This window comes from Stenella coeruleoalba (genome assembly GCF_951394435.1).
Source record: "Stenella coeruleoalba genome assembly, chromosome: 16".
Taxonomy (NCBI): Eukaryota; Metazoa; Chordata; class Mammalia; order Artiodactyla; family Delphinidae; genus Stenella; species Stenella coeruleoalba.
Genome location: NC_137162.1, coordinates 16949263 through 18102695, shown reverse-complemented (window position 1 = coordinate 18102695; position 1153433 = coordinate 16949263). Strand labels below are relative to the sequence as shown.

The 1153433-nt window shown below is 43.5% G+C and overlaps 8 protein-coding genes and 2 long non-coding RNA genes across 47 annotated transcripts; 6 read left to right on the top strand and 4 right to left on the bottom strand.

The window, feature by feature from the left end:
- Positions 1 to 28713: 28713 nt before the first annotated feature.
- On the bottom strand, positions 28714 to 32243 carry LOC307175174. Its single transcript, XR_013824261.1, has 3 exons — positions 31886 to 32243; positions 30922 to 31010; positions 28714 to 28804 (listed from the first exon to the last, which is right to left on the bottom strand). It is a non-coding gene; the product is annotated as an uncharacterized lncRNA (long non-coding RNA).
- Positions 32244 to 159627: 127384 nt separating this feature from the next.
- GPAM (glycerol-3-phosphate acyltransferase, mitochondrial) lies at positions 159628 to 232949 on the bottom strand. Of its 5 annotated transcripts, none has more exons than XM_079899890.1 (22): positions 229713 to 229920; positions 202317 to 202369; positions 200864 to 200994; positions 199581 to 199703; positions 197293 to 197366; positions 194664 to 194777; positions 192788 to 192934; positions 182376 to 182472; positions 181598 to 181734; positions 178643 to 178742; positions 177877 to 178089; positions 175968 to 176081; positions 174517 to 174602; positions 173663 to 173778; positions 171622 to 171692; positions 170556 to 170820; positions 169865 to 170001; positions 168623 to 168700; positions 167859 to 167999; positions 166114 to 166303; positions 164747 to 164805; positions 159629 to 163922 (listed from the first exon to the last, which is right to left on the bottom strand). In XM_079899890.1, the coding sequence occupies exons 2-22, from the start codon at positions 202351 to 202353 to the stop codon at positions 163806 to 163808; spliced, it is 2547 nt and encodes an 848-aa protein (XP_079756016.1). In that variant the 5' UTR covers positions 202354 to 202369; positions 229713 to 229920; the 3' UTR covers positions 159629 to 163805. The 5 variants fall into 5 exon arrangements, with proteins under 5 accessions (XP_079756019.1, XP_079756016.1, XP_079756015.1 ...); XM_079899889.1 differs by lacking the exon at positions 229713 to 229920 and adding an exon at positions 202803 to 203309; XM_079899892.1 differs by lacking the exons at positions 202317 to 202369; positions 229713 to 229920 and adding an exon at positions 232860 to 232949.
- A 14616-nt stretch (positions 232950 to 247565) lies between these two features.
- Positions 247566 to 249187, top strand: LOC307175504 (lathosterol oxidase-like). The gene is made up of 2 exons (XM_079900610.1): positions 247566 to 247838; positions 248191 to 249187. The coding sequence occupies exons 1-2, from the start codon at positions 247691 to 247693 to the stop codon at positions 248907 to 248909; spliced, it is 867 nt and encodes a 288-aa protein (XP_079756736.1). The 5' UTR covers positions 247566 to 247690; the 3' UTR covers positions 248910 to 249187.
- Positions 249188 to 281748: 32561 nt separating this feature from the next.
- On the top strand, positions 281749 to 296603 carry TECTB (tectorin beta; the record flags this gene model as incomplete). The annotated part of the gene is made up of 10 exons (XM_079900767.1): positions 281749 to 281824; positions 282546 to 282736; positions 284447 to 284589; positions 284695 to 284767; positions 288335 to 288438; positions 288589 to 288672; positions 292551 to 292713; positions 294216 to 294288; positions 295420 to 295452; positions 296554 to 296603. The coding sequence occupies 10 exons, from the start codon at positions 281749 to 281751 to the stop codon at positions 296601 to 296603; spliced, it is 990 nt and encodes a 329-aa protein (XP_079756893.1).
- A 4396-nt stretch (positions 296604 to 300999) lies between these two features.
- Positions 301000 to 339545, bottom strand: LOC307175168 (guanylate cyclase 2G-like; the record flags this gene model as incomplete). Its single annotated transcript, XM_079900033.1, is given in 24 exon segments — positions 301000 to 301063; positions 301065 to 301102; positions 302371 to 302400; positions 302403 to 302470; positions 303755 to 303853; positions 304989 to 305163; positions 306923 to 307115; positions 308248 to 308300; positions 308304 to 308388; positions 308653 to 308666; positions 309194 to 309354; positions 314026 to 314220; positions 315807 to 315975; positions 320354 to 320383; positions 320387 to 320419; positions 321179 to 321283; positions 321920 to 322004; positions 327078 to 327157; positions 327161 to 327213; positions 331027 to 331171; positions 332838 to 332858; positions 335246 to 335355; positions 335675 to 335732; positions 339276 to 339545. Coding segments are annotated over 24 exon segments (2334 nt in total).
- An 11886-nt stretch (positions 339546 to 351431) lies between these two features.
- ACSL5 (acyl-CoA synthetase long chain family member 5) lies at positions 351432 to 395168 on the top strand. Its single transcript, XM_079900317.1, has 22 exons — positions 351432 to 351656; positions 367914 to 368098; positions 371712 to 371817; positions 377317 to 377381; positions 377502 to 377603; positions 379218 to 379317; positions 380706 to 380884; positions 381649 to 381681; positions 381770 to 381821; positions 382623 to 382696; positions 383018 to 383095; positions 384191 to 384325; positions 385427 to 385561; positions 386089 to 386184; positions 388907 to 388979; positions 389257 to 389345; positions 389629 to 389745; positions 391242 to 391385; positions 392008 to 392109; positions 392581 to 392652; positions 393037 to 393183; positions 393923 to 395168. Exons 2-21 carry the CDS (start codon positions 367943 to 367945, stop codon positions 393175 to 393177), a joined length of 2049 nt encoding a protein of 682 aa, XP_079756443.1. The 5' UTR covers positions 351432 to 351656; positions 367914 to 367942; the 3' UTR covers positions 393178 to 393183; positions 393923 to 395168.
- Positions 385651 to 411739, bottom strand: ZDHHC6 (zDHHC palmitoyltransferase 6). 3 transcript variants are annotated; one of them, XR_013824308.1, is made up of 12 exons: positions 411528 to 411739; positions 410035 to 410508; positions 409299 to 409390; positions 407959 to 408118; positions 406590 to 406751; positions 404902 to 404955; positions 400801 to 400968; positions 399714 to 399755; positions 398872 to 399017; positions 398733 to 398779; positions 397372 to 397719; positions 385651 to 385842 (listed from the first exon to the last, which is right to left on the bottom strand). XR_013824308.1 is itself a non-coding variant. In XM_079900318.1 (11 exons), exons 2-11 carry the CDS (start codon positions 410299 to 410301, stop codon positions 397616 to 397618), a joined length of 1242 nt encoding a protein of 413 aa, XP_079756444.1. In that variant the 5' UTR covers positions 410302 to 410508; positions 411528 to 411739; the 3' UTR covers positions 397118 to 397615. The 3 variants fall into 3 exon arrangements, 2 of the variants coding, with proteins under 2 accessions (XP_079756444.1, XP_079756445.1); XM_079900318.1 differs by lacking the exon at positions 385651 to 385842 and having other exon boundaries at positions 397118 to 397719; XM_079900319.1 differs by lacking the exons at positions 385651 to 385842; positions 411528 to 411739 and having other exon boundaries at positions 397118 to 397719; positions 407959 to 408026; positions 410035 to 410228.
- A 105-nt stretch (positions 411740 to 411844) lies between these two features.
- On the top strand, positions 411845 to 777603 carry VTI1A (vesicle transport through interaction with t-SNAREs 1A). 8 transcript variants are annotated; one of them, XR_013824306.1, is made up of 10 exons: positions 411845 to 412278; positions 421028 to 421086; positions 424992 to 425102; positions 481059 to 481136; positions 487519 to 487539; positions 492368 to 492452; positions 612980 to 613050; positions 613745 to 613806; positions 766273 to 766914; positions 776278 to 777603. XR_013824306.1 is itself a non-coding variant. In XM_079900311.1 (9 exons), exons 1-9 carry the CDS (start codon positions 412185 to 412187, stop codon positions 766364 to 766366), a joined length of 675 nt encoding a protein of 224 aa, XP_079756437.1. In that variant the 5' UTR covers positions 411845 to 412184; the 3' UTR covers positions 766367 to 770564. The 8 variants fall into 8 exon arrangements, 6 of the variants coding, with proteins under 6 accessions (XP_079756437.1, XP_079756439.1, XP_079756441.1 ...); XR_013824307.1 differs by lacking the exon at positions 776278 to 777603 and having other exon boundaries at positions 766273 to 766512; positions 766778 to 770564; XM_079900311.1 differs by lacking the exon at positions 776278 to 777603 and having other exon boundaries at positions 766273 to 770564.
- Positions 777604 to 825065: 47462 nt separating this feature from the next.
- LOC307174856 lies at positions 825066 to 830717 on the top strand. The gene is made up of 3 exons (XR_013824187.1): positions 825066 to 825218; positions 825958 to 826041; positions 830572 to 830717. It is a non-coding gene; the product is annotated as an uncharacterized lncRNA (long non-coding RNA).
- A 48003-nt stretch (positions 830718 to 878720) lies between these two features.
- TCF7L2 (transcription factor 7 like 2) lies at positions 878721 to 1075587 on the top strand (the record flags this gene model as incomplete). Of its 25 annotated transcripts, XM_079899454.1 has the most annotated exons (16): positions 878721 to 879399; positions 879677 to 879743; positions 879953 to 880077; positions 892068 to 892136; positions 955157 to 955258; positions 1002674 to 1002817; positions 1049917 to 1050049; positions 1052566 to 1052668; positions 1054663 to 1054749; positions 1059678 to 1059818; positions 1060379 to 1060538; positions 1060935 to 1061042; positions 1065824 to 1065872; positions 1066470 to 1066520; positions 1067841 to 1067913; positions 1073467 to 1075587. In XM_079899454.1, exons 1-16 carry the CDS (start codon positions 879211 to 879213, stop codon positions 1073870 to 1073872), a joined length of 2007 nt encoding a protein of 668 aa, XP_079755580.1. In that variant the 5' UTR covers positions 878721 to 879210. The 25 variants fall into 25 exon arrangements, with proteins under 25 accessions (XP_079755580.1, XP_079755598.1, XP_079755591.1 ...); XM_079899472.1 differs by lacking the exon at positions 1002674 to 1002817 and having other exon boundaries at positions 1059693 to 1059818; XM_079899465.1 differs by lacking the exon at positions 1002674 to 1002817.
- Positions 1075588 to 1153433: the final 77846 nt, after the last annotated feature.

Genomic DNA, 1153433 nt, shown 5'->3' with positions numbered 1-1153433 from the left:
ATGCTTAGTAAATGTTCCTGAAAATAGCGAATATCCAAACCAGAATTTGAATTTCAGTTAGAGCACAGCGTTACTGCAAAGACCCTCAGAAACCTCTAAGTCAACCCATCCATTTAATATCTAGAAGGAGGAGGAGAAAGAATAGAAACACACACACAAACACATCCATGACCTTGGCAGGGCAGATGAGGACCTTTCCTCAGTAATTTGATCTAGGATGAATAAAAGAACGAACTATAATTTTGAAGGCTACACGTTCTTTGCTAAGAATAGAGGCTCAACGGATGGCTTTTGTGTTTAGTCAAAATAAACACTTCAGTGAAGTTTCTTTAGACCTACAAAGGCAGGAGCCAAATATGAGATCAAGGTTAGACATTAAATTGCTCTACGTAATGATGTATGAAGAATTTGTTGAGTCTTCTCTTGGTGCTTGAGGGACGAAGGAGTCTAGGGACCCAAGAATGATAAAAAAAAAAAAAGAGGGATGAAGGGAAGATAACTCTACAACAGTGATTCTCAACAGGGTATGCTTTGACTCTCAGGGGACATTCGGCAGTAGCTGGAGCCAGTTTTAGTTGTCACAACTGGAGGGAGAGATACAACTGGCATCTAGCCGGTAGAAGCCAGGGACACTGCCAAACATCCTACAGCGCACAGGCTGGCTCCACAGCAAGGACTTATCCCACCCAAAATGTCAATAGGGCCAATTTTAAGAAACCTGCCGTAAAGGAAAATAAAAGGAATCTGTTAACAACTTGAAAGGTCAGGGATCAAACAGAAAGACAAGAGGGGAGATATTCCCTGGGACCAAGGATGGACCAGGAAGTTGTAATGACATCTATTAAATTTTAAGTTATTTTGTGCGCTTATAAGCACCGAGATCTCTCTTTCCGTTTCCCTATGTTAAATTTTATTACACAACAGCCTTGTGGTAGGGATGCTTTGGAGAATAAGGAAGAAGAGCTACAATCATCAGCGAGCAGGGAGATAGGAGAATAAGATGCAGTGACAGAGACCAACGGTGACGCTTGAACCAGGCGAGAACAGAGAGGGCGGCAGCAGGGCAGGCTGCAATGTCCTCACCTTGGCAATCTCCCAAATTATTGGGGAAGGGGTGGAAGCTCTGCCAGAATGCGGCAAGGAGGCTTGGGGAGATGGTGACACAGGTAAGGACACCTCAGAGTAACAAACTTGCTTGCTGCAAGGTGTTTAGATCAGAGAGTTCCACTTAGAGCCAAGGCTGACCAGAGCCTGCAGAGCTGGTGTGTACAGCCTTAAATTGACCAAAGACATGAGAAAATCTAAATACAGGATCAGTCTGCCTCGCTCAAGCCTCACAATCCCCATGCCAAAGTTTTCAAGCACCCACATATGCCCGGCGTGGTGCACGGCACTCGTCATCGTCAGGACAAGATTGTGACATACATATAACTATTCCCATTTTAGTGATAAGAAAACAGACTTGGAAAGACAAAGTTACCTCCCAGGGTTACACAGATGGAAAATGTTTGAGCCAGTCTCGGAACCTGGTCACCTTGACTTTAAGGACTGAGGAACAAATTATAGTGGAAACATAACAAGTGGAATAGAAATGAATACCTAGCACATTAACAGATGATCAATATTATCAGTTCAAATAAATGTGAATTAAAACAAAATAACATTTTCAAATCTATTAGCAGATGTGAAAAATCATAAGGGTTAAGGAAATATTTCAATATAAATTGAAATATATTTTCAGGAAGGCAATTAGGCAATAAGTATAAAGAGTGCTAGCAAGATTCCTACTATTTGACCAAGTAATTCTATTTCTAGGGTCTTATTCTGAAGAAATAACACAAATGAAGGCAGAGATTTATGTATAAATATTAATTATGGGGTGATTTATTATAGCAAAAAAGGAGAAATCTGATGAATATCATAATTAATAAATTTTAGCATATCCATAAAATAGAATTGCATACATTTACTAAAAATTATTTTACCATAATATTTAATATGGAACAGTACTTAAAATATCAAAATAGAAAGTACTATACAATCACATCTTCACTGGGATACCAATTTTTTTAATATCTAAGAAAAAGGATGGCAATAAGATATGCCAAAATATTAGTACATTTTTCTCTTTTAAATACCTTCCTGTATTTTAAATTTTTTCTATAAAATCTATACCTTGCATTTATAATTGTAAACAAGATGAAAACCAAGACTACCTAGATGTTTCAGTAAGTTGCAGAAAGAATTTCATAAATGATGACTGGGTTAGGCGACAGTAAAGTAGACCAAGAAAGACCTTCAACAAAGAAGTCTTATTCTGCAAAATAACTCCATGATAATGCCCCCCAAAACCAGCACCACCTGTGGGGTGCCAGAGATACACAGAAGACTCACAGTTCTTCCACTGATAGGGAGCTCAGGAGAAAGAAGGAGAGGGGTCCAAAATCCTAAGAAAAGATCAGGGCTCACCAAGAAACGTGAAATTAGGTAGAAGCTAAGCAGGCAGAAGCCAGGCTGACACTGCAAGGCGTAAACAATTCTTAAAGCATCCTCTACCTCAGGAGGAGGAGATGATTATAATCTCTGGTGATGTTAATCAAAATAAGGAGGAGCCCCTTGACATTGCTATAATAAATTGCTTCCTACTACTATACAATGCCTGCAAGCAACAGCCAACTCTTAAAACACGAGTCAGCTGACTTATTTCTGTAACCAGCCAGACAGTAAATATTTTAGGCTTTGCAGGCGGTAGAGCTGCTCAACGCTGCCACTGTAGGGTGAAAACAGCTGGGAGACAAGGCGTAAATAAATGGGTGTGACTGCATTCCAAGAAAACGGAATTTACAAAAACACTCCTTGCCATAGTTTGGTGCACTGGCCATATATAGTTTACTGATCTCTTAAGACTTCAAGCATGGCAAGGAAAGCTTTCTATTGTGGCTTTTCCCATCGGTCATGCTTCCTCGTACTAATGCACCAGAGCTGGAATTTGGTGGATTATGTGATTATTTGGGGAAAGAGTCTGGGTGGATTCTAAGGTAAATCAGAATACACGTTCATTTTACAGCATTTTGGTAACTGAACGGACAGCAGGCAAAGTGTTAGGTCCTCTGCAAGGTGCTCCAAATCTCGCGGTGACACAGGTTGATCAACGTACAGCGTGACTCTGGTGGTGTGAAGTTTACTGGTTGCCCTAGTGGAGCGAGCGTCACAGACTGGCGGGAAGAGGAGCCAGAGACTGGGGACCCAGGAGTGACAGGAGGGCACTATTTGAGTGGAGTCTTTTAGGCTGAAACTCCAAAACCACAGGGCATGCTTTGATTAGTCACATGGCCTTCCCTTCATCTCTCACTCAGAAAAAAAGTCTAACGGCCTGACAATGTTGAATTTTCCCTGCGCCCTGTGATCCTACAAAACGGTGAAAATTAAGAAACGGCCCTTTGTGTTCCAGAAATCAGCTTACTTCAGAGAACAGCCCTTCCCCTGCGACTCAGAAAAGGCTCATGGGTGCCCCCCGTCCCTGTTTACCTATGGCAAAGACAGGCACAAACCCTCCAAATTTCTATTCTTTGCCTCATAAATAACTAAATGAACTGCTTATCTCCATTGATCAGAGCAAAAATGCTATGAACCAAGGTTTGGTTCTGCTTCCCTCACTCCTCCAGGCCCCTGAACTCCTGTCCACCCTCAACAGGAAATAGGACAGAGCCCACCCATCGCCCCGCCCCCAGAGAACAGGCTGGCCTCAGGGTCACATTCTCTGATCACAACATCCTTTGCTCCCACTCGTCCACACCTGGCTCCCCGTAGCCTTGGGTACTCCTCTAGAACAGGAAACCCCTTTTTACCTAATTTGAGACACTTGTACGTTTTATGGTCACAACCATTTCCCTACTGCAATTGTCCCTTTCTGCTTTGTAATATTCCTTTTGAATAAGTCTCTCCTTACTGAGTCTGGATTGGTTTTTCTTCGACAGGCTCTAGATGAGATGGTTGATAATGGTCCCCTACCAGCTCTCCATCTCCCTCCCCTTGTCCCCTTTCCCCCCTCTTCCCACCTCTACGTCTGCTCTCTCCCACTCCACCCTGGCCCCACTACCTTCCTCAAACTCCAAGCATATTTCTATTCCAGGGTCTTGGCACTTAACCTTGAAACCGATATAATCTACAAGGACCTGGGTTACTCCTTCAGCTCATTCCAGCATTTGTTCAAATGCTAGCCTGTCTGAGAGGCCTTCCCTGAGAGCTCTCTATAAAATACCAACTCCATCTCTTTCCTTTCTCCATAATTCCATACTGCCTTCTTTCTTTCTTCCTCCACCTGACATAGATTTGCTTATTGTCTGTCTCCCAGCACTTAGGATATAAACTCTATATGACCAGGGACTGTGCCTTCTTTGTTCATTGCTGTACCTTTTGTGTCTAAAACATGGCCTGCGGTGGGACAAAGTCAGCTGTCTGTAAATATCTGGCTAAACAGAATGACCTGACTAAATAAAGTGAAATCTACTAGTGACAATTACTGAATGCTTACTGGTTATCAGCTCTGTGCTATGATTTCTAAGTATTACAATTATCTGTCAAGGTAGGGATAATCATCTCCTGTTACAGATGAGGACACTGAATTATAAAGATTCACTAAAATGCCCAAATTTTTACAGTTGAGATGTGCTCAGGCTAGGATTCAAACTGACCCCCAAACCTTTATATTTTTTACTGTAATATAGCAAGTTCCCTTCTAAACCTTTATTACTGGTGCCATGCAATTGCCTGCAAAGAAAAGCAGAAAGAAGTCCTAGAGAACCACTTCCTTTTGGCACCAGGAGCAAGGTTCTGGAGGAGAACCTGCAGGGGCAATTGACGAAAGGCAACCCCAGCAGTCTGGGGGAGTGAGGGTGAGAATGCCAGCAACTGCGTGTGTACGAGAGCCGGAAGCTGGCCACTCCAGCTCATCACCATTGCCTCAATAGCCAGCAGTGCCTGACACACAGTAGGGGCTAGATATGTGTTGAATGAAAATGCCACACAGACACGGAGGAAATGTAACCACCAGAGGAGGAAGGGCACACTGGGGAGAAGCTGCGAGGGCTTATGCTAGAGGTGGCATTTAAAAGTCCCCTAGAAGGACAAGTAGAATTTGCATTTAGAAAAGCAACTGGAGGAAAGGCCTTCATGTCCTAGCTGGGACTTCCTCAGCCCCAAGTCCCCTTGCCCACTCCATCTCACTGTGTCTGACCCAGGGCACAGCTCTCCAATGGGAGGTGTTCCAACCTGACCTGCTATTTCATAGAATCACAAAAGTTAATTACCGAGCTGGAGGTGGAACGTGTGTCTCACTTATTCTTCTCAAAACCAACTCTAAATCTTGAGGGCAAACATAGCAGGCATTGAATACTCTTACCATTTCCCCATGGATGCAATGAATACTTAAATAGATCTATATATCTTATTTTTGACTGAAAAATATTTGTCAAACATAGTAATGACCTAGCTTTTATTGAGCTTCTAATATGTGTCAGGAACTGTGTTAGGCATGTTACCTGTGACAATGCATCTACTTCTCACAAGAACCTATAAGATAACGATTATGTCCATTTTACTGAAAAGAGACTGAGTCTCAAAGAGGTCCATCATCACTCGGTTATAAAATCAGGGTGAAGATTTAGGTCCATCTGACCGTAACACCCTTGCTCTGTCGGCTGTGTTATTTTGCCTTCCAAGACATGAACTTTTTACTAACTTCTTCATATTTTGCTAAATTAAGCACCAACACAAATGGGGCTCCTCCCCCAGGAAACCAGTTCCCTTTGACAGCAGCATTATACAACATAGTAATCGGTGTGTAAAATTGCAGGTGTATTCCTCCTTCGTGAATGCTGAAAATGAGAAAATGAACTGAGCAATCGGATAAATCAAGGGCAACTATTTACCTCTTTTAAAAAAAGACTGAAATCAATGTCCTAATTTATTTCATTGTTGTGAATAAAGAACGTGTTAGTGGATTGGGAAAATGGTAATCAATTTACCTGTCACGCAATGTCTAGTTTTAGTATAATCTGCCCATTTCTCAGCCTGGGCAAAGGAAACCCTCAGTGCTATGTGACCTGACCCCTGGGCACAGCTAATTGTCACAATAGACAATCTGACTCAAGCTGGGCTGATTAGATTTTTCTCCAGAGAATGTTTCAGGCATGGAGTATGAACACAAGGAGTCAGGGTAGCTATAGCCCACAGTAACCCCACACCACACACAAACAAGAACAGAGAGAAATCAATATACAGAATGAGAGACAGGAAACTGAATGCAGCAGACACATGAGGCCAGACTGCACCAAAAAGCCAGAGAGACTGGCTGACTGACATTGCGGAGTGACAACTTTCTACTTCTGGGGAGGCCCACCTATTTCCTGATATTCAGTTCTGAGAGTCCCCTGATATATTAAATTTCCCTTTATTTAAGCAATTTTCGGGGGCTGTACAGGAATACCTTGGAGATACTACAGATTCAGTTCCAGACCACAGCAATAAATATCTCAGAGAGTCAGACAAATTTTTTGGTTTCCCAGTACATATAAAAGTTACATTTACACCACACTGTAGCCTTTCAACTACAATAGCATTACGTGCAATAGCACATAATGTGCAATGGCATTATGTCTAAAAACAACAACGTACATACTGTAATTAAAAAAAATAATTTATTGCTAAAAAATGCTAACCATCACCTGAGCCTTCAATGAGCCTTCATTATATTTCTGTAATAGTAACATCAAAGATCATTGATCATAAATCACCATACAAATATAATAACGAAAAAGTGTGGAACATTGAGAGAATTACCAAAATGTGACACAGAGATGCAAAGTGAGCAAATGTTGTTGGAAAACTGGAGTGAGCCGATAGGCTCACTCGACGATGCGGGGCTGCCACAAACTTTTAATATGTAAAAGAGGCAATGTCTTCGAAGCACAACAAAATGAGGTATGCCTGAATTAGTTACCTATTGCTGTGCAAAAAATTATCCCCCAAATGTAACAGGTTGAAACAATCAGATTTCTAATCTCACATGGTTTCAGAGGGTCAGAAGTACAGCAGCGATTTAGTGGGGTGGTCTAACTCAGGGTGTCTCCCAGTCTGCAGGCCAGCTAGGCTGCTGGCTGGGTCTCCAGTCCCTTCCAGGCTTGACTGGAGCTGGGGAATCCACTTGTAGACTCACTCACCTGGCTTTTGGCAGGCCTCAGCTCCTTCCTGGCTGCTTCCGCCAGAGGGAGAGAGAAAGAGAAAGAGATCCCGCTGGGTTCCCATCCTGGTTTCTCCCTTATGGCTGTGGGACTGTGGACAAGTCACTGAATGGCTGGACCTTGGTTCCCTCATTTGTAGAAGGGGCTGATTACCATAGCAACTATCTCTTAGAACTGATGAAAGGATGCAACTGGACATGTACAGTGTTTACAATAGGACCTGGCATAGAATCAGTGCTCGACAAATGTCAGCTGTGACTCTTAGTTCCTGAGTCTGCCATTCACTATACAACTTACCTCCTAGGCCAGAAACCCCTGAATCACAGAGCCAGACACAGCATGTCCTCCCTCTCCCCCAAATACAAATGAAGAACAAAGGGATACAGATTCAGTGAAAAAGGTTTCTCAACCACCAAGGGCCCCACAAGGAGAGGCAAGGGGACCAGGAGAGGCTACTGCCGATTCTTCATCTGTACAGAGAAAGTTCAAAACTTCTTCATATTCTCTAGTCTGTCCACTGCTTCACTCCCATCACAAAAACCTTCACAATGCTTTTCTATATAAATTATTTTTATTTTTTTTAACAGCTTTATTGGAGTATAATTGCTTTTCAATGTTTTGTTAGTTTCTGCTGTATAACAAAGTGAATCAGTCTGTCATACAGAGTGAAGTAAGTCAGAAAGAGAAAAACAAATACCGTATGCTAATGCAGCTCTTTATGTGACGTAACATTCTCAGACTAGTGTTTAAGGGCTTGTACAGCCTGGGCCCAAGCTACCTTTTCCAACTTCCAGGCGATTATTTCTTACACATATTAACTGCTTCAGAAGAGACTGGACTCCTTGCCTTATTCTGAGATCTTGGTGGCTTTGTCTGCACCTTTCCCCTTGCCACTGCTCTTCCCTCCTTCCCGTTTGAATCTTTCCCAATTCCATTCACGTCTCAACTCTGTCTACTCCACGTAGCCTTCTCTGGCCATGAGCTCATGAGTGGTTGCTCTTGCTTCTGAACTCCTGTAATTCTCTGGTCTGTTTAGTAATTCATTTGTTTACTCGGACTATTATTGACAATGCTTGTTCCCCTTGAGGAAAAAAAAGTCACAACTCTACACCACCCATAAAAATAGATTCCAGATGGATGAAAAGCTAACTGGAGTGAACAGGCAATTCTAGAGAGACAGAAAATAGACCAGTGGTTGCCAGGGCCTCAGGGGTTGGTGGGAAATGGGGAATGACTGTTAAGGGATCAGGGCTTTCTCCTTGGGATGATAAAATTGTTCTAAAACTGATTGTAGCGATGGTTTCACAACCCTATAAATGCATTAAAACCATTGAATGGTATACTTCAATGAGTAATTATGTGTATTATAACTTTGTTACATTTTTAAAAAGTATTATTTTAAAAACTTGTGAAAAAAGTTAACCAGAGACAATTCAAGCTTACACTTACGATTTGTGTATTACATCTCAATAACAAGTTTATTTAAAAAGCTAACTGGAAAAAGGGAGATCTAGTAAAGTCTTAGGAGACACTACAGAAAAATAGTTTTTATAATACTTGGATGGGCAGAACCTTCCTCAGCATGACAAAGCACCAAAAGTCATCAAAGAAAAAAACTGACATGTCGTATTTTACTATCCGTACACAACAAATTAAATGTCCTGTCAGTAGATGACATTGTAAAAACTTAGAAGACCAGAGAATATTTACTATACATATAGAAACATATATATATGTATAATTTACAACTATCAAGGATTCAATATTCCTAATACAAAAAGAGCTCTTACAAGTTAATAAAAATTATAAACAACCGAGTGTAAAATAATATAGGCAAAGATATGAACAAGGGATGCAAATGGCTGTGACCAAGACAAAGTGCAACTGATGGGGAGGGGACCCTATCCCATGATGTGGCCTCATTGCTCCTGGTAACTAACACAGCACCTTATCCACACTGTGGTCAATGCATGTTTATCTAGGGCAACACTCTTATGCCCCCTCCCTTGAGTTTCAATTTTCCCTGTATCTTTTTCACTCTAACCAATTTTACATTCTTCATCGCTACTTCTGCGATAGCAGATGTTCCTTTTACTTTTATTTGAAAGCAAAAACATGTGTGTATGTGATTTTAGTAAAACCCTTCTGTCTCGTAGTTATCTTTTTGTTCCTTAAAGATGATTTTTCTTTTGATATGATTTTGCAACCCTAACTAATCTGTTTCCCTTTCACACTGAGTTATGTGATCTGTTGAGAACAAGTGAGGAACATTTCTATGGAGGCAGGATGGGAACTCAGCCCTTTCATCAGGAATTCCATCCTCCATGTAACAGGCAGAATTATTATGTGTTTGGGAAATTAAAATAATTGCCTCTGGCCAAAAGCAGAATTTCCCATTTGCTAATGAAAATACCGAGGAATTCTAAGGGACGAAATTGGCTTTAGTGCCACGTTTCCCTCTAAAAAAGCATTTGAAAGAATGCACACAGGTGGATAGAAGGAAAGAAAATCTTAATCTTGGATTAGCCACAAGAGCATGAAGAGAGTTTACAAAGAACTGTGGGGTAGATTTTTTTTTCTTTTCTTTTCTGTCTTTTGCTGAGGAATTTAATGGGCAAAAAATCCTTTCAGGAAACAAATTTCTTAGCAGTAGCCGAGTTTGAGGGAGCCGTGGAAGTCACAGGATTGAACCTCCAATTACCATCCCTTCCCCACATGCAGCTTACATTTGAAGGTCGACTTAGAAACGAACTGAAAATCCCGCAGGCACCTCAGATGCCACAGGTCGAAAGCCCTCTAGCAGCTGTTCCTCTTATTGTGCTCCCCATAGCACAACAAACCCTGTCATCCAAGGTAAACACTGGTCCTCCTGGACCCCTCTCTTCCCTCTCCCTCACCACCCAGCCAGCCATACACCGAGCCCTGAAGAGTTTGTCTCCAAGACTTTTCTCAAACTCCTCTCTTGCTCTGATTGATGGAATGATGCTTTACACTCTCGGGTCTCTGCAGTCATGCTAGACAAGGAATGGACATTTCTTGCACAAATGGGACCACTTCTTTCAGTCCACCAATGGTTCCTCACCTATCCTTCCCATGATGGGACACAGTCAAAGTTGAAAGAGATCACATTCTAGGAATGCAGTGATGATATTCTAGAGAGTTCAAGACAAGACAAAATTGCAAGTTGTGTTGTTCTGCTTATAATAATTCTGAAAAGTGAACTTAACATGACTAGAAAATGAATTACCATTCTCATTTTCCTGTATACTCTAGGTAGGACTTTAATTTGTGGTCATCAACAAAGCACAGTAAAAATCTGAGAAAATCACTGGAAGCCAACTGTCACAGGTGACATTATGGACTATGCAGTCTCACGAATAATGATATAACATTAAATAAGTAGCATTAGGGAGCTGCAGAGGTCAGACGGTCCATACTGGCTTAATTCAAACAGCTGCTAAAGAACTATAGCATTTTGAGTAATAACATTGCCACCTTTCTCTCAGTGGGAGTTATGAAATTTGCCAGAAATGGTTCATTCAACAGGAAAGAACATGAAGAAATAGTTTATGGACCTGAACATGAAGAGGTGATGTCTGGACACTATGATGAATCTTTGTACATTGATTGGTCAATGAACTAATACATAAGTACCACTTCTACCCCGCTCTAAATCTTTATCAATAAATCACTATAGTGTACAGGTAGGCATCATCCTATCCACTGAGGGCCTGAATAGAACAAAAATGCAGAGGAAAGGCAAATTTGCTTTCTCTGCCTAAGCTGGGATATCCATCATCCCCTGCCCTTAGGGTCCGCAATTCTGGTTCTCAGGCCTTCAGATTCAGACTGATTTACACCACTGGCTTTTCTGTTTCTCCAGCTTGCAGACAAGAGATTGTGAAACTTCTTGGTCTCTGTAATCAGATGAGCCAGTTTCTATAATAAGTTTCCATATATATAAGGGCATCATCAAATTGATGGTGGAAGAGACAATATAAGTGCAGCCAAGGATATGTTGAATTAGACATGCCTGTAATACATCCAAGTTCAAAAAGCCAAGATATGAAGCTTAGGAGAGAAGTTAGGGCTGGAAATATGAATGGATGGTCATCTGCTAGAGGAAGTTTCTCAAAGGCCATGGGAGAGGATCATTATTCTTGAGTATCGATTATTGCAGCACACCATATGTAAAAAGTAGAAAAAGAGAACTAAGAGGAAGGACCGAGTGGCCAGGCAAGGAGAAGAAACAAGAGCTCACCGTCTTGGCCGTCAAGTGATGAGGGATTAGATCTATTTTATCTTCTCAACCACCCTCTCATGAGAGCAAAAAGCAAAGCAAGTACTTTATCTCTATTTCACAAACGTGAAGAGGTACACTCAGAAGAGCTTAGAGACCTGGCTAAGGCTCTGTGGGGAGCAGAGGCAAGACCCAAACCCAGGTCTTCTCACTGCAAGTTCAAAACTTAAAACAATCATTGCTCCTAAGCATACGGGAAGAGTTGTGTTAAGTGTGGTGGGTGTCTCCGATGGCTCAAATCAGACACATTCAATCACTAACTTACCCCACTCTGTGAAATTTTCATCACCAACATCACTCTTTGGGATAAAGGAATTTTCAGAAGTCCTTTAAAATTGTACGTTTGCAGGGAGGATTTTAACACATGAACGTTTTAGCAGCTAAGTCTTAAGGTGATTTTTCCCTCAGAACAGGCCTGCTCACAGCCCGTTTTCATCAAATTTCCAAAGAACAAATAACAGGTCGTGAAGGATGCCAGAACATGAGAGGGAAAGGGGGAAATGCCTTTTGCAGGCTGAAAAGCCTCAGCAGCTACCAGTTAAGTGCACTCCAACCAAATTAAGTGGGGTAATGGAAGGAACTGACCACTGGAATTGGGCAACCAGGTAGATCTAGGTTAGGCTTAGGTTCTGCGGGGCTGGAATTGGAGCTGAGTGGCCCTAGGTGAGGCAACACAGGCACTGAGGATCAGAGGGAAGGCAAGTATCAAATTTCCAAGACCAGAGCAGATGTCCCAAAATCAGAGGCCAGAGGCAAGATTGGGGCAGGGAGATCACAGAACCAGATAGAGATGGAAACAGAAGCGAGAAGGTCAGGAATTGGTAAAGGAGGCTGAGGGAATGGCAAAGAGGGTATGAGGGGGGATATGACCACGAACAACCATGAATATTTATACAACCATGAATATTTATGACTAATGTTCATGAGCCGATGGGTTCATGGGCTGGAAACGAGTGAACCCAGCACCACGACCATCGAGCCGTGTGACCTTGGAAAAGACACTTTGCCTTTCTGAGTCTCATACTGCTCATCTATAAAAATGAAAATTTGATTAAACTATTTCTAAAACCTTCTCCAAATCCAAAAGCAAAACCATACTCAAAATCTCTTTTTAAAACAATACATTTCTTATCAACATTAAGGAAACTGTCAGACGCTTAAGAAAAGAAATTACCCATTGGTTTATTTCTTACCTTCTAAACAGCTATTCCTTTCAGCAAGAATAGAAGTGAAACAAACCAAGGGGTGGAAACATGAGGGCATTTTAAATCTCTGAATTGAAACAGAAAAAGTTTTAAAGGTAGCATAACAACAGCTTTTCTGTTTTCTCACCAAGAGCTTTTTATCTACAAGGTTCACCCAGAATGCTAACAAGTGAAAGCTTCAGAAACGCATCAATTGAAACCATTTCCATTTCCAATGGCATTAATCCTCTCTGTGGTTCAGGCAGAATTAAAGGTAACCCCTAAGGAGTTGGCATCCCTCAGGTGTTTTCCAAGTACACCTGTTTAGGTGTCCCTAGACAAGGGCATTGGCCTGATTCACTCCTACATTCCTGCCGTCACTCATGGACTTCTCCAGCATGTCATCCCCTGAAATCACCCACTTGCTACAAAGGGCACTAGTTAGAAAACAACTGGATGAGTGTTCTCCTTCTACTGGATGCAGTTCACCACTGGGAATTTCATTTTCAGGACAAGCCTAGTGATAGGTCATATTTATGCTGATAACATTATCTTTTTCAAAGACAAAAGATGAGATCTCCCATATAAATTAAAATGTGAGATTAAGATTCTACCTTCATTGTGATGTTTTTCGTTAGTTCATTTATTCTGTAGATTCCAAGTGAACTAGCTGGCAGCATTAGGAGCTAAAAACGCTGTCTACTTTAAAACTGATCAGTTACATCTTTGACAACTATACCAAAGCTCTCCCATGCTTTTAAAATATGAAAAATGCAAATAAAGAAAAACGTTGTGAGAAATGCCTTAAATTCTCCAGGAGCCTCGTCTCTGGACCAATGCAGCACCAGGAATATCAAGTTCTACTGCCGCTAGATAAAGATTTCGGTCAGCACAAGCTGCTTTACTCTCTCTGACTTCTGTTTCCACTTCATCTTGGAAATTTCGTCGAGCTTATACAAGAAGAGGCCAATCACGTAGGATAAGTAACATTGGAATCTCATCAAAATCATCTTTAAAGTTGTACTCCAAAAGAGCATCTGGAGTTTTCAGCTTCAAAATACTTAGTAATTAGAGATGCTACACATCAGGAAGAAAATGACAAAAGCTGACATTTCTACTGAAAAGTCACTAGAACCAAGGGATTTGTCTCCAAATGTATTAATTACAGGAAGCCGCTTCTGCATGGTGGTTGGTGGTAATTGCTAATGCTAAAAGTAATGTTTTCTCTCCATCAGTTGTGCCAGCTTCATTCAGGCTCCCAGAAGTCTCCTATTCTCTATAAAGTCTTCTCGGATAATGGGTTTTATTTTCATAGAATAAAAAGCATGCTCGTTACGTGTTCAGATGACCCCCAAGCTAATGGGGTTTACTATACCAGGGAGGTAGTGGAGTTCAAATTGGCACGGACAAACTCGATTAGCTGTCAGAATCCAAGCCAGTGCGTGCAAGGAGCACACACACAGCAGAGTCTCTGAGAAAAGGGGAGCCTCCTAGGGTATCTTGGTTCCTATGTCCTGAGATGGTCAAAAGGCTTATACGCTCAGTTCACCGCCTCAGAAAGCGCCAGGCTTACACATAACCAACGAAGAACAAAGTCAGAGCACAGAGGGTGAAACAAACATTCCTTTTCCTGCTCTTTCTGGGTATCCTTTCAGTCAAGGCTGGGGAATCTGCCCACATGAATGTCCTGAAGACCCTTCTCCTATTTCTTCCTTCATCTTCCTTCCCTTACTAACCCCCCAAGGGTCATAGCGAGCTCTCCCCTGTGTCGAAGGCTCACAGCTCCCCTCTTTCATACAGTTTCTTCTTGTCTCCTAACACACTGTAGGTCTGTTTCACACCGACACCCCCAGAACCAGCCCTGGCAAGCACGGTTTGGTCTCATTGGGATAGTCTCATCTATCAGTGCAGTATCGCTAATATAGATCACCTCTCATTGCATAACTTATGCTAAGTGACCTCCTGCCCACGCTGACTGAAGACGGGATAGGGTAAAGGGAGGGCCCTGCCACGTACACAAACCTACATTAGGGTCCAGAACCACCGCTACAAGTTTTGTGAGTTTAGGCAACACACTTCTCTCTGGGTCTCGGTTTCCTCATCTGCAAAATAAATAGTGAAGACCCTCAGATCGTCAGATTCGCTTCCAGCACTAACGTCCTTTGAGTCTTGTCTCTACATTGGTGTTGCTCTTTTGTCCTCAGCTCACTCCATACTTTTCAGCTCTTGAGAGCGAGTGTATTCTCAGGCTGTCTACTCCATCAATACCACCTTGCTAATTTTATGGTAAACTCATGGCCTCTTTGCATCTTAGGGCAGGAAGGGATCCCAGCCGATTTACCATCAGCTTCATCAGCTTCAGAGGAGGAACAGCCAGCCCAAACTCACAGTCGTTGTGACCTATACCCTCATTGTTCCAAAGAAGATCGATGGCAGCTTAGCGGGATATGTGATAAAATGCAGGATAAATTAGAAGAAAAGCTAGAAAGAAAAGCAAGGGTAAGGACATATGGAGCCTGAAAGCTCCCCCTGCCCCGACCAAGAATAAGAAAAGCTCCCTTCGAAAATTCTGTGGGTAGTGCCAATTCCAAGCCACGTATTCGGCTCTGAGCTCTCTAACAGCCAAAAGGAAAAGGGGAACCCAGTGAGTCAGTAAAGGAGAAGCCTCCCTCTTCTCCCCAGCATTCTTTCCTCAGTTCTGCATTGCCTTTCGGCTGCACCTAAGACAGTGCTCAAAGCTAACAGTCACTGCCTGAAAGGGGTATCGACTGATGGCGGTTGGAGTTCTTCAGTCTTTGGCTAACTCACAGCTCGAGAAGGAAATAGAAACCATAACCTCAGAGACTGATCCTGTTTCTTATCAGACGTGGGTAGGGAAAACCACAAAGAAATGTTGGTCCACTGTAATGGTTCCAGGTTTTCTTGTAACATCTTACTCACTGGCAGAAGAATTGAAAGACGATTCCTGAAAACGTGCATTTCTTACTCTTTCCCTTTATAATACAAAAGGCTTCACGTGCTTCAGAAAGAGCCTTTGACGCATCATTAAATAAACACCTGGCTTTCTGAAGAGAGGCACCTTTTCTTAGCAGGGCAAAGACGATTTCCAAACATTTCCATTCTAAACCATCAGCGTGAACAAGCTCTACCTTCTCCTCAAAGAGCAACCACAGTCCAGAATGGCACTGGGACGAGAAACCTAGGAGAGGGAGTATTTTCAGAAGTCTGGGAGGCAGGGAGGCACCGTAGAGATCAATCCTCTAAGTAGCCTTCTATCTAAATAATGTGTGTGTCTCCTACGTGTCCCCAAGTCCCTGTGAGGTGGGTAAAAGAGCCCCACTTCTGGATGAAGAGCTGAAAGTGACTAAAGGACTTTTTAGAAACGGGTTGCACAGTGACAAAGATTCTCTTCCTGACCAAACTTCAGTTATGCTCCTTTGAGCCCTCTGCTTGACAAGGCCCCCAGATGGGCTCCCGTCTCCATCCTTGTAGAGTCCAGTTTTAGTAAGAATCCTATCAGGTTGGTTCGGCCAGAATTCCCCACCCTCGATGCCTGATCAAATTCCCCATCCTCCGCCACCCGCTAGGTGATGTCTGATGCCCCTGGCCTTCCTTCAGCAAGAATCAGCTTAGGCCATTTTAGCCAGAATCCCCCCTTATCCCTGATGTTTCCTCTTAGTAATTTTCCATCCGCTGACCCCCACCTCTGCTCCTTGGCTATAAACCCACACCTGCCCATGCTGCACTCGGAGCTGAGCCCAGCTCTATACTGAGGTCTCTTTTCCCCCATTGCAATAGTTCCTGAATAAAATCTGGTTTTATCACTTTAACAACTGTCCGGCTCTGGTTATTCTTTGGCAATAGCCATGGGCCATGTCTTCTGATTCCAAGTGTGGTAGAAGCCCTGGGAGTCGGAAGGTGAGTGGTGAGGCCCCGGATCTGCCCTCCCACGAACTAGTTGCTTGATCTCAGACAAGCCACCTTCTCTAGGGTTAGGGTTGGGGTTGGGTTGGGAGCATGAAACATGACTCAAACCATCACTACTGGGCAAGCGTAAAGCAAGCCCATCTCTCCAGCCCGCCTCTCTCCATCTGTCCCTGCTCTCCTCAAGTCCATCTCTTCACTGAGACATTGGCTTCTGTATCCCCTTCCCACATTTGCTCTGCACAGCGTTTATAGGAGGGGAGAAACAAAGTCATTGATCTAGAACACGTGAGCACACGTGAGCACATTCGGTCCTGGCTTGCCTCTGTAATCTACAGAAGACTTTATAACGTTGTAGGTGCAGGATGGTAGGAGCATTTTGCCTTTACTAAAGTCAACTTTTCATTTACTTGGCTTCATTCTTTGCACATAAACAAGATAACGATGTCTCTGCTGCTCCAAAAGGTTTCCCATCATTGAATACAGTCAACCCAGGTTCTTTTCCGTAACTATTTGTGAATGAAAAGGAACAGCCTTTATTAGCTCATTCAAGCTTCTTTTTAATTTAGAAAGATCAGAACAGCTTCCCCTTCCCCAAAGTCATTACAGATGAGAGCAGCTTTACCGGCAGACAATCCCCAACCTGCTCCCCAGCCCCAAACCAGCAGAGATCGGTCTTCACTCCCTAATCCGCCCACAATGCTCTACTGCAGGCTAACCTGATGCTGAATGCTGTTTTTAAACCCTGCTTCATCTGCTAGAGAAGGTCTCTGGATGTTCCCACTGACACAGTAAGAAAGAGAGGCTGTGTATCCCATAGCCCCTAAGTCCTGCATGGGCCAGTTTGGAATTCCCATAGCCCCTAAGTCCTGCATGGGCCAGTTTAGAATTCTTTGTCAGAAAGAGTTTCATTTCTATTTCCTGGCTATGTTTTCATTATGGCCCAGTTTAATCTCTCCCTATAAATGAATATGATTTCATCAGGTCTCCTTAGGACCTGCCCTTCTGCACAATGATGCACTCCAGTTAATTAACCAGAGCTGCTCTTAGATGAGAACTGTGAACCGCCCTTCTTCCCTGCATTGTCTACTCAGAAATGACAATGACAAACTATAGGGCAAGACCTAAGGGTGGATTATAACCTCTATTGTTTCCAATAGTCACACTGACCTTAAAACTCAGAAAAAAAATAAATTTCAACCAAATGGTCCTTTAAAAGACAGAGCTAGGGTTTCCCTGGTGGTGCAGTGGATGAGAGTCCGCCTGCCGATGCAGGGGATATGAGTTCATGCCCCAGTCCGGGAGGATCCCACATGCCGCGGAGTGGCTGGGCCCGTGAGCCATGGCCGCTGAGCCTGCGCGTCCGGAGCCTGTGCTCCGCAATGGGAGAGGCCACAGCAGTCAGAGGCCCGTGTACCGCAAAAAAAAAAAAGAGCTAGTATGAAAATCTTTGGGATGTCTTACTAGCCTTCCAAAGGGAAAGCACTTTTGTTGCATGATGACAATGATTCCATTGTTCCTGGTAAGATAATAATTTATATACAATACTGCCAATCATGTGCCATAGTGAGACAGGCAGGCCTACAATCTCCTTCAGTGGGAGTATAGCCACAAATGTGTATGTGTGTTCAAAATCTGTCCACTGTCAATGTGACTCTGTCACTAACTGAGCGGTCTACCAGCCTGACCTCAGCTTCGACACATTCACAATTTCCCACTGTGACAGCAGAAGCCATTGGAGCCTCATCCAGACGCTCTTTACAGACTGGTACACTCGCCCTTCTTCCAGACCACAAATGAGAGTGTTGGCTGCCAATGACAGCTGCCACGCTTCCCTTAAGAAGGACCCTCGTCATAAACAAGGTCCTACTGTATAGCACAGGGAACTATATTCAATATCCTGAGATAAGCCACAATGGAAAAGAATATAAAAAAGAATGTTATATATATGTATAACTGAATCACCGTGCTGCACAGCAGAAATTAACACAACGTGGTAAATCAACTATACTTCAATTAAAAAAAAAAAGATAGCAACACATTTAAACAAAAAGAGAGAGAGAATGATCCTCGTCAACAGGAACCACTTTCCCTAGCAATGCCATGGAGGATACTCAAGGCACCGTCCCCCAGGGAAGAGACAGCAAAGCCTACATCCAATGACTGAATAATATGGGGTGTTAAAGGCTGGCCCCCTTACCTCCCCCCTGGGACAACTCTGGGGTGCTGTTTATGCTCAGAGCCCCCTATACCATCATACTGAAGCTAGACACCCCCATCCCTGTCCAAGTTTTCTGCAGTCTTCTCCAGCTACATTTGCTCCTTTGAAGGCTGTCCCTGAGAGCACCAGCTCAAGGAATCTGTTACCCAGGAATCCATTCTGGGCTCTGCTTCTAGGAATCCCAGCCTAAAGGCCCAGTCAGGAGCAAAGCTAAGCACAGGAAATCACACCTGGATGTCAATGGTGGTGGTCCCTTATGAGGAGGAGGTGTTATGCCTCTTATTTTCATTCCATGGTGCTATTTCAGCATCAAAGAATAGGAGCATCCCTGGATTTCAAAGGCTCCGTGTGTCTGGATATACACATGGCCTGAATCTTACTCACATCACCATCAGGGATCATGCTCTAAGGAATGGTTGCATGGAAAATATGCCTTAGGACTGTATATATTCGCATAAGGTTTCTGGGAAACCACTACTGAGTTCTAATTAAGACCAACTTCAATAGTTTAATTGGGGATAGGATGGAGTTAAGATTAGGGCAGATATATTTTAACTGTTGGTGAAGTTGTATTTAAGCTTGATCAAACATTTATTGAGGAGTCCCTGATACAAAGTTTTATACTAAGTGTCTTGCATTTGAACACTGTGTGAAAGTAGATTCCCATATCTGAATTCTACCCAGGAATATGGATGAAATACAAGTAGGTTAATTTTGTAATAAAATCTGTAAATAGTTTAAGTACTGCAACAGACTGTAAGCTCCTGGAAGGCTGAGATTGTTTCAGATAAATATGTCAATACTCTTGAATGGGCAGGTACTACTTTTTGCCCGTCTTGAATCTATTCTGCCTTTTAGTAGCAGCACTTGGATTGCCTTGTGAACTTCCTCCCTGGACTTGCAGCCCAGCTGTCTCTGGTGGCGTTAGCCCTGTCCTTCAGATCCAGTAGTAACTTACATATCCCCTGGTGGCAGTGATTGGTTCAGGGATGGGAGACTATGAATGAGACTATGAGAGACTATGGATTCAAGTCAGTCTGAGATTCTTGTTGCAACAAGTGGAAGAAATGTTTCTTCTCCCAAATTAGTGAAACTTATAGAATGCAGGCCTGGAGCTGCTGGTGCTATCTTTTCATAAAAAGGAGACATCCTGCAGAAAAATAAAGTCAACCCAGAGGCAAGCAGAGCTGAGACATGAAAAGCAAAAAATTCTTTTTTCCAAAAATATTCTTGGTTTCTCTATTACAAAGAGCAATGAATTCAAAAACTATTTAGGTCATTTTGAGTTGGATTTCTGTCAGTTTCAGTCAAATGCCACAACTAAGCCCTAAACCCTATCATAGGCATTCCATTCATATTTTAGGTATGAATGTGTTCATCAGAATGTATTGGTACCTTTACAAGCAGACCAATACTTTTAACCTACAGCAATTACATCTAATTTTAAAAATATGTATTGATCACTTACACTGAGCCAGATATTGGGCTGGGATTTTTGAAAGATTCTAAGAGGATTAAGACATGATTCCCTTCCCTTAAAACATTTATAATACGTCTAGCATCTGAGAGAAACCCATTAGATTTCAACTCATCTCCATTGGAAATAACACATGGACATCCATCTGAAGAAGTTATACTGAGAAATGTTTTATTAAAAACCCAATGGAGAAATAGGTGAGTCAAGCTGTTTCCTGGATCTAAACCATAAGTTGGTGTACCAAGCCATAGATGATGACTCCACTGGGACACAGGAAAGAACAGTATTTTTAAACTTTTGAGATCGGAGAGTAGCTTGAACAGCCAAAAGGAACAGCCTGTCCTGTTGAGTGACTCACTTGAGAAATTTCCATTTTTATGCCATTTCAAAGCAGAATTTTTGAGACAAAATTTGGATTGCCTTTTAAGTAGATATGCTATTTGGATAACTTTCTTAGGATGAAATATGTCATCACATCATAGATATCATGGCTTCTGTTTTTAATCTACTTTTTTTTTTTACTTTCTCGGGCTGCTCTTAAGATTTTCTACTGATCACTTGTTTTGGTGCGCCTGGACCATGTAGCTTTCTTCATGTTTCTGTTTTTGTTTTTTAATTTATTTTTGGCTGTGTTGGGTCTTCGTTGCTGTGCGCAGGCTTTCTCTAGTTGCGGTCAGTGGGGGCTACTCTTTGTTGTGGTGCGCGGGCTTCTCATTGCAGTGGCTTCTCTTGTTGTGGAGCACGGGCTCTAAGCGCACGGGCTTCGGTAGTTACAGCACATGGGCTCAGTAGTTGCAGCATGCGGGCCCTAGAGCGCACGGGCTTCAGAACTTGCAGCACATGGGCCCTAGGGCATGCAGGCTTTAGTAGTTGTGGCTCTCAGGCTCTAGAGCGCAGACTCAGTAGTTGTGGCACATGGGCTTAGCTGCTCCATGGCATGTAGGACCTTCCCGGGCCAGGGATTGAACCCATGTCCCCTGTGTTGGCAGGCAGATTCTTAACCACTGCACCACCAGGGAAGTCCTAATCTACCTTTTTTGATAATCATTAAATTTAATAATTTTTCCAAGACTTGGATAAACTAATGAGCAATGAGCTACTAATAGCAATATCCTACTTCTACATAGTACTTCCTAGTTTATGAAAGCACTTTCCCACGCATTATCTCCTAGGAAGTTGGGAGAGTCAACAACTAAGTCTAAAGAGTTGCTTATCCTTCTATAGGGTATTATTTAGTTTATTCATTTTTATTCCCTTTTCTCCATCTGTAGTACCCTTTTTCATCTCTCACTTGGATTTTTGCAATAGCCTCATAACTAGTCTCTATTTCTTAGCTTTTTTCCTCAATATTCCTCCTGCATAGCTCTGACCATATCCCAACTCCTTAGTGCCCCATGATTAGCAGAAAAAATCCAGACATCTCAGCTAGTCATCCAATGATCCATCTTACATTTCTAATACCAGATCCTACCCACCCATCACTGACAAATTTTCACAGAGAAGAGGAATTGGTGTTGTACTGAAGGATGGCAAGGGTCTGAATAGGAACATAGTCATAGAAGCTGAGCCTTGAAGGAAAGAAGGAAGGACATTGGCAAAAACCACATGACTAGGAAGGTTCAAGGTGCAACCAGGAATGTTAAGGCACCAGATTTGCCCGAAACAAGGTCCTAGGGACAAGTTGATACCCACAGAGCCTTGCCAGCTCTAAAATGCCTCAATTCTACTCAATAGCCCAGGGATATTGATTCTAAATACTGACTGCCTCTGACAGGAACGAAAAGTAAAAGGAACAGAAAGAAGAAAGAAATCTTTCTCTAAATACAGAACGTGCTAGGGGCTTTAGCCCTCAAAGCCAGAAAAGGTAACTCAAAAAGGAGAGGACCTCCACAGGGCATATAAGTCCATGGGAGCTGAGGCTTAGGGTGGAGCCCAGAGCTCCATTCTGAGCACAGCTTTGTCTCCCAAGACTGTGGTGACCTCTTCTGGAAAGGGCTGAGGTCAGACCAAAGTGATACTGGGAGTGAACCAGGAGAAGCAATGGCTGGGTAGGTCCCAGAGTTCCGGAGTCATTTCAGTCTAATCCACTGTGGCCAGCCACTAAATAGCTATCATAGGAGAGGAACAGCAGTACATCAGAATTTTTATAAGACATATACTTTGTAGCTTGGAATAAGTGACCCCTGTGAAAGGCCCCTGAGAGATGACTGTTCAGCTCACGTGGGCCAACACCTGGGCTGGGCGGGCCATTCCCAAGTGCCTGAGGAGCTTATTAGAAATACACATTTCCGGGACCCCACTTCAGAGATTCAAATTCAGTAAATCTGGGATGACGCTCTGAATTTCAGTTTTGTAACAAGCTCCCAGGTGATTCGGACGGATGCCCAGCTAGCTTTGGAATCACAGGATGAGCTTACTCTGCAAGTCACTCCCTCAGAAGATGCTACACTCTCCCTCCACCTGGCTCCCACGCTAGGTGGGCTGTTGACGAATCTACTGGGTTCCTCTAGAGCAGTGAGTTCCAACTTATGGGCACCTTAGAATCATCTGGAGTCTTAAGTTTCAATGTCTAGGCCACGCCCCAGCCCAATTATCACAATCATGGGGGGTGGGACACATGTCAATTGTTGGTTAAGCTCCCCAGGTGATTCCAATGTACACATGAGCTTGGAAATCAACACTTTATAGTCTTGCTACTCAAATAGTGGTCCACAGACCAGCAGCAGCATCACCTGGGACCTTCTTAGAAATTCAGAACTTGGGGAATCAGAATTCCCTTCCCAGAACTGAATGAAAGTCTGCATCTTAATAAGTCTTCATATAATGTACATGCACACTCCAATTTGAAAAGCCCAGTTCGACTGATTTTTAATCTCTTCATTTGTTTGTGGATATCGAGGTCAGTTCTGCAGAACTGGATAGGAAGAAGAACCATAACTCTCCCCAGTAGATAATCAAGTTCACATGAGCCAACCATAAAGAAATCGTTTTTCAGTACCTAGCGACTGCAGGAAGGTCCAGCCTGTCACCCCGGTTCTTCAGCACTTATAGACACCGCATGCTCATTTCAACATTCCTATCTGGTAACTATCAATAAAGCTAAAACAGCCGTGCATAAATTGACTAATGTGTAGGACGTATGCTCAACCCAGGTCACTCAGTCTGAGCGGAACCGGGCTCACCCCAGATTCCGCTGCCACGGGTCGTGTGGAAGATATACCTGGGTGATGACAGCTCCCACTGCTGAGTGGGCTAAGGATGAGTGTAACACAGTTGGAAAACTGCCTGCTCTTTTCCTGAGAGGGGAGGAGAGGTTCAAGGAGATGTCATGTGTAACACCTACCTCTGGGAAATCTCCGGCAAGCATGAGCTCAGGAACAAAAGTCTAGAGCAGAATTATTTCTGCTGTAATTGCCAATTTGTCCATATCAGCAGGACAGCCACATCTAACTTACTGTGCATAAGCTGCCGGGCCCGTAGCGGGAGGTGAAAACCCGGAGGATTGCACCAGCGAATGAGCAGGACCCTGGCAGGCATCGCCCAAGGGTCAGGCTCTCTGAAGGGTGGATTTATCCTGCAGCAGAATTTTTCTCTCTCTGCCCACCCAGGCAAGCACGAGTGAGATCGTCTTTTCAAGGTACTTTAGACAGGACAATTTTATTATCGTGTTTATCAGGTCATTTTTTAAGGGGACAAGGAATGATCCCAACCTTCTTGTTCCCTCTCTCTGCAACTTAAAGAGGAAATACGTTTAATAAACATGTGCTCCCTGTCTCTCCCCTCTCTCTTTAACCCACTCTAGCATCCTTTGTAGATTTTATCTGGATCTGCAGTAGCTGGAAACCTCTGAAGACTGGCCAAAGAAATCAACAAGAACTGGGCCTAATGATTTATGTGCCAGTCATAGGTTGGGGAGCAGTGAGAGCCCAGATTGAGTACCCCTCTTTAGCTGCTCTTGTCAAGCTTCTAGAGGCTCTGCTGAGTTAGGCTGGTGGTTCTCAGGCTTGAACAGGCAACAGGATCCCCTGGGGTTTGCGCTAAAAACCTGAAATTGCTGGGCTCCACCCCCCAGAGGTTCTGAATTAGCAGCACAGGAATTTCCATTTCTATTGTCCCCAGCTGATGTTGTTGCTGCTGACTCAGAGGACCAGACTCTGAGAACCAGTGAGCTAGGGGAACCCTGAGCAGCTGTGGGATTCAGGATGCGGAGACAAGCATCGCTAGGTAAGTCACCCCATCTTCACTTTGTGAACAGAGCATCTTTGTTCCATACTTCGAATCGTTTCTTAAAGACTGATTCCCAGAAGTGGGATTTATAGACCCAAAGCCTATAATCATCTTTATGGCCCTTGATATTTATTTCTAAATTGCTTTCCAAAAGGTTTGGGCCAATTTATGAACATGTATGAATACTGAATATCAGTACTTTCCTTACCAGAACTGAATATAATTCTTTTGACTTATTTCATATGCAAAATAATAGTTAGGGTAATGATGATTGCATTTAAAAACATATCCACTTCTTTGATTACTCTGTACCGTGGAATATTGTTCCGAGTTTATATCACCATCGTAATTTGAGCATAAAAATTAGTACCACTTCCCACCTCTGTCAAAGCTCCATGACACCAGATTCTGTCTTGTTCTGCACTGCATGCTAAGCACCTAGTTCAATGCCTGCCACACAGCAGGTGCTCTACAAAGGAACACATTATAACTTCCCTTGCTTTTCTAGAGAAAAGTTATATAACATACAGTTGCTGCTTAAAAATAATATCCTTTTCACTTCCCATCGCTTCTGTGCCATTTGTTCAAAGGAATGAAAGTTTGATAGGGTTTTTGAATTTCCAATGCTACGTATGCATGAATATGTCCCTGCGCTTTTCCAATCCGCTAACAAGCATCCCTGAACAGCCACAGTAAGCAGGGAGATGGGAGAGAGGCAAGCACCACGTCACCTGAGGTCACCCCGCACAGGCTCCCTCGCTCCCTCTCCCAGCCCGATTCTCTCTTACGTTTGTTTCCAACCGTCGCGCTTTTCCCAACCCAATTCCACTAGATTAAAAGAGGATCAGAGCCTCCTCTGTGCGTGTCCCTGGCCAACTTGCAGCCAGGCAACAGTGAGTGGACGAGGAGACCGACTTTGTCCCCTTCCCTCGTGGGCTACAAGAAGCACAAGACTTGCCGGGGCACTGGACCCCTGGAACACAGCAGCTCCCCAAGCAGCCCGGCTCATTACGGAAGCTTCAGTGACTCTGATTCACACTCAGAGAGAGGCAGGCCAAGGCTCTGCCGCTGGGCTTATCCTGGAGACTGATGACTTTAATTTGATCTGAGTCCTTCATACGGTGGCCCAAGTGTCCTCACCGGCACTATCACTTGGTAATGAATCACGAAATCAAAGGCAGGCCTCCGTGATTCCCGTGTGGGGCTGTTCTCAGCTCCGGCTGCCAATTCGTTGTGGAGGCTCTGAACTGTCTTCCCGATCTTACTTGCAAACAAAGATGTGCTGTGATTCCCTCTGCCTCCAGCTAAGATGCCAGCTGCCCTCTAGAACATGACCCCGATATACTTTTCAAGTTCAGTTGTTATTCCTCCCTGGGGTTGCAGAGGAGACCACACACACCATTCCTGTCTCCACACCTTGGACCACACCCTATTCTCCAGTCCTCAGACTGAAGAACGCCCCCGGCCTCTCATCTTCTGAATCCTAGTCACCCACCAAGTTCATTTCGGGCCCTATTTCCTCGAGGAAAATGTACCTGACAGCCTCATCCCAAGGAGAACACGCTCCTCTCAATGAAAGCAAACTGTGTCTGCAACACCCAGCCTCTTACACACAAATCCAGTTAACAACACAAAACGGTACATTTCACATCTTGTCTCCCCAACTAGCATGCAGGATTCAAGCCTCAAATGTCTTTGTCCCTCCCAGAGACTTGAATGCGCTAGGGAGTCAACAGCTGTGGAGAACATTTCTTTAATGAGAAGGAATCTCGCAGGCGTCCTGTTCTAATATAACCTTTATGTCCCTAACCACTCTGCAAACCAAACCATAATTAGGTACAAACCTAATCTGACCCCACGGTCCCCAGCATGACATGTGTGTGCACTCGTGCGTGGACACACTCACCTGAACATCAGTGGCGTCTTCAAAATCTGAGCACAAAGGCTCGGGCCTCTCTGGCAAAGCCATCTTAGCATTTCCCTTGAAACAACTATACCGGACTTTGGAAAATCACCTCGTGTTACTTTGATTTTTCCCATATAAAACCCCTTCCCAAAGATTCCTGGAAAATCCATTTCTCGTCTGGCTCCTGTTCACGCATCCATGTCAGTAACGAAGCTTTGACAAGGTCTTGATCCAGGTGCTGCTTTTATCTGTAACACCACACGCTGACTGCTTTCATCCTGTCGCTCTGAAACACCCCCTGCCCATCAAATCTCTCTCACCCTACAATACCGTGTACTGCTACTGCACTAGCAGAGTTTTCAAGCAACCTGTTTTACACGTTATCGACTTTTATTATTAACTCGAGGAGAGGGGTTGATAGATGTATTTAACACGTACGCAGTTGAAATGTATCTGCATCACAGCTGCACACTACAAACCAATTAAGGCTATCAAGAATTACCTCATTAATACATGCTACCAGTAATAGGTGGAATGCCCAATTTATTTACCCAATGGCTAGTTTCATCCTCATAGTTTCCTAGAAAAAACCATATATGTGGAGTCAGACAAAATGTAAACTATGCTTGTTTTCTCTCTTGTTCACAGGCTTTTATCTTATGTACCTCTACATTTTTTTTTTCAAACATGGAAGCATTCTACATAAATACACATGAATCTAGGACTTTAAGAAATTAAGAAAGGGCAAAAAATAAGATAGTGAAATGGAACCAGGTGCGGCAAATTGCATTTTACAAAAATGGATGCAACAGTATCTCCCATTCCACAAGCTCCTCTACAATGTGACCTTGACATTCCACCCATCAAGAGGTAGCGTATGTGCCCCCTTTTCCTTGTTGGGTGGGGGCGTGGGGGACGGGGGACAAGGAAAGGCAATTCAGCTTCTTCCTTGAAATACTTGCACTTGGAGTCCTGAGCTGCTGTTTAAGAAAATGATCCTGAGGCAGCCATGCTGTGTGAAAGCCCAAGCCATATATAAGATCAGCAGCCCTGGTCTTCTTCCCAGTCCAAGCACCAGACATGTGAGTGAAAGAGCCCTCGGGTCATCCCAGGCTCCAGCAGTAGAGTCCTCTCCAGCCTTTAGGTCTCCCCAGTTAAGGCCCCAGACATCATGGAGCAGATTCACACTGTCTCCACTGGGTGCCCTTTGGGGATTTCTAACCCATGGAATCTATAACCTTAATAAAACGTTTTACTCCACTAAATTGGGAGTCGTCTGCTCTGCAGCAGCAGTGACCAAAACATATAGTAATGGTAATTCACAGACTCACTTAACATTCACCTGATTCCTTTGCTATTCTAAGAGGCCTCAATAAAACAACCGTCCTACAGAAGCAGAATCACTGTGCTGCTCCAGGAGTCAAAAAGCATGCCTTTAGGGCTTCCCTGGTAACGCACTGGCTGAGAGTCCGCCTGCCGATGCAGGGGACGTGGGTTCGTGCCCCGGTCCGGGAAGATCCCACATGCCGCGGAGCGGCTGGGCCCGTGAGCCATGGCCACTGGGGCTGCGCGTCCGGAGCCTGTGCTCCGCAGCGGGAGAGACCACAACAGTGAGAGGCCCGCATACCGCAAACAAAACAAAACAAAACAAAAAAAAACCCACGCCTTTGGATGCCAGCTCTGCCACTAAGGAGATGTGTGACTTTGGGAACAATAATATCTGCATAATGCTTTACCTTCTACAAATATCTTCTCACATTCATAATTTCATTTATTCTTCCCAAAAACCCTGTGAAGTAGAACAAGCATTCAACTCTCTGAACCTCAGCTTCCACACTGTAAAATGAGGACAAGCTCTGTTCTAATGACCTCAAAAAGGCTTTTGTAAGATTCAAATGAGGTATTATAAGCGAACGCACATTTGAAGGGCAAAAAAATAAGTATTTGTCAGCTCAGGAGACAGAAATGTCAACAGAGGCACAACATATCAATCTTCGTCAGAACTACAGACTCAACAACTACACAAACACATGCTCTAACGTAGACTTCATATTCTTGCCACCCCAGAATAAATAAATTTGATTAAAAGAAATTCTAACCTGGGAGGAGAGGCTTCCTTTTCCTGCCGAGGAACTCACAGAGACTGCTGGACTCGACCATCCCTCCTACTGGAGGGCCACGGGAGTCTTACAAACTGATCGCAGGTGGAGCCCCACGTCTTATAATACATCACAGGCATCTTGACCATGTTCACCTGGGCCAGGTCACGGAACACGGAGTGCAGAGACCACTGCACCTGGCAACGGCCTCGTGCACAGGGAGTACTGTGAGGGGGAGACAGCAAAAGGGAACGATTAGGAGAAAGCAAATCCCAGTGATAAACCCCATGTGCACCTTTTGCTTCCTCTTCCAGAGAGCCTCTTTTTGGAACAAAGCTAAAGAACGAAACGTTTCATGCCAACAGGACTGATCTCTGAAGCTGAGAAGGGAGTGTCAAAAAGAGGAATGTAAATTGCCGGAGAGTGTTTAAGGCTCGCCTGTGGGTCCATAACTCGGCTCGGAGAGAGCAAAGGACACTGTACCAAGAGTCTGAAGACCTGGGTTTTCAGTCCAGTTCTGCCACCAACTAATTGTGAATATGTCACTACTGGACCACGAGCTCCTTGAGAGTAGATCTGCATCTTGACCGTCACTATACCCCTCGCACTAGCATGGCTAGCCTATAGATGTCCAAGAAATGTTCATTCAATGAATGAATGAAATTCATTAATGTAACTAATGTACGCCATAGGGAATATAGTCAATAATATTGTAAGAACTTTGTATGGTTAACAGATGGTAACTAGACTTACCTGGTGATCATCTCATAATGTATGAAACTATCAAATCACTATGTGGTACACCTGAAACTAATAAATATTGTAAATCAACTACACGTCAATTTAAAACATTCAGTGGCTGAGAGTGTGGGTTCTGCAATCGAATGGACTAAATTCAAATTCAAACTCCATCGTTTGTTATCGGTTACTCGACTTCTGTCTCAGTTTCGTCATCTGGAAAATAGGGATAATAACACCACCTTCCTGCAGCAGGTGCTGCCGATGTTCAGCCTGTTCCCAGCCCACCACATGCCCTGGCACAGCTGAGTTTCTAGCTAAAACTGACAGCCTCCCACCTTAAACACCTCTTTCATCTCTGCTGGAAGGCTTTCTCTTGCACCAAAAAAGCCTGCTCAGCAGAGGCAGAGGCAATCCCAAAGTGCTAGAGAGTGATGTCCAATGCGGAGGCTCGGGGCAAATGTTCCAGCCTCCCGGGGCTCTGCTCGGGCAGCTCTGACCTATGTTCCCCAGCAGGACTGAGACCCAGTAACCTACTCATTAATATACACTTTACTGGCTTTTCTACCTCTCACTTCCTCCCTCCCCCTGCAAAAGAACTCAATTGTGCTTCTTAAGTCAATTATCTGCACTCAGGGCCTTGTCTCAGAGTTTTCATTGGGGGTGTTACGGATGGAACTGTGTCCTCCCCAAATTCATGTGTGCAAGCCCTGACCCCTAGTATCTCAGAACATGGCTGTGTTTGGACGTAGGGGCTACTAAAGAGGTGACTGAGTTAAACTGAGGCTGTTAGGGTGGACCCTACTCCCATCTGACCGCTGTCAGAAGAGGTCAGATTGGAGTAGACGAGGAAATTTTTTGTTTGTTTTGTTTCGTTTTGTTTTGTTTGGTACGCGGGCCTCTCACTGTTGTGGCCTCTCCCGTTGCGGAGCACAGGCTCCGGACGCGCAGGCTCAGCGGCCATGGCTCACGGGCCCAGCCGCTCCACGGCATGTGGGATCTTCCCAGACCAGGGCACGAACCCGTGTCCCCTGCATCAGCAGGCGGACTCTCAACCACTGCGTCACCAGGGAAGCCCTAGACAAGGAAATTTAAACAAAGAGGCACCAGGGATGCACACGCAGAGAGAAAGGATATGTAAGAACACAGCAAGAAAGCAGTCACGTGCAAGCCAAGGAGAGCGGCTTCAGGAGAAACCAAACCTGCTCACACCCTGACCTTGGACTTCCAGCCTCCAAAACTGTGAGAAATACATTTCTGTTGTTTAAGCCACCCAGTCTGTGGTATTTTGTTATGGTGGCCCAAGCAAATGAATATGGGAGAAACCCCAAATAAGATACCACCTCATGAAGTTATCATGAAGAACAAATAAGACAATATGTCTACGGTACCCAGCTCACGCCTGGAGTAACTCAATACTTGGCCGTTGTCACGATTGTTAGTATCATTAGTCAGGAGTGATGGGAGGGGTAGGAATAGCCGTATCGTCATCATCACCATCTATAAAATAATCATTGCTCTGCTACAATATCTCAAAGGGTAGTTGTGAAGCACAAAGAAGAGAGCAGATGTGGAAAGATGTTACGTGTTTAACATTTACTTACCCTGGACTTCCCTGGCGGTCCAGTGGTTAAGACTCTGTGCTTCCACTACAGGAGGCAGAGGTCCAATCCGTGGCCAGGGAAGTAAGATCCTGCATGCCATGGCAGAGCCAAAAAAAAAAAACAACATTCACTCACTCCTTCATTCAACAAACTTCTATTAGGATCAACCCCAGGCACTGGGCTAGGTGCTGGAACTACAGAGCACCATGCTGTCCAGTACTATGGACATTAGTCACATGCAGCTCTTTTTAAATTTAAATTATTTAAAATAAAATCCAATTTAAAATTCAGTTTCCCAGTCATGTGTCGCATTTCAAGTGCTCAAGAGCACCTACTGGCGACTGTATTGAACAGTAGAGAAAATATTTCCAACACTGAAGAAAGTTCTATTGGACAGAACTGGTAGAGGAAAAAAAATAAATTTCTACTCTCGATGATTCTTAATCAACCACAAATTCAATCTGATGACGATATTTCTGGAAATGGACTCCAAGGTCCACTCTGTGGGAGGTCAGTCTTTGCTTCTGAAGGACAGTACAGTGATTCTAGACATTCAAGTTCTGAGAATAGGCGGGGGCTATTCAGATCACTGCCGATAATAGCAAGAACATTCTTTCATTCATAGAATGCGACTGAACGCCTACTCTGTGAGAGTGACGATGCTGGGGGCAGCAGGGCACACAAAGATATAAAGCCACAGGTTCCAGTCTTAAGAAGCTTATAGTTTCATATTAGGAATGATAGATATACACAGATAGCTGCAGCGTATAGAAGATGGAAAATAGCCTCATGTGAAAAGTGACTCTCCTAACAGCTAGTATGCGTGAGCACTTAGCATGTGCCAGCCTGCAGCCAAGGGCTTTATAGACATGTTCTCGTTGAATTGTAATCATCACCCTAGTAGGTACGCTGTTATCATCTGCATTTTACAGAAAAGGAAACGAAGCGCAAAAAGATTAAGGACCTGGGCTTCCCTGGTGGCGCAGTGGTTGAGGGTCCGCCTGCCGATGCAGGGGACACGGGTTCGTGCCCCGGTCCGGGAAGATCCCACATGCTGTGGAGCGGCTGGGCCCGTGAGCCATGGCCGCTGAGCCTGCGCTCCGCAACGGGAGAGGCCACAACAGTGAGAGGCCCGCGTACTGAAAAAAAAAAAAAAAAAAAGATTAAGGACCACGCCCAGAGCCACGCAGTTTATAAGTGGTGAACCCAGGCGGCCAGATCCAGGCTCAGTGCTCTACATTGCTACTAGTTAGGACGGCAACAGCATGGCTCATGGTGGAACGTCAACAAACCTGAAATCATGGGAGGACCCACTTGGAAACACAAAAACTTATGCCCCCACTCCTACACACCTGTCTTAGCTTGGGTTCCCTCCAAAGCAGAGTGAGTGCCAAGGACTCGGGCACAAGAGTTTTATTTGGCAGGTGATCTGAGGACGCAGGCATGAGGGAGGAGGGAGAATGGGATACGGAAGGAAGAGAAACCAATGTCAGGGTACATTACCGAGATCGCTGCTGTGAGCAACAGGGAATCACTGCCACACATACAGCATGCCTCCCATGGCTGTCCACCTAAAAGACAGAAAACTTTAGCCAGCAACATTTAGCCAACAGCTCCCATCCCTCACTGGCTGAGAATTCCCCCCGAGTGTCAACATCACCCTGCTTCTAGTCTGCCCTGCACAGCCATGCAACTCCTGTGACCTCAAAGAGAACCTGAGGCAGAATGCAGGAAGATTCATATCACAGCCTTGCATACCATGCAGCACAAGGTGAATCTAGAACTGCCCATGCAGCCGCAGCTGATTCAGAGGGAGATGACAGGATATAACATGGGCATCAGGGCATCTACTGTACCACTCAGATTTCTCCTCTTTGGTTTCCTTCAATTGATTTTTCCAAGCACAGATTTGTAGCCTAGGAATTTGTAGCCTAGGAATTTCCAAGCACAGATTTGATGCCTTGGCTAAAAGAGGACACCAGCCGTACCCTCATGGAGCTTACAGCCCAATGGGAATTCGCTTCTGACCAGTTTTCAAGCAGGACTCTTCCCATTGTCCATCCACCAAAGTGCTGGGACCTATACTTGAGGACCACCCACTGCTGTACAAGCCACTGAGTTCCTTTTCTGGTTACACAACTGCTTTCATAGAAACTGGCTGTGTCCCAGCAGCTACTGAGCATTTTCCTCCTGAACTTTAGTTGACAGAATTTCATTACTTTAAACTCATTTCAACTACCAGAAAACATCGTGCACTTTTCCACTGGGTCCAAAACATTACTCAGAAAGAAATGAATGGGAGGGAGAGACGGGAAAACCCACAGACAAAATATCATTAGGATTGTTGGTTCCAGAGCCAGGCTGTCTACGTTGTCATTTCATCTTCGTGCGTATTGACCCAAGGCCCTTCAGTTCCACTCTGAGTTTCAAAGTTTGAAGTTTTCTTGAGGAAAGAAGGAAGATGAGAAAATCCACTTCATTAAAGTCTAAGGTTTTCACTCAAAGTTTGGCAACTTCTTCATGTCAATGAACTCCAGGGGTGAAACTCCTCATGGGAAATAATAAATGTTTTTAAACAGGAGATGGGGAGAGTCTAAACAAGACATAAAAATTAAAGCACTAAATCAGAATCAACTTCTGTTGAGACAGTAACTTTAAAATCTCTTTCCAAAGGGAGTTGTGATTTGAAGCATCTTGAAGAAGGTAATTAGTGACCACTGAAATACAAGGAGGTACGATGCGCAGTGTCCCTCAAAGGTCTTAGGAAAAAAGACATTCAATGCGGTCATGTCCACACTCAAGAATTTCCAACCCTCATTATATTGATTTCTTTAGTACATTTCTGACAATACCCCACTGGTCAGCTTCCACTCCTAGCATCACACCATTAGCCTAGTTAAATCCATCATTCAGAGATTTGTGCTAAAGAGACCAAAGTTTATAAATTAGTTCTATATTCAACCAGTTTATTTTGTTCCATTGTTAAGACTGTTAACCTGCAACATCAGCTTACAATATAGGCAACTGATCGCAATGAAGGTGAAGAGGAAGAGGGATCAGTGGTATCAGTTCTCAACACTGCAAAGACATATGTCTTACCATGTCAGCGCAGGACATGACAGCTCTGTCACCTTCTTTTCAATCCTTGATCTTCTCCCTTTTGTCTTATTATTTTAGTTAAGTCCTACAAAACAGTGTGAAACAGGAGCCATAAAAATGGATATCCTTTTATATTTCCTAACAAATGTTTTTAAAATTCCATCATTAAGTGCTTCCCTGGTGGCGCAGTGGTTGAGAGTCCGCCTGCCGATTCAGGGGACACGGGTTCATGCCCCGGTCCGGGAAGATCCCACATGCCGCAGAGCGGCTGGGCCCGTGAGTCATGGCCGCTGAGCCTGTGCGTCCGGAGCCTGTGCTCCGCAACGGGAGAGGCCACAACAGCGAGAGGCCCGCGTACCGCAAAAAAAAAAAAAGAAATGTAAAAGGCCTTGAGCACCAAATATCAGTTAGAGTTTTCTGGATTTGATGCTGTAGTTCTATAACCTATGCAGAATTATAGATGAATACATGGGAAAAATCATATGAAACTTTCACAAAATTCAACACTAACATATATTTAGAGAAGAACCCCAGCAAAATTGGAATAGGAATTTTCTTAGATGTGACAGAGCTAATCCCCCAAAGTCCTATATCAAATATCATACTTAATGATGGAATTTTTTTTTTTTTTTTTTTTTTTTTTTTTTTTTGCGGTACACAGGCCTCTCACTGTTGTGGCCTCTCCCGTTGCGGAGCACAGGCTCCGGACGCGCAGGCTCAGCGGCCATGGCTCACGGGCCCAGCCGCTCCACGGCATGTGGGATCTTCCCGGACCGGGGCACGAACCCGTGTCCCCCGAATCGGCAGGCGGACTCTCAACCACTGCACCACCAGGGAAGCCCCAGGGCCTTTTACGTTTCTAATCAGAGATTGGCAATTGGGGTTTGGGGCTTATTAAGAAGTAAAATATTTATTCAACTCAAATACACACTTCCCGTTACCATATTAGGATTCTGTAAAGGAGAAAAAGACTAAAGACTTTGGTGGAATTTCATCCTGTACTCCATACGATTTTAAGTAACATTTCACCTTAGCAAGATCTTGTTTATTTTTATGTGTCCAGTTGGTAAAAACAAAAGCAGAAAAATAAACCTTCCCGCCCCCCTTAATTGGGCAGGGTCAGTGTTATAGCCATCAAGATAAAGTTAGACTATGCTTGGTTTCATCTCCTGACACACTCCTAGCCTCTTGAAAACCCCCTTCAGACTGGAAGCCATCAGCCTCAGAAGACAAGAGCAGATTAGATAGACTGGAGTCCACCTCTCTTCCCCTGGTGCCTCCAATTCAGGAAATATGGGGCCAACACATCTCTGAAAAAATTGGGCTTTTTAGAAATGTTAAGGACACAGGCTTAACTCTCCTGGTGGCTCCAAACCACAGATACTTTCCTATGTGAGTTGCTCATGTCTGACACTTGGGCTCATAGGAAAATAATTTCCACTCCACGTGGCTCTGGGTGGCAGCTGCCCCAGTCCTAGCTCTCGCTTTTCATTTCTCTTGACCTTACACTCCTCTTCTGTAATAGAAAACGATGGAACCCTACAACGCACTGATATCCAGGCGATATTTCTAGGAATCATGGCCTATTGACAGCTTTCACCCCTCTTCTAGTCTCTCCCGTTGGCCCACCCCTCCTAGGACGATGTGTCTCTCCATCCAGGCTGAACCATACGAAGAACGCAAGGACAATGGAGAAGTTATGACTATTTCATTTGCAAGTGAAGGAATGCGCGCTAAGTGTCTTATGCGGAAACAGGCTGGTGTCACTGAAAGTCCAAGGAGCAGACAATCTTCACGCACAACTGCATCCAAGTGCTCCAAGGATGGTGTCAGGCACGGGCCCCTCTCCTCTTCTCCCTGCCTCTTGGCTCAGCTGTCTTCCAGGCTGGCTGCATTCTCCGGCAGCTTTCCCCATACCGGCTTCAGCTTGCATTAGACTCTCAGTAGAAAGAGATCGTCTCTTTCCCAAGAGTTCCACCCAGAGTCCTGGGGAGGCTCTCATTTCTGCTTGTGTCACGTATTCTGTATCAGTCAGGGTCTTAACAGGAAATAGTTCACTTACACTGCATGAATTGAAGAGAGTTTAATTAAGGGGCTATTCTCAAATACGGAGGCAGTGTGTAGCGAAACCACAGGGACAGGAGGCGCTCTCGTGCCATACACTGGGGATTTATTATCTGTGCGTCTGGAAACAGAAGGAGCTGTCTGCCAGGAGCTGCAGCCTTTGGTGGAGGTCTACAGCGAGCCCAGGATGAATGTGTGGCAGAAGCCAGACGATAATGGAGCTCGCCAATGAGGTCTCTACTGGCCAACGTCTTAGGGCATAGCAGGGGAGAGAAGGGTGGAGAATGGATTCAGAGATCAAATGGAAGATATCCACGTCCATCTCACCATGCTCATTCCTGAACCAGTCCCGATGGCCAGGGGAAAGTCCTTAGACCTGAGTCTATGCCCGTCCCTGGAGCTGAGGGTGAGGTCAGGCTTACCTCAAAGAAATGAACTGGGAGCATTTGCCTGCATGTATGTGTGTGTGCGTGCATACATGCGTTCATATGCTTCCTCAGCAGATATCAAAGTGCATTACCAGAAAAAGGAAAGGATTCTGGAACGGCAAAAATAGCTGGAGACCACCACAGGGCAAATGCATTTCTCTTGGACTTGTTCCAACTGATCTTAGAGATCTACCAGTATTTTTCTTTGGCCTTTTCCTTGCAGGTCTAGAGGGAGGCTTGATTAGCAGAGGTAGCCCTGGCAGCTGAGGGTCAGCCTCCTCACCTTACATGAATTTGGTCATGATCTCCAGCCAAAGGTCCATCCCCCATGCAAAGTTCCCTGGAAAACATACCGCACACACTAACTGACAGCCTGGCCAAAGTGATGCCTTCAGTTTGAGTTGACCTTCGGTTCTCCGTTGCTGCCTTCAAGGCTTGTTCATCCCCGGCCTGTTTGTGCTGGCCTTCTCCCCATCACTTGATACCCAATGCCAGTTCTTTCTCTCCATCCCCAATCCTAGACCCAGATAACAATTTTCAACTCTGTTTTCCATTCCATGTACTACTTTCCATTACAGGTGCTCTGATCCAGAATCCCAGTGGGATTAATAAAGCCAATTTTTTTAGCCAATTGCCCTAGGATACTATGCTGCTGATGCTGAAAGATGGAATTCTAGGGACTCCAGCTCTAAACAGCTTCCCCATCCTGACACACGCATACAACAAGGATTATGCCCTTTTCCAGGGTTCAGTAGACAACATCATCATAGCCTACACAGCAGTCACTTGGCAAGGAAACATGCTTAACATCGTGGTCACAGAGGAGTGACAGGAGAGGAAGAACAAAGAGGGAGGGAGAGAAGACCCTGGGGAGAAACTACTCAGTGTAATTCTGGGCTCTGCTGAAGTAGGACCTTCAAACGCTAGACCAAAAATGTCCCCTGAATCTTACTAACTTCAACCCCATCATCCTGCCCATCCCTTCTCCTCTGTTCCCCAAGAGAGAGGAATAAGTGGGACCTATGCTCTTAAAGTGACAAGCAAAATGGAGATACCCTTTCTCAGGAAGACAGCAAGACACCTGTCATTGTTTACATGTCACACTGAGGGTGTATCTTTAATAGAGTCATAAATATTCTCCTGTCTCGGGAGGGGGATTCGGCACTCACCACTCTTGTTGTTATGGCAGATGAGTGGTTCTCATAACTGGAAATAGCAAGTCATTGGCTTGTCGGGTCTTCTTTTTTCAGGGCCAGAAGCAATATATATTCTTTCCCAAGGATTTTTTTCTTGGCCATTGTAGGCCTCCCTTAGGCTGCTCCTCTCTTGGTTTCCCTGAGACCACAATAGTCTCTCTTTACTCTCAGTTGTGTAAGGAGCAGTTGATCCTTACTAAGCTCATGGGGCTGCATGACCTTGGGCAGGTAACCTAACCATGTTTGCCTCAGCTGCCTTATTTATGACATAGGGAAAATAATCAGGCCCACGTCACAGGGCAATTGTGAAGATTAAGTGAGATAGTGCAAGTAAGTTCAGAACACTGTGCTTGGCATTAGAAAATGTTGGTTCTTACTATTGAAAAGGAAAATAAGAGTTAAGCGTATTTCATAACAGGGATCAGAAGTTCAGATGGGGTAAGCTGAGAAGGCTCTGTGAGCTAGACCGGAGAACTCAGGTGAGAGTAATTCCTCTGCCCCACCACTTCTCTTTCCTGATCTTGTGTCTCGGTTAATACTTGCTTTGTTGCACTTTCCCTGCATCTGCTCTCTCCAAGAGGACTGCAATGATAGTAGAGGATGCCATGAGGACAGGACTGTGGCTCTAATGCCCCAAGGCCCCACGTCTTTTGCACATATTAAGTGCTCAGGAAGTGTCTGGTGGTTGATACCTATAGGAGGAAGAGGGCACCCCAAGCAGAAAAAACTGCTGATAAACACCTGCAGGTGGGAATTTATTGGGTCGGCCAAAAAGTGCCTTTGGTATTTAAGTAAAAATAAAAGACACATTTTTCATTTTCATCAAAAACTTTATTGAACAACATAATCACCCTTTTGTTCCACTACCTTCTGCCATTTTTCAGGCAACTTCATAATTCCATCTTCCCAAAACCTTTATCTCTTTGAGCAAAGAACTGGTCCAGGTGCCTTTTACAGTCTTCCAGGGAACTGAAATTTTTTCCATCAAGGGAATTTGGTAAAGACTGAAATAAATGGAAATCCAAAGGCTCAATGTCTGGTGAATACGGCAGATGAATCAGAACTTCCCAGTCAAGCTGTAACAGTTTTTGCCTGGCTATCAAAGAAACACACGGTCTTGTGTTATCCTGATGGAAGATCATGCGTTTTCTGTTGACTAATTCTGGACACTTGTCGTTGAGTGCTGCTTTCAGTTGGTCTAATTGGGAGCAGTACTTGTTGGAATTAATCGTTTAGTTTTCCGGAAGGAGCTCATAATAGAGGACTCCCTTCCAGTCCCACCATATACACAACATCACCACCTTTGGATGAAGACCGGCCTTTTTGGAGTGGCTGGTAGTGGTTCATTTCTCTTGCCCCATGATCTCTTCTGTTCCACATTATTGTACAGTATCCACTTTTTATCACCCGTCACTATTTGTTTTAAAAGCAGAACATTTTCATTACGTTTAAGTAGAGAATCACATGCAGAAACACGGTCAAGAAAGTTTTCTTCGCTTAACTTATTTGGAACCCAAACATCAAAGTGATGAGCATAACCAAGCTGATGCAAATGATCTTCAACACTTGATTTGGATATTCTGAGTATGTTGGCTATCTCCCGTGTGGTATAATGTTGACTGTTCTTAATTAATGTCTCGATTTGATCGCTATCAACTTCAACTGGTCTACCCAACCGTGGAACATCGTCTAGCGAGAAATGTCCAGCACAAAACTTCACAACCACTTTTGACACATTCGATCAATCACAGCACCTTCTCCATACACTACACAACTCTTTTTTTTGCATTTCAGTTGCATTTTTACCTTTCTTGAAATAATAAAGCATAATATGCCAAAAATGTTGCTTTTTTTCCATCTTCAATATTAAAATGGCTACACAAAAATTCACCAATTTTGATAAGTCTTTTTTTTAAATGCTGATATGATGATATGATATCACATACAATCTAACAAAATTGTTTCGAACGAATTTAAAGACAACTAAATGCTCCTAGAGCCATTTTACAGAAAAAACCAAATGAACCTTTCAATACATGAAGATTCTGGCCTCTCAGGGAAAATTTCTCCCAGTCTCCTCGGCTCCCATTTTCCCATTGGTCAAGATTCAGCTCACCAGGAGCAACCCCTCTCACTCTTGTAGATTTTGTCAACTGGTCCCCCAGCAGCCATTCAGAAACCAGATCCCGTGCTCCAGGGTGTTGCATTTCATTTTCTCCAGGACTCAGCCCAGGTGGGGCACTGACCAGGAGAAAAAAGGAAGTGGAGGAAAGAACTGAAAGGGCACCAAAGAGTCCAAGGCTATACTTTGTCTTTCCTTGTCTTCTTCATTTTCCTTTTCTGAATGAATACATTATTTTTAGTTAAGTAATGCATGGATATGGTCTTAATTGTGAAAACATTCAAGCAAACAGATAAAAGTACCACTTCTCTCTCTGAACATCACTGCTGTTATGAGCTTAGTGTGAATCTATTCAAATGTACATATATATATATATATATATATATATATATATATATATAAAATTCTGATCCCCAGTTGCTTCATCTGTAAAACAATTTTTTTCTTAATTTTACTGAAGTATAGTTGGTTTACAATGTTGTGTTCATTTCTGCTGTACGGCATACTGATTCAGTTATACATATACAAATTCTTTTTCATATTCTTTTCTACTATGGTTTATCACGGGATATTGAATATAGTTCTGTGTTATACAGTAGGAGGACCTTGTTGTTCATCCATGCTACACAATAATTTGCATCAGCTAATCTCAGACTCCCAGTCCTTCCCTCTTCCCTGCCATTGGCAGCCACAAGTCTGTTCTCTATACCTGTGAGTCTGTGTAAAACAATTTTTAAAATACTGAGCTCACCTATCTGTATGCTCACATATGTATGGTACATGGCATGAAGTCTGGAATGCAGTAAGTACTCAACCAATACTAGATGCCTTCTGCTTGAGGACCATTAGCCATATGGTTCTTCATGATATATAAGAAAGCTAAATACACATATGTATTTAACCATTGAATAAAACATTCTGTTCAACTATCAGGGAAACTACTCACCTCATGCCCGCTTGAAACCACAACACAATGTAAGTTATTTGGAGCTTTGTTCAATGGCTAAAGTGGTAAAAGTGTAAAGCCTAGGGACTTCCCTGGCGGTCCAGTGCGTAAGACTCTGTGTTCCCAATGCAGGGGGCCAGGGTTTGATCCCTTGTCAGGGAACTAGACCCCACATGCATGCCACAACTAGGAAGCCTGCATGCCAGCAACTAAGAAGCTCTCATGCCGCAATGAAGAAGCCCAAATGCTGCAACTAAGACCCGGCACAGCCTAAATAAATAAATAAATAAATAAATAAATAAATAAAAAGAGTATGGGAAGAAGACAGGGCTGAAAAAAGCAGGTTAGGTTGACAAATTAAAAAAAAAAAAAAGCGTCAAGCCCCTTGCCCCCAAACTCTCTATTTCATGTTATTTTGATGGCAGTGAAACTTCTCTCCAGAAGGCCTTGCCTACTGAGCAAGAAGACACATGTTTTGCTCTCTATATTCGGTCTGTGGTGTTTGAAGTTCTGCACAGGGTCTAATAACTAGGGATTTTTCAGCAACCTGTGAAATGTTTGAAAACTGGGAAGAAAATTTGACTTTAATATACACAAGAAAACTGAAAAACTGAACTTAATAAGTGTTTAATTCAATGTCTACAAAATCTAACATTGTCAGCATTTTTAATAGGCAGATTTACGTTCATAAAAATGTTTCATTTTATTTAAAAACAATATTTTGGTTAGATTTTTCTGACTATAGAAGTATGAATACATGCTCAGAAAATCTTACAATGATTGCTGATAAATTATAAACAATAGTAAACTGGATTATAAGTAGCCAAATCATTTTAAAAGCAAAAATAAGAAAAAGTCCTTTAAAAAATTTTCAACAGAGAGTAATATTGAATGTTAAGAGGTGATGCTTTTTAATCACTCTGATAAGGTATATGGATAACTGCAAAAGGAAGAGTTGGTCTAGGGTTTGTCAAAGTGCTAAAACAACTCCAGGTAGACAGTATTCCTTAAACTGAAAGATGTGTTGGAAAGATCAAAAGTATTCTAAGACACGATCAGCAGAAGGTCCAATACATACATCAAAAAAAAGTTACAGCCGCACACTTAATCCTCTACACCTTAATTCAGGAACCAGTTCCATTGTAAACAACACCAATTCTGTGGCTTGCCCTATTTTAGTTCCTTCCCTTATGCCTGTCCTACCTGCCAAATAAGACAATAAAACCTCTAAGGTCAGGATTCACAACCACTGTCTCTTTTTATCTCATCTTGGGACATGTAGCAATCACTCCGAATTTACTTTTAAAACGAAGATTAAAACAAGCATGCACTTTTAAACAGCTCTTTAAAAAAAAAATTCTTCCAAGTTTGTTACTAACAACATAGGAAAAGAATCTGAAACTTTGAATTGTAAAACACTGCTGTGAAATTACATTTTTGGGGAACATCTATTGTTTCCTTGTGCCTTGCTTGAAAATGTTTCTCCCTAGGATATTAGCATGTAACAAACAAGCCCTAGAGTACCTTACTTTCCTGCCCAAATGTAGTACTTAACTCTGGTTGATTTCTTAGCTAAAATTACTTACAGGAAGAAAAACTGCCTAAGTGTCTTTGATTATTTCGGAATATTTGAGCCCTCCTCAAGCAGTGCCAACCGTGTTACACAAAAAACAAAACACGCCTTGAGCGGCACTGTATTTAAACGTGATGATGCTTTGCAGTTTAGTTTTGATGGAGAAAATGAGAATTATTATTCCCCAGGTGGATTTCCAACTAAGGATTAACCTTGTTCTATGGATTTCATAACTGTGGCATTACCGCTGTGCTTTTCATAATGAAGGGAAAAGCCAGCATCAAATAAGCAATTTGCAACGGTTTACATTCTCCCCCACCTGGGTGAGAGGAGGAGAATCAACTATTCCAGCTATGATTTTCTGAGCTTTTTGTTTCCTAAAGAGGAATTTACCTGAGCTCCTTTGGGGAAGAGATGTGTTTTCACAAAACCAAGTTATAATGCCCCAGACCATGACTGCAATTGTAACAACATTTCTTTTCTCTTTTTCTTTTTTGCTATTTCTTTGCTATAAAAAAGAGTCAAGAATAGTCTGAGACTTTTGCTGGAGCACAAGAAAGAACCCACTGTACCAGGTGTAACTCCACTCATCCTCTCCCCAACCTCAAACCCCAGCACACAACACTCCCCCCAATCAGAATGGGAATTTTCACAAAAGATGGAGAACTGAGGTGCTGTTCATTTAGGTCACTGGAGTCTTTTTTAAAAACCTGGACAAAAGAAAGAGAGGCTTGTTCTCTCAGCTAAGTTATTCATCCTGAGCTCATTCTTCCTAAGAATAGTCTCTCTTCATCAGCTGCAAATGAATTCAAAGATCTCCCAGCCCAGCCAGACACTTGGGAAGCTCGGGACTCCTCTGAGCTCGGTGGGATCCACCCTATTCCCCACCAAGGGGATTTCTCATTCTCTTCTCCCTTGCACACCCACCAAGATTTCAAAGACTGTGTTTATTTAAAAAGCAGCACTGATTACATCCAATTAATTAATTTCCCACTTCTAATTAAGCAGACACAGATACCTACCAAGCAGCATGTTTAAGCAGCGCGAGATAACCAGGGTTACCACATTACTAGATGGAATTGGTTTGACTACAGCCTCAAATACAACAATCCTGAGGTTCCTAACACATGCTGATTCAGGGTGGCTAGGCGTAGGATTCGCACTAGGTTTCCTGAAATACGGAGAATGACTTAAGAACCCTGAGCTTGGGAGCACTGCCTCGGAGTCTTCACATAAGACTGTCCTTGGGGACTCTGTCCTGTAGAATTTATGCGAGCATTACCCCCCTCTCCCTTACAGTGGATATTCCAGTGTCTAAACCTGTATGGATGGATATATTTCAAGATTTTACTGCCTAGCATTGTACTGGACGCTTTACAAACACAGTTTGAAATAACCATCCTAGTAAGGCAATGAAGTTGATATTCATTCATTCATCCACTAATGTAACTTATAAAGGGTTTACGATGTACAGATAACTTATGAAGGGCTTACAGTGTATGGAGAACTGTGTGGGCTGCTAGGAATACAGCACTGGAAAAATCCTTTCCTGTAGGAGTTTGCATTCTAGTCTGGAGACACAGACAACAAATATCTAAAGAAACAATTGTGCAAGAGAAGAAACAGGATGATAGAGTAGACAGCGAAGGGAAGCACTACTTAGGTGATGAGATCAAGGCCGTTATCACTGAGGGGCCGTGACTTTTGATCTGAGACCTTAAGGTATTAAACCTGCTTTGACAATTGGGAAATTGAGGCTCAGAGAGGTTCAACAAAACTCAATATCATGTATCTACTGAGATCGTGTTAAATTCTAAGCTATACTTGTCAATCTCCAAATCTGTCTGCTTTCCACTATACCCTGTTGCCTCCCAAGGGGACCTGATAAATACCCAAATTCTGCCCTACATCAAGGCTGTTGTAGTAGAGGTTTCAGCCTTAGGCAGGCTGCAGAGAGAAGAGGATGTTGCCAAAAAGAGAGATGAAAACAAGGAATTAAAACTATTAAGCATCCTTATTTATATGTAGGATAAACCCTAGCCAGTAGTAAGGGATTCATATTTAATTTTTCTTTCTTCACTTCCTTAATTCGTCCTTAATTTTTCACCAATACCAAACCGTTCAATTTTTTTTTCTTGTGGATAGTAATGAATGGGTCCCGATTTAATCTCTAGAGACCACAGATTTTCAGAGCCTATTTTTTAAGATATGAAAAGTTACATAAATACTTACGTCCTCATCAAAATCCAGATTTCCAACCCACCCATCTCCATAAAGTAAAGAGTCATTAAAAAAAAACTCAAGGGAAAAAAATGTCTTTGTAAGCTGACTGAGCAACACAGAGAATTGCCTTGATTACAAGTGACATTCAAAGAGGTTCTCTCTTCCACACGGCCATTTCCTCTCCAAGCGACACTGAACAGGAGATAAGGTGTTTTTCTAGGACGCTTCCAAGAACAGTTTTATTGAACACAGGTTTTACTGAAGCTGAAGAACCCAGCTATCTTTGATCCCTAGAGAAAAAGTCTTCCTCCAGTAAATGAAGGGCTAATAGCTGAGGAAGGGGAACAATCAAGGCACTGCCTTCCTGGGAAAGAACAAAGCTTTGAGCACAAAGGAAGGGACTAGGGTTCAATTTAAACAGGGCAGCTCTGACAGAGAAAGTTATTAAAGACGAGAAAGAAAACCATCAGGAAAGCTTGATTGTGGCCACTCCTACTTCTCTTTAAAAATGGGACAGCTGGGCTTCCCTGGTGGCGCAGTGGTTGAGAGTCCGCCTGCCGATGCAGGGGACACGGGTTCGTGCCCCGGTCCGGGAAGATCACACATGCCGCGGAGCGGCTGGGCCCGTGAGTCATGGCCGCTGAGCCTGCGCGTCCGGAGCCCGTGCTCCACAACGGGAGAGGCCACAACAATCATTATAGTTTGCGGAAGGAAAAAAATATAAATTATGATCACACAATTTTATTCCCTTCTTTTCAATTATGAACCTGACTTGGGGAAAAATTGTTATGTGAAAGCTCCAAGACTATACCAGTCGTTCCCCTTTGTTTAAAAGACTGCTTGGATGTATACTCCAGATGATCAAGAGTTACATTCAAATTAAAATAGCCTGGAATAATCTGTCAGGGTATAAATGACCTGGCCCAGTGGCTAGTGCAACTCCCAACAAGCATAAGAGCCAATTTGTCACAAGAGACCTGAGGAGAATTCTCCCCTAAGTAAATCATACTTGATTCTACCGGCAACACTAATGAGTCTGGAAAAAAATGTGGAAAGCTAGTATGTTCAATTACAATGATATCTGGATAAAGCCTAGTAGTAAAAGTATTTCTTACATTGTTATAAGATAAAGACAAATATGAGATATTTCTCTGAAGAAGACCTTCCCTCAGGCAGGCTTCACGTTCAGAAATCCAAGTACATATTTTTACAAATGTAGAAAAACAAGGACATACATGAAAACATCCACGTGTTCATCTTTGAGTAATGGGATGATCGGGAAATGAATTTATTGTTCATGATTCTGTATTTTCCAAATTTTCTTTAATAAACACGTAGTATTTTAATGAAAAAACCTTCTAAAATATGTAAATACACAACAAATTTAATAAAAAACAAAAGTTAAGATTCTGGATTCTGCTTCCATGATGATATTTGAATGTCCTAGTTTCAAAAAACTAAAGTGATCTCTCTCAAGAGCAGTGCAGTATTCATTTTAATAAGTGAACTTGAATCATGGACTTCAAAACGCAGCAGATCTTAATTTCATTTCATTCCATTAACAAAGATAAAACAACATTCCTTTGGGGGGAAACTTTTACTTAAACATGTTTCAGCTATCAGTGATAATAGAAAAGGAAATATTTATGAGTCTGAGTAAAAGAAAGAGAATTCTTTCAAGTTCTTAAGGAAAGGCACTTTTGGAGGAGAATTAGCTGAAGGGAAAAAAATGGCATAAGGAGTTGAAGGAAAAATAAATTATTTATCGGCTCTCCTGCAGCGCCTTCTAAACTTCAGCTATGCATGAAAAGATGCCTGATGTGAATTACATTGTAGCAGGTTTCCATTTAGAATTACATTGTAGGTTTCAAAACGCCCTTGTTCTGTGTGCATGTTGCAAGTGCGTAAAGCCAGTCAGGCACGATGCTAACCTCATCATGTAAAGAGAGCTCTCTTTACAGGGTAGATGTATTCCTGGAAAGATATATGCAAATAAAATTATATTTGAAAAGTACCTGGGAATTCGTGCTGCAAGTGAAACCTTTAGGAAACCAAGAATCCTTGGATAATATGGAAACAAAACAAAACAAAACACTAAATCATCCATTTGGCAAGCTTAAATGTTTTTCATATTTGCTTTCTTCCAAAGGGACATGTTTGGACAATATGCAGGGAAACCCCTGACAAAATCTATTGCTTATACTAAAGGTTAGAATTTCAATTTAAGAACAAAGAACAGTTGACTAGTTAGAACAATCTGAGTAGAACTAAAGCAAAACATACACCCTACCCCAATAGAGGTAAACAATACTGAAATCTGTTTCCCATCCTAAGAATTTTCAGCATACTTGACTAATTTAACAATGAATTTTCCCCTTTATTTTAATTGATGGCATCCATAAGCCAGTTGGCACTATTAGGAGGTATATGAATTCCAGATAGCTTTAAAAGAGTAATTATTTTCAGACCATTCATGTATTTTTAAATATTTAATCTAGAATTCAGAATATAGTTTGCCTTGTGTGTTTGACATTTTGTCAGGGAAGATACAAATGCTTCAAAACAATGATAATATCAACTGTGATTACAGCAAATTAGAATCACATCCTCAGTCTCCTCCCCTGGGGTGGTTCTGGGACCAAGACATACACAGCTCAAGAAATTAAAGTGCAGTAACTAATTTGCCTTGACATTGGCAAGAAAAACTGGAGGTTACCTGAATCGGGAGTGCGGTTCCCTCAGTTCTGGTGGAGGACTGTCACCCCAGGAGAAGCTGGGGGAATGCAAGAGCCCTGAAGATGCAGCTCTTAGATTGGATAGACCACCCCCCAGTTCTGCAAATCTACACCTGGAACACCCATTGGGTCCTAAGCATGACCACTGCCTTGGGGCAGATAACATGACATAAGTGGGGAAAGAATGCTGATTTTGTTATTAATAACAACAGCTACCATTATTATATCCCTTCCCCTGGGGCTCCTCATAGGCTAGACCTTCTGTAGATCTTACCTCAACTGTTGTCAATGACACTGTTCCAGAGAAGGTAATACGATCTCCATTTTACTCATAGGAAAACTGGAACTAAGTTAAAGTGATTTGCCCAAAGTCACACAGGTAGTGAATGGCAGAAGGGAGCTTTTCTCAATCCATATCTGAGTCTTAAACCCAGGGTCTTTCCAGTGTGCCAAGCTCCAGATGAAGAATCAAGAATTTATGCCAGTTGTGGTAGCCAGCCTCCAAGATGGCCCCAGGGATCCCAGCTATTCCTCCCTTGCATAATCTCCTCCCACACTGCACCAGGTTGACCTCTGTGACCAAGGGCATATCACAGAAGTGATGGTATATCACTTTGTTTTCAATTCCAATATCTTTAATCTTCATATTAGGTATATCACTTTTGAGATTAGGTTATAAAATGCTATGGTTTGCCTCTTGAATTCTCTTTCCGTCTCTTTCTCTGTCTCTGTCTCTCCCTCCACCCCCTCTCTGTCCCACCTTTCGCTCTTGGAGAAGCAAACTGTCATGCTGTAAGCAATCCTACGAAGAGGCCCACTGGTGAGGAACTGATGCCTCTGGCCAACAGCCAGTGAGGAACCAAGGTGTGCCAACAACCATGTGAGTGAGTTGGGAAGCAGACGCTGCAGCCCCAATAAATCTTTGAGGTGGCTGCCAACCTGGCCAACAGACTGACTGCAACCTCATGAGAGACAGAATCAACCAGCTAAGCTGCTCCCAATTTCCTTGACTTCAGCAGCTGTGTGACATAATGTTTGTTGTCAAGCTGCTAAGCTTGGGGGCAACTTGTTACACACATAACTAAAGCACCAGTATTTGTGAATTTCATAAAGATTATAAAATATGTAGCTGGTTCCCTAGCGCACTACATATGCCAAGCCTTGCGCTAAATACCATGAGAGAAATTTAAAAGCATAGGAATAACATGACCCCAGCCCTCAAGTAACTTTGAGCTGGAAGGAAAGAAAAAAACATATATGTAGGTAGATCACGAATATTTTTAAAAATATTTCAGTGGTTTTTCTCTTGGCTTTTCTGTATACCATTATCTTCTCCCTAGTTAGCCCAAATCATCTAACCAGATGCTTTGGGGATAGTAGGATTATTACAGAAGCGCTACAAAGAAAAAGAAAGGGTTATAGTTAAGCTTCTTAAATTCAAAATAGCATTTTTCTCGCAAGATAATTGGTTACAATCCAGACATTGTTGAGAAGGAAACAATTTTCTAAGTCCTTTTAGCTCCCATGTAACATATCAAGAGCTAGTCCTGGCATATTAAATCACAGACTTTCTTCCATGATGTACAGAATATAACTTCCTACCTAGGATGGCTACGCAGGAGCAGAAGGAAATATGACATAGGAGGAGTAAAGAAAAAGTCAACCTGTGGTGGACACTGTGGTCCCCTGGACTCCCCCTCAGAACTGAAAGACCCACCCTTCCAGATGCTGGGAGTGCTGCTGGCAGACAGCCCTCAGCTAAAGGGTCACTTCGCCCAGGCTATACCCCTTTGCAGGGCAGTTCTCATCCTTCACCTGGTAGATGCAGGGCAGTAGAAAGGCTCAGCCCTCTTGCCGCAACTCAGGACAACTGTAACGAGCCATCGCTGGTTTCCCACGTGCTGGCTGGGGCCACTGAGACGGCATCACAGCACAACTTCTCCCTCTGCCCAGTCAGGCTTCCTTCCTTTGCCTCCCGTGTAGTGATCCCGAGAGGACTCTCTGATAAACCTTCTGGAAACTGATCTGTCTCTCAGCGTCAGCTTTCCAGAGAACCCAAGCTGCGACATGGTCCCTTTGGGTCCAGTGGCATGTGGGTAGAAGGAGAGGGGGAGATCTGCAGGATCAGACACGTGTCCTGAACCACAAAGTCCGGGAGAGGAAGGAGCTGCTGACACACTATTGGCAGTTGGCTTCTTACGCAGCTCGCTATCTGGGACCTAAGAGATCACCCTGTGGGCTGGCACTGCACCAACGCATGGGGCCCTGACACAGTGAGGAGGATGGAGTAGGAGAGTCGGGCAAAGAGAAGATCAAGTTCATTCTCCTGACTCTTCCTGGTTTCCAATGCTGAGGAGATGCTAAGCTGAGGGCCAACAGACCAGCCATGGGCCCCTCCAAGCTAGGTATGTGGGAAGAGGTTGCTCAGTCTAGGGGCCAGTTAATGGATATGCAGAGTTTCAGAGGGTCTTCAGTCCTTAGACAGCAAGGGAAGGCTAAGGCAGCAGGGAAAGGAGACAAGATCGAGGTGGAACTGGAAAAGATCAGATGCAGATTCAGTAGCTGCCATCAGCAGTGGATTGGAGCAGAATGGCCAGGGGTGGGACCAGACCAGCCAAACCCAAAGGGCTAGGTCAAGGCTGGAGAGCCCGCTTTCACCCCAGTCCTCTAAGGTCACATAAACCACTCCTCCTTCCCCCCTATTCTTTGCTACAATATTAGAAAGGAGGAGAGAAGGGAGCATGGAGCTCTAAAGACTGACGTATTTAGCGGAGTCATCCAAGCAGAGAGACTCCTGTCAGCCTCAGTAAAGGTAATATGACTTCAGTGGTGGTTGGAACGATCTCATGAGATGCTGTAAATAGAAATGAAAATGTACATTTGTAAAATGTATTAGGCTATCAAGATACCTAACCTCTTCTCTTTGACATTTCTGTTTTTGTAAAGTCTTTGTTTTCAAGAGGATGAAATAAATATTTAGGATTGGAAACATATTAAATTAGATGAAAACTGCATGTGTAAGCATTTCCAGTGCATTGTACAAGCTGAGAGCCAGCAGACCTGCCATGATGCCCCCACCAAGTGGGTGCTTGCTGTAGGGTAGACTGGTCAGATGAGAAGCAAGACTTGAGAGAAATGAAGCAGGGTCTGTAGACATCAAGAGTGAGGGGAAGGCCAAGTCAGCTGTCCCTGGTGATTAAGAGTCTCTGAAAGAGAATATGTGAGAACTAGAGTAACCACACGTCCCAGTTTTCTTAGAAGAGTTCTGGTTTATACAGAAGATCCTCATGTTCCATCCAGTTAGCCCCTTTCATTCTCAAAAATATCCTAGTTTACAGGGCTTCCCTGGTGGCGCAGTGGTTGAGAGTCCGCCTGCCGATGCAGGGGACACGGGTTCTTGCCCCGGTCCGGGAAGATCCCACATGCCACGGAGCGGCTGGGCCCGTGAGCCATGGCTGCTGAGCTTGCGCGTGTGGAGCCTGTGCTCCGCAGCAGGAGAGGCCACAACAGTGAGAGGCCCACGTAGTGCAAAAAAAAAAAAAAAAAAAAAATCCTAGTTTACATAAGAAATTACATGGTCACCTTAATTAAAATTGATTTATTCAGAAGGAAATAATTATATATTTAACAGTAATTTTTCCGCTTAAATAATCTTATACTGAATCCTTTGATAAAACTAAAAAACATTAAACATGACCCCTCCCATTAAAAGTGAAAGAGAAAGACATGGATTGATTCTTGGCTTGGACAGTGATTACTAGATGTTTCGCTTTGTTTTGCTTTGTGGGGGGCTCAGAAGGAGACCAGATCATCTACAGACAACACAAAGCGACCTGATTTCCTTTGCACATCTTGATTCATGGGGAGGCAATTTACAACCCCAAACACATGCATGAAAAAATTAACCATCTTAGGCAGCCAATTAAGGGCTAAACAAGTGGCACAGGCAAGATGGTTACTGACATTCTAAGGAGAAAGAAACCACTAGCAGTTCCAGTTGTTCTCGGGAGTGTCATATAAGAGGTGTGTTTAGATCTCGATCTCAAAAGAGACGTAGGAGAACAGATGAATGGATAAAGAAGATGTGGTACACATATACAATGGAATACTACTCAGCCATAAAAAAGAATGAAATAATGCCATTTGCAGCAACAGGGATGGACCTAGAGATTATCATACTGAGTGAAGTAAGTCAGACAGAGAAAGACAAATATTATATGATATCACTTATATGTGGAATCTAAAATATGACACAAGTGAATTTATTTACAAAACAGAAACAGACTCGAAGACATAGAAAACAAACATATGGTTACCAAAGGGGAAGAGGGAGCAGGAATACATTAGGAGTTTGGGATTAACAAATACAAACTACTATACATAAAAGAAATAAACAACAAGGTCCTACTGTATAGAACAGGGAACTATATTCACTATCTTGTAATAACCTATAATGGAAAAGAATCTGAAAAAGAATATATATATATAACGGAATCACTTTGCTATACACCAGAAACTAACACAACATTGTAAATCAACTATAATTCAATTAAAAAAGAGAGAGCGAGGAGAGAAGCATCCATACAGGCAAAAACCAAACTCCCCGGGTAGTCTGCAGGCAGAGGTGGGAGGAATCAGAGGACCAGCAGAGACAGGTTCGCCGGAAGTTCAGGGTTGCTGCAAGGATCAAAGACATAACCTTAGAAGGATGGTGAGAACTGGATTAGGAAGGCGTCCAGGATGGGGAAATCTTGCCAGATTTCTGGAGAAACATAAATCCTCTGCGATTGTTGGTAGGAGAGAATTTGAAATACTGGAGTTAGTTACAAAGATGTAGACCGAGATGAGAGTAGTTGTCAAGATGGCTGGCTTTGCTGTTGTTACAATCTAATTTTTTGAATAGGTAACAGTCTTGCGGTTAAAATGTCAAAATGTACAAAATTATATATGATTTAAAAACTTCCCTACTCTCCTCCGCAACCTGTTTCCTCTCCCTCTTCTTGTCTATCCTTCCAGAGATATTCTATACCATAGAAGCCAAGAATAGTCTCATTCACTCCCTCCATTTTGGTTTACATCAATGACAGCATATTATATAAATAATTCTGACCTTCGTTTATTTTTTTCATCAAATCTAGAAGACTGTTCTATGTCAGAATATTAAAAGTTCTGAGATTTTCTATGGCCTCATAGTATTCCATTATATGGACATATCATGGCTTATTTAACAGTCTCCTTCTAATGGAAATCCTAATCTTTTCCTATTAATAACAATGTTGGTAGTTTTGCCCTTCTACATTCACCATTGCACACCTCTAAGTACACCTGTAGGATGTTTCTAGAAGGGGAATTTCTAAAGCAAAAGATATGTGCATTTGTAATTTTGAAATATTTTGTGACATTGCCCTTCATAAAAGTTGCACCTATTGCATTCCTACCAGAGGATCTGGTTTCCCAAAGACCAGTGAACTCAGTGGGCTGTTAAACTTTTTAATTTGGGGCCTGTACTGAGAGGTGGAGACAGAGGTGAAAAATACGGCTTCCTCTATTCCTGCTATTTCCTGAGAAGTAAAGGGGGCGCCTATGGCTCTCTCTACCTTTGTATTCATTGCCCCACCCCCCAGGAAGGTAAGGTCACTTATCAGATTAATAAATTTAGGAAGCATAGACTAATCATTCTCTTCTAAGCGTCTCTTCCCTGGCACAAGTTGCCCCAGAAAACTGTTCTTCTTTCCTCCATGCAGCATAGAGAGGCTGCCATATTCTGGGGGTCAGTCCACGACCGATTTGAGTCTCACACTAAACTTCATCTTACAAATTAGCCCTTATCAGTAATGAGGAGATTTTAGCCCCCATCTGCTATTCCCTTGTTTTATTTCTCAACTTGTTCACAGCTCAGACAGGGAAGAAGGTCAGAGACCCAAGCAGGTGGTTCCAATTTAGAGAGATGTTAACTATTTCCTAGAAGTTTACTTCTCAACTAGAAAAAACTATCAAAGACTTCAGTTGTCTACCCAGGAAGTATTTTTCCAAGTGAGGTCATCTGCCTCTGAATCACTGGGAATGTGATAATGGGGGAACTATGTAAAATGCAGATTCTGGGCCCAAGCCGGAATTGCTGAACTGGAATCACTGGGTTGGGGGGGAGAGAGTGGGAGGAAGAGGTGAGGTCCAGGGGTTCGTTTTACAACAAACTTCCTTCAGTGAGTTTAAAGCACGGTTTAGAGAGAGAGCATTGCACTCAAGAGTTATTACTAGTCCTAAGAAAATCCTATGTAACCTACATGATTATGGTGACCAAAGCCAAGGAAAGAAGAGGCGAAAGAAAGTATGACTCAGGAGAGAAAACCTGAAATGTTAAGAACTGGCAAGTACTAACAAGGAATAGCAGGGAAGAAATATTCATGAGGCTCTTAAAGAAACAGATAAATAGCTTTCTCCTATTAGGGATGGTACGGCAAAGCTGAGTGGCATCAAAGAAGAGGGATGAATAGGACAAATGAAAGCCGTGGGCTTCAATTATTTATCGGCATGGTGAAAAATGAAATTGGGGGGATTCAGAGCCTTCCACATATTCTAAATAAACTGCTCTTGCCAGCCTAGATTAAGGAGTACATTGTGAGACTGGATGTTAATTAGTTGCCTTTACATTGCTCTACCTAGCCACAATACAACTGAGAAGTTATTATCTCCTACTTGTTAGTTGCCTATTAACAGGGGAAAGTAATTGCTTCAGAAATTATTCCCTGGAAGGTGCTTAAGGTCTAATGTTGAGAAATGTATCTGCACACATGTTTGCATATAAGCCATGAAATAGCCTGACATGCTGATGCTTCTTCACGCTGCCTGGGCTACAAAGCAGGCTTCAGTCTCTCTCATCTAACTGTTCACATCCATCCTTCCAAAACCAGGTATGAACCAGCTTCATGGCCAGAGAAGTCTTCATAAGTGGAGCCAAAACTTGCTGGATTGGTTAAATCACTTTAACCCAATTTAATTCATTAGTTAATTTATGAATGTCTATTTTTTACATTTACACTAAAAGGTTGTCAAGTTTTGGTGTAGTATGAAAGCATAGCCACAATTATCTGAAAAGATCAAATATCCTTCTCCTTTCCATCTACATGTCTATGTATGGCCAAATTTTCTTTATGTAATACTTCAATCAAAACAACACATTATAAAATAATGAATAAAGAAGCAGATATGAGCACATAGCTGTATGCTACCAGGCCAGATACTGTCTAGTTTATTCATTCACTGGTACATACACTCCATGTCATGTTTCCTTGGCCAGGCAGATCCTCTCTCTGATCAGACATTAGTGGCATCACCAAATACTATAGAAAAGAAGCATTATGAGTACAGGCGATTGGATCAAAGGAGACAAATCATGAGAATGCACTGATACAATTTTCAAAATACTTGATTGAATGAAATGCAAAATTAAAACTTTAAATACTTTTTAATCACTTTTCAAATTGCCAAAGGTTTTCCTTATTACTAATGATATTATATCTAACGTGGGCAGAAATACATTCTGGCATTCTGCTCATGTGAACATTAATTCTCACATACTTTATGAAAGAATGACAGTTACAGATTTTTAAATCTAAAAACAATGCTGCAGGGCCTCAGGATTTGCACGATCCCGGGGGTTGCTATTTACATGAAGCTGACATCAAAGTGGAGTTAGCACAACTGTAGGCAGTGATCCTACATGCACACACTTTGACTCAGATAGTCCAGTTGTAAGAACTTGTCCTTAGCAAGTGATTAAGGATGTGAGCAAAAACCGAAGTCCTCATCACCAGGTAGTCTATGATAGTGCAAAATGAGGAAAAACATAAGAATCAATAACACACGAAATAAATGGGTATATCTATAGTCTGCAACCACTAAGAATCAAGGAATAGGTATATATTCAGTGACTTTTAATGACATAGCACTAAAGCATCATGGAGCTGAAACAGTATGTATGGGATGAGACATTTTTCATTGGTAACTGTAATCAAACATAGTTGAGCATCAGCATACTATAGTGGTAAAGCGCATAGCTCTGCAGTCAGATTGCCTAGTTCAAAATCAGGCTTTGACACTTATTAACCAAGGAGTCTTGGGCAAAGTTCTTTGCCTAGTGGGGATCTGGAATGCGGTTACTGCTTATAGTCATGAGCATCCAGAGAGTAGAGGGAAGTCAGGAAAGGCTCCATCTTTCTACCTGCACAAGAGGCTAATGGGAGCAGTATTTCTTCCAAATCTTTCCATGCCATCTGAGAGCAGTCCCAGCCAGGCCTGCTCTCAACAGCTTCCGCAGCTCCTACCCACCTGCCAGCTGCATCAACATTAAAATGCCCAGTGTGGGGCTTCCCTGGTGGCGCAGTGGTTGGGGGTCCGCCTGCCGATGCAGGGGACGCGGGTTCGTGTCCCGGTCCGGAAAGATCCCACATGCTGCGGAGCGGCTGGGCCCGTGAGCCATGGCCGCTGAGCCTGCGCATCCGGAGCCTGTGCTCCGCAGCAGGAGAGGCCACAACAGTGCGAGGCCCGCGTACCGCAAAAAAAAAAAAAAACGAAAAAAATAAAATGCCCAGTGCATGTTTTGTAAGTTTATTTACTACTGGTAATTTGGCTTCTTTGAAGCTTAGAGTTTCTTACTTATTGATTTACTGATTTAACTATTTATTTATTTGCATTTGGAGCAAAATACCTAATCATAGATGCAAAAGTATTCCAGCAAACTATTATCATCAGCTGCTTTCCTTAGCACAGAAGTAGCTCCCTGCGATGTGCTAATGACAATTTGATAACATCATATATCCTGAGATCAGCAAGTGGTCCATAAAATGGCTACATGGCAAAATATGCTAACTTTCTCACTCTTCAGAGCTTCTCCCTCAGGCTGGGGTACCCTGAGTACAAGCCCTCAGCTTTGAGTTCTGTAAAGAAAGTAGTTCTGGAGATCAAAACCCTCCTTCGGCATTCCTGAAGGCCTCCCTGGTCCTGGCCTTCCTCCTCCTTGGCAGTGACTGTGATCCCCATCAGTGCTGTTCACGCACCTTCCAAGCACCTGCGGGCCATGGCACTCCTCTGGCCACTGGAGGTCAGGTGCAGCCTTGTCGCTTGCTTTGGCCAGTGAAATGAAATAGCGAGTTCCACTTTCTGCGTGGAAGGTTTAATGCCCAGTGTGAGGCTCCTCAGTGCTCCCTTCACTGTATCTCAATAACTTTCAATGCAAAGTCCCAGATGGTGGGGCCATCATTAATCAAGGTCTTTGCATGAGGATGACACGTAACAGTCTCCCGGAACGGGAAAAGATGAACCACTGCTGTTTAAAGTCAGCAAACTTTTTTGGAAAAGGGCTGAATAGTAAATATTTTCAACTTTGCAGGCCATATGGTTTCTAGCACAGCTGCTCAGCTGTACCCTATGTAGCATGAAAGCAGCCCTAAATGATATGTAAATGCTGGTTCCAATCAAACTTTATTTGTAAACTCAGGCAGTGGACCAGATTTAACCTTGAGCCATAGCTTGGCTACCTCTGTTTTTGTTTTTATAACAAAACTTTTTTTTAAGTAGAAAAATTATTTCATTTTTTCCTGCTTTATTGTGGTACAATTGGCAAGCAAAAACTGTATATACCTAAGATGTACAACAAGATGATTTGATACATATATAATGTGAAATAATGACCACAATAAAGCTAATTAACACATCTATCACCTCACATAGTTATCATGTGTGTGTGTGTGTGTGTGTGTGTGTGTGTGGTGAGAACATGCCTGCCTCTGTTCTAAGCCATGAGAATGTTAGGGTTGTCTGTTACCCAGGATAACCTAACCTTTACTGGCGAATAAAGCAACAACAGGTCTCCTAGGGCAGCACACCTGAGAGACAAGTCACAGGCGGTGACACAACTTTTCACAGTGACTTAGATCATGGTAAAAAGCCTTTGAAGTAACAGTCATTTGAAGCCTAGGTGCCTAGCCAAAGCAAAAAGATACTGATGAGCTATGGGGAGGAAACAGAGAGGTATTTCTAAAGGAGAAATCAAACTTGTTCTAATAGTTGAAGAAAAATAATTATATCTCCTGAGGAGCTGCTGGTGTTTTTCAGAGCCACGAAGAACACCTTCCCCAGCTCCTTACATCCACGCCAGACCTAACACCGGCCACAGACAAAGTCTTCCCAAGAGAAAACCTCTACAGCGTTGGTTCTCAAAATTTAGCCTGAGTCAAGATCACCTGAGGATTGGTCAAAAACCCAGATTGGTGGAGGACTCCGCCCCCAGAGTTTCTATTTCAGGAGGTCTGGGGTGGAGCCCAAGTACGGGACCTTCCCGGGACAGACCCCTCCCCATATCCTCTGCTTTAGCTCCTTTCCGAAGTACTCAGATAATAGTATCTGATGCACGTTTCCTGAGTTGGTTTACAGATGCTAAAACTACCACCAAATGTAAGAAATTCACTATTTGATGACCATGAGCACGGAGCCCCCAGACCTACTGGCACCTAAGGATGGATAAGGTTAACTCCCATGATACCGCCGTGTTACCTCACCATCAACCAATCAGAGAATTGTGCACAAGCTGATCACAAACACTGGGACGCCCCTCCCTCACCCTGCCTTTAAAAAGGCTTTCCTGGGGGCTTCCCTGGTGGCGCAGTGGTTGAGAGTCCGCCTGCCGATGCAGGCGACATGGGTTCGTGCCCCGGTCCGGGAAGATCCCACATGCCGCGGAGCCGCTAGGCCTGTGAGCCATGGCCGCTGGGCCTGCGTGTCCGGAGCCTGTGCTCCGCAACAGGAGAGGCCACAGCAGTGAGAGGCCCGCGTACCGCCAAAAAAAAAAAAAAAAGGCTTTCCTGAAACCCATCAGGGAGTTCGGGCTTTTTGAGCACTAGCTGTCCTGAACTCTTTGTACAGCGCCCCACAATAAACACTCCTTTCCTTCACCACAACCCTGTGTCCAGAGATTGGCTTTACTGCACGTGGGCAAGCAGACCCAAGTTCGGTTTGGTAACAGAACCACTACTCTACAGGTACCAGTTCCACCTCGAGGAAGAACAGAGAGGAACCTTCAGATTCAACAGGTCCTGCATTCTGAGTGGTGTTTTACTCATGGTTATGACCCACGGCTTCAAGGTTAAAGTGGCATAGAATTCAATCCTATCACTGCCATTCACTAGTGGGTGACCTTGGACAATTTACTTCTCCGAGCCTGTGATCCTTCTTCAGGGAAGATATGGTAAGAATACTTACCTCCACAGAGTCGAGAGTGAACATGTAACACGAGTCAGGCTTCTAGAATGATGTGGTCTAGAAATCTCAGACAGCATCTGCCCTGTCTGGTGCCCCTCCGTATGGCCCCCTCTCCACTGGCACCTCATGGGTCAGTAATCCAGCCTGGGCTTCCTTAGGTGGTAACTGGCCCCCCAGAGAGAACGTGGACGCTGCCAGGCTTCTTAAAGGACAGTTGTGGAAACGGCACGGTGCTGTATCTGCCGCATTCTATTGGCCCAAACATGTCACAAGGCTTTCCCAGGTTCAAGAGCAGGACAAAGAGGCTTGAGGGGAAGGAGCTGCCTGTGTATAAGAGAAGGAGAGGAATTGCCGGCTGCCATCTTTCTAGAATGCTCATGTGGTTGAGAGGTTAAAAGGAATTAATAGAGACAAAATGTTTGGCACACGGAATGGGCCAGTTCTACTCCACTAACCCTGGAGAGTCTGGTGGCGAACAAGCTCCAGAGTCACCCTTATTCTTGCCAAGATGGCAGCAGTAACCCCCTGCTGGTTTCCCTGCTTCCCCTTTTGTTTCTGCTCTAACCACTGTGTCTGTTAGAAAAAGCAAGTCAGATGATATCGCACCCCTGCTTCAGACCGTCCAGTGGCCTCCCATGATACTTAGAAAAAAGTGCACTGTTTACCCTCTCCCCGATTTGGCCTCTGCCCAGCGCTACAGCCTCGTTTCCTCTACTCTCCCCATCACTCACCCTGCTCTGGCTGCACTGGTCTCTGCAGTTCCCTGAAATGACAAGCACTTGCTTTTTCCCTTTTGCGGAGTAGCCTTTCTTCACAATCCAGGCTTAATCTCTTAATTCTCAGGTGTCTGCTCAACTATTTCATCAGAGAGGCCTTCCTGGCCCACGCTACCCAAAGGACATGTATCATCATTATCTAGCCACTTACTTCCTCTTACTTTTCTATCACAGTAATCATCACTACTTACAGAAGTATCGATTTATTTGTAATTATCTCTCCCACTGGCAATAGACCTTGTAAAAAAGAAATAACAATCCAAAAATGGAGTCATTTGCCCCCATGACAGTAAACAAAGACATATTTGCAGTCTCAACCTCTCCCAGGAATGTGACCTTTGAAGCACATGATCTGAAATTTCCTCACCAGCCCTACTGAGGTCATCTGCATAATAAAACCCTGCTGTTCCCTTTAATCCAGGGAAAGAAAACAATTCAGCCTGGAAGCCTGGAAGATAACCTCCAGGCTGAAGACAATTCCTTCTTTTCTTTTGCTCATAACTTCCTTGCCCCACCCTCCTGCCTATAAAAACCTTCCATTTTGTGCACCTCCTTGACTTCCCCTTCTGTTTACTAAATAGGGTGCTACCTGATTCAAGAATCCTTGAATAAAGCCAATTAGATCTTCCAAGTTATTCGACTGAATTTTTAACAGCCTCATGTGGGCTTATTGATTCTGTCCTGTTCACCTCTGAATCCTCACCACCTAGTGACTGGCATTAGTAAGAGCTCAATAAAGGTCTGAGTCTGGGGAGGGAGGGATCCTTTGAATGCGATACGACCACCTTAGATTCAATGTTATCTAAGAGTTTAGTCAAGTCTACGGAAGAAACTTGCCTACAAAAATGTGGCAATATTCATCTGGCAGTTTCCCCCACCTCTTTGCATGGCGTGATTCTTTTACAGGCATCTTTATTGTGTTGCAAATTCTGTTTCACTTAGACCCCAGGCAGGCTTGTGAGAACGGAATGTATCCTTAAAACCTACTCTGCCCGTTTCCCCAAATGCAGTGTTTCAAAGAGTACTTCTGGCCATTTGTCTTGTTTTCCCTTTTCTGTGATTAGTGATGGTCAAGATGAAAGCAATCTGCTAATAAATCTTTTCAAGAGCACGTTAACTGCAATGCTCATGTTCAGATTTTTTAGCCTCAAAACAAAATGCTCAAGGGAAGTCGTGTTAGATGAGCTGAAATAAGACCCAGGGCTTTGTTTTGAACAAACAACACCGTGAACAGCCAGGCAGTGGGGAAGTGAAGACTTTTTGAACAAAAGAGACAGTGTAGTGAGGTTAAGAGCATGGATCTGGTATCTGGCAGAACTTGAATTCTGGCCCCAATACTTACAAGGTCTGTGGCCTTGGGAATGTTGCTTAAGCTCGGTTTTCTCACCTATAAAACAGGGATCATAATTACCTATGTCATAGGATTGTTTTAAGGCATACATGAGTTCATGAATAAGAAATGTTTGGTATAGTGCCTGTCAGTATTAAGGGTCTAGGTAATGTAGGCACTGCATCACTATGTTAAAACAGGACCATCTGAAACCCTAAAGCGACCTTCTCTAATATATTACATGCCTGGTGTTTGGGACAAGAGAGCTGGTTTCCAACCAGTGGATGAATGAGAAGGCAGTACAAGGAAAAGCTGCTAGGATCATCAGAAATGGGAAGAACATTTGAGTATGAATGAAACCGCTAGGAAAAATCCAGCTCTTCAGCCAGCAGAGCCCTGAATTGCTACCGTAAAAGGAAGTGGCAGAACTCAGTACAATTGAGGTTTGGGGGAGGCTCTTTTGACAGAGGAGATAACAGAGGTCCCCAGAATCTAAGATCTGCCAAAGATACACCATCCCCAACCTCTCCAGGAAGCATGACCACCCCCCTCCCCCCACACACACACCATCCAAAGCATTTGGAAAAGAAGAAAACTCATCAGGCAAAACTGAAGTCAGAAACTCACAGCCCCTGCAAACACAGGCCAAGCTTTAACGTTCAAAGGGAATCCAATATCTAAGCTACTTGGAAATGTTAGGTCAATGACTTAACGCTATAGAACCTAGCCCCAGATGAGAGGAAACAAAACGTTCTCTCATTCTTGAAACCAAAGCAAGCCTCCTTATATTTCAAAAGAAAACCTTATCTAAGTGGATGGTCAAAGAAGCTGGCAATGGTACAGGAGGCCTTCTCTTTTCTACCAGTAGCTCTGCGCTCTCCAATGAGGCTATTTCTACCCAAAGTGCAAAGAGGAAAATCTCCATTTTGTTCACGTTTGAGTATAAAGCAAAGCTGAAGCCCCGGATCCTGCCTTCCCTTCTAAGCTCCTGCTTCACTGTAATGGTCACAGCTCAGACACCCTGCAGCAAACAGGAAATGAATAAATACTGTCAGGGTTTTAAATTGCTATCTATACATGGCTGTAGGGGGAACATCACAAAGGACTCCAGTGAAAGCAAGAACACAGCAAAGTACTTTAAACTTAGAGTCAGAAAACACCCTTTACTCTCTAGCAACACACTCAGAATTGAGCCTTAGGAAGTACACAACTCCGAATCTTCTAGGACAATCTAATTCATGTTTTATACTTTGCAATAAAGACTCTTTAGTAAGTGATTGCTGTATGTGGATGAAAAATTAGTCGAACGAGATAATGGGTACCTTCTTGATGTGTCTGTAGGCTGGATAGAGGAGAACCAGGTGTCTGCTTCACTCAGGAGGCGAGGCGGGACTAATGAGGGAGCAGACGTTACTCCCTTGAAAAGGTAGTACAAGAGAAAGTCCCTGATGGCCAACAGTCCAGTTATACAAAAATCCAAGCCCAGGGGCTTCCCTGGTGGCGCAGTGGTTGGGAGTCTGCCTGCCGATGCAGGGGACGCGGGTTCGCGCCCCGGTCCGGGAGGATCCCACATGCCGCGGAGCGTCTGGGCCCGTGGGCCATGGCCGCTAAGCCTGTGCGTCCGGAGCCTGTGCTCCACAATGGGAGAGGCCACAACAGTGAGAGGCCCGTGTACCGCAAAAAAATAAAAATAAAATACGGCATTGTTTCTCATCATCAAAAAATAATAATAATAATTAAAAAATAATAATAATCCAAGCCCAGGATCTCCCTCGGCTTGCATCCCTGGCAACACCGCAATCCTACACAACTTTCATCTCTGCAGCGTGTACATCTGCAGATGGTTTGCTTGGTCAGGGGTATGAGAGGTGCCTCTCATACCCCTCTATTTGTGAGTTGGCTTTATTAACGACAGAGCTTTTTTTGCCAAAGAAGATGAAAGTGGGGGCTTAATGGAGAAGAAAAGGTGGCCTGGATTAAGACATAGATGGATCAGTCATGGTTGTATTTGAGAGAACTACTTCAAATGTGGGTAATACATCATCTATTCCATTTATTCATCAAAGTTGTATCAAGCACCTATTCTCTGCAGGAACTAGGGTAACAGATAAGGTTGAAAAGATGGAATCAAAAATAGGAGATTATAGTCTGGAAAAGGGAATAAGACATTTACATAAATAATTAGAAGATACAGAGTTCATAATACATGGCAGAGGAGATGTAGATGCAGATAAAGTGATTACACTAGGACCTATAATATGGACATACAAAAGGAAGAAGCATATGTAAATTTTGTGGCTGGGAAAGCATTGTCTGCATACAGCAGATGATAGAAATGGGATTTAAAGTTAGAAAAGTAGGTTGGGGCCAGATCACATAGGTTGGGCCCTGGACGAGTCGGTTAAGGAGGGTGTACTGTATTTCTGAAACCAAGCAGGACCCTGTGGGGCTCCTGGGTACAAAAGCCTTTCTGTTTCCCCAGTTCTTGTTTGTAGGAAATAGGCTTCATTGACCCTCTATGACCTTCCTTGAGTTCCAAAGGGTGGGTTCAAAGGGTTGCTAATCAGGGAAGGGAGGGCACACAGAGACAAAGAAGGAACAGTCAAGAAACAATAGTGCAGCCTTGGGGCAGGTCCTGGTCCCCCCTCAAGGGATATGCATAACAATCTCTTTGAGCTGTTTTGCAGATACTGAAACCCTCCTCCCCCAGGTAGAAGAAGTTAACTGTATGCTGCTCACAAGCATGGAGACCCCAGACCGGCTGGAACCAGAACATTGATGATGTTGACTCCCAATCCTCACCACCAACCAATCAGAAGAATGTCCATGAGCTGATCACGCCCTCCTTTCGAACCATTACTATAAAACTCCTCACTACCCCCTCAAGGTCGGGACACACAGTTTTGAGGGCATTAGGCTGTGTGGCCCCCTTTGCCAGGCAAAGCAATAAAGCTATCCTTTTCTACTTCACCCAAAACTCTGTCTCCACAAATCGATTCGGTACCAGTGCACAGAGGCTGGATTTGGGCTATGTTTCTTACACATCAGAGCACCAATTAACTGTTTTGATCAAGGAGTGGTATGTTCACAGCTATGTTTCTCAGCCAGTAGCATCATGTAGAGAGAAATCTTTGGGCTCTAAACTTATCTGATCAAGCATCCTATTTTTTTAAAAAGCATGCAATAGATGCATATTCATTTATGTTATATACATGAGCCACTGTCCTGATACACTATGTACATAGTAAAGCATACATTTAAAAATAGGAATTAAGAAAAAATATACAAGATAAATAAGTATGAGTGTTATCATTTTCACCCACACCTTAGTGAATTCTTTGGGTCTATGGATTCTATCTTGGAGACTACTGGGAAAAAAGGTAACTTTCCAAGCAGGTAATGGGAGCCCTTCCATTATGCACCTATGTCTTAGAGTAGAAGAGCAGATGTCCATCTTTGGGGTGAGGGAAGCTGCGGGAAAAGGCTGAAAGGGGAAGAGGCAGGAAATAGGCCCAATGTCAGGCAGAATGAAGTGAAGGCTCAAACTATGCTACACGAAGGGGATGCTGTTCAGCTCCTGCGTCCCACCATTTCTTGAATTCATTCTAGACTTTGCCCATGACACTAAGGACATAAAAATAACTATCTTCAAAGAGCTTATCTTTAAGCAGAGTAAATAGAGGTAGTATTGGGGCCCAGGGCAGGCCACTGTAAATTATGCCTAAATGGCATATGGATTATTTGGAATTAAAGTTACTTAAGAAACAGCTGATGCAAGAGGGACACTCTGACCCTCCTCTCTGTCTTCCTGAAAGCAGGAAACAAGTCTCTCCTGTGGGAGGCGCACTCCCTGCATCTGGCAGAAGGACACATTTATCACTAGAGATAGGGAATTTGGGCAGAGAAGCCTGAATAAATTACTTCTTTAATTTACTACCCCAAACCCAAACTCTCTTTAGATTCTTCACTAAATGAGCACCCAAAACCTAAGTTTCTTTGTCCTATCAATTCCTCACAAATTTATTGTTTCTTTGCCTAAAAAATACAAAAGCTGCCTCCTTTGGCCTCTTCTTAGAACCCATTTTTATGAAACCTCCATGTACACAAATTAACATTTGTTTCTTTTTCTCTTGTTACTCTGTCTTGTGTCAATTTTATTATTAGTCCAGCCACAAGAACTCAAGAAGGGTAGAGGCAGAAATTTCTCCCTCCCCAACAGTAGCAAGAGATGTGTATTATTAAAATGCACAAAGAGCTGAAATAATAGAGGCTAGGGTTAGCTCACTTCCCATGGCAGGGGGCAGTGGGTCAGAAAAGGGTTTTCAGAGGAAATGATTGAGCTAGACCTGGAAACATGGCTAGACTCTCTCTCGGTAGACAGAGGTTGGCTATTCCAGGTTAAACACCAGGGGCTGCACTAAGGGGATGGTGTATGGTCCACCATTTTTGCAGCATAACATATGAGTCAAGAAAGGTAGACTCAAGCTAGATTATAGACAGTGGAGGACTTGAATGTCAGGCCAAGGAGTCTGGGCTAGCAAGTCATGGGTGCCCATGAAGGACTTGAGGAGAGGGGTAGCAAGATATCTATGTCAATAACCACACCAATTGCTACCATTTACAGGTTCTTCCTATTTACCAGTCCCTGTGGTGGTCTCTTTTCTTTAGCTATATTTTATCATTGAACCCTTACAGTGACCCTCTGAGTTGGGTGTTCTCATTGTCCCCATTTTAAAGAAGAAAGAAAGAAAGAGAGGAGAGAGAGAGAGAAAGAGAGAGAAGGAAGGAAGGAAGGAAGGAAGGAAGGAAGGAAGGAAGGAAGGAAGGAAGTCATTTAAGTTACCTGAAATCACACAACTGATTAGAGGCCAGGCTGTAGTTTGGACCTGCATCTCTCTGACTCCTAGCTCAGGCTCTTAACTGCACGCCCATCAAAGCATGCTGGGGCAAGTCTATGGGCCATAAGTATAGGTGGATGGAGGGAGACACTGAGGCTGAGGAGGTGTGGACTACTCCAGGAATGCTCTGGACAGGACTTAGGACCTGAATTAGAGCAGGAAAAAGAATCAGGAGCCAGGCTGGGGTTGGAATTGACAGAACCCAGAACCAAGTACCATTGGAGGACAAGAGGAGGGGAGGGGGAAAGGGAGAACCAGAGCTGCCCCTGCAGTAAGTGCAAAGCCCAGCCTGAGGGATAAGAGTAGACCATCAAAGAAGGAAAGTGTCTACAGATGACGTTTCCATGATCATCTTGTCTTCAAAGGCAAGATGATGATGGAAAGAGCACAGGTTCTATTAGCTTCAGGTGTACAGTAAAGTGAATCAGTTATATATATACATATATTCACTCTTTTTTGGATTCTTTTCCCATATGGGTCATTACAGAGTATTGAGTAGAGTTCCCTGCTATACAGTAGGTCCTTGTTGATTATCTACTTTAGATATAGTAGCATGTATATGTCAGTCCCTGTCTCCCAATTAATCCCTCCTTTCCCCTTTCCCCTCTGGTAACCATAAGTTTGTTTTCTACATCTGTGACTCTATTTCTGTTTTATAAATAGGTTCATTTGTACCATTTTTTGTAAATTCCACATATAAGTGATATCGTATGATATTTGTCTTTCTCTGACTTACTTCATTCAGTATGACAATCTCTAGGTCCATCCATGTTGCTGCAAATGGCATTATTTCGTTCTTTTTTATGGCTGAGTAATATTCCATTGTATATATATGTACCACACTACTTTATCCATTCCTCCGTCAATGGACATTTAGGTTGCATCCAGGCCTTGGCTATTGTGAATAGCGCTCCAATGAACACTGGGGTACATGTATCTTTTTGAACTATGCTTTTCTCCAGATATATGCCCAGAAGCGGATTGCTGGATCATATGGTAGTTCTATATTTAGTTTCTTAACACAACTTTGTAAATCAATTATACTCCAATAAAATTTTTTTTAAAAAATCTCTGCCAGGGTAACTAAATAAAAATTAATTAACTAATTTAGAAAAGAAAGAAAGAAAGGAAGAGCAAGCGTTCTGGAGTCCAAAGACTCTGGCTTGAACTCAAGGTCTGCCATTCACCAGCCTATGTGAGCTGAAGCATCCTTACATTCCTGACTTTCACTGTCCTCATCTGTAAACTGAGGTGATGACCCCACTCCCACAGGCTTTTGTGAGCATGAAATAAAATGATGCACAAAAAGCATTAGTCTGAGGTCTGATTTTAATGAGTCCTCAATAAATATTCATCCTTTCCTTTCTTCCTCCTTAAATTAAGAAATCAGAATGCTTTAATGAAGTGGGGACATGTTATTTTGTTTTATTCTTTTTTATTGAAGTATAGTTGATTTACAATATATTAGTTTCAGGTGTACAGCATAGTGATTCAATTTTTTTATAGATTACACTCCACTTAAAGTTATTACAAGATAATGCCTATATTTCCCTGTGATGTACATTATATCCTCACTGTTTGTATCCCTTACATGTTATTTTAAAAGTTGGTGGCAAAATGCTATTTAGAAAAACATCTTGAAAAGCTATTCTGGTTGTGAAAAGATGGGTTCTAGCCATGATAGGGAAGATGGAGGAGATAAAAAGTAGGTAGGTCAGTGGACTAAAGTAAAATTCATTTTACATTCCAGAAGAAAGGAGATAGCGTCCAGCTAGAAATTAACAGACGTGAATTAGTCCTCAAAAAAAGGAAGAAGGGCCAGTAAAATGGAGGGAGACTAGAGCCTAAGAAAAAGGGACAGGCACTGAGGCATCCCTGGTTGTGGGAAAGGCCAGGGGAGATTTATAGACCAGAAAAGTCTAATAAATGATTCAAGTTGTGTTTCTGGGCTGTGTTGTGATTCCTCCTTGGTAAAAGTCTATTACATCAGCTGTCTTGAGCTGGGGATGCTTTAGGGAAAATTTTTAAAAGAGTTTGGGGCACATTCAGGGGATATGGGGTAAAATTGAAAGAAAAGTCAGAGGAGGTGAACCTAGGTCAAGGTCAAGAATTATTTGGTGGTAACCATAAATTGGAGAGAGAGGTAATAAAGAAAATGTATTCGTGAGAATATTAAGATTGGAATGGGGCTTCCACTGAATATTAAGATTGGAATGGAGCTTCCAAAGAGCGAGAGTACAAGCCTATTTTCAATTTGTTTTTAAATATTAAAAGACAGATGACCCCATAAGTCCTCAGGACTTGGATTCCTAGACAGCTAATACTTGAATAAACCAGATATCAGCTGCAGCTTCTTGTCCCTCAACGAGCGAGCTGAACTTGTCTTGAACTCTACTTCCTCATCGTGGGAGTCCAAAAGGCACCGCCATCTTCTTTCTGTGAACTCCCAGCCTCGCTTCCTCATGGTCCCTCCATCCCTGCTCCTTGGCCAGAACTTAGCTTCTCCATTCCACTCTCTCTACCAATTCCCACAAAATGACCACTTGAGCCAAGCATCTGTGAGTCGAATCCCTTTACCACATCATCGTCTGCCAGATGTTCCCACCATACACAGCCTGACACCCACAAAGGCTCCTCCTCGCTCCTTTCCTTTATAAGTTTATTAAATATTTTCTGTTTCCACTCTTGAATCCTTTTCATCTCATCTTTCCCATCTTCCAAACTTTCCACAGGAAGGAAGAGTGTCTTCATTGTTTTCTTAGAATAAATAAATCCCCCTAAGTGACTCATTTTCATCACTGTTAGAAGCATTTCTAAGTGCCTAGTATCTGCCCCAGGCACATAGGATACTAAGAGAATTCTAGAACTGAGATGGCTATCTCCTGCAACCTTCTGGTATTTACAGGTAGAATTAAGGGGTGTGTGTGTGTGTGTGTGTGTATTCCTATCAATTTGTTACGATGACACAATCATGCTAATCCCAGACAGAAAGTAGAAGTTACCTCCTCTGGGAGGCTTTTTGCAAAATCCCCTCCCATTTTCCCAAGAAAATTTACTCCTTCTCTCTTGTACATATACCCCCATTCTTTTATGGCAAATGTTCATTGGCATGTCTGTCTCCCCTCTAGCTAGAGTTCCCAGTAGCAGGAACTATTAATAAGATATATCTTCGAAATCCCAGGCCCTAGCATAGTTCTTCCTACCTGGAAGGTACTCAATAAATGCCTTTTGAATGAATAAATGAACAAATGAATATCTATTTTTTTACATAATCCTGGAAAGACACAACATCTCAACAGAAGTGTCTGAACAGATTCCACTGTTTCAGCTAACAGTGGAATGTCCCGTTCCCTGTCTCCCGAATTTAGGGAGCTTTATTTTTGTTCTTAGTTTGATTTTTCTGTGCAATGTCTTCATTTCCACCATGACAGTCAATGATTTCTTCAGCAGAGTGCTCTCCTGCTGCTAATGCAGCCATCAGCTGCCTGCCTAGTGCACTTTTAGAGATGGTTCAAGAATGTGCTTTCCCCAAAGTATCCCCTTTCCCACCCAAACCTTCCCAAATACAAAAATACCTTACCAACTGAGTTGGAAGTGACATCGTAAGAATTTCCACTGTAAGAGTTCCAGAGGGCCACTCTTATATTTGGATGGTAAGGCCAGAGGTCACTTGCATGAGAGAGTCACCTCTGCTTAGCATGGATTAAATGCTCAGATTGGTTTGTAGACCCTTGGCAAACAGGGAACAACTCCAGACAAATGGTGACCCCAAAGAGGCTTATCTGGGGAAGAACAGCATCAGGGACAAGGCCCCTATCCTGGAAGTGACCCTGACCCAGCAGCATTCTATCAGGTCATGAATCTCAAACTATGCCTTACAAGATAGTTCTCTGTACCTAAGACGCCATGCCTGCAGAAACAGAGCTTTGGCATTCTTTGTTCCTCGTTCAAAAACCCCACCTGGAATAATTTCTGCTGAATTCATTTAAAAAACATCCAATCTCTGTTGTTCCTTCTGCTCTTTGTAATGAACAAGATTTCCTTATTCTATGTGTTATCAAGGAAAGCTTCTGGCTTTGTGTCCCAAAGGTGAAGCAGATCTCACCAAAACAATACCCCGTGAGGGTCCCATCTGAGCTTGTTAGTAGAAAGTCAGGATGCAAAATTCAGCCCGCTTGTATACCCTGTGTTCCATCTTTTGCCATCCGCCTTTTTTCATTTCTGTGTTGGCTCAGATTTTTCATATGTTTCCCACTGTTTCTTTATTTGCCTCCAGAGTTTAAAATCAAATTGGCCTGAGACACCTTCAAGATGGCAGAGGAGTAAGACGCGGAGATCACCTTCCTCCTCACAAATACATCAGAAATATATCTACGTGTGGAACAACTCCTACAGAACACCTACTGAATGCTGGCAGAAGACCTCAGACTTCCCAAAAGACGCCCTCAGGTGACCTACATGCAGAGGCAGGGCCAAATCCAAAGATGAACCCCAAGAGCTAAGCAAACAAAGAAGAGAAAGGGAAACCTCTCCCAGCAGCCTCAGGAGCAGCGGATTAAATCTCCACAATCAACTTGATGTAGCCTGCATATCTGGAATACCTGAATAGACAACAAATCATCCCAAAATTGAGGCAGTGGACTTTGGGAGCAACTGTAGACTTGGGGTTTGCTTTGCATCTAATCTGTTTCTGGTTTTATGTTTATCTTAGTTCAGTATTTAGAGTTCATTATCTCTGGTAGATTTATTTATTGATTTGGTTGCTCTCTTCCTTTTTTAAATATATATATATATTTTTTTCCCGTTTTCTCTTTTTGTGAGTGTGTATGTGTATGCTTCTTTGTGTGATTTTGTCTGTATAGCTTTGCTTTTACTATTCGTCCTAGGGTTCTGTCTGTCCTTTTTTTTTTAGTATAGTTTTTAGTGTTTGTTATCATTGGTGGATTTGTTTTTTGGTTTGGTTGCTCTCTTCTTTCTTTCTTTCTTTTCATTACTTTTTAATTTTTTATTGTTAATAATTATTTACATTTTTTATCTTAATAATTTCATTTTCTTTCTTCCTTCCTCCCTCCCTCCCTCCCTCCCTCTTTCCCTTCCGTCCTTCCTTCCTTCCTTCCTTTCTTTTTCTTTCTTTCTCACTTTTCTTCTGAGCCCTGTGGCTGACAGGGTCTTGGTGCTCTGGCCAGAAGTCAGGCCTATGCCTCTGAGGTTGGGGAGCCAAGTTCAAGACATTGGTCCACCAGAGACCTCCCGGCTCCACGTAATATCAAATGGCAAAAGCTCTCCCAGAGATCTCCATCTCAACGCTAAGACCCAGCTCTACTCAACGACCAGCAAGCTACAGTGCTGGACACCCTATGCCAAACAACTAGAAAGACAGGAACACAGCCCCATGAATTAGCAGAGAGGCTGCCTAAAATCATAATAAGGTCACAGACACCCCAAAACACACTACCGGACGTGATCCTGCCCACCAGGAAGACAAGATCCAGCCTCACCCACCAGAACACAGGCACCAGTCCCCTCCACCAGGAAGCCTACATAACCCACTGAGCCAACCTTAGCCACTGGGGGCAGACACCAAAAACAATGGGAACTACGAAACTGCAGCCTGAGAAAAGGAGACCCCAAACACAGTAAGTTAAGCAAAATGAGAAGACAGAAACACTCAGCAGATGAAGGAGCAAGGAAAAAGCCCACCAGACCAAACAAATGAAGAGGAAATAGGCAGTCTATCTGAAAAAGAATTCAGAGTAATGATAGTCAAGATGATCCAAAATCCTGGAAATAGAACGGAGAAAATACAAGAAACGTTTAACAAGGACCTAGAAGAACTAAAGAGCAAACAAACAATGATGAACAACACAATAAAAGAAATTTAAAATTCTCTAAAAGGAATCAATAGAAGAAAAACTGAGGCAGAGGAACGGATAAGAACCTGAAAGATAAAATAGTGGAAATAACTACCGCAGAGCAGAATAAAGAAAAAAGAATGAAAAGAATTGAGGACAATCTCAGAGACCTCTGGGACAACAATAAACGCACCAACATTCGAATTATAGGGGTTCCAGAAGAAGAAGAGAAAAAGAAAGGGACTGAGAAAATATTTGAAGAGATTATAGTTGAAAACTTCCCTAATATGGGAAAGGAAATAGTCAATCAAGTCCAGGAAGTTCAGAGAGTCCCATACAGGATAAATCCAAGGAAAACCATGCCAAGACACATATTAATCAAACTACCAAAAACTAAATACAAATAAAAAATATTAAAAGCAGCAAGGGAAAAACAACAAATAACATACAAGAGAATCCCCATAAGGTTAACAGCTGATCTTTCAGCAGAAACTCTGCAATCCAGAAGGGAGTGGCAGGACATAATTAAAGTGATGAAAGGGGAAAACCTACAACAAGATTACTCTACCCAGCAAGGATCTCATTCAGATTCGACAAAGAAATTAAAATCTTTACAGACAAGCAAAAGCTAAGAGAATTCAGCAACACCAAACCAGCTTTACAACAAATGCTAAAGGAACTTCTCTAGGCAGGAGACACAAAAGAAGGAAAAGACCTACAATAGCAAACCCAAACCAATTAAGAAAATGGTAATAGGAACATACACATCAATAACTACCTTAAATATAAATGGATTAAATGCTCCAACCAAAAGATATAGACTGGATGAATGGATACAAAAACAAGATCCGTATATATGCTTTCTACAAGAGACCCACTTCAGACCTAGGGACACATACAGACTGAAAGTGAGGGGATGGAAAAAGATATTCCATGTAAATGGAAATCAAAAGAAAGCTGGAGTAGCAATTCGCATATCAAGCAAAAAAGACGTTAAAATAAAGACTATTACAAATAGAGACAAAGAAAGACACTACATAATGATCAAGGTATCAACCCAAGAAGAAGATACAATTCTAAACATTTATGCACCCAACATAGGAGCACCTCAATACATCAGGCAAATGCTAACATCCATAAAAGGGGAAATCGACACTAACACAATCATAGTAGGGGACTTTAACACCCCACTTTCACCAGTAGACAGATCATCCAAAATGAAAATAAATAAGGAAGCACAAGCTTTAAATGATACATTAAACAAGATGGGCTTAATTGATATTTATAAATATTCCATCCAAAAACAACAGAATACACATTCTTCCCAAGTGCTCATGGAACATTCTCCAGGATAGATCATATATTGGGTCACAAATCAAACATTGGTAAATTTAAGAAAATTGATATCATATCAAGTATTTTTCTGACCACAACGCTATGAAACTAGATATCAATTACAGGAAAAAATATGTAAAAACTACAAACACATGGAGGCTAAACAATACATTACTAAGTAGCCAAGAGATCACTGAAGAAATCAAAGAGGAAATCAAAAAATACCTATAAACAAATGACAATGAAAACAAGACGACCCAAAAGCTATGGGATGCAGCAAAAGCAGTTCTAAGAGGGAAGTTTATAGCAATACAATCCTACCTCAAGAAAAAACAAACATCTCAAATTAAAAAACTAACCTTACACCTAAAAGAACTAGAGAAAGAAGAACAAGCGAAACCCAAAGTTAGTAGAAGGAAAGAAATCATAAAGATCAGAGAAGAAATAAAAGAAACAGAAACAAAGAAAACAATAGCAAAGATCAATAAAACTAAAACCTGGTTCTTTCAGAAGATAAACAAAATTGATAAACCATTATCCAGACTCATCAAGAAAAAAGGAAGAAGGCTCAAATCAACACAATTACAAATGAAAAAGGAGAAGTAACAACTGACACTGCAGAAATACAAAGGATCATGAGAGATTACTACAAGCAACTATACGCCAATAAAATGGACAACCTAGAAGAAATGGACAAATTCTTAGAAAAGCACAACCTTCTGAGACTGAAACAGGAAGAAATAGAAAATATAAACAAACAAGTCACAAGCACCGAAACTGAGACTGTGATTAAAAATCTCCCAAAAAAACCCCGCCAGGACCAGATGGCTTCACAGGCGAATTCTATCAAACATTCAGAGAAGAGCTAACAGCTATCCTTCTCAAACTCTTCCAAAATATAGCAGAGGGAGGAACACACCCAAACTCATTCTACGAGGTCACCATCACCCTGATACCAAAACCAGACAAAGATGTCACAAAGAAAGAAAACTACAGGCCAATATCACTGATGAACACAGATGCAAAAATCCCCAACAAAATACTAGCAAACATAATCCAACAGCACATTAAAAGGATCATACACCATGATCAAATGGGGTTTATCCCAGGAATGCAAGGATTCTTCAATATATGCAAATCAATCCATGTGATACACCATATTAACAATTGAAGGAGAAAAACCATACAATAGACGCAGAAAAACCTTTTGACAAAATTCAACACCCATTTATGGTAAAAACCCTCCAGAAAGTAGGCATAGAGGGAACTTACCTCAACATAATAAAGGCCATATATGATAAACCCACAGCCAACATCGTCCTCAATGGTGAAAAACTGAATCTATTTCCACTAAGATCAGGAACAAGACAAGGTTGCCCACACTCACCACTGTTATTCAACATAGTTTTGGAAGTTTTAGCCACAGCAGTCAGAGAAGAAAAAGAAATAAATGGAATCCAAATAGGAAAAGAAGAAGAAAATTGTCACTGTTTGCAGATGACATGATACTTTACATAGAGAATACTAAAGATGCCACCAGAAAACCACTACAGCTAATCAATGAATCTGGCAAAGTTGCAGGATACAAAATTAGTGCACAGAAATCTCTGGCATTCCTATACACTAATGATGAAAAATCTGAAAGAGAAATTAAGGAAACACTCCCATTTACCATTGCAACAAAAAAGAATAAAATACCTAGGAATAAATCTACCTAAGGAGACAAAGACCTGTATGCAGAAAATTATAAGACACTGATGAAAGAAATTAAAGATGATGCAAACAAATGGAGAGATATACCATGTTCTTGGATTGGAAGAATCAATATTGTGAAAATGACTATACTACCCAAAGCAATCTACAGATTCAATGCAATCCCTATCAAACTACCACTCGCATTTTTCACAGAACTACAACAAAAAATTTCACAATTTGTATGGAAACAAAAAAGATCCCGAATAGCCAAAGCAATCTTGAGAAAGAAAAACGGAGCTGGAGCAATCAGGCTCCCTGACTTCAGACTATACTACAAAGCTACAGTAATCAAGATGGTATGGTCCTGGCACTAAAACAGAGAATATAGATCAATAGAACAGGATACAAACCCAGAGATAAACCCACGTACATATGGTCACCTTATCTTTGATAAAGGAGGCAAGAATATACAGTGGAGAAAAGACAGCCTCTTCAATAAGTGGTGCTGGAAAAACTGGACAGCTACATGTAAAAGAATGAAATTAGAGCACTCCCTAACACCATACACAAAAATAAACTCAAAATGGATTAAAGACCTAAATGTAAGGCCAGACACCATAAAACTCTTAGAGGAAAACATAGGACGAACACTCTGACATAAATCACAGCAAGATCCTTTTTCACCCACCTCCTAGAGAAATGGAAATAAAAACAAAAATAAACAAATGGGACCTAATGAAACTTCAAAGCTTTTGCACAGCAAAGGAAACCATAAACAAGATGAAAAGAAAACCCTCAGAATAGGAGAAAATATTTGCAAATGAAGCAACTGACAAAGGATTAATCTCCAAAATTTATAAGCAGCTAATGCAGCTCAATATCAAAAAAACAAACAACCCAATCCAAAAATGGGCAGAAGACCTAAATAGACATTTCTCCAAAGAAGATATACAGATTGCCAAGAAACATATGAAAGGATGCTCAACATTACTAATCATTAGAGAAATGCAAATCAAAACTACAATGAGGTATCACCTCACACCAGTCACAATGGCCATCATCAAAGAATCTACAAACAATAAATGCTGGAGAGGGTGCGGAGAAAAGGGAACCCTCTTGCACTGTTGGTGGGAATGTAAATTGATACAGCCACTATGGAGTACAGTAAGGAGGTTCCTTAAAAAACTAAAAATAGAACTACTATACAACCCAGAAATCCCACTACTGGGCATATACCCTGAGAAAACCATAATTCAAAAAGTGTCATGTACCACAATGTTCACTGCAGCTCAATTTACAGTAGCCAGGACACGGAAGCAACCTAAGTACCCATCAACAGATGAATGGATAAAGAAGATGTGGCACATTTATACAGAGGAATATTACTCATCCATAAAAAGAAACAAAATTGAGTTATTTGTAGTGAGGGGGATGGACCTAGAGTCTGTCATACAGAGTTGAAGTAAGTCAGAAAGAGAAAAACAAATACCGGATGCTAACACATATATATGGAATCTAAAAATAATAATAATAAATTGGTTCTGAAGAACCTAGGGGCAGGACAGGAATAAAGATGCAGACGTAGAGAATGGACTTGAGGACACGGGTAGGGGGAAGGTTAAGCTGGGACGAATTGAGAGAGTCGCATGGACATGTATACACCACCAAATGTAAAATAGATAGCTAGTGGGAAGCAGCCACATAGCACAGGGAGATCAGCTTGGTGCTTTGTGACCACCTTGAGGGGTGGGATGGGGAAGGTGGAAGGGAGATGCAAGAGGGAGGAGATATGGGGATATATGTGTATGTATAACTGATTCACTTTGTTATAAAGCAGAAACTAACACACCATTGTAAAGCAATTATACTCCAATAAAGATGTTAAAAAAAAAATCAAATCTCCTGCCTGGCACAAGAAGGACACAGCTACCTCATCCTTTGATATATACAATAAATCACATTTACAATCACTTCAGAAAGGGCCTGCCAGGCTTCTCAGAAAAGTGTACAAATCTTCCTGTGTTGGACAAAAACATTTCAATTGGAAGCAAATGCTGGACCTAAAAATCAAAATGAGTTCACATCACAAAACGCAGTCTTCCTCTTATTGGAAACAAGTTACAGATTATGACATGTCCCAGTGTAAGATGCCCAGCTCAAGATCTTTCTCTGCTTTCAAGGGAGAAAACATATGGGCCAAGTTACTGTATGTTGTGGATCATACTTCCCCCCCATGCCAGGCACATAAGATACACACTATATTTTTAATGTACTGACACATGTATTTCTCAAAATGCCCAATAAGGTAAATATTATTCCCATTTTACAGATGAAGAAACTAAGGCTTTGATACTACTCCCCTGCCCCCCAGAAAGTCCTACAGGTAATTAGAGACAGAACCAAGCCTTGAATGAGGGCTTTGCACCCCAGCATCAGTATTCTTTCCACTGCTCCATACCCAGAGGTTTGGCATCTAGGACTTTCCCTGAAGGTCATGACTTGTTCCTTTTGTTGGCAAATTATCTCCTTAGTACCAGAGGACACTATAAGAAACTAAGATGTCAGGTCAGTTTTGACACGTGTAGGTAACACCGGTTCTTCAGAATCCAGTTATCCATTAAGTTCCGACAAAGGGCCAAATATTTTTTTCCAGGCCCTGGGCATCCAGCAGAGGCAGATCAGTTCCCTCCCTTAATGGAGTTTCCATTCTAGGAAGCAAGTAAGGAATAAGCCTCCTTTTTGGTGGACCTAGTAAAGGGGAAAGTTCATAATATTCAGACTAAACAGCATATCTGCAGTAGTTTCACTTATTTCATATACACTAACTTATATAGCGATTTCTATGTGCTCCACGCTGTTATAAGCACTTCACAAATAATAATCCATTTAATTATAACAAACCCTATGAAGCAGATGCTGTTGTCATCTTCATTTTAGAGATGAGGCCACTGAGGTATAGAGCAGTGAAGTAACCTGCCCAAAACGGCACATCTCTAAGGGGCAGGGCCAGCCTTTTAACCCAGGCAGTCTAGCTCTGGAAGCCATGCTCTCACCACTTTGCAGAGCTGCCTGTGGCAACTTAGGGTTGACCAGAAAGCATTCTGTACAGCACGGCTCCGGAGTAGCATCCCTGCCAATCACCACTGTTGCTGTCATCATAATTTGAACATGTATAGCACTTTATTTGATGTGATGGGAAATTGCTGTCATGGGTGATGCTGCCCAAGCTTGTGGCCAACAGCCCATCTTACATTGCTGTAAGTCAGGTGCTATACCCAAAACTCCCCGGGGAAACTCCAGTTTAATACTCACAAACACCACCTTGTTAGTAGGCTAGCATTACTCCTATTTGAAAGATGGGAAAACTAGGAAGGTGACAGAGTAGGAAGACCCTGAGTTCACCTCCTCCAAACAAACACACCAAAACCACAACTACATATACAACAACTCTCTCTGAGAATGACCTGGAAAGACTAACAGAGTTAGTAGAGTAGAGTTCTTCTACAGTTAAGGATATAAAGAAGAAACTACATCAAGACAGGTAGGAGGGGAAGAAAAGTGATCTAGCCCAGACCTACACCTCCAGTAGGTGACCAAAAGAGGAAGGGCACATCACAAACTCAGAGCTCCTCCCTAAAGAGCAAGGGGTTTGAGCCACACATTGGGCACCCCAGCCATGGGGACTGGTACCAGGAAGATGGATCCCCTTAAGGGATTTTGAAAACCAGCAGGACTATGACCAGGAGAGCCAGGGGGCTGTAGGAAACCAAGACTCCACTCTTAAAAGGTGCACACACACACTTACCCACTCTGGGTTCCAGGGCAGAGGCAGCAGATTGAAAAGTGCCTGGCACTCTAGCCAGCCTGGGAAGGCTGCTGCAGCATGCGCCCCAGCCCATACCACACCCCAGCTCCAACCACCCTGCCAAGCTGGCAGGCCCAAGCACGCCCCAAGAGAAGCCCCAGACCATGCTCACATTGGCTCCAGCACCCCCGCCAAAGCCATCAGGCTCATGAAGTCTGCATAGGGACACTCCTACACAGGGACACAACTTCAAGACCAAGAGAGGTAACTCTATCCCCTAACTCATAGAGATAAACACAGAAAGCCAAACAAAATGAGAGTATAGAGGAATATTTTCCAAATGAAACAACAAGATAAAACACTAGGGGGGAAAAACCTTAATGAAATGAAGATAATTAATTTACCTGATAAAGAGTTTAATGAAATGGTTGTAAAAATACTGATGAAACTGAGAAGAGAGAAACACAGTGAGAATTTCAACAAAGAATTAGAAAATATAAAAAAGAACCAATCACAACTGAAGAAATAATAACTGAAATGAAAAATACACTAGAAAAAATTAACAGCAGATTAGGTGATATAGAAGAATGCATAAGCGACCTGGAAGACAAAATAGTGCAAATCACCCAATCAGAACAACAAAAAGAAAAAGGAATTTTTAAAAAATGAGGATAGTTTAAGGAATCTCTGGGACAATATCAGGCATACTAACATTTGCATTACAGGAGCCCTAGAAGGAGAAGAGAGAGAAAAGGGCAGAAAATGTATTTGGTGAAATAATAGCTGAAAAATTCCTTAACCTGGGAAAGGAAACATAACCAGTTCCAGTAAGTACAGAGAGTACCAGACAAGATGAACCCAAAGAGATCCACAGCAAGACATATCATAATTAAAATGTTGAAAGTTAAAGATAAAGAGAGAATTTTAAAAGCAGCAAGAGAAAAACAGAGTCAACACAAGGGAAGGCTATCAGCTGATTTTTCAGCAGAAACTTTGGCGGTATAGCATGTCATATTATATTTAAAGTTCCGAAAGGAAGAAACCTACAACCAAGGATACTCTACCTGGGATGGTTATCATTCAGAATTGAAGTGTCCATCAAGAGACGAATGGATAAAGGAGATGCGGAGTATATATGTGTGTGTGCATACGTGTGTGTATATATATAGACACACACACACACACACACACACACACACACACACAATGGAATATAAATCAGCCATAAAAAAAGAATGAAATCTTGCCACTTGCAACAACATGGATGAATCTGGAGGATATCATGCTAAGTGACATAAGTCAGACAAAAAAGACAAATACTGCCTGTTTTCACCTACATGTGATATCTAAAAAACTAACATATGGACAAATATAATAAAACAGACTCACAGATACAGAGGGAAAACTAGTAGTTGCCAGAGAGGAGGGTGGTGGGGAGATGAGCAAAATAGGTAAAGGGGATCGAGGTACACACTACCAGCCATAAAATAAATGAGTCACAGGGATGTAATGTACAGCACAGGGAATATAGCCAAAAATACTATAATAACTTTGCATGGTGCATTATCTATAAAAATATTGAAACACTATGTTGTACACCTAAAACTAATATAATATTGTAAGTCAACTATACGCCAATGAAAAAAGATGGGGAACTGGGATTTAGGGAGCTAAGGCAGAGACTGTTAGTTGCCCTCCCATCCCCCACCCAACACACACAGCCAAATACCTTTTGTTTCTTCTTCTCTGGGAATATTTGTTTGGCTGGATACATGGCCTCCACTGCAGTACTCACAACCATGTGAGTAGATTCTAGATGGTGATGTGTGAGCAGAAGTGATGGGTGTGACTTCTAGGTAATAAAATAAAGGACATATGCCCTTTTCCTCCTCTCTGCCTGTGGCTGAAATGTGGACATAGCGGCTGTCATCTGTGACCATGCACATGAAGGCAGGGTTGACAAAGGAACAAAATGGAAGGAGCTTGTTCTCCAGTGTTGTCAGGCCACTGCAGCAGTCCTGGACCCCTCACCCAGACTGTTAGGTGAAAAACAATTTCAATGTCTACCTTGTTTAAGTCACTGAATTTGGGACCTCTGGTCCCAGCAGTCTAGCCTGTATTTTCAAAACTGAGTCCAAGGTCAGTCAGCTGTGAACTGTGGAAGTAGGACTTAAACCCAGGCTGTCTCAGATTTACCTTGACCTAGAAACCTTTCTGTCCCTTATAGCTACATCACACTGGACAGTTAGTTATAGTAATGGCATGACCTACCCCTCGGAGGGGAAGGGCACTCAGATTGCATGATGAGACATCCTTCCTTTCTAGCCCACTACACTCCGTCCTTTCCAACCTTGGCTCTCTCATGCTCAGCCCCTGCCATCTGCCGTGCTAGGAAAAGGGCAGTTCTCTAAGCCAATCCATATCTAGCCAAGGTCACTGGCAACTGTGAAGGGTTAAGAGCCTCTAGTAGGCTTGACTTCAAACACAACTGCGTCTTTCTTCAAGAACCTGAAATATCCCAAATGGATGAGATGTTTCTCATAGATCCTCATGGAAATTTGTAGGTTTTAATTTAGAGTTTGAACATCACTTATTAATATACAAGCAACACAAAATACAAGAAATAGTATGAAACACAGAAAACAAACTTAATGGTTACCGAAGTGGGGGGGAGAGATAAATTAGGAGGATGGGATTAAAACATACGCACTCTATATATAAAACAGACAACCAATAGGACCTACTGTATAGCACAGGGAACTATACTCAATATTTTGTAATACCTATAAAGGAAAAGAATCTGAAAAAGAATATATATATACATATATGACCCTGAATCACTGTGCTATATACCTGAAACCAACACAACATTGTAAATCAACTATACTTAAATTAAGAAAAAGAAATAGTATGCATGTAGCCATCACAAAATACTATTCAAATGTTAAAAATTGAAAAAAAAAAAAGACTGACAAATGGATAATAAAATGCTTGTGACACAATGTGAAGAGTTCAAAGGAACACTGTAGCAATGGCAGGGAGAACGCAAACGCACCAAATTCATGTGAGAGTGATGATTTAGTTTCCGCTAAACAACATGGCTCGACATATTAAATACAAATAAAACTGTAAACTCAATAAAATTCAAATAAAATAAAATGCAATCGTTTAATGTGATGGGGTTTTAAAGCTACCTTGGAGCCATAAAAGGGTTTATACAGAGTTTTATGTTTACATATAATTAAGTAACTTTGTAATAAAAATAAGCAGGGAGGTCATCAAGTCTGAGAAACCTAATATTTCGGGTAAACCATATAATACAGCAGCTGTGAACAATTACTAGAAAAGGTTTACAACCATTCTCATTGTTGCCTTGGAAATGTCTCTATCATATGGCCTACCCTTGGCCTTGGAACATCAATATCCTACTCTCTGAGACATTAGGCAGATATACATCTGCCTTAGTGTTAAATGGAAGTATTCAAGTCACTGCTGTCAAACCACACATGGGCAGTGCCCATCTGTGGCTTTCACAGATTTTCTCGTTCCAAGTAATTTGACATGAGAATCAACATCTTGTTTCATCCTTTTCAGTTAGGTATGAAATTGTTTCCTCTGGTAATTAACATGTGGGACATAAAAGGAAATTAACTGATGACTCTAAAACATCGATTCCCCTCATTAAATCAATCCTCCTATCAGAAAGCATGCCATGGCCATTAGCTTGGGATTCATTTTTGCTGGTGCTCAATTACTCTGCTGGAATGGATTAGGCCAATTAAATGGATTCAAGGGCACCATCCTACCAAGCCTACAAATCTATGGTAATCAAATTTAAGTCATAGATTGGCTTTCTTGGCCTGGAACGAGTAAGAAATAAGGTGGAACAAGCACTACAAATGATACAGAAGTAGCTAGAATATTAGCTGAATCCAAAAGAGATATACTAACTTTCTTCTTAAGAGGATTTCTCTCTCATGTGTACACAATCCTTTAAAACTACAAACACTTAACTTTCTAAATCATCTCCATTTAAAAGACACTGCCACCCGTACCCTCCTCTGCCTACCCCTCCTCATATCCCCACTTCCTTTCAAGGGACCTCCACGGGGTCGGTATTGCCTGAGGGGCTGATCCCAGCAAAGCTCCCCAACCCTGGCATCTTCTGTTTGCTGCCAGACCCCCCAGCGCACCTCACCAGTCCCAACAGGACTCTAGACAGTTCACTTATATGTCCTCCCACTAAACAGTAAATCCATGCAGGACTGGAAACATGTCTGGTTCACCAGTATGATAAGTCTTCAACAAATGTTAACTCAGTTATTTATTATATGATTCCCCCATCTTGGACCACCCTTCCACCCCTCCACCCCCCGCCCAAATCTCCACCTTCCCTGTCTGTCTGCGGGGCCTGGGAAGGTGGCGTTCCTCCTGCCATTGTACACTTTGGGCTTTCTTACGGGAAGCCCATGTTAAGTGGGATAGTGCTACATTACATGTTAAGTACTTCTGTGAGCTAGACCTGGGATCTAACCTCCCTTTATAAGATTCATTCTGTGCAGAAATCTGTGCCAAAATGTGGTCAGGTATATGTATTAGTTTCCTAGGGCTGCTATAACAAAATACCACAAACTAGGTGAAAAAAAATTCTTTTTATTGTCTCACTTCTTACTGTTCTGGAGACCGGAATCCTGAAACTGACATGTCAGCATGGCCATGCTCCCTCCAAAGCCTCTAGGTGAGAACCTTCTTTGCCTCTTCCACTTTCTGATGGCTCCCAGCATGCCTTGGCTTGTGACAACCTAACTGCTGCTGTCTTCGCATGAGCTTCTTCCTTCTGTCTCTGAGCTCAATCTCCTTCTTGGTTCTCTTGTAAAGACACCAGTGGATCTAGGGCCCACCTTAATGCAGTATGACCTCATTTTATCTTGACTGCATCAGTACAGACCGTTTTCCAAATAAGATCACGTTCACAGGTAACAGAATTTAGGACTTCAGCATATTTGGAGGTAAGGAGAGACACAGGTATAATAGCACCAAAAATCTAGTTTAGATACATTGCTTGTTAAATTAACTGTTCTAGGCTAGCCTGGGAACATGACCACTGTTCATAATATCGAAACTTCCAACACATTTTGCCATTAGTGTAAACTTGTTACCTGACTTTTAAAATGCAACACTGCAAATAATTAAGGATGTATACAAAGATATTCAACAGAGTATCATTTGTAACACTACAAAAAAACTGGGAAAATTCCAAATATTCAACAATATAGGCTTGGTTAAGTTGTGTTATAGTTGTACTATTGCATAACTATGTATACATATTTCCATATGTATTGCTATTATATATTGTATAGCTATGTTATAGCTATACTATTGATTGCTATGCAACCAATAAAATGAGATGAAAATATGTTCATGATCTATTGCCATAAAAATCATGCACATACATATTTTATAACTAGGGATTTTTAAGCATACGTTTATACAGCTGCATATATAGCTATATAATCTCCATGTAGCTACATATATGTGTGTACGTATATGCATGTGTATATATATGTGTGTATGTATACATATATACACACACACACATATACACACATACATACATATATCTGCCCTTACTAGATTTCTAGTGTAGACAGTACCCAATTGCAAGCTGGCTTTAATATATTTTCTGAAAGCTGTATATAAAAGCAAACTGCTTGTTTTAAAAGTAATATATGTTCATTACCTAAAATATAAGCAAAAATAGAGAAGCAAAATATTAAAAACTTTAAGTACCCGTGATTTTAACATCTAGAGCAGACAGCTGCCAGCACTGTAGTGTATATAAGCACAGAAAATGAAAAAATGACCTGGAAAAAAATACCCCAAACTAGGGCATGCTTAGGTGTATCTACTGGTAGAAGAGGTCACCGAGTCATCCCAAACGGTCAGTTATACTCAAGGACCTGGGAGAGGGGGACATTAAATAATTTAATTTAAAGCACGATGCTTCAAAAAAACAAATGCAAGTTTATAACAAGAAGTGGAACTCATTCCCAAGGGAACAAATGCATTCAGTAAAAATGAACAGTTTGAGAAGCACCGCACCGTCTTAACGTGGGTTGACAATTCATGAGTGTTTTATAGTTTCTTCTTTTGGCTTCTTTGTGTTTGCTGTATTGTGTTGTTTTTTCTTTTTCCCCCTGAGATGAGTCAGAATTACAGTTGTAGAAAAAATAATAGAATAATAACTCTATTTTAAAAAGTAACACAAAACGCCCTTCTCTTCCCCCTTCCACCGTTTTGCAGATTGGCGCTAGTGATGCTGAGGACAGTCATCAGTCAAGAATTCATCATGAACCTGAACCTCACTCCCTGCAGCCCACCTGCTGTCTCCAGGCAGGAGTTCTGGTGCCTGTGGGTCTCCCCACACCAGCACCAGGAATCTGGTAGGGCTGGGCAGCCTCTTGTCCACCCAAATGCCATCAGGCTTAACCCATAGAATCCCATCAGACTGTCAGGAAATACAAAGAAAATCAGCTGTTCCCCAGAAATCATATAATCATAACTGGATTTTAGCTCAGAGATTAGTCAAGCTCCTGAGAAAGCAAAAACATGTATTGACTGCGTACAATGTGGTCTATCACTTCTTCTTTTCATTCTCACTACCCTGGTTTACATGTCCCATCGTTCAGATGGGGTAACTGAAGCTCAGAGAGGTTAGGAAACCTGCCAACAGTCACACAGTAGCAGGGAGAAGGTTCCCATCCAGGTATGTCTGACTCCTGACCTGGAGTCTCTCTGCTACCCCCATTGCTTTGTTCTGGAGATGACTATTTCCCTACCTGTCTTCTTTGCTCTCACCTGTCCTCTCTCCGTCCCTCTTCCTACTCATTCTAAAAACCGGCTTGTCCTTGCTTTCTTCCTAAGATGTTCTTTGCCAACATCTTTTAGGCAAGTGTAGCTATTAGCAAAGATTTCCTCCTTCAGTGAAGTGAGGAGGCAGCTTCTAACCCCTTCACTGCTCTGATTTCCGATAAATGTTTCCTGTCTGTTCAAGACAAGACAAAAAGAAGAGACACCGATCTCCAGCGCGTGGCCTTCAAACCTCTGAAGTTCAGCCCAGGTAATCACCTCACCACTGGGGGCTTTTCTACCCAACAATGACAAATTAACTTGCTTTTTAATTTTCCAATCCCATTCTATGTCAGTTCATTATTTTTTTCTTTGCCTTATTCTATCTTCAGAATATGTCTCCCGCCAATTTAATTGCTTTTAAAAAATGTTCATTTTTTAAATCTGCCCTGTAACTGTCCTCTGAAGACAGCAACCAATAATTGCACTCTTTAGTCACAGGAAATTTACTATTTAAAATCAGCTTCTGATCAGACAGGGTCCTCAGAACATTATGACTAATCTACAGACGATGTAATAGCAAAGATGGCAATGCTCTCATTTCTAAATGCTCTTTCATTAATAGGATTCATACCTCGGGTCCTTAATATTCTCAGCTCTACGTTACAGGCTGAACAAATACAGTTCTAAATCACGTTGAGGAAAGGAGCAGCCCTGGAAATTAGAGTCTGTTGGAAATAGGAGACCCTCATCAGGCAGCCCCATGATCCCAGGGCCCTACATTTCACTTCTGAATGCATTTCAGAAGGCATGGGCTTGCGCTCTTAGGAAAAGCCCATAGGTTGTTCACTTTTCCTTGCAGGAAAAATAAAGCCAGCCTCTTCTTTCTAACTTAATGTATTGTGGGCATAACAGAAAGAAAAAGTCAATAACAAGGCTGAAAAAAATAACTCCTGCTTAAACAGAAAGCAAGATATTTGTTCTAGCTCTTTTGAAAATATATTTATTTTTAAATCAGAGGTAAAAGAGAAAAAAAAAAAAAAACCTGCAAAGGGGAACATAGGAAAAGTGGAAATGGCCATAAACTGGCCTATATGCCAAAGGTAGAGAAATTAGAGGCAAGGTAACAGGGGAGCATCTATGCTAATACTGAGTCCATCACCTGGATCTCCCCTGTAGCTCTCATACTCTCCCCTCCACGTATCTTTGGGAGCTGACAACTTCATGGGTGGCCACGATGTCTCTTTCCAGGGCTGCGCTAGAGCCACGGTACGCTGCAGCCATCCGTGGCTCCCAACAGCCCACCGTTACGTTTTTAGAAATTTGGGGAATTGATTGACATTAAATTGGTAGCTTGAAATCACCCATGGTGGAAGTATTTACAAAGAAAGTAGCAACTGTAACAAATCAAAACTTTTTCGCCCCAGAGAGCCAGTCCAGTTGTTAAATGTTCACCAGCACATCACTGCTTCTTTCTCAGTCTTCCTATAGGCTCACCCTGGAGATGTCCAGCTTGCTGAGCAACACCAAAGCACATTCACAATGAAAGAAGAAAAGCGGTCGCACCTTCCACATGGATTCTACCAACTGAGATGCGAGACTATATTAACACCAGGGCCACGTCTAAAGGCTTTCTGGAGGCGTCAGGATAAAGCAGACCCACTCAGAAGACTACTCCTGGAAGCCAGAGTTTTTAGACCCCTCAGTCCTTGCCCTTCCCCTCTCTGCCTTGAAACACAGGGTTGACTCTCAACAGAGGAAGCATGTTCTGAGGTCCCAAGACATCAGCCTTACCTGCTGGTGAGTTTTTCACAGGTCCCATGCCCCAGAGACCCGGTTTTCCTGCCAAGTCTTCTCTGCACCCCCTGCCTCCTCGGGCCACTCACCAAGCGTCTCAGCCCCACCTATGACACATGCAGAGGTGCAGCCCCAACTAAGGAAGTGAGCAGCAAAGACCAACCTCTTTTGTCCACCACTGTACACCGCATACCTAGCACAGCGCTGGGTATTTAGCAGATGTGCAATACTTATTAAATGAATTACTGAACTCAGTAGGCAAAACTCTTCTAATCTACTCATTGTTGGCATCAGGGAATCTTGGTGAGGGGCAGTAACTTAAGAAATTCAAGACAAGACATCAAGAAACCTAGAATCTAGACTAACCAGTCTTGGCAATTGACTTGCTTATATAAGTAACATCTTTGGGCTTCCATCTCTTCATCTAGGAAATAGCACCTGGCTTCTAGCATTTTGATACTGGCTCTATCACTTAACAGTGGACAGATCTTGGCAAATTGTTCAACCTTTCTGATCCTCAATTTCCCCATCTTTAAATGATGATAACACAACCTATGTTCTTTTAAACTCTCATTGTGGGGATTGAAATATATGTGAAGTGTATAGAATATAGAATGACTTATAGCATATAGAATGAGCGCTACACAAATTATTTTTTTAGCTTTCCTCCTTCTCTAGACTGAACAGGTCACGGTTCCACTAGACCCAGTCGTATGTCTCTCTGTGTAGGAAAAGGACAGGTGCTGGCTTCAAAATATTTCCCCAAATAGTGGCTTAGGACAGGTTGACATGGAAACTTATTTCTTTATTCCACTTCAAATATCACCAGTGAGAAGAATATAAGGATCTTCCTCTACACTTAAAAAGAAATTAAACTGAAGTTCAAAGTCTAGATCCCCACCTGACAGTCACTTGTATCAGTTAGGATGCCTTCAGCTACAAATAACAGAAAACCCAAATGAGCCTTGCTAAACAATAAAGGGATGTATTAACTCCATAATAAATGTCTGGTGGTAAGCCAGCACAGAGTTGGCTAACTTAGCACACAACACCATCATGCAACACCCAGATTTCTTGTCTCTTTCTATAGCAGGTTCTGCTGGAGACAGACTTGGGGCTAATTTCACTCTTGGTCCAAGATGGTGGCTGCAGTTCCACAAATCTTGAGTAGATATGATAATATTCAGTAGAAGAAAAAAGACCGGTTCTTCTGTACACATCTCTTTTGAAGAGCAAATACATTTCCCCAGGAGTCTCCCAGAGAAATTCCCCTTATGTCTCATTGACCAGAATTGGGTCCCAATGCCCAACCTTAAACCAATAATTGTCAAGAGAATGGAACCATTATTATTGGCTTAGACCAATCCAAATTTGTCCACATCCCTTAGGGGAGGATGGAACAAAACTGGAGCTCTGCCAACGTAAAACATGGGAATAACAGGTGCTGGATAGGCAATGTATATCATTTGATGAACCCTCCCCACTCCTACTACTCCCCCCCAACAGACACACACACACAAACACACACACAGACACACACACACACTGCAGCAAGGAAGATCCAAATCATGTGATAGCCTGACCTGGTATCATTATTACTAAAAAAAGCAGAGATGAAAGTAGTACTTGTTGAGCACCTACTACGTGCTGACCAGTATATGCTAAAGCAATTTGCCAGTCGAATTCCCATGGTAATCCTGTGAGACTGGTGGCCACTCCCATTTTATGGATGACAAAACTGAGTCATATACAGAGGCCAAAGCAGGCAGCCACTGAACGGTAGAATTGGATTTAAACTCAGATTTGACTGACTCCAAATAACATGATCTTTCCAGTTTACCAGGCTATCTCCTGAATGAGCAACTAGAAGTTATGAATACATTTTCTTTGGACTAACTGCTCTAGAAAGGGCAAGTGCTCAGCCCTAGCTCACTTGCCCGAGGCTCACTCTGAATTTTGCCAATAAATGGAGCTATTTTTACAGTAAAGGATAAGAAGCTTTGAAAGCCATATCCTGCTTCTGCTCCTTCTTCTCTGGTTATTTTATTATTCTTCTCTTGTTATTTCGGAGTTTTTTTCTATCCATGCTGTTTTTAATATATTCTTCTGTCTTGCTAATGATAGGAAACTTGCTGCTGCATGGTTCCATAAAACATTATCTCATTATCTTGTTTTGTCTCTTACTGTATTTTGTAGCATTGAAAGTGGTGTACGACCAGTCAGAATGGCCATCATCAAAAAATCTACAAACAGTAAATGCTGGAGAGGGTATGGAGAAAAGGGAACCCTCTTGCACTGTTGGTGGGAATGTAAATTGATACAGCCACTATGGAGAACAGTATGGAGGTTCCTTAAAAAACTAAAAATAGAATTACCATATGACCCAGCAATCCCACTACTGGGCATATACCCTGAGAAAACCATAATTCAAAAAGAGGCATGTACAACAATGTTCATTGCAGCTCTATTTACAATAGCCAGGACATGGAAGCAACCTAAGTGTCCAACAACAGATGAATGGATAAAGAAGATGTGGCACATAGATTCAATGGAATATTACTCGCCATAAAAAGAAACAAAATTGAGTTATTTGTAGTGAGGTGGATGGATCTAGAGTCTGTCATACAGAGTGAAGTAAGTCAGAAAGAGAAAACCAAATACTGTATGCTAACACATATATATGGAATCTAAAAAAAAAAAAAAAGGTTCTGAAGAACCTAGGGGCAGGACAGGAATAAAGATTCAGACATAGAGAATGGACTTGAGGACAAGGAAAGGGGGACGGGTAAGCCGGGACGAAGTGAGAGAGTGGCATGGACATATACACACTACCAAATGTAAAATAGATAGCTAGTGGGAAGCAGCCGCATAGCACAGGGAGATCAGCTCGGTGTTTTGTGACCACACAGAGGGGTGGGATAGGGAGGGTGGAAGGGAGACGCAAAAGGGAGGAGATATGGGGATATATGTTTATGTATAGCTGATTCACTTCGTTATAAAGCAGAAATACACCATTGTAAAGCAATTATACTCCAATAAAGATGTTAAAAAAGTGGTGTATGAAAAAAATTAATTTCATTAAATTAATGGAGAGTGTCATGACTGCTGGGTTATGACTCGGATGCATTTATAGAGGGGGTTGTATGCATCACAGCTTGTCATTTATTTTGCCATTTTCCGCCCACTTGCACGCACCATCCTTCCCCAGGAGGGATGAAGTTATTCTAAATATCATGCTTTGGAGAAATATATTGCCACCAGCAACCTAAAAAATCCAAAATGCAAAACATGACTTTCTATGGCCAATCAACAAATTGCAGAGCCAATCCATTTATCTCCACCATCCTCCTAAGAGACACAAATACTATAGCTGAATACATCATGTTGTAATTCCTAACAGTGCATAAGATTACCCATGTGAATGAGCAGCTCTCTCCTAGCCCTTCAGTTTACAGTAAAAATATTTTCTAAAGTTGTTAACCACTTCAAAGTGTCCACTTCCCCTTTCCCTACAAAGTCTCCTCATTCTTCCAGGCCTTTCTCAAGTGCTACCTTTTATAAGAAATCTTCTCCATAGATTCAAGTTCACAGAACTCTCTTATCTCTAAGTTCATTTATTCACCGGTTCACCAAATACTTGTTGAGCAATGAGATATGCACAGCTCTGTTCTAGGCACTGGAGATCCCATGGAGAGAAAAACAGGCTGGTCCCTCCCCTCCTGGAGCACATTGTATCTGTACCACATGGCTCACGACCCAAGTAATGGCTCCCCCTAACCTCCACACACACACAAAAAAAATCCCTGAGAAAGAACCTGCTGCTCTATGAGTTTAATATAGTCTAAAACTTGTAATACTCATCTTATTTTAGCATCTATAAATGAAATCAGTATTCCTACATTAGGGAATGCTGGTACCCCTGTAAGGCTGCTCTAGATATCTGCTGTCCATTTTGGAATTTTTCCAGATGACCTCCCATTGGCTTCTTCAGTTAGTTCTTGGTCTCAGCTTTCCTGGATCCCCCAGCTCTCTGCTTTGGCTTCGTAACACAACTCCAACTCAGGTCAAATATTCACTGAGTACCTGCTATGCATCAGGCATTGTGCTTAGTGTTCCACATACACATTGTCTACTTTTCACAACCTGCAAAGGTGATGATGCTCCTTCTGTTTTCCAGAGGAGGAAACTGCGGTTCATTCCATTTAGGAACTTATTCCCAGGTCAGCCCACTCACGGGTAACAGCACCAAGACTGAACCCATATCTGTGATGCTGGGATTCTATTATTCCATATAACCTCAATCTCTGCCTACTTATTCACAGGCAAAATGAGAAAAAGAATCCCCACTACACCCTTCTCATAAGGTTGTCATAATTATCAAGTGAGATCATTGCATTTAAGTGGTACTAGTAACGCATCTCTCCTGCCTTCTGAGTTCTAACGGGTAGGGATAGATATCCAAAGGCACACGGAGATCAGCGGATCGGCACTGTCAACCATCCTCTGATAACGAGGGTCCCGTAGTAAAGAAGCATTGGAAAATATTGCTTGGACCCAAGGCCAAGATGGGAAGTTCTGACTAATATCCCTCCCCAAATCTAGGCTAAGTATCTGCCTGTGGTAAAGTCAACTCTGCAAATAAACTCTGAGTACATGTCAAAGGCCAGATCAGCCCACGTCTAAAACCCAGACCCCAGCAAAATCAGAACCCGAGAGAATTCGAGATAGACCTTTATTCCCTTTTCATTGCAGAGACTATACACTCTGAAGGAAAGTGTGATCCAACGGAAATCATGCTCTCTACAGTCAACCTGACACTCACTCTCCCTTCAGGAAAGTGAGTGGGGAGTGGAGAAAATGTCCCCTTTGGCATCTTCCTGGCATTTGGAGGGAAGCAGAAATCTCCTCCAGCAGAATCATGAGAAGAGAAAATCCGAGTTCCTCACAATAAAGATATTATAAGATGGAAAGCGCCATACAGATGTTGAGGTTGTCATTTCCATATCGCTTTTTCATTACTTTTCCTACTACACTCTACACGCTTTTATATTACATTGCTAGATAACTTGTTACTTTTTATCTGACTCTCCTATCAGACTAAATTCCTTCATAGAAGTTCATTTTTCAATTTAATCTGAAATACCCATGTCTAGTACCATGCCTAGTGTGTAGTAGGCATGAAATAAATATCTGTTCAATCAACAAATGAATGGATTTCATTGCTATATAAACACTGAAACGCCATGGAATGGAGGGTCTTCCAATTACAAAGCATATTCCTATCGATGCATCGTTTTGCATTTTTTCATCTTCTCTATTTAACCTGTCTGCTAACAGTTTAAACTAGATCTGTAACTGTATCTTTCAATCATTTTGTAATTCCCTATCGATGTGATGGGTTCATGTTTCACAAAACTGGCTTCATACATTTACTATTAGTTTTATGATGCCCTATTCAACAAAGAAAAAGAATTTAAGAGAGCACACAATATAGGAAAATAAAAATAAATTTAAAAATAAGTAAGAAAAATGAGGCAAAGCCACCAACAAATTTTTCCCTTTCTTATAACGTTCTCGTCTCAAGTGCTCATCTGTCCACCTTAGTGTCAAGATGGCACGGCGAACAACTTTTCAAGAAGAATGTTTCACAGTTTATTCACACACTACCCAATAACTCCCCCCAAATCAACTCAGACTATGTTGACAGAGGATGGTAGTAAGTAAGAGAACACGATTCAGCCTTGGTGGCTATTAGCAAGTCTAGCAGACTTCGCAGGGATTCTCTGAAGACACCAGACAGAGATCTACTTAAAAATAAATCGACTTCTAGTCTGAAAGCATTAAAAAAAAATGAGGAGGAGACAAAGGTCAAGGCTGAAGTGGGTCAATAAAGCAGTGTTCCCTCTTCCTTTAAGAAGCACTCCCCGCTCCATGTTTTGACTGAAGAACAGTTCTCTTGGCAGTTATTAATCGGCTAAGAAAGCCTGTGTTCTTTTGCTTACAGGCCCAGAACTGGAACTCAGGATGAGACTACTTAGATCACACTCCAGTGGGCAATCCTAGTGGAGAAATCCGGAAACATTAGAGGAGCCAGATGAGGCATTTGACTCAAAGAGAGGCCTGAGTACATACGTGGCTGGTGACTGCTTCAGACTGCTGTCATAGTAAATGAAGGAGAGGGCAAAAAGAATCAAATCAAATGGAATCTTTTCAACTTTTTAAAAAACTTCCTAACAGTTGACTGAGGACAAGGCATCCCTGGGGCATAGAAAAAGCCATAGAAAATTTGGGAATCTGCTTGCTTTTGCCCGTACTTTGTGGAAAATAAGAAAAGGCAATCCAGCTTCAGCCAGGACAATGACGTCAGCACACTTAGGAAGCCCTGCCCTGTGAATTACCTTCCAAAACACTGAGTAAACACACGTCTGTTCAAAGGAGCGAGGGCAGGGGCGGGGTGGGGCGGGGTGGCAGGGGGGGGGGGGAGGATTACATTTATCGTCTTCTGTTCACAGAACACTCTACTTTATCCAGCTGCAGTACTTCTTTACAACAATCCGACAGCATCTAAAGCAGAGGTCCATTCAACTAATTAGATCAGTGGCCTTAACCAAAACAAGGAACTCAATCACTGTAATGGAAAATACACTGATCCAGGGCCAAAAGTCCTGGGTTCCAAGTCCACTTACTAATGTGTAACTCCTGGCAGATCAGTGAATGTCTTCCAATCTAGTTTCTTCATCTTTTAAATCAATTAAACATTTCTACCTACCTCCAAAACCATGGCAAAGATCAAATAAGATGATGTATAGCAATGGTTCTCAACTGGGGCTATTTTGCCCTCTGGGGGGCATCTGACAATGTCTGGCGACATTTTTGGTTGTCACAACTGGTGGTTAGAGAGGCCAGGGATGCTGTTAAACATCCTACAACGCACCAAACAGCCGCAACCACAAAGAATTATTCAGCCCCGAAATGTCAGTAAGTATCAAAAAACCCTGACATATGTCAAAAACTATAAAGGCATGATTTTATTGGTTAGGAATGCATTAAGCCACAAGTAATAGAAGTGGATTAAATTGTGAAAGATTTGTTTTTATCACATAATAAATAGTTAGGCTATATGCAGGCCACTGTTCAAGAGAGTCATCAAAGACTCCAGTCATGTCTATATTCCTGGTTTTTGCCCACATGGTTGTGAGATGGCTGTTACACCTCAAGTCATTGCATCCACATTCAAGACAGGAACAGGAGAAAGGCAGTTGCTGGAGGGATCTGAGCCTATACTGAGAAATCAGCAAGAAGCTTCAGCTCCTTGGCCAGAATTTTATCACCCTTAGGTGATAATTTTATCTCCCTTAGGTAGACCCAAGGGAGTCTGCCCAATTAATTACTGGGCAGCAACTAAAACTGTCTGCCACAGAAATTATAATCTCCATCATCATCATCATCGTGGAGATCCATGATGAAGAGGTGGTTGAAAGACCAGACTCTGCTCAGGCAGCTGTAGGTTCATATTCCTACTCTCACCATTTCCTATCTGTGCACTAGTGAGTTGTTAATTTCCAAGCCCTGGCTGCTTCGTCTAGAAACTAGAGGTAACAAAAATACATACATGAATGGAGTGTTTTGAAGATTTAATGAATAATATAAAATGTTTTCATTCACTGAATGCTGGGCATTTGATAAACGCTATATATCATCATCATGATTTCAGCACAGTGACTCTGAGGTACCACATCACTGTCTAATTTCCAGCCCCTCACTGTACTCTGACCGGAGGCACCTGGCCTTGTCTTCCCTCTGAATTGTGGAGACCCAACATGCAAGTCATAAAATAAATTCGTAGAAGGAGGCAATACTTCAGTTCTTGATTCACAGAAATCAATATACAAATGACATCATTGTTACAGAGGTCAGTCTTGATACTTGCCTGACTTAGCAGTCTGATCCATCAAACGTACTTTCTGGGTTTGCAAAAACGTCACTGCAGGGATATTGTTAGAAGTACATCACATTATGTAATAGCTTAGCTAAGAGAGGCTCTTCGTGTTTCATTGTTAGCACTTCAGTGTCTGTTCACCAAATCATTTTTCATCAGAGCATTTGGACTGATTAACATTTACAGTTTATTTAGAACTGAAACGAACTAGAAGTTGCTATTAAGAATTTTACAAAACCAAACCCAAGTTGGGTCAGCGCTGGGAGCCCGCAGCATCGGAAGACTAAGTTTGGAATGTGTGCAAAAGCTGGGCGGCATCACTTTGATCTTTCAAAAACATGCTGGAAGAGCAATCTTTCCAAGATATGACTCCCTCTCGCAAAAGCCTATAATGACTCCCGATTGTCCAGAAGACCAAGCAACTCTGGACCAAGCTCGTCTGTCTGGCTTCATACGCCCTGGTCCTACCCCATCCACCACGAATACTCACAGGAGCTGGGGCCAAGTAACTAGAGCTCTGATTTCCTTTGTTCTTTTGAGTTCCTGTCACTGTGTCCTGCATTAAGGGGTGTATCTTTTGTACTAATTTCCCAGCTGATCCCCCAATGTCATTTCCCATTACCCTACTCCCAGCATGTTCTCCAATCAGTCAAATCCCTTCCCTCGTTCTCTGCACAGCCCTGTAGATTCCTGCCTTCATGCCTTTACTTCCATAGCTACCCCTGCCTTGAACGCCCTTTCCTTTCTCTCTAACTCCTATTTCCTACCAATTTATCAAGACCCAGCAAGAGGCCCACTTGGCTCCAGAGTTAACTTCCATTACTCCATTTCCCTCTCATTAATCCCTTTCTTCCCTGACCTCTCACAGCCCCAGAAGCTGCAATACATGATCTACCACTTGATGTCGTGCCAACTCATCAGGTTGTCTAATTGTTTCAGCACAGATGTTCTGTCTGCCATTGGACTGTGAAGGCTTCAAGGCCACGGCCCAGGTAGCCCACACCTTTGCTAGCCCCAGAGGGAGAAGCACGGTCTGCATTGTGGGCATTCAAATATTTCCTCCTCCAGGGCTAACCTAGGAAATCAAATCGACAAATACTGTGCACCTGCTGGAAGCAAACCCTCCTCCCTCACCATTTCCAGCTCCTTGTTTCCATAAAACATCACAGGTGAAAATCCAAATGAGACCCAGGTTAGAAAATCTTGGCTAATATTAACGCTCATGAATATTTAGTAAGAGTCGCTTATTAACTAGGGCTAGAGGGGTCTCCCTTACAATCACAGGGCTCTGATAACTGCTGGTACTTAATTGTGCTCGTCCAATAGTAACTAAGCTGCAGGGCTTTGTGAGCTGAGAAGCGCAATATGGTTTAGAGTAATGGTTTTAAAACCAAGCCTCACGCAAGGCTTAGGTCCTTCCAAGGCAATTTAGAGACAGCCGGGGGGAGCAAGGGGAGACTAGCAGGTGGTCACCTGATCCACCACACCCAGTTCAACCAGGGCAGCTCTCTTCTGACAGCTTCATAGACTGGCCTTTGCTTGAGAAAAAGGTTTTGTTATTAAAATGTTTTTAAATAAAACCACTATAGACATAAGACTGCTTGGAATCAAGGGACAAGGTATTTCCCAGACTCAGCCAATTATTGCGGGAAACTAGACATCCTCTAATTTTTCTGAACCTTCAGGTGTAAGTATGGCTCACACCAAACACACTGGGTTGTTGGGACGACTAAATGAGGCAACACGTGTGAAAGCCCAAGGCACAGAGTAGCCACTTAAAACACGTTACATAAGTGGGGAGCAGCTTCATCAAGGGTGTGGACATTAGCCGAAACTCTGGTCTTCAGTGTCTCTAGACCCGGCAGGTAACAAGAGCTCAGAGCAGGGCACACTGTGGTCAGGCTCACCTGGCAGCACTTCCAACCTCCAGACACCCTGGGCCAGAAATACCCTGCCATTGTCAGGTCTCCATATTATGTTTTCATGGCAACTCTGTCCTTTCCCTTACTGTGTATCAATAGAAAGTAATTGTTGGTGCAATTGTTTGTTTAATGCCTATCTCTCTCGAGATTGTAAGCCCACATCTGTCTTATTCAGGGCCAGATCTCAGCATCCCACACATACCTCGCATTCAATATCCCTGAATATGACTTGCTGAATAAATTACTGAATCATTCAAGTCAGGACATCTCCACCTGGGCACTGGGAATCTAAAACAAATATATAAAATAGGATTCCCCGACATTAAGGGACTCTCCAGGTCCTGAGGATGACACAGATGGATACAGATGTTACTGTTATAATCTATCTCATCCAGAGAAATAAAATTAGATTACTATCTATATATGTTATTGCATTAACTGAAAAACAGCTGGACTGATAACCCACAAGTCTGGAGGACATGTTGAGAACAGTTTGCTTTAGAACACAGGCTACACCTATACATGGAATTCACTCTAAATTTCACAGCTGTAACTGAGATTCAGTTAAAGGACTATTCATCAAGAAATATAAGCTATAAGTATTAAGTTGCTGTGGAAAGGAAATATACCAAATAAAGTTCACATGAATACATCCCCCAAATTGCAGATGGTGATTTATAACTGAGCTGCTTCTCACAAGGGCAACTCTGTAAGCTAAACCATGTTGATTCCTATCAGGAATTGGCTATTTCACGATGGTGAGTCCTTCTCAAGCAAGGTTAGATATCAGAACTAATGATGATTCTTACTCAAAGTCACAAATGAGCACCACCTATCTCTAATTCTCAGAACACCCTTCCAGGCTGGGTATTATTGTGCCTATTATACAAATGAGTTAAATCAGGATCTCAGAGGTTAATTGTCCAAAATGACAACCACATCAGCACAGCTGGGATTTGAGCCCCAAAGTCTGTGACTCAAAGCTCATGGTCTTGGTATACGGTCATCCTTGTTCCTGGAAAAGGAGGAAACTGGGACCTGAGACTTCACAGCCTTGCCCCAGACACATCCCAGGCACTGGAGCATCACCAATGAGAATTTCCTACAATAAGTAGGAAACAGATTCTCCAGGAGTAAAGGTTTGCCAGGGAGGGAGCTCAGGCATCTCTACTCCTGGTCCAAAGCACATTCCTCTCTCTCCCTCCCTCCTTTCTCCCCTCCCTCCCCAGAAGCAACCACTATCCTGAATTGTGTGCAAAGCATTCCCGTGCTTTCCTTTTTAAGTTTTCCCACTTATATTTGCCAAGAAATCTACACTTTAACTGATGGAAGCCTTGACAAAGTTTATGCAAAAGGAAAAGTATGGCCCAGAAACTGGTTTAAACAGAGTGGCCACGACTGTCACAGTTAAAACATATGTAAAATAATCATTCGGCCACATTCTGGTCACAGTAAGGAGGAGGGTGGGGGAGGGAGGGAGGGCAGGGAATTGGTGATGCCTCGCATCTTGGTCCTCTTCTAGTAAGTTCCTTCTGATGGTTTATCGCCTTACCTATTTCTCCTTCCAGGGAAATGCAAAGATAGGACAGCTAACGCCTAGTGTTATTTGTTTACATTTTATATTGAAAAGATATTCCCATGTTTACATACTCATAATTTTTTCCCTAACAAACCAGAAACATTTCTAAAAATTCAAAATTCTTCATTGTTCCATGACCTGCAGACAAAACTCAGAAGTGTTTCTTTACCCCTCCTCTGTCCCTCCCATCCCTTCCTATGATGCCTTTGACCCCACTCTTGGTGCCCAGAAAGTCTTTAATCCCCCAAGATCCTGACTGATCCTCTATGACCTTTTTCTTTATTTACATCCCTGGTTGGCCTCCTCCCGCATGATCTTACTCCAGAACCCCCTTTTGTTCACTATGGTGGACTCAGATCAGATCAGATCGCTCCTTTTCTTCCACTGAACAGATACGCCCTCTCTCCCTCTGCCCTAAAACTGTTTATATTTTACCTAGAAGTCTGACTAATGGAAAACACTGCACACAACATCTCCATGCAACCCCTCCATTTTCCTCTTTCTGCAGTCTCAATATTTTTTTCTAATAACAACATTGCTCTAACCCATAAAATTTCATTTTGTGGGTCTATTTCTCTTTGACATTCTGTCATTTCTTGTGATCATCAGAGGTAGTGGCTCAACTTCCAAATGCAAATAGAAATAAACATGTTCCATGATAAGTCACAATTTACACAACCAATAAATCAAACGGCAATTGTTCTTTGTGGGAAGATTTTATGTCAAAGTTTCTTTTACACATTTGACTAAGTGCCTTCAGCAACTAGTAGAGTCCTACACATAGTAGGTGATTCCCAGACTAGAACAGTCTTACCACAAGTGTGCACACACACACATGCCCACACATGTGCACACACATGCACCCTTTATAATCTCTCTTAGTGCTATTCACTTTTCTTTCGTAGCTATGAATAATGAAAATAATATAGCTAAACTTAATCAAGAACTTACAGTGGCTCAGTCCTTGTGTTAAGCCCTTTCCATGAATCATCTCATTTAATCCTCACATCTTAGTAAAACCATTTCACAGACGATGAACTTGAGCTTAGATAGGTTTAGTAACATGACTGTGGTCACAGAGCCAGCACGTGAAATTCCACTGACTGTGATTATTTGATAGGCATCTTTCTTCCTTACTAGACAGTAACCTTTACAAGGGAAAACACAATCTCTTTTGTGTTCACTGTTGTTTGAGTCCATATATTAGACAATGTGTCATTTTATTGGTCCATCAGAGGTGCCTGATAAAAGCTTTTTAAATAAATGAAATCAAGAAATGTTTTGTTGGTGACACTGCTGGTGATACTCCCATTAATACCTTTAAAACAGGACTCACATAGTTTCAGTATGACTTAAGAAAAATTTCTCAGGGACATAGGAGATAAATTTAAATAGACTTGGATTAAGTTGAAAGATTTGCAATGAGAACTCTTCCTCTAAATGTGTAAATGACCTTAGGCAAATGCTTTACTCTCTCAGGGGCTGCTTTCTCAGTTATAAAATGAAGAGGGGAGGCTTCTGTTAAACATGACAGATCAAACACCATATTTTCCTTTGCTTTCTTAAAGAAAAATTCTCTATCATTTCAGTAGATGAATTTTTTCAATAACCCAATAAGACAAAGAGAAGGTAGAGAAGATGACAGCAACAAAACTAATAAAAGGAAAAAGGAATTATCCTAATAAACTTATGGGCAACAAAAAACAAACAAAGAAAAACCCTAAGAGCTAAGCTAGAAGTGGGAGAGACCAAAAATTAAGCCTGTTTATTCTGTAGACTATCAGGAAGCTTCAGCTATTGGAGGCACAAAGTGCCTCTGAACTCAAAGACATGGATGGAGCTGGATAGGCTGAAGGTCTAAGGAATAATTAGATTCACAAATCTCCATCCCACTCTAGTCCACGCTGGCAAGCACATGCCCCTCTTCTACTCCAGCAGAAAACTGCAGAGTTCAATGGTTAGAACCAAAGGGACTCTGAACTCAGAGCCTCCAGGCACCTCTGTGGTTCAGAGTACAATGCTGAAAGCAGGGGTCCTGTGCAAAAGTCCACAAAAAACATAGTGACAGAATCCACCAGAGAGCAGACAACAGAGGCAAGAAGAACAATATTCCTGCAGCCTGTGGAACAAAAACCACATTCACAGAAAGATAGACAAGATGAAAAGGTAGAGGGCTATGTACCAGATGAAGGAACAAGATAAAACCCCAGGAAAAACAATTAAATGAAGTGGAGATAGGCAACCTTCCAGAAAAGGAATTCAGAATAAAGATAGTGAAGATGATCCAGTACCTCAGAAAAAGAATGGAGGCAAAGATCGAGAAGATGCAAGAAATGTTTAACAAAGACCTAGAAGAATTAAAGAACAAACAAACAGAGATGAACAATACAATAACTGAAATGAAAAATACACTATGAGGAATCAATAGCAGAATAACTGAGGCAGAAGAATGGATAACTGACCTGGAAGACAGAATGCTGGAATTCACTGCTGCAGAGGAGAATAAAGAAAAAAGAATAAAAAGAAATGACAGACTAAGACACCTCTGGGACAACAATAAATGCAACAACATTCACATTATAGGGGTCCCAGAAGGAGAACAGAGAGAGAAAGGATGTGAGAAAATATTTGAAGGGATTATAGTTGAAAACTTGCCTAACATGGGAAAGGAAATAGCCACCCAAGTCCAGGAAGCACAGAGAGTCCCATACAGGATAAACCCAAGGAGAGACACCCGAAACACATAGTAATCAAATTGGCAAAAATTAAAGAAAAATTATTGAAAGCAGCAAGGGAAAATTGACAAATAACATACAAGGGAATTCCCATAAGGTTAACAGCTGATTTCTCAGCAGAAACTCTGCAAGCCAGAAGGGAGTGGCATGACATATTTAAAGTGATGAAAGGGAAGAACCTACAACCAAGATTACTCTACCCAGCAAGGATCTCACTCAGATTCAATGGAGAAATCAAAAGCTTTACAGACAAGCAAAAGCTAAGAGAATTCAGCACCACCAAATCAGCTTTACAACAAATGCTAAAGGAACTTCTCTAGGCAGGAGACATAAGAGAAGAAAAGGATCTACAAAAACACACTCAAAACAATTAAGAAAATGGTAATAGGAACATACATATCCATAATTACCTTAAACGTGAATGGATTAAATGCTCCAACCAAAAGACAAACGCTTGCTGAATGGATACAAAAACAAGACCCACATATATGCTGTCTACAAGAGACCCATTTCAGACCCAGGGACACATACAGACTGAAAGTGAGGGGACGGAAAAAGATATTCCATGCAAATGGAAATCAAAAGAAAGCTGGAGTAGCAATACTAATATCAGATAAAATAGACTTTAAAATAAAGAATGTTACAAGAGACAAGGAAGGACACTACATAATGATCAAGGGATCAATCCAAGAAGAAGATATAACAATTATAAATATATATGCACCCAACATAAGAGCACCTGCTAACAGCTGTAAAAGAGGAAATCGACAGTAACACAATAATAGTGGGGGACTGTAACATCTCACTTACACCAATGGACAGATCATCCAAACAGAAAATTAAGAAGGAAACACAAGCTTTAAATGACACAATAGACCAGATAGATTTAATTGATATTTATAGGACAATCCATCCAAAAACAGCAGGTTACACTTTCTTCTCAAGTGTGCACACAACATTCTCCAGGATAGATCACATCTTGGGTCACAAATCAAGCCTCAGTAAATTTAAGAAAATTGAAATCATATCAAGCATCTTTTCTGACCACAACACTATGAAATTAGAAATCAATTATAGGGAAAAAAACATAAAAAACAGAAACACATGGAGGCTAAACAATACATTACTAAATAACCAAGAGATCACTGAAGAAATCAAAGAGGAAATCAAAAAATACCTAGAGACAAATGACAATGCAAACACAACGATCCAAAACCTATGGGATGCAGCAAAAGCAGTTCTAAGAAGGAAGTTTATAGCAATATAATCCTACCTCAAGAAACAACAAACATCTCAAATAAACAACCTAACCTTACACCTAAAAGAACTAGAGAAAGAAGAACAAACAAAACCCAAAGTTAGTAGAAGGAAAGAAATCATAAAGATAAGAGCAGAAATAAATGAAATAGAAACAAAGAAAATAGCAAAAATCAATAAAACTAAAAGCTGGTTCTTTGAGAAGATAAACAAAATTGATAACCATTAGCCAGACTCATCAAGAAAAAGAGGGAGAGGACTCAAATCAATAAAATTAGAAATAAAAAAGGAGAAGTTACAACAGACACTGCAGAAATACAAAGCATGCTAAAAGACTACTACAAGAAACACTATGCCAACAAAATGGACAATGTGGAAGAAATGGACAAATTCTTAGAAGGTATCACCTTCCAAGACTGAACCAGGAAGAAATAGAAAATATGAAAAGACCAATCACAAGTAATGAAATTGAAACTGTGATTAAAATCTTCCAACAAACAAAAGTCCAGGACCAGATGGCTTCACGGGTGAATTCTATCAAACATTTAGAGAAGAGCCAACACCCATCCTTCTCAAACTCTTCCAAAAAGTTGCAGAGGAAGGAACACTCCCAAACTCATTCTACGAGGCCACCATCACCCTGATACCAAAACCAGACAAAGATACTACAAAAAAAGAAAATTACAGACCAATATCACTGATGAATATAGATGCAAAAATCCTCAGCAAAATGCTAACAAAAAGAATCCAAAAACACATTGAAAGGATCATACAACATGATCAAGTGGGATTTATCCCAGGGATGCAAGGATTCTTCAGTATATGCAAATCAATCAATGTGATACACCATATTAACAAATTGAAGAAGAAAAACCATATGATCATCTCAATAGATGCAGAAAAAGCTTTTGACAAAATTCAACACCCATTTATGATAAAAACGCTCCAGAAAGTGGGCATAGAGGGAACCTACCTCAACATAATAAAGGCCATAAACAACAAACCCACAGCAAACATCATTCTCAATGGTGAAAAACTGAAGGCATTTCCTCTAAGATCAGGAACAAGACAAGGATGTCCATTCTCACCACTACTATTCAACACAGTTTTGGAAGTCCTAGCCATGGCAGTCAAAGAAGAAAAAGAAATAAAATGAATCCACATAGGAAAAGAAGAAGTAAAGCTCTCACTCTTTGCAGATGACATGATACTATACACAGAGAATCCTAAGGATGCCACCAGAAAACTACTAGAGCTAATCAATGAATTTGGTAAAGTTGCAGGATACAAAATTAATGCACAGAAATCTCTTGCATTCCTATATACTAATGATGAAAAATCTGAAAGAGAAATTAAGGAAACACTCCCATTTACTATTGCAACAAAAAGAATAAAATACCTAGGAATAAACCTACTTAGGGAGACAAAAGACCTGTATGCAGAAAACTGTAAGACACTGCTGAAAGAAACTAAAGATGATACCAACAGATAGAGAGATATACCATGTTCTTGGATTGGAAGAATCAATATTGTAAAAATGACTATACTACCCAAAGCAATCTACAGATTCAATTCAATCCCTATCAAATTACCAAAGGCATTTTTTACAGAACTAGAACAAAAAATCTTAAAATCTGTATGGAGACACAAAAGACCCCAAATAGCCAAAGCAGTCTTGAGGGAAAAAAAAAGAGCTGGAGGAATCAGGCTCCCTGACTTCAGACTATACTACAAAGCTACAGTAATCAAGACAGTATGGTACTGGCACAAAAACAGAAATATAGATCAATGGAACAGGATAGAAAGCTCAGAGGTAAACCCACACACCTATGGTCAACTAATCTATGACAAAGGAGGCAAGGATATACAATGGAGAAAAGACAGTCTTTTCAATAAGTGGTGCTGGAGGAACTGGACAGCTACATGTAAAAGAATGAAAGGAGAACATTCCCTAACACCATACACAAAAATAACCTCAAAATGGATTAGAGACCTAAATGTAAGACCGGACACTATAAAACTCTTAGAGGAAAACATAGGAAGAACACTCTTTGACATAAATCACAGCAAGATCTTTTTTGATCCACCTCCTAGAGTAATGGAAATAAAAACAAAAATAAACAAATGAGACCTAATGAAACTGCAAAGTTTTTGCACAGCAAAGGAAACTACAAACAAGACGAAAAGACAACCCTCAGAATGGGAGAAAACATTTGCAAGCGAATCAATGGACAAAGGATTAATCTCCAAAATTTATAAACATCTCATGCAGCTCAATATTAAAAAAACAAACAACCCAATCCAAAAATGGGTAGAAGACCTACATAGACATTTCTCCAAAGAAGACATACAGATGGCCAAGAAGCACATGAAAAACTGCTCAACATCACTAACTATTAGAGAAATGCAAATCAAAACTACAATGAGGTATCACCTCACACCAGTCAGAATGGCCATCAACAGAAAATCTACAAACAACAAATGCTGGAGAGGTGTGGAGAAAAGGGAACCCTCTTGCACTGTTGGTGGGAATGTAAATTGATACAGCCACTATGGAGAACAGTAAGGAGGTTCCTTAAAAAACTAAAAATAGGGCTTCCCTGGTGGCACAGTGGTTGAGAGTCCGCCTGCCGATGCAGGTGACATGGGTTTGTGCCCCAGTCTGGGAAGATCCCACATGCCGCAGAGAGGCTAGGCCCATGAGCCATGGCTGCTGAGCCTGCACGTCCAGAGCCTGTGCTCCACAACGGGAGAGGCCATGACAGTGAGAGGCCTGCGTACGGCAAAAAAAAAAAAAAAAAAAACTAAAAATAGAACTACCATATGACCCAGCAATCCCAGTACTGGGCATACACCCAGAGAAAACCATAATTCAAAAAGACACATGCGCCCCAAAGTTCACTGCAGCACTATTTACAATAGCCCAAACATGGAAGCAATCTGAAGGCCCATCGACAGATGAATGGATAAAGAAGATGTGGTACATATATACGATGGAATATTACTCAGCCATAGAAAGGAACGAAATTGGGTCATTTGTAGAGACGTGGATGGATCTTGAGACTGTCATACAGAGTGAAGTAAGTCAGAAAGAGAAAAATGAATATCGTATATTAATGCACATATGTGGAACCTAGAAAAATGGTACAGATGAACCGGTTTTCAGGGCAGAAATTGAGACACAGATGCAGAGAATAATCATATGGACACCAAGGGGGGGAAGTGGCGGGGGTGGTGGTGGTGGGATGAATTGGGAGAGTGGGATTGACATATATACACTAATATGTATAAAATGGATAACTAATAAGAACCTGCTGTATAAAAGAATAAATAAAATAAAATCCAAAAAAAAAGCCAGGAAGAGAGCTCCAACAAAAAAGAACATAGTGACAATCTCGGGTTCCTGTTTCCCAATTTACTCTACACAGGCTCAGGCAGGTTTACAGTCTGCAGACAGAAAATTGGAAAATTTTTCTCTGGGAAAAGTCAAAAGCCCAAGAGCAATGACCTATGGATACTGAAACAGTTAGAAGTTTCCCATTGAAACAGAGCTCCCTGGTCACCCAAGGTGGAGCCCACCACTGTACCTAGCTTCCAAACATTCTTATCTGCTCCAAGTAAAAACCAAAAAAACTGAGCAGAGAGCCAAGGATCCTCAAACATTTGAGAAAAGTGTCTACTAGGAAAGGTAGAAATCAAAATAATAAACAGAAAAAGAAACTCAGAGGAAGTAGAGTATGTAGGGAGCAGAGGAAAAAGAAACCCAACAGAAGCTGTAGTTAATATTCTCAGAGGGATAGGAAAAGATATTGCAACCATGAAAGAAGAACAGGATGTTATCTTTTATTTATTTATTTATTTTTTTGTGGTACGCGGGCCTCTCACTGTTGTGGCCTCTCCCGTTGCGGAGCACAGGCTCTGGACGCGCAGGCCCAGCGGCCATGGCTCACGGGCCCAGCCGCTCTGCGGCATGTGGGATCTTCCCGGACCGGGGCATGAACCGGTGTCCCCTGCATTGGCAGGCGGACTCTCAACCACTGCTCCACCAGGGAAGCCTGCTGTTATCTTTTAAAAAGGAACATGCAGATATGAAAAATTTATTGAACATTTAAAAATATGATAGCAGAAGTGAAAAACTCAATGAAGGTCTGGAAAATGAGGTTAAGGAAATCTCCCACAGAGTAAGTCCAAAAAAAGTGGGAAATAAGAGGGGAGGAGAAAAGATAAGACAATTAGCATAGATCCAGGAAAACCAACTAACAGGAATTCCAGAAAGAGAAAGCAGGAAGACAGGAACAGAGGAAATTACCAAAAAATTAATTAAAGAAACGTTTCCGAACCAGAGGTTTGAGTTCCAGATTTAAAAGACCCACCAAGTACAGTTCAAAGAAAGAAAAAGTGACTCACACCAAGACCAGCATCATGATGGTTCACAACGTTGTGGACAGAGTGTGGATACTACACACTTCCAAAGGCGAAAAGCAGGCAGGTCACAGGACTGAGAATCAGAATGGAATCACATTCCTCAAGGGTGACAATGAAGGGGATAACAAGGTAAAAGGAAAAGTCTTTAAAATCCTGAAGGAAATGATTTACTACCCAGAATTCTATACCAAGTCACACCACTGATCAAATGTGAATACAGCATATAACATCTTCAGTCACACGTTTTCAAAGGTATATTGACCATGCACCCTTTCCCAGGAGGCTACGGGAGAACAATCCTCACCCAGACAACAAAATAAAAATAAATAACAAATGGGAAACAGAGGAGCTGGGAAAGGGGGTTCCGGTATGGAAAACAGGCAAAGGGAACCACTGAAATGGTGAAGGAGGGAGATTCCAGAATGACGGAGTCTGTACACGTGGGCGTGTGTACGTCTTCTCAGTTGGGACTACATATATTCACAATAACATAAACACTGGATGTCGAATTAACAAAAAATTTTAACCACTGAGAGGCAGAGTAGAGAGAAAATGTCATGATAAGAAAGTAAATCATTATCTTCAATACAAGGAAATCAATGGATAATACCTGACATTGAAAAATTAAAAATAACAGTATATATGCCTGGTACTTAGAAATATGAAAGTTTTTGTGGGAGGCATGTAACCGGTAAAGTACCAATTGTCATTGCCTCTGGAATGAGGGTCAGAGGTGGAGACAAGTGTGACACAAGACTGCCTCTTTTTGGTATAAATCTTATGGAAAAGATTGGATTAGCTAATCTGCAGTTCCTTGAGTTTCTAATTGGATTTTTAGGACACGTATTTTATAAAATGAGATGATTTATAAGTTTGACTTCCAAATGTCTTACGTGAATCCCCCTTGCTCTAACTAAACCCTTTCCCTTCATCCTTTATGGAAAGAAACCACTCCTGCTGCCCCATTCATGCCCAATGCCAAGATTACACACACCCCATATTTTTGGAGGCTGATTGGGCTCCCACATAATTATTTACCACTTTCAGTTTTCTGGGTTCCTGTTTGAGCAGAGACTTGGAGTAGGTTTGTGTCATAAAAGGAGATAAAGCAGGTGAGGAGGTACCTTAGCGAAGCAGACCTAGAATAATTAAGAAAGTCAAACTACTTGTTTGGAAAAAAGAAATAAAAAACTTCTTTTTCCATCTCATCCAACCTTCCAACCTCAAAGGGACCTTGTGGAATTTCTTTGACCATCACTAAGCAGGGAGCATTGGCAGGACCAAAATAGGTTTATGCCCTGGCTAATTTTATTTTAAATGGAAATTTCTCTGCGGTATGTTGTTTAATGATGGAAAACAGGAACAATCACATCTTAAAGCCTGGCCGTTGGCTTTACAAAGTGAGAAATAACCTGCCCAGGCTTCTGAGCTGATAGCCTCTGGCCTCTGGCCTGGCTGCCGCCTGCTTCTCCATTCCTCTCCCCACCGCAGGGTGCTGACCTCCAGACGAAGTAATTCATCTCAGTTCACCTCGCTGCTTGTCTCTCTCGGCCGTCTCCACTTCACTTTCCAACACAACAACGCTTGGGAGCCCCAACATGGAAACCAAAGCAGAGACTGTCCCCTATACCCTGCAAACCGATTCCCCGGGGAGCAGGTAGCTGGATTAGGATGTAGGGTAGGCTTTGTGGCAGGAGGCAAGGGTGATGGATGGGAGGGGCGTGAACGTGTGCTCTCACACCGGGGCACCCAGCTTTCATCGTAGTAATGAAGATGCATGCAGTAGACGGGAAAATGTCTGTCTCACTCATGCTCCCTTTTGCAGTGACAGGACATGCTCAAAAGGCCAGCCTCGAAGTGCAGAAGTCTAGACATACTGGGAGTGTAGGTGGTCTGTCACGGAGCCCTCAGCATAGCCCTGGTGGCCAAGGCATGTTCCTGCTGCGCCCACCAGCCCACCTCCCCCCTGCAAGCCCCAAACACAAAGAGTGCAGCCCCACCACATTTCAGGGAAATCGAGCCTCTGGTTTCCGCAATCTCTTATCTTATGGCCTAATTTCAAGGTAAACATAACTGCTTAGAGCACAGTCCTAGTTCAGGTGGAGGAAAAGACACAGTGAAAATATGTGCAGTGTTGTCCCTGTTCTCTGTTCTGAAATGTATGATATGACCTTATAAGCATCTAAGGCTTCTGGCACGAATCATCCCTCACCCCACTCCATACCCTCTCCCAGCCGCCTCCCCAAAAGATAAAACTATGTGTCACCAGAATGTATTTCATTAGCCTGTAAAGGCTAATTAAATCACCTCATTTCAACACACTGTACTTTCCAAGGTTTGATGGGTTTCAAACATGTTATTGCCCCGGACAAGACTAAATGAGCCAAAATTATTAGCATCCTTACAAGAGTTCATTCCAACCACCCTGTGCTCCAGAGAGGCCTCCTGTGGGAGATGCATTCGGTATCAGGATCTGGGCACTTTGACAGGGACCCTCTCATGACTACCATCACCAAATCTTACGGATTCTACCCAGCAATTCTTTCTTGAGTGGGTGCACTGTGCTGGACACACAGAACGTTTCAGACATGGCGGACACAAGACCTCTTTTCTCAAGCAAGTTCCCTGTGTTAAAGAAAAAGAAACAAACCTAAAACCCAAAGAAAAAAGAAGTAAAGATTCCTGGAGTGGCACAGAGCACTAGGAGAGGACCAAGGAGAGGGCAGTTCATCCTGGCTGAAGGAGCCTGGGACACAGAAGGTGGTTCTGAAGATGAGCCTTGGGAAGCCACAGTATTTCCAAGAGCTTGAATGTGAAAAGAGGGTGTGCTGGGCAAGGGGATGGTGGGAGGAAAGGCCCAGAGATGAGTGGACTTGACCCACTAGGGGAAGGTGAGCTCTCCGAAGCTGGCAGCTTGGGGCATATGCCAAGGATGGGGTGATGGTGGAGCCGGTCCTGCGCTTGTGGAAGTCACAACCTGAGTCTCAGTTTTCCATCAGAGTAAAGGAGTTAGACTAACTGATTTCTAGAGTCTCTGCAGCTTTGTAATTCCATGAGACTGGAAAGAGGGCTGCTGAGCCTAGAACTGGAGAGCCTTCGACGTCAAGATAGGACACAGGAGCTACTCTCTGAAGCTGATGGGGCATCACTGCAGGGTTTCACCGTGACAAGAGCTGGGCTCTTTCAATGCAGTGGCAGCAGCAGAGTAAAGAGGAACTGGAGAAGGCAGATGTTAGAGGCAGAGGCAGGGAAAGGAAGGGCTGGAGCCCAGATTTCAGCTCATAATGTAAAGGGGAGCAAGCACCGCTCCCAATACCTCAAAGAAAAGGAGGGTAAGCAGCTCTACTGGCTAGACCTGGAAAGGACCTTGATCAAATCTAGTTCCTCAACTCACTCATTTTAAAGATAAAGAAATTGAAGTTCATATAACCAGCCAGGGATAGAGCAGGGCCAGGATTCTGTTCTCTAGGTTTCCAATTCAGCATCCTCCAGGGGGTGGCTTCTCACTGGTCCACCCTTCCAGGAGAGCTCACTGGCAGCTTTTACTAATCTTCACGTTTAGTCCTCTGGGCTCCTTCTCTACCCTCTGAGATTCCCCATCCACACACTGTATTAATTAGGGATCTGTTATTAATCAAACTCAATCAAATATAAGGGTGAATTTATTAGCCTTCACCATCGGGAAAACCGCTCAAAAAATTGAAGAACAAGATGCACGAACCAGAGCCAGATGTTCATCACTACTCGGTACGTACTGGGCGTGTGTAGCTTTTTTTTTTTTTTTTTTTTGCGGAACGCGGGCCTCTCACTGTTGTGGCCTCTCCTGTTGCGGAGCACAGGCTCCGGACGCTCAGGCCCAGCAGCCATGGCTCACGGGTCCAGCCGCTCCGCGGCATGTGGGATCTTCCCGGACCGGGGCACGAACCCGTGTGCCCTGCATCGGCAGGCGGACTCTCAACCACTGCGCCACCAGGGAAGCCCTGTATCTTTTTCTTACCCATGTTCATTTCTGCATTGCCTTACGTGTCGCCATTTCTATACGTTGGGAACATGGCTGCCAGCAAATTCAACCTAGCAAACCCAGCAGAAGGGGAGAGAAACGTCTTCTCTGTGTTCATATCTCAATCACAGAGAAGGACTCTGGTTGATCTTGCAATGATTACCTGCCCACCCCTTAGAGGTATCATTGTTGATTACAATTAGCCATGCCTCGCTCGCGGGCTCATCCTCTAGCCAGAAGGGCAAAGTCTGTTTCTACAGGAAGAAACTTGGGAAAATCTTTTATGTAAACGAAACGGAGTAGCTACTCTAACCTACTAAGCCCATCTCTATGTGAAGATCCCTAGGAAGCTACTATAATCCACTGCCTCTGCTCAGGGCACGTCTCCCTCATGGCAGGACACGAGATCGGAAGTACATACTGGCCACCTGGGCGAGCAGGTTCTAGCATGAACCACTGAAGAATATTCAGGCAGCGGCATGATGTTTCACGCAACCATTTTAATGCAGCTCGACTGATGTTTAGGTAAGAGAAATGCATATAAGGTTCACACTGTGGGCAGGTTTACCCCGATGTATCAGACCTTGCTGAGATCAAACCTGTATAAAATACCTCTCTCCAGAGCAGAGGCCAGCTAGCCTCTGTCTTAAGGCTCCACCTTGCCTGTTCTCTTGACACAGCCTGTTTTCAGGCAGGAGGCACTTGGGCGACTCCGGCATCACAGTTACCCACTTCCTGGGTGTTCTGGCCCTAACTTTGAACCCAATTTGAGTAACTGGTCTCTGTCTTGCTCCTAAAACTCAGTGCCTCATTCATAGAAGCTTGCCTCTTTCTCCATGCTTCAATTCCAGACTTGGACCTCCATCCCCAGAGCACTGAAGCTCAACTATATTCTCATCTGTCCTCTCTCAGACCCTGATAGACGTCTCAGCCCAATCACAGAGAACTCATACCCTTACTGGTACCATCCGCCTAGGTCTCCAAGCATCACCTGCCCCTGAATTCCCCATTGCCCTGCTCCACTCCAACACTGCAGCATGGCCCGCTTGGTGCTAACCATCAGAGACGCCACCTCTTTTTATTTCTTTTTAATATTTATTTCTTTTTATTTTGTATTTTTTTTACATCTTTATTGGAGTATAATTGCTTTACAATGGTGTGCCAGCTTCTGCTTTATAACAAAGTGAATCAGTTATACATATACATATGTTCCCATATCTCCCCCCTCTGATGTCTCCTCCCTCCCACCCTCCCTATCCCACCCCTCCAGGCGGTCACAAAGCACCGAGCTGATCTCCCTGTGCTATGCGGCTGCTTCCCACTAGCTATCTACCTTACGTTTGGTAGTGTATATATGTCCATGCCTCTCTCTTGCTTTGTCACAGCTTACCCTTCCCCCTCCCCATATCCTCAAGTCCATTCTCTAGTAGGTCTGTCTTTATTCTTGTCTTACCCCTAGGTTCTTCATGACATTTTTTTTTCTTAAATTCCATATATATGTGTAAGCTTACGGTATTTGTCTTTCTCTTTCTGACTTACTTCACTGTGTATGATTTATTTGGCTGCATCGGGTCTTAGTTGCGGCACACGGGATCTTCTGTTGCAGCGCTCGGGCTCTTCGTTGGGATGCGTGGGCTTCTCTCTAGTTGGGGTTCATGGCTCTAGGGAGCGCGGGCTCAGTTGCCCCGCGGCATGTAGGATCTTAGTTCCCTGACCGGATATCGAACCCACGTCCCCTGCATTGGAAGGTGGATTCTTAACCACTGGACCACCGGGGTAATCCCAGCCACCCCTTATTTACTGACATTTCTTCTAGATACTGCCTCGAGTGCCTGTCCCCACTCAGGGGTGTGGTCTTGCCTGGTCCCAGCCTGACTCATCCAGCTATATTAAGCAATATGCACCATGGCAGCTCTGACACTAAGTCAACAGTCCCATAACCCCATCCCTTAAACCCAGCCGGCACACAGGTGAGGGCTGAAAGTTTAGAAACGCCCACAGTCAAGTGACCACCCGCCCAGTGTTGTAGCTACGTTTGTACTTGCCCACACAAGCACTGTAAGATAAACTTATGCAGCGGAGCTCACATAGGAAAAGAATTATGACAATCTTGTCATGGCCCCTCACTAAGCAATGAAGGACTGTAGACCAAACCATTTGTGACTTTCTAAAACTGTTTCTGGAGCTAAGGCTGTCCAAGGAAAACATACTACTAATCTGATTTGTCTTCAAAGTTCTTCCAGGCACGGTGGAAGGAAAGACTTGAGGCCCTCACAGAACAAGGTTAGAGGCACACATGCATCTGGCACCAGTATCCTAAGAGCTTAGAGCAATGGATCTCAACGTGTGGTCTCTGGAAGAGCAGCAGCAACAGCTCCACCCAAGAACTTTCTAGAAATGCATATTCTCAGGCGCCACCCAGACCTACTGAATCAGATACTCTGGGCCCCTCCTCCGGTGTTTGAACAAGCCCTCTGGGGACACTCATGCCCATTAAGGCGACTACACTAGGAGTTCAGAGGCTCACTCCCCACTCCAAAGATTCTGATTGGGTCCAGCCTAGCTGGGACCTGGACACCTGTATTTTAAAATGCGGAGTCCTGCGGTTTTGCTCCGAGACAGGGCTGTATCCGCTTCCTCCTCCCCACCTGTCTTGCTTCCCTGCACATGGACACCTGCCCTTACTCTGCTTGTTCAGCCCCTGCAGAATGGACTGGCCAGGCTTGGCAAGGCTCATTTTCAAAGGCTCCATAAATGTCAAGCTTCTTGTTATTCACCGTGTTTTTATGTTAGTTATGGTTGTTAATATCACCATCAAATCAAATCAGGAGATTTCACGGGCACGCTGTGAAACTGCATCCGGTGTCTGCAGCCCAAGCTGAAGTCCTGTTTGGATGAGGTCACACATGCGATCTGTAAGGACTGCAGTTTGCAAGGAGAAGGGATGCCAGTGCTAAATCAGAAACGGAGAAGCAGGAGGAATCAAAGGAAGAAGACATGAGGACTTCAGTTAAATCCACCCCCGTGTCGCGGTTCTTCATGGAAGTCCACTTAAAAGCACCTGTTTGGGTTGTATTCAGACCTGTACCCAGTAATCAATCAGGGCCCGGTGATAGGTGGGGTCTGAGGCTACGTTTCATGCTTCCCTCCAAAAGGTTGAGTGGTTCTCAACCTTTAAATAGGAGGACATTTTTAATGACAAAATACTTCTCAGAGCCCCACCTAATAGTAATTTGCCTTGTAACTTTGTTAGATGGCGAAAATCCACAAAGAAAACTACTCTGAATTCATCCCACTTAGAAATGAATTCATATTGTGTTTATCACGTGAATTTGAAGATTCACATCTGCATAGTAAACGTTTGTTTACTCAGCCTAGAGGCAATGCTTGAGGCATAAATGGATTCCAGAGGACACTGCAGTCACTCCACAGCCCCAGAGGAACCACTGCCTTATAGGAGCAGGGGTAATGGGAACTCAGCAGCTGTTTTGTACCAGTTTTTTGTACATAAATGTCACAATTCTCTTGCATCCACCACCAGCCGCAGCCCTAGAGCTGCTCAACCACCACCAGGTAACCTGTGGTATCTAAAAGAAGCACCTTGAGGAACCCTCGTACACTTCTGGCAGAAATGTAAACTGATGCAGCCACTATGGAAAACAGTATGGGTTCCTTAAAAAATTAAAAAGAGAACTACCATATGATCCAGCAATTCCACTCCTGGGTATTTATCTGAAGAAAACAAAAACACTAATTCGAAGAGATATACGCATTCCAATGTTCATAGCAACATTATTTACAATAGCCAAGATATGGAAACAAGCTAAGTGTCCATGAGCAGATGAATGGATAAAAAGATGGGGTATATATATATACAATGGAATATTACTCAGCCATGAAAAAGAATGAAATTTTGCCATTTGCCACAACATGGATGGACCTGCAGGGTATTATGCTTAGTGAAATCATTCAGACAAAGAAAAACAATTACTGTATGATTTCACTTGTACGTGGAATCTAAAAAATAAAACAAATATAACAAACAAAAATTTAAAAAGTCCTGTCTACATTTTTCTGAACCACTCACTCTTAAATCTGGTCTGTTTAACTGCAATTCCTTAAGAGAAAGGAGCAAATAAATTAAGGTTGACTCTTTCTTTTCTTAGAAGGACTTGAGCCTGCATCTCCAAGGCTGGGTCACCACCTCACTCTCCCGATCTGTTACCAGCCTCCCTGTCTCCTCCAGTTTTCTTGTCCTCCTGCAATAAGAATGGACGTTCTAAAGTGCAAGTCTGATTGTGACTTTCCCAGTCCCCCACTGGCCTTGGGAAAAATCTCAATTCATGACCATAGTATAAAGGGTGCTTCGGGAGCTGGCCCCTGTGTATCTCACTCATCTTCTGCTTCGCACACCCTGTCTTGTAGAACATGCTAGATCCTGCCTAATCACCACCAGCCTTTCTGGATCCCCCTTTCCCTGACTAACTCTTCCTTATTTTCATGCCTCATCCTAACCATCTGCCCCCCAAGCACCTTCCATGACCACCACTGGTCTGGACTTGGTGTCCCTCTTGGATATTCTCGTCGCCCCTTATTATTCCCCAATTTTAGCATTCAATCACACCATATTGTATTTGCTCATTTTCAGTGAATCCTAGAATATATCACAGAGCAAGAAGGCAGGAAAAATTGATTCAAGTGAGTTGTGCTCACATATGACATGTAGAGACAATAGTCCCCAGATAACACTCTCCTTCTTGCCTGGTTCTTTGGGATGAGTCTACAGATGCCTCGTGAGGCTACAGGACACACAAAGGCACTTTCCATCCAATTCTTCAGTTCATCCCACTGCCCACCCTTGTCATTATTTGGGAAGGATATGAGCAGCCTGCTTTACTGATTGAGGGACTGGAGTTGTCCCCACTGTTAGGAAGAAATTAAAAGAATATTTAGCAACATTTCTTCCTTAAGGGTTTGGGATCCAGAGGCCTCCCATGAATTTCTAAAACCCATCTGCTTCCACCAAGGGGATAAAAAAAGTTCCTTGAAGAACAATTCAGAGCTTGTATTTTCATGAAAGGGAAAAGGCAGAGTGAATCTATGCAATCGGTCCTTTGCAGGGTCCTTCTTGAGAGTAAAATGGAGCATTCCTGTGGCCAGTCCAAATTAACACACAATACAGAGTATCATCTTCCCTTGGCAATCTAAATAAAGCCTTGGATAATTGCACAATTTCCTTATTATGCTCAATTCATGGAACTTTGGTAAGATTTACATGCCATTTTCAGAACCAAAGCTCTAAGCCACCTAAGTAAATATTCTAGACAGCAAACATTGTCTTTTTTTTTAAGCAAAAATAAATTTATAGAACTTTTCCCATTGGACAATAAAATATGTTCATTATATGTATATTCAAAAATAGATATTCCTAAAGAAGAAAGTAAATAAAACTCGAAATTTCAACACCCAAAAGTACCAGTGCTATTTTTTTAAAATTGCAAGCCAAGCTGAGTTTTATTCAGTTCCTCCAATCAAGGCCTCTCTCAAGCCTTCCTACATGGAGACCCCTTTGTCCAAAAGAGTTTTCTCATCCCTCCAAACCCCTGCCTTCAACCTCCTTCCCTGGTGCTAGATTAGACATTATTACTGACAATAATTAATTATTAATGATGTCATTGATTATGTGATACCATGCAATAAAATACAGCAAAGCACACTGCAACACAATATAATATAATAATTATTGGATATAATTTCCTCCAGGAAGCCCTCCCTGACTCCCCAGGGCTGGGGTGGTTGGTCTGCCTTGTACTCTCAAAGCACCAATCACAGGACTGTTGACCCTGTCATAATGCAGTTACTACTGATTCTTCCCTTTCTCCCACCAGACTGTAAGCTCCATGAGGGCAAGAGCCAGTTCTATCCAATCCACTGCTGTCATACGTGCCCAGCACACACCCGCTGTCTCTTTAAGCAAGGGACAACTCTACATAAACTGTAAACGGCCTTGTTTCTCAATGACAGTGAGCATACTTCTGTGTCAATCAAGATAGAGCTATATTATCATTCTAAATGACTTCATTGCATTGCATGGAAAGCATAATTTCTTTAACTGTACTGACTGTTGCTATAACATTCAGTGAGACCAGAGGATCATTTCTTTCAGAACTCTGGGTTCAACAGGGGTCGTTGAACTGTAAGTAAAATCTAGGAATTCTGATATGAGGAAATTTAACACAAGAGTTTTCTTATGCCTTCCATCTGCTCCGAAGGTCTTTTGTTGCTTACTTCCTGTGTCTTAGCTGCATTTTGACGTTGATTTTCACCAGATTCATGACCTTCAGCTAAATGATGCAACCTTGTTTTAAAGTACTTAGTGTTTTCTAGGCATCTGTAAACTGCTATTTCGTAGGGTCAGCCTAGGGGAAAGATTCCATTCTGAGATAAATACTTTGCCTAGAAGAGACCATGAAATAGATAACCCACACTGACAAAGTAAAATTGACCTTTTTTGTACATCACCCAAAAATCTTCTAAGAATTGAGCACATTCCAGCCCTAGAGATAAAACAGGCCATCCATTCCCTATCAAATTGGATTTACAGAGCTCCCGTTGTAAACCCAGGACATGCTAGGTACTATGGAAAGGATAAGTCAGAACTTTTTTGCTCTGGGAAAGCTTATAGTCTCTCTGAAGGATAAGATGTTTATATCAAAAGGTTTGGAACTCCAACATTCAATTCAGAGCCCCACAATTGTACAAACACACTTGCATTTGTGAACAAACATGACCCACCTTCTCTTGGAAAAGCAGATGAGTCAGTATAACAGCTCTCTGAAAGTAATTCAAGCACTTAGTGGAAAATGACTCATTGCGTTAAGAAAGGAGTCTTTAGGGCTACTGAACCAAGGCAAGAGGAAGCTGAGCGAGGCTGTAGGGCATCATTTTTCTCTCTAAATGTAAATATTATCACTTTTTGCCACGTCAGGATGCAGACACACAGCTGAGTAATGACTGGAGCTTCTGGTACCAACAAACAGCGTGGTAATGACACCAAACATTTACATGTTTCCTGCCCCCGAGGTGCTCAGAGGCTCTTTACAAATGTTTTTTAAAGATAAAACAATCTTATGGCTACCAGAGAAGAATTCTCTTTCTACTGGATTTGAAGCAAGTCACACTTGAAGACCATGTGCAGGAAAATCTGCCTAAGGGAGTGGCCAAGAGAAGTGGGGGACAGATAAACTGGGAGATTGGGATTGACGTATACACACTACTATATACAAAATAGATAACTAATAAGGACCTGCTGTAGAGCACAGGAAACTCTACTCAATGCCCTGCGGTGACTTATATGGGAAAAGAATCTAAAAAAGAGTGGATACATGTATATGTATAACTGATTCACTTTGCTGTACAGCAGAAACTAACACAACTTTGTAAATCAACTATACTCCAATAAACATTTTTTTTAAAAAGATATAAACAAAAATCTCCATAACGCACCAGTGCAAGTGGCAACTGGTATTCCATCCCAGAAGCAGAGAAGATGGGAGTCCAAAGAGATTGGAAGCAAAAGCTGGTCACACAACCAACAAGCATGTTTGGACCCAGCACCCTCTTCTTCCTCTGAATTATGCCTCTATTTCTGATTTAGTTGCCTGCTATGGAAAAGACTGCTAGTTCCCATGAAATTCTCCACGTGTTCCCCCACACTTCCCAGACACCCTTAGAGTTAGGTCAGGACCCACTGACTAGATCCATTCAACGGAAAATGAGCAGAAGTGAAGTGTGCCACTTCCGGGTTGGAAGTTCAAAGCGATGCCTCTGCTATCACTCTCTCCCCTGTTGCAGAAATCTCGGAGGCCACGTGGTGAGACGGGGGCCTCACAAGATGGAGGAATACGGGAGCCTTGCACCAATTCACCAGATGGAGAACTCTGTCTAACCTGAGTCAGACTTTGTGCTTGTGAAGGAAACTTTTTTTTTTTTTTTTTTTTTTTCCGGTACGCGGGCCTCTCACTGTTGGGGCCTCTCCCGTTGCGGAGCACAGGCTCCGGACGCGCAGGCTCAGCGGCCATGGCTCACGGGCCCAGCCGCTCCGCGGCATGTGGGATCTTCCCGGACCGGGGCACGAACCCGTGTCCCCAGCATCGGCAGGCGGACTCTCAACCACTGCACCACCAGGGAAGCCCAAAGGAAACTCTGGTTGTGCTAAACCACAGGGATGCTGGGTTTTACATGTCACCACAGCACAGCCTACCCTCTCTTGCCAGATATTATCCACCAGCCATTCCTACCCCCTCATTCCCTCCTGACAAAGTCCCAATATTGTTCGTGGTTCACTCTCTGCTTGGCCACAGGCTCAGAATAAGTGACTGCCTCTCCAGCCCAAGGAGAGTGAACCACGAATTGATCCAGCAGATAACAATGGTTTTACTTGCCTTGCCAGAGGTTGGTTAAGGCTTGGACATGTGATCCTATTCTGGGCAAGGGGTTAAAAGGGAAATCTCCTGGGGGAATTCTGGGAAAGGCTTTATTCACTCTGAGAAAGAAATCTATGTGGAGAAGTCATCCCTGTTATGTTTCAAGATGCAACTCATCAGGAAGTGATGCTTGGCACCACTGCAGCCATCTTGCAACCATGAAGCTGAGGCAAAAGCCAACAGGGTAAAAACGGCAGAGAAGGGTTTCCCTGGTGGCGTGGTGGTTGAGAGTCCGCCTGCCGATGCAGGGGACACGGGTTCGTGCCCCGGTCCGGGAAGATCCCACATGCCGTGGAGCGGCTGGGCCCGTGAGCCATGGCTGCTGAGTCTGCGCGTCCAGAGCCTGTGCTCCGCAATGGGAGAGGCCACAACAGTGAGAAGCCCGCGTACCGCAAAAAAAACAAAACAAAACAAAACAAAAAAAAACGGCAGAGAAGAAATGTGAACATAACGTGAGTTGTTGAAATAATTGAGCCATAAATTAACCAACCCTGCAAGCACTCTGCTCTTTTTACTATTTGAGATGTGAAAAGTGCCTGCCATTCAAGTCAGCAAGTCTCAATCCCTGCTGCACATTAGGAAAAGCTGGGGAACACTTGAAACATACCAGTGCCCCAGCTCCCTGCCCCGCCCCAGAGATTCTGGTTTATCCGACTGTGGTGGAACCCAGACATCGCTCTCTTAAGCTCTCAAGTGATTCTGACATAGAGTGACAGAGCACGTCAGGAATTTAAGCTTCCAGAGGATAGAAACTACATCCTTCCGATATCTGTCGTCCCTGTAAGCACCAAACACAGAGCCTAGTGTGCAAACAGGCTCCTCCATAACTGGAAAATAATAACCTATAAAGCAGGTGACCTGGGCTCATCTCTGGAGGTATATTTTCTCGCACAGGAAAAACCGAGCTCCGTGTTAGAAGGAGATTAGTCGTGACTGGTAGCAGGGGCCTGGGAAGAGGGGTCAGAGGCAGCTGGCCACTAGATGTCTGTGTCCTTGGGTCCCCAGGTGCCCTTCACTGCCTGACACCCACCTTGCTTCTCTGTGCCTTCACCATTCAACCCCTTGCACTTCCAGGGCCTGGGGAATTTTCTGGTCGTGTCTGGGCAGATCTTTTTCTATGTCTGTGTCTGCTGAAACCTGACAGAGTGAGATTCACCAATATTGCCGCTAACTAACATAGGAATAAACACCAATCTGGTGTTCCTTTATTCTGAAGCATCCAATTCCATAAAATAAATGATTGCTTTACTTGATGCTCAAAGCTCAAATTCTGTGGATTCAGTGATAGCAGAGCCTGGGCTGCAGAGAGCAAACAGCCCAGACTCGGAACACGTGCATCCCTACCCCGCGGGCCCCAGGAACTGGCACAGATTTCCCTCCAAAGATAAGAACTGCCTCTCTCCCTCCTCCCATTTTCCTAGAACCAGTAGAAAAAGCCCTGAAAAACCTCCACCTACCTATTCATGTTTCCCCTCCCTCCCAGAGGGACACAGCGGCTGAAGCTCTCTACAGCTGTTCCAAAACTAGCTCGGGCTGAGCCTGACCGTAAATCCTCCGTGTGAATAACGACTGACACCTGTTACCACTTATTCTGCACAAGGCACTGGGCTGAGAGCTTCAAGCATTGCTCTGAGGTAACAGTTCTATACCCATTCTTCAGTCAAGGGAACAGGAACCAAAACAACGAAGCAACATGTCCCATGGTGACTTCACTAATGTGTCAGTTAGCTATTGCAGAATTACAAAAATTCCCAAAACTTCCTGAAAATTCAAGCTTGGCTCAATTATGCATTTTTTTCTTCTTGGCTATGATGCTTCTGCTTTTGCCGTCACCTGCAAGTTGATGTTTCTGCCTGTTTCTAGGCATCTCTTTTCTGGCTGTTGGCTGGCTGTTGGCTGAGGTGCCTCTGTTATCCTCCACATGGTCTCTCGTGCTCTAGCAGGCTAGCTCTGGCAAGTGCACAGGGCAGAAACAGTGTTCTGAGTGAAAGTACAAGTACGTAAGGACCCTTAAACTAAGGTGTAGCCTTGGAATTGACACAGTATCATTTTCCCTGCATTCTGTCCACTGGAGCAGGTCACAGGGCTAGCCCAGATTTACAGAATAGGGAAATAGACTCCATCCCTTAATGGGAGGAGCAAAGACACATTGCGAAGGGCATGGATTTGGGGAAGCTATTAATCTTCCATGGCTAAAAGTAATGGAACTAGATTGGAATCTGGGCAGTGTGGATTCAGGCCCTGAACTCTACCCACTGCATAACCCAGTAAGTGTTCACACTCCCAGATACCCAGATTCTACAGCTCTGCTTTAAGTTCCCCACGTATGCTCCTTCCAAGTTAAACTTCCTAGATATTATGCAAACATATGTTCAACGCCACCTCTATAAGCAGTAATTTGCACCTTAGTCGACCATTCCAAAAACTGGAATTAACAGAAGGGGGAAGTATAGAAATCTTTTTAAAGCCAATCTCAATTCTACCCAACTAAGCATTGCCACTGCTAAAAACCTCAAGAACCAACCATATCATAAGCAACATCCACAGGATTCTGTGCTGTGGTCGAACTAAGTGCTAGGAAATCAAGGGTCCATTTAAATAGAACTGCAAGAGAAATCAGTGAACGGTGGAGGAGTTTCAGAATAGCTGCTTTCCTCTTGGTGAGAGCAGAGAGCTCACCCCAAATGAAGAACCCAGTCCCTAGACTGACAGCTCAGGACGCAGACTGTAATTTCCAAGACAGCTTTTACCCCAAACTCCATCATGTAAAGACTGTTTGATGTCCTTGAACTCCAGTACAAGCACACTTCATGTTTCTTCAAATTACCTCCAAACAATTACATTTGTATTGCACTCATGTCCTGTAATCCAAACTCCATCCCTCCAAATGGTCTGCAATAGGAAACATGACTAACTCTTTCCCTGCAAGAATTTTTTTTTTTTTTTTGGACGTGTGTGTTGACACCTTTTAAACAGATTCTTACAAACGGAACTTGTTACACAGTCTACAAGTGCTGCTTGGAATATGTGAGGAAATCTTACTGCCTGAAGCTGGTAGCTCACTGAGAACATGAGCTCTCGTCCCTACTCTGCCCCCCGTTGTCTTTGACCCCATTGAAGTTCCTGGGCAAAGCTGGACACGCCCAGAGCACTGCACACACCCCTGCACTCACCCTCATGGCCCCAAGAGGCCCAGGTGGAAATGTTATTTGGTGAGTGGTTCCTAGACTTTTTCTCATTTTCAAGGTAGATGGAAATTTTGCCTGGAGCAAAATGTCAAGATCATCTTTCTCACATCTTCCTTCTCTTTCTCCCAAATAAAAATATTAAGAAAATACCGGGAGATTTATTTCATTGAGAAAGAGAGAATCAAAATGAGAACCCCACTTGGTAGCCAAAAGAATTCAAATGGATTTCGGCAATAAACAATTTGAACTTTCTGGTGCTACAGGCATTGTCCCTGATCTAAACGTTCTCTTCATTCCTTCTCTACTTGAGGCCAGCATGTGCTTCCGCTTGCACAGACCACCTCACCTTCTTACAGCCTGCTGGCCCGTCCCACAGCCTTTAGATAGCCACACACACCTACACCCTGACCCTTCAACCCCTGATTACTTCCCAAGGTTAACGGGCTTAGGTGCCCAAGGACTGGCTGAGGGCTCTGCACTCACCTATGGCTCAGGTGAGTGTCCCCAAATGCAGAGGGTCATCACCATCACTGACTGAGAGAGCCCCTCACAAGCTCAGATTCCTGTCCTGACTCATCAGAGTTCCCAGAGGAGAGGGCTGGGCGTGTCTACTTTTAGAAGGCTCTCCTTAGCATTTTGATGATTGGCCAGGCTTAGAAACAAGTGAAGTAGAAAACCTTTGGGGAACCAGACATTGCCAAAAAGACACAAAATAGAGACTCTGATGTGGAAGGGCTCTGGGAGGCAGCCCATGCACCTACCACTGCCCCCAGACTTTATTATGAGGACCCTGGTGGTGCACAAAACCACACCATTTTCAGTTGCCACCACCCTTAATTTTTTTTATCTTAAATCCTGAATTTCCAGGGGCACGTAGAAGAAAGTCCTCCTCACAGAACTCAACATTCTCAAGTCTTTTCTTCCCCAGGAATTAGTCCATGATGAGTTAGGCAACGACCAAGTTCCTCCTTTCCAGTGGTTCAAAGAGTGATAGATCATTGTGACGGAGTCTCATCTCTATAGGTCGTCATTATAACTTCTGATCCTGGTCTCTCTCCCTAGGTCACCTAGAAAAGCCGAAGTTGATTTTTGACCCCAGGGGACGTTTGGCAGTGTCTGGAGACATTCTGGTTTCGTTTAGTTTGGTATAACTTGGGGCAGGGGTTCTACTGCTCTCCAGTGGGTAGAGGTCAGGGATACTCCTCAAACTCCTCTGATGCACATCACAGCACCCCCTCCCCCCAAAAAATTATCCAACCCGAAATGTCAGTTATGCCCAGGGTGAGAACCTCTGGCTTAGAACGATGTTCTGCACTGTATTTAATCAGCAATTAGTAAACTTCTTTTAGTTCTAACTGAAGGAAAATCCTTCTTTATTCTGATGATGGAGTAGTCAATGTGACAGTTATAGTCGCCACAAACCTTTTGTTCATTCACTCAATGTCTGTCTGAAATTCCAACTCTAAGCAAGCATCATGCTGGGAAGAGAGGTTCAGAGCAAAGAAGACGTGGTTCCTGTCCTCATGGAGCTGACAGCGTTGTTGGAGAGATGGGTACTAGGCAAAAAATCACCGAAAGGAGCGTGAAATTGCAACTGTAAGTGCTATAAGGAAGTGTGAGAGTGAGTGATGGTGGGATTTCACCTAGGGGTGTGTGTGTGTGTGTGTGTGTGTGTGTGTGTGTGTGTGTGTGTGTGTGTGTGTGTGTGTGTGTGTGTGTGTGTGTGTGTGTGTGTCGGGGGACGGGGGATGTCAGGAGAAGCCTCCCTGAGAAAATGGTGGTCGGGCTAAGATGTGTGGGATGCCTAGGAGTTCACTGGAGCAAGAGAAATGAAAAGCGCACTTGAGGCAAAGGAAAGAGTGCATCCGAAGGTCATTGGGGGAAGGAGTGTGGTACATACAAGGGGCTGAAAGGAGGACAGAGAAAATGAGGGTGGTATCAGAAGAGGCTGGGGAGGGGATGCAGAGTCGAGATCATGAGAAGCTTTGGCTTAGGGAAGGTTCAAAGTGTGGGTCTTTCTCTTAACAGCGATGGGCAATCATTCAAGCCTTTGAAACTGGAGCTGGGGGTTATGAAGGATTGAGGTATCTCCTTGTCCATCAGTTCCTAACCCTGTTTACACATGAGAAAAACCCTGGGGAGCCCTTTAAAAATACACATCTTCAGGCCCCACCCCAGACCAAATGAATCAGAATTTCTAGGGGTGTTTCCCAGGCATCAGTCATTTTTTAAAAGGTTGAGAAACAGTGTTCTGAACTATCACAAACCCCACATTCATATATGTCTCTGTAATCCATCATTTAGTCCTTTAATATATGCCTGAGGATGAACAAAGATGAAGTTACCTAGAGGCAGCTAGTACCTTCCATGGATGGAGAAGCAATTCTATGCAAAGTTTTGGGGTCGGGAAGGTGGCCTTATTATCAGAGGGCCTCGCTCTAGCTTACCAGCCTATGGTGGATACAATTCTAATTCTTGTCTTTACAAAACTACAAACAACATCAGGGCCTCTAGAATATAGTTAATCCCATGAGTTGGGAAATCTGCAAATGTCAAGGATCTGCTGTATTCAGAAGATGCAAATGCTGAGGCAGAAAGCAGGTTTACATGATGCAGGCAAGCAACCGTAAAAGAGGGAGAAAGAAAAGTTGAACCGAACAGCAGACTCTCCAGTCATGCAGAGAGATGTTAGGTTTTTAAGTAATTTCAAGGGGAGTAGGGATGGAATTTGTTTCTAAAGTTTGAAGTTTCAACATTGCCTGGAATTACAAATAATTTATGAAGTTACACGAGATACTTTCATGTGCTTTGCTCAAGCAAAGGGCGTGGTCTTCCACTGACTTACCCCATTACAGTACAAAGTAGGGACTAAAGCACAGTGGACCTGACAGAGATCATTGCAAATCACAGTAACACCTATTCTAAGCACCAACAGTAAAATAGACCCAAGTTTTAAACTAATAAAGGCAGGCAGAGACATGGGAAGTTTTTCACACAACTTATTAGACCAAACAGTACAACTAACTCAATTAAACAAAACTAGTTCCATGATGCCAGCTTTATACCAGCAGATAATTCATTTGCTTCGGTTGATCACACACACAGAGCACTGATTATTAGAGATACCTGGGAACTATCGCGTGTCTCAGTGGAGTTCGTGACCGTGACTCCTGGTCTCAGCAACTGGTAAAATGAGTGAAAGGTGACCAATAATTCCTTTGGTGCGGCTTATATAAGGACGGTGGGGAAAGGGGCAAAGGAAAAGAAGAAAAGAAGGCATTTGGCTTCTTGGGCCAAAGTCAGGCCCAAGTACCTTCAGCTTTGAACACAGAAGACCAAAATGGACTGAGAATCTTTCCAGAAGCTTCCAACTGGGGATGCCTTCGAAGTACTATACTGAGCTAACATTCTATGATTCTACAACAACAGATATCTAAGATTAAGGGAAATAGAGCAAAGGAGAGTACCCAGGCAACCGAGATACTAAGAAATTTGGAATATTTTGACCAAAAGAGAGGCTGTTTCTTACTTTTTATTCCAATTATTTGTAAAATAAAACAGTAGGGACCCTTTAAACCCTTTAGTAATCCAGTGATCTGTACCCATTTATAAGCCAAACTTCTCTAGTGATATAAATTTCACTACCTATTCCAACAACACACACTTGAGAAATAGAAAGGGTCAAATCGCTATCAGGATCACAGATTATGATATCACAAACTAAATAGAATTTTCTCCAGGAAAGAAAAAAATGTAAGTATTTCATAAGAATTGCTTATTTTGTTTTTTTTTCCCAGTCAATCAATTGATTAATGGTGAGTGATACAGAAGGAGTTTTGGATTTATAAGACAAATTGTGACTTAAAGCATTAACCGGGAAAACTCCATTTAATTATGGATTTTTTCTGTAAGATGTGCATTTGCACTGTTTGCTTTACCTTGTAATACATATTCCTCTCAACTTAAAGCTGCAGATGACATTTACAGAAGGCACACACTATAATTTCCAGACAAGTATTTTGTCTTTTTTGATTAAATGTATCCCTCTATCAGAAAATGACTAGATGGTGGAGTCGTTTTGTTTACATTTTATTTACAGCCAAATGAAGCAGATAACTGGTAATGTTCCTGGAAGGAGCCCCATTTCCCACCAAAGAGGCCAATGTCCCTCACATTTAGGAAAGTTTTTGCTATGGACAAGAACAATTACTCGGACAAACAGCAAATCAAGTGATAAACTTTCAATAAAAGAACAAGCCCATATACTCTCTATGTATTTCTTGACCAAGCAACTTAATTTTTTAAAGGTTTGGTTCTTCGTAAGTATACAGTTTCATTATTTGAGAGATGCCCCTGTATGTCAGAAAAAAACAAGGTTACAGCTGACATGTCAGGCTGAGGAATGGAGAATTAGGGAGCACACAGGACTTGCTGTGTTTTCATCTTCCTCTTTGTCCTGAGGCCCAGATCTCCACGAGCAAGGTCCACTGTCAGACATACCATCGATGAACTGTAGCTAACTGATTTCCTAAGACACACTGAGACACAACAGGAAGCTATGAAATTATTCCCACCTTCCTTTACAACTGTATTTCCACTTACTCCTTAAACAGTGACTAAAAGTCTACTGTTCAAAGTCTCTTCTTTCCAGCACCATTCTAGGAACTAAGGAAACGACATCAACCTGTCTTCATCAGATCTGGTCTAGCTATGGGTTCACAGATATAAATAAGGACATGGGAAGGCATTACCTTCCTAGGGTGGGAACTTGCTCAGAATATCTGGGGGCTTCAAATCATAGGAAACATTTACTGAGGGCTTCCCATGTGCCAGGAACTTTACATGGATTATTTCATTTAACCCAGAACTGAGCAGGGTACTATGATCTCCACATTTTAAAGAGGAAGAAACTGAGGCCTAGAGAGGTTCAGTAAGGCTGCTCTGGGTCACACAGAGAATAAATGATGGTACCAAAGTGTGGACTGGGATTTTCTGCCCCCAAACCCTCTGCTCTTGATTTCTCTGCAAGATAATCCTGCAAATTGGAAGTGGTGAGTCTCATCTTGGATGGGGGTCTGAAAGAAGAAATCATGAAAGGCTTCATAGAGGAGGTGACTCTTGAGCCGAGTCTAAAAGATGAGGGTATAACACAGGTAGGCAGCTCACGCAGTGGGCTGCGTGAGCAAGACAGAGGTGCAAACATCTTAGCCCTCAGGGGAGTTTCAGGGCAAGGTTTGGAGAGGTGGCAAGCAATACACTGGAGACATCCACGGGGCCAGGCAGTGCAGAACCTTAAATCCACGCTAAGGAGTGTGGACTTGATCCACAAGCACTGGGGGCCACCAAAGGCTTTTAAGCAGGAACATTAATGTGGTCATACGAGCATTTTAGAATGATCTGGGGACACAGTGGAAGATGGGTTAGGGGGAGACCAGATGGAAGGCAAAAAGAGCTGGTAAGAAGCCATTTCATTAGTTGTGGGGTAAAATCACTCACATAGCAGCACTGGGGATAGAAAAGAGGATAAATTCAATGAAATATATAGAGTGTGGTGAATAGGAATGGGATTGATCAGCCCTGGGAAGATAGGGAGAGGGAGGTAGTGTGGAAGCCACTCAGATTTCCAGCCCAGGGCACTGAGTGATGCCATTTACCAGGTCAGAGACTATAGAAAAGGACACAGCTGGGGAGATAGAGGAGCACAAGGTAATGAGCTCACCTGTGGATATTTCAAATACCAGGTTTCTATGGAGCTGCTAAGCAGAGACGTATCCAGTAGGCTGATGGACATGGAGTCAGAACGCATTACAACAAGCACACCTCAAAACAATAAAGGTAATAAGCAATGGAAAAGGACACCATGGGCTCCCTAATGGGCCAGTAGAGACCACGGTCCATGGCATATACATAAAGAACACCGAAACCTCGGAGGCAGCGGCGGGGGTGGAGGAAAGCATGCTCCACTTTCACCACATGAGGGCAGAACAGAGTCTCCTCTTCACTGGAGGCCAGTTGCTCTCCTGCGTCTTGGCTGCATTCGGGCCCTACTTGGTGATACAGGACACCGATGTCCCACATAATAAAGATGGTTCCCAAGGAGGCCCTATCCATTTGCCCTTCCCACCTTCAACAGGGAGGCAGGCTGGGACCAGCAGTCTTCCTTTCACTACATTAGTCCTGACCATCTGAGCCCTGGTGACAGGTGAGGTGAACTAATTTCTCCTGTGTCTAAACACATCCCCTCACAGGGACCAAAAGTGTTCCAGAGGTGAAGTTTATGGGGATTTCATGTGGCCATTCAGTCATCAATAATTCCACATGCCCCCGCATATTTCTCCCTTAAAGCACTTTACAGTTTATAATTGCATCTGTATGTGATTATTTGATTAACGTCTTCCTTACTATTTCTGCCAGGGTCTGTGACTGTTTGTGTCACCCATTGTGTCCTTCTAGTTAACATTTATCGTTCAAGAAACTAATATTAAATGCCTACCATGTGCCAGAGGCAATGCTGGGTCCTAAGGATACCCAGTTGGCTGAGACCCCGGTCCCTGACATCAAGTTGCTTACAGCCAACTGTGGCACTAATATTGTCCTCTTGGTCAGCTAAGGACATTGACTCTGACTCTGTTGAAAAGAAGCTTCCTCTGGTGCCCCTGCACCAGCCTCCAAAGTGCCGCCCCTAGGTCTGACCCTGACACTAAAAACAAGACAGCAGAGCCTGGGGAGAAAGGAGTCCCCATAAGTCATCACACTAGGCAAGGCCTGAGAATAATAAAACACTTGGAATTTCTCTTATAAATGATAACATTGTTGATTCTTGAGAGAGAAATGATACTTCCTTTAAGAGTTTTATTTATCCTCTTTCATTCTGAGCTGTGAGGTGCTTCCCTAATACTTCATAATCAAAAGGCACTGTCCCTTTCCCACAACAAACATAGCCTCATGGACTGACACCATCAAAGTTAAGATTTACATTTTTTTTTAATTTAAAAAATTTTTATTGGAGTATAGTTGCTTTACAATGTTGTTAGTTTCTGCTGTACAGCAAAGTGAATCAGTTATACATTACATATATCCACTCTTTTTTAGGTTCTTTTCCCTATAGGCCATTACAGAGTACTGAGTTCCCTGTGCTATACAGTAGGCCCTTATTAGTTATCTAATTTTTTAATAGGTCTTTATTGGAGTATAATTGCTTCACAATACTGTGTCAGTTTCTGTTGTACAACAAAGCAAATCAGCCATATGCATACACGTCCCCATATCCCCTCCTTCTTGAGCCTCCCTCCCACCCTCCCTATCCCACCCCTCTAGGTCATCGCAGAGCACCGAGCCGATCTCCCTGTGCTATGCAGCTGCTTCCCACCAGCCAACTATTTCACATTCGGTAGTGTATATGTGTCGATGTTACTCTCACTTTGCCCCAGCTTCACGCTCCCACCCCATGTCCTCAAGTCCATTTTCTACGTCTACCTCTTTATTCCTGCCCTGCAACTAGATTACGTACTTGTTCTTAAAACTGAGGATTTTAAATCTTTCTGTTCAATAACAAGAACTGTTATAAATTAGTATAAAGAATTACAGACCTAACACATGATCAGAAGTGATTAGCTTGGGGCGAGAACAAAAGGACATTGTACCATTATTATTTATGAAGTAACTTCAACCCTGAATTTTTTCTTCAGCTAATGTCTACCGTCATCTCTCTCTATACAGATAGATACATGTATATATATATAGATAGAGATCCATTTTATTGAGATCCAATTTGCACGCCATACAATTCACCCATTTAAAGTGTGCAAGTCCATGGTCTTTGGTATATTCACTGAGTTGCACAACCATAACCACTATCTAATTTCAGAACCTTTTCGTCACCCCCAAAGGAAACACCATACATAAAGCAGTCGTTCCGCATTCCTCCAGCTGCTGGAAACCACTAATCTACTTTTTTCCAGTGGATTTGCCTATTCTGGACATTTTATAGAAATGAAATTATGTGATATGTGGTCTTTTGTGACAAGCTTCTTTCACTTAGCATGATTTTTTTTTTTTTTTTTTTTTGGCTGTGTCGGGTCTTTGTTGCTGTGCGCGGGCTTTCTCTAGTTGCAGCAAGCGGGGGCTACTCTTTGTTGTGGTGCACGGGCTTCTCATTGTGGCGGCTTCTCTTGTTGCGGAGCACGGGCTCTAGGCACGTGGGCTTCAGTAGGTGGCTCGCAGGCTCAGTAGTTGTGGCACGCGGGCTTAGTTGCTCTGCGGCATGTGGGATCTTCCCGGACCAGGGCTTGAACCCGTGTCCCCTGCATTGGCAGGAGGATTCTTAACCACTGCGCCACCAGGGTAGCCCTAGCATGATGTTTTTATGGTTCATCCCTGTTGTAGCATATATCAGTACTTCATTCCTTTTTATTGCTAAATAATATTCCATTGCATGGATAAACCACATTTTGTTTATCCATTCATAGTTGATGGACATTTGGATTGTTTCCACTTTTTGGTTACTATAAATAAAGTTGCCATGAACATTCATGTACAAGTATTTGCATGGATATGTCTTCATTTCTCTTTAATGTACAGCTAGGAGTGGAATTCCTTGGCCACACGGTGATTCTATGTTTAACATTTTGAGGAACAGCAAGACTATTTTCCAGATCACTGCACCATTTTAAATTCCCACCAGAAGTATTTGAAGGATCTACTTTCCCCACCTCCTTGCCAACACTTATTAACGTCCACCTTTTTTATTATGGTCATCCTAGTAAGGATGAAGTGGGATTTTGTGGTTTTGATTTGCATTTTCTTAATGACTAATGATGTCCATGGCTTTTTGAAGCCTAAAGTTCTGGAATAGGATTTAGACCTCCTGCCCCCCAACATTAAAATGAAAAGCTGTCTTCTGAGAATGTAAGGACCATATAAAGCCATGGGATCTATAAGACCCTGATAATATCATTAGAACCTAAGAGTGCCATCAGTGATTTCAGGGGAGACGAGGGAATATGCAGTGAAGATAAATTGTGGGTAAAAAGTGTTCATGTTCTTATCATTAATCATTAGAGAAATGCAAATCAAAACTACAGTGAGATATCATCTCACACCAGTCAGAATGGCCATCATCAAAAAATCTAGAAACAATAAATGCTGGAGAGGGTGTGGAGAAAATGGAACACTCTTGCACTGCTGGTGGGAATGTGAATTGATACAGCCACTATGGAGAACAGTATGGAGGTTCCTTAAAAAACTACAAATAGAACTACCATATGACCCAGCAATCCCACTACTGGGCACATACCCTGAGAAAACCATAATTCAAAAAGAGTCATGTACCAAAATGTTCATTGCAGCTCTATTTACAATAGCCCGGAGATGGAAACAACCTAAGTGTCCATCATCAGATGAATGGATAAGGAAGATGTGGCACATATATACAATGGAATATTACTCAGCCATAAAAAGAAACGAAATTGAGCTATTTGTAATGAGGTGGATGGACCTAGAGTCTGTCATACAGAGTGAAGTCAGTCAGAAAGAGAAAGACAAATACCGTATGCTAACATATATATATGGAATTTAAGAAAAAAAAATGTCATGAAGAACCTAGGGGTAAGACAGGAATAAAGACACAGACCTACTAGAGAATGGACTTGAGGATATGGGGAGGGGGAAGGGTAAGCTGTGACAAAGCAAGAGAGGCATGGACATATATACACTACCAAACGTAAGGTAGATAGCTAGTGGGAAGCAGCTGCATAGCACAGGGAGATCAACTCGGTGCTTTGTGACCACCTAGAGGGGCAGGAGGGAGGGAGATGCAAGAGGGAAGAGATATGGGGACATATGTATATGTATAACTGATTCACTTTGTTATAAAGCAGAAACTAACACACCATTGTAAAGCAATTATACTCCAATAACGATGTAAAAAAAAAAAAAAGAAAGTGTTTATGTTCTTGGGCCTCCAAAGAGAAGGGAACCAAGGGTCCCATCAGCCTCCACTAAGCAGGGAGGCCCCAGCTGAGGCTACACTGAGCATCACCACACCCTTTGCTCTAGTCATGTCCTCAGTGAATGAGGCAAAGGTCAGAACCCAACAAAAGAAGTGAGAACTTGGGGTGCAGCTGCACGTGGTCTTGCTGACTGGCCTTGGGGAAAGATCTGGCTTGGAGTCTGGGAGGTGGGGCTGGCACAGATCCTCCTTAAGACCTTGTTTTGATCCTAAAGGGGATTTGGACCAAAGAGAGGATCATAAGAAGAGAGTCCTGGGTTGTAAAACCCAAAGTGCAGAGGCTGTACTGAGCCTTTCAATCAGAAACTTCTTGGACTGGAAACCAGTTGTCACCACAGCTGTGGTCAAGGCCACCATTAAATAAACTAGCTGTTCATGCGCCCACCTCCCCTCCCCTCTGCTGTCTGGTGGTCTCACCGCAGGACGGCAAGGTTTTTCTGTTCCTGATGATTGTGTGAATCAGCTTGCGTTACAAGAAATTGTCGGAGCCACTGGGTTGGGCATCGGAAGACTTAGGAGAGACACAAAGACCTGGCCTGCCTTTAAGAAGCTCACACGTTAAAAATTAGAGGAAAGACCGAGACAGAGAGAAGGAGGAAGGAAGGGAAGGAGGGAGGAGGAAAAGAAAGATGTTTTATGTTCATCCCTATGATTTCATGTGGTGTTTATCAGTAAACCCAACTCTGGATTTTACTTTTTTTTTTTTAAATCAATATTCACCAGTTAGCATCCTAATGCAATTTGATTTAGTTAATCCTAAATCAAATTGCTAGCCCGAGCTCAAAACAGAAAGGGAAATTTAGGGACAGGAATTGTTTGTGTGAAGCCCATATGATCAGCAAGCTTGTGGCTGTAGGTCACTGTTCAACGTGGAGCAGAAAAGATCAAGTTGCCCATCTGAATCCATCAGAAAGAAGCCCATGAGGTTTCTCCCCCTCTGGCCACGTGGTTTGGGTGGGCCTGACCTAAACCCCCAGTTCGGGGAAAGCACAGAGCCCAGTACTGGCCAATGAGACTACAATCAGGGCCCGTAGCTGGAACCAGTGACAAAGAGAAGACTTCTCTTTCTACTGGACTTGAAGTGAGGTACGCTCGGGGACCATCGTGCAGGAAAATCTGCTTATGGGCGTGGCCGACAGAAGAGAGCGATGCCAAAAGACAAACAGACACAAAGCACTACTGACATCATTTGAGCTTCTCGATACACTTGTGCCTGAAGTGAATTACCTCTGGAATTTTCCATTAAGTGAATTAATGACCCTCCCCCTCTGCACATAGACAGTTTTGTTTGTTTTCTGCTTTTTTTTTTTCACTTATATCAGTTTAAATTGGGTTTCAGTCACTTGCAAACAAAGATCTCAATGGACACAGGACTCAGAATTTGTTTGTTTTCAGCAATCACTATCCTATCCATGCGGACCCCCTTCAGCACCAGGATTGCAGAGAATTAACCCTGAAGCTGCTTCAGGCACCGACACATCTCTCTACCGGGGTCCAGAATGTGCTGGGGGTGGTGAGTCAGGGCAGGGGATGTAACTGACTTGAAAGTCGGAAGGGACCAGTGAGATCACCAGTCCAGCCTCTTCTTTTTCAAAGAAGAAAACTGACATCATTAAGGGAAAAAAAAAATCCATACTTGGTCAAATTCCAGAGTGGGTCACTGTTTGGTTTTTTTCCTATTTTTTTCTCCATCTTAATCAAAATCATATAAAATGGAAGTGGAGGAGGAAAAGCTGCATGGCTGGACGTGGAAAGTGACGGGACTGGTAGTTGGAAAGGTGAGAATAATGTGAGTTTTTCAGTAATGGAAGCGGAGGCAGCAAGAGAAGAGATTTCAGGCTCCGAGCTCCCAGCCAGTGTAAACGGTAAGCGCTTGACCCCTCCCTCTGCCATCGCAAAGGAGCTGTGGCTCCTGCACAGTGGGGGGCCTGAGGGTGCCTCCAGCTGACGAGGCCATCAGCTGTGAACCACCAGGAAAATATCACCGGCCATGTTTTTCTCTCCTTCCTTTTAGCAAAGGAAAAGCAAGAGTATTGTCAGCCTTGGATCATCACATAAAAAGGCAAACGTCTTTCACATGCTTTTTATTCAGCAAGACCACCATCCAGGGAAAAACTTTATGTTCTGCAGATACACACACACACACACACACACACACACACGAACACACACAGATGCACACAACAAAGACATATATATACACACAGAGACACACACATGCACACACATATACGTGCACACAGAGAGACACATATGTATACACACACACAGAGACACACATACAGAGACACACACTGAGAGTCACAAATACATATACACAGACACACAAGCACACATATACACAATAGACATATATACACACAGACACACATACACACACTCATATACACATGTATACCTAAGATACACATACACACACACACACACACACACACGCAGTCTTAGTAAAGACAGCACATGGACAGCAAACCTACTTTTTCCCTCCTTCAAGCCTATCTGCTCAAAGAACTTTCAGAAATGGCATCTCTACTAAGCGATCCATATGGCCTACTGGAAATAGACATCACAGTCCCTGCCCTCAAGGGACTGTGATCTGGGAAGAGGGCAGATGCAGCCCCCATGAACACGGACAAAGCCACATGAAGCAAAGTCGGCTACGACATTAGTGGGGTCAGTGTGTGGTCAGTGTGTGTGTTAAAGGGACCACCTTCATTTGTGTCTGCCCCTCCGGGCCTAGAGCAGCCTTCCTGCCCCCGGTCTGGACCCTGGGCGAGCCCCAGAGCCTCCTACCCCTGGCACAGTAAGGAGGTACTGACCTGCTATAAACCTCAGGGCCTCAAGGATTCCCGCGTCCTTGACCTCTGCTCCCCACATTCTCTGCCACAAATTCCTTCAAAGAGGGGCACCATCCTGGAATGCCATGGCTGGAGCCAGGATTACACTGTGGTCCTCCTCATGGATGGGAATATTTGGCTCCCCTTCGGAGGAAGAAGGCCTGTCTCACTCCACAGGAGCACCCTGCCAACGTGGAATGGGCTGTTGGGAGAGGAATTTCCCTGTCTCTGAAGGAACGCTGGCCTCACCAGGTTGACTGGGTGCCAGGAGGGTACATGGCAGAAGTGTTCACCCAGTGCTCAGAGCACAACTGGGAGAACATGGGCTCTGGGGTCAAGAAGAATCTAGTTCAAAACCTCTCACTGTCACTTAAGAGCTGTAAAATGTATGCACATTATTGAAATGTCCTGAAGCACATGCTTACTTTCTTCATTTCTTGGTTTGCCCATGCATTGTCTCTTTCTTCTTCTCCAGGTAATAGAACCATCATTTTCCTTCAGGTGGAAGGTATCAAACTACGCCATCCCTAGCTCTAGAGGTGGGCATGTAGCCCGAGAGGTCAGTCAGCATATTCCAGCCTCTCAGCCACATGGATCGAATCAGCAGGACCTATGACCCGAGTTAGCCCAAGGTGATTCCATCCTGGGGTTTGGAGTTGGGACCTCTGAGAAGGAAATCTCTCTTTTTACTATATTTGAAACTGAGAAGTCATAAACCTGAAGTTTCTGAGGCGGTCACACCAAGTAAGCCCACCAACACAGCACAAAGTGGAACCAAGACCGTGAAATGGAGTCCTGATGACATCACGAAGACCCTAGATCCAGCTATGCCTGAAGCCTTAGAATTTCTACTTACGTGAATACATTCCTCTCTATTTGCCTTACACCAATTAAAACTGGTTTCTTAACATCTGCAACCACGGGTCCTCAGTAATACACCCTCCAAGCCTGTGTTTCTTCATATTATAATGGAGACAATATCAGTTTTAATCTTATATGGTTTGGGGGTTTAATCAAGATGTAGCAACAAACAGAAAGTGCTGCCCTTTAATGCTGGTTTCTCTTAGGTAAGAAACTCAACTAGATTAGATTAGAGGCTGTGGCAGAAATAATCATGTTCCTTAAACATTCCATGCACTCGCCTATGTTTCCCAGCCCACCTGCATTTAAGTGAGGCTATATAACCAGTCCTGGGCAATGAGCAGTGACCAACATTGCAGATCTGGTGTTCGACCCTCCATCTCTCTCATCTCTTGCCCCAGTGACCCAGAAGCTTCACGAAGAGGTGAAGCACCTCTGCACCGCAAGATCAAAGCAGTCAGAATCACTGAGTTACTGCACGAAGGACAGCTGCCCTGGAGAGCTGCTAGACCCACGTCTGCTGTGTTAAGTCACTGAGATTTGGACAGCATTGGTTACCACGGCACAGCCCATCCCCTACCGACTAACAGAGTGGTCCTCCCAAGAAAGACTTCCACAGCCAGGGGGATGAATGCAGTGAACGTTCAAGCCTGCACGAAGGGCAACCCATCCAAGGAGGTGGACGCTCCACCTCCAAGACCAACTTCACACATGGCCTAAGTTTGCAGAGGGGCTGCCCATCCCCTCTCCTGAGGCTCCACGTCAAACATGGCAAGTGCCAGGGCAGGCCAGGTTTGGATATCAACCAGAGGGAATCCACGGCTGGAAGGAGGGACAGAGGTTGGCAACGCTTTGGCAATGCTCTGAGGATTAAACGTTCAATACTAATTCCTTACTATGACTCAGAAAACCCACGACTCCATGCTGCAACTCATGCGTGGCCCTTCAGTCACCACACCCCCACCTCACTGACCTTGCAACGATTTCTGGAATACCTGAGTCTCATTACCTCCTCAGGGCTGTGCACAGGCTGTGGCCTCCTTCCAATGCTCTCCACATGGTTGGCTCCCTTTCATTTTTCAGGTCTGAACTTTTATGGCATGTCCTGAGCCAGGTCTTCTTGATCTCTCTCGGAAGCAAGTCCCTTCAGTGTTGACCCTCTCAGCATCCTTCTTGTTCTCTCCTCCTCCCCCCGCCCCCCCCCCCACGCCTTCCTCTTCTTCATCAACATAACTAACGTTGGTTGGTTGTCTCCTGTGCGTTGGGTGGAACTCCAAGCTCTCTACATGGATTATCCCATTTCATCTAGCAACAGCCCTATGTACCAACTGGGCATCTTGATTTCACCAATAGAAATGAAGCCTATTCAGGCCAAAAATACATTTATTGGAGGGGTACTGAGTAGCTCACAGAATCAGAGGGGTGCCTGGAACCAAGGAAGACTGGATGGTCAGAATCCCAGCCTTGGTCAAACCATAGGCAGGAACTGGCTAAGAACAACCGCCACCAGTGCTCGGCATGGGTCACCATGGTCGTCACCACCACCCCCGGATCCGGATATACTCACTGCTGCCTCAATCAACTCTACCTGTTCCTGCGCCTCTGACGCACTTCCTTGCTCGAGTCAAAAACTTAAGCAGAAGCATCCAATTTTCCAAGCTAAGACCAAGGCCCTTCCCAGGCTGCCCTGGGGCGGGATATCATCTGGCTGAGTCAGCCCACGTGAATGGCAGCAGGGCTGCCTACTGAGATGCACGGTGGGAGAGTCACGAAGCAGAAGAAGGAGCTCTGGATGCCGTCCAGCTCTAAACGTTGTGAATGTCACTCTCCTTGAGGCAGACAGAACATTCAAGACACAGTTTTGGGGTTTTTTTTTTTTTGCGGTACGCGGGCTTCTCACTGTCGTGGCCTCTCCCATTGCAGAGCACAGGCTCCGGACGCGCAGGCTCAGCGGCCATGGCTCACGGGCCCAGCCGCTCCGCGGCATGTAGGATCTTCCCGGACCGGGGCACGAACCCGTGTCTCCTGCATCGGCAGGCGGACTCCCAACCACTGCGCCACCAGGGAAGCCCCAAGACACAGTTTTTAAAAATCCTTGCCAACACCAATGACAACCCTACTAAAAAAGAAATATGATGAACAAATATTTAGACTATCCATTTGAAGAAGGGTCTAGTTTTCAGCCTGACGAGGGCACCCACACTTTCCAGTCTCATTCTACTGATGAGGGCAGGCAGAGAGGTTTCCCGGATGGATGTCTGCAGCCTGAGTTTCTCATGGATGTGTAGCTTCTGACGGCAGAGCCAGATGGCTAAGACTTCCAGGTCTTGCTACACATGTGTGGTCCCAGAACCAGCAGCACCACCTGGGAGCTTGCGAGACATGTAGCTTCTCAGGTCCCACTGCAGCCTACTGAATCCGAATCTGCATTTCAGCAAAATCACCAGTGATTCATGAAAGTTTGGAATGTACTGTCATGGCCCAGTGATTCCCAACCTCACCCACATGTTGGAATCACACGGGCCATTTGTACAAAGTTATCGATGCCGAAACTCACTCCCAGAGATTCCACTGGGATTGTTCCCAGGTGTGACCTGGGTGTAGAAATTTTGAAAACTCCCCAGACAACTCCAATGAAAATCAAAAGTCAAGAACTACTTAGAAAGGCATGATTCCATCCAATCCAGAATAGCCCTGGATTAAAAAACAACAACAAAAAACCCCACAAAAAACATTCTTACAAAAGTCATGTCAACACAGGGAGTCACTTTTCAACCTCTCCCTCCTAAAGCTTCCCTGAGCGTCACCCCTCACTAGAGGTTCATTCCCAGAGAAGTAATTCTAAAAATCAGAGGGCTCTGATCGGTCTCTACCACTTTGAGCTAATGATTCTAGACCTGGGTGCTTTAATTTTTTTTTCCTGCAAGTGTTCAAGTTTAATAACTCAGTAAAAGAAAGCCCAGAGGTCACAGGGTCTAACCCTCTATTTTATAAATGAGTAAACTGAGGCACAGAGAGAGGAATTGAGTTTTGAAGCATAACGAAGGATCTGGACTCCACTCTTCCGATCTCCTAGGCAGCCCCCTTCCGCCACACACACTGCCTCTCCAGTGAAACGTACTTATGAGGAAGGATGTTTGATGAGTGCATGGTCAAAAGTTCATCACCAAAACATTTATTATTAATAATGAGGTTAAAAGCTTCGAAGCCAATCCAGCGCCAGTGGCTCCCATGAAAGCCATTTTTCAGTTTGTTCTCATCTAATTACTGGTAGGTACAGTAATTGGAAACAGGCTGCATCCGATGGGCAGGGTTTCAGGAAATGGAAATCTCTAATACAATTCTGCCTGGGAAGAGTCAGCTTCCACCATCACGTGCAGCTGAGACTCTCACAAGGCCTGCCCTGCAGAGAAGGAAAAGAGAGCACATTCCGGAAGCAGGAAAAACAGGCATAAAGACAAGATCGTTGAGGTCTGGAAGAGTTATGGTCCCACCAGGAAAGCCAAGTGTGGGGCTCCTGTGCTGTGGGGACTTCGTGTTGTGCCGATGCTCCAGGGACCGTTGCTATGTCCGGGGTTGTGCGTGGGTGTGGTTGGTTGTGTCTATAAGTTACACTTCCTGAGTAGGGGCTAGGGACTAGGTGCCAGGTACTGAACTAAGCACTCTGTTTATACTACCCCATTTAATACTCGCATCCACTCCATGAGGTAGGTAACCCCTTTTGACAGAGGAGGAAACCGAGGCTTAAAGTGGTTTAGTCACTTGCTCATGGACCCGCAGGTAGGGGTGAGCCGGGACTGGGATCCAGAGCTCTGGCACTCACTATGCTCCACTGTCCATCTCTCCTCATTGCAACACTCTCAGTTCCTAATCAGGACCAGCCTGGTCCTCGCAGGTGGAGGCAAGCAGAAGCACCGCGCTCCATCAGAGCCAAAGGGCAGAGGTTGGTCAGAGGAAAAGAAGAGGAAGGAAGAAAATGGACCCACAGAGCGAACAGATGCACCTCTCAAATGCTCCGGGAGCTCCGGCAACGTGAGATCGGCTGACCCGGGAGCTGTCAACCCCAGCATCTGCCGCAGCGTGCGCTCACGGCATTGGGACCCTGGGACCACCACCGCCTCTTGCGCCATCTGGCCTTCCAGCGACAGAGATTCTGCCACCGTCTGCAGCTGAGCGTGAGCTGAGCAGGTCTCCAGCGGCTACCGTTCAACAAGTTCATGGCTCAGTGGTTCCCGAGATGGATTACTCGAAGCCGCATGCTCGGGTGCCAGATTTTCCACCAAGCCAGCTGCAGGTGGTTTCTTATGGCTGCCATCAGTCTCGTTAACGGGACCTGATCTGTAGATCATCGTTTTCCCATCTGGTGCCCACCATCTGGGCTGCTGTCAGCTTGGGGATTGATTTTTCAATCTCTCTCTCCCTCCCCCTCCCTCTCTGCATTTTTCTTCCAAACCAACTTTCTCAGCACTTTAAAACACCATACCTCACTTCATCCCATTTGGTGCTTGTCTTCAAGCCCAGATTTGCACAAGCTAGGTGAAAATACTCCTTTTGGTTTGAGCAAGCTGGTGGAATACCTTCAGCTAATTCAGGCCCACCCTCCTTATTCCCTGAGATTGCACAGAAGGTTCAGGAAGGCCTACGCAACGCTGAGGTTTGGTGGGGGAGGGAGAAGAAAGGCCACCTGGATGTTGCCGTCATCTGCCCATGCAGGACACTGCAGAGTCATCTCCACCCCTACCCCTGAAGCTGCTCTTGGCCTCGTGACCCCCTAGAATCATCCACTGCTCCCTTTTCATTTTAGGTTGAGGATACTCTGAAGCTATCAGGACATTGCTTATCAAAACTCCTCAGGAAACCGTTTCTTCTCTGAGGTCCTGCAGGCTCGGGCAGGAGTCTCCTCTGCCCTCGGCTCCCACAAACACATCTGTATGGTTGCTTCTCCAGGGCTCACCCCAAGCCCCATGGGGTCTCTCCATGTCTACACCATCCCTGCCTCCCCTCCAAGTCGCCTCTCTGCCTGCAGCCCTGAGAGGAGTCTTCTGGTCAGAGATAGAAATGGAGAGGGTCTTCCTTCCATATGCCTTATTTCCTCCAAAATATTTTTCCTGTGAAATGAGTCCTTTCTGGTCCTCAAAGGGTCTAGGCTATTGAAACTTGAAAGCCAGGAAGAGGGTTCCTTTTCCTTCCTCTTACTGCTGTCACAGGGAGGGATATGGGGAAAGAGAAGACGCACCAGTGAATGGAAGGGCCAAGACGGAAAAGGAAATAACAGTTAATATTTTCAAAATGTGAGCCTGTCATAGGGTGATGTAGTCTCAGAGACATCAGGCCTCTTGCCCAAAGACACAGAACACATGCGTGTGGAGGAACGTGAACCAGAAATTAGCATCGAAAAGATGAGATATGAGAATTCAGACACCTTTAATCCAGTGGGTCCAGCTGTGAGTCAGAATCACCTGGTCTCACACAGAGAATCTGACTTTAACAAGAGCCCCAGGAAAGTGTTCAGCAGTAATTCTGTACTCTTTGGAAATCATTTTCCAGATGAAGACACTAAGGCCCAGAGAGAACAGGCTCTCACAGTTAGTTAGTTGTCATTTACAATCTACCTCTGTCCAAAAAAATGGAGGCCATTCGTAACAAGCTCGCGGCGTCAAGGCTAGAACATGATGCTCAGGGCTCCTTCTTCCAGAAGCTAGCCTGTCTCTCCTCCATCCTGTCTACTCCTGGCAAGGGAAAAGTTTTATCCATTTTTAATAAGTTGTAGCCAATTTATTCCCCCAGATTATCCAGGAGGCCAACAGGTTTGGAAGAGAAATGGAAGAGCTTGTGTCCAGGTGCAACTACCGTGAGCAAGAAGTGATATAAACACACAGTCGGGGCTCCTCTGTCCTCCAGGGCTTATGTCCGTGTGTTTGGGGTAAGTAAGCTAAAGATAATCCAAGAACACTGATCTGACCAGTAACTAATTACTCGATTAGTCCTAGGAAACTACTGGGCCATGTCATCATGTTTTTTTTTTTTTTTTTTGGTGAACAAATAATTAAATTCTTCCTATATGCCCAACCCCATGCTCAGACATACAGGTGTGAATATGTCCTATAAGGCCTCTATGCTCTGGGAATTCACATTTTTATGGGAAGACAGATCAAAAATAAAAGTAAACATGAAAATATATACATTGATTCTTTTTTTAAATGGTTTTTTTAAAATTTTTTAAAAAAAAATTTTAGATTTTATTTTGTTTATTTATTTTTGGCTGCATTGGGTCTTTGTTGCTGTGCGCGGGTTTTCTCTAGTTGCAGAGAGCGGGGGCTACTCTTCGTTGCGGTGCACAGGCTCTAGGCTCATGGGCTTCAGTGGTTGTGGCTCACGGGCTTAGTTGCTCTGTGGCATGTGGGATCTTCCCAGACCAGGGATCGAACCTGTGTCCCCTGCATTGGCAGGCAGATTCTTATCCACTGCGCCACCAGGGAAGCCCATACATTGATTCTTATATGTGAAAAATGATATCAAGAAAGCAAATAAAAGGCTGAGCTACAACAGGAGTCGGCAAACTTTTCCTAGAAGGGACCAGATGGTAAATATTTTATGTTTTGTGGTCCATATGGTCTGTGTCGCAACAACTTGGCTCTGCATTGTAACCCCAATGCAGCCAAAGTCAACAGGTGAAGGAACGGCCGGGGCCGTGATCCAATAAGCATTATTTACAAAAGCAGGCTGCCGTCAGATTTGACCCACGGAGTTTGGTGACCCCTGAGTACTGTGCGTGGGGGGTAGAGGGTAGACCTGCAGGGTCTTGAGGAAAAGCAGCCACAGGAATTGAGGGGAGCGCCTCGGGCAGGGGAGCCCATGGCAGGGGCGGGGTGAGAGTAGGGGAGGCCTGGCAGCGAGACAGCGGGTCGAGGCTGGTCAGGAGCTGCAAGGCTGTTGGCATCACCAGGGACCCTATCTGTGGGCTGTGAAAGGAGTGGGAATTTTATTCCAAATGCAAAAAACGCCATGGACAGTTTTAAGCAAAGAAATGACATAATTTAGTGACTTTCCTCCTAAAAGCATCGCCCCTTTTAAAGCTGCTCTGTGAAACATGGAAGGTATGGAAGCACCGGTGAAAAGGCTTCTCCCGGAGCAAGATGAATGGTGGGGCCTTGGTGATGGAGAGCAGAGGGGCATTGGAGATGCAGTGCAGAGATAAAGCCACAGCGCCAGTGGGTGGGTTGCACGTGGAAGGGAGGAAAGGAAAGACTCAACGATGACTGCTAGGTCTCTGACCTGGACAGATGTGGCGGAGGTGGGGATGCACTGCATGGTCCTCTTAGCTCTGAGATGCTGCATTTCTATAAATGAGGGAGACCATGATGATGCAGCGGAGGGGTAGTCACCAAAACAATCATCTCAGCTACCAGTACTCAGGGCTGTTCATGGCCTCAGTCAATCTTAATTAAGCACCAACTGTGTGCCCAGCACAAAGCTGGGTTTTTAGGCTCCACTTGGATGAGGTGGGCTGCTGCCAGGACAAGGAAACGAGACCACAGGCCTCCTCTGGCCTGTGCCTCTCTGCTCCCTCCACCCCCGTCCATCTCAGGTTCCCAGACATCAAAGAATCAAAAGGGCAGCGAAGGCAGAAGCAGAGGCTGCAGAAGGACAGGAGTGACCTGTCAGCACTGGCTACGTTGGTGGAAAAGCTAAGAAGTTTTAAAAAGTTTAACTTTTAAATAAAACAGAACTGTTACCTTTACTATCTTTTTTTTTTTTTTTTGCGGTACGCGGGCCTCTCACAGTTGTGGCCTCTCCCGTTGCGGAGCACAGGCTCTGGACGCGCAGGCTCGGCGGCCATGGCTCACGGGCCCAGACGCTCCGCGGCATGTGGGATCTTCCCCGACCGGGGCACGAACCTGTGTCCCCTGCATCGGCAGGCGGACTCTCAACCACTGCGCCACCAGGGAAGCCCTACCTTTATTATCTTTAAGTAAAAGCTGGGCCAGTTCAAGTGATTTAAATGCCAGCCCTCCAGAGAGCCTAAGGAGGGATTCTCTGCTTGGTTTTTGCTGGTTTTTTTAAAAAGGAAAGGCCATGGGGAGGAAGGACCAGCCTAGGGAGCCCTGGGTTCCAGTCCTGCGCTGCCCCAGAGAGGACACCTGCGTTTGATGCCGGGCTAGTCATGCGCCCTCTCGGGGCCTCGGTGGATCCATCTATAAACTTGGAGATGGAGCAGAGGCTCCCCGAGGCCCCGGTGTCTTGCCTGTGCCGTAAAGCTCCTCTGTCGGATGATGTAATTGCCCAGTCTCTTGGCCCAAATGGTCTGAGGCTCGTGTAAATCATGATCACCTGCCCTCTGTCTGGGGCCCATAAATCACAGCCCAGAGAGCTGAAAGGCCGTTGCTCCTCAGACTGGGCCATGCCTCACCAGCAAGCAACGCCAACTTCTGTCCATTTGGCAGAGGGCCTGGCACGTAGGGATGAGCCTCCCCGAGTTTACGATGAGACAGAAAGCTGACACGGGCCCTCTTTCATCAGTGTCTTCCCTGGGGACTGTGGATTGGATCATTTGGAAATCATTTCTGATCTCCCTCAAACTCACAGGCCTCTCCTCCTCTCCATGTCCCACTGACCCTGATCTGACCCTCCGTACAGTCTCATCCCACGAAATATTTTCACTTGTACGTGTTGGGCTCATTTATTCAGCAAATATTTATGAAGCACCTACGATGTGCCAGACACACAGTATAAAGAGCTGGGAATCCAGGACCAACAAGACGGACACACGTGCCCACCAGGAGCCCACAGTCTGGTAAGGAAACAGCATCGCAGTCTATTCAAAATTACAACTTGTAAAAAGTGCTATGATGGAAGTTAAAAACAGAATATCAGGGAGACAGGGAAACATGAGGTGTGAGAAGAGCACAGGCCCTGGGTGGCAGGACAGAGGGGCCCAGGCCTTGCCGGGCCTGGTGGGACGTGGTTTTGGATTTTATTCTAGGTATAATTTTGAACACCATTTATTAAGGGTTTGGTTTCCTAGGGCAGCCATAACAAACTGCATGGCTTAAAACTATAAAAATTTATTCTCTCACAGCTCCAGAAGGTAAAATCTGAAATCAAGGTGTTGGCAGGTGCCGTGCACACCCTGAAGGCTCCAGGGAAGAGTCCTTCCATGCGTCCTCCCAGCCTCTCCTGCCTGCTGGCGATCCTTGGCCTTCCTTGGCTTCCATGCATCACTGCGGCCCGCCTCTGCCTTCACGTGGCTTTCTTCTCTCTGTGTCTTCTCATAAGGACACCAGTCACTGGGTTTAAGGCCCACCTTAATCTAGTGTAACCTCATTTTAATTACATCTGCAAATAACTTATTTCTAAGTAAGGTCACATTTTGAGGTTCCAGATAGACATGAATTTGGGGGGCACTATTCAACCCTCTACAGCATTTTAGCTGGAGGAGGATTATTATGGGATTTATGTTGCAAAAACATGACGCTGGCTGCAGTGTAAGAATGGATTAAAGTGAGTAAGAGAGAAGGCAGGAGTTGATGGGCAGCAGTGGGGAGATGATGGAGAGAAGGGGACCAATTTAAAGTCTGTTCAAGGGACTTCCCTGGTCCAGTGGTTAGGACTCCACACTTTCACTGCCGAGGGCCTGGGTTCAATCCCTGGTTGGGAAACTAAGATATCACAAGCTGTGCGGCACGGACAAAAAATAAAAAATAAAATAAAATCTGTTTTAAAGGTTGAGCTGACACAGCCATGGATTGGATGTGAGGGACAAACAAGAGGGGTCAAAAATGCCTCCCTGGGGCTTCCCTGGTGGTGCAGTGGTTGAGAGTCCGCCTGCCAATGCAGGGGATGCGGGTTCGTGCCCCGGTCCGGGAAGATCCCACATGCCGCGGAGCATCTGGGCCCGTGAGCCATGGCCACTGAGCCTGCGCGTCTGGAGCTTGTGCTCCGCAACGGGAGAGGCCCCAACAGTGAGAGGCCCGCGCACCGCAAAAAAAAAAAAAAAAAAAAAAGAATGCCTCCCTGTTCTTTGTACTCTTGGTCATCAGCTGGCCATCGGACCACAGGCATGTTGAGATGACCCTTTTCTCCCCCAGCACAGAAGAGGTGCTTTGGAAATACTCTTGCGTTGATGGATGGCTCCCAGAGCAAGCATTTCAGATGCCAGGACAGGCATCTTAGAAGCTGAGCACAAGGCCTCTTTCTCCACTCTGCAGCTGACAGCTCCAGGCTCAGTCTTCCGCCTGGATGGTGGCTTTCACCCCGTAGGAGAGCAGACCTGTGCTTCCTGACCCTCCCCAGCTCTCCTCCTCGGTTTCCAGGGCAACCCCAGGGACCTCTGGCTGGGCGTTTGGGTGATGGCTGTCGCTGCAGTTTCCATGTCAGTCTGCCCCATCAGCCCACAGGACCTCCGGGGTAGAAGCAGAGGTTCGCGTCTAACTTCTCAGCTTTGGCAGAGAGCTGGGGCTGAACAAGGGGAGGGGGTGGGAAGAGGATGCTGGGTTCTCAGATCTTCTAGGGCCCCTGACAAGAAAGACCCTTAGTCAAAATATGGGCAACAGAAGGAGGCGGCAGGAGGAAACCGGTACCCAGCCATCAAAATAAATTCTGTCTCCAGTGAAGACGACTTCTCTGAGGCAGCATCCCAGGGGACCGGCTTTGAGAAAGGGAACACTTTGTATTTGTTCCTCGACAAGTAGCCTTGAAGCAGTTTTGTAGCCTTGAGAGGAGGCTGTGGCCATGGGAGAGCAGTGGCTTCTAGGAGGTGGCCGAAGGGAGGAGATAACAGCTCATGGGTACCGGCACGTGCACACATGCGTGCGCACGCGCACACACACACACACACTGCTCAGCAGCCTGCCTTTCGATCTTATGCTTTGAGAATGATGGTGCTGCGAAAATTGAACCTAAATCAGATCAAGCCTCCAGATCTAAGTTCCAGATTGCAGGAAATATGGGGGACAGAGGACAGAGGAACAGGTTGTACAGGACCTCAAAGATGCCAACAGCAGAGCCAGGTGTGGGGAGCCACAGAATAACTGGCCAGATTGCTTAAACAAGTACGCTGCAGGGGAAAAAAGAGAGGGAGAGAAAAACTGCAGCTCAGAAGAAACTGAAAAGACTTTGCTTGCCATGCGTGGCTCTTACTTGGATCCTGACCACCAGTTAGAAAAAACTGAGGCAACTGAACGCTGACTAGAGTGATTATGACACACCTGATATCAGGTGTGATCATGACATCGTGATTACGGTTTTAAAAGGGAAGCGTTAGCCTTTAGAGCTGCCTGCCGAAATACTTACGGATGAAACGATACGATGTCAGGGATCTGCTTTGAAATAATCCACAGGTGGGAGAGCAGAAAGGATACAGATGAAATGGAACTGGCCCTGGGGTTGGCGGTTGTTGAACGTAAGTGATGGGAGCGCGGGGCTTGTTCGCTACTCTCTCCACTCGTGTGCGTGTGTGAACATTTCAGGATGCAGAAATCTGCCTTCCGAGCCTTGCTCTTTCTCTGCTTTGCTGTATGGCCCTGGGCAAGAATCTCAACCTCTCTGAGCCTCTCCTCATCTATAAAGTCATACTTACAGTCACACTGCCTTACAGAATGGATGTAAATCTGGCCACTGCCCACTGCCTCTTGTTTCCTCCCGGAACCTGCATTCATAACGCGACCCCCTATCATCCTCGCCTTCAGAAGCACACCATCTCCAACCCGCCGGTCCTCCCTTTCATCGGATCCCCTCGTGTTCCACAAGGGCTCTGCAGGAGTCCTCGGCCTCCGGACAATTGCTTTCACTAAGACTCTCATTATGATGGAAATCATCTGCCAACCATTTTTAAAATTAGCATCACAAGCCCATTACGCTACTGGCCCCAAGAGGGATTACTTTCAGACCGGAGAAAGGGCTGCTGGAGACCAGCAAATAAGCAGGGTCCTCCGGCTGCAGAGCAGAAGCTGTACCCACTGGGAGAAGAAACTGCAGCCTGGCCAGCGCGCCTATAACCCACGCTATTAAAGCAGGAAACCCACGCAAGAACTCGGTGCAGCCCCACGGCCTGCGATGCTCAGAGATGCCGGCGACGAGAACCGCACCAACCGACACCTCTGCAGACGTGACGCCCGCACCTGCAGCCCTCGGGGCCTCTGTGGAACCCGTGGGGCACACAGGCCCCAGTGGCCCAGGACAGTCCGTCTCCTTGGCTCCTCCAGAGAGCTCGGCCCCATGGTTGAAGGCCAGAGCAAAATAAGGATAACATCCCTGCTTGGTTCCCTGGCCCAGAGCAGCCTGGAGGTTAGAAGGCTCTGGAAGCCAGCTTCATGAGTTGGTTTCCAGATTCTTAAACAGAAGCAGCTGGCGTGGCCACTGCGCCAAACCTCCTCTGGATGGAGACCCCCCTAGAGGTCGGAACGCTCGCCCGGCTTCCGAGAGCAGCTCACTGCCCTCTTCCGCCCCCTCCCCCTCCCCCCTCCTCGTCTTCCTGCTGTTTTCCCTACCCCTCCCCCCTCACTGGGTACCCCAGCCTTTCAGCTGCTTCTGAGCCCCATCCTGCAGGACCACCACCTTCCCACCCACTCACTGTCTCCCAGGCAGCTGCTCGCCGGAAGCCAACACCCAGTAGGCACCCAGGGCCAGTGGATGTGATGAGTTCCTACGGAGGGCAGGACCCAGCTAGGCCCTGAAGGGCAGAGGAACACTCCAAAGACAGAGTCTCTTTCCCAGGAGAGTCACCCCACAGGGAGGAGGCCGCAGGCACCCCCAGGCTCTTGGGCAGGCAGACCCAACTGCGCACATGGGGGCCAGCTCCGGGAGCCCCTCTGAGGTTCGCCACAGCAGCCCAAAGCCCCCAGGCACCGGCCAGGGGTCCCCACTCCCCGGGGCTCATGTTGGCAATGGTGTGGCCAGAGCTGATCTGTGAGATGCCCAAGCAAACAGCAGCCACATCTGAGCAGCAGATAGGAACAGAGGGCACAGGGGATACAAGGTCGCAGTTCCAGGCACGATGGCATCTCTGAGGGCCCTGAGACACCCGAAACCTCTCCCACAATCAGTGGCCTTTGAAGCTGCACCAGCAGCTGCAGGGTGCTGGCGCCCTCTAGTGGATGGAGGGGCCGGGCTCCACCTGGACCTTCTTCCCTGACCCCGGGAACAAAGTGAAGATTCCCAGAGAGGTGCTGGCCCAGGGCAAAACTGTGATGTACAGGACACCAGCTTTCCAGCCTCAGCATTACTCCCCTTGCCCCTCCTCAGCGTCTCCCTGTCTTCCCACTGGTCCCAGACACAGTGTGCCTTCTCCCTACGGCCCTTCCCAGCTTGCTATGTGGATCTCAATTTTACGACGGTGCAAACTTTACACTGTAGGACTGACTGTGAAGTCAGTTTAGAGCCGGCAAAGTCTTTGTTAGGAGTGAAGTTCCGATATGATTCAGGCATCCAGGAGGCATTTCTGGGAAGCATGGGAGGCACCCACTCTCCCCTTCGGCAAGGCAAGCCAGACTCCCTCCTGAAACCATCAGCACCCCACTTTTCAGAGAAGTATGCAGGTGGACCCTGAAGGGGGAGGAAGAGGGATTGGAGCTCACTGCTTAAGCAATAGCAGCGAGGGCCGAGAGGGCTTGGAGTCCCAGGCACAGAGCCAAGGAGAAAAGCCCACCCTGGCCCCGTCACTCTGTAGTCACACCAGGCATCCTCAGTGCTCCCAAGACAGTGGGTGGCAGGCAGCAAACGGGGCCCTGCTTCAGTCCCCTTGACACCAGCGTCTCCAACAGTATCAAATCTTTTTGCTTGTTCTACCAAAGGGAGGCCACCCAGGAAATGCTTCTCATGGTCGCAACAATTAATCAAGCGCACTTCCTGCCCTCAGGGAGTTTTGAGTCCATTCATCAAATGTCAGATCCACTGTCCCTGCCGCGTCGTGGCCCCCTGCACCTCCCTAGAGCTGGCTGCTCAGTCACGTCACTCTGCTGCCTAGACTGCACGTGCTCGGAGCCCCTCCCTCACAGTGCTTGGGAGGCAGTGACCACCCCCGCCCCGCCCCGCCCCCGGCCCCAGCCCCGGCCACCAGAGCTGGTACGCCACTTGACCCTAGGTCCCATGCCTTTGTGACAGGGCACACCTGCCCATCAATCTCCAGAGCGTCCCCAAATCCACCAGTCCCAGACGCCATCCTCTCTCCCTGCACCTGTGGTTTCATTTCCTCCCCTTTCCCCAGGTCATGTACACAGACCAACAACAATACTCTTTAAAGGGCTTGAACCTTGAAGTTCCCCTCCAGTGGCTTCCCTGCTCTGGCAGCCTCGTGGCTCAGGGGCTGCCCAGCCTCTCCCAGCTTCTCTGTGGTCCAGTAGGGCTCTGCTTACGCTGTTCCCTCTGCAGGAACGACCCACCCCTAAGCCCCCTTTGCAAAACCGGCTCTTTCTCAGCCTTAAGGCTCTCAGCTTAAATGTCAACTTGCTCAGAGGAGACTCCCCGAGCCCACACCCCACAATTACACTCTCCCACAGCACCCCAATGGTTTCATTCACTGCGCTCATTACAATCTGCATTTTATTTACACCTCTGTTTACTCCTTTTAGACCTATCTCTCCAAGGAGAATGTGAGCTCCATGAGGGCGGAGGTGTCAGTATTGTTCACCACTGCATCCCCAGTACCTTACTGCATACAGTACGTGCTCCATGAGGACTGGAATGAATGAATGAAAGGGCCCAGTGCCATAGGAGAGATGCATCGAGGGTTCAGAAGAAGGAACAATCACTTCCAGGTGACCCAAGGGGGGAAAATAAGATTTGAACACGCAGAGGTGGTGACAAAGAAACTCAGAAGCAAAGGCGTGGAGGAGGGGAAGGACGGGTTGGGTTTGACTGTAGTGAAGAGCGAGGGTAAAGAAAGGAGAGGTGGTCTTGGAGAGCTCCGGGGGTATTAAAAGAGGAGCAGAAAGGCGCATGGAAGATGAACTGCAAGGCAGAGGTGGGCAGGGGACCGGAGAGAGTGACAAAGCGTCCAGAGCCTGGACTAGCACAGAGCAACTGGCAGAGACAAGGCCATAGACGGAGAGCTGGGGCTGCAGGAACCACGCCCGCTGCTGCCCCTTATACCCCATCCGTCCCCGTTCCTGTCTCTTCCTGTCCCTTTCCTCCACTTGGAGGATCCATCCCGGAGTCTCATTTGCGGCAATCGGTGAGAAGCCCCATTTCTAAGGAGCACCTAAAGCCCACCCCCCCAGGAAGCACACAGTCCAGTCCCAGGGTCTGGACGGCGGCGTCCTTCTTTCAGCCCCGGGTTAGGAGCCCAAGATGAAGTTCCAGCGCCACCTCGTGGACGGAACTGGAATGCGTGGCGCGGCCACACCCTGCATTCCTGCGTCCCAGGTTCAAGTAAAGTCGCCTCTGAAACTTCCCGACCTCAGGAAGGCTGGAGTCTGGGGAAGCACAGAGCACTAGGGTCAGGACCACGGGTGGCTTGCACAGCGTCTACCCGAATATTCTGCGAACGCTGGCTGAGGGAGCGAGAGGGCAGGTGGAGGTAGAGAAAGCAGGGGCTCCCAGGGAAAATTTTCTGAGTCATCAGAAAAGGGGAGACCGTTAACAGGGTTAACATTTATAAAGCATTTACTATGTGTGTGCCAGGCTTGGTATTAAATGCTTCGTGAATATTCATTACTTCCTCGTAAACCCAGTTAAGTGGAGACGGTTAATCAAGAAACAGGCGCCAGGTCGCGGGGCTGGTGAGCGCGGAACTGGGATCCGAACCCAGGGAGCCTTCGCCAGATTCTGGGCACAGAATCCCAAAGTTATAAACGCTTCGACCGCAGGCACATCACAGAGATAACCCGGAAGCCCCCAGACTACTGCGCGGGGATCCTACCTGTTCAGAACTCCAGTTGGTCGGCGGGTCGGAGCTCTGTACCCCCAAGAAAGCCGTGAAAACGGACTCGCCCGTGACTTCGCGGTCATGGCCGCCTTTTCACCCCCGAGAAGCCCCGCACCTGCGATTGGCCCGTGCATCACGTTCAACGCCAGCCCTCTATTCCCCTCCTCAAACAGCTGTGGCCTCTTTGTCCTGGATTGGGCACGTTTAACTCCCAAGGCAAACGTGTGGGTCCTGGGAGGCGGGCTTTAAATTATGGGGAAATCATAAAGCCCCACATCTTAGTGCCTCACCCTCCTTTTCCCTCTCACCACCCTCATCCCTAACCTACCCCCAAATGTGGTCACAGTGGGGACTTATCACACTCAGATCATGAAATCCAAACAGGAACAAGCTCAAGGTCAAGGAAACTCCCGGGTACCATAGAAAGAACACGGGTTTGAGCGGCAGGTTGGCCATGATTCCCTTAAGATGCCTGAAGCGCTTCCCAAGACTTCCGCGCCTCCACGTCCGGGCGTGTAAAATGGGGAGAAGCTAGTCGTGCCTGTAAAACTATTAGCGCAGCGACTGGCAATTCGCTTATGCTCAATACGCATTACTTTATTCTCCTCACACTCAAAGGGCTTTCTTTTTTTCATTTTAAATAAAGACGCGCATTTAGAGACTCTGCTCTTTGCTTTGGAAAAATAAAATAAACTGCACAAGCCCAGTGATTCAATGACCCCTGACCTCCGTTCAGCAGCCAATCCAGGAGGCGGAAATATAACAAGCATACCCCATGTAAATGACCGCTATTCCTTATTAACCCATTGTTCCATGTGGAGTACAGACCCGGTGCTGCCAGATCTTCTAAGAGTTTTAACACAAGCTAGAATTTTGCTACAATTTTAGAGAAATCTGATATCTTGAACTTTGACTCCATTTGTTTGACATTTCGAAATTACCAAACTAGGCAAGTCTGCAGGATGAATTAAGGCTATGTACACAGGTCTTGCACATGAACTTTAATATTAAGTTTACTCAAATTTAATTATCAGGTGAGGTTTTGAAAGGACTCGTGTTCCCACTGTCTGGTTCTTGCCCTTCTTTCCAGGCCCAATTAAAGACTGACTCTGCTATGTGCCCCCTGTCACCACCCAGATCTCACACAGCAAGTTCTGTCTTTGCCTCGACCAACTACAATATTATTAGCTAACCTTTCTTGGGTAAGGTCCTGGGTCCCCTAGGAGACAGTGCGCTGCTCCCAGGTGAGCACTTGCTTTACACATGGCCTCCTCTCCCCTGCCTACCTTTAGACTCTGTCAATGTTGGTTACACTTCCCGAATCTTTACCACCCTGAATTCTAATCTCTCTAACCACCATGTTGATCCTTCTCACTGGCAACCAGCAAAGGAGGCAGGACAGCGTTTACAGACCCACTCATCACCATCTTCAAACATGGACGTCAAACCGGGAATTAGAGATGCCACGTTCTCTCTGGCTCTACGTATCCTGTGTCCACAGCGCATGGGTGAGTCCAACTTAACAGACTTTGGAAACACTAGCTCTTGACATCACTGTGCTCAACATCTAGTCAATGAAAAGTCGTGAGGACTCTGCCTCCGTTTGGGTTCCCCTGAAAACAGCTCCTGAGACAGGATTCGGCTGCCAGTCCTTGACGTGTGAGCTGATGTCCGGAAGCACCAGTAACGGACAGGCAAAGGGAGACATGGAAGGGGGAGAAGGAATGATCACACTCCAAGAAAAGGGAATAATGAGTGGGTCACTGCTATGGCCAACTGGAGCTTAACCCCACTGAGGACCCTCTGAATTGTTCCAATAGGGGCTGTTTATCTTCTAGTTCCACAAACCCAAACCCCACTGGATGACCATGACTGCTGGGGTATTGACTCACCAGCAACTTCCAGCAGGCTCTGGTGGCTCCACAGACTCCCAAGTCAGGGACGGCCCTCAGCAGGGAGATCCAGGCAGACAAAGGTGCAGGAATGTCCACAGGTGACCCGGTGGTGGCCACGGGCACATAGGTAGGGTCCTACAGGATCCACTGCAAGAACTCTGCCTCAGGAAAACCCAGCACCAGAGCAGAAGCCAGTCTTTACGTTTAGAGAATAAATTACACTTTCAAGGCATCACCCACTGGCTCAGGTGTTTTCCCAACACTCCCGTGATAGACGTGCTAGATGTGGGGACATTATTTTTTGCCCTAACTTACGAATGGGAGAAATCAAGTGTTTGCCCAAAGTCATATAATCAGTTACTAACTCTCATTTGCAGACTTGACGAACTTCTTATAACTAAAGACCTTGCCAGCGGGGTTACTTTAAATAGCAAAGCATGTAATCCTTTAAAATTATTTTGCAATTTTTAAAATTGATTTCCTAACGGCTTTTTGGGAATTCATCTGATTCTTGGTGCTGTCTGTCTTTGTGTGCTTGTGTGGTGGGCTTTGCTGCAGTGACTCCCATATTCAGTGTCTGCAACTTTCTGGCCCCTCGCAGCGTCCTGAGACTCAAACGCCCTTTCAGACAATTACTCTTTCAACCTCTGCATTTTACCTTTATTTATGTAAAGTTATTTTCTGGGCACTGACAAGACTCTACTGTTAATTAAATTGACTTAAAGCAGGAACCATGGATACACCATGCAAACCTACCTCTTGGGTCAGCAGCTTAGGGAAGCACAATGAATTTTCATCAAGAATGACCTAAATGCACGTTGTTGCCAACGAACTTAAGTTTCATCCTGATCAAAGACAATGGCTGTGTTCTATCACCCAACTTAGACATACTTTCCAAATTAATCTGCCTGCTTTATGCCTGCATTGTGCCAACGAAAAGAATGTCATTCGCCATCTGGCTCTACAAGGATTAAGTCATTAGCCACCGCTGTTGCTGACCTTTAACATACCGATACCCTGAAAGGATACTGGGGCGAAGATCAGGAATGAGGCACTCTGTGCTCTGGGAAAACTGGCAGAACAGGCCTTCAGAGAGTTAGATATTTTCAGGAGAAAATTTTATGAACCCAATTTCTTGCATCTTCTCATACAAGCACTAAAGTCATTAACTGAGATACCTGTTTCTCGTGACTAGCAACAACCTTCTGCGGAGATGTGTGCCTGATTACACCTACCCCTTCTCCAAAATCACCCTCAGGCTGACCTCTCTCCCCACCGCTTTGGAGCAGTTCCTCAGAGCTATCTGAGAGGCTGTCTCCTGGGCTATAATCCTCAGTAAGTCCCCACATAAAACTGAAACTCACAGCTCTCATGTTGTGGGCTGTTATTTCAGTCGACTATCGGGAGGGAACGTCTATGGGGAAAAGTGAATGAGGCTGCAAGACTTCAACAAAAGAGATTTTGTAAAAATTCCCAATCCAGAGATGGAAGCAAACTTTATGTAAAGAAAAAAAAAAAAAATGAGGCAGGAATGTACAGTGGAGAAAGGACAGCCTCTTCAATAAGTGGTGCTGGGAAAACTGGACAGGTACATGTAAAAGTATGAGATTAGATCATTTCCTAACACCATACACAAAAATAAGCTCAAAATGGATTAAAGACCTAAATGTAAGGCCAGAAACTATCAAACTCTTAGAGGAAAACATAGGCAGAACACTCTGATATAAATCACAGCAAGATCCTTTTTCACCCACCTCCTAGAGGAATGGAAATAAAAACAAAAATAAACAAATGGGACCTAATGAAACTTCAAAGCTTTTGCACAGCAAAGGAAACCATAAACAAGACCAAAAGACAACCCTCAGAATGGGAGAAAATATTTGCAAATGAAGCAACTGACAAAGGATTAATCTCCAAAATTTATAAGCTGCTCATGCAGTTCAATAACAAAAAAACAAACGACCCAATCCAAAAATGGGCAGAAGACCTAAATAGACATTTCTCCAAAGAAGATATACAGACTGCCAACAAACACATGAAAGAATGCTCAACATCATTAATCATTAGAGAAATGCAAATCAAAACTACAATGAGATACCATCTCACACCAGTCAGAATGGCCATCATCAAAAAATCTAGAAACAATAAATGCTGGAGAGGGTGTGGAGAAAAGGGGACCCTCTTGCACTGTTGGTGGGAATGTAAATTGATACAGCCACTGTGGAGAACAGTATGTAGGTTCCTTAAAAAACTACAAATAGACTACCATATGACCCAGCAATCCCACTACTGGGCATATACCCTGAGAAAACCATAATTCAAAAAGAGTCATGTACCAAAATGTTCATTGCAGCTCTATTTACAATAGCCCGGAGATGGAAACAACCTAAGTGCCCATCATCGGATGAATGGATAAAGAAGATGTGGCACATACACACAATGGAATATTACTCAGCCATAAAAAGAAACGAAATTGAGCTATCTGTAATGAGGTGGATAGACCTAGAGTCTGTCATACAGAGTGAAGTAAGTCAGAAAGAGGAAGACAAATACCGTATGCTAACACATATATATGGAATTTAAGAAAAAAAATGTCATGAAGAACCTAGGGGTAAGACAGGAATAAAGACACAGACCTACTAGAGAATGGACTTGAGGACACAGGGAGGGGGAAGGGTAAGCTGTGACAAAGCGAGAGAGAGGCATGGACATATATACACTACCAAATGTAAGGTAGATAGCTAGTGGGAAGCAGCCGCATAGCACAGGGAGATCAGCTCAGTGCTTTGTGACCGCCTGGAGGGGTGGGATAGGGAGGGTGGGAGGGAGGGAGACGCAAGAGGGAAGAGATATGGAAACATACATATATGTATAACTGATTCACTTTGTTATAAAGCAGAAACTAACACACCATTGTAAAGCAATTATACCCCAATAAAGATGTAAAAAAAAAAAAAAAGACTTGCAGTTTAGAGCCTTTAAAGCGTTATAAAACTGTGGCCCTGTTGATACCATTACTGTCTCAGGATTGCAGATTTAGAAGTGATTTATGCAGTGCCTTGGAGGGAAGGGCTATCTCCTGACCCCAAGTGGAGGGGCCAGGACTGCAGCCTGCAGTGTGGGAAGCCAGGGTGGAACTGCCCCCTTTTCTTTCTGCACAAGAGGCAGAGACTTTTCCAACTCAGTGAACACAGTGGAAGACTTCAGAGCAAGCCCAGCCGAAGCCTGCCTTGTGCTCAAAACCCCTCCCAAGTAAACGCCACCTCCAGACTCTGTTCCAGTGTTATTTGTTCTCTCTTCCAGACATGACCCACTGGGGAGGCTGAGTGCCTCCAATGAACCCTTGTAAAATGCAGTGTTGAAGATCAAGTTTGGAAACCAGCCCCACTGCCTGCCAGCAGGATGACCGTGAGAAATAGCTTACACTCAGTTTCCTCTTAGGGTCTTTAGGACCCCTACCTCATGATCAGCGTGGTGCCCGGCACACATGTTCATAAAAATACTATTACATTGTTGGTTTGCAAACTGGCCCCTGTCCACAGAGGGCAAGGAGAACCAGAGGAAGAGGCAGACTGTTCCAGATTGGTCGGTGGCAGGTTTAATAAGCAAGGGAACTTACCTACGAGGATTGTCTTGGGCGGTGCAAGACGGTAGATCTCTGCCCCCATCAGCTAGAATCTCAAAAGTCTATACAGAGGCCTTAACTGGGTTCAATCACGTATGCAGTCGAGTTGGTCTCGGCAACACCTTACTCGCTCAAGGCTGCATCCTTGAAATGGCTGTCAGCATGGGAATAGTAAGCAGCACGTACATTCCAAGGGCAGAGGAGGGGGTGAGGAGTCTCCTGCTGCCCGGGTCCAACTCTCCAGTCAACCAATGGTCACTTCCTCTCCGTGATCCCCTCCAACACATATGCTAATCGTTGCTGAATTTGGGCTCTGCATCATGACAAATCCACAGTAAGTGGCGACGAATTCTAGCCATCTTCAACCTCAAAAGCTCTCCTTCTGCTTAACTCTGTGCAAAGGGCACAGTGTAGGAGGGCTTCTGAGAAATCCTGCGAGCTGGATACATCACCTTAGTGACATGGTTGCCCTCTGAATCGTACAAGGACACCCTTAACAGTGGACTTTTCAAGAGGAGATTAGGTGAAGGGAAAGAATCCTTACGTCCTTTTCCGCCTGTCCTGATGAGACATACTGCTTTCTGCTTTATTCCTCTGTGCCTGTCAGTTGTTCCAGGACAAGGGCAGAACTTGCAAACCCAGAGAAAAGTGTGTCACCATGATGGAGAGCAAATTTGCACTCTGCCTTGGCAGAAGCCTTCAGCAAACTGCTTCAGCCCTGTTTCATCAGTGGTAAGATGGGGCTAATAGTATTGTACCTACCCCCGGAGGACTGAGGCGATGCATAGAAAGTCCTTAGCGCAGTGCCCAACTCTGTACCCACAAAGAAGTCCCAGGTACCAGCATGTCAAGCGCATTGTTTTGCTGGAGCCAATAAACTTCCTTCCAGTTTCACAACCTTATGTACCTATAATTTGCCAAGTTCGACACCAAACACAAGGATGGTCCCTACTTCACTGGATGGGACTTGATCATTTTACTTTCTTGTTCACCTTCCATTTGGCTGGTGGTCATTGAAGTGGGGTTGAAGTGGGGTGGGATTGAGGGTCCAACGATGCTGCTTCTGTTCTATATTCTATCATCACTTACTGTGCGAGCACCGGTGATGTCCTCTTCTGTAAAACTTGGGCGCCAAATACCAGGTGACTCCTAATTTCCCTTTCAGAGCTACATTTTCTTTCCTAAGTAGGAAATCGAGAAAACCAAATACCACACAGTTGTAACACTCTTAAGCTTACAAAACACTTCTGCATTCATCCCACCTTATTTCATCTTCAAAAATCCACTGTTGTCCCCATACAACACAGAGGACACCCATGTATGTTCACTGGGGTGAGGTGACCAGCTCAATGTCTTCCAGCATGTGCACAAGAGAGCCAGACTCAATCTTAAGTTTTTTGCTCCTCAAACCCCATGCTCTCTCTGCTATATTCCTTTTCTTAAAAATAATAACAACAGATTTGAAATGCTATATAAAATCCACACACAGAACACAACTTGGATGAGGCTTCCTTTTCCTAGATTGAGGGCTGAGAAGCATCCTGATGCCAAGCTTTGTGGTACAAGTCACACAATGCAGGAGCTATGCTGGCATCTAGAGACGGCTAAGCAGTGGCCGTTGCGCGGACATCACAGATGCTGTGGACAATTCAGAAAATGCCTATTTGTACATTAGAATTTTGCTAGTTAGGTGTGTACCAGACAGACTGTAAGGTGTTTAAAAGGGGTATAACTGGGATTACAATTAGTGAATACAGGACTAAACATTAAAAGCGTAGATTTCAAAATTAATATCCACTTAAAAACGAGTGGTTGTAAAAGTTAGAATTTTGCCTTGATGAACGGAAGGCAAGGTTAAGTCCACAGTGCAGGAGCAAGAAAGTTGCTAATGCAAAGGAAAGAACGAATACACCAAAGGGTGAGGGCACAGTCGTGGCAACAGCATCCCAGAGGAAATCAAAGGCGCTAAAGTACAAAGTTCAGATCGAGAAGCTGGAGCAGAACACATGGGATGATCCTGGGTGTTGATCAGGTTCACAGCCCTGTCACGCACTGTCATGCACCCAAAGGGCATGGATGGCATCACCAGGCTCCTGTTTAACACCCTTTCCAGGGGGCACACTTTGGAGAGAAGGCTGCATTTGGGCGGTTTCAAATCATCCACAGAAAACTGTGCTCTAGTAAAATACTTGTCTTACTTGTCAAAAAAAGGAAACTATTTTGAGCAACTATCATGAACTAGTGGGAAAAACCTAAGACTTCAGTTCATGCTTTTACAAACTTAAACATATTAAAATATATCAGAAGCACCACGTTTAAAGGAATATTTACAGAAACCCAAAGAATCTCTCTGTGATGTGAATATTTACTGAGAAGGGCAGTAGCCAAGCTGTAGATATCTACATCCCCAAATGCCTGATCAAATTTGAAGAGCTCTGGGTCAATAATAAAATCACGCACTGCAGGTTCACAAATTTATGTAAGATTATTTCTTATAAGCATTTTAATAAAGGCCTATGTGAAGTCAAACAAGAACCGTTTGTACAATGAATTATGTAGGGAACTTTTAACTACAAATGCAAGACATCAAGAATATATTCACTTTTTGGTTTATTAAAACAAAACTACACTTCTGTGCTTCTTACAATATATTGACAAGCATAAAAATCAATCAATGTTTCCAAATGTTTCACCCACAGCGTCACATGGTACTTTATAATAAATCTTTTTATAACAATCTGACACTTCTCTGTACAATGGGCAAATAGTTTAACACCTTCCATCAAGGCTTTTCAGAACGTTAGACGTTTAGAAATAAAGTCAAAAGTCTCTTTCAAATTCAATCATTAGTTTGTATTAAACTGAAATGCCAGATGCTAAGTCTCAAGTTCCTAAAATGTGTTTTAAAAAACAGATTTACATCCAAATTAAATCTTATAAACCTCAGTGGTAAGTCCTATCGTTTCTAAACACTAGAACTATTTGTGGATAAAAAGCTGCATTCGATTGTGCAATATTTTCTTCTAGGTTTGAATGAGAATCTTAATTTTTTATCCCAATTAATCCTAGTGTTAACTTTGCTACTTTCAGTGAAAAACCCAGATACATTAAGGGCTGGTCTTTCATCCAAGAAAAGAGCTCTGACCACCTATACTATAGTTTCCTGTGCTCATTGTCTCCAGGGGAGGAAATATACATCCATTAAATGCAACATTTGATTATACAAAATGCATGCAAATTCTGCCTCTGTGCCACATGGCAGTTCTTGTTTTGACCCCTTACAGAACTACCTAACATAGTGTTTCCCAAAATGTCTTCTATGACCCTAAGGAGAGGTCCATAGGTGTCCCAAAGGGGGAAAAGGCCCTGGGATCACACAGATTGGGAAATGCTGGGTTAAACAGGCTTGGTACTGGCAGGCCCTGAGCCCTTACTGCACTAAAGTGCACTGTGAGTTTCTAGGAAAGAGGGTCCGTGTGCAAATTTATTTTACCAGCAACACTTTTTCTATATACAAAACACCTATGAACATCTCACAGAGCACTCATATACATGGAGAACTTTGGGAAATGCTTTTCCCCTTCAGACTGGAAATTCCACAATCTTATATTCATTGCAATCCCTGATGTTTCCTCCACTCACTCTTGTGGCTTTGTGAGACTTAATAGATCTGAATAGATCTGAGAAGACTCACAGTACTGTTACTAGTTCTACACACTTCATGCTAGTTCTTTCCCTTTGTTTTTCTTTAAATTTTGAGAGTGAAAATTCCTTCTCCTCTTTTGAATTTCTTAGGATTTTCTCATTTTCAAAGAGTGCAATTTCACATTGCTTATTATTGGGTCTTTTTGTTTGCTTTTTAACTTGAGTCACAGCTTGTCTTCCCCTGGAGGACATGCATTTCAGTTTTATAGAAATGCAATAGAGTAAACTGTAGTAAATTATTTACAAGCACCTAGTTTGTTTAATCTTACATGAAAGCCATTCGCTTTTGGAAAACAAGAATAAATCTTCGAGCAAGACAGTGCTATCTGGAAGCCTTATTGGGATGATGGATGTTCGTTCAGTAACGAGGCACTCAAGAATGAGCTGTGCTAAAATTAACTCGAGGGTGAGCTTGTCTGGATGAGCAGAACTTTGGTTGAGATTTGTCTTCCTTAAAAAAGGTTTTCAAAGCACCAGTTAATTACAGAAAGCATGCATATTTATTCTCACAGTGAGTTAAGTGGCGAGAGAGCTAGCAAATCATATATTGCATTCCCCAAAGCATCTGCATAGATTTCTAGAAAACAAACCAACTGAAAGGGAAAAATAAAGCCAGAGAAGCCATTGTTCCCTGCTTAGGCTGGTGCAGCAGTAGCTCTTAGCAGAAGTCACAGGCGGGGCAGCAGAATCCACTGGGAGGTCAGTCCCAACCTTGACTTAAAGGGTCTGAGTAATCCTTGGTCTATAATTTAGTGGATGAGTAAAAGAGACTAGTGAAATATTTGCTCGCCTAGACAAGGAACACACAAGGGGATAAATAAGCCTCCCTGGCTGTTCCCCCAAACACAGAGCTCCATCCTACTTAGGAAAAAGGAATGCTACACGGGGAAGACCCCACTTCACACCAGAGACGCTGCAACACTGACAACTGCTTAATAGTACGTGAACGCCTATAAGGAAAACATGTATTTTAAATGCGGAATTTGAGAAGAGTGGAAGAAAATCACAAAAGCATGGCATTATTGCTCTGAGTTTCAAAAGCTTCATACAATGTGAAATACCAATTAGTACCTTTCCTTCTCGCAACGCACAAAGAATATTCATGAGATATTATTAGTGTTTAAAATCCAAGCTGATGAAAGCACAAACTTATTCTCAGTACTTTTCGATGAAATTCAAAGATTACCTGCAATACTCATCATGGAAAATTCCTATTCCATAATACCATGGAGAGAAGAGAAGGAACAGTAAGTTGTTAGAAAACGTTTAATATCACATGATTTTTAAATCACTATAATTACCACAATTAGCTAACGATTATGATCCCTGCTCACAAAAAGGCACCTACATGTTATGAACAATTTTTCTTAATTATTTGCCACTATGTGGCATCGGGGTTTAGGAAAATAACCCACACACGCTTTTAAAGAACCATGGTTTTTTTCTTCCTCAAAGCTAAAAAACCTATAAATGCCTCCGACCATTTGCCAGTCCGCAGGGCTATCACATATACTGTCCAGGTTGTACTCTGCCCAACGTGAGTGGGTACCAGCCACCCAGAAGACGTGCAGTGCACGACCTGTCTGAATGGCATGAGAGGACTGGGTCAGTAGCCTGAAGCCAGGGCACTTTAACACAGGCTATCAGGCCAAGCTAATAAGTTAGTACAGTTGCTCTCTCTAAGAAACAGCTGTACCTGTGATAGGCAGGTACTACCTGAGGGGTGGGAAGGTATATAGACGTAAAACAGGAGTTGTTCCTAAATACTTGCTGGTCATTTAAAACTCAATGGCACTTTTTCACATGAACAAACGTTTTCAAAGTCAGTTTTCTGGCCAGGTTTATCTTGAGTTTCGCCAGCCAAATTTATTTCCTGGTGTTAGCTGTTTGGTCACATTATCTCTATTCCTGACCTAAACTAATACTGTGTCTTCACTTAGCTCTTAAAACACTTTCTGCATCTGACTGCAACAGACAGCACAGTGATACCTGGGTGTGATGTACATTAGCCCATTCATTTGTAAAGCACTTTAAGATGAAAAGTGTTCCCACTTAAAATTTAGCTACGATTGACAAGGATAAAACCCAAAAAACAAAAACCAACAAAAAAAATCCAGGGAATGGATGACGCAATTATTTTTAAAGGAAGCATTAACCATTAATCAGAAAATATGCCAACAAATTACCTGACAGCGTTAAGTATACTATCTATACAAGATTCAGTTCTAGAATCAACTACATTTTTGTGTCCATCACAGTAATTAGTCCTTAACAGTTATACTTAAAATGTAAATCTTTAATAAACTCCAAAATAATCGTTTGCGATTTCATTTTGTAATCTACTGATTATGAACTGTGAACGGAGGCTGAGGGCCCCCGAAGTGTGATCTGTAGGCGGCTGTGTCACCTCAGAGTCCGATGATCACAGATCATGGAGGGGAGAAGGCACTTGTCTTCCAGGAGGTCACATCAGGACAGGTCAGGCCCGACCACACGATGGCACCTTCCACTCTCGAGCCACAGGCAGGAGCCTACGAGGGACTCGTCCCACACTCGTCACTGGCCAGATGTGCCAGGAGTTACCTACAGCACCACAAAACTCAGAATATATTCTAGGAGTTTTTGCCGGTTGCACTGAGGTAGAAAAGTGCTGCTGAGTTCTAAAACAGACACTCTCTTTTGTTTGGTCTCTTTGAAAACCTAGAGAGAAAGTTTAGATTAAATTAAAGACAAACCAAAAAGGGTCGGGGCGGGGCGGGGGGGGAATTTCTATCACCAACCCTGCTCTGTGTCCTAGACCAGAAAATGCAGTAAGGCACGCAGAGCCGTATGCGGGCTTTAAGTAAACGTCCATGTAAGCGTGTGCGAGTGTGGGGTGGGGAGGTTATGGGGGCAGGTGTGGGGTTCTGGGGGTGGAGTTCAACCAGTGTACTGTATTTTTAAATTTATGTTGGAATAAAGTCACAAATATTCCCTTACAATGATCACTAGTACCTTCATGGAACTCATGTTCCAAATGATATGTGAAGATAAGGGATACATGAGGATACTTCTAGAAATATTGGTAAAAGCACAAGAAAATAACTGAAGGGACTTCCCTGGCGGTCCAGTGGTTAAGACTCCACACTCCCAATGCAGGGGGCATGGGTTCGAATCCCTGGTTGGGGAGCTAAGGTCCCGCATGCCGCACAGCGCAGCCAGGAAAAGAACTGAAAACCACACGGCATAACTAACACCCCACCAAAACCGCAGGAGGATTTTGAAACACACTGACACCTTCGTTTGGAATGAAGATGAAAACCAGGAACATTCTGAAACATTCAAATAAATCTGTGCTGATGGACCTCACCTTCAACGTGCCCCTTCTTCTCCCAACCCCCAGAAATGCCTGCATGATTAATCCAGCAGAAATTGCTTCTCCCAGGCTTCAGCCCAACACAAAGGTGCCTCACATAGACTAGATCTAAATGGAAAGCAGACAGACGTGAACATGCTCTTTTATACCATAAGCAGGGGACACTCACCCCAATATCCTTAAACATTTTCACAGCATTCTTCACAAGACAATAGGTGGCACTCTCCGCTGTGAAGAAAGAAAAAGCCCCTGTCAAACGTTTAGGCCCAGCAACAAAGTAAACCCCTATACCCACAGTCAGAGCGCGGGAGGCTAGGGAGAGGGTCAGAGCAAGTCCCAGGACTGGGTCAAGCTCCCTTTCGCTACTGGTAACCTGTGAGGCCTCAAAGGATTTGCCGTTTCTTTAAAGCTACTTCGTCATCTTTTAAGGAAAAAAGAGGAGAGAGGGATAAGGAGAGAAACAGGGAGGGAAGAAGAGAGGGAGGCAGGGAAGGAGAGAGAAGAAGAAGGGAAAGAGAAACACCCAAAACATCCATCTTGAAGGACTTTTGTAAGACTCAAGACAGCGTGTAGAAATTCTTTTAAACTGCACAGTGATGCATACATGACTACTACACCAGTGGGACCAGAAAGAGCACAAGTCTAGAGGTTGGGAAAAAAGAATTGTAAACCCAGGCTGCCCTTTAACTAGCTGTGTGATCTGGAATAGTGTCCTCATCTATAAAGTGAGGTGATTTTAGCTCTAGATAGCGATCTAGAGATATATCTAGGGATATATCTACACATCTATCTATCTATAGAAAGAGAGATCTAGATATCTCTAATAACTATAACTAGATATCTCTAGATAGATTATCTCTAAATCCCTCATGGCTCTAAAAATTATTGATTCAAAGTAGTTTCAGTCCTGAACCGTAACTGTATAAAATGCTGCTCCCACGCCAATCACGCCTCTTCTGTAGCAGACAGTGTCAAGTGCCGGCCAGTACGGGGGGCAAATGGAACACCCACTGCTACTAGGTGTGCAAACTGGTTCAGCACTTAAGAACTGCTCGGCAGTACCCACTAAAGCTGAACCCACCACACCCTGTGACTAGGCAATTCTCCTACACAGCCCAGCATAAATGAGTCCCTGTGTTCACCCAAAGGCACATTCAAACATGTTCACAGCAGCACTATTCAGAGTAGCTCTGAACTGCAACACCCAAATATCCATCAATGATGGATGTGAACAAATAAAATGTGGTAAATACTTATACAGTGGAATACTACAAAGCAACAAGAATAGACAAACAACTACATGCAACGACATGTATGAATCTCACTAACAAAGTTAAATGAAAAAAGCCAGACATAAGAATATCTATCTGCATCATTCAATTTATATAACACACCCAAACAGGTAGTAGTAGTAATCTATGGAGTTAGAGGTCAGGATAATTTTGCATTCTTTTTCCCAATTATCTACAAGGAGCAGATTCCTATAATCGAAAAATGTGTAGCTTTTAAGAGAAGCCAAAACAGGGTCCCACATACCATACACTGCAACACTCCTTTCTGTCCTGGTTATCAGGTATTTGTGCAGCTTCTGCAGATACTCAGGCTCTGGAACAGGACCACTGAAGTTGTGAATGAAGATGGCAGCAGAGCTGTAGGCCTCCAGCAAAGGCCCAAGAAGCCTCTGCAGGAAGGTGATGAACTGCTGGTGCTCCTTGGACTGGCTCACCTGGGAGGGGAGGGGCGGGAGACCCAGTCACTGGGGGACAAAGGAACCTCCTCAGAGCACCAGCGGCTCAAGAAGACGGCCTCTCACTGCCTCCACACAGAAGCGGCCTACTGCTCCGTGTGCGCAGAATCGCCCCTGGAAATGACTACTGGTTTTGACATGCGTTCTTTATTGTAACCACTGACATTCAAAGTACTTGAGGTTTGCGCTCATTGAACAGCTGCCTAGGAGAAATCGTCATACTTGAGAAATTATGCCACACTGTCATCACTGAAAACAGCTGCTCCCGAGGCCGGACCCTCCAGACTTTGAAGCCTGGCTCGACGGTCACTCAAGTGCACAAAAAGGCCACATGTCGAGACCCCTGAGACCATCTCAGTCCCTCCCATCCCTCACTGCCTGCCATCCCCACGTGGCTTCGGGCCCACAGTCTGGCACAGCAGGGAATGGTGCTGGTGATGACGGGGTGCTTTGGGCAGTAGGCGCTCTCACTGCACCCCTCTCCCAAAACATGCACGTTCAGACGAGCCTCTCTGGAGTGTGGAAGCAAGATCACTGCCCCATCTCGAAACTAATAATACCCAACATGGAAAACCTCCAAAAGTCATTTGGAAAGTCATTTGGACTCTCGTGTGTGTGTGTGTGTGTGTGTGTGTGTGTGTGTAAACTAGGGGTATTATCCCACTGCAAAGAGAGTAATCCACTTAGGGTATTCAGAAGAGAAGGGTCATTATTACTAATTTCTAAAATTACAAATTAGACAAAATTGCTTTTTCTAAAGCAGGGACAATCTTTTAAAAATCAAATTTTCTCCTGTGATAGGATTTGTCTTAATTGAAGGCAAAGAGCTTGATGTAGGAAATTCTGGGAGAGATGGCAAGACTGAGCATGGCTCAAAAAGAGCACCCAGGCCAGTGGCAGCTGAATATTAATTCTCTCCCATACCTGGTACGGTCCTGCCTTGCTTCAGTGATGACTGAACAAAACCACTCTGCCTCTTTAGGAGTGAGTGCAGGTGTGGGTAAACAGGTGTGCACCTGTGCATTCTGATGAGAATGCACAGGTCATGAAAGGTATCACCTATGACGTTCATCTTGCCGAATTTTCAGACTCTTGTCTCTTTTTCCATTTATCTATACCCAAACTGAACAATTTAAGGTATTAATTCAATTCAAACAGTTTCAGTATCCTAACTAGGCAGAAAGCACCCCAGATAGTTTGTGGGTGCTCTGAACGTGAATTAGTCACCAGAGTCCCAGTTTATAAGAACCTCATAGGGCTTCCCTGGTGGCGCAGTAGTTCAGAGTCCGCCTGCCAATGCAGGGGACATGGGTTCGTGCCCCAGTCCAGGAAGATCCCACATGCCACAGAGTGGCTGGGCCTGTGAGCCATGGCCACTGAGCCTGCGCGTCCGGAGCCTGTGCTCCGCAACGGGAGAGACCACAGCAGTGACAGGCCCACGTACCGCAAAAAAAAAAAAAAGAACCTTACAACTTGTGGAACATAAGCCTCAACTCATCACTGTCACGTCCACCAGAACTCCTCACCCAAGTACCTTCAGGTAGCAATCTCGCTGCTCCTCACCAAAATCGCTGTCTTCATCTTCTTCATCACTTCTCCAAGACAAAGGTTCAGGAAGCTTCTTGTCCCACTGCTGCTCAGCAACACCAGGACTAATATCCTCCTGATCATCTGGCTATGCCAGGGAGATGACCAAGAGTAAATAAACGTGCACAGGCACGCAAACACCTGCCCGCTGGACCCCAGACAAAGCAGTCCTCTCTCATTCCCTCCCCTACTCTGCTCTGTTTAGCCATTCACAACATCAATCCACTGCCCTCTCCAAACTCAAAATCACTCGGAAGACAGCAGGGGAGGGAAAAAAGAAAGAGTGAGGGCGAAAGCTACCAGACAGATCAAATAAAATACCCTTCCCTCTCCTAAATTGGTACCTATTTTCTCAGGCCATACCCTCTATACTAAAGGTGCCAAAATTAAAACAAAATCTCAAAGAAGAAAAATGCACATGTGCAAGCTACAAGCACACAGATATGCAGAAGAGCTGATCTTGGAAGGCAGACTTCTGGATGTCAGGGAATCTAGTCAAGATACGTCTTGCACAACACCCATTACACAAAAGGAGCCAAAATATTAAGCAGTCCCAAAGGACATTTATTCTCCCCATTCTTATTTTTCTCTTCATCTCATCTGGACTTGACAATATATCGAGTGGAATTATTGGTTCAGGTGGCTGGTAGGAAAGATACTGAAGAGCAAGAAACTAAATAAAGGCAAACAAAGGCAAGCATGTGCTCTTACCTCCGCCACTGTAAGAATGCCATACTGGATAAACCTGCCTACTGTTTCATGGCAAATTTGGTAAAACGTCTGGCAGGGCTAAAAAGAAAAGGCATTTCAATGTAAATGTCACTGTCCTCCACTTATTTTTTTAAAGACAGAAAATAGCATACAAGGTAGCTGCTGGATACTTCCACAGTATCACCTGCCTCCCTCCACTGGGCAAGCCCTAAGAGTTCCGGTGCCCACCCTCTTGATGAGTGCATGTCGTGGACAAAAGAAGAGATCTTGTAACCTGACTGGCAGAGCACCCAATGCAGCACCACCTGCAGAGGGGGCTCCTGAGCTGTGTCTTCCCGAGTGGAGCAAGGCCTTAGAAGGGCTGCTTGTCAGGACCCTACACCTGTTTCTTCCTTTGTAAGACAATTTCTCTGCAAAACCTATCTTACAGTAAATGTTGTACACAAAGGTGGTGGATGAGGAAACACAATATGTATTCAAATAACTCAAAAAAGACCCAAGTGAAAGGCAAGGTCAAACTGGAGAGCCTTATCTACCCTGTCCCCTCCCGCCCTGCCCCCAAGATTCATGCAAAACAGATTCCCCAACAGGACCACAAACATAACATATATAAAGAACGCTGTGGAGGAGAGCTGTACTCACAATACCTGTGCTCATAAATGTCCCAGGGCACATTCATATAAGTGGAAAAGAACAGACTTTAAAATATAAATTCTATTTGTTGATGATTTTGAGGAAAAAATCTCTCTACTGCTTAATATGTATGCCTCATTATAAATATCTAGAGTATTTAAATATAATATAAATGCTCATTAGTTCCGCTGGGCCTTGCTTTCCCCATTTGTAAAGGAGAAGGGGTTGAGCAGATGAGTTTTAAGACTGTTTCTGACTCTTATCTTCTACGGTTCTATCATCCACGAGTGGGCATGTTAATTATTTACAAAGCCCTGACCCAGTGGTTTAAGCACAGTAAGAGCTCAATAACTCTGGATCGCAGTGATAGAGAACGCTGAGCCATCTGTCCTATCACACCTCACAGCACGCGAGGGGTTTGCTGGAGCACTGACCCCAATAGCAAACCAAGATAGTAACGACATAATGGTTTGGTGGTCATTGAGACCCAGGAGCAGGATATAAAGCTTCAATAATGGGCCAAAAGCTCTCTAAAAGGAAAGCATTTTATGATTTCACAAAGACGCTCAAGAAAAAGAGAAGAGGCAACACTAAAGAGTCTTCACTTACGAGCGAGATGGTGCCTTCGTTGGAGAGCAGGTAGCACAGGCTGGCGGCCTTGCGCACCAGCTGTTCCTGGCTGATCAAGCTGGGAGACACAGGCGCTCCCGGGCCCCTCTTCTTCAGAACTGCGTAAAGGCTGCAGGCTGAGAAGTAAAAGCTCAATGAAGCCGGCAGCCTTGGGTCTCCAAGAACAACTTCAACTGGCTCAGATTAGCTGGATCACCTCAACAGATTCTTAATACATCAAAGATAATTATCTGCATTCACTGGAGAAATTTAAGTAAATCCCTTCAGAATTTACTTCTTGTGATTCCATGTGATCCCAACCCTATCAAACCTTCCTCAGAAGCTTCCATCCCGTCCGCTCTCCGTCTCCTCTGTTGCCTCCACTCACTTCACTGTCGTGTATGTCTCATCTCACTTAGATTTTCAGCTCATGAACAGCAAGACACCTTACCTCTCCTCCCTAGTAAAACGTGTAATACTATGCATACAGTAATCCAGTTACTACTTGTTGAACAATAAATGTAAGAATAAGCGATAAACAGTGACACAGCAGATGACACTTTTGTTTGAAAACTAAAACTATAGCAACACATTCCCTCAAACAAGGGGCTATCATCCAAACTGAAAGAGACACCACCATGTGCTTTTGGCCATTTTAGTTGCCACGAAAATATTTCAGGGTCCGACATACCTATGATGGCCTCCATGATAAAGACGTGGAGCAGCCCATTGCTGTAGAAGTTGAGTTCAAAGACTGATGGGACAGTTGTGCTGGGAGTAATAAAAAATTCATCGTTCCTGCTGGTGTGTGTGATTGTAATGCAATTTCCCAGCAGCTGTATGGCATGCATGACTACATCTTCTGAATTTCCTGAGAAACCCAGGTCAAAATCGCGAGCCAGGACTTCCTCCTTCATCACAAAGAAGTCCTCCACCAGTGTGGAGAGATCAATTCCCTAGAGAAACAGACAGAAGTGGTCTCTTGAGAACAGAAAAACTCCTTCCCAAAAGATGAAGAGACCGTTCCAAGGATTTTTTTTCTTGCCTTGGCTTTCCTGCAGCTCGCTGTTGGCACATACAGAAAAAGAGCCAAAACACCGTGTAAAGAAAGTCAGAAGACTGGTTAAAAAGCAGTCCCCCAGGAATGTCAAGGTACTCCACATCAGAGACTACTCTAGCCACAACATGTGATAGGAGCACGTAAGATCACAAAAGGGAGAAGCCACCATCTGAAAGTGAGAAGTACTTATTTTTTAGCAAGAATTTCCCTCATTCTAAATATTTATCTGACAAATATTTATTTGGTGTCTATATACCGGCACTATGTTTGGTGTTGAGAACATGACTGTGAGAGAGACAGACAGACAGACAGACAGACACAGTCTTTCCCATCACAGGGCTTAGACAAGCGTGTTGTGGGAAGGCAGAGCGCAGGTCCAAAATACAAATCAAACAGCTTGGAAACCATTAGCTATCAGAATACTTTCCGCATGCCGATGAGCTACGCCTTATTTCCATTAACTGTATTACTCAAAGAATGTCTTGCTGTCACATAAAACAGTCTCTGAGGTTTTTTTATGTAGATTTCTTCCTCCGTCAGGTGTAAGCACCTGTCGGCAGAGTCCTTAGCTTATTTTACGGTTTATCTCACAGGACTAGCTGGAAGGGGGCCAAATCTACCAGTGGACAAGTATTTGAAGAGCGGACGAAGCATTTTCATGCTTTCTACTGCACTCCAGGTGACACTGCAGACATACCTGCCTGTGTCTGTAGAGGAGCAGGCAGGCCACGATGTGTGTTGACATAATGGCACAGGACTTGCTAGCGGCTGGAAGGCAAACACAGATCTTTAGTTGCACTTTTTTTTAATACAGCTAAAACTTTTTAAAAGTACCTAAATCTTAATCAGGAGTATTTAAAATTATAAAAGTCCTCTGCCACATTTCCTATAACCCGTTTACCAAAGGGAAGTTACAACATTATACCATGTTCTGGGCCAATGGAACCTCACTAGAGATCGTTATTCATCACATAATAGATTTCAGTCTAAGACAGGTCCACTCTCAGTCCAAACCAATGGAAGTTTGTTACTCGGTGACCAAGAGACATCTTTATGGAAATACCAAGACCCAAAGCATGAGCCTGTTCTAAGAGCTCTACAGGATATCCTGCTTCAGTGTTTCTTGACTTGTTCCTGGCCTCAGTCTACTACACCTGCAACTCTACTTCACTCCTCCTGCAGGTATTCACCACCACATTACAACAAAGTCGGGGGGCGGGGGTGGAAGGGGCTGGGGACAGGTAGTTAAAGTCAGGAATCTGGGGTCAAATCCTAACTTCTACACTAATTTCATGACTTGGGGGAAACGTCTTAAATTCCCAAGCCTCAGCTTCCCTTTGGTACAATGAGCATCCACCTGGTTCACTGGGCTGTGTAAGCACGAGGTGACTGACCTGGCACAGGACGCATAGTAATGGGTGCTCAGTACATTTTAATTTCCTCTTTTCAACCTGGCCCAGAGGCAGGTCAGAGGTAGGAAGGAAGGGGACAGAAATACATTTGAGAATGACTATAGTCCATAACTCAATATTCTAAATTTGTAGAAAATTATTAATCATACGAATCAAATATGAGAACATCTATGGAATAATCTAAAATAAGATACCATCTGTGGGTTTTCTAAGATGATAATGAATTCATGAATAAATACTTCATTCACAATTGATGTTGTCTCCAGTGTTTAAGAAACAAAAAAGTACCGAGTACCATATATATTTGGCCTTTAAAAAGGATATTTAAAAGGTATTTTTAAATTATTTGTGTTATAAATGGAAAATAGCACAATACAAAACGGTAAAAAAATATTTTTATAGACTAGACAGCAACACGTCTGGTTATTTGGGTAGTGAGTTTTACCTTTATTTTACAACTTTACAACATTTAAGGATGAATTATTTTTAGCATCCAGAATTTAAGCAAGAGAGAGACACAATCAAATGTGCTCCAGAAAGACTACCCTGGCCCGGCGTAAAGCAGGAGTAGAGGCAGCTAGAGTGAAAGGAGCGGGAGAGGTGAGGAAGCCTCCACACTGGTGTCGGCAGGAAATGCTGAGAGTCTGACCTGACGGGGAGGAGGCACAGGGATGGCGAGGAAAGCACGCCTGGGTGGCACCCCGAGGGCCCCGCGCTGCTGCTGCTCTGCAGTCTTAGAGCAGCCTCTACAACGTGACACCGTGCTGCCATTCGGAACTTCAGGACAGCTGATTCTGCAGGTAACTCACTCCACTCTGAGCCGCGCCCATTTGCATTGTTTGTGTACAACTATCCCACTGAGAGCATACGTCTTTAAGTACAGAACCATTACTCAATGTGTATTCCCCACAGCTAAAACAAAATTGTACACATAATAGCCGCAAAATATTTGCCAAATAAAAATGATCACGGGGTCACAGGGGACAGGGACATGCAACTGTAAGCCTAGATGCTGTACCACAAGTTAGTTCAAAGAGACTAATTCATAAGCAAAAGAAGCAACAAATCATTTTGGCAATTTTTTAAATGCCTAAGAACTACCACATGAGTACCTGCTAATTATCAGGCACGGTGTGAGATGTTTCACTGGGTTATCTCAAATCCTCTCAGCACCACTTTCTTTCTAATAACTTTCCTATCACCCCCTGTGTATTAGTACTAGAACCAGAAGTGGAAGCTAACTTTGGCAGATTCTAAAACCTGTATGGTTCGTACTGCATCACACCGTATCTGAATTATGGAATTAAAGACTGGAATTCTACTTACTGAAGAGAATGTGCTCAGCCAGATTTGCAATCAGTCTTCTTCGGAAGGATTCATCTGTTGCATTTCTGGACTCGTTAATGGACGTGTCTGTACCTTCAGCAGCAGCATCACTGGGTCTAAAAAGGTTTTGTTTTTGTTTTTTTAATTAGACTTCTATAACCCCACTCTTTCACAAAGCATACTACATGGGCTTAAGATACAATGTATTAGACACTTTAAATTTCTACATATTCTAAATTTAAGCCACAGATAGATTATTTCTATGCGTTGTTTTACTCCATAATATACCTTATTAAGTTTAATACACTCTCCTGACCAAAATGTGTTACTTAATTATGACTAAATAGTCTGTTGGTACATCACTTCCAGAACTCACCGGCAGAAAGAATGCATAAAGCAAGATGCCTCATTTAAAACATTTTCAAAAATTCAATACTTGAACATATTTTAAAGGAAGGGCTTAATATTCTATTTCTCTAAGTGACAATTCGATTTGAATTCTAGAAAATTCAATAGAAAAACTCTTTCATATGTTGCATGAACATGCAATATGCATAGCCTAAGTTACTACCAAAAAGAACATTTCAAACATTCAAAAATATAAATCAAATAAGAACTCTTACATGATTCACAAAATCAAAAAGATTTTATGATGCAAGTAATCAAAAACCTTCAAACTAATGTGGAAACACATAGTTTCAAGATCCTTTATCAGACCAAGAGAAAAGTTACTCAAATGAGGAAGTAAAAACAAGAACATGAATGCCCTTAATAAAGTTAACAAATTCTTCCATGCAATAGAAGAAATAACAGATATTTGACGGGTCAGTATAAAAAATTTCCATGAACCTTACCTTGAAGGAAGTATAGCTGGTAACAACGCTTGCTCCAGAGAAAGTGGAGAAGAAACAGGTTTCTGACTTTGGCTTTCTAAATATTCCTGGAAAAATAAAATAAAATATTATCATTTACTCCCACTGTCTCACTTTCATAAACATATATAAAATATAATTTCACCTTCAAAAAGTAAAAAGGGAGATGTTAATAAAATGAGCCGTATAACATAACATGAGAAATACTTTCTATATCCTAAACTGTCTTCAGAACTGCAGAATAACTCATAGAATGTTGTTAAGCATGAAATCTAAGAACAGAAACTCCAAAAAACAGGATGATGCTTAAGTAAAATCATTTAAAAATTAAGGGGAAAATTTAACTTTTCTCATATCTTCATGAAACTATTTGGCATTCCCAGTATTACTAATAGTGATAAGTCACCAACCATACCTTCTAAAGGAAATCTGACAACCTGAAGGTCACGTTATACTCAAAAGAACCTCAATTCAAAAGCAAATCATAAACGAGAGAAGCTGTGCAATATTAACAACAACAACAACAAAAAGTGATAAGAAATGATGAGGTCCCTAAAAGTCAAACGCACTTAAGGCCAGAAAGCATGCATCTAGCATAGCAGTTTGACTCTTTCAAAGTAAAACCGAAACGTGGAACAGAAGGAGAAGCAGGACATCTCTGCACCTTATCTTTAGGTTCCCAAGTCCCTATCCTTCTTTTCTCCTTTACCAGTCTGAAAATCTTAAGAATTTAAAACTGCAGGACCTCAGGGACACACCAGCCCCAGGCTTCTCCATGAGGATGGCACTATTTCTCTGACTATGTAGGTATTAGACTCCACTCAGTAGAATACGGCATCATCCTAGAGTATCAATGTTACCCAGCTGTGAGATACGTTTTGAAAAATTTCTCTTAAGGGCAATTTTAAAACATCATATAGGGCTTCCCTGGTGGCACAGTGGTTGAGAGTCCGCCTGCCGACGCAGGGGACGCGGGTTCGTGCCCCGGTCCGGGAAAATCCCACATGCCGCGGAGCGGCTGGGCGCATGAGTCATGGCCGCTGAGCCTGCGCGTCCGGAGCCTGTGCTCCACAACGGGAGAGGCCACAACAGTGAGAGGCCCGCGTACCACAAAAAAAAAAAGAAAAAAAGATCGTATAAAATACTGATATAGATAAAGCGACATGCAAAATTCTCATGAATTAAAAAAAATAGCAATACATTTTGAGACTGATATCTCCCAAACATAGACATTTAGGCTCCTTTGTCAACAGGCACATTTCGGTGGAATAATTTAGGAAACACTATCCTTGTCAGAGTCCCCATTCTATGAGAGAAGAAAGTGAGGCCCAAACTCACATGGAGAGGAGGCATCAGAGGCCGGACTAGAGCCCAGATCTTGTGACACTGAGCTACACCAAGGCTGACACAGCTTCACTTCAACAGACACTCACCTTTAAGGAAAATGGTTGTGCAAAATCCACTCTGACACATCCATAGTTTTTTCGTAACATTCTGATAACGCCTCTTGCTATGCTCCAGAGGCTCTCATTCTTCTTAGGTTTTCCCTAATTTGCAATTTTGAAAGAATAGCATGGTAAGAAATAAAGCTAACAAATACACAAACATCATTATCCAAAGAATAAAGTTTATTAATTTTTTTATGGAAACCGATGATCTGTCTGGAAAAAGATAATAACGACTGAAGGAAAATAAGTATTCATTGACTGAGACCTGTCAGAAAATGTTTAGCACTCCAAGATGCTAAAAGATGTAATCACGTCACTGGGGAGGTAATTTGGCCATTGAAAAAGGAAACATTTAACACAACTTCATTTAGTGCATTGTTTACATCATTCACAAAAATAGAACTGCAAACTACTGAAGGACAAAAAATGATGTAACAGCCTGAAAAACTGTTCTGCAGTTCTCAGATAAAAGTAAGATGTCGAAGAGGCCACCTTATTGTGGTCTGATGATCACGATGGTCCAAGTATGTAACATTAGGCAACCAAATGCCAAATTCAGCCCCAGAGTGGCCTTTGAGCCAATTATTCATTCAGTAAGTGTTTCCTGAATATTTAACCCACATAAGGCACAATGTCAGCTGTATAAGGGACACAGGACTCAGATATGATGTCATGAGACGCAGTCAGGGTGAGTGAAGCATATGTTCAGAATTGACACAGGCAACACAAGGAGGGGTCTCACAAGAGATAATAATAATAATCCAGGTCTATCACTATTTCTAAAGCCTCCAATTATTAGGAGTCCTTGAGCTTCTGATATGTTTGGGGCAATAAGCTTGAAACAAGTATCATGACCAAGACTTCCACACTAAATAAGAACAAAACTAAACTCCTCTGGAACTGGCACACTGCTGGGAGGAATAGCAAGTTGGTAAAACCATTTTGGAGAACTGTTTGGCAGCATCTACAAAGCTGAACGTACACATACTTTATGATCCACTGATTCCACTCCCAGGCACATACCCAACAAAATGCATACATATGGTCATCAAGAGAAATGTACAAGAATGATCACAGCTGAAACCAGGAAACCAAACTTTTTTTCAGCAGTAGAATAGACAAATTGTATATTCATACACTGCAATACTGTACAACTATGACAATGAACAAATTGTAACTACCTGTAACAACAAACAGGTGTTGCTTGTGCAAAGGAAACCAGAGATAAAAAGTCCACACACTACATTATTCCATTTTATATCATGTTCAAAAATGGGCAAACTAATCTATTCAGTAAGAAGTCAAGATAGGTGGTTACCCTTGAGGGGAAAACAATGAGAGAGGGATAAGGGAGGTTTCTAGGGTCCTTGACCTGGGTCCTGGTTATGTAGGTGTATTCATTTTGTGCTAATTCAAGCTACATGCGTATGATGGGTGCATTCTTCTGGAACTATTTACTTCAGTAAAAAAGTTCACTAAAAAAATTACTGCAGTCTCAAAATTAATTTGCAGTTGCTCTGCCAACATGATCCCACCAGTTCTTCAGGTGTAACTTAAACTCTACACATAAGCAATAAGCCCTGGGGAGACCGAGCCATGTATACCCTCCCCAAGGCAGAGGTGGCAACTCAGTACCAAGTATTCTTCCACTTCCCGACCCCATGACCAAGGCATGATTAATCTAATCATGCCACTTCCTCCAAATGCAGGAAATTACCACATCATCACTACCAATCAGGCTGCCATACGGGATGAAAGCCCACCCTACCAAGTTTCCTACAGTGTTATAAAATTAGAGAGTAACAAAAATATTCTCAACTAATTCTAAAAGCACTTATCTAAAAGCAAAAGACTGGAAAAGCAAAGATGACTTTTGTGCAGGTGGTCCTCTTACCAGTTGTTCACCATTGTAATGACCCTCAATAATACGATCGTAGGAGATCCCAACAGGTATTATCAAGATGTCTGGGATGGTATTGGTAGACAGAGTATCTACTACAACTGACAAAAGTCCTGCCCGAGCACAGGAGATTTTTCCACTCCTAGAGCGTGTGCCTTCCAGAAAAATCTCCAAGAACTGCTGCTGTCGAAGTAGTTCAACTATATGCTGGAATATAAGGAGAAAGTAAAATATGAACTCATGAACTCAAGATCACCCAACTTAGAATAAGCTCAGCAAAGTTAAACCTAAAAAAACAAAACAAACAAACAAACAAAACCTATAACTTCTGACAAAATATTTTGCTCACATAGATAGTACCAAAAGAGCTTCTCCAATGTTATATTTTGGTGATAACAAAAAGTAACCATCAAACCCATATCCAAGCAATAATCACGAAAATAATTACTCAGACAACTGTTTTTTAACAATCTCAATCAAGGGGCTTCCCTGGCGGCGCAGTGGTTGAGAGTCCGCCTGCCGATGCAGGGGACACGGGTTTGTGCCCCGGTCCAGGAAGATCCCACATGCCGCGGAGCGGCTGGGCCCTTGAGCCATGGCCGTTGAGCCTGCGCATCCGGAGCCTGTGCTCCGCAACGGGAGAGGCCACAACAGTGAGAGGCCTGCGTACCGAAAAATAAAAAGTCTGAATCAAGTCTCATTTTCTTCTACTGTGATAGCTACCATAACGACTTTAAGAGTAATTAGAGATCACACGTACCCCGTGGAGCAAAGCTCTATAGAGAATATCTTTCCGTCCATCTGGCGTCTCATCTAGCCTCCGTCGTATGAAAAAGCCCCCAAGCTTATGGATCAGGGTACTATAAATTTAAGAACGCATTAATTTTTTAAAAAGAAAAATTTAAAAAGAGTACTCAAATTCCAAGTTATTCGAAACGTGTCATTTGGATATAAACCTCATGTATTGTTTGAGTTGCTGATTGTGAAAATGTGGACATTTTTCCATTTTCCATATATTGACGTGTTTCAGTCATTTACATTATTCATTAGCCTTCAGAATATCACTGTGTATAATGAAGCTCTGTTACATCTGTTCTAAGCCAAAAGGAGTTTACATGATATATTATCCCGCAAAGGTGCTGGTACAGACTTTAAGAGGATTATAGAATACTGCTAAATTTAAAAACCCTGCCCAGGGTCTTAAGACACTGACCTTTAGACATACCAAAATTTTCCTAAGGCACATTTACTACAAGATGAATGTGATGTTACAAAAGCTCCTTTGGGGAAACCTTCTCAAGTAAGTATTTCTTAGAGAGCATCCCAGTAAGACAAGAGTAACTTTATCAAACTGGAACCAAGCACAACCATCCTCCCAAAACATGAAACCAAAATTTGCTTCATTTACACATACATAGAATAAAACAATTCGCACAACCCCACTTCTCTGTCTACAGCACTGATGAATTACTTTGATATGAGGTTGAAACTTTCCAAAACTTAAGTCAACTTTTCCAAACTCAGAGCCTCCTCCTATTCTGTTCAAACAGAGTGATATTAATATAAATATTAATATATAGTTTTGGAATCTTCTACAGTCAGCATAAGGAGGCCACAGTAAGATATATCCAGAACTTAATGTCACTCTTTGAAAGTAAAACTCTGCAGAATAAATTCTTAATAAATGAGATGAACCATCCACAAAAATAAGCCCCCTTGAAAAGTGGTTTGTGAATGTACAGACTGGCATGTAACAAAAGAACACTGCAAATAAACAGGCCAGGTTATCGAGAGTCTGTCATGTCTGAAGGAATGATAAGCTGAGCAATGACTGGCATAGAGGTGGTGAAAAGGGAAGTTGGCTTATGAGAAATGATCAATGTTTATTAAGTACTTCCCCAGAGATCCACCTGGAGAACCAATCCAACCTGGAGGGAATGAGTACATGAGTTGTTCTGATTACAGAAGAGGCAAACTATTATGGGGCAAGGCTTCTCTAAGAGCCCAGCTGGAACAGTCTTCTTCACGCCTAAGTACGTTTCTGATGACTTTCTAATTCAACTTTCCAGGTTCCTTGACACTGGGAAGAGGTACCCATGAGAGAAAACATAGATATTCTGATACTTGGAAAAGCATGTCTGCCCTGTAGGGTCATATCACGCTGGATTAGAGCTAGCTGTTTGCCTACATTCCCCATTATTTTATGAGCTATTTGAAAGTAAGGACTATGTATTTTGTTCTCCCTTGTCTAGAGCACATTTGGGTAAGTACTGGCTTACTGCATGAACGAATGGCTTCTCGTCAGTCATCCACATGCATCAGATTAGCTACAGAACTCTGAGCCAAGGGATTAGGAAGGAGCTCCTTGTCCTGCGAGGCTGAGGATCAGGTTTCATGGCAGGCAAAGCAGTGACTGCCCCCTTGTGAAGTGCCACCTGCACAGCCTGCTTCCCTTCCAGTCGCTCCACATTCATCCTCCTCGTGCTCTCTACTACTCACAGAGCTGACCTGAGAGATGCTTTGTACTTTGAAGTATGAAACTAAATACTTTTCAAATCTGTGACCTCTTCTCCAAGAGCACTGTTATACTTTTATTTAAGCCTTCATTACCTTTTATCTGAACTACTGCAATAGAGTCAGAATTGATCTAACTCCCTCTAATCCAGAATGACTTTTCAAAATGCGAATCTGAACGTATCATTTCTCAAGTATGGGATACACTCTAAACTCTTGGCTTAGAAATTGTTTTGACCTAACTCTCACCACCTATGCAGTCACCACCTCCAGCCTCTGAACCCTGCTAACGCACCCTACATTCTAACCCTAGAGGCTAAGAACTGCCTGCTGGTTCATGACCATATCATGCTTTTAAATCACTCTGTCTTTTCACATACTATTCCCTCTGAATGGAATGCACTGCATTCCCCTGAAAACCTCTAAAACATACCTTTTATGTTATACTGTAATTATTATGTTTCTAGCTCTACTAAATTACGAGGTCAAAGTAACAGGTAAGGTTCTTTCTTACCTTTATACCATTACCACCTGCCTACCACCACCCTGACCCCACCTGCGCACTGCCAAGTCAGATACAGTAATTTGCTATCTTATCTTTCTAATTGCCTTTTATATGTTTGATAAATACTGCTGATAAGTTTAGCTATTCACAGTTCACCAAATATCCCATATAAAACACAGAAATGATGATGACAGTCTTTTGTTGTTGTTGTTTTATTGGAGTATGGTTGCTTTACAATCTTGTTGTTAGTTTCTGCTGTACAGCAGGGTGAATCAGCCACATGTATAAATATATCCCCTTTGTACTTCCTTCCCATTTAGGTCACGACAGAGCACTGGGTGGAGTTCCCTGTGCTATACAGTCAGTTCTCATTAGTTATCTATTTTATACATAGTAGTGTATATATGTCAATCCCAATTCATCCCAATTCATCCCAATTCATCCCACCCACCCCTTCCCCCGTCTGTTCTCTACCTCTGTGTCTCTATTTCTGCTTTGCAAATAAGTTCAAATGATGATGGTCTTAATGCTTTTTTGTACTTTCCAAATTTTCTGCAATAAGCATGCATTACTTTTATAATAAAAATAAAAAAGTTAATGTCCTCATTACAATAAATGTATCAAAAGGTATAATAAAAAAAGAAAAATTCAAAATATAATCTTCATACCTTAACTTTCCAAATAAGCTGATCTTACCTGAAGATGGGGATGTTGAGATTATTGCCTGAAGCAATGTATGGCGCTTTGATGTTATGGCAGAAGAGAATGAAAGTGAGCAGGAGATAGTCAATATGTGATCTATGAACTGGTAGAAATATAAGTGGCAAATTCATCTAGCAAAAGGAAAAACACCAAATTTAAAATTCAGATGGAAAGTTCAATTACAGTTTGCAACTTCACATTTGGTTAAAATCATTCAAACACTAGCTACTTAGTGACTCATTCTTTAAAAACATTTTTCCGTAATAAGAACTTCTTTCAATTTAATATCATCTAGCTAAAAACAACTACACCAACAGAAAAGAATCAGGGAAGGAGGAGAACAATCAAGAGTTCAAGTTGACTATATATCTTCTGAAAGGAAGCCCTAATCATATAAAAAGAACATAGTTTTTGGCCACAAGCTTGGTTTGGTTTGAAATCCTGGGCAAGTGACTTACTGGCTGTGACTTGGGACAATTTCTTAATCTACATGTGCCTTTATTTCCTCATGTATAAAATAAGGCTTGTTCTACCTGATTTTCAGAGTTATTGCAAGATAACTTACAGAAGGAATCCTGCATATTGCTGGAAGGTGCTCCTTTACCCCACTTATCTCCCACAAACACATAACTACTGTAGTTATCTCACACGGGGGAAATCTTGCAAATGTGTAGGAATGCACAACAGTATACAAGAGAACATTTGAAAAAGAATTCCGAAATCGCTCTGCAAATGTGGAGAATACAGAACGACAGATTCACATAGCTCTTGCCTCAGTTGCAGCTTTAACCATCTCAAGTTGACCCTTGTGAATCTGAATATTCCAAAAGAAGCTGTTGAACAGTTTTAGCAGCACCCATCCGGTCAGTCTGAAAGGAAGTTAAAAAAATTTTTTAATGTATATACATATATTTATATATATAAACATATATATTTGACATTTGTCTACCTAAAGTTTTGAACCTACAACGTGAGTGATTGTAATTGACTTTTTATGAGCACGTGTGCATGTATGTGTATGTGTACATCTGAATTGTGAACTTAAATAACTGACCTTACACATGCTACTTACAGAAGCATCCATTTATTATGTACTAAAGTCTTACATTTCATTTTCATTGCACACTTTATACTTCAGAAGCTAATGATCGAGCAAATATTTAGGTGAGTAGTGATCCCTCTCCTGCATACAAATCACTCCACGACACGGGCATGTGCAGATTCATCAAGAAAAAGAGAGAGAGAGGGCCCGAATAGATAAAATCAGAAATGAAAAGGAGAAGTTACAGCCAATACTACAGAAATACAAAGGTTCACACAAGATTACTACAAACAATTATATGCAAATAAAACGGATAACCTAGAAGAAATGGACAAATTCCTAGAAATGTACAATCTCCCAAGACTGAACCAGAAAGAAATAGAAAATATGAACAGACCAATTACCAGTAATGAAACTGAGTCAGTAATAAAAAAAAATAAACTCCTAGCAAACAAAGTCCAGAACCAGATGGCTTCACAGGTGAACTCTACCAAATATTTGGCGAAGAGTTAACCCATATCTTCTCAAACCATTCCAAAAAATTGCAGAGGAGGGAACACTTCTGCATTCTGCTCATCTTACGAGGCCAGCATCACCCTGATAGCAAAACCAAAGACATCACAAAAAAAGAAAATCACAGGCCAGTATCATTGTTGAACATAGATGCAAAAATCCTTAACAAAATATTAGCAAACCAAATTCAACAATACAGTACATTAAAAGTATCACGCACCATGATCAAGTGGAATTTATCCCAGGATGCAAAGATAGTTCAATATCCACAAATCAATCGATGTGATACATCATATTAACAAATTGAAGAATAAAAATCATATGATCCTCTCAAAAGATGCAGGAAAAGCTCTTGACAAAATCCAACATCCATTTATGATAAAAACTCTCAACAAAGTGAATACAGAGGGAACATACCTAAACATAAGAAAGGCCATAAATGACAAACCCACAGCTAACACCAGACTCAATGGTGAAAAGCTAAAAGCATATCCTCTAAGATCAGGAACATGTCAAGGATGCCCTTTCTTGCCACTTTTATTAAACACAGAATTGAAAGTCCTCACCACAGCAAACAGACAAGAAAAAGAAATAAAAAGAATCCAAAGTGGAAATGAAAAAGTGAAACTGTCACTGTATATACATGACATGATACTATACTTAGAAAATCCTAAAAAGGTCATCAAAAACTACTAGAACTTATCAATGAATCTGGTAAAGTTGCAAGATACAAAATTAATATACAGAAATCAGATGCATTTCTATACACTAACAATGAACTATCTGAAGGGAAATTAAGAAAAGAATTTCATTTATAAATGCATCAAAAAGAATAAAATACCTAGGAATAAATCTACATAAGCAAGTAAAATACCTGTACTTGGAAAAATGTAAGACACTCATGAAAGAAACTGAAGATGACACAAGCAGATGGAAGGATATACTGTGTTCATGAACTGGAAGAATTAATATTGTTAAAATGACCATATACCCAAGGTAATCTACAGATTCAATGTAATCCCTATAAAATACCAATGGCATTTTTCACAGAACTAGAATAAATAATTCTAAAATTTGTATGGAAACACAAGACCCCAAATAGCCAAAACAATCTTAAGAAGAACAAAGGTGGAGGTATCACGCTCCCCGATTTCAAATTATCTTACAAAGCTACAGTAATCAAGACAGCACGTACTGGCACAAAAACAGACACATAGATCAGTGGAACGGAATAGAGAACCCAGAAAGGAACCCACATTATAAGGGCAATTAATCTATGACAATGGAGGCAAGTATACACAATGGGGAAAAGAGTCTCTATAATAAATGGTGCTGAGAAAACTGGGCAGCTACATGCAAAAAACTCAAACTGGACTACTCTCTCACACCATGCATGAAAATAAATTCAAAATGGATTAAAGACTTAAATCTAAGACCTGAAACCATAAAACTTCTAGAAGAAAACATGGGCAATATACACTTTGACATCAGTCTTAGTAATATTTTTTTTGGATATGTCTCCTCAGGTAAGGGAAACAAAAGCAAAAATAAACAAATGGGACTAAATCAAATTAAAAAGCTTTTTCAGACTGAAGAAACTATCAACAAAACAAAAAGGCCACCTACTGAATGGGAGAAGATGTTTGAAAAGGATATATCTGATAAGGGGCTTATACCCTAAGTATACAAAAAACTCAAACAACTCAACATGAAAAAACAAACAATCCAATTAAAAAATGCGCAGAGGGGGCTTCCCTGGTGGCGCAGTGGTTGAGAGTCCGCCTGCTGATGCAGGGGACACGGGTTCATGCCCCGGTCTGGGAAGATCCCACATGCCGTGGAGCGGCTAGGCCCGTGAGCCATGGCCGCTGAGCCTGCGCGTCCAGAGCCTGTGCTCCGCAATGGGAGAGGCCACAACAGTGAGAGGCCCCTGTACAGCAAAAAAAAAAAAAAAAAAAATGCGCAGAGGATCTGAATAGACATTTTTTCCAAAGAAGACATACAGATGGCCAACAGGCACATGAAAAGATGCTCCACAGCACAAATCATTGGGGGAACACAAATCAAAACCACAATGATTGCACTGGTTCAAGATGACAGAGTAGAAGGACATGCTCTCACTCCCTCTTGCGAGAGCCCAGGAATCACAACTAACTGCTGAACGATCATCGACAGGAAGACACTGGAGCTCACCAAAAAAGATACCCCACATCCAAAGACAAAGGAAAAGCCACAATGAGACGGTAGGAGGGGCACAATCACAATAAAATCAAACCCCATGACTGCTGGGTGGGTGACCACAAACTGGAGAACACTTACACCACAGAAGTCCACCGACTGTAGTGAAGGTTCTGAGCCCCACGTCAGGTTTCCCTACCTGGGAGTCCGGCAATGGGAGGAGGAATTCCTAGAGAATCAGACATGGAGGCTAGCGGGATTTGATTGCAGGACTTTGACAGGACTGGGGGAAACACAGACTCCACTCTTGGAGGGCACACACAGAGTAGTGTGCACATCAGGATGCAGGGGAAGGAACAGTGACCCCATGGGAGACTGAACCAGACCTACCTGCTAGTGTTGGAGGGTCTACTGCAGAGGCGGGGGGTGGCTGTGTCTCACCAATGAGGACAAGGACACTGGCAGCAGAAGTTCTGGGAAGAGTCCGCCATTACCCCCACCAAAGAGCCCAGGTAGGTTCCAGTGTTGGGTCGCCTCAGGCCAAACAACCAACAGGGAGGGAACCCAGCCCCGCCCATCAGCAGACAAGTGGATTAAAGTTTTACTGAGCTCTGCCCACCAGAGCAACAGCCCGCTCTACCCACCACCAGGCCCTCCCATCAGGAAACTTGCACAAGCCTCTTAGATAGCCTCATCCACCAGACGGCAGACAGCAGAAGCAAGAAGAACTATAATCCTGCAGCCTGTGGAACAAAAACCACATTCACAGAAAGATAGACAAGATGAAAAGGCAGAGGGCTATGTACCAGATGAAGACACAAGATAAAACCCTAGGAAAAGCAACTAAATGAAGTGGAAATAGGCGACATTCCAGAAAAAGAATTCAGAATAATGATAGTGAAGATGATCCAAGACCTCGGAAAAAGAATGGAGGCAAAGATCGAGAAGATGCAAGAAATGTTTAACAAAGACCTTGAAGAATTAAAGTACAAACAAACAGAGCTGAACAATACAATCACTGAAATGAAAACTACACTAGAAGGAATCAATAGCAGAATAACTGAGGCAGAGGAACGGATAAGTGACCTGGAAGACAGAATGGTGGAATTCACTGCTGCAGAACAGAATAAAGAAAGAAGAATGAAAAGAAATATAGACAGCCTAAGAGACCTCTGGGACAACATTAAACGCAACAGTATTCGCATTATAGGGGTCCCAGAAAGAGAAGAGAGAAAGGACCCGAGAAAATATGTGAAGAGATTATAGTCGAAAACCTCCCTAACATGAGAAAGGAAATAGCCACCCAAGTCCAGGAAGCACAGAGAGTCCCATACAGGATAAAACGAAGGAGAAACACACCGAGACACATAGTAATCAAATTGGCAAAAATTAAAGACAAAGAAAAATTATTGAAATCAGCAAGGGAAAAACGACAGATAATGTACAAGGCAACTCCCATAAGGTTAACAGCTGAGTTCTCAGCAGAAACTCTACAAGCCGGAAGGGAGTGGCATGACATATTTAAAGTGATGCCAGGGGAAAATCTACAGCCAAGATCTACCTGGCAAGGATCTCATTCAGATTTGATGGAGAAATCAAAAGCTTTACAGACAAGTGAAAGCTAAGAGAATTCAGCACCACCAAACCGGCTCTACAACAAATGTTAAAGGAACTTCTCTAACTGGGAAACATAAGAGAAGAAAAGGACCTACAAAAACAAACCCAAAACAATTAAGAAAATGATAATAGGAACATACATATAAATGATTACCTTAAACATAAATGGATTAAATGCTCCAACCAAAAGACACAGACTCACTGAATGGATACAAAAACAAGACCCATATATATGCTGTCTACAAGAGACCCACTTCAGACCTAGGGACACATACAAACTGAAAGTGAGGGGATGGAAAAAGATATTCCATGCAAATGGAAATCAAAAGAAAGCTGGAGTAGCAATACTCATATCAGATAAAATAGACTTTAAAATAAAGAATGTTACAAGAGACAAAGAAGGACCCTACATAATGATCAAGGGATCAATCCAAGAAGAAGATATAACAATTATAAATATATATGCACCCAACATAGGAGCACCTCAATACATAAGGCAACTGCTAAAAGCTATAAAAGATGAAATCCACAGTAACACAATAATAGTGGGGGACTTTAACACCTCACTTACACCAATGGACAGATCATCCAAACAGAAAATTAAGAAAGACAAGCTTTAAATGACACAATAGACCAAGTAGATTCAATTGATATTTATAGGACATTCCATTCAAAACCAGCAGATTACACTTTCTGCTCAAGTGCGCACAGGATAGATCACATCTTGGGTCACAAATCAAGCCTCAGTAAACTTAAGAAAACTGAAATCATATCAAGGATCTTTTCTGACCACAACACTATGAGATTAGAAATCTATTACCGGGAAAAAAACGTAAAAAACACAAACACATGGAGGCTAAACAATACGTTACTAAATAACCAAGAGATCACTAAGGAAATCAAAAAATACCTAGAGACAAATGACAATGAAAACACAACGATCCAAAACCTATGGGATGCAGCAAAAGCAGCTCTAAGAGGGAAGTTTATAGCAATACAATCCTATCTCAAGAAACAACAAACATCTCAAATAAACAACCTAACCTTACACCTAAAGGAACTACAGAAAGAAGAACAAAACCCAAAGTTAGTAGAAGGAAAGAAATCATAAAGATAAGAGCAGAAATAAATGAAATAGAAGCAAAGAAGACAATAGCAAAGATCATTAAAACTAAAAGCTCGTTCTTTGAGAAGATAAACAAAATTGATAAACCATTAGCCAGACTCATCAAGAAAAAGAGGGAGAAGACTCAAATCAATAAAATTAGAAATGAAAAAGGAGAAGTTACAACAGACATCACAGAAGTACAAAGTATCCTAAGAGATTACTACAAGCAACTCTATGCCAATAAAATGGACAACCTGGAAGAAATGGACAAACTCTTAGAAAGGTGTAAACTTCCAAGACTGAACCAGGAAGAAATAGAAAATATGAACAGACCAATCACAAGTAATGAAATTGAAACTGTGATTAAAAAATCTTCCAACAAACAAAAGTCCAGGACCAGATGGCTTCACAGGTGAATTCTAACAAATTCTATCAAACGTTTAGGGAAGAGCGAACACCCATCCTTCTCAAACTCTTCCAAAAAATTGCAGAGGAAGGAACACTCCCAAACTCATTCACCATAACCCTGATACCAAAACCAGAAAAAGATACTACAAAAAAAAAAAATTACAGACCAATATCACTGATGAATATAGATGCAAAAATCCTCAACAAAATACTAGTAAACGGAATCCAACAACACATTAAAAGGCTCATACACCATGATCAAGTGGGATTTATCCCAGGGATGCAAGGATTCTTCAATATATGCAAATCAATCAATGTGATACACCATATTCACAAATTAAAGAATAAAAACCATATGATCATCTCAATAGATGCAGAAAAAGCTTTTGACAAAATTCAACACCCATTTATGATAAAAACTCTCCAGAAAATGGGCATAGAGGGAACCTACATCAACATAGTAAAGGCCATATATGAGAAACCCACTGCCAACATCATTCTCGATGGGGAAAAACTGAAAGCATTTCCTCTAAGATCAGGAACAAGACAAGGATGTCCACTCTTGCCACTATTATTTAACATAGTTTTGGAAGTTCTAGCCACGGCAATCAGAGAAGAAAAAGAAATACAAATTGGAAAAGAAGAAGTAAAACTGTCACTGTGTGCAGGTGACATGATACTATACATAGAGAATCCTAAAGATGCCACCAGAAAACTACCAGAGCTAATCAATGAATTTGGTAAAGTTGCAAGATACAAAATTAATGCACAGAAATCTCTTGCATTCCCATACACTAATGATAAAAAATCTGAAAGAGAAATTAAGGAAACACACCCATTTACCATTGCAACAAAAAGAATAAAATACCTAGGAATAAACCTACCTAGGGAGACAAAAGACCTGTATGCAGAAAACTATAAGACACTGATGAAAGGAATTAAAGATGATACCAACAGATGGAGAGATATACCATGTTCTTGGATTGGAAGAATCAGTATTGCGAAAATGACTATACTACCCAAAGCAATCTACAGATTCAATGCAATCCCTATCAAATTACCAATGGCATTTTTTCACAGAACTAGAACAAAAAATCTTAAAATTTGTATGGAGACACAAAAGACCCCGAATAGCCAAAGCAATCTTGAGGGAAAAAAGTGGAGCTGGAGGAGTCAGACTCCCTGACTTCAGACTACACTACAAAGCTACAGTAATCAAGACAATATGGTACTGGCACAAAAACAGAAATATAGATCAACAGAACAGGACAGAAAGCCCAGAGATAAACCCACACACCTATGGTCAACTAATCTATAACAAAGGAGGCAAGGATATACAATGGAGAAAAGACAGTCTCTTCAATAAGTGGTGCTGGGAAAACTGGACAGCTACATGTAAAAGAATGAAAGTAGAACACTCCCTCACACCATACACAAAAATAACCTCAAAATGGATTAGAGACCTAAATGTAAGACCAGACACTATAAAACTCTTAGAGGAAAACACAGGCAGAACACTCTATGACATAAACCACAGGAAGATCTTTTTTGATCCACCTCCTAGAGAAATGGAAATAAAAACAAAAATGAACAAATGGGACCTAATGAAACTTAAAAGCTTTTGCAAAGCAAAGTAAACTACAAACAAGATGAAAAGACTACCCTCAGAATGGGATAAAATATTTGCAAAGGAATCAACGGACAAAGGACTAATATTCAAAATATATAAACAGCTCATGCAGCTCAATATTAAAAAAAAAGAAAAACCCAATCCAAAAATGGGCAGAAGAGCTAAACAGACAGTTCTCCAAAGAGAACATACAGATGGCCAAGCAGCACATGAAAAGCTGGTCAACATCACTAACTATTAGAGAAATGCAAATCAAAACTACAATGAGGTATCACCTCACAACAGTTCGAATGGCCATCATCAGAAAATCTACAAACAACAAATGCTGGAGAGGGTGTTGAGAAAAGCGAACCCTCCTGCACTGTTGGTGGGAATGTAAATTGATACAGCCACTATGGAGAACAGTATGGAGGTTCTTTAAAGAACTAAAAATAGAATTACCGTATGATCCAGCAATCCCATTACAGGGCATACACCTAGAGAAAACCATAATTCAAAAAGTCACATGCACCCCAATGTTAACTGCAGCACTATTTACAATAGCCAGGAAATGGAAGCAACCTAAATGCCCATGGACAGATGAATGGATAAAGAAGATATGATACATATATACAATGGAATGTTACTCAGCCATAAAAAGGAATGAAATTGGGTAATTTGTAGAGATGTGGATGGATCTAGAGACTGTCATACAGAGTGAAGTCAGTCAGAAAGAGAAAAACAAATATCGTATATTAACGCATATATGTGGAACCTAGAAAAATGGTAGAGATGAACCGGTCTGCAGGGCAGAAATTGAGACACAGATGTAGAGAACAAACGTATGGACACCAAGGGGGGAAAGTGGCGGGGGGGGGTGGTGGTGTGATGAATTGGGAGATTGGGATTGACATGTATACACTAGTATGTATAAAATGGATAACTACAAAAACCTGCTGTATAAAAAAAAAAAACATAATGAGATATGATCTCACCCCTGAGATATGATCTCAGAATAGCTATTATCAAAAAGACAACAAATAACAAGTGTTGGGGAGAATGTAGAGGAAAGGGAACCCTTGTACATTGTTGGTGGGAATGTACATTAGGGTAACCACTATGGAAAAGAATATGGAGATTCCTCAAAAAATTAAAAATACAACTACCATATAATGCAACAATTCCACTCCTGGGTATTTATCTGAAGAAAATGAAAACACTAATTAGAAGCCATATATGCACCCCTATGTTCACTGCAGCATTATTTATAATAGCTAAGATATGGAAGCAACCTAAGTGACCATCAACAGATGAATGGATAAAGAAGATGTGGTATGTACACACATATACCCAAAAACACACAATGGAATATTACTCAGCCATAAAAAAAGAATGAAATTTTGCCATATGTGACAACATGGATGGACCTAGAGGACATTATGCTAAGTGAAAAAAGTCAGACAGAGAAAGACAAATACTGTATGATTTCACTTATACAGTATGGAATCTAAAAATCAAAACAACATAATAAAACAGTTATAGATATAGAAAAAAACAGGTGGTCGCTAGAGGAGAGGCAGTTGGGAATGTAAGAAATAGGTGAGGGAGATTAAGAGGTACAAACTTCAGTTGTAAAATAAATGAGTCACAAGTATGAAATGTAACATGGGGAACACAGTTCATAACTATGTAATATCTTCGTATGTTGACAGATCATAACTAAACTTATAGTGGTGATCATTTTGAAATGTACAGAAATATTGAATCACTATGTCATATAACAGGAACTAACATAGTGTTGTAGATCAATTATACTTCCAAAACAAACAAACTCAAAAAAAGAGATCAGATTTGTGGTTACCAGAGGTGGTGGGGGAAGGGGGAATTGGATGAAGGTAGTCAAAAGATACAGACTTCCAGTTATAAGATAAATAAGTGCTAGGGATGTAACATACAACACAATAAATATAATTAACACTGCTGTATGTTATGTATGAAAACTGTTAAGAGTAAATCCTAAGAGTTCTCACCACAAGAAAAAAAAAATTTCATTCTATATCTTTGATTTTGTATCTACATGAGATGATGAATGTCCAGTAAACTCATTGTGGTAATCATTTCATGACATATGTAAGTCAAGTCATTATGCTGTACACCTTCAATTTATACAGTGCTGTATGTCAGTTATATCTCAATAAAACTGAGAGAAAACAAAAAGACATGGGCACGTGAAACCCAGCTCACAACTAGTCTAGAAGATGTCAGCAGTACTACAATGGCTGGTAACAGCTGACAGAGATTAATGCACCTTGAAACCTCCCAAGTGCTACTTCTCATGACAGTTAAAGAATAAAAAGGGCTTCCCTGGTGGCTCAGTGGTTGAGAGTCCGCCTGCCGATGCAGGGGACACGGGTTCATGCCCCGGTCCGGGAGGATCCCACATGCCGCGGAGCGGCTGGGCCCGTGAGCCATGGCCGCTGAACCTGCGCGTCTGGAGCCTGTGCTCCGCAATGGGAAAGGCCACAACAGTGAGAGGCCCGCGCACCGCAAAAAAAAAAAGAATAAAAAGAGGAGTTGGTTTTTAACATCAGAATATGATAAAACCTCTTTTGGACCAAGAGCATTGTGCTAGGAAAGTGCAACGGTTCAGTCCTGTCTGCTCAAAACAGGATGACTCTTGCTGAAAGTTTTCTGCTTTGCTTTTTATACCTGATCAGGGCCGGTGAGACAGTGGCAACCATTTCTTGAAGGATCTTTCTGGCTTTCTTTTTCACTTTATTGACAGCTTTTGATTGCTGCTGAGCAGAACCATCAGGGTTTAGTTCAGCAACCACTTCGGCAATTGCCTCTTGTACTCTGATTTCAAAGTGGAAAGACAGACAATGTAACTGGCTCTATGCTACATTCTGTATTATTTTCTAAACTACAGATAACAAATCACAAAACAAAATATACTTTCTCTTTTATGTGATAACACAAGAGAATAAGCTCAAGTTAGAAGTGCTTTCCTTGGCTGTCTATTAAATATTAAGGATATTATATTCCTAAATCAATGAATTCCTGAGGAAGCTGGAAGGCAGATTTGAAAATTTAATTCAAATTCACTGGGTAGCAACTATGTGAATTCGAATGTTCCAGTTATGCTGTGAGGGGCACAGTTACACTGTGGCAGAAAGGAAGAAAAGGAAGATTATCCCTTTAGGCATATAATTCAGAGGTATCCCAAGCCCATTTGCCCAAGTAATGTGTGATTTTTCTTTTGAATACCAAACTTATTATTCATTTACATTGTGGCTTATTAGTGGAACTATTTGTAAAACTCTCTAGGAGGGATCAAAGGTGGACATAAATATTTACAAGTATTTTCCAAATCAAACCAGTAATTTTAAAAAGGCACAGCTCTAGATTTAAATAGCACAGACCAGTAAGCAGTAAGGTAAAAGGGAAGATTTAACCCAGTCTTGTAAATCTTCCACATGACTTAGGGAAGAACGAATGAGGTTTAAACCTCCTTAAATCACTTCTAAAATCCTAGTTATTACTCAAAATATCTGGATGGAATGAAACATACTTGAGGGGCTTTATCTAGAAAACAGAATATATAATAATCCAAGGGAGTTTCAAATAATTGTTTTTTTCTCCCAGTGTTGCTGATTTTAGGCTAGTGTACAGCAAAACTCCACAGAGCCCCATCATTCGTTACTACAGAAAGATCAATTCCACATGACACTTATGCACCATCCCTAATTCTATTCCATGAATAGCATTTATTTCAATACAGCCAGGAATGTTTTCGCAAGTAATTCATGTAATTATCATATCTCCATTATCAACTATTCACTCATTTATTCAATAAATATAAAAGTACCTACTACGTGCCACTACTGTTCAGCCCTGAACAACCATACCACTGGGCTTGCATTTCTAAGCATCTTTCAATCCACTCTGGTCTCCAGCTTCCCAAATCCAGGTAGGTGTCTAACACAGGCCACAACAATGAGGTGGAATAGAAACCAACCTTCACCCAAACTCCCATAGGCTAATGGCTGAGCTTCATAACGATTTCCCCAATCCTTTTGAGTTCAAGTCAGTCTCTTCCATTTTTAAGCAAGATCCTCTGAGGGCAAGGACACTTATCTCATTCTCTTAAAATTTCTAATAATGACTTTCTAATACAAGAATTTGTGCCCAGGTACTTAACAATTATTTGACAGAAATATCAAACTCGCTTCTCTTCTGGCTATAAAATAGGAAATGCATTGTCCCAAACATTCATATTACAGAACACTTAACAGAGAACTCTGGAAATATGTGCATATCTGAACTCCAACTCGCCTTTCATTTATTAGAAGCCCATTCAATTATTAATGCATGAAACAAGACTGCTATTCCCACATGGCACCAAAACCATCTGTTCTCTTGCCTTTCCTTGCTTTCTTCTGGAGCTTGAACATTGAACGTTTGGAAACACAAACACCTCTTGAGACAGAGTCCCAGAGAAACTAAAGGTTGATAAAGGAAATTACTTCCCTACACCCACCACCCATACCTACATTTCCCCTTTACAGCAGCGTCCCACCCTTACCTACTGCTGTTCAGTACGTTTTCAGTCACGTTGGTGGCAAACATGCCTTTATGGACATCTCGCTCTTGAACGAAAAGCACGTAAGAAAGACGTCTTGCAAGCCATCCTCGATGCCTGCAACGTGAAAATGATTTAGCAGAGAAGTACTCTAGGAATAGCTAAAACAAGTTGCTTAAACTACACAGGTTCCCCTCCTGTAAAAACAAATCCTCATTTCATCTATTCCTGTAGCAAATTCTCCTTAGTAAGTAGTTCAGGATGCTATGCAGACAGTTTTATTTCTAATTTCCTTCATGTACTCTCAGCTAAAACTTAAACTTGGAATTTATGTATTAATGCTTGAATAGTGTTACTCCGCAAACTAATAATCCAAATATAAAAACAAAAGAAATAAAAGCATCTTACTTTAATACCATTTGAAAAACCAAATATGTTGAATGCTTTATATATAAGCTATATAGCTTATATCTATAGCTATGGGCCATAAAAAATAATTTGGGAGTCTCTTCCTACGATGAAGGGCTACTTTTTTTGTTGTTATTACAGTAATTCTTCTAAGGTGATCACTGACTGTCAAATTGAATTGACAAAGTTGATCAGTTGAGAGAAGTCAAGGAAACTAGACAGTGGTCTGAATATTTGTGCTCTGCGCTTACGAAGCCGGAAGTTCTTACTGTTTGGGTAGCTTTTTTGAAAGCACATTCAGCATACCTAGGGAACAGGACATACTCCCATCAGGGACAGTGACTATGTGTTATCTGGACGGGGGTTAAGGACAGGGATCTAGAATAAGAATGCTACAAGCTTCCATTATGTGGTGATTTGAAACCATTTGTAATGATTATATAATGCCTCATTATCATGTCCTCCATAATGATAAGCATATAAACAGTAGAAGATTTCAATTATAAAGTAATTCTGGAAAGATCCAAAAAGCCTTCAATTGAGGAAAAGTAATTTGAGGGGGCTTCCCTTGTGGCGCAGTGGTTGAGAGTCCTCCTGCTGATGCAGGGGACACGGGTTTGTGCCCTGGTCCCGGAAGATCCCACATGCCACGGAGCGGCTGGACCCATGAGCCATGGCCGCTGAGCCTGCGTGTCCGGAGCCTGTGCTCCGCAACGGCAGAGGCCACGGTGGTGAGAGGCCCGTGTACCACCAAAAAAAAAAAAAAAAAAAGTTCCTTCATCTCTCCTTCCTGACATTCTTTTTCTTCCTCCTTTCCTGTGTCTCATTTCTCTGAAAACTTAGCCCAATATGTTAAGTGTTTAATTCTAAACTCTTCTATCAGTGAATATTTTCAAAACTATTACTGGAATGTACAAAGTCCAAACTCTTGATGAAATCCCTTCACAATGGACTGAAAGCAGTGTGTGTGTGTGTGTGTGTGTGTGTGTGTGTGTGTGTGTGTGTGTGTGTGTGTGTAAAAATGTTTAGGCTATGCTTCATGCAACACACAGAAGAGCTAAATAGCCAACTCACTTGCACAGGTAGCTTATTACACTGAATAGTTCCACACTGCCTGGTCAATACAACATACGCTAAAAAGTGTGTGTGTGTGTGTATGTGTATCTCATATGCTTTTTTTTCTTAACTGCCTCCAACTGAGGACCACAAATGAACTCCTCGGTTTTGTATGTAAAATATCTACTTACATAAAGAAAAGACTCAATGGGATTCTTTTGCTTAGGATCTTAATCATGTCAACCAAAGGAAAAAAAAATTTCTCCTCTTTCCTTTAAACTTGAGAGCAAGAGAGAGAGAGAAGAAAGGGTAGCATGGAAATTAGAAAAAACACATCCCTTGACTTTAGTTCTATTTAAAAAAAAACTTTATACCCAAATATTATCATGCTCACTTATAATATCATCATCAAAATATGAGTAATAAAATCAGAAAGACTTAAAATTTAAGTATTTGACTTCTTGGATCAGTTTTTTAATGGAATTTTGTGTATTTCTCATCACCTGAGCCTACTACTGACCTACTCCAGGCATTTAATCTTAGAATTATAAGGACTGGTAGCATTTTTGGCTGCCGTTTCTCTCTTGTCTCGCAGACATTCCCCCTCTTTCCTCATCCCCTAGACTAAATTCACTTAGAACAAAGCCTCTTTTCTCCCACTCTGATGCCTAACAGCCTATCCCCATATGCCTGGAATTTGGAAGTAAGAATTCTAAGAAAAGTCTTAAGCTAATAATAAATCAAAGAACATCTGTTCAATAGAGAAAAATATCTTCCAAATCTCTGTAGATAGGTAGATTTCAAAAAGTTACACTTTCTTTGAGGTATAAAATAATAATAGATCATAAGACATTCAAACCTACACCTCTCCTCACACATATCTCTGTCACATTTTGGCACATTTCAGCTGCAGCATCAATATCTGAATAAGGTAAAGAAAGCCAGAAGTGATATATACATGCTCATGAAAATATTATATAATTACAGCAGGAAATAGCAATAGGTCTTCTCAGGTTCCAATTTTTAGATAAAGCCTTTTGTGTCAGAAGTTAGTATCTTATTAACTCTAAAAAAAATAAATAAAGAGATTCATCTTAAAGTGTGTTAACTGGTTATTATGGAATTTTTCTCTTGACATGCATTAGAAGTATAAGAAATGTCTTTTTACCTTGTGTGAGTTTCATTGATATAAATAACATTCCGCAAACCCAAAGATGGGATACTGGGGTTGAAAAATTTATCCTACATAAAACAAAATAAAATTAGACATAAATATATGACTGGATTGCTGGTGAAGGACTCACATTATTAGTTCTTGAGGACTTTTATAATTCAAGCATAAAGTAAGGCATTGCTTCAAAAATCTGAGATGAAGAAAAATGGTGTTTTATTGAAAACTACTTTTTAGCCTTCTAAGAAGGTCACAAACTCAAAACTAATCATCAGCAGCTTTCAAAGGAACTACTGTCTCTCACTTTCCTGCCCTACTCCCCATCCCCAACCAAAAAGAGTTAAAGCCAGAGACAGCTTAAGTCATTGACAGGAAAACTGGAGATTTCAGTGTTTTCAAAATACAAAAATACTATGCTAAGTATCATTGGGAGATTACTAAATCTCCCAATAATCCTGACACATAAGAATTATTATCCCCATTTTATAGATAGGAAAACTGAGGCTTGCAGAAGTTTAGGATTCAATCCCAGATCTTGCTTCAAAGAATGCGGTCTTTCTATTCCCCTAAGATGACTGTCTACTTAATGAGAAAACATATGGCTAAAGGTCACCCTCTTTACAGGTAATCTTAAAAGATAATCCAGAAATAGCTCTGCTAAAAAGAGAAAGGCCATAACTTTAACAATGGGGGCAAAAAGGTAAACTTTCCACAAATAAATGCTGAGAAAGCACAATGTACCCTCAATAAAAGATGTCAAAATACTTAAGTGATATCTCCTTAGAGAAAAGGAAAATAGGATTTCATAGAAAGGGTAGCAAATGTCAAAAAATTACTACAAAAATACTGTCAAACAAAAATTATTTTAGAAAAACATGCCATGGAAGAATATAAGATCAAGTTTAGCTCTATCAGGTACTATACGTAGGCAAAAATCAATTATCTGTTATACTACTCACCTATCCCCACCCCAGACCATCACCACCACCAAATAATTTCTTACACTCTCTTCTGACTGAAGAACACATTAGAGTTAAGGTATTGTTTTGATCTTTTAAGCATTCAAAATTAGAATTAGATGAGATGCCAGATCTAAAAAGAAAAGCCACATGATCTATTTAAATCTTTATTTCTACTGGCCTATTAATCTGAACTGGCCTTACTCCTAGACTAGAAAATGTCCATGATCCTTCACTTCCACCATAATCTTGCAACAAGGCACTTGTGATTTAAGAGGAACAATATTTCTATCAAGATATTCTTGAGCAGACCTGAATATTTAACATAAACTGCTTGGGTATCACACAAATCTCTCTCAGATTAGTAAATTCCTTATACAAGACTTTCTGCCAAGCCAAACCTGAGTGGAGAATTCTCACAGCGCTGTTAGCTGTTCACACAGGTTATAAGCAACTTCTATAAATTGCAGGGTTAATAAATGGCACTTACATGTCCTGGTAACTGGCCCATCCCAGAGAGAGCTTACCATCCAGTTACCCGTTTTAAAAGGTAAGTCTACTGCCTTAGAACACAGCCACATTAGAGTCTACATTCCTGTGCTAACTCATCCCTCTGGCAAAATGCCCTCAGAAGCATACTTCTCATCCAATCGACTCTTCCCAAACACTACACTCTCATGTGGAAGATTTTGTATGGCTTGTTTTTTCCATCAAATACGAACAACAAGCGCATGCACACTCCTTCCTAAATCTTCATCATAACATTCTAGTAACCATCCTTCCCTATCACAGAGTCAACCGAAACCCCTCACTCCCTCCACCGCAGGAACAGACACTTAGCAAAAGGGCAAAGCCACTGCTTTAATTTCTTATTCTGTCCTGCTCCACGCTCATGTGTGAGCTCTCTCTCGCGGGCGCGCGCACTCTCTCTCTCTCTCTCATCCATCTTGCTAGGACTTTAACTTTCAGTGCTAAATTGCAACATCTTGAAGTTACATGAAGGTTCCCACCAACTCTTTGGAAGGGTTATCTTAAAGTAAGATCTACTCTCCCTCTAAAGTCACATTAAAATGAAAAAACAAAACAAAATATAGCCTGGCATCAACTATTAGACCAACATTCACTGAATAAATGAATGGAAAGAAAAACTGAGTCAACATCTTTACTTGGAATATTTGGTTTATAAAGATGGGCCTAAGTTCTAAAAATGCATTAAGTCCATTAAGACTACACAATAATAAAATTCACACAAAGTTGGAAACCTGTGTCACATATTTCACTCTGTTTATTAAAGGTCAACAAAGGTATTAAAGGCAGCACTCTTACCCAGCTCTGGGGAGTACAGGAATAACAACATCTTCCTACAAAGGGCCTTTTCCGGCTCATTAGGCTTTCTTTCCACTTCAAGGTTGCAGATCTGAAGACAGTCGGTCTGAAACGACACTCACCCTAATAAATATTAAGAAAAAATAGTGTGTCAGTAACAAGAAAATTATACTTGTCCACTTGATCTCTAAGCTAGTTCAGATAGAAGAGAAACTTCTGACATATTTTCTTTTTGGTGGCATGTGTTTCTCAGAGTGATTTTTCATTCAAGGTGCTCCCTCTACGACCAACACTGCGAACATAAGCAAAAATTGAGCACCTAAGAATAGCAATAGCTGGCAACACTCAAAGCAGCATTCAAAGGTTTAAAAACTAAGTTATAAAAGGTCAGATAGCCTTCTGACAGTAGCAGAAGGAATAAAGTCAGACTCCGGGAGCCCTATGCTAACAATTCACCTCACTCCCTCTTAAATCACACACTCCCACAAAAGAACGACAAAAGCCTTACCCAGAGTAAACAAGTTGTTATAATACGGTTTAAAATATTTTACTTTAAATGAAAAACAAGGTAAACTTATATAATATTCCTTTATCCTAACAAGAGAGTTTAAAGTCTGGAATTTAAATTATAGCCATACTATCCAATTAGGGTCAAACTCTGCTCTTCTGTTTTAAATAATTTTCTCTTAACTTTGAGTTCATCAGTTGCTCAAATCCCACTGATATCACATTCTCAAAAATAAACCAAAAAACCACCCGAAACTCCAACATCATTTTTTATCTAAAGCAGATAGTGCTCAGGAAACATTTAAAACATGCCATGTTATATTGACATAGGGAAAACAATACAAAAAAAAAAAAAAAGCATGCCCTTTGGATTGAGAGACATACTAAAATCTCCTATTTTCAATTTTTGAAATAAAGTTTACTTCCATTACAAAATTCACACTTGTGAAATGCAATCATGGAAAACAGATACGAAAAGAAAAAAAAATCTCTTTATAATTACACCACCCAAAACAACTAATAGGTTTTTTTTCCTATTGCTTTTTAACATAATCACTGTATTTAAATTTCCTACTCAATTTTCTCTTCCCAATAACATAATATCATAAGAATTTTTAAATATTAGACTTCATAAACAAATCTTCTAACAGCTGGAGGTAGTTTCTGTAGCTATTAACCTCTATTTGAATTTCTGTTGCTTCCAGTGTTTCCACCTTCATACACACTGAAATGAACATCTTTAGGCTGAATGCTTTTAACCTGTATCTTAAACTTACCCATTCCTCGCTTGCATGCTTACATCGACCAATACTGTATTCAGATGAATTTGGCAAATAAGAAACATCTATCATGCCAAGGGTCAGTGCAGATTCATCCATGTCACAAAGCGTAACTCCCAAATCATGCGCTATAAAAAAATGTATACCATATAAGTTAATGAGGGATCCAGAGAGCAAATACTAGAACTCAAAATTCTGATTTCTATATTATTTTGCCCCATGATAGGATGTCAAATGAACTATGGAGGACTTCCCCATGTTTAGTCAATGTGTAAAAAAGGACTTTGATGTGTATATATGAATCCAGGCCATCCTGATTTTAAAAAAAAACAAAAAACAACATTCGTTATCTTTGGACTTCATGAACAAAACAGCTATGAATTCACGAGGGTCAATAACAGATGATTTCAGGTATGTGACAAACAATTATTTCACCTGTGTAATTGAATAGTTCCTGGAAGTATGAAGATACGCATTTATTAAATTAAAGTTACATGTATGCACACAAGTACATACTTTTGAAAAATTATGTGCTGGGAATTCTTCGTCATACACACTGTGCAATGTAAAATGGGTAACGGTAATGAGAGCACCTCTCAAGTTTCCCACTTCAACTGAATTAAGCTCTGAATTTTCTGTGCTGCCTTAAATGAAATGATGTTTGCAATTTTAATACATCTACACAGCTCTAAGACAAAAGTACACTGTTCTAAAATATCTGACTTATAAGTTTTCATATCTTTTCAATAAGCCTTTTCCTACCCTAGGAAAAAATGTTCACTAACAGTGAACTGCTAAAGAAAATAGATATTAACTTAAAATATAAGAATTTTCTAACATAATTCTCAAATTATTTTAGCATTTGACTATTTCTCACCTGGCCTTAAATTAGTCCTTTAAAACCCTGAAAGGTCATGTCCAAGTTAACAGTGTTCCTTGGAGGGCAGATGCCGATTTCTTTACAATCCCCATGTGGATTTACAGTGGTAAATGTTATCCTCAGCATGACTATACACATTCTTAACAATTTTATGTGAGTAGCAATCTACCATAATAGGCGAGGGGAGGGAATAGTAAAGCAATGCACCTGGCAGGAAAGCTCTTCTGTATTATAATATAAAACTCAGCTATCAGTTTCAGGTGCAGAATGTAACTACAACCGGCAGAGCCAGCTGCTGCCTGGGAAAATGAAGACTCGTCTGGCCCCTGTGATGAGGGCAGGACGAGAGGTGCAAACAGTCTTGTGCCAATAGGAAGTCCACGCTTCACCCCTCCCTCCCCACGTTTGTCCAAGGTTGAAAAGTACACCCCCCCGTAAAAAAAAAAAAGAGAATCCTGGAGGCGCCAGGCTGTGGGCTGAGGGGAGCCAACTGTGGGTTTTAAAAGCGACAGAGGCAGGAGGGCCAGCTCTGAAGCCAAACAGATCAGAGTTCGAATCCCCCCTGCTTACCATCTGTGTGACTTTGGACGAGTTGGTTAACTTCCATGCCTTGGTTTCCCCATCTGGAAAATGGGCATGATATGATAAATCTTACCTCCTGGGTTGCTGGGAGGACTGGATAATACCCCTAAGACGCCTGGCACAGTGTCTGACGCACAGTGAGTGCTCAGTTCAATCAGTGGTCATCTGTCAACGGACTGTCCCCAACACCAGCTGCTCCCAGAGCACGCTTGCTGCCTCAACGCCAAAGCCAATGACTCCACGTGCCCTTCGGGTGCTCGGGGGACTGAGCCCACAGGGACTTCCCTCTCGCCCAGGGGAAACCTGCCGCAGCCCGGTCTCCCGGGGAGAGAAAAAGCCCGACCCCCACGCCGGCACGAGCCGGGCCCATCTCTCAGGGGGAACCCGGGAGCTCGAGGGAGAGGGCCGGGGGGAGCGGACCGCCCGGCAGCTTGCTGGAGTAGCGCCGGGCCCGGTGAGAGGGCGACCACGCACCTGTCCCGGCGCTCCCGGCGCGAGCAGCCTCCCTCAGCCCGCTCCCGCCCTGGCCGCTCGCACCCTCGGCTCCGCCGGCTTCTCCTCTGCAGCTGCCCACACTTCAAGCCTCCGCCGGCGCTGCTGCAATGTCGCGCCATGATGACGCAATCGGCGCCTGGGGTGACGAGCGCAGCCGAGGGCCAGCCACTTCCGGGAGGGCCAGGGCTGGGGCTAGGCGCCAGGGCCCAGCGGCCGGGGCTTTGCGCGGCTCGTGGCCTCGTGCACTGGGGATAGGTCCGAGAGTAGAAGGTGTGCCCGCAAGTGTGTTTGTGTGGCCAGGTACGGCGTGTGCTGCCTAAACGCGCGGTGATTCTGCCTGGGCGCTGAGTCACGTGAGTGTGGGTGCATCTGCGTTGTGTGAGCTCTGTTCCTCTAGAAGTTTGTATCTCCGCCCGGCTGTCCTGGGAGCCTGCACGTGGGCTGTCTTTTTATGAGATTTGTAAGACTGCAGAATTTATCGGGCATGAGAGAGGTAGGGATTGGGAATGACCCTGTTGTGTAGTTTTCCAAACAGTGGCTGAGTGCCTTTTCCTAAAGGAAGAATATAAGGAATTAAAAGAGAAATAAATAAGGCTTGGACGAGCCCGAGTCCAAATTTCTCTGCCTTTGGTCCTTGAAACAAATTAACAAGGGGCACAAAGAGTTTCTTTCACAATATTTGTCGTACCATTGACAAGGCCAGTGGTTATCAAGAGATTAGCAATTTAGAAGGGAAAAGATAACCTTTTACATGCACTTAAGCAACAAGCATTAACTATGAACTAGCAGACGGTACAAAGATCGTTAAGGCATAATCCCCGCCGTCACGCCTCTGCTACCAGTCCTCATCTCCTCTGCACACATGAACCCTAACCCTCTCTTCCAAACAGTCTCTGCCCATGTCCATCCATCAAAAACCATCCACAGCTCCCACAGTCCAAATGCCTGAGCCTGGCATCTAAGGCTTACACAGAGAGGCCTCTACTTTTCCCACTGTTCTCCATCAAGAGCCCCTGCTTCAGCCTCTCCCATCGTCCCTTGTCAAGCCCTGGGCCCGCATACTCCTAACTGTGCTCACACCTCTCTCAGCTAAATTTGACAAGTTCTGTGTTGAACTAGGACTCCAAGCCTTCCCTGATGTCTCCAGCCCTCCATAAACACACTGTCATTTAAGTCTTTACTAAATTTGTTACAATATCACTTCTGTTTTACATTTTGGGTTTGGGGCCACAAGGCACATGGGATCTTAGCTCCCCCACCAGGGATCCAACCCACACCCCCTGCATTGGAAGGCAAAGCCTTAACCACTGGATGGCCAGGGAAGTCCCAGTGCCTGTTTCTTAGGTAACACTATGATACTTTGTTATAGTAAATACATAACAGTAAACACAGTAACTACTTGTTGAAGCTAAGGAACAAGAAGTAAAACAAGAGTTCTTTCTCTGGCACTTCCTACTTCTGTTTGTAAATCCATCCCAAGACAATTCAAAGCAGCAGGAATTGTTATTCATTTAAAAAAAGATTTTGAGCTTCTTGAAGTCAAGGACCCTGTCTTTATTCAACGCCCCCTCACACACCTTAGCTCTAAGCACACACCTAAGTATTTAAGGCCTATGATGATTAGAATAAGATGAATTCTCATCCCAAAATATCATGAAATTTGTGTACAGATTACTGACCACTGACATTAAAAAAAAAAGAAAGAAAGAAAGAAAAAGAAAAGGAGGGGAGAAAATACAGGAAAGTCACCGGATGTGAAGTCACTGTTAAAGAGAAAGTAATGAGAAATGATGTAGAGCACCACGGGAATTAAAGTGTAAGCCAGAGGGGAAAATTAGGTTCTTATATAAACTTCATTTGTAGGCAACTCTTCTGCAACACCCACTGCACAAGAGTTTACGGTACTTGGCGGAGATGTGGACTGCAGTGCACAGATTACTAAATGAGAACTGTTTTGGAAGCAAGTGACACCCTAGGCAGTCTTTTATCAACAGAACCACAATAACTTATAGTAATCCAGATCCAATCTAGTCAGCCAAGGTGGAGCAACAAGGACTGAAGGATTGAATTTACTCTCCTGCTAAGATGACAACAACAATAAAAAAATTTTTTTAAAAAGCAAGATATATAAAACAGCAAGCAGTGCAGGACTGTGGTCCATAAGGGAAAGGAAGTGAATGAGGTTAAGCACTATGATTGCCTCAGCCTACTGCCTAGAAAGAGTTGCCAGGCTATAGTGCCGACAGGGGTAATCCAGGAAGAGCTAGGTAGACTTTCTGAGTTGAGAAGCTAGAACTGGGAGACCAGGAAGGCCAAAACAGCTGGAATTGGGAGTAGAGTACCAGAGAGGTGTGCCTCTTCCCACAAGGCAGAGTGAAAAGATAACCAGTGAACATATGGGACCAGGAATAAGGCCTGGAAAATCCCATAATTCGCAACTCAAAAAGTCTTGCCTCAGTAGTGGGGTAAAATTAACCGTAGAGTAAAACTTCTCTGGACCTACCTAACAAGTCTTAAAAGGCAGCCCCCAAAGGATCAAACTTCACAAGAACAAAATATCCCAAAACAAAGTACAAGAATACTTAAAGGATATCGAAAATATCTAGCACCCAACAATGTAAAATTCACAATGTTACTCTTCCAATCAAAAATCATCAGGATGGGCTTCCCTGGTGGCGCAGTGGTTGAGAGTCCGCCTGCCGCTGCAGGGGACACGGGTTCGTGCCCCGGTCCGGGAAGATCCCACATGCTGCGGAGCGGCTGGGCCCGTGAGCCATGGCCGCTGAGCCTGCACGTCCGGAGCCTGTGCTCCACAACAGGAGAGGCCACAACAGTGAGAGGTGTGCATACCACAAAAAAAAAAAAAAAAAAAAAAAATCATCAGGGATGCAAAAGGAAGCAGGAAAGAATGAACCACAATGAAGAGAAAAATTAATTAACTGAAAGAGTCCCAGAAATGACAGATGATAGAATTGGTAAATAAGGACACTAAAACATACTTACAACTATATTCTGTAAGTCCAAGAAAGTAGAGGAAAGATTGAGTTAAGTAGAGATGTGGAAAACTTAAAAAAGACCCAAATCAAACATTAGATATTATAAAACCATTGTCTGAGATTTTTAACACACACACGTGCACACATCACTTGTACAGGATGAACAGCAAGTTAGACGTTACTGGAAAAAAAAAAAAAGAACCAGAAAATATTGCAATAGAAACTATCCAAAATGAAACACAAATAGAAAAAAGTAAAGACTGAAACTAGAAATGAACAGAGTATCAGTGAGCTTAATATATATGCAACTGGCATCCCTGAAGAAAAGGAGAAATATCAGAAATACATATTTGAAAAAATAATGGCTGAAAACTTCCCATATTTGATTAAAACTATAAATTCACAAATCCAAGAAGCTCAACAAACTCTAAGTAGAAACAAGAAGAAAACTATACCAAAGAACGTCTCAATTAAATTGCTTACAACCAGTGATAAAGTGAAAAATCTTAAAAACAGAGGAAAAAAGACACATTACAGTGCAGAGGAACAAAGATCAGAATGTCAGGAGACTTCTCATCAGGAATATGCAAATGAGAAGATAGTGAAGCAGCATCTTTAAAGTACTCAGAAAGAAAACTGTCAGTTTAGGATTCTTTCCCCAAACATGTATCTCAGACACAAGACAAAATAAAGACATATCTGACACACAAAAGCTGAAAGAATTCACCACCAGCAGACACTACAAGCAATGTTAAAAGAAACTCCTTCAGGTAGAAAATACAGCCAGATGGAAATTTGAATCTACATAAAGGAATTAAGAGCTCAAGAAATCATAAATCTGTAGGTAAATAATTTTTTTCCCTTTTAAAACTCTTTTAAAAGATAATAGCTTAATGCAAAAATAACAACAGTATTTGGGGGGGGGTTATAATATATGTAGAAATAAAATGTATGATGACAGCACAACATCCAGAAAGGGGGAAGCATCTGTTGTTGGAATATTCTTATACTAAGCATAACGTGGTGTAATATACTTGAAGGTAAAGATGTATACTCCAACTCTTAAAACAACTGCCGTAAAAGTAAAACAAAGAGTTGTAGCTAATACATCAACGAAGAAAATAAAGCAGAATCATTAAAAAAAAAAAAGTCACTCGAATCCAAAAGAAGGCAGTAAATGAGGAGAAAGGAAAGAAAAATGGATTGAGAAAGAAAAAATACATAGCAAGATGGTAGATTTAAATTCATGCATATAAGTAATCACCCCAGTTAAAAGGCAAAGATTGTCAGACTGGAGAAAAAAGCAAGAACCAACTGTATGCCATCTATAAAAAGAAAAAAAAATCACTTTAAATATAAAGACAAATAAGTTAAACGATTGAAAAACAATGTACCATGCTAATGATAATCAGAAGAAATATGGGTGGTTATATTAATATCATACAAAGTAGATTTCAATACAAAGAATATTACCGGAAATAAAGAGGATCATTTCATAATGATAAAGGAGTCAATCCATCAAGGGGAAGAAACAATTCTAAATATTCATGCATCTAGTACAAAGCTTCCAAATATATGCATCAAAAACGGACAGACTTTCAAGGAGACATAGAAAAATCCATGATTATAAACAGTAATTTCAGCACCTCTGTTTCCATAACTGAGCAATTAGGCAGAAAATCAGTAAAGATATACAAGGCTTGTACAATACTGTCAACCAACTTGGCCTAATTGACATTTATAGAACACTACACGCATAGATAGAATATCATTTTTTCAAGTGAATACGGAACGTGTCTTGGTAAAACCTGCCATAAAACAAGTCTCAATAGGTTTATAAGGATTCAAATCACATAAAACGTACTCTGACCACAATGGAAATTAGAAATCATTAACTTAGAGGTATCTGGAAAATCCCCAAATATTTGGAAACTAACATGCTTCTAAAAAACAAAAACAAACAGAATAAACACCCCACCGTTTAAAGAATAAATAAATCAGAATGAAAATTAGAAAGTACTCTGAACTGAATGATGGTGAAAACACACCTTATAAAGGCTAGGACTCAACACCTTGAAATACCACCCTGAGATCAGTGATTTGAGTTGAGACCTGTCTTCTTTTCTAATACAAATATATTAGTGCTATAAACTTCTCACTAAGTTTTGCTTCAGCTACATCCGTCAAATTGTGACGTGTGCTTTTTTTTCTCTGCAAGAATGTTATGAGGAACAGTGTCAACTGACTTGCCGAAATCCAATGACAAAATATCTATGACACGCCCTGATCTCAAATACAACAATTACTCCATCAAAAACTTTTAAAGGATATAAAGTTTGGCCTGACTTACTCTTACTGAATCTATGCTGTTCTCATCATCCACTTTCCTCTAGATTTGTTTTCTTCATTCATTTATTTAATAAATATGTATAGAACACCTACCGCCCACCAGGCAGCATAGGATAAGATAGCCTAGGAGACTTACACACAACTGTTTGATAATTGTGTCCCAAAAGATTCAAAAATCAGCCTCAAGTTCAGTAGTCTGTGGCTTCTACAACTCAGTTGATTTGGGGCAGGCAATGAGACCTGTCTGTCCAGTACCCATTCCTTGTGGGGTCCTGGCTATTAGAAGCCTGATTTTATTGAGTGATCTCTTGCCCAGCCCCGAGAAAAGAGTGAATCAAAGTATCTGAGTTAATTATGATAATCTTGTTCTCTAATAGTCTAACTGTCCCCTGCAGCCAAGATGGTCTTATGACCCAGTTCTGGGCAGTGACACCTAAGAGAAAATCAAACTTGAGGATTTCTGGAGAAGTGTTTCTTTCCTAGTAAAAGGGAACAGATACAGCTGGCCCTGCTTCTTTTTCACTTTTTTCCCCCATTTGCTCTGTAATTTAATGTCCAAACCCCACATTACCAATCACACACCTCTGGATTTTAAGCCACTGAAATCTTTTTTTCTGTTACTCACAGACAAATTGCATTCCTGACTCATATTTAATTTTTAAGCACAGTGATTCCGGCTGCTAGAATAACTCAAACATATGGGAGGAAAAGAGCATTGAGAAATAGTCCCTGCCAGCATATCACGCTGGGGGATGGCAATGGACGTGACCTGGGAGCCTGCCATTTAGAACGTACCTTAGGCCAGAAGAGAATGGAATCCCCTCTGACTCACTTTTACCACATGTGTGACGGAACAGGTACTTCAATTTGACTGAAAACTGCTTCATAGTAGATTAAGCCAAAAACTTGAAATAAGCCAAGCAGGAGGCAGTCATGCTTCTGGGAGAGCTGGCTTGGCATCTTCTACTGTGTGGGCTGCACGGCAAAGCTGATGCACCCACCCCAGGAAGCAAGGCCAGTGGGAACTAGGTAGGGTTCCAGGCTTTCAGCCACAAGCAGGGCCTCAGGGCAGGGCACCAGCTCTAGAGTTGGAAGCAGGGCCCTGAACCAGTAACTGCTAGAGCAGTAATTAAGAAATTAGCTTCCAAGTCAATTTCTTTTGTTTACAACTGTTAATTTATTCTTAAAAAGGAAAGTTATCTTTCCTTCTCCCAGGAGTGTAGCCAGGCTCTGTGGTTTAAGTCCTGAGGTTCTGTTGAAAGAGGCTAAGTCATGGCCATTAGCAGCCTTTTTGTTACTGAAAGACAAAAAATGAGAAACTATTGACTGTCTTTGGTCACCAGAGGAGACAAAACCTGAACGGGCCTTCGCTTCCTCTGTGGAATCAAGCTGGATTGTGTGACAGGGAGAGGTTATCTGAGGCAGTAGAGGCCAGGAAGGCCCAGGTGCTGAGAAGGGGCTCAGGATGGAGGACTCTGCTCATGGATCTGATTGGAGATGGCTCCAATGTAGGCCCTAGAGGTGGCAGATCTTCAGAAGGAGGGTGAAAGTGGAAGCACTATGGAGAGAATAGAGAGTCTTGGGAGCCTCGGTGAAGGTCCCGGTGGCTGAGCGCGTTGGGAAAACAGAGCTCCACGCACCGTGCAGGGTGTAGGCAGGGAACAGTGGTGAAGAGGGCCAGCCTGAACAGAGCCAGGGCCTCTGGCTCACAACACATGTGCCAGGGAAAGGGAGAGGAGGGGAGTCCCCACACTGATCACCGTTGGACTTCTAGGGACCCTTGACACGAGCAGTTTGGAGACAGATTAATTCAACATGAATTCATGCATAACGCACTGACTGAGAGCCCGCTGTGTGCCGAGCATCTTTTTCAGGCACCGAGGATACACAGACGAGGCTGTCACACATAGATCCTGCCCTCATGGAATTAATAGTCTAACAGCCTATGGAACGTTGGGAGGGAGACAGTAGGGAGAGTAATAAACAAGCAAACAAATAAAATCATGACAAGTTTTGGAAACTGCAATGAAGATCCAACAGCATCTGTCACAGAGAATAACAGAGGTGACCAACATTAGATAAGGTGATGGGAAGGGCCTCTCTAAGGGAGGAGCAGCTACCTTGAGGCTGGGGTGTGAGAAGGATATGAAAGGAGACCAGGAAAGATCTTTCCAAAAAGAGGGAACTATACCTGCCAAAGCCCTGAAGGAGGACAGAGCTTGGCAGACAGAAGTGAACAAAGGCCAGTGCAGGCTGGAGGGAGTGAAGGGGATGTGGCAGAGGGAGGGGTTGGGAAGACAGAAGGGGCCAGATAGAGCAGGGCTTTTTAAGCCGTAGTAAGAAGTTTGAAAAATGAGAAATAAAATGGTGACATGTGATACATGTCGTGGCGGAATCCACATGCCCTTTACCTTATAAAGATTAGAAAAGAATGCATCAAAACAAACCCAGGTCTGTGGACCTGGACAGCCCAGAAGGAGGAGAAATGGGCACTGATTCAGGAGCTATGATGTGGGCAGGGGCCTACCTGCTGCAAACTGGCCTCAGAGAACCTAGGCAAGAGGTAAGTACATTTTGTAAGCTACCACTTATTGGGCACTTACTATGTGCCAGGCACTGTTCTAGCACTCCATAGGCATATCTCAAGCAATCCTCTGTATCAGGCATGGTGCTGTGTGAAAAACAGCCTGTGCCAGACAGCCGCTAGTGGACTTTAATACAGAATTCTACTTAGAAAGGTCTTAGAAGAACTGAAAGGACAAAAGGGGATAGTGAGGCAGCCTAGAGATTAGCAACAATGGAAGATCACCACCCTCCTAGGGCTGGAGTGACAAAGCCAGGTGCTAACACAGCCCCTAGGCAACAGCTGGGACCAAGGAGAGAGGGGCTGCCTAGGGGGAGCCGAAATCACAGAGCTGCCACCGCTGGAGATGCCCCCTGAGAAAGAGGGGGATACCCTCCCTGGCTTTTACCTCTTTCTGGCCTCGTCTGCCAGCCCTCCTACTGGCTGAAGCAAACTGCAGGGGAATCTAAGGAATGAATTTGCAGGGGGCTACCTCACCCACCCTCCCAGCCCCTCCCCAGGCAGAGAAGGGTGGGGATTGGATCTGAGAGCAAATAGGCAAATAAGGTGCCCATCGTCCCAGCAGCCCCATGAGCTAGGAACTGTTATTACCCTGATTTCCCATATGGGAAAACTGAGGCCCAGGGAGAGGTTAGGTGAATTTGGTATGTGGAAGAATCCTGATTTGAATTCAGATCCATCTGATTCTAGAGCCCAAACATGTAACTGATAGCGTTATTCAGCCAGCATAGGTGAGAGCCTGGGAGTTAGGACTGGGCCACCAGATCCCAGGTCTGAAAAGCTTATCTTTATGTTAAACCCCACTCCATGAAGGAGCTGAGGGTAGTGATACTAAGAGGTGGTTGGCTTAAAAACTGAGCTGCTGCTAGTTGGGACATAAGTGGACTAACCCTGAGTCCTTCCAGCAGAATGTCCGAGAGTTTGTGACAGGGCTTTGGAGCCTGACAACCTGGGTTCCAATCATGGTCTGCCATCTACCAGCTGTGTGACCCTGAGAAAGTTATTTAACCTCTCTGAGCCCCAAAACTCTCTCATTTTAAAAGTGGATTTGCTAATGTTCACTTACTGGGTTATTTTAAGGTAAAATGGAATAATGTATACAGATAATTAGCAGATTGCCTGCCAGATGGTGAGATTTACTAGATAGTAGCTATTATTATGATTGTTGTTAGTCTCCTCTTGCATAGACTCTGAAGACAAAAGAGAGGTCCTATTCCTTTGAGCTTGAATCCTAGTGAAGAATTTATCCTAAAATCTTTGGAACTCATATCAACCATTAAGTTTACTTTGTTCTGGGAAGAATGTCTCTGTATCAGTCAGGATGGGCTAGGTTATGATTCAGTAACAAATGTCTCAGAGTCTTGAGACAACAAAGTTTATTTGCCTGTGCTACATGGAGACTGCAGGTTATTACAGGGGCTCTGCTTATAAGGTCACTAAGGGAGGCTCCACCTTGACACTTGCTTCCTTGATTGCTGGGGCTGGGACCAGAGAGCATAGGGAACCATGCACTGGCTCTTAATCCACACATCACTTCTGTTCCCATTTCATTAGCTAAAACATCATATAAAGCAAGAGAGTGAAGCAAGAGGTGGTGTAATCCCACCATGTGCCCAAAACAAGGTAACTAAACATTTATGAGCAACCCTAATGACTATCAGAACAACCTCAGTGAAACTTCTGGTTGGGCTGGATAAAGCAAAGGCCCCAATGTGGAATGAAGGGATTCAGGAGCCTCTAACAGGCCAGACTACCCTAGATGACATCAAAAGTTTGTCCTTGTTGTGCCTAGAATTGCATCTCCGAAGACGTTGTCTTTTAGGAAAAACTTTTCTTCCTAAATATTGCTTAAGACCACTTCTCTGAAAACCGCTGTTGGTTCTTGGAACGTATGATCCAACATGGTTTGTGGAGCTGAGATGCTGACTGTAAACAAAACATCTTGTCTTCTGGGAGAGGGATCCTGATGTAGGCTAGATTCTTCATGCCCAGACTTACCCGGGACCTTTCTTCCACTGTTGTATAACCTGATGTCAGATTATTGCGTACTGATGGCTCGTGGAGCAAGTTCAAGCTCTGGGTGTAAGCCTTTCCTCAGCTTTCACAACCCCATGTCCTGCTGGATTTCTTTCTACCTACCTGAATGTTCTTTCTCGGCATCTTTTGCTGGTTCAAAGCCCTCCTTCACTCTCATTCCACACTCTGTCCTTAGCAGACCAGGAACCTAGGAGTCATTCTTAACTGCTTCCCACATCCAATCGAATACTAACTTCTGGCAACTTTACCTTCTAGACAGCTTTAAACCATCATCTTTTTATCTTCCTCTCTACTTGAACTGTCTTATTCCAGGCCACCACCATCTTCCCTGGGCAGCACAGCAGCTTACTACCTGGACTCCTCATGTCTGCTTTCTATACACCACCCTCCCACACACCCCACATATCAGCCAGGATGAACATTTGAAAGTACAACACTGACGATGTCAAACACCCCCATTTCTCTGCCTGATCCCCACTCCGACTGATTAAAATCTTTTCAATTATTCCTTATAGTTTTTAGAACTGCCAATGCTTGGCACATTCCACCCTGGTTAATCTCACCACCCTCATCTCCTCCCACTTGCCCTCTTTTTCTCCAACTTCAGTCACCCTTTCTTTCTTTCAGTCCCCAGGAAAAACGGGCTTTACTCTTCCATCGCACAAACTGCTTTCTCTGCCAGCAGAGAGAGCACAACCCTTTTTTCTCTCCAACTCATGCTTCATAACATAGCTCAGTTCTCACCTCCTCATGAAAAACTTTTTGACCCTCAGACTAAGGCAGGCCCCATATCATATGCTTCTTCCCCAAGGGACTTATCACAATTATAATTGAATATTAATTAATTGTAGAATTAGCCATTTAAGATCTGCCTCTCCCTCTTGAATGTCCGTCTTGATTTCTACCATTCCTTTCCTTTGTATCCCTAGCACCTAACAGTACCTTGTACAATACAGATTCTTAAGATCTATTTGTCAAATATCTAAATACAACATGGTTAATTACCTACTAACAAAGGAAGGTGTGAATGGCTATGACAACTGTCAAGAGTCCTGGACAAGGGTAGCTCTAGGAACAGGAGTATTCAAGGAGAGATTTATGAACCTAGAGTTTTGGGGGCTCAGGACTCACGGGTCTTGGGGAAGGCATGTATCCAAGCTTGACAGGGAGATAGGAAGCAGATTTCCCATTCCTCTCCCACCCCAACTTCCTGAACCAGAGTAGGCGGAAGAACATAATACAAGGGAGAACAGGGGCCCAACTCTCCAGTGGTAACCAGCAACACAGTGGGAGGTGGTCCACAATGGATAAGAACACCACAATTAAGTACAAGGCAGGGCTTCCCTGATGGCGCAGTCGTTGGGAGTCCGCCTGCCGATGCGGGGGACACGGGTTCGTGCCCCGGTCCGCGAGGATCCCATATACCGCGGAGCGGCTGGGCCAGTGAGCCATGGCCGCTGAGCCTGCACGTCCGGAGCGCTCTGCAATGGGAGAGGCCACAACAGTTAGAGGCCCGCGTACCGCAAAAAAAAAAAGAAAGAAAGAAAGAACAAGGCAAAGCACACTAGTGCCCAATACACTTGAAGGAAGGAATTTGAAAATACTTGAGAGGAAAGCTAGACATGGCTGGAGACAGACTAATTTTTATTTTTCTTCCCTCAGAATCAGTCTTTGTCAAAAAAGAAAAAAATTTTCATGAAGGGAACAAGGAGAAACAGGACTACTCTGCATTTATTCTTTTTCTAATGAGTTCAAAGTAAGCTAGAAACTTACTTATTAAGTCTAATTGAAAGGAAGATCAATTGAAGTTCAGCTGAGGCTCATTTTTCGAATACTTTTAAATAAATTTACTTTCATTACTTTTGGGGACATAGAAGCTCTAAGATTTTCTTCTGGAAAATTATTCTCCTGGGTATTCTAAACATACTCCTTAAAACTGTGTCTGGCTTTTAACTTACAGATTTCCCAAAAGAACATTTTTCCAAAGTAAAGAGTGTTATCAACCCAGTTTCCAATGATCTAAATTGCCTGATATAAAGTGAAACCTGAGTAAGCACGATGCAGCTGACTGCGGTTTTAACCAGATATTCTCTGACGGTCACCATCATATTATTCCTTAAAATATTTGAAATTTATTCCAAGGATGACCTCCAACATGAAGGTAAGATATTAGAAAACAGGCTTTCCATAATTGAGGGTCACAGGGTGCAATCCTCTCTCCCAGCCCCGCTTTGTTATTCCGCTGTCTTGGGAGGCGATTAAGTCTGACCCTTCACTCAGTTAGGATGACTTACACCTCGCCTGTTCCTGTTGCATATCCAATCTGCTTAGGAGATGGCAAAACATTTTCCCCTTCATCAAATTATTTTACGGTTACTTTTTCCAGAGGCTTTCTGTTCCGGTCCAGGGTTCCTACTTCACCTCTATCTATAAATTTAGCCCACATACATGAATTGTAGGATTCCTAGTAACCACTATAGGCTACGGGTGGAATCACACAAACCTTAATACCCACAATGTTGGATTTTCTATAGATTATTTATAAGTGATTTTCTTCGAGAATAGTCTGTCTAAATTTCTAGGCCGCCTGCTCACTAACTGCTGATGATATTGGGCTGTCCAAAACGTGCCTTCGGTTTTTAAGTAAAAATAAAAGACACATTTTTCCTTTTCACCAAGAACTTTATTGAACAACATATTCACCCTTTTGTTCCACCACCTTCTGCCACTTTTCAGGCAACTTCATAATTCCACGTTCCCAAAATTTTTTATCTTTTTTGAGGAAAGAACTGGTCCAGGTACCTTTTACAGTCTTCCAGGGAATGGAATTTTATTCCATTAAGAGAACCTGGTAAAGACTGAAATAAATGGAAATCCAAAGGTACAATGTCTGGTGAATACGGCGGATGAATCAGAACTTCCCAGGCAAGCTGTAACAGCTTTTGCCTGGTCATCAAAGAAAAATGCGGTCTTGCATTATCTTGATGGAAGATCGTGCGTTTTCTGTTGACTAATTCTGGATGCTTTTCGTCGAGTGCCACTTTCAGTTGGTCTTATTGGGAGTGGTACGTGTTGGAATTAATCGTTTCGTTTTCCGGAAGGAGCTCATAATAGAGGACTCCCTTCCAATCCCACCATATACACAACATCACCATCTGTGGATGAAGACCAGCCTTTGGTATGGTTGGTGGTGGTTCATTTTGCTTGCCCCACAGTCTCTTCCGTTCCACATTATTGTACAGTATCCACTTTTCATTGCCTGTCACAATTTGATTTTTTGTTTGTTTGTTTGGTTTAACATCTTTATTGGAGTATAATTGCTTTACAATGGTGTGTTAGTTTCTGCTTTATAACAAAGTGAATCAGCTATAACACACGGAAAGGTCAGGGAATGGACAACAATGTATTTGGAGATACTTGAGCTGAGACCTCAGCCATCTCATCCTTGGATTTTTTTTTTTTTAATGCTTTACAGAGAAGCACATATTTTTTATTAACAGTGCAGCAATATCTATAATGACTGAGAGGATCTGCCAAAAGAATAAAGCCTCCTACCCAGCCAGCCCCCCCCCAAAATACTCTTAAAACAAATTGTGTGGATGGACCTAGAGTCTGTCATACAGAGTGAAGTAAGTCAGAAAGAGAAAAACAACGTATGCCAACACATATATATGGAATCTAAAAAACAACAAACAAACAAATGGTTCTGAAGAACCTAGGGGCAGGACAGAAATAAAGATGCAGATGTAGAGAATGGACTTGAGGACATGGGGAGGGGGAAGGGTAAGCTGGGATGAAGTGAGAGAGTGGCATGAACATATATACACTACCAAACGTAAAATAGATAGCTAGTGGGAAGCAGCCGCATCACACAGGGAGATCAGCTTGGTGCTTTGTGTCCACCTACAGGGGTGGGATAGGGAGGGTGGGAGGGAGATGCAAGAGGGAGGAGATATGGGGATATATGTATATGTATAGCTGATTCGCTTTGTTATAAAGCAGAAAGTAACACACCATTGTAAAGCAATTATACTCCAATAAAGATGTTAAAAAAACAATAGTTATAATAATAAAATTATCTACTTGGTCAATAACCTCACTTTATAAACCACAGTGACTCTTAGCCAAATTCAAATTAAGCATAGTAGTCAGCTGGCTCTCCTCTGCATGTGACATGCAATCTGTTCTTATTCACAAAACCAAAGGTGGCACAAATAGGAATCCTGTTATTAATCAGGCATGTGCTTCACGGTTTTACAACATGGCTGCCATTCAGACACATCCACAATAATAATTATTCTGAGCCATTAATTACAGCTGGGCAAAATGTATTATGCAGACCTGTGAAGGGTCTTGGAATGTTGAGTATAGAGCTCATTCTATGGTTTCAATCTGTGTGTGCCCTATTTTCCTCATCTGCAAAACAAGTCTAATAATAGTACATACTTTATAGGGTTAATGTGAGGATTAAGAGTTAAAATATATAAGGCTCTAGGACAGTGCCTGGTGCATAGTGGGAACTATATAATGTTTGCAGTCGTGATAAGAACCCCCAGGAGAATGTGTAGTCCTCCAAAAGGAAGGCTGCATGTGACCCAACAACCATCAATCCCCCTTGCTTTCACAGGTCATAAGTGATAAATGTGGTCTTTGAGAATCACAGGCTTGCCCAGCTCCAACTCAACAAATGTTCCTTTTTCAGATAGAAAATTTCTAGAATTTTCCTTTGATAACCATGTTATAGATTGAGTCAGTAAAGTCTTTAAAGCAGTATTTCCTAACTTTTTAGAATCAGGGAACACTTTGAGAGTGTAATGAAACTCTAGACTTCCTCCTGATTAAAAAAAAAAGGACATGTAAAAGTGTGCATTCCATTTCAGGGGGCTCATAACCGCCCCCCGCCATGATCATTCATGGACCCCAGATTAAGAATCAGTGTTCGAAAGCATGGCTTGGAAGAGAGCCACCTTTGGATCTTGTTCTTTTAAGGATGTCTGAAACAAAATGAGACAGAAACACATACTTGCGCATTGTAAAGGAAGTATTAACTACTGTTAGCCAAGGGGGTTGATAAATAAGGGGTTCTGGTGAGGATAAAGGTGATGAAAGAGGAGAATGAAGAGGAGAACACGAGGGGGAGGGGGAGTCACCCCAAATGGATCAAAGTTGATAAACTAAATGTACACTTTTACCTTTAAGCGAGCCAAGTATGCACACTGCTTGGAACTGGAACGTACTGTATGGCTATAATTATTGGCAACTCTGGAGGCAGTTTATTTGATTGTATCAAAGCTTTCTTTTAAACCTCAAACAGGTAAAATATTATCACTGGGGCTCTTCACCCCCTGTTCAATGACTGAGATACAAAAGAAATGCTAATTATGGGAATTGAGCTGTGAATTTTGAGTGACCCTAGGGACAAAATGATTATCTGGTTGTCTTAAGTTGCGGGAAATTTATTAGGGGGTTTTAAGATTACATTAACTGATTTTTACCTTAAGTGCTCCACCTGGAGAAGCATTAAAGTCTCCTGATAAGGAATGATTTCAAAGAGGTAATGGCATTGGCCAGAAGACTTTTTTTTTTGGTGAGTCAGGGGTACTGTAAGGAGAAGGCCCAAGTGAGGTGGATGTGTCCTGCTGGGGCCACGTGATAGGCTTGGCACTTTGACTAGGGCTCACTAGAGCCCCTATTCATCTCCTATTTCTGACAGTGATGAATGCCAGAGACCAAAGAGGAAGAATAATATATTTACAACAAAGGTCATAGAATGAGGCCAAGGACCCAGTTACATTTCTGCCCCATTATGACCTTAGATTGCATCCCTGCCTCTGAAAGCATCTTCTCGGGACCTGTGAGTGATGACATGCTCTTACCTGTGCTGACCTCTGTTGCCTTGTCTTCTACCGTCTCCCCTACCCCAAAACCTCCACTTTGCCCCAGTCCCCAAGGCCATCTCTTTGTTCTTGGACCATCCCAAGCTCACCCCTGGCTCGGGGCTTCTGTATTTATTGTCCTCTCTGCCAGGAACATTCCTTCTCTAGATATTTGCATGGCTGACTCATTCTCATGTTTCAGTCTGAGCTCAGTTAGCAACTTTCTGTCCCCTGCTCTGGCACTTTCCTTCATACTGTCCTATTTTATCTATAGCACTTATCACTGTCTGAAAGTAATCTCTCGATTTATTTTCTTCATATCGTCAGTCTTCCCCATTAGACTGTGAGCTCCATGAGAGCGGGGATCGTCTATGTCTTGATCACTGCTGCAGCCCCCCAGGCTTAGCAGAGAGAAAGCACTAGAAATACATTTGGTGGTTAAAGGAATCAATGATCATCGTAATAGCTACATTTATTGAGCTTTTCCTCTGTACCAGGCACAGGGCCGCAAACACTCTCTCACTGAATTCTCACAGCAACCCTCCAAGGTACGTATTTCTTATCCCACGGTACAGATTAGGTTTCAGAGAGTTTATGTGGCTTTTCCAATGTCAAAGCAAGCAAGTAACTAAGACCTGATTTGAACCGAGGTATGTTTAACTCCCGCGTTACACTCTAAATCAGGAGTCAGCGCGCTTTTTTCCATAAAGGGCCAGAGAGTAAATATTTAAGGCTTTCTGAGCCATATGGTCTCCGTTGCAACTCCTCACCTCCGTTGCAGAAAGCAACCACGACTATACATACACCAAGGGGCGTGGCAGTGTGCCAGCACAATTCTATTTACAAGCCGTGGGCAGGATTTGGCCCAGGGACCATGATTTGCAGATCCCGCCTTTAAATCATCATTCTATCTGTGCTTTGCTAGAAGGGGGTTAAACAAAAGAGGAGGAGGGAAGTAAAAGAAAAGCATTAAAATGCGTGCCCTTCAAATAAGAAAGACAGCAGGTGGATAAACCAAGCTTAAAAAGGCAAAATAGGCGATGGAGTTCTGGTAAGAGTTAAGACTCTACTTCTTCAACTTCTCAACTAACTTATAACCATCACTGAGACCACAGGACAGTTTGACGCAAATACGGTATTCTGTCTGAACCAAGTTTCCATTCACATTGCAATTATCCGTGATTTCACCTGCCAACACCCTAATAGACCACACATACCCTCCATCCCAAGCAGGCCCAAGATAGGCAAGATTGAAGGATAAAGTATCCCGAGGCACTGTGACGATTAAAACTCTTCCTCTCTCAACCACTGAGCCTGAAAACTTCAGTCTTTTCTTCTCAAGCAAAGGTATGAGTTCGTTGGCAAAAGGTGAAAGACAAGATATGAATCACAGGTCAGAGCCAGCCCAGAGAAATCTCCCGCAGCCTCATTGAGAAGGTGAACATATTGGTGCCCAGGGGTTTAATCAGAGTGGCTCTCAAGACTGAATATCAGCATTAACGCGAAAGACCAACTCCCCAGTCCCTTGAGCCTGGGCTGCAGGGTAAGGGCTGAACTTTGGGAAGATGGGAGGTAGGGACAAAGGTGGTTTCTATAGTGCTTGGCTATGCCGGAGGCTTGGGGGCAAGGCCTCCTCTCTGCCCTGTTTTTCTCTCAGGCAGCCCTAGGGCATTAGAAACACTGTAGACAAAATACTCATTTCTCTCTTACCCTGAAGAAAGTGTCCCTCTAGAAACAGCACGTGGCTCTTAAACCAAGAGGTGCATTTTCCTCAATCTGTATGCAATTTTCTAAACATGGGCTTTAAATAGTGACAAACATTCAAACCTTAGTCAGGCTCCTGAAGCTTTTCCGAGGCCCGTGTGTGTGCTTTCTTGTAAAATCCAGTTTTTCTAAGAACGCTGCTAAGTCAGTTTCACCAGCGCCCCCATCTTTGATATCTGATTGGGTTCCTTATCCTCTGCCATCCCCCAGGTGATATCTGACACCCGAGACTACAGCAAAGAATCCTGTTGGGTCAGTTTACCGAGAATCCCCCTCACCCATGATGTTTCTTCTTGGTAATTTTCCACCCACTGACCCCCAACCTGCCCCTTAGCTGTAAATCCTCACTTGCCCAGGCTGTACTTGGAGTTGAGCCCAATCTCTCACCCCCACTGTAAAATCCCATTGCAGTGGTCCCTATATTTATCACAGTGGTCCCAAGGAAAGCCTGCCTTGCCACCTTTAACAAGTGTTATTTTTTTCCCCTCTAACACAGGAAGGCAGCCCCAGCATGGTAGAACCAGCATCTAGAGATGCAACATCTGACCCAGCTCTGCCTTAACCAGCAATGATGTCCTGGGTACCCCTTGCCACTCGCTTCCTTTTTCTGAGCCTATTTTCCTATCAGTAACACAATGAGTCAATTTCATACCTTTTCATCCACCCAGAAGTCCATCTTTTTGTTGTCTGTTTAACATCTACTATACTTATTGTTTTTAATAGCCACTATTTCAGATCATTTATATTATTAATAAAAATTGATTTCTATGGAACATTTAGTATTTACCAGAATTGTGCCATGTGCTTTCCATGTGTTCTAATATTTAATTCCTCATGAGGAGGAACCCTTGTGATTGCAGACTCACAGATATGACAGCTGAAGTTCAGGGAGGTGACATAAATTTCCCAAGGTCAATCAGAGAGTAAGTGGCAAAGCTGGGATTTGAGCCTGAACCTTTTTCTCTCTTTTTTTTTTTTTCTGAGAACTACACTGCCTTCATGAGCCCTGTAGCCCCTGGTCAGAGTCTGACCAGAGAGGAAAATGCAGATTCAAACTCCCTTGCCCGGGGCTTCCCTGGTGGCGCAGTGGTTGAGAGTCTGCCTGCCTATGCAGGGGACACGGGTTTGTTCCCCAGTCCGAGAAGATCCCACATGCCACGGAGTGGCTGGGCCCGTGAGCCATGGCCGCTGAGCCTGCGCGTCTGGAGCCTGTGCTCCGCAACGGGAGAGGCCACAACAGTGAGAGGCCTGCATACCGCAAAAAACAAACAAACTCCCTTGCCCTAACATTTTTTTTTTTATATTTATTTATTTTTGGCTGTGTTGGGTCTTCATTGCTGCATGCAGGATTTCTCTAGTTGCGGTCAGCAGGGGCTACTCTTCGTTGCAGTGTGCAGGCTTCTCATTGTGGTGGCTTCTCTTATTGCAGACCACAGGCTCTAGGCACACAGGCTTCAGTAGTTGTGGCACGCAGGCTTCAGTAGTTGTGGCTCGCAGGCTTAGTTGCTCCACGGCATGTGGGATCTCCGTGGACCAGGGCTCGAACCCGGGTTCCCTGCATTGGCAGGAGTATTCTTTTTTTTTTTTTTTTGTGATACGCGGGCCTCTCACTGTTGTGGCCTCTCCCGTTGCGGAGCACAGGCTCCGGACGCGCAGGCTCAGCGGCCATGGCTCACGGGCCCAGCCGCTCTGCGACATGTGGGATCTTCCCAGACCAGGGCACGAACCCGTGTCCCCTGCATAGGCAGGCGGACGCTCAACCACTGCGCCACCAGGGAAGCCCTGGCAGGCGGATTCTTAACCACTGTGCCACCAGGGAAGTCCCTGCCCTATCTTTTTATTACTATACCATTATAGTTTTCACTGGGTCAGGCTACAAAATACCAAGATGTTTTGCCTGGAGGAGATAGTGTAGGACCTGCCATGGATGTTCAATGCATGGTCTTTGCCCTTGAGACACTTAGAACCCAGGAGAGATGATAAAACCCACAGCCCAATCCATGCCCCAGGAGGAGCAGTGCTGACAGCCCACAAAGTGGGGTTCCCTCAGCCTCAATTCCTTATTGTCATTTTTGTGCTCAAGCCAACATGAAACGGTGGCATCTACAAATCTCTGCTTATTGGAGAATCTTTTTCTTTGCTAGGGAGAGGCAGTCCCTTTAAGGATGGACCAATTCAACAATCTGGTGGTACAAGAGATCTGGGGCTCTCCTCGAAACAAACAGTTGAAGATTTGTTTTTGAGATGACATATCAGTGTTGGCATGACAGGGAGGAGGTTGTGGGCACATGGTGGGATAAGGTTAGATTCCCAGACACAGCAGAGCAAGGCTGGCCAAGTAACTGGTTTGTGCAGATCTGATTCTCTCAGGGTTGGGGGAGAGAAAAGGGGAATGAGTTTAATTACTGAGTGTCTACTATGATCTATGCGCTTTTATATACACTGAGCATTAGGTCCTCACAACAATGTATAACGTTGCTGTTTTACAGATGACGCCAGCGAGAAGCCAAACAGGAATTCTAGCTCTTCTTTCCACGCTTTGCCTCAATGCCTGTGTAGACACCGTCCTGCTCTAATTCAGCTTTTCATGAAGTAGATGGGACTTTCTCAATAGAATATCTGTAAAAAGTATTTAGGCTGTAAAACCTAATACACTGCACCACGCATAGTGGGAGCGCAATAAAATAGGATAAACGAACAGCTCCTAATGTGGTTTCTCAAACACAGATATCATCGGATCCAACAGCTCTCAACTGGGGGTGATTTTGCTCCCCGGGGGACATTTGGAAATGTCTGGAGAAATGCTTTGTTGTCACAAAAGGGGAGGAGTGCCACTGGTATCCAGTGGGTAGAGGCCAGGATGCTGTTAATCATTGTACGATGCACAGGACAGCACCACAACAAAGAATTATGACCCACAATGTGCTGAGGTCGAGAAATTCTGACCTAATCCAGCATGTTTCACAAGGAAGCCATGACCCAGAGAGATAAGGAGACTTGCCCAGGTTCACACATCAACAACTGGTTGATGACATCCCCTGGAGCCTTCTACAACGGTTCTTGCCAGACCTCAAGGCTAGCCAGCCAGAAGGCTGCCTGCCATAAGAGGGATGGGTTCAGTGGGAAGGACAGACCATGTTGGCATAATGGCTCAGGCAAACCAAACACAATTCCACAGGTTCTAAAGGACCAAGACTGTCGCTCTTCAGTCTGGATCATCCCCTGAATAAGCAGCCAAGGGAGGTTCTGGAACTAGGAGACCAAGACTCAGAACACAGAGTGCTCACCTAGAGGCCTCTGCTGCCACCAGCGTCACGCTCCCACTCCCTCCTTTCCTTAGGGTTGCAAACCAAACACAAGGATCAAGTCCAAGAAAGAATTTTCTTTTAATAATTAAATAGGCAAGATAAAAATATTAATGATTGGGTGGTCATATGAGGTCAAGTAGATATTGCCAGAAACTGATTCTCTCTAAAACATATGAGTCCTTTGCATTGTCATTGTCGCCACCAACAATTTTTTGGCCTCTTATGTGCCAAGAGATGTGTTGGGTCCCAGGGGAGAGATGGGCAGAAGGAGAAGAGGTGTCCACTAACAGCACACGTAAGTTATATCCTTGACCCCAAGAAGTACTCAGTGCAAACGTGAGGGTCTCCTTTGCAACCGCCTTCACAGAGCAAAGCCAACATTGCAAAATGGGTAAAACAAAACCCTCCTTACAGCTAAATAGCGAAGCCCAGTATGATTTACTCATTTTAAACAACTTTTAACGCAAACACTCAACTTCAGCCCAAGAATTTGGACTTTACCACTTGTGTCATCGGGATTTGGTTTGCCTGGGGGACATTTTCTTCTATCCATCAAGCTTCATGGGGGACTTCCAATGCCCTAGATCACACCTAGAATGACAGGGTGACCAGATGCAATATGGACTTCACTTAACCAGAGGAGATGCTTTGACCCCGAGGTCCCTTAACCTAAGAAGGTAGACAGAGGGCCCCCAAAAGGCTACCCTGAGCCAGGGCACTGGCATCTTCTCCAGCAGTCTCTAAGCTGCCTCTCAGTGGAAGCTGGAGATCTCAGTTAACACAACTCTGAAGATGGACTTTTATCTTGAAATTTCAATGAAAAATTAAACATCCTGGTTACACTGAGTACTAATGGCTTTTATTTCCATTGCAACTGCTTCCTGAGACAGATAATTCCCCTTTAGATTTTCATGAGTTTGGCCCAGAAATCGGATATTCAAGGCATTAAACATACAGGAGCCTGGGATGCCAAGAAAACAGTAGTGTCTGTTTAACGATTTGGCTGCCACAGGCAGCTAAGTGTCTTGGGGAAGTGAGTGGAATTTGAATATATCAGCTCTGCCACTCTACTGCAGACTGGAAAATCAGATACTAAGAAAGACACCCCAGGGGCTCCTGCTTGGGTCTGGACATGGGTGCTAATTTCAGGGATGAGCAGTTTGAAGGGCAATGATTCCCAGACCTTGAGCCTTCACTTTTTTATGCTGCCCAGTCATAATATTAAAATTAAACGGAACAGAAGTTGACAATCTACAAACAACATCATTTAATAAAGAAAGAATATTTTAACAACCCAACAAGCAGGATGGACAGACTCTCAGAGCAAGGGGAAGTTTCTCAAGTTGAACACCCACAGCCATCTTAAAGACGTGCTACTTTGTCCTTAGTTCATGTGTCACCAGAGACTGGAAAAACCTCATAGACCGGCACCTCTCTGCGGTGTGGAATCTGGGTACTGTGAGTAGCCACTGGAGTTGTGTGGAGAAGAATTAGACTTGAGACCCAGCTTGAATGGAGAAGATATCCCAGGCCAAGGATAGGGACGGGGGAGGGGTAGAAATGGGGGCACAGGAGTTGCCCTGAGAATAAACTACCGCTCTGTGGAGGCACCCTCCACGCTGTAATGCTACAGGACGTTGCTTGTTTAATCACCTGTCTCTTCCACTGTGCTTTAAGTTCCTTGAGAGTAGTGTCTGTACCTCGTTGCCCTGAGTCACAGAGCTAATTAGATGTGGTGGTATAGCAAGCGGGCCTTTGAAGGAGCAACGGCAAAGCACAAGGGACACACGGTGCTGCTTCCAGGACCCACATGATCTGAGGGTTAGAAGGCACATTTTCTATTATCTAATCACGCATGCAGTTTCTGCCTAGTGTAGTGGAAGGGGGCTCCACCTCCATCCTACCTGGCAGGCTCACCCTGAGCATCAGCCCACAAGATAATTAAAATGCGCCCCAAGGGGAGCTTGATGGGAGCTCGGACTGTTGCTGCCCCAGGAAGGTGCCAGGGGACCGCTGAGCGAAGGCTCAGCTCTGCTGCCTGCGTCTGAGCAGCTGTCTGAACAGAAGCAGGGCCGAGGGTGTGGGGCAGCCAGCCTCCTGCCTGCCTGCTGCCTGATCTTCCCGCTTCCCCATTGCCAAGTCTGAGGAGAGTTCTCAGTCCCGAGGTTTTCACTTTCCCCAGGCCCTCGTTCCTCATAATCACTTTCTGGAATTGACTCAAAGAAAACATCACCGACACAGTTACCAGGAGACACCAGGCTTCAGTTCCACAACAAGTACCCCTTCCCTGCAGAGAAAGTCCAGCCCACGGGGAACTGGATGTTGCTTTCTTTCAAGACTCATTTTGGGTGTCTTTTTTTTTTTTCTTGAGCCAATCTGATTTTTGGCAGGATGTGGAAGCACAATAGACAGAGCAAACCTCAGCTAGACATCCTGCCATCCCCACCGGGCACTGGGTGGAGGCCAAAATCCAAAGCTTACCAAGCAGGTGCGCTGAGGCAAGGGGAGGATGGGGTGGGGAGAGGACTCAGGAGCCCAGGGGTGATGATAGAGCGTTTCCATTAGCCAGCTCAGTGTGACAGCCGGAGCCCCACTAAATATCTGAAATGCAGCTCGGCAGGTGGAGAACTGAGCTCCACCTTGGTGGGATGAGCAAGGCTGTGGGTTCTGGGAACTGAACGGTGAGAGTGAGTTTCCTATTGCAAATATCCTGCCATTTTCCTCTTACGACCTATTGGGGAGAATTTGCTTTGGGGTACTACTCGCTATTCAAAGTCGTGTTGGAGGGCTTCCCTGGTGGCGCAGCGGTTGAGAGTCTGCCTGCCGATGCAGGGGACACGGGTTCGTGCCCCAGTCGGGGAAGATCCCACATGCCGCGGAGCGGCTGGGCCCGTGAGCCATGGCCGCTGAGCCTGCGCGTCCGGAGCCTGTGCTCCGCAACGGGAGAGGCCACAACAGTGAGAGGCCCGCGTACCGCAAAAAAAAAAGTCTTGTTGGAAATGGTCTTGTGTAGCGTATTATTTATGGCATGGCATCTCTGTTCCTTTCTCACCATCCAATCCTCTGTGACTCTCCCACCAAACAGAGGATTTTAAATCCTGAATTCAGCTGAAGACAGTTACGTGCCTTGAGGTATCAATCCTACTGCCTGTCTTCCCACCATGACTGCTCCCTTCAGCCATCACTGGCTAAAACACTGATGACCCTGGGAGGTCCTACTAAGCCTTACTGTGGCGAGCAAGCAACAGGTGGGGGCTGGCTAGCAGACAGCTGAAGGCAAAAGAGTGAGGCCCCAGCTAAGGAAGAGGAGACGAAGGGAGAATTGATATGCCTCTGAGGGTCACGGGGACAGGGTTCCCCACGGGGAAGGTGGGAGAGAATTGAAGATGCTGACGCTGTTCTTTCAGGAGCCTGAGACTGACCATTTCCTTTCATCACTCTCTGCAGGTTTAGCCTCCCCAGCACCTCCCAGAACTGGCTTTGTCTGGAAAAAATGCTAACCAGCTCCTTACAAGAGCCGTCACTGAAGCCCCTGCCAGAAGGCTCACAATAGACACCGTGTACAGTGCGAAAGGAACACGGTGCTCCTCGGAGGCTGAGGGGGTGAGGAAGGGGGCAGCCTTGGGCACACTCATGGCAGCCAGAGAAGATGATGGGCCCACCCCCAAATCCTCAGCTCCCTGCTCTCCTCCCAGCCTGCTTGTGCATGGAATTTCACCACCAGAGATGACCGCCCCAGGTGGGTTAGTCATCCAGGATCGACGTGTAGGAACCTGGGGGAGAAAGACACAGAGAGCCTCTTATCTGGCCCCTCCCACCCCAGCATCCCTGGGAAGGGGTTAGGGATTTTCATCTGATAGAAAAGATCCCAGGGGAGTGAGGATACTGGGCTCCAGCTGGGGAGTAGGAAGGAGGTGCTGGAGAAAAGGGATTCTAGGAGACAGAATCGGCCAATTCTTCCTCCTACCCTCCCTGAGCTTGGGCCCAGCCTCTCTCCAGCAGTGGAGGCCGCTGGGTAGAAGAGCACTGGACAGGGAGTCAGGAGGCTCCCATTTGATCTGGCTCTATCCTGCTGTGGGTCAAGGAATCATAAAACACCAGCGAGCAGCAACTCAGTCTTAGGAATCATTCAGTTCTTCAAAGAGGGCTTTCTTGACTAGCTTTCCACCCCCATCCAGATCAGGTCCTTTGTTCTTTTTCTCATCACAGATGGGGATGACCTATTTATTTGTGTGATATTTTTACTGCCTATCACCTCCCACCCCGTTTACCTGTAACCTCCAGGAGAGCAGGGAGCTTTCTCTGCCTCATTCTCCACTATAGCCCAACGCCTCGCACACAGTAGGCACACACCGCTATTAATGAAAGCAGAATCTCTATTCGCAAAGTAACCCCATGAGAGAAGTATTATACCTATTTTACAGATGAGGAACTTGGGGCTTAGACAATTTAAATAACAAGGTGAAAAAGCAAACTCCAGCAATGGATCTGAATGACCCTTCCCCCATGCTGCACTACTCTTCTAACCAAGATTAGCAGACTGGGGAGATCCCCTTAACCTGCGGGCTTTGGCTTAGGTTTTGGGGGCTGTGATGTTCTAGAACCAGATGCCCAAGACATCTGGGAGAGAGGAGGAACAGGAGAGGGATGGCTCTAGAACAGAGGACAGCTCAGAGCTGTGTCCCCGGGCAGGTGCCCGGTCTTACCAAGCCTGGTGCTAGATCAGGGTCCAGGAAGCATAACCCTGTGTCCTGGGCTTCTCCTCTACCTCTTGATATTTCTCTTGAAATTATGAGGGGGAAGCAGGATTCACTTTGATGAACTTCTCAGACCAATTACTCTGAAGAGTCTCAAGAAACACAATAGGGCCTCAGTAGAGAAAACTCCCTGGGAACCACGAAGCAGTCAGCAAGAAGAACGATCTTCCATCCTGTGGAGCAGTTTTGAGACCAAGCCTTGACAGCATCCTGCCGCAGCTAACAAAGCAGGGACAATCCGTATACAAACACTCAAGAGTTAAGACAACACAGATGGAAACATTTGGAGATTAAGACAGCCACCAAGACTAGAGAAAGGAAACGCAGTTGGCATGGCTATCTCTTAACCTAAAATACATAGGGAAAAATCAGTTTTAAGCATAGCCATTCAGCATAAAAGTATTCTTTTCCAGTTAATGCCAAAATAAAATCGTTTTTCTTATTTTTGTATCATATCCTCCCCTCCTCAACCACCTCCAGCTAAACCTAACAATTAGAGAGGACGGAATCCATACTGTCATCTCCCTTTCACCTTCATTCCAAGTGACTAAGTCCCTGCTGGCACTGCAAGGAGCCCAGCTTCCATCCGTAGCAAGGACGTCCTTTGACGTCAAGCTCTGTCTGCCCACCTCAAGCTCAAGAAACACCACCGAGGTGGGACTATAATGAGGATGAGAATGGACAAGTCACATCAGGTGCAGATCCCAGACAACGTGGGAGACAAATTCTCCTAAACAAGGAGCTTGGTCCCACTCTTCCTTCTCTGATGCCAACGTCACGAGGATTGGTACCACCAAGTAGGACTTTGAGGATCAGATGTGACAACGTTTCAAGCTGAAGTAACTGGATTTCTCATAAAGTGTGCAGACCCTCTCAGGACTTCGGGGTTCTGAGCCAGCGGGAAGGATGACAAGGAGGCCAAGGGGGCAGCTAGACCTGGGGAAGGATTTCATGGGGGCAAAACACGCAGACCCGAACGATACCTCACGATCGCGCTTACAGCTCTGTCCAGCTGCAGACAGCTCATTCCTTGGCTCTGCCGTTCTGTAGAATTCCAAGATTCTGAGTTCTCTTTCCTTCCACTTCCTTCCTCCACTTTCTCTGCCTTTCCTGCTTTCCATTTTACTGCCCCAGCCCTTTCCCCACCCCCATTTCTAATGTCTTGACATCCTAAGAAATTAGACCAACAGCCCCAGAAAAAAAAAATTTTTTTAATACCTGTATCCTTGACTTTGTGCTGTTTGAGGACTTATTTCCAACCAGTTGATTAGCAAAGCTGATGGAGACTCTGGAGAAAACAGCCCCAGCCTGAGTGTGGGGCTGAATGAAAATCTCTTCAGGGTGCTTGTTTGTACGGCCAAAGACTGAAGGACTTTGGGTGCTCGGTAGTAACCTCAGAAAAAGTCCCCGGGCAGCAGCAACTCTCCCAGCACAGTTTCGAAACACCACAGGAGGAGGAAGCCCTCTTTAATCAAATAATAACCAGTCAGAGATAAGGCCTTCTAGGCCGAGCTCAGCCAGCCAATCACACGCTTCCTCCCGACCCGCAAAGGCAAACAGACCCAGGGCTGAGTCTGAGTTTCAGGGCTTTTTATAATTTAATGATGCTGCCGCTGGTGTCTTCTTGGCTTTGCCTGGCGGGACTTTCTGACTGGGAAGTGAAGCCCCAAGCTCAGGAACCTCGTTGTCAGTGGAAGCACCTGGCCCAGGGGCTGCAGCTGAGGACCCTGAGCGATCACGTGGCACCCAGCTCCCTGCACAGATGCTTCCACATCACCAAGAGGACCCTTGAAGCAGGCTTGGGTCAGCAGGGGGTGAGCATATTTGACACCAGCTGTGCAACTCATTGACTGTGACCCTGAAGAGGTGGTGGAGACCCCAGTGACTCGCCCTCACATGTTGGAGATGCTTCTCGTGCATTTCCTAGGGGTCCTTGATTAGCGGTGACTTCGAGCTTTTCTTTACTCTTCAGCCTTCCCAATCACCCTCCCCTTCCAATGCTATCAGTGCTCTATTAGGCCACAGAGGTATCATAAAGAGGGTGGGTTCTGGAAGCTTAGCAGGCCTGGGAGTGAATAATGGCCCTCCATCTCTCCAGCCCTGAACATGCCTCTTAGCCCCTCCCTCGTTGCTGCAAGGATTAAATGAGAGAACTCTGCCACTTCCCGTGAGGTTGTTACGGGCCCTGAGGAGGTGTAATCAAACCCTTAAGAGGTATTGATATATTAGAGGTCAATATCTAAAGGAACTTAAGAAGAACCCCTTTGTTAGGTGAATAACACTAAGCATCGGCAGAATCCATTTTAGGGCATTTCATCACCCCCGCCTGTTAGCAGTCATTCCCCCTCCCCATACCCCAACCTCCCCATCAGCCATTCAACAATATTTATTTGGCGTCTCTCACTGGGCGAGCACCAAGGTGAGTTCCCCACCCTCACGAAACAATGTTACAGCACAGGAGGCAGCCGTTTTATTAGAGTCCTCAGTGCATGGAGGCAGGACAGTGAAGGGGGCTCTGTCACGGGGGATTTGGCCCCGTCCAAAGGGGACAAGGGAGAAACCAGCAACAGCGCGCGGGAAATGGACTCAAGTCGGGGGGCCAAGTGTAGCCAAACTTTCCCCAAGGGAACTCCCTACGGGTATCAGACCAGGGGATAAAAGAGGAAAAGCAGAGTTGTATCGCCACTCCTTTTAAAAAAATATGTAACAGCCTCATGAAGATTAATTCCCATACCATACAATTCTCCCATTGAAAGTACACCACTCAGTGATTGCTAGTGTATTCACACAGCTGTACAGAATGAATTCCAGAACATTTCATCACCCCACAAAGAAACTCCTTCTCATTAGCAGTCATTCCGCATCCCCTGCCCTCCATTCCCACCTCTGCCAGCTCTTGGCAACCACCAATCTACTTTGTCTCCCACGACTTGCCTATTCTGAACATTTCACATCAATGGAATCATACACTATTTGACTTTTGTGACTGGCTTCTTTCACTTGCCACAATGTTTTCAAGGTTCACTTCATTGCTTTTTATTGCTGAATAATATTCCAGTGTAAGAATATACAACAATTTGTTTTTCCATTCATCCACTGATGGACATTTGGATGGCTTCCACTTTTTTGCTGTTACAAATAATGCTGTATGGACATTCTCCACTCCCTTTTATCCACAAATTCACAATCTCATAGCAGGGAAATAAGAAGGAAGCAAAGCAGGTGAGAGAAGTAGCTTTTGAAGGACATCTCTCTAGCCAGAAGAGAGAATATCACAACAGTAGCTGCGCGTGATATTTCCACAAATTTTCACAACACATAAAGCACTGTCATACATTCCCTCTCGTGTAATCCTCCCCTCAAGCCTAGGGATGAGGGAGGTATTATTTTTATTGCCATTTTAAAGATAAGATCATAAAGAATAAGAAAGTTTGGGTAACTGGCCAGAAGTCACCCAGCCAAGAACTGAGGCAGAATTAGGTTCTGCGTTCTTTGTACTGCAGCTCTTCACACACAAAACGGCTTTATTCTTCTCTTACATACTCAGACTTGGCTTCCAGGAAGCGTAGTCCAAGGGAAAAAAAAAGAAGAAGAAGAAAGAAAGAAAAAGAGATTTGACATTATTTATGGAGAAAGTGGTAATTAGGCCAACAAATAGTTGTTACTGTCTGCATTTTAAAAATTTGTACTTAAGGCTCAAAAAGATTAAATATCTTATAAGGCACAGAGCTAGTGAGCCAGTCATTGCTGATTTAAAGGCAGCTAGGTGGTCCCCAAACACAGGCTAGATCATCTTGCTTTCTTCCTAACATCTAACCAAGAGCAGTAACATGGCTGTTCAGATGGAAGGAAGGGTAGCTTTGGAGGGGGCACTGCAGATGAGGGTGGGCCTGGGTGAAGAAGATGCCGTCCACAGCATGGGGTGTGGAAGGGGATAAGGGAACATGCGAGTCTGAAGATGCAGAGACGGCTATGAAGACAAGAGCAGGAGGAAAGAAACAGAGAACGTGGGGAGAGTCCAGCTGAAAGGCTGGCCAAGTCCCCAGGTTGTCCCGTGGCCAGGAATGTTTCATCGAAACCCTTACGGGCACTTGACAAACAATATGAACAGATGTTCTGAGTGGAATGGTGTGGGAAAGATATCAACCAGAGACAGAGCTAGAGAATCCATCCAGCTTCTTATCACCTGTCCAGACCTAACCAAAGAGCACAGTCCTGTACCACGGGAGAGGGATCCTCCCAGAAGCAGGAGGACAAAGATCTCCATGGGGGGAGATGAGGCCAAGCAGGCCAGGTGAGCACAGGAGATGGGAACAGACACAGCTCACCTCCCAGGTGGAGATTCCAGGGCAAAGTACTTCTTACCTGGGAGTAGGGATCACAGCGTGAACAGCAGGAGTGTGGGCATGCCGGAGGTCTGGAACCAGCCAGGCGTCTCATGGCTCTTGATTCATTGCACCAAGACCATGCCAACTTTATTGGGTTTCCTTGGGCCTGTTACTTGTAGAATTCAGTACACAGCAGGCAAAACACTGTCAGAAAAATTCAGTTAGAAAATCTCTCTAAGGTTAGACCATCTATAAGATCTGAGCCATCTATAAGATCCACTTCTGGAAAATGAAAGGCTCTCTTTAGATCTCCTCCTGCATCAGAGCACCAGGGATTGGGCACCAGGATACAGAACGAGGCAAGCACTTATCAGTACGTTCATCTTAGTGGCAAAAAATACAATATTTTTTGGCACCTACCAGATAGGTGACCAGGTCCCGGACAGTTGCCTTCCCTGTCACATTTTCTCTTCACAAAAACCTGTAGGGTAGGAATACTTGTACCCATTTCACGGGATGAAAGAGTAGAACTCAGAGAGGTTAACCAGCTCGCTTGAGGTCACACCGTTAATACGTGGCAGAGAAGGAACTTGAGGCTAAGGTCATCTGACTCCAAAGCCCATGACCTTTCTGTTATTTCACGTTACCACTTTCTTCTTAGATTCATTTTTTTCTGTTTCTGACAAGCTGCCACTTATTCCCATTCTTCCTTCAGTGATTTTTCTAGCGCTCCCAAAATCATTTGTGTGCATGTGTGCATATATAACATGTATGCATCTAGGTTCGTGCTCCTACATATCTGTGAGAATACATATCTGTTTACATATATTCACATGTAAGCCTCCTTGCTTTTATGTACGTGTGTTCTGTTGCCTTCAGAGAAGGGTACAAGTGCCGTTGCTTTTAACTTCCTTGAGGCTGTCTGTCCTGAGACGGTTGATGGCATCGATTGTGTGTCAGCTACTGAGCAGAGAATTTGGCTCCTGTGACCAAGGTTATTTCCCTACTGCAGGCATCTTCTGAGGACCTGGTCCTGGAAGGGGGCTTTCCTAAGTGTCCCTGAACGGGACGCTCAGGCTTAAGATTCTCAAAAATAGAATTTTCAACAAGAGAAGATCAGAGAATTATGGCCCAAACCTAGAACCAGCAAAAGGCAAATGCTGGTCCACTTTGGAATGGTTCTACCTGCTTTCCAAAGTCCTCTCATATTTATTTTCATCGTGACAAACCTTTCAGAGCCAGCAATCGTCAACTCCATTTCACATAAAGGGATTAAAACTCCAGCAATCTTGCTTGGATATGACGCTCCTGATTTCTGTACCACCATCAGCTGTGTGGTCCTGGGCCGGTCCCTTAAGCACTCCACCCTTCTACTCATCTTTATTTGTTTATTTATTTTTGGTCTGCATGGCGCGGCTTGCGAAATCTTAGTTTCCCAACCAGGGATCGAACCTGGGCCCACAGCAGTGAAAGTGCAGAGTCCTTACCACTGGACCACCAGAGAATTCCCCTATCTCCTCGTCATTAAAACAGAAGTGCTCCGTAGTGTTGCTGTAAGCGTTGGCTGTGTTAAGATATGTAAACTCTTAGAACAGAGCGCGGCACATGCCAAGCTCACAATAAATGTTGGCAATGTACCCTCTCAGTCCTGGTGTCCCCTGGAGGTGCCCGACAACTCTGCAGCCCACAGAGCTTCAAGCCCTGGCTTCCCGCTTCTCAAGACGATCCATCTAGTAGTGGTCGGTCCAGGTTTTTGTTCACACAAGCGAGTGTGCTCTATGATCTTAGCCTCTTCTCATTTCAACAGTTGATCGTTGAATATTCAAGGCAATCCTCCCTTGAATGGGAACTTTCAATGCCTCCTCAGTTTGTCTGTGTACTGGGATTAGGCCCCTGAAACCACAGACTCTGGAGCCAGATGGCCTGTCTTCAAATCGCAGCTCTGCCACTTATAGGCTATGTGACCATGGTCACATCACTCTACTGTTTTGTGCCTTAGCTTTCTCATCTGTAAAATGGGGATAATAATGGTGCTCATAGGGTCATTGTGAGGATCAAATGAGTTAACTTACGTAAAGTTCTAAGAACAGCTCCTGGATGGGACTTCCCTGGTGGTCCAGTGAGTAAGACTCCATGCTCCCAATGCAGGAGGCCTGGGTTCCATCCCTGGTCTGGGAACTAGATCCTGCATGCATGCCGCGACTAAGGAGCCTGCATGTCACAAGTAAGATCCCGAGTGCTGCAACTAAGACCCAATAAAACCAAAAAAAAAAAAAAAAAAAACCCAAAAGTAAAAACCAGCTCCTGGTATATTAAAGTCTATATTAGTATTATCATCATGACTCATTTTTACTACAGATTTTTTTTAATTTTAATTATGGTAAAATACATATAGCATAATATTTACCATTATTACTATTTAAAAAAATTTTATTGAAATATAGTTGATGCACAATATTACATAAGTTAGAGGTATACCATATATAATTCACAATTTATAGTTATTATAAAATATTGGCTATATTCCCTGAATTGTACAATATATCCTTATAGCTTATTTTAAACATAATAGTTTGTACCTCTTAATCTCCTACCCTTATATTGCCCCTCCCCCTTTCCCTTCATCATCATCATTTTTTTGTTTATTTGTTTTTTGGAAGGGTTTTTTGTTTGTTTTTTTACATCTTTGTTGAAGTATAATTGCTTTACAATATTGTGTTAGTTTCTGCTGTATAACAAAGTGAATCAGCTATATGTATACATACATCCCCATATCCCCTCCCTCTTGCATCTCCCTCCCAACCCCCCATCCCACCCCTCTAGGTGGTCACAAAGCACAGAGCTGATCTTCCTGTGCTATGAGGCTGCTTCCCACTAGCTATCTATTTTACATTTGGTAGTGTATATATGTCAATGCTACTCTCTCTCTTTGTCCCAGCCTCCCCTTCCCCCCACTGTGTCCTCAAGTCCATTCTCTACATCTGCGTCTTTATTCCTACCCTGCCACTTGGTTCATCAGTACTATTTTTCTAGATTCCATATGTATGTGTTAGCATCCGGTATTTGTTTTTCTCTTTCTGACTTACTTCACTCTGTGTGACAGACATCTACCTCACTACAAATAACTCAATTTCATTCCTTTTTATGGCTGAGTAATATTCCATTGTATATATGTGCCACATCTTCTTTATCCATTCATCTGTCAATGGACATTTAGGTTGCTTCCATGTCCTGGCTATTGTAAATAGTGCTGCAATGAACATGTCTCTTTTTGAATTATGGTTTTCTCAGGGTGTATGCCCAGTAGTGGGCTTGCTGGGTCATATGGTAGTTCTATTTTTAGTTTTTTAAGGAACCTCCATACTGTTCTCCATAGTGGCTGTATCAATTTACATTCCCACCAACAGTGCAGGAGGGTTCCCTTTTCTCCACAGCCTCTCCAGCATTTATCATCATCATCATTTTTAAGTGTACAGTTCAGTGGCATCACGTACATTCACATTATTGTGCAAACATCACCACCATCCCTCCACAGAACATTTTCCATCTTGCAAAATTCAAACTCTGTACCCATTAAACAACAACTCCTCATTTCCCCGCCTCCCAGGCCCTAGAAACCATTGTGCTACTTTCTGTCTGTGTGAGTTTGACTACTCTAGGTACCTCATGTAAGTGGAATTGTACAGTATTTGTTCTTTTGTAACTGGCTTATTTCCCTTAGCTTTAATGTCTTCAAGGTACATTCAAGTTGTAGCCTGTGTCAGAATTTCCTTCCTTTTTAAGGCTGTACAATATTGTATGTATAAACCACATTGTGTTTATACATTCATCCATCCATGGACACTTGCATTGCTTCCATCTTTTGGCTGTTGTGAATAATGCTGTTATGAACATGGGCGTACAACATCTTACTGAGTCCCTGATTTCAGTTCTTTTGGGAATATACCCAGAAGTGGAATTGCTGGATCATGTCATAATTCTGTGTTTAATTTTTCGAGGAACTACCAAACTGTTTTCTGTACCATTTTACATCCCCACTAACAGCGTTCAAGGGTTCCCATTTCTCTACATTCTCCCAAACACTTGTTATTTTCTGGGATTTTTTTGTTTGTCTGTTTTGTTTTGGTTTTTTTCATAGTAGCCATCCTGATGGGTAAGAGACGGTATCTCATGGTGGTTTTGATTTGCATTGTCCTAACGATTAGCAATGCTGGGCATCCATTTATGTGCCTATTGGCCATTTGTACATCTTCTTGGGAGAAATGTCTATTCAAGCCCTTTGCCCATTTTAAAATCAGGTTGTTTGTTTTTTTGTTGTTGAGTTTTCATCACGATTCCTAAGCACTGACCCCTGTAATTTATATTATTTGGAGCTTGGTATCATTCAGAAAATAAAAATTGCTCATTTTCCAAATGGCTTACAAGGAAAAAACCAACTGAAAATTGCTGACAGAAAATAAAAGGAAAGGCCAAGCTATTGAATTCAGTGCCTTTTCTTCTTTGCACTTGTACAAACCCTGAGACACAAGGGGATTAGCATGAAATAGTGTTTGCAACCAGAATAAAAACACTTCCTGCTGCTGAATGATCGTCCAGGGAATTTTATATGAATGGCCAGTACTCTGAGGGAATTAATACAGATCTTGAGACATAAAGACCATTAGTGATAATATGAACTGATAAGACTGACGAAATTCAACTCAAAAGGTCAGTAATTGGAAATTATAAAAGCTACCACACCACCAAGTCAAAAGTGTATAAAAAAAGATGCAAGACCTGTGTGTGTGCAAGACAGATTTTATATGTTTGTGTGATGTTATGTGTAGATTGTGTAAGAAAGAAAGAATATATGTGTTAAAAAATTCAGGTAATGTAATTTAATTCTATTCAAAAGAAGAATAATTGGGCAATTCAAGAATTGGGATTCTGTTTGGTCCTTTGTTACCGAGACTAATTATGTAAGGAAGCATTTCTCCCTTGATATAGATCCTGAACATATGAAAATGTCCCTGCATTTCATGGCAGAAAACCAAATTCACTAAATATCATTTTCCGTGCAAAGTGTCCTATGAAAGCAGAACTAACACACACAACTAATATGTTTCTTAGTTTTTCTAATTAGACTGGAAAGTCTGGGGTCAGAAATCATGCTTTGGGGTTCTTTTATTTTCCTCCACATTGCCTAGCAAAGATCATACACATTATAATATGAACAAGACTGTGGTTAGCTACTAGACTAAGCACTCTATATAAAACTCTAACAGCCCTGCAGGATAGATATCATTATGCCCATTTGACAGATAAGAAAATTGAGGTTCAGGAAATTTAAATGCATGATACTAGTATTGTGGATATGTTTTAAAAGAAGAACAGCATCCTTGTTCTTCAGAGACATATACTAAAATACTCACCAGTGAAATTATATGATGTTGGGGATTTGCTCCAAAATAATACAAGATGGTGGAGCTAGATGAGGCTAAAGGTGAAACAATATTTGCCGTGAGCCGATAATTGTTGAAGCTGGTTGATGTGTGTGTTCATGGTCTATTATATGATTTGTTATTCTATTTTTTCATGTTTTTTCTTTTTTTTTTTTTATGATGAATGGAAAGAAAAGACTTCCTACTACCACATCGTGCTTTACAGAGCTTAACAGATATATGGTAATGAAGTGAATGGCTTTGCCATTGTTGTGCCTCACCATGGATATAAGCAGGACTTCCGTTGTTAGGAGCCCCACACAAAGTCACACATACTTCTACAGGTTTGTTTTTTGAAATGACTCATCAGACTACAAGGCCCTTCAATATTGTAAGCTTGTTGATGACCCACATGATTACTGTTCCTGACATGGAGCCTCATGGTCGGTAGGCACTTGGTGAATGTCGAATGGATGGAGGCATCACATGGGCATGGGGAAGGCTGAAATGATGCAGAACACCTGGCACACACGCCTATCATATTGCCTAATGGGAACATCCCAAGCTTTCCTCCAGGGATCCCTCTTTGAACCACCAGCACACATCGCTCCCCACAATTTCAAACTGCTCCATCACTCACCTGTTATTATTACCTTTGCCATTATTTAACACACATTCCCTCACTCAGGTGTGCATGTTTGGTCTTCCCAGCTAGATCATGAGCTCCCTGAGGGATGGGAACAATGTTCCTCAGATCTCTGTAGCCTCCAGGCCGAGCGTGGAACCTGACACAGGGTGTGCAGGCAAACATTGCACGTTGTGGCAGCCACAGAGGTGCACAGCTCAGCTTCACCTTCAAGAGAACCTGCTGCAGGAGCATGGTTGACTGACAGCCTCTAGGTGCGCCCCTTTGGACCACTGCACATTCCCACCAAGGCCACACTTCCCCCAGGCTGCTGCTGGCTAGTGGCTGGGCACAACGGGGGCCCTAGAGCCAGTCCTTTCCTGCCCCCCGGGGCATTCCTCCATTAGTCCAGCAGAGACGTTCCAGAGCTGCACTGTGGTCTGAGGCTCTTCCTACCCAATGCTCCCTTCCCTCTCTCCTTTCACAGGATTCAGACCTGCATCCTGGTCCAAGGCCTGCCTACACTTCTACTCACTCTCCCTTTATCCTTCGGAAGCATCACCCCCGATAAATCTCGTCCACATCTACTCCTTTAGCACCTGTTTCTCCGAGGACCCCAACAATTAAAGTGCCTGAGCTCCACCAACGCCCAGGGGCTTCCATACTTCCTTACACGTGAAAAAGATGCTACTGATCTCCCAGTTTACATTGGAAGCAGTGTAAATAAATTAAATAAATTCTGCACCGCACTAAGCTGTTCTCTTCTATGCTGAAGCCACAAGCTACAGTAGAGTCAATCAGGGCCCCCTATTCAGTTACATATGACCATTGTGACCTTGAGCAAAGCGTTTTCCTTCATGGTGCCTTATTTTCTTTATTCTTTAAATGAGGCTAATAAGATCTTCCTTATGTTGAAATAAATTTCTAGGCCCAAGATGGAGACACTCCTGTCTGGGGTGTCATGGTCAGCAAACTGAATCTTAGATGATGTTCATTTCCCTGTAAATGCTCTGCTTGTATAACCACTCACCAATCCCCAGGCACCAAGCCACCTCTGGGCTCTATACTTATTTCCTTTTCCCTTATTAATGAAGGTCATCAATGGGCAGAGGATGGGAGGGGAAGGAAAAGGGATTTGCAGAGCACAGGAATTAGAACCCAGAGGCTGAAGGGGAGTGGGGAGCCGTTTCCCACTGGAAATATAAAAGAAGGCTTGGAAGATATGTGGTAAAGGATTACCAGGCCTGGCATAAAAAAGCCAGGTTGCACCCTGAACCCATATGACCTTGGGCACGCCACTCTCCCTCCCTTGAGCGTTTCCATAAAAGGCAGTTGGAAGCCTAAATGACCTCCAAATCCCTTTATGTGCAGACATCCATGATCCTTTCTAACCCAGCCAGCATCTTCCTCCTTTACTTCTTGTGGACCCTCTCCTGATGCCTCTATAAGAAAATGACTTAGGGTGTTTCCGTAAATGTGGTCTCTGCATAAAGAAGAGTCCGTTAAACATGAACTTTTACTCCTTAAGGACAATTAGTTCGGGGGATGAAGGAGCATAACAGAATTTGTTTCTCTGTTCTGTGCTTTCCAACTAAGCCCTGAGGCCTCTCTCCTGCTTCACCCTCCCCTGGCACCTCGCCTTCCTGGATCCCAGCCATTGGCTGTCCTTGTTCTTCTCTTGCTCAATTGATTCACCTAATGGGCTGTGAGGCCAGAGCCCCTTCGGCTCCTACAGTCACCAAGTGGCCTTGGCTTTTAGCTCTCTGGCCTCCCACCAGGGAGAAGCCAACAAGACTAACCTCTCAAGTGATTTCTTCCTTGTTGTGCTGGTCCCCATGGCTGAAGAAGATGGATTGAGCCAGGCAAACAAGACATGAACTAAAGATACTCATTGAACAGTTGGCTCTCATCCTGCCGCTGCAAGCGGACAGGCAGAGGTCAAGGTTCCCACCCCCACCCCCAACCATCGCCCAATGACACACCAAGGACAGCTACATGGTGACTTTTGGAACCACAAACAGTTCGGATCAATTTGTCCTGAAGACTTATTGGGCAACCACACTACCCTCTTCCCCCTTTGTCTGCCTTGCCGTGAGGCTCCCTGCTGACCCCACCGCCTGCTCAGACAGGCAAGAACACCAGACCCTCAATTACAAGAGACCATATGACCGAGCATAGCTCAACTAATTGACCACCTCCCATTGTTATCAGGAGAAGACATGAGCAGTGCCATAGCTGCCTCACTAATCAGTTCCAGATCTTTTCAAACAGAACCTTTCATTCAAAAGGTTAATCTTACCACTGGACTGAGATATATTGCTGGTAACAGTAATCAAATGATAGATGATGGGCAGCTGGAAATATTCCTTAAACAAAAGAGTACAGTAGGGTCATTTTGACCACTCTGCTTAGCATTTTAAAAAACAAGCATCGTTTTGTGTTCCTGCATTCTGTAAAGATGTCTAAATCAATAGTCTTAGCAATCCTTACACATTCTATAACCAAGAAATCAGAGAATTAAAATCAGACAATCAAACCACTCATTTATTGAGTACCTCCCTTTCACAAAGCACTGTGCTATGGGTTGGTACACAGAAATATACAGCTCAGCTCTTGACTTGGGATGGTAAGTTGGTCACTGAAGGGGGTTTGAAGACAGAAAAATTACAAAGCTACATAAAAATAATTGAGCGAAGATAGCCAGATGTTATGAACTCCCACTGAAATGAACAGTTGAAATAGGTACCTTCCTGGATTAAGCATATTATTGTGAACATGGCCCCACCAAGTTCGAATATGAGAGTTGGTCATTTTGCATGGAGCATGGAGAGATAAAGGGCAGACTTGTATAATGCTGGATTTTATACACATCTCAAATCAGTTAGGAGAGCAATCACAGATAGTTAACAGTAAAACTCACAAATAGTGGTTTAAACAAGTATGGAGCATATTTTTCTCACTCCAGTTCAGAGCTAGAGAAGTTATCATGAAGATCATCAACAGCTTCTACTATTTTCCTGCTATACTGTCCTTTGCTTGTGGATTTTGTCCTCGTATTTTCAAAATGGCTGCTGCATTCTAGGCATCACGTCCACATTCCAAGAAGGAAAAAGAAATGGTAGTGTAAAAAGAAAAAAAGAAATGGTAGTGTAAATGGCAAAAAGTCTTCTCTTCTTAAGTTATTGTCTTTTTATTGGGGAAGAGAAGTCTTTCTCAGGTAACTGCCTTTGTCCTATTGATCAGAATAAATAACATGATCACCCTCAGCAACAAGGGAAACTGAGTATTTTTCACTTTTTAGGCTCCATAGTAGAGAAAAGCAAGGGAGAAAGTGACTTAAATAAGTTTCACTGGAGCTACTGCCATATTCCATCACATAATAATCATGTTGTATATGAAATGTACTTGATTTTAAATGGTCATATTATGAGAGACTATTTCCCTGACCTCACTGCACGTACAACATGGCTCAATTTTTATCCTTTTAAGAATAGCTTTTAGATATAATTATATTTTATATATATTAGGAATATGCTTTTAAAGAATAGTTAGGTACATATTGTATAGTGATTACCTCTGAATTGTGAAATTACAGATTTTTACAATGTCTCTGTGCTATCTGGGTTTTTTTGTTCATTTCATTTTATTTTTTTAGTTCTCTATAGCAAAAGTGTATTATTTTGTAATAAGAAAGCAAAAACAATTTCTCTTCAGTAAGAATGTTCATGATGGTTTATGACATATTGTCAAATGAGAAAGCAGTATATATGACATGTTCCCAAATTTCATAAGCATATATGAGAGAAGCAAAAGCCTGGAGGTTTGCCTCTGACTGCTGGGAATATAGGTTGTTTTAATTTCCTTAAAATTCTGCTTTTTGGTATTTTCCAAACTTATCACAGTAAAAAATATTAGAAACAAACAGCTATCTCAGGTTAATAAGTTCTCTGCCTGGTCCTGGAGGAAAGACAGCCTTTGAGCATCACTGAACAGGTTTTGAGAATAAACTGCAGAAAAAAAAGCAAAGCATTCTCCGGAGGAACAGTCCTGGTTTGTTAAGACCAAAAAGGATACAGGAAAATGCTTCCCTCCCTCCCTGTTTCCTTTCTCCAAAAGCACTTTCGGCTGGGAAATATTTAACTCCCTTAACATCTTCAGGGGATTCTCAAGTCCTAGGCTCAGAGCCCGTCAGAGGGGTATTTGTTCCTTTCTGGTGCATCAGCTGTGAAACGTGGCTTATTGTTTCTCAGCAAATATGGCCACCGGAAGGGACACTTTCCCAGCCTCCTTTCTTTCCAGGAGTGGGAGAAGCTGGGGAGCAGAACAGTGGCTGAAGCCTCCTTTGCCTTTCAGGTGGTCCAGTGCGCATTCAAATCCAGCAACCATTTCCTTCTCTCTCTCTCTCCTTCTGTCTCTTTCTCTTTTCTTTCTTTCCACTGCTTTCTCCCAGAAAGCAAGAGGCCATCTACAATTCTCCTGAATGTGCAGAGCCAGATGCTGTAATTCCAAAGGCCTGGGAACTTAGCAGTCTGGTAAGAGATGCCCCCCTACTGGATCAGTCTCAATGACAGACAGCCCATTCCTCAGGCGTTTGCTCATTCGCTCATTCATTCATTCACTCACTCATCCATCCATTCAGCCACAGTGCCTGGCCTGGGGATACAGTGAGAACAAGACAGACAAAATGTGGGAGTTTATATTTGGGGGGCATGGGGGTGGGGGAGCCAGACAATAAGAAAAAAGGAAACACAGCAAAAGAAGACACATGGTCCAAAAAACGTAAAGCAGGGTAACTTTCTAGAGAGTCATAAAGGAGCAGGACAGTCAGGAAAGGGTCTTCCAGGAGGTGACATTTGAAATGAACTTGAACAGTGGGAAGTGGGGGACCATGAGAAGGTCAAGCATGACACAGACAGGCTACAGCAGGAGATGAGATCAGAGCACTGGGAGCTCGGGGTCTTAGGGCCTGTGGGGAAGAGGACACGTGACCATCGACAGGGTACTGGGGAGCCAGAGGCAAGGGCTGCAAGCAGCCATCCAGCTGTCAGCAGCTATTTTCCAGCCCTGCTGGATGGGGAACAGAGAAGACTCCATTAGAAGTTTCTTATTTCCTAGGAGCACCCAGCCTCAGGAGACAGAAATGATGCCTAACGCAATTACGGAAGAATTCAGGGCTAGCTCTGCGGCTTTGATGCTACACAAAGGCATTGGGAGAAGGTGAGATCAGTGTCAGCAGAAGCAGTCAGAGGATTTCATGGCGGTGGGGGTGGGGGAGGGAGCTAGACATCGGCAAGGGGAAGGGTCGTATCAGGTGGTGAAGACTTAACTGCACACACACACACCCCTCCTTCCATTGCAAATGCCTTCAACCGTTCACAGCTCTCTTTCTCACTCACTTTGGTCTCCAAAACCTTCTCAGACTAGCATTCCAGGCAGATGTCTCCAGTTAATCAGTTAGCACAGGAGGAGGAATCTCAGCCTAAGACAGAGACAGTAGATCAGGGAAACTGCGGGGAGAAAGTGCCTCCCAAATCGAGAGGCCTAAGGGTCAAATGGGAGTTCCCCAGATGAAGATGGGAAGGATGCTGGTTCCAAACAGAAGCACAGCACACGTGAGGGACAGATGTGGGAAAGGGGGCAAGTGATTCCACGTGGCCAGGGTTATAAAGTGCAGTGGGCAGAAGGTCTGCAGAGATGAACACAGAAGGCGGTGAGAGTTTTAGGAAGAACTGGGACTTTATAGGAGAGCGGTGGAGAGGCTTTGAAGAGCTTAAGCAGCTGGAGCGGTAGAGGGGGGCGGTGACCCTAGTCTAGCACCAACCATCACTCTAGCTGCTCTGCAAACCAGGGAGGACACAGGATAGGGGGCTATTGCAGGAGGGCGTCGGGTGGGGTGGAGAGTTGGGTCAGGGTGGTGTCCAGGGGAATGGAGACAAGTGGGTGACTTGGAGGTAATTTAGGACAGGGAATTGCTCCGAACTGGTGATTAGACGTGTGTAGAGAAGAAGGTCAAGGATGGAGTCTGGCTTCCTCACATGAGTCCTCCGATCCTGCCACCAACAAGGGAGAAATGGAAACTGACAAATCCACCTGAGCTGGGCATTCAGATGTAAAACACTGACAGGAAGCCATCGGTGCCTGAAGCTTTGCAGAAGATGTTCACATCTCTACTGAGAACTGGACACACCAGGTATTCAGCCGTTTGTCACTTCCGCTTTAGGTCTCAGGCAAATTGTACACAAAGGCTTTTACATCTCAGGCATCTCCTTGTAAAGGCACTGAGCAGTAGCCTCGCCTTTGAAAACCACTTGATATTGTAATTTGCCAGTGGATGATCTTTGCAGAGGATCAGCCTAAGGCTCAGAGAGGCTGGGAATGTCATTCAAGGTCACACAGCAAGTTGGAGGTGAGTAGAGAGTTAGAATAAACCAGTCCCAATTTATTAGACCACATGCTGCTCAGGCCCCAAACAAACCCAACATCTTCAGTTATGCTGTTGCCTGCCTTAGCACATTGAAGCAGCCGTGTCAAGTGTAGAAGAAAATGACAAAGCCCTCGTCCTCTATGCGTTGTGTCAACACCTCTACTGGACCCCCTTGCACGTTATAAACAACCCTCAGGGTTTGCCCTGTAGAGACAGATGGGTGGGCAGGGATCTACAACATCTATGCAGATACCAATTCCTCCAGATTCTTCTCCCTTCCTTGATGAGCTTTTAAAACCTAAAAGAAGGTGGAGTGGAGTGTGTTCAGATTCCAAAACATAACCTTTGAACGGTACCTCACTCCCAGGATGGAGCTGTGAGCGGAGGTAACACCTCTGAATCTCAGCTTTCGTCATGGCTCCTCTCAGCAGGCATCTGGGCGCCTGCCGCGGACGGGACTGCCACGTGCTGCACGCTTGTTCCCATCGCACTGATGTTCGGGCAGGCCTCTGCACTTTATGCAGACAGGAAGAAAAAAAAAGTTTTTTTAAAGTTTGCCTTTTCCGGAACTCTAGGCGGTTTGTGGCTGACCTCCTCGTGTGGGGCATGCAAATTCAAAGGAGCTGATGAGACATCTGAAGAGCTGGGGGCGGGAAGATGCAGGGGAGGAGGAAACTGGCTTCTCAGAGGCCGGGAAATCCCCACCGGGGTTGAGCCCAGAAAGCAGACAGTGAATATGACAAGCCAGACAATATAGACTTTCCCCATTCCCCACATCGTTCATTCATTGATTCAACAAATATTTTCACAACATCTTTTTTTTTGTGTGTGGTAGGCAGGCCTCTCACTGTTGTGGCCTCTCCCATTGTGGAGCACAGGCTCCAGACATGCAGGCTCAGCGGCCATGGCTCACGGGCCCAGCCGCTCCGCGGCATGTGGGATCTTCCCAGACCGGGGCACGAACCCGTGACCCCTGCATCGGCAGGCGGACTCTCAACCACTGTGCCACCAGGGAAGCCCCACAACATCTTGCAAACGATTCTGGGTGCTGGGGCTGCACTAGCAAACTGAACTGATCAAAATCTGTTCTCCTGTAGCTGACATTATGGTGGGGAAGACACATGATGAAGAAGGATGGCAGATGTCAGGTAGTGGTACAAGCTGGGGGCAAACCTAGGTCAAGGAAGGAGACAGACTGGGCGGGTGGTATGTGAGGGGGAAGAGGAGTGGTGTTGAGGCAGGCCAGGGAGTCTTCCTGTAAGAAGTGAGTTTTCATCAAAAACTAAGGGAAATGAGGGAGCTAGCCCTGCCGGTGTCTAGGAGAAGAGCATTCCAGGCAGAGAAACAGAAAACACAAAGATCCTGGAATGGGAACATGCTTGGAGCATTAGAGAAATGCCAAGTCGACCATGAAGGCTGGAGTAGAGCGAGTGGGGGTGAGGATAGGAGTAGGCAGGGTGGTGATCATCCAAAGTACAAAACTGCTTCGTTTTTATGTTGACATCAGAACAGCCTCAACACATAGGGACAAAAGGGCCAGTAGACTTCGGGGGGACATAGGCATTATACTGTTCACCCCCATAACACTACCAGTAAGGAAAGTGAGGCTCAGGAGAGGGAAAGGAATTGTCCAAGATCATACAGCTAGGTTGATAAGAACCTGAATTTGAACTTGTGGCTATTGGATCAAGCCTCTGCTCTTCCCACTATAGCTAGCTAAAAAAGCGGGCAGTCAGGGGATGAGAACAAGAGTCAAGTACTGGGGACAATCCAATTGTCCTCTGTCAGTCTGCAACACCTGGGTAGGTTGCAGGACTCCAGAGAAGGAGCCACCAGCTGTGTGTCCAGGCAGAGAGGACCTCAGACAGCCTCACAGCTATCCCTCAGGCTTGCCTGGCAGCAACACCTGCACGCTGGAAGGCAGGGAAGTTTCAAGGAGAATCCCTGCTGGAAAAGGAGGTAAGCTAGCTGCATCCTGCCTGATGGACTCCTATACCTGCAATCTTGGGGAATGAGGCTGTCTCAGAAGATGCCAGTGTGGGTAGGGGATGATCCTGGAGACAGATGTATTCTCAGGCTAGGAGACCCTGAATTGCACAGGATGGTTCTCAAAATAGGAATTTAACTTAGTTATAGAAAAATAAAGAAACGTATACCTCTTTCACAGCTTAGTTTTTGGACTAAGTTTCATTCCTACTGTGAGATCTCTCACCAATTACTCATTCATGTATCTCATCTATATTTATCCAACAGTTTTTGTGGCAGGCACTGTTCTAGGTGTTAGGAGTACTACAGTGAAGAAAAGAGACAATCAAAAAGTAATAGAGAGTAGCTGGAGCAGCCGGGGCCCCGCAGGAACCGAATCAGCAGCGGGTGGCGGACCCTTTCTAGGGGCTAAGATGGAGCTTGTACTCAAGGCGGCAGATTATTATTGTTTTACACCGTACATATATCCAGCCACATGGCCAGAGGACAGCATCTTCCGACAAGCTGTCAGTCTCCTGATTATAACAAATCTCGGTGCTTATATCCTTTGTTTCTTTTTTTTTTAAAGGAACTCTTCTTTCTTCCTTCCTTCCTTCCTCCCTTCCTCCCTTCCTTCCTTCCTTCCTTCCTTCCTTTCTTTCTTTCTTTCTTTCTTTCTTTATTTTTGGCTGTGTTGGATCTTCGTTTCTGTGCGAGGGCTTTCTCTAGTTGCAGCGAGTGGGGGCCACTCTTCATCGCGGTGCACGGGCCTCTCACTATCGCGGCCTCTCTTGGTGCGGAGCACAGGCTCCAGACGCGCAGGCTCAGTAGTTGTGACTCACGGGCCTAGTCGCTCCGCGGCATGTGGGATCTTCCCAGACCAGGGTTCGAACCCGTGTCCCCTGAATTGACAGGCAGATTCTCAACCACTGAGCCACCAGGGAAGCCCAACACCCACAATTTTTAAAGAACCAAGTCTATGGAGAGATTATGCATTCTGTCCAGTCAGTGCCACGGATAAGCATCTCCACGGTCTCAGTGCTCCTGCTAGAGGCGAGAGGTTATAGCAAACTACGTGACGGCATAGAGGAGTTTCCATACGGCTGGCTTCGATTCACTGTACTGTCCTTTCTCTTTTTCACTGACATGCTGATGTACTGGATTCACAGAGGTCTTCATCATAGACTTGTATCTAAGCGCTTACACAAACCTCATCAGATCTGGAAGGTCCCAACTCCATTTGCAAGTCATGCTTTTCATCCTCTGGATGGCTTCCTTCAGGGTCTACCTTACTGCATATACCCATTTATCTTCCCATTACACAAGGCAGTTCATTTAGGTTTGTACGTCTTGGTCAATATCTGGACAATTTCTATTCATGATGGTGATTTTCGTGTTCCCCATATCTTCAGGCCATTTATTAATGGCTCAGCTCATCACACAGACCACCACATGCTCTTTGACTATAACTATGGACAGTATTTCACATTGTGGGATAGAATTGGAGGCTCATTCAAAAATCCCTCCTCCTTTGAAGGGAACAGACCACTTAATCATGTGAAGAAGATGACAGAAAAAAAGTGCAACAGCCATGCAGTAAGTGGTTGTAAAAATGAAAAAATATTCAATGGAGAGTTTACAAAGACTGAGTAGATTATTGCCCAATTATTAAATATTTTTAAACAAGGAAAATAATCTACAGCCAGGACGCATAGCAAGTGAACAGTATCATTTGAAAATCAGTATTGTGGGTACAGGCGAGGAACGACCATAATGGTAGAACAAGGGAACATGCCGTGAACACCATGACTTTAACCTCGTGCTCAAAATACTGAATGTTGGTCTAAGGGAGAAGTTGTGTCTTTCCAGCCAGTAGATCTGTAATTTGTATAGCCTCAACAACAGTTTTTTAAAAGGTAGAGGATAAATTATTGAGGGGACCAGGTTATGTCCTTTTGCCTTAATTCATCCATATTCATTAAGTAAAATTCATTGTGCTTAATGATATCAAGACTAAACACCATAACAAAGAAGTACTAATATGAAGATGGTTCCTTGTTTCAGGAATGATTAAGTACTCAGAATTGGTATGATAACAACTACTTGTACTTTGTTGAAGTGGAAAAATCAGTGTGAAAATAAATCGTGATATAATGTGTTAGTAGCTCAGTGACCTGATTAATAGCAGGTGTTATAAGATTATTGTCTTCCTACACATAGAAAACTTATTCTCTGGAGACATTGTCAACTGTTACATTTTACTGATGAACAAATAAATTGGAATTTTAGAAAATATTAATACTACCATGATTTAATCCAGATCTGGGATTATTTAAAGATTTTGATGGTTATTGTTTTCAATCATTATTTAATAAGTGTAAAATTATATGACCCTGATTATATTTAGAAAGGGAAATTTGATGCCCAAAGAATATATTAGACACCACTGGTTTTTTAATTAAATCGATGCACTGCACTTTTGGTATGTTTCAAAGTTACAGTCCGGTGATTTTCTATAAAAGAAAATAATTGCCAAATATTTAGGCCTATCACTGAAGATTAGTTTTGAAATCTTATTTCCCCTCCTCTTTCTTCATTTTTCCCCACTCCCTCTGCAAAAGGATTTAACAAATACTTTCATAAAGAAATGTCGTGTGTTGTAACATAAATATGTTGGGAAAACATGGTTTCCAAAGGCGTTCTCTAAGCTGTTTATGTAAAATCAATAAAAGTTGATTATGACTGTTAAAAAAAAAAGTAATAGATACATGGTACATCCATACAATAAAATGTTATTTGGTAATAAAAAGAAATCAAATACTGATACGTGCTACAACTTCGATGAACCTTGATAATATTATACAGAGTAAAAGAAGCCAAACACAAATGACCACAAATGATTCGTTTCTATGAATTGTCCAGAATAGGCAATTCCATGGAGATAGAAAATAGATTAGTGGTTGCCAGGGGTTGGGGGGCGCGGGGATGTTTGGGAGAAGGAAGGAAGGACTGCTAATGGATAAGGGATTATTTTGTGTGATGATGAAAATCTTCTAAAACTGACTGTGGTGATAGCTGAACAGCTCTGTAAATTTACTAAAAACCATTGAATTGTACACTTCAAATGGGTGAATTGTATGGTATGTGAACTACATCTTAAGAACGCTGTTAAAAAAGAAATTAGAATTTAAATATTACATTTAAATTTCTAATAATATTAATAGAAGTTGAAATAGAACATTTAAGATTCATGGAACAAGTTGCTCACTAAATGACAACTGTCATTATTTTCATGTATTTGTTATGATGCAATTAATTAGTACTTCTCGCTGTGAGTCCTTCAGAACGCAAAAGAATGTCAGGCATGAACCAACCTGGCCCGAACTCAAACTCAAACTGAGAAGGCTGCCAAAAATCAACATATAGTGTGGATTCTCTGGGTTTTCCTTGTCCCCGCCTTTTGAGTTTTCATTAGTCCAGGGAAGTGAGAGCCAGCAAGCAGGTTGGATGGAATTTCCTTAACTGGGAGCTGTTGAGAAAAGTTACCTGAGCCTATTTAGGTGCTGGCCTGACTTCAAATGGTTCCCTGGAAGTAAAGTCTGAAAGAAGCACTTGGGAGCAGGTAATTTCTTGGGAAAAGATCCCAGGAAGCAGGATGAGGGACATAGGAAAGCGAGACCAGCAGGGAGAAAGTCAGTTAAGGGTACATTATGGAGCTGGTTACCGCCTTGGGAAACGGAGCCCAGTCCCCCCAGGGACGGTATAGGGTGTGAGTCTGAAGGACTGGAGACTGAGGCATTTACCTGTCAGCCACTCTCCTCATGGTTGAGGGTTTCTCCAGCGACACTAAGGGCCCCCAGCTCCAGGTTATACCTACACGTGGGCTGAGCAGGCTTCCTCAGCTACAGAGAAAGCCCTGACACTGGCAGTGGGCAAAGAACACTCCACCACCACCGCCCAAAGCTGGGGGGCCGGGCAAGGAGTTGTGACGTGGGGCACAAAAAGAGGTTGCTTCGTGGTGCAAGGGGCCCTGGGTGCTCACTGTCTAGAAGGGATACGGGTGTGAGGAAGTGGGGGGCGGGGGGCTGCCGTAGCTAGGTGAGCATCCTCTGAACATGACCAAGCCACTGTGGAAAGGGAGAGGACCTTGTTCTAGACACTCGCCAGGCATTGACTCATTCTTTGCCTGCAACTGATTGGAGAGATGCTCTTCCATTTCAGGAGAGGAGACAGCTTTGAGAAATTAAATAAGCTGCCCAAAGTGACCCCGGGAAGGTAAAGCAAGGCTGGGATTCAAACTGAGGACCCCACCTGATCACAAAAGCTCATCTAATGTTTCTCTAACTTCTTTGATGATAACACATTATGAAATACATTTTACATAAGGACTCAGGTCACACTCAACAGACACATACACTGTATAACTGAAAGTTTCACAACCTCTCTTCCTGTGGACAAGGCCTCTGATGTTTGATGCTATTCCATTTTATTTTTAAAATGCCCGTTGCAGCCACCAGATTCATTTCACAATTCACTGCTGTGCCACAGCCCATGGTATGGAAAGAATACTGGGTTACTTATTTATCTGATCACTTATCAGACACTTACACTGAATCCCACCCAAGTCACTCCCTCATTCCTAATAATTATCATATTATTTTGAGATATCCCTCTCCCTCAATCTTGGCCAGTTCCCGGTTCAATGTTCTTAAAACTGGGTCAGTTTTCTTCAGAGCACCAACCTCAGTTTGTACTTAACCACATCCATTTGTGTGGTTATTGGATTCGTGTCTGTCTTCCATGGACTGCGAGGTCCACTCTGACTGAGTCTACTTGGGCTCACATGTCTTCTAGCACAACAGAGTGTGTTGGTATTTGTTTAACACAGCAGGTATTTAATACAGCAGGTATTTAATACAGCAGGTATTTAATACAGCAGGTATAATACACCATACAGCAGGTGCTTGGTATTTGTTTAATGACTTTATTGTCATAAGAACCATCGGTCTGAGGCCACTACTCCCCGGTGTATTCTATAACTCCTTTTCTCTTCACAGTAACCCCATGGGTGGACAGGCCTGGGAGTCAGCTGCTTGGGTTCAAACCCTGCCTCCAAGTCCTTCAAGTTGTGTGATCTTCAGCAAGTTTCCTATCTGCAAAAGAGAGATGATAATGGCCCACCTCAAGGAATTAGTGTGAGGACTAATTGATAAAACCTTAATGAACGACAGCAAAAAAAAGCTAGTTTACTGTAAAAAGCCCTGATGGGAAATATAATCAAATGAGGCTGGTGTTATGGGTAGAAGTGTGTTGTGTCCCCACCACCACCACTGGCAAAGATATGTTGAAGTCCTAACAATTTCTGGTACATTAAAATGAGACCTTATTAGGAAATAGGGGTGTTGCAGATGTAATTAGTTAAGATGAGGTCCTACTCGAGTAGGGTGGGCTATTAATCCAATATGACAGGTGTCCTATTGCAAGACAGCCACGTGAAGACAGAGACACAGGGAGAACACCATGTGACAACAAAGGCAGAGATCTGAGTGGGGCAACTGCAAGCCAAGGAATGCCAAGGACCTCTGGCAAACCACCAAAAGCCAGAAAGAAGCAAACTCGTATCCCCCTACAGGTGTCACAGGGAGCGTGGCTCTGCTGACATCTTGATTATAGAATTCTAGCCTCCAGAACTGGGAGACAATAAAGTTCTGTTGTTTAAAGCTAAAAAAGAAAAAGAAAAAGGAAAGGAAAAGAGAAAAAAAGAAAATTCAAAGAACAATAGTCATTATTATCATCTTTCTGCAGATGAGGGCAAAGCAGCATCCTTCAGGCCCAAGTGAATTAACTAATATTTATCCTAAGAACAGGGCTGCCTCCTGGGCTAGGCCTTTCACATATTTCAGTAAAGCCTATGTCCCTGACCCTGACCCGGAACAAGAACGATTTCCCCTAGTGATTTGTTCCCCTTGGGGCTTCGCCTTACACAATCTCGTATTGCAGCTATTTCTTTACTTTTCTTATCGCTTCATCTTCATGGTGAGTGCTTCAGAGTTGTGCTGTATTTACCTTGAATGTTAAAAGCACACATCACATATTTGTTAACTAAAACCGCATTGGATGATATGTTTAAAATACATTCAGTATCACACCATCTCTCCTCCCCGAGCTGCTGTCACTCTGGTCCAGCCCTCAGTCCCTGCCATGCTCTGGCCCCTGGTACCAACCACGCTGACCTCGTGTCCTACGACTTCTTCCTAACGCACTGATCCAGCCACACTGGCCTCTGTGTTAGTTCTCCATCTCCCAGGAAGGCTCCTGTCTCTAGAACTTTGTGCTTCTTCTTCCCTCTGGCCAAAACAACTCCTCCCCAGTCACTGCTGTGGCTCATTCTCCGGCCTCCTGCAAGTCTTTGTTCAAATGTCCCTTTCTCACTGAGGCCTACTCTGAACTCCCCATCTCCAGAAATTCCTGTCACCTTCTCTTTATCACTATTATGTATTTTACTTAGTCATTTATGATCCTTTCCCTCCATTAGGAAGGTCCACAGAAGAGCTTAGCAAGCCTAAGTATAGGTGCTCCATAAACACGTGCTGAATGAATAATCAGTGTGTCTCGTCCACAGCTCACTGTATCTATACTGCATTTTACTGCTCTATCAGTTCCAAGTTTAACTCAAGGTCTGAGACCAGACAGCATTTTTCAAAACTAATAATGTTCAAGTAGCAAAGTGTAGCTGTAGTAAAGCATTCTTAGCTCATGTGAATGCCAAAGGTCCCAGAGCCAACCTGCCCTGCTTACACAAGACCCAGAAAGACAAGTTATGGACATAAAAGCAACCTGTCAAGTGTTACCGACAATCATCTCAGCAATGCCGAAATGTCTAATGTGTTTTCAGCGAATCCCTGAGCCTCTCACTTGAGTGATGCTCTCAAAAGAGATTTTTCTCTCCAGGTTTTTCCTTTCCTAGTCAGACACACAGGCACACACAGAAGTATGGAATAATGGGGCAATGGAGCAAGGCTGGATTCAGGGCCCAGAGGGTTAAATTATAGTCTAGTCCCCTCTGCTCTGCAGCCATGAGTTTGGGCAAGTCCCCTACAGGTTCTGAACCTCACCTTACAAAAGAGAATCTAACCTAGATCATCTCCATATGCTCCTTTCTAGCTCTGAAACGTTAGTATTCTGTGAAATGCTAAGTCTTTGCAAAGAGGATGCCAGAAAGATTCAGGATTGCATCTCCTCTCCTCTTCCACTTGACCTGTCTTTGATCTCCATTTTTTCCCTCTGAACAAACCATCTTCTGTTACACTCAAGGGCAATCCTGATTACAAGTTTCTTGAAAGGGTCTCCTGAGCTTCAGTTGTATCATCTCTGAAATGCAATAAGCATGCTGACCTCGGGATGAAATAAGCTCATTTATACAAAGCACCTCCCTCGGTGCCTGGCATAGAGCAGGCTCTGGGCAAACATGCATTCTCTCCCTTTCAAGGCCCCTTGTGGTTCTGTTTTGACGAGCCCAAGGAAAGAGAATACACCAAATCATTAGCCCCAGGCTCCATCTGATCTCTTTTTCCATCTTCTCTTCAGAGAGGACAAGCCAGGCGACCTTGCCTTGGTCCCTACTCTTCCTCCCGGACTCAGTGAGATCATCATGGTGCCAACAGGCATTTTTGTGGATCACTCACAATGGCTTAATTTTTTGCAACATGTAGTCTCTCACTTAATCTTCACCACAGCTCTGTGAGACACATATCATATCCCCATTTTACAGATGAGGAAACTGAGGAACAGGTGTTAAGTAGCTACTCACAAACTGGTGAGTGAGGGGACTGGGACTGAACTTCCAGTTTCCAGATGCCCTGCTCCTTCCCAAAGCTGTCTGGTGAAATGGGTTGGAAGGAATGAGTGGCTGCCTGGGAAGTTGGGCAGACATGACCACTTGGAGGAGTTGATAAGGGGCCACGTCAGAGGAGCTAACATCACCCTGGCTCCTGACTTACTAGGGGGTGAAAACTAACACACCTTAACCTGTTAGGCAGCCAATATATACTGTATTATGTCTTATTTCTAATTTTTTTCAGTAATATTAGGAGGAAATGGGGGCTCAGAGACATTAAGGAACTGGCCTGAGGACACCCAGGCAGTGATTGGTAGAGTCAGGATTCCTACCCAGGTCCCCCGGCTCCATGATACCCACCCCCACTCTGCAATTATTTCCAGTAATATTGGATGTTGGGCTCTAGGGGTGAGATTTAACAGCCGCAGTATCTGAGTTCTTACCCTGCCTGGAACCCTGCTCTGTGTCTCCATCACAGGAACTGCAGAGATTTGGCCTCAGCTTCCCCTCCTCTCACCTGAGCCCACCAGGCACCCTCCCTGCTCATCAGCTGTCCCACTCACCAGACCTTGAAATTGCTATGTTTCGGTATCACTGTCCATACTTCCTAGGAGATAAAGGACTCCTCGGGGGCAGAGACTGTGTGGGGTATGTCTTTGTGCCCCCATGGTACTTGGCATGAAGCCTTTCTCTTAAAGCTTGAACATGAATGGCTTTCCTCTCAGTGCCGTGAGAATTGTAATGAGAAACATATTTTACTTCATTACCAGATCGTGCTTGTCAATCCTGAAATGAAATGGGCTGAGAAATTCATGGTTAAGCGGTAACTACCTAGGTTACGAGTGGCTCGAGAACAGAAACTGTCTGATTCAAGGTTGAGCCCTTAGGTCAGGGGCTCTTCACCTGGGGTCTATGACCTCAATGCGCAGACGTCAGCAGGTCCAATAACCCTCTAAAAATGTCTGTAAATATTTTTGAGGATGTTCATTTGTCTGCCACAAGGACAGCTTTCATCAGATCCCTAAAGTGGGTGAAGACCCCCTCCCTAAGTACACAGTAGATGTTCAGTCATACATCTGAAAAGTATTTAACGAGGGCTTCCCTGGTTGCACAGTGGTTAAGAATCCGCCTACCAATGCAGGGCACATGGGTTCGAGCCCTGGTCCGGGAAGATCCCACATGCCGTGGAGCAACTAAGCCTGTGCGCCACAACTACTGAGCCGTGCGCCACAACTACTGAAGCCCGCGTGCCTAGAGCCCGTGCTCTGCAACAAGAGAAGCCACCGCAATGAGAAGCCCGCATACTGCAACAAAGAGTAGCCCCTGCTTGCCGCAACTAGAGAAAGCCCGTGCACGGCAACGAAGACCCAATGTAGCCAAAAATAAATAAATAAATAATTTAAAAAAAAATAGTATTTAACAAGCATTTCCTCAATAACCATTTGCTACGTGGATTAATGGCTTAAGGAAGAAACCTGTGCAAAGTGCAGACCTTTAAGGTTGGGTCTGTTTATTTCACTGGTCTTAGGTAAAGCCTTTGGGGTTCTCTGAGGGGGCCAAATTCTTCTTCTCAGTTAAAGTATCATGTAGGTCAACACTCGCAGGCCAAATCTTAAAAGTGGCAATGTTACACAAGTTTTGGACTGGAAAATGGGAAACCTGAATTCTGATTAAAGCTGTTACTAATCAGTCAGAGTAGTCTCAGGTAAGTCCCCCAAAGCACGGTTGTTTGTGACAGTTCTTAACCTGTATTCTGCCACAACCAAATGACAGATGACTTTCCCACTGGAAAACAGGTGTGTGTCTTTTCTAATGCATAGGAAAGCAAAATATGACAATAATTCCTAAACACTCTGCATGTATTAACAGCATGTTCCAGAACATTCTTCATGACACCACACACCTGTAACCCTCCATGCCCCTATATACCTCACCCACTCCTGTCCTTCCTTTCATTTCTACCCAAGAAAGCATATGAGCAGGTGAGTGACAGAACTTCCTCCAATTTAATTTAAAAGTTAACTGTTTCCAGACATGAGCACTTTGATAAACGTACGTTACAAACTCCTATGACATACCTCCAGGAAGATGGTGAGCATGGAGACCTAAAGAACCACAACATGGGTGGAGACATCCCTGGCTTTCCAGTCAAGTCAGTTGGAGAGAAGGGCTCAGCTCTGCTTATGGTCTACGTGACTTTAGGAAGTTAAATGACCTCTCTGAGCCTCCATTTTTTCATCTGAAAAGTGGAGACGATACCCTTTCCTCACAGGGTTGTGAAGATTAACGAGGCATGGTGTGGAAAGGACTATGTAGTCCTGTGCTCAGCCCCTGGTAATGAATTTTAGTGCCTGTCTCCTCCTAACTTCCCTCTCTGGACCTCAGCTTCATGGTCATCAGGGTGAGAAGTTTAAATTACATCTATGTCAGAAGGGCCTATTTTGGCCTCCCTCACTTCCTGCCTCTAGCATGGCTCCCGACTACTTTGGGAGGGAATCTTTACTAAAATGGAGAAAAGAGACAGAAATCCTATCAGCAAAATAATGCATCAAAGATTTGCTATATAAAAATTGGCCAATATTGTTAAGTGAAACTTCTTTGCAGATAATTCTTTCTGAAGGATAGGAAAGGTCTGTCTTCATCTCTCTAACAACCGCAAAGGGAACACTGAAGGGAGTGGCCTGTCCAGGCCTTCTACACCCTACAGGTAGAATTTAGTAGCTCCAAACCCTTGTTTCTCATATTGAGGGACCAGTATCCTTGCAGGAATATGGCAGGAGCTAGGGACACCCAAAGGCACAGGGCAAGCAACCCATCCTTCCCGAGACACCAGTTTTATTCTCATTTATTTTTTTAACTTTAATTTTTATTTTCCCTGCTAAGTTTTTAAAGCGGCAATATAAAACCTTATTTTAGCTTTTATTAACACACACACAGAAATATTACAGCATCACAAAGTTTTTATGGATGTTTAAGACCAGGAAGGAGGCATAATCCATTTCCATACGCTACTGTAAGGGAGAAAATTTGAGAAACACAGGACAGAATGATCTCCCTAAAATCTCAGGTGGTCGTGTATCTGTGTCAGCTCCAAGCCTGCCTCAGACTGTCAGAGCTTACCCAAAACAAATAAATTCGTTAAAATATAAAGCTGGTGGCAGGGGTGGAGAGTGGGAGTGAGGATGGGGGCCGATTCAAGTTTACCTTGAAAAGAATTAGCTCCAAAAGCAAGCAAGGCAGGGACAGCTGACAAACTAAGGGCTCCCGGGCACCGGGTTGCAGGGCTGCAGGATCCTGGGGGAACATTTGCATTTTGTGTCCAGGATGAAAGGCTTTCATGGACATCCCACGGACTGAGGCGGGTACCCTTATACTGTTGAAGGCAGATAGGGAATAGGTCCATCACTCTTACGGTGTGTGAAGGGAAACTCAAAACCTATAAATGCTCCCATGGAAAGAAAGCTCACAAAGCCTCAAGGACGACAAAATTCTTAACATTTCTGGGCACTGCTTACGTTGTGAGAGCGATTCATTTCATTGTATAAGATTGGGGAATTACAGGAAAACACAAACCGGAAGTAAACATCACCCATAATCCCTGTTTTAGTCAGTTTGGGCTGCTGTAACAGAATACCAGAGACTGGGTGGGTTATAAATGACAGAAGCTTATTTCTAACAGTTTGGGAGCCTGGGAAGTCGAAGGTCAAGGCACTAGCAGATTCGGTATCAGGTGATGGGCGACTTCCTGGTTCATAGAAGGCCATCTTGCTGTGTCCTCCCATGGTGGAAGGGGGAGAGGTCTCTGGGCACTAATCCCATTCATGAGGGCTAACCCCCCATGACCCAATCACCTCCCAAAGGGCCCACCTCCTAATTCCATCACATTGGTGGGGTTAGGATTTCAACATATGAATTTTAGGAGGACACAAACATTCAGTCCATAACAGTTTCTTCCCCCAGAGATAATAACTGTTAGCATACAGTTATTATCAGTTAGCATACGCATACACACACATGCACACACACGTACACCTATATGTTTATGTATTAATATAATCTAAATTTGGGATCATACTATACCTAATGTTTTGTAACCTATTTTTTCACTAAACATTAAATTATGAGCATTTTTCCATGTAATTATTCTGCCTTCTCAAGGGTCTCCAGAAATATCCAGCCATAGTCTGCTTTCAGAAAAAAAAAGGTTTGGTTTTATTTCTAACTAGTAAGAGAAAGAGACTCTTCTCTCATATTTTCAAACCCCTGAAATTTACCATCCCAGGGAGGGCACCACCTTCCTTGAGGCCCCAGGGCTCTACCCAGATGGTGCCTCAGGGAAGTGACATTCATAAGAGATGAGAAGGCGGCACGGCTCAGCACCCAGTGGGGCTTTCCCGGAGGACAGCACCCCAGTTGCCGAACCAACTCACAATTTCCCTGCGTCTTTCAATCACTCGCAACCTCCCTGAAAATGTGGAAGCAGCCCGTGTAGAGGAGGCTCTGAAACCAGCCAAGAGGAAATGCTCACCCTGTTCCATCAGCCCTGCATCCACGCCACCTCCACCCTCTACTGCTTTCACAAATCTGATAAAAATCGCATTTTCCTTCCTTCCAGTTGCTCATGTTTTCTTCTGACACAGGAGGCTGTTTCAGAAGTTGGAAAACGGCCACTCTTACCCTGAAGCTACCCTGCCCTCCCACCCGTCCCTGAAAAGAGCTTTTCTGTTTGAAGCCAATGCAGACCTTTCTCTCTTTTGGCCTTGAGACAGAGGGGAGGGGGGTGGTCAAAGTGGGACAAGGGAACAGGCCAAGCCTGTGAGCTTCTCCCTCAGGACCCTCCCTTTAACCCACCACTTTTGGAGGTTAAAAGGGGGCTTTTTGAAAGGCAGAAGAAAGCGACACAAAGCCCCTTGGAACAATGCTTTAACTGTTACCAGATCCCTCTAATAGTAGCGGGACAGGAGCCAGGTGACACCAGAATGGAATGTTCCCTATGTTCTCACACATTCCCCCAGCCCAAAGTGGATCCATTTGCAAGGAAAAAAGAAAAACACCCAAAAGTATTATTGTTCACCATACTTCCTGGTCCTCAGCCCCCCAACCCTAGGCAGATAGGATAGGCTTGCAGAAAACCAGATTGCTTCCCACGCAAAACACTGCAGGGGGAATAAAGACACAGACGTAGAGAATGGACTTGAGGACACGGGGAGACGGAAGGGTAAGCTGGGACGAAGTGAGAGAGTGGCGTGGACATATATACACTACCAAACGTAAAACAGATAGCTAGTGGGAAGCAGCCGCATGGCACAGGGAGATCAGCTCGGTGCTTTGTGACCACCTAGAGGGGTGGGATAGGGAGGGTGGGAGGGAGGGAGACGCAAGAGGGAAGAGATATGGGAACATATGTATATGTATAACTGATTCATTTTGTTATACAGCAGAAACTAACACATCATTGTAAAGCAATTATACTCCAATAAAGATGTTAAAAAAAAAACACTGCAGGGCTTTGTTGTTGTTTATGTTTGCTTTAGCGCAGACTCCTCAATAGGTAGACGTTTAAAAACAAAACAAAGCACCAGATTTATCTGTGAAGTGATCAGATGTTGACTCTATGAAGTGTTTTTAGAGAAACTTTATTCCAAACTCTTCGTTTTGCAAACGGAGACACCAGGGAGATGTGACTTGTTTCAGGGTCAGATGTGGATGCGGTGACCAAGAAAGGGAGGTGACTCCTCACCAGGTGTGGAGGCGGCCAGGACTGTGATAATGACCTTGGCAAAGCACAAGCATCCTCCATCACCGCACCACCCTGGGAGAGTTTTGAAAGAATTTGCTATTTTATATTTCCAAAAGAGCATTAAAAATTCAAAACTACGTTAGATTCTTGATACCTATTTTGCTGTTTAGTATTTCTATTTGAATTACAAATAGGACAGGGGGTGACATGAGCTTTTGAGGGCTTAGGGCCCTGCAGTGCTTAACACAGCCTGCTCTTCACCCCTTCTCCAGCCCCGACAGCCCCGGCTTTTATTTCAAACATCTGCCTCCTGCCCCAAACACTCACATTCATGACCCTCTCGGGGCGGGGCGGGGTGGGGGGGACATGCCAACTTTCTGTGACATTTTCCTCTTTCAAGAGGCTGCCTGTGATATTCCCATTGACTTTCAGCTGTGGAAAGTACTGGAAGCTGACGGCTGCGGGAGAAGAGGAGGGTGCATAGGGATTTCCCCTGTCGCCCTGAGTGGGAGGGTTTAGAATTAATTCTACACAGAGAGAAAGGTAGGTGGCGTCAGGATGCCTGAACTCCATTCTCCCACCGCACAGGTGAGGGAACTGAAACCCAAGGGAGGACTCAGATGACCTGGGGGCAGAGTCAAGACTCAGTCTAGGACTCTCCAGTCCTGGACTAGTGTTGTATTCACCTCATATCCCAGGCATTTTAAAAGAACATCTGCCCCATGGACCTGTCTTTTAAAAGAGTGAGTACTGGAGTTAAATAAAATTAAAAAAAAAAAAAAGTTATTTATTTTTGGCTGTGTTGGGTCTTCGTTTCTGTGTGAGGGCTTTCTCTAGTTGGAGCGAGCGGGGGCCACTCTTCATCGCGGTGCGTGGGCTTCTCACTGTCACGGAGCATAGGCTCCAGACGCGCAGGCTCAGTAGTTGTGGCTCATGGGCCTAGTTGCTCCGTGGCATGTGGGATCCTCCCAGACCAGGGCTCGAACCCATGTCCCCTGCATTAGCAGGCAGATTCTCAACCACTGCGCCACCAGGGAAGCCCTGGAGTTACTTTTAAGGAATGGCTCTTGGGGAGAAATTCTAGACTCCAACAGACGGAAAGAGAGAAATTAAGAAGGCGTCCATGAGAATTATCTGGGGCTCTTCCAAAGGAAGCCTGCGTTACCATCTATTCCACCACATCCCCTCCGAACCTCCCTAAGTGGGGAGAGAAAGTTGCCGCCACGGTTCTGATACATAAAACCGCTTCCGGGCTTCCCTGGTGGTGCAGTGGTTGAGAGTCCGCCTGCCAATGCAGGGAACACGGGTTCGTGCCCCGGTCCGGGAGGATCCCACATGCCGCGGAGCGGCTGGGCCCGTGAGCCATGGCCTCTGAGCCTGTGCATCCGGAGCCTGTGCTCCGCAACGGGAGAGGCCACAACAGTGAGAGGCCCACGTACCGCAAAACAAAAAACAAAAAAACGCTTCCTCCAGGCGTGCTGGTGAGAATCCACAGTAAGCAGCCCCTTAGTCCCTTCCTGCTTCTCCCCCACACCCCATGATGCTCTCTGAAGGCATCTTGTGAACAAAACCACCAGAAAAGGCCATCCAGGAGAATGCCTGAAAAGATGTGTCCTGAGGCCTCTTGAAGGTTGTCACACCCACGAGCCAAGTCACAGGCTAATGTACCAGCCTTCGAGTGAGGCCCGCTGTTCACGACTCTGGGCCATGGCTGCCTCTGAGACGTCTGGAGCCTCTGGGTTTGAACATTTATGAAGATGAGGGCAGGAAGCAGAGGGAGGTGAAGGGGTGAGACCCCCAAAATGGGGACAGCTATTGGCTAACAGTGGTTGGATACAAGGTATAGCAACGAAATGACTTCCCTTAAATAAAAACCAGAAACCTCCTGGCTTGAGCAGGAGCAAAAGGAAGGAGGGTCTCAGAACACAAGCAGCCTCGCCCACAGCTCTGGGCTCCCAACGCCTGTGTCAGCCCTGCCCCCAGCCCCAGCAGGGGCCTCCCCCTTAACTCTCAGGCCAAGAGTTGTCAAAAAAGGGTTAGTTCTCTTTAGTTCCTTTCAGCACAGCCAAAACACATGGCATTTTCACTTAAAAAGAAAACAAATATGGGCTTCCCTGGTGGCGCAGTGGTTGAGAGTCTGCCTGCCGATGCAGGGGACGTGGGTTCGTGCCCCGGTCCAGGAAGATCCCACGTGCCGCGGAGCGGCTGGGCCCGTGAGCCGTGGCCGCTGAGCCTGCGTGTCCAGAGCCTGTGCTCCGCAACGGGAGAGGCCACAACAGTGCAAGGCCCACGTACCGCAAAAAAAAAAAAAAAAGAAAAGAAAAGAAAACAAAACAAAACAAATAAAAACCTTTGGGGGACTTCCCTGGTGGTCCCTTGGGTAAGACTCCACGCTCCCATGCAGGGGGCCCGGGTTCAAGCCCCAGTCGGGGAACTAGATACCACATGCATGCTGCAACTAAGAGTCCGTGTGCCGCAACTAAAGATCCCACATGCCACAATGAAGATCCCGCGTGCCGCAACTAAGACCCAGCACAGCCAAAATAAATAAATAAATATTTTTAAAATGTTTTTAAAAAAAAAAACTTTGGAATCCTAAGGAAAAACAAAAAAAGAAAGAAGTACAAAAAATGCAGAGTAACTGTCATCACATTCTATAGCAAAATGTTCTGTCTCCATAGAGGTCATGAAGTGCTTTGCTGACAACAAAATACTCATTCACCCAAGGATACAAATGTGTGAAATGCATTTTGCTACTTCCAATTCAATGCTCTTAGTAGACATCGCTAATCGATCACAGCATTTTATCCAAATGTTGAGCCCACTAATCTGAGAATCTTTCTCAACACAGCTTCCTAGACAGCCAGTACCAATCAGTCCGCACAGGCATAAAGATAAAGCTTATCTGCCATCTCTGCTTTTGCCAAGAGGGCTGAAAAGAACAAGGGAACACCTTGTCCAGTTTCTTCCCTTTTAGTTCCATTTGTCTTTTGACCAAGAAAAGCCTCCAGTCATCATCTTGATTTCTTGTTGCCCAGGACATGGTATAACAGTCACTTTGAATGAAAGTCCAGTGCCTCCCTCACTGAAGTACAACCTTTTCCATTGTTACAACAGACCATGGAACCTAGGGCCCTTCATTAGGTCTCCTTCTAGGCTGCACAAATCTTGTCCACACTGGGCACCACCCTGGAGTCCTCTCTGTTTCCACATTCCCCGTCTCACCCTCACGGTCTGCCCGCATATGTGCTCATGGGCCTCAACCAGAATGGGGAGATTTAGGCTTTCACCAGAGCACAACCTAGACATCCCCTCCAACTCTGCAATGTCATGTTCTAGGCAGCACGTTCCTGTGTCGAGTAGTGCTTTAGAAGACTTCCTGAGTGTGTCTTAATTATTTTTAAATTATTATTGTTTCATTTAAAGCAGGAATTGCAAATACGAATGCCTGCAGAGTCCAGACAGGGAATATGAATGCGAGAAGCAGAAGCAAGTGGAAGCACAGGTACAGATTGTCAGTGAGTGGCAGGGACTGTGACAGCTGGAGAGTCTGTGACCTGTCAACAGGGGCCAGGATCTTCTCTGCAACCACAGCTACCACCGTGCACAAACGTGAGCACGGTATTGCAAGCGTATCATTCTTCAAGTTAAGTTAAAAGGTAGGTTGTTATGTAAAATCTCCTCGTTTTAAAATGTTGGCTCAAATTCATAAAGCCCTATGAGAGCCAAACAAGTCATGTCACCTGCCGGTTGAATCAGCCAACGGCCTGCGTGTTCATAACCTCTGATCTAAGGGAATGCTCTTTTGTTAACAGTTACAGATTAGGTAAACAGTGGGAAGTGACCCTGAAAAGAAAATAGGGAAGCCACTACCAGCAGAGTGGAAGCACTTGAGCAAGAGTTGGGAGGTGTTAGTCAGTAGCACACAGTGGCGGGACTGTGTAATCTACTAAGAGGGATGGAGAAAAAGGAAATAAAATCGGAAGCATAAATTAAGGGCGGTCATGGAGGGATCAAAATATTGATATCTGGAGATTTGATGTGATCCTGGAAATTAACAAGGAGCCACGTTTGAGCAAGAGAGTGACTGACACTTTCCTGCGGTAAGATTTTAGAAAATCTGGCCATCCCTAGAATCTCTTTTTCTGAAGGATGAGACGGCCTCCCTCCCTTCAATTAAACCAGTAGACTGTAATCAGAGGAAAGCAGTGGAGGCCACAGTCCTTTCTGTGATACAGGGACTCCTGAAACCCAAGCTCAAACTTGCTGATTTGACTTTGCTCTTTTTTCCCTAAAGCCACTTTCATGTCATTCTCTCACTTGCAATGTGTAAGCCGCCTCTACAGGGCCACCTAGGAGTTACTTAATATGGACTCCAAAAGGCCTGAGACAATGGGGGATGACGCTATCGGCTCCCTCGAAATCACAAATGTAGAAAAACAGGGATCACCCAGGAGGATAATGGTTTCAATGTGTTCAGAAAAGGAGGCCCTGGCGTGAAGTCATGCGCTCGAGTGATGGGAGGAGAGAATTCTGATTCCACTCAGGATAAGCTCAAGGGCACAGGGGAGAGGTCACCATTTGCATTTTTCCAGTGACCATTTGATAAGGAACCTCTACTGGGCCCTGATGAGAGATTCAGGTGTGTAGTTTACAGTCACGGTGCTGTTAACCCCACCTCAACCCCTTTCACCAGCTGGAAAATAATGACTTGTGCTGTGGGTTCCCCCTCCCTGGATGGCAATGAGGCTAAGTGAGGTGATTCTCCAAGGCTCCAATTCTCCCAACTCCACCTGGGAGAAGATGAGAAACAGAATCTTGAACTGCCCCTCCTACGCAACGGCGTGGGGATCAGGGCACCCTTGACAGTCACAGTGGAATATCTGAGGTTAAAACTGTTCACAAGTGATCCTGAAAGTCCAAGACATAGAGTCATTTGTTCTTTCTGGTCATGTGAATTGGAGTTTCAAGTAGTGGGGGGACTAGGTCATGGGATCTGATTCCATAGTTAGTGGTGGAGCCCCATGAACAGGCCGCAGTACAATGCAGTTGCTGTCACGTGTGTACTAGTTCATGCAAAGTAGTAGAAAGTAACCCTGAACAGATAGTCAACGGCTGCTGAAACAGAGAGAGAAGTTTTATTGGGGAAATCATACTCTATACAAGTATCACCAAAATAGGGATTCAAGAAGGTCCTGAGACGCACCCCTAAAGATCATCAAGGTTCTACTACGGTAGAGTCAGAAATAAGGATGAGCGGGATACCAAAATTTCATAAACAGTAGGCTCTCAATGATGTTTTCAAAATGCATAGTTTAAAAACAGTAACAACGGGGCTTCCCTGGTGGCGCAGCAGTTGAGAGTCCACCTGCCGATGCAGGGGACGCGGGTTCGTACCCCGGTCCGGGAAGATCCCACATGCCATGGAGCGGCTGGGCCCGTGAGCCATGGCCGCTGAGCCTGCGTATCCGGAGCCTATGCTCCGCAACGGGAGAAGCCACAACAGTGAGAGGCCCGCGTACCGCAAAAAAACAAACAAACAAAAAACCAGTAACAACAACAACAAAAGGAAGAAAATAGCAAATAGTCTAGGGGTTGCCTCAAGGGGATGGAATTATGCATTTTTCTCTGTTTCTTTAATATTTTATGAACTTTCTAGATATTCTGCAAAGAGTAAGTGTTACTTCTATAGAAAGAACAAATAAAAAAAAAAGAAACCAAAGGGGAGGGAGAATGAGGATAAGAAACATGAAAGAAGAGGATGGTAGAGGATGGTAAGAGCCATGTCTTAACCTAAACTAACCTAACCTTAACCTTAACCTAACCCAGGCGTGCAAGTTCCAGCTCAGAGTCACCACTCAAGCCTTATCTCCACTAGCATATTCAGTAAATCGTAGTGGGCACAACAGTCTAGGCTTTCCTCAAGATAAAATCACCACCAGCCACAAGGCCAGCTTCACTGTTAGAAGTGGTGATCTCCGCAGTGTCTTGCACTTGTGTGTGACCTTATAGTTTTGAAAATGCTTTCACAACCTCCACTTACCTGTCTGTCTCTCTGCTTAGTAGCAAGAGATGTTTTTTATATATATATGTTTTTTTGCATAATCTTTATATGTAATTATATAATTTGATACACAAATTCTAACTTTTCTAAATATTTTTGAATGCTTCTCCTCTGTCCCTCATCACAACCTTGTAAGGAGCTTGGTGGAAATGAACGACCAGAGAAATGGAGCCATTTGCCCAAGGTTGCACAGTGAGTTCAGGGCAGAACCAAACTGACAGCGGGGAGGGGGTTGGAGAAATCTAAGTCTTCCCAAGCCCAAGGGCAGACCACGTTGTGCGGTGGTTATCTCGGAGTGTGCACAGAGCCGCAAATGGATTTCCTATCAGTTTTAACCATCTTTTAAGTCCACTGGGGAGGATAGATTTCCACAGCTTCTTAATCCAACTGTAAGAGGACAGAGTTGGTTTCAAACCCAAAACTAACGCTATGCAAATAGTCTGAGGTAACTAGTGAAGGTCACAGTGTGCAAAGGTCAGGGCCGGAAACCACAGAACTATTCAGCATTTGCAATACTTGAAAAAAAATTGCAGGCCTGACCGTGCAACTGTCCAGATTGCTCAAATTCAACTTACTGGGCTACTCCTTTGTTTTCAAATATATATATATATATATATATATATATATATATATATATATATATATATATATATCATTGCACTACATTCTCCCATAAAATATCTCACAGCTGGGGAAATATTCAGTGACCACAAAGATCACTAAATCAGTTGGCTCTGTAAAGACAGCTGATGACAATAAAAGCAAATGGGAAGGAAACCAGAAAGACAGCTCACGGGTGTCCCAGTCCTGCAGATGAAAGTTTGTAGGGGGTTGGCCTAAATTTCTCCTGTAAGTTCTAAGCCTCCCTCTTCTTCTGCTTTGACCCGATTTCCCAGCCAATAAGGAGATGTGGGGCTGACAAGACAGAAGTGGTGGACAAATGGTCCCCTAGGATGAGACTTAAAAGCAAACTTAGTGTCAGAAAGACTGGGCTGGGGGCCAGAAGTACCTGGAGACTTGAAGCCCCCAGACTGTTGAAGGCAACGGTGTGGGCAGTGTGAAAAAAGGGGCCCTCAGCTCCACGTATGTGGGAAGTCTCTGAGTCTCTCCAGCAGAAGCCCCGAGGGCTCAGAAGAAAGATGTCCTTTAAATGAAGGGAACAGAACCCCATAAAAGAATGCGCCGGAGAAACTGCCCTCCTACAGGGACTTGGAGAAATGGTGATAAGATGATAGCAATACTGCCATTTATTGAGCGCTTACTGGGTGCCCAGTGCTTTATCTGCCTTCTCTCATTTCTTCCTTACAACGCTCCTTGGAGGCAGGTGTTGGGATTACCGCCTTTTTCCAAACGAGGGAAGTGGGGGGAAAGAGAGGTTAAGAAACTGATCTGCAGACACATAGCTGGTCTCTCTCATTTTTGTGCCCTGGCTCTAACCACCACACACACCTTCCTACCACCATGCCCCCTCCCCGTGACATCACGCTGAAACAGTGACATCACGCTCAGGTACCCAGGCTGGGATGCTTTCTCCCAGTCCAGATGACACTCAGACAGCAGTCATTGCATTTTATGTCATCATCTAACAAAAATTCAGTTCGTTGAATTCTGGACACCAGACGGTGGAAATTCAGCAGCAGATAATCCAGAGACGGGTCCCTGCCCTCCCAGCACTTCCAGTGGGAGACACAAGCATTCAACAAGAAATAATGATGTGATTGTGAAAGCAGATAGCTGATAGCTTCAAAGTGCTTAGGAAATGATGATGCAAGGGATTTTTTTTTTTTTTTTCAAGCCCTTTCGAACTCCCAAGACCCTTTCTGGGAGTCAGTGAGGTGAAAACCATTTTCGTAACAATACTAAGGCATTAATTGCGTTTTTCACTGAGCTGGCATTTGCACTAATAGTGCAAAAGCAATAGTGGGTAAAACTGCTGGTGTCTCAGCAAGAATCAAGGCGGTAGCACTGAAAGTCTTTGTAATCGTCAATGCAGGTCACTCCCAGCTTTGAAAAAAGCCATTTTCACTAAAGAATATCCTTGATGAAGCAGTAAAAATGATTAATTTACGTAAATCCCAACCCTTGAGTACATAACTTTTCAATATTAAATTAATATTGCACATAACAGAATGGGAAGCATGCATAAAGCCCTTCTGCTACATACCAAAGTGTAATGATTGTCTTGAGGGAAAGCACTCAGAAGGTTGTTTAAACTAAGGGATAAACTAGCCGCTTTGTCAGGGAAGAGCACTTTTACTTGAATGAACAATTAGCAGACGAACTGTGGTTATTCAGACTTGGATCTTAGCAGATATTTTCTCTAAAACAAACTAAGCGAGCTTGACACTACAAGAAAATAACTGATGGTATTTGTTGCCAATGATAAAAGCTGAACTTCTGCTAGAAAAGTAGAATTTCCAAAATCTACTCTCCACCACCATGATCTTAACAGCTTCTCAATACTCACTGAATTTTCTGAAGAGATGTTGGTGATCTTAATAAATGTGATATTTGAAATACTTATCATGAACATGTCAACCTTTAGAAAATCTGCAAAACTCAATGAACTAATATTTTCTAAAAGACCAACGCAAAATGTTATAAATCACGCAAAGGTAAAAGACCTATTAAAGTGTAAGATAGACCAATGAATTTAGTGTTGCAGAGTACAAAAATTTCATTGATAGGTTTCAGATTCCATGTTGCTACTAACTTGTAAGAAATTACTATTTGTTGAGTTTTGGTGTTATATCAGAAACGAACATCCATAATTATCTAAAGAGTCTATTAAAACACTCTTCTCTTTTCTAACTATAAATCTGTATGAAGTCAGATTTTCTTCTTATACATGAAGCAAAACAACGTATCACAAAAGACTGGATGCAAAAGCAGATATGAGAATGCAGTTTTCTTCTATGAAGCTAGATGTTAAAGAGATTTGTGACAATCTGAAACAGCACTGTTAGGAAATTGTTTTCTTTTGGAAAATATAGTTATTTTTCATTTAAAACTACACTATTTATGCTAACATTTAATGTTCATATTGTTACGTTTCAATAAATTTTAAAATATTTTTTAAATTTCTCAGCTTTAATTTCTAATATATTTAAATACTAATGGACAAAACCCACAAAACCAAAGCCCTTCCGCAGTTTTTAAGAGCATAAAGGAATCCTGACCGAAAGTTTTGAGAACTGATGACTTCGATCTCTGTGCTCAATAATAAGATTATTAAAGAGATGAATAACCACTTGAATACTTAGGTATTGCCATTCCAAGGCTTCTATGTGTTTTGTTCATTTTTCCTATTTTATTCATATAATAAATATTTTTTAGCTGCCAGATATGATCATTATTAGTAGTACATCTGTTAATAAGACCTATAGAACTTTTTTTGAGTTTCTTTTTATTTTATTTATACAGCACGTTATTAGTTATCTATTTTATACAAATTAGTGTATGTGTGTCAATCCCAATATCCCAGTTCATCCCACCCTGCCCCCCCAGCTTTCCCCCCTTGGTGTCCGTCCATACATTTGTTCTCTACATCTGTAAGACCTACAGAACTGTTTACTTTCCTTTTCATTTTATAAATTGAATTGAATTAATAAGCACTTGAGTTAATGCAGACCCCAGAGCCCCACACATGGGGTCCTAGGTAGGCTTTCATTATTAGCTGTGAGATGTAGGCATGATTCTTAACCTCTCTGTGTCTCAATAGCCTCCCTGTACGTTGGAGATAACCGTACATACCCACCTCATAGGGCTGTTGCAAAGAATAAATGTGTGAACACATGAAAAGTGTTTATAATAGTGCTAAACATCGTAAATGTGGCATAACTATCAGCTGGAATCCTATTACATGTAGCTTACTATCATTGTCATTCAACTTTGAAAAATCCCTTTCAACAGCATGTTTACTTTGAAGATAAGGAAGCTAGTCATTAAAGGGCCTGTTTGAACGTCCTGGACATAACGATCGGAGTGCCTCCCATTTATAAAGCTCTTCCGAAGGAAAGGGAAGCCAAAATTCTCTTATGCCTGATCACCATACTTTAACCAATTTGAACCTGACTGTCTAACCTCAGCTGATTGGATCAGGGATCCGTCGCTCTCTAGGTTGGTTTGCAACCACTGAGATAGCTGGCTTGGCAAAAGAGCTCCACCAATAAGGTACTAGCTGACCAATCATATCTCCTCCTGGGATTGACCAGGAATCTACAGAGGGGCTCAGCAAGCGGCGGAGTGGGTGGGCAGATTGTGTGGCCTGGGTACTGGAAGGAGATGCAACAGCATTGTGTGAAGATTGACCGTGCTGGCCAGTTAGTCACCGGAACCCTTTCCAGGTCTGATAGCCACTGAAACATCCAGCCCAGGTCCGCAAGTTCTTCTGTCCCCACAAGGCCAGAGCTCACCACCCTGCACTCTGAGGCCTGAGGCTTGCCTGCTTTGGGTCAGAAGGCCTGGCCACTCTGAAACGTGTAAAGTCTTTCTACTGAATCCTGTTCCCGTTATCTCTGCAGCGTCTGCTCTTTAGATTTCAGCAGTGGAGGATCAAAAAGGGAGAATAAACCCTTTTCTGTTTGTTTGTTTGATGTTTTTTCCCACACGGTCGGCTGCCATCAAAGAAACCATCACACTGTCTGCAGTTCTTCTGCTGGGCCAGAGCCCAGGAGGTGGCAGCCAGTGGGCACTTCTAATGCAACTGGGATTGACAGGCATAACCTTGCAATGTTGCCAAAGGGAGCAGAGGTGGGAGGAGGGGATGAAGGAGGGGCAGAGAATCTCAGCATCGCATCTATTTCCTGGATACTAGCACAAAAAAATAGAGAGGATTGGGGGACCTCAGCGTATTTATAATCCACATCAACCATTTTAATCTTCAATATGAACAACTGAGATTTTTCAGTCTTATGTAAGATATCCTTAATCACTGAAACATCCCATTTACCAACTACGTTGTTGCCTTAAATCCTTTCCTCATAGAAAATCTGCTGCCACCGTTGTGCAACAACTAGTTCTTCCAGATACATCACTGGGTTCATTAAGCAGAGCCCCTACACAGGCTCAGGAACCTTCTGTGACTCTTTGCCTGCACACAACCAGTGTAAAGGCTGGTATTCATGGAGTATGTACAGAGGAGTGGATTCAAGAACGGTGTGTCATTGTCCAAAGGCGATTTCTTCTCTTGCTCTCTCTCTGCCAAAGATAGAGGCCTAAGTGGCTAAACCTGAAGGTTTTCGGGGAGTAAGATACTTAACCCTTCCTAGAATGAGATCAGGAAAGAACTTATTCTCTAACAACCCAGAATCAATGCTTCTGAAAACAGCCTTCTCTAAGGCTTACCCCTAGAGTGTTAGGACAGTCTAAGACCCAGTGCACACTCTCAGATTGCTTCCAGATAATTCTCTAATCGGGGGCCTTGAACCCAGTCCAAGGCCTTTGCTTTGTATTATGGAGTCAGTTAACAAATATTTACTGAGCATTTATTAAAGATTTCAGGTCACGAATTGATAAGGTTGGAGCTGTCTTTTAAGGAGATTGATCTATCAATAATTTGCCTGGTTGACTGACATCAAGCTGAACACAGCTGAGGCTATTCTAGCAGTTAAGTTAGGATGCTGTGAGGCACGAATAAGAATGGTGACAGGGGAAATAGAGAACAATGTAATAGTAGAATAAATCAGGTTAATAAGCAAATATAGTGTGGTAGCTGTAAACCCAGACAATCGTGGGTCACATTCAAGCACCTGCACTTACCCCAGCAAGTGACTTAATCTTCCCAGGTTCCAGTTTTCTTACCTGTAAAATAAAAATAATAATATTTTATTATTATTAATAATAATAATAAATAAGAATAATAATAAATAAGAATAAATAAATTATAAATAATAAATAAGAATAATAAAATCCACTTAGATAGATCGATAGATGATAGAAAAATAGGTAGGTAGATAGATAGGCAGGCAGACAGGTATACACACACACACACACTCTTCCCAAAGGTAGCTCTATATATTTGACTGCTATCTGTTCACCAAAACCCATTTTCTCTTCTCCCTGGGCAGAGAGCTGAAGTTAAATGTTGCCACATGACTGAGTTCTAGCCAATGAACTGTAAGTAGAAATGATGTGTACTCTTTCCAGGCCTGGCCTTTTCAGATTCCCCATTGGAGATCCTCCATACTCTTTCTCCACCTGTTGGCTCAATACAGAGACGTCTGAGGACTCAGAGAACAGAGCTATGAGACACAAGAAGCCCAGTTCTGTGGATAATCATGGGAGGATTACCAACCAACTGGGAATAACTGCTGGATACTTCACATGAGTGAGAAATGAATTTCTATCGTATTAAACCACTAAGATTTGGGGCTTTATATCTATCTTTCTATTCTTGTACAGAACCTGACATCATAATCCTTTAATAAATGAGCATTATGACTTTATTTTGTTGTTTTAATACAAAGACCTACAAGTTCTCATTTTAAGAAGACAAGACAAACACAGCAGCACACACTAGAAGCCATGTACTTGATGCAGAGAACAGAAGTTCAAAAAGTTCGAAGTCCCCAGGAGTTAGGAAATCTGAGACAGCCTCACGTAACAGGTAGCGTTCAGTTTGTCTTTGAAGACTGGGTATGAATTGTCCGGATAATGGAGTCTGCATTCATTCACCAACATTTTTAAAAAATCAACAAAAAATTACCCATAATCCAGTATCTACCCCCGTAGTCTGTAAACACTTCAGCTCTTACCCAGTATTTCTCTATTGCTCATGTCTGCTGTCAATGATGTCCGGTGTGGTCTGGCCCTGGTTACCATGTCAGCCACCTGCAACCTTCTGAAATCACCTAACTTCCACTTTCCATCCCCAAAGCTCTGACCCGAGAAAGGAAGGACATGCAGCTTCAGAATTTTTGATACCCTTCCCCTTGGGTCCATCAGAGCCCTGAGTTTGTGGCTTTCAGAAAACCACTTGTCAATGAAACTATAAGCAAATGTATACCTTGCTCCAGCCTTTTGCTTTGCTCCCTGCAGCTATTGATCAATAAATCCATTTTCATTACCATTTCCCTCTGGCTGTACAAGCAAAAAGCTTCATTTCAGAAATCAAAAGACGGATCAATCTAACGAAAGGCTTTTGTTTTAATGAAAAGATCAATCAATCCAATGAAAGGGTTTTCTTTTTTAATCATTACCATACACAGAAAGTTTGCAACATAAACTTATTGCTCTAATTTCCCTCTACAAATAATGAATTATAGATGATATGATGGGAATTCTACCATGATTTACAAGTTGCTTTCATCAAAACTATTGCCTTTTAGTCTTTTTCTTTTTTTTTTTGGCCACACGGCCCAGCTTGCAAGATTTTCGTCCCCCAGCTGGGAATCGAACCCGTGCCCTCTGCAATGGAAGTGCAGAGTCCTAACCACCAGACCACCAGGGAACTCCCCTGCCCTTTAGTCTTTAAAACTAGTTGGAGTGCCTATTTTATATGAATAGTAGAAACTACCTTTGAAATTTCCCGAGTTACTTCAACTTTCCCCAAATGTTTAACACAGACATTTAAATTCTCTAGGTTCAGAAATGCACAATGTATTCATTGAGATGTGAATTAGACTTAAAAGTGTCATACTTCATTCTGCCAGTTTATTAAACAAATGGGACCCACATGTGCAGTGTCAGAGAAAACAGAAAAAAACGGGACTACTCAGCATTTAGTACATGAGATCATTTAAAACTCACTTCATCACACTGTCAAGCATGCATTTTGCAGGAGGGTGCTAATGGAGCTGCAAGGTTTTGAAACACTTCCTCTCCCATCTCAGGATGCTGTTTGTTCTTAGAGGAAAGGGGAAACATTGGCAGGCACATGCACTACTGTTATACAGAAACCCCTCCGATGCAGTGTAGAAATGGCCTTCTCTTCAGAAACACTTAAACAATGGTGCCTGCAGGTGCTGCTGTAATCCGAACAAGTACTGAGAACTGGTATTGGCCGTAAAGAGCTGGCTGAAGGCAAATGAGAGATGCACATTTTCAAGGCTTCAGGAGTCTGATCAGGTCTCTATATGCTAACTAGCCATGATCTAATTGACTTCGCATAGAAATCCAGAATAACACCCTTCAACAGAGGCTAGCGTTTGAGGGTAGGTGCTTTGCAGTTTGAAAAGTCCTTTGGCTTCTTCCAAAGGACAACTTTGTGTCATTCTTTCATTCAGTAAATGCTTTCTAAATCACCTATGTGCTAGGTACTGTGCTGGGAGCTAGGAATTTAATGCCAAGCGAACACCCAGTTGTAACCCTTGCCTGGATGGAAGTTTCATTCTAGTAAAGGAGGTTTCATTCAAAAAAGTGAAGTCACACTATGATAAATGCTATGTAGGAGAAATGCATCAGCTCTGAGGGTATAATTCTGTCCTAGAAGCAATGCAGTTGCTTATACCACAGATAACAAATGGGTTTCAACTCATACGCTAATTCCAATTGATTAATAGTGTCTCTTTGAGGTATGGTGTTGAGAATGCTTCTGAGGTCTTGTCTGGCATGCATGCAGAAGGGGGAAGTGGTAGTACTTGTGCCATGTATCTGATGTACCTGGTATCCATACAGAGCATGTAGGCATTTGAGAACAAAGTGACATGTGGTTACAGTTGCACAGTCGTCTAGCAATAGCGCACAAGATCATTATATAGGTTCTTTTCTTCTGCTGCTTCTTCCTTCTACCCATCTCTGGCTATCTGAGAACTGGACTGGGCCAGTATCTCTACACTCAACCATGACAGACATAAAGGAAAATGAAACTCACTCCACCTCTGTCATAATTACAAACAAATCAGACTTGGTTAGACTTTGGCTGGGAATGAGGACGAAGCTCACTGGCTAAGAGAATGGCTCCCCTTGAAGTTCCTGGAAAGAAAAATCAGTCCACCGAGACAGACGTGGGTCCTAGAGAGCAAATCTGTGAATTAGTTTTCGTTTCTACAGATCCATGGGACAATGACTCTAATCTGAATTATAAATCTATAACCAAAGTGACACTAATTTGCCAAACAGGGAAAGAAAACCCAGAATGGCATTATCCACCGAGGATGGAAATGCTCATAATGTGAAAGGCCAAGGAAGAGGAAATGCGCTTCGAGTCAAACAGGAAAACCTGCTTGGGTGTCTGGGAAAAGAGCTTTAAAATAAAAAGTACGTGATGATTGGTGAATGTATCATCTCCATCTTATATCAGAGCCTCCTTAAGTGCCATACCCCCTTCCTAGAATATTCTGTCCCTACACACGTGCGCGCGCGCGTGCATATACACGTGCACACATCCCTTCAGCGCCCAGCCCAGCTCCTCACCCTTCAGGTCCCATCTTTTTTTTTTTTTTTTGCGGTATGCAGGCCTCTCACTGTTGTGGCCTCTCCCGTTGCGGAGCACAGGCTCCGGACGCGCAGGCTCAGCAGCCATGGCTCACGGGCCCAGCCGCTCCGCGGCATGCGGGATCTTCCCGGACCGGGGCACGAACCCGTGTCCCCTGCACCGGCAGGCGGACTCTCAACCACGGCGCCACCAGGGAAACCCCCCTTCAGGTCCCATCTTCAGTCTCTTCAAAGAGATTTCCTTGACCAGGCTGTCTCAATTAGATGCCTCTTCTCTGTCCCATTATTCTTTATTTTTAAAGCCTATTTGTGTTCTGCCTCAATATCCTTACATTTACCCCAAGTAGATGATAGATATAGACAGATAGATAGATAGATAGAGATATGTATATTTTCATATATGTGTATTTGATTACTACCTGGTACCTTACAGACACTCATTACATATTTGGTGAATGAATGGATGAGTAAATGGATGAAAGAATAAGTGGACGATACTCTGGGAAGTTTTAAGAACAGAACAAACGATTCACCTTGAATGTTTTAGACCAGCTGTGAGATTCCTAACCTTGATCTGAGTAGGAGCTATTTTTAATTCTTCAGTCCTGTGATTGGAGGAGGAGAGAAGGGTGGGGAGAAGACAGGAAAGGGAGGGGCTGATGGGTCCTACTCTTCAGAGAAAGAGGCCAAGTCTTTATTCCCTGTGCAGAGATTAGCCAGATAAGCCTGGAGAGGCCAGTGTGTATGCCTGGGGCACTCTGGGAACTCGTGGCCTCAGGGTCTGCGGAGGGATGGGGGAGGTGGAGCTTCTCGCTCTGTATTTCAAATGCACTCTCAGGAGAGGGGTCTTTTCTCACTTCTCAGTTCTCCTTTCTGAAGTGCATTTTCCATGAGGGGAACATCACTTTCTCCGGAGAGCTGGGAGGAGTAGGCCATTGAAGCCTGCAAGGGAACACCCACTCATCTGCAAACTGGCAAACAGGGTCTCCCACAAAGTAGAAGGCTTGATTCAGGGCTTAAAGGAAACAAAGGAGTCCATTTAACAAAGCCAATGTGTAATGAACTCGAAACAGTGCGCTTTCAAAAATAAGTTACTAAAGCAGCCTTTTAAATTGTAATGCATGCTTATAGCTTTATTTTCAGACTACCATCTGTTACCTCAGGAAGAGTTTACTGGTTTGTCTATCATCATGATTCATCACCTACATGATTCCTGAGCTATGAATGACAACGTTGATTGGAATTCTGCAAATGGCAACCCTTTTGCATCTGGGCTAGCTTTCACAAACCTTGCAAGACCTTCGAAGAGAACTGGTACCTTCTAACGCCTGGCAATTCACAAAAGAAAGATGCAACGAGAGACAAACTCATTTTTCAGATGAGTTTGCCATAAAACCCTATTTATCGGGCTCTTTCAAGATCCTGATGTTTTAAAAATCTTCCCATCAGTTTTGTTTGTGTTTTACGGAGACGTAGCCATGGGCCTGAGTGGGAGACATCGCTTTTGGGTCGTCTCCCAGCGGCACCCCTCCTACCCCACCATCTCAGGAAGGGAGAGGAGTGGTGAAAAGCAGAAAGGGGATGAGGTGGGGCAGTGAAGTGGTGGGTAATTACCAAGGAAATAATAGAAGCCTCCTACCTTTTATCAGAGCAAGTATCAAATACTGTTTGGCCCAAGTACATTTTGTCCCATTCTGTTTCTTATGCAAATTACACATCTAGAGACTAGCCTGCCACAAAAGTTGACTCGCTTCCCCAACTTTATTCAACTTGCCTTTGAAAGGAGTATCATGTACCTGATTGTTAGCTGGGTAACAATCAGAGAAATTGTAGGCAAGATCTTATCATTATGGGGGGGGGGCTTCTTTAGAAATCAAAAGCACCTGCTCTTTGTGAAGATGGGCTTCTAAAGAGAGAAATATTCCCATTAGAAAATGCCCCGAGTTCAAATGGGAACATGATTAACATGTCCTCCCAGCCTGAGGGTACCAACCTTAGACCAATAAACTAGGGAACCTTTATTGAGCACTTACTGTGTGCCAGGTCCTTGCAACAGCCATAGGAGATGGGAAGCCTGGTTATACAGATTTGGAAACTGAAGGCTTGGCAAGGTCAGGTGACTTGCCAAGATCCCACAATTGGAAATGTGACAGAGCCACAACCTCTAATTCCAGAACGTTTGCTTTTAATTACCTATGACGTAATTCAGCACCGATGACATTAATGTATACTATCTAGTGACAACCCCCGCCTAATAGGCTGCCCTCTTTGGATTTTCCAAGCAGAACTGAGTATAAAACAAAAGACTTCCCTGAAGTCCTGCTCCTATAGAAGAAAATAAGCTACTCTATGCAAACCAATTTACACTTCATTTAATACTCCTAGTAACATTATATCATAGATATGATCATATCCTTTCAGGAAAGGAGGAAATAAAGGCTCACAGAAGCTAAGTAACTTGCCCAAGTGTACACAAGCTAGTAAGGGATAGAGGTGGGCTTTTGATTCCCAGGCCAACTTCAGTATCTATCTGCCTGGCACCTTGTAGGCATCCATCAGACGTTTCCACTGAGAGAGAGGGAAGGCTTTTAGTTCCCCTGCAACCCTTTTCATGAGTGAACTCTGCCCTTCCAGGTCAGAGTCAAGATGATCCTATTGACCCCCCTGGACCAAGGTTGGCTGAAAAGAAGGACGTATTTGAAGATGGGTGAAAAGAATCTTCTTGAAATAGAAACAAGTATCCTAACGTACATGGAAGACCAATGCTGAATTATCAGTGATGCATAACATTTGTGTCAAATCAGAGAGGCCATCCTTATGAAATTAGGGCATGAGGCCTCCGTGACTCGGCTTACCTGTTGCTTCCCCTGTCAAGCATGTCGACTCTCCCTTTTCCCTCCTCCCCCCATCCTGCGTTCCCGGTACAGATTTCTATTTTTCCGTGCATCCCGCACCCACCCACCCAGTTCCTAGTTCTGCTGATTTGCCTGTGTCTTCCCAGGGCCTTGTCCCTGGTATACCGTAGGGACTTAATATATGTTTAAAAAAGTGGACGGAGGAAGAAGCTCAGAGTTAGTGCTAAGCCCTAGGAAAGAGAAACTCAGAAGTTATGCATGCTTGTGAAATTCAAGCGCCATTTTCTGCTCAGGAAGTAATGCCTCTAATGAGTTGTGGAGACCAGTATAAACGTGCTGATACTTCCAGGTCACACTAAACTTGATCCTAGCATTAAAAAAATTAATGTGTTTCCTCTTCTTCCCCTCTCCAGCCCATTTGGTCTTTATCTATAAAATATATTCATTGCATATGTGTTACACAATATAGATATGTCTCATGTAGCATGAATCTACAATGGGCAGTTCGTGGTACTTCCGAGGAAAAGAAAAACAACTCAGGGACACATACATGTTGCCAGAAATTGTTAGTTGTCTCTTCGTGTGATCTGTTTCTTTACCTAGCACTTTACAGTTTACAAGAGCCTTCACATCATTGCTCTCCCACCCCGTGAGGTGAGTTCAGGGCTGTGGCTTCCATTTACAGAGAAGGAAAGTGAGTCACAGAAATCTTTCGTGGCTTGCCATATGGCTATTTCCTTAGTTCTTAAATATCATCGTTGTAAGGCATGCCATTGATTTAACAATAGGTTTTGAGGATATAAGGAAACTACCATACTGTGTATACATATTGCTTATAAGACACATCCCAAAGTTTCTGAGACATTAAATTATATGCACTTGGAGAGAGAGACATGTATCTTAAACCTAAGAAAATGTGGTCAGTAGTGGAACAGTGACTTAACATGGCATTCTAACTCTGAGTCACTGTGTACAATTTACCTTCTCAGCTACATTATAAACTCCCACAAGCAGGGTATTTTTCTACACTTTTTACATGTCTCTCAAAAAGCGTAATGTAGTGGCTTCTGTACCAAATGCTCTCAGTTGGTTGACAAAAGAGTCCATTTCCTCTAAAAAACAAAACTAAAAGGAGCCCTTATTTTTCATTCTTAAATTTCTGGGTACTAAAAATTCCTAGGGAATATATTTGGAAACTTCCCAGGAGCCTCATTTTATCTGCTGTTTTTGGTGGGATCTTGTTTGGTGACTAAGAATTGAATCATAAAATTGCCTCTCTGAGAAAGACAAATACCATATGATACCACTTATATGTGGAATCCGAAATATGATACCAGTTATTTACAAAACAGAAACAGACACACAGACATAGAAAATAAACTTGTGCTTCCTGAAGGGAAAAGGGGGTGTAGGGGGCATAAATTAGGAGTTTGGGACTAACAGATACACACTACTACGTATAAAATAGGTGAACAACAAGATCCTACCATCTGGCACAGGGAACTATATTCAATAATAAACCATAATGGAAAATAATATGAAAAAGAATACATATATATGTACATATATATATATACATATATATATACATAAAACTGAATCATTTTGCTGTACTCCAGAAACTAACACAACATTGTAAATCAACTATACTTCCATAACAAATAAAAATTTTTTTAAAGAAAGATTGCCTTTCTAAGTTCCTTCTCCCAATATCACCGCTCTGGGAGACTAAAAAAACTTTAGAAACCTAGGGGGTCTACAATCAAAAGTTGTATTTCCGAATGAAGTTCTGATGAACTTCAAGATGAAACTCTAGAAGTTTGGAGCTTATTATAAGATATTAGAGAAAAAAATCTTTAACATGTTTGCATGAACACAGCCTATTTTTTTTGTTTAGTATCCAGTGTACCACTGCTGAACTTGTCTTCCTAAATTCAGTTTAGATAGCCTGCATATAAAAATAAGAAAGCAAGAAATAAACCAAAGAAAGCAAGATGTAAAAAAAGAAAACTGTCACCTGTAACCATGCAGAAATTGGTTTGTCTCCAATCAGAGTTATTTTTGTATGAGGAGGAAAAAATTCAACTTTTTATTCCACCCCTGGTTTAAAAAGCAGTTAAAAAAAAAAAAAGGTTCCCCAACTCTGTGAAGTAAAAGAAATTAGCCTCAAGTGGCCGTAACTGAGCTTCCCATCGGATTATCGTGCAAGGTTGCCTTTTATTTCCTCCCCACAGTGGATAATGCATGTTCATTGTGGTTTATCTGGAGCCGGTTTCTTTTACACCCTCTGCTTATATAAAGTCGAGCTAGGACTGGGAACAGAGATTTGGGGAGCATCTGAGAGGCAGCCTCCAGCCGGAGAGAATGAAACAGTCGGGAACTCGAGCAGCCGCGTGTGAAATTGACACTCTCTGTGGTATGAGCCCCATGTTTTGCCTCCCAACGCAGACGAAGAGCCGTTAGAAACGAGACGCGTGATCCATCTCCTCTGTATGTGCTGCTTTGTTCTCACCCTTGATTTTAATTTCTCGCTCGTGTTTCTGACCTAGAATGATCGAGGCTCGGGCCCTGTCAGGACCGTGAACGTTTGGCCAGCTTGACTTGGCCACCTGGCAAAAGCAATGGTGATGAGGGCCTTCGTCCTGTTGGCTGTCTTTGCAGAAGCCTCTGCGAGATCTTGCGCTCCAAATAAAGCAGGTATGCTCTGGTGCTGTGGCCCATTTTCCTGGAAAGGAACTTTTCCTGGCACTTCCCTTCGCAGAGTTCATAGCCCTGTGCTTCTATTGTTAGGAAAATGCAATACTGCAGCCAAGTAGAAGCGCTTAAGCACCCCAATGCCCATCCGGTTTTTCCCACAGAAAGTACAAATCTATTGGGTAAAGTTACACTTTTTAAAAATTAGAGGCTGCTAAATAGATGAACAAATAGATAAAATCTTCACATTTTTTTCCCATTTTCTATTTGACTACTGCTTTTCTGTCCTGTGCCATAAATTACTGTTTCATGGCATTGTGCATAAATGGACATTTAAAATTTTATAGGCTCGTTACATGGGATGTTCATATATATATGAAACCAGATTGAATGGATTGAAAATATATATACATATTGGAAATATAAATATGAAAATACATTGAATCTGGTTTCAAAAATACATTCCTTAAAATAAGTTAAAGCTTAAAAGTGGACCAATTTTGAATACATATTAAGAATAATGCAGATATTACACAGAGGTTTCAAAAACTGTAAAAGTGGAACTTCAGTGACTGAAGTTGGGGGAAAACTTTCGTCACAGCTCATGAAGAAGAGTGGGGAAAGTATTTTTAACTAACTGCTTTGCATGCTCAGCTGTAACAGGAGCCCACCATATGTAGATGTTACCAGATCTGATTTCAGACCAGGTCTCTCCTCTTTCCAGATGTCATTCTTGTGTTTTGTTATCCGAAAACAATCATCGCCAAAATCCCAGAGTGTCCCTATGGATGGGAAGTGCACCAGCTGGCGCTTGGCGGGCTATGTTACAATGGGGTCCACGAAGCAGGTTACTACCTATTTGTCATCCCAGATTTGTCACCTAAAAACAAGTCCTATTGTGGAACCCAGTCCGAGGTAAGACCAGGCCACACGTGGAGGAGTTGCTAAGAGGAGGCAACTGGGCCCAAGAATGAGACATCTCCTGTCCACCCTTAAAAAGATTCAGAATTCACCACTTTCTTTTTAAGAGTCAGTCCCAACTCCCAAATTTCCTGAGATATTAGTGTTCTTTGAATTCTTTTCTTCTGTCTAGTTTAGGCGACTCTTTGGATTTAAATTTTACTCTCCTAATTCACTGCCTGAGCAGCTAAGCCACCGTCCGTGAGTAGAACAAAGTACATTTCCCACCTCCACCTCACTTGGAGCTCCGAGCACATGTTCACGGCTGCCATCCTTCCTGAGTTGGATGGGTGAGCCATCCTCTGCCCGAGACTTGGAAGTGGGGACAAAGGGGTGCATGTGGAAGGCATCTTAGAGACTTCCCTGGTGGTCCAGCAGTTAAGTCTCTGTGCTTCCACTGCAGGGGGCACGGGTTCAATCCCTGGTCGGGGAACTAAGATCCCACATGCCACGCGGCGTGGCCAAAAAATACAAAGATAATGGAAGGCATCTTAAAGGAGTGACCAAAGTATAACACAACCCGTAATTGGGTCTTGTGAAGTACCCAGGACAGGTAATCAGAATTAAAAGGAACCACAGACATCCTCTCGCCAAGTATCCTTATGGGATGGAGGAGAAATCTGAGACCTCCCAGCAAAGCCACTAGTTCGGGGCCACAGAACCAGTAGAGATATAGTCATGAAGGGAGCCTAGGTCTTCTGACGCTCTGGCTGACGTCTAGAACTCATACGGCCTTGACTGAAGGAGATGGTACATCTATCGGGTCTCAGCTCCTGGGGCTTCCTCCTCTTCCTAAAGGTCCCACAAGGATTCAGGGATTTAGGGAGAAGAGTCATGGGCATGATTAACAAAAACATCATGTCTTTGAATATCCTGGTAAAATGAACTAGAAATCATATGTGCAGTCTTAGGCAGATCACTTCTCAAGTGACCGTTCAAGATCCCTTTTAACTCTAATATTTGGTGATTTTAAAGTCCAACAAGTCAGAGGAAAGAAACTCAGAAATAGTGCTCATGATTGGAAGAGGGAAAGAGCAAAGAACCAGGCAGTAACGTTCTAGAGATGGGAGGTAGTGAAGGTGTCACATAAGATTACTTGGACAGGGGAAAGTAAATTAAAAGTTGATGTTAGGAGATAGAGGTTCCTGAGCCAGTCCATTTCGGTCAGAAGCCCAATGGGTATATGGATTTTTTTTAAGTGTACAACATTCAACTTAGATTATTATAAGATTATTATAAACAATCTTGAACAGACTTAAGATCTCTTTACAAAAATTATCAGCTCACCTACAAACAAGAGTGGATGCTATATCAATGGCAGACATTCATGTCTCCCCATTGGGCATTTTTCTCTTTTTTCTTTTTTTTTTCCCCCCAGTACGCGGGCCTCTCACTGTTGTGGCCTCTCCCGTTGCGGAGCACAGGTTCCGGACGCGCAGGCTCAGCGGCCGTGGCTCACGGGCCCAGCCGCTCCGCGGCATGTGGGATCTTCCCGGACCGGGGTATGAACCCGTGTCCTCTGCATCGGCAGGCAGACTCTCAACCACTGTGCCACCAGGGAAGCCCTGGGCTTTTTTCTGAAACATCTTCAGTCATTTATCCAAGAGGCCTCATTCACATCATGGGGGTACAGGGCCACCCTAACCGCCTTCTTTCTTTCTCCAGTACAAGCCCCCCATCTACCACTTCTACAACCACATTGTTTCCAATGACAGCACCGTGATCGTAAAGAACCAGCCTGTGAACTACTCTTTCTCCTGCTCCTACCACTCCACCTACTTGGTGAACCAGGCTGCCTTTGACCAGAGGTAAGCTGCTCAGAGAGCAGAGGGCGGGCTGCCTTGCGTGTGCTCTGCAGTCCCTGTCAACCAGGCATGTTTCAGTCCTTATGCAAAATTCTCTCCCCTTTTCAGAGTGGCCACTGTTCATGTGAAGAACGGGAGCATGGGCACATTTGAAAGCCAATTGTCTCTCAACTTCTACACTGTAAGTGGTCTCCAGGGCTCCACTGCTACCCTGGGGCCTTTCTAGGAGATGATGGGATGCTTCCTCAGCATTTGTTCTCCTCTAAGCCGTATGCAGACCCCCATTCTTGAATTTGAACTGAGACGTAAGCTTTGTTCTAGTTTTAAGCCTCTTTAAAGACTAGATGCAGCAGACATTCAGATTCATAGACTGGATGGAAGAAAGGAAAGGTGCCACAGAGGAAAAAGGGCAATCTTCCCATTTCACAGATGAGAAAATAGAGATAAGAGAAATCAAAGGTCAATAGGCAATAAAGACAGCCAAGGTCTAATTCTTAATCAAGATCAGTTTCCACCACAACCCCCTCCAGAGATTTATATTTAGGATCTAGCTCTTGTTAAAACATCGGCACAGACGAGTGAGCTTCTACCTGGGACAGGGCTAAGGGGAGAGGTTGGGGTTGGCTGCTGCCGCCTAGTTCTTTGGTCTCCAAAGCCCTTTACTTAGTGGGCCTCCTCTTTGTCTAATTTGGACATGCTGCCTACATTGACATCAAAGCTAAAGGCACTAAGAATAAAATTCTCCAGAGAAACTAAATATGCAATGGCCATTAGCCCAGCTGCCCTCCTGTTTAGATGGGGTGCTCTGTTTTTTAGACCTGCAGCTTTCAGTGAGGGGACATGCGTATAGGAAATGGCCCAGCTGGCTAAAGGAAAATGCAGGCAGGAATAGAAACCTTTACTTCCAACATTAGAACTGAAGATAGCCTTAGAGGCCACCATGTACAACCCATTCATTTTGCAAAGGAAACAACTATACTACCTGGAACTCCACTGACCTTGAACTCTTTGAACTTGCTTTACCAGCTCCCTGGAAGCTATTAATCTTGCTGAACTCAGAAGGTGAGAGCTAGAAGGGATCCTAGAATAACCTAGTCCATTTTATAGCTGAGGATCTGAAACCCAGCGAGGAAACGATCTGTCCAAGATCCCACAGGTGGTCCAGAGCAGTACCCAGTCTGGAACAAGGTCCCCTAACATTAGTCTACAAGGCAAACTTACTATGCAGGGAATGGAGTTACTTAAGTTTCATGACCCCTCACTTCCACAGGCCCTTTTCAAGGCCCTGGGTCTAATTTTGTATTCAAAGTTTTGATTCTTTTAATTAAAGAGGGCTCTCTAAATAAGCTTCAAGGTCCCACAAAACCTAGATCGGCCCCAGGCTACACACCACTAGTGGTTAAGTCCTGAGAAAAGGAAATTCCATACAATCCTTGACCTATAATCAGGGGGGTTAAAACAGTGTGGATCACCAGGGTGAAGAAAGGATGGCAAAAGCACTGTAGTAACTGCTGAAGGTTATCCAGAGAGGAAAATAAGCTTCACACATTGACAACAGACTCAGGGGACAGCCTGATGACAGGCTGTCTTTACTACTGAGCCCCTGTCTGGAAATACATGATTGTTGCTTTAGCCAGATAAAATTATAGATATGACCCTATGAAGGTTTTACAACAGTTGGAAATGGAAAGGCACCACGATTGTCAGAAGTCATCATCCACCATCAGTTATGCGGAGCTAAGTTTCAGACAGAAATATCAAATCTTATAACTTTTTTAAGAAAAAACAAAAATTAGGAAGCCTGTCCCCAGCATCACCCAGACCATCCTCTAGATGGCTAGACAGACTGCTTCCTTGAACTGGTAGAAATGAGGCTAAGGCCTTCCCTAGGGCCCACCAAGACCCTTATAGGACAAACAAACCTTGGCAACGAGGGGCCTCTGAGGTTATAACCGAGACTTTGGTACTGATTAACATTCCCACAATGGGCTCGGTTTCCTGTGCCTTACCCATGAGGTTGGTATTTTTCTTCTCCTCCCTTCTTCTGCTTTGAGAGCATTCTTGTGTGTCTCTGAAGTAACAGCTGCTCGCTGCATATATTTCCATCAAATTACCAGAGACCGAGCTGTGCCCTGCGTGGCACAATAGAATGAATGCTCTGCTAGTTGCTTAGGATTCTGAGAGCTTCAAATGCCAGGCTGCAAAGCCACCAGTTCTACCCAGCATGCTTCCTCTTTCTCTCTCTACCCGCTTCCACTCAATTCTGCCAATGGTCCGTGGTTGGTATTCTCGGTAAAGTTATTTTGACTCCCAATCCGAAATAAAGGAAGGTAGTCAACTTGCAGAAGTAGCCTAGCACTGTGGTTAAGAAAATAGGCCTTGACATCAGACCACTGGTTTGAAGCCAGTTTCCACCATTTACTAGTTGTGTGACCTTGGACAAGTTAGTTAACCTCTCTGGGCCTCCACCTATGCATTTGTTAAGTGGGGATAATAATAGCACTTATCTGAGAGGTTTGTTATGAGGGTTAAATGAAATAATCCTTATAAAACCCTTTCCACAGTGCCTGGCAGCAAAGTAAATGCCCGAGGAAATAGTCATTCTCACAATTGTATGCTTTGACCTTGTTTAAAGTGGAAACTGAGAACTCCTAGCACCAGCACTGTTACCTTTATAGGGTTGAACATCAATGTCAGAGTGGGATTAGGTTGCCTTCTATTCAATCAAAATGGTATTGACTATTCCTTTTAGTTAGACAGAGACAAATGCCAAAGCTTGGGATGGAACGAAGGCAAGCAATAGAGACCAAAATCATAGACTTCCAGAGTCAGAACAAACCTCAGAGGTGATTAATCTTGACCTTCCACCCAATGCCCAAAACCCTTCTGCAAGGCTGCTGAGGGATGGGTACCCCACCTCTTCCAAGGGCAATGGCAAGTTGGACCTTCTCATGTTAGGTCAGCATGTGAAATCTGATGTCATGAAATCTGACATTCCGAACTCCGGCCCACTGGTCCTGGTTCTGTCCTCTGAAACGATACTACATGTTACTGATGGTCCTTCAACTGGCTCAAGCTTGTCTTCCCCAAACTAAACATCGTCCCATTCTTGATGGTCCATTATCATCCTAGTGACTCTCTTCTCTGTATGATTTCCTGGGTTAATGCCCCCGTTAAAAGGCAGAGCCCAGAATTTGCCAAAATAAACTGTCCGGGTACTAAAGGGTAAGCTATCTGGACATAGGTCCCTAATTTTCACGTTACAAAGAAAGTAGGGGGAAATCACACGGAGTATTGCCTCACTGTCAGGTGAGAAGTGGAGAAACTGTCCCTTAAAAGCGTTTTGCTTCAGAAATTGAATTAAGTGTGCAGATTCTGTGCTCCACTATGTAACATAATCAGGAAGCTTCCCTGCAAGTGGAGGTATTATCCAATATTCCAATTCTTGGTTCCCGGGAGATGGGGCCAGGAGAAGCACCTCTGGCTACACTGGGGACGGCGGTCTGTGATTTGGGTCTCTATGTAGTGCAGTCTCCTGGACGTACATGTGATGTCCTCATCCCTTCTAAGGTGGCACCAGCATCCTAGGAGGTACAGCCTCTCTGGTCCCGGCGGGTCTCACTGTGGTCTCATGTGCCTGTGCCTTTGGGTTGTTCCTCCCCCCTCCCGTCCCGATTCATCTGCTCCTGTCAGACCCAACTGCTCAGTCTGACAGATCATAACGCCCGGTGTCAATTTCCTTCCAAAGAATGCCAAGTTCACCATTAAGAGGGAAGCGCCTTTTACCCTGGAGACATACGAAATCGGTTCAGATCTGTTTGCAGGAGTAGAAGCCAAAGGGTTAAGCATTAGGTAAGTGTGTGTTCTTAATGTTTGTATTTATAAATACAAAGAAGAGAAAAAAAAAACCAAACAAAAACAGCCCAGAGGCGTTTTAATCTCCCGAAGTTTCTAGGCATACAACTCCCTAGCTCACAGTGATGAGTTTTGTTTCATTTCCAGGTTTAAAGTGGTTTTGAACAGCTGCTGGGCCACACCTTCGGCTGATTTCATGTATCCCTTGCAGTGGCAGCTGATCAGCAAGGGGTAGGTACGGCTCTCGGGACCACAGGGCTGAGAGGTGGGGCTCGGTAGGTCCAGGGCTGCTCTGGCTTGGGACAGCTTGGAAGGAAGAGGCGGAGCCTGTTGGGGTCACATCAGTGACTTCCCCTGTGCTTCCAGACTGAATACAGATACCAGGAATCACTAACATAGTGCTTTCTAGGTTCCAGGTTCTGTTCTGAGAGCTTTATCATATGCTAACTCATTTGCCTTACAACAGGTAGGTATTATTACTATCATCCCCATTTTCCAGATGAGAAAACTGAGGCACAGGAGGGGTTAAGTAATGTCACATAGTTAGTGTGTGTGTGTGTTTATGGGGAAGTGGGCAGGTTGGGGTCAAACCTAATCAATCTGACATCAGAACCCTGATGAGAACTAACTTAGATATCCATGTAAAAAGCTTAGTACATAGTACCTAGCTGGTATTCAATCAATTTTAATAATAGCATTGTTTTTATTTACTAATAATTTCATAGGTAACGGGGAGTTCTTAAAATTTGGAGTAGAGGACTAAAGTAATGGGATTATAGTATAGAAATGTGATTCTGGAAATCACACACAGGGTGGTTAGAAACAGAACATGGGAGTAGAAAGACCAGATTAGAGGCTGTGGCAGCTCTAGTGCCGAAAGTGATAAGACCTGAATCAAGGCTGTAGCTAAGTGAGTGGAAAGAAGGTCATCCAACATCACCCAAGGGAGGGAGAAGCAATAAAAATTTAGCAACCAATTGGATATGGTAGAGGGAAGGACAGGGCACAATGAGGAACATGTGATAAAGAATGCTGCTGCACTGTGAATTGTGAAGATGAGAAGTTGTTTGTCATAGGCTCCTAGGGAAGAGGGGTTCTGGATAAGGGAGTTTGGATTCTCCTTGAGTTCAGGGATGACATATTGACCTTGAGATGACAATTGTCTAGAAGCACTTAGAATTGTAACTTTGGAAAAGGATGAGGATGAGTTAGACTAGAGATTCAGGCGTCATCCACACAAACAGTGAACACAGAAGAGGCCATTCCCCAAACCAAAGCAGACCAGTTACACTGGAACCATCAGGGCTGAGTAAACACTGCCGCCAGGGACAAAGATGATAAGATAGCAAAGGTGAAGCCACTTTGGATCTTTATCTATTTTTATTTAACAAACACTTATACAGCCCTTACAACATACCAGGCATTACTCTAGGTAGGTGCTTTGCAAATACTAATTTATTTCAATTTCATTAAACTTCCTATAGAGTAGGTAGTATAACAATCACTATTTTATACATGAGGAAACTGAGGCACAGATAAGTTCAGAAACTTACCCAGAGTCTAAGCTAGTAAAGGGATGGATGATCTGGGCAGCGTTATCTCTTGATAACACAGGGTAGGACAGGCCAGCAAGGCCCACACCCAAGCAACCCATCTTCCTGCAGAGATGGGAGCTTAGTTTGGGTCCTTATTTCACATCTGTCATTGAATGATTCATTTAGGCTCTGTTGATGATGGTGCAAATCAAATGACCTCAGGGAGATTCTGAAATAAATTACTGACCTATAAGGACCTTGAAATTACCAAGAGGCACTGGGAACCTCTCTCAACCAATAGCCACACAAGGGCAAAGCCTTCTGCCACACCATGGAATCATCTCCTCAGATAGTTCTAGTGCCCCTGCACACCTAGTGGATGTGTCATGTGGCAGAAAAGGGAATGCTTGTGGCTTTGGGGTAGTCACTACAAGTGGTCCTCAAACTCTAGTGTGCACAGGAATTCCTTTGGGTATCTGCTAGGCATGCAGACACGTTGTAAACCTACAACATCAGAAGGTCCCTAGGTGAACCCTGGGACTCTGCATTTAAGCACAGCCAAATTAAAGACACCCTGACCTAGTTGCAAATACTGCCTAACCGAAATGGCCCCTTGAGGTTGGAGATAATTGCACGAAGACCAGTGTCAAAGGGGAGAATTAGAAAGGCCACTCCCATAACCTCCCAGATGGTTTTGGTTCACACCAGGCCCTTTGGAAGGAAAACCCAGTTTTCAAGAAAGCCTGGAGATATTAGAATAGGAATTTTGATCTCAGGTGGAGAAGTGATGATGGTGTGAAAGCTTCCCCGTGGGCATTCCACAATCCCGAGATACCTGTCACGGAGGGACAGGTGCCACAGCCAGCGCCAAGAGGCAGCAGTGCCAAGGCATCTAGGCCTGCCTGTCACTTGCCTCCTTCCTGCCGCCAGCAAAGCTCTGCTTTATATTGTTCCCACTGTCTGACACCGTACCCGGACACTCCAGCAGCCAGGAGCTATTTTAAAGACTTAGTCTTGAGTTCGTACAAGGATCTCGGGTTTAATGACCGAATGATCCTTCAAGAGTCTTGTTTCACAGCTCAGAAAATGCCCCTAGCTCTTGTCACTACTCAGAGGCCACCACAAACAGATCCCAGCTTCTGGCTCTGGTCCAGATATAAGGTGCAGTTTTCATGGCTCGTTTCACTCACTCTCAGAGTTAACAGCCCCTCCGTCCTACCTCTGATTTGGCCCCTAATGTCTGGTTCTGATGGACTGGGATGGGGGAGGGTCCACCATGAAGTTTCCCTGGGGCGACTGCACTGCTCCCTAGTGTGTGTGTTGAGTTGGAAGGACGATAGAGTCAGAGAAACACGCCAGGCGGGGCATGAACTTCGGGTTCCACTGAGGTGCTGTCCACTGGTCTTTAGCTTTTGAACCCATAGACCTCTGTTCCGTAGAGGACAGGTTCTGGAGCTCATTGTCACCTGCATACTGGCCCTCACACTCTGTGGGTCTCGCTGTACATTCCCGAGAACCACTGTGTCTGTTCCCAACCTGGCTGACTGTCTGGCACTTACGTAGGGAATCCTATGAGCTTGGTAAATGAAAAGGTATTGGGCTTAAACCAGGCTTTCCCAGTCTCCACACTGTTGACTTTTGGGGGCTGGATCATTCTCTGTTGTGGGGTCTGTCCTGTTCCCTGCAGGGCATTCTGCAGCATCCCTGGTTTCTACCCTCTAGGTGTCAGGAGTATCTTCCCCCCAGTCATGACAGCCACATGTCAAATTTCCCCTGGGGGGCAAAACGACCCCCAGGTGAGAACAATTGGTTTTGACAAATGCCCATCTATGTCATTATTTTTTCTTTTACTGCAGTTGTACATTTGGGACTTTGAAACTTCCCAAATATTACACTCTCATTATAGAGAATTAAAAAAAAAACCAAAAACATAAAGGTGAAAAAAGAAAACAAAAGCTGTCCATAATAGCCAGTGTTAACATTTAAATGGTATCCTTCCAGCCATTTTTTTCTGTGCTCATATTAAAAATATCTTTACAAAGGTAATTATATAATAGAATAGATATAGCGCTTAAATAGTACAATGTAAATTCAAATTCCCGGTGGCAAAACCTCACAATACACACACAGCAATATGTTGGGTGTGACCTGGGCCTAGGTGGCTGCGAGAGCACTTTGGGAAATGCCGTTCCCAGCACCACCATCTTTATTTTGGACATATGCGGGGAGTCTGTACGTATCCCAGTCCTCCAGAGGAGAGGACATTGTCTGGGGGATTTCATTTCTTGGGGACAGAGATGTGGTAACTTCCAGATGTGTGGCTTCTCGTAAGTTGCTCCACCCTTGCTATACTCTATCTGTAGAATGGGGATGGTCACAGCCGTCTCATAGCTCCTCCAACTGTCCCCAAAGAAATGAGGATAAGTGAGGTGCTGCTACAGTGCTTCAGAAGGATAATGTGCTGTGTAACAGCCCAGGGGAGGCCGTGCGTGACTTTGCCTCAGACGCCCTTGCTAGAGTTCATGAGATGACCTTGTCTCTCCCCCTTGCCTCCCCCGACCGCGTGTGCTCCAGCTGCCCTACGGATGAAACAGTCATCGTGTATGAGAATGGGAAAGGCCACAGGGCAACCTTCCAATTCAATGCTTTCCGGTTCCAGAACATCCCCAAATTGTCCAAGGTGTGGTTACACTGTGAGACTTTCATCTGTGACAGTGAGAAGCTCTCCTGCCCAGTGGTGAGCCACCCTTCCCGGAATGAGAATATTACCTGAGGCTGTGAGGGTGAGGGGATGGTATTTGAGAAGCTGTATTTTTACCTGGGAAATTGTCAACAGACCAGTGTAGATATGTGTGAGGACATACTGGAGGAAAGGCTGCTGAGGGTAGGGGCAGACGTTCCAGGCGTGTCTGCCCTGCCACAAACAAGCTACATGGTCTGGCCCAGGTCACTTAACCCCAGAGCCTGGTTTTCTCATCTTTAAAGATAGAGTGATGATGAGTAATGGCGGTCCTTCTCTTTTCAGAGAGCAATGTTAGGGAAAATGAAAGCAACAACAGACATGGAGATGCTTTGAAAAAGTTAACAGGACAAGGGAGATTCAAAATTCAGCTGGTAGCAATAGGCTCTGAATGGAAGTCGAAGGTAGGTATTTTTAGCTCTTGACTTACCAGCCTGAACGTCCGTCTCGGAGACTTAAGATGGACAAGAGAGATGTTGCAGGAATTCGCGACATGAGGTCACAGCTGTTCCGACCACGTGAGAGGAAGGGCCCGGCTTCCCAGACATGTTTAGTAGCTCATGCAGGAGGGTCAGTTTCCCCTCCGCTTCCTCCACCAAGAAGTTGCTGCAGAATCAGTCAACATGCGTAATGAATTCAGGTGGAAGAAAATTTTCCATCGCGACCAGGTGTGAACCTGGTCCTCAGAGCAGTGGTTCCAAAGTGTGGTCCACACTGCTTCAGCATTACCTGGGAACTTGTTAGGGATGCAAATTCTCAGTGCCCCACCCCACCCCCTGGCCCCAGACCACCTGATTCAGACACTCTGGGCGGACCCAGCAATCTGTGTTTTAACAAGCTCTTCAAGTGGCGTGCATGTTTGAGAACCACTGCTTTGAAGATCTAAAAGTGTTCAATTCCAAACTGTTACCTCCTCCAGTCTATTTGGACCGGAGACCTCAGGGAGGAAGGACACAGTGTTTCTGAAGAGGGTACCTGCTCGCATTGCCTATAGTAACCAACAGAAATAAGATGATAATCTCTATTTCTGTTGATTCATTTAGCCAGACAGTGGTCACTTACGAGCACAAACAGAGAAAGGGAAGGGAGTAGAGAAACATTTAACTGTTCATGAAAGGATTATTATTGGCACTACATTTAAAAAAGGAAAGGAACCAGAACACATTTTGCAGGTATCCACGTCTCAAATCACAGTGATGAGAGTAACTATGGGTAAAAGCCTTACTTCTCATCAAAAGAAACGGAGTCAGTTCCTCCCACATGCAATGCAGATTTGTTCCAGCTTGAAGAGTTAAGGACGGAAAGATTTCTTCCTTTTCTCAAGTTGGAGAAGCAATGGAATACATCGCTCTGGGTTATAAAAACAGTAAGGGAACTAATGTCTGAGGCCTGGGGAATTTTGACTCCATCAACTTTGTGACTTCTTAAAAAAAATCTCTTTTCTCTCCTGTGTTTTTTTCTCATCCCACCTCTCCCCTCGGCTTCTCCTGGGTCTCCAGACTTGTGACAAACGAAAACGCCTCCTCCAGGACCAGACTGGGGGCGTCCTGGTCGTCGAGCTCTCCCTCCGTAGTAAGCTTCTCTGTTTTCCAAATGGTTGCCCTCATGCTGGGCTGCGTCCACAGGCACGGCCGGTTTGAGCATTTTAACTGAATTGCCAAACCAGTTGTGCCTGTAGACACAACCTTTACCTGCAACGCGTCTCCTCACCTTGGGGGTGGGTAACTCACGCCCGACCAAGGAGGTTTGGTAACTACCCTGAAAAGTTCGGTCTGTGGCCTCAATTCCAATGCCCCCCAGGGACTAGGAAGTGCTGAGCTTCCACACACAGTGTGCAGGTGATAATAATAATAGAAAATGAAACGTACTGGGGCGTCCAGGGCACGTCAACAAAACTAGTAAAGGAGCTGGGTGGGCCCTGGGGTTTCAGAAATAAAGGAGATCCACACGGGCCCTGTCCTCAAGAATGTACCACCCAGCAAGGAGGGAGATGCTAAATGCTAAGGGAAAGGGAGATAATTACTGTCAGTGGGGGTGGGGGAGGTAGGGTCTATGGGAATAGATGGGTAGGCAGCTCAGCGTAGTCAGGCTTAGGGAGGACCTCTGCGAGTCGTCTTTAAGTCTGACCTCAAGAGTGCCGTGACATCAAGGGGGGGACAAGGCCTGGGAGCTTTAGGGGATGGTCACCCAACTCTGGTCAGGAGCCCAACCCCATCTGCTGCCTGATTTTGTATGACCTGTAAGCTAAGGGCAGTTTTTCCTTTTTATGTGGTTGAAAAAAATCAAAAGAAACAATATTTCATAACACACAAAAATTATATGAAATTCAAACTTCATTGTATATACAGAAAGTTTTGTTGGGACATAGCCACACTGGTTCATTTGGGGCTTGTCTCCAGCTACTTTCGACAGCGTCAAGTAGCTGCAATAGAGACCGAGTGGCCTGCGAAGCTGAATAAGTTTACCATCACCCGCCCTTTGCAGAAAGTTTACCAACCCCTGCCATAGAGAGCCGAGATGAAAATGGTGTGAGATGAAGCCTCTGTCAACCCTGCAAGAAACTTTGTGCTAAAGACAATGGGAGCGGGTTGGTTTCATCAGGGGAGAATCCAGTCAGGTTTGTGTTTTAGGAACGCAGCTCTGAGACTTCTCCCTCTGTGATCTTTTCTTAAACCTTCTGTATTCTTTCTTTACTCACTACAGGCAGGGGATCCTCCGGTCTCTATAGCTTCTCAGGTAAGGAAAAGAGACAGCTCTGGGTAATGCTTTTAACAGGCAGATGTGCGTTTTAAAAGAGGCTTACCTTTGGCCCCAGCAAAGCCTTTACCTGAATGAGTTGGGGGGGGGATCGGAGGTCGAGAGGTCTCTCTCCAACCAGCCCCTGAGCTCTGAAGGGAGGGAGGAGCTGGGGGCAAGCTGGATGAAGCAGAGCTGGTTCCCCCACCCCCCTACCAAGTCTAAGCAAAGACATCACCAGGTGGTGCCTCTTGGGTTTCTGTGTTCAGAAAACATGATTTTCAATGATCTGTTCATTCAACAAATATTTCTGAGTCCCTTCTGTGACCCTGCCCCTCATGAACTGAGTGACCTTGGGCCATGACCCCACTCCTGCATTCCCCAGTTTCCTCTGTGAAATTGGGTTAATAATTGCCCATATCATACACAGAAGTTGTTGTGTGGATTAACTATTACAGCTAAGAGCACGACAATGCCCAGAAAGCAACAGACAACCAGTAAGGATCAGCTGTGATTACTGACTCTGTACCAGGCACTTTTCTAGGCAGTGTGACTGCTGCAGTGAACAAGGCAGGCAAGGCTCCTGCCCTTCCTAATATGCATGAAGTATGGTGGGTGGGGCCGAATAATGATTTAGACAGCAGTCCGGGAAGCACCTTAGAGGAAGAAGCATTTCAGCTAAGACCCAAGGTCTCACCAAATGATGCGAGAAGATGGGTCAGGCAGGTCTATTTATAAACAAACTCACAGATGTAAGATTTGCTCTCACAATTACAGGAAACCATGCAAGCCAACTGTTTGAGACTCTAAGATGCACCATCTGGAGTCTACAGTGAAACGCACCATCACTGTATTATCGAAGTTCAGGTTCCCATCTGTCAGAGGTCCCTATCCTAGGCTTATCTGTTGGGTTCTTCGTACTGATGAAAGTGAGCTATGGAAATCCCAGAGGACGAACAAAACTATGTACAAAATGTGCAGAGTTTTATGGAAACCTACTGAACGTCTCTGAGTTGACTCACTTATGTTGACTTGACTCTTTTGTTGCGTTCTCCTTACTCCTTGTCGAACTGTTTGTCTCCTTTCCTGTCTGGTCCACAGATGTTCTCTATCACCTCATCGTGATGCTGGGGATTTGTGCTGTGTTATAAGGGAGAGCCAGGCAGGCAGCTGCAGTTCCTCCACCCAAGACCATCTCCTCTGTCAATGACAAACTCACATTTATTGTGCTGCCAAAAAGAACAAACAGAAGACCGTATTGTTGGGAAGCAGAGAACAGCGCTTTGCCAAATATGTGTTCCAGTGATTTTTGTGAATTTCAGCGATTGTTTTTCTTCGGTGCCCCACTTCCTCTTGTGACTTCCTGTGGCTCTTAGATTCTGCCGTCCCTCCCCTGCAGCCGGCAGAGGAGTCTCCTTTTCCCATAGTCAAGTCGAGACTGCAGTGGACTCCTTTGAAAGCTATTCTAATTTTAAAAGACTAGCACACCCAACCAAGTGCAGCTGAGCATTTTGAGGACTTTAAAGTACTGAGGACGGAATGCACAGGAACAACCAACTTTGCCGAAGGAGCCTTTGTCTTTGAGGCTGTGCAATTCCTATCTAAGGACCAGAGCTGAGCCACCAGGCGGGGGTTCTAATATTTCAAATGATGATGTGGGAATCAGAGTAGAAAACATTCGTTTGCTCAAACCTGAATAATATAAAGGAAAGTGATTCTCGAGAGCCCCCAGTGAGTGCTAACCCAACTGGTGTTTTATTATAAGTTTTCTTAAATGGGTATAAACAGTATATACGTATACACTCCTTATTTTTATAGCTGATATAAACGTCTAAGATTGAAAGAAAATTACAAATTGAATAGGACTCAGGCTACAAAAAGACTAAAACTCACATTAGCATTCATTGAACATGATAATGCGGCATTGCCTAAATGAAACTGCTACCTGTAACATGCTTCAGAGGGACTGCCACGACAGAGTCTCTTCAGCTTGGCAACCCCATCCTACTCGTGATGCCCGAGGCTCTCACTATTTCTATCTGCTCTGCTAAGAAATCTTCATTTGTAGAGAATGGTCTGACCTCATTTAGCCTTTACTTCAACATTCAAGCCCATATCTTTTTTTGTCTCAGTAACCTACGACCATTCGAATGGAACCAACAAAAACTCGGAAACACAAATGCAAATAAAATGAAAACAAACGGCCAGTGAAATCACGTGGTTTCTCATGCTGAGAGCACTGCCACCCCAGTGATCCAGAACATGTTGAGAGTAATGATTTACACAGTCAAGCAAATAAAAAGGGAAAGAAGCGGTCCTGGTAGAGAATTGGCGGATCCCTGAAAACGCACTGAGGACCCCGGTTTGAAGCTAGAAGCTGAGATGCGCTAGGAAAAGCCTGAGCTTTAAATTCTGTTCTTTGTCTTGTAGAGACTCAACTAGCGGGCTTATCATTGGAAAACACGTCAGTTTGTATCTCTGTATTTAATGTATTTGAGAAGTTTTGGGATCTGTAGTTTGATGGTTCTCCTACAACCATGTTAATGAACTCGGAAATTAAGCTGGTTCTCAAACCTCTGGAGACACAGAGCGCATGTTTAGCAATAAGCTCGATTAAAATGACTCGTAGCTGAAACTGGTCTCAAAGCTGGTCCTCCAACCAGTTTGGGATCTCTTCTTCCTATATATTCAGAATTTTTGTAGTCAGGAAGGACAGAAGACATATTTCATTGGTTCTAGTCAAAAACTCTTAAATAGCATACTCACAGCCATAATCATAAATCCTTGGCTGTCAGAGTAAAACAAAGTTGTGCTAGTTTTGCTTTGTTTTAGCATAATGTTTAATGATCTTGTATCTCTTGGTGGTGCTACGGAATAAATAAAATGCCTTAAAATAAATAACCTATGACTATAGCTTACAGTGTAAATATATCATGTTGGTAGCCAAATCTTCAACCCTCCCACTGGTTTCTACAACTAGAGCTTCTTAAATTCACATATATATCACAGGCTTTCAATCATTTTATCCTGCAGCTGCATTTCAGAAATTCCACTATTGTGTTTCTAGGCAAGGAGGCAGAGCCATTTTGCATGATTAATGTCTGGGGGAAAAGTTTTTGTGGTCATCCCTGTCTCTAAGGCCCTCACGTCTGTCACCAGCAACGGCATGTGCTTCAACTCAAAGTCAACAGCCCCATGATGTTTGGTTGCATGTTTCATGTTTCACAACTTCTCTACTAAGGAATGAAGAGAAAGTCACTCTCCAAACAATCTCTCTTGCAAACTCCCATTAGTGCTAAACATAAAACAGACATTTAGAGGAGGAGGAAAGGGTACTTTCTCCCTTAGGTATCCTTGGTTGACATAGAAGAAAACCCTGAATATAGATTTTAGGAAAGTGCTCTTATCAAAATTCCTAATTATGAACCCTAAAGACATCTTCTCTCTCTCTCTCTCTCTCTCTCTCAACTTGAGTAATTGAAACAAAATATAGAGAGAGACATGCATATATACACACATATATACTGAGTATACACAGGCACATAAATCTCTACCAATTGATAGAGACAGCTATAGCTATAGCTGTAGAGATAGATATAGAGAGGTTGATGTCTGTATATACTCACTATATGTGTATATGTGCATGTATATATGTATAGGCGTGTACATGTGTATGTATATATGTGCGTGTGTGTGTGAATGTAGGCACATGTGTATATATGTTCTATGTACATGTGTGTGACTGGATGCCAGATGTTTATGTTACAATGTTTGATGAAAAAGGCAGAAGTAACAAAGTTTTTATTATATGAACATAACTGTGTAAGCATGTGGGCTAGGGCTGGAAGGGAACAAACACACACACTGCATACAGATACAAAGATGGGATAATGATAGTTGATTGTCATATCCCACCCTATCCCTACGTCTGTGTGTTATTTTCTAATTCTCTTTCAATGTAACAGTATTGGATTTCTCAGTTACTTCTGCTCTTTTGTACATACCTCTGTTAGTCCTCAATATGTTGCATTACTACTATGTTTCCTCTCTCCAGCTAAACTGAGAACTAAAGATCATAGAAAGTTTCACATTTTCTTGTGTCCCCCAGTGTGGTACCTGGCACAGAGTAAGGACTCAATAAATGCTCTTTGAATTAATGAAATATTCATAAAGATGGATGGATGGATGGATGGATGGATGGATAGATCGGTGGGAACTGGCCAGTCTCTCTAAGAGACCCCATAGCAGAAGTTGCTTTGTTCCCTTTCATAATGGAACAAAGTGCTTAGCACCCAGAAGCCCTGATCCCAAACAAGGGAAGAAGATATGAGGCATGAGAAGATAACTTTTGGCCCACTGTCTCCATGCTAAGGTAACTCCCCTGTCCCCTTCATATAAATGTCTCTACCTTCCCTCCTTCCGAGGATCAGTCAAAAGCTTTCAATCCTTGGGACTTCCCTGGTGGTCCAGTGGTTAAGAATCCGCCTGCCAATGCAGGGGACACGGGTTCGAGCCCTGGTCTGGGAAGATCCCACATGCCGCGGAGAACTAAGCCCATGCGCCACAACTACTGAGCCTGCGCTCTAGAGCCTGTGAGCCACAACTACTGAGCCCATGTGCCACAACTACTGAAGCCCGCACACCATAGAGCCCATGCTCCACAACAAGAGAAGCCACCGCAATGAGAAGCCCGCGCACCTCAATGAAGAGTAGCCCCCGCTCGCTGCAACTAGAGAAAGCCCGCGCACAGCAACGAAGACCCAAGGCAGCCAAAAATAAATAAATAAATAAATAAGATGAAAATGGGATCATGTCATAGAAAATGGAGTCTGTGAAGTTCCTAGAATTCAGCTGCCCACCTCTGGGCAGAAGAAGAGTCCTGCCGATGGATAAGAAAGAAATTAAGCAATACATTGAGAATGGGACATGATCCATTTGGAAGCTGCAGTGCTCACAGGAAGTGAGAGCTCAGGGCCAGGCCTTCCAGCCACTGACTGCAGGGGTTCTGCCTGCCTGGGACGGCCTGAACCTGTTGGATTTCAGCGATTCACCCCTCAGTTAGAGCTTTAGCCCCTGAAAACATTCCTGAGATGCCTTCTGCTGTGGGCCTCTACGTCCTTGCAGGCCGATTAGCTGATAAATATAATAAACACCAAGGGTTAGGGAGGAGGCACTTTGCAGAGAAAGGCAGGTCCCTGGCCCCAGGCTTCGTCCTCCAGCTTTCCCCTTTCCCAGAATGAAATTGGACTCACTGCAAATTCGCAAGCTATTGCGCTGGAAACCTCTGGCGGGGAGGCAGGCTCGCTGGCTGGTCTGGGAGCGGCAGCCCTGGTCTCCCAGGAAATGAGTTCACTGTATCCAGCTCATCTGACTCCACCTTTGCTCTAGGCCACAGGACTCCAGGGTGGACGGAGGAGGCCAGCTAGATGGCTCCCCCTACTGGGAGACTGACTTAATACCCCGAACTACAACCCCTGAAGGGGATATTTAAGACACCCCATGGACTTTCCTGGAACCACACAAACAATTTTGAAGAAAATACTCACCTCAGAAGATCTCTGGGATTTTAGCTTCATCCTCAGTAAAGTCGGGGAGTGGGATCGTGAAGCCTTTTGCCCTTCAACCAGAAGGTTGTTTGCTCTCCTTTGCCCTGTGGGAAGCAAAGGAGAGCTAGTGAATCACAGAGCAGGAGAGGTTGCCTGTCAAGCGTGATCTCTCAGCAGACAACTCAGGTCGCCCTTGAGAACGTTGTTTGTAGCCAGAACTGCAATCAGGCGGGAGCTGCCTTGGTGAGGGAAAAGCTTCATCATAGATGAAATCGTGATCGTATCCTTGGACTTTGCTGATAAGCCTAGATGGACAGTCAGCGATGGTCTATGGGGTGAGGGCCAGGGGAGGCTAAAGTCTGTTGCAAAGAAAATCTTTTTAAAATAATAATAAAATCTCTTGAGCTCTTACTATGAGCAGGGCACCAAGTGAAACACCTCACATACAGGTTCACAACTAATCCTCACAGCCACCTTTTGAGGGCAGTAGTATCACCATTCCCATTTTACAGATGATAAAACTAAGCCCCCAAATGAGACAGCTAGGAACAAGTGGCACAGGATTCAAAGCTAGGTCTACACTGCTGACATCTAGAAAAATCTTCCTCTTACCTGAAGTCCGTTGATGAAATACATCATGCCAGAGCCAGACTTAGCAAACTGTGGAATTGAAGGTACCTCCTCCCTTTCACTTCTTTCCCTGGACCCTGACACCCACTCAAACTTCCAATGTCATAGTAACCGCTCCCCACTCCCACTGTGAGCATCTCCAAGATGCTCCTGAGAACATCTCAAGAGGAGTACCACCACCCCCAGAAAGGGCAATGCTTATCAGAAAGATGAGAAGGTATCATGGTACATTTCAGTGATGGACAGGAAGCCAGGATGGAAAGGAAGGCAGAGAGAAAGGGAAGAGATATTTAAATGTGTACAGATGAGGTCCAAGTGCCCCCAAACCAACGGGCTTCCATCCCCTCCACCTGGGCACTTCAGACTCATGAGAAGGGAAATAGAAGAATGTGGACATTATAATTCCTGGGCTTATATTTGCTGTTGCTTTTGTGGGAGACTAGACTGGGGTGTTCAAGCAGAAGCCAGGAGACCAGTGTAGCAAAGAGAAAGGAGGCATCACACAAGAGGTTGGTCTAGGTTGGAGCCAAAGTCACAGATTCCATGTTTGACCACTTAAGGGAATTGTACAGTCCTCTTTGGAGGAAGATAACCTTACAGTCATGAGAGCCTCCACATGGACCTTAGTGGTCTCCACGAACCACGGCATGGAGATTCACTCATCCCATCAAGTTCCTCAATATCTCCTTCAGGGACCGAAATGGGGTGGGGGGGGGTGGGCACGCATTTCGTCCAGTCTTACCTTGACTGGAATGGTGCCTCTCTTTTTCTCTTCTGCAAATCACACCCTCCCAACGCCAGCAGGGCGCCTGCAGTACTCTGAGAGACCTGAATCCGGAGAGCTGCCAGAAACCAGTTTTAGCCTAGTCATCACCTTGGTTGTGAATTTCATATGGATGTCAGTGGGGCAAGGGCTGCTGTGGGGAGGGAACACTACACACATGGCTCAAGTTCTTGGACTGCTGGCACCTCTCACTAAACAAATCACAGACAACCTCTCTCACGTCTAGGACACGTGGACTGGTATCACCAACCATCCAGACATTGCTCAGATGCTGCTGGGTGTTGCTCAAGCTTTAACACATTCGGTTTAGAAACAGAAGACGGAACGGAGTCCATATGCAAGTTGGTGTTCCTGATGGATGAGGGCAGCTGGGGTCCTCAGGCTCCCTGGGACAGTACCAGAGCTGGGATGTACCACTGAAAATGTCCTTTGTAACCAGAACTGCAGCTAAAGTCAGGTGTGGAGTCTACATCAGCATTTCCAATTTCATATTTTGTCCTTGAACTCTTTACTTACAAGCTAAGAGAGACGTTTAAATCTGGATTTGAGACTCAGTTGATTAACTTAGACAACAAAGTAATAAGAGGGGAAAAGATTTCTTGTGTGTTTTTATATACTGTGGAAGATTTACAAATTCAAAAGAATGTTAACCTAAACTTTTCAAAACTAAATCACTGAGTAATTATTTTTTCCAGCTGATAAATGTCTCAGCTGATAAATGGCATATATGTGTCTAGTAATAATCAATACAATAAAATTATTGTAATGCAAAAGAATTTGATGTCCCCAGGAGTTCCTGGCCATAGATTTCTTTGGCATCGCCAAAACTATACAGCAGAATTGGCACATTACTACCTACAAGCCAAATCCTGCCCACCACCTGTGTTTGCAAAATAAAGTTTTATTGGAACATAAACACACCCAATATTTTTACATGTTGCAAATTGCTGCTTTCACACAACAACAGCAGTTACATAGTTGCAGCAGAGACTATAGCCCCCAAAGCCTAAAATATTTACTGTCTGGCCCTGTTCAGAAAAAGTCTGCCAACTGCTGCTCCTTATTTAAATGATCTTACTATATGCGTACCTGGCTGTTTAGGATGGAAAGTCTTGGAAGGAGATGTCATGTGTGTTTACACGGCTCCATTGAGAACACAGTGCAAAAACCTATCTTCAAAGCTTGTGACCAGTGTTGTCTGAATTGGATAATGATCTTATCCTCCAGATGGAAAAGAGTAGACAAAATGCAAATGGGTCTTCTAAAAATACTCTCTGGTTAAAGATAGGGGACGGGAGGGACAGCGATCGTGTGTTTGCAAAGTGCTGTAAACGATACCCACGCAAACTGCTACTTTCCATTCTGGAGGCCATGTTCACAGAGTCTCCAAACAGACAGTATCTGGGCCTGGTGATTCCTACCACGCCAGCCACCATGGGACCTGCAAAGGGAAGGACAGAGGTGCATGACCAGTCTGCATTTCCCAAGTGTGGGACTCCACAGTGCAAATCAGGTCAACAAAAGCAAGTCAATAAATATTCGTGAAGTAGCCTCTGGGGGCAAAGCCTGGAAATAGACCTCAGGGTTTACAATGAGGCAAACTACAGAACCCACAGACTTTTGGTGGAAAGCAACATAATCAACTGTTCTGGATTGAATGTTTGTGTGTCCCACCCCAACGCACATGCTGAAGCTCTAACCTCAATATGACGAGGAGGTGGGGCCTTTAGGTGGTAATTAGGTTTAGAGGAGGTCGTGAGAGGGAAGGCTCTTATGATGGGACCAGTGCCCTTATAAGAAGAGAAAGAGACACGAGAGCTCTCTCTCTTCCTGCACCGTGAGGACGTAGGAAGAGGGCTTCCCCAGAATCCCCCATGGTAGAATCCTGACCTTAGGCTTTCCAGCCCCCAGAACTGTCATAAATGTGGGCTGTTTAAGCCACCCAGTCTATGGTAGTTTGTTATAACAACCAAACTGACTAAGACAGAAATTAATGACAGTGTTATTCATGCACTGGAGATGGAAACAAAGCATCAGTGGCACAAACACGGGAGTAATTCATCCTGGTTAGGAGTCAGGTTTTATTTTAGTTAAGCTGTGGAGGGTAAGTAAGAGCAGGTCTGGCTACATCGTTTGCAGGGCCCGGTCTCAAATGACAATAAGGGATCTTCCACTCAAAAATTATCAAGCATTTCAAGACAGTAACAGAATGGCATTAAACCAAGTACAGGTCACTTCTGCACAAGTCACAAGCCCATGAGTTTGACAAAAACAGAACATATCAAAGGGCATTTGATGCAGAGGCATGGAGGGAAAGCAGCCCAAATAAATGTCCTGGTTCGGGGGCTCCTCCTAATTTGGGTTCAACGCCTTGGAGTCTTTGCTCGTCCTTGTTACCAAGCAATCTGACTAACTAGAAATACACATGCAAAGAGAATTCAATCTTTTCTTTCCCCTGAAGATGCTACCATTTGCTCTCAGGGTTCCTAAATTAAGCCTCAGACCTAGGATGTGAATTTAGAACTACCTGCTGCTGTGTCTGGACCACAAGGCCACCTGCCCTTAGTGCTGTCTACCGGTGTGGAGGCCAGTCCAGAGCTTAACCTTCTCCTCAGGCACGTGCCCAATCGGGAAGCGGATGGTGGCACTGAGGAAGTGCAAGGACGTCGTGGCAATCTCGTCCACGTGTTGGGTACCATTCCGGATGGGAAGTCCACTAGCCACCATGTATGCATCTCCAATGGTTTCAGCCTGAAAATAAAGCAAGAAAGTGGCCTTGTGTTCATCGTGAGGGAGGCTGGGGGTGATGGTGGGGTCAGAGACAAGGCCCCTCATTACTGATCCTGTTTGAGGCCACAGCCTTTGAAGGGTCATACTCCCTGACCTTCATTCCATCCAAGTCCCAGCATTTCCTCGAGTTCCTACTCTTGTTCTGGCTCCTACAAAGCCTTCCTTCCCTCACCTCTTCCCCACAGTCTCTGCTTTCTTCTCTGAAATCTGAGAGTGCTGGTGATTATATTTCCCCAACCCTAGTTCAAAACCAGTCAGACAGGCAGCAATATACTGATGGGGTAGATCTTGAAGGATCACACGGGTCCATCGAGTGCAATCCATCTTATCCAAGCTGAACTGTCTTCACTCCACACAAGGGCTCTTAGATCCAATTACACATATGCTTATATTATACAAAATACGTATAAATGTATGTACCTGCCTGATCTGTCCTCTTTTTCCCCAATCCTCCTAATAAAATCATCTTTCAGATCCTTCATTCACCACAGAGAATAAATGACAAGTGTAAGCATAAAGTTACAGCCCCTTCCAGATACGTTTGCTTTTCAGCAGAATCCAAAGATGATGTGGAAAATGTGGAATTTCAGGCCTTAGCCAGGCAATAAGACCACGTCTGCTTCCTGGTGACCCTAAAATGACCCAAAGCCAGCAAGTACACAAGTCTAACTGCTTCTAGGCTACCTCTCCCCACCATGGGCACATCCCTTAGCAATAGAAACTGATTTTAGCATTAGTTCATGCAAAACGTAGCTAAGAAGAAAACAGTAAGAGGAAATCCCAGAGGAGGCTCGTCTAAGCAGAGCAGCTTCCATTTTTGTTGGGTGAATGTGATCTGCTCTTTGTGATTACCTGTACCATCTTTCCTTCTGCTCTTGACCAGAGGCAACAGCTTTGGGGAATTTGGGGGGATAACCATTGAGGATGTGTTGCCAGGGGACATGATTGCACTGTCCCAAGTCTTCCTGATTCCAGGACCACAGGCAGAGCCCTGCAATCATGGTCAGAGCTGGTAAACTAGTGGCTGCCCACCAGGTGCGTGTGAACATGGGCACCTTGGAGTCATGATCTGGCCCCATCTGAACAGCCAGAAGGCACACAAAGTGGCCTCATCATCACCACCAGTGAATGAAGCCAAATTATTATGTTGCTCTCCTCCCCTGCAAGATTCATTTTTCACTCTAGGTGATCCTGTTCATACATCCCCAGTGTAGCACTAGGCGGGTGGTTGCTGTCTGACCTTTAGCCGTGAGTCTGATAGTCTAAGCTTGGGGGTCTATCTTCACCTGAATTGCTAAGGGCACAGTAACAGAAGTGAGACTCACGACAGATCCAAAGACAGTCTTTAAAGGAGAGTAAATGTGAGCCTCTCTGAATGTGGAAAAAATATATTCAGGAGGGAACTGGAGGAATTAGCCAGAAGAAGGTCAATGCCTGTTTTAGAAATGTGTTTACTGTGAGATAAAATAATGGAAGGAAACAGAGGGAACAACTGATGATTCTTGACAAGCACCTACATCTGTGATGAATCAAGCCCTTTTCCAACAAAACAAACAGGAATCAAATATTGAGTTTCTGCCATGAATTGAGATAGACTGCCCGCCTGAAATAGAACCTTCCTCCTGGCTGAGGTCTAGGGCTGGATTAATCCTCACTCATGCCCGGAGACAGCCTACAAGGGTCATGTGTGTCTCCACAACCCAGGAACCAGGTGTCTCACCTTATACACATCATAAGTTTTAATGATGTGATCGAATAAACTGTACAGGTCCTTAAGGAGCTGCACAAGTTGCAGCAGGGAGCTGAGAGAACAGAGTTTTGTGAATCCAACAATGTCAGAGAAAAAGATTGTCATGGACTGAAAATGCTCTGGTTCCACGGCTCTTCCAGCTATGAGCTGTTCTCCAATGAAGCTGAAACCAGAGAATAGGATCGTTTTTGAACAGTATCATTCATCTTGTCTCCTATAGACCCCTACAAAGTCTCCCTGGTAGATCTTTTTCTTCGGTGGGTTAGATTTTGGGGTCACAAAAATCCATCATCTAGAGGCATTCTTTTGACACCCATTTCTCTGCCTGCATTTTCTCTAAAGAGATATTTGAATTGGTGGGTATAAATTCAGGGAGGGGTGAGAAGCAGTTCACATAAATGCCTTTTCAAAAAGATTTTCTCCCTGAGGGAATTTCATTTGCCCCAATTGGTCATAGAATTTGATTTTAACGACTCAGTCTGCAGATGTGGAAGCAAATGTAAACATTCATCGATCCACAAATTAACATTTCTGCTTCTATCAATCAATCTCACACTGACACATTCAAATCCCCAGCCCCATTTCTTTGTCAAGACACATAAGAAGGGTGCTGGAATTTTTTTTTTTTTTTTTTTTTTTTTTTGCGTTATGTGGGCCTCTCACTGTCGTGGCCTCTCTCGTTGCAGAGCACAGGCTCCGGACATGCTGGCTCAGCGGCCATGGCTTATGGGCCTAGCCGCTCTGCGGCATGTGGGATCTTCCTGGACCAGGGCACGAACCCGTGTCCCCTGCATCGGCAGGTGGACTCTCAACCACTGCGCCACCAGGGAAGCCCAGGGTGCTGGAATTTTAACAGCAGATGCTCTTCTAAGTGTTTAGAGAGTGCACAGGTGATAACAGAGCCCAAAAAAAGCAAGTTTTGAATCTGAAGTTATTGGTGCCTATTGCACTGTGCAAAGCATTTGGGCAGACATAAAATCTTTATATGCTGAGGGTAGTAATTAATTGGACTCCTGAAACTAGAGCGCCATCTAGTGGTCCCTTCCTCTTGCTGCATCCCCTATATTCCATCCTTTACAGACCTGCGTTCTCTAATTCCTGTGGATTCCAGGGCCTTGCCTCTATCTCCCTTTACAAGGTGTACCAAATTACACACAAAATGCTTGACGCATTTTAGAAGAGACTAACATTCTCTTAGCAAAAGAACACAGGAAAGAGTCTCTCCATGTGAGGTCTCCTTAAATAGCGATGGTGTTGCTTCCTAGTTTGTCAAGGCCCCTGCTACTTTGGAATACCTGGGCAGCATTGTACACAGCAGTTGATCCACTTTCCTCTTCTCGGCCATCAGCTAGTTGGTCCTCTCTTCCACCCCCTCCTCCAGGTGATTGGGGTACACTCTCAGCTTGCTCACCATACTGTTCAGTACATTCACGCCGCTTTAAAAGAACCCAGAGATTTAAGTCTTTTTCCAAGAACTTTAGGGCCACAGTGGAGAACAACTTCCAAGTATACATTCCAAGACAACATGTCTCGCCCTTAAGGTTTCCTACTTAAGGGTTGCCGATGGACAGCAGTGAAATGACAATGGCCAAAAGGCCGCCTGGCAGGACAGAGCCTGTCCTTTACCAGCCCTGTGAGCTTGAGGGGCACCCTCTGAGCCTCAGTTTCTTCATCTGGGAAATGAGGATAGTAATACATACCTCCCAGGGTCATTCTGTAGATTCAGGCAGATAATGAGTACTAAGGCTGTGTCTGGTACCCAGTGGGCACTCAACAAACAGTAACCTTCACTGCCCTCCCCACCACCCCCACTTCCCGACATGCTCCATGTCAATCGTCATGGTCACGCAGAAATGTAGATTTCAGGATGGGTCATTCTTTTCTTTTCAGACGGCAACACCAGATGTTTTCTTTTCAAACGACAGATGTAAGGGGCGTTTCTAGATCCTATAGGCTCTTGTTTTACTTTTTTTTTTTTTTTTTTTACGGTACGCGGGCCTCTCACTGCCGTGGCCTCTCCCGTTGCGGAGCACAGGCTCCGTGATGCGCAGGCTCAGCGGCCATGACTCACGGGCCCAGCCGCTCTGCGGCATGTGGGATCTTCCCGGACCCGGTCACGAACCCGCGTCCCCTGCATCGGCAGGCGGACTCTCAACCACTGCGCCACCAGGGAAGCCCCCATAACGTTTTCCTGATGGAAGGGAAAGTGGGCCTTTTCTCTGGAGATTCACCCCAACATACCTTCACCATGACCACCATCTTTTCATTTCCCTCCTCTTCTGACAGGGAAGGTCGAAGCGGCGCTGACGCCCTGGGGTCCTTGATTTGGCTGGTGATTTCTGAAATCCATCTGGGGTTTAAGTAGCTAAATGTCTGAGCTTTGTGCCATTTAGGACACTTCACTTTAAACAGACATGTTTTTAAATTTGTAAATTGAGTTTTTAAGTAAACTGAACAGATCAGAATTTCAGAGAAATCTGAATATTTTACAAGAAATATTAGGAATCCTCCTGGAAAATGGGGACGCTAATGTAAAACATATAAGCACACCCTAATTAATCTTTTTTTTGATAAAGTTTTTTTCTAATAGAACTTTTCTTGAAATGAAGCATATCTCCACGTGCTTTCAGGAGCGTATAGCATTTGGTATTAGAAATCCTCAAAGTGTGCTTTACGCAATTTGCATTCCATATAAAATGTTACATAAAACTTATTTTAACAAACAATAAATGTTAACTACTATGTCCCACTTCTGTGTCCCACTTTGTAAACCTACTTTCTTTCACTTCCTCATTGGCTTCTACCGACATTTATTAAACATTCTGCTTAACCAGGTTTTGTAGAGGAAATAATATTTTGAGAACAATGTATTTGTGTTTTGGTAAAAAAAAACACTGTGGTGTAACAAAATGAATGAATCTTAAATGTATTACTAAGTATAAGAAGCCAGTCTGAAAAGGCTACAGACTGATTCTGTTTATATGATATTCTAGAAAAGGCAAATTATGGAGGCAGAAAATAGCTCAGAGGCTGCCAGGAGTTTGGGGAGGAGAAGAAGTTGATCAGGGGAAGCACAGGGGATTTTTTAGGGTCATAAAATTATTCTGCACGATATTGCATTGGCGGATCATGACACCACACATTTGCCAAAAGCCATAGGACTTTACAGCACAAAGAGTGAACCTTAAAGGATGCAAATTAAAAAAAATATCAGCTGGGAGATTGGACAACTGCAAGACAGAATGCAGACTGTGACAAAGGAATCTGTTTTACAAATGTGTGACCTAATCTCATTGAAGGGGATGGGGGTAAAGTGCCGACGTAAGTAACTTCTGAAACAACTAGAGACGGTGAGGCTAAAGTCAAAAGGAACTACTCAAAACCACTACACTCCAGTTGGTAGAATCGCCTCTCAGGGAGGTACAGATGAAGAACTCTGAAACGACTGTACTCAAATACTGGGATTGAACAAATAAGTAAGTGGATGGCAGATGGTGGGAGCCAGGATTCTCGCTGTTGGAAAGGGAGGTTATGGATCAGTGATGGGCAGAGACCAAAGTAAATGAAACATGTGATAACGACATTGGAGATGTCACTATGGACCCATGTTTAGCTTAATACAGATACAGATGGGTAGATAGAGCTAGGAATGTGTGTATACATAGGGGTTAGTATATACCCACATATTATCTTGCTCTGTCCATGAGAGGGTGTAGAAGCAACAGCATCCCAGTAGCAACAAGCACATCTAATGTCCAGGTGTTCATTCTCCAATACAGGAGCCAGGGCTTCTTAAGAGAAGTAGCTGAGGGGCTTCCCTGATGGCGCAGTGGTTGAGAGTCCGCCTGCCAATGCAGGGGACTCAGGTTCGTGCCGCGGTCCGGGAAGATCCCACATGCCGCGGAGCGTCTGGGCCCGTGAGCCATGGCCGCTGAGCCTGCGCGTCTGGAGCCTGTGCTCCGCAACGGGAGAGGCCACAACAGTGAGAGGCCTGCGTACCGGGGAAAAAAAAAAAGAGAGAGAGAGAAGCAGCTGATTCTAGTATTGGAGCAGGGAAAATACAAGATGAAGCTAAAGCATCTTATACCACCAGAAACTAAGGAGGCACAAAACAAAACACTGCCATGGGTGTATGTCAAAGTACACAGAAGCCAACTGGAATTAAATGGTCAAAGATGAAACACTTTGAGCCACAAAATAAATAAAGAAGTATTCGATTATAACTCAAAATATAAAGTTACTATATAATAAATTATATATAAATATCATAAATGAAATATAATAGGAAATTGAATGGATAGATAAATGGGAGAGAATAGACAAACCTGTAGAAATAAATTCCTAGCAATTTATGTAGCTATTTCTCCATTCAAGGTGGTGGAGCAAACACCCCCGTCCTTAGGTGAAGATTTCACATCGTGACCTCTTTCTTACCGGGACAGTATAGGAAGAGGGGAAATCAAGTCTCAAACGTTAGTGGGCATCAGAATCACCTGGGGAGCTAATTAGACACAGACCCTGGGCCCACGCCTCACCCCACCTCTACCCCCAGTTTCCAGTTCAGAAGGTCTGCAGTAAGGCCTGAAACGTGATTTTCTAACAGGTTCCCAGATGATCTGCTCCTACTGGTCGAGGGGCCACGCTAGGCCAGTGCTCCGCAGACTGTGGGTCTTCCACATCACCTGGGATCTTGATAGAAAAGCAAATTCTCAGGCCTGACCCCAGACCTACTGAGTCAGGAACCCTGAGGATGGGACCCAGCAATTCTGTTTGAACAAGGCCTCCAGGTGATCCTGATGCCCATTAAAACATTTGAGAACCATTGGTCTAGTGTGCGCAGAGAATCCGTACTGTTTCCAGTACCAGGATTGTTGGCAGGGGTGTATGGGAAGTTAATGGAAGGGTGTGTTTCTCCATAAATTAGGTGCACATAGTACTTTTCCTGGTTGTGGTCCTGTGTATCTATCGTCCCCTGTGACCAGCTCTCATTTACCCTGGTGAGCAGAGGACTACAATGAGGGGGAAATATACAGATTGTTCACAGCATTCCCACACCTTCCCCACCCACCCCCACCCCCCGTTGGCACCATCACATGGCAGCTGAGCTTAGCAAGTGTAGGTGGGCTCCTGCCTGGGTTCAGTGGAGGGAAGATGTGTCTAGCTGCTGGGTTCCAAATTCAGATGCCCCTGGATCTGAGATTAACCTTTTAGGTTGAGTCTCACGTCTGCTTCATTTAGCCACAGATTAGAATCAGAATCTGCTTTCAAAGCAACTAGCACACTCAGAAAGCCTCCAGGGAATGCGTGATGCTCTAAAGATGAGAGTTGGGATAGGCCACTGGGGATGGGCTAGAAATGGTAGGCAAGGCAATAAAAAAGAAATGACGGGAAAAAAATCAAGAGACAAGAGTGGGCTGGGTTTACATAGAAACACACACACACACACACACACACACACACACACACACACACACACACACACACACTTCCCTATCCTCTCTCCAAGATAGTGGTTCCCCACCTGAACTGCATGTTAGAATCACCTGGGGAACTTTAAAAACCCGGACGCCCAGGCCATACCCCAAACGAGTGACATCAGATTCTCTGAGTCTAAGATCCAGGCCTCAGCAGTTTTTAAAGTTTCCCAGGAAATTCCAATGTGCAGCCAAAGCGGAAATTAAAAGTGCCAGGGGGTTCCACCTGCTATACATTTTCTTATCAATTTTGATCAAATTTTGCTTCACCTCCCATTGCTTTTGCCCTTAATTCCCTCATGGAATGTGCTAAGAGACAACCTGGCCAAAAAAACAAACAAAAAAAACCCAAACCTGAATATATCCTTTGTAAGTAGAAAATTGGACACCATTTATCAAAAATTTTAAATATGTTTAAAATACATTTACCTTGGGCTTCCCTGGTGGCGCAGTGGTTGAGAGTCCGCCTGCCAATGCAGGGGACATGGGTTCATGCCCCGGTCCGGGAAGATCCCACATGCCGCGGAGCCGCCGGGCCCGTGAGCCATGGCTGCTGGGCCTGCGCGTCCGGAGCCTGTGCTCCGCAACGGGAGGGGCCACAACAGTGAGAGGCCCGCGTATCGCAAAAAAAAAAAAAAAAAGTGAATAAAATACATTTACCTCTTCAATTTCATGAGCAGAAGTCTATCCTGAAGGAACATTCACACATGCCCACAAAGATACAAGACTGCTCGTCGCAGCAATTTGGAACAGCAAAAAATGGAAAACAGTCAAAATGTCTATCAATAGATAATATATGACATAGCCTTACAATGACAAATTTTGTAGTCCTTAAGAAAGAATGAGGCAAATTTGCATATACCAATATGAGGTAAGAGATGCCCAGAGAGAAGCCACAGCATGAGATCTTCTTGGGTTATCTGGGTGGGTCCTAATCGAAGGACAAGTGTCCTCATGGGAGACATACAGAAGAGATCTATACAGAGAAGGCGGCAATGTGAAGATTGTTCTACATAGACCCACATGGCCACAAACCCAGGAACGCTGGGGCAGCCACCTTGGAAGAGGCAAAGAATGGATCTTCCCTAGAGCTTCTAGAGGGAGCTCAGACCTGCTGAACCTTGATTTTGAACTTCTAGCCTCTAGAACTGTGAGAGAATAAATTTCTGTTGTTTCAAGCCAGCAGGCTTGGGGTTGTTTGTTACGGCTGCCCTAGGACACTAATATAAGTCATAGAGGCCCCATCAGAGGCCTCCAGTGATCTCCCAGGCTATTGTAAGGACTTAGTTTTCACTCCCCAAATGGGAAGTCAAGGGAGGATTTTGAGTTGAGAAGTGACACAATCTGACTCATTTTCTAACAGAACTGTTCGGGCTGCTCTTCTTGAATAAATTATATAGTTCTGAGTTTCTTGATTTTTTTTTTTTTTTGGTAACCAAACTGCAATTTGTCTTCTAATTATTTAAAAAATATGAATGTTAAAAATAAAAGAATGGAATAGATTCTAAATTAATAAACATTTAACAAAACAATAAAAACAAGCACTTAAAAGCTAGCCCGAATGACCAAAGCCGGCCAAGGAGTCTCTCCCAGCTTTACCCTCTGGTGCCAGGTTTAGATCATCAAAATGTTCGTGGTCCTGGTGGTGGATCAGCTCCCTCATCAGGATGGCAAAGCTGTAAACGTCTCCCTTCAGGGTGCCCGACAGGGGCACATCTGGGAGCCATCCAGCAGAGCTCTGCAAAGCCGAGGATGTCAGCTGCCGGGTGGAACTGGAAAAGCCGCTCCTTTTTTCTCAGGGAAGCACAGGAGCAGTGAAAGCATCCAGCCCCTGAGAAGTCAGCCCTGATAGTTCTAGACTTTCTCCATATTCACACACTTGGGGGTCCGTGTGTGTGAATAGGGAGGAAATAATCAGGATGATCCTGCCCTAACATGTTAACAGCAGTTAACTCACAACGGTGCAATCGCAGGTGGCTTTCCTTTTCCTTTTCCCTTTCTATATTGCCTACAGTAAAAAAATGATTTAACAATTCATAGAACATAAAACTAACCACTTGAAAGCGAACAATCCAGTGGCCTTTAGTACACCGGCAATGTTGTACAACCACCACCTCTACCTAGTTCCAAAACATTTCTAACACCCCAAAGTAAAACCTTGAGCCCGTTAAGCAGTTTATCCCCATTTCCCCCACCTCCCATGTCCTGCCAACCACCAATCTGCATTCTGTCTCTACAGATGTATGTATTCTGTATATTTTATAAATCTACATTTCTTTGGCAGTGAGGTTTATAGGTTTATATCATTATAGGTTATAATCATGAAAAGAAAATATATTGGGGGATGGGGAGATAGAAGTGGCTGCTAGCAGGTTTTCAAAATTTCCGCTTTGCCTTTCTCTGCAAGATACCATCCTGCCCCCATATTATAGAAACCTCCCCATGTACACACAGTGAAGCTGCTGGGAGTGTGCTGCTTCAGAGACAGGCAGTCAAGGTGGAGGGCACTGGGCTCATCAGGGCCCAGGACAGTGCAAGGTGAGACTCAGGAGTGTTCAGTAACTTGGAGAAGTAGGAAGAATCGTAGAGTCTCAATTCGCGCACGTGTAAAGGAGGGTTGGACTCCGGGCGGTGGGTCTGATCTTGAGATGCCCATCAGAATCACTTGAGAGGCTTTTAGAAAACAATACGAGGACTTCCCTGGTGGTCCAGTGGCTAAGACTCCATGCTCCCAATGCAGGGGGCCCGGGTTCGATCCCTGGTCAGGGAACTAGATCCCGCATGCACACCGCAACTAGATCCCACATGCATGCCTCAACTGAGAGTCCGCATGCTGCAACTAACACCCAGTATAGCCAAATAAATAAGTAAACAAACAAACAAACAAATAAATAAAATACAGATGCCCAGACCCCTTCTTCATAAATTCTGATTCAGTTGGCATGGGGTGGGACCCAGCCCCTTGCATATTTTTTAAAGCTTCTCAAGTGATACCGGAGCGCGGAGAGGTTGGAGAACTACTGAGCTCATCATCTGTAAGGTGCCTGGCAGGTCGCGCCTTCTCCCTGAGAGCACAGGATGAAGACGCGAGGAGACACAGAGGACTGACGAGAAGGGCAGTGACTCACTTCAGGTCACCCAGCTAAGCCAGGGTGGGAACTAGTCTCCTAACTCAGACACCCCACCATGGACTCGTGCCACTCGTGGGCGTTATTTTTTCCTCATCTCCTTGGGTGGCTGGAATAACCACATACCATCAGCCCCAGAGGGAGGCCCACCTGCAGGTACCCGTGCACGTGAGCCTCAGAAAGCAGAGGTGGGATAGGAGCCCTTTACCCCTCTCCTGACAGCTAGTGGGTGCAAGACCTGCCAACAGTTACCCGAGCGGTCCGTCGTTCTCTCGTTGTATCTTCTGTACGTCCAGCCATATTTGAGTTCCCTCAGCCCAAATCCTGACAGCTTCACCTGCATCCGTCTGTCCACCAGGCAGCTGGAAGGCTTCAGGTTGCCAAGGGATCCCAGTGGGCTCCTGTGGAGGAACAGCAAGCCCTGAAGAGCGGAAATGAGCAGATGAATCAGAGCAGGTGCCAGCGGACGCTGCTGGAAGAAACAGAGACACAGCGGCAGATGGACAGAAACAGACAGACCCATGGCGGGAGACATGCCCATCTTCACGTTCATTTGTTCAAGAGCCACTAACACAGCCCCTCGCCTAGGGGGTCACCCCGGGCAGGAACCCCCAAAAAGGAGAAAACTATTTCTGGCCCCTCCATGTGGAGCCACAAACGCAAGACCAGCTTAAAATAAATGTAGCCTCGTGGTCAGACTCCTGGGTTCAAATCCCAGCTCTACCACACAGTAGAGGGCAAGTTACTTTTCCCTGTAAGCCTCACCCTTCTTGTCAAAATGGAGATGACGATAATCCCCCTCGGGGTGGCTGTGGAGATTAAATGTAATGATACCTGCGAACCACCAGACATGGTGCCTGACACAGAGTAAAGACGGCTACAAATTATAATGAAAAATTTGTATGAATATAATAAAGGAGATCAACAATCTAGAAACAACACTATGCAATTAAAATATTATTTTATTACCTACATATTGAGGATTATATTCCATTACTATCTACATAGAATGGTTCTATAATAATAGAATATTATATTTATTACATGCACTTAAGGGTCCTGTTTGAGCACTTCACAGGGAGAGGCAATGAAATGAGGAACGCTGAAAAATTCTCATGTCATTCACTGTGTTCTTAAGAGGTTACGTCAATTATTTGTATGCAGTAATGAAGCACTGTTATTTATAAAGAGGACAGAACAAACTCTAGAGTCAGAAGACGTGTTCAAGTCTAGACTTCACCAGTCAGTCTCTTCAAACAAATCACCTGGGGGCCTCGATTTCACCATCCATGAAATGGGTCTGCCTTAGACGCCTGCTACTTGAAAGATGTCCCAGGGAACAGCAGCAGCAGCAGCACCTGGGAGCTTGGCAGAAATACAGAATCTCAGGCGCTGCCCAGACCTACTGGATCAGTCTGTGCATTTTAACCCGATCCCCAGGAGATGCGTGTGCTTATTAGTCTGAGAACACCTGTCCTTGTCAATTGTTCCCAGCCCTGGCTGCACATTAAAATCACCTGCGGAGCTTAAAAAGACCATATCAACGCTAGGGCCCAGATATAAGAACCTATACTAGCTGCAGATTACCTCCCACACAAACCAAGCCTGCGGGCGGAGGTGAGTGATCAGAATGGAGGAAGAGGGCTTAATCTGAAGGCCGGCTGAGGGAGCTCCATCCTCAAGGCAGTGATGATTCTTACTTAGCAAGGAGATGAGGGCGGGGGATGGGGATCTCTCACAATGAAGGAACTCAGGGTTTTAAACTGCTCCCAGGGAGTGGGGACAGAGCTGGGAGACAAACCCAGGTCCAGTCGCCTTTGAAGCCCAGCCACTTCTAAACCACTAGTTTTACTGTTTCTGGTGCCCTGGGTGACTGTAAGAGGAAGGTGGGGGAGGAAGAGGGTAGGTAGAAGCATACCTATTCTTCTGGCACCACTGCCAGGTTAAATGAACCACAAGTCCAGCTGAGTCACACGGTGTGGTTACGAGAAGTCATCGGCCCTCGGTACCAACAAGAAGGAATGTGAGGAGGGCCCCTGAACGGACTATTGCACCCAGAGGCCTCCTGGGCACCAGCTCTGGGACTCACCTCTTCCTCCAGCAGTGACGACAGGCTGAATCATTGTCAGCTTTAGCAAGAACCCTGAGCTAATGTTGCATTAGAAATACAGGCTAATACAGAAAGCAATAAGGAAACACTCAGGACAGTGGGTACACCATGCCCACCTCGCCCCCTAAAAGATCAGGAGGCCGTGTTCCCTTATCAATCTGTGTATTTGTTTTTTGAGGTGATAAAGTTGAATCACATTTTGGAAACACAACTCAATCAGACAGGAAGGGCCTGGGTGGGGCTCCCTCTGGAATGTTTCCAGCGAGGTTCCAACAGGCTGAGAGGTCTGGTCTTGAAATCTGGGGAGACCTGTGTCCAAGCCAGAGTTCTCTCTGACCTCACGGAGACCTTTCCATTCCACAGGAGTCTCCCTGACACACACGACTGTCCCTGCCCTTGCTAGTGCCAGGCCCACCCCCAGCATGAGACGTTCCACATTCTAGTCGCTGCTGACCACCCCTGACATCCAGGTATATTAGCGGAGCTCCTTCCATTAGGACAAAAATAACATGTTTCAGGATGCTGGAATCCTAGGAATGTAGTCCTCTGCAAGAGATGGCACACATCTCTTTGGTTTTTTGTTTGTTTGTTTTTTGGTGGGTTTTTTTGCGGTACACGGGCCTCTCACTATCGCGGCCTCTCTTGCTGCGGAACACAGGCTCCAGACGCACAGGCTCAGCGGCCACGGCTCACGGGCCTAGCTGCTCCGCGGCATGTGGGATCTTCCCAGACCAGGGCTCGAACCCATGTCCCCTGCATTAGCAGGCAGATTCTCAACCACTGCGCCACCAGGGAAGCCCTCTTCTGTTACTCTTAGTCCCCTTTCAGCGAAGGTTGGCATTGCAGCTTCCTTACAGGATCCCATAACGTGTACATTCCATTTCAGGAGATAGCGAGCCTACCAAAGCAAGGTGTCAAGCTGTCCTCTGTCCTGGCATGGAGTGGAGGATAGACTCAGTGACCTAGAATAGCTGATGACCACCAGGGAGATTTTCCCCTTCAAAGTGTCATTCGCACCCACCCCAGCATTTCTCCAGAGAATCCTTCGAGTCAATTCTTTTTTTTTCTTTATTCGAGTATAATTGCTTTACAATGGTGTGTTAGTTTCTGCTGTATAACAAAGTGAATCAGCTATACATATACATATATCCCCATATCTCCTCCCTCTTGCATCTCCCTCCCACCCTCCCTATCCCACCCCTCTAGGTGGTCACAAAGCACCGAGCTGATCTCCCTGTGCTATGCAGCTGCTTCCCACTAGCTATTTTATATTTGGTAGTGTATTTATGTCCATGCCACTCTCTCACTTCGTCCCAGCTTACCCTTCCCCCTCCCCATGTCCTCAAGTCCATTCTCTACATCTTTATTTCTGCCCCTAGGTTCTTCAGAACCGATTCTTTTTTTTTTTTTTAGATTATATATATATATGTTTTAGCATACGGTATTTGCTAACACATATATATGGAGTCAATTCTTGAAAGCAAAATGCCTCCACTGAAAAGCCTAAATCTACTAGTCATTCACACCATGGTGAGAACTTACTAGCTTTCTCTTTACATCCAATATAAATGATGCCAACTGTTTTGACTGGGTGGGAGACAGATCACCAGAGACTAGAGCACTTCCCTGGGCTTGGTGGGAAGGGAGGGAAAGTGGGTGAGGGGAAAGAGAGAGGAGCCCAGAGGAGGAGAGGATGCCAATCACATCCTCCTATTTTATAACCATTCCACCGCCACTTAAATAATTTCTTATGTACACTTCATGACTTTTTTTTTTTTTCTCTAGCTTAACTTTAAGCCATTCAAAGATGGAAACAAGTCCTTCTCTTCATATGAAAGTACCCAGAGTATGACAAACCCTTAACAGACACTCAATAAAGTTTTACTGAAATAATGAGTGGTGGCCCAGGGCTGTCGTCAGAAACCAGTCACAGAGAGGTTTCTGTTTGTTTATGTCTCCTGGTAACAATACACTGGCTTCCCACTAAAGCCTGGGAAGTCAAAGCTTAACAGGGCCATTAAGACTCAGCTCCTTACACACAAAGAGCAATCAAATTCTTGAGGAAGAAAACTCCTTCGACGTCCATTAAACCTACGTGGAGGCTGAGTAATAATAATAACAACAACAATAATAGCTAAAATATATTTGGTACTTATTTCGGCTCAGATACTTTCTAGCACTTTGTGTATATTAATTTACTTTATTCTCACAACAAAATATAAGGTAGCTCTATTATTATCCCTGTTTCACACGTGGGAAATGAGTCGGGTGGGCCATATCGGTAGGGACTAGCATTCTGAGGGTGCTCTCCTCAGCCTGGGCTAAAATCCAGCTGCTCTTCTAAGCTCACCGCATCTGCGGTTACCATTAGAGGGGAAGTAACTTACCACAGTCATTCAAGGAGTCACTGGCCCTAAAACCTAGGAGGGCAGAGTTTACATTTCACCCATGTATTCCTCACAGCACCCAGGCAGGCTCTTGCCCATAGGAGTCTGTCAGTTGATGGATGGGAATGTTGATTGATGGACGGACTGTTGATTGACAGATGACAACCAGCCTTGTCCTGCTGCCATGTGTCAGAGTGAGTGACTTCCCCACCAGGACCCATTCCCAGGTCATTAGCTTGGTCCCCTCAAAAACACTAATAGCATTTGTTCTTTACACGGGTTTATGTGATACTCGCGTTGACTCTGTCATATGCAAATGAGAGCTTGAATATCTAATCAATTTCATTGCCTGAGTTTCTCAAAACATCCTAGAGAACACAATTACTTGGAACATTACCAGTGACTCAACCAGAAGCACAGTGATCTTCGCGGGTTCAGTGGATTTGATTCTAATGCTTTGGATGGTGTTGAGCAGAAATGATACAACCTGAGGCAGAGGACTCTAAATCTAGTGACCGGAACTCTCCTTGGAAGAAACCATAACCTGCCTCAATATTGAGAAAGTTACGCAGTCTTGAGTTTTACAGATACTTCCTTGTTCCTGACATGAAGCTGGTGGTCACATGCCTCGGGAAAGATGGGCCCAGGAACAAACTTCAGATGTAGATATGACATCTTAGGAGATGAAACCAAGCTCACACAATTTCCCAGAACAAAGAGACCCGACCCGTGGCAACTGCGCTGCTAATTTCATCCCCTGCAGGCAGCCCAGCAAGATAATTCAGGTCTCGAAATTAAACCAGAGAGGAGCTGTTCTTGGATGAAGAGGCAAAAGCACTTATAAGCTTCTTTATTAGCTGCCGCTAATCTAACCTGAGGTAAGATTTACCGGGCTTCCCTGGTGGCGCAGTGGTTGAGAGTCCGCCTGCCGATGCAGGGGACACGGGTTCGTGCCCCGGTCTGGGAAGATCCCACATGCCGCAAAGCGGCTGGGCCCGTGAGCCATGGCTGCTGAGCCTGCGCGTCTGGAGCCTGTGCTCCGCAATGGGAGAGGCCACAACAGTGAGAGGCCCGCGTACCGCAAAAAAAAAAAAAAAAAAAAAAAAAAGATTTACTATTTTACTTACCTTAAGGCTTCCTCTTTTGCAATATTGGGTGACAATGCAGATGTTGGGTGATTCTGTGCAAATACCAAAGAAGGGAACAAAGTTTTCATGCCTTAATTCATACATCTGAAAATGATAATAGTAATACTAGCTTATGATTATAATGTGTCTTCTGCCCTAGGGACAATGTTGTGTGCGTTACACACTTTCAGCAATTTTTCACAAAGACCCTGTGAGATAAGAACTATGACTGCTCCCATTTTACAGATGAGGAAACTGATATCAAAAGATAAATTAATGTGTTAAAGATCATACAACTTAGTAGTGGCAGAGCTGGGAGGTAAATCCGGGCAGTCTGCCTCCAGCAAATAAACGAGAGGCATGATCAAAGTCCCCCAAAGTCACGGGGATTAACTGAAGAAGTGGACCCCCTGAGCCTGACTCCCCTGCAAGGACCAGCTTCGAGAGAGACAGATACAGACACAAAGAATGAAGAGGCAGAATTAAGGCCAGGAAGAATTAAAGGCAAAAACAAGCTAGGAGAGCTCCCAGGATGCAGGTGCCTGGGTCAGCCATAAGCATCTGAGGTCTAAATTCTGGGCTCTTGGCGGGTGGGGGTCATGGGCCAAGTTAAGGGAAGCAGCTTCCCACCATTGTCCTTTGGGGTGAAGGCCACCCGCACCCCAGGTGGGAACAGGGAGCTGGCAGAGGCAAGGCAGAGGGCAGCAAGGCTTTGCCTCCTCCCAGGGCTGGGGGCCTCACCAGCCGGATTTCCTGCAGCACAGACGGCTTCCTGACCCAGGCTCGCGCTTGGGTCACCAGCATCACAGATGGCCACATGGTTTCCCTGGAACCGGAGACAAAGCGGAATTTTTTTTTTTTTTTTACATCTTTATTGGAGTATAATTGCTTTACAATGGTGTGTTAGTTTCTGCTTTACAACAAAGTGAATCAGTTATACATATACATATGTTCCCATATCTCTTCCCTCTTGCGCCTCCCTCCCTCCCACGTTCACTATCCCACCCCTCCAGGTGGTCACAAAGCACTGAGCTGATCTCCCAAAGCGGAATGTTCTTAACCCAGGCTGATTCAGAAAAAGCTACACTCAGAAAGAGCTAGGAAGGGGGGCAGGAAGACTGGCAAGAAACCCACCTACAGAAGGGATCATCGAGCTCCTCCCTGCTCAGCTCAGCCCTCGGGTGGCCCCGTGCTGTGTCCAGGAGCGGAGCAGCTGCTCAACACAGCAGACCTCATTTAACAGGCAGCACAGCCCTGCAAGGCGGGGTGGGGGGGCAGGGGGGTGATTAGCCCATTTCCAGATGGGATCCCTGAGGTTAGGGAACTAGTTCAAGGTCACACATCTGTAGGTAGTACAGCCAGAATTTGAACATCTGCATACAGCCACTCTGCCCTCAGAATTACCCGGTAAAGCCCTACCGGGGCATGAAATAGCTCTCTGCCCTGCTGGTTCTCAACAGAGGAGCTTAAGTCCCCAGAAATCATCACACTAGATGAGTTACTGCTGTTCCCTCTCGACACAGGTGTGCCTCTCTGGGATGGCTGTGAAACAGGACACGATTCAGGTGCTCTCAGTAGGATGACCAAGTACCGATGAGACTACGCCTTTTATAGATGAGGAAAATTAGCGCCAAGGTTAATAGCAGTTAGTAAATGAGAGTCAGGACTCAAACCCTGATTTCTCTAACCCGAAGTGTGAGGGCTGAACTGCTACCCGCACCACTCTCGTGTCTGTGCCAACATCACAATGTCGTGGTTAAGACTCTGGGGTCAGGCTGCCCAAATTCAAGTGCTGGCTTTGGCCCTTAACTAGATGGGTGACCTGATGACACAGTCATTTTCCTCAATGAGCATCTAAGGAGGTGAACTCTCTGTGTAACACTCCCAGTGCCTCCCCAGCACCTAGAGAATATATTTTAAACAGAGGAGCCCTGTTTTTCTAGAAGAGTCTTACTCGGAAGCCTAATGTAGAAAACAGTAGCTCAAAGCAGAGCTGCTGTAGTTGAAGAGAAGAGGCTCAGAATTCCTCCCCACCACCCCTACCGCATTCCATCATTCACCCAAGGCCAGACCAGTGAGCCCCAGAATCCCTGGGACACTTGAAAAATAATTTACAAACGAACCCCAGTCTCCTGGTCATAGCATGTTGAAGCCTCCTTGACTTGGTACCTGCCAAGTCACCTTTTTTTCTTGAAAGTCGTAATTCACTTATTCAGTGAATAGTATATGCAAAGATACCAATAAAAGGAAACATACTATAAACTACAATTTTGAAAATAAAGCCAATATAACGGGAACAAAATACACGTAACGTGAGAAGAATGTTTGATTGTTGACCCATCATGCTTTCCTTACTTTTATAATGAACCTAAATGTCTTTAGAACAAACCTGTATACCTTGGTCTAACTTGAGTGCTTTCTAACAAGCAACAACATTCTAGAACACTTTTCTTTCGCTTTGAGATATTTAAGATTCACACATTTGTTCAAAAACATAAATTCTGATTCAGTGGTTGATCTGCATATCTTGTTATTCTCTGGATATCATGAGTAACGTGGATTCCTGAATAAGCACTATATGAAATTCTAAAATTCTTGATCTTTGACGTAAAATTTATTTCAGTTGTGGGTTTTTTTTTGTTTTTTTTTTTTTGCGTTACGGGGGTCTCTCACTGTTGTGGCCTCTCCCGCTGCGGAGCACAGGCTCTGGATGCGCAGGCTCAGCGGCCATGGCTCACAGGCCCAGCCGCTCCGCGGCATGTGGGATCTTCCCGGACCGGGGCACGAACCCGTGTCCCCTGCATCAGCAGGCGGACTCTCAACCACTGCGCCACCAGGGAAGCCCCAGTTGTGGGTTTTTAATCACTTGAGATGAAAGCAAAATTCACCCCCTCCCTCCACCCCCCCTCCCAGGAACAAAGAGCTCTTATTAAAGTATAGAAACTTGGGTCTGTCTTTCTACTCTAGAGAACAATTCTCACTAACCTTTCTGGGAAGGCAGTGAGTATTCCAGAATAATCAATATATGCTTGCAAAGATTATATCAACAACAAAAGCAAAACAAAAAAGGAAAGAAAGAAAAGAGACTTCAAGCTTAAGATATGCATAAAAATAGTCATGGCTATATTTTCTGGAATTATGTAACTGTTATATACTTATCAAATAATGTCATGCTTATTAAATGTGTGCCCAGCTTCACAGCCCTGAGAAGCCCTCAGCATACCCTGCGTTACTTCTCTCCTGGTCACCACTAGCGAACCCACTCTCCCCAGATGTCACCTCTTCTCTGAAGCCTTCATGATGCTGTGACATTCAATCCCTCTACCCGCGGGGTTTCTGCCTCAGCTTGTAGACGCCTCCCAGAGCACTTACTTCCGTCGGAAGGCATCCATCTGTGGCGTGCCTTGCACTCTGCTTGGCCTGCAGTAGACAGGCAACACGTGTGTGTTGAGCCAATGAATTATATTGTCTTAGTTATCAGTAGTTTAAAGGAGTTAATGCGGTTTTGAAAATAACTAAACGTTCCCCAGGAGACAGCGTTAATATTTGAACAGGCTGTATGGGTTCTTCTACCCACCAGGGACCAGGGCTGAAGGGAACTTCAGAAGCCATCTGATCATTTTTAAGTATTCAGAAACTGAGGCTGGGAAATTATGTTCCCAGCCAAAAAGTGGTAGTTCCAGAACCGGAACTCAGGGCCTAAGACTCTCCATTAAGAGCTCACTTTATAAATGAGTCAGCCTCCGCCCCCAAAAGCTCCTAGATCAGGTCCCTTCCACGCATCACCAGCAGTGAGCAGGAAGGTGGATGTCTGGGCCAGGCGTGGCCTCACCTTGTTCTGGGACAGAATGGTGATGTCATCATAATTGATTTGCCACCAAAGACCTTTATTTTGCCTCTGCAGTTTTTCCCTCTGTGTCCTTAAAATCAGACCTATGATGACAGCTCCCAGGTTGGTAATCAGGAGGGTTACAGTGAAAATCACAGCAGTCACACCTGGAGGGCATATCGTTACTCAGGCCCACCTAAGAGCACAAGTGAGCACATCCCGGCCCTGCCAAACAGATGGCTCAAAAGCCGCCCAGGCACGGGTCCAGGTTAGGGCACACAGCATCCACTCAGGCCTGTCTTTTCCAGGAATCCTATTGGGCCCCAAGTGCGTGGTCTTCCCACACCCCTCTGGTTCCCGCGGCAACTGCACTCACCTCCTGCTTATATAGAAACGTCCCTTGTAGAGAAAAAAAGGATGACTTCTAAGACCATCGCCACCTTTCATTCAACATTTACTGTGTGCTCTCCTTACACTTGTTCTCAGTTGTGATCCACCTCATTCCAGGCCTGGGCTCCTAACCACCAGGCAACACTCCCTTGTCCAGACTCTACCTCCATAGAAATGGAATTCCTGAGACTCAGATCTCAGGAGCCAGGTTTCCCCAGGGCAGAGGTTCTCAACAGGGGAGGCCATGACGTTGCCTCTCCAGGGGATATCTGGCAATGTCTGGAGACATTTGGGGCTGTTAGAGCTAAAGGGTGCTGCTGGCATCTAGTGGGTGGGGTGGAGGCTAGGGAGGCTGCTAGGCCTGCTACAAGGCACAGGACAGCCCCTTACACAAAAAGATGATCTCGTCCTAAACATCGATGCTGTTGTCACTGCTGAGAAGCCCTGTTGTAAAGAGTCCTTTCCTGCTGCCTTCTCCAGGTGGCCACACTGATCTGCAAAAGCAGGCTCAGTTTCACAGAGCTCATTGGCAAATCCACAGCCACGTCTGTCTTCGGGAAGGGAACCGTGGAGAAATTCCCCATGGGTCTTAAAAAAAAAAGAAGACAATGAAAGGTCAGTGCCAACTTGATTTATTCAACTCGTCTCTACCTCAGGCATAGCAGGGGCAAATGAAACACACATGCCATTTGCAAAAAGCAGGCCTTGGTCTCTTCATTCAAACAGCTGCTGACCCATCCGGTTTTCCCACCTCACCAAGATTCTTCAAACCTAGCCTACAGGTAATATAATTCATGAGAGAGCAATATCTTTTTGCTTGGTAGAACAACTGACTCGATCTTTTGTTTTAAACCATGTCACTTCTGATTTAAAAGATGAAGTGTTGCTTCTCCAACGTTACTGTAGTTTTCTCCCATGTTTGATACAGACAAATCTTATTATAGAGCATCTTCACACTTTACAGACCAAAATGTCACCCCTGCCTGGAGAATGCCTGTTCCTACAATACAGAGAACCTAGCTGGCCATGGCTGTTTTGTTTCTTGGGTCAACCCATTCGGGGACATTAAAATTCCATAAGAGTAGGGGAGAGAAAAGTGTCAAGTCAAATCTGAATTGTGGGTGATGGCAGTGGGGGGCAAGTAGAAATTGAATTAAGTTTTATGTTCTCATGTAGTTGCTCATTGGTTTATAGCTGAGAGAACAGAAACAGAGATTTTTTTTTTTTCCCAAGGGATTTCTGGATACTGTGAGCCCAGGACAGCATCCAGGTCCTGGTGTCCCCCTGGCTGTCTGCATGAGTTGGTTTCACTGACTGTGAACCTGATCCTGTAGGAGGCGCTGTGCTCCATCATCGCCCAGGGCCAGGGCCTCTCCCTGAGACACTGGGGCTGTGGGACCTGCCCAGCTGGAGCATATGAGGAGGCCCAGGCCCACATGGAGGTGCAGGTAGGGATGCCTTGTTATAAGTGGAACCTGAAGTGGCTGAGCCACACCCACAGTCAAGGGCAAGACCACGTCGAAGGCCCAAAGTCGATCTTTATGAGTTCAGAGAGCAGCAGACAACTTGATTATAGGAGCTGGATCCCCAGCTGGCCTCCTAGCAGAACGACCGGCCCTTCCTCTCCTCCCAGGCCTCTTCCTGTAGCATGAGCTAAGCTAGGGAAAGGCCCTGCCATACCTGATGACTTCCTGATAGCTGTCATAATGAAGAAAAGGAAGAAAGAGGGACCCATCTGAGGATTTCTGTAGGGCATAGACCTAGTAATCCATGCGTCTTTCTCCCCGGGAGTCCACAAACACGGGGCTAGTAATTCCTGGAAAGAGAGGCACTTGCACACAGTAAAGGGAACATAGAGGAGCTTGGAGCTCAAAATGCCAGCCTGCCGAGTCATATCAGAGGAATGCCCTCCCCAGCAGTTGCTGAAAGCCACCCAGGAGTCTTTTGCCCTTTCGGGGAATCTAAGAGGCAGTCAAGAAGGAGAGTGGGAAAAAAAGAAGATAGTTCAGAGGTGGTACCCTGGTGGGGCTCAAGGGCCACTTGGTTCTGTTAGGCCTACGCTGGGGAGGACCATCCAGCATTAAAAAAAAAAAGTTAAGCAGTTTCCAACTAATTTCACATAAAACCCAAGATTTATGCTTCCCAAACAATCAGATATGACCAATGGAGGCCGAATGACATGGCAGCGGTTGGCTGGGGCTGGGGACACTGCCTCCTCCCAGCCGCTACCATCCTACTCCCCCCACGTTCTCCACGCCGCCAGACCCTGGGACACGAGTTTGCAAGCTTTGTTCTCAGCATGGCCCTTCCTTCCCGGTTTTGGTTCCTGCTCAGGCATTGCGCTCAGACCTGGCCCAGGTGCATTCCTTGTTCTTGCTTAGGATGTGCCCTGCCCCCCACACGAGGGACACATCAGAGATCCCAGAGGAGTAAAGTACAGCAGTCCCACACCCCAAACTAGGACCCAAGGTCTGATCTAGGACTTATGATTTGTTCCCACTGGGGACAGGACAAAACATTAACATTCATGAGCTTCTGCTATGTGCCCAGCACTGAGGGCGGTAGTGATTTCACACATCTAGTTCCGGTTGACCCCACAGAGGAGGCACCATCATCCACTCCTAATAAGCAAGCAGGGCTTGGAGGCACAGACCCCTTGGAGTTTCCAGAGCCAGGAAGACACAGGTCTGTTGGGCCCCAAGTGCGTGGTCTTCCCACAGCCCTCGCTGCCTTGCTGTGCCCACTTGCTGGCATCCTGAATGTGGGGCTTGAGCACAGCTCCCTCCCAAGGTCTGCACAGGGAAAGGGCTGCAGCAAATGCAACAACCAGGGTTGAACCAGGAAATAAATTGATCTGACAGAGGGGATTAAACTGAGAGCAGGAAGACAGACTCCTCCCACTTCATCCCCTTTTTTAAAGCAAATGCTTCAGGGTCAGGAAGAAAAGAAGAAAGGGAAGCAAGTTAATATTTCCACTTGGAAAAGGTGTGGATGGGGTCATTGTAAACTGAATCTAGGAATGCCCCAAAGAGCAGGACTTGGCTGTCCTTTTGAAAATTTAGGATGAAGTTTAAGTCTTCATTTATTAAGGGAATGATGAGCCAAAGAAAAGATAACTAGCTGCCATTTAATGAGCACATACCATGTGCCAAGCACTTCATATATTGGATTAGCCAAATGTTCATTTGCTTTTTTCCGTAAGATGACTCTAGTAGCACTTATTTGTCTTTAACTTCATTCGAAACAATTTTGTTAGATTGTATGTGACAGCTGTCATATCAGTGTTCATTTAGAAAAAGACATCAAAATTGGTGAATTTTTGTGTAGCCATTTGCATATTGAAGATGGGAAAAAAAGCAACATTTTTGGCATATTATGCTTTATTATTTCAAGAAAGATAAAAACGCAACTGAAACATAAAAAAAAAGATTTGTGCAGTGTATGGAGAAGGAGCTGTGACTGATCGAATGTGTCAAGAGTGGTTTGTAAAGTTTTGTGCTGGAGGGACTTCCCTGGTGGTGCAGTGGTTAAGAATCCACCTGCCAATGCAGGGGACATGGATTCCATCCCTGGTCCGGGAAGATCCCACATGCTGTGGAGCAACTAAGCCCACGCGCCACAACTACTGAGCCTGCGCCCTAGAGCCTGTGAGCCAAAACTACTGAGCCCATGAGCCACAACTACTGAAGCCCGCGCGCCTAGAGCCCATGCTCCGCAACAAGAGAAGCCACCGCAATGAGAAGCCCACGCACCGAAACAAAGAGTAGCCCCTGCCTTTCGCAACTAGAGAAAGCCCGCATGCAGCAACAAGACCCAACACCGTCCAAAATAAATAAATAAATACATTCATTTAAAAAAAATAAGTTTCGTGCTGGAGCTTTCTCTTTGGACGATGGTCCACGGTCGGGTACACCAGCTGAAGTTGATAGAGATCAAATCGAGACGTTAAGTCAATGTTATACCACGCGGGAGAGAGCCAACATACTCGGAATATCCCAATCAAGCACTGAAAATCATTTGCACCAGCTTGGTTATGTTAATCACTTTGATGTTTGGGTTCCACATAAGTTAAGCGAAAAAAACTTCTTGACCTTATTTCTGCATGCAATTCTCTACTTAAACGTAAAGAAAATGTTCGGTTTTTAAAACAAATCGTGATGGGCGATGAAAACTGGATACTGTACAGTAATGTGGAACGGAAGAGATCGTGGGGCAAGTGAAATAAACCACCACCAATCACACCAAAGGCCGGTCTTCATCCAAAGAAGGTGATGTTGTGTGTATGGTGGGATTGGAAGGGAGTCCATTATTATGAGCTCCTTCTGGAAAACCAAACGATTAATTCCAACAAGTACCACTCCCAATTAGACCAGCTGAAAGCGGCACTCGACGAAAAGCGTCCAGAATTAGTCAACAGAAAACACATAATCTTCCATCAAGATAACACAAGACCACTTGTTTATTTGATGACCAGGCAAAAACTGTTACAGCTTGCCTGGGAAGTTCTGATTCATCCGCTGTATTCACCAGACGTTGCACCTTCAGATTTCCATTTATTTCGGTCTTTACAAAATTCTCTTAATGGTAAAAATTTCAATTCCCTGGAAGACTGTAAGAGCACCTGGAACAGTTCTTTGCTGAAAAAGATTAAAAGTTTTGGGAAGATGGAACTATGAAGTTGCCTGAAAAATGGTAGAAGGTAGTGGAACAAAAGAGTGAAAACGTTGTTCGGTAAAGTTCTTGGTGAAAATGAAAAATGTGTCATTTATTTTTACTTAAAAACCAAACGCACATTTTGGCCAACCCAATATTTTAATTACTCCTTGGTGTTACACAACAGTAAAGAACATGAGTCCTGGAGATAAAAACAGGCCTTATTTTGAATTCGGGCTCCACCATCTCGTAACTTTATGACCACTGGCAAGTAAGTAAATTTTCTACCCTGGGGTTACTCACCTGTGTAGTATATTATGGATAGTAATAGCACTACCTCATCGGTGGTGTGAGGATTAAATGAAATAGTGCACAGAAGCTCTTGGCACCCAGCTTGATATAAGGTAAGTCCTCAATAGATGCTGGTTATTATTATTAGATATGGCAGTATGTATTATCTCTGTCTCACAAAATAAAAAGCTGGAGTAGACCAAGATGACAGCCGTTGGCCAGCTCCCAGGGTGATTTCAAAACAGTTCACTTCCAAGCCTATCCTCACACCTGCAAGGAAAGTAAAATAGGATTGGCCCCATCCTCAGAGGCTGATGGTCATGATTCAGACAGGCACCGCATCAGAGAGGATGCAGGTTGTGGAGGATCATGGGAGTGATACCAGGAGGAGGGTCCCACCCTCTTGAGTTTTATTCTTGATGGGTTCGGTTTGAAAGGAGCTGTGGGAGAGACTTTTCAGGGGCGGGAAGAGACCCCAGAGGCCCCCCACCTGGTCTGGGCAGCCTTCTGGACAGAGCAGGAAGAGCAGACGGTGGCCGCTGGGAGTTTTAACCTCAACAACACTTCCCAGAGGCTGGAATCTCCGTGAGAAAGCGGAATTCTGTAATCACACACCCAACAACGCCAAGCCCCACGGACTCAGCTGGCCTGAGTTCGGCAAACCTACCACAGTCAAGACACTTACCCGGCAAAGCAGTCTGACTGGAGCCTTTCAGAGTGATGACGAGCTGCCGCCCATCCCAGAAATTCCTTCTGGCCATTATCATCTCCTTCACGGCCTCAGCATACAGCAGGACTGCATCGTGAAAGTAAGCAGGGTAACGGCTCACCTTGGATGAGGGAAGCAAAGGCCAGGTAGAAAAAGGCCCATGGTGGTACTGAACTCTCTTAGCTTTTACTTGTCTGTGAAGCTCTTGATTTCTCTGTCAATAAAAATTAATTAATTTCTAAAAAGATTTAAAAAAAAAAAAAGCCCATGGCCTGCTACATCACAGTCCGGGCTCAGTTAGAAGCAAGCTTTCTCCATCCTCTTAACAGTGTAACATAGCACACGTTCTCCGTTATTCCACAGAGAAAGGAGGACCCTCCACGTATCCTGGCCTGTGCTGGTATACCTAGGTATCACAGCTTCACTTTTCCTCTTTAGGCCTTGTTTTCTCAATTAGATTGCGTGATCTTTTGGGCTGTGAACAGCTTTTTAGGCCATAGGCAGGAGGGAATATGGTTTAATTGAAAGAGGGTGGATCTTGGAGTCAGGCTGGCCCTGGTACTTACTGTGAGACTTGGGGTAAGTTCCAGAACCTCTCTGAATCTCTCTGAATCTCGGTTCATTCATTTATAAAATGCGGATAAAGCCACTATTGTGATGAGTATAAGGATAGTTAAATGAGGCAGAATAGGTATAGTATCTATTGTACTAACTGGCACATAGTAGGTCTTCAATACTTCATTTAGTCAACAAAAATGCATGTGCCTACTAGGCGCTAGGCACTGTTCTCCCCATAGAACCAGGTACAGAGCTGACACTTAGATGACTCCCCAAATATTCATTGATCCACCATCTTTCCTTGTGTGTTGGGATCCACAATCAGCTGCCTCATTCCTAATGGAACCCTTGTCATCAGTAGCTTCTCATCGCCTTCAGGCTCAGCTTGGCCCCGCTCTGGCAGGAGCTCCAGATCTGGCCAGTGGTCTAGTTAATCAGACATTTTGCCCCATCATCCCACACATACTGGAACTACCACTGGCTGATAGGCTCTCTCCCGGCTGCCTTCTCAGAACATCTGCTTGCCTTGACCTGCCCTAGCTCCACATCTCTGACTACTCCATTCTGGTTCCTGGTCGTGGCATCCTGCTGGGAAAGGAGACTGTCATGGTCTGAGCACCCACTGGTATCTGTTCTGCTACTTCCATGTACTATGTCATTAGATACTCAAAACCACAGTCTGGAAGGCAGATGTCATAATCAGTCCCATTTTTGGGTGAAGAGACTGAGGTGTAGGGAGGTTAAACAATTCATCTCAAAGCCCCGTAGGTAGTAAATAGCAGAATTAGGATGGAAGCCCAGGACTCCGACTCCAAAGGCCAACCGATCACTCATCTAGTAACCTCTGTCCTCCGTGTGGACCTGGGGTGCAGATTTCACAAGATCTCATCGGGCCACTGTTTATTTGGGGCTGTGGAAGATGAAGAAGTGCGTGTGTGTGTGTGTGTGTGTGTGTGTGTGCGCGTGTGTGTGTCTGTGTCTGTGTTAGGAGCCTGGGGAGTGGCCAAACACAGATATTCTCAAGGAAGGGAGGAGGGACCTGTGTAGGAAGACGCCCATCAGACCTGCTCCAACATGTGGAGGGGGCTGTGGAAGGGCGGCCCCCGCAGCCTTCGGAGGACCAGCTCTTGGAAGCCTTCATCTCCAGGGCCTTCTCGCGAGGAGCTGAGGGCTATGAGAATCACTGACTTGTAGACTAAGGGAAAGTGCATCACCTTCTGATTTGTCAATACCTCCTTCCAAAAACTGTCCTGAAAAATAATGAAATAAATGTAGCCATTCTGTAGGAAATACCCTAAGCAATAGTCAACATCAACTTTATTTATTTATTTATTTTTGGCTGCGTTGGGTCTTCATTGCCACGTGCCGGCTTTCTCTAGTTGCCATGAGTGGGGGCTACTCTTCGTTGCTGTGCACGGGCTTCTCATTGCGTTGGCTTCCCTCGTTGCGGAGCACGGGCTCTAGGCCCGCGGGCTTCAGTAGTTGTGGCGCCTGGGCTTAGTTGTTCCGCGGCATGTGGGATCTTCCTGGACCAGTGATCGAACCCATGACCCCAGCAATGGCAGGCAGATTCTTAACCACTGTGCCACCAGGGAAGTCCTCAACATCAAATGTGAATTTTTATTCTAATCCTTGGAAACACAATGGCCCTGGAAGACTTGCCATGTAAAGTTTATGTTTTCTAGTTAGCTTCAAAGCAGTGGGAAGGAAGCCAAAAAAATCAATCAATAAATAAGAAAAGATTACTTGGGGCATCGAGCAACTAATATGCAGAAAGCTTACCTTTTAACAATGGGCAGCAAAAACTTGAAAAACTTACAACTGTCGATTCTCAAATTTCTGCTTGTGGCTTAAGTCGTTTGTTATTATCATTATTACCTACATTATTATTATTATTATTATGAAAGTAACACCCACTCATTGTGTGTATATATGTGAAAGACGGTAAGATCTTCCCCAGTTTCCCTACGGCTCCCTCTTGTCTCCTCTGAGAGGCATCCGAATGTTCTAGACGTGTACAGAGGTGTGTGTGAGCATATGTGCATTTTACATAAATAGTATCATGCTATAATGGTATTCTGCAACTTGATTTTTGCCAACTTCAGCCTATATTGGGAACACTTTTAGGGAATGGATTTATGCTATTCTTTTTTTAAAGCAGCATGAATTCACTTTCATGGACGTCATGTGGTCTATTTTTAGTCCTATATTCTGTCTGCATTTCCAGCCAATTGGAATTTGATTATCAAGGTTTGGGGAGAACGTGACGAGGGGGTTGGCAGGGCTTCCCCGCTGATCCTGAGACCTGGTGCATCCTCTCCCCTTCTCGTCTGTCTGCAGGCAGAGGTGAGAGGACAAGTAAAGAGAAAGGGGGTGTATGGCAATGCAAAGGGAAGGTAGGAGGAGGTTCTGGAAAGCTTGGCTTACGATTAGAATTCCAACTGGCTGCCCAACGAAACCTGAGACACTTTTGGCAATCTGAAATACTTAATGATAAAAAGATAAAAGAAACCTGGAGCATTATTTCAGCTTCTTCTGATCATATAAAACAAGCTCATTTTAGAAAGAGAAAACTGCTGGAAAAATTACACGGTGTGTCCATAGCTAAATATCAATACAAGGGGCTTTATTTTAGAAGCCTGTTGGTGTCGTGTGGTGGTTAAACGTACAAACACTGAGGCCAGCCTACCTGGTTTGACTACTAGGTCTCCCTCATACTAGTCGTGTGGCCTTGGTTAAGTTATTTCACCTCTCAGGACCTCGGTTTTCTCATCTGTAAAATGAGGAAAATGAAAGTATCTCCCCTTAGGGTGGTGTGAGCTGAAATGAGTGTTAGTTTATCAAGCGCTCACAGTGGGGCCTGGCACTCAGTACACACTCCACAAGGCAGAGCTGTTGGGGTCAAGGACTCAGTCCCAGAGTCCAAAAGACCAGCTTAAGAGGTCCAAGATCTTGGATAAGTTACCCTATTTCTCTAAGCCTCAATTTTTTCATCTGCGAGTTGGAATGCTAATAATCTGTACCTTTTAAGGCTGTTGGAAATATTGAATGCAATGATGCATGTAAACCACGCATGGACTCTCTACCTGCCTCACGGGGCTGCTGGGAAAATCTAGCGCACCGATGCAGGTATAATGTATAACTCGGTACTCACGGGAGGTACGTGGTACATGTCAGCCATCCCTATCGTTACTAAAGGAACCAAACCACCTACAGATTGCCTCATTAGACCAGAGTGTTGGTTTCTCCAGGCCATTGTTGGGGCTCAAACACAGGTGGCCATGGAAGAAAAGAAAGTGAGAGCCACCGAGTTTGAGAGCCTCTGGGGAGGTCTCAGCCTCCCGGGAGGAATGATGGTTTTTCCTCAGCTGGTGTTTGCTGATGTAGACTACAGAGGACCAGGCTCCAGAACCAGCAGCCTGGTTCAAGGCCCGGGCCCCCGTCCCAGGAACTGTGCAAACGGACTCTGGGTAGGTTCTTTCAATTCAGTCTCAGTCTCTTGATCTTAAGTTGAGGACACAAGAGTAGCTGCCTCCCAGGGTTGAGTGTTCAGTGAGCTAATGCATCTGGTGCATAGCAAGTGCTGCATGCTTGTTACCTCTTCCTGCGGGAGCCGTTGCCTCTTATCAGCACCCACCTCCAGCTGCTGCAGAATGATAAAGATGAATTCTCCTGTGTGGAGTCCCAGGTTCTCTGCAGCCAGCAGGATAAGTTTTGCATCTTCTGAGCTGCAGACTAAGATAAGAACTGTAAGAGAAGACAGTCAGCCAGTTGCACATGTGTACACACACACACACACACACACACACAGAGATACACACGTTTTAAAGTCTAGCCTAAAACCACTAGAAATGAGACATGAACTTTGTCTTTTCTTGAGCATGCTTTAGGAAATAGGAAGGTCTAAACTGTTCCCAGAGCGTGTCCTCCTTTAACCATGCCGGTAGCATACAAACTGGCAGCTTTCGTCTTGCGGAACTAAAGTCTTCGCTGCAGCTCTCTCCCAAAGCACAAATCGAAAAAGTTTGAGACCACTTCTGTGCTCTAGTTTCTTCGTTTAACTGACTCAGAGCAATAGATCTGGCTTGTGACTCATCATCAGGTAGGTTGCGTTGACGGAGGACCTAGAACCAGGAGCACTGAGACTGTCTGAGATGGGATGGGGGGAAAAGGAGTAGGCCATGGTATTTTTCTTCCAGCCAAACACATCAGCATGCTTTTTGAGGGAACAAAAATGAAATACTGATTTATTGTTATGTATTTATTTTTTAATTGGAGCATGCTTTTTTTTTTGCTTCAGAATTTTTCTTTTTAATTGAGGTATGATAGATTTACAGTGTTGTGTTAGTTTCAGGTGTACAGCAAAGTGATTCAGATATAGATATACATATATATATATATATATATATATACACACACACACACATATATATTCTTTTTCAGATTCTTTTCCCTTATAGGTTGTTAAAAATACTGAGTATAGTTCCCTGTGCTATACAATAGGTCCTTGTTGGTTATCTATTTTAGCGATTTATTTATTTATTTTTAATAAATTTATTTATTTAATTTTGGCTGCGCTGGGTCTTCGTTGCTGCTCTGGGGCTTTTCTCTAGTTGCGGTGAGCGGGGGCTACTCTTCGTTGTGGTGCGCGGGCTTCTCATTGCGGTGGCTTCTCTTGTTGTGGAGCAGGGGCTCTAGGCACGCGGGCTTCAGTAGTTGTGGCGCACTTGGGCTCAGCAGTTTTGGCTCACAGACTCTAGAGCGCAGGCTCAGTAGTTGTGGTGCATGGGCTTAGTTGCTCCGTGGCATGTGGCATCTTCCCAGACCAGGGCTTGAACCTGTGTCCCCTGCATTGGCAGGTGGGTTCTTAACTGCTGCGCCACCAGGGAAGTCCTTAGTGACTTATTTTTTGAATGAGATAAATTTTAATCTATTTACCTGAGCTCGAGCTAGGTGCCAGGCCATGTGCTAAGCATAGGATACAACAGTGAGCAAAAGAGAAGGTCCTTGTTCTCAGGGAGCTGACATTAAGACAGACAATATACAAGTGAAGAGATTAGAGAGATCGTTCAAGATTCTGATGAATGAAAGGGGAAAAGAATGCTGTGATACTAATGTGGGGAGGGGGAATCGCTCCATGTCAAGTAGTTGGGAAAGGCCCCTCACAGGAGACGGGATGGGCTCTGGGCTGAGTCTGGAAGGATGAGAGCAAGCTACCTATGGAAAGAACACTGTGTGGGATGAGGTGGGATTGCAGTGGAACTCCAAGCCAAGGGATACCAAGTCCCAAAGTCCCAAAGCCAGAAGGAGCTTGGTTTATTGGAAGAAGAGAAAGGAGTCCGCTACTAATTCCTGCTAGAAAGTAGAGGCTTAGAGGCACCACAACAACAATATTCACTATGGCGTGTTGATCAGTTACTATGTCCAGCACTTTACAGGCATGATCTTATTTAATCCTCACCATTCTATGAGGTAGGTAAGATGATTGTCTTTGTTTTACAGATAAGGTACCTGAGGCACAGAGAGGTTAAGCTACTTGCTCAAGAACACACAGCTAGAAAGTGTCAGAGGCGGGTTTCAAACCTAGGGATGTCTGTCTCCAGAGCCCATTCTCTGAACGAACATCCAAGTCCAAGACCCAGCCCACCTAGCAGGTGCTTCCAGAAATTACTCTGTACATCATGACACTATAGCATCGAAGATTTCACTCTAGACAAAAAAAAAGTTTTTGTTGGTTGGTAATGCTTTTATGTATCCTTAATTTTATACTCTGTTTTCATCTGCTTTTTACCCTCATAGAAAAATGAAAAATTCTTAGGTTTTTTTTCAATCATTGTTTTCTATTTGCCCCTCTAAACATAAGCAACAGAAGATTCTTTCCTACTTAGCCCTGGAAATCAATGACAGGCTTCTAAGATGCTCTTGAAGGAAGGCTGGATTGTTGTTGGTGTATTTCATGCTGGCGGTGATGGGGAAATGGGATTTGAGTTCATTCCCTACAACCCTCCACAACTCATCCACTCCCTCGCAGGAGGAAGTCCCAGAGTGACCTCCAAACATCCCAGTGTGTTTCCAGCCCAGGTACTGGAGGCTCTTCTGGAGCACATCACCAACTCTGTGCATGCGTGGCACAAGTTTCACATAGGTGTCATACAAGAAGTTGTTCTCCAGTTTTGCTGTTTGTCCAACAGAGTCAAACATGGGGGAGCCAGCAAACCAATAACCTTGAAAGTAACCAAAGGGATGTCTTTCCATAATTGAGTTTTGCTACACTCCAGCCCCATTGTAAAATATCTGCATAAACTTTGTATTCAGTGAGTCTATGGGTCATACTTCCCCTCGCTTTTGGAATATTGATGATAACGTCTTGGATGCAACTTAAGGATGTAAAACCTCAGAGCACAAGAGTAACAATAGCCAGCATTTATTTAGTGATTACTATGTGCCAAGCACTCGACTAAGAGCTTACATATATTATCTTAATTCTTACATTTTCTATCAGGTAGGTATTATCATCTCATCTTAGAGATGAAAACATGGGGGCACAGAAATGTATTAATAAGTTCCAAAACTAGCAAATAGTGGAGCAGGCTTGGAATTCAGGTAATGTGGTTGCAGAGCGCACACTCATAGGTACTACTCGCTTTTTCTTAATTTGTTCCTTATTCATTTTCCACTAGGAGCCTGCTATTTACAGGGAACTTCAGAGACCTTCCTCTTAAAAAGATCTCGTGATCAACTATTACAGGAGTAAAGACGTGTAAAAAAAGCTATAGAGTTAAATATGCCCTTCAATATTTATAGACAATAGATTTAGAGGAGCTTAGAGAAGTAAGAAATTACTTCTGATTTGGGAATTAGAGATGTGAACGATGAGGGTAGAGAGATAAAGAAAGGCTCCGTGGCATTTGAGCTTGACTTTGAAGAATGGGTAGGCTTTGTTAATCAAATGGGGAATGTGTCAAATGGGGAATTCTAGGAGACACTAAGATTCAAATTCAAATGTAAACTTAACTCTATAGCACCCACTAATGATAGTTCTGCGGTATTTTTGAACGTGAGAACTGTGCTGCCTCATCTATTCAGGCTTTGCATCTATACCTCTCAGAGCACAAGATACCCAAGGACATCAACAAAGCTAATCTCATTAGCTAAACAAACACAAATCATTCACATCTCTCATTTTCTTGCCTTAGCTTATGGCAATCTGTCATACTTCATCCTTTCCCTCTTTCTTTCCCATCACTGAATAATTTATTATACATGCCAAAGGGAAACCTACACAAACAGATGTTATTTTTCTATTTAAAGCCAAGCATTCAATTTCTTCTTCATTTTTCTGAGCCACGTGGCTGGCAATGTTGGAGTGAATGATGAGTCCATATCTGACAGCACCAAGGCCAAACAATCAACAAGTTTGTTAGTCAACATCAAGTTAGTGAGTGAACTAACAGCAATTGATTTGAGAGGCTTTCTTTAAAGAGAGTATTCATTGTTCTAATTGCATGGTCTAATTACATCTCAAAGAAATGGTACACAAGACTTACACAGTTATTATTTATAATAATGTCATCCAAGTCCAGAGATTATTCAAGTCTATGCCGTCATCTTTAAGACCACCCTTTCCAATGGAAACTCAGAGTTTCTTAGAAGGCTGTATACTCTACCTCTGCTGCTTCTGGGCATGCTGGTCCAAACAGGGCAGAAATTTCTTCTTTCTGGACCTGGTTGATGAAAAGAGCAAGAGACTCCTTGGCGCTGCAGGTTGAGTTGGTGTAAGTAAACTCCCAGCTGAAATTTCCGAAGTCTGCCAGCTCAGAGTTGATCTTGTCCTTGGCAATCTGGAGTCCGGCGCCCAGCCTCTGCACATTGAATGGATGGGAGATGTTCCAGGGGGCCTGGAACCCCGCAGTGAGTTTAGCAGCCTCAAGCCACATCACCAGGACACTGACAAGGAGCATCAGAACTAAGGTTGGGTGGCCAGCTCGGCATTCAACCCCCAAACAGGGCCCAGATCCGAGTGGGGCCTCAGCACCTGTCCTGGGAGCCATGGATGGAGTCTAACACCTGGATCACTGCAGAACCCTGAGAGGCTGAGCCTCCTGACCACTTGTGCCCAGAGCTTAAATGATAGCGTGCAGTTCCCTGAGGACCACAGCTTGCTTTCTCTTCAGTGCTGTTAATTAACCGAAAACTTCCCTTTCCAGAGTCTGTCCTAACACATCTAGAAGCAGAAATCTGTGCAAGGAGGCTGGGACAGGGAGCCAGCAAGACCCTGATAATTGATCCAGTGACACCACTGTCCAACTCCATGGTCCTTGGCAAGCCACATAACCCCCACTCCCTCTCCACCCCCCAGATCCCTCTCCACTAGTAAAATAAGAATCATGGGAACCACTCAAGTGTAGACAGATGGCCTAAGCTGGAATTCTGACTCCATCATGTATTAGTGGTGTAACCTAAGACATGTTACTTTCCCTCTCTATTTTTCCCTCTCTAATTTTTTTCAAAAATTAGGCACAACCCCCATGTTCAATAGTAGGGGCCTAGATGAGTAACATGGAGTGAATCCATGTGACTGAGGAGGGCAGTCAATAAAAATGATATATTAAATGTGCACTTACTGACTTAGAAAAATAGTCACAATTATTGAGAGGAGGCACACTTTCAAACGACATGAATAGTATTCCATTTTTTGTTGTGTTTTTAAAAAGCACATAAAGTTGCATAACAAATATTATACACACCAAACGAATAAAAACTCTGGGCGATAGGAGTTCTGGGTGCTTTTTCTTCTCTGCTTAATTCTCATATTTTTATCTTCATGTCTTTGCAATAAGGAGGAAAAGTGAACGTTTCAATTGAAAATAAACCCTACAGACTTGTATTTGCAGAGTGAAATCACAGGGAGGTAAACTCACGCTGTCGGAATTCCTGGGTCAGGAGCACGTCACGTTGGCCTGGACCCTCACACTTCTATGCACTTGGCTTATTCTCTGCTGAACTAAGCCCCTTCCATGTCTCCACTGCCCTCAGAGGGAGAGGGAGACAGAGATGCAGGTGGTCTAGGTAATGGCGATCATCGTCTGGAAACCATTGCCATGGTAACAGGCCCACCTACTTTGTACGAAGTGCTTGATTGGCTGGAGTGGCAAGGCCTGAGCTTAAAACCAGGGAGATTGGTAGGGACTGTGGCTGCTGGAGGGGGCACACTGTTCTCCACTTTGCTTCTCCAGCCCTGCTCTCTTCTAGGAGATTCTTATGCCTGCAAGTTACCAGTGGTGGTAGATGGGGGAGGCCATGTTGTTTTATCCCACCATGCTTTGGAACAAAAGTAATCTGTGCTTGGCCCCCAGAGATGCAGAGCTTGGTTCCCTATGTTGGCATTTTGATTCCCAGATATGTTATCCCATCTCTGTTTCCTGAAAAGATTATTACAGAGGGAGGATTCTCTTTTCCTAATTTATAGTTTCCTCACTGCTGACCAGCTGGGCCATAAATCAGATATAGGGCCAGCTGTTCAGCATACAAAATCAGATGAGATTAGCTGTATCCAGGGTGATGGGACTAGCTTTTTTCTACCTGTCCTTCCTCCCCTCCCATTTGCCCCTCCCTCCCTTCAATTTGTAAATCTGTGGCCTCATCACGTTTAGAGAAAACGGAAAGGTTTGAAATGATGTGGGTTGGAACTTCTCCGGAAGGTGAAACAGAAACAGGTGTTTGGCTCACTCGGAATACAATAAAGTCAGGCTGGAGTTTCCCACCTGGAGGGAAAGACCGAGGGAGAGGCAGCCATCACTTCTGCCCTCACACTTTCTCCCACCTCACGGCGTGTTCTGGGAAGAGGCAACACCCTCAGGCTTCCAGAGTCTATAAGACTGCATCTGAGCCTCCGTTTTCTGATCTGTGAAGTGGGCTGAGGGAATGGCAGAGGGCTGAGACTTCGGACCTTACCAGCTTCTTGCCCTAAAACCCTAGGACCCTGGCGGATTCATAACTAACCAAATACTCCATGCTCAGTGATGGCCACAGTTTCTTTCCAGGTCTTGCTTACAGGCTCCTAAAGGGAGCCTTCCTGAAGGTCTAGCGTACCTTGTACCAACCATCCTACAAGTAAGCGCAAGTCAAAAGTGGCTATTACCTACCGGGGTACGAACTTCAAACTTCCCTGTCGTGTTCTCAGCACTTGCCAATAGTTGTGATGCAGTCAAGTAAAAAGAATCTCCTGGTAAGTAAATGTCTAAAGAGCCGTAGGAGAGTGGAGTAAAGGTTGAACTTGCGTAAAGGGGAGATTGTGTTTCTTAGATCTGCAACAAAAGGCAATTCCTTGAATCCAAAAGCCACTCCTTTAGGTACCTGTGCGCAGACTACTCCCAGAAAGCCGAGGATGGGGCGCCGGCCTTGGCTTTCTGATGAGGACATGCTGATTGTTTCTGAAAAGGTTGATGTGAGGGAGGAGAATCCTCCCTCCTGGGGACGCTGCCTGTCTCATCTGTACTTCAAACTCTCGCTATTCGTCCTGTGCTACTGAAATAGACTCTTCCTCTGGCCTGTAATGTGTTGCTCTTTCTCGTGCCCATTTTTACCAGGAATGGGTTTTTGATGCCTGAGTAGTTGCTTTTGACAACCTGGAGCTTCTAATCAATACTTTCAAGTTTTCTTCTGGCTACAGATCTAATCGGAAGTTTAGCAGATTGATCCAGCCTAAATGTCAGATTTCCGATCTGAAGATTTATTCTGTGTTTTTTGATTCTGCCTCCCAGATTACTGTCCCCAACCCCTAATTAGCCTTAGCATGAAGAGCAAAACCTTCTAGAAACTAGTAGGGAGGAGGGGCAGCTGTCTGCTCAGTAATCAAGATACTAAATATTTAGCAGTGATGGAATGACTTTCCATAAAATTGTAAGTGTTCCAAGAACACTTTTGTTGTCACAGTGTCCAAACACTGAGCAAATAAAGAATGTGTCCTTGCCTTAACGCATCGTCCTCTGGGGCTTATACACTTTCGACCCATTAAAATGACATGCTTCTCCATCCAAGCCAATAGGGGACCTGGGTAGCACCAGGCTTGTCATCTGGGTGGCGTCTCTCTGGTGCGTAGCTATATAAAGCCAGGCAGGATGTCCCTCTGGCTCCTCCACCCTTTTCAGCTTCTGGTCTACAGAGACCAGTACCCCTCCCACTTCCTGGCGTTTCCGCTCTGCTCGCGTTAAAAGCTCCCAAATTGCTCCCTAGCCAGGCACTCAATGATGTTCCCCCACGTTGCGAGCCCAGGGAACCAAGGCTGCAAAGCAGAGGACGATGTTCTTAAAGGCTTGGCAAGGGGGGAGGTGTGAGCATGGCACCCCCAAAGTACTGATGCTCCTGTCTGAAATTTCTCCCACACTCCCCTGTAAGAGGCAGCGTAGCAGAAGGGTGGGGCGCACGGATTTGGAATGAGACTGAAGCTGTGGCTGGGACAAGTTTTCACACAGCATAGTGCCTGGCCCGGAACAAGTCAGTGAACAGTAGCAGTTCCATAATAAGGAACTATTGCTTCCGTCAAGAAGATCATGACCTCTGTTGAATGGAGGTATGTAAACCCAAAGGAACAAACTGTTACTGATGCAGAACCCGGAGGAACAGGTCAAAGACCTCATTGTTTTCAAGTTCACCCAGAGCAGTTATAACATGCTGACACTGGGTAACACCACCTTTCACGTGTGGCCTATAGGCATTAAGACAGAGGATCTTTGGTCTAAATCAGTGTTGTCCATGAAAAATAGAGTGTGAGCCACTTGGGTAATGTTAAAATTCCCAGCAGACAGATTTGAAGATTAAAAGAAACAAGTAGAAATACTTAGCTAGTTTATCTGAAATATTATCATTTCAACATGTAATCCATATTTTAAAAATTGACAGTTTATGTTATTTTCTTCATACTAAGTCTCCAAAATTTGGCATGTGCTTTTTTTCTGTTTTTTGTTTTGTTTTGTTTTGTTTTGCAGTACGCGGGCCTCTCACTGTTGTGGCCTCTCCCGTTGTGGAGCACAGGCTCCAGACGCGCAGGCTCAGCGGCCATGGCTCACGGGCCCAGCCGCTCCGCGGCATGTGGGATCTTCCCTGACGGGGGCATGAACCCGTGTCCCCTGCATGGGCAGGCGGACTCTCAACCACTGCGCCACCAGGGAAGCCCTGCCATGTGTTTTGTACTTAAACACGTCTTACTGCAGACTTTCTTCATTTCAAGTGCTCAGTTGCTACATGTAGCTACTGGTCACAGTAGTGGACAGCATACGTCTAAATCTTTGCTCTGAGCTACGCTTCTAACCAGCTGGGAAATAGTGATGTTTCCTATGGGGTTGAAAGTTCTGGGAATTTAGAGCTGCCGCCTCTCTGAGGACCTTCACCCTTTCCATCTGATTCTTAAATGTTCTTGGGACGCTCTTGCTGATAAAGGTGCAAGTTGCCTGTGTCGCTGCGTTGCAACCTCGTTGACATCGTGACCCTGAGAATAATAGTATTTATATGACACACTGAATGCCCTAGGTGGGGCTGGCCGTGAGCACACCCAGCACTGTGAGGGCTGAGGCATCAGTATGTCTTGGCCCACCAGTGTCCCATGGCTCGCCAGTTGGGAAGGTCAGATCCAAGCCTGTAAGGCAATCTGCTCTATGAGTGTTATCTGGGGGAGGGGAGGCACAGGGGGAGTATCTGGGGTTGAGGCAAGCTGTTTATTGCAATCTGTGCAAACACCATTCTTGTCAATCAAGTGCTCATGCTTAAGTAACACTTCCTTCCCACAAAGAATGAGCAAGTGGCCTCAAGAGCTCAGGTGCCCAGGCTGTTACTGTCAGCGGCCCGAGTTGAGCAAAACAAGCTGCTGCAGACACTGAGCTGTGGGGCCAGCTTCTGCCGTGTGGCTAACACGGGGGCCTAGAATAGCACGGTGGCTGCTCCCAGCACAGCAGACAACAAAGCAGAAAGAGCTGGGTATCGCACAGCTGAAAGATGCGGTACACTGCCCCCCCCCCCCCACCACAGCCCGCCTTCGACTGCGGGAAGCAAGGCTCTCAGCATCAGGAAGGATGTCCAGGCAGGTGGGAAGCCATTCTGAGGAGGGGAAAGGGAGCTGTTGTCCCACCCTGGGCATCAGGTTCCCGTGGCTGGCACTGGGCTCTCCTTCCTCCAGGGCAATGGCTCTTAATTCTCTTTGAGATACCAATCAGAGTTCCCAAGGGAAATATATAAACACACGGGGTTTATATATCGCATGCGGTTCATGGGATGAGTCATCCTTAATCATAGACATGTACTTGGGCTCTGGACTCAGGATGACCTGAGCTCAAAAAAGACGCTGCCAACTGTTAGCCACGTGGCTTGGGCAAGTAAACTTGACCTCTCTCAGCCTTTCCTCTTCTGCAAAATGACAATAACTTCTTCATAGGGCTGCTCTGAGGTTAAATGGGGTATTGCAGAGAGCTCAGCGCAGTGGGGCCACATGGGAAGTGCTCGACAATATTCACGATCATCTCGAAGGCCTTCAGAGTGGAGCTGACCTGGGAACCTAAGATTGCTCCTCGGTAAGGTGTACTTTGAGCGCCATTAGCCTTTTGAAACATCAGATAACCAAGGAAAGGGTGGGTATGGAATGGTCGGTTAGGGCATCTTGTTAAGAGTTTAGGGAACTTTGCCCCTTTCTTTTCACATCTCAGTGAAAGGCTAAACTTCAAAGTCAGCTCTGCCATGTGGGAAGCTAAAGGTCAGTCCATCACAGCTCCCATTTTGCCCACTTTGCGCCATCACACCCTCTGCCCTGCTGTACAGCTGACTCTGGGGAAGGACATGGCATTCTGATTCATCACTACTGAGTCAACATGAATAGATTCAACCTACAGCTCTAGGACTCTGCTTCTCTTTCTTCTTGGGTCATGTCGCCTGACTTCTAAAGACTTGGATTAGCTGTCAAAACAGCCTCAGATCCTTCCTAAATAAGTGTCCAGCGGACACCACCCGTCCCAGCTACTCCACACACCTTGTGCCGCCCCTTCTCGTCTCCAGCTTCCTTCTCTGCCCTCCCTCGGGATGCCGACAGTGAGCGTTGTTGAGTAGCTAGTCCACAGTCTGAATCCAGTGAAGTCTGCTACAGCAGACGAGCCGGAGGTACAAGATGAATCACCTGGATTCTGAGGGCAGAGGTTTTACTGAAAGGAGAAATTCCACTTTCCTCTAGAGGGACTTCATGAAGGTTCAGTGATGTCTGGAATCTGGAAACACCCCAAAGACCTTTAAATAATATTTGGTTCCCTGACTGATTCACACCTCCCAACCTTCTCTAAAATCTGCCTTGCCACCAATTCTGCTCCCGAATAAAGGTCTCCTTTTCAGGAAGAAGCTGCGAATCACCTGGCTTTGCAAAATAGCCTGAAATTATTTTTTTTTAAATGCTTGGCCTCACCGTCATCATCGTCTTCTTAGGAAGGCAACGTACCTGCTCTGAGCCTCCATCTTTGCACCCATACAAATCATAACTACCTGGAAGATTTACTGTGAGGGCCAAACGAAGTCCTTGTCACGGAGCCTGGCTCCGGCAGCCACTGAAGGTGCTGAAGGTGTTGTCCCCACTTACACCTCGCAGGTTTGTTAAGAGTTAGTTTGGAGGTGTTTTATAAGTTGGGAGGAGCTGTACAAATACACAGTGGTGCTATGTAAAGTTGGCCTACTGAGAAGGTCTGGCTTTCCCTGCTTTCAGAAATAGGGGAAACCTGGTTTCTGCTTCCAAAGAGCTGCCAGCCCTATGGTGAGAGGTATCTTGGCTGTTTCCGGGCTGTGTTACAAAACTCTGGAATGTTGGCTTCTGGTCTTCTCGAACTGTTGTAAATGAGATGTGTGGTTCCCTTGTCCCTACGAAAGGGGAAGGAGTGAAGGAGTGTATACTGCTCCCCCCCAATACCTCCCCCCACCTCCCGACCGGGGCAGAGAGTATGTGTGTCAGCACTGCAGCTATTGGGTCAGACTCCTCACCTCAGGCACCTCACCTGTGAATGACATAAAATAATGAAGGTTTGCACTTTTTAGAGGACATGGGATGCCTGGACCGGAAAGGAATTTTCTTTTTATTGATTTCTCAATGCATATGGCTGTGGGAAGGGAGGGAGAAGCAGAGGGTGTTGCAAAGCCTTATCAAACGTGTTTTTTTTTTTTTTTTTTTTTTTGCGGTATGCGGGCCTCTCACTGTTGTGGCCTTTCCCGTTGGGGAGCACAGGCTCCGGACGCGCAGGCTCAGCGGCCATGGCTCACGGGCCCAGCCGCTCCGCGGCACGTGGGATCCTCCCGGACCGGGGCACGAACCCGCGTCCCCTGCATCGGCAGGCGGACTCCCAACCACTGCGCCACCAGGGAAGCCCAAACGTGTTTTTTTTGAAGGGAGATGTTATAGGAAACCATGGCTGATCAGGAGACAGTGTGGCCTGCTAGGGCAATGGAGGCCTGGGTTCTGGGCTTCCCCCTCCTACTAAGTGGATGCCTCACCCTCGCCGGCTGCTGCACCTTTTGGGGTCTCAGGTGCCCTTGAGAATAAAGTGAAGGTTATTAGATCCGGTGATGCCCCCTCCACACCCGCACTCATACCCACACGGGTCGTCTAGCTGGGATGCTGTCAGCACTGACTTACACTTACCTAAAGCAGAAGAGTGCATGGCGATAAGTCCTGCTGTTGTCGAAGCACCCTCCCTGGGTCTTGGCCACTCGCTGGACTTGAGCAGCACCTCTCTTCTAGAACATATCATGAGTTCTAATCTGTGTTAAGTTGTCCTCCCAACGGCAGGATCACCAGAGCCAAAACGACCCCATGCAGAGTTCCTTTGAACAGTTCAGTAGTTGAGCCCGTGGAAGGCGGGGTGGCTGCTTGGAGCAGTGGGGGTCCAAGAGGGTCCCCAAACCAGCAGCCTCCACATCAACTGGAATTGCGAGAAATGCAGATTCTCAGGCCCTGACCCAGGCCCACTGAATCGGAAACTACAGCATGGGCCCAGCAATCAGTATAACAAGCTCTCCAGGAGACTGTCATGCTCACTGGAGTTTGGGAACGACTGGCTTGGAGTATCTTGCTCTCTGGCTAGTGTGGCGTCAGCAGGTGTTCAGTGGGTTGCTACTTAACACAAGCTGGCATGAATCCGATCGAGTGGGACCTCAGCCCCCAGTTCCCCTTGAACTGTATCTTCTTTAGCCACCTCTTAGAAGCCTTTTCTTTCTGGTCCTACCGTAGGACTAGGGCTCCATGGCAAGAAGTGAGCTTACAGAGTCAATGCGCCTACGACCTGGATAAGAATCTGGCCGAATAGGACCTCTCTGTCGGTGAGGCAGCCACTCCTCCACACAGAGTCGGCAGGAAGTGGTATCGGTTTCTGATTTTGATATTAGCCGCCCGACCAAATACAGTGAGAGAAACCTAATGCAGCATTTCCATGAATTTCTGCAGGCCTGATACTCGGAACACGTTCAAGTATTTGAGGTCTGCTAGCAGTGAAATGAACACTGAGCAGCAAAGCAGCCCCATATGGGGGCAAAGGCACTGCGGCGGTTGTCTGTGGGCCTGGGTCAGGCCTTACCTTGACTACTAACTGACTGCATGATTCTGAGTGATTTCTTTCACCTGAAAAGGCCTCATTGGCCTCGCCTATAAAATAGAGATCACAAGGGATCTCCAGAGCCGCTTGCGTCTCCAGCCAGCGTTTTTGTTTGGTGATGATGCCTTGCAGTCTTAAAGATTTTGGACTCGAGAATGGTGACGAGTGACTTTAAAATGGAAAGACAGAGGAGGATAGGCTGGACCGTGAGGCAACAGCAACCCTGCTTCTTCCAGAGCTCGCTGAGCCGTGGGTGGTGTAGGCTGTAGCCATGATTCTGCATTCTAAATCCCACCCGGCTATGCCTGTCCTTCTGTCTAGATTCTAGAGTGATTTGCCTTATTTGATTGTCTTGGAGACATTGTGATTCTGTAGGGGTCACTGGCCCCTTCTAGAAGAAGGCTCATCTCTAAAATGCAGGCCTCTGCTTATCTGAATCTTAAAGCTAGAGGCAGTTAGAGTGGTGTCTCATTTTTCTCTCCCCGCTAAACTCAAGGAGCACTTTTTTCCTCTTCCTGTCACAATCTCAAGGATTCTGCCCAAAAAGCAGGTGCAAAGCCCTGTCTAACCCCTCCGGTTTCCCTGAGGTATGGGCTTTATACAATGTTTTGCTTGTTAAACGTTAGCTTTCTGAGCTGACGACTCTCTCTCTCTCTCTCTCTCTTTTTTCTTCCTCTAAAGACCATTGCATAACAGTCTCCTGTTTTAAACTTTTGCCAAATCCTACACTTCTCACTGTCGGAGGTTACCACAAGTGTTTGAACAGGTAACTTCTACCTTTGAACTTCTATTGCAACAGGTTCAAAGGTTCCAGGAGGGCTGGTTAGCCACTCTCATTGGCTTCAGGTGTGGTCCCGACTCGGGCGCTGAGGAAAGGCATCATCACTAAAGGAAACGTCCGGACTCAGGAGGCTGAATGTGGTGCTGAACGAGTACAGCCAGCTGTGAGGGCCGCGTCTCCTGGACCCCGGAAGTGAGAGTATTCTTACAAGGTAAGCTGCAATAATGCTACCTGCTCCATAGCTTATATGTTTATGGGAGAGCAGAGGTAGGGTTGGTTGGGGAGAAGACAGTGGGCCGTGTGTCTATTCTCAGCCTAAGGCTCTTTCACAACATGAAATAACATTTGGTTGAATAGTAATCTCAGCTGACTTGAGTGGGAGGCAAAGAAAAAAATCAATTGAAAAGGGGGTGGAGACATGGAAGGGGCTCTGAATGTTGGCAGGAGATGGACTTGGAAGAGAGAGTTGTTAATTTCACTAAATGCAAATAAAACAGACTTAAAAGCTTTAAAGGTTATAACCAAAGCCAGGATGTGGGTCTCCTTCATCTTCCATTTAGAAATGTCTGTATCAATATGATTAGAAAGGCCATCCATCAGCTGCTGCTAACAGCCCTTCCCATTTGGAAGGGAGCAGGGAAGGGAATTCTTAACAGACTTTCTATCCCATGCTGGTGTCTGTACAAGATATGTGATGTGCATGACCTCATTGGTTCGTTACCTCCTGAAAGATAGGTGGTGTAGTTCTCATATAACAGATGAATAATGTGCCTCTGGGATGTTAAACAGAGCAGCCTGGGCTGCATAGCTAAGAGGAGGTGGGGCAGAAATTTGAGTCCTGGTCAGAATGTCACTACAGCCTGCTGCATGACGCAGAATTCTTGGGGGCTGTGAAAACCTTCCATCATTCCCTCAGATCTTGGGGGTGTCCCTCATGCATGTAGGATTGAACAGGAATGCACCCCTAGATGCTAGAGCTTTAGAATGACCCAGACTCTTCTGTACTTGAGCATTTGATCCTGGAGGAAGCCATCTTCTCCTGGTCCTAAGCTCTTCGTCGGGTTGGTAAAAGAAGACAGCACCCAGGGAAGAGCCCAGTAGCATTATAATGGCTGAGACTTGACACCCACCCTGCCATCCTCTGCTCGTCGCTGAAGGGAGCTGCCCCTGTGGGAGGTGAGCTTGGAAACTAAGCAAAGCCAAGTGTTCCTCCAGCCATGAGATGAACCTGAAGATGGAAAGGCAGAGGGGACACCCTCATCTTCCCATACTTCATCGTTCTTCCATGTCTAAAGTGGGCTCCCGTGAGGCCAAGGGACCAGCGCTTATGTTCCCTGAGATTGGGGCACAGCTCGCTTTGGCTTTTATGGTTGGAGGCTTTTAGGCCCTCCTCTGTGTAGAGAAGGAATCCCGATCTAACTCTAGTAAAGAACTGAGCTTGTGCTGGAATTACCTTGACCCTTCTTAAAGGAACCAAGGCTGGGGAAAGTGCTGCTTGATTCTGGGGTGTCTGAGAGGTGGTGGGGAGGGGTGGGGGCAGGAAGGGGCAGGAGAACTTGTTCTTTCTGCCTTCAAATCTGAGAATGGACGCTCCCATGCCCTTCTGTGGCCACAGCCGTAGGTGAATCCAGTGAGACTACTGCAGGTCCTGAGGCCCTGTAGACCAATCCCCAAGACTCTTTCAGGGCGTCTGCACATTCAAAGCAATTTTTATAATAATACCAAGAAGTAATTTGTCTTTGCCACTGTCGTTGTCTCACGAATATACAGTGGAGTTTTCCAGAGGCTCCGAGATGCAGGATCAATCTGACAGCTAACGGCGTGTGTGCTTGTGGATTCCTGATTTTAAAATTTCCCAGTTGTGATCGGGGAGGTGAGGGAGGCAGCAAATTTGGGGTACGAAAAGGATGTGTCAGAGGAAAGGAACAGATCTCCGTGGCTGTCCCTGTCGTTCCTGACGTGCTCGTTTTCTTGGCTTTATCAGCACTGCTTCGGGGACTGAGGCAGGCTCACTGGGGACTGGAGAGTGGGTGACACAGTGCACGGCCGGCCGGCAATGCTGGCCAGGCCAGGCTGGCCTCCAGGTGTCCCCACAGTCTTGGGAAGGCTGCGAGGGCCACGGTGCCCTGTGGCTGGACCTCCCTGTCCTGGGAACCCGGGGAGGGGGTCTCACCTCTCTGACACTGGCGGTCTGCAAGGGGCACCTCAGTCATCTCCGTCTGGTTTTTGGTCTCGGTTTAGCGGTCGTCAGACCAACAGGGAGAGCGTGAGCTGCGTGGATGCAGGCTGTCTTCTGTGTCAGCCCTTAGGGACTGATGGTAAAGGCTTTGAAACCGAGCCAGGAGAGCTTTAGCGGCTTTTCTCCTCCTGGTCAGAACGCTTCCACTTTCAGTTGTGAAAGAAAAACCAGGAAGTGAAGTCCCCGAGCACGTTAGAAGCCGGCCATGGCCTGACTCCTGACACGGGGCAGCTCGGACAGGGCCCTGACAGCTCAGACGGCTCAGAACCGGGCACCCTCAGCCTGCAGAGATGCTCTGAAGCCCCTGTGACCCTGGAGGGACCGGGGGTGAGGGGAGAGGCCAGGGACTCGTGCCACGAGGAAGTCAGAGCCAGGAGGCCCCATTCACTGGAAGCACCAAGAGATGCGGCCCCCTCGCAGGGTAAGGGGGCAGCTGGAGGGGGTACTTAGTGAGGGGTCTCGTGGGCATGGGGCAGAAGCCCCGGTGGCATCCTGACCCCCAGCTCTGGCGAATCTGCCGCTTGCTGTGTCACAGGCACGTGTCAGTGCTCACTTTCTCCCTGGTCTCTAAGGGACTTCTTTAAACCCTCCTCGGGCTTCCCTGGTGGCACAGTGGTTGAGAGTCCGCCTGCCGATGCAGGGGACGCGGGTTCGTGCCCCGGTCCGGGAAGATCCCACATGCCGCGGAGCGGCTGGGCCCGTGAGCCATGGCCGCTGAGCCTGCGCGTCCAGAGCCTGTGTTCCGCAACGGGAGAGGCCACAACAGTGAGAGGCCCGCATACCGCAAAAAAAAAAAAAAAAAAAAAACCCTCCCCATCAGGAGGGTGGAGGAGAAGGCAGATTGTGGAGGAGTCCTTTCTCCTGCCTCTCTTGGGGAAGGGGAACCACAACCCGGACCCCATTTTGTGGGCCTGAGCCTCTGCCTATAGCTCGCCTGTGCTGCACTGGGTGTTGTCCTCAATTTTCCTGATGGATTTTCAGCCCTTCTGAGGGGAAGAGCTGCCCGATGCATGACTAATGGAATGGTTTCTGGATGAAGTTGGATCTGTTTTAAGGAGTAGGGCCACAAGTTGAATCTAAGATGAACTTGACCTTCAAGGAGTGAGTGTTGGAAAGGGACTCCATAGTTGGGGCTTACTACCTTCTCTGGGTATCCATCTTGTTGGTGATTTGAAAAGTAGGATTGGATCTGTAGCTCCAGTTTGTAGGTAATTGGTATTATCTAACAGAGGCAGTCTTAAAAAATAATAGAATTAAATTAAACTAAATTTAATTTAATTTAAAAATAAAAGATTGGTTCAGTTAAAAAAAAAAAAGGAATAATTGGTTTTGGTGATCCCTCCCTCTGTATTCCAGCGTGAGAGTTACTTTATGGTTGTCCCCTCCAATGGACAAGTATTTGAGGTGAACACAGAATAATCTTGGAAGAGACTTGGTATAAAATCTTGTAGGCATCACTTGTATGCTTGGCACAATAAAAGGGACAAAAACTGAAATAAAACAGGAGTCCCAAACACTTATAGAAGAGGCAGGCAATAGAGCGAAGTCAAGTGGGTGATATGGAACAAGATGCAGGTGAGAGGCGAAACGCAAGGCAGGTGCTCCCAGATAAACATACTCCAACTTGACGGGGTCTCTTCAAACATTATCCAGACCAAACAGGATGCTTCAGCCGAGCATTTGTTGAGGCCCTGACCTGAAATAGTCTTTTCTCCCAACTTTTAGTCTAACTCTCTGGGGGCAATGACACCTAAAATAATATCAGTGTATCATTGAGTGCCTAGGCCCTAAACCCACAGATGCTAGAGGGAGGCTGTGGGTCCAGAAAGGAGAAAGGAAGGAAACTATGGGGGAGGGGGAAGAGGAAGCCAGTTACGCACCAGCTCAAAGTGGGTACTCTGCCATTTCATTAAGACGGTATGAGGAGATGGGTGGTTAAGAGAGGTGAAGCCACCTTCCCAAGATCGCAAAGCAGCCAGCTGTCAACTGGAAGAGAAGCTGCAGTTGGTGTGATGTTAAAAACCGTGTTCCATCCACTCCTGTGTAGAATTAACCTCTCTCTGGATTTCCTAGAAATTTTCATTTTTAAAAAGATCCTTATGTATGGTGACCCGGGCAGATATTGACTTCACATATTTATTAGAGACTTTTCAGGTTGACATTTTTCTAGAATGTAAATATTACAGCTACCATTCGTTGAATATTTAGTGTGGGGCAGCGCTGTGCTTACTGTTCGTTTTGTTTTAATTTATTTATTTAATTAATTTATTTTTGGCTGCATTGGGCCCTCGTTGTGTGTGGGCTTTCTCTAGTTGCAGCGAGCAGGGGCTACTCTTTGTCGTGGTGCACGGGCTTCTCATTGCAATGGCTTCTCTTGCGGAGCGTGGGCTTCAGTAGTTGTGGCACGTGGGCTCAGTAGTTGTGGCTCGTGGGCTCTAGAGCCCAGGCTCAGTAGTTGTGGCGCACGGGCTTAGTTGCTCCGTGGCATGTGGGACTTTCCCGGGCCAGGGCCCCAACCTATGTCCCCTGCATTGGCAGGTGGATTCTTAACCACTGCACCTCCAGTGAAGCCCCTGTGCTTACTCATTTATGGGGCTTTTATCTTTTGATCTTCAAAGCAGTCCTGTGAGGTAGGTATGTTTTTTTGTAGACAGGGGAACCAAGACTTAGAAATAAACTGGACACAGTATGAAGAGATTGCAGCTGGCATTTGAACTCTGGCTCATTTAGTTCTGACGGCAAACTCTGCCTCCATTTCTGATGAGTCTAGTTTAGTGCATGGACCAGAGAATTAGAAACTGGGAGAAACTTTTTTCTTGCAAATCCTCCCACTTTCAAATCCATAGAAATGGAAAGCAGATGCATCCTTGGTTGCCACGGATTGGGAGGAAAGAGGAATGGGGAGTAACTGCTTAATGGGTACAGGATTTCCTTTGGGGATGATGAAAGTGTTTTGAAACTAGATAGAGGTGGTGGTTGCACAACATTGTGAATGTACCAAATGCCGTTGAATTGTTCACTTTAAAGTGGTTAATTTTATGTTACGTGAATTGCACCTCAGAAAAAAAAAAAAACCCTCCCACCTCTAGGCAGGTGAATTCCTAAACCAGGACTTGGAGAGATTTTTAGAAATCAGGAAGGAGGTTTCTGTTTCTGTCTGTCTCACATGCCTGGCCAGCAGATGAACTGACCCTCATTTGGAGTGTGACCTCAGGTGACTCGTGTCCGGAGGCACCCTACGGGGGTGACATGTCCCCAGCAGCCCTGAGGTCAGCCGTCGCTGCTCTCGCCGCACTCTGCTCTAAACACATCCCGGTCTCTTTCTCCCCCATGTGACCGTGCACCATGAGATCAGAAATGTACTCTCTCGTTCTTCCCCTAGCACAGAGCCTGGTATTTTCAGGCTCTTAATTCATGTCATTAGAATAAATATGAGTTTTGGAGTTTGGAAGGTCAGGCAGCCCTTGTACTGCTGTGGTGAGGCCATGGTACCAACCCTCTGTGGGGAAGCTTGTTGTAGATCTCTGGGTCTCCATGGGTCCCTCTACTCTAAGAGTTGTGAGGTTGTGAGTGGCTTGTGGGAGGATGCAGGGGTGAGGTAGGGCTGAGGGAGATGGCAGGGTCAGAGCTTAGAGGTGGACCATGTGATCCCCAGCTAGAAATCCTCTGTTTAAATAGAAATGAGGAGTTGTTAAGACCTTTGTATGTAAGTCGAAGGACAGTTATACTGCAAAGATCATGACCATCTCTTCTCTTTGGGGACATCTCGAAACAGAACACCTGATATTGACAAGGAGTTAGAAACTGACTTAAGTGGAAGAGGGAAAAAGAGAGCTCATCCTCACTGAGGGCTTCCTATGTGCTGGACAGCATACTGGAAAGTCTACCCATAGTATCCCTTTTAAGTAGAGATAATTACCTACCCCTTCTGGTGTGCAGTGGAGGGAAGCTGATGCTCAGTGACATTAAGTAACTGTCCCAGGGCCACATATCTGGTAAGTGGTAGTTCTGTTGCTCTGGTACCTGGAAAGGCAATGGCCTTAAACGTTTGCCACTGGAAAGGAGACTATTGGGAATAAAGTTTCTTGTTTACACACTGAATCTGGTGACCCCTGACTTGCCCGACCAGGTAGCGAGCGGGCTGATTCTGCAGAGACCTCTTTCACAGCCTCCTGCGTCAGCCTGTCTCTACCCTGGCCTGGGTGATGGGGCACTAGCACTTTGTCCAGCCTATCTTTATACAGGCTCTTATCAACTCCAGCGGATTGTGCTGGTTCTCCTGACCTCAGCACTCTCATGATTCACTTGGTCAGCAATAGGCTTGGAAGGCCTTTGGGAATGTTTACTGAGACAAGGACTTCCTCAGGGTAGAGCTGCTGGACTCTGACTTGTTGGAAGCACAGGAGTACATCAAGGTTGACTAAGTCGATCTAAGATCCAGTGGGACTTGTCACTGCCTGTCACCAGCCTATGAGTGGCTCAGCAACTATCCTGTGTGATCTTCATGGACTGAGTTAAGAGGATTTTGGCATTTGACTTAATGAAGGCTTTCCTGATCAATCCCACCCCACCAAGGCCTGGCACCCCAAGGCTCTCTGGTGTTTGTGAACCAAACACCAGCTGTGTAGTGTCTATACCAGGCCCCAGACACTGTCTTACTCAGCCCTTTGGAAGCTTTGTCTTTTTTCCCTTTCAACTAAAATTGGTCCTCTGTCTCCATCAGACATGTCCCTTCACCATTTCCCTCCACGCTTGTCCCACTTTGGTGCCTCTAACCGTGCTGCACCTCTCACCCCACAGCCGGGTATTCCTCGTCCTCTCTGTTACTTAGGTTCATCCAACCTAATATGGTGACTGCTCTCTCCATGGAAAAGTAGATGGAGAGACACAGACAACAATGGAGAAAGGTAGTTTGGTGACAGTGACCCTGGCTGGAATCATAGTTGGGGTCTTACCAGCCATTGGCTTGGTGGGGTGGTCATCCTTGATGGACCCTGGACATAAGACTATTGTCGATACAGCCAGGGGATCAAGGACCACATGACCTTGAGGGTCTGGTGCCCCTTAGACCACCTCCACCTCCTCCAGTCTACACTGGCCTCTCCCTTCTTCACATTCATTAGCTCATCTTGCACGCTGAATCCTTGTATAGGTGATTTTAGTGTTCGATGGACCCATAAGTCCCCAGAGGGCAGGAGCTGTGCCTTCTAAGTGTTTGGTCCTTTGCACACAGCACGGTGCTGGGCATACGCTGAGTCTAAGATCTTGGTTTGCCTCATTCAAGGGAAACTATACGTAAATTTAAAGTGCAGAGGGTAAACGTATCCCTTGCCACATACATCCTTTCTCCAGTATGTATGGAGCAGATGCTCCCAAAGCTGGGGTACATTCCACAGAGCATTTGTTTCCTGCCTGGGGAATTGGCTTTATCCCCTACTGGACTATGAACTCTGAGTGTAGTTTCCCCATGCTGGACACACTGCCCGGCACATAGTAGGTGCTCATATATTCGAATGCTTGTAGGATGAGTGAACCTTGACCTCACTCGGGTCGGGTTGCTTAGTGCTGCCCTTGCTATAGCAGGAAGTCCAGCTGTGGCATTTCTGAGGAGGGCTCAGCGGCTCTCCCCACCCCCCCGACCCCCCACTGTGTGTAGGCGCACATCGTGTCATCGCGGGATTGAGTTTTGCAACCTGTTTCCTCAGTAGACTCCCCTCCCTAGGTGCCTTTCTCTGATCTTGTGCTAATGGTGAGCGAAAGGGGAGGGTGACTTGTTGGCACTCGGTGGGTCCCCACCGTATCTCGGGCACAGTGCTGCATTAAGATAGCCTCTGCCTGGGAGTGCTCACAACTCAGGCTGTCAGCTGAGCCCCAGGAACCCCCGAGACCCAAACCCAAGGAAAGAGCTGATCCGACTCCAACAGCTTTTCCTGTGCTATTCGGTAGCAAAGATATCACCAGTGGATAAGCATCGAAACCCTGAGGGTTTATTTACGGTTATGTTTGTTGGTGGGTCAGGGAACTTTCCCAAGCCTCGCCCTCACCTTCTCTCTGCCAGCCGCCTGACAAACTGGAACTGCTGGGTGTGGCCTAGGAATTGGGCTAGGAAAAACAAAATGTGGGAGATTAGTATCTCTTCCCTGTTTTTTTGGCTTTTATTTTTAAAGATTTTTTGATGTGGACCATTTCTAAAGACTTTTTTGAATTTGTTACCACATTGCTTCTGTTTTATGTTTTGCTTTTTGGCCCTGAGGCCTGTGAGATCTTAGCTCCCTGACCAGGAATTGAACCTGCACCCCCTGCATTGGAAGGTGAAGTCTTAACCACTAGACCGCCAGGGAAGTCCCTCTGTTTCCTGTTTTAGTTATTTAAGCACTCACACAATCTTTCCGGGGTGTGGAAATGACTGCTTCGCCACCCTTGGGGTTTTAACAGGGATTCCCTTTGATAATGCTGTCTTCCTGCTTGGCCACACGTGAATGACCCCGTGGAGGTGACAAGGAGGCCCTTTCCCATCTGCCTGGGGACATCCCATGGGGTGTGTGCTTCAGAGCATGCTGGGTGCCAGGCCCCCAGGGGAGGAGAGCCACTCAGGCCTGGGAATCCGGCCCTGCTTGGTGGAGAAGGCTAGTGCCAGGCGGTGGCCTGAGCACCCAGGTGCTGGTGAGTGGCTGAGAAGTTATCTCGTAGGTTGGGATGTTACACCAGCCTCTGTTCTCAGCAACTGCTGAGAATGTTGAAAGATGCACTTTCGGGTCCCCTTTGGCCCCATGACTCAACCTTCACCTTTGGTTTCTTATCCACTAAGGGGAATGAATGAAAAACGTTTCCACCCTCAGAGCTGCCATCCAGACTGGCCGGTAATGTGGGTGCAGGGAAAAGGCTACTGATGGAATGTAGCTTTAGTGGTGGGAGAGCTGCACTTCTAGAAATGAGGATGAGGCTGTATTCTCAGGTGTAGTCACATGAAATGCCACCAACCAAGGTAGAACTTTCTAAGTCAGCTGCCTTAGTCAGAAGTGGGATAATTCAGAGTTGTTCATTTTACCTTTTTTTTAAAAAAGCATACATATTACAGATTAAATGATACATCCTCTCAAGTGTTACTGTCCCAATGATACCTACTGTAACCTCCCTAATTAAAATTCACCCCCTGCTGTACACTCAATCCTCTTTCCCTAATATAGTTTTTATTCCACAGTATTCTATAATCTAGTTCTTGTTCAGGCTTGTCGCCAAACTCCCAATGAAATCCAACCCCACAAGAGCAGGGTTTCACTGCTATATCCCAGCACCTGGAATGATACCGATGGTATACAGTCAAGCCCTTAAATATCTTTGGCTGAATGACTGAATACTCAAAACTTCTGGACAATCCATTCATAATTTCTCCTCTTCAGTCTGTCTTTTCCTATGAGGATTATTCTTTCAGAAACACAAAAGCATACACTACACTGTCCAAGCGGTTTTTTCCTTTCTACTTGGTAGTATTTCACATAGTTCTTTCCTTATCAGACCTGCTTTATTCTCCTTCCTACCTGCCAAGAATTCCATTGTGTGTAAGTGCTATAATGTATCTGGTTACTCTCCTATCAAGGAAGGCTTTCCTGGTTTCTGACATTATCAGCAATCCTATAGATTAATGATGATGAACAGAATAGCTCATACCTGAGCCCATGTGTCAGGCATTGTTCTAAGCACCGTACAGGTACATGAACTCCTTTAATCACGGTGACAGCCTTATGGGGGAGATACTAGTATTGCCATTTTACAGATCAGGAAACACACAGAAGTTATCTACCCTAGGTCACAAAGCTGACCACAGACAAGGATTGAGCGCAGTATGACTCAGAGTCCATATTCCTAGCGGGTGCCTCAAACAGCCATTTAAAGTGATGCACTTTTTATTGAACTGATGTCTTTCTATGGAATAAATTACTAGTAGAGTCATTAGGTCAAAGGGAACACATTTTAAATTGTGGTAGCGGGCAATGGGCACATCCCTACGGAGGCTGCCCCAAGTTTACGTCTTCGTGATTGATAGTGCATTTTGTACTGTTTCATCATCGCTAATCTAAATGATGGGGAAAAGGCATTTCATTTAAATTTGCATTTTAAGAAACTATAAGTGAAGTTGAATGCCTCTCCCTGGTTTTAAGTAACCTGTTTGTTTTGCCATGAACTGTCTGGTCATGCCCTCTGCCCTTGGTTTTACTGGGTTGTATTTTGTTTTTCATTGACTTCTACTCATTTCTACTGAGGAAATGAGCTCTTTGCCTATCTGGAATATTTGATATTTTTCCCAGTTTATCTTTGACTTTGTCTCTGGTATCTGTTCTGCAGGGCAAATATAAAGTTTTGTGTAGTCAAAGTTGCCAACATTTTCCTTTTATAGGTTCTAGGTTTTGTGTCTGTCTTGAGTCTTCCCCATGCGAAGATTATAAAAAACAATTCTCTCATACTTTTTATCCTCAAATACTCTCATGGTTTTCAATGTTTTATATTTAGTCTTTGATCCATCTCCAATGTATTTTTGTTTTAGGGGTAAGACAGTAATCAACTTTCGGTATTCTCTCTGAATGGCTAGTCACTCGTCGCAACACATTGATTGTAAGTGAAAAAAATCTATCTTGATTTGGACTGCAGTTTAGTATATGATAATAGCATCCACTGGGAGTATTTCAGGATTATCTCATCACATAGATTTGTCTATTTATGACCAATAGAAAACTTCTATAGCTCCACAGTAAGCAAATTTGGTAACATTTGGGTAACCTCTCTGCTACCCACCCAATTCCTGTTACTTTTCAAAAACTTTCTATTTTTGTAAGTTTTATTTTCCTGGGTGAACTTTAACTTTTTAATTTCCCAAGAAAATCCTGTTGGTCTTTACTAGGGTTGCATTAAATGTATAAATTTATTTAGGGAGATTGGACCCCTTAACTGTTTCAAGTATGTCTTTCCATTATTCAAGCCTTTTTATGTCCCGCGGATGTGAACTTTTTAAATGTAGGTTTTACACATTTATTCTTTTTTTTTTTTATAAATTTATTTAATTAATTAATTTATTTCTGGCTCTGTTGGGTCTTCGTTGCTGCACGCGGGCTCCCTCTAGTTGTGGCGAGCGGGGGCCACTCTTCTTTGCGGTGCGTGTGCTTCTCATTGCGGTGGCTTCTCTCGTTGCAGAGCACGGGCTCTGGGTGCGTGGGCTCAGCAGCACGTGGGAGCTTCCCAGACCAGGGCTCAAACCCGTGTCCTCTGCATTGGCAGGTGGACTCCCAACCACTGCACCACCATTTATTCTTATACACTATTGGGAATGGCACCTTTTCCATTATTTTCGAATTAGTTATTTGCACAAAATATAGGAAAGCTATCGACTTTCTGGCTACTGATTTGGTAACTGGCCGCCTAACTGAAATATCTCATGGTTTCTAATTGCCTCTTATTTCTTTAGAGAGATTTTAGGATTCCCTTCTCAGCAATTTTTTTTAATTGGGAAATATGACAATAAATTTTATCTTAGATATAACTGAATGTTGGCCCTTTCTGACTCATTTAAGATAACATGGGTAGCTGAGGTTTACCCTCCTTAGGAACCAATGCTTTTCCATTTTTTAAATTTTGTATTGAAATATAGTTGATTTACAATGTTGTGTTAGTTTCAGGTGTACAGCAAAGTGATTCAGTTACACATATATATAAATATATATATTCCTTTTTTACATTCTCTTCCATTATAGGTTATTACAAGATACTGAGTATAGTTCCTTGTGCTATACAGTAGGTCCTCATATCAGCCTTTTCTCTGACCATGTTTTGCGAAAGAGGATTGTTGTCTCAAATCATGTTGTGTTTTATTTCTTATTAGAAGAAAACTCCATGTGCTACAGAAGAGTAAACTGGAGTAAGGAAAGGTGAAAACTCCTTAGCTCCAGAGCTCTGAGAAAGCTGGGTGAAGGATCTTGCAATAGAACTCTTATCTGGTTCACATTCATTGCATATAAAGGAAAAGGTTATCAGATCCTCCCAGGTATGCTCATGAGGCTATTGGTTTGTAATGTCCTATTGACCTGTTGCCATTACTTTGGGCTTTGTCTATATATATTAACTACGCAGTTAAGGAATGATATGGAGGGCTCCTAAATTGGGGGTGGCAGAAATTTAGGGAAATAACAATGGAGGCTGGATTAGAACTTAAAGCCCAACCGGGAAAGCAGAACTTTCATATACAGCCTCCTTAATAACACACAGGCCCCTTTGGAGTCATTATGAGTTGAGAAGATTTGTGACATAGTCTCTAGGAGAGAGTTAAGTAATTCAGTATGGAAGAATATGTTAATTAACTGCGTGTAAGAACTTGGGGACTGTGGTCTCCCTTTTAATGAACTTTCTATCACCACAGAATGAGCCCATACATGCAAGAGAACAGAAAACCAATTAAGTCCCAATGAGTGTGCCACTTTCTAGAAGGCAGATTTTTTTAAAGCTTATAATTGCAATCTATATCTCATTATTGAATAGAAAATAATTCGTTCTTCAAGAGTAAAAGCAAAGATAATTAGTCTTATTGTCCTTTGAATTCCAAAAACCCAGGGCAACAGAATCATGTATTTCTAGGCTGGACCATTTACCCACTTAACACTGTAGATGACTTCATTTGATAAGATCCATCCTGCAGATTCTTCCAAGCCTGGAGGAGCAGACTGATCCTGACTGGTTTTTTAATATATGTTAGAAATACATCCTTTCACCATCCATCATCCCGAACCTAATACCCTGCCAAAATATTGATCAGGAGTACCTATCTCAAGATTGTCCAGAGTGACTTTTGATAATTTAAGATTGGAGAGTTTGGGGGTGGGAGAGTTTATTAAGGGAGAAGTGGGTCAACTGAGAGTATTTAGAACAGATAATTCTGAACTAGAAAACTGGTCATTTATTCAGCAACCACTCATTGAAAGTTTACTCTGTGCCAGGCATGGTGCAGGCATTGGAAGCACAGCAGTGAACATAACAAAAATCCTTGTTCGGATTAAAGCATCAATTCAGTAGGGGCAATGGACCATAAGGGACTAGGACTATTTCAGATAGCAAACAGTGACATGGAGAAGAGAAATCAGGGTCCATGACAGTGACTGAGGTGGAAAGGGCAATATTAAATAGGGTGATCAGAGAGAGCCTCTGAGGAAATGACATTGGAGTTGAGATCTGAGCTACAAGCAATACACAACCATTTCAGATCTGGGGAAGAGTGTTTCAGGCAAAAAGAAGAGCAGATACAGAGACCCTAAGATGGGAGTGGACTTATGCTTGAAGAGCAGAATACACAGCAGAAAAATAAAATCTTTTAAGTGAAAGGGACTATCAGAAGACAAATTATTTATAGATTATAGGGAGATTCTGAAAGATTCGTAGCAATCAACATAGTTGACCAAAAACATGAATATTAGAGTAGAAGGGGGTCATTTAAGGACTTTATCCAAGGAAAACGGGACAATGAAGACATGCTGCCCCAAATCTTCAAAGGAGCAAAACCCAAAGCTGATTATGGGGTGGTCATAACCTAGGTACCAAGGCTGGTCCTGGGAGCTTGCAAGCAGGTATGAAGGCAGGAGGTGTCCTTCAGCAAGCTTGGGAATTCAACACGTCAGGAGCCAGATGAGTAATGTTGGCTGTGGCCATTCAAACCACAGAGGAAGTGAGGGGCCTGGAGAGTGAGTCAAGGGGAAGGGCTGAGGACAGATGGGCATCCTGGGGTATGGGACTAAGGCGTGTCACTATTACCACATCAGAAAGCGGAGGAAGCTTTCCAATTGGGGCAACCCTGTGGCTTGTTCAAACATCTGTAGATAACCTCAAACAAGAACTCCCAGATACAGTGTAACACAGCTCTCCTTCCTCTTTTCTTTACTGCTATTGCACTTGTCCTTACTCCATTCTTTCCCAACTGGGAGTGACGTTAGGGAAGAGGAAAAGCTTGCAGGGGTTCCGTGGAGTGACCGATCAGAATTGTAATTTGAGTGACACAGGACACATGACGAGAGAGATGGTGGCTTCTCCCCTTGTTTACTTGAACATATCCGGAAGTGTTCATAGTTTCTAAAGTTTAGAATGGCAACCAGTCCAGTACTGGTGTAACCCGAAGGTCTTGCCTTCTCTCAGACCCTCGGTTTCTCCCATTTAAACAGTGAGAGAGTTATATGATACAAATTATGTTATATGATGCAAATCCTCTCTAGTGCTAGCATCGTAGGTTCAAAATGTGTGTGTGTGCTGTGCATTAAAAAGGAGACTATCGGGCTTCCCTAGTGGCGCAGTGGTTGAGAGTTCGCCTGCCGATGCAAGGGACACGGGTTCGTGCCCCGGTCCGGGAAGATCCCACATGCCGCAGAGCAGCTGGGCCCGTCAGCCGTGGCCGCTGAGCCTGCGCGTCCGGAGCCTGTGCTCCGCAACGGGAGAGGCCACAACAGTGAAAGGCCCGCATACGGAAAAAAAAAAAGAAAAAAAGGAGACTATCAAGATAGTGAAAAGACAACCTACACATTGGCAGAAAATATTTGCAAATCATATTTCTGAGAAGGTTCTAGTATCAGAATATATAAAGAAGGCTTACAAGTCAACAACAAAAAGACAAACAGCCCAATTTAAAAATAGACAAAGGACTGCAATAGACATTTCTTCACAGAAGAAATACAAATGGCCAAAAAGCACATGAAAAGTTGCTAAACATCATTGGTCATTAGGGAAATGCAAATCAAAATCAAAATGAGATGTCATTTCACACCCATTAGAATGGGTATTATTTTTTTTTTAAAGAAAAAAACAGCAAATGTTGGTAAGGATGTAAAGAAATTGGAATCCTCTACATTGCTGGTTGGAATGTAAAATGATAGAGCTACTGTGGAGAACAGTTTGGTGGTTCTTCAAAAAATTAAACATAAAATTACCATGTGACCCAGCATTTCCACTACTGTTTACCCCAAAGAACTGAAAATAGGTATTCAAACAAAACATGTATACAAATGTTCACAGCACTATTCACCACAGCCAAAATGTGGAAATAACCCAAATATCTACCAACTGATGACTAGATCAGCAAAATGTGGTCTATCCATACAATGCAACATTCTTCAGCCATTAGAAGGAATGAAGTACTGATACATGCTAAACCTTAGACATGGATAAACCTTAAAAATATTATGCTGAGGGCTTCCCTGGTGGCGCAGCGGTTGAGAGTCCGCCTGCCGATGCAGGGGACACGGGTTCATACCCCCGTCCAGGAGGATCCCACATGCCGCAGAGCGGCTGGGCCCGTGAGCCATGGCCGCTGAGCCTGCGCGACCGGAGCCTGTGCTCCGCAACGGGAGAGGCCGCAACAGTGAGAGGCCCGCGTACCGCAAAAAAAAAAAAAAAAAAAAAAAAAATTATGCTGAGTGAAAGAAGTTAGACACAAAGGGTCGCATATTACATAATTCCATTTATACGAAATATTCAGAATGGGTAAATACATGGAAACAGAAAGTAAATTAGTGGTTGCCCAGGGTGAGGGGGAGGAGAGAGTGGGAGTTACAGTTTAATGGGTGCGTGGTTTCCGCTTTTGGGGCCCCGAAATGTTTGGGAAATAACTAGAGATGGCGGTTGCACAAGACTGTGAGTGTAATACTGTGACTGTGTTAAATGATGCTGAGTTGTACATGTTAAAACTGGTTTATTCTACGTTATATGAATTTTACCTCCATTTTTTAAAATGTGGGGAGGCAGGGAGGAAGCATCTGAAATTCTGTGTATATCCTATTTGGATACCTGGTCAGCAGTAACAAACAAAGTGAGTAAGCTATTTCAGTTGACAAATACGTCTTTCAGTGTTTTCTGCAAATAAAGTCCCTTGCCAGTGCAGGCAAGGTAGTGAAGCGGCCAGGCTCATCCCATCTGTGGGCAATAGGACAGGAGTTCACCTAAAAGGAGTGCTCAAGAATTGGCAGACCGTGGTCCGGATTACACCAGATGTGTTTTCGTTTATCCCATACCAGACCCTTACTAATAGAGCCAGAAGTTAAAATTGAGGTTTCATAAAAATCCAGTGTTCCAGGTTTTCTAGGGAGTAAAGAATCTGACCATCTGGTGACCCTGGGCTCACATTACTACATGGTAAGAATCAGCCGGGGTGGACAGCAGGTGCCACCTTTAGACTGGTCATGGGTTCTTTCTCTCTCTCCTCCCTTTGTGTTACCTGCCAGGCAATTCACCCTCCCTCTTCCCCCTTCCCACACTGCCAGATTTCACCTTTAGACCCTCTTTTGAAGACGTTGTTTGCAAAGTCTCCCATTATGTCTCCAACTGAAATATAAAGCTGCCATGTGTAAGAAGAGGGCAAAAGTCCTCAGTGCAACAATCTGTTCTTGTATCCAAGCAGGGAGGTGCAGGTAAGAATATTTCACTTGAGGAGGGACGAAGGCAAAGGGCAGAACCCCAGATTCTAAGGTAGCACCAGACTGGTGGCAGTACCCCAGGCTGAGGACAGGGGTTGGCAGGAGGCAGAGATGGCTGAGCACAAAGCAGGTTCCCTCTTCCTTTGGCATTGCTACCTGTCCTGTGAATTTTGCAGCTTCCCCTGGGGCAGCCGCCCTTCTCAGCCTGAAGTGGGTGGCCGGCCTTGGAATGGTGTCCCGCATGGCTGGCTCTCTAATATGCTTTGCCTCCTGGACTGCCTTACCACACAATTTTGGCTAAGGCTGGATTCCAAAAATCCCAGCTCTCAGAATCCTGGCAGGTGGTCATAATAGCACCTGTTGTTAGGTAAACTAGCACCTTTGGGATCTGGCTTTTTTTAATCTTCTTTTTCTTTACCTAAACACAATGTGGAAGAAACCAAAGAACTGAGACAGTCATCCCAGTCTCTGGAAGTTCAATTTTGCTCCATAAAATGGAAAGGGACTACTCCAAACTCAGGAATAACCAATCAAGGGGTAGAAAAATGATGAAAAGTGACTCAGGGTTTCTTGTGACTGTTATGGTTCCCACACAAAATTTCTAGGCTTTAAAGCCTTTGTTAAAGTGGAAGGAACTGTTTCCCTTAGTGGCAAAAGTTCCAGGTGCCAGCTAATGGCAGCTGTCCCAAAGCTCTGAGGGTGGCTATGACTTTTTATTGGACTTGCTCTGCTCTCTTGATTTTGAGTAGGAACGTTTAGTTTCATCTCTGAGATATAGGGCGTTGCAGTAAACTTTAAAGAATACAAAATCTGAAATGCCTTTGCTGTGACCTGTAAGGGGCCAGATGAACTCAGTCTCCTTGAACCTTGTGGCTAGACTCTATAAGGAAAAAATGGGTTGTGATTTTGCAGATTTTAACAGGGAAGCAGCAGTGGCAAATGATGAGTGACCTTGGACAAGTCACTACTTCTGGGAGTTTCTATTTGCTTTGTCTGTAAAATGCGATTTCCATTAGATAATCCATGCAAACAACCCAGCTCAGTGCCTGGCATAGAGTTGGTGCTCATTTGTTTGATGCTGTTATTGTCCTAGTCAAGTCTGAAAGTTGTGAGGCAAGAGCTGAGAGAGATGGCTTCAGCGAGAATGAGTTCCTAGGACCCACTCAAATGTTAATGCCTCCTGTTAGAGTAGTTTGAAGCTGGAAACTACAAGAAAAGCTGAGTTGTGGGGGAAGACTGTTGCTTTTGGTTCGCTGAGATCACTTCCCGGCCTGAATCTTCAATGCTCACCTGCTACCATGTGTCAGGCCCATTCTCCTGCATCCTTCCTGCAGACCTGGCTAAAGTTGCCTCCAATAAAAATGGTTCCTCCAGGCTCCCTGGAGGAGAGGACTTTGGAGCTGGCAAGTTGCGGTTCTGTTGATTTCTGAGACCCTCCTGATGACTCAGAAAAGAAAGCAATGAGCAAGGCATATCTGGCCAGCAGGAAATGTCTTTCACAGGAGAATGCTTAATTTTTTTTTTTTTTTTTGCGGTATGCGGGCCTCTCACTGTTGTGGCCTCTCCCGTTGCAGAGCACAGGCTCTGGACGCACAGGCTCAGCGGCCATGGCTCACGGGCCCAGCCGCTCCGTGGCATGTGGGATCTTCCCGGACCAGGGCATGAACCCGTGTCCCCTGTATCGGCAGGCGGACTCTCAACCACTGCGCCACCAGGGAAGCCCGAGAATGCTTAATTTCTAAGATGGGTGATGTCACCTCTCCTGAGGTTCCCTCTTCTGTCTGGTTTATACTAGGGAGAGGCAGTTGCAAGAGTCCTTTGTGACCCTCGTTCTGCTTGGGCAGGGGGAGCTCTCTGGAGCCCCCTCCTCTGACTACCAGCTTATTTTGGATCCAGAGGGCTTCTAGGCTTTGTCAGTCAAAAAATTAAAGGGTAGTCCTTTCTCAAAATTGTCTGGAAAATGATTAACCTGTTTCCTTTGATCCTTTCTGCCTTGTGGGAGGACAGTCAAGCAGCAAGGGTAGAGAATGCATTCTACTATTCTTGACAGTGTTAAGGTAAACAGTGGGAGAAATTCAGCTGCTAAAGTGGTCCAACCCTGGCTATTTGGAGGGCTAGAAGCTGTGTGTGTGTGTGTGTGTGTGTGTGTGTGTGTGTGTGTGTGTTCTTTCTGTAAACACAGAGCTATTGAGTAAAAATGTACGACCATTTCCTCTAACTTTTTCCTTCCTTCTTTTTTTTTTTAGGCCTGAATTTCCTGCTGCTATTCACAAAGATGCTTTTTATCTTTAACTTCTTGTTTTCCCCACTTCCGACTCCGGCACTGATCTGCGTCCTGACCTTTGGAGCCGCCATATTCCTGTGGCTGATTAACAGACCCCGGCCCGTGTTGCCTGTTGTTGATCTGAACAAGCAATCGGTGGGACTCGAGGTAACTTACCCAGCACCTTTTCAGCTTGTCAAACTTGATCAAGCACAAACGAATTCAAGACCTGAGGATCACTGGTGAAGGAGACTTGGGTGGGGCGGGGGGTAGTATGGGAAAATAAGCCTTTTTGGTTAGCAAAACTACCCAAAATCTGTAAGTTAAACTTTCTAGTCATGGCATATTTTCCTTCGTAATAAAAATGAAATCACAGCTTTTACTGGTTTTATGATGCCAGTAATCTAGATCTGGGGTTGGCAAACTACAGCCTGCAGGCAAAATCCACCCTTTTCTGTGTGAGTAGCAAGCTAAGAATGTTTTTTATATTTTTCAAGGGATATGTAAAAAAAATTAAAAAGAGTGATAGATCATATGTGTTCCACGAAGCCTAAAGCATTTACAAAGTCCTTTACAGAAAAAGTTTGCTGACCCACGATCTAGATGAGGGAGTCAGTACTTTGGGGACAGGAGAACATTTTCATCAAGACACCCAGTGTCTGAGAATAGTAAAGAAGTTATTGAGTTAAATACCAGCTTTGAGGTAATGTTCCCTCTTAAAACGACAGACATGGAGCTGGGCTTTTCCCCTCAATTCCCTGACTTTTCAGCAAATCACACCGCCTCCTATATCTCTGAGCTAAGGGAAAGCTCCAAGAATTTTCTCTCATGATTTTTCATCTTCAACCCTTTTCAGAGAAAAAAAGCATTCCTGTTCCTTTGTAAAGCTAACCCCTTCTGATCTTTTTACAAACTCTGTTCTTCTACTCGGGAATCTTACTCCAAGTTGCCTCCACTCTCCGCCTGCCTCCCTTTTATTTGGAAGATTTTTAGCAGCATCTTCCTGTCCTGCTGGTCCTGCTGCTTCAGGCCACCATCTCTTTTCAATCCTCCCTTTCCCCCAGAGTCTTTAAGAGCAGTCCATTTGTTGATTCCCTCTTCTGAACTTCAGCTCACTGAGATCTGACCTTTATCACTACCATCTCCCCAGACTTCTCTGCATCGCTCATAATCTAACTTCTTAATTCAGTGATTCTTCAGCCTCTTCCTTTCAATTGACTTGACACTTCTTCTTTCCTGAAACTTCTACTTTTGCCTTTCATCGTATCCTTCAATGAGATTTCTTCCTAAGAAAGAAAGATTTCTTTCTTTGTCACTTAAGTTCCTTCCTCTCCTCATCTTACCGTGTCGGTCTCACCATCTCTTGATTCCTCTAAAGCAGGGGTTGGCAAACATGTTCTGTGAAGGCCAGATAGTGAAGAGTTTAGGCTCTGCAGACCACGTGGGTTGTGTCGCAACTACTCCACTCTGCCGTTATAGCGTGAAAGCACAGAAAATATGTAAATGAATGCGCATGACTGTGCTCCAATAAAATTTTATTTTAACAGTGACAAGCTATGTTTGGCCCCAGATTATAGTCTGCCAGTCCCTGCTTTCAATCCTCACTTCTTTTGAGAAAACCCCTCCTCTTCTATGACATGAATATGTACCTAAAAGTCTATGACACCCAAATCTGACTTTCTACTTCTGACCTCACCTGAGTTCCAGTCCATCTCAGTGACACTCAGGTACCTCAGGCTCCACACATCTTTGTACTGCATGTCTTCTCCCTTACACACACACACACACGCACACGCACACGCACACACACACACACACGCATGCACCCTTTCCCGCTTCCCTTCCTGCTCTATCTCAGTTAAATGCATCTCTTCTTACCCAATTGCCTAAAGTTGAGTTGAATCATCTTTCGTTCTTCCTTCTTCCTCAGTCCATCTATGTAAGTAGACAGCAAGACCCCATCTTTCTTTTCTAGAAAAAGAACTTCATTTCTTTTTTTTTTTTTAATTTATTTTTTTTAATGGTTTCTTTTGGCTGTGTTGGGTCTTCGTTGGTGTGCGCAGGCTTTCTCTAGTTGCAGTGAGCGGGGGCTACTCTTCGTTGTGGTGCGCGGGCTTCTCATTGCAGTGGCATCTCGTTGCGGAACACAGGCTCTAGGTGCGTGGGCTCAGTAGCTGTGGCATGCGGGCTCTAGGGCACAGGGTCAGTGGTTGTGGCGCATGGGCTTAGTTGCTACGTGGCATGTGGGATCTTCTTGGATCAGGGCTCGAACTCGTGGGCCCTGCATTGGCAGGCAGATTCTTAACCACTGCGTCACCAGGGAAGTCCCAAAAGAACTTTATTTCTGATGTCTTGACTTAATGTGACATCTGATGGAAATCTCCTGGTACTCCAGATTAAGTCAGATCTCTTGTTATAGCCTCATGGATTACCTTGTACTTTTATAGCCCTTATCTTGGTAATAATTTACAGTTTTGAATGCTTATTTAATTGATGCCTATGCTTCTCTAAACTAACTTTCATGAAGGTTGAACCATGCCTATAGCTCTTACTGCAGCTCCAGGATCTAAATCAGGGCCTGATCCTGTAGTTCCGCTGACATTTCTGGACAAGTCCCTAGCTACTCCCTCTTTCTCAAATACCCTGTTCTCGAGCTGCCCACCAGAATCTTCAGTGTGCTTTCTTGCCTCTGTACCTTCTTTTTTTAATTTTAGTTGAAGTACAGTTGATTTATAATACTGTGTTAGTTTCAGGTGTACAGCATAGTGTTTTTTGTTTGTTTGTTTGTTTTGCGGTACGCGGGCCTCTCACTGTTGTGGCCTCTCCCGTTGCGGAGCACAGGCTCCGGACGCACAGGCTCAGTGGCCATGGCTCACGGGCCCAGCCGCTCTGCAGCATGTGGGATCTTCCCGGACCGGGGCACGAACCCGTGTCCCCTGCATCGGCAGGCGGACTCTCAACCACTGCGCCACCAGGGAAGCCACGCATAGTGTTTTTTGTTTCTTGGGTTTTTTTGCAGATGATGTTCCATTATAGGTTATTATAAGACACTGTATAACTCCCTGTGCTATACAGTAAATCCTTGTTGCTTCCTCTGTGCCTTTGTTCAGGTTATTCCTTCACTTTGAATTATCCTCCTTTCCCTCTGCTCTACGAAACCTCATCATTTTGGTAAATGCTTACTTATCTTCAAAGTCTCTATTGAAATGTTATTTCTTCTCTGTAGCATTTCTACTTGATACAGAATTGTTCACTTCATTCATCTCCCAAAACCATTATTACAGCATGTACATCACAGTATTATATTTGCATGTTTTTCCCTTCTCACCCTATCCCAGCTCCAAAAACTCTCATTTATGGGGCGCTCATGGGCAGTAATTTTGTCTTAACTCACTTTGCATTTGCAGTAGTTGCCCAGTGACTGGAACACAGTATGCATTTGATAGATGTTTAAACTTCACTTGATTTTTTTAAAACGATATAACTATAATATTATCTCTTGTGTGTGTGTGTGTGTGTGTGTGTGTGTGTGTGTGCACGTGCGTGTATGCCTAGGGAGGTGGGGGGAGATTGCCAAAACATAACTGAGACAACCTCTGGATTTCTCTGATATGAGGACACCACAATTTGGAGATTTAAAAAATTGATTGACTGAGTACTAAAAGGGTCATCGCTGTGACCTCAATAGTCAGTGTTTATGTTCTTTTCAGTTCAATCCATAAGGGTTTGGAAAGGGTGGGGAAAGACTCAGTCTTAACCTAAACTTGGTCTTGTGTCTTAGGGAGGAGCACGGAGAGGTCCTTGCCAGGACAATGACCTAATACGTTACTACTTCTCAGATGCCAAGACGATGTATGAAGTTTTCCAAAGAGGAGTTGCTGTGTCTGGTAAGCCTGGATGTCTCACCTTGCCTGTAAGACCAAGGTGGGGTCCTGTTCCGTACCTCTCCTTCCCAGTCTTACTTCTAAAACTCTAGCTGTTTAAATGTGGTGGTCCAAGAAGAATCACAAATACAGCGTGGAGGGGACGTGAGCACAGAATCAGGATGGGTGCTGTAAACTGTATAGTAGGACAGACTTGGGTTTGAAACCCAGTTCTTCTATTTCCAGCTGTGCGACTTTACATAAACGACTTTGCCTCTCTGAACCTATTTCTCACTTAACACAAGGAGAACTTCCTGGCCAAGTTGTTGTTAAAGAGTTAACAGTAGGAAAGTATTTTGATTAATTCACTAGTACATTATATTTGTTTAGGAACATGCTTTTCATAAATGCAATTCCCTGCATTATAGAATCTGAGCCAGAATTAGTATGCAGACCTCCTGACTTCTTACCTCGCCCTTGCCCCCAGTGCCATACTGCTGGCCCATGCTGCTGCCCATAGTATCACAGAAGGTAATTATCTTTTGGACTTTCTTAGAAACATCACCACGTGACCTTTGGTAGGGTCATTTGGAAAATATCAAGGCTCAGTAATTCTGTCTTGTATCATTGAACAAGCAAATTGTCACAGCTGCTTCACCAAGCAATGTGGGGCCAGGTATTAAAAACCTGAGCCGTGTGACCAACCATCCTCACTCCCAGCCGCTGCCACCCTTCCCAACACAGTTATTTCATTTAAAATACTCTATTCTAAGAAAATTTTCTAACTTTGAAATGATCAGTTGGAAAATATGCATCATACCATTATCATTACCAAGATCGAGGTGTCAATCTTGGAAACAATCTCAATGCCCATAATGAGATGCTAGGTACACTGGTTTCCTTTCAAAATCAACTGGCTTATAACTCTCCCTATAACTTTTTTCTTTTGGGTGATATTCAGTCCAGGCGGAGGTTTACCTCTGTGACTTCTTCTCATCCCTTCCCTTCTGCCTTTTAATTATGACTATGACAATATTTAATAGTCGAGTGCTAACCAGCCTATCGTATTGCACGGATATCATCTACTTTATCTTCCCCTACAGGGGTTAGTTGCTATCACCCCATTTTTATTTATTTTTATTTTTTAAATATTTATTTGTTTGTTTGTTTTGGCTGCGTCTCATCTTAGTTGCGACATCGTTGTTTGTTTGGTTTCTTTTGGCTGCGTTGGGTCTTTGCTGCTGCGCGCAGGCTTTCACTAGTTGCGGCGAGTGGGGGCTACTCTTTGTTGTGGTGCACGGGCTTCTCATTGTAGTGGCTTCTCTTGTTGCGGAGCACAGGCTGTAGGAGCCTGTGCTGTAGGCGTGCAGGCTTCAGTAGTTGTGGCACATGGGCTCAGTAGTTTTGGTGCACGGACTAAGTAGTTGTGGCGCACGGGCGTAGTTGCTCCGTGGCATGTGGGATCTTCCTGGACCAGGGATGGAATCCGTGTCCCCTGCATTGGCAGGTGGATTCTTAACCACTGCGCCACCAGGGAAGTCCCTCACCCCCATTTTTTAAAGCAAGGAAACAGAGACTCTGAGATTCAGGAACATTTCAAAGGAGACAGAGCTAGAAAATGTTGACACTGATACTGAAATTTAAATCTGTCTATCTGGCTAGATTATTCTATTTTACGTCAGCTCTTAAGTGTTTTATAAAAGTTGTTGCACCTCCAGACAAGGAAAGGTTTTTGTAAAGAAAACTTATATCTGAAGTCTCTAAAGGGGACTGTACTTACTATTTCTGGCTCCAAATTAGTACTGATTTAGACTTCCAGGCAAATAACAAACACAAACCAATGCAACCATTAGTTTTATTTATTTGACAACTTAAGATAGTATATAGCTAATACAATAGACTTTCCTTCGGGATTTTCCATTTTTTGAAGTTTTCTTCACTGAGCATGTGTTGTTATTGTAACTAGAAACAAGTCATTGAGCGTGTAATATGTGGCACATAACACTGCTTCATTTAGAAATTTTATTTCAATACTCAATTTAAACTAAACAGATAAAGTTAAAATGGCTTCTCATGTAAGTAGGCTTGAAAAATCCATCCTGGCTATTTCCATAGAAAAATGACATGTCTGTCTACAACTGGGATTGAATACATCAGCCCTAACCTCTATCTTTAACCCCTACCCAGTAGATGATCCATGTTGAGAATCACCTGCAGATAATGTTTAAAATATAGATCCTCTGGCTCCACCTTGTTGTTTTTTTTAATTTAATTTAATTTATTTATTTTTGGCTGTGTTGGGTCTTCGTTGCTGAGCATGGGCTTTCTCTAGTTGGGGCGAGTAGGGGCTACTCTTCATTGCAGTACACAGGCTTCTCTCATTACGGTGGCTTCTCTTGTTGTGGAGCATGGGCTCTAGGCATGCGGGCTTCAGTAGTTGTGGCACGCAGGCTCAGTAGTTGTGGCTCACGGGCTTAGTTGCTCCGCGGCATGTGAGATCTTCCTGGACCAGGGATCGGACCCGTGTCCCCTGCATTGGCAGGCGGATTCACAACCACTGTGCCACCAGAGAAGCCCTCCACTGTGTTTTACTGAAATAGAATTCCAGATAGTTTGACCTAAGAATATAAGTTTTTAACAAAGCTTTCCAGGGATTCTGCATGCCGGAGTTTCAACTCTATCCAGCTTTGGGACCCAGTTTTGCTGAGAAGTTGTTAATGGGTGGATTCTTTTTAGATGGCCACGTCTTAGAACAGAAGATCTAAGTTGCTTAAGTTAATCAAAGGCTAGGCTGTTGCCTGGTCAGGACTCTGGCTAATCAGACTGAAGCTGATTAGGGCACAGAGTTGAATGAAACCCCAATTGGTTCCCCTTTGGGCCAGTTATTTGACTTGTTCCTTGGTCATGGGCCTCTGCTAGTATTTTCATCAACAGGGAAGTGATAAGGAGATGCAGTATAGTTTTTCCCACCTTCATCAGCTCTGCCACTTACTGAGTGAGCTTGAAGCTGTCTAGCCCTTCATGATTCTTGGTACCGTGGGGATAACAGTAGTTATTGGGAAGACCCAATGAGTCTTAAAATGCCTAGCACAGAGTAAGCTAGGTACCATAAATGGTGCTTATCACTGGTGATTAATGTCAGTACAGACAATCCTGTTGGTAGAGCACCAATGGCACACACTCTAGGCTGGAGCAGTGGCTGTGAACTCTAAAGCAGGACTTGCCTGTGGCTTCAGGGAAAGTCTTAGTCTGAGACTTGACTTCTTGAGCGTTCATGCAGCTGTTTCAGCAGAAAGAAAAAGAACTAACGTTTCCTGTGGACAGTCTCCACATTCATTTTTTTTTTAATATCTCTTTAATCAGAGTGGCTATCTCTTTCCTGCTTTCTTTCCTTTTTCCTCTGTCACTTAGTCTGGAAGTTCACTTATTTACCTCTGAATTCCTAGTAACCTTCTCTTTGAATGCTTCCTTTGGGCTAGACCTGAATTCCTCTTGGCAATTTGGCTAAATCCTCTATGTAAAATTTCCTTCTCTTCTGCTTTTCTATTTATAACTCAGTCTCACGCTTCCCTGGTGGCGCAGTGGTTAAGAGTCCGCCTGCCGATGCAGGGGACACGGGTTCGTGCCCCGGTCCAGGAAGATCCCACATGCCGCGGAGCGGCTGGGCCCGTGAGCCATGGCCGCTGAGCCTGCGTGTCCGGAGCCTGTGCTCCGCAACAGAAGAGGCCACAACAGTGAGAGGCCTGCGTACCGCAAAAAAATAATAATAATAAAAAAAATAACTCAGTCTCATTCTGGCTTAGATGTTGGGTCTTCTCGGCCAGTTAGAGTTGTTCCTTAGCCTAACAAATATCATGGACTTTCGTGGCTTCTGTGGCTGCAATTACTATTTACTCTAGTAAGTGGATGTTCCCAGACTTATTGTAATTTTAAATAAGGCTGAGTAGTTTCAATGTTCAGAAGTGTAATTCTTCTATTGTCAAATGTAAGACAATAAATGTAAGTTGTAAAAATCTTGATGGCCAGTGTGTGTGTACATGTGTGTGTGTACATGTGTGCTCCTGTATGTACTCGTATGTGTATGTGTTCTTGCAGTTCTTCATGAGTCTCAGTATCTCAGAAGACACGCTCATACAAACGGGCGAAGTACATTACCAGATAAAACTTAACAAATGAGGGAAAAGGCCCCACATTAATAGCTGTTAAAGAAACCTAGACTAAAGTAATAACTTTCTAAAAAAATTTTTTATTTTATTCATTTATTTATTTATTTTTGGCTGCTTCGGGTCTTAGTTGTGGCCCACGGGCTCTTTTCGTTGTGGCGCGTGGGCGTCTCTCTAGTTGTGAGGGTTTTCTCTTCTCTGGTTGTGGTGCACGGGCTCCAGGGCACGTGGGCTCTCTAGTTGTGGCACATGGGCTTAGTTGCCCCACAGCATGTGGGATCTTAGTTCTCTGACCAGGGATCGAACCCACATCCCCTGCATTGCAGGACAGATTCTTTACCACTGCACCTCCAGGGAAGTCCCTAAAGCAATAAATTTTAAAACCTATTTAACCAGAAGACATATTAAAAAGAGACTATTTAGTGTCTATGACTTGATGTATTGCTGGTTGGAGAAAAGCAAATTGTCACAGCTGCTTCACCAAGCAATGTGGGGCCAGGTATTAAAAACCTGAGCCGTGTGACCAACCATCCTCACTCCCAGCCGCTGCCACCCTTCCCAACACAGTTATTTCATTTAAAATACTCTATTCTAAGAAAATTTTCTAACTTTGAAATGATCAGTTGGAAAATATGCATCATACCATTATCATTACCAAGATCGAGGTGTCAATCTTGGAAACAATCTCAATGCCCAAAATGAGATAAATTCAGCTATACAGTAGAACCCTTCATAACTTGGCCATAATAAGGCCATTGAAATCTCTACAGAGAAGAAATAATAACAGGGGAATATTTATATCAAACAGAGGAAGGAAGCAGGATACCAAAATATACATGTGAAATGAGTATAACCCTGTAGAACTATCAAAGGAGGTATGAAAGAAAATATCATCCTTAACAATGGTGTTTATGTGATGAGATTATTGATGACTTGTATTTTGATTTTTTCTAAATTTTTATGAACATATATTTCTTTCATTGTAGGGAAGCTCAATCCGAGATTATCCGATATAGTCTATTAGTGTTTACTTGTGAGCTTTTGTTTGTTCACCTCATGTGGGCTAGTCCATACTCATGGCTTTCCCCAAATGCCTGTTACCATGGAGGTCACACATTCCAACATGGAACCACCCTTGTTTTGTAGCATTTCCCAAGTGTTTCAAATGTAGTTTACAAGGCTCCCTCTGCCTTTGAGAACTGAGTACTTACTGCGTTTGAATTTCCTTGGCACATAAGAGAAGCTCGCATCTTTACTGGATTTATCCTTTGTGTCTTGTCTCTTCCTAACCTCCTTTAACCTTCTCTGGTCCAAAGAATTTGCAACTGGAGCTGATTTTCATTTAATGTTATGTTTTTAGACAATGGGCCTTGCTTGGGATATAGAAAACGAAACCAGCCCTACAGATGGCTGTCCTACAAACAGGTAAGTCAGGCCCATGATTTTGGATAAATTCTTTTGCTTATGTGGTTATCTTGGGCTAATATGATCTCTTTTGGGTCTTGACTGCTTTTTTTTCTCTCTCTTTACCTCTCTCACTTGTAGGTGTCTGATCGAGCAGAGTACCTGGGCTCCTGTCTCTTGCAGAAAGGATATAAGCAATCACAAGAACACTTTGTTGGCATCTTTGCTCAGAATAGGCCAGAGGTAACCATGCTGAAATTAACTCAAGGAAATGAGTCAGGGCTAAGTCTAAAGACTTTAAACCCTACCCCAAATCCAGCACTCTGTCACTTGCTGATGACTTATCAAAGCTGTTTAAAGACCTCAGATTCTTTAAATATTGTTCCACTTAAAAGTTACAGTGCAGGACTTCTTTAATCCTGGTTGAATGTCTAGTGCTATTTGCTAGGTGACTGGACCTCTCTTACATGTCTCCCATTATGTGTCATTTTAAGTCAGTCTGTTGTATGAAGAAAATAAGGAAGCTATGAAGGACTGGCAAGTAAGAGCTTGAGGATGATGTGGAAAGGGATGAGTTTGTACTAGAATTGGAATTTGCACATTGTACGTGAACTAGCAACCAAGGCATCCATTGCTACTGAGACCAGCTGTAGCCATCTTTCCACAGTGAGTTGAAAATGGACTTTAGACATTAAGATGATTGGAATTAAGCTTATCTTCAAGTTCAAGTTAAGTCATTAGACCCAATATCCTCAGAGAAAGCCTTTGTATGTTTCAGAAGAGTTGGATGACATGTGCTCACCTAAGCCAGTTGCTTAACTAAAAATCCAAGAGGGCCCTGGCTGCACTTTTAGGTGCATCTACGTACTTCATCTTCATTACACCCAGCCTCAGTAAGAAGAGATATCCTTGACTCTAGTTCAGGAACTTAACACCAAACCTAGTATCTTAATCTACTAGGGCTTCCATAACAATATACCACAGACTGGTGACTTAAACAACAGAAATTAATTTTCTCACAGTCCTGGAGCTTGGAAGTTCAAGATCAAGGTGTCAGCAGGTTTGTTTTCTCCTGAGGCCTCTCTTCTTGGCTTATAGATGGCTGCCTTCTTGCTGTGTCCTCCCATGACCATTTCTCTGCCATCCCCTGTGTTTCTTTCTCTTCTTATAAGGACAACAGTTATATTGGATCAGGGCCCCATCCTTATGACCTCATTTAACCTTAGTTACCTCCTTAAAGGAGCTATCTACAAAAACAATTGCAATGGGGTTAGGGCTTCAACATAAATTTTAGGGGGAACACAATTCAGTTCATAATGCCTACACTGACATTCAAGGTTCGCCATTAGCAGATTCCAGCCCACCTTTCCAATTCATTTCCTGTCACTTTTTATGCTTTCTGATGTATACTTAGTGATGTCATGCGGTCCTATCTTTGTTCATTCACTTCCTTCTTCCTTGAATACCTTCTCTGCTTCCATCTCCATGACCAAATCCTACCTGTCCTTCAAAGCCCTGCCCAATTTCCGTCACTTTTCCCAAAGCAGTCCCAGATAGCCTACCCCACCCCTGAGTGTGACTCTACCTCAAGACTCCCTAATGCTTTCCATAACCCTTATGGATAGAACTTATTACACTCTCCCTTTGTTTTATAGTTGTCTCTGTACCTATCTTATCTTCTTTATTTAATTATATTTTATAGCATCAGCAGTGGCAGTCCCTAGGGCATCACAAAAAAGGTGATTTTTTTTTTTAACACAGAGCCACCAAATAAGCATTTGTTGACTAAATGACTGAATTAGCACATTTCCTTTTCAAAGCATAAGCTATTCCTTATTTGAACTTCTCTCCATACAGTGGGTCATCTCTGAGTTTGCTTGTTACACATACTCCATGGTAGCTGTCCCCCTGTATGACACCTTGGGAGAAGACGCCGTCATATACATTGTCAACAAGGGTAAAACTTTGCTATTACATTTTTTTTAACATCTTTATTGGAGTGTAATTGCTTTACAATGGTGTGTTAGTTTCTGCTATATAACAAAGTGAATCAGCTATATGTATACATATATCCCCATATCTCCTCCCTCTTGTGTCTGCCTCCCACCCTCCCTATCCCACCCCTCTAGGTGGTCACAAAGCACCGAGCTGACCTCCCTGTGCGGTGCAGCTGCTTCCCACTAGCTATCTATTTTACATTTGGTAGTGTATATATGTCAGTGCTACTCTCTCACTTCGTCCCAGCTTATCCTTCCCCCTCCCCATGTCCTCAAGTCCATTCTCTACATCTGCGTCTTTATTCCTGTCGCTATTACATTTTAACTTGATTCTTTCTTGATGCTGAGTAATTCCTCATTATCTGTTTTTGTTAGCAGACTTAGAATGCTGTGGCCAGAAAAATGCTCAAGTCTCTCTTGTCCTGTAGTACCTATGATATAATTTAGAGGGAAGTTACAAAAAGCCCATGAGGCAGGTATATAATCAGATAGAAGTTTCAATGAAATGCTTCAAGGTAGTGTAGTATGACAATATAGTTTAGCAAAGTATGTTCAGTATGACATGTTTAGTATGTTTAGCAAAGGTAGTTTAGTATGACAATATAGTTTAGCAAAGACTATTTTTGCTGGCAACCCTGGATGAAAGGCCACAGTTAGTGAATAACTTTTTAATTGACTGTATCACTGTGAAACTACTAGTTTAATTTCCTATTCTTATAAATCAAAGTCAGTATAGCTCACCGGCATGTACCAATGTCCATGCTGAGTCTGTGGACCAAATTACCACTGTTAGAGAAACAAGTTCAAGTTCAATGGGCAAATAAGACATATACTAGATGTTACTTTCTGTCCCAGAACTAGTAGATTAAGTGAGTAGATCCATTTAAACTACAGACATAATCAGAAGGTTTCTATTTGTGTAAACAAGTATCAAAGCAAATGCTAACATTAAAAATCATAAATGCTTGTCTGCTAAAATCCCCCTTGCCTCCTCCTTTACCTTCTAATCCCTCCTCCCCTCTCCCCCAGGTAAAACACATCGGCAGGACCACATCTACATGATTCACACACGTTGTCTGTGTTCTTAAGCAGAAGGAATTTTGGGGCTCCTCTAGAAACTATAAACTGTTAAGTGCATGCAAGGAAATTAAGTGCTTCTGTTTCAATTAAGCTTATTTATTATCAGTGGAATGTTTCAGATTTTATACATTACAAATCTGATTTACAGACATAATCTCCTTTGGGGACCCAGTGGCTTTGAAATTTTCAAGAATCTCTTCCTCTTTGCAAGACAATCGGGTACACAGCAAAGCAGGAGGGTAACCCCCGGCCCTATTTCTGCTTTCAGCTGAGATCGCCACGGTGATCTGTGACACGCCCCAAAAGGCATTGGCCCTGATTAAGAATGTGGAAAAAGGCCTCACCCCGGGCCTGAAATTGATCATCCTCATGGATCCCTTTGAGGACGACCTGAAGAAGAGAGGGGAGAAATGCGGAGTTGAGATCTTATCACTGCTTGATGCTGAGGTATGGGTCTGAAAGTCAGCTCACAGCTGGAAGGCTGGGCTGATGCTGTGGGCAGCTTGCAGGACTTCTACACAAGGGAGCAAGCTGTTGTTCTCCGGGGTGGAAGGAGAAGAGTAAATTACACTCATGCTGTGAAGCGTTGGGAATCATTTCCCCAAGACAACTCAGTGGGTGAGGAAGGTCTGTGGTCAGTGTGCACAGACTTCCAAGTAGAGGATTTATAAATGCAGAGGCTAGGTGGCAGTTAAAGATATGGTCCTGGAGCCAGGCTTGCTAGGTTCACGTTCCAGCTCCACCCCCATTAGTTAGGTGACCTTGGGCCAGTTGCTCCACATCTTCCTTTCCCCCTCTGTAAAATGAGGATGAAATAGTTCTTACCTCACAGAGGAGTTGTAAAGAGTTATATGAGAGAAAATAAAGTGCTCAGGACAGTAATATAAAGTGTAGTAAGCCTTGAAATGTTAACTGTTCATTTTATTCAAAACGATTTAGCAGTGGTCCTAGAAGACTGAACCATAGGAGTCTGATGGGAAGTTTGGACATTTGGGATTGGCCCTCTTGAGTTGATACTCTAGAGGAAACTTATACTCTACCCCAAGGCTTCCATTGTACCTGAATGTTGCCTCTGGGCCTGATCCAGGTTGGAATTTTGGTTGTATTCCCACAGAGGTGTTCTCAAGCAAAAGGGAAAAGGAGGGCTGTATTTGTCCTAAGTCTTCCCAACTCAACTAATGTCTTTCTTTCTTGGTTTCCTGTTCATGCAGAATTTAGGCAAAGAGAACTTCAAAAAACCCATGGTAAGTTTTCTTCTGCCCAAATTTGAGTCTTTCGACATTCAACTTTCAAAACTTACGGTAGACTAAGCCCTGGTGCTTTCCCCTCCAGCCTCCTGCACCAGAAGATCTGAGCATCATTTGCTTCACCAGTGGGACCACAGGTCAGTGCCCAGGAAGTTGCCCCAGAGGCCCCTGGTCAGCCAAACACATGGCTTGAGCCACTGACCACTAGTGGGCTGGTAAAAATACCCTACAATAAGCCCTATCCATAGGGGCTTATAATCTAAGATTTCTGAGTACAGATGCCTGCATAGAAAAACCTATGCATAAGCAAATAAATTTCACTGAACACGGTGGGAGGTGTTTACATGCTATGGAATTCAGGGCTCTTAAAGGTGGCATCAGAAAGTCAACTTTCTCCCCCAGCCCCAACTCTCTCAAGTTGACATCACTGGAGTGGTTTCACTCAATCAAGATAGCCCAGTGGTAGTTCTACACAGATCACTCCACGTCCTCTTTCTCCCCTGTATGTAGTTACCTAGCTATTAGAGCTCAGTAAATTTTAACGTGATCCATGATGATCTAGAAGTTATATCCATTCCACTGTGCCCAGGTTATAAAGTGATGGCTAGGTAATATTGTTAGATCTGAAGTCTTCAACATGAAAACAGCACAGGGAGGGGGGCGGGTTACTTGGGATTTTCTTTTTGACTGTGTTGCTGTCTGTGACTGTGGCTATGCCCTGTGTGGTAGCACAAGGCTAAGGCTGCTGTCAGAAGTAGAATCTGTGGAGGGATCAATCATTCATAAGCAGAGTCATACACTGTTCATAAAAAAAACACAGTGACAGGAGAAGCTCTCGGCTCCCTGGAACAGAACCAATCGAATGTAGCTCCTCATTTCAATGCCAAAGCCTACCTATTAGCCATTTAACAGATCTTTCCACCTCTTGTTTCCTACAGGTGACCCCAAAGGAGCCATGTTAACCCATGAAAATATCGTTTCAAATGCTGCTGCTTTTCTCAAATGTGTGGAGGTCAGTGGTCAATTGAAAAGGAGGCCCTCGTTAAAATGGGAATCTGTCATAAGATTTTAAAGTTAGAGGAGGCAGAGGGGGAAGAAACAGGTTGAAGGCCTGAGTGTGGACAAATACTGGTGCATCTTTGTCTAGAGTTTTGCTCTTTTAGGGTCACTGCAGATCTCTGCACTCAGTGCAGTTAGGGCACCCCTTAGGGCACAGTGCACACCTGTACAACTGTATGCAGCAGTCCTAGAAAGAAGAAGTGTTTAAATCTTCTTTGGAAGAGAAAGTTGGCATTAATCCACTGTTGTCTCCTTTCCATTTCCTGATCTATAGCATACTTTTGAGCCCAGTTCTGAGGACGTGACCATATCCTACCTCCCCTTGGCTCATATGTTTGAGAGGGTTGTACAGGTAAGGATCCTATATTCCTAGCAGGTATGTGAAAAGAGGGTCCTGACTTGCTAGTCCCACGTTTATTCCAAAGGCAGCTCTGCAACATTTACAATCTTTTCTCTAATGTGAAGGACATGGGCAGGGAGTTGGCATGGCTGAGTCCTAATCTTGGCATCACCCCTAACCTGCAGCAGAGCCTTCCTCTGTTGAGTCTGTGTGTCCCACGGAGGAAATGCTTCCTCCTGCCTTTACACAGGGTGCCTGCAAGTCCAGGGAGCTCATAGCCGGGAGCTTACTTACTATCTACCCTCAATTCTGAGCAGGGATACGAGGCATTGCTTTTTCTTTTTTCTTTTATTTGGGTTAGAATTTTTGAAAAGACCTAGGGTTAGAGAAAAGGAGTTCCCCACAGAGGGGTGGAGAAGGAGCCTTTGATCCAGGTAAGGTGTCCAGAGTGGAGCTGTTGAGGACTGTGCAGCAACTGGGGGGAGAGCTGGCCTTCTGTGAGTGGACGCCAAGCTTTTAGGCTACTCTGAGGCTGATTTGAGAACCGAAAGCAAAAACACAGGTGTTATTAGGGGTGGAAAATCCTCTCTCTGATCCCTGCTTAAATACCTCTTCAACCAGCTTATCTGTTGATGCATGAGATGCCAAAATGGAAGATTCAGTTCCTTGGGCTAAAGTGTTGATATCTGATTAATAAAATATCAATTCTAATAAGCATATTTTTTCTCACTTTACCATTTCTGAAACTGAGATGGTCTTACAATTGTAGGCGTGTTCTAGTTTGAGTGGCAGTGTTTTTTCTTAGTGCTACATAACGAATGGTCTCTTACAAAGGATGATGCCTTAGACCCTCACCCAGAGCTGTGGGCAGAGTAGGGCTGGGCCTTCAGTCTCAGAATCTGTCTTACCTGTCCCGCCACCTCAGCAGAAGTGAGTTTCCATCTTGCCTAGGGGGTAGGGTCTCAGAGTTCTGGGTACATGAAACTTCAGGGGTCGGGTGTCCTGTCCAGAGAAAAGTGCCCATGGACCTCCTCAATTCTGTCCCATACAGACCCCACCCAAAGTGGTCCTTTGGCTCTGAGCTCTGCTCTTTGGTTTTGTTTTTAGGCTGTTGTGTACTCTTGTGGAGCCAGAGTTGGATTCTTCCAAGGAGATATTCGGCTGCTGCCTGATGACATGAAGACCCTGAAGCCCACAGTCTTTCCCGCGGTTCCCCGACTCCTTAACAGGGTCTATGATAAGGTGCTAACCTTGTTTCTGTTGGGCTGGCCCTGAGCTGCCGGAGCTGCCTGGGGCTTAGGCCTGACTAAAGCTCTTAGGAACTCTATGTTACTAAGAAACGTGCTCCACTTCTACCCCCAACCCCTACCCCTACCAGCATCCACTTATAGCCACACATACAAGTGCAGCCATGAAAGACCATAACAGATGAAACTCCCTTTCCTCTGGATGAGATTACTTGGATGTGATCTGGAGAAAGAGATTAATTCAGAGAGTTGGGGAGCCCCTCAAAATTCAGCTGACTTACTGGTAAATTGTTACTCTGATTTCATAACACTTACTGGTTTAGTGTGCTTCTTGCTGAGGTGCCGGGCCCCACAGTAAATATTTCATACGTGTTCCATCATTTAATTTCTACAAAGCCCAGGAAATCATGCCAACACTTATAATCCCTACCTTACAGATGAGGAGACTGAACCTTGGAGGTTAAATAACTTGTCCAGGGTCAGATCTACTAAGGAGTCGGGCCAGAATCCCACTGCCACATAACAGTTTTAGCTGTCATTGATCACTGCTCTGTTTTTCATTAAGCTTGGCAAAATGGTGCTTTTTCTAATCCAAGCATTTCTCTTGCCTTCATTAGCTGAGATTCTTTCATAAAGGCATGAAAATTATTTGATTTTTTCTTTTATCAGTCTTCAAAATAATGAACTGGTACCCCAGCGATCTTCAAAAATGGCCAGTGGGATGTGTTCTTTGTAACGTTATGGCATTACATACATACATATGATACTGAATCAAAAGTCCTAACAGTGGCACCCAATCAGCTGTTTCATCAGCACTCCCAGGTAACTTTAGTGTAGATAGATGCTGACTACCTTTTGAGGACATGCTATCTGAGTTGTTTGCTAAGGACAAGGAATTTGGAGGAGCTGGAGCTCTGTGTGTATGTACTAAGTTCACTTCTTTCTTAGTGTGGGCTCATCATTATTCAGCACACCAGTGCATGAATAAGAGCCTCTTCCTTATGAAGCTAGGAGGCACTATCTCTTGCTCACTGATGAATGGCCTTGGTGAGTATCTCCAATAGGTTTCCAACTAAGAGGAGCTGTCACTCTGCAGGTACAAAATGAAGCCAAGACACCCTTGAAGAAGTTCTTGTTGAACTTGGCTGTCGCCTGTAAATTCAGTGAAGTGAAAAAGGGTATCATCAGACGCAACAGTGTCTGGGACAAGCTCGTCTTTGCAAAGATCCAGGTACGTTGGGTAGATTATGGATGGAGCCAGGTAAGTATCTGGGCTGCCCACTGACTCAGCACACTTTGCTTTTCCTTTGATGGTCAAGCATCTCTTTAACTGGAGAGCCTTTTGCACTTTCTGTGTTCACTCACCTTTTGAGATCTCTCTTGGACAACTTTGTCACTAAAGGGATTTGGTCAAAAAGCAGAAAGTGGATTTTTCTTGTTCTAGCACTTCCATTCTCTTAGGTGGTCTGTTGAGGTTGCAGGTAATTTGAAGGGCCCAAGAATACAAATTATCTGAGGAAATCAAAAAAAAAAAATAAATTGCAGGTCTGGTCCCAGCTATGGATGGTGGTGACAGTAATAGCTAACATTTTAAGTTCTTTTCTACGATGCTGGACTCTATTCTAAGTGCTGTGTAAATTAACGAGTTTAATGCTCATTGACAACACCAAGTAGGTAGGCTGTTCTACCCATTTTGCAACACAGGAAACTGAAGCCAAGGGAATAGTCTTCAGCAGGTCTTTTGTGTCTATTAAACAGGAAAGCCTGGGCGGGAAGGTTCGTTTCATGGTCACCGGAGCTGCCCCCATCTCCTCTCCTGTCTTGACGTTCCTCCGGGCAGCAATGGGATGTCCGGTAAGCCAAGCACCTTTTTTTTGATGATAGCTTATTTCACTTTTGCACAAATAAAGCTCACTATTTAAATAAAAATGAAAACATAGATGAAAAGTACCACAGAGAAAGTCAGCCAAAATCTCAAAATCAAGAGAAAATACCCTTCCAGTCACTTCTTAATGCACCTGTGTACAGAAACCTTTACACAAATGGCATCAGTACTAACAAAATTTTGCCATTTGCAGCAACATGAATGGACTTGGAGGGCATTATGCTAAGTGAAATAAATCAGACAGAGAAACACAAATACTGTGTGATATCACCTACACGTGGAATCTGAAAAAATACAACAGACTAGTCAATATAACAAAAAAAGAAGCAGACTCACAGATATAGAGAACAAACTAGTGGTTACCAGTGGGGAGAGGGGGAGGGGCAAGATAGGGGTAGGGGAGTAAGAGGTACAAACTATTAGGTATAAGGTAAGCTACAAGGATATATTGTACAACACGGGGAATATATCCAATATTTTATAACTATAAATGGAGTATAACCTTTAAAAAACAGCATCAGTTTTCTAAAATACTTATTAAACAGTGCCCATTAACATTGCTCCTTGTCAAATAAACATCATTTTAATGGTTCTGTAATAGTTTATTGAACGTACCCAAATCAGTAGTCCCCTATTGATGGACACTAGAGTTGTTTACCACTTTTTTTTTGTTATTATAATCAAGTGATAAGGATACTTGTGTATATTTATGCAGTTATCAATTTAGGAGAAATCCTTACGAGTGGGGATTATTGGGTCAAAGTATATGGGTTTTTTACATGTTAATGCAGATTATCACACTTCCCTCCAGAAAGGTCTTGTCTTTTTTATGCATTAATGCAAATAATGCACAAGTCCTGATATCCCCATATTCTTGCTAGTGCTTTTTCAGTCACTTAAATCTTAGCCGACGAGATACATGAAAAATCTTATTGCAACTTTGTTTCTTTTATTAACACTAAACATCTTTTCTACTGCTTACGGGCACTTGTATTTCTTTCATGAATTACTCGATTACTTACTTATAGAAAAATGAGCAAAGGATAATTTGGTTCTCTTTCACCTTGCTTCCTAGGAGTTCTTCGTATGGTCATAAAATCAATCTTTGCTGTGTTAGAAATATTTTTCCTAGTCTCACCTTTTTGTACTATGTATTGCTATATAAAAGTTTCAAATGTGTTTGTAGTCAGTCACCTTTTCTATGTGGCTCTATAATTGTTTAGACAGGTCTCCTAACCCTCAATATTGCATAAATCTGTTTTCGTCCAGATTTTCTGGTAGCCTTACGGTCTTACTTTTTTCCAAGTAAGTCTCTGCTCCACCTGGAATTTAGTAAATGGGCTTGAGTACAGATACACTCTCATATTTGTTTTTCCACAAACGGCTAAGTAGTTCATTCATTCGGCCAACATGCACAACATGAATGAAACAACGGCCTAAAAGAGAAAAACAAATACTGTATGCTAACACGTGTATATGGAATCTAAAAAAAAAAAGGGTTCTGATGAACCTAGGGGGGAAGGACAGGAATAAAGACGCAGACGTAGAGAAAGGACTTGAGGACACGGGGAGGGGGAAGGGTAAGCTGGGATGAAGTGAGAGAGTGGCATGGACATATATACACTACCAAATGTAAAATAGATAGCTAGTGGGAAGCAGCTGCATCGCACAGGGAGATCAGCTCGGTGCTCTGTGACCACCTAGAGGGGTGGGATAGGAAGGGTGGGAGGGAGATGTAAGAGGGAGGAGATATGGGGATATATGTATACATATAGCTTATTCATTTTGTTATACAGAGAAACTAACACACCATTGGAAAGCAATTATACTCCAATAAAGATGTTAAAAGAAAAAAGGTTCTGAATTGATGCCAAGGTCAGAGTTCCTCTGGTCTTTCAAACTAGCATCCTCCTGGCCGGTCTTAATACCTTCCTTTCCCTAAAACCAATAGGTCAGAAGGTCCTATTGCCACACCCCTTCCTCTCCTTCTCCACCAGCTCTGCCTATGACAGGCCATAGCCCCACTGCAGCCCATGCACTTACGTCCCCACATCCCCTCTCCAGTCAAGATTATCCTTTATACCAGGAGCGGGCAAACTGCAGCACAGGCCAAATCTGGCCCGTTGCCTGTATTTATAAGTAAAATTTCAGTGGAACACATCCATACCCATTTATTTACATATCGTCTACTGCTGCTTTGGTGCTACACTGGCAGAGTTAAGTCGTTGAAATACAGACCAAGTGGCTCACAAAGTCAAAAATATTCACTATCTGGTTCTATATACAAAAAGTTTGCCAACCCCTGTTCCAAACCATAGCTATTTCCCTTAAAAAATGCTACTCACTTTCTTCAGCTCCTTCAGTAGCACTCCATTGCCTTGGTTCAAGTCTGATTGCCATTGGGTTGCCCATCACTCAATGAATAACTTGCTTTTTTCCATCAGCCTGAAATGCCACATTTCCCAAAGTATAGTATGTTTCCATACTTTGGTCTATTTCTGGACCCTTTTGGTTTTTGAGTGAATCCACAGCTGTAAAGATTTAGCAGCTCAGGCATAAATTCAAGGTATTAGGACACTAAGTGTCCTCCAACTCTCAGAGACCTTGCTTTCCTCATGTCTTGCCATAGGGCACGGCCGGCTCCTGCTTTATCTTGAGTTAAGTCTCAAAGCCCTTCTTTGGTTTGCGCAGGTATATGAAGCTTACGGTCAAACAGAATGCACTGCTGGCTGTACAATTACATCACCTGGGGACTGGAAATCAGGTAGGTTCTTTGTCAGCTGGGCAGGAGGTTCAGTGGTTGGGAGGAGTTCTGCATGAACTAGGACGCAGGCGTTTAGATAACCTCAGTGCTGTGGATGAATGTGGCAGACGCCAAACCTAAGCTTTGGTCCGGGGCTTCCCATCTTGGCTCTCCAGCACTGGTGCCAGATGACTTTTCAGTTTTGTTCCTTTAGAGTCAATCCATAAATCTCTCTGAAATATGGCTGGGATTATCACCGTTTGCGGTACCCTGGCTGATTCAGTACGGTGTGTTTTAGGCCACGTTGGAGTCCCCATCGCTTGCAATCATGTGAAGCTGGAAGATGTGGCAGATATGAACTACTTTGCAGTGAACAACGAAGGACAGGTGGGTAGGCTGTGCCGGGCAGTCATTTTCAGACAATCATAGTGGGGACGTTTGCATCAGAAAAAGCACACAATTGTGAACAGGTTTGTGTTTGATTCTATTCAGAATTTTAGCAAGGAATTCAGTGTCTCTGAGCCTAACTTTCCAGTCCCCACAATGGGGATTCAAATCTGGTGCTCTTCATACATTAGTGGAAAGCATCAAATGATTCAAGGTGGTAGGAAAGTAGGTGTTTTGCAGCAGCCTTTGCTATTGTCACCACCTTGTACCATCTTATGTGCAGATCTGCATCAAGGGCACCAATGTGTTCAAGGGATACCTGAAGGACCCTGAGAAGACAGAGGAAGCCTTGGACAAGGATGGTTGGCTTCACACAGGAGACATTGGCCGCTGGCTCCCGGTGGGTGTTGCCTCAAAATTTCTGGGAGTTCCTACACAGGAAAATTAGGTGACTTTTCCAAAGAAGAAGTGTAGTAGTCTATTTTGTTGTAGTTGTTGTGATTTTTACTTTTATTGAGGAAGAAATTGTGGTAACTCCATGGGCCTATAGTGTTTGCCTTTTATGAGTTTCAAAGGGATAAGCTTCTTTCCACTTATATATGGAGACATATCAAAACAAGGACGCAGGATTTCTAAACAAGGTGTATGCAGAGGCTAGTTTTTGCCCCTCAGTGACCTTCACAGCCTCTCTTGGTGGAAGACACTGAGACTTTTTAAAAGCATAGCTTGCGAACAATCGGCAGTAAGTAGTCTCTGTCAACCCCGTTTTCCTAAGAGAGGAAATTAAGGCACGGTAATCATGGAGCCTTAAACCCCTGTGGAGGATATTCCAAGAGCTTTCCTCTCTGGAAGGTTTTTGTCTACTATGTGCTGGGGGAGCAGGAATGTAACCAGATTTAAAACTCCCTTCTTGCTCAATATTCTCAAGATTTAAGTGATATTCAAGGAATATTTGACAACAGATCTCTAAGAACACTGGTCCTAATGATGTATTTCATAGATTTGGGTCTAGTGGTATTTTGCTAACAGATCTGTTTCTGCATAACGAAGAGTTCTCAGTTCTAATAAGCCTACAATGTAGGCAACAGATGTGTCCTCCCACTGGAGTTGTAAAGGGCTGAGCCTTATTAATCACTTTCAGATAATGTCTGTTAGGCTGAATTGATGGCTAATTTCTTGAGTCGGCCTTGTTAATGGTTCCAAGGTTGGTTCAGTCTGCTGCGCTGTTCAGGGTGTGATCACGTGGACTGTATTTGCCACTTGTCCCAATTCTATAATTCAAATCCCTGAAAACCTAAGCGCCTCAGACCAATTAGCCCAGAGAAATGAAGCTGCAAATGACCTCTGGTGGCTGGTCAGAGAGGCCTCCCCAGCCCTGCTTCTGTCCTAACAAGCGCAATTACTGACTTGCTTGATTAGCAGTGGCACAGTAGAGCTGTATAGCCTGCTCCCGGATCTAACAGGAGGGATACAGAAAAGGGAGTCAAGGAGGGGGAGAACTAATTCAAAAGTCTTAATAAAAGATAACACCTTCCCTATTCCTGAGAGTTCTGGAAAAGGAGTAATTGGAAATTAAGTTGTTGGAAATTCAGAGCTGCAAAATTTCTTCATTGGATGAGGCAACCATTTACACAATGCCAGTGGGTCCAAGGGACTTTTTCCAAGACTGCCCACTGACTCTTCAAAGACACACGCAGTATAGACAGGTTTTGAAGAAAGCTGCCTTCCTCCCCTTTCCCCAAAGCCAAGAAAGAGAAAGGAAAGATTGCCCAAAGGTCAATGGAGAGGTCAAGTTTAAAGAAGGCAGATTACCTCTGACTTCACCTCTCTCTTCACTGACATCACTCAGTAGGGCTCAGAAACACTGATGGTGTGTGTTATCTCTGTCTCCTGTAGAATGGAACTCTGAAGGTCATCGACCGAAAAAAGAACATTTTCAAGCTGGCCCAAGGAGAATACATTGCTCCAGAGAAGATAGAAGATATCTACATCAGGAGTAGACTGGTGTTGCAAATTTTTGTACATGGGGAAAGCTTATGGGTAATATATATTGTCTTAACAACAGCCAGTTTCAGGCACAGACCATGCCAACTTCCATAGCTAAAGGAAATCTGTATAGGTAGATTTAGGATGAGAAGATCCGAGCTTATAAAACTAAAGAAATGAAGCCACACTCCAAACCTCAAATAAGGCACTATAAATGAAAAAACAAATTCTTTGAAACTATGATAGACTCTGTAAACAAGTCAGTAGAACTGTTAAAACAGTTATACTAAAGGGTAGCCATTCATTAGAAGAGCCCCATGGTGCACTTCGTTTCCACTACAATAGGAGTTCTTCTGGCACAAACTGTCTTATATATACTGCACTTAAACTTAGCTTCTTGGGAGTGGGGGAGGACTGACATGGACAGGCCAGAGATGCTTTAAGCTTAATGTTGAGCTCCACTTCTATTCATGTTTGAATAGAACATTTTTGTAGAAATGTTGTGTGGGAAAATGGGATCAGAGTTCCATGAGGGTTTGAAATATATGGTGAGAAAACTGTAGGACGCCAGCACTGAATTTCAGGGCTTGGGTACGATCATGCATTCTGAGGTAACGCTTTCTTTCCCCACTGGGGAGCAGTGCTGCGCTAGTTCACATGCCTGTTTCCTTTCCAGTCATTCCTCGTGGGAGTGGTGGTTCCTGACCCAGATGTGCTTCCCTCATTTGCAGCCAAACTTGGGGTGAAGGGCTCGTTTGCAGAACTGTGCCGAAACCAAGTAAGTCTCACTCAGAAAAGCCTATGCCCACCCATCGGCCCGTCGTGGGAAAGGGAGGCCTCCCCAGCTTGGGCACCCACAGCTGCCTAGAGCCTCCTCTCTGGAAGAACAGCCCCTTGCTGGGCGTGGACTGACTGCTTTTACTAGACTGGAAGAGAGGATGGGGAGTTTAAAAACAACCAAAATCCCTATTCTTTTTATAGCAGCATGTGCATTGTGGAAAAAATAACTGGAAAATGAGGAATTAAATAATGCCATCCAGAGAAAACCCCTGCTACCAGTTAGATGTGTTTTTTCTTCCCATGACTTTTTTTCTTTGAGCAACATTTAGGTATCACATGTGCTGGCACATACCCCCATATCCTGCTTTTATCCTGATGAGCTTAGCAGGCATTTTGAATTGGTTCATGCTCAGCCTTTCCTTTAGGCTCTTTTTCAACAGCCATGCTCTGAGCTGTTTCATATTCCTAGGTTATAAAGGAAAGCATTTTACAAGACTTGCAGAAAACTGGGACAGAAGGTGGCCTTAAATCCTTTGAACAGGTATGTACTACTCATGTTATACCTGGTCTCTCATGTCATAAAGTTTTAAAGTTCGCATTTATAATGGGGTTTAAAATTTTAAAGTAGTTTCCAAGGAACTGATTTTAGAGGTACTATTAGTCCATTAATGACAGTAACCTTTGCATTTACCTGTCCAGCCCCTTCATGCTGTTCATTATTCCTCCTCCTTCTCCACTCATGTCTTTCCCAAGTTATTAGTGTGTGAGAATGGGCATGTGTTACCTTTCTCGTTACCCTCCCACTTCATCAGCGCCACTTTTATGAGGGGAAATATTCTTTAAGGTTCTTCCCATAGCATTTACAGGGCTCTGTGGAACCGTCCACATCACTATTAAACACGTATGCGTGCATCTTCCCTCCCAGGTCAAACACATCTATCTTCATCCAGAGCCATTTTCCATTGAAAACGGGCTCTTGACACCAACCTTGAAAGCAAAGAGGGGAGAGCTTGCCAAATACTTTCGGACTCAAATCAACAGTCTGTACGAGAAAACCCAGGAGTAGGTTAAGGTACTTATGGCTGCGAGGGGCTCAGAGGTAGCCTGCCTTGTGGGAATATGGATTAAAAACTAATCTTATGTTCATTTTTTTGTCTTTCCTCCTGTCTGTTGTTGTAGCTACTTACTAAATTATAAAACCATAGTTTCAGGGCTTTTTAAAAATATTAAGTGAGAGAACGTACCATGTGGAAGCTTAGTCTTGAACTAAATAACTCTTGTCCTTCCCATCTTAAATGTTGCTGACATTTAGGGCTACTTCTATCAAGATACCTTTCTTCAAGGTCCATTTGTATCTTTGTTCCTTCCTTGTGATCTCCAACCTTTATAAGTGTAACTAGTTCAAGGGCCAAAGTGACCCTTTGGGAATTCTTCCATGTTTTCTAGTAAACGTAAATTGTTGGCAGTCTCAACATTTAGGCCCTCCAGTGTTCAAATTAAGAGAACTTTAAGTTCTGAAAAGCTGTTTATAATTCATGTTTTCTAACCATTCCACAAAACCACTAAAATTGAGTTTTAAGCTATCACAATATTAATTAATCATATCTGTGAGACAAATTTCTTCTTTGTACTTCTGTGTCCACTGAAGTTTGTGTCCAGAAGGGAAAAGTTTGATCACTCAGCATTTCCTAAACCCTGTAGTTTCTCTGACTTGGGAGAATTTAAAACTGGGCCTATGACATTTTGTCCAAAAAGTATGTTCTGAAAGTGTTTTCTGCAGTATACCTGGTAACTGAACCTCTTCCCGACAGTTTGCTGCTGAGCTGGAAGCTGTGGGGGAAGGAGCTGAAACTCACGTCAAGTGCATTTTTCCAGTAAATGAAGCAAGCACTGAGTAACAACCTCCTGAACTGGGAATGAAGACCTATGGGCAAGCATGAAGCCTGCACAGCAGGCTTACCTTCTGGGAAGGAAGTGACTGATCTTTCCTCCCCTGACTCAGTTCCTGCTGTACCTTACACCCCTTCAACACGTGCTGCTTCCATTTGGAAATGTTCAGCATTCAGAATAAACCACTGCAGATAGCTTAAGCTGTGGTGTGTGTTTCCCCACAGACTGTGACGAGAACCAGCCTCAGACAGGACCCCTTAACAATCATGTAAGCTAGTGGCTCTCACACTTGGCTACACACTAGAATTACCTGGGAGTTTAAAAAGATATTGAGGCCTGCGTGACACTTAAGGGATTCTGATTAACATGGGCAGGGGTACAGCCTGGGCATCAGGATTTTTAAAAGGTCTCCAGGTGATTCTAGAATGCCACCAGGTTTGATAGCTACGTTGAAGACCAGGCCTTCTTATCCCACAGCTGTGAACAATAAAATAAATACCAGTCGAACCCTAACTCCAACTGAGCACAATTCATGTTCTTTCTCCTTTATCATCCAAGTAGTCTTGAACAGTGTTCCTTTCTGGTCTCTCACCGGAATTAAGGAGAATGTTCCTGGATGGTCTTTCTAGACCCTGAGCCCAGAAGAGCTGAGGAAACATCTATTCTTGGATATTTGAAACAGAAGGGCAGGCAGGAATTAACTTCCCTCCATGTCTATCTAACGCCCACTGTCTCCCTGACCTCCTCTCACACGCCCCCTTCACTCATTCCAACTGCACCACACTGGCTGCCTTCCTGTCCTCAAACATGCCAGCCACATTCCAGCCTGTTGTTCTGCCTAAAATGCAGATACTCCCAGAGACATGTGATCTGTCCTCTCATCCACTTTAAATGTCACCTCCATCAGACTGTCCCACCTGCTTTCTTCATAATATATGACTCCATCTGACATATATTTTACTGTCTGTCCACCTCCCTACCCCTCACTGGAATGAGGCAGAGTTGTGCTTCATTCATTGATGAATCCCCAAGTGCCCTTCCCTTATTGTTAACTGTTATAAGCCAGACCCCCAAAGCTCAAGTTCCCTGCCTTGGAAAGAATTACTGCTGGAATAGGTGACTACTATAATTCTACTCATGTGTTTAGAAGAGCCCCAAAAATAGCTTTGTATACTACAAAGCTACAGTAATCAAAACAGCATGGTACTGCCACAAAAACAGACACATAGATCAATGGAACAGGATAGAAAGCCCGGAAATAAACTCAGGTGCTTATGGTCAATTAATCTATGACAAAGGAGGAAAGAATATACAATGGAGAAAAGACAGTCTCTTCAATAACTGGAGCTGGGAAAACTGAACAGCTACATGTAAAAGAATGAAATTAGAACATTCTCAAACACCATATACAAAATTAAACTCAAAATGATTAAAGACCTAAATGTGGGACTGGATACTATAAAACTCCTGGAGGAAAACATAGGCAGAACACTCTGACATAAATCACAGCAATATCTTTTTGGATCCATCTCCTAGAGTAATGGAAAGAAAAGCAAAAATAAACAAGTGGGACGTAATTACACTTAGAAGCTTTTGCATAGCAAAGGAAACCATAAACAAAAAGGCAACCTACAAAATAGGAGAAAATATTTGCAAAGCATACAACCTACAAGGGATTCATTTCCAAAATACAGAAACAGCTTACACAGCTCAATATCAAAAAAATAAACAACCCAATCAAAAAAGGGGCAGAAGACGTAAACAGACATTTCTCCATACAGATGGCCAATAGGCACATGAACAGATGCTCAACATTGCTAATTATTCGAGAAATGAAAATCAAAACTACAATGAGATTTCCTCACACAGGTCAGAATGGCCATCATCAAAAAGTCTACAAATAAATGCAGGAGAGGGTGTGAAGAAAAGAGAACCCTCCTGCACTGTTGGTGGGAATTGGTGCAGCCACTATGGAGAACAGTATGGAAGTTCCTTCAAAAACTAAAACTAAGTTACCATATGATCCAGCAATCCCACTCCTGGGTATATATCCAGAAAAGCTGAAAAAACTAATTCAGAAAGATACATGCACCCCGATGTTCATGGAACCACTATTTACAATAGCCAAGACATGGCAGCAACCTAAGTGTCCATGGACAGATGAATGGATAAAGATGTGGTGTATAAATGCAGTGGAATATCACCCAGCCATAAAAAAGAATGAAATAATGCCATTTGCAGCAACATGGATGGACCTAGAGATTATCATACTAAGTGAAGTCAGACAGAGAAAGATAAGTATCATATGATATCACTAATATGTGGAATCTAAAAAAATGATACAAATGAACTTATTTAAAAAACAGAAATAGACTCACAGACATAGAAAACAAACATGGTTACCAAAGGGGAAAGAAGCAAGGAAGGATAAGTTAGGAATCTGGGATTAATAGATACACACTACTATATATAAAATAGATAAACAAGAACCTACTGTATACCACAGGGAACTATATTCAATATGTTGTAATAACCTATAATGGAAAAGAATCTAAAAAGAATATATGTGTATATATATATATATACATATATTATACAACTGAATATCTATACACACACATATATATAGATATATAGATATAACTGAATCACTGCTGTACACCTGTAACACTGTCAACCAATTATACTTCAATTTAAAAAACATCTCCTAGGGCTTCCCTGGTGGCGCAGTGGTTGAGAGTCCGCCTGCCGATGCAGGGTACGCAGGTTCGTGCCCCGGTCCGGGAAGATCCCACATGCCGTGGAGCGGCTAGGCCTGTGAGCCATGACCGCTGGGCCTGCACGTCCGGAGCCTGTGCTCCGCAACGGGAGAGGCCACAATAGTGAGAGGCCCGCGTACCGCAAAAAAAAAAAAAAAAAACAAACGTCTCCTAGAATCCTGTGATCTCAATATGCCATTAATTGGGTAATTTGAGGCAAATATGTATGTCTAAAGACTCATGATTAAAGATGTCGATTTTTCACAAGGCAGTAAAGCAGTTTTTCCGTAAGGAACTAAGACAATCCTTTTTCGTCAGCAAAAAGATACTTTGAGTAAAAACTATGATGTATACAGAACATCCATTGATCTTTATTTGATTTGACAAAATCTTCATTATTAAAAGACGGGTAATAAAATCTGAGCTTACATTGAATCTGCAAATTAAGTTCTATAGTATCTAGAATATTACATAAGAAATTTCAGCAGAGGGGGAGAGAGGATAAAAGCATCACATGCAGATGCTCCTGGCAAAGGGGGAACTATATCTGCAGGTGAGGTCCATCGTGTGCAGTGCATAAAAAAATCCTAGAGAAAATGCAATCGACTTACTTGGGTGAAGTGTTTTTCCTTTTGGGGAGAGGGAGCGGTGGCATCGAGGTGCAGGAATTCAAAGGTATATGCAGAATGGCTTCTCCATTTCAAAATGATAATAAAAATATTTAGATCATGGCATTAGGGCACCTTTGAGGAAAAGAACACCTTAACCAGAGTAGGCTCATTGCATAATTCTTTAGTAATATGTACAATTTTCAAGTAATGGAGCAGACTTAGAGTAATTTTACTTCAAAGGTGGCTATCTATTTTTCTTCTCGCCCTCTGGGGCTTGATCTGTTTCAGCATCGCAGGGACACTTTTCTACACAGTTTCTAGGGAACCATCCTCTTATTCTTGAAACATCTGAGGGAGAAAATGAAACTGATATGAAAAAGTCAGATATACCGCAATGACATTTGTGAGACCCATTAGTTCTATTACTTCCAATTAATAAGCTTTTAGTTAGACTTTACCACCCCCCACCATCTTTTATAAGCACAATATGTGGTTAAAGTTAAATAAATAAATAAAATTAAAAAAAAAATGTTCCTAACAAGCTAGGAAACAGATATTTCCCAAATTGCATCATCTGGGAAGGAGCTGATGCGGCTCAGGAGAGCCCCAGTGGAGTGGGGGCAACTTGGTGTTCACGTACATGTGTGTGACCATGAAGGAGGATGGCTCTGTCATACTTCATCTGTTCCGGGGGACTATCTCCCTGTAGCCTTTGTGAATTTTCCTTTTAGACTTTCTCTAACTTGTGCACTTCTATATCAAGCTTGCCTAAGCTGTCACATGGGTTAATTTATGATTAACCCAGTGTTTTCAAAAGAGCATCCTGGGTTAATCTTTACTTTAAAAAGGAACAATTCTTAAAAGTAAATAAAAAATCAAGGACACAGTTTCAGTTCATTAGTTTTTATAATAACTTAATAGGACGAGTCATTCAATGGGGGCGCGTATAGCATGGCAGCTTAGTCATAGGCTCTGGAGCCAGACTGCGTGGGCTGGAGTCTTGGCTCCATCTGCATTTAGCGTGGCCTTGGGCACGTTGCTTAGCCTCTCCACGTTTCAGTTCCCTCACCAGTACCTCGGAGGGCTGTTGGGGACCTGAATACCACAAGTGAAGCATTTCCACAAGTGCCTATTGCATAGTTAAGTATGGGGTGTGATGTTTGCTAATCATTGCAAAGACCCGATAAATACAAGTGTATGGAGAAATAATACAAAGAGCTTCTTTTTGTTGTTTAATGATGTGCCTTCCTATTTAGTTCCCCTAATGCACGTGACGTGACTGTTTATAAAAGTTATTCTTGTAAAATTTGCAGCTATTGCTGGCAGTCTTGTTCTTTAAACACCCCCTTCCACTTTCATACCTTCTTTAATGGAATCATCAAGAATTTTATCTCCATACAACCAGTATCTGAAATATTTAAAAGATTAAAATTAATTTTTTTTTTGGCTAGATGCCAATTTCGTCATTCAAGAAGAAATTCACTACTTTCTGTCACTTACCGTAAGCCTCTTGTGGCTAAAATGAACTCCCCTTTCTGTAGCCTTATCCGAGGCTCTTCAGTGCAGGGGCTCGTGAAGAAGGTTTTGATTCCTCTATTCAAAGGACAGCAGGTACCACTATAATCTTCTATTACTTTATACTGAACCTGTCATCAGTGAGCAGAAGAACAATTTAATATTAACTCATACCTGAGGTTTTTGAAGTTTGAATGTAAACTGTTAAAGGTAGATCCAAAATATGAGGCAAGTCTTTCCCTCCTGGTTCCCTACCTACCCTTTATAGAAGGTAATTAATTGATGCTTCTAATTCTCAGGCTTTTCCTTACCCTTCATTTCAAGCACATGGCTAAGAATGAAATTTTAGAAGCAGTGCTGTCCAGTAGAACTTTCTGCAGTGATAGAAATGTTTTATACTTGTGGTATCCAGTGTGATAGCCGCTAGACACATGTAGCTACTGAACACTTTTAATGTGGCTGGGGCAACCAAGGGACTTAAATTTTAATTTTATTTAAATTAATTTAAATTTAAATAGCCACATGTAGCTAGTGGCCGTTGAATTATTCAGCATCACTGTAAGGACGAGTTTCACACTAGGGAACTATATTGAGGATAATTATCTTCTGACAACATAAATTGACTACATTCCCTCCAAACCTCCAGCACAAACTATTTAAATGAAAACAAAACTAATATGCATTAAATTTCAACAAATGTATTAAGAAATATTAGTTAATAAAAGCTAACAGTTGGTTTTTACTCAAAGGCAATTTTAAAACTACACAGAAGTACAGAGCCTGACAAAAGAAAAAGAAATTAGTATCATTGCAAAAGAATTACTTACACTTCTGACTCTTTTATCTGCTTTTTGTTTCAACTGTTCTATCTGTTTGGAAGATATAAAAAAAAAACAATGAAGTCTCTTATCTCAATGTTTAAAAACAGGCTTTCCTCATTTACTATAGCACAGTGACAGGACAAACTCCCAATTTTCCAACATTTCAAATTGCTGACAATTTAAAGGCCGCTTTTTTTTTTTTTTTTTTTTTTAGCATGGAAAGAAGGCCCTGTGACTAAAAACTGGTACTGAAGTGGGGCCTCCTCAGTGTTCCCTCTCCAATGTCTTTATTCACAGAGCACTCCCTGTGGCCCAGGAATCAGGGAGATGTGCTCTCTGCCCTCAGGGGGCTTCCGGGCTCATCCCTGAGGTGAAGAGGATACAGAGACTCACTGATTCTTTAGAGAGAGGGCAAACAGACTGCAAAATTCACCAACAATGAGTCTTGATTAAAAGTCACCATTTCAACTCCTTTTCTCCACTTATTCAGCAAGTTTATTAAATGTTACTACACTAGATATAGCAGGGGAAATAACCTCTGCCTAGAATCTTGCCAAGTTAAGTTAAAGACATAAGATACAAGAATTAAATAAAGATGAGACCCCATGTGCTAATATGCATTAGTATACGATTAAGTGCCAAATCCAGCTGAGTCTAGAGTGGGGAGGTAAGTCTTTATGGAAGAGAGGGCACTGGAACTGGTCTGAATAATTTCCGATAAACAGGAGCTCATATGACATAGAAAAAACAGTGTTGGGGAGGAGTTAGGTGTCAGGAATGTACCAGGAATTCGCTGAGTAGACTAGGCTGATTGGAAAGGATGATTCCTGCTAGGATGTAGGTGAAAGGTAGCTTTTGGCCAGATTTTATAAAACTAAGTTAAGGAATCTCACAGGTATGGAGAGATAAGGAATGATTTAAATAGAAGGAGGGACATGATACAAGGAGCGCTTTAGAATTCATTTAGATTCATTTGACATACTGAAAAAATTCTTATTACTTATTTTACTATAAAATGCCATTGGAGTTAAGGAGAAGTTAAGGGGAAGAAGGTGAGGCAAAAAGGCAAGACTATCTGAACAAAAATACTCACTGTTAAGCTGTACGGGTGACAGCCTTCTCTTATTGGCCAATCCAGTCCATCTCCTTTGGGGACCCCTGACCACGTAAAAACTTGTTTAAAGTTCTTCCATCTACTTCCCAAATCATAAGGAAAAACAAAGACTTCATCTAGTTGATAATATTGAATTCGATCTTTAGCCTGTGGGTAACAAAGATGTAAGATGGCAGATACATCTGTCTTAAGTGGCTTTTAGTAATATACTATCGAGAACATTTATTCCTCAAATTTGTATCATACCTAAAAATGCTTCCTCCTTGTTGTAACGCTAGAGTACACAGGAGAAATAAACACACTTATCACAATATAGAAAGAACTTGACACACAATACCAACCTTGTATGAGACCATCCAGAAAATGTCTGACAGGAGTTACTCAGGAATACGCCTAAATAAGACCAAATTTAAGCATTCAAAAACATTTATTAAAGGAGTCAGTAACTTTATTCCATGTAGAAAAAGTCCTCAATGTTCTTGCTTGTTCAGCAGAACAAAGGAATCCAGGTGTAAAGAAGACATACTGATAAGGAGGTTTAAGAGAAAACAAGGGTTTATTCAGGATGGAAGGAACCGTTAGGTGGGGTGCACTAGAATGCAATGGCTGCATCCTGGGTGGCAGCAACACCTGTGTGAGTGGCCAGGAAAGGTGTGACGGGGGAGTCATCATTCTATGAAAATTATTATTTTTTAAAGCTAGCAAGTATGTGTAAGAGATCTTTCAGTTTTATATACCATTACATATGTCTATATACTTATTTATGGAGGCATTTATATGTACATCTTATGCATATATATATAAATATTCAGGTTTCATAAATTATATTCTAGGCATTTAAATTGTTAGCTTTTACTTAAAGGGATAAACTGGCTTAGAATTTCTGATAGAAATTTCTAAGAAATTTCTTAGAATTTCTGAATTTCCACTGACACCTAGTGGTATAAAGATACACCATTTATTCCTACAATAAGTGTACAAATCCAGTTGATACTTACAGTGTAATAAAATCTGTAATTCTGATACATTTTAATATCAATACAATCATTTATTTGATTTCTACTGAGCAACAGAGCGTCAGTTTTAAAATAACTTCTAGATTTAGCATGGCACTTTATAAAGAGCTTTGGTCATTAGCAAAAAAACACTGTTAATCTAATGTCAACACATTATGCTAACTAGAGATGATACCTTGAAATATTATCAGGGGATAGTATTTTAGGGAAAAGCTTTTGCAGTTACTTATAAAGTGATGTTGATTCAATTAAAATTGTCAAGCTGTAACATGACAACATGTAAGTCCATCCCCACCCAGACAGTAAAGGGTAATTTCTTTTCCCTTTTTAAAAGCAAAAGCTTCAGTCTTCAAAATGAATTAAGAGACTCCGAGAATAGAGATCTAGAATATTAAGAAAGAAAAAGTGCTAAGGATGAGAGTAGCTTACAAAAATAACCAAGGCATGGTCTTTAAGAGAAGCACTCAGTGAAGATGGGGGATTCCAGCAATACTGTGTGTTAAAAGGTGACAGAGATGTGCAGTAAGTGCTACAGGAAAACGGTACAGAAGTACTTAACCTAGTCTAGGGAAAGTCAAGGAAGGTTCCTTGGAGGAAGTGACAGCTAAATTAAGTGTTGAGGGACAAGAAATTAGGCAAAAAATAGGGGGAAAGAATATTCTAGGCAGAGGGAACAACATGTGGAAAGATACAGAAGCATAAGATGTGCAAACTATTTGGTATTAGCTGGTATTGAGTGTGAATGGGGTGGGAGGGGTGGAAATGAAGCTGGAGAAGCAGGTAAGAGCAAGATATAAGAGGTTTTATTGATATTACGCTTAAGCTAAGGAGCTTGGACTTAAACCCGTACATCAGTGGTTCCCAAAGTATGCTCTGCATACCTCCTTGAGTCCCCAAGACCTTTTCTTGGAGTTCAACAAAGTCAGACAACTTTCATAATAATACGAAGATGTTATTTGCCTTCTTCATGGTGTTGACATTTGCAACGGTGGGTAAAACTACTGGCACCTTAAGCAGGAATCAAGACAGTGGCACCAAACTGTATTAATAGGTGCTATATTCTTCACTGCTACACACTCATAATTCAAACAAAACCAAACCAACAAAAAGCCCAGTTTTACATAAAAATTTCTTGATGAAGAAATAAAAATTATTTTTATTAAATCTCAGCCCTCAAGTAGATGTCTTTTTTTTTAAAGTAGATGTCTTTTTAATATTCTGTGTGACAAAATGGGAAGTACACATAAAGCTTGCCAAAGTGCTTATCTCAAGAAAAACACTTGTTTGAGTTGTGAGCTAACAAAAGCTGTGTAGCCAGCTTTTTTCATATAATGCTATTTTTACATGAAAGAATGAGTAATGTAACAGAAAAACCAAGGTTATTCAGACCTTGGTATTTAGTGGATATCTTCTCGAAAATGAACAAAGTCAGGCTGTTACTTCATATAAACAACTGAGTATTTGTTGCCAGTGGAAAAAATAAGGCTTTCAAGTGAAAATTGGAATTTGGAAAATTTATAGCCACAACTATGAGCTTGACAGCTTTCCAATATTTAAAGATTTTCCCCATAAAATTGGTAGTGATATAAATGAATGCGGCTTTTAGATACTGTATAATGAAATGTGTCAACATTTAAAAAATCTGTGTAATGCTGTAAACTACTATTTTCCAAATGACCGATGCCTGATGCCCTGTGTGGGTACCAGGTCCATTCAAAGAGCAAGATAGATTGATGGATTTAAATACGAAAGAATACAAAGAGTTTACTGATGTAGTTTCAGATCTCACATGCAGCTAACCTCTCAAGAACTAGCACTTGTCAAGCTTTAATGTATTATCAAGGAATATCCACTATTATCTAAAAGACATGTTAAAATACTCCACCCTTTTCTACCTACTTATCTGAGGCTGAATTTTCTTCATATACTTCAATCAAAGCAACATATCTCAACAGATTGAATGCAGAAGTAGATGTGAGAATCCAACTGTCTTCTGTTAAGTCAGATATTAGAGATTTATACAAAAAAAATACCACTTCCTATTTTATTTTGGAAAATTTAATTATTTTTCCCAAAAACACGTTATTTTTATTAACATATAATGGATTTATTGTTATTTTAAAGTGAAATAATAAATATTCAAAGATTTTCTCAGTTAGAAAATATGGCAAATGTCAATAGATATAATACACATTAACAAAAGCTCTTTAGTGTCCTTAACAATTTTTGAGAATGTAAAAGGTCCTGAGACCAAAAAGTTTGAGAACTGCTGCTGTAAATGAAAGCTCACCAGCTGGCTGCCGGGAGGCTAAATATGTCCTATAGGTGTTTTATTTGTCCCACAAAGGCTTTTTGTTTGTTTTTAATCTGAATTGCTTGTCAATGCTTAAAAATAGAAAGGAGGTAACACAGAAATCCAGATCTCTGACTTTCTTGGAAAAAAAAAATATATACGATCTCACAATACTGGGTGAGGATTTCCCTGTGGCACCAATCAGCTTCGTCTGCCGGGCAGCTCTGGCCGACAGACTGGCTCCCCGCATCTAGGTTATCTGCCTGGGCCCTAGTGCATTTGGGTTTACAACCCCTGCTACAGTGATAGTGAGGCTCTGAGAAGTTTTAAATAGGGAGTGGGGTAGTCAGATGTACTTTTTATATCAGAATCACAATGGACAGCGTGAAGTATGTACTGGAGGTTGTGAGGTTTGTAACAAGCTAAATGTTATAAGCCCATCTGATGTCTAAAGCCTATGTGATGGCACCTTGGTAGGACAGAAGTTCCTTTCCCAATGGGTTCCCTTCTCCTCTAGTCTGAGAGGAGCCAAAATGGTTTCATGTGTGGCTTAGGCCTCTTCAACAACTCAGTGTGTGAGAGAGCTCTGTGGGAGTCATATTAAACCAGGAATAAATCAAACGGTTCCCATGATCGCCTTTTACATGGCATGCAAATGACGTAAGGAAGCCATTTGGTAGCCAAGTTTTCATTTTGGGGCATTTATTAGTTAATCTGGTCTATTAGTTAATCAGTACTTTATCGATATTGAGGAACAATTATAAAATTTACCTTCTCTTCAATCCATGATTCAATAGAAGTTTTGTTTCTGAGAATTATTTTCATCTGGAAATTAAATGATAAATAGTAAAATTTCATAATGTGACTGGTTCATTTAAGATTATAATCTTTACACTAACCCTACGAGGTAGTTTTTATTGTTCCACTCCATAGATGAAGATATCAGGATAACAGAGATTAAGTAACAGAGTGTGGTCCATCTGACTCTTAACCACTGTACATTTTCACATGAATGACTACATCGATCCACAGTCAAATCTGAATCTACTGTTTAAATAAAAAATCATGTTTTATGTACTATCTTCTGAATAGGTTTTTCAGAGTATTAATAAAATATTGATATAATCCATTCAATCAGTATTACATAGATTATGCTACTGAAATCTTTTACCACTATTTTTAATCTTAAATACATGATTAATCTATTTATTACAAGTAACAGTGACTCATTTCAGTCAACCTAGATATTTTGCTTGCTGTAAAAACTGAATATTTTCAGTCCTGATTCTATTTTTTGATCTTCCTAGCTATGGCAATTCCATTTATGTAGGTTTTTACACCACAGGATTTTAGTTTATTTCTAATATGCTTCTTAATTCTAGGGATCGGGGAAAATTTTTCAAAGAATTTGATCCCAGGCTAGTAGAAAATGTGAACTATAACCAAAACCAGGTTATTTTAAAACCAAGAGTTCAAAAAGGGTTGGGTGATGCATCAGGGCCCTCAAGCCCAGCGTTTCTAATTCTATATGTCCTGCAATTCTTTGAAGTCTCGATGTGCCTTCATGGAGACAGTGTGACACAGTAAGAACAAACCTGGACTGGGAGTCCTTATCATATTCCAAGGGCCTAGCACAATACCTGGTCCACAATGGGCCTTCAATGAATGAATAAACTAATTAAGCAAATGAAATGAGTCATAAGAACTATTTTTTGATCCGTTCAGGGCCACAGCCTCCTTCTCTGTGTTCTCACTGCACTCTGTACATAAATCTATGCTATACACATGACCCTGTATTAGTTAACTCTTCACCACTCATTGTGAGTTCCCTAAAGGCAGGAACCCTTCATTTTCATTCTTGTAGCCTCAGTAATTAGCAAAGTGATTCATCACAGAGTAGACATTAAATAGCACCTATATTACAGGGTTGTTATGGAGATTAAATGAGCTGACACATGTAAAAAGCCTAAAACAGCACTCAAAAAATGTTAGCTATGCTATTATGATTTTGATTTAATATATGCTACTATAAAATAATAACAATTATGTTCATTGAATATATGTTTACTGAATACATGAATGGATGATCTTGGCTATGTCACTTAACCTTCCTGTGACTTAATTACTAATCTGTAAGGAAGGGAAAATAATACTCCTCTTCGACCTCTTTTGGGGTTGATGTGAAGATCAAGAGAGACGGTGAGAAGAGCTTTCTCAAGTATAAAATGCTATATAACTCTAAGTTAGTATTTTTAAAATTAAATCAATAACCTAGAAATTCTGGCAAAGTCACTTCAAAATTATCTGACTAGTAGAAGATTAAATTAATCACCTAGATGGAATACATAACAATCATCTCCATTTCACACTGCATACTTAAATGGAAGCTTTATCTCTTTCTCTTTACAAGTGGCCCCAATAACTTGACAACTTTAGCTAGAGGTAATAGAGGAACTTACCTGGATAAAAAACAACATCCCAACAGCTATGGTTGTTCCTAAAGCTAATCCCAAGGCAAACAAGGTGGCAGCAAATGCAGCTAATCCGAACGGCATAATCGGAAGAGGATCTCTCCGGGCTGCACTCATATCAATCTTTACCGTGTTCCACCCAAAGGAGAGCTATAAACAATAACAACAACACACAGCCATACTCTACCATTTAAAAGAACTTGGTCAAAAAGATCAACAAATGACAACTTGACACTGTGGCCAAAGCAAACAGAGCTGTTTCTAATCAATACTGTGGTTTGAACTCACACTGACATGCACGATATCATTCTTCAGTATTCTAGGACGTTTTTTGTTTGTTTGTTATTGTTCCCTCAGAAAGTGTTACGTAGACCACACAAACATTACTACGCATGAACACCACCAATCTAAGCTGTAACTGCGTCTCCCATCCTCTCCTTGTTTTCCTCTATTTACAGTGATTTCCACAGCAACAAACATAGCCTAGCATTCAGTGGTTTCTTCCCTCATGTTCCACAACGAGAGGTTTAAAAACTAGCAAAATGTAGGCCAAATATGGCCTGCCAATGTGCACTGCCTGGCCTACAAAATGTTTTAAAATATTCAGTTAGGTACCAACATTTAGAAATTTAGTGATTTAGAAATCAGATTTCACATAGAAAGTCCAGATTTTCAGATTTTTCTTGAAAAACCGGATGATCTGACATCACCAGGCTGGATTTCCAAACATCAAGAACTGGCTGAAGTCAAACATGGGCTGTTCCCTGTGTGAAGGACCTGTGTTTTCCAGCTTACCACATCCCACCAGGCCTGTTTCCCTCACTGACCCTCCAGCCCTCTTTAGGGGCCTCAATTTGTGACGACTGAACTTTATCTCATGACTACTTGCCCATAAATCAACTCAATCAGTTGCACCGTATCTTAGAACGTGCACCTGCTCTGTGAGCCACGTTCCAGGACACTGGATTTAGAAATGAACAAAAGAACTACAACTGGCCACAGGATCGAATGGAAACAGAAAGCACTAGTATTGCCTTTTTTCTCCCTCTTCTGCCTTTTCCTCTAACTATTCTTTACCACAGCTACCAAGTTTGAAGTCCAGTAAGTTATACATAGTACTAAAATAATTGTCAACTTCAACTAGAGCATATAAGGTGAGTTTCCAGAACAAAATAATCTTTCCTCATCTTAAAAACTGTTTTACTGCTTTTTTAAAAGGAGTCCTTATTGAGGATTATAAAGTTACAAAGTTCTATTTCCCCACCTAAATTGTAGAAAGCATATTTCCAAAAGGAACTTCTTAAATAATCTTAATAACTACTATTTAAGCTGGCATGATTTTATAACATTTTCTTACCCGATTATAAAGCTGTGTATACATTGTCATAACAAAAATAAAGGCAGCATGAATACAACCCAGTGGTGCTAAAAGGAGAAACAGTGTGAACGAAGCATGATTTTGATAACCACAGCAGTTGTTGATCCAAGGACAGTGATGGTCCATCTTCATCACACACCTAACAAGAAAAATTTACATAAAATGTGAGGCAGAAAATCCTGTCTACTTTAAATAACTTTGGTCTTCAAAAGATCAAGCACATCGGAATCTAGCATGTCCACGCATGGTCACAGAGAAATTATACTTCATGGAACACAAAGAAAAATCTTTATGAGTTTTTAAACAGTGACTTCTTTTAAATTTTAAACAACACAAGAAAGGGCAGGCTTTGTAACAGCGTCTGAGGAAAAGATGTCTGCTACAAGTGACTTTGTTTAAAGAAGTCTGGAGGCCCGCTGAGAAGTTCATTATAAAGAAATGAGCATAGTTCCTGGTTTTCCTCTAGCTCTGAAATGCAGTGACTGAAGTGGAAAACAACAGAGACTGAACAAAATTACTTATAAATCTCCACTGGGGTTGATGGGACCTAGCAGACGCCTGTAACTTCCTTCCTTCCTGCTCGTATTCTTTAGATGTGGAGTCTCTAAGCTAAGCAAGCTAACTCCGGAATATAAGATGTGGTTTAATAAGCAAAGTCTTACTCTGTTTCCCTTCCTTGAGGCTGCTAGAAGAAAATTTTCTTGCCTCAAACTAAACTTTATTTGCCCCTCCAATGGTCCCCATAAACCTCAGCATTCTCATCATAAATTTCTTATTTATCACTGGACATAGGTGTTCATTAAAAAAGGTTCTAGCTTAATTCACATTTTTCATAGTGATTCTGTTTTCTTCCAATTAAGTTTTGCATATAAAACACCTGTGATAATAGGCACCTGGATTCATTTATTAGATCTGTATAAAGTGTAAATGTTAGTCAACTAAATAATGGAAAAAGCAGGTCTCATTTATAATTTAGACTCAGAACAATTCTAAGGCTAGTCAAGATGACAGTCGAGAATTAATCCTGATTTATGAAAACAACCTAACGGTGTAACTTTTTACCCTGCTCTTGGCAAGGCAAGAAGCAAAGTAAACCTGTACTTTTCTAGAAAACTCTTTTCACTTATAACAAAAAAGAGTAATACTTATCAAAATTGACAATTTAAAAGTAAAATGAAAATTATGACACTTAATTATTTTGACATTATTTATAAAGTAGCCACCTTGCAGAAAATAAAACTAGGATTGATGTGGTAGAAAGAATAACAAAAGACCAGTAATCAAGTTGATCAATCCCCAATGAATAGCAAAGACAGTACCTGTTACACTTTCTGCAATGATGTGACCGTGGTGCCTTGTATGCTTGGCAGACTTTACAATATTGGAGGTACATGCTATCCTGAGAATTTTCCTTGGCAGCAAAATAGAAACAAAACATAAACTTCTGGGTAATTGGAAAAGTGATGTTGCTGTTACCAGAAATTCACTATTTAAAAATATTTTAACTCAAATATAATGGCTGAAAATGCAAGTTAAAATTCAAATTCCATCCTTTCCCCATCTCCCATAAAAGAAAATCAAACCATAATATTTATTCATAAGGCGTGACTTGTTATTACCAGGCTGTCTGTTATTTCTGAATACTTTATGGTTTAAAACAGTAGTTTCTAAAGAGTTTTTCTCAGTTATAAGGGATGTTAATATGTTACATGAAAAAAGATCCTAGAGCCAAACCACACTGTAGAATTATGAGGTGAATGATATGCAGTGTTTCCTAGAAACTTATGCACTCATCACCACCCTTCCATTTTTTTTTTTTTTAAAGCAGAAGTATTTAATGAAATTGCTTTGGGAAATACTAATTTAGATCCATACTTTCAAACCAGTATAAAATAAAGTCTTTGAGCTCTAAATAATCGGTGATTAGAATAATACACTTAGTCTCTACCAAAGCAAAGAGCAGGCTGTGTTTGATCTTATTGGTTGGCAGATAAGGCAAAAACTAAACATATGATTATCATGAGGGTTCACCATCTTAAGGAATCTTTTTCTTACCGGTTTCCACCCCAGAGGGACGAAGCCAGGACCAACAAACATGGCATTGAAGTAATTATAAAGAATCATGACAGTCCAATTTATCAACATGATGAAGTTCATGCTTCCTCCAGTGGTATGTAAAGGCCAATACCACAACACAGAGTCAATCATGGCCATGGTAGAACATATTGCTATAACACCAAGGGCTATAATGGGACCCCAGTGACAAAGTCTCTTTACTTCTTGTAGATTTTCAAACTTGATAACTGAGCAGAATGTACCCATTTTGGTGAGGAAGAACTCGTTCCTGTTTTTAAAGAACTATAGATTTCCTTTTCCTGTGCATACATTTCCATGTGCCACAAGTCCACGTGTGTTCCTTAATTGTCATGCCTTCACATTGTGGGATGTTAATGCAGATTATGCCATGTTCACTGTTACACACTCTTTATGTTTTCTAGGAGAATCCAGTACCTTGGTTTGAAATCCAATCTAAAGAAACAAAATGAGAAAGTTCGGTAAGACATTTTACTATGTACTGTATTTGTTAATTCCAATAATCACCTAAACAAAAGCAGCTCACAAGTACTTTACTATGGAATGAGTACCTCATCAAACGTCAAAAAGAACTATTTTCGTCGTATCCAAACTTTCCTCATGTCTGAATAGCACCTAAACTGGACACGTGATTGTAAAATGGTTGTTTTTATTCTTTTGTTCCCAACTTGTCAGAGGACTGTGTCTATGCAAACGTTTAGTAAATGGTTTGAGGAGACGAAGAATTTTAGAGCTGGGAAGGAGGGCCTTAGGGTTGGCCTAATCCAGCTTCCTTCTTCATAGAAAAGAAAATGGCTTGGAGAGGCTGAGTGAGTAAACCACGGCGGTAACTCAACAGAAGCCAAGTCATCAAACTCCCTCTATGGAGTTCTAAACTGCCTCTTACCCAGTCTCGAATTACATAAAGTATGATCCAGACATGGTCTACACCATTTGCCTGCGGTTGCCCCCCAAACACTAACTTAAGGGTCTATTTGTGTCAAAGTAAAGAAGCGGGAGGGTGAAAGCAAAGAGACTGCAAGGAAGGGAGGGGAGAGATAAGTGTGTGTGAACTCAGGATCGGAGGTGTATATGAGAAGGAACATGATGAGAATATTTGAGGCAAAAAAAAAAAAAAAAAGAAGAAGAAGAAGTGTCTCCCGGAGCGAGGGACGGGGAAGTCAGGACGGCGAGCGCCGGGAAGATCTGTAGAAGGGTATTTCGGACTGGACTGGAGTGAGTCAAGGGAAGAAGACCAGAGGAACAGAGTAACAAAGACTTCCATGCAACAGATGCCGCTGCCTTGTGCCTCAATTTCCCGCCCGTGTCATGGAGCAGAGCGCTTAGAAATCCTCACTCAGGGGAAGAACATCTTGATAAGAGTAGTTGGTCTCAACACTCTGGAGACTCTGGCCTCACTCGGGTGGAGCGAAGACCGCCAAAATCATGGTTACGTCCCGTGCTTTGACTCCCACCTCGGTCTGGTCCTCAGTGCCCGCTCTTTGGCCATCGCATTTCCGGGGCGGCTCGGGCTCACCCGGAGCAGGTTTTCTCAGGCTCGGATAACTCCGTCATGGGTACCCCAGCCGAGCGCAGGTAGAAAGTAAATCCTGTGTGCTAGAGGCCGGAGTTCGGCACCAGCCTCCACCCTCGCGTTGTTCCGCCATCGGCCTCGCCGCAGCTCTCCCGCTCAGGCTCAGTGCGCAGACTCCGTGACAGCCACTTCCGGGAGGTTCGCCGCATCAAACTTCCCCCCTGGAAACAAGCCCCTCTGACTTGTAGCTTGGGGAGCCGGAGCCGCTTTCCAAAACGTGGAGGGGCAAAAAATGCTTTCGGTGATTCCCGAGAACCCGCATATTTTTTAAGCTTTTGGGGGCACTAACTGAAGGGCTTTTCCTTAGCGAATTTCTTAATCTTGAAGCCCGAACGGAAAATAAAAAGCGCACCCAGCCCAACTTCCGGAGGACCAAGATCGCGAAGAACAACCAGGAAGCGGCCTGGCTGGGAGCTACCCCGGCTTCTCCGCTCCGCTCTCTAGGGAGCTTCCCGCGTTCCTACACCGTCTTTTCCTGCCCCGCGTAGCCCCAGCCCTGACCTAGGCTCCGGCCCGGGCCGGCCACTCCGGAGCCGCCATGTCGTCCGACTTCGAAGGCTACGAGCAGGACTTCGCGGTGCTCACTGCAGAGATCACCAATAAGATTGCGAGGGTCCCCCGACTCCCGCCTGGTAAGAGCCCTGCCCAGGCTGGGCGGGGGTGGCCCGGAGAGCCAGGAGGCTTGGGCAGTGGGCGATGGAACGACACCTGAATAAATGTGTCTCTGGGGAGCGAGCCTGGAGGCAGGTGGTGTTGGGGCCTCCCAGAGGGATGCTTGAGGTTGGTTGAGGGTAAGGGGAGAATCTAAGCTGGGTTGTGGGGTGCAGTGTAAAGAGCCTTTGGCTTCTGAGCCATCTGGGCTCTAATCTGGACTCCGCTGCCTTGTGACTCGTATAACCTTGGGAACGTTTCTCTGAGTCTTAGTTTTGGCTGGGTTTTGTTTGTGAAATATAGAGATGTGAGAGTATCCAAAGAGAATCAGTGAACGTACCCAGATCATGAGTGTGCATCATACAGTAACGTTGTCTTGTTAGTAATGATGTTATTATTATAGGCAGCAAAGCAGTGTTAAGAGCCATAGTACCCGGATTCAAATCCCTGCTCTGCCACTTAGAAGTTGTTGTATTTAGGCAAGTTTCTTAATCTCTCTCAACTTTCCTTCTTGGTAAAATGGAGAGAATTGTGCGTCTCTCATAGGGTTTTTGTGAAGATTAAATGACAACATATGTAAAGCCCTTTCTTGGTGTTAGCTGCTGTAATCATTAGTATCTTTCATACCCCCATCCCCATTTATTATTTTTCATCCTTCCTGGGGATCCATAACCCAGTGTTGTGTAAAACTTGGTACAGGATAATTTTTCTCACTTTTAAAATTCCACCATTTTCATCCAGAAGAGTTTTGTTTTTGTGTTCTAGCACAACTCATTTTCGATACTGGGCTGTCAGTTATGTGAAGGTGGGAGCTGTGTTTGATTTCCTTGGCATTTACTTAGAACGGGCTCAGGAAAATGTTTTAAGTGAATGAACAGATACATAAATATGATGTCTTGTGACTTTTGTCTGTAGGACATTGTTTTAGGATTTATTTTTCTCTCAATACAGATTTAATTTGAGTATTTACTTGCAGAAAAGATTGTGGCTTTGGTGCTCAGTTTTGTTAGTGAAATTGAACCATCTACCTTCGCTCTATGGTGTAAAGTATAGGAAAAGGAGTGCTCATTGATCTGTGAACTGGTGGGCAACTTCCTTGCCCCACCTTGTTAGTCAATCCTTGATGCCAGCAGCAATTTCTCCTGGACTGAAGTTGTCATTCCTCTTTCCCTTTCCCTACCTTCCCCCAAACTTTTGTGTTTGTAAATAATTTTCTTCCTTTCTTTGTTTTTCTTTTTTTTAATATATAAATTTATTTATTTAGTTAGTTAGTTATGGTTCCGTTGGGTCTTCGTTGCTGCACGCGGGCTTTCTCTAGTTGCGGTGAGCGGGGGCTGCTCTTCATCGCGGTACGCTGGCTTCTCATTGCGGAGCACTGGCTCTAGGCACGTGAGCTTCAGTAGTTGTGGCACGTGGGCTCAGTAGCTGTGGTGCACGGGCTTAGTTGCTCCACAGCATGTGGGATCTTCCCGGACCAGGGATCGAACCCATGTCCCCTGCATTGGCAGGCAGATTCTTAACCACTGCGCCACCAGGGAAGTCCCCTCTTTGTTTTTCTTACCCCCACCTATTTTCTATTAATAGGGACATTTGCTTCAAGCCAGGTTCTCTGAATTTACACCCCACTCATCTCCTGAAGTCCCAGTTAGTTCTGGAGGAGGTGGAGGATGGTGTCTTAAAGAGGTGTACGAGTCCAAGTGAGGGAACAAGGGGAGAGAACCAAGGTAGCATATGCCACCAGGCTTTGCTGCCTTGGAGATTTTTGTGGCGAATTGGCTGATGGCCTCATCACTTCATGATACATCACCTCGCCTCAACTCTTCATTTCTGCTTTCCTCCACTGCCCAATATCATCTTGATTTTTGTTGTCATTGTTGTTGGAGACTACTTCCTTTGACTTCAGTCCCAGAGCCTCAGAATATCAGGATTTGTGGTTTCCGTGGGATTTTTGCTCATTTTTAATTGTGATAGTTTTAGCTGAGGAAACATTTTTTTGTTTGGGCTAATAGGTTTTGTACTGGGAAGCTATTCTATAAAGTAACAAAATCATTCCTGGGTGCAAAGTTGTAACAGCCAATTCCAAGAAAACAGATTTGTTACAATCGATTTTTTTTCTTACCTTTATATTTTAATGTAACCATTCTTACCACATAGAAGGAAACCTTTGAATTAAGTACCTTAAAAATAAAAGTCTTGACTCTCTGTAGGTACAGTATAATGTAATGCCCAAACACAGCAGCTACATGAGAATTGAGAGGAGACTGTATAACTGGCACTGGAAAAATGCTTACTGACTTGAATAATTAAATGCTAGTAATTCTTGAAAATGCTGTGGTTTCCCTCTTAATAATTACTTGTACTTGCTCATTTTATAATGTTTCTAGTTGATAAATAGAGAAAGATGAAAAATATATCTGTGTAGTTACGAATTTCAGATGTATATCTGTGGACTAACAAATTAATATGTACAACCATGGCGAAAACCAGTATGAATAAAAGTAATTATAATCTCTTCCTGGCATCTTTGGTAGTTGACCCAGAATTTACCTGAGTTAAGAAGGTTAGAAATTGGAGCAAAATTTTCAGCCAAAGCAGTTTGTTCCCCCAAATATTAACTTACTGAAATGGAAGTGGAGTAGGTAGGATTAATTGCAACTAAGTGTGTGCAGTATACAATGTGCTACCTCTGCTGTGCATGTACAGTGTATTAAAGTGTTACTTCCAAAGAGAACAGAAAAGATTGAAATTTTAAAACTTTATTTTAGAAAAGAAATTCGATTATTCTGTGATACATTTTAAACAATAAAAAAAACTTTCCTGTTAGACTAAAGTGTTTGAATTTTATGTAGTTTTAGTAATTGGACTAATGAGATAGATCAGTCCCTTCTTAAGTAATATTCTTATGGCACTGTATTCAAACTTTGATTTTAATGATTAGTATTCTGTGGTAAAGTCAGGACAATGGATGAGTGGAAACCATTGCTAATACTAATTGTGACACTCCTTTTCCTCTGATGATGAATCCTAAGTGGGGGGATACTTCGTAGGGGCAGAGGTTCTGTTACTCAGGCAGGCTTCCTGAAGGATCTTAAACAAAATGTTCCTTTGCAATTAGTTGCTTACCTCACCATGAACAGAGAGATAAATGGTCTGTTGTGAAGCCTATCATTTTGTAGATATAGTCAGAAATACCAAGAAAGGCATTATGGCAAATTGATTACAGTTCACACATGGCATCAGATCTGTTTAGAATCCCAGCGCTGCTTTACTAGATGTGCAGTCTTGAGCAAGTTGCCTAGCCTCTCTAAGCCTGTCTCCTCTACCTGGGAAATCGGGGGTAGGGGATAATAGTTTCAACCTTACAGTGTTGTAAAAATCAAATGAAACAAAGCATATAACACCCTATCACACTTTTTTTTCTCCCCAGAGAAAGTACATGATAAATTAGCCACTAGTGATACTGCTGCTGGTGAAGACAACAGCTGTAGGGTTAGTCAGGACCCAGCTTCTCAGACTTTGTGATGTTAGTTGAACTCTTCAAGGAACCTTGGACCTCAATTTTGCTTCCTTTCTGTGCTAGAGTTGGGTGAATCTCTCTTGATGAACACCTTCATTTGCGGGGAGATGAGTGATAAGGGACTTGGGGATGTGCACGTGGAATGGGGCTTTGAATTCAGGATATCAAAGAGAGAGTCAGGGAGAGAACTGGAAGTGGTGGGGCAAGACAGGTGTCCTTTCTGGAAGGAAATGCTTCAGTCTAACTGATTGGTTATGCCAAGCCCTGAAGGCTTTTGGACACCATCTAGACATGGCCATGTATGGAAGAAGCCATAGCATTGTTCCATGATTCTCTCTTGCCTTTGCAGAGTGGTTGTAATCAGAGGATTCAGAAAAATCTGCTTTTATTTATGAACACTGTGGTTTGCTTAAAACGTATGTGGCTCTGGAGCTGTAATGTTGATGTGTAGCTACTGAGTGCTTGAAATGCGGCTGTTGCCACATAGTGAAATGATAGTGTTTTGGATATATTGAGTTAAATATTATTAAAACTAAAAAAATGTATATATTAAAATGAATTTCTCTTGTTCCTTTTTACTTTTTAAAATGTGGCTACTAGAAAATTTTAAATTACGTTATGTGACTCGCATGCATTACATTTCTATTGTTCTATAAAATTAGAGTTGAAGAGATGGTTCCAGACCTAATTCAGGAACTCAGGTACAGAGTGAGCTGAAGTAGAGTGGGTAGGACTTGAGTTAGGCATATACACACACGCACACATACCCACACTCAACCTAAGTAATAACTTCATTGATTAAAAAAAAAAACTTTTAATTTTAGAACAGGTTTAGATTTACAGGAAAATCACAAAGATAATACAGAGACTCCTTATATACTCCATGCCCAGTTTCCTCTATTGTTAACATCTTACATTAATATGATACATTTGTTGCAGCCAGTGAACCCATATTGATACTTATTATTAACTGAAGTCCATACTTTATTCAGATTTCCTTAGTTTTTTACCAAATGTCCTTTTACTATTCTAGGACCCAATTCAGGGTATTACGGAACATTTAGTAGTCATGGCTCCTCAGGTTCCTCTTAGTTGTGACAGTTTCACAGCCCTTTCCTTATTTTTGATGACTTTACAGTTTAGAGGAGTACTGATCAGATATTTTATAGAATGTTCCTCAGTTGGAATTGGCCTGATGTTTTTCTCATCATCAGACTCGGGTTATAGGTTTTTGAGAGGAGGACCACGGAGGTCAAGCACCATTTTCATCACATCACATCACATCAGGAGTACACACTGTAAGGTAACTTAGCACTCCTGATGTTAACTTTGATCACCTGGCTGAGGTATTATTTGTCAGGTTTCTCCACTATAAAGTTACTCTTTTCCTCCTTTCCATACTGTTTGGAAGGAAACCATAGGCACAGCTGACACTTAAGGAGTAGGGAGTCGTGCTCCACCTCCTTGAAGGCTGAGTATTTAGGTAAATTATTTGGAATTCTTCTATACAGGAAAGATTTGTCTATTCTCCTCCACTTATTAATTCAGTCATTTATATCCATGGGCTCGTTTATTAAATACTTCATGTTATATTCTAATACCACTTTATTTTGTTGCTCACATTATGCCAGCTTTGACCATTGGAAGCCCTTCCAGCTGGCTTTTGTGTCCTTTTGCTATACTCCCATCATTGTGGGGCTTTTTTCCCCCTTTTTAACACTTTCATACTTTCTGATATTATGAGGTACTGTAGGATCATCTTGTATTTTTCCTACACCAGTCCTAGAATCACCAGTCATTTCTCCACGGAATCCCCAACTCTAGTCCTTTATCACAAGGATCATTCTAGAATGGCTTTGTTTTAACATTATTTTATTCATAAAGGGAAACTTGCCATTCTAAGTGGGAAGATTTGCCCCAGTCCTCACTGATACAATTTTTCTTTTTCTGTTTCTCTGTGAATAACAAATGTGTTGCTGAATGCTAAGACTGATTCATTCAGTAAACACTTAGTGAGCACCTACTGTGTACAGCTGTCTATGCTAAATACAAAATTATGACAAACATGTGTCAAGAGTGGTCCCTGCCTTCAAGGAGCTGGAAATGAGGCTGAAGGGAAAACTACAGGAACCAATTTCTAATGATCATCAGGGATGCTAGGGCAGAGGACACAGGTCTAGGAATTCAGAGGAGATAAGATCATGTTCCAGGAGGTCACCTGGAAGGATGGCGGGATTTAGCCGACAAAAACAGGGAAAGAGTGTAAGAGTTGCAAGCAATGGGTTTCTGTTGTTTCGGAAGGCCCCGAATCCCCCATTCTATCTTATGAGAGCAGCGCCTCAATTTTCCGTTGAGGAACTCCCTAAACCCAGTCTTGGTGGAACTGACAGGCTGCCATGCCCTGTCCAGGTCAAGAGGTGAACACTTTACCCAAGCGAGGACATTCAGTGAATTTTTGCCAGGAATTGGAATTTTAACTCTCCTTCTGCAGAGACTGTCGGTGACTTCCTGCTCCCTTGGTTTCCTGAGCCACCCTGGGTACTGTCTTCCCTGAGCTTGGGAACTCATCTTTTCCATTGATTCTGTGATCCACCCTGAATTACTCTAATAAATTCCCTTTTTGGCTTAGGTTAGCCAGAATCAGATCTGTTCTATTCAACCAAAGAACCTAAATGGTAGCTTGAACAACGGCTTAGAGTTGTGGGGAGGGGGGTAGATGTGCTTGGGTAGTAAAGGATAGTCTGTCTGGTTAGTATGCAGAGCACATACGAGAGAGCTAGTAGTTGGAAATAAAGTTGGAAAGGTCTCTTGGGTCTGGAATGTGGAGGGCCTTGACTGTTAGGCTCAAGTGATCCAATAAGAGCCACATTTTAGAAAGATTAAGTGGGGGAAGGGGTCAGGCAGGGAAAAAGGGAAACCAGGGTGGTTGGTAGCATAGCTTCTTTTATAAAGTCTTGCACTGACTACACTATTTATTCAGTTTACCATCAGTTTTCGAGAACTGATTATGTGCCAGGCTCAGTGCTAAATTTTAGGACTAAGACATGGTTCCTGTCTTCCCAGGGCCTCCAAGGTAGAAGATAAATCAGACCTGTAAGTGAGAGATAAATCATGAGGATTAGGTAAGGGTTCTAGAGATTTTCTGCAAGAATGAGTAGTTAATTCTTCTGTTGGGTTAGAAAAAGCTTCAAAGAGGTAGTGATTTCTGAAGAGAGTTTTGAATAGCAGTTTGCCAGGTGGTCACAGTGGAGATGGGCAGAAGCATAGGGATTAAAGATCTGGAGTCCTGGAAATATATCAGGGTTAGAGGTAAAGGTTTGGTCCAGGATAGGCTTGTCTTGTTTCATATTCTGCACTATTTCAAAAATACAGTGTGGTTCTACTATAATTTGTGGAGATGTTAGATGGATTGACATGTACCAGAAGCATATAAATTTGGGGTCGTATACTAAATTTTTAATCTGGCCGTATGTAGGCTTAACTTTCTCAAAGAGGGAAAATCAAGCTGAATTTTAATTCTAAATGTGCACTTTTCTTAGGGAGAAATTCTTAGAGTACACACAGAACACTTTCTGTGATAGCTACCCCCTAGTTTGGAGGGGGGTGCTGATCAAAGGGAAGGAGTTGAGGTTATCAGAACCTAGTTATTATTCTAGTAAAATAATAACTTCTATTAAAGATTCCCCACTTGGTATTAACTATCCTTCTGAAAAGTTAGTCAGCTGCTAGGTATTGTACCCATTCAAGGTTCCTGACTTTTCTAGTCTGTTGTATTAGTCATTGGGTTTCAAGTCACAGAAAGCCAACTTAAATAAAGAAAAAGAAATGTGTTGTTTCAAAAAACCAAACCATGATAAAGTCAAGTAAAACCTGTTCCAGAGTTATCTGGAACAAGAAGCTAACTAACAAAATCTATTTCATCTTTATCTGTCTTTCTATGTATCTATCTATCTATCAGCTTTGCTTCTTTGTAAATGTAGGCTTTCATTCTCAACCACTGGAAATTGGCTTGCTCCTTGTAGCTAGAGCAGTGGATGCCAACAGCTTCTAGACTCACACTGTCATAACTCTACCAAGAGAGAGGAAAAGACTTTCCTGTTACTACAGGACTTTGATTAGTCTGATTGGATCCTATACGCATCCCACCCTCACCCCCCAGACCAATGTAGCCAGAGGGATTGAGCTACTAGTATTAGTCCAGCTGGAAAGAGAAGGCCATCCTTTGGCAAGTCACTGTGACCAGAGAGGCAGGGTCATAGAAGGACATAGTATCTCCCATTGACCTACTTGGTGAAGAGGAGAGCCTTGAAAGAGTGAGGCTTATTGCCTGAGAAGAGAAGGGTGTTAGGTAGACAAAAATATAAATGGTCAATAAATTAGGTTAGCACAAAACTCAGGTGCCATTTCTAAATAAATGGGCTGATTGATTTGGAATGGGAGTAGGGAAAATTTTTCTGAAAGTATCTGCTAGAACATGTCTCTCCCAGAATGAGGAATTATAGTTGAGTTATAACTTGATTGTGGTTGAGTTTGAAAAAAATCACATACAGACACTTAGCACTTCACAAATTAAAAGTAAATTCTCTTGCATCAGCTTATTTGAGCTAAAAAGAATCCAGTAGATGCTTTAAATTTCCATTTTAGACAGTTTAGACTGAGTCTCAGTAGAAACTCTTTCTTACCCAGGATCCCATAACCATGAGGTAATGGCTTTGGGGTTAGAATCAGTACTTCTGACTTCAAATATTTCTTCCATTACACTCAACTCTTAATGAAAGCATAATTTTTTTTAAAGGATTGTAAGAACTTGTCCAGTTTGAAGAATTGTTGTTATATGTGACTTTTAAATTGTATTCATAAATCCACTATTCCCAATTTATTAAAGTCATGACTTTGCGGACTCCTCATGCCACCACTAAATCTGCTGTTGTTGACACAGTTTCTTCTAAAGGCCAAAATAATTTTTGGTTTCTCTTAAAAATGTTATGGCGTCTCTTAATTCAGTGCTCCATAGGATTATGTATTTCCAGATAGCCTAGAATCAGTGGCTTATAGTAGTTCCTAACCCACTAAAGAATGATATGGCCGTTTGACTGATAATGGTAATTCTCTACTCTGACCAGAAAGGAAAAAAGGTACATAAAAATAGAAGTTTTTAAATATTAAATTTATCTGTATCCTTAGCAATTCCTTGATGTTATTATTTGTTTCAGATGAGAAGAAGCAGGTGGTTGCAAATGTGGAGAAACAGCTCGAAGAAGCAAAAGAACTGGTATGTGTAGACTTGGTAACATATTTAAAACACACCCAGAGCCGTTTAATCTGATGCCTTCCTCTAAGTCTCTTTTATTCATTGTAGAAATGTGAAACATTACTGATTAGCAGTTCATGATTCAGAATTCATCAGTTTTTAGATGGAAGAGAATTTAATCACTTCTTGGGATTTTATTCTTCTTAGTAAAGGTGATTCATTAAATGTCCATCTCGAAGTTTTATTCCTTCATAATACTTTTCGTAATGGTTATAACTAGCTAACACTTGTTAAAGGCATCCTGGGTACTAGACACTGGGTTAAGCGTATTACTTGCTTTTTAATTTTAATTTTCACCAAAAGACTGTGAGATAGGTACTATTTGTACCTATTTGTAAAAATTGTTAAGGATCGAGATTTTCCCCTGCTTGCTCACCAATAAGTGAGCCTGCCACAATCTCATGGATGCTGACAGAAGACATGAGATTCCTAGGTCAGAGACCAAAGGCTTTTATTAGTCACAGCAAAAGCAGCCACCGAAGTTGCAGCAGGCTTGCGTCAGTTCCCTGAGGCCCAGTTCCCACAGGGCTGATGCATGTTTGCCTAGAAGAGTGCCTGCACATACAGCAGATTATCTTATGGGAGAGGAGCGTGGAGCCTGGGGAACGTACTGCTTTACAACAGCCTGTAAGTAAGCCTGCTCTTTGCCCCGAGGGACACATTGTTTCTTACCCCAACATTGTTCCCTGCCTGGGAATCAGTGGTCAGGACCTTGCATTCTTGGCATGCCCAGGAAGGCATGCAGAAGCGTGAGAGACCCGCAGAGTGTCATTACCCCCATTTTGTAGATGGGGAAACTGAGGCTTAGGAAGATCGGGTAACTTATCTGAAGTCCCACACCCAGTAAGTGGTGAAGTAAGGATTTGTACTTAGGCATGCTAAACCCAGAGCTCTAGCTAGCTTCTCAAATCAAGGAGCAAAAAGTATTAAAATATATTGTGTCCTAATTTTTGGTTTCAAAGCCAGGTATTGCAAGTATGATTCAATTTGTTACTGCATTGTGGTCCTAAATGAGCGTGTTGCTTTTCTAAATACTGAAGGGTACTACTTGGTGTTCTAACTGATAAACTTACAACAGTTTCCCAAAGCGTGTTTCTGTTAACTGGTGTTGCCTGTTCAAACAAGTTCGGGAAACTGTAGCTTAAACAGAATTCTCCAATTCTGGGTCTTTTTTTGGTTATTATTTTTCTATAGAACCTTCTTAGACCCTAAAGTAGGCTACGAGGCACGACAGGTCTCTAGGAAGGGACCCTAAGGGGCAGCACTTCCCAGGCTTATTTGCCTGAGTAACATTTGTTAACGGGACCATACACCCGGGGCTGCTGCTTTGCAGGGTCTGAGGAATAGGCGGCAGTAGCCTCCCATCACACCGCAGACCTTTCCTTCGTGTCTGTGAATGCAAAGGAGGCGAGTTGCAGAGCTGATGCTCCATCTTGCCTGTCTCTGCTTCTTTTCTAGCTGTCGGAACGCCTACGCTCTCCTCACCCTGTAAGATCTACTTCTCATCTCACTATCTCTGTAGGGGCAGCTTTGTTCTAACTCCTCAGCTTCTCATGTTTGCCTCTCTTTTGGAAGTTTTCTTTTTTTTTTTTTTATCCCCAATACTTTTCTGTTTCCTTTCTCTCCTTTTTATAGTCAGCTGTTTCTCTCATGCTTCCTGGCCTTCACGTGAAAAGACTGGCCTTTTATATACCATAGCTGCCAACCAGGACGCTTCTTCCTTCAGGTTGGCAGGCTTTACCATAAGTGATACAACAGATCAATTCTTTGGATGTTGAGTTAACTTCTTATCTTGTTGAGTTCTCAGTAGCGGGTGTTTTTGTTTTTGTTTGTTTTGTTTGCCATGAAAACCTGTGTTTTGGTTCATTGGTTTGCCTTCTTTTGGAGACGTTGATTTACTTGATGATGTTAGAAAGCTGGTTTCCTGATAAGCAAGATGTCACTGTACCAAGAAAAACTGAGTTATACCCCCATGGAGCTTACATGGTCATCTCCGTTTGTTACTAACGTAGAGTTTTGTCTTAGATATGTTTCTGTTTGTTTAAAATGATCAGGCAGCTGATTTACTTAATTCTGAGGACATCCTTATTAAGGATACTGATCATTATATACTGTCCTTTTGATGAGGATGCTGGGAGAAGAACTTCATTATGATTTTACTTATTAGGAGGAGTTGTATTTCTGCTGAACAGTTTGCATTAATCTCTTGGACACTGCATGTCTCATAATTACCCCTTGACATTGGTCACATGAATGTTGTGACAACGTGAAACTAGTGCATATTAGCCTTATTTCTGGTTTCATTTAAAGTGCTTGTTGTGTGTTTCCTTTTTTTCTTTCTTACCTACTTTTGGTTAGTTTTAAGTGTCCTTGTAAAACGCCTGAAACAAAAATGCAGTTAACGCTCGGATTTTCTCTTACATGTACTTTGCAGTCATTTGTCTGGATGATCCTGCTCAACCTTATTAGAACTAAGTACATAATGACGATCTCAGAGAAGTGCTCTAAGTAATTGCCTTGCTGAGTAACTAACTTATTGGTGCTTCACATTTACTTTGAGACATGTCAATAATTTAAATGGTTACTGCGTAAATCAAGGGTAATTAAAACAATCTTTTTTTTTTAATAAAAATTAAGGCCTGTGAATTGAAACATGGTGTTTTGGTTTATCTGAGTTCTACTGTTGTTACTCAGACTCTGACACTGGACAAGTAAGAGTTTTATTAGTGCCAAGTGTATAGTGTTCATGGAAATAATTTATTAGGATTATTTGCTTTAAAAGGCAAAATATCTGACAACATTTTCGGTTGTGAGTTTATTAGACATGGCCTGAGCCAATTTGTAGTTGTTGGTTTTTATTTTTTAATGCCAAGTATAAACTACAGCTGATACCTTGTATCATGCTTGCTGTATTTCTTCTTCATCATCAGTAATCATCACTCCTATTATTCTCATTAATCTAGTGTTTACCAAGTAAGACACTGTCTTAAGCACGTTATAGGAATTACCCTGTTTAATCTTCATAACTGCCCTACAAAAGACGTACTGTTTTTAGAAATGGAAAGAGTAAGACCCAGAGAAGTTAAGAAGCCTGTCCAAGGTTGCATGACTAGTAAGCAGTGTAGCCTATGATGTGAACTGTGAACGCAGGCGTCTGACTTGAAAGCCTGTGTTCTTAACCATCATACTATTTCTGTATTGCCTCCCGTTAAATGCTCATGTGTTGTATGCAAAGTGTTACATCACGACAGGTTGTTATAAAGTGCCCTGCTCTGATTTCAGTGAGCTGTGTAATTTTACGTTACTGTATCCATTTAACTCCATATCAACATGATTAAAAAGTATGAGGCTGGAGTTCAAGATCCCATATTGGTTGCCATGGGCTTTTCCTAATCAGAAAAGACTTTCCAGGAGAATTTTCACCAAATGACTAAGACTGGACTGACATTTCATAGAATAATTGTAGAAATAACGGTTTGGTTTATCTTGGCATAGTTCTGGTGGTTTGGGGTCAGAAGACCAGACCCGGTTGGGTGGAATGATAGGATGCTCCACGGATAGTCAGATCATTATCATTGAGGATGTTTGGCTTAATGCACATAGTTTTAAAAAATGCTTGACAGAGTAAACACTTTGGCACTCTATATGTCCCTTGGCAAGCACTCAGTACCTATTTGTTGACCTTAACAAACATGGAGCACAAAAATAGTCCCAGTGTTCAATTGACCACAGGTAGTTAGCTCCCTGGGTCTAGTTCCTCAAGTTGTAAACTGAGGAATTGGAATTAAATCCTTTCAGCTCGAAATGTCTAGTCACGTGAAGAGTAAGCATATGGTTTAAGTCATGTTTTTCTCTCACCCTTCCAGTTGGAACAGATGGATTTGGAAGTCCGAGAGATACCTCCCCAAAGTCGAGGGATGTACAGCAACAGGATGAGAAGCTACAAGCAAGAAATGGGAAAACTTGAGACAGATTTTGTGAGTCAGATTGCACCCTTTGTTGTACTTACTGGTCTTCACACTGGTTTTCATGTCGTTTTTATTGTTGCCCCCACACGCCTCAGTCAGCATGAAGTGCACCGTCTTTGGGAGCTTGTGCCAAAGACTTGGGGATCTAAAAATGCTTGTAGAGCTGGCTAATGATGGACTTGAAGGTATGTTGGATTCCTGACTCACAAAATAGATCCAAATCATGTGGTTTTTTGAGTTTAGATAGTATTTATTGGTATTTAGCATTTATTAGGATTTTGAAATCCAATTTTGGGCCTTTTCAGAGTTTGCGGTCTTTAAACTGCAGTGTTCATGGATGGACTTCAGGGGCTCGTGAATGTCCTGAAATTATATCAGTATTTTTAGATGTGTGTTTCTATGTGTAATTTTTTCTGGGATAGGCTTCATAGCCTTTATTATTAGAGTCTTAAAAAGATACATTTAGGGCTTCCCTGGTGGCACAGTGGTTGAGAGTCCACCTGCCGATGCAGGGGTCATGGGTTCGTGCCCCGTTCCGGGAAGATCCCACATGCCGCGGAGCAGCTGGGCCCGTGAGCCATGGCCGCTGAGCCTGCGCGTCCGGAGCCTGTGCTCCGCAACGGGAGAGGTCACAACAGTGAGAGGCCCGCGTACCGCCAAAAAAAAAAAAGAATTACATTCCTGAAGAATAGAGTCCTTTAGGTATCATGTGTTTGGATAAGCATTTCTCAGATATATTTTCTATTATAAAGAAAAATGGAAACAGCAGCTAGGAGCTAAACATTAGTCTCCAGGTTTTCATTAAAAAATTCATGTGTTCATCTATTTGCTGCCGCAGCTGTCTTCTGCTGTGTCAGGAAACGTCCTTCACCACCATCACCACCACCTTCTGTTGTACGGGACTCACAGTTTATAAAGTGCTTTAACACGCATTATTCATTTCACTGTAGGAAGGGTAGACAGAGCAGATGCGGATTACTATCCCCATTTTACATGTGAGAGAACCAAGAGGTCCAGCTTCATTATGGATTTCATTCAACTAGTCCTTCTTGAGCCCTGTAATGTATCAGGCAGTGTCCTAGGTGCTGGAAAAGAGCCGTGACTAAGAGAGAGAAAGTTCTTGCTCTCGTGGAATTTATATTCTAATGGGGAAGACAAGAAACAAGTGAATACATCTATCGTAATTTCAGGTAGTGATAAATGCTATAAAGAAGATGAGTAAATGGACAGACAGTGACCAGCAGGGCGGTGTGGCTGTTTGCTAGGGTGTTTGTTCTCTGTGCCCAAGTGGGAGAGAGGGGTGCCTGTGGTTACAGAAGGGGGGGCAGAGGAAAGACCTCTAAGGGCATTGCAGGCATGGTGAAGACCTTGGCCTCTACTCTCGCTTGATGAGAAGCAATTGTAGGGTGTTGAGCAGTGAGTGGTCCTTTGCTTCTTGTTTCACAGCTTTGTCCACTTTACCTTACCTTATCACGTGAGGCATTCGAATAGAATGTGGGAAGTATTTATGTAATTCTCTTTTGATTCTTATTGTCTTTTTATATATAATTCTGTTGTCTTTTAATGGAATGAAGAATATCTTCTTAAAGACATTTGATAATTTCTTATAATCATATACCATACCTCAAAGTATTGAATCCCAGGAAAAAATAGTAGAGATTGGTCCTTCAATCTTCAATTGGTCCTTCAATTGCAATGTTTATTGCAAATGAAGAAGTTCTCTTATTCCCTTTGTAATATTAAGACTTTGGGGGAACATCTATGCCAATGGGGAAAGGTAGAGGACAACTCAGTACTTTTTTCTTCAACCCCATTGTCTGCTTGCTTTCTTTTCTTGGCCCCTCTTCCTCCTCCTCTGCCTGTCCCTCAGATGCCTGGTTTCTTCGGACTTCTTCTCCACTTACCCCACTGTCCTACTCCTCATGTTATCATCCGCTCCTGCGGCTTCAATACCACAGCTATAATTCTCTTGCATTTCTCACTCAGAACTCCCTACAGCTCTAAATTCATATTTCTTACTGCTTACTGGGCACTGCTACCCCAGAGTCCTTTAAACACAAACACTTAAACTTGACAAGTACTAGTCACTTCAGAGTGATGTTTTAATTTTTCCCTCTTCATCCTCTTGTGCATCCAGTTGGTCACTGAGAGTTAACAATCCTGTCACTTAAATAGCTCCTGCTTTCATCTGCACTACTCGAAGCCTTCATGTTTCTCAGTCTGGATGATTGTAGTAGCCTTGCCTCCTTCCATTCTTCTCCCAACCTAAACCACCCTCCACTCCACTCTGGAAATGCCTTTCTAGCACACTGATCTGAATATGTCACACTGTTCCACAAAATCCTAGAGTTCTATTGCCTGCTGAATTGTTAAAAGCCTAGAATTTGTTGGTTTCCTTTGGAGTAGTGCATCTCAATCTTTTTGTCATTGGCACTCCACTAAGGAACTTTTTTAGAGTTTTTTTTTCCTAATTGCTCCTCTCTTCCCCAGGAAATTTTAGTACCATGAATATACTGTGTGTCTGTACATCTGTTCATGTTCTGTGGCCCTTTGGAGGGCCATGCATCTTTGTAATATTTAAGATTCTTCATCCTCCCAAGAACCAGTTCTTGCCTCTGGGCAAGTCACCTCTGTTGACAGTGCCTGTTTTAGAGAATGTTGGCCTTTATTTGGACAAGCAGATAATTTACTAACAGATCCTTTCAAGGCTTATTGTTAACTTTGTTAGGACGTGTCTAGAGTAGCCTGACTTTTGAGGTTTGTCTTTCTTGGATTCCATTTGAATGACTGGAACGTTCAGTGAATATTCCACCCTCTGTTTGGTCAGAATTGTATCTCCCTGCTTTGGGTGACCTCCAGAATCTCCATTCCACCCATGGCTCCCCAATAAATGTCCTCTGTTACACCTCTTACCTCTACATACGCAAGTCCATTTTCAGCCAAAGACTTAACAGGACCCCTTTATAGATTTCTGGAGCTCCTTCTCTCCATTACTCTGCTAAGTTTCATCCATCTCGGCAGTCCCCACCTCCAGTATCTACCTCCTAAGCTTAGAGACATGTTAGCCTCCATTTGGGCTCCACCCCCCGTGCTGGAATCTGATCAGTGCCTACGGCTGAGAGCCATGGTGATTGTAGGGTTCATTTCAAGTGTTCTCTCCTCACAGGATTTCAGTCCTACACTGCCTATTGTCCAGTTTTTTAAAACGATTGCTTCACACATTTTGTCCATTGTTATAGTTGTTTAGAGACAGAGGGTTGGTCTTGTATCAGTTACTTTGTCATTACTGGCGTGAAAGTTCAGTAGAGTTTAATGTTTATTAATCCTTAGTGGATAATTGTGTACATCTGAGAATGAAAAAAGAATAATAGTCTGCTCTTTACAATGACCTATCATAGAATTTAATCTGTAGCTGAATAAATACATACTTATAAGATTTTAAAATATGGGTTATAATTTGCAGTCATAGTTGTGGGAAGGTAAGGGAAATCAGCAGACACTGCTATGTTCCCTTTTACACTGTTGCTACCCCTGATGATTCTGTTCACTTGCCTAATTCCATTTTTCTTGATTTTTGGCCTCTTATAGCCTCATATTGTTCATTTTGGATTCTTACAGTCTCAGAGTAATAGGAATATTAGGTCCAGAGAAGTTCAAATCCAGTCACATTTTTGAGATGAGGAAATGGAGGAACAGGGGGACCAAATGTCTTACCTTAAAGTCACACTGCTGTTTAGAGCAAGGACCAGAATCAAATAACTTAAACACACATTCTGATGTTCTCTCCATGATCCTTTGCAACTCCCTACCCTCAACTTCACATTTTCATAAAAATCAATTTAATAGCTCCTTTGTATGTTTGAAAACAATGTAAAAATTAGAATTCATGTATTTAAGCCATTCTTGTAATTTCTTCCTTCAGTATTGGTATGAGGTTAGCTAGGGCATGGTCACGTCCAGGAAAATGAACCAGCTAAAAGGAGGAAAAATGTAGTTGAGGATTTTTTCAAGTTTAAGATTATTGTTTGCTTCTTAAGAAAATAAAATCAAGCAAACAAAAACCCCTAAACTTGTACAAACAACAACAAAAAACAAACGTTGTATAAAGTATTTGACCAAGTCTCAGTAAGTAGAAAAAGAAAGGGACAAATAAGTGATGTACCAGGATAAGATCCCCTAAGTCATGAGAACGTGGTGTGTTGAATGATGAATGTCTTTTGCATCTGATGTTGTAATACTATGATGCTTGCGCCATCTTGTGGCTGATTTGTATAGTTGCATATTTCTTTTTTTTTTGTAACAAAGCTGAACTTCCTTTAAGATGTATACACAGACTACAGGACTTAGGGTGGAGGATTAGCAGTAGAGCTTTTTAGCCCCAGTCTCAAGTTCACTTCTATCCCAGGTCAGTGGTGCCCGAATGCTGTCCTTTTCCTGTTTGGCAGGCTGTGTGATGTGATTGTTAGACCAGCTCCTAGTGCAGAGCTGTCTACATCAGAGAATGGCACTTCTGTTGACAGTCTCAGCAGTGAGGCTGAATGGTCCTGGAAACCCAACTTCCTGCGGACTATCGGAGTTGGTCCCTTAGGTCAGGGCTCAGAGGATGTTGTGGAACAGCTTGAAGCTTTCACTGCTGCTACCTACACTCGCTCTTTTAACAGGTGAATGGACAACTTGAGTATCCGAGTTTATGACTGAAGCCAGTAGCTGTATTCTATTTTTTTAAGTCTAAGATAGACTAAAGAAGCATAAATGAGAGCGATGAACCCTTTTAAATTATGACTTTTGTTGGAAGGTCAAAAACTTGATGCTTCTGTGTATCTTTCCTGTTCTTGTGACTTCTTGAGATATTTTACTTCTGTTCTGTGGAAGCTATAGAAAACCATGAAAGCATGTTTTAGAAATTTGGATCATGTCAGTGGTAATATGTTGTAATTATGACATCAGCTGTCCCTCTTGCAGGAGCATAAGTACATTCTAGAAAGAAATAAGAAAGCCAGACTGGACGGAATCATTCCAGCAAAATCTTCCTCCACTCTGTGCACTTAATTAATATGATTTCCATTAAAAAATTACATTTGTCGTTGGATTCTCTGTAAAAATAATACCTGCTCACTATAGAATATTCTGGAAATAAATAAGAGTAGAAAGAAGAAAGAAAATCACCTTAGCCCTATTACCTCAAAGGATTCATATTTTACATTTTTATTTATTTCCTTCTAATCTTCCCTTCCCCTCTCTTTTGTATAATTTGTTGTTTTATTTTGCATAATAATGGTGCAACTCGATCCACATTTACAAGGTTCTAACATTGGTACTTTCCATTTCTATAAATTCTTAATCATTTTAATGGGTGCATAATATTTCAATCAGTGATATTAGTTCATCTTTTGTTGAATCCTAATGTATTTCCATTTATCCCCTCCATAATTTATTGTGCTGCAATGAACATATTAGAACAGGATTATTTCATCAGGGTCATTTCTCAGAAGACAGATTATCACATCAAAGGTTATCAACAATATTATAGCTCTAATTAAAATATTCCTTGGAGATATGTTTTTACTGTGATTTATCAGATCATCTTTGTTGTTCTTTCTATGATCTTCTCTGTATCAAAATGTTAAATAAGAGCTAAAAATCATAGGCAGACCAGAGGTAAGTACTTTATGTACATCACTCTTTTAACCCATAATTATATGAAAAAGATACTGTCATGATCTGTCATTATGGGGGATTTCACAATTCTAGAATTAAATACAACTGAGATTTCTTTTTCTAAGATACTTTTCCATGGAAGATATATTCATGTTGGTAAGGCTAGTAGATATACATGGCTGTCATATCTGGTCTAAAACTGATCTCATTTTACATTCTCAAAATTTCGTAATCAGAAACTGAAGAATATGTTAGTTATCTGGATATGACTATGACCCCTTTAAGGGAGAAAGTAATACTGTACATGTACGTACATGATTTTACTTGTTTGCAGTTATTTTCTGAGGATGTTGTTTCCTAAGGCCTCGATAGGTGAAATTGTTAGAAAATCATCATGCAGTTGGCCTTCTTTGTTTGTAGGATTCTCATTCCAGGCTTTGACCCTGGTAAATCTTCTACTCACAGAGCCCAGTAATTTCAAAGGCTGACACAGGAAATGGATTCAAAGTCTGTTATCGGCTGTAGTGATGCCTTCTGGGGCTGATCTGTGCTTTCGTGTCACCCTGGTCTCCTAATTCAGGATGCTGTTAAAGGTTCATGTTCTTGACCCTTCTCCCCACCATGTATTCTTGAATGGAACAGTAGTATGTATTAAATATTTTATCATTGGTCTTATGTACTGAATTTGATGTTGGCCTTAATAGATCTTCTTCCCTTTGGAAACTCTGACACTTTCTTCCAAAGTGACTGCTTTTATGATGACTGCTTTGGGCTTCAGACCATTGTCTTTACCTCCTGTAGAGCTTTGTGACCTGCAAAAATAACTTTCATGTCCACTGTAGTTACTGGCAAAGTTGAAGTGTATACTGGTATGGATATATCTCTGTGTGTGCACTCACACATTCTTGTGTGTGTACATTTTTTTAAATTGGTGTCAAATTCCTGATAAGATATTACAATTTTATTGGAAGATTTTTTTCTGTCTATTGATACTAATTTTTTTAATCATTGGAATTAAAGTTTTAGTGTCATTTTATGGTAGAAGGAGCAAATTTTTGTTATGACTTTATGTTATTTCTATGACTTGAGTTTTCTAAGCAGATGAAGTGTATGTTTTCTGGAAGCGGTGCTAAATTGCTTTAAAACAAACAAACAAAAAAGAATTATAAAGCTTATTGATTTTAATGTAGTTGTGTCTGCTTATAATCCTTCTTAAATGACTTAACAAATTATTATCAACTTTTCTGTTTGTTTGTTTTGCCTAGCCACTTTGATCTTACCTAGGAAATAAAGAGGAAAGATAAAAACAGGTAAGATTTTTGAAAGATTTAACTATAAACTGGTGATAAATTTGGCCTCATTGTTAGTCACTAGATGGCACTGTTTATTTGCAGAGCGCCATTTTTTAAAAAAGAACTGGTAGTGACTGAAATTACTGCTTCATGAATAAAATATTTCTGATGGGATTTGCATTTCTATATTGGCTGAAGACACTGTTGAATGTTTTATTAACCAGCCCAATGCAACTGTCAGCCTATTAAAGAGATCCAGTGGTCCCTGTTTAGATAAATAAACGAAATAAATCCAATTCGTCAAATTGTGTTCTTGGCTGTTTATTTTCCATTCTTTTGATGTACAGTTTATTTTAAGTTAAAGCCACATTGATTTAAAAATTAACGGGAAAATGTTATTTGGTGTTTGGAACATGAAGAAACTAATTGCCATAGTCAAAAAGCCAACTCTGTTTTAATGTAAAATTGTTTGCTCATGAATAGGAAATTTTTTACTGGCTGCTTGTAAACTGTCCCATGCTCAAAAATAGTCTGATATTCTGCAAATACATGGTCAGAGACTGTTACCAAGATTTGCGGCACCCCTGTTGAATTTCCCTGGGAAAAGTACTATGTAGTTTAAAAGATAAGCCTTTTACTTGTTTTATTTTGCCTTCGGGCCATGCTCTTTTTTCACGTAGGGTATACTAGTCCTTGGAAAGAAAAGTAGCTAATTGATTTTTAAATAAAATGTCTTTTATCAAAGCACTTGCCAGGCACTTCCTGGTAAATGCCAAACTTTAAAGTGGGTGACAGTGATGCTGTGATGTTGCTAGGGCAACCGAAGGCCTCAAGACAGTAGCACAGATGCCTGCACGTTCACTGCCCTCTTAAAGCTTATGTTCTAGGAATCTTGAAACTCAAAATTGAACTATTTTAATACCACTGACTTAGCTAGAGATTTCATACTTAGGCCCTAGGGTTAAAACATATTAGAATAAAGCATGTCAGTTTTGTGCTTTGCTTTGCTGAAGTAAGTGAGCAACTGGGAATGACACATCATGGTTCTGACTTTGCCTTCTCATTTCTTTCTTTCATGAATCTTCCATTGCTCTTTATGCCATTCTTATTGTCTTTCATCCAGTTCCACATTTGTGAGGTTCAGAACAAAACTTAAAATGGATTAGGCACTTTTGACTTAACTCATAGCTTTTAGGAGCATTGAGCTGCTTGTGATGAAGAAGGAGCCCGATCAGGTCTCTAGGGTGAAGGTTTTTCAGCTATGTAGTAGTGGTTGAAGAGTTTTGCTGTGTCAACTAGTTTAAGCTTTCCTGTACAAGAAGTTAAAATGGGGCTAGAATAGATTTTGCCAGAGACTTTTCTCTTGATTTCAGGTCCTTGGAAACCTACCAGGACATGGACCATGCACACAGATAGCCTCTTTCTGGCTTGTTTTGGTTAACTTTCTGTCCTTTAGTTCTCCCAAATGGACAATTCATATTTAAGAATAAAACCAGGAACATATGTGGAGTCAAATTCGTCTTCTGGCTTTTCTTTTAAGAAGTTCATCAGATCATGGATTAAAAGCCTTTGCTGGAAATGCCTCTGAAATAAGCACTTAAGTGTGGCCACATTGGGAAACATCGAGAAATGGGACTTCATCCTCATCACACTTTATTTGTTCTTGAGGCGCCTCGTGCCTTTGCAAATTCACAAAAGCTTCTGTAGGTCAAGCGCCATCACAGAAGATTCTGAGGAGACTTACCAATTGTCTCCATTTGGTTCTGTTAAGTATTGTTTAAAACAAGTTATCACTGTCTTGGACTTGGAAATCTACTGTGAAAATGGTGATTTCTGTTATTGATTATAAAGAATTTGACTTGTAATTGCATTCTTAAAATGGAGAAAGACTTAGATTTTATGGTTTGGAAAGTCACACTGCATGGTATTGGTCTTGGTGTGAAATGTTTAATTACAGAAATGAAATGAGTTTCTTAAAGAGTGTATTCTGTACTTTAAAACAAGGGTGCCCTTTGTTAATCTTGTCTGAGTTTTTTTTTACCTGACATCCTTTGACTTTCCTACTGAAACATTGCCACTTTGCATATTAAATGACTGACATTTTTTGTTTCATTGCTTTCTTATTTTGATTTTTTATGTAAACCTAGTCTACAAATAAATTTCAACTGAAGTAAGACTAGGGTTGTCTTATTTATGGTGATATGTAATTTTTTTTTCTTTTTTTTTTGCGGTACGCGGGCCTCCCACTGTTGTGGCCTCTCCCGTTGCGGAGCACAGGCTCCGGACGCACAGGCCCAGCAGCCATGGCTCACGGGCCTAGCCACTCGGCGGCATGTGGGATCTTCCCGGACCGGGGCACAAACCCATGTCCCCTGCATCGGCAGGCAGACTCTCAACCACTGCGCCACCAGGGAAGCCTGCAATATGTAATTTTTATGGTGAAGCTTAGAAAGGAGAAAACAATCTCCATTGTTAGAACCTTGCAGATTTCTTTTTAGCTTCAATGAAGTTTAAATTTTTCTACTTTTTTTTAAAGAACGTGGTTCCGCGCTACCCATTTCAAATGCTGTCTGATCCAGGGTCCTTATTTGATGGCTTTATTTACCCTTAAAAAAATATCATACAGGGCTTCCCTGGTGGCGCAGTGGTTGAGAGTCTGCCTGCCGATGCAGGGGACACGGGTTCGTGCCCCGGTCCGGGAAGATCCCACATGCCGCGGAATGGCTGGGCCCGTGAGCCATGGCCGCTGGGCCTGCACGTCCAGAGCCTGTGCTCCGCAACGGGAGAGACCACAACAGTGAGAGACCCGCGTACCGCAAAAAAAAAAAAAAAAAAAATCATACACGTATTATTAGACATTGGTTAGAAATGGTCTATCTCATATTTTTCTAAAATTGTATGAAGCTAAATTTGGTCATGGACCACTTTGTCAAGAGAGGAAGTGTGAAATAGTGAGAAAAGCCCAAGGAATGTAGACCCGAGACCTCAGACGTGGCATATTCCTTCTGGGCTTCAGTTTCTGGATCTGCAAATTTGGATCGTCTTATCAATTCTGCCTACCTAATGGGGAAATATGAGGGCCAAGTAAGATCATAAATGTATAAATACTTTGAGAACTGCCCTGATTTATAGTCAGTGGCTTTGCTGTGCACAAGTAGTAATCCTAGAATTAAAGAGTTTAGAGGTTAAAGTATCTCCAAGTCAGAATATCCCCTCGGTGTCCTAAACCTCCTTCTCAGTGCTTCAAGGCGAACTGCAGGCGCTTGCACAAAGGATGGAAGCATGAAATCTTCCATCTTATTCTCAGACACGACCTTCTACGTTGGCTTGCTTTCATATTCTAGCACATTTTATTTTGTAAAAGATGTCTTAGAAATTAATCTATGCAAGCAAGTTTCTCCTTGACCTTGTGGTAATAGTCAGAATTAAACATAGAAGAATTATGATACTCTACATTGTTTTATATCATTTTATTATATGTATCATATTACTAATTAGAGTTCTTTGTACTGAGTTTTTCATCTAGAGTTCAAAATACATGTTGAATTATTTACTTTGAATTTGCTTCCCATCCCTTCCCTAATTTCTAGTAACTGACATTTCCCAGAAACTATTAGAAGTCACTGTCTTTGCATTGTTATGGCACTGGCCTAACATACCAGTATTGAGAAGGAGAGGGGGGAAGATTCTGTAGTATCTGTTAAATATTGTCATTAATATCAACAAAGAACTTACTTTAGCAGACCTAAAGACAACAGCCAAATAGCTTTATAATTAAAAAGTTTCAAATATTGTCATACACTGAGAATTTGGTTTATAATATGCCCCAAATATACAAGGCAGTGTAATACACAGCTAAAAATTATATGGTGGAAGCTGAAATGATTTAAATCAAATTCTCACTAATAAAAACGAATACTATTAAAATTAATTTCAAACTAAAGAACAAACAAGGAAGCTGTGGAAGAGAACTTTCAAGCTGCTGTTCTTTCTATTCACTTCATTCTTTTTAATTTTAGTGGTTTTCAATAGTTTGTTGTTGTTTTGGTGTAGATTACTAAAAACAACTTACATATATTTAGTACTTATCATGCATCAGGCATTGTGCAAGGGAGCAAAAGATGAATAAGACATATTCTTCAAGGGGCTCATAGTCAATAATTGTCTTACTCAGGTAAGTGAAATGATGGAGATTCTGATGGGAGAGTATGTGAAAGGGCACACTTTCAGGGAGGAACATCCAACCCAGGTGTTTGTGTAGGAATGAAGTGGGGTTGTGAGGGAAAGCAGCCAGTAGGAAGGAATACCCACACTGAGACTTGAAGGGTGAGGGAATTTGAGAGAAGCAGGGTCTCCTCGCGTTGAAAGAATAACATAAACAAAGTGGGGAGTGGAGGAGGGTAGTATCGTGGAAGGGAGGAAGGGGAGGCCTAGACTGTTTGATATCCTCCAGGTTTAACATGTGGGACTAGAGTCTTAGTTCCCCAACTTTGCTACACGTTAGAATCACCTGGGGGTCTTTAAGGACTCCTCCGCCTAGCGTCCACTCCCAGACGTTGTGATTTAATTGATCTGGGCTGCGAATTGGGCATCAGCCCTTGATGAGCCTGAGAGCTCAGCGAAGCCTTGCCGGTAAAGTTGAGGAGCTTGGCCTTTATCTCCTTTGTGATTAGAAGTGATTGAAAGATTACACATGCTGGGTAATGTGCTTGCTTTATATTTAATGAAGCATTTAAAACAATGAAGCTCTTTCTTTCATTTAAGTTGCAGTGCCATTTAACTTGCTTTCATTCTTTTTCTCCCAAATCTTCAATGCTATTCTTTTAAAAACTTTTTTTTTAACTTGGCAAAAGCCAGTATTTTACAGTGACAGTTACCCGCATGTCTTTTGCATTAAATGACTTTAAAAATTAATTTCTTTTTGGTTTAAAGTTAGGTACCATGATAGCCATTATTTGGGGGAAACAGGTGCCATAGCATGAATAATTTTTCTCCCTAGGTGGCAAAACAAATATTTTAAATTCTCACTTGAGCCTAGGAAAAAAAAAACCCCTCAGCCTTTAATTTCATACTACTAAATAGATTGTGCCTTTGACGTCTGACCTGAGGTCAATGCCAATAGAACATCTTCATGTGAATTTTTTGTTTATAAATATGCACTTTGCTTTGGAAACAGGTATATTAATTCCCTTGTAAGAACAGAAATATGATTATAGAAATTATATATATATATGTTGTTTCCAGAGTTAGTAGGAAAAAACTATGTATATATATTTTTTTCCTTCCCCCTCTGATGTCCTGCAAGACTGATAGTAACTTAATTTTGTAAAAGAATTGTCAAGAAATTGCTAGTAATCTCTAATCAGAGAAAAAGAAGTGTGGATGTGGCAGATAAATAGGATTCTGTTATGGCCAACATCTTCATTGATCTTAGCAGAATTGCTCTTTGCCTCCCCTGTGTCTGTATTTTCTCTTGGCAGTAAGCCGAGTGAATTTGGAATAGAAAGAAAGAGAGAAAATCTACTTGGTGCAAAATGATGATAGCTGTGCATTGGTGTGTGGAAAATAACTTACAACTTGATAGTAGAATTACTAGAGGATTTCTCTTGTTTAGGGAGAAAATTGAAGTTCTTTTTGTGGCCAGGTTGGAGAACTTCTAATTTAATATAACCCATAGTTTATGATATCAATTTAAATCTTATGATCATCATATCAAATGGTATTTTAATTATGAAATAACTTTTAAACTATTTCTGAACTGCAGTCAAAAAGGACTCAGATTAGAAAAAAAAAATACTATCCTGAGCCTTAATTGCTTTTTTTTTTTTTTTTTTGACCACACTGTGCGGCATGTGGGACCTTAGTTCCCTGAGTAGGGGTTGACCCCGTGCCCCCTGCAGTGGAAGCACAGTCTTAACCACTGGACTGCCAGGGAAGTCCCTTTAATTACTACTTTAAAATCTATTCTGTTTCTTAAAATAAAATAGTTATTTTCTCAGGTTTTCTTTAAACATAGTGAATGGATTGAAGAGTCTTGGTTTATGGTTATATTGTTTTGCTATAGACTCTGCAGTCAGAGAAATTATCATCATGAAAGTATATAATTTCAAGATGTTATCATTATAAGATTCACAAACTTACATCTTTATAGCTGACTGTTACCCACTCAGGTAGATTCTAAGGCAATAATGCTTCTATGTGTTTGGAAATATAGATTTGGGGTGAGACTTTTGTCAGTGCATTTTATAGCTGAGAGGGCTTTCTATTTTCCTAGTCTGTTCAGGGACTGTCAAAGTAGCAAAATTATGTTTTCTAATTCAAACGGAATGTGGCCATAGATGGCACTGTGGCTCGCACTGATAGTTAACATATACCATATTGTGGCATTTTCTGAGAGAAATTTCTGAGACCAAAATCATCTACAACAGTCCCTTTGTAATAAAAGTTTACATTTCACTCCGAAGAGAAATGATTTTAAACCCGGCAGAACTAGAAATACTCACTATATTTTTAACGTTAGTAAATAGATCATGAGCAGCTGTATTTCTTGAGCCCTCAGAAATGTTTTTCAATATGGGGTCTCTTAATACTATCTCCGCAAAATGTTTTTACATAGGTATAGCGCCTAGAGAATGCCAGTTAAAGTACGCCCGTGACTCTCATTCTCATCTCCCAGAAAACATTATTGAAACCTTGCCATTAAATCAAGGCATTTTGTCTTTTGAATTCTGTCATGGCTGGGGCTAAACAACTGTCACTGGCAAGTGACAAGAGGCATAGACAGCAGGGAAAAGGAAAAGAGAGAAAGTAGGAGCAGGGGAAAATAAAAGTATAAGAGAGAGGGAGGGAAAATACCAGGTATGTACCAGAAGGGTGAGGTGCTGGCAGGCAGCAACTGCCTCGGGTGCCAGTTCGTTGAGACTCATGCAGTGATCTGCTCACTCCTGCTATATCCTGATACTTTTAATGTCTTTTTGGAATCTAGGTAGTACCAAAAAATATCTCAAAGTACAAACTGATGTCATTAGGTTCACATTTGCCTAAAGAATTTTTCAGTCCTCCAATTAAAAAAAAAATCCATAAATATTTACAAATTTATGGGTTTTTTGTTTTGGTTTGGGTTTTTTTGCTAATTATTCCTCCCTCAGGTAGATTCTAGGGAAATAAACGTTCCATATGTCTGGAAATATAGATTTGCATGCAAATCTATCACATGCAAATAGAAGACTTCACACATGAAGGAATATTAAGTCAATTGTATTTTTGTACTCCATGTCATAAACTTGGGGATCTGATGCATTTCTACCTTGATGTTGATATTTTAGTAAAGTCAGGATGCTTGCTTTTGGGGGCAGAAAAGATATGATCTTTCTTTTCACTGAATGCTAGTGGTAATGGGTAGTTTTCCTCTTTGGTCTAGAGCAGAGTTTCTCAACCTTGGTACTGTTGAAATTTTGATGATTCTTTGTTGGGGGTGGGAGGAAGGTGTCCTGTGCCTTGCAGGGTGTTTAGCAACACCTCTGGCCTTTACCTACTAAATGCCAGTGGCCCACTTCCACTCCACCCGAGTCGTGACAATCAAAAAATGTCTCCAGATATTCCAGATGTCCCCATTGAGGCAAAAGTATCCCTGATTGAGAACCCCTCAATCTAGAATGATCGCTGATAGGGCTTTTAAAGGGAGAGGGAGAGAGAACTAACTGTTGAGGGCCTCTAATAGGTCAGCTACCATGTTGTATATAATTTATTCTTCATAGCCAGTTTATAATTCAGTCATACAAGGTTACGAAAAGCTGACACTTTCCCAAGGTCTCATAATTTGGATCCAGGACTTGAAATCCAACCTATCTGACTCTAAAGCCACTAAATCATACTGCTTTGTAGCATTTCTCTTTAAAGAGTCGCTGAAGTCTCTGTTAGTTCCAGTGTGTTCAGTCTAAAGAAAACTTGGTTCAATAACTAACCTACATTTATTTCAAATAGGCTGTAAACCAAGAGAAGCAGGTGATGTAGTAGAAAGTACGCTGGATTAAGCATCAAAGTTCTGGCTTTGGGTGTCAGCTCTGATACTAACTAGCTGAGTGCCACTGGGCGAGTCACGGTGCCCTGGCTTCTTCAGCTCTGAAACGTGGGTCGACCTCCACATTGTCTGCGTGAGCTATGTTATTTAACAATTTTGAAAGTGGGAGTGCTTGGCATTTTATGACCAACAAAAGTTTTCGCGTTGCTTTAAAACTATTCTATATGCAGTTTAGGACAACAGGTGTGCTTTGGAACTTCGGGCTCACTCTACCTGTTAGTCTCATATTGATATGTCTTCCATTTCTACAATACCTTGCCCATTATTCATCTCCTTTGTGAAGTCTTTTCTAATTATCTTTCTGTCATGATAGATTTTCTTTACTTCCCATTTGCCTTGGCATTTACGTTATTAACCTGTCCCAGTGTGCACACTGTTTCCATGTCAGAGCTGAAATGACTTACTGATTTTCACTTACTTATGTTTTATTGCTCCAGCCAAATTATACGATCTTCAAGAGAAAAAACTGGGTGTTCCACTTTTAAGTTTTCTGAAGTAGTTTATGAATGCTGTACATAGTAGGTATTCAATAAGTGCCCATTGAATTAAATTTAAGAATTTGTAATTTTAAATCAAGTTTTTTTCAGATGAAACATCCATGATACATGGTGGGCACACAAAACATATAAGTATTCCAGCAAAACATCAGGTGTGAATTGTTCTTTAAGCACAATTTCTGTTTAACTTTAGTGGAGCAGCATAATAATGCCATGTGTTGCAATATATTTTTTCTCTGTTTTGACTCCTCCTAAATTTCTCAGACCTGGGAATTAAGATGCTTTAAGAATGAAGTTTCTGAAATGCTCCATTGGGTACATCTTTTCAGGAATAGCCATCTGTAGGAAAATATGACATATTCATTGGCAGAGAAGAGCTGATAAATACAATTTGATGTAGTGTTTCAGCGAGCATTTCAATAACTTTTTGACATTTTCCTGTAGTCCTTATTTGCCTTATCAATAGTTATAGTGACATATGATTGTCAACTTTTTATATTAAGACCAAACTAATAAATTAAACATGTTATGTTTATATCTGATGAAAGCTGATGTTTTCGAAGGGTGTTAAAATACACTGACAGGTCCTGTTCATAAGCTCCTTTGGTATAAATATGCAGATGGCATCTTTAGATATTGTTTGTACACACGCCGATAGAAAGTGTTGACAACGTAACAAATGCAAATGTCAACCTCACAGTTTAACCTTTCTGTGTAGAAAAAGATGTTAGTTTTAAGTTATGTGTATCTTTTAACTTTATTTCAAAGTTTTTATTATTTTTTAGCCTGTTATCACTACTGTTTCATGTACGGCTGAAAGCAGCCATTGCAAGAAGATTTACGCTTGAGAGCTTTTCTCTGTCATGCTCCTACTTCAACAATTGCAACTGTACAGATGTATTTATTTTTCTAATTCTTCAGGTTATTTTCCGTGTTGTTTCCTATCTCCTGAATCTTCTTGTAGCATCCTCCTACTTACCGTTACAAAATATTTGGGGTTAATAAGAAAGCCTAAGGAAAACATTATGAACCTCCCCCTCCCTGCCCCACACATACTTCATGTTAAAGCATTTCTTACAACACGTTGCCACACTTATGTCTGTGCTAAGATCTAACAGAGTGTCGTGCAGCACTTTTTTAAAATTTTGGCTTATAGAGGCTCATATGGGACAGCAGTGGGTAGGCTGGAAAGAGAACTGGGTATTCTAGTTAGGAGAATATTCTAAGAAAGAATATTCTTCTGCTTAAATGCTATCGAAAGCTAGTTGCGGACACCTTTAAATCCAAGATAGTAGGATTTTAGAGTCATTGAATGCAGAAACCATTAGAAATAATATCACAGGTCCACATGTACCCCCCAAAATAAATAACCCTTAAGGTTCCCTGAAATAAACATCAGATTAAAGATACTATCATTTCCGAACCTACACACAAGCCTTTTTTCTCCTTGACTCCGTGGCCAATCCCTAGGCCACATCGTTTCTGAATTTCCACATCCACGTACTTCTGTTTACTGCATATCCTTGATTTTACCACACTTATATCTCCTCTTACTTCAATGCATGTGTGTGGATCTGTTAAAACAGTAATATATCAGAGATAATATCACTTTTTTAGGGGGTAAAGTAGCCTTAGAATAAGGGGAATTGTGTAGGCATATATATCTTATAAATGCTCTGCACCTGGGTTGAGAAACACTATGATAGTTAAGAAACTTTTTAAGAGGGGGTGTTTCTACAGTATTGCTTCTTTAAGGACTATAGTAATGTATCGTTTTTCGAGCTAGTGATTCTTTATTTTTTTAAATATGTATCTTAAAACTATAGTAATTTATTTATTTATTTTTTGGCCATGCCGCAGCTTGTGGGCATCTTCATTCCTCGACCAGGGATTGAACCCAGGCTTTGTTTCCACTTAGTCTTGTTCCTCCAACTACATTATATACTATTTCAGAATAGGAATTGTGATTTCTCGTGCTGTGTGAGAGCCTATAAATTCTAAATAAATATTTGTGAATTAACAGATGAATAGGCATATCATGTCTATTCATGATATTTTAAGAGAAAATAAAAATAGTTGTCCAGTTGGCTAATCTCTGTGGTAAGTGAAGAGAGTCAAGTTGGACTGTGTTATGAAATATACATTACAAGGCAGAGCTTTCCTAAATTGGGGTAAAATGCCTGTCTTCTTCTTGATTAAAATACAGGACTTGGCTATCCCATATCAACCAGAACCAGACCCAAAGACATTAGTTAATAGGAGTGTAATCATGTCCACTGGTTCCTAAAAAAGATTAAGATTGTTTTTTCTTTAAAATAGTACATTTTTTATATTTAATTTATCATACCCCAAGCAAACCATCTTCTATATTTAAAATATAAAGCAAAGTAATCACAACACAAACTTTAGTTTTATAACCTAAGCAGCTCTATTTGTTTAAAATACTTCATGGGGTTTTGTTTTTCCCATCTTTCTTAAGTTGTTAGAAATTTTCTGAGTTCTTCCTTTGTTTCTGAAAATACATAACGTTCTCACTGGTGAGTGCAAAAGGACCTTCCTGTTCACAAATTGGCACCCGTGATTTTAAATTCACAGCGTGCATTATCCAACCCCAACTGCTGTTGCCTTCATCCTGTCCATTCAGGCAGCTGACGGTCACAGTCAGAAGTCAGGATTATGGCTCCTCCTTTCCCAATATTGAAAATATGAACTACAGATTAGCAGTAGTTAAAACCAGGAGTGCTCAATTGAATTCTTTGTGGTATTTGAAAAACACACACACACACACACACACACACACACACAAACACAAATCAAGAACTCCCCTGGGGAGACTGGTCTGCAGACGTGAATTGGGTCTCAGGTGATTCCAGTGTACATCTTTACAAAAGAACCATTAAACTAATGTTTCCCAGTCTTTTCACTACCAGGAAAACCAAATCAAAAACATTTATTAAGGAAGCATTGATTTCCATAATTTTTAAATTAACACAGGTAGGGAGATAGAATTTTTAAATATTTGAGTGAAGTCAAGGTTTGTTAAGTCAGTGTGAGAGAACTGAGTTCATATAATTCTAGCCTAAACAAACAAAAATTCTGATGTTTGATTAGGCTGTGTAGTCTTGTACTGGCTAAGTATATGATCACCACTAAACTTTCTGAAATATTGAAAGCAACTCATGAGCCCTTCAATACCTTTCTGGATATCTGGTAGAGCAGGAAGAGAGAGCAAGGCTGAGAGGTAATGGAAAGTGTGTTGACTAGACAGACAGAACTACACATTTCAAGAGTGAAGCTAGATAGTGCCTCTCGGAAAACAAAGGAAGCTGGGAATGTTGACTTTCCAGCCACATCCTCTCTAAGTTGAAGAGGAAGAAGAAGAAGGGGCTAATGTTTATTGAGTGCTCATTATGTACCAAAACCTGTATTAAGGACAGTTTGTATTTTGTCTCTTCAGAAGCCCTACGAAGTTAGATGTTAAGACTGTTTTAGCAATGAAGAGACACATCCTCAGTCAGATACCAGGTAGTTTGCCCAAGATCATTGAGCTGGTTAGTGGCTGAGCAAGAATGAGAAACCAGGATTCTTTGATTCTGTATCCAGTGTTCTTTCCAATATACCATTCAGTCTACGGCCATACCACCCTGAACGCGCCCGATCTCGTCCAATATACCACTCTGTCTTCTAAATGCACTTCCTGCCATGGTCCAGTTTTTTAGAAGTCATGTAGGACCCTGGCTACATGAAGAACATCTCTCTGGTCTTCATTTATAGTTGGTTCAATATTTGTGGAATATTAAGTTGTAGGAAACCTTATAACCAATACTCTAGGAATGTCTATGAGCTCTCTAGAGCCCAAGAGTTGCATATACTGTGAAAGGAAAGATCTACTGGGGATCCTAAGGCTCAGTAATCCCAGCAATTATGCGATAGGTCACAGTAGCGTATCTTATATATTAACAAAGAATTTTTTTTTAATGAAAGGAAAAAGACCTTAAGTTCCTCAAAGTTATTATTTAATTTGATTCTTGTGTATGGAACTTTTGCCTCTCTCTCAGCTCTCTGTTTCCTCCTTCGGACAATGAAGTGGTTAGACTAGACCAGTAGTTCTTAAAGTAGACCAGTAGATCAGTAAGTGGGAATCACCTGGAGGGTTCATTGTTGGGCCCACCTGAGACTTTCTGATTCAGAAGGCCCAGCAAGGGGCCTGGGGATTTGCATTTCTAAAGAATTCCATGTTGGGACTTCCCCCTTGGCGCAGTTGTTAAGAATCCGCCTGCCAATGCAGGGGACACGGGTTCGAGCCCTGGTCCGGGAAGATCCCACATGCTGCGGAGCAACTAAGCCCATGCACCACAACTGCTGAGCCCGTGTGCCACAATTACTGAAGCCTGCACACCTAGAGCCCTTGCTATGCAACAAGAGAAGCCACCGCAATGAGAAGCCCGCGCACCACAACAAAGAGTAGCCCCTGCTCGCTGCAACTAGAGAAAGCCCGTGTGCAGCAACGAAGACCCAACACAGCCAAAAATAAATAAATAAATTTAAAAAAAAAAGAAAGAATTCCAAGTTGACACTGAAGCATCATCCTGGGACCACACTTTGAGAGCCACTGGAGGAGATGATGCATAAAGTCTCTTCCAGTTTTAAAATTTATCTGATTCAGCTTATCAATTTCCTGGACTTCCTGGAAGATAGCTGTATCTTCCACTTTGAAGATGTATGCCTTGAATCTCTGCTTTATTTAATTGTGTTTGTTGCCCTTTCTAGTCATAGTGCAAGTTCTTTTCCCTTAGAAATTATATCCCCCCCCCTCCGCATTCTTTGTGTACTGCCAAACAGAATGTTTGTTTAACTAATGTTAGTGCAGTGCATTTCCAGAGCTGCCCTTTGGGGAAATTTAAATGAAATTTTAAAGTATCATTAAGAATGCAAATAATAAATTCTTTGATTAGCTGTAGGCATCTTTACATTGGGATGACTAAAAAAGGTTCTGGTTAATTAGAAGTAATTTGTTAGAAACCTGAATGCTGTCTTTTTCTCTCTCAGATTAAAACTCAGTTCCCAGCTGGATGCTTATAAGTGCAGGAAATGTAATTGTCAGATGATTAATTGCAAAAGATAGATAATTACAGTTCATATGATGTGTCAAATATGGGTAACCAAGGTTGACTACAGGTTGAAAGAGAACAGCTGAAATCTAGATTTTGTGTTGTGGCTATCAATGGGTGATTTACCTTTACCACCAGAGCTTGAAGAAAGGGTTAGGTAGAAAAAGCAGATGCCTAAACCTTGCCTTTTATTTTTTTATCCCATTTTGGGCAAATTCTTCATAATGAAAATTACTAGAAAAGAGTTCCCTTTACCTGAAATCAGGCTTAGAACATTAAGCTGTTGCTGAATTACCTTTTCTAATGTCAAGTAAAGGATTTGGGATTTGTAGTTGTATTTCAGTACCATATGTATTTTTAAACTGCATTAAACCTATCTTAAATTATTTCTTTCCCTAGTTGTGATGGCTGGCTTTTATTTCCTAAAAATAATGACCAAATCTTAGCTCCTTTGAAATTAGTATCTCTTGTTCCTGGAAGTTAAATGTTTTCACTGTAAGCATTGGATTCCAAATAGAATAGTTTTGCCTTCAAAAAAGAAAATGTATTTATGATATTTCTTTAAAAATCATCCATCAAAAAAATTAGCGAGTTGGAAAAAAAAATCCTACAGCCTGTCAGTAATTAAATTAGCCATCTCTATCCTGACTCACCTGTTGGTTTATTTAAAATCACAATGAAATTAATAGAACTAGATTTTTCTCCCGCATTTGTAAATGGGACTTTCTCCAGCTTCTAAACTTTGTATTTTTACTGAAGAGTTTCTCAGCTCTCAGAAATACTGCTTTACAAATTCAGCTAATTACCCAAACCCAGCTTGTTTGTTGTGTAGGAGTTGTGTTAAAATAACTCACTGTATGAGTATTGTCATTAATGATATGCTCATTCTGATAATGGGGCTGCAGATTCTTAGTCTGTAGTCCTTGGGGAGATGCTACAATTTTTTTTTTTTTTTTTTTTTAAACCAAGTATTGTTCTGGCTCCTTTCCTTGATTGGCCCAGAAATAGCAATCAGCTGGGGAGCAGGATGACATGCCTCTTAGCGATCCCTTTGATCTTTGAGATGAGTATCAACATTGTATGCTTCCTAATGGAAGTGTAATTTAATGAAATCTATTGGGTAAACATACTTCAGATGTTCAAAGGAGGTGACAAAATTTTTGCTGGCAGCCAGGACCTGGCGGCTTTCCAGCTTGCCTCTAGCTGCTATGCATATAGCATTGAGAAAGGCACTTAAAATAGGAACACAAAGTATTACTTTCATTGTGTTTCAACCCCCCTGCCTGCCCTCCCCTACCAATTTCTTTCCCTTAGGTTTATTTTTGTGGTATTTCTGTGAGTACCCTTTGACATATAACCTTTCCTATATAAAGTGGAATGTGAGATTTGATCTTTTTATATTTTTCTTGTTTTATTTTGTGACACCAAGAGTAGTACATTGGGTGTATGGCACCAAAGTCAGGAGAAGTTGTAGCCATGAGAATTACATAGAACATCCTAGAGGGAAAAAGGCACTCTGTAAAAAGTACATATTTTCAGTATTGGTGGATTAAATTAAACATCTATTTTGGGGAGGAGATGATAGAGCGCTTTTGTTTTTACAATCCTTGAGGAAGTGTGATGGAAATAGACATAGACATCAGGAGTCGGGGACCCGACTAATCTCAGCAATGTCACTTTCTAGCTGTGTCATGCAGGGCCAGTCACTTTCTCTGGGCCTCAGTTTCCTTAGCTGTAAAATGAATAGATTGAATTAGATAATTCCAAAGGTCATTTTCAGCTCCAAGATTTTATGATTCTTTTTAAAACTGAATATCACCATCCAATAAAAATACTATGGCAGCCACACGTGTAATTTTAAATTTCCTAGTAACCACATTAAAAAAAAAAGCAGAAAGAAAGAGTCAAAATTAATTTTAGTAATATATTCTATTTAACCCAATAGATCCAAGCAAAATATTATCATTTCAGTATGTAATAAGTTTTAAAAATTATCGAGATATTAACATTCTATTTTTCTTTCTAAGTCTTCAAAAGCCAGTGCGTATTTTACACAGCGTATTTCAGTTCTGACTGTCCATGTTTCAAGTGCTCAATAATCACATACGGCTGGTGGCTACCGATTTGGACAGCAGCTCTAGATGCTACCATCCAACTATTCCAAACCACATTCCCAGGAGACAGTTGGGCGTGAAAATAAAGGTTCTGAGGCCTCCTCTAAACCAGTGGTTCTCAACTTTGGCTGTACCACCCAGGGAGCTTTAGGAAATACTGCTTCCTGGATACCCTTGTTCTAGGTGGAGCCAGGGCACAGGGATTTTTAAAGCTTCCCAGGTGATTGCAATGTTCAGTCCAGGTTGAGAACTGCTGCACTAGCCATAATGCCCCTAAATGCAGCTGTGTTGTATTCCGTAGACTCCCCACCATCAAGGAAGCCTCTATAACATCCAACCCCACTTGTCTACACCCCACTTTCTAGGTAATAAGGAGTATATAGGATCTGTAGGTCAGATCCAAAATGTCGACACTCAGTATACCATAAATTAAGGGACTGATAGATTTTGTTTGTTCCATTAAAAATAGGGATGTGATACATAAGAGACTGTGGACACTGAAGCGTTTTCAGAACAATAACAGCAACAAAAAAACATGTAAGGTATAAGAGGAGCCTTTGACATATAAAAACTCTTAAGTCTTTTATAATCTCAGAAATTCTGTGCAGTGTATGAGGCAACTTCCAATCAATTGATACTCCTTTTTTAATATAGTTTTAGATTTTTTCTTAGATAAAAGTTTACTTCCTAAAAAAAAAAAAGTTTATTTCCTTATAGTCCTGCTTCCTTTTAAAAGAATAGCTTTATTGGCAATTCCCTGGTGGTCCAGTGGTTAGGACTCCACACTTCCATTGCAGAGGGCCCAGGTTCGATCCCTGGTCGGGTAACTAAGATCCCACAAGCTGAGCTACACAGCCAAAAAGATAATAATAATAGCTTTATTGAGGTATAATTTATATACTATAAAATTTCACTGTGAGTACACAATTCAGGGATTTTTAGGATATTTATACAGTTGTGCAACCACTACCACAATCCAGTTTTATAACACTTCCTAGAAGTTCTCTCATGCCCATTTGTAGTCAGTCTCATTCCCATTCCCAATCCCATGCCACTGCTGATCTGCTTTCTCTCTATATAGTAGTGCTTTTTCTAGAAATTTCGTGTAAATGGAATCATTTAATGTATCGAGCTTCTTTCACTTACCGTAAGATTTTTGAGGTTCCTCTCTATTGTAGTATGTATCAATAATTTGTTTTTATTACTGAGTAATATTCCAGTGAATAAATATGTACCACTTTTTATTTATCCATTTACCAGTTAATGGACATTTGGATTGATTCTAGTTTTTTACTGTGACTGTGCTGTGAAAATTCACACACATGTCTGTGTGGAAACATGTTTTCATGTCTCTTGGGAAATTACCTAGGCGTGGAATTGCTGGGTCATTTGATAAATATATGCTTTTCAAGAAACTACCACATTGTTTCTGAAAAGATTGTACCATTTTATATTCCCACCAGCAATATATATGAGGATTCCAATTTCTCCATATTCTTGTCAGCACTTGGCATTGTCAGTCTTTTGATGGTAGCCATCTAGTGGGTATGTAATGACATCTCATTGTACTTTTGATTTGCATTTCCCTAATGACTATTGATTTCAAGCATCTCTTTATATGCTTACTAGATGTGTATATATCTTTGGGAAATGTCTGTTTAAATCTTTTGCCCATTTTTTCTTAGGTTGTTTGTCTTCTTATGATTGAGTATTCTGGATGCAAGTCCTTTATCAGATATGTGGTTTGCAAATATTTTCTCCCAGTGTGTGGCTTGTCTTTTCATTTCCTTAATGATGTCATTTGAAGTACAAAAGTTTTAAATTTTGATAGTCTTTAATCTATTAATTTTTTAATGGATTGTGCTTTCTGTTTTGTATCTCACAAATTTCTGCCCAACCCAAGGATACAAAGATTTTCTTCTATAAGTTTTAGAATTCTAATTGTTATATTTAGGTCTATGATTATTTCAAATTAATTTTTTTGTATGGCATGAGGTAAAGTATCTCAGTTATTTATTTCTTTTTGTATATGGATATCCAATTGTTCCAGCACTATTCGTTGAAAAACTTATTTTTTCCCCCCATTGAATTCCCTTGGCTCTTTTGTAGAAAATCAGATGAGCATAGTGTAAGGGTTTATTTTTGGACTGTCAGTTCTGTTTCAGTGATCTATATGTCTGTGTTTATGCCAGTACCACAGTGTTCTGCTTACTGTAGCTTTACAGTAAGTTTTGAAATCACATAGTGTAAGTTCTCCAACTTTGTTCTTTAAAAAAAAAAAAAAATTCTAGGTTCTTAGCATTTCCATTTAACTTTAAGAATCAGCTTGTCAATTTCTGTGAAAAAGTCTGCTGAGATTTTGATAGGAATTCACTGAATAGAATCAATGTAGATCTATATGGGGGAAATTGCCATCTTAACAATATTAAGTATTCCAATCCATTTATTTGTTCTTTAATTTCTCTCAGAAATGTTTTAGGTTTTTAGTATATGATTCTTGTACTTCTTTTGAAATTTATTTCTAAATATTTTATTATTTATGATACTGTTGTGAATGAAGTTTTTTCTTAATTTTAATTTTTGTTTGTTCATTGTTAGTACATGGAAATATACTTGATTTTTGTATATTGATCTTGTATCCTGCAACCTTGCTAAACTCGCTTAATGATTCAAGTAGTTTTCTTTGTAGATTCTTCTGAATTTTCTACATAAAAGATCATGTCAACTGTGAATAAAGACAGTTTTGCTTCTTTGCAATATGTGCACCTTTAATTTCATTTATTTATTTATTTGCCTTTTTATGCTGGCTAAAACCTTCACTACTGTGTTGACTAGAAGTAGTAAGAATGGATTTCCTTGTCTTGGTCCAGTTTTTGAGGGAATATATTAATATTTTTACCATTAGATTGATGTTAACTGAGATGTTTTATAAATGTCCTTTATCAGGTGGAGGAATTTCCCTTTTAATCCTAGTTTGTTTTCAGTCTATATTATAAATGAGTGATGGATTTTGTCAAATACTATTTCTGTGTCTATTGAGATGATCATGTGGTTTTTGTCCTTTGTTGTATTAATATGATGTAGTACATTAATTGATTTTTAGATGTTAAACCAGCCTTGTATTCCTAGCATAAATCCCACTTTGTGATATTATATAATCTTTTGTATATGTTGCTGGATTTGGTTTACTAATATTGTGTTAAGGATTTTTACATTTATATTTATGAGGGATGTTGGTCTACTGTTTTCTTATCATATCTCTGTCTGGATTTGGCATCGTGGTAGTACTGGTCTCTACCAGTGTAAGTTGGGAACTGTTTCTTCCTCTGTTTTCTAAATCTCTTTGTGTAGGTTGTTTATTTCTCCTTTAAATATTTGATAGAATTCATCATGCAATGTAGGACTGGGCTTTTCCTTGTAGAGAGATTTTTTACTAATTTAATTTATTTACATGTCATAGGTCTATTCTATTTTTTTTTTTTTTTTTTTTTTTTTGCGGTACACGGGCCTCTCACTGTTGTGGCCTCTCTCATTGCGGAGCACAGGCTCCGGACGCGCAGGCTCAGCTGCCATGGCTCACGGGCCCAGCCACTCCGCGGCATATGGGATCCTCCTGGACCAGGGCACGAACCCGTGTCCCCTGCATCGGCAGGCGGACTCCCAACCACTGTGCCACCAGGGAAGCCCAGTTCCATTTCTTTTTGATTCAGTTTTTTAAATTTATGTCTTTATAACTATTTGTCCACTTCATCTAAATTCTCTAATTTGTTGGTATAAGTTCTTCATAAGATTTCCTTATAATCCTTTCAATTTCTGTCAGGTCTGTGACAGTGTCTCGTCTTTCGTTTTGGAGTTTTGGAATTTTGTCATTTTTTTTTTTAATCAGTCTAGCTAAAAGTTTGTCAATTTTTTGGATCTCTTTTAAAAAACAACCTTTGGCTTCTTTGATTTTCTCTATTATTTTACCTGTTTTCTATTTCATTGATTTCTGCTCTGACCTTAATTATTTCCTTTCTTCTACTTTAGGTATCATTTGCTTTTTTCTTTCCAGCTTCCTTAAGTGGCAGCTTAGATTATTGATTTTAGACCCTTCTTCCTTTTTAAGGTAAATATTTAAAGCTCTAAATTTCCTAACGCCAGCTTCTTGTAAAAATTTAAGCCCATGGCCATTTTCTATATTATATTCCAGATTAATTTTAGTAGGCTAAACTAAAATTTGAAAATAGGCTTGGGAAGCTATTAATCAGAGCTTTTTCCCCCCTAATACTGAGTTAAATGGTCTTAAGGTCCCAGGAGTTTTTCAAGATATATGAAATGCACAAGATGATGGAAATGTTTCTTTCTACGTGCAGTGAAGAGGCCCGAGTGTTCTGCCACCATGCTTTTGCCTTAAAAACGTTAGCCAAATAATAGCCACCTGCTAGTAGTCCATTTCACTGAAGGGAATAATTCAGCAAAGACTTTTTTTTCTCTAACTTAAAAAAATTTCCTCTTCAACTCTTAATTTTGAAACTTTTCAAGCATACAGAAAAGTTGAAAGAAGAGTACAATAATCGCCTATATGCCTCTACTTAAATTCAGTAGTAACTGTTAAAACTTTCCTTCATTTGCTTTCTCTGTCTCTTTCAGAGATACCTTAATTTCTTTAACCCGTGTATATTACTGAAGACGGCATCAAGGATAAACTCCCAAGTTTCTAGCTTAAATAACTAGGTTTTTCAATGGATGATGCTAGTTATTGAGTTGGGGAAGACTAGCGTGGGACATGTCAGTTTTTTATTTCTTTGTTTGTTTAGTGGGAGAATAGTGGTTGTGGAATCAATAATTTACTCTCAGATGTTTTAAATTTGAGTTACTATGGAACATCCCAGTGGGGAACTTAAATAACCAGTTGGATATATCAAATTTGAGTTCAGAGGAGAAACTGAGTTAGATCTATTTTGATATTAGCATATAGATATTTTTAAACCTTTAAAAATAGATGAAAATACTTAGGTAGAGAAGAAAGTGTCAGAAGAGTGTTCTTGACCAAGCTCACAGGAATTATGGCATTTCAAGTTCAAGCAGAGAATGGTTAGAATTGAATTAGAAAAAAAAAAAAGCTACTGGTGAGGTAGAAGCAAAGCCAGATCATTTCTACAGAGGAGACTATTTAAAGAAAGAAGATATTTCAACCAAGTTGATTGAAGTTAAGTTGATAAGAAGTTACATAAAATGAAGACATAAAGAAGTGTCCATAGATTGTCTGCATGACACTGTTGACCTTGACTAGAACATGTAGGTTGAGTGGCAGCAACTAAGATTCAGCAAACCCCTTTATGTTTTTCGGTTTTTTGTTTTGGTTTGGTTTGGTTTTGGTTTTTTGCTGCAACACATGGCTTGCGGGATTTTAGTTCCCTGACCAGGGATCGAACCTGGGCCCCTGGCAGTGGAAGTGCAGACTTCTAACCACTGGACCACCAGGGTATTCTCAGCAAATCCCTTTAAAGCATGGCTTGGTTACTCACAACCATAATCGTTGAATAATTTATATATGAAGATCATTAAAATAAAATTATTGCTGTATTAAACAAATTCAGTGTTAAGTTCATTTCACTTAAGCAGATATTTATTAACTACCAATTTTAAGTCATTTAAATGGTCGCGATGATGCAGATTGTGTTCTGATAAAATGGACAGTACAGGTTTTGGTCAATGTCATCCTGGCTGTGTTGCTGACAGAGAACTATTTCAGCTAAGAACTTAAGTTTATTCTGAATATTTGGGTGGAGCACTTAAGTGTGATCATGACCACTTACTAGTTTTTTTCAGTAGTTATTTACATCTTTTTTATTTCCAGCCATACAGCTGCCAGTTGGACCAAAGTTAAAAACTAATTGCCTTAAAAAAAAAAAAATAAGCCTGTTGGTTATTCTTTCTTCAGCAATGGAAGGAGGGGGGTAGTAAAAGAAAGGAAACATTTGAGTAATGTGATTGGATTGATTATATAAAGTGATTTATTTTAGAAGCTTTGCCAGGTTTTAAGTTCTTACTCTGACATTTATTAGTTGTTTGAACTTGGACAAGTTACGTATTTAATCTCTCTGCCTCAGTTTTCATATCTGTGATATGGGAATAATAATAGTGTATGCCTCAGGGTTATTGTGAAGAGTAAATTAATATATATGTACACACACACAGCTCTTAGAATAATGCCTGATACATAGTAAGCTTAAAAAATATGTTTACTATTATTTTTAACACAAATTAAGTTGATTTTTAAATAATTTCTGCTCAATTTCAGAGTAAATGATTATTTAAATTAGGTCAAAATCCCCAAAAGAGATAATTTCTTTGCCATGAGACTTTCCTCAGTTGTACACCCACAAGCCACATTTGATTACTCAGTCTAATGAGTGACACCATTTAATTATTGATCTACAGGAGTGTAGCAGAATTGTAATTTGCCAGCTCTAGAAAATGGATCTAGACGAATATGTAACTAGCTTAAAGTTTATCTCCAATTTGGAATCTCATACAAACTAGTGCCAGTTTTACATACGGAAAAAAGGGAAAGGTAATTGATTACCCTCTCCTAAAATTTATGATTCTTAAAACAAATCTTACCATCATTTTCAGTCTCTCATTTGTTTATATTAAATGATGTGAAATAATATAATGACACTTCAATAATTTGGAAATTATGATGCAGAATAGTTCCTGTTCTTTCGTATGTCTTTCCCCCGCTGGATTATGCACTGTATATAAATGCTTTCTGTTCAAGGATTCAGAGTAAACTTGGGTTCTTAGCTGAAACTTAGCACAACCAGGTTTATACTGACAAGAGAATTGCTCCTTCTATTTTATTAGACCATAATTTGCCTTTTCCTCAGGAGGCTAAGTTTTTCCTAAAGAGCGTTCTAATTCTGAAGTGCTACTATTGTATGATTTATAAAATGTTAATGATGTTGTTCTTTTATCGTGCAAGACCTTTAATTTTGCTTGAAAATGGATTCTTTCCCTTGTATTTGATTTACCTACAGTTTCCAAGCACACGGTAAACTAACCTCCCCACTACCAACAACAAATGAATGCAATACTTTTGAAAATCTTCTTTTTAGAAAAACATTATGATATATGCTGTGACTATTTAGGGGAACAAAATGATAGTAATTTACAAATATATTTAAACTAGACAGAAAAGAATAAATAAAGCTTGTGAGATATAGTCACCCCGTTGGCTATTTTTGAGTTATTCATATGGTGCTCAAGTTAAATAAAGATTGAGTAGACCTCGGTTTGCAGTTAGAGTTTTAACCACCATTTTTTTTCCTTGTGACTTCCAAGGGTTATCTTATCATATATTCAGATGAATAATTTTCTTAGAATTGCTGTTTCTTCATATGGTAGGTGTTTTATTCAGGTAACCTGTCACTTTAATAAATGTCTTTCTTAAGTGTGTCTACCTGAATTATTCTATTTTCACCACAGGGACTAAAATGTTATCCAGTAGAATTTTGTCCAAAGAGAATGGGGTGAAGGTGGTGGTGCAATCAATCATTTATCTGCTAGATGTCAGCAAAGGTTTCAAGTAAATGAAGAAATAGCCAGGCTTTGGGAAAAGTGGCTTTATCTTGTCTTTATACTGTACAACTATTCCAACATTTAGATAAATGGGGATATTGCATTTAAAAAATATGTTTAAGGAAGAATTCAGGTGTTTAACTTTTTTATGTTGTATTGCTCCCATCTGTGTTAGATATCATACCTCTGAAACTTTTTAATAAAGTCACAGATGACTTTTGTTTCTGAGGGCCCTTCCCAGTGTTTATCTTACTTGTCTCCTATGTAGTAGTTGATTCACTCCCATCTTCTTGAAACTAGCTTCCTTGACACCATACTCCCTTGGTCTCTTCCTGACTCTTTGATCCATCTCCTTCAGTAGATTCTTTTTCTGTCCTCCCCTTAATTTCTGTGTTTTCAGGTTATTGTTGTTTTGACTTGTCATCCCTATATTCTGTCTGGTTAATTTTATGTATGCCCACAGCTTCCACTACTGCCTATATATCAGTGACTTCAAAATCATGTCTCTAGCCCAGACTTTTACATCGCACACTGTACCCTTTCTTCAGGTGGCCATTGCACATGTCCCAGCCCTATGGATATTCAAATACAATATTCCAACCTGAATTCATTAAACTTACTATCTTTTATCCCAACTCACTTCCTCTTCCTGCATTCATTATGCTGGTTGATGCATATGTTGGTTATGCTGGTTAAGGTACCATCTACTCAGTTACCCACATGAGAAACCTGAGAGACATTTCAGACTTGTTTCTTTGCCTTAACTCCCACATCTAATTGTCACTGAGTCCCATGGTTTCTGCCTCCATAATATCTCTCCCCTCCATCCTCACACAGTCTTTGAGGACCACGTGATTTCTCTCTTGATGTTTAAGAACAAGCTCAAGATTTCTACCTTCAGGCTAGTCCTCCTCCCATCTGTTTTCTACCTGGAGTCTAGAGGAAACTTCCTAAAAAAAATGTAAATCTGATTAGATCAAACTTTTATTTTTGAGACTTTCTGGTACCTATAGGAAGTCAGATGTTTGTCTGCCAATCAAATCGAGCTAAAAGATATCTTTTCCTGTTCAAAGTCTTTGATGTATTGAAATTGGTTGCCAACATTAAAGTAGATAAAATAATTATATAATAATATCTACTTTATCATTATTTAGATTTGTTATCTTGTTTGGTCTGAACATGAGATGGTCAGTAAAACTTTGTGACTTTATTAATAGAATTTTTTCCCAAAACTAGTAGCAATACTTATTTTATGTCATCATAACATATTCAGTTTTATAACTAATTCAAATATTTCTGGTCTTTCATGGTAAACTATTTAAATAACTTTAGACTTTTTGTATTCTCTTTTAAGACAAATTCTAGGTTAAGGCACTTACAAAAAAAAACAAAACAAAAACAAAGAAAAAGTGAAAGAAGTAATAAATGAGATTTCACTCCCAATATTCTTTTCTCCCCGATCAATATTTTGACATATTGATATTTTAAGAGTACTATATTAATAGTTGCATTTTTCAAGAACTCTGTGATTTAATTACTAATTGGAAATAAAAACTTTTTTTTTTGGCTAGCTATCATTTATTTCCCCAGAAATCAAAAATTTTGGCATCAGAGTTTACTTTTAAATTGAATAGTAAGATTGTTCTTGTTGGTTGGGAATTATGAGCATCTTATTTTGTAAAATAACGCCTCAAGTAAAATTGTAGGTATTTCTTAAAAGGGATAATGCAGGAGTTTAAAGCAGTGTTGAGGGACTTCCGTGGTGGTCCAGTGGTTAAGACTCCACGATTACAATGCAGGGGGCGAACTAAGATCCCACATGCCATGCGGCCAAAAAAAAAAGGGGAGGGGGGAGTAGTGTTGAGCAGTTTGTATGGGGGAACCTTTAAGGTAGATATTACTTTAGTTTCTGTAATCTTATGTCCTCCAATTTCTACTGTATCTTCAGTCTTACTTTACAAATAAGTATAATGTGATTAGCCAGCCATGAAGTAGCAAAATATATATCAGTCCATGTTTCCTAGAATCCTTACTTTTTAAAAATCTAGTATATTTCTTTTTACTTGTCCTAGATAAATCAGAGATTAGTATTTGCAGTTACATCTGTGACCACCTACTCAACAATCCCTACCAAGAGGAAAGAAAAAGGACATATTAAATCAAATGGAATTGAATGGTTAACCAATGTGATAAATGTGGTATAGTAGAAGGATGCCTGCACATGACTTTTACGTGTGATGAATTTCTTATGAACATGACTGCTGACCCACTGTCATCAGGTTACATGTTTTAATTATTTTTCTAAAAGTGAGACTAAAGGACTAGATTTGCACGCATTTCTCTTCATTTTCTCCCCAGCTCCAGCTTGTGAACAACAGCATGATCTTGTCTTCATTATCATTGGCTGCAGTCCCTGGAATCAAATGTCCACAGCTTGCTCAGGAATGGAGGGATCTTGACCTTTATGAGGAAGTGTAAACTCTATCCGATATAACTATATGCACTTTTTTTCTTAATGGTAGTTTAGAATTAAGCCTACTTCTTTTGTTTCTTTTAACACAACTAACTTGACTTCTTTTTTGGTGTGTATTTTTGGTGTTGGTACCCTGCAAGCAACTGATTTCCATATTTTTGTATGTTGGTTCCTTAGCAACAAACAAAACAAAGAGTTTCTATGGAAGTTTGGAGTATGCCTCAATTTAAATTGCCTTGACTGTCTCTCATTCCTGAAAGAAAGCAAACACATTTTTGTGTTGCTTATTGTTTTTCCTAAGAAGGTAGAGGATTCCCATTTGATAAGGTGCTTATTTTGTAAATAACAAAATCTAAAATTAAAATTTTGATATTGAGCAAATGTTTTCTTTAAATAAATTTCCCAATTTTTCTTCCGCTAACAGATGGTGGCCCTAGGAGAGATTTTAAGAGGACAGCCCTTGTATCAATGTTTAACTCTTACGGGGTGTATGATAGAAATCATCTTTTATCACTTAATTGCTTGATTTTGAAAGTTTTACTGCTTGTTGTTATCCACGTGAAGTAGTGTGTTTATATTGTTATTGGGGTTTTCAGTTACCGTTTCTTATTTCACCTATGCATATAAGTCTGACGTCATAGATATACAGAAATGGTGAATGAAAAAGATTCGTTGGATTAATTATTCCTTCTTAGAGGGGCCAAAGTATGATCACTCCCTGTGGCATGCTGTTCAGCATTCTAAGACACTTGACTCAATGAGTCAAACATGAGGATTCCTTCTTTTTCTCCCTTGGGAAACTGCTCTATGGTCCAGAATATCTCACTCTTTTGGAATTTTTCTTAATCTCATAGGCAAGTGCTGAAAAGTCCTAAAAACATGACTAGAGTTCCTTCTTACATTATTGGAAACCTTTCACCCAGCAGATGCTGGAGATTGTGGTGCTGGTAATGATGAGGATAATGATAGTTATAATGATTACAGAGGTGTGCAGGGAAAATTCTCCCTTCCACCTCTGTTGTCCATCTCACTTCCCCATTCCACCCTCCCCTCCAATCACCAACCTAGGTAACTTCTGTTATTAATTCCTTGTGTATCTTTCCAGCTTTTATATATGTATATACGAGCAAATACAACTGTACATTCTTCTCCCTTCCCCCTTTAAATAACAGCACGAAAATGGTGAGCCATACAAAAGGCAGCAAAAATGACACATACTATACTACACCTTCCTTCTTCACTTTCTGTACTTTCACTTTGCTGCCTTATTAGTGTACTTATTGTTTGCAATTTTAGTTTATTCTCTTGGATTTTTGAGATATACAGTTATATCATCTGTAAGTAGTCGTGGAAAATGTTAAATAATAGTACTGTTAGTGGTCACTGTTTCCTTTTTTTGAGAAACAGTTTTATTGAGGTATGCTTGACATGTATATGACATATATTTGACATATATGTGACTATACATCTGATTATATATGAATATATAACTACATATATATATATACACACACACACACACACACATATATATTCTTTGTTCCTTTGGTCCTTATTTCTTGCCGTCTTTTTTTGAGTAAATCACATAATTTTTAATATTATATTCTATCTCCCATATTCAATTTTTATTTATACCCCTTTGTGTTTATTTTTTAGTGGTTCCTATAGGAGAGTACAGTGTGTATCTTTATTAGTCTGCTTTCAAACAATGTCGTATTCCTTCATAGACAGTTTAAGACTTTACATAGTAGAATTCCATTTACTTGTCTCTCACCCTTTGAACTCTTGTTATCTTATATTTTACTTCTACATATGCTATCCTCATGACAAATACTTAGAAAAAGTCTTTTATATTTACCCAGATATTTATTATATTGGAACTCTTTTTTCCTTCATACAAATCACAATTTCCATTTGGTGTTATTTCTCTTAAGTCTAAAGAACTCATTTTAACATATCTAGTTGGGCGATTCTCTCAGGTTTTATCTGATTTAAAAATGTCTTTATTTCACTACCATTTTTGAATGATATTTTCACTGGCTTTTGACTTTTAGTTTCACAGGTTTCCCATCCCTCTCCCTACCTTTCTGCACTTTAAGGGTGTAATTTCATTGTCTTCTGTAAAGTTTTCAGCCATTATTTATTCAAGTATTTCTTCTGCCCCCATTTCTTTCTTGTCCTTCTTTGACTTCTGTTACAAATATGTTAGGTCACAATATTATTTCACAGTTCTTGGATGCTTTTCTTTTATCTTTTGTCAGTTTTTTGTATCTTTGTGTTTCAGTTTGGATACTTTACATTGATCTCCTTTTAAGTTTACAGATCCTTTCCTTTGCTGTTTCTGGTCTGCTCTTAAGTCTATTTTCATGATATCATATTTTTAATTACATTTTGATACCATATTTTTTTGTTTGTTTTTCGGCCGTGCTGCACGGCTTGTAGGATCTTAGTTCCCCAACCAGGGATTGAACCCACGCCCTCTGCAGTGAAAGAGCAGAGTCCTAACCACTGGACTGCCAGGGAATTCCCTGATGCCGTAATTTTGTGCTGTCATTTCCATTTGGTTCCATTTCCATTTCCATTTTTATAGTCTCTCTTTCTTCATTGAAATTCCCCATCTCTTCATGTGTATTGTCCATTTTTTCCACCATATCCTTTAACATTTTTATGATACTTATTTTAAAGTCCCTGAATGATAATCCCAATATATGGATCATCTTTCAGTATGCTTCACTGACCATGGGTCATATTTTCTTTTTCTATTTTTTTTTTACATCTTTATTGGAGTATAATTGCTTTACAGTGGTGTGTTAGTTTCTGCTTTATAACAAAGTGAATCAGCTATACATATACATATGTTTCCATATCTCTTCCCTCTTGCATCTCCCTCCCTCCCACTCTCCCTATCCCACCCCTCCAGGCGGTCACAAAGCACCGAGCTGATCTCCCTGTGCTATGCGGCTGCTTCCCACTAGCTATCTACCTTACGTTTGGTAGTGTATATATGTCCATGCCTCTCTCTCGCTGTCACAGCTTACCCTTCCCCCTCCCCATATCCTCAAGTCCATTCTCTAGTAGGTCTGCGTCTTTATTCCTGCTTTACCCCTAGGTTCTTCATGACATTTTTTTCCCTTAAATTCCATATATATGTGTTAGCATATGGTATTTATCTTTCTCTTTCTGACTTACTTCACTCTGTATGACAGACTCTAGGTCTATCCACCTCATTACAAAGAGCTCAATTTCGTTTCTTTTTATGGCTGAGTAATATTCCATTGTATATATGTGCCACGTCTTCTTTATCCATTCATCCAATGACGGACACTTAGGTTGTTTCCATCTCTGGGCTATTGTAAATAGAGCTGCAATGAACATTTTGGTACATGACTCTTTTTGAATTATGGTTTTCTCAGGGTATATGCCCAGTAGTGGGATTGCTGGGTCATGTGGTAGTTCTATTTGTAGTTTTTTAAGGAACCTCCATACTGTTCTCCACAGTGGCTGTATCAATTTACATTCCCACCAACAGTGCAAGAGGGTTTCCTTTTCTCCACATCCTCTCCAGCATTTATTGTTTCTAGATTTTTTGATGATGGCCATTCTGACTGGTGTGAGATGATATTTCATTGTAGTTTTGATCTGCATTTCTCTAATGATTAATGATGTTGAGCATTCTTTCATGTGTTTGTTGGCAGTCTGTATATCTTCTTTGGAGAAATGTCTATTTAGGTCTTCTGCCCATATTTGGATTGGGTTGTTTGTTTTTTTGTTATTGAGCTGCATGAGCTGCTTATAAATTTTGGAGATTAATCCTTTGTCAGTTGCTTCATTTGCAAATATTTTCTCCCATTCTGAGGCTTGTCTTTTGGTCTTGTTTGTGGTTTCCTTTCCTGTGCAAAAGCTTTTAAGTTTCATTAGGTCCCATTTGTTTATTTTTGTTTTTCTTTCCATTTCTCTAGGAGGTGGGTCAAAAAGGATCTTGCTGTGATTTATGTCATAGAGTGTTCTGCCTATGTTTTCCTCTAAGAGTTTGATAGTTTCTGACCTTACATTTAGGTCTTTAATCTATTTTGAGCTTATTTTTGTGTATGGTGTTAGGGAGTGATCTAATCTCATACTTTTACATGTACCTGTCCAGTTTTCCCAGCACCACTTATTGAAGAGGCTGTCCTTTCTCCACTGTACATTCCTGCCTCCTTTATCAAAGATAAGGTGACCATATGTGCGTGGGTTTATCTCTGGGCTTTCTATCCTGTTCCATTGATCTATCTTTCTGTTTTTGTGCCAGTACCATACTGTCTTGATTACTGTAGCTTTGTAGTATAGTCTGAAGTCAGGGAGCCTGATTCCTCCAGCTCCGTTTTTCGTTCTCAAGATTGCTTTGGCTAGTCGGGATCTTTTGTGTTTCCATACAAATTGTGAATTTTTTTTGTTCTAGTTCTGTGAAAAATGCCAGTGGTAGTTTGATAGGGATTGCATTGAATCTGTAGATTGCTTTGGGTAGTAGAGTCATTTTCACAACGTTGATTCTTCCAATCCAAGAACATGGTATATCTCTCCATCTATTTGTATCATCTTTAATTTCTTTCATCAGTGTCTTATAATTTTCTGCATACAGGTCTTTTGTCTCCTTAGGTAGGTTTATTCCTAGATATTTTATTCTTTTTGTTGCAGTGATAAATGGGAGTGTTTTCTTGATTTCACTTTCAGATTTTTCATCATTAGTGTATAGGAATGCCAGAGATTTCTGTGCATTAATTTTGTATCCTGCTACTTTACCAAATTCATTGATTAGCTCTAGTAGTATTCTGGTAGCATCTTTAGGATTCTCTATGTATAGTATCATGTCATCTGCAAACAGTGACAGCTTTACTTCTTCTTTTCCGATTTGGATTCCTTTTATTTCCTTTTCTTCTCTGATAGCTGTGGCTAAAACTTCCAAAACTATGTTGAATAAGAGTGGTGAGAGAGGGCAGCCTTGTCTTGTTCCTGATCTTAGTGGCAATGCTTACAGTTTTTCACCATTGAGGACAATGTTGGCTGTGGGTTTGTCATATATGGCCTTTATTATGTTGAGGAAAGTTCCCTCTATGCCTACTTTCTGGAGGGTTTTTATCATAAATGGGTGTTGAATTTTGTCGAAAGCTTTCTCTACATCTATTGAGATGATCATATGGTTTTTCTCCTTCAATTTGTTAATATGGTGTATCACATTGATTGATTTGCGTATATTGAAGAATCCTTGCGTTCCTGGAATAAACCCCACTTGATCATGGTGTATGATCCTTTTAATATGCTGTTGGATTTTGTTTGCTAGTATTTTATTGAGGATTTTTGCATCTATGTTCATCAGTGATATTGGCCTGTAGTTTTCTTTCTTTGTGACATCCTTGTCTGGTTTTGGTATCAGGGTGATGGTGGCCTCGTAGAATGAGTTTGGGAGTGTTCCTCCCTCTGCTATATTTTGGAAGAGTTTGAGAAGGATAGGTGTTAGCTCTTCTCTAGATGTTTGATAGAATTCGCCTGTGAAGCCATCTTGTCCTGGGCTTTTGTTTGTTGGAAGATTTTTAATCACAGTTTCAATTTCACTGCTTGTGATTGGTCTGTTCATATTTTTTATTTCTTCCTGATTCAGTCTTGGCAGGTTGTGCATTTCTAAGAATTTGTCCATTTCTTCCAGATTGTCCATTTTATTGGCATAGAGTTGCTTGTCGTAATCTCTCATGATCTTTTGTATTTCTGCAATATCAGTTGTTACTTCTCCTTTTTCATTTCTAATTGTATTGATTTGAGTCTTCTCCCTTTTTTTCTTGATGAGTCTGGCTAATGGTTTATCAATTTTGTTTATCTTCTCAAAGAACCAGCTTTTAGTTTTATGGATCTTTGCTATCATTTCCTTCATTTCTTTTGCATTTATTTCTGATATGATTTTTATGATTTCTTTCCTTCTGCTAACTTTGGGGTTTTTTTGTTCTTCTTTCTCTAATTGCTTTAGGTGCAAGGTTAGGTTGTTTATTCGATATGTTTCCTGTTTCTTGCAGTAGGATTGTATTGCTATAAACTTCCCTCTTAGAACTGCTTTTGCTGCATCCCATAGATTTTGGGTCGTAGTGTCCATTGTCATTTGTTTCTAGGTATTTTTTTATTTCCTCTTTGATTTCTTCAGTGATCGCTTCGTTATTAAGTAGTGTATTGTTTAGCCTCCATGTGTTTGTATTTTTTACAGGTCTTTTCCTGTAATTGATATCTAGTCTCATAGCGTTGTGGTCGGAAAAGATACTTGATACGATTTCAATTTTCTTAAGTTTACCAAGGCTTGATTTGTGACCCAAGATATGATCTATTCTGGAGAATGTTCCATGAGCACTCGAGAAAAATGTATTCTGTTGTTTTTAGATGGAATGTCCTATAAATATCAATTAAGTCCAATTAAGTCCATCTTGTTTAATGTATCATTTAAAGCTTGTGTTTCCTTATTTATTTTCATTTTGGATGATTTGTCCATTGGTGAAAGTGGGGTGTTAAAGTCCCCTACTATGAATGTGTTACTGTCAATTTCCCCTTTTAGGTCATATTTTCTTGATTCTTCATGTGTCTTGTAATTTTTGATTCTATGCTGGATATTTTGTATAAAAGAGAGTCAAGTAAGTAAAATTTTATCCAAACATTCCCCCCCTTACCCCCACCCCAAAACCCTCCCTTTTATTTCAGGCTTCTATGGCTAAGTCAACTTGACCTTTAGTTGGGCTGTGTGGGGGCTTTATTTATTTATTTATTGTTTAGCTTCAGCTTAATTCACATGTTTTGAGGCTGAAGTTAGGATTTTCCTTGTGAGCAGGGCTTGAGCTCTGAGCACTGGTGAGTTTCCAAAGACTTCTTTCTGCTTTTCAGCTGGGCCACCGTCTTTTTGATTTGTGGGAGATCCCTCTCTCACTTTTACAACCCCACTGCTACCTTTATGAGTCTCTGGGGAATTCTCTTTGCTAGCCAGTCTTGCTCCCTGGCTTTCAGTAGCTTGGCAGATTCCTCTCTGCCCTGCTGCATAAATCAAGCCTTAGAAGGGCAGTTGCCTTATACTGTTTAAAGATCCGGAATGCCTCAGAGGGTTTCTCTCAGTTCTCCTGTTCTTCTCCCCTACTTCAACTTTTGGTGGCTGGAATTTTAGAATGCCTCAGATAGGTTTCCATCAGTTCCTTTGCCCATTCCCTAGCCTACTGTAGCCAGAGTGCTTAGCATGGACTTTTCTTAGCTCTGCTGCCTTGCACCCCACCTTCAGAGGGCCAGCTGTTTTAGGATTGAGGGAGGTCTTGTGCAACCCAGGGGAGCATCTCTGTCAGAAATTCTCCCATGCCCTGAGCACTCAGTAATGACCCATGGGAAAGCATTACTTGGTAGACCCTATACCTCACTCTGTGGCTCAGGTTCCTTGAAATCCTAATCTGTTATGCCAGCCCTGATGGCAACCTTTAATAGTTAGTTAGAAGTGTGACTGGTTTCTTCTTACCCATATCTGTGGAGGCTTCCTCTACTCTGCCAAGAATGAGGACAGCCATGGGTTTCTTCTCTGTTATAAAAGGCTTATGGTTTTTTGGACTGTATTTCAGTTAGATGTCTTTGTATCATCAGCTCTCTGATAGGTTTCTAAAAATTGTGATTTTTGTAGCTTCTGCAGCTTGTTTTGTTTGTTAAGGTGAAAGCAATGGCTTCTTGTGTTTTTCTACATTCTTTGGGAAGCAGGAGTCCTGTGTTATTCTTTATGTAACTCTGCTTCTCTCAACAAACTGTGTCCCAGAGTGCTTCTGCCAGCAGCTTGCTTACACCTTCCCACAGCCATTGTTTCAAATGAAGAATATAGATTTTGTGCTTTAGAATGAGTCCCTCATCTTTAGGAAGTGTATTTTAGTTGGTGCTTTTTTAGCTCGGCTGTGGTTGTGTCCTCTTACCATCCTTCAGGCATTTTGTCATCTGGCTCTGCATGATCTCATCTGCTTTGGGACACCTCTCCACATAATTTGGGATCTATGAATAATATCTGTTTTCTAGTTTTGCCAAGAAAGGAGAATTCCGAGTATATTTGTTCTTGTTATTCCCACCTACCCAAACCCAGAGGGGAAGGAGAGGGAAAAGTGATGACTTAGAGGGAACCTGTTAACTTATGCAGCTGTGTTCTTCTTGCAAGTCCCATTTAATCATTCCAACAAAGTGTTTTTCATTTCTTTTATGCAGATATGCAGACTGAGACTCAGAAAGTTTAGACACCCTTTCTTCAGTCACATAGGTAATAAATAGCAAAAGTAGGATTTGAATCATAGTTTAACTCATACTGTTAAATAAAGTGCTGGTAATGAAGCACATTATCTTTGAAGGTTCTATGTTATACTACTGTCTGAATTCTTTTCGGAGTTTGGGATGACATCTACAAGTATTTTCTCTGGGATCACATATATAAGTATTTGTTCTTCTAGAGAGAGCAAATGGGTGAATGGGAGCCTAAATCCTCAGAAAACGTTGAGAGTCAAAGCAGAGAAAATCAAGGTCAGATATAAATTAAAAGAGTCAAAAGAAAAAAGACCAAAAATGGAAGGCAAAATTGAGTCCCAAGGGCAAGGAGGAACTGGAATGGAATGGCAATCTGGTCTTTATAGTCAGAAGTTTGGGTGACAAATAACTGGGAGCAGAACTGAAGTGGCCATGTTGGGCAAAGTTGTGTGAGGCCATCTTAGAATAAAGAGCTGAGGTGGGCAAACCCAGAGTTTTATATGCTAGAAGAGTAGACTTGCTGGCATTCTCAATAATAATTATTATTATGATTAGAGCAGTTATTATTCTTTAATTCCCAGTATGTGTTAAGCACTGTATTGGTTGTTTTATAAACTTTACCTTGGCTACTACACAGGGGCTCAAAAACTTGCTTATTAATCATAACTAGAAAAGGATGAACCTGAGATTTGAATCCAGGCTCGTTGGTTGCCCAAATTGGAGATCTGTTTAATTTATCATACTGTTTTTTCAAAGGACAAGAAAAAAAATTTAAATTTAGGGCAAGTAATAGTAACTTGCCCTAAAACTCAAATAAAAATTAGTGCGTGTATATAATTTAATGTTAAATATATTCAGAGCAGAAATCAGAAAGAACAGAAAAATGAGTGGCCTCCTCAGCTTTACAGATGGTAAGATGGGGTACACTTTTAGTTCATGGTAGAATCTGGAAGAATCCACTAATGTCCATCTCTGAGTATTGTTGGGGTTACCATGCCTAAAGGTAATTCAGAGATGGGTCCCTCAGATGATTAAAGGATTAGAAAATTAGACAGATGAAGTAAGGTCCTGGGATCATTTTCCCTGCATGGAGAGTTGTGGAGTTGTTAAGTGTCTTCAAGTCTATGAAGAAGTGTTACACCAAGTGTGGTCAGCAGCTGTGGCTGGGCTCTACTGTATGTGTGACTGCAGAACCATAGATTTAAGTTTAATTTAGGGAAACAATTCCTGACAGTAATCGGTGACTGTTGGTAAACCTCCTTTGTGAAGGTTAAGGAATCTCCTTCCCAAGGTCTTTATCAGGTACATTCAGTGTGCCATGACGTCAGGGAGCAAGGCACACTAGAGGACCTCTCAAGGTCCCTTCTAGCCCTAAGGTCCTATCATTATTGCATATTTATAGAGCGCCAGAATTGGCTGTGTTGTTTTTAGAAAATGGAATTACATTCAGTCCCAGTCCAGGGCTATCACAGTCAAAATTAGACAGATCAGCCATACCTTGATTGCCAAATCAAGTCAAAGTTTAGTGGGCACATGTCTAACTATGTGAGAGTGTGTGTTCTCTTCAAGAACATTAGAGCATGACCTAAGAGCACGCTAAAAGATCTTTAGTTAGTGCAGAACACTCCGGTGAAATTTGTACTAGGATCCTCTAGGCATTTTTGTAAAATAATAATAATAAATCATTTATTTGTTAAGCAATCTGATTTAGAATTATTGTCCTCAGCACTTTTATTCAGAATGAAATGAAGGGAAAAAAGAACTGTACATTACCGCAAAACTGTTTTGTTTGTTTTTTTTTTTGCGGTACGCGGGCCTCTCGCTGTTGTGGCCTCTCCCGTTGCGGAGCACAGGCTCCGGACGCGCAGGCTCAGCGGCCATGGCTCACGGGCCCAGCCACTCCGCGGCATGTGGGATCTTCCCAGACCGGGGCACGAACCCACGTCCCCTGCATCGGCAGGCGGACTCTCAACCACTGCGCCACCAGGGAAGCCCCCGCCAAACTATTTTAAATGGTAGATAATATTCTGTCATTATGAACTGATAACTTTGAGCTTCTCTGACCAGGTATAATTTAGAGTCCATTCTACTAGCTGAACTACAAAAGAAAATTACGTTGCTAATTTAAAACTAACAAATGTAATCCTGCATTGTTACTGAAAAAAGCTAGAAGAGAACAAACACCATTGTATATAATAAAAATTACCAGTTTAAATAGTCTGAATTTGAAAGGAGTAATGGTCTTATACTTTAGTTTAACATGAGCTGTTATCTATCTAATCAAAGATTTATTCTGGACATTAGCTAATCTCAGACATTAGCTAGTTGTAGAAAATTAGCTTAGCAAGAGCCTCTATCTCCTTATCCCACTAACCTTTTCATACGTTTTAATCACTTTAAACTTTTTATTTGGAACTAATTTCAAACTTTCAGAAAAGTTTAAAGGATAGCACAAAGAACATACATATACCCTTTACCTAGATTTGCCTATTAACATTTTGTACTGTTTGCTTTATCATTTTTGTATGCTTTCTCTATTGATCTTTTCAACTCTACGTATGTCTATTTTTTTCTGAACTGTTTGAAATTAAGTTGCATACATCATGCATCTGTTCATGTTTTTAAATTAATGTAATTTTATAACTTTCTTCAAAGTAAAAATACTTTTTCTCAGATAGTTCTATCATTTACCAAAATGTAGAGGCCACTTGGAGCATTATATTTTACCTTGCTTTTGTCCTGTTATCTATTTTAACTACCGTTCATGAGGTCCTTTTCATGTCATATCTGCACTCTACTATTTTTTTAGATTGTCCTCTAATAAAATCTAAAGTCTTGACATAAGTACCTGTTGCTACAACATAAAAAGTTATAGCTATGTCATGTGACATATTACAGAATTTTGTAAAGTGCTCAATTCTTGTTACATAATTTTGATTGAAGAGAACTCATTTTCTAATGTAAATGCTTGCATTTAAGTAATTGAACTAATTAGATTTCTATTTAGTAAAATTACATTGGTTCAGTTGAAGTTTTTGATCTGTAAGTTTGTTTATTTTCTGTGTCAGCTCGATGTGGATTCCCAGGGTTGAATTTGCATGTTTGCTTATATCCTTCACAGCAGTGTCTGATCCTACAAGTCTAAGAGTGAGTTTCCCTGAAAGAGTAGCTCCAGAAGTTCCATAATGAAGATGCAACTTATAGAAAAGGGAACGGGATTCAACTCAAACAAAAATAATAGGGGAGGGGATTAAACTATTTTATATACTGATGGGCAAATTGATGTAATTTTTAAGTTGTGAAAATTTTATTACTTTGTCTTTACTGATGTAATTTATTAACATCTTTAATGTCTAAGATTAACACCAACTTATAATAGACCCTCTGACTATTTTTCCAAATAGTCTGAGGTATGGAAGAGATTGGGTGTAACTGTGATGAGGTCAGTTCTCTAAGGTTTTCAATTATTCTTTGTGAGTGTTGAAGACACAGAGCCGGAATCAGTTTAGGCTCAGGGAGAATGATGGGTTTACTTCTCAGATTGACTATGTTGTGGGCAGAGGCATCACCTGCATTCCCCAAAGGACTATAGGTCAGAGAATAAACTCAAAATGCAACACAATATTAACTTTTTCATGTAGCTGATGAATTTTGACTTGGAATTTTCTTAGAAAGCCTCGTTCTCCTCTGATAACATGTAATTCCTGTCTGTTAGCATTTTTTTCTTGTGTGTTTATTAGTATTAAGCATATTTCGTGCTTACTTCATGTTAGACCACTGCCAGAAAAACTAGACAGAATTAGTTCCAAAAATATTTTTCTTTCTTAGCACCCACACACAGGATGTGCGATCTATAGTAATTCTTATTCATTTGAAATAAAGCAATTTGTTCCTATCAGTAGAGGATAGGTTTGTTGTTTTAAATTGCTGGGTTTTGTTTTTGTTGGCATGTTCCCCAATACAAATTGAATGGCTGACAAAAATCTATTTGTATGACAGTTCAATCTAGATAAGTGCCCTCTGTTGCCTAACGGTACAATTTGGGGTCTCAGACATAAAAGCAAACTGAATGCCAGGCTTGTAGCAGAGCTTCTTCATGCAGATTAACAGAAGTAATCCATATTCCTCAGGTCCACAAATCAGAAAAACAAAGGAGAAATGTGCATGCACATCATGTCATTTGAAAGGGTGGTCTTTTAGCTTCTACATCATGAAAATTGGAAATATCTGACTTAGGAGAACAGTACAATAGCTGATGTGACATATGCCTACATTTGAAATTAAAGAGAAATGTGGTCTTGACTTACGAAGTTAGAGAGAGGTCTGCTGCTTAGCATTTTCCCATAATGTATTGGCTTTTGTCAAATGAATTTGCTTTCTATTTTAACATGCCTACTCTGAAATAAGTCATATCTTTAGACAATGATTCTTTTATAGCTTTGATATTCTGCTACAGATAGGGTTGAAAAGGTCTCCTTTACTCCCCAAGATGAGGCGCTGAGAATTTGTACCTGTTGGCTTACCTTTGCCTAAAAACATGTCAGTCTTTCCATACGAGTATCTGTCAAATATAATTCATATATAAAAAGAATGATGAAATATGTGGTAACAACAGTTATGGGGAAAGAATTGGGACTACAGACATTCTGGAAATATGGCTAAGGGCCCCAGTTGTAGATATTCTGAAAAATAAGGGTTTAATCCGTAGGGCTTGGTGATTGGATTTGGAGAGTAATGGAGAGAGTAGGAAAATTTTTAGGATTTTATCTGCGTTGACTATGTACATGGTAACACCATACCTCAAATTAGGGAAAACAGGAGGAAGAGCAGCATACAGGAGAAAGAAAATGCCCCACTTTGTCTGTATTAAGTCTGAGATGCCTTTTGATTATCTAAGGCACCGAGTACGAATTAGATTTATGCAAAAAACATGTCTTCGCCAGCCTCTAGGTGGTGGTTAGAACAACAGGTATAGATGAGATCAAACAGATGAGTGAGAATAGGGCTAAGGATGGAGACCCAGGGCATACAGAGAGAGCAATTATGATGAAGGAGACTGAGAAGGAGAGACCAGAAGGATAGGAGGAATTTCAAGGGAGGGTTGTGGTGTAACTGCTAAGGAGAAAGTGGGCAACAATGTCAGATGCTGTTGAGAGGTCTAATGAAACAAGGACTGAAAAGTGGCCATTGGAGCCAAAGTTGGTACAATCTGTGCAACAAAATTAATGAAGTAGTATTGGCTTATAAGCCAAAGTATAAAATAAATATCCGTGAGTTCATACTGATACCGACTAATGATTGAATAGACAGATCTCCCATGCCAAATAATTGATGTAGATGCTCCTTCCTCAAGGACGTGGAGCATAACTCCCCAGTCCTTAAATGGGGGCTGTTCACAGTGCATACAGTACAAGGAGGAGGAAGAGAGTAGCTTTACAATGGAGAAAGCTGATAAACATCTCCTCGGCCAGGTGATCAAGGTCAACATCAACAGTGATAAATCATGTTGATAGTCTGTACCTTTGATATGATGTTGATGAAAATAGCACTTTGCCCCTGTGGTCTTCCTCCCCAAAACTTATAACCCCCGTCTAGTCATGAGGAAAACCTCAGACTAATCCCAATTGAGGGACATTCTACAAAACACCAGTACTCCTCAAAAGTGTCAAGGTCATCAAAAACTAGGAAAGCCTGAGAAATTGTCACAGCTAAGAGGAGCCTAAGGAGACATGACACCTAAATGTAATGTGGGATATTGGATGGTGTCCTGGAACAGAAAAAGAACATGAGGTACTAAGGAAATCTGAAAAAAGTATGGACCTCAGTTTATAATAATGTGTAATAATGAACAATTGATTCCTTCGTTATGGCGAATGTACCACAGTAATGTAAGATGTTAATAATAAGAGACACAGACGTAGAGAAAAACGTATGGATACCAATGGGGAAGGGGGGGTAGGATGAATTGGGAGATTGGGATTAACATATATACACTATTGATACCATGTATAAAACAGGTAACTAATGAGGACCTACTGTATAGCACAGGGAACTCTACTCAGTGCTCTGTGGTGACCTAAATGAGAAGGAAATCCAAAAAAGAGGAGATACATGTATACGTATTGCTGATTCACTTTGCTGTATAGTATAAACTAATACAATATTGTAAAACAATACTATACTCCAATAAAAAAAAGAATAATATTAACATCAAAAAAAATAATAAGGGAAACTAGGTGTAGGTTATATGGGAACTCTCTGTATCATCTTTGTAACTTTTCTAGAAATCTATAACTATTCTAAAGAAGTTATTTTAAAATGATTTTGTCAACTAGGAAGTCATTGGTGTTCCTGGGGAGTCCTGTGGCGTGGTAGGAAAACATCCAGTTTGTTGGAAGTTGATAAGCTGCTGGGACATGAATAAGTGTAGTTAGTGCTTGTAGTATACTCTTTCGAGAAGCTTGGCTAGAAAAGGAAGAATAAAGAGCAGTTGGGCATTAGCTGGGGAGTGTAGTATAGGGTAAAATAACCTTTTAAAATATTGAAAGTTGGGGTACACTTAAAAATGTTTGTATTCTTAAAGGGAAGAACCAGTAGAGAGTGACACATTGAAGATAGAAGAGAAAGAACATTTACTTGATGAAGCAAAGCCCCTCAGTAGGCAGGATTTTATTCTGTTCAACTGAAAATGGAGAATCTTTTAGATTCACAACATGTTTATGAATCAGGTATGAATATTTATATTTACTTAATCATATTTTATAGTTTTGGGTCACCCAGGTATAGAAGTAATCTTCAAAATATTTCCGTAGAGGATTTGGGCTAAAAGAGTTTTGTTTTATTGGCTAAGCATCACAGTTATATTGGCTGTATTCATAAAGCATTAAAAGGTATATTGTACACCTCTGAATTATGAGCACTGTAAACTCAAGGTAACACAGCATATTCTTTAATGAAGAATCTCTCACAACATGGGTCCAAAAGTAAGTACCAAGAAAAAAAATACTGTAAAAATTGTTTGCTTATGAGATGGCTGGTTCCAAGCTAGAATTTTAGAGTAGATAAATCGGGAGTCACCAGATCTCACGGGTAAGCAGATAGTTCTTAGCACATCTTAATAACTGGTGTGGCTCCTCTCCTGCCATGAGGTTAAATTATTGTTGCTTTATGTTGTAGCCTTTGAAGATTCATCTTGAAACATCTCAGTTACACCCATAGGTGTGGTTGTGACTCACCAACTGAGATCAGACACTTTTTTCTATCAAATAAAACATTCTACCTTAAGCATGTGTCACCCTTGGACTTTCAACTTTATTGTTGTCAATATTCCAGATGTTAGCAACAAAGTATAAGTAAAGGTTTGTTTGTTTGTTTTGGAGGAGGGTGACAAGAAACAAAATCTACAGACTAATCAACTTTATAGCTGATGATACATTCATAGAACTAGGTGAATGGTACAGCCAACCTTACCCTGGGGAATGGGTGATAAGACACCCCCAGCCTGTCTTGGTGGTCTGGTAAAGTGAAAAGAGCACTGGCATTGGGAAACGGATTCTGTCCTTCTTCTGCCAGGTCTTTCCTGGGTGTGTGGCCTTGGGTAGATCGCCCATCTGGCTTGGAACCTCTCATCTCTACGTTTGCAGGATGGTTTAGATGATGCTGGATGTCACTGTCAACTGTCAGATTCTGTCATTTATGTGATAACCTCAGTGACAGTTACATAGAATCCTCAAGATCATTTGTTCTTGGATGTCTGGATCACTTGAAACTACGACTGTGGATGGATTTTCAATGAATGAATCACTTTTCCTTCCTAATGCTAGGCAGATTACATAGGGAAACCTAGATACAAATTAATTATATAAATCTACATACTTTATTTCAGTAATTCTTTTAAAAATATAAATAAAGCATCTGTTATATAGCATTCATTTATCAGAGTATTATTTTCCAATGGGAATGTATAGGGTATTTATATATCATTATCAAACAAAATAATGAACATTTTGACATTTTGATTATTTCAAGTACAGTATGTGGAGTTATTTTATATTCAGAAAGACTGTAAAGAATTAGACTTCCTCTGCTGCATACTTACACTGTTCCAGATGTTGACAACAACATCTGGGCATTCTATCATGAGCTGATTTTCTGAATGAAGTAACTTAATTATTGATTGACAAACTAACATGATATAAGACACAGACACACTATGTTCAATAGCAGTGTCAAAGTTGTAAACTACAAACATATGCAAGCAAGTGGGGCCATGATTCTAACTAACTCAAGTTGCATTTTGAAACACTAATGTTAAACTTAAATTTCAGGCGTAAGTTTAGAAATGCTGGAGGAGGAAACGAAGAAGTGCAGTTACATCATTTCTGGGCTGTCTGTTTTGCAAATCATTAAATGATGTAGTGGCAATGTGGTCAGAGTTCCTAGTATAAATAAAAGTCTATTCTAGCATTGTGAAACATAAATAGAGTCATTCCATATGGATTGCATATGGGTTTGTATGAGTCTATATGTGTATATATACAGATATAACCTCATCATATGGAAATAAATACTCACATGTGATATTAAAGCTAAATTTAAAAAAATAATTAGGAGAAAATGTGGTATGATTTATCTTATTATTTATAGCCAAAACATAAATATCCATTTCAAACACATAAAATGTTTTGAAAGTACAAGCAAAAATAGTAAATAAGAATGATTATAATAGAAAGACATTTGTAATTGTACTTTTTCGAAAAAAATTTCTAGTATTACATACTCGAGCAATGGGTTATTTTAGTGTTCGCACGGTAACCTGCTTTTCCAACTGCTGGTAGCCTAGCAGCAGGGCATGTTAGTATTTTCTCTCTGGTGGCTTGCATATGGTCCATTGGCCATGAGTTTATGATAGATAGAAAGTGTGCTTTCCCTTTATTAACGGTACAGTATTGGTGACATGTGGCATGTGCACTTTCTAGTGAATGAGTTTGACCTTTAACTCTAAACAGTCCCTTGAGCAAGAGCAAGCCATGTTTAGTGGAATGACTACTTAGAAGAAACAGATTGGAAGTTCCTTTCTCTGATAGCATTAAAGAAATGCAGGAAAGTTTTTTATCATTGAAAGTCATCCAAAAATTGTGGAACCATAAAATAGGAAATTGGGCAAAACAATGTAGTAGTAGAATTACTGGATGAAATAATGGAATTTTTTATAGCAACTTTTGGTATATATTGGCAAATCATTTTCAACGAAAGATGCACTAATTTATACTCTCAGTCATGTATGTGTACTGGTTTTATTGTATCCGTTCCAATATTATCAAGTAATATTTAGTTGAACATCCTTTGCAGGGTTATCACATCCAAGGTATTATGATAGACTTCCATTTGTTTATAATATTTAAATCCTCACAAAAGCCCTGGGAAATAAATATTGTCACCACTTTTTTAGAGATTGAGGGAACTGATGTTCAGAAAACTTAATTTTGACCAAAGATCACATACTGAAAAGTTACTTCTGTTCTTTTCACTCAGTGCCCTGTGCTTTGTCATCCTAACAACTTTCCAAGGATCAAACATTTACCTAACAGTTTACTTTACCTTTACCTATATCATGTAGTATGGTATGTTTTAATCTTAAATTGCTATTTGCTAGAAATTAGTACAGCACAGAGAACATGATCATAAACAAAATTTTATAAATTCTGTTTTATTTTTTTCTCCAAAATTTAAGTTTCCTGTCCTGGATTGATGAGCCTTTTTAAGTCCTGGGTCAGAGGTAGAGTAAGGATGAAAAGCTGAAATCACCAGCAAAGAAATAGAAGTAGGGTTAAAAATGGAATGCCTTGTTCCAAAGATAGATGCTTTTTAGAAAATGTCATCTGGGTATTATGGAAGTATGATATTTTTTAATTAGAACCAGATAAAGTTAGGTAAGAAATGAGTACCAGCAATTATATGGCTAGCTAATAAATATAATTTCACGGTATTCTGTAGCTATCCCAAAGTGTGAATTATACCAGGAGCAGTTAAATTCTTTAGAGTAGTTAAATTCTTTGGCTCTGAAAGCGTAACAGTTTTTAATAGGTGTATCACCTGGTAACCTGGGGCATTATTAAATATATGGAGACTGAAAGACATGGTAGAAGCAATGGAAAAGTCTGGCCAGGCTGGGTGATTTGTTTTAGACCTATGGAGAAATCTATTAACCATTTCTTCTATAGACCAATTTGATTAGGAAGTAGGACAAGCTGTTCTTTCATTACTTACCAAAACCATACTGCACTTTGTATCAATTATTTGGCTGTCTGCAGCACATAGATTAGAATAAAGGGCTTTCTTAGTGTTTGTGAATGTTGCGGATTGCTGATTAGTAATTAAAGTACTGAATGAAGAAAATCAGGCCAAAATTGAATGGGAATGAGAAAGTCTTAATTCTGTAATACAGATTTTGTCTTAAGCGGCCCATTCAACATAGTAACATTCTTCATAACCCTGGAGTATTTGCCTCCCATGTAAAACTCAAATCGAATGCCTTAGAGATTGTTTCCTCTCCCATGCCTTGTGATGTAGCTGTATGGGTATTAATTTAGTGAAATATCCTGTCTGCCAGGTGTGGGAACTAGCTGATTTTATTGTAATACCAGATCATTACTTAGTTCATATGCAACAGAGTGCAGCACATGGAAAGCATTATAAATCTATTTACAGTGTGGCTGGTCTGATGATAACATTGTATTAAATTCCCAGGTGAGGCAATTTAAGCAATTGCTTTGCCATGTGCACGCCATGGAAATTAAATTCTCATATATGCTCTAGTAATAAACCAACTTCATTGTTATGCTTATGCTAGTGGTGGGTGCTAGAATCCTCATTCTGGTTACGTATACCCTGTTTCACATGTAGAATCTTACAGGAGATGGTACCCAGATCACAGTTCTTAATTAGTTTAAACTAAGTTAATTCATTTTGTTTCTAGTTTAGCAGTGCCTGTCCAGGAACACATTCAGTTCAGTTGGGAAATGTTAAGGTCAAGTAGATAGATTGTTTCAAGCCAAATTTCCAGAGAGAACTGAGCAAGTGTATCTGTTTGAACTTGGCTTTAAGAGAATCAGCCAATCAGTATGCAGACGTTCTGTTCATCAAGTAAAAACTGCTGGGAGTCTGAAATTCTTGCTTTCATAACCAAAGACTCACTTTTGTTGTCAGTTTAAAATAACCATTGAAATTTTGTGCATCATGTCTTAGGGATAACAGTCAGTTGTCAATTTGTCATTTTTTTTATGGTTCATATATGGTCTGTAGATTTCTCTGTCTAACTGTGTCTAGTCCACCTAAGCATATAAGTTAGAAGGAATAAACTTTACAAAAACACAAACTAAAAGTGAGAAATGTCCTTGTATTTAACTCTGTGTGTGTGTGTGTGTGTGTGTGTGTGTGTGTGGCAGATATTGTCAGTTGAAGCTTTTCCATCCTTATGGTACAGACCTGAAATTGCAATAGATTACAAACTGCAGAGAGCTTCTGTCTTCTCCAGAAGCCACATATAAAGCACCAGTAGACAGTAGTAACTGACAACTAAGACTAAAAATGTTGACAATTTCTTGATTTGCCTGGTTAGCTTATGTATAGAAGTCATTAACTATTTATAAAATGCATTATGAATTGGGTTCCTTCAAACTGTAGCTGACTGTGTGACATTTCCAGCTCAAATTCTCATGCTTGCATTTGACTAAACTACAGATTTTATACAGTTGATAATAAAGCAAAAAATATTTTAGTTGGTTTATAAAGATACAGTAGGTGTTTCAGTTTCATTAGCTTTGAGTCTGCCAAATTAAAGTATGACATAGTACTTAGCAATGTAGAGTGACATTTTAAAAAAATTCCACAAAATGTAAAATATTTTATTGATATTTTGGAGGAAAATTCCATAAAATAAGCAGTTTGTCATTCAAAGGAATTGGCCTTTTTTTGGTATTCAATTAGTTTAGTGATGATTCTGCAGGCTAAATTACAGTTGATTAAAATCGGCTTATTTAAAATTTCAAACCATAAAAATTTAGGAGAAAATACCAATGTCATGCATTTAAATATAATTCTTAGTAAAGCAAAGTGTTAATTTAAAAAAAATTTTATAAAGTGATACTTGAGTGTAAAGAGTTCAGTTTTCAGCATTAGCTGTGTCATTTTCATGAGGAACTATTTCTGATATTTGAAATGAGTTATCTTTTCAGTCAGTCAGAAGAACATTTTAAGGGAAGTCAGTCCTATCAGAGAACATTTTATAAACTCAGCATATCATTTGCTTAATTACATCCAGAAAGCCATCCCAATGAGCAGTTTTAACCATCCCAATGGTAAAGAATGACATTTATAGGGACCACCCTTCAGCTGTGGATAAATCTTTAGTTCTCTGTTGCTGAGCATGTACACCCTTAATTGCTGGTTTTTAAAAGCAATGGATTCTAACCAAAACAAGATTAGGTATTTAGGGAGACATGTTTATAATTTTCTTCTTCTTTTGAAATACATCAAATCAAAATAAGAATATAATATAATTAAACAATCTATGCCAATTTGTTGGTATTTTGGTAAAAAAGGGAAAAACAAAAACCATCTCTATATGATATTCTTGCATACTGTGGAATGTTTTAGTCCCCCATAGTGATGAAATTAATAATTAAAAAGGCAGCTCTGATACCACAGCCTGTTTAAAGGTTCTCATTTCCTTTAATGCTATAAAATACTAGTTTGAAACTAGTTTGAAGCTAGTTTGAAACTACCGTAGCGAGGAGCTCCAAATGGGCAAAAGAAAGGTTTGGCTTGATTGAAATATTGTGGTAAGGCCATGAAGGGTACTGTCCTTGTAATTTAGCATTTTTCAGTACGATATGAAGTCAATAGAAATAGCTAACTAATAGTAGCTTCAGTGAATACGGTAAGAGAAGCCAACCTAATATCCGCTGTTTGTGGTGGTAAGAAGCCTGCCATATTCAAAAATGGATGAGTTGGATCACTCCTGAATAGTTAAGACATCTGATATAGATGTCATTACTGACGTCAGTCTAATGACCTAACTTTTCTATTTTGTCCTTTCTGCAACATGGTTGCTTTCATTTATCTACTGCCAGAGTAGGAGATACACATTTGTAGCAAGGAAGGGGAGCTTGGGGTAGAGACTTAGGGCAGGAGGGGCTACCACCATCTCCTTTGTAACATTTTGCAATTTTTATATTTTTTTTCCTGAGAGTATTCAGAGGGTGATAAAATGAGGAGGAAATTTTGTGCGGTAGAATGAGTACTGAGCTGTAAGTCAGGACCACAGAGTTCTAGTCTCAATTTAACCAAAGCTACCTTTAGAATTCCGCGAGACTGATTTTTTTTTCTCTAAAAAAATAAAAGGATGTCTAGGTTTATTTATTTTTATTTATACCCCATTCAGCCCTTTTCAACTGGATTCTGCCAGAGAGTTAAGCCTTAATGCCCTAAAGTTTCTATTCTATGTAATGAACTAAACTCTCTCTCATGTCCCATCTTTGGGAGAATTGAGAAAATAGTCACTGAAATCATTTTCTGTATTTTGTGGTTCAGAAAAAGAACCCCAATTGAGAAAGGCAACTTTAAAATGATTTAAAGTCTATTAGTTTTTCTTGTCAAAAGTCCTTTTAAATTCTAGTATAGTAGGATTTTATGTTTAAGATATTATGATCTCTGTGTGGCGAAGCAGTGTTACTCATTCACTGGTTTAAAAATCTAATTAAAAATCTTGTTGACTTCTGCTCACGGATTATGGATAGTCCTTTTAAACTACAATAGTTTTTCATATCACAGTTGAGCAGGTAAGACATATTAAGTGCTAAACTGTAGACCCCAAGTGGGAAAAGATTACTGTTTCCCAACTGCCATTTTTTAATTGACTGTTTTTGCTTAGTTAGTTCAGAAGCAGAAAAGGCAGCAAAGTAATCTGTAAATCGGCATTTGGGTCTGAAATAGTGATGCTGAAGTAGGATCTGAGGATGGCACTCTAGCTTCACAGCTAATTTTCAGAGCTTTTTAGCTTTTCCAAATGTGTGCATGTTTAGATAATTCATGAGTTGCTTGCAGACATGTCCCTCTGACTTTACAGGTAAAGGTAGATTTCTTGTAAAACAGAATTTCAGTGTGTGAAAAATCGATCCATAGCCTGCTTGTCTTTATTTATTGGAATTGTGAAAAGCTGGCTCACAGCCTACTTGCCTTTATTTACTGGGGTTGGGAAATTTAATTTGTTTTACCAGATGCACACATACACACACTCCCACTGCTTTTCCTTAGGCCATTTTTATAGAGGACTTGGAGACATTTAAATTATTGTTTGGAAACGGCACGTGCTTTTAAATTCTGGTTAGTAACATCACAATAATGAAAGAAATAGGGATATGCTATTTTCCAGGCATTCCAGTGTATAGTTGGAGATATTATATTATCCTAGAATTAGAGATTTTAAAAAACCTATATTGTAGAGTCCATTTCCTGCCACAATATTAAAGACCTCCATATACTTTTGTTTTAATTACAATCTGGTGAGTGTTGCAGATATACAGCTATATAGTTGTATTTCCTTTAGCTTTGTGGTCTGATTTGAATGACTCTGCATGGAATAACATATCAATTCTGATCCGTTTGTGAATATTAATAGAGTACTTAACACAATGCAGAGTTTTCTTCCATTACTGGCATTTGAAAAAACTTCTAATTTACATTAAACTCCTCAAGTTCAAGAACTTTGCACAACTTTGGTTTGCACATTTGAGCAAATAGGTTTCCATTAGGGGGCTCTCGAGGTTTGAGATGATCAGCGTTGATACCAATAATGCTTCGAAGCCTTTACATTCTAACGTTCATCTTGCTCTCTCCCTTTTTGTTTTGTTTTATAGAAAAGGTCACGGATTGCCTACAGTGACGAAGTACGGAATGAGCTCCTAGGGGATGATGGGAATTCCTCAGAGAACCAGGTAGAATGCTAATCAGGAAGGCCCGGTGGGTGGCTGGAGGGTGAAGGAGGTCACTGGCACACTGGGCTCTCAAGCTGCTCCGTAACAGTATTAGCAGCAACTCATGTGGAAGCGATACTGTTTAATGCAAAGCTGGAGTCTTAATCAACTTCAAAATGTTTCTTGGAGATCTTACATTTAACCCTTTACCTTGTGATCACTGTCTGCTATCTTTTTAAAAAATCTTTTCTTCTCTTTTCTTTATTATTTAGTACTTAAGGAATAACTTGAAACACACTGTTTGCAGACAAAGCCAAGGTCCTCACCTCAAACACATGTAAAAGGAATAAAAAAGTACATAATGCAGCTTTGATAATAATGCAGTATAATTAAATCAACACTTGCAGCAAAACAAATGAAAGTAAGCTTTCAAAATTCGACAGGGCAGCTCAGTCTCCTATTGTGTAGCTTCTTAAAAATACATTCACCAAAATGCAAATTGTAAGCACCAGTGTGGAACTTGGATACTCACATAAAGGTCCTGCCCCTGTCAAATAATGAAGATGATGATGATGATGATAGTGGTAGAAGTAGTAATAAGAAAAGGAAAAGTCTTCACAGTTTAAGATCTGCACAGGCAAAAAAATTAAGATATAATTTCTTCTTAAAGAGGCCTTACAACTTGGTTGTCAGTTCTCACTGGATCACACAGTAGTGTCATGAGTCTAATTAATGTCCCACTTCTTTCTTTGAATTAATACTGCAGATTTCGTGAATTCATGTAGATAATATATATGACTTTAAAAAAATGTTTCAAGAACCTCAGAGTAGAGATGATTTTTAAAATGTCTCAAACAGTCCCAGTTTCTCTTTGACACTTTTAAAGAAAGTAAATGATAGGGAACTTCAGAAATAAGACCTGAACGTGTTTATTAATGTTACCTTGGCAAGTCTAGTAAAAGTCTCTACTCTCTAAATAAAAATGAACATAAACCATTCATTGAGTACACCAAAATTTTAATAAGATACTAAAACATAATATATTGATATTCATTATAAAAATTCATAATAGTATTTACCATTTCAAGTAGAATATAAGTTTATATATGCTGAAATTATATTACTATCCACTAAAATGTTAATATTGTAAACAGGGTTGTTGCTTATGTGATTAAGGCCCCCATCTGTCCACCCCCCCAAAAAGGAGAGGAATCACTGAGCTGATTGTGTTTGTTTTGGGGAAGATCTTACCTCCTCCACTATTTGGATGTTATCAGCTTGAGTTCAGACATGTAAACATATTAAAATTTGACTTGGGATTTCAGCTTCCCTGATTGAAATGTGAGAATAGCTAAGGGAAAAAAAAAAAAGGAGCACATTAAACACAAAAGCATGATGTGATAAAAGAGTTTTACATGTAATAGATTAAATAATGTCAGGATGAGAGCAAAACATTTTTTCTTCCTATTTTAAGTGAGATTTAGATTGCTCATACCTCTTGAGTGAATCAATCATAGTTTTATTTTCTATCTTTACTGCAAAAATACTATATTTTTTTGCAAAAAAAAAAAAAGGGAATGCAAAGTCCCCATGTCAGTTCTTTAAAAAGCTACAGATCTTTCCGTCATTTGAAACTACTGCCTAATATAGAGGAAATAGAAAGGAAGGGGGTGTTTCTAACTCAGACTCCTTTATTGTAATGGATGTTGTAGTACTGTGACAGGGATCCTTTTTTTTTTTTGAAGCATGTTCCCTTCTCTTAATGGACATTTTATGTGCCTAGAACATTTGCCTTATATACATATAAGAATGATTTTTTTTAATGCCTAAAGAAAAATATTCCACAAAAATAGATTGAGTTCATATTTTCTGAATTTCTCAAATTATATTCCTGTCACTTTAAAGTGATTACTCAGAGATTTCCCCTGGACTTGTGTAAATCAAACTTACAAATTCTGAAAGTGCTTGGAGAGCCTGAAGTTTAGTTGTAAGGAGCTATCACTTCAATAAATAGAGTATATGATGAATTATACTCATGAGACTGTGGAAGTGTTAGATTATTACTTATGTGAACTTTTCAGTCTAAAATTTGAATCAGATTCGAAAGTTCAAAGAGACGACACTTAACTTTTTGGATATTTTGTTACCAAATGTAGCAAAATTTCCATATCATAATGAAGCCTTTATGTTTCATTTTTGAGGCTCTTTATCATAATATAGGAATTAAAATCCCTAAAACTATAACATATCCTTAACCAGGAATGGTCACTTGAGAATAACTCTTTATTCTGCATCAGTATTCATTCAGACTATGGAATCAAAACAGAAGTATTTTCTTTAAAGGAAGAAAAGATTTCACTCTTCATTTTAATTTTTGTAGCTCAGTGGCCGAGAAGACAGCTTTTTCTGGGTAGGATCACCTGTAAATTATAGAAAAATATATTTTCTGCACACAGATAAGTTTATTTTCAAGTTAATTGTTGAGAACTTGATTTTCAGAACTTTTTGGCCATGTGATATGTATGATAAACTTTTAACAATAGAGGGAAAACTTAGAGGTAAACAGAATGAGACAAAAATGGCAAGATTTGTTTAACTAAAATTGGGATATATATCAATTTTTTAAAATTATAGGTCAGAAAAGGAAAAGGATAAAGAATTAATAGCAAAGGCTGCAAATAGATAAAGTGAACTAAGTACTAGCTATTTAGTTATTTTTGATGCAATAGCCACATCCTCCCTGTAGTGACTTCTTTATGGATTCAGACAAATGTGAATGCCATAGCTCTTATTTCTCATTCTGCCAATTTATAATGCATTTTTTAGGCATCTGAAACCTGGCTGTTAATATACATAATTATGATCTGCCAATTAACTATAAAGTATATTAATTTACTCTTAAATATGTAAACATGTTTGCCATGATTACAATTGTTAAAATTTCAAAAATTGAGAATTTTCAAATGCATTTTAATGTCCTTTATACAGTACACATTTTTATTTAATTCCAAATTAACTGCTTTGTATAAATTCATTTCTATTATATCCATTGCATGCAATCAAATATAGCTCATCCGTGATTTACAGAGAAGGGACAAAATTACCTACTTTGCACATTCGTGTATTGTTGGGTCTTTCCAAGGACTATTGTCTTAGGCATTATCATTCTGTTATTTTAACATATCAAATTTTCCATTGCATGTGACATTTTAATTTTTAGAAAGAGTTCTTGAAATGTAGTGAAGCTGTATTTAGAGTGAAAACTTAAATAATTGTTAACTCAATTTAGTTTCATGAAAACGGTTCTCAAAAAGGAAAAAAAAAAAAAAGAATCTTACAGAATTAAACCCCCTTCATAGTGGAGTATGATAATGGGGCAAATGTTCCCCATTTTGAAACCTAATAGTGTCTCAGTTTCCATATGCAAAATTACATTGATCAATGAATAAATCTGAACAAATGAAATTTGAGTAAATCCTAAATAGAAGGTTCAAAAAAAGATATAAAGAGTAGGATATTTCTAAACGTGTGGAAATTTTTGTGGTAAAGCAATATTCAGCAGATATGATTGCTTAATTTTTTAATGCGAGGTTCTCTTAAGTTCTGATTTGGGCTTGCTGTGCATAAAGTGTGTCAAACTTCAGCTACAGACCAGGGGGTGAAGTCGGTCAATTTAATTCCCCGAGATCTAAAGAAGGTCGGTATCATTTCATATAGCCCTGACAGAGCAGATCATTACCAGGCACAAATCTGTTCGTTACGTGCTGAGGGTTTATAGCAGAATAAATAGACTGTCATCATAAGTTCAGAAAATTGTGTGTTCGACCCACGATAATGTGTAAAGGGCGTTTAATAGAGTTCAGCATTTATTCGTTATCTGTATGCGGACAGAGACGGCAGTCGCGTTATCAGCTTTAAAAAAAAAAATTCGGTAGTTCTGGGAGTCACGTGACACCCCTCGCATACAGAGGCGCGCGCGCATGAACCCTCACATGCTCTGCCGTGCAGTTTTGATTTTAGTCACAGCAGAAGGCTTAACCACAAGAGATTCCACTGGTTCAAACCAGCGTAAACCAGATTTTTTCAGCCCACAAAGGAACAGATTACCTCTTGTATCAAATTCTGCATTGGGGGAAAACCTTTGTTTCAAAAAAGATGTTGATTATCATAACTCAACATGGTGGCATGGCACGCTTTCATGTCGCCTATAACGGAGCTAGTAACTCGATAAAATACGAAATCACTACTTTCAGTCTAGTCTAAGCATTGTTAATTTTCAAAAATAGACCATCTTTTGTTTACTTGAGTGAAAACTCTCGAACTAAAAAAAAAAAAAAAGATAAAGATTAAAAACCCTCCCATTACCTAGCTTAGCTCCAAATCCTGTGTAAAGCTGGGGTGCAGCCATGCAGCACAAACAAGATAGAACGTTTTTTGTTTGGAACCTATTGAAAAAACAAATGGGTAGCATTTTTAAACACTCATTGATTATGGCAGGGTGGTATGGCCCAAATGGTCTCTATTGCTGAAGAGTAGTTTTAAACTTTGGCCCTTTAAGTATCATAGTCAACTGAAGAATGGTGCCCCCGGAAAGAAGAAATAGCTGTGCGATCAATTCCAAGATCAGCTCTTTCTGAGAATTAATGTTTGCCTTTTTCTCCCATGATGTTTGGATAGCAAAGAGAAAGATTCCGATATACGATAGGCCAGGTATCTTAGTTTAGAATTTTACTTCTTCTGGGGAAGAATTGTAACTTTTCACATGAAATGATGAGATGCTTGACTCATACACTCAGTGGTTGCTGAGATAATGAGTGTATTAATTACAAGTAATGACAACTTCATATATATTTTTGGAAGAATGACATTAAAAGTTTCTTTTTCAGTAAATGCACTGAGAGGTATTATGTAATAGACTCTGTACCCTTTTTATAAGTTTCATAACAGATTTGAAATCTCATTCTTTTGTACTTGAAATACTTTTCAAATAACACATGAAATAACAGTAAGCTGGAATGCATATTGCCTTCCTTGAATTGGAGACAAAAACAGCATTAAGCATTGAGAAATCTGGGTTATCGTAAACATGATACTTTTAGAAAGACTTATAGTGAGCAATTCATGGCATGTTTCTCCCAAAGCAATAGTTTAATTTATTGGCCTGCATATGTCAAGTGTTATAACAGATGTTACAGATATTTGGATGCTTAAAAATTATCAGTTGTAGACCTGAATTGCTGAGGATGCAAATTTCAGACTTAGAATGTGGTTTATAGTCTCTTACAGCATAGGTTTCAGTTTCTATTCATTGTGGAAACTATGGCAGACACCTCAACTATACAATGATATTTGTGGTTTAGAATACAGTACTATCTCTGTCTCTGTCTCTCTGTCTCTCTCTCTTCCACACACACACACAAAGAGTGAACCAGATATATGGTTATATCCATTTTCTAGTTTCTAAAGAGTTAAACAACTTGTTTTATCTGTTATATTTAAGACAAATGAATATTCTACAGAGGAGAATCAAAATGTTATTATAGAAGAGTTTACTAACAGGTGAAGAGTGGTTTGGGATTTGACTTCGGTGAAAAGAGACCGCAGTACAAATGAAGTGAGAGAGCTCATTGCTTTGAAATGGCCCAGTTTACAAGATGAATAAAATTGAAAAGTGAAGAAACTTCAAAAATAAAAGCACCGTGTGATTTCAGTAGCCTCTTAAGCAAAACAAAAACCTAGAAATCAACTCTGATATACGCAGTATTTCTAAGGATGGTGAAATATTTTCTGATACTGCGTCCTAAGTATTATCTATCCTGGCATGCTTTATTCCCTATTAAAATAATGTTACTTCCAAGGGTGATCCTATTACTAGAGTGGTTACAAGTATGACATTAGCATAACAGTTTGTTGTTTTAAAATACTTATTGGGACCAAAGCATGAACTATTAATCATTTTCATTTGGAGGTAAAACCTGAAAGCAGTTGTCAAGATTCAAAATAGAGAAACATCCTGAAAACTTGTAAATACAAAACCTCTTCAGTGGTACATTCTTAGAAGAAAAGAACAGTAAACTTGTTTTCTTTCTTTATAATATAGACTTCTATGAAGTCATTCCCCTTTATTTCATGATGGTGTCTTAGATGTACTTTAAAAGAGAATTTCACACTATTCTCTTTGTTTAATGTGACAGTGTGAGAAAGTGATCTTTATTCGTTCAAAAAACTCTGCATGTAGTCTATGTTTAGGTTCTTTTAATGTGTTTGTCTGTGATTTTTAAATGCTAAACATGTAAACAGATAAATTGTCAATGTTAATTCTGTATCCTGTCACACAACTGATCTTTCTTTCCTGCCATTTCTCTCCTTTTTATCTTTTTTTTTTTGTGCATTCATGTTGCAGTTGATAAAATTACGTGAAGAGGTGAGTACTTCCTAGCTTGCTTTAAAAAAAAAAAATTCTGCTTTTCCCTATAAAATTGAGTTTCTAAATCTGAAGTAAAATCTTTGGGTTTGTTTTTTCAGGAAAATCTACACATAGCAAAAGTATTGATTATATTGCTAGAAATGTTCTCTGCTATCTTTAAAAAAAACAAGTACATCCTAATAATGCTTATCACAGTGATCATTGTTGTTTGCCAGCTTTGGAAGAAAATTCAGATTTTAAAGACCAAAAAAGGGAGGAAAAATAGAGGAATATCTTAAAACTATACCCAAGCATAGTTTTAATGTAGATTGACTTCAGTTTTGTTTTATTCATATTGGTTTCTCAAGGAAGTCAATGTGATTAAACATTTTTTCCTGACATTCTGATTTATTTTACTAAAACCTGTTTTTAAAAAAACTCCTTTCTCTCAACCAAAATTCTTAGGTTCACCATTAGATATCATGAATCTATTATCCTTTTGAGGAAACACACGTATGTTATAAATACCCTACTAGTCTGTGTACACAGATACCTAAGAATAGCTAAAGCTCTCCTCATTGTTAAACACTTTCCTTTTTGTAGGAAATAGAGCCCAAGTGAGTTCTCACTTTTCTGAGTTTGCTGGTCTGTTTCATAATGCAGCTTCAGACTTTTTTTTGTGGCCAAGCAAATATTTATAACAATGTTGAAATTTTATCCCTGTATCAATGAGGGATGCTGAATGATTCTGTATGTTTTTTTAAATTAGACCATACTTATCAAATATGCTTTGCTCTTTTCAGAAATAGAGTAGTAATATTTTTTACTTAGTGGGATTGAATTTTGTTACTTTTATATTAGGGCATAAAATAATGGCCCATATCGCAATTTAAAAATTGTCTAATTGCTTATAATAATCAGAGTCCTGTGAATTATTTTCAAGTTTAGATTGGCTGCATTGATTGAGATTTTCCCAGAAGTTTTTTTTAATTGGTATGTCACCATTCTCTAGGTGATGTGAATGCTAATTTAGAGGTTTGTAGAGAGTGGTTTTCAACAACTCTTCTGATTTAAGATGCATTAGTGATGTCTTCTCAGTAGAAGTAATAATGATATATAAAATGAAGGGTGAAAATACACAAAACCCTCACCCTACAACCTTTTTGTGTTTTTTTTAATCTTCCCTGCGTGGAAGCAGATGTATATACTAAATGAATATTATCAATCGCAGTTTTGATGTGAGTGATATGTCAACATTATTCTTCTGCAAGACAGACTGCTTGTATGTGTTTGCATATACTCAGGCTTAGGTGAAGAATCTGAATTTTCAAATGTTAATGCAACCAACAATAGACTTGAAAACCACTGTATGAAGAAACTACATGAAGCTCTTGGCCCTGAATTTAGCAGTGAATATAATTAATAAACCCTTGTGCCTTAGTACCATCAGCATCGTTGACAGAAGATTTAGTTTTAAGCTGAATTGTATGGATTTAGTAATCTTAATTCTATAAGCTGAAAACATCACATCTGCATTTCTTTTAAAATATGTTTCATCATCGTTTTATGGCTTAATTCCTTTGTTGTGCCTATAGCAACAGTTTTATCAGTTATGTGTCTGGAATGCATGTTTCCAAAACTGTAACCTGAAATGGAATTGTACTTGGAAGAGTTAGATCACTCAACTAACAGAATAGTATACTCTGAAATATTCTTTTTACAGTCTTTGATATGGGTACAGCATTGATATTTATAGAATAGGTTGCGGTGATGACACTGTGTTGGTAAATTGTTTGCTCCAAAGTGATTGTTTCTCAGCCAGGATTCTCAGAGTAATCAAACAGTGAATGTACCCCAGATTTCTTCCTTGTATCTATCCTAAGAAGACAAACACTCCTCTGCTTCAAAATAGGATGTTTCGTTGTGTTTGGAAACAAAGTATGCCCCATCCGTTCCTTATGATGCTCTTTTGGGGCTCAGTTCTGGAAACAGCATCCTTGGAGGCAGGCTGGTAGTGCATAGGGAGCTGAACTGGTGTTGGCTATGCCGAGCTCTCTGTTTGAATCCTGCATCTCCAGCTCTCCATGTTGCACAGCTCCTCACACAAGTGGAGCTGTGTCTGAAGCTTCTGCACAGCTTCACTTACCTGCTTTGAAAAGGGCTGAGAAGAGGGTGAGAGAATGAGTTTGGGATGGAGTGTGGGGGCAAGTTGAAAGCATCAGTTGCTACTGTAGTGCATTTCCTTTCATTTTCAGAGACCAGGGCAATGCACAACTAAGGGGACGATGTAAATAGCACAGCTGTTACAAGAACTTGATTTTAGCTTGACTTAAGTGAAGAGGTTCCAAAATACAAAGTGAGGTCCTGCTGGAAAGCTGCTGGTAAACTGGTAGTCCTCTTGTGTGCAGATTTGCTCTGGTAAAATTGAACTGTCCTGACGAAGAGTTATTTAGGAATATACCTTTATTCCATTATTTAGGAATATACTTTTTTTTTTTATAAAAAGTTCTCTTAGAAATTTTGCTCTCTATTATAGCCATATACTGAATAAGCTGATTTGACTCCCTTTCGTGGAATCTCAAAAGTCATTCTACATTTAAACACTTTGTTTCCTGCATTTTATATTATCATATAATTAGACTGTGCATTTTCAGTATTGAGCTTTGATTTTTTTTTTTTTTTAATCTACAGTAGCTAAATATTTTCTTTTAGTTTAGGGATTTCATCCAATATGAAAATGAACCAAAAATCTTTGTTCTGTTATTCTGGATTAAAATTCACATTTACTCTTGATATCACAAATCTGATTATCTTTTTAGAGAATCACCAATTTGAAATCAAGTCCTTTGTTAAGATAGAAAACAATATTCAAAGAAGGGAAGAGCAATCCCCACTCCCAAAACCTGCATGTAGTGAGAATTAGGAATAAGAAAGCTGTATTTGACAAGCTGAGTAAAGTGTTTAATTTTATTTAAAAATAGTCATAAATGCCGAACACATAAAGCTCCCCTTGCTTTTCTTTTTCTCAATTACAGCCTTGAGTGATTTTGCGTTTTCATGGCATGCGCTTTCCTTCCTCCCTTTTATTTATTTAGCACTTTTTTTTTTCCGGCGGTGGGGGGGTGGGGGAGCAGTTTTTCTCTTAATTTCTCCACTGTATAGTAGACGACTCTATTAATTATTATAGACTGTTGTTGCAGCTTTCCTGACCTTCACATCAGGTCCTATCTCTCTGTTCTAAATGCATTGTTTTAATGATTCTTCCCCCCACTCCCCCCAGCACTTCCCCCCAAAAAAAATTTCAAGGAAAGCTTTGATGTGGCTTTAGCTGCCTCCAACGTCTGGCCGCATCTCAGATGTGTCACCTATGCCGGGAGGGAATAAGGAAATCACGTTTTGAATGGTAATGATAACATACTAATCACTTCCTTTCTTTGAAGATGGGAGCGAGATATTCTGTCAGCATCCCTGGCTGCTAGAGCTTGGAGGCACTGGTCTAGGTGTATTAGCTTAAGTGTGCATGTCAATACAGCTTGCATCTCCAAGATCCATGGGGGCTCATTAGAGCAAGGTGGATCGTTTCGCTCGACAGCCACTCAGATAATATGTGTGGCACCTCCTTTTTTATTATTATTAGAAAGCATTTCTTCGATTTTAAATGACATCTGTCAACAACACAAAGTTGGAGTTATGGCTGCGTTTTTTTCTTTCTTTTTGACCAGATACCAAAACTGATTTGAAGCGGAAAGTACTAATTTATACAAATACATGTGTGCATGTACATACACGCAAATATACGGTTACATATATTCTTATATTTCTAAGTATCCAGATATACATGCATCTATACACACATATGCACACGCACACACACACACACACACACACACACACACACACACATTCCCATGGGCATGCATACATTCTTATCCATTCACAGCCATGATTAGCTTGTTAATATGTTTTATAAACCTGAATATGATCTAGTGTATGATCATTATGCTTTAAAAAAGAAAAGAAAAGAAAAGAAAATCAGCCTTAATGTAGAAAAGAAAGTTTAGAGGCTGAGGATTTGGGGAAAATTCTCTAATTTCCCCCATCAAATGTAATAGAAAAGCGTATATATAAGTATTATCATTTTAGTTCACAGTCTAAAACACTATGTGTCAGAAATTCACTTTCAGCCTAGTGCCATATGTCTGGGAATATTTGGGAATAAATCCACAATTTTGTACATCTGTGTGCATGGGGGAAACATGTGTCTCTTGTTTCTTAGTGGTTGCCCCGAGTGGTCTTAGAACTAGAACTGCTGTTTAGTATTCTGTTTTAGTAGCATACGTTGTTCTATATGGCATCTTGCTGTACATCTAAACTGAGAGGCATTCTCTTAAAAATAAAGTTTCTATTTATAAATTACTATGTGTAGGAATCAAAGGAACAAGTGAGTTTTTTTAAATGATTGAATTTTATAAAAAATAAATACAAAATAGGGATCATAGATCTATGCAGATATCTCATAAATCTACTTCTGCTGAAACAGTAAAGATCCAGTTGGTTCTGGTTTTCATACCTTTCTCAGTGTTTTGGAGTAAGATTCATTGTGGCCACATACGACATGAATCTGCCTTATAAAACAAAAAAGTGGATGGTCCGTACACGATTGACTGAAAAATCTGTTCATTGTAGTGGTTTGTATAAAGGAAGATTTGCTAAAAATTATCTATAATGGGTTGTGATTCCCCCCCACCCCCTGAAATGTGAGGGCATACGACGGCATTATTTTTTTTAAGGCAAAAAAAGAACGTTGTAGACGACTGTGTGATTTTTTTCCCTTTTTCTTTTTCAGAGGGCACATCTGCTCGATAACACAGAGAGGCTGGAAAGGTCATCTCGGAGACTAGAGGCTGGGTACCAAATAGCAGTGGAAACCGGTAAGAATTCTGAGAGTGAGCAAATTGTCTTGCTTATGCACAGCAGTCTTCACAACACATGACATTTCAGGGAAACTTCAAAGGAGTAGCAGAGACAGCAGCCCGAGATGTGGTTTACATATTGGGGAGACAATTGGGAGCTTATTTGCGCTTATCTTTTTTCAAGTTAAAAGGCATGACATCTACTGAAAACAGTTCCTGAGGTTTAAAAGTATACATCTGAAAAGAGATGGAATACTTTGTCTAAATTCTACATTTGTCTTAATATGCGGTTACATGTTGTCAGTTTACCCACCCGCAATGATTGCTAGCACACGGTGCTGTCTCCAGTTGTTTGCTCCTTTACGTTTATTCACGTATGTAAAAATTAACATTTTAATCAGTCTAAATGATATGAACCAGAGGAGAAGAAATACCAAGTTTACCTTGCTTGTTTGTCCTGCTGTTGGAAATGATTCCTAACGATCCCATATATATATATATTTTTTAAACATGAACAGAGCCTGTAATCAGATATGGGGGAAAAAAAGTCATGATAATTTTATTATGTGTTAGTTAATACTGTCCAAACTTTTGGGTTGAATTAACACTAGTTACTAATTTCAGAAAACGCAGCCCTATTTTGACTTCTAGGACGAGTCTACTTAAAATAGACATGCTTTTTCTTTATTGAGGTTTCACGCAATGAGTGTTTTTTTTTACCTAGTAAATAAATATCCATTAAGCCCTTTATACTTATCAGTTTCTTATTATTTAGCTATTTGCAAAGTATAGATTACATATCATCTATTTTATATATTTGTGGATGCCTCTTGCCCTGTATATGGACAACAAAAATATGTGGTCAACGACATTTCCATTGATTTTTTTTTAATTTAGTGTTACAAAAAGTAATATTTATTTTGTAAGAGCAGGTATAATGAAAATGATTCCAAATGATTTATGAATGGCCAGTGTTTCCCTTGCTTGAATTCATGGCTATCCTATATTGGCTGGCTTATGTGATGAATTCTAAGAAATCAAATAGAATGAGCACAAAAGGCGTTGGCATTATAGTCATGGTGAGAAAACTGAAGAAAATCATCAACCCTCCCAGATTTTTTAATAGTATGAGCAGCCCTTCTTTCTGAGGTTATTGATAGATTGGCATTCTGCCCTGATTGGAATAAAAGCCAGCTTTCAATTGTTCTTTTATTCCTTGGGCTCACCTTAAGAAGTGACTGTCCTTAAAAAGAATGTTTATAACGAGCAGCGCCCTGAACATGAGGTCAAAGGACCAGCCTTGGGTTCTGGCCCTTGTCTGTGTGACCTTAAGCAAATCACATAACTTCTTTTAGTCTGTTTCTTCTTCAGTAGAATGGAAATAATACTGTCTGTTGCAGAATATTCCTATGAAATGATAGCATAAGTTAAAATAGTTTATACACCATAAAACACTATATAAATATAAGTATTATTATTAATGTGTGGTCATTTGATGATATACAGGCATTTATCTTTCATAGAAAAAAGAAGTATTGTGATTGAAATTTGTGTTAAAGGAATTTTTAAGAAGTGTTATTTTGGGGAATGTGTCACCATACCTGTTGAACATCAGGGAACCTTCTTTGACAAAGCATCCCATCGGTGAGCCTCTTTCCACAGGGGACTGGGTTGGGTTGGAGATATTCTTGCTATGACACTGATCACTGGCCATTCATAAAAGAAATCATTAATCATTTGGGATTGATTTGGCTGATTGGGCTGCCTTTTCTCTTTCACAACACCATTCATGTAGCTCCCTCCCAAAGCTGAAGGAAATCAACAAAGAGGATCACAGATTCTGGAAGATCATGCACTGATCAAGGTTATAAGATCATGATTTGATAGTTATTCCTTTGGTGTGTACTAAAACGTAACGTCAAACTATCAATACAATCAACATGGAAAATGCGAATTTAAGAGTGTCCCCAAAACCAACCTCAGTTCCCTTGGACTTTTTAGTAGAATACAATGGTAAATTAACTCTGAAGTTTTATAAAATTAGATATTTGTATGTTTTATAATACATATATAAAAGCCTGGGAACTTCTCACAGACTGTAAAACCAAGTCTAAGAGGAGGAATAAGAGTGGGCTTTGTGGAGGTAAAGACAGATGTGGCACACAGCTAGACAGAAGTCATCATGATTCATTTCCTTGGATGAATTTGAAAGTGGGTGGAGAAATGAGAAGGCAGGCACAAAGCATTTTTCCTGCCCTTGCTTCTTACTGTAATGTGGGGGAAAAAAGTAATTGTGGCGGGCACCATGTTGCTTCTTCTCCATTTCTTGCTTCCCTGCTAGCACTCAGCCTAGTTATATCCAGTCAATCAACAGCTCTGTGTTTGTGATGTAAATTTATGATAGTGATAATCTTGTTACAGTATCAGTAGAGGAACAGCATCTTTCAAAAGGAAAAACTTTTAGCACTTATTGATTTCTTCTTGAAGACTGTGAAATGCAAGAAGGCATAGATGTGGAAGAGCTATGATGACTTTGAAGCAGCACAAAAGAGGGAAATGGTTTGCAAGTATTGGTCTAAGAACTGGTTCTAGACCACAACAAGAGTTTTCATCAGTCCACAGCAAAATGAGAGGACAAATGTAAAAAATAGTAATTTTCTTATAAAGCAAACGTCATTAATTTGAAAAAATACACGTTTTCTAAGATCATGTTTTTCCTATTTTGGGGTCATAAAAGAAAGGATAGTTTTATGATATGATAGAAATAGTAGGTGGAAGTTATATATATATATTTTTTTCTTTATCTGGAAAAATAACAAAATTGACAACCCTATTTGGGCCCTTTGAAATGTTTCTTGAAATTTTACTTGGCCACAAAATATAGGAATTATTGTCTGATGTACTGAATTGGAGAAAGAGACAGCAATCCCATCCTCTGGCCCTGCTATTAGTCAGCTGTGTGACTTTGAGGAATACTTAACCTCTCTGTACATGTTCTTTTATTTGCCAAATGGAAACCTGACATCGGATTCTATATATCCCATAAGGTTGTTATAATGTAAAATGAGGTCATATATATTCAAGGGCTTAGAAAGCAAATAGAGCTCTGGAAAAGTCATCATTTTTATGTTTTCATCAGCGTAATTGGTTATCTCTGAAAATTATTGGCAAAAGGTTTCGACAAAAATCTGTAGACTTCTTGATGACCATTATTGGCAAATATCATAAAAGAAATTTTGATTATTATATATAATCAGTTATTTGTGGAATAGAATAGAAAGCGTATTGACCACTAGCATCTTCCTAGTAAATAATAAAATTCATCTTCTAAAATTCTTGAGTCGTTTTTGACATTTTTAAAAGTTATTTTTTCAAATTGGCAGTTATTGTCTCTTTAAGAATAGCTGCTGAACAGGGGGACTCATGTCCAGAATGTACTTGGTCTGAGCAAATGCATCAACACATGATTATTTCTAAGCGCCATTTACAGCTTGATATATATTGAGTTTAATACCAGTCAGGTTTCTTCCGTGGCTTCCTTTCTATTTGAGAAAACTGATGAGGTTACAAGTTAATTGAACAACTCCATTTAGAAATGAAGAGACAGATGGAAGAATATATGATACAGAACTAAAGAGCTGATGCTAGGACATCTCACTCTGAGACTGACATCAAGAGGCACAATTATCAGACTCATTAGCAAACTTCCTTGGGAGTGACCGTCAAAGACCAAACACTCTGGTGGTTGTATGAGCCATTGACATGATCCAGTTTAGCATTTTTATAAATTCTTGTCCCAGAATCTGTGAATAAAAAGTGACTCTTTCTTTTTTCATCTACTATTAATAGTCAGATATGACTCTTAGCTATGGCGATACCTATTTTGTTTGAGGTCAGGGCATTAATATTTAAAACTTTGGGTCATCTGCCCTTAATGCTGAAATTATGATTATTTTTTTCTCTGAATTAAATATCCCAGAATTACAGTGGGCACAAAACTAATGGAAACTGTATGATGAATAAAAGAAATAGGCTGAAAGAGAAATTATACATGGGCAGAAATGCAAGGCTCACTCTCTTCTTTCAGTATGTAAACAGGTAGTTTAAGATACTCACCACTGTCCCAGCCTATACCCTAAATGGGCCCAGTGCACCTGGCAGTACATCTCTGGAACCAGGAGAGTGTTTGTCTACAGTCAGTAGCCTCACATCTTTGAAGGGTGATCTTCACCATTTACCAACCTTGCTTCTGCCATCCCCGAGTATCCAAGCCTTATGGGTTTGTACCCTTTCTCTCAGTCGTCACTTCAAGCCACCTAGCTCTGATGTCCCATTTGGTCAGTGATCTCTCTACAACTGGGTGCTGTGCTTCTGCCAGCCTTCCTGCCATGAATAAGAGGTGCTCCATCCCTCCCCAAGGGCCCCGCAGGTTCCCCACCCTGGACTAGCGATTGGACATATGTAGACATCATACAGTGTTTATTGAACACTTAATATGGGCCACACGCTGTTCTCAGCACTCTGTATTTACCATCTCTTTAGTCCTTACCACAATCCAAGGTACAGAGAGATTAAGTTATTTGCCCACACTTACTAATCGAGCTAGGAAATAGTACAACCAGACTATCTGGTTCCATGCTGATTCCATGCTCTTAACCAATAAACCACGCTGAAAAATGAATGGGCCCCACATACCTAGATGACCACATACCAAAGTGACCTGTTGTAGTCAGAATAAGTCATGTTCTCACATCTGTTAAGTTCCTTTTCATATACTTTCTTCAGAAACTAACTATTGAATACTGTGTGCCATGTGCCAACGTCCCTGTTCCCAGGTAGCTTATGTATCAGAACAGGAAGGAGCCAGGAGCAGGATGAGACAGACATTTTTTTAATTAATAAATAAATGGACAAGATTATTTCAGATGGTGGCAAAATGAAGCAGGGTATGAAAGAGTAGCTAGTGAAATCTATCTTAGGTTAGCTCGTCAGGAAAGACCTAGACAAGTGCCTCGTAAGCTGAGTCTTGAACTGCACAAAGATGCCATTCGTAAGCACACGTGAGGCTGATGATTCCAAGAGGAAAAAGCAAGCACAAGGGCTCTGAAATGAGAAGATGTTTGGGGTGTTCAGGCAACAAAAAGAAGATCAGTATGGCTGAAACAAAGTGAGCAATGGGCGTGGTACACAATTAGGTTAGAGCCACATAGGGTGAGATTTTGGGGGGCCCCAGGTGTCTGAATTTGACTTGTAGGGTATGATGCCATTGGAGAGCTTTCAACAGGCCAGTGGCCTGATCTGAATCATAGAGGACAAGGATTGTAGGGGAGGAGTGGCAGAGGAATGGGAACAAGGAGACATATTAGGAGGTATATTATAATAATCCAAGATTTAGTCCTTTTACTAGTTGAATGGAAGGATTGGATGGTGAAGATGCAGGAGAAATTATAGCCTTATTAAAAGTCATTCAGGAGCAGGGAGCTTGAAATTTGTCATTAATTTCCTTAACAATTGGCATGCGATCCCAAAGATTCTTCCTTGAGGATATCCCCAGAACAAATGGGGACTTATTAGTCCTTGTACCTGGTAGGACTTTACACAGACAATGGCCAGTCCATTAGGCTGGTGGTAATGGACACTTGTGATTATAAATCTGAACTTAAGACCAAGTTTATGATAATATTTTATTTGAGGAATAAAGATGATGATACCTATTTTCTAGAGTTTGTGAGAGGCATAAATAAAATAATGTATATAGAAAGATTTTGTAAATTGCCTCACAAAAGTTTTTTTTTTTTTCCTCTCTAGAAATCTTCACTTTAGGTAGGTTCTGAGTATAAACATACATTGCCACTTTGCTTAATTTTGTGTCAGTCTAAAGAGAAATGGGTTAGTTCCATTCTACCCAAAGTGGGGCTTGGGACCAGCAGCATCGGTGTCCCCTGGGAGTTTGTTAGAAATGCAGCATCTTGGGTCTCCTCAGATCTACTGAATCAGAATCTGCATTTTAACGAGATCAGCAGTGATACCTGTGCATGGTGAAGTTGAGTTAGAAGTCCTGTTTTCAGTGTTAGTTTTTCGTCTGTGTCTGTTTGAACTGGATAAGTCATCTCATTGAATCTCATATACATGTGTATATATGTATAACTACACGTGTACAAATATTCAGGCAGGTAGCTTGTATTGTTAACACCTACACTCCCTGTGAAATACAGGTAATAAATATGGCTGTGTCTGCTAATATTGGTGATATTGGATTTGAGAATTGTCTATTTAGGAGCTATAATAATTATTTATCTTACCTTAGTTAGGCAATACTTGGCAACAAGAATAGCTAGGAACCTATCCAGTAAGCCTAAAGGGACTACATTGTACCACTTTATTTTTGTCAAAATATATTTTCCCCTATATTTAACACCACTTAACATTCTTTTTTAAAAATAGCACGTTTATCACAATTTCTTGTATATCTTGTTTTATTAGGGAAATGCAAAGGTAGATTTTCTGAGTAAGAATAATACCAATGTTATTTATAAGTTATTTTCATAAAAGAAATATTTTCTACCCAAGTCTTATTTGTTATAGAATTGATACAGAAGATTAGTCCATTTCTTTTTTTTCTTTAATATATTTATTTATTTATTATTTTTGGCTGTGTTGGGTCTTCGTTGCTGCGCACGGGTTTTCTTGTTAGTTGCGGCGAGGGAGGGCTACTCTTTGTTGCAGTGCGTGGGCTTCTCATTGCAGTGGCTTCTCTTCTTGCAGAGCACAGGCTCTAGGCGCAAGGGCTTCAGTAGTTGTGGCTCACAGGCTCTAGAGCACAGGCTCAGTAGCTGTGGCGCATGGGCTTAGTTGCTCTGCGGCATGTGGGATCTTCCCAGACTAGGGCTCAAACCCGTGTCCCCTGCATTGGTAGGTGGATTCTCGACCACTGTGCCACTAGGGAAGCCCTAGTCCATTTCTATTTGAGAGTTTCCTTGGCAGTCCCATTTCCTTTCTATGAAGATTTTCTCTCTCTCTCATTTGTCTGTGTGTGTGTGTGTGTGTGTGTGTGTGTGTGTGTGTGTGTGTGTAAGGAGTCCCATCATCTAGTTAGGTAACACATTCATCACCTCACATGTTTATCTTTTTTTTTTTTTTTCCTTTGGTGAAAACATTTAAGTTCTACTCTTTTAGCAAATGTCAATTATATAATGCAGTGTTATCAACTATAGTCACCATATTTTACATTAGATCCTCAGGCCTTATTCATCTTATAGCTGGAAGTTCTGTACATTTTTACCAAAGTTTTTACCCTTTGACGTGTATCTTTTTTAATTAAAAATATGGATTTTACTTCAATTTCAATATTCCAATACTATGTTATAGTTACCTAATTTTAAGCTGCAGATACTTCCCATTTTAAGAATATACTTCCAGGCTTCCCTGGTGGCGCAGTGGTTGAGAGTCCGCCTGCCGATGCAGGGGACGTGGGTTCGTGCCCTGGTCCGGGAAGATCCCACATGCCGCGGAGTGGCTGGGCCAGGGCCGTTGAGCCTGAGCATCCGGAGCCTGTGCTCCGCAATGGGAGAGGCCACAACAGTGAGAGGCCCGCGTACCGCAAAAAAAACAAAAAACAAAAGAATATCCTTCCACAGGCCTATTTTACATGCATTCAGATTATTTTTGCTTTATATGATTACCTCGTCAAAATCTTCGTTCATTTGACCAAATAGAGAAACATATGGAGTACTTCTTTTTCTTCTGGAAAACAGATCTTAGAATTACAGCATTTTTATGAGAATTAGATAATTTATGTACACCACTGTTTCTGTTTCTACTGTGTCTATGTCTTTTTTTAAGAGTTCATACAGGAAAAGCAATCAATAGTGGTATCAGCTTACATTTTTAAAAACCAAACAAAATGTTTCATGTTCGGACCTTATTTAAAGAATCTGAACAAATGCATTTAAGATGTGAAGTGCCTTCCTCTGTATCTTCAATTGTCTCAAAGCCTTGGCTGAACTATTGATGGAGTTCACCTGAGCCTTTCATGGGGCTCTATGGGGATTATGGAGTATGATACTGCAAGTGTATCATATTCTATCTTTTGGCTCATGATAAAATATTCTTATTTTAATCAACTCACTATAGAACTCACTTAGAAATTTTAGTCAGGTTTGGAAGTATCTATTGAGACCATGTTTTTACCAAACCAAAAGTCAGTCATTTTCTTTATTTTTTCAGGAGTTTCTTCCATGTCTACTGACATTTTCTTATTCTTCTATCTCTTCCTCCTCATTATAATTAATCTTCTTTCTTCTCTTCTTCCCCTTCCTCCTTTTTCCCCTAATTCTTTTCTTCAAGAAGTATTTTGAGTGTTTACTATGTAATAATTTGATTCAAAAATATAAGTCCTTGAATGTATTAATTTATCATCTACAGAAAAGATTAATGGTTGAAACAATGCACAATAATAAAATATAATGCCTAAAACTACTTTTGAAGTTACAAGCTAGCTTTGGAACTGAGCTAACATCTCAGGAAATGTAAGAAAGTTGTTGTTGTTTTCCCCTCCATTTACTGACAAGTCATATTTATAAAGACTCCTGGGAACGTAGACCCCAAAAGTATTAACTGTGTGTTCCTTGCTCTTAGAGCTGTTATCAGTTGGTAGAAGAATAAATCTCTGATTCTGTAATATTAGTGAGAGTGGTACAGTATTATATGAAAGAAGGCAAATATTGTATTTCACTTATTCAGCAAGCTTTCATTGAACTCTGCTGAGTGTCAGATGCTTCAGAGATGCCGAGCTAGAAAGACAAGATACCCGAGTCTTGGTTCATCTGAGTAGAGGATGTTCTGTCTATAAACACTGATTCAGATTTTTAACCTGAATAATTTTGTTTAGGCACAGACTGGAATTCAGAAAGGCACTGCCATGTTTAAACTAGTGCAGAAATAACAAGTTAACACTTTATGTTGTTCTACAATATAGGAACAGAAAATGGGATTACACAGAACATGGGATTATACAATTGGGTTGATATTAACCATCTATTTTATCCAGCCACATATATTTTAGAGAAAAGATTTTTCTTTAGAAATGTTAAACTTTCTGACAGAAAAAGTTATCTCTAGAAAAAGTTTCTCTATTCATCATTTTGGGTGATGGAATAAGTGGTTATGCTTTCAGAACCTTAAAGATATCTCTGCTAGAATAGGTATTTTTTTAGATGCTAAGAAGAATTACTTGACCATGTCCCGTGAGTTTTTAAAAGTCTACCCTGTGGTAAAAGAATCATTTTAATGTGTAGTTATCACTTTATAATTACAACCCTATCAAAGTCTTACTTCTCAAAAAGCTGTGGTTCTGCTCTGAAAAGAACAGAGGAGGTTGTCATTTAGGGTGAAGCTCTTAAAGAGTATTTTCAAGTTGTGCTTAAATTTACTTTGTGAGGTTCCCTGAGATATTGGTGAGCTCCACAGTGGTAAGAAAAGGATGTCATTTAAACCCTATTTGGAGAACCTTCTCCTTAGGTGGTCCAAGGGAATTCATAGGGTTCATTTTTAATCCATTAAAAAGCATTATACTCATTTTTAAAGGTGTCCTACCCCGTAATGCCTATCACTTTGCGAGTTGGTTCGTAAGATACATGTGAAGCCATTCTTACTCTGTTGCATCTCTGTGAGTTGAGAAAAAGAAAGACGACCAAAGCAGGTCGCTAAAATGCCAATTTACTTTCAGATATTACAGTGAAGGACGGTTAAGCTTATGACCTTATTGCACTGTGCTTATATAACTTTCCTTGGGATTTTCTTTTTAATCAGGTTTATTTTCCCTTTGAGTCTGACTTCTAGTGCCCAGAACTTTTCTTTTCAGCAGTGTTTATGTATTTAACAGAATTTTCTGAGGTGGGTGCCACAGAATTTTCACAGCATGAGTTCACATTGGACTAAGATTTTGTATACGACTTATACCAAGTGGAAAACTTGACGGGCATGAGCTTTAAAAATGGCTTTTTTTGTGTGCTCTGTTTTCGTCTGTATTTCCTGTTGGGCTACAGTGTTTTCCAACGTTGCCATAAGGGAACAAAGTCAACATTAAAAAATAATTTTTTTATCGAAGAATAGGTTTTTCATAAAACCTTTCAAAAAGGTTTTTCATAAAGTCATTATCAAAGAGACTGTCATCGTGGGTCATCATTCATGTTTGGCACTGTGTTGCCCTTTTGCATCTTGAGATGTACATTCTAAGTCATAGTTAAATAAATATCTGTTTATTTAGAGAGAGGAAGAAACCACCCTAAAGCCAGACAAGGAAAAAAGCTTTTTGAAGACAGTCCCTTTTGGAGGAAAAATAAGCATATTGTTGGGTAGTCTTAACATTATCTTCCATGTCGGTAATCTCATTACAGTCAATTGCCTAAGGTCCTGATCCACATTAAAAGGTTATTTTTGTCCACATACAATACACCTTTTTTTTTTTTTTAAAGAAGATGTTTGGGGTAGGAGGTTTTTTTTTTAATTAATTAATTTATTTATTTTTGCTGTGTTGGGTCTTCGTTTCTGTGCGAGGGCTTTCTCTAGTTGTGGCAAGCGGGGGCCACTCTTCATCGCGGTGTGCGGGCCTCTCACTATCGTGGCCTCTCCTGTTGTGGAGCACAGGCTCCAGATGCGCAGGCTCAGTAGTTGTGGCTCACAGACCCAGTTGCTCCGCGGCATGTGGGATCCTCCCAGACCAGGGCTCCAACCCGTGTCCCCTGCATTAGCAGGCAGATTCTCAACCACTGTGCCACCAGGGAAGCCCTACAATACACCTTTTAAGTTGACCTTAATAATCGTTTTTATTCCCATTTTCGGTGCTATTTGCGACACATGGAACTTGAACAGAGCACAGTGGAACCTTAACATCTATTCCAAAAACAATTTTGGGGCCCTGAGAAATTAGTTAGGGTCCATTAGATCTGGATTGGGCTAAGTCAGTCTCTGGAATAACAAGAAAAATATTGCCTTAAAAGAATATTATTAGCAAGGTTTGCATTTGGGAGTCAGGTAGGGGAGATAATCAACCCACCTGAAAAAGAAAATAGATTTTATGTAATTTAGGAAGGAACAGACCCTGGCCCCTTTCTAGGCACTTAGAATATAAAGTTCCTTTGATAAGCTGGGATATCTTGGCAAAATATCTGTTTGGGAAATACATAGCTATAAATCCCCATGATGAATATAATTAGTGTTTTTGAAGCAGGGTGGAGGAAGTAATTAAGTCTATTTCACAGTGTCAGGGAAAGACTCAGAATAGATGAGCCTTATGGAATAAATAAAGGGTGAGCTAGGGAAGTGGGTAAACCATGAGCAAAGTGGGTAAACCATTGGGGCAAGTATGTGGCTTATGAGAATTTCTAGAGTGTGTCTGTGGTGTATCTAACATTCATCTTAGTTATTAAGTATACTTGAAAGTGATAACATTTATTTTAAAAACATTTTCCCTCAAACTTTTTATTATTTCAGAATAACCTTTCTAACTCACCTGTCCATTTTAATAGTCGGATGTGTGAGTATTTTACATAATACATTATAGAGACTTTTAATGCTTTATAGTCTTTGGTAATTTTCAACCTTGCGTTATGTGCTGTAAATAATAATGCTAATATTAGGAATAATATTATATAATCTGCTTTGAAATTTTCCAACTACTTTTAGTACATCTTTTTATATCTATTACTTCATTGTTTCAATCAATACATTAGCTTATCCAAAATGGAGATTGTGTGTTCAGATTAAGTAGACTGATCCCCTGAATACTACCCCAAATGCCATCAATTTTCACCAACTAGAATGGCTATTAAGTTTTATTTGATTTAATGTTTCCCTCTTCCTCATTAGCATATCTGTGAATTATCTCTGATGTTCGATGCTCTATGAAAACCTGTTGATGATTAGAACCTGTTACTTAAACAAACAAAACTCTGTTATAAGAGGGATACACAAATTTAAAAGATTCACCAATTTTTCTCGCCGGTGTTAGCATAGGACTTTTACAGTGTCATCCAAATTTTTCACATAGGTGAGTTAAAGAGATTGACTGCAGTGACTTTGTTAATATAAAAAAGGAGGCCTTTTTTTCCCCCCCCCAAACATTATGACTCTAAAAGGTAAGCATGAAGAAGATGGACCACATATCTTATTGCCTCACTGATGCTGCCTGCCAGCTGTGAATTTTCTTACTGTAATGAATCCCCTCATTTTTATTGCTGTGTACAAGGTACCGTGCTTTATTTTTCTTCCTACTTGGATTTCGTGTAGGATGCACACCCCATATAGTTCTTTAAATTCACACTGTTGTGCAAACAAGTCAGTCTTTCTGTTCTCTCCTTTGTTAACTGTAAACCTTGTGGTGCAGCAGTTCTTTCGTGCCCTCCATGAGTTGCTGGACTCTGCTCAAATTAAACACTGTAAGATTATCAGCAGGCTACAAAGGTGGAGTGGATCTTTCTCTTTGACATTTTGGTATAATGTTGTCTTGATCTGGAAAATGCTAACAAATTTGAGTGAAATAATCATCTCACACCCACCCGTTGTAAAATGGGACTTCGTGTCTACCACATAAAAAGTAGGAAGAACACATGTATAATTTTTGCTGTCCTTTGAGGATTCCAAAAAAAAGTTACATGTGTAAAATGCATAGTAATTATTTTTTTAATCCAGTGCCAAGTTGGATCACCTATCTTTCACCTGCAGTGACGCAAAATGGAATGTTCCTGGACCTTTGTAACTAGACAGACCCCAGCTTCACATCTTGTTCTGCCACTTAATAACTGGGAAACCTTGGGCAAGTTCCTTCGCCTTTCCATGTCTTCATTTCCTAATATATAAAAATGTTTGCCGGTCTTCTCTGTGGAGGTTGTTGTGAGACTTACACGAAGTAAACTGTAAACACACTCAACGCATGTTGTCTATCATAGGTGCTCAATAAAGGTTAGTTTCCATTATTATGCTACTTTTCATAATAACACTAGCTGCTATGACAAATAAACCTCAAATTCCCCAGTGGCTTGATGCGGTGAAGTTTATTTCTCACTCTGGGAATAGTCCAGTGCAATTGCTGCTTATGAGCAGATGGGCTTCCACGTGGTGAGTCAGAATTCCAGGTCTCTCCCACCTGGCGGCTCTGCCCAACACCCGGCTTTGGAGGCCTCTACATTTTGCCAGTGCCCAAGGCAAAGAGAGAATGGAGAAGGCACACCCGATTTTAAAGCTCCATTGACAGCAAGTGACACATCTTGATGCTACATACTTTCCACTAGCAAGAACTAGTAGAATGGTGCCACCAAGTGCAAGGGGGGCTGGGAAATGTAGTTCCAACTGGACAACCGCTTTCTCCTCACAACTTTCTAGTAGAGAAGAGAAAGAACAAATATACATGGGTAGTTTTTCCTCCTCTGCCATACTATTTGTTCTTGTCCACTTCACTGCCTCATAGTCAATTAAAACCCTGGCTTGTAACAGTATAATGGGATGAGATGGAAGAGTAGCTGGCTTATGGGTCAGGTCAGTGGTTATAATCTTGTAGAATTTGTGACAAATGAAACTTTCTCTCTTATTTATATGGGCACATTGAAGAGTCAATATCATTTGCTTTCTTTTCTACCAGGCATTTATCTCTGTTCACTTCTCAAATTTATACTCCTTAGATCTGTAACAAAAGATAATTCTGCTGCATGTGTTTTCATCTAAGTGTTGACAATAGATACAAGTCAGCAAATTTATTTATCTCATTTCTAAAGTATGTGCTTAAAGAACATTGCAAACTGTCACAACCAAGAGAAACCTAAGGAGGCAGGGTGACTAAATGTAATGTGGTATCCTAGATGGGATCCTGAAACATTAGACAAAATGCCTAAGGGCGTTAGACAAAAACTAAGGAAAATATGAAACTAGTATGGACTTTAGTAAATAATAATTATCAGTATTGGTTCATTAGCTATGTCAAATGTACCACAGTAATATAAGATGTTAATTATGGGGGAAACTGGATATTAAGTATACAGGAGCTCTGTATATCATAAATTTTCTGTAAATTTAAAACTGTTCTAAAGTAAGGTTGTTTTTTTTTTTTTAAGTACGTTGCAGTCACAGTGGTCTTCATATTTATTGACCAACCATAGTATAATATTGTCATTGCTGCAGACCTGGCCTCTCCTTTCTAACTTTTATATTACCACTGTCAATAATTTGGCCTTTCCAGTAACTAACAGGACCTGTGTATATCTAGAGCATCTTGCTTAGGTTTTGGCACTGGTAAATGCTTTAGGAAAGTTTGTTTCCTCTTTCTTTCCTCTCCTTCCCTCGGTACTTCTAGTAATTCTGAAAAGAACAAGATGAACTTTTATTTGGCTATTGAAAGGATCAGGCTAATAAATCGATGTTATGACTCCAAGAAATATGTGATATATATGGGGACATGGTCCCAGTGTCCATGTGATTCACTCCCATGTGCTGTCTTTAAGATGTGTAAGAGTGCATAGACCATTTTACTTATTAGAACAATAATCAATATATTTTTTTAATTTTGCAGTCTAAAAAAAACACAACAGGGTGCATCATGATAATAGAAATGGTTCCTATTTTTCTTCTCTTCCAAAGTTCCTAAAATGTTACTGTTTAATTTTACAATTGAAACAATTTTTTTCTCTGTATTTAAAAGTGCCTAAAATCTATTCTTGAAAAATTACTTCACATCATAGTTTCTCAAATATATATGTTTACAGAGAGTGAGAGATTCCATACGTCAATAGCATGAAGAGGCAAAACACTTGTAAAAACAATTTTCAGTTATTTTTGTTTCTCCTTATTTAACTGCCCAAATTGTGTAATACTAGGATTTATATCTAAAGGTCACTGTCTCTGAAAATTCTATAGTAACAGACTTTTAAAACTCTACATATATGTTTTTAACTTCCTTGGTCTATTTCTTAGGATTATTCTGGCGTCCTGATGATGATTTCTTGATTTCTCCAAACACAATTGTACCCATTTCAGCAATATTAATATGTGAAAGGAAGTGGAAGTTCGAATCCAGATTTGTTGACCCTTGAGATCTTATATTGACCTTAGTAGGTATTAACTTTTTAGATCAATAAGAGCTGTTATTGACCTCAAAGAAAAGTCAATACCCGCTTGTTGATTTGCAGCTTGAAAATGTTATACATTTTGTTCTTCATTATTACCCTACTTATTTCAGCCTTTTTAAATAAAAAATGTCTTTACTGTTTCTGCCAAGAGATCATCATGTCAAAATATTTCAGTTTTGGTGTTTAAGGAGATAATCACCGGACATGGTCGTCGTTTTAGGTGGTTTTTTTTTTAGTTTTTTAGTGGTTCATTTTAGTTTTTTGTAAAATTACAACTGGCTGAGATTCATGCTGTTCCGGAAAGTGAAGTATACTTAATTGTATTTTATTTACTGTGGTTTTTAACATTTGAGAAACAATTTTAAATAATCTATAGCTCATGGCAAGAATATTCTGACATGTATATATGAGAAATGAAAAGAAAGTTAAATTGGAAATAAGTGGTCTGAAAAGCAATTAATTAATAATGTTTTTTGCCTTTCCACGTATAAATGAAAAAGGTCAGTGCAGATGCATGTTCAGCGTGTACTTTTTATGTGGATAAACATTGAAAGCTTTTAAGTAAGGACTTGTGTGGGTTTGAATTTTAGAGGCCTGTGCTTCTGAAGTTTTATTAAGTGTTTAAGTTTTAAGTATTGGTAGAGAAGTGGCTTTTTACATCATCATTGTTTTGTATATTAACATGGAAATGTCAAGCTTTGCATAACTTGAAATGTCTCAGAATTGCCTATTGCTGAAATTCAAATGTCAGAACAATACTTCTGCACATGTATGACTCTGATATTTCAACTCTAAAAACCTCATAAATGATTCAGTATCACTTTGGCCTTGTTATGATATAACTTTAAAAAGAGGTAGAATGATCTAAATGTGGTTTAGGAAGTGGTAGTCTCATTTAGTCCAGGCCTAAAGCACTAATTTCTCAATCCATTAATGGTCATTAGTCCTTTTTTAAAAATATGTAACCATTTTGGTGAAAAATTTGAATTTTAATGAGGATTCTTTCGGTATTTTGCACCATTGCAAAAAAGAAGCTATTTCATTTTTGAGCAACAAGATTGGCTTATATCTTACCCCAATTTGTGATATTAGTTCATTGTTATGGAGTCCTCAATATTAAAAAATAAATAAAAAGCTCTCTTTTTTTCAAGAGATGAATGCTTTCTAGGACATAAATGATAAATAAAGCCTAAGTGACCTGTAGAAATAGACCACCTACTATGAATTTACTCTTCCAAAGTTTATGTGGCATCTGTACATTTAAAATTTTAAACTTTAGAGCTAGAATGAGCCTTAGATGTGACAAACTTGACTGTCATTTTATACAGAAAACTGTATCTTGATGTCTAGTTCCTATATATTGCTACTTGGTTTCATTTTTTATTTAAAAATCTCAAATATTGTTGACCACTACTGGTATATTAATCATTTGGAATAAAATACCTTTACTACCCCCATATTTTTATATTAAGTATTTCCTTTCTAATGGAAAAAAAAAAAGCTTTCCCGAGGGGAACTTTATCACTTAAAGAGGCTTATTTTCATACATGTTCCTAATAGGTTTACTTGCTTTTCTAGGATATAAAGTTATGACAATTAAAATATGCCAACATTTCAATATGATAAAATTGATATGTTTGGGGTCTTATATTCTAGAAATAAAAAACACCATTAGGGTCATAACATGGAGTGTGTACCTTGGCCGTTTCATTGTTTCCTCTGCTAGGAGATTAGTGGAAAATAAGCTCTGCAAATTAAATTTTATTGCAAAATTATCTTCCGATGTTCAGCAGTGAAGATAATATTGAGTGATAAGGCTGCAGTGGATTTTGTATAAAGCAATTACAGCATGAAGACTACAATCTGAATGAAAAATAGCTCAAGCTTTCCTATAATCTGTAGAAAACCTCATTTTGGAATGTTTAAAATTGTCTCATTTTATACAGGTGATTATAATACTTAAGGTATATTGCAGCTTGAGAGCAGCATTACTGAATGGTTTTAACAACCATTATCGGCGAGAGGTACAAGAATACATAAATATATATTTTTTCATACTTGGAAAATTATCATTTCAAAAAGTCTCTCTGCTACTGGAGTTCCTTCTCTAAAGCTGGCTTTATCCATTGAACCCATTTCACTCTTTAGATAACTACTTATGAAAGGTAAGATCAAACTGTCCACTTGTGTATTTTACCCTCACCTTGGCACATGTAAAGAGGGACTTCTATTCCAGGTCTCCATTGTATAATTGTATAGTTGGCCCTTTAGTAGCTTTATTTACACCTTAGTTCCTGAGTTTGTCCTTTACATAGTAATTACAAACAGATAAGAACAATGACATTGTTCTTGAATTATGTAGAGATTGGTTTGAAAGGGCCTCCTACAAGTAAACTTGAAGAAGAAAATGTGTGTGTATGTGTGTGCACGCGCATATGTGTATGCCCCCCCCTCCCGCAAACTCAGTTCATATGTGTTTCCTGGCCTTATATTCTTCTTTCCCACCAATCAGTCAGGGCTCATTTGGTGGGTGTCTGTTATGAACAAATTAGTGTCACAAGGTACCAGAATGGTGTAGTCAGATTACGGCTATGTCAGCATTGAGACTCCATCCCAAGGAATTGAACATCCAGTAGTATTATACAGCAGAAATTATTAAAGAGATATATTTGTTACCTGATGTGCAGAAAATCCTGTCATCCTTTAATTAAAAAAAAAGAAAGAAAGCCATCCTTTTTAGTAAATAATAGCCTAAAAGAAAAAATAGTAATTCAGAAGAAGTTACTTTTTACTTTATACAGGGAGCTTGAAAAAGATAGCTTATTGATTCAATGCACAAAAATACTTATCATAGACTTATCATGTAGCCATTACTTTAGACAATTCATCCAGCTAAATTGACTCTAATGCCATCACGAATGAAGACTTTGGAGGTTTATCAAGACGAAAATAGCCCATTAAGAAGTGATCTGAACCAGTTTTGAGAAGGAGAGCCTGAGACCTGGCCCGTGAGGCTTTGGCTAGGAAAAGTTCACTCAGTGCTGGGCATATACCAGCTCCACAGGCCCCAACTTTATTAGTGTGGAGATAAGCTGATTAGGTCTTGTCAATCAAAGGTGCCCATATCTCAATTGAGAGACACACACTCTCTCAATTTTTCTTTAAGCATTGAAGCAGGCAACAAAGAGAGAGATGTGTGGTATGCATCCCTACGGTTGTCGCCATGCAGGGTGCAAGGGTCCTGTGATGATGTGATGACTGTATTAAAGAGTACATCAATTTGTTTTAAAGTGTTTTGATTTTTTATGGTGGCATTAAGAGAGAGAACATTGTGGTTGCAGCTTTACTAGAAAGCAAAGAGTTCTAGAAGAAAAAAAAATTGTGTCTCTTTGAAGCCTACCAGGGCTTTGAATCTTGCTGTGCCAATGGGCGCTTAAGTGCTCCTGTAACTGGCAACCTCAGATCCACCATCAGCTTAGGAACTACCTTCCTCTCCAAATTATTCATTTAGAGGAATAGGAGAAAAATGTTTGTTTATTTTTTTTTCTTTTCTCTTAGCTTTATTTTTTTTTTTTATTGAGGTATGGTTGTTTTACAATGTTGTGTTAGTTTCTACTGTACAGCGAAGTGGCGTTCCCTGTGCTATACGGCGGGTTCTTATTAATCTATTTTATACATATTAGTGTATATGTGTCAATCCCAATCTCCAGGAGAAAAATGTTTAAATTGACCTAAACGGAATTAATGTTTATCAACCACAAGTTTTTATTTTTTTAGAGGATTTAATATTTTGGATAAACATATGACATATATGATTATAACGATGTACCTTTATTCAGTTGTATAGAAAGAAATGCTTTTAAATGTTCCCCAAGCACAGATTGGTAGCATTGCTCCATTTAATTCTTTTATACACAATCCTTGCTTTATATACCTGGAAGATAAACCTGACTAATAAATACAGGCTGTCAAAATGGAATTCAGTAGGGCTTCAACTTGAGAGCTCATCATCTAGTCAGTGTTGAGAAAAAGGTAGAGTGATGGTGTAGGGGGAAAACCTGGCCTTTTGTTCTTCACATCTGAAGTTTGCTCACTGCAGGCCCCCTTCGTACTTCAAATGAAACAACAGAAAGAAGGCCGTCCTCTTCTTCCCTCACCCTACACGCACCCCCCAGTGCTGCAATCCTGTGCGGCCACCTTGCCACCGTGGATTATCTCTTCATCAGCTATTCTTCTCATCACTCCATCCATTTCCCATTGACCAGTCAGGCAGACCTCTTATGAAAGACCAGTGCTTATTTCAATAAAATGTGAATTCTGTACACACAGACCCACAGCCATTCTAGATGTTGCTTGTCACAGAACAGAAAGGCATTCTTGCTCCCCAGACTTGGGTACCTTTATTAGGCGTCCTTTGAGAAAAACAAAGATTTTAGGAGATGAAGACAGGACTAGTAATAGTATCTGAAATGGAAAAGGTATTTCATTTTATATAGTGCTGATTAGATGGAGCACACACAGTGATAAGTAGGTGTGAGTACCGTGCACATGGGTGTGAACGTGCTCACAGGTACCGAGAAAGGTATGTCCAGCTTTTAGGACATGTGAGATAGAAAAAACTGTTTTGTCACTGGTTCTCTACTGACCCAGATAGGGATAATTGCGGTGATGACTGTATTCCAAAGATTGTATGATCTAGAAGTACCTTCTTAGTTGTTAGAAAGATCAAGATCAGTGATGCTTAGAAATAGGTGTACTTTAATATATACAGACTTTCTACTCAGGATATTTTCCAGTAAGACATTTTATTACTGGATTTATTTTAATATTAATAAGGTCTCTGGAATACTCGCTGTTTTTTTTTTTTTCCTTAAGAAAAAGTTACCATGCAACTTTCCAGAAATATCTTTTAAAAAATAGGGCTTCCCTGGTGGCACAGTGGTTGAGGGTCCGCCTGCCGATGCAGGGGACGCGAGTTTGTGCCCCAGTCCAGGAGGATCCCGCATGCCGCGGAGTGGCTGGGCCCGTGAGCCGTGGCCACTGGGCCTGCGCGTCTGGAGCCTGTGCTCCACAATGGGAGAGGCCACGACGGTGAGAGGCCCACGTACCACAAAAAAAAAATATATATATATGTATGTATCGATGCGTTCACATATTGGATATGTGTATCTTGTGTGAGCAACTTAGGTAAGCACTTTCTCATTGCTTAGGTTTGTAGCTTACTGTCACTGTTTCAGAGAAGACTCTCTGACAGCTCCATTTAAAGATTTCCTTTCCTATCGTATCAGGCCCCTCCCTCATACCACTGACCCTAACTTATAAGGATGATCCATAACTTGTTTTTTACCTGTCTTCTCCAGAAGAATATAAGCTTCTTGAGGGACATTTTGTGGCCTGATTGAAAGAAATGGGCAGCTCTGTTCTTTTAATACAAAGCAAAGTGCTTATTTCTGAAAGTTTCCCACTAACCTTTAGCATAACAATAATTATAGCTATTTCCCAGACCACTTTTAAGGAGATGTATTGTGGCTTTGTGACATTTAAGGATTTGGCTTTGTCTCTCACTGTGTTGAAATTCTTAATATCTTCAAGTAGTTCTCTCAAAAATACCATTGTGTGTATGTGTGGTTTTCTTTAATAATATTACATTTTCTCAGCAAAGTGATAATTAAGAAAAGTCTACTCTACTTAAGCTAGTCCACCGTGCAGCAGTATACTCATTAATAAGCATTCGGTGTTAAAGATTTTAAGCTAATAATGAGTATGGATTCACTTTTTAACTTACTGTATACTTTAGTGTTGAGCTTTGTTTTCCTCCACTATTTACCAAGTATAATTTCATAAGTTTACTTCAGTAACTGTTTTTAGGCTATAAAATTAATGGTGAAAATTAGGTTGCGGTATGATAATATTGCCTTATCATGAATTCGGGTATAATGTTTGTCTCACTGAAATCCTAAAACGAGGAGCTTGGGAAGAAATGGTTGAACTAAAGGGCATTTGCTTTAGTAGCTTTGAATTGTGTAAACCTCAGTTTTCCTCTTTATTATACGATGGGTAAAGCATGTAACCATTTTTCTTTTGCTGCTTATAAGGATACATAAAATACTTAAATTATTCCACATTAAGCTGTAGGCATCTTCAGTTCATAGCAATGATTTCAGAAAATTAATTTTTTTATTTAGAAGCTTAACTCAAAAGAGAATAAGATATTTTGGCATGATTCTCTGATCACTGATAACTAAAAAATGCTATTTGAATAACATTGGAAATTGCACACTGAAATAGATCATGCTTAGAATCAGCATTTGAAAAAGGATCCTCCAAAAAAAAGTCTTTAAAGAGAGAATTCAGGGATACCTTAGAAATACATGGAAGAATATTATAAACTAAAGACTGCTGGCTCTTATTTCCCCCTCAGAAATATTTTCCATCAATAAAGAGATAGTTTTCTGAGTTGCTTTTATCATCAGTGTTCCACCCAGCCCCCCACAAATTAAAAAAATCTATCATCAGACTCTCTTTATGAGGTACCAGAATTTACCAATGCCACTGGACGTCCTTAGCCTCAGAGACACTACTTTTTTACTTCATAAAGGTAGAAGGAGTATCCTGAGTCACTTAATGAACTTTCCGTCAGGAAAAAAAAAATTTTTTTTAAATAAATAATGTCAGATGCTTATTTTTCTGCTTCTCAAATGACCTTTCAAGTAGTTGTCATACAGAATATTCCTGAGTTACAGTTAGTTTATCAGGAGTAAACAGACATAACTTATGACACTGGAGGTTTAAAGTATCATCATTAAACTACCAGAATTCAAAAGCAATGATGTTTTATTATTTAAAAACAATCCATATTTTTTCATATTCTTCCTTGAGGCATTAGTATTTGTTCAAGAAATTAGAGGGCCATGATCTTCTGTTTCTTTATGTTTACCTTGCAATTCTGTTTTGCAAATATTTATTTCTGAAGACAAGTATGAAATGTATATTTAGGATAATTCAGTAAATATTACCTCAACTTGATTTCTTTTAGGATGTTATATTTTCTTAAGTAACAAGTACTAGATAACTTCCAGAAATGGAGGATTCAGAAAGCAGTTTTATCTTTGTGTGTTTGTGTGTATGTGTGGACACGTATATGTGACTATATAAAATAGATTTTCTTTTATAACAACATCTAAGTGTCTCTTGATTCAGATAGTTTTATCATAGCAATCACATGTTGTAGGGAGCTCTCTTTTGTACCATTAATAATAACTAAAACACAATAATCTTTTTAAGGGAGAGAAAAAGAGAAGAGGGAAAAGGTGGAATTTGAAAAGGGGGGGAATCTGTTCCTATTCCTTCCCTGAGGCTGCACTGTTTATCACTCTATCCTCATTCGATAAAAGTGAATTTTATAATAAAATTTTCCCTAATCGGGCACTGTCAGTGGAGGTGTCTTATCGCTGAGAGGAAAATGACACCGATCCTATCGGAAAACAGAAACGATGTCACCATGTTCGCAATCACAGCTCTTCAGCCCCCATATCTACCTTCTCCACAAACACCAAGCAGTGCTTTTTTCATAAGAACATCAAAACCCAGCAAAGTCATTAAAATTGCACCCGCGTAGAGTTGCAGGGACCAGCCGCACTAGCGCAAAATGGGATGTGGGAAAACAGACTCTCTAAATGTGCTAATTCCATTGTCACGTGTTTACAGCTTAATTTTAATCAGTTAAAAAAGCCACACATTGCAATAAATTGGCATTATCTTCTGTGACACCAGAAGACACAGTTGGTTCAAGGATTTAGAGGGTCACTGGCAACAGTATATAGCATTACAGACAAAGTATTTTTACGCTTGAACTATGGTAGCTAAGGTACAATCCCCAGTTAAGACTGCAAACAAAGACTATAACCCACATTGCACTAGGTTCAACTTGCAGACTACCTTCGTCCTTGATGGACTTTGTATGCAAAACAAAGAATTTTGAGAATTTTTAAAAGAGTAATTTATTCATCATAGAAAGAAATTTTAAAGTAGCCTTTCAGTGCTGTAGCCTCATTGCATACTTGGCAACAGACCAAATGGTCTTTCCATAGGCTTTCTCAGTATACTTGTTTTCCAGTCCTGATGTTTCATTGACTGTGTTTACATTGACCATTCGACTTGTGAGCCTAAACAAAGATACATTAACACGCTTGAGGAAATGCAAACAGAAAATAGTGTCATTGACAATTGTTGAAGGCCAACAATGAAAGACTGTCTCTAATGGTCTTAATTTATTAACGTCAAATTAGCACCAATATATTTTTACACAGTTACGTTCAGAAATTACTGAAGTAGAAACTACTGGCAAATTTAATTTTAATTTGTTCCAGGGGGTTATTCTTTGGATATATGTATCTCTATTTCAAAGCAGAATAATCCCTTGGACATGGACTGGCTAGTCTGCATAAGAATATCTGAGAGTAATTTTTGAACAAAAAGATTTATTTTTCCATGGCAAAATGTAAGATATCACTTCAGTTGTCTAATTTAATATTTCAGCTTTGTAAATTGCCAATACATTTACAATATGGTTTTAAAACATTAGACATCATCAAGTTTATTTTAAAAGCCTAAGGTGATTAAAATACCTACAGAAATGTTGGGAATTGTCAAACCTCTGTCGTTTGTGAAATAACAGTGAGTGCAAAAAAATTTCAATTTCATCCTGAAACAGTTTTTGTTTGTTTGTTTGTTTGTTTTTTCCTGATTGACAAATCTGATCTTGAGGGAGGAAAAAAAACAAAAAAACAAGTGCAACCACAAATTTTATGGTATGAAAAGAGCTTTTGGAATTAAATCATTTGACAGTGACTGAAGAAGTAAACATTTGAGTGGCTTTTGTTTTAATTTCGTTTAACACTTTATTGATTTCTTTATACCAAAAGCAATAGAAAGAAAAGATGACGTAATAGTGAACCAAACAGAAATAATTTTTCAGCACATCGTGCTTGTCTTCACTGCGAGTTTAGTTTTCTATAGTCAATGTCAAATTGATCAGACCTCTGCTGGGTGATTGAAGTACATTTTTTTTTTTTAATCTCACATTGTGAAGTTAAAGTGGCGAAGTTGCAGTGTCACTGAAACACTTTTCCTGATTGCACTCGCTTTGCCACAGAGGCTGGCTGAAGTTATTCCACTTCCTCCGTATTTAAACAGCTTGAGTAAATTTACAGGGTCACTTTTTTTTCTTTTTTTTTTTTTAACAATAGAGAAAAGGAATGAGTGCAAATTTTGAGCCCAGTTCTTTTCTCTGCTAGGATTAGCAGCCAAGCTCTGCATGAAGGGAGAAAAGTTGGGAGTATGTATAAAGAACTTTCCTGTATGATGGCTCTTGGTTTTTTAAAGGAGACACTCACAAAAAATAACAGGAAAGTTAATTGTGTACAACGGAATGCTGGCTTTTGTCACACATCTAAAAAATGGTTTCACTGATTTTGCTTAGACTTTACTAGTAACTATGGGTCTTTGTCAACGATTTTTTTCTTTCCTTTTTTTTTTTTTTTTTTGAGGAGATGGGCCAGTTTACATTTATGAATGTACATTAATGTTAAAAAGGTTGAGGGAGATTATTGCTATGTGCTGCCTTGAAGGAGAACAGCTCCCCCCTCTATATTTGACTGGAGACCCATAGTATGTGTTGATTGAAGGAGATTTATGGATGGCAACGTATTTATCAAGTTTATACATGAGGTAGCAGAACAGGTTTTATTCAGCCTTCCTATCACCTGTACCATAAAACAATAGGCCTCTGTTTAATTAGCCTAATACAATTGTTAAATTGAAATAATGTTTTTGATTTAAAATATTTAATGCATGCGCTTAGTGTCTTTTCAGGGAAAGGCTATTTTAAAAGAGATTACAAATCACAGTATCATATGTTACGCTGACAGGAAACAGCTATTGAAATGTTAGCCACAAAACACCATGCTTCTTTAGATTTTTGGCACTGGAGGAAATAGAATTTCGAACTTATTCGAAAAAACTATAATGCTTCACGTTGAATGAAAAAGACTTATTTTTATGTTTTATTTATATTTTTTCTCAATTTATTTTAGTTTCACAAATAACAGTGAAAATCATGATGCAATAGAAACAGAATTCTTTCATGTGTGCCTCTCATTTTTCAAAACCATATCATATTTTTGAACCATATTTATAACTACACAACTGAGTAGTTTTCACATTATCAGTTAATGTTGTATTATACTTTTCTACACATAGGCTGCGCCATTGAGCCACTAGTCAAAGAAATGTTTCTTGAACTGCCTGTAGTGCTTGGACGTGGAATGTAGAGTAAATGGAAATGAAAAGGACCGGCTATTAGCTTTTTAAATGTTTGTCGCTATAATTAATACAGAAAAAAAGGCGTATTTTGATATACTTAACTAACAGTTTTGGATCTTTTAAGATATTTTCTAATAATTTTAAATTTACTGCTTTTTTAAAAACAGTTATTCTTTCAAGTTTTAATTATTATTTCCTCCATATATTAGTAAGTATATAAGAAAAATATAAATCTAGAAGAAATACAATTTTTAATTTAAATACGTTAAGTCATTTTAGTATTTTTTATTGACTGAAGAATTATTCAAATTTATTGTAACTGAAAAGGTAAACACCATTTAAAATAACTTTGAAGTGTCAAATATAATTAACATAAATATGTGCCTGGAAATTTTACATTGAAACTTAACTTTCATATCTGCATGAGAAATTTGTGAAGTCCAAGTGAATAGTGTTTCTCCTGTAATGGAAGAGAAACTGTTCAATAAATCTAAATAAGAACAGTTTGTTATTATGAATACATACTGCATTTTCCTTTTATTGCCATTAATATTGGAACTAACTGATACATGAAAAACTGTAGTAATATGTCTATTAATTTTTACCCTTTGATTCAAGAATATATTAAAATAATAGATTTTAAATAATATTTACAACTACATTACATTTCAACCTAAATGTTTCTTATATGTTGGAAAATAAAATTTTAAGTATAACCTAACACTTTTGTTACATATATGAGAAACCTAAATTTTATATATAGTTCATATATATATAAACTAACTTTTATATCATTTTTGATCTTTGCATTTTGTAGAGCTGCAGCTTTTGACAGCAGAGTGCTCAGGAACTATTTCTTTGCATAAATTCATTTTGTGTAAATCACTGTTTTCTTACTTAATAATTAGAATGACCTTGAGAAAAGTGAGCTATTGCTCTCGGCTAATGGAGAAGTTTGGGACTGAAAATTTAAGCAATAATATTTACAACTAACCCATGGCAAAAGTGCCAAAAACATTGGTGTGATTGGCAAATGAGGCTCCTCCTTGGATCCCCAGCGCCCGAGGCCTCACGTGCCCCTGCTTATAAACACTTACCCACGAGCACCCCATTGCTTCATATGCGAATCTTCAGGGGAAGATTTCTAGAAAATATGTTCATCAGTCAGTTACATGTTCAGGAGGTCTTCCCCGTTGTTTATACTGAGGCTGACTCAATTTGGACACAATATCTCGGTTTATCCTAAGAAAAAAACCTTACTTGGATCAAATAAAAATCTGTTGTATGTAGTACAGCATAGAGCTCATAACATAATTTACTTTATAAAATGTGGTTTGTTAGGAGTATAATTCTTACCAGTTTATGAATTCATAAATGAGTGGCAGTTCTATTTTTCATTACCGAGAATATGATGTGAAAATGTATTATTGCTTCCATTTATATCATCTTAATTTTATTAAGAAAAATAAGTCTCTGATATTAAATAATCATATTAGAATTAACAGTGTGATTTGAAATTTACAGCATCAGGCTAACATGTATTTTATTTCTTAGTGTACTTAAATTTTTTTTTTTTGATAGTGAATAGAGGTATCAAAGCAAAGGTAGTGTAGCTCAGACTGTGTGCTGGGAATCTGCAAAGTTGGGTAATTGATATTGCTAGTCTATTACTTGTAGAATATCTCTACGTTGTGATTTAAGATACTCAGGAAGTGCTGTATTGGTGATTTGTCCAAATCAAAGAGTAACACAGTTACTCCAAAGGGTATGGTCGAACATGTCTCTCTGTTTATGACCTTAGATTGTCTGGCTCTTTCTGGAAAGGAGGACTGTTTTAATTGAAGAAGAGTACTAAGAATTAGCACTTAAATAGGGCACACATGTATGTAGGCAGAACTAGATTGGCCTTTGTTTAGAATGTTACTGCTTCCTAAAATGACTAGATTGACTTTCACTATTTGGCGGTCATGTTTGATATCATCTCACTTAAAGTAAGGCTATGTTATGTACCCAAAATTCATCGTGAAGCCCAAGGTGATATTTCACTGCTGTTTCAGAGCAGCTGAAACCGACGTATCAAGAGAAATATGCTATACCTGTTAAGATACTGTGGACAGAGAAAAAAAAAAGTATGGTCTCAAATATAAGCACCAAATTACAAGTCTCAGAAGGAATTGCACACACCAAGATGTGATGGAGCTTTTCGTATTAGCAGCTCTGTGTTCCTGTGCTCCAGGTATGGAGCCAAGAGAATTGTTTACTAAACAGTGTCAGGTGATTCGCCTTTGAGAGGTTGGAGAGTTCTAAATAACATCCCCAATCTTATCCTATAGCATTACCCAGCAGCTAAAAATTACCAGGTACGTTTAAATGGTCATATTTTACTAACTTGTATGGTTTATTCAATTTGGGGATTATGAAGTCTTCGTGCTTTTCCTCCTGCTTCCTATAACTCTCCTTTGACCACCTCTTCTTTGTGCTTTTCCGCCATGGAGCAGACGCACTCAAGAGGTGCAACTCACATAGGTTCATTACAGGCCTTCTAGAAGTGCGGAGGGGAGCAACCATTTGTAGAATGCCTTCTGTGACCCAAGCACACACTTCATTCAATCTTCACAATAATCTTAGAAGGTAGGTGCTGTTGTTCCCATTTTACAAGCAAGGAAACTGAGGTCCAGAGAAGTTAAGTACCCAATCCAAATGAAGGACCATCTGAAGTCCTTTCCCTTATTTTTTTTCATTATTGCATGCTAAAGTGTTTAGTTATCCCAGTTGACTTCTAGTATAGAAAACAGAATTGAAAGGTAGGTTGGAACATCTGTTGGGTTAATACTTTGAAGGCAGAGGTAGCATTTTGCCCTCTCCATGGAGCCAGCTCCCATAGCAGTGTTATCTGTAATGCTGCCGGCAAATATCTGTACATTGGTGAGAATGAGAGCTGACTAGCAAAGAGGGTATCCAGGGAAAACTTTGGAAGGTGGTGATGTGATGTTGCTACGAGCACGCTTCTGAAAGTGGGTAGAAAACTGCATCAGTACCACCTGGGTGCTTACTAACAACGCAGCTTCCTGTGCCCCGATGTTGATTGACCAGATCAGAATCTCTGGAGGTGTGGCCCAGGCATCTTCACTTCTAAGAAGTAACTTCTGGTGTTTCTGAAGCATACTGTCTTCTGAGGCTTACTGCTTGCATGTATGAAGCATGCATGAACCTGAGAGCACCTGTACTTTGAAATTCCATGAGCTTGTCCACAAACTCTGTTTTTCTCTGGAGAATTGTCTTCGTTTTCAAAGTGTCCGTTTAATACCACCAGTTGCCTGCATTTTGGTGCTCAGATACTCGAAGACATAATTAAGGCAATTTCTTCTTTAAAAGCTTACTTTAAAAGCTCACTGCACAGTATCTCATACAATTATATGGCTTGTTTATTTGTTGGTCCTTTTTCAAATACAAAGTGAAATGTTACCCTGAACAGCATCATAGTAAACTATAAAAATTATCTTTTGTGAAAAATGAAGTCAGGGCATACATCTGGGAATCCAACAAACTCTAAACTGCCTGTGTACAAAAATGTTTTTTAAGTTTGGAAACTGATAGCTGCCTGAAGGTCGCATATTTAAGGTCAGTTTCCCTGTTTCCTTCGTTTTTGCCCTGTGGCAAAGCAAGGAAAGACTTCCTATGGAAAAAAAAGGAAAGAAAGAAAAGAAAACCCAATACTGGCCCTCCAATAGCAAAGGAATAATAAAGATTGAGCCTAGAATTTCTAATTGTTCAGATATACTGTTCAGTTGGATAAATTCACATACAACATATCTCAGATTGAAAGATCAGTGAATGTTGACCCATATCTTGAGACATAAGCCAACAAAGGTAGTACCTTTAATGAAAGAAAACAAAATATTTAAATAAAGTGTTTAAAATTAAAATGAAACATTGTTTTGTATAACAGCCTGAGTACCTCTGTGCAGGACATTTCTGTGAAGAGGCTAAAATGCCGGCTAAATTTTTGTATCCATTTTCTCACCAACTTCTGGCCTCAGTGAAGGAAGTCAGCACATTTTGTCTCCTTCGAGTTACCATCTATGTTAGAAGTTTTCCACGTGCCTCCTTCCTAGTTTTTGCTGAAAGAACTGAGGTAAGAGAGTTAATAGACTAATAAGAACAGTTCTGGTAAACATTTATTGAGCAGTTACTGTGTGCCAGGCACCATGTTAAAGAGTTTATGTAGATTATTTCCTTTAATTCTGAAACAGCCCTGTGAGTATTATTATTATCCTCACTTTACAGATGAGAAAAATCAACAACCAATGCAGCTAGTATTTATCGAGCATTTTCTATGTGCTGGGTACTATACTATGCTATCCCCTATGTTTTCTTAATCTTCAGAGTATTCTCTTTGTGGTATATGGGTATTTATTTTTATTTCACACATGAGGAGATTGAAGTTGAGAGATGAAGTGGCTAATTCAAAATGAGATTAACTGGCAGGTATTAGAGTTTCCGTGGCCTCTTGATTCCCCATTCTACTTGATATTTGTCCTAAGCTGCAAGTAAAAAATCTTCCCATTTGTTTATTCTTTCCATGTTTATACTCCAAAGAAAAGACTAGTAATGTCTCATACACCCAGTGATCCATTTTAAGGAAATATACATGCTCTTTTCCACGGGACAACACTAACCTTGGAAAGGTATCTTAGGATGCTTTAAAAAAAAAACCCCACAACAAAAACATGCATTATAAGGTAGTGGTTGAGAGCACGTGCTTGAATTAGACTTCCGGTTTAGGTCCTGCTTTACTAGCTGTGTGACTTTGGAAAACTGATCTATCTCTCTGGCTCAGTTTCATCGTCAGTAAAATGAAGATAATGATAGCATTTTTGTGTACCTAGTTAGCTCTCAGTGAAAGGTATTAGTGGTGGGTGTTGTTGATGTTATTCCTCCATCTAAATCCTTAAAAAGGTTTGTTTTTGCAATTCTTTAGTTGTTTGCTTATTTTACTTCTCAGCCCAGCCCTCAGCAGAAGGGTTAAATTAAAGTAAGAAGGCTAGACACCATGAAGTAAGAGAGTTACCATTAAAGAAAAAGAGCCATAAAACTGTCTTTAAACAATCAAATAATGGCTGCTTGTAATAATAACGTTAAGTCAATTAAAAAAATGGAAATGTTCTCTATTGTTTGTTTAAGGAGACAATAAAGTGTATTTTAATGGTGTATTTTAGAAGATTCTCTTTAATTAATCAAATAAATGTTTGTTGCTTGAAGTTAAATCAGTTTAAATTATCTGGAAAGTTTTCTTTCCTAAAATACCCCGTTTCACCACAGTGCTAGATAAATGAGTTGTTACCCAAACCCTATAATGCTTTAAGTTTATTAGGGGTGACAGATGCAAAATGCTATGAGGGTCGTACATGTAACCACGTAACATAGTGAGTTGAGCTTATCGTAGCTGAATTTGAGGGAGCATATCCCCACCTAAAGTTGGCGTTTAAACACATTGTGCTGGCCAAACAGATGTGACTGGAGCCAGCATTCAGCCCAAAATTCGTGACCCCTGGAATGGATTGCGTTCGAGGCCCTTAGTGCTCACTAGCTGTGTGCGTGTTCACCTTGTGGCATCTGCCCCATTACCTGAAATAGTCTAAGTACCTTGGGAGTCAAGACTAAGCCTTAGACTTCTTTATGCCCCCGTTTCCTGCCCGGTGCCTGCATTAAATGGTTCTGCAACTCTTGCTTATTACAGAGGGTGTGTTTATTGGAAAGAAAACCATATCCACGAACTCCACCAAACAACATCCATGAAATTGTTCCACTGATACACATAAAAAGACAATGATGTTTGTACGTTTGGTGAAAATGTTCAAGAAACGAAAAGGTAATACTGGAGCCTAAGGGAGATTGTGTCTGCTGTCTGTCTGCTGTCTATCCTACTTACCTGGGGGCAGTGTAATCTAAGTGAAAAGACCATGGAATCAAAGAGATACAGATTTTAATTCCAACTTCATCATGTCCTTGTGCCTTTAGGAAAATTATTCATTCTGTACTTCCTCCTACTTCTGGAGATCCCCGTATTTTCTAGCAAGCTCAGTAAGAAACGCTTTAAAGATGCATGTTAGTTGAGGTAGATCCGAGATCTAGTTGTGAGATGGCCCTTCAGAGCAACAGGTCCGTCATGTTGCCTGAACAAGTGAGGCAGTAATCCTAATTCCAATAAACAACTTCTCTTTTTTTTTCTTTTCCTTATTTTAAATGAAATAGAACTAATGCCAGAGTCTACTTTAACTTAGGTTTTATACTTTAACAATGTTCCCCCAAAGTTTCAGCATATGATAAAATAAATCGTTAAAATGTTTGATTCTTTTTCTGAGTGTAACCTTTCATTTTCATCGATGTCTGCAGGTTCCTAGTGAATACTGTAGCTTTAATTCCATTTTATCTGAGTTACTTAAATTATAATACTTATTGTATTCTCTGACTCATTGGTTCCCAGATACCTGAGTTTAAAAAATCAAATCATATCAGTTAAGTGACGGGTACTGTTTTAGGCACTGGAAAGAGCATGAATCTCATAGGCAAGACAGAATGAAATCAGTGAGTACAGTGTAGAGGGATGCATTGGGTCAGGGAAAACTTTAATGTTCTGGTCTAATTATGGAAATTCCCAGATGAAGAAAGGAAAACGCTAGCTGAATTTTTTTTTTTAATAAAATTATTTATTTATTTTTGGCTGTGTTGGGTCTTCGTTTCTGTGCGAGGGCTTTCTCCAGTTGTGGCGAGTGGCGGCCCCTCTTCATCACGGTATGCGGGCCTCTCACTGTCGCGACCTCTCGTTGCGGAGCACAGGCTCCAGGCGCACAGGCTCAGTAGTTGTGGCTCACGGGCCCAGTTGCTCCACGGCATGTGGGATCCTCCCAGACCAGGGCTCGAACCCGTGTCCCCTGCATCGGCAGGCAGACTCTCAACCGCTGAGCCACCAGGGAAGCCCACGCTAGCTGAATTTGACTTGGCTGGCAGTAGGCTCTATTGCTGAATTATTTGAATGGTGGTCCCCAATCTTGAACCCCAATATTTGCATTTTCTCCTTGAAATGATTTAGCTCAACCATTTCATTTTAACAGATAAAATAATTGAGTCCCTGATGCATTAAGTGACTTTTCCATGTTTACACAGCCAGTCAGTGGCAGAGGAAATATCTAGATTCCAGATCACTGTTGTACTTTGCTTCACTAACATGCAATTTCCATGACCACAGGGACCTTGTATGGTTTGCTCACCACTGTATCTCTCTTTGGTGCTAATAGTAGGCACTAAATAAATATCTGTTGAATGAATGATTGATTTCTCTCTTGAGATTTCACAGCCTAAAAATCTTTTTGCTTTCCCTCACCTAATGATGTCTTTCTCTTGGCACAGAAAACTGATGAAAGTTGGGTAGTATTCCAGTAGCTCTTTTTCAGTTTCTGGTTTACCGACATACAGATCTAATTTATGGATCTTTTCATTATAATCTTTGTAGATGTTTTCATAAATATATAAATCAAGATATTCTTCATGTGCATTTAAATATCACTGATATTTGTCCTCTCTTTGCAAGAATGGATTTTGATAACAGCCAGAAGTATAGCAGTTTTCTGCTTCCTGCAGTAAACATTTGTTCTGTGTCCATCGTGTTTTCAAGAATGTTTGGTTCATCTTAGTCCCTGATGTGTGTGTCCTCCAGGGAAACATGATGGCCTTATTTTATAGCTCAGTTGAATTAACATCATCTTCATTTAAATTAGAAAATTTGCAAGTAATTACAGAACTAAATTACCTTTTACTTTATGAAATTAATTAATGTTTAAGATATAACTTGAAGGATGGCGCTGTGTTATTCTTGTGGTTGTTCATGAAGATACAGTCAGAAAATCATTTCATTGCCTTGTTTACTTTCTAGGCAGCACTGGAGGCATTTAAGACAATCTGTGTGATAGACTTCATATTTTTACCAGTTAGATTGTTCTTTTCAATTAATACTGTTCCATTATTTTCCATGATGTCTTCTTGAAGTGAATTGTTTACAGTTACATGTTTATTGTACAGGAAAGTTTAAACCTCTCAGAGTGTCCTTGACGATTTTCTGTTCATTCTATATGTTTACCTTTTGCCCATTCTCATCCTGCCTCCTCTAAAAAGGCCAGAATGTCCCATTTCTACTTATCAGTTGCTCTTCCCTACCTATATTCTATACACATACTATTAATATTTTAGTATGCTTTTAATTACCCAGTCATTTCTGAAGTACAATGCACTGTGCTGACATGCAGGTGACACCCATATTTAATAGTCTCAGAACTGTGCCATTCTCAAAATATAAACTTTGGAATATAGAGAAAATAAAATCTTTTCAAAGTGGAACTTTGGAATAAGTATCAAACTATCAAGAGTATTTATCTTGGGGTGGGATGTTGATTATAAGGTCCTACCCCTATTATCTATAATGGTAAAAATTTAATAATGCATTACTTTCATAATCAGAAGATTTAAAAATAAGATGTTTTCTGGTACCTACATCAAGAAGTCCCTTGTCCTATATCTGAGTGCGTAATATGTCCAGGGACTGGGTCTATACATGTCAGGGCCGTATTTTTTCAAATATTTTAGATCATGACATAGTAAGAAACACATTTCACATCACGTTGCATATTACACACATATACACATACATAACTGAAACATATTTCATAAAACAATACCCTTTTTAGCTGTGGGTAATGTACACTAATATTTTCGAATCTTTTTTTTTTTAAAAAAACAAAATTCCAGTCTTGATTTCTAAATTGATTTTACAGTCCACCTACAAAGTCACGATCCACAGTTTGTGTTAGGGATACACAGATAAATCCTCTTTAGTCCTGATTTACAGTTTGTGTATTGTAATGGGGAGCGTAAAACATGCAGAGGTATACCGCATACTGTAAACGCTATAAGGTAGTATTTCCCAAAGGTCCAGCATTTATGAACCACAGCCACACTTTCCACCTCATCTATGTACCACCATCTAGTTTTATTTACTTAATAGTTTTCTATCAATCAACTTTAAAAAGACTGAAATTTTGTATTACATGGCCTTGTCCTATGTGAAACCATGAGTTAGATGCTCCAGTTAAGTTTTTTCTAATACCTAAATACATAAGTAATTGTATAAATATTAAAGTAAAAAAGATGTTATGTACCAGCAGCAGACCTCACACTCCTTGATAAACAGTTAAAAGTGAAGAAAAAAAGTGACCCAATAATAATTATGTTTTAGGAGGTGACCCTGGCCAATGGCATATAAGACAGCCCAGAGGAGAAAGAGTGGTAAGGGAAAGCATTTAGGACACTGTGGCAGCAGGCTATAGAAGTCCTAATTAAGGTTGAACTAGAGTTGTGGAACTAGGAATGAAGAAAAGAGGACAGATGCAAGAGACATCATTGAGGAAGGATCAACAAGTCTTGACAGTTTGGCTGTAAGGACAGGTGATTGGGGGCATGCAGTGACGGGAGGGGTGAGGAGAAATCCTAGGTGGTTCCAGGGTTTCCATTTGAGTAAAACGTGTCCCATTAACAGAAAGGAAAATTGAAAGGAGGAATGGGTTTTGCAGGGAAGATACTGAGTTTTAAGGTATCAACAAGGTGCCCAGGTAATATTGTTGAGCAGGCAGCTGGAATTTGGGGACTGAAGCTTAAGAATGAGGTTATAGCTGGATATGTAAACATAAGTCGTCCTTGAAGTGATGATAATTTAAGCCTGTGTACTTCAAACTTTAGCCTTTTGAGTGCTACTTAAAAGCTTTTTGCCATACTTAACCAATACTTATACTCTTACTTAACATTTAAAAATCTGTTTTAAATTAACTCACTTTTTAAAAGCACAGCCCATTCTAAGGGACTTCCCTGGTGGTGCAGTGGTTAAGAATCCGCCTGCCAATGCAGGGGACACAGGTTCGAGCCCTGGCCCAAGAAGATCCCACATGCCGTGGAGCAGCTAAACCCTTGCACCACAACTACTGAGCCTGCGCTCTAGAGCCCACGAGCCACAACTACTGAGCCTGTGTGCCACAACTACTGAAGCCCACGTGCCTAGAGCCCGTGCTCCACAACAAAAGAAGCCACCACAATGAGAAGCCTATGCACCACAACGAAGAGTAGCCCCCGCTCGCCACAACTAGAGAAAGCCCGCACGCAGCAACGAAGACCCAAGGCAGCCAAAAAATAAATTAACTAATTAAAAATAAATAAATAAAAACATAGCCCATTCTAAATAATAATATCTGTGAAATCTGTGAGTTTGATGTGATGGATATAGTTTTTTAAAATACCCATGAAAATAAATGCATAATTACCATGTTTCATGATTGTAAGATGCACATCTTTTCACAATTTAACGTTTCCGAAATTAGGGTGTTTTACAGTTGATGGCATCTTACAAACTCTGTTGGCCAGGCAGCGGTGGAGATATACTTGTCATTGTCAGTACATGAGCCAATTTGGCGTGCGTGAAAAACTGCAGTCTCTCAACGTTTCAGTCAACAAACCATTTAAAGATCTTTAGAGAAAAGAATATAAGTTTTAACTGTTGTCTGAGAACCTGACTTTCTGGTACAAAGAAGAAAGCATGGAGACTTGCAGAATGAGTATCAGCACCATGGAAGAGAATCCCAGAGAGAGTAGTTAAGACACTTAAGAAATGTCACATCCCTGATGCTCCTGATGGCTCCGAGGATATCAATGACCTTGAGCTGAAAAGTGGTTCAGAAGAGTTGGACACTGATTGTGAGAACAATTTAGGAAAACCTTCACCCATTTGTTTTGCTTATATCTCCCTCTGTGCATGCGCAGGAGTGATGTATAAAAAAACTCTCTGAGAAATCTAAAAGATCTTTTGAATAAGTATAAAATTAAAATTTTAAGTGATAAGAAAGCATTGTGTCATAATTTAATTGGCAGCCGCTTTCTAAGTAGTATATTTTAAATGGTGCATCTTATGGTGGATGCCATCCAAGGTTAGATTAAACAAAGTATCCAAATAAAAAAATGTCAGTTCATGTTCCACTTAAAGTCATCTCATAAATACTACTTTATGGAAGCACATTTAAGCCAGAGGAATAAATAAGATCACCAAGAGAATATTTATACAGAAGAAAAGAGCCTTAGGATGCTGAGGAAAGTCTGCATTTCATGGGAGAGAGAGGAGTCAGGGTGTGTAAAGAGGGTGAGTGGATGACTCCTGGCAGTGCAGCGTCATGGAAGCCTTAGAAGGAGAGAGGTTTTTTTTTTTTCAAGAAAGAGAAGTAACTGAGAAAAATCTAATACTTCAGAAGACCTGGAGAGCATTCAAAAAGATAGGAAGTGGTGGCTTTGAGGGGTCAGAGAGCATGAATAGTGGGGAAGTTGGTCCTAGACTTTTCTTTTTAAGAAAAAGTGAGTAGAGAAATAAAAACGGTGAGGACTGATAAGGATCAGAGTTAATATTTTTTTCCTTAAGCCTGAGAGCCCTGGGCATGTTTTGGGAACAAGAGGTAGGAACTGGTAGAGACGTAGTGATGCCAATATGAAGAAAAGTAACTGCCCATTTCAGGACCTGATGACGTGCAAAGGGGTGGAATCAACAGCACGCATTGAAGAGGTAACCTTAAACGCTTCCTCAGAAGCAGGGGTGAAGGAAAAGGGAGGTAGAGTGGATTTTGAATAATGTTGAGTTCTAAAGGAGAGAACTTCAGAAGGTTCGTCATGATCCCAAACAAGGAACCCTGTTACTCCCTGACAGTGAAGGACAGGGTCAGGGGCTTAGAAGGAGGTGGGAAAGGCTCAGAATAGTTGCTGTAGGAAATGTCAAGGGGACTCAGCACGAGCTGAGTCAGAGGTGGCTGAGTTACCGTGAGTGCCCAGCTGAGGTCTGGGCGCACGAGTCTGGAGCGGGCTCACTAGTGTGGTCTCGCAGGTCTCCCCAGGATTGCTTGGCAGACAGGAGTAGGAGCCAAGAAAGCAAACAGTGGAAAGTCGCCGCCTGTTGAGAACTGGCAGAGTAGGCATGACAGGAGAACAAAGAGGAGCGATGGTAGGGTAGCAGTGAGTGCAAAGTTGGAATGGCTAACCGTGGGAGGTGGGCCAGATGGGGAGGCAGTGGGAGGCCAAATCAGGGTGATGGACAGGAAGAAAAGGGGGGCCCTGGGTGATTGACACTCACAGTGTACACAGAGAACCAGGAGGCAAGAGAAGGAATGTGAGAATCCAGTTGGCTGAATGGAGATGTGGAGGACTTCAAGAGGTTTTAAAAATAGAAGACTTAGCAATAATTATGTACCAGAATTATAAACGTACATGTCTTCTTAGAGGGCAGTTTATAGCCTGGTGGTTAATAGCAGTAGATTTGGATTCAAATCCAAGCCCAGCTAGCATTTACACACTCACTGTATGACCGCTTGAACATAAATTTTCCTTCCCCACATCCACTCTGCTTTGTTTCTTGGGTGACAGACTCTGTATGGACCACACCAATGGGCTCCCTTGCCCTCTGGGTTCCAATTAGGTTCACCCAGTGGGGAGCGCTGGCAGGACACGGAACACAGGGAGGAAAGGAAGGTCAGGGTATGGATTCTGCCAGCTCTCTTCCTGTGGTATTGCACTGAACTGGCTGCATCCGTCTCCAAGGCTGTTTCTTTCAGAGTCCTGGTAACCACTTCCTGCCCTCCCACTTTAAGCCTAGCGGTCGTAACTTGCCCACTGTTAGCTTGTCCCAGGCTAATGTGCCAGGCCTTGTGGATTCCCACACCTTTTAAATAGTCTCTTTATTAAAGACTGCTTAAATTACCTAATTTGATTATGTGGTCTATTTTCTATTGGGACTCTGATAAAATCACCTTGGGGAAGTTACTTAGGCTTTCAGCCTCACTTTTCTAATCTGCAAGATTGAGATAATAATAGTACCCACTTCACAGGTTTAGTAGAAGGATTAGATGTGATCATGTAAAATCCTTACACAATGCAGGGCATATAGTACGCCCTTAATAAATGATGATGATGTAGGATAGACTCTGGAATTTCCATTTATCCATGTATAGATTTATGGAGATCTATAGATCAGGGACAGAATGTTTGTGTTAGCAGGTAGCATTTCCTGCCCACCAGTGGCAGAATTGAAGGGGCAGATTGGAGAAGGAGAAACTCTCCAAGGTCCCTCCTCCCAAAGGCATTTAAGATTGATGGGTCACAACTTAATTTGTGGGGAGAAGTGAAACACGCAAAGTACGCACCACTACAATTGGAATATCTTTAACATACAGTCTAAGTAAAAAATAGCGTGCTTGATGTGCAAGTGCAGCTTCAAGACAATTTCTCTGACCCTCTCCTCCTTGACACACCTTTCATAGTCCCTGGAAATTGTAGAGCCATCACTGGTCTTCTTGATTGTGGAGGCTTCTCTGGTTTTCCTGATTATATGGCTAATTGAAACCATTGAACGCATGGCTGTGCCTTTTAGGTGGCACAGAAGTAGTGGTTTTTAAAACTGGGTTCAAGAACAACTTTGGTAGAGGAGCAGCTCTGAAACTCTTACCTTCTTTCATTTGTTATGACTTAACAAGGCAATGCTTAGACTTGGTTAAGTGTTCTGAATTATTAAGCCATAATAGCAATGCTATCTTCTACTTGGTTAGAGCCTTATAATTTGAAAGTGTTTTTAGTCACTTTTCAAAAGTGGAGACGTCGTCATGTTGTAAACATGAAGCCTCTGTGAGGCCAGCCACCAGGAGGCCACCATCATGCACCAGACTTTGAAGGACACCAGTGAGTATATCTGTCTTATTTATAACAACCTCCAGGAAAATAAAGACTGCAAACCTCCATCAACTCAAGTTGACCACTGACCGTGATACTCAGGAAGGGAGGCATTTTTGCTGATACATGTATTCACACATATTCACATGTATTCACCGGAGCACTTCTGTAAACTTCACAGATCGTGTAAATGGTCACGTTTCATGTCCTATATGCGCGTAGGCACCTTACAGAGATAAAGCCGGAAAGGGGTCATAGTAAAAGGGTAAACAGTGATCAAGAGCAGGCTTCCCATGGCTCAGCTGGTGCTTTCATGATTCTCTTGTGCTTTTTGGCCCTGGGTGCTGCCGACAACAGCAGAGGATGCCTGTGGCTGTGCTCACCTGGGCACCATATGGGGTTTTAAACCCGGGGTAACAACTTCCATTTGCTAAGTCTTGTTATTCACTCTCTCAGGCCCCTAAATTTGCTTTCGAAAACCCTCAAATCCGGACGCCCTTTCTGCGTGGGATATATTTATGTGTATATCTGCTTTATCAGGAATGTGGTTGCATTCAGGTCTGTTGTCCTAAGCGCCTTTGTCGGTAGCTGCATTCCATGCAGTTCGGTCTTTCAGCCCCACGTATTTACTAACTATTCAAATGCCTTGTGGTATTCACACACAGATTATGTAAAATAAAAAAAATACATTATTAAGGCAGTGGATGCTGTGAATGGATTATTACAATTTGCCTATCATGGTAATGGCACCTGTTAGAGGTGTGATACAAAAGGCAGTGACAGGCAGTGTAATTTAGTAATTGTGGCCATTGTACCGTATGGCTGATCAGTTCACCAGGCAAGTACAAAGGAAGCAGTGTTATAGCAGAGCAGGGGTGCGTATGCTTAATAGAGAGAGCTAGTTGTGTACTGAAAGAGACTTTTGGTGGAGGGCTAACTCCCAGGGGGCAACTTCGAATGAGTTGAAAAGAATGAACAAAAGTACAAAAATGGTACAGGTTTTCCTATTTCAGCTCTTAAAGTGACAGACGAGTTACGTTGGTGCACGTTGCCAGCACTTTCTTCTACTGCCAGAGTAGCTTTTTTTTCCAAAATACTCCAAGTTGCCTTGTCATATGGCAGTCACATCTAATGTACCCTTTTCTTCTCCTATATGTAAAACATTCTGTGTCAAAGTTCAGATCTAACTGGCATAGGGGGGCAAATTCACTGAAGTTTGAGAAAACCATCTGTTTACAGTCTACAACAGTATTTAAAGAGCACGTAACTGCAGATTCAGAAAAGATACAAGTTTATATATCCTCTTCCTCTATTAATTTCCCTGCTCTCCTTAGCATTATTTTAATATCATGGGTGGTTTTGCTACTAGTCTGAAAATTCTAGCGTACTACCAGTCAGTGTAATTCAGGCCGAACTTGGGCATCAAAATGGGTTACAGAAATTAATAGGAAGAATTTATAAAGTATATTTTTCTCCTTACCTCAAGAATTCATGAAGTCTAGCCGTTTCTCATGGCTTTACTGAGAAATACTTGAGAGGAGAATGAGGGAAAGCACAGTAAAAAGGACAAATATGCCAAGATGACTTTTGTATCTCAAAATAATATGTCCTGTGTACCCTGATGTCAGATGGACCACCATGCATCACTCCCCTGTGATGTCAGGCAGAGTATACCTGTGATGTTAGGTAGAGTATAGAATGTGCCTTTGGAAACAGCAGCTTCCTCCACCTGTTTCTTAACTTGCTTTATTGTCCCTGTTCAAATTGTGATTGACAGCAAACTGAGCTTTTCTCAGGGTGGATATTGAATACTTTTTATGGGCCGGGCAACGTACGAAGCTCTTTATAAGCATTTCCACATTTAATCTTTGCACCAATCTTTGGAGTATAGGTAGAATTACTATCCCCACTGAACAGATAAGGAAACAGAGCCTCAGGGAGGTTCCATAGCGTCCTTCTATGCAGTGAGTTGGGATGATGTATCCACATTCTCTCCATGTTTATGTATGTTTTTATATATCTCTAGAGAGGGAGAGAGATATAGAGAAAAACAGTACACTTAATTCTAAGTATCCATGTTATATTTGTAGTGAAGGTTGACAGGGTTTTGAAAATAGAATTCTAAAAAATTAGTCATAAGATTCCAGAATCTTATCATGGAATAAAATATGAGCATTTTGTCCCACAGTCATTTTAGTAGCACGGGCTACATGAGCTAAGTCCTTTATTAAAGGTGGATCAACTTGTAGAATATATAATGCTACGGGGAGCCAGCCCAGTTTTAATAAAGGGGACACACAGAAGAAAATGTATACTACAAAATGTCGATTCACATCTCAACTTGTATAAATAGTGTTGCAGACAGTACTAGACATGTGTGAATGGGTGAGGTATGCCACTGTTCGGAATCACTCATGCAAGGGCTTTGGCCATCAGCCCGACGAAACGGGCGTGCCACTTAAGAGGGTGCCAGCTGAATAGATGGAGTTGTATGATACTTAAAACATGATTCTGTACTTGTGCTACATAGAACAGCGATTACAGCTTGTTACTTTTCTTTGCGCCAGTTTTGACATCTGAACATTTTTAACTGAAAAAGAATGTCATTTTCATGAAAGAACTTCCTGTACAATAAAGTTAGCATTTATAGTCATCCTAACATATGAAATGATTTGATAAGCTCGAATATTCTAATAGGCAGAAGTTTCCTTTTTCTGCTTCCTAGAAATCATTCCAAAGTTTGCAGAGTAGCCATGGGGAAAGATATAGGGGTTTATTTCTGGCATCAAGTTGTACAAAGAAACAACAAAGTTATGGATTTTGGGGGGAGGGTGCTTGTGTCACGCGCCCTCCTCCGCCTCTGCATCATAATTCAGTAACTATGGAGAGAATTAGCATACCGACAGAGCGCATGTAAACAGTATTCTACATCTGTAATCTAGCACTCAGCAGAGAAAGCATTGGGTGTTTTGGACAGACAGAAGCAGAATCAGATATCAATATTCTCTAGTTTAAAGACTGCACTTACGTCTGATAAAACCACCTGGGTTTCCTCAGCGGCTGAGGTCAGGGATGGCGGCCGCAGACCCGTGTGCCCATCAGACTGCTGGAGTCAAGTCCTCTGTTTGTGTACAGTGTATAAATGGGAATGTGGGTAAACACTGCCCTCTCCAACCGCATAATTACGTCGATTGCTGAAAAAACCCAGAAGTGCACCAAAATATCACAGGGAAGCTATTTCTAACACGACTTTGCTCTTTATGGCTAAGTGGCAGCCACTGTTTTTTTTTTTTCCTTCTAAATTATGTGTTCTTGTTTCAAGCACTTAGATGATGCAAAACAGATTTTTGTGGCAACATTCTTTTTCGCAGCCAAAAAAGCATTCAAGGAAGAGCTGTACTCCGCCCAAGTTGCTATTTATTCTGGACCTTTTGTGTTATCGGCATAAACTCATTTCATTTAGAAAAGAGAAATAACCTACTTTGGATTGTTTTTTAGAACTGCTAATAATGCCAGTAAAATATCTAACAATGATGGGAAATGGAAGTCTTCAAATGATCAGTCAGAAAGGAAGACGAATAAATGAAAATAATAGGTGCAAAAAATAATAACCTTTCTCTTTATGGTTTTTCAGAATGCTCAGAATAAAGCAGATTCTTTCCCACAGAGACCTACTAATTCTTCATCCATAAAATAAAGGGTAACTTTGCGATTGCCTATGACCTCTAATCTCAAAAACAAGTCATAGTTTTATTATCAGTCTTTTAACATCCACTTCCTTATCTCTCTGTCCTCCTCTCCATTTTTTTTCCTCTGTCTCTGCTGCTTTTCTCTGGATCCCTCCCCCTCCTCTTGCCAATCTCCTTAGAAACAATTGCAGTTAGCAGAGTCGGAAGTCAAAACAGTTATTCTCATAGCCATGGTAAAAAAGACCAAAGTAAACAAATTCACAATTTCTCATTTCCAACATCTCCATTTTGCACATCCTATTATCATGGCACTTAGTTTTAGGGTAACCACTGGTGATTTAGTTGTCTAAAAATGGCCAGTGGTTTTTTAGCAGCAAACATGTTTTATTCTTTCACGGACCTTGAAATTTAAACTCAGAAATTCCACATCCATACACTTAGCTTGTCCTAGCACCATCCATTTATATATGTAGGTTCCTGTTTTTCATTTGTTTGTCTGACTTTCTTAGGCTTTAGATTTAGGATCTGAGTAGGGTATCATATGTTTCAATGGGCCCTGATGCCCATTGCTGAATATATCTTTTAATAGGTATTATAATTAATTGTTGCAAGAATGCTTCAGTTACATCAAATTTGTTGGAAATTATTACTTTTTGGTTTCTGGTGTTACTAAACGCATATTCAACGTTCCTCTGCTCTATAAATGTTCTTAGTGAATGCTCTTTTCCCAAAATTCATGTAACACATTTAATACTTGCCATGTACCTGCCATCGCAATAGTTACTGTGAAGACCTCAGAGGAGTATATGTTCTCAAGCGTCTATAACACAGAGAAAGAAAGTTAAACAATATCATACTAAAAACTGGGATGGAAACTGGCACAGAGACTAAAAAAGAATATGACTAAGGGAAAGGAATTGGAAAGAATATCAAGGGAAAAGGACCTAGCTCTAACTGTTACACATTAATGAAGAGGAAAAAAGAAAGTTTAATAAACTTTGATGAAGGAGAACCTGTAAAGTGGTATGTTAAATGGAATTCTCTGAAATTCGATATCAAAAGATACCTTTGCAGAAAATGTTGAAAATTTAATACTATTAAGTTACACTTCTTAGAGAATTAAATGTAACGAGCACATTATCTAGGGCTGCTCCCATAATTTGGATGGCTTAATTAGTAAATGCACAAATACAGCTATACTCAGAATTAGATTCCAACTGGTATAACTGAAATTATAAAAATGTATTACAAAAAAGTAGTAGGATTTTTTGAAGATTATTTTTCCCTCAACGTTTGAGAAGAAAGTGACTTTTAGACTTGCCTTCTTCCCCTCCCTCCAAATTCCTGAACTGTTTTAAGTGCCTCTGATGCTTTCTTACATCCTTAATGCATTGTTTTAATGAGGAGAAGGGTGTTTGTGTGTGCATGTTTGTGTTTTACCCTTAAATTGTGCTTTGTTGGTTTTAGTAAAATAAAGTCGAAAAGCCACATCTTTCCCATTGAAATGAAATTAAAAACCACTGCAGCTCTGATGTCATGAAAGAAAAATGAGGGGGATTTAGACAGGAAAATTGTGCAAAGAAAACTTTATGAGGCTTTTAAAGGAGCTGATACAGTGTCTTCTAACTTGAACTAAGCTGCAGTTGTGTGTTCAGTGTATGTGTCTACATTGAATGTACTTTTATGAAAAGAAAGAGTAGACAAGCAACAGAAATATATACGGAGATATGAGTGGCCTGGAGCAAAAAGCAATAAATGTAGTTTTTCCAGCTCCTCCAAAAAAGCTGCAATTTAGGCCATATCATTACAAAGTTTTTTTCCTTTTGAAAAAAATGACTAATTTCTAAAGCAAATCCATACTAAAAAGTAGTACATGTAATAAGTTTCAGAGTATTACTTCAGGATAGTATGTACATAGGAAATACCACTTGTTGAATGTTTGAAGTCATTCAGTGAAAGACTGAAAATGTTATGTTGTAACACGTTTGATAATTATGCTTATTCAGTTCGGAGCTACTTTTATGTTTTCCTTTGAAAAGAATGATAATACCCTCTTATAAATTGAGACCATAAAGAAGGATGAGGCTGTGCTTCGTTCCGAATGGTTTAAAGGCAGGCTTTTTCTGAGTCTTTCTTAGAACTGCAGGTAGGAAGTAGCGGTGAGTAGTAATGCGTGGACCATAAGTTTTATGAGCTCTGCCAGTCCGTATGCTTCACACAGTCTGTCATTGTGTAGGGCTTGAATGCATTATAATATGTGTTCAACACGTCCTCTTAACTGGCAGCGTTAACTTCCGTGCACGTCATCACTGTGTCATGAGTTTGTTTAATCACGTTGCTCCTTTATTCCAGGCTTTGTGCAGCTCTCTTACCTCCCCTCTCACCTTCAGTCATGCTCAGAACCCAGTTCCTGGCAGGAAGGGAGGTATTTATTTCAGTCAGAAACATCCATGCAGCTTTCTATAATCACTTTGCCTGTAGATTTCAACCCTATGCTTCTTCATCTTTTCTTTTCTTCAAAGTTTTACATTGAAAGGGCAAATGTGGAAGATTTTTGCTTCTAAGGAAACTGTTTTATTTGCCTTAATTATTGTGTCTGAGAACTGGTTTGTCTTTATAAAATTGAAACCTCTTTCCCCTTAGAAATGGAGGAGGGGGGAGGAGGGGAAATGAATTGCAGAGAATAACATCTCACTTATCTAAAAATAATAGTAAGGAGAATAGCTAACATTTGTCAAGCACTCACGATGTTTAGACAGTGTTCTTAGTACTTTACATGTGTCAGGTCTTCACAACAACCCTCTGAAGTAGGCATCATTTTTGTCCCCATTTATAGTGAGGAAGCCGCAGAGAGTTTGGTAACTTACTGAAAGCAGCACTACTAGAAAACGGTAGAGCGGGGATTTGAACCAGCACTCTGGCATCAGAATCTGAATTCTTGACCAGGAAATTATTACTACACACACAAGTATTAAGTCATAAGAGAAAAAAATTTATGTTGCGAAAGCCTGAATTTATTTCACAAGAATTGCAATGTGCATTTCCTTAAAGATGATGATTTATAGTTTTCTTCCTTTTTATAGATTTAATGTGTATAGGGATTGAAGGGCCAAACCTTAATGTTAGGGTGCTATTTAAGTGTAGATTTCTAGTTGTCATGATACAATATTTTTGTACTCAGAATATGAACTCAGTAACTGAACATAGCTTACTTTTCCACCAGGTTGTTTTTGCCCTAATCTCTATTAGGGGTATTTGAGTCCTAGCCATGTTTCTGATGTTTAGCAAGAGATGAAAGTTGGTAGCCACTCAAAAGCCTATACGTGGGTGAGTTGATATCAATAATTTTTTTTGTTACTCAGAGATGATAATGAAAATGTATGTTTAGTGAATCAGGGAAAGTTACAAAGAGGAAAATAGAGTATTGGATACACACAGAGCAAGGGTCTACTTCTCTCTATATGTGTGTATGTGAAGTACATACATATTTTATATATATATATATAATTTATTTAATTAGACTATTTATTTATTTACTTATTTATTTCATTAGACCAGAGATTGGGAACAAGAACAGAAGATGTGCCCAGGATAATAATTCGTGTACAGAAAGATAGCCACAACTCTAGAGAGAAGTAGCTTCAGCTAAGGTATCTCTGTTCTGGGCTGTAACGGCATTCACAGGCATTCAGCTTCCTATTGTGTTATCAGAATTAAGTTACAAGAGATATTTTCTGAAACAATTTTATATTTCTTAGTATATGAAATTTACCTTCTCAGAGCCGTAACCACCTCTTGCTGTCAAGATAAAATCCAGACATCTCAGGCTGGTGTCCAAGACTCTCAAGCTCCTTCCCCATATTTCCCAACATCTGTGCTCCAACCATATCTGATTATCTGATTATCCTGCAAATTACTTGGCATGGTGGACAGAATGGACCCCTGAAGATGTCCATGACCTAATCCCTGGAACCTGAGAATATTTTACAATACATGACAAAAGAGACTTTGCAGATGTAATTAGAGAGCTTAAGATGGGGAGAGTTTCCTAAACTTGATGGGCCCAGTCTAGCCACATGGACTCTTTTAAGCAAAGAACTTTCTCTGGCTGGAGGCAGAAGAGAATTAAGCCAAAGGAGAAGTTGGTGAGATTTGAAGTGTAAGAAGGACTCAGTGTACCTTTGCTGGTTTAAAGGCAGAAGGAGCAATGCGATGAGGAATACAGACAGTGTAAGGGGCTAAGAGAGGTCTCTGGCTGATAACCAATAGTAAAGCATAGACCTCAGTCCTGCAACCACAAGGAACTGAGTTTGGCCGACAACCTGAAGGAGTTTCAAAGTAGATTCATCTCCAGAACCTCCAGAAATGAATGCAGCCCTGGCAACACCTTGATTTTGACATTGTAGGACCCAGAGCAGAGGAAGCAGCCGTGCCCACCTGGACTTCTCACCTTTAGAACTGTGCAATAATAAATTTGTGTTGTTTTAAGCCGTAAGTTTGAGGCAATCTTTTCTAGCAGCAGCAAGTGCCCTTTCTCCACCCTTTCTAACTATCAACATCTGTTCGTCCTCCAAGGCTTAACTTGAATGATATTTCCTCCATTAACACTTGCATGAAAGTCCCAATCAGAAAAACCACTGCTCCATCTGTTGATGCCATTGGGTTTCTGCCTGTGCAGTGTCATTTCTTCATTTGCTTAACTTGAATGATATTTCCTCCATTAACACTTGCATGAAAGTCCCAATCAGAAAAACCACTGCTCCATCTGTTGATGCCATTGGGTTTCTGCCTGTGCAGTGTCATTTCTTCATTAGGCTTTGTGATGCATTTAGCCGTCTGTGTTCATCTCTGCCCTACTAAATCATAGCACTTGGAGCCGATGCTTTGGTTTATATCCATGCATTATTTGATATAGTACTTTGTACACAGTAAGTGCCCAATTCCATAAAGGTTGCATTGTGAATGTCATCCTCAGAGAGCCTATAAATGATTAGACATGGTGCCCACATACACCTACTCAATCTGCAAATTATGGGCATACAAGGCAAAAAAAAATGTTCTTACCCTCATGGAGTTTACTGTCCAGTGGAGGAAAGGAAGATATTAATGATGTAATCCTGTCAATAAACCTAAAATTAAGCTCATGAAGGAAAGGGATATATAGTGCTGTGATACAGTGCTTTATAATCAAGTTTTTATCAAATGAAGGACTATGCAGCTTTAAGGAGAAAATTCATAGGCATCATTTCAAATAGACTAGAAATAGAGACAAGCATCTTATACAAAGAATGAGGATGACCTTCTTTCCCATCTTCTTAAAGGATGCAATGAGAAGTGACATTAAGCTGCAATCTGAAGAGTTTAGGTCGGACCAGGAGTTTTCAACCCTGGCTCAATGTTACAGTCAGCTGAGGAACTTTTAAAAATTACTGATGCTTGGGCCCCACCCCAGGCCAATTGAATCAGAATCTCCAGGGTGGGGTGTAAGCAACAGTATTTTTTAAAGCTCCTCAGCTACTTAAGATGCCAGTGAGGACTGAGAACTACTGCTTTAGTATTTCCGGTGCATTTTCAGATGTCTTGGTCAAAGATAGACAGGGTTGTGAAGTGGAGGCAGTGAAATACCCTTCCTCAGGAGGAGCTCTGCAATAGGATAGGAAAAGCCTCCTCAGGTATCAGTGTTTCTGTCTAAAAGCAGGCCAGTGCTGATTGTCTCTTGTTTTCTATTTCATAACATTTATTGGAACTTTTACTATAAAAGTAAGGGGTTTTTTTAATATAGAAAATTTAAGAAAAATAGAAAAGCACACAGAGGAAAATAAAAATTACTCATAATCCCATAAACCACTCTAAACATTTTTGGCAAATATTCAAGCATCACAAGCTGGTGGATGTGTGTATATGTGAACACATTTATGTAGGACATGTGGTCGCCCTTTTTTAAACCCGGTCACATCACAAATGCACTTGTTTTCATCCTCTGTAAGCATTCAAGTTTGTAACCCCTGAAATATATTTATATATATATATATTTTTTTAAAGCCAGCTTTTAAAAAAATTAATACTGTATGAAGACTTTTCCATATCATCAAATATTCTGCTGAGAAAAAAATTAATGGCTGTCTACTACTTCATCCTAAGAATATATCATACATTTATTTAACCAGATTCTTATTGTTGGACATTTTGTGTTGAATTTTTTTTTTTTTTTTTTTTTACTATTCTAACATTGCAATCGGGATACTTTTTCATAATTCTTTGCATAAATTTCTGGCTATTTCTTAATGATAAATTCCTAAGAGTGGAATTACTGGGCCAAAGAACATGAATATTTTCAATATTTTTTATCTGTAATACCAAATTGTCCTCCAATAAGCTATAATAGGTTAATAATTTGCCTTTCCCAGGACTTCCCTGGTGGTGCAGTGGTTAAGAATCTGCCTGCCAGTGCAGGGGACACGGGTTCAATCCCTGGTCCGGGAAGATTCCACATGCCACAGAGCAACTAAGCCCGTGCGCCACAAATATGGAGCCTGTGCTCTAGAGCCCGCAAGCCACAGCTACTGAGCCCACGTTCTGCAACTACGGAAGCCCGCGTGCCTAGAGCCTGTGCTACACAACAAGAGAAGCCACAGCAATAAGAAGCCCACGCACCGCAACGAAGAGTAGCCTCCCTCGCCTCAACTAGAGAAAGTCCTCGCACAGCAACGAAGACCCAGCGCAGCCAAAAATCAATCAATCAATCAGTCAAAAAAATAATAATAATAATTTGCCTTTCCCAAAACCTTCACTCATACTGAGCAGAAGATGCGCTAGTGGCTTTTGTTGCATTTATTTATCACTATTAAGGCTGATATTTTCTCTTATGTTTATTAATCATTACAATTCTTTTGCTTACTTTTGCTTTGAAAGTTAATTTTTTTCTGTAGATATGTTTGTGTTTTTCTTCATGATTTACATAAGAGCTCTTCTAGTAACCGTTTGTGTACTTTTTTCGAATTTGTCAGTAGGCTTTTTTCAACTATTCTTAAAGTACTGACATTTTAAATTTGATGTGGCAGAATTTTTCTTTTTTATTATCTTTCCCTTGGAATTTATGTTCAGAAAAGCCCTCCCTGCTGTAAGTAAGACCAAAAACAAAATCATACTTTCCTTCTAATTCCTTTATAGTTCTATATTTTACTTATTGGGTTGTTGTCTGGTTCTCATTCTTTGAAGCTAACTTGAATTGCAAGTTCAAGAATGAAACACCTGGAAGAAAGTCTGGACTCTACCAGTTACTATTACCTGTGAGAATTGATTGAACCTCTGTGGGTCTGTTTTCTTTGTCTGTAAATGTAAAACGTAAAACCCAACACATGAGGACTAAGTGAGGTGACATAAAATACTGAGCACAGGGCCTGGCACATGGCACGTAGTAAATGCTAACAAAACAAAACAAAAACAAAAAACCAACAAACACAAAATCCGATTTCCTCTAGTTACTTTCTTCAGAGTAACATTATCAGACTAGCATTTGAAGATTCAAGACTCAGTCGGTTTTCCCCCGTGCATTGTGACATCTTGCCTTTGGGCTGTCTCCAGTTTAAGCCCTTTCTCTCGGGTCTCTCTAATTATCTAAAGTGTATGGTTGTATTGTCATTTATGCGACTGGTTTATGTACCATTTATTGCAGGCCTCTCCCTCCTCTTCTGAATCATTGTTTTCCTTCTGCTCAGTCCTCAAGTGTCCCTTTCTCTTCTCTTTTGCCTTGACTGGCATTTCTGTGAGACATTTTGTGATGTGCATTTAGAACGCTATGTAAAAATGAACCGCCTTGTGTTATTTAAATATTTAGAGGCCTTTGTAGCCTTGCAGGCTATTTTTAAAGTGACCTTTAAAACCATTTGCAAGGAAGACAAAAGTAATGGGGGAAGGCATAACCTTTTAATGTTTCCTTCATTAGCAGTGTTCTCTCCCTTGAATGTATTGCCTTGCTTTGATAGCTCATAATGTAGGATACATCAAAGACCCAAATAATGGAGAACAATGGAGAACAATTTTTAAAAGCTTATTTTGTATTATTGCTGCTGCCATTAGGTGTCAGAGGGAAAAGGTCCCTTTCTTTTAATAACCTGGACTCATGATTGACTTTCTATGTACTGGAGACCCTCTCCGCAATGCTGGTACATAGTCATGCATGATTTGGGCTTATCCAATTTTCTCAGGCTTTGCTTTTATGAAATGATTTTGTTTTTGAGAGGAGAAACTCAATCTACATTTTATCTGATTTAGTAAATACAAGAAGCCAGATTGTAGCAAGATTCTGCCCTATCCCTTCCTTCATTCAATCCTCCATTCACCATTTCTTCAAAACACACCAGTTACTCGTTGACAGTGTTCTATCTAGGTCTGGACCCAGAGCAAGAGCCACTCTTCCAGAAACTTCCTTGAGAAACAAGAGTGAGCAAGACAGGAGGCCAGGACCACTTCGGAAAGCCAAGGTTTGAATGCCCAAGAAGGCCTAAAACGAGAAGCAGCTAGCAGGGTAGAATTTAGGGCTGAGTGAGGCCGGAGTGAGATGGAAAACAGAACACAAGGAAGGGTATGATTGGGCTAAGAGCATATTAGGGTAGAGAAAGCAGGCAGCCAGAATGTGGGGTCTCTGTGCTATTGGGTGGATGGGGGACAGGCAGATTAGAATGACTTGCTTTCTTTATTTTAAAATGGAATCAGGTCTTAGAGAAGATACTACCCTTTGATCTTGTAGTTCAGCTAGGGCATATATATGTGTGTGTGTATATATATGTGTGTGTGTATATATATGTGTGTGTGTGTATATATACACACACACATATATAAGAAGTTAGATATTAGGGCAAAGTAGTATATGATGAATGCCAGTGAGTGGACAGCCAATAAGCGCTAGAGGAGAAGGCCTTTGTGGAGGGCTTTCAATACCACAGATTTGTTCTATGCTCAGAAAGAATAATAATATCCCAGCGCAGGGCCTGGTACATAGAGGGCAGCTCAATAAGTATTTTAAAATAAATTATGCTGTGTTATGCATTCATTATCTCATTATAATTATGAAGTAGATACTACCTCATTTTATAGAATCAGAAACTAAGGTTTAGATAAACTAAGAATCACGTCCAAGGTCACACAGCTGGTGTATGATGAAGCAGGTTTTAAATCCAGGGTGGTCTGACTCAGAGCCCTAGGTATTAACCACAACAATTGCAAAACATTTCTGAGAAATGAAATGTTTGAAAACAATGTGTAGTAGAGAGAGTAATGCCCCTCTCCCTCAAGATGTCCTGTGAATATGTTATTTTGGTGGCAGAAGGGACTTGGCAGGTGTGACTGTTAATGACCTTGAGATGGGAAATAACCCTGGATTATCTAGGTCGTCCCAATGGAATCACTAGAGTCCTTATCCGAGGGAGGTAAGAGTGTCAGAGTCAGAGAAGGAAAGGTGATGATGGAAGCAGGGGTCAGACAGATTTGAAGATACTGTGCTGCTCACTTTGAGCGTGGAGGAAGGGACTGCAAGCCAAGGAATGTTGGTGCCTCTAGAAGCTGGAAAAGGCACAGAAACACATTTTCCCCTAGAAGCTCTAGAAGGAGCACAGCTCTGTCAGCACCCTGGTTTCAGTCCAGTAAGATCCATTTCAGACTTCTGACCTCCGAAACTATGAGAATAAATTTGTGTTCTTTTAAACCATTAAATGTGTGGCGATTTGTTATAGCAGCAGTAGGAAGCTAATACACAGTGCTTCAGAAGGATTAGCTTAGCAATGAAATAACAGAATGAATCAACACAGAGAGACTGAAGAGAAAACCAGAGAGGAGGCTGTTGCAACCCTCAGGTGACCTGGGACTATGTTCTTTCTTCGCCTTTTATTTCCTTCCTGACATAGACTGTGTCTTTTGGGTTGACCAGTTGTAGTTGGGACAGGCAAATTTTCTGCTCATTTTTTCTTATTAACAGCCTCACTTGAAAATAAGTGAAAGAATTATTCTTTAGGAAATTGTGGAGTTGCGGGGGGAGATTAATTTTATTATTAAGGGGGAAAAATGATGATTTCTCATGTCTCCCCAAATCTTCCTTTTAGCACATGTGTGTATGACATAACACTGAGTAGGAACCTATATTGGGCTGGCTTTTCCGTTGAACCTGCAGCACAGAGTTGGCCAGGACAATATAAAATACATTTTTATTATTTTAAGGATCCTGTGTGGTACAGCTTGGGAGTGAGGAAAAGAGATTAAAAAAAGGTGGCAAATAATGGGGAAGGATCCCTTTCAGTTATACATGGAAAAAATTTGGCTGCATTTTGGAATTTCTAGAGGAAATCACAGACATGCTAACATACAATGACAGAGGTGATCTCTAAACATTCATGTTCCTTCTTATGACTGTTTGCTGAAATATTTATGGTAGAATATACTTTATTCTTTTTTATAATTAAAGTTTGACCAAAATGTGCATGCTTATTTATGCCTCTGGGATTAGGGTCAACTGTTGATGTGATAGGCAACAGTTTAAAGTGACTTTGTTTTTTAAATTCAGTTAACTTTAATAGGTTATAAGTGGGCTTTAAAGTATACAGTTAACGTTAACCTTACAGCCTCAAAGCATGTATATGTGTAAATAAATTGCAGCTATATTCCCATAAGTCTCAAATATGTATCTCCAGCTGTAGACTTTTATTTAGCTACCTACTTGACATGTCCAATTGAATGCTGTTTGTCAGCTCAAGCTTCACGTACCCAGGACAGACCTCTTGTTTTCCCCACCATCCTTCTCTTCCTCCAGTGTCCTCCATCTCAGTTAATGGTTTTACCTTCTATTTAGTAGTTTAACTCAAAATGTTGGAGCCAACTTGGATTCCTCCCTCTATCTCACACCTCGTATCCAATCTGTCATCAAATAGATGTCCTCCACCTTCAAAGGACATTCCAAATCTGCCCACTTCTCTACACCACCACTGTTACCACTCTGATCCAAGCCCCCAGCACCTCTCCCCTAGGCTGCTATGGTAATCTCCTAATTGCTCTCCCTTCTACAAGCACCCCAATACAGTCTTTTTTATCCTTATTAGCAGCCAGAGTGATACTTTGCAAACTTAGATCACGCCATCTTCTGATCAGAACAGCCAGTAACTTGTATCACATTTGGCATAAAATCCAGTCTTCACTGTATATGGTCCACATGGCCTCCCACTATTTGGCCACTTGTCCCTCCAACCGTAATTCTTACCACTTTTCTTTACCCATTTCTCTGAAATGCCTAGCACGTTTTTGTCACAATGTCTCTGTTCTTGCTTTTTCTTCTGCCCAGAAGCCCTGCTCCCAGATATTCCCTATGGCTCACACTTGCTTTGTTCAAGTGTGGCCTCCCCAGAAAGCTCTTTTCCTGACCACCCTGTCTAAAATACTATCTCTTTCATTCTCCCCTTACCCTACGCTTATCACTACTTGACTTTGTAGTCTGAGTTTTTTTGTTTATTGTCTTCTTTTTCCCATCAGAAGGTGAAATCCGTGAGAACGGGTCTGTTTTGTTCTCTGCTCTGTCTCTATCTCCTAAAACATTCAAAGGTGAAAGTTCAAAAAATCATGAATGGATGAATTTTTACAACTGTTTAAAATTAGTGTCGGTTGTGAGTTGCACCATGATGGTTATTTGTAGTCGTTCGTTGAGATCATGAATTTGTAGATATTCCATCTGCTGTGTGCAGTTCCTCGTGCTAAGGCTTCTGAATAGGCAAATATGAATAAAATGCAGTCCTTCACTTGCCTTCAAGGCATTTACAGTCTAAGAAAGGAGATGAATTTCAATAAATGTTGGGCTGACAAGTCTAACTTGTAGTGACTTAATCATGTCGCAAGGATAGTTCTGCGGAGCGTCAAAGAAGGAAGCACTTATCTCCAGTTGCTGGGATCAGGGAAACCTTCATGAGGAGGAGAGGGGAAGTTTGGCCTGGCTTTTGGGCAGTGAGTAGTATTTGGATATATGGAACTTATGAAGAAGGCATTCTAGGTGAAACGAACTGCTTAAATAAAAGTACAGAGGCAGGAAAATCCAAGGTGCTTTTCTAAAGGAAAATATTGACCAACAAGAAGTCAGAGTCAATAATACCCCAATGACAGTAAGTATTGATGTTCAGTAAAAACCAGTTGGCGTTGTCTACTGTGCATAAACAATTTTGCTCATACTCAGAACATTCTGGACTAAAATTCTGAATCAAAAATTATTTACTGCATTTTTTTTTAATTGAAGTATAGTTGATTTACAATGTTGTGTTAATTTCTGCTGTACAGCATAGTGATTCTGTTTACTGTGTTTTTTATATTTAAACATTTATTTCTATTGGGAAACGTTTATAAATGTGTCTGGTCTAATTTATTTGGTACCAACTAGGTGCTCCATGCTTTGTTGGCACTCTTTTTATTTATTGTTTCTCTGGTATTTTGTCATTGCTAGTCATCGTTCCATGCCTCATCGTAGGAGGTAGGTCTGTCCTGTTTGTGTTCATAAGCATGAGTGACCAGCATGACCCTTGACCTTTAAGCTGATGAGCAACAGGAGTTCACTGGTTATTCCGTCATGAAACAGGGATTCTCTGTATCAAATATCATCAGCAAGGCAAGAGAAGAGAAGTGGCATGTGCTGTTAGGTGCCATTTTCAGTTAATGAGAATGGTCCACATTTTAGCGTTCTTGGGAGTGATTTTTCTGAAGGGCTTTGGGAAATTGAATAAATAAACACATTTGAAATTGGATTTAGATTTTGATAGAACAGGAATGATCATAACTTAGGCCCTTTGGTGGCCTGGAACTATTCACATGTAGATAAAGACAATACATTTCCATAAATTCTTAAGAAAACACGTGGATGGAGTCTAAACCACGTTATTCTGATTGCTGGGTTAAAGACCGTTAAGAATGGGAAGAGCTGAAAAATGCAGGCGTTAGTTCCTCATGTGACAATTGCTCTAAATAGACCATTTCATAGGCTGCATGTTTTAAATATGAGCATTTCTAAAGGTAACATGAGCAATGGCATGTCAAAAGTGAAAATTAAATCATTAATTCTAACATATTCCTTTCCTAATTAAGAGTAATTATACCAGGGACTAGGTCCTATTCACCCTTTGACCTCAACCTCGGCCAGTACCCGGGACTTAATGTTCACTGAGTGAATGAAACCTCTTTTCCCTCAAATCTTTTGCTTAGGCAGGTCCATAAATGGCAAGGGGCATACCCTGAATGTTGCTGAAAGTGAGTAATTGATATGCAGAAGTTTGGCAGAATTCAGCTGAAGTGACCCAGAGCTTAAAGAATAACAGCTCAAAAAATTAAGGAAGATGGAGACTTACCAAAGCTTTCTGCCAGATAGATTCTTAATCCTGAAATGTTTATTGTCAAATAGTTTTAATACCTTTTGATAACAAATTTTGAAATGCGTCAAATAAATATGAAACTGATTATGTTTTTAATATAAAAATATTGAGGCTAGTGGATTTTTAAGACATTCTGGTGCACTTAAAATTAAGGGTCTTTATTATCAGATAGCTTTTAGGAAGTAGCTATACCATATGTTCATAAGGGGTGTGTATGCTGGGAAATTGTGGTCAAAATATCAAACAGTAAAACCGCAGAGTTCAAGCTACTTCACGTCAATATTTATGTGAATTTTGTAAACACTTATTTTGGTGATTTTTCCTGATATTCTAAGCTTTAAAGGAGCACCTTTATGGAAATATATCAAGGATCAATTTTTTTTTTTAATCATTAGTCCCATAGAATTACTTGATAATATCGTCCATATAGTCTGCTAAGTATGTGCTACTTAATTTTTTAAAAACCTATTACATGACTGAAACATTCTTTGTCAACTGAACAGTTATTACGAGTCAGGAGTGTTTATTGTTGATAGTATTTTATTTTTAATCCGTTAAATAAAATGTGGAGACTCATAGAGTGGGTTCTCTTTAGGCTTCTGGTAATTAATTATGGTATATTTTGCCCAAGCTGTATTGCCTTGCTGGCTGTGTTACTCAGCCATACCAGGGGGAAAAATGACTCGTTTAAGCTGATTTGGACCTTGTGGCATTTAATTGCAAGCAAAAGTGTAGCAGGCTAAACCCAAATGAATGTGACACTGATTAACTGGGACCTTGTTGACAACATAATGAGATTAAGAGCCCGTTTCCTAATATCACAGAGGCTCTGAGGAACGCTTTTGCCACAGAGGACTTTTGGTGCTAACGGTGTGGGGCTGATTTTGCCATTGATGTACAGCAGAGGTGTGGAAGGTTTTACATAATTTTTCAGTAACATTCATTGTCTTTTTTTTCTGAGCATAAATAGTCATTATTTTATTTTGTTTTGTGTTTGGTTTGGTTTTTAACAGTAACAGTACTTTTCTTAATGGTCAAGATTTGTCTTATTCAGATTTTTTTTCCCCTAGGAACTCGATACTGTTTTACTTGAACTGACTTTTTCACACTTCGGATCTCAAAGTATGTCCTAGGAATTTCTGAAATCCCTTCCCCTTACGAGAGATGCTCACAGCTTTCTTAGTCGAAGGGGGCATTACATGTTCAGACCACCTCAGTAAATGCCAAGCAAGGCTAGCTTCCTATCACCCATCTTACCACCCCCTACCTCCCACCTCCTCCCTCACTCCCCACCCCACCCCCGCATACCCAGCTGTGACTTCTGGCTACCCGTAAGGGAGAAAAACAGCTACTGTTGGCATTTAGCAACACCTGATGACAAGGACAAAACCTTCGTGAGCTCATCCTCCTTAAAAAACAGTTAAGTTGGGCTTCCCTGGTGGCGCAGAGGTTGAGAGTCCGCCTGCCGATGCAGGGGACGCGGGTTCGTGCCCCGGTCCGGGAGGATCCCACATGCCGCGGAGCGGCTGGGCCTGTGAGCCACGGCCGCTGAGCCCGCGCGTCCGGAGCCTGTGCTCCGCAACGGGAGAGGCCACAACAGTGAGAGGCCCGCGTACCGCAAAAAAAAAAAAAACAGTTTAGTTAAGTCCTTGTGGCTCACAGTTTCCTTGCGGCATTTCCTGTCCTTGCCCAGTATGCTGCACATTTAGGATTGGGGGCTGTCAGTGCCAGACCAAGAAGCTTTAGAAATAAACTCTTTTTTTTTGGTCTGGAAGTTAACCGAGGGTTCAAGGATAAGAGTAGAACAGTCTAGAGTGGAGGCCAGACCCTTTCATCTGTTTATTAATTTTGCATAGTGGGTGCTCTGGGGCTAGACTGCCTGGGTTTGAATCCCAGCATTGCCTGCACCAACTAACTGTGTTGGTTCGAATAAGTTATCCAATCTCTTTATGCCTCGTTTTCATTACCTATAAAATGGGGCTCTTAACAACTTCACAGGTCCTTAAGAAGATACATCTAAAGAGTCATATACATAAAGGATTAAAACTCATACATGTAAAGAGTTAGTACAACACCTAGCACAAAGTAGGTTTTCATTAAATTGTGGTTATGTTTTTGTTTTTCTATTCCATTCTCTCTGTCTCTCCCTCTCCTCACTTTCCATCTTCCTCTCTATTTTTGCTTTCTTATGCTTCTAGAAAGAATCTAAGGTGCACTAGGATTAAAGAAAAGCAGGACAAAGAGGAAATGATAACTAACTTAAAGTTAGTCAGAAATGCATTTTCTAAGGCCCTATTCATTAATTAGAAGTGGGTTATAAGTTTGCCCTGAACTTCCTATTGACCAAAGGGGAATGTCTGATCAGTTATAAGAGTCAAAGTAACCAAAAGATTAATACATACCAGTTGGTTTGGAAAAGCACAGCTTTCCTTAGCCCTAGTTTTTCGTGTCATTCTTTTCATGGACTCTCACAACAGGGATGCTGTGGGATGTGGTGGACAATGTCTTCAACATTAGCCTTCATATTATTTTTCAAGTTCAAACAAATATGAGACGGGTAGTACTCCCAGATTTATTTCATCACAAGCCCTTTCTTTACAGAGTATCTTGCTAAACTAGAATTCCACCAGATGCAGTGTTTCTGCAAGTGGGAATTGCCTATGACTATTAACATGGTAAACTGGAAAGTTCAAGAAAAGAGAAAATCCAGCATTCTGGTTAAAAGGGCCGCATGGTGTGTACATATCTTTGCCTGCTCACCATCCATAGACATCTGTGGATAGTTCTTGAGAGCTTTCAGATAATTTGAAACTCCTATACACACAGAAACTACTGATTATTTTGCTTCTAGATTTCAGCCTGTTTCTACATATCACCTCTTTCTTATGGAGCTATTTGGGCATATTCCTGTATACCAGGCTATTTCTAGAAAACTAAGGAATGAACTTGAAAAAAAATATTGTGTGAAAGTTAAAGACTAAAGAGATTATAAAACATCAAATTTCTGATTCTTCATGTTTAATTTATGATCTGATGACCTTGTCTAAATAATGGCACAGTTCTTAGTATACAGTGGTGATTACCGAGTACAATTTTACCCTCATTTAGAATAGGGGATTCCTCTCGTTTCGAATTGGGTAGTAAAATGTGTCAAAATGGACGTTGTTCTCAAGTAAAGTGGTTCACCATACAGAAGCTGAGTTCATTTATTAGTTAAATATGTAACTGTGAACATCCATTTGTCTGGATATTGTACCTCTCTTGAGATGAGCCTCTTCTGAAAAGTTGTGCAGAGGAAAATAGTCCAGAAAATCAACAACATTTCCTCTTGGTGTACATCATAACTGTTTTCCCCTAGAGCTGGATTATTTTTGGTTTCGGTTGTGTTCCTGACCCCCACAAATTTTCCCAACTGCCTTTCCAACCTGGTCTTCCACATGCTCAGGCGCCACCCTCCACAGGTCTTTGTTTTACCCCTCCCAGTAAAGGGTGACAAACCCAGGCCTGGCCCATGGGGATAATAGAGATGGAACAAACTGTACAGTGTCTCCTTCCCTTACTTCAGCCCCTGACATATTTATCCAGGGGAGGCTGGCCCATAGTGTACACTAGGAACTGTATTAAACGAGAAATAAATATGCAGGAGGGTAAACAAGTAAGCTAAGAGGTAGAAGAAGAAGGGAGACTTGGTTCCTCCACTTTTCCAGGCAGAAGAAGAAGGACAAGATCATAGCTTCCTCTTTTTCCACTACAGCCTCTCCTGCTTCTGAGCCAGCAGCCAAGCATGCTACTTTTAACTGCGTGGATTTGCCTGCCTCCAGAGATAGTTCTTTAGGTACTAGATGCTCACCCTTCCATCTCTGTACCTCAGGAGTCTATAACTCAAATATCTGGGGCCATTGAGAATGGGGTAAAGACAGGTGAAGTAAAAACTATAGGCATTTTCATTGCAACTTAGAGTGATACCTACTTAGGCCTGTCCAGCCTGCGTTTGCAGTGCCGGGTAATTCTTTTCCCTACAGTAATGATACTTAGAAGGGCCTGACAGGTAAAGGAGAGGAGTGAAGTAGGTCAGGCGTAGGATAAAGGGGCACGGTGGAGACTGGCGTATATCCTGTCCCAGGAAAGGACAGCTGGGATGGAGGCTGAATCTGAAGTTACTAGATGGTCTAACTTTCAAACAAAGCTAGAAATTCAGATATCCTCCTGGAAGTTCCTAATTTTTAAAACACTGTGGGTCAAACAAAACTCATCTATGGGCGACATACAATCATCAGGTCATTGTGTGCATCTAGATCTTACCTATCAGCTTGAGTTTCTCCTCCTTCACCAAGTCTTCCTGCTTGTACCACCCCATAGGGGCAGCAGTGATCAGAAAGCTTGGCTGGGGCTAGAAAATATGCTGCTCACTCAAACTGCTGCTGGCCCAGGGTTTTATTCCACCCCTTGGGCCTCTCCATAGGTGGGTATACTCACAACATGGCAGCTGGCTTCTCCCAGAGCAAGTGATCCAAGAGAGAGGAAAGGTGAAAACAGCCAAGACAAAAGCCTCAATGTCTTTTAGAACCTGAGCTTGGAATTGACATATCATCCCTTCTGTAATAGTCTAGCAATCACATAGACCAACCCTGATGCAGTGTGGGAGGGACTGGGAATCCCTCCCACATGCCAGGGGGTGGGAATCATGGGGACCATCTTGGAGCCTGGCTCCCCAAGCACTCTAGGGTAAACTCTTTCTGTGATACAAATAAATACTCACCCCGTATTTTCCTCCTTTGAACATTTTCACTTTAACCCCTTTTAGAATTTCTTAAAGAAGGCATCCTTCCAGTAGAATTAGCTAAGACTTCCATATCATTTGCAATTCAGTTACATGTCTATTTAACCAACTGTTTAATTTTTACAACAACGTACACCCAGTCCTCTAGATGTGATCAGTAAAACACCATGTGTATAAATAAAACACTTAAGGGGCTCCTGAGGAAGCAGTGTAGATGATTTGCCAAGGAAAAATGATACACAAGGGCTACAGCCCACTTGGACCATAGTTTTTAAGTTTGTTGGTATTCTTTTCTATATTTAGGTCATTGAAATAACCACTTAAACCACATATAGACATGCTGGCAAATATATTGAATCAATGGTATAATTATTTCATGAAAGGGAAATAGGCCTTTTATATAATGACCTTGCAATAAGTGTCATTTTTATATGTGGAAAAGTAAGCGCCTGTCATTTTCTTGTTATTCTGAGGTCAGAGCCTACTGCAAAGATTTTAACATTTGAAAACTACTCTATTCACTGGAATCTCAGCATTTAAAATAATGATTTTCTTAAGATGCAGCATTCTGATGCACTATATCTGACCTTTCTTGGTCAGAAAAACAAAATCTTCAACACCTCTTGTTTCTTGTTCTACTCTTTCCATATTGCTCGAAATTCATGTTAAATGATCAGGATGCATTTTCACTCCTGTAGCGTTTTAATTAGCATTTGTCTATGGGTGTAACGAACATGAGACTTAGCAGCTTTTGCAGTCACTATACCTTCAGTCAAATACTTGTTCTTTTGAAATCATTTTAACTAGGTTAACTAGTGAAAATGGGGTTGGAAGTAAAAGATCTATAGAAAGAATTCTCATTGGAAAAAAAATTTTTTGGTGGGATATACGGTTACAATAAAGATTTAATGGATCTTATTTTATTTATGTATCAGTAAATTTTAAGAAGTTCCTCTTATACTATGCTGCTTAATGCTACTGAAAAACTGGGTATATGCTTTGGGGAGGGATTAAGTGAATTGGTATAGTTTTGCTTTTTGAAAGAGAATTCATTAAAAGAAGAACTTACTCTAAGAAAAGGAAGCAAGTAATATTGAACAAGCATTTTAAATGGTTAAATTAATGAAGATGGTCTCAGATTAGAAAGATACAGAATGTCTTATTGGGTGGTTAAAAATAGCTTTAGGGGCTTTCCTGGTGGCGCAGTGGTTGAGAGTCCGCCTGCCGATGCAGGGGACACGGGTTCGTGCCCCGGTCCGGGAAGATCCCACATGCCGCGGAGCTGCTGGGCCCGTGAGCCATGGCCGCTGAGCCTGCGCGTCCGGAGCCTGTGCTCCGCAACGGGAGAGGCCACAACAGTGAGAGGCCCGCGTACCGCAAAAACAAAAACAAAAACAAAAATAGCTTTAAAAAAATTACATTTGTAGTAATGATGAAAAAAACTCCCAAATAATTTGAGATTATAAACTCTGAGACAGAGATCATATCTTATTAATTTTTACAATCCCCTTCCTGAATCTAATACTTTGAGTATAGTAGACAGACAATAAATATTGGATAGAAAAATGAATAATATGGTACATTTTACTAATTTAATTACAAGACTTCACTTCTGCATAGAAACCATGTTCTTATTTTAAGAAACGTTCTAACTCTTAAAGTCTTTCTTCTGAATATTGTGTCATCATAAAATTATTTTAAGCATTTATCTAGTATGCACCCCTCACTGCCATGTCATCACCCTTCAATGAAAAAAAATAATAATGAAATCACATTGGTGAGTTAAATGCGCTGTTTTGTTTGGCAGATTCAGTGGTACCTCATGGACCAGTGGTCCCAAATCCACATGGAAGGGGGCTTGCTGGTGAAGTCCGGACAGACCTTAAGCAAATCATTCTGTCCTGAATGGGACTGTGAATCTCACTTGTAAAGGATTTAGAAATTTAGCTGTATTATCACAAAATAATGACAGTATATTTACAGACATTTTAAAAGACTGCATCCCAGCTTTTAAGTAAAATATTCACCCCCCCCAAAAAAAAATTGTGCTATACACACAGGAAAAGAAAAACAAAGCTGACCCGTCACACAGACACTGAATTCATTAAAATGTATAGGCTTGGGAGGTGCTAGACCAAATGCTTATTATATACATGTAGCATCAATTTAAAGAGGGGTGCATTCAACTGGTCTTATTCTTCTTAAAATCATCTTCAGTGTTCCAGGGTAGTCAGAAAAAGTGCATACTTTTCTAGGTTTTTTTTTTTCCTCAAGTTTTTTTAAGATCATCCTCTTAGGATTGCTCTGTGGCTAAGCCTGTGGAAAACATACGCAGCCCCAGTAGAGTCCTTAAGCACTTCAAAAAGGCCAATGATTAATGATTACTGTTGATGCTCTGGGTAAAAGCCCCCAAATCAATCATCTCTTCAGCCTTGTAGTCTCATTCTCCTTTCAGAGGTACCTCCCAAACCAAACACCAAGCAAAATGTGGCATAAAGTCAAAGAATCCTTGATTTGGAAAGCATCTTTGAAGTCATCCAATCAATTTTTATCTTCTACCCAAATTTCTTAGATAACTGACTCTAATATTACAGCCTAATGAATAAAATAAATGTGATTCAAAGGAATCATTAAATTTATGTTTACATTTCTCTTGTTTTGCTTTGATCGCTTATTACCTAGCACATAGACAAAATGCCTATTTAAGAATTTTTTCCCTCTAAGTTTAGAATGCATCTAGACGATCCGGACTGTCTGATCAATAAATTAAATGAAAGTGACTGTCGGTTGTTGTCAGGCTGATTTGTGCTGCTTTCTTAATATGGCTGACTCTCACCTCCTCCTAGATTTCCTTATGCTAACTGTAAAGAAAACTAGAACCGCTTTCAATCCTAGCCATTTGTAATGAAAATTGTCCCAGCATGGTGACATTGACAACTACTCACCTTCAACAAGAAACAATACTGGAGTAGTGTTACCTGCTTTGGCTGAAGTCCAGTGGTTCAAGGAATGACTTATAAATAAGATCTCTTATCCGACACAGGTAGAACAGAAAAAATGTCTATCTGCTGAACTTTATTGTCTGTGCTCTGTTGCCTTTGCTCTTCACAGTTTTCATTATCATGCTTTTGAGCAAATAACTTGTGAAAGGTTTAGAAGTTCTGATTCACTGTTCACGCTTCCAGTGTGTAAATCCCCTAAAAGCTCCCTGGTAATTTAGCAACCTGTTCTGGCCATTTTTATACATTCTACATGTGTATGACCTTTCTCAGTCCATGTTGTAAAAGAGCGAGTGTAAGATTCTGTGGAAAACTTTTCAAGTTACTTGGAGGTAATCAAGGTGATGTCATTAGAAAATATTTGAAATTTAATGTCAGTACCCTAAATTGATATCTTTGGAATATAAAAACCAAATATAGAAAGCAAAGGAAAAAAAGAGTTACGCTTATTTTAAAATGTGACAAAATGATCATTTTTGGTTAAGCCTATTTGCAGAAAAAGGTAAATGTTATTAAAGAGTTATTTTTCTTTGGGTACAAACATGGATTCACAAATTCCTTTTTTTAAAAAGCCATTTTATCATGAGTTTAAAACCGAGGTATCAGGGTTTTCATGTGACTATAAAATAAATGTGTCTACTCTCATTCTGTTATCAGCCCCTGATCTGGTTAGATAGAGATTTGTTTCTAGAGATTTGTTTTAGTGAGGATTAATAGAAAATGAGACAGCAGATTTTCAGTCTAAGTTAAACTGTGGTCTTCATTAAATAAATTTGGTCATATAACCCAGAGTGATTTTTCCCTCCCTTTCACTAGTTATACTAAGATGGCAAGAGCCTTTTTAAAGAAGTCTTTTGTAGATAATGGTTAACCTATAAAACGTGTATTACATATGTGTGATTTTCAGGTCCCTGGAACATGTAAATAAAGTTAGCAATTAAACACTTTCCTATAATGACAATAAGATAAGTAAAACAGAAGTAGAGGCTTATACTTTCATGTCTGGACACTTAGTCAATCCACAATTTTAGTCATTTATTTTGCATCTAACCTGAATATTTCACAAATGTCACTGTGAGATAAGAAACAGTCTGTTTTCTTTTTTCTGTTATATGTATAATGGTCGTATTTAAAACGTGATAATTTTTTTCTTAATGTTAATATTTATTCAGTGGAGCATATAAACATTACTGTATCTTTCGATTAAAGCACATATTCAGTCATTTTGGAAGATTTCCCATAATGGGGCAAGAAAATGTTTTAATAGTGGGATATACAGTCGTCTTGTGATGATTGAAAACAAAAGTTGTTCTTTTTAAACAATTATAATTGTAAATTTTTTTTCAAATGTTAAATTTTTCTTTTTGCATTTGTCTTTTCACATTTTGGTTCCTAGACTTTTTATTGGGAGAATATACAAAGAATGTGTTCTATTTCCCCCGACTTCTTATGTTGGTTTGCCTATCCTTACAAAATTCTTTCTGCAAAGATGTCCAAAAACATGTAGGTACTTCTTATGCCATATTTCTTATGCCTCCTACCTCTTCCATATCCATAGCGGTCATCCTCTCTCGTTCTCTTTTTCTCTTCTCCCACTGCCTTTTTCTCTTTTGTCTCCCGTTTTGCAGACTCTTCACTGTCTAACTTGAAATTGATTAGAATGCATTAATTTTTAAATAAGTGTCACATATCCTTAACTGAGCACTAAAAGGTTGAGAAGTCTTCATGGTGTAGAGTCTGATCCAAAACTGAGAAGAATTTTAAAAACAAGGGCTGCTCTTCATTAGCCCTCGTGCCATCTCCTGACAGGCTCCATGAACCACAATGCCACACCAGGCCAGGGCGAGCCCCGCTGCCGTGCACCATTTACCCTCTGTCAGCAGCTTCAGTCGGAGCTGGGGCGATACTGTACATGCGAGTCTGTCATGCGTCAGCCTCAATTAAGCTCACATTGCTTGCTTGGGAAACGCCACAGCCTCCTGTTAACCATCTTTTTTTGTTGTTGTTCCATTTTCTTCTTCCATTTTTTTTTTGCCCTTCAGCTCTCTCTAGAAGCCCATGTTTTATTTGGTGAAAGTGTGTTCATAGTCTTTTAGCTTCTTACAAAGAGAAATCGTTTTTAGAGGAAGTAACTCCTCTATGTAGGTCCCAATAAGTTGATTTTACTCATGCAGTCGGCTCAGTTCACACCTGAGTTTATTGTTTAAAGGAAGGAGTTATACTGACAGTTTGTACCTGTGCCAAGCTTGGTCTCGAGTCCTATGAAGCAATTTTTCTTTAGGCTTTTTAAGAGTACAGGAGCACTAGGCATCCAGCTTTCTCAAATGTTGAAGTACTTCTTTCTCCCAACCTATTGTTTACTCATGCCCTTGTCATCTAAGGGGATGGTGGTTTTCTTTTTTTAAGAGTAGAATGAAACCTTACTACACTTGAAGGGGGAAAAAATGTAGACAGCAGCAGTTTATATTTGGTTCACTATTCTGTGGTTTACCATAAGTTTATGGGAAAAACAAAAGGACTACCCAGGGCTTCATTATGCCAGGTGGTTGGCTGACCAAGCTAGTCTCTTATGAGAAATTATCTTTAAGAGGGAATTCTCAAAAAATAAAAGAAGAGTCTTTGCAGGGAATTTTCTTTTCCTTCTCTGGATAACAACAGAGAATTCAAAAGAGCTTCTGTGTGCTTTAGTGGACAGGTAGACATTGAGTTACTTGGTCATCTTGAGGATTCATGGAGATTTTATGGAGTTGGTCAGTTTGTAAAGTCAAGTTAACCTAAGAAGCTGATGCCAGATGTTGGTCACAAGGCACAGTATGAAAGAAATCACAACAATGTAAATCCCATGTGGTCTGTGGCATCAGAAGACGTTCACAGTGAGTGGGGAGCAAGGTCAGTTTCTTAGATGAGAATGGAGACAAAAAGTATGTGGATATGTTGTGCTTTTTTCACAAGCACATGACCAGTATGGACAAGTAGCTTTTAAATAGAATCATATTGATGGATCAATCCAAGGAAACAGATGGAGTATACAGATAATGGGATTCAGATTTCCAAAATACGTGGCAAACAGATCACTGTTGAAACTATTAACTGAAAAACTTATAAAAATCCATAATTATCTAAAGTTCATATTGGCAATAGGTTAAGGATTTCCAGTTAGACTCTGTGGCAGTTCCATGCTATTGGCTTTCTGGAAGATATATATTAGCATTAAATGTGAAGTTATTGAACATCTTGAATGAAAAATTGTTTGCAAGACTCAACTGTCACAGTAGTTTAGCAAGGAAAAGTTTTCTTCTGAGATACTCTAGATTGAGAGATTTCCATTTGGAGAACAGATGGCAGCAGAAAGGCTTTGTAAATTAATATTTAGGAATATTTCTTTCGCAACCCAGGTCCTGATGGACATTGTCAAGGCAGTCTTCACTTTAACTTTTCCATCCTTCTTCTTTCGATGGGTCACACATCAGCAGCTTTTTAGGTTACTCCTTTATGTAACAAGTATTTTTGAGCCCCTGTTATGTGGCAGGCACTTGTTAGGTACAGGTGAATCAGTGGTGAACAAAACAGACATCATGGACTTCACAGCCTATTGGTGGAAATAATTGTTATAATATATAAATTTTAAACCGTATTAAATGGGTTGACAGAAATCCAGAGGGCTGTTAAAGCATGTAACAGGGGATCTTGATCCTAGTCTGGGGGTCAGAGAAACTTTCCTAAATAAGTGACATTTGAAATGTAATCTGAAAGATGAGTAAGAGTAGGCAAAGGGAGTAGAGAAGGGTGTGAGATGGGAATAGTCACTAGGCAGAAGAAGGAGACAAATGCAAAGGCCCTGCAGCAGAAAGGAGTACGGCACACCAAGGAACTGAAAGACGACTTGGCCAGAGCACAGAGAATGAGGTAGAGTGTGGTCAAATGAGCCCAGAGGCACAGAGGAGAGCTAGATCACATTTAGCCTCTTCAGGGGCCATCTCTGGGTTTTGCCCTTTATCTTAAAAGCAGACATTTTCCATCTGTAAAATGAGAGAATTAAGCATCAAAGTTCTTAATCTAGGAAGCTATTGGAAACGAGTGATATTTTTAATCAATTCTGTTACCTGCCATTAGGGATTTTAAATGACCAGCATTTGGGAAGGTCTCACAGGACAAAGAATCATCATGCCCAAAATACCCGTAGTGCCTCCAGTAGGGAACACTGTGCTAAATCATCACTTGGATGCCTTTCCATTGTAACAGTCTGTTATTCTATAAATAAAAGTAAAATGCATACCTTTAGAAAGCAATGAAACTAATGTTAGTGATTTTATTGAATGCTCAAACCCTAGAACTTTTGTGCTAAACAACAAAAAATGAAAGCTACGTTAGTTGAGACAGAGGTCATATCTCCACCTGTGATAAGTCTGGACGTTAGATAAGTTAAAACATATTATTTGATGCATTGAAGATTTTCAAGAATATATAAGAGCAATCTCCAAGGAGGGAAAGAGGTGAACAGTGAGTTGAAACCAGAATAGAGAGCAGTGAGCTGTAAGTGAATAAGAAAGCCTAAGATATCTGGGAACCAAATGTAACCACCAGCACCACAGTTGGGAACCTAAGATGGAGGAGTGCACATACACACTTGCAGATGCACTTGTATGCACACACAGAAACACAGAAAGTGGGAGAGCTAACCTTGAAACTCTTCTGTTTAACCAGGAAATTGAAAGGGTTAATATAGTCCTGGATGAGTTACATCTGCTGGCTTCCAGCTAAAGTAAACAATTGTTTTTCTGGTAAAAAGCATCCCTAAATTAGGTTCTCTGGATTCTTGCAGATTAAATTTAACAAAATATGAGCTTATAATAAAAAAATTACCAAACACACAAAGAAGAAAACATTACCATAAATAAAAGTCGAAGTGAACAACATATTTTGACTTTGCAACATTTTCAGATATTGACATTATCAACAGAGAATACAAAATAAGAGTATATATATTTACAGAAAATAAAATGGAATTTTTGAATGATCATGCAATATGAAACTATTAAAATGACTGTAAAGAACCATGTAGAACTTTTTGAAATTAAAATCTAGATGAATGAGTTTAAAAGCTGATTAAACAAAGCTAGAGAGACAACTAGTGAATTGGAAAATATATCCAAAGAAATTATGCAGAATTCAGCATAAAGAAGATGACACAAAGAGCATGAGAGAAATGTTGAGACATGTAGGATCTAATGAGAAGAGCTAGAAAGCATCAAATCAGAGTTCCAGAAGGAGATATTTGAGGATCAGTCTTTGAAAAGATAATAGCTGAGAATTTTCAAATGTGGCCAAAGACATAAATCCACAAATACACAACATATGACAATCAAATTAAATAGGAAGAATTTCACATTTAGACACATTGTAGTGAAACTGCAGAACACCAGAGGCAACAAGAAGTAAAAGCCGCCAGAGATAAAAAGGCACATCAAGGGCTTCCCTGGTGGCGCAGTGGTTGAGAATCTGCCTGCTAATGCAGGGGACACTGGTTCAAGCCCTGGTCTGGGAAGATCCCACATGCCGCGGAGCAACTAGGCCCGTGAGCCGCAACTACCGAGCCTGCGCGTCTGGAGTCTGTGCTCCACAACAAGAGAGGCCGCGATAGTGAGAGGCCCACGCACCACGATGAAGAGTGGCCCCCGCTTGCCACAACTAGAGAAAGCCCTCGCACAGAAACGAAGACCCAACACAGCCAAAAAAAAAATAAATAAACAAATGTGGGGTTTAAAAAAAAAAAAAGGTACATCAAGTCCAGTCTCTACATCTGCATCTTTACTCCTGTCCTGCCCCTAGGTTCGTCAGAACCATTTTTTTTTTTTTTTTAGATTCCATATATATGTGTTAGCATATGGTACTTGTTTTTCTCTTTCTGACTTACTTCACTCTGTATGACAGACTCTAGATCCATCCACCTCACTACAAATAACTCAATTTTGTTTCTTTTTATGGCTGAGTAATATTCCATTGTATATATATGCCACATCTTCTTTATCCATTCATCTGTCAGTGGACACTTAGGTTGCTTCCATGTCCTGGCTATTGTAAATAGAACTGCAATGAACATTGTGGTACATGACTCTTTTAGAATTATGGTTTTCTCAGGGTATATGCCCAGTAGTGGGATTGCTGGGTCATATGGTAGTTCTATTTTTAGTTTTTTAAGGAACCTCCATACTGCTCTCCATAGTGGCTGTATCAGTTTACATTCTCACCAACAGTGCAAGAGGTTTCCCTTTTCTCCACAGCCTCTCTGACCTGAGGACACAGGGAGGGGCAAGGGTAAGCTGTGACGAAGTGAGAGAGTAGCATTGACATATATACACTACCAAATGTAAAATAGATAGCTAATGGGAAAGAGCTGCATCGTGCTTTGTGGCCACCTAGAGGGGTGAATAGGGAGGATGGGAGGGAGATGCAAGAGGGAGGGGATATGGGGATATATGTATACATATAGTTGATTCACTTTGTTATACAGCAGAAACTAACACAACTTCGTAAAGCAATTACACTCCAATAAAGATGTTGAAAAAGAAAAGGCACATCACTTACAAACAAATGATAAACAAGATTGAAAGTAGGCATCGCAACAAGAATCAAAGCCAAAAGACAGAACTGTCTTCCAAGTTTTAAGAGAATATAACTGCCAGCCTAGAATTTTCTTCTCGGCAAAACGGCTTCAATAACGAGGGCAAGACAGCATGTTTAGGTAAACAGAAACTAAGAGATTACCGGCTGGGTTTTCACCAAAGGAACTTTTGAAAACAAGTACTTCAGAAAAAAGGAAAATGACTCCAGAAGAAAGATCCAAGGTTCAAGAAGGAAAAGCAAACAATCATTAAATCTAAATGCAAATCTAAATAAGTGTTATAAGATTTACATTTACAATTTAAATAAAAATAATAACTTTAATTTGGGGGGCGTTATTTAGGAAAAGGGACTAAAATCTTGCTATTTCACCTTTTTGGAAGTTAGGAGGGGTGTGATCAGAGTTAAAGTTTTCTAAGGTCTTGTAATTTTCGGGAAAGGAATAAAGATACTTATTACCTTTAGACCTCATTACATACAAATGGTAAATTTTCAGATATATCCATTGAAAGACTAAAGATAGAATTGTCTGGAGTCTAAAAAGTTTACTAAAACCACTTGTATTTCTATATAACAGCAAAAAAAAAAGAATAAAACAAGTAAAAAGTAAGGGTGCCATTTACAATTACAAAATACAAGGTGTCTGAGGATAAATATAACAAAAGATATACAAGACCTAACTCTTCTGCTTACTAGCTGTGATCCTGAGCAAGGTACTTTCTCTGAACCTCAGTTTCTCATCTGTAATATGGCAGTGACAGTAGTACTTACTTAATAGAACGATGAAAATTGAATGCATTTAACACTGTGCCTAGCCCACAGTACAACTCCTATTAAGTAGTAGCCCATATTATTATCATCATCTTTATTATTAGGCACAAGCTAAAAGCCATGGAGAAACAATGGCCCCAACACTCAAAGAACGTAGAGTCTAAAAAGAATGATAACACAATAGACAAACAGGTAGCATGTGATATATAAATTGTAAATGTCAAGAGGTGATATTAACAAACTCTTAGGAAGGAGAGATCAGTTTTGGCCTAGGTACAGGAAGATGGGTCCTCAGAGACTTTGTGAAGAAGATGAGTTTTGAGCTGGGCCTAAAAATATTAATAGTTAGAATGCATACCATGGGTAGGGCATTGGGGCCAAAGGCATGCTACATATTAGTTCTTTTTTTTTTTTTAATAAATGTATTTATTTATTTTTGGCTGCGTTGGGTCTTCATTGCTGTGTGCGGGCTTTCTCTGGTTGCGACGAGCGGGGGCTACTCTTCATTGCGGTGTGCGGGCTTCTCATTGTGGTGGCTTCTCTTGTTGCGGAGCACGGGCTCTAGACGCATAGGCTTCAGTAGTTGTGGCTCGCAGGCTCCGTAGTTGCGGCTCGCGGGATCTAGAGCGCAGGCTCAGTAGTTGTGGTGCACGGGCTTCGTTGCTCCACGGCCTGTGGGATCTTCCCGGACCAGAGCTCGAACCCGTGTCCACTGCATTAGCAGGGGGATTCTTAACCACTGCGCCACCAAGGAAGCCCTACATATTCATTCTTGAGTCTACCTTGACTGAATATTATTGGAGCATCCAAGGTGAACAGCAGGGAGATGGGAAAGCATGTTGGGTGATGGTGGCTAGCTCAGTTTTACTAGCTGAGAGGAGGTGAAGTTGGAAAAATGAGTTAGTGGAAGTACGCTGAAATTACAGAAGCCCATTGTGACACTGACCCAAATATTAATTAGCTGTCAGATACCAAGTAAATGTCTGGGAGACTTTTTTTTTTTTTTTTTTGGGAGACTCTTTAAGGAAAGGTAAATACATCCTCTGGAATACTGCCTGGCACATTAGTAAACAGATTTTTTTGTTTATTTTTAAAGAAGTAATATATTCAGTGCAGTGGGTTCAGAAAATTGTCATGGGGGTAATTTCATGTCAAACGAAACGGGTTTTTTTTTTACAACTGACTCCTATGATTGAAGGGATACGTGCATGCATGGTCTGAGCCAATTCATTGCATCTGGAGTAAAATTGTTCTTTTCGGAGAAGCAGTGGAAGGGGGCTTACTGAGAGGAAATATGTGGAAATAGGTAGCTATGCTAATGACAGTAGTTCCTCTAACCCACATGCCTGTACAAGCCTGAAGAGCTCAACAGCACAGCTTGTAGGGTAGGGGAGCCTCCCAGTGATGGAGAAATGTGGGCCCCTGTGCTCAAGGATCTCCCAGTCTCATTTGAGGAACTGTCCTGACACTCCGATAGCTCTTGTTTGAGTCATTCTCTGCCTTCACCTTGGAGGCCCCCAAGCTACAGAGCTGGCCCGGTGCTGCTTTAATGTTTCCGCAGAATATACAATTAGGTATTTCTAAACCATACCTAATTTTTACAGAGGTTTCCTCTTTAATGTTTTGCTCAGATGCACATAATCATCATTCTTCTCATGACTAGACAGAGCTGAGGGAAGGATGACTGCTAGATGAGACTTTAATTCACTTCCTTCCTTGTGAATAAGACTCGGGATAAAATGTACAAGGATCATTCTTACTCTTTTCCTGACAGTGTAAGTGGTTTGTTTGCCAGCTAATGAATGGTGGGATTGGGTGGGGAGGATGGAAGTTAGAAGTGAAAGAAGAGATAGCACCTGGGGAAGGACGTCATTGAAAGGACATTCTGCCCCGGCAATATGAACGTCCAGGTGTTTGGGGAAGGTCTCGACCTCTTGGGTTGTAGTTTTAGTTTTGAAACCGGTCAGCAACAATCTGGAAGTGTTCCCAGGACTTTTAAGACTCCCCACTGAAGTATTTCTGGCGACAATGTGGAAATCTTTGTGATAGGTCAAAGCACACTGTGTTTTTAGGCCTGGTAAGTAACTGCATGTAGTATTAACAGCACGTGTTGTTCCTTTCACTTTATTATTGAACTTTAATAGAATTTGCGTTTCATTATTGGAATATAATCTCTTAGTCCTTGAGCTCTTGTTATTACTTATCAGAATTGAAGCCACTTGATCCAACAAGCATTTTATTCTTCATTTATGTGCAATACATTGTACGAGGCACTGTGGGGATAGGAAAAGGAGAGAGACAGCCCTGGTCTGGAGGGGTTTATAGTCTAGCAGAGACCCAGATAAAAGAATAGCTCTGGGGAAGGCTTGCTGGCTAGGCTGACAGCTGCAACAAAGGTGCAAACCACTTATTACTGGCTTCTGGGGAGGAAGAAATGGATTCAACTGGGGGGAAACTGGGAAGACTTCTGGTTGGGGGTCAGTTTTAAACTAGGCTTTCAAGGAAGAGGATGATTCTGATAGATTGAGGAGAGTGAGGGAATGGTTTGCAAATGCAATTTGGAACCACAGCCAAAAGATAGGAGGAAAAAGAGATGCTTTGGAAGAGATCGAGTCCTGGGCATGAAGTCCCTTGGAAGTGAGATTAGGGGCACAGATGGGCAGTGCAGTGTAATGGGCTGGGCCGATGGCAGGAGCCTTTGATTTTAGGCCAGGACTTGATTCCACATAGAGTATTGTGGTTTTTCCCCATTCGTCGGACAGACAATTCAGAGACCCAGTTGGTTGCTATTTTCTGGCCAAAGCTGAAATTTGTTGGAAAATGACCTGTTCTTTGCCATCCTCTTGTTTTGGTAGTTTCCAGTAATTGCCATCTGTTCCAAAATTCACTTATAAAGTCTAAGTAGATACATACATTTAAGGACGTATGGCAGTGTTTCCCAAGTGTGTTTCCCTGTGGAAGGAGGTGTTCTACTAAATGAGGGCTTTGTGGTCAATTGTCTGTGCACTGCTGCATACCGCACCCTTGTCTGGAAGAGTCGGATTATACATTAGCATATTAACGGTTCTGAGAAGTAAAAATCTTTTTTAACTTTGCATACCAAAGATCCCCTTCATCTTATTAACATCTCACAAAACAAGATTGGAGAAATATTGGATTAAGGTATAGTTCATAAATAGTTTTTATATGTTTCTCATCGTCTCCACAACATCCTAATGAAATAGACATTGTTGTCTCCGTTGTTCCAGTGAAAACTGAAGGTTAAGTACTTTTCCCAAGTTCACAGGCCAAGAAAAAAGCCAAAATTTGATTCCGTGTTCTCCTAACCTGGGAACCATCACACTTTGTACAACCTCTTAGATTCATGTATCCTAACCTAACTGGCTCTCGGCTCTGTCTTTAATGGCCTTTTTAAAAGATATGCTTCTTTCTGCCTGGGCTGTTTCAGTGATGGCTTATAGCCCTAAATCCTTAATCGTCTACTGTTTAACCTTTTATGACTCACACTCTTCCACATGGGACTGACCACTCCAGGGTCCCTGGTAACATATTTTGGGGCACGCTTGTCTCCATTTGCTGGCTCTACACTTCTTAAGCTTTGGGTGCACTTAGCATCGAGCACAGTTCTTGGCCCATAGTACAGCACAGTGCTTGTTTGCTCAATGAGAGCATGAAGAACACTTCCCAGGTATGGGAGTCGAGAGAGAGAGGACCCTAGATGCTCATTCTAACTCTGGTTCTCATCGTGCTGCGGCATCAGCCTGCTAAGAAACACATGAGGTGGTATTTTCTGTACATAGGTAGTCATCTGGTAAAGAAATATACAGTTGCCCTATCAAAATGTGAGCACAAAATTGGACCAACACCACGTAGTAACGTAATCCACCTAGAAGCGAGGCTGGAACCCAGAACCCGTGCTGCCCAAAGGGACCTCAGAATATAGTTGTTTTTACAGGTTTTAACATTAGTGGGCATGAAGCACCCTCAGGTGGAGCAAGGTCTGCCCTGATTTCAAGCCTCCTCTGCCTTTTACTACTTCTACAAGTTTTAGCTTTGGCTTTGGTAGATTTTAATGCAGACCAAGAGTGCTGTTTTTACGTATGAAATCTTGTATTTAGAGAACAAAAAGTACCTTTCAAAAAGAAAGGAAGAGATGTAATGAAATCAGGTATAAGAGCCAAGACTGTAAACACACACATGTTTCTTTATCATGGATTAAGGGAAAATCAGGAAATAATTGCAGACTGGCAGTGTTTTACAAGAAAACAAGATTTGAATGATAAAATTATGTAAATTCCTATAATTTAGATTTTTACCCAAAGTCAATTTGTTCATGTAATCCTTGTTCTTTTAAGCATTTGGTGTGGCAAATCTCTTTGAAACATCTTAAAACTTTTTGTCAAAATAGCTCTAGTTCCTAATGCTAATTGGAAAATATGAATTAAAAAATCTGAAATACAAGTTAGGTGGTAGATTAGTAGAAAGTTTAAACTATAAATAAGAATGATCTCTAACTTAAGTTTTCAAAATTCCAATTATGGGTATTCAAGTGCATTTACACAAGCTGGGTTTGTTATTTCTGGAGTTAATAAGCAATTTCACAATGTACTATATATCACTTTTAAAGACATGATAAATTGTCCCTAATGGTATTGTGTGTATAAACTAGAGCTCTCTCTGCCTTGTATATAATTCTTAGGATTGGGTGGTGCACCTGAAAAGGCTTGGATTTTAATGGGGCCTTTTTAGCACTTTTGCACCTCGTATGTTCAGGATTATGTTTGATTGATGACTTTAAATGTGCTGGCATGAGAGATACGTAGATCTTAATGCTCTTAAACCATTTGTTTTCCAATCTCTGTAAAAGGCTCCTCTGTTTTGGGGTAACACTTTATCCTCCTTAAGTAAACAGAAATAGGTTTCTGGGATTTTGCTTTTTAGCATTGTAAATCCAGCAGAAAAGAGACAGGCTGGAGGCTTTTAAGAGAGGTCTAAAAACACCATGTTCCCATTTTATTAGGGGAGCCTGAAAATGTCAAAGTGTGTGTGTGTGTGTGTCTGGGTGTGTGTGTGTGTGTGTGTGTCTGGGTAGGTACATTTTTCTTTCTTCTAAACAGTTTTTAAATAACTCCCTACCCTCCTTCCCTCCCTTCCTTCCTTCCTTTCTTTCATTTTTCTTTTTATACCAGAACTCCCTGAATCGTTTCTTTCCTTTGGACCACTTGATGCCTCAGCCATTATCCTCGGCCTGCTGGCTGAGAAATCTCTTTGGATCCCATCATCTTCAACAGCTACAGGGTTGGCTACCGTGTGGCCAAGGGGATGTTCTCCCCAACAGCTCTTGGAACGAGAGACTGAGGCTATAAATTGAATCCTGCTTCCCAAAAGGCACTGGGACTTAGTACCCAAGCCTGGGGGTGTCTTATAATCCACTCCTGCAGGATTCCTCTGACTGGGACAAAATCTTCAGTGCTTCAGGAGGGGCTCAAAAAAACTCTCGTGACGGTTCCGTGTTTCTGATTAACAGTCTAGGCACTGTTCAGGGAAAGGGGGAAAATGGCTTTTGCTGAAAGAACAGATTGTTTTAAGATTTTAGGAACTGATTATAAACAAGTTACTCAGGGAGGAGAGAACCGCGCTGGTCAGAGGCAGCCTCTGCTGCTGAGCAGCGGCCCCCATCGCAACAGCAGGTCTCTGCACCGGCCTTCAGCCCCGGCTCCCAGTTGTCCGTCATCTTTCAAGAAAAGAGACCAGCATGGTACTGACGAACACATTTTCACTTCCATCTAAGATATGAACTTAGGGGCTCGAGAGTTGAAAGACTAGTGCATTTACCCATGTTTATAATATGTTGCTAATTAGCAGTCAGTGTCCTTGTGATCTTTTTCTTTGTCATCCTCTTGAGGCATCCCATTTCTTTCATTTCCTTCCTCTCCATCATCAGCAATGCTAAATGGAATATGGATTATTCTGGCAGCAGGGCAGTTTGAGCCCCCTGATTAGTCTAAAATGAAATGTGAAGGGAAAAAAATGTATGAAATGAGCCATTGTGTCTCCTTGTTCTCAAGATGTGATTTTGAAATCTTCATGGGTGGTGATGTATTTGCTGGTGATTCGTTTTGCCTAGAGATGTTTAGGATTCCTGGGAAGTTTTGGGTTTTTTTTTTTTTTTGAATATACTTACTCTGTTTTTTTTGTTTTGTTGTAATAAAACTGTTCTTCTTAGGGTAAATCCTTGTAAATGAAGCATTAATATGATAGCAGAAAAGGTAAAAATCCCACACACAATCTTAGGGGACTTAAAATGACTCAGAGTCTCCTAGCTTTTATTACCAGTTTGTTGCTGCTGCTGTTGCTTTAAGTCTTTGAGTCAGCAAATAATCTCCAAATTATTTTTCACTCAAATTCTTGAAATTGTTTATTGTAATGGGTGTTTTATAATAAAATAAGAACTAAACGCATATGTTTGACTTGGGTGTATAAGTAAGCTGTATTTGTGTGCGTGCGCTTGGGTGAGTATAAAAGCTGGTTGAAAGCACGTCAGCAGCCATTACACGTGGAAGCACCATTAACGGAAGTATCGTGTGTGATGCAAAGGAAATGCCTGTATGTGTTTGTATGAGAAAAATAGATTGATAGAGCCAGAAAGGATCTTCTAGCCATCTGGTTCAACTCTAGCAGCTTATAAATGAGAAAACTGAGTCCTGGCAAAGGCATGTATACATGTGATGGTCAAAAGGAGCTTGAACTAAGGTTTTCCAGCTGGTGGTCCACTGCTCTTAATGTGCATTGGAGATATACTCTGGCCTTTGTTTTTAGATACCATGCATTTGTCCCCCCCCATATAAACAGATGAAGGCATAATGTAATGATATATTAACCATAATAATATTTAAAAATGCACACGAGTGGAACCACAAAATCTGCACCATTACTTTTCCCTTCCAAGGTATTTTGTTCTATTCAGACAGTTATAGTGTTTAAGCACTTACAAATTAGTTGCAAATGCAGCTAGCTGAAATACTCATCCACTAATAACCAATTAATTAAAATTACCTAATGTTAATTACTCACAATTGCCTGGCCGATAATCGGTCCTCATTAAATGTATGTTGATTCACTCTTTCCTGTTCAGTTCTATCTTGAGCCAGTTTCTCAGATGGTGAGCTTTGAGTCAGTCACCTTGGGTGATATTTTTTTTAATGGAAATTCCTGCCACCCAAACACTGATCAGAATCTCTGGGGGTAGGCCTTGAAATTCGGTATTTTTGACAAACTGGGCAGTTAATTCTATGCACACAGAAGCTTGAGAACCACTGCCTAAAGTTAAGATATCAAAATCATAATTGATTAAAATGTCTTTAATTGATCAGTCCAGTTAGGAAACTAGAGGTATCTAAATGTAATCACCAGACATTTTTAAAGCAATTATGTAGGTTCTACAAACCCTAGTCCTTATACGACAACTGTTTTGGGTATTTTCAAATTATAACACAAATTATTGCAAATTATTCAAACAAGATAGAAGTATAAAAAGTTAAAAGACCCCCATCCGTCTTTCCCACTTCCACTCCCCAAGAAAAACCACTATGAACAGTTGGTGTATATGCTTTGAGATTTTTTTCACTATACATTTATATGTTTATCTACATGTAAGTATACATTTATGTGTATATATATATATATATATACACATATACATATGTGTGTACATACATATCTATGTATACATATTTATTTATATTTGTTTACTCATTCATTCAACAAATACTTGAGCATCTGTTGTGTTCTAGGAACTGGTACTGAAAAAACAACAGTGACCAAACAGGTGAAGTCCCCATTCTCATGAAATCCACATTCTAATGGAACCCACATTCTAATAGAGACAGTCAATAAATCAATACAAATGTAATATAAAATATTCATGCCATAACGAAAAATAAAGTAAGCTAAAGTGATAGAGAATTCCAGGTGGTTCTACTTTAGGTATGGTGGTCAGGGCAAGCCTCCCTGAGATGACTTTTAGGCAGAGGCCAGAATGAAGTGAGAGTGAGGGCTGTGCATATCTTAGAGAAGAGGAGATCAAGTTCTTCCTAGATTACATGTGCAAAGTTACACTTTTCTCTTTTAACAAAACAAAATTATATTACGCATAGTGTCTGTACCTTGCTTTTTCCATTCAGTAATGATTTATATACATATTTCCAGTGTCAGTATATATGAATTTAAATTATTCTTTTTTAGTGACTGTTTATTATTCCATAATATGTATGTGCCATAATTTAACCATTCAAATATTGTTGGACAATTTTTTTCTTTCCATTTTACCTTTACGAATCATACTGCATGAAATTCTGTGGCTCATCATCTTAATATTTAGGTATTAGAGGATTACTATTATAGTTCTGTTGCAGAATGAGATTATTTTAAGTATTTGGATCCTATCAGTCAAATACAAAATGACTGTTCTAGTATAAAAAACCAGACCTTGGGGTACAAAAGTGCATAATATTCCTTTTAGATGTAGAGGTAAGAGTCAGTTAATCATTTTTAGTTTTAAATTGGGCCATCAGGGCTTCCCTGGTGGCGCGGTGGTTGAGAGTCCGCCTGCCGATGCAGGGGACACGGGTTCGTGCCCCGGTCCGGGAAGATCCCACATGCCGCGGAGCGGCTGGGCCCGTGAGCCATGGCCGCTGAGCCTGCGCGTCCGGAGCCTGTGCTCCGAAACGGGAGAGACCACAACAGTGAGAGGCCCGCGTACCGCAAAAAAAAAAAAAAAATCGGGCCATCAAAGAATCCTAAATCATGTCTTTATCATAAAAAGCCATATTTTTTACTCTTTTCCATTTTTTTTTAATTTATTCAACCAACTGCCCAGGCAACTGGTTCTCATTCATAGGACTGAGATCTGTTTGGATTGGTTTATTTTTATAATGTCTGTTTTCTTAGTATTGGTTCATACATTTATTCTTCAGTGCTCCTGCCTTTATGTTGTTCTTTGATCCAAACTGTATTTTGTCTTTTAAATGTAAGATTTTCATATTAAAATTTTTTTCTTAATTATAAAATAAAGATAAAATTGTATCACTCAGAAATAACTTTTGTTAATATTTGGGGGTTTATCCTTTCAGTTTTTTCTTTTTTTATTTAATGCACATTTTTTTTTAAATCCAGATTTTCATTTTGGGCTACACAATTCCAAAAACTCTCTTTAATACACATGACTATCTCATAACCCACACTGAGAAGAAACCCAGTAACTCTCTCCTATTACCTTTCAATTGCTGATTACTCACTTTATTACAAACAGCCCAGAAGATTTTCTCTACATTGTCAATTGAATAGACATATGCCTTGCAGATTGATTGCTCAGTAAATGGCTTCTGGGGTGGCAGGTGATGTCACCGCAGCACTCAGAATCCCTGGATACTTGCCCAGTGGCTGTCGTCATGGCTTCAGGTCAATCCTATGTGCTTGGAGCATTTGAACCCATGATTCACATTCCTCTTCGAGGACAGGGTGCCAGAAAGTTCTCGTATGCCCCTCCTTCTCATTAGCAGGCTCTGAGGAAGCTTGCTTTATATTTTCACAGAAAAAGAGATTTCCTCCCACACTATTTCTCATATCTCCTTCATTCTTCTGATCCCTATTTCACCACCACTAAGCTCTTGGGAGGAGAATTGGCTTTTAACTGGAGGCTTATATGTGTTTTCTCCCCACCTTGGAATTTAGAAGGAACAGAATCTTTGAAAAGTAGGCGCTAACTCATCTTCCCTCTGGTTAGGCTTCTCTTAGGAAAAAGCTGCTTGTCTTTGGGCTCCTCCATAGCCCATGATGGACCAGTGTAACACACTATGAGATTTGGGAATGAATGTTTCTTTAATGCAGACGTTGTTTGAATGTGAGGCTCTATAGCAGCAGTTTAGTAATTAAAATGTTTTCGTTTGCAACTCAGTGCAGATAAATCTATTCAACATGCTCCATCCTCATATGAACCGAATCTCCCAAACTTGCCATATGTAATTCATAAGTCTTTCTGTGTAGTACAGTGTACAGTTATGTGACTCCTGGATTTTTTTAAATGAAGATGATTTTTTAAATTTTTTTTCTAAAACGCCATCTTATACTATTAAAACTGAGAGTAGAGGTAAAAGGACAATAGTACATTGAAGAAACATGTTAATTGTGCCTAAAGATGTTTGTTTTTTCTTGAAATGCCCACTTAGTTCCCAACTGATCAAAAGTTGAAGGTTCCAGAGAGTCTTTCTTCTGACAGCTTGATTATGTAGAGGCTCCCTTCTAGGGACTCTTGTTATTTTATAAACACATGCATATGTGTAATATATTCTGCCAAATACTCCCACTTTCTGATCTGCACAGTACAACAGAGCATCCCATGGAGTCAGAGAACAAAGAAAATCTTCACTCTTGAATTTTTTCCAGAAGCCAAATATGTCCTCAGCTTCAGAAAGAAAATCCTTAGTATGGATCGGGGCACCTTTCTGGCCCCCTGAAGGAAATTTTAGGCACCACTGGTGTGCTCCCCAGGAAAATAGTATGCTTGGGGGTACTGGAACTTGGGTTGATTTCCTATTGTGGATTCAGGTTTTGTTCCAGACATTTTACCTACGTCATTGCAATTAATTCCCCCAATGACCCTGTGTTGTAGGTATTACCGTTCCATATCACACGAGGAAATTGAAGCTCAGAGAATCTGAATAACTTGCTAAAACCGTATGGCTATCAAGTGATGAAGTCAGGATTTGAACCTCTGTTCGTCTGACTCCAATGCCCTGAGATTTCTATTCTGCAGAACACAGACTCTAGCTCATAGTAGCTGGTGGATAGAAAACCACTCTGCCCCATTCAAAGTAGCTGAATTATCTTTTTCAGCCTATAATCAATCCCTGTAAAATTCTATTCACTGTAGGTTTATGGCATCCACTTCCTTACACAATAACCAGAAAATGAAAAGTAATAAAAATATTTGTAGCTGCAATATGAGAAAGCATATGGAAAAGATCATACTGCTGTGCTACTTTCTAGTAAATTGGAGAACTCAAGTTGATAAGGGCATAGTAGAGAGAAAAGAATATTGTTTTTTCACCTCGTTATTCATTTTTAATGAGATAAAATTCACATAACATAATGAACTATTTTAAAGTGTGCAAATCTGTGGCTTTTGGTACATTCACAGTGTTAGGCAACCACCCTCTATCTAGTTCCAAAATATTTTCATCACCCCGAAAGGAAACCCCATATCCATTAAGCAGTTGCCCCCTCTTCCCATGCACCACCTGGCCCCCAGCAGCCAACAATCTTCTTTCTGACTCTATAGACTTATCTATTCTGGATATTTCATATAAATGGGGTCATATAGTATGTGGACCTTCTATGTGTAGCTTCTTTTACGTAGTATAATGAGTTTCCTCCACATTGGAGCATATATCTCAATTCCTTTTTATAGCTGAGAATATTAACTTTTAAGTAAGGGTTCTAGGCCTAGCTCTGCTAGTGGCTCACTGAAAACTTTACACAAGGCTCTTCCTTTCTCTGGCCTTATCGTGCTCATCTGTAAATGTGGAGATTGCGTACCCTTTGGAACATGAGTTTTGCAGAAGCTCTGGAACAAAAGGCCTTCCTGCTCAAAATAAACGTGGGAAAGAGTGCATGCTGTTTTCCCCCTTGTGGGGAGTCGTGATGCTCATGTTCTAAAGATTCTGGACCTGCTTTACTCTGTTTAGTCAGCATTTACCAACCTGTGCCCAGAGAACCTTTTTATTTTGCCTACTTTATTTTTACATCTTGTGGAATCCAGTCCAGTTTCTAAGACACTGTAACCTGTGAACCACTCATTGATGCTACCCCACAGTGTACCACTTGGCCAGTCAAGTCCATGTTGATCTTGTCTCTAAGTTACTGACCTAGAGGGATTCTTCTTCCAGGGGAAGGTTTGAACCTTTTTGGGGGCATTTGGTTGTCCCAATGATAAGAGGCAAGGATAAGAAACATTCTGCCATGTACTGGACCTTCCTTCACAGCACCAACATCCTGGTCTACACAGACTCTCCAATGACCTGCTGGTCATTTATGTAGGCGAAAATGCTGTTTGTAATCATCCGAACCTAGTTTTCCATATAAACACAAAGTATTTTTTGCATGGATTTAACGTCCACTAATTTTTCCATGTATACAACAATTGTGTAAGATCTGGCTATATTTTAAAAGGGCTATTTACCATTGAAGGACAGGCAGAGTTATGCTACAGAAACAAATTAACCTAGAAATCCTGGTGACTTAACACCACAAAGGTTTATTTTTTTGTTTATGCTGAAGGTCCATCAAGCATTGGTAGGAGGCTCTACTCACAATTAGTCAGGGGTTCAGACTGACTTCACCATGGAGGTTGTCACCAGCCACCTCCGGTGATGGTGGACAGGGTTTGTACATCACCTCTTCAATGCTTTGGCCCAAAAGGGAGGCACATCACTTCTGACTACAGCCCAGTGGCCAGAGCTAGTACACAGTCCCTCCCAACCATAAGAGGGCTAGGGAACGAGGAGCAGATGGAAAGTTTGGCAATACCATATCCGTGGTAATGCCGCTTGTAGCATTTGAGTCAGCATTAGAATGCTCACGTATTGGTTTGCATATGTAGCAGTCATATTTTTGTTAATTTTACATGCAGGTACAAGCATATGCCTACTAGCTATGTCTGTTAGTTTAGCAACGCCTGCACATTTACATATAGAAACATGTCTTACTGTAAGTTACTTTCTTGTACTTTTTCTTTACGTTACAGTTAAGGCATTGTATTGTTTTTTTTTTTTTTAATTATGTGTGTCTGTAGATTATGTTAGCTCTGAATTTTATTTCAAGGTGGTAAAGGGGCATTGAAAAAATATGTTATAAAAAGGAGGTCTGATGGGGCTGAGAGCCACTTTTCTAGGTCTCAGCATCATCTAGGGCATAGAGTAGGTCATGGAGAATTATAGGGTTTACATCATAATAGTAAGAAGAATATTAGCTAACATTTATTGAACTTTCTCTATGTGCCAGAGACTTTACCAAGCCCTGTAAGTAAATTCCCTGCTGTAAGCCTCCCCAGAAGTCTATGAGGAAACCTCTGAATTGTCCATTTTACAGACGAGAGCTGCTTTACTTATTTAGGCATGTTAGGAAGGTTGTGGGTCCCATACTTTCTCTTTACCCCATGTCAGCGTGACTATGAAGCGGGACCCCACATACCTACTAGGAAGGATAATTGCTCTTCAAATACTGTAAAGAGACAGCAAGCAAAGCGGAAGGGTTGGGATAGCACAACAGGACACCTGTGCAGCCCAGAGGAAAGTTAGAAAAGAGACTGGAAGGAAACAGTCCTGAGGAAAAGGACGTTGCCCCCAAAATGGACGTTGCCTCACCCATTCAGAGAGGATTGGGATTCTGTCACTGAGAGGGTGTTCCCCTGGGCCTTTCACCAAACTTTAGTACCTGCCTCTCCCATCTCATCCCTGTTGCTGTGCCTCACAATTTTTCTGTGATTTCATGGGCATAAGAGCTTACAACTAGCAGTTCAATCAGTTAGTTTATTTGAGTAGAATAATCAAGATAGTTCTAGGCCAAAATAAAAATTAAAATGTCAGGACCCTCCCTGGAATTATACCATCAGTTAACAAAAGAAAAAAAGAACCACAATTAACGGACAATTAGAAGGTAAAGGCTCTCGCATGCTTCCCTTTATTTGCGGTATATCCAGACGCCTTTGTTCCAGTGATGGGGCCTTCTTCCCTTCTATCCCTGGGTATATATGCAGGATGGGCTACTTTAAAAGTTTGGTTGCACCCTTACTTTCACTACTCAGTCTTTATTTTCTTCTCAGTCTTTATTCTATAAGAAATATGCTTCAGTGGCTTCCGCATTTGGAATTGATTTTGTAGAGTAGTGTAACGTTTTCCTTGCCCAGAGCAAGACCACATTGGTTCAAGGCTAAGAAAGTAGGCTGGTCCTACAGAGACCCTCTGGGTGACTCATCTCTTTTGAGAGCCTGATTGTCCGTTTTTTTGGTTGGTGTTTCTAGCAGCAGCGTGTGTTGCCCTGAAGGCACCTCTCGTATGGTGTTGACTATACTACCCTGAGCTGTTTAATTCCTGCTTTGGATTGTGCCTCAAGTTTTAAGTCACTTGACAGTACAGATGGTTTCTTTCTCCAAAGTTTATCAATAGCATACCATTCCCTCCCAATAACTCCACACACAAACACACACACACACACACACACACACACACACACACACACACACAGCTACGTACAAATTTCATGTTTTCTCCCTTTTAGAAACAAGATGTGATCTGTCTGACCTAGCTGGAGAATCTGCTGCTTTTTCAGATTTATGTCCCTGTGCCCAGGTAGCTTGTCAAGCTGTTTGTCTTAATCACTCAACTTCTCCATTAGACAGCTATTTAAAAACCTTCTGTGTAATTATCTTTTTGACCCTCCATCATCCACATTCTTGCCTTTATTGTAAACGTTCTTATGACGGTTTTTTATATGCTGTATGTTCCAAAAGGTATTTAAGCCTTCTTACACTGTTTTGTCTGCTTTTCATTAAGTTTGCCATCAACTTAACACTCCGTGCCCATTGCCTCCCTCACAATCTGACTGCTTATTTCTCTGGAAGAGGTGAACCCTAGATTGAGTGGTCCAGATCTGTCCTGTATCTTCTTTGCCCTTTGAAATAGACAAGGAGAGAAGCATCAGAGAAGCTCTTAAGGACATTTACCAGAGTTGTTACTGCCTTGTCATTGTCTTCTAACTGCAAGGTTAGAAAGCTGGGGCTGGAGGTGGCTTCATTCATCATATGAGCCAGGCACTGTGCTGATCTTTGGGGGAATAAAAGATGACACAGATCCTGCTTTCAAGCAGCTCTCACTCTGGTAGAGAGGATAATTTAGGCAAGGTTGCATGCTTAGGAGTTTGAGGAGAAAGAGATCTCTTTTGACAGGGGCAAATGCAGAAGAATTCAGGGCAAATACAGCATTTTAGCTGAACTATGAACATTGAGTGGGGCTGTAAACACTAGAGATGGTTGGGGACACCCCAGACAGTGAACCACATGGGTGGAAGCTCATGGGTGCCCAAGTCCAATCTGACTAGAGCATTGGTTCTCAACCAGGGCTGGTTTTGACACCCAGGGGACATTTGGTAATGTCTGGAGACATTTTTGTTTAACAGCAAGGGGAGAAGGCCTCCTCCTGGCATCTCGTCAGTAGAGACGTCAATGCAGCTGAACATCCTACAGTGCACGGGACAGACCCTCCCATCCAACAGAGAGTTATCTACCCCAAACTCAGTAGATATCAAGTTTGAGAAGCTCTGTAATAGAGCCTAGACTTTTTGCCAGAGAGAATTAGGAGAGAAGCCCGAAAGACCATTTAGGCTGCAATTATGAAAGGATCTGAATGCTAGCTTAAGGCTTGGTTTTTACTTGGTAAGCAGTGAAAGGGTTCCGAGCATGACCAGACTGGTAGTTTAAGAGAGCAAATGATCAAGATGTATTGATGCATGGAGACAGTGAGGACAGGGAGACCAGTTAGGAAGGAGGCGCTAGTTTGTGTGAGAGGTTATAACAGTACCAAGGAGGAGAAGAAACAAATACGAGAGATATTTCAAAGGAAGTTTTGAAAAGACCTGATGACTTGTTCAAACTGGGAAGCAAAATAAAGGACGATTCCAAATGAATTGTTATGTGTCAGTTCTGGGAGACCCCCTTGATTTGCCTACCCTTAACTGATGGGAAGAAGCACATAGCAAGAAAATAAGATTTTGATTTTATACCTGTTGGATTTAAGGAACTGGCGAGACAACCAAGGTGAATATGCAGCATGGAATAGGAAATAGGGAGTAAAAGTTGGAATAGGTTAAGAGACAGATTAAGCATAGAAATGGGGATGATATTTAAAAAACATAGAAGTGAAAGAGGACCTCAAAGGAGATTATTTGAAGAATTTAAGGAAGAAATACAAGGTAAAAACTTACGAGTTCCAACACTTATGAGCTGAGATAAGGAAGCAGCACCCACAAGGGAGAAGGATCTGAAGGTGGGAGAAGCTCACAGTAGGCAGACTGCCCAGATTCACTCGTGGATGAGTAACTGTTAAAGTCAAGGCCGAGTCTTTCACTGCTTTGCTTCTGAATGTGGTAAATCTTTACATATGGTAGTATTTTGTAGACCAAGAATCTTGAGGTAACCAGCTCGCGTGTATTTGCTTTTTCTTCGATATCAGGATTTTATATATGGGTACACAGTTGCAATTAATATTACTTAATATTTGTACATATTGGAATCACTCATTAATTTTCTTCTGATATTGGACAGTGTGTTGGGGTCAAGGGAGAGTCCCACCTTTTCAAATAGATTATAAACTCCATCAAGGGCAGAGACTGTGTGTTTTGTTCTTTGGCAAATTACTACAGGGCACAGCAGGTATGAATTAAATGCTAGAAACCAACTTTTCTCTCCTAAAATAAAGAGGAAACAAACACCCATAACAAAATGAAACAGATCAACAAAAAAACCAAGCTCATTCTGATTTACTGTCATGGATATGGTATTTGAGGTGAGTTGTAAACCAAAGGAAACATTTCACATTTCTTATTTATCAGAAGACTGGTCTATTCTTCCAGAACCTAGAAGCCTCTGTCTACTTACTACATCTCAGAATAGATTCAACCAGACAAATATGTTTTATTTAGCTTAAATAATGACCTGAAAGCCTTTTTGAATGGTTCCAATAGAAACATTAGGAATTGTTTATACCTAACTTTTATTTGGTTTTGTTTTCTTTTTTTAAAAGCAAAACAGTTTGGGAACTCAAGATTTTATAGGTACCATCTATTTTGGAATGCAATTTACTTTTATGATGTTTATTCCTCACCCACTGAAGGGTGTGAACATTATGGGTTTCACTGCATGGCTACCTAATGCTATTTTTACATTATACTTTGTATATAGTGTCCATTTTTTCGGTGCTTCTTTTAAGGTTCCCTCGTTGCATGTCAGCAGGAAATCATAATTAGGAGTGCTATGTGAAAGTCTTTCTCTTTAGCATTTAACTCTTGAAGAATGAGGAAATTAAAAAGTAATGTAAAGTTTTTTTTAAGGAACCTCCTTTACAGTTCTCCATAGTGGCTGTATCAATTTACATTCCCACAAACACATTCCCACAAACAGTGCAAGAGGGTTCCCTTTTCTCCACACCCTCTCCAGCATCTACTGTTTGTAGATTTTTTGATGATGGCCATTCTGACTGGTGTGAGATGATACCTCATTGTAGTTTTGATTTGCACTTCTCTAATGATTAGTTACAGATGTTGAGCATCCTTTCATGTGTTTGTTGGCAATCTGTATATCTTCTTTGGAGAAATGTCTATTTAGGTCTTCTGCCCATTTTTGGATTAAAAAACTAAAAGTAGAACTACCATATGACCCAGCAATCCCATGTGGTCATGTACCACAATGTTCATTGCAGCTCTATTTACAATAGCCAGGACATGAAAGCAACCTAAGTGTCCATCGACAGATGAATGGATAAAGAAGATGTGGCACATATATAAATGGAATATTACTCAGCCATAAAAAGAAACGAAATTGAGTTATTTGTAGTGAGGTGGATGGATCTAGAGTCTGTCATACAGAGTGAAGTAAGTCAGAAAGAGAAAAACAAATACCGGATGCTAACACATATATATGGAATCTAAAAAAAAAAAAAAGGTTCTGATGAACCTAGGGGCAGGACAGGAATAAAGACACAGACATAGAGAATGGACTTGAGGACACGGGGAGGGGGAAGGGTAAGCTGGGACGAAGTGAGAGAGTGGCATGGACATATATACACTACCAAATGTAAAATAGATAGCTAGTGGGAAGCAGCCGCATAGCACAGGGAGATCGGGTGCTTTGTGACCACCTAGAGGGGTGGGATAGGGAGGGTGGGAGGGAGGCACAAGAGGGAGGGGATGTGAGGATATACGTATGCATATAGCTGATTCACTTTGTTATACAGCAGGAACTAACACAACATTGTAAAGCAATTACACTCCAGTAAAGATGTTAAAAAAAAATAGTAATGTAAAATTTTAAGTAAGTAATTGCACTTTTATTACTTTGCTGTATGTTACATAAAGGTAGATAATATAATTGGCCTAGAAGATCTAAGTGAATAAACTTAGATCTCAATGCAAGGATTAAGGAGTAGAATGGTAATACTAAAAAACTGCCTTGCATACAGTTGCTTTTTGACTCTGTAAAAATGGTTTACTTGACTCACATGCTTTGGAATTAATCGGATATGCAAGCATGTGGGCAGGGGGGACCCCTTATAGTTTCTACATATGTGAATCAAAGATGGGATTTGTCTGAATTACCCTTTAGCCTCCATTGTTAAAATCAGAATTAAGTTCTTTGTTTAGTGAAGCATTAATAGCAATCTTTGAGATTGCCAAGAAGGGCAGGTTGCTGGAGAGAGTTCTCAGTGTATTATGCTGTTTACCTAAGGGTTATATTCAAGAAGCTCTCTGAACAGCTGGGCTGATTATTGAAAATGCCTCACAGTAACTTCCAGCCTAGGCTGATCGATATTGGTGCAAAGCTTTACATGGGAGGGAGCTATTTAAACATTGAGAGCCCCAGGGATAAAAGAGAATGAAAAAATAATGCTGGACAAATATGCTGAAATGTTCAAAGGAAGAGAGAAGTATCTTGTCTTGCTATAGGGGAAAATTCCTAAACAAACAAACTAGAAAATTAAATTTGTCTTATAATGACATCCTAAAATTTTAGTTATTTTTCCTTAGAGCAAAAACACCCAAAATATTTAGCTATTTTATCTTATAACATACCCCCCCTAAATATTTAGTAGGAGGAGGGAAGTCTTATCAAGTATACCAAAGACAATTTTATTTCCATTATTTTGAAATGTAACCTATTTCATAAATTCCATAAATCAATAAAGTATTTAACTTTATTGTTAAGTACACGGAGATCTTCATATTTTAAACCATTCTCTTTCTCAGAACCATTAGAAGATCATATCACCATTGTACTCCAACATCCAAATGTAGGCAGAAAATTCCTATTTCCTTAATATTTTCTGCTATAGAGATCTAGAACAGAGATATAAACATTTCCTTTTATCTTAGTCCTAGCAAAACAAGCTTATTTGTATGTTTCCAGTTCTGGTTTTAAAAGTTTAATACATTAAAGAAAAACTGCACTAGATATAGGAGATCTTATTTCCTAAAAACATTTGGTGGAATTATGACATTGAGGGAAAAGTATCAGCATTCAAAAGCCTGTCTACAAAATGGGGTAACAGAGAAATACTCCCCAAAAGAGTGGGGAATTTATCAAAGTGGGGGCAATTTATCAAAGTGAAAACCTGTGTTGAGAAATCCTACATCTTGTTACATCCATGATTTCTTACTTTTACCCTGCACACAACCAACAGACAGGAAGTTCAGAAACACAAAGGCAATCAATATGAAAACTGTGAAAGTCTCTTAATTAATCAACTCACACAAACTCTCCAAGTAAGAGGATTTTACAAGCATTTCAATTAAGGCTTTCCCTTTTTATTACCAAATTTCATTGACAATTAAGAATGCATAATTAAAGTTGACATGATTATTAAAAGCAAAATATTATTTACGAACTGAGCTTTTGGACTTATAGGAGACTTTCATTTTCTGATTCTTATTCTCTTGATGAATCACATAGACAATTGCTAATTGGATAGTTATTCTATAACAGTGATGTTTTAAAAATTTCAAAATGAGTAGGTCTTTGAACATGTTTGTGTTTCCCTCCTCACACGAACATCATCATTTTGGCATACATACCTAGAAGCTACAGGACCATTCTCATTCATGAAATTTAACAGTAATGCACATGCAGAAAACTACCTTATTCAGAGAAATTGTAAGAGCTAACATTCTGTGCCTTTTTTGACTTAAGAGCCCTAGAATGGCCTGAATACACTCTGAAGCCCTGCAGCAATGCTCTTTACCCCGAATTGACATTGGAATGTAAGAAACTTACTGACATTGAAAATGGATATACTGAATATGGGAATTTTTGGAAAAAACAAACGTCAGTTTCGTTTAATACTTTGTTTTTGTTATTAAAAGAAGGGTTTATTTGAAGTCCTCATTGACTCTCAGCTCTTAGGCTAAAGCCTGACAAGTTTCCAGAAACTGCACATATTCCCAGTATGGTTTATGCTACTTTTCTGCTTTGAAGACTGAAACATAGACCAGGAGACAAAGTATCATTTCACGATTCTGTTCCTCACTTAGGACAGTAGAAAAGTAATTTAACTCCTTTGTGCAACTTTTCTTCACCAGGAAATCAGGAATAATCATTGGTTTCCACCTTCGGCTGGGGACTCTGGAGAGTAACAGTCCAAGGGCCATTTGGAGTTAAAATTAAAAGATGAAATTATTATTTTTTTTTTACCCAAAGAATTAAGTTCATAGAATATGAGACTATCTCTTAAATAGTTTTTATTTTTAAACGCTCATTTAAAAATTATCATATTAAAATCTATTTCTTTTGTGTTTATATTGTAAAAATATTACAGAGATGCTAAAGATGTCATTTTAGAATGTCTTTAAATAGCAATCTCTACCAATGCCATGAAAATATTATCTACCTATGAAGCATAAAATCCTACTGTTTTAGGAATGAAACATGGGAGTTTAAAAAAAAATAAGCCAAAGCTTCCCTGTTTATCAGGAATCATAGCAGTCAGCCTTTGAGTCTGACTAGAATCTTATTTTGCCCATAGCTTGCTCCTATTTCCACGCCTCCCCTCCCCCATCACTACCACCTCTGATGGAGAACCATTGGACCAGCTCCACTGGGGATCAGGCCTTGCAAAGCCTGGAGGTGGGTAAGGAGGATCTCAGCACTCCAAGAAAACACACGCATACACACGCACGCACAGACATAAGCATCTATAGATAGATATTTAAGTGGACCAGGTTGTTTCACTTCCTAAGTGATTTGTTCACCGTTTTTAGGGTACTGTGTTAAGGGCTCCAGCGTTTAGTCCCCATAGAAAAATATAGCTAAAGCATTTTAATATCAGCCCATCATTTGGCAACCATTGAAATAGGCAGTCGTTCTATTATTTAAAGAGAATCATTATTCTTTTGTGTCTAAGAGAGTAGCAGCCCTGAGGGTAGTCTGAATACAAAATACAGGGCTCAGTCCAGAAACAGATCTTGGTGTCATATATTGTCTGGGCTCCAGGAGGATGTTGATGAATGCTGTGGTTTAGCATCCAAATTCCTCAATACGAAGGCCCAAGTCTCAGTTTCTAGCTGACAGTGGACAATCAGGGATATTCTCATTGGCTGTTTTTGTATAACTTCAAAAGGATAGTAAATATCTCTTTGTTGTCTTGTGAGTATTACAGAAAAAGCAATCGTTATTTTTCAAGGTAATCATTCAAAAAGGAGGGGTGGAAAACAAGCAAAAGTCACAGATTTTCTCCTGTTGGAAAAAGCCAGTATCTGAGCAGGCTTGTCGAGCTGTCAGTTGGGCACTTCAGGCTCTCTCTCTGATCATGCTGTTCGAAAGCCTTTGCTCCTCTCCTTCCAGTCCTCCTGCCAGCTCTCGTGACCCCTACATCCCACATTACCTGCCTACTACCGCATCCCTCCAACACACCAAGCTGGCTATCGATAAGAGAAAAACCAGAGTAGCCGCTTTCCTTATTTTGCCCAATTCAAAAGGGTTGAGGACTCCCACCAGGACTTACGAGCTCTGAAACTGGGGGATTTAGAGGAGCTTGCAGAGGCCGTAGCAAGTGATCAGGTGATGATGTGCGTGACCATGTGGGCTCAAGAGGGGAGATGACCTTAGCAAGAAGTAGAGATGGCAGTCCTTATGATGTGGACACAGTCCCAGGCAGACTTCCGGATGCTTGCAGTTGGCAAGGGTTCCAACCTCAATGCCAAAGTCCCACTTGCACAGGGTCTCCCTTAAATGATCTTCTCTATCCATTGCCTTCAGTATCCCTGTCCCTTCCAGATGTTCTTTCCCCATTTCCTAATATCCCTTTTCAGTGGAAGCCCTAGATCCCCCAAACTTCCACTTGTATGTTATGTGCTGTCCAAAGTGCTTACTTTTATAAACCGCATTTGACACATCCCTGTGTCAATTCATTGTATAAACCACATAGAGTCTTGCATCTATAAGCTAACTCCTGTGCTTGCACGCCTTTGAACACAAATGGACAACAAAAAGACAGGAACTGTGTTAAGCTCTGTGAATGACCAGAGGCAGGGTGCCATTGAGCAGAAATTGACGGCACGGTATTCGTGGTTCTCAATTAACCAAAATCACTCTTTGAGTACCAAGTTAACACGCATTGCATTTAAAATACAATAAATGCAGTGTTCATAAACTTATATGTGCCTTGTGACTTCTGTGTCAGCAGGGTTTCTGTAGGCCTCTGTATCAGATAAACTTCAAATATTCAAGAATGTAGATCGCATCTGGCCTCATTTTTGAAGTGTCCCTCTAGGAATATTTCTAAAATAGTAGATCGTTCCAACTTCTTTTTTCCTAATGAGAAAAATCCATGTGTGTTCTGTGAGTATTTATAATAATGGCTTCAAATAAATTATTGCCTGGTGGCAATGGAAAGTATTTTCTAGTAGCTGAGGAGCTCCTGGGGCAACATCCGGATTCCCACTGCAGCTTGTCTAAGTTGTGCTCCTCTTCCCTCTCCACTTCATCAGCTCCATCAGTTATCAGCTGTCCCAAGCAGAGTTACCGAAGGTCAACAAGGGACAGAGGGACAAATGTGAAGGATTCATGGTTCAAGATTATAGTAACATTTAATAACAATTTAAAAGGAGTTGATGATTCTTATATTTTTTGACATATGAATCTTGGAGCTTTTTAAAATAATTTTTGTATTCGACAGAATTCCAAATATTGGCTCATGCATGCACACTCATAAACATACTTTCTGTATGCCTATCTCTCTGTCGCTATATAACTATATATCTATAAATATATGTAGAGATAGGAATAGATATGCCAAATGACTACCATTTATGAGGCACTGTATGGAGGAGAAGTGAACAATGTGTAAGATTTATTGTCTACCATGGGGGAGTTGCCTACAGTCTAGTAGGGGATATGGGCATGAACATGGTCAGTCAGTCTTAGTAGACATATATTGTGTGTACCGTATCAGGCACTCTACCAGACTCTGGGCATAGAGAGAAGAGAAAAATGCCAGCCTTGGGATATGTGCCATCGTTGTGGTTCAGATAATGAACTGATCTGAGTCCAGAGGAGCGAGAAACATTGCCAGCAAAGTTGATCATGAAAGGCTTCTAGGCAGTAGTGACATAGGAACTGCATTTAAATGCATTTTCCCTATGTATAATTCTCAGAGCATGTTTTCTATTTCAACTGTATTGCATTTTGAGACATGTAAGTCCGTGATCATTTATAATTTTTTTAATGTCTTGTGATTATGTAAGTAGATCTTTAAAAGTTTGGCTTTACTCAAAATAATCCAAGACCATTTACTGTGATTTAAAGTATTCATAAAGCAAGGTGATTATTACTCCTGAGACCATTGTACAAAGCCCTGAAGTGTGTTAGACATAGGCCAGAAACCTCTCTCCTTTGTTATATCTTATGAGTCTGTTAAGTTAAAAAAAAAAAAAGCCTATCCTTTTTTGCTATTCCTGTTCTGTCTTAGACACTTGAAAAATAGAATTTTATATGCTACAATCTAAAGGGAGGATCATGGAGGAATTCTCTTTCTCTATTGCATATGCTACCAAAGACTTAGAAAATCAAGAAGAAAACAGACAAAAATGCTCTGCTTATGAGTGTGCACACCTCCATTTTCCTAAAGTTGCATAACTAACTGAATTAGAGAAGTGCTATGAACATTGCATCACTGTTGACATTGAACATTGCATAGCTGGAAAGAAAGGCATGTATACGGTTTTTTTTCCATTTGCTATTTCAATAATCTAAATCGCAGTGGCAAATGAAAATACAATTGAGTCTCAAGTGAATGGCCAGAAACACCATATATTTTATAAAATATGGCAGCATAATGAATAGGAGGTAAAAAAAAAAAAAGGAAAAAAAAGAAAAAGAAAAAGTCCTGGCTTTCAAGTCCTGATGGTTGTGATGTGATTGAATCATAGTGCATTCTGTTTGATGTCTCGGCTTTGCTATTCAGATACACTGCAAAGTATGTGCATCACCCTCTCTGCAAAGTGCACCTGGCAACCCAGCACGGATGTAGTTTGTTTTTCCTGCCCCTGCAAGAAACGTATATATTCAGAGTAGAATTTAAATAGGGGTATTTTAATTCTCCTAATTGTGACAGATTCCCCATCCAGGGAAAACGATCAGTCAGGTACAAAAGAAACTGCTTAGGATTTGAAGGAATTTGATAATTTCGTTGTGGTTCCTAGCATGGCAGGTGGTAATAATGCCTATGCCAGCACTGTCAAAATATGAAAATTAAAGTGACGATGGGTTTTAATGAAATCCATTTGACAAATATAATTAAGGTGTTTTAATATGAAGTCCTGTAATAAAGACTACCGGTGGACTCCCTGAGGTCCTGACTAATTGTGTAGATTGCTTTTAAGCTTTGAATAGTTTTATTGGATAATGAACTGTTAAGAAGTGTTAGATCTTTCTTAAGCAGAATTTGGTTTGAAAAAGAAGAGGAGAGACAGGCCTGAGGTGTGGCATTTTAAACATAATTAGAAGAGAGATTTAAGTTAACATCTTTGATCTTGCTGTCAGTTTTTGATTAGAGCTGTAAATGCTTTAATCAAGTGTAGTGTAGTCATTACATTTCTAACTGTTTTTTAAACTGCGAAATTACTGAGACATTGACATCAATTTTAACACATTCTGAAAATTTGCTGTAGAATTGGGTTTCTCCGTGGAGTGTTTGCAATTAGAATATCTGATTATACTGACTTACCAACCTTAAACACAATGGCAAAATTATACTGTAGTGAGGATGAGTTTGGTTTCTGTAGTAGTTAAGCACAGCAACAGAACAGTACAATTACTTGATATTTATTTTGCTTTCTAGGAATGTGTTTGCAAGTTGAAAGCACTCATGATATGAAAGAATTTCATTAAAATGTGTAGATGAGGAAGTAACCTCAAAATGTTCATCAAGTGAATTTTATAATATTAAATGTTTCTAACTTTCACTCTCAAAGAACCATTATTTACCAGATAGCTCATTATGATCATTTGATGCCATATTTGTGTTTTTATCGCCATGCTTGGTACACATAGTAAGCACTCAGTAACTGTTTGTTGGATGAATGAGAAATCAGTTGACAATAGCTGAGTATGTAACCTATATGAATTATTTTCCAAAAATTAAATAAGATCTAAATAAATGAACTATAAGGAAGAAGCACATTTCCTCTCCCTTCTGCCACCTGTCTTGACCCAGTTATTCATTATAGGGTATAAATGGGTATGTATTTGGTATTTCTGACTAGTTTCAGATAGCATCACTAAAATGATGAGTTAGAGCAGTGCTGTGTGGCATTCTCCTTGGTGGAAATCTGCCTCCCTAGCATTTCACCCATGACTGCAGGAGTGATAGGGCTATTTTAAGGAGCCATGCCCTAGGGCCATTCATTGACTCTAATAAGAAGGAGTCCACACTGATTACATGGTCTGGAACTTTCTGCTTGTATATTATGTGTTACACAGCATATGAAATGAAGAGTTGAGAAGTCTGGATTCTAACCCAAGCTCTGCCGTATATGCCATTTAGAAAATGTCTTTTCTCCAGATGATCTAATCCACCTCTGAGTGGAGTAAAACACTTCTAAATCTCTGCTGATTGTAGAGTTCTAGTGATCAGTGTCTAGCTCTCTAAATAAGTCTCTTTACCACCTTTACCCTTTTAGACTTTCTCACTTTTAATGTTCTCACCTTTTACTTTTCTTTACCTTCCTTTTTTTCTCTGGATCTTCCCACCATTCATTTATCCATCCATCCATCCATCCATCCAGGAAGTATTATTAAAGATCTGTTACGTGCCAGGCATTATGTAAGAAAATAAACAATACCAAGTAACAATAGATAGCCTCTTGGTTACCTGAGGCCAGATATGGGGAGTGGTTAGACAGAAGAGAATACTGTCCTCTTATCATCCAGTTTGATTTATGTGCCACTGGATGATAATACCTTTATAAGCAGGAGTCGCTGGACCAGGTACCTTTCAACATTTTTACCTGCAAGTACTGCTAGAAATAAAACCTTTCTTGTAGATTATCTGACTATCCATCATCCCATTGTTTTAAATATTTACTCTTTAAGTTAGTTTCAGGTCAGCATTATGTCCATTCTAAAGCTATAGCGAAAAAAATTAGGAAGCATTGTTTCCATAGGTCTTTACCTTTGTCTTCTAAGATTTGGAAAGAGATGTGAGTTGCACAGTAGAGTATCTGTTACAGTTAGGTTGTCGATAGACACTCGGTTTTTAAAGTACATCAGAAGGTAGCCACATCATTGTATGGCAGATGATTGTGAGTGTGGGGGCCAGAGGCCTGGGGTGGAAGGCATGGCATGGGGACTCCTGGAGACCTGCCAAGACGATGAATAAATCGGTTCATCGTCTTAGCAGGTACCATGTTTGTACGTTGGTTGATCCAACACATTTGACATGTTTCTCTATTTAGAACTGGTACAGTGTTTTATGTTGTGGTGGTGATTTTCACATCATTCTGCCCCACTTCAATATGAGCTGCTACGTGTTGGGAACATGCGTTATTCTTCTTTGTATCTTTACAGTGCCTGCCACATCATTCGCTCTCCATAATGTTTATTGAATTGAATTCTGATTTTACCTCTGATGTAAAATTTGTCTCCATGGGTAAGTTGTTGAACCTTTCTGGGCGAGTTGATTTTCATCAGGATTTCCAAGGAAAAACTGGGTAAAAAATCCATGGACAACTGAAAGTGACTGCAAAACTTTTCCTTCACTTCTGTGGGCTTATTGTAAACGACTTAACTGTCCAGCCCACTCCCAACTGAAATAAACGTTCTCCAAAGGGACCGTGGCAGTGTTCACTTTTGGAATATTTGTTCAGTGCCTTGAGATCGTGATGAAAGACCTGTAGAGTGGGGAGGGATTTTTTAGGTGTGATCCCTTCTGAGTCCATAGATGTAATCAGAGCCAGTCTGCTTATAAAATCATCAACACACTATCTCCCACTGCACTAGGTGTTCTTTTGAAGTCTCTTGTACCAAGCTCTGACCTTATTTCTCAAGATGTATCCACATTTTCTAAATGGGAGATTTGGGCAAATGTAAGACAGCCCCGGGCTTCCTTGGTGGCGCAGTGGTTGAGAGTCTGCCTGCCGATGCAGGGGACACGGGTTTGTGCCCCGGTCCGGGAAGATCCCACATGCCGCAGAGCGGCTGGGCCCGTGAGTCACGGCCGCTGAGCCTGCGCGTGTGGAGCCTGTGCTCCGCAACAGGAGAGGCCACAACAGTGAGAGGCCCGCGTACTGCAAAAAAAAAAAAAAAAGAATATAAGACAGCCCCAACATGCAAAATATTTTTGAATGTTACTTTCCATTTAACACTTAAGGATTTCAATAAGGTAAAATATAGTATGCATACTATGTAGTGTTAACTGGCATTTCATTAAAGTTGTCAAGACTAAAAGTGGGTTTCCCCCCATAAGTTATGTATAGGTTTGTTTATCATTAGTGCAGAATGTTTAGGATCTCACATAAAAATCTTCTGTGAAAGAATTCCTGTATTACAGATTGTCCCTGCCTTGTTTTTAAAGGGAACAATGAGATAATCTATGTATAAATTACATATCAGTTATACATCTGGACTGATGTAGTAGCTTTTTCTGAAAAAGGTGAAAAGATTTTCCTCCTCCATTGGAATCAAGGTTTGAGAGTAAAAATGTGGGAAATGAAAATCAGCTCAAACCATATTCATTCTCATTCTGTCTTACTGTCTCTCTCTCTCTCTCTCTTACTCTCACTAAAGAAAGAGAGCTAATGGTTTGTGCCAACTTCTACGTCCATGAAACTAGAGAATTTTTGAAAATTGTCAGAAGATGCCATTTATTGTGCTCAGTGGCAAGCCCAGGACTCAGCATGCTTCTTTGTTATTGATGACCTCATCTTCAGGTTTCTGAGAGCAGTTCTGGTACCAGGCTCAGTGCATCAGACTCTACAATGAGTATCACCCACTATAAATACATTAAATCATCTTTAGGGTAAAACCAACATTGAAATTCATGAAAACATTGCAGACAGTTCAAAAAGAGATGCATTTTCCTATGGTACTAAAGGATCAAGAGTAATTTGAATTCATTCTACCTTATTCTGTCTCACTTTTTAAAAGATTTGTTGTTATTCTTTTGGTAGGAACCTTAAACATTCTGTCTACTCAGCAGTCTTTTTTCTTTTCACTATTTTGAGTCTCCAAATTTATAATACAGTTTTTAAATATGGCATCTTGCTTTCAAACAAGAGTTCAGGAGTAGACAAAAATTCCTAATTAACGATTCCTCAGCCTGGGTGAAATGTGTAGTGGGTTTGAGTTTGTCAGTGGGTATAATATATACCTATTAAATAATTTGTTTAATCATCTATTAAAATTCTGAGCCTTCTGGTATTACTTGCGGTGTATTACACATCTTTTCTTTGTATTTAGATGTTTGGGTGTGTGTTTTTGTTAAGGTTTCAGTCACTTTTCCTGCACCTGAAGAGGAGAATGGGATTTGCCAGTGATAAATGGGGAAGTGGACTAGCTAACTAATAAAGATTTGTCTTAATCAAGTATGATTTGTCAGAACAGGAGCGCACTGGGGTCAGGGCGCGCGCAATGAATTATACAGCATTCACAGGAGGAAAGGACCCGGCAAGAGACCTCATAAATATGCTGCCATTACCCACTGCTAATTCGTATTCAAAGCGTGCTCTGCAGTTAGTTTCTAGGTTGCTGAGCTGTTCACCAGCTTCCCGAGCTTTCTGTTTGCGTGAAAAAAGAAGTTTTATTATGTTTTGGCATCATCTGGGTTCTCACGGCTGATTATCAGGCCCCCAAACGGACCTGATACCAGTAATTTGAAGTGGCTTATTGCATTACGTCACATAGGATATTTATTAAGTGCCTGCTGTGGGCTCTGCAACATGCTGCACACTGTGGGGAGGATACAGATGCACAAGACGTTCTCTTCTAGAAGACATTTCGGACGCATGCTTATGATCCTGTTCAAGTCTTGTCTCTGTCAATTCGAATATGGCTGTAAACCTTTGTTTATATGACTTATTGCTGTGATAGGGTAAATAAGCCTTTTTCCTGGTCTTTATTTTGTAAATCTTTTCTTTGATTTGAAGAGGGTTGACTGTTTCTTCTCTTCATATTGAACATATGTTCAAATGTTCACATTCACATGGTTTGAGAGTACAGTTTTGGTATTTCAAGGAAAAAACTGAATGGACTTTGGGCTTCCCACTTCCAAGGATGGTCCCTCAAGAAAGAAAAGGTTGAAATAGAAAGTTGGGAAAGCCCATTTTATCCATTCCTGCTTTACCAAAGGAAAATTGTTAGCAGTTGGGCTATTATTTGGTATATTTCCTGAAACTTCCTTAGAACACTGGCCTCAGCCAGGAATGGAAAAAGAGCACAGTCCTCTGATTTCTGACCATGTAGAAATTGCCATGACACCTCACAGGATGTTTGCAGTGGTGTGTAAGAGAATGTTGAGAATTCTGTAGTGATGGGGATTTCTTTGCTTCAGATGAGAAGGAACCTCCCCAACCCTGTGAATCAAAGATGGTATGAAGGGGCTGGGGAATGTGGTTGAGCCAAGGCTTGCTTAGGACAACGTCTGAACTTCTGTACAGACAAGCCCTCAGCGAAATCAAAACCTGTCCCCCTGTAAGAGACTCCGTGAAGATACTCACAAAGCAGTGCAGATAGATGGGTGGTGAAAACAGACCATAGAGATAATTCAGTTCTCAGAAATGAGTGGTCTTTACATCGGCAATTAGTATTGTCTCAGCGAGTGTGCAGTCGCTGCATGTCTCAGAAAAAAACAAAACACACAAAATCCTGGAGAGGAGCTGGGAACTCTGGATTTGAGGGTAGAAGAAAGAGTTGGACAAACAGGCCAGCTGGGCCTGGGAAGTAGACCATAGGATGTGAGGTTCTTAGGCCTTAGAAAACTCATCTTGCTTTTCTTTCAAGTAGAAGGAGTCATTTTTAATTTTTTTTAAATGTCGCCTTATACTCTCATCCTTGTATTTGATTTATGACATTGGAAAAGTCATAAAATGTCTAGCTTCCTTTTTTTTTTTTTTTTTTTTGTGGTACGCGGGCCTCTCACTGTTGTGGCCTCTCCCCTTGCGGAGCACAGGCTCCAGACGCGCAGGCCCAGCGGCCATGGCTCACGGGCCTAGCCGCTCTGCGGCATGTGGGATCTTCCCGGCCCGGGGCACGAACCCATGTCCCCTGCATCGGCAGGCGGACTCTCAACCACTGCGCCACCAGGGAAGCCCTAGCTTCCTTTTTTGTTATGTGTTTATCCAAAATGTTGCTTCAGATTGCTTGGCCAGAGTGCCTGTGATGTTGGCCATTTATGGGCTGGTGAAAGCACAGTATGTGCCAGTGGCCATAACCATTGGCTTGGGGATCAATCGGATGTGGGTTTTGAATACTGGCCAACCTTGGGCAAATTCCCTAGCCTCTCTGAGCCTCAGATTGTCTTTAGAAGGGGTTAGTAATAGTCTACTTCATATGGTGGTTGTGAACATTAAATGCAGTATCTGTCAAGTGCTTAGCACAGTGGCTGGCATACAGTGAAGTAGTCAATAAATAGTAGCCCAAAATTAAAAAAAAAAAACCTTCCCTGGAGGGAAACATTTATTGCAGTATTTTATACACAGCCTGTAAGCAATAAACTTTTGCTGGATATATATTGAATGAATGAAGTCATTTTTTTATCGCCAAGGGTTTAAGCCTACATGCCTTTTTTCCTCAAAAAAAGTCCCATCTCAACTTGTTAATACTCTTACATGGAAGTTTGGTAAAAGATTCAATTTCAGTGGTTCCCTAATGGAGCCCACTGAGATGTAATTAAAAATTCTTCTTAGAATTATGCTAATAAGTTCAATATACGGCCTTGCCTATGAAGTCTAATAAATTTTCTATTGTATTAGAAACAATAGTAGCTTTGTTTTATTCTGTATTTTAGAAACTCCCAATGTCATAGTGCTTGCTAAGAAAGGCAAACAATAGTAAACTATTTTTTCAGGAGTTTTACTAAAAGAAGTCTCTAAGTGCACATTTGGTTATGTACTATCCTTCTAAGGTCAGACTGATATTTCAGTTTGCAAAACTGAATAATTCTTTACTGTCCTACCTGACATTGACCAGCAGTTGCCATCTGATGAGCTAGATTATCAAAATCCATATTTATTTAGTCTTTTCTTTAATGTCAAAAGAACAGCATAAATAGTAGGAAATCTTTACCTCCTTCATATCTTTCATTTTTTTAAGGAAAACAATCATTTGGGCTCAGTTTGGATCTTTTATCACCTATACATCTCAAGTTAAAAAAAACTACTAAGGTCACATCACCTTAAAACTCTGCTAGAATATACCATAAAACTCTCCATCCTTTTTTTGCTATGCTTTTCTCCACTTGTTCACTAACTCCCTTGTCTTGAGTTTCATTAATTTCTACCTCTCCAAGTGTCTGTGTCTAAAATGCAGGTCCCTTCTGCTTTAGAGTTATTCAGGAATACACTGTCTCCATCCTGTTTTCTGCTTCATGATATAGTGTAAATTCTCCCCCTTCCATTTTAGAGTCCTCTGGAGATTGCTCTGGCTTACTTGTGTGTGTTTGTATATGTTTCAGTTAAACTTTGTTTACAAAAACAGGCCACGGCTATATTGGCTCAAAGGCCCTAGTTTGCCCATCCCTACTCTAGAACAGTGGTTCGCAAAGCGTAGTCCCAGGGAACCAGCAACATCAGCATCATCTGGGAACTTGTTAGAAATGCCGCTTCCTGGGCCCCACCCCAGACCGACTGAATTAGAAAGTGTGGTTGTAGGGCCCAAGAAGCTGTGTTTAAGAGCCTGACTTACTTTTGTTTACTGATTGATCTATGCTCCATCTACTTACGCAAAAGAAGCGCTTGACATTAAAGGGTCAGGTAGGTATATCAAGAGTAGAAAACTTAACCCAGGACCAAAGACAGAAGCCAAGAAGTAAAGGGGAGATTGGGTTGGGGGTTGATGTATAAAGAAATCCTAGAGCAGTGCTACAGTAATTAAGGATTAAACTCACCCTGAGCTTCCAGGATTCAGGCCAAAGAAGAAAATATGTTGGATTACATAGCTTACATTGTTCAGCAGTACAAAATGAATTATTTCCTGAATGGTCAAAAAAACATTTTTTTAATCAGGAAGGGGAGGAAGTGTGGTGGTGGTCTCTGAATAAGACAAACTAAGAAATGGGATGAATCCTGTCCTGGACATCAGCTTGACTAAAAAAGCGTAGAAATATTCTTTGTTTTTTAATTTCTTAAGTTGATCTTATGAGTACCAAAGACCCAGTGTTAAAAGGAGTAAAGTTCTGTATTGGAGCCAGATATGTAGTACTAGAGAGTGTTGAAGAATGAAGGCCAGGTGACAAAGAGTTTAGCATGACTTATAGAAAATTTTAAGAACATACATGTCTAAACCCCACCTCCAGGGACTCTAATTTAGTCAACCTAGAATGAGGTCTACACAACCCCATTTATTAAAAGTGCCATAAATGTGTCTAGACCAAAACCAAAGAAGCACAAGACCAGATGAGAACCTTTGCCATTGACTATCCCCTTCACATTTCAGTCATCTCACTCAGGCTTTTGAAGGAACTAGATGGCAGAAAATTCAAGAATGAGAGCCCTGGCTGAAAGCTGAAAAGTGGATGTTCTCTGTCATCAGTTGAAAAAAGACCCCAGTGCTGTAGATCCAGGATAGCAGATCGGTCTTATCCCCTGTACCAACCCTGATCAATTGGAGCTGATTGCCTGGAGCACTGTGAGGAGAGGGTTACCTGCAAAGCATGTTCAGGGGCAATGTGATGGATTAATGAGATCTACCAGGTGTTTGAGATTGAGTGGCGGCAGGTATGGCATATATTTGTTGACTTTGCTCTTGGACTAGACATATGGATAGCAAGAGTGACATTTCGTTGAAAATTAAAGAAACTGACTTATTTTATCACTCTGAATTTTTATTTCTAAACTTTCTTTTTATAAAAAACTTTTTTTGAGGTACAGTTGGTGTACAATATAAGTTTCAGATGTACAACATCGTGATTCACAATTTTTAAAGGTTACATTCCATTTATAATTATTATAAAATATTGGCTATATTCCCTGTGTTATACAGTATATCCTTATATAAATTAGATTTTGTTGTTGTTTTTAATGTATAAGATGTATAAGAAGAAGGTAACTCCTTCCAGAGGAATTCTAAATGTTTTGTATGAGTCAAAAATATTGTGTACGAAGCCTCCTTCCTTACACCATAAACAAAAATTAAATCAGGGCTTCGCTGGTGGCGCAGTGGTTGAGAGTCCGCCTGCCGATGCAGGGGACGTGGGTTCGTGCCCCGGGCCGGGAAGATCCCACATGCCACGGAGCGGCTGGGCCCGTGAGCCATGGCCGCTGAGCCTGCGTGTCCGGAGCCTGTGCTCCGCAACGGGAGAGGCCACAACAGTGAGAGGCCCGCGTACCGCAAAAAAATAAAATAAAATAAAAATAATAAAATAAAATAAAAAATTAAATCAAAATGGATCAAAACCTATGTGTAAGAACTAAAACTGCAAAACTCTTAGAAGAAAACATAAGGATAAATCTTCACAGTCTGGATTTGGCAATGGAGTTTTAAATGTGACACTAAAAACACAAACAACAAAAGAAAAAATAGATCTATTGGACTTGATTAAAGTTAACTTTTGTACATCAAAAGTCGCTATCAAGAGAGTGAAAAGACAGCCTACAAAATGAAAGAATATATTTACACATTACATATCTGATAAGGGTTTAGTATCCAGAATATATAAAGAACTCTTACAACTCAACAACAAAAAGACAAACCAATTTAAAAATGGACAAAGAACTTGAACGGAGATTTCTCTAAAGAAGATATACAGATGACCAACAGGCACATGAAAAGATGCTCAACATCATTAGACATTAGGGAAATGCAAAACCAGTGAGAGGGACTTCGCTGGTGGCACAGTAGTTAGGAATCTGCCTACCAATGCAGGGGACACAGGTTCGAGCCCTGGTCGGGGAAGATCCCACATGCTGCAGAGCAGCTAAGCCTGTGCACCACAACTACTGAGCCTGTGCTCTAGAGCCCGCGAGCCACAACTACTGAGCCCACGTGCCACAACTACTGAAGCCCGCACACCTAGAGCCCGTGCTCCACAACAAGAGAAGCCACTGCAATGAGCAGCCCATGCACCACAACAAAGAGTAGCCCTCGCTCGCTGCAACTAGAGAAAGCCCACGTACAGCAATGAAGACCCAACGCAGCCAAAAATAAATAAATAAGTAAGTAAATTTAAAAAAAAAACAGTGCGATATTACTTCACACCTACTAGGATGACTATAATTTTTTGTTTTGTTTTGTTTTTGTTTTTTTGCGGTACGCGGGCCTCTCACTGTTGTGACCTCTCCCGTTGCGGAGCACAGGCTCCGGACACACAGGCTCAGCGGCCATGGCTCACGGGCCCAGCCGCTTCGTGGGATGTGGGATCTTCCCAGACCGTGGCACGAACCCATGTCCCATCCATCGGCAGGCGGACTCTCAACCACTGAGCCACCAGGGAAGCCCGACTATAATTTTTAAAATGGAAAATAACAAATGTGGCCAAGGAGGAACTGGAACATTCCCACATTGCTGGTGGGAATGTAAAATGGATAGCCACTGTGGAAAACAAGTTTTGCAGTTCCTCAAAAGGTTAAGCACAGAATTACCATATGATCCAGCAATTCTACTCCTAGGCACATACCCAAAAGAACTGAAAATAGATATTTAAATAAGTACTCGTATATGGATGTTCGTAGAAGCACTATTCACAATAGCCAAGGAGTAGAAACAACCAACATATCCATCGGTGGATGAATGGATAAACAAAACGTGGTATATCCATATAATGGAACATTAAATTTTAAAAACATTTTTAAAGACATTTATTTGGCTTTGCTATTGTTATTATTATATTATTTTATTTTTTGGCTGCGTTGGGTCACAAGCAGATCCTACAGCAGCAAAACAAGAACATAAGTGAGTGAAACAGGTCAGGAAGGTAGGTGGCAGCCTCCATATGACCTGGCTTTTCTGAAGAGAGCAACTGTAACTCAGCTGCAGCCTGTGCTTAACCGTGCAGAAATGGGGACTCAGAATTGCTCTATATTCCAAACTTCAAAAGAGGCTAGATGTCCAGCTTTTTATATGAAATACCCTGTTTAAAAAAATTTTGTTGCAAACCAGTTCAGGAATGCTTAAAATAGTGTTTCAGAAAAGGAAAACATGTTTGCCAGCCATTATAGGTCCTGTGGTTCTCCCAACAGTGACTTCTGAATAAGCAGATAATTAGAATGTTATACATTCAGTGATAGAAATGTGTATAGTTCACAAAGAGTACAGAGAGTGATTAACTCTGCCCATAATGATTTCAGAAAGGCTTTCTAATTACTTTCTGGTCACTTGTCAATAGTTTACAACCCTTTTTGTTTTTTTTAGAATGAGTCATTCATTCAACCCAGATGCTGCTGACCCCCGTCTCCCTTGTCTGTTAAGTAAATACATGTTTGCTAAATTCCACAAGTGAGCCTTTGGAATGTGTTTTGACAGTTTTTCCCATTCAGGTTTTCTGCTGCTTGATCTCCTGGCTTTAACATTCTTTATTGAATTGTGAAAAAGGGATGTCCTTCCTGCCGCTCTGGTCTTGTTTCACAGAATAGAACAGATTCATTCTCATTTCTGAATGGAGCTGTAATTAACATGGTTCCTTTTGTTTAACAACCTCAATTTACATAGTACCTGCTCATTCCAGAGCATCGTTATGGGTAGCACAGCTTCATTGACTGATGTCTGAGGGCTCTGGGAATAGTGTTTGTTAATTATCTGCAGCAAACCAGGTAACTAAGGGGAGGTTCTGCTACTATGACTTTGATGAAAGTAGTGCTGATGATTTTTTTAATTGCTTAATGATAAATTTGATCATCCTAAAGCAAAATAGAATACATACCTGCTGAGGAAGTAGTGTTAAGTCATAATTGCTTTTAAAAAAAAAAAGAAAGAAACCTGAGGCCCTGTACATACTTTTGCTATATTACTACGAAGAATGCATAAGTTTACTTTCAGTTTACATAAATGTATAATTATTTCTGTAGTAATGTCATCATCAAAGTGCTTGTAAATATTTTATACTACATAGTAAATGCAAATGTCCTCAGAGGCCAAGCAGGCTACTACATGAAACAGTCCGGTTGTAGACTTGGGTATGCTGAGAGGATATGACCCGCTTAAAAGCATTTAAGTTTGAGTTATTTGTTGTTTCTTCAACATTGTCTTAGGGGAGGGGCGGGGGGAGGGTGGAATACTTTTGTGGGTCTGATTTGGCCCTTGTGCTCTAGTTTGCTTGAATGCTCCATAGAGAAAAAGAGGCATTAAGATTTTATAGCATCGTTGAGTCCAGTAGGGGCACCAGAGATTTATCTAGTCCAAAACTGTCATTTTACGTTTAAGGAAACTGAGGCCCAGAGAAAGGAAGTGTTTTACCAAAATCAAACCACAAATGAGTATGTCTGTATTTCTTTTTAGTGGGTCTTAAAGACAAAGGGAACTTGGAGATCCTTTTAAGATGGTATTTCTGTATTCTCCAATACAGTAACATTAGACATTTGTGGTTACTGAGCCTTTGAAATGTGGCTGGTCCTACCAACACTGAAGTTTAAATTTTATATTATTTTAAATAATTAATTTGAAAAGCCTCATGTGGCCAGCAAGTGCCATATTGGACAGAGAGGCTCAAGGATTACAATTTTCATCCCTAACTTATCACAGTCTACCTCGAATAAATATTATGCTACTTCAAATATAACTTAAAACCTGTCAACAACATACTTGTATTTACTTCCTCTCCATCTTTTGTGCCATGATTTTCTTATATTTTACTTCTACATATGTTGTTATTATTTTTCTTTACATGGGTCTAAATTCTGTAATGCACATTTCCATATAGTATCGTTTCTCTTCAGCCTGAAGAATTTCCTTTAGCATTTCTTGTAACTCAGTTTTGCTGGATAATCCTCTCATTTTTCAATTATGTAAAATTATCTCTTTCACTTTTATGTTTAAGATATTTTTCACTAGATATGGGATACCAGGGTGACCTTTTTTCTTCCCCCAGCACTTTGGGATATTGTTCCATTTTCCTCTTGCATTGTTTCTGATGAAAATTCAATCCTCATTCTTATTATTGTTTTCCAGAATGTAATGTGTCTTGCCCCCCCAACCCCTGGCTGCTTTTAAGATTTTTTATTTACCTTTGGTTTTCAGATATTTGACTATAATGTACTTGGTGAGGTTTTCTTTGTATTTATCTTGCTCAGAGCTTGTTGAACTTCTTTGATCTGTGGGATGACTTTTCTTTAAAATAAAATTTGAAAAATCTTTGCTGTTATTTCTTCAAATATTTGTTCCATTCCATTGTTTGTCCCTGAGACTCCCTTTTCTGGGAATCTAATTGCACATATGTAAGACAACTAGTTGTTATCTCACAGATTATTGTTGCTATGTTCTTCCCCCTCCCCCACAAAAAACTTCTTTCCCTCCTTCAGATTGAATAATTTCTATTAACCTGTCTTCAAGTTCAGTGATCCTTCTTGTATAGTGAAGGATATTCTCTTTGGTCCATCCAGTGAATTGATTTCAGATGCTGTATTTTTCCATTCTAGAGTTTCATTCAGTTCCCTTTTAGAGTTTCCACTTCTTTCCTGAAAAATCCATCTCTTCACCGTTATATTTACCTTTTCATTTAAATTCTTTAGCATACTTATAATAGTTATTTTAAAACTCTTTATCTGTTAACCTTAATGACTAAGTCATTTGTTGGTCTACATTCATAAACCATGTTTTTACTTCATCATTCTCTTTTTTCCCCTGCTTTTTTGCATGTCTTATAATAGTATTCTTGACATAGTGTAAAGACAAAAACAGTAGAATCTGAAATATAAACATTTTGAATTTATTTCCTTTGGAAGCATTTTATTCTATTTTGTATTTGATTAATGGACTGATCAGATTCTTCCCAAAATTAAGTTGAGCTGGTGCTGAGCTGAATCTCTAATTAGATTGGATTCATCTGAGGTTAGTGTACCCCAACCTGTGTCTATGCTGCCTTTTAAAAAAAATCTTATCAGTATTTGATCTGAGAGTGGGTCCATCTCCAGTTTTCTGGATTCTTGGTTCATGTTGGGACTTAACTCTAGCAGGGTCTCAGAATGCAAGCACCACAAGAATATGTAGGAATATGAGGTTTCTCGTCACTAACCAGCCCCTTCTCCGCTGCCTCTTCTATGGCAAATTTGGAGATCGGAGGAGAGTTAAGAAACCAAGCCATTTGCTTTTGTGTTTAGAGCTCATCCAGATCCCATGCTGTCCGTAAGCCTATATTTTTCACACGATGTTTGACTGATTTCTCCTTATCCCTGAAAAGTCTCTCAATGGGAGGCCTGTACTCAGACCAGGTCGTAGGTATGAATGTTGCCACAGCTCTTTGCTCACAAATGAAATGCTTGTTTCTCTCTAGAATCCATCAGAGCTTCTTTGTATATACTAGATATCTCCCAGAAAAGAATGGTAATTATTTTGTCTGGGTTTTTCTTATTTCTATAAGTGTGGTCATTTGTATCTTTCTCCATCTGAATTGGAAGCAGAAGTTCTTTACATGCTTGAATTATGAAATAATGAAAGATGGTAAAAGAACTGTCTTTTCCATTTCCCCACCTACCCATGGATCGGGAATTCAAAAAGCTCTTCATGTCTCAGTAACATCAATACTGAGGATAACCTACCCACTCAGGGCATGATGCCAGAGTCAGTGCCCAGGAAGGTGTCCTAAATGCCGAAGAATGGCTGATCCAGTCACACTGAGCAGCTCCCTCCTGAGAAAGCTGTATGTGAGCTACTTCGCTCTCCCAAAGCAATAACTTTTTACTTTTATTAGACTCAGTAGCCAGAATTTCTTGAGCCACGTCCAAAATTCAGTACTCCAAATTGTTAGGAAATATCACTTGGTGTTTTGCATCTGTCTGGTTGGTGTTCTGCAATATATGTATGAAAACACGTGCTTCAGAAATACCTCTATTAAGTACTTCTGTTCCCTCCACACTTCACAGAAGTCCCCATATACAAAGAATAGCTGGATAGTTGTGAATGCCTTTTACCTGTTGCTAAAATTTCTAAGAAGTTTTTGAGTGCCAGAAAATCATCTTGCCTTCTCTTAGTTCTTTAAAGAAGACTTGACTAGATGTCTTCACTTTTTAAATAATTTGCTGGAAATCACATCCTTAATAAAGTTTGTAAAAAGAAAGTTAAATATAAGTGTGCAAAGGAATGATTATTCTTTTCTGCTTTATAGCTTTATAGCATAATGGCTAAAATCTTTTTTAATATTTTGTATTTATCAAATAGAACATTTTCTGATGAATTATATTTGAGGCTCCCTCCTTTCAGCCATGTTTATATTATAACATGATGTGAACTTTCATCGGTTCTGCCTTCTGATAGAAAATATTTTAGTCTGTTCATCTCCAAAATACAAATACAATAATTTTTTTTAATTAAGTTCATTCACATCAGTCTTATGATTATTCAGGTGGCATTATTATTTTATGAATGGAGAGAAATGATTTACTGGTAGAAGCTCCTCAAAATAAGTCTTACCTTTTGTGATGCCAGTCCAGTCCTTCAGGAAGTATTTTGCTAGATTTGTAGTTCCCTGGTTCTTCTCCATAACTTTATGGGGCAGCAAAGTGTTGAATACCTATTGTATTATCCGCCACCCCCTGTAAAATATATTGAAAAGGAGAGGAAACCCATTTTGCAGTTTGTGACCCAGTAAAAGGGGCCTTAGATCAAGGATATGATGATTCATTCTGGGTAATGGTGAAAACAAAAGCTCACTTTATAAGCTTGAATGCCGTACTTCCACGCTGATTCCCAAGACCCCTGTGAAAAGGATAGAAGAAATGCAGAAAGAAACTTTTCTTTCCAGGAATTCATTTATCATGCTGTGACATGTAGAATTCCAGCATATAGCATCAGTTTTTATGTTCTTTTATGCTTCCCATTGTTTCTTAATCTCAAAAACATCCTCACAGTCAACAAGTACAATGTTTATAAAATTTATGATTTCTCAAGTTATTTCAATAGAGGCAGTATGGCTCTTCCCACTCTAAAGGTATTATGGAAGTTTGAAGAACTGAAAGCTCTAAACTCAGTATATCACATCTGCATTGGTATATGCCTGTGATCTTATATTCTTTCTTTATTGGTGTTGTTGGTGAGTTTTTACACCTTAGCTGTTCAAGAAAAATAAATCTAACAATGTTAATTTTTTTAATGAAATAATCCCTAAATGTCTATTCTGTCCAAAAATAGTCTATTTTTAAAATAATCCCCTCTTTTTTTTTTCAATGATATTTGTACTATTTTATTTAACTGGGCATTATTAAAGCAATCAGAATTTAGAATTTATGATTATTTTTACATAATAGAAAAATTTTGAAATCATACATGCAATGCAGGTTATTGACAATGATCATAAAATAATCGCCTCTTAATTTGTTGCCTTCTTTTGTTTTGATTGGGGTAGGAGAACACATAATGAAAAAACTGTACATAACTTTTTTCATTCTACAAGTGTAAACATTTCTAATATGTTTGGCCTGGAATTTTCTTTAGTGGAGCGTTAAAATGGAAAGTTAGCAAATAAGTAATTAAAAAAGAATTCTGTTTCCAACAAATGCATGGTATTTGCCTGTTAAGACCAGGACATATATGCACTCTTGCCAATATCTCTTCTTTTGCCAGATGGGGTTAGTACTTTGGATGCTAAGATATTTTCCAGGAGGCAAAGAGACTGAGGGAGTGACTTACAACTCCTGAAAAGGCCTGAGCTCTTTACGTCTTGTTCCACTGATTCCTTCAGTAACAGACTGTAGATCCATTCAGAAGAGTTTTTATATACTCCAGTGAACCTGATAGAAATGTGGCTATGTTGCCTGCATTCCAGGGTTGCCTTCTCCATTGCCACACATGATATGCTTTGAGAGCAGGAATACACCACAAACCTGTCATACACTCCATTTTTCACTTTCTTTTATTCTCTCATTGCTTTATTCCTTCCATGAATACTTACTGGAAACATTATGCTGGTGACAAGACACCATAGTAATAACCTATTTCCTATTTCTTTGAGATAGATATATATATATATACTCTCAACCTTGATAGAAGATATTATATAACGAGGATTTTGCTGAACTAATTACAGTGTTGATGGTGTTCATAGATATTAGAGATTTTTAAGTTAAAAGTGAATTAAAATTGCTATGTTATGGGATTTTTTTGTTTTATTGTTTGTTTGTTTAACATCTTTATTGGAGTATAATTGCTTTACAGTGCTGTGTTAGTTTCTGCTGTATAACAAAGTGAATCGGCTGTACATATACACATATCCCCATATCTCTGCCCTCTTGCGTTGCCCTTCCACCCTCCTTATCCACCCCTCTAGGTGGACACAAAGCACTGAGCTGATCTCCCTGTGGTATACGGCTGCTTCCCACTGGCTATCTATTTTATATTTGGTAGTGTATATATGTCTATGTCACTCTCACTTCGTCCCAGCTTACCCTTCCCCCTCCCCATGTCCTCAAGTCCATTTTCTACGCCTGCATCTTTATTGCTGTCCTGCCTTTAGGTTCTTCAGAACCTTTTTTTTTTTTAGATTCCATATATATGTGTTAGCATACGGTATTTGTTTTTCTCTTTCTGACTTACTCCACTCTGTATGATAGTCTCTAGGTCCATCCACCTCACTACAAATATCTCAGTTTCATTTCTTTTTATGGCTGAGTAGTATTCCATTGTATATATGTGCCACATCTTCTTTATCCATTCATCTGTCGATGGACACTTAGGTTGCTTCCATGTCCTGGCTATTGTAAATAGAGCTGCAATGAACATTGTGGTACATGACTCTTTTTGAATTATGATTTTCTCAGGGTATATGCCCAGTAGTGGGATTGCTGGGTTGTATGGTAGTTCTATTTTTAGTTTTTTAAGGAACCTCCATACTGTTCTCCATAGGTGCTCATCAATTTATATTCCCACCAACAGTGCAAGAGGGTTCCCTTTTCTCCACACCCTCTCCAGCATTTATTGTTTCTAGATTTTTTGACAATGGCCGTTATGACCAGTGTGAGGTGATACCTCACTGCTGTTTTGATTTGCATTTCTCTAATGATTAGTGATGTTGAGCATCCTTTCATGTGTTTGTTGGCAATCTGTATATCTTCTTTGGAGAAATGTCTATTTAGGTCTTCTCCCCATTTTTGGATTGGGTTTTTTGTTTTTTGATATTGAGCTGCATGAGCTGCTTATAAATTTTGGAGATTAATCCTCTGTCAGTTGCTTCATTTGCAAATATTTTCTCCCATTCTGAGGGTTGTCTTTTTGTCTTGTTTATGGTTTCCTTTCCTGTGCAAAAGCTTTTAAGTTTCATTAGGTCCCATTTGTTTATTTTTGTTTTTATTTCCATTTCTCTTGGAGGTGGGTCAAAAAGGATCTTGCTGTGATTTATGTCATAGAGTGTTCTGCCTATGTTTTCCTCTAAGAGTTTTACAGTGTCCAGTCTTACATTTAGGTCTTTAATCCATTTTGAGTTTATTTTTGTGTATGGTGTTAGGGAGTGTTCTAATTTCATTCTTTTACATGTAGCTGTCCAGTTTTCCCAGCACCAGTTACTGAAGAGGCTGTCTTTTCTCCATTGTATATTCTTGCCTCCTTTATCAAAGATAAGGTGACCATATGTGCGTGGGTTTATCTCTGGGCTTTCTATCATGTTCCATTGATCTGTATTTCTGTTTTTGTGCCAGTACCATACTCTCTTGATTACTCTAGCTTTGTAGTATAGTCTGACGTCAGGGAGCCTGACTCCTCCAGCTCTGTTTTTCTTTCTCAAGATTACTTTGGCTATTCGGGGTCTTTTGTGTTTCCATACAACTTGTGAAATTTTTTGTTCTAGTTCTGTGAAAAATGCCATTGGTAGTTTGATAGGGATTGCATTGAATCTGTAGATTGCTTTGGGTAGTATAGTCATTCTCACAATGTTGATTCTTCCAATCCAAGAACATGGTATATCTCCCCATCTGTTTGTATCGTCTTTAATTTCTTTCATCAGTGTCTTATAATTTTCTGCATACAGGTTTTTTGTCTCCTTAGGTAGGTTTATTCCTAGGTATTTTGTTCTTTTTGTTGCAGTGGTAAATGGGAGTGTTTCCTTAATTTATCTTTCAGATTTTTCATCATTAGTGTATAGGAATGCAAGAGATTTCTGTGCATTCATTTTGTATTCTACTACTTTACCAAATTCATTGATTAGTTCTAGTAATTTTCTGGTAGCATCTTTAGGATTCTCTGTGTATAGTATCATGTCATCTGCAAACAGTGACAGCTTTACTTCTTCTTTTCCAATTTGGATTCCTTTTATTTATTTTTCTTCTCTGATTGCTGTGGTTAAAACTTCCCAAACTATGTTGAATAATAATGGTGAGAGTCGACACCCTTGTCTTGTTCCTGATCTTAGTGGATATGGTTTCAGTTTTTCACCATTGAGAACGATGTTGGCTGTGGGTTTGTCATATATGGCCTTTATTATGTTGAGGTAAGTTCCCTGTATGCCTACTTTCTGGAGGGTTTTTATCATAAATGGGTGTTGAATTTTGTCAAAAGCTTTCTCTGCATCTATTAAGATGATCATATGGTTTTTTCCTTCAATTTGTTAATCTGGTGTATCACATTGATTGATTTGCGTATATTGAAGAATCCTCGCATTCCTCAAGAATCCTTACATTCCTCAAGGATAAACCCCACTTGATCATGTGTATGATCCTTTTAGTGTGCTGTTGGATTCTCTTTGCTAGTGTTTTGTTGAGGATTTTTGCATCTGTGTTCATCAGTGATATTGGCCTGTAGCTTTCTTTTTTTGTGACATCTTTGTCTGGTTTTGGTATCATGGTGGTGGTGGCCTCGTAGAATGAGTTTGGGAATGTTCTTCCCTCTGCTATATTTTGGAAGAGTTTGAGAAAGATAGGTGTTAGCTCCTCTCTAAATGTTTGATAGAATTTGCCTACAAAGCCATCTGGTCCTGGGGTTTTGTTTGTTGGAAGATTTTTAATCACAGTTTTAATTTCAGTGCTTGTGATTGGTCTGTTCATATTCTCTATTTCTTCCTGGTTCAGTCTCGGAAGGTTGTGCATTTCTAAGAATTTGTCCATTTCTTCCAGGTTGTCCATTTTATTGGCATATAGTTGCTTGTAGTAATCTCTCATGATCCTTTGTATTTCTGCAGTGTCAGTTGTTACTTCCCCTTTTTCATTTCTAATTCTATTGATTTGAGTCTTCTCCCTTTTTTTCTTGATGAGTCTGGCTAATGGTTTATCAATTTTGTTTATCTTCTCGAACAACCAGCTTTTAGTTTTTTTGGTTTTTTTGTGTGTGTGTGTGGTACGCAGCCCTCTCACTGTTGTGGCCTCTCCCATTGTGGAGCACAGGCTCCAGACGCGCAGGCTCAGCGGCCATGGCTCACAGGCCTAGCCGTTCCGTGGCATGTGGGATCTTCCCGGACCGGGGCACGAACTCATGTTCCCTGCATCGGCAGGCGGACTCTCAACCACTGCGCCAACAGGGAAGCCCCTAGTTTTATTGATGTTTGCTGTCATTTCCTTCATTTCTTTTTCATTTATTTTGGATCTGATCTTTATGATTTCTTTCCTTCTGCTAACTTTGGGGGTTTTTTGTTCTTATTTCTCTAATTGCTTTAGATGTAAGGTTAGGTTGTTTATTTGAGATGTTTCTTGTTTCTTCCGGTAGGATTGTATTGCTATGAACTTCCCTCTTAGAACTGCTTTTGCTGCATCCCATAGGTTTTGGGCCATCATGTTTTCATTTTCATTTGTGTCTAGGTATTTTTTGATTTCCTGTTTGATTTCTTCAGTTATCTCTCAGTTATTTAGTAGCGTATTGTTCAGCCTCCATGTGTTTGTGTTTTTTACAGATTTATTCCTGTGATTGATATCTAGTCTCATAGCATTGTGTTTGGAAAAGATATTTGATATGATTTCAATTTTCTTAAATTTACCAAGGCTTGATTTATGACCCAAGATATGATCTATCCTGGAGAATGTTCCATGAGCACTTGAGAAAAGAGTTTATTCTGTTGTTTTTGAATGCAATGTCCTATAAATATCAATTAAGTCCATCTTGTTTAATGCATCATTTAAAGCTTGTGTTTCCTTATTTATTTTCATTTTGGATGATCTGTCCATTGGTGAAAGTGGAGTGTTAAAGTCCCTACTATGATTGTGTTACTGTTGATTTCCCCTTTTTTTTTTTTTTCCGGTGTTACGCGGGCCTCTCACTGTTGTGGCCTCTCCCGTTGCAGAGCACAGGCTCCGGACGCACAGGCTCAGCGGCCACGGCTCACGGGCCTAGTTGCTCCGCGGCATGTGGGATCTTCCCAGACTGGGGCACAAACCTGCATCCCCTGCATTGGCAGGCGGACTCTCAACCACTGTGCCACCAGGGAAGCCCTGATTTCCCCTTTTTATGGCTGTTAGCATTTGCCTTATATATTGAGGTGTTCCTATGTTGCGCATAAATATTTACAGTTGTTTTATCTTCTTCTTCTTGGATTAATCATTATGTAGTGTCAGTCTTTGTCCCTTACAATAGTCTTAATTTTAAAGTCTATTTTGTCTGATATGAGAAATGGTACTCCAGCTTTCTTTTGATTTCCATTTGCATGAAATATCTTTTTCCATCCCATCACTTTCAGTCTGTATGTGTCCCTAGGTCTGAAGTGGGTCTCTTGTAGACAGCATATATATGGGTCTTATTTTTGTTATCCATTCAGCCAGTCTATGTCTTTTGGTTGGAGCATTTAATCCATTTACATTTAAGACAGTTATCAATATATATGTTCCTTTTACCATTTTCTAAATTGTTTTGGGTTTGTTATTGTAGATCTTTTCCTTCTCTTATGTTTCCTGCTTAGAGAAGTTCCTTTTGCATTTGTTGTAGAGCTGGTTTGGTGGTGCTGAATTCTCTTACCTTTTGCTTCTTGTAAAAGTTTTAATTTCTCTGTCAAATCTGAATGAGATCCTTGTTAGGTAGAGTAATCTTGGTTGTAGATTTTTCCCTTTCATCACTTTAAGTATGTCCTGCCACACCCTTCTGGCTTGCAGAATTTCTGCTGAAAAATCAGCTGATAACCTTATGGGGACTCCCTTGTATGTTATTTGTTGCTTTTCCCTTGCTGCTTTTAATATTTTTTCTTTGTATTTAATTTTTGATAGTTTGATTAATATGTGTCTTGGCATGTTTCTCCTTGGATTTATCCATGGGACTCTCTGCACTTCCTGGACTTGATTGACTATTTCCTTTCCCATATTAGGGAAGTTTTCAACTGTAATCTCTTCAAATATTTTCTCAGTCCCTTTTTTTTCCTCTTCTTCTTCTGGGACCCCTATAATTTGAATGTTGGTGCATTTAATGTTGTCCCAGAGGTCTCCAAGACTGTCCTTAATTCTTTTCATTCTTTTTTCTTTATTCTGCTCTGCGGTAATTATTTCCACTATTTTATCTTCCAGGTCACTTATCCTTTCTTCTGCCTCAGTTATCCTGTTATTGATTCCTTCCAGAGAAATTTTAATTTCTTTTATTGTGTTGTTCTTCATTGTTTGTTTGCTCTTTAGTTCTTCTAGATCCTTGTTAAACATTTCTTGTATTTTCTTCATTCTATTTCCAAGCTTTTGGATCATCTTTACTATCATTACTCTGAATTCTTTTTCAGGTAGACTGCCTATTTCCTCTTCATTTGTTTGGTCTGGTGGGTTTTTACCTCGCTCCTTCATCTGCTGTGTATTTCTCTGTCTTCTCATTTTGCTTAACTCATGATGTTTGAGGTCTCCGTTTTGCAGTCTGCAGGTTCATGCATCCTGTTGTTTTTGGTGTCTGCTCCCCGTGGGTAAGGTTGGTTCAGAGGGTTGTGTAGGCTTCCTGATGGAGGGGACTGGTGCCTGTGTTCTGGTGGAGGAGGCTGGATCTTGTCTTTCTGGTGGGCAGGACCACATCCAGTGGTTGTTTTGGGGTGTCTGTGACCTTATTATGATTTTAGGCAGCCTCTCTGCTAATGGCTGGGGTTGTGTTCCTATCTTGCTAGTTGTTTGGCATAGGGTGTCCAGCACTGTAGCTTGCTGGTCATTGAGTGGAGCTGGGTCTTAGCGTTGACATACAGATCTCTGGGAGAGCTTTCGCCATTTGATATTACATGGGGCTAAGAGGTCTCTGGTGGACCAATGTCCTGAAGAGGCTCTGGCCTGACACCCAGCTGGAGCACCAAGACCCTTAGCAGTCCTAGTCTTCTCAAATCTTAAACACAAATTCAGAGCAACATTGGGATTCAGATAATCTGCTCAGGCCACCCCCTCCACACAGGTTCCCAGAGAGCCTTCTCCAAGCCCCTGAGGATGGAGGTTTCTTCCAGGTCTGCAATGTTTTAGTCTTTCCTCCTCACCGCTTATATGAATTTCACCTCTTCTTACAGACCTAATCCCAATTTCTCCAGGAAGTCTTATCTGATTTCTCCAGGCTAGAGCAAATATCCTCCTTGTCTGCTAGTGTTAGAGGGTCCCTGCAGAGGCGGGAGGCGGCTGTGGCTCACCGCGGGGACAAGGACACTCTAAAATTGCTATATTATATTGATTAAAGGAATTTAATGTCATGGTAATACCTAATAGTATGATAAAATTGAATATTGTAATTGTTATGCAAAGAAAGAAAAATGCAACTCTAGTTGTTTCATACTTCTCTGTTATTGGTGTCATCTTCCATTTTTATGATGCCTTTACTGGGAACCACATATCCAATTTTACCTTAAGGATAAATTGTATGGAGTTAGTAATAAAAAGCTAACGTCAATCTGAGAGGAGATAATATACTAAGAATGTACTATCCTAGGAAGAATTTGCAGTTTGTATAGGTGTCAAAAATATAATTTATGTTATTGTATTTAAGCAATTCTTATTATTTGGATTTTTCTTTCATGAAAGGAATATACAGTCCTTTTTTCTGATGTGCCATGAAATATGAACTCTAATGTAACATTTATACTTTAACTGCTAAATCATCTCTATTAGCTTGGGAGTTCGTGAGTGGAAGGGCTTGATCTTGGTTACTGGCCATGTCCCCAACATCTAGCCCTGGCGCAGAGTAGGGCCTCAGTGATTATTCATTGAGTGCATTGATTCTTGGGTACTATACAATTATGTGCATTTGTGTGGTACTCAATAGCTTTCAAAACATTTTTAGTTAGGTTATCTCATTTGACTATAACAACAATTTTGTGAGAAAGTTAGGACAGATATTTTCTTCCAATGAATAAAATTGCAGTTCAAGTGGATTATGGAAGACCTAGCTTAGGAGGGTGTCGGGGTCATAATAATCTGTTGTTTTTTTATATTGATCATAAGCATTCTATAAATTCTGCGCCTGTTGTCCTTTTGGTACTTCTGAAGTTTTTTTTTTCATTTGCACCCAAAGTCATCTTTCCTAACTCAAATTTTCTTGTCCATAGAACAAATTGGCCAGGAGATGTTGGAAAACCTCAGTCATGACAGAGAAAAGATACAGAGAGCACGTGAAAGAGTAAGTAGAAGTGCTACAATCTTTTCACAAATTCAGTAAATGAAAAGACAAAAAAATAAATGAGTATAAGGTCTTGGACATGTGCATAGACAGTAACAATTACATTGGTGTAAGCATGTGTAAAAATGGCTAGGGTGAAAGAGGGATATAGAGTTGGGGTGAGGGGAGTGTGGGATGGAGAAGGAATAAGCTGACTCTTTATGCCTCCATCCCAGAATGCCCCCAGGTAGATATTTTATTTAACACTATATCTAAGGAGAAGATCACTGAGGAAGATTTTGTGATATGTCAGGTCTTTCAGAGCAGAAGCTAAAAATATTGATCTCATCTTCCCTCAATTCATTTTGCTTCCATTTATATCTCTAGGACTGTGTACATTCATAGGGTGGAAATATTAATTAATTACCAGAAATAAATTAAACTTTGTCAGCCTGTGAGACATTTGCTTTTATATCCTGTTCAAGTATCCAATTTAAAGCTCCTGGGGTTATCTAGTATATGTAATTTTCTAAATCTAAGAATTTTCAGAGATAATGTAAGTGTCAAAAATGTACTTTAAAATATTTAAGCATTTTTTTATGAATTGGATTTTCCATCATGAAAGAAAATTATTGTTTGCCAGTGCACTTTAAAAATAATCTAATTCCATGAAGTTTCCTTTTGTTCTGTTTTAATGCTGCTTTTCTCCTCCTAGCTTCGGGAAACAGATGCTAACTTGGGGAAAAGCTCCAGGGTTCTGACAGGGATGTTGAGAAGGTAAGAGCCAGGTAGGGACTTATCTTCCTCTCTCTCTCTTACTTTTTTTTAAGTATATTTTTCATCTCATTGCAACCGGGCATGTTCCAGGCATGCAAGCTTCTGCTCTTAGTACCCTGTGTCAAGAACCTTTTGAAATGACAGAGCACTGATATTAACTCTCGTCTGGACAGGGACACACACTGAGTAACTTAGATTAGAGAGAAGGTTTGAGCTTGGGGGGTTACCTCAAGCTATGGAAAAAATTAGGGTTAGACATGAAGTATTTTTTCATAGCCTGAGGAAGGCCCCATGGCAGGAACAGACTGATTTTATTTTCTATTTTGATAGCCTCCTTGCTGTAGAGGGAATGGTGGCCTGCAGTACCAGGAGCACACTTGGTATTAGCTTTGCCTCTGTTGCTTTGTTTTCATTTCTTTTTTAAGAGAGTCTGGGGAAACATTCTGACTTTATGTATACTTAAAAAAGATTTTTTTAATTTAAAGGGTATCTGAATAATGTGCAGTCACATGTGCGAGCAAACAAATGTTAATGTTTTATATGTGAAACTAACCTTTGATTGATGGAAGATATTTGGGAGAGTATGTGAAAGTAAATGAATGCATGTAGGTAACATTCTACGTTCTGTAATTTTGGAGGGGAGTGAGAAATGTTTCCATTGTTCCGAAAATTGGAGTCGCTTTTGACTTAGGTACATGCAGCATGGAATTATTGCATTCAGAATCTACCAAATAAGACTATCATCTAACATAACCTTCAGTTTGGAACTGTGGCTAGAAATATGAATGAGCAATGTTGAGAATCGCCTCTAGAATAGCTTAATTGGAATTTTAAAAAGAGAATCTTGTTTATCATTGATGCTATAGTGACAGCTATTTGAAAATAAGTACAATCTTCTCTGATCATGTATCCATGTATAATAATTTGCTAAAAGTATGTTTGCTGCGTTAGAGATTGATTGCATAAGAATCAGTCAAAGGTATGGTCACTTAGTCTTCTATAGGCCAATGTAGCGATGTGATTCCTCTATCAGGCTACTCAGGAGCAAGGTTAAGTTCCTGGGACACTTCCAGCCCAGGCTGACACCACTCCACATGCCCCTCCTTCTCCTACACCCACAGTTCCCAATTCAAAACCATAAACCACCGAATTCTCAGATTAGGGGTAATATGTAAATGACCTAGAAAAATTCAAAATCCACAGAGAAGTGGCAATTGAAAGGAATGCTTCAGTGCATATGAACAATAAAAAAGAAAAAAAGTGGAAAATTCTCTGTTGCTTCCTTGGGAGGGCCCCTGCAATGGGAGCTGTAACGAATATTCTGCATGTGTCTCCATTTTGTCAAACCTCATTAAAGAGTCCTCCCGCTTTATGTCAGTTGAGCTGTCCAGAAATCATTCATCATTTTTAGTGTAAAAAAAAATCATGTGGTTATTTAAATAATATCATATTAATGTTAAAGTTCAGCTGTCATTTAATGGTATGGCTTAATCAGATGTAGCATTTAGGAAAAATAGTTTATCCAGGCTCTGTGTGGCTTTCAGGTTGGCAGATTCAAATAAGGATTTATGGGTTTCTAAACCAACGTATTTCTGTCCACATTTCTGCTTGATGTACCTCACCCTTTTGTGCAGGACACTGCCGACAGTTATTTCAGCAAATAACGCCTCTCCTCATATTGTGTTTGAATAAATTTGCAAGTCATTTAGAGAGGGTGAAGCACAAACCACTTCTGTAACTTTTGACTGGGCTTTCTTTAGAAAAATCATACTAACAGGGTTGTTTCATAAGCCTACAGAAGAAAATTACTCTGCTGAAATCTTCTTGGGGTTCTCTTTGTAGGCAAACTCAGTCAGTCACTGACTCATCTCCTTTTGGGCTCTGTCTAGGGTATGAACAGAAATAAAAATCCCCAGATGGACATCACCTTTTGCTAGGTCTGAGCCAAGGAAACTCTTAAGTCCACCTGTGCACATTGGTAACTGTGTTTTTCACTAAGCACAACTGGGATCTTGGTATCAGCCGAGGTATCCAGGTACTTTTAATCAATGCTATAACCTGAGTCTTTGGGAACCAAATGTAGATGGTGGTTTTGGTTTAGTTTCTAATTACTATCCCACATGATATACAATTTATTTTGGACTTGGGAACAGGCAAAAATATTTTACCAACTTCTTCACTTCATTATTTTTTATTATTCCCTGGAAAAACAGTCTCTAGAAAGTGGAACCAGGGTTTATGTTTCTAATAGGAAGTCTTCTACTTACTGCTCTGATTTTGCTTCCTGTTACATCCCTCCCATTCACATGGCACTCACTTCCAGCACTGGTGGGGTTTTATTTCAGAAAAAGAAGTCACGTTATCTTACCAAAATTACACAGCTGTATCATGTGTCAACAGGTGCTTCTGATTTAAGAAAAGTTATAATATTGAAAAGTATGCTTCTCTGTATAAATGTATAAATGCATACAAGAAATGAATGTCCTCTTTGTTCAGGGTAGGTGTTTACCTGCATATAACATAAGCTTCTTTATTTTCATATGATAAATTCTTTATGACCGAAGCTAGTTAAGTATTCTACAATATACCAAACCAAGGAATTATTTTATTTAAAAGAAAGACTGCTGATTATTTTTAATTTTTTAAACTTAGGTTGTTTTTAAATTTGTAAAATGAACAGGAATGGTATATCATGGTCCCTCATTTGAGTCATTTTGCTAATATTGATTAGTCTATTGTGAAGACAGGTGAAACCAGTGTTCCATCAGTGCCAAAGTTTGTACATAATCCACCCGATTTTCTAAGAGAGACCAAAGGTAGATAGGAAAATAAAAATGAGTAAGTGGCAGCCCCTACCATTTGTGCTTTTTAATCTTTTATTAACTTCAAATGGGGTAAAAAAAAAAATTTTCCTTCCTTCCTTCCCTCCTTCCTTTCCTCCTTCTTTCTTTCCTTCCTTCCTTCCTTCCTTTCTTCCTTCTTTCTTTCCTTCCTTCCTTCCTTCCTTCCTTCCTTCCTTCCTTCCTTCCTTCCTTCTTTTCTTTTTTTCTCCTTACTCACTTCCTCAGTAAATATTCAGTAAATATAGTGAATACAAGGACTTGGGGCTCCTCAAATGAAATCAGTTTGGATCCTTGCCTTCAGAGTACTTCAGTCTAGTAGAGAATATGTGCATATAAAGTGGCGTAGGAATTCCTAAAAGTATCTCATTTTCAAGGAAGCTATGGAAGATTCTGCAAGTCCAGTTAATCCTTACTGATCATTAAAAAGGGTGCCAGGAAAACAAAGAACCAATAGAAAATATGATTTCAGTAGCTATACAACCAATAAGTTTGAAAACAATAGAGAAATAGAGGATAACTTACGGAATCATAAGTTTTGAAAGAAACTAAACTATGCAGAGAATATTGAGACATATCTAGTGAGAGAGCAGCTGATTCAACCTAAATAAATGTTCTTCATGTAACTGTACTATATCACCAAAAGAAAGAAAACAAAGGAAAAAACCAGTCCGTTCAAAATTATATTAGTAAAACTTGACATCAGAATGCAGATATAGCTGATCTCCTGAAAAGTAATTTTTATTCTGTCTTGACATAAGATGAAGAGCTACCTGGGGACAAACTGTTCATTTCCTGACTCTGTAGACAGAGTTTTAAATAAAGTGGTATTCAGATAATAATGAAAATTATCGTGAAACAAATGACCATTCATGCAATGACGGGGGTCAAAAAAAAGGATTTTTCGTTGACTTCCACAAAATTAGACTGTCATTAATTGGTTGTCTTTAAAGTGCCTCAGGTAGCACTGAGAGGCTTCAGTGTTGCTCTCCATATATATTTGCCTGTACGTGCATGTTGGTGTGTATATTTTTTCCTATACATTTGACTGGGAGGTCTTATTAGATCAAACAGTACCAGCAGGAAGTGAAAATGAAAACAGAAGTTTTCAACATTTTCAGTCAGCAAACAAAGGACATCATGATTCTATTTTCTTTTTGCCTCTGAAGAGTGAATAATTTATCAGTAATTGTATGTTTGTTTCTAAAAGTATCTAAAGGATTCCTTAGAAATGTAACAGTTATAATTTGAAATCTCTGTTGACATAAATTTGGAGGACATGTTACAAGTTTATGTTCACCCATTGACCACATGTATATGCTGGCAAAAGGCTTATGAAAGGAAATGACATATGTAACATTTTTTAAAACACCTTTTCTGTATGATTATCTTAATATCAAACAATTTTCTCTCTCGTGCACACTACCAATATTTGCTACTAGTATTAGTATTTACACACACACACACACAATACAGGATAGCAGAATTACACACACAATAGCAGAATGTTTCCTTGAAAAAGTGAATTCTGCTTATCCTTCCATCATGTATGTAGTAACTTTCTTAAATAGGTAGCTGTTGAGAGGTGTTTTGTAACTAATCTATAATATAAACAAAACAGATGGGATTAAATGAAATTGATGCAGCTATCACTATTTATACATTTTTTAATTGCAATATAATTGATTTATTATATTAGTTTCAGGTGTACTACATAGTGACTCAATATTTTTATACATTACAGAATGATTACCACAAATATAGTTACCATCTGTCACCAGACAAAATTATTATAATATTATTGACTATATTCTCCATGCTGTATATTATATCCACATGGCTTATTTATTTTATAACTGGAATAACTTAATCCTCTTACTACTTAATACATGTATTTTTGTTAGAGCTACTTCTGAGCCCATCTGGGGAATAACTGCCACCTATCATTGTTATCACATTTTACATTTTAAACATGGTTTTGTTGCTTTGGTAGGAAGACAGGTAAAAACATCTGGAAAACTTAAATGTACTGTCAGAATGATTCCTAAGGGTAAATATATCAGAAATACCAATGCAATTTCTATAAGCAATAGATATGTAATTTTTTTATTAAACAAACTTATTCTTAAAGAAATATGCTGTGACTTTTAATCTTCTTTAAAAATTCATCCCCGCCCCTGCTATTTGCCCAGGAAACATTTTGTTATATTTTAATTGTTCTTATTATGATGTCTGAAAATTCAGCAGTAGAGAGTTTTCAAGACTTGTGAGAAAAATGTCCTTGAGAATTTACTCTCAATTTTTATTCACTGCAAAGTGTCTTACATTTATATTTTTCACTTTTTTTCTGGTTTTTGCTTTTCTCTCTTTATGTCGTTTCTCTTTCTTGGCCTGTTTTTACTAGCTGTGAACATGGGTGGGCCCTGACTTGAAATTAGTACAGCAAAATCTTAACCTCTAAGATATTCTTCAGTTTTTAATCAAGTGCTTATTCTTTCAGAACAAAATGATTCAGTTTGTTGCAGATCCTTTACACTTAACAGATTTAGGTTCTAAGCTTAGAATAATGCTACAAAGAGAAAATTATTTTTTAAAAACCTTGGTCCTTATTGTGTGAGTAAATTTATTACCATACACTTGACTCATTGCTTTCGTCCTATGACCCCTTCAAGGCTGACATGGGTGATGTTTTTACCAAATGAAAGAACAACTTTGGATTTCTTTATATATGTTTCTTTTTAATAACATTCTTATAGCTTTAAACATAGAGTTTTGGTATTGTGTTAGACATTCGAATACAGCATCTAAAGTTATCTATCAGTGATAACTCTACCAGCTGCCTTAGGTGTGTGTCTAACCCTAACCGTACTTTACACACATCAGATCTGATCCTTAAGAGCCCTGTGAAGGAAGCATCGTGTCCCCATTTTACAGGTGAGAATAACAATGCTTAGTGAAGTAAACTATCAATAGTCATATACATAGAAATGTACAGAATTAGACTATGAACTTAGCTGTCTCTTTTTTTTTTTAATTTTATTTTTTTTATATGGCAGGTTCTTATTGGTCATCCATTTTATACACACCAGTGTATACATGTCAATCCCAATCTCCCAACTCATCCCACCACGACCACCACCCCCCTGCTTTCCCCGCATGGTGTCCATATGTTCATTCTCTACATCTGTGTCTCAATTTCTGCCCTGCAAACCAGTTCATCTGTACCATTTTATAGATTCCACATATATGCGTTAATATATGATATTTGTTTTTCTCTTTCTGACTTACTTCACTCTGTATGACAGTCTCTAGATCCATCCACGTCTCTACAAATGACCCAATTTCGTTCCTTTTTATGGCTGAGTAATATTCCATTGTATATATGTACCATCTCTTTATCCATTCGTCTGTCGATGGGCATTTATGTTGCTTCCATGACCTGGCTATTGTAAATAGAGCTGCAATGAACATTGGGGTGCATGTGTCTTTTTGAATTATGGTTTTCTCTGGGTATATGCCCAGTAGTGGGATTGCTGGGTCATATGGTAATTCTATTTTTAGTTGTTTAAGGAACCTCCATACTGTTCTCCATAGTGGCTGTATCAATTTACATTCCCACCAACAGTGCAAGAGGGTTCCCTCTTCTCCACACCCTCTCCAACATTTGTTGTTTGTAGATTTTCTAATGATGCCCATTCCAACTGGTGTGAGGTGATACCTCATTGCAGTTTTGATTTGCATTTCTCTAATAATAGTGATGTTGAGCAGCTTTTCATGTGCTTCTTGGCCATCTGTATGTCTTCTTTGGAGAAATGTCTATGTAGGTCTTCTGCCCATTTTTGGATTGGGTTGTTTTTTTTTTAATATTGAGCTACATGAGCTGTTTACATATTTTGGAGATTAATCCTTTGTCCATTGATTCCTTTGCAAATATTTTCTCCCATTTTGAGGATTGTCTTTTCATCTTGTTTATGGTTTCCTTTGCTGTGCAAAAGCTATAAGTTTCATTAGGTCCCATTTGTTTATTTTTGTTTTTATTTCCATTACTCTAGGAGGTGGATCAAAAAAGATCTTACTGTGATTTATGTCAAAGAGTGTTCTTCCTAAGTTTTCCTCTAAGAGTTTTATAGTGTCCAGTCTTACATTTAAGTCTTTAATCCATTTTGAGTTTATTTTTGTATATGGTGTTAGGGAGTGTTCTAATTTCATTCTTTTACATGTAGCTGTCCAGTTTTCCCAGCACCACTTATTGAAGAGGCTGTCTTTTCTGCATTGTATATCCTTACCTCCTTTGTCATAGATTAGTTGACCATAGGTGTGTGGGTTTATCTCTAGGCTTTCTATCTTGTTGCATTGATCTATATTTCTGTTTTTGTGCCAGTACCATATTGTCCTGATTATTGTAGCTTTGTAGTATAGTCTGAAGTCAGGGAGTCTGACTCCTCCAGCTCCGTTTTTTTCCCTCAAGACCACTTTGGCTATTCGGGGTCTTTTGTGTTTCCATACAAACTTTAAGACTTTTTGTTCTAATTCCGTAAAAAATGCCATTGGTAATTTGATAGGGATTGCATTGAATCTGTAGATTGCTTTGGGTAGTATAGTCATTCTCACAATGTTGATTCTTCCAATCCAAGAACATGGTGTATCTCTCCATCTGTTGGTGTCATCTTTAATTTCTTTCACCAGTGTCTTATAGTTTTCTGCATACAGGTCTTTTGTCTCCCTAGGTAGGTTTATTCCTAGGTATTTTATTCTTTTTGTTACAATGGTAAATGGGAGTGTTTCCTTAATTTATCTTTCAGATTTTTCATCATTAGTGTATAGGAATGCAAGAGATTTCTGTGCATTAATTTTGTATTCTGCAACTTTACCAAATTCATTGATTAACTCTAGTAGTTTTCTGATTAGCTCTAGACAGTTTTACTTCTTCTTTTCCAATTTGTATTCCTTTTATTTCTTTTACTTCTCTGATTTCTGTGGCTGGGACTTCCAAAACTATGTTGAATAATAGTGGTGAGAGTGGACATCCTTGTCTTTTTCCTGATCTTAGAGGAAATGCTTTCAGTTTTTCACCATTGAGAATGATGTTTGCTGTGGGTTTGTCATATATGGCCTTTATTATGTTGAGCTAGGTTCCCTCTATGCCCACTTTCTGGAGAGTTTTTATCATAAATGAGTGTTGAATTTTGTTAAAGGCTTTTTCTCCATCTATTGAGACGATCATATGGTTTTTCTTCTTCAGTTTGTTAATATGGTGTATCACATTGATTGATTTGCGTATATTGAAGAATCCTTGCATCCCTGGGATAAATCCCACCTGATCATGGTGTGTGATCCTTTTAATGTGTTGTTGGATTCTGTTTGCTAGTATTTTGTTGAGGATTTTTGCATCTCTATTCATCAGTGATATTGGTCTGTAATTTTCTTTCTTTGTAGTATCTTTTTCTGGTTTTGGTATCAGGGTGATGGTGACCTCATAGCATGAGTTTGGGAGTGTTCCTTCCTCTGCAATTTTTTGGAAGAGTGTGAGAAGGATGGGTGTTAGCTCTTCTCTAAATGTTTGATAGAATTCACCTGTGAAGCCATCTGGTCCTGGACTTTTGTTTGTTGGAAGATTTTTTATTTTTTATTTTTTTATTTTTCGGTACGCGGTCCTCTCACTGTTGTGGCCTCTCCCGTTGTGGAGCACAGGCTCCGGATGCGCAGGCTCAGTGGCCATGGCTCACGGGCCTAGCCACTCCGCGGCATGTGGGATCTTCCTGGACCGAGGCACGAACCCATGTCCCCTGCATCAGCAGGCGAACTCTCAACCACTATGCCACCAGGGAAGCCCTGTTGGAAGATTTTTAATCACAGTTTCAGTTTCGTTACTTATGATTGGTCTGTTTGTATTTTCTGTTTCTTCCTGGTTCAGTCTTGGAAGATTATACTTATCTAAGAATTTGTCCATTTCTTCCAGGTTGTCCATTTTATTGGCAGAGTTGCTTGTAGTAGTCTCAGGATGCTTTGTATTTTTTCGGTGTCTGTTGTAACTTCTTTTTCATTTCTAATTTTATTGATTTGAGTCCTCTCCCTCTTTTTCTTGATGAGTCTGGCTAATGGTTTATCAATTTTGTTTATCTTCTCAAAGAACCAGCTTTTAGTTTTATTGATCTTTGCTATTGTTTTCTTTGTTTCTATTTCATTTATTTCTGCTCTGATCTTTATGATTTCTTTCCTTCTGCTAACTTTGGGTTTTGTTTGTTCTTTCTCCAGTTCCTTTAGGTGTAAGGTTAGATTGTTTGAGATTTTTCTTGTTTCTTGAGGTAGGCTTGTATAGCTATAAACTTCCCTCTTAGAACTGCTTTTGCCACATCCCATAGGTTTTGGATTGTCGTGTTTTCATTTTCATTTGTCTCTAGGTATTTTTTGATTTCCTCTTTGATTTCTTCAGTGATCTCTTGGTTATTTAGTAACGTATTGTTTAGCCTTCATGTGTTTGTGTTATTTATTTTTTTTTCCCTGTAGTTGATTTCTAATCTCATAGTGTTGTGGTCAGAAAAGATGCTTCGTATGATTTCAATTTTCTTAAATTACTGAGACTTGATTTGTGACCCAAGATGTGATCTATCCTGGAGAATGTTCCGTGCACACTTGAGAAGAAAGTGTAATCTGCTGTTTTGGGATGGAATGTCCTATAAATATCAATTAAATCTATCTGGTTTATTGTGTCATTTAAAGCTTGTGTTTCCTTAGTAATTTTCTGTTTGGATGATCTGTCCATTGCTGTAAGTGAGGTGTTAAAATCCCCACTATTATTGTGTTACTGTCGATTTCCTCTTTTATAGCTCTTAGCAGTTGCCTTATGTATTGAGGTGCTCCTATGTTGGATGTCTATATGTCTATAATTGTTATATCTTCTTCTTGGATTGATCCCTTGATAATTATGTAGTGTCCTTCCTTGTCTCTTGTAACATTCTTTATTTTAAAGTCTATTTTATCTGATATGAGTATTGCTACCCCAGCTTTCTTTTGATTTCCATTTGCTTGGAATATCTTTTTCCATCCCCTCACTTTCAGTCTGTATGTGTCCCTAGGTCTGAAGTGGGTCTCTTGTAGACAGCATATATATGGATCTTGTTTTTATATCCATTCAGCAAGCTGTGTCTATTGGTTGGAGCACTTAATCCATTCATGTTAAAGGTAATTATCAATATGTATGTTCCTATTATCATTTTCTCAATTGTTCTCGGTTTGTTTTTGTAGGTCCTTTTCTTCTCTTGTGTTTCCCACTTAGAGAAGTTCCTTTAGCATTTGTTGTAGAGCTGGTTTGGTGGTGCTGAATTGTCTTAGCTTTTGCTTGTCTGTAAAGCCTTTGATTTCTCCATAGAATCTGAATGAGATCCTTGCTGGGTAGAGTAATCTTGGTTGTAGTTTCTTCCCTTTCATCACTTTAAGTATATTATGCCACTCTCTTCTGGCTTGTAGAGTTTCTGCTGAGAAATCAGCTGTTAACCTTATGGGAGTTCCTTTGTATGTTATATGTCGTTTTTCCCTTGCTGCTTTCAATAATTTTCTTTGTCTTTAATTTTTGCCAGTTTGATTACTGTGTGTCTCGGCATGTTTCTCCTTGGGTTTATTCTGTATGGGACTCTCTGCACTTCCTGGACTTGGGTGGCTATTTCCTTTCCCACATTAGGGAAGTTTTCGATTATAATCTCTTGAAATATTTTCTTGGGTCCTTTTTCTCTCTCTTCTCCTTCTGGGACCCCTATAACGCGAATGTTGTTGCGTTTAATGTTGTCCCAGAAGTCTCTTAGGTTGTCTTCATTTCTTTTCATTCTTTTTTCTTTACTCTGTTCAGTGGCAGTGAATTCCACCATTCTGTCTTCCAGGTCACTTATCCATTCTTCTGCCTCAGTTATTCTGCTATTGATTCCTTCTAGTGTGTTTTTCATTTCAGTTATTGTATTGTTCATCTCTGTTTGTTTGTTCTTTAATTCTTCTAGATCTTTGTTGAACATTTCTTGCATCTTCTCAATCTTTGCCTCCATTCTTTTTCCAAGATCCTGGGTCATCTTCACTATCATTATTCTGAATTCTTTTTCTGGAAGGTTGCCTATCTCCACTTCATTTAATTGTTTTTCCTGGGGTTTTATCTTGTTCCTTCATCTGGTACATAGCCCTCTGCCTTTTCATCTTGTCTATCTTTCTGTGAATGTGGTTTTTGTTCCACAGGCTGCAGGATTGTAGTTATTCTTGCTTCTGCTGTCTGCCCTCTGGTGGATGAGGCTATCAAAGAGGCTTGTGGAAGTTTCCTGATGGGAGGGCCTGGTGGTGGGTAGAGCTGGCTGTTGCTCTGGTGGGCAGAGCTCAGTAAAACTTTAATCCACTTGTCTACTGATGGGTTGGGCTGGGTCCCCTCCCTGTTGGTTGTTTGGCCTGAGTCGACCCAACACTAGAGCCTACCCAGACTCTTAGGTGGGGCTAATGGCAGACTCTGGGAGGGCTCACACCAAGGCATACTTCCCAGAACTTCTGCTGCCAGTGTCCTTGTCCTCACTGTGAGACAGAGCCACCCCCCACCTCTGCAGCAGACCCTCCAACACTAGCAGGTAGGTCTGGTTCAGTCTCCGTGGGGTCACTGTTCCTTCCCCTGGGTCCTGATGCACACACTACTTTGTGTGTGCCCTCCAAGAGTGGAGTCTCTGTTTCCCCCAATCCTGTCGAAGTCCTGCAATCAAATCCCACTAGCCTTCAAAGTCTGATTCTCTATGAATTCCTACTCCCGTTGCCAGACCCACAGGTTGGGAAGCCTGACGTGGGGCTCAGAACCTTCACTCCAGTGGGTGGGCTTCTGTGTTATAAGTGTTCTCCAGTTTGTGAGTCACCCACCCAGCAGTTATGGGATTTGATTTTATTGTGATTGCACCCCTCCTACCGTCTCATTGTGGCTTCTCCTTTGTCTTTGGATGTGGGGTATCTTTTTTGGTGAGTTCCAGTGTCTTCCTGTCAATGATTATTCAGCAGTTAGTTGTGATTTCAGTGCTCTTGGAAGACGGAGTGAGAGCACGTCCTTCTACTCCACCATCTTGAACCAGTCTTCTTTAATTTATTTAATTTATTTATTTTTGTCTGCGTTGGGTCTTCATTGCTGTGCACGGGCTTTCTCTAGTGGTGATGAGTGGGAGCTACTCTTCGTTGCAGTGCGCGGGCCTCTCACTGCGGTGGCTTCTCTTGTTGCGGAGCATGGGCTCCAGGCACGTGGGCTTCAGCAGTTGTGGCACGCAGGCTCAGTAGTTGTGGCTCATGAGCTCTAAAGCGTCAGCTCAGCATTTGTGGCGCACAGGCTTTGTTGCTCCGCGGCATGTGGGATCTTTCTGGACCAGGGCTCGAACCCATGTTCCCTGCATTGGCAGGCGGATTCCCAACCACTGCGCCACCAGGGAAGCCCTAGCTATCTCTTTTGAATGCACTACACCAAAGGTTCTCAGAGTCAGTTTTCACTAACTAGTGGTGAAATGAGAAGAGTTAAAACAAACTAGTGAGTTTTCATTATGCCAATTGTTACTGTTATCTGCTCTCTTTGTCATGATTCCATTTCTTCTGTAAAATAATTGTGATAGTCAACAATTTCCTTAAAATAGTTGATTGTTACAGCAAATGGAAAGGGAAATCCTTGGAAGGACTAAACATTAGCAATCAGTTTTCCCACCTTCCCCCCTCTCCCCACAGTTTACTGGTCTGGGAAATTCAGAATTTTAGGAGCCGTTATTCTACACCACACTCTATCTTCTAATAACAAAAACCACTGCTACGCATGCACTCACCGATACCTCCTAGGTAGCAGTCACTGTTTTAGACACTTGGCATACATTATCTTGTTTCATCTTCATGACATCTCTGTAAGGCAGATACCATTACTCCCATTTTAAGAAATAAGGAACTTCTGTTAAATATTATCCAGCTCTGTAGAAGTGGTCTGCCTCCAGAGACTGTTTTTCCTACCGTGCTGGACTGTCACCCTTCTTCTATAGAGAATCAGTAGCCTCACAGAGAGTCAGACAACCATTCTGGATGGTTCTTGAAAGCAATGAACAAACCCTTACTACATCCACTATTTTGGATCGGTCCCCATTAATCTGTGATCTCATGTTTTAGACCTGGAACCTCATGTAGCAGATGGACACACGGACTGAGAGCAGTTACCTCAGAAAAATCCAGGGCTTTTACTAAAAAGGGGACTAAATCCTGGGTGGGCAAAAACAACAGATGTTATCGTAAGAATGTTTCAGGTGAACTTTCATCTCTACTCTGGCTCTCAGGTGAACTAGCCCTCTCTTCATCAAGCCTTCATCAGTCTACCAGCCAGAAACAAACTGTCTTTGCTCTGATCCTTCAGGGTAGTTTGTGTTTCTCACAAGACTCTAACATCTTCTGCTTTGCACTGTGTACATTGTAGTTAGTTATTAATGACCAAGTCTTTATTTTCTTCTAGATCTTTTTTATCCCCTCCCTCATCCCCCAAGGGACTTTATATGGTTCCCCACAATATTGTGCAACCAGCTGAAATAAATAGGGGAGGATATCCAAGTAAAAGAGAAAACAAAGCCAGGAATCACTTTCCTCCCCCCAAAGCATGGACTGTCAACAAATGCCTGTGCAGATATCCAGACAGGTGGAAAATGTCCTACCTGAAAGCAAAGCAGGAGACACAGTCAGAGGGCCCACGGTGTTAGATAAAATGAAAGTAACCTTTAGTTGAGGTCAAGCATAGCCTTTCATGCTGCTGAGACAGGCCTTGATAGACCGGTTACTGGGAGGGGGTGACAGTTCTCATGTCAGATCCCTGCCTGGAGGGGAATGAGGAGTTTCCGTGTGACCAGTTGTCTTAGGGGTCCTCAGGTCTGGAATGTAAGCCGCTGGCAGTCAGGAGCCTCATTGAATTTAGCACAGGGCCACGCTTCCCCGACCTGGGCCTGGTCAATGAATGGTCTTTGGAAGAATGGCTAAGAATAGTTTCAAAGTTGCTGTCTAGGTTCTTGGATGTAATTTAGTTGAAACCCCTTGACTGCAATGTAAACAGGTTCTTTCAAAGATAAAATAAGTAACTTAACAATAACAGACTATTTTTGTCCATTATTTAATCACAATGGAAAAACATCTTATATTTTCCTTGGTTGTGAGCCACAGTTTGAGCTAATTCGCAAATTACCTTTCTTTTATGATTTTCGCTTCTTTCCCCAGGAAACATGCCATCCTTTAACGCAATGTAGAATATGAAGGGTGCACGTCACCTTCACCATCAACACTTCCTTTGAATGCAGACTTGAGCTCTTAACTGGAACCAGGGAGCCCTAGGCCTTCCTCATAAACAAGTAATGGAGCCCTCGACCCCCCTTGTAAAGGGCTATTTATTAACATATACCATCACCAAACAACATTTTACAGTTCCATGCCCTCACACCGTTACACCACTGTCTGCTCCATGGTAAGCTGAGGGAGGCCTTTGGCCATCTGTTTCATTAAATACCAGAGGCAGTGAACGGCATCTGAACTTTATAAAGCAAGTGTCCAGGCTTCCCGCTTCACCAGTCTCCCCCTTCCTCTTCTGCTGCCACTGCTGCCGCCACTACCACCGCCGCCGCCGCCATATTTTTTTTGTTTGAACGCTCACATTGTAAATTAGTGTATTCACACATCAATTTTAAAAGGCTCACTGTGTTATAAGATGGGACAAAGCGAGCTCAGTAACAGCTCGTGCACAGTGCAGGTGGTCGAGCTAGCTGCTCCCTAGATCAAAAGTCAAACAACTGTGAATCTTCTTTTGAAAGTGCAGTTAGGGAGACAAGGCAAGGCTTATCTGCACAAACAAGAATGAGTTATAGATATACATCGCAAATGCAGGAGGACAAAACGGGGTTTCATAATCTTGCAGGATAAGAAGACCTTCTAATGCTGAAAATTCTGAGGGCATCTCTGGAATATGTAGCCACTTTTTTCTTTCTTTCTCTCTTTTTCTTTTCTTTTTTTTTTTTTTTGTAAAATTAGTCTTTTATTGTGTGGCAATTGGTAATTATTATTTATGCTTTGGTGCTGTTCCTAGAGTAGCTAAGTTTTTTTTTTAAGCCACGTTGGGGGCAGGAAATAGCTCCCCTTTCATGGCTGTATTTTATTTTTCAGCAGCATTTAAGGACAGACTCCTATTTATACCACACAAGCAGTTTTGTCTGTTGTAAACAAAGTAAGTGGCTGGGAATTGTGCTTTCCCAGAAATGTTTTCCAGGGAAGCCATAATAAGAAACAACTGTGTACATCTTGAGATTTTTGTCGTCTAGGTATTAAGAAAGAATTCTTTGCATTCATGGAAACAAAAAAGAAAGAAAACACTGTTTATAAAGAAAGATGTTCAATATCCAGAAATGTAATTAAAATATTTCTTAAACTGCAAAAGTTGGCCACTTACTAGTAGTAATTGAGGTTGTTTTCTTTTCTTTTTTTTTAATTATCTCTAACATTTTTTGACAAGGTAGTAGCTGAAATGACAGGAGGCGTTTTCTTTTTTTAACCTCAATCTGCTATTTAAAAAGTTAGTGGCTTCTTTTGTAAAATTATGTGAAGAACTTTGGAACTGAAGTATGAATATCAATGGAAAAAATGCAACAGTGGTAAATTTTATGAAAAATTTTAAAAGAGCATTGAAGAGGCTTAGAATTATGAAAGAACAGCATAGTTTCTTATACAATTATAGATTACATAGGAAAAAGCCACTCTCCATCTTCTGATATCTTAATGATTTCATGATGAAAAAAAAGAAACCTATCAACTTTTCAATTCTCAAATCAGTCAAAGGTGTCTGAATCAGGTCCCCAAGGACTTTCATAAAACCATGCTCTCTGTCTCAGGGCGTAAGGCAGTGATCCCTATCCTGGGGTGGGTTTCACAGAGTCTCTGAACCACTGGAGTTTCCTGAAAATGTATGTGTATGTGTGTATATGCATCGTTCTGAGAATTTTCCATAAAATTTTCTAAATAGTCCACAACCAACTCCAAAAAAGTTGAGAAACGAGATATTGTCACAAAACTGTGTACCATGTCTTAGCTAAAAACCACTTAATTACTTTGATATTCTGGCTTATTTGAAATGTATTGGTCTACAAGAAACACTTATTTTGAATTTTCTGCAAAGTTTTACAAGAAACTTTTCAGGGATGCTTTCTTTGGGAAATCAGATCATTTATCAAAATTAAGTCCTTAGAGACAGTCAGAACAAGTAAAATATATATAAGGGCCTTATAGTTTGTAAGGCACATTGACATATATTATTTCATTTAATGTAACCTTCATAAGAAGTCTGTGATTTGGTATCGTCATTATTATCCTTATGTTATAGATAATTGAGACCTACAAAAGTTGAGTCTTGCCCAAGGTCATTCCACCAAGATGGAGCAAAGTTGGACCAATACCCTGGTATTAGCCTCAGAAACCATGTTTTTAGCAGCCTCTTAACAGCAATATCCTCAGCAGCATCTTCTTCAACAGCAAATATTTAATGTTTACTGTGTCAAAGGGAATCCGTTAGTCATCAGAGATTCAACAAACTCAAGACTTTACTCCTAGGTACCTTAATATTTTTAAGAAACAACAATACATAGTAACTTGTGCTGTACGGTCAGTGAGAGATAAAATGGTAAGTGGGGGACAAGAAGAAGAAATCCCTGGGGCCCACGGTCAGGTAAGACTTTATAGAGGAGAAGGCAGGTACCTGGCCTAAAAGTTACTGCCTGATTCTTAAGCCACACGTGGGGTAACGCCGCTTCCCTTTTTATGGCAGCCTCAAGGTAATAACTTCCAGCAGCAGAATTTGAATTGGGGCAGGAGGATGTGTTAGAAACATCTGTTTGGCCACAACTATGTTGAGGGTATATAGGAAGTTAACAACTTGTAACTGCATCTGCTTATAAAGTAAATATGATCCAAAGTCTTCTTGATAATTTTTTTTTAATTGCAGTGGAGTTTAAGATTTTCTTCAAATAAGTAAGAAAGGCTTGAAGTCACCTCAGTAGCTCTAATTATAAACAAATAAAAAACCTTTTCACACATTTTATTTACCCCAATTTTAGAAAGATACTGAGAACTTTCATACCCTTGACTAAAATTATGTATTTATAAAATTTTATAGTCTTTGAAATTATACTGCATATTAACTATACCTTCTATATGTGCGATTCGTGAATAGACGCAAAGAATGTTGGCAAAGTATGTGAACTATTGTATTGTGGCACGTTAATTAGTTGATAAGTGTATCACTTTAAAACACTGAATTTTTTCGTATATTCCAGTTAAATCTTTGTCATCAAATGTGTTTATAGAGGTTTAGTTAGTAGCAAACTTGCCCAGCCAATAAAGAAAAGCATTCATTTTCTGTTCTGTATAAGTGATCTGAAGCCATAGCCTTTAGGTCTTTTAATCTGTTCAAGGCCAAGCTATTTATATGGATAATTTTTAAAGCTTCTGTATAAAGAAAACAAGAACATTTTATTTATTCACTGGGGTTTTTATGTGCCTTGAAATTGCATAGATAAAGTATTTTCTGGCTCATGGATCTAGAGGAGATAAAAGGTCTCCTATTTTATAAGGCTTTATGTAAGCTTTTCAAATGTACAGTTTTCTTACGGCTAGAATTTTTTAAATAAAACATTATTTCACTATTACAATTGGAGTTTAATGTGGGCATCTTTTTCCTTCCCGGAATTGCATGTTAAATTATGTGTTTAAGATCGTTTTTATTGCATTTTTACCTCCTGGATTTTGATAATTCTCATGTTGGAGAAATTAATCTACCAATCCTCATTTTTAGTATTGGGCAACTATTTAATACGACTAGGAGTGGAAAACCCCAAAATCAGATTTAAGAGGCAGAGTGAAAGGTATAACTGACTTTTGCAGCATATTGGTCTGAGGACGAAAAATTATTTACCTTCCCCTCCTTAAGAATTTTTGCTGAGGCTGGTAGACTGAAAAGGAAAAAAGAGGCATTTTTTTTTTAACTCTCGGGCAACTGGATTCAGACCAGATTCTACGTGAACATTAGCTGCTGTTAGCTTTGCCATGTCAGGGCCAAGAAACAGCTTTCCCTGGCTGGAGCATTCCCAAGCTATCATGGCCATCAGACAGGTGGGGAATAAATATTGTAGAACGGTGGGACATTTGAAGAGCAAGCTCCTGACCCCCAGGACTCAATTTGGACAAGCTTCAATTGGAGCAAACAGGTGTTCCTGGGAGGAACTGTCCTCAGGTGGCTGGGGGTGTGCCATTCTTTCACACACATAAAAAGTTCCCTTTCCCTCTGCCCGCAGGAAAATTAGAATTAACTACAGCTTTTTCTTTTGAAATGGAAAAAGAGAAATAAAAATATGGTACCAGGTTTTGGCTCCAACTGGATTTCCATGGAGCATGTAATCTATGATGAATGATGAGAATTCTGGAAGCAAAGCATCCTTGCAGTTTTTAACATTGGAGATGCCATAAAAACTGAATGAATGCAAATAATCTTTTTACCCATGGCTGTACCTATATAAGATGGAGTAGTCTTTCCTTCTGTTATTCATTTGTTCATTCACCATATATTTCATGAGCACTTGCAATTTTCTAAACACTAGGCTAAGTGCTGGGCATAGAGTATAAGACAGAAAAAGGCCCTGCCCTCCAGGGACTTAGCCTAAATTGTAGTAATAGTAATTGGTTGGAACATGAAAATGAACCTAAATAGTCTTTGGGAAACTGTGCATTGAAAGTACTTGCTGGCATCAGAAAGATTTTTTTTTTTTTCTGTAATGCCACCACATTGAGGATATGACTAACATTTTATTTGGGGGTCATTCTTTTTAAATCAACTTTTGCTATAAAACATAAAATAGAAATATTAAAGAAAAACTTTAAAAGAAAAAAGTTGTTTTTAATCCCTCTTCCTAGAAACAAGCTACTCTGTTGATACAAGTATTTCCCTCTAGTCTTTCCGTCATGATCCATGTATATTGCTCTTCTCACTTAATATTGTATCTTAAATGTATTTCTCAATTTCCACATCTTCATGATTATATTTTTCCTAGTTAAAAATTTAATGAAAGTTTTAACAAACCTCTTATTTTGTAAAGAAAAAGAAGAAAGAAAGAAGAGAAACAAGTATCAAGAAACAGGAAGAGGGCTTCCCTGGTGGCGCAGTGGTTGAGAGTCCGCCTGCCGATGCAGGGTACACGGGTTCGTGCCCTGGTCTGGGAAGATCCCACATGCCGCGGAGCGGCTGGGCCCATGAGCCATGGCCACTGAGCCTGCGCGTCCGGAGCCTGTGCTCCGCAATGGGAGAGGCCACAACAGTGAGAGGCCCGCGTACCGCAAAAAAAAGAAACAGGAAGAAAGTAATCCATAATCACACTGACGAAAGGTAGCACCAAAATCACACTGGTGAAAGGTAGCATATTTCATTCCAGTATTTTTCTCTGTAAATATTAATTCCACTGCTGGTTCTATGAAATCTCTTCTTTATCTCACCCATCACTTCATCTTTTACCCTTTTATCTTTTTTAAATATCACAGGTTTCACTTTACAGTTTTCTGCCCTTCACTTGATAAAGGCTATTCTCTCTTACTGTTTTTATTGAAAATGCCAAACAAACTTCAAAAACATGTATAGGTTTCTTTATCACATAATTTTCAGAATTGCGTTCTTCCTCTGAAGCTTTAGGATGTCATTTCCTTTTCTTTGTTCTATAGGATCTTTTTTGCCACTGTCTTCATATTGTTTTGCATTTTTATTTGGTTTGGTTAGTTTTTAAAACCTCTTCTTGGATCTGCAAATGGATGGCAACTCTATATGATCAACTCTGTCGAGAGATAGCCCTCTGTCTCCAGACTGTCTTCATGGGAAGGAAATGGGGCTTCTTCCTTCCCCCACTCCTTGACTCTGGCACGAAAAATGTCCAACCCTTGTGTGTACAACTGTCATCTCCTTCACATGTTTACCTTCCACCACTGTATGCAAACACACTTTACTTATGAAGGCCACACTTCCCAGGATTCACCATACCTTCCTTGCCTATCACTACCCAGTATTGATTTATTGTTTTCCTGGGAACTGTCATTTCTTACTGGCTATAGAAAAGAAATAAGATGAGGAGTGTGGAAAAGGAGGAATGACTACAGCAGTCCACATGCCTCCTAAGTGGCAGCATCCACTCATAAGAGAGACAGATACCTGGTTTCTAGTTGTAACAGAACTCACATCTACCTAGTAGCAGACTCTGTGAGAGGTGGGCTACTGCTTTACATTTCTCAGCCCAATTCATTTTTTGTAGCCGTAGAAAATCCTTCCAGGTTCTGGCAATTTGGTGTCGTAAACTATCGTCATCTTTTATTTTTTCATTCCAATTTAATGGTCACTTTGATAGATGCAGCATCAGGAGCCATCAAGCAGGCGCCATTTTAAACCGGAAACTGTGGGTGATCTTTAAAATTGCCCTACATGGGCTTCCCTGGTGGCGCAGTGGTTGAGAGTCCGCCTGCCGATGCGGGGGACGCGGGTTCGTGCCCCAGTCCGGGAGGATCCCACATGCCGCGGAGCGGCTGGGCCCGTGAGCCATGGCCGCTGAGCCTGCGCGTCCGGACCCTGTGCTCCGCAACGGGAGAGGCCACAACAGTGAGAGACCCGCGTACCGCAAAAAAAAAAAAAAAAAATGCCCTACATAAGGGGACCATATAAACCATTTCTCTAGCTCAACCCTTGAGCCTGTTATGCCTGGGTGGTCTTGTTTTAACTGTTACTGTTTAATTATTGATTACTCACTGACACCAAGCATGGAAGCCTTAGGGAAAATGAAATCCCATGTGCCAGTTTCTTTAGATGAATCTTCTTTGAGGTTTAAGTGTCCCTCTAAGTAACATAGTGAGGCTGGATTTAGGGGGTCGTTCCAAATACTGCCTGGCAGGGTCAGCCGTGGCATCTGTATTCATTGATGGAGTCTACTGATACATCTGGAAAACGAGGCGTGTCTGCCTGTGCTTCATATCATGACAGCCTCATACAAGCCCATCTCCTGTAGGCCAGGCATCCTTACATTTCCGTACTCCCCATTTCCCTTCTCTGTCCCTCCTGGGAGAAAGTCTACTCTCCAACAATAACAATGACTTACCAACAGGAACCAGCTTCCCCTATTAATGCTCCTATCCTGGAAGCATTTATTAGGAAAATGGTAATTCACTCCACAAATACGTGCAAGGAACTTTGCTGAGTATATAAGGATGGAGGATGACTCTTGCCAATGACTCTTCTTGCAGAAGAAGCACCACCTCAAATGGATGGTGATCAGAAACCTCATGCACAGTTTGGAGTGGAGACTATTGCCAGCTTGGAGGAATCAGGATGAGTTTCATGGATGACACAGCATTTGTAGTGGCCCTTGAAAGAGGGGTGAGATTTACCCAGGCAAAGTTAAGAGATTCCAGACCAAGAAAGCAGCACAAACAAGAGGGAAGTAGCATCTTTCAAGGCAGGCATAGCAGATAATTCAGATCAGCTGTTTGTCGTCAACTCTGCGATTTTTGCCTTTCGTTTTCTGAGGCTCCCATTCTAACAGTAGATTGGGTCAGCTCACAGCACACTTGCAGTTATGCACAACTGTCATCTCCCTCCCAGCTTTACCCGCCACTGGAGAGACAAAAGCTTGACTGAGTGATAGAGGCCTGAAAATCTAGGGTGTACTTTTTCTTGTCATTATTATTCTTTTATTGAGCACCTACTATGTACTCTGGGCAGAATGAACCTTATTAAAGGACCAAGTTCTTTCATTGTTTTCAGGTAGGCCGTTGCTGTGTTTCTTTTTGCAAGTTCTTATTTCCTCTTGAACATCACCGGTTTCACGGTGTTTTTCTAAGGATCCTGAAAGGTGTTACAAGTACAAGTGGCTATGTGTGTAGGCAGAATAGACCTCCACCAAAAGGTGGGATTTTTCTTTCGGGGCACCATGCCATCAAAAGTATCATTCTGAGCCATTGCCCAGAATGTTTCCTTTAGAGTTTGTCCTCTTAATCTTTAGACTTTGCTGTCTCTTCAGATGCTGTGCAGACTCTCTATAACCTGTTGTCTCAGCTCTGCTGCATGTGACATAATCTGAGAATAGGTTGGTATGGGGGAGGAGGGGAGCTAGATCCTGGAAGATTTTAGGAGGCCACCAATCAGAGAGCCTGGGTGGCCTAGAATCACACTCCACAACATTGACTGAAACTGGCCTGGGCCTAGCCTACCACTACCTCCTTGTTTTTTTTTTTTTTTCCAACATTTTGCTTTCATAGGACCTGAAATTTTTAACCCAGTTTTGCTTTGGGGGAAAAAAATGTATTAACCATGTGCCTTGTCAAGATAACACTTTCTAAAAGTTTCTTGAATGAAAGTTCCCTCTCAGCACTGGGGTGCTTTCTAGGTACACACCTGCCTTGTTAATCAAGTTCTCTGGCTTTATTTCCATTTGCAAATACAAATGCTTAGTGGACAGCTTTGGAAGGAGTGGCTGTCCTCAGCAGCATGAGTAAAGCGTTGATGAAATAATTTCAGGTACCTGGCAGGGTACTGCCAAATCCCATGGGCTTTCAGATCTGTAAGGAGAAGGAAGTGGGGGGAGCCAACACAGATGGTAACTGGTGGGTGGGTGACAGGTAAGCACAACGTCCTGCCTGGTGATCCAGTCTGTGTGATTTCTGATTCATATTTATTACACAAATAGTGTTTGTTGACAGAGCAAAAGGGAACTTTTTTAAAAGAAAAGAAATTACTCATAACACACCTACAGTGATCTTGTCCTCATTTTTTCTGTCTTTAAATGTTGAATTTTTATTTATGTGCCTTTAGTACAATTTCAAGTTCTGCCTTTGCCTTTTTAACTTAACATGATAGCTTGCATTACTGTACACGGTGGATTTGATATTGTATTTAGTCTTTCCTTTTTTAATCAAGTTATTATGGCGTTGATAGAGGTTCAGGAAAGCCAAGCAGCATGTGGTTGGCATTCATTAGTTTTCTAGCAAATTGAAGGACTGACTCTCATGTGTCTCAGGCTTCCGCCGCCTAATGGTTAAGAGCACTGAGTTTTGATATTTGGGTGCTGAGGCGTATGTGTACCGTTGTATGCTATCCACACAGATCCCTTGCATGTATTAATTTTAAGGTGTTTCATGATAATATTGATGACAACGTGTATGTATAAACAAAGCAGGCAGGTCACCGTGTGGAGGAGATCCATGTGGTGGGTTCCAGAAATAGCCGCATTTCCCCCAAGTGTTCCCTAATAGACTGAAAGGCAATAACTGAACTTGGATTGAGGCTTCACGCATTGTCTTTGTCAAATGGCAGCACTTGATCATTTAATCAGCGTCAGTCATGGCACCTGCTTGGTGATGTGTTAACCGGGTGAAGCTTTTCCCCGCCTTGCACAGAGCTCTGAGGGATGGCCTAGAATACAGGAGGCTGAGAGGACGGCTGACCGCAAGGATGGTGTTGGAGCCGCTTCAGAAGAATGAGGCGTGATCTGGGTGCCGTGGCAGGAGGCGCTGAACAGCCAGGGGGCAGCATGGGAGCATTTTGTACCTGAGGAAGGAGGAGAGTGATGGAAGAAGGGGGATGAACACAAACTTCCCCATTTTTCCCGAGCCCAGGATGATGGATGACTTGTCATCTTTTGTATTTCCTCTGGGGCAGCTAAAATGGAACCTCTCTACTGAGACCAGAGGTTGAAACTGGAACTCTGGGGGCCATAAGCGGTTTGCAGTACTTTTTTTTTTTTTCCAGTCTGCACAGTTTTAGTTTGTTTTTAAAATTGAGATATTATTTACATATAATAAAATTCACACATTTTAAATGTAGATTTGTTGAATTTTGGTCATGGGATGCAATGACGTAACCACCACAACACATCAGGACGGAGACCAGTTCTCTGTCTAAAAAGTTTCCTCCAGTCCCTTTGCACTCATTCCCCTCCTCCATCCCTGTCCCAGACAGACAGTGATCTTCTTTCTGCTATTAGTTTTGCCTTTTCTAGAATTTCATGTAAATGGAATTATACAGCACATGGTCTTTTGTGTAGGACTTCTTTCACTGAACATAGAGATTTTGAAATTCGTCCATCTTGTTGTGTGTATTAGTATTTCATTCCTTTTAATTGCTGAGTCATATTTCATAGTAAGATACGCTACAATTTATCATTCACCAGTTTTACGAACATGTAGGTTGCTTCCAGTTTAGAGCTATTACAGGTAATGGTGCTATGAACATTTGTGCACACATCTTTTCGCAGGTTTTCATTTCTCTTGAGTAAATATCTAGGGGTAAGATTGCTGGCTCATATGGTTTGTATATGTTTAGTTTTATAAGGACCTGCCAAACTGGTTCCAAAGTGGCTAAACCATTTTGCATTCCCCTAGCAATATATGAGAGTTCCAGTTGCTCTGCAGAGTTACTCTTAAAACATTCAAAGTAGCTGCCAGCAGTTAAAACTCAAAACCTCTCAGAGGGGCACATGGTCTCCGGCTCCCTCCAGTTACTATTTGACTCATTTTGATCATTTACACTGTCCACCTCTCACCTGTAGTTCGTGACCCCTGCCTTAGAAATTCTGAGCAGCATCCTGTCCCATGGTATGTAGCAGGGGTTCATGACCAAGAGCAGATTTATAGAGAAAGGCAAAACTGGGTTGGAATCTCAGTCTTGCTATCCATAGGCTGTCACTTTGGACAGGTTGATTAACTTCTCTCAGCATGAGTTTCTTCACCTGTAAAATGTTGCAGATACCTTATTCAGTGGTTTATGGTAAAAATGAAATAATACAGCGCATGTCAAGCACCTAGCACAGGGCCAGGCCCAGAGAAAATGTACAGCAGATGGTACTTGTTAGTATCATGGTCTAGTCTAGTGATACTCAATTATGTGTGTATATCAGAGGCACCTGTGCAAAATTTTAAAAAACATAGATACCTGGGTCCCTACCACAGCTCTCCAGAATCACAGTCTCCTAAGCTGGACCTGAGCTTGTGCATTGTTATAAAGTTCTGCAGATAATTGGGATGAGTAAACCTGGTCGAGAATCATTGGTTGCCTGGGGAGATAGTAACAAGAAGCACTACATTCTAAACTCAGTTCTGCCACCAAGTAGCTGTGTGATCTTGGGCAAATCACTTAACCTCTCTGTGAGAGCTAGTTTAGCTAAGATCTGCCCAGCAAAGTTGGCCTTTCAGAATTACCAGTTTCTTCTGGGTAGATCGTGGCTGCAGTTGGAGACAGATGCCTTGGAGGTGGTGGAGGTCTATACCTGCTTCCCAAGTAATATGTTGAAGGCAAATTTCAGATGGAACTCTACCACACCTAGAAACATGTGCGAGCAGGCACAGAAACAGCCCTCCACCTGTCCTGTGGGCCCACGAAGCTCCTGTCCTCTGTCCTGAAAGGAGAGTGCATTGACAGCAACTTGCAGGAAAAGTTCCCTCGAGTTTGATGTGAGAATATTCTAGAAAGAGGAGTTGGCTAACCTTCTAGTCAAAGTCAGGTGACAGACTCCTCCTTTAAGTGGATAGACACAGGACTGAGTCAGAATCCTGAGTCGAGGGCTCCAATCCAGGGGAAATAGGCAGTTGGGGTCACTAGATGCAGATACCCTTCCCACGCAGGCTGGGAGTGCTGATGACAATGTTTCTAGCCTGTCCGCATAGCTTCAGTACCATTTCTGATGTCCTCATTAATGATTCTTGTTATGCTAATTAAGAGTAACTAATTAATAAGATAAAGATAGCCACCACACTTTAGTAGCTGCTTCTGGAATATGGCATTTCATTCGTCTTTTAGATGTGAACTAAACAGTTATTCCCGTTGGGCCACTTCAGTCATAAAATCACTGCCCTATGGTATGGATTAAGACCAATGCACACATATATGTCACACTATATATATGGAAGTATTTTAAAGTTAATTACAGATAACATAACGTGATTTCTAGGTCCCATGCAAGCTTAAGATGCAACAGTTCTACAAATGAAGGGTCCTAATAAGTGTACTGCTTTCCAGCACAACTTGTGGTTTTTAAGCCTCCTCTTTCTGGAAACCCCTCTGAATCCCCCAGGCCACATTAGTGCCCTTCCCTCGCCTGTGCCCTCCTAGAACATAAGTTGCCTCACGGCAACTTAGTCCAGGGAACATACAATAAGGATTCCAAACTTTGTAAAATGGCATCCTTTTTGACTTACCCCCATGGAACTGCGTTATTTCCCAAACTTCAGTGATCAGAGTAGTACGTCACAATTTTTTTTTTGGTCCTCTCTGCCTAATATCTCCACTGCTCTTTTTCTTTAAATTGCCACACTTTTGTTTTAAACTTAAATATATTCTTTAGCTTTATTCCACAGAGTATTATCCATGAAATCATGGTTCAAATGTGTTATACATTTTTTCACATGTTAAAGTAAATGCATAATTAAATATTTTTAACATAATGTTGATTGTTAACAAATATTTTAAATTAAAAGTAATCATCTCTGTGTTGCCTAGAATCAGTTCCCGCTCCTCCAGCGGTCTGCACACAGTACTGTGGGAACCCTCGCCGTGCTGTACTTGTGGGGTTCCGGCCCATCTCCCCACTAGACCATGAGTCCCTGGAGGGGAGGACTGGCTTTCATCTTTGTAGCACCATGTCAGTAAGCCTGGTGCCTGGTGCGTAATATGCATTCAATAAATGTTTGATGAATGAATGTCTTCTCTTGCTATCACAAGTGAAATACCATTAGCAAATAGAAATATTTGCAATTTTCTCTCACTTTGATTTCCAACCTCTGAGAACTTAAGCACTCAGACATGGTCTCAAAACATAATGAAGCACCAAAACATGTAGAAGTGAAGCGATGCCAGTTTTTCTACCTCCTTTTTTTTCGGTACGCGGGCCTCTCACTGTCGTGGCCTCTCCCATTGCGGAGCACAGGCTCCGTACGCACAGGCCCAGCGGCCATGGCTCACGGGCCCAGCCGCTCTGCGGCATGTGGGATCCTCCCGGACCGGGCACGAACCCATGTCCCCTGCATCGGCAGGCGGACTCTCAACCACCGCGCCACCAGGGAAGCCCCTCCTAAAAGTTTTTTAAATGACTATTTTCATTTCATTACCCTAATATTAAAGGTGGAACGGGGTAGGGATGGGGGTGTAAAATGGTTTTAAATTTACTTGGCACAAGGCTCAAGGAAAATATAAAGAACTTTAAGAGGGAGTTTCCAAGTAGAAAATGGTGATTGCAAAAAGCAGTGATCAAATCATCATCTCAGTTTCCCAGAGGAAGGACAAAAAGTGAATCAAAGACCATGTTACTCTTTCCTAAGTAACACCCTTGGAGACATAGGAGGTCCTTGTGACCTGCAGGCTCTGTACTCGTGCAGGGTCCCCCTGGGATCATGTGTGCTCTTCAGTCTCTGCCCCGCTGAGGAACTAGGCATCCCTGATTCCAAAGTTAAAGTGCTTTACCCATTTTAGTGTGGGCTATCCCCTCCCAGCCCAACTCCCATCCTACTAGTTCTGTGCCGTACCTGTCCGCTTTATTCCGTCACACCCGAAAGCCTTTATGCTCCTTGTCGGCAGGGAGTAAAACTTTCTGCTTTAGACCCCCTGTGCCTCACTGGTTCCTTGGACAGAATGGACACTCAGGAAGTATTTGAATGAATAAATGAATGAATTAGTGAATGAATGAATGAACGAACAAGCGAACAAACAAACAAGCAAACAAAAGAACAGGTGAGCCACGACATTTTGGGTTATAATAAACCTTGCCGACTTAACCCCCTGCATTTTAGTAAAGATCTGGAAAGAAACACATTTTAGAGAAAAACTTTCTAATGTCTGGAAGCATGCCTGTAGATGTCAGGATTAGTCTCATTATTTTGAGCAAACTTTTACTTTTAACCTCCTTTAAACAAAATTTGATGATTCAATCTTTAAAAAATAATCAATCTTAATCTCCGAAAGCAAATGTTCCAAAGTAGATCAGTTGACTAAAACTTATAAATTAATGTTCCACTGATTTCAGTTACATAGGAAATGTAACACATGAAATGTTTTTGAGGTTTGTCTCTCCATTGGTCTCCAGAAATGAAAAGTTGGGACTTAGAGAAATATTTATCTTAGCGTAGTACCTACCTTGAACTTTTCTCCATGGTATTTACTGATATAATGTCAGATTGAAGCATTAGCATTTAATTACATAAAGCCTTTTAAAAGTTCAAGATGTCTAATTTGGGGGTTGATTGATTCTGTAAGCATTGGTTATATACATATTGAGTAGAAGAAGAGGGGCATAAGTACTTATATTAAAAACATCTAATTTTCTTAAGCCTTTAAAAAATATACTTTTTAAATGTTTAAGGCGAAAAAGGTAAACTATCTTGTTGGTTTATTTGCATTGGTTTTGCTTATTTCCCACAATTGCTAAGGTTGTTTTGTTCATAAAAAGGGAAGTGGTACTAACCTCAGGAGCAATTGCCAGGCTCGATTTGGGACATTGCAAACTTTCTCTAGCTTTACTTTAAACACACATTTGCAAATATGGTGCCAGTTTATTCTGGACAGTTCCTCCCTACACTGTTTAGAATCTTTGGCAGGCTTATTCCAGGAAAGGCACGGAGCTTGAGGCAGAGGGGAAGAACACTGAGGATGCATTGTGTGCCCACTGGGCAAGCGTGTCACCTTACCCACAGCCCTGGAGTGAAACGCCCACGGTTGTGAAGTTGGGAAAACCTACTCCTCTGGGAGCCCTTTCACTACACACATGACCCGTCCACTGAGCTTAACGATGCTCACTCAAATAGAAAGCAGGAGAGGCTAAAATTATGTTTCTGATCATTTTTGCTGCCTTCTGAAAAGTTTGATTAGAAGTACAAGGTGTTATGCAAGATTCGTTAAGTACTATATTACTCTACTTAACATTGTACAAAGTGCTCTAGGGAGGAATTTGTACAGAAAGCCTCTTCCCTTTACTTGCCTCCAGTGAGTTCTGTTTATTGAGTATTTCATGTCTAGAGAAAAGTGTAAGTTAAGGAAAATGATTATGTGTATTCAAATGAGCACATCTAGGGAAATTCAGATTATCTCAAATTCAGAAGTATTATCTCAAGATCAGTATCTCCATAAGGGCTGTTTATCTTCTTCTATTTTCTATAAAGTGGGGTATGTTTATTGCTTATTTGACTAGAGGCTGGGGGCCTTCAATAACAGTTGCAGCTCATTCTGAGGACCCAAAAGCACAGCCCTCCGTAGTCTTTTCCTCTAACCCATGAGATTTAGGGATGTTTTAGCATTTCTGTAGTACAGATATTTTTCCTGAGCCTGATTTACATGCATTTGGAGACTAACCTCAGTGAAATAGCTTCAGATATCAGGGTGTGTTCAGTATTGACAGAAAATAAGTGGTTTGCATTCTCTGTTTTACACTATTGAAAATAAAACACCTTAATAATGAAGAAACATGGGATTTTTGAAATGAATTTGCTCATCAGTGTATTTGTTTTGGTCAAAAGTAAAACTACTGGGACTTCCCCAGTGGTCCAGTGGTTAAGACTCCGAGCTTCCGCTACAGGGGGGCTTGGGTTCGATCCCTGGTCAAGGAACTCAGATTCCACATGCCTCACAGCGAGGCCAAAAGATAAAAAATAAAATGAAATAAAAATAAAACTGTTAACCATAAACTAAGAAAGCCTGTGCACAACCGTCCTCCATCATTTCCTTGGTCAGATTCTATTTTCTTAGTTTTCTTAATTTGTGCTAAGTCTCCAAGAAGGAAAAATAATCATCCTCGCTCTGTCCGTGCGCACTCTGGAATTTGTTTAAGCAGAGAGTCAGGTCACAGCACCACAGACCGTGCTTTTTTCTGCTGAGGAATTGTATTTTCTTGAGTTTGTACTGAACCGCATGAACAAATCATTAAGTGACACAGTGAACGGGAAGAGAGAAGTATTCAAAAATTCTTTGACCTCTGCTACAAGGGTGGCTGACAGAAGACACTAGCTTTAATTGTTTGGTTCTGTCTTGCCAGTTTTTGTTTCAGTAAAACATTCCATGATCTCGAGGCAAAAGGTGATTGGGAAGGCAACATTTTGATTCTAATGGCTATATCTATTTTTCTTTATTCAGAATGATCAAAAATATTTTCATAGGTAAAATCAGATAGCATTTACACACAAATCACTCTACAGTTTAGCAGAAAGAGCCATATTAATTAGTACTGCTTAGGAAATGGAATTTAAACACAAGCCTGCAGATCTTTTGTCTTTTGCTCTTTTTTTTAAATGAAGAATATTTGATGATATATCCGCTCCCAACGGAGAAATTAGTGGGCTCAAACAGGTTTACTGGTTTAGTTTGTTTATCGCTTTGTTTCCTAACAAGAAAATAAAATAGCTACCTGAATTTTTTTTACCTGTATTAGTATATGTATATCTGTTTTAAACTCTCCTTCTTTACCCTGCAGAAAGGTATCTCTAGTACACTCTGATTTTTGTCTACTTTCATTCTTTTTAAAATAACATCCAGGGTTGTGTATTCCCATTTTAACATAAGAGGACTCATTTGCTTTGGAAGGGAAGCTTCCAGCAGCATTGAAGATACATAAGCTAATATATTTAGCAAATAATGTCAGAGAAACCTTAAAGCTGGTGTCTATCACATTTTACTGTCAGTAAGAACTGTCAGAATTCCTACTCTCAAGAGCAGTGTTCGAGATATTTAAAAATTGAAAATAAAAAAACAGAATCCTAGCTGTGGCACGGTGCCCTAGATGGGTAGTCACCCCCAGTCAGTGACTATGTGGTTTATCAAACCTTGAGATTAGTCTAATATGCCACTGGATCTACCAAACACTGAATACTGGCTCAGCACACAGAGTGTGCCTTACCCTAATCTGCCTGTTGCCTTCCTGCCTAGGGAACCTTACCCTGGTTTTTGCTTACACTAGCAGAACACCACTATGTTTATTGAAAACTACAGATGTAAATTCTTCGTGATGAAACCAAGATGGGAAAAAAGAATTCTAACTTCAATTTTTTTTTAAGTTTAATAATTTATTGTGTTCCGTTAAGACAACACAGAACTATTGCTTAGCAACACTGGATTAGGCAGAAAATAATTTAAGCTCCCAAATGAGAAACATTTGTAATCGAATATGCTCTACCACTTGCTTTACCACATGGCTCAACACCCTTTTGCTCACACATGGTTAAACACATGTTTGAACTGATGTTTTAACACCCGTCTCACACATCTTTACGCCCTTTGTTCACATATGCTTAAACACATGCTTTGACACTCTCTGAGCTCTCACTGTTGAACACAGGCAGAGTATTGTCTTAGGTCTCATGTTCTAAAGTTTCATTGGTTCGTAGCCTTCAGCCAAAGACTGGTGCCCGGTAAAGTCACAGCTCTTTCTACAAGATGATGTCTACTATTGCGTGCCTTCAGTCTGTCTAGAGAAGAGAATTCCTCATGGAGGTAACCACTGCCATGGTCCTTCGTGTTTACCACACCCCCGAGTGGTGGCCTTTTCGAATATTTCAGCCCAAGCGTGTGACGTGTCACAAAGTATTGTTTTTGCCCTGGCCAGTCTACTTGTATTTTCCCAAACTACCCTACACTCTGAAGTCTTCCTCGTGGCCAGATGTAGAATTTACCTGAGTGTTTTTCTCTTACATCTTACTTGGCAGTTTCAGCGGAGCTGAAAATATACGTACAGGAATGGGGTATTTGTGTTGCAGAAATCTGAATATAAATAGAGAAACTGTGGCCTCGCCTTGCTTACATGCGTCTGATTGCTTGGATCCTCTCTCTTCTTTTTGTTTGTGGCGTCTGCCATCCTCTTAGGCGAGGTGACTGCCTCCTCGTCACTCTGACCCCCTAGACCTGCCATTGGTGGATTCATAAAAGGTTGTCTCTTCCTCCTAAAATTATAGGATTCTGTATGTAACAGTGGTTTGGAGTGTGGGCTTCTGAGCCGGACTGCTTGAGTTTGAGTCAGCTTAGGTTTCCTCATCTGAAAAATGGGAATAATGACAGTACCTACTTTCTTGAGTTGTTGTAAGGATTAAATGATACAGCACTTATAAATCACTGTGTCCATCCAGCACATAGTAAGTGCTCAAAAAATTACTAATTACTCTTAATTCAAGTAGAATAAAAGAGTGACAGTAACCTAAATCTAAGCTGTGCTCTACAGTTTGTAAAATGTGTTTTATCCATATCTTTCTACGTTCCTACCAGAACATTGAGAGGGATGAAAACATATCCCCATTCCAGAGAGAGGCAAACTAAGAACAGACATCTTAAGAACCCTGCCAGAAATTGCATAGCCAGCAGGTAGTGAGCTTGACGGCTGGTCCCCTGACATCTAAAGGCAGTGTTTTTCCTACCATGTTACAAGACTAAGTCCTGTTACATGTACAAGGAAGTACCAGAAATGGCTCTTTCCATCAAAGAGCTTGCAGAGGAGGAAAGATACTGACACATGAAAAGTAACTTCCATTTACTGAGAAATAGTTATAAGCCAGTCTATACTAGGCACTTTTTAGTAAATTGTCTCTCTTAATCTTTACAGTAACCAGTTTGACAGATGAGGAAACTAAGGCCTAAAAAGCATAATGAACATACCCAGAGTCAAAGAACTAATAAGTAACAGAACTAGAGCAAGCCTGATTCCAAATAAAACCCATGCTTTTTATCCATTACTCATATTGGCTCTCAACCAATAACAATAAATGAGTTCATAGACAAACTACAGCTATTGTATAAGTCAATTTTGGATGAAGTATAGTCTTCCCCTAATAATTCCTGGTTATGCTGCTGTGTGATTGTTTGTTTCTTTTTTTTTTAAAACATTATAGAATGGATAACATGACAAGAAATAAAAGTTATGGGTGTTGTATGAAAGCATTTGTAAATTAAATCCACATTTAGTCCGTTCCCCCACCTTGATGAAATTCAGGCCTATAAAGTGTGCTGCCTGGCTAAATCTTCATGGAAATGTTCTTTTACAAGTAACCTGTTCTCATAATTATCTGAATATAAGAATCATTTAAATTCCGTGGCTTTCAGGTCCCAGAGAGTGTTAATGGATATTAAATTAAGTTATTTGAAAATAAGCTCTACTTCATTGACTGGATCCTAGAAGGTCAATATTTAGGAAATTGTATGAAGAATGACACCCTTGAGTTTGGTGAGTTGGAAGGGCAGTTTTCATAATTGTTATTAATAACTCAAGCTATCTTCTTAGCTGTCTTTAAGGATAACTTAAAGGTGACTGGAATCCTTGAACTAACTTTCCATGTGAGATTGGTTTGGACGCAGATGCAAAGACTAACAATCAGACCATTTAAACACAGAACAGGACCAGCCAGGAATAGCAACACTTGGATGCCTGACTCATAGATGTAAGCAAGAATTAGTGATTACTGCAAATGGCTGGAAGATCCCAGAGGAAAATTTGGGAGGCTCTTCATTCCCTTTTGCCCTGTACACAGAATTCTTAGTACAAATACCTGGCAACATCAAAATACAGGTGCAGATTTGGAATACATAAAGCCTTGCTTTGGTTTCTTTGTGTTTTAACTGAATTTCACTCTGTTGAGGTTCAAGATCAAATACTTGCATTTTAATGTAACATTTGCCAAATTTCCAAACCTCTAAGCACAAAATCCTCAGCCCTCATTTTTTTTGCTTGCCTGGAAATCTAGGTAGCACTGAGCCAAAAGTAGAAGTTATGAAGTGAGATTATACTTGATTAGGAACAAAAAAAGTCCTATGTCCAGAAATGCAGATGTGTACAGCAGTCCTAGGGGAATGTTGGTATTTGATCTCCAAGTCTTAAAGGTTCATGTTCCCAAGGTTAAGAGTCGCAGAGAGCCAACTTTTATTTGTAACTAATGCTGAAATTACTCTGGAGATTCTAGAAGTATTACATTACAAATCACTCAGCTTTGGAAATCCTGCAGCTCGTGAGTTACAAATATCACTGTGTGAGAGAAAGGGGCAATAAGTGAAGGACATCATTCATAAACTTAATTTATACCGTAGCAGCATGATCATGAATATACTGTATGAGAGTTTTCTTCTCAGTGAGAAAAGGAAAAGGGAGCATATGAAGTCCATGAGTCAAGACCCCAACTAAAAGAACCAGGAAGTAAAGGCCTCCTTGTCTGGGGGAATTTGAGTGGGGCCAGGGGGGCACAGTCAACTTGGGCTGCAATATCCTCCTTTTTCTAATATCTAACTTCATGACCTGGGGTGAGTTGCTTGTTTATTGAGTAAGGCTTCCATTTTGGTGAAAGTTAAAGCCTAGGTATTTACAGAATCATATCCTTCAACAAGCATGGCACCAATGGCCATCTATGAAAAAGGTACACATAACAGTTTACCTCAAGGGGAGAACTTTAGTGGAACCAAATTCAATATTAAAATCAAGAATAGTTAAAGGCATTAATATGTCACACAGCTGCCTGGGTTTTTTTTAACCTTAATAAACTATATTCCTATAATAGGCACTTGGTACTCTCTGGTGTTAACTAGTTGGACTTGCTTTTCGGCTAGACCTTTCTTATTTTAAACTAAGTAGTGATCTGGTTCTTTGAATTTTCAATGACTTTAAGCCCAACAACAAAACAAAGATGAATAAATCTGTGTCTTGGTTACAGGAGTAAGCTATTATAGGCAAAATTCTACCTTTTACACTTTTCACCAATAATATCTACCACTGGATGTGTTTGTTTTCATTGTGAGGCTAATCTGCCCTTGCTATGAAATGTTTCTCTTTAAGAATTAAATCCATTAAGTCATCCCACTTTGGGAAGGGTTTTTAGAGTGATCTGAATGCATGACCTTAAAAATAGGGCTAGAATTTGGAATATAACGCATAACATATATAATTAATGTACAACATGTAAATGTGTGATATATCTTAAGGGGACAATATATGTCACCTACATCACACTAATAAATTCAAATTCAGGTTGTGCCATTTGAACAACTGCCACTTCACTCATCCTCACTAATGGTATTTTTCAGATCGTAGATTTTGATAGATGCACTGTGGAGTGTAGAAATAATCATCATTTAGGTAGCTGAAAAATAGCTTGCCAAAACTGATATAATGAAAGTTATTCAAGGTGTTCTGTCAAAATCCTTTCCAATTAGTGTTGAGGTCTTAAAGGGCCAGACTTAGCTTTTTATTAATATGTTCGTTTTATTAATGTATTTTTGATGTATGCATAGCATGACTACCTAATACATCTCATGATATTGCATAATTATGGTGCTTTTAATTTGTTATACCCCAGTCTATTCTCCAGTCTTATTTAAAATTCTAAATTACTTCATAGTTTCATAACTAATAACTCATTAGGAAGCCATGCCATGTACTTAAGGTTACCTCTAAGGCAATCCATATTTAACAAACTAGAGAAGTTCCTCACTACTTGACTGTCAGTGACCAGTTTAAATATTTAAAGTTATCATCTGACCCTTTGTCTAACCACTTTTAGAAAATGAAATAGTTTGTGTATAAGATGTAGGAAAGGGAAGTCCTTTCACATAGTCTTTTCCAAAATGAAGAAAACTAGCTGTCAGTAATCAAATACTTAGATAATACTATATATATATATATATATATATATATGACACCATGCTGTTATTATTTTTAAAGATTAAAGGGCCCAATTTTTCATTTTCTTTTTTCTTGTTATTTTTTGACAGGACATAGAAATTTAAGTATGTCATTCTACAGTCAAATTCAGATTTGTTGTCAATCACCATAATGATTTTACATTACTGTCTGTCTCTCTGTTATATCTCAGAAAGACAGCTTTTGACTTGTTTCTGTTCCCCTCCAAATGACGAGAAATTGAGACTGTTGTTTTTAATGCCTTGCTTTCTTTACCTCAATAAATGAACACAGTTAAAAATTATAATGGTTCAACCCTTTGCTTATTGAGGTGTGTCTTCCCTACATTACTTAGACCTTGTCTCACGATCTAATAAGTAGCTGAATGATGTTAAAAGTAGTCCAGCATAATGCTATGCTATAGTGATGTGTTTTTTGTTTGTTTGTTTGGTTGGTTTTTTGCGGTACGCGGGCCTCTCACTGTTGTGGCCTCTCCCGTTGCGGAGCACAGGCTCTGGACGCGCAGGCTCAGCGGCCATGGCTCACGAGCCCAGCTGCTCCGCGGCATGTGGGATCTTCCCGGACCGGGGCACAAACCCGTGTCCCCTGCATCGGCAGGCGGACTCTCAACCACTGCGCCACCAGGGAAGCCCTATAGTGATGTGTTTTAACTAATGTTTATTCAGTATCTATTTGATAAAAATAGTGCTGGGTTCAGTAGGGATGCAAACATGGGGAGATGTGGAAGATACTTCATATGAGGCAATGAGATAATTAGGGTCTATTTTCTGATGCTTGTCTTGGTCAGAGTTCTTAGATTCAGGAGGACAGAATCATCTATCTAATTTAAGCAGAAAGAGATTTATTAGAGCAGTGTATAGTGTCCTTAGGAAAGCCAGTGAAGCTCTTTTGGATGCTACAGAGCAGCAGAAGAGACCAACCGGACTCTCCAGGGACTGCTCACTGCTGCAGTCTTACCCCGAATGGCACCCAGGATACAGGAACTGAACTCCATAATCTCTACCGGAGCTGTCTCAGAAGAGCCAAATGCACCCTCCTCCCCCCCCCCCCCCCCCCCACACACACACACACACACACTTACCAGAAGTGCCTGCTTTCTCCCATGCAAGTGCCTCATATTGCTCACATCCCCTTGCCAAGTCTTGCACAGAGAGACATCTGCCTTGCAGAACCTGGGTGATACCTGGAACCTGGTTGGTTGCAAGAGAATCTCGAAAATGTAGTTTTTAGGTTTCTAGCCTTCCCAGTCAAAGAAAGCTGTTAAAAGGGATCCGGAAATGTATGGAATGAGCCAATGCCCAGTGACCCCCAGGGATGCTGTGAAATAGTGATTCTCAAATTGTATTCCAAGGAATCCTAAAATTTTGCTTATGCACATAAAGGTTGACAAGGAGGAAGAAGAGACCAGACAAGCAGGATTCTATCTGGAGCAGCTCCATGTTAATCTGATCTTCTGTTGGGCATGTCAATAATCCTTGAAGAAAAGTTTTATCAAAAAAAAAAAAAAAAAATTTTTTTTTCTCCAAGTTTCAAAACCCTTGCTAACCTGCAAATACAGGCATACCTCAGAGATAATGTAGGTTCAGTTCCAGACCACTGCAATAAAGCGAGTCACATGAGTTTTTTGGTTTCCAAATGCATATGAAAATTACGTTTACACTATTCTGCAGTCTCTTCAGTGTGCACAAGCATTTATGTCTTTTAAAAAATGTACATATTTAATTAAAAAATACTTTATTTGCTAAAACATGCTAACCATCGTCTGAGCCTTCAGCGAGTCGTAGTAGTAACCTCAAAGATCACTGATCACAGATCACTATAACAAATACAATAAAATGAAAAAGCTTGAAGTATTGCAAGAATTACCAAAACGGGACACAGAAACATGAAGTGAGCAAAAGCTGTTGGAAAATGGCACCAGTAGACTTGCTTGACACAGGGTTGCCACGAACCTTCAAATTGTAAAGAACACAATATCCGTGAAGCACAAAAAAATGAGGTGTACCTGGACGCCTCAATCTTCTGTCTACTGCTTTTCTTGTTAGCCAGGGTGTCACAGATACAGCCTAGCGTTTCTTTCCATCACAAGCTTTTTAACAGACCATCCTTTCTTAGCCAATGTTTGAAAATAATTACAAATTATACTCTTCTGTCACGTGTCTCCTTAGGGGAAGTGCTACTAACAGGCCCATTCATATTAGGGTTTTTAAGGGGAAGTCACCACCTCCTGAGGACATCTCGGAACACCTCAGTGGTGGAGGGCTACCCCTCCTCATAGCCTTAGGGATGAAGAGACTGGACACGTTTAACTACTCTTCAGCTACTTTGTTTCATTCGACTTCAAAAACAAAATTAGCAGTAACAGGAGACAGTGGTCCCATGGGTTAAAGTAATCAATGTGTGCTAATTAAATAACGTGGTACCTCTGCATTGATGCCTGTTTCATTTGGTGGAGAGCTCTTAGTAAGTCTTAACCGACTTTGGTCTCTGTACTTTTAATATTTTGTCATTCGAACTAAATTGAAGACAGTGTGTAGTTTAAGCTGAAGAGAGAGCTTTTACTTCACATATATCGGCCCTCATGAAAGGATTTCGTTTTTCTTTTTTTTTTTTTTTTTTTTTACAGTTGGTTATCTCTTCTTTTAAATATAGCAGTGTTTCCATGTCAATCCCAAACTTGGAAGCGTTTCTCCCTCATTCCCCCCAGGACATCTCCCACCATACTACATATGGCCTTTCCCACTCTGAACCGTAAGTGCTCCCCTTACAATGGATATGCCCTAAAGGAACCTGGATTTTGCTACCAATCCACTACTTACCCATCTTTCCTGTGTTTTCAGAGTAGCCTAACCTCACCCCTGCCTGTCATGCAATGTCCCAATCCCAGACCTGATCTGCCGCCCCAGAGGCAGACGAGCAGCCAACGTTTGTTTAAAGTAATGGAAATTTTCATCCTGTACACAAGGCACTGTTTGCCGTGTTGTTCCCACTTGCTTAAAATAGACTTCAGAATATTCTGGTTTTGTTATATTTCCCACAGTTTTCTTATATTAAAAAGTGATGAGTTTATTGAAATATTTGTAATACAAAACAGAAGAACCTGCACATTTTAAAAATATTAATTTCATATGTCTTGTTGAACATCTTGACACTTCTGAAAGGTATAGAGCACAAAATAAAACTCCCTGTAAGCCTCGTCATCCACTGAACCATCGTTGACACTTGAGAATGCGTTCTCCCCGCCTTTCTCTATGCGTGTTTTACCTGCAAACAATTGCATATTTCATTGGCATTTTAAGTTTTAGAAATTTGTCTGTGATTCCTGTTACGCCAAATAAAATTTTTTAAGTTACTGTCCTAGTTTGGCAGGTTATGTATTTTAACACAAAGAATATAGAGTCTGCCAGAATTATTTATCTCGGTTTAGCTTATAAAAGTCCTTTTGGGTCACATTTTTGCCCTTTTTTTCTACCGTCAGCTGTAAAACATCAGAGCAGAATTAGCAGTTGTAAGTCCTGGTTGCACTTTATTAAGTTTATGGTGGACTTTTTCAACCCTGTTCCCGGTGAAGTTTATTTAGATAAAAGGTTGATAACATTCTTCACCCCAAAGTTTTTTTCTTTCTTTCCCGTTAAGACAGTTCTTTCCAGGGACTTCCCTGGTGGTCTAGTGGTTAAGACTCCACCCTTCCACTGCAGGGGGCACAGGTTCGATCCCTGGTCAGGGAACTAAGACCCCACATGCCGTGCAGTGCGGCCAAAAAGAAATAAAATAAAAAAGACAGTTCTTTCCTGATAACATTCAAGAGGTTAAACATGAAGAGTCATTGCTTCTCTCTCATATAAACAGACCCATCCTTCCACTGTGTTAAGCCAGGTTTATAAAATATGTAATCTCACATGCAAAATAGAATAATTCTGTAGTATGTGTGTACGGTATGTGTCATACTGTGGGTTTGTTGAAATACAAAAGAACCCAGAAACATTTGTATTTTTAAAAAGACTGGGCCTCCACCATACCCTGATGCACAGAATTCATAATTTATGCTTGAACTTATTTAAATAACTGGAGTAACAGGTCTAGGTAAACAAGTTACATTAATTACAAGAGTTAACGTGAGCTTGAGAATATTTGTGTTAATGCTTCATTTTTTTCAAGTAAGACTCTGTGCATTCCTTACACAGAGGACTATTTTCCCAAAAGTGGTAAAAATGCAAACACTCATCTCTAATGTTTTATGCCATGTCAGCTACATCATCGATAGGATTCTTTGTTTTAGTTATTCTTCTTACCAGAGATAAGCTCTAAAGGATGTATTCTGCATACTAACTGAAGCATTACGCAGTACTTCTGCCAGAAAAGTCCCTGAATATTCCAAGTAAGAATTAAAGGAAATTTTGCATGACGTGGCGTATTTAAAATATTTCCACCATTTGGTGATCTAGTTTTTGATGGCCAAATATACCAATAAGTGTTACTCATCATATTTATACAAAAATCATGTTGTGTATATAGGTATTCATTTTGTAGCCTTTCCCACTTAGCAAGTTACCGTGAACATTTCCCCTTGACATGAAATATTTTCCTAAAGGATGTTTCTTACACAGTTTCCCTCGTGGGACTGCAAAGAGCAATTGTTAATTTGTGGGTAGAAATCCAGAGCTAGCAAGTTTGTGCTGTCCCCATGGTTGCGCGCATTGTTCCTAAACCATGGGCTTGCTGGCCTTCAAAGTTCTGTAGTAGGTTTTCTTTGGGATTAGCTTTGGGGGGTGGGGGAGGAGAGGAGCTACCATCACGTTCCTGATTAGACCACCTCCTCTCCAGCATATTTTCTCCTTTGGCTCTGTCACCTTCCTCCTTTTAAGTTCCTGCCTGGGACTTCCCTGGTGGTCCAGTGGTCAAGACTCTGCCCTTTCAATGTAGGGGCATGGGTTCGATCCCTGGTCGGGGAACTGAGATTCCCGCATGCCACGTGGCATGGCCAAATAAATAAATAAATGAATTCCTGATTATTCTTAGCCTTCATCTCCTTTTGGTCACCAGTAATTGCTTCCCTTTTGGAGGGCCTCCTCTTTTTCAGCTTCTGGTTGCTTTGCTGACAAACACCTCAGAAAAGGGACAAAAAAATGGAGCCCTGTAGTTTTATAGGGAAAGAGTTTATGGATAAAGACTTTTTTTTTTTTTTTTTTTTTTTTTTTGCGGTACGCGGGCCTCTCACTGTTGTGGCCTCTCCCGTTGTGGAGCACAGGCTCCGGACGCGCAGGCTCAGCGGCCATGGCTCACGGGCCCAGCCGCTCCGCGGCATGTGGGATCTTCCCGGACCGGGGCACGAACCCGTGTCCCCTGCATCGGCAGGCGGACTCTCAACCACTGCGCCACCAGGGAAGCCCCTGAAGACTTTTTTTTATCCTAGTTCCCAGCGCCCCTAACAGTGTCTGTCTTCAGGCAGAACTGTCCCTCGGTGCCTTGGGCAGGCTTCTGTGGTCCCTCTGCATCCTTCCAGCCACGCTGTCCTCTCGTCACCTGCATTACAGCCAGACCCAAATCCTTCCTACCCCCCAGACATGCCTCATGCTCTTCCTGGACCCGTTCAACAAGAGGGGCTCCATGTTGCTTTAATTGTACTGCCCCTGTGGATGTATCTACGTAGTATGCCTGTATTTTATTTCCGTCAGCACCTGTCTCATTCACCCTACCACATGGTAACTCCTTGAGAGCAAGAGTAGGTCTCTTATATATGACTCTCAAAGCACTGGACACAGTTGCCTGCACATAGAAGATGCTTGGTAACCACTGGCCCAGGAGAATTTTTAAACTTCTGATTTGAAACTATCAATTCTCTTCCAGTTAATGTCTTTCAATTTTATTTATTTAGTGATATTGCAGAGTAAGTTTGGAGATCGCCTGTGGCTTATATGAAAGCACGGAATGACCTATCTTGGTTATGTCTTGAAGCAATGCCCAGAGAGAGGCCAGTTCCAAGTTGAGATACACTCTCAGCTCGTGCCATTGCCTGTTGATTTTTTTCCAGGCCAGTAACATAACTTACCTTGGAGAGTCTTGAGCTATACACCTTAGCTCTGATTTCCAGAATCTTCCTCAACTTTGTTAGTCATTCCGCATTGTTGTTCTTTTGCGTGTATGAGCGTGGGGACCTTGGCTTTTGGAATAATATTACATTGCACATCAACTTCTGCCTCAAAAGAACTTTTCTTCCACAATTTTCTGCATTTCTGAACAGGTTACAAAATGTCACAATTCAGTAGGGCCAATTATTAGATTTTCATTTAATGGGCAGTTTTAATGTTCTCAGAGACTCTGAATAGTAATAGCATTTTAAACTACTGCATTCCATTTAAAGACTCACAACCACTTCTTCTCTCTTTGAGTGTACCTAGTTATATTTTTGGGTATCATTTAAATTCAGGCTCCCAATCTGTAGGAAAATCAATGAGCTAATGAATAGCCTCATTTTTTAAACTTTTCAAATATTTTATCCTAATTATAAGGCATATCTAGTGACATTAATTTGATGAAATCCCAAATCATCAGATTGTGCAGAATAGCCTTTACCATGGAGTACTTTAGAGCATTTTCAGTTTAACAAATGTACTGTTTTTTAGGACCAGATCATGGCTTTGCTTACTGTGAGAAAAACTTTCTACTGGTAAGGTCTGGAGTCCATGTCAGTGTAGGTCAAACTTTGTGCTTTTTTTTTTCATAGTTGTTTGTTTACCATGTTTTATTTAACCTATTAAATGAAAAGCATTCCTGCTATAAATAATAATCACCCCTGATGTATCTATAGCAAATTCTTCTTGGTAAATCACTCCCACATGCACTGTCCACCAGCTTGGTGAGCTTCAAGGTTACTCTCTGGCCATACAGTGAGTAAACAGCAAAGTCAAGTCCAAGACCAGTGACCTTCCACAAACAACTGGTGTGGTTCATGTAAACCACTTCATATCCTGTGGGGAACAAGATGGGGAGTCAGCCAGCAACAGTGATGACTGTTTGAGTCATTTATTTTCTGCCATGTCGTTCACAGCTCATAGGCTGTCCTCTGGGACAACAACAGAAAATGAATTCTCCAAACTGATGGAGGCTACAGTTTGAGAGAAACCGACACAGCAGGCGTCATTTCAGTCCTTCCTGCTATCCAGATGCCTCTTTGTGGTTCTCTGTTTTAATCCTTGTGCCTCTTTATCCTATTCAATTCTCTGTCCATTCTCCAGCTGAAGACATCTGACACTTACTCTCAGGGAAGTAGAAATCACTTACAAGCATCGCTTGAGCAGTCCTCATAGCTGTCCAGTAAGATAAGTCCAATGTAGGGAATGGAAGCCCCTCACTACTCCTTCAACATTTGAATGAGTCACCAAATCAGTAACCAAACCTAAACCTCCTGGTTCCCAGGCTGCTTCTCTGTTCGTGATCTACCACCAGCCAGAAAGTGGTAGGTGTCACATTATATCCAGCTGGCCAGTCAGCAACTTAAATTTATTCTTGCATACCTCCTTTGATTGGACCAATACAGAAGCAACATGTATTTTTAGCAAAAGCTCGTGGACTGTGGAGTTACAAAAATCAAAGTCTTCCTGGAAATAACTCATCTTCTTAATGATTTCTCTGCTAGGCCCACAATAGGACTCAGTAACTATCTGTGGGCTAAATGATATAATCCACCTAAATGATATAAATGCAACTAAAGGTATAATCCAGAGGGGAAGAAAGGAAAAAGAACGAATGGGCTGGAGATGTGAAACTGAGCAGAGAGGCACTTCCCTTTCTAAAGAAGCTGTGCTTAGTGCAACGCGTGTCCTATAAAGAAAATCTGGCATCGGGACAGGCTTGCCCCGCCCCGATTTTCCACTCGCATTTCACTTCCACTCCTCCCTCCCGCAAACATGAACTGATTTCCTTCTGCTGCTAATGAAGACTGCTGCCAGGTCAAGGGATTTTGATTACACAGCGTCTCATTGTGCTGTATGCAGATTTAATGGATTCAGACCATCAGGATGTGCTCTCCTTTTGTTGTTTTTAAATTTGGGGTGACAGATGTTGAGCACCTTTAAAATTCAATGGAGCAAAAGGTGCATCTAAGATGAGGAGGCCTCTACAACCGCGCCCAGATTGCGAGGGACACATTCCAGTCAACTCAGGAGTTTAGTTCCACTGAACTCCTATCTCGTGTTCGTGATACGGGACCCGTGTCCTAGCTCCAGGGAGCCTCTTTCCATGTCTACCTGACACTGCCTGGAATAGCCCCCACTTCCCATCCCCTTCTGGACCTCTGGGTTTGGAGGCTGAGCTCATGGTCTACTTGGATGACCCCTCCGTCCCCAGTTCCTATCTCTCTCTGACCACTGCGCTGCACTCACCAGCCCAGTAGGGTAATAGTGCTCACTTATTACTTAAGCCTCTTAGGAACCTAGAGACCAGGACTTTCCTTCTCAGTTTAAGAACTGGAGAACCTTGCGTATGATTTCCTTTTTTTTTTTTTTTAAATTTATTTATTTTTGGCTGCGTTGGGTCTTCGTTGCTGCGCGGGCTTTCTCTAGTTGCATCGAGTGGGGGCTGCTCCTCGTTGCGGCGCACGGGCTTCTCATTGCGGTGGCTTCTCTTGTTGCGGAGCATGGTCTCTAGGCCCGCGGGCTTCAATAGTCGCAGCACGTGGGCTCAGTAGTTGTGACGCACGGGCTTAGTTGGTCTGCAGCATGTGGGATCTTCCCCGACCAGGGATCGAACCCGCGTCCCCTGCATTGGCAGGTGGATTCTTAACCACTGCACCACCAGGGAAGTCCCGCATATGATTTCTTAATCATCGTTATTGTCATGATTGCTGTTGTCATCTTAATTGCCATTTATTTTAAGAGCACTGAAATGCTAAGTGCTGTATAATCATTATCTCATTTCATTTCATTTAACCCTCAGAGCAAACCTGTAAGGGAGGCATTATTATTTTCTTTTACAGATGAGGAAACTGAGGCTTAGCAAAGTTCAGTCACTTGCTCAAAGTCACACAACTATCAAGTCTCAGCCAGGATTGCAGCCAGTCACGTCCATCAGCCTTAAGAACTCAGCTCTTGGGCTTCCCTGGTGGCGCAGTGGTTGAGAGTCCGCCTGCCGATGCAGGGGACACGCGTTTATGCCCCGGTCCGGGAAGATCCCACATGCCACGGAGCGGCTGGGCCCGTAAGCCATGGCCACTGAGCCTGCGTGTCCAGAGCCTGTGCTCCGCAACGGGAGAGGCCACAACAGTGCGAGGCCCGCGTACCGCCAAAAAAAAAAAAAAAAAAAAAGAACTCAGCTCTCCTTGTCTGAACCTTGTCTGAAACCTGACACCAGCTGGGTTCTCATCCTGCAGTCAGCCTCCAAGGAACCTAAGTAACTATATGTGGACAAAGTGAAACGTCTATTTACAAATCAGACTATGCTTCTATTAATATGTTTCGTTTAGAGTATCGATGATGTTTTCAGTGATAAAGCAAGAGTCAGATTTTTAAGGAAATAGCTAAGCATATTTACCAGCTTCTTTCAGCTTAAATGGGGAAAAAAATGCTACAGTAGTCCTGAACAACTCATGTCTATATGCCAAGGTTGGCATATGAAATAATTTCCCAAGAGGTTGCTACCATAAGGCAAGGGGCAAAATGGCAGAAGAGGTCTTTGATGCTCTCCATGTTTGGTGGTGCCCAGCTCTTTTCTTCCGTTCTTTCCTGCCCACCCCACCCCAGCACCTTTGTCACCTCTGATGGCCTAATTCTCCTCACTGTAACCCCACCCGGGCCGGTCTGTCCCAAAAATGCAATCCCCAGTGGAAGCAGCCCATGAAAGAGAATCTCCGGGGAAAGCAGTCTGAGGAAGGTAAATTACACTAAGACTTAATCTTGGGACATAACCGAGTTTTATAAGAGTAGAAACGGAGACAGGCAATATCATGAACTCTGGACTTTTACCACTGCTTAGGACAGCCCACTGTTTTCCATGCTGTCTTGGATCTCTGCCCAGATCCCCTCTCGTCACTCTGTGCCTTTCCCCTGCTTCATTTTTCTTCATAACACTTGTCACTCCCTGGAATTGCTTTGTATACTTCTTGGTTTATCAGCATCTACGTCTATAGAAAGGAAGCTCCGTGAGAGCAGGAACTTTGCTTTGCTTGTTGCTAGAACCCTAGCGTCTGCAAGAGGGCCTGGCACGTAGTAGGTGCTGAATAAATATTTACCGGGTGGAGGGATCAGCCACTTGTCATGCCTCTTCTGAGCAGGGCAGCTTTTACTTTAACCCAGTTTTTGTCCAAAAGAACAAATTTAAGTAGCTATCAAACTCATGGTTTTACTGTTATTATTCCTTGAGAGGAGGTGAATTTTTCTTTCTTTAGAAGGCCAATTTCAACTTGACGTACAGAAAACAGTTAAGTAAATACTAGCTCAGGTGGTGCTCAGGTGCAATAAAGTCAGGAAAATGATATCTGAGTGTCTGGCAAACACTATGAGATCAGAAAATATTAGTGGACATCCTTCGTGTGAGTAAAAAATTGTATTGATCTACACAATTCATCTTGAAATAATTATGAGCCAACTTTTTCAATCTCACGTGACGTGTACTGTGTTCATGGTTCTCTTAGAATTATCTTGGGCTTTGGGAATTATAAGTAATGTACATAAAATTAAATCCAAAACATATCCACATTTGAGTTCAAATATTTCCTCTTTTAAAGTGTAACCATGACTTTGAAGTTGGGTTAAACCACAGATGTGTGTTTTTCTTCTATTCAGGTTCAATGATACCTGGTAATTTGGCATGTAATGATGGGGTAGGCTCAAGGATGTTCAAGAACAAATTGTACCATACTGTTAAGTTCTCCCTAATCTTACAAAAATGAACCATCACAAATTACTGAATTTTAATATCTCCTGAAACTCTCCCAGCAAAAAGAAGGAAGATACACTAATGACTAATTTAAATGCTAGAAGGCGGGGAGGGGTTGAAAGATAATCTCAAGTAAACCAAATTAGCCTACCTATCATTATGATTATTTTTAAGTCACAGCGTCTCATGGAAAATGCGTTTCTGTGGTGCCGGGTTTCAGGGATACTCTTTGTTAAAACCTGTGTAAATGAAGTTATAAAATTGGAACTAGTAGATGGGGCAGGTGATTGGACAGGGGGACAATAAATAGTGGGGTTGAAACCCTCTTGTTAGTTAAAATATTGGTTTCCATATGTTAAGAAAAAATATCTCACGCTCTCCATCTAGACCTCTAGACCTGTAGTCAGTGAGCCTGTGTACTTCTGTTTCCCCGCCAGATATTTGTTCCTGGCTGAAAGACATTTTATGGTATTTATTTGATGACACACACCTGCTGGGTAGATGAAAAGCTACTGCTCCTGAGGATGACCTACTTCAAGCTTCTGAGGACTTGGGCAGGTTGTCCTGCCACATCATTTGAGCCCATCTTGATGTCGCCTGTTGAACATATGTAAGACGAGTGCATTTGCAGACTTGTCAGAGGCAGAGTTGCTAACCCCAGGGAAGAGGTTTCAGAGTCAGTAATGACTTTGTAAGTGTACTGAGACAGGGAAGGCACACTGCTTTACCAAACCCACCTCTAGCATAGGAAGTGCTGCTCTCAGCACTCGGGATGGGGATTGGCCCAGAAACCTGCCCCCGTGGAGTGGACCATCTGGAAGGGGGATCTTACAGGAATCCACGTAATGTGGTCCAGGGTAAAGAGATGGACCCCAGGTGGGAGGTAGGGAGAGTGAGGGTCCAAGGTGACATGAAAGAAATTCTGAGGCAGTGTTTTCCTGGGAGTTCACAGGACAGAGAGAGATTTCTAGTTGAGATCAAGGAAGAGCATGGGATGTTTGAAATGCATGGAGACACTGTCATCAGCTTCGTCCTTTGAAGCCAACTTGTTTTTACATGTTCATTTCCACAAACATTTATTGAGCACCAGCTATGGTGACGAGGCAGACCTTAGGCCCTAAAGATACAAATATAAATAATTTATATCCATCTCTCAGTGTACACAGTGTAGTAAGAAAGCATACCTAAACAGGAATTTTATTATAAATGTAAATATAACAGTAGAGGTACACAAGGAGTTCTTAGCCCTGTCGGCCTTCCTGGGCTTGGTGATGCCCAGCTTGAGTCCTGCAGAGTAAGTGCAAGTTAACCAAAGAAGAAAAAACTGGGAAATGGAGGCATGAAAATGATACGTTGTACTCGGAAGCGACAAACTGTTCGGTTTTACTGAAGAGTTAAAAAGGTGAGGTGGGAATCAGTGGGTCCCTTAGAGGGGCTGTAGCTTCCCTACCCATCTCATGAGCCCCTTGCCACCACTGCCCGAGTAAGTGGACTGCCCCTGCCATGTAAATGCAGCTTCAGAGCACGTTCCGTCCTACCCCTTGCTGCCCTACGCTCCCCCGCGTGGAAGATCCAGAGATTCCAGGAAGAGGGGCCATTGACCCACTGCTGAGAAGTTATAAGCTCTGAATCATGAGTGAGTTGGGGTTTTACCTGGTGATTTAGAAGGAGTCTTTCTCCATTACTTTTTTTTTTTTTTTTAATTCATTCTTGGCTGTGCTGGGTCCCCGCTGCGGTACTCAGGCCTCTCACCACAGTGGCTTCTCGTTGCGGGGCATGGGCTGTAGGCGTGCGGGCCCCAGCAGCTGCAGCACACGGGCTGCAGAACGCAGGCTCAGTAGTTGTGGCGCACGGGCCTAGTTGTTCCGTGGCACGCGGGATCCTCCTGGACCAGGGCTCGAACCCGTGTCCCCTGCACTGGCAGACGGACTCCCAGCCACTGCGCCACCAGGGAAGCCCTCTCCGTTACTTTTATTTGCGTGTCTGCAGCTCATGGTTTGAAAGCCTTGGCTCCAAATGACATATGCCCTCGGTGTTATCTACGATATGACTCTCCTTTTGGGTCTCCTTCCCTCCTCTTCCAGTTGTCTGTTGCTGTGTAACGAATAACCCCAAAAGGTAACGGCTTAGAACAACAATTGTCATCTCTCACAATTTCTGTGGGTCAGGAATGGAGAGCGGCTTGGCTGGGTGTTCCGGCTCGGAATCTCTCATGAGGTCATCTTCAGATCAAGCCTGGAACCGGAACAGTTGGGAAGAGAGAGGATTCAGGAGTAGCTAGAGACTGGCTGGGACTTTCTCCCGTTACCGCTTTATTAATCTCGAGGCCTTTCCATGTAGTCTGTCTACATGAGCTAGTCTGGGCTTCCTTACGGCATGGAGCCTCGGGCTTACCAGCTTAGACCCCCCAAAGATGAGTCCCAAGAGCAAGACTGGCAGAAGCCGCATGGCCTTTCTTAAAGCCAGCCTAGGAAGTCACACAGCGTCACCTCTGCTGCATTTTCTTCCTCAAGACGGTCACAAGGGCCCATCAGGTTTCGATGGGAAGGGACATAGGCTCCGCCCCTTGAGGCAGGGGTGGCACGGTTGTGGAAAATCAGTGGGATGGGAATATTTTGTCTCCAATTTAGGAAAATATAATGTGCCACACACCCTCCAAGAACATTTTCCTCTGCTCACGTAATCCTTTAAATTACCTAAATATTAATTCACTCATTTTGCTGTTGCCCGAAAGCTTTCTAGTTCCCTTTCCACACCAGAATCCAAGGCTTCAGTGCACACACAAGAACCAAAACACCTCCATTGTCTGATGAGAGTCAATCACTCTAGTGTGTGGTGTTCCCCTTATGATGATAACACTTTATGAGCATATATACCCTGTTGCCCCATCTTCAAGGAAGCGCTACCTCAATCAGGCACTCGTTTTGTTTTTTTAATTTATTTTTTATTGAAGCATGGTTGATTTACAAATGTTGTGTTAGTTTCTGGTGTACAGCAGAGTGACTCAGTTATGCATTTTTTTTCATATTCTTTTCCATTACGGTTTATTATAGGGTACAGAATATAGTTCCCTGTGCTCTACAGTAGGACCTTGTTGTTTATCCATCCTGTACATGATAGTTTGCATCTGCTGATCCCAACCTCCCACTCCATCTCTCCCCCACCACCACCCCCCATTTGGCAACCACAAGTCTGTTCTCTGCGTCTGTGTGTGTGTTTCTGTTTTGTAAATAGTTCATATGTGTCATATTCTAGATTCCACTTATAAGTGATATCATATGGTATTTGTCTTTCTCTTTCTGACTTACTTCACTTAGTATGATAATCTCCAGGTCCATCCATGTTGCTGCAAATGGTATCATTTCATTCTTTTTAATCAGGCACTGTTAAATCCAAATATTGCTCATATCGTTCCCTGAGAGGCCCCTTTTTATCTAACCACAGCAAACTTGAGCTTCAGGAGTGAATGATTTCAAATCTGTCTTTTTATTTGCCGTTCACTGGATAGATTGATGGTGCTCTTATAACAGGGTTGGTCAGTAGCGTTTTGTGGAGTACAGGATATCTCCATGAGTAAAAAAAGAAAAAAGTTTAAAAAAAAGGGCCCAGACTTTGGCTTAAGGAACTTTAAAAACTGAAGCATTAGCATGTTCTTGGTAGGAAACCTTCTGATGTAAAGTTAAACTATTGATGTAAATTTTACATTTTTAAATAAGTACTATTGCAAGTGTGCTATCTTAATGAGGGCTTTTAGATTTTACGCATATATAGTGAACAGAAGTTGAGTTCTTTAAATATTTTCTGTTAAACATACATGATACATGAGCACTGGATTGGAGGGGTTTTTTCACCCTTGGATAACCTAGAAAAGAATATAGCTCTATTTTAAAATCCCTTCCAGTTCAAGAGTTAGCCAAGCAAACAATATTGACCAAGGTGTTGAATGCACCAGTAATAATAATGCTAACCTTTCATAAAGCTAAGTAATCAGGAATAATGCTGAAAATAAGAAGACGGTCATTTATTTACTCTATTTGGCATTGTTAGTACTAATAATGCATTTCAACACAGTGGAATTGCTAGATAATGCTTTTGTGACTTTTATGCAGGTTATTGTTATTTAAATGAACAGTCGACTGCACTGTAATGAAGAAATGCATGCTTTTCCCAACTCAGTTATCAACCAGGATTCTAGGAAAATGAGAATTTGTGTCTGCCTTCATTCACAGAGCAAACTGGAGGTCACTGTTTTCAATACGAACCTTTTTTTAGCTTTTCAGCAGTGAATAATTAGGAGCTGCTGCTTCTGAAATTACCTGTATTCACTATAGAGAAGGAAAGACTTTTATCTTCCACGATGAAATACATTTTCTCATTCAAATTTCATCATTCTTTTTTTAAAACGGCATTTTACACCGCTGAGTCAATCCTGGGTAGCATAAAATAAAAGAAGTAGATTTTGTGTGCTGCTGTAGCCTTGTTTATTCAATTTACTTCCTTAAATTTCAGCTCCGCCTTGAAAAATGATCCAAATGCAAAAATGGGTTTAAAGCAGTTGACTATATACAGCAGTTATCCACGTAGAATACTATTATACAAACACATGTGTTTTTTGCACTTTGATTTAAATTGAGTTGATCCTTGATCCTTATAATTTAATGATTATGTGCTTCTACTGAGTTTTTAACAGCTTTGTTGGGATACAGCTTACATATTATACAATTCACCCATTTAAAGTGCACAGTTCAATGGCTTTTAGTATATTCACTGAGTTGCGCAACCATCACCAAATCAATTTTAGAACATTTTCACCACCCCAAAAAGAAATCTGGTACCCATTAGCAGTCACTTCCCATGTCCCGCTAGCCCGTGACAACCACTAAACAACTTCTCTGTCTCTGTGGATTTGCCTATGCTGGACATTTCATATAAATGAAATCATATAATATGTGGTCTTTTGTTTTGGGCTTCCTTCACTTAGCATAAGGTTTTCACGTTTCATCTATGTTGTAGCATGTGTCAGTACTTCATATGTTTTTGTTGCCTACTAATATTCCATTGTATGGATATACAAATTTTATTTATCCATTTATTAATTGGTGGACATTTAGGTTGTTTCTATTTTTTGGCTACTATGACTAATGCTGCTGTAAACATTCACCTAAAAGTTTTTGTGTGGACATATGTTTTCATTTCTCCTGGCTGTATACTTAGGAGTAGAATTGCTGGGTCATATGTAAGTTTAACTTTTGAAAAAGTGCCAAATGGGGCTTCCCTGGTGGCACACTGGTTAAGAATCCGCCTGCCAATGCAAGGGACACGGGTTCGAGCCCTGGTCCGGGAAGATCCCACATGCCGCGGAGCAACTAAGCCCATGTGCCACAACTACTGAGCCTGAGCTCTAGAACCCACGAGCCACAACTACTGAAGCCGGCACACCTAGAGCCTGTGCTCCACAACAAGAGAAGCCCCGCTCGCCGCAACTAGAGAAAGCCCGTGTGCAGCAGCAAAGACCCAACGCAACCAAAAATAAAATAAATTAAAAAAAAAAAAAGTGCCAAACTGTTTTCTAAAGTGATTGGACTGTTTTATATTCCCACCAGCAATGTATAAGGGGTTCCAATTTCTTCACATCTTCCCCAACACTTGTTATTGTCTGTCTTTTTGATTACAGGCATCCCAGTGGGTGTGAGGAACTATCTCATTGTGATTTTGATTTGCATTTTCCAAATGGCTAAGACGTTGAGCCTCTTTTTATGTGCTTATTGGCCATTTGTATTTCTTCTTTGGAGAAATGTCTGTTTTTATTGAGTTTTTAAAAATTCTGTTACCTCACCTTAGGAATGTGGCTAGCAGAACTAAGTTGGAAATAAATATATCTTCCTAAAGGGAGTAATTTTCAAAACAAATTTACAGATTGAAGACATTGTTTTTACAATGGTAGTATTTCTGGGTTATAGAAGAATTGAATTGCTCTCAGGAATCAGTTTACTTCTGAAACTTTTTTCAATTTGATTAGCAATATATCAGATATTGGTGGTCCCAGAGTCATACCTAGAAAATGGCTTAAAGGTCAGTTTGTCCAGTTAACTCATTTTACAGATTAGGAAACTGAGAGCCTAAGAGGTGAAATATGTGGGTCGCAGAGAATTAATGATAGATATAGAACTATGCAGGTGGAATCCAGATAACTGAACATCTCTATTTAATTTAGAGAGAAAATAATGCACTCTTCAAATGGGTTCTTACTGATTTAAAAAAAAAATGGTGAACTGCTCTGCAGTTAGAATCCACAATATTTATTTTTGGGTATTTAACACATACTATTTTGTTTTATCCTCATAGTAACACATGTAAGATTGATATTATTTTTCTGTCCTATTGTGTGTAGGGAAGCAGGTTAGCTAGCTTGTTGAATGGCAGCTACATAGTGAATGGCAGCTACATAGTAAATGGCAGGCTCTAACCCAAACCTTCTGATTCCATGTTCATGGTTTTGTTTCCTCTGGTCTTTACAAAAAGACAGCATCAACACATTGTTACCCATGCCATCTTGAGAGCCTTTTGTTTCTCGTCACTAAATCACTGACGCAAGTAACCGATAGGTGGCATCATGGAGCATCATTTCCCATCATTAATATAGTTATTCAGCAGCACTAATATACCTAACTTTGGAAATAGGATGTAAGTTTCAAGTGACAGAAGGATTGTTCGAGAATAAAAATACAGTACCTGAAAGGATCTACTAATATAATAACATATTTCTGGAGTCCTTTTCAGTTGCAAAGCACTTGGCTCACGCTTTTGATTTGATATTTACAATTATGCAAGACCACTTTTTCTGTTGTGATGGGTTTGTCATATTCATGATGACACCAAGGCCTGAAGGGCTTTAGTTGCTGCACTCATAATGGCTCAGGCAGAGCTATATCTCAGATCCAAGTCTCTTGGCTCCTGTGTAGCCCTGTGTTCCCTCCAGTGTACCATGCTCCGCCTTAATGATGTGCTGAAGGACACTCATTTGAAAGAAGAGAAGACTTTACGCCATTATTCCAGGCAACAACAGAGCTATGAACAAGTAGAAGTTATAGGGAGGCAATTTTGAGGCCGTATAAAGAAGACTTGATCTGCTCAACAATGCAGTGTGTTGTCTTGTGAAGGAGTGAGGTCTCTTGTCATTGAACTGTTCAAGCTAGGGCTGGATGACCATCTGGGAGGATGCTCTAAAAGGGGTTTCTGCATTGTGTGTGTGTGTGTGTGTGTGTGTGTGTGTGTGTGTGTGTGTGTGTGTGTGTGTGTGTGTGTGTGTGACTGTTGTCAAGAGAAATGAGAAGGCACTTACGGTCCCTTCCAACTGTGAGATTGTGGGTCTTTGTTCTTAGTTAAGAGAATAAGCTGGTTTAAGAGGTCCTCTGTATCCTTACTGAAGAAAGAAGCTTTGAGAAACTCTTATCCTGCACAGTTGAAGGTACAGGGTCTTCTGTTTAAAAGAGAGCAGCCAAATTTATCACCTTGAACTACTAGTTTCCAAATGGTTAGAACAGCAGCTCCCGTGTCTGTGTATACACAGTCAGCACAGCAAAGCTTCCATATTCAGATAAGTTTAAATACGAGCCTTTAATATGTCATTGTCCTTTGTGATTATCGAAGAGGGAGAGAAAGTGTGCAGCAGTGTCGATTTTATTTTTTATTTTCACAAAGCCCTTCAGAAACATGTTTGTCAGTCTCACCCAGTGGTTCTCAGCTCTGGTGGCACATGAGGATCACCTGAGGAGCTTTTTAAAAACACTGATGACCAGGCCCCAGCCCAGACCAAATGAATCCAGATCTCTCAGGGTGGGTTCCCAGCGTCAGTATTTTTTAACAGCTCTCCAGATGATTCTCCTATGAAACCAGGGTTAAGATGAACTACTCGAGTGTAAGCATAAACTCAGGCAAACTCTGGACATTTGCTTTGTAATTTTGGCTGCTCTTTGGAATTCAGGTAATCAATTTAGAGCCAAAGCTCCTAAGTATGGTTCGAGGCAGCATCTCACGGTGATTCACGCTGCTGCTCTAGAGCCAGACAGGCTGGCTTTGTCCACTTACTAGTTCTGTGACTTTGGGCAACTTATTTTAATCTCTCTGTGCCTCAGGTTCTTAATTTGTTGATGGAGATAATAATGCTACTTATATGATAAAAGCTAAGGTAAACACCGGAAAGGAAATAAAAACTTGACATACTATGATATTACAATCATCGTCGTCATCATCGTGTTGTTTTGCTGTTGTTAGTAGTGGACGCTGTAGCAGTAGTGCTCCTGGCATAGGAGCTAAGCACCTATTGAGAAAACAGTCTGTTCTACACAAGGCTGCAAACCGGACCCGACCTTACTTGAAAACTAAAGGCTTTTCAGCCACTTTAGCAGCAGCGTACTGCCTCAGATTCAGAACTTTCCAATGAAGTGGAATGTTTTGTAGCAAGTTTTTTTGGGAGCTGAGGCTTAAACCAGGTAACCTCCTGCAGTTCGATCCAGCTCTAAAGAACAGGCCAGAGCTCTGCCAAGCAGGGGCCTGGACTGAAGGGTGATGCTGGGTTTCTGTTGGATAACTGGGAAAGGCATGCACTATGTATGGCAGGCTGACCTCCCAAATCCTCAGGGTAATCTCAGTTAACCGCCCACCCTGCTAAACCATGGGACCTGCAGTTCAGAAAGCATGGTTGCTATTCAATAGGAAGCAATGGCTCCAAACACCAGCGTCCGTGGCTAATCGTGCAAAAAAGGTGAATACAATTAGGGTGTGTGGGACAGCCTCAGAGAAAAATTAAAGTGCAGGATAGGCATAGTTTCTATTTAATTTTCAGTTGAAATAATTTGAAGTGGCTCTAGTCACTACGGATACAGTAGCAAGAGTCCCTTACTCTCTGGGGTTTAGTACAAGTGTGGACATTTCATGGATATTACAGGTTCTCTAACACACAGTTTCCATCAAGACAGCCTCCAGCTGCAATTGTGGAAGTTGGTGGAACATTCCTAGGAGGAGCTCAAAGGATTGTAAGGCTGAATAACATCTTTGTCTCAAAAACTTACGTGAGAATCTGGGGTTTTTTTCCCCTTTTCTCCTATAAGCGTTTTGTGGCTCACCATTGCAGACACTGCATGTCTTTGTAGCCCACAAAGTCCCCATGTTAATAGTTGTTTGCTAGTTGTGGTCATTTAATTGAAAAAAGCTGGCGTGGAGATATTACGGGTCTCAATAGGTCATTTTTGTATCAAGTATGGTGTCATTACCTTTGACTAAACCCCTTCCAAATCCAAATTCATTATAGTTCTTTAAATGCATTAATAACATGTAAGAGGATAGAAAGCTGGAGGAAAGATGTGTGTGGCCTTAAGTATGCCAGTCGTCTACAGTTCTGCCGTGGCATGTTGCCAGTGGTGCATTATAGAATTCCAGACGGCACGGTTCTGCTGGTACTAGTTTCGGATTTGCTCTGGGAATGAGGTCAGAGAGGATGCTAGACTGGAGTTCTCTTCCTTGCCTCTCCCAGAGTAGATCCTGGAAGACTCCATCCCCTCCCACCAATCAGACAACTGCCCCAACCTCTCTTGGGGGTTGTGGACTCAGCACAATTGCTCACTCCCCATGAGTTCCCAGGCATCTAGTTACCCAGTACTGCAGAGGTCAGGAAGATTGAACTCCCTTGTGTGAGCTGTGCTTGGCTTCCTCAGACGCCAGGGCTTGGTCAAGTATGGGTATGAATTCAAAGACTCGATAGATAAATGTTGTGTTTTTCATCAGCTCGCCTGTCTGAACTTGCTTTATTTTCTGTGAGATTCTCTCTTTAAATAAATAAATAAATAAAACAAAAACCTTTCTTACAGAAATTTATACAACACACAGAGAAAAATATAGTGCAGTGAACCCCCATATCCCAACACCCAGCTTTCACAGTTAGCAAATTTAGCCATTCTGGTTTTCTTTCCCTTCCCTTTTTCTTTTGTTTTCCTATACTATTTTAAAGCAAATTCCAGATATCTGATTTTAACTGTACATATTTTAGTATGTAGCTCTAGTACACACAGCATAACTTTTCAAAAACCTAACTGCAATACCCTTATCACACCTAACAAATTTAATAATGATTACATGCCCTGTCCAGGTTCAGTTCTCCCTAATTGTTTTACAAACGTCCACACACAACTGGGTACTTTGAATCAGGATCCAAACAAGATGCCCCTGTTGCATTTGACTGACCCAACCTTAAGCCTCTTTTAATCTATTACAGACCTTTCTCCTGTTTTTATGGTATTTATTTGTTGAAGAAACCAGATCATTGTCCTTTAAAAATGTCCACATTATGTATTTGACCTATTGCATCTTCATTGTGCTGTTTGATATGTTCCTCTCCCCTCCATACTTCCTGTAAATTAGTGGTTAGCTCTGAAGACTTAACGAAATTCAGGTTCAATGTTATCACATCGGGAGGCATAACACCTTTTATTGATGTCAAGATTGATCATTGGGTTCAGACGTGGTCAGCCTGATTCAACCATTATGAAGTTGTCTATCTACCTGTTAGCCTAATAGTTTTAGTAACTTAATCACTGTCTACATCCATTAGAGGTTACAAAATGGAGATTCTCGATTCTACCATTCTTTCTGCATTTATTAGTTATTATTCTATATAGAAGAACTTATTATCAATTACTGGGTTACTCTGAAATACAGTTCATACAAGAAAAGCAGCATAAAAGCCTCTTTCCATTTATTTATCAATTTTTAGAATATTGCCCCCAGCAACCTCCAAAAGTGACCAGTGAGGTTTGTTTGTTGTTGAGTATCATTATAAACACTTAGGGTTTTATCCATTTCATATGCATCAGTCCACTGTAATCATTACTCTTTTTGATGCTCAAATAGCCCATCTTTCATCAATGGGAGACCCTTCTAGTTGCCTCTGGTCACCTTTTAACTTAATTCCCCTAGTCTTTTCTGGCAGGATAAGGTACCCCAGGCTTCTGGCCTAAATCTGGAATCAGCTGTTTCTACAGGGAGTCCTGGTTCCTTTCCATGTATGTAAAGACCACAGTCTGGGCACTGGGAGTAGATTCCTTCTTAAAATCGTTACGTTTGTGTTGGAATGGTGACCTCATCTTCCTGGATATCTCGTTATTCCCGTTCTTTAAGGGGCATCTGGTTCCACCTGGATACTCCCTGCTCCACACACACTTATTAACAGCCGGTGCTCACCTCTCCTCCAACCAGACCCTACCTCTTCTCTCAATCTATCCATCCTTCCCTTCTAATCAGACGCCCTCACTCATCTTTGAGATTCTAAGACGCCAACGTGGGGAACACTTCCCTACTGCTGAAGAGTAGTTGTATTCGTTTTTTCACAGACTATTTTTTTTTTAAATTTCGTGAAGAGAGTTAACCTCCTGTTGCTATCCAAACCTTTGGTAGACAAATCTAGTCACTTTCTTAACCCAGAACAGCAGTGCTTTGAAACACCATGGAAATGGCCAGCCCAGTCACCAGATCCGGGGAGGCTTCATGAAAACCAACAGTCCCCCAGGTGTGTGTGTCTTCCTGGGAATCATGGGTGGTTGCATGTTAAAACTTTTAACTAGAGTTGCTGGGTAATGAAAAAATGTTGAGAAATTAGTTTACCTGAACCGTTTTTTAGGCCACATAGCCGTTTGAACATGCAGTGAAAACTAGGGAACTTCTCTCTAGAAAAATGCACATACACCCAAAATGTTATAGACAATCTCATGGTCTTCAAGGACTTCAGACTATCTTGGAGTCGAATTCGTTTTCACAGACTAGCTCCTGCTTTGCACTGGCTTGGTGGAGGCTGCAGGATTTGCAGTTGGAGCAGGGGTCTGGGCAGAAAAACACAAAACGGGAATCAGGGTGCCGGCTTTAAATTGCTTCACTGAACATTATTCCTTCCTTGGTCTAGAGCTACTGCTGGTGCCAGTCCATGAACTGTTTGCCGTTATCCTATGATGTCGTTAAGTAGAGAAATCTAGAGCAGGCATTTGAAAACATTTTAGCCATTTGCCATTACCACAGCATCCAAGCACGTGGTCAGTGGACTGGCCTCATCGAACAGCACGTAAACCATTGTGCACGCTGTTAAGTGCACAGCATGTGTCTGGTCATGTGAACAGGACTCCCCATTAGTCCTCGAAAGTTTGGAAATGAAACACCGAAGCAAGAATTATTCCTTCGTCTAAGATAGTCTGAGAAGCAACAGCAGTGGAACCCAAAATGCTTTTGCTCTGTGTGCTCTTGTGTTGTTTGAGCCCGTCTTCCTCCATCATCTGCCTCTATCACGCTGACCTAGAACAAGGCACACAGTAGGCACTCAGTAAATCTCTGCTGCAAGAAGACAGAGCAGAACAAAACTGCTCTCTTAAGAGAGAAGCCACTTTCTTTCCCCAATGATACCCTGCAGAAAAAGAATCCTGGTGTTCCCCAGGGAGTTGAAGCTGCATACATGAAGAAAATATGATAGGAAATAAATTATAAGCAGTCATTCTTCACTGAATGTCTCCTAGAACATGGAATAAGTAGAGTAACATTAAATAGCTGTTCCTCACTGTGGAAGTCATGAGCTTTTGGATGGTTTGTATTTCAGTGTACAGACCACATGAATTAACAAGTCATAGTAACAAATGTGGTCCAGTTTCAGGGCGGAAAAACCACCCTGCAGTAGTGCAGTCACAGGTATAATAATACTAACAGTGGGAAGAAAATTATTTAATCTTCAGAATAAGATTTTGTAAATGAAAGAAAATAAGATACAGTAGTGTACTCTGTGCCCAGTTTTTCCCTTCCTGTCATCTCTTTCTACCTTCCCTGAGGATCCAGGAACAGTAAAATCCTCTCTTTGAAGGAATCTCACATCTTTTCTTTAAAAAGTGGGCTTGTGAAAGGTCACGTTTAGTTCTCAGGACTCCAGGCTGCCTGAGGACCAACCAACCTTAGTAGGACTCTGCCCTCCCCCACCCCAACCTTACCCCACAGGCCTGGCCCCAGAAGAGCCCACGCCACACTCCCAGCATGCCTTGCAGCTGCCCTGACACTGTGTAGCACGTCTGACGTGAACGAGCTGCCGAGGGGACATAGTGGCTCCAAGTCACCAGCTGTCTCGCTTACCAGAGAAAGGGATTTTACCACAGGACAACTTCTCAGGATCTGAAGCCAGTCCCTGCTTAAGACAGACCATCTTCCTTCCTTCCTTCCCTTCCTTCCTTCCCTTCCTTCCTTCCTTCCTTCCTTTCTTCCTTCTATCCTTCCTTCCTTCCTTTCTTTCTTTCTTCAACTTTTTAAAATTGAATAGAATCAGAAATATTATCTTCCAATAGCAAGAGAAGAAGAAAAATTGATAATGCCTCACACCGTTGATGAAATCAGCAGTAGATGGTGTAAGGGTCCGTGTGGGAGAGTGACACCTGGTTTGTGTTTATCCACAACTGTTAAGTAAACTAGAAATTTCTGGAAATAATTTTGCTTTTTAACGTCCTCTCAGAATAACACAGGCTGTTTGCCCTATATCATGAAGAGAAAGACAAAAGAAAAAATTTGTTCTACTTACCATGCGTGGGCACTAAGGGGATAAAGGAGCTTGTCCATAGTATGTGGGCCCAGAAAATACACAAGTGCTGAAGTCTGATATGACCTTTGTCTCCACAAATAAAAAAACTGATAACCCTAGGTGTCACCACCACATTTTTTAAACACATATATCACAAAGGGCTCAGCTTAGTGACTATTTTCAAGTACAAATGAATTTCCTGAAGTGGAAGAGAAGAAATAGAATCATACCATGTACACATAAAGAGAGGGAGAATTGGGGGTAAAAGGGGCTTTGGTTACCCCTAGTGTTCTCCATCAATATCTACCAATAAACATTCCCTACACCAATGCCCTGACTCCCATATGGGAGTTTTATGGTTACTGATAGTAGCATGATTATGGTAACCATTTGTAGAGCACTTCTATGTACCAGGCATGGGCTAAGCCCTTTATGTTAGTGGATTTTTAAAAACCTTTGCAATAGCCCTAAGAGATAAGTGTTTTTATTATTCCATTTTATAAGTAAGGAAACAACTTACTCAGATTGTGTGTCTCATAAGTGGCCAAGCTAGTCTAGGAACCAGGTCTAACTTCTCAGCTTTAACAGTCATGCTGGCCTTTAGGGGTCTGTTTATTTGTTTGTTTTTGCTTTTGCCTTAAAAGTTTAAAAAGAGAGGTTTTTTTGCTCCTTGGCTAGAAAGGTTCCAGACCACTTTTTGTCCTCAAACTCACATAAGCCATCAGAGAGGCTAGAAACTGGCCACAGCACTATCACTGAAAGGTAATAATTAATGAAAAAGGTGTCATTTAAAGAGGTCAGTGACTCAAAGCGTATGTTTCTCTTGGATCAACTTTCCTAACACTCTTTAAATAACGTGTTGCTATCAGCACAGACCAAAAAGACTGCAAACAGACCTGAACAGTTTAAACCTCTGGGAAGAAAAATACGAAAATAAAGCTGTTCTTGTAGCCTTAAACAACGACTTACACTTCTTTTTCTGCGATAATAATTGTGATAATTACCACTGATTGTGGGACTTTTTTTTTATACCAAGCAAAGTGCTTATCTTTAATCCCCAAAGATTGGAACTGTCTCGGTTTTACAACTGAAGAGGTTCTATCACTGTATAGGATCTTAGGAAGACTTTCCCTCCATGACATTGAGCGTATTCAAAATACACAACAGGGGAACTCCTTGGTGGTCCAGTGGTTAGGACTCTGCACTTCCACTGCCAGGAGCCCAGGTTCGATCCCTAGTCCTAGAACTGAGATCCAGCAAACTGCGCAGTGCGGCCCAAAACAAAACAAACAAAATCCAAAATACACAACAGAAGTAACAGGAAAAACAGCACAGATTGCTGCACACGTCCAAGGGATCGATACAAAAATACCCTCTAACAAGTCACAAACAGTGGAGGAACAGCACCCCCTATGGTGTGGTATGTTGTCATTGGTGGGACGTGCAGTAATTAAGACACAGGTCCACACTCCATTTGAAAATCGGCTAATCGTGGGCTGGACACCTTTGGTGTAACCTGTAAAATACTCTCTACAAAGACTTGGAAAGGGGACTTGTACCTTCTTGGGGCTGCGATGGTACTGCCAAGGGTCATGCCTGGCTGTGATTCTGGAGAGTTCCGTCAACCTTCTTTGTGGGTAGCAAACCCGAAACTCCCCAGAAAGTTCAAGGGTCAAGGCTGGGCATCCTGACCTCAAATCCAGGAACCCCAGCACCAGGACATCTCTCCCCAGCAGCGTCGCCTGGTATGAGTTATTTAATTCCTCTGGACCCAGGTCTCATTGACATATTTCTTGGCAACACGGCATGAAAATAACGCTAGCCATTTGTACCTATGGCACTGAGCTCCTTAGAAGATCACATGAACTAGCTGGGTTATTTTGAAGGTGGAAATGGGCTTGGTAAGGAAGAGAGATTATAGCCGCCGGTAAACCATAGGTTTCCTCCATTCTGTGACCCTCGTTTCTCTGCATCCTTCAAGACTTTGCTAGAGCTTAAGTTTTTTATTTCTACTTATGAGAATGCTTCTCTCGGAGTTTATTGATAATTCCTGCCCTCACATACCTTTGTATAGCAGAGATTGGGCCCTGCCAGCGGATAGTCACCTTGCGGCTTGAACCTGTCAGTCCGAAGAGTGACTGTAAGAGGTACTTTTTAAATCATTTGGAGTGAGGGTTGGTGCAGAGCAGGCATGCCTGGGTGTCACTTCCTGCCAGTCCACCAACACGTGGAGCCCCTGTGACAGGTGACCTGTTGACATTGGCAGTTCATTTCTTATCAGTCTCTGAGACTGAGCATTTCTGCTTCCTATTGACAGCAACTTGCACCTTTAGGATTTTCTTAAACATCCCTCTCCCTTTCCTCCGCGTTCTCTCTTCCCTCTCTTTTTCTTCATCTCCTCACTTTTTATTCTCTCCTCTTTTCTCTCTCTTTTCTTTTCCACTTTTCTTCTCAACATTATACTCAACCACTATGTCAGTAAATCCAGCAAGTGACCATGAAAAGACCAATTCCAACTGCAAAATGGCAGCTCAGCCTCAGCTTGGAAAACACTAGAGAAAATGAACTTAAGTCATCAAAGACTTAAGAAGAGATACTAGAAAGATGGGATTTCACGTGAGATGTATATTACAGTGAAAATTCTGCTATAAAAAAAAGAATCTTTTTAATTTTTTTCCTTGATATAGTCAGAATAATTTATACCAAATGCCAAGAAATTATATATAATTAGTCCGGGTGATATATAATTTCCATTTGATTATATATATTAAAGTGATTAAGCAACTTCAGTTTTTCACTGGTAAATATCTGCCTTCTTTGTTCCATTCTGGGTCTGTAATGACTGTTTGTATCAAGTGTAGGACTCGGAACCAACGAGAGCAAAGGTTTGAATGCCTTAATCAAGCTCTGTTGACTGATGTCTGTGAATCTGGGAGATAACGTGAAGTCAGCTATATGGGAGGAAAAAACTGAAGGGAGATTTACATCCAATCTAAAACCATTATGTAATTTTTGCATTACTTCCCATAAGAAAGTTGAGTAAAACGGTGTAACTGGAAAGCCCTATTTATAGAGAGGTTATTCAATAAAGTATCTGACATCACCAATATTTTTAGTATTGCTTAGAATAAAATGAAATTTTTGACATTTCAGTTTTTAATTAATGACTTCTGTTTACTTTTTGTACAGTACTTCTCTATGTTTATTACCACATATTTATAGCAGTTTTTCTTTTTCCAATTAGAGGATAGGTTTCATCCTTTATCTTTGCAGGTAGCTGATCCAAGACATTTTTATGTAAATGGATTAATTAATTGGTGGCCTTCATTTGAAACTTAAAAAGAATGTAATCCTTTTTGAGAGGCATTAATTGTTTTTTCATAAACAATTCTTAAGCACCTTGTCACACAATTAGAAATTGTTTGACAGCGGTAATCATAATAAAATGCATTACCCCTTACCACATCACCTTTTTTTCAAGGTGATTAAAAGAACCCATTCATTAAAAGGCTGTGTAGCAGTTTTGCTTGTAAAAATCATGTTTTGGGGAAACTTGCTGGTACATATTCACAAAACTTTGGAACAAATGACATCACAAGTTCAATTTCCTATACAGCCTTTGTCAGTAGGCATCTAGCTACAAAAATGTACTGAATTTGGGGAAAGGCAGCTACACCTGGCTTTCTTTGAGAGCCCTTAAGCCCCTCTGCCTTCCAGCCCTATGATTTATGCAAATCAGAAAGCTCTGGCGGTCTCCACTTCCTGGCCCGGCCAGCATAATCCACTTCCTTCGGGTTCATGTGACCATGCAAATTTGAGCCCTCCTGAATAGTCCCAGAGGGGCTGTGCCTCTCATTATTCCTGCCCCATTCTCTGCGCAGTGCAAGCATTCAGACTATGAATGGACAAGGGTTTAATTGCTCACCACATCTGTCAGATCAGATACGACTCGAGAATGAAGAGAATCCCAGACAAGCCCAGTCGTTTCTTTGCAGTGTTCCTCAGGGCCGAGGTCATCCAGCTCTGTCTTCTAGGGAATATTTTCCACTCCTTGTTTCATGACCCTTCTGGAAAACAAGGACTCCAGCTTTTGGAGATCCATTACTGGGCCTTTCACATTGTGTGTGGCCTTTACAAATGTTAATTAATCTTCCTAATGATGCTCTGAGCCTCAGGGAGCCCTTTATTCCCCCAGGGCTTCTGATGACCAATATGAATGCCAGAAAGTTTTCCTTACTGTTTCCTGACCTACAGGCTCCTCTCTCTGTGTGCTTTGCTTCTTCCCCCTCTCCCAAAAATGTCCCCCACATGACAGATTGACTACTCACATTACCAGGTCAGCCAGAGTTTGACATAGTAAAGGCGGATGGTCCAAGTAGAGGATACACCTTCGTGGAATAGGATTCTTGCAGATGAAACATTCCCAAGGCCAGCAGCCCAGGCCCCCCGAGGAAAATGCACATAATAACAGGTAGGAAGGAGGGTATCTGCTGGGAGCCCAAGAGACGATTTCCCTCGATGAGGGGGCACTAGCATGCCCTCCCTCTCTGTGTTTATATTCTTTGGGTTTAAGAGGAGGTTCTGGGCATGTGCAACTCAGGAATATAAGGTTCCGTGGATTGCCATAGTGTTTGGGGGGTTCTGTTTTTGTTTTGTTTGGTTTTCCTTTTGTCTTTTTTTCAAATGAAGTAGAATTCACAGAACATAAAATTAACCATTTTCAAGAGCATCATTCAGTGTCATTCAGCATATTCACAGTGCTCTGCAACCATCACCTCTATCTAGTTCCAAACATTTTCATCGCTCAGAAAGAAGTCCCTGTACCCATTAAGTAGTTACTCCCCATCCCCCTGTCCTCTGTCTCTGTGGATTTACCTGCTCTGGGTATTTCATATATAGAGAATCCTACCATATGTGATCTTTTATGACTGGCTTCTTTCATTTAGAATAATGTTTTTGAGGTTTGCCATAGCGTTTTACTGTGGCATTTTCTGGGGGTTTATGTGTGTTTATCATTCTTACCCCATCACAGTTATTCTTCACATGTTCTGTGCCTTGGATAATGGCGTTACCCTCTAAGGAAGCCTGAGAATCAGCATAGACCCATGTCTTCGCTCACTCCTGTAGTCTTTAGGAGTGTTCTTTAGGTTCTGTCGATTGAACATCTGAAATACCTCAGGTCCCTTCTCATTTAATGCTCTTACATCTCCTGCCCCTTCTCAGAGACCATTCATTCCCCAGCTGGTCTTTCTCAAGCACAGACCCTCCTGACCCTGTCACTGCCCAGCTCAACTCTTGACTGGTTCCTCCCCACCTTCCGAACTGGGTTCAAGCTCCTTCCCCTGCTGGCCCAGGCTGTCTGCAATCTGTTCTCCCCTCCAACTGCCCTCAGTCCCATCCCTACCTGCTACACCACGTCTATCCGACCGCATTAGACTGCCTGTGGGTCTCTGACCAGGGCTCACACTCCCTCTGCTGTGCCTTTCTGTGTCCCGTTCCCTCCCTAAAATGTCTTCCTTCCCACCATCCCACCCCTGCTTCCCACTGCAGGAATCCATCCCTCCTTCTCCCTCTCTTGCGTTTAACCTTCTCACCTTCCCTGATCGGGGAGTCAGAATGAATTCCTCCTTTCTAATCCCATGGCTTTTCCTTCTCCAGAGAAAAAACTATGGGCCTGTAAGGAGCCAGAGGGAGAGAAACCAGTCTGATGAAAGTAACACGGACTAACATTTTAAATGATTTTCGTCTTCTATTGAATTCACAGTTACTCACAATGGTTTACCAGGTTCAATTAGCAGAAAATGCAACTTTGCTTTTTATTTTCCTCTTCAGATTATGTTCTTCATTACAAACCTCAAGAGTTTTATACGCAGTTGCCAAAAATCTTCTTTTTGACAAATTGCACAGGATGCATTTTGGGATTGTGTGATCGAGCGGATTGAATTTAGGCCAAGTTCTGTACCCTGATATCTCTCAAAACAAAAATACAGATGTAGGGCTACTCAAACATTTATCTATTTATTTTATCCCAGCCCTCCAAATTCATTGTCTTTAAGAATAATCAATTGGATTCTTTTTAAATTAAATGCCAAGTAAACGATGCAAATAAAACAATTTTGTTTGCCGAGAAGTAACTGAAAATCTGCAACTAATTACAAATTGGCGAGCTCTGAAGCTGCAAATAGCTCAAACCCTCTGCTGATGCGTTGTTTACAGCAGGGTTCAAACTGATTTCCTTACACCAGCCGTCCACAAGTTATTAATCAATACTTTGCCAAGTTCTATACCTCACCTTCAAAAAATGGTAATAAACATTTAATTTTCAATATGGGCTTCATAAATAAAGCTTTTAAAAACTAGCGGAGGAGGTGTAATGGGTTAGAACACACAAAGTCTGTTCTTGAGTTAATGTGAGTTGGCTTTGGATTAAGTACCCTGTCCTTCCTTGACTGCTCAGGAATCCTGCAACTCAGTTGAAATTAATATCTGCCGGTCTGGTCACTGAGTCCCCTATAGCACTCCACTGATATAATGCAAGACCTTTCTAATTGAAATTCTGGAGAAAAGCAACATATTTGTGGGCCACAGAGAGACAGGGAACAACTAATTTGATTTGCTATTGCTACAAGCAGGTAAAGCCGAATTTACAAATGACTCCATTCTGAGTGGTGGTTTAAACACACACACACACACACACACACACACACACACACACACACACACACACACACACACACACACACACACACACATTCTGATGCTTCCATACCTCTCAGACTCCATCTCCTACTGTTCTTTCTCTCCCAGCTGACCTACATTCACTCTTGTTCAGTCTCTGCCCCTGTCGCTCTGTTCCTGGAATGTTCTTCCTCTAAATCTTCACTTGGCCGGCTCCTTCTTTTCCTTCAGGTTTCAGTTTAATGTCAGTCTTCAAAAAGGCTTTCCCTGTCCACCTTACCTGATATCTTGTACTTTATTCTCTTTCTTTGTTTATTTACTTGATAATTGTGAGATGTAAGCTATACAAGGACAGACACCTTGTTTATCTTGTTCTCTACTCTAACCCTGGTCCCTGGACTAGTGCCTTGCACGTGGTAAGTTCTCAGTAAGTACCGGATGGATGGATGGATGGGTGTTCAGGTGAATGGATAGATGGGTGGGTAGGTAGATGGATGGATGGCTAGATTAGAGGGATGAATGAAGGAATAGTTACGTTGGTTGGAACAAGCAGCAGAGTGAAGACAGAAATTGAATGCTAGGAAGGACATGATTCTAAAAGCATCTTCTTTGATAAGAAACCAAAACCTCTTCTGGATTCCAAAATTAGAGACTTCTTTGCAAACTGGGGTGCATTCAGTGGTCAGAGATGGTGAGAAATACTACACAGCAAATACTCTTCAGCTTTCACAAGGACTGTTCTGTAGAAGAATCATTAGACCTATCTCTGTGGCCCCAAAGGCTTGACCCAGGACCAGTGGGTGGAAATTACTAGAATGCATATGTGGCTTAAAATGAACACACTTTCTCACTGAGAGAGCTGCCCTGAATGGAAAATTAGTAGTGAGATGATGTTGGCGGAAGGATTTATATACAAAGTACCTGGCTACTTAGCAAGGGTGCTTATCACAGGGGATATAGGCATCAAATGTGCTGTCGTTCTAGATGACTTGTCTGGGCTCTTACTACCCCGAAGCTCTGTGGTTCTGTAATGATCAAAGGAGAAGCCTGCTCAATAGTTGACAATTATTTTTAAAGGGAGAAATTCCAATGAGATTTGGATTATTCATTTTGTCCCATAAGGAGATAACTAAAAAATGATTTTGAACTGAAAGAAGATGTCCTTGGCAAAATAATAAGGCTGAATTCTGAAAGTCTCTTCCCCATCTTCTGTTCCCTGGGATGCCTGGGACAGGGCATGCAGTATTTTAGGTACATTGTGAGCGAGGAGCCTGCATTCCCAGGAGGTGGCAGGGATGGCCTGTAAGGTCTCAATCCAACTCTGTGATCTTAGGGCAAAGCTTCTGCGTGTGAAACGCAGTAGTACCTCCAAAATAGAACAAGAGCACTCCATCCATGTGAAGATGACTGTCAAGGTCACTGAGACCTACAGTGATCTGGCAAATTAAAGCTGTCTGTGGCTGCCTTTCCTTTCAGGACATACTTTAGGAGATCAAAAAAAAATTTTTTTTTTATAAATTGATGATTTTCTGTTGCTGAGTCATTTTTCTTGCAGTTCTTTTTGCTTTTCCTATTTATTGTTGGTTTGACGCCTGAGCCATAGCATTGTTGCCTTCCAGCTGGTGTGAAGGAGAGAGCGGAAGATGCAGGTGTGTGCCCCGGTGGGCAGCTCTAGGCATGGCCATGAGGCCCTCCTGCAAGTCCACCAACGTCCAGAGATCAAGACGAATGTTCTGGTCGGTTAATGAGGTTTGGGTTTGTCACTGCACCACAATCCAATTGTTTCCCTTGCCAATTCCTGGGGTGAACAGAATGCTGAGAGTGGAGCATGGGAAGGGAGTTTAGATTTCTCACCTGGTTTCTAGCCAGGCTGATACATTGTCCTACGCAGGAGGCCTCAGTCAAGCCGCAAGTAATGTGCACTGGTCACTGGCAGAGCATCCGGGATGTTCTCTCTGCCTGCACTTCCCTTCATCCGGGTAGAGCTCACTCACCTGGCAAGGCTCAGCTTAAATCTTAGCTTCTCTTGGGAGCTCTCCCAAGCCCTCATTTGGAATAACCATTCTTCCCTCTGGGCCTCCTCGCTGACTTCTGTCTCCCCTTCAGTTCATGGTATAAATTATACGGTGTCGAAGTGGCTCTCCTCTGAGGCTGTGAGATCCTTGAGGGCAGGCATTGTGTTTCCTTTTTCTTTATATCTCCGGAATACAGTGCCCTTCCTGGCACGAAATAGGTCCTCAGTGAATGCCTGATATATTGGGAAAAAATGACTAGACACCTGAAATATTAAAGGAATTAATATTATTTGGGTGGAGAGTAATAAAGACATGCAGAGTTCTATGTGAAACTCATCTTTTCTCCCCAATACAACCTGATTAAACAGTGACAGTTTCTTCCTCTCTTGAGCCACCTGGATCTTAATGGTTATTTTCTTACAAGGCTGTTGAGTTTACAAGATGACAGAACTGTATTTACCTTGGACTTGGGGCTGTCCTCTATTAAGGAGCTTTCAGCAAAGCCTAGGAGTCAAGTTATCACATTGCGGGCTAAAAGCCAGTGGGGAAACCCTGGGGGAAAACCCCTCATGGGTAAGAAATACTTTGTCATCTGGTCCCTGAGTCCTATGGACTTAAGCAGTGACCTAGCTGAGTGATCCCACAGTGAGGCCTCAACGTGTTCCAAGACCTTAACTTGCTCTGAATGGCTCCGGATTCCCAGTGATGCACGCAGCCCCCCAGGGTCAGGGGCCACCATGCTGCCAGTCAGGCGGGGCAGGTGGAATGTTGCACAGCTGCGCCTCTGGTTGCATTTCCCAACACCTCCCTATCCCACAATGACTGGTCATTGGCATGCTATTTCTGCCACCTTGTCATCTTAATGGCTTGTCTGGGGTCTCGATGGCTGTATATGCGGAGTGCCTGTCCCCAGCCCTTTTTTCTCAGGACAAGCTCGAGTTCACTTCCTCTGGTCTTATCAAACCCCTTGTTTCCAAAACTGTTAGCCACTTGGGGAGTTGAACTCGACTTCTCCCTCCCAACATCCTCCCAGCTGAAAGTAATGAGAAAAACAGTTGACGATGGTGAGACGTCCGTCCTTCCCATTCTCCCCCATCTACCATGACTTGGAGGGATGAGCCTGGAGAATTTTGTCAGGTGCGTTTCGTACTGCTGGTGGTTATTTGGCCACCTCTGATTCGAGCTCAGCTTAAAGAAACATATGGCCCCAGATTCTGCAACGCCACAGATTTGGAACTTTCCCATGTTAAAAGTCTTAACAGATGAAATATGGTTTTCTATACCTCTTTTCACTGACCGTCAAAATAACAAGTGGTGTCTTGTCTTTCAACAGAGACACTCTTTTTACTCGGTTATTCAATGAAGAATGTGCTGTTGTCTTTGCTGTAGATTTTTATTTTATTTGTAAATTGTGCGTGCTGCGTGCTATGGAATACTGAAAAGCTATACACCCTGGCTTGTTAGCTGACACACAGTATGTGTGATTACAAATTGTTTGAATAACAGTGGACTATTGAACTGCCATCCAGATGTGTGTGGAGTTAACTGTGGGAATGTCCACAAAAGAGGATTATCTTTCTGGTTGCTGGGTCCAAGCCCCCCAGAAAGTGGAAACATAAGCATGGAAGCTACTCAAATAGAACAGTAGCTACAAATGGCTCTTCAGAAGCAAAATTAATCATTTTTTTAAATTACACATTGCAGTTAAGACTGAATTTGTCCTTCTAAAGTAAATCAGGCAAAGAAAATACCAAACAACAACAAAAGAAGTTGCGGCTTTGAATGGCCTTTGCAAATGGTTTAGTCATTTTATGTTTTTAATTGTCTACAAATTCAGAACATTGTAGACTCAAGATAAGACCCTGACCATCCCAAGTCTCTGAGCTAACTTCTTGTGTACTTTATCTAAGTTTCCAGCACTTCCTTCCATCTTGTCTGCTGCACCGGATACCACAGTCATACAGCAGTTGGCGTTCATAGTCCTGGCCAGGGGAAAACAATACAGAAATCCCTTGTGAACATTTCCTTTAAAATATTTGAACCACAGTGAGATACTACTTCACACCCAGTAGAATGGCTAAAATAAAAAAGACAGACAATAACAAGTGTCGACAAAGATGTGGAGATATCAAAACCCTCACCCGCTGTTTATGAGAAAGTAAAATGGCATAGCCACTTTGTCAAACAGTTGGACAGTTCCTTACAGTGTTCAACATGGAGCTGCCATACAAACCAGCATTTCCACTCCTCGGTATATGTATCCAAGAGGAATGACAATATAGGTTCACATAAAAACTTGCACATGTATGTTCAGAGCAGCATTATTCATAATAGTCAAACAGCAGAAACAACCCGATGTCCATCAACTGATGAATGGATAAATAAAATGGCATTTTATTATTTGGCCATAAAAAGGAATGAAATACTAATACAACCTGGATGAACCTTGAAAACATGCTCAGTGAAAGAAACCAGACTCAAAAGACTGTGTAGTGTATGAATCCATTTGTATGAAATGTCCCGAATAGGCAGATCTGTAGAGATAGAAAGTAGATTAGTGGTTGCCTAGAGCTGGAGGGGTTGAGGGAAAATGGAGGGTGACTGCTAATGGGAATGGGTTTTCTCTTTGGAGTGATGAAAATTTTCTAAAGTTGATTGTGATGATGGTTGTACAACTTGGTGAATATACTAAAAACCATTGAATTTTAAACCTTAAATGGGTAAATGGCATGGTATATGAATTATACCTCAATTAAGCTGTTTAAAAATGAAGGCAAAATAAAGACAGTTTCAGGTAAAAAATTTTAAAGATATTTCAAGGTGATTTTTTTTTTTTAGAGAATCATGCCTCAAATTAGGAAGTCTTCAAAAACCACATATCTGGACTTTTTTGGCAACATGAAAAGAAGGGGAAATGGTTTTAAATTTAGTAGCTTATGTCCTTTTCCCCCCCCCTGGAATGAAATATCTGTTACTTGTTCAACAATGTCAATGCTTTCTATCTCCACTTGGAATCTACAGCAGTAAGTTGGCACCCAGCCATCAAATACCTAGATCTACCCTTGTGCAATACAGCTCCCTTTAGCGATGCGTATTGAAATCTATCATTTGGAACCTATTTTAAATTCTGTAGCAAGCAAGTCAAAAAAAAAATGTAAATCATGAAACATCAACCAAGTCAGAGGAAACAAAGAAACAAACAGGAAATCCTCTCGATTCTGTTCTCACTCCACTTTCTATAGTTTAATCTAAAGAAAAATGTGGAATTTCCTGCGGAGTGATTAATAGGCCAGTGTGGTGATATACAGGAACTCTGAGCTTGACCTTGCAGGTAAAGGCTAACTGGTATGTTAAGTTGATTACACAATTTCCTCTAAATAAGTTGACAAGTGGTTTGCTCAGTTGCCTTGACTTTTGCCCTTATAAATGCACACTTATAAATGACTTGCTTTTTCAGCTAAAGCAATCCTTATTTTAGATGTGACATGTGTTAAGTAAACAGACTGATAGGGAACCCAGCTTCCTAGCCTTCATAGCCAGGTCAGATTAGCAGAGTTGCTAGGGGACATGAGTTGGGGCAGCCTGAAACTTGGCTTTGAGATACGGCTGTATTTGTAGAGCATGAGAAACCCAACACTGTTTTTGTCCTTCCAGTATGGTGAAGTAGACTGGTGGATTTGAGAAGATGATTCCACGAGTAGCTCGAAATATTCCAGGAGTAGAGGTGCTAAATGGTTTGCATTGAATGACAATAGGTTTATCTCTAGTGTTTATCTCTAGTTTATCTCTAGTTCAGGTCTCCTTTCAGGATGTCAAGTCTGTAAGAAAATACAGCCTCTGGTGTTTTGTCCAAAAATATCACGGAGAAAAGGTTTCTGGTCAGCATTTCTGTTCTATTATCATTTTCATAGGAAGAAAATATAGTCCTTTTATAGTCAAGAGGATATAGTTTATTGAGATATTTTTATTTAAAGATGTACTACTTCCTTCTATTTAAGGGGAAAGTTAACAAAAAGCCACTATAAGGAACAGGAAATGTTACTTCAGATGATAAATCAAAATGATGCTTAGGAAAATAACTGGTTATTTGTAGATTTATAAGTCAAGCACCTTTATTGAACTTAATATATCCTGATTTGATAAGCAAAAAGAGCTTTGCTAACATTGTTGATTTAGCTGGAATCTATTTGTGTGTGTGTGTGTGTGTGTGTGGTGTGTGTGACTCTTCCTGAATGAGTTAAACATTTGGAAAATGAATTGATTTTTATTTGTATATACAAAGATAATGCCATTTATGCTTTCCAGGTCTAGAATATGACAAGCCTTGAGCTCATCTGGAAAACAGAACATTATTAGGATTCAGAGGTTAAATTTACCATCCCACCATCAAATCCATGAATGTCCCTCTGAAACAATGTGCAGACCCATTATAAATCATCTTCCTTCACATTAACTCTTACATAAGATGAAACTCGCCAGCCTGGAAATGTTTACTACTTACCACAGATGTCTCTCTTAGACATCTTTTTGTTTATTTCATTATTTCATTCAGTCATGCATAAGTATTTGCAACAAAAGGATTGCCATCCATCTTCTGGCTGGCTGTATGCTTGGGCAAAGGACTGGGGCTAATCTGTCCTGCCATGTGGCTTCCCCTTGAAAGCTGTCAATACTCAGTAACCATTAACTATTAACAACAACATCCTCAATGCATGTGTCTGAGCCATGTCACTTCCGCCCCAGCTAGCCAGAGCCCAGTTAGACGTACTCATGAGATTTTTCACTCTCAACTCTCTCTGCTTGTGGAAAGTTCGGATCTCCTGAGGTTTGGCTTTCAACTCAGCATGGTAAACCTAAGGCTGACGAATTTCCCACCACAAAGGACCAGTCAGAGAAGTTTCTGCTGCCTCTCAATTTTCTCTCTCAAGAGAGTACCCTTTAAAATTAAAGGATAAATACTTCTGTTATATACATTTTAATCAAATATTTCAGAAATTAAAAATAGGACATAATAAGTGAACACCCTTCATAATAAATGAACACCCCTCTTCCCAGCACAAGCTTAAGAATTAATATTTTACAAATACAAATGAAGTTCCCGTTCCACCTCAGGAGAAGTTTACAAGACCAAGTGCACAGTACCTTGAAGAAATCCACATGAAATATTGGGAGCTGCCCTGTGAGAGGAAGAGAGATGACATGCTTCTGGAGAAAAAATGCACTTTTCTCTTGTTGGTTTGAGTTTTTTATATTCCAGATATTTAAACCATAAGACATTGCCGATATTCAGTTATTTTCAAACCTCAAAGGTGACAGTTTTCTGTGGTTAGCCTCAGAGCAGAGAGACAGATATCCATTGCACATTACAAGAGGAAACCAAAATCCAGGTCGCATCTTCTCTTGTCTAGATCATTAGCTTAGACTCAGAATTGGCTTCCCTGCCTCAGTTCTCAGCCCCTTCCAATTCAGCCTCCACGCTCCTGCCACAAGCATATGTATATCAGATCGAGAATCAAGACAGGGAAGCTGTCTCGATTATAAAATATATACATAGTGGAATTCTTACTACAAGCCAGCTACCTTGCAGAGGCTGCCACTTTACATAACTCATCTCATTTCATCCTCACAGGAAACTCTGAGACATCCAGGGGCAGATCCAAGTTTTGTGGAATCCAAATTTGGGGATACTTTGATGAGGGGAGGTTAAATTCAAAATTAGTTAATATTTGTTTAGGTTAAGAAAAGAAAGTACAACAAAATTTTAAAGGGAGTTAAATACTACAGACACCTCAAAGTTCAGAAAAATCACATAGTTTTATTATTAACCACTTGACATACATTTAATACTTTTTCCCCCTATATTTTTGGCTGCATATTCTTTGGTCATTTCTTCATCTAACAAGTATTTCATAATATCATTTTCTATGACGAGAACAGAGGATGCTCAGTCTTTCCTCTAACGTGGTTGAGCAAACTTTTTTTTAATTATGGAGAGTATATTTAAAGCTTCTTTTTTGCTTCATAGTTCAACATTAGTAATAATCATGTAAGTTTTTAAGATCGTCGTCAAATAGAAACATCTCACTTTTTTCCCAGATATGGAGCTGTGAGATTTGGAATTTTTTCCACACACTTAGCTCTGGCTCCGTGCATTTCTTTCTGTACCTCCCATATGCCTCTGGAGCCGGTTGCTCTAAGGCATGTTCATATGACAGTATGACCTCTGGCCCTGGCCCTTCATGTCCCAACACTAGATGAGTTGGCCATTTCCAGCCCAGGACAGCTAGCAATAACCTGCCCAAACATGGAAATGACTGTGTAACATGTAAGCGTACCCCACTGCATCCAAAGTAAATTATCCCTAACTCAGCTTTTCCCCATGGCCACTCCAGTGCTACCCAACACAAGGGAGAGTCAGAGTAGAAAGAGACGGTCATCCTAAAGGATTGCAGTTAATATGTCTTATGTTTACAAATTGTAAAAAATATTTGACCAAGTGAACATATTTCTAGGGCCTCTCCCAGGGCCTTGGAAGGAGGCCAAACAAGTGAGAGACTGACCCTGAAGGCTGGACGGGAGCTGAGAAGCTGCATTTGCTTTTGCAAACTCGAGCAAGGTTACTTGGGTAGCAAGTGACAGAGCTAGGACTTGAACCCAGTCTGTAGAGGCCAAGCTCTTATCTATTAAATTATGTTAACTCATCTTTTTTTTTTTAACTTTTTATTTTATACTGGAGTGTAGTTAACAATGTTGTGTTAGTTTCAGGTGTACAGCAAAGTGATTCAGTTATACATATACATGTATCTATTCTTTTTCAAAGTCTTTTCCCATTTAGGTTGTTACATAATATTAAGCAGAGTTCCCTGTGCTATACAGTAGGTCTTCAGCTGGTTACTCATTTAAAATACGGCAGTGTGTACATGTCAATCCCAAAGTCCCTAACTATCCCTCCCCACCTCCCTTCCCCCCAGTAACCATAAATTCATTCTCTAAGTCTGTGAGTCTGTTTCTGTTTTGTAAATAAATTCATTTGTATCATTTTTTTTAGATTCCGCATATAAGCGATATCATACGATATTTCTCTTTCTCTATCTGATGTCACTCAGTGTGACAATCTCTAGGTCCATCCATGTAGCTGCAAATGGCATTATTTCATTCTTTTTATGGCTGAGTAATATTCCATTATATATATATATGTTCCACACTACTTCATCCATTCCTCTGTCGATGGACATTTAGGTTGCTTCCATGTCTTGGCTATTGTAAACAGTGCTGCAGTGAAAGTTGGGGTGCATGTATCCTTTCAGACCATGTTTTTCTCTAGGTATATGCCCAGGAGTGGGATTGCAGGATCATATGGTAGCTCTATTTTTAGTTTCTTAAGGACCCTCCATACTGTTTTCCATAGTGGCTGCACCAATTCACATTCCCACCAACGGTACGGGAGGGTTCCCTTCTCTCCACACCCTCTCCAGCATTTATTGTTTGTGGACTTTTTAATGATGGCCATTCTGACTGGTGAGAGGTAATACCTCATTTCGCCATTAGTCAACATTTGCTACACCAAAAAATGGGCATTCGAATCTCGAAACAGATGTGCTCTACTCCTGTGCACCCTTGGGCCAACTTCCTTTAAGACTCTGGAACTCAACCTCTGTTGGAAACAAATTTTATCATGACAGAGATTTTCCAACAGCTCTGTATTAAACAAAAGTCATGCCTCTCCTCCACCCATGTTCTAAAATTCATGTTGCCCCGCATCCAGCTGGGAATATTTCTCAGGCCGCCCCAAGGGTTGATAAATATAGTACAGTCCCTTACGTTTATTCTGGTGTCCCTAAAAGCCATATTTCGGAAGTGGTGGGACAGTCCTCATTAGAAGGGGGACAGCCAGCAGGGGCCCTGCTCTCCACGCCCTGGCGCCTGCAGAAGAAAGGCTTTTTCTGATAAACCCTCCAATGTCTGGGACCCGCGGTTGTTCACATGGGCGGAACGCTCTCTCACAGAACGAGTGTGTTTGCCAAATCAGGGGCTGAAGTATCTTGCAAGTCCACTTGTTCCAGAAGAAAGACAGGATAAGGAAAGTGGCAGAAGCAGTGATAGGAAAGGAGTTTTTCGCACTAACAAGCGTGAGCTGATAAGCCTGACCTGTAAGGCAAATGTTGAGGGTCCTGAGTACACCTCTCAGGCCAGAATTAGCTGAGCAAATTTGATCTGGCTTTCCATTTTATAGCGGGAAAAAAATGCCTAGGAGGAAAGAAAACTCAGCATGTATTGCTCTCACAAATGACAGATTTGACTGCTCAACTGCTAGATTTTCCGACTGAATAAGTCAAGGGAATCACTTCCTCATATGCCTGAATTGTAGGGTGACATGATAAAAATATAGTAATAATATATTTTAGCCCTTGCTATGCTCCAGTCCCTGGGCTGAGTGAGTTTACATTGCTTATTTCATTTGATCCTCGTAAGAAACCTATGAGGCTGTTTCAAATTACAGATGAAGAAAATGAGGCTTAGAGAGATTCAGTAATTTACCCAACGCAGCCACACAGCCAACAGGTGGTGGAGGCTAGATCTGAACCAAAGCAGCCGGGCTTGGGAGCCTGCACGCTTATCTACTCTTATACGTGGGAGAGGTCCATCTACATCCCATTCCTGTCTCCCTGCTCAGGGATCACCCTACCTCTCTGAACAGTTCCTATAAAAGGGGGAGTGGGGCTTCCCTGGTGGCGCAGTGGTTGAGGGTCCGCCTGCCGATGCAGGGGACATGGGTTCGTGCCCCAGTCCGGGAGGATCCCACATGCCACGGGGCGGCTGGGCCCATGGTCCGTGGCCGCTGGGCCTGCGTGTCCGGAGCCTGTGCTCCACAGCGGGAGAGGCCTCAGCGGTGAGAGGCCCACGTACCGCAGAAAAAAAAAAAAAAAAGTGGGGGAGTACTTTGAGAAACTCTCTGTTATTTGACATATGTATAAAGCAAACAAGGATTCTTTTTATTATGTGCCACAAGTACCCTTATTAGCTTTTTTTTTTTCTCTTAGGGTGCCTAGAATAAAACATAAGAATATTGGTAAGGGAGCAAAATAAATATTTATTGAGCTCTGAAAGGCTTGATACATGCTTAGTTCTTCTCCACCCCTGCTCGGAGGCCCAAGCCGTGTAAAAGGAAGCTCTCAGAAGGGTTAAGGAGAGTGTGGCTGCTTCCTTCTGGCAAACTCAGGTTCCTGTGAAGAATCTAAAGTCATGTTGCTGCTCCTTGGAGGCTGAACAGGGTTCCCTGTGTGTTACCCATTTGTACCTAAAATCTCTACCAGGAAGTTTTTGAAAAGTTCTCCAGAAGGAAAGCCATATTCACCTGGTCCAGGTGTAGGGTACGGTGGCAATTCAATGCCAGGTCCCGGGGGAAGCACCAGCCTGGGCCTTGTAGTCACATTGGAGAGGCCAGGGTGATGAGAGGGAACCTCAGGAGAATATGTGCTCCATCCCCTCATTTCACAGAAGGAGAAACTGAGGCCCCGAGAGAGGAAGTGACCTATGGCTGGTCACGGTGGAGGCAGCACTAGGCTTCCTACGTAAGACACTCCTTCTACCATAGGCTGCTGACATGCTCGCCTCAGCGCAGCATCACCCAAGCAGATGGGGGCATCCTAAATACTTCGTGGCAGTTCTGTCATCCAGCGATGAGATCTGAGGTTACATTTCAGAATTGTGATGAGGAGGCGGACTTCCAAGAGAGGCTACGCCCTTTTTCCTGAGGTGGTTAGATTCTCAGTCTACAGCAACAAAAGAGCTATTTAAATAAACCCTATTTTATTCCTACCGTTGGTGACTCATCTGCAGTAATACGTGTTATCATATTACCTGAGCCAATCACGTTTTCCCCAGACTTACATTCCTCAGCAGAGATGCAGGGAAATTGCCCAACAAGTTCTTTATTGCTTGTTCCAAAAGCAGGAAGTGCCCTAAGTGACTGTGTACACAAGTATCTCACACAAATGACACCTGTTACTCTTTTTCTCTTTGAGATACCTTGTTTAACCAAATATACTTGAAAAGAGTTGGGGAGAATCAAGTTATTGTTCACGTTGATCCATCTTTGCCAATAGAACATTGTTGAAGACAACGATATTATCTTATGCACTTTAAATATATTCTCAAAACCTTGAAGCAACGGATTGAGCTCGTTTAAATAAGGGAAACATCCTCTGCATAGCCCAATTAGCAAAACCAGTCTTCACTGTAAATGAAACAATCCAGTGGACTCGTTTTCTGATAGAACAAGTCTGATTTCATTTTTTCCATTTAAACAGATGTGTTAGTACATGTCCCTGGGAGAAGCTTGTCGCTCTGAATTCTAGTTCTGAAGTAGCTGGGAAGCTAGGAAGGAGGTGGACGTATGGAGCAGAGAGCGTCAAGCCTCTCTGTGAATCTGTCACAAGGCAGGTGTAAGGTGCTGCTACCATCAGTACATCTTCAGACACTTTCTTTGCTTTGTCCCCACAAGACTATCAAGAAAGCTGCATTCTTTGAAAATAAATTAGGAGATGAAAAAGGTAAAGTTATTACACTTTCAGTGAACAAAAACTGTCACAATTTGCACCACTTCACTGTACAATATGTCTGAATTCAGACCATCCTATTACCCACTGAGCACCGTGCATCACCCTTCACAGGAATATGTGTAAAACTGGGAGAAACTCAAAGCTCCAGCTTGGATCTGTGGTCCTTGATGAAAGGAGCAGCTACTTACAGCAGTCATTCCTATTGTCTCGTCTCTTTACTTGGCACTGGGGAGCCAGTACACCCAGGGCAAAGCAACTTAGTGAAGTGGGAGAAGGCAACTGAGGAAACACGGTGGTGAAAGAACGCTGGCGTGATACTTGGATCACAGGCATAGTCTCAGAAGACTGGCTTCAACAAATAAAAATACATATGGAAGTTAGGGATCTAGACATTGATTCTCTTTAATTTAGCTATACTCCAATTTAATACTTTAAGAGAAATCTTTGCAGGTACTGAGAAAAGGCCACGTACCAGTATGTTCATTGCAACATTGGAAAAGCAGAAATTTAGAAGCGACATAAAGATTCATCAGTGGGGGAGGGTCAATACAACAGAACACTGTATGGTAGTTAAAATACATAAGTGAATCATACACACATGTGCACACACATATGCATCCTGGAACTATTATGTTGAGTCAAAAGATAATTTTTTTTTTTTTTTTTTTTTCTGCGATACGCGGGCCTCTCACTGCTGTGGTCTCTCCCATTGTGGAGCACAGGCTCCGGACGCGCAGGCTCAGCGGCCATGGCTCACGGGCCCAGCCGCTCCGCGGCGTGTGGGATCTTCCCGGACTGGGGCACGAACCCGTGTCCCCTGCATCGGCAGGCGGACTCTCAACCACTGCGCCACCAGGGAAGCCCCAAAAGATAATTTTTGAAGTGCTGCGTATAGAGCATTATGTTAAATAAAATAGTACACCTGTTTATAGATGCATACATATGTAGTAAAAGAATAGAAACATGGGCAGAAGCACAAGCTACGGGGGAAGGGGTATCAACTGTATTTTGTAACATGTTATCTTTTCAAAAGAGCAGCTCGGCCTTCCATGCTATTAAATTGATTATTGTATTTCCAGAGGAAACAAAGAGACTGATTTTTAAATATGTATCCTGTGCATCCAATGGGAGAAGGGGCTTTAGAGTTTCGACTTAGGCTTTTGTGGGAGAATAAAGGAAGGGAACTGACCTTTCACCTCGGACACTCCATCAGGGCCAAATACAGGCTTAAGACAATTTCCATCTTGGAAGGGGATGAGTCTGGTTAGACTGCTTACCCCAAAGTCATCCCTGATTTTTGTTTTTAATGAAATTTGACAAATAAAGTATGTGCATGAAGGCTCCTGTAGAATGGCCTTAATTTGTGCTTAGGAATGCATAATTTTATCAGGGTCTCTGTAATTAGATATTGTGCAATAGAATAAAAAGCAAATACTGCTCGTTCCATGGCAGCAACGGCCTTTAGTACCTATCTTTGAGATAACGAAGGTTTCCATAGACACACGTATCACATGGGATTTTTTTAAATAGACATCCAACAAGAAAATGAAAGTTTCCCAATTGGTTTTCCCCTGATTTTAAGGGCAAGTGTATGAACATGTGTTTTGTTCTCTTCTTTTTCTACTGTCTCCTAGATGTGAGTTGTTTTTCCCCCTTCTTTATCTGTTTGAACTGTAAACGTGGATGCTGCAGGTTTCGTAGTCCTATAGAATAATTTCAGTGCTTAAACTGGTGTTTGGTGTGAAGTGCTCATCCTTTCAGGGGAGAGAAAAGAAGATTGTGGTCACTTTCTTTGTAAGGGCTGAAGAAAGATTTCATGGGATGGTAGTCTGTCTTTTATCAGAAAGAGCACTGACGGGCCGGGGCATGGACTAGAGAGCAAGCTTCTAGAAGGCAGGGAGTAACCTCTGTGACGCCAGCATCTAGCATTGCAGACACACAGTAGGAACTCAACAATTAACTCCCTGCTGGTTAACTAATCATACAGACGGAAGACAGCAGTGTTGAATAATTACTAAGGAAAGACCCTGAAAGATGCACCTTCGCTTCTAGACCAGAGGTCAGATATCTGAGTGAGCAGGTGGGTCACATAAATGTGCCAGGTGGGGCTGGCCAAATGTTACACAACAGGAAGTGGAGGGCCTGGGGTGAACCAAGGTGTGCATGGACTATCTTAAAGCATTCAATCCAAGCTTTTTCAGACATCAACTAAGCCAAACAAAACAGTCTAATTTGCATTTCTGCCTAGGCTGTGAGTAATGTAATTCTAGTACTATATTGTTTCCACTGAGAGACGGCCAAGTCCCAAACAGGTTAAGAACCATTCCTACCAAGCGCCAGTATTAAGCAGGTAACTATGCAGTGGGTATTGCTCTTTACTAAGTGGTAAGACTTTGGGCCAGACCAGCTCTGTGCAGGGCCAGTTCTGGAAGCAGTAGGCTCTCTTTTTCTCACTTTGGAATTTGGTTGAAATTCACCTGTAATGTTCACCAAGGGCAGTCTAGAAAGGGAGAATACCCAGCAGTGTATCCTGCACCTTAATAGGAAGGGTCAGTGGAAGGTGAGAGAAGCAAGCCCATGGGTTTGTGGTCTGCTAAGACGCATGCGACCTTCAAATCATTGTTTTAAATACCAGTGGGTCAACAACTGCCTTCTATCCAACCTGCTGCCTACCTGGGGTGATCTCCTAGAGTCTGATTCACTGCACCACCCAATGAAGCCTGATTGGTTGTACATAAACATTTCTAGTACAGATGCTCTTGGCCACAAGATTTTTGCTTTAAGAACTATTAGCCCAAGTCCCTCCTGTTGGAACACATGGCCTCAAGTATTTGTAGATGTTCTGCCCAAGATACACCTAGGCTGAATTCTGGAAACTATTTCTTTTATCTCTTTCATTTCATTAACTGCATTTAATAGCATGATTGGAATTGTTAGGGCAAAGCCCTTTGCAATTTTATTAGCATTAAGCAATTTTATATGTGGCAGCGAAGTGTGCACCTTGAGAGAATACTGAGCACATTTTAAGAAGTGAAGAGAGATATTGATATATAGTGAGAGAGGCAGAGAAACACATGTTAATTATCCCTATGAATCCTGTAAATGTCTTCATAGAATCATAGAAATCATACCATTCCTTGGATTTAGAGAGCATTCTCTTCCAAATGACTCGAGGCAGTAGAGGTGTTGTCTTATCTTCATATGATCCTGAGAGATAGGGAGGAACAATTGTAAAACAAACTATTCAGACCCTGTTAGGCATCATGGGGTAGCAGTTAAGATATCATTTAAAGAATTGTTAATCTAAAATGTATGGTCTCACTAGAGGCAGTTATAGTCACCTTTGTCAATTGGATCAATAAAAGAACTAAAATTGTCCATCTCTCCATTAAAACAAAGAACTGGAATAAGAGTCTGGGACCCTAGAGATAGTCTAGGCCACTAGACCCAACTCCTAGAGATTATGCATTTTAGAATGGTGCAAAAAGAAAAGCCACAGGAAAGGATGAATTTAATACCACGTACCTGCAAAGATAGGGAGTTGATCTCTACACTCATTGGTTAGACAGTCACTTTGAGGTATTTCAGTGCTTGCAGGTGGCAGCTGTGCTTCCTTTGCTCAACAGTGAGTTTTCTTTTTTTTAATTTATTTTATTTATTTATTTATTTTTAATTTTTAAATAGATCTTTATTGGAGTGTAATTGCTTCACAATACTGTGTTAGTTTCTGTTGCACAACAAATTGAATCAGCCATATGCATGCATATGTCCCCACATCCCCTCCCTCTCGAGCCTCCCTCCCACCCTCCCTATCCCACCCCTCTAGGTCATCGCAAAGCACCAAGCCGATCTACCTGTGCTATGCTGCTGCTTCCCACCAGCCAACTATTTTACATTCGGTAGTGTATATATGTCGATGGTACTCTTACTTCGCCCCAGCTTCACCCTCCCACCCCGTGTCCTCAAGTCCATTTTCTATGTCTACGTCTTTATTCCTGCCCTGCAACTAGGTTCATCAGTACCATTTTTTTTTTTTTTTTTTTTTTTTAGATACTGTATATATGCGTTAGCGTACGGTATTTGCTTTTCTCTTTCTGACTTACTTCACTCTGTATGACAGACTCTAGGTCCATCCACCTCACTACAAATAAGTCAATTTCATTTCTCTTTATGTCTGTGTAATATTCCATTGTATATATGTGCCACATCTTCTTTATCCATTCATCTGTCAGTGGACATTTAGGTTGGTTCCATGTCCTGGCTATTGTAAATAGTACTGTAATGAACATTTTGGTACATGACTCTTTTTGAATTATGGTTTTCTCTGGGTATATGCCCAGTAGTGGGATTGCTGGGTCATATGGTAGTTCTACTTTTAGTTTTTTAAGGAACCTCCATACTGTTTTCCATAGTGGCTGTATCAATTTACATTCCCATCAACAGTGCAGGAGGGTTCCCTTTTCACCACACCCTTTCCAGTATTTACTGTTTCTAGATTTTTTGGTGATGGCGATTCTGACCAGCATGAGGTAATACCTAATTGTAGTTTTGATTTATATTTCTATAATGATTAGTGATGTTGAGCATCCTTTCATGTGTTTGTTGGCAATCAGTATATCTTCTTTGGAGAAATGTCTATTTAGGTCTTCTGCCCATTTTTTAACTGGATTGTTTGTTTTTTCAATATTGAGCTCCATGAGCTGTTTGTATATTTTGGAGATTAATCCTTTGTCTATTGTTTCATTTGCAAATATTTCCTCCCTTTCTGAGGGTTGTCTTTTTGTCTTGTTTATGGTTTCCTTTCCTGTGCAAAAGCTTTTAAGTGCCATTTGTTTATATTTGTTTTTATTTCCGTTACTCTAGGAGGTGAGTCAAAAAAGATCTTGCTGTGGTTTATGTCAAAGTGTCTTTTTCCTGTTTTCCTCTAAGAGTTTTTATAGTGTCTGGTCTTACATTTAAATCTTTAATCCATTTGGAGATTGTTTTTGTGTACGCTGTTAGGTAGTGTTCTAATTTCATTCTTGTACATGGAGCTGTCCAGTTTTCCCAGCACCACTTATTGAAGAGGCTATCTTTTCTCCAGTGTTTGTTCTTGCCTCCTTTATTGTAAATTAGGTGCCCATGTGTGCGTGGGTTTATCTCTGGGCATTCTATCTTCTACCATTGATCTGTATTTCTGTTTTTGTGCCAGTACCATACTGTCTTGATTACTATAGCTTTGTGGTATAGTTTGAAGTCAGGGAGCCTGATTCTTCCAACTCCATTTTTCTTTCTCAAGATTGCTTTGGCTATTCGGGGTATTTTGTGTTTCCATACAAATTGTGAAATTTTTTGTTGTAATTCTGTGAAGAATGCCATTGGTAGTTTGATAGGGATTGCATTGAATCTGTAGATTGCTTTGGGTAGTATAGTCATTTTCACAATATTGATTCTTCCAATCCAAGAACATGGTATATTTCTCCATCTGTTTATGTCAGCTTTGATTTCTTTCATCAGTGTTTTATAGTTTTCTGTACAAGTCTTTTGTCTCCTTAGGTAGCTTTATTCCTAGGTATTTTATTCTTTTTTGTTGCAATGGTAAATGGGAGTGTTTCCTTAATTTCTCTTTCAGATGTTTCATCATTAGCGTATAGGAATGCAAGAGATTTCTGTGCATTAGTTTTGTATCCTGCAACCTTACCAAATTCATTGATTAGTTCTAGTAGTTTTCTGGTGGCATCTTTAGGATTTTCTATGTATAGTATCACATCATTGGCAAACAGTGACAGTTTTACTTCTTCTTTTCCAATTTGTATTTCTTTTTCTTCTCTGATTGCTGTGGCTAGGACTTCCAAAACTATGTTGAATAAGAGTGGCAAGAGTACACATCCTTGTCTTGTTTCTGATCTTAGTGGAAATGCTTTCAGTTTTTCACCATTGAGTATGATGAATGCTCATATATATGTCATATATGTCATATATAGCCTTTGACATATAGAATGTCATATATAGCCTTTATTATGTTGAGGTAGGTTCCCTCTATGCCCATTTTCTGGAGAGTTTTTATCATGAATAGGTGTTGAATTTTGTCAAAAGCTTTTTCTGCATCTATTGAGACGACCATATCGTTTTTATTCCTTAATTTGTAAATGTGGTGTATCACATTGATTGATTTGCATATATTGAAGAATCCTTGCATCCCTGGGATAAATCCCACTTGATCATAGTGTATGATCCTTTTAATGTGCTGTTGGATTTTGTTCAGGATTTTTGCATCTATGTTCATCAGTGACATTAGTCTATAATTTTCTTTTTTTGTGATATCTTTTTCTGGTTTTGGTATCAGGGTGATGGTGGCTTCGTAGAATGAATTTGGGAGTGTTTCTCCCTCTGCAATTTTTTGAAAGAGTTTGAGAAGGATGGGTGTTAGCTCTTCTCTAAACGTTTGATAGAATTCACTGTGAAGCCATCTGGTCCTGGACTTTGGTTTGTTGGAAGATATTTAATTACAGTTTCAATTTCATTACTTGTGATAGGTCTGTTTATATTTTCTAATTCTTCCTGGTTCAGTCTTGTAAAATTGTACCTTTCCGGGCTTCCCTGGTGGCGCAGTGGTTGAGAGTCCGCCTGCCGATGCAGGGGACACGGGTTCGTGCCCCGGTCCGGGAAGATCTCACATGCCGCGGAGCGGCTGGGCCGGTGAGCCATGGCCTCTGAGCCTGTGCATCCGGAGCCTGCGCTCCGCAACGGGAGAGGCCGCAACAGTGAGAGGCCCGCGTACCACAAAAAAAGAAAATTGTACCTTTCCAAGGATTTGTACATTTCTTTGCGGTTGTCCATTTTATTGTCATATAGTTGTTCGTAGTAGTCTCTTATAATCCTTTGTATTTCTGCAGTGTCGGTTGTGATTTCTCCTTTTTCATTTCTAATTTTATTGATTTGCGTCCTCTCCCTTTTTTTCTTGATGAGTCTGGCTAAGGGTTTATCAATTTTGTTTATCTTCTCAAAGAACCAGTTTTTAGTTTTATTGATCTTTGCTATTGCTTTCTTCGTTTCTATTTCATTTATTTCTGCTCTGATCTTTATGATTTCTTTCCTTCTACTGACTTTGGGTTTTCTTTGTTCTTCTTTCTCTAGTTGTTTTAAGTGTATGGTTAGATTGTTTACTTGAGATTTTTCTTGTTTCTTGAGGTGAGATTGAATTGCTTTAAACTTCCCTCTTAGAACTGCTTTTGCTGCATCCTGTAGGTTTTGGGTCGTCGTGTTTTCATTGTCATTTGTTTCTATGTATTTTTTAATTTCTTTGATTTCTTCAGTGAGCTCTTGGTTATTTAGTAGCGCACTGTTTAGCCTCCATGTATTTGTGTTTTTTACAGTTTTTTTCCTGTAATTGATTTCCAATCTCATAACATTGTGGTCAGAAAAGATGCTTGATACGATTTCAGTTTTCTTAAATTTTCCAAGACTTGATTTGTGACCCAAGGTGTGATCGACCCTGGAGAATGTTCTCTGTGCACTTGAGAACAAAATGTATTCTGCCACTTTTGAGTGGAATGTTCTGTAAATATCAATTAGATCTATCTGGTCTATTGTGTCATTTAAAGCTTGTGTTTCCTTATTTATTTTCTGTTTGGATAATCTGTCCATTGGTGTAAGTGGGGTGTTAAAGTCCCCTACTATTATTGTGTTACTGTTGATTTCTTCTTTCATGGTTGTTAGCATTTGCCTTATGTATTGGGGTGCTCCTACTATGTTGGGTACATAAACATTTATAATTGTTATATCTTCTTGGATTCATCCTTTGATCATTATGTAGTGTCCCACCTTATCTCTTGTAACAGTCTTTATATTAAAGTCTATTTTATCTGATATGAGTATTGCTACTCTAGCTTTCTTTTGATTTCCATTTGCATGGAATATATTTTTCTAATCCTTCACTTTCAGTCTGTATGTGTCCCTAGGTCTGAAGTGGGTCTCTTGTAGACAGCATATATACCGGTCTTGTTTTTGTATCCATTCAGCCAGTCTGTGTCTTTTGGTTGGGGCATTTAATCCATTTACATTCAAGGTTATTATCGATATGTATGTTCCTGTTACCATTTTCTTCATTGTTTTGGGTTTGTTTTTGTGGGTCTTTTTCTTCTCTTGTGTTTCCTGCTTGGAGAAGTTTCTTTAGCATTTGTTGTAAAACTGGTCTGGTGGTGCTGAATTCTCTTAGCTTTTGCTTGTCTGTGAAGCTTTTGATTTCTCCAACAAATCTGAATGAGATAATGAGATCCTTGCTGGGTATAGTAATCTTGGTTTTAGGTTTTTCTCTTTCATCACTTTAAGTATATCCTGCCACTCCCTTCTGGCCTGCAGAGTTTCTGCTGAAAAATCAGCTGATAACCTTATGGGAATCCCTTTGTATGTTACTTTTTGTTTTTTTTCCCTTGCTGCTTTTAATGTTTTTTTCTTTGAATTTAATTTTTGTTAATTTGATTAATATGTGTCTTGGTGTGTTTTTCCTAGGATTTATCCTGTATGGGACTCTCTGTGCTTCCTGGACTTGGGTGACTATTTCCTTTCCCATGTTAGGGAAGTTTTCAACTATAATGTCTTCAAATATTTTCTCAGACCCTTTCTTTTTCTCTTCTTCTTCTGGGAACCCTATAATTCGAATGTTGGTGCACTTAGTGTTGTCGCAGAGGTCTCTGAAATTGTCTTCAATTCTTTTCATTCTTTTTTCTTTATTCTGCTCCTCAGCAGTTATTTCCACCATTTTGTCTTCCAGCTCACTTATTCGTTCTTCTGCCTCAGTTATTCTGTTGTTGATTCCTTCTAGTGTATTTTTCATTTCATTTATTGTGTTGTTCATCTCTGTTTGTTTGTTCTTTAGTTCTTCTAAACCTCTGTTAAGCATTTCTTGTATTTTCTCAATCTATGCCACCATTCTATTTCCGAGATTCTGGGTCATCTTTACTATCATTACTCTGAATTCTTTTTCAAGTAGATTGCCTATTGCCTCTTCATTTATTTGGTCTTGTAGGTTTTTACCTTGTTCCTTCATCTTGACACTTGGCATGTTGTTTTGCCGTCTCTCTTTTTCTTTTTTTTTAATTGGTATGGTTGTGTTCCTGTCTTACTGGTTGTTTGGCCTGAGGCTTCCAACACTGGGGTTTGCAGGCTGTTGGGTAGAGCTGGGTCTTGGTGCTGAGATGAGGAACTCAGTGAGACCTCACTCCAATGAATATTCCCTGGGGTCTGAGGTTCTCTGTTAGTCCAGTGGTTTGGATTTGGAGCTCCCACTGCAGAAGCTTTGGCCTGCCCCTGGACTTGTGAACTAAGATCACGCAAGCCGCCTGAGGCGGGAAAAAAAAAAAAGCAATAACAAAGTAAAAATTAAAATTAGAGTAGGAAACTAACAGATATTTTAGGAAGAATATAAAAATAAAAATATAGATGAATCAACAACTGGAAGGTACATCAGTACCACAATAGTAAAAAAGAGGAGGAGGGAAAAGAGAAAAGAAAAACAAGGGTAGGGGAAGGCCTTGGCTGTGGAGGGCGGGGCCTAAGCAAGGGTGAGGTTTGGGTGGTGGGCGGGGCCAATGCTCAGGACTCACAGGGCTGGAAAAGGCCCTGGGAGCTGTGGGGGGTGGGGCTTAGACTCAAGGAACGGAAGGCTCCCAGGCGTGCCCCCCTCCCTGGTCTCAGAGGATGGGGGACCTCACCTGGAGCTCAGCAGGTTCCCCGTACCCGAGTGGGCGGGGCAATCACCCTCTGCTCCTTTCCCACTCCTCTGGTCTGGGAGGGCCCCTCCTGCCTGCCTCTCCTGATGTCCCAGGTCTCCCTCCTATGCCCCCAGGACCCACGTGGCTTCGATGGGGCTTTGTGGGGGGGTACAAGCCTGGGAGCTCAGCAGGCTCCCTGGCCCGAGTGGGCCAGGCGATTGCCCTCTGCTCCCCTCCCGCCCTTCCTGGAGAGTCCCTCCCGCCTGCCTCTCCTGATCTCCCCAGCCTCAGAGGCGCCAATCCTGTCTGGCCTCCACTTCTCCTCCCCTCTCAGTCCCCCTACGTCCTACCGGTTCACTTTGAGGTTCCTCCTGTTTCCTTGGGCATCAGAGTTCCCCCACCAGTGGCCGTCAGGCGCCCTAGTTGTGAGGAGATGCTAACTCCGTGTCTTCCCACACCACCATCTTCACGATGAGTTTTCATGATGGTAGAGTAGGCAGAGGTCAGACAGCATTCTCTAATGGCTACTATTTACCTGGTCTTATCCAATCAGGTGCCAGGTACATCTTCTTAACTACAACTAAAGAGTTCTTTTAACTCAGAATTCAGAGAAAAGGCCGGTCTCTCTTCCCAGGTTGAGAAGGACCAAAGTTGTAGTGTAGGCATGACTATGCATAGGTCACATAAAGAACTATAAACTGGAAACAGGTATAGAGAAACCATAATATGCAGTCATGAGGAGCTTCCAGGTGTCAATTACCAATTCCTCCCTGCCTGAGCTGTGGTGAAACCCATGGTCAGGAGTTCCCAGGGCCAAGCCCAGTCTGGCTCCAACCAGAGCCTCCTCTTTCATTGTCACACTGATTCCATTTTGTCCTCTGATCCTCCCCTGTGTCCCTTCCTGGTCTGTGCTATTTGAATTACACTGTCAGCTACTCTACGACAGCATTTAATATCCTAATTACAGAAGAGTCTCCTATTCACCAGCCACAATTCCCGAAAGAATAATGCACAGATGTCATCCACTGCGTTTCTGTTGCTCTAGCACTTTCTGACCTTTGTGCTTATTTGAGAAACCTTTGAAAATGCTGAAGGTATCATTCTCCCTCGGTGGAAATATTCTTTGGGAAAATTCCCACTAAAACTGTATTTCCTCCCCTGCTATGGCAACCAGAGTTTATAAGGCCTGCTTTCTTTACGTGAAGAACAACTTTCAGACTAAATGTCTCCCTCACATAGTAAACCATGGATTGTTTTCTGTGCCAAAGTATCTAACTCCAGTGTCAGTCTATTGGCGAGAAAGAACTATGGTGCTGGGTCAACGTCTGCTATTTACCTCCTTAAATTTCATGTCATGGGGGCTGTGGTGGTTTGGCTTCAGGTATAACACAGGCTTAGTCGTGGTCCTTCATTTCACTTATATGGACTTTATCCTCCCCACCCACCACTTTTTTTTTTTTTTTTTTTTGGTATGTTAGAGGTCTATAGTTTGTGGGCTCTGAAACCATATTTTACAAATCAATAAAGTAAGACATGTGACCTGAAAAAAAGATTTTTTTCCTGATTGGTACATGTATTTTACAGAAAGTTTCTTAAAATTAAATCAGATTTAGTTATACATTGGGGGGAAAAAATCACCTTTTAAAAAGATAAGATTACATAACATAGACACTGCCCCTAAGAGGATGGCAATATAAGGAGAGTTTACCTATAACATGTACAGAGTGATATGTCTTATCAGCTGTTAGACTTACAACTTATTTTTGCAAAAAAGAATTCCTTCTCCAGGTTTGTGTCCATAAGAGAAGTAACCAAGAAGCTTCACTTTTTTAAATATAAAGATAATACAACCCTTAATCCCATAACCAGAAAGAACTAACATCTCCAAGCCACTTTTCTCCACTTTGGAAGGAGAATGAGTTAACTTTTTTTCTTTTTTTCTCTCAGAGTTACTATTCTCAAAATGGTAGACAGTGTGCAAATCCTCTGCTTAAACTGTGAGCATTTTCCCTCCAGATTAACCATGTGCTGTTGAAACCAGACCTCTAATTACTGTTATCTAATAGTTTTATAACATGCCATGCACTATTTGCAAGAAATTTTTTCTATCATTTTTTCATTGCTCATTCAGAAATACAATTACAATGAAAATGAGCTCTTTACCCCTTGGTATGGGAAAAGAGACTGTGCAAGGGCAAAAATAGACTTTTCCCCCCTGATTTGTGTTCTGCCTACCCAGAGTTGAAGTAGCCAGGAACAGAGTATGATCATTCTCTGTGAATTTATTATATGAAAAGAATTTGATTTTTTTTTAATGGGTAGGAAAGCCTCAATTTCAGCTTATGTCCAGGACCTCGTGGGGATTGTAAAAGTGGGAGAAAACCCTTTAGGTCAGAGTGACTCAAACCATCAGAGAATTTTCATCTGTCCTTTCCAGGGTCAACTCTAAATCTGTAACAGGAAGAATTCTGCACACAGCACAGGTAGGAAGCTAGGAGCCAGGGAGAGAAGGGAGCACATATCTTCCTGCAATTTGATATAGCCCCTGTTGTGCAAGCTGGTCCACCAGAGCGAATAGGGTTGGTATTCTGTTTGGGCCATCGTGCTTCTGTGTAGATAAAGAAAACTTTGGGGAAAGGCTGAACCGAAAGCAAGAAGGTAGACATTCCATAGGAGGAAACAACCAAGGGGGAACGGACTGTTTACTTCTCAGGAAGTTATGAAATCTCGTTATGTAAAACACAGTCATATTTTTGTTATTACTTGATTTAACACTCCAGGAAGTTAGCCCAAGCCAGCTGTGACTCTCAGGCTGCCCCACTCATTAAAATCCCCCCTCCTGGGCTTCCCTGGTGGCGCAGTGGTTGAGAGTCTGCCTGCCGATGCAGGGGACGCGGGTTCGTGCCCCGGTCCGGGAAGATCCCACATGCCTCGGAGCGGCTGGGCCCGTGAGCCATGGCCGCTGAGCCTGCGCGTCCGGAGCCTGTGCTCCGCAACGGGAGAGGCCGCAACAGTGAGAGGCCCGCGTACCGCAAAAAAATAAAAAATAAAAAAATAAAATAAAATCCCCCCTCCTCCCTCTTTGGATTCAGACCCCCTTTCACCATGACTGGATGTCGCCTGGCCTGTTATCCCTAACTCGACTCCATGTAATTCAGGAATGTGCCTGTGCAGTGCTCCCAAGAAGTTTCTTTTTAATAACATATTATATTCCTACAAAAGTAAAAGTTCACTATAGAAATTTTGGAAAATTCTGAAAAGTACAAATTAAAAATACATGGCACAATAATTCTATCACCTGTACGTTGTGCCACTGTTAACACATTAGTGACATAAAACTGTTTTGTTTTGTTTTTTTTGCGGTACGCGGGCCTCTCACTGTTGTGGCCTCTCCCGTTGCGGAGCACAGGCTCCGGACGCGCAGGCTCAGCGGCCATGGCTCACGGGCCCAGCCGCTCCGCGGCATGTGGGATCTTCCCGGACTGGGGCACGAACCCGCGTCCCCTGCATCGGCAGGCGGGCTGTCAACCACTGCGCCGCCAGGGAAGCCCAAAACTGTTATTTTTTAAGCATTCACACTAATCCTGAAGATACCAGGTGTGGAGGTGTCCAGACCCTACCCCTGAGGGCAAAGGTCATATCTTCTGTGTTTCGGTGCCAGCGTGCAGGAGCCGCGCTGTGTGTGCAGCATCCGCGTGCCTGAGTTTTCAGAGGAAAATTCTAGAATGGGTCCAGGAAAGAAACGTGTTGGTACCTTTTCTCAGATAGCAACTATCAGATATATTTCTCAATTATGACCTTTTTCTGGAATTGTCTAGAAATGTCAAAAACGTGGGCCTGAGGGTTGAAGAGAATGTAAGACTTTTCGAGGACTCTGCTCAGAGGATAAGTTTACTCAAAATTCTGTGGCATTTCTTTGGCACCCAGGGCAGGAAGATACCGGCTTGGGACAGTGGACTCCCAGTGGGTGAGCCGAGCCCTGGGCTGCTTGAGAAGGGACGGGGGCAGGGGTGGATCTGCTGAGACTGGGGCCTCACCACCTACCTGCAGTATCTGAGTCAAGGTGTGTGAGGTTTGAAGAGGGGTAGGGGAGGGACCGGGCTGGTTGGTATCCAGGCCCCCTAAGCCACCAGGGCCTGTACATGGACCATATGTCCCTGCATGGAGCAGCGCCCGTAAACAGATTACAGAACTCCATTCGTTAATCCCCAAACAGTTTTCTGTCATTTAATTAGAAAATTCATCTTATTTTGCCTCCAGGCCTTGTAGCCTTATTGCATTTGCACATATTTCAAAATGTTTCAAGTACTGACCAGATAACATTAATGAATATATTAGATAGGCAAACGCTTTTAAACAAAAAATAATAAACATACTTGTGTGTGTATATAGAAAAAAAAAGTTAATTCCGTCTGGAGCCAAACAGGTAATTTTCCCTTCAGCGTTTTTTCAGTCAGCTAAGACAGGTTGGCCTAAGAGTGCAGTCAGCCTGTCTGCAGATTCCGGCTCGACTTGCATACCAGGGTCAGAGTTTTTTCAGAAACAGACAGCAAGATGATCTGATTGGCTCAGGTCCAGAGCGTGGTCACAAGGGCTTCTTTGATGAAGGGGTCCTTGGTAAGTCCTGTACCAAAAGCAGCCTGCCACCCTCTTTTCAAAGATATCCATTTAGAGTAATTCCCAGAAAGGGAAAAAAACACTGAGAAAAAGAGAGAGGGAAGGGGAGCAGAGAGAGAGAGAGAGAGAGGAATTACCGCAAGAATAATTATGCTCCCTGGCAAGAGAAAGGGGGAAAAGTTATTACAAGTAAACTGCTGGATGTTGAAGTGGCTGGTTGGCAACTCTGCAAGAACATAAGGAATGTGCAATTAAATTCATTAAAACATCATCATTATGCTTATCAATCTTTTTCCAAAAGGGGTGTGGGGTGGAGCAGTATGTTAAGGCATGACTGCTTTTGCAGATAAGGATCCAGGACTACCTAGATGCTTCTCTCAGCAAACAAAGTCAGCTCTTCCGTTCCACGAGGCACTTACAGTTATACACGTGCCGCAGTGGTGCGTGCGCTCCGGGAAAGACATCTGGAAGACTGGTTCTTCTCAGCCGGCAAGCTTCCTTGTGATAGGATCTCCATCAGACGAGCAAGTCTTGATTAAGCACCTGCTGTATGCCCAACACTGGTGTTCAAAGAAATTCAGAAATATTGTACATGGTGTGAGCCCGGCCCTCCAAGCACCATTAACTTAGTTGGGGAGGTGAGACCTAAGTCATTCATTCACTATGCAATAAAGATGTATTGAGAGGCAGCCCTGTGTGTGCACTCTGCTGGGTGCAGTGGGTACCAGGATGACCAAGGAGGACACAGCCCCCACCCTCACCATCCAGCAGAGAGTCAGTCCTTCAGGCCCAAGTTCAGTGATGCAGAATTGCTACGTGACCAGTGCTGGAATGGGTAGGTCAAGGTTCAGTGGGAGCACGGGTAGGAGTGACTACTCCACATACAACTTGCTCATGGTCCACATTCGATTTTTTTTTTTTTTTTTTTTTTGCGGTACGCGGGCCTCTCACTGTTGCGGCCTCTCCCGCTGCGGAGCACAGGCTCCGGACGCGCAGGCTCAGCGGCCACGGTTCACGGGCCCAGCCGCTCCGCGGCATGTGGGATCTTCCCGGACCGGGGCACGAACCCGTGTTCCCTGCATCGGCAGGCAGAGTCTCAACCACTGCGCCACCAGGGAAGACCCACATTCAATTTTAAGCTCCTTGAGGAGCTCTTTTGTCTCTCTTTTACTGTCACTTTTTCTCTTTCTTTGCTGCTATTATTTTTTAATGGCATTTAAAAAAATAAATTTATGGGCTTCCCTGGTGGCGTAGTGGTTGAGAGTCCGCCTGCCGATGCAGGGGACACGGGTTCGTGCCCCGATCCGGGAAGATCCCACATGCCGCGGAGCGGCTGGGCCCGTGAGCCGTGGCCGCTGAGCCTGCGCATCCGGAGCCTATGCTCCGCAGCGGGAGAGGCCACAGCAGTGAGAGGCCCACGTACCGCAAAAAAATAATAATAATAAATTTATTTATTTTTATTTATTTTATTTTTGGCTGCGTTGGGTCTTGCTGCACGCAGGCTTTCTCTAGTTGCTGCGAGCGGGGCTACTCTTTGTTGCAGTGCACGGGCTTCTCACTGCGGTGGCTTTTCTTGTTGCGGAGCACGGGCTCTAAGCGCGTGGGCTTCAGTAGTGGTGGCTCGCGGGCTCAGTAGTTGTGGCTCGCAGCCTCTAGAGTGCAGGTTCAGTAGTTGTGGCACAAGGGCTTAGTTGCTCTTCAGCATGTGGGATCTTCCCGGGCCAGGTCTCGAACCCATGTCCCCTGCATTGGCAGGCAGAATCTTAACCACTGCGCCACCAGGGAAGCCCCTTTAATGACATTTTTAATATGAAAATGGTTTATGATGAAGATTAATCACATGCAGAAAAATATAAAAAGAAAATTTTAAATTATCCATAAGCTGAATACCCAGAGAGACCCACTCTGACATTTAGATGTTTTCGCTTCCAATTTTTTTTATTTTTTATGAAATCATATAAATAGAATTATTTTTTCACTTGACATAATGTGAGCATTTTCCATATCATTAAATATGCTTCGAACCATTGTTTAGAATATCTGCACAGTTTAATCTTTTACTGCTGGACATTTTGTTTGTTTATACTTTTTCACCATTATACATAATATTGCCCTGAGCATCTTTGTATGTAAGAATTGTCACTTATTTCATATCCCCACAGTTATTTTCAAATAGTGTTTATGCAATAACCACCTGTAAAATAAAGGAAAGATACATAAAACAAAACAGAGTATAACCGTGGGATCCAAACTGGAGCTGAAGGAATCCGGAAAGCAGTTTATTCACTGGGGATTAGCACAAACAGGAAGGATCATAGAGAAGGTGGGACTAGAACTGGGGTGGTCTCATTTTTAAAGTCTTATAATACTGTGGATTGTCTCAAAATCTCCACGTTGTACTTTCTTCTGAGCATCTGTAAGGAGCACCCCTTTTCCTCCACCAGCTCAGTCCTGGGAGACCCCATCCCCATGTCTCCACTACGTCCCTAGTTCGGTAATCCACAAACATTTCTCTGCTTCAGAATCACCTGGGGTGTGGGTTATAAAGACCGATTGCTGGACCTCATCCCAGACCTGCTAAATCAAAACCTGTGGAGTGGGGTCTGGGAATCTGCATTTTTTAAACACACACCAAGGTACTTCTAGTGCAAGGGGTCAGTGACCCAACGAGGCAGGAGGAAGCACTGGCTGCAGTCGTGATGCTGGACACACAGTGGTCAAGAGGAAGGGCTCCTGGCAGAGGGGTGTGGGCTCAGCCCCTGGCCCTGCCATTCACCACCTTTGCTTCCCAAGCCTGTCTCCTCATCTGTAAAAGGAAGATCATAGTAGGAAATCCCTCCAAGAGTAGTTGTGAGGATTAAACGAAGGGCTTAAGACCCCAACCCAGAACCAGTTTCCAATGAACATTTTTGGTAGCATTATTTTTCACATGTATCGTTTCTCTTTAAAACCTGAGCAGCATGTAGGCCTCCTTGCTTAGCCTTAGTCTTGGCTGGAGCTGAGCTCACCAATGAGACCGTGTCTGTATTAATAAGAGTGGCCTCAGAGATCAGTGACCCTCCTGTGCAAAGCTCCCGCAGAAGCGCTGGTGCCTACTTTACTTCCCTCAGCTTCCTGTCTTACGGCAAGGGAGCTGGGGCATCTGATTGGTAGAAATACATCCCTGGTTGGGAGCCAAGTTAAGCTAAGGTGGGAGGGAAAGATAAGTCTAAGGAAATGCTGAAGCGAAGATGGGTGACTGGAGAAATACCAGTACCCCTCAGGACTGGAGGGAGCCAGCTTGATCTTTAATTCCTGGTTTGATCAAGGTAGTGTAAAAATGGACCCCCAACAGTCTTTAGATGGAAAACTAGGTTTTAGGTTTCACATATTAGCTGTAGTTAAAGCCAAATGTTCATTCCACTCAAATTGTGTGGGTGGATCACTTTCCTCCCACTGTTGAAGTATCGTGTTTTTAGCTGTTAATAAACTTAATAAAATCCATTTCTTATTTCCCCTAGTGTATTAAGTCCGTTCACATGCACTGCTGAACCAACGCTTAGTGACACTGTGTTAGAAAGTATTTTTGTTGGAAACAGACAACAGACGCAGTTCAACTGCAAAACACTTCTCAAAAAGGCTTCTTTTCTCCAGTCTCAAGCTTGCAAAGAGTCATTTGAATTCAGGGAATCCTCCCAGTCAACCATAACACCTACACAAAGTATGAAGGAATTTTGTTTTACTGGTTCAAGAAGCAGATTCAAAGGAACTGCATGCTTTTCTACACCCACGGAAGCCCCCACCTGTTCATTTCCCACCCCCAGACTCTCATTGCCACTAAGGGCCCGTGTCTTCTCACTGTCCCAACACGCCAAGGCTACCCAGATCAGAAGAGTCAGGGTGCATTTCCAGGGTCTAGCCAACCCCAGCTCTTCTCAGACTGCTTGGTGATTGAACGCTGGTGCTGTAATCAAGCAAAACAAAAATGCGCTGCTGAGAAGTGAATTTGGAGAGCAGTGTGGGGAATACTGGAGTCTTCCGAGCCAGGGTTGAAAAGAACCAGAAATAAAGAAGGGGGATCGTGAAGCTATAGATATAGACAAGGAAAATATGCAGGAGTCCACATGGAGACATGGAATCTAAGGAGGTAGAAATAGACATTTGACAGTTTCAATCGTTCTGTTCTAAAATTTCAAAACATGGTGTCTAGACCACTATGATGCGTTATGTTTGTGGTGTGTTGATTATTGATATGTAGGTGTTGGGGCAGGGACAGAGATGAAATTTTAAGAAAATCCAAAAAGTTGGAAACAATCCAGATTGTTTGTCAATCCATGATATCAAGTTCCCATTTGATTTAAGGATGCAAAAATAGGACAGAACGCCCTTCCTTGTCTGTCCTGCTCTGTTTTGGTGACAGGTGAAGCCATTTTACCTGTGAGCATTCATTTTTCTTTCTTACTTTTAAGGTTAAAAAAAAGATAAAGCCAACCTCGTACTCAGGCTTTTGCATACCAGGACTGTTAAGTCTTGAGGAATTTGCTGCTGATTCACAAAGTGATTGTGAGATCTTTGCTCTTCTGTAAGGTGAAAACTAGAAAATTACAATGCCGTGCCCATGTTTGCTGAAGTGATCACCCCTCGATTGTGTGGGGCTTATCTCCCGGTATAATCGGCATGGCCCTCTTAAATAGAGCTGTCTTAAAAACCCAGATCTACCGGTAAGATTTGTTTTAATTTCGGTCTAACAGCTTTAGGATTACCCCTCAAGACTATATCGTCAGGCTTTTGTACAAACAAGGAGCTTACACAAAACTCCCATTATAATGGTGGCTTGAGGGCAAGGGAAAGCCGTGTTTGGTTGATTGAGTTATGATTGTATAGGGAACAAATAAAGGCTTTCTTTCCTTAAACATAACAGTTATGTCTTACTCTCACTAATAATGCCACATATTCTTTGGAAAAATATTTACACAGCCTGACATTATTCTTAATGTCAATGCAGTGTGTTACCTCTAGGTTGAAATCCAGTTTTAATCCTATAAGCTAGAAAAATAAGTTCAATTCTGCACAATTGAGTTTTGAAACTGTTGATTCTGTTGCTGTATTTATTACCATTGATGGTTGGTCTCTCCCCCCTCCCTCCCCCTCTCTCTTCCCCTCCTCCCCCCTCCTCTTCCTTCTTTTCTCTCTCTTTCTTTCACTCCGTATGTATATATGAATTAAACTGATTAGCTGTATATGTGTATATAGCTCTGTACGTGTGTGTATCTATACACGTGTAACAATTTCATTCATGCTGCAAGAAACTATCTTAATTCCTTCTCTGGGAATCTACTCTGTGATCTCAATAAACTCTTCTACAATGAACTGATTTACTGCAGACCTGGACAGTATTTATGCTTTATCCTGCCTTCCGCCCCAAAGAAGTTAAATGGCTTTTCTTTGACAGTTGTTACACTAGGTACATTACAGTTTTACTCACCAGATTTTATTTAAAGTCTCTTATAAATAAAATGGATTGGAGAGTTTGGGTGCTGGGTAGGTTACGTGATTTCAGCTGAGGGGTAGTCAACCACTGGTAGTGTGGATGCTGTGGGGCTCATTTCTGATGGCTTTAAGGGCTGCGGGCACATTCTCTGTAGCTGCACTCACAGGGGCGCTAGAGCCGAGTGTGCTGCCGCCCGTGGTCCAGACGCAACCCTCCAGCTGCAAGGTGTGATGGCGGAGGCCAAAAAAGAACAAACAAGTGAAATCAGAGGTGACGTTAGGCAAAACTAGGCTGAGAGCTTTTTTTTTCTTTTTTTCTCAGCAATGGAAACCAGATAGTGATCCAGAAACAGGAAGACAGAGAGATTCCTACGAACTGGCACAGGAGCCATAGTGAAGGCTTTTAAACGTGAATTCGCAGTGACCTTGGCCCTGGACCAGGCACTGAGTGCTATTTGTCCTCTCTAAATCCATCTTTAAACATAGTTCTGAGAGTATATTTGGGCAGGAGATTTGAATTGGGATATTATCATTTCAGCAGGACTAATTTTAATCAGTTAGTTTGACATTTTGGAAGCACTTGAGTCATTGTAATTATGCAAAGGATACACAGTCATTAGCACTCAATATCCCAATTTCTTATTAATATCTACCTGGAATCGAATTGATGAATATGAGGCCATCATTGCCTGAAAATGAACATTTTCACTTGAAAGTGTGGCTTCTTTTCACTCTCGGCTGCTCCCAGAATTGGTGTGAGTACTGGGCCTGGAGCGCAGTGCCCTTTAGCTTTCAGAACCATAGCTCACACACGTGGAATGGATCAAGACATCTTTATTTATTTATTTATTTATTTTTGGCTGCATTGGGTCTTCGTTGCGGCGAGCGGGGGCTACTCTTCGTTGTGGTGCGCGGGTGTCTCATTGCGGTGGCTTCTCTTTGTTGCAGAGCACGGCCTGTAGGCGCGCGGGCTTCAGTAGTTGTAGCGCAGGGGCTTAGTTGCTCCGCAGCATGTGGGATCTTCCCAGACCAGGAATCGAACCCGTGTCCCCTGCATTGGTAGGCGGATTCTTAACCACTGAGCCACCAGGGAAGTCCCAAGACATTTAAATACCACTGATCGAGCTTATCACAGCTAAATGATCTGGCAGAAGGCTAGTTTAAAAAATTAAGAGTCACAGCCGGAGGGCGTTTTGCATAGCCTGCGATCCTCGAGCACCTCAAACTTGGACCCGGACAGCACCTGCCACTTGGCACCAGACTCAAAAACCCATTGGTGGTGCCACTTTGGTTAGTAGAGAGTGAATGACTGGGCATGTGACCTCTCAGTAGACTTTAAATGTTCCACTGGCCTTTGTTCCAAGTCTCACGTCCAAGCATAATTTTACACGCCCCACCTGCACCAAGGGGCGTGGTGAGGTTGAATTGAGTTCTTGCTTCTTTTCCTGCCTGTTTGTACTAAGAGCATGTTGCCCTGCTTTGTAGCTTCAAGAAGTGAATTTAATAGTCTGGTGGCAGGTAGGACGCTGCTTCACTGAGTTATGGAACTTCAGAGCCCTGTGTTTGGGAGTTTCGTGCCTTGTATTGATATAAGTTGTCTTTGTTTAGAACCTGTTTTATGCTTAAACCTCATCTTAATTTAGCTCTCAGGCGTTGTTTCATGAAAATACGCCACAAGGTCATTGCATTTCTGCCTTTGACCTCCAGCCTCATGCTTTTGTTCCCTGCTGCCATATGACGCCAAGAACACGTCATGAACCGGGTGCCAGTCAGACACCTGTGCAGTGGCCTTTACAACCCTCCCAATGGTTTATTCATCTGATTCATGCCGTAGCACCCCTTCTGGGAAACAGCATGTCAAGAACCTATATGGTTCCGAGGAGAGAAAAAAGGAAAGATGGAAGGAAAGGTTTTTAGAAGCTGCAGTTACGCCTGCCAATGACAGTGTCTGCGGCATCCCTGGGGGTTGTTTAAACCTCCCCAGTAGACTGATGCCCAACCCGCAGCACTGGAGATACACGTGGTACCCTCAGGAATTCCTAGTTAAGTTTAGGGATTTTTTCCTCTTCTGTGCCAGAGATTCTTGGACGCACGTTGCATGCATGCTATCAGTCACCAGCCACTTAATCCCAGTCAGAGCCTGTAGTACTTGATTTGTTGGCCGTTGTAGCCAGCTGTAGGCAATTCTTGATTGTCTGTGGGAATGGAGAAGACTTGGGGCATGGTTAATCCAAAACAGTGAATAATGCAAAAGAATCATATTCTGAGAATTATCTTTAGTTGGTTTTGTTTTTATAAAACTGTGTTACCTTCCTAGCTATACTTGGCTTAAGCTAAACTTGGTGTTTAAAATGTTATATTCTAAGTTTTTATATTATATGGAGTAATGTTTTAGAAAAAATTAGAAAATTATAGGAGACTTAAAATCACACCATTAATAACCTTTTGCCGAATATATGTCTTGGCATTTTTCTCTTGCTACGAACACATATAGATACAAGTTTTTAATGCAGTTGAACTTTCTTCACTTTACTAAATATTGTGATTGTTGTTCCGTATCGGTCATTCATCAGCGTCATCATTTTTATGGGCTGTGTGGTACTTGGTGTTATGAATGTGTATAACAAATCGCAATTTGTTTATACACATGCCTATTGATGAATATTTGCACTTCAGAATTACAGTTACTAACAGCATTACAGTATCCACTCTTGCACATCCATAGACCAGTGCACACATGTTCTAATGCATCCTTAGAGTTCAGGACTAAGGGTGCATTGCCGGGTCATTTTCAATTTTCAAAATGATGCCAAACCGCAGTCCAGAAAAGCTGCGCAAATACACATTCCTACAGCAGCGATCACCCAGTCCTTGCTGGGCGTTATGATCCCTTTCATGGTCACTAACCTGATAAGTGGGGGAAAGTGGCATCACATTGTTTTACCAGTTTCTTTATTTACTAGTTAAGGTTGAACATATTAAAATATTTGCCATTTCTATTTCTTCTTTTGTAAATTACATGTTCATCTCGTTAACCCATTTCGTCTATTATAATATTTGTGCTTTTAAACATTACATTTGTTTTTTTTGTTTTTTTGTGGTACGCGGGCCTCTCACTGTTGTGGCCTCTCCCGTTGTGGAGCACAGGCTCCGGACGCGCAGGCTCAGCGGTCATGGCTCACGGGCCCAGCCGCTCCGCGGCATGTGGGATCTTCCCGGACCGGGGCACGAACCCGTGTCCCCTGCATCGGCAGGCAGACTCTCAACCACTGCGCCACCAGGGAAGCCCTATTTTTAATTTATTGAAAAATATTAATTGAACACCTGTTATGTGCTAAGCACTGCTTGGTGCTAGGGAAACAATGGTGAAAAGAAAAACACAGTTCCTGCCCTCAGGGTAGTGGGGGAAACAGACATTAATGAAGTAATCACACAAACAGGAGAGTGTAATTGTCATGAATGCCATGAGGGAGAGCATCACAGTGCAGTAAGACTATCTTAGCAAGTGATTCTCAAGCGTCAGCAGGCCTCAGAATCAACTGGAGGGCTTGTTAAAACAGATTGCTGGGCTCTAACCCCAGAGTTTATGATTTAATAGGTCTGAGCCTGAGAATTTGCATTTCTAGCGAGACCCCAGGAGGTGCTAATGATGCAGGTCCAGAGACCACAGGTGGAGAATCTCTGGTCTAGAGATTTCACTCAACAGGCAGGTTTCCTGAAGAAGTGATCCTTGAGATGTGAAGACATTACCTAGATGCTCCTGGCATAGACAGAGCTTGTGCAAGAGCCCCGTGGTGGGAGGGGGTATACAGAGAGCAAAAGCTGGTTAGGCCAGTGTATCTGGAGAGCAAGAGAAGGAAGAGTGGTATGAGGTTAGGTGGAACTGATAGCCGGGGCCACACCATATAGATGCAGTTGTACGAGTTAAGGAATATTCAGGAATTTTGACAAGGTTAAGCATAAAAGGAAACCTTAGGCAATAAAGGTGTTTTGTAGAAACAAAAAGTGAAGTTAAAAACTGACTATAAGCAATGCACCAAGTGTGTAAACTATAAATAATGAAAAGCTAGTACTTTTAAAGATAAACAGTATTTCTTTTAAACATCTTTATTGGAGTATAATTGCTTTACAATGGTGTGTTAGTTTCTGCTTTATAACAAAGTGAATCAGTTATACAAACACATATATTCCTATATCTCTTCCCTCTTGCGTCTCCCTCCCTGATAAACAGTATTATTAAGAGTTACTTGCAATTTATGTTTATAAACCTTACTAAATTCCGTTACCAGCCGGTTTATAAGCTTAGATTCAAATATAATTTTAGACTTAATAGTTAGAAAGAGCCTGTTTCTGGAAGCACTTGGCATCAGGTTCTTACCTGCTGACTGCTCCCGGCAACTTCACCAGAAGAGGGAAATGTTGTATTCAAATCAATAGTCAATGGGAAAATCAGGACTCAGATTCCCATTGGAAAGAAAAACATGTTAGCACCCTTCAAAGAGGAGAGCAAAGGACTTGCTTCAGATTTACAAAAAGTGCTCAAAGGATCCTGTGGTCCATAGGACTGAAACCTCTCATTTGATTCCTGTCGTAAGAGAGGAAGTGGTGGCTTTTAGCAAGGATGCTAGAAAATGTGTCCTGTGTGTGTCATCAACCAATCTTTTCCTTAGGTAGCTGGAGGAAAGGGAAAGTTAAGATAGCAACGGATTCTAAGTGGTTATAAGTGTTTTAAGAAGTTGTGAGACTGGTTTAATGGCAGATAGTTTGGATGAGATGGAAGCCGAGGATTATTTTTCTTTGAAGCCATAAAGGGAGAAAGGAATCAGGACAAGATCCACACCTGTTATGGTTTAGTGAGAAAGGTGTAGCAATATTGCATTTAGGCGTTTGTCCTTTCAATCTTGCTCCATATATATTATAGCCTTCAAAACAGAATTTGAAAGCTACTAATTTCTTGGCCGTTTGAGTTTTTATTCTTTGAAAGGGAAATGCTTTCCATCAGCTTCCCAATCTGTGCTTTAAACCTGACTTTTCAAACAATGTTGTAACAATAATCATAGTAATAGTAGCTAACATCTATTGATTTCTTACTATGTACCAGGTACTGCACTCTTTGTATGTGATATTTTAATTCTCACAACAACCTTTGGGTTAAGTATTTTATCGTGTCCTGTTACAGGTGGTAAAAACTAAGGCCCAAAGTCATACAATTAGTAAGTTGGGATTTAGGGATTCGAATCCAGATGATCTGGGCACAGAGTCCATCCTCTTAACCATTTGGCTATCCTGCCTCCCCAAGTCCCGTCTTTATTTGACGGCAGCAAACCCTAACTGCACACTTAATTCCTAAGAGAAAGTAAGTGCCTATTCAGTGCTGAGTACGAAGTAAAAGCTGCCAGATTAAAAGCACAATAGAGAAACTATTCTAATGTGTTGTCCTAGTCCTGGAAAGAGGGAGGCAGAAACTATAACAGTGTGGAGTATGCTGGAACAATGGGAGTGAACACCCGCAAATGTTAAATATATTTGTTTAAGGGTATCCAACTAAGGGGGCCTGCCTACCTGCCTGCCTTTCTTCCTTCCTTCTTTTTTTTCTGTTTCTCTGTATTCTCCCAATTTTCTTAGTTACAACGAAAAACTAATAATTAAAATAATTTTCTGAAGATCAATGGGACACTTAACCAACTTATTTTAAACCCTAACTCCATACAAGACATGGTGAGATAGTGTAAAGCCCAGAACATTCTGGGCTCCTAGGACCAGTCTTGTCATCAGGCATCTTGGGGGGAGGGTGACTTGAGGACGTCCAGGTGACTCTTGTTTCTCTTTTTACTGAATCCAGCAAAACAGTGGTGCATAGGGCAGCTGTAGCACGTCTGGTAGAATGAGGATGCAGTATCTTTTGGGGTGCTGCTCTCCCCCAGAAGCCCAGATAAAGTGCATAGCTGTGCTTTGTGCCATGAGCCATGAGGCATTTGTGTCACAAGAGGGTGACACTATATCACTTCCCCCCTTGCATCCTGATACCTTTCCCGGGACTTCCGTGCCCCAGTCTCCTGCTCCGCCCGGTACTCATATGATAGGTGACCTCCAGGACAAGCCTGGCCTTCCTCAGTCCCTCTCTGTCCCAACCCCGTGTCTTCCACATCCTATTTTGACCTGCAGTGGCTTGCAGCTCCTTGCAGATATTTGAAAAGAGAATGAAGTGATTTACATAATTAAAACAAATTGCTTGACGAGTGTGAGACTCCATTGTTGTGCTATAATGGAATGATTTAGATGCTGTGTGAGACACAGGGCTGGGGGGAAGCTGCTCTCCCGCCCTGGGAATGTAATTGCAGCTCCACAAAGCTCTCTCTGGAGAGACTTAGGGTGATTAGAGCAGGACACGGCAGTTGTCTCTGGGAGAAAGCATAAGACCAAAATAGAAGACTCTGAACTTCGCAAGTCTGCCTTCTCAACTTTAAGCATATGATGAAACGCCTGGAGCCACTGCTGAAGCGAGAGGGGACATTCGGTATTCCCCCGCTGGCCGGCTACCAGCTTACCGTTACAGTGGGGGATTTTTTCTTTTTTTGCACGTTTCCACCCTCTACCTCTACCTTTTCTGGTTCTCTGGTGCCACAGAGAAAGCGTCTTTAAAATCATATTAGGATTTCAGATTAAGGGAGACCAAATGGACGTGAAAAGTAGACAGCTAAATGCAGTCTGTGATCCTTGACTGAATCCGGGAACAGGGGTGGGGTTGAGGGTAGGGGAGCCTGTAAAGGACATTATGAGGACAATGAGGCAGAATTGGCATGCAGACTGTGGATTTGATGTTACTATTATATCATGGCTAAACTTCCTGATTTTGGTAAATGTATTATGGAAATAATGTAAAGGGATATGACGTCTGCAACTGACTCTTTGGTGGTTGGTTCCCAATGGAGTATGCGTTTATGCAGAGAGAGAATGCTAACGCTTATGGGGCAGAATAATAACAATCAGTAAATCCAGGTAAAGGATACAGGGGCTCATTTTATTATTCTTGCAACTTTCCTGTTAAGTTGGGAATTATTTCAACATAAGAAGTTAAGAAAACCCAATCACATTAGGAAGTAATTCTGGCCTTGTAGGACTGACAATTACTCATTTCTTAAAAGAAAAACTGGGATGAGTAGAAAAGAAAAATAACATGCATGGTCCAAATAATTTCTTTTTTTTCTTTTTTTTTAAATTTATTTATTTATTTATGGCTGCGTTGGGTCTTCGTTGCTGCGCATGGGCTTTCTTTAGTTGTGGCGTTACGGACTTAGTTGCTCCGCGGCATGTGGGATCCTCCCCGACCAGGGCTCAAACCCGTGTCCCCTGCATTGGTAGGCAGAGTCTTAACTGCTGTGCCACCAGGGAAGCCCCTGGTCCAAATAATTTCTATGTGAAGTAGGGAGAGCTGAAATTTGCAATTAATTATATCCACAAGTTAGATGAAAATCCAGGTCACCACCGCAGCTCTGCTGACTTTAGAACACAGACCACAGGCCTCGCCTGTGCCCCACGCAGGGTGCAGCCATCTTGGGGAGCCTCATTATAAGGTTATCACTAACCAGGAAGCGAGTGCTTCATGTGCGTGGAAGGACCTGTTGTCAGGGAGGCTGTGTCATTTAATTCGCAAGGTCTGTTTGTCTCCCATTCTCATAAGGAAGAAAATCAATTGACTTGGAGTCCAGGTTCATTTGGATGTTAGACGAAACCATGGAATTTCCCTGCCTTCAAGTCTTCAGCAAGTTAGACTTGCGAACAACAGCCTCCCGCTTTATACCCAGATGTACCCCTACCCCAGTGCATGAGCTGGAGGTCCTGGGCAAGGTAGAGCGGTGGTGAGGTGCTTATTCTTGCAACTTTCCTGTTAAGTTGGGAATTGTTTCAACATAAGGAGTTAAGAAAACCCAGTCACATTAGGAAGTAATCAGGAGGCACCTGAGGTGACTCCAGGTGTCTCACTTGGGTTCTGCTGTAGGTGTGGTGTTGATCAGGAGGGCCAAAGTGGTATTCACAAGGGCTTTTCTTGCCTAGTGGCATTGGCACCAATCTCTACATCCTGTAGCTCTGCATGGTATTTGGAAAGGTATATGGTGAGATCCAGGTGGCTCACCCCTTGTTTACCTTCCTGTTGGAACATGACAAAGCTTAGGGCATAACCTGAGAGAGCAGGTAGGAACCTGGGAAGGGATCCAGTTCAGGGGTGGCAGACTCAGATGCTCATGGGGACTGGGTAGGTACCACAGCTGAGTGAAACGAGCCAGGAGGTGATGGGAAACCTGGAAAGTGAGTGCCCTATTGAAAAGGCTTCTCAGAATCCATTCCACTGCTGTCATGGGGGAGTGTGGGCCTGCTGAGGTCAGCCCTTCCGACTTTTCCAGAATGCCAGAATTCTAGATTACAAATTTCCCTGTTTGTAAATATTGGCAAGAAATTGTTTTAAAAAATTAAAAACTGAACACACCAAACCAACACGTCTGGCACGTGGGATCTGGCTGTGGGCTGCCAGTTGGCTTATATTACGTGTTGGACAATTATATGCCACAAGCAGTTATTGGAATCTGACACGGTGCTGGCACCCAGAGAGGGCAAGTGATGGGCCTACAGTCACATCGCCAGTTAGTGGCAGAGGTGAGTACTGCATCAGAGTGTTCAAGTTGTATAGTGAGCGTTCTGGTTTGGGATGAAAAAGAAAATTTGGCTAAAAGATGCAGCCTCGTGAACAGGAGTAATTAATTCCAAATGTTTTTTTTTTAATAAAATTAATTCCATTGTTAAATCTCATAACATCCTACTTCTGTCGCATGTTTATAGAAATACCTCCTTAAAATTCACTGTGTTTCTTCCTAACCACAAATAAACTGGTTTTCATAAACAAATAAGTGTAAAGATGGGGTTCAAAGTGTCAGCTACCACTGCTGCGGGGGAAAAAGTACCCCCGACCCCCCCATTGCAAATGATTTGTTTTAGAAATAAACAGGATGTGGATAGGGTCGTTTCTGGCTCTCTTAGGGAACACTTTGGAATGGAGAATGGAGAGGCCTCTGGGATTCCCCAGGCCCCAGTGGGGAAAAGGGGAGGCCTCTGTGCACACACACTGGCCCCCTTTCCAGTGCGATGTCCCGTGTCCACATGTAACTCAGGCTCACATGTGCCCAGATTCTGGAGTCAGTGGAAATTTGCTTCCAATCCAGGATCTGCCACTTATTAGCTGTGTGACCTTGGACAAGTTACCTAAAGTCCTTCCGTTTCTTCCTGTTTAAATGGAGGCAAGAATGGTACCTATCTTGGAGAGCAGTTACAAGAATTGAAAGAGGGCTCCCCTGGTGGCTCAGTGGTTAAGAATCCGCCTGCCAGTGCAGGGGACATGGGTTTGAGCTCTGATCTGGGAAGACCCCACATGCCGCGGAGCCACTAAGCCCGTGCGCCACAACTACTGAGCCTGCGCTCTAGAGCCCACGAGCCACAACTACTGAAGCCTGTGCACCTAGAGCCCGCGCTCCGCAACGAGAGAAGCTACCGCAATGAGAAGCCCGCGCACCGCAACGAAGACCCAACGCAGCCAAAAATTTAATAAATAAATAAATGAAAGAATTGAAAGAGATAAATTCTGCCCAACACTTAGCATGGAGCCTGGCGTTGTGAAGTTCTCATCAAAAGTGCTCAGCCTGTGACAGATGGGGAAAGCAGATTGTGAAACGGGCAGCCGGGAAGGGGGCGTGGGGGAATGTTCGGCCACCACACAGCAAAGCAGCCACACCACGGGAGCAGCTCCTAAAGCACTCATGGTTTTGGTGGTTTCAGGGGGTTTTGGTAAAGTTTTATATAGGTGTAATTCACATGCCCTTCAATTCACCCATTTAAACTACATAATTTAATGGTTTTTGGACTCTTCACAGATACGTGCAAACAGCATCACAGTTGATTTTAGAGTATCTTCGTCACCTCAGAAAGAAACCCCAGAATTTGTAGCCCATCTTCCCATCCCCTCAGCCCTTGGCAGCCACTAATCCACTTTCTCTATAGGTTTACCTATTCTGGACATTTCCTATAAAAGGAATCACATGATATAACGCGTGAGCTTTTGTGGCTCGCTTCTTTCACTTAGCGTAATGTTTTCAAGATTCAGCCGACCTGCAGCATGTATCAGTACATTTTATTTATCCATGCATCCATTGATGGGCATTTGGGTTGTTTCTACGTTTTAGCTATTGTGAATAATGCTGCCCTGAACATCCGCGTTCAGGTTTTTGTGTGGACATATGTTTTCATTTCTCTTGGGTATAAACCTAGGAGTAAAATTACTGAGTCAAATGGTAACTTCGACTTAACTGTCAAACTGTTTTCCAAAGCAGCTGTACCATTTTACGTTCCACCAGCAGTGTATAAAGGTTTTGATTTCTCCACATTCTCATCAACACTTGGTTTTATCTGACTTTTTGATTCCAGCCGTACTCATGAGTGTGAAGTGGTATCTCGCTGTGGTTTTGATTTGCATTTCCCTGATGACTAATGATGTTGAGCATCTTTTTCTCTACTTATTAGCTTATATCTTCTTTGGAGAAATGTCTACGCAGATCCTTTGCCCATTTTTAATTGGGTTGTTTGTCTTTTTATTACAGAGTTGTAATGGTCTAGATACAAGTTCCTTATCAACTACATGATTTGCAAATATTTTTTCCATTCTGTGGGTTGTCTTTTCACTTTCTTGATAGCGTCCTTTGAAGTACAAAAGTTTTTAATTTTGATGAATTACAATTTATTTTCTTTTGTTGCTTGTGCTTTCGGTGTCATATTCAAGAATCTGTTGCTAAATCCAATGTCACAAAGATTTACTCCTATGTTTTCTTCTAAGAATTTTATAGTTTTGGCTCTTGCATTTAGGTCTTTGATCCGTTTTGAGTTAATATTCATATACGGTTTGAGGTAGGGATCCAATTCTCTTATTTTTTGCAGAAGAGAAAGAACTGTGAAGTGATGTGGTCATCCACTAAGACATACCAAAGCCCAGTCCACCTTGGAAGCCCATTAGCCAATAGGAGCAGGTTGGGAAGGGTCAACTTTCGCAATGGGAGAGCCGCTTCAGCTCTCAGAAGCTCTAGTCTGCAAGCCATAGAGTGTAACTCGAAAGCTTATACAGTGTGCCCATTAAGTGGATGAAATAATGACCAAGAGGGTAGTGATTTAATCACCATAACTTGTACTTGTCTCTTACCTTCCTGCCATCTCTGAGCCTTTTGGGCAGAAGTAGGGTGTAACAGAAACAGAATTGACCTTTTTGTCAAAAGACTAGGAGCTGATTCTTGGCCACCCTTGTGACCTTAGATGAGTCATTAACCTCTCTGAGCCTTGGTCTTCTCATGTCTAAAGTGGGCTATTGATACCAAGTTTCCAGCGTTATTGAATGAGTTCAAGAAAGCATTCCCAGTTATGGAAAAGCACACAGTACCTGATGTCCAGTTGCCACACAAAACATGTGTGTTCACACTCATCGTACTTCTAACACCTCTTCCACCATTGATCTTACTGTGTGCTAAGCCAGCTGTGTGTCTGCTACATCAGTTCACACAGACCAGGACCCTAGAATCCCGTGCAGTAGTCAATTCCAGAGGCACAAACCCGCCTATAAACTATCCTGTGCTATCCCCGTTCCTCTTCCAAGATACTGACCCTGGGAAGTCTTAGAAAAGGGTGATGCTTGGACACACCTCGACTCAGCTGAGGGTGCGCTTGGAAGGTGCTTAGGCCTCAACCCATCTCAGTGTTGCAGGTGGTACCCCTGGTGCCTGAAAAGAGACAGTTGATTGGAAAGAAAACTTGTAGCCGTAGGACTGAGTGATTGGAAAAGAGGACCAAGAAGGATCTTCAGAGTGTGAATTCAGATTTTTTTCTGCTAGGCCTGAAATTTCTTCCAGTGGTGCCCTACCCTTGGGTTAAGGCACAGTATCGAGGCCAGTATCGAACATCTTACCTGGCGTGGGCAGCAGAGAGCTAGTGGATGTGATGATACGAAGCAGTAAGAAGAGCTCTGCCAACGTGACGAGACACCATAACCCAAGAGGAGCTACTGGCATAAATCATAGGATATTAGAGCTGAGAGGAAGGGCCCTTAGAAATCTATCCAGCTCCTGCACTTGGCAAAAGAAGACAACTAAGTCTCAGAGGCACTGAATGACTTGACTGAGGCAAGGCAATGAGTAACAGCAGAGCTTGGTACCTAAGGCACCTGCCATTGGGTCCTGAGGCCATGGAGCCTGGAATTCAAACATTTTGATGTGGAGGGTGTTGGAGAAGGTATCTCAAAAAGGAGGCCGAGTGTTCAGGTCTAGAGTTGAGGGTACCAGAGGAGCAGCTCAGGAGCTATTTGGTTGGGGAGAGAGAAGGGGAAATAGGCTTTGAGGCAGAGGCACAAAGGCTAGAAGAAGTTCCTCTGCTTCTCCGTTTTGTCAAAGGTCCTTCGCATAGGTATATTCTATTTCAGCTGAAACTTCAGATGCCAGAAAAAGATGGTGGGACATCTGTGACCCGGGCCTGCCTCTGCCACTGACTATCCGGGGGCTTCCCAGGACCACAGCTCTCCTCTCTGCACCTTGGTCTGTTCACGGCACATGAGATAGGAGTAAAGTAGATGAACCCTGGAGGCCCGTGGTAAGGCCAAGTCAGGCTTAGGGTGGCGAATTAATGAACAACTTTACGGGAGCACATTTAGAAATAAGTTTGGGATGATCATTTTTAGTTCTCCTTTTTTTTTTTATGCACTTATTCAAATGATACATTTGACCTGATTAATAGAAAGTGTACCAGCCTAATGTACAGTATTAGGAGATAATTGCAATGGATGAAAGTTCCTTGAGTCAATTAACTCTTATTACCTGGAAACCATTTATAAGAGGCAATAAATTATTGGGACAACACAATTAGCAGTCCCACAATAAAACGGGTTTCACGTGTGTGCCTGTAGGCACCCCCCCCCCAACTCCCCACCCTGCGAGGGCCTGTCAAGTTAAAGGGTACGTGTTTGAAGGGATTGCTGGGCCCTTTTGTGTTTACAGGAGTGTGTTAACAGGCAGCAGGGCTGACATATCCCAGGCTAGCCCTGAGCAATGAAATAAGCTTTCCACGCCTGGGAACAATGATGCCTGTGTCACAGCCAGTCAATGGCTGTTTCAGTGCCTTGTACCTAATAGACTCACCAAACGTTGGCCAATCTGCTGAGTGATATTTGAGGTTGGATCTTGTGATTCTGTTTAAAGACTGTTTCTAACACTCCCACCCTTGAATTTTAAAATTGAAATTGCTTAATATTTAGAAAGAGTTTCTTTTCCCCACTCCACCCCCTCCATCAAACTACAGGTTCTGTATAGTGTGGACAGATTTGGGACCAAAGGAAAGTTTTATATAAGGATACTAGAAGGTACCACTACAGTAGCAAGTAAGCGTCTAGGAGCCACATTTCATCTCTTACATTTGCTTTCAATCTGTGGAAGAAGATTGCCTTGTCCCTAAGCTGGCCCAAACTTAGTTCAGTGTGTCTTAGAACTGTAGGATCCAGGGTCCCTTTCTACTGAATCTTCACGCTATTTGCTTATTAAGTAAAGAGAACTACTCTAGAATTCTTTCATAATGATCTGAAATAACCTGACATTTACTTTGACCAACCTAGTGTTTCTATCACCTGAAGCATTTTTCCCTCCACTGTTGCATTACAAGCAGGATTCAAATTCCTAACAGCAGGGGGGGAAAAAAAACCTCAACAAATCCCAGAGTACAACAATGTTAATGATCAACGTTTTATTTTTTACCCTGTTGACTGTTTCAACCACAAGCTTAAAGAATTATCAAGGCCAACTGCATTAGTCCAAATAAGCTGGAAATAATAGACTGACCAGAACCAGTGCTAAGAAGGCAAATTTATAAGTCAAGTAATTGGAAACATAATAAAGAAGGAAACAGGTTACCATAGAACCCAGGTCTCTCTCCTGTGTGTGTGTCCAAATTTGAGGGGGGGGGGGTATTTTAATATCACCAGATCACTTTATGATAGTCTATCTGTGACTTCTTCAACGATGATAAATGTGCGATCTGATCTTTTAGAAGAATAAACAGTTCCTTGTTAATTAATTTATACAGCTGTCAGTGAAGCTTTTTCTCTCTTTGCACTCTAAGTGTTTCCCTGCCATAGATTTTCTTGCCGTTCCTGGCAAACCTCCAGTGAGAGCCTGGGATTTATTAGGCTGACTTGGTGCAAAGTCTATTGATTGTGGCCCCGAGGGTAATAACTAAATAGAGCCAGAGCAACAAGTCAATAAGAGCATTGTTGCTGCAGCCGGCATTCGCTGGAGGAGTGAGATTGTTTTACAGCAGCCGAGGGTAATCAGGACAGATCAGCGTGTTCAGCACGCGCCGCGTGCACCGTGTTAGAGCCGAGGACTGTTTGAGAGCTTCAGCGGGGTCGGGAGAATCGGGGTGGGGTCCTGGGATTATGAACCCTGTGAACTCCTCCATTACAGCTTAAAGGTTTCAACTTTAGTTTTTAACATCTGCTGCAACCTTGGGGAGCCCAGGGGCAGGGCTGGGGCAAGGGAGTACAGACACAGGCCCTGGGCCTCAGCGCTAAGCGCTCTCTTCTGGGCTGGGTCCCAGAAACAAGATGGTTAGGAGCTGAGAGACGCTCTCACAGCTGCTGTCTGTCGTGCATCCGTCCATCCATCATCCGCCCATCTGTGTGAGGTGCTAGCCAGTGGCACCATCCCCGGCTTCTCATAGCCCAGAATATGTTCAACATCAACCATCCAAACGGAGCTGTTATTACCCCGGAGGAAGTCATATCATTGTCATTTCTCGCTTCCAGATCTTGAGTTGCACTGACCTAATATTTAAAACCGTTTTCTTAAGGCTTGCTTCGAAAGAAAGACCAATCGTGTCTTTCAAAGCTGTTCTTTCCTCACTCGTAGAAGTTCCAAACTCTGACTTTCACATATCTGATGACTGGTTTTTTAATTACAGAAAGCAAAATCAAAGTCCACTTCGATGGCTGTCTCTCTTTTGCCTTTTGAAGAGTCCTTGCCATGTCTCATGGTAGAAACCTGTTTCTGTGCATGAAGGACTGGAAAGTCAGGAGTCAGCTTCCCGGATGTAGCTGGTGCTAACCAGGCTCCCGTCCTCCCAGACTCATCTTGTCCCAGTGGTGTTGGAATAACTAAGGTGGGGTGGATTTCTTAGGCCCATCAGGGAAAGTTCCAGGACACTGGTCCGCAATCCAGGACTAAATCGATCGCTGACGAATAAGTGCCTTCTCTTCCTGTGGGAGGCTAGAGACGGCCACGGGGCAGCCCTTTATTACACAGAAGTTTGTCCTTTGAGTCTTTGATACAGAGTAGTGTGGAGAGAAAGGCAATCTCTGGGGCTATAAAGGTAAAAAAAAAACAAACATGACTTCACCAAAAAGATTTTATTCTGAATGTAAAATCTGCCTCGTTAAGACACCTTCCCCGGTAGTCCTTGGTGATTATTGCATTTCAGTTCCATGCCTGACATTCGTCAGTCAGAGACAAAATTCATTTGCTGGGAAGGGGGCCATTTTGGTCCCACAGTCATGAGCGCACTGGGATTTCTGCCCCATCCCCGCAGGGCTCAGTTTTCTGGACATCGTGGCATTTGTCTTCTGGTTCCTTCCCAAGGAAGAGCTGAAGTTAGATTTTGCCTGTATGGTCATGTAACTTACAGAAAGAAAGTTGATAGAAAGAAAGAAATGGAAAGTATTGATAGCAGGTCCCATAATAGCCTTGTTACTCACACTGCAATAGGAAAGTGACCTTTTAGATCTATGACTTGGAATTACCAGTCACCTGGATAAACACCACCTCATTTTTTACTTTTTTTTTTTTTTTTGCGGTACGCGGGCCTCTCACCACCGCGGCCCCTCCCGTCATGGAGCACAGGCTCCGGACGCGCAGGCCCAGCGCCCATGGCTCACGGGCCCACCACCTCATTTTTAACTAATACCAAGGCCATCAGTTCCAAGTTGTTGGATTGAAGAACCATGGAATGGCTCCAGGAAGGCAGGCACCTCTGAGAAGCTGTTTAGAAGCCAAGAGCAATTCTTACCCTCATTCGTCCTCTCGACGAGGGACGGTCATTGGTGTGGGCTATGCGCAAATGTGCCTGCATGAACTAGTTACGTACAAATAACCCCAGACCCTCGTGTGACTCGATCCAGATGGAAGACAAATCTTTCATGGAATCTTCTATTTTTAAACAACTTTCATTATTCTCTACCGAATTGAGGTTTTTTCTGTTCATTCCTATTTTACTGAAATAATCCTTGGCAAATCTATGGCACAAAATAAAACTTGGGAGGGTCTTTAAAAATACTTGCAGTATGACTTATGTTACTGAAAAGTTAAGAAGCAGGAGCAATTCCATCAGGCAGCAATCTTTCTGAAAAAAAAAATTTTTTTTTGAGAGTTTAGTCAATCCTAACATACAACTTCTGAGCAAAGCTGAACCGCTACTTCCTCCCCTGGGAGACATAAGTGACTTGTTCATCAGACATTCTTTGGTCTGAATGAAGAAATTTCTGTCCAGTCTGCTTAGGTTCAGTCCTGTGATACAAGCAGATTTTGACATATCAAGATGACCTAGGGGCTTCCCTGGTGGCGCAGTGGTCGAGAGTCCGCCTGCCGATGCAGGGGACACGGGTCCGTGCCCCGGCCCGGGAGGATCCCACATGCCGCGGAGCGGCTGGGCCCATGAGCCATGGCCACTGAGCCTGCGCGTCCGGAGCCTGTGCTCCGCAATGGGAGAGGCCACAACAGTGAGAGGCCTGCGTACCGCAAAAAAAAAAAAAAAAAGATGACCTAAGAGCTGAGAAGCTTTGGCACAGGAAAGAAATATGCAAGAGAAGTTAAGGAGCTGAGGGGAAAAAAAATAATGATAATCTAAGTTGATTTGTAGAACACTTTCAGATTCTCAAAGATGTTTTTGTTTGGGTGGTTGTGGAACCCTCACATTTGCCTTATCACAACTTAAAGAGGGAAAACAGCAAAGAGTACACACATTTGCAGTTTGTGTGGTTGTGCCAATATCTCATCTCAAGGTTTTTAAGAGTGGAGGCCAGATTTTTTTCGGTATTATGTGCTCTTCTCAGTGTCAGGGGTAATCAGAATCATCTCGGATAGACTAAAGCAGGGGATAAACAGCTGAAACTAATCGATTTGTGTATTTGCTAGATGCTGAGAAGTCATAAGGAGTCATGTGTGAGCTCTTAAAACAGTGGCTGCTGGGTTTATCTTTGTAAGGGGAGACTGGATTTTGACACAGAGACAAGCATGGCAGGAGTATTACAGTTGTGAAATGACCAGTGATTTTTCCAAGTCTATTGTGAATACATCTTCATAAGAGGGTGTCCTCTTTTTGCCTCACAGGGCAGGTTATTGCAAAACACATACACTCCTGAGGTCAATAGGCCTATAAGCTGTAGTATACATTGGACTCATTTTCAGGAATTTCAGATAATTTGGACTTGATTTTAGAGAATATCCCGTAGTCTGTTGGTATGTGCTCACCCACTTTTCAAAAAAGAAAAAGTGACCATCTAGGAAAATATTTTTCTTTGACAATCAAATCTTCTAGAGCAAACACAGTGTCCGCTTCGCATCTTCTTTCTGCGTCTTTATGAACTGTCTTCTTCAGCATCCACCATGCATCACTTTATGCTTTTGTGTTTCTTGCATTTTATGGTTTGGAATAATCTGAAAATAGGTATCTGAAGGATTACTCACCTAAACAGGTGAGATTAAAGAGAGAAAAATACCTATATTTCAATGTTACTATGATGTAGAAGCTGTCAGTCATGCTCTTATGGCCACATTCCTCATTTATAATGGACTGTGTTGCCAAGAGCTCCCTATTCTTCAGGTTTCTCGTGGACTGTTTTTCTGTTACAAGCGATTTATTGCTTTTTTGGTTCTGAATTGCCGATGTTAATTGTTTAATTCTAAACTTCCTTGTATGCCTGGCATTTCAGTAATTGAGGATTTGGGTAACACCATGACCTTGGTGGAAAAGGAATTTAGCAACTTCACCTATAGATTGCTCAAATGCATGTGCTTGATTTCAGAATGAAACTTCAAAACCTTTGAAAACAACATCTTAAAGTCCATATCTCTCCCTTATTCCCAGATGAGGTTTTCTATAATAGCCAACATTTACCAAGTATCATCCATGTCCCAGATACTAGATGAAAGCCCAATGTGTGTAGTCTCATTTAATTTTCTTGTTAACCATATAAAGTGCATACTGTTCACATTTTATAGTTTAGGAAACAAAATACCAGTAAGGTTAGTTACTTTCTCAAAGCCACACGGCTAATGGAAAACAAGCTCCTTTGCTGGTCCATGGGCCGGCACGATCTGACCCCTGCCCACCCCTTCAGCTCACGTCCTTCCCATCATTCTCCTCTCTGAGCACAGTACCTTTGCTCAGTCCCACCAGCGTGCCTTGCAGATAAAGGACCTTTGCACATGCTGTGCCCCCTGCCTGGAATCTTTTTCCCATTCCCACCCTCTCCCTTACTTAACCCAGTGCATCCTTCAGATCCCAATTCAACATCATCACCACCTTCGGTATCACTAGGCCCCTGGATGAGCTTGGTCCTGTGGCAGCCACGGGGGAGGGCGGCCATCAAGCTTCAAGGCATGCAGTCCCTCCAGGTGTTGGCAGGTACCCGGCTCAGCATCAGAACTGAGCCAACCACTTCCCAGGCAGTCCTGAGCCAGTGACTGAGCACAGGGGAGGTCCTAGGACCAAGCCATTTCTGTCCAATGCACGATTCGAAAATGGAGCCGTCTTTGGCCCAGAGCCCCTGATTGGGTTGGCCGAGATTTGGTCACATCTGCAACATGGTCCGAGGCTCTACTTGTCTGTTCCTGCTTCTTCCCCACTTTGCTTTCATAGGTGTCAGGTCTGCACGATGGTCTGAAGACTTTCCCTGCCCGATCCTGCCCCCTTCCCTTTTGATCTTTCACAGGCGGTGCCCCCCACTAAACTTCTTTCACTCCTAACTCTGTTTCAGCATCTGCGTTCCTAAAAGTCCCAACTGACACAAATCCCCTCTTCTAGACTCTCCTACTTTCTATCTGCTCCTTTCTAAGCACTTCACGGTGTTGTGGTACTTAGCGTTGGAAACTGTACACTGTGAGCATGTGATTGTCCAGGTCTGTAAGCTCCACGAGGATGCCCATGTTTGCATGCCCAGACCCAGGCCTGTTGCCTTTTACCCTGGAGTCAGCTCACTCCCCATCACCCTACGCTGGGCGTGCTCAGCCCCGTGCATCCAGGGCCGCTTCACTGACGGTAGCCAGTTGAGTGCCGAGACTGTCACAGCAGCGCTGGGAGTGGGACATTGAGACCTGGCGCTGCCTTGGAGAGCACACTGCAAAAGGAGGCAACGATGAGGCCTGGGTCAGGCCGGCCCCCCTGTGAAGGCCCTTTGGCATCTTTTTTCCTGCGTGGAGGTGCACGCGTACCCTTTCTCCTTGAGGAGAAGATAGGACTTTAGCGTTTTCAAGGCCTTCTAAGTGAAAACATCTGTATCCGATTTTCCCCGTCGCCAGGTATTAGTAAAGGCCCACTGAAGAGCAGCTTACAGTTGACAAGACTGTCATCAGAAGGTGTCACTGCCATCAGCTGGCATTACAGTGAGGCTGTTAGAGCTGGTGCCCTAGCCAGATGCCAGCCCGGGTAATCACATTTGGTCTCCCTAAAATTCCCTCCAGACTTCTCATCGGACACGTATTCTTCATCTCTGCCCTGACCTGTGAGGCAATGTTTGCTGAGAGCCTTTCAGCTGCTGCCATAGTTCATTCCAAAAATGGATGCATTCCTGAAGGACCACTTGTCAGGGGGTGTTGTCGGGGGGGGAGTCCTGCTTGGGAGAGGGGCTGGCCTGATTACATGGCCCCTAAGGCCACTTCCTCTTCCATTTCTGATTCTGTGGTTCAGTGCTTGTCACCCTCAAAATGTAGTGTGCACGGAACTGCTGAGAGCCTTGCAAATGAAAATACTGCTAGATCAAAAGGGCAGAACTTAGTAGGAGAGATGTTTACATACACACGCACCCCAAACAAACCTGGATAGCCCTGGGACCCGGAAACAGTCACGGTTGTATTTTCACTCTCAAGTAGATTTTGAAGCCATAATTAACTGAAGACAAAAAAATGTATATGTTGAATGAAAGGCGTGTAATCTTTGGGATAATGCTGATGTAATTAACACAGCAGAGCTGCATTAAGGCCAGTGTGCAATGAGTGGAATTTTCCAACATCGATTAAGCTGGACTTGAAGAGAAGTGAGTCTTTGTCTGCCAAATGAAAACAACTTTGGGATATTTAAATTCAGGTTGGAAATTGGTTTGAGTAAAGGGATATTTAAACCACAGCTGTTCAAGGGCTAAGACATATGAGTACGTGTGCGCACGTGCGCGCGCGTGTGTGCACGCGTGCACACACAACACCACACACACACACACACACACACACACACACACACACACACACACACCCTCCGCCTCCTCTAAAAACAAGTTAGCCAAAGGTGTACATTCCTTCTAAGTTCTCATGATCAACAGATGTAAATGTTCACGGTGTTCGGATGAATTATGGACCCTAATGAGATTTCAATACTGAGCAAACAATAAAAATTTATGCATCGCATAGTTGCTGTGGCCTTTGGCTCCAAGGCTAGTGTTCCACCCTTTCACCAGCTTCAGTAATATAATATCCAGCTGGCTTTGGAGGTAAGGAAAATTCGAGGGGTGAATTGAAATTGCGAGAAATTATTTGATGGATTGCTTTGTCAGAGTAATGCATGGCCTTGGCATAATTACCGTGGCCACCTTAACCCTTGCGGCAGGTGGTGACAAAGGCCTGCAGGGCCGAGGTGCCGAGCGGGTCCCCACACGTGCCCCTCACTCTCCCTGTCCCCAGTGTTCATGGGGTCCAGGCTCTCATGAGCAAATGCCGAACAAGCACATTCCTGTCCTAGTGCGGCGAGCAAGCGATCAGGACAGCCGAAGGGCTGTGCTTTTTCCGAGAACTGTTGTCAGTGTCAGGGTGAGAAGAACCAAACAAAAGACAGACCGACCTTGAAATAAAATGGTGCGAAGATGGGGAAAGATGATTTGTATCTTTTAAAGCAATGCTTAGTTTAAACACAACGGCGGACGCAGGCACGTTAATTTCTCTCTCACTTTCTCTATCAATTCAGACCTTGAACTTCATGGTTGTCTGCCTTGTCCTTTATAATGTTCAAGTCTTAACATGTGATTAATAGCAGAATCCCTGTGTGTACGTGTCAGAGACCACATCTGTAGCAAATCTGCCAGCATATTTCTTATGCTAGTTTCACTCTGGAACCATAAAGTGATTCCCATTTTGTGAATGAGAATAAACCTATTATGCAGTAACATAGCTACACCCAGCATCCGCTCTTGGGGGAAAGAAGTTGGCCTATACGCTAGGGCAGCTCACATTTCAGCGTTTGGAAGTGCTTGTCAGCGTGGCCTTAACAGCGAGAAACCGTGCCCACCCATTTCATGGTTTTATTATGATAACGGAAATATATTTGCAGCATGTTGACAAACTCACTTGGAGTAAACAGGGTCGTCTTAATTGTAAGTCCTAAGGTTTTAATGCTAAATCAGGCAACAAGTCAGTGTTTCAGTTTGGCACGGCCAACCGCATGTTCCCCCAAAATAGCCTTTGACACTTTTTAAAGCAAGTCAGTGGTGTACTTAGGCTGTTCACAAAAGGCTTCATTCTTGTCTACAAATGGCAAACCTCCCCTTCATCCCAAGCGTGCCCAGCTCAAGTGAGGTTGGAGAAAAATAGGCACGTCCTCTGTATCAAGGCATTTCTCCAACTCTTACGCTCATCAAAAAGGAAAGATTTTGAAGTATATGGGGAAAGCATGCCTAGGAAAGGCTCTCTTGATTTTCATTTAACACACCCGCCCCCCGAGTTTTTTAAAGGTCTGTATTTCTGCATGGCTGAAAACATAGATTCCACCCTGGAGAGATCTCCGGGCTGTTCATGTTACACTCTGAAGCCATGTGTTTTCACATCGTGGCAAAACCCAAGATGTAGGCAGATCCCTTGGCCCCTGTTGGCTTTGGGATTTTAGTCTCTTCATTGTTCTCCACTGTAAACTTATACAGAAAAAGACCTCTGCACCCTGAATATAAGCACAGGCAGTAATGTTTTCCCACAGATGCCAACCATGTAGCTAAGCAAGACCCAAGAGTGGTGGGAAAGGGGAAGGAAGGGGGCAGAGGTCCATGAGTGCTGCGGCTGGAAATGAAGGGCTCTCCAGGTGCCCCAAGTGCCCTCCCAGAGGCAGCCACTTCCCTGGGAGGCTTTGTCAGCACAGTGACCACAGGGGCGGATGCAGAGGAGCCCCTCTCCAACATAGGCAGCCCTAGAGCTTCTAAGACCCTGCTTAGCCATACAAGGGGGTGGTTACAAAAATAATAATACCAGCCCTTTACTTTTGGCTATGTGCTCATCACTTCTATGGCTTATCTCATTTAATCCTCACCAGAGCCCTATATGGTAGGCATTATTATTATCCTGAGGCCCAGATTGGTAAGGACTTTGTCCAAGGTCACACAGCTAAAGAGTGGCAGAGAGCCAGGATCCAACCCAGACAGTCCATTCCAGGGTGCACACTCTTACCCTCATGCTTTGCTGTCTTTCATTCTTTGGAGGTTTCCTCCTCTTGTCTTTTAGCATAACCCGATCCCAATTTTTCTGCCTTGTCACCCTCTCTTCCACTTATCAGTATTTTAGCATTGGGTATAAGATGTTATTATAAGTTACTGACTTCAGGTAATTCACTGTTCTCTTGATCCATTTTGCTTATAAAGTGCCAAAGCAGTTCTTAGCGCTGTGCACTTGTACAGTTTTGATAGCTGGGGTAGACAGACAACCAGGCTGCTGTGTCCCCCGGAGATCATGGCCCGGCTGCCTTTCGAGGTTTCAAACATCCAAACATCCTCAGGACTGACACCTTTGTAAGTGTTCGTGGTCCTCAGTGACTTTCACTTTTGCTTTGTAAATATCTTCCAATGTCCAGATTGATGGATTCTGTAGATAAAATGCCCCAAACTCCTCCCTCCGCTTCCCCCTAAAACAATGGTTCTCCAACTTTTAGGTCTCAGGATGCTTTCACACTCTTAAAAATGATTGAGAGCCCCAAGAGTTCTTGTTTGTATGGGTTACATCTGTGAATATTTTTCATATCAGAAATTGGAACTGAGAAAAATTAAATATGTATGAATCCATTTGTAAATAATGATACTGAACTGATTATATATGAACACATTTTATGAAAAATGACTATATTTTCTAAAACGAAGTGAGAGAGAAGGGGGCATTGATTTACACTATTGCAAATCTCTTTAAAGTCTGGCTTAATGGGGACAGCTGGAGTCCAATGTGCTTCTGCATTAATCCGCTGTGATGTCACACATCTAGTAGCCTCTGGAAAACTCCACTGTACACTCATGAGAGAAGGAGAGTGGGAAAGGCAGATAACATCTTAGTGTTACTATGAAAATAGATTTGATTTCATGGATCCCCTTAAAGGATCCCTGGGCCACATTTTGAGAACCGTGCCCTGAAATATGGCTGGTATTTACAAAACCACACTGATGTGAGTAAAGGAGGAACAAGTTCTTATGGAAAAGGCAGGTGGTGTCCTGGACTGCAAATCAGCTTACCTTTCAGCAGTGTCTCCTATGCTCTTCTGGGCTCACAGGCACTTACTTCTCTGCTCCTCTCCTCTAGATCTGTAGGCCGGGCCATGCCACACATGCTCCTTAGATGTCAGAATACTGGGTCTTGTTTTCTGCTAGACCATGAACTTCTTGAGGCCACGAGCCAGGTCTATTTCATCTCATTCTCTAGTATCAAGCATATAATGCCTGGCACATGACAGGTGAATTTTACAGAACTGGACAAGGGTCCATGATAAAGATATTTGCAAACAGCCCAGGCATATGAATATGTTGATTTTTTAAATGAAAACCCAGATATTTCTCTTCTTTCTCTATATCATTCATCTCTTCATCAAATATTTATTGATACCTATAATATGCCAAACACTAGAATAGGTAAGGGATACAACAAAGACCAAGGCAGACTTGAGCCTTGCTCTTACACAATTCCACTTCATAGAGGAGACAGTCAAGAAACAAATAATTACAGATGGAAAGAAATAAAGAAGCTACCATCACCCAAAGGGGAGACATGAGGTTGGGCTCCTTCAATCTGGAGGACTGACTTTACTATTCACTGCTAGTATGCCATCTCCCTTGGAACCAAAAGAGCCATTTGTTGGTCTATGGGCTATTTAACAGCTGTATTGAGGTATCACTTGTATACCATGAAATTTACCCATTGGAAGCATACAGTTCAATGATTTATAGTAAGTTTATAGAACTGTGCAACCATCACCATGATCTGTTTGTAAAACATTTCTGTCACCCCAGTGTTGCCTCTTGCCTGTTTGCTTGAGTCAATCCTGGCTCCAACTCCCAGCCCCAAGCAACCACTGATCTGAATTCTAGGAATTTCATATAAATAGAATCATACAACATGTAGTCTTTTATATCTAGCTTCTTTTGCTTAGCATAATGTCTTTGAGGTTTATCCATACTGCAGCATGTGTCAGTAGATTGTTACTTATTTTTTCAATTGGGGTATAGTTGCTTTACAATGTTGTGCTAGTTTCCGCTGTACAGAGAAGTGAATCAGCTATACATATACATATATCCCCCCTCTTTTTTTTTTTCCCCCCTCTCTTTTTTGATTTCCTTCCCATTTAGGTCACCACAGAGCATTGAGTAGAGTTCCCTGTGCTATACAACAGGTTCTCATTAGTTATCTATTTTATACATAGTAGTGTATATATGTCAATCCCAATCTCCCAATTACTTTTTTTTTTTTTTAAGTTATTTATTTATTTTTATTTTTGGCTGCCTCGGGTCTTTGTTGCTGCGCGCAGGCTTTTCTCTAGTTGCGCCGAGCGGGGGCTACTCTTTGTTGCTGTGTGCGGGCTTCTCATTGGGTGGCTTCTCGTTTCAGAGCACGGGCTCTAGGCGCACGGGCTTCAGTAGTGGTGGCACGTAGGCTCAGTAGTTGTGGCTCATGGGCTGTAGAGCTTAGGCTCAGTAGTTGTGGCGCACTGGCTTAGTTGCTCTGCAACATGTGGGATCTTCCTGGACCAGGGCTCAAACCCATGTCCACTGCACTGGCAGGTGGATTCTTAACCACTGCACCACCAGGGAAAGCCCTCCCAATTACTTTTTATTGCTGAGTAGTATTCCACTGTAAGGCTGAACCACGTTTTGTTTATCCATTCACCAGTTGGTGGACACTTAGATTGTTTCAAGTTGTGGACTATTATAAATATGCTGCTGTGAACATTTGCATACAAATTTTGCATAGACATGTGTTTTCATTTCTCTTGGGTAGATACATAAGGGAAGAATTGCTGATTCATATGTTATGTATATGTTTAACTTTTTTTTTTAACTGCCAAACTTTTCTAAAGTAGATGTACCATTTTACATTCCCCCCAGTAATGTTTGGGGACTGAATGTCCTTGGTATTCTTTGGATTAGGCTTTTTGATTAGAGACATTTAGTGGGTGTGCTGTGCTATCTCATTTTTATTTGCATTTTCCTAATGACTAATGAAAGTGATCATTTTTTTCATATGCTTATTAGCCATTTGTAGTCTTTGGTGAAATGTCTATTCAGCTTTTTTTTTTTTTTACTTATTTATTTTTGGCTGTGTTGGGTCTTCGTTGATGCACCAGGCTCTCTCTAGTTATGGAGAGCGGGGGCTACTCTTCGTTGCGGTGCGCAGGCTTCTCATTGTGCTGGCTTATCTTTGTTGTGGAGCACGGGCTCTAGGCACATGGGCTTCAGTAGTTGTGGCATGCGGGCTCAGTAGTTGTGGCTCACGGGCTCTAGGGCACAGGCTCAGTAATTGTGGCACATGGGCTTAGTTGCTCTGCAGCATGTGGGGTCTTCCCGGACCAAGGGTCAAACCCGTGTCCCCTGCATTGGCAGGCGGACTCCCAACCACTGTACCACCAGGGAAGTCCTATTCAGCTCTTTTTTAAGTTTATAATTTTTTAATTGGGTTATTTGTCTTCTTAGTGTTGAATTTTGAGTTTTCATTTTTATGGTCCTGGCTAGTAGTCTTTTATTGGATATACGATTTGCAAATATTTTCCCCCAGGCTATGGCTTGTCCTTTTACTTTCTTAATGGTGAATTTTGAAAAGTAAAAGCTTTTAATTTTGGTAAAGTCAATTTATCAATTTCTTATTTTATGGATTGTGCTTTTAGTGTCTTACCTAAGAAATCTTTGCCTATCCCAAGGTCACAAAGACTTTCTTCCAGAAGTTTCATAGTTTTAGCTCTTATATTCAGGTCTACGGTCTATTTTGAATTTTTGCACATAGTGTGAGATAATCGTCTAAGTTTTTTTTTTTTTTTTATATGGGTATTTAATTCTCCTAGCACCATTGAATTACCTTGGATCTTTTTTCAAAAATGAATTGGTCATAAATGTAAACGTTTATTTTTGGAATTTCTATCTTGTCCCATTGATCTATATATCTGTCCTTATACCAATACTATACTATCTTGATTACTGTGGCTTTATAGTAAGTTTGAAATCAGGTGATGTAAGTCCTCCAATTTATTCTTTTTCAAAATTGTTTTGGCCATTCTAGTTCTTTCCATTTACATATACATTTAATTTATTTTTCAATTTCCACAAAAAAGTCTGCTAATATTTTGATATGAACTGCTTTGAATTGCCATCTTAACAATATTGATTTTTCCAACTCATGAACATGGACTTGTTCTCCATTTATTTAGATCTTTAATTTTTCTCAGCAATGTGTGGTAGATTTCAGCATGCAGGTCTTATTTGGTTAAACTTACTCCCAAGTTCTGTATTCTTTTTGATTTTATTTGAATTAAATTTTCTTAATTTTATTTGCCTGCTCTTCACTGCTAGTACGTAGAAGCACAATTGATTTTTGTGTGTTGATCTTGTATCTTGCAACCTTGCTAAATTCATTTATTAGTTGCTGTAGCTTTTTTGTAGATCCCTTAGGATTTTCTACATACAGAATCATGTCATCTGTAATGAAGATAATTTTACTTCTTCCTTTATAATCAGGATGCTTTTTATTTCTTTCTTATGCCTGGTTGCATTGGCTACAACCTCCAGTACAAGGCTGAATAGGAGTAGTAAGAGCAGATCTTCTTTCCTCCTTCCATATCTTAAGGGGAAATCATTCAGTCTTTCATTTAAGTATGCTATTAGCTATTGGTTTTTCATGAATGCCCTTTATCAGGTTGAAGAAGTTCCCTTTTATTCCAGTTTGTTGAGAGTTCCTATCATGAATATGTATTGGATTTTGCCAGATGTTTTCTCTGTGTCTAATAAGATGATCATGTGTTTTTGTCCTTTATACTATTAATGCAGTATATTACATTAATTGATTTTCATATGTTAAACCAACCTTGCATTACTGGGATAAATCCCACTTGATCATGTTGTTTAATCCTTTTAATATGTTGCTGGACTCATTTTGATAATTTTTTTTTTTTTTTTTTTTTTTTGCAATATGCGGACCTCTCACTGTTGTGGCCTCTCCCGTTGCGGAGCACAGGCTCCGGACGTGCAGGCTCAGTGGCCATGGCTCATGGGCCCAGCCGCTCCGCGGCATGTGGGATCCTCCCGGGCCGGGGCACGAACCTGTGTCCCCTGCATCGGCAGGCGGACTCTCAACCACTGCACCACCAGGGAAGCCCCCATTTTGATAATATTTATAAAGGATGTTGGTGTCTTATGTTCATGTTGGGCATTTCTTGTGATGTCTTTAGCTTCTGTATCAGGGTAATACTGACCTCATAGATGAGTTGGGAAGTGTTCTCTCCTCCCTTATTTTCTAAGAAAGTTTACATAGGATAAGTATTATTTTTTTGTGGTTTTTTGTGTGTTTTTTTAGGATAAGTGTCATTATTTTCTTTAAATATGTGGTAGGATTCATTATTTAAGCCATACGATGCTGGGCTTTTCTTTGTGAGAAGTTTTAAAATTACTAATCCAATTTATTTCCTTGTCATAGGTCTGTTCAGATTTTCTGTGTCTTCTTAAGTCATGGTTTATAGTGTGTTTATTTCTGGGAATTTGTACATTTCACCTAAATTGTCTAGTTTTTGGTATGAAATTGTTCCAAATATTTCCTTATAGTCCTTTTAATTTTTATGAAGTCAGTAGTGATGTTCCTCTTTCATTCTTGATGTTGGTAATCATGTCTTCTTCCTCTTTTTGGTCTTTCTGGCTAAAAGTTTATCAGTTTTGTTGATCTTTTCAAGGAGCCAACTTTTGATTTCATTTATTTTCAGTTTCCTGTCTCATTGATTTCTGCTCTAACCCTTAGTCCTTTTTTTCTGCTTGTATTGGGCTTAATTTGCTCTTTTTCTAATTTCTTAATGTGGTGGCTTAGATAATTAATTTGAAACTTTTTTTTCCAAATTAGGCAAATAAATTTTTTACTAAGTTCTGCTTTGTTACATCCCACAAATATTGATTGTTACTGTTTTGTTTTCATTCATTTCAAAACACTTTATAATTCCCATTGTAATTTCTTATTTGACTCATGAATTCCTTAGAAGTGTCTTACTTAATTTTCTAATATTTGGGGATTTCCCAAATTACTTTCTTTTGTTGTGGATTTCTAATTTAGTCCTATTGTGATTGCAGAACATACTTTTTATGATTTAACTTCTTTTTAATTTGTTGAGACTTGTTTTATGGCCTATATATGGTCTATGCTGGGGGATATTCCATGTAATTTTTTAAAGAATATATACTCTGCTGTCATCAAGTGAGGTGTTCTATAAAAGTTAATTAGGTCAAGTTGGCTGATAGTGTTGAAGTCTTCTATATCTTTACTGATTTTCTGTCTAGTTATTCTGTCAGTTTTTCAAGAGCAGAGTATTGAGATCTCCAAGTATAATTATTGAACTCTCTATTTCTCTTTTCTTCAATCAACTTTTGCTTCATGTATTTCAGGACTTGGTTGTTAGGTATTTATATGTTTATAATTGCCATATCTTCTTGATACACTGACCCTATTATATTTATGAAATGACCCTCTTTTTCTCTAGGAATGTTTCTTGTCCTAAAGTCCATTTGTCTGATATTAATATAGACATTCCAATGCTCTTAAGTTTACTATTTGCATGGTATATATATTTCCTTCTTTTAACTTTCAACCTATATGTGCTTTTAAATCTAAAGTGTGTCTCTTTACACCGCATATGTTCTTGTAGACGGCATAAAGTTGGATCTTTTTTATCCAGTCTGACGATCTGCTGTTGATTGAATTATTTAGTCCAGTAACATTTGTATGATTTTTTATCTTGCTGGATTTATGTCTGCCATTTTGCTATTTGTTTTCTATATGCCTCATATCTTTTTTTCCTCTCATTCTTTTCTGCTTTCTTTTTTAAAATAGATTTTTTGTGTGTGTATACCATTTTAATTCATCTGCTGATTTCTTAACTATATTTTGTTTTTTTGGCTGCATTAGGTGTTCGTTGCTCTGCACAGGCTTTCTCTAGTTGTGGCGAGCAGGGTCTACTCTTCGTTGAGGTGCACGGGCTTCTCATTGCAGTGGCTTCTTTTGTTGCGGAGCACAGGCTCTAGGCACACGGGCTTCAGTAGTTGCAGCACGTGGGCTCAGTAGCTGTAGCATGCAGGCCCTAGAGCGCAGGCTCAGTAGTTGTGGCACATAAGCTTAGTCGCTCCACGGCATGTGGGATCTTCCCGGACCAGGGATAAAACCCGTGTCCCCTGCATTGGTAGGCGGATTCTTAACCACTGCGCCACCAGGGAAGTCCCTTAACTACATTTTTTATAGTAATTTTCTTACTCTTTGCTCTAGGAATTGCAATATATCTTCTACCTTTTCACAATCTACTTTAGCTTACTACTGACTTAGTTCTAATAAAATATAGCAAGTTTATTCCAATATGGCCATTTTTCCCCTCTTCCTTTGTACTATGATTGTCAAATCTGTATATATTATAAACCAAACAATACTGATGGTTGTCCTTATAATTATTGCTTATGCAATCTTTATGTTCTTTAAAGAAATTAAGGGAAGATAAGAGAAAATATATATACAGTCTTCTATATTTACCCACATATTTACCATTTCCAGTGTTCTTCATTTCTTTCTCTGGATATGAGTTACCCTGTGGTGTCATTTCCTTTCAGCCTGAAGGACTTCATTTAGTATATCTTGTAAGGCTAACAAAAAATTCCCTCACTATTTATCTAGAAATGTCTTTATGTCACCCTCATTTGTGATTAATGCTATTGCTAGATATGGGATTCTTGGTAGACAGGTTACTCCCACACCCACATTTTTACCACTTTGAATATGTTCATCTGTCTTCTCCCTCCATTGTTTCTGGTGAGAATTCAGCTATCAATCATAATGTTGTTTGCTTGTACATAACGAGTTATTTTTGTCTTGCTGCTTTCAAGATTTTCTCTCTCCCTTCTCCTTCTCCTTCCCTCTCCCTCTCCCACTGCACATGTGTTGATATTCTTGCCCTTGTCACACAGGTCTCTGAGGCTCTGCTCATTTTTCTTCAATTTTTTTTTTATCTTTCTCATCTTCAGATTGGATGATTTCTATTGGCAAATGTTCAAGTTCACTGATTCCTGTTCATTTAATTTATTGTATTTTTCAACTGTAGAATTTTTATAGTTCCTCTTTCTCTATTGAGATTCCCTATCTGTTGAAGCATTGTCATCATAATTTCTTTTAATTCTTTAAATACAGCTTCCTTTAAGACTTTGACTAAGTTACACTAGCTGCTTTGAAGTCCTTGTCTGCTAAACCAACATCAAAGTCACTCAGAATCAGTTTGTATTGACTGCTTTTTTTTTCCCCTTGAATATAGATCATCCTTTTTCATTTTTCTTTTCTTTTTGTCATGTCATAATTTTTTGTTTAAAACTAAACATTTTAGATGATATGTTGTAACAGCTCAGGGTTCTGATAGTTTTAAGTAGCTTGCCTGAACATAATCTGCAGGATCTATCTCCCCTGCAGTCTGCTCGGTTGTTGCTTTTTTTTTTTAATTCTTATTTTTATTTTATGAGCCTGGCTTCCTAGGGGTTGCCCCTTTGCACACATAGCTTAGTGGCCAGCCAATGGCTGAGCAAAGACTGTGCTCAAAAACCTTGAACCCGTAAGGCTTCCATCCTCTGCCAAGCGATCTGTATGTGGGTTGAAGAGAACATTCAAAGTTCAGCCAGTTCTCAAGCCTGCCTTGGCTTTGACTTTTCACTGGGGTCTCCCAGGTCTCCCCAGCATATACGCATACTTTCCCAATCAACAAAAGATGTGTGGAGAGCTTATCTGGCACATCTATGGCTCTCTCATTTCCAGAACCTCCCCATCACATTTTTGGTTGATCTGTCACTCATCCCGACCAGGACTGCCACCTCAGGCCAGCAAAACTGTGCTGTTTCCCCCATTCATTTTCCTACAGAGTTTGCTACTTTTATTGGCAATGCCACTGGCTTTTGCCTTCTGCTCCAAATCAAGTCAGCCTCCTCTGGCAGTCCTGCCCTGATAAAACCATCTTCCTAGCCAACTAAGCCAGAGGGTGAGGTGGGGATCTTCTTACCCAAAGTTCTGTCAGCTTTCTATGAATAAACACTTCTCAGTTTGTGTTTTGCCTTCAGTCATTATCCAGGGCCCTGAAAAGATTGTTTTAACAATTGTTCAGTTTTAAACTTGTTTTGGGGGGAGTGAATTTGTTGACCTCTTCACTCGGAGCTGGAAGTCCCCTGTCGAAGAATTTTGCTAGTCTGTACAAAGTATGTAGGATGTGGTTGCAATGAAAGGCCTTAGCCTTGACTCCTTGTGGCTTTTGGCCCCTTACTTCCCAGAATTCCCAGCCCTCCTCCTCAAAGAGCTTCCAGTGGCTGAGGTTCCCTGAGATGGGTAATGACCAGCTCCACGCGCTTTCACTCCATTCATTTCCCCATCGGCAGTGTGACTGTCAAAATCGAATCTTTGCATGTGCTTACATCAGCTTCAAATCCAGGGCAGCACTTTGCCCATTAACTGACCCAAAGGCAACAGGTGGGACCTGTTTTTGGCAGAACTGTTGAAGAAAAATGGCCTAGTCATCAGCCTGTTTCATTTATCTCTATCATCTGGGAATACAATATAGATAGTATCAGACTCAACAAAAGGTACATTCTATTTTCAGTTTTTTGTCTAGACGGAGAAGACTAAGCACTTGGATATCTGAAATACCTACCACGAAAAATAAGAAAGATGGGCGCAGTGGAAGGCCAGAGGGGGGAGCACTGCTTGTTCGCCTTCTCTCCCTATGTTCTTTTTTTTTTTTAAAGAAAAAAGTTCAACCCCATCACCCACTCGTCAGGTGATTGGAGACTGTAGTTGTAAAAATGTGCTGCAGGCAGAAGTTCTGAAAAATCCCAGAAAGTGTTGAAAACATCTCTAAACAAGGTATTTTTCTCCTGCACCTTTCTTGCTAAAGGTCCCAATTGCTGCCCAGAAAACTAGTGAGAATGTTAGCTGCCAAATAAAAAATTTATGACAGTGTTTGGCAAAGGACTATCTCGCTGCTTGTTTTATACATTTCCACAAGGCACTTGAAGGCAGCCTCTTTCTCCTTCTCCCTCCTCCTCCCACACTTTGGGTACATATACCTTACTGATCACTGTTCTGGGTTTGTTCTCTAATAAAAGAGCAAACTCCTATAAAGTAGGATTAAACAATATAACTTTTTTCCCTTCAGTAACCTCGGAAAATGTGAGGGAAGTGTTTTCAAATATGATGCGTTGCATAGAAGGGGAAAGAAATGCTGGGTTCACTTGTTTGGAATAGGCCCATGTATAAGGAAAAAAAAGAACCTTTCGATTAATGACCGGAGACGCTTAGTGGCAGAAGGAATCTTAGAAATCCTCCAGTTCTTGCAAACCCCCGCAGCCAACACTTTGCAGACAAGGAAATGGGGACCCAGAAGGAGACAGTGTCCTGCCTAAGGTCACACAGGCCGAGCCCACCTGGGAAGAGAGCCTGGCTCTCACCTGGGTACCACGCTGTACCCGCCACATCACACCGCAGCTCGCGTCACTTTTGTTTGTTGGGGATCCCCCCAAGCCTGTGCACTTACAGTGTGTTTTATGAGCATTAGCATTCTAGGCTATTCTACTTTAGGAAAATTAAAACATTTTCTTCCCCAAAACTCTTTTTTAAAAATCTAACGCGTTAAAAGTCAGTCAAGATAGGGCAACGATACTACTGAAATGGCACTGCCTGCCTGTGTCAATTAAACCTCCAGGCTGTGTCATTAAATGTTTACGTGAACCTTTCAAAACGATAGGGGGTTGGGGGGAGGTGTTTAGAAAAAAAGTTTTGGAGCGAGTTTGAATGTTGATTACATAGGTTGGTGATCACCCTGAAATATTTTGCCTGCCTGAGAAAGCAAAATTATGTCTCAGTCTTTTCAAAACAGTTATCAGATTATGCTCTCAGTTGTTAATTAGTGCCGTTTAGCACGCATTTCATCATTCTTACTTATTCAGAAGCCTGGCTGCACCCTTGTTCCTTGCCTGGCTTCTGTCCGCAGAAGCATCTGCTGTGACCGTCGCACGCACGCCCGGCAATGCTGAAGCACGGGGCCAGGGCTGCGGCTGCCTTTTGCTGTGGCTGAGTTAAGGAAGCGAGTGTTATTTGATATAAAGTACTGCGGACAGACCAGAAGTAAGCGGATTATTTCAGGCAGCGTTAGGAGGTAACTGGAGGAAGATTAGCTCTCCATGAGGCAGATATCATAAGCAAATTAGAAAACCTCCCCAATTAGTACAAGAAACCCAGATTTGTGCTGTTTGTGATCTTCTGCTGAAAGGCAAAGTGTCGACGTTATAGGCTCGAGTCTTGATTTAAGTTGAAATGTTGGCATTTCCTATCAGTGCGTGTTAGCATCTGAGGCTGTGTACTGGCTTAGTAAGCGAAGTAAATCCCTATTCTCCCTGGCTGCCAAGTCTTCCCCATTCCAACGTTCTGTACATTGGTAAGGTTTTCTTTGGCCCTGGAATAACCTCTAGGGCATATTATAATATTTCGATGCTGGGAATATTCAACATGACTCCAATATCCCACACTTAATCTCTCTTTCGTCTGTCTTACGGCACATGTGTCATGCTGAAGTCATAAAAACGGAGTGTGCAAAATGCCAGATGCTACAAACGCAATTATATACTTAAAACTAGCTTCCTCGGGGCACTGCTTGAAATCTGAACTGGGCCCTGTTTTCTCAAACAGGGTGACACTTTTCTGCTAAGCTACCGATCGTGTGCTCTGACAGGAAGCACAGGTCCCCTTCTGAGGCCACCATGCACACGCAGGTCATTCTAGAATTCAGACCAGGCACTCTCATCCTTGCAACATCATGGCAGTCCCAGGCGTGTTTCTGTTTTATTCTCCGAGTGCACTGTGTAGTCTCCGGCGTCTTGACCTCTGATGTTTTGCACAAGTTGTATGTGGCAAAAGCCCTCAGCAGACCAAGCCTGACTTGTCTAAAGAAAATGGGGTAGCTGTACTCCTCGTCTGAAGATTTGAAATGCATTCCAAATAAACTTTTCACCAGAATTCGAACAACCGCAAAGCTCAGAATTTATTTTGCAGTCTTATCCAAGGAGGAAGGTAATGTTTTTGTCTCTGTGTGTGGAGGCTGATAAACAGTGCCTATTTTTCTGGCTGTAAACATAGTGCATATTCATTACAAAAAAATTTGGAAAATGTGGTGAGTCACAGAAGATTTTTTTTAAATCACCATGATCTAAACACAATCATTACTTTCATTTCAATGTATTTCTTTCCAGATTTTGTTCAAGTTTATCCTTTTGTAAAATTAGGATCCTAATATTCATAGTATTTTTAATCTTTGCTTTTTACCTAATATATCATGGGCAAGAAAATTGGTGGTCTTAATGACAAGCAGAATAGGACAAGACCCTCTCATACCTTCTGAATGATCAAGAACAAATTTATTCAGTGTAGTTTTAGTATTCTACTTCAGTATATATTTTTCTTTGAAAATTATCAGTATCCCAATGGTATTTACGGCAACTTTCAACTCACCAATGTTATATGAAATACTGTCATATCACTCTATTTCTTTGAGGAGAACTTTGCATTTTCTCTGGTTTTACATGCGTGATCTAATTTGAACATCACAAGAAGCTTTCAGGTAGGAAAAAAAAAAACGAACAGATGTTGTTATCCCTGATTTGATTCATAAATGCAAAGTGAGCTACAGTATAAGATACACCGTGATGCCAGCCATTATTCTTCCCACCACGCACTGCACATGGTCTTTGAAACTGGACCTCATTTTAATTTACTTATTTTCTTTATTTTATTTGTGGCTGCGTTGGGTCTTCATTGCTGCACGCGGGCTTTCTCTAGTTGCGGTGAGCGGCGGCTACTCTTGATTGTGGTGCACGGGCTTCTCATTGTGGTGACTTCTCTTGTTGCGGAGCACGGGCTCTAGGTGCGCAGGCTTCAGTAGTTATGGCTCACAGGGTCTAGAGCGCAGGCTCAGTAGTTGTGGCGCATGGGCTAAGTTGCTCCGCGGCATGTGGGATCTTCCCGGGGCTCGAACCCGTGTCCCCTGCATTGGCAGGCGGATTCTTAACCACTGCACCATCAGGGAAGCCCCTGGACCTCATTTTAAATACCAGCTTTGCCACTGACTAGCTGTGCAATCTTGGGCAAATTGACCTCCCTAAGCCTCAGTTTTCTTCTTTGGAAAATCGTAACATTGATATCTTTGTCACAGATTTGTAACGAGGATTAAATAAAAGAATTTGTGTGAAGTACTTCGGATAGCATAAGGCACCAAAAAAGTTAATTTTTTTCTCACACATTCTCTCTTTCTTATAACATTGTGAAGAAAGTATTATGTTTCTTTTTCCAATTTACTCAATTCTTCGTTTAGCATTATTTTAAATAATAATTATATATGTAATAATATACAATTTAAGAAAATGTAAAAATACGTAATAGAAAGCAAAAAACACTCGCCAACCAAATACAAACATTGGTACTGCTTGGCTACATTTCCTTCCAGTCTTTTTTAAATATTTTCTGTGCAAGGCTTGCCATTTGTTTTTAGACATGTCAATTAGTGCCTTAAACCAAGGAATATGGCTGGTAGTTAAGGCATGTGTTTTAGAGAGCATGGTCTGCATGCCACCACACCCTGTTCTTGCTTCTAGATCTCAAAAGAGGTGTCCCTTTGGAATCCTACTTCCATTGGCAGTAAACCAAAATGGGGAGTCAGATGCGTGGTCACGGCAGGGGTGCGATGAGGATGTCTCCAGAACCTGAGGTATCTGAATGCATTGATGAGTCCCTCACCCACTGGTCCTGTGGCCTTGGAGTAAATTGTGTAAAACCCAGCCCACCCATTCACAAAACCAGCTTCTCTGACAATAGAAAGGGGTTGGACTTCAGAGGCCACAATCTGTCAGGCCCAAATTCGGCCTCGTTGTCACCCAGGGCATGGGCAACTCAGAATTACGACACTCAGGTATCTTCAACCACTGGGAAGAAAAGCCTTTCCTAGACCCTTAAAAGGTGTTCTGTTCAAGCTGAAAGGAAAATACCTACAGCCAAGCATCTCCTGTCAGCTAAGTTGATAGTTCTCTATCAAGTCAACCATTAGTGAATACATTGGTTCTCCTTTTTTTTTCTTCTTTTTTTGCGGTTCTGCCTTGGCTATTCCCAAGACTTCTCTGAACCAGTTGGGCAAAATTGATTTTTATTAGTTCCACTGGCCTTGTGGAAAATTATCTCATGAACTGGTTTTTATAGGAAGACTCAAAGCACAGCACAGGGTAAAAAATAAGCCTATAGCAGTCAAAACTGTTGTCTGAAATGTCTTCAGACTGGAAGGCTGAATTTATTGCACAAAACAAGTACTAGCAAGGCGGAGGTGTGCATTCCTGCTCATTATCACTGGAAAGGAGAACCAAAAAGCCGAGTAAAAAATTAAATTTTAATAATGCCACTGATATTTTCTAAATCTTTCCTGACAGAAAGATTCTCATTATTTTTATCTGTCTCCGAGTAGGTTCTTTTAGTGCCATCTCAGAAATGGCCTTAGCTATGATTGTTTTCTAGGCTTTAAAGCATCTGAAAAACCAAATATATACAGAGAGAAATATGCTTTAGATTGTTCAAGGAAGGGCCGTGACCGTGGTAACATTTCAGCTAGCGTATCTGCAGCCAACATTTGCTGGGAACGCCTTCTGCTTCCAAAAGGAGGTCCGTGTTATTAAGACAATTGAAGTAAATCCCCAAACAAAGGGGACCACGATCCACTGCACTTGGCTACGGGGGAACTCAGGAGTCCCAAGTTTGGGTTCACTCTGGAAACTGCCCCATGCTGGCCACAAAAGGAGATTCAAGAAAAAATGGAATTATCTTATTGTTTCGGTAAACGTGCAAACTCGCCTTCCAAGTATCACATAGTACAGAATTGTTTGGGGGATAGGAGGGAAGATAAAGCCAGAATCATTAAAGTAGCCAACCCACAAAAATGTGAATTTTTTTGTTTGTTTTCTTAGTTTTTTAGTGCCTGTGTATAAACCTGTCTTGGTCCCAAAAGGATTTACAGCAATTTACCAAAATGTATACAATAGATTTTCTATATAGTAAATGAAGTCCGGGGGGAGGTTAACACACAAACTGTGGAATAGCCCATAAGTTTGTGAGAAGTGGGCCACAAATTTATCTCCAGGCATCTGGCAGGCGACTTGAAGAGGAAGACGGTTTCAGTTAGATGAGCTGAAAACACAGCTCCTTGCTCCTTCCCCCGACCCCAGCACCTTCCCATGGGACCTCATCACAGGGACACACGCCGTGCAGGGTAGTAAACATGTTCAAGAGCATCCCTACAGGAAACACGAGTTCCACAGGGCTGTCTCCTGCTGTCCCTCCGTCCAAGCAGGTGGCGTGGTGCCGAGCACAGCCAAGCGCGCATGCGCGAGCCTGAGCAAAGCCAGTGGTGCAGACTCTCGCGGCCTCCGCCCCTCCAGAGGAGACTCCTGTGTCTCGAGGAGAGGGGGACCCCATTCGTTAGGCCCCTCGATCAACCCTGTTTCCCTAGGCTTGACTTCTGACGAGTGTTCGGCAGGGGAGTTTGAGGCTCTACCCAACTCCATTAGAAACCTCCAATGACACGCCCTTAAGCTGGTAAATAGGGCGCCCACGTAGGGGTCTGGGTTTCACCATCTGCTTGTGAAAATGAAGGCCAGGGAGCTTGAGGCCAGTACCTCCAAAGAATGACAGAGGAAAGAAGGGCTTCTTCTAAGATTCAGGCTGCTTTTCGGCTCAGTCTCTGGAAAGAGCCCTCCTGACTTGTTGGTTTTTCTATTCGCTGCAGTAAAGGAGCTGAGTTCAAAGGCCGCAGGATTCCTTGGCAGTTTGTTTTCTTTTTATCAAGTCCACAGGTGTGGATGTCAGCAAACATCCTCAGGGATGCTTGGGTCACATATATTTACTACCACTTTAGAGAGGGGGAAACTGAGGCCCATTTCCTTGTTTTTCACAAGATCACGCAACAGATTGGGCGTGGAGGCCATCCTGCAAACCTCTTTGCCACTCACCCTCCGAAAGACACCACTTGGTTTCCCATCTCAGGCCCACTGACTTATAAGACGTTTCACATAAAATGTACACCCTCCTCCTTGAGAAGTACCAGCCAGGCTCTCCAGCACATTCTGCAGGCTGTGAGGGTCAAGGGGGCTGCAGATATGCAGTCCAGCCCTGACCTCTGCCTGTGCTTTTCATCCCCTTGTGAGAGGTCCAAAAGGCACACACAAGCTGGCTTGTGGCTTCTGTTGACCTCTCTCTAGCCCTTGACCCTGCGGTTAGGAATCAGTTATGGGCTAAGTTGGATGCACTCAGTGTAGACCCTGGTTATTGAAGCTCACGCAGAGGTTGAACTTCAGACTTCCACAGGGTCAGGACAGCTGGGCTTTTCCTGCCTCCGAGGGGATCTCCAGCAATGCAGGGCAGGGAGGCTCTCCCTCACCCACCCCCTTCCTTTTAATTCATCCCTGAATAAGTGGTCAGAGGTCACAGACTGAAGACCAGAGCCACTCTGACCCCCAGACAGATGTTTTTTGTTTGGCTACCCAGTGTTTTGGAAAACTTTTTCTTAGTTGCCAATATTTAAAACTTGAGAGATTTCACAGAAAGAACACAGTTTCTGGCTTCTCTTGGCAAAAAAGAAGATCTGGCCGCACTGAGCTGACTCTGCGTACCAAGGGCAAGTAGGAGCGGCACCCCAGTTTAGAATGAGGGCAAGCAACCCCAGTTCTCCAGTCCCCTCTCCCGACGCCTGCAGCCCTCAGACTGGAGACTCCCCTTCCCCCCCACCGGACTTCCTTCCTTAGTTAGAGAAAAGAATTGCGCACGTTCCCGGGCTGGCAGGTGACAGGGCTTCACCTGCGCAAACCTGGAGATCCTGCTATCTGATGGCCACCCTGCCCCACCCTCCTCCCGCCCAAAGAACTATGAGTCAGCCCTCATGCTTATCTCAAATAAGCCTTCCGAGGAGGCCACCTTAACCTGGGGTCACCTGCTCAGAAATGATTAATGCTGCTTGGGGGTATGTAAAATCAGTTTCAAGGGGAAGATTGTGAGGGAGATACAAGTTTGAGCAGACAGGGCACACGCTGCTGGGTGCCTCCTGCAGGGCAGCCCAGGGATTCGAGTCACCAAAAAGCCCCTCCACCTGGACTGGAGCGGTGTGCCCAGAGCCCAGGCGAGGGCCACCTGATGGGAGCCGGAAGCAGGGAGGGCCTGTGAGGAACCACAGGGGAGATGGAGCTGCTGGGAAGGCAGAGGAAGAAAGGGAGGAATGCCCTGACTTCTCTCTCCCTCCCATCCCCACTGTCCTGCCAGCGCCTCCCATTGGCTGAATGCAGTGGGCGGCCAGTCATCAGGGCTTGGGGTAGTGGAAGAGGAGCCTCTTTATGAAATAGAGCAAAGCAACGAAGGGACAAGAAAAGGGGCTGAGGACAGGCAGCCCCAGGACTGGCACAGTGGGGATATGAGTTAAGACACATCCCATTCAGCCACAGAATCAGATCTGGACGAGTGATAGAAGTTCTGATGTTATGATCTAGAAAACGTGACCACATCCCTCAAGAGTTGACAGAGATGCAGGTGGCTGATAAACCTTTGCCAAAATAGTTTATTCCCCTGACATCAGGAAAGCAAAAAGGTGTAAATCCATGACTATTAGATTAGTATCTAGTGTCAGATCTTGCAGGAAATGATGTTAAAGCCCATCACAAAAGCCAAGGCAGCCTTGTCTCCACCAGTGTGACCTCAGCCAGCCCTAATCCAGAAGAGGCATCTTGGCTGTCAAGGGGTGTCCCCAGGGAAACTAACAGAGCTGGGGGGGGCCGCCTCCGCCTTCCTGGGTAACTGAGGTAGCTGCTGAAGGCGGGGCTTCCAGGAGAGTGGCCGAGCCTGGACCCCACAAAGCAAGCTAATCAGGGGCAGCACTAGGATGTGCCCCGCGGGAATCTGCAGAGGGATCTGCAGGCTTTCCAGGCCAAGGCACCTGAGCAGGGGGATGCCTACTGGAGGGGAGGGAGGCAGCCAAATAAGGGGGAGTCTCAGGACTCATTGTGGGGAGATCAGTGAGCGACAGTAGGAGTAGAGTTATGAAATAATAACCATTACAGTTCTTTATTGAGCGGTTACTATTGCCAGGCACTGGTCTAAGCACTTCATGTTGAATTAACTCATTTATTTATTAATGTAATTTATCGACCAAGGGGCTGCTATTATTGGCCCCATTTTCCTGAGGAGGAAACCGAAGCATTGGTTCTTTGGAACTTTCAGGTTCCTTGTATTGGTATTTTCATCTTTCTTTTTAAACAGAAGACTGATGGAACGTTGTCCACTTTTTATTTTGCCAAGTAAGAGAGAGTAGTTTCCAAAGAGAGTGTACATTTCCAATGTCCAAGTTCGGGACACTGGGAGAAAACAGTGGCATCTACTGTCATCATCACTCTACAAAATAAAGAATATTTTCATGCTAAAAGGGTGAAAAGGACATAATCTTGGAGAAGTAATGAAGTAACTGGTCCAAGTAACTTGCCCGACTGGTGTGAGGCAGATTCAAATCCGGGCAGTTGGCTCCAAAACTGAAGGCGGCTGGTCAGCTTCTGCTCATGGCTTCTCTGGAGGATAAAGAGGGTGTGGGCTCTTGGCGACGGAGGGGCTGGGGGTGGCTCGTTCAGGAGGGCAGTGAGGTTGCTTTACAATACAGGGCAGGACCCAGCAGAAGTGGGGAACCTCCCTCAGGGCACCCAGCAGGAGATGCACAGGGAGAGAGTGAGAAACACCTGAAACCGGGAATGGGAGGTCATCCAGGCCTGACACCGAGGAAGGTCCGTCTCGCACCGAGAACTTTACCGGGGCCGCATGCGGAGTGGGGCTCGCCTTCGCCCTGGGTGGGTCTAAGCCACCAAATCTGGGTCCTACCTAATAAATCCGGATCATCGTGAAGATTAAATGACATCCCACAAAGAGATCTGTAGTCCTTTCCCAAGATCACACAGTGAGTCTAGCTAATTGTCCCACCTGATACTCTTTTCTGTTAGCACTCTTTTCTACCAGACGCACTAAATTAAATCTTCAGCAGACTTGGAATCTTTGTACAGCACATCCCTTCATCTGTATGACAGGTGATGTTGACGTCATAAAAAATCGTGTGGTACGAGGTCACTGGGCAAGGGACAGTCACTGGTGAGCAACCCCCAGAGGACGATTGCTTTTAGTTCTGTCCCTGAATCTGGTGAGGGATCGGGTGATCATGCATTTACCTAAAAGAGAGGGGCTGAAAGGACACGGCCAGTGTGCCAGGGACTGAAGAAAGCTGATGAGCTATGCTCCTGAATAGAAATGAGTATTAGGGGCTTCCCTGGTGGCGCAGTGGTTGAGAGTCTGCCTGCCAATGCAGGGGACATAGGTTCGAGCCCTGGTCTGGGAGGATCCCACATGCCGCGGAGCAACTGGGCCCTTGAGCCACAGCTACTGAGCCTGCACGTCTGGAGCCTGTGCTCCGCAACGAGGGGCCACGATAGTGAGAGGCCCGTGCACCGCGATGAAGAGTGGTCCCTGCTTGCCACAACTGGAGAAAGCCCTCGCACAGAAACGAAGACCCAACACAGCCAAAAATAATAAATAAATAAATAAATAGATAAAAAGCTGATGCAGCCACGGATAAAATAAATTTTTTTTAAAAAAGGAAAGAAATGAATATTAGTAATTTACTGTGCATTTATGCTGGGCACTAAGTAAAGAGTAGACTTTGGTTAATTAGTGTTCTGTGCTATCAACAAAAGTTAACTTGCATGCCCAATTACTGTGTCCATGCAGAAGAGTGTGAAGATGAAGACGTCAAAGACTCGCCTTCAGACGACCAAGGCGAGTCTGACAGAGAACATGAGACACACCCGTTGCCTAAATAACCACTTCATGTGTGTCCAGCAGGGGTGGAAGCTAAGACTGGAGAGGTGGGCTAGGGCTTCAGGGAACTCCTTTGTCCAAATGGGCGTGATATAGTCTCTACCTCATGAGATTGTGGTGAGGGTTCAACAAAGTGTAGAAAATGCCAGAATAACACCTGGCCAGGAGTCCACACCCCGCTCATATGAGCTGTAGGTGGGGTGTAGCTGCAGCTGTCCTCACAGTCACTGTCATTGATGTTGCTGTTGGCATCACCCTGGCAACCACGCTGTCAAGGCCTGAGGAGGAATCTCCAGAGGATAGAGCTGGGTGGGATTTTCCAGCTCCGGGGTTCACGAACTTTCACATTTCTTGGACTTGGGACTTTTTAAACAGAGAACTGAAGGAGGATTGTCCACTTTTGATTTTGCCAAGTAAGAATAGTTTCCAAGGAAAGAGTACATTTCCAATGTCCAAATAAGGGCATTGGAGAAAAACTTGCCGTTTACTATCACCGTCACTCCATAAAATCGAGGACATTTGAGCACTAAAACAGTAGAAAGGACCCAATCTCAGAGGAAAGGGCAGTCCTTGAAACTGAGTAATCTGCTTTTCAAATAAAGGAGGTGTCTGTGTCGCTTTTCTTGCATTGAGCTTCGGCCTGGAGTTGGGGAACCACTGTTGTCCATCCTTCCACGCCCCTCTTCATTGTATGTAGAAGTAGGACCGGGTTAAGCTCAGTAAGAGGTGGAGACTGATAGGCTCTGAGCTGTGTTCCTGGATTTTGTTGAACATTCTCTGGTAGCAGAAGACATGTTTGGAGTTGCCATGATGTGCAGTCGCCACAGTGGCCCTGGCCGCTCGCGTGAGAATGAGGGTCACAGTGAAACAGGAGCGGGCCTGGGGCTCTGGAGACCTGGCTGTGCCCCACAGGGTTGACCCTGGGCACGTCCCTCCACCTCTCAAGCCCTCAGGGTCCTCGACTCTAAAACGAACACTCCAGACCAGAGTATGGAGACCTTTTCCAGCTCTGGCTGTCTGCAAACCTGGGAGGGAGTAAGTGTACCTTGCATATCTAGAGCATCCTTATTTGATTTTCTTCAAGTTCTTTCCAAACCCTTTGATTGAAGCGAGCTGCCTTGATCGTATCTGAAAGCCCAGTAGCCAGCAAAGCTCTCCAGGCCCCTGCCATCACTGAGTCCGTAGTTCAGAATAGCAGAGGCTGCACTGCCCAGCCTGAAATTCGAGGTGCCCGTTTGGCAATGTAGAGTGCAGCGTAACTACACACCGCTCATCAGACCCTGGCGGGCTTAGCAATGGGCTCTGACAGGTACTTGTTGGCCGCCTTCCCAGGCTGGGAAGGTGTCCTCAAGCCAGCCAATGGGATGCCCTCCCTTTGCCTTTGATGTTTATGCGGCCACCTTGGAGGGAAGGCTCGCCCTGCTGGGGACAGTGTCACCGTGAGGCCCAGATAGATACCAGACTGTGGGATTGAGAAGCCTGGTGGGCTTGGGCTTGGTGGGGGGTTGGGCAGCAGCTTCCTGGACACGTGCCTCCGCCTCCCCCGCAGCCACTGGAGGTTCCCAGGCAGCTCCTCCAGACTCTGACCACCTTCCCCTGCCTGTCGCCTTTCCTGAAACCGCGTCTCCTTTCACAGGGTTATTTGCCGACCTCACGCATGTAAAGGCTTTACCTTTCGCAAGTGCTTTATAATCTCTAATGAGCTAATCCTCTTCTCCCTGGGGTGGTTGGTGAACTGGCTGATTTTGCTGGGAAGAAACTGAAGCCCAAGTGTGTCGGAGTGACTTGCTCCAGGTCACCCCAGGCAGATCCAGGATTGTGGACACACAACAAATTGTCCCCAGGCAGATCCAGGATTGTGGACACACAACAAGTTGTCCCGGGCACTGGCATTACTCTAATTACAGCCTTTGTTGTCAGGCTTCCGTAATTGATTTCTCACTGTGACACCGTCAGCTCCCTCGGGGCAGGGACTCTGGGTTTTCTGTTCTCTTCAGAGGGACTTGGCCAGACCTGCCATTCCCATCTGCGCATGGTCCAAGAACCAGCACATTCTCCAGCGGAGGAGGGCTTGCCTTCAATAGCTTTTAGCTTTGAGACCAGGAGTGGGCAAACCACAGATAGCACAACAAATCTAGCCCCTTGCCTGTTTTGGTATGGCCCGTGGGATAAAAATGGTTTTGACATTTTGAAATGGTTGGAGAAAAATCAAAAGAAGGATATTTTTTGATGTGGGGAAATTACATGAAATTCAAATCTCAGTGTTTGTAAAGAAAGTTTTGTTAGAACACAGCCGTGGTCACTTGTCCACGTATTGTCTAGGGCTGCTTTTGCACTACACGGGCAGAATCCTGTAGTTGCAGCAGAGGCCGCATGGCCCACGAAGCCTAAAATACTTACAGTTGTGGGTTGTATTGTGTGTTCTCCCCTCCCCCACTCCCCTTCCCCAAACCCATAGGTTGAAGTGCTAACCCCTAGGACCTCAGAATGTGACCTTGTCTGGAAAAAAGGTCTTTGCAGATACAATTAGTTAAGGTGAGACATCCTGGAGCAGGGTGGTCCCCTAATCCCATATGACTGGCATCCTTACAGAAAGAGGAAATTGGGTTGCACACACACACACAGGAAAAACGCCATGTGAAGATGAAAGCAGAGATCGCGGTGGTGCTTCTCCAGGCCAAGGAGCTTCAGATGTTGCCAGCAGACCACCAGGAGCTGGTGCAGAGGCGAGGAGCAGATTCTCCCTCCCAGAGCTCAGGAGGAACCAACCTGCCGACACCTTGATCTTGGACGCTCAGCCTCCAGGACTACGAGACAATACATTTCTGTTGTTCAAGCCACACAGTCTGTGGTACTTTGTTACTGCAGCTCTAGCAAACTAATACGTTTATTACCTGGCCTTTCACAGAAAAGGTTAAATTCCTTTAAGTTAAGTAGAAATTCGGAAACAGAGTACTTCTTGTCCTCACTCAGGACCTAGCCTCGGTGTCCCAGGGCTCAGATACTGGCTCCTGTCCCCTCATTTCCTTGCTGGAGGGCGTGCTCATTTCTCCGCCTGTTAAAACTTATCCCTCCTGTGTCCCGTTCCCTCAGGACTTGTGGATAACTGACCACTCCTAAATGCAGGTTGGTAAGTATGGACTATGAATGGTGGGGCGAGGCTTAGTTAGTTGACCCAGAGACAACATCTGGCTTTCTTCTTGGTTTATATATATATATATATATATATATATATTTATTTATTTATTTATTTATTATTTTTGGCTGCGTTGGGTCTTCATTGCTGCCTGCGGGCTTCCTCTAGTTGCGGTGAGCGGGGGCTACTCTTGGTTGCAGTGCATGGCCTTCTCATTGTGGTGGCTTCTCTTTGTTGCAGAGCACGGGCTCTAAGCGCATGGGCTTCAGTAGTTGTGGCACGCAGGCTCAGTGGTTGTGGCTCGCGGGCTCTAGAGCACAGGCTCAGTAGTTGTGGCACATGGGCTTAGTTGCTCCGCGGCACATGGGTTCTTCTTGGACCAGGGATCAAACCCGTGTCCCCTGCACTGGGAGGCAGATTCTTAACCACTGCGCCACCTGGGAAGCCCCCTTCTTGTTTTAAATGTCTTATCCCAGAGGCAGGAGTCTCGTGGGATGTGCCCTCTCGGGTCCCTCATTTCACATGGCTTTGGGCCACTGTCTACTCTGTTCGTGAAGAGAAATCTCATCTGTGATGAAAGAACCAGCAGCTCCTGAAGACTGTGAGCCCCACAGCTGTACGCAAAGCTTCCAGGGAACCAGGCTGGGACTGTCCTGACTTCACAGGAAGACAAGGGCGTGGAGACATGGAGAAGGGTTGTTGTAAAGGCCGAGACAAGAAGGCTGGGTCCATATCCTGGTCTGGATCTGAGAACTTCATGTACTCACGTCCTAGGGCTGCCGTTACAAAGCACCACAAACTGAGGACTTAGGGCTTCCCTGGTGGCGCAGTGGTTGGGGGTCCGCCTGCCGATGCAGGGGACCTGGGTTCGTGCCCCGGTCCGGGAGGATCCCACATGCCGCGGAGCGGCTGGGCCCGTGGGCCATGGCCGCTGAGCCTGCGCATCCGGAGCCTGTGCTCCGCAGTGGGAGAGGCCACAGCAGTGAGAGGCCCGCGTACCGCAAAAAAAAAAAAAAAACAAAACTGAGGGCTTAAAACAACAGAAACGTATTCTGTCACTGTTCTAGAGGTTTGATGTCTGAAATCACGGAGTCAGCAGGGCCATGCTGAAGGTCTAGGGAAGAATCCTTCCTTGCCTCTTACAGCTTCAGGTGACCCCACGCTTTCCCTGGCTGGTGGCAGCATCTCTCCAGTCTCTGCACGTGGCTTCATAGGGCCTTCTTCCCTGTATCTGTGCCGTCCCTTCTCATAAGGAACACCAGTCATTGGATCTCGGGCCCACCCTACATCCAGGATGATTTTATCTCAAGATCCTTAACAAATTACATCTGCAAAGACCCTGTTTCCAGACGAGGTCACATTCTGAGGTGGACGTGAATTTGGGGCGGGGTGAGGGGATAGCTGTTCAACTCAGTACAGTCGGTATGGCTGAAAGTGAGAGAAGCCCCAGCCAAACTTGCTTGAATCAAAGGGGAATTGTTCGGCTCCTATAACTGGGAAGTTCCTGAGGCACACCGCAGGGGTTCAAATAACGCCTTTAGGAACCCGTCTTTTTCTTCATCTCTGGGCTCTCTGCTCCTCTGTGTGCCATCCTTTGGGCAGGTTCCCCTCCCGCATGGTGATAAGAATACCCCCCACGCCTCCATACCCCCATCCCTGCTGCTCTAGGCTTCCATTGTCCCCACAGCCAATTCCAGTAAAGAGAGGACCTTTTTCTTGATTTTTTTAGGAAAAATCCCCGGGCGACTCCATCTGGCCTGAGTGGCTTGCCAATTCCTGAACAAGTGGTTGTGCAGGGTCCAAAGAGCTGTAATTAGCCGGGCCTGCCTGTGTCATGTGTCCACCTGTGGAATCAGAGACTGGGGGCCGCCCCACCTGAATCCTGGGGTGAAACTGAGGATCCCTCCTGAAGGCACAGGACGTAGAAGACCCTGGATGGGCTTTATCAGTGGACACAACAAACACACAGCTCTAGCTCAGAGGCAACCACGTACCCAGCTTTGAAAAGAATGCTTCAAATTAAAAGTTAGTGTTAGAGGCTGATTACAATGACCCATTTCCCCTACTCCTGTTTTCATTTCTTTCTGGTGAATATTACCATTGAATTGGACGTAGAACTTGGAGAGCCTTTCCCTCGGTCCTTGTTTTTGGAAAGTTCCCAAAGAGACACGATACAGGCTCCTGTGCACAGTGTCTCCCCCGCCCCCCGCTCCGCCCCCCACTCTCCTGGTTGCTAAATGTCCTGACAACTGGTACTGTTCTGTCAGACCCCAAAGGTGAGGCATCATTATTTGCGGTCAGGCAGGAAAGCATGTGCAGGACGGGGCGCCAAACCTGTGGCGTGGCGTGCACTCTCCAACAAATGAATGCAGGCTTGCAAAGGGATTTGGATACTGCTGGCATGCTTCATGGGAGAGTGGCTAAGAGCTAACTCCTAAAGCTGTGCTTGTCTGCAAGCAGCTCTTAGAAACCAGGAAGATGACTACATGAACCTTCATTCATTCATTCAGCAAGCTTTTTTTTTTTTTTTTTTTGAGAATGTCTATGCCAAGCTCTATTTTAAGAGCTGGGAATACAAAAGACAAAGGAGATTCAGGCCGTAGAGGGGCCACTTTTTATTGGGGAAACCTGCACAGAAACAGAAAATCATAAAACTGTGTGGCAAATGTAGCGGTAAGAGAGGGGCACACACACACACACAGGGAAATACATGAGTGAGCAAGGGGCATGGTCAGGAAATTCTCCCGGAAGAGGTGGGGAAAATATGCCGTTGATCAAGGACTTGATTTTGAAATTAAAGTGAATCAACCTAAAAATGCTTTTTGGTCTCAAATAACAGAAGACCTAGCTCAAACTGACTTCAGAAATAGCATTCATTTATTTTCTCATATAATGGAAAGTCCAAAAGAAGGATGTTTGGTAGAGAGGTCCACGTCTTCAGGACTGGGGTTCCATTTCTCTGCTTTTTCTTCAACTCTGCTTTCCTCCATGGGTCAGCTTCTTTCTTCAGCTGGCTTCCCTCATGGAAACAAAATGGCTGCAGCAGATCCAGGCCTAACACCTGCACACCACATAGTCCAGGTGACCTGACCTTGCATTCCAAGCAAAGCTTCTGACATTCACTCTATTAGACTGGCTTCATTCACATGCCTGCTTCATTCACATGCCTGGTCCAGTCACTGTGGTCAGGGGTATGTAACACACTGACCTCTTAGCCTAGGTCACAGCTCTACCCCTGGGGCTAGGGGTAGCGCCAGATGTTTGGAAGGGAGAAATGAATGCGGCCAACACATATCTGCTCTTCGTGGGAAGCAGAATGCCCCACCTGAGCTTGCTGAAACATTCATGAACACACACTGGCATTGGTTACAGCTGGAAGAAGCTCTTGAGTCTTCAGTGAGGAGTCTTACAACCAAGTATGGAGAGATGAGGATCCCAGCTTTTGAAAACCAAGAGGCAAAAAACCTAGTCTTCAAGGAAAGAAGTCATTTCACCCGCCGTTATACCTTGGCGTTTTGGATGCTTTAAACCACTTGGCTTGGCCAGACACCCCATCTTGTTGGAGAAGGGGGTCAGAGGTGCATCACCCAGGATAGCTGATGTTCTCCTGCAGTAGAAACGACCCCCAAATCTCATTACCTTAATACAAGCCCACTGTGAGTCCCACCGAGCCTCCAGGGCAATAGTCTTCCATGGGGTGACTCAGGGATCCAGGGGGAAGGAGTCTCCACCATCCTGTAGCTGCACTCCCAGAACCTAGAGCCTCCTAGATCAGAACAGCAAGGGAAGACCCAAATGGAGAGTCAAACCCTGGAAGTTAAATGCCTCCACCTGGAAGGGACGCCTAGCTCTTCTGCTCACATTCCATGGACTAAAACAGGTCACGTGGCCACATCTAACCTCAAGGGACAGGTGAGTGTGCCCAGAAATCAGGATGTGCGAGCTGGTGGATGTGGAAACGCCCACTACAGTGGAATTCCTGGGTTCCTGCAGCGCGAGCAGAGAGCTGTGCCAGGTGCCTGTCTGCTTACTTCCCTGTAACCAGTCTTCTGTGATTCCGGCTGCCACACGCAGGAACTTGTTTCTGGAGAGGGAGGAGACTGGCAATGGAAAGATTAGCTGCTCCCTGGGTTCCACACGGGGATCGGTATTTTCAACAATACTTGGTGAGTTCAGCCTCAAAGTAAATGGTTAATTCATCTTGTATCAACAGCACTGTGATTCATAAAGTAAACTTGGAGAATCCTTGATGTTTCGGGCCCACATTCCTTTTAATTTGGCCCTGCATTCTTCTGAAGCCACAGCCTGCTCACTTAATAGAATGCAGCATGCAAATGCACATGTTTTGCCTGGAGGCAATTTAGCCTCGCTGTTTCAATGGATGTCTTCTTTCAAGTGTATATTCTTTCTTAAATTATTTACTGGGTAAACACACTTTGCATTTTCAAAAGGGAGATTAAGACCGCTTGTGGCAGACCTAGTAGGATATAAAGCGCCCCCCACAACCTTGTCCAAAGTTAGAAGGAAGTTACTCTGGGCTTCCTCTAAAGTTCCTTCTCTGCTTCACGAGCTGGGAACCCCGCTTCCCAGCTTGTGGACCTGATTCTTTCCGGACTCTGCATTCCTTTCTGCTTTGCCTACAGCAATACCTACCAGCGGCCCCTGGCTGTGACGGTAGGCCAGGCCTCCTCACAGATGGGGCCCACCAATGCCAGCCTTTGTTTCCCTGTCCAGGCTGGCTTGGTCTTATTCACTCAAAGGCCCCAACAGCTCACTTTTCTGGCCCTTAGAGGTATTGTATCTGCCCAACACCTTTGAGGCCCAAAACTGGGTTGGTGGCCTGGCCAGAGTCAAGCTTACTTCCAATTCTGTCAACTCCAGCCCTTTTTTTTGCCCCTCTACAGCCTTTGTCCCACATATCTTTGTTTGAACGCAAATACTCTCTCCTGCTGACCTCTTCCACCGCCAGCACACAGTTCCATGAGGACCTTTCCTTCTCCCCGTTTGACCCAGTAGTGCTCTGAGAAGACACCATGATACAGTGTTCCATCTTTGGGGAGTTTATGTCAGCTTTTAACTTCAGCCTTTTCTATGCAGACTCCCTGCGATTTTCCTGCAAATTAAATTTGCACAGATTTCTTCTCCATTCTCCCTTGAATGGAATGATTACAATTACAGGGGCTGCGTTCTTTCATTATCATCCTTTGGACAGTTCTCCTGGGGGCCTACGTGCCAGTAACCGTGCCGAGTTCTGGGCTGGTGAAGTGAAGACCCCAGGCTCTGTGGACACACCAAGGTCTTTCTGAACGTCTGTGACCCAGTGGTGCCCTTCTTGGGATCAGGTGTGTGTGCACTGAGTGAGTTAAAGACGAGCTATTAGGAAAAATCATGGGTGAAACCCACTCTTTGCTTTGAGATGAGGGAAGCCCAGTTAGGAAGACTGGGGAAGAGCTGAGGATTTAGGGATTCCTGTGTATTCATTTTTCTAACCATGCCTCAGATTAAACAGGTAACACCCACAGTTAATCCTTTATAAATTAGCATCATGGATGCCTTGGGGCCCTCAACCCACAAATAAAATGGTTGTCATCCGGGAGACACACTACCGTGGATGACTTAAGGCAGAATTTTAAAGAGTTTTCATGCTTTTAATCTTCCATTTTGCTGATTTCCTTTGCAAGTCTGATGCGGGTGACTGTGGTACATAGAGATTTGACAGTGACTTGGGCAAATGGGATGTGTAGGGACTGTTCTAAAGACTTCTACCCCTTCCAGGGAAAAGGGGAAAAAATCAGTTTGGGTTTTAAATCAAGCCACCAAGTTACACCGATCAAGTGTCCGTAATTAGCCTCACTTTAACAAGCCACGAAGTCCCGTTTTTATTTATTTATTTTTGGGGACCGAGAATCTTCCTGGTTCCTGAGTAAATATGGCCTGTTGAGTCTGAATTAGCTGTCATCGCAGAAGAATTAATGTCAGGGCGCAGCCTTTCTAGTGGGGAAGGGAAGAAATAAACGAGACAGATCTTAGCTGAGCATTACGTGATAAATGAGGACCGAGCAGATCATTCATCTCCTTGGAGGAAAGTGGACACAGGCGCTAAAGCAGTTTTGCGGAAGACGTGTCAGCAAATGTGATCATTTTGTAACCTGTCAGGAGGAGAGGGAGCTGGTCCTTCCAGGGGGCCACGAGGGAGTGGGCTTGTCTGATGTGACCGTCTGCATCCATCCATTTAGGTTTGGGGAAGAAGGGGTTGCGCAAGGAAGAATGCAACTGAAACCACAAGGATGGTGTCATTCTTCCGAGAAAGAAACTCACCCAGAAGCTAGAAAAGACTGCGAAGGCCCTGTAGAGATTTCTTCTCGAAGATGTGAAGTTAGGAGGGTGGGGTCTCTGTTAAACCGGGGGCCTGGCTGGTCCCACCTAGTTCCTCCCATGGGAGTCCCCTTCCCACGTTCTGTGTCTAGACAAGGCAGCAGACCTTTTTTTCTCCTTGGTATTTGGAGGACGGGCAGATGGGGTTTGCTGTGGGGTCTTGACAACTGGATGAACAGCGGGCCGGAGTGCCCAACACTCTGCCTCTATTTCTGCATGGTCGGTTCTGTGGGAGCGAGCGTGGGCAGGGCTGTTTGACCCAGCTTTTTCCCTTAGACAACCTCAACGAGGCATTCTGATATTCGACCTCTTTTCTCAGAATGAGGTAACAAAGTATGAAACAACTTCATCAGAAGCCCTCTGCAGGCGTCCTGGAGCGTGCGTCTGCGCTCCGGCTCTCCTTCTGAGTCCCCAGTTCCCCACCTGCCTTTGGCAGAGCCAGAGCTGAGGGGACTGGAATCCCTAGAGGTGAGGGCCCACCAGCCAGAGCACACGAGGCACCCGAGTACTTTGTATTATTCCTCATTTCCATCTTTTTTTTTTTTTTTTTTTTGCCACGGAGCACATGTAACGTTTCCTCTCGGCGTAACGGAGCGTGAGCCCCAGTGACAGATGATGGTTTCATAGCCTGAGCTGCAAGCTTGACACTTGCTTCTTAATCTTGTCCTTTTCTTCCTAAGTCTCTCTTTTACTTTTCCCCGGGTATTTCTGTACAGGTAAGTACCTTACTGACATATGTTTCCTTGGAGTCTTTCACTTTCACGGGAAACACTGCAAAAAAAATGAGGCTTGTCTCACATGTTAAATTAAAAAGAGAAGCTCGCATGGGGCCCTTGATCACTGAAAGATTACTACATGGTACTCGGAGACCAGAAAGCCATTTGATTCGCTGCAGCTTCTCAGGAAGCATTTCTCCGGGTGCCTCGTGACAATCGCTGTGGCGTCGTTCGTTTGCTGGTGGATTGTTTGTGGGACCGCAGAGCTGTGTGGTCACACGCACGCACGCACACAGGCACACGCACGCACGCAGGCACACGCACGCACACGCACACCCCACACTGGGCTCCCCACCCCCATCCGCGAAGCCCCCGTTTGATTAGCCGACCTGGTCTTATAGGGTCTTTGTCCTCGGTTTATCTGTGTGAATCGCTTTTCCTCCTTTGCTCTCTCCTAGAATCATCCAGAACCGCGTCCTGATCGTCATTCTGGCCATCGTCCTGGTTATCACCATCCTGACAGCGATCACTCTTTCTGTCAGAAGACACTGATGTATCTGCTCTTCCTTGATAAACAGCGACCATGGCTCGTTCTGAGTAATTAAGACAAAATGGTCACATGAATCATTCTCTCGCGCTGACAGGGCCTGAATGACCCTCCCTCTCTCTCACCGCTGTTCAGCTGAAGTGCAAATAGTGTAAAAATATTTTCTATTCCTGTTTGCATGTGGGTTGGCTTCCTTTTCTAGGTTTGTCTTCACCCAGATTTGTTTTTCATAGGGGAAGGCGAATGTTTATTTGCCTTTTGGTAATTTCATCTACTGACCAAAATAGCCTCGGTGACATTCTTGCTTGCCCTGTGGACATGTCAGGGGTCCTGGTTTGGGAGAGGGCATGATGAGGCAGTCATGGGGGCTTCTGATGGACTGTGCTGTTTGTCACACACTTCTTGTCACCGATCAGCCCTTCTGTGATGTCTGAGCATGAAAAATGCAGAGGCAAGCAGCGGCCAGAGCCAGTGACCGGCCCAGCAAACCAGCCCTGTACCTCCCCAGGCCTAATGAATATAGTCCACCTGCCTGAGAGCTTTCACTGTAAAGGTGGGTATTTAATAGCAGTTGTGCAGGAAATTGACTTAGCACTTTCCCTGTTTTTCTATGCATATATATATTTTTTTTTACCCAAGAATATTTTTTGCTGAGACTGCCCAATATCCACTTTTCACAACTTTGATTACTGGCTACAAGAAAGATTTCCTTGCCTTCCAAACATCCCATACTCCCCAGAATCTGCTGGCAGAGAGAGCCCCGGCCTGGTATTTAATGGTGACCTCCTCTCCCCTGACCTGTGTAAGCATCTCTGTATCCTTTCCGTCTTAATGTTTGCACTGCCAAAAGCAGCCCTGATACATGTAAAAGGTCTGACAGGGTTCTCTCCACATCCATTCCAGTATGTAAAGAGAGCATGAATATTGCAGGAAGAGCAAGAATCTGACTCCTTCTGTGAGAAATTTCAAATGTGATTATCAATATGGTAGAGTCCTATAGGCTGATCCACTGGAAATAAACTTGATGGAAAATGTTCACTAACCTCCTTTAAAAGAATGAGGGATTGCAGCGCGTTACAAAAGGATGGCTTGGGTCTTTCACTAACAAACGTGAGCGCAGCCTTCCTGAATTCACGATGTATTCAAACCTCTGCCATGCTTTGTGATTTCCTTTGGTTTCTTTCTGTCCGAGGTAACCGGGAATTGCGTTTAAAATGAGTTCATTTATGATCAGGCTTCAAGGTGCCCAAGCTGAGGTCATTCTCCCGCTAGTCATAAAGCAAAATGTATTTTTCTTAAGACTTCATAGGCACTTACAGGGTCCTTTCTATCTTTTGAGTATAATTGGAAGCTTTGAATCCTTGAAAAGCAAACCTGTTCCCTTCATAAAAAATGCTAACCACCTGTGCCCATGGGCGGAGATCACCGGATGCAGCACTTGATTTTTTTTTTTTTTTCCCTAACTCAGAAGAGAACCATTATGGTTTAGAGAGGAAATGCAGAATGGCAAAATCCACCCGAGAAACTGTACTCATCGAAACAGGCTAGGGCCTGCACGTGTTCAGGTAAATCATTTAGTATCGTGTAAAGAAAGCTGCAGCATTTGCTTCGCAGGGATGGTGTGGGATTTGGGCAGAGCGAGGTAGACCGGCAAAGGAGTGGGAAGGCTGTACTAATTTTCCTATCAGCGTAAGGGATCTATCTCAGCAAGAATCTTTTATTCTGATAACGGAATTCTGTACCTGCTAAACACATCGAAGAAACAATGAAAAAGCAGGGAAACAAGTAATCTCCTTCTCGTTTTGAAACTCTAATGATGGGGAAGTATTCTACCAACCTCTGGTGGCTTCCTTCGAAACAGTTGGTCTTAGCTAAAGTGTATAATCCGTCACCCAGCTACACCTCACGCCGGCCTCTTCCTAAGGCCACCTGGCAAGCCAGGTTGATCTGATCATCTAAACTTGCTGGCTCCTAAATATTTCATTAACACCTGGCGTTCATGTTGAACGAGGAAATGAGGAGGGAGTGCATCGCTCGCCCTTCAGTGGCTTCTTCTTTAGGGTTCTATGTCCTTATCAGCCCTTACCTGAGATTTTGCCCCAATTCAACCCTGAGAGTGGGAAGAAGATGAACAGATAACCCTTGGCCTAACAGCCCCATCAAATTCACCTTAAAAGCGACCCCCTAGCCCGGGATAGTGACCACTTTGTAGGAAGCTGGTCCGAAGGCCCCTGGCCCTCTCGAACGCTGCAGGACAGACTCAGAGGTGGCCCAAGGGAGGAAAATTGTTCGCCCTGCTCCCCTGGGGAAGGAGGAAAGCCCACGCGTTGGAAGCCATTCATAGAACTGCGAAAGGTTCTAGGAACTTAATGTGAAATTGACGAATATCTCTAAAGTCAGGAGCCTTTGTTAAAAATTGTGTTCAACGGAAGGGTGGGGTGTGGAAGAGGAGACGGCGGAGGAAGAGGAAGGAGGAAGCCCTGGCCATATAAAATTCATGCAGACTAAACAGTTTCCCTGGCAGCGTAAATAAGGCGGATGCTGCCCCGCTCCAGAATCAAAAGCAATTTAATTAAAGTCTCTTAAGTCGTAAAGAGTTTTAAATGTTCCACGTTGAAGACGAATGCCGACGAATGCCTGCAAATGCAGCGGGCCTGACGTCAGCTGCCGGGCCCGGGCTGGGAGGCCGTTTGCTATTCTGTTTAAGGCAGGCTGGATTGTCTTATTTTGGAACGAGCTTGGTGGGGGGTTTGCTTTGCTACTGCTTCTGAGCCCTGAGCTTCAAAGGCTGAAATTAATGGTGAACAAAATTGTGCAGCTCTGGCCGTCCCATGCGGGGCAAGCCCATTGAGGGTTATCATTAAGTAAAGAAATAAAGAGGGGGAAAAAAGCCTGCCTGTTCCAAAAACCTCATCAGATAATGACCTCAGTGATTGGATTTTCATTACCAAACAGCATCCAGAGATTATCTACTCCACAGAAGAAAGGAGGGGGAAGGAAAAAAAAAGGAAAGAAAGGAAAGCAACCGTCTTTCTCTTCCTCTCTCCTTTTTTTTTTTTCCTCTTTCTTTTGCACATCTTTTCTTTAAAACTGTCAGATCATTTCAGTATTTCAAATCCGAGGAAAACAGCCTGCCTGCTGCTGTATTTGAAGTTGTAATGGTGTCAAAAAGTCACGACTGACTGACAGCCGTCAGTCCCAGAGGGGCTCATTAAATCATAAAAACTTGACAAGGAAATAATTGCGCATCGCCAGCAACTTGGCGCCTGTTTAGACGTTTTTATTTTCTTTCATTATTAGTCCCCACCATTACGTTCATTAACAAATTGCATTAAACTGTTAAGGGCTAATGATTTGTTTATCGCTTTTTTATTATTATTATTATTTAAACCTTAGCTGTGTCATGTGGTACCCGAGCAGCCTCTTGCCATCATCCGACTGAATATTTTCCCACTCCGAGCTCTGGGTACTGTTGGAATATGAAATAGATTATTCATTACTCTCCTCTTTGCCGCTGATTTGGTTTCATGTAGCGTCTTCCACAGAGAAAGATGAAAACTTGTCAAAAATAGGTTATATCTTATTCGAAGGGGCAACAATAGCAGCAGGTACAGGCGTACTTTAATATTTAATTAAGGCGGATGTTAACCCCTTTAAATGACTTTAGGTGTAAGTTCTATTCAAATGCGGAAGACAAAAATAATTGTTCTTAATTTGCAACCTGTTCGGCAGGCACTCTCATGGAGATAGCTGGAAATTTAGAGCAGCATTTTTAAATAATGAAATTTCCTATCATAAATATTTATAGCCATTTGTCTACGTAGTTGAGAATTAACTACCAGCCATGATTTCCTCATCTCTTTGGTTTGAACGGCTACCCGGTGGGGCACCCAGTGCTTGGGAGTGGAGATGGCTTTCCCGGGAGAGATGTGTGTCCAGAGCCAAGGACTGCTGGTTGGTTATGGCTGGGGCTGGTTTCCGAGGAACCGCCGTGAGTCCCCTGTCTCTGGTCCACTTGCCTCCCCCTTTAGCTGAGTGTGTGGTTGGAGGACTCCGGTCTGGAGTGAAAGTAAGTAGGGACTTCTCAAAGGAACACATGTGTGTCCGGCTGGCTGGTGCTGGGAGGGTGCGATGGGGGCACGTCTGGGCCATCTCTGTGTCATCAATGAGCTCATTGCAAACAGTGCTTTCCTAATAGACAACAGAAGCAGCACTTTCCTGGGGTTGACCTTCCACCTTTTTTTCCTTTCTGTGAAGTGTCTGGCTTTTCCATGGGCTGTGAGCCTGCGGGAAAAAGTTCCAATATCATCATCATCATCCTAAGTCAGAAGTCAATGGCATCTTCCATGCTGTAACTGCTGGACGCATCTGGTCACCCTGTTTGATTCGATGAGTTCACATAACCATGCAGCCACTCTGAGAGCCCTGGTTCATTGGCAGAGCTGGGGTGTTCTGGTCAATATCAGGGAATGGGGAGTACTTTTCTCCCAGCCTCTTTCTACTTCCACCCCGCCCCATCCCCAGAGAGACCAGACCCCTTGGGCAGCTTCTCTGTGGATGTGAAGGGGAGAGATGGTACACGTTCCTTGCCCAGCACAGCACCTCTCAGCATCACCCACACAAGGACAGATGGCACAGGAGGGACCAGCAGGTGTGAGCCAGGTGAGGCCTGGCCTCAGCCTCATGGGTCACTGTGGGCTTAGAAATGGCAGACACACCAGGGTCTGGGGGATCTCAAGCCTCCATTTCAGTCCACTCCAAATTAGCCACACGACAACTTGCCACCTTTGGAATGGACTCTATACCTCAGCAAAAGGCTTGCTCAGAGTCGTTTTTCCAGAAAGAAGGAAGGAGGAAGACTGTGTAGTGAGCCATCCCCAGTCTGACTCCCAGAGACACTGGTCGAGGTTACTGCCTGAGATGAGGGGGCGGCCCTCAACCTTGGCCTCGCCCTATGCCATAACTCACTAACCTGAAACGAAACCCCAGGAAACTCTTGTTTATATGACTTTACTCTGCCTGCAGCACATTGGACTCAAACCAGTGGTACCTGCGAGAGGCCACCCACATTATGTGAATAGTCAGGTGGCTCTTAGACGAGATGTCAGCCTTTTTAAAATGGGGTAGGCGACTGTGTACACGGACAGCTCAGTAAAGTTCTTAAAGCCGTCGGCACTGCACCCTAGAAGGGAGCCATTGAAGGATAACCGAGAGCAGCCAGGTACTGGCAAGAGAATAGGGTGTGCAATTAGAGCCAAGACTGGATACAGGGTCCCGAAACGGGTGATGGAGCCAACGTCAGTGTCCTCTCCTGTTGTGCTGGAGGAAAGACACAGTGAGTGCGGAGAGAGACTGCCCATGTCTGTGAGCATTCCAGGTCAGTAACAGGTGAATGTTCCAGAGCCAGCTTCCCAGAGGCAAGTAGGGCAAAAACAAGATGGTGGGGCAACCAAGAAGGTGGGGCAACCATGATGGTAGGGCAAACCAAGACGGTAGGGCAAACCAAGATGATGGGGCAAACCAAGATGTTGGGGCAACCAAGATGGCAGGACAGGAATGGCAGTGTATGAGGTTGGGAGTGTATGAGGAGGTAAGGAACAGGCAATGTGCAGGTTAAGGATGGAGATGGTTAGGGGGCCTCATCCCAGGAAGTAGCCAAGAAGGAGGAACACAGGCAAGTAGGCCCCACTTTGCGCCACTCTGGGCCCCTCCTTCAGAAACAGCCAAAGGAGAGGAAGGGCAGAGTGCATATCTCCTAGAACCCTGGCCCAAATCACACGCAACCACTGTTGCCTTGCCTCATGGGGCTCCCAGCAAGCTGTGGGGAAAGCACTTCTTTATCCTGAATCACCTCGCTACTTGCGCTGCATAAATAACCAAGATACCACAGAGACGGGGAAAGGGCCAAGGAGCAGAGCTCCGGCCTGTGATTCTGTGAACCCATGCAGCACTCCTTCCCTTCATCCCAACAAGGCCCTTTGGCGTGAATAATAGCCCAGCGGCCCCGAAGCCTGTATTGATCGACCGCGCACTCTCCTCTGCTGAGAGCTGCCTGGACTTTCCTGGGGGCAGGACAGGCACCGCTCAGTGCGGCGCACCCCCTATGTCCCCCGGCCTCCCCAAAGTGTACGCAGGAGGGGACAGGACCAGGGGAGCCAAGGTTCTCCTCCAGCTCAGTGCTGCTTTGTGGCCTCAACTTTTTTGTTTTTAACTTACGTTGCCAGGAAAAGTATCTGAGTTGGAGATAAGTGGTTTTTGCATGACAAGGCCCCAAAGAGTTGAGAACGAATACAACCTCGGGCTCCAGCTTCTTTCCAGAAAGTTCTGCCTAAGATCCTGGCCTCAGAGGCGCCCTCAGCTGACACACACGGAGGCCTACCGTATACCCACCATTGGGCTCGGCAGTGCGCCTCACTGTACTGCATTTTCCTCTTAATTTTCCCTGTCTTACATCATCAGAAGGGAGAGGAGCTGAGAATGTGGCTAGAATCCATCACCTCCTTGGGAGACGGGAGCTGCTGCTAAATTCAGTGGAGAAGCGTAGGCCGTAGGCTGGTAAAGGCGGGGACAGAAGCCGGCCAGCCCCACTCCCTGAGGCTCCGACCACACTGCCCCCTTCCCTTGTTTGCTTCTCTTCTAGACACAGGAGGTGGCCAAGGCCTTGGCCCTCCGAAGGGTGTACAATTGTAAGGTCAGCCAGGGCCCTGCATGGTGACACCCTATGGGCTGGCTGGGAGACACCTGAAATCCCACCTTTAAAGACTCCTCCTTTGGTTTCTGACCTTGGACCCTGGAAAAAGGCAGATTCATAATCCCCCAGGCAGCTTCATCAACGACCGATCCCTCTGGATGAACCTTTCCGGTCTGACCGTTTCCTGTGGGAGATGTGGCATTTGGGGGAGAAGCGACCCACCACTCAAGGGAGTAGTTAGCGGTCTTTGGAAGAAAGAGGAGAAGGGAAGGGGGCCTGGGTTCCCTGGGACCAGCTCTCTGGAGGTTTCTCCTGGCATCAGCTACCCTTCTGGGTAATGGATGGGTTACCGGGGACACAGCCTTGCCCCAAAAGTCCACACACACCCGGCCAGGGCCCAGGGCTGCTCAGGCAGACACGGGGCTTCTGAGAACACGTGCATTCTGCCGAGAGAGGTAACAGGTTGAGGGCCCTGGGACACCTCCCTCAGCAGTGCCCTTGCTGAGAAGGAGAGCAGAACAGGGAGGGAGGTGTGCCGTTAGCACAGTTTACCTTGGGGCCCAGCAGATACGTCCTTCCGTGAGCTGCTCCAACCTCCTGCCCAGGTCCTGCTGAAGGTGACAGGAGGCCAAGGCCACTGCGGTGCACAATTTGACATTTAGGGAAGAGCCCAGACGGCTCCCTTATGCCCTGAGCAGACCCTCCCCACACTGCCCTACCCAGGGGTCTTGGCACAGCGGGGCATTGTGACCCTCAGAGCCTCTCTCTGCATCATTTCCATCTCCTCTTCATCCAAGCCCACCCCTCCCAAGAAATCACAGAGCGGGGAGAGCTAGATGGCTTCAGTGAGCTTTTTATCGTCCCCAACAAGACTTCTAAATAATCAAATCTTTCCCTGTTCGAAACATGAGAGGTATAATCAGATTTATCCAGCGAGTCAATAAATATTTATTGAGCATCTACTATGTTCCAGGCCCCAAAGACACACGGTCAAGAAGATAGATAAGAAAACAGGTAAAATAACCCCCCAGCCCTGGGGCTGGTGGTCAGAAAGCTGTTTTCATGCCCAGCATCCTGTCTTGCTCTCTGCTCTCAGGCAAGCGCCTTCCACTGCTGCCCCTGAGATTAAGGCCCATGTCCATAAATTGCTTGGCAAAGTCCTTTCCAAACAGCAGTGCTGTGTGTTCATTCCTCCTTGCAATCTCCACGACTACGTTTGTGCAGTCGCCCCACTGGAGCAGGAGTAGGGCTGACGCTTACCTGTCGGTGGATGGGTCCTCGTGAGCACTGGCCCCTTGTGCAGCAGGACCAGCCAGGAGAGGCCAGGGACAGGAATGGGGACCATTTAGACTGGGACTGACTTGGAGGATTTCCTTCTCCCTGCTTATTAAATGATAAAAGTTTGACTTGGAAGGCGATCGGAAACCCAAAATATCATGAAAGGGAAAAAAGTTGCCGAGTGGCTAAGAGCTGCACCACAGGAGTGTGGCCGGGCTGAGCAGAGCGGGCAGGAGACATCTTTTCAAAGGCTTCTCTCCCCTTCTTCTCCCCCCTCTGTCCTCCATGTGGAACGGGGAAAATAGAAGCAGAATCCAGACTTGGGCACGTGGGTGAGTTGATCACCCTCCCCCAGCAGCACCCCCAGACACTGGAGACACTTTGATGTCTGGCCACGTGGCACTCGGGGCCTGGAGGCGCCTGGGCATCCCGGCCTCCGGACGGGCCTCCCTGAGCTCCTTTTTGAGGAGAGATGAAACACACAGAGCCTGAGAGCAGGGTTTTGAAATGAGGAAACATGGATCACCGTCCCTTGAGCTCCATGCTGGCCTCCTTGGTGACAGTTTGGATGGCAAAAGCCAAGCAGGTGGACGAGCTTGGGCTCACAGAGCCCTCAAGCTGTGTGAGCTTTAGGGGCCATTAGACAACCTGCTCATCTTCAGATGGGGGAACGGGGCTCAGAGAGGGAACAACACTTGCTCAGGATCACCCAGGAAGTCGGTGGCAGCGCGAGGGGTGGATGCCAGGTCTTCAGCCTCCGGCCAGGCTTCTCTCTTCTTCAACCAGCACCACATTCTGGAAGCCACGGCCCGGCCACAGGAACACTGGCCTCCTTGGTACTGTTGGCCTTCACACCACGGGGGCCTATGTTCCTCAGTTACGTTTTTTGGTTTTTTTGTGTTTTATTTTTTGCGGTACGCGGGCCTCTCACTGCTGTGGCCTCTCCCATTGCGGAGCACAGGCTCCGGACGCGCAGGCTCAGCGGCCATGGCTCACGGGCCCAGCCGCTCCGCGGCATGTGGGATCTTCCCGGACCGGGGCACGAACCCGTGTCCCCTGCATCGGCAGGCGGACTCTCAGCCACTGCGCCACCAGAGAAGCCCCTCAGTTACGTTTTTTAAACCATGATGTACAGAAAAACTCATTTCCATCCATGCTGGCTATGATCCCTTTTTTTCCCCCCAAATGTCAGATCCTTGTTCTTTTGAGGAATTGGCAGGGGAAACCCTGGTTCTCTCCTCATCTGAGCTGTGAGCATCATTTCTGTCCTCAAGTCCCTGCAATCACTCTTCACCCTCCACCATCACTAGCCGCTCCCCTCCACCAAAGGAATCTTGTGAGAAACAATTAAGTAGCGAGTAGAGGCCCCACCCTGATGCTGAGCCCACAGGGGACACCGGCAACGCCTTGGCCTCTCATACTGAGGGGATGCTGCCTTAGATCTGGGGGGCCCTGAAGATGCTGGTCCTGGTGGTGGCTGCAGTGCATTCACACCCAGGAGCAGCCTGGCAACAAGACCCACGAGGCTTTGGGCTTTTCTCAAAGTCTGGTATCTTCTGGGCTGAGCTGGGCCTCAGGTGCCCGGAGCCCTGGGCCCTGCTGTGCCTTTTGCAAGTCATACCCTGTTCCTGGCTTTGGTTCCTCACCCAGCAAACCAGCAAGTTGGGCTGGAAGGGAGGTCCCTGCCAACTCCAGTCATCCATGGCAGGGAAAAGGGAATGTTCCCGACAAAGCAGGGCAAAGGGCCCAGGGGTAAGATGGCAGCCTTGGCATGTAGAACCTTCCGAAAGACCAGGAGACGTGGCCTGCTGAGCTTCTGAGTGGGCTTGGGTGCAGGGCCGGTATCACGGGCCCCGCACTCAGAAGGCCCCTGTACTTGGGGTTTAATGTTCTGTGTTGCTGTCTTGAAATTCTTAATAGTTTTATCTTTGTAATTGTGTTTTGCAGATGAAGTCTGATGGGACAGTGGACCGTGAACTGGGGGCTTGGAGCCTCCGCTCACGTGGTCTTGCCTCCCACCACCTCCCTGTTCCTTGGGTCTGGTTCTCAGCTGCTCCCTCTTCTGTCCCCTGGAACCCTAGTACCATCTGGCCTTCCCCCTCCCCACCTTCACTCAGCAACCGTTGCCCACCTGCCCCCAGCCTGGGCACAGGCATGGCGAGGAGCGGGGACAGGATGCACACCCCATAGTGTCTGGGGTGGGGCATGGTGGCTGCAGCCCCCTCCCTGTGCTGGCAGCATCAGGGTGCATTCATGGGGTGCTCAGCAGGGACAAGCCTCTGGTCCCCCCGATCCAGGTACCCAGTGTATCCAGTGCATTCTGAGGTTGCCCATCTGCTGACAGTTGGGGCAGGGGGCCTATGGAAGGAGATGCCTGGCTCAACTTCCTGCCCCAGACCTGGGGCACAGCGTGTCCGTCCAGCCACTGGGGAGAAAGGGAACCTGACCTTCAGGCTCCAGGGCAATGCGGGCCCCGAGCTACCAGGCAGGGCCCAGGCCCATGAGGGTCTGCACTCCCCCAGGAGAATCCCCATTGGCCCGCTCCCCGCCTGGGGGAACCCTCTCCTACTTCTTCCCACCTTCCCGAGTCTGGCTTGTCTCTTTTGGCCAGTTTGAGGCACTCTGTTAAGAGCCACGGAATACAGTGCACAACTTTGGCGATTCCACACGTGTTAAATCTGCTGACGTTTGCATTTTAAAACTGGCACTCTACAATATAAAAGTGAATGGTACAATTTGTGCTAATAACTTAACATTTTGACTTAACTTAGTAGAACATTAACTAGATGTTTTTAAACACCATGAGAAATTGAGAGAGAGACCTGGGATGAAAGGGAAAAAGCATTTTTTTCTTGCTTTTTGAACATGGGGCTCCATGTTTCCGTTCTGCTCTGGATCTCACGAATTTCGGAGCCATTCCCACCTGGATGAGTCACTTTGCCTCTCGGGCATCCATTTTCCTATCAGGAAACCAGACCATTAGCACTGTGCTTCTCCACCCTTGCTCACGGGCGCGTTATGAACGTGCACTTGGATAAAGTCCATGAAAGAGATTTAGAAACCAGTGTGTGGTGCCGTGCCGATCCCCAGCCTTGGAGCCACAGCCTTTCTTTCTCAAACAGGAGTTCAGCCCCTCCCTTTTGTGGGTTTCACCACCATTGACAGGTCAGCCCCTCCCCCAGGCATTCTCCCCAGGTGTTCCGTCCTAGAACTAAAGCCCCAGTCTGACCACCTGCCACCTCCCATACATACAGAATGGAGGCATCAGTGCCCAGAGAGGTTGAATCTGGAATCCAAGCAAGTTGTGAAGTGGAAAGATGGCAGCTGGCCCAACAGCTGAGCCTAACAGTGTGTTGATCTCTGCACTCATCCATCCTATTTTCTGGCGAGAATCAGAATTTCAGAGCCTAGTTCGAAGCTCAGCGTAGGCACCAAGGAGGCTGGGTGCCAACCGGGTTTGGGTTGCAGGATCATCTTCCTGAGAATCGTAAGAATTCTGATTCCAGTTACACTGCCAAGGGGCAGAGATGTCCATTTCAGAATTGTTTCCAAAGCTAACATAATGGACGGGGGTGGGTTTCAAGTGCAGCGTTCAATCTGCCTTGCCTGACATTTGAGGACTCACTATCCAAGGGTTGAATGGGTCCAGCCCGTCATATTCTATAAAAGTGTTGTCACTTTAAAATACTATGTATGGAGTGAATGAATGAATGAGTCCATTTAGATCAAGTTGCCTCAAATGGAGTCCAAATATTAAATTGCACACTCAACAGTGCCATTTCAGGAGAGGAAAAATTAGCTGACCTCCCCCACTTTGGCTTCCTTTACAGCTTTACCTCGATAGTGGATGATCTATCATTTTCAAGTTTCGGGTTTTTAAAGTTTGTCTTATTTTACTTATTATCACATTTTGAGTGACGTCTTCTGGCTCCAGCTCGACTTCCTCCAGATAATTCATTAGGCCTGCGAGCTGCTCCGGCGTGGGATTAGAACCCATGTAGTACATAGTCACTTTAAACTGAGATCTGCTAATTAATCGCTCTTCTCTGTGTAACTGAGCGATAGCGCTCCTTCCCCGAGGAATTGCAATTTCATGGTTCCTAATGATGCTGCGATTACATTATCTGGATCACTTAGACGGTGGGTGTCAGGAGCGATGGCTCGAAGCCCGTCTCGGGGCTGGGGAGAAATCACTCCTAAAACCAAGGGGATGAGGAAACGGAGTTCAAATGTCTGTTGCTAATTTTCATTAATGTGCTGCTGTTTCTTACATCTCATTCAGGCATTAGTTTCAAGTTCCAACTTCCTCCAGCACCACCGAACCTCACATTTTTTTTCTAATATTCACAGGGTTTATTTTTTTGTAAAAATCTATTTATTTGCCGTATTCCACGTAATAATTTATTTCCAGCATTTATCTTCATTAGATTTCTTGGAAACGTGGTTCTACATATCGTTAGTACAAGTAATACATTTTGATTGTTGTTTCCTGAACTAACTTGTATTATTTGATGAGTTAAATAAAATGCCTAATTCCAAAGTCCGCTATTCCCATCTTTTGCATTTGGATTATTTATCTTACTTCCCGTTCCTTTTCCTTTTTTTTTTTTTTGTAAGTTTATTTATTTTGTTCATTTATTTTTGTCTGCGTTGGGTCTTCGTTGCTGCGTGTGGGCTTCTCATTGCGGTGGCTTCTCTTGTTGCAGAGCACGGGCTCTAGGCACGTGGGCTGCAGTAGTTGTGGCACACGGGCTCAGTAGTTTTGGCTCGTGGGCTCTAGAGCGCAGGCTCAGTAGTTGTGGCGCACGGGCTTAGTTGCTCCACGGCATGTGGGATCTTCCCAGACCAGGGCCCGAACCCGTGTCCCCTGCATTGGCAGGCAGATTCTTAACCACTGTGCCACCAGGGAAGCCCCCACCCCGTTCCCTTTCTAATTGAAGGGGTATTATAAATCTTCAGTAGTGCTTTATTACAATTTCTGTGCTGTGAGCATAGACACTCATTTTTTTTTTTTAATGATGAAACTTGGATCAGGTTTAAGGTTGCTTTTGAATACAAGTTTTCTTCTTCTTCTTTAATTGCCCCAAGACATGGCTTTGAAGAGATGGCATCACAGACCTGGACATGAGCTCTGGTTCCCTCGTCGGTGTGTTGGGATGATCTACTGAGCCTCAGTTTCCTTGACTGTAAAGTAGGGAAAAGGTCAGCCACCCCAAGGACAGATATGAAGATTCAACCAGGTAATCCATGGAAAGCACCATGAGGCATATGATAAACCATCACCATCTGATTCATCTTGATTAAATGAGCCGATCTGTGACACATCATGGTAGAGATACATGATTGAAGGTGGGGGACTTTTGGGTGTTTTGTTTTCGTTAAAGATTCTTCATGATTATGGCCTTTAAATACTTCAGGAATGCCTTAGATTCCAAAAAAAAAAAAAGGAAGATATTCATTTTTTTTATTCATTAAAAAATATTCATTTAAAAAAAGTTTTAAAATATTTTTAACACTAAATGTCAGACATGGCACCAAGGATTGGAAAAGAGCACCGACCACAAAAGAGAGTTTCTGCCTTGCCCAGAGCTCACAGGCTGGTGAGGGAGACCCAGTGGTTCCCTGGCAATTAGCTGCCGTAGGAATTCAGTCACAGACCCTGGAGAGGTAAGGCGGTCTTGCTGGGGCCGACTTGAGCCTATCAATGCCAAGGGTATAGCATCCTGAAGGAAATTTGAAGACACATTTGAGACACTGGAAAAAAAAAAATGGTTGATTTGGAATGAATGAATGAATGAATGGGAGACAACTGCTATCATTCCAGGTGACCGGCGCAGCCAAAATTCCACCGGCAGGAAGTTCGCCATTAAATGATCATTTCCCATCCGAGGGCAGAGGCACTGTGAATTGCGCGGGCGGGAAGACACGTGGCCCCGCCCTCCCGTGGGACAGGAGGCAGCACCCAGAAGGGGCGCTGAGCCACTGGCCACACCCACTCCCAGAGCAGCAGGTGCTTCTCCCTGTTGGTGCCTGGACCGCCTGCCTCGGAGGAGTCTCCTTTCCCCCGTCTAATGCGGTCACCAAGACACTCCACTCTCTCTTATGAGGAAGCCAAGCAGCTTCACAAGATTCACCTCGTTTGGATGCACAGCACAATGAATTTGGACCCACCGAGCCTCCAGCGCTGATATTTCAAAACCTACAGTACACTAAACGTGAAACTTTTGTTCACATTTCAAGGATTTTGATAGCCCAAGTGAATAGACACTGCCTATTGATTTTTCCCTTACAATGACTCTTGGATAACCTATTTTCTCATTTATTTTTAAAGACGGCTCATGAGATTTCATAGCAATTCTGCCCAACCTCCTAATATCAAAATCCCTCCTTGACCCTGAAAATTGTAATTCTGCTATAGATCACAGCTGCTGAATATTACCTTTTACTAAGCTGGTTAAATAAAATATGTCCAAATCACTGGATCCCACAAGTCGTGGCCTGCAAGCGTAATGATCCAGGGGCTGAGGTTTCTGCCGCCGCATGCCCGCCAGCCCAGCGCTCTGCCGGCCCAGCTGACACCCAAGTGTGGGAATCGAGCATATCAGCTCAGGTTTGGAATTTAAGGAGGAGGAGAGGGAAAGGATAGCTCGGCTAGTCTTCAATGATTTTCTTGTAAAACTTTTACGAGGAAGACTTGGGCTGTTTGATGTGTTCTAGACAATCAAATGCCCTCGGAGTCTGCAGCCGAGTGGCTGGGGTTTTCTCCTGAGTGCAGGAGGGGGTGTATTTGATGTAGGGCAAGTTCAAAACCCCCAAAGCCTTCCACGCTGGTAGGTCAGATTACACTCAGAGGTGGGGAAATAGAACACGTGAAACGTGAAAAGGACTACCAACCCAGGAAGTCTCGTCCTGCTACTGGCCCGCTGGCCCCAGGCTCTTGCTTTGGCTGGAAAGGGGCCATGGGGAATTTAGACCAAGGGGGCTGGTACCCCACCTGAGCCCCCTCGGCCTCTGTGCGCTTAGGCTCCACCTGCACCTCCATTTGCTTTAGCCAGAGGACCCCACAGATGTGCCAGCCCCCCACACCGCCCAGAGGCTCCTCGTGTCCAAATTGCTGTTTCCCTTTCTCGGAGAAATGAAGGACAGCACTGACCCAAGTGCGTTCCAGGGGAGTTTTGAATATTTCAAAGCCAGCGCTTAGATCAAAAGTCATAACTTCTGGCTTTTAGATTGTCCTCTTGCCTTACCTGGACAGCCCTCACGTCCAATACGGAAATGTTTCCCGGAGAACCTCACTCGTTATGGGGGAATGGAGTCTGAAACGGCTCTGACTCAGCAGAGATACAGCATCTCTGGCAGTGGCCATCGGAGCCCATTTGAAATGCAGGACACAAGTGGCTCTTCCGTGGCCTGTGGAGCTCTGCAGTTGCTCTCTCCCCCTGCCTAGGCCCTCCTACGACGGCTGGCCCCGCTGCCTCCCCTGCAGGGCTGGCAGCCCACCTTTGGCAGGCGACAGGTCCCATGGAACAGATGCGGGGAATTTGCTGAGATCAGCACCAGGTGAGCCAGAGTGAACAGGAAATTGTCCACAAAAGAGAAATTAATAGCAGCAAGTCCGCCCATCACCAACCCTCAGTCAGGATCTGTCAGGGGGTCAGAAGAACTAACACGGGTTAATGGCCTTTATTTTTTTATTTATTTATTTTTGGCTGTTTTGGGCCTTCGTTGCTGTGCACAAGCTTTCTCTAGTTGCAACCAGCTGGGCTACTCTTTGTTGCGGTGCGCGGGCTTCTCATTGCGGTGGCTTCTCTTGTTGCAGAGCACGGGCTCTAGGCGCACGGGCTTCAGTAGTTGTGGCTCGCGGGCTCTAGAGCGCAGGCTCAGTAGCTGTGGCGCACGGGCTTAGTTGCTCCGCAGCATATGGGATCTTCCCGGACCGGGGCTCGAACCCGTGTGCCCTGCATTGGCAGGCGGATTCCTAACCACTGCACCACCAGGGAAGTCCCAGGGTCAGTGTCCTTTAAACACACCATATGCCGGGGATGACAAGCATGTGGCCGGATCACCTCCTGTCCCCAACCCTGAGTTCCCAGCGGACACTGCTAACTGATCCTGGCTCTCTTTCGTCCTCAGAATCCTCTTCAACCCAGCAGTCCCTGCAGCCTGTACTCATCAGTGAGAGCGAATTTGGGGAATGCAATCTATTCACCTCCAGCCCACCGCATTCCCACGCCCACATCACGTGCATGCCACCTCCTGTACCTGGAGGGGCCTCACACTCCCTCCCCTGGCCGCCTGCTTCTACTCCTACCAGGGCCCACTCATGTCCATCCTGCCTCACCAGCCACTAGGGACTCAGGCAGAGGAGTGAGGAAGAGGCTAGGAGTGTGGAGACCTCTAAGTTCTGGCCCCAGCTTTGTTCTAAGCTAACTGAATGACTCCGGACAAATCACTTTCTTTCTTTACGCCTCTATTTTCCCCATCTGTAGATTAATCATTACGACTCTATGATCTTAAGGTAGATCTCAGCTCCTTCATCTTGTGATGCAACCGTGCCACTCTTTGAGCCACTTAATACAGCCCTTTCTCCTTTCTTTCTCTACCCCTGTGAGCTCCTGGAGGGCAGGAATCGCATCTGGGCCCCACCCCCTCCACACCTGTATTTCTCCTCAGGGCATCAAAATGCTGGAAGAAAATTATTCAGTACCTACTGGTGCATGTTCAAGTCCTGTGATGCTGATCACCTCCCAAGGAAGGAGTGTCCCTAGAAAAATGCAGTGACACCAAGTCAAGCCTTATTCCAAAGGGACTGACTCCATCTTCTACCCCTCCCAGGGGCTTTGGAGCCACCGTTGGGAGCTCAGGACGGGGAGCTGACGTGAGGCAAGGGAGGCGGTTTGTCGAGGTGGCCAGACTCAGGCGCGGGAGCCAGCCAAGCTGCCCACTAGCTGTGTGAGCTTCAGTAAGTGAATAAGCCTCCCCGCACCCCAGTTCCCTTGCCTGCAAGTCGGCATGGCCAGATGACCTTCGGCCAGGGTGCTGACGCGAGGATTCCACGAGAGAACCACGGAGCGCACTTAGCTCTGGACCTGGGCAGTAGTAAGTGCTCAGCGAAGGGCAGCAGTCATCGCGGTTACAGAACTGGCTCCGCCCCCAGGCCGCTGGTCTTTTCAGGAGACTGTCACCCACGGGAGCTTGTTATCTCAGCTCAAGTGAGCTGGCTGCCCGCTCTGTGTAGCCACTGGACTAGGAGGGCAAAGGGGAATGAGCAGTTCTCGGCCTAAAGGAGGAATTGGGAGCCTGAAGAGCAGTAACGAGAGGAGGCCAGATACTGGGGTCCAAATTCTGACGTCAGATGGACTACGTCCCAAAATGGACGTAGAGACATCACCCCACCCCTGCCCAACTTGTAACTGGCTCCACGCAAGGAACCTGCCCTGTGGCAGAGGCAGTGCCTGGTGCAGCAGAGCCCCTGGCCCCGTTTGCAGCGCCGCCTCCTCTGAGTCAGAATGCAAGCTTCGGGGCAATAAATTTTAGCTCTTGTTACCACCTCTCCATTCTCTCCCATCGCTGCCTCTTGATCTTCCCCTCTCTGCTGACAACAAGGTATGGTTGGCATTTAGTTGGGGATTTAAAACCAGGAGCACATCGCCCTCCCTTCAGGCTGGAAGCTTGCTCCCTGGCTCTCGGAAGCCTCTCGAAGCCGGGCGCTTGATGAGTGCCAGGAGACTGGCTCCTGAAACCGGAAGGGGCCTGCATTGTTGGACCAAAATAGCAAACGTGCAACATGAGTCCCTTCAGGGGCCCTCAGCAGGCTGGTGGCTTCCGGTGGGTACTCGGCACAGGCCAGCCCGTGGATACAAACTGCAGTGGCCCTCGCTGCCATTTGAGAGAGCCCTGCTCTGTACACAACTGTGCTGCCCTTAGCTAGATTAGTTCATCCAACTGCAAATGGGCCTGAGCTATCCCTAGCAAAAAAATTCCACGTCTGGGTCAAATAAACCAAGCTTTTGCACATCACCCATGGGCTTCCTGAATGATTTAAATCTTCCCGTCTGGAATTTGTCACCCCTGGATCTCCCAGGACAAAAGCGACCCCCAAATCCAAAAGGACCCCTTTCCCATGGACGGCAGCCACGCTGTCTCCCATACATGAAGCCAGAATGACGAATTCTAGGACGTCACCCCTCTTCGTGGGTGGTGCCCAACTGATTATTTGCCAGATTCCAAAATGTTTTCATCTCTGGAAGAAACAATACACAAAAAAGCAGTTCTGAAAGAGGCCCTTGGGTCAGGGCGGGTGGCCTGTCTGGGGCGCCTTGGAGGAGACTGCTGGAGGGTTTTAAGCCAGCCCTTTCCCCCACAGTCCCTGTTCCATGAAGCTGTGGTGCTAGCCCCTTGCAGGGCGCATATGCTCCAGAGTAGTAGCAAGTGTCCCATTACTGTAAACGGCCTTTTATTTTTAAACTAAAGCTATATTTGGAAAGCAGTAATCCTGGGGAAATGATACTGGGACTAATGGGGAACATATTACCTTTCATGTGTTTTTTTCATGTTTAAGCTTTCTTTGTTATTATCTGAGTAGCAAGGCTTTGCATATACTCTTGGGCAAAAAATCAAAATAAGCCTTAAAGCAATAATATTTTAATAAGCATCAAATGTCTTCAATGAGATAAAAGTATTATATAGTGTTTTGATATTGGGCTTTAGTTAAAACCTCATTTAAAAAAAAAAAAGAAAATTTCTCAGATGTATTGGGGTGGGAGAGCAGTGATGTATTTTGAAATTCAGGTGGAGAAAAAGTTTCAATCCAGGTCAATTATGCTAATTAAATGCCACAAACGATGGAAATTGTCAGCAAATGGACATTACTGTTTGTTGCTATCACTGTTTCCCATTGATCAAAAACGGCAGCTAATGACACTTGAGCCTCGGAAAACTGAGGCTCCAGTGTGAATACACATCGATGCCTCAGTGCCAATCACAGCACTTGCGCCGCAGGACTAAGCTTCTGTCCAGCCTGCATCTGACCCTGCCCTCTTCTTGGGTGAAGTTTCCAACAGCCGAGGCTGCTGGCCGCCTCCCCGAAACTCAGATTAGCTTGGTCAGTGTGTGCCTGGTTTTGTTCCCAGACCCAACTGGGAAGTGCTGAGGGGCCCAAGTTATGAAATGAAACCGAGTCTTTGATTTCTTCACCCATGCCAGGGACCAAGCTAGAACCATGGGCTCTTTAGAAGTGAAAGGAGGAGCCTCAGATATCCTCCCCTTGGTTTTATAAAATGAGGAAACTGAGGCTCAGAGAGAGGAAGTGACCTGCCCAAGGGCACATAGCAAACTAATGGCAGAGTCGAGAATAGCACAGTGTCCTGACTTCTGGTCCCGTGCTCTGCGTGCCCGCCGCTCCAGTATTATAAAGCTGTATTATAGAACTTCAGCTTTCATCTCCTCCACGCTCACAGCAAGCTCCCCCCAGTGTTCTGTTGTAGTTTCATGTCAAACCTTGGTTGGGTGACATCAGCGCAAACAAGAGTTCAAGTTTGGAATCAGGCCATGTGTAGCGTGACTTGAGTCTGTCTCTTCCCATGGTTGACCTAATCTGAGAGTCCATTTTCAGTGGCAAGATGGAATGCACTTAACTATGGACAGGTGGGACATCAAAGGGGGTCAGGAGAGCAGTGGTTTCAGGCTGATCGGGGGATGCCACCATCCCGGCTTTATCCCCGAGTTAGAGTAGACGCCATACTCTGCGCTGTGGCTACTGGCCATTGCTACTTCCAGGTAAATAACAGTCTCAGAAAAAGTCTGCTGCTGGAGATGGGATCGACAGAGATCCAGAACTGGTGGGGAGAGGGTGGAAGGTTTCACACGGCAGCAGTTAAGGAGATCACAAAGACACTCCTTCATTTCCCATCTTACTGAGGTGGATCCTGAAGGTCACGACCCCGTAGTCTCCCTGATTTCCAGGTGCTGTTGGGTAGGACCCCGCCATCCCCTTCTAACCCAGAGCCACCAGTCGTCAGGGACAGAGCACACCCTCGGCCTCAGAAATCCTGGGTTCTGCTCCCGGCTCTACCCCAGCCATGGCCCCTGAGCAAGTCGCTCTCCCCCCTGGGTCTCAGTTTGCTGATCTGCAAAATAGGAGGGCTTGGCCTGGACGGCTGTAAGGAGAATGGCTCCCCAGGAGCAGCTGCTGGTCTTGGGGACTCGGGACACCCGGCTCTGTCATAGCCATGTCCCTAGAGACCTGTAGATGATTCCCAGCCACAGATATTCCTGAAGTCATATTTGGGGGCATTATGGGGACTTGCGTTTTGCCTTTGAAGCAGTAGTGTCAGATCCGCCATCTGAATTTGCCTCAGGGTCATCATGAAATGAAACCATCTGAGGATGGCAGTGGAGACGGGGACAGGGAGAGGGCCGGGGGGTGGTGGGTGCGGGAGCACTCGGCCCAGTCCAGGCCCAGGCTAAGGGCTGGAGGCTGGGCTTGTGTGGCGTACTCTCGGCCCTCCGATGCTAAGGTCCAGGCACACGGTTAGGTGACTTGGCCGTGGGCGCTGGGTGCTTCTCCCCCTGCCCGGGACTCTTCAGGTGTGCTCACGGGGCCTGGTGCAGCCCTGCCCTGGGCGAGGACAGACCCAGGAGGGCTGAGGCCAAGCCTCCGAGGCCAGAACCCTTCCTTGCCCTGTTCATTCTGCTTGCAAGTGAGGCCCAGGTAGGGAAGCCAGTCCTCAAGTAGTTCCCTGGACAGACCTTGAGTCGTCCTGGGGTTAGAGCCAGAGCCCAGAGCCCACCGTAGACAGCTGCCAGGGGGTCCCAGGGAGCTGAGCCCTCTGGCCGGACAGGCTGAACAAACACCCAGATGTGGTACCTGCAGGGAAGCCAATTTGAGTGACTGAAAGATGAAAAGTGCTTATACTGTATAATGTCAGCTCATGTATGTTGCAGAGATTAGGGCTGGCAATGATGTCATAGCATAGATTTTCTTTCCTCATCTAATCTGTATTTAGCGTCTCCACTATTTTGTTGAAACCACATAGAGACGCCCTCATAATCCCATCGAACGGAGCAGGGGAGGGGGAGGAACTCAGCAACCCGCCATTACCCCCCCCCCGCAGGTGACAGCAGGCTGAAGTGAGGGGCAGCGGCGGCGGCGGCGGAATTCCTGACAGGTGCCCCATGCCGCCGGCAGAGGGACGTTGCTGTGAAGGCCATCAGACCTGGGGTAAACCCCAACTCAACCCCTGACTAGCCGGGGGCTTCAGATGACTTCCTTAACCTCCCTGAGCCTCACTTCATGGACTGAGACATGGGAATGTTGGTAAAGCTGACTTGGAGAATTGACACAAGTATTTGACACGATCCAATAAATCACCCAGCCCGTCCATTTTGCATGTGACCCTCAGTTACTGTGGGCGCCTGCTGTTGGGAGCACCCCACTTTCTCCCCTGAGGGCTGCTTGCTGAGTCGCTGCCCAGCTCACCCCAAAGAGAGGGGCTACGGGCAGCCACTGTGGTCGCAGCCTGAGGCTGCTCTATGTGTCACCCTCTCCCTCAGTCATGGGCCACGGAGGAAGGAGTCAAAGACCCACTCACTCATTCATTTACAAGGTTTTTATTGAGCACCTACTGTGGGCCGGACACTGAGAACACATGGGAACAGTGGAGGTCAGTGCCCCGTCCTCACGGAGCTCTGCCTGGGAGGGGAGGCAGACCGTCCACAAACAACTGAAAGCCCGTATCATTAGAAGGTGAGGTATGCCATGGGGTAAGGAAGGGGTGACAGGGTCCTGACCTGTGAGGGCAGCTGCTCAGGCTAGAGGAGGTGACGCCTGAGTGTGCTCTGAAGGGTGCTGAGGACCAGGGAAGGAGTTCCAGGCTGGGGAAGGTGAGCAGAAAGGCCCTGGCGAGAGGAAGCAGGGTCTCAGGAGGCCTGCAGGGGAGGTGCCCTGGGGCCTGGAACAGAGCCTGGAGGAACCCAGGGAGAGCAGCTGAGGCCCCAAATGTGGGTGGGGTTGAATCTGCAGGCTTGTGGGTCTCAGATGGAGGCTGGATCTTATTCTAAGAGAAAGGGGAAGCAGCACAGGGTGGGGTGGGTGGGGCGGGGTTAAGCCAGGGAATAAGACCAGCTGCTTTCTGTCTTTAAGGACCCCTGGCTGGTGTGTGGGGATGGATTAAAGGGGGAGACAAACTTGGAATCAGGGATCAGGCAGGCCTGGCTTCCCATACCCATCCCAGCTGAGGCCACGTTATTTGACTTCCTTGGGCCTCAGTTTCCTCATCTGTAAGATAGGCTGCTGTGGGGATTAAGTGCTGAGAGACTGAAAGAACGAACAGACAATGGCCAGACCACACATAAAAGTAGAACTTGGGCTTGTAACCCGCAGCAACCCCTCATCTATACTAACCAACCTGGGAGGCCAGCCTGCTGTAAGTCAGCCTTGCAGAAGCCGGCCTGCTACGTCCAGCGACAATCCGGGAAGCTAAACAATAACTTCTGTAACAATGGGCCCCAAATGACCACAACTCGATTAGTAACTGACAGCTTCCCTAATTTTTTCCCTGTTTCCAACTTAGGACCAACCGGAGAAAGCCAAATATGCGCCCCTCACCCATCACACAGGATAGGATGCCCCCTTCCATTTAGCTGCCTCCAGCCTCCCAGGCCAACAGCCTCCCACCAGCACACGTGAAGCTCCCTCTTTTCCGCTCTAAAGCTTGCCCACCCCTCTGCCTGCCTTTGAGTCTCTGCCAAAGGCAAGTGATGGTGGCTGACTCCCTTGCTATAGCTCTGAAAAAATAGCCTTTGCTTTTCTCATTTGATTGGTTCATTTATTTCCACGATGCCAGCGTACGAAAAGCGCCTGGTGCCTCCCTGGAATGTAACGGGTACTCGGTGAGGTTCTGTCCCTCCCTCTCTACCCACCAAGAGACCCCAGGGCAGCTGCCCCGCTGTCTGCCTGCCGGGAGTGTCGGCACCCTGAGTGGTCAGGTGGGCCAGGTGCCCTAAGAATTAGCTGGTTCTCAGAACATCTGCCTTGGGGGGAAAGTGAGCAGGAGATGATTTTATATTTTCTTGTGTATGATGTGGGGGAGGGGTGGAGAGGGGAGCTGTGTTTGGGGGAAAGAGCCTAGGACTGGGCTTTGCATGGGTTCAAATCCCAGCCCCATGCTGGCTGTGTGGCTCAGGCCACAGTTGTCTTCTTTGTTAAGGGGAGGAGATTCAATGAGCTAATTTTGGTTAGATACTTAGCGCGACGCCTGGCACCTAGGAAATGTATGTAAACAGAAACTGGCAGCCAGTCGGGATGGTGATGGCGGGGATGTGTGGCCACCAGACCCAGCTGCCAAAGGTTCAGAAAAGTGTTCAGGAGGATACGTGTAGGCACATCCTCCTGAACTCACTGCTTCCTCAGTGGGGCAGTCTTCGCCCAGGACTTTCCTAGGGGAAAGCAAAGGCAGACTGGGTCCTCCCGGGACCCGCCACTGTGAGGCTCTCCCCACCTAGGCCCTCATCTCAAGGGAAGCAAGGGTGGTTCCCCCAAGAGCTGACCGGGTGGGGGACAGTCCACCATAAGGCGAGGTTCACAAAAATGTTAGTGGGGCACCCCGTATAAAGGAGCTAGGCGGGGGTGTCCTGGGAAATAACCCAACTGCTGTTCATTCACACTGAGGAGGAAGTGATGGAAAGATTGGTCTTTATACTTTAACAGGAGGCAAAGCCCTAAGTCCAGAGAAACCCCATTAATGTGGGCTCTCAGGCATCTGGGTTAGAGGAAGTGGTACTAGACTGATAGAAGAGGAGCCTCTGAAGCCCCAGCGCCAAGACGGAACCTGCAATGGTCACTGGTCACATGACTGCCCAGCATCAGAGCCTGCCAGAGGACTGCTGTCCCTGCCAGCGGTCAGGGAAAAGTGGGCATCTGGCGTCTCCAGATGCCCCAAGCAGGGATGAATCTGGAGCTGGCATCTCAAAATAGAGGAAGAATTCATCCTGAGGGCACGCATGGCAGGCACCGCCACTTTCAGAGGCACCAGCACCAGAAGGGGACGTAGCATCCAGGGCCCAGGCAGTGGAGGGCGCTCACGCACCCAGGGTTTTGCAGCATCCCGGGGTGGGGGGAGGGCATCCACTGTCTAGGGCACAGTTTCTAAACATAGTTCTCCCCCTGCCTTCCTGGTAATTCTGTCACTTCCCAACAGCTTTCCAAAAAATTCTCTCTGCTAAATCGGTGGCTTGCTACTAGGAATCTGATCTGATGCAGCCCACAGCCCCAAGGCCAGTGGCAGCAAAAGGATGATTACAATTAACACAGTTAATTGTAATTCCCTGACATGTTTTCCAACAATTGGATACAGAAACAAGGATTTCTTTAAGAGGAGTTGTTAATAGGCAGAAACGTGATAAGGTTTCCGTGATAGGGTTAGGATTAGGGCAATGTGGTTTTCATACTCCTGTGCTGTTGTGAGACCTGCCCCTCGTTGCTTTCCCCTCCCCTGAGCAGAGTAGGGAACTCACGCCCGATCACTCCCCTCACCTCGGCTTCCCTCTACGGCCAGGTGTTTACTGCCTCCCATCAAAGCAGCCACAGCCTCTTATGGGATACATTTCAGCTTAGCTGCGCCTTACTTGCAAGTTTATATGAATCCCCTTGTTTGAGACCCTGGGGGCCAAGGAATAAAACTAGTCCAGGTGAGCAAGCTTGGCTTCCAGCCCCAGCTCTGGGATGAACTGTCTGTAACTCGCCTCTCTGGGCCTCAGTTTTTCCCATCAGTAAAATGAAAAGAACCCATTTGTTTCTGTACAAAGGTCCTTCCGGCTCCAAGTTCTATGATGCCATTATTCTGTTTCTTTGGAACTCACCATCCCATTGCTTCCTTCTCTGCATTCGGTGTAGGTGGCCCACAGCAACAGCATAGAAAACAGGAAGGCTAAACTCAACAAGAATCCATGTTTCGTGTTTAGCAAGGTGGGGCAGGTCCATCTTGTTGCCACGTTTTGTTCCCTGCCCTCAAGGTGTTAATGTTATTATAGCTGTGTGTGTGGCGGTGGGGTGGGTACAGGAAAACAGAAGCCACTCTAGGTATTATAAATAGGAAGCGTTCCAATTCAGGGAATTGGAGAATTGCACGACTGCTGGAAGGGCTGGGGGCGGAAAGGTCAGGCCGGCAGCTGCCAGAGGCAGGTGATCTACAGTAGCTCACCTAGAAGCAGCAAAGGATCTAGGAATCTCAGCAGTGGCTGCCACTGGATTCACAGCTTGAATCACGCAGAGCGTGCAATTCTCAAGAATCTGAGTTTTGCCCAGGCGTCTAGCTGCAGCTACTGCCAGAGAATGACATTTTCCTTCTCCTCCACCTCCCGGTTCTTGCAGGAGCGCCTCTCACTGGAGGACTCGAACTCGGAGCTGTACAAAGAAAGGGATTCTGGGAAATGTAGTTCCAGGCTTCTCTTCTGAGGTATATATAGACTGTCACAGCGCATGGTCATGATGCCAAAGGACAAGAGACAATGAGTCTGGTTTCACAGCCACAAACCAGGAAGAACAAAGAGATTTCATCCTAAGGGCCAGCTCTTGATTAACTGGTGATGGCTGCCTGGTGTGCTCTGTCGGAAACAGTTTTGAGGTTGTATGTAGGTTCACCAGGAAAAGGTGCTGCAATTGATTAGCAATGCCTGTGATGGGTGTAGAAGGAGAGTGGGGGATTGTATGCAACAAATTTGCTCTAAACTAATGATTGGAAGGCTTCCTGAGGTGACTGACCTTTTTCCCGGGGGTCAAATGTATACGTTGTAACCATCCACCCGTGGACTGACCCCTGTAAGCCTTGAACTCGAGAGGGATATTGGAACTGGAGCAGCCTGTAAAAGCAGGTGAGGAACATGGGAAGCCTGTGGGGTCTCCAGCCTCCGGGAATGAAGCACGATCCGCACCATCACACTCTTCAAAGTCATCTCATGGTCGGTTCTTTCATCACCACCTTCACTACCCATTTCCAGGTTTCTAGTTCTGTCTCTGCTAGGTCTTTACCACATGATCTTCGAGAAACCTTCCAAATCTTCTCCGATGAATTACTTCCTCTGTCTCTCAGTTCCCTCATGGGCATATTCAGAAGTTGGGTTAGATCTGTGGTTTGCAGATGGTGGATTGAGGAGCCTGAGGTGTTTAGGAGGAAGAGGAAGGCTGGAGAAATGCCAAGGCATGGGGCTTTGGGAGGTACCACTTTAATCTGTTTTAGATACTGTGCTTTTGCCTAAGATGTCACTTGGGGAAAAAAAGGGAGGGGGGGTCTACTGCTTAAATGAAACAAATCAATTAAAGGCTTGAGAACCTCTGGACGTATCGCACCTGGAGTCACTGCCAGATGTAACGTTCCCTGCCGCTGGTTGGTTTGCCCGCCTCTGCTAACAGCAGCCCCTTCTCTCTCCACTTCCTTTCCTCCTCTTTCTCCATCCTCTCTCTTCCAAAGACGTGAAGTGCGAGGTCTCCTTCTTATCTTCCAAACTCGAGTTGAACTTCAGAACCAGACTTGAAGGCTGGTTCTTGTCCTTAGGAGATGTTGTGAGGTCATGTAAAGGAAAGGGGAAAATAAAATCAATAGGTCATTTTCCCCATTTTCCAAAAATCTGGTGTCATTCTTTTTATCATTAAAAAACACACTGGGGCTTCCCTGGTGGCGCAGTGGTTGAGAGTCCACCTGCCGATGCAGGTGACAGGGGTTCGTGCCCTGGTCTGGGAAGATCCCACATGCCGCGGAGCGGCTGGGCCCGTGAGCCATGGCCGCTGAGCCTGCGCGTCCGGAGCCTGTGCTCCGCAACGGGAGAGGCCACAACAGTGAGAGGCCCACGTACGGCAAAAAAAAAAAAAAAAAAAAAAACACACTGAACCATAGAAAACTTAGAACTTGACATCCTGGAGTCCAGAGGTCCTCTTGCTTTTCCCCTGCCATGCTGCGCTCTGCAAAACTGCAAAACGTGGGAACATGTGGCTTTGTGTTGTCGTCGCTGTTTTTAATGATACCGCAATGACTATATGGTTTTTATTGTGTTTTTTAAGGCAGGAGGAACCATTCAAATAGGTTTTTCTGCTCAAAATGTACTTTGGAGTTCCATCTTGGGGAATGAGAACACTTTTGTTCCTCTTCCTGCTGCAGTTTCACTTAGTTCCCATTAATGCTAGCTCTAGAAGAGTCTGAGTCAGCCATAAAGTATGTCCATTCAGGAAAATATTTTCGTTATTCCCCGCTGGAGGGAAAGGGCAGGTTCGAGGAGAACGCTGGTAAGGATGAGTTAGAGGAATGGTGCGGAGAGCCCACCCTTCTGCCCCTGCTCTGCGGGGTCCTCCTGGGCCTTGGGCCTCGGCCTGAGGAGGCAGTGGCTAGAATCCCACCCACCCCAGCAGTGGCCCCTGCCACGTGGAAGTCCAGGTACTAGTGAGGTCAAGACCACCCTAACATGGGACCCTCCACTGAGACCCTTCTGTCCTGGCTCTGCATATAAACAGCACAGCCAGGCCAGGATGGAGCATGTGCCCACCTTGCCTGCTGATTGGCTGGAACCTGAGAGGTGGCACTCCCATTGGATGGTCCCCACCGGCATAGGTAGCAGGAGAGGGCGGGGCTTGTGGCCAGCAAAAGCCACCTGCCTCACCTGTTCTCTGGGTCCCAAATTCCCCCATCAAAACAGAGAGACTGGGACTTCCCTGGTGGCACAGTGGTTGAGAATCTGCCTGCCAATGCAGGGGACACGGATTCGAGTCCTGATCTGGGAAGATCCCACATGCTGCGGAGCAGCTGGGCCCGTGAGCCACAACTATTGAGCCTGCGCGTCTGGAGCCTGTGCTCCGCAACAAGAGAGGCCACGACAGTGAGAGGCCCGCGCACCGCGATGAAGAGTGGCCCCCGCTCGCCGCAACTAGAGAAAGCCCACGCACAGAAACGAAGACCCAACACAGCCCAAAAACATAAATTAATTAATTATTTAAAAAAAGAGCAGGACTAATAAAAATACTGTTTAAAAAAATATTTTTAAAAAGAGAGACTGCCTGAACACCACCGATGCCTGGCTCTAGATAATGGCTTTCCCCACCTCTCCACCCAGAAGTCACAATGACTGACCCTTGCACAGGAGAGGGGGTGGCCTCGCCTTTCTGAGACACTTTGGAGACAGAGCTCTCTGGTTTCCAGGACACTGAGGGCCTGGGGGTTGAGGAGGAGGAGATGCCTCAATCTGAGGAGGGAAGTCACAGCCGTTTCCCTCAGGACCAGCTCCAGGTTCACCCCGGGTGGAGCAGCTCCCCAGAGGACAGGAGTGGGGATCCTGGTGTCATTTCTGGAGAAGAGAAGAGGGCCCGGGGCAGAGCCTGGCATGATGGGAACTTACCCCACAGGCAGGAGGGTTTACCCCCCAAATAAGCAAATCATCTTCCATCCTGTTTTCCATTTCCTCTGGGGATCTTTCCCCTGGCACTGAGGCCCGAATCCTATTGTCAGAGCTTTCCTGTTCATTTGGGTCTCCTCTTGAAATGCAATTCTCTGGAAGAGTTATAGTAACTCTTACAGAAACAGATACCTCATTGGTCTGGGGAGTGGGGAAGTGCTATATACACACAAGCAGGAAGGATGGGAGGGCAGGCACAAGCAGAAAGTGTTGATAAGAGAACAATACTGTCCGAAAGAACTTTCCATGATGATGTTCAGTAGACCTAATTTGTGCTGTGTCATACTGTGTGGCAACTGAGCTTGAAACACGGCTTGTGTGACTGAGAACCAAATTTTTAATTTAAATTTAAATAGCCACATTGGCTGGTGGCTACCATATTGAAAAGTGCAGTTCTAGAAAATCTAATTTGGAAGAGACCCTAGACATCCTTTGGTTCTTACTAGTGGGAATATCTTACCAGGCCCTCTGAGGGGTATAGGTTGCAAAAGCCTATGCCTTATCATTTTATATTTGAAAAACAAATCCCTGGTTTTGCATAATACAAACTTTCAGGAAAGTTAGAGTTTTGTGTTTAGCAAAAGGTAGCAAAACTTTGCAGCAGTCCTACCCTTTCACATGGCAGGCTGAGCCCCAGAGAGAGGCAGTGACCGTTCGAGGTGACACTGATTTCTCTGGGATGGCCTGCTCTTATCCCGGCAGATCAGAAAGAGTGGCGTCTTGTAGGTAACAGTGTCCTGAATATAACACTGGTTTCCTCATGTCACAGTGGAATATGGAAATGTAGGGGTGATGATGGTACTTGATCTGAGTCCCCACCTACTGTTATGCCTGCATCTGAGAGCTCCGTCCCCAGTCTTTACAGGTCCCGGGTGGCTCACAATCTTCCCCTGTGGCCTACTTGGCTTTTTTAAGACTGGGGCAACCTCCCCACTTTTATGCTCCTGTGGTAAACAGAATAATGGCCTCCCAATAATATCTACATCCAAATCCCCGAAACCTGTGAACGCATTACCTTTCATGGTAAAAGAGACTCTGCAGGTCTGAGTAAGTTAAGGATCTTGAGGTGAGGAGATTATCTCGAATTATCTGGGTGGGTCCAATGTAATCACGAGTGTCCTTATAAGAGGGAAGCAGGAGGGTCAGGGTCAGTAGTAGAAGATGTGATGATGGAAGCGAGAGATTGGAGTGATGTAGGAAGGGGCCGTGAGACAAGAAATGCCAGCAGCCTCTAGAAGCTGAAAAAGGCAAGGAGACAGATTCTCCCCTGAAGCCTCCAGAAGGAACACAGCCCTGCCGTTACCTTGATTCAGACTTCTGACCTCCAGATGGGTAAGAGAGTAAATCTATGTTGAATAAAGTCACTAAGTTTGTAGTAGTTTGTAACAGCAGCAGTAAGAAACTAAGACAGTTCCCATTGCAGGGAGCTCCAACGTGGTCGCTGCTGTCACCAGGATTCACAGAATTGAAAGAAATGGATGACAGCAACCTATTTCCTTCAGATCTGCTTTGCTTCTCCTGTTTTACCGTTTCCTGCAGCTGAGGGGTCTCCCCACCCTCAGGGTAGGTCATTGACTGTTATCTGGATCCCCCTTCAGTAGCTGGAGCAGCCTCTATCTCCCTTGGAGCTCTGGAGAGCTGACCATCACCCTTGAATCCCCTTTGCCTTTCTCCCAAGACGCCTAGGGCTGCTCAAGCAGACCGGATTTCCCAGGTTTTGTCTTAAAACCCCTTTAACCCCTAACTTTCTCATTCTCTTCTTGATGGTCTCTTCCCTCCACCCTTTCAAAAATCCAACAAGCAAAGCCGTAAACTCAAGCAAGAATGGGAATCAAATTCCTGTTTTCAATCAGGGAGCAGGAGCAAGGAAGTTCTCCCTCTGGTCCCTGGGATGACAAGAGCCACAGGATCACTCCATCTATTTCTGTCCTTATAGTCTGAGCAAACCCCAGAGGCTGCATTCTGCAGGAAGCTCCTACTTGCTTCCAGGAGAGAGGTCCAGGTCCCAGGCCCTCTCTCAATGTCCTCAGAAAACATTCTTTCTTAATTCTCCTGCGAATCTTGCTCACCAAGTACAATCCCCACCACTCACCAGGCCAGGGACCCACAACTCCAAATGGGATAACTTAGATGTTTTCTCTTACAAACCCCAGGCTTTTCTGTGTACTCATTGATTCATTCTACCATTGAATATTTCCCTAGAATTTCCTGGGTGCCAAATGCTATGCCCAGTTGCTGAAGAGACATATCTCCCAGCTGAGGCACAGGAAGCCAGGAGTAAAGAAACCATCTTGGCTCTTACAGCAGATACCAGGTAGAGCAGAAGAACCACCCAGCTAAGCCCAGTCCAAACTGCCAAATCATAAGAAAAAAATGAACTGTTGTTGCTTTAGGCATCTAAGTTTTAGAGTGGTTTTCTTACGTAACGATAGATCATTGAAATATTTCCAAACCCAGCCCACACATAAGATGGAGGACTTGCCTTTCTCCTGTGGCTGTGGCTACTTCTGACTTCTTGGCCCAGCTCTCCTGATCCTTCACCTGTCAGCTGCCAGTAGGTTCATCTCATGGGCAGGTAGGAGAGGAAAAGACACCCAGACTCTGGAAAGGTCCAAGTGAAGGAAGAGGGAGTTTGGGGAAATGACCGTGATCAGACCCTAGAGAAGGAGGAGACCTCGAGGGAGACTTTCAGCATGTGGGGAGTGTCATGAGAACTAACTGAGAAACAAAAGAGATGTGACCATGTTTAGTACCACAAGCTGCAAAAGTAAATCATGGCAGTTACAGGAAATCATACATTTACTGTGGATAAGGTCACCCAGGCTATTATCTTATTTGATAAACATTCAATTATTCAATTTAGTAAACATTTATTAAGGCTTGGTGATCACAGCTAGGACGGGAAATCAGAGATGCAAAAAAGTGATTATGATTTCACATGATTAGTGCAGAAAGAGAAGTATATACAGAGCCCAGAGAATGATGATTTCTAAGGAGGGCTCCCAGGAGGAGGTGACCAATGAGATGGGTTTTGAAGAGTAAACAAGCGTTCACTAGTCACCGCAAAGGGTGGGGTTCATCTTTAATGGTTGGCAGCCCATGGTTTGTGGGCAGGTCTACCTAGCTTAAAGATAGAGAAACAAAGCCAGTTTCCATATTCCATTTCCAACAGACAGACATGTACATTTCATGCTGGGTGGAGGGAAGCTGCTGGACTCACCATCCCCTTTGGAGATAACACCCACTGGGGCTCTGGCATGAAACAACCTATAAGTCACAAGTGCTAGTGGAATCAACCAGTCACAAAGGTTGTAGTTTCCATCAAGTCTCTGTACGTAGAAGAAACCAAGGAAGAACAAAACTGCTCATCAGCGACTGGTAAGACTCCAAGTGGTGACAGCGCCGGCTCTGGACCTCTCCACCTACAGGAGAAGTTTCTACATTGTCTTCACACATGGGCGTTCCTCCTGCCCTGTGGCTCTTTCTGCCTGAGCCCTGAGTCAGGGCTCTCAGCTCTGAGACCTCATTTGTGGAGATGGTCTCCCCAGAAATCTAGTACCCATGGTAACCCCTTTCCTCACTCAGCAGAGTGAAACAGATCGGCCCTCCAGCACATTGACCAACACCAGTCTTGAATGGTGACTCGGGTCTCCTGGTCTATAGCTGGTCCCGCCTTAGAAAACCCACCTTTGACTCTGGAGGGCTCTGTCTGGGTATCCACTGGAGGGGGCAGCCCTGAAGTAGGTATTACCCCTTTGAAAAGAACAGATGTCATTCTTGTCACTTTAAATTAACTTTAGCTGAGAAGGACTGACAGAAACACGATGCTGGATGAACTGTATTTGAGAGATATTCTGTCAAATATCGCACGGGGTTGTGATCCACAAATTTTCCCATCTGCTGCTGCTGTCTGAGTAGCTGAATGCACAATGGCGTAATTACCATATTTTGTTCAGATTTCCCTCCATCGGATCAGAGCCCGTGAATGTGAAATGCGCCCACAGAAAAGGGAAACCCCAGTGGGGTGGGTGCAAGGGCAAGGGCAGCCCTCAGCTCTTCCCTGGGGGAGAGCTGGGGAGGGAGGAAAGCTGCCCGCAGGTGTCCCGGCCCTCAGCCAGGAAGGTGTACATCCTGGAAACAAAGGAGGAAGGTGGAGCATCAGGAGTCAGGAGCCAGATTAAGATCACACAGACCTGCAGCCCTTAGAAACTGGCTTAATCCATTTTATAAAGAGTTGGGAGGGGTTTTCTCTCCGTGAATATAATACCTTGCGCATCTGATCAGCTTTTTTCCCAGAACATTTCAAAGCTCTCTGCAAATACAGCAGTCTCCTTAGATTAGAGCCCAGCCTATTATTACCTGGCTTTGGAGACACCCCAAGTCAGAGGGTCACCTGGGGCACTGTGAAATAAGACAATTCCCTGCAACAGAAAGCCTGGTGTGATGTGGTTTGTCTAACTAGTGGTTTTCAAACTGTGTGAGTCATGGGACCCTTAAAAAAAAAAAGAAACAGCTTGAAGCTCCATTCTTAATTCAGAGCAAAGTGGATCTCTTGTGGTTAAAGCAAAGCTACAGTGCGAAGGGGAGCAACGATGGGTCCACTTGACAGCCCCGCCCACAGTTGGAAGACTTTTCTGGAGGTCACGTGTGTCCCCACCCCCCAAGCAGAGGTAGATTTTCTGTGAAGCTAGTAGAACTTAAGTTTCTTCAGTATGCCTTCCAAGTCTTGGTACCTAATTTCATTTCTATCATTTTGTGTTGTTTTCATAACAAGGGACCCCCGCACCAAAGATATGTTTCATGTAGAACCAGCTACATAATTTGCATGGCCAAGTACAAAATAAAAACTGGGACCCTTTTTTCAAAACAGTTAAGAATTTCAAGATGGCAGCAGCGTAGCATGAAACCAAGCCTAGGGCCCTTCTAAGCCTGGGGCCCTGTGTGACCGCACAGCTGGCATACCCATAGGACGGTCCTGGTTTCACACCCTATAGAACCTGGATCTGTCCCTTTCTCCAGCTTTCCAAAGAAATGCCAAGAGGTCCAAATGAATCTCCACCTTTCCTGAGAAGTTTCTTCCATTCTAGTGAGTTAAGCTGGCCAACCTCACAGGCCCTCGAGAGACTCTCAACACAGTGCATCTCCCCTCACGCCCTCGCTTTCATATAGAAGAATGGCCTTAAGGTGAATGACTGCATTTGCAAACAGAAACTACAGCAGAACAAAGAATCCACTGTGCGTTCAAGGACTGGGACTGGAGCGGCACTTGGGGGAAGCTGTGGATCAATCCCCAAACCCCCAGAGGATTGGGCAGAATCATTTCCGGGGGCTCCTTGAGGGCTTGGGGCTCATATACTCCTTTTCTAGGTTCCCCATGATATCTGGCTGGGGTATGACTGACAACGTGTCTATTGAATAAACACAGCCTGCGTTCCAGCCAAACAAAGTTGTGGTTCTCTGACTTTGCCAAACTCATTACCAATGACAAACCTTTGTACATTTTTTCCCCTGCCCAGAAAGCTCTTCTTTTCCCTTCTTTAATCCAGGTCCTATTCACAGGCTAAATCCCAGCATCTGCTGGTGGCCCTGCCCTCGAGATGAAGTAGGCCGCCCTGACTGGAGAGTAAGGAGAGCCGCTTCCTAAGATATTTGGGTTGAGGCTAGAAAACTGATTAGTGAGTGTACCAGGTAGAGTCTACCCAGGAAACAGAAACCACCTAAGTAGTGAAACAGAGGGGCTTGAATGCAGGAATTGCTTTTGTCAGAGATGGAAGAGCTGAGAAGCCAAACAGGAGACGTTGAGTCAACCTAGTGATGAACAGTGTAGGAAGCCACCACTACCCTTGGCCAGAGGGATGGGAGACAGGGGGTGGCGGTGGGTGGTACCACAGTGAGCCAGGGCAAAGCTGCTTCCAGAAGAGTCGGTCCAGAAGAGGTGGAGCCATGGAGGAAACAAGGTGCTAGAGCCTCTGTCCACGGCAGAATGGGATGAGGAGAAATCCTCTGTGGTCCTTGCTTCCGTCATCCCCTCTCCCTCCAATTCCTCCCAATGGCCTAACGCAGCAGGAAGCCTGAGACATGCAGCCGCAGAGCCAGCCCCCTCTGGGATGGAGCAGGGTGTGGGTAGGATCTGGGGGCCAACAAGGCCAGGACTGCATGCAGGAGTATTGGAGTGATGCTCCAGTGCAGGCAGGGAGAGGCAGTTGAACTTGATCATGTTTGGGAAACTTTCCAGCCCTGAGATGGGCACTTGATAGGAATATTCTTTCTTTCCATAACAATTCACATGATTATGGCCTTAGAAATAAAGTTTCCCTACTCAGTGAAATAACAGAGAAAAGTCTTTCCCTTGGATATGTAATGTCCCACCAGGTTAGTACTTTTTATAATTTAGGAGAAATGTTGTGTTTTCTGACTTGCAGATTCACTTCCTTTTATAAGACAATGAAAATTATATAACCTATCAAGTTTCCCTTTTTGCCTTTGCTGCCAGGAAGCTCTGAACTAAATTCAAATTCCCCAGATACAAGTTTTTAATTATATACTATCCCCTTCTACATTTCTTTAAATCCACAATTTCTAGTTTAACCCTCTCATTGATTAATGTTTTTATAAGACACCTCAAATACTTTAAGTAGCAGATAAAGTATACCTTGGCTTCTTTTTCATTTAAGATGATTCTAATAGTTCCTATTAATTGAATTCTTCCTCACGTTTGCTCCCTGTCTGTTCCCCTTCCCCCACAGAACTTCCTAGTGATTTGTCATTTTCCCACGTTAAGAAAGCCACAGGCCCTTCCACTTCTCCATGGCACTCTCTTACTCCTAAATTATCACTGAATCTCTTTCACTTCCCCTTCCACTGCCCTCTTCAGTGATTTCCTCTCCAGCAGGGCATGAACCCTTCCCAAGCAGTACCAGCATCACGGGGCCCGCTAAAGGGGAAGCTGAAAGTCTGGACAGAGAAGTGAGGGCTGACGGAGGTGGAGGGCTGGTGCTCTGGAATGGCAGTTCTCAGGGGTTTTGGGTCACTGACCTGGTTTCAGTCCGGCTCTGCCACTCACCTGCTGTGACCAATGGATGTCGGTCGTGCCCACCATTTCCCAGCACAGCGTCCCTCCCCATGCTTTTGGTAATGTCACTCCAGCTTTTCTCTAGGGATGACATCTCTCCCACTGCATCCAGCCTGGATGGGACTGATTTCTTTTCTTTTCTTTCTTTAATTTTTATTGGAGCGTAGTTGATTTACAATGTTGTGTTAGTTTCAGGTGTACAGCAAAGCAGTTCAGTTATACATAGACATGTATCCACTCTTTTTGAGATTCTTTTCCCATATAGACCATTACAGAGTACTGAGTAGAGTTCCCTGTGCTATATGATAGGTCCTTATTAGCTATCTATTTTGTATGTTGTTGGCATTGATTTTCAAAATGTCACATTCTCCCTGCCCAAGGTGTAGTCAAGTGACCCAGACAAAGCCATGATACTCTGTCCTCCAAGAGGGTCTATTTGGAGTGGGGCGACAAGCTGGAAGTCGTTCATCTTGCCCACAAGCCCTGGTACGCTCATCCCTTGACTCCCGCTACCTCCAAACCCAAAGCAGACGGCATGCTTGTCCTTACAAGGGTTTCAGGCTCAGAGTTGCCTTGGATTTTGAAAAATGAGTTTCTGTTACTGCGACCAACATCCACAAGCGATGCAGAGCCTGATCCTGGGCGAGTTACCCAGCCTCTTGGAGTCCCAGGTTCTGCATCTGTTTAACGGAGACACCGGCACACACGCCCTGGGGTCAGGGGTGCTGCGCTTAGCCCATCATGGTGTTTCACACCTATTTCATCCCTGCTTCCCTGCTCTGCCCAACAGGTGACCTGCCAAAGGGCATGGAACCTGCCCCCATTCCACAGCTGGCCAGTGGCACACGTCAATGGTCAAGTCTCCTGAGAATTCACGTTCTCCTTCAGGACCTCTCAGCTTTTCAAGGAATTCCTTGGGATCTCACCAAAGGGTGAGCTGTGGTTTACTCATTTCAATGGGGGAGGAGCAGAATTTCTAGAAACCCCATCCTGAGGAATGAAGGCATCAGATTCTCCAGCTGTGGCCCCTCACCAGATGCCAGGGTCCAGGCTCCTACATGGCGGAGCTGCTGTGCTCAGTGGATTCCTCTCTCCATAAAACTGCAACCAAGTCTGTTTTAGAAACATAGGCACAAGCAGACCCGGCTTTGACAGGCTCCTGCTTCCTGAGCACTGAAGACCCTCCGATCCTCCAGGAAGACTCTGCAAGCACCCTCCGCCCTGGGCCACGTGAACCTGGAGCTGGCTGAGGCTGGACATGCTCGGCTGCCTCCCTGGGTCCCTGTTGTCCACTGAGCCCGTCTCTAGAGAGCACCGTTCTCACTGAGAGTGGGAGCTAAACAGTGATGTTCCTAAGCCCACGGTGGACTCCATGGGGAACCCACTGGCTATTCCAACAGGCCGGCCACAAAGTCTTCTTAAAATAATAACTACTGGTGGTTGGGGGTCCACCTGCCGATGCGGGGGACGCGGGTTCGTGCCCCGGTCCGGGAAGATCCCACATGCCGCGGAGCAGCTGGGCCCGTGAGCCATGGCCGCTGAGCCTGTGCATCCGGAGCCTGTGCTCCTCAATGGGAGAGGCCACAACATTGAGAGGCCTGCGTACCGCAAAAAAAAAAAAAAAAATTACTAACAGTATCACTGCTGTGCACGTTTTCACATCAGTAGAAACTAAGTTCATTCCCTTTATTTTACAAATGCAGAATCAGGCTTAAGCAATTGAGAAAACTGACCAAGGTGACAGGGCTATAAAGGAATGGAGGGATTTTCAAGAATCTCACCCAGGTCTACCTGACCGCAAAAGCCTGTGCTCTTCACCACTGTGCTCTACTGCGTCTCTCGTGTTTATGGCGGGAGGCCCACTGGGACCCCTGTTCACAGTCACCAGGTGAGCAGCAGCTACCTGGAGACCACAGAGAGTCAATACACCTGATTCCTGCTGCTGCTAAGTGGCTTGGGAAAGTCGCGGTTCCTCTCAGATTCTCAACTCCCTCCTTTGTAGGGTGGGGGACAGCACACCACCCCTGCCTCAGTGGAATAACATCATGGACAGTATGCTGCACAGGAGCATTGTGAAGGTCTGAGCAGCTCAGAGAAGACAGGTGTGTGGAGTGAGGAGACACCTGCAGAAAAGGGAGAACGATAAGGAAGCGACGGGAAGGAAATGGTTCTCTGGAGGTCTGCCAGGATCCTGAGACAGCACTGCCCTGCAGCCCCTGCCCCTCAATGCTGGCGTGCCCAGCAGTGGTACCAGGCGGGCTGATTCCTCCAGACGTCCCTGAGGGAGGGGCAGGAGCCAATAATGGGTCAGAAACAACAGGATTCTGTGAATTCACAGGGCGTCTTTGTGCTGTGGGCCTCCAAATAGTTCTGCCAGTTCTGTAAGTCCACTTGGGCTTCAAGATCTTCTTGCATCTGCTGGGAAGGAGTTGGAGAAGCTTGAGAAAGGATAGGAAGCCACGGCCTTGACCTTCCTCCTCTGTCGCTGCCCACAGACCCAGTGACCACAGGATTTTCTCTGCCCCGTTCTGTCAAGCCGAGTGACTTCCCCTCACCCACCCCACCGTCATCTCCTCATTACAGAACAAAGGAAGCTGGTTCTTTCCCTCCTGTCCAGAGAGGGTTCCTAATTGGCTTTCCATTAAAGGGAAAATAGACTACTGTTTCCACCTCATTATTTATGAGCCTTTCTGGAAGTGCATTTCCATGCACTCTGGGATTACTCACGCCCATTTTGCTTGGCCATATTTTATGATCTGTTTTATTTATTCAGGGCCTCTATTGGGTACTCACATCTGAAACCAATTAAAAGCCAAGAAATAGGAAAACCCAAATAAACACCTGGAGATGTCCAAACCCAGTCTTTCTGAAGCCTGCAACTGGGGGACTGGCATGGCTAGGCCGACAGTCTAGGCCACGGGAAATGGGGATCTCTCTCCTAGAGACATTAGTTGACAAGGCCGCACAAGGTGGCAGCACGTTGATTTGAAGACCTGTAGACAGAGCTCGGGCTGAGAGTGCCTGGGTCCTTGGTTCTGAGAGCTCCCTGCGCAGGCCAAAGGCATTGCTCGTGCATGTTGGGGTCCCCCCTCTCTGCCTGGCAAATAGGAGGAAGTCAGCAACCCTAGGCTCAGCTTGTGCACGTCACCACCGTGACTGCTGTGAGCGTAGGTACGTGCACACCGGTGCACAAATTTGGAGCAGCAATGTGGAGAACCGTCTCTATGAATTTGGGAATGGTTTGCCTTTTATAACCACTGTCTCCAGCTCTACTCTAAAAGGATTCTTGGGGGTAAATGTGCTCCCTTTCAGTCTCAGAAAAACAGATGCCCAGCTTGGTATTCCCAGAGGCTGCCAGTCTCCTGGAGACCTAATCCAGGTGGGGTGGGGATCTCAGGGAGAAGAAGACAAGCCCTCATCTTTTTCAGTCCCCTGAAAAAGAGACCATTTCACACATCTTTACAGGATGTGCTTTGGAGTCTGTGCCCATGGACAAGCCACCCTGCACCTTGTTTGTCCACGTAAGATGCCCAGAAGTCCCTTTTTCATTCTACCTGCTGTTCCCCTCTCCCAGCTTCAATCCCTGCTTGGACCAGAGGCCTCTCTCTGCTGCACTCCCCACCTCCACCCGGGAGAGTCAGTACATTGGTGGGCGGTCTCTGTCCTGAAGCCAAACGCCCCCTTCCTCCCCTTCAGCTGAGCTGGGGGTGTGGACAGTACGAAGCGGGGCAGGGGTGAAGGGCCCCAGCAGCCCCCTGTTGGGCAGACAGATAGATGGGTGTAAATGCCAGTGCATCACGGAACTTTGCAGAGTTTCAGTTGTGATTGAGAGAAATGATGCACATCACATCTCTGATGATGTTTACTCTCCAGGATATTTGTGTTTATTATAACCTGATTTTATACACACACACATACGCATATTGCGGGATGGGACTGGCCTCCCGAATTCTTAGGAATAATGCTGCTTAGAGACTTCTCCCTCCCTTCCCTTAGTAGTTTATATAAATCCTTCCTTCGTTCATTTGTTTGGTCATTAATTCAACAAGCAGTGTGTTGGGTGTGTCTATGTAGCAGGCCCTGGATGCACATCTGACAGACGCTAAATAAAGCCTCCCTCCCCTGCTGACATTTCAGCCTGAAACCTTCTCTTGGGACAATACATTTCGGAGGTTTACTCCCCACGATGAATGTAGGAACTATAAAAGCCATCAACTCTTGAGGCAGGAGGGGAACTAGGAAGCTGACACAATTCTACTTGTCCACAAACCACTGTTTCCAAATGTGAGGTCTGTTCTTCTATATCTTGGTCACATTCTGGTGAACGTGATGATGACTTCTTGCTTTTACTACACGACTGGCCTGACGCTTCTGAATATGAGGCGCAAAGTTACCCAATTTCTCTGCTTTCTTCAGCAGCATGTGGGGACTGACAATGGCAAGGATTCAGGGAGCAAATGGGCATGTGAAGTGGGCGGGTGTGAGGTGGAGATTGCCAGCATGACCACAGACCGGCTGCTACTCCGAGAAAGGTTCAGACTTTGATGATGTCAAGGTGGGCTGAGGGAAGTGGAATTGCTCTGCGTGACAATAAGAGAAAATTTTGCAATTTCTGTACCATTGGTTCTGGGGAGCCCACTGGCCACTTAGGGAAAGCTAGATACCACTTCTTAGGTTAATATTTGTAACGCATAAAATGAAATATATAGGATGAAAAAGAAGCCAAATATATTAAAATATGGTTATCAAAATATTTTTTTAATGTATTAGAGTAATTTGTGGGCTGCTTTAGAAATACATTTAAATAACAAGGCAGTTCACTGAAAACACAGGCAACTTCAATTGAATTTTATTTTGTAAAGACATACACACATGAAGGCTGTTGTTTCATGGCTTGATCCTGGCCAGTGTCACATGTTTGTCTTGGAAAGGAGAGTGCACATGTCCTGTTGGACACTCAGTTGATTTTGTTTTTCAGTTTGATGGTTCTAAAAATCCTGATGTACAAAGATAAAGTGTTGCGGGCTTCCCTGGTGGCGCAGTGGTTGAGAGTCCACCTGCCGATGCAGGGGACACGGGTTCGTGCCCCGGTCCGGGAGGATCCCACATGCCGCAGAGCTACTGGGCCCGTGAGCCATGGCCGGTGAGCCTGCGCGTCTGGAGCCTGTGCTCCGCAACGGGAAAGTCCACAACAGTGAGAGGCCCGTGTACCGCAAAAAAAAAAAAAAAAAGATAAAGCGTGGCAAGTATATTTGAAAAGTCCACAGCTTGCTTTACAAGGAACACACAAAGCCTCTAAAATTTACGGAGTTAAACTCCAGGTGTGGAAACACACAACTTCACCATTTGGTGGCTGAACTGCCAGGATCAGGGTTACTCAAGAGTTAACAAGTTACATTGCTTAAGTATCTGCAGAGAGGAACACTGTGATATTCTGCAATCTAGGAACAAGTAACTGGCATCATGTCAAAGGATAGCATAAATGATATCTCAAGATCTGCAATAACTGTAATGCAATATAAAAATACCTGGATTTCTCAGGTGACAGTCAAGGGCACTATAATACCTGCGGCCTTTAATGAACAAGAATGTCCTTGTCCTAATGTCTGAGCTGCAATGATGCAGACCCCTCTGCTGCCTACAAAATCCTCAGGCAAGTCTCCCCCATTCTCATATGCGCTTCGAGCGATTTTGTAGTAGAAATCAATGAAGGGGCTGAATTTCATATTTGGGTCAATCCAGGGGGATTGTAAATCCGTCAATCAATGAAACAGATTCAGCTAAAGTGGGAACCTGGGCCTGAGAGGTAAGGCTCACCTGGAAAATGTGCAGACCCTCAGGGAGGGCTTTGGACCCCCATCAGTCCTAGAGTACAGGTCCAAGGTGATCTCATCTAAATCTCAGTGTCCAGGGGCCCCTGCAGACATGGGGTGGCATCAGGAAAGCTCATGGGACCTGTTATTATACACAAGGAGGTCAGCAGCTCGAAGCTCTGATATTTGGGAAGCTGGAGGAGGCTGAGGAACGGGCCAGACTGGTGCCCCTGCCTTCTCAATCGCTCTTTTCATGGTGCACCACCCTTCCCTGTGGCTCAAACATCCAAAAAAGATGTGGAGCCCTATTTGGTTTGCAGTGCTCCCTTCACCATTGCTAAGCACTTGGCCCTTTCAGAGTCTGAGAGAGATGCTCCTGGCCGTTGCCAACCCAGGCAGTGGTTGCTGAAAAGGCTCTAATGAGAAGCCGACAGATGAATCTCCTCTGCCGTCCCTCCCGCAAGCCCACCTCTTCCCCACACTGCCCTGCGCTGTTTTGTAAGTTTTCCTCCTAATCTCAACCTCATTCCTCTTTCCCATTCTTCTGGATGTTAGAGTCACGACCTTTGCGGTTTATGGGCCACCAGAGACCGAACTAAATATGTTAGCTCTGAGTCCAAACAAGTAATAGCCGGCCAATTAAATTAATAATCCATATTGTTACAATGTTTAACCACGGCTGTTTCCTCAGCGGTCTGTTTAAATCACAGCCAAGGCCTGACCTATTAAAATGAATAACTGGAATTATGAGAAACACCATTTAATAAACACAGTGAAGAACGCAGCACAATTGGGCATGAAATATTTATTACCACTTGAAGCAAAGGGCTGTTTGGGACTTTAAGATGGGATTAATGAATGCATTTTAATGTCTAACTCATAAGGTGGGAGTTGGGGCTGGAACCAGAACCAAAGGCCCTTTGGAAGTTTCTTGGAAAAATCAGCTCACATTATATTATCACATTGTGCCAGGCTATTTGTTTATGTGAGGGCCTCCACCAATGCTGAAAGAGCAGGAAGGTGGACATCTGATCGCTGGCTTCTCAGAGGCCTCGTACTTGCTCAGCAAAATTTCCTGGATGGATGGATGGATGGATGGATGGATGGATGGATGGGTGGATGGATGGATAGATGGATGGATGGACTGATGGGTGGATGGATGGATGGATGGATGGATGGACTGATGGGTGGTTGGGTGGATGAATGGATGGATGGACTGATGGGTAGGAGGATGGATGGATGGATGGATGAGTGGATGGACTGATAATAGATGAAACATTTTGACACCTTAGTATGTACACTTCAGTGATATCGGAAAGGTGAAACACTTAGCACAATGCGTGACACATTCTAAATTCTCAGTAAATGGTAACTGTCATTGTAGTCAGGAGAGCAAAGTCTGGTTAATTTACTAGAAAATCAATGCTCACATTTGGCAATTCCTCAGGAGCCCCAGAGCTGCCCCAGGACCCAACCTCCACACTGACTGCCCCATTTGTCTTTATGAATTGAGAGCCTGTTTTGGATTACATATTCTTCTTTGACTATTTTTGGCTTTTCTCAGAAAGAATTGCTCCTTTCCCTGTTTTCCCAAAGCTCAATGTCTTATCCTTGCATTCGCCCCGACATGTCCCCATTTTCCCTGGTATAACTATATTTCACAGGGTCTATTCCCTTTTCCCAGGTGTCAGCTCTCAAGTTTTGATCATGGATTTAGAAAATGTGGTTGTTGTAATGATAACCCTTCGCAAGTCAGGTAAGTGGGGAAGCTTATCAGGGATATATAAACAAGATAACTCAGCCTTCCCTTTAGGGGAGCCCCAAATGGGAAATGTTCCTGCCAGAACTTGCTTTTCAGAGAAAGTGGGGAGCAGGCAGACCGAGCTGTATGCTAATGGGGCACATGTGACATTGTGAGAGCTGGTGGGGAGAGGGCGACACAGGAAGGCTTAGCTTTGGTTTCCCCTTTAAGAACCAGGGAGCGTCTCCTGGAGACCACAAAAGTGCCCTCAGGTCCGGTCACCATATCCCCAAGTCTAAAATTAAATGTATCAGTAAAGGCAAAATAGGCCAAGGGTAGTCTCATCTTGAGTAGGTAGAATCTTGAAACTGAAAGTAGAATAAGAGGAACGAGCTTTGTAAAAGAGGGTAGATCTCTTACTCTTGGGACGATGTTGAGTATCTTTTCTTTCAATGAGGAAAAGATGGTTCTAACCTTATGAATGACTGATGGGATCTCCCCACCTCCCCACTACATTCAAACCCAAGAATGGTCCCAAATAGAAGTGTCATAAGTGGCCAATATAGTCTCATGGATGTGACACGGGCAGCTTGCCTGACCCCAAGTGACCTTCAAGAGATTGAGGTTTCAAAGGGCTCTGTTTGCACTCTGCAGATCCCATGTTGTCAATGTTACTGTTACTTGATCTCTTTAATCCTTAAGGATGCTTGCAGGGCGGTGGATAACATGGCTGTGTCGGAATCCTGTTTTTCTGTACATTGGAGGGAACTTCTGTCAAGCTAGGTAGAGTGGCTTCTGTATCAGCCATCCGTCCCCTACAAGATCGTGAGTTCCTGCACAGTAAGACTGTATCTTATTCATCTCTGTATCCCCCACCACGACTTGCTCAGTAGAGAGCATCTTCCTGGTTCTCAGCAGAAGATCGTGGATAACAAAAGCCACCGTTTATGGAGCCCCTATAATATCCCAGCCCTGTGTTCAGTTCTTTGCATGTGCCCTCCGTGCGATAGTCCCAGCCACACGATGACTCATTATTACGATTCCCTATTTTATAGACGAGGACGTTGAAAAGTAGGGGTTTTTTTGTTTTGTTTTGTTTTTTTATTTTTGGCTGCACTGGGTCTTTGTTGCCGCACACGGGCTTTTCTCTAGTTGCGGCGAGCGGGGGCTACTCTTCATTGCGGTGCGCGGGCTTCTCATTGCGGTGGCTTCTCTTGTTGCGGACCACGGGCTCTAGATGCACGGGCTTCAGTAGCTGTGGCTCGCGTGCTCTAGAGCGCAGGCTCAGTAGTTGTGGCGCACGGGCTTAGATGCTCCACGGCACGTGGGCTCAAGCCCGTGTCCCCTGCACCGGCAGGCGGATTCTTAACCACTGCGCCACCAGGGAAGTCCCAATGAGGACACTGAGACATAAAGAAGCTGGGCACTTGTCCAGCGTCACCTAGATAATACATGACAGCCCTGGAACTCGAACCTTGTTTGTATAATTGCGGAGCCTTTGCTTTCGCTACCATGCTGTTCTGTCTCCAAGAGTTGAATGCACACGCCACTTAACCCAGCCACAGAAACAGCCTGTGTATGAGCAAGATTGTGAGGCTGAGGTTGAATGAGAGGAGGTGGGAAGATTCATTCGGAGTGGATTTGCCTCTCTCTTTATGGTTTTCTCGTCTGGAAGATGCACCCATTTGTAACACATCTCCTGCCCAAGGCATTGCTGTATCTCCCCTGTCCTCTGGGCTTGCTGAGCACGTTGCTAACCAGCAGCTGACGTGCTCCTCCCCCCGCCCCACCCCCACCCCCCACCGCCCAAACCTCTTAATGCATCCGTGAGGGATGATGGGAAGGCCTGGAGTAAAAGGCAAGAGATGAGGGTTTGGGGCCTGGCTCTGCCGTGTGAACTTGGGTAACCTTCCAGGTCCAGTTTACCTGACAATATCCTGGGAAGGCTGGATTATCTGGTCTTCCTCTCCCTTCAGACTTTGTAATTCCCCAGATGGCCCATCATCAGATCAAACACCCTCTTTCTAGCCAATCTGGATTATTCAAGATAGTGACCGAATGGCTCTTGAGAGTATGTGTCTCCTGCCTCCAGGATTCCAGAAGTCTGTGTCTGGCACCCTAAGTAAGAGACCCGCTGGAGCATGAACACTGCGTGAGCGGCAGGGTTTTTTTGTTTGTTTTTGCCGTACGCGGGCCTCTCACTGCTGTGGCCTCTCCCGTTGCGGAGCACAGGCTCCGGATGCGCAGGCTCAGCGGCCATGGCTCACGGGCCCAGCCGCTCCACGGCATGTGGGATCTTACCGGACCGGGGCACGAACCTGTGTCCCCTGCATCGGCAGGCAGACTCTCAACCACTGCGCCACCAGGTAAGCCCCTCTCTAGCTCATTTTATCCTTGAAATATTCTGGTGAATGGGAACTATTTTTTTTTTTCTTTTTTTTTGCGGTACGCGGGCCTCTCACTGTTGTGGCCTCTCCCGTTGCGGAGCACAGGCTCTGGACGCGCAGGCTCAGCGGCCATGGCTCACGGGCCCAGCCGCTCCGCGGCATGTGGGATCTTCCCGGACCGGGGCACGAACCCGTGTCCCCTGCATCGGCAGGCGGACTCTCAACCACTGCGCCACGAGGGAAGCCCCAGGGAACGGCACTTTTTGAGGCCTGCGCCTCGGGTCTTGCTGAGGTCCTCCCCGACCCATAGCCACCAATCTCCTGTGTGCATCACACTCTTGGGCTTTAAATTTCATCTGTAATTTAGGGATGATAAAACCGGCCCTACTTACTTCCGGTAATATAGGAAGAATTAAATAAGATCACAGATGCTTTGAAAAGTTGGCCCATGTTAAACAAATGTGAGTGATTCGTTATTATTAACTGGATTCCCTCTTGGGAAAGTTGAGACACCTCAACTTTTTTGGGGTGAATCGTCAAGGTATCCCAGTGGTGCTGAGCATGGCTACATAAAGTTGGCCCAGAACTCAGTCTGGCTCTGACCAAGGGGAGTACCGTGCCTTAATCAGACCTCATGGGAAAAAGCAGCCCTGGAGTCATTGTTATCTCTGTATGTAATTACAGAAAAACCCAGTATTCGCAGAACTTCTTTGAAAGTTCTACTTTCACAGTAGGTTAAGCCTTTATCTACATAATAAATTGTTGAGGTTATGATCAACTAGGGCTTGTACAGTGTGGTATTTTCTGGAGGGTGTCCACATCAGTACTTCTAATTTCAATGTATGGCTTTATTTAACTGCTTTGATGGGGATCGTTAATAGGATACTAACATTTCAAAATTAGTCTTAAAAAGAAAAGAGTAAATATGTATACAAGTTGTAACTTTTTCAGATGCAATAAATATGATTTTGATGTGCCAATAGCACTAAATAAAGATAGTCTCTGTTAGTTAGATATCAAACTTAAATGTGTACATAAATGTCTATCAAAAACTTATAGGAGGGAATTCCCTGGCGGTCCAGTGGTTAAGACTCAGCACTTTCACTGCCAAGGACCCAGGTTCAGTCCCTGGTCAGGGAACTAAGATCCCACAAGCCACGCGGCATGGCCAAAACAAACAAACAAAAACCTATATGAGTTTCTTGCCCCAGACCAGCAACAGTCTTTGTCCAAAGAGCCCTAGTTTTAGTAAGAAATGGTATTTAGAGACCATAGTCCGGGCAAATGGAGCTGTCTCTTCCGCTGGGTTGGTCATTGTTTCTAGGTGTTTAAGTGGAAAGTGCAGGAAAATAGTCTTTTAAGGGAAACTACATCATGAGTTTATGATGAATATCTGTTTCTAACCTAGAATTACTGGATTTTACTTTATTTGATTTTACGTATGTAATTCTTTGATGATAAAAATCTCGTTTCCTAAGAACACTAACGTAATTACTTAGTTGCTATATATGAAATAGTTTCAAAATAACAATATCAGTATTAATGCTAACAATATGATTTTAAAGGTGCAGAATGAGAGCGGAACATTTGTTATATCAGAAAGCAAATCTACCAAAAACTTATATAACTGTGTCAAAAGGACATAAGACCAACCAGAACTGGCCAAAGGTGGGGAAGGGAAATTAAGTATAAAAGTAATAATAACTATAATGAATCGAAACACATCATACATGTTCAAATCCATGCGTTTGGGAGGAATGGGGAGTAATTGCTTAAAGGGTACAGAGTATTCCTCTGAGGTGATGAAAAAGTTTTAAAACTAGAGGGAAGTGGTAGCTGTACAACATTGGGAATGCAGTAAACGCTACTGAATTATACACTTTAAAATGGTTAATTGTATGTTGTGTGAATTTCAATTCAATGAAAAAGGAGAGATTTAAGAAACGTCTTAACCACGTGCAAATGTGTAGATGTTGTACGGATCCTCGTTATTGCTTTCCTTTTGCTTTATTTTTTCATTTTTCCATGTGAATTTTGAGTTGTTTTAGAATTCTAAATAATTAGTTCCTAGGTAGTTAAAATAGCTCTTGCCTAATGAAATGGCATGTTATCTGGAATTTACTCCTAAGTCATCTAGGATTGGACTGAAGATGAAACAACTTTGGCTGTGACTTGACAGCCCTTGAACCTGGATGACTGGGTACATAGGGGTTCTTTCTACTTTGTTCTCTGCTTCTGGATGTGTTTGGACTTTTTCATCCTAAAGGTTTTCTAAAAATAATCTTTTTCATTCAAAATGACATCTTGTCATCTTTGGTCTCTGCCCCTCCCATAATACACCTCCAGAGGTCAAAATCGGCCAGGATCACTCGCAGAAACATTAACAACTGTCTGATATTTTGATTACTAAAATAACTCATCTGTCCTGAAATTGGAAAGGCATTGATTTGGAAATGATCCTCCCTTGAAGGTCCACTTTCCTGCCTACACAAGATTAGTTGCCTGGGGCCAGGGGTGCAAATTGCAGCCAAGAGCTAATTGGACCATGCAAGGAACAAACTCACAGCCTTTCCTTCCTTAACTCCTTCATCAGTCTGATTCCTGTGTCACCCCATCTGCGGGGCCTCCATTGCTCCCTCGTGCCCAGGGCCATCTCTTTCTCAGAGGGAGGAAGTATGAAGTGGTTAGTGGATTTGGCATGCCCAGTCTGAGGATTGGTTCTTCTGACTTGGCTACTGTATGATGTTTCTCATCCAGGCATATTGGCTATAAAAGTGCCTAGAATGCAGAAATCACTATGAATATTCATGAAGTCATTATGAATAATACTATTTTAAAAATGAATAGTCTTATGGCTATCTGCCCTGGAAATTGAATTCTTCTCCCACACGTTGAGTCACTTGGAGATTGTTAGTAGCAGCGAACAGCAAACTTCAGTCCAGAGGCCAAATCTGGTCCACTATCTATTTTTTACATGGTCTGCAAGCCAACAATGGTTTTTACATTTTTTAATAATTGAAGAAAAGCAAAAGAAGAATAATATTTTGTGACATGCAAAATTAAATGAAATTCAAATTTCAGAGTCTGTAAATATAGTTTTTTTGGAACATACGCTACACTCATTTCTCTTACATATTGCCTATGGCTGGTTTCATGCTAAAATGACAGAGTAGTTGGAATAGAGACTACATGGCCCAGGCAGCCTAAAATATTTACTATCTTCCCCTTTAGAGAAAAAGTTCACTCATCTCTGGTCTATAAGCTTGAGATTCTCCTAACTACTCTTGTGATTCCCTCTTGTCTAATAGAGCTGGCCTGCAATGCCACCTATTGCCAGTGGGTGACGCTGTCCTCCATACGTCAGCCTGAAACCATCCAGATTGTAGGCTTTGGGTTTTGGAAAATGTATTCAGCAAAGATTTAATGAATGACGACTTCACGCCAAACACAGTTTTAAGTTCTGGATTTATAGCAGTTATTAGCAACACAAGCAAAAACCTCTGCTTTCTTGGAGCTGAGGTTCTACTGAAATGATTATTTCCCATGATTCTGAGGGGTGAGTGGGATCAGCTGGGCTGTTCTTCTGCTTTTTGGGGGCATCACTTGAGGTCACTCATGCAGCTGAACTGGGCTGGAAGCTCCAAGGTGTCGCTCACGTACCTGGACCTTCATTGTTCCTCAATTTGGCCTCCGCTAGTGGCCAGCTCAACATGGTGGTCTCAGGGTGTCAGGGTTTCCGGGACTTCTTTTGTGCAAGCTGGCTTCAAGAGGGAAAGCGGAGGCTGCCAGACCCTTAAAGGCTAAACCCAGAATTAGCACAGCATCACTACTGCCACATTTTTTTGGTCAAAGCAAGTCAAAAAGCCAACCCAGATTCAAGTGTAGGAGAAAGAGATTCAACCTAGTGATGGTCGATAGATGGGTTAAGCCATCTGTATGTACTTGGAGAGAGGAAATTGATGGTGATCATCTTTGGAGACTATGAGAGTGGACAAGAAACACTGATTTTGCCCCCACAGACCTGCAAAGTTTCCCCTGCTCTCCTTTTGGCCATCGCGTGTGCATAATATTGATAAGTTTGATTGGTCGACAGTTACTGAACTTTATATTCTTGAATCATGAGATTCCCTAAATCTAGAAAGCCACTGTGGGAAGGACTTTGAGCCCCGAGTCCATATAGGCTGTGTGCATTTTCCTCCCTGGCTCTGCAGGCCCAGCTGTCTGGCTGAGCCCCTGTGCCGGTCCTGGGTACAGTCACACTGTGACAGGCAGCTGAGCTCATCTCAGAAGATGGGGCGGGCAGTATGACATTCTGCAGAACTTAGGGAATGTGATGCAGCTCTTTCCCCAGAAGAAGCCAAAGCTGCCCAGACTGGCCAAATGAGCAACCAGGCCTTGATCCTGCCCCATCATCCCAGAAGGAAAATGTGCAGAGGACTGGGCACTTAGATTACCTCCGAGCTTGAAAAACAAAAACTTTGGGGGGAAAATAACTTTAGATTTACAGAAGAGTTACAAAGATAATGCAGAGAGTTCCCAAACACCCTTCACCCAGCTTCCTCAACACCAACCCCTTACATAAGCGCAGTACATTTATCAAAACTAAGAAATTAGGCTTCCCTGGTGGCTCAGTGGTTGAGAGTCCGCCTGCCGATGCACGGGACACGGGTTCGTGCCCCGGTCCGGGAAGATCCCACATGCCGCGGAGCGGCTAGGCCCGTGAGCCATGGCCGCTGAGCCTGTGCGTCCGGAGCCTGTGCTCCGCAACGGGAGAGGCCACAGCAGTGAGAGGCCCACGTACCACAAAAAAAAAAAAAAAAAAGAAAGAAAAGAAAACTAAGAAGTTAACATTGGTAAAATTCTATTAACTATCAATAATACAGACTTATTCAGATTTCCCCAGTTTGTCCACTAATGTCCTTCTTCTGTTCCGGGAGCCTGTCTGGGACCCCACATTAATTTAGTCATCCTCTCCCCTTAGTCTCCTCCAGTCTAGAACAATTTCTCAGTCTTTCCTTGGTTTTCATGATCTTGACACCTTTAAAGAGTAGTCATCAGGTATTTCTGTAGAAAGTCCCTCAGTTTGGGTTCGACTAGTGTTTTCTTATAATTAAACTGAGGTTCTAGGGTTTGGGAAGAATATTACAGAGATAATGTGCCTTTCTCATTGCATCACGTTAGGGACACATGACATCAACGTATCTTGTTACTGGCGATGTTAACTTTGTTGTTAATCTTAGCTAAGGTGGTACTTGTGGGGTTTCTTCACTGTAAAGTTACTACTTTTCCCTTTCCATTGTCTATTCCTCAGGGTGGAGCCCACACTCAAGGGGAGGAGAGTGGAGCTTCTGGAGCGAGGACCCTCTGAGCTTTTAAAAATATACAGCACACTAGAGCAGGGCTTCCAGGAGCAGGGAGGGCCCCAGACCCTGCCCACTGACTTGCTGGTGACCTTGGATGAGTCACTCAGTCTCTCAGAGCCGGGATTTCCCTCCCTCCTATGAAATCTAAGATGGCATCTCTGTCCCACAGCTGTCTCCCAGGGGCCTCTGGAGGTTTCGGCTGGTAACACTTCGAGTTGCTAGAGCATAGATCTGATGAGGGAAAAGATCCTTGTTATAACAGCTGAGGTCTTGTTCCTGTTCTGTAAACATTTCCCAATCCTGATGTCCATCATCCCCGCAACAGGAGTGTCCCCTCCGAATGATGAGGCCATCACTATTTTTATAAAATGGTCTCATTCACATGCTAACAAGGGCTTGGTGTTGGAGAAAGTACTGCAGGGAAATATTGTTTGTAAAGTGAATAATTCCCCTGAGTTAACCTTTTTATATAAAGTCATTATTTTCACTATTTGGATTTGCTTAAACCAAGGGGCTCCAGGAATTCCTTCCAAAGTACATACCATCACTGTGCAGATGCTTTTGAACGGACAGAATGTTTTCTACATTGATGGTGATGAATTACCCTAGAATTATCCATTAGAGTAATTATTTTACATCCTTAAAGATTGACTCTTTCCTGGTGGAGAATCCTGGACAAACTATTTCTGACACTTGATACTAGGGAGAACTAAACACCCAGGGGATTGTTGTTTAGTGATTTTTTTTTTAGCAAAATGTCGCTGGTGAGCTATGTTTCTCTGGGGTAGGTGTATCTGCTGGGATTGGATGTCTTCCTCCAGTTCTTTAGAAGTCACACCACCCTGTCATGTCTGCACAGCTCAAGGGCAGCATTCGCGTGGGCTCTGATGTAAATGGTGCTCCCTGGAGCTCAGCAACACGGCAGCCCCATCTCCCACTCTGCGCCGAGCACTGATGAATTCACCCAATCACACCCCCACGGACCAGTCCTCTGATGAGCCTAGAGCAGGGCTGGTGTAGAGCAGGAATGCCTTTTGGCTAAGACGTCAGTGTTCTCTCCAAATTCAGCTCCACATACAATCCCTGAGGTTCTGTGACAAGATGGAAGAAGATGCTTATCCTGCATCTTTCCCTTCTGCTATGGCTGGACCACATAGCCCAGGTGATATGTGATAAGGTACATTACAAATCCTCTGATTGTCTTAAGCATGGGATGATTGCCTGGGTTGTGTTGGGGGAAAAGTGTTAAACTGTTTCTTTGTTAAATGTAAAGAGTTAAAATAGGGACTTCCCTGGCGGTCCAGTGGTTAAGACTCCACGCTTCCACTGCAAGGGTCACAGGTTCGATCCCTCGTCGGGGAACTAAGATCCCTCAGGCCGCACGGCGTGGCCAAAAAAAATAAAAAAGAAAAGAAAAGAGTGAGGCAGGTTTGTTTGACAGAAAAAAAAAGAGTTAAAATAGAAAAGAATTTTTAGCACTCTTTTGGCATTTCTTCATTTTATCTACAAAGAGCCTCAAAACTGGAAGTGATCCCACCTATCTCTCATTCTTGGAAAGGTTCAGGCCAAGAAAACCACCCTCACTGTTCCAGTCTTCTTGCTTGTCATAGCCAACGTTGCTCCACTCTCTGTTCCTAAACCCCTCCAGTCCTTCACCTCTACCATGCTTCTCCCCGCAACCCCGATCTACGAGGCTCTCCCTCTTTCTTCTCTGTTTATCTAATTCAGTATTTTTCTTCAAGGTTCAGTTCAGCCGTGTAGTCTTAAGGAGGCCCTTTCTAACTGTCTTAGACCCAAATACTCTAGGACTGTCTCTTTGAAGAGGAGGACATGTCACCTTATTCTGACACATTTCTTTTACCATGCTCTCTCTTCTTTGTTTTTGTTTTTTATTAAGTTTTTAAATTGAAGTAGAGTTGATTTATAATGTTGTGTTAGTTTTAGGTGTACAGCAAAGTGATTCAGATATATATAGATATAGTCTTTTCCATCATAGGTTATTACAAGATATTGAATATCGTTCCCTGTGCTATACAGTAGGTCCTTGTTGATTATCTATTTTATATATAGTAGTGTATATCTGTTAATCCCAAACTCCTAATTTATCCTTCCCCCCCATTTCCCCCTTGGTAACCGTAAGTTTGTTTTCTATGTCTGTGAGTCTATTTCTGTTTTATAAATAAGTTCATTTGTATCATATTTTTAGATTCCATATATAAGTGATATCATATGATATTTGTCTTTCTCTGTCTGGCTTACTTCCCTTAGTATGGTAATCTCGATCCATGTTGCTGCAAATGGCATTATTTCATTCCTTTTTATGGTTGAGTTGATTAATATTCCATTGTATTTATATATACCACACCTTCATCCATTCATCTGTCGATGGACACCCTTTCTTGTTAAATGGAGTGCAATGATGGCCATGCATTGTTTCTACCAGTCTAGTATCTACTCCTCCTACTTCCGGCAAAGGATCTGATTTTCCTTTAGGGAACCATCTCTCTCTATTCTCTCCTGTACCTCCCAGCACCCAAGTCCAGAAGAGCATATGTGACCCAGACCAATCAGCATATTTCATTCCCCTGCTCGTATGTTTGATTCTGGAGCTGTCAGGGTCATCATATGGAAATAGTTCACCTGGGAGTGGAGCCCAGAGGAAAGCAGAGGAAAGTAAGAGTGACGGGGACTTCCCTGGTGGCGCAGTGGTTAAGAATCCGTCTGCCAATGCAGGGGACACGGGTTCGAGCCCTGTTCTGGGAAGATCCCACATGCCATGGAGCAACTAAGCCCAAGCACCACAACTACTGAGCCTGTGCTCTAGAGCCCGCAAGCCACAACTACTGAGCCCATGTGCCACAACTATGAAGCCCACGTGCCTAGAGCCCATGCTCCCCAACAAAGAGAAGCCACTGCAATGAGAAGCCCGTGCACCACAACGAAGAGTAGGCCCCGCTCACCGCAACAAGAGAAAAGCCCGCGTGCAGCAACGAAGACCCAACGCAGCCAAAAATAAATAAATAAAATAAATATATATTTTTTTAAAAGTAAGAGTGACAGTCAGAGACAGCAGAAACAGAGATAATAGCAATGTTTGAGCCCTTGGATTCAGCTGTACTTGAAGTCAGAATTATTTTTTGGAATTTTCTGGTATTTAAGCCTATTTATTCCTTATTTGCTTTAGGCAGTTTGGTTCCTGCTATTTGCAATATACATTTTGGGGGGGGCAGGGGTCATGTCTCATCTACCTTGACATTTCACTTATGGCAGTGCAGTGCTTTGCCGATATAATAAGGACTTCATAAATGGGTATTGCTAATATAGGGGCAAATACGTTAAACCAGGCAATTCAAAGGGAGAAATTTTTATTTTATGAAAACCAAACAAGTCACCGTAGTTTTTCACCTCTCACCTGGCAATAGAGAGGGCAGAGAGGTAGCCTATACTTTATTTCCCCGCCCTCTACTCCTCCTCTGAATTGTGGCTTCTCAATTAAGACTATGGCCTCTGAGTTCAGGTGGCCCAGCTTCAAACCCACATTTTGCTGCTTACAAACTTTGTGTCCTTAGGTATTTACTCTTTCTAATCCTCAGGTTCTACAAATGTAAAGTATGGGGAAAATAATAGTTCCTATCTCTTGGGTTGTCATGATGATTAAATGAGCTATGCTTCATAGATGGAAAGGGCTGACTCAATGTTATTACTGTAAATCTTAAAATGCCAACATTCTCCTCCCATCTGAGCCCTTTAGCCTTCTCCTAGGTGGGACTTTGGAGCCAGGACATGATGTGAAAAAAGGGGCAGCAACAGAGGGAGAGCTGGGAGAGCAGTGGCCAGAAGAAAACGAGGTGACATCCCAAGAAATAGATAAAGAGCTCGTGTTCCCATAACTGCAGCCAACCTCTACCAGGAATAGGGATGCCACACCCTCAGTCTTTACAGATTGTATTTTCTCCTTTATGGCCAGGGCAGCGGCAGGAAGAATGTGAGCTCTGGACCAAGATTGAGAGTTCAAATTCCAGATCTGGTCCTTCAGAGCACTCTGGCCCCTTCGAACCTCAGTTTCCTCATGTATGAAATGGGGGTTATATTACCAACTTCAATAAGGAAATCACTTAGAATATTAGATACTCAGGTCATTATTTAACACAGATGTTTAACGCCTGGTCAGTGCTGCAGACCTTCTGACGCATGACAGGGTGAACAGTACACACATGCACTCATGGACTTTAGACTGATGAGGAAGAGAGTTATCAGTCAATGAATTTTAATAAAACACGACGAGTAATTTGATAGAGGAAGTACAAGGAGCTGAAGAACTTATAATGGGCAGTTCAACAGAGGTTAGGCATTTAGGAGATGAGTAGAAGAGGAACTGTTGGACTGATAAGGAGTAGAGAGTGAAATAGAGGAAAACAAGGAGAATCATGGAGTGTGGGGCAAAACGACCATGTCTCCAACGTCCATTCTGCCCTTCAGCCTTGTGCTTTGGATGGGAACCCCCTCATTCTAGCTCCTGGGGTAATTTCAGCCCCTTGTCACAGTAATTGGGTTAGATAGCCCAGACTTAAGCCAAATAGCATATGGCATTCCCCTGGCCACAGTAATTGGTTAAAAATAGTCCAATTAGAGCAGAGGTAAAATTCTTTCTCCTTCTTAGAGATAACCTAAACAGCTTTATTTACTGTTGGAAGCCATCTTACAACCATCAGAGAAACCAGACTGAGGACAAAGATAATCCATCAGAGAGGGCAAAGCTAAGAGGATTGCAGAGCCAGAGCCCTGATCAGACTGTACCTGAAGCCCACTTACCACTGGTGTTTTGAATGACACATGATTCCCCAAAAGTCTCCTTTGTAATTTAAGTCAGCTTGAGCTGAGCTTTCTGTTATTTTCAATGGAATTATTCTAACCAATACCCAAGAAAACAGTAGTTTGAAAAGTAGGGAACAAACATGACAGTGTCTGATGATATCAATATGTCAAGCAAGACAAAGACAAAAAGTGTCCATTAGATTTAGCAACATGGAGATCATTTTGACCTAGGCGAGGTCAGTTTCATTTGTGGGGGGCAGGCAGGTTGGCAGGGAGAACCCTGTGCAGACTTCTTTTGGACATTTGAGTGGAGAGAGGACCCCCTGAAGCCATGAACCTTTTTTTTTTTTTTTTTTTTTTTTGGCGGTACATGGACCTCCCACTGCCGTGGGAGGAGCACAGGCTCCGGACGCGCAGGCTCAGCGGCCATGGCTTACGGGCCCAGCCGCTCCGCGGCATGTGGGATCCTCCCGGACCGGGACACGAACCCATGTCCCCTGCATCGGCAGGCGGACTCTCAACCACTGCGCCACCAGGGAAGCCCAGCCATGAACCTTTGAGTGCACTTTGAAGGACACAGCAAACTAGTGTCTATCACCATAGAGAGATCAAATTTCTAAGATTTTAGACATTCTGTCCTATTGCCCCCATTATCCATCAAAACATTCCCCACCACCAATTTTTTAACTATTTGAGTTCTATGCTGTCCTGTAGCTTTAACTATAGAAAGAACAGGATTTAGAGTAAACTGTGTAAGAAGCTTCCATCACAGCTGACCAGTTGGCTTAAAGTTTGGCCTTCTCCCCCTAAGGTACTTTACTGTGTCTTAACTCTTTTCAGGTGGGAGTCGCACATCTCTTGGAAAATTAGATTAAAAACTATGAACCCACTCCATAGGAGAGAAAATGCCCCCAACTCTGCATACATTTCTAGGCCTTTGTGATTCCATGAAACTGACTTTGCAGATTACGTGGGACACTGCCCAAACACTCCATCATTTACAAGCTCTAGTCAATCACTATTTCCTTAACTGGGGTCGTGTTCCAATGAGTAGAGGATTTCAACCCATCAAACTAGTTCCCTCTTCCTGCCAATAGCTCCTGAAACCCCAGGAGCTTTCTTTTCTAGCCTTCAGGAACTGATCAGGGAAGGGCTTACAGCTTTCTCACCCTATCAAAACTCACTCACACCAGCCTTGCTTCTCCCTGGTTCCCTTCCCAATCTCTCCTTCTCCAAGCACTAATCTCCAGCCATGACCTTTGTGAAAGGTTTGGATTTAGAAGGTGTATATAGTTATCATTCTCATTCATTCATGCCTTCATTCCGAGGATCCTACCTGCATAATGAGTCCTAGCTCTCAGCCACCTGTCCACGCGGTGCCTGGAAACTACACTCAGGGATCAGGTGATAGTGAAGACATCTGAGTCCTAGACGTGACCCGCCACTAACACATTCCCTACCCGTGGCCTCAATTTTTCTCATCGTGGTGACCTGTCAGCATAAAAGAATTCACTTGTCCCAAAGTGCTGGTTTCAGCCTGGCTCAGGGATTTACTGGTGAGGGCTGAAGGGATGTCTAATTTGAGGGCAGCTCTTGCTGTCTGGCCTGGAGCAAACTCTTTGGCCCTAATGGTGTGCACTTCCCACCTGAGCCAAAGAAAGGGGTCTAAAATGTTTTGTGTTGACCTCTGTTAGCACTTATAATTATGCCCTGGTTGTTTGCATGCCTGCCGGTCCTCCTGACTCGATCATGAATAATTCACCCTCGTGCCTGCAGACTTCCGACAGATGATAACATTAATAAGAGCGAATGTAGACTGAGCTCTCCCTGCGCTGAGAATGGAGTTAAGCACTGTGTTTATCTCCTTCACAAAACTACACAGCACCATCTATTACTGACCCCACTTATATATTTTTTTAATTTTCATTTTGAAATAAATTCAGACTTACAGAAAATTTGCAAAATTAGTACAAAGAATCCCCATATATCCTTCACCCAATTCCCTCAATGTTAACACCTTGCATAACCACAATAAAAGAGCCAAAATCAGGAAATTATCACTGATACAATACCCTTCACAAATCCACAGACCTTATTCAAATTTCGCCAGTTATACCATTACTGGACTTTTTCTGGTACTGAATCCAGGATCTCATGTTGCATTTGATTGTCATATCTCTGGTTTCCTTTCTTCTGAGACACAGCCTCATTTTTTCTTTGCCTTTTATGGCCTTAACACTTTTTCAAGAGTATTGGCCAGTTCATTATTTGTAGACTATCCCTCCATTTGGATTGATCTGCTTTTTCCTCAAGATTAGAACTAGGGGACTTCCCTGGTGGCATAGTGATTAAGAATCAGCCTGCCAATGCAGAGGACACGGGTCCGATCCCTGGTCCGGGAAGATCCCACACGCCACATAGCAACTAGCCCTTGTGCCACAACTACTGAGCCCACGTGCCACAACTACTGAAGCCCACATCCCTACAGCCCATGCTCTGCAACAAGAGAAGCCACCACAATGAGAAGCCCGCGCACCACAACGAAGAGTAGCTCCCGCTCGCCGCAACTAGAGTGCAGTAACAAAGATCCAACGCAGCCAAAAATAGATAAATAAAATAAATAAATTTATTTAAAATAAATAAATAAATAAATAAATTTATTTTAAAAAATTAGAATTAGATGAGGCATTTGGGGTAAGAATACCACGAAAGCAATGCTATGCCCTTTTCAGTGCATCATAACAGGCAGTACATGATGTCAACATATCTCATTACAGGGAACGTCAACTTTGGTCGTTTGGGGAGGTGGTGTTTGCCAGGTTTCTCTACGCTAAAGCTACTATTTTCCCCTTGTAATTAACAAATATCCTGTAGGTAAATACTTTGAGACTATATAAATATCCTGTTTCTCATCTTACTTTGGTCCACTAATTTTAGCATCTCTTGATTATCCTTGCTTAAAAACAATCACTACTGTGATGTTTGCCAAATACTGATTCTCTATTTCCATATTTCCTTCTATACTGAGAATTGGAATTCTACCATAAAAGATTTTTCCTTTTCTCCTTTTCATTTACTTATTTAATTATTCATTTACACAACTGTGGACTCATAGAATACTAACCTCATTTTTCAGGTGTGAAAACTGAGACTGAGAGCTATTAGATAAGGGACAGAACCACAAAAGTAGGATGAAGGAGAACGAGGATTTAGTCTTGGGCTACCCGAGTCCTTAACTGATACATGCTTCCTCCTGACAAGGTGAATCTCGTAACATAGCATAGTCACCTCTTTGCTTTGGTTACCAAGAAGTTCAAATTTAAAACCATTTTTAGTAATATTGCTGGTACTTACAGTTTGCAGGCTTTGCCTCTGACATCTCCTTGTTACTGTATCCTCTTTCTCTCTCGCTCCCATGTCTTTATCTATGTTTTATTTTGATCACTTTTTTGGGTGGTGTTTGGTTTGGTTTGGTAAATCACCTTACATCTCTCTTTGGGAGAAAATTAGGAATAAATAAACGCATCTCTGAGATGAGAACAGGATAGGTTTTTTAGTATTGTTTGAAGTAAATCAATTTGATTGTTGAAAGATTGTTTCCTGATAACAGTATCCACGGAGTGTCCTTGAGATTTGTCCAAGTGGACAAATTCGCAAAATATGTAAAATACACACCTTCTCTCAATAAGTGACGGTGTCCATATGGGATGATCAGAGGACATAACTATGACGGTCAGATTCAAGGGCCGAATGCCCAAAGTTGGTACATGAAGGAGCCACTTTTAATGATGCCCCATGCATCTTTAAGATGGAACTCCAAATGGCTTCTTCTAGAGCATTGCTTGAAGATTAAAGAGGCTGAGGGGACAAGTGGTGAGCTGTCTGGGACTGCAAGTATTCAAGCCCAGGCTTCCAGAAGACAAAACGCAAGGGTGATCACAGGACAGGCCACTGTTGCTTGGAAGAGGCAGATGGTAGACCTCCATGCTTTGCTTCCCAGGATCCGTTTCCTCTCCTTGTGGAAAGCGTATCTGAAGTTCCCTTGGAAATGCATCTCTCCTCCACTCTCAGCTGTGTGGCTAAGGTAAGCTGAATTCACCCCCAGCTCAAGGGTTTAAGCCAGTGAGCCATAATGACTGGTTCAGGTGTGAGAGGTAAAAAAACTCAGAGCCGGACACATGACAGCCAGTTCCTGGGGCCTCCTAATAGAGAGAAGACCGTCTCCTCCATGGAACTCTGTGGACGAGATGCTCTCTCTTCCTCCAATGGTGGAGTGAGAGGGTGTGAGGTCAGGAAACACGGCAGCCATCTTTTGATCGTGCAGTGGCGTTGGCTTGAGAAGGGACTAAACCAGAGGACTGGAGCTGAGAAACGGAAATACAGGCTGAACTGTGTCTCTAGCTCTACAAGAAGGCAGATTATTTCCTGAGCCAGGGAACTGCCACTTTTTGAATTAAACAGTTTGGGTAAAGTTTTCTATCACTGGCAAGTGAAAGAATCATACATGGTAAAACCAGATGGACTAAACATCTGACTTAGCGCCAGAATCATTGGGGGAGTTTATTCAACACACAGACGCCCAGAGATTCTGAGTGTTTAATAAACACCCCCCAGTGATTCTTCCATGCACCCAAGCCTGAGAATCACAGATCCCTGCTCATACACACTGGGGCTGGCCATTAGGACATCCTCAGTGTGTCCCTCCTGCTTCCTCCCCTCCCACTTCTCCTCTGCCAGATGAGGGACCCCCAGGGAGGAGCCCTGGCCCCAGCACCCGAGCTTCAGTGCTTTCTATTTATATATGAAATTGCTTGTGTTCCCCTAGTTAGTGGCAGATCTGTCTGTTTGATGTTAATGAGTTTGTGAACCCAACAGAAACATAAAAGGTGAGGCTCTTCCAAAGAGAGAAAATAGAAAATAAAGTGCTATCCTAAGTAGAATGGGCTTGAAATCCACCTTGAATCTCACCAGCCCCCTTTTCGGTCTTCCTAGCAGGGCCCCCTCTCATCCAGCTGAAGAGATCAAGATAAAATGCCATCCTGGTGAATACCCTGCAAAACCAAACCCATCTGATTTGTCTGGACAAAGACAAGGAAAAATCTGGCTGATCAAAGTGGACACAGCTGCCCCTTAAACTCCTCCCACCCACTAGGTAGACAAGAAACACGCACATCTCACCATTTTCAAATGGTCCCTTGCATCCTGGTGCAAAAATCTGAGCTGTCTCTTAATAACCCACTTTAGGACATGGATGTTCTGATCTGATATTATTAATGGAGAGTGGCCTCTTTCTAATCAAGAGAGAGGCAGGGGCATTTGTAACAGCTGGAATCAAAGGCCTGGTTTCTTCTGTTCCTAATTATCAATAGTGTTTCATAATCTTATCAATACTGATACACAGTATACTGAAGATCTGTTAAGGCGTAATGTATGTGGAAGATAGTTAACAAGATCCGAGTCAAATCTATCGCCTATTTGACAGCCAATGGTGTGTGGCTTATAAATTATACATATTCTAGGTATTGCTCAAAATGTTTAAAGTTTCAGTCTAACCCTTCCAATCCAGCGCTGAGGGAGGGCGTGAACCTAAAGGTACCGTCCCCAGCCTATTGGCGCCTCCTCGGCACACGTAGAACTCACTCTTACTTGAAAATCAAAGGGTTCCATTAACCACTGAGATACACACACAGCGTAAAAACACACCTTCTTCTTGTAAAGTTCAGGAAAACAAAAGGTGAAATCTTGTAAGAAAAGAGATAATTAATGAAAGGAAGGTAATGCGCCTTTTGATTTCTGAAAAAGGGTACCAGTTGGATGTTTCAAATGGCGGAGTTGATCTTTCCTGCGAGCGCTACTCTGGAACAGGGTGAGACATTTGGTTGCAGTAATACAATGAACAGTCGCAACTAATGTGTATATTTGGGTAGGTTTAGGAGCTTAAAATCTCTTTATCAAGGAGAGTGCGTGTGTGTGTGTGTGTGTGTGTGTGTGCGCGCACGTGTGTGTAATGTACTCACATGTATTGTGAGGGCAGTGGACATATTTTTTCTCTCACACAGCATACCTTTAGGGACAACCCTTCCCCCATGCTATAATAATCCCATTCAGTCCTCGAGAGTCAGGTGGGGCTGACCCTACCATAGCCCCAGGGGCAGGCACATGACCCAAACTGGCCAATCGGAGCCCTTCTTGTGATTTATTTTTCGGAGCCATTGGAAAAGACAACACAATTTCCCACTGGAGTTTTAAGCAGGAAAGGCACAAGCCTCTTACTGCTGGTGGTCACTCTGCCATGAAGTAGAAAGAGCCTATCTGAGAAGCAGTCCAGAGGACAGTACAATTAAGCCAGGAAGACAACTGGGTCCTGCTGACATCACCCTGGATCCAGCTGCACCTGAAGTTCACACTTGGGCTCCCAATTACCTGAGTCCGTCGTGAATTCTCTTTTCTGCTTAAGGCAACATGGATTGGGTTTCTATCACTTAACTAAAGAAATTCTAGCTCACAGGAGAGATTAAGGCAAGATGTTGGCCTCACTTTTTTCCCTCTCCACAGTGCAGATGAGAAAGCCTGGCAAGACATTCAGGTTCAGGAACCAGAAATAAGGCTGAACTACCAAAAAAATAGGGTGCAGCAGATTTATCAAGACAATGGGGCTGCGATGAGGAAACTTTGATCTGGTGCTGAACCCCACAGAATCTCCTAGTGTCCATCGCATTTAACCCGGCAGACTGTAGCCATTTACTGCGGATCTGCAAACCCCATCAGAAAGAAGTCAGGGTCCCAGAAAGCCCCCCAGAAAGCAGCATCCTGGCCTGGGCTGGGGAAAGTCACAACTCCAAAGGGACAGCTCCGTGAGCATGGACACTCCTTGAGACGTAATAGGTCATTGTGGGGACATTGAGTGATGTTGAGGTACCCCATGCATTGTGGTGTTAGGTTCATAGAGGATGACCACGATGATACAGTGAAGCCTCATCTTATTTACTGACCAGGTTCTAAGACTAGTGTTAAGGTCAAAGTCACTGAAGGAGTAGAGTGGTACTGCTGCTAGCCTCGATCAGGCCTTGACACAAGTTAGAAAAAGACACCCACTTTGGCTAGACAAATTAGAAAAAGGTGTCTCCTCTGAACAGAAGAATCTGCAGCAGAGCACAAGGCTTGGAACAAGAAGCTCAAGCAGGATTTTAGCCCTCAGTTGCCCCATTCTCTGACACCTTGTGCAGTGCACAAACTGAACAACAGTATATGGCATTCCCAAACAGAGACTCTCCTGTCAGCCTCCCTTAGTTGACTCTGATCCATTGGCTGCCCTTCCTGCCCTCTGTCAAACACCCCAGGGCATGTGTGCCCATGGGCCTCTGAATGTTCAGGGTCAGTAGGCTCCTCTCTGGTGTGTCCATGCACTCCTGCTTCCCTGGCTGAGTTTAATGCTTACTGTGAGTCCACCAGGTTTGTAGCCAAATCTGTTTATGCCATTACATTGCAATCATTCACTTAATTAAAAAGTATGGCAACCAATGAAATACAAGTAAAGAAAGCATTGTGGTTTCTATGAAAACTAATGAATGTTTTGGAAAGATAAAGGCAAATTGCTAAAAAAAAAAAAGTTCATAAAATTAGGAAATCTTAGGGGGCGATGGAAATGCATTGCTTTATACAGCTGTACAGAACTGTATGCAACTGTGGGACTTCCCTGTTGGTCCAGTGGTTAAGACTTCACTTTCCAATGCAGGGGGTGCGGCTTCGATCCCTGGTCGGGGAGCTAGGACCCCACATGCCTCGAGGCCAAAAAACCAAAACATAAAACAGAAGCAGGGCTTCCCTGGTGGCGCAAGTGGTTGAGAGTCCGCCTGCCGATGCAGGGGACATGGGTTCGTGCCCCGGTCTGGGAAGATCCCACATGCCGCGGAGCGGCTGGGCCCGTGAGCCATGACCGCTGAGCCTGTGCGTCCAGAGCCTGTGCTCCGCAGCGGGAGAGGCCACAACAGTGAGAGGCCCGCGTACCGCAAAAAAAAAAAAAAAAAAAAAAAAAAAAGGTCCACATCAAAAAAAAAAGAACCGTATGCAATTGTTAAAACCCATTGAATTATATACCATAATAGATGCAGTTTATTATATGCAAATTATCCCTCCATAAAATTGATCAGAAAAATAATAAGTGCAGGTGAAACAAAAAAAAGATCCGGAGACATAAAACATAAAAATCCTCAGAGTCTTGCATTCTGATTGTTCTATGAGTGACTTTCAGATCTCACTTCACTTTAAGAAAACCACAACTGGAAATTGTCAAAGATGTGCGGCTGGCTTAGTCACGAAAGAGAAGCTGGGACTGCAAAGCACAGAAGAGCCTGCTTCTGCAGCAAAAGGATGGCAAAGAAAATGTACATTTATCAAGTTTAATTTTGTCAAAAGTGTCTAGTGTATAAAGATTCCCCATTTTAGCTGACTTTTTTGGTGATTAACTGCCAACATCTGCCCAGGTCCCACCATCCAGCAAGGCTTCCACAGAGGTCTTCATCACCCTGAGAATCCCTGAAATCACCCTGAAAGAGTGCAATAGTGCCGTATTTCAGTAAATCCAGTGCAATCTATTTTCCCTCCTTTCTTCCAGAGGAAACAGGCTGCCATATCTTGAGGCTGCCAAGTTGAGCTTGCACGTAAGGGCTGTGTTGCACAAAATCCTGGTTCCCACCCGCCCTGTGGTGAGATGCTCACCCTATGAGCAGCCTCTGACCAAGGGAACATAGGCTCACCCAGGGAAACAAGATCAACTACACCATGTAAGTTGCTCTGTGTGTGTGTGTGTTGCTGAGTCCTTATAATTTAAATATTTATATAATTGGAACCCAGCATATATCCACTTATGTACAGCAGCTTGTTTCTTGTTATTTCCACCAACTCCTGTGCAGTGTGGTGGAATGATGGGCCCTCCCACTTAGAATCACTGAGCATTAACAATGGGAGTGTTGGTCAATGAGATTATCGTTCCCAATTCTTCCCTCTGTCCTTCTCTCCCTTCTATAGAATTATAATCTCCCTCCCACAGCTTCATGGGGGCACACTACTTCTCTGCCCCTGAACACTGGGCTGAGCCATTGATTTGGCCAATGCAGACATGACATGAGTAGCATATAAATGTGCTTGTGCGTTTGGCTTGCCATCTTTTGTTTCTGCCATATGCCATGAAAAGAACACGCCCTATGAAGTCACTGGTCCAAGGAGGATACAGGACACACTGGGCAAACCTAGACCTAACTCACTACCTGGAGCCCAACCCTATCAACCTACAGCCTAAAGCAGATCTGCCTTGGCCAACTCATACAACCATGAGCTAGAATTACATGTATTTGTTGTTGTAAGCCTCTGAGACTTAAGAGCCGTTTTGTTACACAGCACTGCTGAGTAAAAACCTTACTGATACAGCTTCTGGTTTTACAGATGAAATAAGTTACTAACACTGTGATATCGGGCTAGACAGTTTCTGGCCTCAGACCTTTCATCTGTAAAATGTAAATACAATGCCTGTCTTACCCAGTTCTCAAGGTTGTAATAAGGATAAGTAATAACTGTGAAAAAGTTTGTCCAATGCTGCTGTGAACCCTAAACTGGTGACGGCTCCCCATCGCCCACAGAATTGAGCAGCGTTGCGCATCACGGTGCTAGTCCCCGTGTCCATTCCTACCTGCCAGGACTGCTTCACTTCTCCCGACACCCACACACCACGCTGCCACCACTTGACTTGTTCGCTGCTGCCCACACTGCCTCTCATCTTCCTTCCCTCTGTGCCTTTTCTCACTCTGGCCCCTTCCCTTGGAATGCCTTTTCCTGCTGTTGTACCTTGTAGAAACCTTCATTGTGAAACTCAGATAGCATGTCCTCCAAATGGTTCAGCCAATGCCTTTAGCTAACATTAAGTCATATGTCCCTCTGGACACAACATATCTTACTTGTATTTCAGGTGTTGGGCCCAAGTCCATCGCCCACACTGAGTGAAAATAAGCCTTCCGAGCATAGGATCCTTTTTTGTTTATTTTCATCGCCCACGGACTCCAGTCTATGAAGTACTATATATACGCTTGATGTTCATTGATAATAAAAGGAGGTACCTTAACCCAGCTCCAGGAAGCAAAGTTACCCTCGCAGACTGGGGGTGTCTTTCTGCCATGTTCTAGCGTACTCCACAGCCGATAAAGAATGGTTGCGACACAGCCGTAAATCATGACTCAAATAGCTACCATGCACGGAACACGTATTCCCGGGGCAGGATCTGCACCAAGCACTCTGCACATATTGTCGTTTTGAAATCTCCCAATAGCCCTCCCTAACATTTGTCTCGTTTAACTATGAGATGTGGTAAGGATTGCTGTGTGCTCTCCCTTTCCTCCTGGGTGCCCAGCTAGACCACATTTCCCAGATTCCCGGGCAATTAGTTGTAACCAAATGACTGGGTTCTGCCCAGTGGAATAAGAGAGAAGGTAGCATGTGCGCTTCCAGGGCAGGCCCATGAAAACCTCCCCTGCAATACTCCCTCTTCTCTTCTGACAGTAGGTAGAGAGGATCCAGCCAATGACCTTGAAGCCTAGAGGATGGTGGAGCTACAAAATGAAAAGAGCTTGAGTGTGTAAATCCTGTTCCAGACAGAAGGCTACCTGATGAATACAATTGTCCCTGGGTTTGGTTCCAGGACTCCCACAGATACCAAAATCCCTTATATAAAATGGTATAGTATTGATATTTATATAACCTACACGTATCCTCTTTAAATCATCTCTAGATTACCTACTACACCCAATACAATGTAACTGCTATGTACATAGTTGCTGGTGCACAGCAAATTCAAGTTTTGCTTTTGGGTACTGTCTGGAATTTTTGAGGGGAGAATTTTTTTTTTTTTTTTTTTTTGGCGGTACACGGGCCTCTCACTGTCGTGGCCTCTCCCGTTGCAGAGCACAGGCTTCGGACACACAGGCTCAGCGGCCATGGCTCACGGGCCCAGCCGCTCCGCGGCATGTGGGATCTTCCCGGACCGGGGCACGAACCCGCGTCCCCTGCATCGGCAGGCGGACTCTCAACCACTGCGTCACCAGGGAAGCCCAGGGGAGAATATTTTTGATCCACAGTTAGTTGAATCTGTAGATGTGGAACCCAGGGATACAGAGGGCCAATGATACTCCTGTATTGGATTGTAATGTGATGATGAAATACATTACCATTCTGTTAAGCCATTGAGACTTTAGAGTTCCTATGTGCAGCTGTTACCCGAAAAAACTGAGGTTTAGATTAAGTGATTTTAGGCAGGTTGCATAAAAGTTGGAGCTAGGATTTTAAGTCAAACCTGGCTATCTCCAAGTCCTATGATTCTAACTACTATGCCCTACGGGCCTCTCGGCTAAGTAATAAAAATACAAACAAATGAAAACAAACCTCCTGCTGGTGCAAAATCAGGGTTTTCCAAACCACGTGGCCCCCTCCCCTCTGGGATGCTGCTGCAGCAGAGTTCCCCTGGGGTGGTCTGGTGAAATTAGGGGTTGTTGCCTACCACGAGGGAAAGGGGAAGCAGAGGGAAATGACAGGTATGCCAGGCACTTTGCATAAGTGTTATCTCATTTACTCTTCACAATAACCCCCTGGGGAGGTATTTTTACCCACGGGCTCAGGGAAGCTAAGCAGTTTGCTCAAGGTTCCACAGCTAATGGCCAGCAACACTGGGTTCCAAACCCAAGGCCACCTGATTCCAAGTCCAGTACTTGTCTTTCCATCACCTCCCTAAGGGGATACCATTTCATGGTCTCTTTCATCCATTCCTCCATTCATTCATTCACGCATCCATCCAGTCAGGATTTGTCGGGTGCCTCCTATGGACCAGGCTCTCTGCTGGTCTCTAGGGAGGAGGGCCACGTCTAGGTGATCCAAGAGGGGCACCTAAAGGCTCTAAGTTTAAAGAAGCACTTACTTTCAGGCGCTCATCCTGTCTTCCCAAGATGCTGATATTTTAATTTAGATTTCCTCCTTAAATGTGGTGCCTTAGAGACCTGGTTTCCTTCACCCTGACAGACTAGTGAGCGAAACCAGACATGAACTCTGTCCTCAGAGAGCTTACAGCCTAGAGAAGACAGACAAGCTACCAACATCCCAGTTACTACTGCAAATCACCCCAAGCAGAGTCATACCATAAAACCACGCCATTTTATTATGCTCACGGTCTGCAGTCAAGGATTCAGACAGGCACAGAGGGGATGCTTTGTCTCTGTCCCACAATGTTTTGTTCCACAATGTTTGGAGATTCAGCCGGAAGATTTGCAATTTAGAAGTGGCTAGACCAGGTAGAGCCTGGAAGCATCCGGAGCTTGGTCACTCACAACTCTGGCATCTCGCTATGATGAGTTGAAGGTTAGGACAAGCTGCGACTGTGTGAATGAGAGCACAGCATGTGGCCTCCCTGTGAGGCCTGGGCTTCTGGCCAAAGCGGTCACTGCTCTGCCCAGATCCACGAGGAAGGACAGAGCTCCATCTCTCAATGGAAGACGTATCAATGTACTGGTGGCCATTTTTAAAACCATCACAATGACAAAAACGAATGAATGATTCTTCTATAGAGGAAAGGAGTATTATTCTATGGAAATGTGTAGCAGAGCATTCCTGCGGGGCCACTGAATTGGTAACAGTAACATACCTCACTCCCTCCTTCCTTCATTCATTCAACCAACACCTTGAGTGCCTACAAGGCACCAGGCCCTTGGCTGGACACAGGGAGGAAGAGTCTTCCTGGGAAAGGAATGCAAGTTATAGCCCCTGCTTTGTGTGACTTGTTAACCAGCCCTACAGGTGGTGCTGACCCATCCCCCAAAATTGCTTCAAATGCATGTGTCCAGCGGCATCCTGAGCCCCTCACGTGTGCTCGCCCTGGGGAAAAAGTTGAGGATGACACAGAATGTGTTGCCCTTGACCTTGGAGAACTTGGCATTTGTGCTGTTACCAGCAGCAGCACCATTATTATTATTATCAGGAACGTACTGCAAGGGATGTCCTTAACACTCCCTGGCATTTGTAAAGGGATTATGGGTTCCAAAGCTCTTTCACACTCTTTACCTCACCTCAAACCTACAAGACAGGAGGGCAAGGACCCCGAATGCTCCCATTTCACAGATGAGAAAACTGAGCTCGGCAAGGTTAAACCTAGGGCGTGCCCCATATCAGACAGCTAACAATGGCAGCTCTGCATGGCACGTGCTGGAAGGGTCCCTCTTCTTCCAAATCCATGTCTTTTCCCTGCCATCCCTCATCCTTACTTGTCTTCAGGGCCAACCAGGTAGAAATAAATGAACAAAGTTATGGCGCACTTGGTGTCCTGTAAAGCTCTCCACCTGTCTTAGCACGTGTTAGCTTTCCAACACTCTAGGACAGAGCTAGGTCTAGTCTCGTCTCCACCTTGCAGATCGGGGAAACCAAGCTCAGGAAGGTAAAGTGACTTTCTCAAGGTCACTCCTCAAGTAAGGACGCTGTGGAGAGGAAACTCAAGCCCCCATCCGTCTGCCTTGAAGCCATCTTGGGCACCTTAGAGCTGGAAACGGCTGCACCTCCTCCACCCTCAGCTCCTCTGGTACACGGAGCCTTTGTCCCCAAAGTGCTGGACTGAGTTGGATGCTCGGTGACTCAGACTAAGGTGCTCTGCCCTTGCCTGTGACAGGGTGAATATTCACTGTCTTTGCCAGCTTGGGGGAAGGAGGCTTGCTGGTGTTATCAATTATGCATGGCGCTGGGCTAAGCCTGGCACCCCGGGAATTGAGGAGAGAAGAGGCGATGGGAGAGGGAGAAGCAGTACGGGGGCCACTTGCCTCTTGCTTAACCCTTTCCCTGCTGCCTCAGCCTTGGTGACAAGAGTTTCGGCCTGGGGTTCTGTTCTGTGTGTCTGTCGGGGTTTGTGTTGGACAAGCAACAGCTGGATTTCCCCTCCACGGTGTCTCAACACGTTGGCCTGGCCAGCTAGCCTCGGCGGCATTTCCATTCATTTCAGGCCTCATTAGTGTCCGGAGCTTGGGTTTACACAGATGTAAATCAGGTCATTAGCACCTCACGGTTTGGCAAGGAGGTGCGGCCAAAAGGGAATTTAAGGACGGAATTTAAGGGGGTAGGGGGTAGGGAGCAAACTTCGAGCCCAACTTTAATGTTTAACCTCTCTGACAATGGGATCGCAAGCCTTCCCCACCAATATCCCAGGCAGTTTCTTGGGTGAAGGACACAATAAATACAAGTAGATAACAGATGGGGCTGGGTGGGAGGAAACGGATTGCTAAATTATACATCAGATGCAGGGGTAGCCAGCTTGGACCAATAGGAAGCAACTTCTCCAGAGAAAGGCTTTCAGGAGTCCTCCGTTCCCTCCCTGACCACAGTTCACCCTTCCTTTGTCTAGAGAGAGAAGCCCCGGAATCCTCTTAACACAGTGTTAAATCGTAGTGAGGGGGGGGGGAATTGAAGACAAGATAATTCCTGGAGTGGGGAAGGAAGAGCGAGAGAGAGAGATCCAAGATCCGATTCTGGTAAATTATTAACAACAAAAAAATGTCTGTTTCTCAAAAAAAAAAAAAAAAAAAAGCCCAACAGAACTTTCAGGTTCTCTAATTTGGAAAGTCAAAAGTTTAACTGGGCACCTGGGCGCTGATGCCAAGCCCGGGTTCTGGCCGAGTCATGCTGGCCCTGCGTGAGCTATCAGCCCAGCCACCTCCTTCCTGGGAAGACAGTGGTTGGTGACAGCCGGTGGAGTTGCCGGCAGGACGGCAGGACTCCAGCACCTCTCATCTTGGGTGCAGATCCTACACAGGACTTCACAGCACCATCAAGTGTGTTCTCAGGCTGGGCTCCAGTCAAGACATGGGAAGAATCTGTTTTAGAGTCAAAACTGGGTTTTCATTCTGGCTTGGTCATTCCCTGCTGTGTAACCTTGTGCCAGTCGCTGAACCTCTCTGAGCCACTTTATGTAGCTATAGAATAGAGTCAACAAACTGCTTTTGCAGAGTAAATGCCAGGACTGGACACAGGTTATGTCAGGAGTGGGCAAACTACTGCCTGTGGGCCAAGTCTAGCTGCCACCTTTTTTTTTTTTAAATAAAGTTTTATTGGAAAACAGCCATGTCCCTTTAATTACTTATTGTCGATGGCTGCTTTTGTGCTAACCACAGCAGAACTGAGAAGTTACAGCAGAGACTCTATGGCCCCCAAAGCCTAAAATATTTACTCTCTAGTCTTATTGCAGAAAATGTTACCAACCTCTGGGATAGTAAAGGACACACCTGGTGCTTCATAGAAGTTCAACATGTGGCAGAGGTGGTGGTGAATTTCATTAATGCCACCGCAGGTCATTCAGGGCTTTGTCCTTCATCTTCGGAGATGTGGAGCTTATTTCCCACTCAAAGCCCCTACCATCCACTCACACTCCGTGTGCTGGTAATGACACTGGGGACGGGGCCCTTCCTGATGCTGAGCGCACAGCAGGTGCTGATGACAGCACCTCTCAGCCCTGTGAGGACCAGAAGGACCTTTGGAGCCACCAAGTCCCTTGGCAGATGGCCACCCTGGAGCCCAGGAAGAAGAAATCCCAGAAGCAGGTGAGAAGTTGATGAGAGCAGAGGACGCCTGGAAGGCAGACGTGTGGACTCAGGATCTCCATCCTGAACGCCCCTCGGAGCTGGCGTCTGCCTGGGGACGAGGGACAGTGCGGGAAGAAGGAATGAGCCCCTCTTACAGACAATCGCTGGAGCCCAGCAGGCAGGGCTGCCTGGCTGTGGCAGGACAGTGCAGACCCCTCCCCCTACAAGGAGCAGGACAAGTTCAGGGCCAGCGCCGTCCACTTCACTCCGGCCTTCTGGAGCCCAGCCCCCAGCGTAGGAGCTCAGCAAATCTTCATGCAGTCAACCAAAGCGAAGGGTTGGATTTGGCCAACGGAGAGAGCTGCTCTTGGGGAACGTTGCTTGGTTGGTAAGACTTCCTTTCCTCTGCACAATTTGCCCTTCTCACCACGGGCAACTCGGCGAATTCTCCCGGCATCTCTGTCGGTCAACGTTGTCTCTGTTTTACACTCAAGGAAGCTGAGGCTCGTGCAGCTGAGAAAATCTCTGCTCTCCAGAAGCAGGCAGCAGGACTGGGCGGAAGCCCTCAAAGGGCCGTCGGCCGCCTTTCTTCCTTGCAGCTCTCTTTACATGACGTCTGTGCACTGGCCCGGGTTGCATGAATCACTCTCCCTGAGCAGCAACAGGAACTTGAAAAGTAGCCTCTCGGGCCCTGCCCACAAATACCTCCAGCCGGCTCCCCAGGCCTGCTTGGCCTCCCTCTGGCCTTTCCCTACAGGCCCTGACTGGAAGAACTGCAAAGCACAGCTGATAGCCCAGAGACAGCCTCCTGCCAGAAGCACTGCAAGTGGTGTTTACACACCAGCTTCGGGTTTGCAAGGTGCATACGCCTGCCCAGGTATAGCAGCCGCGAGGGCCGAGTCCACGGACCCTACACACTGGCCTTGGCACCAGGCATCCAGCACCTACCGTGCTTTAAGCGTTCTGTTAAGGACTTACACGCCTGAGTACAGCAGTTCTCAAAGTCCCCGGACCCTTTCAGGGTGTCTGTCTGTGAAGTTAAAACTATTTCACAGTACGTTCGTAAAATACTAAGGCATTATTGGCTTTTTTCACTCTCATTCTCTCTAAAGTTACAATAGAATTTTCCAGAAGCTCCATGATGTGTGACGGTGTCATCACTCTGGTGGCCAATGGAATGTGTTTTCTAGAATTTTCTAAAGTGAGGCCATTGGAGTGCTCAATAATTTTTTTAATCTTTAAAATTAAAAAAATATATTTTTAATTTTTATTTTATCTATTTTTAATTGAAATATAGTTGATTTACAATGTCGTGTAATTTCAGGTATACAGCAAAGTGATTCAGATATATATATATATATATATATATATATATATATATATATATATGTCCTTTTTCAGATTCTTTTCCCTTGTAGGTTATTAGAAAATAATGAATGTTGTTCCCTGTGCTATACAGTAGGTCCTTGTTGGTTATCTAAATAATTTTTTAAGAGTGTAAAGGGGTCCCGAGATCACAAGTTTTGAGACCTGCTGTACTAGTATCATCTTTGTTTTTATTCCTCACAACAAGCCTGTGAGGTATGTACTATCATCTCTAGTTTACAGATGAGGAAATAGACTCGAGGTAAAGCAATTCATCCAAGTTCACATAGCTGGGAAGCAGTTGAGCTGGGAGTGCAGTCTGGTTCTGTCTAGGGCCAATGATAAGGTCTTCAGGTCCGTGGAGAAAGGCCTCCATCCAGGTCCCCTAAAAAGATCACTTGGGAGGTAGTGATCAGGACCTGGGGGTGCCCAAAATGGTTTACTTGACAGGTTCCTTCTCTTCTGAGAATTCAGGAAATGCCAGACTCTTTGGGCCTATTTTGTGCTCATTCAAACAAGACAAGAGGAGTGATCCCTAGGCTGATCTCTGAGATCCTTTCCTGATGGGTCCCCGAGACCACAGCTCGAAGTGCCCACCTGTGAGGACAGGTGAGGGCAGATGACAGCTGGGCCACCCAGGATGTGCCAAGGAGGACACGGGATCCACCACTGCCGCCCTTAGCCTTCCCTTGGATTTCAGTTTTCCCGTTTTTTATTTGGACACAGAGTCTAGTCAGATTTCATCCAGTAGTTTTGCCAACAAGAGATTACTTTTAAAAATGGGAAAAAAACAAAACCTTTTCAACCTTGAAAGTTTGTCCCAGCCTTCCTTTCCCTCCATCCTCTTGCTGCTAAGGGTTGTCCCCAGCAGCCTAAGCCAGGACTGGACTTTGTTCCTGGCGTGAATGAGAGAGGAAGGCACCTGCTCATTTCCTAAACAAACAGCACCATTTGAAATGGGGACCAGCACCGTCACTGGCTAAGGAGCCCTGAAAAACAGAATCCTTGACTCTTGTTGGGGTTTTGTGTGTGTGTGTGTGTGTGTGTGTGTGTGTGTGTGTGTGGTGTGTGTGGGGTGTGTGTGTGTGTGTGGTGTGTGTGTGGTGTGTGTGATGTGTGTGCATGTGTGTGGTGTGTGTGGTGTGTGTGGTGTGTGTGTGTGAGGTGTGTGTGGTGTGTGTGGTGTGTGTGTATGTGGTGTGTGCATGTGTGTGTGGTGTGTTTGTGTGTGTGGTGTGTGTGTGTGCATGTGTGTGGTGTGTGTGCGTGGTGTGTGTGCGTGTGCGTGGTGTGTGTGTGTGTGCGTTGTGTGTGCGTGGTGTGTGTGTGTACATGTGTGGTGTGTGTGTGGTGTGTGTGTGTGGTGTGTGTGCGTGTGTGGTGTGTGCGTGTGTGTGGTGTGATGTGTGTGGTGTGTGTGAGGTGTGTGTGGTGTGTGTGTGGTGTGTGTGTGGTGTGTGTGTGATGTGTGTGGTGTGTGTGTGGGGTGTGTGTGGTGTGTGTGGTGTGTGTGTGCGTGGTGTGTGTGCGTGTGGTGTGTGTGTGTGCGCGTGGTGTGTGTGTGGGGGGTGTGTGTGGTGTGTGTGTGGTGTGCGTGTGTGGTGTGCGTGGTGTGCGTGTGTGGTGTGTGTGTGTGTGTGTGTGTGTGTGCGCATTTCATTTTGGTTGTTTTGGATATTTTGTTATTCTGCATGCTTCAAAAGAGGCTTGGGTGGCCCTGGGAAGGTCTGTATTCTTAGCTCATTCCCCTCCCATGGGGCTTTTGTGGACTTGCTTCTTGTATTGGTCTTATTGTTCTTACCCAAAGATTTGGGCTGTAAAATAAAGAGACTGAATTTTTAAAAGGAAACAAATTAGGCCAGAATGAAGGTACTCTGAACAGCTAAGTTATATCTGCAAACATCTAGTCTCTGTAGACCTTTATTTTCTCACTGGGCTGTTAAGTGACTCACGGGAAATGATACACACAGAAGAAACCCCATTGCCATCTATACAAGTTGTTCTGATCATCAGAGAAACATCTGGAGAGTGTGAGTCTGTTGTCTAGTGTCTCTCCAAGAGGTAATTTACCCATACACAGGACATGTCTGATAACCAACTGGAAACCAAGATGAACTGTAATCAAGTTTTATCTCCCCTGCTTGGACTAGAGGGAGCTCGACAGCATGGCCACGTCTGCTGCTTCTTTGCACTCCTCAGAGTACAGCTAAACAGAGGAGGAAGGGACAGTGCTTGGGGGACCTGTGGTGAGGACACCCACAAAAGCTGTGCCCAGGAGTGAGGGCAGAGAAAGTTCTGTCTTCTCTGATCCACTGTGGGGAGGCTGTGGGATTTGTCAGCTATTTGAATGATTAAATGGAATGTCCCTGATGGATGAGAAATAATGCCTAAGGCTAGCACGTGGCTTTGCTTGGTGTTGGCAAAGAAAGTCTGGTCTAAAGAGCGAAGCAAGAATGACTTGTTTGGGACTTCCCTGGTGGTGCAGTGGTTAAGAATCCGCCTGCCAATACAGGGGACACGGGTTCGAGCCCTGGTCTGGGAAGATCCCACATGCCATGGAGCAACTAAGCCCGCGAGCCACAACTACTGAGCCCGCATGCCACAACTACTGAAGCCTGTGTGCCTAGAACCTGTTTCCCAACAAGAGAAGCCACCGCAATGAAAAGCTCACGCACCACAATGAAGAGTAGCCCCCACTCATCGCAACTAAAGAAAGCCTACGTGCAGCCAAAAATTAAAAAAAATTTTAAAAAAAGAATGACTTGTTTTACAGAATGCGGATTTCCCCTTGGGCCACTGGCCGAGCATCACCTTTAAGGTCGCCCAATCAACAGAGTGCCACCCCCGACCCCCTCCCGGAGCCCCAGCACTGAGTCCTTCCACCCACTTTACCCTTTTTCCCTCCGTGAGAGTCCCGAGCCGTGGTATTTACATTTGGAACCACACACTCTGCAGTTTAATTATAGGAAAGTACTTATGTCTTTTTTTTTTTTTACATCCTTATTGGAGTATAATTGCTTTACAATGGCGTGTTAGTTTCTGCTCAACAAAGTGAATCAGTTATACATATACATATGTTCCCATATCTCTTACTTATGTCTTTTCCTCTAATGATTTAATAGTCTGTCTTCCCCACCAAACTGTAAAGCCCTCCAGGGCATGGAATACCGTCAACTGCATCCGTTTCTCCTGAGCTTCTTGACGCCCCGGGAGTGCTCAGTACATCCTAAGAGCTACTGCTGATTGCAGGCCTGCCCGGGATGACACCGCACTTTGCTCTTTGGCGGCAGCCTCTCCAGGGAGCTCAGAAGGCAGCCGACCTGAAGTTGCTGGCTGGCTCTTGCAACGACCCAGTGAGGCAGGAGGTGGAAGCAGGTCCTTTTTACAGCTAAGGAAACTGAGGCGTAGGGAGGTTAACACACCTGCCCCAAAGCATAAAGTCAGCAGCAAAGCCAGAATTCAAACTTTTGTCTGTCTGACAATCCCATGCTCTTTTTTTTTTTGCGGTACGCGGGCCTCTCACTGTTGTGGCCTCTCCCATTGCGGAGCACAGGCTCCGGGCGCGCAGGCTCAGCGGCCATGGCTCACGGGCCTAGTTGCTCCGCGGCATGTGGTATCTTCCCGGTCCGGGGCACAAACCCGTGTCCCCTGCATCGGCAGGCAGACTCTCAACCACTGCGCCACCAGGTAAGCCCCTCTCTAGCTCATTTTATCCTTGAAATATTCTGGTTTATGGGAACTATTTTTTTTTTCTTTTTTTTTGCGGTACGCGGGCCTCTCACTGTTGTGGCCTCTCCCATTGCGGAGCACAGGCTCCTGACGCGCAGGCTCAGCGGCCATGGCTCACGGGCCCAGCTGCTCTGCGGCATGTGGGATCTTCCCGGACCGGGGCACGAACCCGTGTCCCCTGCATCGGCAGGCGGACTCTCAACCACTGCGCCACCAGGGAAGCCCCAATCCCATGCTCTTAACTACCGTGATAAATAGCAAAACTGAAGTAAAGCTGTGAGTTTCCTAAGTGGTCCTATGGCATCATCCCAACTTAGTGAGTTAAGAAACCGAGGCAGTAGGTAGTGAGGGTGACCTGCCCGTGTAGTGGCAGGCAGCCTGCACCCACCAGGAAGGTCTTGGAGGTTAGTGTGAACTGTGAAAAGCTGCAGGGTCCACGAAGGGAGGTCCGAAGGGGGTGGAGTCTCGGGCGCACGGCCCTTGGGTGCTCCGGGCATCCCTAGCGTGGCTCTGTCGGCCTGCTTTGTCCTCTCCGTTGGCTGGGCTCTTCCGCCCTGTGTGACACGGTGCCAGCCTCTGCTTCTGATCTTCCTTCCCTTCTTCCTTCCCTCGTGCTCGTCTTCATAGGGAGCCCAGGGTGGTTTTAAGTTTCTGTTTTTTCTCTTTCTCGCCTGCACCACGTGACTGTGGCCAGTGCTCCTGGTACGTGCAGTCAGAGCACCCCGTGTGCTCCAAGGCCTGGGAGCGTGCTGTCCTCCTGGGCCACCGACATGACGGCGGCACTGGCCTCCGAAGGGTGAAGGGGAGCTGGTGGGGATACTGGATGGGCCTGGCCCAGTCCCTTGGGGCAGCCCTGGAGGCTCTGGGGACAGACAGGACACCAGGGTCACAACGCAGCCGGGGCCAGAACTGGCATGAAGGCCAACGGGCTCTGCACCACAGCCCCATTTCTCCCCCAGCCTGTCTGCTCTCTGCTTTTCCTTGGACTTCGGAAACAGCCATCGAGGTCCATGGCCAGTCCTGGTGCCTTAGAGCCTCTAACCCGATCCTCCTTCCGTCTCCCCCTCCTCAACCCCTCCAAGCCTTCATTCAGAACTCAGCTCCCAACAGGAACACCTTTCATGTCTTGATATCCTTTCCAGGCCCGGCCCTGTGCTAAGCACTTCCTGTGTAGGGCTGCCAGATAAAATCCAGGACAACCAGTTAAATTCAAATTTCAGATAAATAATGAGTCATTTTTCAGTATAAGTATGTCCCAAATATTTCTTGGGACATACTTTCACTTTTTTTAAAAGCCCACTCATTGTTTATCTAAAATTCAAATTTAACTGGTATACTGATTTTTTTTTTTTTTTTTGGCTAAATCTAGCAATCTTTGGTCTTATTTCATCCTCAGGATAACTGTAGCCAATAGTTACTATTAACATTAATAGTTACTATTAATATTATAGAAGTAGAAGCTTAGTACAGAGCTTACAAACAGCAGACTCAGGATTTGAACCCAGGGTTGGTGTGGGATAGGGGACTCTGCGTCCAAAGCCCAAGCTACACCCACTGTGCTGGACGAGGCAATGTGTCCTGACTAAGCCTGAACTCTCTGAGGCTAGCCTGAAGTAACTGAACCTCTCTCTGCCTCAGTTCCCTCATCTGTAAGTAGTGACCATAGCAGTGTCTGCCTCAGAGAGGTGAGAATTGGAGGATTTCATATACTAAGTCAGGGACTTAGATCTGTGCCCAGTCCATGATAATCGCTCTGTAGGTGTTAATTAAAATTTCCTCTTTAAACCAAGATAATGATGACTCATCCATTGGTCCTTTTTCAGAATCTTCACAGCATCCCAGGGAGGTAGACTAGGCAGGCGTTGCCCTCAGATTCCTTATGCCTGAGGTACAGTCGGGTTAGGTCCACAGACGTTCGGGATGAACACTAGGCTCAGAACCCCAGTATACTATTTCCTGGTCCAGTACTCACTTCCCAGTACTCACGAGCCAATATCTTTGTGATGCCAGAGAAGAAGGTATCAAAAAATTAAAACCACTGTAGGAGCCCCCTGCCCTCGGTGAGGAGACACAGGTTCGGATATTTCTGTCTCACGTTTCCCTCTAGGAGATGGGCTGTGTGTGCTTGTGCCTACGGAGCTAAAATTCAAAATATGAAGCCAGCTGTTGGGTTCAGACACAACCCATCAGAATGGACCCTGACCCAGTGCTGGATCAAGGTTCTGAAGACCCCCTTTCCATAAGCTAGGCATTAACTCTGTAATGACGAGATATTCAGGAGGTCTACAGGAGTGGGGTCCCGGGTGATGGGCAGGGGCAGCGGGGGACCTTCAGGGAGCTCAGGGAAATAGCTCTTTGCCAACCAGGACAGATATATTTCAACAATTTAACAGTCAGCACAGCCATATCCATATGTGTTGGTGAACCTCAGACCCACGTATCAGGGTGTTCACCTAACAATCTGTCTCCACCCAGTAAAAAAAGAAAGACTGAGGAATGGTGTGTTGGAGCCACTTTTGGTTGAGTCCCCTCTAAACCGTGGAACAGTCTGGGAATCATAACTGCTGCAATTAAACAGTCCGATACGCAGGCGCCAGTTCCTGCCAATCGTAAGAAGCCTTTGCCATAAAAGTCTCATAAAACATGGTTATCTCACGTTATTGTCAATAATTGTGCTATGCTGCCTCAAACAGGAAGAAGAATTGTGAAAGGCTTTTAGAAAGAGCCCTAGACTGGTCATCAGGGGGCTTAGATGCTAGTCCAGTACTGTCCCTGACTGTGAGAGCTTGGGCAAGCCATTCCTTGATTTGGGGTTTGTAGAATGAAAGAACTGGGTGGTATATTAGCCATGGCTCTTTTGGTTGCAAATGGAAACAACCAACTCAAACAGGCTTAAGCTAAAACCTGGATTTACTGGCTCACATAACTGAAAAGTTCAGAGATTATGTTGGCTTCAGGTACTGCTGGATCCAGGGCCTCAAACAAAGCTCCTGTGCTTTTGTTTTTTCCTTACACTTTCATACTCAGGCATGCTCACTCTATGTGGTAACTCCAGGAGCTCCAGCCTGACATAATCCTTACAGCCAAAAATTCCATCAGAAATAGGACTTCTCTATCCCAATAGTTAAATATATATATATATGTGTATATATATATATATATATATATATATATATATATATATATATATATTTGTGTGTGTGTGTGTGTGTGTGTGTGTGTGTGTGGTACGCGGGCCTCTCACTGTTGTGGCCTCTCCCGTTGCAGAGCACAGGCTCCAGACACGCAGGCTCAGTGGCCATGGCTCACGAGCCCAGCCGCTCCGCGGCATGTGGGATCTTCCCAGACCGGGGCACGAACCCGTGTCCCCTGTATCGGCAGGCAGACTCTCAACCACTGCACCACCAGGGAAGCCCAAAAATATATATTTTCATTGAACTGGGTCAAGTCACTTGTGTATCCTAAATGAATTGGAGGGCCAGAATATATCCATTGGCCAGGCCTGGGTTATATGTGCAGCCCTTGGAGTCAAGGGGTAGGTTGACCCCATCCAAAGGTCTGAGGGTGCCAGAGTGTTGATTTCCCAAAGAAAAGTCAGGGTGCTGTAAGCAAAAGAAGGGAGCAGGGATCCTGGGAAGGCATGAAGAGCAGGTGTCCACTACAATGGCTCTCAGGTGACTTCCAGTTCTAAAGAGCTATGATTTCAGGAATAAAGTTTTCTGCTTTGCATCCTTCAGTAGCTTACAAAGAAGAGTACACAAAGGAGAAGGTAGTGTTCTTTTTTGGTCCCTTTCTGCTGCTTTTTTTTTTTAAATAAATTTATTTATTTAGTTTTGGCTGAGTTGGGTCTTTGTTGCTGCACACGGGCTTTCTCTAGTTGCGGCAAGCGGGGGCTACTCTTCGTTGCGGTGCGTGGGCTTCTCATTGCAGTGGCTTCTCTTGTTCGGAGCATGGGCTCTAGGCAAGTGGGCTTCAGTAGCTGTGGCGTGCGGGCTCAGTAGTTGTGGCTCGCAGGCTCTAGAGTGCAGGCTCAGTAGTTGTGGCGCACAGGCTTAGTTGTTCCATGGCATGTGGGATCTTCCCGGACCAGGGCTCGAACCCGTGTCCCCTGCATTGGCAGGTGGATTCTTAACCACTGCACCACCACGGAAGCCCCCTTTCTGCTTCTATTCCACCCATTTTATCACTGTCATGTGTCCCCTTGGGAAAAGAGCAAAGCAAAGAGTTGACTTTGTAAAAAGTCAAAAAGCCACGCTTCCATGGGATTTATGGAAGACATTCTGGGTCATCCTTCGCAAAGAGTGGGTCTCTCTGAAAGCAACTCCCATGCTGATCATTATAAACAGGAGGGGCGCGCACCATCAGCGTCCGCTGCCAACTGAGAAGCCACATTTTTACTCAGAGAGCGACATTCTGCTCTTCTCCTTCCCCACGCCATTTACCCTGAAGAGCCCTCTGGTCCTTAAATTAAGCTCCAGGCTGATTTGTGCCCTGTAATGGTGATATGCATCGTCTGGCTATAACCAGATCCAAACACCAAATGGTGAACTTGTTTGAGAAAGTGCAGTTTTCTGAGCAACAGTAGAAGGGAGAATGTTAATAAAGGGCAGATCGCTGAACGGAGGTTAAATACTTTCATACTTCTCAACTAACCCAGAAACTTCCCTGAATTCTCATTAAAAAAAAAAAAGCTCTCTGTAATCTGATGTTTTACCTCATCAAATGCTGCAATTTGAGAATCAAGAAAAGGACTGAGTTGAAAAGTGGCACCTGGTTCAGGCCACTGAGCTGTTATTCGGCGTCAGCTGTGCCTGGCTCCCCTGCAGTGGAGGGCTCCGTAGAGGGACAGGGAACTAACTGGACAGGGTTCGAGATTTCCTGTGGTTGCCAAGAGACCTTTTCCTCTCTCAGCTCCAATCTACAAAGCCCATTCCGGTCCCTTCCTCCACAACCTCCCGCAGCCACAGTGCTACCTCCTGTCTCTGCTTTTGGGGGATGTGCCGCCACGTTGATTTTTGAATCCTGGTTAAAAGATTGAGAAATCCAGGAGCGGCTAGCGTCTCTTCTTTGGAAGCATTTCGTTTCCTTTCTTTCTGTCCCTGACTCATTTTCTCTTCCCCTCCAGTATTTCTACTATTTTCTTCTATATTCCATTTTCTTTCCTTCTTCAGTGGCGGTACTGAAACTTCTAGTAAGAAACTACAGGAACAATTTGAAAAATTGATGACGTGAGGTACCAAAGACCATTGAATTGTACACTTGAAATGAGTGAATTGTACGGCATGGAAGTTATATCTCAACAAAGTTGTTTTTAAAAAGGGAAAAAAAGAAAAGGGAAATGGATGGACCTAGAGATTATCACACTAAGCGAAGTCTGTCAGGAAAACACAGACAAATACAATATGATATCACTTATATATGGAATCTAAAATATGATACAAATCAACATATCTGTGAAACAAAACAGACTCACAGTTACAGAGAACAGACTTGTGGTTGCCAAGGGGGAGGGGAGTAGAGGAGGGAAGGAATGGGAGTTTGGGATTAGCAGAGGCAAACGATTATATATAGGATGGATAAACAACGAGGTCCAACTGTAGAGCACAAGGAACTATATTCAATATTCGGTGACAAACCATAATGGAAAAGAATATGAAAAAGAATATAGATACGTATAACTCAGCCACTTGGCCATACAGAAGAAATGAACACAACATTGTAAATCAATTATTCTTCAAGAAAAGTTAAAAAGAGAAGGTAAGAGCTACAATCTGGTTGAATAGGAGATCGAAGCTGCATTTACATACTAACAACCCACATCCCCCAGTGGAGATTGGGTTGTATACTCACTCGGCCGGAGCCGCAGCTGTTCTTCCTCCCTCCCAAAGGCCAATATGGCAGCTGAGTTTGAGGTTATGGCCAAAACTGGGGAATCTGTGTACAGGTTATATCTATGTGGGTGGCAGTCTTTCCACGGCCACATAGAGTCCCATCTCCTAAGCGTTTGGAATCTCAGACAGAGGTCAGATGCAATAATAAAGGTTTCCCTTTCTCAGAACTAACTAGTTAAAAGGTCTATGACATACTTGTCAGGAAAATTTGCTTTTCTCTATCTTCTTTTCCTCATTGACATGACTTCCTCTTCCGTTCCATTTCTCAGAGGTGGCTCAGGGATTTGGCAACCTGAACACAGCAATTCACAGGGAAGTCGTACCGTCTCTTGTTTGGCTGTGGTGGCCACACTCAGAGAGAAGTCTTGGGGCACCCCTGTGCTTCTGCAGCCTTCCGCACACCACCGGCCCCAGCTCACACACTCCCAGCTCTATAGGAAATTCACTACTTTATGGCCTCATGTAAACATGCCATTCTGAATAAACACAAAAGCGATCAAATGCTCTTGAATTGTTGGTCTTAAGTATCAGTCATGCTTCATCGCAGGCATACAGGACCTGCTCCTTGCCTGATATCGTCGTATAAAAAGCGAGGGCCTTAGGGGCATCTTTATGAGGTGATAATGAGGAAAAACATGTTCTGGTTTGAGGGGGCCTGCTATTCACTGTAATGTTCAAAGTAGGTTTAATCTTGTATCGGACTCCTTGCTATGCAGTATTAAGAAAGAGGAGCCGGGAGAGAAACGAAGATGGTATTGTGGTAGGGGTGTGTGTGCGTGTGTACGCATGCGCAGCGTTTTGAATTTTGTTTCTTAGTCTACCTTATTTCTCTTGAAGACCTGCCCGTAATATCACGAGGTTTTTCCTTTTACACAGATTACCCAAGTCCTAGAGCAAGGAGCTACCTTCTCCAGTATCCGGAGCCCTTTCTGTTCCCTTCCTCTGCACGGATGCTGCCTTCCTAGCTGTATTATGCTGATTGTTTTTGCTTTTCTTTCTAAGATGCCCTTTGTTACTCTTGAAGACCTGCCATTATTTCAAAACGTTTTCTCTTTATGTGATGCATTATGGAGCAATAGGGCAAGGGTGTTTCCTACTTTGTCATACAGATGGTCTTTATTCTCCCTTCCTTCTTCTTTCTTTTCAGACACTTGGAATAACCAGGTAGTTGAAAAAGTTCTTTGAAATGGGAAGTGACAAACTCTGTCCTTTCCTGAGTGATTTAACCTCTTTGGTGGAAAAAAGGATCATCTAGAAACCAAGGTGGCATTGTTGTTACTACTGAATAAGAACAGTATTTGAATTCATTCATTCATTCGTTCGTTTGTAACCTAAGTGTTCCCTTGGGAACATGAAAGGTCTTATTTATATTTATGCCAAAAATTGTTTGCTCTGAGTCTTCCCCCATTTTACTAACAGGATTCCGAGACTTTTTAAAAAGTGATTCTCCTATTCAAAGAATTCCAAGGTTTTCTTAGTCGTGGCCATGAATCAGTACTCATTTTTGCTCCCTTGCTGCCATTGTCCATTAATTCAGTCCACAATCAATCATACATCCATTCGTCTGCACATCCACCCATCCATCCTTCCATTCATCCATTCATCTGTCCGTTCATTCATTCATTCAACAAATATTTATTAAGCACTTAGTATGAGCTAGGTATTCAGCTAGGTGATGACCTAGGGATACAGTGGTAAGTGTAGACATCTGCCCTCTGGGAGGATACAGTCTTGTGAGGAATATGGACAAAGAAATAGACAATTACTATACAGCATCAGGTCCAGTGCAGAGCTCACTGGGAGCACAAAAAGGGGGATGCTGGCCAGAGGGAGTCAGAGAAAGTGCCCCAAGGAAATGCTGTCTAAGCCGAGACCCAAAGGATAAGAAGAAGGAGGAAGGGCAGTGGGACATTTTTAGAAAAAAAGAAAACAAGTGTAACTGCTACCCTACTGGGCAAAGGAGTTCATCTTGCTGAACCCTGAGCCTCTTAAGTTATGACGGATTTTCATGTAGAAAGAACATGGACTTGGAGACAGACTTCAGTGTCTTAGGACAATTTGTTTAAACTTTTCTTGGCCTGGGTTGCCTCACTTGTAATAAGAGCTACATAATCATTCCTAGCCTCCAGTATTGCTGGGATGATGTGTTATAGGCAAAACCCCCAGCACAGGACAGGCCTTCACAAATGGTGGATTTCATTACTATAAAAAGCACAAAAACATATCAATGTTCTTAAGGGTGGAGGTGGCGGTGGCGGTGGCGGTGAACCTTCCCTGGAAGCTTTAAAAAAAATGTAAAAGGACAAATAAACAAACACACCCAGGCTTCATCCCAGGAGATTCTGAGTCACTAGGTCCGGCGTGGGTCTCTAGCAACTGGGTTTTTCTAAAAGCTCTACAGGTGATTCTGATATCGGCCATGGTTGTGAACTGCTACCTATTTCCATGCGTGCAGCTGCCACGTGAAGGACGTGAAAACCACTACTGAGAACTTAGTAACCATGAATTAAAGTAACTATTAAACAGAGTTGGAACAGCATGCTGATCAGTGACCATCCTCCCTGGATAATTGAGAAGGGCCTTAGGAATCAGTGAGAATGGAGCTGCAGAATTTCTCAGGCTCTTAGAAATGATGTCTGTAAAAATGTCTGGCTTGAGTCAGAGTGGAATTATAGCTGTCATATTTCTCTTCACTGACCACCATAACCCTTTGGTAATTGATCTAGTAAATTAGTCATTCATACCATACAGCAGCTTAAACTTTCTAGAGTTCACGACTGCGTGCTGAAAATAGCCATCTGGCAGCAGAATTCCCAGCGTAGCTGGGAAAGAAGAATTCAAGCGCTTGCTCATGAAAAGTCTCGAGATTTCACCCCCCAGTCTGAAATTTCAGTTGTTCAGGGTGAAATTCTTAAGGGTATGTTTTTAAATGTTCCCCACTGGCGGTTTGCCTCTTATTCACTCCCTCCCTGGAAGACAGTACAATGCAATACGGCTAATGTTTGGATCTGGGGGCAGAGTCACTACCTACAAATTGCTGGAAAAGTCTCAGGAATTAGTAAGCTCTCACCTTCAGAGGTGGCCTTGTTGTTCTGGAGAGAAACTCAAAGGAAAAACTAAATATTCTTGATTTGGCCTGAATCAGTCCGGAAAAGAAGAAGCCTAATACCCAAATCTCTCCAAATATGGTTCAAGGCACCTGCCTGAGGGCCACCTGGGGGAGCTTAGGAAACATCCAGGTTCCTGGGCACCATCCCAGCCTTAATGAATCTGAATTTCTGGGGATGAGGGCTAAAGCTTGCTAACGATGTTTATAGTCACAACCACCTTATAAGAAGTGAAAAGCTCTTTTTAGTACACCCTTATGTAGCCACAAATAGAATTCTATTTCTGCTTTTACGCTCAGAAAAAAAAAAACTGTACAGGTTAAGAGGATGAGACCTGAAGTCACCCATTTCTGCTCCTTGTTCCTTTGCTAATTCCCAAGGAGAAGTCCCATTTGCTTTTTGGAGTTCAGTTTCCTTTTCCATAAATGACACTAATAAGTATCATAATTGAAAAGGGAGTTATAATTCCTATCCTCTTTACCTGAAAGACCAAATGCGGAAATGGACATGAAAATACTTTGAAAACGAAAAATACACAGTTCCACTCGGTACAGTTATTTTATATATGAAGGCTCTGCAGTTCAACATACCCAGCTAATGATTTTCCTGACCAAATGCTAACCAGACTTTTTAATTTGGTTGTTTTTATTTTTATTCAAAAGCAGTTTCCATACACAATGAGCCACTTTGCCCTAAGCGTAAATAAGATGGTTCAGATGTTGCAAAAAAGCAGACAGAGATCACTAAAGACCTTAACATATCAATCCAGGATTGTGAAATTCACATCTACAGCAACTGGGACGAGGTGGGGGGCTTAAGTGAATATATTTCCCAAAGCCTATTATGTTATCCACATCCAGGAAGCTGCTTAAGCCAGAACTTTCTAAAACCAAAGCAATGTCCACTATCTTTGACTGCTTGCCTGCTGAGATGATTTTTTTTTTTTTTCTGTTTCTGGCAAATAAATATCTGACCGTAGAACAAGCCAGCTTGATGCATTCTGAGACAGATCTTTCCTAATATTCTAATCTCTCAGGCCCCAGACATGAGTCCTCAACAGAGGAGGAAAGACTGTCTAAAATTTAATTGATATATTAAGAGCCCTCTATTATCTGCCTTCAATTATCCATCTGAGGCTTCAGTTTAAGAAAGGAGGCTGTTTCCGCAAGCTGCATTCCTTGACATTTTCGCAAGTTTACAAGATTGATGGAGAACGAGTAATGCATGAAATAGTCTGTATACAGCTGTTCATTTTTAGTCACCTGAGATCCCTTCAGTACCATTTCTCTGGCATAATTCTACAGATGCCTGTCCAATTTTTTGCTTTGGACAGATCTGTTTTCCAGGCTTAGGAGAAGTAACCACTGGATGACAGAACTCTTGAAAGTGCCTACCCAGCTCTGGAAGGGAATGAGGAAAGGCTGGTGGAAAAGGAAGAGCACGGGAAGAGGGAGGGGGGTTCTTGGCATAGACTCTTTGGAGGATGAAATGATTGCCTGGACTAAGAAGAGGCTCACATTCATTCCGCTCATCCACTCAACCATCCATTTCATTCATTTGTTCACGGGGCGTTGGAGGAATGCTCCGTACTCTCCCCCGGTGAAGGTCGCTTACACACTGCCACAGCCTGGGTTTGTAGCTGTAGTATTTACAAGCTGGGGAAGGTTTCCTCTTGCTTTGTTTGGGAGAACAAAGGACTATAAGACAAATCTGCTAAAGCAACAGGGGAAGAAAATCCAGTTCCACCTGGCTTCTCTTTGAATGTGTTCCCACTCCTTTTGGGGCAGGTGGGGCAGTCAGAGCCCCTAACCACTGACTTGGAAAGGAAAACGTTGGGGTCATTTGATCCAGCTCTCAGAGCTGGATTCTACCAGGAACTAGAAGGGTGCCTTCCGGGGAGTTAACCCTTTTGTTCACAAGTTTAGGATGCAAGACCTTCCAGGTGCTAAGAGGACATATTATATGAACTTGAAAACAATGATGATGGTGATGATGATGATGATGATAAATAGCTCCCAAGTCTTGAGCTATTACTATGTGGCAGACACTCTGCTATGTGCTTTATATATATGATCTCATTGCATCCTCACAACATCTGAGGTAGATACAATTATCCGCATTTCATAGATAAGGAAACTGAGGGTCAAAAAAGTTAAGAATCTTGTTCAAAGTCATACAACTAGTAGGTGATAGAGGTGGGCCAGTGTCTGTTTATCCTCTTTCTCTGTTCCTTTGGTCCACAGCCTCTATAAAATTAAATATGTTCCTTTCTACTTAAAGCATCCTACATGGCTCCTACTCAGTGTTCTTCTGTGTCAGATTATCTGGGAGTTTTTTTGCATGGTGTAGATGGTCCCTCTGGCCCGATTAGACTTTCTTGGTCCTGGAGGTTCTCTAGTTTCAGTTACTCACTGGCAAAGGGAGACACAAAGGAAATGTGAGCTTGAGGATTCTCTGGCCAGCATCTTGAGGCCACCCAAAGACCAGCTAGTTCTCAGTCCTGAAGACCCAGAAACTCAAGATGCCAGTAGGGTAAGCACAGGGAGTGAGTGACATGGACGAAAGAACAGGCAAGGACAAAAGAGGAAACACCAAGTTAGCCCATGAGAACTAAGGAGAAAGCAGAGCTTGTCCTTAGTACCAGCAAGACATCTTTTCGGATTCTTCAGTGGTGACTGAGTTTTGTTTTCAAAGCTAAGTCCGGTGAACCAGACTGAGAACAGAGGTGAGAAATGCCTCCATATATATATAAAACCCACACACAAAGAAACAAAACCCAAGATAACTGATGCGTTTTTAGGTACATGTGGAACATGGCACAACCTTGGAATAAATGTCTTACTTCCTTTGAAAAGACACAGCGTCCACCTAGATGTTTCTACCTGGTAGTCTCTGTTAACAAATCAAATGTAAGATTTCCGTGTTCCATCCTATTTGATGTGGAGTGCTGTGTTTGCCTCTTAAGTATCTGGAACTGAGCACTAAATTTGTGTGGTTTAAATGAAGAGCACAGCATTCAGTTCCAGCAGGGATCAAGCCTGGGAGAAAACAGAGCAGCCCAGGAGGGTGTAGGAGTACCGGGGGCCGGTGGCAATGGCCAGGCCACTGATTAGACAGGTAGAGAAGGCCTAAGTGGGTGGTCTCCATTGGAAAGTCCAACAGTGTAGAAAGAAGTGGCATGTAGGGACCTTAAGTCTAGAGAATAAAGCCAAATTGTGAGCTGGAGATGAAAACAGAGAAAGCCGGGGACAGTGCTTGGATATCAAGGAAGGACCCAGGCATGACTGTGGGAGGAATCTAAGCTTTGGAGTTAGACAAACTGAGGTTGAGTCCTGCCTCTGCTATTCACTGGCTTGAGTTTCCATTTAGCTATTCCTATCTACAAAGTAGAAGCAACGAAGCCAACCTAGGCTGATTATTGCTGTGTAACAAAGTATCTCAACAATTTAGTGGTTTAAACAAACAGCCATTGTATTACAGCTTGAAGTTCTAGGCAGGGCTTGGCTGGGCAATTCTTCTGTTCCATGTGGCATCAGTGGAGGTCACTTGGTGGTACTCAGCTGGCTCGTAGGCTACTGTGTAGGGTCCCGATGGCGTCTCTCGTATGTCTGGAGCCTTAGCAAGGATGACTGGTAGGCTGGGTTCAGCTGGGACTGTCAACCAGAGCACCTACCCTGGGACTCCCAGCATGGTGGTCTTAGGGTAGCTGAACTTCTTACGTGGCTCCAGTGAACAAGGAGAAAGCTGCACAGCTTTTTGTGACCGAGTCTTTGACTGGACTCTATTGGTTAAAGTACTCTCAACTCCGCCCAGATCCAAAAACAAGACACATAGATCCCACCACTTTTTATAAAGTGAATTTTATTTTATTTAAGAGAAAAATCAGATTGTTATTATTTATGCATACACCTTCATAAATTATTGTTAAGCTCCATGACTGTGAAACTTTATGGATTAGATATAAGCAAAAAGACGAGTTATGAAAGAACAACCCCACCTCTTGATGGGAAAAGCATTAAAGAATTTGCAGCCATGTTTTAAAACTGATACAGTGCCTCGTGGGAAAGATTACATGGAAAGCATTTAGCAGAACGTCTGGCACACGGTACCTGCTTATAATGTTAGCATCCCTCTCTCAGCTTCTACTCACAGGTAGAAGAAAAATCTAGGTATATGACGGGGGATTTCACAGCAAGAGGCCCTTCATCAATTAGGATGTTTTAGTCACAAGCAATCGAAAATGTACATTAAGTGCCTTAAACAATAAGATAATTTATCTTATATGAGAAACTGGACTGGCGTTAGAATGATTCCAGGGTTGGTAATTTAGTTGCTTAATGATACCTTCAAGGAAGCATGTTATTTCCACCTTTTCACTTTGTCATCCTCAGCCTGTTATTGCGTGGTCCCAAGATGGCTGTGAAAATGAGAACATCCACTCAGCAATCCATGTGGCTATTAGGCTTAGCTCTTTATGCCTTTCCATGAGCAAGGAAAACTTTCTGAGAGACTCCCCAGCAGACTTCCCCTCACATCTCATTGGTTTGAGTCCAAACCATTCATTTGGCAAGAAGGATGAGACCACCATGACTGGCTTGAATCAATCAGGCATCAAAGCCCTATGGTTGGGGAGAAGTCCAACTGTCCTGAAAGCTGTGACCACCTGAGTAAGGTGAACAGAATCAGGATGCTCTTAGCCAGGAAGATGGAGAGAATGGCATTATGTGGGTGGCCAAAAGTGCCTTCCACAGTCCACCCATGGTTGATTCATCATACCCTTTGCTCTGTACATAAGCCTCACCTCACTAGTCACGGCTCACTGCTTGACCTTGTTCTTGGTGGGCACTGGAGATCATTCTCTTGGTGATCAGGTGACAGAGAACAAAGAAGGAAGGGAAGAGGATGCAAAGACAAGAGCAGAAATCTAAATCCATTGGGTCATCGAGGTATTGGGTCAACACCAAGCCACTAGAATGGAGGGCTTGAAAAAGCGAAGGGATGAGATTTTAGTGTGACCTTCACTTTTAGCCATCTTTTAACTATTCTGGATTAGGGTAGGACCGGAATTAGTATGTTGAGCCCATAAGTGGGAGAAATCATCTCCACCTCCACAGAAAAGAAATATTGAAGAACAGTAAACCTGACTTTTCTGGTGACATTTTTTCCTTGGACATGGACCTAAAATCTTTGGACAGCAGGTCTCGGGAGCCTCTGGACTTAAGTGATAGGAATCATTTCACTGGCTCCTTCACCTGGTTCCCCATAGCTCCTAGAATAAGGATCAAAATCCCTATCAAGGGCTTCCCTGGTGGCGCAGGGGTTGAGAGTCCGCCTGCCGAGGCAGGGGACACGGGTTCATGCCCCGGTCCGGGAGGATCCCACATGCCGCGGAGCGGCTGGGCCCGTGAGCCATGGCCACTGAGCCTGCGCGTCTGGAGCCTGTGCTCGGCAACGGGAGAGGCCACAACAGTGAGAGGCTCGCGTACCGCAAAAAAAAAAAATAAAATAAAATCCCTATCAAGCTTCATGCCCCTCGTATGATCTAGCCAGCGCCCCTGAGTGTGGTTGTACGGTTGTGCCCTGGATGAGCACACGTGGCCGTGATGGGGGCGAGGGCTACAATCCAACCCTCACTCCAATCACCAAGCCAGGTGCCCCCAGATCTTTGTTTGCCTTGAGGGGGTGTCTTTTCTAGTGTCGCTGGGCTGGGCTGGATCTAGCCTTTGCCGCCTTTTCCATTCTCAGTTCATACTATAGTGCTCCAAACTTTGCGCTTTTTTCTTCTCATAGTTCCCCATCCCCACTCTTACCTACAGCTGCAGAACAAACCACTCCAATACTTAGTGGTTTAAAATGATGACAATATTTGTTTTGCTCACAAATATGCAATTTGGGCAGGGCCGCGTGGGGACAGTTCATCTCTGCTGCACTCGGTATCAGATGCAGCAGCTCAAAGGCCAGGGCTGGAACCACCCAAAGGTTTGTTCACTCATGTGTCTGGAGGGTGATGCCCTTTGCCGGCTGAGTCTTCAGTTGGAAATTTTCACATGGCTGCATGGCTGCCTCACAGCATGGAGGCTAGGTCCCAAGAGGACCAGGTGGGAAATCTAGTCTTGGAAGTCATATGGCTTCACCTCTGCTGTCGTCAGAAGTCCACTGAGATTCAAAAGGAGGACACGTAGACCCCACCTCGCAATGGATGAGTGTCAAGGACACACTGTAAGGAGAGCTGTGTGGTATCCCATAGGGATGCAGGCATCACTGGACAATACCACCTGACACACACACCTGCTTCCCTTCAGCCCACAGGGCCTTTGCACATTCTGTTCCTTCTACTTGCAACATTCCTTACCTTCTTCCCCTGATTAAGGCCTGCTCATCCCTCCTATCTCAGTTGAGTCAGCATTTCTTCCGGGAAGCCTTCCTGAGCTCCCTTAATTTATGATTTCTGATTCTTATCACAGTTATATTTTACATATGTTTGTATAAATGTATGCATATAATTATATATGTGTGTACATTTATATGTATATATAGACATATATACATACACGTGTTTGTACAGACACACACACACATACACACACATACGCCAATGTCTGTCTCTCATTTAGATGGTAAGCCTCACATAAAGAGGAACTGAAGAGTTCATTTGGTTTTGCTCATTGCTCTATCTTCAGTGCCTAGTATAGGGATGGGGATATAGTAGGTGCTCACATATTTATTGAATGAAAAAAAAATGCATGAAGACCAAGCCTGGATTTTGGAGTCCCTTGTGCTGGGCTATGATTTTCTGATGGCTTTGTTACCCCTGGTGCATTAACCCGGGAGAGAGGAGAGATTCAGAAAAAGATGCGTCTGAGCATGATACAGCTGAGCTCATCTTTGGGGGCCAAATTGGTGTTAATCTCCATAGAGTGAGTCCCTCCTGCCTCACTCCCACAGACCTGCTTACAAATGCTAATGAGTTCATTTCATTTGTCTCTACAGAGCAGTCCAGGTAGTTCCAATCTTCCATAGGGAATTATGGAAGACTTGGAATACTGGGCAAAATACAGGACTAAATGAATAGTTTCCAGGTGGAAGCCAGCCCCACCTCCAGTTCCCTTGTCGGTCAGAGACAGGAGAGTCTTCTAACCTGTTCTGGCTGTGCACCAGAATTAACAAAACATGCTCTGCTAGGGTGCACATAGATTCTTCACCAGGCAAAGACGTTCAGGTTCAGGAAGCTTAAGCCCTAATTATGGAGGTGGGGGAAATGGGACAGAGTCTGCAGTGGAGATGGGAAGGGAAAGACATGGAGGAAAAAAAAACCTTAACAACTGATTTTGTTGTGATATTAAAACTCTATGACACATTTGCCCACAGCACGCAGAAGATTTACAAATCTCTCTGCAAGAAGCAACAGAGACACAACCAACATGAGCAGAGATGTTGTGCAGAGTGGAAACCAGGTTCCTCCTACACCTACTCCAGGGGGAAACCTGGGAGCCCGGGCCTCCCAAACACCATGTCAGGTTCTCATCCATGCTTGGACCCCAGGTTCTGGGGCCCTAAAAGCAGCCCAGGCCTTGTCCCAACCTTCCCAGGCAAAATCTGTGCACCTGGAAGGCAGGGAGGTCCAAAAAATATGAACTAATACCTGAGGTGCTGAGCGGCAGTTGTTAACCTCCTTTTGCATGATAATCCTCTCTGGCCGTTGGGTGACACCTTCTCAGAGTCCATATTTTTTTAATGTATTAAATAAAAGATATTGGATTGACTGCAGACTTCTACTACTGACCAAGAGTGTAATAGGGATCAGATGTACCCTCCTGCCTGAAATGACCAAAAAGTTAGACAAAGTATATGAAACAGTAGTTTTCCAAACATTGACTATCAGGCAACAAAAGGCAGTGACCCCTGAGAAACAGGAAACAAACTAGGTGAGGGCTGCAATCTTGCCCTGCTCACTGCCTGGAGAGTTTCCAAACCCTGTGCAAGGACATAGCCAGTGGTCTCCCTGGGTTGAGGAGAAGAAGCTGGGAGAAAGGGAGACCAAAGTGACTGGGATTTACAAAGCAGAATACCAAAGAAGAGAGCACTGCTCAAAGAGGGAACTCTAGAAACCTAGAGCAGTCTCCCTTGAGCCTTTAGCTGAGTACTGGTCAGCATGTACGTGTGAGGAAACTGCATAAGACCAGGAAAAGAACCACTTGAAAAGATCAGAGGGAACAATTCTTTGAGTTCACGCAAGATCAGGAATAGTTCTTTGTCTCATTCACCAGACTAGAAAACCTCATAATCCACATGGCATCAGGTAGGGTACTCAGAATCGTTTTGTCTCAGTGGCTGGGAAAATTTAGCTCTGAACTGAATGCTGCTCTGGTCTCACCCAACGGGGCTTAAAAACTAGCTGGAAAAAAATCAAACGGATTTCAACTAACTTAACCATGTCCCAGAACAAAGCTCAAGAATATTTAGAATATTTGTAAGCATAGAAAAGAATTCAAGAATACCCAGAATCTAGGGAATGCCCTGGCGGTCCAGTGGTTAGGACTCCAAGCTTTTGCTGCCAAGGGCCTGGGTTCAATCCCTGGTCGGGGAACTAGGATCCTGCAAGCCTTGAGGGTCCCCTGCCCCCCCCAAAAAATCCAGCATCCAAAAATTCACAGTGTCTAGCATGTGCTAAAAAGTTACCAGGCATGCAAAGAAGCAGCAAAATACAACTCATAATGAGCATGAAACTCAATTAATCAAAGCTGACTCAGATACGATACCAATGATAAAATTAGTAGACAGCGACATTAAAACAAGAAAATGTTATATTTAAGAAGCTATAGGAAAGAGTGAACATGTTAAGTAGGGATATCAAAGACAGATATTTTTAAAGACCCTATTAGAAATTCTGGAGATGAGAACTATAATGTCTAAGATGAAAAATACAGTGGATGGGATGAATAGGAGGTTACACACTGCAGAAGAATGATTAGTGGACTTTGGAAACTATCCAAAATAAAACACAAAGAGAAAAAATATCTTAAAAAAAAGATATACAGAGCACCATTGAGCTATGGGACAACCTCAAGCAGCCAAAAAATATGTAATTGGGATTCCCAAAGGATAAAATATTTGAAGAAATATGATCAAAAACTTTTCAAATTTGATTAAAAAATACAAACCGAAAGATCCAAGAAGTGCAACAAATCCCAAGCACAAGAAACATGAACAAAATTACGCCCCCAAGTCATATCTTCGTAAAATTGATTAAAATCAGTGATAAAAAGAAAAAATTTTTAAGCAGCCGAAGATAAAAGATACACTACACACATAGAAACAAAGATAAGGATAGCAGTAGAATTCTTGTCGGAAACAATACCAGCAGAAGACAGTGGACCAAAACCTTTCAAGTACTGAAACTAAAAAAGAAAGCAGGACAAATTAACCCCCACAACTGGTAACTTAGAATTCTATACTCAGCAAAATTATATTTCAGAAACAAAAGGGAAATCAAGACTTTTTTTTTAGACATACAAAAGTTGGAAGAATTCATCACCAGCATACTATAAGAAATGTTAAAGGAAGCCTTTCAGGAACAAGGACATTTTTTCTATTCAATGAGGGATATGCAAAGAAAAACCACGGTGAGATATCATCTCATATCTAGAATGTCTGAAATGAAAAAGACTAACCATACCAAGTGCTGATGAAGCGGTGGAGTCCTGGAACTCTCCTGCACCACTGGTGGGAATGTCAGTGCTACAGCCACTCTGGGGAAAGGTTTGGCCTAGTCATTCTACTCTCAGGTAATTACCCAAGAGAAATGAAAGCTTATGTTCACACAGAGACTTATACACTAATGTTCAACGCAGCTTTATTTGTAATAGCCAGGAACTGGAGACACAAACGTCCATCAACAGGTGAGTGGATAAACAATTGATGTTTATCCACAGAATATAATACCACTCAGGAAAAAACAAAAAAAAGCAAGGATAAACTATTGATACACTAAGCCATATAGACAAATCTCAAAATAGTTATGCTGAATAACATAAGGCAGATTTTTAAAAAATGGGCAGAAGAACCAAACAGACATTTCTCCAAAGAAGACATAGGGATGGCCAACAGGCCCATGAAAAGATGCTCAATATCGTTAATTATGAGAGAAATGCAAATCGAAACTACAATGAGGTATCATCTCACACTAGTCAGAATGGCCATCATTAAAAAGTCTACAAATAATAAATGCTGGAGAGGGTGTGGAGAAAAAGGAACTGTCCTACATTGTTGGTGGGAATGTAAATTGGTGCAGTCACTATGGAGAACAGTATGGAGATTCCTTAGACTAAAAATAGATTTACCATATGATCCTGTAATCCCACTCCTGGGCATATATCCAGAGAAAACTCTAATCGAAAAGATACATGTAGTCCAATGTTCACAGCAGCACTACTTACAATAGCCAAGACATGGAAGCAACCAAAGTGTCCATCGACAGATGAATAGATAAAGAAGATGTGGTATGTATACACAATGGAATATTACCCAGCCATAAAAAAAGAATGAAATAATGCCATTTGCAGCAACCTGAATAGACCTAGAGATTATCATATTAGGTGAAGTAAGTCAGACAGAGAAAGACAAATATCATACGCTATCACTTATATGTGGAATCTAAAAAAATGACGTAAATGAACTTATTTACAAAACAGACTCACAGACATAGAAAACAAACTCATGGTTACCAAAGGGGATAGCAGGGGGGCGGGGGAAAATTAGGAGTTTGGGGTTAACATATGCACACTACTCTGTATAAAATAGATAAACAAAGAGGACCTACCATATAACACAGGGAACTATATTCAATATCTTGTAATAACCTATAAAGGAAAAAAATATGAAAAAGAATATATATATGTATATCTGAATCACTTTACTGTATACCTGCAGCTAACACAACATTGTAAATTAACTATACTTCAATTTTTTAAACGGTTTAAAAAAAAGGCAGATTTTTTTTAAAGTACATACTGTATGATTGTACTTATATAAAGTTCTAGAAAATGCAAACAAGTCTATGGTGATGGAAATCAGTTCAGTGATTTCCTGGGATTGAGGTATGAGGATGTGCAGGAGGGAGGAATTACAAATAGGCACGAAGAAAGTTTTGGGGATGCTTTATAAGCTCACCATCTTGAGACTTCCCTGGTGGCCCAGTGGGTAAGACTCCGTGCTCCTAATGCAAGGGGCCCGGGTTCGATCCCTGGTCCGGGAACTAGATCCCGCACACACGCCGGAACTAAGAAGCCCGCACGCCACATGCCGCGATAAAGATCCGGCGTGCCGCAACAAAGAATCCGAATGCCGCCACTAAGTCCCAGTGCAGCCAAAATAATAAATAAATATCTTTAAAAAAAAAGTTCACTGTCTTGATTCTGGTGATGATTTCACAAGTGTAACTATGTAAAGCTTACCAATTATACACTTTAAATACACGTAGTTTATCACATGTCAATTATACCTCAATAAAGATGATAAAATGAAAATTAATTTAAAAATACACGTAGGATTACAAAAGAGCCCAATTATTTTGAAATGCAGCTATCAAAATATTTTTTTAAAACGAATCTGTGATATAATTACCTATGTGCTTTTTTACTAAGGCAAATCTAATAACTACTATAATTTATAATTAATGATGACTATAAATGCTATTTTGAGGTATCCATAACCATTATAACATGACATGAAACTGTGATTTCTAGCAGCGTTAAAGTCACAGTTGCCAACACCAAGTAACAAAGCCAAGAAATAGAGAAAGTGAGTCTTACATCATCAGAACCTGATGATCTGAAGGTTTATTTCTATGCCTTGTCATCGTCTAGTTTTGGTTTGGGGATATATATTTTTTTAAGATTAAGTTTTCTCCAACCTCACAAATCTTTTTTTAAATACTTATTTATTTTGTTGCACCAGGTCTTAGCTGCAGCAGGCAAGCTCTTTAGTTGAGGCATGCATGTGGGATCCAGTTCCCTGACCAGGGGTTGAACCCAGGCCCCCTGCATTGGGAGCAAAGAATCTTAACCACTCTGCCACCAGGGAAGTCCCTGGTTTGGGGATTAAGGTTAGTCTCACAAAGTGCGTTAGGCGGTTCCTTTTCTCTATTCTGAAAGTCTGTTTACCTAATATGGGTAATACATCTGGGCCTAGTAGTTATCTGGAGAATTATAGATTTTTGGGTTTTTTAATTATATTTTATTGTAAACTATGTCCACTACACAAGGAATATATGCTGGTTGTAACACATGAAATAATTATGAATGTTTAAATAGGGAATTCCCTGGCAGTCCAGGGGTTAGGACTCGGTGCTTTCACTGCTATGGCCCAGGTTCAATCCCTGGTCGGGGAACTAAGATCCAGAAAGCTGAGAGGCTGTGGCCAAAAAAAAAACAACGTTTAAATATAAAGTTAATAATTGTATTTATTTATTGGCTGAATCGGGTCTTAGTTGCGGCATGCAGGATCTTTTGTTGCAGAGTGCGGGTTCTTTGTTGAGTTGTGCGGACTTCCCTCTAGTTGTGGCATGCAGGCTCAGTTGCCCTGAGGCATGTGGGATCTTAGTTCCCCCACCAGGGATCAAACTGGTGTCCTCTGCATTGCAAGATGGATCCTTATCCCCCGGACCACGTGGGAAGTCCCCTAAAAGCTAGTAATTTTTTTTAAAGTGTCACAGTAACTGCTAATACTACTACAGTTTGTTGCCCACATTTAAAAGAAAAGAAAATGCTAAATTTCAGTGAGAGTTCAGTAAAAATAAAAATATAATGTTTTTTCTCAGAATTCATAACCCTCTAAATTATGTCCATATCAGGCTGCCCTGGAAAGCCTTTGGGATCAACCGGGGGTAAGAGGCTCAGTCCAATGTGCGAAGCTATTTCTCAAAAATAGCACTCACCTGTTTTCCCTTCCTTTCCTCAGTGGGATCGACTGTTATTATAACAATAACAACAACAACAATAACAACAGGAGTAGTATGCTTCCTCAGGAGGATGAATGGGCTATGTGCACTCCACCTGCTTGACTTACTCTCCAAAACAGCTCTCAAGCCTTTGGTTCCCTCCTAAGAGCCCTCCCTAGGTCCCAGAGGAAGCACTTCCTTAATAAGGCCACCTGCAGCTGCTTCCGGGGGAAAGCAAGCTTGAGTCCACAGGGCAGGCCCTTTATCTTGTGGAAATTCAGTAGAGCGGAGTTAAACAGAACCTGGAGTTGCTAGGGGCCCCTGGGCTCAGGTACTAAGTGTATAACAGTCTGCTTTAGTTCCAGCACCTTCTATGAGCTGTGATCACAGGAGTCGGCCCTCCTGAGTCCTTTGTCCCTGAAGGAATCAGGTCTTTCCTGTCGGTTTCTCAGCGGAACCTGCTGGCTTTGGAGTGTAGGACACAGTTAACTCAGCCCTCTTCTCCCAACACTGCCCTCAGGAGTCCTAATTCCTTTTAAATGCCTATATTTGGCCTGCAGTAGGGATCGAACCTATTCGATCCCGGTTAGTCTGTTCCTGGTCAGTCTGTCCCGGAGGCCTGCCTGCCACCTCTCTGTGGTCTACAGCCAGGCTGCTTTGTTTGCTCCAAGAAACTCCTTTAGCCTTGTACCCCTCAGCTTCTCTCCTTACAAAGTCCAGTAAAGGTTCCTTTCTTCCCCTAGCCTGGTCATCATAGAAGCTTACCTCTCTGCCCCACCATCAAGTCAAAAACAAATAGCAGTGTTGTCAGAAATTCTTGATAGATTTTCGGGGGCGGGGCAGGGGGCCCGGGTTCAATCCCTGGTCAGGGAACTAGATCCCGCGTGCATGCCACAACTAAGAGTCCGCCTGCCGCAACTAAGATTCCACGTGCCACAGCTAAGAAGTCCACGTGCTGCAACTAAAAGATCCCGCAGGCCACAACTGAAAAACAAGCCGCAATGAAGATCCCACGTGCCGCAAGGCAACTAAGGTCCAGCACAGGAAAAATAAATAGATAAATTAAAAATAAAAAAAGGGGTCTCAGAAAAATCTCTCAGCCTTTCTTCAGTCCTTTAAAATACATTAAGAACCCACATTTGCATTTCAACTCCGTGACTTGACCCCACGTACTTGGAATCCCCCATCTGTTTAGGTAAGAGTTGTCTGCCATCCAGGGACAGTTCCTTTGGCTAAGGGAGTCCTAGGTAGGAAGGCATCATCTGAGTACCTCAGGTTCTTCCCTGGAGGGAGTGGCTGGTGCAGAAAACTGGAGGAAGACTATATCCGGAAAATTGGAGAGCAAGTTCCCTTCTCCCACAATGTCTAGACTCCATCTCTCACAGAAGTTGTGATGGGCCTGGGTGGGACAATAGTCCATGTTGTCGGAGGTCAATATTGGAGGCTGGGGCTCACTGGGGAAGGTGGGGTATTCTAATCTGAGGTGGCCAGAGGTAGGAAGAATCAGATAATGAGCCCCAATCCCCAACGAGGGTCCTGGGCCCAGTAGGAAATCAAGATTATTTGATATATCCCAAGAAAAGGGGCTTGCCTGGGCCAACAGCAGGGATCAGGAACCAGGAAAGCATTCTGGATGATTACTGGGAATAAAGTAGAAGAGTCTTCAAGAACCCCAGGTACAAGCGTAGTGGGCTAGTTCTGGACCAGCACCAAGGGTCTGAAGGACACTGGAATTGACTCTTTTTCTTTTTTTTTGCGGTACGCGGACCTTTCACTGTTGTGGCCTCTCCCGTTGCGGAGCACAGGCTCCGGGCGCACAGGCTCAGCGGCCATGGCTCACGGGCCCAGCCGCTTGGCGGCATGTCGGATCTTTCCGGACCGGGGCACGAACTCGTGTCCCCTGCATTGGCAGGCGGACTCTCAACCACTGCGCCACCAGGGAAGCCCTGGACACTGGAATTGAGGTTGAGATTGCCGTTCCTTTATGGATCCATGCCACCATCTCCTGCCTAAGGTATTGGTAGCTGGGTGTTAGCTGTGTAACTGATCACTGATGGGAAGAGCTAGTGAGTCCAGCAAACCAGTTATGATACAATCAGGTACCACGAAAGTCATTCATAGTTTATTACTTGTCCTGTTACCAACATTTCAGCTGCCCCAGGCTTTTTCGAGCCACTCCAAGTGACTGGACAATGCATCTTTGCCACCATTGACTTGACAAGGCTCTTACTTGGCACAGGGACCTGCAACATACCAATGATCAAGATTTCAGTCTCTCTCTTTGAACCTCCAATCATAGCTGCCTCAAAGGAGTAGCACTCGTGAGCGTGCTTTCCATCTCCCTGCCCAGACTCTGAAGGACGGACACGAAGCCCTTGGCGTAGAAGCAAATCTAAGTGGACGTTGCCCCTAAAGGGAACGTGAAGAGACACTGTGGGTGTGGCAGCAGCCACATGTAGATCTAGGCAGACCCCATAGAGCAAGATGCTACACTGGGAGCTCTGAGAGGATGACTGCCATGCTGAGTTCAAGTTTTAAATTCTTAGGATCTAGCATAATTCCTTAGCACATATGAAGATGCTTAGTAATGACTGGAGTGAGTGGAACTATTTAATGGGGATATTAGCGAACATGAACGTAGATTCTGTAGGATTATGAAGTTGGGAAATAATTTAAAAATTAATAGAAATTTACAGGGAATTCCCTGGCGGTCCAGTGGTTAGGACTCTGTACTTTCACTGCCAAGGGTGCAGTGGTCAGGGAAGGAAGATCCTGTAAGCTGCGGGGCGCAGTCCAAAAAAAAAGAAAGAAGAAAAGAAATGTGCATACCATAGTCCAGTAGTTCTAGACACGAAAAACAAAATGAAAATTCTTCTAGAAGGCAATCACTGGATAGGAGGATATCACTGTGACCTTGGAGTAGGTCAAGATTTCTTAACACACACAAAAGCAATAACCATAAAGACTAAAATCTTCTGTTTATCAAAATGTACTATTATGAGAATGAAAAGGCAAGCCACAGAGAGGGAGAAACTATTTGCAAAACCTATGTCTGACAAAGAATTCATACCTAGAACATGTTAAGAATTCTTACAGATCAATTGGAAAAAGACAGACAACTCATTTTTTTAAATGGGGGAAAGACTTAAACAGGCACTTTCCTAAAGAGGACATCTAAATAACCAATAAGCATGTGAAGATGCCCAACAGCATTACTCATCAAGGAAATGCAAATTTCCCTATATCCTCACCATAAAAGGGGGGGGAAAGTGACAATAGCAGGTGATGCAACAGAAGTTCTCTGCACATTCTAGAATAAATTGGTTCAACTAGTTTGGAGAAATTTAGTACCATCCATTAAAGCTGAACACATACATACCCTGATGTCACAGGTATTTTAATTCTAGGTTTATACCCAATGGGGATGCATTCAGATATTAACAAAAAGGAATATACAAGAATAATGTTTATAGTAGCTCTGTTTGTCTTCTAAAAACACCCCAAAGTTGCATCTACAGCAGAGTGGTTAAATAAATTCATATTCATTGTATATGTATATATTTATAATATACAATGACTAAACTTGTATTCATTGTATATTATAAATTTATATTCCATTGTATACAGTGGAATACTATACGGTAGTGAAAATGAACTACTGCTACATTGTTGACTCTCTTGGGCATAATGTTAAGCAAAAGAAGCCAGAAACAAAAGAGTACAATAAGATATGATTCCATTTCTGTGACAAGAATAGGCAAAACTGTTCTAGCGTCATAAAGTCAGAACAGTGGTTGCTTTCGGAGTAGGATTGCTAGATAAAATACAGGCCACCTAGTTAAATTTGAATTTCAGATTAGCAACGAATTTTTTATAAGAAGTATGTCCTAAGCGATATTTTTATTTGCTAAATCTGGCAATCGTACTTTGGAGGGGGCGCGAATCTTGACTTGGAGGGCACACAAAGATTGCTCCTGTTGTTTTGGTAGTACTATTCTATTATCTTGATCTAGATGGTAGTTATGTGAATGTGCCCATTTCTAAAAATTTATCAGGGTGAATATTTAAGAGTTTTGCACTGTACTGTTTGAATGCTATACCTCAATAAAAAGTTTTAAAGGCTTTAATAGAGAGGCAGAGCGATATATGAAGGGTCAGGAGTCCTGGGTTCCAACTGAAGCCTTTATTGACTTGAGTGAGTTTGGTCCAGTTTTTCCCAGTCTCGGTTTTTTCATCGGTAAAATGGAAATAATTTTAATGGAAATAATTTTAACAGGAGCTACTCCTACTAACTCCATTTTATGCAGAAGGAAATGGAAGGTGAAATACTGTGTTGCAGGCAAACCAGCTGGTGAGTGCCATTGACAGGTTCAAGGCCATCATTCTAGAACTCGTGTGGCTCATCTCCACACCCTAGTGCTTGCCTACTGGAAAGTGCTTCTAAGACTGTAAAAGACTCAACCAACGTAAAACTTTACTTATGATTTTTTTAATTTAAAGTTTTAATTTTATTTTATTATTTAATTAACTAATTAATTAATTAATTAGGCTGCTTTGGGTCTTCGTTGCTGTGCCCGGGCTTTCTCTAGTTGCGGCGAGCGAGGGCTACTCTTCGATGCGCTCCACGGGCTTCTCATTGTGGTGGCTTCTCTTGTTGCGGAGCGTGGTCTCTAGGTGGGTGGGCTTCAGTAGTTGTGGCATGAGGGCTCAGTAGTTGTGGCTTGCAGGTTCTAGAGCGCAGGCTCAGTAGTTGTGGCGCACGGGCTTAGTTGCTCCGCCGCCTGTGGGATCTTCCTGGACCAGGGCTCGAACCCGTGTCCCCTGCATTGAAAGGTGGATTCTTAACACCTGCGCCACCAGAGAAGTCCCTGAAGTTTTAATTTTTTTATTTAGCTTTATTAGAGTATAGTTGATTTACAATGTTGTGTTAGTTTCAGGTGTACAGCAAAGTGATTCAGCAAAGTGATTCAGAAAAGATTTAGATTCTTTTCTAGTATAGGTTATAGAATATTGAATAGTGTTCCCTGTGCTATGCAGTAGGCCCTTGTTGGTTATCTATCTTATACATAGTAGTGTGTGTGTTCATCCCAAGCTCCTGATTTATCCCTCTCGCCCCCCCTTATGATTATTTAGGATAGGAAATTTTAATAAAAAGTCTAGAGAGTATTTGCAAAAACTTAAGTGATAGTGCATTTTGGGGAGAGACTAAACCTAGCTTCGGATGGGCAAAGGGGTCTCTGACACCCACCCCTAAGAAATAGAAGGGCTAGGAGAGCCTCTCATCTACAGGAGATGCTCCAGCCCAGAGTGGCCCATGGTCACCTTGACTGGACCAAGCCCCTGAAGTCCTCTGACCTGGAATTCCTCTCTTCCCTTTTGACCTAGCTCCTTCCTTTCTTTTTTCTTTAGCTCCAGGCAAACCACTTCTCCTGGGGCCAGGGGTGGGAGGGTGGCCGGCCTCCCTCACCAGGGAGCTTGCTCTTGCTTAATTAGTGTCTGCAAAGGGCTGCCTATTATTAAATTACTAGACAATTGAGATTAAGCCTTGAGGGCTTTCGAAATCTGTACTGCCACACTCCCTAAATGGGTGGGAGGGACTTGCCTAGAGGGACAGGGAGAGGAGGTTGGTTGAAAACACTCTCGTGGTGGGGCTACCCACCTCCTGATGGACGGCACCACAAAGAGACCCTAACGAGTCTGCCGCCTGGCTTGTCTTTGGTGCTTGAAAGCCACCATTCCAGATGTGTTTGTTTGGAGTGCAGGCACCTTGCCTTTTTATAATGCAGCAAATCTTGAGAAGAGTAACTAGGAGGGGTAGAATAACAGTGATAAGAGCTAAGATGTACTGAGTCCTCCCACCGATATCTCCGTCTGGAGAGGGGAGGCAAGAAAGGAAATCTACCCAGTTGAAAGCCTCTGTGATGAAGGTAATTGTACACGTCATTTCATTGAATCCTCACCACTTAGATGTAGATATCATGCCCCCATTTCATAGATGAGTAAATAAAGTCAGAATGATTCATGCACTGGTCCTAGGTCACATATTCGTACATGGCAGAGCCCAAATTTGAACACTTCTGGTGAGATCAAGATGCCTTCTTGTGCAGGGCATAGGTTCTCACCAGGGAGGTGGCACAGTTTGTAAAAACTCCCCAGGCCGTTCTGATACAGGTCCCCATTGGCTGGCGGAAGAGGAGATGGTGGTCTCCCTTCACCGGTTAGAGAACTGACTTACTAAAGTGAGTTGATCATATTCCTTTCAGAGAGGGGGTTCACTGCACAGCAGTGGTTCTCTGGTGGTGATTTTGCTTCCTCCCCCACCCGCAAAAGGGGACATATGGCAGTTTCTAGAGACATTTTTTCCCATCATGACTTGGGGGTGGGGTTCCACTGTCAACTAGTGGGTAGAGACCACGGACGCCGCTCAGTACCCAACAACACACAGGACAGCCCTGCACAACAAAGAATTATTCAGTCCAAAACGTCTATAGCACTGAGGTTAAGAAACCCTGGCACTATTTTGTGGGGGGGTGGGTGAGGAAGGAGATACATTGGGAGACAACGCTGGGCATCCCCGAAGAAGCATATTTAGGGGGAGGAATGGATGGACCTTGAAGACAAATGTTACCTACTTGACAATGTAGCAGAAGGGGAGGTGTGAGTCTTGCTTTAAAGGAAACTAATTATCTTTTTGCCAAGATCTTCTTTATACCCCCAGAATATCACAGAAAATTGGTGAGGGTGATTCTATTGTCGGACTGGCCCAGGAGCCGTAGCCGGAGAAGACCTGGATTTGGAGTCAGGAAACTTGAATCTCCATCTTAGCCTGGCCATTGTCAGCTATGTGATGCTGAGCCAACCTGGATCTCTTGAAGCCTCAGTTTCCTTACCTGTCAAATGGGGATAATTATATTTGCCCCCCTTACAAGGTCTTGTGAGTAGCAGATGGAACAGTGTTTGAGAAAGGTCTTTGTAGAAGGACAATCCCCTTGAAGAACAGAGGATGCTGCCTCTGTGAAACCTGCAGGCAGATCTCTGAGCCCATTTTGGGTGGATAGGCTCACTATCTATTTTTAAATTAAAGGAGTGAAATGGAATCCTTTGTCACCCCTGTGCTCTGAAATTCAAGCATGAGAGTAAATTTGACAAAAGGAGATTTAAAATGATATATCAGGGACTTCCCTGGCGGTCCATTGGTTAAGACTTCGCACTTCCACTGCAGGGGGCATGGGTTCAATCCCCGGTTGGGGAACTAAGATCCTGCATGCCGCGAGGAGAGGCCGAAAAATAAAATGGTATATCAGATGCAGTGTGAGCAACAGCTACCTTGAAATAACCCCAACTCAAGCAAGGAGGGATGGATATGAGAAGGAGAAGGAAAGTCAAAGCCTTTATTTCTTAAAATAGAAAGAAGAGCATTATCTCCCTTTCTGATTATGCAAATAATCCATGCCCAGTTGTTAAAACCAAACAAACCCATACGAAACCAGATAGTACAGAAAGGTATAAAAATGTAAGTAAAAATTATCCCCAATACTATCATCTAGAGAAAAAATAGTGCTGTTGACATTTTGGAGCACATCCTTTCAAATATTTTTAAGGAACAATTATACTTAAAAAAAAAGAACTCTACAGTACATGCTGTTTTGTAGCCAGAAATAAAATAACATGAACACAGAAACTAACACACCATTGTAAAGCAATTATACTCCAATAAAGATGTTAAAAAAATAATAATAACATGAAGAGCCAGAAGATCATTAGAAAGATGCTTCTTGTACAGATGGGTGTGTGAAGTTCCTTCAAAGGAGACAAGACTCCAAGACAGCAGTATCAGATCCTTCCCTGAGAAATGCCCCATCTGGTTTCCAGACAGTCATCACCTTTGCTGTTGGGGGGCTGGGGGTGCTGCTGGCGGGATCAGGAGGGTCTCACAGGCAGTAAGACACCAGCACTCACAAGACCTCCAACCCCTGATGAACGCTGGTAGGTCAGAGAAGGGAGAGTGGGTGGGGCCTCTGCTGATTCTGCCCAGCCCAGCACTTGGTTTTTCCTGGGAGCAGAGCCCTTTGCCGGGTGGGAGCGAGGAACGCGCTTACCTGTTCTGCGAACACACCGTCAGGAACCTGGGCCATCGCTAGAAAGGGTGAGAGAATCAGTGTCTGGGTACCCGTGCCTAGAGGAAGACCACGCTTCCACGGGAGGCGTTGCTGGGAGGGGTATCTGTGCTTCTTATGGGGTTTTGGGGTCATTATAATCTCTCCCTCTCGGCATTTTGGAACCTTTAAGAAATAACGATTAATGCCTTCCCTCCTGCTCTAGGTATTTACAGCGTGCCCGCAGGCACCAAGAGACAGGGCTCGCTCCAGATGACTCCACCGGAAGCCTTGCTCCTTGTTTCTGTGCTTCAGGCTGTTGTCTGTATGCGATCCGAACTCACTCCGGACCCCGGAACTCATCATTTATCCTTCTTTCCTTTCCCTGTCCAAATGAGTGTTTCATTAGGAACTATAATCCACGAATATCATTAGAATTTACAGAAGCAATTGGGATATTTGCAAGGCGGGGGGAAGCTGATTCTAATCCAGTCTCAAGTGATTTGATCAACATAGATTTAGACCTTCCTCAAGGACAGGCTGGGGCTTAAAGCTGCTTTGGATTCCTGGGGGGACTGAGCCTGAAATCTTCACACTCTGGACCTGGGAGTCTCCTTGAATCCTCCTCCATCCCATGATGCTTTTGGCCAGAAGCAGGTGTGTCAGCCCACACCTAGATAAATTACAAGGAGAACAATGTCCTCTCCTGAAATTTCACCTGCTCTGTCCCTTGAACAGACGTAGACCACCTTATGAGATGGCTCAATGCTGGCGGACATCGTCCCCGCCTCAAGTTAAAGTACCCATGTCTTTGTGGAAGGTGCTTTGGTATCCATGACATCTCTGAATAGAAAAATGGGTTTGAGTGGGCAAGGATGTTCCCTGAAAAAGGATGGGGGTCACTGAAGCGTTTTTTTTTTTTAAAAAAAAGAAAAGAAAACCTCAGGCATTTTAATATGTTAAATACATACTCAATTATTAATTCTAAAGACTTCTACAAATCAACCTAGATGAAACTTTTTTCACCTTTTTCCTGCCTTTTTTCCCCTTCTCAGGAACATTTAGACCTACCCTATGGCAATGACTATCGGGAAGTCTCTGCCCTGTATATCAGGGTAGCACAAATAATTCAGCATAAAGCAGCCCCGTTCCTGTAGCTTGGCATTAGGATAAGTATATCTTAAGAAAGTTCTTATGCAGACTTGGCTTCAGGCAATAAAACGTCATAGACGTATAACTGTAGCAAGCGAAATTTCTAGGGAGCAAATTAGGCTGAAAACATCTTCTAGAGATGGCTAGAAAGGAAATGTACACCACCCCAAAATAAGGCAAGTTATGCAGTAAATGTTTCATTTATTGGCCTTCTTCCATTACTATTAGGGTTAAAAGACATCTTGTCAATAAGAAAGGTATATTTATGGAGGACTGATGTCTTTCAAAAGGCTGCTCCTGTCACAAATGCCTATAGCGGTAGTGATCAGCTTATGAAGGCAGGTGATGAAACCCTGTACAAATGCATACATCTCCCCATTAACCCTTAGATCATCAGGCATTATTGTCACTTTACCTGGACCTGTCATTAGCTGAAGCAAGGTGATCAAGCCAGACACTTCAGAAAAATGCCAAAAACAGAACAGTGTCCCTCAGGGTTTCAAGAAGAGGGTGTGTGCCTTTCCGAGTCCCTTGATAGAATCATTGGGGGAAAATAAAAGGTTCCCTGTGAAGTGGGCCCTTTTTGCCTGTCCCTTCCTCCTGCTAAAATTGAAAACTCTCAGGTGTCCAATTTTTAGTGTTCCTAGGTTGGCTAAGGGAGTAGCTTTCTTCAACATCCAAATAAGGAACCATCACCCACGCAGAACAAAAAGCAAACAGAAAATCTCACAGTGGAATCAGGACTTTGGCTTCTCAACATTTCCCCATTTTATAGCTTCCTTATGTTTTCAGATTCTTTTTTTGGCTTCCTCAGTCAGCACACTCCCTGCATAGCTAAGTCCAACACAGTGGGTAACAGATTATCCATCTTGGAGCCTGGATCTTTAAAGAAAAAGCACACAGGACACATACACACATGTACGGAACACCATCTAGGTTTAATTACTAGAACCTTGCCAGGTGATTGGGGAAGCTGAATATGGTTGTTGACATGTATTCTCTACTTCTGGTGAATCTAAGAAGACTATCCTTGTTTTTCCTAAATTCTAAAGCCAAACTTCCAATACAGTTTGTCCCTTTTGCTGCTATGCTGGTGAGCCTCTTAGCGTAACTGGGGTGTGGGCTGAAACTACGGGATCATGGATTTTCTGAATGTTAGAAAGGACCTAAGAAAATATCCAGTCCAAACACCTCACCTGTCAGGTGAGACAGGACAAAGGGGCCATAGGTAACAAGGCCAATGGCCAGCCTGTTTCTGCCATATTCCTTCAAGCACAGTCCCATATTTCAGAGGACATCTAGCACTCTGCCATAACGCCCCCCAGTAGGGAACTGATGCCTGAAAAGTGATTTATATAAACTGAAACTTCCTTTTCACGCTCCCCAATAGGGATGAACAAGGAAGTACCAACGGGAGAGGTAACGTATTCACTTAATTTTTGAGGTTAAAATGCAGATTGCTAACATCAACACAGGTCTACAGAGATTTAATAGAGGAATGGGCTTCCCTGGTGGCGCAGTGGTTGGGAGTCCGCCTGCCAATGCAGGCGACACGGGTTCGTGCCCCGGTCCGGGAGGATCCCGCGTGCTGCGGAGCGGCTGGGCCCGTGAGCCGTGGCCGCTGAGCCTGCGCGTCCCGAGCCTGTGCTCCGCAACGGGAGAGGCCACAACAGTGAGAGGCCCGCGTACCGCAAAAAAAAAAAAAAAAAAAATAGAGGGATGGCTGAAGGGGAGGAGAAAACAGAGAAGTGAAGAAGCAGAAGGGCAGTGGATGATGAGAAGGAGACAGCAAGGAGGGTTGAGGGACAGCCTACTTACAGCTCAGGACCTGGGCTGGCCCCGGGAAAGGCCTCCAAGGGAAAAGGTCCCAGCTTCTCCTCCAACCTGAGAGCCCCCCAATATGCAAAACTCCTTGGCTCAGGCTAAAGTCAGAACTGGTCTGGTTTCCTCCCTGTGTTTAGAACCCCTGCTATTTGGGTAGAACTCTTGGTCCTATAAACTAGGAGTCAGTCATCAGTATCTAGAGAGAGAAGTAGCCTCAACACCGGGACACAAGCCAACCGTTGTTTAAAATTTCACAGCAAATCTACAAATTACATGTCCAGGTTGTGGGCCAACCTGACCTTTTTAAAAAAAATATTGTATTACCTTGCTTTTTGCCAATTTCAATTTCACACCCTCCCCCCACTTCTCCCCTATCCCCGCATCACCTGAAGCCCTTTCAGAGACTCAGGGGTAATTGACCCTCTGAGATCTTGCTGGTCTCCCCAAGCCTGTTTATGGCACGAAGCAACAGGATTTAATGTGGCACATGGGCTATCATGGAATAACTTTCCACTGCTTAATTAAATCAGAGATTTAAAGAAGGAAGGATTCAAGAGTTTCCTTTGAATGAGAAATATAAGGATATGCCAAGGTGGATGAGGTTACTAATCATCGGCAGAAAGCCCTTAATATTTACATACGATAAAAATGCAGGCCAGGACATTAAAAACAATAAGTACATTCTTTAAAATTTCAACTCAGTATATTTATGAGCTTTCATTTTCCAGGTAAGTCCTATAAAGGACACTGAAGACCCCAGTATCCAATTTAATTCCGATCAGCTTTAGACTAAAATAAAAGAACCACTGCACAGGACAAAGAAATGGCCACAAAATTGAGTTACTATAAATGTGTTCCCGTTTGAGTAAATAAGCCTTTAAAACAGGCCTTACGAAAGTCTACGCTGTACACAGACTCAGCCACCTAAGTATACAGGTGACAATTAGCAAGTGTGAGAAGCTATGGTCACTTGCTAAATGTGTAAATCTAAAGGCAACCAAGTGAAAAGACCTAAAAAAAGGACACTGTTAAATCCATTTGTACATGGATTTAACAGTGAAGCATTTCATTCTTCATGTTTTTACTTGGTGTCTTGAAATAATCCCCTTTCTGTCTCCACTCACCCTCTTAGAAACTGTGCCCGCCTTATTTATTTATGAAGTCTGAAGGTTAGTCCTACCTGCTGAGACTAATTAGCCCTGTGCTTTGTATCCTATGCAATCCTGTCTGATTAAAGGTACACATTTGTTTTACTTCTTTTCAGGCTCCTTCTCACTCTACTTCTGATTTTCTGATTCATATTAAAGCTGGGAGTTTCAGTGATTCTCCTCCATAGCCCTCCCCCACGCCCCCACCACATTTTTATTTTGCCCACATCTTACTCTTTAGTGTGCAAATGTGCTTATGAATTTTTTTCCAGTGCAAGGGAATGCATTGGCCTTGTCAATCTTGGTATCATCATTTTTAGTAGTCTTCTTGCTGAGACCTTAGCCTATAAAACAGTTTTGCTGAAAACCCAAACTCTCTAAATATTACATTTGAATTTGCTTTCTTTTGGAAAGCTTAGGTGCTGACAGGCCAGCTGAAGAGCAGGTGAGATTTTTTTTAAGGGATGTGGGTGAAATAATTTAGCTCATCCTGGACTCCAGGCCAACACTGCTCCTAAAAGACAATTTGCTAATTCTTATTGACTTCTTTTTTTCTGGTTCTTTTTGTCCCCTTTCATGTTGTAGATTCCAGTCCACTTCTCGTTGGATATTTGCAAGAAAATGAGTGTTCTTGCCCCATTTTCTAGGGACACGGTGTTTTGGGACCCAGGCCTTTCCCCCTTCGACATAATTTTCTTCCCCATTTTGTAGCAAATCAATCTGCTCTCCAGGAGAGAGCCTAAAAATCAACAAATACCTGCCTCAAACCTCAGGTTTTCCATCTCCTCCCAGAGGTCTTCCAGCATCAGCTGGGTTAGCAATTTCCTGCCAGAGCCATCTACATCTTGATTATTTGGTCAGTCTTTTGGGGATTTCATTTCAGACCCCCTTCCAGAAAGACTCCAGACCCACTGGTCCCAAGGGTTGGTGAACTTTCAGTTTTATTTTCCCTGGCGGTGTTAACGCCCAAACTTTTCACCTCCAAAGTCAGAAAGGACTTTGAATCCTAGCTTATTTCCTACCACCTCCAAAGTCAGTTTAAAAAAAAAAAAAAAAAGAACAACACTCTACATTGAAAAGAATCATGTATTTTTCCTTAAGGATATTTTTAATGCCCTTGACAAACACTACAGTATTTGATTGTTTTTTGGATAAAAAGTCATCTTGGCATATTTATTCTAGTGAGACTTAAGATTTAATGAAATGATTCACTATTAATAAACAAGAAAGGGGAGGGAAGACCTCGTGGGTTAATAGTTTCTTTCATTGCAGATAACCAGGAACTTTGCCCAGCCCTCCACTTCCCCAAGCTCTCTGAAAGTGGAGGGTTGATCTCTCTTTTTGACCACTTCTCTTATATCCCGCCCAAGGGTGGCCGATTTCATTGCTGGCTTAACCACTAAACACCAGCCCGCACCCCTTCCCCACAATACTCTCCTCCTTTTCCCCTTCCTTAAGACTTATTTCTAATATTTCTAAAGTGCACTTTTTCTGGGCCTCACCCCATCCCCGCCCCCCAAGTGGGCTTTCCTTCCGCCTTCCTCGGCTCGGATTCCTGACGCGGTCGCCACCCCCTTCCCCTCCTCTCCTACTCCGCATTGTCTTTCTGAAGCCACCCCCCTCCCGGAGCGAGTCCCCGTTCCCTCGCCCAGACTCCCAGGCTCGCACACACTCAGCGCAGGCCTCTCCCCCTGCACACTCCTCCCTCCGTCTCTCCCCCCCTCCCCCGCCCCTCTCCTCCTCCTCCTCCTCCTCGTCTCCCTCCTCCCTCTCCCGGCGCCCGAAAGGATCATTGTTAGCCACCCCCGCCCCGCCCACACCGGCTGTTTATTTATGCAGACGTCACCGGCCCGGCCCCGCCCCCCGGCATCTCATTAAGCGAGTGTGTTCCTCTCTCCCTGTCAATAATCTCCGCTCCCAGACTACTCCGTTCCTCCGGATTTCGATCCCCCTTTTTCTATCTGTCAATCAGCGCCGCCTTTGAACTGAAAAGCTCTCAGTCTAACTTCAACTCACTCAAATCCGAGCGGCACGAGCTCCTCCTGTATCTTCGGCTTCCCCCCCCTTTGCTCTTTATATCTGACTTCTTGTTGTTGTTGGTGTGTGTGTTTTTTTTTACCCCCCTTTTTTTATTTATTATTTTTTTGCACATTGATCGGATCCTTGGGAACGAGAGAAAAAAGAAACCCAAACTCACGCGTGCAGAAGATCTCCCCCCCCTTCCCCTCCCCTCCTCCCTCTTTCCCCTCCCCAGGAGAAAAAGACCCCAAAGCAGAAAAAAGTTCACCTTGGACTCGTCTTTTTCTTGCAGTATTTTTCTGGGGGGGGGGCAAAACTTTTTGGTTTTTTTTTTTTTTTTGGCTTTTCTTTCTCCTTCATTTTTCTTCCAAAATTGCTGCTGGTGGGTGAAAAAAATGCCGCAGCTGAACGGCGGTGGAGGAGATGACCTAGGCGCCAACGACGAACTGATTTCCTTCAAAGACGAGGGCGAGCAAGAGGAGAAGAGCTCCGAAAACTCCTCGGCAGAGAGGGATTTAGCTGATGTCAAATCGTCTCTAGTCAATGAATCAGAAACGAATCAAAACAGCTCCTCCGATTCCGAGGTAGGAAAAGCCCCTCGGGCTGGCGGGGTTCTTAATCTATTTCCTGGGCTTGGCAAATGTTGCTTAAAGGGGAGAAATCGGGGCTGGGGGCGGCGGCGGGACGCCGCGGGGCCGGGCGGGCGGCGTGTGCGTGTGGTGCCACCATTGCAAAAACTTGTAACCCTGTTTTTCTCTCCCATCCCACACCCCCCCACCTCGCTGATTCTTTTTCTCCCCCATCTCCCCCCTCTGCGTGGCGTTTGCCCCTCGCCCTCCCCACCTCCACCCCTCCGGGAAGGCGGAAAGACGGCCTCCGCCTCGCTCCGAAAGTTTCCGAGATAAATCCCGGGAAAGTTTGGAAGAAGGTGAGTACGCCCCGCGCGCCCCGCAGCCGCCGGGAGCTGTCCCCCGGGCCCGCCGCCCCGCGCGCCCGGGCCCCGCGCCCCGCTCGGCCGGGCCTTGCGTCGGCCCGGCCGGGGCGCCCAGCCACTTGGGGCACTTTCTAAAAAGTTTCTCCTCGCTCTCTCCCGCTCCGCGCGGCCGCCGCCGTCCCCTCGCTGCCCCGCCATGTTAGCGGCCAAGAGGCAAGATGGAGGGCTCTTTAAGGGGCCACCGTATCCCGGCTACCCTTTCATCATGATCCCCGACCTGACGAGCCCCTACCTCCCCAACGGATCGCTCTCGCCCACCGCCCGAACCGTAAGTGCCTCCGCGCGCGGCCCCCGCCCGCTGACCGCCCACCCTTGCCTCCCGCCCGGCCCCGCACGCGGCCCCTGCCCTGCCCTGCCCCCTCCCTCCCTCTCCCCTCCCTCCCCGCCTCCTCCCCTCCCCGCCTCCCCTCCCCCTCTTGTGGCCCAGGCAGCCCGAAACTCTCCAAACTTTTCTGCCTTTTGTGGACTGGATTTGTTTGCACTTCGCCATGTTCTTGCTTTCAGTTTGTTGCCTCGTGATGTTGGGGAGACTTTTCTTTCCAAGCAGGGCTTTGTTGGTTGGGGGGGAATCAGAAGAACTTTCTTTTGCGCTCTGATTCCCCCCGCCCCCTTTGGTGGTGGTGTTTGTTTCTTCACCCTGGGAAGATGACTGTGTGGCTCTTTCTTTTCTCCCTCTCCTTCTCTCTCTCTCTTTTCCTTCCCTCTTCTGTGGCGTCTTGGGCTTTCCCCGGTTAACCCCTTGGCTGCCGCTGCCGGGGACTGAGTTAATGGGCTGCGCCCGACGCGCGGGGTAGAGTGGATTGTCCTCCAGGCGTTGGACTTGAGAACTAGCGGGCGCGCGGAGCCCGGGGCCTTGGAGAAGCGCCTCGTCTTTCTCTTTCGGCCGCGTATTTGTTTAGCTTTCTAGTGGCGATGGCTGGCTCTCAGCCCTCCTTCCCTTTTCCCCTGGAAGGTCACGCTTCCAAGACTGGTCCCACTGCAAACTTGGGGGCTCTGGGCTTCCTTTTCTGGGGCCACCCCGCAGGGCCGCGAGCGCCCTGGGCGCCGTGGCCGGCTCGGCTGCCCGGCGCGCTGGCTGCGGGCTCTCCCGGGCCGCGCGGGGTGGAGAGGCCCCTGTGGCCGCGGGTTTTGGTTTGTATGGAGCCGGGATGGCCTCCTCCGAGCGGACTTGATGTATTTCTAGGGAATTTTGGTGCCTTGGGGTTTATAGCGGGATCTGCGCTCGCCAGCTTCCGAGAAGGCCCTCAGTGGGCCCTGGGGGGCCAGAGACCAGGTTGTGCGGGGCCCAAGGGTGTATAGAGGGTGAGGGAGGCCGAGGGCTCCTTTCTTTCAAGGGATTGGGCTGCTGATCGTGGGCCACCCAACTTTGGGGGCTCCAGGGAGGCGCGGGGTGCCAGGCTCCGGGGGGGTGGCGCTTCCCGCGGCGTGCGTCCCGCGCCCCCCCGTGACATTTGTGAATAAGGCTCACCCTCTTCCCCGACAGGCCTCTGCCCCCTGCCCTCGCCTTGAACCCCCTCCCCCCGTCCCACCCTCCTCTAAAAAGCCTGGATTACGAATCTCTAGACGCAATCTCTAAACGTTTGTGCCCGGCTTCTCGGGATTGTCATTTTGCACCCTCTCTGGTTTGGTCCCCCTACCTCTTATTTACACTCACTTCTTCTGTTTTCTTTTATTTTTCGGTAACTCGAGATAGCAATTTGAAATAGTGCACCCACTGTTCAGCAGCCGTGGATTCGGTGCTAATGGCCGAGGGTTTGCCGGACGGGAGTCGATCAGATCTACAAGTGTTTTTAAGCATTAAAATATTAACTATCAGGTTTGACTTGTTTTTTGGGGCCCTGGCAAAAATGGCAAGGGCATGCTAGACCGGTCATTTGTTATGGCCAGGAAAGAGAAATAATTATTACCCTCCCTCCCCCTCCCGCGCGCCCAGGCTTCTGCATGCTTGGGAAGCTGGGAGAGCATTTCAGCCCGACCTCCTCCTTCAGGGCCAGTTCTTTCAGGCGGCGGGGGCCGGGCAGTGGGGTTGCAGCTGTAGGGGAAACATTGTCCGGTTACGTTGTATTTTTCTTGGGAGCCTGTGGGCATCCTGAACCGGGAGTATTCGGCTCAGAATCGGAGAGTTTGTGTAATAACCAAGCCGACCAAGCGACATTCCAAAGTAACCCTGAGAATTTCTTACTCTCCTCCCCTCCCCCTACGATGGAAGCCTCTCTGGTATTATTTTAAAATCCACTTAGCCATCTGAAAGGCCATCTGAATATTGAGCTTTGATGGTGGGCTTGCTGGCCTTCTTGACTCTTTGCAAACTCCTGCCTGTGACCGCTGGCAATCTTGCCGCAAGATCTCCTGAAACTGCAACAGTTGTGTTGCGCTGTAATTAGGAAACAGGGAAATTGTTAAAGGTAAATAAATGATTTCCCGGTGCGAAAAGGATGGCTCCCAACAACCCCGTCCCCTCTGTGGGCATCGTAGGAACCCTCGGCGTCTAGTTATTTTAATTGTGGACATAGGACATAGCGGGTGGCCTGATGCTGTGACATCAGATGGAGTCTGAGAAGACATTTCTGAAGTCAGGAGGCAGTTTTAGTATTTGCGTGTCAAACACCAACAGACATCTTTAGTGTGCACAGGCCCTTCCTCCTCCTATCTGTTACCTGGGTTAGCTGATGTGCTCCAGAATTAAGGTTATTTAAGCCGGTAAGTAGAGCCATGGAAATGAGGCTGAGAGGCTGTTGTGTGTCACTCCTGACCTCTTCGATCAGAGGGCCGGCTTGCAATTCCAGATTTGATACAGCTGCCGAAGGAATCTATAGGCAAGATAGCGGTCTTTTCATGCTCATCTGAAATTCTTAGTGCTTCATAGAGTGTGTTTTTGAGGGCAAGGTGTAAAGACAAATTAGCTGTATGTTCTATTCTCTTCCGGACCCTCCTTGGTGGTGGTGTTCTTTTGCTACATTTTCTGTTAACTTATGAGTGTACCTGTAAACAGTTGCATCCTTTAAAAAGCAAACTCTTTGGATTCCTGATTTCTGCTTTTCTTTTTAAGAATGTAAAGAATTAAGGAGTATCATTAGATGGGCTTATGATGAATAATATTTTATCTCAAGAATAATGCTTTAATTGCTGGAGATGCCATAAAGCTTGATAGTAATAATTTTATTTTAAAATGACAAAAGATTCCTCCATCACATTGATTTAGCCTTTGATACTGTAATAGGAACAGCTTTTAAAAAGGTTCGAATACAAAAAAGCATTAAGGTGAGAGGTCTGGTTGAGGAGATGGGAGGTGATAGAACGGCAAATATTAGAATTGTGGTAACATTTGTATATACCAAAGATAAGAATACTGTTACCATATTAAAGTAGATAGGAAAGAGTAGTTTTACGTTTCTTTTTTCCCTCCTGCCAAATGAGAATATGGGATACGGTGGCCGAAATTCCAGTTAGGTTTGAAATTCTTTTTAAGGGGTTGATTATTAGAGCTTTCACATCTTCTTTGATCCAAAGTTGTTTGCTTTTCAGCTGAAGCTGTTTGCTACTAGGTTGAACAAATAAATAAGCAGCATCTTGAATTCATTTTTGAACTTGGAATCCAGCATTTAAAGGAAACCAAGAGGGGCCTATTATTCATTGGGGTTTTATTTAGCCGGGCAGCAGCTTCTCTTTCTGCCTGGTGAAAAATGGATGTTTTCTCCTCGCTCAAACAGCATAATCCTTTCTTAATACAAAAGATTTAGACCTCGGAGTGTGAAGGGTTAATGGTGGTCCTTCCCCATTGTCCTCCTACCCCCCACCTTCACCCCTGATTGTTTTGACAACACTTTTCAAAGTGCGACATTCCAAGCCCCTACATAACAATGTAATATTACTGTAATTACACAGGTCATTACATTTTAAATAGAGAACAATAAAATGCTTATCGCCCTGAAAAAGAACAGGTGTTCTTGCCCTTCTTTGGTATTTATGCTAATTGTTTTTCATCTCCTTCAGAAATATTTATGGCAAACATGTTTAGATTTCAGTCTCAATGCAAAGTATTAATTCCGTGCTAATCTTTATAGGTTGGGGTTTAATGTCTGCAGTTTGGATTATGGGCTCAACATTCACCCAGTAAGTCATATTTTAATGATTATAAATTTAATACGCCAGTGCTTTGCAGTTTGTTGAAATGAAAGCTTTCTGAAACCCCAGAAACAAACTATGAGGCAGTCCGGGAGGCTGGAGTGTTTATCTGGAAGAAGTGTTTTTGGAAACTTTTGACTGCTGAAGGGAAGTAGCTTTCACTGATGCCCCCTATCTGATTGAGAAAAGATTTGGAGGAAAACAATCCCCGCTCTGGCTAGGAGTTTTCCACCTTGATTTTAATTTTACTGATATGGATTTCATTTAGGGTCCCTGCTGGAAGCTGGTCCGCTCTCTGTTTCTTAGCAAGCTGTGAAAAAGTTACAGGAAGGTTTCCGGGGGCTGGCAGATCAAGAATGCTGTTCTGTTAGCAGCGCAGGATAACTGCAGTTCTGCACGCTATTAAAAAAATATTTGCTTTAGCAAACCAGCATTTTAATAGTTGCACCAGAGGCTGTGCTTTTAAAGATTACAGTAGAAGTCTTTCCAGGTTTTGAATGCCTCCTCACATCCCACGAGGTGCCTGCGTGCATACGAAAAGTGCCTAGATTTCTTGGTGGAGAAATGTTGGTGCAACTTCTCTTACACATGCACAGGGGGTAAACTAGAAGGTATCTAAGAGGATTTTACATTTTGTCAGATGTTTCACAACAGGGGCCCCCGAATCACATTAAAAATGCACTGCAGAGAAAGGACAGCTGCAAATTTTTGTGTGGACCTGTGTTTCTGGACCATGACTAAAACTCCGAGGACCTTTTCCCCAGCTGTCTGGAAGTTCTGTGGAAGTTGGTTTATTGGCAGTTAAGTCTGAGGCAACCTGGATTTAGCAGAGGCTCTCTCCTACACAGGAAATAGATGACATTATATTGGGGGAAGGGACAAAACTTCAGGCAAGGAGTGATTTACTCCTTTATTGTTTTTTTAAAACATGGCGTTGCCAAATAAATAAGCACTTTCCAGGGAAGTAGGTGTAAGCTTTTTTAGTCTTGGTGAGTGGAAGTAGATAATATCTTTAACCACATTTATAACTGTTTCGAGGTGACACATTTCAGAAGTTTTGAGAAGGAGCAAGGTGAATCAAATTCTTGAGGCTTTTATTTTTGAAGGGGGCGTGTGTTGTGGGCGTCTGAGTTTCTTCTGGGAGTGGATATTGGCAACCGTGTAACTAAATCTTCAACTCTGACTTACAATTGAGCACGTTTGTGAAGGAAATGGTTAATTTTACAACCAAAGGCAAACTTGCACCTCGACAGGTCTGCTGAAAGAAATGTGCCCCAGTCCTTTGCTGGCAAGCGCCACCGGGTCATAAATCCACAGGCTTTATTTACAGCCCATAACACTTATGAATGTTAAGATATTTGACGCCACGTTGGCCTTATAATATTCAAGGTCCGCAGACACTGGCAGTAGCTCAGATTTCTCTCACTAATTATAAGCAATGAGATGGGGGCGGGGTGTGGAGACCCCTTCGCAAAAGCTGCCCTCTCCCCTCCTCTGACCCCCATGCCTACAATCTGAGCTTACTGAGACAGACACCCCCTCCTCCTTTGGCAGCCGACTTGTACTTTTCCTCCAGGCTATTGTTACACACATTTATAAAGAGCACTTTCAGTAATGGAAATTCAGTTGGGTGGGTGGGAGGGGCTCGGCACAAATGCCTTTTTTCAAAAGCAAAGTTGCTCTAGGTGTTTGCATCTTTTTTCCTTTTCTTCTGGCTTCTCCCTGTTTCCTTTCTTTCTTGTTTTTTTTTTTTTTTTTTGAGACCCTCTTGCCTATATTGTGCATATTTCCCAGAATACTTAAAGAAACCTGATACGGGAGATGGGTCTTTAATTTATACGATGTTCCACTGAGCTGGAAGGGAAAATACACACATTGCAGAGTGCGCTAGTTAACGTGAGGGTTTAAAAAAAAAAAAGTGCCACAGAGTGAGGAGAGTTGATTAAAAGAATTAATAGATGAGAAAAAAATTCCAGATTTACCTTGGGAGTGGGAAGGCCATTCATTTGGGGGAAGTGCACTGGTATCTGGGGGGAGGAAGCACAGAAAAGTAGCAGAGGAGGAAGAATAAATGCTTGCCTGAGAAAGATTAGAAAAGGGTAAGAAGATGGGACAGAGATTTGGGCATGAGGAAATGGCTTGATTGAAATTAGGGATTAGAAGTTTCTTAGCGAGAGGTAGAAGTACCATGGGTGGGGGGTGGCTGTTAACAGCTATATGGCTCAGCTCAGTAAAAACTGGTCGCAATCCACTTTCCACCCAAAGAGCTCTATCCAGCAGCAGATAGTCTTTCATGTAAGTTACTGTGTGAGGAGCTGGGGATGGGGCATCTGTGGTCAAGACCCCGATGTGACAGAGAAGGCCAGTTATCCTCCTGATTTTAATTCATTCTTAAAAGAGTGGGCTTTCTAGTGTGTGTGTTACAAACTGACCACCTGGTAAAGGGGGAGTGGGATTCTGAGGTGTGTGGGTAACTGTTGAGGGGGGTAGGAGCTGATCGCGCTGTCCTCGCTGGCCGGAGCCTTCCTTCCATCCAACCCAGACTTCAAGACAGAGGCTGAAAGGTTTTATTTTCTAATCAATGGAATGCAGAAACTTACTAGCCCTCAGGGACAGATATGAATCCCTTAACAGCTCATTACAAAGATGGGGCTGTGGGATCTTTGAACGGGTTATCAGCCCTGGTGTTCTTCGGTTTTCCCAGGATAGGTTTTTTTCTTCCTTGGGCACATCTGATTTCAGGCTGGTAATATGTCTAATATTTTATTCTTTTCTTTCCTTCTTTTTTTTTTTTTTGGTCATGAAGTAGCCCCAAACAGGTCGATCTACAGGGGGAAGGAATGGTTACTAGTGGGATCAGCTCTGAAGGAGTTAAAATTGCTTGCTAAAGTTTGGCATCATGAAAATAAATTTGAGGCCTGGTAGACATTAGTAAGGCACAGCACATTTACAGAGCTTAATTAGTACGAACTGTAATTGTTCATGGTCTGCCAGAAGAAGTAATGTTCAGGAAAAGTGGAGTCCTTCTCTTGCAGTCTTTAGTTTGAAACCGATAAATCACTTGCATATTTGTGTAGTGATTCAAATGGAGCTAAGACCTCTCCCATCCCAACATGTGGTAAATTGTAAAGTCAATGAATTGCAGATGTAGGCTACAGTGAGATTCTCTAAGAAAATGCAGAATGAATGGGAAAGAGTGATGCTATAAATATTTACTGAGAAGATAACTAGGTTCTTGCGTGCTGGACCAATTATGATGTACTAAATATATTAGCAAAATGCTTAAAAAATCGAGAGGGTTTGTGTGGGTCTTTGGGTGGGTTGGTTGGTTTGGGAAAGTGAAATAAAAGGCACTATGTTATTGTCGTGTCAGTTTTATTAAGTCTGAATCACAATGGCATACCCAGGGAAGGACACATGAAACCCACATTAATGCAAATTAATTCGTTATGAGTGTGCAGCCTGTGACTGCTAAGTGGAGTAATGATGGGGCATCATTTTAAGAGTGTTAGTGTAGCAACTTTTAATGAAAAATGCTATGTTAGGAACATGTCTCAGCACTTCAGCCCACGTGTTTTTATATGCTGGAAATGTGTTTTGGACAAGAGCAGGAAACTTGCTTCACTTTATTCTCCCCTCTCCCAAACAGTTTAAGAAATGTAATTATGTTTTGATGTTTAAAGAAAATCATCTAATTTTCCCTCAAAAAAAACCAATCCAGAAATGCCCATCACCATAACCAAGTTCGACTTCAACTTCTTTTTCTTTTTTTTTTTTTGCAAGAGACTGCAGCACAAAGTGGAAAAACAATGAATGTAGCATCCCCCATAGACCTATAGATATGTTTATTGAAGTGATCCCCCCCCCCCTTTTTTTCTTCTTAGAGGATTTTGGTCTCAGGCAGTGTTGCAAGTCGATACTTCTTTCCCCAAATGTGAGTAGGTGGATGTGTATGAAAGCTGTAAAAGTTAATGATCGTTCTCTGACTCATAGCTGATGGTTTCAGGTTGAGGAAAAGAAAAGAACAAATTAATGAGGGTAAATAGACATTTGATGGAACGTTGAGACAGTAAGAGAGATTGTTCCTGTGTCTAAAGGCATGCGTTTTGTTGCAGCAGAATTTCTGAAGGAGAATGCCAGGAAGTGAAAAGGGGTTGCCTTTGTGAAGTTGTTGTTGTAGGAGGGTACAGATGTTCTGTGTCTGGATCTTTGCAGGAATGTTTAAGCCTCCATACCTAGCAGTCAGTGCTGGCTTTGCCTTCCCTGTGGAAGTTAGAAGTCCCCTTGGCATCTTTTAAGGGGGCGGGCAGGCACCCAAAGGCCTGATCAGAAGTTTCCCACTAAATGTAAGAGGCTCCCAGCATAGGGCTGGGGGTGCTGTCTCTGTCCTGCAAAATGACTGGTGACTTAAAAAGTCTTAGGTATTTAAGCCTCTATTCTGCCTTTTATGCTAATGACATGGAAATTAAACTTCAAGTGCCTCACGGTGGTAGCTACAGGGGAGAGGAAGGTGGACCAAAAAATCCCCCAAACCAAAACCGTTTAGGAAATGAATCTGAATTTCTTCTTCTTTTTTTTTTTTAAATTGAAAGCTTGGTGATTCATAAAACTGGAAATACAGCAAATGCTCCCCACTCTTCCCAATTTAGTGGAATGAATAGGCATACAAAATTAATCTTCATCCTACTGGAAGTTGGAAACCCAATGTAGTGTTTCAAGATTTTTAGTCGCCTCTGAGGATGAGATCTCTGTGATTGAAAAAGCTGTTTCCCTTTTCTCCCATCCCTGGCTATCTCTGATGTCTTGTATCTGAAACATCAAATTTAGGGCCAGCAGTAGTGATTAGAAATGAAATGAGAGAAATCAAGATAGGATTTCTTGATAAGGGAGGTGGTTGATCGTAAAATGTTGGTTTTTGAATTGCTGGAAAATGTAGGCAAGGCTGTGCTGAGCACCAGCGCGTCTCCATGGCTCTTCCTCTGGACCACAGGGGGCTGGGTCACCGGGAGGTGTTCAGATGGGTGGTTGGGTGGGCTTGGCCACTGTAAACAAGCACACAGGAAGGGAAGGTTTGTTTTGTTGAGTTTCACAGGAAGAGGACATGAAAAGTACCTTGGAGTTCTCATGTGGTACTGCTTCAGGGTGCCTGGGGAGGGGCGGGGCAGGGGGGAACCACGGTGAGGGTGTGTTGCGGACCCGGGGTACAGGAGTCACAGTTGCTGGATGCGGAAATGACGTGCAGTGCTGCAGGTGGCCAAGAGCAGGGGTGGTCCCAAGAGTCCAGGCCTGGGGGAACCTGGTTCTTGAACTCAGATGAGCCTTAGATCGCCACCTAAGATCTCTCAAGCGCCCCTCATCTTCCAAAAGCAAACAAACAAACAAACAAAAGCACAAAGGGTCAACCCTCTCTTGTTCTTTCTTCTAGCTTTTTACGGAGATATAAATAAACTATTGTTCCAGTTTAGAATGCCAAGTTTTTACCGGGTCCTTGTATTTTATGTTTGTCTTAAAAAACTAGACTATAATGAACAAGGCATCTCTGTGTTTTCCAGGGATGGAAAAAGCAGTATTTAAAGGGTGTGTTTTAGAAAAGAGTATTTGGGAAAAGAGGGGGTGGGAACCCAAAGGAGAAACGAGAAAATTGTCTTCGTCGCTGTTGCTGGGGGGAAGTGTTTAAGCTGAAAATCTCTCCAACGCAGTGGGTACTGGCTGGGAGTGAAGAGCTGATTGGAGCTTGTACTGTGTGGATTTATGAGCTGGTGGCGGTTATTCCGTGTGCCTGGATACCTGAGGAGGGGACTTGCATTACTTGGGGATGTTAGATTGGTGTGTGTGAAGGTGAAATTAACTTTGTCCTACCAGATTCTTAAGGACCTTGCAGCTGCATTTGTACTGTCTTAATTGTAGCATTCTCTCTGGGGTTGTGTTGTTGTTTGGGTGGTGCTGAACGTGAGGATTAAGTGTGGACCCGGACAAATGGAAATTGAATTTGGATTAGCCACAGTTTCATTAATTTATTCAGAGGGCCGTGATTATATGAAATTTTGTTTACTCGACGTATACTTAGTTATCAGGTGTCCATTCGATTTTAATTGACGATAGGAGATTTCTGTGGTTACCCTGAGTGCAAGATCGCCTTAGGGCTCCGCAAGGTTTGTGGGAAGAAAAGCTTGGACAAGTTTCCATTAAGCTCTGAATCAGGCAGTTGGAAAATCGCAGCATAAAACCGGCTGAAAAGGGGGACGAGGTCTTAGTGTTGCCTTCTCTCTCCTGAGCAGGGGAGTCCCTCGCTCCGACAAGAGCTGCTCTCAGCCAGGAATTCCAAACTCGCAGAGGAACCTATCCCTCGCACAAAAGTTGTTTTAACACAATGCAGAATTGTCACAGTAATTAGTGCGATCTCCTTACTGACTGGCAGTTTTCACAAAAAGGACAGGGGGGCCAAGGGGGCAAATTCATCTGTCTTTTTCAGTGACTCACTTTGGATGAACTGCTCCTGAGTGTGTGTGCGCAGGGGTGGAGTGCTGTGTGCGTAGGGGGGCTTATCTCAGTGGCTCAGCCTTTATCTTTTGTTGTTTTAGGGAGTGTGATTCATTACTCTGCTTTGACAGGTAAAGGAATATATATATTTTTGGCCCACCTTTATTGTGCCCCCTTTTAACTTTGATTAGTATTGTTTGGGAGCAAGCAGACTCCTAACATACATACAGGCAGTGTGTTTTTGTTTGTTCACTTGGAGCAGATACAGTGATCTCAGAACCCACCATATCCCCAACTGGGAACAGTACAGCCTTATCCCATGAGCGGTGTGCATTTAGGCTATTTAAAAAATTTCATTACTACTGCGTTGCGTTTAGTATGAGTTGGTTCAGAAGTTCTTATGTGAATTTCTTTTTTCTTTTCCTCCCAAATAAAAACCTGTATAAACTGAATAATTTTTCTTGCAGGGAGCAAGATACAAAATAATGGGGTCTAAAGAACTGCTATACAGGAAGGTTCTGGTAATAGGACTCGTACAGTGGTAGTAATGGCAATAGTTGGCTATAGCAATACAGATCTGTGTTTGGAAATGTAACCAATTTGCCTATTACTGCGAGGGAGATGGGCAGTGATTTCATAGGACCGTGTGATTCTTCATCATTTGTTCGTTTATGGCCAATTAAAATGCATTTTCAGATATTGTTGAGACCTTTTAGTGTTTGTTGTATGGTTTATAAAACAAGTCAGCAGATGGTGTTTGTTCTCCCAGTTGGTAGGAGCCCCAGATGAATAAGTACTATTTGGGAAAAGAAGAATTTGGAGAGGCCTCTTGGTATTTCTTTTTATTTGGGGCTACCCGTTTCTTTGATGGTAGATCTACAGGGCTTCAGAGGGAAAGGCCCAGGAGAGACTTTAGCCTTCTGCTGTGGAGAGTCTGGGTGAACCAGGGATGTACCTTCACCCGGGGGCCCCCAGATATATAGGTGGTCTTTAGAAAACTCAGTGGCTCTTTGGCACTGGTTGGTTCCTTCTTTGGGGAAGTGTGGCTTCCTAGAGTGCGTGCGGGCTGCAGAGCCGTCCTGAGCCGTCCTGGGACTGATAGCTTAGTCATTGTGAAAGAATGTATAAGGCATCGAGTGGCCCCTGAATGCTGCCTGCCACATTTGTTTTCCCCAGAATAGAATTGTGTTTGAGGGTGAGAGCCTAGTTCTTAGAACTCTGGGGGGCTTGTACCTTTGCAGTCTTGTGGCTTCTCACATCCTTTCTCTCCCAGTCTTTCCCTCCTGCCTACGTGTCGCAATTCTGATGATGTTTGCAGCATACAGTTAATTCTTCTGCAGCATCTTGCTCAGCACACTGGCTTCCTTTATGTCTTAATGGGCGTCCGTCTTTCCTTTTCGTGTCATTGATCCTCGCTCCCGGCCCCCTCCACCCCCCTTTTGCTTATTGAATAGGTGCTTTTTTTTTTTTTTAAACTTTAGATGATTATGATCATCTTATTTATAGCAACAAATAAAAATACAGAGGTCTTGATTGAATGCCAAGGCTGCAGTTCAATCTAGGAAGGTTTGTCTGCTATTCATAAACTGCTTAAGATGTTTTCTTGTAGTTTGTGACATAAGCAGAACGCTTTGATTTGGTTTCTTTCTACAGCTCTATTTTCAGTCCGGGAGCACACATTACTCTGCGTACAAAACGATTGAACACCAGATTGCAATTCAGGTAGGACATGCAAGAGATCCCGAAGCTTGATTTGGCAATGTGTAGGTCTCTTGTGTCTCTTATTCTCCACCCCTCCCCCTGACCTAGGTGATGATGATGATGGTGGTGATGATGGCAGTGTGGTTGTGGTTGATTCTTCGGGGGAGGTTGGAAGCAAAGAAGAAACAAGAGCAGAAGAAATGCTGCTAAAATGATTTAAAGATAGGGAAAGAAGGAGAAGCCTGTGTTTTTTTGTTAAGAGCATCTCGATCAGGCATGATGGGCACACAGACCCCCTAGCTTGGCTACTGTTTTTTGCTTCAGGAGGGGTCTTAAATTGGGAGTCACATGAGGTGACAGAATGTGAATGGGAAGAATTAAGGGGGGTGAGATAGCAGAGGAGGCTGTGTGACAGCCAGAGAGTTGTTTCCGGTGGATCAAAATCATGTTAAGTGGTGCTAAGAATATCACTTTTGACCTGACTGTTCTGAAATGTTGATTTCTCTAGGACTTGTTGATACATGACACTGGAAGTGCTGGGAGGGAAAGGCGACAGATCCCAGCTTCTGATGAGTGTCCTGTTTCCTGCTCACGTAGTACTTCCATTCTCTTAAATCCAAAGGCTAAACAAATCACGGACTAATATAGACTCAGAGCTGAACTGATGCCAACAGAGTGCAGTCGTGGAGGGAGAGCAGACTAATACGATTTTCGTCTGTCTGCCTGGCCTGGCCAGGATGGATGGACCTCATGGTGTAACTAATGGTGCCGAAACTTCTTGAGTCCTCTGCTTCTGGGTTAACCCTTCAAGGGGAGGTTTTTGAAACCCGCTGTTGGGGCGTTCAGGTCTGGCTCCGGGGTCTTCTCTCCTTGGAAGCGGGTGTCGCTTGGTTCTATCATTTCCGTTCTTCCCTTGCTCACTTTCTTGTGGTTAGCCCTTGCGGATAACTTGGGTGTGTGTATGTGGTCCACAGTCATATCGCATCTTTGTAGCTGTGCTGTTTCAAATCTGCCTCTGTCTGGAGAAGACTTTCCAGTAGCCCTTTGTCCCAGGTACATTGTGAATTATTCCACCAGTGAAAAGTAGGACTCAGCAGACGTTGTTATTCGGTGGAGCCCCTAGTATTTTGTACTCATTTCAAGGTGACAGTAACTTATTTAAAAAATATTTGGATTCCTTCTGCAGTCGTGCTGCTGATCCGTGTGTGTATTTTAGGGGAAAGTACGACTCTCGGTAATGCTCCTCCACCCCCAGATTCTTTCCAAGGCTGGTGGGTTTTTTTGTTTTTGTTTTATTTTTTGGCCGCGCTGCGCAGCATGTGGGATCTTAGTTCCTCAACCAGGGATCGAACCCGTGGCCCACCCCCCAGCATTGGAAGCATGGAATCTTAACCACTGGATCCCCAGGGAAGTCCCCAAGGCTGGTGTTCTTGCTGGCACTCTCCCTGGGGGACCCTTCTTCCTTTTGATCAGCAGCACAGTGAACGTTGCTCCCAGAAAAGGGCATAGACTCAGGGCTTGGTTGGAGAGCAAGCCCAAACCCTAACTCTTGATGAGTAGGTGATGAACAGTGTCCTGAGGACTGCCACATCTTGTGGGGGGGCTGGAAAATCCCGTTGCCTGGGGTATGGGAATTGTCAAGGTTGAATAGCATCACGATCCCTATCTTGGAGTGGAAAGGCTGGCTGGGGCCATGTCACTGGGAGACCAGCCGAGCCCAGAGTAGCTGTTTTGTGTCTTTACACCCGTTGCTGAAGTGTCCCTTGTTAGGCCGAGCAGTTCGTCTTTCTCCAAACCACCTGGCACAGTGCGGGCCGTGTGAAGCGCTTTCTCAGGAGGGAGATGGAGTAAGTTACAGAGCTCATTGTCTGGAGGACTGAAACCATTACTACTCGTCCATGAACAGGTGGTATTGTTCTCCTCTGCTTCTGTTTGCTAAGGCATGATGCCCATGTGGGCAAACAGAGAGATATTTTATTAGAGACCCAGCACCACCATGCTTTGAGGATTCATTCTCCCCCAGTCTCTGCTAGACCAGGATGAGGTCAAAGCCACATGGCATCTAGCTGTAATTTTAGTTTGACCATCAAAGGATAAATGGCGAAACAAAACGAAACGAAAGAAGCAAAGGGGAAAAAAAGAGGAAACCTCAGACACAATAAAATTGTTCCCAAGGCACATGGCAGCTCAGTAGCAACGTTAGGGTGAGAGGAGAGGGTGGCCCTGCTTTCGTGCAGAGTAGAACGGATGTGTGCCCTCTGCCCCATTCTCCAGTTTAAGGCTTAGATGCGGCGTGATTGTCAGGGCAGAATTTTCTTCCCTGGAAATTTAAAACTGTTTAACCTTAATAGGTACAGTATTTCAATCTGAGCTGAGCTGGTTGCTTTCCTAAGCTATATCCTGAAATAACCTAGAGTAGTATGACACCGTGCATCCCATGAGATTCCTCCCCCTTTCCCTTCCCTCCTGTAATCTCAGGACTTGGCCAGGTGCAACATTTATGTGAATGGCTTCTGAGTGATTCTCTAGACGCGTCTGTCATGTTCTTCTAAAAGGTTTGGACACAGTATCAATTGATGTGTTGGGATCTTCCTCACTTTTGACAATCTCCTAACTCCTCTCAGTTTTGAAAAGACAAGAGCAACACAAAAGCCGTATTTTCCCTAAATGGTTAACACAGTATAATTGGAATAAAAATTAAAAGGCTTTTTTTTTTTTTTTACAGACATAGATATTTAACTCTATTGACTTGTAGAGAGTTTTATTGAGATATAAGTACAGCACAGTGCACAGATCCTCAGTGGTGAGATGGACGAACTTTTACTTTTGTGAACATCCGTGAAACCATCCCCCAAAGCAATATATAGAATGAGGTTGGAATGCTTTTTCTGTACAGGGCCAGATAATGAGTATTTTAGGCTTTGTAGGCCAAACAAGCTCAGTGGCAGCCTCTCAATTCTGCCATTGTGTGTGAAAGCCGCCAAAAGTAATACCTACGGGAATAGGTGTAGGTGTAGCTGGGTCCCAATAAAACTTTATTCATAAAAACAGATAGTGGCTGAATTTGGCTCCTAGGCTGTAGTTTGTGGGGCCCCGAAAAGGAGTATTACCAATTCCCCTGGGGTCTCACTTATTCAAAGCTTCCCACGGCTGCTGACCAAAATTCTCACCTTGGATTAGTTTCATCTATCACCATGGGTTAGTTTTGCCTGTTTTAGCTTCTTAGCAATGGGATTGTGTAGCAAATAGACTGTCTCATGTCTGGCCCTACTTAGCGTATGTGTGTGTTTCACCCCTGTTATTGCCAGCAGCATGGTTTGCTCCTTTTTATTGCCATGTACTGTGCCACAGTGCAGGTGTCCTTTCTGTGCTTTTGGGTATTTGGATTGCTTCCAGTTTCCTGCTACTATGAGTATAAGGCCCTAGTAACATTCTCACCCAGATCTTTTGGAGGGATATGTGTGTTGGATTCTGTTCACACTCAGGAGTGGACTGGGAGGGTGATAAATGTGTGTTTAGCTTGCATTGCCCTTTTGAGAGAGACTTGAACACTGGATTTCAAATGATATCTTTTGAAATGCACCAGCATAGTGGTTGTTGGGTGTGTGAGTGGCACACAGGAGGGGGAGCAGTAAAAAGATCGGGGTGGGGGGTTTCCCTGGTGGCGGAGTGGTTGAGAGTTCGCCTGCCGAGGCAGGGGACACAGGTTCGTGCCCCGGTCCGGGAAGATCCCACATGCCGCGGAGCGGCTGGGCCCGTGAGCCATGGCCGCTGAGCCTGCGTGTTTGGAGCCTGTGCTCCGCAACGGGAGAGGCCACAACAGTGAGAGGCCCGCGTACCGCAAAAAAAAAAAGATCTGGGTGGGATCAGAGGCCAGCTTGCCCAAGCTCCAGTGCACGCCCCTTCACGCAGGGCTTTGCTTTCTGGCCCCAGTGGGAGCTCCTCCCACTGGGGGCCTGTTTCTGGGAACTCCTCCCACTGTCTTCATTAACCCGGAAGAGATCCTGCAGGCTGAGCGCAGAGGTGGACTCACTTTGCAGGTGCCTCCCAGGAGTGCCCTGCAGGTGATTGTGGATAAACGTTTAAGCACTGTCTCCACTATCTCCCTGAAGAGAGCTCTTCCCACACTCCTTCCAAACCCAAGAGTAGTGTTGGAATCAAGGTCAGGATCCACAGAAGATGTTTCCGTTGGTTTTCAGAAGGGCTACTTCACAACCAATTAAGCCTTTGTTTTAAGAGTATTTTGGCCAAAGGTTGATGTTTTAACACCAAGTCAGATGTGATTTAGGAAAAAAAAACTCCACACGCAGCAAAAACAAACTGTGTAGACCTTTCTTCGTTGTTTTTCTTTTCAGATGTGCGGTGGTTTGTGTGTGTGTGTGTGTGTGTGTGTGTGCGTGCACAAAGACAACTAGGAGAGGATCCAGAAGAAATGGACCATTTTATTTGTTTACACAGCTGAGCGGTGGAGATTTTGTAGTGGGTGTTGCTTTCCCTTTCATCCTCGAGGCTGCAAGCTTCCATCTGAGTTCTCCCAGCCCATACCATTCTGCTTGGTCTTAGAACTCGTCTGCCATGATTCACTACGGCCTGAGGACCTTCCTTCAGGGCCTGGGTGCTTTGTGGAGCCAGCGAGAGAAGGATACAATTTGGAGAGTGTCCTGTCCCCTCTTGGTCCTTTATTCTTGAATGTGAACTTGGCACTCAGTCTTGTCCGTATCATAACATTGTTAAGATTCCTGAGGTTCTATGGCTCAGGGTCCATCTCTTTGCCCCAGTAGATCCTTGGTGTTCGTGATAAAAATGTCCAGAGAATTGTACCAGCAGGTTTGAGCAGGATGTTTGAGGGTGCCTGGCTTTTCCCTAGTTCATGTTTCGGATGGTCGTCTCTTGAGTTCTAGGCCCTCCCTCGCTCCACAAGTTCCCTGGCCTTCCAGGTTTTGTGAGGGTTTGCGATATCCATTGAGGAGCAGATCTGGGCTAAGAGGGAGAACTCGCAGAAGCCAGTTCTTCATACAGTTCTTTAGTCCCATCACCAGACTGGCTGTGAGATTTCATGTCCATTTTCCACAAAGAATGCAGTGTGTGTGTGTGTGTGTGTGTGTGTGTATGTGAGAGACAGACACAGAATGCAGTGTGTGTGTGTGTGTGTGTGTGTGTGTGTGTGTGTGTGTGTGTATGTGAGAGACAGACAGACACAGATGTCATTTCACTAGAGTAGTTTGACAAAGCCTCTGGGTGCCAGTTAACGTATTCAAAAGGTTCATTCACTTGCTATAGTGGTGCATTTTAGCCTAATTGTCTCATTTAAGTCCATACCTCAGAATGCTTGTTCATTCATTCAAAAATATTTATTGTGTATCTAGTGTGTGCCAGGCCCCTGGGGACTTCATCAGGGAGCAACACGTATCAAGGGAGCTTCAGTTTTGGTGATGCTTTGGATGTTGATTTATAAGCACCCCACCCCCCTTGGTCTGACTCAGTAGGTTTTGGATACAGTCCGGGAGTTTGCATTTTTAATCAGGGTTCTGATTTTTGCCTACTGAAGTTTTGGAATTGTTGCCCCAGAGGCTTCTGAAATCAGTCAATTGATCACTTATCGGCTGCTCAGTCATTTTCGCTTGCTGAGTGAAAATTAAGGGCTGGCCAAGTAATTAAGGGGGATAGCTTTTTCTCATTTTTTTTTTTGTTTTTAGCTTTTTCTCATTTTGAGTGAGAAACTAGACTGCCCTTAGGTTCTGATGAGCATTTGAGGCCTTTCCTTCTCCCTGGTTATGGGAGGAGAGCCAGATACTTCTGTAAGGCTCAAGAAGAGGGATTTCTTTGTTTATGGAAGAGTGGCTTGGGCAGTGACGTGCTTGGTCTTAGGGGTCAGAGGCAATAACAACAGCTGATAGTAGTAGCAGCTTCTGCTCATTGAATGCTCCCAGCGCATTGGGTCTGGTGTTAAGTGCTGTATGTGAATTCTTTATTGATTCTTCATAACAACACAGAAGGAAACCCAAATGGCGTAGCTCCTCTTACCACCATGATCCCCATTTTGTGAACCAGGAAATGGAGACTCAGATACGCAAGATATTTTGCGCATGGTCAAGGAATTAGGATTCGAAACTGGGCTGGAAAGAGCCTGTACTACACAGCCTCATGCTGACTACTGTCTGCTCAGAATATAAGCTCAGCAGGGTCTGGGGGTTCCTCAAGCAATGGCGACTAACCAGCTCTCTGGGGTCTATACAAAAGAACCACCTGGGAGCCGCTCAAAAATACAGAATCCTGGGTTTTAACCCCTTGGAGATCCTCATTCATCAGGACTAGGTCTGTGTTTCACAGGTTTGAGCAAGCATCACCTAGAAAGTGCCTGGTGGGCTTGTTGAGATGCGCATCTGTGGCCCCACCAGAGTTTCAGCTGTAACAAATATTCTGGTGATATTGACGCCGCTTCTGTGGCGACAGCACAGAACCTTCGAGAACCGGTGGGCAAGGGCAGTATTTCCCAACTCTGGCTGCACATTACAATCCCCAGGGGAGCATTAAAAACAGTGCACCGGCCTAGGGGGATGCTGGGATCTGAACCCCGTCCCACTCTGGAAGATTCTGATGCATGTAGCTTCATGAGAACAACTGCTGTAAAATCTTTTGTCTGTTGGCTTATTTTAGCTTGACTCTTTCCCTGGGGGAGAAGAGACTGGTTGCATTCGGAGTTCTAAAGGATGTCTGTTCAGTGGTAGGAGTCTCTCTTGAGAGCATTTCTTTAACAGGTAATCTCAGTGATGGGTACCGTCCCCTGAGTTAGTACCAGTGTGAGAAGGTGGGACTCTGCTGTCATATGCAGGGGGCTGTGGGACCCTGAGGCTGAGGGGCCTGGCAGTCTAAGTGCTGTTCAGACTTCCCCGTGCTGTGAAAATGCAGATGTGGGATCAGTAGTTCCAGGCTGGGGCCTGAGATCCCGCGTTTCTGACGCACTCCCAAGGGGTGCTGATGGGCCCCAGAACACCCTTGGAGTGGAGCAAAGGTAGAGTCCGTTTTGAAAAGCAAGGAAACTGAGGAGCAAAGAGGCGAACTGGTTTGTCTGAGGTCCCACCGCTTGGTGGAAACAGGGCTGAGACAAGAAGCCAGGAGTCCAGTTTGGCTTAATGTCCATCTTTCAGGGAGAAGTTATCCTCCTGTCCAAGCCAATAGCAGTTGCATTGCATTGGCCAGATAAAATAAAACAATCTCATTTTTACTTAGTGGTTTTTAACTTCTGTCTATTCTAATTGTATCATTGTATTTGTATAAGTTGAGTTATTTGTATCTTTTCATTCTCCACCATATTAAGGCACTTGGGGCCCAGCCTGCGTGGCCTGTAAGAGGGCTGGTGAGGATGCGGAGAAGTTCTGGTTGTCTTTGACTAGAACAACCGGAAAGAATGGAAACAACTGTTCTGTGTCAGCCATCTGGGTCCCCCATATGGACCACAGCCAGTAGGTGTAGAGGTCTGGTCTGTGGCAGTCAGCTGGTTGTATTTTCTTAGTAACTTCATTTTATTTTATTTTTTATTTATTTATTTTTTGCAGCTATTTATTTATTAAAATTTTTACTTTATATTGGAGCATAGTTGATTCACAATGTTGTGTTAGTTTCAGGTGTACAGCAAAGTGATTCAGTTATACATATAGATGTATCTATTCTTCCTCAAATTCTTTTCCCATTTAAGTTACTACAGAATATTGAGCAGCCTTCCTTGTGTTGTACAGTAGGTCCTTGTTGGTTATCTGTTTTAAATGTAGCAGTGTGTACATGTCAGTCCCAAACTCCCAAGCAGTTTGTGGGATCTTAGTTCCCCGACCAGGGATCGAACCTGGGCTCTGGCAGTGAAAGCACCGAGTCCTAACCACTGGACCGCCAGGGAATTCCCAGTCACTTCATTTTATAAGTTGCACTTTATAATAGTATTGTTTTTTTTTTATAAAGTCCCTGAGAGTCATGGGGCCTTTCAGCTAAGCACAGACGTTTCTAAGTGGGTTATGGCTGACCTTTGCAGGCTTATCAAACTTAGCACTTAATTTGTTTCTGGTGTTGGGTTTGGTTGCACGGTATCACATCCTGGTCAAACAGATAAGTGGTTGCAATTTGTTTTTAAACAGTTTACCTCGGAATTGCAGCATACTCTTCAGTGAAACAGAAGCGGCGGTTGACCATTCTTCCTAAGGGTTCCACCAAAACCCCTGGGTGGGTGGCGGTTTGTTTAATATTTTAATGAGTAATACATTGAGATTTAAAAAATACCAGAGTAGGCACAGGTACTATATATTTCTTTATCTATGGCATGTTATAAAAAGAAACATTAGAATCAAATATTTGTGGATTCTTTGAAGCATCTTCACAAAACCCTAGTTTTTTGAGGTACCAGCTGGAAAGACACTTGGTTCCACCAGCTTCTATAACGATTGAGGCCTGGACTGGAAATCTGCATGTCTTTCCGGGCTGGATGAGATAAGACGGCTTAGTGCGGGGCTTCTCCACCTCAGCACTGTTGACACTTCGGGCTGCTGATTCTTTGCTGCACAGGAGACTGTCCTGTGCACGGCAGGATGTTTGTTTAGGTCCAGCCCTGGCCTCTCCCCTCTCCCCTCTCCATGCTACTAGCACCCAACAAAAATGTGGCAGCCAAAAACGTCTCTAGAACTTGCCAGATGTCCCCCGGGGGCCCAGACTGCCCCTGGTTGAGAACCACGGGCTTAGTTTTTCAGCTTCAAGTGGGCACCCTGCCACTGAAGCCCTAGGAGCATTACCTTTGCATTTTAAAGGGATAGGTACAAGAGGAGGTGGGCGGTTCAGCACGTGTGCTTCTGGAGTTAGATAACCTGGGTTCAGGTCCAGTTTCTGCCAGTGTCTACCTACTAATTAGGTAAATTAGTTACCTGATTTGTAAAATGGGGGATGATGCTAGTTTCCAGAGGGTTGTTGGGAGATGAAATGAGATCAGGTCTGTGATGAGGTGGGTAGGGCAGCGGCACACTGCTTGATAAATACAAGCAGCTGTTTTTAACCACTGGGAACTATGTGAAGTACTCATTTGTAGATTTCAGATCAGCCTTATTCCGTCATGCATTGTATATTTTTTATTTCCTGTCAAGAACATCACACATGATAAATTTGATGACATGGACTATCTTTGCTGAGTAGCAAAGATTTATGACTCCTGTTGGTTGCTGTTTGCATTTCTCTTTTGTCACTTGAAAATCCTGCCTAGTCCTTGTAACATTTGACTAGAATGTAAGCTCTTCTGAGGTGTGTCTTACTCATCTTTGTATCCTTAGAGCACTGTGTAGGAATGCCTGGGACATAGTAGGTATACAGCAGGGGTGTGAATGTGTTGAAATACTGTATACTGTGGGCAGAAAGGGAACAGAGGACGTAAGTTTGCATTTTTTCATAATAACCTCTTTCATAACATGAGAGACCAATAAGTATATTTTTCTGGTACTCAACCAAATAATTTGAGATAGGCCTTCAGTCCCCGTGTAAACTTAATATTCTCTCCCAGGCATCTCATATTTTGATTTCAGCTCTCCTTCAGTGCGTGAATTTGTACCCTGTCTTAATGACGATGGCACTGCCCAAACAACGCATAACCGTAGTTGGACTGGTTTATATTTATGTAATTATCTTCTAATTTTCAAGATGCTTGGAGGTTAGTTGGTTTTTAAAAGAAATATTAACTTTTTTTTTCTTTAAATGACAAGTAGTGTTACCCATTGGATTATAACATTTTCTCAGACTTTGACAATTGTCATTAATTCCTGCAGCGGACTTACCAAAAAAAAAAAAATAATAAATTAAGCACTTTCCTACTTGTAGCTGGATGATCCTTCACAAGCAAATTCATTCCTTTCTATTCCCAAACCTTGTGCCTCCTTGAATTTCGAGGTTGAGATGAAGCTCTAGCGTAAAAAAACGTTGGTTGACAGTCAGAAACTGTCCAAGGCTTGAAAATGGATGTGTGTGTGGTCGTAGCCCATCCTGGGGCGGTGGTGGGGGACTAGAGGATTCTTTTCGCCAGAGCTTTGGCGAGGCTGCCCCATAGGGAAGATAGTCTTGTGTCAATAGTTTTTAAGTTGATTCAGTAAGCATTGTTGATGATTGAAATTGAAGAATTGTGAAGACAATTCATCTTGAGGAACACAGAGCAGGGAGTATGAGCCGGGCTGCTGGGAGCAGACATTGACATACGGGCCGTCATCAAACTAATTGTTGTTTGAATTACCTGTTATGATCCGATGACAAATCTGCCTTGCTCCTGCCACTGGAGCAGAAAATGTAGCTTGAATTGGCGTGATGTTAGCAAGTGTAAACTGTACTTCAACAAGATGGATAAACCCAATTATGGGGCAGACCTGTAGAGAGAAAATCCATTTAAATCTCGTAATGTTAAGCAGAGCTGTGTTTAATTCATTTGGACCAATTTGGGAATGATGTATGAGTGTTGGTGAACATTAGTCAACGGGGGGACCACTTGGAGGAAGGGGATGCGTTGATGCTGCTAGCCACTTGGGGAGGCATCTGGGCTGTCGTCTCAGCAGCCTGCACTAATGGCGGGGAAAGGCGGAAATGACAAAACGATGTACTGACCGCCGTCAGGAGAGCAGCATTGTGTAAATGAACCAATAAGAAAAACATATGAAGCAGAAACGAGAGGAGGTGTTTTTCCTAAATGCTGCTGACGGTCCAAAATATATAGGAAACTTGAGGTTCTTCTTAATGTGTTTCCAGCTCCCCAATAATATATCCTTGTGGGCTTTTCCAAGCCTTGTAGTAGGAAGCCTAGGAAATGCTCTTTCTATTTCCTTAATGATGATTTAAGAGAGGGAGAGAGAGAGAGAGGGGAAAGGGACAGCTAAGTTTAAATTGATAATCTTGGGGCATTTGATTCTCTACTGGAAAGCAGTCAAGAAGGCATTATTATTCTGAAATACATATATTATGCATATTTGGAAGAGAGTTTGGAAGGTCTTATCTATTTAAAGTTTTCTATTTTTCTTTAATAGCTGTTGAGGGATGACCCAGCTTTGTATGTATTCAATAGTAGGTGCTCAGTATATACTGATGAGGTGAAGGGCAACATTGAACTTTAGAGAAGTAACTTTCGGAGCTAAATACTGGTGTTTACACAACTCAGACTCATTAGGATCTATGTGGACCTTGTATTCTAGATTCATCCAGTAGTTTGCATTCCTGGGAATTTTATGATTTTCATCTAAAAATTTCTGGTTTTACTCCCCCCACCCCCCATTTCTATAGTCTTGGTTTGGTCCAGGATGGTCTTAGAAGACTCTAGTTTCCTTTTGTTTTGGGAGGAGCTGGTAAAGCCTGCCATTGAGTTGTTACTGTTTGGTTTTTCTCTTTTGGTTTTGGGGTTTTCTTGTTGCTTTTCTTTTGTGGAGTGGACTGGACTTGGACTCCAGGCTTGTTCAAAGGAGCATTTGAAAGACTGGAGGACTGAGTGAGGAGCTTGGCAGGGGACGGCCAAGAAGTTCATGGTTGTACAGTCTTGCCCCCAGCCCATAAGTCTAACCATTGGGAGTGCTGGTGTAAATGAAGGTTAAAGTCCTAGGAGCTTTTTTCTCTGATTGGGGTACAGTTCATTGTATGGGGTGGTGGTATACATTAAGTGTTCCTTCCAGGCAAATCTTTTCTCCCAGAGGCAAATTTATTAGAATTTTACTTTCTGACTTTCTCCAACTCAGTTGAGGAAAGAATCCAGGGATGATAATAAAAAGTTAAGATTTTACAATTATGGCTCAATACTGAATTCCGAGAATCTGAATATTCTAGACTAGTTTAACAGTAGAATTTAGGCAGAACACTTTGAGATAATTTAAACTACCATCTCCACCAAAACCCACCAAGCACATCGAAGCCCTCAAGTTGATCCGGCTGTTGGTAGACCTCCCAATCATTTCAGAACAAGTAATGCAACTAAATGAATTTGGAAGAAACATTGAGATGTGCTTCCGAATCTGAAGGAAGAAATTTGCACTGAAAGAGGGAGCATCCCTTGTGTCCCGTGAGCTTTACTGGGGCTCTCTCTGGTTTGACTCGAAAGTGCTTTCAGGATTTATACTCCTGGGGGTGGGGTATAGACAATGTGCACTGGGCAGGCGGTGAGTAAGGGGGTTTTTGGAAAACAGACTCTTAGGGAAAAGAAAGCATCCACTTTCTGGGTAGAATGGCCTATCTGTGGTAGGGGTAAGTCTTTTCAGGGTCCAGGAGGGGTGCTTTCTTGATTAACTTGTCCCTTTCTGGTCTTGGAACAGGGCTGAAATCTGGCAGTCATGTGTGCAAAGAGGCATTTTTGTCCTTTTGATTAGATCCTCAGATATAAATAGATAGTAGAAGACCTAGGAATACTTAAAATATGATACAAAAATGAAATAGTGAGATAATATCAACTCTTGAGCTTAAAGTAAGTTATTTTCTATAGAATTAAACAATAATTAGCTTCCTTATGGTATCAAGTTCTAGATAAGGGATTAGTTGATGTATGAAATCTATAAGACAATTCAGAAGATGTTTCAGGAATCACAAAGTTCTGAATTTGGTTCTTATCCTTAAAACCAAAAGCAAACCTCTCTTCTTTCCTCCTCCTGGTCTTCAGGTGCTTAGTTAGGGCTGAAGAAGCCAAGAATTTTCCTGTTAATTAAAAAAAAAAAAACCTCACTGACCCAACGTAGGCAGGCATTTTTTTCGTGAAAGAGAACTTAAAGGAAGGTTGAAAAATGTCCCCAGGCTCAAGGAGGTGTTTCCCAAGCCACCACCGTGCTTTGTGTACCCGATTTTGTTTTGTGTTGTCTTAAAAAACTTGTCACTTGTCACATTTTCACAATGGTGAGTGAAAGCAGTTGACACATGTCACAGAAGACCTGATGTGTGAAGCCATTTCTGTCTGAAGAATTGGCACTCAGGGCCTGAATTCTGGAGGAAAAGGCTTCAGTCACATGGTAGACCCTCTTTCCTTGGAAGAGGGGAACCCCTGCCCCCCCCCCAAAAAAAAAAAGAAACAACTATGTTTTGCTCTGATGGCTTTTCAGTTGGGTTACATCTGCCAGTTTATCTTCATCAGAAAATAAGTCTGAATATACTTATCATTTCCCCACAAGCACACTCCTCCTGCCATGATTTTGTCATTTTAGGAGAGTGTAGGGAAGGCACCAAGTTCATTGTTGGTGTAGACCGGATTGGATGCCGCTGCCTCCACAACTGTGTTTTTCTTTTTTTTTAATAATAATAAGTTGAGAGTTGTTTGGTGTTTTTCTCCTCTGGCCTTATTGGAATTTTTGGCCACAATGCTTCTCTCCAGGCCCCTGGTTTTGCAAAGCAGTTAAAGGAGCCCGACAGTGACTTGCACATGTCGGGAGCGGATGAGCTGACGTGTAGAAAATACACACACACAAAACCACATGCCCCATGCAAAGCAGATACGGTTTTGATTTCGACCTCCGTGGTTCTGCTATCGTTGCTTTTTCCGTGAGAGTGGATCTTTATCTTTCGGCCGACTTCTGGTTCCGTTCATGGTTTGTGGTTTCCAGTTGCCATCACAGCTCGTGAACTTGGCTGCTTGGGGACCAAAGGGACTAGGGCTCCTGGCCCGTGAGAGTCTGAGGAGAGAGAGTCCCAGGCTGGCCTTCCCAAGGAATATTGAGATTGGAGATCTGCGCCTGGGCCCGGGTTCCCTGGCAAGTGGCCGCAGAGCCATTGTCCCCGTCCTGGATCCTCTGCTGTCACACGCTCCCCACCTGGGGTTTCTTCTCTCTCTTTCTGTGTTAGTTATGTAATGTCTCTAAGGACTATTTTGGAAACATCTAGACCAACTTGTGATTGATCTTCCTGTTCTCTGTATTTCCCGTGATTCCCTTGCTTTCCTCTCATCTTCTTTGGCAGGAAATATTTTTTTCCTCATTAACGAGTTTCCAGGTCAAAATTTCCCATAAAGTATGAACTTTTCTTTATCCCAGTATTTGATTTCCACCACTTTTTTTTTTTTGGTTTTGTTTTTACGTAAAGCTGAAAACTTTAAATTGGGCCAATGGCTTAATGGCTCTGTGCCTCCGTTTTCTCATCTGTGGAAAATGGGTTTCATAAGAGGACTTGCCTCCTGTGTGGGTCTTTGTGAGATCCTGTGAGAGGGTTTAGCCCAGTGCCTGGTCCATGAGAAAGGTTTAATGGTGGTGTTACTGTTACCAATCGGGTGTCTGAGGAAACCCATCGGCCCCAGGCAAATGGGGACAGTTGGTCACCCTGACAACACTGTTGTTACACTCTTGCCAAGTTGACAAGTTGATGATGGACTGTGTGGCATACCTTTTTGTGCTTTTTCTACTCCCCCCCCGCCCCCACCAAAAGAATCTGGTTCTGAGTTATTTCTCCTGTAAGCGAGTGGGCCGAATCAGGAGGCCAGAATACCTTTTGAAGAGTCTGGGTTGTGACATAATTTATCTCCCTGGGGAGGGCAGACAAAAAACGGATCGAGAGACTGGACTTGGAATTATTCAGCTTCTGATGGACGTGAAGTTAGCGACAGCAAGACAGGGGTTCGTGGCCTTTTGGCTGTAGTGTCTGCTCTCTTCTTTGGTCTAATTTCTATTGCTTCGAACTTCATTAAAAAAATAGATTTTAAAAGGCATCCCTTTTGGTTCTTGAAAGGCAGAGGGCTGGCTCCTGGCTTGCGAACCTAGTAACACTTATTTCTTTCTTTATGAGGGAGTTTCCTGGGGCCACTGTGGTCAGGTTATTGTTTGTCTGAATCTGTAATAAGCGTGTAATAGCCCCGTCCTCCTCCACTTTGTCTCAAAGACAAGTGGCCCTAGTGGGTTTCTGGGGACAAGAGGCCTTCAGAACCTGTGATTAGAAGCTCACTGCTCCGGGGCCCTGGGTGCCAGCACCCATGGTGGGAGGGGCAGCATGTCTGCAGTTGAGTCCGTGCCCACAACACAGGTCCCCTCGCTGGAACTTTCCTGGGAGGTTCTCCTGGGCAAGAAATCAGTGAGTGGACGGCGTTCTCGGGCCTGTTCACACTTCCGCTTGGATAACAGCGATGCAGTAAGGAGCTTGTCCGGAGTGATTTATTCTCAGTGGAGGTTAAGAAATGACATCTATTCTCCCAATCGACTTGACAGCAGTCACTGTTTCTTTAACACCTCCTGGCTCCAGAAGGTCCAGTTCAAACCTCCCTCGTTTGCAGAAGGCCGAATTCACACACAGGGCTGGGCGGTTTGTCCGTTTTTATGGCTCTCTTTAGCTTTTTCAGAGGCCAAAAGGAAAAGAGAGTGAAATATGAGAAGTCAGAAAACAGTCAATGGACTTTTTTTTTTCTTTTTAAATCCTCACGCCCCTCTGTTTGGCTTTGGGACGCGTAAAACAACAGAAGAGTGTGTTTACGCTCTCCCACCCTCCCACCTCCCTTGGAAAAAAAAAAAGGACTTGTGTTTAGCAGTCATTGTTCATCAGAAAGGTATGGTATTTTTGTTGGCCTTGGCCAGACCTCTGTAGCCGGTCAGTGGCCTTGGGCTGCAGAAGGCGCCTCCATTTCCCTGCCCTCTTCCGCTGTCATTTGTAGCATCCTGGCTGGTGGCGTAGCTCTCATCCAGAGCAGTGCCTTACCTTTTCAGTTGGTCCGTCCCTCTAAGTGATGACTTACGCCATACCTCTCAGAAATGTCTTCATTTACTTCATTTAATAGTTTTGCCTCCTTTCTATCCCCCCTCTCCCCAAATTAACTCCAATCACAAAACTCCTTCCCCGGGCAGTCCTTGGAGAGATGAGGCATTTTCCTCTGGGGAGGACTTTGTCTTTGGGAATGGCAGTGGGGAAGAACAAATTAAGGGAGAGGATGAAGCTTCATAATTAGAATGAGGGGTCCAGGAGGTCTGCCTCTGAGTTATCTGCTTGTGGAGAGCTTTGTTCTCTGGGCCTCAGTTTGCTTGTCTGTGAAATGCCTCCATAGGATGCGCACAGAGGTGGGAAGCTGTGAAAGTGCTGTACTATCTGGAGTTCAACGTTTTTGCTGTAAAAAGGAGGCATTCTAGGGTGATGGATGAGGGCTCTGGCACTGACGTTAGACACACCTGGCGTCTCAAGTCACACCCATTTAGTGCATGTGGGACCATGGCGAGTTCTGGAGCCGCCCTGCCACAGCACTTTTATCTGCAAAATGGGGACAGAACTGATCCCAGAGGATTAAAGAGGAAAACATACATACAGTGACCAATGCCGAGTACGGAGCAGCAGTGGTTACTTTTGTTCAAAGCGGAATATTTGTCGTCCTTTCAGGTTCTGACCCTTCCTCGGGTGCGTGGTTTGTTTTGCTGCTAATGAAGGCGAGTGGACAGTCGTCGTGCTTGATTTTCATGCCATCTTTTCTGGTTAAATTGCTTCTGCTTCTGAGAAGTATTGAGAGATGAACTGTATTCTCCTTGTCAGATGGGTATTAAAATTGGACTTTGAAAGCAACGTCAGGACCTTTCCATGGCAGGAGTCACATTCATTTGCTCCTCAGCTTCTAACTTACATTTTAGTTATTCCTCTCCCTCCAGCCACATACATAAACACATACATTCATTGATTTCTTTCTTTTTTCATGTATTACTACAAGGATCAGTTTCTTCTGGCTTAATTCCAGAAACAACATGCCTGTCTTTTTTCATCCTTGAAGAAAAACAGTCCGAAGGCACCATAATTCCTTAAATTGGATTTCAATGCTTGATCCCCTTATGTTCAGTAAACAGAGTGTTCTATGAAACATCATTGTTTGGGAGCAAGAGGCTATCAGCCTTGCTTTTTTCAGAAGGAAAGGCACTGTGGTGGAGCCTCCTGGGGTGAGACTGTGGGTGAGGTCCAGGCAAGGTGAATGCCCATCTTCACTAGGGATAGAGGAATGAATCCCTTTCCAAAAATCCTGGTGAAAGTTGGGAGGGCTGCCTGTTTATGAGCAGAGTTTAGTTTGGGAAGAAGCCTGCTCTGTGTGTGTGTGTGTGTGTGTGTGTGTGTGTGTGTGTGTGTGTGTAACTCTATTAGTGCCATGGGTAGCCACCGCTTGAAAGCCTTGGGGTTCCTATATTCAAATCAAAGGCTCCCAGGAGCAAAGATAAAGGGGACAGTGTGATCTTCAAAGATGAGAGGATAAAAACGTAGTGGGGAATATTTTCTGGGTAATTCTGCAGTTCCTCCCCCCCAACCCCCTCTTTTTCTTAAGAAATATTAAGAGTGTCCACAGCTTCCTTTCACTTGCAGTTTCTGGAGCCGGAGATGGATGACTAGCAGAAAGCAAAACGAAAATGTCTTGGGCTGGTTCTGAGCTTGTCGAGGAGTGAGTCAGTCAGTGTTTCTCGGGACCTTTCTTCCTCTCTCGCCTTTCTTCCTTTCCTTGAGCTAGTTTCGCTGTGAGAGTGCAGGCTTGGTACCCACTTACCCAAGAACTGATTAGTTCCTAAAAGAAGCAGTAAGTTGATTGCTTACAGAGATGATGTAAGCTTTGCTCTGGGGTACATCAGCTTGGATTTCTCATGCTTTATCTTATAAAGCCTAAATTAACAGCTGGTTTGGTTTGAGTTCTCCGGGATCTGACTAAGGGATTAGAGTCCATTCTCAAGTGAGTCAATCTAGTTTAATTTATTTCAGGTCTATCAAAAAAGATCAATCAAAGCTCTTTTGAAAGTAAAGCTATAATCAGCCTGCGCACTTAGAAGTCACCGTTGTTGCGCTTGTGTTTCTCTCTGGTGGAGAAGCGCTCAGGCTCTGGTTAAGAGGACGCATTAGGGCATTTTCCGCGTCCCTCCCTTCCTTGCGGCCTCCACTCCTCCCCAGGAAGATTTGGAGAAGGTGTCATGTTCGAGAACTCCGCCCAGGTGGGTGCTGCCCTGACCTCCCGCTCCCTTTTCTTTGGTGATGCTGGATCCCTGGTTTGGAATAATTGAATACTCGGGACCTGACCAGATCCAGCCCATTTCATGTCACCGGTGTTGCTCCTGGGCCTTCTCTTGCAGAGATGGGTGGGTGAAAATGTGCATTGAATTCTTCTTCCGGGACATCTGCAGTGAGCGTGCAAGGCAGTGGTGAAGCACTCTCGGCTGTGGTTGATCTAGGGTTTTGTGAGCCCTGGGAGCTACAACCTGAGTTGCCCATTTCTTTTGCGTTTCCATTTTAAAGATACTTACTGGCATCTGCTCGTAGCTAAGGACTATTCTACACGTGATACGTCAAGAGACATACAGAGAATAACGAAGTGGTGAAGAGCTTGATGTTAGAGTCAGACAGACCAACCTTGAATCCCGACTTTGCTGCTTTGTGATGTTGTATGATCTTGAGCTAGAACTTTCCTAAACCTCAGTTTCCCTGTCTGTAAAATAGGCATGATAAAAATATCCCTCAAAGGATTGTTGTGATAACAAAGTGAAATAACACTGTATCTTTTGCCTTTATTTTGCTTAAAAAAAAAAAAGCCCTACATTTTAGGGGAGATCCCAAGAAGCTGAAGCTCCCCCCTCCCCCGAATGCATTCAGCAGAAACAGATTCTTTATTTAGGGTCTGCGATGTGTCCACTGCTCTGCTGATGCCTGGATACAATGAGATAGTCCCTGCCCTATAGGAGTGTACAGTCTATTGGGAAAAGAAAGCACTTAGCAGAGTGGGGTGTCTGGAACTGTGAATCCCAATCTTCTGGGTCACTCACTTTGGTCCAAGGGATGCTTTTTGTCATGCTTCCATTGGACCGAATGAAAACTGTGGGTCTCTCTCTGTCTGCCTTCCACTAGTGGTTCCTGTAAGTCACTCACCCTTCTATTTCTCTTAACTTCCCCCTGGCCCCCCAGGTTTGAACGTTTGCATTATCACTGGTACACGTGTGAGTCTAGCCTCAGTTTTTCCAGCTGTGATATGGGGTGGGCATTATCCCTTGGAGTGTGTGTTAAGGGAGGGGAACACTCACATTTCTGAGGCATCCTTGTGGTACTGTCATGTGCGGGAACTGAGACTTTGTTTACTCGGCAATCATCACTCCAGAAGAAATTTAATATTAGTAACAAAAAGAAAAGATGTTGTTTGTTGAACTTTTGCTATGTGTCAGTTTGTAGAACATTCCATATATTTTTAAACTGAATGCTCACAGCAACTTTATGCATCATCCCCATTTTACAGATGAGAAAACTGAGGAAAGTTAGGGGACTTTCCCCAAAATACATGGCTAGTAAGTGGCTGCACTGGGGTTTGAATCCGGGCCTTGCCTGATGCTGTATGCTTGCTACTTTGACATGGAAACGGGAGGCTGCTGTTGGGAATATAGTTGGGCTCCTCTCTGGAAACTCTAATGTGGGCCTTGGAGGCGAATTGGATGTGGTTGCCTACATCTCCCTCTAAAAACAAAAGCCTCTTTTTCCCTCCATGGTCCACTGTAGATCTGAGTCTGGGTTCTGGAATTTCTGCATCTGGTATGCATGGCCGAGGCCTTGCTTGTGGACCTGCGGGTACCTTACCAGGCTGTGTGCGCCTGACCCCGGTGAGGATTCAGCAACCTCAAGTGTGGGTCGGGGTTAACCATTAGAAAGAAATAGCCAAAGCACTTTGGAAAGTCACATGCTGGGTTTCTACCGTGTCCTAGAAACTGTCGTAATTCATTTTCCCCTTTGCTTTTGCTTGAGTAGAAAGAAAAAAAATGGAGAGTCAATGCTAATAATTGTGGCATGTAATGTAATTGGAAGTGTTTCACTGACATGCTCACGAGAGTTTCCGGCTCCTCTTCGGCTTGGATGTAGCACTAGACTTGCCTTGAGTGTCTTGTACAAGCCTTTGAAGCAGGTAGACCATATTATAAATAGGTGCGTTGCTATGGTGAGGATGGCAGTCCTTGCTTGCTGTGGGTAACCTTTTCTACCTTCTCGGACACTGTTTTAAAACAGCAGCATGATAGCATTTCATCTGATTTGGACCGAGGTGGGGGTAGATGAATCAGTGAGATTGAGGTCTAAACACTTTTTTTTTTGCGGTGATGTTTTGGGGGTTTCGGCGCACCTAGCACTGTGGAATATTTTGTAGCTTGGGCTTTCTCATGATTTATTTAGAAATATGTTTTCTAATGGATAGGGTGGGGGGATGGTGGTGGGCAGAAGGCTGGGCTTTCTTCTATTCCCCCTCCTTTCTTCCCCGAGCATTTCTGCGAATTTGTTGGCTTTGATGCCCAGCAGCTCGTACAGTGAAATGAAAGTTCAGGTTGGCATGATGCAGGAATTGTTATTCCTGGTAGTGTGTTTCCATTACTGTTAAATAAAGGCAACTGCCTGCCTTTCAGGCCTCACAGGTAGTTATTTCTCCATGGAGTGAGACACACAGCAATGGGGACTGGATTAGTAGTTGTCCTGCAGATCCCCAGGGTAACTCAAATTTATATCCCTCCCACCCTTCCCCCGGCCATACATCCGAATCCCTTGAATTTGGGGGCAGATGCACAATCTCACGACGTAAAAGGATGTTAAGAATTAACTTGACAGGTGCTTACGGTTCTTTCACATTTCCAAGTGTGTTTCTCACCTTTAAAATGGGAATAATGTTTCCTTACCCACCCCAGTGGGTAGTTCGAAGCACCAAAAGGGACAAAGTTTGATGGAAGCCCTCTGGGGGAAAAGTGGTGTTAGGCAGGCATTTAAATTTGAGACCATTCTGTGTCTTTTGGTCAGTCTGAATCCTGTATTTTTATAGCTCAGAGCTGCCTCTCACCTTCGTGCAGTTCCCCTCAGGGTGAGCATTGTGGCCTTCCTCAGGAACCCTCAGGTACTGGACCCCTCCTTGCCAGCTGGGGTACATGCCAAGTTGGGGGGCCCAGGGCTGTGGCCCCCTGGCTTCTCTCAGTACCTTTGGGACCTCGGTTTCCCTTTCTGGGAAGTGGGGATGCTGCAGAGGTCTTATTAGTGGGGTACCTGTATACAGTGTGAAGATGTAGCCCAGGCTCCTGAGTGGTTCCGAAAGCAGGGAACCCCTCCCCCAGGGTAGGGAAAGCCACAGGGTGAGTCTCTCCCATTGCCAAGAGGGGTCAGGGTACGACCCCACAGCAGGGACGGGGATCTCTCTTTGGGATCGTCCCGATCACCCAGCCAGGGCAGCATCACGTCTGAAGCAGAGATCTCCCTGGCGAAGGCGGCCAGGGGTGTTGGAAGAAGAACTCTGGCTTGCCGTGATCACCCGGCCTCAGGCTAGGGAGCCTGTGGATTCTGCCTCTGGTTCCCAAGGAAACCTCACCTCGGACAGGAAGGAGGACAGAGGTGGTTGCCAGGGCCACGGGGAAGATGAAATGCCACGGAGGCAAGCATTGTGCCGAAAGCTGGGCAGCGTGTAGACCTCAGGATGGGCTGGCCTATGTGTTTATTTAGAAGTATTTCTAGAGGGTAACCTCACTGGCTAAAGAGCGTGTCTGAACAACAGCGCCGTTGTTCGTTTGAGCCTTGTTGCGCTGGCAGGGTGTGGGCGGCCTGTCCGGCCTTGGAGGCCTTGCATTCAGAGCAGCGAGGCCTGGGGAGGGGCGGAACCTGACTCCCTCCAGGACGCCCCATGCCAAGCCCAGGAAAGCGCTGCCCATCCATCCCCTCTGGTGGTGGGATTGGGCAACGTGGAGAGCAGAAAATGTACGTCGGCGGCGGCATAGACTCCATTCTACACACCGCCCTCGCCTCCTCTCCCCAGCCCTGGAAGGAAACGTGCCCTCCGGGAGACACCCAGACCCAACAAAGAGACCTTTGTGGGAGCTGGAGGTGAGAACGCGTGGGCGTCGGGATTCCTGGGTTCGAGTTCCAGCTCACTGCCAATCGCCTGGGCTCTGGGCTAACATTTCTGGAATCAAAAGAAGTGCGGGCTGCCCAGCGAGGCCTCCTGAGCTAGATGCTGTGGGGCGCTAAGCTTGCATTGTCTTTGCCAAGGGCTTTGAGCTCCTGGGGGGAGAGGGAGTCCTAGGACGCGGGATGGGAGCATCTTGAGGAAGACTTCAGGCTCTGTTCTGGCCCCTTGAGGCCTCTCCTGAAGAGTAATCGACCGCATTGATCCTCCTCTGAGATTCTGGAATGAGGTGTTAGGTCATTATGCTTCAGGCTTTCCTGATCAGGGAACTCTTACCTCGTGTGTCCTCTCCCTACCCCATCTGCTGATCAGAATCTTGGAAGGCAGGACCTGGGAATGTGTCTTTGGTAATAACCTGCTTGTAAAGATGCTTTTTGCTGTGGGCTGCCTCCTTTCCCCGCCCTGCACTGGGCCGGTAGCTCTCCTGAGGTACTTATAATCCAGATAATTCTCTTACTTCAAGTGCACAATTTAGTGATTTGGGGCATATAGTTGTGTCACCATCTACACCATCTCGTTCCAGAACGTTTCATCACACCCAACAAGAAACCCCAATACCCAGTAGCACTCAATCCCCATTTCCCCCCCGCCCCGGGCCCTGGTGATCCCTGTGGATTTGCCCATGCTTGGCATTTCCTATACATGGAATCGCAAAATATATGACTTTTTGTGTCCGGCTTCTTTTGCTTAGTTAAGCAAAGTGTTTTCAGGGTTCCTCCATGTTTTCGCACGTGTCAGTTCTCCATCCCTTTTTTTGGGGGCCAAATAATATTCCACTGTATGGATATATATATATATATATATATATACACACACCACGTTTTCTGTATCCATTCATAGGTTTTTGTACGGACATATGTTTTCATTTCTCCTGGGTATGTACCTAAGAGTGGGATTGCTGAATCTTATAATAACTCTATGTTTAACTTTTTGAGGAACAACCAAACTTCTAAAGCCTTGGGTTCTGTGGTGTGCCAGTTGTGTTGGGCAAGATGGCAACATGTGACTTTGCCAGAGACAGTATAGAGATTGTCTATTAAAAAAACTGGTCATGTTAAGTCCCCCCCAGACTCCCTCCCCCCACATTGTTATAATTGGATGGACACCTATCAGTTACATTCCTGTAACCCAGGAGTTTTTGACCCTGGCTGCATAATACAATCACCTGGGAGCTTCTGGAAAATAAAAGTCTCATCTCCGGATCAGTTAAATCAGAGTCTCTAGCTACTGGAGTTTCGACCTGATTTTCACAAGTTGCTGTTGCCTCTTTCTCTCCTTTCTCCCATGGGTGAGATGAAAAGGCAGAGATGGGGTTGCTCGTGCAGACTAGAAAGAATCTACAAAGATCCCAGCACTCTCTTATGAGGCTCCATGGCTGTAAATGGGAACCTGGGACTTGGGCAGGTAAACGGGAGGAACTTGTGAGAGGTGACCTGTGGCTGGGATGGGCGAGGGGGGTGGGGGGAGAATCTCCTAACCTCTGTACATTTTGGATGTAATTATATTCGAGCTGAAGCACACGATTACCCACAGAGATAGTTGCTGAGAGATTCCTTGGTTCCCTGACAGTGGCTGGACTTTGTTGTTTCGTGGTGGTCTTTCTGTCTCAGCCCTGGGTACGGAGCGACCGCCCCTCTCTCCTAAAGGCTGTCGTTCCCTGCAGGGGCGGGACTGATTAGGGATGGAGAGACCCTGGCCTGCGCTGGATTTTACTAAGTATGGGGGTGGCCTTGCGCATGTCACCACATGCCGGGGAGCTCAGAGGGAGGGACTGATCTAGGAGGACCTTTCACCCAGGCTGTTGTGTGGTTCAGATCGTTTTCTCCTTCAGCCTACCGCTGCCTGGTGTTTTGGTGAAATTGGCTTAAATGCCGCTCCCTCAGAGCTCCCCTCTCTGAAACCTCCTCCTCAGGGGTCCTCACCTCCCTCAGGCCTGCCCCTTGGTTTCCTTCCGTGCGTTGATCCTCACACCCTGGCATCTTCCTCTACCCAGCTCTTCCCTTCCCCACCTGGACGTTCGCTCCACGGGGATAGGAAGTCAGTTCTTTGCTCTCTCCTCATTGTCTGGGGGCTCCAGAAATAATCGCGAGTAAATGAGCTGTTGAATCTTTACCCCAAGTATCCAGTGACTGTAGGCATGTAGCTTTGAGCCTCTGGGAGCTGATTCTTTTCTTTTCTAATTTAATAAATTATATTCAAGAAGAAATAATAATGGTCAACATTTATTGGGAACTTTGTGTCCAGCGCGGGGCTAAGGACTTTATTAATCTCGTTTATACCTTATCGCAATCCTGCGAGGTAGGTGGTCATGGACAGAGTCCCATTTTACAGGTGAGGAAACAGGCCAGTAGGAGGTGCAGCCTAGTTAGGACCCTGGCCAGACCCCGGAGCCCTTAGAGCTCTGTTTTCCCCCAGGGAGGGAATGAACAAATAAAAGAATTCTGTGCATTGGAAAAAAAAGACATTTGGGGAGAAGGATGGTGACCCTCTTGGCTATGGTAACCAAAATGATTTGTGCTCCCTGTCGAAAGATATCTTTTAGGGCACCAAGAAAAGACTGCTTTCAGTGATATCCAAAGTGATGCTAAATTGGTTTTTGCCTAAAAGCCAGAAAAGGGGCAGTGTGGTGGTCCACGTGCCAAAGCAGGCAGCTCAACGGAGAGAGCCGGGCATGGGAGACACCCCAGAATCCAGAAGGTTGTTCTCGCTGTCGACCACCGCCCAAGACCAGGGCTTCCTGAGCGCTGAGTGATGGCCGCAGAACCAGTTAGGAAAAGCCTTGCTGAGGCCCTTGGCGGAGGCTGGAATGCTCACCAGTGATCCTTATCTAGGAAGGCCAGAGGCCACGACTGCCCACCTCTCCTTCCTCGGCTAGCTTCTGTGGGGCACAAGACTCTGTGGCCGGCACTTAGCACATGTGAAGCCAGCAGGCTGATGCGGTGTGTGTAGTATGCCAACTTAGGGCCTTCTAGCTGAAAGGGGCCAGAGAGACTGTTTCATTCACCTCCTCGTTTTCAGGTCAGGGATCTGAAAGGGAGGTGAAGGTCAAAGCCCCTTAGTGGCTGAGCTACGGCTAGAGCCCAGGGCTCTAGGGGGAAACTTCTGCAGATTTGGGGCACTTTCCAAGGGCCTTCTGTTTTCTGAGACATCAGGGAGACCCTGTGTTCCTCAGAGGTTAGAATTTAGTTTGGGGAAAGATAAAACAGAAGAGGTGAGGTTTCCCGCTCTGCTGTGGTTGTGTGTAGCGATGAGGGTGGTGGAGAGGAGCTGAGCTGAATTCCAAGTGGTTCCAAGGAGGTTAGCAAGACTCTTGCTCAGGCATCCTTCTCCTCAAGAAATAACGAAGCAATGGGTTTCTTAAGAGATCTTGAAGCATGTTTGCTATGGGTTTTGTAGTTATTACAATAAATGGTCAATTGGGTAATTTCCTCCCTACCTTCCACTATTGGGGTGACGTAGCCTCGGCAACTAGAGGTCTTTGAGAATTGTCTACGGCTGGTAGAGCATCTCTCAACTTGGAGCAGACGTCAGTCTGACGGGGTAGGTTGGTTTAGACAGACCACAGGTCCATCAGCATTTGAAAAAGCAGTTGGAGACATTGTGCTTTGTCTTGATTTGAGTTGTGATATTTTGTTTTGAAACTTTAAGTAACATGAAGGGAGGATGGGAGAGGTGTTTTGTTCATTCAGAGGGTAATGGGATGAAAGCTGAGAGGTACCAGGCCTGAGGGGTTCATTGTGAGATCGTTGAGGAGATGATGGCATCATGCCATTGGGTGATAGTCACCTGGCCGTCCCCCAGAGGCTGAAAAGGAGCAAGAGGCCCGTGGGCTTCACTGGGAAGGAAGTTGTGGAGTTGCTGCCTTCCAGGAAAGGGTTGACACCCCTCCCCACGAGGGAAGAGGCCAGGGACCAGAGGGGACCAGCCCATCGAGTGATTGCACCTTCAGAGTGTCTCCTGGTCTCATCCGCTCTGTCCTGCCTCTAGGGGTTGCCTTCTCAGACCCGGGGTCAAGCTCAGAAAGATTCCATACTGGCTTCTTTTCCCCTGAAGCTGGGTGTTATATTGAGACCCAGTCCCTTACCTCATGAACGCTTGTAGAGTTCTGGTCTTCCGCTGAGCAATTTTATTAGCGACCCAGGATTGTAAGCTAATCATTCCTGGCCTGCTTCCCCACGGGTGATTGTCCTGTTTCCGGTATATTGCGGCCCCCAAGAGGAGGAGTTGGTTAACCAGTTGCCTTGACAGTTAAAAGAAAAAGGAGTGGGGAGGGATATTTTGATGCTATTCCTGATTTATTCTAGAAGATGTGGAGCGTGGGGTGGGCAATGAAGGGAGGGGAGGTGTCCTTGGTTGTGGGCATAGCCCTGGCCCAAGTTCTGTTCACGCTTAGTCACTTTCTGGTTGTACAAACCATCCTTCTGGACCTATTTATTTATTTATTAATAATAATTATTATTTTTAAAATTATTTATTGATTTATTTATTGGCTATGTTGGGTCTTCATTGCTGCACGTGGGCCTTCTCTAGCTGCGGAGAGCGGGTGCCACTCTTCGTTGCGGTGCGTGGGCTTCTCAGAGCGCCGTCTCAGTAGTTGTGGCACACGGGCTTAGTTGCTCCGCGGCATCCTCCGGGACCAGGGCTCAAACCTGTGCCCCCTGCATTGGCAGGCAGGTTCTTAACCATTGCGCCACCAGGGAAGTCCCCTATTTCTTTATTTGTAAATTGAATTGGACTATAACAAACATTCCTGGGTTTTTCACATACGAAGGACTCCCCCCCCTTTTTTTTGGGTATAAGTAGCACTTGGAGGGTAGCATTTGTGAAAGGAAAAGGGGGGGAAGCTGGATCGAGCAGGGGAGGCGTCGGAGGGCAGTGCCAATGTGAGAAAGTCTCTGCCAGCCCAGGGGCCGAGAAGACCCATTTTTAAGTGGTGAAAATTACACACTCTCCCTGCATCAGACCTTAAAGCAACCCTCATTTACAGAGTGGTTACTGAGCTAAGCACTTGGTAGATATTTTGCAGTTTCACTGCTGCATGAGGCCACGCTCCTTCTCCAGCTGAGCAAACACTGGCGCAGGAAAGGCAAGTGACTTGTTCAGAGTCACACAGTGAGGGAAGGGGTTAGAAGCCTGAGCACTTAGCTGCTGCATCTCCTCTCATCAATATAAATGTTCTGTGTTTGCTGACTGGGAACCACACACCGTGACCAAAAGCTCTAAGACTCTGGTAGTGCTTTTTTTTTTTTTTTGCGTTACGCGGGCCTCTTACTGCTGTGGCCTCTCCCGTTGCGGAGCACAGGCAGGCTCAGCGGCCATGGCTCACGGGCCCATCTGCTCCGTGGCATGTGGGATCTTCCCGGACCGGGGCACGAACCCGCGTCCCCTGCATCGGCAGGCGGACCTTCAACCACTGAGCCACCAGGGAAGCCCTGGTAGTGCTTTTGCATGGCCTTGTATGTTTATTAGTCATCACAGCATCTACATGGAACGAAGAGACAGGTTTAGCAGTGTGAGAGGTTATCGTTCTGTGTCCGCTCCATCAGTCTGGCTTGGGGGGTGGACTTGGGGCCCTCTGAAACGATGCTGGGGCTCTAGCACGCTCTCCCCGTTTGTACGGGGCTTTCTAGTTAACGGGGTTCTTTGCTGCAGGACGACCCTGTCCATGCAGGCCTATGTAACGGAGTAATTGAAACGGTCCTAGGTCATTGTCTGCATTCCGTGTGGCTGAACGGGCAGCCTGTCCATGACGTGGCAGCCCCATCCTTGACCTGGGAGAGGCCGGGAAGCACCTCGTAGTGCAGGAGGTGTCGGGCCGAGGTAGGAGCCCTGTTATTACACAACAGCGCCCAGGCTTAGCTGGATGCCTTCCTGCCGGGAAGCTCTCCGCATTCTGCAGATACCATCGCGGTTTGTTTTCTGGGAGGAGGGAGAGCTGAGTTCCTCTGTGAGGGATTTGAATACAGGTATTGAGAAATGGGGTTGCTGGGCCATTCTTCTCCTTGTCTGGATAAAGAATTCTGAATACCCTGAAATTTTAGTGGTTTGTCCCATAAGTAAGGCCTATGGTAGAAAACAGTCCTGGCCTGAGGATTTCCCTGTTAGTAGAACTTGGTGCTGGGAATTCCCTGGTGGTCCAGTGGTTAGGACTCCACAGTTTCACTGCCGAGGGCTCGGGTTCAATCCCTGGTTGGGGGACGAAGATATCCTGCAAGCCGCGTGGTGCGGCCAAAAAAAAAAAAAAAAAAAAAAAAGAACCTGGTGCTACTTAATGGGTGTTGGCCATAGATCGCAGGACCTGTCCGGATCCTTGGAAATGCCAAAGCACTTGTAGTTTTGGCCGCCCACTCTTGTCTATAAATACCTTTGTCTATATTGTGTTAAAACCAGCAGGATAGGCCGACTGGATTGCGGAGACCTGGACTGAATCTCAGCTACCTCCCCGGGGCCTGTTTTCTCTCCTCTAGCGTGAGACCCTAGGAGTTTCCCCCGAAAAGTCTGGGGCTGGGTGCTTCTCAGGGAGTCTGCATAAGCAGGTGCCCATTGAAAGGTCCAAGAAGTCCTGCAGTTAGAGAATCGGCAGCTCTTAGTAGGGCAGAATGTAATGTCCCCTGGGAGCTGTGGGATTAGGTGCTATTTGAGTAGCCTCCCCTGTCTGAGGTGAGTCTCACCCCACTCTCTCTGTTGTATCTGTGGTGGGTCACAGGCATCTCTGCTCGCTCAAGGGGTGGTCACCGTCTTGGGCGGGCAAACTGTGATGGGAGGAGCGTTGCGTTACTACTAGTGCTTGTCTGAGTCATTATGCAGCGTGACCAGGCTCTGGAGGGAAGAAGAAAAATCAGGACCCACCCGGACTGAGGCTTGAGACCCTTGGCAAATAGAGGTACGCAGTTGTATGACTGGAAGGGAACTGGCCGTAGTCTGGCCAGTCTCTTTGATTTCCAAAGGTGAGCAGTCTTCAGGCCCAGAGAGAGGCAGCACGATCCTCCTAGGATCCTGCAGTTAACGAATGGCCGAGGTTTGACATCACTCAGAGCAAGACACCAGAGCTGTTTAATCTGCCACATGGTGTTAGGATGTCTTTCCTGGACAGTGTAGGCAATGCTGTTTGCTTAGGATGGCCTTTGGCAGTGCTGTTGTTGTCCTAGCACTGGCAAACCATCTCTTGGGCCCAGAGGGGAGGGTGAGAAATCATACCTCTGGTAGAAGGCTCTGCGTACACGAGCACACCACACGGTCCATTGGCTCTGTTCACGCGCTCCGTGGCTGAAGGTTTACTGCACTGCCTTTGGTTGGACGGGCACCTTTATTTTTCTGTTTCGGGGTTTTTGCTGTGGTTGGGTCATATCTCTCCTCCTCCAAATTCCCTGTCCATGCTCCACCCTCCACTCCCCAGGCCTCCACCCAGCTGGCCACAGCTTCCTCATCCTTAACTACATGTGAACTGGGTTTTGACAAGCATTATGAACTGGGTATTTTGGGCAGGCTCCAGAGGAGCGTTCGGGAGGGCAGGCCTGGAGTCAGGAATGTTTCCTGCAACCCGTGCATGCAGTGGGCAGGCCTCCCTCACCCTGCCCTGGGCTGGGGATGCCCCAGCTAGGAGGGCAGGGGCACTAGGGCAGGTTGGAGAACTCCAGCCTCTCCCAAGCCTTCGGATGCCTCCTAGAAAAGCGGGACCTGAAACTTTTATCACCACGGCTACAGGTGAAAGACTTTCATTTGGCTGTGCTGGTTCTACAAAGACTGTTTTATTTATGTGTTTCTGAGCCCTTAAAAATTCTTTTAGGGCACATCAGTGGGGAGTTAATAGAAACTTTGAGATAAGAAAAATGCCTGCAGGGTAGGCAGAACCTCAGCCAGCCAGCTCTGAGTTGTGTGCTGGTAGGTTGGTTCTCGGAGAAGTGGCTAGGTGGATGGGTAAGTGAGCTGCGGACTGTTTTCTCCACCGCCTTAGTTTTCAGTGACTAAGTGGGTTTTTTTTCTTCTTGTGGTGTGGAGGGAGGACTGCTTCAAACTTTTCTCTAGACATGTTAGCTCCGAAAGGGTCCTCTAGCATTTCTGGTTTGTGCCACAAAGAAAGCTTTGAGGGGGATGTGTGTGCCCCCTCCCCCCTTCCCCGTGAACCGAATCACCCCTGAAGATACTCCGCGTTAGCAAGAAGGAAGTTTCTATTGTCTTCTGAATGTTGAGTTTAAAGTTAAACAGAAGAGATGTGAATCTAAGCCAGGCATCACTAAGGCAGTCAATTTGTTTTCCCCCAAAGTAATGTCCTAAAGAATTAAAAACCCTCCGGGCACTCAGTGTTTCCATTTATCAGCATAGGCGCGAGGTGTTTTGTGCGGTCCAAGCCTAGCTGCTTTCGGGTTTGGAGGCTCGTCCCCAGTCCCGGCTCTCTCTGGGCTCACTCAGTTCTCCGTCTGTAAAATGGCACAGTAATTTCTGCCACCCTGTGGATGATGGTGAGAATTAAATGGGCTGGGAGCTTGCAGCCCTCAGCCCCTGTTCTTAGGAAGAGAAAGCTGTGACTTATGAAACCTGTGGGTTATGTTCAGCTTTGTATGAGGCCCCGGACAATATCGAGGCGGACTGATAAAACTTTTTTTTAGACCCAGATGTTTTGGGTTCAGTTAACTACCTGGTCCCTGAGTGCATGTTGTGGGCCAGATAGGTTGGCCGCCGAGGAAGCCGGCTGGGGGCTTGACTTCTCTGTCATTCCTTGGGGCTGCTGGGTCCAACTTGTTTAGTTGAGTGCTTTTCAAATGGAGCTGATCTTGAACCCCAGGGGGTGTTTGGCAATGTCTGGAGATATGTAGGATTGCCATTCCTTGGGGGTTGCTACTGGCATCTAGTGGGCAGAGGCCCGAGATTCTGCTAAACGTCCTGCAATGCACAGGACATACCCTCCCCATGACAAAGAATTATCCAGCCCAAGGTGTTAGTAGTGTGGAGGGTGAGAATCCCTGGTTGAGTGTCTGGTGTGAGTGAGCATGTGTGTGTGTTTCCCGTTCTACAATCGGGAAAGGAGACCCACATGTGCTGCCCCGGTGATCACTGTGGTGGGTGCGCATCTGTGCCCCAGTCCTGGTGTTGGTTATGGGAACATCAGGATCGAAGCAGGCCCATGAAGAGCCCTTAGAATCCAACAGGAGAAAGAATTTAATTGCATTTATTTAGTGGTTCTATTAAGCTGTCTTCACTTCTATTCAAAATAGAAGACTCAAAGACTTTCTCTTCAAAAATTACAGTAAAACACAAAAGGAAAGAAAACCCACATTAGCCCTCCACTTTTTCTTGGAAGAGGGCCTAGTGAAAGAGTCAGAGTTCCCCACCTCTTCAGATGTAATTGCTTTTAACTACGTGATATGTCTGTAAATGTTGCCCATCTCTAAATTCCATTTCAAGGCCTTTGTGCATATATATGTGTGTATATATATCCTTACATATGAGAACATATATTCTTATATACATGTGAATGTTTTTACTCATGCGTATATATGAATAAGGATGGAAAGAAATTAATTTTTGGAAATAAGGATGGAAAGAAATTAATTTTTGGAATCTTAAGCCGTCAGAGACTTATATAATGACCAGAGGCAGCCCTGATTATGTATATGGGCAAAGCATTTGTGAACAATGTCTCCTTTGAGTAACATACAAAACAAGCTTTTCTTTAACATTGGCCGTGCAAGTTGGCCTTCTCCGACGAGGGCCCCTCTCTCTTCCTCCCACCTTTGAGCAAACATTATTTATTGCGGCCGATATGTGATCGGGTCTTGATTTGGGGCTTCTTTTTGACGCTCTTCCTTTGTGGGACCTCACCCATGCGCCCCTGGAGACCCTCTGGCTGCCAGAACCTTTGTTTGCCAACCACCCATGCGGTGCCAGTAGCATCGCTTTGTGGCGAGCGGTCCCCAGAGCCCCAGCATGGCCTGGGGATGGTCTCTGTGATTGGACCTGGAGGCCTTCTGGAGTCACTTTTGGGCTCAGAAATAATGGCTGTGCTCTCCTCCCCCTCCCCCCTCCTCCCTGACCCCCTTTCCTAGCCTGAGCCATTTTTAGCTTTGTTTCTAGTAACTTACCAAATGTTTTCTGGACAGGCAGGGGAGTGGCAAAGGGAACTCGTCTAAGTTAACCTACGTCGTGCCAGCCACGGCGCTCGGTGATTGTCACTTCACCAGCCCTTTGGTGCCAGTAGGTGGGCTTCTCAGGAGCCAGGTGGGGACCCGCCTGAGGTTCCACAGGCAGCAAGTGTCGATGACTGGATCGACTCAGATCCCCAGACCCCTGAGGTGGTGGTGGACCACCACCGCGTTTAGATGGCTCGGGGCTTGGCAGGGCTCTGAGGCTGGAGGCTCTGTGCCCACCCACAGGCGGCAGGGGCTGCGGACACGTGCCTTCCGTGTGGAGAGCCTGGAGAATGGACACATTCGGAGGCCTTTTAGGATCCTCTGGGGGCTGGAAGAATCAGGTGGAGCCTGGGATTGGTAAACCATCGGAACTTCAGAGATGGAAGGAACAGGCAGAGAAAGGGGAAGCTGATTGCCCAAGATCAATCAGTTAGTTTGTACTTGATGAATGAGAAGTGATTTCCCTGGTTCCTTGAAGAGAGGGTGGACTTCTGATCGTTAGGAGGAGTGCCAGGGAGTGGGGAGCTCTGGGGTGCAGTGTTGCTTGGAGCAGGAAGTAGAGTGTGAGCCACTGTGGTAGGAAAGTCGTGTAAGGGCAGAGCAGGGAGAGGTCACGGCCAGAGGATGGATTGGGTCACCGGCGAGATCCATCAGTGTTTTAGGGAGCGATGAAGGAGCTGCAGGTGAGACCTTCCCCTGGAGGATGGGGCAGCTCAGTGGACAGTGGTACTTTAAGGTCCTTTGGTCATTATTCGGAATGAGAGATTATTTGGACAGAGATTATAGGGTCCAGCTCTGTCAGAAATTAGAGATGGTGGCTGTCCGCAATGAAATAGGAATCCTTTCCAAAATCCAACTTTTTTACAGGAAGACTTCCCGGTCTGGAATCGAGGTGGCATTTTTCTTTTCCCAGCTGTGACTCACCATATGTTTTCAGACAGTTAACATTCAGTTTCCCACACTGAATCGGAGTGTACTGTGGGGTGTGGGTCTTTGCACAGCTTCGCTTTTTTAAACCCTCTTTTTGATCCCTCAGAATGTCTTCCTGCCTAAGCCTCTGTAGTTGTGGTGGTTCAGGGGAACGGGGCTGGGGGCTTTGTGTTATGATGCTCAGACTCTGGATACGTTTCCTGGCCCCTGGCGGGTACCGAGCCAAAGGTGAATGAATGATTGAATGAATGAGTGAAGCCCATGGTTTATAGATGGTCTGACATGCTGTCGGGTCGCTTGGGTGGTATGCGGCGCACGTCTGAGCAGAGCGTCCTCCCACTGTGCAGTGAGCAGTTAGCGTGGTGCTGGTTGTGGTGATGTGCAGGCAGAAAGCTTGGTTCTCGGAGGATGGGTCTGAGGTCCCTGTCTGGTGACAGCTGGCAGGGTCACTGCAGAGGAGGTGCCCATCTCGCTGGGCTTTAAATTGGGCTTGAGCTGGTGGAATTCTAAGTCCTTTCCTGTAGTCTGGGGTTCATCGTCGGTGTGATCTGCTGGGCTTCGCTCTGGCTTTGGAAATGCTCTCACCCCCTGATGACCCTGGAGCTGGGAGCAGTGATTCCTAAAGTGGCCCGGTGCTTGGCCCCAGGCTGCTTCTGTGGTTATCACCCTCTCCCTTGCCACCCCTGCTGCCCTGTCTTGCTTGAGGGTTTGAGATTGAACGGCCACTCCTTGCACTGAGGGGTGAGGGTTGCCCCCTTGAGTTCTTTCCTGGAATCCAAAGGAATGAAAGAGGGAAAACCACTCTTGGTTTGGGCAAGGATTTCAGTTGATGGGTCTGGTAGTTCCCCTCTGTGAAAATTGTTTTCTTTTGACCAGAGTCTGGGCCATGGTGTCATTGTCTAAATGTGGAATGTAGCTGTTTTGTGTTCTGGGAAATAAGAACCAAGACTGATCTGGGGGATCCATAGAGGTAGAAAAAGGAGGGGGGGCCAGTAGAACATTCCAGAGAGGGGGGAGGGGGGAGAAAAACAGCTCTGTTGTTATCCTAGAGAAAGAACTTGTTAGATTTGGAGAGAGTGAAGATAAATTTGCCCTTAAGGGCCTGCGATTCCTTTTAGAGACTTTTCTTGCAAAAAATGAAATGAAACTCAGGAGATGTAGCAGATTGGGAAACAGCACATTCTGTCCATAATGAAAGGTCGTCCCACAAGAATTTCTTTCTCTATTTTATTCCTTTAGCCAAATTTCTGTTGCTAAAAGGGGAAAGGGGGTAGAGACAGGCTTATTTATTTTCTTAGTTGAAACCTCAGATTTTATATTTCAAGCCCATTTTTCTGGGTCAGAACAAGCAAAGCCCAAGGATTGATTCACTGTGGTGTTCTAGAAGCTGTCGTTGCCCAGACCCTCCCACACTGGAGGTGCCGGCCACAAGGTGCTATCGGTGGAACTTTTTTCTTTTTCCCCCTTTTGACTTAGAGTATAACTTAAAGTGCACAGACTTCAGGTATCCAGCTCTGTGCTTTTTACATGTTTACGCCTGTGTAACCACGACCCAGCTCAAGATAAAGGAGATTTTCCAGTCATCCTAGAGGCCCTCTCGTGCCCCTTCCCAGAGAGAACCACTTCGGACGTTTATAACCGTAGCTTTTCTCTTTTTGAATTTCATATATATAGAACCATCACTGGTGGTTTTTTTTTTTTTTTTTTTTTTTGCGGTACGTGGGCCTCTCACTGTTGTGGCTTCTCCCGCTGCGGAGCACAGGCTCCGGACGCGCAGGCCCAGCGGCCATGGCTCACGGGCCCAGCCGCTCCGCGGCATGTGGGATCCTCCCGGACCGGGGCACGAACCCGTGTCCCCTGCATTGGCAGGTGGACTCTCAACCACTGCGCCACCAGGGAAGCCCATCACTTGTGTTTTTTTTTTTTTTTTTTTTTTTTTTTGCGGTACGTGGGCCTCTCACTGTTGTGTCCTCTCCCGTTGCGGAGCACAGGCTCTGGACGCGCAGGCCCAGCGGCCATGGCTCACGGGCCCAGCCGCCCCGCGGCATGTGGGATCTTCCCAGACCGGGGCACGAACCCGTGTCCCCTGCATCGGCAGGCAGACTCTCAACCACTGCGCCACCAGGGAAGCCCCATCACTTGTGTTTTAATTTTAATTTCATACCCGTCCTCTCTGTCAAAATCCAGTCTATTGGAGTCTTTGGATGTTTCTTCATAAGAATGCTTTTTGTGTCTTACCTGTGTGTCACAGAATTATTGGTGCAAAAGCCTAGAGCACACCTTTGTCTGGGACACTCAGGTCCCCAGGCTGCTGGAAGCCGTGGGCACTGGCCTCTGCCCATCCTTCGGCCCTTTTTAGTTCCTCCACCCTGCCCGTCCTCCGGCCCTTGTTAGTTGCTCCTTCCCGCATCATGCCAGGCCCCCGTGCACGCTGCCTCCACAGGTTAACCTGCTGTTTTCCTTCTCATCCTCCACTCGCCACAACCTGGGGGGACTCCTGGGGCGGCTGCTGTATTTCGCCCCCTCTTGAATCTACAGTCCTTTCCCTGCAGGGCTGGCTGCTCTGTTTGTAATCGTCATCGCCTGATGTGGTTATTTGATTAACATGTGCTTTCCCTTTAGATGAGAGCAGGGCAGTATCTGGTGCGTAGCGGATGCCCAGTTCAAGTTGGTTGGATGATCACAAGGGCTCATGGGGCAGCTTTTGGCTCTTTTCGGGGGCTCTGTGCCGGGGGGGGGCGTGTACAATGCCTGCCAAGGTGGTTTTGTTCTTGGGGATTCTGTGTGTGTTTCCAGGTAGGAGATGTTTCAAGCACATGGATTGTCACTGTCCCCGATGTCTGTGTCACAAGTGACCTCATTTCTCGTCCAGCCTCATTCCTGCACCCCGGCGCTTCCCCAGGCCCCTCTGGAGCAGCCTCCCTCTCCTGCTCGCTCTCTTGGTCAGGATTTTAACATATATCACAGGCTGCTAGGCTAAGAGCTTGGGACTTCCCCTCACCACACTCAGAGCCTTTGATCTTTCGCTTTGGAGGTAACATCAAAAGGAAGGCTGAGGAAGACAGCCAGGCTGTGAAGTTCAACGTTCAAGTTAATAGCTTCACTGAAGGTTGTATTGCGTCCTGGTAGCGTTGCGGAGGCTGAAGTAAACATGGCGATTCTGCCACATTTTCCTGGAAATGGAGCTAATATTGTAAAAGGGCTTCATTTGCATTTGGAATGAACCCGGGGCTGCAGGGAGAGCTTCTTTCCTTCACCCCCTTTCCTTGGAAGGGTGGAAACGTGGGGGAGAAGCTGTGTGTTGGGGGGTGTGTGGAGAGGGGGAAGATGGAGTCCAAAGGGAGGATGAGAGAGAGGTGACCCCGTGGATCACGCCCTGGAAGTTCCCTTTCCCCAATTCCGGGATGTGCTGTCTGCCTGCCTTTCTGTGTGGCATCTCTGTACCCCTTACTGTTCCCGGTTCAGCTGGGTGTTTCTGAATTCTGATGGAATTCAACAAAGGCCGCAGGCAGGCTGCTTAGCTGGGGCTCTGGGAAGTCTTGGGCAGCCCGAACATTGCAGCAGTGAGAGGGCAGCTGGCCCGAGAGCTGGGAAGGGAATTACCAATAAAAGCAAAGGTGAAATCCACCCTCCTCTCCCCGCTGTTCGGTTCCTCTGCCGAGCTCTGTGGACACTTGTTTGGAGGTTGTTTCATTGAACATTTTCTGCAATGCTTCCTTTTTAGATTTTCGGCCAAAGCTGCATTCGAATAGTTTTCTAGCACGTTCTGGCCTCAACACCAGTGGCAAATGACTTACTTTGGGGGATGGTTTTGCTTCCTTAAGCCGACCATCTTCCCCACACTTGCCTGGGTTCCTTTCGTTGTGTGTTCCGAGCTTCCTGGGAGCATCTGCCCCTGTCACCGCCTCCGGAGCCACCGCTCCCCTCACTGTCAGCCCTCCCCGCATTCACCTGTCTCTCACCTCACGTGTCTCTCCCTGCAGGGCACTCCAGCCCCTTCCCGCACCCCCTCCTCCCCCTTTTCTCAGTATCTTTCAACCCTGATTAATTCAGCATGACGTAGCCAGAATTCCCACTAGATCGCTTTGCTGTGGTTTCTTAGGTTCTCTCGTCCTTTACCCCTTTCGTGATTTTTGGCATCACTGTATACCACATGCACTGTTATTTATTTGGTGCATTCAAACATTGGATTCACTTATTTAAACTCAATTGCTCTATAAGTCTTAACGTCTGTGAAATTATGAGTTTGACGTGGTACTTATTTTTTTCTAACACACCTGAATCTAATCCTGTAACGACTCAGGTAACATCTGTTTTTTTTTTTTTTTTGCGGTACGCGGGCCTCTCACTGCTGTGGCCTCTCCCGTTGCGGAGCACAGGCTCCGGACGCGCAGGCTCAGTGGCCATGGCTCACGGGCCCAGCCGCTCCGCGGCACGTGGGATCCTCCCGGACCGGGGCACGAACCCGCGTCCCCTGCATCAGCAGGCGGACTCTCAACCACTGCGCTACCAGGGAAGCCCCTTAGGTAACATCTCGTACCGCCTGAAATCATGCTTGGTAGCCCCACAGTTGGGGAAACGCTGCTTTAAAAGAGAGATTCCCTCCCCCCAACCCCTTCCCTTTTTGGTGGCTTGCAGGTTTGGGCATCTGTTGACGCCTAGCTGTCTCTTCTTTCTCTTCCTGCGCCTGAGGCCAGCTGACCCCTGCTCAGCTCGTGCTTGTATTCAAAATTCTGCACACGGAATGATTGTAGGCTTCTGGAAATCAGTTCTATAGTGACTAGAATTCATTCCTGATCTGGTAGGTCCCTCCCCCATCGCTTCTCATGCTGCCTGTCTAAATCTGCAGGCACGTCCTCGGAGTCCTCACAGTTTTTCAGGGTGCCACCGGTTTTCGAGGCGGATCGTGGAGCTGGCTGGGGCAGCTCGAGATCGCTCTGGGTTGAGTTACCTTCTGACAGGTCTCGGCAAATCCCTGCCACCTCTCGATCGGAGTTGCTGGCACGAGTACCCAGTGGTTCTAGGTTTTCAGCCCTTGAGGCTCTCAGCAGCATTCATTATACATGGCCATTTGGTGCCTTGTTGCAAAGGCGTCTCCTGCCAGTGATGGGCGTGGGCTTCTGGGTACTCCTCAGAAAATACAAGATGCCAGCCTGGGGAGGGGTCTTCAGAGCTTCAGGGGTGTTGAGGAAATGCTGCTCTGGGAGGGTGCTACTGCTTGCCCTAATCCCTTGAGCTCAATGCCCAGACTGGCTTCCCTGGGATGGGTGTTTTTTGCCCAGCTTAAAGCTATAAAAGGCCATTGTCAAATTTGTTTAGCTTCTCAATTCATGTTCCTTAGCAGATGGTGAATTGAAGCTAGCATTCCTGGACAGAGCCTCTCATACATTTAAGAAAACCTGTTGAGTCTCCTGTAGGGGGAGAGGCGAGGGAGAGATGAAAGGCTTTCTCTAGACCTGCTTGATAGCATGGACTGTTCTTTTAGGTAATTAAGGGAGACCATGAAAGACAAGCACACGTGTCCATTTACTTTTCACTTGGGGGTCTTAAATCTTTGCTTGGTCTCCTTTAACTTTACACCTGTGAGTCACCTTTGGGCCCCCATGGGCTCTGTTTTCATCGTTCCCCGTCTCGTCTGCTGAAATGCACCATTGGGGGTTGAAGAATGGGGCTTTTGGGGGTCTTTGGGAACTTTGAGTTTTCCTACGGAGCCTATAGAAGCTTGCTTCTGTATTTGCTGAGCGGGGCCTTCTGGTGAGAGTGGCTGGGGTGAGGCAGCCAGGTGAGGGGTCACTGGAGCAGGTGCAGAGGATGCGCCTCTGAGTCATTCTCTGTGACAACAGCTCCTACCCATGGATGTGTCCTACCCATCAGGTATCAGGACAGTGATTTCCCAAATGTACTGCACACCTGAGTCAACCGGAGATCTTTTATAAAAATGTCAGTGCCCAGGCTCCACTCTGCGGGAAGAGCCAGGGAGTTCGCAATTTACAAAATTTGCAATTTACAGTCAGTAACTGTAAAGATCCCTAAGTGATTCCAAAGTCTAGGAAGCACTGTCTTAGGAGGTCGAGACTTGAGTCATCTGCATTCTGAGTCACTTATGCTAATCATTCAGGTCGCTTCTGAGTATTTACATATGTCATCTCGATGAGTCCTCAAGCGGTTAAGGAGATAGGTGGTGTGGTCCCCATTTTAGAGGCAAGACAGCTGGAGTTCAGAGAGGTTTGAGCACCTGACCAAGGTCACTGAGTTAGTCTTCAGTGGAAGGAGGCTTTGAATCCAGGTGTATCTGCCTCCAGAGTCCACGTCATTGCCCTGGTTAGGGGCATGGGGGTGTGGTGGGGGATGGCTCCGGTAGGTTGGAAAACATTTGGTATCTGCATGCTTAAGCCGTGACATTTGAGCAGTAATTTTCTGACATAGAGATTAGAAGATTCCAGGGGCAGGAAACCACATGAGCAAAGGCACGGAGTCATGGAGTTCTCAGAAAGGCAGGGTGGCTGCAATGCCGTGTCAAAGGGCAGTTAAGAGATCGGGTGGTGGTGGCTGGTTCTGAGGCTAGAAAGGTTGTTTGGGACTCTACCGTGAAGGACTTGGAATGCCATGTGCTAGAGAGACCTCAGATTCTCATGGGCACATGAATCCTCCGGGGTGCTGGTTAAAATGCAGATTCTGGTATTGTAGGCCTGGGACGACGGGTCCTGAAGGTCTGCATTTCTCCCACCTCTTAGCAGTAGCTGCTGCTTTCATGCCTTGACTATGAGGCTTCTTGGCAGTGGTTCTCAAACTTTGCTGCACGGCAGAATCACCTGGGAAACTTAAAATCCTAATGCCCAGGTCATGCTCCATTCCAGTTAGGTCCGAATGTCTGGGGGGATGGGAGCCAGACATCGGTATGTTTGAAGGATATTCAAGTGACTCCAGGGTGTAGGACTGAGGAACGCTGCTGTAGGGGGTGGGATGGTCCTTGCTGAATTTGAATGGGGGGGGACTGACTGCTCCATTCATAGAATGGAGAGGACAGATGGGTGTGAGAACGATGATCCCAGTTGTTTTCTTACTTTATTCACGGAGTCTGCAGTATCTGCTGAGTGCCTGCAGCAGGCCAGGTACCGTTCTGGGGGCTGTGGGTACAGCAGTGTGCTGCTATGATGGTCTGAACTAGTGGGAAGACGGAGTTCCGAGAGCAGAAGCATTTTAGGAAGGAGGATACCCGGGACTTCTGAATTACCCGTCATTTGGTTGGGACCCCAAACTGAAATTCCTTTTTCTTTCTGTGATGAAAGGGCTTAGTGGGCGTTGAGTAGTGAGCTAGCAGAGGACAGGTTGACTTGCTGCACCCAGATCCTTTAGAAGCCTTGTCATGTATGTACAAACACCTTGCCTGGCTAATCACTTCTGCAGCTTCCTTAAGGATCCCTTCTAAGGAATATTTACTTTGCTTCTTTTGGGGTTACTTTAAGTGTTTGAAGATAGCAAAACATTTTTCTTACACATAATGCCCATCTGCAATTCCCGTTTTTCAACAGTTTCAGCTGATGGGTGAGAACCAGTAAGCGCTGACTGAGGCTTTCTAGATACTCCGCTGTCTCTGTAACCCATGAGCCTGTTGCTGGACCTTGATACGGACGCAGAAAATAGTAAAGTTGGCAAGTGAGAACAGGGGTGCACGAACTTACGGCATAGCCTCTGGAGGAGCCTGGCCTCTGAGTAGTGGGGCTGGTTGGTTAGGGAACATGTTAGTTTCTGGTGAGTGTCCGGCTGAAACACTGGAGGTCAAAATCCTGAAATATGCCATGCTCTGCATTCCCCTCCCAGATCTTCATGAACCAGGAACTGTAAAGGGCATAGGTAGGGGACTTCAGGACTGTGGTGGGTCCTGTGGAAGGGCCATCTGCTTGTAGTTACCTGTTTGGAGTATCATTCCCGCTGGAGCCAGATTAAGCCTGTCTAGTAGTTTCAAGACCCGGTGATGCTTCTAGAATGGAAGCACACGTTGGGCACTTGGAGCTCTGGTTGTTGATTATGTTGGTACGTGAATTCAGGAAGCCCTGTGCTAAGCCTGGATCCTGAAATGAGAAGGTTTCACACAAGGGTCAGAGATTCTTGTTTGGCTTGGACCTTTCTACTTTAAGCCCCTCTTATTCTTACAAGGGCCCTGGCTTGGCAGTTACACTATATGGTCACCCCTGTTATTATCAAAGACGGCCGTGGCTAGTAACCTTCGCATCACTTGAGGAAGCGTGGATTAGAGCAAGGGAAAAAGCTGCAGGGCGGCTTCTGCCCGTTACCCCTCTGCCACCTCCCCTCTGCCATCGTCGGGGCACCATCGTCCTGGGGTGAGTTGGGAATTTATTGGACCTTAGAAATCCTGAAATCTTTGTGAGTCCAGGCTACGTCAGTTCCTTTCCTCTGCCATCTCTGCAGGATTCTGGAGGAATAATTAGTTAATGTTTGCAGAGCACTTTGAAATGCTCAGATGAAAGGCACCAGAGAAGCACAAAGTATTATTATTTATTATTAGTCTGAACCAGAATGGGCAGCGCCTCTTGCCTGAGCCAAGCCCGTTCCTTCTGCTGTCTTTTCCTGCCCAATAAAACTGAAGAAAAGTGTGAGGGACTGCACTCAGTCATGCACTCAGTCATCATCTGTCCGAGACTGTGGCCAGGGGAGGTGGAGAAACACGGGCGCACACTGGGTGCAGAACAGGGGGCTCTCACCGGGCATGACCAGGGCCTCCATGCCTGTGGGGTCTGGGGTGAGGTGGGGGTTTGCCATTGGTTCTCCTTGCCTATGCTCCGTGTATTGTGTTTTTAATTTCAATTTCGCTTGATTCAATGGTATTAATGCTAAGGAATCTGCTTCCTGGGGACCCAGAGGTACTTGTGTCAAGAGAATCTGGACCGAGAATGATCTTTTGCTGTGGTAGAATGTTCCAGATTGATTTATTTTGGCCTCAAGTATGTGTGTATCAACATTTCATTTCTTCATATAACATTTTGGCATGCTAAGGCAGGTACCCCGCAGCTCAGGGCAGAGCACGGCACCCCGAGGGGAGCTCTCTGACTCTTTCCACTTTCTTTCTTAGGCTGGAATTGAATTTATCAGCTGCCCGGCTTGGTGGGGGAGATGGAACTGGGAGGGGGCTGGGGAGGGGGGGAGGAAAGAAAATCCTTGGGCCAGTCCTTTTGGAAATGAGAGATTTGGTCTACCTTCTGCTTATCAGCAGAATGATTGGTCCCCCCACCGCAACACCCCCGCCAAAAGAAAAAAAAAACCTTAGCAAGTCATTAATAAATAGCCCTGCTGCCCCCAGATCCTGACATCTTCCGAGACAGGAGCACCGTGTGAGCCCCCGGCAGCCTCTGCTGCCTGGTGTTCTGTAAACTAGATGGTGTCTCTTTGCCCCGAGGCTCAGAAACCCGGAGGACTGACCACTTCTTGAGGCTTATCTCCAGTTTGCAAAGAGCCCCCGGCTAGCAGGGCTGCAGATTCTTGTACCAGCAGCATCCTCACCCCCAGCATATTACCTTCGACTCTTAGTCTCCTCTTAACACGGAACAGCCAGTAATACTCATATCCTAGTTAGCAGTGAAGCCAAAAATTGGTACATGTTTTCTATACCTGAACAATTTCTTGTAGGAACCGTGGATTTAGTTTATAAGACTTACCTAAACTATGAGGGATTCGGAGTAACATCTGGGGCAGGACCTGAGAGTTTTCTGAATGATTTTCTCCATGAGCTGGGCACGACTGCTGGAATGAAGGACCCATGCAGTGGGTGGAAGCGGGTGGTGTCCCATCTTACCCCTGAGGAAACGGAGAAATTGACCAGCGATGGAGAACTAAGCCTCCTTCTTTCTGGTCCCTCCTCAGGTGCGCTTTTCAGCTGCGCACACCGTTTCCTTTGCCACTTGTACTTTAGTGACGGAGACACCGTTAAATGGGAATTCTTGGGGGAACCCTGCTGCTCTTGGTCCGAGCCTGGCTGGGAGCGAGGGGTGGGGATCGGGGTGGATGTGACCCTTTGCATTTGAGCCGAGGAGAGGGCTGGCCACCTAGAGACACCCTGTCTGGTCACTGAGGACTTTCTCCCTTCCACCCAGCGCCCTCCTTGGTGGGCATGCGCCTTGCAGCATCGCCTAAGAAAGCATCTAGTTATTGGAGGAGTCAAGCATTCCCGTCCTGGTCACCTTATTTTTCAGAAAAATGACTAGAGGAACCAGATTTTTATTAAGTCCCCTGCTGGGCCTATTCATTGTGTCTCACTTATTTTTCACAGCAGCTTTGCAAACATAGTATGTTTATGTTCATTTTACAAATGAGAAAACTGAGGTCCAGAGAGGTTCAGTGTAGACCTTTAGGCTTTGAAAATGCATCTTCTTTACAAACCAGAATTTTTGCAAAGAGGGCTGGAGAGAGCTGAGCAAGGTGGCGCTGGAGCCATCGGCACCTAATTATGGAGTACGCCCAATGCTGGGCGATGGAGGAACTGCTGGTCTCTAAGAGGCATTGAGTAATTTTTATTTTTATTTTTTTTTGCGGTACGCGGGCCTCTCACTGTTGCGGCCTCTCCCATTGTGGAGCACAGGCTCCGGACGCGCAGGCTCAGCGGCCATGGCTCACGGGCCCAGCCGCTCCGTGGCACGTGGGCTCTTCTCAGACCGGGGCACAAACCCGCGTCCCCTGCATCGGCAGGCGGACTCTCAACCACTGCGCCACCAGGGAAGCCCGTGTTGAGTAATTTAATTCATCCCCCCCGCAGCCCGTCTCCCATCACTGCTGAGGAAACAAATACATTTACATCGTTACATTAGTGGTTGTGAAGCTTCCATGAGCTATGGAAAGCCTTTGACCAGTGCCTGGCTCATAGCAGGTGCTCAGTAAAGATTAGCCTCTCTCAAGATGTGGGAGGAGATGAAATCCCCTCTCTAGGGTATGTTGCCCTGTTATTCTCTGCTGCATTCTTTCTGTCCTTTAGGGTTTAGGAAGGCTGGGATGAGCGTCTTCTCGAGGTCCTCAATGTGTTGGTATTGAGAATGGGTGGAAGGTGGCTGGCCAGAGACTCGGCCACCCCTGCGGGCTTTATCCCGAGTCCTTTGTGAGAGCCTTGCTGGGGTGGACAGCCAGGCGTCTGTTTCTTTCAGTGCACACTTCCTGAGCACCTAGCATTCACCAGCTGCAGTGCTAGGAGCTGGAGAGAGAGGTGAGGAAGACGTGACCTTGGGAAGGCAGCCATGAGAACGAGGAAGTGGAGTAAAGTTATGGGTGTGATGGTGGAAATCTGGGCCGCGTCCAGATGCGACACAGGAGCGAGAGTGGGTTTCTGGGGCCAGTGGGACAGAGCGCGTGAAACCCAGAATGGGGATTCTCTCTGTGACCAAAGCACCTTTGAAGAAGTCCTCAGGAGGGTCCAGGGGAAGCCGTGTCTGATTGTGTCTCTGGTTTATTGGATGGGCCCACTGGTGGTTTTAGAGGCCCTTGAGTCCATTTGGAGAAGTGTGCAGTGGCTTAACCCCAACAAACATAACCAGTTTAAATGTCACCAAACATGGTGGTCCCTTTCACCTTTTGTGTCCTACATAAGTTACGGCTATCTGCTAGTTTACTGGAAAATATATTTTCTTTAAAGTTTTTTCTTTAGGAGTAAAATGATATGTTAGAAAACATAAAGCAACAAGAAAGAATGGTCTGTAATCCTGCTACTTGGAGAAAAAGCATTACTAAAGGTGGTTGATTTTTCTTTTTCAAAGTGGTAAATAGGTGAGTGTTTCGGATATATTGATTTTTCAGGCGTGCACGTGGTCACACGGACAGCCAGCATTTTTTCGTGTGGGTTTCAGCCAGGCTTGACACCTGCCCCTTAACGAAAAGTAAACCCCTGCCTTATTTGTCTGCCAGTTTCCCTGTGGATCACTGTGGACAGCGTGGGGAGGAGGCAGGTTGACGTTATGTTAAAGACTTGACAACCCAGAAGCGCTCTGTTGGTTTCTTTGTTGTAACCTTCGAGCTAGCTAGCGACAGGCTGAAATGTCACCTTTGCCCTTCTTTAAAAGCAGGAGTAATAGGTGGTGAGTGGATGGATGCCTCTTACAATACTGGGAAGTGCTGTGGCCCTAGGTGAGCTTTATGGAAGTTAGTTATGTGTATTGTGTTCGTCTAACAAATGAATCTTCTGGCCCTGAAGATAATGAGGTTGGGGGGCAGCGATGCCACCTTACCACTCACCTGAGGGTTCCGGTCACCCAGAACGTGCCTGGCCTAGTGTAGGGGCCTGGCATGCTTTTTTGATTGATACAGGCCTTGAGAGCGAGATGTAGTGGCTGCCATGCTGATGGGGAACCAGCTGAAAAGAAGGTAGCGTGTGTCCTCGTGGAAGCCGCCAGAACTGCCGCCCCCTACTTTACCCCCTCGTTGCGTGTGGATCCAGTCTGCTGCTTTGTGCCCCTCTTTCCTGCCTGGAAGTACAAGCATCCTGTACAGATCAGCTCCCTCTTGCCCTCTCCCCTCCCTCTTCCCTCCCTCTTCCCTCCCCCTTTCCCCTCCAGGGTGGGATACTGCGCTGGCTTTACCTGATAGGAGGGTGCTTTGCTGAGACTGTACCAGTCGCAAGTTCCCCGTGGCAGTGAGGCAACTGGATGCAGAGGCTGGTGCATTCTTCTAATAATAATAACTTGTATGTTTATAATATCTGATATTGTCTTACAGTCTAAGTGCTTTTCAAATACCTTACTATTCTCTTTAGTTTATAGATACACTAACCAGGGCTTGTTTGGGGAGACAGGCAGGGTTGTGGGGATAGAAGGAAGGGAACCAATCTTGACTGAATCCTGAAGCTCTGCTAGAAGCCGCCAAGCAGCTCCATGACGGTTTAGGGGAATCTTTGCATCCACCCTGTGAGGGAGGTGGTTGAGGGGAAATTATTTTACAGTAGCTGGGGGTTGGGGGAGCTGTAATCTCTGCTCGCTGTCACATGGCAAGTTGGGTGAGAGCGGGGACTTGACACCCACGTCACCTGACTCTTAGGCCCCGCAGATCTTTCTCTTCTGTCTCTAGCACCCAGTATAATGCCCGGCTCCCGCATCAATAAATATTTGTCGAATGTTAAATGAGGCTTAAAGAGACCGTTCACACTGGACACAGGAGCACAGAGAGACACATATGTTTTCTGCCCTCGTAACCCTCACTTCCAAGTCCTGTGACCTTGGGCTGGTTGCCTACGGTGTCCCAGCTCAGTTTCCTGAAAACTCATCTGAAAAATGGGTAAAGGACTTAGCAGAGGGCATTTCCTATAGGAAGAACGCAAATATTAGAGGACTTCTACTGCGTATTGTTGTCTTTTCATTTTTCCAACCACACAGCTTCCCTTTTTGTTTCTACCTCCTAGGAAATAGATTTCTGATGACAAACTGTAGTGTTGGATGATAACAACAACGAAGAAAGCATTCCCGACGTGATTGCCAAAATCCCCAAATGTGACAAATGTCAACTTAATAACGGTGGTCATGGAGCTGACATTTATTCCTTGAGCACTTACCATGTGCTGGGTTCCACTACCTGGAGTCTTGATGTGGCAGCATCTCTGATTTGAAAGAGCTGTTGTAGCTCCCATTATATAGACAGAGAAACTGAGGTGCCCTGCCTGAAGTCTCTAAGGAACTGGTTGGTGGTCTGGGATTCCAGCACTAGAATTGGTCCGACTTCCCACTCTTTATAAACTGCACCCAAAACTTGACAACCCACCTGTGTTTGTTCTGGGCATTTTCGTATCTCACTTGGCTTGTTTACAGCCTGACGTTTGCTCTGCCCATTCTCGGAGTGCATGGTCAGTGCAGAAGGAAACCCACACTGGTCTTTGGACTGAACCAGGGTGCCAATGGCTGACTCTTGTTTTTCTGCCTGACGGTGGCGAGCTAGGGGCACCAGGGAGGTCTTCAAATTTCCCTTTCCCCACTGTCTGCCCCTTCTTTAGAGAATGTTTTTAACAGGTGAGGCTTTAAATCTTATCGACATCTCTGAAGAAAGAGGAGGAAAAAAAAAATCAAGACATGGCCAGGGAGAAAAGCTGTAGGTTTTTTTTTTCGAGATTTTTTTTCTTTGCCATTTTTCTTTCGTATGCACATTGTAAAACCTCTCTTGGATGATGAGTTCGTGTGGTTTCTTGGTAGCCCTGGAGCAGCTGCTGCTGAGTCTGACCTAGTGCGTTGCAACCCCCTGTTCTGTGGGCCAACTTGTGCCTTGTGTGTCTGCTGTTTGCAGAGGGTGAAAGGGAAGGATCAGAATTCTGTTAGGGTTGCAGACATTTAAGAAATCTCTTTAAGTTTGAGGGCCAGTTGGAGGGAAGAGATGCAGTGGCTTAGAACACGAGGCCTGCAGCTGAGCTTTGGTATACCTAGTTGGAGACCAGACATGAAGGAGACCAGACACAGTAACAGAGGAAAATTCCACTTGACCAGAAGGCTGGGAATGAACGTACTGGTGCATGGGGCGGGAGTAATCTGGAGAGGAGAGGCTGGTTCACGAGGGATGTTTTTGGTCACTTTGCTTTACTTCAGGCTAAGTGTTCCTTTCCCTTTAAGTATGAGATGATACCTGGGGATTAACTTTTCTGGATGGTTTAGAATTGTGCAATAGCTCCAGGCGTTTTATTCCGCTGATACTGATTATGTTAATAACAATACCATAGCTAGCTAATAATAGAATAGCATTTACTAAGCCAGGCACCCTGGCAAGCGTATGATCCTTACGAGAACTCTGAGATGGCTTTTGTGTATATTCCCATTGTACAGATGAGAAGACGAACGCTCAGAGAGGTGAAATCATTTACCCGAGCTCCCCCTACTTTTAGATGGTTTGCTTTGGTATCTTCTCTTAAAGAACTTGATTTCTTGGAGTGTCAGCGCTTGGCACGTATTACACACTCAATACATACTTTGGTGAGTGATCAGAGTTACGGAGCTGGGGTTTGAACCCCGGTCCGAGCTGCCTCTGCATGTGATCTGGGAACTTGGTCTGAGCGCATGCAGGCCCCGTGACCCCTGTTTTGCTGCCTTAGGTCCTCACAGTAGTAGATTCGATGAACCCAGTGGGGGCTCAGTGGTCCGAAGGAAAGGGAGCAAGGGGACTTCGGGGAGGCAAGAACAAGGCTCCCGGGGCACTTGGGCATTCAGGGCGTAGCGTGGACTGTCATTCAGGAGAGTTTGCTGCCTGAGTGTTTTCCTCTCCATTTGCGGCAGCGTGTGACTCGCTGTGTGCCCACCTCCCCCGCCCCGTGCCTGCAGAGCGTGTTGGGCGGACTCCAGAAGGCCTTTCAGATGGGACGACTGGTTAGTCACCTGTACTTGAACGGAGGGACCTCATGAACTTGGCTTCCCCTCCTTGGGGCGTGGGGAAATTTAGACAGCTGGGGTTGAACGCTCAAGGCAGAGCCCTTCGCCAGGGTACGTAAAGACAGGAAGAGGGATATGTTTTAAATACTTAGAGTGAACTATTTCTTTTTCTTTTCTTTTTTTTTTCTTTTGTGGTACGTGGGCCTCTCACTGTTGAGGCCTCTCCTGTTGCGGAGCACAGGCTCCGGACGCGCAGGCTCAGCGGCCATGGCTCACGGGCCCAGCCGCTCCGCGGCATGTGGGATCTTCCCGAACTGGGGCACGAACCCACGTCCCCTGCATCGGCAGGCGGACTCCCAACCACTGCGCCACCAGGGAAGCCCCCCGAGTGAACCATTTCTTACTTTCCCGTTGGCGTGTGGACAGTAATGGCGTGCCATTATCAGCCGGTCTGTTCATCAGGCAGCCAACTCGACCAGCCTGTCTGTTGACTTCCTGCGTTTATTACACAAAGTGCACGCTTCTCTTTTCTCCTTCTTTGCTCCCTGCAGTTAGATCGCGTGCTTCCTGAGCATGAACCCCATTGGCCTTCCGTCTCATACATCAAATGGGTGCAGCTGTAGTGGTGCACGACCACTCACTCATACCTGTCCTAAGAGGGAGGTATCTCCACTTTGCAGGCAAGGGTCAGGAGGCATAGAGAGGTGAAGCCATTTGTCCAAGGCCCTAGAAGTACTAAGCCGCAGATCCTGGATTTGAACCCAGGCATTCCAGCTCCTGGGCCTGTGCTCTTAACATTCTGCTGGTCTGAATTAGTGAGGTTTTAAGTTTATTTATTTATTTTTAATTTAATTTAATTTAAATTAATTAATATTTTTGGCTGCGTTGGGTCTTCGTTGCTGCACATGGGCTCTCTAGTTGCCGGGAGCGGCGGCTACTCTTTGTTGTGGAGCATGGGCTCTAGGCGCACGGGCTTCAATAGTTGTAGCACGCGGGCTCAAGTAGTTGTGGCTCGCGTGCTCTAGAGCGCAGGCTCAGTAGTTGTGGCGCACAGGTTTAGTTGCTCCGCGGCACGTGGGATGTTCCCGGACCAGGGCTCGAACCCGTGTCTCCTGCATTAGCAGGCGGATTCTTAACCACTGTGCCACCAGGGAAGCCCTTAGGTTTATTTTGAACCAAGCTGCTGCTTCTAGAAGCTTCTGTCAGCTGACTCCACAGTGGGGAGATAAGGTGGTGACCTCTGTTCGCAGGGTTAGCTCAGGCTGGAAGAGAGGGCACAGGAGCTGGTTAGATGGGTAGAGGTGGCCAGCCCTTTCTGGGGATCAAGCCCTCTTTGACCTGAAATCTTTAAGTTCAGCCTGCCTCCTGCGTCTTTGCTGCTGTCAAAAGACCGAGACCTGAAGTTCCTTCTCTCAGATTTCTGGGAGCTCTCGAAGTGGAGATGGCCAGATTCCGTGGTCAGGGCTGGTTGGGATTGCAAATAAACTGAAGCCTGGGAAACTTTCTTGCTATTAATAGTGCAGACCTTTGGGGGAGGGAATAACCAAACTTGATGCTGTTGGAATTGATTTTGCCTGTCCAGATGACATACTAATGAGCTAAGTGGTAGCTTAGATCGTTACTGCTCCTTCCCCAGCCAAGTTCTTTTAAAGCCTAAAACCACAAAAGCAGAGAACAAGTTGGTTTAGAGAGGCACAGTGGCCCTGTTGAGCAAGTGGTCAGCTTGGGCTTACACATGGGAGGGTGAATGTGGCGCTCAATTCAGAATGAGCTGTGTTACCTAACTCCGTTTCTTTACCTGGCGTTCCTTTTTTTGTTTTTGAAACAGGAATTTGACTTGTCTGGAAATTGTTAAATTTAATTTTTATTTTATACTAGAGTATAGTTGATTTACAATGTTGTGTTAGTTTCAGGTGTACAGCAAAGTGATTCAGTTATGCATATACGTACATCCGTTCTTTTTCAGATTCTTTTCCCAAATAGGTTATTACAAATTATTGAGTAGAGTTCCCTGTGCTGTACAGTAGATCCTTGTTGATGATCTATTTTATATATAGTAGTGTGTAGGTGTTAATCCCAAACTCCTAATTTATCCCTCCCTCTACTTTTCCCCTTTGGTAACCCTAAGTTTATTTTCAAGTCTGTGGGGCTGTTCCTGTTTTGTAAATAAGTTCATTTGTATCATTTTTTTAAGATTCCACATAGAAGTGATACGATATTTTATTTGTCTTTCTCTGTTGTCTGGATTTTTGATGGGAGTATTTCTGTCTCTTCAGTGCCTTTGGGTTATTTTGGAAAGTTTCTCTCCCAGCCCGTAGTGTGTCAGAGAGTACGCTGTCAACCGATCTCTCTCTCCAGGGAGAAAGTCTCTGTAAAATAACCCCGAGATCCCTATCTCTTCAAATCACCCACTTTGATTGTAACATCCATTGTTCTGCCCTTTGCTTCCTGGCATATTCTGGTCTCTCGCTGCGTACAATTAAAAACACAAAAGAGCCTTCTCTGTCCCAAGTGCCCGGAGTATCCCAGTATCTCACAGGAGTCTTTGGAAGTGGACAGAACTGTATTTCCTTCCCCAAATGAGGTGATTGTGCTCGAAATATCTCCTGGTAGTTTATTAGAGGAAACCACAGGCTGGGGTCAGAGGCAGTTCCTCCTGCCTGCAGCCTGCTGTCTTCCCTCTTCTTTCTAGATCTTTCTCCCCGCCCCCCCCCCCATTGATCCTACCCCCCAGTGGTATGCTCTCCCATGGGGGCAGCCCTGCTTCTTTCTCTGCAGTGCTGTGGAGTTGGAGCAGAGCGCCTTGATGGCGACCTGTCCTCACTCGTCCCTCTGGAACGTGAGGAAGGAATGTGGGGTGTGGACTTCCTTGAGCGACTGGGATTAAGCCAGTGGAGTCCGCCGGCGGACGAGAAGTGTGTGGGCAAAGGGAACTATTGTGTGAGGCTCCTCCGGACAGAAAGCCCGCCTTCATCTGTTACTGTGCTTAATGGACAATTGAGACATTCAGCCCATGTCTGAAAGGAGAGTGGGCCGGAACGGTCTCGAAGACCTCCCAGACGAGGGCTTGTAGGAGCAGCAAATAGAGACGAGGATTACCAACAGGAGAAACGACTGGGGCTGAGTCCTGGGAGAGAATGTTTATTTCCCTGCTCTCTAGGAGGGATTTGGAAAGAGCCGTAATCCTGGGTTAGGAGTAATTTGTTATAGCAAAATGATACTTGAGTGGCAGGCCGCTTCTGGCCGAGGCAGCGAGACTTGTGTGCAGGGGGGTCGGGGGGCCTCCAGAAGGTCAGCCTCACTACATCTTCCCCCTGGCTCGAGGGTTTGTTCCTCCCCAAGCAAAATTAACCAGCACCGCTGCCTGACCTTTCGGCTTCCTGGGTGTCACATTACGAAGCGTCACCACATGCTTGTCACAGCTAGAATCGGACAATAAAAATTCGGACAGGGAGACCTCGCTGGAGCCACTGAACTCTTTCAGATGTGACCGGAGGGGGGAAAAAAAGAAAAAAGAAACGCAGCCTGCTTCACGGTTTCAGTTGGAGTTTGAGGACCGGAGCCGAGGTCTGTCTTGCATTTGGTTCCTACGTGAACTTGACTAAAGCACGTTCATTGGTTGCTTGTTGGTTGCCAAGACTGCCGCTGTCTCTCGTTGTCATGGAATGGGGGGAAGAAATACAGAATAGGGAGGAGGCCCTATATCAGAAAAATCCAAGCCTCGAGAGCTCCCGGCCGTGGAGAAAGGAAGGAATTTTTTAGTGTTCTTGATTTTAATATCTGCTGAGATCGGATCATGCATGCATTTAAAATAACCCTTCTGGGTCGTCAGGACCCTGTTACTCTCTGGCTTCGTACCTCTCAAAGGTCATCTGGTTGGCTACGTCTCTAACAGTTTACCTGGTAGACCTGTAACTCTTCTGGCTTTTAAATCCCCGGTGCAGTTGGAGGAAAAAATAGCAAATCTTAAGTCTCTTTAATCTTATGTAATTCTTTTCCCTTACTTCATTTATACCATTTATCCTTTGAGTTCGGAAGGATGGTGGAGAGGTCGGTCAGGAGATTTTTTTTTTTTTTTGGTCAGGAGATTTTAGACAAGCAATTCCATGCCCATTTTTTGGATGGAGAAACTGAGGTGCAGAGCCACCCTGACCTGCCCGAGGTCACAGGACAGTGGAGGATGGACTGTAGAGTTCAGGTCTCTGAACTCCCTGTGGTTCTGTTGACTCATCTGCTCTGCTCTATTTGTTTTTAGCCACGGGCCTTGAAACAGTTAGCACACACTTCTGTTCCTCAGTCCCATGCTCTTAACCGGCAGTTCTAATCCAGGGTATCCCACGCTCTTTACGTCTCTCACGAAGTCTTGTTCACCTGCCATGGTAACATTCCTTCCCCAAGATCCAACGCCAGCCAAAATCACATTTGGAAATTGTTTCCCAAGAAACTTTGGAATGTTTGCTTCTTTTAGAAAAAGAAGAGGTTCACCTGTTTTTTGCTTCCTCCTTAGGCATTATGGGTGGGGTCTGTGTATACGTGTCTGTCCTCTCCTACCCCACTTGTCTCTGAAATGAGTGTGAAAACCATCAAGTGACTTTTTTTTTGTAATTCGTTTAAAAAACAGATCTAATTCACATACCGTAAAACTTACTCATTTAAAGTATGCAATTCAGTGGGTTTTTAGTATATTCATAAGGCTGTGCAGACATCATCAGGACATTCTCATCACCCCAAAAAGAAACGCTGTACCCACTAGTGGTCGCCCCCTAATCCTCCATCCCTCTACTGCCCGCCAGTCACTAACTTACTCTCTGTCCCTATGGGTTTGCCTACTCCGCATATTTCATACAGAAGGAATCATACCATGTGTGACCTTGTCTGTCTGCCTTCTTTAAGTTAGCGTATTTTCCAGGGTCATCCACGTGGCAGTATTCATTCGTTTTTATTGCCAAGTTAATATTCCCTTGCATGGCGACACCGCATTTTGTTTATCCATCCATCGGTTGAGACTTGGTGTGCCCTTATCTCTCCATATTCTGAGCTCCCTTGATGCCCATACTTGGACCCTGAGCCGCTCCAGGAATTCCAACTTCTTCTCCTGGTCTTGAGGTGCGTGCATCCACCTTAGCACGCTTGTAGGGGAGCAGGTGGTAACCAGAACATTCCAATTAACTGGACTGTACTGGACCTTTTTATAAGAAGCAGTAAGAAAAAATGTGGTGACCACAAGTTTGACTTGAAAATGAGAAGATGGTAAATGTTTCTCCGCCTAAAGTTGGGTTGTCTCTGGTTTGTCTCTTAATGTGAAGTCCCTACATTGGCATGTGAGCCTTCATTGTTTGTCAGCCACCGTCGGGGCGGCCGTGGGGAACGAGCTGGGGCTGCCCTGCCTGGAGGCTGGGGACCAGGCGACCTGCTTGAGCGAGACGGGGGGACCAGGGCTCCTCCTCTCCTTTCTTCTAGTGGCTTCATGTCCACTAGGCATGGCTCAGAGACTTGGGTGCTTGCAGCAGGGCTGACATTTCTTGGAATTCACAGCCTTTCTTTGGGGAACTCAATCTTGAAGCTGCCTCAAGAGTGTGAGATGGCGAGTGGGGGGCGCTTTTGGTCGCGACAGGGGGACACCCTGTCTCTAAGGCTGGTTTCCTGCTGGCTCTCTGTGTAGGGGTGGTGGCTGCACACTTTCCCTTCCTGTGCATCTTCTCTGCCCTCTTCTGGGGGACACCCGTTGCCCATTCCACTCAATTCTGGCCTGAAAATACCAAAACTCTACATTCTGGTTCAGAATCCCTAGTGACTGCATGGCTAAGTCACTTAATTTCTATCTGCCTCACTTTCTCCTCTTTTAAAATGGGTTTGGAGATTATCTGCATTGACCACTTAAAGAAGGGTGTGACAATCAATTTAGAGGTTTGAAAGAGCCTTTGAGAAAGGAAGGTGGACTCTGCATATATACTCAAGGGACTCTTCATTGATGCTGCCCCCGCACTGATCATTTATGCTAATGACTGATCATCAGAGTCACCTGACAAGTTGGGAAAAAGACAATACAGACCCCTGGGCCCCGTCCCAGATAGTTTGATTAAGCAGGTGTGCAGTGGGTCAGGAGAAAAGTCTCTCTCTAAACAAACCAGTGTGGTTTGGGAGCCTGGGACCATGTCACGGTCAGGAACTAAATCTTTTCTCACGATGTTACGCTTATCTCTCTTGTGGTGGTCTGTGGACCACTCATTAGCTTACTGTCTTACTGGCTGGGTCCTAGATGACTTTTCTAGGCCTCAGAATATGTAGTCCACACTGGATACTGAGCATATGCTTTGTAAATGCTGCAGGAATTCATGTGTTAGAGCAGAGGGGGTTTTTGAGGTCATGTTCCCAATTTCCTACTATAGACTTAGGCCCAGAGTGGGGAAGAGGTTGCCCAGTGAAGAAGTGAAATCAAAGCGATTACCCAGCTTGCAGCAGAGCTGGGCCTGGAAAGTAGGTTTCCAGACCCTTTCTCCCAATGTGCTACTCCCAGGAGCACACAGTCAGTCATCATTTTCAGATTGACTTTATCTGGAGAGTGGAAGGAAGGCCTTGCCCCAGTCTAAGGGGCCTCATCTGGGTTCGAGAGGAAGGGCCAAGTGACAAACTTCACAGCTTGTGCTTCCATGAGCTGCTATCCCATAACCTTCCTGCAAAACCACTGACCTGGCGAATGCAAAAATATCTCAGGGACCTGGGTGTTGAATAGTTGGCCAGGTAAAGAAAACAGTGAGTCCCAAGTTTTGGTTATTGGATTTTGTTCGTTTCTTCGTTTGTTATTTGTTTGTGTTGCTTTGTTTCTCCCTTACTACCTTACTGTCCTCGGGAGCTCTGGTAGAAATAATTTTCTGGTGGCCTTGGAGGAAAATAGTTGAATGTTTGCCCAGTGACCTGTGGGGGGAGAAGAGAGATGGTAGATGATGGAAAAGGATCCCTTTGGGGACACTGCGAGGCGTTCCCTTAGCCATGCCCTTTGAGACACTGATCCCTGGTTAGAGTTCAGGTGAGGATGCCTCACAGTTAGTTGATAAGAAACCCAAGGAAGGTGGAGGGGAGTTGTAAATTACGTCAGGATGAAGTTGAAACATGCTGGTGACCTGGAGCCCTGTGCACCGTGGGGCTGCCAGCTGACCCGGGGACCTCAGGCGGGCTGGGGCTGCCGTGCTGGCCCTAGTGCCCTCCTTGTCAAATGTTGGTTGTACCTGCCTGACTGTTTACTTTGTAGGCTTGTTGTGGAAGTGATTATGAACTGTAAATACTCTCTGAATGTGAAGTGATACTATCAGGACCCTTTAGTTATTATGATTAAGAGCAAAAAGGTTAACTGTAAGGGTTTCATTTAAAAATCTTACAAACCTAGAGATGATCGCGCTAAGTGAAGTTAGTAGACAGAGAAAGGCACATAGCACATGACATCACTTACATGTGGAATCTAAAAAAATGATACAAATGAACTTACATACCAAACAGAAATAGACTCAGACATAGAAAACAAACTTATGGTTATCAAAGGGGAAAGGAGGGCGAGGGATACATTAGGAGTTTGGGATTAACAGATATGCATTACTATGTATAAAGCAAATAAACAGCAATGACCTACTATATGGCACAGGGAACTATATTCAATATCTTGTAATAACCTATAATGGCAAAGAATCTGAAAAAGAATATATATATACACACACATAACAGAATCACTTTGCTATACATCAGAAACGAACACAACATTGTAAATCAACTATACTTCAATTAAAAAAAAACTTCTAACAACCAACCCATAGAGATAGAGGATAAAAAAGCTATTAAACTGTTGTTTTGCACGGATGCCTTGATTGTCCCTTCCCTCCCCGCCTCCTTGCCCTTTTCCCCGTATTCTTTTTATGTTGAGAAATGGGGTAGTGACTTTAAGGGGAACGTTTCAAAGTTCCTATTATGTTGGTTTCATTGAGGGAGGGGGAGAGAGAGCCTTCTGAGGTCTTTGGTTTTCTTTTCCTAGGTAACTAGAGTATATCCTCACTTATGCTAAATCCCAAGCAGCAGAAACCACATGTTCCTGAATTTTCTTCTTCTGTGCAGTCATGCTTCATAGGCAAATAATGCCTCTTTAAGCAGAACCTCTATCTTAGGTTCTCAGTGGATTTTCAAAAGAAGGAATTACTGAACTATGTTTTAACCTAGGACAAAGCAGCCTAATCTCCTATACCCTCTGCATCTGTAGGAAAATTGATCAAACGCGTTTTATAATTGCGGCCCCTGATGATCCTGCAGGATTCTGGAGCCTTCTGAAATGGTTTCACAGAGTTTTTGCTATTTGGTATATGTGATCACTGCTGACTTTTGGAAACCTGTTGGGACCTGTATGTTTTAGAGTATTAAATTAATCACAGCTTCTTATATTTCAACCATGCTGGGTAAATTGGGGGTCCCTGATCTCCAGGGTGTATTATTTATTGATAGAAGATGGGCTGGATTTTCCATCTTCCAGTTCTGAGAAATGAAAAAGGCTTAGAAAGTGACAGCAAGCCTGTTCTTTAGCAGACCTAAGTGTGTAGATGTGTATTAGAGGTGAGCCTCATAGTACGAGCTCCTGAAGAAAGTGTGTATGTGCCGTCAGTGTTAATATTTGGCTTCCTGTTGTCTCACTTACTAAGTTTTCCTATTTTCCTCTTAGGATGAGGGGCTGCTGGTAGCCTTTTCTTTTGTCAAGTTCAGTGATGTGAACTTAAGCATGGTTTTACCCCTTCCAGAGTAAAGTTTTGTAGTAGAGTTGGCCTGGTCCATGATGAGCCTGCCGGGGGGAAGGTGGGAGCAAGTTACATTGCAAGGGAGGAAGGATGAATGCATTTGGACGTGATAGGCCGTGGCTGGCAGTACTCTCAGTGTGGGGGGTTTAGGCAGGGTGTTTCCATTTTATAAGAAACACAACTTGTACCGCTTTCTGGCACTAGTGAGTTAGGAAGCCCTTGTGGTCCAAATCTACCATGAGAATGGTTTCCAATTAATTTGAATTCTTGTAAAATGGATTTTCCTAGGAAAAAGCACCCCTACTGAGAAATAGCTTGGATTGAAGAGGATGTTTTGTAGGCGTTTTTGTGTTTAGGTAAAGAATGCGTATCAGGCTGGGAAGGGGAGCAAGGCCTTCAAAGTTTAAAAATCGGCCCTTTTCTGGGTGATAGGCTTTCCATGGGGCTGTTTTCCAGAAGAGACTGGTTTAATCTCCATTGAACAGTCTGTTCAGGCCCCACGGTGCCCCTTTTCCCACCCTGAACCCTGCATTTTGCCCAAGCCGGAGGCTAATGCCATCTGTTGGTGGCAAACAGGGTTGGCACAGTGTGGACTTAATTCCAACGATGTGATGTGTGACGGACTTCTGCAAGAGAGGAGCTTCTGTGGGCTTCCCTTGTGGCGCAGTGGTTGAGAGTCCGCCTGCCGATTCAGGGGACACGGGTTCGTGCCCCGGTCCGGGAAGATCCCACATGCCGCGGAGCAGCTGGGCCCGTGAGCCATGGCCGCTGAGCCTGCACGTCTGGAGCCTGTGCCCCGCAACGAGAGAGGCCACAACAGTGAAGAGGCCTGCGTATGGCAAAAAAAAAAAAAAAGGAGCTTCTGAACCTGCAAAGTTGATCCCAAAGCATCCAGGGCTCGTCACCCCTGACCTGCGGAATTTCTGCCTGATGCTCTTCTTTTTTAAAAATAAATTTATTTATTTTTATTTTTGGCTGCATTGGGTCTTCACTGCTGCGTGCGGGCTTTCTCTAGTTGCGGCGAGCGGGGGCTACTCTGCGTTGCGGTGCTCGGGCTTCTCATTGCGGTGGCTTCTCTTGTTGCGGAGCATGGGCTCTAGGCACGGACTTCAGTAGTTGTGGCACGTGGGCTTCAGTAGTTGTGGCTCGCGGGCTGTAGAGCGCAGGCTCAGTAGTTGTGGCGCACAGGCTTAGTTGCTCCACGGCATGTGGGATCTTCCCGGGCCAGGGCTCGAACCCGTGTCCCCCACATTGGCAGGTGGATTTTTAACCATTGCACCACCAGGGAAGCCCCCTGCCTGATGCTCTTCTGTGGTGACTCCCTGACATGGGATGCGTTGCTAGTGTCTCCTGGGAAGTGGATGAGAACTTTTGGACATGCGAACCTTTTCCAGCCAGAATTGCTCAGGGATTTTCAGACTTCAATTTTGGAAGAAGGAATGGTTATTTCCGTTGAGATTGTGGTCCAGTGGTTAGACCTTGTGACTGGGAGTCACGGCCAGAGAGCTCATATTCTTTTCCAAGCTTTTGCCCTCAAACTTGAGTCTGCCAATGACAATTCCATCCAAAAGGTCCTGGGATCTTCCCGGACCAGGGCTCGAACCCACGTACCCCGCATTGGCAGGCAGACTCCCAACTACTGTGCCACCAGGGAAGCCCCTTCATTATTTTTAAATGGCTAAAAAAATCAGTCAAGGGGGGGGGCGGTTTCCCTGGTGGCACAGTGGTTGAGAGTCCGCCTACCGATGCAGGGGACATGGGTTCGTGCCCCGGTCCGGGAAGATCCCACATGCTGCGGAGCAACTAAGCCCGTGAGCCATGGCCGCTGAGCCTGCGCGTCCGGACGCAACGGGAGAGGCCACAACAGTGAGAGGCCCGCGTGCCGCAAAAGAAAAAAATCAAGAGGGGAATACATATTTCCTGACCCAGGAAAATCATAGGACGTTCACATATCAGCATCTGTAAATAAAGTTTTTGGAACACAGCCATGACATAATGCATACATGTATTGCCTGTGGTGGCTTTTGTGTTAGAACAGCAGAGTTGAGTAGTTGGGACAGAGATGGTGTGGGCTACAAAGCTTAAGATTATTTACTATCAGGCTCTTTACAGAAAAAGTTTGCCAACCCTGCTCTGAACAAATAAGGGGGTGGTCTCCATGTGCCCGTTCATCTATGGAAGGGAGTGAATGAAAGCAAGTACCGGGAAGCTGCCTTGGTGTTGTATCAAGGATGTGGGGTTTCCCGGCAACTTCATTAGCATCATCGTTGTTGTTCTTTGAGTTGTCCTGTGTGTTTAGATAATGCATTTGTACAAAGACCTCCCAGCAGCCCCTCCTCGCTATCCTTGTCCCGGAAATGGGACTCGTGGAGATGCGGATGCCTTTGGGGGAGCGGGTCCTGTCAGGCCCACTTGAGTACCTGCTGATCACCAGGAACATAGATCTTGGAGGGGGCTTCTGACTTGGAAGACCCTCCCCATTTGCCTTTCCTTTTCCTTTTTTATTGGGGAAGGTGGAATAGGAGAAATTAGAGCTGCATACCTTCTTTTTTGCTGACAATTCAACAGGCCTTTAAACCACCTTGATTCATTTCAGGCCATTGGTGGTGTATATATTGAAGACTTTGCCCACAGGTCCAAAGCTTAACTTAAGCTTCCTGAGATATGTCATAATATATGACTGAGGCGGGAACCCTAGTGGTCCTTCAGCAGAACATTATTATGAAACAAAGGATGAAATGCTTAAGCCAAGATGACCCTATTTACTTATTTATTTATTTTTACAAATGAAATTTGAGTAGACTCCATTTCAACAGTTTTCAATGCAGGAATTCCCACAGCCCCATTTGATTGCAGTTTGTTGAAAAGTTTAATGTTTTTGTAGGCAATTCATAATTTCCACATTGAGCAGCCTAAAAGGAAGGGAGCCTGGAGCCCGGTGTTGCTTTTATAGTGGGATGGTGGGAACTTTTTTTCCCCCTTCCCCAAAAGGATATAAAACCGAAGTTGAACTGTTGGGAAAATGTGGCGTGGCGATCCAGCCCTTTCATTAATCCGAGATGCCCCTCCTTCAGGTCTTCCTTTAGGACCCAACAGAAGAGAATTTCCTGCTGCTAAACGTCTCCAGGAAGGAAAAGATTTTCCTCTGGGCTGTAATAGTACCTAATTTCCTTTTTCTTCCCTTTATTTATTTATTTTCCCTATTAATAAGGACCAATTGTAGAAGATGAAGGAACCTGGGAAACCCATCACTTTTGCAGGAGGTTAATAACTTCCTTTAAAAAATCCTGGCCTAATACTTCTTTCCCCAAAAGGAACCTCGTCAGCTTGAGTGCCAACCAAGGCCCAAGGGACGGGCACAGATTTGCGGGGACCCAGCGGTTCTGTGGGATCGAGTTGCAGTGGGACAGAGAGGTTGAGGCTGTCACTGCAGGGTCGCTGTGAGTCGGCCGGGCGGGGGCCGTCTTCCCCACCATCTGGATTTGGTTAGCTCTCTCTGGGCAGCAGGGCCGAGTCTCATTTCCTCCAACCAGTAATGTTATATAGGCAGTGATCCTGGGCTGCCCTAACATAATTGAAAATTATGTGTATTGTAGGCCCGGAGTGCTGAAATGTAGGCTCATAAAAGTATGTGGTGCAGGTAGCCTGCGGAGATTGGCTGGGGCGCACAATGAAGCTTTTATGTAAAGTAGGAATTATAAGTCTCCGCATTAATATTGCATTATGGGTATGATCATTTTTGGGTGGGGTCCGCAGGGCAGGCCTGTCGCCTTCAACAAAGCCTGAATCTCCTCATTCTGGGGAGCTGGTATTTGGAGACAATCAAATCAGTTTTGCAGATGGCCAAAGACAAAAACTTGTCCATGAATCCAACCCTCACCACTGAGGGCAGAGGGAGGTGTAGGTGTGTGGCGACTCAGCTTGCCATGTTTCTTCACAGGTTTTCATGTGATGAAGAGGTGAGTGTTGGCGGGCGTCCATTTTGGTTGGCCTCAAGGAAATGACCCTATTGAGTGGTTTTGACCAATGAGGCCCATATGTTTATGTGGCGAGTGAGAATGGGAAGAAGTAAGGGTGAGACAGGGCAGACTAGACTCCCATAGCCCCGCTGGCTCGGGTTATAGGGCTGAGGGAGACCATGGAAACATTTACTTCAGTGTCTCTTAATTTGGGATGATGCTGCTTCCGGACAAATATTTGGAAATAGTTTGATTAAAAGGGTCACTGGGGGGTGCCTGCTGACATTTCCTGTCTGGGGTCCCAGAATCCTACAAGTCCCTTGGTCCCCCTCACCCATCCCCTTCACAGCTAGGACAACTCCTTCAGTTTAGAGGTGAGAAATTGGAAGGTCTTGTGGTGAGTTCCCAGAACGCGTAACCAGGTTTCTTCACCACAGGAGGCTTCTAGGTAAAAGTTCTGGAGTGGCAGAAGTCGCTCCAACCCCGTCTAGATCTAGGTTGGGAAAACAACCGTGCGGTTTGGCAGGCGGCTCGTGCGTCAGGTCTTCCAGCTTTAGGTATCACCAAGTTTGGTTTTAATTTGCCGGAACAGTCGTGTCTTGGAGGAACCCATGGAAAAAAGCTTGTGGATGGTTTCAGCTCTTCATTTCATTTGGGGGTGGAGCAAACCCTTCTTTCTTTCCGGACTGCCCTTTGCCATCCTTTTTCTTTCTGTCTGAATCCTTCTGACTTGACAAGACCTACTCTGTGCAGCCTTCCTCAGTCTCTTTTCTCAGAAATGCCACCTTCTCTCCAGGCCTTCCCTGGGCACGTTCCCTGAGTCTCTGTCAGAGCTTCACCACATTCTGTCTTGACTTACCTGTGGTGAGTTGGCCCCCTCCCGTGTGCCTAGGTTCTCTGAAGGAACAGATCTTTGTCTTTCCATGATGCTTCACAAGAAGGCTGTGCATGAGGCAAGCTTTAATCCATGTTCCTCAAGTAAGTTTTTTGTAGAATTAGTAATAAAACCAGCCGCTGGAAAGATCAAGATGGCGCCTTCATCAGTCGGCCTTTGGAGGTACAAAGGCTAGTGTTGATGTGTCCTTGTTAAAATCTTAGCATCGTGTCTAAGTTTTGTTTGGTTGTGAAATGAAACTGGTGTAATGGCACCAACAGAAGTCAAAATCTGGGAGTTGCTTATACACGTGCTAAATATCTCTGACCGGACGGGGCCGCCTTCCCTCAGATTCCCCGATCTGCGCGATGCGCAGCTGGATCAATTGATTGTTCTCTGAAAGCTGAGGTATCACTTTGGACAGAAGTAGCTCTTGCTCTTGTGCCACGTGTTCATTTTCTACCTCGGAGAAGGGTAGAGAAGGACCCATTTGGCATATACCTTTATTTTTCTCTCTGTGGTAAACCTGCGTGTTAAGAATTTCTTTGGCCTTTTGAGACGAGTGTAGAAATTGCATCGTGCCCTGTCTGTGCCTCTCTTAACAATGAAATATTTTTGTTTTATAAGCTTTGGGGTTGGATGAGGAATTCCATTCTCACCTTACTCAGGTAGCTTCTAGTAAAGGACAGCTGCACGTATATACTGAGCTTTCTTGAAAGTGAAGGATGATGGCATCTTAGAAATGAAGGTTGTTGAAAGAGCAGATTCGGAATTGGTCTCCCAGGGCACTTCTGGCTTGCGGCTCCATTTGCTTTATTCCTTCGGAAGAGATGTGTCCTGTCTCTTCTTCTCTCTCCCCCCTCCCCACTGCTCTTCTCCAAATGAGTAGTATTAATGGCATCATTTTATCTGAGGCCGCCCTGTGGTTTGAATGTAAAGACAAAACTAATTGCTAATGATACTGATGTTCTATGCTTGTACCTGTTGAACGTGAACTCTGAGGCAGGACCTGTCGGTGTTGCATGATTTTTCTGTTGTCATTGATGTTGCTGTCACTTGCATGCTTTCAAGTTTTTTTGGTGTCGTTATCTGCACGCTTCTAAGTTTTGCAGTTTCTGATCCATGTGTCATGGTAGCTGTTTTGCATTTCGTTTCTAAATTCATTTTCCACGTTCTTTTTGTTTGCTCCCTCCAGTATCTTCAGATGAAATGGCCACTGCTTGATGTCCAGGCGGGGACCCTGCAGAGCAGACAAGCCCTCAAGGATGCCCGTTCTCCGTCGCCGGCGCACATCGTTGTAAGTGATCTTACAGAGGCATTTGCTTCCTTTATTGTGGGGAGGCAAAATGTTCTTTTGTTGATAACAGGCCTTGTGTATCAGTTTTTTTTTCTTTAAAAACAGTTTTTTGGGGCATATTCTTGGATATGGTTTATATCTAGAAGGTACTTGTTTTCTGCTATTGGACCTTGGTATCTAGCTGGAAATGTTCCCACCACCCTTTTCTCCTAGTATTGGGTTAGAATCTAGCTTTGTGGATTCCAGTTAATAGGGCACAATCCCCATGGTGTGGGGAAGACTGGAAATGGTATTAAAGCAATTAAAAAAATATAATACCCCAAATCTTTCCTGAAAAAGTCATTTAGGGGAGGTGAGTTGCAGAGCGGAGAATTAGGCAACTCGAAAGGGAAAGCCTGGATTTGAGACTTTCCAGTCATACCCCCTGCACCTCCTCCCACCGGCCCAAGCAAAACACTCACCAATTTATCCTAATTATTGGAAAGGAACAGTCTAGACTGACATCAGAAAATTTTCATCTGGGCTGATTGACTGTAAACGTAGTGTACAAATGAACTTGGAAAGGCTTAAATTTAATCTGTACGTCCATGGCTTTGAAAGCGTGTGGGTTTCATACAGAAAACATTTGTTTGTACTACTAAGAGACAACAACATGAAGTGTATGTCTACATGTATTTTTAATGCACTTTCTTAGGATTTTGTAGGCTCTGAAAGTGGAACTTATAAATTAACCTCTTGAGAAGGTAGCTCACCCTTATTAGAATATTCTCTTCTATATATTTATATCATGAGTTGGACTTCATACTTTTGAAGTAATTAATGGAAGACATTTTTATAATGAATCCGTGACAGGTAGAATTATGCAAAGCACAAAACAATTCATGTGTTTTTCATTTAAGTATCACAAAATGTTATCCATTAATATATTTTGCCTCTATGTTACTTTTAATTTCTAAAAATGGCAAAATAATTTTCAGTAGAAAAATCTTAAGATACAGTGTGTCAAGTTTCAGGCTAACTGCCTCCTTATTTTGTAGCTTGCTATAATTGAGTATATATTATTTAATGAATTTTGCCTCTGTTATATGAATATTAAATATATATGTATGTGTGTGTATATATCAGAAAATAATTTATTTCCATAAAACCACTTCTTTGAGTCATCATTTGTGAAAAGGTCTTATGAATTCTTATATTATAAATGAGGCATGTAGAAAGAAGGTTGACATTTTCCGGAAGCTTCTTCCTTCCTTCAACCCCACAATAAAACAGATGCTCATAATTACACATGCTCTTATAATGCTGAGGTTTCAGGGCTGGAAAGTAACCTTAGATCAGCTAGGCCCTACCTGCTCTCAGAAAAGGAAACGGGTCCAGAGATGCCTTAAGTGAATTGCCCAATGTCACACGCTGAGTTAGCGGCCAGAAAACGGGAACTGGGCCCAGTTCTCTGCTCTCTTTTACTGTGTCCTCCTAAGGGAGTTGAAAGTAACTTTCCGTGGCTGGTTCTGTTTTGCTTACTCTAAATTGGCTCATTATTAGGGACAGTGTCATAGGCATAAAGAAGTTGTTGACTTGGGGTTCTCATGCAGGTTTCTCCCAGAAAAATGAATACCATGTAAAAAAATATTTTAACAATACACAAAGATTGGTTTACAAGTCCTTGAGGGGACAATAAGGAAGCTGGTCTGTTTCACTTTTCCTGCCTCCCTGAATTTCCCAATGGGGGGTCTAGGTTTGAAATTTATTTTTCTGCTTTTGGAAATGGTGGGCAGGACTCGCCCACATGGGTTTTTTTTTTGTTTTTCTTTTTGTTTTTTTTGTTTTTGGAGGCACAGGGAAGGGACAATATCTTCAAAATCTCTTGGAGGCTTTTTCTCTCTCGAGTCTGGGGAGAAGATGCAATTCTTAGAAGTGGTTCCCAGTGGCTGCAGCCCCTCTTGGGTGTGGCCTGGAGGTGAGCCACCTCTAGGCTGGCAAGCGTTACCCCCCCCCCCCTCCCAGGAATGGGGTTTGTCCATTTGGAGAGAGGTAGATGACTGCCGCCCCCAAACGGGGCCCCCGCCCCTCAGATCCCATAAGGGCAGTTGCCGCAACTTAGGCCTTAAGCACTTTGTTTTCTCGTGTATAAATTACCGATCAGGGAGTTGGTGAAACATTTTTCCAGAGCCGGTGTGGATTTTGGCAGGGGGTGTAGTGAAGGATCTTGGGTTCCCTTTTCCTCTGCTGTTGATGGGGAGGCATGGTGACCATAGCAACCACTGTGGAGCCTACACCAACGTTCTGATGGAGACCCTTGTCCAAAGGAGCCACAGCGGGCAGCTGTAATCCCATCTTCTGTGCGTTCTGCTCTGTTCCTGGGGACCTGGGGAGTGGCACTGCACAGAGGTTATGGGGTGGTGGTGGAGGGTGGACTCTGGGAGCTGGAGACGGAAGCCATGAACTTGGACAAAAAGGAAACTGAATTCATGAAACACTTAACGCTTGTGGCAACTGAAGGTGTCTTTGGTTATATGAGTCAGCCCTGTAATTGTACATTTCTGCAGTCTCCACCTGACATGAGGGCTGAGGAGGGGGTGTGGAGGTGGGAAGGGAGTTGGAAGAGGGAGAATGGGAACATCCCGGGGGAAGAAAGTCTGGAGGTTGCTGACCTCGCGGTCACGTATAGTTTCGGGGGATTGAGGAGTTGTATACCTTGGTAGTATAAATTTATGATACCTTTTCACTGGACGTAGGGCAACGTGTCCGACCCAGACCAGCTTGGCAGGTACAGTGTATCTGTATTTATACGGGGGGCATTCTGGATTGTGGCAGATGTACCATTCGGGTCTCTGTATAGCTCAACACTGGCCAGAAGACTCTGGTTCTCCTTCAGATTCTCTGATGAACGGCTAACTTTTCTCGAGACACTGGACTCTTCCTCACTTTCTTTTTTTTTACTCTTTTGAATAAAATGTTGTCACATCACAGTGTTTCATCAGACCTGTTTCAAAATAATTGCCTGAGGATTGCTTCCTAGTTTCTCCGAAATTTTGATTTATTGTAATTTCTGGGCCAGGCTGTTTCATAATTATTTCTAATGTTTTATTTTGAAACTAGAGAAGTGTCCAGTGTTTGTTACTAACCATTATAGAGACTATAGCTATCACAGGTTGCTAAGAAAATAACTTTCCCTGGTACCCATGGGGGTAGAATTTTCAGATGGAAATTTAAAGCATCTTGTTGGCATATTTTAATCTGATTGGATTTTTTTTCTCACGTGGTATGTGGATTACCACATTGTAAAAAAATGGATGTGTAGATTAAATGTTCTTCACAAGTGGAGTTCAATCAATCAAATAATATTTATATTAAGAATCAAGCCCCACAAAGTTTAGTTCCTGTAACTGATACAGCATCTTGTTTACTGTAATCCAGTGCTTCCTAATCTGTGCTCAAAAGAGAGTAGAAATTATTCCCCAAGGATGATGATTTAAAGATTTTTTTGTTTTGCCAAAAAATAGGAATTTATACCACAGATTTGTCTGTCTCTCCCTCTTCTTGGATTTCCCTTTCCCCCCGATTCCCCCAGAAATTCATGGACTTCTGAAGTCCCAAGTGCCAGTATCCTCTCTTCTCTTCAGCCTCCCGAGTTTGTATTCTAATTCATAGAACTCGCTCATGTTTCTTTCTCTGGTTTTTTAAATTTATATTTTAAATTCTTTGCCTTTTTTTTCCCCTCTTCCAAAATGAGTGCTAGGCAGCTGGGCTGTGCTACGTGGTGGTGTCTGAGTCTTGTCTAAACCACCTCCAGGGCCCCTGTGAGGAGCCCCTCCCCGGACACCACCCCCAGTGTCTTTGCTATGCAAAGACTTTCATTTAACTTCCTTTGTACCCAGCAAAAAAAGATTCTGTACCAGAAATGGTGGTATTTTGGTATAGTATGTATCTTACAAAATGGCAAAAGGCTTCAAAAGTTCCTACCGTTGTGTCTTGGGGGTTTCCTCTTGAAGTTGGTGTGGAGTTTTACCTTGGGGTGGATTTCTAGCGGTTTGGGGTCTTGTGTGTTTTGTTGTGTAATGAACATGCGGGTGTGTGATGAGAAAGCTGTCTGAATCCTGAGGAGCCAGACTGGAGCGTGTAACTCTCTTTTTTGGTTGGTGTTGTTGCTTAAATGCTGAAAGAGAGCGGGAAAGCTCTTACGAAATGTACGATGGTAGGACTTCAGACAGGGTGTCTGCTGTTTGAGTTGAGCGTTTTCAAGCTCAGAGGGCATGCTGAATCTTCCACTGTTGTTTCTGAAGAGTTTGGGGGCGGGGTGCAGGGGAGCTGACTTGCAGGTAATAACAAAAAAATTACTTTGAGAGCATCCTCTTGGTTATTAAGTACAAGCGGGTGTTTCGCTGTTATTTGACTTGGGTTTGATTCTGTCCTGTTCCGCCAGATGCTTGGTAGCAGTTAGTGTGTGATGGGAGGCTCTGTCCTAGACGCTGAGGTCCAGCAAAACCATCGCAGCCCCTATCTGTGTGGGAGGCTCTCTCTGTGCCAGATGTCGTGAGGGGTACTGGGCCCGTGAGGGTATGTGATCAAGGAGATGGGATGTTCACTGAGAAGCTGCTGGACTGTCCCCTGCTGGCCAGGACTGTCCCCTGAGGAAATGACATTTAAAATGAGATTTGAAGGATCAATTGGAGTTGGCCAGGGGAAGCATCTTGTTGGCATATTTTAATCTGATTGGGTTTTTTTTTCTCACGTGGTGTATGGGTTACCACCTTGTAAAATAATGAATGTGTAGATTAAATGTTCTTAACAAGTGGCGTTCAATCGATCAAATAATATTTATGTTAAGAATCAAGCCCCACAAAGTTTAGTTCCTGTAACGGATACAGCATCTTGTTTATTGTAATCCAGTGCTTCCTAATCTGTGCTCAAAAGAGAGTAGAAATTATTCCCCAAGGAATGATGGGAGGTGGGAGTACATTCCAGGCAGAAGGAAAAACATGTATGAAGGTCCTAAAGAGAAGAGAGCTTAGCTCTGATGGCTGCTGGTCATGGAAGCACAGGGACAGTGGCCTGGGTAGGGAATGCTGAGGACTGGGTGCTTGACCCTAACCACTGTGGGAAACCATCGGGGGGTTTGGGCTTGCGCTAAGCTGCTGGGAGTGGGGAAGGTGAAGTGGACACATTTGGAGGGACCATCAGTAGAACTGCTGATGGATTCGATGTTGTCAGTGAGGGAGGAAGAATTTAATTTCTAAATTTTTTTTGTTTATTCCAGCTCTATTGAGATATCACTGCCGTATGACATTGTGTAAATTTAAGGTGCACAGCGTGTTGATTTGATACACGTATATGTTATAAAATAACTACCGCCACGGCATCGCTAAAGCCCCGTCCCATTACATAATTACCATTTCTTTTTTGTGGTGAGAATATTAGAGATCTACTGTCTTAGCAGCTTTCAAGTATATGGTACAGTATTGTTCATTATAATCCTCAGGCTGTACATTGGGTTCCCAGAACTTACTTCATTTCATAACTAGAAGTTTGTACTTTCTGACCAACGTCTCCCCATTTCCCCCACCCCTGGGTCCCTGGTGGCCACCACTGGATTCTCTCTGTTTCTGTGAGTTCGGCTTTTCAAGATTCCACTTATAAGTGATACCATGCAGTATTTGTCTTTCTCTGTTTGACTTATCTCGCTTAGCATAATGCCTTCAGGGTCCGTCCATGTTGTCACAAACGGCAGAATCTCCTTTCTCATGGCTGAATGATAGTCCACTCTCTACATGTAACACATTTTCTTTATCCGTTTATCTGTTGATGGCTGCTTAGCTTGTTCCCACATCTTGGCTATTGTGAATAATGCTGCAGGGAACATGGGAGTGCAGATATCTCTTTGAGATCCTGTTTCTGTTTCTTTTGTATATATACCCAGAAGTAGGTTTGCTGGATCATATGGTAGTTCCATTTTTAAGTTTTTTGAGGAACCTCCATGCTGTTTTCCGTAACGGCCGCATCAGTTTACATTCCCACTAACAGTGCATGACTCCTTTTTCTTCACATCCTCGTCAGCACTTGCTATCTCTTGTCGTTTGATGACAGCCATTCTGACAGCTGTGAGGTGATTAATTCTTTGTCGTTTTGATTTACGTTTCCCTGATGATTAGTGATGTTGAGCGTTTTTTTGTGTACCTATTGGTATAGTTCATGTACCTCCTTTGGAAAAATGTCTGCTCAGTTCAAGAGATGTCTCTCTTTTTTTAATTGGAGTACAGCTGAATGAGTTGTCTTTCTTTTGTTTTTGGCCGCACCTCACGGCTTGCAGGATCTCAGTTCCCAGACCAGGGATTGAACCCAGGCCACGGTAGTGAAAGCACCAAGTCCCAACCACTGGACTGCCAGGGAATTCCCTGAGTTGTCTTTTTTAGAGAGATTAAAATTCTAGGTTTCCTGACCCCACAAAGCAGTGTGGCGATATGAAATGGGAACAATTCAAACTTAATTAACAATCCAAACTTAAGAGTTATGTCGATTATCTATTAGATTTCCGTTTATTCAGAATGTATTTATGGAAGGGTGGAGAATTCTCCCTTTCCTTCCCCAAAATTTAGGTGAGTAGCTCTGGTTGGTCTTCCTCTCTTGGTCTTGTATTCACCGTTGATTCAGTCACTGACCCACATTCATTGATCCTGCAGATATCTAGTGATCGCTTACCGTGTGGGGAAAAAAGTATTCTAGATGCAGAAAGTGGAGTCGGTGATGAATGATAGTACCAATAATAACAAATAAGTCTGGGACGTTTCCTTTTTGCCAGGCATTGTGCTAGGTGCTTTTCAGATATTTAATTATCCCCACTTTACAAAGGAAGCACTCAGAACAGGGAGGTGAAGTATTTGCCCAGCTGTGGGAGTCCGGACATGAAGCAAGGCAGCCTACCCCAGAGCATGTCATCCTCTTAACCCCACCGACCCCAGAGGTGGCTGAGAAAGAGACAGGTAACTGGGGCACAATGCCGTGTGCAGAGTGCTGCCAGGGGACCGCCAGGTGGAGCCCCCAGCCACCGCTGGACAGGGTGGGCTTGCCCGAGGAGACCCGCTCGCTTCACTGGAGAGTGGGATGTGAGGTCAGCTAGGGATTTGGTTTCTGGGTGTGATTACTGCAGAAGACTCCCTGACACATTGTGGGAGTGGAGGGCAGATGCTCCGGGGGCAGGCGCACATCAGGTGATATGAGGGTGTGAACTGTGCCAACTTCCTAAAAGCCTTTCCCTGTGCATTTTCTGCAGTCCACTGCACATACACTTTCCTCTTGTGTTTTTTTTTTTTTTTAAATCCATTTATCTGTGACTCAGCCAGACTTTCTAGAATACTTAGGATGTGTTTCCTAACAGTGGCTGAGTCAGACCTTTCCCATTTCACAGAAAAAACCACGATTAAGGGTGTATGTTTTGTGTAAGGATATAGAGCAAGCCTGCGAGCCCTGCCCGTATATTAGTGTGTTTATAAGGAGAGCTATGAGGAACTACCATTGAGAACCAGGCAACCAAGTTATCTTTCTTCAGGGAAGACGTGGTAGATTGGATCAGGTGTGCTTTAAAGGGAGAGTGGAGTAAACCCCAGGATGGTCCATAACAGTCTATGGTTAAAAGTCCAAGCTTCCTGTCTCCTTCCAGAAAATACTCTACGGCGAGGAGTTCTGAAGTTTTGAGGTTTGGGTTCATGGTGTGGCAGCTGACCACCATGGCAATGGAAATATCCTACCAGGAAGGATTGTGTAAGCTCAGTTGTATCCTCTTCAGATTAGAATCACAGAACGTTTCACAACCTTCAAATCACATGTCGTGTCACCCAGTGCTGTCCCTTCTGTTGTTTAATCACTGCTCAGAAGTCCTCTGTTGGCCATACTGTTTTTGAACATAGAGATGGGGCATCTGTCTATCTCCTGATGCAGACCATTTCCTTTGGTAGAACAGGGGTTCTTAAAGTTCTGTCTTCGTATTGCACCGAAATCTCTCTCCTTGAAATGCTCAGACTTGATTTGTGTTTTGCTGTTCAGTTCTGCTCAGGCTTCTTCCACTTACCCATCTTGAGAATAAGAAGGTATGTCTTGTGCATCCTTCCCTCATCACCAAGTTTCCTCTTCAAGATTATCCCCCATTGTGACTCACATCTTCAGTGACTGATCTTAAACTATTTAAGGATGGGAATTGCTCGTTGTTGATTGAAAAATCCTACCCCTAAAGTAGGTGACATTAATTATTAACTGTAGCTTTCCTCATTCATCAAATTTATGTTCATTGTAGACACTTTGGAAAAGAGCCCCTAACCTTACCACTCAGAGATTATGTTACGAATTGTTTGCTATATTTGGTATATTTCCTTCTAGACTTTTTCTGCTGAGTGTATTAATATTTGTTTTTAACATTCTTGAGCTCATGGTAGTGCTTAATGTTTTCAGCCTTGTATTTATTTAAAATAAAAATCGCTGTAGTGAATAAGCACTTCTCCATGTCATTAAAATTCTTAAGGATTTTTAATAAGCACATAATAGCCCATACTATGATCATACCCCAATTTACTTAATCAGTGCCGTATTGTTGGGTCTTTAGGGTATCTCCTTTTGTTTCTGCTACTCTAAATAATCCTGCGAGGGACATCTTTGTGTGCTCCCTCCTCACCCCCACCCCCATCCTGTATTATTTCCTTACGATAGATTACTAGGAGGAAAGGTAAAAGAGAACAAAATTTTAAAACAGTTTCTTGATACATAACCACAAATATCTTCCTGCTAGGCCTCAGTTTTTATAACTATCAGCAGTGTGTGACAGTTAGCCTTACCATGATCAGAATGATTCTATTGTCTCTGGGGAATTAAACAAAAGAAAAAGTTCAGGCTTCCCTGGAAGGATATGCCCTTACTCCATGTTGCTCCAGAAAAGAGACCCAACCAGCCCGATCCAAGTCACCCTTCCTAAGGCCTTTCACCTTCCAAACAGGCAAACAAAATGATTGCTTCTTCTATGGTTATAGCAGGTTTGAAAGCCAGCTCCTGTTACCATGGTTGTACAGAATGATGTGTATTCATTTTAGATACAGTGTACCTCTTTAGATACATTTTATTAGCCCCCCTGAATATATGCAGCCCGTTTAGGGCTATTCTTTGGAGGTCTTGGAGTATAGTTTTAGAACTCCAAAGAACTGTAGAGTTGTTTGACGTCTTAGTATCTCTTCTTTTAATAGCATGTTATTGGGCAAAGATCTTATTTATTTGATGCTGTGTATGAGCTTGTTAAGAATACGATCCTGGATTATGTTTCTGGGAAAACATACCTGCTTTTCAAAAACGCCATTTCTTGCTGTGCTTAAGATCAGTCCACACAGGGAGCGTGGGGAAGGCTGGCAGCTTCAGATCCGTTTCGACCATTTCCAAATGCTGTGCCTGCGCTCGGGCGCAAAAATCTCTGGCAGCTCTGGGCTAGCGTTTCCCGACATTTGTGTCACTGAGTGTTAATAAGGTTACTAGGAAAAGGGTTCCCTCCTAAAGAGGTTTAGGGAAGCTCTGGGTTGTGTAGCGTCGGTTTCTTCAGGGTGGGCTCTTGACTCCTCTGGGTGCTTGGAAACTGCAGGAGGAGTCCCCAAGGCCTGCTTGACTAGAGAATTCTTCTTGGCATCTTCAGGGACAAGATCAGTGCGTATTCTGCAAAGTTGCAATACCTGCTCTGTTTACCCAGCGTGGGAGCTTGTTTTAAATGAACATGGATGTACCTCGAGCTCCACTCGTGGATTTGCCCATGTTTATCTTTCCAGGAAATAAAACAAAATTGTTCGCCTGGCAGCAGTGCTGTGCTGCTTGTCCTTTCTTGCCCGGCTGATTCACGCTAGGTATCGGGCTTGCTTCTCCAACCAGATTGTAAGTTTCTTGAAGCCAAGGAGCCCCGTGGTTTTATTTCTTGGCGGGTGGCTTGCTCTCCTCCTACTGGGGTGCTTTGTCAATTAAGCAGAAAACCAATTTCTGGTGAGAGACAGGAGTTGATTCTGTCTGGAACAAGTGTGACTTCATTGTTACCATAGAGAGTTCAGCATCGTCCTGAACAAGAGCTTGTCCACGTGTCTGCTTTCTAACTTGACCATCCACCCTTATACATTCCAGCTCACAGCGGAACCTGTATCGTCACCCCAGTAGCATTTATGTAAATGTGGTTCACACAGAAGCTCCAGAAGGTTGGGCTTGGAGGGTTTCTTTCTCTTTCCAATCTTGTTGAAACCGGCTGTTCTTAGGAATCCTGTTATAGGATGCCTGAGGTTTTTTTTTTAAGGGGTACCCAACTGGGAAATCTAAGATTCGATGATTGGGAAATGGGTATTTTCAACAATGTAGGTAGGGTATGTGCAGTGATTTCCTGATTGGCTTGTTAATGGGTTGCAGGTCAGATTTTTATCTCTTTTAATTAATTAATAGAATTGAACACCTGGATTGCAGAATTGTCCCTTGGAGTATACTTGGGAAATAGGGAGAGAGAGAGAGGGACCGTAGAGGGGTCTGGATGGGAAAGTTCATAGTTATGTCCATTATGCATATAAGGATGTGAAAATCCCTTGGGTGAGCGGAGTTGCTCAGAATTCCATGGGCAGAAATAGCCATTTTCGGACAATTATCCAGATCCTTTCTCCAGCCTGTGCTCTCCCGAGTGCCTGCTTCAGCCTCCATTTGGATGCCAAATAGACATGGGAAAATTGGCTTGTTCAGAATCAAAGCTTTTATTTCCACCCTCTCCACCACCAAGCCTGTCCCTCCCGCTGTTCACTGTCACAGTAAAGATCATCAATATTCACCAGTTGCGTGGGCCCCAAATCTTGGAGTTCATCTTTTTTTTTTTTTTTTTTTTTGCGGTATGTGGACCTCTCACTGTTGTGGCCTCTCCCGTTGCGGAGCACAAGCTCCGGACGCGCAGGCTCAGCGGCCATGGCTCACGGGCCCAGCCGCTCCGCGGCATGTGGGATCTTCCCGGACCCGGGCACGAACCCGTGTCCCCTGCATCGGCAGGCGGACTCTCAACCACTGCACCACCAGGGAGGTCCGGAGTTCATCTTTAGCTCATCTTTTCCTCTCATGCCCCACATTCAATCCACCAGCCTGTCCTGTGGGCTCATAATTCATCCACATAGCATATCAGCTCTGCCTTCAAAATAGCTGTGGATTCAACCAATTTTTACCACCTCTGCCATCACCACTGAAGTCCAGGCTGCCGGCATCTCTCACTGGGGCGTTGCCAGAGCGCCTACCCCATTCTCCCCAGTTCGCACTTTTGTCATTTCCCATTTTCCTCCCTTGGTCCCTACACTTCATTCCTATATTTGAGATGACCTTTTAAGTCTTTAAACAGACCATGTCGCATACTTCTACTGAAAACCTGGAGGATAGATATTGTCCTTTGAAAGAGACACAGAGCAGCTATGAACAGGTACTTAGCTCTGTCACCTGATTGGAAAGTGGGACCTGGAGATTCTCTCAGAATGGAGAGCATACAGGTCGATTGGGCCCAGGACGGGCCGCACTGAGAGTGTCGTGTTGGCTGGAGGGAGGGTGAGCGAGCCCCCGTCCATCAGTCCTTTGCTAGTGCAGCAGGATGTGGTCGATGTCTGGGCCACCTCCCACTGCATCACACCCGAGCCCCTCCCATGTCCGCATGTGTGCAGTCTCTGCAGCCATAGCCTGTCTGCAATGAGAAGCTCGTGAGGAACTCTGGCAGGCATGATGCAATCTGTTTTCCAGCCAGAGCCTGCGTAGCGAGTGGATCCGGGCCGTGATTCAGTGCATCACCGAGACTGCCTAATAGGCTTGAATGAAATGGGCTCACCATTGGCCAAAGTGCAGTAGGGCAAAGGCCTCCTGTTCTTCTTGCTGGAGGGTGCAAGCTGCCTGTTTCTCTCACAAGAACATTGTCTGTGTTGCCCAGGTATCGGGGTGAAGAAAGTAGCAAGTGTTTAAAAAGGCTGAAGAAGGAAGGCAGGCCTGCACCACGAGCCTTGGGACCGAACTGTCCCCGTGGCTCCCAGAGACCACGGGGGTGTGGGGTCCCCATTACTGAGACTTGTCTTTGGACCTGACGTCTGACCCTTCCCCTTTCTAATTCTCCTGCAGTTAGACCTGACTCAGGGATGCACATAAGATTCTGAGAGAAGTGTTTTTACCCAGCCCTTTCGGACTCAAGGGAGAAGCCAACATTGCTGGGTGGAGGGAGAACATAAAAATCTAAAAAAAAAAAAAAAAAAAGTCTCAGTAACAAGAAAGGGGAGCATGGCTGGGAGGAGGGGCTCCTGGGCAAACATTTAGGATGATTCAGCAAAAACTCGGGAGAAAATAGTTTTTTGGGAAGAGATAGCTAGCCCCCCTTCCCCCAAAGCCCATAAATGAAGGAACGTCTGAAACCAAAATTGTACTGATCAAGGCAACAAGACATTGTCAAAGATGGAAGAAATGTGTTTGACCGGGAGAAACCGTTTCCATGGTTACAATACAGCCAAACATCTCTCCTCCATTCTTCCTCAAACCCCTTCCCATCCCATTTCCACAAAGTGCTTGATTGGCATAGTCTTTATTATGCTTTCCTCTTAAATTATCAGGTTGTTTTCAGGAATCAAGAATAACATCTATGTACTGACCTTCCAGTATATGAAACCAAATGTTAACAACGGAGCAGAGTCCACATTTATTTCTACGCCAGTTTTGTGGTGTGTGTGTGTGTGTGTGTGTTTTGCTGCTGCTGACAGCATCCTCTCCCCCTAAATATAGAGAACTACCTTTTCCCTATTCTGGTTGGTCCAGGTAGACATGTGATTGGGCAAGGGGCAGGCATGTGATTTAAGCAAAGATACTTAGGAGCCTTCACTAGGCAGAGAGGGTCTAACTCTGTGGCTCTTTGCAACTCCCTCCAGACACACACACACACACACACACACACACACACACACACAGAATGGAGGGTGCTCATTTGCAGTCGGGGAGTGTCTATATGATACCATTTAATTCTGTGTATTCAGCTCCAGTCCTGTACTATCCAAGGAAGCCAACTAGTCTGAGATGGTTTTCTGTCACTTACGACCAAAGGAGTTCTAGCCAATCATTTTCCAAGTCTTAGGCTTATAAGAAATGTTTCCTGTTTCAGTTTTTTCAAACATACTGGAGCGAGAACTGATTTTTCTGCTACTATGTAAATAGGGACCCCCGTGAAGGAAACACACTTGCCTTCTTTAAGACTGGGTTGATTCGTGCTGCTCCGAGGGAGACATACCATATACAATTTCTCCCACCAACAATTTCTAGAGAGAGACTTGTGTGAAAAAAAAGGCAAAAAAAGGCAGTTTCCACGGTTTGCTCCCGTGGTCATGGGGAATTTTGAAAATGAACTTGAGGCATTTTCATGAAATTCCTGATTTCATATTTTTAGTTTCACAGAGTTTTCTCTTCTGGCTTCTACTTAACATAGTCATCTTTGCCCTAAAGTGCTCTTATTTCTGTTATTTGGGATAATTAAGGAACACCCAGTTAATGAATAGTACTAATAAGCATGGCCCTTTTTGTTGAAAAATGTGATCTTAACCCACATAAATAAGGAGGTACCAGTGGTCTCCTCTATGTATTAACACTCACTCATATTATTTTAGAAGCACTGCTTTCTTATCATGGATAATTACCGGCAAACTGAGCATACAGGTGTTTATTTCTGCTTGATATATTGATTATTACAACTTTACTATTTGATGAAGGTTCTATCCATTTTCCTATAAAACACACACGCACCAGGGGAGGATCCTGCAACTCCAAAACACCAAAAAACTGTTGTTGCAGGGGCTGTGAGCAGAGTGCAGTGTATGTACCTAGACTGAGGCTAGGTAGTACCTGTTTGGAGCATTGTGTTGAGAGAGATTCTGAGGCCTTATATATCATGGCTCCAAGGGAAAGGAGGCACTGATGGATTAATATCTGGGTGAAGGAAGATGGAGTGAGGGACGTCGGTGTCACAAATGTCATTTCTGCTTTGGGGGGAAAGTGTCAGAAATTGAGCCTTCTACTGGGTCTATCAGAGCCCATTCAAATGTCCATTATGATGGACACTCTTATGACTCACCATTTAAAAATTTTTTCCAAACGAAGCGATGGGAAAGAGCAACATTTTTTTATCTGAACCAGGGATGAGAAAATGAGCCTCAGCTTTGGAGCTGGCCTGTGGCTCAGCCGCCTTGATTTATTTTACTTAGTTCCTCCCACGGCCAGGAGCTCTCCTTGCCCTCCAGGACCAATAGGTCTTGCAGGACATGATGTGGACCACGTGTGATGTGCAGACCAGCCCACTTTTTGTGCATCACACCTGCAAGTGTTGGCAGCGTACACAGATTTCTGACAGTTACTAAAATATGGACTTCAGGGATGAAGCCCACATTTCTTCTTTCTTCCCACCCTACAATTAAAAGTTGCCCTATTAAAAAAATCAAGATGTGTCTAAAGAGGGTGATAACTTTAATGCTATTTAAACTTTTATTTTAGAAGGGAGGCCTTTTTTTTTTTAAATGAACCAACTCGTTGTTTATTTAGTTTGTTTTTGGTACCTACCTGTGATAACTTTTATCCCGATTTATTCTTTGCTCTATGAGTCCAGGCCTGATGTGAGTCGCAAGCACAGTTCTCTTGCCAACAATCCCGTGGTTAAGCTTTAGAACATGATTTGAAAAGTATAAGCCGCTGAGAGGCAATAAAGACATATGCTGAGCCAGTGCGTGTTTGGACATCTGTGTGGAATAAGTGAGTGGGCAGAGAGGGCGTGTGTCAAGGAGAGGGAGGGCGGGCCATTGGCGTGGGGAAGTGGCCGGGGGTTCCAGCAGTGGCCAGCGCCGCATCCAGAGGCCAGCAGGGGTGGCTTTGGCCAGATGTTCCGGTGTCTGGATGCCTGTGTGAATTTCCTCCCAAGTTTTCAGTTGGCAACGTGGGATCGATCTGCTGGATCTGGAGCCAAGGGTGGGGATTGTCCGGATCCTGTTAGGTGCAGGGCTGTGATACCAGAGGTCAGAACCGAAGCCAAGGGAAGGGGCTTGGGGAACTTTTCCTCAAGCACTGTCCTGGGGCCTCACTTCCAACAGAATTGCACATGATAGACCAGAGACTTGTTCTCTTTCGTGCTCACTCTCCTGTTCCTGATTTTTGTTTAAATCTCACAGTTGATCATGGATTGGCATGTTGAAAGGGAACTGGGGGGTTCTCTTGGTCTAAAGGCCTCATGGTGATAATTAAGAAATGGGTGCATTGACAAATGGAGAGATGTACTTAAGATCATGATAACGCTGGAGGTTTATTGAGCACTTACTAGGTCCAGTAACTTTATTGTTCCAGTAATTTACTACTTTTACTAATTTCCGTTCTAAGTAATTTGTATGATTGTCATGTTGAATTGGCATAACACCCTATGAGCTAACAATTGTTATGATACCATTTTATAGATGAGGAAACTGAGACTCATGGAGGGTGGGGTGATGATCTGCCCAGGGTCACACAGGTGGTGAGTGGCCAGCTGGAATTTGGATGCGGGGAGTCTGACTCCAGCACTGGGGCTCTCACCTATAGGTGTTACTTTTGCTTCCGTAGGGAGGAAGCACATAGCCAGGCCGGTGCTGACCTGGCCGCTTCAGGAAACTTGGAGGCATGTTGTGCCTTTGAGATGCTGTTTATTCCTGTTGGGGAAACAAGGCTTTGTGGGTTTTTAGGAGGACAAGTTATGAACTCGTGGCAAAAGAAAGGAGCCAACAAAAGGAGAGTTGCATCAAGTTGAGCCCTCCATTCATTCAAATTATACCTCCCTTCATGCAGTACAGGTGTGTGTCTGCAAACTTGTGGGTGAATTATCAGATCTATTTGGTATGTTACATGGGATGGAAGGCTTTAGTGAGTATTTTTCTCAGGTTATCAACCATTCACTCTTTCATGGTGTAAAAGGATAATACAACAAATACAGTCATGTACCTGCCACCTACGGTAACAATTATTAATCTTCTCTCTTGTGTTTTAAAAGAACCAAAGCAAATCTGTGTTCCCCTCCCTAGTCCATAATCTTCCCTCCAGATACATAACTACGATTGTTATAATTTGGTGTCTTCCCAGTCCAGGTTTTTACAGTTTTGTGCACATACATATGTGGATTAAAATGTATTACAATTAATGTTAGTGGTTTTTAAATTTTAGGTAAGTGGTTTCATATTTCATAGTATTCTCTAGCTTGATTCTCTTATTCAGCATTGTGTATGAATTTTACCCTTGTTGTACATTTAAATCTGATTCACCCATTTTAATTGCTATGTACTATTCCTTAGTATGGACATACCACCGTTTTCCCATTTCTGTATCGATAGTTATTTGGATTGCATACAAGTTTTTAAGATTACAAATTATGCTGCAGTAACCGTTCTTGGATAGGTAGGTGTATGTTGGCACGTGTTTCTCTGAGGTTCATACCATATAGAATCATTGGTAGGACATAAGATGCTAATATTCAGTCATAGTTCACATGATATCCGTCATCACACTCTGTGCAATGATTGGATCAATTAGTACTTGCATCACGAGTATGCAGCATAAACACTTTCTTTCCCCACATCTCACCAACACTTGTCAGACTTACAATTTTTGCCCAATCTGATTAGCGTGCAGTGACATCTTATCGTGTTTTCATTTGCATTTCTTTGACTCCTGAGGTTGACAATCTTGTCATTGTTTATTTTCTCCTCTGTGGCTTGCCTGGTTTACTCCTCTGCTCATTATAAAGAATCAGATAGTTTTTCCTTATTGATTTATAAGTTGGAGATTTGTGTTGGAAATATAGTCAGCGCTTCATATCCATGGGGTCTGCATCTGTGAATTCAGCCAACTATGGATTGAAAATACTTGGGGGGAAGAAATCCAGAAAGTTCCAAAAAGCAAAACTTAAATTTACTGGTGCCAGCAGCTATTTACATAGCATCTACTTTGTATTAGGTGGTATAAATAATCTAGAGATGATTTAAAGTATAGGGAGGATGTGTGTAGGTTACATGCAAATACTGCACCATTTCGCATAAGGGATTTGAGCACCCATCCACGTGTGCTTGGGGGTGCGAGGGGGTGTCCTGGAACCAATGCCCCATGAATACCAAGGGATGACTGTACTTTCTCCCGGTTTGTGATGTTTTAAAACTTTGCTTGGATATTTTTTTTTTGGTGGTACGCGGGCCTCTCACTGTTGTGGCCTCTCCCGTTGCGGAGCACAGGCTCCGGATGCGCAGGCTCAGCGGCCATGGCTCACGGGCCCAGCCGCTCCGCGGCATGTGGGATCTTCCCGGATCGGGGCACGAACCCTCGTCCCCTGCATCGGCAAGCGGACCCTCAACCACTGCGCCACCGGGGAAGCCCTTGGATGGGTTTTTAAATAATAAAGTTTTACATTTTAATACCTTCAAATTTGTCACCCTTTTCCCCTGTGCTTTCATTTTGTACCTACTTTAAGTAGCTCCGAATCTGCAAGTAGTTGGTGTAGGGACTGTGATTTTGTTTGGGTGTCTGCTATCTAATAGTCACATGTAAGGAGATTACTTTTCTTTGGTAGGAATCTAAGTCAGAGGATTGGTTTTTTTTTTTTTTTTTAAACTAGAATTTAAATATGATTAAAACAACTCACTTGGAGCAAGGTGCAGAAACTGTGGACCAGACCTGTATCTGGAAAATAAGGAAGTACGAAGGTAATAAATAACCCTTGGTCATATACTGATGAGGTGCCGGTGCCCAGCTCTGGACAGAAGCTTTCTCATTTTACCTCATCAATCTTTCCAGCAGCCCTTCTTGAAGTAGGTGATTTTATCCCCACTTAAAGATAAAAAACCCAAGCTTAAAGAAGTTAAATTTATGAGGTAAGTGGCAGAGCCAACATTCAAATCCAGATCTTTCTGACCACAAAGCTTGTGTGCTTAATATTACACCCCATTGCCTTCTTGAAAGTTACTTGGAATTTGTTTGAGTTCCAACCTCTTTATAGGTTATTTTCTATTTGAATCTAATTGTAAAGAAAGAGGGGGTGAGGGTGGAAGACAGGAAGGAAAAGGGGAAGGTTTTGAGATTCAATAATAGAAACGAAACCCATCACTAGGAGGGCAGTTCAAAAGGAAGAGTTCCATGTTTCACAGACTAAAACGTTAAAAGCCCAGATCATTGCATCATGCAGGTCTGATGCTGAGTAATCGCCCTCCTCTGTATGATTGTGAGGGTGGAGGCAAGAAGTCTGGGAAGCTGTTTTTGCCTAAGGAGTTACATTCCAGGGGACTCCGAGGATTTAGGTAACCGCAAAAGCCATTTATTTCGAGTACACTGAGATTTCTACCACTTTGATCCCTAATCCATAGCATAATTAATAAATGAAATGTGCTGTAGTACGGGTTTTTTACAAAGTGTACTTTTAAAATGGCTTTTGGTCTGACATGATTCATTTACCACTCGGAAAAGCATTGTCACTTCAGATGGGCAGGCCGGGGAGGACGCCTAGTTGAGGGCTGTTTCCCAGGACTTGGTCCCTGTGTTGGGCTCTGCCGAGCAGGCCCTTCCGATACCCCCTGACTCTTCCTCCTCCAGGAAGTGGGGGGAAGTGAGGAAGCCAGTATGCAAATGTCATCTGGTCTAAGTGTGTCTAAAGACCACAGACCTCCTAACCAAGGAAGATCTTTTTTGTCTTTGCCCCTTTATATCAGTCGAGGAAAGCTACTAATAATAATTAGGATGATTACTGATTGCTCAAACTGAAAAACCAGACATTTGCCTTTTCCTCCCCGCTGCCCCTTTTCCTTCTCTCTCTCACAACCTCCAACAAATATTTAGTGATTACGCGTAAGGAGACAGGCTAGGAATATATCAATGGGCAAGAAAATATTCTTGTTCTTATGGAGCTTCTATTCTATAGGCAGGATGGATGGGGAGGGCATACAGACCCAAACCAGTAAATAAATGATATGAAAAAGATGAAATAATATAATAAGAACAATATTTTGAGCATTTATATTATGCGCCAGATTCTCCATGTATTACTTCGATCCTTAACAACCATTTGGAGAGTACAGAGGTATTATTATTATCATCAGTCATTATATGCCCATTTTACAGATGAGGAAACTGAAGCCCATAAAGGAAGGAAGTGGCTTCTTCATAGTTAGAAAGTCAGACCTTTGCAGTATTAGTTTGGTCAGTGGCCAAGATCTTATTCACTGTGCTCTCCTTCCAGCTGAGAATGAGCAAGGTCATTTAAGATCGTGGTAGGAGCCACAGAGAAGATAAAGCAGGACAGGGGGACAGAGAAGCACCATGGGCTGGGGGCTGTTTTAGATGGGGTGGTCACGGAGGGCTCCCCAAGAAGACAGTGCCCCAGCTGAGATCGGAACAGTGCGAGGTTCCAGAGCTGTGATGCTCACCCAGCGGGGCAAATGGAACCTTCTGGCAAGGAGTTAATGCCTTGCCTGGACCGGAGGCTGGTTCATTAGGGCCTTGAAAGCGGGGAGAACTGGGGACTGTAAATGTTACAATCTTACCTTTGGCCCTTAGGGATTCTGCCTTTCAACCTTGGCTCAGGAATAACCTACGACTGCCCAACAGGGCTTCCTTTTAGGAAATGGGAGAGAATACATTCAGATATACCATAAAAGTATCACCATTTATTTCAGTGTCTGATGACCTGAGCTTGGGGACGCTGAGGAGACCGTGAAAGGGTCTGAAGACGCCCTTTAGAGCAGAGGTGAAAAGGGGCTGGGGCATCCTCAGTTCTAAACAAAGAATCGCAATGGGAAGGTAGAGAAACGCTCTTTTTGGAGAGGGTGAGAAGGAAAAGGATGGTATAGATGGTTAGTTGGAAAATGTGGTTTTTATACAGAGTTTGTGTGGGGTGCCTGAGGATCGAGTGCGATATGGACTTCACCGTGGACTTCACTCTGGGACAGCTGGCAGCCCCAGCCTGATCCTTTGGCTTCCTGGTCGGCTTGTGAAAAGAGGGGGCTATGTCTCTTAACTGGAGCAATCTAGGAGGACTGATGGAAGTTGGCTCCATGTGACTTTCAAGTTCTCAAGTATCCTGTTCCTTGTAAAAGTTTCAGGTTTTGGGTCTGGGACTGCACGCGTGCGTGCGTGCGTGCGTGCGTGTGTGTGGTACCCTAATGGAAAGAGATGGGCTTGGGTTAGTGGGAAAGAGAGAGACCTCCAGGCGCAGAGTGACAGGATTTGATATGACGCAGCAGGAGAGCTTTGCTGCCTTTATTCCATAGTAAATCCTTATACAATGCTGTATGCTGTGGGATTCCATCGCTGCTGCACAGGGTGTGATTTGGTTCATGCCCACTCCGCGAACAGGAAATGGTCGCTGCTGTATGTGCTCTTCGTGCAGATAAAGTGTCAGGAGCGGGGCCCCAGAGTAACACTTGTGCAGCCCCCCTACTCACACAGGCTAGTGTGGGGTAGTCGTTGGAGCATGGGAAGGACTGGGGAGGTAGGACGGGGAGGGAGCTTTGGGGCTGGAATTGTACAATTAGTCAGGCAGGGGCATTGGTTGGGAGGAAAATATTGATGTACCCTTTTTGTTTTTGAACCTGAAGTTTGGGTTTTTCAGACGTATCTGTGGATTTTTATATGTTTTCCAAGCACCAGAGCTTGGATGTTAGGTCACCGTAGCTATCCACTCCTATGGACACATTTCAGTGGAATATTTTCAGGACTCCGTAAAAACACGAGGCTTTCAAGGCTGGGCGACGGTGTTTGGGTCCCCCCCCCCCCCCCCCCCCCACACACACACTTTGGCAAAACCATGCAAACGTTGGTATTCAAAAATATTTTGTTACTTTTCTTGGCAACATGTCCCAAGAAGGAATTGCAACACAGCCTCCAAGTTAGGAGGCAACTTTCTGGGGAAAAGGCGGGGGTGGGGAGGTTTGGAGTTTGAATCAAAAACAGACACCAAAGCTTTAATAAAATAAATGAAGCAGAGCCCTTTCAGCTCACAGTGGACCGTATTGGTGCAGGTCAGGCAGCCTAGTGGAAATTGACAGGCTGAGAACTGGGACATAAACAAAAATGTCAGTCCCTGGGAGTCTTGTTCACTGGACAATGTCTCAATTGTTTCCTTGGTTTTCAAGGCAGCAGGGGAGAGTGGAATATTAACTGTTTACTGCCCAAGGCTGGCTGGGAAATTGCTTTGAGAAGGAAGAATAAAAAAGAAAATCGCACTTTTATTTAGAAACTATTAAAGATGTCAGTAAGTGTCAGGAAAAGTGTGGCTTGTTTCTTAATCGTTTGCCATTCAAGTCCATATTCCTGGGTACAGTTTGTGTGTGTGTTTGTGTGAGAGAGAGAGAGAGAGAGAGAGGAGAGGGAGAGAGAGAGGGACGGAGAGGCAGAGAGAAGGGAGAGCAGGGTGTTTCCTTTTAAATTTCAATGTTAGCCTTGCATATTGTCAGCTTTTAAAGATAGCTACCCTGTAAGTTATCTGCCCCCAGTGGATATGACAGCGGGGTTAGGGAAGGAAGCAGGATTTCTGATAACAATTTGAATTTTAGCTTTCAGCTGATATCCTATTAGTGTCTGTTCCTCTTAAAAATGCCTCGATGGAATAAAAATCAAGTGGTTAGAATTTTATCTTAAAAATGCCTTGATGGAATAAAAATCAAGTGATTAGAATTTTATAAAAGAAAACGTATTCTACTATCCATAAAAATTCACTTCGTGATGAAGAAAGGGGGAAAAGTAACTATATCTTAGAGGGAGAAATGGGTACAAAAGAAGTCCAGAATTGTGTTCCCACTTGAATTCAGTTGATTAGAGAAACAAATAGCAAAGCCTGGTATCAGCCTTTACCTGGGCAAAGTTCAAAACTCAACTGGTAATTATGTCCTTAGAAGCTTTAAAAGGACTGTGTTGTTATAGAAGCAAAGACCCAGCTCACGTTTTCGGGACAGAAGGCACTGGGGTTGTTTGTTAGATAAACTTGTTTTAATAAATAGGGGTCAAGGGAGAGGTTCATGTTCTTGGAAGACTCGGATTCTGACTCCCTGATAAGTAGAAGTGGTTGCCATTCTCTCCTTTTTAACTTTTAAGCCAGAGGTTTGCAGCAGCTAAACTCAGCTCTGGCTCCCGCTTCCTGTCAGACAGGAAATCACTTCCTTAGCCAAAATTACAAGCTGTGGCAAAACTCCCTGGCCACACCGAAAAGAGCCTGTTTTTCCCAGAAGACTGTGTTTCTAGATGCGGAAGCATAAATTGGTACACCATGTGATCGTGGCGTGCCCAAAATACCTAGGGGAGAGGGTGCTGGCAGGAGGGTGCCTCCCCAAGGGCGAGGGCACCACTGGGAACCGGTGGGCTTTGCTGCCCTGATTGGAGCGAGGGGGCGGTAAGGGGTGGCCGGCTGCCGGATGAAGAGGAGTTTGTAGCTGCCATGGGGAGCCCTGGCCTCACTGAGCCGCATCAAAGTTCATGTCTGGGAGAGATCTCACATTGTTCACTTGGGAGCCGTGAGGTCTTAAGGGTGGGAGTCAAGTAAGCTGTTTGATAATGTCACAGATTCAGGAGGTCTTGGGAATCCATTGTCAAGCTCTGTGTGTATACTTACCCTCTTTCCCCTTTATCTATTATTCAGGGAGCTAAGGACACCCTCCTTCCAGGTAAGTTAAGTTCTCAAGAAGTTTAAACTTCTCTCACGAGGCAGCTTAGTGATGTTTGGGGTTACTGGCTGGCATGTCCCCCAGTTGCTGGATGGGGGGTTTGCGTTTCTCGGTCACTTCACAGAGAGCACAGGGATGATGACAGTTCCACCTGCCCCTCCTGGATGGAGTGTGTGCCGAGGCCCAGTGTCTTTACCTGGGATGCTGACTAGGATAAACTGCCGCTTTTCAGACCTATTTCCTTAATTTAAGGGATGGGCATAACCTCTCCAATGACTTGTAAAACTTAAGTCTTCAGTTTTCCCTTATGTCTAGGTATTCATGAGCATGTTTGTAATAATCATTGCAGGCACTAATTTGACACATTCGAATCATAAGTATTTCCTGTGGTCTTCTCTGGACAAGACTTTGGAGGAAAGAAAAGACAGTGTCACCTAGGAAATTTGTTCTTCCATTGAGATGAAAGGGCAGTGAATTAAGTGTCTGCCTTTTCTCCCTTTCCCCCGCTCTGACAGTTATCGATTCTCCCCTGGAACCATATAGTCTATATTCTGATCTTTTTCCTGACAAAGGGAATTCCCAGTTTGTCAGCTGGTGGCCACACCAGCAGGTTAAGAGTTAAAAGTTGGCACTACCTGCCCTCTTGAGAGTATGGGTGTTTTCAGTCTCTTCCTACGCAAGAGCTAGAAGATGTTTCTAAAAGAATCTCTGGTGACTTAGAGGTAAAGGGAGCTTTGGAAGCATGACATGAAGAAATAGGAGGAAAGGGGCAAATACCGTCTTTTCTACATCTGTTTATTCTTGTTGTTAACAAAGGATAGGAGACTCCTCTTAGAAAACTTCTGCTGGGGTTGGGGGAGGGCATGGAGAGGGAAAGGTTAAACTTACACCATGGCTGAAAGAGTTTGGACATACTGTTCAGTAGAAATGTTATTCCTGTGGAAGAAATGAATTCTATGAAGATGACTGAGCGTCAGCCATCCAGTGAGTCCTTCATTGCCTCTTCCATGGCTAAACTCGGAGGCACCTTCAGGAGGCCCTCCTCGGACCCCCATGTTCTCTGCCCAACCTCTGCTCACTCTTGCCGCGCCATCTTGGAAGTGGCTGCCTCACGCTGAGACTGGAAGCACCTCAGTGCCCAGTTAGTTCTTAACTTCCCATGTGCCCGCAGAACACATCCATGTGAAGCCACGAGAAGGTGGACCGCCCCGCATTTCCCTGAAAGCCTGGGTAAAACCCGGTAGGAATATAAGTCAACAGTTTCCTGATGTTAGGGGTGTCTTTTACTGCCTTTGGTCACATTTCTTTGTTGTGTGTTTCTTGCGTGTTTCTTGTACGGCCCTAGCGCTTTTTTTTTTTCCCTTTTTTGTTTCCCTCCCCTTTTGGGCAGGAGGGGTGTGTGGCCAGTGAGGGGATAACAGATAATAGTGAAGTTTAGTCTTTCCAGACCAGATTATTTCATTTACGCCAACTAGGTAAAACATCAACCCAGTTAAGGGCCCATTAGATATTTCAATAGCAACTGAGTGGTCTAAGCTGGGGAAGGGGTTGAAGCAAGACAGGAGGTCAGGACTTTGTGGTCTGTTACAATCCCCTGGGGTCTTGGGCCTGAGGGACACTCTGGGGTCTTAATAAATAAATGAGGGTTTCATTTTGAACTCTTTACTACCAAAGATTGACTAATAAATTGGGTTTGATGCTTTTCCTTAAATATTAACAACAGAGGTAGGGGGAGGGGGGATGAATGTGTGTGTTTATAGACACACATATACCATGAATAATCAGGGGGGACTGTGCATAAAATTTCTCATCTTTCTCATTTTACATTAGGGAAGACAATGCACTGAATGAACTCTGGACCTGGGAACTTTGCATTCTAGCCTTCTCTCCCCTACTTGACCACAGAGCTCACAGTTAGGACAGTGTTTCTGTTATGAAGTCCCACACTTCCTGTCATCTCTCTGGGGATAGCCTTCCTAAGCCCAGCTTTAGGAAATAGCTCAACTTCAAGAAATAGCTCTTAGCTCATGAAACAATCCAACAATCCCCCCTTCACACACACACACACACACACACACACACACACTGTCTACATGTCTTCTGTTCTTAGTGCAATAATATTTGGAGATGTGAATTTGACCTTAGAGAGAAACACTCTCTGATGATAGGCTAATGCTTGTATTTACTAATAAACTTCCCCTTTGACAGTCATTGGCTTCGGGGCCCCAAACCAAACTCTTAGGCTGCTTTTATGATGGGCCAAAAACATACTCCTTGTTTCCTCCCAGTTTCTTAAACAATGAAGCAGTGACATTTTACAGAGCCGTCTGTATTGGTGAATGGGCCGAGATGGCCTGAGATACGGCCCTGCTCTGGCTGGAGGGAGCGATGAGGGCCGGGGAGAGAGTGGAGGAGGTGGGAGCCTCAGTGGACCCTGGGTGGACCCAGGAAGGAGTGTGGGCTCTGTGAGCTGAAGGAAACGACACCAGACAGTATTTTGATTCTATTACCTGAAGCTGTTGGATTGAATCTACTACCCCTGCCTCCCAGCCCTCCCTCTCCTCCGGTCTGGCTTCTCTTAAGACCCCTCAATTGGGTGATTCTGAGCCTCTCCCAAGGAGCCAGAGGCTGGAGAAAGAAAAAGGGGCCAAGAAAAGAGCCATGAAAGAGTTTTTATTTAGCAAAAAGGGGAATGTGCCGAGAGATGTGGTCAATATTAAACCACAGGGCCAAGCGCAGGAAGATTAGGCAGAGCAGGAGAAGGGTGTGTGTGTGAGAGGCCGTGTCCGTGCACGCTCATCGATGTGTGTGCCTGCAAGTACAAGTGTGTTATATGTGTTCTGTTGGATGGGTGGATTGTGTGTCATCAGGCAGGTTTAAGGAAGTTCCTAAAAGGCTGTGGGGTTCCTGAAATAGACAAGTCTAGGGGACTCCTGGGAGGAAGGAAGAGGGGGGAGTACATTGCTACTTGGAGACTCTTAAGGACTGGCTGGGTCTGGCTGGGCCTCCACCATCTTGCTTTTTATCTCCTGAATGTTTCCTTTGTGATGTTTACCAGGCTTCCAATCGGGCATCAGGCTTTTCTTGCTTGAGATTTTTATTCTTTGACTCAGCTGCAGAGACCCTTGTACCTTTAAGGTTAGGCTTCTCCTGGATGGAAGCGAGGACCCCGGCCAGGGCAGGCTGCAAATGGTGGCCGCAGAGGTATTTCCTAGCTGGTTCCAGGCTTTGCAGGAGGTTGGTGAACATTTAGATGGGGGTAGTCCGTTCACATCTGCTTTTATTTTTCCCATTTCTGCAGGCCAGACTGAAAACTTAATAAATTGTATGAAACCTAAGTAAGCATGGATGTTAGAGAACATTAAATAAATTACATAAGTATGCCTACCTGTAACACTTTTATAAGGTAAATGCACATGGGTTCTTTTGCCATAAATGTGCACACGGACCAAGGTTTATTCTAAAGCCCCCTTGTTTCAGCCCTGCCGCTGGTGAAGGTACTACTGTTCCCCAGCTCCTTCCTTCTTTCCCTGGCAGCGCCGCAGCTGGGCTTGGAAAATGCGATAATGATGCCGTAAGTACCCAGCGCAAAAGTTGTTTTTTGTTCCAAAACATTGCCAGTTCACGGCATGTAAAACTACCACGGATGCCTCAGCCAGTTTTTCTTTTTCCCCAAATAAGGCAAGCATTAATGAAGCAGCCGAGGGCCTGGGAAAATATTCTGTCATTCCTTCAAGTGAAATCTCGCCCCCTCTCTAGGCAGGCTCATAGATTTTCAGCTGAAGTATAAATAAGTGTCTCGCCAGAATGTGTTGAGTAGTGGGCCGTGCGATTGAACTTGTTTACTGCTATTGTTACCGCTAATCACCGTTCATCTAAATAATGCTCTGCCTTCATGTTTCCCCACGTACGCATCCAGTGGCAAGAAGGCTTTGAGTCAATGATGCCCAGGTTGTCCCACTCTCCAGAGAGAAAAGTAAGTGTAGCCAGGTTCCCTGACCTGCCTCTCATCGAATTTAGAAGCCAGGAAGTTGGGTCAGGCAGGGCTCCAGCTCCCAGAGGCTGCGTTCTCTTCGGTACCACCTACTCCTTCTGGAACCCAGAGTAAGGCAGGTTGTTAGTGTGGCCAGTGTGAGGGCTGTTTACCAGGCCGGCAATCTCATGGGTTGGCAGAAGGCCTGTTTTGAATGTGGGGAAAGTAGCCTCTTGTTTAGAAGTATGGAATGTAATATCCAGACATTTGGGAAACATTTCGGGCGGGGTCAAGGGCAGAGACGAGAAGGCGTCCGTCCATAGATCCATTCATGTAAGTGGAAACTTTATCCCAAATACTCAGGTGTGCAAAGTAAAGGACACACGGATTCATTGATTCGTTCATTCATTCATTATCTCAAGGGAGCCATTTGGGACCATCCTGTACTTTTCGCCTAGTGCATTGCAAAAAGTACTTCCTGCCTCCAAACCCGCGCAGTATCTGGCTCCCGCTGCCCGGCCTCTCCACCTGCAGTTACGTCATCTTCGTCTTAGTATGCAGCCTCAGCTTACTCGTCTGTAAAGAAGGGGGATGAGCATGGCTTCTGAAGGGGCAGGGCTGTGGAGCCTAGCGGTTAAGAGCACTGGCTTTGGAGATGGACGCCCTTTGGTTTTCACCCTGACCCGCGGGCTCCTCACTCTGTCGGCTTGGGAAGTTACCAATCTGTGTCCTTATCAGTAAAGTGAGGAAAATAATAACTGTCTCCCTCTCGGATTGTCGTCAGGAATGAGAGGTGTTGTGAGTCAGGGGGTCTGGTAGAGAAACGGCTTTTCAAACAGGATATGTTGCTTTGCCCAATGTTTAGGAGGGGGGTGCTGCTAATACTTGGAGGGCTTTGCAGATAAGTCTTTTGCGTCAAAATAAAGCTATGTCAGTTCTTATTATTTGGTTTGTGTCTGTGTGTGAAGGCAAGAACCTGCCAGAGAAATGCATGACGATGACTATTGGCAGTACCGTGTTTTCTAAACCGCATACACCAACAGTTGTAAGATACGCCTTTAATCTAATAACACATTTTCAGGGAGTAAAGAAACACTCCTGTGTTACATTTCTGTACCTATCACATGCATCTAAATTTCAGAAATGTCAACATGGAGGAACAATGCGAATCTTAGGATGGAGAAGCTATGCCTGTGTTCGTTTATAATTTGAATGAAGGCTGGGCAGTTTGGAACTCTAAATTTCAAAAGAATGCTACGTAAGAAACTTCCAGACCCACTTCCAATCATGTAAAGGTGTAGGATTTGTATGGACCAGGTTTTTTGTTTTGTTTTGTTTTAATTAAATAATTAATTAATTATTTTTGGCAGTGTTGGGTCTTCGTTGCTGTGTACGGGCTTTCTCTAGTTGTGGTGAGCAGGGGCTACTCATTGCAGTGGCTTCTCTTGTCGTGAAGCAGGGGCTCTAGGCCCACAGGCTTCATTAGTTGTAGCTCGCGGGCTCTAGGGCGCACGGGCTTAGTTGCTCCGCGGCATGTGGGAATCTTCCTGGACCAGGGCTCCAACCCGTGTTCCCTGCATTGGCAGGTGGATTCTCAACCACTGCGCCACCAGGGAAGCCCCTGTGGATCAAGTTTTTAAGCTGCGCTGAAAGAATAAAAGCAAATCAGAGTCTTGAGACAGGATCAGCCAAAGATCAGCACTTAGATCACGTGGACCAATTTTACAGGATTCTGTTAATGAAGATTCTGCAATTCCAAGTTTTCACCTTGTTTTTGACCATTAAAGGGAGGTGCTAGTGTTGAAGATGATGAATCTGGGCTGCTGTGCAAAGCTTGCTTCTCCATCAGCACACCATTGAAAATATGTCCACATTCCAAGCTCTCCTTAGCCCGTCTCCCCATTGGAAGGGTTGGGCTAAAGCAGCAATGGGAACAATGATTACAGACGCTTCATCAGAAGGCGATATTTGAGGATTTAATGTATTACCGTTCTTCTGTATTCTCTCGGGAAGAATGGGCACCTCGCGTTAACCTTACTGTAAATGTGATGCATTTGAACGTACAGTGGAAGAACGGCCCAAAGAGTATGTGTTTCTGCCACGAGCGGTTTTGAATAAATCAACATAATAGCCCACAGTTATTAACATACTATGTCAATTGGACAGTGATGTATACTTTGAGGACCTTGAACTAAATCTACCAGTGAAGAGCCTGTAGGATGAGCTCCAGAAGGACTGGAGTCCTGGGTGTTGAGGTTGTCATACAAAGAAATGAACTGCAGACCAGTGGCAGGAAGAATCTTCTGGTGCTACTCAGCCCAAAGTAAATTTTCAAACGCTTGGACTGCAGCGCAGAATTGACTGATGTCAGATTAACTGGATCTGGACTTCTAAATGTGGGTCAGTTTGGGTTGGAAGTGATTTTATTATCCACAAACCTCTATGTACCCCCCACCCCCCTCCGAAATACTTAGCCATAATTTTTCTCTGTTGCCAAGCTCCTCTGGTGAAGCTTCTGAGAGGCAATCTATTTTTCTGTTAGATTTCATAAGTAGTGCTAGACTTTTGATGTAATTATGTTTAGATTTCACAGAAACTTTCAATGTGTTGAAAATTAAATTCCAGGCCAGAAGGGAATGAGGCCTGGGCTCAGACCCAGGGAGACTGAGTCCTTTGTTACTCCTGTCAGAAACTTGCCGTGTGACCCTGGGCAAGTCATGGCATGTTTTATTTCATAGATTTTAAAAAAGATAATAGGGGTTATGTATGATTGGGTTTTTTTGGGGTCCTTTATAGCTTGGAAACTTAGTGATTCAATGATCTCTACCTCTGCTGTGACTGTAAAATGGAAAATAGAGTCAGTGGACAGAGCCTTATAACCTTGGAGGGCTAGGATTCTCCTCAACTTGTTCTTCGCTCTTTCATCTCTGGGTACCCTTTAAAACCCTGTAACTGGGGGCTTCCCTGGTGGCGCAGTGGTTGAGAGTCCGCCTGCCGATGCAGGGGACACGGGTTCGTGCCCCGGTCCGGGAAGATCCCACATGCCGCGGAGCGGCTGGGCCCGTGAGCCATGGCCGCTGAGCCTGCACGTCCGGAGCCTGTGTTCCGCAACGGGAGAGGTCGCAGAACCTCTAACTGGGGACATGTGTTCCTCCATGGCATTTGGTATAACTTTATGGACTTCAGTTAAACTCTGAAGTCCCTTTTAGAAAGTTAGTATTTTGTTAAGTCTTAAGTGCCTTATTAAACCTGCTGAGGAGATAACAGTCCTGGGAGACCATTTATGACATGTGAGAACAGTGTAGACTTAACTCCCCTTTAAAAAAAAATGACTCATGAAGCTTATACCAACTTCCCATTTTGAGCAAAATATGACGATTTTTTGTGTACAAGGTTTTCACGGCCCCTCTTTTCTGTACACTCTTGCGCACTGTTGACAGTGAACAAGATTATTTATTTGGGTAAAAATGGGCCCACCTGGATGGTGATGACCCAGAAGCCCTTGTGAGTGGTCCAGGATGCTTGGAAAGCGGGGAGCATGTGGGCTTGGGGAACAGAGCCTGCAGTTCGGTTCCTGTGAGTCTTGCGGGGTTTATTTTAAGGCTACACAGGAGAATCGGGAAGAAGAGATGCTGCTGAAGTGGTTTGGCCTCCTGGAGACACGGACAGGAATTCAACAGCTGGAGAGGGGCCGCTGGCCGTTGGTCCTGGGACTGGGGGACTGCTTCCAACCCCAGGCTGCTGGAGGGACGGCAGGGCAGGAGTTGCTCCACGCGGAGATGTTACTTAGCCCTGGGCCTGTCTCCTCTCATCTTTGTGTATCATCTCTTAACCCTTCCCAGTCTGCAGGCCACTTTCTCTCTGCACCCTCATGCTCTCTGCCTGAGTCCCCTGTTCTCCTCACTTCCACACTCACGTTCCACCTTGGCCCTTTCAACTCATGGACTTCTTCTCTATGTCCCAGTTTATTCTGAGTTCCCGATTAGGTACACCAAAACCCTAAAAAACCAAGAGGGAGAATTTGGTTCCCTACCCCTTGTTTGGCTGGTGTGTCTGTGCCTGTTGATGGCCACTGTCCAGCCTTGGCCGTCCTTGGGTGACATGCTGTCTCCAGTCCAGTTATCAGAGAGGGGCTTGCACATGGTGGGATGAAGCCCAGGGTGGGGTGGACCTCCTCAGGGGCGGATGGTGGGTGTGGTGGGCACGATGGTGTGTCTAGCTCAGAGGGAGAAGTGTGTCTGTAACGGGAGCCTGTTTCTTTCTGCCGGACTAAGTCACGGAAGCCTTCCGGGAGTATGTGCTGGGGCCGTGCGAACAACCGCAAACACTCGGACGTTATTCAGAAATGGAATTGGGACGTGTCTAAAGAAGTAGACCCATCTGGTCTTCTGCTTGTTGGGGGACTGCGTATACGCTGGGTGCTTAGTGTGTTCACTCAGGGCATTCAAACACTTTGTTCACTCAAACACTGGTGGAGCCTTTTGTGCTGGGGAGCTCCACTTGCTAATTTCCAACTCTAGGTTCTAAACACTAATTCTACAGATATCTTCCTTGTCTTTTAATATTCACTTCCACAATGTAGAAGTCCTGTGTTCCATCACATCTAGTAACAGAACGGTGCTGTGTGGGGTGTGTGAGGTGGACCACACACACACACACACACACACACACGCACACACACACACACGCACACACACACACAGACCTGGAGAAGTCCAAGTTTGATCATTTTGGTGCTTACTTGGGGGAAGGGGCCTTCTGTGTTTGCTGGTTTCTTGTTTGAGTACGCACATATGTATTTTGGAGACAACCTCTGAAAACTCTAAGGGCAAACTAAGGGCCTCACCAAATGCCCTGGGGTCCTGTTTAGGGCGTAGGATTTTAGTAGGAGTGGTGGGTTGGGATGGTGTAGTGGAATGGACCGGCCAAGGCTCTGGAGCTAGATGGGCTGGCCAAGGTGTTGGGCACCATTCCTTATTACCTGTGTGTTAGAGCAAAGTTACCTAATCTGGAATGCCCTCCCCCTTTGTATAGAACATTAAAAAACCCCACAAAACTCCTTTAATGGAATTCTGTAGTGACAGGTATCAGAAACCCAACCGGAACAAGTTTAAAAAAGGAAAAGGGGAGTTCTTTGATTCCCATAACTAACTTTTGGGAATGGCAGAGGTAGGGCTTGCTAAAGGGATAACTGAAATGCTGTCCCACGAGGGCACATCGGCCCTTTGAGTGTGTCCTCTCTATGTTGTCTTCGTTTCCTCCTACTGCAGAGCTTTGGTGGGAAGTCCTGGAGGATGGGTAGTGTCACAGGCTTTCATTGGTGGGATTCTTGCCCCAGTTTGGACCAATCAGTGAGGCTGGGAAGGGGGGATCAAGTAAGAAGATGGAAGCTCCCATTGGGTCACATGACTGGCTGGTGTTAGGGTGATTCCCTGGGGGAATTAGCTGGAGTCAGTCTGAAAAAATTAATTAGGGGCTTCCCTGGTGGCGCCGTGGTTGAGAATCTGCCTGCTAATGTAGGGGACACGGGTTCGAGCCCTGGTCTGGGAGGATCCCACATGCTGCAGAGCAACTAGGTCTGTGCGCCACAACTACTGAGCCTGCTGGGTCTGGAGCCCATGCTCCGCAACAAGAGAGGCCGCGATAGTGAGAGGCCCGTGCACCGCGATGAAGAGTGGCCCCCGCTTGCCACAACTAGAGAAAGCCCTCGCACAGAAACGAAGACCCAACACAGCTAAAAATAAATAAATAAATAAACTCCTACCCCCAACATCTTCTAAAAATAATTATTGAATTTTGCATTAAACAGGTGTTGTGAAGTTCTTAGCTCTTTTTCTGGTATCTACTAGATGCTCTTCATTAGTTTTGTGCCTTCGCTTGCGAAGGTGATCATAGAGGTTAGCCTTTTTGGAGCTAAGAACTGGTCATGACACCTCCTTCTGTAGAATCCAGTGTAATCCTGGGCATATTCCCTGTGCTCTTTGCTGTGTCCCATCTGCTGAATAGGGGCAAGACCCTCTGGCAAAGGAGAGCCCTGTAGGAATGGGTATGCAGTATATTTTTAGGATCTGCCATTGCAGATACAGCTTTCATAGAGTTCCCAGACTTTGGCATTTATTATTAATTGCTTTTTAAGTTGGTCACACTCTTAATATGGCTGGCAGGTGAGGAAAGAATGCTGAAAAAAGCAACAGGGTTGAGGCAAAGATGGCTGCCAGTCCTTCTCTCTAGAACCTGGCCTTTCTCTCTGAGACCTCCTGCAGGAGGGTATGCAAAGCAGGTGTGTTCTGTAGAGCACCTGTCATGTCCAGGGCACTGTGCCAAGCTCTTTACCTCCCCTTGGAATTGAACCCTTGTGACATTTTAAGGTAGATAACATTGTTAGCTCCGTACCAGTAGCTTGAGTCTCAAGCAGGTTAATAGCTTATCCAGATACTTTCTAAAGACCTTCCAGATTATCTTTACTTTTAGTCCAGGAGACACCATTTAAAACTGACTCAGCCAGAAGAGGATGAAAGCCCCATGTTTGCGATGGCTAAACTTTTTGTTTTAACGATAGTTTTATTGAGAAATAATTCACATACCATACAGTTCACCCATTGAAAGTGTACAGTTCAATGGTCGTAGTGTATTCAGAGTTTGCTGCCATCACCACGATCAGTTGCAGAATATTTTCATCACCTCCCTCCAGAACCCCTGTCCCCATGAGCAGCCACTCCCCATTCCCCCCAGTTCCTCCCAGTCCTAGGCAACTGCTACTGTATTTTTTGTCTCTGTGGATTTGCCTCTTCTGGACATATTGGATAAATGGAATCATACACCTCATGGTCTGGTTCCTTTCACTTAGTAAAGTGAGGGACTTATGATGGAAACTTGCCCAAGGTGGCCTCTTCGCCTCAGCCTTCTGGAGGTCAGTGTCCTTTTGCTTCCCTCAACTCTGCCTCACTCCCCTATTTGCTACAAGAAGCCGGAAGATAGAAACACTCGAGAGGTCGTCGTGAGGACAGACGAGCATGCTGGAATATTAGTAGTGGAACGCTTGGTGGGTTAGTTCTGGACCCGGGACCCATGGATTCCTCCCTCTTATTGCCTGGTGGCGACTCCAGTGTTGGTGGGGAGAGGGTTAAACGCTGTCTCCCTCAACTTCACCTCCAGGGGGAATTCCTGCTTTGAGGGTACACTGGGCCGCAGAAGCTTGAGTATCTGTCTTTTGTGATGTTGGAACAGACGTGGAGATAGGGTACCGATTCCCTTGGTGCTAAGAGGGGCTCCAGGGGAGTTTCAGGAAACCTTTCCTTTTCTGTATTCTCACCCCCAGGCCCCCCCACCCCGGCTTTTCTCCCCTGGTTCACACATCGGAGGGAGGAATCTTTTACCTTTTCTGTTCCCGGGGGGGGGCAGCTGCAAGGAATGTTATCAGTGTTGGGACTGGGCACGGGTCCAAACCTTGTCGGTGCCCGAGGTGCCCGAGCTGAAACTGAAGCTGAGCCCGAGACGGCAGAGCCTGCCACGGAGATTTGTCCTCGGCAGCCCGGGGCGTCAGCGACCCCAACAGCGGGGATGGTGCAAACCCCTTCAGGCAGGTCACACGGGTGCAGATCCCCGGAAGACTGCCATGCCATCCCAGATGACTGGGCTCCTCTGGGTTGGGGGCCGGCCTGGGGCTCTGTGGGTGCTGGAGGAAGCAGAGTCGGGGCGCCCCATCTTCAGTCACGCGCCCCAGGGAGGGTGGCTGTTCAGACAACTTGCTGTTAATAAATGGGGAAAGTGCCTTCCAGATGACGCGCTCGCTTATACACTCCTTAGATAAGAGGAGCCGATACCCATGTTATTCACGCTTGGAAGACTGGCAGTGGAAACTGAGAAGTTTTTATTTGCAGTGACTTGGTGGGAGCTCATAGTTTGGTTCTTGCCTTGATCTCTGGCTAGCTCTTGTTTCTTGTCTGCCTTTTTTTTTTTTTTTTTTGCGGTACGCGGGCCTCTCACTGCTGTGGCCTCTCCCGCTGCGGAGCACAGGCTCCGGACGCGCAGGCTCAGCGGCCATGGCTCATGGGCCCAGCCACTCCGCGGCATGTGGGATCCTCCCGGACCGGGGCACGAACCTATGTCCCCTGCATCAGCAGGCAGACTCTCAACCACTGCGCCACCAGGGAAGCCCTCTTGTCTGCCTTTTGGGGCGAAGAGAAACAAGATGCAGGGTGCTTCCCTGCATACATCATGGTAATGATATGGGGGTTGGCACTGGGTCTGAGATGTTTCTGGCGTGTTAGATAAAAACGCGGAGACCAGGCTTCTCGAGGCGGCCTAATGAATTCAGGTGCTAAGTGCTGAGTGATGAACCTGGATGCTGAACTAGAGTCAGTACACCGCTCATGTCCACGAGGCCACCAGGATGCCGGAGACTGGCTGTGTTTCCATAGGGCAGAGCCGGGTGGCCTGGCGTGAGATGGGAGAGTGCGGCGCGCACCCATTGCACCTGGGTGGATCTCTGTGTCTTTCAAGCAGGTGTCTTTCCAGTCTAGAACTCGGACAGCAGGCAGAGTTCCTGGGCCCCCTTCCTGCTCGGGGTCTGTAGAGAAAGAACCATCGAGTTGTCATTGGGTGAGTGTCAACCCTGGAAACCTAGCTTTTGATGATCACGAGAGGGTTTGGATTTAAATGGGTCACAGGATGTTCTGGGCTCTTCCCTGCGGAGCTGCTTCCCGCTCCCATTTTTATTCTTGCAAGCCTTTCCAACCTGTTGGCCTCGGCGTGAGTCACTTAGCCAGATGCCGCCCATCCCCGTGGCCTGGATGGCTCCCAGCGGGAGTTGCTGGCACGGCGTCCAGAAAACAAACCACACCCCGGGAATGGTGATGCATCGCAGCGTTTCTCCGCTCTGGACAGGAGGCACCGGGGTCTTGAGATGGGTCTGGGGTTTGGCCCCCCTCCCTCTGGCACTGCTGTGACCTCTTGTGCTCGTGGCTGGTGAGCAGAGGAATGCTTTCCCGTGGCAGTTTCGAGCGCCGTCGGCAGGCTGACTAATCCACCAGAGGTCCGCGAGGGTGTTGATGCTGCCCGTCTCTTGCTTGAGCACAAACATCCTCTGGGATCTCGTAGATCCTCAGACTCACTTTATGCAGAACCTTCTGGATTTATGAATTAGACTTGGGCTCCATTTTGTATTTTGTTCTTTGGATTCTTTCATTAAGGAGATCAGAGATAAAAATCTCATTGTTTTGCCGTCTGGCTACCAATAGACTCCCCCCACTCTGAAGAGGGAGTAGTTTGGGTTTTCTTGAGCGACTGGGGTATCTATTATAGATCAGCAGATTACTACAGCTCTGTGGTTTTAAAGAGACCAAAACATACTGGGGACCATGCCCACCCCGCCTTTAGACACATACTAATCTTGCTAGTACTGTCCCTTCATTTGTGAATGACAGTATTAGGGACGCTTAAAAGAGTTGCAGGGCACTATGGGACCTTGGCACACAGTTGAAGGCTACACACTAGTCACTGGGGAGGCTCAGGGGGATGTTTACAGTATCATCATATTTTTCTGGGTTTCCGAAACTGATCGCTGTTGGAGGATTTGGATGAAGGTTGGCTGATTTTGTTGTTGCTGCCGGCTGCTGCTGGGATCTGGGTACCTTTTCAAGCTAGGGCCTCTGCATCCGTCCATGTCATAGGAGAATTTTCAGGCCAGTTATCTTTAACTCACTGGTTCTCAGCTGGGGTGGTTTTGCTCTCCAGGAGACGTTTGGCAACGTCTGGGTGCATTTTTGGTTGTCGCAGCTGGGCAGGGGATGCTAGTGTCATCTAGTGGGTAGAGGCCAGAGGTACTGCTAGGGCAGCCTCCCCCGCCCCCCCCCGCCCTCCGCATCACAGAGAATTATCAAAATGTCAGTAGGGCTGAGGTTGAGAAGTCCTGCTTTAACGTGAGTGTTTGAGCAACCATCCCTCTGTTATTCCTGAAACTAAAGAACAGTCTAAGGACTAAGAAAGAATATTTTAAAATGAATGACATCCCAATTTGCCAATGTGTGTTTTAAGTTGTCTTTTTTTTTGGCCAGTGACTTTATGTACTTAAAAAATACCTTAGTGGTTTACTAGAGTATTTTTCAAAAAAAAAAAATAAAGAAAAAAAGAAATGGTTAAAACTACACAAACATGATGATTTAAAAGTTAGTAGCTTCTCATGCTTCCAAAAGTCTGTGATGCAGAGAAAAGCCCCTGTGAGCTGTGTTTTGTTTGCTGTGCTCCAGCAACGGGTTTTGATGGTCCCTGGTTAGTCGAATAGATGATGTGAAGTCGTCATATTTGCATTTGTCAAAACCCACTAGTTTCCCACTCACCTAATATTTTCTCTCCATCCCCCCCCCTTTTTTTTTTTTTAAATTTAAGTGCAAGACCCAACCAAATCATCTTGTTTCTCCTGGAATACTAAAAGTTTTTTTTTTTTTTTTTTAAGGTATAGCTCCAGATTACCTTCTAGAGTTCACATTCTGCTTTCTAAATCCTATTCTTAAAAGGAGCCGTACATATGATGCATGAACAGTACATCATAAATTTCATGGCTCCTCCATGACATTTCTGGGGAAGTAAATGAAAGGTGTAAATTAAGAAAAGCAAGTGTTTGTGGTTCCCACTTTAACCTTCTGTTATGTTAAATGGCTTTGTCGAAGAGGGCTGTCATTGCTTTTGAAAACTTGGGAAAATCCACGGCAAGCTGTGCTATTAGTTGCCTTTGGGACCGCAAGATGTTTGATGTGAAAATTATATGGCCACATCTAACTGGGTATATTTTCACCCCACCAGATACCAACTTGAGACGACTCCTCCTCCTGCCCTGCTTTTTTAGCTCAATTGTTTAACCTGAATTTCATGCTATTGAGAGTTGCATTCCAGTAATCCAAGTGCTATTTTTCAGTGTCTTTTGTTCAGTAGCATGTCTGCATGACCGAACCATATACATTTCTAGACATCTGGCAAGAGCTGGATATTAATCCCTCCCTGATTGGGGGAACGGTAAGACCTATGACTTCTCCATAATTCACACTCCTCCTTGTGCCCTGTGGAAACCTAGCCAGTCAGTGGAAAGAAAACAGAAGGTCTCTGGACCTCTGCTTCCTGTGAAATGGGAATGATAATTCTTATCCTGCCTGTTTCCCAGAGTCGTGTATTCGTTTCAAATAAAATGTGCTCAGAATTCAAATAGAAAGCAGTGAGAGATACGATAATGGTGGTTAGACCAACTGAAACTTCAGAATTTTTTAAAAATTAGTTTATTCACGTACTATGCAGTTCACCCATTTAAAGTGTACACGTTAATGATTTTTAGTGTATTTGCAGAGTTGCAACCATCACCACAATCAAGTTTAGAACATTTTATCACCTCCAGAAGAAACTCCATACCCATTAGCTGTCACTCCCCATTTCCCCCAACTCATCCCCCATTCCCCATCTATTCTCTGTCTCTGTGGATTTGTCTGTTCTAGACATTTTGCGTATATGGAATCATACAATATGTGGTCTTTGGGGACTGGCTTCTTTCACTTAGCTTAGTGTTTTCAAGATTCATCCATGTTGTGGCGTCTGTCACTATTTCATTACTTTTTTTATAGCCAAATAATATTCCATTGTGTGGATAGATCACATTTTATTGATCCATTTATCAGTTGATGGTAAACTTCAGAATTTTAAAAATATTAATCTAGACCGTATTTAATTGTTGAAATTATCCCTTTCCTTTTTATCGGAAGTTAAGTGCTCTTATGATAAATACTGTTACAAGGCAAAGATTTCCAAGTCTGTGAGTGGTCTGCGTATTTGAAGACATACTTAACCTCCTCAGACTCTGCTTGGAACCAAACATTGGATAAAGATGACTTCAGAGTTTGGGTCTCCCGGAGGCACTGAATGCGTTTAATCTATGGAAGTAGTAACTATTGCTAGTAAGTTTTTCTGTATGTTGACCAAGGATTAAGATTTTATCTCCAGTGACTCACACTTGTTCCTGATAGCCGCTATCTCCTTCTTCTTTATTTTCTCCTCAGGTGGTAATGACTCAAATGGCATCCACCTAAGACTGTGATGAGAAGAGGTCTAGGGAGTCTGTTTGTTTTATATTTGGTTTGTTTTTTTGTTACTGCTTTGGTTTGTTAGTTTTACCTGTTGTAAATATTAAGAAGCCCAGGTATGTTGACACTCTGGAGATAGGAAAATTCATCTTGTCCCGATTTGCTGCACTGGCTCGCGTCTGCACTGTGGTTGATTTGATGTGGCCGAAGGTGGAATTTCTCTGTTCAGGGTGGTGGGCCCAGCCTGGGTCAGTCGCTTGGTCATCAGTTCTGATCACTACCCTCCAGGACTGTCTTTGGCATTCATGTCCCTTAAGTACTTTGAGGGGAAACGTTTCAGGGCACACGTGAGTTTTTTTCTTTATTGGCTGCACATGTGAGCCGTATGAAGATGATTTTCACTCCAAGAAACCTGAATAGTCTTTAAGAGAACTCTGAAAACTAGGTGTTCCCTCAGAGCCATCTCAGTGAGAATATGTGAGTGATTTTTCTGGGCCTGACTACACGTTAGCAGGGCCCATCCATTTAGTGGTGAGAAGAAATGGGAGCAGGATGGGATTGACTCCTTCAGCTTATGGGTGTACTGTCTCTGTTGCCTTCTACACACACACACACACACACACACACACACACACACACAATTTAGGATTTTTTTTTCTCTCTCAAGGTTCTCTTTATTAAAAATATAAGTATTCGGGGTAGAAGAATAGCCAACAACTTGGGTGGCATGGGATAATTTGTCTCATCCCCTTATCTTTTATCCTGTGGCTCCAACTCTCCCTTTCAAGCTGAGAAACCCCGAATACCATAGTCCTGAGAGAATTCATCACCCCCATCCAGGCAGGACCCATTATGGTGTCCCAGGTGTGTGCCCAGTGGCAATAGTGGTGGCCGCTCAAGTTATGAAATTAGCAATAGTGTGATTCTTTCGGGGGATGACAGCTGGGGGATGACTGTCATTCTGGAACCAGGGATGTTAGAGAATGGAGCTGGCAAGCCTCTCCCCAAATTCTCATGTACCTTCCCGTTCTGAATGAGATGGTGTCAAGAGTGGTCCTGCCTGTGGGCATCCTTTTTTTTTTTTTTCTGTGTGTTTTTTTGAATTTTATTTTTTTATACAGCAGGTTCTTATACATATTGGTGTATATATGTCAATCCCAATCTCCCAATTCATCACCCCCCTCCCCCTTCGCCACTTTCCCCCCTTGGTGTCCATACGTTTGTTCTCTACATCTGTGTCCCTATTTCTGCCATGCAAACCGGTTCATCTGTACCATTTTTCTAGGTTCCACATATCGTCCATTGTTTTTGAATATTTATAACCTTATATCCTTGCAGTGTGAGTCCCTCTTTCATGATGTTTGGGGAGAACTTTTTTTTCAAATTATTTCAATTCAGTAAGTTTTTACGCCATTAGTATAATGCATTTCAGCCAAAATGGTTTGTTTTTTCATAAACGCTGAGAAGGTTTAAATAACATTTTCTCGTCGGTTAGCCGTCATTTGCACAGTTATTGCACCATGAAGACCCTCTGGAGTTTGATGTTGTCAGGAAACATATTAGCAGAAAATAGTATGTTATTATCTAATGCTAATAATTGGTGAGTAGAAATGAGAAGAGAAGACATTTAATTGGGGCTCCTGTGGCTAACAAGATGTGAATTATAAAAACATTTCCAGGAGAAGTTCCAGGGTTTGTCTAGAAACCTGTTATTTGCATTCTAAAACATTTGGTCCCCATTGATCTGAGAGGAGGGTGCTGTTGATCTCCACTGCTTGCTTTTTCAGAGCAAAGCACTCTAAACTTCCTGAGTAGTAACTAGCTCCCCAGGCACACCTGGTCTCTGTGTTGTCTTTACAACCTCTCAGCTCCATTTCTGGGTGCTTTTTTTTTTTTTTTTGTCTTTTTGTAGGCGATACGTTGGTTTTTAAAGAGAGGATTACCAAGTACACATCACCAATCCCAATCAGACTCTCTCCCCCTCTTGGTCCCTTGATTCTGTGCAGTGCTCTTCATGGCCCCCAGGGGCGTCATATGGACCCACATCCCTTCCCGGAGGCTTTCCTGGGAGGAGGAGCTGTCCTTTGGCAAAAATCTCATTAACAGCACGATATTACATTTATTTATTAGCTGGATTCACAGTGGACCTGAGCTTCTGCCTCCACTTCTTCCATAGGGGTCCTCTGCCCACACGTGTGAATCAGCTCCTGTTCTCTCAAAGTAATGGATGAGCTTGTTGGCATTTTGCTTGTCTGGAAAGATTACACTGTTAATCTCTCAGGTCCATATGCAAATAATGGAGATGGAGGTCGCAGGGAAAAGCTTCACTTTTCCACCTGCTTGAGGTCACCACAGAACCTCATCACTGTCTGAGGAAACAGATGGGAAAGATGCACTGGTGCTCTGCTAGTGTATGGGTGTCCAAGGAATGAGGTTGGCCGTAGAAAGGATTTCGTTTAGTGTTCCAGCGATGTCTATTAGAACTTCATTTATTTTTTGCATGCCTTAGCTAAATTCCCAATATTAAGGTTAGCTATTTCACGTTATCACCACCCCAGAAAGCCTTGCCTTCACTTAAAGTCAATTAATTTAGTTAATTTGACATAACCAATAATTTAGTCAATTAAGTCAGTTAATTTAGTGTTGATGTCAGCTAAAAAATAAAAGCATGTCCTTTATTCAAAATTACTCAAGTAACTTTTTTAAACTTTATTCCCAGTTCTTCAAAAGATATTTTATATGACTTTTCCTTCATTGTTTATACCATAATTAAAAAGTATGTTTTATTTTCAACTTCTTGAGAAGTATTTTTTTCCCCAGAAAACAAAAGTTGGCAACATTTTCTTTAAACTAATAAACACCTTTTGAAATGATGCTACAAATTCCCGTTTGTTATACCTTATTGCTAAAATATTTTTCCTTGGCCATGTAGATATTTTATCTGGTAAAAGAAAGCTTTTGCTCCTTGAATATAACTTTCTTCAGTAAATATCGCCTCTTATGTAATGGCCACGTCTAGATATCCAGGCACGTTGGATTTGTACTGAGAGCGATTGGAGGACTTGATTGTATCCCCCGCCTCTACGTTTTGCTCGCTCTGCAGCATTGGAGCACGCTGGAGGGTGAACAGGGCCCTCACAAGTCATCTAGCAGCTGGCACCCTCACGTGACTTGACAAACTGAGCCCCAGAAGTACAGGGCGCACAGCTAGTTGGTGGGAAGTGGCAGTGACAGTGAGGCCCCACATCTGTCTCTCCGCTGAGACTGAGGAAGAGGTGAACTGTGCTTTGCAAAAGGCTAGGCTAAGGGTTGACTTAACATCGGCTCCTTTTGTGTTCATTCTGTTTGGATCCTGGTCTCTCTCTCACTAAGATGAGGTCCTCAATGGCCAAGGCAGACTTTATTTCTACATTCCTTGAGTGTAGGGGTGATGATTACGTTTCACCACATGCCAGCTCTGAGCAGGGTGGCCAGGTGATACTGACACGGGTAAGGGAAGAGGGAGCTGCCGTAGGTGAGCCGGGTACTTGCCATTCCTGACTGCAGGCCACTGTCTTCCATATTGGAGGATACCCGCCTACCTCTGTATGCACACAGGTGTTCAGTGTGTACACACGCACGCACCACACATAGACTCTCACACCTTGTCACTCACACACACTCACATTTTGGAAAAATAATCATGAAAAATAACGTTGCACACATTTGCCACGTCTGTGATGGTATCCTGTTTTGGGGAAAAACTGGCTTCACCTTTAATGACAAAAATGGTAGCTTGCCTGGAGCCGTGATGCCAGTTTTTTTTGCATCTGTGTTGTTTGGCAAGATCTTTCAAACGTAAGTAGTTCCCACCAGAGTTAACTTACCTTCAGAGGTGGTAATTATTGATGGACTCAAAGCTAGATCAGCATGACCTGTAGACCTGAAATCTCTTTTCGAGGTTATGTACGTGTGTGTGGGCTCTGGTTGGTTGGTTGGATGGATGGCTGGCTGCCTGCTGTTGCTTATTTGTTTTGGTGTCCTTGTTTGTACACACATGTGCGTGTGTATGTGAGTAAATGATAAAGAGATAAGAGGTTTTTGCCCTCCCTCCAATTTTTAAAAAATTGTCATTTTACTAGTTTGCTTCTTCAGTGGAAGGGCGCTTGCCCACGTCCTTCTCTCAAATGGATTTCTTATCCCTCCAAAGATGCTGCAGTTTCAGAATAAAACTCGTCCATGTTATGCATAGAACCCCTATCTCCTAGTTTTTAAAACCTGGGTTTTGGTTTGTTCTTTTCTAGCTGTGTCGTCCTGGGTAGGTCCTAGTTTTATGCCTAGACTTAGAGATTTTAAAAAATCATAAGGAATTCAATTCCATGATTTCTAAGACCCATTCCATTTCACAATTCTGATATCTTTGAGAGACCCACAAATAATCCTTTCCCTCTTGCTTGGGGGGAGAAAACATATAAAAACACAACCCCAAATATATTAGGGTTCTCCAGAGAAACAGAACCAATAGGAGATAGATAGACAGACAGACAGACAAGTAGAAAAAGAGACTGATGGTCAGGAACTGGCTCATGCAGTTAGGAAGACCAACGAGCCCGTAGAACTGCAGCTGGTGAGCTGGAGACCCAGGAGAGTTTATGGTGTAGCTGTAGTTGAAGTCTGGAGGCCTGAGAATCAAACGAGCTGATGGTATTAGTTCTGGTCCAAAGGCTGGCGGGCTTGAGACCCAGAAAGAGCCTATGTCTTAGTCCAATTCCGAAGGTAGGAAAAAAAAAAAAAACCCCAGTGTCCCAGCTCAAAGGCAGTTGGGCAGGCAGAGTTCTCCCTTATTTGGGGGAGGAACAGCCTTTTGTTCCCATTCAGGCCTTCAACAGATTGGATGAGGCCCACCCACATTAGTAAGGGCATTCAGTTTTACTCATTCTACCAATTTTAACTCATCCAAAACACGGAAATGCTCAGAATAATGTTTGACCAAATATCTGGGCACCCCATGGCCCAGTCAAGTTGACATATAAAGTTAACAATCACACCAAACTTTACTGAAACAAAATTGAAAGCTTTTGCCTTTTTCTTCCTGCCCTAAGAGGTGGGTTTAGAATTCTCCCAACAGCTCTTGGCTGTTGGCCAAATTTGGTCAGAATAACAAATTTCATAGAAAATCTTCATTTCTGGAGGCTTTAGTCTATTTAAGGGTTTTGGTTTTTAAATGCTTTTCAGCTCCTCCTATATTCTTTTCTTTTGTGTTTATTTTTCCTGGCAGAGCAATTTGTCCTTTCTGGCTCGTTGGTTTCCATTCTGTTGCATTAACATTTGAATATTGCCCAGCCACCTGTTGAAGGCGGCTGTAAGCTCATAAAGAAACCAGATAGTAGAATATTCAACTAGTGCTCTAACTTCTTAGTGGTACATCTTGATTCTGCTCCATGCGGCCACGTCCAGAACTGGTCAACACCCCATGTCCTCAGGGGCCAAGCCATCAGAGAAGATGAAACCTGCCATGTCTGTCTTGACATGGTACAGCCTCAACTTCTGGAGACCACATCTTAATAGAGTCAGTCAGTGTAGCTGGTGGCTTCAGAGGCACTAGAGGAGGAGGGCCGAGTGACGGTTCTAGCAGGTGTGTGGTTTCTCAAGGCTACCACCCCCATCCCAGAGACTGGCCACAAGCCACGTTCATTCTTATTTTGAAAAGTACTAGACACTTACTCCAATATATTGCCTTGTAATAATCCCCGCATCATGCCTGGAGCATGAAACTGGCGAGGCCTTCATTTACTTTTCCTGGAGCGTCTCCAGTTTTTTCCACATTACTGCTTGATGTGTGGATGGACGATTACCGAGGTCATTCTAAGGCAACTAGTATTCTCCGGTCAGGGTGCCCTTCCCTTGCCTCAAACCCAGCCCAAACTGGCCTAAGGAAAATGAGTGTATTGACCCATAATTGAAAAGTATACAGGTAGCGTGGCTGGATCCGGGGGCCCATATACCAGGACATCACTTCCTTCCAGCCCTTGACTCTGCTCTCCTCCAGGTTGACTTCATTGCACGGAAGCAGGTTTGAGTCCAGAGAGACTTTATCTTCCCCACAATTCTGAATCGGTGGCTGGGTAAGGGGGTGTGATGTGCTGAGTGCATTTGGACTGTGTACACCTACCCCTCCGTGCAGGTCGGGATAGGGTCCACTCTACCCAGACTGTATGGCTTGAGAGTTAGGGTGGTACCTGCTGTGTAATTCAGGGCACTGTTACCAGAAAAAGCATGAATAGATGCTGAGCAGAAAACTTGGCAGACATCTGCCTTCATAGCCTTTAGGATGTGTCGAAGAGTCTTAGGTTTGGTAGGGAAAGGCTCAACTAGAGTTTTGTCGTGGAACAAAAGGATTTGGTATTTGTATATACATTTGGATCTGTTTATAAGACATCTTATAGCCCCCAGATTTGAATTGGCTTGTAAGACCTCATATTACGTAAAAAGATTAGAAATGAATAATTAAGGAAATTAGAATAAAGAGCAAAGCAGGGTAGACCCCTAGGATAAGATGGGGGTAAGGTTAATCTCACACATTTCAAAGCTGGTAGATCCTACAGTATTGGTAGGCGTGACCTGCAGATTTGGCTCTGAGGTTCCCAGGAATGGAAGAGTATCTAGATCCTATACAGAGGCGTGCGTGTGTGTGTGTGCACGCGCGTGCCCATGAGCATAACAAGCCTGTGTGCAAGCCCCTGTGGGAGTACAGGCCCTAAGGAAAGGCCATGGGAAGATAATAAAGAGAATGTGGTCTGCGGTAACCTTAGATACATTTCTTTTACAAACTCCTGGGGTGCTTGCCCTCGGGAACCTTGCCTCTTTGCTCTCAGCATTGTGTTAGGAAACAAAATAAGCAGACAAGGATTGAAACCCCCATATTGCTGGGTTCCCTTCAGGAACAATTGGAGGGCTAAACCATGGCCCCTTTGGTGGGAGGCAGTTAAGGTGAGTCACGGCTGCGACAAGGCAGAATAGGAGGACCTTGGTTGTCAAGCTGGGCTAATCTTGAAAATGGACTCATGATTGCCCAGTGACTCACATTCCTGTTTACAAACGAGCCCCGTGGAGAAATGCAGAGTGGGAGGCTCTGCTTCCTGGGTGGAGACCAGAGACCTCCAGGGATGGGCAACCAGTGCTTCCTCTGGGGCTTCGGCTGTCCTTCCTGGGAGCAGAGCTTGGGGCTCCCGGCAGTGGTGACTTTAAAAGTCCAGCCACGGGGACAGTTGCAACCAGCAAGGGCCCTAGAGTAGCACCAGTTTGCAGGAGATGTGGCTTCTTCTCAATTTGGGTGTTCACATGGCTTTCGGCTGGTTTTAATCCACCTGGATAAGCCCCCACCTCCCCCATCGGAGGACCAGGTTATATGGGAACCATGTAAGTTATTCTAGAAACGTGGCTGCTGTTCTGTAGATTTGTCCGTATTTCCATTGCTTCCCTAACTCCTAGAGTCTTTGGTACCCACTATGCTCATCCTGCTATTCAGTGAATAGCAGAACATAAGATATCGGATATTGTGCTCAATCTCATGTTCTTAATCCTGAATTCTATTCTGTGGGATTAAAAAGGGTGAAAAATTTGTTCATGGGCTTTTCCTTCACAAAAAACTTTTTAAAAACTAGAGTGGAGAAGTTTTTAAACTTCTTACAAGGCAGATAAACTTCATTGTAAAGGAAGACATAATCCTTTGCAATGAACACAAAAGGCATAGATCTTTTCTTTCTTTTTTTTTTTTAAAGGCGATTAGAATGATATTTCCTTGTTGTGAAATAGCCCTTCTTGGACCCCACGTCGCTCTTAACACCCCTCAATTCTCTACCCCATTTACAGAGCAATAGTCAACATCTGGACAGGCAAATGCATCCACATAGCACCACCATGAGTTGACTGAGACCTGGTCCAGGTCCCCCCCCTCCCTCGCCATTTACTAGCTGTGTGACCTTGGGCATGCTCCTTAACGTCTCTGAGTCAGTTTCCTTGTCTGTAAAATGGGCACGACAGTAGTACCTACCTCACAGGGTGGTTGTGAGGAATAGCGGAATGATATGAACATTCCTGTCCAGAACCCCAGAGAAGCAGCGCTCATCGTAGGGCTCCAGCTGGGTTGAAGTGCAGTAGAGCACGTACTTCCTGAGCCCTCAGGGTGTGAGCTGCCAGATCTTTCAAGGGGTCCAGATATGTCAGTGTAGTTGCTGCTCTCAAAAAGACGGCAGCCTGGCAGAGGGAAAGGTATTAAGACAGCTCCCCAGACAGCTCTAGCATTGCGTGGAACCCTATACAATTGCAGTTTTGTAGGGTAGAAATAGCAGCAATATCACATGGTTTAAACTAATGGAAGATTCAGTAAGGTAAGTTGAGAGAGAGAAAATGCTAGCCAGTGGGCTTCTCAGAGGAAGGAGTGGCATGTCCCTAGGGGGAACGATGGGCAAGGGTGGGCTCAGCGGGAAGGGATGCATCAGAAAGGCTGCTAAGAGGAGGTTGTGTTGAAGATGTCGCTGGCCAGCAGGGAGGTGGAAGAGTTCTGGGTTCGTGCGGGGAACCATGATCCTCCCCGCTTGGAGTTTGGAGAGAAGCGGGGGTAGGACAGGAAGTCAGGCTGGGGGCCGTGAATGCCTTGCTGACTGCGCCCCGCCTCCCTCCCGAGCCTCACTCTGTTCCCCTTTCTTCCTGGCAGCAGTGCCCCCTCCCTTGCTGCACTCAGGGACATGACTGTCAGCACTTCTACCCCCCCTCAGACTTCACTGTCAGCACTCAAGTCTTCAGGGACATGAAAAGGAGCCATTCCTTACAAAAGGTTGGGGAGCCCTGGTGTTTGGAGGTAGGTCTCGGAGCAGAATGACGGTATGAGATGAGCGGACTCTGAACTGAAACCACCCATCCAAAGTTTACCTCCCGCTAGGGCAGTGCCCACCGCCGTGGTCCCCAGTTCCCGTGACATCGCTGTCACTTCGGGTGCCATGATGTCTGGGTGTGCTGACCACGGATAGGTTTATCATAGCCATAAAAATGCCAGCTTACCAGGACAGGGTATAGAGGGAGGTGGTCCCGCGAACCCGAGGCGCCGGGCTCCCAGTTAAAGCCACGTGGGCCGGTGTCCCGTGGAGCTTCCGTGAGAATGATGAGCAACACGTTATCCCATTAAACTTGACCCCTAGGAAACAATTTCCTGGGACTCTTCAGAGCTTCCAGTGGAAGAGAAGTTATCACCTGAACTTTGTCTTTGTTCTTTAGAACTTACAGATTTTCTTTTAGAATTCAAGGTGCTGGGCAACGCCCGCCCTTCTGCAGTGGTATCTTCCTGAGGCAGCCCGTGAATGGCTTTGCTGGCAGTTGTCACTCTCCAAGGACAGGAAGCGCGTTGTTAATTTCCTTTAAATAATTCAATACGATGTCAATACCCCACACTGCTCGGTGCTTGAGAGTGCCAGTTCGCTTCAAATTTGTAGTCCCAAAGAATAAAGAACATCTAGAACGTGCTTTCATCTTCAGAAAAGCACAAGTCAATGCAGATAAATTGTAAGGTAACTCTTTAGACTTAAAGAGTGAATGCTTGAGTACTAATGCTAGCTTTTAAGTTTTTTTAGAAAGAAAAGTGCATATTTAAGAGGCAATTAGTAAAGCCTCTGTCTTTGAAAAATACTTACTGTATCCCTACTGTGCGCTGGCTGCTGGGCTGCGTGTTAGGGCTGCAGGGACAGAACACAGCAGAGGCCTAGAATCGCAGGTAACGTGTACGTGCGTCTTGCCTTTGGAGAGGGAAAAGGCGGGTGAAATCATCTTTAAAAGCTTGTTCTGATCTAAAAAGTGGTAAATAGCCCTATGAGAGAACTAGAGACACAAAGAGAAACAGGTAGAAGAAAATATAAACACCCACGTTCTTTTTTACCCAGTTATAATCTCTTAATGTTTGGATGCAGTTCTTTCTTGTCATTCATGTGTCTAAAGTTAAAAATGTTTCGTAAAATTGGAATGGTACCTTACAGAGTTTTGTATTTTTCTTTTCACTGGGTTGCTCTTATACACCATAATGCGTTTTAATTCTGGTTAGTAACTTCACGCGTGGGTGTCTTGTGGAAATCTTCCTGTCTAATTGTTCCCCTCTGGCCAGATGTGACTGAAACTGAGGATGTAGTCTAGGGTCTTTTGACACCACATGCTCCTTCCCCTCTTCTGATGAGGACTGTGCCCGGATTACACGTGTCCCGTGCATGTGTACGGCCGTGTCTTTAACTGGCCTGGGTTGGACAGAGCTGTTGCACTTCTTTGCAGCAGCCCTGACCCGAAGGAGGCTTTTTCTCAGCAGCCACTCCTTGGTCTGGCTTTTAATAAGAGTCTCTGTTCATTCTGACTGTGGACGATAAGGCCATACCGATCATAGTTATTCCTCCACCAGGGCCTGGCAAATGGTAACTCATTAATCTTTGGTCAGAGTTATGAGGTAGATAAAAGAGAACCAGGCACCCATTCTGAGTTGAGGAAAATGAAACAGAAAGTCGGGGTTTCTTCCTTATAACTCAAGATCCACAGGCGCTGATTAGATCCCCGGCGCCAGTGACTACGCTTGTTTCTCAAGCTTTGCCCTCAGGACAGGGAAGCATCTCTTGGGGAAGTGCTAATACACCCAGCTTCCAGAATTGGGTCTAAATCCCTAAGTTGTGAATAGACCAGACACAGAGACACCACCACTCGGGCTGTGTGACCTCGGGCAAGTTACCCAAGTGCTCTGTGCTTCAGTCTCCCCAAGATGACATGTGAGCTGTTGTGAGCATCAGTGGAGTTGAGGATATAAAGCGGGGGCTTGGCTTGGCCAGAGGTGCTGGCGTGCTTGGTCTGGTGCAGACACCCAGCAGGATTCTGGAGGCATCGCACACTGGTAGTGTGTCCGTGAGATGGGCTGGCCTCTGCTGGGGGGGGGGGGGTATCTCAGTCGTGCTGCATGCTTTCCGCGCACAGCTTGGGTGTGTTCGAGATGGTTCTGGGTAGCATAGTGGAACCTTGCATGACCGGAGTCAGAACTAGGTTTGAGTCCAGCGTTCTCCCACCTCTGCCGGCAAGATGCTTCATCCCTCTGTGAGGCGTCCCTGTGTCTGTTCAAAGGGAATGGTAGGGGAATCCCTGCCCAGCCTGCTTCACTGGGCACCTATCAGGATCCCTTGAAATACTGATCAAAGAGACTTTTAATACAGTGCTTCCTACGGCCCAGGCACTTCCGCAAGCGATTTGTGTATATTAACTCGTCAAAACCTGACAACACCCCTAAGAGGAAGGTGCTGTGATTATTGCCATTTTGCAAATGAGCCACAGAGAGGTTAGGTAACTTGCTTAAGGTCACAAAGGGGTGGAGCTCTAAAACTGCTGTTATTGAAAGACCCTGGCAAAATAGCCCGTGGTTTGGAGCCTTCTCCACCAATCATCTTCCACCTGCTAAAGGAGATTGGGTTAGGTCCTGTTCAACGCCCAGCCATCCCAGGAGCTGGGAGGAAACTTCTGGTTCAGGACATCCAGAGTCCAGTTTTTGCTTTTCAGGTACCATATCTAGAATACTTTCTACCCCATCCATACTTAACCTTCATTGTCCCTGCTCTCTCTTCCCTGTGATTCGGCTTGATTCTAACCCTTTAGAATCAAGGCTGTCTCCTCTAGGGAATTAAGGTTGGTAGACCAGTTGATTGATTAACTATGACTAAGAAAGTCAACGTCCACCTGGGCAGGCATGAGTCACTTCTTTCTAGTTAGCTATTCATGGCCATTTTAAAGCTCACCACACAAAGTCATTACACTGAGGCTATTACCATGTTTAATAGTGACAATAATAGGGCGTGACCCATGGCATAAATGCATTCAGATAAGAAAGAAAGAGTTTTTTTTCCTGTAATTGCTTAGTCAATACCATTTTTACGGAAATGCTTGCAAACAAACTTTTAAAAGGTTCTTTGTTCAGATCCTTCTCTTATTCCTTCGTCTTGAAGGGCTTCTCTGAACTCTTCCTGGTCAGTGGCTGGGGGTTAGGAAGACGATACCCTCTGTCCCTTCTGATAGTTTGGTTGACCTACCTTTTTGCTAGTTTTGAGCCTAATTTTGTTTCTTCTTTTGGGGTATGTGAGTGAGTGTGTGTGTGTGTGTGTGTGTGTGTGTGTGTTGTGTGTGTGAATTCAGGAGGGGGCACATTATTGCTGGTACTTGCTTATTAACTTCTCAAGTTAAGCATTTAAGCAAAAAAAAAAAAGGTTTCAGCTAACTTTGCAAAGCCAGTCACAGAGACAGGGAGTTAACCATTTTGGTGAGAGGAAATGAAACTTTTCTTAGGTTTATTAGACCACATCCTATAAATCTGTGGCTTATTATGTGTCTGATTTCTAAAAAGCATGGCATCATGGCCAAAGTTTTATTTTTGCTTATTAGTCATTGAAACAAATATAGATATTGCTTCACTTCCTTAGTTAGTTCTATGTTTTTCAATATGTTATGTATGGAAAATCTGGATTTACACAACAAAGTACATTAGAAAGGGGAAGTATTTGCTTTATAAATCTCTGCATTATAACTTTGGATTACCAAGCATTCAGTTAAGCTAAAATGTTTAATTCACCCTCCCTCTCCTGATTACATAGAGAAGCAGGATGAGAAAACAGTAAAAATATTTCTCAAAGGCAGAGTTAACATTTTGACATACTTCCTTCCAGTCTTTTAAAGGATGTGTTTTAAAAAAATCATAGGTGGGCTCCTATCATATATGCAATTACTTTCTGTCTGTCTCACATCTCTTGTAATAGAAGCCCTTTCCTGCGTATCCTGTGAAGACTCTTGGTAAACTTCTAGTGGTGTCCATTCCAGAATTGGGTACCTCTCGATATGCTCAGTCATTGCCCCAGTGCAAACACACTGTTTCTGAAGTTCCACTATTACAGTCTGGTTGCATCTCATGTGGGAGAGAGTGTGAGTTGAAAATAAGAAAGACAGAATAGAATGACTTTGGACATTCCATAATGTCCCCAGGATAGCGCGCACAGCCCTGGGTCATTCTGAGCGAGTGATCCGGCAAATTCACCCCCTCCCTAAATTCCTTCTCAGGGTGGGATGGCTGATGGGACCACTCATATTATTTTGCAGAGCTTCTCCTTTTTCTGTGTGCAAAGCTTCTTTGTTGAATTCTTCTGGGTTAAATGGGCACGTGAATTTCCTCTGCCGAATTACGGCCCCAGTAGTATAGGTGGGCACTGCAGTGCCTAACTTGGAATTTCTGGCACCTCAAAGAAGCCACACTCCCAGGTGAAATGGTGTTGTTTCCCCCGCTGCTTATCAGAGCCCCCTACGGGATGGACACAGCTTGGCCACAACTTGCACAGGGCTTCCCACCAGGGACACAGGCCCAGAGAGGGAGAGGATCATTCTGGGCCCTATTTCCCAAGCTGACCATTCCTTGGACTAAAGGCTGTGAACACTGTTCTTTTCACTTCTTACACTTTTCTCCGCCCCGGGAGGTTGGTATACAGAGTAGGAAGCCCAGGCAGGGTGCGTGGACGTCCTCTAAGGACCCCATCCCTTGGATGGTGGGAGTGGTTTCCGGCCCTGCATCCAGGCTCTGGGGTCACCTGACATCCGCTCGGACACCACAGACTCGATCACGGCTCTTATCTCTGTGGCTGCCTCTCTTTTCCCCCTTCTTTGTGAGTCACATGTTTTCTTTGCATCTCATATGACAAAGGTCATTAGTAGAGAAGACTCTGGGCCTTCCGTGCAGGACATCTTGTCATCCACACAGTTCATTGTTTTGGATCCTCCCCTTTTGGAATTCTGTGAGGTGACAGATCAGTTTTTTTTTTTTTTTTTGCGGAACGCGGGCCTCTCACTGTTGTGGCCTCTCCCGTTGCGGAGCACAGGCTCTGGACGCGCAGGCTCAGCGGCCATGGCTCACGGGCCCAGTCGCTCTGCAGCATGTGGGATCCTCCCGGACCGGGACACGAACCCGTGTCCCCTGCACCAGCAGGCGGACGCTCAACCACTGCGCCACCAGGGAAGCCCTCACAGATCAGTTTTTAATGGGCTACGCTGTGTCAGGGGAGAGTTTAAATTAACCTTCAGGCTTTTTATACCTTAGGGGCCCCTCAAATCATAATACATGGTCTGTAGTTGAAGAGAGGTCATAGATGCTTTTTACTCACGGTTTTGACATTATCTATCAAGTCTGTCTGTCTGTCTCTCCATGTTGTGATACCTTTGTTTCTCAGAGTACCTTCCTATGATCAGTCCTTTTAATGATGTCAGTGAGGTAGATGTTTGGAATTTGGGAACAGAGATGAACCACATTTCAGCCCAGACTCTGGAACTTTAATTTACTCATTTTTATTAAAGGCACTTGTCAGGTAAGCGAAGTGGAGGATCTTAGTTTTTATCCTTCTCTGTCAGGCCAGTCCTCTGTACCTTATTCAGAGGTATTGCACTAGTTGCTGCTCCTTTAGCAAGAGATGATTCTAGGAGCTACCTCATCTTTCATCCTTTATTCCACACTTTTCCAGCTTTTCCCATCACATCTCTGAAAGTTCATGTCACGCCTGTTTGCATGAAAGAAATGTAGTAGTTACCAAAACATGTTTTTGGTGTGGTTTGGGGAGCTAAGTGGGAGAAGTGGACTCATCTTCCCTGATGAGGCCAGGTTCACGTTTTCCTTGGACTGTCCTTTCCCAGTCCGTGGTGGCCTCCTCTGCTTGAGCTGAAGGTGAGGAAGGAGGTGGCCTTTGTACAGCCAGGGAGTTCTAAACCCTTTGTGAGCGACCTCCCGGTGTGTGTGCGCGCGCTCCTCCGTGGGCATTCTGTCTCCCAGGCCTCACCGCCCAGAGCCTGCTCACAGCTGGCTGTGTTTTTCTCTGAGAAGGTCTAAATAACAGGCCTGTTTGTGCTCAGAGTGAAAGTTTCTGTTTTGGAAAAGCCAGTTCCTTCTGACAAGGGAGGGCGGGGACAAGGAAGGAACTAAAGACGCCAGAGAAAGAAGAAGTGAGAGTGGAGGGAGGTGGGGAGGCAGGGGGTGGCCGAGGGACGCGCTGCCCCGCTCGCCTTATTTCCCAGCCCCACCTGTCACTTGGTCTGCCCAGCTTCGCCGGAGCCCCTGTGTCGCAGCCCCAGGCCCCGGCAGGGGCCTCTTGCTGCTTTGAAAAGCAGAGCTGGCAGGAGATGGTGTTGGGCTGGCCATGATGTACGGGGCCGGGGTCAGAGAGAGCATGGAAGAGCTCAATCACTGCGTGCTCAGCCTGGCTCCTGCCCTCTGGGTTTCTGGCATGCCTGGTGTTTCTCCAGCAGCCAGTGTGGCAGGGGAGAGATCCTCTCCTCCTGGGGAAAGGAGAAGCCCCTCCACCAGAGAGTAGAAGAAACGTGGAATCATCCAGACGGAGATCCAGTTCACGGCTCTGCCCCTTGGACAAGTTTCTCTCCTCCTGCCTCCTTTATAAGAACCCAGGAGGAAGATGGGTGGAGGCGAGAGGCAGGGCAAGCTTGCTGATGGGGCTGTTACTGGCTTCAGAAATCCGGGCAGTTCCTGAAGGGACGGTGGGGCATTTCTGTGCCTGGCGGGGCAGGAACAGCAGTGTCTGGGCACGGGCTCGCTGCTGTCAGGACGCAGGGATATGTGCGCTTCTAAAGGGACTCGGACATTTGTTTGTCCTTGGCCCTGTCCTGCTGGGGACAGCAGAGTGGACTCGAATCAGGCTCCCGGGGGCCTTTCCTCCCTGCAGTCTTGGTTTGGTGGGGTCACCTGCAGCTGTGCATTTTTTGAAGTTGCACTTACTGAATATACTTCTGTGCCCCAGATTTTAGGTCTGAGGAGCAGGTTTCTTTGGAGATGTGGGATTTTGAAAGTTTATATTTGAAAATATACAACAGTATTGGCTTTTTCTTTTGGTCCGCAGTTCTGTGAGTTTTCGCATCCGTTCGTATTATCACCACCACAATCAGAACAGCATCACCTCGCACACACTCCCGTGCTACCCTTTTATGGTTACAAGAGATGTAGGTTTTATTTTTTTATTTTTATCATTTTTACCCTTCGAAAGATAGCATTGGCCTGATTCATCTCTTTCATTCAGAGGCTCATTTTTCATTGTTGATTATAAGTCTCTGCTCTGCTCTCCACGCCTTCTCCAGCAAAAGAGATGTAACCAGAGTGCCTGGCTAGTCAGCCTGTTAGTTACTGACAAGTGTTGTTTGGCTTTTGTCTGTTTTTTGTACTGGCTGTCCTTGCCCCACACACCTAGGATGCTTTGGGCCACTTGGTGGATTTAGGAGAACTCGGGCTAATTCTGACAGTGGCCAAAGACAAATCTAATTAGCGAGGGAACTGTTCTTGCTAACCATGTAGGCAGCATTGTGAAGGGAAACGACTTCTGGAGTATTCTGCTTTGAATTATCTATATTATTCCTTCCCAGATGTCAGGACAGATGATCAAGGTTTGGGCATAACGTGTAAGATGAAGATGCTGCATCACCTGCAGATCTGTTGGCCCAACGTGGTTCTCCCCAGCTGTCCTCACTTGTCCCATTACTTAAGTGAAGCCAGCAATTGAGGTGCTTCCATGATTATCTGTGCATCCCTACCCAGGTTCTGGCACAAGCTGGTCCGATCACGGGAAGGCCAGAGCTGTGTCTCACCTGCTGCGGTCAGGGCTTTTGCTTTCTTAGGGAAAAGTGAACTGCAGGGACGTTTGTGTGCTGTGATCCTGTGTGTGTGTGTGCTTGTCCTCCTCTTGGGAAACGAGGAGAGGTGACCTCAGATGTCCCCAGCTCAGAACGTCACACTTGACTGAACAGTTGATGGTGCCTCTGCTGTGGATTTTGCTGGAGAAGGTGGCAACAATCGCACACATGTAGAATCTGGTGTAATCTGATTCCTGCCTTTGTAATTACTTGGAGATTTGCCATTGCAGCCAGTTGAGAAGTGGGAGCGGTGACCCAGAGCAGAAAACAGAAATTATAGGGGTGGAAAGGGGAGGTAACATCTAGAAACACAGTCGTAGCTCTCCTTCTGGCTTTCTGGAATCGAAACTCGCTTTAGAATCAGGAAGAAGAATTAGAACTGCCTTCTACGAAAGTCACCCCCACTTCCCTGTCTGTGTCCCCTCTCCCTGCCTTTCTCTCTTGCCAGGCTGAAGGAATCTCTCGGAATGTGATAGGGCTCAGAGCATCCATGGTTTAGCTGAGAGGAGGGAGTTCTGCTGATAAGAAACTACTGTAGTCTGGCAACAGGTTTCTGTAGAAGAATGTCCTCCAGGTGGAGGAAAAATGGTTCTCATTTTAAAGAGATCACACACGAAACCAGGTAACGTGAGCATAGGTGCCTAGGCAAAACGAGAGGAGCAGAACAGCTCAGAAACAAGCTGCTTCTCTGCATCGTGATTGACGTGCTAGGGGTGCTGTGGAAAGCCAGGGCTGGCATGATTTTCACAAGTGGAGCAAGTGTAAACCACGGGGCCCGGCTGCCCTAACTCTGGAAGACGCCTCGAGAAGAGCGTGTGGGGTGACGTGTGTCCCCTTCCAGAAGTGCTTGCCATTTGTCTGATCGACGCCGGAAACATGATATAATTTCTACAAACACATGAGAAGGTTTTTTTTTCTCCTGTGTTCTTATTTGGGTGACAGATTGCATGTTAGGGCACTAAAAGATGAAAGCACTAAATATCTGCTTTAGAAAAGCACAGTGAAAGAGTCTCTCATCCTCCTAGCTGAAAACTGATGGGCTTAGAATTCCATTAACAAAAATTACTGTCTGCAGTTCAACTTACTGCCACCCTTTGGGCATGGTTAACAAGTGGGGGAGAAAGCGGAGGCTGGAGGGTAGAGGATTATGCAGGATTCTTTTTCACGTGGAGTAGAATAGGGCCGTTTTGTCGACACAGAGGTCCAAGGTAGGCCAAAGAAATACCTTCCTCCTTCTACCATGTTGAGCTCCTCCTTCTGGGTCTTTGTAGTGGATTTCCTCTCCATAAAAAGGATCTATTTGTTTTTCCCTCTTTCAGATGTAATGATAAAGTCGTAATTCTTGCAGGCCTCTTTGGCATGAGCTATCTTGCCTCAGAAGAATAGAGAATGCGTTTTGGCACTCGGTTTTGGTTCTTGCAGAGTCTGTTTAATGGAATGATTAAGAGCATGAATTCAAACCCTGGCTTGGCTACTGGCTGGCTGAGTGACCATGTGCATTGTGTATGAAACCTTTCTAGACCTCAGTTTCTCCATCTATAAAGCAGGGAAATTATCATACCTCCCTTCATTTATTGGGAGTTATCAATGAGTTAAGGTGTGGAGTACATGTATATCTGTCAACATTAGCTCTTACTTATTAATTCTCAGTGGGTTTTCTTAAACTCATCTCTTTGGTTTAAGAGGAAAGAAGGATGAACCCTTTCTTCGGTGGGGGTGTGGCTTAATATTAACCACCATTTATGAAAAATTTGCTGTCATTCAGGCACTGAGTTCACTTTTTCATAAATACTCTTGTTTCACTCTTCACAGCTCCTCCATAGGAGGAAAAACGATTTGTGCAATTTTATATATAAATAAGCTAATAGTAACATTTATTGAGTGCTTCTTTGTGAACCAGCTCCAGTTTACGTGGTTTTCATATGTTAACTCATTTCGTCCTCCCAATAGGTAAGAACCATCTTCTCCATTTTTAACAAGAAGGAAACTGTGGCACAAAATTAAAAAAAAAAAACTGTCCTTGGTTCCGCTGAGAGTAAGTGGTAGGGCTTGCATTTGCAGGCTGGATCTTCATACGTTTGCAAAGTCAGGGTACTGACCTCACCATCGTCCTGCCAGCCTCTGTTCCTTAAATGTGAATGGTACCCGCTCGCCGCGCTCATGTATGGGAAACGTCGAGCAGATGCCCAGATGCTCTCCAGATCCGCTGGTTTATGATAGTTGGGAACAAAAATCTTTACTACCGGAAGTTGTGGCTTCTGAGCCTCTCGGCAGTTGGCAGCATAGATTTTTTATTTGTTTTGTTTTGTGTGTGTGGTTCTGTTTTTTAAATAATTAGAAACAGTTAGACTCGTTACCACCCACAGTAAAAATTGCTTGGATCCCGCAAATTAAAGGAAAAAAAAAACGAGTCCATTTGGTAGACTGATTAAAAAGGGGTTTTCGAGAGGAAAGTTCATTTTAGAGGGTGAGCTTCAGATGTGTAAACGCCGGGGATTTCTTGCTTCTCACCTCCCCCTTTGTTTGAATTCAGAATCGAATGACATTAGCGGTGGTTGCCAGTGATGGGGGGCGGATTACGTACAAGATGACTCTGGGAGGAAACCTACGTTTTTTATACTTATTAATGGTATGTCTTTTGTGCAGGTGGGGTGAGGACTGAGTGTGAAGCATATATTTACGCGGCGTGTGGTCCTTTCTGTTGCGTTCCACAACCCAGGATGGTGGGCTGGAGGAGGACGAGGAAGCCTTAGTACAGCCTTCAGTTTCCATGGTATAGATTGTATCGTTGAGGCAGGAACAAACCAGGCCTTCTTCCATGTTAGGAGGACTCAGCCAGTGTCGCTGGGACTCTTGGTTTCTTAGGACTGTGCCCGAATGATTCACGCTGTGCCCCCATTTCTGTACGAATGATGCTGGCGCTCTGGCTCATATGTTGTTCCCCTCACTCTCACCCTCTCCTAAGAATGAGGATGGGCCAGGGTCTGAGTTGGTGCCTTTGGCCAAGTCAGATGTGCTATCCATTTGGAAATCCTTCACCCCTCACATCCCCACTGAGACCTTCCTTGTCGTTCTAAGAGTGTAACTGGTCACATGGGTGAAGAGATGATTTCCTAATCCTCGTGGGAGCTTTAAGGGTTTGCCTTTGTAAGAGAAGGAACATCCCGCCGGAGGGCTGTGTGTCCCATTGTAACCCACATTGCTTTTGACTTCTCTTCTATGATCATTCCCAGGCAGCCTCCTCTTGCCATCCTGACTTGTTTAAATTAATGGGTTATTGGCAAGCAATTTTTTTGATGCTATTCTTCTCATAGCCAGAGGCCAAGATCCCTTGTGGAGCAGTGCCTGAACTTAATGGATGTCATCTGGACACCAGGGAGGGGCGTAGAGAAGCACGGGGGAAAAGTCTTAGAAGTAAAATGCCGCTGCCCCTTGATGCTACAGTCTCCCAGGCTCTTCTTTATCCCTTTCAGGGCAATGCATTCAGAGTAACTGTGGCGACGCCACAGTGTTGGGTACCGTGTACTCTACAATTTTAGGACAAAAGATACAGCGTCCTAATGGACCTGTAGGTGGCATAAAGAATACCTGGTAAGCTACCTGTTCAACTTGATCTTGAATTTCTCAGCATTATTGAGCTCTACTCCTGGTTGTTTATAAAGCCAGAAGATCCGTCCATATCTTTTGTAACATTGGGTGACACTCCAGGAAGGATTATTTTACTCTACTGGCTGTCTGGGGGCTTGGTTCCCAGGCCAAGTTATAAGGCAGACAAGACAGCATCGTCTTATTAGCCTGACTTACAAGCTTAGCTTCGGATTAAAGGGAGTCTGGAAGTTGTAGAGTGAAGCGGGGATGCAGGTGAGTCTTTCAGACATCAGACTTGTGACTGACCGCTGTCACAAAGGCGATTAACTTGACTTTGTGGGACAGCCATGGTGTCTTCCTGTAATGCTTCTGGACACAAGTTACGAGGAAGTTTGCAGAATAGGTCTTGTTGACTTCCAGGGTGACTGGACAGAAACACCAGCAGCACTTGGGACAGCTTGAGCTCATTAATTACAGTGTTACCGGCTGCTGTTCAGTGCTGGGGGTGAGGGTGTGAGCAAGACAGATTGAGTCCTTGCCTTCAGGGAGTCGCCCTTCTAGCTGGAAGTTATGACTTGAGTCCCTAGGACGTTCTGCTCCCTTTTGGTCTCCCGCAGAGTCCCTGCCCACCCTGAGGTCTGCTCCTTTCTGAGGCATCATCAGAGGAAGTTGCCTCCTGAGCTCCTGGGGAACTTAGAACGCCTTCCATGACGGGATCCCTCCATCTTCGTGCGAATGGTCTTGGTGGTGAGGCCGCCATGGAAGGGCGTGTTGAAGAGGGTGTGTTTTGTGGACAAGTCCGCTTTCAAAGTTTGGGAGCTTCTGACCACAGCCTAGATGCCACCGTCTGGTGGCATCCCCTTCTCTGCTTCTTTATCTCTCGCTTCTGCCTGGTCAGCAGCATTCTTTTGGTCCCACTCTCCCTCCTCTTCCCCAAATCCATCTTCCCCATCTTGAGGAATTTCTCACCATATTTACATTCTTCCTTGTCCAACATTAAGTCTTTGTTTCAGTCCCAAAGATCCAGGCAGAGCAGTCTCTGGCAATTCCAGCCTCTCACAGTTTAGAAGAAGGGGAGAGAAAAATAACTGTTGTTTAGAATGGGGGAAGCAGCCCTCAGTGCTCCGGTAAGCAATGTTTGTAATTAGGATCCTGATACATTAAGAAAATAAGTGGTCTCTGGGATTTTAAAAAAGAAACAAAGTTTCCTAGGGAGATTGACTGGGATTGTCCTGCAGGTAGGTTTAACTTGAATGTTGCCTAACAGGTCGTAGGCTGCCGGTAAGGTCACTGTGCATATGGGCCTGGGCCTCTGGTGCAAGGCAAATCAAATAACTCAGGTCAGGGAAGCGGACCTGCGTGACCTCCAAGTATTAATGCAAACAAATTTGTTCACTCTGGTTGGGGTGGGTGGATGGGTAGAGGCAGTTATAAAATCTTAGAACTGTGAGAGCGGAGTGGTAACTCAGACCTACCCATGCCATCCAGTCCTCTCTGTAACCCTGGGGAAACCAAGGCCTGGAGAGCGGAGATGACCGTAAGGCCATGCAGCCGTGGAGCCAGATAGCGGTAGAGTCGAGACCAGACTCCAGACCTCTCGGCTTTTCTCTTTCCATCCTGCCACCTCTGATTTAAGGTGGAGTTTGATTTTTGTTCGTGTTAAGTGCCATTCATTTTCAGCTCTTTCTGGATTACTGTGTGAAGTTCAGTGTGTTTAGCATGAATTCGCTCATCGCTTCTCGGCCTTTTGGCTAAGATCAAGTGTAGTATAAATTCGCTTATTTTCCACGTGCGAGGCTGTGTTTACCTGGGGTGCCCTGGGTGCTGATGTGGTGACGTGTGATGATGACGAGGCTCGTGAGGGTGATGAGGATGGGCTGATACGATCTGCTAGGGGTTAACTAAGAAGTGAGCAGGAATTCACACACACACCATCTTGGACACTTGGCCAGCAACGAGTGTGCTTTAGCAATACGTAGAAAATCAGATCTTACCGTTCATACATGCATTTTGAATGAACTAGTCTCTGGCAGGGAATTGTATCCTCTTATATAACCCCACCCCCTTCTTTCCCAGAGGACTGGTCTTTGGGAATCCTGTTACAGGGTTGCTTTCTGGGCTCGTGTTTACAGCTCAAACATAGAAATGTGTGAAAATGATCCTTTGAAAGCTAGCTTGACACCAACACTCTGTGATAAATCTTGGAAAGTATCTAGGTTGGGGATCACCGATACTTGAAGTCAAAGCAACCCTGACGGAGTTGACCACAAAAAGAATGGATTCAGGAGTTCATGGGTGATTTTTTAAATGTTTGCTAAGAGCTCTGTTCTGTCCCTTGCAGTCCCACGTCCTGTAACTGAGAATCAAGCTGGTGCTCTGGGTCAAGTTCAGCAGGTTTGTTTTGACTTGCAGCCCGTGATGGGAGTGAAGCTCTCATTATGTAACGTTAAACTGGGCCGGAATGTCAGCTGGGCTAGGCCTGCCAAAGCTTGAAGGGTTGATTGGGAATGGGCTATGTTTAGTATGACTAATCCAACTTGGCTGGGGAAAGGGGTGGGTGGGTGTCTCTCTGAGGAGCGAGGGAGGTATGACTTGTGCTATTTTGAATGTTAGCACTTTGTGTAAACTCTGCAAACCCCGCCCCCGCCAACCCCCTGAAAAAGGAAGAAAAAAGTTGAGCCTACGACCAACTAGTAAAATCAGGGGCTGTTGACTGATACCCAATATTGCTGTAGAAATGTGTGGTCAGGACACCAAGGTGAATATATCACTTGCAGTCGGGGGAAATAACAATTTTGGGTTATGTGAAATGATGTTTCTTAAACACCTAGCCTGTATTGGTCAAGTGTTGCGAGCAGTGGTACTCAGTAATTTAAGCAGTTGTACAAAGTAAATGCTAGGTTCCTTAATAAAAATAGCAGTCAACCCTAATAAAAAATTGAAAGCAAAGAAAGAGGTGGGCTAGTGTCCTAATAAAGATTCTGAAGTATAAGTTAACGTCTGTCCGCTGACCATCTTGGTCTTTATTTGGGAGCCTTTTTCTCCCTTTGCTCTCATGGTCCCCACCCACACCCCCTAGTTTCCTCTTGGTCCTTCTTAGGGGTCAAAAGAATCCCGTTTTTATGTAGATGTCTTTCGTGGAAGGTAGAAATAATCTGGAACCCTGTTTGCACAGTGATCTGGAAACGCAGCGTGGTCCCTGCCTCCACCAGGAAAAGGTTGCATTTTGGTGGGGTTGGCAGAGCCCAGCTTCTGCAGTGCCCGAGGTCAATGGCCGGGGGTGAGTGTGGGTGGTGTTGCTTTTGTTCCTTCTCTGATGAATGGAAGTAAAGTGTTCACTGAACCTGGAAACACCTCCCTTTGTGTCCAGTGCTCTCCTAACACAGGCCGTTAAACTTGGGGCAGTCGCTCTTGGTGGGGGATTGAATGGGGCCATTGTGGCGGGGAGGGGCTCACACTGAAGCCATTGAGGGCATAGAGATGCCATTGTTTTCTGAGTCATAAGAAAAGGAGGAAGACTCTGGGGACCTCCAGGCATCAGTGTAGCGACTGCACTGACTGCTTTTCTAGGTCTGCATTATCCTCGAGGAACTCCTGACCTGAGTGGTGGGCAAGGTCAGCCCAGATAGGAAGCTCCTTGGAGCCCCCTGCAGTATAGACCTGGTGCCCGCTGTGTGCATCTGAGTCGTGGGCCTTTCCTTCCTCTGCACCTGCAGGATGCTGCCCGCCTTGGGCCCACCCGTCATTTCTGCAGGGTGGTTGCTGTTCTCTTCCAGGCACTGGAGTTAAAAACATTTGTTAAAAATCACTCACTCCACCTTAGGGATAACACCCAATTCCCTGCCAGCGACTTTTTTGTGTAACTTCCCTTTTGCCATCTGGTCTTTCAGAGGCACTTCTGATCTTAATTATAGCATTCAGCCTGTGTTTATTTAAAAATCAGAAGGCAGATAGGCTGTGGAGGGTTTATCTGTACTAATTGTGCCAACGTACTTGCCAACTGTCCCCTTGGTTAGCAAAGGGAGTTGCTACAGTCCCTACTGACACAGTGTCTGCCCGCGCGTGCACACACACTCGCAGGCCATCTAAACTGATGTGTTGATCACAGGCAGCTTTCGAATTGCTTCCGTCTAGAACTTCTGCCTTGTAGTATTGACTGGAAGGGGATGTTAGCCATAGGACTGGGGAGCGTTAGAAGACTTGGGTTCAAATTCGACTCTGCCACTTGCTGTGTTATCCTGGGGAAGTTATCTTATTCCGTGGGAGCCTCAGTTTTGCCATCTAAAAATATAGGGACAGTGGTATCAACATCCAGGAATGGTGTGGGATTTAAATGAGGTGTTTATGAAAGGGCAAAGAACAACTTTTAGGCGTCATTGCACAGGGGCCATTCAATGTTCCATCATATGAAGTAAGACCTCATGCCGCTTTAGTAACCTAGAGGTTATGATACAATGGCATCCGTCGTCTGTTTTTGGAAACATAACATGCATACAGTTCATTTTGCTGGGTTTTTTTTTACCTCTTTGATAATTTTTATATTCTAATTAAACAGTGGTTTGCATCAGAGTATATAATATTTTACAGTTCTTTGAAAACATGACTCTGGCTTGAAGACTGTAACAAATTTCACACAGATTAGCTTTGCTGTGCTTACACTTTGAAAATACACTTGTTGAAGCCACTAAACAGACATGTTTAGAAAATGTTAAAAAAAACCACTAGTTTTATTCTCATTTTAAAGCAAACATAAGTAATTGTGGGCTTCTTTCCCTGCATTTAAGAAACTCTTCTGTTAGAGGAATCAGTTCTTATAGCTGTCTATGATGTCTGAGTAGAGTATGCATTTTTTAGAACAATACTATCTTTGTAGATACTAATGAACTTTAATTCTTTACACTAAGTTGTGATACCTTTTCATCAGACCATCACAATCTGAACAGTTGTTTAAAAAAATCCATTTTAGGAGCTGTATTTAAAGAATTTCTGATCCCATTATGTGCTTTGAAATATTTTGAGATTGTCTATTGGAGTTTTTCTTTCAATTTTTTTCTAAAATGTACTCCAGCAGCAATGTTTTTATATATAAATACCTGCAACAAACATTTCTTGAGCATCTACCCAGGGCTAATTTGTTCTGTGTATTTATATTTAGGACATGGTGATCACCATGTGATATACCCACTTTTTTGGTAAAGGAAACTCTTCTTACAAGCTTGGCTGCCCCCAAATTACAGTGAAGAATGAAGTAAATTCTACTTGCTGTTCTTGACCTCTACACTTGTATATTTTATCTAATTTATAGTTGGAAAAGTAGCTAAAAATGTTGAGTTCATGCTAGTAGTTTAAGGAGTTGTAGTTTATAGAGCTCCAGAATTAAGTACAGAAGTACCAGAAAGCCCACGGTATGTATTGGGTCAAAGAGAAGAAATTAAATTAGTATTAACTGGTATTCATGATCCCTCCCTGAGCTCCAGTGATGTTTCTGTCCCAAGCATAGACTAATTTGGCCAACTATATATGGATCAAACAAAATAGTCAACAGCTCTGTGTTTAGGATGGTGTGAAAAACCCGGCATCTGAATGTTACTCCATATTCCCCAAGTCTGTGATGTTCTCTGACCTCCAGTGCAAACAGCTATTCATCTGTAGGTGATTTGACAGCATAATTTAGCATTTGGGATTCTTTAAAAACAACCAAGAAAGGGATGATTAAAAACTTGTGCTTCTTCTCTAAGCATACGAAGCAAGCTTTTCAATTACATATTTCAAGAACAGAATAATTGGAGTTGAACATTGGGCTGGATAGTCAGAGAACTGGTTTCTGTTTGGCTTTGACTAGATTATTCCATGAAGGTATTCCAGGAGTGCATCTGGTAGCGCTTTGACATTCGTAAATTATTACCGCCCTTTCTCGATTGTAAGTTCCCTGAGGGCAAGGACCATTTCCCTCAGGTCACTGATTTATCCCTAGTGCCTAGAACAGCGCCAGGCATGAAAGAAACACTGAATCGGTATTGATCGAATCAGCGAGTGCATCTTTAAGTGTAGAATGTAGGGACGATTCCTCCCTTGGCTGCAGTAATTTCTCCTTCTCCTCCTTTTCATTTGCTAAAGTTACTAACCAGCTAATCTCAAATGCGTTCTTCCAAGTCCTCTGAGCTTGTTTGTTTTTCTGTCTATAAAATGGGGCTGTTGTCATCTAAGACTTTATTTGATTATGAGAAATACACCCTCCCAAACTTCCTTGAAGAGGTGCGAGACAAAAACAAGATGGTTTTGAAGAAACACCCCAGTCCAGACTATATACTAAGATGCTTGGTTGCATCCAGAACCAGTTTCACAGTCTGCTTTAGGCGGGTGGCTGCAACATGGAAAGCAACATGCTTTCCATCTGTGCCTAATTTGAAGGAGCACACTTGAGCTCCAACTCCACACTGTGGCGGGCACACTGGCATCGGCGCTCCCCAGACAGCCAGTGGGCATTGCTATGGTGGAGGCATGACATAATTTAATTTTACTTTATTATTTGCTGGATGTGCCCATTGTATGTTAGCCTCTGGGTGTGTTTGTAAGGAGCTTAGCAAAGAGGTAGAGGCTGTGTTGTCCATAAAGCTGTCTTGTCAGTGTAAGGGCCAGGCATGTTCTCTCTCTCTCTCTCTCTCACACACACACCCCTCTCTTCTTTGGCATCCAGCACCAGTACTGGCCAGGGGTGAAATCATCACTATTCAGCAAGTGGCTCAGAAGGCTCAGAAAGACCCGTCTTCCTAAAATCCCCTCCCCTCAGCCCTGTAATTTCCTGGGGCAGCAGCGTGTGTGAACCTAATTTCTCAAAGAACACACGTGTGGTGAAGGGGATGGCAAGTCCCCGTGCTTACTTAGTAGAGTTGAAATCTACTTACCGGGTTTGGGTGACTTTTCCTGGCAATGTTCCTAAATTTGCTGTGAAAAGCAAAGGTTCAGACTCTACAAAAACATCATTTATTTGTTAATGAAAACCAAGGAATTTCAGAACAGAATCATTCTGTCCTGGGCTGTCATCTTCTCTCTAATGTTTTGATGGCAGGTTGTCTCTACCCAGAGGTGAGCAATCATGTATTTTAAGCATATGAGGTAGTAAAAGGAGGTGAGTTTAGCCAGTGCCCATATACTCAGATCCTTGTCCTTTGAGAGAGGGTGGGCGGGGGCGCTTTTCCTTTATTATGCTTTTCTGGTGAGTTTCTATGTGTCACTGCTGTTTATAAAATGACTTCCCTTCTAATTCATTTATTTTTTAAAATTTATTATTACCCGCATCTTTAAAATTTTTTTTATTGAAGCGTAGTTGATTTACAATGTTGTGTTAATTTCTTCTGTACAGTGAAGTGACTCATTTATATATCTATATCTATATATGAATATATATATTCTTTTTCATATTCTTTTCCATTATGGTTTGTCACGGGATATTGAATATAGTTCCCTGTGCTATACAGTAGGATCTTGTTGTTTATCCATCCCATATATAATAGTTTGCCTTTGCTAATCACAAACTCCCCATTCATTGTTAATTGCAACTCTTGGTTCTAGCAGAGACGCAGTTCTCTGTAAAGCAGATTCCCTTTATTCTCCCCAAATTCCCTTATTTTTGTCATATTGCTGCAGTGGTATCTAATTAGGGGCCTCATGGGTGACAGGAGTCTTCTAGTTCTGTAACCAGAGAGTCACCCCAGCACTGGCCATCTGGGTCTGCCTTGTCAAGCCAGTGAAACCCTGACACCTTGTGGGGTCCTTCCATCCCTCCCTGCAGATCAGTGGAGGAGATGCATAGCACTGAGTTCTGATCCAGCAAATGAATGCAAAGATCTCCATAAGTGTGTAATTTTGAAGTATTTTAATTTGACCAGATCAGCGGCTTCTAACTTCTCAACACAGCTTGATATGCTTCTGTAATTTTTTCCCCCAGCACTTGATCAGTGGCTATGAGGACATGAATCAGAGGGAATAGGGCATCCTCCCTTCCACCGAGAGCTGACCGGGCTGGGTGCAGTGGCCAGGTTGAGAAGTTCTCGAAGACCTTGAGAAAGGAAGGGTGCCCCCTTGAGAAGTTGTGGCCTTCCATTCCTGTACATCTTTGTACTCATTTCTCCTAGTCCCAGAGAGCTTTGCGGTCTCCCTTTTGCACCAGCATTCAAAGAAATTAAAATTAATTTCCTTTGTTTCCCCATTGTCCAGATTAGAGAAACTGGAGATAAATGATGCCATTATGGGCATCTTTGAACTCAAGGATGTCTTTTTAAGAGGGAAGGGAAACTAAATAATTGAGTCAGGAGTTTCAAGGTATTAGATCTTAAAAAATCATCCTTTTAAGAATCAAACGCAAAAGTCAGTCACTTAGCCTCGAATTTCCCACAGTGATTCTGTTTCTCAAAACCTAGGATGGCCATCAGGGTAGGTTTAGCTTGGTCGAATATGGTCTCAGTCATTCTTAAAATCTTAATCATGACCCCTCTAATCCTGTGAGTTTTCAGAAGGAAATCTTGATGAGCAATCCTGGAATTGCTTTGCCTGGTAACGTCTTCTTTATTGACAGTATCCCCAGCTGAGCTCTCTTGGTTAATATGTTTTCTCTGGCACTGCTGTGTTTTTTTGTTTGAAATCAGAAACGCTTATCAATAGGTTCATGGTTGGGAAAAATGGCATTTGTAGTGTAGTATTTTCCCAAGGAGTATTTGGAGAGTTTTTCTTTAATACCAAATATGTAATGGTCCTTGTGCTAAGAACATATTACCATTTTGATCTTTGTACAGGAATTTGCTTTATTGACACTGGTGTGTAGGTCCCAGAGAGTCCAGTTGCTATTCTTTTGCATCCTGACTTTTTGGTCCTTAACAGAGAATACATCCCTTGATGACTTGTGGGCGCCCTTGGTGGAGGAATGATGTGTGGTCTTGCGAGAAGTCACAGCCTTAGCAGGTCTGTGTTTCCCTCCAGCGTGGAGCTTTGTCATTTCTAATGATGACAATCCATCAGTCCCCACAGTTCAAAATGAAGATAAATTGAATTAATATATGTGAGTTAAATGACTCATTGATATAATTACACTGTGAGGCTTTCTTCAGTGTAACCTAACACATTTAGTGGTGTTAATTGTAACGGCTTTGCATGGGAGCATTTAATTTCATAAGCAAACAGAATAATTTATTAATTCTCAAAAAGCTATTTCAAGGCCTAGATGTAGAGAGAAAGAGTGTGTATTTAACTTGATGTTTGCTGTGGTCTGAGTGTGCTTTGCCTCATCAAGTTGGAAATGGCTAAGTTTTTTTCTAATTCCAACTTTTATTGGTGCGTCCTCATACTTGCTCAAGTCAATAGTGTATCGAAATGAAAGTGGGAAATGGGTCCCATCCAGTAAATCTTAATAAGTTATTGAAAATTGAAGGGCACTGAATAATAAAACAGTTCTAATTGCAGTTGAAACTGTATTGGCGGCAGATATGCCTGAACAAGGATGATAAAACAGCCCAGGAAGAGCATTGGATGACAGAATCGAAGAAGGGTAATAGACAGATTAAATGCAAAACTCAATTCAAATATTTTGTGAAATGCAGGCATGCTTTGTAAACCTATTTTTTGCTGAAAAGCATGTTTTCTCTCATGTCACAAATGATCACAGTAATCCTTTTAATATTCATTTAAATAGTTTTTAATTGGCTTCAGAGAGTTTAAAGTTCAGCATGAAGGTGAGATCTAAGCTTACTAATTAGATCGAATGCAGTTTGATTCAAAGAGCAGACTTGATAATTAAAGAATTTTATACCAAATATACATTCTGAAAACATTCTTTTCACATCCTTGAGGTAAAAAAATGGTTTTCCTGAATTTTTTCCCATTCTTTTCCCAAGAGAAATTCCTCTTACAGAAGGATTATAAAACCTCACGTCAGTTGTTAGAAAACGACAATCTGTATTTTGGAGCAAACCTCTCATTTGTTTGTCGTTTAGCTGACATCCTGTGTTCAGGGTATTCTGATATATATATTTTTTCCATCGAAGTGGAATTCTGACTTGCGTGGAATGTTGTGATGAACACAAGTTGTGTCCTGTGTTTTTCTCCCACTAAGTTGTTTGAAGCTGTTGAAATGGAAGGCTGAGTAGAGGGGGCACTTAAGCAGTGAAGGGTTTTTCTTTGTAAATAATAGATCAAGAGCACTGGATCTGTATCTAATGGAACCGTGTGCGGCCTCCGTTTCAAGGACAGTGCGCGGTTTTAAAAACCACAACTACCGACCATCCCGTCTGAAACCTTTGGTCAGTTTTGTGTGTGTGTGTGTGTGTGTGTGTGTGTGTGTGTGCGCGCGTGTCTGCTTGCCTCTTGCCGTGATTTCCCACTGCCTTCCCCCACTTACATGGTTTGCTGTAACGTCATACTTTATTTCATAAACTTGAAAGAAACCCAAACAATATTTTACACACACACACACACACACACACACACGTATATGGGGAGAGGGAAAGAGAGAGAGATCCTTTCCGATACCTGTCTTCCATAATTACGGAATGATTTAAGGAAGTTTGGTCCTGTTTTACTAACATGTTTGAATGAAACTATTTGACTATGGTGTGCTCTGCTAAGAACACATTGATGTATATAGCTGACATTAACGCAGAAATCAGTTTACTGTAACAGCAGAAAAATCGGATTCATTATGTTTGCAAACATATTTTACCTTGATAATTGGATGAAAAATTTGATTTACCATTTTTCCCCCATTCCCATCCCTCTTTCGGAGTTTATACATTTGTTCTTATATTTGCTGGTTTGAAGCTGTATTTGAAAAGCATAGATTGAATATTCTGAGTATTGTTAGGATATTTCATACAATTCTTAAAAGCGTAATAGGGCTCCGTTCCTCCTGAATTTGAATTAGTTCTATTTTATCACTTGCAATCTAAATATTATACCTAATTAATATTTCTCCTTGTATTGTAAGAGTGCAAACATGCACCAGTATCTTAAAATATTTATTAGTCTCTATCAAGAGCGTCATTGGAAATAGAAAAATAAACATTAGATGTTAAATGTCAAATAGGAACCTGTATAAGTAAAATAGAAACACAAGTACAGATTAAATTTGGAGATTCCTTTGATTATTTCTGAAATAGTTGTTTATAAGATTAAGTGGTAGTTACTTGAAATTAGAACAGTTCTGTTTTCTTTTTTCTTTTTTTTTTTAAGTGCATCCTACAAATTTGGGCCCATTTTTAAAAAGTGTTCAAAAATCATTTCCTTATAAAATAGGTTTCTAAGTAATAGATTTTTACCCAGTTTAATATTTTTATTACCTACACAGATATATGCTGGATACTAATGCTTCTAACATACTGCTTCCTTGAAAGAAAATCATTAATCTTCTCAAATATAAGTGTACAGTTGATCCATTTTAGCCTCTTGTCCATAAATTGTTGATTATTGGTTTTGAAGGAAAGCACAGTGTGTGTTTTGAATTTTAACTTTGAAATCATAGATGTACACATGTTCATGGCAGTCAAATCACAAGCAGAGAGAACCCATTTGAAATAATTTTTTAAAAGTATTCCTGTCAGGGCATTATTTATAGGAATGATAAGTTTCAGATTTTAGATTTTAGAAAGTTGAGGTTGGCCGGACTTCAAATCTACAATTTAACTGCTTTGAAAGAATGGCTTTGCTTGTCTTCAGGGGGAAACAAGTAACTTGGGGGACATCCGTTCATTTTTTTTTGCAGTCTTTCATCCCTAAGTATAACAAATTGTTTCTTTTATTAATGTGGTACTTGCACTATCGAAGCAGTTCTTAAGGGAAAATAATCAGGAAGATATGCTTTGCTTCTCAGATGCTACAACCTGAAATATGTTACTCCGTTCCTCGAAGAGATTTTTTCTTTTTTTTTCTTTCCTCTTTCAACAAATAGAGCTAACGTAATAGAAATTGCAGAGAAGGATACAATGAGATTTCTTTCCCTTCTCGCACAGCATGTTTTGGTTGGCTAGGAGAAGCCAAGGTATTGGAATATGATTATCCCTATTTAAGGGGAAAAAAATGATATAATTTGTCATCTTACCGGTTCTCGGCATTCTGTGTGGCGTGCGCTTAGTCAGTGCCGGGAAAACAGCGATCTGACAGCTAATAGATATCTCTGCCCTCAGTTGTTTAGACATTTTTGTCTTTTGTGACATTGAAGAAAAGACAAGGAAGGGAATGGAAGCAACTAAAAAATGTCAAAAGATCAAAAAATCAATGGGCGGCAGGAATGCGAGCTGTTTACCAGGGTGGAGCCTTCTGTTCCCCCAGAAGTCGGCGGTGGTGTCGGGGGGTCGGCACCGAAGTCGCGTTGCTGCCTCCTTCCCTGGGAGATGCTGGGATGCTTCACAAAGCGGGCACGTTAGCCTGTTCGCCCCGCGCCCCCTCTCTCTCCCCACCATGAATAAATGATAAAATAAATAAAAGCTTTGCTTTTAAGACGCTGAAATCCGAGTTTGGGGTGCCTGGGTCTCTCCATCCATTTCCAGCCATTTCCAGATTCGCCAGGCTGGAGCCCAGCAGATGGGGTAGAGGATTCACTCGTGGGCATTTTCATTTTCCGGTCAGGGGAGAACACTTGACATTTTTATTATTTATTTATTTGATTTTGGAGGGAAAAAGTCAATACGAGTGAAATGGGTGATAATTAGGTGGGGCGCGTCGGGCAGATGAATAAGTGTTTTGTCCCGGGCTTGGGCTACTTGGACAAGGCTTATGTACATACGTCTTGGGTTGATCAGTGGGGGGAGTTAAGATTTTATGTGAAAACTTGTTTCTTAGAGAGGAGGAGATAGGGTATGGGGCTAGTAAGACAGTTTTCATTTGATAGGGAGGTATAGTGTTGGTTGCTCTCCGTAAAAACTTTTGGGTTTTGAACTGTAGACCTTAGTTGCTTTTTCTCTCTCCTTTTAAAAACTTTTCAACCAACTGGTTGTCTGTTGTCTGTTGTGTGTGCGCGTGTGTGTGTATTCACCGACACATTTGCCTCGCCAGCAGTGACAGCACAGGAAAATAGATGGACCCTACAAGGCGAGGCCACAATCTGTTGGGGAAATTTTTTTCCCCCAAGCTTTGTAGTTGTTATTTGATAGTAAGTGTGGTCCAGGCTGCATATTTTATAAACTTTCTATTAAAGTTGGGGCATGTTATCATAAAACTCAATTGCGATACTTTGTATTACATTCTGGGATTGAGAGATAGACATAGGATTAAAAAAACAATTTCTAGGCATTTCTAGATGATAAATTTAATTTTCTTTGCTATTTGGAGGTCTTCTTTGAAAATGCAATTGTAATGAACGCATTCAGAACTGGAGAATAGATTTACCCTTGGCTTCAAATAGTCGACGTTATCAGACGCTGTCATTCGTTCCTTCCTATTTTCGGGCTGCTAATTGATGTTTTTGATGTCAGCAAGAAAATTGAAGAAAATGTCATGTGTGAACCAGTGCGGAAGTTAATAAGATTGACTTCGTTGACAGAATTTACAATGAGAGCGGAGACCGCATAATGGGACCGCTGCGAATTCTTTGGAGTCAAAATTGACACCTCACGCTAGGCCAGTGGTCGATAGGAGAGATGGAACATTTGGGAAAGTTCCTAATCTCATTTTTCCCCCCCTTACCTTTTGGTCTGCGATGGTTATTTAGCTTCACCAGCAGCTGTTTATTCAGGGGGCTATTGCTTCGGACAACGCCAGGGCCTCAGTTCAGGCTCCCGGAGCCATCAACAATGCTTATTTTTTATGCTGTTTTGGGTTTGAAAGCAAAAGAGTCTTAAAAAGGTTAGATTAAGATGTGTCTTAAGGAAAGATATACTAATATCGGTCAGGGTCATTGCAAATGCTTGGGTTATGTGCAATAAAGCCGAAACGCAAATCCCTCCCTGAATAAAGAAACCGAGTTGGCACTGAGATCAGTCCTCGAGCCTCACAGAAGGCTCTGACTTGCAAGCAAAAAAATAATAATTGAGTTCTTGGCTACATGTCCCCAACCACCAAAAGAAACATTTTAGCCGTGGTGCCCCTTAAAATTATTTTTCTAAGTTATTGAAAGTTTAATGGAATAGTTTAGTTTTCCAGTAATGTGGCAAAGTTTATTGGATTTGTGTGTATAATTATGGATTGGATTAGTTGAGTTTGGTTCAGTGCATCTGATTATCTTCTGGCCTTTAGGGAAATGCGCTAAAACCCTAATATGTCCAGTACCCCCAAGCGGTCTCTTTTTGAAGGCACCGCACAAAATGTGGTCTCTACCAGCGCTCGGCCTCCAAGGATCTTCAGTGAGAGACATTATTCTTGGAATATCCAATTAATTCCACGGGCAGTGATCAGTTAGCGCTTCTTCTTCCTTTCTCGCCATTTGAAATGCTAACACAATGAATATTTTCTCATTGGTCTGTGTCCCTCGGCTAAGCTGTTGCCGCGGGCTGAGAATTTCATCGACTGATGAGACCAGAGGCTCCGCCAATAAAAGGTTACAGTACGTGATTTGCATGCCAAGTGAGGTTTGGTTTCATGAGCTTAAAAGTTCTTTAACTTTTATTTGACTTTTTTTTTCTTTTGTTCAAAGTAGGTTGAGGGGTGAGTATATTTGTGACTGTTTAAAGTATGAAAATTACCGGGGACAGTAGGTCACAGCGATATTTCGGACCATCTTCACGGAGATGGTGAGGATGGCCCTTTGTGTTACCAGCATTTATGGAGAGCAGCCACGTCAACCCTCTAGCATCCGGTCTACGGAAAGCATTTTTTCAAATGTTGTGATTTTGTGTTGAGTCCCTCTAGTATCCTTCAAGAGCTTGACATTTGGGGGAATGGTACCGTTAGAGTATCTTGTAAGTACTAGTAATCCAATCCAGCATTCTTTGAAAGGACTAGAGAGCATTGAGTAGGGCATTTGGAAGAGGAAGAAAAGTCCTTTTCTTTGGAGTGGTTGGTAATCAGAGTCTTGAGTACCAAGAAAATAATAACTTCTAGAGGAGTAGTCAAAGGCAGAGCATCTTCTCTTTCTCAAGGGTAAGTTGGAGGTTGTTACGGGATATTGAGTTGCATTGAGCACCAGAAAATGTACAGCCAAAACTATCAGCACCACTTTCCCCAGAGTAGATTCTAATGGATTAGATTATAGCCTACAAAACCTAGTTTCAGGACTATTTCTCAACTAGACGAAGCCCCACGAAGTATGAGGCCAGCAGCACATCCGTTCAGTTGGCTCAGAAAAACAACAGCTGATGGTGTCACTCTATCTCTTTGGTCTTCCAGAATCTTCCAGACTTGGATTTTATTAAGTCAGGATGCTCCTTGTTGATTTAAAGCCATTAGAGATGTCTTCTGATCTGAGGAGTATTGGTTGACAAAAAGGGGGAGGCAGTAGAGCATAATAAAGGTACCTCATCCCCTGCTGAAAACGGGGGAAAAGGGGATTGAGGGAAAAGAAAGAGCCAGGCTTCAAACCACTGTTGTCTTAGAGGAAGGGTAATATGATTGGAGACTTGACATATTTCAACCGAACGAAAAATCATGATACCTCTACCAAAGTTGTTAGCAAAAGGGAACTGGCAGGGCTAGGAATGGAGAGTGGTTCCCCTCTCTCCCCCTCCCGCCCTCTTCCTCTTTCCTTTCCTAGCTGTCTGTGAGGAGCAAAGCAGGTGGCTCCCTGTGGCTGACTTTTCATGACAACATGCCATTAGAAATTGCCGTCCTGTTGATCAATCCTCTCGACATGACAGATTTGCCGCAAGGCCTGGCTCTTTGAGCGCCAGCACTGTGGCTTTTCCCTCCTTTTTTCCTGCACTAATTGGTGAAAGTTTTTTTTACTGTGCTAGTGGCAGAGGAAATTCTTTTGAACGTTGTCACAATCAAGTGTTGACTTCTTTAGAATTGCAAGTAGGTTAAGTGAGTATCAACGTGGGGGGGTGTTGGAGGAGGGAAAACACTAACACAAAGTTACTACCACCTAAATTTTATGATTAGAGTCACATTGGAAAACAAACTAATTGGATTACACACACACACACACACACACACACACACACACACACACAAATGAAGGCAAGTATTAAAATGATGGTCCTTTTAAACTTTCGTTATGACGTTTGGTCATTTTGGGGGGCTCCAGTCCTGACATTAGGAATTGGGGAAGATACATTGTCATGTTGATGGAGGGAAATACATCCATTCTAACTCCTTCGTTTCTTCCTGTAATAAATGGACTCGGAATAGCAATATCACAGACGTTACATAACATGCTGCAAGTCAAAAGGGGTCCATGAAGCTTCTATTAGTGGAGCACATTTTACTCTGAGCTACCAATGTTCTTCTGTCCAAAATCAACATACAGAGAATAACCTCTTGGCAAAGGATTTGTTCTCAGATATTGATTCTTCACTGGAATATCAAAAGATGCGATTCTGCTTAAATGTTGCTGTTCTGGTTGTATATAAGATTACTTTATCCTAGACCATAACAACCTTTCGTAGTATTTAAATCCAAACTTCTCGGGGAAACTGAGAATTGTGATGCTTATCTTTCTTTTTAGAGAGAATTTGAGTTTGAAACGTATTTTTAATAGCAAGGATTCAGAATTCTTACTGAAGGAATTTATAAAATTTATCTATGTTTCAAGACATATTCTTTGGTGATAAAAATAATTGTTAGATGAAAAGTTCTGTTTAACCAGATTGAGTGAGAATGTATGCATATATGAATTTTCCAGGTCGCAGAATCTGTGTAGTTCATTCTGATTCTTCACCATAATACCATTTCAGATAATTCCTAATTGAAAAAATAGTAGTGGAGGGTATGAGATCCGACAACTTCACTGTGGGTTTGTGGTAACTATCGAGAAGAAATTCTACACAAAAATAAGGATTTTGTACTGACTTGTGATACAAACATAGAAACCTTGTGTACAGAGGGGGCTATTTCTGTTCCATGGTAGATATTTACTAGTAAATGAGAACTACAGAATACAAGTTACTAAGATTATGAATGGAATTTTTAGTTTTAATTATTTTGGTTTTAAGTACAAATTGGGAAGGTGAAAGAAGGCAGTAAAACGTTGTCTGCAATTGCCTGGGGCCCCCGAACCCCTTCTTAGCCATCCCAACTGCTCCAGTTGTTATGTTACAAGGGAGAGAAGTACAGAAACCCCTATTGAAAGAAGCATCCATTCATATAATTAATTTTGCCATTGTAAAAATCATTTGTAAAATTTGCATTATTAACATTATCAAGTCACTAGTTGGTAAGACATCAGACATGACGAGAGTGAAGGGCAGCTTAGGGAGAGCTGGGCTTTAAACCCTCAGTAGATCGGAGTTAGGATCAAAGGCGCTTGCTTTATGTGGCTGTGCTAGACTTTGAAGTCCTGACTGCACCTACAGCACTCATTTCATCAAGTTCACTGGTGTCTTAATAGCAGATCAATAAGTTTCAAAGTCGGAGAGTTAATTTGATACTAGTGCTGATGCGGTCGTGCTGGGGAAGCCGAGAGAGAGGCAGAGAAAGCTGCCTATTAACAACTCCAGTACAGAGCGCACAAAGATGCAGATTACCGATCTATCCCTGACCCTGAAAAGACAGGCTCTGGCCAGGAATGGGGAAGCCGTGAATTGATAAAGCAAGGGGTCCTTAATTTAGACATCTCAGGTTATCTGGAAGCTAGTTCACGCTTGAAAAATCTTTACTTGGATACACATGTACCTGTGTGTACACAATGTCCGTTTGGTAGAGATAAACATGTGACCGTGGAAACGCGCGCGCGCACACACACACACACACACACACACACACACACACACACACCCCTACCTTTCTAAAATAAAAGGGGAGCTTTGCATAAGGACCACTGTAGGTTTTCAAGGGGTGTTGTGTGGGGGGAAAAGGCACAAAATCTGTTTCTGGTTTTTAAAGGGAGCTTTGAAAGTATGCTTGCATCATAGCGGGTTATGCTGATTTTTTTTTTAAGTGGCATTGGGAATATCTCCTGAAGTGAATAATACCTAGGCAGTAATAATTTGACACAAGTCCATTTTGATCCACTTTAAAAAAAAAAAAAAAGGAGCTCTTCAGGAGAAGTCTTAGCCCCAAGTTTTTCCTTCTTTGTAGCATAACTCGATGTGTGTGCAAACAAATGGGATTGTTTATTGAACCCTATCTCCGTTCCCTTACATGGGTTTCAATCAAGTCTCCTCATTTTTATGATATGATACATTTTTTATGATATATTCCCTCGTTTTTATGATATGATACATTTTTTATGATAAGTTTGTTGGACATGAAGTAAACCAGTAGGTAAAGGCACTGGAAAATTGAGAGAGAGAATAAAAGTTGGGTCAAGGGCGAATGTTTTTATATATGTTTGGGATTTTTCTTTGTTTTCAATGGTTTGGTTTAGGGTCTTCTTAAAGGATAAGCATAAACATTGTGGGGTGTGTGGTAGAGATGACATCAGTGGCTATTGCAGGAGGGGATTTGGGGAGAGGTTTTTTTTTTCTTTGTGCCAAGGGGAGGGTGTAAAGATACAGAGTTCAAAGATGCAAATCGCGAGAAAGTAGAAACCTTAAAAAAATTTTTTTTTTTATAAGAACTTCCCCATCTGTATGTACAGCACCGGCTTCCCAGCATCGAAGGTCAGATTCACACCCTTTTCGAACAAAACTCTAATTTAGAATGTTCATCTAAGGGTTGATAATGGTATTAGAAGGCCAGTGGGGTGGTCAGTGGGTGTTGTAGATTAGCTCAGTGGCCATTGCGGCTTTACCTAGACCCCCACGATTCATTGGGTAGATTAACCATCACATCTGTCATTTTATCCCTTTTAGTTCTCCCCTTTTTACCACATTTAAAATACGAAGAGGGGGGTGGAAATATCATCTCGAAGACAATTTATATGGAGCAAGCCAGTGAAGCACGCTATTCCTAAAACGTCTACGAAATCGCCATACATATCTGTGTGTGTATATATGTACAGTATAGTTATATGTGATATAACTTTGCATGACGTATAGATGTTGAAATGATTTTGGTGAATTCAAATAAGTTGGTTATGCCAGGTAAGCTGCAAGTTTTTAAACTTAATTCCTTTTAATTAGTCTTTTGCCTGTCTTCTAGAGAAGGTTCTGCGTTTTAATAATCTTGTAAGACATTTTCTGCTACTGGGCTGATGGCTCAGGTCATTAAGCTTCGGTTAGTTTAATTTCTGACAAAACTTCCATTGCAAGTTTGCGGTACCATCAGTTAGACAGTCTTGGCTCGCCAGGAGGGTACCTGGATACTCTCTCTCTGTGGTGGCGTTTCGGGATCTGCAGTGTGTGTTGAGTGGGCTTTCGTTGAGTTGTGTTGTTTTCTGTGTGTTTATTACAGAAAGATTGTCACTGTTAAAGGGAACTTAAGAGTTTCTGTAAATGCAATGGTTCCTCCTGAATAAAGTGAGAGAGACAGTGCTTGGAATCTGGGGAATAGAGGTGGAAGGAGCTGAGCTGATGAAGGTGTTTCTTGTCAAATTTGTGTAGGAATTATTTACCGTGCTGTCTTTCCTGAGCTGCTACAGTAAAAGTGAAGACATGGAAAATTATCCCAGATGGGACGAATCGCTCATTCTCTGTTCTTTTTTTTAAAAAGGAAAAGATTTCAGGAAAAAAAATCGTCTTTTTGTTTAGAACAGTATGAATAAAATCTGGACAGCTGTCGAAAAAGATATGCCATCTGCATTTTTTTTTTAAATTTCTAGCCACCACCATAACTAAATAGCTTGAATAGTACGTCTTTTTTTTTTTCCCTTCATACATAATGATCTCTACTTCATTAAAAGCGTATTAATCTGCTTCCCAGTCTCTTGGGAGACACCTTAAGATGATGATATTGTGGGTTTTTTTCCCCCCGAATTGTTAAAAAAAAAATTCTAGCAGATTTGGTCCCTGTCAGTCAGAAATAATTGTGTTCTTAATCTTGTCCCTGATGGATGACTCGGAGTTCAGCAACGGGCCGGCTCCAATGACAAATACAATATTAATATTCATTAACTGCTTTGACAATGCTAATTTTGATGCAGTAGTAAAGGGTCTTCCAAAGTTAGCGGCCAAAGCATCAGAGCTGCGCAAGGTGGCAAGATAATTTGTGCTGGTTTGCTGAGCTGAAGGCTTTTAAAGTCTATAGCAAAAAGCTAGGTACCACAAACAAAAAAGAGAAAGGGAAAAAAGTTCTGAAGCATTGGAAGGCAGGGCTGCGGAAATAATACGATCACAGTCCGCTAAAAAATTTGACACCTCTGATGCAGTTTCTTTGAGTGAAATTTCTACAAAGTTGCAACAAAAAAGCATAGCATGGTAAGTCAGCACATTCTTGATTTTGTTTAATCTTTTTGATCTTTTCAATTATCGCTATTTGAAGATCAATAGTCATTTTTTCCTACGATGCTTAGAAGATGCGCAGCGGTGGTTTAATATGTGTTAGGACCATTTGCTTTAAAGGAACATATCCACAAGTTTTCGGTAGGTTTTTTTTTTTAAGTTAGTCATGGAAAATGTTATACAGTAAATTGTTCTGAATTCTTTTACATATTGGTGTTTTTAATGGTCTATTTTGACTTTTGTATACTCCCCCCCCCCCACCAAAGGAAAAAAAAAGAATTCAGCAAGATAATTAAGCTCTGGATGCTGTCAAGAATTTTGAGGGTACTTTCAGCGGGCACAAAACTTAGGAGTGAAGTGGTCCTCTAACTTTATCTAAATTCTGCTGGCTCCCCCCCTCCCCCCTTTCCTTCTCTGAATGGCATCAGATAGCTATTAAGGCTTAATTTCACTGGAGAACTGCAAAGCATTACTTTCGCCAACTTAGGTGAACTTCTTTGGACTATTGAAATTGCCTTTATGTTTGCCAAGTCGGCAAACAAAATATCAGGCTTTGTTCTTTTGATTGAATGCCGGGTTGGGGGAAGAAAAAAAAAAAAGGAGTAAGAAAGCCCTGCCTTTTCTTTTTCTTTCTTTCTTTTTTTTTTTTTTTGTTAAACACTCCTCCCTTTTTTGGGGGGGTGGATTGTTGTGGAATCGGGGGAGATCCCAGTTACTGTGCCCGTCCCTATCAAGCGAGGTAATTCTGTGAATGGAACTGTGCTTGAGCATCCTGTCTGGCGGCGCTGCTGGTGTGAGCTGCTCCCCTGTGCCGCGGGTGCGCCGCGCGGCTGCAGGGCGGGTGCTGCCCTCCAGTGGAGCCTGCGGCCGGCGCGGGCCCTGGGCGGCCATCGGGGCGCGCGGCAGCATGCCCGCGAGCCGGCGGCGGGAAGGAGAGCCCCGCAACCCGCTCTAGATGGTAAGCGGCCCCGCGCGCGCGCAGGCGGACAGGCGGGCGGGCGCGCGGGGCGCGGAGGCCGGCCCGCTGCGTCCCCGCGCCTGCCCTGCCGCGTCCCGGCTTGTCCAAGGCCGTTGCAGGCTCCTGCTCTCAGCCTCCGCAGGGTTCGCTGTCACTTTGCAGTAACTTTAAGATTGATGTCCCTTGACTGGTAAGGTGCCCGATGGAGTTGGTCTTTTTAGTAATTTTTTTTTAACTCCTCTTAAAAAAACACACACAACGAAAAGAAGAAAATGACATGACTTTTTCATTCTGAGCTTCTAGCCCGCGACTATAAAAACATGCTTTATGATTATTGTTTAACTCGGACGGGAATATTTGGGAGGGGGGGACCGTTGTTTCTTTTCGCCCCAGCAAGTTAAATCCTCTTAAACGCGCCACCCTCCTGGCTCCCCTCCTCTCTGGCTCTCCCCAAATATTTTCCTGAAGGATCCGCATTTTTGTACTTTTTATATATTTTCTTCCAAGACCCATTTCCTCTCACCTCCATCTCAAACTTCTTTATTTAAAACAACAAAAACAGAACTTTGTTGAAGATGTGGATGAGGGCAGTGGGGTGTAAATGGGCAGCCCCTCCCGTTGTCTTACTGTATTTCTCCTCTGCATGATGGTGAATTTCATGTTGAAAGGAAGGTCTCCTGGGTTTTTTTTTTTTTTTTTTTTTTGGCTTTTTTTGTTTTTGTTTTGGTTTTGGTTTGAGGACGTCTTTTTTAAAAATAATCCCACAGAACTTTGCAGCTTTCGATCACCTTGTGGGGTGTTTTTAATGGAAATGTTCTAAACGTGGGTGTACTGCTGACAACGGGGCACCTTGGGGACCGCCTCGGAACAGAGCAGTGGAGCAGCAGATATCTGGGAATAGTTTCTTAGGAGGACTTAGTTTGAAGAAATTCACAAGATTTCCCTGTCCTTTTTAAGGAGGAGGTGGCTGCGGAGGAGGAGGTCTGTCTGGAATGTGTTGGCTCGTCTTGCTGTTTCCATTTTCCTTGTCTTTTGAGAAAGCCAGAATATAAATTTCTAGTCAAAGTTGCCCATCCTGTTGGCTGCACTTTATGAGTTATTGTTGCTGAATGATTGGGAGCTGTCCGTCAGCGGGGAAGGAACTGGCAGTTTACTTAAGAAATTGCATGTGTGACAAAGGCAGCTGCCCCAGTGTGGTGGTCCACGTGAATAGAGGGAGGGAAGGCAATTAGGGGGCTGTGTTGGGGCTTTTTACTTGTCAAACTGGAGCCTCATTGCTTTTGTTACCTCCATGTAAAGGGAAATGGCAGGGTTTTGTTTTGGTATTAAGGGCCTTCCTTAAAGCTTGCTGCCTGACACTTACACAGGAAGGCCAGATGAGTCCAGAAAGAGGGGCCACGGAGCAGTATTTTAAAAGAGAAGAGGAAGAAAATTAAGAAGCCTCACTTTTTTGTTATCTGGAAGCCCTTCCAGCCCTTGTGTTTTTTTGTGGAAGGGGGTATGGTGGGTGGGGCCCTGGCTCGAGGGTTATTAGCTTGTCTGGTGTATTAACAGATTGCTTAAAGACCAACATCATGAAAACAGCCCTGTGGGTTTGCAGATAAACAGCTGGGCAGTCGAGTCGGTAAATTAAAAACATCTCCTGTACGTTAGGTGTCTCGCACCAGAAGAAACCGAATCTTTGCCACCAGTCTTGCTTCAAGCAAGACAGGGCCGGGATCCCATGTGGCAGTAGGGGTGTTTTCTTACCTGCATGCAAATCAGAGTTGTGTGTTTGCTTTTGAAGAGGGCGAAATGATTTAATTAACACTTGGGGTGGGAAAGGACCTGAAAGGTCTTCTGGGCGACTTCTGTCCTCTGCAACTTTCTTGTGTTGTTAACCCCCTCCTGGAGCAGACACCCTCCCACACTCCCCTCCTTCATGGAAAAGAGGACGATTTCAGGCCTGTGATGTCTGAGTCTCTCAACTCCAATTAAGTTAAACCCACACACATGTACCCGGCCCTGGAACCTAGGAGAGACCCCGGAAAAGTAAGTCGGGTTGGTGGGACTCAGGGATTGCCTTTTCTCTTTTCTCCTTTCTCCTTTCTCCTCCTCTCCTCTCTCCTCTCTCCCTCTCCCTCTCCCTCCCCCTCCCTCTCCCTCTGTCTCTCTCCCCCCGTCTCATTCTGGGGAAGCTCACAAAACTCACAATCAAAAAAGCGAGTCAGCCTTCAGACTACTGGAATGCCAGTGAACACAGGAAGCTTCCGTTCTTCTGCTTCCAGAGAGGTCAGTTGAAAATCTTTCAGGCACAGTCTTACTCTGGAAGGAAAAGAGGGGTGTGTACGCGTGGCTGGCAAGGCCCTACCAAGTGTCACTCCCGTGTCACTGTGACAGGAAAATACACTTTCCCCCTCCCTCCCCCTCTCCCATGGCAGCCCTCTCCCTAAGAAATTTGTTTTGAGGGATTTGACAATCTTGCAGATAAAGTGCCTGCCTACTGCATTCGGTTGATCATTTTCCCTCACGGCTGACCGTAATTTCTTAGCTACTCTTAGCGGTAGCTCTGTCCCTGCTGCCCAAGGTAACCGGTGAGGGAGGGGAAGTCTGCTTAGTGCCCTGAGCTGCCTGGGGAAGATGGGCCTTCCCCCTTCCTTCACGGATTTCCTAGTGGTACAGAGTAGAAACTAGGAGCAATTTCTTTTCATTAACTTTTAAAAATTTAATCTGCAACCAGTGAAACTAGATTATTTGGTTTCTTTTGTTTTATTTTGTTTTTGGTTTCTGAGGCATGTGTGTGGAAAGGGAAGAATCAACAAAATAACTGCAGGCATTGTGATCGTTCTGAGTACCCCAGGGCAGAAATTGGGAGCCATCTCCATCTTTTAAGATGCTTTTTTTCAGCTCTTTAAGTGAAAGGAATAAAGGGAGGGGAAGCTGGGAGGAAGAAGAAAAGTGAGAAAAGCAATAAGGGAGGAGAAAAAAAGCTGGCCCAGTCCCATCTTGAAGGTACAGAGAAAGTTTTTTTTGAGGTGGAGAGAAAGAAAACCAAAGCTATTATGTACCCTAGGGATACCATCTTAGTGGGAATGGAAGATTTGAGTGGGAAGGGAGGCACGGTGGCCTCTGGGCTCACTCTCTTCCACCAGTTGGGCAGTTGGCACCTCAATTTGAATTGCTGGGTGAGTAGTGAGGGGGGTGTGTGTGTGTGTGTGTGTGTGTGTGTATGTGTGTGTGTTCGTGTCCTTGCTTATGGTCTTGACCATTAAACCCTTGTGCTTTTTTTTTAAAAAAATTCAGACGGTGGGAAGGAAAAACAAGACAAGAATAAATGGTCATCTCAAGCTGTGCTCTTTCACTGTGTACTTTTCATAGTGGTTTTTGGGGGAGGGGGAAAGGGTTAAAGAAAAAAAAAAGATGGGGAGGAGAGAAAGCTTGACTTTCATCACAATCCTTACGGTTCTATAGCGATGCAGACCTGGCTCCCCAAGTGCAGGCGAGCTGGAATCTGGAAAAGGGCGGTGGGATTTGGGGTTTCTTCTAACAAATAATTTTTTTCCACTTCACCCACCAGGGTGGGCTCCACTGGAAGAAAGAGAAGGAAGAATGACATGCCCTCGTAGAGGAGCATACTTTGGAAGCTTGAGACATTTTTGAGCTATAAGGCTTTTCCAGTAGCAGGGCTTATGTAAACCGTGTATTGTGGTTTCATATTTAATGCTAACTTTGTGTTGCTATGTCTTTGGTTGTATTTATTTTCAATCTCCAAATTTAGATGCTGCTGGCCTTTTAGGGCTCCAGTCTTGCTTGCGGTGTTTGTATTTTGTAAACTTAATATAAAATGTGTTTTGGAAACCTGAGCAAGAGACTGATGACAGCCTATTGTGCTGTTAATGATTAGGAAGAAGGCCCTTTTGCAATACCAATTTGGGGCTTAGAATACTTGATACTCTGTTCAACTCTCGGGTCAAATCCTTTGCCACGAGCTGTTAAGAGCATTCTCTTGAATTCGCAGGCGATTCCTTAATTGTCTTTATTATTGCTTTTGTTATTATTTTGTTGTTGTTAAATGGCCAAACGGAAACATTTGCAGTGGTCAGTCAGCTCTTAGATCCCATATTTGGGGGAAGAAGGAATGAAATATACTACACACTGTAAGAGTCCTTGTGTTTTCAGAATCATGAATTAAAATCCTACATGTCGTGTTGAACTATCAAGGTGGTAGATAGCTCTCTGGTTGAGCGTGAAGGAATGACAGATGTATGTCTTGGTTTTCCTTTCTGGTTCCGTGCAACTTTCTAGTTCAATGTACAATTGTGTAAACTGTCAAGAATTGTGGCGAAGAGAGTGCAGGCTGGCACTGCAAGTGTACAAAATGTGTTGCCACAAATTTCCCACCCAGCACAGCCTCCCGTTTCCAGATTCCTGAAAGGTTCCAGACCTTTGTTTACTCAAATTACTTGGGTTACTTCATAGCGGTCCTGCTGCTTTGGGGATGGGGAAACCTCCATTCTTTATGGCTTATGGGAAGGGAGTTCCTTTGAAAGGGTAAATTCCCGACTCTGATGATACAGATATTATGATCTTTGTATTGTCACAACAGGCTGCTGCCTCTGTGTTTTCTGGAAGCAACAGAGCCTGCAACCTTGTATTTTTAGGGAAACCTCCCCTTTGTGGTTTGGGGATGGTGGAGGCCTGGTTGAGCTATGTCATGGAATTCTTTCCTTCTGCAATATTTTGGAATGTGATGAAATCCTGACATGCCCTTCAGATTACATACTTCTGCACACATTCGAAGGCTTTTTTTTTTTTTTTAAGTGAACTTTGCTTGGGTCATTCCCATGTTACCTTAAACTTTGGACAGCTGCACTCAGAGGGGGTAGCGGTGCTGTGTCCTCCTTACCACACTGAATTTCCGTGTCCTTTTACATGTATCGTTTATGGAGGCTATAGATGTCTGTTAAAGAATGCCCACGTTTGGGACACTAACGGGGCAAAATAGAGCAGAAGGATGCAGTTTTGCCTTTGCTTTCGTCTTCTCTTTAGTCTCTCTTTGCTGAATTCCTGCCAAACCCGAGGTTTGGCCATTTGTATCCGTGGGTCCCGTGAAAATGTCCATCCCTCCTCTCGGTTCACCTGTTTGTTACTAGAGAGAAATCTACCTGCTCTCTGAAGGAAACTTATCAGACTCATGTAACAGGCATGGTTTTCAAATACCGTCTAGATTGGAAAGTTAGGCACAGGGTGTTTAAGAAATACGAAAGACATTTTTATACAGCTGTTCATTATAAATAAATTAGAAAGGTGGTATCAGATTTTGTTCACTGCTTCTTTCTTGAAATCCCCAGGATGTAATAACCATTATGTACTTAAAACTTATTCTAAATCAAAATTGGTGATTTCCTTTCCATCTTATTTAGGAATCCCTAGATTTGGGGTTGTTGTGTTTGCGGGGGGAGATGGTCTGGAAATCATTATTTTTTTAAAAGTTGTTTTAAATTTGAGCTTTTGGATTTCTTCATTTGGAATAGGTTAGTTTTATTCCTGGCTCTGTTTTGAAAATCGGCTCTCCTAGAAACAGCTGTACTCTCTTACCCAAGTCCCAAACATTCCCTGCAAACTCGGACACTTAACAAGATCGATTATGCTAGCGCTAATCATTTAATGCCCAAGTAGTAGAAAAATATCTTGCGGGAGGGTGGAGGTTGCCTTTCCTGGGGAATTACTTCAGGGTGGAGCGGCTGGTCCTCATTTCTGAGACCTGGTGGAGGATTAAGATGGTCAGAGGGCCCCCTTGTGCTGCCGTACCCCCCCCCCCCCCCACCCCGGGATCCTGTGGCAGGCAGGAAGAAAACCCTGGGAACTCACTGGTCAGGGGCGAGCCTGGACTGGGCGGGCCAAGACTTAAGCTCGCAAGTGCTTTAAAGGTTAGTTGGGGGAAGCACGATGGGATGCCTTCTTTTTATTGGAAAATAAATGAGAATGAGTGGAAATGAATTATATTTAATGAACTTAACTGGAAGTAATTGTTCAAGAGCCTGTGGAAGCACAGCTCTGCTGGGTTGGGCCTTGGCTGCGACGTTCACAAAGCCAGGCGGCCGGAGCACATCTTTATTTTCAAGGTTTCAATGTTCCCCTTCGTGCGTCCACTCCCCACCCTAACACCTCCAGCCCCCCCCCCCACCCTCCCCTCCTCCTTTTGGGAGATTGAGAAAAGGTCGTTAAGAAATGCTGAATTTGGCCCCTTAGACCTTTTATGCTTGGCAATCTGTTTGGTGTGTTACCCGCCGGGTTGTTATATTATAGAAGGGGCAAAACAAACAAATAGACAAAGAAAAAAAAAACCCAAAAACGCTCCGAAAAAGGCCAAGAGCTTAGGATGGTTTGTGTTAGTTCTATGTATATGCATGTGTGTATGAGAATGTGGATGAAAATTGGCTGCACGTTTATTCTCTCCCTGCCTGCCCTGTTCAGTCATTTCCCTGCACGAGGAATTTTAATGCCTGTGTGAGTACAGGAGGAACTGTGAGTCGGCAGAATTTCATAGACGGCTGGGAGAATCTTCTCTCTCCCTCTTCTTGCTGTCTAAATGGATTTGATTCCAGAGAAAGAAGGGTTGCGGCGGGGAGGGAGAAGAAGTCAGCCATCGATAATTCACAAAACAAATAAGCAGCACCCTGAGTGGCAGGCTCTGGTGGTTGCAGAAGCTATAACCCTGCAGCCTTACGCGCACAGGATTCAGGCCAGGTGATGCAGGCTGGGTGATGCAGGCCAGGTGATGCAGGCTGGGTGATGCAGGGTGATACAGGCTATAGTTGCAGAATGGGTGTTTCTTTTTTGCATCTCATAGGTAGACCTCCTTTCTCTTAACCACCTCATTTCTTCAAGCAAAACTTTCTCGGTGTTATTTATTATTTCCAACAGGCAGTGCTGTAGCCATCAGTAGAAGTCTTGCCCAGGGAAACAGTGCCCCCTTAGCTGGGGGCAGGGCCTTAAAGTGGAGCAGTGCCCAACCATGAACAGCCCCTGCACTAGGTGGGTCCTCGCTGGCTGGGCTTCGGACAGCTGTGAGGGGAGAGGGGCAGAGTAAAGGGTGGAGAGCAGCCCTTCAGGCCGTGGTGGATGTCCGCCTGCCACCCTTCCCCTCTGTGCAGGATACAATAGCGAGATGCTCAGCAGATAAGTGAGGCTGTGCGCACCGGCCTGGATACAGGCTCCTCCCTGACGTCATCATCCCAGTAACGGAAGTGGCTGCTCCTTTGTTGATGCAGTCAGTGGGTTGTTTAGGCAGGAAGGTTACCATCGCTGACCCTTCCACTCTGGTTCATAGCCCAAAAAAATAGGACTAGTTGAGTCAACAAGGGGTCGTTGATGAGGAAGAAACAGCCTCTCCCCATCCCAGCCCCTCCTTCTCATCTGCGCTCCATGACTCCAGTGACTAGCAGCGTCTATTAACGTTTCGCTAGTCGCCATTGACCTTGGTGCAGCCACAGTAAGTGGCATCTGGAAAAAAGTGCGTAGAGATGAGCCATAAACCCATTTTTCAGTGTAAACCTCGAGTGAACAGTGTCCCTTCCTGATGCTGATTTCAGACCCTGGGAGGGCCGGTCATCTGAGACTCTGGAGACCCTTCATATCCACCCTGGGGAGGGGAGAAGGCTGACAAATGCTCCTCTGTGCTGCTTTTGTTTTATTGTGCTGGCCCCGTAAAGGCGCTTTCTGGCCCCATTTTTCTTCTTCAGAAAGGGAGAGCCATAGGGGAGTATTGAAGAGGAGGGCCGGCCACCCGAGAGGCCAGGGCTAGCAATGGCTCTATTTGTTTTCAACGTCTGTTGATTAATAGGTTGCGGGGTGAATGGCGAGCTTTCATTCCCTTTGGGTTCCCCACAGTTAGAGAAGGTGGAGGGGTTGGGGTGAGAGGAGGGCCGGCAGGGGGATCTAGAAGGGCCTGAATCACTCTTTCACTCGCCGGGTTCCCGATCGAGAGCAACATTTGGCGGACGGGTGTGTGGGCGCTCGGCGATGAGGGTGGCACGGCCAGAACACTGGACTTAAGGGTTCTCGAGGGGTCAAAGGTCAGCCACAGGGGGTGCCCCCTCCCCACTCCTCCCACTGCAGTAGGATGAATACTTTGGGTGGAAAGCCTTTGTGTGCTTTGAGGGCTGTTAAAGGACCTTTTCTCTCTGATTTCACTATTCAGTGCTCAAAACCCATAGGGCTTGATGAGCAGAACCGGGGAGAAATGAGTAACAGCCATTCCTCCAGGTAGAAAACATAAAGCCTCAATAATTTAAAGTCAGATGAGGATTTTGGTTCCTTTTAAATAGATGGTGTTTCCTTCATTTAATAAGTTCGGGCTTTTAGCGGACTTTTTCTTTGCTGCCAGAACTGACCACGTCTATCACCAGAATCCTGCTGGGCCCTGATATCGCTTGTGTCTGTATTCGAGAAGCAGAAACATGCCACTAACTGTTCTACACCCCTCCCTCCATAATCCGCCACATGGTGTAAAAATCCCTGCTAAAGATGCCTCGTGCTCCATAGCAGGGGTGTGCCTGGCTGAGGCGGGGAGCCCTGAGCTACTCCTAATTGGGGGATGGCAGGAGCACTGTGTGCTGAACTGGTCTAGGTTCCAGAGACTGGCAGGTGGGGAGTACGGGGGACAGATCCCCTTATGAGGCCTGAAGCATCTATGTCCAGCTGGGAAGGCTGGCCCAGGCTGGGCTTCCTGGGTGCAGCTCACTACCCCACCCGGCAGTGAACCCCGTCCCAGGGCTCGTCTCCGCAGACACAGCAGCAGGAGGTAGAGTCGGACAGGTGAGCTCGCAAAGCCTGTGACCTGGGACAGGTTTCCTCACCTGCTGGGTGAGCTAATAACAAATGCAACTACTTCATAGGTTTCTTTGTGAGGACTGAATAACGTCTGTCCCACTCAACACAGGCTCCATTAGATTGGCAGCTGTGAGCTGCGCTGGTGTGAGCCAGAGAGGTCTCGGTCAGAGGACTGTCTAGGCAAGGGGTCCTGAGTGGCGCTCTGGGTGCGTTTCAGGCGCCGGTAGTGCTGGTGTGTATGGGCGACTATGGCCTAACTCCCTGACCTTGTGTGGAATATTTTAGGAATGTTTGCTGTTTTTTGTGGCTCAGAGATTCCCAGTGCTCGTCATATTCTTTCAGGCTTAACTGGCAGCAGCTTAAGCTCTCCATGCAGCCTCCCATGATTGCCACTCTCACAACCTTGAACTTTAGTTAGCTGTCCCTGGAGGTAATGATTTCGCACCCCTGGGTAGTTTTGAAGACGTATTTAATATTTAGATAAAGCGCTTGCCTAAGAGGCACCTAGTTTTATGTTACAGTTGTTTGCCTTGAACACTGGACTCCGTAGAAAGATAAAAGAGGGAGGAGATACATATTTCAGCCTGTTTACCCCACCGACACTCCCAGCAGACATTGTAGCTTTAATTTAGATTCCTGGATGCATTTCTGGAAGGTTTTCCATGTCCCTCACAAAAGGTACTTTTCACATCTGAATTTTCTTAGGTTTGTACAGTTTTGAACACAATCCTTAAAGACCTCTTTAAAGAAGTGGGAGCTGTTCGTAGCGAAGGGGAAAGTCTAAGGGACATTTCCTATTTGGGTGGTGGTTCCGCGTTTCGTTTATATCAGCTCCTACTTCGAGGCCCTCCCCCTGATTCTGGAAGGACCTTGGTTGTCATCGGCTATTCTCGTTTAACCTTCAACTCTTCTGTGGCAGTGTTATTTATTAGCATAATAAAGTGATGGCTTTTCTCAAAAGACATAATAAAATATATTTATGGACCAAACATGGCATTTTTAAGCAGGGCGTGCACCTGAGGGAGGGTGGCTGCAGGACGTCCGTGTACTCTTGCCCCGCCGTGCACATCTTTGCCTTTGCAGTAAGGAGTGCGGTCTGCGACTGCGTTGCCCCCTGTGACTTTAATGACAAGAGACCGGAGGGGTAGCAGACGTCACCTTCACTGGTCCCTCGTTGTTAGTATTCATTGGACTGTAGTTTTCAAAGCTTCTTTGCACGGCATGTGTGGACGTGCCAGGCACTGTGCTAATACGCACTTTACAGGCATGATCTCTTTTAATTTTCACAACAACCCTGTTCGGTAGACACAGTTCTCATCCGGAGTTTACACAGAAACGAAGGCCTGTGAGAGGTTACACAGCTGGATGGAAGTAGGATTTAAACCCGAGTCTTCCTGGAATTCTCAGACTTCACTCTTGGTCCCCGTGTGCAAGCCAGTGGGCTCTAAAACCATTTTTTAAAGACGCTGTTGTAATAAGGTATTGGACTGAATGGTTTCTGAAGTGCTCTCTGCCTCCCCGGCTCTACTCTGTGATTCTGAGTAGATGCCATTTAAGAGCAGCGACGTTTACTGAAATTAATCTGTGAGGCTGGCTCTGTCTGTCCTTCTCTTCTTCTGATGCTTACTGTTGCAGTTTGGTGGTTCTTATGCAGTTTGTGAGAGTGTGCTCCCTACTCCCACAGGCTGGGCATTACAGGGGACACAAAGGTCTGCAACACATCGTCTTTGTCCTTCAGGGACTTAGCTATGGTAGCACCGAGAAAGGTTATTGCGACCCCAGCAGTGGACATAATATGGTGCAGACAGAAAGGACTGTGGGGATCTGAGGCTGGAGAGACACGGGCATTTTCTAGAAGGACGTCCTCCCATCATACAAGCAGTCCAGGTACAGGCAGGTTCAGTGGGAGTGGCAATTAGACCCTGGTTTCTACACGTATGACTGCATCTCCCTGCACTTGCTTAGGAACCAGCCAGCCCGGAGAGCCGTGTGATTGTATTGTTTCTAGGGACTTGCCTGTCATGCAGTCACATCAGAAGAGTTCCATGTCCCAGTGGGACCTGCATCCCCCCATCCCAAAGCCAGGCAGCAGTTAAAACTTCAGATCCCTTCACCCTCCTCTGACCACCCCTCCCCATGCTACAGAGTTCTGACTGAACCGGAAGAGACTAATTGGCTAGTAGGCTGAGATGTGCAAAATGATACGAGAGTGATGGCAGCCAGAACAGGTGTCCGACTTTTGTTAGAATCCCCTTTATACGTGTATCTAACAGGAAGAGGGAGCATTTTTCTCACATACGTGTGAACTTCACTGTTGCCCAAATGCTATCTTCGTCCTTCAGTGGACAGGTAGAGAAAGAGGGTCTCCCCAGCGTTTCCTGCTTGGAAGACAGCCATGGGATATGCACTTCTGAACCGCAGACAGAACCGTGCCATCGGGCAGCTTCTCCCGAACAACAAAAATCACAATGATAATAAGCCACCATTCCTGCGCTTACCACGTGGCAGGCTTTGTACTAAGCCCTTTCCATGGATTCTGTCAGAACTAGGACACACTTCATGATTAGGACTCAAGTCCCTTAACGTTTGTGCTTGTCTGTGATCTCGTGGTTCTCTGGTCTAGGGGTCATGGCTAAACAGAAGAGACACCTGTGGTACTCCATGGGCAGACCCAAGATGCCTGGGTCCTGAGCCCAGACCTACCGAATCAGGTCCCTCCTGCGAGATTTCTTAGTATCAGGGATCCAAGTTTGTGGTAAGCATCCTGAGAGATGCTTGACTCGAGCAGAGCTGGGGAATGCAAGTCTCACTGCCCTTTTCCCATCACAGGTTTATACACTTGCTTTCTTCCACTGCTTGTGGGGGCCTCGTTCCCTGGAAGTCCTTCAGACTCCTAAGTGACGATCTTCCCTCCCTTGGGCTATCTGTGGTTCTTCCCACGGATCCCACAGTTTCTCCACACTTATTTTAAACTGTCTGGGACTGGTCTGCTTTCTTTTCTTTTTTTAAAATAAATGTATTTATTTATTTCTGGCTGCGTTGGGTCTTTGTTATTGCACACGGGCTTTCTCTAGTTGCGGCGAGCGGGGACCACTCTTTGTTGCGGTTCATGGCTTCTCACTGCCGTGGCTTCTTGTTGCAGAGCACGGGCTCTAGGCGCGCGGGCTTCAGTAGTCGCAACTCGCGGGCTCTAGAACGCAGGCTCAGTAGTTGTGGCACACAGGCTTAGTTGCTCCGCGGCATGTGGGATCTTCCTGGACCAGGGCTCGAACCCATGTCCCCTGCATTGGCAGGTGGATTCTTTTTTTTTAACTTATTTATTTTATTTTTGGCTGCAGTGGGTCTTCGTTACAGTGCACGGGCTTCTCACTGCGGTGGCTTCTCTTATTGCGGAGCACAGGTTCTAGGCTGGCGGGCTTCAGTAGTTGTGGCTCGTGGGCTCTAGAGTGCAGGCTCAGTAGTTGTGGCGCACAGGCTTAGTTGTTCCATGGCATGTGGGATCTTCCCAGACCAGGGCTCGAACCCATGTCCCCTGCATTGGCAGGCAGATTCTTAACCACTGCACCACCAGGGAAGCCCTGGTCTGCTTTCTTTCATTTCAGCGGGTGTGTGTCTTTCCAACCAGGTAGAAAACTTCTAGAAGGCAGCAACTATCATTTTCCTTTCCTCCTAATGGTCTCCACTCCATCTGGTAGGTTTCGTTTCTTGCTCTTTTCCCTCTCCACCCTAGCACACAGTGAGAGCTTATTTGTTGGTTATTTTTCAAGTTGTCCGAAACAGAAATGGTTCCTAAAAGACTCCTCAGTGCATGGCCAGGAGATGCTGGCACTGGCCTTGGAATGGCTGCCCTTCACTCAGCTGACTTGGGCCATGTCCAGACCTTCATAGCTGCTGACGAAGGAAGTGGTACTGGGTGCATTTAATTTCGATGTTGTGATTGCAAAATGATAGCTCACGATACGAGTCTCCCATGAGCCACTAGCTACCGTCTTTCTCTGAAAGTGTCCAGTTGTTTATAGAAATCATTAAACCCGGCTGTTGGGCGTGTTGGCTTCTTTTTCTGTGTTTTTTTCCAGGAGCATTTAGGAAAGCCATATTTTTCTTTCCAAACATACCCATGAAAAAGTTAGAAGCGCCTTTTAAAATGTCCTCCCCACAATTAACTGTGGTAAGAAATACTCTTACTATATCACGCCCCTTCTTTCTTCACCCATTAAAAAAAAAAAAGGACAAGAAGGAAAACATAGAGAACTAACTGCTTGGTGGTCCCTGAACTCAAGAGGCGCTAGTGGGCAGCACTTGAACCTTCCTTCTTTTCTTTTAATGCAATTCCTTTTCCTTGATGTTAATGCAAGTTGTGCCTTCCTAAAAGTAATAAAAGGAAATGAAGACACGTTCTAAAATGAAACTTGACTCTAATCCATTCATCATCTAATACTAGCCTCTTTATCTTTGCTGGTACCTAATCTGGTTAAATGTCCCTGTTGTAGGATTTTAGTGAAAATCCTCTATTGGGAATAGGGTTTTTTGCAATTGGATTACTCTCGGTAAATGGCCCAGTAGTTCGCTTGTTTCAGCTTAAGTTTTTCTTTGTGATCTTGCTGGGCTGAGTTATAGCGTCTCACAGTGGGCCGGGGAGGGGGTGGTGGAGACTGGGGTGGGGGAAGGAGCATAAGATAATTTGGGAAGGTCTGGTCATTGCAACTAGGAAAATCTTTAAAATGGTTTTCTTTTTATTTTTGTCTCCTTCTCTCCACCTAGCAACTCTTCCCAGACGTTAAAACGCCTTGTCCTTTTTTTCTAGAGCTGCCCATTTCTAAAATGCGTACATACCTTTTATTAGCCCAATTCATCATCATCCAGTTAATCTGTTAGCACTCCCCGCGACTTCCTAATGAGATTCCTGATGAACCCGGGCTGTTGTATGGGCATAAAGTATGCAGGTGCTCGCCTGGCAGTGTAGAGCTTTCTGGTAAAGTTCACACTCCCAACCAGACCACGAGTGAGGCTTTCCATCCTGTCCTGGCTGTCTGGAAAGGATTGTAGTTTGCCCACTGGTTCTAAGGGGCCAGGAGGGGTTCAGAGCCTGGGGTGGTGGGATTAGGGCCCTGCCAGTTTTCTTGTAACCAAAGGTTTCCCTAGCCGGTCCCCTAGTGAAGCCTGCCTGCCTCCTGAAGGTCCCCCCCCCCCCCCCCCCGTGGGCCCTGGGGTACGAGATTCCCCGCCACCTGCAGGAACACAGTAGGAAGCCAGGCCCAGGGGGGAGGTAAAGACTGAGGCGCACCTACCCAGAGAGCGGAATCACAGCTGTCTGGTATTTTAGTACGTGGCCCAGGGCGGTGGGCGGAGTTGACTGCATCTTACAAAGTCCAGGTGTGGGAGGGTGTGGGGAGCGGTCAGGGCATCCTGAGGGTCGAGAGTCCTGGGCTGTCGGAACTGGCGTGACGGTGTCCTTCTCTGTTCTTTCCCTCCCCACAGTCGAACAAAGTACCGGTTGTGCAGCACCCTCACCATGTCCACCCTCTCACGCCTCTTATCACATACAGCAATGAACACTTCACGCCGGGAAACCCGCCTCCACACTTACCAGCTGACGTAGACCCCAAAACAGGTAGGCCGAGTGCTTGGGTGCAAAGAGAGTGTGCTGGTCTCAGGGCCACCAGAGGACCCGCTGGGGAGGGACGTTGACTTGGGGACTGGCTGCAGTGGCGGTGGAGAGGCTCTGTTCCTCTCCCTTCAGGGAGGAAGCCCTTCAGGGAGGCCAGAGCCTGGTGAGGGAGTGGATCTCTCCTCCCCTTTGGAGGAGTCCACCTGCAGCGCTAAGGATCTCTTTAGAGCTCCGGGTACGCCCGCACGGGCCGTGTGGGGGGCCTGGCTGTGAGTCACTCGGTGATTTTTAGGAGTGGCTTTTATAACTCCAAGAGCCTCAAACAGACTCGGAGGCAGTAGCAGTTTTGGAAGCATGTCATGGACTCCTCCTCAGCTCCTTGGGAGTGTAAGAGCCCCAACGGCGTGTTTCCCTGAAGCCCCATTTCCTTGGTGGCTAAGGGACTATAGTCACTTGACGATGACTTGGTACAGCCTCGAGGGACCACATCACTGGGTTCTGCATTCTGTTTGCTGATTTCTTTGAGTTCTTCCTCCCCCGAAATATCCTAGGTATTTATCATCAAGCCCGTTTTGCAGATGGGAAGACCCAAGTCCAACATGGTTTCCTCATTGCATCACGGAACAACCAATAGGGTCTCAGGCAGAAGATGCCACATTACTCCAGCTTTTATGCTTGTCCCTCCTTTCCATCCCATGTGCTTTTTCCCTAAAGAGGAGAGAGGGAGAAGGCGAGGTTACTTATAGCTCCCTGCAACAAGATATACAACAAGGCGGGGTGGTCTTGGGAGAACAGCTAAGGCCAAGGGTGTATCTTTCTGGCTGGGCGATGCACTGGCTGGGGTTGGTTTCTCTTCCCAGCTAGCTAATTAGAAGGATGGATTCAGAATGGCTATTCCCATGTCACTTTGTCGGAGGGAATTGTTCGGTGTTGAGCTGAGGTAGACTGCCTGTTCAGGCCGCCTTGGCTGCCCCTGAATGAAGCCACACATGAGCTGGCTCTCACCAGCTCTGAGCCCCCTTTGTGCTCGTGGGGGACCCAGCCTGGTGCTTGGCTGGCTGGAGGAGGCTGCCAGCCGGCCCCAGGCTCCGCGAGTGAATGGCAGCTTCAACGTCTCATTTAAATAATGGTAGTACAGGGAATAGCTTTTAAATGGTTATCGTAAAGCATATGATTAACGTCTGCGGACTGTTTACTTTTCCTCTGCGAATGTTCTTTCAAGTGTGCGAATGGCTTGGTGTAGGGTCCAAGCCCAGCTAATCTGTTTGGTTTTTGTAATAGAGAGAAAGCAATGTCTGCATGAAAATGTCACCCAGGGAGGCTTAATTTACAGATTAAAAGCTTCCTGAAAGAATTTTTAAAAAAATGAAATAGTTTTCATCCGCGAACACGCAGCTCATGCCCTTCGATACTGTTTTAATTCTGAGGAATTGTTCGTTTTGCTTCCCACGTGAGCTGCGTGGATCTGCTCCTCTGGGTCCAGATTGCTCCCAGCCCTCTTGATTTCTAAGGATTGATTGCAGGATGTGTTCCTGTGGAATTAATAAGTGTGCGGTGGCACAGGCCTTCAGAACTCACTCCTCAGCCCCCGTGGTCCAGCAGTACCCAGTCAGCGGATGGGTTAACTCACGCAGGCAACTTGGTCCTCTAGAAAACCAGGCTCTAGAACTGAGTGGACCAGGCCTCCAACATCTCCTGGTCTGTTCAGTTCAGATTCTGCCTTGGATAAGATGCCAAGGCATTGTGTGAGTGTCTGCTACAGCTCATCTTCAAAGTGGAGTTGGACACATTTAAACAGAATTAACTTTTTTGAAAGAAGGCACGGGTAACTTTTCAAAAGCCATAACTCAAAAAGTATATTAGAAACCAGAGGAGTAACTCATGTAGGTAAGTCATTAGAATTAAAAGGAAGGAGGGAAGGGACAAGTTGTGAGGACAAAGGGATTTAATATTACTTGATCCCCTACTATGTGCCAACCCTTTTAGATTTTTTTTTTTTTTTTTTTTTTGCGGTATGCGGGCCCCTCACTGTTGTGGCCTCTCCCGTTGCGGAGCACAGGCTCCGGATGCGCAGGCTCAGCAGCCATGGCTCACGGGCCCAGCCGCTCCGCGGCATGTGGGATCTTCCCGGACCGGGGCACGAACCCATGTCCCCTGCATCGGCAGGTGGACTCTCAACCACTGCGCCACCAGGGAAGCCCTCTTTTTTTTTTTTTTTTCAATTCAAATAATCATACCAATCACATAAGGCAGAAATACCCAAGCTGGCATTTTCTGAGTTTGTCTGCGTTTAGCCAGTGTAGGATCCATCTAGAGTGAGATAAACTTTTCAAGCTGCGGCAGAGGGATAATGAGATGAAACTTACCCACAAGTTCTTAGGATCAGAATTGTGAAAAGAACCTCATGCTAGGATTACAGAGGCAATGTCTCCCTTTATCCTTTACCTGTTCCCATCACCTGACAGTTTCTCTTTCCTTCTCTCCCTCTCTTGTACCTAAAATTCTGCTTCTTCTCTCAGGAATCCCACGGCCTCCGCACCCTCCAGATATATCTCCGTATTACCCGCTATCGCCCGGCGCTGTAGGACAAATCCCCCATCCGCTAGGATGGTTAGTACCACAGTAAGGAGTTCCATTTTTTAATTTCCTTTTTTGTTTCTCACATGGGCACATGCTTATTATTTATTCTGTGCATGTATGTTTGTGTTCGCAGAAGACAGAGTTGGGGAGGGAGGGCAGTGGGTGGGAGGTCATGGGGAAGTTGCTTGCTGAAGTGCCCTGTGGAAAGGCAGGCAAGTCAGTAGCCATTCAGGTGGATGATGTGAGAAAAAGGCTGTTGATACTTGGCGCTCTGAACCCATGGTCCCCAAAGGCCCTAGGTTCTTCTCTGTGAACAAAGGTACCCTTAAGGTACTTTGGGAATTGCAGAAGACTCCGAGGGCTTCTCCCCTGTGAAGCTGATCATGGCTCTTCTGCTGGTGGCAGCCCAAACTGGAGTCCTGTCATTGGATTGAGGCAGCAGGGAAGTGGGTACAGGCACAGCCTAGTTTTGAAATCTGGGGGTGGGGGTGGGGGGTTATAACTCCACCCCCCATCCCAACCATCACTCCCAAGATTGACAACCACAGTGGAAATTTGGTCTATTGAGAAGCTCCATGTTATTCAACCAGCATCTCTCTGAGAGTCTTTGCATGTGGAGTGCTTCATCTAATTTTGAGGGGAGCGGGCGGGGCAGCTGGAATCCTCACTCCAGCATGTGGGGCCTTCCTGTCAACCCTAGGTCCTGGCAGCGCCCAGATCATCAAACTGCCTTTTACAATTTGTCTTCCTGTCGCCCGGGCTTGCTTTTATAGACCCGCTAACCTTGCTTAGTTAACTTTAAAAAATGTGTGTTTTAAAAATCACGGTAGAAAGGCCTTTAATGTCGTAAGAATTCTGTGTGTGTGTGTTTGTATGCATGTGTGTAATACGTGTTTTATGGTGATGCGCTTTTGTATATATACTTCTCCACGTTTATCGGTGATCTCTACTCTTTAAAAAACACAGGACAATTTGTTGAATCTTAACAGGAGTAATTCCTGGTAAAACTCTCAAGTTTGGGTCTTGGGGAAGACATACTTTTATAGCCTTAAAGAAGATACAGTTTTGGAGGGGTTCACCTCCTCTCCCCCAGTTCTACCCTGATTTCTCTAGCTGAGCATATTCTACACTTTAAAAACAAACAAACAACAAAAAAACCCATCTTGTATTACGCAGTAGCTGCACTAAATACCAGCCCTGGGCCGAGTTTCTGTTGAGTTTTTGCTCCTCGGTCTTGTTAGGGAGGGTGGACGTGGATGGGAATGTGTGTCCTATTTCTTCTTCAGTGGGTGGGACCATGCCTCCCAGAGTCCTCAGTCATCACTTGCCCCGTTCAGCTGATGGAGAGAGATTTGAAGGATAGATAAAAAGGAATAGCCAACTCAGACAACCCTCTGTCAGAAAAAGTTGTGTGTCTTTCATGAGGATGCTACTTTGCATGTTGCTGTATTTTTTAATTATTGTAATGAGGTGTGATTGTCTATTGGTTACCCACAATTCTTCTTGGGGACTCTCCCCCCCGGTAACTCTTGTCAACACTTGTTAATTTGACAAAAGGCTACAAATTAAGCTCTGTTAATTTAATGTTTTCTCACCGAGATCTAAATACTGAAAGAGGCCCAAAGCGCAACTGAAGTCCTTTGATTCACTGTACTTTATTTTGGTATAAATTTACATTCATTATTGTTTTCCTTTGGATGTGTAGCCCTCAATTAGTGTGATGGCTCCATTAAAGCAAGCGAGACTTCGCCTTTAATTATTACAACAAAACACCTAGTTTCAGCTTGGGGAGAGGGTCTCTATTGACATAAGCAAAGGTTATAAAATTTAATTAGCCATTCCTATCAGATTTATGGTATTCAAATTGTTCTGTGTTTCTTCCCTTTGATCCTTCCTGTACAATCCCCAAGATTTTTGTTCTGAGAAAATGAGAATAAAGCTTCCTGTGCAGAGAGAACTTTTCCTTTTTTCTTCTTTTCCTTTTCCCCACCTCCGCCCCTGTTTGCATGCTCTCACTGTGTACCCCCTCTTTGTAGGCAAGGTCAGCCAGTGTACCCCATCACGACAGGAGGATTCCGTCACCCCTACCCCACAGCTCTGACCGTCAACGCTTCCATGTCCAGGTGAGTTCCAAGAAAGAGGGCGTTCAACCAAGGCCATGGGTCACTTCTCAGAAAGTTCTCTAGATGCTCCCAGACCATCCAGGGACTGCTGCTACGTGTAGTTCTAAGGGTATAAGACCCGCAGTGCGTTAGGCTTTCCTCCTAGAAAATACTGAAAAATTGCCCTGAACTTCCCAGGTAGATGATGGCAGAATTTCAAGGTTGAATTTCTGAGTCAATATATTTCAAAAAAAAAAAAAAAAAAGGAAAACTTAAGAAGGCAGGAAGAAGTAATTAGGACGTGTAGAGCTTTTTAAAGTGTTACTTCTCTGTTGCCCTAAACCAGGTAAGAAAGGAAAGGGTTCAGATAAGTTTATTATTATACAAAGAAGAATTGGAGGAAAGGTTATCAGTCTTTTCAAAGCTCCGGACTGTTAAGCATCAATAAGAAAGGACACCCTACTCCCCCGCCAACCCAAACACACCTCTCTGTGAAGTAGCAGTGTCCAGTAGAAATAGGAGGTGAGCCTTATATACAGGGAATATACATAGGGAATTTTAAGTTTTCTAGTAGCCACATTTTTTAAAAGGAGGGAAAAAAAAACCCAGACAATTCTTTTTCATGATATATTTTATTCAACCTAATAGAGTCAAAATATTATTCATTCTGACGTGGTATCACTGTAAAGCAACTAGTAATGAGGTTCTACCTTTTTTGTACTTAGTTTTTTGAAATCTGATGCGTATTTCACGCGTCCACCATATTTCAGTTTGGCCTGGACACAGTTCAGGTGCTTAGTAAGCCACACGCGGCTGGTGGGGACCACGTTGGCCTGTGTAGCTCTAATAGGTTTTTGAAAGTTAAAAAGTCATATGCGTGTGTACATTCACATATCTTTCAGCATATAAATGTATATATAATACATACACACATACACCTGCATACGTGTACCTAGATCTTTCTAATCCCCATGTTCTCCTTTTCCCCCTTCTAATTAATTCTGACTAATTTTTCAGCAACTGCTAGTTTATTTACAAACTGGTTGGCAGCAGTATGGTTAAGTAGTCGCTAATTGCTCCTAATGATAGTTTTATTTTCTGCTCATCTGATTTTCAGTCAAGTTAATTAAATCGGCGGAGGTTTAGACTTTCCCGATGGGCTGCAACAGCGAATCCGTTTTGAGGATGGTACCTAATTAAATCAGCATGAACATGGCAGAGATGCCATCCCCCAAGCTCTTCCCCCAATCTCTGTAGCCAGCATGAGGACCCAAGACCAGAGGCAGGGTGGGAAAGGCAGGCCAAGATGCCTCTTTTCCTACTCACAAAACAGTGATTTTGGTGGAGGAAAGAGTAAGAACCACAGTCGTTAAGAAACACCAACTGTAGCATCTCTAACGTTTGTAATTATGCCATGGGTATCATGGAGCTAATAAGATCCGTGTCCCATATGTGATAGATCATCTCAATTTCTAAATCCACACCAGTATCGGTTAGGCGGGAAAATGCTTGTGGGTCCTCTTCTCCAGTGAGAAGAGGAAGGTTATCCTCATTAAATAATGTCATCACAGCCTCGCAAAGCCTGGGAACGAATAGGGAGCCTCCCAGGAGGAGAGCTGCTTCTGAGCACCTTGTAATCCACAGCTCACCCTCCTCCGAAGCAGCATGCATGGAACGCATTGTTTTTCGTGTTTGTTCCTTTGGTGCGTTCCAGAGGTTAAAAGCGGTGCAGTAATCGTAGGATAGGGATTGAGGTTAAGCTCATCGATTGAATTATCATTAGGAGGTTAGCCAATGATTTCGAGGTGAGCATGGGGTGGAGGGAAGAAAGGGAACGGTGGGAGGGAAGTTTAGGGGGCTTGAGGTGCAGGGGGGAGGCGGCCGATTCCCCAGGTAGGCCTTATGAAAGGTAGCTAGTTAAAAAGAGTATACAGCAAATTAAATACATTATTGTGGTAATGGGGCGACAGAAGTGTGGGTCTATTATACTTATGGCAGTTATAGGGAATGTAGGCAGCTTGCCCTGTTCCACAACACCCTTTGATATTCATTCTCTTCAGCAGCGGGGCCAGGGCTTCTCAGAATTAAGTGATGGGTCATTATACTTTAAACACCATGGAGAAGCCTAGATTGGCAATTAAACAGCTCTTGCTGACACTCACTTGTGCCACCCTGTGACCCCCTTTAGATTGAGATGTTGGAGCTCCGGGCCCTCAGCCTGCTAAATTGGCGCAAGGCTCTTCTCCTGACGAGAGCGGCTCTGAAATCCGCCGGCTTCAAAGAGAGAGAGATCATGTATAAACCATAATGTGGGTGCACCGTGGCTCACAAAAAATAAGGCAGGAAGAGATGAAATGGTACAAGTGCAAGGGGGGAAATGAGAGAATAATGGCGAACCTAATGCAGCTCAAAGCAGGCTTGTTGCACAGGAAAATGCAGCCCACCGCCCGCGCCTGAAATCAAGGCCTGCAGATGGTATCCAGTTAACAGAAACGTGTCAGCAGTGAAGGAAAGTGAGAGCGAGGAAGGCAGAAGCCCCTGAGACAGCCAGAAACAAAAGTTAGTTGTCCTTAAGAAGTTAAGGTTCATCATTATATCCTGGCTCGGAGCCATGAAAGCAGATGGGGGGATATAATGAGCGGCTTGGAATTTTTAGGGTGTTTATTGCATTGCATGAGATAGTTGTCTGCAGAAAGGAATTTCTTACGCGAAGGTATGCGTATAGCCCCCCCCCCCCGCCCACACACACACCACACATACATCTCTTCCTCTGCTAAACATTTCTCAGGTATAGGACTATGTATGTAGGTATGTGAACTTCGAAGTGTTTGGTCTTCATGGCTACACCGGAAATCTTTCCCCACCCCAGAATGTACTCAAACTGTGGTGTCTCCCTGTGGTGTTTGGTGTACACACACACACTCACACACACACACAGTGTTTTTATCCCCCCCCCCCCCCCCACCGTACACATATTCTCATTCAGCAGGAAGGGAACATATGTATCTGAGGAATGTCAAGCCTTTAAAATTCACAGCAAAAGCTGCTGCTCCGCCCACCGCTTCACCCAAGGGCTTCGAGGAACACATGTTCTTCACTTATGTTTTCTCAGAGGCCTTCAAGCTCTGGGAAGGAACAGGGTGTAACTTGGGAAGCCAAGTGCCTCCCAAGGCTTTACTTTTCATTTTTTGGGGGCGTGGGATTGGAAGTTCTTTTTTTTTCTTTCTCTTATTTTCTCGCTCTTTCTCAGGGTTTTTCTTTTCTTTTTCTTGACACCATAAAAGAACTCGCATGGTTCTTATGAAAAAATCATGCCGTTGTTACCAAACTTTGATACTGACTTAAACTGGGAAAGGCAGCCATGGGAGAGGGGCCACATCAGGGTAGAAATTCTGAGTCAAATGTCCAGTCTGCTTCTGGGCCCCCTTCAAAAATCTGCATGATTCATTGATATTTTCTCTGTTGATCGATGCAGAGTCAGTTAGGACTTTAATTTTTCATAATTTTTCAAATGAACATTTGCTGCATTCTTTTGGTAAAATGGAAGCTACTTTCATTTCCAGTCCATATATGAAAAGAACCTTGTAGATAAGTACAGGATCCTTGTGAAATAACTGTCACAGCAAAGTCTCATTAGCACCTCAGTGCCCAGCAGAATTAGCTTCCTAAAGAACAGGTGCTCATTCCCTGGGGGGTACATGGGGTTGTTGTGGTTTGGATTTATTCTGAAAGCAACAGTTGCTTCATCTGGGATCCCCCCTTCACCTGAACTTGAGTGATCTCGCGTGATCTTGCCAGGGCGGAACCTGGGGGCCTCCGTTCTGTTTTCTTTGGGGGAATCTCCCCTTGTAGTCCCTCACCCCACTTTTCTCTACAGTAGTATTCGTTCCTTTAAGAGGATGGTTCTTCTAACCCAGAACAAATCATGGCGACTCTAAGCGTATCAGAAAATGCGAGAGCTGTTTGTCGGATCCTGTTGTCAGTTTGCAGATGGACCCGGAGCATTTTAAAATTAGCTCTGTACGTCCTGGCTAGTTTGCATGGTTGAGAAATGCCAATTCACGGCCTAAACTGTGTCTGAAAAAACTTTCCTAAGAATAAACAGTATTAGAGGAAAAAACACAAACTTCTCTTTTCTTTGTTAACAATTCTGATCATCATTTATAAGGCGTTTCAATGCATAGGCAGTGTTTTAAGTAAAAGTAATTTAGGAACCCTAGAATTTTAGAGTGGGAAAGGATGTACAGATCAGAATTCAAAGCTTTGTTTGTGGGTGTGTGTGTAAAATACTGCTTTGAGTCATCTTTGATACAAACTTATTTAAAACGTCCGTGGCCTACGTTGAGAACCAGATAGGAACTATTTGGATGTCCCCCATCTTTCTGCCTCACTCTCTCCCATTCCTGTCAAAGTGATGGGGGGCACAGCAGCAAAAGAGAAATAAAAATATGACTGCACTCCCATCAACAGAATGAGGCCTAATGAGGCCGATGCAGCATTGTCAAAAAATGTGTGTATATTTCAACCGCATTAATATTTTATTTAGCTGTCTATATGCAACAAAAGATTTCACCTTTTAGTCTAGTGCTGATTAGGACTTAGGAAATAGTCTTCTTAGATGTCACTAATAATGTCCCCCCAAACCTGTGATCTCCAGCAGGTAGTCCAAGCCTACTTTTCCACCCAAGTATATGGGCTGAACTTGTCTTTTGCTAGAGATGTTAAAAATCGTAATGTCTCATGTCAGTAGCAATAATGAAGGGGGAGATTGGCTTTAATGACATTATAAGAATCATTATGTTTAATTTATTGCTAATTAATGCTGACAGGTTTCATATGCCTTGAGTTGCTTTTATGTGAGTGTTACGTGCTGTTTCTTTTTCTTTTTTTTAAATTGTGTGTACACATCCCTCCCCATTCATTCATTTTGATTCTGACAATTTACACAGCTTTCTGTCTTCTAGGTTCCCTCCCCATATGGTCCCACCACATCATACTCTACACACGACCGGCATTCCCCACCCGGCCATAGTCACGCCGACAGTCAAACAAGAATCTTCCCAGAGTGACGTCGGCTCACTCCACAGCGCGTAAGTGTCCTCCTTCCGATCAGTTTCTCTTTTGCCGCGTGTTTAGCCGGTGGCTCCTGGGTGGTGGCGCTCTGTCCAAGGTTGGCTGCGCTGGTGTGACTCCAGGAAGCACCCAGCTTTACAAAGAGGGAGACATGCACCACGCGGGGCTTCACGGCTGGCGCCCACTGCGGGGGAGAGAACATGACTCTTTCTTTGTGTCCTCGGACGGACTGGGATTTGCAACCGCTTCCCCGTCCCTGACCCCTCTGTGTCCTGCGAGCATGAGAGACACCAGCTGAGATGGAAACGGCCACAGTGTGCTTTCCCCTCCAGCTTGGGACAGTTGTATATTTGTGAGCCTTGAGGAAGTGATAGCAAAATCTCTCACCCCTCCACCCCCCTCCCCAACCTGTTTTTGTGCCATTTTCCAGGATGGAGAAGACCCAAAGTGGGAGTGCGCTTCTCCTTCCAAACTGCTAGGGTGTTGAGGCGGCGAGGAGGTGGGCTTTCTGCTGCGGAGGAAGCCGCACCTTGCGATTGTTTATTGGGTGGTGTCTGTCGCTTTTGTCTCCATCCAGAAAGCATCAGGACTCCAAAAAGGAAGAAGAAAAGAAGAAGCCCCACATAAAGAAACCTCTTAACGCGTTCATGTTGTATATGAAGGAAATGAGAGCGAAGGTTGTAGCCGAGTGCACGTTGAAAGAAAGTGCAGCCATCAACCAGATCCTGGGCCGAAGGGTAGGCGGCTGCCCCACTGGGAGAAGAGGGCAGAATAGGACGCGCTGGGTGGGCTGGCACACGTCCCTGTCCCCGCTGCTTTGGAGGGTCCTTTCCCTTTAGCCACTCTGAGTCCTTCCATGGCCAGCGTGGAGCTGGGACCAGCAGCCCCGAACCCGAGTGAGGTTCGGAACGGCCACAGCCTGGTTTTCCCCACCTGCAGAGAGAGCGAGACTAGAACAACATAGGCAGAAAGTCAGGTTCTGGCTGAGCCCTCCTGTTAGTGCCGGGCCCCTGCAGACTGTCGGCACCTGCGGATGATAGCGTTTCCGCTGGAGGCGCTCTCCATGCCCCAGCCACAGTGTGGTTTGTGACGATTCTGCATCTCTCTCTCTCCCCCCACTGTGTCCCCTCCAGTGGCACGCACTGTCCAGAGAAGAGCAAGCGAAATACTACGAGCTGGCCCGGAAGGAGCGACAGCTTCACATGCAGCTGTACCCCGGCTGGTCCGCACGGGATAACTATGTAGGTGGTTGCTTTTTCTCAGGACTAGAGTCTGTAGAGATGTGTTGGTTGTCCATCTGGACAAAGGGAACACAACCTGCCAACACAAGTCAGGCCTCAGTTACCATGCAGTCTGCCCAGTCCTAGGACCGTTAGCATCTTACCCGAGCACCGGATTGGAGGATTTTGTCTGGCTTCCTGTAGGGCTCCCATCAGTGTGGGATAGTTCTTCAAGGAAGAGGGATGAGGCTCGTGTTCTAATGTTCCAGCTCAGGGGGCCCGTGGGGTCAGTTTAGGGCTGTTCACACCTTCTTGCCCACGTCTTTGAAGAGATGTGGCTCCGGGTATACACCCAGTGAGGCTTGTGTGCTTCTCAGCAGTGAGGGTGGCCTTGCAGAGACGACCGGGGGTAGGGGTCGAGGGAGAGCGTTTACTTCCTCACAGCTGTGTTAGCAGGGCCTTCACCCTTCAGAGGGAAAAATGAAACAGTTGCCTTAGGCTGTGGTACAGTAGACGTTGGAAGCCTAGTTCATCCTGAGAGGGGCATGATGGGAATATCCCTGAAAGTAGCCAGTAGAAGTCATCCTTTGGCGGGATGGATGAAGTGACTCAGGGCCCAGCAGGGTAGGGAGAAAGTGTGTGTGTTGTGCGATGTGTGTGTTCCTGGGCTCTCTTTGTTGGCTGCAGCATTTGCCTAATTTCCTCCCGTGAGTTTTAGAAAACACTGTAGGGTTGTTGTCTTTACTAATCACAGTGAGAGCGACACTCAGGGTTCTTCTCTTCCCGTAAACTGGCTCTCGTCTGTTCTTTCTTATTTTGTATTTTGCCCAGGAGCTCAAGTTCTGGGCCAGCTCTCCTCGCTAAATGGATGAAATGTCTCTTATTTTGCCTCATACTGTATTACATGGCATTTGGTTTCATGAAGTGATTTTTACCATCCGCTCTTTGGGGAAAAACAAAACCTGTCTTAACGCCGGTAGCAGCCTTCTCCTCCCAGTTCTTTCTTGTCAGTGGCACAGAGCCGTGGGTGATTCTTCTGCCCATCAGTGCTCCCTGACCTAGCTCTCCCCTGGCCGTCATCCGTGGTGAGGAAACTCTCTGTGTATGTGGCTTGAGATCCATTCATTTATCGCTGATTGTGAACTTACTGTGCACACAGGGTGTGGAGATTCAGAGTTAAATCAGAACTCTCTCAGAACTTACCAGCCATCTGCGTGGATATGTGGGTCCTGAGTGAGGGCTGTCTTCTGCTTGCTCTGAGTAGCAGTTTTCATCACTTTTCATAGTCTCATCCCTATAAACACACAGTCGCTTCTCTGCTCTTTGCCACGTGGGTGGGGGAGGACCGAGACGCCCGTGTCTCCCTCACTGCTGCCAGCCGTATCCCCGTAGGTCCCATGCCTTTAGCTGGCAGCACTAGACTGTATTCCTCCCGGGAGTTGAAACAGGAATTAGTGCTGGTACCTCTCAGTGGCACGTTTGCTCTGCTCAGAGCCCTTGTCACTCACAGATGGTCAGGCACAGGGTCTTAACTGCTTGGGACCTTTCCATTTGTCCTCAGCATGTGTGCAGTGGGGAAGCCTTTCTTCTGGAGCTGAAAGGAAGAGGATAAGAAAGTTAATGCTCTCCCACAGCCTTGCTGCTTGCCCTCACCTGACCTCGAGGTGGAGATTGCCCGCAGCAGGCAGGCTCTGCAGCCTCCACATACACAGCCGTCTCATTTCAGGACAGCTTGCTTTCCTGGTTTCGGGTCAGAAGTTCTTAGAGTTCATCTCCAGCTTCTCCCTGCTACAGACCCAATTCTTTGAGTAATCTAGAATGGTACCACAGAGAGGAATTCAGCTACACTATAGGTATCCTATCCCCAGTAGACATTTTGGGTCATAGTAGGGCCTTCACGTACAGCTGTGCAGGGCGTGCACTGCACAACTTTAGAGTGTGCCATTTACACTGTGGTCCATGTGTGTGGTGCCTCCTGGCGTTGTGCTGGGTGAAACCTCCACAAAGGCACAAAGCTGACTTTGTGAGAGCTTCGAAAGAATGCTGCCATGGACTTCCCTGGAGTCAGACAAGGTATTGCCCAAGGTTTTTTGTGAAGTGCTTTCTAGGTTTCAGAAGATTCACGAGATGCTTGAAATGACTTTAGCTCAGTTTTACATTTGGATAAGGTTTGGTATAATAGGGGAACCCCTGAAAAGACTTAGAGGTAGATCTGGATTTGGGGCTCTAGGAGCTTTACCTCTTGTAAGGGGTACTGTCAGATTCCTTTATCAGTGGTTCGTTACACATGAGTTTGAACACACACAGCCCTCCTTTCCTCCCTCCCTCCCTCTCCTTCCTTTCTTCCCCCTCCTTCCCTCCCTCCCTCCTCCCCTCCCCCAGGAAATGGTCTGTGGAACAAGAATTAGAGTTAAACTGTTTATAGATTTGATTGTGGTGGGAACTTGTTAGTATTCTTTTTAAACTGACTTGAAATAGAAGCTTCTATAAATTACTTTGGGTACTGTAAAGTTCACAAGGTTCTTGTAGAAAAACTTTTCTCAGCTAATCACCTTATCCCTCTTTCACGTTCCTGCTTTTCCAGCCCAATGGTGACAGAAGCCTTTATACACTATTTTAGCAAAATAGAGTTGAGTAAAACAGTCACATTTGGGTTGTTGGACTAGGTACATTCTGGAACACAAGAAGAAACATTTTGGTCCCATGGTGATATGTAACCCGTGGCCTTGTAATAGAAGTTATTGCCTTTCTAGCTCTTCTCCGTTAGGTTAACGCGATAAATCCCAGGCCATTTGCATATCTTGAGCCCCGAGATAATGGGATGGCCGCTTCCCTTGAGATGCATCTCCCCCTTCACTACTTAGTGTTTATTTCTTCATGTCCTCTTCCGATTAAAACACAGTCCCTGTCCTCTAGAAGCCTTTAGTCTAGATGATCATTTCCTCAGCCATGAACATCTTAGTTATGTATCCTAAACAGACAGTTTCCCAGGGGTAGCGGATATTTTCACCTGCCTTTCAGAACATATTGCAGGAGATTGGAGGTGGGTGAGGCCTGTATTACAGATGACTGGGAAGCCCTTGGCTCCCTGGATGCTGACACCACCTGGAGCTGAACTGTTTCTGTGCCCCACTTGAGATTTTCTTTCAGGTTCCTAAATAAACTGAAACTAGACCCTCCTGCCTGTTCCAAGATGGCCAGGTGGTACTTTGCTCCTGACACGGGAGAGACACAGACATGAAGATGGGCTGCTGGGGTTCATGAGAAGGCACACGAACTCCTTTTCTTTTTTTTAACTGGATGCCAAGGAACATGAAATGTTTCCGATGGAAACACTGAACTGAAGGCCCGTAGAGATTTCCCAAGAGGCGCAGGCCCCCAGATCTGAGAGGCTTTCTCTAGAACCGTTGGTTCTCAGCCCTCAGGTGGATCTGAAGCTCAGTGGCATCTCTGCCTTGGGGTTCTCCTTACAGGGCCTTATGGGTTCTCGAGTTTTCTACCAGTGGCTGTTCTTGTCTCTTCTTGAGTTGACATCAACATACCCTGAGAACTTTTAGGCAAAGGTTAATATTTAGATATTCTGAAACAAATAGACATGTCAGACCACCAGTTCCTTTTGTTTGTGACGCTTCGTATATACCAGGCAGCTGATTCCTACGGATGGGACTGGAGCTAACGGGGTGAGGGAGAACTAGTTTCAGATCTGGAAGGGGGCGGTTACCTCTACAGAGTTCTTCCCTACTCCCATGCCAAATCCACAGACGGGAACAGACCGCCAAGATATCAGGGAGGGTCAGATTGGAGAGTGCGAATCACTCCATGCAGCGTATCACCCGTAATCCATTGAGAGCCTTCCTCGGAGGGCAAGGCAGTAAATAGGCAGGCGGTGTAGCCTGGCGGATAAAGGCTGTGGAGCCAAGATCGCCCGGGTTCCCATCACGTGGCCCCATCATCCGGTAGCTCTGTCATCTCAGCAGAGTGCATGCACTCCTCTGTGCCCCAGTGTCCTTATCTGTAAAATTGGAACGATGATCACACCTGGTGTATAGGATTGTGTGAGGATAAATGAGTCACTAGGAATAGCACACTTAGAATCATGTCTGGCACATAGTATGTGATCAGTAAATGGGAGCTGTTATTACCAAGAGTATTATAGTCGTTACGTAAGTGGAAAATGGCGAGAGCTGGATGTTCCCCTTTATGGGTGTCCACTCGGCAGTTTGAAAAGCAGCTCAGATGGTTTCTGGCTCTGTTTCACCTCTTTTCTCCCCTTCCGTCGTTAAAACCAAGGCCCACGCTACAGTGCCAAGAAAATCCCGTACTGAGGCTTTTATGTTTTGATTCCGAACGAGGACCATTTGGCCTTAAGAAGAGCTTTGCGTGAGGCAAGGAGGCTCTCACAGCCATCTCAGTGTCGTTCATTTGTCCCCAGGCTCTTGGGCCACTTCCAGCCCCGTTTCTCCACACCTCCCCGAATCTTCGCCATCCAGTTCTCCTCTCCCCTTTTATGGATACTCGGGGTCAGGTCTGAGGATGGACATAGACGTATCGGGAAAGAGGTCTTTCCTCTCTGCCCCGCTGATCCCTTCTCTTCTGCTGGGCGCGCGTTCCTTCAGCTGGAGCACAGTTGCAGGGCGCTTGGATTAAAGGGGGGTGGGGGGTGGGAAAACACTCAGGAGCCGGTGCGGATGGAGGTGGCAGCCAGTGCCTCTGCTCCTGCCTCCCTTCCAGGTGAGCCCAGGCGCCCTCCTCCCATCTGCTTCCTGAAATAATTCCCTGTGTTTCATCTGTTCATCATCTAGGGGAAGAAGAAGAAGAGGAAAAGGGACAAGCAGCCCGGGGAGACCAATGGTAAGTTTGAATAAGCAGGATGGAGAAAGGGAGCGGTACTCTGAGGACCACTCTTTTATGTCAGGCTTCTATCTGGGGGAGGCAGGAGAAATTCAAGGCCAGGACATTGTTGCGGGGGCGGGGGGGACCTGTCTTAGCCAGCCTTTTTGTTTATGCATTTTAATTAATTGCTTCATGACTGCCCTTTTAAAGCTAGTAACATTCATTGTTGCATGAAAAGCACATTGTTAAGTCTAGTGGAATGTGTTTTAAAATAACTGCAGAGCTTGTAAGTGGAGAGCGGTAGGCATGCCTAGGCGGGGATTTATACACTCTGCTTATTCTGTATGTGTCTGAGTAGGGAGAAGGAGGGGGCTAGGGGAGCAGAAGGGGTGTGTGCCAGTGTTTGATATTAACTGGGCCGTTCCTGAATGTTCTGATGCATGCCTTTACAGTGGTCAATTGCACCCAATTTAAATTAAGGAGGTTTGTCATTCTCTAGAAGAAATTAGAAATACTGCATAGGCAATCTCAGAGGTCCCTTCGAGAAGGCCAGGCTTTTACAAACAACGACAAAAACATTTTGAAGGCTTTGTATAATTTGTTCTTTTTTTTCAGAACACAGCGAATGTTTCCTAAATCCTTGCCTTTCACTTCCTCCGATTACAGGTGCTAATGTCATTTTGAGTCATTAAAATAGTTGATAAACTGTTTTTTTAATTTTTCTTGCCATTATAGTTTTATTAACATGAAACACGTATGACCTTTGAACATTCTTTAAAATGACCATCTACACGGTTTCGTATGTTTCGGTAGATTTTTTTTTCAGTTGCTTTTGTTGTTTTTTTGAATTTAATTTAACTTCTGCTTTGTTTATTTATTTTTCCCGTAACAGTTGTTTAAGCCATGATGACAGTGATTTAGAGTTGAACTAACTGTGCAAATTGAATATGCAGTATTTCTTTAAAAGAGACTGGTAAAAAAAAAAACAAAAAAAACAGAAACCAACAACAACAACAAAATGGAAGGAATTCAGTAATAAACCTCCTTAATCTAATGGCATTTTTTCATCGCTCCCACTAAGTTTTCTCACGCAAGCATGCATCCGCAGTATGATTATTTTTTCCTTTGCTTTTTTTTATTTTAGTTTTCTTTCCTTCCTTTTGCTTTTCTGCTCATAACTTGCAAATCCACTAGCATTTCACTGACTGTACCTGCTTAAATGCTGCTGTGAGCTTCCAACTAACTCTTAACAGCTCATTCACACAGCCTGTTGACCTTTATCTGTTCCTCTCTTAATATTAATGAAAATAGATTTACAAAAAGAAAATACGAACATTCCAAAAGCTGCAATATCCCAGTACCACAACCCCTTTCTTTCTTTATTTCTTTCTGTTTTGTTTCGTTTTGTTCTGTTTTTATTTGTAGTTTTTTTTTTCTTTTTTAAACTGTTGTACTCTGAGAAGAAAAAAGCATGTGACAAACTTAATTCCCTCCTTTGCTTTATTTTCTTCTTTAAGAAAAACAAATTGAGAGAGAGAGAGAGAGAAAAAAACAAAAAGCAGAACCAAAAGAGGAAAAACATTTAAAACTTAGTTCTTCAGTATCTAACTTCCCTTTATCAGTTCAAACCAAATCGGAGAGACAGTCCTTAAAGAAGGGATACTGCAGCTTTATTTGCAACAGCTAATTTCACAAGTTGAATAAGAATGTGATTTTTTTACCTTTTTTTTTTAATTAAAGAAAGTTAAAAACGAAAGTCAATATTATGTAATTAGTAACCAGGTCATTGATTTATTCCCTTTTTTATTTTTATTTTTTTCTTATTTGTATCTTTCTCTTCCCCCCTCCTCTCTCCTTCCCTCTCTCTCCCTCCCTCCCTCCCTCTCTCTCTCTCTCTCTCTCTCTTCCTCTTCTCTCCTCTCCCTCTCCCTCTCCCTCTCTCCCACGTCCTCCTCTTCCGCTCGCTTCTCTCTTGAACTCATTCAGACCTGAGCGCTCCTAAGAAATGCCGAGCGCGCTTTGGCCTTGATCAACAGAATAACTGGTGCGGCCCTTGCAGGTGTGTATAGATTTCCCAGATTCGCTGTGCTGGTTTGCAGCTGGTCTATTTGGTCCTTTCCCCCCTTCTCTGGCCTGTTGCTTTGTAGCTCTGTGTGTGGATCTTAGGAGACAGGAGGGCGCGGGACACTGCTCTGTGAGGGACGTGCTTGTCCTCCTCGCTGCTGCTAGCCAAAATGCCACTGTAAAACAGCATCATTCGTGCCTCCTCGGGTCAGCGACAGCAAACCCCAGCGCGCCCCCTCCCAGGGAATGTTGCCTGCCAGCCCCTTCCTCCCGACAGCCCAGGATGGGGGCTCAGTGACATCCATCGTATGCCTGGCCTAGGTAGAAGCAAATAACGTCACCTTTTCCCCTCCTCTTCTCTCTCTGTTTTTATTTTTTCCTTGTTGTTTTTTGGTTTCTGGTTGTTGTTTTTTTCTTTGTGTTTTATCGTTTTATTTTATTTTTTTTCTTTTGATGCATAGAAGTCCTTTCCTTTCATGTCCTTGGTGAGGGAAGACAGTCAAATAGAACCGAGATGATAGCGAAGACAAGTCAGCTGTAGCTGAGATTTCACATCCAACTGAGCACGACCCACCATTGTGTTGTATTTTTTGTGTTTACCTTATGCTAACAGATGCAAATACTCCAAAGAAGTGTCGGGCACTGTTCGGGCTTGACCGACAGACTTTATGGTGCAAACCGTGCAGGTATATTCCCTACTGCGAGGCCTTTGGGAAAAATCAAAGCATTCTGTCCTTCTGGTACCTTAGTGTGTCAATATATTTTGACCTCATTCCTATCTACTTCCCCGCTGGTATCAATGACTAATGATCCTCATTCTTCAAAATTTCCTTGCTAATTTTATGCCGTGTCCTCTCCCTACTTTTCTCTTTCTCTCTTTCCCCTGCTCTTACAAATAACATATCCCTGGTGGTAGGACCTAGACCACAGCCCTCACAGACCAGGACGGGCACTTACCCTTTTGCTTTGAAAGCCAGCATTCTGGAACTGGCCCGGCCCTGTCAGTGCTTCCGTGGCGTGTCTGCAGGACAGAGAGAGCGCCACCGTGTCCCGAGGTTTCAATGAGCTCAAATTGGCAGCAGTAGCATTCCCATGCACTTGGAGTCCAGGCACTTGGAGAAGGGCTCTGGGGCAGGCTTTTTTTGGTTTCGTTTTGTTTTTTTGTTTGTTTTCTGTTTCAAAACCACGTCTCTGGACAGAGGAGCTTGGTTAGCTGACATTGTTTTACAGTGCTGAAAAGAAGCGTGGCATTGAACGGCATGCACCAGCTGCAGGGCTGCAAGCAGTGAGTCGTGCAGTCACGTACTGCAGTGCTGGTAGCCTGCAGAATGAAAAATATATTTCTATACATATATCTAGAGAGACAGAGAGAGCACTGGTTCCAAAGTGAATCAGGAGAGTCCAAATTAAACGCCTGTGTTCCACCTGCAGGTTCCATCCAACCTGTAATTTCAGGGAAGGTGAAGGTGTAGGTACTTCCTTCTTGGTGGAGGGATACCAACTAGTTCCTGTCTCATTTCCTTTCCTTTAATGACCACCTTTGGTTAAATTTGTTGTTTCTTTGTTCTGATACAAGCAGTCTTTGAATTTGGAATATTATGATGGTAGGTATCTCAACACCCAAACACGCTCCCCTGTCTGTAGTGCCTCCCTTGTCACGTGTCCCTCTCCTCCACGCCCTGCCATGTGTTCCGTGTTTAGACGTTAGCTCAGATGTCCATTCCATTACGTGCATGCCCACCAGTCTCCTGTGTCTCTTCCCCTCCCCTGACGCCTGACGAGACATGGGCGAAGTGCTTCGCGTTGAGCAAGCGTTGAGGGGAGAGAGGGCCCGAGAGTCTGTCTTGACAGAGGCTGCCCTCCACAGGCGACCCTCATGCCCATTGATGGAGGACCGGGGGGCCTTGGGTGCATGTCCAGCAAGAGAGGGACCCCCCCCATTCTATGAGTTGACCGTGCCCACGGAGGTGACAGGTGGCCTTGCCACGCAGTCCCGGGGTCTTGTCTGTGCAACAGAAAAGTTTCACGATGCAGTTGGTGGAGGGTGTTAGGCATTTCATTAGGGCTGGCCTGGAAGATGGGAACTCTGCCGACCCTATCTAGGCGGTGAATTTGTGTCAGATTGTTCTTTGCGCTGAGTGGGAAGTTAATTAGCTACGGAATCCTGCTCTGAGACGCCTGCCGCGGTGAAGGGTTAGCTGATTGCAATGCCCACGCCTAAGGGAGGGTTTCTCACGCTCTGTAGAAACACATGGCCGACACCATCGTGCGCCCCTCGCAATGTGCTTTGTTGCCTGGTTTGTGTATTTTATTTTGTGGGAGGCGAGTGGTGGCTTACGAGTCCCTTTTTCTGCTTTGGAAGCAGGTAACTGCAAGTTAGACTTGGCACTTTGGGGGATGAAAGTTAATCATGACCAACATTGACCAGACAGACAGTCCTTTCTCACACCCAGCTGCACCTTGCTTAAAGCGGAGTGTGGAATCTTCCTCAGAAATGAGAATTTTCATGACATTTTCACAGAACAAAAACAAACCACCCCAAGCCTTCGGAGCTGCTTCATCAACATGGTTCTCTAAAGTGCAGCTTGGGGGCGGGGCGGGGGGGCAGCTGTCAGTGTGGCAGCGCAGGTGCTCAGAGGTCCTTCCTCTCTCCTTAGCACCATCCTTCCTCTTTCCCGCCTCAGCGCCCTTAGACCTTCCGTGGTGGCCCTTCTTCCTCTGTTGGGGATATCGTTTCGTACTCTGAAAGCTTTAGCACATGCGTTTCTGCTCCTTTAAGTGCCTAATTCCAAAATAGGGTCAGGAAGAGCTCTTACTTTCCTTTCAGAGTGAATCCATAAGAAGCTAAAAATGGATTTTTAAGGGGCCACCCCTTGCTGGGAGAAGGAGCGTAGGTGGGGGAGGGTAAGAGAATGGGGTTTGTCCCTTTTTTCCTCAATGTTTCTTCTTGACTTTGCCAGGATCTAGCTTGATGCTAAATCAGTAAGTGCTTAAAAAAAAAGGAAGTTGCAAAACGAGGCATTTTCTGGCCTGTCCGAAATGGACGTGTTCCACTGCCGTCTGCTCCGCCACCTCTTAGAAGGAGCGGTCGCCCTGTCAACATAGTCTTCGTGTCCCGTGTTCAGATGCCCCCACTCATCCCCACGACCACGGAAACGTCCTATCATGAGGAGGGCAGGAGGGGGGAGGGGCGCACCAGAAACGCTCCTAGCCAATCAGGGCTCCTCACTCCCTGCGCAGGGTTTCTAATTTTATTTGACATTTGAGGACATTTTAACAAGATTCTGTTTTGAGCCCACCAAGTTGCTTTTCCCATCTTTTTCACTCTGCCCTAATATAGCATGGAACGCTGCTGGATGTCATTCCCTTGTTTCCTGTTATTTTTTTCCCCTCTTTCTCTCATTTGTCCCTGTCCTCTCTCCCATTTGTCCCTGTTGCTTTCTCAGTTTTGCTTATGCCCCCCACCCCACCCCCTTTCTTCTCCCGTTTTTAAAATGCATGGACATAGTTTTTTGAGCATGTTTTGATCTGCAGGCTAAGGTGGTTTAAAACTCTGAGAGGCTTAATTATTTGTCTTGAGTTTCTGGGACGGGAGCAGAACCCACAGTCTATTTCAGTCTATCCCAGAGGAGAAAAAGGAACCTTGTCAAATTGAAGGTGAAGCGGGGCGCTGCCCTTGCTTTCCTAGAGTTCCTTTGGACCCAGAGCAGGGATGGATAGACCCTGAGGCCACCAGTCCGGTGGGTCTTGGCCTCTGGGAGTCAGGAAGGGCTGAGCATGTGCCCTTTCACACACCCCCCCCTCCTGCCATCTTGCGGAGTCCACAGCCCACGCACCGAGGGGCATCATCAGACAGCTCTGGGGCACAGAACCAAGGAGAAACTCATTACACCCACTTCCTTTCAAAGGCCAGTGACATCTGACAGTGGTTGCCTTCAACCAGGCAGCATCTTAGTTGCTTTCCCATGACCGGAAGCCAGCCGGCGCTTACAGACAGAGCGTTATCAGCTGTAGTTCTGACTGTATTCTCCTTAGATCAGCACATTCCCTGTATCTGCATTACTTTTATAGCACGTGTGGGGTTGATCGCCAGGATCACTCTTCCTACCAAATATTATCCCATCAGACTGGGATGAATAATAGGAGAAGCTTTGAGGTCACACGCTTAATGTCTTGAATGGATGTCCCCAACTTTAGATGATAAGCAAGAGAGGCTCTGAAATTCTCATTCCTATTTCTTACATAAACAGGAAATGGAGAGGGGAGATTCTCGTTTTGGTGCAGGGCAAAATTAGTCTTTCTGGTTTAAACCCTAATCCTGACGACCCCCATTCAACAAGGTCCATGCTGTGATTCCCTGGTACTTCTTCTTTGTCATCACTTCCTTGTGACAGGCTGTACCCTCCATTCACTGGCCCCGGCATGTGGACCAGGGCAGGATGCCCCTCCGTCCCATCCTCACTGTCTCTCCTTCTAGCCTTCTCACTATGGGGTGGGGGAGGGGAAGACCCCAAATCTTAAAAAAAAAAAAAAATCAAGTTTGAATCATAATTTAATCCACAACCTGCAGGCCATACAACCAGTTATTCTCGTTCCTTTGGATCATTTTCTGTTTTTCTTATTCTTCCCCCTCCCCCACCTTTGTTTATCCTCTTCTACCTGTTTTTTGGTGGTTTTTTTGTTTTGGTTTTTTATTTTTTGTTTTTGTTTTCTTTTTGAGTTTATTTGGTTTTCTTTTCGTTCCCCCACCCCTCCCCCCCTCAACCCCACCCCGATTCTGACCTCTCTTGATTTGGTGTGGTTCTTAACAGACAAGCCCAAAAACTCTCTGGGCGCCAGCAGCCTCTGGTGGTGGTGGTGGTGGTGGTGGTGGTGGTGGTGGTGATGGTGGTGGTGATGGTGATGGTGGTAATGGTGGTGATGGTGACGGGTTAAAACCTTTAAGCCTCTTGCTAGCACTGCCTTCAGCTCTGTGGGCTCAACAGTCAGCATTTTGAGAGTTTCAGATTGATACGAGGCGCCTGGGGTGGGAGCTCTGTCTTTTTCTTTCTCTCACACACACACACACACTCACACTCACACTCACACACACTCCATTGGCGGGGTAGGGATGGTAGTGGTGGAAATGGAGGAGGGTGGTTATGATGGGGAGTGAGGGCGTGTCTAAGCCAAAAGAGAAATAACAAACTTTTGAGTTCACCTCAGTTTGCACCTAGCCACCTTCTGGCAAATCTGTGCCGCCGCCTACAGGTGGTACCCTTTCGCTTGCTGGCTTATATTTGGGCACGGGTGGGGCGCTGGGTATTTAGTGGGGGCAGGGGAAGCAGGTAGGTAGGGAGTTCTGTGGTCTGACATGCTCGGTTTGCTGGAGCAGGCTTAGCTCAGTGAGCGCGGCACCCCAGCGTGACTGTAATCGTCCCCTGGCCGCTGGGCGTGCCTCCGCAGGGCATCCGCTAGGTGACGTCACCTCGGCTCTGAGCATTAGAGAACTCTCTCCCGCGGCATCTTTGCCCTTTATTCACAGATAACTCTCTTCCCCTGTTTCTAGGAGAAAAAAAAAGTGCGTTCGCTACATACAAGGTGAAGGCAGCTGCCTCAGTCCACCCTCTTCAGATGGAAGCTTACTAGACTCGCCTCCTTCCTCCCCCAACCTGCTAGGCTCCCCTCCCCAAGACGCCAAGTCACAGACTGAGCAGACCCAGCCTCTCTCGCTGTCCCTGAAGCCCGATCCCCTGGCCCACCTGCCCATGATGCCTCCGCCGCCCGCCCTTCTGCTTGCCGAGGCCGCCCACGGCAAGGCCCCCGCCCTCTGTGCCAACGGGGCCCTGGACCTGCCTCCCGCCATCCCTCCCTCATCCCTGGCGCAGCCGTCGACATCTTCCTTACATTCCCACGGCTCTCTGGCCGGGACGCAGCCGCAGCCGCTCTCCCTCGTCACCAAGTCTTTAGAATAGCTTTACCTTCCTCAGCTCCGGTTGCTCTTTTGTGGAGTGTTGCGTTCTGCTTTTCTTTATTTGCCGCGCCCCCTTCTGCCAGGTTTTTGTTTTGTCCTCTTTTCCGTTTGTGCCACGTGGCTACATTAGTTAATGTTTATCGAGTTCATTGGTCAATATTTGACCCATTCTTATTTCAATTTCTCCTTTTAAATATGTAGATGAGAGAAGAACCTCATGATTCTACCAAAATTTTTATCAACAGCTGTTTAAAGTCTTTGTAGCGTTTAAAAAATATATATATATACATAACTGTTATGTAGTTCGGATAGCTTAGTTTTAAAAGACTGATTAAAAAACAAAAAGGAAAAAAAAGAAGCAATTTTGAAGCAGCCCTCCAAAAGGAGTTGGTTCTGTATTATTTGTATTAAATACGAGCTTGCGAACCAATCATTTTCCATCTGGTTTTTAAACCATAAGGGCACAATGAATGCAGTGCCATTTACTTTTTTTTTTTTCCTGTGTGAAACAACTTTTATTGTGATGTTACTTGTTATTGTTTAAATGTACAGAAACAAAGGGTTAAAATGTGTTAATATACCTTGTTCCATGGTGTTGTTCTTTTGGGGGGAGGGGGATGCTATTCAACAATTAATGGAATCACAACGCTGTTGGACCAGTAGTATTTATTGCTTTAGAGGTTGCTTGTCAAACCTGTACGTTGTCCCTTTTAAAATATGTTTTCCTTTTTCTTGAAACTGTATAAAGTTTTTTTCCCCTTAGCATAAGCATCTTATATATAACAACTCATTTGTACAAGGTTTTTAAGTTTATATATAAAATGTGTATATATATATTTTTTGTTTCCCTTTTGGACATTTTTTTTTTTTTTTTTTTTGCCGTATGAAACCCAGATGCCGCCAAATGGACATTAATAGTTGCATTAAAGGATCAGTAGCATTAACAAAAGTTGCTTTAAAAGCCATTATGTAAAACAAGACTTGAAAATTAGTGAGGGAATTTTAGCGACGCTGTACGAGCAACAGTGGAAATTATCCCGTTTCCCCTGTGAACTCGCAGGCGAGCGCCCTGCACCCTGAGGACATGGACTGACCGTGTGCAAAACTTTATGTGCCAAAATTCTCAGTGACTTTAGCTTTCTCTCTCTTTTGATGCTGTAATTTTTGTTCATCATGTTTTGCTGTGATGTTACATAGGTAGATTTGTATGTAGTTTTAATGTCACCTATAACAAGATGTGTTTGGTAGCAGATTGTCCAGAAAGCATTTTAAATGAAGAGGTATAAACCCTTAAGGGCCAAAAATTCTGTATATTAGATTACTCTTAAAGGAAAAACCAGCTGCCGCTTTTATGTACACGTATGACATACAAGTAGGTAGCAAACTTTAAAAATAAAAAAAACCTAGGCATGTTGATGTTACAAAATGCTGTATAAAGCTGAAACCTGTTCATTCAGTGCCATTGTAGTTGACATGAAGCGATTGTAAAACTGTCTCCGATTTTTCTCTGGTTTATTAAAATGCTAACTATAACATTTTTTGTGAATACTTTGAATGTTTCCTAACAGTTGTGATGTTACTGTTCCGTTTTATGCTCTTATTCCAATTTCATTTTTAATGGTTTGGAAGCCATTTTTGTAATGAATAAATGTTCATGCTGTACAGTATCTGTAGCATGCCGTTCTGGATTAATAAAAGCAACTTAGTGCAGATAAAGGCTGGTCACTTGTTTCTGTAGTTTGGCTTTTATTTCTGGGGAAGCTGGATCCGCCTTAACCAAGAGAAATGTGTTCCCAAGCTGGAACTTGAGACCCCGTGGTTGGTATGGGTGGTGGGTGGTGACTTGGATACCAGAAAGGGGCCTTGAACTCTTATGAGGGGTTGCTTTCCACCTGCCCCTTGCCCCCATTCTTAGTGTCCGTTTGCCACACTTTATGTACCTGATTAGTTCATTTCTGAAAGCAAATATCACTCTTCTGGCTGTAAGACTGTCACTCGGATGTATCTCAGTCGGCCCTCCCAGAGTATCAAGCAGAAATGATTTCATTCCGGTTCATGAGACTTAGTTCGCCAGGAGGGGATTTAAGAAACCACATCATTGCCATTTCAAGGATCATTGATGTGAAAGTATCCTTATTTCTTTCTAAGAATTAACATGCAGGGAGCGATGCCAGGGTGAGCAGTTGTTAAGCAAGAAGGTTTTTAGAAAATTGGATCAAGGTGCTTCCATTACAAGTTTGCGTGGAGGACTCTTGCCATCCCTGAGACTCAAGTTCAGGGCTCTCCCCTGGCCGGGGTGCGCGTTCATCCCCATCGTCAACCAGGGGCCACAGTAAAGATCTTCCTAAGGTTTCCACTGCATTCATTCCTCACGCTGGCTAGGACGGACGGATGGATGGATGGATGGAGGCATACGTGGTTCCACATATCTGGACAGCCTCACCTGCAAAGGACGTGATTTCATTGGGCACGGAAGCTGTGTGTGTCACTGCCCTTGTTACATACGGTTACATGGTGTTGTCCTTAAGGACTTTTCTTGGAAGCTCTGCTTTGCTCAAGGTGAGTTTTGTTCTGTAAAATCTTGATATTTTGTTTTCATTTGCTTTGTATTCCCGGGAAGGAGTGATTCTGGTTGTCCTTCCCCATTTTATTTTGCACGCTGGGACCAACCAGAGTGACTTTTGAAAACACAAATGACAATATCTGTTCTTTGTGGCAGTGTGCTAAGCCACTGATGGGCATTTTCTCATTTCATCCTAACGCCTACCCCCTGAGGTAGATATTATCCTCCCCCTCCACTCTCTGCTTTATTTTCTAAAACTGGGTTTGGGAACTCGGAGTGTGTGTCTTGTCCAAAACCACACAGCCTGTAGTGGTGGAGCTGGGATTTAAATTCAGCCCTGACTCCAAACCCATGCTCTTGATAGCAAGTTATGCCCCCTTGCGTAGTAAAGATGGTCCTTCTCCCACATGGAGTGATGGGATGATCCTTTGGATGGCTTCCTTGTTTGTTCCAACCCCCTCTGCAGCACACACTCGCTTTCCCCTAAAAGCATTTTTGCCCTTCTGCTTTCAAAGATGCAGTTGCCCTCTGCCTGGAAGGTCTGCTCTGCTCCTGCAGCCTCATTCCTCAACCTTCCGGTCTCCACGTAGATGATAGTGATGGTGTCTGTGATCTTTCAGCTTCCTGTCTTTCCCTGTCATTAACATTCTCATCCGCCATCGTGTCAATGGGGGTGGCCTTGTTAGGCCACTAATAACACCGCTCGGTTCTGTGGACCTTTGGGACTGGATCATTCTTTGCTGTGGGGGACTGTCCTATGCATTGTAGGGTGTTAGCATCCCTGGTCTCTACCCACGAGATGCCAGAAGCACCCCCTTCCCACCAGTCATGACAACCAGAAATGTCTCCAGACGTTGCCAGATGCCCCCTAGGGGGCAAAATAACACCCAGTTTAGACCCATTGCTCTAGGGAACCCCCCAGGAGAGCAGGATTGTGGCTCTGGTGATCTCTGTTTTATACTAGGGTTCTGTTTCAGTGCCTGGCACATTGAGGGTGCACCATACATATTGGGGGAAGGAATGAACGAGGTTGGCCAACTCCACACCTGTGTTGCGGGAAGCAGAAGAATAGAAACTTCCCATAATGCTTCCAGAGTTTGTGTTCTCAGAACTTCCAAGGTCTCAAGTTACTTCCTTAATCCTTTCAGCCATGCTGGAGTATAAGTCATTGCCCTTGTTACAGAGGCCGAAAACGCCAGCTGGAAGGGGTTGCTGTTCCTCCATCATCAGCCAGCCTGAGTACAGATCTCTTCCTAAAATTCAAAATGCGGATCACCTAGCCATGTGCTTACTGCTCTAGAACATTTGAGCAATGCTTTGGGGATCTTCTCTCCACCCTAATATGGAGCTTCCTTTTCCCCCAAGCTTGTCTAATTCTGCCCAGCTCGGGTTCCAGTCAAACGGCAGGCCGAGTCTTTGGGCCTCAACTCTTCTTCTTTTTTTAAAAATAAATTTATTTATTTATTTATATTTGGCAGCACTGTGTCTTCATTGCTGCACACGGGCTTTCTCTAGCTGTGGCGAGCGGGGGCTACTCTTCGTTGCGGAGCACGGGCTCTAGGCACACGGGCTTCAGTAGTTGTGGCACGCGGGCTCAGTAGTGGCTCTTGGGCTCTAGAGCGCGGGCTCAGTAGTTGTGGCGCACGGGCTTCGTTGCTCCACGGCATGTGGGATCTTCCCAGGCCGGGGCTCGAACCCGTGTCCCCTGCATTGGCAGGCAGATTTTTTTTTTTTTTACATCTTTACTGGAGTATAATTGCTTTACAACGGTGTGTTAGTTTCTGCTTTATAACAAAGTGAATCAGTTATACATATACATACGTTCCCATGTCTCCTCCCTCCCACCCTCCCTATCCCACCCCTCCAGGTAGTCACAAAGCACCGAGCTGATCTCCCTGTGCTATGCGGCTGCTTCCCACTAGCTAGCTACCTTACGTTTGGTAGTGTATATATGTCCATGCCACTCTCTCGCCTCATCACAGCTTACCCTTCCCCCTCCCCATATCCTCAAGTCCATTCTCTAGTAGGTCTGTGTCTTTATTCCTGTCTTACCCCTAGGTTCTTCATGACATTTTTTTTTCTTAAATTCCATATATATATGTTAGCATACGGTACCTGTCTCTCTCTTTCTGACTTACTTCACTATGTATGACAGACTCCAGGTCCATCCACCTCATTACAAATAACTCAATTTCGTTTCTTTTTATGGCTGAGTAGTATTCCATTGTATATATGTGCCACATCTTCTTTATCCATTCATCTGTTGGTGGACACTTAGGTTGTTTCCATCTCCAGGCGGCAGGCGGATTCTTAACCGCTGCGCCACCAGGGAAGTCCCTCAACTCTCTTCTTGACATCGGTTTGGTTTCTTCCTACCTCGGGAGGTTTATTTTCGAACTGAACATCTTTCTAGTTCATCCATGAAAAGGATCTGTGGATTTTTTGTTGCTAAGGGACCCTAAGACAACATCTAGGAGCCCATAACCTCATCTCTGAGCCGTATCATTCCTGACCTCTGTTGGGACCTGGCCAAGGAAGTTTGCATGTTAGGAGGGTGTATTAGTTACCTGTGGCTGCTGTAACAGAGTAACACAAAGTTGGTGGCTTCAAGCAATAGCTCTCACAGCTCGGGAGGCCAGAAGTCCGAGAGCCAGTGCGTGCTTTCTCCAGATGTCTGGAGCCTCTTCCAGCTTCTGGTGGCTGTCTACAGTCCTGGGTGTTCCTTGTCCTGTAGCCACATCACTCAGACCTCTGCTTCCATCTTCACATCGCTGCCTCCTCTGCCTCTGTCCTGAAAGTCCCTCTGCCCCTCTCTTCTAAGGATACGTGTGATTGTGTTTGGGACCCCTGGATGATCCTGGATGAGACGCTTCTCTCTAGGTCCTTAACTTAATCACATCTTCCGTCATATAAAATAATACTCACAGGTTCTAGGATTGGGATATGGACATATATTTTAGGGGGCTACCCTTCAGCCCACTCCAGAGGCATGTGCCAATTCTGGGACGATTGCAGAGTCTTAGCACAGGATCCTCCACAATGGACAGTTGTTCCAGTGTCGGTGGTGGTTTTGGACAAATCTGTGCTGAAAGTGATTATTACAGTAGGTGGTTTTCCATTTCAGGTAGTGGAAGGTTCACTTTTTATTCTGATGATGTGAATGCATGTAGGGTCAGAGGGCCTTTTGTCTGGACCCAGGGTGTGAAGAGAGGAAGCGCCTGGGAGCAGTGGCATGAACCTGAGCTTGGGGAATCCTCCGTCTGACTCCCTACTGTGTGTCCTTGGGTAATGCCTTCATCTCTCTGAGCCTCTCTTTCTTCAGCTAACACGTAGTGACAATATGTCATTTTGTCAACATGATAAGTGTCATTTTGACAGATTCTTGTGAGGGCTAGAATGCAGAGTGCCTGGAATAGTAAATCATAGTGTTTATTATTATCACAAAAGCAGAAGGTCAGTCATAATTATTTGTTTTCCTCATTTCTCCTTGGGATTCTGCTAGTCCGGGTCTTTAAACCCAGGTTAGAGAATAAAAGAGATCTGGATGTGGAAGACATGTCCCCGTTGTGGAGTCGAGGGACCACGGGCCTGGGACGCTGTGACTACCCATAGTCAGTCATTCACCTAACCTGGGACTTAATGACCCCATGAATATTTTTTCTACCTCTTGGGGCACCGCAGCCGTGGCTGGCATGCTTTCTGTGGTATGTAAATATGTTTTAATTAAAGCCCTTTGGAAAGAAGCTAAGAGCCTAAAAGTCTCTTGGGCCTCAAGGCAAGTGCCAGAAACCGGAGCTGGGAATCGCTAATAAACGAGGCTAGAGGCTTGGTTCTCTAGAGGTTCCCATCTGGAGTTGGCGTCCTCATCTCCCATTTCACATCTGGCTCAGCATTCCCAGGTGTGTGGCAATGGCAGAAGCCTGGGTGAATCCTGGTGTGGGTATGACGGGCAACACTAGTGAATTCTGAGCCTGGAGCATGGTTTTTTTTGTTTGTTTGTTTGTTTTTTGCGGTACGCGGGCCTCTCACTGCTGTGGCCTCTCCCGTTGCGGAGCACAGGCTCCGGACGCGCAGGCTCAGCGGCCATGGCTCATGGGCCCAGCCGCTTTGCGGCATGTGGGATCTTCCCGGACCGGGGCACGAACCCGCGTCCCCTGCATCGGCAGGCGGACGCTCAACCACTGCGCCACCAGGGAAGCCCAGCGTGGGTTTTTTTAAAGCTGGCATTTTGTGAGCGCACTTGATGGGAGCTGTAAGCACATTGATTCCTTGATTCATTCATTCATTTAACAACTATTTTTTGAGCACCAATTTGCACCAGGTACTGTTCTAGGAACTGGCACATAGATCTGGGAGGAGTCAGGTTGGTCTCTGTTTTTTTCCCTTTGAGCTCAGTCCTGCATCATCTTAACAAGACAGTCTTTAAGGAAAGGGGCCGCAAACATTCCTGAGGCCTGGGCAAGCCACTCACCTGGAAAGTGGCTTCATATGAGGATAATGACCAGAGGATGTGCTAAAAACTCTACCTGTGTTTCCTCATTTAATCCTCATTGGAATTGACATTGCTTTTATGTTCATTTCACAAGTGTAGAAAGTGAGGCTTAGCGCGGGTAAGTGGCTTTCTCAAAGACACATATCTGGGAAGTAGTGAGCCCAGGATTTAACCCAAGGCAGCCCGACTCAGGAGCCTGCACGGCTAAATACCATGCTGTACTCCTCCTCATGAAGTCACAGACCATCTGAGTAGCTGGGGAGAGGCAGAGGACGGAGCTAGTTTGATTCATGGCCTTGGGAGAGGCTTTGGTTATGATATCACAGGGTTCTTTCCCTCCCTGTGTGCAGAAGTTTTTTTTCTCATTCTGGTTCCTGTGCATGTAATAATAATAAAGACAGTTAATAATTACATAGATTGCACTATTTTGTTTTTTAAAAAATGTATTTATTTGGCCGCGCCAGGTCTTAGTTGTGGCATGCAGGATCTAGTTCCCTAATCGAACCCGGTCCCCCTGCATTGGGACCCATATGTCCTTTTTACCTTAATTACCTCTTTAAAGGCCCCTCTTTAAAGGGGCTTAGGACTTCAACACATGAATTTGGTGGGGGATGCAATTTAGCCCATAACAAATGTCTTATGGTTTCATGTATAGAGGTTTTGCATGTCTTTCATTCAACTTATCCCTAGATATTTTATATCTTTTAAAATTATCATAAGTGGTATTTAAAATTTTTTACGTACTATTTGATTATTGCTAGTATATCGAGTTATACTTGATTTTTGTATACTGACCTTTTATCCAACAGCCTTGCTAAATTCACATATGAATTCTGATAGATTAGCTGTAGCTTTTTTGGATGTTTCTATCCACCCAATTATGTTATCTGCAAATACTGATAATGTTATTTCTTCCCTTTTCCTTCCCTTCCAATCTTTATACTCCCTCTTCTGCCTCCTTTTTTTCCCTTTATTGTGCTGGCAAGAGCCTCCAATAGGACGTTGAATAGGAGTGGTGATGTTGGACTTCTTTGTCTTTTTTCTGAACTCAGGGAAAAACATTCACGATTTCACCATTAAGTATGTATAGTGTCCGCTGTTTTTGTAGATACATGTTATCAAATTAAGAAGATTCCTTTTTAGTCATAGTTTGTTGAGAACGTTTCTCACAGACTCAAAGCATGGAAAGGTGAGCCACAGGTAGGAGATAATATCTGTAACACATTTATTGGATGAAGGACTGATATCCAGGAATTAAAAAGCTCCTAAAAAGCAAAAGAAAAGATAGCTTAATCAATTGAAAGAGGGCAAAACCCCAAACTAAACAAAACGAAAATGAGACTAGGTAATTCACAAAAAAGGGATATCCCAGTAGCATAAGTTTACCTTAGTAGATGATCATAGCATCTTCATTCATAATGGCCCCAAACCGGACACATTCACATTGTTCATCAATAGTAGAATGGATAAATAAATTGTTGTTTTCATACGATGGGTCGTTTTCATCCAAAGCCCTCAAGATCCCTCTGGACTCTTCTCATAGATGATATATGCTCCATTCCACTGAGACGCTGGGAATGATATTGGGTAGGTGAGGGGCTGCAGCCTAGGGCCTGAGGAGCGAGTCACCACAGCCAGAAGTCACAAACCAAGGCTTTTGAAAAAAAATGTAATGGCCCCTATTCATTTGGTTTATGGAATTATGAAGAATTCAGGTTAAGCGATGTTAACTTCCTCTGGGTTCTCAAGGTAGTGGTGGTTACTACTTAGAACAAAACAAGCTATGCACTGCCCACTCACTCACATCCCTGTTAGCTTTATGAGACCAAGCGTGGAAGGAAATTCACAGTGAAGGATGTGGATGGAGTGGGGCTACTGGAATGGCCTCTAAGGATAAATAATATAGTAAAGCATTAAGTTTCTATTAATAACTTTTCAGATACTACCTGCTAGAAACCACTCTGGTGTCTGTGTTTGCTTTTCAGGGTGCAAGGGTTGAGCGGGAGGGTGGAAATGGGAAATCATGGGCTTGTTATGAAATTAGAGCCCACCCTTGGTTTCAGAGTGTGTGTGTGGGGCCCTGTTTAGCTCCCCACCCCTACCCAGGGCATCAGAATTCCCAAGAGGGAGGTGTGGAGACATGTAAGTACTAACCTTCCAGGTAGGAATTCCAGGAGGGCTTTGTAAGGCAAGAGCAGCTGCTCTAAACAGAGTCAGACTGTCTCCTCTCCAAGAGCTGGGAAGAAGGACCAGAGGAAACTGTAGCCCAGAGAAGGGGACCCAAGCATGTCTTGTTGGAAGCCGCACAGCTGGGTCCTGGCAGGTTCTAGGCTAGACGCCATGATTCCTTGCACTCTAGACCAGGCATCTTTCCAGTAAACTACCCCAGCTTTGAATCCTCTACTGACTGGCTTTGAGGATGGGGAATTTGCATCCTACTGCCAGCTCCACGACTTGTTCCCAATCTCGGGTCGGTGTCCAAGTTTGAGGACTCCAGTGCGATGGAGGACTGGAGTGTGCAGCTCACAGGAATACAGACGCCACCGTTAGCAGACGCCTCTGACATGCCGGGCACCACACTGGGCTCCCGGGCATCTCCCACGGCACGCATTATTTTATTTGTTCTTCACCCAAATACTATGATGGAGTCTTCCTATTTCCATTGTCATAAGAAGGAGCTAAGCAACACATTCAGCATCAGTCAGCCGACAAGTGGCAGAGCTGGAGTTAAAATTAGCCAGTTCTCTTCAATTACCCTGCAAATGAGAATATTAAAGAGAAACTGAGTCCTGACATTTCTCTGAGGTTTTGGAAAAGCTGTTAGGACTCAGCTGGACTGGGACATCTGTCCACTTGGGAGAAACGGGGCTACCCCATGGGGAACCCTATGTCCTGTGGCTGCCATGCCCTAGGGTTAGGGTGGTGTGTCGTGGGAAGGTACTAAGTGGCCCTGACTCCAGGGCTGAGGACCTGGATGTTCTCTTTCTCTTGGTTCCAGGAGCTGTGACCTCACCTTGTACCACCAGCTGTGGCGAGCAGTGAGGTGAGTGCAATCAGACCCTGAGTGCAGCCCCCCCCGATGGTCGATCCTGGAGGCCAGGTGGGTGCTGGATGGATGTCTGTAGTTACCAGGGCCCAGCATTTGAGGGTTCCTGAGTGCAACTCACTGAGGTGATACTGGGAAGTCTCTCAGGTGCCTCAAGGCTGGTTGTTGGGCATCTGAGGAGAAGGGCTCGGCCATGGGGGCAGAGAGCCTGGCCTCTGCAGACAGCCTCTGTTCTCCCCAGGAACGGGCTGGGCCACCACGCCGCATCCTGCTGCCCAGCCGTCCCCTCGGCCCCACCTCCACCTTATATAATGGCACATTATACAACATTGCAAAGCAGGTGGTATTTTTAAAGACAGCAAGTGAGCATTTTTTTGGCCTAAATTTGGGAATGAAACAGATGGATTTTTAAGACTCTGGGCTTTTCCTATGAATAGTAACCCTTGTTCTCCTCTGCTTTTAAACACCAGTTTCAAGACCACCTCTAGCAACCAATCAGCACTCTATTTAATTATAACAAAATTCTTAGCTCTGTCTGCTGCTGCTCGGACAAGTGGGGGGCACTGGATCAATTTCTGGAGCCAGGCAGACTTGCCAACAACAATTTTCTTTTTCCCAGAGGGCCTCGGAGGCCAGCAGCAGGTTCCAAGCCCTTCCTCTTCTGCCCGCTCGGCGTGGGCTCCCTGACAGCGAGTTTGAAAAGGGTTACAGAGAGGCAGATAAATGCTAGGCTTGTTGCAGCCTTCCTGACAGTGCAGACCCCCGCGCCAGTGAGCTCATGCCTGCCTCATTACACTTGGTGCCAGAGTTTTTCCATTAACAGGTAATTGAGTAGAAACTAAAATAAGCGAAGTTTGTTTCATCCCTTGGATTTTCTTGCTGGGGTTTAAAAGAAAAACACTTTAGCTTCGTTAGTGGAGGAGTGTCCTTGAAAACGTATTTATGTTTTCCAAGTGATTTGTCGCTTGGTAGGTGTAATGAGCCCGTTCCCCCGGCCTCTCCCTTCTTGTTTTTATTCTTTAAGGGCCATAATATTCAGAGAATAGGAGCTGGTTTCCTGGACCCCTGGCTGTCTGACACTCTGTTTTAAGAGTGGATGGTGGGGGGGAGGGAGGGAGACGCAAGAGGGAAGAGGTATGGGAACATATGTATATGTATAACTGATTCACTTTGTTATACAGCAGAAACTAACACACCATTGTAAAGCAATTATACTCCAATAAAGATGTTAAAAAAAAAGAGTGGATGGTGAGGTATGTTCCGTTCATGGTAGAGAACTAATTTTTCTCTCTCTGCTCTCTCTAGTGCAATCCCACCACCGCGCGCGCACACACACACACACACACACACACACACACACACACACATACACACACACACACACACACACACACACACACACACACACACTCCCCCTCCCTGGAAAACCACCCATAGAAGCCTGTTGATCACACAGCCTCAGCCTGCAACCTACAGAGCCCAGGGGGCAGGTGCCCCAGGCCGGCCCCGCCCCCGTTTCTGTGCCCTGCGCCTGCGCATGAGCTCCAGGTGGATGACGTCGCCGGCTGCCGGAAGCAAAGCGAGGTTTGGTCTCCTTTTCTCTCTTTGCGGCTTTCTTTATGTGTGCCCAGCCCAGGTTCTAATTTCACAATTTGCTATTCCAGGAACAGATGTTGTGTGAGCCCTGAGGTCTCCAGTCTTCCTGTTTCCCATCTCGCCGGGCTCCTATCTCAGCTGGTCTATTTTCAGCTTCGAGAAGATTCCTCATCACTGCCTAGACGCCAGTTGTCCATTAGGGTTGGAGCTTGGATGGTGTGAGTGTGTGTAGTACTTGAAATCCAGAGAGAGAGACAGAGGGAGACAGAGAAGGGGGCACGGCCTCCATACTTAGGAGTCTTCATCTTCATTTTACCCGGAGCACCAGAGAATCACGGCTTTATTTCCATCGTGAACCCTTTGTAAATTCTGGTGAGTGCGAATGCCCATCACTGCCCCCACCCCCCCCACACACGTGCACAAATGTATACGCTTGATTACAAACAACAGGCTGCATATGTTTTCAGTAGTTAATGAGCCCCGGTGGCCCTCAGGATAAGAATCACTACAGCAGGCAGGCAGGGCCAATGAAGCAATGTCATTAAAGCAATTTTTTTTTCTAGAATTTTCCCTGCTCCACACACCTGACATAGAAGTCTGTGAAGGAAAGACAGCGCCAGAAATTTGTGACTCTGGATGAACAAACTTAGCTCTGGCATTCTACCAGTAATAATAACCATAGCTAACATTTTTACGTCTCTGCTTTGTGCCAGTGCGGGGTGTCCTTCTAACAGGGATGGTGTAGATGAGGTCCCTGCCCACCCAGAGCTAACATTCCAGGGGAGGGTGGGGAGACACACAATAACCAAGTAAACAAAAGGGCCCCTTGAGATTTCAGTAAGTGCCGAAGGGAAATAAACCCGGTGACATGCTGGGGAAGAGCCTCCAGGCATTTAGGAGGGCCCCTCAGGGAGGTGCTGTGTCATCTGAGGCCTGAAAGGTGCCTGACTCTTTGCATCCCCACAGCCTCCCAAAGCTCTCTTAGCAGCTCCATTTCACAGATGAGCACACTGAGGCCCAGAGGGACCTGCCCGGGGCCATGCAAGTGAGGGAACCAGATCTGGAGCCAGGCCTCTCAGGCAGATCCCTGAGCCTGTGTTCTTCCTTTTTTTTTTTTTTTAATAGCTTTATTGAAGTATAATTTAAATACCAGAAAACTCACTTGTTTTAAGTGTACAACTCAATGACTTTGAGGAAATTTACAGAGTTGTGCAACCTTCACCACAATTCAATTTTAGAACGTTCTCATCACCCCAGAAAGGTCCCGCTTGCTCATTTGCAGTCACACCCTGTTCCCACGCCCAGCCCCGGGCAACTGCTCATCTACTTTCTCTCTGTGTAGAGTTGCCTTTTCTTCACATTTCCTATACATGGAGTCAGTCATACATTATATAGTCTTTTGTGTCTGGCTTCTCTTATTTAGCACAGTGCTTCTCAACCTTTCTTTCATTAGCATCCATACCTTCCCCAAGGGGAAAAATTATATTTAATTAAAATTCTCCCTGAAGACAGAAATTAAGTACTAAGGATTTTGTCAGGTAGGGTTGAACTTTGGAAAGCCACAAGCTATTGTAATAGCTAAGAATTTTTTGCCCCCAACTTTCTCCCTTTTATTTTAGGGCTTATATCCTCCGGCGGAGAATGTAAGATTTAGCGTAATATTAGGGTTTTTTTGTTTGTTTGTTTGTTTTTTGGTCGTGCCACATGGCATGTGGAATCTTAGTTCCCTGACCAGGGATCAAACCCGCATCCCCTGCATTGGAAGCGTGGAGTCTTAACCGCTGGACCACCAGGAAAGTCCCAGCATAATGTTGTTGAGGTCCGTCCTTGTGCTTTCCTCTTGATCGTGTGTAGTATTTCATTGTATGGACTTGCTGCATTTTGTTTATCCATTCACCAGTTAATAGGCTTCGGGGTTGTTTCCACTTTTTGGCTATCAAAGTCTTTGCCTTTAAACACCATACTGAATCCCTCAGCCCGCTCCCCATTTGAGGAAGAGCCCTTGGGCATCTCAGTGCTGCTTTGGGAAGATGAAATCACCCTCATTATCTCAGTTTCCCCATCTGTAGACTGGAGGTAATAATCCTTAGGCCACAGGATTGCCATGGCAAGGATCTACTGCCACTGCCTAGTAGATGGCAGCAGCTCAGTGTATGTCAGTGACCCTGCCCACCCCCTCATCCTTTCCGTGGGGAAAGGTGACCCCTTTGAAATCTCCCCCGCTGTGTTCCTTCCAGCTCCAGCTTCAATCTGTGTCTCCACGGATTATGTAATGTCTGACATTATTATTTCCTCCTTTTTCTCTTGTGTTATTCAGGTCAAACCCAACTTTGTTCCTTAACAGGAATCTCAAGTATTTCTTTCCTCCTAGCACTTGTCTTCTGGTCTCAGCCCTTGACACATTTCCAGGGACCAATTGATTTCATCTGCTTCTAAGAAACTAGGCCTCCTGCAAGGGACTGGGGGGAGGGTAGTGCATGCGGATGCTGCAGTAAAATGAGCACTGGACTGCGAGTCCAGAGGCCGTGCTTCAGACCAGCTGGGCCGAGTGGCCCAGGCCCAACCCCAGATGCATTTGTATTAACTTCTCCTTCCGCGAAAGGTATCCTCGTTAAACGGGCTGGCCTCACAGGGTCATGAGGAGCAAATAAGAAAGACCCTGGGGGCGCAGTGGTTGAGAGTCCGCCTGCCGATGCAGGGGACACGGGTTCGTGCCCCGGTCTGGGAAGATCCCACATGCCGCGGAGTGGCTGGGCCCGTGAGCCATGGCCGCTGGGCCTGCGCATCCGGAGCCTGTGCTCCGCAACGGGAGAGGCCACAACAGTGAGAGGCCCGCGTACCGCAAAAAAAAAAAAAAAAAAGTCAGAAATTGACTTGGAAAGTGCCTTGTAGATGGTGAGGCTGTTGAGAAAAACAAAGACTGTGGTATATCCCCACTGTTGTTGGGGACCTGCCTGTGATGCTCTCCTGTTTGGGGGCCGTGGGCAGGGGGAGAGAGATGTGCATGTCCAGCGCCCAGGGTCTCAGGCTCCTGCTGCTGCCCCTTAAGACCTGAAACAATTCCACGTGAGCATTGGGCCCAGTGTGTTGGGGAGGAGGGACGTTGTAGAACTGGCCTGAGCGGGCCTCGCCCTGCGGGGAGTGTGTACCCCTGTAGACTCCTAGGCCTCGAGGGCCGAGGGCATGCCCAGAGAGAGGCAGACGGGCAGCAGCCGTGTCCCCTGCACACTTCGGTTTTCACCCTATTTCGGGCCTCTTTGTCCTCATCCCCTCCCCTCCTCTCCTGCCACTTTCCTGTTTTCCATCGACCAGACCTGGGTGGTGGGGAGCCAGCTGGGTTTGTGTCCTTTGGGTCAAAAAGGATACTTCCTGGGAACCAGATGAGCAGAGCGGTTAAGAGGGAGGACCCTGGAGTCAGCCTGGCTGGGTGTGAAGCCCTGGCGGTGTGGTTTCCTGGCTGGGCATGTTGGCCAAGTTAAGGAACTTCTCCAAGCCTTGTTTCCTCAGCCATAATGTGGAACTAAGACACTGCTTACCTCCGGGAGGCTCAGATGAGAAGTGCTTGGGTCGACGTTTGACACTTGGGGTCTGTTCCATGAACACGGGCTATTATTACTGCTCCTGTTGCCCTGTGTTCCATGGGGCAGGAGAGAGAAGAGCCCCGACCAGGTGCAGTCATCTAGGAGGAAGAAGACAGTGGCCTGCATGGTGTGTTTTTGGAAGGCCACCAGACTCAGATTTGCTCCCAAGGCCTGAGACACCCCATGGAATCGTTCAGTGTGGCCCTGAGGACCTTTCAGTCTCCCCAGTCCCCTGTTCAAGTGCAGACACCCCACAGGAGGGCTGACAGCTTCAGCTTCTCAGCTGAGGCCCAGAGAAAGGGCCCTTGTGAGGGCACAGGTGGGCTCAAGGGAAGGTGACGTCACCAGAGCCTGGAACTTGGCCCTCTGACCCCCAATCCTGAGCCCAGCATGAGGGTCCACTTTTTGGCCTTGAATTATCCTGATTAAAGGCAGACATTGGAAAAGATTGTTCATAAAAGGTCTTGGAATTGAAAATGATTTATTTTCCTAATGCAATATATTTTTTTTGAGTGAGAAACAGAAAAGAGGGGATGGATGGATGAATGCGTGAATATGGGGTCAAGAAACTCAGAAGCACTCATGCTTTCATACAGTTTGTCTTCAAAGCCACGCACCATTCCATCTCTTCTCCCACTTGTTTCAGAGGGAAAGTGACTGGGTCTAGTGACCGAGGGGCTGGGCCAGACCACCCTGCAACCAGTGTACTGGTAAATGTTTAAGTAATGCTTCAGGGGGGGAAAGCCCTGATTTGTAGCATTTGCCAATTTCTATGGTGTAATTACTCTACCATGGCCAATTTTAATCGATCCACGTGACACCATTACATATGGAGTTAGAAACAGATGGCCAGAAGCATACCATTATACAATATTCCCATAACACAGCTACAGTAGATACACATCACCACAAGGGCATAGATAATGGTAAAATAAGTGATGCTTTGAGTGTTTACCACCTTTGCTGTTAATATAATTTGTCTGGTTCTAAGTTTATACAACTTAATTTTAAAAAACTGGCTCTTGGCACACAGAGGGACAAACGTGAAGTGTACAAGCTAAGAAGAGAAGCCTCAGGAGAAACCAATCCTTCTGACATCCTGACCTTGGACTTCCAGACTCCAGAGCTGTGGAAAAAAATACATCTGTGTTGTTTAAGCGGAAAAAAAAAAAAAAAAAAAGCTGGCTTGCAAAATTACTGGAAATCAGGTCTCCCAAGCCAGTGTGTGCTGGGTCCAGCATACTACTGCCGCCACCCCAAGGCCAATAGAAGCCCTTGGAAAGTTCTTCAGACCAGCTCTGAAGCCTTCCCCTGGCTGGTCTCTGAAGCACCCACACTGCAGGCCCGGCCAGGATGGATGCCCTGTTGTCAGCCCTTAGAGTTCTGAGCAAGATGGGAAGTTGCCAACTTACGAAAGTATCCTTTGTCACACACCATCGCCTCCAAGGAAGCTGGGTTTGTCCTGTCTGAGCCTGGACTGCTTCAGAAAGAGGATTCAAAGGTACCCAATTTCCAGCCTAGTCGATACTTGAGAAAATTCTACCAACTCTCACAAAGGGACGTTCCTGTGAAAGGAAAAGTGCTCGGAAGTCCAAAGAAACCAGTGTGGGGAATTCTGGTTTCCTTCAGGGATGTTGAAGAGAAATTCCAGAGGCCAGACCTATTCTCCTGACTTACTGTCAGGGCAGCGGGGCGCTGTGGGTACACCTCCCCCTCAGAACAAGAAGCCAGGTCAGGGCCGAGGCCCCCTGCAGGCTTGGGACCCCTTTGCTCCCAGGCCCTGTGCTGGACCTGGCTGGAGAGCTGGGCGGCGGGGAGCCGTTCCTTTCAGAGGGCTGCCCCGCCTCGCCCAGGGCTCCCCTGGGCTCCAGCTGCTCCAGGGGCGCCCACCAGAGCATTATCTGGGAAGAAAGGCATCGGGCTGAAAGAGCATCCGCTTTCAGCAGGAGCCCCTCTGCTGCCCCAACGCCTGCCTGGCTCCTGGCCCCGGGCCATTGTGGAAGGACAAAGCTGACACACACAACAATCCCGCGACAATCTCCTCTCAGCCCTTTCTTCCTTATTATTGTTATGATTACCTTTCAAACACTGCAGCTTCTCGGGCTCGTTATCTCCGCTGAGGCCTTTGGCCAAAGTTCCTGGGAGCCACCTGTCCCTCCCCTGCACCCCCTTCGCCCTCCCAGGCCCAGCTTCACTGCTGTCTCTTTGACAAAATACATAAAACCAATACGGGTCGGTTAACATACATGACATCTTTAAACTTTAATCCCTTTACCCTCTCTCGACGCGGCGGGCCGGCCTCTGTAGAGGTGCCCGTGCATTGTTCCCCGTCAAAGGCTTCTTGAGTGGGTCTCCCACCGAGCAGCTTTTGTGTGAGTCAAATCAAGATTATAGGTAGCAGAGAAGAGAAAGCCGAGAAGAGAAGGTTAGCCCCTCATTTAAGACTTTAAGAAAAATCTGCCAGTGGGGGCCCGTCGGAGCGGGTAACGCACATGAAAGACCAAGTCCAAGCTGGGTCGCCCGTGTCACAAGAGGAGTTTTTCAGGGAGAAGCACACAAAACACGCATTGTCGTGGTCGCACACAGAGACATAAATTTAGGAACATGTTTGCCCTTCGCCTGAACATAGTTAGCTCTGATAATGAGGAACAATGAGCCCGAACGAAACCTCCTGGATTGAGTTAGAGCTCGGCACTTGTTCATTCTCCCACAAAAGTGGCTTCTCTCTTCCTCCCCGTCTTAACTCCTGCCCAGGGCCAAATGACCCTCTGCCACCCTCCGCTGTCCTCCGGCACCCTTGCTTGGTGGAATGGGGGACAGGTCAGGTGTCCAACAGGAGGACAGAGGACCTCTGCGTCTTGGCTGGCTCTTCCACATTGGAGAAGAATCCTTTGGGGTGTCCAAAGTCCCTTTGGGGAAAGCCCCACAGAGGTTGGTACTTGCACAGTGGACAAGAGGTGCAGCTAGCGCTTCTTACTCTCCAGGTGGCAGTGGAAAGTTGAGATGGGGGGTACCTGGGTTCAATCCTGGCTCTACTGTGGGATCCTGGTAAATGACTTCATTTCTTGGTGTCTTATTTTCCTGTTGTATTAATGAGATAGTACCACCTCAAGGCTTGGGAGCGAGATTAGATGTCTGTAAATTGTGTAGCACATCGTTAAGTACTCAATAAGTGTTGACAATTATTCTCATCACTGGCGGAATGAATCAATCCCCCGAGATAAAAGAAAGCAGTTGAATTAGATCATGAAGATCTAAAACTCTAGGTTCTGTGATTCTCTTTTAATCTCCCCATTTTCATCTAGAGGTGTGTGAAATTGTCCACTTCTCACGGATAAGGAAACTGGGGTGTGGAAGGAGTGAATGACATACCCAAGCTGACACAGCAAATAGTGACAGAGAAAGGAAGATGACCAGGTCCTCCAACTATGCAGCTCTGCACAATTGTCAAGCATAACAGAGTTAGTGACCTGCGTACTAAGATGTGATAATATTTTCAGATAACTGAAAAACATTTGTAGCGAGGGGTTGAAAAAAATGATTTGTAGATTACCCTTCAGTTAATTTTTTTTTAAAAAAGCTGTCTCCCCGGAACCTACTGTTCTCTAAATATCCTGGAGCATCCAGGTCTCATAATGAAAGAGGCTTGGACCGGATGGTCTCCAGCTTAGTGGTGAAAAAGCTGGTATTGAATCTCGACTGTGGTACTTCCTGGCTGGTTGCCTTTGGGCAAGTTACTTGATCTCCTTGAGCTTCTGATTTTTTCCATTAAAAAAAAAATCAAGGTTTAATTTGCATCTAGTAATACCCTTTTGAGCGTGCGGTTCTGCTGGTATTGACAGACGTACACAACGGTGGATCCACCACCACAATCAAGGTATATAGAGAACATTTTCAAAACCCTCCAGAAATTCACCCAAGCCCCTTTATATTCAATCCCCTCCACCCACCCCCAACCCCTGGCAGCCACTGATCTGTTTTTTGTCCCTATAGTTTTTCCTTTGTGAGAACGTCATATAAATGGAGTCATGCAGTATGTAACCATTTGATTCCAGTTTTCTTTCACTTAGAATAATGCCTTTGAGATTCATCCATATTTTCCCTGTATTAGCAGTGTGTTTCTTTTTATTGCTGAGTAATATTCTGTGGTATTGAAGAACTAGTTTATTTTATCCATTCCTCTGTTGAAGGACGCTTGGGTTGCTTCCAGTTTTGGTGATTGCGAATAAAGCCGCTATAAACATTTACATACAGATTTCGTTTCACTTGGATAAATAGCTAGGAGTCGGTTTGCTGGGTCATATGGTTTGTGTATGTTTAACTTTATAGGAAACCACCAAGTTGTTTTCCACAGTGGCTGTACCACTTTGCCTTCCCACCAGTGACGTATGAGGGTCGCAGTTCTGCATCCTCACCGGGGCTTGATATCACTAGTTTTTTAAACGTTAGCCATTCGAATAGGTGTGTGAACCTTGGTTTGTAATCTGTAAGATGGAGACCACGGGGGCCTTCATGGTATTCTTGTGCACGTTATTTGACACGGCCCGTGTAAAGCACTTAGCACAGTGCCTGGCAGGTAAGGGGGGTGGGCTGCTGAGTGAGAGTTTATTTATTATTCTGTCCAAGTGCAACATTCTTTTTTTATTTTTTAATTTTAAAAAATTAATTAATTAATTTTGGGCTGCATTGGGTCTTCGTTGCTGCGCGTGGGCTTTCTCTAGTTGTGGCGAGCAGGGGCCACTCCTCGGTGTGGTGTGCGAGCCATTGTGGTGGCTTCTCTTGTTGCAGAGCATGGGCTCTAGGCATCTGGGCTTCAGGAGTTGTGGCTCGCGGGCTCTAGAGCGCAGGCTCAGTAGTTGTGGCGCACGGGCTTAGTTGCTCCGCGGCATGTGGGATCCTCCCGGACCAGGGCTTGAACCCTTGTCCCCTGCATTGGCAGGCGGGTTCCTAACCACTGCGCCAGCAGGGAAGCCCCAGCACAGCATTCTTGCACGTGATGCATATTGTACATTACGCTTCTCGAGGCCCCCTCCCTGTGTGAGAGCGTCAGTCTGTATCGGTCTAGATTGCTGCAGGGTTCTGTGAAGAGGCCACTTTGTGTCTCTCTTAAAACCGGGCTCTGTTTTGTCTCCCTGGTTCTCTGCAGGGACCAGGCAGCAGCTGCTGGCACTAGGCCAGGCGGGTCCCCGGGAGCTCAGAGGCCAGGCTCTGGTGGGCAGGGCATCTGAACAGCCCTCCTGCCACCACCTGAGGCCTGGGGGTTTTTCTTGGCCCGCTTCCACCCCTGCTGCTGGCCATTTCTGTCTGCTTGTCCTGCCAGCACTGAGTCCCCGGCTGGAGGCATCCCTGTTGAGCATGGATTACCAAAAAAAAAAAAAAAGCAAACCGGGTACACGAATCAGTCTCTGGGGGATTTGGCCTTGGAGGTATCTTACAGGGAAACAAACCACACAAACGCTCCTTTCAAAGCCCAGCTGAGCCCTTGGCCTAATCACAGTGGTCACCCTTGGAGGCCAGCGATGGGGTCATTCATTCCCCTTCCTGACAGCAGCCCCTCAGAGCAGCGCTCATGTGCCGGGTAGCCGAGATATTCAGCAGGAGCCCCAGGGCTCTGGGCAGCCTGGCCGCGGGCCCAGAGATATGACACAACAGGCTTACCTCAGACAGCAAACCTAAAGAAATGTGGGGTGGCCCCCAAACATCAGGAGGCCAGCCAGGCACTGGGCAACGTGCCTGAATAGTGCAAATGGTAGGCTTAAAGATAGTGGAGACAGGCCTATAGACCTCAGTCTGTGGGCCTAAAGAAACCAGGCGAGCTCCGAGAAGTCGGAGTGTCAGGAACAAGGAGTACAGGTGACACGTCCAAGTTGGGGTCACGTGGCACTGCTCATAGGGTGCTTTTGTGTGAATGAGAAAAAATCCGTCCCTCTGGGCAAATGCAAATGGAGCCCTGGGGGTGCCCTCCTTTGGTGAGCAGAGCACCCCCGTGGCTGGACATGTCATGGGCAACCCACATGGCAGCTCTGGGCCCAAGGCCGGGTTATGTTCCCCTGACACTCCTCTAGGCTTCTTTCCCAGTTCTGTTTCGTGGCCCTTGGACGTGCCCCACCTGTGAGTGATGCTTTTAGCAGGCCCCCTGGATGCCTGGGACTGTCTCCAGAGACCGCGGCCCTATGATCTGTGGGGAAAGGCCACCGAGAAGAGAGCTCGGAGCCGCGCCAAAGTAAAGCCCAGACTTGGAGAGCCTGGCGTGGGCACTCAGAGGCGGAGCCTGAAGTCATGTTGTCTTGGGGAGGCTGTCAGCAAGGCATCACCGTCTCCAGCCGACGGGAACGGGGAACCGGGGAGGGGCAAGGACCTGTCGAGGGCCACGTCATTTAGTCATTTAGTGCCAGGATGCCAAAGGAGGCCGGGCGAGACGGCACAGGAGCACTGGTCCATGGGGGGGTGTGTGGCACCACTGAGAACGGGAGGGTCGAGGGGCGGGTCGGTACCTTTATAGGAGGGCACAGGGCGGATTAAGAAGATTGGGGGTGGCCGGGAAGCAGGATTACAAAAGAAAGACAACTTGAATCTCCGTTTCTTTGGCATCTGGGCTGCACACTGCCTTGGTTTTCCTCCTGCCTCTCTGGCTGTCTCTTCTTGGTCTCTTTGCTGGCTGGCTCTTCTCTTCTGTGGACCTCCAATGCTGGAGTGCCCAGAGCTCAGGCCCAGGCTCCATCCTTTCCCTGAACACTCTCTCTCTTCAAGTAAGCTTATCCAGAGCCATAATGTTAAATGTCACCTAAAGCAGATGATCCCCAAATCTCCAACCCTGATCTTTCCCCAGAACTTTTGTCTTGTGTGGTCAACGGCTAAGTGACACTTTCCTTTAGATATCTAAATGGCGTCTAAAAATGAACAGGGCCTAAGCAATCGTGGCCACCTATCCTAAGCCTCCTTCTCCTGCAGTCTCCTCTCCCCCTCAGAGTACAGGACACTCCCATCCACCCAGTTTCCTTGAGTCCCCATTCTTTCATCCCACCCCTATATCCATTCCATGCGTACTTACTATCAATTCCACTTTCTCAACATGAGAAAGTCCAATCAATTCTACTTTGCAGCATGGATCCAGCCACTCCTCTCCATTGTCACCATGCCCATCTTAGCACAAGCCAGCATTACTCTGGCAGGGGCTGGCACACTAGCCTCCTATCTGGTCTCTCCACCTCTGCTCCTGTCTGCCCTTCCAACCATTTTTACATGGTGGTCAGGCTAGTCTTTGAACAACATGAATTATATCACATCACTCCCAGCTTAAAACTCTCTAATGAACCCCATTCCACGTGACTAAAATAGAACCTCCTTTTCACGATCCACAAGGCGCCACACAGGCTAGCCCCTCCCTGCTTTCCCAGCCTTATCTCAAGCACACTCCTCTTCACCCATTGCATTCCATCCCACTGACCTTCCTTCTGTTCTCACCTCCCATTTAAGCTGTCCTTCTCCTGGAATATTCTTCCTACTGACACTCCCAAGGGGCTCTTTTTTTGTTTGCTTACTGTTTTCTTTCAGTCCCATCTCTCGAAAGGTCTTCCCCATTTATCCAATCTAAAATATCTACTAGGTCAAGCTCTATCCCCTTAGCCTATTTTAATTTTCTGTGTAGGACTCATCCTTCTCAAAATATTATTCTCATTGTCTGTTATTTCCTGTCCTTTCTATCTAGAATGCAAACTCCCTGAGAACAGAGGACTTTGTCTTTTTCCCCACTGTATGTCCAGCACTTGACCGTGTACTTGGCTTTTGAAGATGTTCAACAAGTATTTGTTGCATGAATGAATAAGTGAAGGGAGGAATGAGTGAATGAATGAGCACTGGACTCGTGGATGGAGGACTGGGCCCCATCCTTCCACTTTGTCCCTGAGAAATACTTACTTATTCATTCACTCAGTGCACATCTTCCAAGGCCCTGCTTGAAGGGAGGCTGATGGATAAGAAGTGGTCCCTGATCTGCAAGCTCAGAGCCTGAGGAGAGACAATCATGGACACAGGACATTAGAAGAACCCAGTAGAGGGGCCCCTCTCCCAGCCCAGAGAAGGCGGTATCTAGGTTGAGGCCTGAAGGACAAGCAGGGCACAGCTGGTGTAAAGGTCCTGCGATGAGATAGAGAAAGCACAGTTTGTTTCAGGAATGGAGAGGAATTGTCAATGATTGGATCCATGCAGCACAAAGAAGGAAAGAAGGAAGAAAGAGAGAGATGGAGGGAAGGAAGGAAGAAGGGAGAATGGAAAGCAGATGGAGAAATTGGAAGCTTATGTTCAGGAGCCCTCTGGAAATGAGGAAGGAAGAGGTCCTGATTCTGTCCATGGCCTTCTCCTGTCCCAGTCCTCAGGCCCTGGCCACCTGAACAGTCCCCTTTTGATTCTCCTCTTCGCCTGATGATAGCAACAGAGGACATCCCAGGCTACTGTTATCCCCCACCCACCAGACAGCCCTTTACAGTTAGTTCACTAGGCTCTTTGAACCTTCAAACAACTATCCTTTGCAGGAAACTGAGTCCCAGGGCCAGAGGGATTTGCCAAGAGCTGCAAAGCTGGGATAAGAACTGGCTCTTTGGCCCTTGGCTGTAGTCCTTTATCTGCACCATGACCCTCTCTCTCCTGAAATGTGTCTCCTCGGGCAGACTCTTCGCTTCCACCCAGGGACTGTGCTCCGGAGGTCCTAGAAGCCTGACCTGGCCCCTTCCAAGGGGCCTCCTGCTGCGTTTCCTCTGCTCCAAAAGCTTTCTCCACGCTATTGGTGCTACTGATGGCTCCGGGCCAAGCTGACGCATGTGTTCTGACTTAAAGTATTTATTTTGAGAGTCAAGTGTAGTTGAGCTGCATGTTTCTTGGCAGAGCCGGGCTGGCAATGGACTTGGCCTGTGGTGATGATACCTGGCTCCCTGAGATGATGCCCGGGCTGTCGAGGAGACCCAGCAGAGGGTCCTGTTTGCACTGAGAAGGTCTCATCAGCCCTGGATGAAGCAGCTGCCTTCCTTCCCGAATCCCTGATGAAGGGCGTCATATGCGTGACACACTATCAAGGGATGTGAGATGAAGGGAACCAGGGTGGGATCATTCCACTTCTGGCTCTTTCAGAATCACCCCATATCCTTGGACAAATTTCTGCTTCTCTCTTTCTCTGGGACTTGTGTGCCACGTGGAGACAGTGCTGCCTGCGTCATGGAGCAATGGAGAGTTGCTGAGAGAGATCTGTGACGTTGGAGAAATGCAAACTCCTGGCCAATCAGAGAGAGTTACAATGATGGGTCAAGTGATGGGTGTAGCATCTGCGGGTTCCATGGCTCTTGCCTGAAGAGACAATGGCCCACTGAGACTGGTCTGCGAGAACACTGAACAGCTGTCACCATCCTCAGCAATAAGAACCACTCATGTGAGCCTTTAATACTAATAATGATTTTAAAGACTAATGTCGTTAGGGGCCGGGGTACCAGGCACTGTGCTTCGCAGGTGTTGTGTATTCCACACACCAGACCCAGAGGTCAGGACACTATGCGTGTGTTCCAGACAAAGAAGGGTGGCTTAGGGAAGTTCAGGGATAGAACCCAGGTCTGTCTGATCCCCAAACCCATGTTCTTAACCAATAATTAAAAAAGCAAGTGCACCAGCCCCGATTGCACTTTATTGAACATGGGGTGAGTGTTTGCCAGCCTAAGGATCCACTACGGATTGACGGATTGCAGAGTGCTGGGGTGCGTGAGGAAGAAGTAAGGACAGGTGCGTAGCGGGCACAGTGGGAATGGAGCTATGAACTGGGAGCAACAGCTGTAGTGGGGAGGGTTGGAGTCCCCACTTGGCCATATTCTGTTGACCAGCAACTGGCTTAACCTGGCTAAGGGCTTGGGCTTTGGAGTCAGACATCTCTGCATTCAGATACAGGTTCTACAGCTAGATGACCTTGGGCAATTTACGGAAACTCTCTGTGCCTCGTTATATTGATAAAATGAGGATGACAGTTCCTATCTTATGAGTATCTCCTCCTGTTCTAAGGCGTAAAATAAGGTACCGCATGTTCAAAGTAGATCAGTGCCAGAAAGTGGTGCTTAACTCAATAGACTGCACCCCTAACACTGGTTGAACTGCACCCCGCCCTTCCCACCATTCTTGAAACACATACACATAGCCCACACGACTGATGTGAACCTCCCAGACCAAAGCTGACGATGATTCCTTCTCAATTTCTCTGGGATACCCAGGGCCATGGGTTTGCTTTTTGGGCAATTCCCATCATGCATCTGCATCAGCCCTCCAACATGGTGGCACTATTGCACTTTCCACATAGGTTAAGAAAACTGGTTATGGGGACTTCCCTGGCGGTCCAGTGGTTAAGACTCCACGCAGGCGGCATGGGTTCCATCCCTGGTTGGGGAACTAAGATCCCGCATGCCTTGCTGCTTGGCCAAAAAAAAAATCAAACACGAAAACTGGTTATGTATTTACTTACTGGAAGCAAACTTTATTATCTAGGGTGGGGGTGGCTAAAAGGGACATTAGGTTGAAGAGGGACTTTAGGAAAGACCCATAAAGTCTACTTTGAGATAAGGACTATCAAACAAGCGAACTTGAGATGAAGGGTTGGAAACATGCTACATGATGGAGAACAGATAGGAGTGTTTGTGTAGAGAAAGGACTCAGAGGGTGGGCTGTGGACTTAAGGTATCTGGAGGAGTGAGTGGAGAGGGGAGGGCTCAGGCCATTCTTGAGGCTTTAGGGGATGCAAGGGCCAGAAAATAGAAGGTTTTCTTTGTTATAGTTGCTTTAGCTTGGGCTCAGGGGACACTCCCTGTAGTTTTCTTTGAAAACGCATCCATTCTTTGGAATCCTTACAACTGTCATTAACGTGAAAGTGGAGACAGAGGAGGGTGCCCTCCACTGTCTGGAGGGTTCCTGCTTCTGGACAAAGGCCGCATCAAATGATCTTTTAAATAGGAATTCATGTGGGTTACTTTCCTGCTCCCTAAAAGATGCAAAATGCTGTTTATTAAAACAAAGATATCTGGGCAAGGGGTATAATTTGCGTTGGCAGACTCAGTGGCTTCGAGGGCAGGCTATCAGCAATGTTTGACCTCCAAGCATCTTTTTTTTTTTTTTTTAAACATCTTTATTGGAGTATAATTGCTTTACAATGTTGTGTTAGTTTCTGCTGTATAACAAAGTGAATCGGCTATACGTATACATGTATCCCCATATCCCCTCCCAGCCTCCCTATCCCACGCTTCTAGGTTGACCTCCAAGCATCTTAAGGGCAGGGACGTGGCAGCTGTCTTGTTCCGTCCCCAGCATATAGTATTCCACTGCCCAGCACAATGCCTGGCACATAGCAGGTGCTCAATGCATATTCGCTGAATGAATGAAGTTATATCATTGTGTAAACATTCTATGGATATGTACTATATACTTTAAAAAGCAAAACTGGGACAGTCTTTCTGAAGGACAGTTAGACAGCCATAAATGAGAGTGGTTGTTTCCACTCTCTAGGTACTCTCATCATCTAGGTATTCTTTTCATTTTAAAAACTGTACCAATTTGTTAGATAATAGAATGGATCCTGCTTTTATATCTTTGTATATTTTTTAAAAAATGGAGTTCTTTTTTTCCTAGTGAACTTAAAATTTTCTTTTTATAACTTCTACCCATTGGTGCAGTTCCACACAGGATAAATTTCATATTTCAAGAGAGCTGTCATTTTTAAAAAGAAAATTATGTCCTTTTAAATCATGTTCTTTTTTCCCTGGCTAACAATTCTCATTATTTAAATGTTGATCCTCGGCTATTATGATATTCCAGATCTTTTACCGTCCTGATTATCATCTTCTGGATTTGATTCAATTTGTGCATGTCTGTCAGCCGTGTTTGGTGCTCAGCATTCAGTATTAGACTATGCGGACACCTGCATCATAGAGGAGGACAATTGCCTCCTTTGTCTTAGACCCCTTCTCTTCAGTGTGTAGCAGAAGTGTGCGTTGACTTTATCTGGGGGTGCTTATTCATTTTAAAATTAAACATAAATATTTTATCTTATAAAAGATTCAGTTAATCAGAGTATATATAGCGATGTATTAAATTTCTCAGTAACCTTCCCCTTATTCTCAATCCTGCTCCACCGCTAGAAACCATTTCTCTTCATTTGTATATCTATCTATCTATGTACACACAAACATATCTACACTTGTTTTCTATAAACATATTTTTGTATAGCCATGTCGTTCAGCTGTTTGTTTTGCATTAAACAATAGTCCTTGGAATTTTTCACGTCTGTACATATATATTTTTACATGGCTGCGTGGTACTCCCGTGTGGATGTGCTATAGTTTATCTATTCATCAACTTCCTATTTATTGACACTTCAGTTATCATTTTGTATTTTTACTATTACAAACCTTATTATAGTGAATACTTCCGACATACATGCAAACATTCCCTTATCCTAGATTTCCAAAGTGGCTGTTTGGGCCAAAAATGTTCATTTTTAGATGTTTGATAATTATTGCCAAATTGCCTTTCAAAAAGACACTAGTAACGTATGAGAGTGGCCATTTAATTGCATTTTCATTTGCACAGATGTAATCAATGTTTAATTTTTATTGAACTGATTGGCCAAAATTGATACATTAATAATTTAATAATATTGCTAGTGAAATTGAGTATAATTTTAAAAATATTTTTTCACCATGTATATTTCTGTTGTGTATTTTGTGTTCATATTGAAACATTTCTAATGACATTTCTCTTTCTCTTGAATTGTTTTTAAAATCACATCCTTAACATCTTCCAAATTCTTCCTTCCTCATTCTTTTCTCTGCTTTACCACTCCTGAATCCTCCATGAGCCTAATAATATAAACCTACAGCTCTATAATATCAAGGCATAGCTGTTACCCTAGGACTTCCATTTGTTGCACTTTTTGGTTGGTTCTGCTCTTTTCTGGATTCCATATTTTTCTCTTTCTTGGTTTATTCTCTTGTTTTGTTAGAGTACAACTTCAAATAACTTCAAAGAAGAAATGTAAGAGGTGAAAATTCCAAGTCCTTGTATGTCTGAAAATGTTTTTATTCCACCACTCACACTTCAATGATAGTTTGGCTGGGTATAAAAATATATGACTAAAAGAATTTCAAAGATATTTCTCCATCATCTCCTGGTGTCTAGTGTGCTGATGAGAAATATGATGCCAGTCCAATTTTACTTCCTTTGTAGGCAACCTTTTTAAAAATGTAACTGCCCCCTGACCCCTGCCAGCCTCATTCTTTGCTTTTGATGTTCTGATTTTTTTTCATTTGCCACTGTGTGATTTATTTTCTCATTCATTTTCCTTATAATCTGAAGATTTGTATATTCTTCAACTTTGGAATATTATCCTGTATTATTTCTTTGATACTGTTTTGCCTGGTTTTCTCTATCTTTTAGGAATTCCTGTTAGTCTAATGTTGTAAGTAGACTTTTTATTCAAGTCTATTATCTTGTCTGTCATATTTACAATGACAAAATTCTTTTTGATTTACTTTCTGCCATATTTCTTCATTTTTGGCTCCTGGTCTTTCTGTTGACATTTTTACTTCAACAATCATACTTTTGATTTCCAAAAGCTCTGATTTTTCCTTTCCTCATATTTTTGTTCTGTGGGTGCAGTGGCTTCTTGAAATATGAATTGTAGGCTCTAGGGGTGAAAGCAATGTCCTGATCTCTGGGTCACACCCTCTTTCTCTTTTAGTCCTACAGCCCTTCTAACAATATTATAACCACTGAAATATTTGTATTAAATCTCACTCTGTTTGAACTTAAAAGTTATTTCTGTTTTCCTAATTGAACACTGACAGATGCACATACCATTTACGATGCCAGTAAAGTCTATCAATTATCTATCTATGTATCTATCATCTATCTAAATATAAATATTACTGGAAAAATCTAACAAAGGATAGTGAGAAGTTTATGGAGAAAAAATATTATTCAGAGATATTAAAGAAAGTTTAAATAAATAATCTTTGGCTCAATATTGTACAAATGACATTTCTTCCCAAGTTGACCTATATGCTCAATACAATTAGAACAAAAAATCCCAACAGGATCCCCCCACCCCACTGCCCCGAGGAACTTGACAAGCTTGTTCTAGAATTTATATACAAAAAAAAACAAAAGGCCAAGACGAGCCTGAAGAAGAAGAAGGTTGGATAATTTGCTCTGCCAGATATTAATACTGCTTATAAAGCCATAATAATTAAGATAGTATTGATGTGGAAATAGACAAATTGACCAAAGGACAAGTGAGAGAGCCCAGAAACATACCCATGTGTATGTGGACACTTCACATACAAAGGTACAATTAAAGATTGCTCAAGAAATGATGGACTTAATAAATAGTTCTAGGATTATCAAATATGCATAATAGAAAAAAGAAATTGGATCTTCTATCAGAAGCTTTCAGGTACACTTCAGGTCCACTCATCTCTCAGCCTCACCTGTCTCTGGGCATTTGGGGCACTTGTTCCAGCTGTGACAACTATTTGCATGGCTTCTGACTAACTTTACATATATACATATAAATACATCTCCTATCATTTTCAACACTTTTAATCTGTTTTGGTCTTGGTGTGTCTCTTATAAATAGCATAGAAATAGATTTCCTTTTCTTCTTTTTTTTTAAAATCACAATCTGAGATCCTCTGAGTGCAATTGTTGATCAATGGGGAGAGAGATTCTTGGTGCTTCCTACTTCACCATCTTCCCAGAATCCTCTGTGTAGCCACAACTTCTTAGATTTCAATTACATGATATTTGATATTCTCCCACAGATCACTGTAGCTCTGTTCATTTTTTAAAAAATCTTTCACCTTTTTGTTCTTCTGGTTGGATTATTTCTTTTTAAAAAAAATTTTATCAGAGTATAGTTGATTTACAATATTGTGCTACTTTAAAAAATATATTTATTTATTTATTTATTTTTGACTGCATTGGGTCTTTGTTGCTGCATGCGGGCTTTCTCTAGTTGTGGAGAGCGGGGGCTACTCTTCATTGTGGTGCACTGGCTTCTCATTGCGGTGGCTTCTCTTGTTGCGGACCACGGGCTCCAGGCACACAGGCTTCAGTAGTTGTGGCACATGGGCTCAGTAGTTGTAGCTTACGGGCTCTAGAGCGCAGACTCAGTAGCTGTGGTGCATGCGCTTAGTTGCTCTGTGGCATGTGGGATCTTCCTGGACCATGGCTCGAATCCGTGTCCCCTGCATTGGCAAGCAGATTCTTAACCACTGTGCCACCAGGAAGTCCCAATGTTGTGCTACTTTCTGTTGTACAGCAAAGTGAATCAGTTATACATATATGATTGGATTATTTCTTTGCTCTAACTTTAAGTTCACTTACTAATTCTTTTATCATATCCAATCTGTTGTTAAATCTATTTTAAGAAATTTTAGATTTTTTTCAGTTATAGAATTTTGATTCTTTTTTATAGCTTCTATTTCTCTGCTGAGATTTCTTCCTTTTGTTTATTCATATTCATATGAGCATAGTTTCCTTTGCAACTTTGGGCATAGTTACAATAGATGCCTTAATATCCTCATGTGTTAATTTCTACATTAGGTTTCTCTTGTAGGAGGTCTCCAATGATTGCCTTTTCTTTTGGGTATGAGTCACATTTTCATGTTTCGTCACATGTCTAGTAATTTTGGAGAGTGACCTGGACATTTTTTTTTTTTGCAGTACGCGGGCCTCTCACTGCCGTGGCCTCTCCCGTCGCGGAGCACAGGCTCCGGATGCACAGGCCCAGCGGCCATGGCTTCTGGGCCCAGCCGCTCCGCGGCATGTGGGATCCTCCCAGACCGGGGCACGAACCCGTATCCCCTGCATCGGCAGGCGGACTCTCAAACACTGCTCCACCAGGGAAGCCCCGACCTGGACATTTTGAATGATACATTTTAAAGACTTTGCATTCAGTTATAATCTTCTGAACATAAAGATAGTTCTGCTTTAGCAGGCATTTTACCTGATCAGAATCAAACTTCAAATTCTACATCCCCTGTGGTTGTTGGCTTAGCTGGACTGTGTGCAGTCTGCCTCACAGCAGCATAATTAAGGACTTAGTCAACAAGTTTATGGAGTTAAAGGTCCCTTTTTCTGATTCTCTTCTTTCTGAGCCTTTTCCTCTTTAGCTCCTGTGGTCATCATGAATTCTGTCTTATGGATCCTCAAACCAGTGAGACTGTGGGTTTCCATTCAAGTTTTAATTGTCCTACCAGGTACTGTCTGTCTTCAGGTGAAGAGCTATAAAAATGGGAAACGTACTCATTGCTGCTCCCTTTTTTTAAGTGTTGATTCTCTTCTAGTTTCTGCCTGTTTTTGGTTACTCTCCATTATGTTTATATATTATATATAAAATTATACATATAATTATATAATTATAATACATATATTATATAATTATATGTATAATTTTAAAAACATATTTCATCCAGAGTACCATTACCAGAGGCTCTCTCCATACACTTTTAACAAAAGTATTTTACCTTTTATTTTTCTATTAATATCTAGAGTACACACACACACACACACACACACACACACAATGAATGTTAGCTTGCTTTCATTCCTCCTCCCCATTTCCTTATGTTCTCATGTGAATATCATTTGAGATTTTTCCAAATATTAATTTTTATACATTATGTATCAAAATTATTTGTATTTAATTATACATTAAGAAAACTGTCATGAATTCATCTACTCCTTGCTCACTTTTTTTAAAAAGTAATTCTTTCAGAATATATGTGTGGTAAATAAAGTTTATGATTTTCTATATATATGTCAGAAAAATATTTATTTTGTTCTCCCACTTGTTGTAATTTGAGTGGATATGAGATTGTAGGTAAAAAATTATTTTCTCAGACATTTGAAAATATTGCTTGACTTCTTTTCTTTCAGTATGTTACTGGGAAGTCTGATTCTAATTTTTTTTTAACATCTTTATTAGAATATAATTGCTTTACAATGGTGTGTCAGTTTCTGCTTTATAACAAAGTGAATCAGTTATACTGATTCTAATTTTAGTCTTGTTCTTTTGTAGATAAACTATTTTTTTTCTGCCTGAAAACTTTATAGGATTTTTTCACTTTATACTCAGTTTTATAAAGTTTTACTTGATATGTTTAGTTTAAAGCCATCTTATTTTTCTAGGAACTTAGTGGGTCCCTTCAATATAAATGATCATCTCTATAATGGTTTTCTACTAAAATAATTTATTTTCTCTGCTTTATTTCCTGCACTCTTTCCATCTAGAAATCCTATTAGATGAAATTTGGAACAACTGAATCTTGACTCCACATATCAACTGGTTTTTTTCCGTCATATATTTGTACTTGTTGTTTTAAGTTGTATTCTGCCCAAATGCTTCCTCTCCATTTTCTACATGATTAAATTCCTCTTCAGCCATTTCATGCTGTTTTCCAGCCCACTTACTAATTATTTTTGTTGTCCAAATTTTAATTTTTAAGATTTCTGATTCTTTTTTGCAGACCTTACTTATACAAATTCTAAAATATTTTTCTGTTGCCTGAATAAATGGTGCTTTAGTGTTAGTTTTCGTGTTTGAGATTGATACCTCTCAAATATTTGTTAATTCTCAATTGTCTGTTTTCCTTTATGTTCAGCAGGTTATGCGTGTCTGCTTCCTTTTTCAAATGTGACTTGGGGGTGGGATTTGGGAGGCCACCATGCTAATGCCTTATCTTGGTTTTGAAATACAGAAGCTATACTGTAAACTTGAGTTATGTCTTTGACACAAAACTTAAAAGACCTTAAATGTAGACATGTGAAACTCTACTGTCCAAAGGGTGTCTAGAAATTATGCATTTTGAAAAATATCTGAAAATCCTCAGTTTTCCCCCATATTGGGAAATGGCACAGAAATGAAGTTCCCTGAGACTAGGAGAGGCAGCCATCAGGATGCACTTCCAAGAAGTAAAGCTCTGGCCTTTGGCCAATGGTCTTTCTTATTTAGGATCATAACAGATTTTAATTCCTCATTTGTATATGCTATTGAATTCACCAACCCAGGAACATAGCGTACTTGGGCACAGCTGAGCGTTGCTGGCAGGACCTGAGAACTTGTCTCCCATTCCCTGCCCTAGCATCATCTGCGTTTCCCAAGACCTGAGAAGCAATGGAAGTGAAATGGGTGCTATAGTTGAACATTGCATATTGTGGTCCTGCCTGAATAGCATTATTTCTCTTGGCCCAGTTTCCCAGGGCATATACTTCTGGGCCTATTTCTGTGCTGACATATTCTGCTGGGACTGCAGACCCTGAAGAGTACGAAAAGAACATAGGCAGTGTTCGGAGCGTGAAAAGCCATTCACCACATTGATGCCTCTCCCTTATAAGATGGTCTTTCCCCCAGGATAGCATCTAATTGCTACTTGAACGAACTCACTGTCTTTACCTCAACAGCCTTGCCCAGTAGGCCATAGCAAACATTTATTATTCTTTGAGTGACAAAGCTCTTCCCATTTGTCTCTTCTGAATTTGTTTTTTTTGAACTTCCACTTCTGCCGCCACTCCTGTCATCGAGGCAATATCAAAAGTAGCAACATGCATTGATATTATCCACTCTGCTAAAGATCTTGTGTACTTCACTGATACCCCCTTCAATGCCTTTTTTGAAGTTGGAGAGATGGAGGATTTTTTTTTAAACTTTCAGTAACTTGTACAGTTTTCTCAGGAAATCAGCATGATAGAAAATATTTGCTAATATCTGACTTCCCTTCAGCCAAACCCACCTGTTCTGGGAAACCTGCTGGAGAAACACATTTCCAGAAGGTTCTTTTTGGAGACAAAATGGTTTTCTTAATTCCTTGACTATTTCTTGACGTGCTCAGAGGAAAGGAAGGAAAATGTCATGTGTTTATTTTGATGATTCAAAGAAGAAGCTGAGGCAGGAGCAAGGGAACCTTCAAAATAATGTTTCTACCTGATAGGGATAGTTACAACTTATATGGAGTAGCTATAGTAGGCCAGGCCTGTACTGTAATGTCTCATATGCTCATAGTAACCCCACAAAGTGGGTCATGTCATCATTTTCCTTTTATAGGTGAGGAATAGAGGCCACAAAATAGAGGTAATAATAATAATACTGGTGGCTACCATTTACTGAGCTTTCAAAACATGTTGGGCATCTGCCTCACCCTGTTCCTGTAGTCCTGGTCCTTGTAACAACTCATGTGGTAGTACTTGATGTTATCCAGGGCTGTCTGGCTCTGATGCCCCATGCTTACCATTTTCCTGTCTGATTTCTTTGACAATTATTAAGTCCTTTTACATGGACTTTCTGCATTGCCTGATTTCCATTGACTTCCTAAATCCTTCCACCTTTCCAGTGCACAGGTTGGCCGAGAAAACCTTTAATTTCAGGAGGGCTTGTTGTCCATTGTCTCACCTAAGTCAGAGGGCTTGGTCAAATACCAACTCCAAGCTCTAAGTTAAAACAAAAACAACCCGGGGCTTGCCTGGTGGCGCAGTGGTTGAGAGTCCGCCTGCCGATGCAGGGGACGCAGGTTCCTTCCCCGGTCCGGGAAGATCCCACATGCCGCGGAGCGGCTGGGCCCGTGAGCCCTGGCCGCTGAGCTTGCGCGGCCGGAGCCTGTGCTCCGCAACGGGAGAGGCCACAACAGTGAGAGGCCCGCGTACCGCAAAAAACAAACAAACAAACAAACAAAAAAAACAAAAACAACCCAAATGTCAACCATGATGGCTACATCCTCCCCATCTCAGGGTAGGATGCATGATCCTTGCTGGCCAATTAGAATCCTCCTTCTCCCCTGGCTTAGTGATTGTTCAGGGATGGGCATGTGACCTAAAGCTAATCAGAATCCTCTCAGGACTTCTCTGTAGAGCCAACAGGAGGATAATCCCTTTCCCTTGGGTTTTTATAAAGTTGGGTGAATATGGATATGGGGCAGGGAGTTGCCATCTTCCTTGTCACCTAGAGAAATTCTGTCTGCAGATTAAAAACAGCATGGAGAAAAGCAGAATTGAAAGATGGGGAAAGAAACAAGGATTTAACAGTATCTTTTAAGCTTTTAGGTCCAGCTATAGCTAAAGGCAATTCTATTCCTGGACTTCCTAGTTGTAACAACAAATAAATATTCCTTCTTACTGAAGCTCATTTGAGTAGGGTTTCTGCCACTTGCAACTAGTGGTGTGCTGGGAAAAAGAAAGAGAGAGAGAGAGAGAAAGAGAGAGAGAGAGAGAGAGAGGGAGAGAGAGAGAAAGGATTTGATTTTTTGTGTTTACCAAAAAAAATTACCAATTACCATGGTGTAAATGCTCCCACTGTGGCAGATTTTAAGCTACCAAGGTTTAACAAGCAGCTTGCAAATTTCTGAATATCTAACAATTGGCTTTTGTGAGCAGGTACCAGCCAGCTCCAGGACACCACTGCCTGAGATTAAAAGAGTCTGACCAATTTGCTTTCCTACAAGGCTATTGAGATGAGAGAAGTGGTAACCAGGGCCCTTGTCTAGGCTGCTTCTGCCCTTCTGCATCCCAGAAAGTTCTCACATCTCCACAGGTACTCCTCGAGGAAGAGGGAGAAAAGCTTAGTAACACCAACCAGCGTACTTTAAATTCTAGGAATTAAAACTTCTACGATTGCATTTTCCAAAACATAGTTCGTGGTTACTTCCTTCTTCAGAATCACCTACCGATGCAGGGTCTGCCCCAAGAGCCTGCATTTGTAATGCGCTACAGCTGGTGGATGTCCACTGTACTCTGAGCCCTGCCCTTCTCCCTCCGGTTTGGTGCGTGTGCTGTGAGCTCAAGGAGGGCTGAGATATTGTTCAACCCTGCATATGGCTTGAATGTGGCTCTTGAAAGGGCCCTAGGGTATTTTTACAGCACAGTGACCTCTGTCTCATGTGCAGTCCAGGATTCCAATGGGGAAAAGGCCAAGGGGGATGAGAGGAGAATGTGGTGGACCTTCCTTTCATAGATTCATATTTTTTCTCTTCTCATCCCCTACCCTCAACCTCTATCTCTGCTTCTTTGTGTTTTCCTCCTGGTTTGCTTTTCTTTAGCTTCTCTGAGACTCAGTTTCCACATCTATATGGGGATAGTAATAATTGGCTCAGAAGGTAATGGGAAGGAAATCACCATACCCAGCACCCAGCACCCAGTAGGTGCACGATGCATGTCAATTTCACCTTGCCCTCCCTTTTTCTTCTCAGCCTTCTCTTGGTTACTGTCTGTCCCCTCGAGTTGCTATCAGCAACCCAACAGGCCTTTGAGCTGGGATGGACAGCTTTGAAATCATTTCCAGGTTTCTAGAGGATGCACTTTCTGTGTTGATATTTGTGGACTCTGCAGTTGATTTTTTTAATAGCGACATCATCATATTGACCTATTTCCTGAGGATGTTTCCTTGGGCTCCACAGATGGTGAGGAAGGGGAATTGCTGCTGATAGACTGGGGGACTGGTCTGTGAGCCTGCTCCCCTTAGCCGTGCGGATCCCACTTCCACAAGGCCGGTGACTCACCCTGTATTAATTGCACTGCAATTATCCTGGGGAGCCTGAGTTTCCTCTTGATGTCTCCTGTCTGGTTGCCTTTTGACCTGCACAGCTGTCTAATAGAGATGGTTTTTGCGATTTCTTAGTTAATGTGGTTCATTATTTCCAGGGCTGCCTTCTGCCTTCAGTGGCGGGAGGTTTTTCCGACTCTGACCTGGAGACTTTCATGAGTTGTGTCTTCAGTCAGGGCTTGGTGCTGCCTGCATTGTCTGTGGGAGGAATTGCATTTGCAAATCAGAGGAAGTTCACAGAGCGTGTCGCTGTGTTGCTTCTCCAGACAGTGTTTTCATCTTCTGTGCACCTCTCCCCAGTCACCTCCACGTGCCTCGGTTGAGGAGGAAAAAGTCCCTCTGTCCCAGACGTCAGCGTCAACGAGAGCTGTGTAGACGGAGTAGGAAGCAGGAATCTGTTTACTCCTTAGCTGTGTTAATTATCTGCAGAGGGCGGTGGGACCAGGCGGTGTCTGTTCTCTCGACGTCTTGCCTTACGCTGGGTCATGCCATAGAGACCAAGACGTCTGGAGCCCTAGAAACTTCTGATGTCAAATGTCTTTAGGAAATTACAAAAATCAAACTAACTCACCTAAAACTTTCCATTCCCCTCAAAACCCAGCACAGCCTTGGGTGGCTTCAGGAAGTTTCTGCAGATCACGCTCATCCTTTACATGCTGAGGCCGAACATAGCCCTGAGCTTGTCGTTTCTTGTTCTCTAACTACTTCCCTGAATCAAGCAGCCAGTTTTTATTGAAAATCGAACATCTTTAACTCTCTGCCAGAAACGGGAGGTCATTTAGAAGGAGGAGAGAAGCCTCTATTACCTTGAGGTTCATTGTCACCATCCAGAATGATAGCTGGCCTGGATGTAATGGGAAAAGGAGGCTTCTTGGGGAAGAAGGCCAAGGTGGCAGTGGTGACCAGTGGACACCAGCGGGGAGGACCCCAGATGCTGTGGACTGAGACGGACACCTGGTGATGCCTGGGGAGGTCACACATTTTCACATGACAGCCAAGGCAGTGAGAGGAGACAAAGGGAAAAGAGTGAATGAAGTGGGCAGAGAGTGGCAGCAATCAGAAGCAGTTACAGGGGCTGTTGGGGGATTCGATGTAACGATGAGGGAACAAGAAACAGACTGTCACACAGTGGAGGCCGAAGTCAGGGAAGCAAGGAGAGATGCAGGATTGCCCTGTGGTGGGAACGCGGAAAGCCTTGCGCACCTCAGCGGTCCCTGAAGATGCCAACTTCCACCACCTAGACTCTGCTCTGTGTCACGACTCGAGGGCGGTTGTAGGACAGAGGTCAGAACCAGCAGCCTCTAGGAGTACCCTTGCGCCATCCTCAAAGAGTTAAACTCTCAGCCACCCAGGAGACTCCTGAGATCTAGAACAATCTATTTCCCAACAGAGATGACTAGCCAAGCTTTACTTCTGCAGACAGGATTCCTATCTTCAAGGGGCTGACATAAAGTTGAACAGATACACACTAATAAAAACTATATAATGGCTGATTAGGGATCATTATCGAGTAACTCCTGCACGTTCTTCTTTGAGTTGGATGCTCTGTTGACGTTGTTAATGATTTATATACAACTTCATGAGGTAGGTACTGAATCAGCTGTGGGGATTCAGGGAAGGAAGTGATTATGATGGTGGTGTGAGGATTTCCTTAATGGGATGGGACCTGAGTGGGATTTGAAGGATGAAGAGGACGCAGAGAAGGCTGGGCACACTTGGGGGTTGGTTTGTGGTAACTCTTAAATCTTTCTTCCATACATTGGTTCTCCTCAAAAGTAGGGAGTGTATCCCACTCTCCCTGAGTGTTTGAACCACTACCTAGCTGGGTAATTTCTATCAGTCCCTCCTGCAGACATCAGAGAATTGCATTTCTCTAACTTGGTGAAGAAGAAAGAAATGATGGGTGCTGCAGAAGTGTTCCTGGTGGCAAGGCTACAGGAGGCCTGAAGAGACCGTCCTCGCAGCTGAGCCTCTGACGCTTCAGAGTTTTGGGTTGAGGTCCAAGTTGATGACAACTCTTGGGAAAGCCGCTGACTAGAGATCGCTGTGAAATTCCAGACCAGACAGATGCTTTCTAGCTCAGGAACCAGGAGGCACAGTTGGAGTATTGGCTATACATCTATTACTTAGGTTTTCAAGAATGAGGATGTTCTTTGTTTCTAGGGACAAACACTCATGAGGAAACCCTGAATGCCATCTTTGTATTCCAGGCTCAATACTGCCAAGTGTCTCCTGAACTTGCTAACAGGAAGAGACCAGAGGTGAGTTGGAGCTGGCCTCCTTTTCTTTTCTGAAGAAATGAATAGATAAAAGCTATTTGAGCTACTTCGTTTCAACCTAGTTCCCTGCAGAACTACAAAAAAGGAAGATGTGCTGAGATGTCCAGGATGGCTGCTGTAGACACGTGGACTATCCAGCTACTGACCCTTTTAGTCCCAGAGACTGAGTGTGGCCAAGTAGAGAGCACTTCTGGAGGCCGAGCTTTGTGCCTGGGCTGAGAGAAGATGCAGGCGTGATGCAGAGTTGACCTCAGTACAAAGCAGAACGGGCCATGTGCCATGGCAAGGGCTCTGATGGAGAAAAAGTTACAGCCAACTGGTAGAGGTCAGTGGTCAGGGGGTGAGGCATGCCATTCAGAAAGGCTCTGAGGACAGGATAATGTTTGAGATGACACTGGAGCAGTGGTAGGTTTCCTTTTGTTCACTGTTTCATAGCTAATGATTATTTATGGTACTTTTAAATGACACAAACAATACGCGTTCATTGTAGAAAATACTAAAAAACATAAAGAAGAAAAATTAACATACTCATAATCCCAGCATCCGGAAGAAAGCAGAAGCACCATCTTGGTGTGTTTCTGCTAGACTTTTGTCTGTGTGTGTATATATGTTAATGTGTATATGTCTATATGTTCACACACACACACACACATATGTATACACATGCCAAGTTCACAAAATCGGGCTTATGTGGAATGAATACCTTAGACGTCTACTCACCTAGCAATAATGAATGTTCACATATCATTAAATGTTCTTCAAAGCTAAGGTTTATAAAGTCATCGCATGCCTGTTCAACAATATATTTAACCATTTCAGTCCAATTAGACATTCTGTTTGTTTCCATTTTCTGAACAATCACAAGTAATGTTCTGCCACATCTTCTTACCCGTCAATCCAATAGACAGATCTGTTAGGCAGAGATCAGGGTCAGGGTGGGCTGAGGGTGGGCAGTGAGTGTTCCAGGAGGAGAATCAGCACGAGCAAGTGTGTGTGAGAAGCGTGACGTGCGTTTGGCTGGAGTATGGGTGAATTTAGGGGCACAGTGGGCATTAAGGATGAAACGGTATGCTGGGACAGACAGGTAATGACGGCCAGACATTAACAGAGGGGCGACGGGGAACCACTGATGGCTTCTGAACAGGATGAGGACAGAATCAGAGAAGTGTTTATGGTGGTGAATCTGAAAGTGGCATGAGGGTGGAGTAGAGGAGGGAAGAGGGGAAGAAACTGGGGTTTGGGAGATGGGTAAGGAATGAGGGCACGGGCAACTAGAAGGAAAAGGAGAGGGTCATTGGAGGCCACCACTCTGAGACTCAGAAACTGGTTGGGAATATGGCCGGTGAAGACCGAGGCATCGTTTGGCCTCTGATCGTGAGGTTTACTAACTGGGAAAATTCCGAAAGCATAAAGAAATGGAGGGCTGGCAGGTGGACTGACCTGTCCAAAGTTGGAACCCAGTTAGAGGTAAAGCCAGGCGAGAAAACAGATGCTCTGTTTTCCCCGGTTGGAACAGCCTTATCGCGGCGGGTGTTGGACATCCGGTTTTAGCTGTGAGACATGGAGGCTCCTGGAGCCCTGAAAGCAGGTCAGCCGGAGGTGAACGTCTGTCAGCTGTGGTCTTGGCCCTCATCTACTTGTTGGAACATGAGTTGGACACTGTTCATAGATTAGGTAACAGGGGCAAAAAAAAAGAAAAAAAGAAAAATCAAACTTCTTACTTAGTTCTTCAAACTGAGTTCTTCACTAAGGCAGGATTGAGTGAGCAGAGTGGTAAAGAGCAAAAGAGACAAAAAGGCCTGTTTGTCATTTCAAGGGTTGGACCAACGCGTGCTCTCCTGGCGCGGAAAGGTCTCCAGTCAGAGCGGCCCCAGGTTCTTGGCAGCATCTCCCCTCAAGGCATGCTGGGTAGCCGGAGCACATGGGGCCATCCTGGAAGGTGGTAAATAATTCGTTCCGCCGGGTGGACATCTCGTCATGCATGTGTGCATAGCTCCCTTTTATCTCACGTGTTTAAATTGTGGTTTCCCTCCCGTGATTAGTTTTGCCATATCAAATAGATTTCAACAGCTTCAAAAATCAAGGCCAGCGTATAATAACAAAAATAAAAATGAGAAAACGAAAAAAAAAAAAGCCCTCACCTGGTCTCTCCAGCATTTCACTGCTGCTTTGGAAATTGAGAGCCATGCGTGGGATATTGGCGGCTAACAACCATGGAAATACAAAATGATTTTTGATCTCAAGGCCTAATGTTATTCATGTTTTTTCATTGCCTCAAACAATGTCTTCAGATAATTCAGGTAAAGGCGAGCCAGAAACAAAACAACATCATAAAGGCGTTATTACATACAGACACTTTCAGCTACGCTCCATGCCTCGCAGCGTCTTTGAACCCTGTGATGAGAGCACTCTCTCACACCCCAGGGAATACTCTTGGAGCTGTTTTTACTTCAGCAGAGGGTAGCGAAACAAAATTCTCTGGCTTTAGAGACGCGTTCGGCGCTGGCTCCACAGAGCTTGATCTCTTCTTCTGTGTTTATCATCGGGACTCCATTTGGGAGGCCCTGGGAGGGGCTGTGACATTCCCAGGTGCGCCCCGCACCTGCAGCGCAGGGGCCTTAACCTTGGGGCCTGGAGGTTTGGGCCAGCGGTGGGGATTACAGAGCGGAGAAGGAAAATGCTTTCATCAAGAAGAATTTGGCTGTGGAGGCTCTTCCAACCCTTGTTCCTCCCAAAATAACACTGGCCAGCCTCATCAAATTAGACCAGGGCTGGAGACTGGGATGTGCTTAAAAAGGACAGAGGAGGGCTTCCCTGGTGGCGCAGTGGTTGAGAGTCCGCCTGCCGATGCAGGGGACACGGATTTGTGCCCCGGTCCGGGAAGATCCCATATGCCGCGGAGCGGCTGGGCCCGTGAGCCATGGCTGCTGAGCCTGCGCGTAAGCAAGACAGGGCAAAGGAACTGTTCTCTTGGGAAATCTCTCATTCCTATTCACACCGTGTCTTCTCTGGTTCGAAAGTGCCAATAGTGTCTCAGCCAGGGAATGCATTTTCCATTCCCTTTGGCCTCCTGTGTTTCCCTATTAGAGTTCTTTACCCAGGATAGGCTCTTTGGTGTCCTAGCTTTAAGTCCAAGTTTTATGTTCTTAAGTTAGACTTCCCAGCTGCCAGGACCCGAGGGGTCTACTCCTCTCCTCCCCTTCCATTCCATAGCATCAACAGCCCAGGCACTCACCTGGTACCTACTGTATACTTCCTACAGTTGTTAGATTTGGCTGGCAGGGGTGCTATACATCCCGATCTTCGAGTAGACGGCCAGTTGCAGACGCTCATTTCGCTACCTCTTTTCTTCTCATTTTCCAGCAGTATCTAACAGTGCCTTGCAGGGGGTGGACAGCTAGTTAATGTTTGCAGAGCATCTGAATCTTCTTCCTCCATCCCACAAAGAAAGCAAGGACTGAACTCAGTGGTATGAGTTCATGTAGTCAGTCACAGGTATGAGATTTTAGGAGTTTCGACACCCTCTAGTGTTACAGGCATTTCTAGAAGGTTGAAGACTTACCAGGACAGGATTTCTCTAGCTGACATGTTTTTCAAGGTCCAGCTTTATGCCATCTCAGCTGAGAAGACTTCCATCTTGTCCTGAACCCAAAGCAATGACTCTGCTCTGAGCTCCTCATGTCTGTGCCATTTGAAAGGCACTTAACCCACCATCTCGGAGTCTAGATTGGCTCACCAGTCTCACTTTTGTTAATCAGCCTCAGGGAGATGAGGGCCAATTCTCACATGGTCTTCACACATTCATCCCACCACTATTCTTTGTGGAGCAGACACGGCATTGTCATGTTATATGCTGGCAATAACAGCGTGTCTAATGAATTGACCTGATCGCTTTAGTCTCCGAGAAGCCCACTGGGATTGCATGAGAAGGGAAAACTCTATTTATCTAGAAATTTCTACAAACTCCTGGAAAAGCCAGAGAGACAAACAGTCTTGGTTTCCATTTCTGCCCTAGCCTTTCCTCCCCGAGTTGCCTACCGTGTCCTTCCTGTACCATTGATCTGGCATCCAGCATCTCGCTGCCTTTGCTCCTGGACAACATATTCCCTAGCCCCGGACTCAGTGTGCATTGAATTAGAACAATCCCTCGCTGGAATCTAATTTCTGTTCTACAGAGGTTAATTTATCCTTTTTCAGGCTATGTACTCATTTAAACCAAAATTACCCAGCTACTCGCCTTCTTTTTTTTGTTTTTTTTTTTGCGGTACGCAGGCCTCTCACTGCTGTGGCCTCTCCCGTTGCGGAGCACAGGCTCGGGACGCGCAGGCTCAGCGGCCATGGCTCACGGGCCCAGACGCTCCGCGGCATGTGGGATCTTCCCGGACCAGGGCATGAACCCGCGTCCCCTGCATCAGCAGGCGGACTCTCAACCACTGCGCCACCAGGGAAGCCCTACTCGCCTTCTTGATAGCAATTATATCCCACGAAAGCAAACTACTGAGCTTCATGTATTGGTAATGGCCTTTCTTTCAATAGTTTTCCTTAGGGATAAAGTTGAATGGGGAAATTAGTCACATTAAGCTGGAAAAATAGTGAACAAAATACATATTTTATATTTTTTAAAAATACCCTCCTGCTACCAATTACGGACTTTATTAGGAACAGGTATTTTCACATTATGGGGCTTGTCTTTATATTAAACAGAGCAAACCCAAATGAATAGTTACTTAAGAGGATCTTTTTAATAAATACTCAAGTCCATTTTAATATCTAATAATAGTGGCTGCCTCAAGTATTCAAATTTTAGCATAACCAGCAGGAAAACTGTTTGATGTTTTAATTATATCCCTGAAAATGCTGAATGGGTTATAAAAAGCAATTTGAAGAAAATAAAAAAAGGGATTTTTTTTTTAAATTATTAGTGGTTGGGGAGAAAAGACATTTTCCACATCCCATTAAAAACCTTTCTACATTGTAAAAATACTGTCTACTGATAAACGAGGCCAAATAAGCAAAGACTTTGCATCTGTTGTAAGTGTTCTCATTTGGGGGGAAAAATTTGGAAAATAAAAAGAGAAGACCTCAGAGGAACTGTATTCTAAGAAGGGGGATGATGGAAAGTGAGCATGCCTTGAAAGAAAGAAAATCTTTTAACTACATTTAAAATTAGCCAGAACCTTGTACTTATCCCAGGCAGATTCCTGGGAGGATTGGAACGTTTCTGATGAACGGGCTGCCCGGGCCACGGCTGATGTAATCACTTCAAGCCCCACCTGGAGGTCTGGACCGGAGAGGAGACTGTGGGGACGTTCCCGGGCTAGATCCTGCTGGCCCCGGGTCATTCTTCTGGGCAGGAATCAGGAAAGCTGTCCCCAAGGGGAGGGAAGCAATGAGAAGGGGAGACGTTTCCAAGGAAAGGAACCAGATGTACGAGCTGTGGTGATGGTTGTAGGGCCCTGCAGTGGTGGACACATGAAAGCAGGGAAGGGAAGCCTGGCCTGGGGCTTAATACTTCCTTCTCTCACGAGGTGGAGGCCTGGCCTGGGTGCGCCTGGCTCTCAGATGACATTAGAGCTTCCTTCCCAATGGCCAGATAGGAGGTACCATGAAGAACTCAGGAAACTAATTTTCCACGTGGAAACATAAGTCCTTTCCCTGCCTTGGCTGCCCCATGAAGGTCTAGGCAGGTCTCTCAAATGGAGCTGCATTCCCCAGGCATTATAATAACAATAATTTAATAATTATTAAATAATTAATAATAAAATTAAATAAATAAAATTAAATAATAATTTAATAATCACTTTGTCCAAGCTGCATCCCACACCAAACAACCAGCATCTTAGGGGTGGAATCCAGGTGTCAGTTTTTTAAAAAAACTCCCCAGATGATATGCAGCCAACATGGCACTAACTTGAGAACCATGTGGGCAGCTTATAAAATGCAGATTCTGCTCCAGCAGGTCTGGGGCGGGGCTTGAAACCCTGCTTTTCTGAACAAGCTCTCAGCTGATGCCCGCACTGCTGGGTCAACCACACTTGAGTAGGAGTTGCCCTGCAGTTTTCTGCCACTTGTACTCGCTATTTGTGCCTTTTAGGCTAAACATCGTGTATTCTAAATGATTAAGTGGTTCTCTTCAGAACAGGGCCTTTGAGTCCAGTGGTCTGTATCTTTAGTGCAGATAGATCCTGGGCCTGGGAGACATTTTTTTCCATTTACCTGGAATGTAATTCGACCAAGCAGGCTTCTCACTGGGTACCAAGAAATGCCTCTGTACTTATCCTTAAGGACCTTAGTTTTGTCCATGGTGTCTTTTGTCCATGGTGTCTTTTTGGAAGTGTTTTTGTTTGTTTGTTTGTCACCTTGTTTTTGGTTGTGCTGTTCAGAAAAGCAGGCTGGATTTGTTTCACTTATTTATCAACAAATATTGACAGAGTCCCTACTCTGTGCAGGCACTGTGTTGGGAGTGAGGGCATGACCGGCTGAATCAGAGTCTGTCCTGGGTGTCCCAGTCTGGCAGCGTGTGTCCTTTTATATGACGTAGATGTGTTGCTGATGAGTTCAGCTGCACGTGTGGCCTGCGGGGTCATTTTCACCTTTACACAGAGATCTGAAATGCTTACCCTCTCAACACCACTTAACATTTATCTATTGAACCACGCGTACCCCAGAGATGATGGGAAAGAACCACCAATGTCACCTTCCTATCATATGCCTGACACTGTAAGAGATTTCTAGAATGCCATCTCTTGTTAGTATTACTGCAAGGTGGGTATTATTATGCCCATTTCACAGATGAAGTATAGAAGAGCGAAGTAACTTAAAGTCATGTAGCCAGTAGGTATCAATATTTAAACCATTATGTCATTATAATATTCTTTTTTCATTAAACTAAGCTCTCTTCCTGCAGAGAACAGTTGAAGATTGAAAGATGGTAAATGCTAGAAAGCACCCGGGAAAGAACCATTGCACCAGTATTGCCAACCTTCCTTTTTGCTGATGAGGTCATTGAAGGACATGCTCAAAAATATTTGTAAAATGAACAAACAGATGCATGAGTGAATTAAAGAAAACCAACAGTTAAACTCGAGAAGACATCATTCTTCCTGGACCCTCAGTCTGGTGAGCCTTCTAGATCATGAAAATCCTAAGAACAAATGATTTATTTCATTTTAATAGTGATTATTATTATTATGCTAATTGTCACAAGTAATGTGCCCAGCACTATACTTTCTTTGTTCCCAGCACTGTACCAATCACTTTATATACAGCACTCAATTTAATCTTTACTATAATCTTTACAGATTTATTTATTTATTTTTTGCGGTACGTGGGCCTCTCACTGTTGTGGCCTCTCCCGTTGCAGAGCACAGGCTCCGGATGCACAGGCTCAGCGGCCATGGCTCACGGGCCCAGCCGCTCCGCGGCATGTGGGATCTTCCCAGACTGGGGCACAAACCCACGTGCCCTGCATCGGCAGGCGGACTCTTAACCACTGCGCCACCAGGGAAGCCCATCTTTACAGATTTTAAAAAAAAGTAAGGTTCAGAGTGGTTAACTAGACCAGTGGCCCAGCTGTTAAGTGGCAGAGAGGAGAATCAAGCCCAGGACTTGCATTCTGAAACCAAAGCTCTTCCTGCTGTACCGCCACTCAAAATGTATCTTCCTTAGTGGCCCCCAGGGGCTTTCCCCTCGAAGGCACTTGAACACTGTAGAGGATGCTACTGAGGTCCCCTGCACACATCCCTTGACCCCGGTGAGGCCACCTGCAGACAGTTCCCAAACAGTCTAGTGGCTTTGTGGGTCTCTTGGCCTGAGGTCTTTTCTGGCCTCCTGACTGCTTGACCAGATCACAGGGCGAGCAGGAGGTGCCAGAGGATGAATGTCCCAGAGGGACCCTCAACCAATGAGGGATGCGAATTGGTGAATAAAAACCCCAGCTCACTTGCCTGTCTGACGGAATATTCAGAAGCACGCTGCACCGTCTGCCGGGCTCTGCCAGGACGTGGAGTACCCGTCTCCCACAGAAGTCCCCTCCTCACTGGCACACCCTTTACTGGGCTCATGTCCTCCCCGCTCAGAGAACTTTCCTGACTCATCTCTCAAATAAGCTGCTTATACCCAAATATTTTCCTTAGGGTCTACTTTTGGAAAAACTCAAATTAAGAAAGGAACCACTTTTTCAATGTCCAGAAGTTAGGGAGCCCAACCATGGTGACAGTGGCCCAAGAATCAAAAATGGTTGCAATTGAATATCTTCTTTTTTTATTTTATTTTATTTTATTTTATTTTATTATTTTATTTTTTTGCTTTACGCGGGCCTCTCACTGTTGTGGCCTCTCCCGTTGTGGAGCACAGGCTCCGGACGCGCAGGCTCAGCGGCCATGGCTCACGGGCGCAGCCGCTCCGCGGCATATGGGATCTTCCCGGACCGGGGCATGAACCCGTGTCCCCTGCATCGGCAGGCGGACTCTCAACCACTGCACCACCAGGGAAGCCCTGAATATCTTCTTTAATGGAAGAAAGATTTCCCTTTGCTCCTCCAGAGGAAAGACTGGCTGGTTAAGAGCAAACACCCAGGAAGTCTCACCCCTTTGGAAGGGTGAATGGATTTTCCAGAGCCATGTGGCTTCTGCTGACATAGAGATTCCCTAGAGAGTTTTGGCAAGTGTACCCACCTGCCTCTGCTCCTGGTGGCAACCACGTGCTGCAGATTTCCGTGTCAAGGCAGTCACTGCTGCAGTGCTTGTGAAGCCATGAAGTGGGGAGTGAAGGTGCTCATAAAGACCCAGGCATGAACCTGACTCTGCCGCCCTGCAGAGTGCCAGAGAAAACGCTTTATGCCAACTGGGGGCGGGGTGGGCACAGCAGGACAAAGCAGAAAGAGTAATTAACAGGGAGCTGATAGATCAAGGTTAGAATGCTAGTTCTACCATTCTTCTTCTTTTTTTTAAAATTTATTTATTTATTTATTTGGTTGCACTGGGTCTTAGTTGCGGCAGGCGGGATCCTTAGTTGTGGATCGCCGGCTCATTAGTTACAGCATGTGGGCTCTTTAGTAGCGGCTCGCCAGCTCCTTAGTTGTGGCATGTGAACGCTTAGTTGTGGTATGTGAATGCTTAGTTGCAGCACGCATGTGGGATCTAGTTCCCTGACCAGGGATCGAACCTGGGCCCCCTGTATTGGAAGCGCGGAGTCTTAGCCACTGTGCCAACAGGGAAGTCCCTTTTTTTTTTTTAAATTAATTTATTTTTATTTATCTTTGGCTGTGTTGGGTCTATTGCTGTGTGTGGGCTTTGTCTAGTTGTGGTGAGCGGGGGCTGCTCTTCATTGCGGTGCTTGGGCTTCTCATTGCAGTGGCTTCTCTTGTTGGAGAGCACGGGCTCTAGGCGCGTGGGCTTCAGTGGTTGTGGCTCACGGGCTCTAGAGCGCAGGCTCAGTAGTTGTGGCGCACGGGCTTAGTTGCTCCACGGCACGTGGGATCTTCCCAGACCAGGGCTCGTACCCGTGTCCCCTGCATTGGCAGGCAGATTCTTAACCACTGCGCCACCGGGGAAGCCCTACCATTATTCTTTTAGTCACTCCGTAATTATTAAGTGCCTACCATCTGCAGGCTGGAGTGATATTCAAAATATTTAGCCATTATTATCCGAGTGCTGTGCTAGACATTACTCCTTTAGCCGCTGGCTTACCGGGTGGTCTGAAAGGTCCAGGGGAGGGGATATGGCTAGAACACCATGGAGCACGTGGGAGGTTTGGGGCAGTAGTTAATTACCACTGGATACAGAAACATTTGAATATTTTCACGACTGTTCTGGTCATACAGGTGCAAATCACTGAATATATGCCTAGTGTCTGGCACTACGCTAGGTGCTGGGTAAGAGCAGTGAGACTAAGCAGACTTCATCCTTATTGTCTGAGGAAATAGACTATGTTCCTCACACTGAGAAGCATATGATTATAAACTGGGATAAACATCCTAAAGGAAAGAAGATTTGCCATAAAAGCATGACGCATAGGAGGGTTGGGGGTCAGAGAAGCCTTCCCTGAGGAAAGGCACAAGCCAAAACCTGAAAGAGAATTAAATGAGGAGTGGAAGAACTTTCCAGAGAGGGAACAGCATTCACCAAGAAGCCCTGGGGCAGAAGGGAACACGGTGGATAATATTTGGAGGATGGAAAGAAGGTCAGTCTCTGTGGCTTGAACAGGAGAGTTAGTGTGGGGTGTGGTTCACGGACACGCCCGGGGGCCAGGCCAGGTGGGCTTTGTAGAAATCAAGATTTGAGGTTTATCTCTAGGGTCACTGAAGGGTTTAAACAGGGTGGTCAACGTGATCGAATTCGGTTTTGAAATGATCGCTCTAGCTGTGGTCTTGAGAATGCCTGGGGCCAGGGGTCACGGGTGGATGCTTGAGAACACTTAGGGATTGAGCAAATGATAATGACAGCCTGCTCTAGGCTAGTGGCAGAGGGAATGGAGAGGACACTGGAGGTGACAGACTGGGGACAGATTGGATCAGGTTGGGGGGATGGGTGGCAATGGTGCATCTTGAGGGCGTTTCCTCGGTGTCTGGTTCCTTCATCTGGAGGGAGGGTGAGTGGTGCCCTTCAGTGGGATTGGAACACTAGAGTAGGATGAGCTCTGTGACCTTGGGGAATCTCATCTGCTCTCAGGGCTCAGTTTCCTCATTTGTGTAAAGAGGGATGGGCTATACAATCTCCAAATGCCATTATCCAATGCTCCATTGCTGACATCCACAGACAAGGGCAAACTAACCTGCAGTGAAGGCTATGGTTGTCTTCAAAAGGGACTCCTGAGATGCGGTTTCTAGGTCATGGTTACCTAAAATATTAGAATATAAAAACCTTAGGTCTCGCTGTCCTGTCTCATGCCCAGAGCCAGACATAGAGATGGGATTCTTGAGTGACGCTCTTTCATTTTTTTTTCCTGCAGTGGACTCCACCTTCCGCAAGGGAAAGGAGCGGAATTACACAGCTTGACATGAATTGATAATGTAACCTCATAGAGTTGCTTACCCTCTCTGGTTCTCAGAATTCTTTTTTGTAAAAAGAGAGTGTTGGATCTGGTGGGCCCAGAGGTCCTTTTCTGTGCTCGTGTTCTATATTTCTCTCACCTTGTTATCCCATAACAGTGCTCCCTCGAAACTTCTAGTGCTTATAAACTTCTGGGAAGGGCTGGACCATTTTGCCAGGCAGGCTGGGAATCTCCCAGGATGCTTTGCTACCTGAGAGGGGAGGCCTGCACCAGGTCTGGGTCAGAGTCGTTGTTTGTGGGAGGCTGGCCGGGGAGCTACGTGCCCCAGATTTGTGAGGGAAGAGCTGCTACAAGTTCTTTGAGGATTTCAGAATGTGAAGGGGAAGGCAGAGTCAGGTCTGGACTCCCAGGACCCCAGGCGTCCTTTGTCCGCATCGAGGGGAGGAAGGTTTTTACCAAAGCCTTAGTTCCTTACTAGTGCCTCAGAAGAAGGCTCTGGGATGCGCTGTTGCAGTGCCTTGGGGCGGGGGCGGGTGGAGGGGCTCTCCCCCCTCCCTCTTTATGTTATTTAGTGTACAAATCCATTAGCATTACTTTTTCTTGAGCATCCAAGATGCTACAGGCTATCACTCGAGTCATTCACATGGCATTTCAGCCTTTCTCTGGAAGACAATTGTGTCTTCAGTCAAAGACCTCTTGACAAGAGAAAATGGGAACCCTGGATGGAATAATGCAGCCAAGTGCTTGCTGTACATCTGCAGAACACGACTCTGGGTGCCATTACGTCCCAAATTGTCGTGCTGAAAGATTTCCCTTGGTTCCATCTCTTTATGCCCCAGCATTTAACCTTGGGCCTCAGCAGCATCAGTCCCCTCTACTCATCTTACCGCAGCGGTTCTTTCCCGAGCAGCCTTCATTTTGTGTAATTATGTTGGGGCAGTCGGCATCACGCACACGTTTCCTTAGCGGCCAGGCAGGATGAGACAGCTGCCTCTGATTCCCTTCACTCTGGGAACATGATTTAGGTCATTTACCGATGCTAATATTTTTGGTTTCTTCAGAGACTGCATCCCCCAAATGAAAAGGAGAGGTTTCAAATGATAGGTTTTTATGTACCTAAAAACCTAGCAAACAAGAAGGCATTACGATTGACCACGGGTCACGATCTTATCCCAGAGGGCCCATGAGGGTAGAAGTGACACAGACAGGTTAGAAAGAGTTGAAGATGCTGACATGGCGATGATGCCTTGCTGGTTCTCAGCCTGTGAGGGTAGGTTTAAAACTTTTTTTTTTAATTATGGGAAATCTCAAACAGATACAAGAAGAAATGGAACACTGCTGGTGGGAATGTAAAATGATGCGGCTGCTTTAGGAAACAGTTTGCAATTTTTTAAACGGTTAAACAAAGTTAGCATATGACCCAGGAGTTCCGCTCCTAGGTGTATACCCAAGAGACATGAAAGCATATGTCCACACAAAAACTTGTACACGAACCTTCATAGCAGCAGTATTCACAATAACCCCAAAGTGGAGATAACCTAAATGCCCATCAACATATGAGTAGATAAGTAAACGGTGGTTTGTCCATACAGGGGAGCGCTATTCAGCCAAGAAAAGAAACGAGGTAGTGATACATGCTACAACGTGGATAAGCCAGTCATAAAGGACATCATATTGTAGGATCCCATTTTTTTTTTTTTTCTTGCGGTACGCGGGCCCCTCACTGTTGTGGCCTCTCCCGTTGCAGAGCACAGGCTCTGGACACACAGGCTCAGCGGCCACGGCTCACGAGCCCAGCCGCTCCGTGGCATGTGGGATCTTCCCGGACCGGGGCACGAACCCGTGTCCCCTGCATCGGCAGGCGGACTCTCAACCACTGCGCCCCCAGGGAAGCCCGACAGTAAGTTCTTAATGTCATCAAATATCCAGTGTTTAGATTTCTACTTTTCTTATATTTTTTACAGTTGTTTGTTTGAATCATGATTCAAGTTAAGTCTACTTATTGCAAATGATTGAAATGTTTTTAAGTGTTTTTAATCTATAAGCTCTCCCTTTCTCCCTCCTTCTCTCTCTCTCTCTCTCTTTCGCCTTGAAAGTCATCTATGTAAGAAATCCAAGTCATTTGTCCCACAGAGTTTCCCACAGTCTGGACTTTGTCGACTGCATCCCTGTGGTGTAGTTTAATGTGTTCCTCTGTCCTCTGTGCTACTTGTGAATTGATAGCTCCATCTGGGGCCTTGATCACATTCCTAGGGGTGTTGTGTTCTTCCACCAGGAGGCACTGGATGTCCGCCGTCTCTCTGTGATTTAGCAGCTCTCAATCACCAGGGCTTGGATCCATCAATTCATTAGTGGAGACAGGAATTAAAAACAAAAACATAGATGGATTCCTTCCCCATATACTAAGTGAAGTCGTGCTTTCTAAAATCTCACTCTGCCCTGACTACTGATCTAGTGCTGTTCGCACCAAGGTAGGGTCAGGAGCATGGATGTGCCTATGTTGGCTGCATGATCATGAACTCCATTAAGGAAGCATCTGTATCCTATTCATCTTTGCGTTTTGTTTCTCTAATTTGCTAGATCTGTGATTTGGAGCAAGTTACTTAGTTTCTCTAAGCTCAGTTGTCTTATCTGTAAAATGGGGCTGGCCCTAGGCCCTACTTTCAAGGGCTGTATCAAGGAGCGAAGAGCTATTGCAGGCATAGCTTTTAGCTACCTTTGCTGGGATCCTAGGCTTAGTGCATTGCTGGGCACTCACCAAGTACTTGTTGAATCACTGATGAGTTAATGAAATGGGATGCAATATTAAGTAATTTACAAATATAGTAAGTAAGATGAGTGTGAAAAGATAGTTAATAGGGCAACGTGGTATAGTGAAAGGACTTTGGATCACGAGATAGAGGACTCAAAGATGCTAGATTCAACGTCTGAACAGTGGGTCTCAACTGGGGTGATTGTGTTTCTCCCACCCAAGGGGACATGTGGTGTTGTCTGGAGACATTTTAGCTGTCACAACTGGGGGAGGTACTACTGGCATCTAGTGGGTGGAGGGATGCTGCTAAAAATCCTACAGTGTACAGGACAGTACTCTCTGCACTGCCCCCTCCCCCATTAAGAATTATATATAGCCCTAACTGTGAACCCTGTTCTAGAGCCTTCCTACTCAAAGTATGGCTCACAGGCCAGCAGCATCAGCATCATTCAGGAGCTTGTCAGAAATGCTGAATCCTGGGCCCTAGCCCAGACCTCCGGAATCAGAACCTGCCTTTTAGCAAGATTGCCACAATGTGATGTGTATGCTCGCTAAATTAGGAGCAGCAGTGTTCTAGAATGGTGCTTCTCGATCTTGGATACCTGTCAGAATCGCCTGGAGGTCGCGGTGGTGGTGAAAATCCCAATGCCCAGGCCAAGCCCAATACCGATTAAATCGGAACCTCTGTGGGGTGGAACCCAGGCACTGGTATTTAAAAAAAATTCTCCTTATTCATTCCAATGTGCAGCCAGGGTTGAGAATTACTGATCTAGGAGCTCACAGGCTGATGGCGTCGAGGGACTTGTCAGTAGATTAAAGTGCATGGTGATAGGTCATTCTGAAAGAACAGAGCCCTGGTGGAAGAAATTAAGCCATCAGTGGGGACCAGTTTGTTGGGAGCTGTGGGAGCCCAGAGGACCTACTAAGACAGGTGTGACCTTGAGCAAGTCATTCCCCACCCACCCCCATCTCCAGGGTTGTCCCGGTTTCTTTGTCTGTTAAGAGAAGATCTTCAAGCTTGTCCATAGCATGGCTTAATGAGGGTTTGGTGAATGAAGGATCAAATGAATGATCTTATACTGAGTTAAGCAAGTGCTATAGACAGCAGATGCTCCTGGAGTCCAGGAGCAGGAGTCACTCATCAGTGACAGTTTCGTGAAGGAAATAGGATTTTAGTGGGGCTCCGGGACAAGCCCTCCAGCGCGGGAAGAACGTACATCTCTTTCCTTTTGTTCCTGTTGGGAAGAGAGCCTCCTTGGGCTCAGTGCCTCCGAGGAGGAGCGTTAGTCCCAAACGTCTCCCACCGTGCTTTGTAATTAACGCAGGTCCCTATTTCAGCACAGCTGTAAAGCATTGACAGCCATTTTTAGAGGTCAGCAGGTAGGGGTTTCTTACCCACCCTCAGAGGGTTGGAGGAAAAGAGGTTCCACAATTTCCCACAGCCCCTGCCTCCTGGTGCTGCATAAGGAGAAGGACCCCAGTTCCTTGGTACCCCCTGTACGTTAAAGCTCTTCACTGCTAAAAACAGATGATGGTTTTAAATGCCGGCGTAAAGGGTTAGAAATGGATTTAACCTCATCAGAAACTTCTATATCTGATTTACCTTTGGAGCTGCGGATCACGGGCAACGTGAAAGGGTTCCATGCGTAGACCAGTTTTTTTTTTTTTTTGCGGTACGCGGGTTGTGGCCTCTCCTGTTGCGGAGCACAGGCTCCGGACGCGCAGGCTCAGCGGCCATGGCTCACGGGCCCAGCCGCTCCGCGGCATGTGGGATCTTCCTGGACCGGGGCACGAACCCGCGTCCCCTGCATCGGCAGGCGGACTCTCAACCACTGCGCCACCAGGGAAGCCCCGTAGACCAGTATTGAATGCATTTTTCTCCCTCAGAGTTTTGCCTGTCATGCCGGCTCAGGCAGCAGGATAGGGATGTGCTTGGTGAATAAATGGCCCTCTTCCTGGTACTTGGGGAGCTAGAGAGAGGGAAAATGTGCCCTCACGAGGCCTAGTTGGGGATTTTGGCCAGCTTTCCTGGGAAGGCTATACTCTGGCAATAAACTGAGTTGAAAGAAGACATGTTCTTTTATTGGAGGCCAGCATCTGAAACTCCTTATATTTGGGGAATTTTCCACTCTGTGAGTCTTGGAGGGGAGCAGAAGTGGGAAAGGGCAGCGCCCACTTCCTCAGTCCTCTTGGTGGCTAAGTACTGAGCACATGACCTGGTTTTAGTCAATCAGACTCACCCGTCTGGGGAAAGCCATTGGAAACTGGAGGGTGCTGTGGCTAGGTCACAGCCACTTCCTCCCCTCCTCTCCATCTCCCGGGAAGCCATCGTCCCTCCAGCTACCAGCTGGCTCAGAGCTGGTTCTGTCTCAGGGGACCCAAGTCTGGCGAAGGCCACAGAGACACAAAGATCCTAAGATGAGGCAGACAGAGCTGGGACCAGGCCCTTGCTCACCCTCTTAGGAAGTTTGACTTTTATCCTTCAAGCTGTGGGAAGCCATTAGAATGCTTTTAAGTGGGAGGGGTTTGTGAGTGCAGGTGGGAGATTTTGCCATCAAATCTGAACTTTAAGAACATTTCTGTTGGGGAGTGGATGCGTGGAGCAGGAAAGCCAAGGCAGTCATCTCAGTGAGTGGTGAGGCTGCCTGGACCAGGGTGGTGGCCCCTGCATCTCCCAGGTGCCTTTCTTCCACAGCCTCCTCCAGACTCTTCCTTCAAACCTCCAGGTGCCCCTGCTGCCCCTGGGCATGCTTGTCTATCAGTGATGGATGCCCTAACCCAGAGGATGGGCCTTGGGAGGAGATTTGAGCCCTTGACCAGGTGGTGGGGGAGATGTTTGAAGATGGGGCCCGCTCTGTCTTGGTAATGCAGACACAAACAAAAAGAACACCTGGCCAAATGTTAGACTCTCAGAATCCTAAGATCTAACTGCATGGGCTTTGAGCGTCTCTGAGCCCAGATGCGCAGGTGAGGCTGGGCTCTCCCATGCCGCACCCCAATAATCAGTTGTGGCACGTGAACATGTTTGGCAACAGGAGCCCAACTTTCTCCCCAGACCATCCATCTCCTTTTAGGGAAATTCACATGGATTTTCTCCTTTCTTTTCTACTGTTCTGTGCTGTCCCCACTGTATAGCACTAACCCTTACGTGGCTGCAGGTATAGGTCTGGGGGCTACGTCCTTTTGCTGCCGGGGCTGAGCCCAGGATTAATCTCACTCTGGGGTCCCCAGTCCATGGGATAGAGGGCAGCAAGCTCTGGTGTTGAGGGAGAATTAGCCATAGTCCTACTGCCTGGCCAGGGGATATCAAGGGGCACTGTAATCACCTTCCAAACGGCCCCTCCTGAGGTGCTAAAGCTCTCCTTCCCTCAGGAGAAAGTGCTGACCAGAGTGAATCTGAAACAGAGGGGAGGGTGACTGGAAATGACCTTGGGCTGAAGATCCCCATAGGAAGCCATCAGCCCGTCAAATCACCTTCCTCTTTGGCGCAGGCTTTCATCTCTCCCGAAATCCAGGTCAAAGTCAGGCCTCGGGCATCTTTCCCGGAAAGCTGTGGCCGATGCACCTTTGCCCACCGTTCCCCTAGGCCTCTGGACAGCACTGGGGACCCCTGGGTCCCCCCGCTCCTGCAGCGTGGCGGGGAGCTGCCCGCTGGCACGTGGGCCGAGCAATTAAGAGACTGCATTTTGCTCCTCCTGGCTTCCCTAATTGTTATTTTTGTCCCTGCTTTCAAACCAGCCTGGGTTTTCATTTCATCTTGCCCCAGCCCGGTGCGCCCGGCAGAAAAAGCCAGCTCGCTCAGTGGGGGGCAATTTTCCCAGCGTGTCCGGCGACAATTCCAACACGACTGCTTTGTACATATAATTATAAAACCAGGGGCCACCAAAGTGCACCTATAGAGCAGAGTCTTGACTGTTCTTGGTTCTGTTTTAATTATTAAGCCTTAAAGCAAAAACGAGGTTTCAAAGAAAACTTTCTGTTCAGTCCTCAATAGAGTTAAAGGAGGAACATTTTAAGCTGATGAGCTGACACTTGTAGAAGCAAATATATTAAATAAATCATGATTCGTTTTGGGGGCAAAGTCTGACTTACATCAACTCTGGAAAAAATGGATCTTAATGAGTGACAGTTGGGTGTTTTCTGTCACTTCCTGAGGTAATGGCCGCAAGCTGACATTGCTCAGTGGGTGTCTCATACTTCTGAACAAAAGTTTTTTGGAGTGAGATAGACAAGGTAGAAATCCCAAGGTGACTGAGAGGAATGTCTAATGAGTGGAAAGACATATTTACTGGCAGTCTGTATGTAAGCCGTGACAGTTGACAGGACTTGATTGTAACAAATATAGTTGATGAAGAAAAGGCTGACAGACCGAGAGAGGGGGCCGTGGTGAGGGGAGAGAGAGTCAAAAGCCCTGCCTCTGCTGAGCCCTGTTAATGGTAAGTTGGATACAAAGCTCAGAGTCATGAAAGGGAGCCGGGATCTTGCACTGATGTCTAAACACAGAAGTGTGTTGAGCTTGCAGGAGGTGGTAATAGGTTCGGATGTGTTGACCTTTTTGCCCATAACTTTAGAAGCTGATGTTTCTGATAGCATCTGGGGCCAGAAGATGATCCCAGCTCTAGGGATGTGTGTAAGTTCTGTGACTTTGGGGCCCAGTGTACTCACGTCTCGGGCACAGGTGGGGCTTGGGGGCATAATTTATGGATGCCTCACCTGGGCAGCTACCGTGACCAAGAGCCACTGGGCTCTGGCCCCTCCGCCCCAGTGGGCACCAGTGAGGCTCCCATGGGGGTGGGAGGGAGCTCGAGCCATAAAACATTCTGCAACTGTCCTTTTTGTGTGCCCCTTACCCCCTTCATTCTTCTGTTCCCAGCCCCCCGCTACTCAATTTCTCCTCTGCACCCCACCTCTGCCCTCTCCCCAGCACAAAAGGAGTGATTGGCCTGGAAAAGGCAGATCCGACTGGCATATTAAATGATGACACTTTGTAACTGACTGGTCAGGGCTTCAACAATCGGCTTGCGATGAGCTCTGCACTTCTTCCCCCAGGCAAATGTCACACTGAAACTAAACAGGATCTTTTTTCATCCTACACGCTGTTTTCTATGCCACATATTATTTTACAGTTGAGAATAGGCTAACTCTTTAAAATGCACAGGGCCTGCTGTACTTTTATCGTAGGCTCGCTTTGGAGGAGAGGCTGGCTGGGGAGGGGCGGGGGGTAGTGGGAAGAGGATATTGAGTGGGGATTAGGGTTTGGCCAACATCTTGACCTTGACCTTCTTACTGGATGAATAAGTGAAGGTAAAAATTTTAAAGATTGAAAAGTGGATGGAGGTGATTAGAGCAAAAGAGACTAAAAAGCCATGAACTTCCTGCATCAAGACAGGAAGCTGATTTGTCGTGATCATCATTTTCCTTGTTTTGATCGAGATTGCTTATTTCTGTGTTGATTTTATGTCTATGCTGTGATTTGGAAAATAGAATCCATGCCTGTGGATTCCTCAGATCCAAGTAAAGTGTCAGTTCCCTGACTTATATTGCCCCCAATTAAATGGAAAACTCTTCCTAATAATTTTGGCTAACATGACCCACTTTCTCTAGGTTGGTTCTTGTTATCTTGATTCACTGCCTTGGGAAGAGAGCTTGGGTAAGACTGGGCTACATGGAGTCCTTCCCAGGCCATGAGATGGGGCCTGGCTCAGTGTCAGGCTCACGCATTGACTTCAGCTCAGTGGGTTAGGACTTCCCATATGGACCAACAACTCCTGAAAATGTCCTCTACGTGGCCCAGTCATGAGAGATGGGGAATTATGACTCATCCAGAAGCTAGGACTTCTTATTAATTGGGTAGCAACTTGTAGAATAAGATTTGGGGAATGGGGGGGAGGTGGAGGATTGAGGGGAGAAAGCCTTGTAGCTCAAGAAAGAGGATTTGATTTGAGATGGTTTGAGATGAGCAGTAATTTGGGCAAGAGATGAGACACAGCTGTTCCTCTCCTTTACTCCAGAGGCATAGGTCTATCATTATGTTTACTTTTTCTTGAGCAAGTTGGTTTTTCTTTCTGAGCTTCAGCACCCTCCTCTGTAGAATAAAGTCATTAGTCTAGATAACCTTGGATGTCTCCTCCTACCCCAATCTTTTGAATTTCATGACCCACCAAAGCAGGTTTCAGGGTCTTCTGCCAGAAGGACATTTTACTTCCATTAAGAACATCCTCAATGGCCAGCTAATCAGCCTGGGGCTCCAAAGCCATGAGGTCAGACTCAATATCCACCTAAAGCTGAGACCACCTGGCTTGGGCCCCCCACAGCGAACGGCTACCCTAGATGTGCTTCCATCAGCGTAAGCTGAGACCACCTGGCTTGGGCTCCCCACAGCTAACGGCTACCCCTAGATGTGCTTCCAACGCTGACGGCTGGTGCGGGGCAGGCCCGCGAGGCTCCTGGTGAGGGCTGGAAGGGGCAGTCTCCAGGAATGGGCGCTGCCCACTTTTCTCCTGTAGAGGATACGGCAACCATGTTCACCTAAGAGGCAGAGGGGAGGGTCAGTGCACCTGTATTTAGTCCTACCTTTCCTAACACAGGAAAGGGAAAACTCTTCTCAAGTCTTCTCTGGCTCAGTGATTTTTCTCTTCCCTCCCAGAACTGTTTTCATATGCAGATCCCACCTTCCAAATCCACCGCTCAGTAGCCCCAGCGCTGGAGTAGAGCAGTGCCAGTCGGCAACAAGGGGCTCGGGATCTGGCCTCTCTTTGGTGATAGTTAGCTGTGCAGGGAGGTCTCAGAGATTTCTGTGAGTCTCAGCTTTATCTTGAGTAAAATGAGGGAAATGGACAAAACCAGTACTTCTTTACTTTTAATAATAACTTTTGAAAAGTGACTTTCCACCCTCAAATAGAACCCTCTCTAGAACTCCTATACACATATATATATATATATGAATGACAAAATTGTAGGGTTCTGCTTGAAGTGGAGGAGGGCCCTGTCAACCTCTCTGGACGTCCTCAGCTGCTCCGAGGTGTCCCTCCAGGGCCCCCTCAGCTCACGGGGAGGGGGACACGATGTGTCCGGATGGCAGCCAAGACCCCTCGGGCGCACCCCTTGGTCACACCTGATTCCCCCTCACCATCTGCCCTAACTCGTTCTGAGGAGAGGAAGGCCCGCCTGATCGAGCTCAGGTGATTAGCAGGCGGACCGCGTTTTCCCAGTCTGTTGAGAAGCCTGCAAGGGGCCGCAGCGCGGAGGGATTTTTCTCTTTACTTGGTGATTGGCTGAGGAAGAAACCAGACTTCTGCTTTAATCCCAGATCAGCACGTTCTAGCCATTCTGGCTGTATGAGATTCCACCCCTGTCCCCGCACCCCACGTGTGGAGAAGGGCCGGCACCTGCCGGGCTTAACCCTTCGCTCGCCGTGCCTTTGTTTTCTCCAGGGAGAGCGGACGGAGAACAGGAGCAGGCCTCAGAGCCCGCACAGGTCTGCACCCGGGGCCTCCGGTCTTCTGAAAACCCTCCACGTTGGGGAACAGCATACCCTCGATCTGGAAAGCAGAGGAGCTGCCGCCAGCACAACTCACCCAGGGGCGGCGTGGAGGGAATGCCGGAAGTCGAAGGAATTCTGGACAAAGGTGCCGTCCTCTATGCAAACGCTGTGAATTCACTTCAGAAGCGTTGGTGGCTGTGAATATGGGAGCAAGGCAGCTCTGAAACGTGAGGCTTTGTGCGGCTCCTTGCACCAGAGCGGGAGTGACGCTGGCATGTGCCTTTAATTATAGCGCCGAGAGCTCAGCCATACTGAATACTTAACTATGAGCCACGCCCTGTGCCAAGGGACTTGGGAGGCTTATCTCAATACTCACTGCAGCCCTATGAGAGGCATCTCTTATCATCCTTGATTTGTAGACGAGGAAACTTAAGACCCAAGAAGGCCAAGAAAATTGTCCACGATCACACAAATACTAGAGGATGGAGCCAGAGCTCCACCCTGGGCTTCTGCAACTCCCTGGGAAGCCCATTCACTGTCCTTTCTCAACTGCTATATGCCTTTGGCACAAACACAAGCCAAGAAGATGGATTCTAGCGGATTCCTGTCCTGCTCGGACGCTTGCTAGCTGTGCCACCCTGGCACAACCGTTCCTGCCATGTGGGGTTGTTCCAAGGACGTGTGATACACGGAGAGCGCATGTGCGGTGTTCTCCAGCCATCCCATAATAACAGCACTGGACTGCTGACTGTGCATCAGTCCTGTCCCAACTGTTCCGTGTACATCATTTCATCAAAAGCTCACAGTGGTTCCATGAGTTACTCATTTTTAGCGCCTTTTTCTTGGTGAGGAATATCAAGCACAGAGAGGTTAGGGAATTCACCTGAGATCGCATGGCTAACAGCAGACACAGGTATGAAGCTGGCAGATATGAAGAGGCAGTGTGACTGCAGGGCCCGCCTCCAACTTGCGTTCTCCTTTTACATTAGGTAATTAGTTCAACACACATTTATGGAATATTATGTGTCTGGCACTGTCTTGCGCACTGAGGCTAAAATGGTGAGCAAAAAAATCAGATGTGGTTTCTACTCTTTTAGAACTTAATATTCCAGATGGGAAACAGCTCGTAATTGAATTATATAAACATATACTAAATGTAGAATTGGAACCATAGGAAGAGCTATGGAAGAGAAGAGAATGGTGCTCTAAGACTTGACCCACTTGGGGAGGGCAAGGAGGGCTTCCTGGAGGAAGTGACACTTCAGCTGAGATCTAAGGGGTGAGTTGGAGTGAGGTAAGTAGTGGGCAGTGTCACTGGTGGGGATGGGGTGTGTAAAAGCATTCCATGCAGAGGGAACAGCATGTGCGAAGGCTTCTGGCAGGAGGAAGCATGGGAATGTGTGTGGAGCATGGTGGAAGGCTACGTAATTTGCAAGGCCCAGTGCACTAAAATGCACCCACTAAAAATGTGGATCCCTTGTTAAAAAATTAAGAATTTCAAAATCATGAGAACAGGAACCTTCTGCATGTGGGGCCCGATGTGGCTGCAGACATCACAGGCCCACGAAACCAGTCTTGGCTGGAGAGAGAAGGCTGGAGTGGTAGTCAAGGCAGATCATAAAGCCCTCAAGGCCAAGTTCAGGATTTTGTCTTGCTGGATCTGTTTCTACAGGGTCACTCTGCTGGGTAGAGAAACATTTGGAGGGGAGCCAGATGGGTGGCTCTTAGCAAGGAGTAAGGGGCCAGGCAACCTGGGGAGGCCTGAAGGCTTCAGGGCTGAGGCGAGTTCCCCCCTCCCCAGACGTGGCCTGGTTTCTCCTCTGAGGGAAAGGGAGAGTGACGCCCACCCCCTTGATGACCAGAACGAGTGGGCAGAGATCCGAGCCTGGAGCCTTTTCATGGTCAATTGCACGGGTCTCTTACAAAGGCTCCGCGACTTTCCCCCTGACCTCCCAGAGGCTGGTGGATGAACGTGACTCCCTCGTGTCCAAAGCCAGGGGCTGGGGGCCAGCTGTGTGTGGGAGTTTTTGAAGCGTTTTTTAAAAGGGGGACCCCAGACCTGACGACAATGAGAGCTGAATCCCCGAGACTTCTGCCTTTGTGTTCAATTCAATTCGAAATGGCTGCCCTGTGTATGTGTGTGTGTGTGTGTGTGTGTGTGTGTGTGTGTGTCTATATATTCCAAATAAAGTCAATCCAGCCGGAAGTGTTCCTGCTCTGAGCCACAGAGAACTTTTCTGAACACCAAACTCAATGGCTCTCCTCCAACCTGGTGTGTTGTGTGCAGACAGACATTTTACTGTAACAATTATAATAGCTCAGTTGGAAATTACTGTCTGGTTAGGCAGCTGAATCCACGCCTGGATCCAGCTTCAAACGCAGGTATCGGGGGCCAATTAGCACAGACATCAAGTTTTGGGTTTTATAAAAAGTGCCAGATTGGGAGAAGACAAGCATTATTGTTCCTGCAGCCGAGGGTGAAGGTTAATACTTCGGGCCTCGGCTGCCTGCGTCCAGGGCTCCCCTCTACCACACAGCATGCTCTGAGGACCGCCAGGCACACGGAAGCTCGTTAGATTTTCTGTCTCCATAGAGCTCCCCTGGAACACCCATCCTGCCTTTGACTGCTGTGGAGAAGGACCGGCCATGAGTCCCAGGGCGCTAGAGACCAATCTTTCCCCTCCTGATGCTCCTTTCGCTCTGAGGGAGGCCCCTGCCTCTGCGCAGGGGTCTCTGGGTCCGGATGGCTAAAGACCCTGGTGTCTTTGGGGGCCTCTCAGTTAAGGTTAATTACACAGACGACAAAGCATCGATGCCTCCTCTCTGGGACGGTTGGCAAACTTGACTAGACTCAAAATGAACCTCTTTGATTCCATCTGCAAAATTAGATCAGATTTGATAAAGTAAAGATGTACCCTTTGAAGTATTCCCTATCAACATAAGTGCTAAGAACACTTGAGTGAAGGAATTTGAGCAGTTTTGAAAGCAGCAGCATGGAAACTTCAATGAGGATTGCAGCTAAGGGCATGCCCAGGAGGCACGGGCCTAACTGCGTCTATCCTGCAGGCAATAAGCAATTGCTAAAGATTCCAGACTTCTCAAAGTTCAGAGTTCAACGCATAAAAACTTTGCTGAACTTGTGGTAGGCCGGGCTCTGTGTTTTGCATTCTGTTTTCAGAGGCTCTCAGAATCCCGGCCGTTTTTCTGTTTCTGTGCCGTCTCTGCACGGTGGGAACAAGGCTGTTTTTTTTCTCTTCAGCTTCCATACCGTGGAGTTTGCATTAAACCCTCAAGCTGCTTTCCCGGGGTATGGTCTCTCCAGAGCCGCGGGGCAGGACATGAGCAGGTGAAAAGCGTCTGTTTATCGAAATGAGAAGCAAAAGATCTGCGTCGAAGCCCAGCTCTGTCCCCGTCTTGCTGTGTGACGTTGATGGAGTCCTTCAGTGTGTCTAAGTCCTAGCTCCTTCCTCCGGCTTCCACTCCAGCTACCAGTTACCGAGTCCCTTCTACGTGCCAGTGATACCTACCTCTCAACGGCACCGCACCCAAACCCATGACTGAGCCCATGCTAGGTGCTGGGGAGAGGATGCTAAATTACTCACTGTGTGGTCCCTCTTGGTCTAGCGGGCCACAGAGAGACCTGAACCAGTGCTTTAATGGAAAGGGCCAGGTGTGTTCACAGGGGCACATACCAAGTGCTACGGGAGCTCAGAGAAGGGAGCAATTCATTCCTCCAGGGGGGATCCAGGAAAGGCCCAGAAGTGAGAGGAGAGGATTGGAGCTGATGAACTGGTGAACAAAAAGCATTTTGCAATTTTGGGGGGTTACAAAAGGTAAGCTCTTTTGCATTCTGGTTTCAGGTAATACAAAAGAGTGTGCAATCTGGATTCTTCTCTCTTAGCTTGGACTGGATTGATGGTAACTTGCGAAACTCTTTAGTTTCAGAAGAACAAAGGGATGCAGTGAGGGTTTAAATCCAATAATCAATGTTGAGGGGAAATTTATTTCTAAAAAATGAAAACGTGTGGGAGAGGCCAGTGAGAGGGACCTCAGACTGAAGTGCTGCCGTCTGGGCAGCCTAGATACCAAGGGTGGGGCCTTGGTGCTGTATCCTTGAGGCCTCACTTGTCTTGATGTGAGCTGGAGGTCCAGATGTTGGCTCTTATTGTTGGGAAACACAGGAAGGCTCGATAAGTACACCATTACCTTCACCCGCCGCACCCCCCCTCCCCCGCCCCGTATTATGTTGAATGAGAGTAGCAGGGAGAGGTATCCTTGCCTTGTTCTTGGTCTTGGGGGGAAAGCATTCAGTCTTTTGCCATTAAGCGTCACGTTAGTGTGTAGGTATAGATGCTCTTTATCAAGTTGAGAAGTTTCCCTCTATTTCTAGTTGGCTGGGAAATGGGTATTGGATTTTGTCAAATGCTTTTTTCTGCATCAATTGATATGATCATATGATTTTTCTTCCTTAGCCCATCGATAAAGTAGATCACACTGATTGATTTTCAAATGTTGAACCAGCCTTGCATGCCTGGAATAAATCCCACTTAGTCGTGGTATACGATTCTTTTTATGAACTGCTGGCTGCAACTTGCTGATACTTTGCCGTGGATGTTTGTGTCTAAGTTCGTGAGGGGTATCTGTATTGTCTTTGTCTGGTTGTGGTATCAGGATAATACTAACCTTGTAAAATGAGTTAGGAAACATTCCATCTTCTTCTATTTTCTGGAAGAGACTCTGTAAAATTGGTCTTAGTAAGCCATTTTACAGGGCAGTTCTGATTTTCTTTAGTTAATCTTCTATACCCAACCCAGAGGTACCTTTTGGTTAGTATGGTAGGGAGGATGGCTTTGTACCACACCCTGACACCAGGGGACCATAGGCCAGGTTCCCGCCCACTCTAGGAGTTGTTCTAATCTAACCCACCTTAACACGACTGCTCCTTTATTGGGCACCCCCCTTTACAGTCATCAGTGTTCATCTGTGTGTTGGTTGCTTCAGTGCATCTGGCGCCCTGTGCTGGACCTCAAGGCACCGTTGGGAGCGCGCCACCCAGCCAACGCGCTCTCACCCCTCCCTCTGCTCCCTCTCCCTTCCTTGCCCCTTCCCTTCTTTCTCTATTCTTTTTTTTTGCGGTACGTGGGCCTCTCACTGTTGTGGCCTCTCCCACTGCGGAGCACAGGCTCCGGACACGCAGGCTCAGCGGCCATGGCTCACGGGCCCAGCCGCTCCACGGCATGTGGGATCTTCCCGGACCGGGGCACGAACCCGTGTCCCCCGCATCGGCAGGCGGACTCTCAACCACTGCGCCACCAGGGAAGCCCCCTCTATTCTTTCCTTAACCTCAGGTACCGAGCTGAGTATAGCACACTTCTCAGCACGGGGCATAACATCACCTTTGGTCCATGTACGGCACTCCCTTCCTTTCCAGTCTTCACCTCCATTCCTCTTCCGCCTCTGGTCCTCAAGCTAACGTGTTTGGTACTGTATGTTTCCTATTGTCTCTGAAACAAATTACCACAAGTGGGGTGGCTTAAAACAACACAAATTTACTATCTTACAGCTCTGGAAGTCGGAAGCATGAAATGGGTCGCACTGAGCTAAAATCATTTGTTGACAGGGTTGTGCTCCTTCGAGAGGCTCTAGGGGAGAATCTGTTTTCTTGCCCTTTCCAGCTTCTAGAAGCTGTGTGCGTTCTTTGGCTCCCAGCTCCCTTCCATCTTCAAAGCCACGGATGGCTGGTCTAGTCTTCCTCGCCCGAATCACTCTTACACTTGCTCTCCTGCCCCCTCTTTCATGGCTCTTGTGATGATATGGGGACCCCCTGAATAATCCAGGATAGCTGCCCATCTCAAGGTCAGCGGATTAGCAACCTTAATTCCCTCTTGCCATATAACATGCCATGTAACATGGCATATTCACAGGTTCCGGGGATTTGGGTGTGGACATCTTTGGGTGTCATTATTAACACAGACATATACATTAGGTACGTGTGTATCACTGCAAAATAATACAGTGTTACTTTGAATGTGTAAGGGTTTGTCATTTAAATGAATGGACTTGGGCTGTAGGGCTCTTTCTGACTCGTAAATTTTACTCCAGAACTATGTTTTCAAGTTGTATTCATGTTGTATATATAGATAGTACGTTACCCCTAACTCCTACAGTGTATTGCATAATAGACACCCCTCATAATCTTATTCATTTCCAAGCGATAGACATCTAGATAGCTTCCAACTCCCTACTGCTACAGACAATGCTGTCCCCAATACCCCATGCTCATCCGCATATGGCCCTGGTTGTATTTCCTTAGTTAATTTTCACTAGGTAATGTTAGAGTGTTCCCCACAGTGGCTGCCCCTGTCCACACACCCCACCAGCCTCCTTCCCCATGCACTCTGTGACTTTTTTGACTTTGGCTTGCCAGCTCCCATCATTTCCCAGCTGAAAAGCAGCCAGGAGGGGGAGGGAAAGCAATATTAACTCATCACCTGCTACGTGATCTACTAGATGATGCTGTGTTGGATGCTCTATGTACTTTATCCCCTTTCATTCTAAGACAATCCTATGTGGTTGATATTATTGAACCCATTTTAGACATGGGAAAACTAAGGCTGAGAAAGATTAAGCTCTTAACCCAAGGTCTCACATTTAGCAAGTGCCTGATCCAGAATTTGAATCCAAGCTGGGCTAAGTGTCTACTGTCAATGCTCCCATCATGTCCTGGGCACATCTGACTCTCCATGGGCACAGTAGCTCTAAGCTAAATTCTCAGTCTAGGAGAGTGGTTAAGAGCCTGGGCCTTAGAGCCAGACCTCACTTCAAATGCTGGCTCCATCACTTATTAGCTACATGATTTGGGGTAAGGAGCCTAATTACTTTAAGTCTCTGTTTTCTCATATGGAGATGGGCTTATGTATGTCCTTCGATTATGTTTGTAAACCTCTTAGCAGTGGGTAGTGCATAGCAGGACTAACCAAATGGTAGGGATTGCTGCAGTATCAACCTATGTTGCCCCCTCTACCCCAGACTCTGAACTGCTTACAGGTAAGGACATCTATCCATTCATCTTCATTCATTCTTCACTGATCTGTGTACCAACTTCACGGCAACCAGAACAGTGTCTGTCATCAATAACGGTTCATTGAACTACTCAGCTCCAAAGCTCATTCCAGTTCCGGCTGGCAGTTTCCACAGCCCTTGGATGAAGGGTCTTGGGTCTCCAGGTTGCTTATCAGGGTAGGGAGAGATGAGGGTTTCTGACCTCCAAGCCTTTAGTGATCTTTTTTTTTTTTTTTTTTTGCGGTATACGGGCCCCTCACAGCTGTGGCCTCTCCCGTTGCGGAGCACACGCTCTGGACGCGCAGGCTCAGTGGCCATGGCTCACAGGCCCAGCCGCTCCGCGGCTTGTGGGATCTTCCCAGACCGGGGCACGAACCCGTGTCCCCTGCATCGGTAGGCGGACTCTCAACCACTGCGCCACCGGGGAAGCCCTAGTGATCTTTCTAGACCTTGCTGCTACCCTCTTCATAATATCTATTATTCCCGGCCCCCATCACTCTCTCCCGTCTCTTCTCTCAGAACCCTCTTTCGCTCCCCTTGGGGGAACCAAAGTGTGATTCTCCTCTATGTTTCCCCCTTTGCTGGTGAGGTGGGGTGCACATTGCCTTCAGCGTTGCGCTTCCTCGTCTGGAGGAAGGGAGCTCTGCACAACTCGTGGCTTGCCTGTCAATTAGGCAGTTCTGCACCTGTGTGATTTCCTCGACACTTAATAAAAATTGGGTGATTAGAGAACCTCAGGCAGCACTTTCTTAAACAGTCATTAAACAATCATTACAGAGAGAAACAGCTACAAGCAGCTGCTGAGAGGGTGTGTGGCTCCTAAAAACATAATTCTTTTTCAAGTCAGAACGAATGTGTAATCAAAGCACAAATGGGAACAGTTTCAAAGTTCTGAGGCTTCTCAGGCAAACCTATAATACATCAGCCAGCCTAAACTGGTGTCCAAAATGTTCAGTGAGAATTGACGCATGGTGTAGCATTCTAAGTAATTCACACCTAAGCCAGGTTTTGTCTTCCTCTCTCTCTCTCTCCTTTTAGGGGTGTCGTCACAGCCTTTCAAGTTTGGGTGCTGCTGCCTGTCTTAGCAAAGTTGGAGGAGTTGTGGTTGAGACGGGTTATAACTTGGTATTTGAAATAAGTCCTCAGGAGGCTTTCTTAAGGCTGCTGGGGTTCAAGTGCTAGACGCAACATTTAAAAGCTGTGTGACCTTGGGGAAGTTACCTAAGCATTCTGAGCCCCAGTTTCTGCATTGTTAAAATGTAGACGATTGCTGTATAAAAATGTATTGCGTTGATGGAATTTCTCACCCCTGTTTTTTTTTTTTTTTTTTTTTGTGGTACGCGGCCTCTCACTGTTGCGGCCTCTCCCGTTGCGGAGCACAGGCTCTGGACTCGCAGGCTCAGCGGCCATGGCTCACGGGCCTAGCCGCTCCGCGGCATGTGGGATCTTCCCGGACAGGGGCATGAACCCGTGTCCCCTGCATCGGCAGGCGGACTCTCAACCACTGCGCCACCAGGGAAGCCCCTCACCCCTGTTTTTTGATGTGGGTGCTCCTGGAGTGAAAAGTGGTTCTTTAACTGTGAAGCCTTCTCTGCTCAAAGATATCAACTCCTTCACATTCCATCAGTTATCAGACTTCAAGGTGCACAGGAATCAAAGGGGCTTGTTTAAAATGCAGATCCCTGGGGCCTACCAGGAACGATTCCGATTCTGATAGGAGCGGGGGCCCAGAAACCCATAATTGTAACAGGCACCCAGGTGATTCTAATGCAGATGATTCAAAGGCTACACTTTCAAAAAGAATGAATTAGTGTCATTTAAAAGACACCCACAGGGAGAGCTAGGGCTATAGTCATTTATATCTTAATGTGAATAATTCAATCAGATTGCTTTCCTATCAATGCCTCTAACCAGCCATTCTTGAGGGAGTAGTATTTTTCATAGCTTGGGAGGAGAGAAGAACAATTTTGGTCACTAGACATACCTGGAGAGGATAAGTTCTAGATGCTGCCCCTTGGGCAGTCAGAGGCGTCCGTAGTCCAAGAGGGATCATGGTGAAGGTGGAAGTTCTGAGACGTAGAGTGGCTAACTCGTAGTTATTCCCGGGATTTGCTTTGCAGCAAAGACCACCCTTTATGCCACTAAAGACCTTCTTGAGTCCTTTTGGTTGGCAATGGCTCTTTGAGATCAATGAGAACACTCTAACTTTCTTTGTGGTTTTTTCAGGCATATAAGGTGACTTAAGCAGAGATACCATTCTGGTTTATTTTTTTGTGGCCTGTCTTCCTGTAGGCATCACTTTCTCAGTACTGGGGCTGTAATTCCCAGGACCTCTCTGGCTTCAGATGTCAGGTCATTTAGAAGTGTACTATGAGGCCATTCATGGAAAAGTTCTGCCTTGGTCGATCCAGCAATATGCTCTACAGGAGGGAAGAGATGGCAGCTGTGTTGGTAGGGAGAGCCCCAGTCCTTTAGGTTTCAGGGCAGTATCAGTCCCAAACATCAGATGTGCAGATACATGTATTTTATCACGAGGGAAGAGAATGAAGACTATTCCACTGTACTCATAAAATTACACAGTACAATGTGTATGTGATAAAACAAAGTTCATGTCTTGGATGAATTTAGTTGATTTGGGGTATTGATTGGACCACATCTGATACTCAAGAAAAATTTTGTTTGAGAGCTGAGAGTAGGGCTGAGATGATTATAACAAGAAAAGGTACTATTTACTCCATTATTTCTCTATTTCATAGCTGAAGGAATTGATTTCTTTTCTTTAAAATTTTCATTTCTGATTATAAAAGCAATGCATAGTCATTGTGAAAACATTTGAGTATAGCCTTCAAATATATGTGTTTTTTTTTAACATCTTTATTGGAGTATAATAGCTTTACAATGGTGTGTCAGTTTCTGCTTTATAACAAAGTGAATCAGCTATGCATATCAACACACACACACACACAAAGTTTTTTTTTTTTTTTGCTGTTACATGGGCCTCTCACTGTTGTGGTCTCTCCCGTTGCGGAGCACAGGCTCCAGACGCGCAGGCTCAGCAGCCATGGCTAATGGGCCCAGCCGCTTCGCGGCATGTGGGATCTTCCCGGACCGGGGCACGAACCCGCGTCCCCCGCATCGGCAGGCGGACTGTCAACCACTGCGCCACCAGGGAAGCCCCACAAAGATTTTTATAAACATGAAATAATACTGGAGAAGTTGTTTTGTAGCCTGACTTCCTTTTTACTTATAATTATATTATGAAGTTTCTCATCTTAATTTTTAATCCCCTATTTTCAATGGCTCTATCGCAATGTTTCACTATTTTTTAAAAGTGAATTCCTATTATTAGGGTTTAAGTTATTTGTATTTTTTCCTACGATACAGAATTGCTGTAACGAAAATTCATATATGTAGATCTTTGTACACATTTCTGATTATTTCCTTGGGGTAAAATTCTTAGAATTGCTGAGTCAAAGAATATATGCTCAACTGTACGGTCTTTGGCACGTATTTGTCCAATTGCCATTCAGAAAGCTCATTTCCATTTTCATTTCCACCAACAGCCTGGGAGAGCACCCACTTCCCAGCTTCCTTGTTGCCACCACTACTGATTTCTTTTAAAATAGCTTGAACTTCTTTAGACAACTCATGATAGTTGTCTTATCATTGTCAATGATAGTCAACTTCTCATTTGCCACCCGATCTCCAAATGGTTGTCAGCTATAGTTTGAATGAAATTATGCATCATACCAGTTTCCTGAGGTGTGGACATGACAGCTTATATGAGAAATACTAATTCTGTCAACCTGGAGGAACAAGCATTTAGAATCATCCTGCCCCCTCCCTGATGAAGAATTAGAACACATCTATCATCTCCTGATCCGCCTTGGACACTAGTCAGATTAAGCCGTCCCTAACTGGGGTGGGAAAATTCTTTATTTGCAGAGGGGTGAACAGTCACGTAGACAGTGCCAAAAATAACCCTCGCATCTCGAAACACAGGGACGGATGCTTAGATGGAGTTTTAAGCGGGGTCAAGCAGAGTGTCACAAGAGTTGTATAGTTTTCTCATCTTTACCGAAGTTCCCGTGTTTCCCAAATTCCAGACTTTGGAATTTGCTTGGAAAAGGGATATTTGTGGCACCACAGGGTCCCCCCAGACTGCCCACATTGAACCCTGCCCACTCTGAACTGATAAGTCTTGGGTACCATGTCGATCCTGGCACCAGTGGGCTGTGAAAGGGGATTAACACTCAGGACAAGCTTTCCCCTAGTCCACAGGAACCAAAGCCGACTATGGCAGGTGGTGTCTGTACCCGCCTGTGATACAGAGGGTTAGCCCAAGCTGGCCCCCCTGAGGATGCCTTGCCGTCCTTTTCTAACTAAAGCTAAGAGTGGCAGATGAACGCAGAAGCGGTCCCATGGTCCCACCCTCCCCTCTGGTTTCGGATGCTTGAAAGCTGTAGATTCTCCTACGGGGATATATTCCTGATGCTTCTGATGATGTTCAGATTGGTAGCCTGGAAGTTCAGATCAGCACCTGCTGGTCAGCAGGGGAGAGAGAAATGAGACCAGGAGGGGGTGAGAACGAGTTCTAAAGTGCAGGAAGCCGGGGAAATGGCTGCTTCAAGTCAGAAAGACGTTGGAGGAGACCTCAGTGCGGAGCCAGGAGGCCTGAGTTCTAATCTGAGCTCTGCCCCCAACCCCAGGGCTGTGTGACATCAGGTAAGTCATGAGACCCTAGGGGCCTCACTGGCCTCAGTGGTCAGCGGAGGACATTGTTGGCCAAGGTAAGGGACCTTACAGCTTTGTCTAAGCGTGAAAAGAAGGGATGAGGGAACATGTAGAACAGGAAAAAAGGAGACAGTGCTCCCCAACCTTTTTCACGTCCTGACGCACATGAAGATAGTACAATCGCTGCCACGCTGGGGACACCACTATAACTCAGGCACACAAAGGGGACACTCGGTCACAGAGGAATTGAGTCCTGAAAACATGGTGCCCACCTCCAACTACACGCCCAACAAATAAAAACTGCATTAAACCATGAAATAAGGGCCGGATAATCCAACTCTTTGCTCATAGTGACTCCTTTGATGACCTTTTGGGAAATATCAAATTCTCGCACTGTTTTACAAGTCCCTGCCTGCTGCCGCGGCCTACTGGTGAGGGTGCGGTGGGGTGGCCGGGAAGTAATGTCCTTTGGGAAGAAGGGGGAGGAGGGAAGCCCAAAGTCCAAGAGTCTTGCTAACTTCATCTGTGCTTTCATCGGAGAGCACCCCTAAATCGTCTCTCTGCTCCCTTCTTGGGGATCAGCTGGGGCAGGTCCAGTTCTCGAAGCTACAGGATCGATTAAAGGAAGGATTAAGGTCCTGCCTGTCTGTTAGGCTTTTCCTATTTTGTCATAACAACCTTTTTAACGTGCCTTATTTATTTTTTCCAGCCACCCCAAGAAACGGTGAGGTAACTGGGCCGAGATGATTGCCAAACACCTGCAAGACGCAGGCCCGGTGCCGTGAGCACGGAGGAGCCCGGGTAAGGCTCGCGAGCGCGCAGATCAGCCGGCTTTCCCGCCCCCCCGCCCCCCCCCACCTCCTAAACACCTGCAGAGGCCTGTCACTTGGGACGAGAGAGCCTATTAGGGCTCTTGTAATTGAGATGGGGTGAGGGAATTTACAACGGCTCCGGAGTGGGAAACAGGGAGACGGCTTAGATGACAGGAAGCCGTCTCCTACGCTCTGTGGAGCAGATTGAGAAAGGTGGCCTGGGTAGTAATGGGGTTAGCTAATTCTGATAGTGAGAAGGGAAGGAGAGGCCGTCACCATAATCACGACTAATGGATTCCAGATGGAGAAAGAGAATTGTCCTCATTAGCGTGGTTGTACACACACACACACACACGCACGCACACACACCCAGAGAGACCCATTCCGCCCGCATCGCAGACTTTGATAAGTACTGTCAGGTAAGAATAGCCCACACCGCAAAGGTAGATGGAGAGCCTTGTCAATTATTTCTTCCCTGTTTCCCCCTCCTTCCGTACCGTCCTTGCATATGTAATGGTTTCATTAACCTCGAGACTTCTGCAGATGAGTTGAAAACCCAGCTTCCATGGCCAATTAGTTGGCAGCGCGTTCAGTACAGAGTATGGAAGTACCTTTCTCTTCCCCTCAAATACTGCCTGACTTTTCGGCTGTATTTCACAAGTGTTAATGTAATGTTGCTGAAAGGAAATACGGCCAAGGCAGGAAACTTTTCCCCCCTCTCTGGGATGCAGCTGCTCTTTGGGTTTGGGTTGTTAATTCAAAACACTCCCAGGTGTCTATTTCATATTATCTCTTGTTTAGGATAAAATAAAATGAAACTGTCAAAACCTTTCTGTCTTGCTCGGTCCTCGGCTCAATAGCCCCACAAAGAGACCGGGGCAAGGAAGCAACTGCTCACACTTGCCTTTCCTTGGTGAGAAGTGCGGGCCTTCCGGGGGAGGCCGCGACCTCACAAAGGTCTTGTTGGAGTCCTGCTTCGGACTCCCTTCCCGCCGCTGGGCCTTTGTTCCCAGCCTTCCTTGCCAGGAGGGCCATTTCCACTCCATTTCCAACTCTCTTGCAAAGCCTCCTGTCTGAAGCTTTCCCTGAGCACCTGGTTTTCCAGTTTGAGCATGTAGTACGTGCTCACTAAACGTTAGCTGTTATCAATATTTCTACTTCATGAAGCAAGTGGGTTGTTCGGTGCTCATGAAATAGTGAACAGAGTGAGAACTCTCAGGTGGCTTTGCCTATGATTTGCATATATCCCAGTATGCTATTTATAGCCATGCACTTGCGTTTTATATGACGAAGCCTCCCTACCATGGACGTCTATCTTCTCTGCTGTCTGCCCTTGGCTACTCTGCCCTCGTGCCAGAAGCAGGCACTGAGCTGAGGCTGGGGGTCCTTGCTCGAAGCCCCAGCGTTCTCCCCAGGAGAAGGGCGTGTGGCTTTTAGGAGCTAAGCTGTTAGCATGTTCACAGTGTCTGCTTCTTTTTTTATCCAAAGTGACCTGTCATTTCTAGCAGCACAGGGAGAATGGCTCCTTTGGCTGACTTTATTTTCACAACTGGAATTTTGGGGGCTAGATTAGGTGGTACCAGGGACAGCAGGATTTCACTCCCTCTTAGTGAGAAATCGTCTCTTACTGAGTCCACAACAGTCTTGACTCCAGTCCCTGGTCCACTCGGGGCCTCTGATCACGGGGGTCCGCACATGTCCCCAGCACGGCCCTGGCAGACCTTGGTTTGCTATTGCTTGACAGGAAGGCGGTGGGCTCATTCTTCTTGCTTGGTGGCTTTCTGGAAAGGCCACCCCGAAAGAATCCTGTTTCCATGCTCCACATGAGCCCCTGGTTCTCTCTCGCTCTCTCTCTGAAGTCCTCAGCTTCCGTTCTGTGACACATTAAGCAAGGGGAGGGTGAGGCCGATGTGGTCACAGCCAGGCTCCATAAATGAGGGAGATTTCTGGAAGACGGGTTTCAATAGATGGCAGCCTGAACATGCTAAGTGAGATGCCCCTTTGTTACTGTTGTCATCTTCGAGGATCCTTAAAGGGATCGGTCCCTTCAGACCGATGTCTGTGCTGTTCCTTAAACTGCTCAGAGACACAGAGCGTCTGTGCTCTGGAGAAGGAAGCTTGGCGCTGTGTTTTGAGAGCACGTTTTGTGTTTTGAGCCACTTTTTCTGTAGCCTGGGGCCCAACTGATTTTAGGTTCAGCCTAACATCTTGGCCCGAGATCCCGCGGAGAGTTTGGAGGGACTTAAAGAAACAACAATTCAGACCCAAAGTCCTTGTTTTTACAGAATTGACCTTCCATCTGTTGACAATCAAATACTGAACCTATTAAGACTGGCGGTCCCCGAGCTGGGAGAAAGGAAGGAATTTCCCAGGTTCCCTGGAGACAAATGACCTTTTGACTACACCTGGGGGTGAAGGGTGGCCAGCCCAGGTCACACTAAGCTGGGGATCACATGAACGGGAGAGCAGCTGGGGAGATGGGGGCCGGGGGTCCCCCTACCTGAATTCTGATTTGCCAGAGAAGGGGGAGAGAGGAGGAGAACATAACAGAGAGTGATTAGCCACGAGAGACTCCAGAATTCAGATGAGTGGCCCCTCGCCTCCCTGTGCGCTGAGCCCCTGCTTTTCTACAGTCCGTGTGCCGGCCTTCCGCTCTAGACCTTCAGCCCTCGACAGCAGGGACTGTGTCTCCCTCTTCTTCACACAATTGCATGACCTGGCCGGAAGCAGATATTCCTGGAATAGATGAGTGTAGAGCTCCACAAAGGGGGCCGCTTAAAGTGGGGCTCAGCGCCTTTGCGTGAATTAGGAAGTCACCCCCTGAAGGCAGACTCTGCCCGATGGGCGCATGGCTTCATGGGCGAAGCACCCCCTCTCCCGGCTGAGTGTGCTCGTACAAGGCACATTCTGAACAAGGACAACAGTGGCCACCCCTAGATTTAGGAACTGGGGCTGATGTCCCAAGCCCCAGCCTTTAAGGCACCCTAGTCTGTGCTGGGCTGGTGGGCGGTGGTCTCTTGGGGAAGCAGGACATGGCCAGGAGGCAACGTCCTCCCCCAGGTGGCAGTGCCCCCCACACCTTAAGGTCTGCGTGCAGGTCTGCTTGTCCAGCCTCTCCTTCTAGGGCTTCCCCTCTGTCCTGCCCCTTTACGCTGTCCTCTGAGGTCCCCATCGGGGCTCTCTATGATGTCTCTTCAGTTAGAGAGCTCACAGTAGTCTTTTGGTTCACACAGACCTGGGTTGGAATTGTGGTTCACCCCTCACCCACTGTCAGCCCCTGGGAAGATGTTTTAATCTCACAGAAGCAAAGTTGCCTCGGCCACGCAATGGGGATGTGGTGAGGTTCTGCAGCACAGGGTTAGACATAGACGTCCTTTCTGAAATCTTGATTGGTCTGTACCAGAGGAGACGGTGGTCCCTGGAACCCACGGTGAGGGGTTCCCGCATGACCGTTTCTGTAGGTTCCATTTCTCAGGGTGGCCTTTATAGCAATCCTTTTGGAACAAAATCCCTAGTGTGCTTCCTGAGAACTTGAGTCATTTGCCCTTGACAGATCTCTCTGGTGGATGGGACAGGGTGCTCCCCAAACTTGAGCAGGCTCCTGGAACCAGATGTGGCCACGGGAGTGGGAGTGGCTAGCCAGCTGGTCCTGTTGAGGTTGGGTCCCTGCCCACGGATCTTGGTCTACCCAGCCCAGTGATCTTTGTATTATGTTAGGAAGACTAGAGTTAGCTGATTTCACAAAAGGAAGTGAGTTGAAATTTACAGTGAAGATATTGGCTCTACATGAAGGAAACCTTAACTCATAGTCATGCTGAGCCCAATACGTCCTTAGGAAGCATGTAGTCCTTCCCCCTTTGCTTTGCAAATGAGAAAACAGGACCAGAGGGGTTAAGGAGCTTGTTCAAGGCCCAGTATACCTTCTGTTACATCTGAGGGTCTCCCTTGACTGCGAGGTTATTTAAACTCTAAACTTGCCCAGCTGTGGGAGTGTGTTCTAGGAATTGTTGGAAATTCCATAGCAACCAGTGTCTGAGATTCCTGAGGAGCTGGCATGCAGGAGAGCCCTGCCCAGCCCAGCCTCTCTCTCGTGACCACATTTATCTCCCACTCTTCCCCCTGCTTCTAGACCATCTCCAGTCTTCACATACAAAGACACCACTTTCATTCTTCTTTCTAGGTGCTTGCTCAAGAGAGCACAGAGCTGGGACACTGGGCACAAAGGGACCCAGCGTTGACTGGAGGCCCACCGTGTCGTGGGCGTCACCCTGGACTCCTCATACACATAAGCGTTCTCATTTACCTCCCGCAAGAACTCCAAGGTCGTTTGAGAATTGTAATGGATGGTTATTGAATGAATGATTGAATGGATGACTAACTGTTAATTATACTTCTTCCTCTTTAGTTACCTACACATGGGCCCTATCTTTTGCATCACCCTGAAGAATCTTTGTTCTTTTGCCACTGCTCTGTTTTCTTATCCCTATGGTGCCCATTCAGAATGACCCATAACTGTGAGGGTCCACTGAAAGAACTGCATTCATTTCCCTGTCAACTCAAAGGAAGTAAAAAACCCAAAGCTCAGAGTACAAAGAATAGATTTTGTGAATTTCTCAATCCAAGCCCACAACCCTAGCGTATAAACAGTAATCTGTATATTTATGTTCTTAGCTTTCCGGAGAGACTATGGGACAGGGAATGTGCGATTCTTGTTCCTTCTTCATGGGAGTCACATTCTTGTCAAGCGTGCAAATGGAAAATGCTCCTCTACTCCAGTGACAAAGTAGAATAACATGCCGTGTTGGGGTAAGAATTTGTTTCTGTTTCTTTCTTGGCCGGCTCGTTGTGTGATTTTGCCCAGGCACTAAGTGACCCTTCCTGTTTCAGTTTATTCAGCTGTAAAATGGGGCTATACTATCTGCTTAGTTGGCTTCTAGGCTAGGGTCTTTAAAGGATTGGCCTGTTTCGGCGGACCTTGTACGGTGCCCTGGGAACGTGTGCAGGGGAGAAAGGTAAGTTGACAAGCTTCAGTGCTCGTCTTCTCCGATGCCAACTTCATACCTGATCTTCCATTTCCTGACTCGGCTTCTCAGGGAGCACACTAGGGATTTCCTTCCACAAGGCTCCCTGAAGAGGCCCACCCCGAGACATGGATCTCCCATTTCTTCACTTGCAAAATGGAAATAAGAACAACCCCTAGCCTACTTCCCTTTGGCTGTAGAAAATGGAATGAGTTGGTAGATAGGGAAGTGCTTTGATAAGATGAAGTCTTACTCGGACTAAGTTAGTTAGAATGACAATCACGTCCGTCGCTCATTCTGCTCCAGTTTCTTTAGTTTGTAAGTCAGTTGAAAATGAAAGTTTTGTGGTTCTGTTTGTCTGGTTTATATTTCGTGATTTATTTCTCAGTTTGGCACGGGCAGACAGTTCAGGAGCATGCAACTATTTTAAACAAATCTTATCTCCCAAAGCCCTCGTCTCTGGCAGTTTGAAATGTTGGTCCAAGTTCACCTACAGCAAGAGCATTCAGTGACGTCAGAGGGAAGAGAACCTTTTCCTCAAGGTGGGCCTAGGGTACAAGAAGGAAAGGGAGACAAAGGAGAGGAGGAGGATAGTGCCAAGTATTGTAGCTTGTCCGTGGAGTCAGGCCAGGGATGAATGAATCATGACATGCTGGAGAAAAACAAACAAACAGACGAACCCCACACCAAACAAAGGGGCCTGTCTTTCATTTGACAGTCAATCAAATGGCAGAGAAACATTGGGCCTCCTTAGGCGAGAAAGCCAAATATTTCATCTGGTCAGGTCTGCAGCGAGTCAAGGGGAGGAGGCAGCGTAATGACCACGCTTGTCCGTGACCATTTGGCTTGTAGCGATTGGCAGAGCCTAGGACCGTGGGGAGAAAGAGCTCGGGGATGAGCGGGGAGCCACACGCACGGCCCCGTGCTCCGTGCAGTGTAAACAGCCGGGACATCTGGGTGCCTCATGTTCTTGCACCTTAGAGCGGGGGAGAGACGAGGCCTCTGAAAGATGAGCTAAGCCCGGGAAGTGAGTTGGAAGGAGCAGCAGATGATGAAAATGTTTAGATAGTGCAGTGTCTCCTCCAGCAGGGGAAACAGGGCTGGACGGGTTGGAGATCTCCACAGACGTGAGGTTTGCATTCTTCCTAAGGCAGCGTGCTCTGGCTCCATTCACTCTCCGGTGATGGCGGGGTTGAGTGTCAGGGGTGGCAGTAACAGCAGTAGCCACATGTGGGGAGTCTGTTGCTGCTTGGAGGAGCCATTTGACCAAGGCAGACAAAGTGAATGATGGTTATTGTTTCTGTCTGCTGAGCACACACGCTTTTTCCTCCTGTCTCTTTGATAACACAAACTGCCTTCTGTGCCATTGAGTCTGCAGCAGTCCTAATACGGCCTCTTCCTGGCCACATGATTGGTTAAGGAATTAGCATATGGCCCAAGCATGGCCAATTGGAGTCCTTCCCTGAGACTGGTCTATGGATGCTGGGAGAAGGAAACTGGCCCTCCTTCTGGTGGGATAGCTGAGCTTTGACACTGTAGTTT

Coding starts and splice junctions, on each gene's coding strand:
- LOC307175504 (XM_079900610.1), top strand. CDS start 247,691: ATGGAGCTTGTACTCAAGGCGGCAGATTATTATTGTTTTACACCGTAC. Junction 247,839..248,190: donor TATCCTTTGTTTCTTTTTTT/TTTAAAGGAACT, acceptor TCAACCACTGAG/CCACCAGGGAAGCCCAACAC.
- VTI1A (XM_079900311.1), top strand. CDS start 412,185: ATGTCGTCCGACTTCGAAGGCTACGAGCAGGACTTCGCGGTGCTCACT. Junction 412,279..421,027: donor GGTCCCCCGACTCCCGCCTG/GTAAGAGCCCTG, acceptor TATTTGTTTCAG/ATGAGAAGAAGCAGGTGGTT. Junction 613,807..766,272: donor CTGACAGGGATGTTGAGAAG/GTAAGAGCCAGG, acceptor GCTCTCTCCTAG/AATCATCCAGAACCGCGTCC.
- GPAM (XM_079899889.1), bottom strand. CDS start 202,942: ATGGCGCGACATTGCAGCAGCGCCGGCGGAGGCTTGAAGTGTGGGCAG. Junction 174,603..175,967: donor CACAACCATTTTCCTTAAAG/GTGAGTGTCTGT, acceptor TTATTTTTCCAG/GAATATTTAGAAAGCCAAAG. Junction 170,821..171,621: donor TCCTCTACAGACACAGGCAG/GTATGTCTGCAG, acceptor CTGTTTCTCTAG/GGAATTGATCTCTCCACACT.
- ZDHHC6 (XM_079900318.1), bottom strand. CDS start 410,301: ATGGGTACATTCTGCTCAGTTATCAAGTTTGAAAATCTACAAGAAGTA. Junction 408,119..409,298: donor CATTGCAGAAAGTGTAACAG/GTACTGTCTTTG, acceptor TTTTCTTGTTAG/GTGTGTGATGAAGATGGACC. Junction 399,756..400,800: donor GTCACCCGTACAGCTTAACA/GTGAGTATTTTT, acceptor TCTTCCAAACAG/ATAGAACAGTTGAAACAAAA.
- ACSL5 (XM_079900317.1), top strand. CDS start 367,943: ATGCTTTTTATCTTTAACTTCTTGTTTTCCCCACTTCCGACTCCGGCA. Junction 368,099..371,711: donor AGCAATCGGTGGGACTCGAG/GTAACTTACCCA, acceptor CTTGTGTCTTAG/GGAGGAGCACGGAGAGGTCC. Junction 389,346..389,628: donor CAGTGAACAACGAAGGACAG/GTGGGTAGGCTG, acceptor TCTTATGTGCAG/ATCTGCATCAAGGGCACCAA.